Genomic DNA, 1,153,433 nt, shown 5'->3' on the forward strand with positions numbered 1-1,153,433 from the left:
GAGCCAATGTGAACTTCTGCGGCCATGTAAGGTACTGGCAGGGGTGCCAGGTCTCCTAACACCTCTGCCGAGGACAGAGCGCTTATAATAGTACTGAACGTAAACATACTCAATCAGGTATAAGGCTCAGAGTAATAGCAAGTTGTGATACGTGATACCACATCTATAGGCCACATCTTGACACCTCTTCCAAGGACAGAGCCCTGACAGTGCCCCCCCCCCAAAGGGCAGCCCCTGGATGCCTATTTGGGCTATCTCTTGGAGAAGTCTAGGGGCATGTATCTTGTATTTTGGTTCCCAGGAGCTTTCTACAGGAGGATACGCCTTCCATTTGATCAAGAATTGGATTTGTCTTCCCCGTTTCCTGCAATCCAGGATTTATTCTACCTCGTATTCTGCCTCCTCCCCAACTGTTATTGTGGAGGAGGTGGTTCCACTCTTCCTGGAAACGGGTCCTGAACTGCTGGCTTGAGCAGAGAGACATGGAAGACTGGATGAATCCTATATGATGCGGGAAGAGATAGCCCATATGTTACAGGATTGATTTCTTGTTTGATCTGAAAGGGGCCAATGTATCTTGGTCCCAGCTTCCGTGATGGGCAAGGAAGTTTCAGGTTGGCTGTAGACAACCAAACTTTGTCTCCGACCTTCAGAGAAGGATTTCCCCTCCGTTTCCTGTCATGGTATTTTTTATAGTTGGTTTGCAATCTTTGTATGGACTCTTGTAGAGCTCGATAGTTGTCCTGTATCCTGCTAACTCTGTCCTGTACCGAGGGTTCGAGTATGGTATCCGGCAGGCAGGAAGGGTGGAATCTGTAATTAGCCCAAAATGGTGACTGATTCGTAGCTGAATGGATGGAATTGTTGTAAGCAAATTCTGCAAATGGGAGTAGGGATGTCCAGTCATCCTGGGAAAAAACGAAGAAACATCGTAGATATTGCTCTAACGTTTGGTTGGTTCGTTCAGTTTGGCCATTACTTTGAGGGTGGTAAGCAGATGATAGGCAGAGTTCTAGGGGAGGGGCGGTGACGTTATCACGCATCCACAGAGGAACGGCGAGTATATTTACTGAGAACAAACACATCAGCTAGGCCAGTGATGGCGAACCCATGGCACGCGTGCCACAGCCGGCACGCCGAGCCTTATCTGTGGGCACGCCAGGAGAATACCATATTTTTCGCTCCATAAGACGCACTTTTTTTCCCCCAAAAAAGGGGGGAAAATGTCAGTGCGTCTTATGGAGCGAATATAGAGCGGCCGGTCCGGTATTTCCACCGACACCGTGTCAGAATACCGGGCCGGCCGCTCAGCTCTGCAGTGGGACCGTACCTGTCCCTCTATCCAGCGGCGCGCTGTCTTCCCGGCTTCTGTAGTGTGCGTGACAGCCGGGTCCCAAGTGCGCATGCGCAAGAAGCAGTGCTCTTTGTGAATGGTAAGGCGGTACCTGGGACACATGACAGATCCCAGAAGCCGCCGGACCAATCACAAAGCGCAGCGCTTCTCGCGCATGCGCACTGGGCATCCGGCTGTCCGACGACCGCCCACACTACAGAAGCCGGGACGACAGCGCGCGGCTGGATAAAGGAACAGGTAAGATAAAAAAAAAACTCTGCGGAAGTAAGAGCGGGTACCTGTCAAATTCAGGTACCCGCTCCCCCTCCCTCCCCAAAGGTCAGCAGTCATCTGTACTGTCCGCAGTCTCTGGTCATCCCTGTGCTTTCCGCAGTCTCTGGTCATCTCCTGTACTGTCCGCAGTCTCTGGTCATCCCTGTACTGTCCGCAGTCTCTGGTCATCCCTGTACTGTGTCCGTAGTCTCTGGTCATCCCTGTACTGTCCGCAGTCTCTGGTCATCCCCTGTACTGTCCGCAGTCTCTGGTCATCTCCTGTACTGTGTCCGCAGTCTCTGGTCATCCCTGTACTGTGTCCGTAGTCTCTGGTCATCCCTGTACTGTCCGCAGTCTCTGGTCATCCCCTGTACTGTCCGCAGTCTCTGGTCATCTCCTGTACTGTGTCTGCAGTCTCTGGTCATCTCCTGTACTGTGTCCGCAGTCTCTGGTCATCTCCTGTACTGTGTCCGCAGTCTCTGGTCATCTCCTGTACTGTGTCCACAGTCTCTGGTCATCCCTGTACTGTGTCCGCAGTCTCTGGTCATCCCTGTACTGTGTCCGCAGTCTCTGGTCATCCCTGTACTATGTCTGCAGTCTCTGGTCATCCCTGTACTGTGTCTGCAGTCTCTGGTCATCACCTGTACTATGTCTGCAGTCTCTGGTCATCCCTGTACTGTGTCTGCAGTCTCTGGTCATCCCTGTATCGTGTCCGCAGTCTCTGGTCATCTCCTGTACTATGTCCGCAGTCTCTGGTCATCTCCTGTACTGTGTCCGCAGTCTCTGGTCATCTCCTGTACTGTGTCCGCAGTCTCTGGTCATCCCTGTACTGTCCGCAGTCTCTGGTCATCCCTGTACTGTTAATTAGTTTGCACTACTGTACGAGTTGTTTTTTCTAAACCAAAAGCTCGATATTCAGGTTTCATTGCAGTGTTGGCACTTTGAAAGAAATAAGTTGGTTTTGGGTTGCAGTTTGGGCACTCGGGCTCAAAAAGGTTCGCCATCACTGGGATAGAGGATCTGCCTTCCCATTTTTGGACCCTGGGTGGTAGGTGATATGAAAATTGAACCTGGAGAAATATAAGACCCATCTAGCTTGCCGCGGTCTTAGGCGCTTGGCGGATCTTAAATATTCCAGATTCTTATGATCTCTGAAGATCATAATCGGGTGACTAGCTCCTTCCAAAAGGTACCTCCATTCTTCGAAAGCCGTTTTGATTGCCAGAAGTTCCCTGTCGCATATGTCATAGTGTCTTTCAGCTTGGCTTAGTTTCCTTGAGCAAAAGGCTACAGGATGGAGCAGAGCTTTTGGGCCTTGGCGTTGCGAGAGCACGGCTCCTGTGGTCACCTCTGATGCGTCCACCGCCAGGATGAAGGGAAGTGTTGGTTCTGGGTGTTGTAATACAGGAGCAGATGTAAATTGCTTTTTTAATTGCTCAAAGGCTATTTGTTCTTCCTGGCCCCAGAGAAAACATGTATGCTGGCGAGTGAGTTGGGTAATAGGGGCAATAATGGTTGAGAAGCCCTTGATAAATGTTCGATAGAAGTTGGCAAAGCCCACAAATCTTTGGACCCCTTTCTTGTCAGTAGGTGCAGGCCAATCTGAGATGGCAGAGATTTTCTGAGGATCCAGGGAGATTCCTTCAGTGAAGATTATGAGCCCAAGAAACTGGATGGACTGCTTCTCGAACTCGCAATTTTCCGCCTTTGCTTACAGGCCATGAGTCCTCAGTGTAGTCAGTACCCTCTTAACATGCTCTCGGTGGAGTTCCAATGAGTTGGAGAAAATCAAGATGTCGTCCAGGTAGACGATCAAGAAGAGATAGAGATATTCCCTGAAGATGTCATTCACGAAGCGTTGAAATGTCGCAGGGGCGTTGCATACTCCAAATGGCATCACTAGGTACTCAAAGTGCCCAAGACGCATTCTAAAAGTGGTCTTCCACTCATCGCCTTCCCTAATGCGAACTAAATTGTAGGCCCCTCGTAAATCTAGTTTCGTGAACACTTGAGCTGTCCAAAACCTCTGAAATAACTCGGGAACGAGTGGAAGTGGGTACCGATTCTTAATGGTGATCTTGTTGAGTTCCCTATAGTCGATGCAGGGACGGAGAGAATGATCTTTTCTCTCAACAAAGAAAATACCTGCCCCGGCAGGTGAGGAAGAGGGATGGATGAACTCCTTGGCGAGGTTCTCGTCAATATATTGGCGGAGGGCTTCCAGTTCTAGTTCGGACAATAGGAAGATTCGCCTAAATGGTATTTCTGCCCCTGGAAGTAGCTCAATAGGGCAGTCATATGATCGGTGAGATGGTAAAGTGTCGGCCTTCTTCTTATCGAATACGTCAAAGAAATGGTGGTAGGCAGGGGGAATGGATTGACTGGCATCTGAAGTTGGCTGAACTGAGAGACACACAGGAAAATTGGTGGGTGTGGAGGTGCCGCAGTGCTGAAGGCAGTAACTTAATGGGAATGTGACTTCTTTCTTGAGCCAGTTGATTTGTGGGTTGTGAGCTTGCAACCAAGGTATTCCTAGGATGGCTGGAAACATAGGAGATCTAAGGACATCGAAGCGGATGGATTCCTGATGGCTGGAGTCAGTTGTTGCTAGGATGGGAATGGTTTCTTGGGTAATGGGTCCTGAGCTAAGAGTGGTGCCATCTGCTAGTAGTACATCAAGCTTTTGTGTTTTAGGAAGAAGAGGAATACCTAAGTTCCTGGCAAGGTTGATGTCCAAGAAGCAACTACTGGCTTCCGAATCAACGATTGCCCGCAACTTGACTTCCTTTCCAGCCACCTGCAATGACTTGGGTAGAATGACATGGGTGGTTAGGGTTCCAGATAACTGGAGATACAAAGGATGAGCCTGGCTGGACTTACTTGGTCACACTGGGCAGTTGCGCAAGAAATGGCCCCGCATGAAAAGGCATAGGTTGCCTTGCGAAATCTTTCCTCTGGAGTTAAAGCAGGTCGGAGAAGGCCAATTTGCATGGGTTCTACTTCAGAAGTGCAGATGGGCGGAGGAATAGGGGCAGAAGCCACTGGTCTTGGAACCCTCGGCAGAACCCACGTGGGGCAAAAGGTATGTTCAGAACGTCTCTCCCTTAGTCGTCGATCCAATTGGGTAGAGAGCTGAATTAGGTTCTCCAAGGAGGAGGGAGCTTCCACCCTAGGTAATTCATCCTTAAGGGACTCGGACAGGCCTAGACGGAAGTGGTATTTTAGGGCTGCATCGATCCACCAGGTATTGGCTGGCCATTTGTGGAATTCCACAATGTAGTCCTCCACAAGCCGCCGGCCTTGTTGTAAAGCATGAAGGGCGAATTCAGCAGTGGAGGTCCTCTGGGGGTCATCATAGAGAACTGCCAGGGCTTCAAAAAATGTGATCAATGTTGAGTGCTGGGTTCTTTTGTTCTAGTAGGCTGTGTGCCCATGATTGAGGTTCGTCAGATAGAAGGGAAATGATGAACCCCACTTTAACTGCTTCAAGTGAGAAGGTCCTTGGTTGCAGTGCGAAATACAGCTCACAACCAGTCTTGAAGGCTCGGAATTTACGTCTGTCCCCTAGGAAGCGTTCAGAAGGGGGAAACCTGGGCTCTGGAGGTGGTCGCACCACAGCGGGTGTAGCAGTGGAAGGCAAACCGGCTGGTGCAACTGTAAGGATAGGACTAGACAACGGATTCTGGTATGCAGAAGTCGCAGCGGTAGTGAGAGAGTGAAGACGTCCTTCCAGCTGAAAATATGCTTCCTGCAGATCCTTAACTGCTTGCGTAAGTGCCGTCATTTGTTGGCACAGGGCCTCTAATGCAGAAGCACCTCTCTTGGCCTCAGACATAATGGCTGGTTGATACTATCACATACTTGGTGTTAGAGGCCAATGGAGAGAGGGCTTCCCTTGTGGCTAAGTTCCAGACTCCCCTGAGAGTGGGACAGCAGGAGTCAGGCCCAAAGTGGCACAGGTCACCTGTAGGAGTGCTCGTTGGTGGGCCACCCAGGAGCACAGCTGATGCACTGAGATGGGATCTGCAGACAGGTGGTGCCTGTACGAGGTATGCAAGCCTTCCAGGAAACAGAGGATCACAGGATAGCCAGTTCAAAACCGAGGTCAGGTACCAGGTGGAAATCAGAGCAGACGTAGTCAGATGGGATAGCAAGAGAGAATATTCGTTAGCCAAGCCGAGGTCAGATCAGAGGTTAAGCAGAGAAGACAGGTCCAAGAGCTTGTCGAGTCAGTATCAGGAAATCACAGATCACAATAGCACAGGAACAAGGTACTGGGAAACCAGAAATCAACCAGGACCTGAGAGTAATGCAGCGCTTCCTTATGAAGGCCGTTTGGAGCCAAATTTGAGCCGATGTGAACTTCTGCGGCCATGTAAGGTACTGGCAGGGGTGCCAGGTCTCCTGACACCTCTGCCGAGGACAGAGCGCTTACAATAGTACTAAACTTAAACACACCCAATCAGGTATAAGGGTCAGAGTGATAGCAAGTCGTGATACGTGATACCACATCTATAGGCCACATCTTGACACCTCTGCCAAGGACAGAGCCCTGACAGTGCCCCCCCCCCCCCGAAAGGGCAGCATATATTGTGTTGCAAGGTATGTATCATACGAATGAGTTGGGCACATTTGTAGCAAATGGCCCATTACCCCAGTCACACAACCAGTCATACAAGTTATATAAATAATAAGTTATATTATATAAATCAGGGGTCTCCAAACATTCTAAACAAAGGGACAGTTTATTGTCCTTCAGACTTTGGGGGGGGGGGGGGGGGCAGCGAGGAGTTTGGGCCAACGTGAGTGCAAATTTTCCTGGCATCAGTGAGAGTAAAAATTGCCACATAGGCAAGGTATTGGTATCATTGGGAGGAATAGTGCCCTACTGTTGGTGTCAGTTGGCAGAATAGTATCTCACATCAGTGGGAGGAATATTGCCCAAAGGGCCTGATAAAGGCAAGCAAAGGGTTTCATCCGGCCCCAGGCAGCAGTTTGGAGACCATTGGAGCGATTGTAGTGACCTCACAACCTCATATAAAAGGGCCCAGTGTTGTAATCGATATGGGTTCACATATTCAACATTAATGTGAAGCACATCAACTGGAGTGTATAGCAGATACTGAACCCATAATAGGTACAGCTTCATCTTCTAGACATAACCAAATGTTTTAATTGGAACAGAAGCAAATATGAGTCTTAATCTGTTTAATCTGTTTAATCAATGCATTTTAATTGCAGATATTGTCAGATCTGATCCAGTGTGCTGGAACTTGGAACAAAGACCGGTCAGTGCCGCTCTCTCAACTTGTGCAAAGTACCTGGTCTTGTCTTTGCCCCCTCTCCCCCTTAAGGTGGAAATCCTTGTATCTGGAGCTATATACTGGCTGATGTCTTGGAGCTGTCTCTGGAGGTGATATGAGCAGCGTGTGACATGTGTGAAAGCAGTACCATCCTGTGTGTCCACGTTGTGCTTGATGACCCTGCAGCCCCTGCCCAGACCCAGATGACCCCTTAAAGGATACATCATATACATCCGCACTATTTATGCACTTCTGGTAAGTGCATAAGTTTACTGGTCCTTGTCACTGAAGCTCACCAGCACGGAACACCGATCATTATTTTCCCTGAATCTGCTTTATGTTTATTCGAATGAACTAATTCACTCCTGTCACATCATGTGCTTATTGAGATTTTGTTACATTGTGATACGTCATCATCAGACGTATTTCATCACCACATCACTATATATGCGCTCCATTAGCGCTCACAATTTTATATGATTGATTTTATATCTTTATCCCATTATTATTTATATCCATCTTTTAGTGCTGCATATATTCGTTATATTTATTTACTTTTAGAGGTGTAGAGGTTTACCTTTTTATGCTGGCTGCTTATTTTATATACTGCACTCGCAATAACCCATATTTATTTTTGTACATTGCAGCACACAGATTGTTTATATGGCCCACACTAAGGGAGAAGGCAGACAAAGCCTTAGAAGAGGTGGCAACCATATTAGCCTTGAAGTGTGCAACTACAGCAATCAGAAGGCCAACACCTGCATGCATTAACAAGCAATCATTAAACACAGGTTTGTCTATACAATCCTCGCATGGAGGTTTAGCACTCTGCTCTGCAGACCGACAGGTGTCACACCCCGGCCACATCGATCCAGACTTTAAAATCATGCGACTTCACTGTAAGTCGCACGATTTCAAAGTCGGGATGTCATTGCGATTTGCAAGACATCTGACACAGATGTCTATGCAAATTGCTATGATCAAGTTGGAACCACACCGTTATGACCGCTGTAATTGCGGACAATAGGGTGCGACTTGGCATGTGATTTTCAAGTCGCATGGCATGCAAATTGCATGCCAAGTTGCACCCAATGCGACCGGGGTCTTAGGGCCTCTGCCTACAAATTACCGCACTAATGGTGGACAGGAACACAAAGTACATTAACCTTGTGCTTGAAAGGGGCACGCAAACACCCATAGCAACCAACACCCAAAGAGAGGACATCCTCCTAAGGTAACCCCACACTGTGCCTCCCCCCAGTATGGGTATGATAGGAAGAAGAGTTATAGGAAAAAAACAATCTTCCTTGGAGCTATCTGCCAGATTCATAGCAGCTGTCATGGTGGAATCAGACTGCATAGTCAGGGATGTTGAAATCCTATCGCCCGAGACATGTAGTTCCAGGCAGGTAGGTTTTTTTTTACCTTCAGCCGGGCAAGCAGCAGAGTGCTCATCTGTCAGGTGGAAGCATTCGGGCAGCAGCGTTGCTGCCCGAATGCTTCCACAGAGTGCCAGCCTCTCCGCCCCCTCTGTGTGACGCCTACTGTCTTCTGGGCTCCGCTAGCCCATCTGCGGGCCCGGGACCGGCTCACTGCCGGCGGCTAGAGGAGAGCAGACACATCCGCTCCCATCCCCTTTTTGTCCTGACCCGGAAGTGACGTTATGACGTCACTTCCGGGCCCCAGTTGAGAGATTCCCGGCAATTGAGGCCAGGAAAGAATGCAATGCAGTGCGATGTGCACTGCATCACATTCAGGGGAGAACAGGGGAGATATTCAGGGTCTTTTAGACCTTGGATGTTTCAATAAAGAGAACCTGTCACCAAAAAAACATTACATAGGGGACATTGTCCCCTATGTAATGAAAAAAAAAAATGAAGTAAAAAAAAAAAAAAAGTATTTTTTAACCACTTGCCCTTCCTGGGGATTTACCCTCCCCCCCCCCCCTTCCTGACCAGGCCATTTTTTGTTGTTCGGCACTGCGCTATTTCAACTGGTAATTGCGTGGTCATGCAAAGCTTTACCCAAACTACATTTATGTTCTTTGCTTCACACAAATAGAGCTTTCTTTTGGTGGTATTTGTTCAACTCTGCGGTTTTTATTTTTTGCTCTATAAAGACCAAAACGTTTGAAAAAAACACAATATTTTTCACTTTTGGTTATAAAATATATCCAGTAAACTCAAAGTTAGTCATAAATTTAGGCTAAAATTTATTTTGCTACATGTCTTTAGTAACAAAAAAAATCTCAATACCTGAATATTAATTGGTTTGTGTGAAAGTCATAGCGTCTACAAACTATGGTGTATATATATTGGAATTTATGTAACTTTTACTTTCTGACTGCCTACCACATTTCTTGAGGTGCTAAAATGCCAGGGCAGTACAACTCCATGACCCTTTTTGGAAAGTAGACACCCCAATGATTTTGCAGAGATGCATGTTGAGTCCATGGGACATTTTATTTTTTGCACGGCCTCTTCGTTTTCCTCGGAGGGTATCGTGCAGATGGCCACGACAAGGGGGTTTTGGTCATGGTACTCCTTGCTCATATTGAAATGCACCGTTTTCTGACGCCTTCCCCGATCATCTAGTCCAAGAACATAGTGTCATTCACTTTCCTAATGACTCAGAAGGGTCCCTACCATGTGGATTGCAGCTTGTTCTGCAGATTTGGGACAATCACGAGGACCTGTTGGTTCTCGGTAAACTCCCAGGTGTGCGTCTTATGCCGGGCCTGGGCTGCTTGGAGATGGTCAGTTGCTCACAGCCCATACCTTTACGCAGTTCCAGGATGTAGGGCACCATAGGGACTCCAGTATCCGGTAGTTGACCCCCCCAGTATTCTTTCAGTACGGACCTTCAGCCTATACAGCAGTTCAAAGGGAGAAAATCTGCTAGATTCCTGGGGTACCTCCTGGTAGGCAAAGAGGAGGTGGGACAGGTATCGTTCCCAGTCTGGCTCTAGGTCCACAAAGGCCCGTAGCATGGCCTTCAGGGTCCCGTTGAAGCGTTTACTCAGTCCATTTGTCTGGAGGTGATAGGGGGTTATCCGGATGGCTCACACTCCACAGGTCTGCCAGAGGGACTGAACAAGGCCTGACATGAACTGAGTCTCCTGATCTGATAGGATTTTGGCGGGGAAGCCCACTTGCGTGAAAACGGTAACCATGGCTTCCACAACTTTGGGGGCTGTGATGCTGGATAGGGTGACTGCTTTGGGATAAAGAGTAGCATAGTCGACAATGGTCAGGATTGTACCACTTTCCGAAATTTGCTGGGGCGAGCTAAGGGTCCCAGAATGTCGATAGCTATTCATTGGAATGGCTCCTCAATAATGGGTAAGGGCTGTAGAGGAGCCCAAAGACCACCAGTTTTCCCATGTTGCTGACAGGTATCACAGGTACGGCAGTAGTGAGCTACTGATTGGGACATCCCAGGCCAATAGAAGGCTTGGGCCAAACTCTTTTCTGTCCGTAGCTTTCCCTGATGCCCAGCCATGGGAATGTCGAGGGCAGGGTGCAGCAGTTGGGTTCAGAATTGTTGGGGTACTATCAGCTGTTTAGCCATGGTCTGGGGCCCCCACTCGGCAACGTTCTACACCACTCGGTACAGCAACCCATTTTCTTGCACTATGCTTTTGCCAGTTCCCGGATCAGTCAGCCCTACCCGGGCCCAGAAGCTTGTCAGAGTAGGGTCAGTAGCTAAAGTCCCTTTGAAACTTGTCCTGATCCCATGTCACCCCAGTATTGTCAGCAGTCGAAGATGAGCCACTCACCACGGGTAGCGGAGGTCTGTCCACAGGCTGGGGTGCCTCCTTACTCTCAGCGGTTTCCCAGGCCGGCTTGACCTCGCATGACAACTGCAACAAAGTGACAATGCAGATCGCCCACATCATTTCCATGAAGTAAATCTGCAGGCAGTCCTCCCATTGGCCCGGCTGTAAAGCGTCAGGGTGCACCACTCGGGGGTCCACAATGGTGAGGAAGGCCCCTGAGTCTCAGAATCCCACCGCCTTTTGTCCATCCACAGTGACCTCTTGCTGGTGTTTTCCTTGGAGACTCTGGATGGGGGCTCCTGCAGGCTGTGGGCCAAACACTCCTGGGTGGGTGTCCTTGTACACGGGATCCCAGTCTGGAGAGGGTGGAGGTAAGTCCTTGGGAGCCTGGTACAGATCCACATAGTGTACCGGCCGGGGCAAGCTAGGCCCGAGAGTCTGTTTCTTGGCATGGCAACTGGCCTGGTAGTGGCCAGTCTGTCCACAACCAAAACACGAACTTATTTAAGGCCAGTCTGGGGCCCCGCTGTGAGGTGGCTGGCCGAGGTGGGAGTAGGGGCCATGGCGCTGGAACTGTTTGGGGGCCCATCTGACGATGGGAAGGTGTGTAGGGCACCGGTGCGGGATTGGGCATCCTAGCAGCTTGGGGTGCCTCGGCAGCAGGCTTCTTCCATTGTGGGTTAATGCGGAGAGCCTCATCAGCTAAGGCTGCAGCTTCTTCGAGGGTGGCAGGTTTCCGCTCACACACCCACTGTCTCTTGCTGCTTGTACTGTAAAGCTCTGGTCCATCTTCCTTGAGACTGCTTGGCCCCTGTCTGTGCCCGACTCTTCCCGTTGCCGTTGGCTGGCTTCCTCCAGCATCTGGACCAGCTGATCTTTATTAAGTCCCTTGTAGTTGAGGCCCAAAGTTCTGGCCTTTTCTTGTAAGCTGGTTGCTTTCCGTTTCCATCGTATGCAGACTCTCAACTGCCATCTCAAGTGCTCTCGTCCCGCTGCTGCCAACCAGTTGTAATGTACTAGGAATGCAGAGAGAGATAGCACACGGAGGCAGATTGCATGGAACCCGACGTGCGGGCGTTTATTGGGGAGTTTTTCGGGGGACAATAGAACCACTAGTCCACAAATCAACACCAGACACAGCGACACAGTAAAGTTCTCAGGACAGCAATATGGGACAGCAGGGGGCCGATATTCCACTGGGTTCAACAGGACAGAGGGATGGAGGTTCCGTGGAAATTGGAGTTCATGGGGAGAATTGGGCTAAGTCTTTCGAGCTGCACGGGGTTAGTCCACTTACTGGATGCGGATAGCCGGACACGGAGGGTTACGGTGCACGCAGGCAGCGCAAGGTCAATCCACACAAGCAACACAGGGTCAAGCCACACAGGCAGCCACACAGGCAGCTCCAGGCAGCTGTATCCCCACAGGAAGTGATCCAGGCAGCAGGCTCATGGACAGCAAAGGGTTAAGTCCGCCAGGCTCACGGGCAGCAAAGGGTTAATCTGCACAGAGGCTCACGGGAAGCAGAGGGTTAATCTTCCAGCCAGAGAGATCTGGGCAGTAGAGGGTTAATCATCCAGGCAGAGGGATCCGGACAGCAGAGAGTTACTCCTCCAGGCAAAGGGATCTGGCAGCAACTCCCAACAGAGGAGGTTAGTGAGAGGGAGGGGGCGATCAGTGAAGGGACTGGCCCGCAGCTCAGATCTCACTCACACACGCAGGGGAAAGCAGACGGGAACACACACCCGACCGGGGCCCCACTCCGGAATTATATATGGAGTCTGGGCACATTCCCGTTGCCGTGGTAACCCAAGGCTTAGTGTCAGATTACCATGGCAATGGGCCCTGCCCCCCTCAACGCTGGCCCCACACAGGGAACGTGGCCTTTGTCTCCGCTGGGCATGGAGCGTGGGAGAGCGGGACTGCGCCATGCCCGTGGAGAAAGTGAGGGGGGCGACAGGAGGGGAGCCTGCATGTAGATTCCCACAACAGGGTGCCCGACTTTCTGGCACTTGGCCAGAGGAGCAGGATGCTCTCTCAGCAGAGTGCCAGATTGTTGGCGAGTGAGGGGCTGCTGGGGGGTGGCGGGCAGCAAACCGGGGAAGACCAACTGTGTGACAGTACCCCATTTGACAAAGCTCCTAGGACACCTGGCATGGTTGCATGGACAGCCACAACACACAGCACCAGTATTCATTTTGTCAATGAAAATTTTTTAGTCATGCGGCATGTTTTCAGTAATGAAAACTAGATGGAAATCAATTTGAGTTTTTGTCAGTTGATGTGCAATTGCCTGAGCACTGTGATCTGGTTAAGGTAAGAATTACAGGCTCATTAACTTATATGGGAACCTTCTGAACCGCACATGATCATCAGTTTGTTTTGATTTTTAAGATTTAAAAAAAACAATTTATCATTTCATCCCTCCCCCCATCCAATCCCCTTCTGCTCTGCATTTTCCTGATCATTTCTGGAGATCGTAATCCCTATAAAAGAAGAAATAAATATGTTTCCATATTTTTCTATGTTAGTCCCCCATAACCTCTAAGGCTAGCCTTGACTTTTTGAATTCCTCCCATTTGTTCCATCTTGCATGGTGACTCTCCACCTTATCTTCATTCAAATTATAAAGTTCCTCCAATTTACATATTTGATCCACCCTATCCTTTATTTCTCCTCCAATACTTTGGTATCAGTCCCTTTGCTGCATTCAAATAGTACAATAAACCAGATTCTTTGTATTTTTTAACTGAAAGCTTAGTACTATGAAAAAGGCAACCCTCTGGGTCTACTAAACTTTCAACCTCTGTAATTTTCTGAATCAAGCTTACTATTTTCCCCCAATACTCTTGTATTTTAGAACACCCCACCATATGTGAAACATTGTGCCTCTACCTCCACATCCACGCCAACATAAAGGTGAATTATCTCCACTCAATCTGTGTGCCACCTTCGGTGTGATATACCATCTTGCCAAACACTTATAATTCATTTCTACCTCCTGCATATTTATATTTATACATTTTCCTCTGTTTTACCGCATCTATTGTTACTCCTATTTCTCTTTCCCATATTTCTGTATATGGAGGACTTATATCTGCATTTATTTCAGTGAGAATCTTATATATTTTGGAGGTTCCGTGTTTCCCATCTCCCCGTGTACCTAATAAATGCTCAAAATGATTCCAATCCTCTCATTTATAAAGGCTTTGGAAGCTTTCCTATAAAATGTTTCAATTGAAAATAACGCCACTCATCCATTCTCGTAAAAACTTCTCCTTTTTTTCCAATTCCTTAAGTGATCCTATTTCCTCCCCGACCATTATATTCCTTAATTGTGCATCTTTCTTCTTAATCCACTTCCCTGTGCTGCCTTCTTTACCTGGGGGGAAAAACTCTGTGGACTTTAAGGGCATTAACAATTAATTAAATTCCCATCCCATCTGTTTGTGTAAAACATCCCAAACTCTTAAAACATTAAATGTGAACAAACTTGTACTATCTGCTAGTCCTCTGTATTGTGAAGGTAACCATACAATTCCACTTAATTTAGTATTACTTAGTATATTTTCTATTTTAACCCAGCTTTTCCCCTCTGCATTATATGTCCAGTCAAAAATTCTTACCAAGTTATAATATCTTTTTAAATCTGGGACTCCCAATCCTCCTTTCTCTTTATTTCTACATAAAATTTCCTGGCTTATTCTCGGTTTTTTATTCCTCCAAATAAATATTAACATTTTTTTAATTGATCTAAAGTATACTTCTGGTAGTTTAATTGGTATCATTTGAAATTTATATAATATTTTTGGAACAATCACCATTTTTAACAAATTTATATGACCTATTCATGACCGGGTTCCCCCTCCTAATTTCCTTAGTTCATCCCTGATCTCATTTAACAATGGGATAGAATTCAATTTATACAAGTTCTTGGAGGATACAGTTAATTTTATTCCTAGATATTTCATTTTTGTTCTCTCCAAACAAAGGAAAATTCCTCCTGTAACCTATTGTTCTCTCTATTTGGAAGATTTATGTTTAAAACTTCTGTTTTTGTTGGGCTAATTTTTAAATTTGACATCTCCCCATATTCTTTCAGTGATTTAATTAAATTTGGCAATGTTATCCTTGGGTTTCCCACATAGAACAGCATGTCATCTGCATAAGCTGCCACCTTATGCTCCGTATCTCCTATCCAAATTCCTTTTATATCTGTATTATTCCTTATTGTAGCCAAAAGAGATTCCAATGATTAAACATATAGCAATGGAGACAAAGGGCATCCCTGTCTAGTTCTGTTCTGCATCCCAAAATACTCTGACAATTCCCCATTAACCATGATTGCTGCAGAGGGTTGACTATATAATTTCCTTATCCACTCTCTCATTCTAGGTCCCATCCCAATACTTCCAATGTATCCAACTTATATCCCCAATCTATTCTATCAAATGCCTTTTCAGCATCGATAGAGAGTACCGCAGGGATTTTCTCTTTCCTTCTTTTTTTGTATGAGAAACAGATCTCAATCCGTTATCTCTACCCTCTCTTACTTGGTCTATGTGTATCCATTCCAACATTAGGTCTTTCAACCTGTTTTCCAGAACTTTTGCATATTGTTTGGTATCTGTGTTTAATAAGGAAATCGGTCTGTAACTTGAACAGTGAGTATCATCTTTACCTTTCTTATTTATGAGAACTACATGGGCTTGTAGGGATTCCCTCCTCATTTCCATCTCTCCTCCCAATGCATTAATATATATCCTCAGTTTAGGTACTAATAATTATTTATATTTTTTATAATATCTCACTGTGTATCCATCAGGTCCTGGACTTTTCCCAGCTATAGTACTCTTTAATGCTAAGTGTATTTCCTCCTGCATTATTGTTGATTCTAGGGATTTTAATTGCTTCTCACTTAATTTTGGTAATCCTGCCTTTTTTAAGTATGTCTGTCTTTTTTCTATTTTTCCTACTTCATTTTTACTTATGGAGCTGTGGGGGATAATATTATATAGTTTATTATAATATTCTTTAAACACTTTAGATATATCTTTGGTTGAATACATTAAATCTCCTTTGTGGTCTTTTATTTTCTCTATATAGTTCCTAGATTTTCTTTTCCCTGAGCCCTCATTAAATACTTTCCTGGCCTATCTCCCATTTCCCACACTCGAAACAGGAATACTTCTCCCCCATGTGAGATCTCTGGTTTCTATGGGATTGAACTTCTCTGAGAGATTTTCCCGCACTTTAGGATATTTCTTCCGTTACTCCAAGGGATTGGTGAGGTGGCTCCAGGGACACTCTTCTGGGGAACATTGCACTCGACATTCTCTTCACACAATGAGTGGATTTCAGGGGGGGTTCACCCAGCCCGTTTCCGCGTGTCCAGCTGCCACAATCCTGTGTGCAGGAGGAAGAGAGTCGGCGTCTCCCTTGCTCCAAGAAACGCAGGCCAACTCCTCTGCCTCCCAGAGCTCCCTTGCGGGTGATCACCTGATTGCCCGGCCTCCACTGAACTCTGGGGAACACACAGCGCCAGGCCGAGAGCACAGGAAGACCCGCTGCGATGGCCGCCACTCCCGGAGGTCCTCGGTCCACGCACCCTGCCTGGCAAGTCCCCCCTCTCCCGGCTAGTTTCTCCAGGGCTTTCCGCACATCTCTCCCCTTGGCAGGACACTAGAGGTACTTGGGAGCCGGGAGCCCTCACATCGAGCTCCCGCTCCAAGTCATGGTCAGGCTCCAGATGTCATCAGTTTTGAACCTGATTTCAGCATGGTTTGCGCTCTAGTCACAGAATTGACAGTTGTCCTAAGTCGCATCTAAACCTGTCCTGAACAACTACTTTGTCAACCCTGAGGGATTGCCCACCTGTCTATGAAACTTTTGTTCTTATAATCAAAATGTAATATCCACGCTGTGGACCAATCTCCAAATCTATATTAAAGCAGCCGCCCTGAGTGGGAATAAATGTAAAAGCAACAACAAATTTTTGGTGTGGCGCTACAAAACACCTACCCTTTTTTTACTGTAACTCCTTAAGTTAAGAGTGCTATACGTGGATATCGTATATAAATCTCACATAATGTGCTGTAAGAATAAAAAACACATAATATGCTGAAAAAAATTAAATACACAAAACATTGTGCCAACTACCTTCATATGTGCTGTAAAACACCTCCCTCTTAAATGGTCTATCCACCTATTGTCCTAATGTTCCATATATAAACCACCTTCTTTGTATACATGAATAATGTGCATCTACAATACACCTTCCCCCTTGTAAACATTTTTCCCTATGCAATGAAATATACACTATATTGCCATTATGTGATATTTATATATGAGAGTCACTTATAGCTCTCATAACTTAAGGAGTTACGGTAAAAAGGGGGAGGTGTTTTGCAGCACCACACCAATAATTTGATGGGGTTTTTTATGTAGACCTTATATATCACAACAGCTAAATCTTTGTCTGTAGTGCATATTCAAAAACCTTAATACCAAAAATATTAAACATGGTATTAGATTTTTACTCCAAGAGTATACACTTTCCGGCCACTTTATTAGGTACACCTGTTCAATTGATTGGCAACACAAATTACTATTCAGCTAATCGCAAGGCAGAAACTCAATGCATTTAGGCATCTAGATGTGGTGAAGACAACTTGCTGAAGTTCAAACTGTCTTGGAAATTCGCTTTAACGAATTTCTCCTTACCGTGAGTACTCGCAGTTGGATGCGCAGAAATCCCCCATAAAGCTGTGCGAATCTCGCTTACCACGACTGCAGCTAAACTACACGATTCCTGCCCATCCAAATACTTTGGTTCTGTTGAAATGCAGGTGATTGGAGCTCCGTTACCCTAGAATGATCACACGACACTCTAAGGCTGGTTGCAATCCACATAAGGGCTGATTTTAGACCCAGCTCTCTGTTTTATTAAAAATACACACATGCCCCCCACATGAATAAAGTCAATCCCTCCCACCGAACAATGCAATGGGGATTGCCTATACAGAGGATGTACATTCCAATTGGAGCATAGCCTTTGCTATTATCTATCACTGGTCCTCCCCCATGAGTCTTCTGAGGTCAGCAGACTTCCTCCCCTTCCCCCCTATGAGCCATCTGAGGTCATATTTCCTGTCCTACTAGCTTCTATTGGTATGCAAAATTCTCTGCACAAGCACTCCCTAAAAATATCAGTCTGTACCTGGATGGGCCCGATACGATCTTTATTAAAACACATCCATCCGAGATACAGTTCAGATTAGTAATGGCTTGTAAGATATGCATAAGCCTACACGTGGAGTTCACACCGCTTGCGCATTGCGTTATGAAGCCCACGTGGTACCATGCTGCTGATATGTGGATACAGGCCCACGGTCTACTGACAGCAGCATTCGCATGGAATGCCGTGGTGGTATACACGCCGGTCTATAAGCGCAGATCTGCCATCTCATCCATTACCAAGCTGAGTACTGTAATACATACATTGTACATGCGCATGGCCCAATTGCAGCCTTCAGAGCTTTAATTAAGCCACACGAGAGACATATGAATAACACGAATATATGACACATTTAAAGTTCGACCAATAATACAAAATTTCCATGACATTCCCTCCTGTTTTATCATATTCTCCTCGTGTCCCATCTTGATCTTCTTCAGCTTGATGGGTGTAGTCTCAAACTTCAAAGAGTTCCTGTAGTTGTCCCTGAGAATAAAGCTCCACGGGGTACCTGAAACAACAAGACCCGACGCAGACTCGACGCAAACAGGCTTGATTGAAGCAATGATCCTCAAGAGCATTGGAACCTTCACTACAGGAAGGCTCTTGCAAAAACCACAAACAGACTTGTGGTATGAATAAAGCTTGTGATCCCACGGTGGTCTGGGGAGATCCAGCAATAGATTCTCAAATTGCCCCTGCAGACGGGGCCACACAAGGCTGGTCTCGACCCAGACAGTTTTCCAAATCGCAGACACAAACAATGATGAGGCTTGAAGCTTGCTTGAAGGTCTTGGAGAATGTGGTCTTCAGAGAGATAAATTAGAGGGAAGCCAGGACGTAATCTGTAGAGAAGGTGGTTGGTTGGTGAGGTCTTCCCCCGATCAGTGGTTGGAGTGGGATCCCCGGAGCGGGCATGGAGATGTGGTCGTCTGCCCGAGCTTGGCTTACACGGTCGATGAGGCAACAGGAACATCTCACCGCGGCATATAAAAGGCAGATGAAAAAGAGAAGCATCAGGATATACACTCCCACTTCCTTCAACCAAGATCCGATGGAGAACAGGAAATCTCCCAATCCTCCCAAACCCTTGAACGGATTCCAACCCTCACTAGCTATAGCTCTAGCTTTTCCCTGTAGTTCACTAACTTTGTCCATATGGGCCTGGACCTTGTCATCGGTGTCTTCTATCCAAGTACAACAATCCTCTCCGATGAACTCACAGAACCCCCCTTTGGCGGCTAAAAGATCAAGGGCCATCTTCTCCTGAAGCACTAAAATTCCCATCTGCCGTTGTTCTTGGGCAATTTCTCTGACAGCCTCTAAGGTCTCGTTAAACATACTATCCACGATGACAGAAAAATTGTTCAGGCGCTTCATAAGTTCTATTCCCCATCCTGTCCATGAGGGGAACCAAGCCCATGCCTGGTCGCCCTCAGAGAACAGTTCCCTGCGAACTCTCCCTGCCATCCTTACCTTCTTGTGGACCATCAACTCTTCATGGTCCATCACTACATAGGATGCGGGGACTAGCTTTATGAGGGCACACGAACCTTTCGCGTTCTGGGGAAATGTTCTATAGGCTGCCGAACCACACAGAAAATAGTATGGACCTGTCAGAGCAGAGCAGGAAGAGTTCCTCGTTCGGCCTCTGGCACTGAGCAACAGTTGCACAGACTGGGGGATTGCTCCCTCAGTCTGCACATCACATCCGTCCTTCCAACACACGTGGTCTGGTCGGTCAGTGTGGTTACTCAGAAAGGAAGTCTGGTTAGTCAGATTGACAGTTATACCTCCCTCGCAGGTGGTAGTCCCAACAAACTTGTTACCTGTGCCAAAGCTGATGTTAAAGCACACCTGAGGGCTGCCTAGCTGTCCAGTTACCCATAATGGACTGACGAGGGTCCTACAGGAGCTAGAGCTAATATTGGTGCTGAAACTGATGTTACCTGCTAAAAATGTGTCATTAAGTTCTACCGACAAATGTCTACGTGGGGGCTGACCAGGGGTCCCTTGCTTTTTCATGCCGACGCGGATGTCATATAGGGCATGAACAGCGGCCATTGCGGACATGTGATGACTGGGTGGGGGCTTAGAGCATACCCAACAGTTGGTTTTGTTGGCGGTTCTGGCTAAACGCAGGTGCATTTTAAATAAAAGGTTGGGGTATCTGCCGTCTTTTCCTCCGTTCACACACATGTATGACATACAAACAAAAAGAAAAAGGAAAATGACACCCCTCATTCTCTGGTGTAGCTGAAAAGCTTCTTGTAGTGGCTTGCGTGCACCCAGTTGTCTCGTCCCTCGAGTTTGAGTGAGGTAGGTGTCGTCAGCTGGACTTGGTATGGTCCGGTGAACCGTGGCTCGAGTCCGGTTCTTTGATGTTTCTTTAGGACGACCCAATCACCTGGCTCAATAGAAAGAACACCTGTTATTGCATTTGGATCGGGGAGCGATTCGCGAACCCGATGGTGTATCTTCTGCAGCTCCCGTTGCAGAGATTGCACATAACCTGTAAGCTGTGAATGCAAAGACGACAACTGTTGAGGAAAGTACAACCCTGTTTTGGGAAGTCCCCCAAACAACACCTCGTAGGGTGACAGCCCATGTGGTTGCCGAGGGGCATTCCGGATGGAATAGGGGGCAATGGGGAGACACTCAGGCCAAGGTTTTTGGGTATCGGAAGACGTTCAACCTTACCGCTACTCTCGGGGTGATATGGGGTGTGTCGCCGCTGACTCCAGTTCCACCAAAGAAATGCAGTCGTGTCCTTTGGAAGAGAGATTAGTAGTGGACAAAGAAGACATGTTAGCAGAAGAGGTGTTAGTATTGTTAGTCGTGTTGCAAAATTCAGCACTGTCATTGCTGTCCTCCCCCCCCTTCTCATCTTCCGACACAGGAAGAAGAGAAGCTGGGTTAAGAATAGTGCATCGTTTGATAGTGAGGTTAGTAGGGGTTAGGAGGGCTTTCCCCTGAGAGGGGTACCTTGCCTTGGATGTCCTGTTTTTTAACCGGGTGTCTATTCCCCTTGATTCACAGATAGTCTGCAAATCGGTTGTTGAGTAGGCTTCATAGTTGGAAACAGAAGGAGCTGGGGTGAAGCAGGGAGAAGGGAGAGGTAGAGGCAGAGGCTGAGGCATAGAGACAGAAGACACAGAAGGTACGTCAAGAGTGACGTCACTAACAGAAGAGACAGGTGCAGTTATACTTATCTCAGCCACTGTTGGTTGTTGGGGGACCCCAGCAGACCCTGATCCTGCCTGCCTTAGTAGAGTCAGCCCTGAAAGAGCTTCCTCCACCTCTGACACCGGATCCTCCTGTTTTATTCCCTCTGGAGGCCAGGTATACATCACCTGGTTCTTCCGGACAGACACCAGTTTATGTATGCCCTGCTTCCCTAATCGGATTGACCTGTGAAGCCATAGCTGTGCGATCTCTAGTTCTGACGCCTGCATCCGTGGTTCAAATTCAGAGATGAATTTTTTCCCACCTCCATGCGTCAAATGTACCTTCCCGGGGAATTTCCCATCTGGTACCCTTCGACCATTTATTCCACCTTTTGAGGGGTTCTGTAGACTTCCCCCCCAAACTCACCTTCATCAGTTGTGCAGCTGTCCTTACCCTGAAGAGGGCTGGTTCCCCCTCTCTCTTCATGGACTGACTACTGCCCATCGTGACTAGTCACTGGTATATATCCCGCGTCCGGGTACCTGTTTACCCCCTGGAGCACTCGGTGGGATCCTACCGAGAGGCCTGATTCCACCACTTTCCCAGCACAGCGTAATTTATGTGATACTTATCGATCACCCGAAGCGCATCAAGTGGCGGTCAGACTGAGAGCACACCTCCCACTCCCACAGCGCAATTTGTGTGATCCTGACCACCCGAAGTGTTTGTGGTAACCAGGCTAAGTGTTACTTCCCTGGACCGCCCACTCGCACAGCGTAATTTATGTGGTTCTCATCACCCACTGTGTTTGGCAGGCCACACCGCACAATGATGAAAGTGGCTTTTCTCTCCCTGCACACAGTAGCTAACACAAGTCAAAACAAAAAGAGGGGTTCTTGGATGTTACTTAGGGGTCACTGGTTGGGCAGAAACCTGCTAACTGACCTTTAGGAAATTTGTGTAAAGAAAAAAACTTTCCTAATACACACAGAAAAACCCTTTTTCAACCTGAAAAACTGTTAAAAAGGACAAAGTGGATCCTTATGAAAAACACGGGACGTTTCACAGTAAAACAATTACACAGAGGTAAACCGAAAAACTGCGCCAAAAGTAACCTTGTTGCTGACGCAAAAATCACTCCTATCAGCACCGCTAAACGATCCACGTTATACACGCAATCTTTACTGCAACCACCTAGAACCGTTTACACAAAAAGTCTGCTGGACATGAAACACGCGACACAGCAGCTTAAAACAAACCCGCTTTACAATAAGGAACTACTTTTAACAGGAAAAACACAAGAAAAACATAATCACTATACAAGAAATCTATGTGCAAAAACCCAGACTACACCGCGCTCATTAAATGTGGAACACGTGAAGGGAAAACTCGCTTAATACACTTTAAATTGGCTGGCAATACGCAAATTTAAAGCTAAAAGCAAACAAATGAAACTGTAAAAAATTTGGATTAAAAACACAATATGGGTCAAATGCATATAGGAAACTTCATGCACATTGCATAGAGATTACTGCACATTTGGTAGCCAACAAAATGGCCACCAAACAAAAGGAGTCCATGTGGTTTAGTCAAGAAAATTACCCCCCACAGGGAAGCACATGGTAACACTAGAATGACCCCCCACAGGGAAGCACATGGTAACACTAGAATGACCCCCCACAGGGAAACACATGGCAGACTCTAGCCTCAAAATTGCCTCTTACATAAAACAGACTTTTAGACAGAACATACACTGGACAATTACACAACAATATGAAGTACACATACAACACAATTTGGGCACAATCACAGAACGGACATAAAACACCAACATATCACACTAACATGCACATGTAACAGAAAGGACCCCCTGCTGCATGCTTGCTGGGAGCAGTAGTACCACAAAACATTGTACAGACCACATAACACAGATCTTACAACAGTTAACAATTAACCTAAGCCTTTCAGCACTGTAATAATTACCTCACGTGGAGGGGGGTAGAGCAATCACCACAGTACCTACAACCCACAAATACTTACCTAACACTATGCAACAACTTTTACCCACTAAAACATATACCCGTTTAATTTTTGGTTGGAAGATTTTTAAACTTGACCAAATCCAGCCAACCAAACCCACCCCCCCTGCTGCTCTCAGCAGAGACAAACCCTCGTCTTTTCACCCACAAATCAAGAGTTTAGGACAAAAAATGAGGTCCTTGCCAAGCGGTATTTCTTGTTAGCTAACAGAGAGCGAAATCAGCCACACGAACACGCAAAAAGCGATCCTCTTAATGGCAGAGAGACCTGAAATGTGCCGGCATACTTTTTGCTAGTTCATGATGGCCATTCCCCCCTCGTTCTAGGTTAGCTACGCAAGAATACGCGTTAGTATCCACCAGGCTCGCCAAACTGTCTTGGAAATTCGCTTTAACGAATTTCTCCTTACCGTGAGTACTCGCAGTTGGATGCGCAGAAATCCCCCATAAAGCTGTGCGAATCTCGCTTACCACGACTGCAGCTAAACTACACGATTCCTGCCCATCCAAATACTTTGGTTCTGTTGAAATGCAGGTGATTGGAGCTCCGTTACCCTAGAATGATCACACGACACTCTAAGGCTGGTTGCAATCCACATAAGGGCTGATTTTAGACCCAGCTCTCTGTTTTATTAAAAATACACACATGCCCCCCACATGAATAAAGTCAATCCCTCCCACCGAACAATGCAATGGGGATTGCCTATACAGAGGATGTACATTCCAATTGGAGCATAGCCTTTGCTATTATCTATCACTGGTCCTCCCCCATGAGTCTTCTGAGGTCAGCAGACTTCCTCCCCTTCCCCCCTATGAGCCATCTGAGGTCATATTTCCTGTCCTACTAGCTTCTATTGGTATGCAAAATTCTCTGCACAAGCACTCCCTAAAAATATCAGTCTGTACCTGGATGGGCCCGATACGATCTTTATTAAAACACATCCATCCGAGATACAGTTCAGATTAGTAATGGCTTGTAAGATATGCATAAGCCTACACGTGGAGTTCACACCGCTTGCGCATTGCGTTATGAAGCCCACGTGGTACCATGCTGCTGATATGTGGATACAGGCCCACGGTCTACTGACAGCAGCATTCGCATGGAATGCCGTGGTGGTATACACGCCGGTCTATAAGCGCAGATCTGCCATCTCATCCATTACCAAGCTGAGTACTGTAATACATACATTGTACATGCGCATGGCCCAATTGCAGCCTTCAGAGCTTTAATTAAGCCACACGAGAGACATATGAATAACACGAATATATGACACATTTAAAGTTCGACCAATAATACAAAATTTCCATGACAAAACCGATCACTAGAATGGATAGAAAGGAGATTTAAACAACTTTGAATGCGGCATGGTCGTTGGTGCCAGACGGGCTGGTCTGAGTATTTCAAAAATTGCTAATCTACTGGGATTTTAATGCACAACCATCTCTAGGGTTTAAAAAGAATGGCCAGAAAAAGAGAAAATATCCAGTGAGCGGCCGTTGGGAGGAAAATGCCTTTGTTGATGTCAGAGGAGAATGGGCAGACTGGTTCAAGATAATAGAAAGACAACAGCGAAGAATCAAATACCTCCATGGTCTTATTTTCAGCTTTGACACTTCCTTGCGTCCCCGCCATACTCGACACGTGTGTCATGTGGTCTGATACCTTTTGAAGAACTGCTTGAAATCCGAACCCTAACGTCATGTCATATCCACGGTACATGCTCTCCTGAATGCTTGCATACCCGCAGATGCGGGGATAGCCTGTCATAAATGGTCCGCAGATCTGCAAATGGAATGGTCTCCTGATAACTGGACCCAAATATTTAATACAGCACATAAAGGTATGGTGAATGTCTCGGCACAGAAAACTAACTATAAACTGTTATCTAGATCAGGGCTTAAAATTTCAAGTCCTGAGCTACTAAGCCAGGCACCTGTATACACACAGATATGTACATACACACAGAAACATGTACACAAATGCACAGAGACACATGTATACACACACACATACAGACACATGTACACACAGGCATGTACAGACACGCATACACACAGGTACACAGAAATACACACGCACAGACACATGTACATACACAAAGACACATGTACATACATACACAGACACATGTACACACAGACAAATGTACATACATACACAAAAACACACACATACATGCACACAGACACATGTACAGATGCACACATGTACATGCATACACAGACACACACAAAACACACACACATGTACACACATAAAAAGTTGCAGTACTTCGTTGTTCACTCACAGAACCGGGTACTGCACTCTAGGGGGAGGCAGAGAGCACAGCACAACCTCCTTCCTTTGCTTTCACTGCACTCAGCTATTGTCAGGAACCTGGGTATGACCAGAAGTGTGTGGACTGACACAGGGAAACGCAGGCTTCAGGTATAGTATAACAATACAATTTATTAAAGCCTAACAATACATAAACGCAGTGCAAAACATAACACAGTGCAACAAACCAAACCTTCAACAAACAACCATACATACAACACTAAACGTAGTCAGGCAGGCCGGGTCGGTAACAAATGGGCAAACAAGGTACCAGGAGCAGGCGGGAGAGTGGTCAGGACTAGCCGAGGTCAGTACAGGCAGAGTTCGTGCAGAATCTGGGTAGAAGCAAGCAGGATCAGGATACCGGGGCCAAGCGAAACAGTACAACAAGGCACTGACTGCAGGTCTGGCCATTCCTTAAATACACCTCCTGCAATCAGCCTCACATGATGGCTGACTGCAGGAGTGAGCTTTTGGTTGCTGAGAGCACCCGCTGGCTAGCCCTGGTACTGCAGCCCACAAGAGAGGTGAGCCCCTCCACCATTGGCGAGTCCATTCCTGACAGTACCCCCCCTCAAGGAGCGGCCTCAGGACGCTCCAAACAGTCCTTAGTGGGCAAAATGTTCCACCGCCCGGGTCAGGTAACTGGCTGGATATCAGGGTATCAGGGGCTGGGACATCACGCTGGGCAGTGGGCGGAGGCACATCACGCTGGGCAGCGGACGGAGGCACATCAGGCTGGGCAGCGGGCGGAGGCACATCAGGCTGGGCAGCGGACGGAGGCACATCAGGCTGGGCAGCGGGCGGAGGCACATCAGGCTGGGCAGCGGACGGAGGCACATCAGGCTGGGCAGCGGGCGGAGGGACATCAGGCTGGGCAGAGGGCGGAGGCACATCAGGCTGGGCAGAGGGCGGAGGCACATCAGGCTGGGCAGTGGACGGAGGCACATCAGCGAGGCAGCGGACGGAGGCACATCAGGCTGGGCAGCGGACGGAGGCCCTCAGGCGAGGCAGCAGGCACCAGGCCCTCAGGCGAGGCAGCAGGCACCGGGCCATCAGGCGAGGCAGCAGGCACCGGGCCATCAGGCGGAGCAGCAGGCACCGGGCCATCAGGCGAGGCAGCAGGCACCGGGCCATCAGACGGAGCAGCAGGCACCGGGCCATCAGGCGAGGCAGCGGGCACCGGGCCATCAGGCAAGGCAGCAGGCACCGGGCCATCAGGCAGAGCAGCAAGCACCGAGTCAACTGGCACGACAGCGGGCACCGGGTCAACTGGCACGACAGCGGGCAGTGGGTCAACTGGTGCGACAGCGGGCACCGGGTCAACTGGCACGACAGCGGGCACCGGGTCAACTGGCACGACAGCAGGCTCCGAGTCAACTGGCACGACAGCGGGCTCCGAGTCAACTGGCACGACAGCGGGCTCCGAGTCATCTGGCACGACAGCGGGCACCGAGTCATCTGGCAGAACAGCGGGCACCGACTCATCTGGCAGAACAGCGGGCACTGAGGCACCAGGCCGGACCACGGGCACCGAGGCACCAGGCTGGGATAGGATCATCAGGCTGGATCAGGTCATCAGGCTGGATCATGAACACCGGGTCATCAGGCTGGATCGGGCCATCAGGCTGGATCGGGCCATCAGGGGGAAACAGTGGTTTGTTTTTGTGGCTATCGCCGTTTGCAGGTAACCTATGTTACACTATGAAAATTCTGCAGGTCACAATTTGACAAGCATATGGGTGCAGGTGTACAGCCCTGAACACAGACAGTGAGCATTCAGGACCACTTCCCCACGCCTTCACACCTGTCAGATTAAAACCTGTGTTCATACAGCTGCTGTGTCCCCATAGTGTAACAGGTGTCTACAGCCACAAGAACAACCCCCTCATTCATGCTGTACAGGCCAGAGGACTTGTGTGAATGGGGAATTTTTTACTTGTTTTTTTCTCAGCTCATTAATTTCAATGGGCTGCCTAACGTGTGGGAACATGCAAAAATACTGCAGGCATATTATTGTAAAAGTGTGTTGCACCTACCTGCACAGTAGTGTGGTGCCATGCGTTTTGGTGGCTGTGAATGCGTCTGTGTTTACTAGACATGTGGAGGTGCAATGAAGTTTTCACCATGGTACCTGCGCACATCTACAAAGGGCATTCTGGGACAAATATACCTCCCATCCTGGACACGTACCTTATTTCTTCCTGGCTTCCTATCACAATATAAACTCCCAGATTTGGACATACTTAACAGGCAAGTCTAAAAATGATAAAGGGATCTCCCTACTGTATAATACACTCCAATATAAACAGCAACTTATTAAATCTCCACCTATGCTATTATGGGAAGCAGATCTTAGATCTTGGGCCATGGCACTTAAGTACAATTATACAGCATTCCACTGTATTAATCACTGGGAACTCAATAAGAAGATAATAGCTAGGTGGTACAGAACACCAATTAGCAAAATATTATCCCACTTCATCCTCCTTAGGCTGGAGACAATGCGGACACACTGGTACAATTAATCATATCTTCTTGAACTGTAAGCATTTGACAAGTTATTGGAAGATAATATTTAGTATCCTTGCTGACATTACGGGAGTATTTTCACCCCCAGATACAGCACTAGCAGTTCTATATCTGGGTATAGATAAATACCCAACAGTTCACTGTATTGTAGTCACTCACATACTAATAGCAACTAAATTAATAATTGCTAGACACTGGAGAGATTAATTAACTCCCAACCCCTCAGAAGTTCTAGTACAAGTCAACTCTAATTATCAATATGAAAGACTAATAGCCATTAGAACAGCCTCTTGGTTGTCCTTATCTATATGGGATGTATAGATCTTTTTTCTCATTACACTTACGAATAACTGTATATTGGAAAACTAATAACAATTAGTTAAAAAAAAAAAAGAAAAAGAGGGAAAATCCTCCAATGGTGACAAGTTCTGGTGATCCTAGTGACAACCAGGGATTCCTTCACTTTGGAGGGATTTCCTCTCACTGCCTATGTTGGCTATGGGACAGGATGTGAAGAGAAAACTCCCCAATGGGACCCAGATGGAAAAAAAACTGATGAGGCTTACAACTCCCAAGCTCTAATGGAAGGAGGGGGAGACAAGGACTGTTAAATTGAACTGAACTGCTCAGATTCTTTACAACAAGCTCATTTTCTTTTGCTCATTTTTAAACTTATATAAATGTATAGGAAAATGTTCAATAAGACTATTCAACTACAGTTGCTAAAGCTCAAATTATGGATCACAGTAGCCCTGTAAAGTTTGTGAACCCTTTTGAATTGTATATACTGTATTTCTTATATAAGTATGACCCTTACCATGATTTGTTTTTTTTACACATGTTCTAAAAATAGATAATGAGACCCCAGTTAAACAAAAAAGACAAAAAAACATTATACTTGTTCATTTATTTATTGAGACAGATGATCCAATGTTACATATTTGAGTGCGGCAAAAGGTATGTGAACCTTTTGAACTATCAGTTCATTTGAAGATGACATCATGAAAATCAGGTTTGAGTGTATGAGGCCCTGAATTACTTAAAGAAGAACTCCAGGAAAAGGTTTTCCTCCCCATGCAGTGGGGCTGTGCCCACACTGCATTAGTTAATTTCTCATGTTTGTGTCAGGTCATTGCTTATTGTGGATGATATAGATCTACATTGCTGGACAATGTGTTTGACTATGGCTTTACACTGTCGGACTTTTTTTGTAATAAAGGTGAATTTATTTGCATATTCCTTTCTTTTGTGAAAGAGTAACAAGGGGTGCTATGTACCCTCTATTCATTTGTAATGGGGGGTAGATATCTGGGGGACCCATTATATTAGGAGGCTTTTAGATTCCAATAAATGCTCACTTCCACAGATCTCCACATCCACCTAGCCAGACATGTGGGGATGAGACCTTTGTCCCAATAGCAAGGTACACTCCCTATGTTGAGTATTATGGTTCAAGGGGGAGCAAAACACACTCACTGCCCCTCCCCTTTTTTAGGGACCACCCAAGCTGTAAGGGTCTGATATGGGTTTTCTGGACTGCATACCATAAAATCTAAATCCATCCATCCTAGACCCTTATTTTGGATAATGCTCTGGTATATATTTTTGGGGGATCTCACCAGACCCTATTTTGTTTGTTTTTCTTATTCTGTTGTTTCAGGAGAGGGAGGGTATGCAGAACAAAGAAACCAAAAAAAATGATGTCTTGATATATTGGGTTTGGTATAGAATTGGAGGGGTACTGCAGGCAAAAAATAAAATAAAAAAATAACGTGGAGGTCTACCCAAAATCCATACCAATCCCTTATCCATGCATGCAAACAATAGCCAACAAAGGGAGGGGCAACATGTGTGCATCTCCCTTCCTCTTGTTCTATACCAGGCCACATGACCTCCACATGGGGGGTACCTTGTTTAGGAGACCCCTCCATGTGCATGTCTATGAAGACAAGGCCCAATCCCCACACCCCTGGCCTGGTGGAATCTGGTATCTCTTTGGAATAAGGGAGTTCTAGATAATGGCTCTCTCCCCAAGGGTTGCATGGTAACCCTTGTTTCTCATTCACAAAAAAGAAAAATGTAAATAATTACACTAACAAAGTGAAAGAGTCCTTAAATAAATAGACTCTGGACTCTTGCCATAAATGACAACTCCCCAGCTGACAGCTGAATGTTAGCTAACAGGCTGTTGGCTATTTATTTGGTCAATACTTGGTGACAGACATCACCTTGGATAAACCCCTGACTTGTTTTTATAAGTGAAACAAGCCAATGAATAGACCGGAAAGTAATTCACTAAGTGGTGGTAGGGAGACCAATGCTACATCAAGCACTTCTGCCTGGCAGAAGCAGTCAGATGTTTGGGCATACAAAAAGGCCAAATCTGTCCATTTTGCTCACCTATTCAATGAGCCTCAAACACCTGGAGCTTGGGTTGAACTCTCCACTGACCCAAACCTAACCCTCGTACCTTCTACACAACAGTGTAAATATTTTGCCATACTATACCATATAATGTCGGTGCAGCAGTTCTAATAAAATAATTTCAATTATATGAGAGAAATAGTAAAAGGATGCATACTAATTAACTGAAGTCCACATACACTCAAATGACTATGGTCAAATCATTTGCTCATTGTATGATGTGTTAGAGAAGCATTACTTTTACTGATATGCTTGATTCGAAAATACATTCCTGCTTCTTTCCTATGAAAAAATGAAAGATATAGTTTTAATAATTTCACAATAATCCAATAAATGTTAACATATAGATTATTGAATCTGTACATATGTCATAAGAGGAAATCCAATCCATTTTTCAAATGCCAAACGAATACCTTAGTACAGGTAGGCATTTAGTAAAGCTGGCCAAACACTTTGCTCAAATTTTTCATTTTAGGAATGTTCATTTGATTTTCAAATTGTTAGTGGAGTCAAATCGGCATTTGTTTTTTACTGCAGTGACAAGAAAATTCCAAAGAGTGGGATGGAAATTTTTTCCAAAACGAACAAATTTCTACAAATGAACATTTTTTTACCAGTGAATGTGTTTTTCATTTGGGAAAGTCCATTCATTCCAAAAGCAAACAAAAATTTTAAGTACTTTCAAACAACATTCATTGAGTCATCATAAGTACAAAATTTTACCTACTAGTGTATGGCCACTTTAAAGCTCTAATTTTGCTATGGGCTCTAAAGCATTGCTCCTGCTTTTACATGCAGGCTTTGGTAGAAAGAGTCAGCGCAAAACGGGCCCTTAGGTAGTTCGATTAGGAGAGGTGACCAATGTTGTTCAAAGGATAGGCACAAGTTGTCTGCTTTAGTAAAACATCCAATTACTTTATTTCACTAAATAAAACGAGGTTTATGGCTTTAAATTGCCACTCTCATTTCAAGGTGATACAACTGGTATCTGTGGATAAAAAGTTGTCATAGGGTACAATACGTATTTAACAACTCAAAAGCACAGTCTGAAAAACAGCAGTCATATATGCAAGGAGAAAATGTGAAAATAATAAAATGTAGCAGTCAGGAAGTTCCTCATATATCAAATATATCAGAGACAGCATAAGACTGGTATATAAATAATTTAATAAATGTAGCAGTGAAAGAGTCTCTAAAATATCAAACATATCATAGAAGGTACAAAATATATAATTATTACAATTATTTTTTTTTTATGTGTTCCAGTGCATTTTTTTATGCATTCCAGTTAATTTTTCCCTTCTCTTTTTCTACAATGTAATTAGGGACATGTGCATTTTAGTGCATTCCAGGGCATTTTACCGCGTTCCAGTACAGTTCTATGCATAAACAATGCAGCCTGTTTGACTTTTTTTGGCAGCACCTGCAGCGCACTGGAACTGCAAGCACTGCTGTGAACTGACATTGACAAGCATATAACCTTTCTATGCGTTTTGGATGCAGAAAAAGCAACTGAAACACATGTAGTGTGAACTGGCCCTAAAGGTTATTATAAGTAAGAGAACGGAACTGACCAGGAATTGTGAATTCAATCAGACTAGTGGTGAGATACAATTAGGAATCTTATAATAATGCTAGATCTGAGCTGTAGCTGGTAGGAAATGAGACACATTAACTTGATCAGTAAATAAATAGTTAAATAAAAAGAGTGGGGCGGTGATACATAGATTTGCAGATGGAACAGGTGATGACAGGGGTGGTAGGGGAGGGGGTTAAGTTGTATAAGGAGGGAGGTTTAAGGGCTCGTTCTCAAACAACCCTATAGCGTTTGACAGGCGTTTGGGAAGCATTTTTAATGCTCCTCACATGCTCCCCAAACGCCCTATGCGCAGTTTTGAGGCATTTGATAGGTGTTTACCAAGCGTTAAAACACACCACAAATGCCTATAATGAAGTTAAATGGTATTAACGCTCCGCAAACACCTCGCAACCGCAGCTGCACTGCAAACGCTTGCCAGGCGTTTGAAGAGTGGCACCACAGACTTGAATGGGAGGCTTCAACTCCTCCTGACTGGACATGAGGTGCCAGTTTTGCCATGACGTAATGCTAATGCTTCAGTGTGAACAGCACTGTGTGCTGCCATGTGCAGAATTTTCATAGGCGTTTGAGAAGCGTTAAAAACGCTTCCCAAACACCTGTCTGATGCCTGCTGACAAAGCTAGTGTGAACGTAGCCTAAGAAAACAAAGAAACAAAGTTGCAATGAAATATAAACAGAAGGAAAATTGAAAGTTTCAAACTTGTCAGAAGAACAGGACGCAGGTAAGATTCACTCCCTTTCCACTTTCTAGTCAGTAGCCAAAATTGTAATTGATTGATCAATATTTCTGGCACTAACAGAACCCTGGAAATTGATCTCCATATTTTGGGCTTTTACAAATGTCAAGGAGCTTATAATCTAAGGCCAGAAACTCAGACATACACTAAACCCAATTAACATAACAGCATGTCTTTGGAGTGTTGCCAGAAACACACCCATGCAGAGAAAGCATGCAAACTCCAGACAGGTGCAGCCATGACTGGGATTAGAACCCATGAGCCAAGTGCTGTAAGTTCTGAGTTCTAACCACTAAGCCACCGTAGGAGGCAGAGTTTGAGCTGGAATGTAGAATAGTTACATGATTAAAGAGAATGAAGATATATAATTATATTGGGAAATTAGAACTAGACATTCAAATTATTTGAGATATAAGTGTGAAAATGTTTGACATTTGAAAATAAAATGTATGACATTCATTAGGAAATGCATTACTTGGCTGATCATTTTTTGGAGAAACAGCAACGACAAAAAAAAAATTATAATATAGGTGTGCTTTTTATTTTAAATTATAAGCATTCTCATATGCAAACAGATAAACGCCAACGGGACAAGGCCCGTGTTTGTGTGCCACCTAGCGAACATATCCAGCATTGCATCTAGAAATGTGCCCAATGTCATTAAGTATTTACTAACAAAAAAGAGTCTAGAAAATAGACTCTTTTTAATCAGCTTGCTTGGCACCTTTCTGAAGACTGACAGGTCTTGATTGATTGAATTGAGTCTGCCTGAATGTTCAGCGTCTGCTGGTAGACTCAATTCTTAGTAAATCAGGGCCTAAGAGTCCCTATGTCTCCTTCATTGTCAGTGTGTGAAACTAATGTGGAGCCATCCACCTGTGCATTGATTACAGAACTCTAAATTGAAGGACAATACCTGATCAGTATACACTGCCCAGAATTGAATGGTAATTGGCAAATTAAATTGTTGGTTCACAATGCTAGACGTACAGTCTGGATGCTACCATGCTCCAATGGCAAAAGCAGACAGCCTTTATATGTCTTTTGGACTTCAATTTACTCCCATTCCACAGGGCATAATAGGTGCACCTTCAACATTCCAAAGGTTAATCGAAAGAGTTTTGGATGATCTAGTACCCAGAGAATGCCTTGTGTACCTCAATGACATTGTCGTGTTTGGAGCTACACTAGAAAACCATAAAGAATGACACAATGATTATTACATCTGCTGAAAGAAGAGAAACTGAAATTGTCAGCAGACAAGTACAAGTTCTGCGGGTCATCAGTCCTATGTGGGTCACATAGCCAATGTTGAATCAGTGGTGAACTGGCCTAAGCCTCAGAGTATTACAGAGTTATGTTCTCTCCTTCCTTTTCTGTGGATACTATTACAGATTTGTAGAAGTGGTCAATGCTCCTCATGACCTGTTGAAGACAAATGTGTGCAAGTCAAGGGAATAAAAAGAGGTCTCCCAAATGTTCCTTTGGGGACCCCAGGATTTCTGCATGTGAAGAGGCTTTCACTCAATTTAAGAAGAAGCTGACACAAACACAAATTGTAGCATATGCGGATGCCAAGAACAGATAATACAGAACAGATAATCTTAATAATAATAATCTTTTGACTTAGGTCTTAACCACAGCCAAACTGGATACAATTATCAATTCACTCTGAAGTACAAACCGGCCCAAAGAACACTGGAGCCAATGATCTATCCAGGCACCCAGAATTGGCTTCAGTTACCAAAGACAATGAATGGGAAGATATTCCTGATTCCAGCATTGTGGCTGTATGCTATGGCCGCAATAGTTGAAGATAGACTCCATAGGAGGGGGACCAGAGGCTGTGCCAGATATGTTCACCTACCCTGCAACATAGGGCTGTGTATGCCAAAGACCAAGAGATGTTGAGGAATACTCTACCTACCAAGTGTGGTCAGTTTCTAAAAGATTAAACGATTCCTCAGATGCTTAGAGAGGAAAGCACTGCCAGACAAGGTTGCTCCAAAGTGGCACTTACAGAGTGCAGAGTGCAGACTTCGGACTTCGTGTGTATAGATTTTCTCCACATTGACAACGATTGAAGATAAATCGGAATTGTACTGGTGGTGACTGAGCACTTTACCCAATACGTCCAAGCTTTTCCTACCAAAGATCATAGGGTAGTTACAGGTGCAAGAGTGCTTTGGGAGATATATTTCATCCATTTCAGCCTACCCCACAGGTAGGCTCAGATCAGGGCAGAGATTTTGAGAGCAAGCTAATTAAAGAGTTACTTACCCCTTTTCACCCTGTTCTGACTAAACTGCGAGGCCATAAACTTTATCTCCAGCCATGTATACGACGTGGTGTTGAATTTATCCCTTACATCGGGCCAGACAGTTTAACTCAATGAATAAACTCACATGTTGAGGAAGTCAGATAAGGAAACCCATTTGAATGTTCGGTTTAATGCAGAATAATCATAGGTAGAAAAAAATTAATGTTGTAAGCCTCATGGAAAGATGCATTCAGGGAGACAGGATACAGTGGAATGATAACAGAGAGAGGCAGGGGGGAGGAATATACACAAGTACGGTGAGAGAAAGAGTTCAGCTTAGACAGGAGAAGACAGCTTAACCACTTGCCTACAGGGCACTTATACCCCCTTCCTGCCCAGGCCAGTTTTCAGCGCTGTCGCACTTTGAATGACAATTGAGCGCTCATGCAACACTGTACCCATATGAAATTTTTATCATTTTTTTTGAGACAAGATAGAGCTTTCTTTTTGTGGTATTTAATCACCTCTGGGTTTTTATTTTTTGCTAAACAAACCAAAAACTGAAAATTTTGAAAAAAAAAACCTTTTTTTCTTAGTTTTTGTTATAATATTTTGTAAATAAGTGATTTTTCTCCTTCAATGATGTGTACTAATGAGCCTCCAGTGATGGGCACTGATAGGCTGCACTGATGAGGAGGCACTATTAGGTGGAACTGATGGGCATTGACAGGCATCACTGATGGGCACTGAAAGGCAGCACTCATATGGCACTGGTAGGCGGCACTGATAGGTGGCACTGATTGGCACTGTTAGGCGGCACTGATAGGCAGCACTGACGAGCACTGATAGGCGACACTGATGCGCACTAATAGGTTGCACTGACTGGCACTGATAGGCAGCACTGACTGGCACTGATAGGTGACACTGACAGGCAGCTCAGATGGGCACTGATATGTGGCATTGATGTGCACTGGTAGGCACTGATATGTGGCATTGATGAGGCACTGATAGGCACTGAATATGTGGCACTGATGAGCAATGACAGCTGGCATTGATTGGCACTGACAGGTGGCACTGCTGGGGCTACACTGATCATCAGGGCACACTGATCATCAGTGCCCTGATGATCAGTGTACATGTCCCCTCTGAGGAATGCCGATTACCGGCTCTCCTCTCCTCTCGGGCTGTCAGTGTGACAGCTCGTGAGGAAAGAAATGCTGATAACCGGAATTTCCCTATTTACATGCGATCAGCTGTGATTGGACACAGCTGATCACATGACCGAGCCGACATCTTCAGCTCTTTCCTTTGATCAGTGATCCGCTGTGTCCGAGGGACACAGCGCACCACCGATCGCCACGCTGCGCACTCCCGGAGCCGTGCATGCGCGGTTAGAGTGGGAGGATGTTATCTGACATCCTCCCAGATCGAGAGAGCCACTTTGCGCTCGTCATTACCTTATATGGTGGGTGGGAGGCAGTTAAAGACACAGAGCAATGATAAACAAGTGATGGTCACAGAGAAATAATAATAAATCAAATAGTGTAACACAATACACCCTGAATGCAATGCTCTCCCTGGGAGATTCAACAGGATTTGGCTAGATATGCTAGGTACCCTACAGGCTGATGATAAATGTACCTAGAGTTGCAGGGTTGAAGCCATAGTCTATGCTTATAACATCACCAAGAATGGGAGTACAGGATTGTCCCCCTATTTCCTGATGTTCAGGAGGGAGGCTAGATTGCCCATTAACCTCTTGCTAGGAGTCTTAACTGATGGTATTAGTCATGAAAGTCATTACCAATATATGGCTAGTCTAAAAGATATCCTCCAGTCTGCTTAAATTTAGCTGAAGAATATGCAGCTAAAATAAACAAAGGGTACAAAAGAAGATTCAATCTTCTGTGCGCTACAAAGATCTGAAACCAGGTGACCGAGTCTTGCTACAAAACTTGGGAGCATCTGCAAAGCAATAGCTGGCTGACAGATGGTGGATCAAGATTTTTTACAGTGGTGAGCATATTTCCTGGGATTCCAGTTGTCACGGTCCACCTCACACGCACACGCCCACAGCGACTAGCTAACCGAGGCTTGCCACCACCCAACAGTTTATCCGCAGAACTGTCTGTTGGGATACCACACACACACAGATCTCCGTCTGGCAGACCTGTCACCCTTACAATCTGCACACAATCTGCCAACACACAGTGCAATTGCATACAGATAGGCAATGAACTTGACCGAGCATTTAAAGACACTAAAATACAATACAATACAATCTCTCCGGAGATATGAGCCCGCTTAAGTACACAGAAGTCACTTATTAATTTTATGATTTAATATCCCGAAAGTGGGCAGTGCATAAAATATGTACAAAGTATAAAAAGTTACAGAAAATACAAAAAATACAAGAAGACACATAATTGACTATTCACTATAAAAGGGAAATAAAACAGAAATAAAACTTTTACCAAGATTTATCCTGCGACTCGAGCAAGTCAGAGAAAGTCCGCGATCCGTCAGTCAAATAGAACGGGCTCCATACGAATCACAACGTCCATACATCAAGTCCTCAATTTATGGTAATATGGACGTGGGCTGGACATGAGTCCTTGGCCAATCAACCCTTGGCCCACAGGACGTTCTGGGTGCTGAAATGCCCAAAGTCGATTGGACCAGGAACGGTTTGAATCACCAAGTCAGGGATTGAATTTCCGACACCAGCGCATCAGTCCGATCGCGACAGTACCAATCACTGTTCAGCTGTCGCAGGCCACAAATACGGTTTTTACATGCAGATGTAGCCATCAGAGGGCCCAATTAGAAGGAAGTATTTTCATCTCTCTGCAACTAATATTTTAGCTTTTATGAGAGATGAAATCTATTCCTTTGATCTGTGATATACTTTAAAGCTCCCCAGACACATCAGAGCCCCCCTGGTGTCATGAATCCGAAACGTCTGTGTTCCTCTTTTAAACTTCAGGAAGGTGGCAAAGTCTGATAATAGATAAATCTTATTGGCACCCAGGTGTCACCTCCTTCCAGAGGAAGCTCTGTCCCTTCAGATGCGAATTGGTGACCATCTGTCTCTAACTGAACTCTGAACACATCTTATATTACCATGGAATGAGCTAAACCTAGACTGTCAAATTTTCTACAGATCACATCTCGACTACTCAAATTTTTATATTTATGTCACATCTCAGCTACTCAAATCTTACATGTACGTTACATCTCCCTCCTTCTAGATGACGCATATCTGAGCCTAAATGGGTCGGCTAACGCGTCTGCCAGGAAGGTTCCCTAGGTTGGGGGGAGGAGTTCTCCCAACCAACGCTTGACACCGCTGACACTTCAGCTTGTCCCCCTGCAGATGGGAGAGAGCTACTGTACAGCTGCCCCCCCCCCCCCATGGATCCCCCTGCGGATCCACGTCATCCACTGGCCACCAACTAACTACTGGAAGGGTACAGGCAAACCTGTCATTGTGTGCAGTCATCATTTTCAGCCACTGGCCATGGTCATCTGGTGGTTCTCTATCAGCTGCAACACCAAGATGCTTGAGTCTGGTATAAGGTCATTTGCGGGTGATCTGGACCTGGTTCCATGGCTTGGCTACCAGGGCCTCCACCCTCTGACCTGTCTCCCACACTTCTGCTCCTTCTGCTTCAGCCAGAGACTGGTCAGCACAACCCCTGAGTTCTTATGGGCTGACATCAAACCTATCAGCCTGCAAGAATGCAGGTGTCAGGGATGTGGGTGTGACCAGAAGTGTGTGGACTGACACAGGGAAACGTAGGCTTCAGATATAGTAAATAATATAATTTATTAAGACTAACAATACAAACGCAGTGCAAAACTAAACATAACACAGTGCAAACAAACTGAACCAAACCTCCAACAGATAACAAACATACGATACAAGAGTAGTCAGGCAGGCAGGGTCGGTAGCAAACGGGCAAACGGAGTACCAGGAGCAGGCGGGAGAGTGGTCAGGACTAGCCGAGGTCAGTACAGGCAGAGTTCAGGCAGCGTCAGGACAGCAGAAACAGGATCAGAAAATCAGGGCCAAGCAAACAGTACAACAAGGCACAGACTGCAGGTCTGGCCATCCCTTAAATACACCACCTGCAATCAGCCCCAGGTAATGGCTAATTGCCGAAGTGAGCCTCTGGTTGTTGAAAGCACCCGCTGGCCAGCCCTGGTACTGCAGCCCACAAGGCAGGTGAGTCCCACACTATTGGCAAGTCCATTCCTGACAGCAGGGTTGTCAGATACAGTCTCTGAGAAAGCAGATTCCGAGGGGTCAGTGTTCCCCCATCATCCTGTGATCCTTCCTTTGCTGTGCACAGCAATGAATCCTCAATCATGATACTCATAGCTATGGGGACAATGGATAAATCCACAGAAGACTTTATTCCACCAGGGGTCATCCTCTGACCCATGCTACACTCTGTCCTCCTTAGCAGAACATCTGCCAGCACAACACCTGAGTTCCTCTGAGCCAACCTCAAACCTATCAGCCTGGAAGTACTCAGTGATGTCAGCTGCAGTTGCTGAGGTGGAATACACTGATTGGGCTGAATTTGCCCCAACATCCTGCTGACTTCCCTCTGCAACACACAGAAATGAGTCTGCACTGGCAGCACTCACGACTGTGGTGACAAAGTTACAGGAGGAAGGATTTCACTAGAGGTTGTCCTCTGGGTCACACACTTCTACCCCGTCCTCAGCAGAGCGTCTGTTGGCACACCTGAGTTCCTCTGAGCTGGCATCAAATGTAACAGCCTCTGGAAACTCAGTGCCACCAGCCACAGCTACTGAGGGAGTAGAGTCAGCTTGGGTCAGATTTAAACCCTCACCCTGTGGTCCCTTCTCTGTGCTCCACAGCCCAGGATCCAAAATGGCATTACTGGTATCTGTGGTGACAGGGGAGCAAACACAAGAAAACTTCATCCCACAAGAGGATAGAGGCACACAACACTGGTCATTACCAGGACTTACTGAAACACAATGTGCCTTTTCACCGAGAACTTCAGAAGAACATCCTGTTTCTTTACATATGGGTACAAAACCAAATTCCTTTTGCCCATACAACCTCATCCTGCCATTCACCGCTGGCGGTCCTTCAGCCAGACCCCTGAGATCCTCTGGGCTGCCATCAATTTTCACGGCCGCAGGGGACCTAGAGCTATCTGCCACAAGTGCCAGGTGAACAGCAGTCTGAGGAGACCTTAGGCCCTCTGGGCCAGGTTCACAAGGGTCCAACTCAGCTAGATTGGGCCCTTCCACAGACAGTTCCTCTGTAGCAGTGGGCAATGACTGGTCCAGGGCCAACTGGTGGGCACCCTGAGTCACCACTGCAGCAGAGGGCAGGTCTGCCTTGCACATGTCATTACATTTGGCATCACATAACACATTGTGGGTTGCAGAGTCCTCTGTGACTTTAAACTCTTCTCCAGGCTTTGACTCCAGAGAGCCAATGGAGCCAGGCCCTGGTACACAGTCATTCACCCCCTGACTCTTCCCAGAATTCCCGGTGTGCACTTAATCACTCAACAGTATGTTACGTAAATCCGAAGCCTCAGCTGGAAATGTAGACTTCAGGGTGTTGACTTTGACTGACTTGTTCTGGGTTACCAACTGCCCCAGGTACTGACCCGATAGTATGTTAGTGGTATCTGCTATTCCCACTTCTCTCACTTTGCTTCTGGATACTTGGGGCAAAGCAACACAAGCTGTATATAGTACAGGGGTGACGCCTCCAACCCCTATGATAACTGTGGCTTTCTTTGGGACCACATCCTCATGACTCCTCAATCCTGGAAGAGCTAGGACATCCTTGGGTCCCTTATCTCGGATTCCAACTGAAACATTGTTGCCTGCGGTAACTGGCTGCAGGCTATCCACATGGCCTCCTTCATTAGTGGGATCTGTTCTGCCCACTTCTTTCACTTGACTTCCAGATTCCTGGTTCAAAGAACCATTCCTGGTGACGCATGTCCGGACACCGCGGCCATATTGGATTCCCCAGTGCATGCAGATTTACCCATAGGTTGTGGTAAAAATGCTTGTTAACCAAGAGGACTATGTGAGTGTAACTATTTGTGGTGTTTTACCCTTTCTTAATAAATATACTACACTATGGAAAGTTTTATGTCTTTCTATGAGTCTGAATAAGAGAGGAGGAGGAATAAGGAGTCTGCAAGAGGTGGAAACTGCTTTGGGGCCCTGTGTGGGTCAAGGAGGGGAGGTGAGCAGGCATTGCTGCCATTTGGAGGAGATTATTTGCACCTAGAAGTGGAGATCACGTGTGTTTTCCAAAAGCACAGAGTCACATGCATGGACATTTTTTCTTTTTCACTTATGATGTATATGAAATGTGTATGAATTAGGCAATATTTTATGTGGATAATTAATTTCATATTCACTAATTTATTCACATTTGGTTATGTATTGGAATTTTTTATATGCACGGTATAATAGGTTTTTTTATAGTGTGTGTTGAATCACTATAGCTTAATTACATTCAGTTGCACTATTTTTTTCTCCCACTAGAGGGAGGTATTAGTGTTTATTATATAGATTTGTCACACAGGAGTATCAGATTTATATTAATTCATTTATATTAATTCTTTTTTGAATGCACTTTATTTATTCATGAGATATAAGCGCTTCACTATTTTTTTCTTAATGTCTAGAAGATTGTTTTCAATGTTCCCTGCGCATCTCTCAGAGATGTAAAGAGAATAGGTGTGAATGATTTTTTTACATAGCCCTGCTAACAGCTTGCCCGGTTTGTTGCTAAATTTATGAAATTGCAGGTCGGTATGTGATTGATGTGTGGCATCTTGAGCAGCTGCCCATGTATCAAAGTAGTGTTTGGACTATGACCATGCTTTCCTATTTTCGTGGGAATTTAAATCTGCTAGATCTTTCTGTGCTTGTTGTAGGCGAATGCTTGCTACTGTGTAGTTTCGGAGAAGGTTTTTCTTGTAGGTGGAAGTGAACGCTATGATTCTACCCCGTAGGACCGCCTTGCCTGTCTCCGAGAAGAGATTAGGGTTTGTTTGATGTTCTGCATTTGTTTCACAGAACTCACTCCAGGCAGTATTTAATACCCGGAACAAGTCCTGATTGTGTGCTAGGAAAGAGGGGAAACGCCAGGTGTGTGAGTGTTCGTTGTTATGCGTGTGTTGTATGGATATGGAAATCGGGGAGTTCATCATGTATAGCGGAATCCTTGATGTTTTGTAAAACATGTTGTTTACGAAGAAGTAATCAATTCTGGATAAGGTATGGTGTACGGGAGAGAAGAAGGTGAATTCTCTTCCTTATGGGTGTGTTAGCCGCCACACATCCGTGAGTTGTAATGCCTCTGTAAAGTTGTTCAATTGTGTGGGTTGATGGGGAGGTGGAGCTAGATGGGCAATTTGGAATAAAAGGTTTTAGTTTGTCTTCCCGCATGTTCATACATTGATTGAATTCCCCTCCCAGCAACAATGGTAGGTGCATAAAATTTGACAATTTCGAGGACTGATCTTGGAAGAATGGTTTGGGTGAGGAGTTCGGGGCGTAGATATTAACCAATACCAAAGGGGAGAGGTCTAATTTGGTGTGAGCAGCGACATAACGTCCCTCCTCATCTGTGGTTATTGTTATAATGTCGGGTGTGAGCAGCTTGTGTATGAGGGTGATTACACCTGGTTTGCCAGAGGGTGACGGCGACCCCAGCACTTGTCCCACCCATAATTTTTTCATATGCGTAAAGTCCGTTTGGTTTAAATGGGTTTCTTGGAGGAACTCAATGTCAGTTTTCATACGTTTGAGTTGGCGAAGAATTGCCATGCATTTATGGGGTGATCTCAAACCTTTAACGTTCCATGAAATCACACGGATCATGGATACGTTGGTGCGGGGGTGTTTAGAAAGGAATTAGTATCTTTCTGAAGTGGTGGCAGGTCCACGGGCTTAGCATTATGTTCCATATTCTCTGGGTGCTGTATGAGAAGATAAGGCGTTGTGGGGTCTCCGGGTAAGAGGAGGAAAAGGGGAAGAGAGAGAAAGGAGGAAAAGGGGAAGAGAGAGAAGGGAGGAAAGGAGGGAAGGGAGATATACAAAAAACAGGGTGACCCAACTATTGTAAAAGTAAAAATAACAATTAACTGCATAATCATCCTGAACTTCACATTATTCCGCATGTTGTCTCCTAATCTTAGCCTGCGTTACCAGATATGATTGGATGTAGATCCTGTACCGAAGAATTGTATTGTCAGGTACGAGGATAGGAAAGGAGGGCCCCCAACAGTGGTATGGGCCACTAGGGAAAGAAGGATCGGCATCAACGGTAGAGCAGCAGCCAAAGGTGCAATAGGACATACCATAAACAATGCAACTACATCAGTTTAAATGGGAACGAGATAGAGCCCGAGAGCCAGTTCGTAGGTATGCGAGTGGGGTGAGTCTCAGCTTTCAGGGTGGTCTTTGCTTTGCTGCTGTATAATTGACGTGTTGGTGCTTTGGTGGTTCCTTTTGTGGACTGCGCTGATCTCACGGGCCGGGGTCTCGTGGTGACTGTTGTGATTGTTGGGGGCCCATGATCTCAGGTAAGTTATTTTGTAGGTAGAGAAGGGATTCTTCTGGCTGCGTGAATGATTTGAGTTCCCCTGGAGGCGTAGTGAATCGAAGTGTAGCAGGGTATGCAATGGTGAATTTGACCCCTTTTTGAAATAGTGTAGCACAGATTTGCTGGAACGACTTACATTTGCGGGAGACTTCTTGTAAGTAGTCAGCAAACAGTAAAAGCTTATGGCCGTCCAGTTGTAGGGAACATGAGTTGCGAAACAAATTGAGAATGGCTACCTGGTCGGTATAGCTAAAATATTTGACGATTGTAGATTGCGGCGTGCATCTATCATTTGAGGGTGCACCTAATCGGTGTGCCCTTTCGATCTGGCAAGGTGACGTGATTTCCAGTGCTGCGGGTATGCGTTTAGAGCAGATATTAGATAATAGGCCTGAATTGTATGATTCTGGGAGGCCTACGACATGGAGGTTGTTCCTGCGTGAGCAATTTTCCAAGTCATCCAACTTATCTAGGATGGTCTGTTGTATGCGTTTGGATTGTGTAGTCTTCGCCTGCATAGCTTGAAACTCGTCCTCTAAGTCTGAGAGGCGGTGTTCAGCTTTGGTTATGCATTTGGTGTTTTCCCCCAGATCTCTTCTGAGCTGTTCTATACCCTGAGTTACTGCTCTGTTTACCGCTTGAGTGATGGTGGGTAGCAACAAAGAGGCAACAGCCTGTGCAATTTTTTCATATTGATCCGTGGGACTACTAGTCCCAGCTTACCCTGTCAGGAGAGTGTGGGGTGGCTGTGCCTCTCTCCTACCTGGTCCTGGGTCTGGCTCCTGCTCTGTCTCCATATTGGCCGATGATTGATTTACACTGTGGCTGCTGTTGTGATGGGACTGCTCTCTGCAGCATGGTTGACGGCGGCCATCTTGGCTGCACGGATGGGAGACCTGTCCCTCTGTGCAGGAGCCGCGGAATCCTGGCTGGGTGTTGCCGGCTGTAAGTACCGCTCCATAGAGGATCAGGAGCAGGGGATGCTGGGGGGTGGGGGCACTCCTGTGCCGTTATATGTCCTCTGGTGCAGGAGGCTGATTATACAGGCTGGTTGTTCCGGAGCCGCGGGATACCCTCCCTAGCTCATGCGACGCCGGAACCGGAAGTCACAGAGAGGGTTTGAGAACAGAGTCACACCGATTCACGCAGTCATCTGGAGTGGCACAGTTGCAGGGTTTCACCGACATGGTGCGCTGTTCTAACTCCATCTCTATCAGAGCACCTAGGAGCTGGTACCTCGTCTTGCCAACTGTATTGATGTCCTTTAGATCACAGAGGTCAATCACAGTCTCATCGGATTGTGCCAGCGTATTCATTTATCTTCCTGGGTTACCATCCTCACGTTTTTGCCCAAATAAAAGATAGAAAAAGAAAAACAAAGAAGGGTGGGGAGCAAATAGCCAAGTATGTCTTCTACAAAACAAAAATGATGTACTCAGCAGGGGTGGACTGACCATTTGGGAACTCAGGCACTGCCCGAGGGCCCAGGGGCAGAAGGTGGCCCCATGAGATGCCCCTGGTACCTTTCATAGGCTTTTTTGGGTGTGGTTTGAGTGTGGGCAAGGACACGGGGCCCCATGATCCCCTATTGCCCGGGGGCCCCACGATTTGTCAGTCTCCCCTTGGTACTGAGTGAGCTTCTGTAGGTCAGTCACTTTTACCAAGCTTCCAACCTTTAGTACACGGGTTAAATGAATAAACCATGTACTAATGTACTAAGCAGATTCCACACGCTGCCACCAATCTGTCACGGTTCACCCACACATGCACACTCCCACAGCGACTAGCTAACCGAGGCGCGCACGTGACTTGGGGTAAGAGGGAATAAGGGGGACTTAACTTGAATATATATAAGTATATAAGACCAGCCGTGATATACTTTCACAGCCCACACTACCTCTTGGCCACCACTGGAGGAAGACTCCACTCCAATCCAGCCGGCTGACCACACACGGGCAGACACAAATCTTACATACAATCTGGTCTACTAATTAGAGTTGAGGAGCAGCTTAGCAATCACACACCCTTCTAAGATTCCTCCAGCTACCTACAGCTGAGTGTCGTTAGAAGGAAGTGGGCGTGGTGCTGCACAGACAGTGTGTGGTGTGTGAGGTCCTGCTAGGCCTCAGTCTGAGCCAGGGACTAAATTTCTGGCACTACCCAGGAGAGGATGGCGGAGCCTGGCCATGATCCAGGAGGAGGAGGAGGGACCCCTGGGGCTCCTAGTACCAGTCCTGACCTGCCAGCTATTGAGGACCTGGGAAAAGGCCCTAAAGGAGGGGAATCGTATGCGGCTTATCGGGGCCGTGTGGCGGCCCATCTGGCAAGGATCGGGAAGGAGGAAGACAAGCTGGTCAGAATGAGAAATGACCTACGGAAGTTCAAGTCATCGTACGATCGAGTGTGGAGCACAAAGCGGCAGGCTATGAAGCCTGAGCTTGAGCGTATTCAGCAGGCAGTGCACTAGCAATGTGATCTAGTGGAGACCCTGAAAGCATCCAGCGGGTTCATGCGGGAGAAATACATGAACGAGGAGAGTTTCAGGCAAGCCCGTGACAGATCACTAGCGGCCGCGAGGGGCCAGATCGGAGAGGCGGTGTCATCCGGGGACCTGTCGGACCCCAGGTGAGGTCGGAGAAGGCAGGAAAGTTACTTCTCAGCGTGCTGGAGAATGTTTAAAAGTGGAGGGTGAGTCGGAACCCATCCCCCCTCAACAACAGCGGCTAGATTGGGGATCGCAGGTGGAGCAGGAGGAAGAGGTTGGTGCCATGGAATATGTGACTGCGTTAGAGTCCCCCCTGCATGGACGGCAGTTCGCATTTTCAACTGATGACACTGGTGATGAGGCAGAAAAGTGCCCTAGGCCATTGAAGCCAAAAAAGACTGAGAAATCGGTTTTTGTAAAGCAGGAAAAACTTCCCAGCAAGCTGGAAAACAGTTGAAAATCGCAGGAGGGAAAGGAGGTGCAGTCGCAGTTTAAAGCCTCTCCGGCTGCGGGGACTGTAAGTGATGTGTCGGACACTTGTTTGGTTGTTTGTGACAAATCTGCAGCAAATGCAAATGTTGATAATATGGGTGCTTCATGTGAGGCCACTTTGGTTGATGCAGTGTCTGCTGCAGCCAGCATAGCCCTAGCTCCAGCTCAAGGCCCGGTCTCAGCCCCAGCTAAAGGCCCCATCTCAGCCCCGGTTGCCAAGGGAGCCCTGAGCTATTCAGCGGCTTTAAAAAATAGACAGGGGGTAGCAAGACCACCGGAGGGTCAGGCAGGGGGATCACCACCAACCATAAAAAGAAGAAACGTTGTCCAGCTAAAATGGGAAGGAGGAAGCCCCCCAAATAGAAGAGAGGTTGTTGACAGAATTCTGGATATGAGCTTCAAAGCAGTAGACATATTTGCTTTTATAGCCCGGGTGGGGACCGGGGAATATGACGTATCATTTGTGAAGCCGGAGTGCCTAGACTTGTTCTGGCAAAAAATATGAGAATGAGTGGAAGGGGACCCCCAGGTGGGAGGGCCTTACCCCAAAAGTTGTTTCTAGGCAGCCCCTTGTCAAAAACGTTACAATCCTGGTCAGGAATGAGTCGATCTCCTCGGCAGACATTATAGTATGGCTAAATCGGTTTGGGGAAGTGTTAGCCCCTCTTAGGAAAATCTTGGACGATCGTGGGATCTGGACTGGGGGATGGTCGGCGACTGTAAAGCTGCAGGTGGAGAATAACATGGTAAAGCATCTCCCATCTTCGACCTTCCTTGGGAAGGATAGACTAATAGTCTTTTATGCTGGGCAGCCGAAAGTCTGCCACCGGTGTGGCAACAAGGGGCACTTTGCCTCAAGTTGTGAGGTCCTGAAATGCTCATTATGCCATGGTATTGGTCACGTAGCCCGTGATTGTAACCAAATTCGGTGTAACCTCTGTCAGGTTTTGGGGCATTCCTACAACCAGTGCCCTGAGGCACTACATAATCTATCAGGTATTGCTGAGGAGTTGGCCAGGATGGATGCAGAGGAGGCGGGTGCGGGCCCAACTCCTGATGGGGCAACTGCACCAGATACCCTGGTGCCAGGTGCACCGTGTGTAACCCCTAGTCTGCCTGTAACCCCGCCTGTTGTGGTGTCTTCCCCTGTCTCTGTGTCCCCCCAGGTGTTGTCTGCCCCTCCTCATGTGTCCCCCTGTTAGTTCCAAGTTGGGTGAGGTGGCTAAGGGGGCAGGGGTGTGTAAACTATTTGTAGTCCCCCCACCAGTTTTGCTCCCGCAGCGTCGCAGAAGTTGGACAGGGGGCTCAGCGGCATCTAAGGGTCAGGTGAAGGCTGGGCAGGAGAGCTTAGTCCCTGGGAAGGATGGAACAGCTAAAGAGAAAAAGGAGGGTGTGTGGTCTTTAGTGGGGAAGGGAGGTAGAAATAGGGCAGTGCTGTCCCCTTCTTCTTCAGTTTCCTCACTGGATGTTGAGGTTATATCTCTTGAGAATAAGTTTGGGGTTCTTTCAGGGGAAGAGGGAGACACTGGAGAGTCTCTTTCCCCCATGGAGGAGGAAAAGGCTGGAGGGTCCCTTAAAAGGACTAGACCCCCAGCTAAAGCTAAGAAAACCAAAGTTAAGAAACGCTCATCTCAACTACCTTGATGGCAGTTCCCGCTCCGATAAAGGTGGCAACCATTAATGTTGCCAGCATAAAGTCTGTAAGTGCTCTTAGTACAGCCTTATTTTTGCTCAGCAGTATTGGAGCTGACATTTTATTTTTGCAAGAGACCAGGCTTACCAGCCTAGCTGACGTCCATCTAGCAAAAAGGGAGTGGAGGTGTGGTCCTTCCTTTTGATCTCTTGCAGCTGAGCCTTACAGCGGAGTTGCGGTACTTTTTTCCGGCATGGTAACGTGTCGGCGGGTCATTGTGGTAGAGATTGGAAGGTGTATGGTCTTGGACGTCCTTGTGAAAGGGCTCATTAACATCTACGGTCCCCAGTCTACGTGGGATAGGAAATGCCTCTTTACAAGGATTAAGCCTTTCCTTTTTACGTCCCGGCAAGTTGTCTCTGGAGGAGGCTTTAATACTGTCACTAGGCTTAAGGACAGGAAGGGCTCCAATGACAGGCTGGAGTATGACAGCGTTTTTTTAAAGGCGATAGTTAGGGAAGCAGATCTGGAGGATGCCTTAATTAAGTGCAGCCCGGAGAGCAGGGGATTCACTTTTAGGCGAGGTAGAAGTGAGAGTAGAATAGATAGGTTTTTTTTTGTAAAGGGGGACTCCGCTTTCTCGGCTCCTGAGTGTCAGGCGGTGGAGTTTTCCAACCACCTTTTGTTAACTGTGATTTTGAATGCCTCAGATAAGCTGCTGAAGGGTAGGGGTGTCTGGAGGATGAATTCGGCTCTGCTGGAGGACAAAGAGGTGAGACGATCCTTTGAGGAGTTTCTTTAGGCTCAGGAGACTATCCTGGATTTCTGCGGCAGTAAGTCAGAATGGTGGGAGCTTACCAAAGTGCGGATTGGCAGGTTTTTCAAGGCCCTAGGTAAGAGGGAACAACTTGAGAAATACATTGCTTATCAGCAGTTACGGAGAAAGCTTGACCGCCTTGTCTCAGAGGGTGGAGATTCGGGGGCAATCTCGGAGGTTAAGCTTCTCTTGAAGAAGTATCAGTATGATCGGCATTTCTCTTTGGTCCTCTAGGGCTTTTTTTGGGGATCTTTTGAAAGAGAAGCACCTTGACCGGGCAGTGATGTCAAGCTTCCTGGACTCTACACCAGGTTTGGAGAATAACACCCCGTCCACAAGTTTGACAAGTAAGATCACAGCTCAAGAGGTTGCCAAAGCGATAGACAGTCTGGCCATTAAAAAGACACCAGGGCCAGATGGGTTGACAGCGGAGTTTAAGACTTTCAATTCTAGCCTGGCACCTCACCTAGCGGAGGTGTTTAACTGCTGTCTGGATGAGGGTTCGCTCCTTCCCTCCATGAGGAAGTCAGCTGTGATCTTGCTCTCAAAAGGTAAGGACCCTAGGATGAGTGAGAATTGGCGCCCCATTAGCCTGCTCAATGTCGATAGAAAGACACTGGCCAAGATCCTTTTCTGGCGCTTGTCGTCAGTGGCAGACGGTCTACTTTCACAACAGCAGCACTGCTCGGTTCAGGGCAGGAGTACTTTTTCAGCGGTGTTAGCTGTCCGGGAGGCTCTGGAGCGGTGCAGGGCTGATGGCTGTGGGAAGTACTTGCTGGCATTGGATCAAGCTAAGGTTTTTGATCGGGTCGACCACAAGTACCTCTGGCATCTCCTTGACAGGTATGGCCTGGAGTGGAGGTGCATTGGATAGCTTCAGGCTTTGTACAGAGGGGCTGAGAGCTTCATGTTGATCAATGGTTGGATTGGGCGGCCCTTTGGGGTTGGCTCGGGGGTGCACCAGTGGTGTCCGCTGAGCCCTCTGCTCTATGCCTTTGCCATTGACCCCTTCATTAGAAGACTAGATGGCGGGGTGTTGGGCAGTGTGTCGGTGGGCAATACTGGTGAGCCACCTTTGAGGGTCGTGGCTTATGCCGATGACGTATCTGTATTCATCTCTGGGACTGGTGAGGCGCAGGAGGTGGTCTTGGTGATGGAGCAGTATGAGGAGGCATCAGGCTCCAACATTAATCATGACAAGTGTGAAGTTTTCTGGATGGGCAGGGAAGGTGAAGGCTTTGAGCTTCCGGATGCCTTCCCTGAGCCCTGACAGAAGGTAAAAGTACTAGGGATCGAATTTGGCCCTGATGACTACAGCAAAACAAATTGGGAGTCCAGGTTGGCAGATGCTGATGTTAAAGTGAGATGCTGGAAGGGGTGGCGGCTGTCCCTAAGGGAAAGGGTTGACCTAATCAAGACTTACTTGGTCCCTGTTTTTTTATACGTCAGTTTCGTTTGTCTCTTGCCAGAGTCTCTCTACACAAGGGTTTACAGCTGCTTCTTCCAGCTATTAGGGGGGAACAGACTGAACCTTGTGAAGCGGGATGTGACTTATCGATCCAGGCAGGAGGGTGGCCTAGGTATAGTCAACCCAGTTGTTTTCTTCTCTCCGATGTTTATTAAACATAATCTTGGTAGCATGTTAAAAGAGAGACCGCCTGCATGGGTAGGCCTTTTCCAAGTCTGGTTTAAGCCTTTTCTGAACTGTTGGGAGAGAGGCGGGCCAGTGAGAAGCTTGAGAGTCAGGCATGGTAAGCTCCCGGCTTATGTTGCTCTGTGCTTGAAGATACTGAGGTGGTGGTGTGTGACTGCAGAAGAGGTCAGATCGCTCCCTGGGAGACTCCTGAGGGAGAGGGTCGTGACCTCTGCGTTTCATGCACCTTTGGCCTTGAAGGATTGCCCAAGCCGTATTTTGCGGGAGGGGCTACGTTTGTTAAATATGGAAAGGATTCCCTTGAAGTTTAGGGACCAGGCCTGGCTTGCATTCCATGGCAGGCTCTATGTGAGGGGAAACCTGAAGTACCGTTCTCTGAATAACCGTGGTTGTCCGATGACGGAGTGTGGGGGTGAGGTGGAATCTATGGACCACTTCTTGCTTTAGTGTCCCTTCAACATAGAGGTGTATAAAGAGGTGGGGAGGGCTCTAGACATACCGTTCCTGCAATGCATGTCTTATGCAGAGTGGGTATATGGAGCATTGGAAAGTCATATTGGTTTTGATTTGAACACTCTTTTTCTAATTTGTCTAGTGACCCGTTACTACACATTGAATGCACGGTGTCAGGTTTCCCTGCGGCAGAAGGTCCTTCCTGTTCAGGTGGTGGTGTGTGACATCCTTGGTGAGGTAGGGAAGATTCGGGGTCTGGAGAAAGACAGGTTGCGGCGAAAGGCCTGGATAGAGGCGTGGAGGAACATCAGGCCTGTAGCTGCAATCTGTTGATCTCTTGGTGAGGTTGCTTTCCTGTTTTTTCTCTTCATTCACTCCCCTAGATTTTGGTAAGAAGTCTTTTTGAAGAAAGGCTATGTGCACCTGAAAGTCTAGGTTCCTTAGCTTTGGTTGAGTAGATAAGTAGTGTTTTTAAAGCCATAAAGGCTGCTGATATTCAGTGGAAGTTGCTTCCCCTGCAAGGGGAGGATAAATTTAATGCCTGATAAGTGGGCCATAAAGGTCTTGGTGATGTTTGTTACTTTTTTTCTGCTTCTTACCTGCCCAGATAGTAAAGGCTAAAGTTTAATTTTTCTGATAGTATATATCTGATTTAGAGAGATGTATCCTGTTCTTGTTTTTGTTTTTCCAGATAATTGAATACTGTATGTATGTATTTATTTATTTTTTGTATTTTTGTATAAAATGTAAGCTGGTTACAAGATTTTATTTCAATAAAATATTTCCAGCTATCCTACAGCTGGGCCTTGTTAGGAGGAAGTGGGTGTGGTTGTTGCAGACTGCTGTGTCTGTGTGGACTTTCCTGAGCTCCACATGCCTCATCTGGAGTCTGGGGCTCAATTTTGAAACTTGAGCTGAAGAGGTTTAAGGCCTCTTTTGATCATTTTCGGAGCACAAAGAGGAAAAGTAGGAAGCCAGAGTAGGAGAGCATGGAGTGGGCGGTCCATGTGCAGAGTGACCTTGTCTCCACGCTGAAAGCAGCAAGTGGCATACTAAGGGAGAAGTATGTCAATGAGGACCGGGTGAAGCAAGCGTGGGAGAAAGCCTTGCGGCAGCGAGAGGCCAGGCAGAGGAGAGGAGTCACCTGACCCTGCAACAGGAGCACTGGCTGGTATGGTCCAGCAGATGGGAGTATCTACACCCAGGGATACGGTGAGCGAGGGATCGGAGTCCATCCCTCCCCAACAGCAAGAGGTGGAGAAAGTAGATTGGGCATCCCAGGTGGAGCAGGAGGAGTAATGGAGTTTGTGACTGAGCTGGAGTCTCCCCTGCATGGGAGGCAGTTTGCCTTCTCATCCGAGGACACGGATGCAGAGGATGACAAGTGTCCAAGGCGCCTGCAGCAAAAGAGCAAGGAGAAAGCTGTGTTCGTTGTGCTGGAGAGGCTCTCCAGTGCACAGGAAAGAGCTGCAGGGCTGGATGTGAAGAGAATGGAGGGAGAGCCGCAGGGGGGATCTAATCCCAGCGGGACTGTAAGTAACACAATGGTGGACAAAAGGGGGGATGGTGTGATTAATCCTGTGTGCAAACACTGTCAGTGAGGCCTCCCCCAGGCAGTGAACGTGGTAACCGGAGCAGAGCAAGGGTCCGCCCACATCCCTGTCTCCGCAGTGCGGCAGAGTGTTGTAGCCCCGCCCCTAATAGTGCGTGGTATTGCACAAGGGTCCGCCCACATCCCTGTCTCTGCATCACAGCAGTGTTGTAGCCCCGCCCCTGATAGTGCCTGGTACGGTACAAGGGTCCGCCCACATCCCTGCCTCTGCATCACAGCCGAGTGTTGTAGCCCCGCCCCTGATAGTGCCTGGTACAGAGCAGGGCTCCGCCCCCATCCCTGTCTCCGCAGTGCAGCAGAGTGTTGTAGCCCCGCCCTTGATAGTGCCTGGTACGGTACAAGGGTCTGCCCACATCCCTTCTCCGCATCACAGCAGAGTGTTGTAGCCCTGCCCCTGATAGTGCCTGGTACAGAGCAGGGCTCCGCCCACATCCCGGTCCGTGATTCTAAGGCGCAGCTGAGAGTAGTGGTTCCTCCTGTTAGTGCCAGGTATGGAGCAAGGGTCCAACCCCATCCATGTATCTGCTCCTGCAGCACAGGGCTCTATGGTCCACCCCCAGACAGTGCAGGGCGGGGTTGGTACTGAACAGGGATCCGCCCCCATCCATGTCTCTGCTCCTACAGCACAGGGAACTATAGCCCACCCCCAGACAGTGCAGGGCAGGGAAAGAACAAAGAGAGGGCGCACAGGCCTAGTGCATTACCATAAAAAATGTTTAATAAAAAATAAAGTAGGTGTTGTACTCACAAACGACAATATAGTCAAGGCACATCATAAAAGAACAGCTGGGTCAACACCGCGCTGAGTAACAGTCCGCAATAGGGAGTTTAGACATCCAAAAGACTGACGCGTTTCGAGGACTTGCCTCTTCCTCAGAGCCCTGCAGGGCGGGGTTGGTACTGAACAGGGATCCGCCCCCATCCCTGCTCCTGCAGCAAGGTCTGCTATCAGTTATTCTGCTGCACTGAGGGGGGGTCAGAATGCAGTGAATGCACCTGTGGTACGGGCAGGGGGGTCAGCGCCACCTGTGAAGAGGTGCAATGTAGTTCAATTGAAATGGGAGGGAGACGGTCCTCCCCCTGGCAGGAGAGAGGTGGTGGATAGAATCCTGGAAATGAGATTCAAGGCATCAGACATATTTGCTTTCATAGCACTGCTAGGCACAGGAGAGTTTGATATATCTTTTGTTAGACCTGAGGGGTTAGAGATGTTTTGGCAAAGGTATGAGTATATATGGAAGTGTACCCCCAGATGGCAAGGGCTCACCCCTAAAGTGGTCACCAGGCAGGGTCTGGTTAAAAATGTGACCATTTTGGTCAGAAATGAATTCATCCCTGCTGCCGACATAATTGTATGGTTAAGCCGTTTTAGGGAGGTGTTGGCCCCCCTTGGGAAACTATTGGATGACAGGGGGATATGGACAGGTGGGTGGTCAGCATTGGTTAAGCTTAAATTGGTAGACAATCAGATAAGCCATATTCCTTTGTTAGCATTTTTGGGGAAAGATAGACTAGTGGTGTTCTATGCGGGTCAGCCAAAAGTCTGCTACAAATGTGGGTGCAAGGGGCACTTCGCCTCCAGTTGCAGTATCCTGAAATGTTCCCTATGCCAAGGAATAGGGCATATTGCTAAAGATTGCAACCTGATTAGGTGCAACCTATGCCTGCAGCTAGGCCATTCCTATAATCTGCGCCCAGAGGCACTGCATAATATGCCGGAGGTGGTGGAGGAGTTGGCTAGGATGGAGGTTGAGGAGGCGGGGATGTTCAGGTCACTGGGGTCAGGTGAGTGCAGCGGCTCCTGCGCCAGAGGTGCCGAGTGCGTCTCCTAGTGTTTCTGTCTCTGCCACTGTTGTGAAGTGTCCTCCTACTGTGGTGTCTTCCCAAGTGTCATCCTCCCCCCCTCATGTGTCACCTCTTTCAGCACAGTCCAAAATCAGTGAAACAGCCAAGGGTACAGGGGTTGCGGGGTCTCCTGTGGCCCCCCCTCTGGTGATGCTCCCTCGTAGGTGTAGGAACCAGGCTAAGGCTGCAAAGTCCCCTGAGAGTAAGCAGGAGGTAGACCCGGTGGGTCCGGACTCTGGAGCTGTGGGGTCAGAGAGGGAGGATAAGGACAGGGGAGGGGGATGGTCTGTGGTGGGAGGGGGTGGCAAGAACAAGACATTTCTATTTTCTGCTTCTTCCTGTTCATCCTTAGATGTTGAGGAGGTACCTGTTGAAAATAGGTACAGTTTATTGTTTGGGGAGGAGGGGGATATAGGTGAGACTTTATCCCCTATGGAGGATGAGGATACAGGGGGTTCCCTTAAGAGGGCTAGACCCCCGGCAAAAAGTGAGAGAACAAAGGTTAAAAAATGGCCATCTCAATTATCTTAATGGCAGTTCCCGCTCCGATAAAGGTTGCAACCATTAATGTTGCCAGCATTAAATCTGTAAGTGCAAGATATACACCCTTATTTTTGCTCAGCAAGATTGGAGCTGATGTTTTGTTTTTGCAAGAGACCAGGCTTAATAGCCTGGCTGATTTACACCTGGCCAAGAGGGAGTGGAGGTGTGGTCGCTCTTATTGGTCTCTTGCGGCTGAGCCTTACAGCGGAGTTGCGGTGCTTTTTTCCGGCATGGTAACGTGCCGGCGGGTCATTGAGGTGGAGATTGGAAGGTGCATGGTCCTGGACGTCCTCATGAAGGGGCATGAATTGCGTTTAATTAATATATATGGTGCCCAGTCCAGGTGGGACAGGAAATGCCTTTTTGAGAAGATTAAGCCTTTCCTTTTTACGTCCCGGCAGGTTGTCTTTGGAGGTGATTTTACCACCATCACTAGGCTCAAAGACAGGAAAGGCTCCAATGACAGGCTGGGATATGACAGCGTTTTCTTAAATGCAATAGTCAGGGAAGCAGGTCTGGAGGATGCCTTAATTAAGCGCAGCCCGGACAGAACGGGGTTCACTTTTAGAAGAGGTAGAAGTGAGAGTAGGATAGATAGTTTTTTTTTGAAGGGGAACTCTGCTTTCTCGGCTCCTGAGTGTCGAGCGGTGGAGTTCTCCGATCACCTTATGTTAACTGTGACTTTGAATGCCTCAGATACGCCGCTGAAGGGAAGAGGTGTCTGGAGAATGAATTTGGCTCTGCTGGAGGATGAAGAGGTGAGACAATCCTTTGAGGATTTTCTTCAGGCTCAGCAGACCATCCTGGATTTCTGTGGCAGTAAGTCGGAATGGTGGGAGCTTACCAAGGTGCGGATTGGCAAGTTTTTCAAGGCCCTAGGTAAGAGGAAACAACTTGAGAAATACATTGCCTATCAGCGGTTACAGAGGAAGCTTGACTGCCTTGTCTCAGAGGGTGGAGATTCTGGGGCAATCTCAGAGGTTAAGCTTCTCTTGAAGTATCAATATGATCGGCATGCCTCTTTGGTTCTGGAAAGGGACTACGGGAAGTACCATTCGCCCGACCCTTATCAGAATTGCAAACAGAGCATAGCAATTGAGACGGTCAGTGGACTGAGGGATAGTACGGGAACCTTGACGAAATCCAGGTCAGGGATCCTGGAGGTCTCAAGGTCTTATTTTGAGGATCTTCTGAGAGAGAGGCACCTTGACTGGGCAGGGATGTTAAGCTTCCTGGACTCTACACCAGGTTTGGAGAATAACACCCCGCCCACAAGTTTAACCAGTGAGATCACAGCTGAAGCGATAGACAGCCATTAAAAAGACACCAGGGCCAGATGGGTTGACAGCAGAGTTTTTTAAAACCTTCAAATCTAGCTTGGCATCTCACCTAGCGGAGGTGTTTAATTGCTGTCTAGATGAGGGTTCTCTCCCTCCATGAGGAAGTCAGCTGTGATCTTATTGTCAAAGGGTAAGGACTCTTCGATGATTGAGAATTGGTGCCCCATTAGCCTGCTCAATGTCGATAGAAAGATCCTGGCCAAGATTCTTTTCTGGCGTTTATCGTCGGTGGCAGACGGTCTACTTTCGCAGCAGCAGCACTGCTCAGTCCAGGGCAGGAGTACCTTTTCAGCGGTGTTAGCTGTCTGGGAGGCTCTGGAGCGGTGCAGGGCTGACGCCTGTGGGAAGTACTTGCTGGCGTTGGATCAAGCTAAGGCCTTTGATCGGGTTGATCACAAGTGCCTCTGGTGTCTCCTTGACAGATATGGCCTGGAGGGGAGGTTAATTGGATGGCTTCAGGCTTTGTATAAAGGGGCTGGGAGCTTCATGTTAGTCAATGGTTGGATTGGGCGGCCCTTTGTGGTCGGCTTGGGGGTGTGCCAGAGGTGTCCGCTGAGTCCTCTGCTTTATGTCTTTGCCATCAACCCCTTAATTAGAAGACTAGATGGTGGGGTGTTGGGCGGGGTGCCGGTGGCGCTTCTGGTGAGCTGCCTTTGAGGGTCGTGGCCTATGCCGATGACGTATCTGTATTCATCTCTGGGACTGGTGAGGCGCAGGAGGTGGTCTTGGTGATGGAGCAGTATGCGGAGGCATCAGGCTCCAAGAATAATCATGATAAGTGTGAAGTTTTCTGGATGGGCAGGGAGGGTGAGGGCTTCGAGCTTCTGGATGCTTTCCCCGAGCCCCGACAGAAGGTAAAAGTGCTAGGCATCGAATTTGGCCCTGGTGATTATAGCAAATCAAATTGGGAGTCCAGGTTATCAGATGCCGATGTTAAAGTGAGATGCTGGAAGGGGTGGTGGCTGTCCCTAAGGGAAAGGGTTGACCTAATCAAGACATACTTGGTCCCTGTTTTCTTGTATGTCAGTTTCGTCTGTCTCTTGCCAGAGTCTCTCTACACAAGGGTTTACAGCTGCTTCTTCCAGCTATTATGGGGGAACAGGCTGAACCTTGTGAGGCGGGTTGTGACTTACCGATCCAGGCGAAAGGGTGGCCTAGGTATGGTCAACCCAGTTGTTTTTTTCTCTTTGATGTTTATTAAAACACAATATTGGTAGTATGCTAAAATAGAGACCGCCTGCATGGGTAGGCCTCTTTCAAGTCTGGTTTAGGCCTTTTCTGAACTGTTGGGAGAGAGGCGGGCCAGTGAGAAGCTTGAGAGTCAAGCATGGTAAGCTCCCGGCTTATGTCGCCCCGTGCTTGAAGATTATTAGGTGGTGGTGCGTGACGGCGGAGGTCAGGTCGCTCCCTGGGAGACTCCTGAGGGAGAGGGTCGTGGCCTCTGCTTTTCATGCACCGCTGGCCTTGAAGGATTGCCCAGGCCATATTTTGCGGGAGGGTCTACGATTGTTAAATTTGGAGAGGATTCCCTTAAAATTTAGGGACCAGGCCTGGCTTGCATTTCATGGCAGGCTCTACGTGAGGGGAAATCTGAAGTACTGTCCTTTGGATGACTGTGGTTGTGGGGGTGAAGTGGAGAGTATGAACCACTTCCTGCTTCAATGTCCCTTCAATGTAGAGGTGTATAAAGAGGTTGGGAGGGCTCTAGACATCCCCTTCCTGCATTGCATATGTCTTATGCTGAGTGGGTGTATGGGGCATTAGAAAGGCATGCTGGTTTTGATTTAAACACTTTTCTTAGTTTGTCTAGTGTTCCGATATTACACGTGGAATGCACTGTGTCAGGTTTCCCTGCAGCAGAAGGTCCTTCCTGTTCAGGTGGTGGTGTGTGACATTCTTGGTGAGGTTGGGAAAATTCGGGGTCTGGAGAAAGACAGATTGCGGCGAAGGGCCTGGATAGAGGCGTGGAGAAATATCAGGTCTGTAGCTGCCGTCTGTTAATCTTGAGGTGTGGTTACTGTTCTGTTTTCCTTTCTTCTTTCACCCCCCTAGATTTTGTGAAGTCTTTTTTTGAAGATTGGCTACGTGTCCTGAAGGTCTAGGTTTCTTAGTCTTTGGTGGGAGGGGTATGTTTGAGTACCTTAGTAGGTCATAAGGACCTTGAGTTTGTGAAATAATGTTACCTCCCCAATGTAGGGGATAAAGTGGAGTTTAAGGTTAAGCTATAAAGGCTGTGAATTTTTTTTGTGTGGCATTGTACCTTTCCTGGTGTGAAAGCTGTAGAGGCCACCACGCAGGCATAACGTTCTATAAAAGGTTATAAACGTTCTTTTCTGATGATATGGTCATAAAGATTGTGTTTAATTTTGGAGAATTATCCAGTTATGTTTATGTTGATTAACCAGATACAGTCATGGCCGAAATTGTTGGCACCCTTGATATTTTTCCTGAAAATCAAGTATTTCACACAAAAAAGGTATTGCATTAACACATGTTTTGCTATACACATGTTTATTCCCTTTGTATGTATTGGAACAAATATAAAACAGAGGCAGAAAAGCAAATATGACATAATGTCACACAAAACCCCAAAAATGGGCTGGACAAAAGTATTGGCACCCTTAACTTAATATTTGGTTGCACACCCTTTGGAAAACATAACTGAAATCAGTCGCTTCCTATAACCATCAATAAGCTTCTGACACCTCTCACCCGGAATTTTGGACCACTCTTCCTTTGCAAACAGCTCCAGGTCTCTCTTATTGGAAGGACACCTTTTCCCAACAGCAATTTTAAGATCTCTCCACAGGTGTTCAATGGGATTTAGATCTGGGCTCATTGCTGGCCACTTCAGAACTCTCCAGCGCTTCTTTGCCATCCATTTCTGAGTGCTTTTTGACGTATGTTTGGGGTCATTGTCCTGCTGGAAGACCCAGGATCTTGGACGCAAACCCAGCTTTCTGACACTGGGCCCTACAGTGCGACCCAAAATCCTTTGGTAATCCTCAGATTTCATGATGCCTTGCACACAGTCAAGGCACCCAGTGCCAGAGGCAGCAAAACAACCCCAAAACATCATTGAACCTCCACCATATTTTACCGTAGGTACTGTGTTTTGTTCTTTGTAGGCCTCATTCCGTTTTCGGTAAACAGTAGAATGATGTGCTTTACCGAAAAGCTCTATCTTGGTCTCATCTGTCCACAAGACGTTTTCCCAGAAGGCTTTTGGCTTACTCAAGTACATTTTGGCAAACTGTAGTCTTGCTTTTTTATGTCTCTGTGTCAGCAGTGGGGTCCTCCTGGGTCTCCTGCCATAGCGTTTCATTTCATTTAAATGTCGACGGATAGTTCGCGCTGACACTGATGCTCCCTGAGCCTGCAGGACAGCTTGAATGTCTTTGGAACATGTTTGGGGCTGCTTATCCACCATCCGGACTATTCTGCGTTGCAATCTTTCATCAATTTTCCTCATCCGTCCACGACCAGGGAGATTAGCTACAGTGCCATGGGTTGCAAACTTCTTGATAATGTTGCGCACTGTGGACAAAGGCAAATCTAGTTCTCTGGAGATGGACTTGTAACCTTGAGATTGTTGATATTTTGCCACAATTTTGGTTCTCAGGTCCTCAGACAGTTCTCGTCTCCTCTTTCTGTTGTCCATGCTTAGTGTGGCACAGACAGACACACAATGCAAAGGTTAAGTGAACGTCTCTCCTTTTTATCTGCTTTCAGGTGTGATTTCTATATTGCCCACACCTGTTACTTGCCCCAGGTGAGTTTACAGGAGCATCACATGCTTGTAACATTCTTATTTATCCGCAGTTGTGAAAGGGTGCCAATACTTTTGTCCAGCCCATTTTTGGAGGTTTGTGTGACATTATGTCGAATTTGCTTTCTTTCCTCCCTTTTTTTGTTTTGTCCCAATACACACAAAGGGAATAAACATGTGTATAGCAAAACATGTGTTAATGCAATACGTTTCGTGAGAAATACATGATTTCCTGGAGAAATATCAAGGGTGCCAACAATTTCGGCCATGACTGTATGTACTTCTCTGTATTTATTTTTTGTACTTTTATATAAAATGTAAAAGATCTTTTTTCTAAATAAAATATTTCCAGCTATCCTACAGCCAGCTCCACTTCCTGGGTGGGGCTTACTGCAAGCAGTGTGGTGAGAGTGCTCTGCTACTCTTGGAGGCCTCATTTGGGCCTGGAGCTAAATTTCTGGGCTTTGCCCAGCAAAGTATGGCAGAGCCCGGCCATGATACGGGTGGTACCCCCCCAGAGGGGCCTAGTACCGGTCCTCCTTTGACACCCATAGAGGACCTTGGAAAAGCCCCCAAAAGGGGTGAATCATATGCCTCATATAGAGGTCGTGTTGCGGCTCATGTGGCCAGGATTGGAAGGGAAGAGGAGAAGCTTCTGAGGATGAAAGGAGACCTATGTAAGTTTAAGGCCAACTATGACCGGGTATGTAGTTCAAAGAGGCAGGCTATGTGGCCTGGGCTGGATAGTATGGAGTCGGCGGTCCACCAGCAGAGTGGCCTGGTCTCCTCCCTAAAGGCAGCAAGCAGAATCCTTCGGGAGAAGTAAGCCAATGAGGATCGTTTTAAGCAGGCTCGCGACCGCTTCATGGCATCAGCGAGAGGGCAAACCAAGGAGGACATGTCCTCAGGGGATCTGTCTGATCTCTCTGGAGTGGCAGGTGAAGCCGTTGTCAAGCAGCAGGCTAATGCAGGCCATAGATGGGTCGAAAATCGGCCGATTTTTCGGCCGAAATTAAAATCGGCCGATTTTCTGATCGTTAGTGGGCTATTTGTTCGGCCGTTTTTCGGTATTTTGGCTGTTTTTTTTAATCGGGAAAGTTGGAAAAAAATCGGCCGATTTTCGCGGCAATAATGGGCTAATCGGCCGATTTTTTTACTGATAAAAAATCTGCGCATGAGCAGTGACCTGCAAGAGGAAGACAAAAAGAAGAGGAAGAAGAGGATGAAGAAGAAGAGGATGATGATGAAGAAGTAGAAGAGGATGATGATGAAGAAGAAGGATGATGATGATGGAAGAAGAAGAAGAGGAGGAGGATGATGATGAAGAAGTAGTAGAAGAAGAAGAGGATGATGATGATGAAGAAGTAGAAGAAGAGGATGATGATGATGATGATGAAGTAGTAGAAGAAGAAGAGGATGATGATGATGATGAAGTAGTAGAAGAAGAAGAGGATGATGATGAAGAAGAAGTAGTAGTAGAAGAAGAAGAGGATTATGATGAAGAAGAAGTAGAAGAAGAAGAAGAAGAAGAGGATGATGATGAAGAAGTAGTAGTAGTAGTAGAAGAAGAAGAAGAAGAGGATGATGAAGAAGAAGAAGAAGAGGATGATGATGAAGAAGTAGAAGAAGAAGAAGAGGATGATGATGAAGAAGAAGTAGAAGAAGAAGAAGAAGAAGAAGAAGAGGATGATGATGAAGAAGTAGAAGAAGAAGAAGAAAAAGAGGATGATGATGAAGAAGAAGTAGAAGAAGAAAAAGAGGATGATGATGAAGAAGAAGTAGAAGAAGAAGAGGATGATGATGAAGTAGTAGAAGAAGAAGAAGAAGAAGAAGAGGATGATGATGAAGAAGTAGAAGAAGAAGAAGAAGAGGATGATGATGAAGAAGAAGTAGAAGAAGAAGAAGAAGAAGAAGAGGATGATGATGAAGAAGTAGAAGAAGAAGAAGAAGAAAAAGAGGATGATGATAAAGAAGTAGAAGAAGAAGAAGAAGAAAAAGAGGATGATGATGAAGAAGAAGTAGAAGAAGAAGAAGAGGATGATGATGAAGTAGTAGAAGAAGAAGAAGAAGAAGAAGAGGATGATGATGAAGAAGTAGAAGAAGAAGAAGAGGATGATGATGATGAAGAAGTAGAAGAAGAAGAAGAAGAGGATGATGATGAAGAAGTAGAAGAAGAAGAAGAAGAAAAAGAGGATGATGATAAAGAAGTAGAAGAAGAAGAAGAAAAAGAGGATGATGATGAAGAAGTAGAAGAAGAAGAAGAGGATGATGATGAAGTAGTAGAAGAAGAAGAAGAAGAAGAAGAAGAAGAAGAGGATGATGATGAAGAAGAAGTAGAAGAAGAAGAAGAAGAGGATGATGATGAAGAAGAAGTAGAAGAAGAAGAAGAAGAAGAAGAAGAGGATGATGATGAAGAAGAAAAAGGAGAAGAAGAAGAGGATGATGATGAAGTAGTAGAAGAAGAAGAGGATGATGATGATGAAGAAAAAGAAGAAGAAAGATGATGATGATGAAGAAGTAGAAGAAGAGGATGATGATGAAGAAGTAGTAGAAGAAGTAGTAGAAGGAGAAGAAGAAGAAGAAGAAGAGGATGATGATGATGATGAAGTAGTAGAAGAAGAAGAAGAAGAGGATGATGATGATGATGAAGTAGTAGAAGAAGAGGATGATGATGAAGAAGAAGAAGAGGATGATGATGATGAAGAAAAAGAAGAGGATGATGATGATGATGAAGTAGTAGAAGAAGAAGAGGATGATTATGAAGTAGAAGTAGAAGAAGAAGAAGAGGATGATGATGATGAAGAAAAAGAAGAAGATGAAGAAGAGGAGGATGATGAAGAAGAAGAAGGAGGATGATGATGAAGGAGAAGAAGAAGGATGAAAAATAAAAGGAATTCCAGTCCGACAAAAAGTGTCTCTGCAGAGAGCTCCGCTATTTCTTTGACAGTTCTTTGACAGTTCCTTGACATTTACAGAGGTTGCAACATTGTATCTATTTGTTTCCGAATAAAAACATCTGTATCCTAAATGGATACAAATAGATACATTGTTGCAACCTCTGTAAATGTCAAGGAACTGTCAAAGAAATAGCAGAGCTCTCTGCAGGGACACTTTTTGCCGGCTGTAGACAGGATGAAAATCGGCCGATTTTTTTTACCATTGGTGGTAACGTCGGCCACTTGAACGACCGATTTTTCATTTTTTAAAAGAAAAATCGGCCGATTTTCGACCCATCTATGGCCTGCATAAGGAGTGTGTGTTGAAAAAGGACGGAAGAGAGCTGGGATCCATCCAGCCTCAGCAGGAGCAGCAGCAGCTGCCGGGAGGAAAGCCGGGATCCATCCAGCCTCAGCAGGAGCAGCAGCAGCCACCGGGAGGAGAGCCGGGATCCATCCAGCCTCAGCAGGAACAGCAGCAGCCGCCAGACTGGGGATCCACGGTGGACCCAGGAGAAGGTGTTGGAGCTGGTGTTCTGAAGCTGGTGTTATGCAGTTTATCTCAGAGCTGGAATCCCCCCTGGAAGGAAGGCAATTTTCGTTTTCGTCGGATGATGCGGAAGATGAAGATGACACATGCCCGAGAGCCTCCACGCAGAGGGAGATGGAGAGATCTGTGTTTGTCTGCCTGGAGAGATTGCCCAGCGCGCTGATACAGAAAGTACAGAATCCTGAGGGAAAAGCGGTAAAGCCGCGGGAGAGCACCCACCCCCCAAAAGGGACAGTAAGTAAAAGTGCAGAGGACGGTGTTGGTGTTAATGTTAATGTTGTCTGTACTAAACCACCTGTGTTAGGGGTATCGGTTCCGGCTGGCTCTATGGCAGCAGCTGGTTTGAGGTCTGAGTCCTCTAAAGTAACAGTCCCAGCCTGCGTTTTGCTGGCAGGAAAATTTGAAAATGCATCAGCTTTCCCAGAGGTGACAGCCCCGGCCAATGTTCTGCCTGTGGGAAAAGGTGGAGTGGATCCCTTCGGGGTGTCAGTCCGGGCTGGCTCTATGCCAGCGGCAAGCTTGAGACCAGATTCCTCTGATGTAGCGGTCCCAGCTGGTGTCTTGCCGGCGGGGAACTTTGAAAATGTTCCACCTAAGGTGATTGCCCCGGCTGGCATTCTGCCGGCGGGAAAAGGTGGATTCCCCAGGTGTATAGGCCCCGACCAGCGATGTGTCAGTAGCTGCGGCTGGGAATGCTGCGGATGCCATGGAGGTACCTGTCCCACAGCCGGAGTAAACCTGGCACCTGCTGTCCGTGTCATGAGTTACTCCGTGGCTCTGCGGGGTGGGCAGACTGCGGTGAGAGTGCCGGAGGTGCGGGTAGGAGGATCTGTCCCTTCCATTAAGAGAAGGAACGTGGTTCAGATAAGGGGAGAAGGGGGAAGCTCCCCCCGAGTAGGAGGGAGGTGATAGATCGGATACTGGACATGGGCTTCAGTGCCTCTGATATATTCACTTTCATAGCCCCAGTGGGGACTGGAGAGTTCGATGTCTTGTTCCAAAGGGCAGAGAGTTTAGACCTGTTCTGGACGAAATATGAGAGAGAGTGGAGGGGGACCCCAAGGTGGGAGGGCTTGCGCCTAAGGTGATATCTAGGCAACCCCTGGTCAAAAATGTAACCATACTGGTTCAAAATGAATCCATTCCTTCAGCAGATATAGCAGTGTGGTTGGGGCATTTTGGGGATGTGCTAGCCCCCCTGTGGAAGATCCTCGATGATAGAGGTATATGGACAGGGGGATGGTCTGCAACTGTTAGGTTGTGTATTGAGGGGAATGTCATTAAACACCTCCCTAGGTCAGCCTTTATTGGCAAGGACCGATTGGTAATTTTTTATGCAGGCCAACCAAAGGTTTGCCATAGGTGTGGCAGTAAGGGGCATTTTGCAGCAACATGCGAAGTGCTAAAGTGCTCTTTGTGCCAGGGCATTGGGCATGTGGCACGTGAATGTAGTCTTATTCTGTGCAACCTCTGCAGCTGGGACTCTCCTACAGTCAGTGCCCCGAGGCATTACACAACTTGCCCGGTATTGAGGAGGAACTAGAGAGAATAGATGCAGAGGAGAAGGGTGCGGACCCATCTCCTAGTGATCCAGCAGTCCCTGGTGCTCCTGCACCAGCGGCGCCGAGTGTACCCCCTGATGTGGTTGTGTCTCCTACTGTTGTGAAGTCCACCCCAGTCCCCGTGTCTCCCCAGGTGTCATCTTCCTCCCCTAGTGTGCCTGTCCCCCCGGTTCGCAAAAAGCGCAGTAAAGTGACAGGTGGGTGCCAGAGGCCCTCGGTGGCCCCCCTCTAGTTTTACTTCCACTTTGCCGTAAGGGCTCTGCGGTTTCTGGGGGTGGGGTGGAGGTTGGGCAGGTGGTTTCTAGCCCAGGTGAGGATACGCCTGGCAAAGGTGGTGAGGAGGAAGGGTGGTCTTTAGTGGGGAAGGGAGGTACAAGTAAGATAGTGTTGTCTCCCGCCTCCTCTCTATCATCATTTGAGGTGGATGAAATAGAATTAGAAATCTCTCAGGGGATGAAGTGGACTCTGGGGAGTCCGTCTCTCCTATGGAGGATGAAGAGGCTGGGGGGTCTCTCAAAAGGGCTAGGCCCCCTGCAGAGGCAGGGAAGAGTAAGGTTAAGAAACGTCCACCTCGATTATCTTGATGGCAGTTCCCGCTCCGATAAAGATGGCAACCATTAATGTTGCCAGCATAAAATCTGTCCGTGCTAGGAGTATAGCCTTATTTTTTCTCAGTGGTATTGGTGCTGACATTTTATTTTTGCAAGAGACCCGGCTTAATTGCTTGGCTGATGATCATTTGGCAAAGGGAGTGGAGGTGCGGTACCTCTTATTGGTCTTTACAGCGGAGTTGCGGTGCTTTTTACCGGTATGGTAACGTGCCAGTGGGTCATCGCAGTGGAGATCGGAAGGTGTTTGGTCCTAGACGTCCTTGTGAGGGGGCAGGAACTGCGCCTTAATATTTATGGACCGCAGTCCAGGTGGGACAAGAAATGCCTCTTCACAAAGATTAAGCCTTTCCTTTTTACGTCCCGGCAGGTTGTCTTTGGAGGTGATTTTAGCACCGTCACTAGGCCCAAGGACAGGAAAGGCTTCAATGACAGGCTGGGATATGACAGCGTTTTTCTGAATGCAATAGTCAAGGAGGCAGGTCTGGAGGATGCCTTAATTAAGCGCAGCCCAGACAGCACGGGATTCACTTTTAGGTGAGGTAGAAGTGAGAGTAGAATAGACTGGGTTTTTTTAAAGGGGGACTCTACCTTCTCGGCACCTGTGTGTCAGGCGGTGGAGTTCTCTGATCATTGATCTTGGAGGTCTCAAGGTCCTTTTATAAGGAACTTTTGGGGAAAAGGCACCTCGACCGGGCAAGGATGTTGAGCTTTCTGGATACTACGCCAGGTCTGGAAAAGAATATCTCGCTTGCAAGTTTGACGGATGAGATCACGGCAGAAGAGGTAGCCAAAGACATAGACAGTCTGGCCATTAAAAAGACACCAGGGCCAGATGTTTTGACAGCAGAGTTTTTTAAGACCTTTAAGTCCAGTTTGGCACCTCATCTCGCGGAGGTCTTTAACTGCTGTCTGGAGGAGGGTTTACTCCCTCCCTCCAGGAGACTGTCTGCTGTGATTTTACTGTCAAAGGGTAAGGATCCTTCGATGATTGGGAATTGGCACCCCATTAGCCTTCTTAATGTCGATAGAAAGATTTTGGCTAAGATCTTGTTCTGGCGCTTGTCGTCGGTGGCAGACGAGATACTTTCAGGCCAGCAGCACTGTTCGGTCCAGGGCAAGAGCACATTCACAGCGGTGTTAGCTGTCCGGGAGGCTCTGGAGCGGTGCAGGGCTGATGGTTGTGGAAAGTATTTGCTGACATTGGACCAGGCAAAGGCCTTTGATCGAGTCGATCATGAGTACCTCTGGCATCTTCTTGACAGGTATGGCTTGGAGGGGAGGTTTATTGGCTGGCTCAAAACTTTGTACTAAGAGGCAGAGAGCTTTATGCTAGTGAATGGTTGGGTTGGGCGGCCCTTTGGGGTCGGCTCTGGGGTGTGCCAGGGGTGTCCTTTGAGTCCCTTGCTCTACGTCTTTGCCATCGACCCCTTTGTCAGAAGGCCAGATGGTGGAGTGTTGGGTGGGGTGCCGGTGGGCATCGCTGGAGAGCCACCTTTGAGGGTCGTGGCTTATGCCGATGACGTTTCTGTCTTTGTCTCCGGGACTGAAGAGGCACTGGTGGTGGTCTCAGAGATAGAGCAGTATTCCGAGGCATCAGGCTCCAAGGTCAACCAGGACAAATGTGAAGCTTTCTGGTTGGGTAGGGAAGGCAAGAGCTTTCCTCTTCTGGACGCCTTCCCAGAGCCTCAGGAAAAGATCAAAATTCTAGGCATTGAATTCGGCCCAGATGACTAAAGCAAATCTAATTGGGAGGCCAAGCTGACCAGTGCCGAAGTCAAAGTAAGATGCTGGAAGGGGTGGCGGCTCTCCTTAAGGGAAAGGGTCGATTGTTTTGTATGTCAGCTTTGTTTATCTCTTGCCAGAGTCTCTCTATACGAGGGTCTACAGCTGCTTCTTCCAGATGTTGTTGGGGAACAGACTGAACCTTGTTAAGAGGAATGTGACCTACCCATCCAGGTGGAAGGGTGGCTTAGGTATGGTTAATCCAATTGTTTTTTTCTCTCTGATCTTCTTGAAACATAACTTTGGTAGGATGTTAGCAGAGAGACCGCCTGCATGGGTAAGCCTTTCCCGGGTCTGGTTTAGTCCTTTTCTGAGCTGCTGGGAGAATGGTGGGCTAGTGAGAAGCCTGAGGGTCAGACATGGTAAGCTCCCGACTTATGTTGCTCCGTGCCTGAAATTACTTAGGCGGTGGTGTGTGATGGCAGAGGAGGTCAGGTCCCTCCCTAGGAAGCTCCTGGGTGAGAGGATTGTGGCTACTGCTTTTCATGCGCCACTGGCCCTGAAAAATTGCCCAGGTCATATTATGAGGGAGGGATTATGTTTGATTAATTTGGGAGCAGATACCCTTGAAATTTAGGGACCAGGCCTGGCTCGCGTTTCATGGCAGGCCCTGTGTGAGAGGGAATTTGAAGTACCATTCTCTGGATGACCGTGGTTGTCCGAGGATGGAGTGTGGGGGTAAGGTGGAATCTATGGACCACTTCTTGCTTCAGTGCCCCTTCAATATAGAGGTGTATAAAGAGGTGGAGGGGTCTCTGGATATAACCTTCCTGCACTGCATGACTTATGCAGAGTGGGTATATGGGGCATTAGAAAGCCATGCTGGTTATGATTTTGACACTCTTTTTCTAGTTTGTTTAGTGGTCCGTTACTTCACCTGGAATGCACGGTGTCAGGTTTCCCTGCTTCCTGTCCAGGTGGTGGTGTGTGACATTCTTGGTGAGGTTGGGAAACTTTGGGGTCTTGAGAGAGACAGGTGGTGACAAAGGGCCTGGATAAAGGCGTGGAGGAATATCAGGCCTGTAGCTGCCATCTGTTAATCTCGGGTGTTGGTTTCATTCCTGTTTTTCTTCTCCTTCTCACCCCCCTAGATTTTGATGAAGAAATACTGTTTTTTGAAGAAAGGCTACAAGTGCCTGAAGATTGGGTTTCTTAACCTAACGAATTGTATTATATGTTATTTTTGATGTTTCCCCACTAGGGGGTAAGGTTGTGCGGAGTATCATGTTATGTAGGTTATTACGCGGCCATAAAGTACTGTAATGTGGCTGTAATGTGGCTGTAAAGGCCTTTTCTCCCATATGTATGTGGCCATAGAGGTCCTTTTTTCCCATATATGCTGGTTGAGGCCATTAAAGCCTCCCCTTTCTACTTTTGATTTTCTTATATGATGATTTTTTGTTGATGATGTGCCTATAAAAGCCTTATTCTGTATGTGATATGTATTCTTAAGGCCATAGAGACCTAAAGTAATTTTGCTATGTTATGTGTTTGTTCATATAATTTTTTTAGGAATGTGATCCTGTTTTTGATTTGTACCAGAGGAATGGTCTATGTATTTATTTATTTATATTTTGTATTTTTATATTTTTGTAAGGAAATGTTTTTCTTTGTGGCTGGTTGCAAGACCTACTTTAATAAAAAAAAATTTCCAGCTATCCTACCCAGCTTGGGTGTGGTCGCATGGTGGAGAGCTCTGCAGTGCTTCCAGAGGCCTGAGAAAGCCAGGGGCTAGATTTGATCTGCCTGCCCAGGGAGGATGAGTGGTCCTGGGCAGGATCCCGGTGGAGGGAGACCCCTTGAGGGCCCTAGTACTGGCCTCATACCAACACCTGTTGAGGACCTGGGAATAGGCCCAAGGAAGGAGGAAAGTTACAGTATGTATAAAGACCACGTGGCAGCTCATATTGGCCGCCTTGGATTGTGAGGAGGAGAAGCTGAGTGCATGGAGGTTGGAGCTGAAGCGTTTTAGATGTTCCTATGACCGTGTATGGAGCACCAAAAGGCAGGCTATGAAGCCTGAGCTGGAGGCACTTGAGCACAAAGTGCACGAGCAGACCCAGTTGGTAGCCTCTCGCTACCAACGCCAGTGGTCTGCTCAAAGAAAAACATCAGAATGAGAAGCGTTTTTAGCTTGCTAGGAGAAAATCCCTGGCTGTTGTGAGGGGCCATGTGGAGGTGGGGTCATCATCCTTGGAAGACCTGTCGGATGGCCCGGCTAAGGAGAAGAGGAGTGAGGGAGTGCAGGAGTCTGTTGTATCTGTGGGATCTACCCAGCAGGTTAAGGGTCCCCCAGGGAGTGAAGTGGAGGAATCTGTCCCTATCCCCCTACGGCAGCCGCAGAGGAGCCAGGATTGGGGGTCTCAAGTGGAGGAGGCTGAGTGTGCTGGTTCCCTGGATTTTGTGGCTGAAATGGACTCCCCTCTGCCTGCAGCAGCAGTTCTGTTTCACATCAGAGGATTCTGACAGTGAAGATGACAGAGTTCCGAAGCCGGCAAAGCCGAAGGAGAGGGAGAGAGCAATGTACGTGCAGCTTCACAGGCTCTCCAATGAGCTGGAGGGTGGTGTGAAGTTAGCTGTCAGTGAGCCTGTGATTACTGACATGGATCTGCAGGTGGGCAGGATGGAGCCTCGTGCACCGGCGTGTGCCGTGAGTATGGACTCTAAGGACATTGTGCTGTCTGATGATTGTGTCCCTATGTGTACAGGTACCCCTGGTGTTACTGATCCTGCTGCTATGGTCCCCCCCCCGTGGCTCCGGTCCCTCCCGTGGTTTCCATCCCTCCCGCGGCTCCTATATGTCCTGCAGCTCCCATCCCTCCTGCTGCTCTCATCCCTCCTATAGATCCCATCCCTCCTGCAGCCTCTGTCCCTCCTGTGGCTTCTATCCCGCCTGCTCCTGTCTCTCCTTCCCTCCCGGTGTTAAGACCAACCTCGGCTCCTGCGGCTGGTACATTGAGCTATTCAGCAGCCCTGAGAGGAGGTCAGGGTGTTGGTAAACCTGCTGAGATGTGTGTGGGGGGTCACCTACTGCAATCAGCAGAAGGAATGCTGTGCAACTAAGGTGGATGGGTGAGGAACCCCCACCAAGCAGGAAGGAAGTTCTGGATAGGGTCATTGAGATGAGCTTTCAGAAGCGGCAGATATCTTTGCGTTTTTGCCCCTGTGGGTACAGGGGAGTATGACATCTCCTTTGTTAGGGCAGACAGCCTGGACATATTCTGGCAAAGATATGAGGCTTATTGTAAAGCGTCCCCTAGGTGGGCGGGGCTTCTCCCTAAGGTCGTTTCTCGCCAGCCCGATAAAGAATGTTAATTAGGAATGAGTCCATACCAGCGGCGGACATAATGATATGGTTGGGGAGGTATGGAGAGGTCTTGGGACCCCTACGTAAGATTCTGGATGACAAGGGGATATGGACGGTAGGTTGGACGGCCACAGTGAAGCAGAGGGTGGTGGGAAACGTAATACAGCATCGTCCCTCTTCAGCCTTTTTGGGAAGGGACCGCCTGGTGGCATTCTATGCAGGACAGCCCAAGCTCTGCCATTGTTGTGGCAAGTAAGGGCCACGTTTGAGCATCATGCGTGGTGTTGAAATGTTCATTATGCCAGGAGGTGGGGCATTTGGCAAGGGATTGCAATCAAATTAGGTGCAATCTTTGCCTAAATGTGGGTCATGCCTACAGCAAGTGCCCTGAGGCACTGCATAATCAGCCAGAACTACCGCCTCTGAGGGTTGTTGCTTATGCTGATGACGTTTCTGTCTTTATCTCTGGGACCGAGGAGGCGCAGGAGGTGGTCTCATTGATAGAACAGTATTCCGATGCATCAGGCTCCAAGGTCAACCAGGACAAGTGTGAAGTTTTCTGGATGGGTAGGGAAGGTGAGAGCTTTTCACTTCCAGATGCCTTCTGGTTCCCCAGCAGAAAGTAAAAATTCTAGGCATGAATTTGGCCCTGCTGATTATGGAAAGTCAAATTGGGAAGCTAGGCCGTCCGTTGCCGAGGTCAAAGTGAGATGTTGGAAGGGGTGGCAGCTCTCCTTAAGGGAAAGGGTTGATTTGATCAAGACTTTCCTGGTCCCCATCTTTTTGTATGTCAGTTTCATTTGTCTCTTGCCAGAGTCTCTCTATACAAGGGTCTACAGTTGTTTCTTCCAGATGTTATGGGGGAACAGGCTGAACCTTGTCAAGCGGGATGTGACCTATTCATCCAGGTGGGAGGGTGGCCTAGGTATGGTCAACCCAATTGTATTCTTCTCTCTGATGTTTGTTAAACATAATTTTGGTAGCATGTTGGCAGAGAGACCGCCTGCATGGGTAGACCTGTTTTGGGCCTGGTTTAGACCCTTTCTGGACTGTTGGGAGAGAGACGGGCCAGTGAAAAGCCTGAGTGTTAAGCACGGTGAGCTCCTGACTTATGTTGCCCAGAGCTTGAAGATACTTAGGCGGTGGCATGTGACGGTGGAGGAAGTCAGATCCCTCCTTAAGAAACTTCTGGGTGAGAGGATTGTGGCTACCGCTTTTCATGCGCCACTGGTCTTGAAAGATTGTCCAAGCCGTATTATGCAGGAGGGTCTACGATTGATTAATTTGGAGTGAATTCCCTTGAAGTTTAGGGACCAGGCTTGGCTCGCGTTCCATGGCAGGCTCTATGTGAGAGGACACCTGAAGTACCGTCCTCTGGATGACCATGGTTGTCCGAGGTCGGAGTGTCGGGGTGAAGTGGAGACTATGAACCACTTTTTGCTTCGGTGTCCTTTCAACATAGAGGTCTATAGAGAGGTGGGTGGGGCTCTGGGTGTTCCTTTCCTACACTGCATGTCTTATGCAGAGTGGGTGTATGGGGCATTCGAACGTCGCACGGGTTTTGATTTGGACACTTTTCATAGTCAGCTTAGCGGTCCATTATAACACTTGGAACGTACGGTGTCAAGTCTCAATTTGGCAAAAAGTCCTTCCTGTCCAGGTGGTGGTGAGTGACATTCTTGGTGAGGTTGGGAAGATTCGGGGTCTTGAGAAAGACAGATTGCGGCGAAAAGCCTGGATGGAGGTGTGGAGGAACATCAGGCTCGTAGCTGCTGTCTGTTGATCTCGGGTGGTGGTCCCTGTCTCTTTTTTCTCCTCTTTTCACTCCCCTAAATTTTGCAAGTAAGCATGGTTTTTGATGAAAGGCTGCATTCGCTGAAGGTCTAGGTTTTTTAGTCTTTGGTGGGTATAGTTTTTGTATAGCTGTAAGTTTTCTTGGGTTTAAAGACTGGGAGTTGTGTGATATTGGGCCATAAAGGCCAACATCCTTCTTGTATGCTATGATGCCAGGCCATAAAGGCCATTGTCCTTTCATGTGTATTATGAGGTCAGGCTGTAAAGGCCTTTCTTTATAGGTAACCATTGATGCTAGACCTGTAAGGGTTTTCTTTTTTATTCTTCATACTAATGTGGTAAGGCCGAAAAGGTCTTTTTTTTGTTCTCTGAAGCCTTGTTATTTGGGCCATAAAGGTAATTTGTGTTTCTCTCCCTTTCCTTTCTACAGGCTATGGACTCTAATGCTACAGCCATAAAGGGCTGAATGTTTATATCCGTGTTTGTTTTATTATGAAGTATTTTGTATATGATTTAGGCCAGAGGAATGGTGTTGTATTTATTTATTTATTGTTGCTTTTCTTTTTTGTAATTTTGTAAAAAAAGCTTTTTGTTTGCTGGTCGCAAGTTCTCTTGAAATAAAAAATTTCCAGCTATCCTCCAAGCTAGAACCCCGATGTAAATCAGTCTTCCATTGTCCACACCCCCCCACACCCGACACACCACAAATGGTAGCTTGCCGCCACCCAACAGTTTATCCGCAGAACTGTCTGTTGGGACACCACACACACACAGATCTCCGTCTGGCAGACCTGTCACCTTTACAATCTGCACACAATCTGCCAACACACAGTGCAATTGCATACAGGTAGGCAATGAACTTGACCGAGCATTTAAAGACACTAAAATACAATACAATACAATCTATCCGGAGATATGAGGCCGCTTAAGTACACAGAAGTTACTTAATAATTTTATGATTTAATATCCCGAAAGTGGGCAGTGCATAAAATATGTACAAAGTATAAAAAGTTACAGAAAATACAAGAAGACACACAATCGACTATTCACTATAAAATATAAGGGAAATAAAACAGAAATAAAACTTTTACCAAGATTTATCCTGCGACTTGAGCAAGTCAGAGAAAGTCTGCGATCTGTCAGTCAAATAGAACGGGCTTCATACGAATCACAACGTCCATACATCAAGTCCTCAATTTATGGGAATATGGACGTGGGCTGGACATGAGTCCTTGACCAATCAACCCTGGGGGGTGTACCAGCCCACAGGATGTTCTGGGTGCTGAAATGCCCAAAGTCGATTGGACCAGGAACGGTTTGAATCACCAAGTCAGGGATTAAATTTCCGACACCAGCGCATCAGTCCGATTGCGACAGTACCAATCACTGTTCAACTGTAGCAATCCGGCGCCACATAACCATTTACTGCATTTTTCTGGCATTTTACATAGGCCACAAATACGGTTTTTACATGCAGATGTAGCCCACAGAGGGCCCAATCAGAAGGACGTATTTTCATCTCTCTGCAACTAATATTTTAGCTTTTATGAGAGATGAAATCTATTCCTTTGATCTGTGATATACTTTAAAGCTCCCCAGACACATCGGAGCCCCCCTGGTGTCATGAATCCGAAACGTCTGCATTCCTCTTTTAAACTTCAGGAAGGTGGCAAAGTCTGATTATAGACAAATCTTATTGGCACTCAGGTGTCACCTCCTTCCAGAGGAAGCTCTGTCCCTTCAGATGCTAAGTGGTGACCATCTGTCTCTGACTGAACTCTGAACACATCTTATATTACCATGGAATGAGCTAAACCTAGACTGTCATATTTTCTACAGATCACATATCAGCTACTCAAATCTTTATATTTATGTCACATCTCAGCTACTCAAATCTTACATGTACGTTACACATACAAGACAAAGGAACAAAAAGGCAGGATCAAAGCCTGGCATAGAAATCATTTGCTGCCTATTTTTCAAGTCCGTAATAAAGATGGTTTATATGACACTTCAGAGTGTGAATCACCCCAGCTTCAGGCAGTCCCAGGGGCGGACTGACAACTCATGGGGCCCCCGGGCAATAGGGGATCATGGGGCCCCTGTGTCCTTGCCCAAACTCGAAAAAGCCTATAAAAAAGGTACCAGGGGCATCTCATGGGGCCCCCTACTGACCCCGGGCCCTCGGGCAGCGCCCGAGTTTCCAAATGGTCAGTCCGCCCCTGGGCAGACCTCTCATCTTATCTTCCTGATACCCATGAGAGTGATTGGACTGTAATTCCTAAGGTCTGTAGCTAAACACCCTCCCCTCCTATAGCCATTAGACCCTGAATCTACAGAGATTGTGCTTTAATTAGTGAGCACACCTAGTCAGAAATCTAGTCCTTCTTTACAGCTATTACCATTCCTTCCCAAGACTTATAGTTCTAGTTCAGTACCTGAAAATACAGGATTACCTCAGTGGGAAGTACAGAGAGGGAGGAGAGTTAGACATCCTTCACCCATTTTGATCTAAGATAATTTTGGAGGACCACAGGTTTATTGCTCAGCAACATTTGTACCATGCTTGGGTAGGAGCAGTCTCTAATTTAGTAAACATCTTGCCTGTTTTTACTTCACTTAGCATGTATTGCTATTACCATGTTTTTTTTCTTCAGCAAGCCATTGTAGTGGGGAGCAGGGGCGGACAGACAACTTATGGGGCCCCCGGGCAATAGGGGGTCATGGGGCCCCTGTGTCCTTGCCCAAACTCAAAAAAGCCTATGAAAAAGGTACCAGGGGCATCTCATGGGGCCCCCTACTGACCCCGGGCCCTCAGACAGTGCCCGAATTTCCAAATGGTCAGTCCGCCCCTGGTGGGGAGACAACAACGCTGTTACTAAATTGGTGTTTTTTATGCACATTGTGTTGCTTTTGATAGAGCATGAAGATTTCACCAGGGGCAGTGTGTAGTGATCCGCTGCCCTCTACTGTCAGCTGCTAAGTATCACAATAATGCAAAATGTATGTCACCTTCAGACTTGGGGCTGTTGGGCAAAGATCATGTAAGGAGAAAGTGGAGAGCAAGAGAAGAAGATCTCATCACATTCCCTGTCCATGCTACTAATACTAGATCAGAAGAGACAATTATTGTGTGACAGTGTGGTGATCTGTCATGATGTTAAAAGTATATCAGTTCACTCAGGATTCTCAACAAGACAGGTTGAGGGGCTCCAGGGAGCTTGTGTAATGCAGTGGAAGCTGGCTTTTCATTTCCTCTTTTTTTCGTAAAGTCTTTTTTGGGACCTGGTGTCACAATCATGCACACAGGGAGAGGTACAGGTCATCCATTCTGCTCCAAACAACTACATTTTGGTAGTTCTCTTAAACTCCCAAATCAGTCTCTCTCCTCCGATTTCCCCCCTCCCTCAGGAATGCAAGCAGCATATGATGCTAAGCCTGCCTAATAATCCCTTTTGCCAAATAAGGTATTGGTTTGGCTGTGATAGGAACATTCCAGGGCGATTGTCTTAGATAAAGAGAGCTTTCTCTCTTCTTAAGTTAGTTAGAGAGGGGGAACGGTCTGTGTTTCAAGATCTGCAGGCAAAAGCAACGTCTCCTGCCATGAGTCATCGGAATTGGCTGTGGAGACAACAAGCAAATTGTCAAGGCTCCCGGGTATGACCAGAGGTGTGTGACTGATGCAGGGAAATGCAGACTTCAGATATATTATAAACAATATAATTTATTAACACTAACAATACAAACATAAACGCAGTGCAATACTAAAACATAACACAGTGCAAACAAACCAAACCAACCACCCACAGATAACAGTACATACAATGCAAGCGTCGTCAGGCAGGCCGGGTCAAATATCAATCGGGCAGGTAGGTACAGGGGGAGCAAGCGGAGAATGGTCGGGGTCACAAGCCAGGTTCAACAGGTAGCAGACAGCGAGGTACAGAGGGTCAGGCAGAGGGATGGTCAGGAACGAGCCGGGGTCAGAGCAGGAGAAGTCAGCAGAGATCAGATCAGGCAGGGTCAGCGACAGGAACAGGGACAGGGACAGGATGCAGGAACAGGATGCAAGATACAGGGCCCAGGAAAACACATACACCAAGGCAGAGTCTGCAGGTCTGGCCATCCCTTAAATACACCAGCATAAGCAGTTTCAGGTGTTTTGCTGGCTGCAAGGTTGAGTCTCTGATTGCTGGGAGCACCCACTGGCCAGCCCTGGTACTGCAGCTCATAAGGCAGGTGATACCCACCATTGCTGGCCAGTCCATTCCTGACACAAATCTACCTGAGGCTCATGAAACTTGAACTGCTTAACTTCAGGCATTTATTTGGCAAGTACTTACCTAAACTTCCTTCTGTTATCTGTTGCTGTGCTGGATTGCTCTGTATATTTACATCTTCTCTGTAAATATTTTACTGCACCTGTTTGACCCTTTTAGTAATAAATCTTTCTTCTGAAAGTGTTGAACTGTTTCTATAGCCCTTAATTGCAATTTACGAATTCCTGCTTTTTGAAGAGATGCTACTGTTGGTTTAAACCTCTGTATAACTGGCCTGTGGATCGTTTTATACAGACGATTATTTCAATCATTATAGTGTTATAGCTGATAACGCGAGTTTCCTCTTTCTCTGTACAAAAAGGAGGTGGTGGCAGTGTAAAAGGGGTTAATTGCGTAATTAACCTGACCCCGTAACAACCGCTCAGGTCGCAGGTACATAGATTGTAGTCCATTAGCTGGAAAATCTTTGTGCAGGGTGCAGCTGGGCGTGGCATTGTTACACACGTCACATCGCGGTTTGGATCGGCCAGTCCTTCGGTCCCGAGTTTGGTGAGAAGGTCTGGGGTCTGACGCCGCGATCGTGACATATTGGTGGCAGCGGTCGTGGGATTGTCGCATGTTGGTGGCGGCAATCTTGCGATCGTGACATCTGGAGCCTGGAGATTTCAAAGTGATCTTGTAGGGATGAAATCTCCAATCTTGGGACCATGTTTTAGGAACAGCCAGCACACTGATTGTGCAGATGGGTTCTGGGATATTTGTAGAGTCAGGACCAAGATTCTGGGCTCCACCCTCCCAAGGAGTTCAGTTATGTGCAATAGAGAAGCCAGAGCAGTGCATATGTGCACTGGAAAGGAGTGCTAAGCCTGAAGATCACAGAACCTGTGTCCACAGCTGGCTACAAATAGAACAAAACAGAAAATAAACCTCTGCCATCTAGGCACTAACTAAACAGTAAAGATTCCTCTCTGACAGGTGAAGGTTTTCTCTCAGTCACCAGCCAAAAAAGACAAATGTTACAAACCTTTTCTTACAGAGTGTTTTTCAGATGTGGCTCTCTCAGGGCTAGCTTCCTGAGACCCAGGCCAGAGAAACCTCTTACTCTTACTCCAGTCCTTCCTTATTTATCCCACCTGCTGTTCACAAGTGGGAAGCAACACCTGCTCGGATTCTACACTGCAAAAGTGGCTCGGAAATCTCGGACAAATTCCACCATCGTTTTCTACAAATGAAACCATGCAAGGTGATGCATAGCATCCCTCAATCACCATGCTTTCATTATGTCCCCCTATATCCCCCCCCCGCTCAAGCCACTGTGGCTTAGCAACTGGTTGGGCACAAAGAGCTTGCTTTAATATCTGAAATGCATTCTCTGCCTCAGAATTCCACATAATCATAACCAACTCTCTACCTTTCAGTAGGTCCATCAGTGGCGCTGCAATGGTGGCAAAAATTGGGAATAAAATGCTTATAATAACCGGTAATCCCAAGAAATGCTTGGACTTGCTCTTTATTTACAGGTTGGGGCCACTTATAAATATCTCGATTTTATTGGTCTGAGGCTTAATCAACCCTTGTCAATGTCAAAATATTTGGCCTCTTCCAAGTCTATGGCACACTTTTTGGTATTGGCAGTAAGTCCTGCTTTCAGGTGAGCATTCACTACTGCTTGAACCCGGGGTAAATGAGACTCCCAATCAGGGCTATGTATGACTAAATCTTCCAAATAGGTGGCTGCGTATTGGTGATATGGTCTTAATGTCTTGTCCATCATTCTCTGGAATGAGGCAGAAGCTCCACTCCATGCAAACCAAAAAGCATCTGCTTAGACTGGAACGACCCCTCAGGGGTAGAGAATGCTGTCTTTTCTTTTGCAGATTCTGTTAGGGGTATCTGTCAATAGTCTTTAGTCAGATATAAAGTAGTTATGTACTGGGCAGTACCTAATCTGTCAATGAGCTCATCCACTTGAGGCACTGGGCAAGTATTGAATTTGGACATGCTATTCAACTTTTCTGTAAATCCTATGGTTCCAACTGGCTTTCGTACCAAAACTTTTGAACATGACCAATCACTGTGGGACTCCTATTACTCCCACGTGTTCTTTATTTCATTTGCGATTACTTTCCACCTGGCCTCGGGTATTCTATAGGGTTTTACATTTACAGTACACGGACACTTGGCTCTATAATTATGTCAGGAGTCAAGGGAGGCATGTCCTTTTGGGGTGTTGGTACTGTCAACCTCTCTTGTGCTTATAATGTTTTAAGAGATTGACTTGATATATTTGCTCTGGTTTCCTTCTCCCTGGCTGGTGGACTTTAAAAAGTTTATTCCCCTACTCTTTCCATAATTTCAAATGGACCTTGCCACTAGGAAGTGGGGATTAGTGCCAGAGCTCTATTCCCAGGGTTAATTGTATGGATCTTGGACCTCGATTAACACCCTTTTCTGTACCTCCTGGGATTGTTCCATATGTTCCCTTATGAGCGGCATGACAGCCACGATTCTATACTGCGTCAGCGAGATATGCTTGATGATGTTTCTATAGGGAGTGGTCTCTACCTCCCATGTTTCTTTTGCGACATCTATCAATCCCATGGGATGTCTACCATACAGTAATTCAAAAGGTGAGTAACCTGTAGATATATAATATAAAGTATTCATTGTCTTGAATAAACCTCTAAAAGCAGCCAGTATGAATTTGATTGATCACAAATGAAACATAATATATGCACAAATGCAGCACTCAATACACTAAACAAAAAATCCATATAGTATGAAAGTCTTCATCCAAGAGAAAGAACAAGTCCCAACACCAGCCAAAGCGTGGAGATGTTTATACACTGCACCACAGTGAGAGCCAAGCAGCTTACCACCCGGTAAACTGCTAAGACCCTCAAGTTATAGAGTGGTCATAATTGCTTGATGTATTAGTGAACATATGGCTTTATATGTCTCTGTCAATCGAGTAACCCCCAAGGACCAATTATCAAACTCCATAAAATGTAGCCCAGAAATATCACTCCAGAATAGCAATAAGGATATACCTCATGTGGATAAAATTGAATGAAAAAATTCCAGTAGTGAAGCATGTTAAAAGATAAAGCCTTTATTAAAAGTAATACACCGACATGGATTTCAGTAAAAAAGCACTTGTAAACAAACCATCAAGATGGCTGTGGCATCCAGTGTGCTATATTCTTATTGCTATTCTGTAGTGATATTTCTGGGCTACATTATATGGAGTTTGATGATTGGTTCTTGGAGGTTACTCGATTGACTGAGACAGATAAAGCCATATGGAGCCAAGATGTTCACTAATACATCAAGCAATTATGACCACTCTATAATTTGAGGGTCTTAATATCTGGTAAGCTGCTTGGCTCTATCACTGTGGTGCAGTGTATTAATATATCCATGCTTTGGCTCGTGTTGGGACTTGTTCTTTCTCTTGGATGTAAACTTTCATACTATATGGACTTTTTTTTTAGTGTATTGAGCGCTGCATGTATGCATATAGTAACCTGTAGAAGTTTGAGGTACCTCTCGTGTAGCAAACATGAGGTACGGCAATACAAAAATCCCAATTTCTCTCATCTTGTCCACCACTTTTTTAAACATGTTCTTCAGCATCTTAAATCTCTCCACAAGAACATCGGCAGTAGTATGGCGATGGGAGATTTAGAACAACTTACCTAACTCTTTAGTGACTCTTAACATAAATGGTATGCCCTGATCCATTAATATTTCTTTCTAAATACCCATGTGACTAAATACCTGGACAAGCTCTTTGTAAATAGCCTTAGCTGAAGTGTAATGTGAGGGAATGGCTTCAGCATACAGTGTGGCATAGTCAAATGTTACCAGTATGTGCTGATGGCCTCAGGCAGACTTTACCCACCAGATCCATGCCAATTCTTTCAAAAAAGGTACCAGTGGACTGCAAAAATGGGTGATGGTGCAGAATACTGACACTCTGGGCATGACTCACAATATTCTTTGACATCTGAATGTAAACCAGGCCAAAAGAATCTCTGCGTTATTCTCTCCTTAGTTTTCTCTATACTCAGGAGTCCACCCATTAACTGACCACTAGCTGTTCTATCACCTTTTCCCCTTGCAGTACCATTTGATACAGCAAGCTATTTTTAAGAGCCATATAGGGGAAAAAAAGCACAAAAAAACCCTAACATCAGGTTCAATGAGTTAACCATCTACAATTTTAATAAGCTCTGTGGCTCTAGTAAGCATGCAGTCTTTCAGTTGTTCAGTAAAAAAAAAAAAAAAAGATCGGTAAATACCGCATAAAAACCCTTAAAGTCAATTCACAAAAGGAAATAAATAATTAACTACATGCAGTAATTAAGTAGTGGTCCAGGCATGCATTAAGTACTGGTATCTGTTAGTACTGTCATGGATTGTTAAGGAATGGGTGGGCGCCGAGTTCTTAACAACCTATGAGTCATCAGCTGTCAGCGGGGTTCCCCACTGACAGCTGAATGTAAAAAAAAAAAAAGCATTGCCGCCCCCAAAAACCATACCAGACCCTTATCCGATCATGAAGCCAGGTAGGTCAGGAAAGGGGGTGGGGGGAATGAGTGAGCGCTCCCCCCTCCTGAACCATACCAGGCCACATGGGGGGGGTGCTTTGGGCAGGGGGCTCCCCCCCAAAGCACCTTGCCCCCATGTTGATAGGAACAAGGGCCTCTTCCACACAACCCTGGCTGGTGGTTGTGGGGTTCTGTGGGTGGGGGGCTTTTTGGAATATGGAAGTCCCCTTTAACATGAAGTCCCCAGATCCCGCCCCCCCATGTGAATGAGTATGGGGTACATGGTACTACTACCCATTCACAAAAACAAAAAGTGTAGTGTAAAAAAGACAGGAGACAATCTTTGACAAGTCCTTTATTAAAAGAAGAAAAATAAAGAATGTCCCCCGAAGTAGATCCAACACTAATCACGATGCCTGCTGCCACTGAACCAAAAAAAGAAAAAAAAAAAAAGGCTCAGTTTTCGATGCTGCTCCCACCATCTGACAGCTCTGCTGGTCTGACAGTTCTTAAATATCTAAGGGTCGGGGCCACCCCGGTGAAATCAAATGATGTCACGGGCGGTTTTAACAGTGGTGGTGGGAAGACACTACCAACTTCACCAGCTGTTTTTGTATAATTGAAGCATGCAAAAGATTTGTAGGAGGGGTGTTAATAAAATAGTGGGAAGGTGGTCTCTTACTGAGTTTATTTGCTGTTCCACATTGATAGCTCAGGTAAGTATAAGGGGGGGCTGAGCATGGTACTGTGATAAGTCACAATAAGTCCATCTGTGAAATTACCTTGCTACTAAACATTCCACGGTCAACTGTGAATAGTATTACACCAAAATGGAAGCAAATGTGAACAACAGCAACTCGGCCACGTAAAACGACAGAGCGGGGTCAGCGCATGCTGAAGTGCACAGTGCGCAGAAGTTGCCAACTGTCTGCAGAGTCAATAGCTAAAAACCTCCAAATTTCGTGTGGCCTTCAGATTAGCACAACAATGTGCAGAGAGCTTCATGGAATGGGTTTCCATGGCCCGAGCAGCTACATCCAAGCCTTACATCACCAAAGCGTTGGATGCAGTGATGTAACACACGCCACCACTGGACTCTAGAGCACGAATCATGCTTTCTGCCTGGCAATCCGATAGATATGTCTGGGTTGGATGGAGGAACTTGACTGGCTTGCACAGAGTCCTGACCTCAACCCAATAGAACGCCTTTGGGATGAATTAGAGCGGAGACTGTGAGCCAGGCCTTCTTATCTGACATCAGTACCTGACCTCACAAATGCGCTTATGGAAGAATGGTTAAATATTCCCATAGATGCACTCCTAACCTTGTGGACAGCCTTCCCAGAAGAATTAAAGCTGTTATAGCTGTATAGGGTGGGCCAACTCCATATTGAACCCTAAGGACTAAGACTGGGTTAAAGTTCGTGTGCGTGTAAAGGCAGGAGTCCCAATACTTTTGGTAATAAAGTGTAGTTTCCTGTTCATTATTCTCAAACTTGGGCTTGGATTCCAGCTTCTTCTGTTTCCCAACAATTACAGAGAAAAAGGAAAAGTATCTACTCCTACCTTGGACACAACAACAGTTTCTGTTTCTATTTTACAATCAAAAGGGTTTAGGAGTGAGTTCAGCTGATTCCCCAGGAGGGGAAGCTATGTCCTCCTGACTCCTTTTGTTTTCCCACAAACTCCAAAAATGGGAAAAATATCTCCCCACTATTGCTTTGTGAAGCAGTGAAGGTACCACACTCACCGAATGCGTCACAAAGTCCCAGGAAATATCAATCTCAAGCATAGCAGTCTGGAATTCAATGTGCATTAAAACCAAGCACATCTGCCTGGTGCAATGAGCAGTTCTATGTGTATGAACTACATGTCTAGCGGTTCCACTGTAGTATCACCCAGAACTCATATGGATAACAACAACTTAAAACTTAAAGTGGTGTCCTAAAGGCAGAAAGTTTTTATACCATAATGCATTCAATACATTACATACCTTCTGGGTGCAGATCCTCCCCCAGCCCCCCCCCCCCCTTATACTTACCTGAGCTTTCAAGGTGGAACAACAAATAAACACAGTAATATAGTGGAAATATAGTGATCTCTTACTAACGCCCCTCCTACAAACCTTTGCATGCTTTGATTATACTAAAACAGCTGGTGAAGATCAGCCTCTTCATCTGCCAGGTTCAATGATCAATTATATGTATATGAACTAAATTTCTAGTGGTTCTGCTGTGGTATCACTTGGACCTCATATGAATAATAGCCATTTAAAACTTAAAGTGGTTCTAAAGGGAGAAAGTATTTTTTACCTTAATGCATTCAATGCACTAAGGTAAAAAAACCTTCTGGGTGCAGCTCCTCCCTCAGCCCCCCTATACTTACCTGAGCCCAATCTCAATCCAGCAATGTGCAAGAGAACAGCGGTTCTCCAAAGTGTCTCACTCCTCATTTGCACACACAGCAGTGGAAGCTATTGGTTCTTGCTGCTGTCAATCATAGCCAGTGACCCAATGTGGAGAGAGCAGGGAGTCAGGGCCAAGCCGCGCTCTGTGTATAAATGGACATTCTCTATTCACAGGAGTGGCTCGGGAACAAGCCTGCTCGAGTTCATCCATAATTTACCCTGTTTACCCAGTGTTCCTCATTTTGTATATATTGTGTATAGGTAGTTTGTCAGTTATTGGGATATGGTTCTCTTATATCTTTATGCTTGCTGAGATTCCTGTTTGCTGGTGTTTGGATGTTTTATTTTACCATGAATATATATAGTCTGGTCTCAGTTTCCTAGTGCAACTATGCTGATTTGGTCATCCCTGCTGCTGGTTCCTGACATAACATTAAGTACTGGCTCACATATATACAGATTGGATGTCCAATCCGTATGACATGTGAAAAAACATTGCTTCCTATGGTGCCGGTTTACATATGTCCGGTGCACTGGCAGTGCGGATTCAGTGCGGACTGAAAAAGAGTCCTGTCCAGTTTCTGAGCAGTGCGGTCCAGTTCAGGTGTGGATTACAGGCTATTTCTAAACCACAAGTCATCATTTGTGAACAGGATAAAATCCTGACCTGAACCTGATCTAAAACGGACTTGAACCACTGAACAACTATTATGTCAATTAGCTGTGAAACCTGAGCTTCAATCAGCACATGTCTGAATCCACACTGAAGATCACTAAATGACCAGATCAGCTGTACTCAACAACTGGGAGATATCTTCATTTAGCATTTGCTGCTATCCTTTATGTTAAGATGCATCTAGGGGAGGCTGTTTGTTGTGTGAAATTAGCATTCTATTAAAGATCTTTGCCACCAAATTTTTCAGGATTGCATTAGTGAAAGACTGTTGGAATGCATTCAGGTAGTGCATAACTTAGTTGATCAGGGCAGGTTTTCATTTGCAGAAACAAAGGCTTTGGTTCAGGTTTGTTCTGAATTAGCATCACCTGCTACATCTCATGTCCACAATGATTTTACACCTTCCTTTAATATGCCTCAGGTTGAATCTTTGGTATGGTTGATGGAAGATGACACAGTTTATTTCTTTGAGCACTACTCAGCTTGTTGACAAAGGCTCCTGTTAGATTGTGTTACTGATGTGCTTTCCCTAGTCATACAAGCCTTTGCTCCATGCTTGGTCTGAAATACTCTCCCCAGTTACAGTTGATTCACGCCAATTCAGATTTGCCTCTAAACATCAAGAAGCTTTTCCTCTATTACCCTTAGGAACCACAGCATTCAATTACTGAACTTCTGCTGCATTTGACCCATTGAGGGCTCCTCCTAAAGTTCCATTACTCATGGCAACGTCTCATACAATTTCCTCTGTTTCTGCTAACTTTTCCTCTATGCTCCCAAGTGCTGTTACTACTTTTCCCTTTTCTGCCTCCATGCTGCCTGTTGATGGGTTCAAGTCCACTTCCATGCTTCCTACTGATGGGTTCCAGTCTGCTTCCATGCTGCCTGCTGATGTGGTCCAGTGTGTCTCAATGCCTGCTGATGGGGTTCAGTCTGCCTCAATGCCTGCCCCTGGTGATCTTCTGTCTGCTGCCAAGCTTGCCTCTGGTGATCCCCTGTTCGCTGCCAAACCTGCCTTTGGTGATCTGCTGTCAAGCCTGCCTCTAATCTGCACCCCACTGTCCAGCTGGACTGTGAACTGCTGCCAGCTGCCCAGATGGTCTTTGCGGATTCCCTGCCAGCTGCCCAGCCAGTTTTTGCTGATTCCCTGCCAGCTGCCCAGCTGGTCTCCAGTACGAATGTTAAGCTCCCGCCTCCTGATATGTCTGAAACTTCCAACTGTCTGTTGTCACATGCCGTGAATGAGATGCCTGTCTGGCTTGAGATTCCTCCAGTAATTTCCTTTTGCAGTATATTTTCCTGTTTCGCAAATGCCTGGTGGTTCATACAATTCCTTTATAACTGGCAGCTGCCTTTGCCCTAACATCCATGGTAGTAATGATCTTCTGGGGGAATGGCAGAGTACTATTTGTGCCTTGCCATGACCCAGATGAAAGTGTTGCGAATTCATGTGCACTTGATTGGGTAACCAGTGCCTTGGAAAGAACTAGGTGACAGTTGGTTTGCAAAATATGTCCTGGAAACCAGGCAACCTATTTGGTTACGATGAGATACCCGGTTCTAGTGCTGTCAAATGACTCCAGTGATGATCTATGGTATCCCAGCATTGGCTTTCCTGGGGTATGCAAACCAAATATGTGGCCACAGTTGTAAAGGATGCCTATAACTGCTTGTCTAGCAGACCTTACAAAAGAAATGTAAGTGGAAGGAGGAAAATAATGCCAACTTAGACAGTCATGCCAAGAAAAGCAAAAACAATGCTGAAACTGACTACAGAGTCAGTGCTTGTAGAACACTGCTATAGCTTTGTCTGCAGGACAGCCAGCCAGCAGGCAGATAGTAATAGTGAAGCTCATTATAAGGTGCTCACAGGGGACCTAAAGGTTCAAAATGCAGGAATGTTGCAGAGAATTATCCTAGCTATCATGTAACATCCGTCTTTGATATTGAGAGACTGCTCAGTACTAGAACAGCCAATGTGCATCTATCAGTAGCCACATGACTGAGAAACTGCATGCACCTTCCAAATAGCTTGAGAAGGTAGGCATCCACTCTCCTAAGGTCAGTAGCTTAAAGTGGATCATGCCTAGTGTGGGAGGGGTTTTACATGCTGGGACTGACCCAAAGTCTTGTTTGCACTTTTATCTATTCTCCTGTAGGAAGTGTTCTATAACCCATTGTCAATGTACTGTTCCTTTATCTCTCAGAAGGTGATACAGTGATAAGGATTTCCCCCCAAAAAAGTAAGTTGGTTGCACTTACCATTTGTAGTTGATTTTTCAGCATGCACACTAGTGTTCCATATGAGCTTCCCAGTGCCATAAGATAGAACATGAGAATACTTTTGGTGCCATGAACAAGACAGAAAACACAAGTTAGATTAGCCATTTCAATGAATGACACGTGGCTTATTGTCCATCAGGCAAACTCTTAAGCTCTCACCTTGAAAGGAAGAACATAGGCACCGCAAAAGCCTGTGAGCCAACAAACAGGAACAAGTCTTTTGCAACTTCCGGAAGAGAATTAACTGCTGTGGGTATTGTTTCCCATATAAACTGCTGGTTTCTAAAAGGCCCACATGCCTTTGATGGAGTCATACTGATAGAAGGAAATACATGGTTGTTACAAATTTAATATTTTGGTTTTTTTTTAGTTTATTGGTAATTCTTAAATGGATTAATACTGAAAAATCAATGTTTGTATTATGCACACCAATAGATTGGGATTCAAATTTTAACACAATTTAGCTAATTAAATTTAAGATTTTCTAACAAAAAGCTGTACTGACATAACATTTTTTGTTATTTAAAAAAAACACACACTTTAAGACCAGGCTATTTCTGACACATTGTTTAAGTCAAATATTTTTTGCTAGAAAATTACTTAGAACCCCCAAACTAAATTATATATTTCTTTCAGCAGAGGCCCTAGAAAAATGTTTGCAATAGTTGAAATTTTCTATGTTGGTATTTGTGCAGCAGTTTTTCAAACGCATTTGTTTGTAAAAAATAAACTTTAATGAATTTTAAGCAAAAAAAACACAATATATAACCCAATTTTTGTAACATATAAAATATGATGTTATGTGGAGTAAATAGATACCTAACATGTCATGATTTAACATTGTGCAGTGTCGTGGCGACAAACTTAAAAATCCCCATAAGAAATGCTTTACAAATTTTTACAGGTTACCAGTTTAGAGTTACAAAGGAGGTCTAGAGCTATTATTATTGCTCTTGCTAGGACTATTCCAAAATGAGTGCAGCACTTAAGAATGATACCTTCATTTTATCAATTCCAAAGCATGTAAAAGGTGAGGGAGCGTTTGTGGATTTTGTTGGTACCATCATAGATTACACATAATCCAATAGTTAAAAGTATGCATAAATCTCTTTACTGATATACAATTCAAGTGAATTAAAAACACAAATTATGAATATCAACTCCCAGAAGCTGCCACGAGTTTCCCAATACGATTTCTGATCACAAGATACAGTAGTAGGGTCAGTCAGTATGATAAAAACGCAGAGGAATAATGCATGGACATCTAAGTTCATATCTCTACATGTTTCGAGGTCTGTCACTGCTTGTTCAGGAGCTGAGGGAGCACAATAAAATCTGCAAAGTCGCCGAGAGACACACCAGGGAGCCGAAACCCTCACCCGGCAGACATGGGAGCAACAACAATGGTAACAATAATCTCTGTCAGAAAGTAGGGAATAATTAGGCGGGTTTGTGAAGAGATGGGAGTGAGCCAGCTAAAGGGTTTTTTAAAAGCGAATAACCAAGAAGCGTAAAAAATGCATAAAAGCTAACGCTGGTCCCAGAACAGGAACTCCCAAGATGTCTCTGCACAGCATGTCCACCCTATACGAACAGGGGCATATCTGCCACGAGGCAAACAAGGTATATGCCTTGGGCGGCATTTTTCAGGGGGGTGCCACCGCCCTCCAGGTAGAAGGGAACAGTGGTGTCGCTACAGAGGCAATTGCCCCCTAGGTTATTCCTTGCTCCCCTTCCAAAAGCAGAGTGTATTAGGTGGGCTAAGCTCGGGTGGATGGGCAATCTCAGCTGGGCTGTGCTCTGGTGAGGGGTCAGGCTTTGGCTATACTTGGGTGGGAAGGCGGGCTTTGGCTGTGCTCGGGCGGGGGGGTGGCCTTCGGCTGTGCTTGGGCGGGGGGGCGGGCTTTGGCTGTGCTCAGACTGGGGGTGGTCTTTGGCTGTGCTCTCGGCTGTGCTCTCAGCTGTGCTTGGCTGACCATCTCCTGTCCGCAATCTCTGACTGTCTCCTCTCCACAGACTCTGACCTTCTCCTCTAGTATGTCCACAGTCTCTGACCAACTCCTGTATCCTGTCCGCAGTCTCTGACCTTCTCCTGTAGTCAGGGGCGGACTGACCATTCGAAAACTCGGGCACTGCCCGAGGGCCCGGGGGGCAGATGAGGGCCCCATGCGATGCCCCTGGTACCTTGCATTGTATTTGTGTATACAGTATCACTGTAATTTTTGGATATCTTTTAATTGTATTTTTGTATCTTTTTCAGTATTCCATTTACAAGTTTGCTTCCTGAAGAAGCCAAGTAGGCGGAACATGTAGAAGAGCCTGCGTCTGAGGATCTCAATTCAAATGGCATATATTGGATATGAACTATGAAACTAAAATAGTTTCTTTTTAGAATTTCTTATGTATTTGTTTAAAATAGATTTTTTTTGTTGGTGTGTAATATATGCACCTAAAAAACCCCACTCCTATATATTCTACTAGTTTATTTTTTTTAAATCACTTTTATTGCTATCACGAGAAATGTAATCATCTCTTGTGACAGTAAGAAAGCATGACCGGTCCTCTTTATGGAGACATCTGGGGTCTGTAAGACCAAAGATCTCTCATCTACCCTTGAGAGCATGAGGTAAACTCATTGAACTCATGCTTTCCAGAACAAAAAATGTCCCAGTTTACATTTTCCTTAACCAGACGTGACAAAATGCTCATATAGAGATGATGTTCAAATCCCCAATCGCCTCTATTGTCATTGGCCGCAACCGTCACATAGGATCCTGAGCTCTCTGGTGGGACGGAAGAGCCAGGAAAAGAAGAAAAGCACACTGGAGAGCGGTGGGGTGGGTTGTAGACCCATCCCACTACTTCTAAAAGTGATCCGGTGGCTAATCAGCTGCTGGGATTGCTTTTAACAGAAAGGGAATCGGCTGCTAAAAAAACAATGGCGGAGGTTATGGCTGATAGCTGCAGCCACAGCCCTAGTAAAACACTTCAAATGTTTATATACTGTATATATGTATTGCAGTTTTGAAGTTTATGATGCTAGCAACTTTTTTTCTGCATTGTACTTAACATTTCTGCTATATAAGATAGCAATGGAACATAGCAAAGCCATACCACATATTACATATTATTACTCAGAGTATGAGTCATTTGCATGGCCAGGCAACACTCATTTTCCTCACATCTTCACATGCACAGAGTGCACAGAGTCAGTAATACAGTCCTTGAGCTATTTTTGTAATTGTTTTTATTAAGGATTTACCATTTGAATGGGTCTAGGGGTATATGGGATGCCCAAGGAACTGCAAAACTTGAAGACAAACTTCTTAGCAACCTGTACACTGTACAAAAGGGTGAATCTAAAAGTAGCAATGTCTCTGTTAAGGAGCACTAAAGTTCCCTTGGTATACCTTCTCATGACCCCAAATGAATGCTCCTCTTCACCCAGCTGCACTGAGGGTATCCCTAGGCAAGGGATTCCAAGACTCCCCTTTGTCAGAGGAATGGAAGCAGAGAGCAAGAGATAGGCTGACAAGTTGGCAAAAAGTGTTCTCCAGGAACGACTATGATGTTGGGTGTGCCAAGTGTCCCCAGCATCGAATCTGGCTCAGAGCAGACAAATGGTTCCGGGAATGGGCCAGACGGGTCCCTTTGAGGGACTAGGAGTACCTCAGGAAACAGTTGGCAGAGTTGAAGAAGGCTCTGATTATCCGAAAGTCCAGGAACCCCTATTCTTTCCCCATCGTAGTAGTGCGAAGAAAGGAGCCCTGCAGGACTGCAGGACTTTGAACAGACTATCCCTGATCAATACACTGCTCCGCGGATTGAAGACACATTACAGTGCCTGTCAGGAGCCAAATGGTTTAGTGTCCTGGATCTGAAAAAGTGGGTACTACCAAATCCCTATGCACCCTGAAGACAGTGAGAAAACTGCCTTTATCAGCCCACTGGGGTTCTTTGAATTTGATTGTATGCTTCAGGTCCTATCCGGGGCACTCGCCAATTTCCAGCAGCTAATGGGGTGCATGCTGGGGGATATGGATCTACAGTAATTGAAGTCCTGGTCGATATAATTGTGTTCGGGAGGACCTTAGAAAAGCACGAAGAGCGGTTGGGAAAAATGTTTCAATGATTCCATGAGGAAGGCCTGAAACTATCCCCAGAGAAGTGTAAATTCTACCAGAATTCCGTTACCTACCTGGGGCATGTAGTCTCTGCAGATGGTGTGGCTACTGACCCCAGCAATATTGAAGCTGTAACTACCTGGCCCAGACCTAACATCACAGAATTGAGGTAATTCCTCAGATTCTGTTCATATTACCATTGGTTTGTGGAGGAATTCACGAAGAGCGCTGCAATCCTCACTGACCTTTTGAAAAATATGGAGGTAGATACTAGTGGACAAAGTAAGGGCCCTCCGCAAAAGGGGCCTTGAAGACCTTATGAACTTATCAGTGACCAGTAGACTCAGCAGTGCGAGAAGGCTTTTATTACGCTAAAGCAATGTTTAATACAAGCTCCAGGCTTATGCAGGCCCCACCAACCACATGAACTTAAAGTCAATGCCAGCCAGGAGGGGCTTGGGGCAGTACTTTACTGGGAACACACTGGGTTGCTACAGCCTATAGCATTCATGAGTTCATGAGTCTCTCTCCCGCTGAAAGGAGTTACCCGACACAACCTGGAATTCCTTGTTCTGAAGTGGGCTGTGATGTATAAGCTGAAAGATCATCTCTATGGGGCTGAGTTTCTGGTGAAGACAGACAACAGTTTGCTAACTTACATACTAACCACAGCCAAACTAGATGCCTCTGGACATCAGTAGCTGAGTGCTCTGTCTGGATTCTGCTTCAGCCTGAAGTACTGACCTGGAGCAGAGAATAAAGATGCAAATGCCCTATCTAGAAGACCTCATAGCCGCCGTGCCACTGAATCAAACTGGTTGCAAGTATCTCCAAAAGAGGTGAAGGCCATAAGTCAGGGAGCTGAGTAGCCAAAGGAGTGACCTATGCTGAGGTGGTGGGAACGCGAGGTGCCTGCATCCCATCATACTACTGTAATGTGTCCCAGTTGAAAGGTGAAGAGTTACCACAGCTCACCACTAAAGATATGTAGGGGCTCAGGATCAAGATCACCTCTGCAAATTAACAAGACTCTTGGAGGGGAGGGGGTCTACTTTTGGTGGAAGATCCCCCAGATACCAAGGTTATCCATAGGAAGTGGGATAGATTGGAACTGAGGAATGGGGTGGTCTACTGAAGGGGCACCTCGGACCAAAGTGATGATCTATGGCAACTCTTTTTGCCCATCCAGTTTAGAAGGATGATGTTGAGGTCACTGCACGACAAACATGGGCACCTAGGGCAGGAGAGGACTTACTTGCTGGTGAGAGATTGATTCTACTGGCCACAGATGAGGTCAGAAATGGAGTACAATCAAATCTGCCTAAACTGCATAAAGAGAAAGACCCTACCCAAACAAGCTGCGTCCTTGGGCCACCTTCAAAGCCAAGGGCCAATGGAGCTGGTGTATATCAGATTTCTAATGTCTGGAACCAGATTCTAGAGGACGGGGGAAAGTCCTAGTAGTGACAGTTCATTTCACCAGATATGCTCAGGCATTCCTCACAAAGAGCAGGCGTCCATGGTAGCCAAAGCCCTAGTAGAAAAGTTCTTTGTGCACTACGGACTTCCATAGAGAATTCACTCAGATCAGGACAGACACTTTGACAGCATACTATTGGCTCTATTAGGAATAAAGAAATCCAGAACTACTCATCACCCTCAAGGTGATCCTCAACTACAGTGGTTCAATAGAACACTACTGAACATGCTTGGCACAATGCCGGAATCACCTTCTGCCCTTGTCTGATGCTGTGCGAGTCCCAACACTGATGAGCAATCCTCCCACTGTGGGGACTCGACCACGTAATCCTCCACCATACCCTCCTCAGCCCAGTTGAGTCCCAGAGGAGGAGGGGACCGATGAGGAAGAGTGGGTGGAAATAGGAATAGATTGGCAACCATTTTTATCTACCATAAAAGACAATATTTTGGCACCCGCCCCTGCATCAAGTTCGACCCTTCAACAAGTTCCCATCCAAAGACTCCTTCCTCTGTGGAGACAGGCCCTGCAGGACTTGTTAAGCCTACTCTTAGAGGAAGAAGATAGTGTTACAACTCAAGAGAAGCCCAGGGAAAGAAGGCAGATAAGAGCACCCAAGAGACTGACTTATGATGTTTCAGAAGAGAGCTCTGAAGAAGCCTTTCATGCTAGCCAAAGAATTTTAGAAGCTCCCATTTACAGTCTATTGTAAGCCCCCTTGCTAACACCATCCCTGAGGAGGTCTTCAAACCCATGACCTTACCTCTTGATCAAGCAGAGTCTCCAAATCCTTGGTGGGAGTCGTTGTTCAGAAGTTGATTAATAATGAACATCTGCCATTTGTTGTTCCTCCTTATATTATTTTTTCTTGCTGAATGTATATACGTTATATCAAATGTTGTCAGTTTGTTTACTTCATCTTTGGGGACCAAATACTTTAAGTGGGGGAGTGTGTAACACCCTGCCGCAATGTCAGTTGCAAGATGTTGAAACAGACACAAGATGGCAGTGTCTCGCAACTCAGTGGCATACACTTTGGTAGAAGCTTTATGGATCTTATAGGCTGACCTGCAGGACTTTGTTAGAAGGCTGCGGGGACTACATTTTTTCAAGAAGAGCAGGCCTCCTAACAACAATTGATAATTTGCTGTAAGTGTGGTTGTCAGGGCTCCCAGGTGTGACCAGAGGTGTGTGACTGACGCAGGGACACGCAGACCTCAGATATGTTATAAACAATATAGTTTATTAACACTAACAATACAAACATAAACGCAGTGCAATACTAAACATAATACAGTGCAAACAAACCAAACCAACCACCCACAGATAACAGTACATACAAGCAAGCGTCGTCAGGCAGGCCGGGTCAATATCAATTGGGCAGGTAGGTACAGGGGGAGCAAGCGGAGATTGGTCGGGGTCACAGGCCAGGTTCAGCAGGTAGCTAGCAGCGTAGTACAGAGGGTCAGGCAGAGGGATGGTCAGGGTCACAAGCCAGGGATCAGAACAGGTAGCAGGCAGCGTAGTACAGAGGGTCAGGCAGAGGGATGGTCAGACAAGCCAGGGATCAGAACAGGTAGCAGAGAATCAGACAGGAACAGAGAGCAGGAACAGGATACAGGGCCCAAGAGAAACACAACACCAAGGCAGAGTCTGCAAGTCTGGCCATCCCTTAAATACCCCAGCATAATCAGTTCCAGGTGTTAGCTGGCTGCAAAGTTGAGTCTCTGATTGCTGGGAGCACCCGCTGGCCAGCCCTGGTACTGCAGATCAAAAGGCAGGTGAGTCCCACCATTGCTGGCTAGTCCATTCCTGACAGTACCCCCCCCTCAAGGAGCGGCCTCAGGACGCTCCAAACAGTCCTAGCTGGGCAAAATGTTCCACCGCCCGGGTCTGGTAACTGGCGGGATATCAAAGACTGGCACATCGGGCAGGACTCCGGGCAGCGGCACACCGGGCAGGACTCCGGGCAGCGGCACACCGGGCAGAGGCATATTGGGCAAAGGCACACTGGGCAGGACTCCGGGCAGAGGCACACCGGGCAGGACTCCGGGCAGAGGCACACCGGGCAGGTCTCCGGGCAGAGGCACACCGGGCAGGACTCCGGGCAGAGGCACACCGGGCTGGACTCCGGGCAGAGGCACACCGGGCTGGACTCCGGGCAGAGGCACACCGGGCTGGACTCCGGGCAGAGGCACATCGGGCTGGACTCCGGGCAGAGGCACATCGGGCTGGACTCCGGGCAGAGGCACATCGGGCAGGACTCCGGGCAGAGGCACATCGGATTACCAGGCGAAGCAGCAGGCAGCGGGCCACCAGGCGGAGCAGCAGGCACCGGGCCCCCGGGCGGAGCAGCAGGCATCGGGCCCCCGGGCGGGGCGACAGGCGTCGGGCCCCCGGGCGGGGCGACAGGCGTCGGGCCCCCGGGCGGGGCGACAGGCGTAGGGCCCCCGGGCGGGGCAACAGGCGTCGGGCCCCCGGGAGGGGCGACAGGCGTCGGGCCCCCAGGCGGGGCGACAGGCGTCGGGCCCCCAGGAGGGGCGACAGGCATTGGGCCCCCAGGAGGGGCGACAGGCATCGGGCCCCCAGGCGGAGCGACAGGTCTCGGGCCCTCAGGCAGAGCGGCGGGCGCCGGACCCCCAGATGGAGCGACAGGTCTCGGGCCCCCAGGCGGAGCGACAGGTCTCGCGCCCTCAGGCGGAGCGGCGGGCGCCGGACCCCCAGATGGAGCGACAGGTCTCGGGCCCCCAGGTGGAGCGGCGGGCGCCGGACCCCCAAGTGGAGCGACAGGTCTCGGGCCTCCAGGCGGAGCGACAGGTCTCGGGCCCCCAGGCGGAGCGGCGGGCGCCGGACCCCCAGATGGAGCGACAGGTCTCGGGCCCTCAGGCGGAGCGGCGGGCGCCGGACCCCCAGGTGGAGCGTCAGGTCTCGGGCCCTCAGGCGGAGCGGCGGGCGCCGGACCCCCAGGTGGAGCGACAGGTCTCGGGCCCCCAGGCGGAGCGACAGGTCTCGGGCCCCCAGGCGGAGCGACAGGTCTCGGGCCCCCAGGCGGAGCGACAGGTCTCGGGCCCTCAGGCGGAGCGGCGGGCGCCGGACCCCCAGGTGGAGCGACAGGTCTCGGGCCCCCAGACGAAGCGGCAGGCACCGAGTCACCAGGCACGACAGTGGGCACCGAGTCGTCTGGCAAGACTGCGGGCACCGAGTCGTCTGGCAAGACTGCGGGCACCGAGTCGTCTGGCAAGACTGCGGGCACCGAGTCAACTGGCGGAACAGCGGGCACCGAGTCGTCTGGCAAGACTGCGGGCACCGAGTCGTCTGGCAAGACTGCGGGCACCGAGTCGTCTGGCAAGACTGCGGGCACCGAGTCGTCTGGCAAGACTGCGGGCACCGAGTCGTCTGGCAAGACTGCGGGCACCGAGTCAACTGGCGGAACAGCGGGCATCGAGTCAACTGGCGGAACAGCGGGCACCGAGTCGTCTGGCAAGACTGCGGGCACCGAGTCGTCTGGCAAGACTGCGGGCACTGAGTCGTCTGGCAAGTCAACTGGCGGAACAGCGGGCACCGAGTCAACTGGCGGAACAGCGGGCATCGAGTCAACTGGCGGAACAGCGGGCATCGAGTCAACTGGCGGAACAGCGGGCATCGAGTCAACTGGCGGGACTGCGGGCACCGAGTCGTCTGGCAAGACTGCGGGCACCGAGTCAACTGGCGGAACAGCGGGCACCGAGTCAACTGGCGGAACAGCGGGCATCGAGTCAACTGGCAAGACTCCGGGCACCGAGTCGTCTGGCAAGACTGCGGGCACCGAGTCGTCTGGCAAGACTGCGGGCACCGAGTCGTCTGGCAAGACTGCGGGCACCGAGTCAACTGGCGGAACAGCGGGCATCGAGTCAACTGGCGGAACAGCGGGCATCGAGTCAACTGGCGGGACTGCGGGCACCGAGTCGTCTGGCAAGACTGCGGGCACCGAGTCGTCTGGCAAGACTGCGGGCACCGAGTCGTCTGGCAAGACTGCGGGCACCGAGTCAACTGGCGGAACAGCGGGCATCGAGTCAACTGGCGGAACAGCGGGCATCGAGTCAACTGGCAAGACTGCAGGCACCGAGTCGTCTGGCAAGACTGCGGGCACCGAGTCGTCTGGCAAGACTGCGGGCACCGAGTCGTCTGGCAAGACTGCGGGCACCGAGTCGTCTGGCAAGACTGCGGGCACCGAGTCAACTGGCGGAACAGCGGGCATCGAGTCAACTGGCGGGACTGCGGGCACCGAGTCATCTGGCAAGACTGCGGGCACCGGATCAGGTACCGGATCATCTGGATCAACAGCGGGCATCGAGTCAACTGGCCTAATAGGATCGTCGGGCTGGATCAGTTCATCATGCTGAGTAGCGGCATCAGGCTGAATGCAGGCATCAGGCCGAGTAGAGGCTTCAGGCTGAGTAGAGGCTTCAGGCTGAGTAGAGGCTTCAGGCTGAGGAGAGGCTTCAGGCTGAGTAGAGGCTTCAGGCTGAAGAGAGGCATCCGGCTGAAGAGAGGCATCCGGCTGAAGAGAGGCATCCGGCTGAGTAGAGGCTTCAGGCTGAGTAGAGGCTTCAGGCTGAGTCACGGAAGGCAGGTTCACCGGTTTGGATACTGGCAGGATGGTATTGGTTGGAAAGAATTTTCGCTTTTTTCTGGTTTTAACTACTGGAGCACTGCAAGTAAACGCAGATCTGCAAACGAATGGAGCAGCTGGAGACAGAGAAAAACTGGAGGATGGAACAGGAGAGGGAGCAGTTGCTACAGAGGGCTTTTTTACAGGGTTAAAGGCAGGATAGGTGCAGCGAGTGGGAACAGGGTACTGACATGCGGTAGATAGCCAAGTATACTGGGTTGTAACTGGAGGAGCTGGTGGGAATACAGGAGTAGAGTTAGAAGCAGGACTGGGTCTTTGTAAGCTGACTGAGGCTGGGTGCAACAAGTCTGTCCATGTCTGCAGTATGGGTTGAACAAAGCTGAGCTTACACAAAGCCTGTCTGGTCAATGACTGCACTGCGTTTATACAATCTCTTAGTGTCTGTGGTGAACATGTGGAATAACGCTCCAGAAAGTAACCCACATCATCCTCTAATAACCACAACAGGGACTCTACCTGGTCGGCACTAAATGGTGGCAAAAATTCATCCCTGCATTCGGGGGAACCAGATGAAACCAACTCAGCACAAACCTCAATCAATGGCTGCACCTCAGAGAACTCTGTGCCCTGATCTACTAGAACATGAGCGAGCCGTATACATTCTAGTAGTTGATCCCTGGGATACTCCTTCAGAGTTTGATAAGCATACTCCCTGTCATCAAACACTAGCAGATATAAATACACAACCTCATCCAGATCCATCCTTCCCAGCAACAAGCCAAGATGGCTTCCCTGTGCAGCCACTTCTGGTCAGGATTGGCCTTGGTGTAATGTCAGGGCTCCCAGGTGTGACCAGAGGTGTGTGACTGACGCAGGGACATGCAGACCTCAGATATGTTATAAACAATATAGTTTATTAACACTAACAATACAAACATAAACGCAGTGCAATACTAAACATAATACAGTGCAAACAAACCAAACCAACCACCCACAGATAACAGTACATACAAGCAAGCGTCGTCAGGCAGGCCGGGTCAATATCAATTGGGCAGGTAGGTACAGGGGGAGCAAGCGGAGATTGGTCGGGGTCACAGGCCAGGTTCAGCAGGTAGCTAGCAGCGTAGTACAGAGGGTCAGGCAGAGGGATGGTCAGGGTCACAAGCCAGGGATCAGAACAGGTAGCAGGCAGCGTAGTACAGAGGGTCAGGCAGAGGGATGGTCAGACAAGCCAGGGATCAGAACAGGTAGCAGAGAATCAGACAGGAACAGAGAGCAGGAACAGGATACAGGGCCCAAGAGAAACACAACACCAAGGCAGAGTCTGCAAGTCTGGCCATCCCTTAAATACCCCAGCATAATCAGTTCCAGGTGTTAGCTGGCTGCAAAGTTGAGTCTCTGATTGCTGGGAGCATCCGCTGGCCAGCCCTGGTACTGCAGATCAAAAGGCAGGTGAGTCCCACCATTGCTGGCTAGTCCATTCCTGACAGTGGTTTTCTTTGCTTTGAGTTAGTGAGAGTGGTAATTAGCATTAGGAACACATATACCACTTTAAAAACTGTTTGACTGCGCTTACATCCATGTTTACTATAAACATCATATCAGTTCACTCCAATCTGTGTGTGTCTATTTTCTGGTAATAATTTACTCTGGTCAGAAAAGTACTGTGGTGTCAGCAGGGATTGGCCTTTCAGAGAGGGGTTCAGAGTGATATGGAGTCTGAAAATAACTCAGCAACTCCTAAGGGGGTAGTGCTATAGTCACAAAGCATCAGGACAGTCTTCTTAGATGGAGCCATCAGAAAGCAAAGGATACTATAACCACCACAGAAGGCACTTGAGAGAAACTCCCCAACCATGCATCCATCCCAGTATTACCATATCAAATATAAAAGCAGAGAGCTCCACATAGTATATACTAGTCAAAGTATACATTTATTTTAAAAGTAGAACACACATTTAAAAATAGTAAAAGTACTTGCAAACCAACATTATCTAGTAACATCAAAACATCTGCAGAGCGGAGCTTGTTGTGCAACCTCTGCAACTAGAAGTCCGCGGGAAGGTATTTTGATGTTACGGGCCGATGTTCGTTACAAGCACTTTTACTACATTTAAACATGAGTGTTCTACTTGTAAAATAAAGTTATACTTTGACTGGTATACACTACATGGAGCTCTCTGCTTTTATCTTTGATATGTTAATACTGGGATGGAAGCATGATTGAGGAGTATCTCTCTGCTATGGTTATGGTGTCCTTTGCTTTCTGATGATTCCATCTAAGAAGACTGTCATGATGCTTTTGTGCATGGCACATTTTGACCTCTCTTTAACTAGAAGGTCATACAGATTTTCTAAGTCTTGCATGGCGTTACCTGGTGGAGGATTCTTCAACTTTCAAGGAGATAACCTTATCTCACTGCTGTCTATGTTAGTGGATTGGTACACCATTCATCCCAGTTTTGTTTTTTTTGGGGACTTTATAATTTTTCATGTAGTATAAACAACAATGTTGCGCTAACTCATATAAAAAATCATGTAAAAATGAAAATAAATACAAAGTCCTTGTATTGTGACAGTTCAAATCCAATATTGTGCTTGAATAAATGTGCTTGATATAAGAAATGTGCTCCAAAAAAACTTCCAAAAACGACAGTGCTCCACTGTAACTAAGTGCACTTGCACCTACAAATAAGGACCTATAAATTAATTTAGGTCAACCAAGCATAGTAATTCCATCAAAGAGGCTCCAGATGGCAGCAAAGAGCTGATACAGGCACCACCATGGATCACACTATAACACGGATCTCTTCACAACTCAAACTCCACATGTAGGAAGAAAGGAACATCTCCCATAGCGTAATAACGTTTATTTAATTAAAAAAACATGTTCAGAGTAACACTCACATTATGCAGGGTATATACAGATCAGTATCATGCATAAAGGCTACCGTTCCGCGAGTGTGACTGGGAATGACATCACTAAGCTCCGCCCCACGCATTATGCCACCAACCACGTGGCTTCATCAGAGAAAGCATGTTGTTTTTAGAAGTTTTTTTGGAGCACATTTCATCAAGCACAATATTGGATTTGAACTGCCACAATACAAGGACTATGTATTTATTTTATTGATGTATTTATTTTATTTTGTACATGATTTTTTATGAGTTAGCGCAACACTGTTGTTTATATTGGTTGTTTTGAATTTGGGATCACTTATAAGTGATATTGCAGCAGCTCAGTTAGTGTTTTTACTATATGATAGCGCACATTGTTTTTTCTTTATATTTTTCATGTAATGCCACCCTGAAGGAGCCGCTTGGTAATTTTGGGCTCTCTGTAATGTGCCTGAGCCCCAAGAAAAACCTTGGCCCCTCTGGCACACCTGGTTAAATAGAATCACTACAAGCACACGAGCAAAAACACAAAAAGGAACAGTAGAGGTTGCAAGATAATATTTTACTAGAGATTATGTCAACAAAAATGCTAACTGGGGGTATTCCCCAAATTGCAGGATTTAGCATTAAACAGGGTTACACAGATATGCAATGAAATGGCAATGACAGTGGGCCCGGCGGTAAGAGCCAACAGGCCTCAAGAGAGCCTATGACCCCAGGTAGAAGAGGATGAAGAAGAGTTTTTTTGTGTCAGTCAAATCTCTCTAAGCACTGATGCCACTGGTAGAAATAAATAACAAAACACAATATCTGAAACCTGGGTAAGAGTTCCCCCTTAGGATCAGCAGGTGCTACAAACAATTTAAAAAAGCAACAGATTTTGTAGGATAATTCCTTTGGGTGAAGAAAAAGGTCAGAGATCTTCAGCTAGCTACGAAGGGCCCCAAGGAAATTTGCTGTGCAATGGCAACCAACATGGTTGGATATGTGTTTCCCAGCAAAAGACCTTTGATGTAAAAAAAGAGTCTGCATGCAGTGTCGCTGACTGTAATGTTAACAGCTTTCCCGCTGCCCTATAGCAGAAATACTGCTACAGGGCGGCAGGGGTGCGCAAAATCACTTATATATTTGCATTACTCGCCGGCACCTGGTGATCGCTGAGTATTTCCGACAGGGGAGAGAACTGTATGTAAACAATACAGTTCTCACCCTGTCAGCTCCTGCATAGCAGAGCCAATACAAAGCAGTGAGAAGCACACACATGGCACCCTTTGATCACCCAAGATGTTAACCCCTTCCTGCTCAGTGCCATTAGTACAGTGTCAGTGCTTTTTATTAGCACTGATTACTGTATTGGTGTCACTGGGGATGTCAGTGACATCATGTCAGTACCCCCAGTGTCAGAATGCCCACCGCAGTCCCTCTATAAGTCGCTGAACGCCTCCTTTACTGGTTAAAAAAAAACAGCATAGTTAGGTCCATATATATTTGGACACAGGCACAATTTTAGGTTATTTCAGGTATTTGCCAAAACATATTCAAGCTATAGTTATATACTGGATATGGGCTGAAAGTACACACTCTTAGGTTTAATTTGGGGGTATGTGCATCCAAATTGGTGTTTAGGATTTAAAGCTCTTAAGAGTAGCCATCCCCACTTTTTCAAGAGACCAAAAGTAATTGGACAATTGAATCAAAAGCTGTTTCATGGCCAGGTGTGGGGTACTCCATTATGTATTCATCAATTAAGCAGGTAAAAGGTCTGGAGTTGATTCTAAGTGTGGTATTTACATTTGGAATCTATTGCTGTGAACCTACATCATGTGTTCAAAGGAGCCATCCATGCAAGTGAAACAGGCCATTGTAAGGCTTCAAAAACTAAACAAATCCATCAGTGAGATAACAGCAACATTAGGAGTGGCCAAATCAACAGTTTGGTATATTCTGAGGAAAGAAGAATGCACTGGTGAGCTCAGCAACATAAAAAGGCATGGATATTAACGGAAGACAACAGTGATGGATGATCCCAGGATCCTCTCTATAGTCAAGAAAAAAACATTCACAACATCCAGACAAGTGAAGGACACTCTCCAGGAGGTGGGCGTATCATTGTTAAAGTCTACAATCAAGAGAAGACTTCAGGAGAGCAAATACAGAGGGTTCACCACAAGGTGAAAACCATTCATAAGCCTGAAAAACCAGATTAGACTTTGCCAAAAACCATCTAGAAAAGCCAGACCAGTTCTGGAAAAGCATTGTTTGGATGGATCTAACTAAGATTAATCTGTACCAGTATGACGGGAAGAAAAAAGTGTGGAGAAGGCTTGGAACAGCTCATGATATAAAGCCACAACATCATCTGTAAAACATGTTGGAGGCAGTGTGATGGCATGGGCATGCATGGCTTTTCCAGTGGCACTGGGTCTTTGGTGTTTATTGATGATGTGACAAAAGACAGAAGCAGACAGATGAATTCTGCAGTGTTTAGCGGATATTGGCCCTGATTTACTAATGTGCCTAGACGGAGTCTAGGCACATTTCCGTGGACTAAAGTCTACTTTTCATTGAAATCCGTCTACTTTTAGACAGCAAAGACATTTACTAAAGAAAGAGTCTAACAAGTAGACTCGAAAGCGAATTTACTAACTAGGAACAATACAGGAATCAGTCTAAAAAAATAGATGTCCTAGAAGCACGTCTAACAAAATGAAAAATCACTGTAGAAACATGTTCACATTGAAATTTGCTTTCCCACTTTAAACAATATATTACATTTCAAAAATTTTTTTCAATGGGTAAAAAATATTTTCTTAAGGGAATTCATGACAGTCAAGAACTAGACTCTTTTCCAACATCTATGCAGGGATAGAAACGAGCATGTGCAGAACACAATTTAGCCATCTACCGTGGGTGCTTTCTTTTTAGACGCTGTTTAATAATAACCTGACCGGACATGCTGTGGTAGGGAGTTCCAGAGAATGGGAGAGGCTCTGGAGAAGTCCTGGAGGTGAGCGTGGGAGGAGGTGATGAGGGAGCTAGAGAGGAAGATATCATGGGAGGAGCGGAGTGGGCGATTTGGGCGGTATCTGTGGATGAGGTTGGCGATGTAGCTAGGGGCAATGTTGAGGATGGCTTTGTAAGCTGTGGTTAGTATTTTGAATTTCATACGTTGGGTTAGTGGAAGCCAGTGAAGGGAATGACAGAGAGGGCAGCAGTTGTTGATCGGTTGGTAAGGTATATGAGTCTAGCAGCAGCATTCATAATAGACTGAAGGTGGGATAGCCTGTGTAAGAGTAGACCAATGAGGAGGGAGTTGCAGTAATCGAAGCGGGATATAACTAAAGCATGGATAAATTGTTTTGTGGTGTCATTGGTCAGGAAAGGATGGATTTTGGAAATGTTCCGGAGGTTGAGGCAGCAGGATTTAGCCAGTGAGTGGATGTGGGTCCCAAAGGAGAGGTCAGAGTCTAAGATTACGCCTAGCACGAGGGGAAAGACCAATGGTTATGCTGTTGATCTTAATGGTAAAGTTGTGAGTGGGGGACCGGGGAGGAGGAAATATTACAAGCTCAGTTTTTGAAAGATCAAGTTGAAGGTAGTGATGTGACATCCATGCTGATATGTCGCTTAGTAGATTTGTGATACGTGAGGAGATTGAGGGGGTGAGCTGTGAAGTGGAGAGATAGATCTGGGTGTCATCAGCATAGAGGTAGTATTGGAAGCCATGGGAGGTTATCAGTTGGCCCAGGGAGGAGGTATAGAGAGAGAAAAGGAGGGGGCCAAGAACAGAACCTTGGGGTACCCCAACAGAAAGAGGAAGCGGGGCGGAGGAGTTGTATGCGACACTGAAAGTGCGCTGAGAAAGGTAAGAGGAGAACCAGGAGAGAGCAGTCACGTAGGCCGATGAAGCGGAGTAGGTCATTAGCGAGTTTTAGTAGGGCAGTTTCTGTAGAATGTTGTGGCGGAAGCTAGACTGTCAGAAGGTTGTTGTCGGTGAGGTAGCAGTTCATACGGTTGTAAACAAGGCGCTCGAGAATCTTGTAGGCAAATGGAAGCAGGGAGATGGGTCTTAAGCTATTCAAACAGGTGGGGTCCAGCGAGGGTTTTTTGAGGTTGGGGGTAACCAGTGCATGTTTGAGTGGGGAGGGAAAGGTGCCCATGGAGAGTGAGAGGTTGAAGATGTGGGTTAGAGAGTTTAGGATAGAGCAGGAAGGAGACTGCAACAGTCGTGAGGGGACAGGATCAAGGGGACAGGTGGTGAAGTGGGCCTTGGAAAGGAGTTCTGTAACTTCCTTGGTGGTAACAGGGTCGAAGGAGGAGAGTGTTTAGTTTGGTGTTGGGCCTGGTATGTTGGTTAGAGGAGGAAGCTCGACACTGGAGATCTCATCATGAATTGTGTCAATCTTCTTCTTGAAGTGACTGGCAATCTCCTGTGCAGTAAGTTGGTGGGTGGAGGCAGTGGGGGGTGGAGTAAGGAATTAAGTGTAGAGAAGAGTTGACGAGGATTGGATGAGAGGGTCTTGATGAGAGTATTATAGTAGGTTTGCTTAGCAGCGTGGAGGCTTTAGTTGTATTTGAGAAGAGCGGATTTGTAGAGGGTAAAGTCTTTCAGAGATTTAGTTTTACGCCATGCTCGCTCAAGAGTGAGGCTGCGTGTCAGGAATGGACTCAGCACTGGTGGTGGGACTCACCTGCCGTGTGGGCTGCAGTACCAGGGCTGACCAGCGGGTGCTCTCAGCAGCCGGTAGCTCACTCCTGCAATCAGCCAACACCTGGGGCTGATTGCAGAAGGTGTATTTAATGAATGGCCAGACCTACAGTCAGTGCCTTGGTGTATGTTTCCCTGCTTGATTCCTGATTCTGCTTTGATCCTGACTCTGAGTGAACTCCGCCTGTCCTGACCTCGGCTATTCCTGACCACTCTTCCGCTCTCTCCTGGTACCCTGTTTGCCCGTTTGCTACCGACCCGGCCTGCCCGACTACGTTGATTTGTATATATGGTTATCTGTTAGAGTTTGGGTTGTTTGCACTGTGTTATGTTTACCTTGCACTGCGTTTGTGTTGTTTAGTCTTAATAAATTATCTTATTTATACTATACCTGAAGCCTGCGTTTCCCTGTGTCAGTCCACACACCTCTGGTCATACCCGGAGCCCTGACATTACACCAAGGCCATTTCTGACCAGAAGTGGCTGCACAGGGAAGCCATCTTGGCTTATTGTTGTGAAGGATGCATCCGGAGGAAGTTATATACTTGTGTCTGCTAGTCTTTGATGACAAAGAATATGCCTATGAGACTCTGCAGTATACCAGGGATCAGCTGCTAGAATGCATAGGGGTCGCGCATTCCCTGGTAGATCAGGGCACAGAGTTCTCTGAGGTGCAACCATTAATTCAGGCTTGTGTGGAGTTGGCTTCAGCTAGTACCCCTGAAAGCACTGATGACTTTTTTCCCCCATTCAGTGCAGATCAAGTGGAATCGCTGGTATGGTTGTTGGAGGATGATCCAGATTGCTTCCATGAGCATTATGCAGCTTGTCCATCATATGTGCTAGTGGAGTGTATAGACGCAGTGCAGTCTTTGGTCAGACAGGCTATGTGTAAGCGGAGTTGTGTTCAACCCATACTACAGTCCTGGTCAGACTTGTTACACCCAGCCTCAGTCAGCTTGCAACAAACCAGTCCTGCTTCTCATCATTCCTCTGCTCAAAGCTCTTTTCCTGCACTCCCGACAGCACCCCCAAACTACAGCCCAGTATACCCTGCTAGCTACCACGTCAGTCCCCTGCTCCCACTCGCTGCACCTATCCTGCCTTTTACCCTGTAAAGAAGCCCTCTGTAGCAACTGCTCCCTCCTTTGTTCCATCCTCCGGCTCTTCCCTGTCTTCAGCTGCTCTATCCGTTTACAGACCTGAATTTACTTACAGTGCTCCAGTAACTAAACCCAAGAAGAAGCGAAAATTCTTTTCAACCAGTACCATCCTACCAGTATCCAAACCGGTCAGCCTGCTGACCCGATTCAGCCTGATGACCCAGTGTTCGTGATCCAGCCTGATGACCCGATCCAGCCTGAAGACCCAGTGTTCGTGGTCCGGCCTGATGACCCAATCCGGCCTGATGACCTGATCCGGCCTGATGACCCGATCCAGCCTGATGACCCGGTGTTCGTGATCCAGCCTGATGGCCCGATCCGGCCTGATGACCCGATCCAGCCTGATGACCCAGTGTTCGTGATCCAGCCTGATGACCCGATCCAGCCTGATGATCCGATCCAGCTTGATGATCCGGTGTTCGTGATCTAGCCTGTTGACCTGATCCAGCCTGATGACCCGGTCCGGCCTGGTGCCTCGGTGGCCGTGGTCTGGCCTGGTGCCTCCGTGCCCGTGGTCCGGCCTGGTGCCTCGGTGCCCGCTGTCGAGCTTGGTGACTCGGTGCCCACTGTCCTGCCAGATGACTCGGTGCCCGCTGTCAAGCCTGGTGACCCAGTGCCCGCGGTTTTGCCAGATGACTCGGTGCCTGCTGTCATGCCAGATGACTCGGTGCCCACTGCCGAGCTTGGTGACCAAGTGCCCGTGGTTCTGCCAGATGACTCGGTGCCCGCTGTCGAGCTTGGTGACCCAGTGCCCGCGGTTCTGCTAGATGAACCAGAGCCCGCGGTCGAGCTTGGTGACCTAGTGCCCACGGTTCTTCTAGATGGCTCGGTGCCTGCTGTCGTGCCAGATGACTCGGTGCCTGCTGTCGAGCCTGGTGACCCAGTGCCCACGGTTCTGCTAGATGACTCGGTGCCCGCTGTCGTGCCAGATAACTTGGTGCCCGCTGTCGTGCCAGATGACTCGTGCCCGCTGTCGTGCCAGATGACTCGGTGCCCGCTGTCAAGCTTGGTGACTCGGTGCCCGCTGTCCTGCCAGATGACTCGGTGCCCGCTGTCGAGCTTGGTGACCTAGTGCCTGCTGTCGTGCCAGATGACTCGGTGCCCGCTGTCGTGCCAGATGACTCGGTGCCCGCTGTCGAGCTTGGTGACCCAGTGCCCGCGGTTCTGCTAGATGACTCGGTGCCCGCTGTCGAGCTTGGTGACCCAGTGCCCGCGGTTCTGCCAGATGACTCGGTGCCCGCTGTCGTGCCAGATGACTCGGTGCCCGCTGTCGTGCCAGATGACTTGGTGCCTGCTGTCGTGCCAGATGACTCGGCGCCCGCTGTCGAGCTTGGTGACCCAGTGCCCGCAGTTCTGCTAGATGGCTCAGTGCCCGCTCTTGTGCCAGATGACTCGTGCCCGCTGTCGAGCTTGGTGACCCAGTGCCCGCTGTCGTGCCAGATGACTTGGTGCCCGCTGTCAAGCTTGGTGACCCGGTGCCCACGGTTCTGCCAGATGACTCGGTGCCTGCTGTCCTGTCAGATGACTCGGTGCCCACTGTCAAGCTTGGTGACTCAGTGCCCGCTGCTCCGCCTGATTGCCCGGTGCCCGCTTCTCCGCCTGATGGCCGGTGCCAGCTGCTCCGCCTGATGGCACGGTGCCCGCTGCCTTGCCTGCTGCTTCGCCTGATGGGTCGGTGCACGCTGCCTTGCCTGCTGCTCCGTCTGATGGCCCGGTGCCCGCTGCTCCGCCTGATGGCCCGGTGCCCGCTGCCTTGCCTGCTGCTCCGCCTGATGGGCCGTGCCCTCTGCCTTGCCTGCAGCTCCGCCTGATGGCCCGCTGCCCGCTACTCCGCGTGATGGCCCGGTGCCCGCTGCTCTGCCTGATGGCCTGGTGCCTGCTGCTCCGCCTGATGGCCCGGTGCCCGCTGCCTTGCCTGCTGCCCAGCCCGATGTGCCTCTGTCCGCTGCGCAACCTGATGTGCCAGCCCCTGATGTCCAGCTAAACTGGCCAATAACTGATTCCCAGCCTGCTCCTGGAGATCCTGTGTCCAGCAACCTGCCTTCCTGGGTTCCCCTACATAAAGAGAAGTCTGCCAGCAGGAAACCCAGCCAGCTAGTTGACTCCGACAGTAAGATATCCAGCCAGTTACATGACCCGGGCGGTGGAACATTTTGCCCACTAAGGACTGTTTGAAGCATCCTGAGGCCGCTCCTTGAGGGGGGGTGGTACTGTCAGGAATGGACTCAGCACTGGTGGTGGGACTCACCTGCCGTGTGGGCTGCAGTACCAGGGCTGACCAGCGGGTGCTCTCTGCAGCCAGAAGCTCACTCCTGCAATCAGCCAACACCTGGGGCTGATTGCAGAAGGTGTATTTAATGAATGGCCAGACCTACAGTCAGTGCCTTGGTGTATGTTTCCCATGAGCCCCTGTACCTGCATCATGTCTGCTTCCTGCTTGATTCCTGATTCTGCTTTGATCCTGACTCTGAGTGAACTCCGCCTGTCCTGACCTCGGCTATTCCTGACCACTCTTCCGCTCTCTCCTGGTACCCTGTTTGCCCGTTTGCTACCGACCCGGCCTGCCCGACTACTAGGCCGCCATGGGAGAGTGCAGCTGAGGAAACAGAGTCGGAATCCTGGAGCCAGGTTTCAGTAATAGTAAAGAAGGTTGAGGGAGTGGGAGAGGAAGAGGTCATTGATAGTAGAGAGTTTGTTAGAGGCTAAGCGGGCATTCCAGAGGGCACATAGGAGGGAGGGGTTGGTACGTGGAAGCAGGGGAATTGAGACGAGAGAGTGAGGGTTGCCGCTGAGGCCAGAGAGGGGAGGCTGCTGCATCTGTGGGTTGGAGTTTGATGGTGGAGGGCCAGGGTTTGGGGCAATGTCTCCAGAAGTTAGTAGTAATAGGAGGGTGAGGGAGGTGAGGTGGGAGCGAGATTTATATAAGGGCAAATGCCGCAGTGATTTTGTAGCGGTGACATTATGTGGACCAAGAGAGAGCAGGAGATAAGTGCAGTGATATTAAGAGGGCTGAAGTGAGGGTGATATGTACAGGTTGTGTGGTGGGGAGGAGGGGTAAACAAGAGAGAGTTTGAGAAGAGAGGGCATTATAGCAACAAAGAGAGTTAGCAAGAGCATGCTGGAGAGGTAAAAGAGGAAAGAGCACATGCAATCTACTTGAGGTGGAGCACTAATGTTTGTACTTGCCTTAGTCAAAGTGCCGTGTTTAAAGTGCCATGTACCAAGCACCGTAATGCGTACTTTGCACAAGGAATGACAGCCTGTCCCCTCGCCAGCCGTCCCGCGGACTGTACTGAATTTATACTTGAATGGACGGGGGGGAAGGGGGGGGGGGCGGTTAGGCAATCGTTCAATTAAGAGCTAATAAATGACACATGGGGGGATGTGTTCTGCCCTTAACAAATTGCAAGCAGGATGGACACCAGATAAGGCAAGGTGTTTGATCTCAGCTAAGGCACCATGAGGCTAAAGTCACTTCATACAGGCAAGTATACACAAAAGAAAACAGAAAAAAATCTAACAAAGCTGATAATTTCAGGCATGCAAAGTAGCTTAGCGATTGAGAGAGCAGTGGAAGCAGTGGTTACCAAGGGCAACAGGAGGCAGTTCTCAGTTGCAGGAAGAGCAGGAAGTTTCAGAGGGCAATGGAAGCAGTGGTTACCAAGGGCAACAGGAGGCAGGTGTCAGTTGCAGGAAGAGCAGGAAGTTTCAGAGGGCAATGGAAGCAGTGGTTACCTGGAGAGCAGAGGAGAGGGCAGGGGACGCATTTCACCACACCCCATGTGACATCAATGATGTCACATGGGGTGGGGTCACTTGGATGAGGTCCCTGGGTGGCCCCGCCCCTTACAAACCACCCGATTAGTCAAATGGCAGAAGCCATAGTAGTCAGGAACGGAACCTTTTTTTTTCTCTCTTTTTTCGGGTTGGCGGCGGACATCTTGATTGACATGTCAGCTAAAGACCTACAGAAATCTCTGGCACATGCTAACATTTTTGTTGACACATCTACCATAAGGAAAACATTAAACAAGAATGGAGTACATGGGAGGACACCACTGAGGAAGCCATTGCTGTCCAAAAAGAATATTGCAGCACATTTGAAGTTTGCAAAAGAGCACCTGCATGTTCCACAGCACTACTGGCAAAATATACTGTGGACAGATGAAACCAAGATTGAGTTGTTTGGGAAGAACACACAACACTATGTGTGGAGAAAAAAAGGCACAGCACACCAACATCAAAACCTCATCCCCACTGTAAAACATGGCGGAGGGAGCATCATGGTTTGGGGCTGCTTTGCTGCCTCAGGGCCTGGACGGATTATTGTCATTGATGGAAAAATGAATTCCAGAGTTTATCAAGACATTTTGCAGGAAAACGTACAACCATCTGTCCGCCAACTGAAGCTCCGCAGAGGATGGGTGATACAACAGGACAATGACCCAAAGCATACAAGTAATTCAACAAAACAATGGCTGCAACAGCACAGAATACGCCTTCTGGAGTGGCCCAGTCAGAGTCCTGACCTCAACCCGACTGAAATACTGTGGCATGACCTTAAGAGAGTGATTCACACCAGACATCCCAAGAATATTGCTACACTGAAACAGTTTTGTGAAGAGGAGTGGTCCAAAATTACTCCAGATCGTTGTGCAGGTCTGATCTGCAACTACAGGAAACGTTTGGTTGAGGTTATTGCTGCCAAAGGAGGGTCAACCAGTTATTAAGTCCAAAGGTCCACATACTTTTTCCTCCCTGCACTGTGAATGTTTACATGTTATGTGCAATTAAACCATGGCAACATCTAATGTTTGTGTAGTATTATGTTCAGCAGACTGTGTTCTTCTATTGTTGTGACTTAGATGACGTTCAGAGCACATTTTATGCCCAATTCATGCAAAACTCCACGTAATCCCATACTTTTTCACATACTTTTTCTTGCAACTGTATAACCATCTCTTTTTGAAAATAAGAATACTTATTCTAGTGTGTTAACTTTGTAAATTGCACTTTAATGAATAAAAACGTTTCTACCTTAGGGATTGCTGATGAATTGGGTCCCCATATAGTCCTGCACAGCCATTCTTTCAGCATTTCCCACACAAGCTTGCACTCAGAGACAGAATCCTTGAGCTTTGGTTTTGTTATTTATTGAGGGGATTAGAACTTGGATAGGGTGAGAGGAGGTATAGGATGCCCAAGGTAACCGATATCTGAGGACAACTTCCTCCACAGTCTCTTTTGGAGACCCTAGATGAACTCCTCTTCACCCAGCAATCTGGAGACTCTTCCTGAGCAGGAGATCTGGTTCCTGTCCCTTTAATTATGGTGAACAGTCACTAGTAAGGGGCTAATCTGGTTTCCCACCAGAGTGCTCCTTCCCCTATTCGCCCAGGGGGTGCTGGTGTACTCAGATCCTCTCCTGTACTGCTTGCTGGTTGGCTGATGCTACCAGGCCTATCAGCTGGGCTGCTCCTTCCCTGCCATACAGGTGGTCCTCGCTCAAGGGGCCAGTGAGTCTTTTTTCTGCCTTTCCAGCTGGAGCTGGAATAGGCTCACCCTATTCCACTAGGCCTCCGGCATGCAGCCTTCCTCCTCCAGCCTCACATCTTCCTACTCCCCACCCCTTCAACTCCTGATACTGAGTAGACTCCTACATTTCAAACGGTGTCCAGTCCCTTACCAAGCCTTCTGTTGGGGATTGGTTAGGACCCGTCAAGTGTGCAGCCAGCCACTCCTCCAATCTACCCACTGCCTCCAAGGCCCTCCTTCAAAAGCCTCAGAGCAGGTGAAAATTTCAGAGGGACTTGCCTGCAGAATCTGTCAGCCCAGACCACAATTTGACCACTCTGACTGAGTATCACAGTTGAGCTGCTAACCAGCTCCTGGCTAACCACTGGGATCTAGCTCCCCCTAGCTAAACTAGGAGGGTGCTACACTTATGTAAAGGGATTTTGGGGAGAGAACATATGACATGGTATTGTGGGAAAAGGACACTGGATTTTTATAGTTTATTATTAATATTTATGTGTAAAGAATAGAATTTTACCACATTAACACTGCATAAGATAACTTAACTGTTTCAATGAATAGTTATCTTATATAGTGAAGTTGTGATGCAAGTCAAAGATAAATCACAGCCGACTGCCCACTGCGCATGCGAGAGAAGTGCTGTGCTTTGTGAATTGCCCCGTAGTCTTCTGGGACCTGTCACGTGTCCTATGTCTGCAGTCTCTGGTCACCTCCTGTAGAATGTCTGCAGTCTCTGATCATCTCCTGTACTGTGTGTGCAGTCTCTGGTCATCTGCTGTAGTGTGTCTGCATTCTCTGGTCATCTCCTGTAGTACATCCGCAGTCTCTGGTCATCTCCTGTAGTACGTCCGCAGTCTCTGGTCATCTCCTGTAGTACGTCCGCAGTCTCTGGTCATTTTCTGTACTATGTCCACAGTCTCTGGTAATCTCCTGTACTATGTCTGCAGTCTCTGGACATCTCTTGTAGTACATCTGCAGTCTCTGGTCATCTCCTGTACTAATCTGCAGTCTCTGCTCATCTCCTGCACTATGTCCGCAGTCTCTGATCATCTCCTGTACTATGCCCACAGTCTGGTCATCTCCTGTAGTGCATCCACAGTCTCTGGTCATTTACTGTACTATATCTGCAGTCCATTGGTTCAGAATATTTTTTTTTCTTGTTTTCCTCCTCTAAAAACTAGGTGCGTCTTATGGAGCGAAAAATACGGTACTTAAAAAGTAATTTATTTTTTGTTTTCCAATTAATGTATTATATTATGAAAATAATTAAGCAGAGGACATGAATAATTTTCAATGGTCTCAAAGCATATAAGAACAATGCTTCATGATTTACATTCATGTTTGTCTGCTCTGTAAGGTCACCTCTATGTGTAAATCATACAATAAACAAAAATAAATGAAATTGCGTGGGGAGCTTTGAAAAAGAAACACATACTGTAGTTTGTGGTAATTCTACTATACTGGCTTCAAGAGCACATTCTGTTTTTATTTTACTTTATTCCCTGAACCTTTTGCTCGCCCATTAACCTATTAACTTAGGCCTGGAGCAGAACAAAATGCCCATAGCAGCCAGGAAATGTTATTCTTGTATAATAGTATAAAAATTTCAAATTCATTGTTATACTTATCTGCATAGTACTAGTTAATACTCACAAAATTACACTGTATAGAATTGGCACCCAAGACATGGCAAGACCCAGGAGCAAAACCAGCAAAAAAAAGAAGTTAGCACTGGATGCTCTGAATGTCCGATCAGCTGGTCGACAGTTGATGTAAAGGGTTAACTGGAAAGAATAAAGAAATGTGTTTTACACAAAGTATGGATTATAAAAGAATGATCAAAAGAACTTCTATAATACCTTTTAACTTTGCATGTGATTGTGATATGATTAGTGTAAATGGTTTCACAAATGTAAAAGGTTTAAAAATGTTTTTCCTGTATATAATGCTTAAAGTGATAAAACCATACAATCTTTAATTGTCATGATCCTTTCTACTTATTTATAACGTTCGTGCCACAGTATTTAATTTAATATAGAAAAAAATCTAAATAAAAAAAGGCAGCGCTATTTAAAAAATGATTATACAACTTCCTCTATGTGAAGACGAAACGCGAATGGTTTGGGGCTTCGGACTGACATCACTACGTTCCGTAAGCTGCCGGTGTCTCTGGCATTTTGTGATGATTTCAATGCAATGTGTTTGTTGCTAGTGTTGGCTAGACACTTTACCATGTGAGTGGATCAGATGTGTTTTTAAAGGAATAAATGTACCATATGGTATTACACTATCGCCTGCTTTGTTTTCCCTTTTCTTTTTGAGCCCGTGTGAAAGAATTTGAAGTGTTTTTTGGAGAATCTTTCTGCCGAGTTTCCATACCTGCAGAGCAGTGTTCCCAAAAGGATATATTAGGAGAGTCTGGCTATCTGGGGTTTCCCTTCCTGCAGCGTATTGCTCCATTAGCTGAAAGTGAATATACTGGAGAGTGCGGTTACCGTTGTGCCTGTCTGCAGAGTATTGCTCCCAGAGCAAAAGCGCAATTGCTGGTTTATAAAACAACTAGCAATATGCTCTGGTGAGTTTATTAATTTCTACTGGTGGTGGATTGGTACACTTTTATTGGTGATGGACGTTTTTCACATTATTTGAAGGAAAATTCAGAGACACTATGTTTTGCCCTTAATATTTATTTATGTCACAATATAAGTTGTATAATAATAATTTAATACATTTTTTAAATAGCACTACCTTTTTTGGATTTATATTGTAACCTTTATTTTAAAGGGTAAGGTATAGCAGCTTTTTATAATTTGGTTTATTTTTGGCACTGTCTCCACGTATATGTTATTTTGTTTAAAAAAATCTGATTTATTTTTTTCATCCTTGCTGTTCAGCAGTCACATGGCATTTTCCAGGTCTTTCCTGTCCTCAGGGGAAGATCTGAGCGAGGAGTTTCTAGTACTCTGCGGATGTATGCTCTATAGAAGCAGAGGGCATCTGAACTATGAATATATGTTTGCACAGCACAGATTGATGCAGTGGCGGTCACATGACAGTAAAAAACAAAAAGGCTTTCAGAATAGAGAATCAAAATAATGGTGTAGGTCAGTTTACTTTGACTGACAATAGCTTTCACTTTGTTACTGTTAAGATATCGGGAGGAGGTTCTGCCAATCACAGGCTGTGTCACGCCCCTGCAGCCCATGTTTATGGTATGTACTGTATGTGCTGGGACTGCCACAGAGGTAAAACCTCCATCATTCAACATCTTATATCCCACCCCCACAGTGTTTAGAAATATGAAGACATGGAGGAGGGAGAGAGGGGACTGTCATTTACCACTGTATATATGCCCACTTATGTGGGCTTCACAGAACAAAAAGGAAAAATGAACAGCTTAGAAGGGAACTGCAATTGGAGCATGCTCAGTAGATGTGGCAACAACTGGTCTACACAATCTCAGGCTGCAGAAGGGACACAGACAAGGGAGAGAGGGACAGTGAACAGCAGGATCAACCACTATTTTCACAATCTACAGAAAATGAATGCTATAGTGGTAAAATGAATATGAACACAATGTAATATAGCATGTATCGACACTTTATAATGATTTGGGTTTAACCACTCGCATACTGGGCACTTTTACCCCCTACGTGCCCAGACCAATTTTAACCTTTTAGCACTCTCACACTTGAATGACAATTGCGCTGTCATGCAACACTGTATCCATATGACATTGTTATCATTGTTTCACACAAATAGAGCTTTCTTTTGGTGGTATTTAATAACCACTGAGTGTTTTATTTTTTTGCACTATAAACAAGAGAATGACTGGAGGCCTATAACAGAGAGGGGGTTTTATGCCCAGAGAGGACTGCCCATAGGAGGTGCCAAGTTTTTATCTTGCAACCACAATGCACTGATCACAGACACATTACTTTTCAGATTCCAGTGCATAAAATGTAGGAATGCACATTTTTTCTTTTTTCAACATACACTAAAAAAAGTATTGTGATGCCTGCCTTTACATGCACATGAATTTTAATGGGATCCCAGTCTTAGTCTGTAGGGTTCAATATTGAGTTGGCCCACCCTTTGAAGCTATAACAGCTTCAACTCTTCTGGGAAGGCTGTCCACAAGGTTTAGGAGTGTGTCTATGGGAATGTTTGACTATTCTTCCAAAAGTGCATTAGTGAGGCACTGATGTTGGACAAGAAAGCCTGGCTCGCAGTCACCGCTCTAATTCATCCCAAAGGTGTTCTATAAGGTTGAGGTGCAGGCCAGTCAAGTTCCTCCACCCCAAACTTGCTCATCCATGTGTGAGACTTTTCTACAGCCTGGCCAGAGGTCTAACACCAAAGTAGCACCATTAGGCGTTCTCATTACACATCTAATTTCCTGGCAACCTATCAAATTTGTTAAGGTCCTGGAGCACCAAGACTGTGGAAACATTCACAAAATTTTGGAAAACAAACATCCCAACAAATTTTCTTTAAGGTATAATGAGTCTTTTGAACATGTCATTTTTTTTCCACGACAGGACTTGTGTCAGTACCTGGGTCACCTGCTGGTGGCACTGTTGTTCATGGTGTCTCACGCCTTGACTACTGCAACTCCCTCCTCACCGGCCTACCCCAGTGCAAACTCTCCCTGCTTCAGACCATCCTGAACTCAGCTGCCAGACTCATCCACCTCACCAGCCGCTCCACCTCTGCCACCCCCCTCTGCCTCTCCCTCCACTGGCTCCCCATTGCCCAACGCATTAAATTCAAATTGCTCACCCTGACCTTTAAGGCCATTCACAAGACTGCCCCTAACTACCTCACCGACCTGATTCCCAGGTACCACCCTACCCGTACCCTTCACTCTTTACAGGACCTCCTTCTATCTTGCTCCCTGGTCTCCTCCTCCCACGCACGACTGCAAGACTTCTCCAGGTCCTCCCCCATCCTCTGGAACTCACTACCCCAATCCACCAGACTGTCACCTTCCCTCCTCACCTTCAGGCGCTCCCTGAAAACTCACCTCTTCAGGGAAGCCTACCCCACCCTCACCTAACAGCCGCTGCCCTTCCCTCCTCCTACCACTCCATCCCCCACAGCCATTTCCTCCTGTACCACTACCCCCTCCCTCCTAGATTGTAAGCTCGAAAGAGTAGGGCCCTCTTACCCCTCGTGTGCTGTTTGATGTTACTGTACTGTTTCATGTATTGTCCCCCCCTCTATTGTACAGCGCTGAGCAAACCCTTTGGCGCTATATAAACTAGATAAATAAATAAATAAATAAATAAATAAATGGTGTCAAAGGGTGCAGTTGCAGTTGCCATCAGCAGGCGTCTCCCAACAGCCAGTTTATGCGAGTAATTAGGTTGCAACTGGCTGACTGCTGGAAAGTATATAATCCCATCCTTGACTGAAGTTCAATGCTTCAGTGTTCTTCCTGTGAGCCATGTCCCTCCCTGATCCTGATCCTAGTCTTTGTTACTGTACCTGATCTTGTGCCTTTCTCCCGTGACCTGCTCCCTGTACCCTCTATCCAGGTCCTACTACCTTGCTCTGCTCCCCTTATTTTCTGTCTCAGTCCTTTATTTATTTTTTTTTACTGAGTATCTTGTTATGTGACACCACTTTATCTTTTATTTTGTGCAAAAAAAAATGTGCATCACATTTTCACCTGAGAACCTCCTAGGAACAAAGATTAGAAAGGAAGGGTTTATGCTAAGCAGGCATTTTGTGCCATCCCATTCTTGCACACCAGTAATTATAGATGCTGATTAAAAAGTACAAACAGATACTGAATAGTGAAAGCTGAAGTTAAGGTATGAATTTTGTTACATATAACATTGGTCCAGTTTGGACTAATGTAAATATGCACATCTTGTTCCTGAGCGATCTCTGGTAGAATCTGCAAATCACTGTACTTAGCTGCTGCTACTACAGTGATATCACCGATCATCTGGATCCATTTTTTTTATTTTTTAGTGAATACAAGGGGTCCCCTAATTGGACATGGTGGAGAGGTGAGCCAGAGATGTCATTCTCCACCTTGTCCAATATAATACAGTTTCTCCATCCTGTATATATATTCTACTCTATTTATCCAGTCTTTAATTTTTGGTATTTCCTGAAGCTGCCAAAATTGTGGAACAAACCCTTTGCTGCGTTTATAAAGTGCAATGTCATCGTGTTCTTATATTGTTTCACCGTGAGATTTGTATTATGAAATAAGCAAACCCAGGGATCCATCAATACACCAACCCCCTTTATCTCCTGTATTTGTTGTATGATTCCCTGTCAAAATTGCTGTATTTTGGGGCACTCCCACCATATATGTGCCATAGTTTCCTTCTTCCCACACCCCCTCCAACACAAAGGTGAATTTCCTGATCGTTGATTGTGTGCCACACTAGGTGTAATATATCACCTCACTAAACAGTTGTAATTCATTTCTACTGTATTCATATCCACTGCCCCGCGTATTAATTTAAATATTTTCTTTTTTTTTTGTTCCTTTAATTTTGTTCCGAATTTCTTTTCCCATTTTTCCAATAACGGTGGAGAAGCAGATCCAGAAATACCAGTTAGTATCTTATATGTGCGAGAGGTAATATGTTTTCGCATTGTATCTTTACTAAAAAATTGTTCAAATAGATTCATGTCCTCCACCGTTCTTAGTGGCTGTGGGAGTGCTGTAACAAAATGTCTTAATTGGTGATAATTCATCTAACCTTGAAAATATTTCCTTCTTATTTTTTAGCTCTCTACAAGTACACAATTTCCCTTTAACAGTGATATCTTTTAAACGTGCATTTCTATCTTTTACCCATTTACCTGTGATATCCTCTTTCCCTGAGGTGAAGAATTCTGTTGCCCCCAATAGGATTAATAGTGAATTATATTCCCACCCCCTTTGTTTATGTATTCTATCCCATATCCTAAAAACATTGTGTTAAGGTGCTTGTATTTCTAGAAAGATTCCTAAACTGTTGTGGCAGCCAAATAATCTTATCTAACTGTGACTCACTCAGTGTATTTTCTATCCTTACCCAACTTTTCCCCTGTGAATTATAGGTCCAATCCGCCATTCGTGAGATTAACACCGCAAAATAATATCTCCTAAAATCCGGTACATTTAGATCCCCATTCATTCTGTCTTTACACAGCACCTCATAACTAACTCTTGGTCTTTAATTTGCCCAAATATATTTGAGCATCATCCTTTTTATTGTCTCAAAAAAAGACCCCAGCAAATATATTGGGAGCATATGAAATTCATATAGGGCCTTTGGAACTATCACCATTTTTAACACATTTATACGACCAGTCATAGAAAGTGATCCAAAGGATATTTTCCTCAGATCATCAACTCATTTATTAAAGGAATATAATTTTTCTGATATATGTTCTTTAAGGAGGGGATTAACTTTACGCCTAAATAACTCAATTCTTCTTCCTTCCAAACAAAGGGAAAGACTTTCTCCAATCTATTTATTGGTCTTTGGAATGTTAATATCTCTGATTTTGAGGGATTCCTTTTCAAATTTGATAGTTCCCAGTGTCTTAACATTTTCATTCGGTTGGGTAGGGTTACTCTGAGATTTACTATATAAAATAACATGTCATCTGCATAAGCTGCTACCTTATGTTCCATGTCACCTATCAAGATTCCCTTTACTTCTATATTCTTTTGTATGGTTGCTAATAGCTGTTCCAAAGATATAATAAAAAAAAAGAGAGAAAATGGGCATTCCTGTCTAGTTCCATTATACATTTTGAAAGACTGTGACAGGACACCGTTAACTTTAACCGCTGCTAATGCAAAGCTATATAACGTTTTAATCCATTGTGTAATTTTAGGTCCAATTCCCAAAACTTCCAATGTGTCCAACATAAATCACCAATCTACCCTATCAAAAGCTTTTTTAGCATCAATCGAAAGGACTAATGCCGAACATTTCTCTTTCTTGCTTTTTTGCAAAAGTATTGATCTTAATCCATTGTTCCTACCCTCCCTCCCTGGGACAAACCCAACCTGATATGAGTAAATTCACTCTGGCATAAACTCTTTCATTCTATTTGCCAATACCTTTGCATATCATTTTGTATCCATGTTTATTAGCGATATGGGTCTATAACTTGCACACTGGGACAGAGCTTTCTCTTCTTTCAGTATGATTGTAATATGTGCTTGTAATGACTCCTTTCTTATCTCCATTCCTTCCCCCAATGCATTCATATATATACACATCTTCAGCACAAGTTGCTCTTTAAATTTCCTGTAATATCTCAACGTATATCTGTCAGGTACCGGGCTCTTTCCTGCAGTTGTGCTCTTTAAAGCCATGTAAATTTCCTCCTGCGATATTAATTTATCCAAAACTGCTAATTTCACTTCCTCTAGTCTAGTTAGTCTGGCCTCTTTTAAATATGCCTGTGTTTTTGCCTTTTTTTCTCCCTCTGATTCATTTGGATTCTTAGATTTTATTTCATATAAATTACTATTATATTTTTTAAATATCTGTGGTTGCAATATACCATTTCTCCATGTTCCTCTTTAATTTTCTCTATATAATTTCTCGATTTCTTTTCCCTCAATCTTGTCATTAGATATTTTCCAGGTCTATTCCCCCACTCTCTTTTGCTACCATACCAAAAACTCTTCTCATTTCCTGTTCCATTAGTTCTTTTAACTCTTCTCTTTTTTGGGTTATCTTCTGTTGCACTTCTATCTCTATTTTCCCTTTATGTAGTTGTTCTAAATCATGTAGTTCCTCAGTTAGTAATCTCATTTTATTTCCCCGTTCTTTCTTTTTTTCCGCCCCCATTGAAATTAAGATACCCCTTATATAGGTCTTATGTGCTTACCAGATGGTAGCAACGGAGACCTCATCTGTCTCATTTAACCTCTTGCTATCCTGAGGATTTACCCCCCTTAATGACCAGGCCTCTTTTTGCTATTCGGCGCTGCACTATTTCAACTGATAATTGCGTGGTCATGCAATGCTGTACCCAAACAAAATTTACGTCTGTTTTTTCACACAAATAGAGCTTTTTTTTAGTGGTATTTGATCACCTGTGCACTTTTTATTTTTTTGCACTATAAACAAAAAAAGACTGAAAATTTTGAAGAAAAACTATATTTGTTACTTCCGGCTATAAAAAAATATATGCTAAACTCAAAGTTAGTCATAAATTGTAAAATGTATTCTGCTACATGTTTTTGGTAAAAAAAAATCCCAATGAGTGTATATTGATTTCTTTGTGTGAAAGTTATAGCATCTACAAACTATGGTATAGATACTACAATTTACACCATTTTTTTGCTATACAGCTCTGCACTAGTTTAACTGAGAACTGTTCAGTCATGTACTACGGTACATATATGAAATTTACATCCTTTTTTTTACACAAATAGAGCTTTATTTTGGTGGTATTTGATCACCTGTGCACTTTTTATTTTTGACGCTATAAACAAAACATTTTGAAAAAAAAAATAATTAAAAAAAACATATATATATTTTCTCATTTCTGTCATAAAAAATATTCAAAAACTCACATTTTGTCATACATTTAGGCCAAAATATATTCTGCTACATGTTTTTGGTTAAGAAATGTATATTGATTGCTTTGTGTGAAAGTTATAGCATCTACAAACTATGGTATAAATAATTGAATTTACACAGCTTTTACTTTCTGACTGCTCATCACATTTCTTGAGGTGCTAAAATACCAGAACAGTACAAACACCCCCAAATGACCCCTTTTTGGAAAGCAGACACCCTAAGCTATCTGCTGAGAGGCATACTGAGTCCATGGAAGATTTATTTTTTTCCCACAAGTTTTTGGAATATGACAAACATTTTTTTTACACATAGTTGTCATTTAAATGACATATTTCTCACACAAGCCATGGGTATATGTGGAATTATACAACAAAATATATTCTACTACTTCTACCGAGTATGGGGATACACCACATACGTGAGACTTTTTGGGAGCCTAGCTACATACAGGAGCCTGAAATTCAATGAACACTTTGCAAGCCTGAAGGTGCGTAACTTCCTCACTACCCATCACAGTTTCAGAGGTCCTAAAATGCCAGGAGAGCACCACCCCCCCCCCAAGACGCCCCAAGGAATTTAAAAATAGGCATGGTGAGTATTTTGCAGATCTAAGTGTTTATCACAAGGTTTTGAAATATAAAAAAGAAAATAAATATGTTTTTGCTTTCTTTCTTCATTTTCCAAAAACGTGTGACAACAAACAAGATCTGCAAAATACTTACCATGCTTCTTATAAAATTCCTTGGGGTGTCTACTTTCCAAAAAAGGGGTCATTTGGGTGGGGGTTTGTGCTATCCTGGCATTTCAGGGCCTCCAAAACAGATAGGTAGTCAGGAAGTGTAATGAGGAAATAAAGCCCTTTAAAAGCCTGAAGGTGCGGGGGGCGTGTCCAAGATGGCGACCAGAGTGGCTGCATAATCTGGAGCTCCAACAGCTCAGAATTCAATCCGCTGCCATCTGGGCAGCAGTGGACCCTTGCTGGGAACCGGAGGCACCTCCAACATTCACTACATATGGGTGAGGAGCGCTGTACTATATTGCCCCTCTCCGTGGCAATGGACATCCGCAGCCTAGTGCGGCCTTCTCCACCTGGCCCCGATTTCACCTCATCCGGGCCATAATGAGTACATTCGGCAAAGGGGCGGGTGGATGCCGAACATCAGGCCCCCCTCCAGTGATCCGGGGACTGTAGTTCAAGTTTTTAAGCCCGGGGGCCCCTTCCTCTACAAACACAGCCCCCCACTGGGCCTGGAGGCCTGCACACTGCTGGCAGTGAGGTACCTGGGCTCCCTACACCCGTTCTGGAGGGCCCTAGAGGCAGCACACAGGGAATTCTGTGCCACACAAACCCTTCTGCCCTGTCAGACCCCATGGTGGGAGTTGGAGCCTGCATCTGGGTCTCTGGTCTTTACTAATAGTGCCTACCACAGCTTATATCCACTCTGCCTTTCCATATGTTGATCATCATTATTACAATATAGAGATTTCGCTGAGACGCTTGATCGCATCTATGTAAATATAACCTTACACCTGTACCGGGTGTTATAGGTCCCCTGGGGTTATCATCATACTTGGCTATACAAATTTCAGTCGATCACCCCCAGGAGACTTCCTGTATGCCGTCCACCAAGAAAAAAAGTAGGGGAAATGCTCAAAAATCCCTTAAGACATGTTTACTTAAAACACACGAGATTTGCAGCATGTCTCAAGATAATGCAGAACGAGCATCCCCATCCGGTCCCACGCAGGATACCACAGCTAATCCATTAGCTCAGGACAGTGAATATGCACATCAACTTACCAAGGGGGAATTGGAATCTTGTTTGGAAACTATGTACACCAAGCTAGCCGCTAAATTCCAATCACAACTCCACAAGAGCACAAACGTTCTCTCTCAGGAAATAGCCGCATTGGGCTCTAGAACTGACCATTTAGAAACCAAACATGATGAACTCAGCCTAGCTTATGGTGAGCTTTCCAGAGATCACGATTATTTACAAACGGCCTTTACACAATTGCAGGCACAGGTTGGGGAACTTGACAATCGCAACTGCAGGAATAATTTGCGAGTTAGGGGAGTCCCGGAGTCTGTGACTGACCTTTCACAAGCCACAACCAAGCTATTTAAGTCTCTCCTTCCACCCCACGACCCTAGGTCCTTTGCTTGTGACCGCATCCATAGAGCCCTGTGTCCTAATGATAACCTCCTAATGATAAACCACCTAGGGACATGTGTATGAAGGATTTCCTGACCAAAGAAGACATACTCAGAGCTACTCACAATACCCCAACGATCACCTTTGAAGGTTCAGTTTTGCAAATATTTCTGGATGTTTTTCCTGCTATGTTGGAGAAACGCAGAAAAACGTCACATAAAGGGAGCACATACATAGCCACATCCCTTCCCGAAGGCCGAGAAATCCTGGCCAAATTGGGCCAGGCGGACACTCCATCACCTCAATGTCCACCTTCCACCCCTTGAGTTTCTCCCATTTGGCATACTCCATCTCCACGAAGGGATAGGAGGAGAGTCAGACAAGAACCGGGATGAAAATACTTTGCTCATTTGCATATTATACACTGTTTTGATGGTATTTTGTAGGATGCTGCAAAATTTTACATGTTCATATATCTATTACTTTTGATCTATTCTTTAGTTACTTGGACGTGCAAAAACCCAGCATGGGTCTTCAGACCCTAACTTTGCCGCCCGAATGCTCATAGGACTCTTCAACACGTGACCCCACCCTGCTACCTAACGTGGCCGGAGATGTCGCTCCCCAGATGAGGAGTGACCACTCCGCTTCCCATGTTTTAAGATGGCAGAGTTTGGGCCCGTTTGGCCCTTTGATGATAAGTTTTTCTGTCTTTTCAGGGAAGGCAGCTAGCCTACATGATCCATGGTTTATTGTGATTTCTTTAGTTATAGGGGCTCTTAAGGCCCCAATTCTATTGCTTTATGTTTTCATTTTTTTGACAATTTTGGTACATGATATTACTCATACAAGAATTTGTGGATGTCCCAGCAGCCGTATTGGGACTAGGATGCTCCATAAATTGACATTGACAGATTTCACCTTCTATGATGTGGTTCCAGATGTTCCACTAACTAGACAAACTATTGTTGATACTTTTCAGCTGGGTACAATAATGTTGACTGACACTATTTTTTTATTTTTTACCATGGTTATCCATTGCATCTCACACAATGTCCAGGGTTTCAACTCTCCAAATAAGCGTAAAACGGCCTTCCACCAGTATAAGTGCCTAGGGGCAAAAATTATTCTGTTACAGGAAGCTCATTTTACGGTTGCTAAACACCCGACGTATTTTCATACATCTTACAGACAGGGGTATTACACCTTACACTCTACTAAAAGCAGAGGCGTGGCAATTTTTTTACATAACTCATTCCCCTTCGATATTCAAAATGTCCATTGTGATACTGAGAGCAGATTTATCATTATTAAAGGCACACTTTTGGATTGTGAACTCATGATCGCAAATGTTTATGCACCAAATTCGGCGCAAGCTTCCTTCTTTTCTAACTTCTTCACAATTCTTGATAGGTTTCTATCCCCCCATTTACTGGTGGGAGGGGATTTTAATCTGGTAGCTAACCCCCTTTTGGACAGAAGTTCGTCTTCACCATCTTTCCAAAACCCTTTACTAAAAAAATTAGAAACACTTCAACTGGTAGACTCCCGGAGGGCACACAATGTAGGAGCCAGAGATTACTCATTTTACTCCCACCCACATGACTCTTATTCTAAATTAGCTATCTATTGCTCCCCTATTCTGCTAGCCAACTCTAGGAAGGCATGTATTCATTTAAGTCCCTGGTTGGATCAAAATATAATGGATTGTCTATCACTTTCATAGGTCTTGCACCCACGCCCTATTCCTGGAGCCTTAATGACTCTATGCTCACAGATATTAACTACCACCAAGAAGTAGTTACATCTATCCAGGAATACTTTCAGCTAAACACAACTCCTGATATCTCCCTGGCTACTTTGTGGGTGGCCCATGCAAGGCCGCCTCATCTCTATGGCTTCATCTAGAAATAGGGAGCGGTGGAAACAAATTCAGAAACTTACCCGAGAATTAGAAACACATTATAGAGCTCATATTGGCAATCCATCTCTCTTGAACAAAACGATATCGCAAAAGCGTTTAGAACTAAATATTTTATAATCCCAGAAAACTGAAAAAGCTCTACGTTGGGCTAAAGCCTCTTTTTTATTACATAGCAACTCAGCGTCTACTATGTTCGCACGGAAAGTAAACCGTAAACCATTCTATACGACCCCCACATATCTATAAATTACGAACTAAAACCAACAGCGTCTCCTCTTTGACTCATTAAGTCCTGGGTATTTTTGAAAAATTTTACTCTACCCTATTAGCCCCCCCACAATCACCTTCTGCTCCCCCAAATGGCTCATGACTTGATTCTATTCCCCTCCGTGCTCTCACACCTTCTCAGGTATCCTCTCTTAATGCCCTACGTAACTTGGAGGAAATAACCCGTGCGATCAGCGCACTAAGAACTTCCACAGCACTGGGCCCTGACGACTAGTTATTATAAAACATTTTGCTCCTACACTGGCTCCTTTTTTGCTGTCGTTGTTATTCAATCATGTTTTGTAGGGCAGCAGGTTCCCTGAGGAGATGCTGTTGGCTAATATGTCTCTTTTGCCTAAACCCTTAAAAGACCATCATCTCCCTCAAAACTGTAGACAATCTCAGTAATAAACAATGATCTGAAAATTTTCAGCCGTATTCTGGCAGATAGGTTGGCCCCTATTAAATCCACTTTGGTCTCACCGGACCAATCGGGATTTATCCCAGACAGATTTATCACAGACAACATTCGCCTCATGCTAAATATTATACAGGATGCTAATTTGCACTCTAAGGAAGTTTTGTTACTGAGCCTGGACATTAACAAGGCCTTTGATAGCGTTCTCTGGCCCTATTTGCTTTCTCTACTGCAGAAGATGGGCTTCAATGCTGAATTTCTGTCTGGTGTACATTGCTTTGTACGACTCCCAAATGTGATTTTAGCAAATCGGTAGTTATGCCTGTTAATGTTACTGATTCCCTGAGTGCATCTCTCCGCATTTCTTTTCCATTTCATTGGGCCACTGACTGGATCTCACTCCCAACTTCTCAAAACTATTTGCCGTTAATTACCCATCATGCGTGTCTCGCCTCGCTACTCTGTTGTACTCTGTACCCTATCTCATTCTTCACAGCAGTAAAAATGAATATCTTGCCTAAATTACTTTACTTATTTAGGGCACTCCCTATCCCAGTCTCAAAGGCATTCTTAGATCACTTTCAATGGATGATTAATAATTTTATTTGGCGTAATAAACACCCACGTTTTACTTCATCGGTCCTATACCGATTGCAACTGGCGGGAGGCTTTGGTCTCCCCAATTTCTGGTTTTACTACCTATCGGCCTGTTTTGCACAGATATCACAATGGGCAACTATTAATTCCCAGGTCCCTTGGATCAGATTTGAATTCCAGTCTATTAGTCCGTACTATCTTCCAGGCATATTATGGTCAAAAACGCCCCCCCATTTATTATTGATCTATAATTCCATTGTTGCCCAATCGCTAATGCTTTGGTCCCAATACAAACTTAATTTAAATCTTGTCTCCTTTATCTCCCCAGGTTCATCATTTTTGGTGACCTGAATTTTGTAAACAAATAAAAGCCTGAAGGTGCTTATTAAATTTTGGGGTCCTGTACTTGGCTAGACTGCCAAAATCTCTCACATGTGGTACCCCCATACTCAGGAGAAGTAGCAGAATGTATTTTGGGGAGTAATTCCACATATACCCATGGCATGTGTGAGCAATAAATCATTTAAGAGACAATTTTGTTTAAAAAAAAAAAATTAAAATACATTTTTTGTAATTTTCCAAAAACTTGCGGTAAAAAAATAAATTCTTCTATTTCCTCTCCACAAATAGTTTGGGGTGTCTACTTTCCAGGTGAGGGTCCTTTTTTTTTTTACGTTATTTAGATTTTTAAAAAAATTTTTACACTGTCTCATGTTTTTTTTATCACTTTTAATGTTATCACAGGGAATGCAAATATCCCCTATAACTTCAAAGGGCATTGTCATATTCTTTTTTGAGAAATCTGGGGTCTATCAGACTCTACATATCTCCTCTGTCCTTACATTATCTAATCTCACCAAGATCGATGTGATAGGTTGCTTTTCCAATTTATAAATGGCGCTGTTTATATCCTGCGAAACTGAAGTGATGAAATGCTCGTAGCTTCCGATTTCTTAGACTATAGAGATGATTGGCACCATTCCAGTTTCCAATCAGCTCTATGGTCAGCTGGAAGAAACACCAGCTGCATTGTCAGGTTCCTCCAATGGCACGGGACTGCCCGAGAAGTCCGTGGAAGGCAGCGGGGGAGGGGGGCATCTTCTCCCACTGCTTGTAAAAGCAATCCCTAATTAGCCACTAGGATTGCTTTTACATGAAATCCCATTTCTGGCTGAAAAAAACGATATCAGAATGGGATGCGAGGCTCCCTCCAACAAGTATCTCCATTCCTCCAATGCCGTTTTGATTGCCAACAACTCCAGATCTCCAATGTCATAATTCCTTTCTGACGGGGTAAGCTTCCTAGAAAAGAAGGCCACCGTGTGCATAAGCTCCTTTACACCTACCCTTTGAGACAGTATTGCTCCCACTGCGTTTTCTGGCTCATCTACCTCTAAGATATAAGGCAGTGATGCATCGGGGTGGCTTAGGATAGGAGCTGCCGTGAACAGCTTCTTCAAGGACTCAAAAGGCGGCCTGTGCCTCTGGGGTCCACTGAAAGTGTACCCCCGTCTTTGTAAGTTGGGTGATGGGAGATACTAGGCCTGAGAAATTCCTAATAAATTTTCTGTAGAAATTGACGAAGCCAATAAATCGCTGAACCCCTTTCTTATCTGTGGGAACCGGCCATTCTAAGATCGCAGAGATCTTTTGGGGGTCCATAGCAATTCCAGTGGTGGAAATGAGCAGCCCCAGGAATGGGATACTGTGCTGTTCGAAGCTACACTTATCGGCTTTGGCATAAAGCCCGTGCTCGCGAAGACGCTCCTGACATGACCTCGATGCGCCTCCAGAGATGAGGAAAAAAATCAGATTATCGTCTAAGTACACGATCAAAAAGATATCCAAAAAATCTCTAAAAACATTGTTCACAAAATGCGATGTCAATGGGACAGTCATAAGCCCGGTGCGGAGGGAGAATGTCTGCTCCACGTGGACTAAAAACATCAAGGTAATGGTGAGAAGCAATAAGAACAGTTTGAGATAGCTCAGTGTCGGTATTCACACATAACAGAGTCGGGGTGTCTAGTGGTGACCTTAGAAAACAATGCTCTTGACAGTAGGGTGAATGGAACTGGACAGACCCGGTTCTCCAGTCAATTTGGGGATCACGTGCTCGTATCCAGGGGAGCCCCAAAATGACTGGAAAAAAAGGGGACGCAATGGCGTCCAAGCGGAGGGGTTCTTGATGATGACCGGCCACTGTGGTGCGTATAGGAGGGGGTCTCCCGATCTACCAACCCGGACTTAATTCGAGACCCGTCTTTAGACTGTAATGGAATCTGCTGTTGGTCTGCAAAGCTAAGGTCTATAAAGCAGCTGCAGGCCCCTGAGTCAATAATGGCCGTCACTTTTATGGTTCTTCCGGGGAGCTGGAATGAGATTGGTACGGCTAAATTAGTTGGGATATCTAGGCCAGCAGGAGACATAGCAGAAACAGAAGAAGAGTACTTGCATAACTTCTCCGGACAGGAGCGCACCATATGACCCGCTGCTCCGCAGTAGAGGCACAGATTGTTTATCCGGCGTCTCTGGAGTTCTTCCACCATGAGAGAAGGCCGCATTAGTCCGAGCTGTATGGGTTCAGTCCCGTCTGACGGCTCTGGATTCCGATTACTGACTGCGGGATTTGGCAGGACCGGCACCCGTGGCAGCATCCATGTTGATCTTGGCCCTTGGCTGGACCTTTCTTGCCTCCGTTCCCGCAACCTGCGGTCAATCCAGATGGCCAGGATGATCAAATCTTCCAAGGAATCAGGTACTCCCACTCTTGCCAGCTCATCTTTAAGTGGGTCAGAGGGTTGCCTAGGCGGAACTGATGGCGCAGAGCCGCGTCGTTCCACCGAGTGTCTCCGATCCAGCGCCTAAATTCGGAGGCGTAATCCTCTGCTGCCCGGCGACCCTGCTGCAAGGTATGTAGAGCTGCCTCAGCCGAAGCAGCTTGTTGCGGGTCATCATATAACTGCGCCATCGCTTTAAAGAATGCAGCAAGTGAGTTCAGGTGTGGATGGCGAGCTTCCAGCAGATGGTGTGCCCAGACCTGGGGTTCACCCTGCAGCAGGGATATAATGAACCCTACCTTCACAGACTCTGAATAAAACATCCTCGGTTGCAGGTCAAAATATAGCTGGCAGGAGTTCTGGAAGGCCCTGAAATTCCCTCGATCCCCATTGAAACGTGTTGGTACACGAGGTTCCGGTGGGGGTATGGCGACCATTGCTCTGGTGGGGTTTTTAGTAGGTCCCTGGGCTGGAGTCGAGATTCTCAGAGTTGCTGGCAGGGAGAGGGTCTGAATGCGTCCCTCCAGATGCGTATACCCCTCTTGAAGAGTCTTGACAGCTTAGGTGAGCACCGCCAGGTGCTGGCATATGTCGTCCAACAGTCATGGCCGTATGGTTCTGTTACGTACCGCCCGGCGGTATCTCTAGTGAACCACAGAATAGGATTCCCCAGGGCGCGGAGTCTAAGCCCCAGTCTGCTTATTCACCAAAGCCCCTGATGATGGTGGGGATGGACTTGGAGCAGAACTGAGACCAGGTTGCGACCCCTGGGTACGTCCAACCATGGTAGAGAGGTATGTACAGGAGGAGAGCCTGATGTGAAGAGGCTGGCAGGCCCTGGACAGTAGCGACTGGATCCGAGCGGGATGGATGGATGGGTGGATGACAGTATGGAGTATAGCAGGGTCAGACAAGCCAGGTCGGTAACAGCAGAGGCAAACGGTACAGGGCAGAAGGCAGAGAGTAACCGGGTCACAAGCAAAGGTTCGGCAACAGGAGGTCAAATAATTCAGGAGTAGGCAGAGGAGTAGTCAGGGACGAGCCAGGGATCAGAGCGGGAGACAGTCAACGGATCAGGGTCAGGCAGGGTCTAGCTGTGAATGGTCACAGCGATCACATGCACATGTCATGTGATTAGCTGTGGCCAAATCACAGCTAAGCACAAAAAAAAAAAAACCCTGAATGAGTCGATGTCATTCAGGTAAATGCTTGCTTATAGCAAAGTAATTCTTTACTATAAGCAAATTGTGTAAAAAAAAAAAAAAAAATACTGATCACTTCCCCAAAGTAGTACAATGTTACTATGGTAATATTGTACTACTTTTGACATAGTGAAATATGAAAAAAAAATCTTAAAAAAAAGAAAAACAATTGTAATAAAAAATAATAATAATAATAAAAAAATATATATATATATATATATATTTTTTTTTTCATACTGTCACCAGTCAGTGTCCCTGATCACCGCCATGCCAGTTATATGATGATATTGTACTGCACTGGTGACAGTATGTAAAAAAAAAACTGAATTTTTTTTTAATTTTTTCATTTTCCGAAAAATTATGACAAAAAAAAATACAACTTCAAAAACCTCGTCATGCCTCTTATGAAGTACGTCGGACTGTCTACTTTGCAAAAAGGGGTCATTTGGGGGATATCTGTACTGTTCTGACATTCTTGGACATCAAGAAATTAGATTGGCTGTCAGTACTTCAGGATTGATCAATATTCAGATCTATACCATAGTTTGTGAACTCTATAACTTTCCTACAAACTAAATAATACATCCTAATTTGGGTTATTTTCACCAAAGGCATGTAGTAGAATACATCTTGGCCTAAACTTATGAAGAACAATTATTTATTTGCAAACTTTTATAACAGAAACAAAGAAAAACGTGTTTTGTTTTTTTTCAAAATTTTCGGTCTTTTTTTGTTAATTTAGCAAAACATAAAAACCCCGGTGTAGCAAACCTGCTCATCAGAGTCGGAGCGGAGTTCTCCTTCAACCTTTTTTTTTTGTAACAAACTAGCTCATTTCGCTGGCTGTGTCTATACTCATGTCCCCATTACCTATATGTTGATTGGATTCCATCCTGGAGGCTCACCTTTGCTGGGTGCTGTGGTCTGTTTATGCCTGGTCACTGGCCTGTTTCCACTATTGCAGGCTGTATGTGGAATATCTGACACAGCACACATTCATGGATTTCTAGTGGACACATTCTGCCGGACATCATCATAGATATTTCTTTATTTTCCTTTGGATTGACTTTACCGTGTTTTACATTTTTCAGTGCACTATTGACCAAATTGTTCACGATGGACTTCAGAGGCTATAGCCCTTCATACTTAGTATTTCCTTTCAGGTCCTGATTGGTTTACTATATTTATGCTTTATGCATATAGGTTGGCCTTTGACTGCAGTCTATCATTATCCATAGGAATTATACATTGCCCTGTTATTTAGTGTGTTGATAGATGGGATACTAGACCTAGCGGGGTCTGGGGGTTAGTGGGGCTATAGGGATGAGTGTTACACTTCAGCTGCCTTCTTTACTTTCTGTTAGGGGGGTGGTTGGGTGGGTCTAGGAGGGTCACTGTGGGAGGAGGATTGGGGTATTTTAGGAGGCATTTTTGTGTTTGTGTTTTGTATGTTTGTATTGGGGGGATTGTTGAGAGGTGGCTGTGGTGTTGGGGGAGGTTGTTTTTTTAGGGGAGGTTCAGATGCTGTGCACACACAGGGGGCACTCTTTGTTACCTTCGATGGAGTGTTCATTGTGGGAGCTCTCCCCCATGTTAGGGGTGGGGGGGGGTTTTACAGTTGGGAGTGATCACTAGCTCTCCGATGTAATGTTTTTACTTTGTATGTTGTTCATTAATAAACATGTTTTTGAGGTTAGTCTTTTAGGTGTGTAGCCTATTTTCTTTTTCTTTGTTTTTTTATTGTATGCTTTAGGCAGCACTCTACATAATTGTTATGGAGGCACCTCATCTTTACATTGAATTTCAGTGGACTCCCGGGATTTTCTCTGCCCCTCTTTATTTGCTGAACACAAAAACAGTGGATCCCACCTGACTATCTAAATATATTCACATATTACTAGTGTGGCGCAACTCTCTAAATTAATAATTGTTAGAAAACATAATAACGTCTGTGAAAAACATAAACAAGTGATAAACTAAAGAGTCCATAAACAATCCCCTCAGTGACGTGTATCACTTCTGTGAATATCTTCTTCTTTAGTAACATTCAGTGGTCCTCCACTACATCAGGTGAAAAACCTTCTCACCTCAAGAAAAGAACAAATATGTGCTCATTTGGGTGTACATAACTCCTCATTGTTACAGTCCCCCGGAGAAGCCATGGGAGCCCGGGTTGGTCCTAGTATGGCGAACTTGCTTCTAGCACACTGGGAGGAACAGGTGGTTTTCAATGAACAACCACATCAGTTCGTCTGTTACAAAAGATTTACTGATGATCTGTTCTTGATATGGGTGGGAGATGAGAGTAGTCTGTGGGCATTTATGGAAAAGTTAGACTTCAATGACAAGAATATTGTTTTATCATGGAAATACAGTAATAGTAGTACTGTTTTTTTTGATTTGGAGATTTTGAGGAGGGAAGGAGGTATTTATACTAAGAATTACTGTAAACCAACAGATAGGAATGGGTATATAGCTGTTGATAGCTCCCATTATAAACCCTGGCTTCTTAATATCCCCAGTTGCGGAGAAATTGCACCTAGGAGGATGATTTTTTTGCAGCAAGCAGAGATTTTTGAAAAAAGGTTTGCTGAATCCCCTTTCATAACATTTCTGTACAAAGATAAAATGGAAGAAGTCAGGAATTTAGAAAGAAGAACACTTATTGAGGATGTACTGGGATATTTTTATGGAATGATAGGGTGTTAAAGGGGCATTAAAAGGGGCATTGCTGGAACATCCAAAATTTGTTCATCAAAAGACCTCTGGTTTGAGGAATTTAATTGCCCCGGGTGTAATAGACCCCCCTTCTAATAATGTATGTAAAGGATTTTTAGATTTTATAGGTTTCTACAAGGAAATGCCTAGCGTGTAGAACATCTAAAGTTAAACAAAAAAGAATTTGTGAATTTAAAGGCAGCAGCCACAGGTTCTTCCTATAACTTGAAGAACTTCATCACATGTAACACTGAAAGGGTGGTGTATATGATGGCGTGCCCTATGTTGAGCGTACCTCTAGTGGTTGCTAAATGGCGGACTGAGGCCTGGAACGGGGACCGAGGAACAGTCCTGTTCAGACCAAAGCCATGCCACAGCTGGGTATCCTCTTTTGGGCCTCCCACTAAGCCACCAATGTCATACTCACAGTGGGCAGGGTGTGAGGAGCTGCAGATCGGGACTGAGGGGCAGGATCTGGTGATTACCCAGCTTGTTAATATGTAAAGACTTCTGGTCTCTGCAGCTCAAGACAGAAAGCAGGAGTCTTTTCATATTAGCAAGCCAGGCAATCACCCACTTGTTAACATAATAACTTGGGCAGCTCCCGCCCCTCAGTCCCAATATGCAGCTCCTCCCACCCCGCTATGAGGATGACATTGGTGGTGGGCTGGAGGCTCAGGAGAGGACACCCCAGAAGGATTAGTGCCTCTGCTCTGCCTAAGGTACCATAGGACTGTGCAGGCGAAGGATTGCATTAAAAGGGGCACTGTGTTATGTTAAGGGGCACTGTGTTGTGATGGGGGCGCTGTGTTATGTTAAGTGGAGCTGTGTTGTGTTAAGGGGCCCTGTGATGTTTAAAGTGGCACTGCGATGTAAAGGGGGGCAGTGATGTGAAGGGGAACTGAGGACACTGTGGAACTTCTTTAAAGAGTGGACTGTGATGTAGTGGGACTACAGTGTGAAAGGTACACTAAAAATTATAATGTACTGGGGGACTAACGAGATTCGGACCTCTGATTGAAGGAAATTTTGCTGACCAGACCTCCGTAAATTTTAATTCAAGACCCCTGCTCTAGACCTTTACACGTAAGGATTAGGGAACATATTAATAATATTAAGAAGGAACATAGTGCTTCTAAACATTTTAGAGCAGTCCATGGGAAAGACCTCACAGGATTAAAATTCTAGGGGATGAAAAAAGTCAAACATCAGAGAGGAAGTAATTTTATACGGTTTTTGGGTCAGAGGGAATCCTTTTGGATTTTCGAAACCAAGGTTCTGTCACCTAGGGGTCTCAATATTGATTTAAATTGTTTTATTAGTAACAGTTGAGTGTTTTAGTTGGTATATATTCTTGTATGCATTTGCATTTTGATGTATTTAAGGTGGGTATTATAATGACACAGCCTGGGTATATGCATATTATTCATCATTTATGTTTTTATGTATCAGGGTTTTGGGGAGGTAGCCTTGGTAGATGTGGGGTTAATGTGTGGGCATCTGGTCTTTTGTGTGGAGGATGGAAGAGATTGTTCTCTGCCGGAGTTTGATGGAAATCTCCTGTTACCCTCACTTAAGATGGCGGCCGGTGTACTTCGAGTGTTGTGTGTGCAGTCAGAAGAGGTCAGTATTGGCACTTCCACTCAGGGATGACGACGCACTGCTGATGCCTGTGTTCAGTGGGAATTCCTATTACCCTCACTTAAGATAGCCACCATTGAACTTCCAGTGGTGCGTATACAGTCCACGGGCGAAGTAGAGACCAGTATTGCTTCTGCCCAAAGATAATGGCTCACGTCTGGTATCTCCAGGACCAAATTGGACACAAGCTGGGGGAATGTGTGGCTATAAAAAGGTTGTGTTAGAATGGCTCTCCACCTACTGAGGAAGCCCTGAGAGGGGGCGCAACGCTTCTAGGAAGGAGGAGCCGGTACTGTGTTACCATGCTGCCACTATCTTGCTAGTGAAGCTGTGAGCTGGACGTGGATACACATTTTATGCTTTTACATCTGTTATTTTAGTGGAGAAAACAATAAAGTTGTATACAGAGAGCACTATGTTTGGGTCTGTAGTGACTTTTGGGGGACTATTTATCAAAAATATGATTTCATTCCAACAGTAACAAGCTCAGCCGTCTGTTAAGGGTTAACCTTTCTTGGTTAGAATTCAAATGACCTTCTAGTGAAATTACACCCACACAATGAGTGGAAGGAACCTGTTCCCGAGACAATAGGTTATTTGAATTTCTACAGGTTGTTAAACAGGCCAAAAGACAGACAATCATGAGAGCTTATGTTGGTGACTCTAAGACTGGCAAAAGTATATATTATCAAAAAGTGCTATTGGAGTTGAGGAGATTTCACCTACAAAAAGCTAATTAGAAAGTCAAATACAACGTTGGACTTCCAAACAGTGAGTCACCACACCTGACCAAATTAACAATAAGTAAGACCATACTTGTAAGTCTGAGAAGATTAAACAAAACCTTGGGGAGAGTGATAAGCCAACAGACTTCTCAAAGGAAGGCTACAAGGATAACTAGTTGTTTACCCTATTATCTTAACAATGGACAAGTAAACAGAGGTTTCCTGTGTCATTCCTAAGACCAAAAGGTGAAACTTAGAACTTATATTTCTACCCACAAAGACATTAAAGAAGAGACACACTATTCACACTCTTGTTCAAACAAAAATATATTCAGCAGAGTTGGGGATTGCATACCACTAAATTAAGTATGAAATGGTGAAAAGTAAGATATTTTGTGAATTGGTATCAGTTGTATGTTTCCATCAGAAAGCAAATGTTTTCACACAAGTTTGAACCTCAGGGAAATGAATAACTGAATACACATATATCTTCTATGGTTCCTATCCAGAACATTATAGGTAGAATCAAACTTTTCAAACTTTTAAAAACTTCTACTAAACTTCTAAATCTCTGTACTTCTACCATCCTACATTTTCCAACATCACCACCTATTGCACTATCTCTCACTTGCTCCCTGCGGCCATTACTGAAGGCGTTTCAATTGCCAGCTGAATCCCCTGGGGAGGCGTCATAATCCAGGTTCTGGGTGTGGTGAGACTGTTTAGATTTAATATTGTATTGTATATTTCCTCTGTTGCTTAGAGTAATAATAATTACAGTAGAGTGACAATAAGTGCATTGGGTGTTCATATATATATAGAGAGATCCAGATTATTACTGCTAAAATAGTTTGGTGTCATATTGAAAATTTACATATTCCTAAATTAATTAATTTTTATTGGTTAGAGTACAATTTATCAGGGAATTTTTTCTCCCATTCCTATGGCCACGTTTTGGGAGAAAATGATCTCTGAAGTACTCTAAATTACCATTTATCACTAAATTTAATTTTAATCTTTATTATCATTAGAAAAATTGTTTAGTATAGTATTGGTATATTATATTTTTGATCGTGTGTACCAGTATCCATTTATTACCAGTCTTTTGCGTTTTGTGTTAATATATATATGATTTTTGTACATAAATACATTTATATATTTATTTATTATAAGACAATTTTTGTGTATATGGTACGGAATCATACTGGCTAAAAGGACTCAAGGTATATTAATTAAAATTATTAAGGTGTCCAAACTATTGGTTCATTAAATATTTGCCGTATTTTAACGGCTGGAGGCACTGTAATATTTTATTTAAGGGAAAAGGACATCACCCTTCATAAGTAGAATAAATTCTTACATAAACCACCACAGGATAAATTTGGAGGCACTGCTGAGAGCCATAGAAATCGTACCATAATACAAAACGCACTGGTGATTGTATATTTGTACACTTTATCAAAAATATATTTTATATAAAACTGGCATCCAGTAATCACGGATCCACCTCTTCCAAGTATAGCGAGGAAAATCTGGCTGCCCAGAATATTGAGGAGGAAACTCCTAAGCCAGCTCGAAAAGCCTGCGATACTTGGCAAAGGTATGTGGAATGTGCAGTAATAGATTATCTCCGCCAGAGATTAGGTTTAGGGGATAACAATGAAGAATTAGTGGATGAAGAGAAAAAGCAGGCTATGAGCACCTTTGAGGACCTGTTCAACAAAAAGGGTCAGGTTGTTGAGTTTTTATTAGCATTTGCTAAAGCAGAAAATAATAAAAGCCGTGACAGACTTCTCCTAGAAGCCTGGCCCATGTTATGGTTTATGAGCAGTGGAGCTGCCCAGCAAACAATAACTTTGAGGGAAGAGTTGTCAGAAGCCCGCCACCTTTTGGAAAACAGAAATCAGGACATTGAGTCTTTGAAGGGGAAGCTTGGTCATGCTGGTACTCGTCTAGACGAATCCAAGGAGCATCAAGCTAGATTGGTCATAGACATTCAATGTGCTCAAGGCCTATATGAGGAAAGTTTTCAGGAATTAAAACAAGTTAAAAAGAGATATCAGGATTTAAAAAGAGAAGTAGAGTGCTGCAGATCAGGAAGGTTATCTCCTGTTGAAATTAAAGTTCACCCAGGGGATAAGAATGACCAGTCAGAACTTGCGTTTGTAAAATCTGAGCAGAAAACACTGGAGGAGCAGATTGTGAGGTTAACTGCCCAAATAAATGCTGGGGTCCAGAACTGGACCAACCCAGTTAAGCAGGAGGCTGATGAACGGGGATACCCGTGTCACAGTGAAGTGCCTGATAGTGAGGCAGAGACAGAATATAGGTCCCAAGATACACCCCAGAGTGCTCAGAAGAAGAGTATGAGGTTTCATATAGGCAGGAAGGGAAATCCCGGGGGTCATTCAGAAGATATGACACCCCAAAGGTCATTAAGTTTCTGAAGGACACTGTTCCTATGTTTACCAAGAAAGGGTCCCTCGAGATCACTGAACATATGAAAACATACGAACAGACGTTAGAAGTTCTGGGCATTAGGGATGACCACACCAAAATTGAATTGTTGCCATGGGTATTTGAAGAAAAATACCGGCAATTCTTTGATACCTTGAGGGCCTTGTCCAATCAGTCCTGGAGAGAGGTTAAACATAGATGCCACATGGAATTTGGGCCTTATAGAACTGTAACCTCTGCCAAGGCTGCGGCCTACAACTTAAAGTGTGGTCCTAACCAAAGCCCTGCAGAATTTCTGGCTGTCCTCAGAAATGCCTATTTCCTGGCTGAAAAGGATCCCAATCCTGACCAGCCAGAATTCAAGACTCTATTTTATGAAGCATTACCCGCTTACATAAAATTGGGACTTGCTCAGGATTATAGAAAGGGACGCTCTCTTGATTGGTTGGTGAGAGAGAGTGACTATTTGTTCTCAATCCAGTCCAGTGAGGGCGGGATAAAAAGAGAACACAAGAATGGTCACAAGATAGTAGCAGCCACTACCGTTTCCCCTCCAAATCTAAATTTGCAGGCAGAGAAGAAATCATATGCGGAAGTAGTCCGTGGGGGTAAACCCAATGGTTCCCCTAGATTTGTACCTCAAACCCAGCAAGTGAAGGAGGCCCATAGCTTTGCACCTCAAAACCAGTGGGTGAGGAAGGATAGACAAAAGCCAGGGAACTACGGTAGTGGAAGTGAAAAGAATAAAAAGTATAGAAAAGGCCAGTATAGTGATGAGAACAAAAGGGGTCAATGGTATCCTTGGAGGTTCTATTATCCTCGCCAAGACCAACATGGAAATTTTTATGGGAACCCCAATTTCAATAGGAACCATAATTTTAATAAGAATCCCAATTTTAATAGGAACTCTGACTTCCAAAGATTCCCTCCACGCCAGGAACACCCTCAAGCTCAAAGGGTGGATACAGTACCCCAGGCTCCCCTCAATGACAGGGAGAACCCGAAACCTCAGAGAGAAAGGCCATGGCGTCGGGACCGGAGCAGTAGTTCTGACTCTGAGTCTCATTACCAGTCCCGTCCAAAATACAAACGTAAGTACAGGAAAAGGGAGAATCACCAGAATGCCTCCTCTAAGCGCATTGAGCAAATAGAGGCACAGATCAGCAAAATGGCTGAACAAATGGACAGGCTTGTCACTAACAATTCTTCCAATCCTTTTTTAGGAGCAGCTCCTGTGACCAACCAAGGGTCACAGAATTAACAGGCAACCAAGCCTTAAACCAACAGGGGAGAACACTGAGTAAAATGACAGGAGATGTGTGTCCCATCCCTGACACGCCTACTAATGGAGAATCTAGTTCTCAGGCAAAGGGGGACCAGTTGTTGTTTATTAACGATTCTCCTGTTTTTCAGTGTCCATCTATTTCCCCTAATATAGTCGCGGCATCGGAAGTCGTCGGGATTGACAAGCCAGATGGAGCACCAACTTCTAGTTGTGCTTCTGTCTTGAAACAGTCCAAGAATCCCGCCAGGGAGGATAAGGGTGATGTGTCTACAACATGCGGTGAGATAAGAGCCAGTAATATGTCATTTAAGGGCCCACAGATCTTCAACCATGCTAATTTCATGTGTGAGCTGACTGAATCTGATGGGAGATATTATGCCACAGTGCAGGTGCAGGATGCCAGTGATCTTTCTATTGTCGGCCTAATAGACACTGGATCCCAAGCAACCATTATGTCACAGGAACATTTTAATAAAGTGGCGAATGTCATGCCCAATAAGCCAAAATTTAAAAGCTTTGACAGCTCACTAATTGGTGTAGGCGGAGATCCTTTACAAGTCATGGGTACCGCCTGGCTTAAACTGAAACTGGGTAATAAGGAACTGAGACACCCCATCATCATTGCCAGCATCTCCCAGTACCACATGATCATTGGGATGGACTTTCTAAAAAGGCTGAACACAATAGTTGACTGTGTGAACCAAGTACTGTGGTCACAGGTAAATACCCCGATTAAATATGGGAAACTTAAAACTCCCCATTCCCGACAACACTGCCACCTGGTGGAAGAAAGGCCTGGGTCATTAGAAATCCATTTCAGGAATAGTCAACTTCCTGATGTCACGGTTATCCAACCTGATGACCATAACCCTATCAGAAGAGATGAGGATCACATTTTTAGAATTTCCCAAGATAAAATAAAAGATATCTCCCTCCAAGATGATATCCTTACGATATCTTTTCATCAGGAGGATAAGCCAAGAAAAGGGGGAAATCACACCCAATTCTTGACAGGTATTGAAAGGGTTAACAGCGACTTGTTTATCCCCATCCGGATAAATGGTCTTAATAGGTCAAAATATGCCAAACTAGATTTGAGACAGGAACACAGCTTTGTAAGCCATGGGCTGATAAAACACCTGACCGAAATGGAAATGATCCGTTTCTCCACACCTCAGCGTCATTGGATTTCAGACTCCATTGATGATTCTGATAATTACAATTCAATTGCTAGATGTCTCTTAAACGTCACTATAGGGAATAAAACAGCCACCCATGTGTTCCTAGTCTTGGATAATCCCCAAACTAAAATTTATTTTGGCAATGATGTATTACATCGCTTTGCAATGCAAGTCGACCTAATTAATGACTGTTTATGGAGTCGACTAAAGGGGGACCCCGAGAACTACCAAAATCTGGACTTAGCCTTAAAATCCCAGCAACAGATGCCTTATGCTGTTGAGGTCCAGGTAGCCCAGAGGATTACAATTCCTAAGGGCATAAATAATTTCATACTCCCCATCCGAGTTAAAAAGGGACATAGACTGAAGGGGTCAGATGCATTAGTATGCCTCTCCCATAAAATGCAGGGGGAAGGACTGAACATTACACACACGCCCCTAGTCAACACACACCAGTCCCCGATGTACATTTACATACATAATCTGTCCAATCAGGACATCGTCTTACCCAAAGAGACCCTTATTGGTCTAGCGGTAGAGACCGAATATTACACCTTTGGGGTCACTAACCAGGTGATTGGACTCATCCCCGATGAATATTTATCGGAGGAACAATTAATTGAACAATCATTCCATTCACTACCAGAGGGTGTTTTCACTTTCACTTCCATTTATCCCTTCGATTCTAAAGATTGTACCTGTAGAATTGAAGAGACATCAATTGTCTTTGATCACCCAATCAAAGAACAAGAGTACCCCAAAGAACCTGGATGGCAGGAGAACACACATTACATGCCCAATGACCTCACCACAAAACTTGAAGAAGCATATGAGATAGGTCAGCCGGAAAGCTTTCCTGGATTCAAGGAGTTAGTCGAAGAGATGGTAGCCCTCGCCGATGCGTGCTCCAATGATCTCGACCGACAATTGCTCCGAGAGCTTCTCCTTGAATTCCAAGAGATCTTTGCCAAGGATTCTTACGATTGTGGGACTACTGACCTACACATCGCTAGGATCCAAACAGATCCAGATGCCCCACCAGTATTCGTAAGACAGTATAGGTTGCCGTTAGCTTCCTATGAATCTCTAGCTGAGATTATCAGGAAGTTACATGAAAGGGGTATAATTAGGCCCATCCACAGCTCCTATAACCACCCGATCCTGGGTATTTTAAAACCCAATGGACAATGGCGTTTGTGTGCTGACCTCTGTCAGCTGAACAAACGTGTGTACATGTCAGGACGGCCTGTCCCATACATAGACCAATGTCTAGCCCAGCTCCAAGGATCCCAAGTTTTTACAGCCTTGGATTGTGCACAGGGGTATTGGACCATTAAGGTGAGTGAGGAAGACCAATACAAACTGGCTTTCAGTTTTGGAAATCGACAGTATTGTTGGGTGCGTATGCCTTTCGGATTTATAAATTCCGGACATGAATTTGCTGTGTTCATGCACAAGGCCATGCCAGACGCCCTCGAACGGGGGACGTTGGCATATGTGGACGATATCCTGATCAAAAGTACTGATATGGCCAAGCATATTACGGAACTTCGACATGTTTTGGGCCAATTAAAAGCAGCAGGGGTTAAACTATCCTTACAAAAAGCCCAGTGGTGTCGCACGAAGGTAAATTTCCTAGGCCATGAAGTTACTGCTGAAGGTTTGAACCCACAAAAGAAGAAGGTTGAGGCGGTTCTAAACTGTAAAGTCCCTACTAACCTTAAAGAACTGAGATCATTCCTAGATATGGTAAACTACTCGCGTAAATTTATTGACAATTACGCCGAGATAAGCAAGCCGCTACTTCACCTACTGAAGAAAGATGTCGAATGGTCGTGGGATAAGAAGCAGGAAGACGCCATGAAGGAGTTGAAGGAACGTCCCACACAAGCGCCGTGTCTAGATTATCCAGAAGGAGGTAAAAACTTCTATCTAGAGACAGGGTTTACGCAGGTAAGTATGAGTTCCGTTCTTTACCAAAAACAAGATGATGTCAGTAAGGTGATTGCCTATACCAGTAAAACTTTGTCCCCAGTAGAAATAAAATTCAGTGACTGTGAAAAAGCTCTATTGTCCACCGTGTGGGCATTACAGAATTTCCGCAGTTACATTCAAGGAGAGAGAATCATTGTTGAAACGGCACACCAGCCTTTACAGTATTTAAAGAGTGAACGTATCAGGGGAGGAAATGTGTCTAATAGCCGCATCACTGCTTGGACTTTGTCTTTGCAAGGGTGGCCTCTTGAAATTCGTTATAAACAGAACAAGGAAAGTCCAGTAGCCCAGGGCCTAGCTGAGCTCCACGATTGTTCCGCAACTACGCCTGCTATGGAGGCCCCGGAAACTGACTTTTTGGAAGAACAACTGTTCTCTCCCTACAAGGTTTATGATGAAGAATACTGTAAACAGCTGCCGTGTGTATATGTAGATGGTTGTGCTTTCCATCACAAGGATGGGGAACAGCACCAACTAGTGGCAGGTACTGGAATCGTTTGGACCCAAGGTGTCACCCCAATTTCTGTGGGATACAAACTTGGACCAAAAAGCAGTCAGGTTGCTGAACTTACTGCAATCCTTAGAGCAGTTGAGATGGCTATAGAGTTCAACATTAAAGAATGTGCCATCATAACCGATTCCAATTATGTCAGGAATAGTTTTGTGGAATATTTCCCTAGGTGGAAGCGAAACAACATGACCAAGAGTAATCATAAATATAAATAAACAGCGCAAACATAGACCTCTATATCAAATCAATATACAAAGTGCAAACATATATAGAAAATTATATTAATAGTGAAGTCCATCATGATTAATAAACAACAAAAGTTCAGAAATCTCAAAAATATTTTGTGCAAAAAGAAATTTTCAAATTCTTCTTCTAATATAAAGAAAAAACTTCCACCTTCCACCCGTGAAAACCAACATCAAATGCACTCACCAGATTTAGGTGAGTGAAACGCCTTTTAGGAATTTTTATGGGATCCTAAACCCTCTTTCGTATCCACTCTATAGGAATCCTCACCTTCAGTGTAGGCTCCACCATCCAACCGGGGAGAAAAAAATCTCAGATAGTGTAATATTGCAAAATACCATTTATAAGTAAAATCAAGGATTAAGGCCACTCACATTTCAATCACTTTAAAAAGGCATATTTATTAGGACAAGCTTCTTCCAGATGGACAATGAATGTAAGGCAACCTCCCACGGAATCTCACATCACAGCTCCAGGTTACAGCAGAAGCTCCACAGAGACCAAACATGCACAGATCCCAAAAGATGGCCACTGGAACGCACCGCTCAGCGTGCGCTCCACTCACCGGAAGTGACGTAGGACGTACGGGGTAACAACCGGAAATGCGTCAACGCGTTTCGCCCCTCCCATCGGGCGTTCTCAAGACGTCCATTTCCTGTCTGAAGCTCCCTTACATACCCAACAGGGACCCACCCCTCCGTTACAATTGGTCAAAACACATCCCCAGGATAATCAAAAAAACACTCCTCCTGTTTATGTGACGTGAGAGTCCTTTACAAATGAGGCATATATCTACACAACTTAAAAACCTTTTTAAATTATTCCCAACAATATTTAATTTTCTCCCAGCAACAACATGTATATTACCACATGTCCTTAGTGGGAAAAACACAAATACAATTTAAAAATTGCCTACATATTACAAAAAGCATTCTTTATTAAATGAGTAATGAATGACATCACTGCTGAATAGTGATAAAAATAAAAATAAAAATAAAAATGAAAATAATGATGGTAATAAAATTAAAATTAGAAAAAAATAAATAAATAAAAAATAAAATATAAAATAAAAATAAAAATAAAAATAATAATAAAAATAAAAATAAAAATGAAAATAATAATAAAAATAAAAATAAAATTAAAATAAAAATAAAAATAAAGTTGAAATAAAAATAAAAATAAAAATAAATATAAAAAAATAAAAATAAAAATAAAATAAAAAAGAATATAAAAATGGAAATAATTTTTCAAAAAAACTATATAAAATTACATATGAAATATATAAAAAATCTATTTGGCAGTGATAAGACACACATAAAGAATTTTTATTGGAAAATAACTATGCTCTTACCAATTAGACAAAAAACAATTAATGTCTATGTCCGAGTTCAACCCCTTAGGGTACAAAGATCCCAATTGAAAGATCCATTTTGTTTCATTCTGCGAGATGCTCTTTACCATATCTCCTCCCCTCCAAGGGGAAAAAATCCAATCAATCCCGCAGAATTTCAAACACGATGGATCCCTATTATGACACATTCTAAAATGGTAGGAAAGACTGTGATATTTGTATCCTTTTTTAATATTTCTAATATGTTCACCTAATCTCACTGACAATTTCCTGGATGTTCTACCTACGTATTGGAGGTGACATGAGCATTCCAACAAATACGTAACAAAGGAACTGTCACAAGATATGAAATTATTTATTTTATAAGAGGAACCCGTAGAGCAAGAATGAAATGAATCATATCTCCTCTTAGTATCTCCTTTCATATTTCTACATGCCATACACCTATTACATTTATAGAACCCCACAGTATCCAGAAAAGTTGCCTTTTTCTTAGGAATATCTGGAATATTTTTTGCTAACTTCATTCTCAATGTGGGCGGTTTTCTATAAATGAATGAAGGTTTCCTAGGTAATAAATCATGGAGAACTTCATCCCTTTTCAGAATCGACCAATGTTTCCTTATGATGTTTTCAATAACCTTATGTTGATTTGAGTAACCCGTAATAAAAGCCAGTTCACCTATTTTCTTTTTTTTCCTATTATTTGTTAGTAATTCATCTCTGTTAATCTTCCTCACTTGATCCATTGCACCTGTTAAAATTTTTTCTTCATAGCCTTTTTCTCTAAACCTTTCTAACAAAATATTTGCTTGCTCTTGAAATGTCTTATTATCATCACAATTCCGTTTAAGTCTTATCAATTGACTTTTAGGAATGGACCTCAACCAGTTCCTATGATGACAGCTGTGGATTGGGATGTAAGCATTCCTGTCCACTTCTTTAAAATATGTTTTTGTGTGAAGATAATCCCCCTGTCTATAGATGACTAAATCCAGAAAATCTATAGATTCCATACCGATATGATTTGTGAAAGTGATATTATAAGGATTACACCCCATTTCACGGATGTATTCCTCTAGATCATTCCTAGTTCCCTTCCAGATTATCACGATGTCATCTATAAACCTTCTGAAGAGTAATAATTTCTCATTCATCTTTTCAAATATAGCCTTATCTTCCCACATGCTCATAAAAAGGTTGGCTACTGATGGGGCATACTTTGCTCCCATCGCAACTCCAGTACACTGCCTATAATAATTGTTAGAATGCCAAAAATAATTATTTGACATTGCTAGGTCAAGACAATCTAGCAAAAAATCAATTTGATCACCTTTTAAACCCGATTTTTTCTCCAATGCCCACCTCACTGCTATTAAAGCATCCTCATGTCTAATGTTGGTATATAATGCATTAACATCAACACTGGCCAAAACACAGTTCTCTTTAATCCTTATTTTTTTCAAAACTGAAATCAAATCCCCACTATCCTTCAAATAAGATGGAAAACCTGATACCAGGGGTTGTAGGAATTCATCCACATATTCCCCTAGTCTCGAAAACAGTGAGTCAATCCCATTGACGATGGGTCTTCCAGGTGGTTTTAATAAACTTTTATGAATCTTGGGTAGTTGGTATATAACAGGTGTAACAGGTGCTTTTGGTATCAAATATCTCGCTTCTTTTTTATTTAAAAAAACCTTCTTTTTCACCTCTTTTCACTAATTTCATTAATTTATTTTTATAGCTTTTTATAGGGTTACCCCTCAATTTCTCATAGGTATTTTCATCACCCACCAATCTATTCAGTTCTTCATAATAATCATTCCTATTCAACACCACCACCCCTCCCCCTTTATCCGCTGATCTTATTACAATATTATTATTTTTTTCTAATTGTTGGATTCCTCTGATTAAATCATGCTTCATCCTCTTATTTGGAACGGATAGTACCTCCAAATCATATTCCACCATCTTTTTGAATGTGTCTATACAGCAATTATTTCCCACTTTTGGGTTGAACACAGACTTGTTCCTCAAATTGGTGTGCTTATAAACCCCTTCATTCCCATCATTACTCCTTATTCCACCCTTATGAGAATCAATAACATTTTGTTTGGAATTTTTACTCCAATACTTTTTTAAATTTAATTTTCTAATAAATCTATGAAGATCTATATACGTCTCCAATTAATTTAATTTTTTATCGGGTGCATACTTCAAACCCAATGCTAAGACCCTCAATTCTTCCTCTTTTAAAATATAATCACTTAAATTGAAAATTCCTTTATTTACATTGACCTTTTCCTTTTTCCTTTTACCTCCTCTACATCCCCTGTATTTCTTCCTCCCCAATAGGGATCCTGATAGTTTGGGTCCTGGTAGTTTTGATAATTCTGATAATTTGGAGGTGGTTTCCATCCACCCCTCCCCCCTCTGTTTGGGTAATACTGACCCCCTCTCCCTCTCCAATTGTAAGCTCCCCTTTGGTTCCCCCCTCTCCATGGCGGTCCCACAAAACCTCCTCTTGGAAAAACCTTTCCCTCATTATGATAATTATATGGAGATCCCATTAGAGGTCCAAATCTATTGTATATGGGCACCCCATAGTTAGAAGTTGGATTCTCATCCATGTTCTTTCTAGGGGAAGAATTCTTTTGGACATTTTTAGAAAAAACAGCCGTAGCTGCCTTAGTCTTTACTCCAGATGGTCCCAAATTAGAACCTTGATCTTTAATATCCCCCTCAACTGAAGAATTTCTAGAGTCATCAGTTCCCTTACTATTATCATCCTGCCACTTGTAAACATTTTGGGATTTATAATCTTGTATATCTCTGCCATATTTCTTAATTTTCTTCTTTTTTGTATCCTCATCTACTTTATTTATGTATTCTTGAGTTTGTTTCGCCTTTTCTTTAAAATCCATCGATTCACTAAAAGGGGCCATTTTCTCCTTTAGATTATAAATTATTTCTTCCAAAATTTTAAGTTTCCTTTTTCTTCTTTGTACAATTAATTCCATAAGTTTTTTCTCAACATGGTTGAAAAATGAAAACCACTCTTCATCCAACTCTTTACCCACAAGACCATCACTGGGAGCAACTTCCCATCTGAGCCTCCTTGGGGTAATTCCTTCTTTAATATATTTTTCAAGTGTCACTACATCCCACCACGCTCTCACCTGTTTGTCCAAAGAATTTTTTAATATTCTAAAATCCTTAGACAAATCAGTGTTCTCTATATTTTGTGAAAAAATGTCTTCTACATTCACCCTTTTTTGAGACACAAAACTGAATAAATCCATGGCTGCAGGATCCAATAAACAGGCGAAATATAAATGATATAACCCCTGCAAACAAAAAAAAAACTAAAAATTCTTCCTGCGCCAAGTGAAACACCCTACTACAGGATCTATCCTGCTGCTGTGCAATGTGGTAAACACAAAATGTGATAAATATAAATAAACAGCGCAAACATAGACCTCTATATCAAATCAATATACAAAGTGCAAACATATATAGAAAATTATATTAATAGTGAAGTCCATCATGATTAATAAACAACAAAAGTTCAGAAATCTCAAAAATATTTTGTGCAAAAAGAAATTTTCAAATTCTTCTTCTAATATAAAGAAAAAACTTCCACCTTCCACCCGTGAAAACCAACATCAAATGCACTCACCAGATTTAGGTGAGTGAAACGCCTTTTAGGAATTTTTATGGGATCCTAAACCCTCTTTCGTATCCACTCTATAGGAATCCTCACCTTCAGTGTAGGCTCCACCATCCAACCAGGGAGAAAAAAATCTCAGATAGTGTAATATTGCAAAATACCATTTATAAGTAAAATCAAGGATTAAGGCCACTTATTATTATTTTTATTATTATTTTTATTTTATATTTTATTTTTTATTTATTTATTTTTTTCTAATTTTAATTTTATTACCATCATTATTTTCATTTTTATTTTTATTTTTATCACTATTCAGCAGTGATGTCATTCATTACTCATTTAATAAAGAATGCTTTTTGTAATATGTAGGCAATTTTTAAATTGTATTTGTGTTTTTCCCACTAAGGACATGTCGTAATATACATGTTGTTGCTGGGAGAAAATTAAATATTGTTGGGAATAATTTAAAAAGGTTTTTAAGTTGTGTAGATATATGCCTCATTTGTAAAGGACTCTCACGTCACATAAACAGGAGGAGTGTTTTTTTGATTATCCTGGGGATGTGTTTTGACCAATTGTAACGGAGGGGTGGGTCCCTGTTGGGTATGTAAGGGAGCTTCAGACAGGAAATGGACGTCTTGAGAACGCCCGATGGGAGGGGCGAAACGCGTTGACGCATTTCCGGTTGTTACCCCGTACGTCCTACGTCACTTCCGGTGAGTGGAGCGCACGCTGAGCGGTGCGTTCCAGTGGCCATCTTTTGGGATCTGTGCATGTTTGGTCTCTGTGGAGCTTCTGCTGTAACCTGGAGCTGTGATGTGAGATTCCGTGGGAGGTTGCCTTACATTCATTGTCCATCTGGAAGAAGCTTGTCCTAATAAATATGCCTTTTTAAAGTGATTGAAATGTGAGTGGCCTTAATCCTTGATTTTACTTATAAATGGTATTTTGCAATATTACACTATCTGAGATTTTTTTCTCCCCGGTTGGATGGTGGAGCCTACACTGAAGGTGAGGATTCCTATAGAGTGGATACGAAAGAGGGTTTAGGATCCCATAAAAATTCCTAAAAGGCGTTTCACTCACCTAAATCTGGTGAGTGCATTTGATGTTGGTTTTCACGGGTGGAAGGTGGAAGTTTTTTCTTTATATTAGAAGAAGAATTTGAAAATTTCTTTTTGCACAAAATATTTTTGAGATTTCTGAACTTTTGTTGTTTATTAATCATGATGGACTTCACTATTAATATAATTTTCTATATATGTTTGCACTTTGTATATTGATTTGATATAGAGGTCTATGTTTGCGCTGTTTATTTATATTTATCACATTTTGTGTTTACCACATTGCACAGCAGCAGGATAGATCCTGTAGTAGGGTGTTTCACTTGGCGCAGGAAGAATTTTTAGTTTTTTTTTTGTTTGCAGGGGTTATATCATTTATATTTCGCCTGTTTATTGGATCCTGCAGCCATGGATTTATTCAGTTTTGTGTCTCAAAAAAGGGTGAATGTAGAAGACATTTTTTCACAAAATATAGAGAACACTGATTTGTCTAAGGATTTTAGAATATTAAAAAATTCTTTGGACAAACAGGTGAGAGCGTGGTGGGATGTAGTGACACTTGAAAAATATATTAAAGAAGGAATTACCCCAAGGAGGCTCAGATGGGAAGTTGCTCCCAGTGATGGTCTTGTGGGTAAAGAGTTGGATGAAGAGTGGTTTTCATTTTTCAACCATGTTGAGAAAAAACTTATGGAATTAATTGTACAAAGAAGAAAAAGGAAACTTAAAATTTTGGAAGAAATAATTTATAATCTAAAGGAGAAAATGGCCCCTTTTAGTGAATCGATGGATTTTAAAGAAAAGGCGAAACAAACTCAAGAATACATAAATAAAGTAGATGAGGATACAAAAAAGAAGAAAATTAAGAAATATGGCAGAGATATACAAGATTATAAATCCCAAAATGTTTACAAGTGGCAGGATGATAATAGTAAGGGAACTGATGACTCTAGAAATTCTTCAGTTGAGGGGGATATTAAAGATCAAGGTTCTAATTTGGGACCATCTGGAGTAAAGACTAAGGCAGCTACGGCTGTTTTTTCTAAAAATGTCCAAAAGAATTCTTCCCCTAGAAAGAACATGGATGAGAATCCAACTTCTAACTATGGGGTGCCCATATACAATAGATTTGGACCTCTAATGGGATCCCCATATAATTATCATAATGAGGGAAAGGTTTTTCCAAGAGGAGGTTTTGTGGGACCGCCATGGAGAGGGGGGAACCAAAGGGGAGCTTACAATTGGAGAGGGAGAGGGGGTCAGTATTACCCAAACAGAGGGGGGAGGGGTGGATGGAAACCACCTCCAAATTATCAGAATTATCAAAACTACCAGGACCCAAACTATCAGGATCCCTATTGGGGAGGAAGAAATACAGGGGATGTAGAGGAGGTAAAAGGAAAAAGGAAAAGGTCAATGTAAATAAAGGAATTTTCAATTTAAGTGATTATATTTTAAAAGAGGAAGAATTGAGGGTCTTAGCATTGGGTTTGAAGTATGCACCCGATAAAAAATTAAATTAATTGGAGACGTATATAGATCTTCATAGATTTATTAGAAAATTAAATTTAAAAAAGTATTGGAGTAAAAATTCCAAACAAAATGTTATTGATTCTCATAAGGGTGGAATAAGGAGTAATGATGGGAATGAAGGGGTTTATAAGCACACCAATTTGAGGAACAAGTCTGTGTTCAACCCAAAAGTGGGAAATAATTGCTGTATAGACACATTCAAAAAGATGGTGGAATATGATTTGGAGGTACTATCCGTTCCAAATAAGAGGATGAAGCATGATTTAATCAGAGGAATCCAACAATTAGAAAAAAATAATAATATTGTAATAAGATCAGCGGATAAAGGGGGAGGGGTGGTGGTGTTGAATAGGAATGATTATTATGAAGAATTGAATAGATTGGTGGGTGATGAAAATACCTATGAGAAATTGAGGGGTAACCCTATAAAAAGCTATAAAAATAAATTAATGAAATTAGTGAAAAGAGGTGAAAAAGAAGGTTTTTTAAATAAAAAAGAAGCGAGATATTTGATACCAAAAGCACCTGTTACACCTGTTATATACCAACTACCCAAGATTCATAAAAGTTTATTAAAACCACCTGGAAGACCCATCGTCAATGGGATTGACTCACTGTTTTCGAGACTAGGGGAATATGTGGATGAATTCCTACAACCCCTGGTATCAGGTTTTCCATCTTATTTGAAGGATAGTGGGGATTTGATTTCAGTTTTGAAAAAAATAAGGATTAAAGAGAACTGTGTTTTGGCCAGTGTTGATGTTAATGCATTATATACCAACATTAGACATGAGGATGCTTTAATAGCAGTGAGGTGGGCATTGGAGAAAAAATCGGGTTTAAAAGGTGATCAAATTGATTTTTTGCTAGATTGTCTTGACCTAGCAATGTCAAATAATTATTTTTGGCATTCTAACAATTATTATAGGCAGTGTACTGGAGTTGCGATGGGAGCAAAGTATGCCCCATCAGTAGCCAACCTTTTTATGAGCATGTGGGAAGATAAGGCTATATTTGAAAAGATGAATGAGAAATTATTACTCTTCAGAAGGTTTATAGATGACATCGTGATAATCTGGAAGGGAACTAGGAATGATCTAGAGGAATACATCCGTGAAATGGGGTGTAATCCTTATAATATCACTTTCACAAATCATATCGGTATGGAATCTATAGATTTTCTGGATTTAGTCATCTATAGACAGGGGGATTATCTTCACACAAAAACATATTTTAAAGAAGTGGACAGGAATGCTTACATCCCAATCCACAGCTGTCATCATAGGAACTGGTTGAGGTCCATTCCTAAAAGTCAATTGATAAGACTTAAACGGAATTGTGATGATAATAAGACATTTCAAGAGCAAGCAAATATTTTGTTAGAAAGGTTTAGAGAAAAAGGCTATGAAGAAAAAATTTTAACAGGTGCAATGGATCAAGTGAGGAAGATTAACAGAGATGAATTACTAACAAATAATAGGAAAAAAAAGAAAATAGGTGAACTGGCTTTTATTACGGGTTACTCAAATCAACATAAGGTTATTGAAAACATCATAAGGAAACATTGGTCGATTCTGAAAAGGGATGAAGTTCTCCATGATTTATTACCTAGGAAACCTTCATTCATTTATAGAAAACCGCCCACATTGAGAATGAAGTTAGCAAAAAATATTCCAGATATTCCTAAGAAAAAGGCAACTTTTCTGGATACTGTGGGGTTCTATAAATGTAATAGGTGTATGGCATGTAGAAATATGAAAGGAGATACTAAGAGGAGATATGATTTGTTTCATTCTTGCTCTACGGGTTCCTCTTATAAAATAAATAATTTCATATCTTGTGACAGTTCCTTTGTTACGTATTTGTTGGAATGCTCATGTCACCTCCAATACGTAGGTAGAACATCCAGGAAATTGTCAGTGAGATTAGGTGAACATATTAGAAATATTAAAAAAGGATACAAATATCACAGTCTTTCCTACCATTTTAGAATGTGTCATAATAGGGATCCATCGTGTTTGAAATTCTGCGGGATTGATTGGATTTTTTCCCCTTGGAGGGGAGGAGATATGGTAAAGAGCATCTCGCAGAATGAAACAAAATGGATCTTTCAATTGGGATCTTTGTACCCTAAGGGGTTGAACTCGGACATAGACATTAATTGTTTTTTGTCTAATTGGTAAGAGCATAGTTATTTTCCAATAAAAATTCTTTATGTGTGTCTTATCACTGCCAAATAGATTTTTTATATATTTCATATGTAATTTTATATAGTTTTTTTGAAAAATTATTTCCATTTTTATATTCTTTTTTATTTTATTTGTATTTTTTTATATTTATTTTTATTTTTATTTTTATTTCAACTTTATTTTTATTTTTATTTTAATTTTATTTTTATTTTTATTATTATTTTCATTTTTATTTTTATTTTTATTTTTATTATTATTTTTATTTTTATTTTTATTTTTATTTTATATTTTATTTTTTATTTATTTATTTTTTTCTAATTTTAATTTTATTACCATCATTATTTTCATTTTTATTTTTATTTTTATCACTATTCAGCAGTGATGTCATTCATTACTCATTTAATAAAGAATGCTTTTTGTAATATGTAGGCAATTTTTAAATTGTATTTGTGTTTTTCCCACTAAGGACATGTGGTAATATACATGTTGTTGCTGGGAGAAAATTAAATATTGTTGGGAATAATTTAAAAAGGTTTTTAAGTTGTGTAGATATATGCCTCATTTGTAAAGGACTCTCACGTCACATAAACAGGAGGAGTGTTTTTTTGATTATCCTGGGGATGTGTTTTGACCAATTGTAACGGAGGGGTGGGTCCCTGTTGGGTATGTAAGGGAGCTTCAGACAGGAAATGGACGTCTTGAGAACGCCCGATGGGAGGGGCGAAACGCGTTGACGCATTTCCGGTTGTTACCCCGTACGTCCTACGTCACTTCCGGTGAGTGGAGCGCACGCTGAGCGGTGCGTTCCAGCGGCCATCTTTTGGGATCTGTGCATGTTTGGTCTCTGTGGAGCTTCTGCTGTAACCTGGAGCTGTGATGTGAGATTCCGTGGGAGGTTGCCTTACATTCATTGTCCATCTGGAAGAAGCTTGTCCTAATAAATATGCCTTTTTAAAGTAATTGAAATGTGAGTGGCCTTAATCCTTGATTTTACTTATAAATGGTATTTTGCAATATTACACTATCTGAGATTTTTTTCTCCCCGGTTGGATGGTGGAGCCTACACTGAAGGTGAGGATTCCTATAGAGTGGATACGAAAGAGGGTTTAGGATCCCATAAAAATTCCTAAAAGGCGTTTCACTCACCTAAATCTGGTGAGTGCATTTGATGTTGGTTTTCACGGGTGGAAGGTGGAAGTTTTTTCTTTATATTAGAAGAAGAATTTGAAAATTTCTTTTTGCACAAAATATTTTTGAGATTTCTGAACTTTTGTTGTTTATTAATCATGATGGACTTCACTATTAATATAATTTTCTATATATGTTTGCACTTTGTATATTGATTTGATATAGAGGTCTATGTTTGCGCTGTTTATTTATATTTATCACATTTTGTGTTTACCACATTGCACAGCAGCAGGATAGATCCTGTAGTAGGGTGTTTCACTTGGCGCAGGAAGAATTTTTAGTTTTTTTTTTTTAAGAGTAATCATAAACCCGTCAAACATGGTAAGCTCTTTTGTCACATCGATGAACTGGTAAGGTCCAATGATATAACCCTGTATTTCAAAAAGACCAAAGCCCACTCCAAGGTTCTAGGTTGCCGAAAAAGAAGGGAACGATCTGGCCGATTCTCTAGCCAAAGGAGGGGCAATCACCGGTAAATTATTAGACATAGATCATCTTTTAGGTACCGTACAGATTGAGGCTATCACCAGGCAACAGGCCAGAACAGCTGGTGATCCAAATGTATTACAGTGGAGTCACGATTCTCCTAGTGAGGATTTAATTACTGCCCAAAAAGAAGACCCAATAATTGGCTTGTTTTATAGTCATATAGAAGATCCCAACCAAAATCCCATTAATAAGGAAACATGTAGTGGGAAGGAGGATTTACGTATCTTAATGAAATCCAAATCCCAATTCACTTTGTACCAGGGATTGTTGATACGAACCTCAAAGGGTGGTATCCAACAATGGGTAGTCCCACTTAAGTTTAGAGGTTTAATGCTACAACATGCCCATGATGCTCCTACTTCCGGGCATCGCGGAGAGGAAATCACGTATGAGATCCTGCGGGATTATGCCTACTGGCCTCATATGTTACGTGATGTGAAGGCGTACTGCCAAGGTTGCCTAATATGTCCCCAATTTCAACCTACCAAACCAACTCATATAGCACCTCTCCAGAAAAGGGGGATATGTATGCCTTGGTCAGACCTTCAAATGGATTTTATTGGGCCCGTAACAAAATCTTCACGAGGAAATCGGTATATGTTAACAGTTACATGTTTATTTACCAAGTGTGTCGAATGTATTCCAGCACCAAATAATAGCTCCGAGACATGTGCTGCATTATTAATAAATCATGTCTTTTCACGTTTTGGTCTCCCACAGAGGATAGAGTCTGATAGAGGATCGCACTTCACTAGCGAAGTGATGGCCAAATTGTGGAAAATTTTGGGAGTTAAAAGGAAATTGCATATCGCCTATCGGCCAGCCTCTAGTGGTGGAGTAGAACGATACAATCAGACAATGGTTAACGTCCTTAAGAAATTTGTTAAGGAAACAGGCAAGGACTGGGATATAAAACTTCCGCTGGTCCTGATGGCTTTGAGGGCTACTCCGAATACAGTTAGAAAAATGTCATCCTTTGAACTGATGACAGGTAGACGGATGGTACTGCCCCAGCACTTATTGTATTGCACTACAGATCAAAATCTGATCAATGCCACCACCACACACCAATACATAGAGGATCTACGTAAACATTTGCAATATGCTTTTGCCTTTGCCCAGCGAAATTTGGAAAGGGCTGCAGCTAGTGCTAAGACATACTATGATCTCAAAACCTCCAAAAAGGAATATGAGATTGGTGACAAGGTCTATCTATACAACTTTGCAAGAGACCAGATCAAGGAATGGAAATTCCTTCCATCTTGGAAAGGTCCGTTCTCCATCATTGACAAAATTTCTCTGGTCGCATATAAATTACATATTCCCCGGTATGGTGAAATCAGTGAGAGATGGGTGCACATCAATCAATTACGTGCTTGCCATCCGAAGTCTCAATTGCAGTTGTTGGAAGACTAACCCACCAATTCCTACCTGGAGATATTGAGATCATTATTGAATTTCCTTTGAACATCTTTTCATTCATCTTTTGCCTTTCAGGATCCAGTAACATAATTAGATGTATCCAATACTTAAACTGTTTATTTTTCATAATTTAGAAATGAAGGCCCAGATGATGACCAGACCGGCGATCGGAGGTGTCGATGACCAGACCCTAGAAGGAAGCTCTGATGTCCTGTGGGAAAGACCAGATGCCAGAGATCGATCCAGAGACGACAACCTGATGTCCCAGGCCACCAAGGGCCAGTCCAGAGGAAAAGACCCGCCTAGGAGACCGTCCCAAAGACCCGTCGTGCGGAGGACCCTATGGACCCTGATGTGGATGTCCCAGGCCAGGCCGGCCTCATCGCAAGACCAGGATCGTCATCAGAAGTGTTCGTCTGAGAGTGCCGAGTTCAAGTCAAAGATCAAACCAGCATTACTGCTGCCACTTTCTTATTTAAAAAAAAAAATTTCCCTATTCTCACTCACACCATTTGGAAAGACAAACGGTCACCCTAATCAAAAGTCCCACTCACAGTTTGCGATACAGACACCCATCTATACGTGCCTGTACCCCAAAAAAGGGGGATCTGTAGTGACTTTTGGGGGACTATTTATCAAAAATATGATTTCATTCCAACAGTAACAAGCCCAGCCGTCTGTTAAGGGTTAACCTTTCTTGGTTAGAATTCAAATGACCTTCTAGTGAAATTACACCCACACAATGAGTGGAAGGAACCTGTTCCCGAGACAATAGGTTATTTGAATTTCTACAGGTTGTTAAACAGGCCAAAAGACAGACAATCGTGAGAGCTTATGTTGGTGACTCTAAGACTTGCAAAAGTATATATTATCAACAAGTGCTATTTGTCTATTGGAGTTGAGGAGATTTCACCTACAAAAAGCTAATTAGAAAGTCAAATACAACGTTGGACTTCCAAACAGTGAGTCACCACACCTGACCAAATTAACAATAAGTAAGACCATACTTGTAAGTCTGAGAAGATTAAACAAAACCTTGGGGAGAGTGATAAGCCAACAGACTTCTCAAACGAAGGATAACTGGTTGTTTACCCTATTATCTTAACAATGGACAAGTAAACAGAGGTTTCCTGTGTCATTCCTAAGACCAAAAGGTGAAACTTAGAACTTATATTTCTACCCACAAAGACATTAAAGAAGAGACACACTATTCACACTCTTGTTCAAACAAAAATATAATCAGCAGAGTTGGGGATTGCATACCACTAAATTAAGTATGAAATGGTGAAAAGTAAGATATTTTGTGAATTGGTATCAGTTGTATGTTTCCATCAGAAAGCAAATGTTTTCACACAAGTTTGAACCTCAGGGAAATGAATAACTGAATACACATATATCTTCTATGGTTCCTATCCAGAACATTATAGGTAGAATCAAATATATTTGGAAGATATATATTTAATACCTAAAATCACCTTTGGTTCCACCCGAGGTATGAGTCATCATAAATACTCAAATTGTTTTGTGATCCCTGACTGCCCCCCAGTGGACAGGTGAGAAATATCTTAGGTACATACACTTCTCGACCGGCCAATCAAAAAGCCTGTTGGGAGGGTCTTTTAGAACAATGGTTTGGATGGTATAAAAAAGCCATGCACCTCATTTAAAAAAAAAAAAACAAGCTGAGAAACAAGCTGAGAAAAAGACAACCAGAAAACAACACAGAAAATACCCAAGGAAACCGACAAGCTGAAGAAATCTGACGAGGCTGAAATCTATCCCATCTGAAGAACTAATACTAAATCTTTTCAAACTTTTAAAAACTTCTACTAAACTTCTAAATCTCTGTACTTTTACCATCCTACATTTTCCAACATCACCACCTATTGCACTATCTCTCACTTGCTCCCTGCGGCCATTACTGAAGGCGTTTCAATTGCCAGCTGAATCCCCTGGGGAGGTGTCATAATCCAGGTTCTGGGTGTGGTGAGACTGTTTAGATTTAATATTGTATTGTATATTTCCTCTGTTGCTTAGAGTAATAATAATTACAGTAGAGTGACAATAAGTGCATTGGGTGTTCATATATATATAGAGAGATCCAGATTATTACTGCTAAAATAGTTTGGTGTCATTTTGAAAATTTACATATTCCTAAATTAATTAATTTTTATTGGTTAGAGTACAATTTATCAGGGAATATTTTCTCCCATTCCTATGGCCACGTTTTGGGAGAAAATGACCTCTGAAGTACTCTAAATTACCATTTATCACTAAATTTAATTTTAATCTTTATTATCATTAGAAAAATTGTTTGGTATAGTATTGGTATATTATATTTTTGATCGTGTGTACCAGTATCCATTTATTACCAGTCTTTTGCGTTTTGTGTTAATATATATATGATTTTTGTACATAAATACATTTATATATTTATTTATTATAAGACAATTTTTGTGTATATGGTACGGAATCATACTGGCTAAAAGGACTCAAGGTATATTAATAAGTGGTGATCAAATTATTAAGGTGTCCAAACTATTGGTTCATTAAATATTTGCCGTATTTTAACGGCTGGGGGCACTGTAATATTTTATTTAAGGGAGAAGGACATCGCCCTTCATAAGTAGAATAAATTCTTACATAAACCACCACAGGTCTCTCTGTTACATCAGATCAATTTTGGCCTGATGTCAGAGTGAGTGGAAGGCGAGAGGAGATAAGAAGATATGTCACTGTGACTGAGTAGTTAAGTACACCCAGATGAGCGCATATTTTTTTTTCTTGAGGTGAGCAGGTTTTTCACCTGGTGTGGTGAAGGATCACTGAATATTACTAAAGAAGAAGATATTTACAGAAGTGATACAAGTAAGTGAGGGGATTGTTTATGGACTCTAGTTTATCACTTGTATATGTTTTTCACATAAGTATTTATGTTTTCTGACAATTAATTTAGAGAGCTGTGCTGCCCTAGTAATTTGTGAATATTGTGTTTTTGTGCATTCAAAGTAAAAAAGTGTATTTTTCAAAAAAATTTGCATTTGAAAAATTACTGCACGAGTACTATGAGACATAAAAATTGCAGCATCCACCATTTCATTCACTAGGGTGTCTGCTTTAAAAAAAAATATAATGTTTGGGGGTTCAAAGTAATTTCCTAACTAAAAATATTGATTCTTTCATGTGAACAAAAAGTGTCAGAAAAGGCTTGGTCTTTAGTTGGTTAGAAGAATGAGTGATATGTGGCATAAACTTCTAATGCTGTGCATAAAATGGCCCCCTCCCACAAATGACCCCATTTTTGGAACATAGACACCCCACACTAAAAAAAAAAAATTTTTTGTCATTTTCCAAAAACTTGTGGAAAAAAAATAAATCTTCCATGGACTCAATATGCCTCTCAGCAGATAGCTTAGGGTGTCTACTTTCCGAAAAGGGGTCATTTGGGGGTGTTTGTACTGCCCTGGTACTTTAGCACCTCGAGAATTGTGATAAGAAGTCAGAAAGTAAAAGCTGTGTAAATTCCAGTATCTATACCATAGTTTGTGGACACTGTAACTCTCACACAAACCAATTAATATGCAATTATTGGAATTTGTTTTTTTTACCAAAGACATGTAGAAAAATACATTTTGGCCTAAATTTATGATGAAATTGGAGTTTATTGGATATTTTTTATGACAGAAATGAGAAAATATTGTTTATTTTCTAAATGTTTGGTCTTTTTTTGTTTATTTTTGTTTGGGATTTTTTTTACCAAAGACGTAGCAGAATACATTTTGGCCTAAATTTATGACTAACTTTGAGTTTAATATATATATTGTTTTATAGCCGAAAGTAAAAAACTGTTTTTTTTTTCAAAATGTTCGGTTTTTTTGTTTATAGCGCAAAAAATGAAAAACCCAGAGGTGATCAAGTACCACCAAAAGAAAGCATTATTTTTGTGAAAAAAAGTATACAAATTTAACTTGGGTACAGCGTTGCATTACCGTGCAGTTACCAGTTGAAATAGCTCAGCGCCGTAATGCAAAAAAAGGCCTGGTTGGGGGGGGGGGGGTTTAAATCCCCTTTAGGGCAGCTTTGCCTGCATCACCAACAAGTTCCTACTGCTGACCCCAAAAGCATTTTTGCTTTTGATATGGCCAGGGCTTTCTTTTCTCAAAAAATAGGTGTAGAAACTGTCCCCTTCTATGTCACCCCTTGCCTCCACCCCGTACCCACCTCCGAGCATCGTCCTTTGATTCCACCTCCCACCTTTTACAGAATACAGAAACAAGTATCATTTTGTGGTGCTAAGCAATTTGTTTGGAATTTATTGATAACAAGAAAAGCAGTACAAATATAGATGCCCTCACCAGCAACAAACGCCCCCCCCCCGCCCTGTGTAACAACAGATCCCCCCAGCAACAATAGACCCCCACAACAATAGAACACCCAGCAAAAATAGCCACCCACAACAAAATACCACACAAGCATCAATAGATCCCCCTGCAGCTAGCATCAATGACCTCTACATCCACAGTAGATCCCCCCTAGCAACAAATGACCCCCTAGCAACAAGAGACCCCTCAGCAACAATAGATTCCTCACCAGAAACAACATATCTTCCCAGCAACAATAGACCCCTACACAAAAACAGAACCCTACAAGCATCAATAGACCCTTAAACACACCTCAGCACCATTTGCCATTACATACACTGGAGGTGCCAGAACTGCGTTCCCTCACGTTCCTGCTGAAAAAAGCCCTGGATAAGACTCTATCAAAATAATAAATAAAATATACCGCCCTCCTTGAAAAAGCTGAACTATAAACCCCAAACACCAACCTTTAGGGATAAGTTCACTTTTTTGGGCAGAATTTCACTTTTCATAATAAATAGTCCCAATGTGCTTTTCTCTCACTTATCTTTTCCACGGGTCATCTCTCAGCATTCACTTCCTGCAGACCATCTCTCAGAAGCCTTCACTTTCTTGTTGCATCACAGAAAAGGGTATGTTTACCACTCTGGACCACACCTCCCTCATTACAATACTACCTTCCACCCACTTTCTATACAATCTGATTGTACAAGGGCCTGTAGATCTACCATCAGCTATGTAGTACAAAGGCCTGTCTGATTTGATAAAAATTGAATAGATTGTTCAGGTTCAACTATTCCATAGTTCTGGTAAATCTAAAGAGAATTGTACAATCAGATTGCATAATGTATGGCCATCTTAATACAAGTACATAGGAGAACAGAGTAGACAGAGACACTCAGCTGTCAGGCCCCATTCACATCTTCATGTAGCGAAAACTCACATTTCTGCAAGCGTTTGTTGCATGTAAGGCAGCCCATTCAAGTAAATGGACTGCCCCATGTGTGAAGAGTGAAAAAACAATCACCCCAGAGAAGCTACAGAACTTTTTTTTGGAGAGGAGTACCGGTGCTATACAGCAGTTTTTGGTGTGTTTACCACACATGGGGTGCCTTTAACATGTAATGACAACACATACACAATGCACATTTGCAGTGAGTTTCTGAAATGCATGGCAAATAATGCATTTTCTGTGCAGTTTTCCATGTGTTCGGGAACACACAGATGGGAGCCTCATTGTTCTTGTGTAAACAAACCAAATTTATTTTCTGGCCCCATTCACACCTAGTGTAGTGGGAGCGCATGTTTTTTGGCTCGTTTTTTCAGTGACACACATTGTTGATTTCAATGTGCTGCACTTCACATGGAAAAGTAGCTCACGGGACATTTTGGCATGGTGCAAGTTGCACGTTTTGCTGCATTTGTCACCTGTTTTTTCATGTGACAAAACGTGGTTTTCTCCTGTGTTTGGTGTGCCGTTAACAATTAATGACCCTGAAAGCGCAACTAGGTAATTTTAGGTGTATAAATGCGGCCATACACTATACAATCTGATTGTACAATATCTGTAGAATCTCCTTTAGATTTACAAAACCTAAGGGGTGCACATGCGCGGGGCCACCGCAACAGACATGTCCGCCTGAGCCGCCAAGCACCAGCCTCAGGCCAAATCCATAGGAGGCCCTGGCTCGTGCAACATCCAAGATAGTGACTGCTCCTGCAGTTGTGACACAGACACAGCCATATCTTTATTGTTATCTGATGTAACTGATTCATTAAGAACACTATCTGAAGTTTATTTTAATACTTTGGCCATTTTCTGATGCTTACTGTCAATCATATGTATTTTAATTAAATTTGGACTAACAATGTAATGATGACATTTCAACACAAGAAGGCGATATAGTGATGCAAATAATGCACTATAAAAAGCAATGGACAAGTTATCCCCTCCAAGTTCTGACGAAGTCCGTGATGATTGGCGGACGAAACGCGTCAACGTAGTGACATCATCACGCTCTGCGTCCTTCCATGCTGCGGTGTCCATGAAGGGAAAGAAGCAAGTCATGCGTCTCCATCTTGGATAAACATGAGGCAAGACAGAAAACCACTAATACACACAACTCCTGGGAGTTTTTTGCAAATATAAGTGGCTTAGTTAACTTCCACCGCTGGCAAGTACCTCTGAATAGAGCTAAGTCATATCTTGGTAATATCAGTGATACGGGGTTGCTATACCTCATGCCGCAATTGGGAATTCAAGCGCTCTTATAGAGAGAAATTTTTGGGCCTTTTATAGGTGAATATTGAGTATTGTCTCATTAGTATATCTATGTAAAATGGGACATATGTCCTATCTATCCCTGTAAGGAACCAAACTTGATCTCAATTCAAGAGAAATTTTTGGAGCCCATTTTTAGGCAAATCACATGGAGGCTTCAGTGCCATTATGCACAAGTAAGACTTTCCTATTATATTCAATCAATTTTTTTGACTCAAAAGAGATTATACCTCTCTTCAACCTCAGAATATATATTGATGCCAAATTCATCAGTGGAAACGCCATGGTTTTTATTATGGTAACTATATACTCCAGCCATCCATCTTTATGATGCTTTTTAAATAGTTTCATTAACTAATGTTTGTTCATTCCCGAAGCCAAACCACTAATTTTTTGTATATAGGCCGATCGGCAATGGCCATACATTGTGAATCTACAATTATTCACCCACATGATGTTGATGATCTACTAAGAAGGTAATAATCAAGTACTTTATACAATGTCTTTTTGAAGCCACTTCAGCTGTTATTTAGGAATAATCTTGAAGCAGCAGGCTTATGACAGAAACATATTCAATTCAGGGACTTCATGTTCTCATTGTTCATTTATTTATTCTCCAGGAGTTTTGCTACACAAGCCTTTACTACCTTATTAAAGGAATTGAAAAGGATACAGATTCAAATATGGAAGATTTACTTATACCTAGATTTTCTACATGGACTTTCCATTAATGAATACAGAAGTAGTCTTTGCCTATTATATCTGGCTCATTAGTCATTCACTCAGCTAAGTGGAAAACGCAGAACGTTTTTTGTTTTCATATTTTATTTATTTTATTTTTATGATTGAAAACTGTTTACCATTATACAAATGTCTACCTTTTCATGATCCATGTGATCTTAATAAATACAATTTGCATTCACTAATTCAGTGATTACTCTGTGTAGGATTTGTAATATACCACTTTATAGCAGGTCTGCTCTTGTCAGCTGCTAATTTCTATTTATATGTTATTTGGTTTAAGAATCCACACCTTATACATTGGGTGAGTCGGTGACAATTTATGATATGGTGATTACACCTAATTTCAATGGCATTTTTTTCTTTATATACAGCCATATGCAGCCCTGCAGGCTGCTCATCACAGATCCCACGGCACTTCGGATGGTGAGTCAGATTCCGACCTGGGGACACCTGTACGCTCTCTGACCTCTGACCTTACTTCTTCTGATCTTCTCAAACAATTTGAAAGGATGCTACACAAAGCCCTGAAACTGACCTCAGACCTTATTACTGTCTAAAGAAATCCGTGACCTGGGACAACGCACATCTGACCTAGAACACAGGGTTGACGACCTGGACGCCACTCTCCATACCCACTGTGACGAACGTGAACTCCTATGTGATGAAAATCTGATATTACAGTCCTGCCTGGTGGACTTTGAGAATAGGGCCCGCCGCTCAAACCTACGTATCCGCGGCCTCCTGGAATCCATCATGGACATCCTTTCCACAGTCACGGTCCTGTTCCAAGAGTTGGCCCCGGCAATACCCATCGAACGTTTTGAACTAGACAGAGTTCACTGGGCGCTAGCCCCCTGACGCCCAGACGGCCCACCACGCGATATTATCACCAAATGTCACTATTTTCGTACAAAGGAGCAGCTTCTGCAAGTAGCATGCAATGCTGGACCTTTAACCTTCCAGGGCCATAACTACCAGCTTTTCTAAGATTTGTGCCCAACTTTGATTACTAAATGTAGAGGCATGAAACCCCACCTCCAGGTACTTCAACAACATGGCATAGCGTACAGATGGAGCTTCCCATTCACAGTTCGATTCTCATTCCAATCTCGGGACTACACCTGCAGGACCCCTGATGACCTACTGGACACGCTGCGGATTCTTCAGCTTCAACCCCAAGTAGCCACTCCGGACGGCTCTCGCCGACAGTTGGCGTCATGTTCTCAGCAAAGAGCCACCGTTCCCACTCCACCATGGGTCAACTCAGCTCCTACAAACGAGGTTCATATTCCTCTCCAGCTCCCCCAAGACTCAATGGACTGACATTCACTGATGCACCTGGATCCCCTTTATTGCCCTCCGTTGGGCTGAATCTACACCCAAGACTGTTGTCCTTGGTCCCCTTGTCGCAACTTGATGTGAATACACTTCACCCTCCTTGATGGCTGCGGTAGCAATCCCCTTAGGCTGACCTGTCCTACAGGCTGTTGACTGTATTTACGGAACTAGATGTTTTTTTGTTTGGTCTGTTACTGTTATATATATTTACAGACCCATCATTTGACATGTTTGGGAGGCCTGGGGTCGCTGAAAGCATTCTACAACTCTAGCTGTTTATCATCCCTTATAGGCTGCATTGGCCAGAAGTGCTGCGGGCTCATGGACTTCCTCGACATCTCAGGAGACTAGTCTTTTGCTGATCCAGCGGTAGCCTACTAGCATCTGTTTGTATTTGGGCTGTCTTCCCTCCTATGTTTGTCACTGTGTACCCACCACTAATCCATGTGGTACCGGGTTCTTGTACTGCCTGGGTTAACTCTGTCTCCCCGGTGTGTTCGCTATGTGGATATCCCAGGGACCAAACATTGGGCCATTGCTGCCCTATTTCTTTATGATCAGGTTTTGTTTACCACTCTCTCTGCCGCTCTCGCTCTCCCGTGTGACTTCCCTGTATCTTTTCCCTCGCTCTATTTTTTCTTTTTCCCTTGGCACCGAACACCATGTACACTCAATTTCAGACTTGTCACTTATTGGCGGACTATGCTTCCCCACCATGGGTCCCTTGCATATCCTTACCCTGAACGTCCAGGGCCTTAATAACAAAAACGCAACAAAGCCTTCTGATCTTTTGCGTCCCAAAAGGCACATGTCGTCTGCTTGCTGGAGACGCATTTCACTACTACTTCTACTCCAAGATTTTTTGGCCCCCCGTATCCTCAAGTTTTCACTGCTTCTGCAAAAACCAACCATAGAGGAGTCCATTTAGCCTTCCACCACACAGCCCCTTTTACACTTCATACTGAAATTGGGGACCCTGAGGTCCGGTACCTCATCATATCGGGGCTCCTCCTTGACTCCAAAGTTACCATAGTTTCCTACTATGCCCCCAATCAGGGCCTGCTACCGTTCCTCTCCCACCTAATGACTAACATCGACTGCCATAAGCATGGTACTCTGCTTGTTTGCGGAGACTCTAACTGCACATTATACCCCTTTCTAGACAAATTTCCCCAACCGCCTCTCCCACTGTCCTCCAAAGTTTCCTTCCAACAACTTCTGCAATGTCACTCTTTAGTCAATACGTGTAGAGAGCTTAATCCCGTGAAACGCCGATATATCTTTCGCTCTTACTCCCACTAAACGTTTTCGCGTATCGATCGTATTTTCACGACCGTCGGCTCTTCTTCACGACTTCTTGCCTCTGATATGCTCCCTATACCTTGGTCTGATCATAGTGCTGTCATCACGTCTATCTCATCCCTAGCTCCCTTGGCAATGGAAGCCTCTTGGGTTATCAATGACAACCTACTATCCCATCCTTCACACAGCGTGGACATAGAGCTAGCTCTTAGAGTATCTGTCTACGAATTCCATGCCGGATATCTCCCACCTCCTTTGGGAGGCACACAAACCTGTTCTTAGAGGGTTCTGTATCAGCAAATCATCTTTTTTAAATAAGGAAAAACATCAGCTGCGCTCCCGCCTTGAGGCTAACTATTCTCAGCCCCATCAGGCCTTACAAGCCACCCTTGAGCAATCCTGTTTGGAACTGGACCTCTTTCTCACAGACCAAGCGGAACTCTCCCTTCGAAGATAGCGACACAAGTACTATACTAAAGCGAACAAACCAGACACATTCTTAGCCCTCTCACTCCACAGACTAGAACGAGTCACTAAACTGATCTGCCTACGGGTAACCCAAGGCATTTATGTTAGCAATCCAGTGCGTATACTACATGTTTTCCACAAACACCAGTTTCAGCTGTACTCCCCATCAGAACCCTTTGATCCGTCTCATGCTGAAACCCTTCTAGCTCACCTCACTTTCCCGCAGCTGTCAGCTCATCAATTAGAAGTCCTTGAGCAACCAGTCACACCTGTTGAAACTTTGAGTGCCATCAAGGTTCTGAAGTTGCGTAAGTTGCGATATTAGGAAGGCCTTTGACAGGGTCTCATGGCTTTACCTCGATTGCATACTACGTCGCTGGTGTTTTGGGACTCATTTTCTGTCATGGATTTCCTCCCTGTACTGTGAACCATCGGCCTGTGTTAGATACTTGGGGCACAAATCAGCTGCGTTTCCAATTCTACGGGGCACCCGCCAAGGTTGCCCGCTTTCTCCATTACTCTTTGCCCTAGCCATTGAATCCTTGGCCCTCTTGATAAGAGCCTCCCTGATATACGTGGACTTCAGCTGGGAGCATAAGCTTGCTCTCTTTGCTGATGACGTGCTCCTCTTTCTCACCTCCCCACTGACTTCCACTCCGTCTTTACTCCAACTCAGAATTCTGGTCATATCTCTGGCCTTCATGTAAACCCCCAGAAGTTGATAGTGTTAAATATCTCCCTACCTCCTCAGGAGCTGACCCACCTGCAACAGGTTCTGCCATTTACCTGATCCCAGCACTCCATCCCCTATCTAGGTGTTAAGTTGATGGTTAACCCGTCGAGCCTTCATTCTGCAAATTACCTACCTATGCTAACCCACCTTACTAGCTTCATGTCCAAATGGTCCTCCATGCCATTGGTGATGGGTAGAATCACAGTGGTGAAAATGTCCATTCTTCCAAAAATCCTATACTTGTTCAGAGTCCTACCTATTCCAGTGCAGGCACACTTCCTCCACATTTTGTAGCGATGAGTGTGATGTAAATGTAAAGATTTGAGTAGCTAAAATGTGATCTGTAGAAATATGACAATGTAGATTTAGCATTCCATTGTAACATAAGATGTGTTCAGAATTAAGTCAGAGACATATGGTCACCAATTAGCATCTGAAGGGACAGAGCTTCCTCTAGACTGGAGGTGACACCTAGATGCCAATCAGACTTGTCACCTACTTCTAGACATTTCGGCTTGAGAGGCAGCGGGAGACCAAGAGAGGGCTCCGATCTGTTTAGGAGCTCTACAGTAGATTAAAGGAATATATTTAATCTCTCATAAAAGCTAAAATATTAGTTGCAGAGAGATGAAAATACTTCCTTATGATTGGACACACTGTAGGCTACATCTGCATGTAAAACTGTATTTGTAGCCTCTGCAGAATCCCAGAGAAATGCAGAAAATGGTTATACGGCGCCTGATTGCGGACTGATACGCTGGTGTCGGAAATTCAAGGCCTGACTTGGTGATTCAAACCGTTCCTGGTCCAATCGACTTTGGGCATTTCAGTACCCAGAACATCCTGTGGGCTATAACAGGAACACCCCTCAGAGTCGATTGGCCAAGGGCTAATGTCCAGCCTACGTCCATATTCCCGTAAATTGAGGACCTGGGATATGGACGTTGTGATTCGTATGGAGCCAGTTCTATTGACTGACGGATTGCGGACTTTCTCTGACTTACTCCAGTCGCAGGATAACTGTTGGTAAAAGTTTTATTTCTGTTTTTATTTCCCTTTTTATTTTATAGTCAATAGCCAATTGTGTGTCTTACAAATTTTATGCACTGCCCACTTTCGGGATATTAAATTATAAAATTAATAAGTGACTTCTGGGTACTTAAGCTCGGGCTCATATCTCCAGAGAGATTAGATTGTATTGTATTGCAGGGTCTTTATATGCTCGGTCAAGTTCATTGCCAATCTGTATGCAATTGCACTGCACGTTGGCAGATTGCATGCAGATTGTAAAAGATAACAGATCTGCCAGACGGAGATCTGTGGGTGTGTTATGGCCCAGCAGGCCAGTCTGCGGATAAAACTGTTGGGTGGTGGCAAGCTACCGTTTGTGGTGTGTCTGGTGTGGGTGAGTGTGGACAGTGGTAGAGTGATTAACACCGGGGTTCTAGCTTGTAGGATAGCTGGAGGAATCCTAGAAGGGTGTGCCAATCGCTAGGCTGCTCCTCAACCCTTAGTGTGCACCAGATTGTATATAAGATTCGTATCTGCCTGTGTGTATGGTCAACCAGCTGGATTGAAGTGGAGTCTCCCTCTAGTGGTGGCCAGAGGTAGTGCGGGCTGTCAAAGTATATCACGGCTGGTCTTATATATGTATATATATATATTCAGATTAAGTCCCCTTATTCCCTCTTATCCCAAGTCACGGCCACACATGCGCGCCTCGGTTAGCTAGTCGCTGTGGGCGTGTGCGTGTGGGTTGGATCCATGACAACGAGCTTGCGTAGATATCTGGGGTTTCATCTGCCCTTGTATACCTCGATCAACCATACATAAACCCAAGCTTATGGGTGGTCTGGGACTCCCAGATTTTACCAAGTATTACCAAGCTGCGCACCTTGCGCAACTGCCTAAATACCATGCGGCACACGAAACCCCTCAATGGGTCGTAATTGAATCGGTTGATTGTGACCCTCTCTCAGTCGCTAACCTTCTATGGCTTAGGCTTCCAGATCACCGGCCACTTTGTAAACAAATAAAGACTCATTATGTTTCGCTCGGGGACAAACTAAAGTCCCGCTATTCTCTCCAGTTGCCACAAAACCCCCTACTTTCATACCTTAGTAATCCGGCTTTCCCCCTGGCCTGGTCTTCTCCACACACCTTCTGCAAACTTGCTCCGCGCTCGCCACTTTTTGACCAATAAGGGCCTCAAGTCCTTTTCTTCTCTCCATGAATCCCACTCTATATCGGCAGCGGAAATCCTTAGATATCTCCAATTGAAACATTTTTATGCCCTGCTCACTGCTCAACTCCATTCGGCCCGATCTATGACATTTTTGTTTAACGCTCTTGCTACAGGGACCCTCATAAGAGAGGCCTTATCTCCACCCTCTATAACCTCCTTTCAACCCCTGAGTCTCCGCCAAGCCCTACCTATGTCCCTAAGTGGGAGAAGAATCTTGGACTCCAATTGAGTCCAAAAGATTGGGAACGCTTCTGGTTGGCTACCAAATCCTCCTAGCAGAATGTAATAGCTGTAGAGACAAATTACAAAGTATTAACCCAATGTTACTTGGTCCCGGCGAGGATTGCTAAATATACGTCCGGTTATTCCCCTAATTGTTTTCGGGGCTGTGCGGTGGAAGGAACATATTTTCATATTTTGTGGTCTTTGGGACAAATTTTTTCATATGTTGTCCTTGCTCTTTGTAAAGCCACTGTCACCAGACCCGATCATAGCCCTGTTAAACCTCCACCCTCCATCCATTTCTAGATCCCAATTCAAGCTTCTTCTGCAGGTCACCACGGCAGCTAAACAAATTATGGCCAAGTCATGGAAGTCGCCATCTTTATGTATTCTAGCTGTTAGAAACAAAGTAATGCAAGCAATGATTCCTGCCAAAGTGGAAACAACCATTATGGACTCTGCCCCCAAATCCCTAAAGATCTGGAACCCTTGGGTGGAACACTTCCTTCCGTCGAGTTTTGACGATTCACTGCTCCTTAACATTTTTCTTTAGTCTCGCCTTATGATGGTCCTATGTGCCATTTCCTACACTGGTCCAGTCCCGAACTGCCACTTCTCTTCTGCAAGTCACCCGCCCCCTCTCCCCTTTCTCTGTTCCCCTTCTTGGCCTCCTTTATTCTTTCTTTCCTCTTTCCAACCTGATCCCATTTTTTTTGTTCTTCCTTCATTTCGCATGGAACCTATAGGTAGTTATGTGGTGCAGTACACCCTAGTTGAACCATGACCATGCTTTACCCCCCTTTGTTACCCTCCTTTACCCCCCAAATGTTTCATTGTGGTTCCCAGTTGTATGTTTTCACATGACTTTTTTCTTGTTGCCTTTGGGCAACATGTTCTCCAATACTTATGTATATGTACTTACATGTCCTAAGCTTGTTTCTAGCTTGCAAAATCAATATAAGATTTACCAAACCTATATAATAGGAGGACACATCATCTATCTAGTCACTCTGTATCCAATCAGGCAGGCCCTTGCATTACATCAGGGGTGTCCTGGGGGATGCATTAGGTCCCAGGGAGTTTAGTATGTGTCCTGAGCCTGTCTGAAGAGATGATGGAGATGATAGTTCATGGATGAAGGATGTGTGTTTTGATGAGGTCAGTGCAGGATGTGTGTGCTAATGAGGTCAGCCGGTAAACTCCTTCCTGTGTCTTACTGGTTTCTCTGTCCTAAATGTACATACCAGCAAATGATGAAGCTTTCTAAGAAACACAGCAAGGGCTAAGGTAAGGCCTTGTTCTCAAAATCAAAGAAAGCTTTTATTTTTCTGCAGCTGAGGTACATTAATGGTATATTAGTACATAAAGGAGCTGGATTTTAGGAAAAGCATTTTATGAACTTAGCCTTTAAAGTAATGGAGCTAAACCCTGTTTTTGTATTTTTTCTTTTTTGAAGAAAAAACAAAACCTGACAAAAGGCTGATGAGAGAGATGAAAAATTTATAGAGAACAGACAGGCATATTTTCCAAGCCCTACTATTGGCAAAACTCTCCCACTTGACCACAGATCAGAGTTCATGCAATGAACTATAGGAGATTTGCTTTTGACACTCAGGAGAACCAACCCATAAGTTGCCATTTGGGTAAACTGTGAATAAGCAAAATTTGACACGCCTGAACCTCATCTCTAGTTGTCACTGGAACAGGATTAGAGAGTAAGTTTTCCAACTGGGGCACTTGTTCTCATGACAATTGTCTCAGCCTGGGTTCACACTAATGTGATGCGGCATTCACATCGGTTTCTTTGCGAATTCCGCACCGCATCATATTCGCACCCTGATCATGCAAACCACTGTGGGTACGTATGTTAAGTCAACAACACCCAGAAATCGGTGCGCAAAACGCAGTGCAATGTGCAGAATCAGATCGTATGAGTGTGAATACCCATGCAATCCGATTCTAGTGTGGACAAAAAAAAAAAGGGTCCTGCACCATTTTGGTGTGGATGCAGTGCGATCTGAGCCATAACAAATGTATAGCTCATTTGCATGTTACAGTATTTGCACAGGAATGCAGTTTGGTTCCTGTGCAAACATCATGCAATATGCCGCACTATAGAAGTGTGAACCCAGGCTAAGAGGAAATTTCCCTCAGATTGGAAAGATATCCTGTCACTTTCTGCTCAGCCCACAGGACGGAAAGTGACAGGAATTTTCCCTAATCAGACACAAAAAAACTGACAGCAGTTTTCACATATCTCTACTCTATCCAAAATGAACACAAAGTTTTGGTTTTAGATATACTTCTAGATATACAAAATCATATATATATATATATATATATATATATATATATATATATATATATATATATATATACATACATACACACACATACATTTGATTTTGCATTTCCGGGTAAGGGGTGCGTGCCGGTGATTACCGAGGATCTCTGATGGGGAGGAGAACGTTTTTGTTTACTAACAGTTCTCTTCCCTGTCAGCTCCCTTACAGTGAAGCACACAGACACCGTCCCATAGTAAAACACAACCAGCACACAGTTAACCCTTTGATCGACCCTCATGTTAACCCCTTCCTGCCCAGTGCCATTAGTTAAGTGTCAGTGCTTTTTTTTTTTAGCATTGATCACTGTATTGGTATCACTGGGGATATCAGTGACACCAAGTCAGTTCCCCCCAGTGTCCACCACAGTCCCGCTATAAGTTGTTGATCGCTGCCATTATTGGTAAAATTAAAAAAATCCCAGTAAATATACCGCCATTTGCAAATGCTATAATTTTCACGTAAACCAATTAATTTACATGTATTGGGATTTTTTTTTAGCAAAGGCATGTAGCAGAATACATTTTGGCCTAAATTTATGATGAAATTTGATTTTTAAAATTTTTTTTACTGGACATGTTTAATAGCAAAAAGTAAAAAATATTGCTTTTTTCTCAAAAGTGTCGGTCTTTTTTTCTTTATATTGCAAAAAATTAAACCACACAGGACAGAAAGAAAGCTCAATTCATGGGACAAAAAGGACAAAAATTTCATTTGGGTGCAGCATTGCATGACTGTGCAATTGTCAGTTAAAATAACGCAAAAAAAAAAACCTGATCAGGAAGGGGGGTAAATCCTCAGGAGTGGTTAACTCTTAGCAATGTCTCCAATGATTCCTTGGAGCACAGGCTGTTTTAAAAAAAATGCAGCATAGGTGGAGTGTACAGACTGCAGTTGCTATGTTATCCCTTCTGACCTTGTGACAGTCACTTGTACAGTTGATAGCCAACTATTGTCCTTTATGGTATGTGCAATGTGCAGGAGAATTTTACATAAACAGTAATATATACATAATTTTACATAATCTTCTGCAGAAAAAGGACAATTACAGTGTACTGCACAAAAAGGTACCGCTGTGTATTAGCACATATGGGCTGCTGCAATAACACTATTCATTCTATGTACTGTATACTGGGCAACTAATATTCTATGCAAAATATTTTTGTTGAAGTTAATCTTCAGATTCAATGTAATGTAGATTATGAAGTTACTGATGTATTTACCTTCTTCAGATAGAATATGATGAAATATTTGACTGTATTTAGAAGAGGAAGCACAGGACAGAAGAATGTTCCAATCCAGCAGACAGTTTGTCCATAGATGATGTCCAGCACAAACCGAGGCACCATAAATTCTTGCTGACCCCAAAACTGAATGAGTTTACAGGAGGAGTGGTCAATCATCATTCTGCAAATACATATAAACAGACCAAAGTCAGCATAACATTAATGCTGGATAAAAAAATGTAAAGGCTAAGTTCATCTCTTTTTTTGGGGGCAGAATTTCACTTTTCATAATAAATAGCATTTTCTACAGTCGTTTCTGGCCTAGCCATCCCAATGTGGTTATCTCTCACTTTATCTTATCTACTGTATAGCAGCTTTGAACTTTCATCTACCTGTTTTTTAAAAAATGTTTTTAGATTCCAGCACTTCCTGTAGATTGTATCCTTTCATGCACTTCCTTGTTGCATCACAGAAGAGGGCATGTTTACCACTCTGAAATGCAAGAGCCTGTCTGATTTGATACAAATTGACTAGATTGTTCAGGTGTGTCCTCTTGTTCCCTAGTTTTGGTAACACTAAAGCTTGAGGTGATTGTAGCCGTATTAGTGCATCTGCGACAGAAAGAATTGAGTACTGTCCATGATACTTTTTTTATTTGCACTAACATACAATTTTGAGGACAAACTTTCGGGGAGTGTCCCCTTCTTCAAGGTCCAAGCAGTACCATACAAATCACAAAGTTTTAGCAGAATGTTAGAAGAGATGGAAAAAAAAAAAGAGGCTAGAGATGACACAGCAAAAGCAAAGGGGGGGGGGGAGACAACACTCACACAGAGGGAGTCAAGCTTGAGCTGATAGTCATAAAACTGTTGGATAATGATTGAGGAATCCCATGTCCAAATTCAGGCCGTTATCTCTTGTGTCAAATAGAATTATCATTCTTAGTTCAAAAGTTTTTCTTTTTTTTTATTATAAATATTTATTAATTTATCATTTCAAATACAACTCACTTTTACAATTCAATTAAAAATACATTCAAACAATATCTTCCTATTAGCATAAATAAATTATTTATTATTTAAGTCCCCCACCTCTACCCTCCTTCTTCCCCCTCCCCCCATCTCGGCCTCCCATCCCCCCTCCCTCTCTGCGTTTTTTCTCTTCTCCTTTCCACCATACATTTCTATTAATTCTAAGACCGTTTCAAGGGGTATTATATCCTCATACATTTCACTTTTTCTCTATACTCTTCCCATTTTTTCCACTTTATATTATACATCTCCATCTTGTCTATATGCATGTAATACAGTTTTTCTGTCCCGCAAATCTGGTTCATTTTGCCCATCCATTCATCCTCTGTTGGCACCTCTTTTTTTTTCCAAAACCTAGGTATCAAGCTCTTCACTGCACTCAAATAATGCCATATCCCTGAGACTTTATATAGTTTCACTGGAAGCTCTGTGATATGGAGAAGACATAACTCTGGGTCTAATCCAATATTAATTTCAGTGATTTTCCTTACTATATGAACTATTTCCCGCCAAAACACCTGTATTCTTGGACACTCCCACCATATGTGATACCACGTGCCCACCGCTCCACAGCCTCTCCAACATAACCGTGAAATCTCTCCATTCAATTTATACTCTATGTTAGGTGTAATGTGCCATCTCACCAAACACATAATTTATTTCCACCTCCCACATACTAATATTTTTGTGAATTAATCTAAGCATTTTCCTTTGCTCCTCCTCATCTATTTCTCTTCCTATATCTCGTTCCCATTTCTCTGTGTATATTAATTTTGTGTCAGTGTCTAATTCAGTTAGTATCTTGTGTATTTTTGCGATTCCGTGTCTCCCATCTCCCCGTGCTTCCAACAATCTCTCCAATGGATTCCACTCTTTTCTTATTCTCATAGGCTTTGGTAGGCTCTCGAAAAAATGTTTCAGTTGGTAATATCGTAATCTATCCATTTTATTGAAAACATCTCCCTTTTTTTTCTCCAACTCTCTATATGATCCCAATTCCTCTCCAACCATTATATCTCTCAATTGCACCTCTTGTTTTATAATCCATTTCCCTGCGATGTTTTCCTGCTCCGGTGTAAAATATTCTGTGTTCCTTAGTGGCATTAACTGTGAATTAAAAACCCATCCCTTTTGTCTGTGTAACATTTCCCACACCCTTAAAACATTAAAAGTATACATGCTTGTGCTATCCTCTAATCCCCTATATTGTGCGGGCACCAATATAATCTTACTTAAATTTGTTCCACTCAGTGTATTTTCGATTTTGCACAAAAAAGGGGGGTTGTGAAAAGAAATTCACAAAGAAAGTGGCTACATTATGAACAGAGTGCGACAATCAGAAAAATTTCCCAAAATTATGCTTTATTACATATACAAGTTTGACATTTGGGCAATCGCCCTGGTTTACCATCACCTCAGTATGAGACAATACACACAGACCTAAAACCATATAAAATTACACGAAGACCGGTCCAAATACTTGTGCAACAAAGACAGTGACTACTAGAGCCTAAAGTCTTTGTAGCACTGGCTCACAGGTGAACACTTCCCACAGGAGGTGTATGCAAAAATTATACCATAGGTATACCATGTAACATGTTGTAAATATGTAGACATAAGCTATTACCAAAATGGTTATATCCCAAGCAGGGAGTGTCAAAACATTACACTATAGATATAAAATATCACATGTATGCAGTGCAGCAAGCACAGTATGCGTCAAAAAGAGAAGCATGCCTCTAGGCCTATAAGAGACAAAAAATGAATGTCATATATAAAATGCAGTACACTCCTACATAGGAGTGTACTGCATTTTATATATGACATTCATTTTTTGTCTCTTATAGGCCTAGAGGCATGCTTCTCTTTTTGACGCATACTGTGCTTGCTGCACTGCATACATGTGATATTTTATATCTATAGTGTAATGTTTTGACACTCCCTGCTTGGGATATAACTAGAGATGAGCGAATCGAAGTAGGCGAAGTGGAATTCGAGTCGAATATTGGAAAATTTTCGATTCGCGCCGAATCCGAAAAATAGCCTACTTCGGACACGCGAATCGAAATTTTTCCTAAAATGGCAGCGGACATGTGCGGCGACGGAGCGGGGATGTCTGGGAAGGCGCGCAGACAAGGCGCGCTGACCCATAATGCATTCCTTAATGACATGTGATCGCATTAGCCAATCAGCAGCCAGGCAGCCAGCACTGTGTAATGGTCGAGCTATAAATAGCGGCCATTTTAGAATTCTTCATTTGCCTCCAGTCATTCAAGAGAGGCAGACCGCTCTGTATTAGGGACAGAGTTAGGGCCACAGAAACGTTACTTAGGGACAGAGAAACGTTACTTAGGGACAGAGAAGCATTACTCAGGGACACAGAATTGTTAATGAGGGCCACAGAATCGTTACTTAGGGCCAAAGAAACGCTAGTTAGGGCCACAGAATTGTTACTCAGGGACAGACAGAATTGTTACTGAGTGCCAGAGAATTGTTACTTAGGGCCACAGAAACGTTAGTTAGGGCCACAGAATTGTTACTCAGGGACAGACACAGAATTGTTACTGAGGGCCACAGAACTGTTACTTAGGGCCACAGAAACGTTATTAGGGCCACAGAATTGTTACTCAGGGACAGACAGAATTGTTACTGAGTGCCAGAGAATTGTTACTTAGGGCCACAGAAACGTTAGTTAGGGCCACAGAATTGTTACTCAGGGACAGACACAGAATTGTTACTGAGGGCCACAGAATTGTTACTTAGGGCCACAGAATTGTTACTCAGGGACAGACAGAATTGTTACTGAGTGCCAGAGAATTGTTACTTAGGGCCACAGAAACGTTAGTTAGGGCCACAGAATTGTTACTCAGGGACAGACAGAATTGTTACTGAGTGCCAGAGAATTGTTACTTAGGGCCACAGAAACGTTAGTTAGGGCCACAGAATTGTTACTCAGGGACAGACACAGAATTGTTACTGAGGGCCACAGAATTGTTACTTAGGGCCACAGAAACGTTACTCAGGGACACAGAATTGTTACTGAGGGCCACAGAACTGTTACTTAGGGCCACAGAAACGTGAGTTAGGGCCACAGAATTGTTACTCAGGGACAGACACAGAATTGTTACTGAGGGCCACAGAATTGTTACTTAGGGCCACAGAAACGTTACTCAGGGACACAGAATTGTTACTGAGGGCCACAGAACCGTTACTTAGGGCCACAGAATTGTTACTCAGGGACAGACACAGAATTGTTACTCAGGGACACAGAATTGTTACTGAGGGCCACAGAACCGTTACTTAGGGCCACAGAAACGTTACTCAGGGACACAGAATTGTTACTGAGGGCCACATAATTGTTACTCAGGGACAGACACAGAATTGTTACTGAGGGACACAGAATTGTTACTGAGGGCCACAACCGTTACTTAGGGCCACAGAATTGTTACTCAGGGACACAGAATTGTTACTGAGGGCCACAGAACCGTTACTTAGGGCCACAGAATTGTTACTCAGGGACAGACACAGAATTGTTACTGAGGGACACAGAATTGTTACTGAGGGCCACAGAAACGTTAATCAGGGCCACAGAAACGTTAATCAGGGACACAGAATTGTTACTGAGGGCCACAGAACCGTTACTTAGGGCCACATAAACGTTAATCAGGGACACAGAATTGTTACTGAGGGCCACAGAACCGTTACTTAGGGCCACAGAATTGTTACTCACGGACAGACACAGAATTGTTTCTTGAGGGACACAGAATTGTTACTGAGGGCCACAGAACCGTTACTTAGGGCCACAGAAACGTTAATCACGGACACAGAATTGTTACTGAGGGCCACAGAACCGTTACTTAGGGCCACGTAAACGTTAATCAGGGACAGACACAGAATTGTTACTGAGGGACACAGAATTGTTACTGAGGGACACAGAATTGTTACTGAGGGCCACAGAACCGTTACTTAGGGCCACAGAATTGTTACTTAGGGACACAGAATTGTTACTGAGGGCCACAGAACCGTTACTTAGGGCCACAGATTTGTTACTTAGGGACACAGAATTGTTACTGAGGGCCACAGAACTGTTACTTAGGGCCACAGAATTGTTACTCGGACAGACACAGAATTGTTACTCGGACAGACACAGAATTGTTACTCAGGGACACAGAATTGTTACTGAGGGCCACAGAACCGTTACTTAGGGCCACAGAATTGTTACTCAGGGACACAGAATTGTTACTGAGGGCCACAGAACTGTTACTTAGGGCCACAGAATTGTTACTCGGGGACACTGAATTGTTACTGAGGGCCACAGAACTGTTACTTAGGGCCACAGAATTGTTACTCGGACAGACACAGAATTGTTACTCAGGGACACAGAATTGTTACTGAGGGCCACAGAACCGTTACTTAGGGCCACAGAATTGTTACTCAGGGACACAGAATTGTTACTGAGGGCCACAGAACTGTTACTTAGGGCCACAGAATTGTTACTCAGGGACACAGAATTGTTACTGAGGGCCACAGAACTGTTACTTAGGGCCACAGAAAGGTTACTCAGGGACACAGAATTGTTACTGAGGGCCACAGAACTGTTACTTAGGGCCACAGAATTGTTACTCGGACAGACACAGAATTGTTACTCAGGGACACAGAATTGTTACTGAGGGCCACAGAACCGTTACTTAGGGCCACATAAACGTTAATCAGGGACACAGAATTGTTACTGAGGGCCACAGAACCGTTACTTAGGGCCACATAATTGTTACTCAGGGACAGACACAGAATTGTTACTGAGGGACACAGAATTGTTACTGAGGGCCACAGAACCGTTACTTAGGGCCACAGAATTGTTACTCAGGGACAGACACAGAATTGTTACTCAGGGACACAGAATTGTTACTCAGGGACACAGAATCGTTGAATTAAAGAGTATGTCAGACAACATGCAGAGGAGTGGCAGAGGAGGCAATGTTTTAGGAGCGAGCAGACGTGGCAGCAGAGGAAGGGGTCGAGGCAGCACTATTCGCAGCCAGAGGCCAGTGCTCCCGGTGTCATCCAGCGGTCGTGTCTCCACCGACAACCCTGCCGTCGTCGATTGGTTGGCTCGGTCGTCTTCCTCTTCCCAGGTCACCTCTGACACCTACAGCCAACGGTCGGTGGGTACGTCAGACACAACCGTTAGTTGGCATGGCCCGGGACCAAGCCCACTGAAATCACGTGTCCTCTACCTGCCCCTGTCCTTTGGTGTTCCCTCACCAAGCGAAGTATCGCATGCTGTGGGCTCAGCCCCACTGTACAGTGAGGAAGAGCTAACAGAGGGCGGTCAGGAACGGGGGGAGACATCCGCCTTTTCAGCAGCCAGGCGAAGAAGTAGTGGCGAGGAGAGTGGCTCGGTAGCCGGTCTAGAGACAGGTCTGTCTCCTGACCCAGACGCAGCCGAGGGGGCTAGTAGTGAGGCGGAGACCCTACTTGATGATGAGGAGGTTGATCGCACTTGGCAGCCTCGTCGTCATCAGGCAATTTCTTCCGCATCATCAAGAGAAGAGGGTGGCAGCTTGGCAGCGAGCGAAACAGTCGGTGGGTTGCCCAGGAGACAGCAGCAGGGTCGCAGCAGTGTCAGTGGAGCCAAACGGCCACGGAGTAGAGCACCAGCTCCACTGCAGCCTACCACCACGGCCAGTAGTGGTGCCGGTGTGCACGGAGGAAGCAGCAGTCAGCCAGTGAGGAGTATCGGGGGCAAAGTTTCCTACTCGGCGGTGTGGCAATTTTTTGTCAAGCCGCCCGAGGAAGTAAACGTAGCCGTATGTCGACTATGTGGCCAGAAAGTCAAGCGTGGCCAGGGGGCCCATGTTGGGACTACAGCGTTGCGGCAGCATATGCAGCGTCGCCATTTGGTGGCCTGGGAAAACCGTGATAAAGATACGGCGGTTCTGCCCGCCCCAGCCCCCGCTCCATCACCCGCTCCGTTACTTGCTCCGTCACCTGACGTCAATCGCCCTCCATCAGCCAGTCAAGGCTCCAACACCTCTGCTGAGGGGAGTTGTCGCTCGTTGGCATCTTCCGCTCGTTCAGATGCTCCTTCTCCTGCTACTCCTCTTCACGGATTCCGTCAGCAGTCTTTCTTGGAATCCGTTTCCAAGAGACAACAGTTTGCGAGCACGCACCCGACGGTGCAAAAGCTGAACGTCCTCCTGTCCAAGTTGCTGGTGCTGCAGTCCCTCCCTTTCCAAGTGGTGGACTCAGCACCTTTCCGAGAAATGATGGCTTGTGCCGCGCCGCGGTGGAGAGTGCCAAGCCGTCATTTCTTCGCCAAAAAGGCAGTGCCAGCCCTGCATTCACATGTAGAAGAGATGGTGGGCCAGTCTTTGAGCATGTCGGTCTCTGCCAAAGTGCACGGCAGCGCCGACGTGTGGAGCTGTAACTACGGTCAGGGACAGTACATGTCATTTACGGCCCACTGGGTGAACGTGGTGCCGTCACAGCCGCACCAGCAACTTGGACAGGTCACGCCGCTTTTGCCTCCACGTTTGCACGTCCTTGGTCCGGCAAAGATGTCCGCCTCTACCACCTCTTCTTCCGCCGTGTCCTCAGCCGCCACCCCCGTGCCAAGTCCCATTACCCGACCGGCATATCACATGTGCAGGGCGCAACGGTGTCACGCTGTGCTGCACCTGGTATGCCTTGGCGAACGAAGTCACACAGGGGAGGAACTTCTCAGTGTAATGAACAGAGAAATCGACAGATGGCTGTCTCCGCGCAAACTCAAAATCGGAACCATGTTGACCGACAACGGAAAGAACATGGTGTCTGCTCTGCGTCAAGGAAGGTTGTGCCATGCGCCATGCATGGCTCACGTGTTCAATCTGGTTGTCAAGCGGTTCCTAAAATCCACCATCCCACTGCAAGACATCCTTAAAATGTCATGTAAACTTTGCATGCATTTCAGCCATTCTTACACCGCAAAGCACACCCTCCTTGAGCTGCAGCGGCAGAACGGAATTGCACAGCATCGCCTGATCTGCGACGTTGCAACAAGGTGGAATTCAACCCTACACATGTTAGACCGCCTTTACGAACAGCGAAAGGCCATCACCGATTTCCTGATGTTACAAGCGGATAAAGGTACTCCCCTGTGTAACTTTGATGTCAGCCATTGGCAGCTCATGCGTGACACCTGCCGCTTGCTCAGGCCCTTTGAGGAGGCCACGCTATTCGTGAGTCGGCAGGACTATGGCATGAACGACGTCATTCCTCTGTTGCACGTCCTGGAACAAATGCTGTTAACAATGGCTGGTCAGGGTGCGGTAGACGTGGCGCACAGATCTCAACGCCACATGACCCCTGTGGGGGCAGGACAGGAAGAAGAGGAGGAGGTAGAGGAGGACATTTGTGCTCAGGAATTATTGAGTGAAATGGGTGGTTTTTCCACTCAGCGGACAGGAGTGGAGGAGCAGGAGCATCTGGTAGAGGAGGAGGAGGAGGAGACAGAGGACCCAGACGCACCGTGGCAGTATGCTGTGGAGATGGAGGCAGGGAGTCCCTCGCATTCCTTGGCACAAATGGCCCATAGCATGCTCGGTTGCTTGCGTAGCGACAGCCGAATAATAACCATCAGACAGAGGGATGACTTTTGGCTGTCCACCTTGTTGGACCCTCGCTACCGTTCAAAAATGGTGGCCTTTTTCACACCTGCTGAGAGGGAGGCCAAAATAACGTACTATAAAAACCACCTATGTAGTCAGTTGGTCTCTGCCTTTGTGCGCCAACGTCCATCCTCAGACACTGTGGGCCCTGTGCGCTCGCGTTCCGCTGCCATGGCAGCAGGGGAGGGGTGGGGTGGTAGGAGCAGTGGCAGCTCCACCAGCAGCGGCTGCCTCAGTCTGCAGTCGATGATGAGTAGCTTTCTTCACCAGCGCAGTGAGGAAACTACTAACCAGCCGCAGCAGCAGCAGCATCAGGTGGACCTGGAGCAGGACCTCAAACAACAGGCTTGGGCCTACTTGGACAGCACCCTGCCAACCGAGGTAGACAATCCCCTTGACTACTGGGCAACGAAACTTGACCTTTGGCCCCAACTAGCTGAATTTGCCCTTGAAAGGCTGTCATGCCCGGCCAGTAGCGTGGCATCGGAGCGCGTGTTTAGTGCGGCAGGAGGTATTGTAACTCCGCGGAGGACACGACTGTCCACCCAAAGTGTGGAGAGACTCACGTTTGTGAAAATGAATCAGGCGTGGATTAGTCTGGATTTCAAACCACCAGTTCCTGACACAACTGACTAAATCCGCCATGAATCATGCCTCAAACATGTGCCACTTTCAGGTCTCCTCACACACTGCTGGTGTGTTCCATTTTTTGTCATAGGGTGCTGGCAGATTACGGGCCTCCCATAGCTGCTGCCAGGCCCCTAATCTGCCATGGGCCCCTATACCGCCTCCTCATGCTGCTGCCAGGTCCACAGTCTCTTATGCCATGTGCCACTTTCAGGTCTCCTCACACTGCTGGTGTGTTCAATTTTTTGACATAGGGTGCTGGCAGATTACGGGCCTCCCATAGCTGCTGCCAGGCCCCTAATCTGCCATGGGCCCCTATATACCACCTCCTCATGCTGCTGCCAAGTCCAGAGTCTGTCATGGGTCCCTGTACGGCCTCCCATTGCTGCTGTCTCCATCGCCACACTCTGCCATGTGCCACTTTCAGGTCTCCTCACACACTGCTGGTGTGTTCAATTTTTTGACATAGGGTGCTGGCAGATTACGGGCCTCCTATAGCTGCTGCCAGGCCCGTAATCTGCCATGGGCCCCTATATACCGCCTCCTCATGCTGCTGCCAAGTCCAGAGTCTGTCATGGGTCCCTGTACGGCCTCCCATTGCTGCTGTCTCCATCGCCACACTCTGCCATGTGCCACTTTCAGGTCTCCTCACACTGCTGGTGTGCTGAATTTTTTGACATAGGGTGCTGGCAGATTACGGGCCTCCTATAGCTGCTGCCAGGCCCCTAATCTGCCATAGGCCCCTATATACCGCCTCCTCATGCTGCTGCCAGGTCCAGAGTCTCTCATGGGTCCCTGTACGGCCTCCCATTGCTGCTGTCTCCATCGCCACACTCTGCCATGTGCCACTTTCAGGTCTCCTCACACACTGCTGGTGTGTTCAATTTTTTGACATAGGGTGCTGGCAGATTACGGGCCTCCTATAGCTGCTGCCAGGCCCCTAATCTGCCATGGGCCCCTATATACCGCCTCCTCATGCTGCTGCCAAGTCCAGAGTCTGTCATGGGTCCCTGTACGGCCTCCCATTGCTGCTGTCTCCATCGCCACACTCTGCCATGTGCCACTTTCAGGTCTCCTCACACTGCTGGTGTGTTGAATTTTTTGACATAGGGTGCTGGCAGATTACGGGCCTCCTATAGCTGCTGCCAGGCCCCTAATCTGCCATAGGCCCCTATATACCGCATCCTCATGCTGCTGCCAGGTCCAGAGTCTGTCATGGGTCCCTGTACGGCCTCCCATTGCTGCTGTCTCCATCGCCACACTCTGCCATGTGCCACTTTCAGGTCTCCTCACACACTGCTGGTGTGTTAAATTTTTTGACATAGGGTGCTGGCAGATTACGGGCCTCCCATAGCTGCTGCCAGGCCCCTAATCTGCCATGGGCCCCTATATACCGCCTCCTCATGCTGCTGCCAAGTCCAGAGTCTGTCATGGGTCCCTGTACGGCCTCCCATTGCTGCTGTCTCCATCGCCACACTCTGCCATGTGCCACTTTCAGGTCTCCTCACACACTGCTGGTGTGTTCAATTTTTTGACATAGGGTGCTGGCAGATTACGGGCCTCCCATAGCTGCTGCCAGGCCCCTAATCTGCCATGGGCCCCTATATACCGCCTCCTCATGCTGCTGCCAAGTCCAGAGTCTGTCATGGGTCCCTGTACGGCCTCCCATTGCTGCTGTCTCCATCGCCACACTCTGCCATGTGCCACTTTCAGGTCTCCTCACACACTGCTGGTGTGTTAAATTTTTTGACATAGGGTGCTGGCAGATTACGGGCCTCCCATAGCTGCTGCCAGGCCCCTAATCTGCCATGGGCCCCTATATACCGCCTCCTCATGCTGCTGCCAAGTCCAGAGTCTGTCATGGGTCCCTGTACGGCCTCCCATTGCTGCTGTCTCCATCGCCACACTCTGCCATGTGCCACTTTCAGGTCTCCTCACACTGCTGGTGTGTTGAATTTTTTGACATAGGGTGCTGGCAGATTACGGGCCTCCTATAGCTGCTGCCAGGCCCCTAATCTGCCATAGGCCCCTATATACCGCCTCCTCATGCTGCTGCCAAGTCCAGAGTCTGTCATGGGTCCCTGTACGGCCTCCCATTGCTGCTGTCTCCATCGCCACACTCTGCCATGTGCCACTTTCAGGTCTCCTCACACACTGCTGGTGTGTTCAATTTTTTGACATAGGGTGCTGGCAGATTACGGGCCTCCCATAGCTGCTGTCAGGCCCCTAATCTGCCATGGGCCCCTATATACCGCCTCCTCATGCTGCTGCCAAGTCCAGAGTCTGTCATGGGTCCCTGTACGGCCTCCCATTGCTGCTGTCTCCATCGCCACACTCTGCCATGTGCCACTTTCAGGTCTCCTCACACACTGCTGGTGTGTTCAATTTTTTGACATAGGGTGCTGGCAGATTACGGGCCTCCCATAGCTGCTGCCAGGCCCCTAATCTGCCATGGGCCCCTATATACCGCCTCCTCATGCTGCTGCCAAGTCCAGAGTCTGTCATGGGTCCCTGTACGGCCTCCCATTGCTGCTGTCTCCATCGCCATACTCTGCCATGTGCCACTTTCAGGTCTCCTCACACACTGCTGGTGTGTTGAATTTTTTGACATAGGGTGCTGGCAGATTACGGGCCTCCCATAGCTGCTGCCAGGCCCCTAATCTGCCATGGGCCCCTATATACCGCCTCCTCATGCTTCTGCCAAGTCCAGAGTCTGTCATGGGTCCCTGTACGGCCTCCCATTGCTGCTGTCTCTATCGCCACACTGCCATGTGCCACTTTCAGGTCTCCTCACACACTGCTGGTGTGTTCAATTTTTTGACATAGGGTGCTGGCAGATTACGGGCCTCCTATAGCTGCTGCCAGGCCCCTAATCTGCCATGGGCCCCTATATACCGCCTCCTCATGCTGCTGCCAAGTCCAGAGTCTGTCATGGGTCCCTGTACGGCCTCCCATTGCTGCTGTCTCCATCGCCACACTCTGCCATGTGCCACTTTCAGGTCTCCTCACACTGCTGGTGTGTTGAATTTTTTGACATAGGGTGCTGGCAGATTACGGGCCTCCTATAGCTGCTGCCAGGCCCCTAATCTGCCATAGGCCCCTATATACCGCCTCCTCATGCTGCTGCCAGGTCCAGAGTCTGTCATGGGTCCCTGTACGGCCTCCCATTGCTGCTGTCTCCATCGCCACACTCTGCCATGTGCCACTTTCAGGTCTCCTCACACACTGCTGGTGTGTTAAATTTTTTGACATAGGGTGCTGGCAGATTACGGGCCTCCCATAGCTGCTGCCAGGCCCCTAATCTGCCATGGGCCCCTATATACCGCCTCCTCATGCTGCTGCCAAGTCCAGAGTCTGTCATGGGTCCCTGTACGGCCTCCCATTGCTGCTGTCTCCATCGCCACACTCTGCCATGTGCCACTTTCAGGTCTCCTCACACACTGCTGGTGTGTTCAATTTTTTGACATAGGGTGCTGGCAGATTACGGGCCTCCCATAGCTGCTGCCAGGCCCCTAATCTGCCATGGGCCCCTATATACCGCCTCCTCATGCTGCTGCCAAGTCCAGAGTCTGTCATGGGTCCCTGTACGGCCTCCCATTGCTGCTGTCTCCATCGCCATACTCTGCCATGTGCCACTTTCAGGTCTCCTCACACACTGCTGGTGTGTTGAATTTTTTGACATAGGGTGCTGGCAGATTACGGGCCTCCCATAGCTGCTGCCAGGCCCCTAATCTGCCATGGGCCCCTATATACCGCCTCCTCATGCTTCTGCCAAGTCCAGAGTCTGTCATGGGTCCCTGTACGGCCTCCCATTGCTGCTGTCTCCATCGCCACACTCTGCCATGTGCCACTTTCAGGTCTCCTCACACACTGCTGGTGTGTTCAATTTTTTGACATAGGGTGCTGGCAGATTACGGGCCTCCTATAGCTGCTGCCAGGCCCCTAATCTGCCATGGGCCCCTATATACCGCCTCCTCATGCTGCTGCCAAGTCCAGAGTCTGTCATGGGTCCCTGTACGGCCTCCCATTGCTGCTGTCTCCATCGCCACACTCTGCCATGTGCCACTTTCAGGTCTCCTCACACTGCTGGTGTGTTGAATTTTTTGACATAGGGTGCTGGCAGATTACGGGCCTCCTATAGCTGCTGCCAGGCCCCTAATCTGCCATAGGCCCCTATATACCGCCTCCTCATGCTGCTGCCAGGTCCAGAGTCTGTCATGGGTCCCTGTACGGCCTCCCATTGCTGCTGTCTCCATCGCCACACTCTGCCATGTGCCACTTTCAGGTCTCCTCACACACTGCTGGTGTGTTAAATTTTTTGACATAGGGTGCTGGCAGATTACGGGCCTCCCATAGCTGCTGCCAGGCCCCTAATCTGCCATGGGCCCCTATATACCGCCTCCTCATGCTTCTGCCAAGTCCAGAGTCTGTCATGGGTCCCTGTACGGCCTCCCATTGCTGCTGTCTCCATCGCCACACTCTGCCATGTGCCACTTTCAGGTCTCCTCACACACTGCTGGTGTGTTCAATTTTTTGACATAGGGTGCTGGCAGATTACGGGCCTCCTATAGCTGCTGCCAGGCCCCTAATCTGCCATGGGCCCCTATATACCGCCTCCTCATGCTGCTGCCAAGTCCAGAGTCTGTCATGGGTCCCTGTACGGCCTCCCATTGCTGCTGTCTCCATCGCCATACTCTGCCATGTGCCACTTTCAGGTCTCCTCACACTGCTGGTGTGTTGAATTTTTTGACATAGGGTGCTGGCAGATTACGGGCCTCCTATAGCTGCTGCCAGGCCCCTAATCTGCCATAGGCCCCTATATACCGCCTCCTCATGCTGCTGCCAGGTCCAGAGTCTGTCATGGGTCCCTGTACGGCCTCCCATTGCTGCTGTCTCCATCGCCACACTCTGCCATGTGCCACTTTCAGGTCTCCTCACACACTGCTGGTGTGTTAAATTTTTTGACATAGGGTGCTGGCAGATTACAGGCCTCCCATAGCTGCTGCCAGGCCCCTAATCTGCCATGGGCCCCTATATACCGCCTCCTCATGCTTCTGCCAAGTCCAGAGTCTGTCATGGGTCCCTGTACGGCCTCCCATTGCTGCTGTCTCCATCGCCACACTCTGCCATGTGCCACTTTCAGGTCTCCTCACACACTGCTGGTGTGTTCAATTTTTTGACATAGGGTGCTGGCAGATTACGGGCCTCCTATAGCTGCTGCCAGGCCCCTAATCTGCCATAAGCCCCTATATACCGCCTCCTCATGCTGCTGCCAAGTCCAGAGTCTGTCATGGGTCCCTGTACGGCCTCCCATTGCTGCTGTCTCCATCGCCACACTCTGCCCTGTGCCACTTTCAGGTCTCCTCACACACTGCTGGTGTGTTGAATTTTTTGACATAGGGTGCTGGCAGATTACGGGCCTCCTATAGCTGCTGCCAGGCCCCTAATCTGCCATGGGCCCCTATATACCGTCTCCTCATGCTGCTGCCAGGTCCCAGAGTCTCTCATGGGTCCCTGTACGGCCTCCCATTGCTGCTGTCTCCATCGCCACACTCTGCCATGTGCCACTTTCAGGTCTCCTCACACTGCTGGTGTGTTCCATTTTTTGTCATAGGGTGCTGGCAGATTACGGGCCTCCCATAGCTGCTGCCAGGCCCCTAATCTGCCATGGGCCCCTATACCGACTCCTCATGCTGTGACGTTGCAACAAGGTGGAATTCAACCCTACATATGTTAGACCGCCTTTACGAACAGCAAAAGGCCATCACCGATTTCCTGATGTTAAAAGCGGATAAAGGTGCTCCCTGTGTAACTTAGATGTCAGCCATTGGCAGCTCATGCGTGACACCTGCGCTTGCTCAGGCCCTTTGAGGAGGCCACGCTATTCGTGAGTCGGCAGGACTATGGGATGAACGACGTCATTCCTCTGTTGCACGTCCTGGAACAAATGCTGTTAACAATGGCTGGTCAGGGTGCGGTAGACGTGGCGCACAGATCTCAACGCCACATGACCCCTGTGGGGGCAGGACAGGAAGAAGAGGAGGAGGTAGAGGAGGACATTGGTGCTCAGGAATTATTGAGTGAAATGGGTGGTTTTTCCACTCAGCGGACAGGAGTGGAGGAGCAGGAGCATCTGGTAGAGGAGGAGGAAGAGGAGACAGAGGACCCAGACGCACCGTGGCAGTATGCTGTGGAGATGGAGGCAGGGAGTCCCTCGCATTCCTTGGCACAAATGGCCCATAGCATGCTCGCTTGCTTGCGTAGCGACAGCCGAATAATAACCATCAGACAGAGGGATGACTTTTGGCTGTCCACCTTGTTGGACCCTCGCTACCGTTCAAAAATGGTGGCCTTTTTCACACCTGCTGAGAGGGAGGCCAAAATAACGTACTATAAAAACCACCTATGTAGTCAGCTGGTCTCTGCCTGTCTGCGCCAACGTCCATCCTCAGACACTGTGGGCCCTGTGCGCTCGTGTTCCGCTGCCATGGCAGCAGGGGAGGGGTGGGGTGGTAGGAGCAGTGGCAGCTCCACCAGCAGCGGCTGCCTCAGTCTGCAGTCGATGATGAGTAGCTTTCTTCACCAGCGCAGTGAGGAAACTACTAACCAGCCGCAGCAGCAGCAAGAGGAGCATCAGGTGGACCTGGAGCAGGACCTCAAACAACAGGCTTAGGCCTACTTGGACAGCACCCTGCCAACCGAGGTAGACAATCCCCTTGACTACTGGGCAACGAAACTTGACCTTTGGCCCCAACTAGCTGAATTTGCCCTTGAAAGGCTGTCATGCCCGGCCAGTAGCGTGGCATCGGAGCGCGTGTTTAGTGCGGCAGGAGGTATTGCAACTCCGCGGAGGACACGACTGTCCACCCAAAGTGTGGAGAGACTCACGTTTGTGAAAATGAATCAGGCGTGGATTAGTCTGGATTTCAAACCACCAGTTCCTGACACAACTGACTAAATCCGCCATGAATCATGCCCCAAACATGTGCCACTTTCAGGTCTCCTCACACTGCTGGTGTGTTCCATTTTTTGTCATAGGGTGCTGGCAGATTACGGGCCTCCCATAGCTGCTGCCAGGCCCCTAATCTGCCATGGGCCCCTATACCGCCTCCTCATGCTGCTGCCAAGTCCAGAGTCTCTCATGGGTCCCTGTACGGCCTCCCATTGCTGCTGTCTCCATCGCCACACTCTGCCATGTGCCACTTTCAGGTCTCCTCACACTGCTGGTGTGTTCCATTTTTTGTCATAGGGTGCTGGCAGATTACGGGCCTCCCATAGCTGCTGCCAGGCCCCTAATCTGCCATGGGCCCCTATACCGCCTCCTCATGCTGCTGCCAGGTCCAGAGTCTCTCATGGGTCCCTGTACGGCCTCCCATTGCTGCTGTCTCCATCGCCACACTCTGCCATGTGCCACTTTCAGGTCTCCTCACACTGCTGGTGGGTTCCATTTTTTGTCATAGGGTGCTGGCAGATTACGGGCCTCCCATAGCTGCTGCCAGGCCCGTAATCTGCCATGGGCCCCCGTACCGACTCCTCATGCTGCTGCCAGGCCCGTAATCTGTCATGGGCCCCTGTTGTCGCTTGTTGGCATATTCCGCTCGTTCAGATGCTCCTTCTCCTGCTACTCCTCTTCACGGATTCCGTCAGCAGTCTTTCTTGGAATCCGTTTCCAAGAGACAACAGTTTGCGAGCACGCACCCGACGGTGCAGAAGCTGAACGTCCTCCTGTCCAAGTTGCTGCTGCCAGGCTCGTAATCTGTCATGCGCCCCTGTACCGCCTCCTCATGCTGCTGCCAGGTCCAGAGTGTGTCATGGGCCCCCGTACCGACTCCTCATGCTGCTGCCAGGCCCGTAATCTGTCATGGGCCCCTGTACCGCCTCCCCATGCTGCTGCCAGGTCCAGAGTGTGTCATGGGTCCCTGTACGGCCTCCCATTGCTGCTGCCAGGCCCGTAATCTGCCATGGGCCCCCGTACCGACTCCTCATGCTGCTGCCAGGCCCGTAATCTGTCATGGGCCCCTGTACCGCCTCCTCATGCTGCTGCCAGGTCCAGAGTGTGTCATGGGTCCCTGTACGGCCTCCCATTGCTGCTGTCTCTATCGCCACACTCTGCCATGTGCCACTTTCAGGTCTCCTCACACTGCTGGTGGTTTCCATTTTTGTCATAGGGTGCTGTATGGCCTCCCATTGCTGCTGCCTCCACCGCCACACTGTGGCTCCACACTCTGGTTTTGGCCCCGTGACTGCCCAAATGAGTGAAGTGTGCGGTGATTCTAAGATCGACAGCACTCATCTGCATGTCATACTGACTGACAGTATTATTTCTCTTCCCCAGCAGACTCCAAGGGCATTTAAATTAAAGGTACAGTGTTCTGCACTAATATTAAGTCTCTCTGAAGCCTAGAAACACCTTTTTTTAAGTTAAATTCACAGCGAATATATTCGACTCGAATCGAAATTTTTCCACGAATTCGCCGAATCAGTCGAATCGAATTTTTGAATACTTCGCTCATCTCTAGATATAACCATTTTGGTAATAGCTTATGTCTACATATTTACAACATGTTACATGGTATACCTATGGTATAATTTTTGCATACACCTCCTGTGGGAAGTGTTCACCTGTGAGCCAGTGCTACAAAGACTTTAGGCTCTAGTAGTCACTGTCTTTGTTGCACAAGTATTTGGACCGGTCTTGGTGTCATTTTATATGGTTTTAGGTCTGTGTGTATTGTCTCATACTGAGGTGATGGTAAACCAGGGCGATTGCCCAAATGTCAAACTTGTATATGTAATAAAGCATAATTTTTGGAAATTTTTCTGATTGTCACACTCTGTTCATAATGTAGCCACTTTCTTTGTGAATTTCTTTTCACAACCCCCCTTTTTTGTGCATGTCTTTTTTGGCTACTGAATGGAGGCCATCTACTGGGTGATATGGTAATTTATTATACAACCTCTTAATAACTATCTTTAACTATTTTCGATTTTGACCTAGTTTTTCTCTGGATTATGAGTCCAATCAAAAATTCTCGCAATCATCACCGCTTTATAGTATCTCTTAAAGTCTGGTACACCCAATTCCCCTCTTTCTTTACTTCTAATCAACATTTCATAGCATATTCTAGGCTTTTTATTCCTCCATATGTATCTTATTATCATTTTTTTAAGTTCTTTAAAATATGCCTCTGGAAGTTTGATTGGAATCATTTGAAATTTATATAATACTTTGGGCACAATTACCATTTTTATCAAGTTTATGCGGCCTATCCAAGACCGGTTTCCACCTCCTACTCTTTTCAGCTCCTCCTTAAGCTCGTTTAATAGTGAAATATAATTAGCTTTATACAGATTCTTAGTTGAGGCTGATAATTTTATCCCTAAATATTTTAATTCTTTATCTCTCCAAACAAATGGGAATTCACCTTGTATTTTTTCTTTTTCACTATTTTTAAGGTTTATATTTAAGATTTCGGTTTTTGTTGGATTAATTTTCAAATTTGATAATTCCCCGTATTCTTTCAGTATCTTCATTAAATTTGGAAGTGACATTCTAGGATTTCCAACATAGAACATCAAATCATCCGCATAAGCCGCCACCTTATGTTCTCTATCTCCTATCCATATGTTAGGAATGGACTGGCCAGCAATGGTGGGACTCACCTGCCTTTTGATCTGCAGTACCAGGGCTGGCCAGCGGGTGCTCCCAGCAATCAGAGACTCAACCTTTCAGCCAGTTAACACCTGGAACTGATGATACTGGTGTATTTAAGGGATGGCCAGACTTGCAGACTCTGCCTTGGTGTTGTGTTTGTCCTGGGCCCTGTATCTGTCCTGCATCCTGTTTCTGTTCCTTTGCTGACTTCTCCTGCTCTGATCCTGGCTTGTGACCCTGACCATCCCTCTGTCTGACCCTCTGTACTACGCTGCTTGCTACCTGTTCTGATCCCTGGCTTGTGACCCGGACCATCCCTCTGCCTGACCCTCTGTACTATGCTGCTTGCTACCTGCTGAACCTGGCCTGTGACCCCAACCATTCTCCGCTTGCTCCCCCTGTACCTACCTGCCCAATTGATATTGACCCGGCCTGCCTGACGACGCTTGCTTGTATATACTGTTATCTGTGGGTGGTTTGGTTTGGTTTGTTTGCACCGTATTATGTTTAGTATTGCACTGCATTTATGTTTGTACTGTTAGTGTTAATAAATTATATTGTTTATAACATATCTGAGGTCTGCGTTTCCCTGCTTCAGTCACACACCTCTGGTCATACCTGGGAGCCCTGACATTACACCAAGGCCAATCCTGACCAGAAGTGGCTGCACAGGGAAGCCATCTTGGCTTGTTGATGGGAAGGATGGATCTTGATGAGGTTGCGTATTTATATCTGCTAGTGTTTGATGACAGGGAGTATGCTTATCAAACTCTGAAGGAGTATACCCGGGATGAATTGCTAGAATGTATACGGCTCGCTCATGTTCTAGTAGATCAGGGCACAGTGTTCTCTGAGGTGCAGCCATTGATTGAGGTTTGTGCAGAGTTGGTTTCATCTGGTTCCCCCGAATGCAGGGATGAATTTTTGCCACCATTTAGTGCAGACCAGGTAGAGTCCCTGGTGTGGTTATTAGAGGATGATGTGGGTTACTTTCTGGAGCGTTATTCCACATGTTCACCACAGACACTGAGAGATTGTATAAACGCAGTGCAGTCATTGACCAGACAGACTTTGTGTAAGCTCAGCTTTGTTCAACCCCTACTGCAGACATGGACAGATTTGTTGCACCCAGCCTCAGTCAGCTTACAAAGACCCAGTCCTGCTTCTAACTCTACTCCTGTATTCCCACCAGCTCCTCCAGTTACAGCCCAGTATACTTGGCTATCTACCGCATGTCAGTACCCTGTTCCCACTCGCTGCACCTATCCTTCCTTTAACCCTGTAAAAAAGCCCTCTGTAGCAACTGCTCCCTCTCCTGTTCCATCCTCCAGTTCTTCTCTGTCTCCAGCTGCTCCATTCGTTTGCAGACCTGCGTTTACTTGCAGTGCTCCAGTAGTTAAAACCAGAAAAAAGCAAAAATTCTTTCCAACCAATACCATCCTGCCAGTATCCAAACCGGTGAGCCTGCCTTCCGTGGTTCGGCCTGATGCCTGCACTCGGCCTGATGCCTGTACTCGGCCTGATGCCTGTACTCGGCCTGAAGCCTCTACGCGGCCTGAAACCTCTACGCGGCCTGAAGCCTCTACTCGGCCTGAAGCCTCTACTCGGCCTGATGCCTGTACTCGGCCTGATGCCTGTACTCGGCCTGATGCCTGTACTCGGCCTGATGCCTCTCTTCAGCCTGAAGCCTCTACTCGGCCTGATGCCTCTACTCGGCCTGATGCCTCTACTCGGCCTGATGCCTCTACTCGGCCTGAAGCCTCTACTCGGCCTAATGCCTCTACCCAGCATGATGAACTGATCCAGCCTGACGATCCTATTAGGCCAGTTGACTCGATGCCCGCTGTTGATCCAGATGATCCGGTACCTGATCCGGTGCCCGCTGTCGTGCCAATTGACTCAGAGCCCGCTGTCGTACCTGGTGACTCGGTGCCCACTGCCTTGCCAGATGACGCGGTGCCCGCTGGCAAGCCAAATGACCTGATGCCTGGTGACCTAGTGTCCGCTGTCATACCTGATGACCCGATGCCCGCTGTCGAGCCAGACAATCCGGTACCTGATGACCCGGTGCCCACTGTCGTGCCTGTTGACTCGGAGACCACTGCCTTGCCAGATGACGCGGTGCCCGCTGTCGAGCCAAATGACCTGATGCCTGGTGACCCGATGCCCGCTGTCCAGCCAGACCATCCAATGTCTGACCCAGTGCCTGCGGTCATACCAGTTGACTCGGAGCCCACTGCCTTGCCAGATGACGCGGTGCCCGCGGTCAAGCCAAATGACCTGATGCCTGGTGACCCGATGCCCGCTGTCCAGCCAGACGATTCAATGTCTGCCCCGGTGCCCGCGGTCATGCCAGTTGACTCGGAGCCCACTGCCTTGCCAGATGACGCGGTGCTCGCTGTCGAGCCAAATGACTTGATGCCTGGTGACCCGATGCCCGCTGTCCGGTCAGACGATCCAATGTCTGACCCAGTGCCCGCGGTCATACCAGTTGACTCGGAGCCCACTGCCTTGCCAGATGACGCGGTGCCCGCTGTCGAGCCAAATGACCTGATGCCTGGTGACCCGATGCCCGCTGTCCAGCCAGACCATCCAATGTCTGACCCAGTGCCTGCGGTCATACCAGTTGACTCGGAGCCCACTGTCGTGCCTGGTGTCTCGGTGCCCGCCGCTCCGCCTGGGGGCCCGAGACCTGTTGCTCCGCTTGGGGGTCCAGCGCCCGCCGCTCCGCCTGGGGATCCGGCGCCCGCCGCCCCGCCTGGGGGCCCGAGACCTGTCGCTCCGCCTGAGGGCTCGAGACCTGTCGCTCCGCCTGGGGGTCCGGCACCTGCCACTCCGCTTGAGGGCCCGAGACCTGTCGCTCCTCCTGGGGGTCCGGCGCCCGCCGCTCCGCCTGAGGGCCCGAGACCTGTCGCTCCACCTGGGGGTCCGGCGCCCGCCGCTCCGCCTGAGGGCCCGAGACCTGTCGCTCCATCTGGGGGTCCGGCGCCCGCCGCTCCGCCTGAGGGCCCGAGACCTGTCGCTCCTCCTGGGGGTCCGGCGCCCGCCGCTCCGCCTGAGGGCCCGAGACCTGCCGCTCCGCCTGGGGGTCCGGCGCCCGCCGCTCCGCCTGAGGGCCCGAGACCTGCCGCTCCGCCTGGGGGTCCGGCGCCCGCCGCTCCGCCTGAGGGCCCGAGACCTGTCGCTCCTCCTGGGGGTCCGGCGCTTGCCGCTCCGCCTGAGGGCCCGAGACCTGTCGCTCCGCCTGGGGGTCCGGCGCCCGCCGCTCCGCCTGAGGGCCCGAGACCTGTCGCTCCACCTGGGGGTCCGGCGCCCGCCGCACCGCCTGAGGGCCCGAGACCTGTCGCTCCATCTGGGGGTCCGGCGCCCGCCGCTCCGCCTGAGGGCCCGAGACCTGTCGCTCCTCCTGGGGGTCCGGCGCCCGCCGCTCCGCCTGAGGGCCCGAGACCTGCCGCTCCGCCTGGGGGTCCGGCGCCCGCCGCTCCGCCTGAGGGCCCGAGACCTGTCGCTCCACCTGGGGGTCCGGCGCCCGCCGCTCTGCCTGAGGGCCCGAGACCTGTCGCTCCTCTTGGGGGTCCGGCGCCCGCCGCTCCGCCTGAGGGCCCGAGACCTGTCGCTCCGCCTGGGGGTCCGGCGCCCGCCGCTCCGCCTGAGGGCCCGAGACCTGTCGCTCCACCTGGGGGTCCGGCGCCCGCCGCTCCGCCTGAGGGCCCGAGACCTGTCGCTCCATCTGGAGGTCCGGCGCCCGCCGCTCCGCCTGAGGGCCCGAGACCTGTCGCTCCACCTGGGGGTCCGGCGCCCGCCGCTCCGCCTGGGGGCACGATGCCCGTCGCCCCGCCTGGGGGCACGATGCCTGTCGCCCCGCCTGGGGGCCCGATGCCTGTCGCCCCTCCTGGGGGCCCGATGCCTGTCGCCCCGCCTGGGGGCCCGGTGCCTGTCGCCCCGCCTGGGGGCCCGGTGCCTGTCGCCCCGCCCGGGGGCCCGGTGCCTGCTGCTCCGCCCGGGGGCCCGGTGCCTGCTGCTCCGCCCGGGGGCCCGGTGCCTGCTGCTCCGCCCGGGGGCCCGGTGCCTGTCGCCCCGCCCGGGGGCCCGGTGCCTGTCGCCCCGCCCGGGGGCCCGGTGCCTGTCGCCCCGCCCGGGGGCCCGGTGCCTGCTGCTCCGCCCGGGGGCCCGCTGCCTGCTGCTTCGCCTGGTAATCCGATGTGCCTCTGCCCGGAGTCCTGCCCGATGTGCCTCTGCCCGGAGTCCTGCCCGATGTGCCTCTGCCCGGAGTCCTGCCCGATGTGCCTCTGCCCGGAGTCCTGCCCGATGTGCCTCTGCCCGGAGTCCTGCCCGATGTGCCTCTGCCCGATGTGCCTCTGCCCGGAGTCCTGCCCGGTGTGCCAGTCTTTGATATCCCGCCAGTTGCCAGACCCGGGCGGTGGAACATTTTGCCCAGCTAGGACTGTTTGGAGCGTCCTGAGGCCGCTCCTTGAGGGGGGGGGTACTGTTAGGAATGGACTGGCCAGCAATGGTGGGACTCACCTGCCTTTTGATCTGCAGTACCAGGGCTGGCCAGCGGGTGCTCCCAGCAATCAGAGACTCAACCTTTCAGCCAGCTAACACCTGGAACTGATGATACTGGTGTATTTAAGGGATGGCCAGACTTGCAGACTCTGCCTTGGTGTTGTGTTTGTCCTGGGCCCTGTATCTGTCCTGCATCCTGTTTCTGTTCCTTTGCTGACTTCTCCTGCTCTGATCCTGGCTTGTGACCCTGACCATCCCTCTGTCTGACCCTCTGTACTACGCTGCTTGCTACCTGTTCTGATCCCTGGCTTGTGACCCGGACCATCCCTCTGCCTGACCCTCTGTACTATGCTGCTTGCTACCTGCTGAACCTGGCCTGTGACCCCGACCATTCTCCGCTTGCTCCCCCTGTACCTACCTGCCCAATTGATATTGACCCGGCCTGCCTGACGACGCTTGCTTGTATATACTGTTATCTGTGGGTGGTTTGGTTTGGTTTGTTTGCACCGTATTATGTTTAGTATTGCACTGCATTTATGTTTGTACTGTTAGTGTTAATAAATTATATTGTTTATAACATATCTGAGGTCTGCGTTTCCCTGCTTCAGTCACACACCTCTGGTCATACCTGGGAGCCCTGACACCATATTCCTTTTATATCTATGTTCTTCCTAATCGTAAACAGCAAAGGTTTCAATGATAAAACATATAACATTGGGGATCATGGGCATCCCTGTCTTGTACCATTTGACATCTCGAAAAGCTCCGATCTTCCTCCATTGACCATGATAGCAGCAGTAGGCCCTCTATATAACTCTCTGATCCACTTTCTCATTCTGCCTCCTATTCCCAACATTTCCAAGGTGTCCATCATGAAACCCCAACTCACTCTATCAAATGCTTTCTCGGCGTCAATTGACATCAGTATCATTGGGGTTTTCCCTTTTTTACCTTCCTGTATGAGCATCAACGATCTCAAACCGTTGTCTCTACCCTCTCTCCCTGGGACAAACCCCACCTGATCCCCGTGTATCCACTCCGGCATCAAATCCTTCAGTCTATTTGCCAAAACCTTTGCGTACAATTTAGTATCTACATTCAACAGCGCTATTGGTCTATAACTCGCACACTGCGAGAGGTCTTTATCTTCCTTATGAATTAGGACTATATTAGCTTGTAAGGATTCTCCTCTTATCTCCATCCCACTTTCCAAAGCGTTCATATATATCTTCAACTTGGGCACTAGTAGCTCTTTATATTTTTTATAATATTTTACCGTATATCCATCTGGACCCGGACTTTTCCCCACCGCAGTACCTTTTAACGCTATTTTTATTTCCTCAAATGTAATTTCTGCTTCTAAGGAGTTCAATTGTATTTTGCTTAATTTTGGTAGCCCTGCCTCTATTAAATATGTCCTTCTTTTTTCTCTATTTACTGTTTCAGTTTTATTTAATATATCCTGGGGTATAGTATTATATAACTCATTATAGTAATCCTTAAAAACTCTAGCGATGTCTTTAGTTGAGTGCACTAATTCGCCCATGGGATTTCTTATTTTTTCTATATAATTCCTGTTTTTCTTTTTCCTTAAAGTTCTCATTAAGTACTTTCCTGGAGTATCTCCCCATCTATACCTTTCACTTATTACTTTATTAAAGACTCTTTTTTCCTCCTCCATTTCATTCTCTAGTTCTTCTTTCTTCTTTATTATTTTCTGCATTGTCTCTTTAAATATTTCTTTTTTATGAGCCTGTTCAAGATCATATATTTCATTAAACAGTCTATTAATCTTTTCCTTTCTTTCTTTTTTCTTTTTTGCTCCTATTGCAATGAGTAGTCCTCTAATGTAGGCCTTGTGGGCCTCCTATACTGTTGCAACCGACACATCCTCTGTTTCGTTCTCCTCAGAAAAACATTAAATTTCCCTCTCGATCTTTCGATCGATCTCTTCATCCATAAGGAGTGCCTCATTCATCCGCCAGACATGACCTCCTCTCTCTTCTCTACCCCATCTTGATTTCATTGCAACAGGAGCATTATCCGACAGAGTACTTCCTCCAATTTCTAATAATCCAATCTAGAATAAGTCTCGTGTACATGTGAGAAAAAGGTATAGTCTCTATCTTTCATATTCCTGATTCTCCATATATCCACTAATTGACACTCATGCATCAGTTTCTTTAATAGTCTCAAGGACCTGCTCTCCTCCTTCCTCACACAGGAAGTAGTATCCATCCGCGGGTCCATACAGACATTAAAGTCTCCAGCTATTATCATACATCCGCTTTTAAAGTCCATCAATCTCTTCAATACTCCCCTCAGGAATATCTCCGGTTTCTTATTTGGGCAATATATATTAGCTATTGTGCACTCAATTCCCTGCAATTTACCCCTCAAAAACAGAAACCTTCCCTCCGGATCCGTTATTCTCTTCTCCACCTCAAACCTTATGTTCTTTGCAAAACCTATAGCAACCCCTTTTGCTCTTTTAATTGGTGAATCCGCATAATACCATGTCGGGAAATATCTAGTCTTCAGCCTGATCTTTGATTCCATCTCTAAGTGTGTCTCCTGTAAAAATACCACCGAGGATGTTCTATGTTGTAATTCTTTAAACAACCTAAATCTCTTCCCAGGACAACACAACCGCTTTACATTATAGGTTATAAACTGGACTTCTTCCATTTTACCCTACTCCTCTTAACTCGTTCTTTCTCCTATCCTTCCTCTTCCTTTCTTCTCTTATCCAGCAGAGTGTTGCTACCCCCTACCCCTTCTCCCCACCCCACTCCCCTCCCCCGCAACCCATTCCCCACGCCGCCCCCTCCTCTCTCCCCCCCCACCTCCCCCTCCCACATTTAGGCTTCTAGTATACCTATTAATCATTTGTGAGCCTAAGCACCACTATTGATTAGTATTCGGGGTTGAACTCTGCCCATGGGCAGCTCCTCCTCCCACCCTCCTCCCCAGCATCCCATCCGTTATATCCTCTCTCTATCATCTCTATCACGGTATCCCCCCGGGGGAAGATCTCAAAAAAGTCTCTGTTTAGGCAGTGATCTAAAACTTGGAAAGGTGGGGGAAGAGGGGAAAAAAAAAAAAAAACCAGAAAGAAAAACACAACACTTTCCTTTCCCTTCTCTCTCCTCCTCCTCTCTCCCCCTCTACCTTCTCCCCCTGACCGCCTGCCAGTCCTCTTGTCTTGTCTCTCCTCGTTCTTTATTTTCTTCTTCCCATCCGATAATCTCCATTCTTTGCAACCCAAGTCTTTCACAAAAATCCCTCATATTCTCTGGAAATCTTAGGTGAGCTGTTACACCATTTTTCCAACCAATCATATTGGATTTCCCCATCTGTAAGACACATTCTTTTTTCTCATCTGCTCTATCAGTGGTTTCAGAGTTCTTTTTCTCCACAAGGTCTCTGGTGTAAGGTCTGCAAAAATCTGAATGTCCATTTCACCATATTTAATCATTGTTTTCCCTTTAATCTTCCTCCAGATCTCCTCTCTATCCCCATATCTGTGGAGTTGGACGATTACATCTCTCGGTGGGGCACTTCTATAGTTTGATATAATATTAGGTATTGTAACTCTATAATAGGGTCCCCTCTTTGCCTGATAAATTGTCCTTTAGATTTCCTTCTTTGGTTGCTTAATTAATCTCTCCTTCAAAGCCACTGGGAATCCCCTAGTCTCTTATCTTCTGTTCTTTTATGCCATATCATAAACAAGACATAGAAAATAATAAACCATTAGTTCATTTCAAACTGCTTCCACTCACCCAGTTCTCCCTTCCTTCTTTTCAGTATGGTTCCAGCTTGCTGACATCCAGCCGGTTGGCATCCAGCTACTGTCTTCAGAGCGATTTCCTGGGGGATTCCATGACCTCTCTCCGGTTCGAATTTCCAGCCAGGGGGTACTCAGAAAAGCCGCCTCGTCCCTCTCCGCTCCTTGCGGGATGCCGGCCGGCTTCCTCCTTTCCCAGCGCTCCTTTGCGGCTGACCCCGTGGTCACGCCGCTCTCCTGTCTCCTCGGCAACCCGGCTTCTTGACTCTCTCACTTGCCGAGATCCGGGTCTCCGGATAGACCAATCTCCGCCAGCAGCTCCACATCTCCGGATCACTACTCCGCCACCGAGGTCCCCACACTCCAGGTACTTCTCATCCCCGCATATCCCCACTCGGATAGGGTTCCTGGGGAAGCTGGGTGGGGGAGTCTTATAGGAGAGCTTCTATCCCGTGCTCTCCGTCGCCGCCATGTTCAGGCTCCACCCCCGGCCCCCCTCCCACATGGATATAGTTCAGAAGTTTATCTTTCCTGAATGGATTTGAAATTTCCTATAAGAACTAAAATATTGAGGTCTCCCATTGTGTGGTCTGATTGTGCGAAATGGTGTCCCACAGGTGTGGAGAAGTCATCTTCTTTATGTTCCTTGATGGTATGTCTGTGCAAATTCATTCTTGTTTGCAACTTCTTTGACGCAAGAGATAACGGCCTGAATTTGGACATGGGATTCCTCAATCATTATCCAACAGTTTTATGACTATCAGCTCAAGAGGTTGTGCAATCAGATTGTATAGCCAGCTTTATACCAGTACAAAGGAGGAAGTGGATGGAGAATCTCAGCTGTCACATCTCACTCATGTTCCTGCATGCATTTTTAGGTGTTTTGGGGCATTGACTCATCATGCAAAGGGCAGCCCATACACTTGAATGAACTACTCTATGTGTGACAAATACCCCGAAGAAGCTCCAGAAATGTTTTCTGAGCTGAGTGTGGTGTGTTTTTACCAATCTTTTTTGGTGCGTTTGCAGAGCGTTTGTCACAGGGCAAAACACATGCCTACTATCTGCGTTTGGAGTGCCCTCAACATTTAATGACTACGAAAGCACGATGTACATTTGCAGTGCTTTTCTAAAATGCATGGTAGCACACAGTTTTTGTGCAGTTTACCATTTGTTGGGAAATGATGTGAATAGATCCTTACTGTTCTTGTGTAAACACACCAATCTCACTGCAGACCCCATTCACACCTAGTGTAGTGGGAGTGTACTTTTTTGGTGCTTTTTTCCCCACAACACGCATAGCGCAGCCTATTAATTTAAACACCAATTTCACTTCATGCCCCATTCACACCTAGTGCAGTGGAAGTGTACTTTTTTGGTGCATTTTTTCCCGTATAGCGTATGCTATTGATTTCAATGGGCTGCCCTACACCTGGCAAAGTAGCTCAAGGAACATTTTGGCATGCTGCAGTTTGCACATTTTTTGTGTGCATTTTGCTGCCTTTTTCAGTTGTTTTTTCACGTGGCAAAATGTATGTTTGCTTTTGCGTTTGGAGTGCCATTAACAATGTCACTGAAAGCTTGACAAATTCATTTTAGGTGTATAAATACAATCTGATTGTACAATCCCTGTATGATCTCCTTTAGATTTACGAAAACTATATACAGTAATAGGAGGACACACCTATCTATCCAATCAGGCAATCCCTTGCACTACATATTCATGGTAGATCTAAAGGGGATTGTACAATCAGATTGTATAGTGTTTGGTGAAAGAAGAAAGGAGAGAGATCAGCGGTAGGGGTGAGTGCAGTTTGTTACACAGGTTTTCCTGTGATACTATAGTGTTTGGTGAGCTTACATGACTTCCAGCACACACTTTATCTGTTTCAGTACTACAGCTCTTCTCCACATAAGCTGTGGTCGCTCAGCTCCTGCACACTTTGCCAAATTAGTGACATGTGCAATCTATGTAAGATAGAAAGAAAGAATTGCTGACTGTATATTTAGTGAGACTGGTGATCACTGATTGCATTGGGAATGCATGCACCTGCAGAGGTGGGTGGGACAGGTCTCCTGGAGGAGGAGGAGGGCAGGTGTAGTGTGTGTGTTAACGAGGCCAGCTGGTGAAAGTCCGGACACTTTCCTGTCCAGGCCAATTTTCAGCTTTCAGAGCTATCACACTTTGAATGACAATTGTGCGGTCATGCAACACTGTACCCATATTAATTTTTAGCATTTTTTTGAGACACATAAAACCTTATTTTAGTGGTATTTATTCACCACTGGGATTTTAATTTTTTTTGCTATATAAATGAAAAAGTCCAAAAATTTTGAAAGAAAGTGTTTTTCTTATAACATTTTGCAAATAAATAATGTTTCTTCATAAATCTTGGCCAAAATGTATTCAGTTATCTTTTTAGTAAAAAAAAAACAAATTAGATTATAACCAAAAATTATAATTTTTCAAATGCATTTTTACATTTTTATTTTTGTTTACATACTGTCACCCTAGCGGTACAGCGTCACCATAGTGACACTGTACTACTTGTGGGGGGTTATGAAGATTTTTTTTTTATACTGATTGCTTTTACACCCATAAAGGCAGTAAAAGCAATCATTTCTCCTTTTCTCTGGCTGCATTCTTGCAGCCATTGAGAAATACTGTGAGAGCTGTGATTGGTCACAGCTTGTCACATGGTACAAGGCTGCTGTGAATAGCCTTGTACCATGTGATCTCTGTGATCATTCACAGATCTCACACGTAGTAAGCAATGATGTCAGAAGTGACCAATCAGTAATCACATGATCGGGACCTCACACAGAAGTCCCGTACAACGATCAGTGTTCCACTGTGTCCGGAGGACACAGTGGGCACCGGATCTCGGTGCTGTGAGCTCCCAGGGAGTGTGCACAAGCAGGGGGAAGGGAGGCCGTTTATAAATGGCCACCCGCCCCTGCACTACTCCCGTCGAGCCATTTATATACATGGGCCGGACGGGAAGTGGTTAAGTTCCAGATGGATAATGGAGCAGTTGTCAACAGGAAAGTGAGCTGGGGTAAGGCCTAGTCTAAGAGAAATAGTCAGAAAGTTTTCACTTTTCTGCAAAAAAGGTACAATAATGGTATATTGGTACATAGGGAAGCTGGAATTTAGATAAAAAAAAGGAGAAATTAGCCTTTAATACAGAAAACATAGATTACAGATGTTCACAGATCTTGAATCTCCACTGAAAATAACAAATAAGAACAGGTCTGCACATCCTTGTTTAAAATGTGCTAGTCCAGAACCACCAGCAATATTCTCCATGACCTGACAAAGGTAACAGTGTGAATTATGCGCACACTTTTTTTGTTCCTTTTTCTGCAAACAGAATGATTAGCAATAGGTCCACTAAACATCCAACATGTTACAGAAATGATCTATGCGTAATAAAATGAGCTTCCACATTTATAAAAGCTTATTTTTGTTCGCATGTTAAACACCAACACAGTGGACGGGCACAATTGATTACTGATTTTTTTGGATATAAAGTACTGTGGAAAAGTTATAAGCAGGAGTGAGGCATTGTTGTAAAGTAAGAATGCTTTCAAAAATATATAGTGAGCAAGCAAATAAAATCTAAATCAAATCAATATTTGGTATGACTACCCTTTGGCTTCAAACCAGTATCAATTCAGTTCATCAAGCTCTTTGAAGAAGGACAAAGAAATGGGCAACTTTGAAGACTGTAGATGCAGTGGTCGGCCAAGAAAACTTAAAGTGGTTGTAAAGGCTCAAGGTTTTTTTACCTTCATGCATTCCATGCATGAGGGTAAAAAACCTGTGTGCAGCAGTGCCCCCAGCCCCCCTAATACTTTCCTGTGCTCCATCGAGATCCAGCGATGTGCATGACAGCCTCGACTGTCCCTGGTCTCTGCTTCTTCATTGGCTTGAGACAGCAAGCGGGAGCCATTGGCTTCCGATGATGTCAATCACAGCCAGTTAGCCAGTGAGGAAAGGGCGGGGGCAAGCCACAGTTGCGTGGTTGTGTGAATGGACACATGGGGCAATGGGAACCCCCATAGCAAGCTGCTTGCTATGAGGGCACCCGACAGAAAGGAGGAGCAAGGACACCCTGCAGGGGACCCGAGAAGAGGAGGATCCAGGCTGCTCTGTGCAAAACCACTAAACACAGCAGGTAAGTATAAAATGTTTGTTATTTAAAAAAAAAAAAATTAACCTTTAGTATTGCTTTAATGCAGCAAATGAAAGACACACTATGCTTACTTTCGACATCAGAGATGTCCAGCAGTGTCATCAGCACAGAACTGGCAGAAACCAGTGGGATCCAGGTGCACCTATCTACTGTCTGGAGAAGTCTGGCCAAATGTAGTCTTCAAGAAGAATTTAGGCCAAAAATCCATACCTCTGACATGGAAACAAGGCTAAGCAACTAAACTATGAATACAAAAATTTGAAATATTTGGCTGTGGCAGTAGGCAATTTGTTCAATGAAGGGCTGGACAGCAGTACAATTATGAGTGTCTGCAGGCAACAGTAAAGTATTGTGGAGGTTCCTTGCAAGTTTGGGGATGCATTTCTGCAAATGAAAGTGGAGATGTGGTCAATGGTGTCCTTAATACTGAGAAATATGAGGAAATACTTATCTATCATGTTATACCATCAGGGAGGTATGTGATTGGCTACAAACTTATTCTGCAGCAAGACAACAACCCCAAGCATACAACCAATGTGATTAAGAATTATCTTCAGCGTGAAGAAGGACAAGGAGTCCTGGAAGTGATGGTTTGGCCCCCACAAAGCCCTGATCTCAACATCGAGTCTGTCTGAGATTACATATAGAGATAGAAGGATTTGAGGCAACCTACATCCACAGAAGATCTGTTGGTTCTCCGAGATTTTTGGAAGTACCTACCTGCGGAGTTCCTTCAAAAACTGTGTGCAAGTGTACCTAGAAGAACTGATGCTGTATTGAAGGCAAAAGGGTGATCACACCACATATTGATTTGATTTGGATTTCTCTATTTATTTACTTTCCATTTTGTCAATTGATAAAAATAAACTAATAACACTTCTATATCTGAAAGTATTCTTAATTTACAGCATTTTGTTCACAACTGCCTCTAACTTTTGTACAGTACTGTATGCCACCATATATTGCTACCTTATTATCTAAAATTATTGGTTTTAATTGCCTATTAACAAATATTTGATTGTTTAATATGATATCAGCCTTGATTATTCACTTCATTTTGTAGGCATCCGGTATGAGGTTCAAGTCCTCTGCTACCATGGTTTTGGGGGAAATCCTGTAGGTTCAAGACTTGCTGTTCTGGCAAATTTGACTGCAGATTCACCCAGAAGATATTTTTTAATCAAGTTATTTTTATTAAGGTGTTTTTGCATTTTTCTACAAACAAAACAGTAAACAATACATATAAATGTTACATGGAGCAATATTACGCCAAAACCAGCTGACGCAAATCTGGAAATTATTTGAACAAGAACGAAAGACAGAGAAAATTATTACAACAGATGAAGCTATAGGCCTTGTAGCCAGAAATTATTTTTGTTATATATAGAGATCATGCAAAATTCCGTCAAGATACTCAGAGCCAGTATGATCAGACACATCAATACAATTTTTATCCTATCTCACCGTTGCAGACAAAACTTTAAGACCTTTCAGTATAAGTAATACTGTATCTGATATACCAGATATCTAACTCTCCTCAGCTGTTACAATGAATAATGATGAAAATGTGGAATCATTAGACTCAAACCACAGAGACCATATCTTTCAAAATTTTTTGGGACAGTTTCTATGCTTGTATGTCAGTTCCTCCCTCCTCAAATTAAAATCGAGAGCATCACGCCACTGACTATAAGTTGGTGGCGTAGGGGAGATCCACTTTTGTAGGATAAGTTTACGGGCTAAATATAGGGATCTAATCCCTAATAAGTGCATCTCAATGGGGAGGATGTCCTCAAATTATGCTCAGTAATGCAATTTTGGGATCCAACTGCACCTGCATGGAACTGATGGAGTTGAGGGTGTTAAAGAAAGAAGACCAGTATCAGTGAAGTTTAGGGCAGCAGCACAACATATATCCATATGTTGTGGTGCTGCCCTAAACTTCACTGATACTGGTTTTGTCTGGATAAGTGTACCGGTATCTAAGTGACATCTGGAGCACAATGGATATTCTATCCTCCCCCAGCAGTGTAGTTTTTGTGGGGGCATACTGCACCTTATGAATTATAAACAGTTGTGTCAGGCATTGTGATGGGGATAAAGATACTTGTGAAAGGGATTTCAATGCCTGAGCCCATTCCTCGCCCTCTATTATTTCAAGATCTTGCCGCCACTGCAACAGAATCTGGGAATGAGCAGTAATAGATGTTTGTAGGGAGGAGTATAGATCCCCAATGAGACATCTCTTTGGGTAAGATGTGGATACTGCCATAGTCAATGGTATGGAAGAGTTATAAATAGGAATGTCGCAGCTTGGCATTGTAATGCATGGCATAACTGGAGATATTGGAAAAAATGTTTTTATTGGGTATATGGTATTGGTCTACCATTGTTCTAAAGGGCAAAAATAAATCCTTATTATATAACTGATGGAGAAACAGGAGGCCAGACCATTTCCAAAGATCAAAGCCCTCAAGCTTCACCACTAGGGATTATTCCAAATAGGCATATATTGAGTGTACACCTCATGCATGGTTATGGTTTGGATACAGTCCCATACCTTATGTATTAAGTTAAAAGTAGGAAAGGAGCGCTATTGATAAAAATGATGAGAGACTAACAATTGTACCAGTGGGGCATTAATAAATTGAGAAATAATAATACACTGGATTGGGTCAGAGGGATCTAGCTTATTCCAGTGATACCAATGTTGCATCTGCGATGCTATAATTATGTAAACTATAGAGGAGCTGAGGCATCCAAACTATCTTAACTAAATTAGCCCTATCAATGACCGTTAGAGGCTATTTCAACCATGTTCCGCCTGTTTGTTTTAACCTATGGAGTAAGGGTTCCAAATTATGTTCCACATAATAAGTCACCTAAGGGGTGACCAAAACTCCTAAATATTTGAAGAAGGGCACAACCGATATCTGCTTAGCAATTGGGGGTAGGTCTAATGGAAGGGGATTCAGCAGTAAAAGAAAAGAACTGACTTGTCCCAATTAATAGTAAAACCTGAAAACATACCATATGTATTGATAAGGGACATTACTTCAATTAAAGAGGAGGAAGTGTCCCCCCAAAAACAATAAGGTGTCATCAGCATATAATGCTATTTTGTCCTCCCCCATTGACCTTTTGTATTAGAGGATTGATGGATTGCTGCTGCCAAGGGTTTCGAAGCCAACACAAAAAGGAGGGGAGATAATGGACATCCCTGTCTCGTACCTCTATATAGTGGGAAAGAGTCCGAAACATGCCCATTAATTTGTACTCTAGTTGTCGGCGCTACATAGAGAAGTTGGATCCATTGTAGAAATTTGGGTCCAAACCCAAACTTCCTTAACCACTAGCCTACAGGGCACTTATACCCCCTTCTTGCCCAGGCCAATTTCCAGCTTTCAGCGCTGTTGCACTTTGAATGACAATTACGCAGTCATGCAACACTGTACCCATATGAAATTTGTATCATTTTTTGTGAAAGATAGAGATTTATTTTGGTGGTATTTAATCACCTCTGGGTTTTTTATTTTTTCTTAAACAAACCAAAAACCACTGAAAATTTTGAAAAAAAACTAAACGTTTTTTCTTAGTTTTTGTTATAAAATTTTGTAAATAAGTGATTTTTCTCCTTCACTGATGTGCACTAATGAGGCTGCAGTGATGGGCACTGATAGGATGCACTGATGGACACTGATAGGTGGCACTGACTGACACTGTTAGGTGGCACTGACTGGCACTGTTAGGCGGCACTGACAGGCAGCACTGACGCGCACTGATGCACACTGATAGGCAGCACTGACTGGCATCGATAGGTGGCACTGACTGGCACTGTTAGTCGGCACTGATAGGCACTGTTAGTCTGTTCCCTCCGAGGAATGCCGATTACCGGCTCTCCTCCCCTTACGAGCGGTCAGTGTGACAGCTTGTGGGGGCAGAAAAGCCGATAAACGGCATTTCCCTGTTTACATGTGATCAGATGTGATTGTACACAGCTGATCACATGACCGAGCTGACATCTTCGGCTCTTTCCATGGATCGGTGATCCGCTGTGTCTGAGGGACACAGCGCACCGCCGATCGCCGCACTGAGCACTCCGGGAGCCGCGCATGCGCAGTTAGAATAGGAGGACGTCATATGACGTCCTCCCAGAACGAGACAACCACCTTGCGTCCGTCATATTACTATATGACGGGCGGGAGGTGGTTAAACAATGCCATAAGAAGCTCCATTCTATAAGATTGATTAAGCGATAATACTGCTCTATTGCCATCATTACTCGTAGGGATTTGCAAATTCAGGAACAATTTAATATATATGGAAGTCGCTCTTGTTGGAATGAAGATGAACTATTTTGGAAATGATATTCGATAATAGGATGGCCAACAAGCTTTAGCCAGAAGCTTAACGTCCGAGTTAAGTAACAAAATCGGCGATAAGAATCCGTAATGTTGGGGTCCTTGCCAGGTTTGGGTATTACAATAATTTCCTCGTTCATAGATGGAGGCAAGGTCCCAGCGTCAAAAGCAGTATTGAATACCTCCAACAGTTCTGGTAAAAGGGAATCACCATAAGTTTTATACACCTCACTCAGGAGGCCATCAATCCCTGGGGCCTTATTACTAGTAGCAGCAAATTGTAGCTCTTCTAAGGTCAGTGCCTTTTCCAGTGCCACTCTCTCCAGAACAGACAGGGACGGAAAATTAATAGGATTTAAGAAACAACAATAAGTTGTCCTCAAAATAGGATACCTTACTACTATACAGTGACCTAAAAAAAAAAAAAAAAAAAAAAAAATCACAAATGCCTGAACAGATCTCCCGAGTGGTAGTTACCACAACATCTGGGGGTCTCCACAGCTCAGAAACACAGACCGGAGAACTCTGCTTTCTCTATAGTAGCTAACAAGTGACCCGTGCTTTCCTCCTCCTCAAAGTAGGGCTGTTGGAAAAAAAAGTGTTTCTGTTCTGCTTTCTTGAGGGAGAGAGAGGCATAAGCCTGCTGTGATTGTTCCCATTCACATTGGCTAACCATCGTGGGGTCAGCAATATATCTAATCTCGGCCTGTAGAACTTGAGTAGTTAACTCACCTTTCCACTGCTTAGATCGCTGCTTGATACTAGAAATTTGTGCTATAAGGACACCTCTCAGGTAGGCCTTCATTGAATCCCAATATATTAACCGTTTCAATACCGTGCAATTTTACACCTTCCTGCCCAGGCCATTTTTCAGGTTTCAGCGCTCTCACACTTTGAATGACAATTGCGCGGTCATACAACACTGTACCCAAACTAAAATTTTATCATTTTCTTCACACAACTAGAGCTTTCTTTTGGTGGTATTTAATCACCGCTGGGGTGTTTATTTTTTGCTAAATTAACAAAAAAAGACCAAAAATTTTGAAAAAAAAACACATTTTTCTTTGTTTCTGTTATAAAAGTTTACAAATAAATAATTGTTCTTCATAAATTTAGGCCGAGATGTATTCTGCTACATGTCTTTGGTGAAAATAACCCAAATTAGGATGTATTTTTTAGTTTGTAGGAAAGTTATAGAGTTCACAAACTATGGTATAGATCTGAAAATTGATCAATCCTGAAGTACTGACAGCCAATCTAATTTCTTGAGGTCCAAGAATGTCAGAATAGTACAGATATCCCCAAATGACCCCTTTTTGCAGAGTAGACAGTCCGACGTACTTCATAAGAGGCATGGCGAGTTTTTTGAAGTTGTATTTTTTTGTCATAATTTTTCGGAAAATGAAAAAATTAAAAAAATTATTTTCACTATTTTTTTTTTTACATACTGTCACCAGTGCAGTACAGCGTCATCATATAACTGGCATGGCGGTGAACAGGGACACTGACTGGTGACAGTATGAAAAAAAAAAAATATATTTTTTTTTAATTTTTTAAAAAATTTTTATTATATTTAATTTTTTATTACATTTTTTTTTATTTTTTTAAAGATTTTTTTTTCATATTTTACTATGACCAAAGTAGTACAATGTTACCATAGTAATAGTAATAGGGGAAGTGATCAGTATTTTTTTTTTTTTTTTTTTTACACAATTTGCTTATAGCAAAGAATTACTTTGCTATAAGCAAGCGTTTACCTGAATGAAATCGATTCATTCAGCTTTTTTTTTTTTTTTTTTTTTTTTTTTGTGCTTAGCTGTGATTTGGTCACAGCTAATCACATGACATGTCCATGTGATTAGCTGTGACCATTCACAGCTAGGCACTAGTATACAATGGATGGCATCATGAATGAAGCCATCCATGTATACAACTGTCATGTGACCTGCTGTGATTGGTCACAGCAGGTCACATGGTACCAGCAACGGGAGCCGGTACTCGGATCTGTCATCGGCCGTGTCCGAGGTGCACGGCCGGTGACAGATCGCACTGCTGCGCCGCTCTGCATTAGCGCAAACGGCGCATGTGCGGGAGCACGCCAAATGGCGTGCACCCGGAATGGAGAGACACATCTGAAGCCGCCAAACGGCCATTGGCCGGGCGGCTAATGGTTAAGGAGGGCACAGTTGGTTTGTTGATGACACTATACTCTTGGAGGTCAATCAGTATACCTCCCGGAGGGGGAAGGAGAGTCAACCAGTAAGGATTCACTTTCCAAAAGGTCAGAATAGGATTTGACCTCAAAAACAGTTTAAGGACTAAAGGGGAATGGTCAGAAATATCTCTAGCCGCATAGGCATAGGCAGTAGTCTAGTGGCTCCCAAAGATAAGTCTATTCTCGATAGGGTTATATGGGTACGCGAGAAGCACAAAAAGTGTTTCTCAGTAGGGTGTCATAGCCTCCAAATATCTACCAGTCCAATCTCCTGAATATATTTAGCAAAGGCTGTAATTTGTGATGGCACTGGTCCCGCAGCAGAGCTATACTTATCCAGAGATGGGTTACCATAATTATTGAAGTCCCCTACCAACAACCAAGGGACATCCTGCTTATCTGAAGTAAACTTTAGGAAGTCCCTAAGGATGTCAGGTGAGTAAGGAGGAGGGATATAGACATTAGCCACCAAATATGGTTTCCTAAACAATGTACAATACAGAAAAATATCCCCCCATTAGCTATTAAGATAGACACCCTTCTAGAATAAGAGGTATAAGTAGAATGACATTAAGTACTATAAGTAGTGCGTTTCAAATATTTCAAAGTATCCAAGCAAAGCTGGGTCTCCTGCAAACAGATCACAGAAGGAGAATGACATTTCAGAGTAGCAAACACATCTTTTCGCTTGGTGGGATCAACGAGTCCACTCACATTCCAGGATATTAAAGTGTCAGCCAATGTACCCTAACAGTTCAGCAAAAATCAAAGTATAATAGAATTTCCTGCTCCAGCAAGTGGAGCCAAAAAAGTGGAATGGAGACCCCACGCCATGGAGCAGAGTGAAAGAGTTCAGAGCGTATACGGTCACTGCTTTGAGGGGACTAGCTCTTACTGCTTCGGAAAGCATCTGGCTCATAAGCCTCTGAGAATGGCACCGATCTCTGGCCCAGACAATCAAATATTTTGCACAATCAGAAAAAACAGCAAACCAAAAATCATCAAAAAGGAGAAACTAACTGAAAAACATAAAAAGAAGAAAAAAATATAAACAGCCCATAAAATAACTCACTCTTCATAGGAGCCACTACCTGGAGGGCCATGTGACCAGGAAGAGAACCTGAGCTGATCGTGCCTTTAATGGGTGCTGTATACAAAGCCTAGAACAGGAACACTATTTGCAATGGCGCTATCCAACTGCCTAGGCCAAGCTTCACAGAACCTCTGAAAGAAGCAAAAGAAAATCTTCATCGGGGTTCAAGGTGGGTTGGAAGAGCAACCGAGTTGCTTATATTCATCTAGCCACTGGGCAGCTGCAGTTGACATATAAAAAAAAGTAGGTATAATTATGAGCAACTACACACAGTCTAGCCAGATATAGCATGGAGTAACTAAGATCCTTCTCTTCACATCAGAATACTTTGCATGTTGGAGCTGCAGTTCTGCCGAAACATCAGGAAAATAGGAAATTTGTGAATCATCTTCAGAGATAGACCCTCTCGGTCTTGCCTTCTGTAGAATGATGTCTCAATCTTGATAATTAAGCATCCGTATGAGAAAGGTTCTAGGAGGTACTCCCACTGGTGGCGGCCTAGCCAGAACACTATGCGCCCTCTACAGAAAATAAAGGAGTAAAACTTTCATCTCCAAATGTAGTTTTAAGCCAGGTTTCCACAAAGTCCACTGGATTCTTACCCTCCATTCTTTCAGACAGACCCACAATTCTAACATTATTCTGGTGTAAACGATTTTCCAGGTCCTCCAAACAAAAGTCATGAATGGCTAATTTCTGGGTAGTAGACTGCAGCAAGGGATGAACAGAATCCTTCAGCACACTAATTCTGTCTTCCACAGCAGTAACCCTTTCTTGCGTAAATCTTGCCTGAGTAAAGAAATATCTTCCCTCATGCCTCCAAATCCCTCGGTTAGAGTAGTAAGAGAGCCACAGGAGGCATTTACTGACATAATATCTTTTAATGTTGGTTCTGTATCACCACCAGGGATGGAGTCAGGGTCTGGAGCAGGGTTACTTACTGCACCCTCAGAAATAGGCCAAGTGACTGTGTTCTTCTCCCAGGCTGGAGAATTAGAGGTCGAGGAGGCAGCTAGAGCTGCTGGGGGTGCCGATGTACTGGGGCCACCGGAATCCTTAGCCGGTGTCTGGGCAAAGAGTTCCAGATGGGCGGTTGGGTTACACAGCTTCTCCTTGTCTGACCGCTGCGGCCAAGATCCGGCGCCATCCTGAGTAGAGCAGTCGGCCACTAACCCTTCCTCCCTGTTCTTTGTCATGAGTCCGGAGCAAGAATGACGAACACTAAGAGATACGGGTGAGTCAGAGGAGAGCGAGGGTGTACAATCTAGCCAGGTAAATCTGAATGGGTCCCGATATAGGATGAGGAATTCAGGATGGGAAAGGAGAGCTCGGGCCCGCACATCCACTCACATCGCTGCCCAAGCCACGTCTCCCCTCCCAGAAGATGCTTGTAAGACTATAATGCACTGCAATGCCTTTGAACTATGGCCATCAGGCTTAGAATGGCCAATAAAAGGGCCTTTGGATACACCAGCTCCCTCACTGTAAAAGGAGGACACACAGTGGTCATATTGACAAATACTGGAGCTGCTGTGGTATAAAAAGGATAGGGAAAGCTGACAAACTAGCTCTTTGGACAATCAACCCTTTTGCTGACTTTTTTGTTTTTATTATTTTGTACTTTTTGTCTTTATTTTGTGGTTGATTTAACGTCATTGGTCGCTCTTAGCTACTGCCCTTCCCATAGCACAGTTTTTTTTTTAAATCACTTTTATTATCACAGGAAATGTAAATATCCCTTCTGATAGCAATAGGCAGTGACAGATCCACTTTTCTGTGAAATCTGGGATCTGTTATACCCCAGATCTCTCCTCTACTTTTCAAAGCTTCAGGTCATACTCATCTTGGTATGACTACAATGGGACTGCCTGCAAGAGGATGCACAGTATTCCTGTACATCCTGTGCAGGTAAACATGGCCCTTATATAGGGTATGGATTCATGCGTCCCATGTGAACGAAGCCTACGTTTCAACAATGATGTTGGGTGATCTGGATAAAATTGGTGTTTGCTGCAGAAGCATCACGTAAGTGAATGCAAGATCATTCAAATCTTTAGCAAAAGCATGCTAATTTGTGCCTTCATCAACTTAACTCGATGTTATACTAACCATTTACGCAAAATGCTTTTTTTTCACTGCGCCCCTCACAATGTAGCATCAAAAGAGAACAAAGCTTTTCTAAAATAAATTGCAGACATTTACTTTGAGCTTTACTACTCTGCTATGTTATATAAAAGTTGCACTAATGTGATATCATTTTAATTAGCAGAGTTTGTTAATTAGATTTTGGGACAAATTTATGAAGGTGTGCAAATTGCATAAATGTTGCAAACGTTCAAAAATGATAGAAAATGCTATTTTTTCTATTTTTTCACTATTTATTCTCAATAATTACTAAGAAAACATATATACCCACACATATATATCCAAATTTGCTAACGAATTAACCACGTGACCACTAGGTTTTACACCCTTCATGGCCAGGCCCTATTCTTGCTATTTAGCACTGTGCCATTTTAACTGGTAATTGCACGATCATACAACGCGATCATAACAATGCTGTACCCAAATGTAATTTATATATTGTTTGCACACAAATAAAGCTTTCTGTTGGTATTTGATAACCACTAGGTTTTTATTATATAAGCAAAAAAACCTGAAGAAGATTGCCAATACCCTGAAACTGAACTGCAGCACGGTGGCCAACACCATACAACGTTTTAACAGGACAGGTTCCACTCAGAACAGGCCTCGCCTCACAGAAGTTGAGTGCATGTGCGCAGCATCATATCCAGAGGTTGTCTTTGGGAAATAGATGTATGAGTGCTTCCAGCATTGTTGCAGAGGTTGAAGGGGTGGGGCAGCCTGTCAGTGCTCAGACCATACGCCGCACAATGCATTAATCAGTTTGCATGGCTGTCATCCCAGAAGGAAGCCTCTTCTAAATGATGATGCACAAGAAAGCCCGCAAACAGTTTACTGAAGACAAGCAGACTAAGGACATGGATTACTGGAACTATCTCCTGTGGTCTGATGAGACCAAGATAAGCTTATTTGGTTCAGTTGGTGTCAAGCGTGTGTGGCAGCAACCAGGAGTACAAAAACAAGTGTGTCTTACCTACAGTCAAGCATGGTGCTGAGAGTGTCATGGTCTGAGGCTGCATGAGTGCTGCGGGCACTGGGAAGCTACAGTTCATTGAGGGAACCATGAATGCCAACATGTACTGTGACATACTGAAGCAGAGCATGATCCCCTCCCTTTGGAGACTGGGCCACAGGGCAGTATTCCAGCATGATAATGACCCCAAACACACCTCCAAGACTACCACTATCTTGCTAAAGAAGCTGCGGGTAAAGGTGATGGACTGGCCAAACATGTCTCCAGACCTAAACCCTATTGAGCATCTGTCGGGCAACCTCAAACGGAAGATGGAGGAGCGCAAGGTCTCTAACATCCACCAGCTCTGTGATGTCATTATGGAGGAGTGGAAGAGGACTCCATTGGCAACCTGTGAAGCTCTGGTGAACTCCATGCCGAAGAGGGTTAAGACAGTGTTGGAAAATAATGGTGGTCACACAAAATATTGACTCTTTGGGCCCAATTTGGACATGTTCACTTAGGGGTGTGCTCACTTTTGTTGCCAGCGGTTTAGACATTAATGGCTGTGTAAAAAGGTACAAAATGAGCAAGCACACTAAATGAAGCAGCTAAATCAATAATGAGTAAAAATGAAGTTCATAAATGAAGCGAGGATGTATAAATATTAAAAGTTCAAAGGTGACAATTAGTGCTCTGAAGGTGCCTGCTCCAATGATAATCTGGTGCTTGTGCAAATGGGTGTAGTAAAATTGCGCACTCACAAGATGCGCAACACAAATGGGAATGTAAATATATAGCTAGATGTCCTCTTAAGGATATCAGGGTAGACCAGGTGGTGAATTATCCTCCCTCTGAAGGGGAGCAGCACAGCAGATAGCTCCAGGACACTACATTAATCCAAAACAGCCAGAGGTCCCCTTAAGGGTTGGGTGGGTGTTGCTGCCTGGGTATACAGGAGATCCCCTTTCTGGATTATTAAATATCTGAAGTATTAAAACCGATGCATCGATAAACCAACAGCAATAGGACTATATTCACCTATATACAGTCAGGTCCATAAATATTGGGACATCGACACAATTCTAACATTTTTGGCTCTATACACCACCACAATGGATTTGAAATGAAACAAACAAGATGTGCTTTAACTGCAGACTGTCTGCTTTAATTTGAGGGTATTTACATCCAAATCAGGTGAACGGTGTAGGAATTACAACAGTTTGCATATGTGCCTCCCACTTGTTAAGGGACCAAAAGTAATGGGACAGAATAATAATCATAATTCAAACTTTCACTTTTTAATACTTGGTTGCAAATCCTTTGCAGTCAATTACAGCCTGAAGTCTGGAACGCATAGACATCACCAGATGCTGGGTTTCATCCCTGGTGATGCTCTGCCAGGCCTCTACTGCAACTGTCTTTAGTTCCTGCTTGTTCTTGGGGCATTTTCCCTTCAGTTTTGTCTTCAGCAAGTGAAATGCATGCTCAATCGGATTCAGGTCAGGTGATTGACCTGGCCATTGCATAACATTCCACTTCTTTCCCTTAAAAAACTCTTTGCTTGCTTTTGCAGTATGCTTTGGGTCATTGTCCATCTGCACTGTGAAGCGGCGTCCAATGAGTTCTGAAGCATTTGGCTGAATATGAGCAGATAATATTGCCCAAAACACTTCAGAATTCATCCTGCTGCTTTTGTCAGCAGTCACATCATCAATAAATACAAGAGAACCAGTTCCATTGGCAGCCATACATGCCCACGCCATGACACTACCACTACCATGCTTCACTGATGAGGTGGTATGCTTAGGATCATGAGCAGTTCCTTTCCTTCTCCATATTCTTCTCTTCCCATCACTCTGGTACAAGTTGATCTTGGTCTCATCTGTCCATAGGATGTTGTTCCAGAACTGTGAAGGCTTTTTTAGATGTCGTTTGGCAAACTCTAATCTGGCCTTCCTGTTTTTGAGGCTCACCAATGGTTTACATCTTGTGGTGAACTCTCTGTATTCACTTTGGTGAAGTCTTCTCTTGATTGTTGACTTTGACACACAGACACCTACCTCCTGGAGAGTGTTCTTGATCTGGACAACTGTTGTGAAGGGTGTTTTCTTTACCAGGGAAAGAATTCTTCGGTCATCCACCACAGTTGTTTTCCGTGGTCTTCCGGGTCTTTTGGTGTTGCTGAGCTCATCGGTGCATTCCTTCTTTTTAAGAATGTTCCAAACAGTTGTTTTGGCCACGCCTAATGTTTTTGCTATCTCTCTGATGGGTTTGTTTTGTTTTTTCAGCCTAATGATGGCTTGCTTCACTGATAGTGACAGCTCTTTGGATCTCATCTTGAGAGTTGACAGCAACAGATTCCAAATGCAAATAGCACACTTGAAATGAACTCTGGACCTTTTATCTGCTCATTGTAATTGGGATAATGAAGGAATAACACACACCTGGCCATGGAACAGCTGAGAAGCCAATTGTCCCATTACTTTTGGTCCCTTACCAAGTGGGAGGCACATATGCAAACTGTTGTAATTCCTACACCGTTCACCTGATTTGGATGTAAATACCCTCAAATTAAAGCTGACAGTCTGCAGTTAAAGCACATCTTGTTCGTTTCATTTCAAATCCATTGTGGTGGTGTATAGAGCCAAAAATGTTAGAATTGTGTCGATGTCCCAATATTTATGGACCTGACTGTACAAGATAAACCCTTAAGGTCGTCTTTATCATCATCCAAGGTAAACATATCCTCAGATATATAGGTACTGACATATACACAATCAGTCCGATCAAATAAAAAGTCCTCCTCAATTGGATGACAAAGAGTAGGTGCTCAGGTATTCAAGTGACTTGGTTCTGGTATCCGTGCACGTAAGTGATAAACAATGCGCACTCACCAGACCCGCATCAAATATGCGCCTTTGTGTATAAATGATCCAGATGTCATCCGATACTGGGTGGTCCTCCCTCAGCTGTGTATGAGGCTGATGATCCTCTCCACTTAGGGGTCCCCCTGATATTGGACGTTTAGAGATCTGGTCTGGGTCCCTCCGGTGTATCCAGGAGTGGGTCTGCAAATTAGAATGCTCCCCCAGGGGGTAACAGAGATACTCCCATAGTGTAGTATTTTGTAATAAGATAAGGTTTTATTGAGCTTAGGCATACAGCGTTGCAGACAGTTAATAGTGCACAACTAACCGTCTGGAATGATAAGATGGCCGCCAGAGCTCCGCGTTGCTCTGACGGCGTGACTTCACGGCGTGTTATGGCTCCTCCTTACGCGTGTCGTGCTCCAGCACGTCTTCAGAGGGGGGTTGCCAAACACGCCATGCCGTTCGTCACTTGTATTTAAACGGAAGTGCGCACATGCGCAATGAGGTGTAGCCTGACGGGACGTGCAGAACAAACTGCGCATGCGCGAATAGACGCGCGCCATTTTCCCTTGGTCTCCCCGGGTAGATAAGCAATACAGGCAAACCGTCTGTATATACTGTAAACTGCTGAAACTACATAGGGCGAAAAATATAACGCCCTTAAGCAGAGGTTGAATAAAGATATTTAAACCATGAAAATGACTATACCCCAGCAAAAATACTGGAATGGTATAATTAAACCCCTAATGAAGGAGTTGTAGAAATAATCAGTGCTACATATGAAAAATGATTACTGCGCATGTGCTAATCCAAAACAGACATAATAAAATCAAGAATAATAATAACATCAGTAAAAGACCAAATAATATGTACCAGCCAACTCCAAGTCGGCTTAATATGTGCCAGCCAACTCCAAGTCGGCTTAATATTCCAAATGGAGGTGATGTAACATCATATGGCCCGTACAAATATTATAGAATCTTTGCATCTAGATATAAGGTATCTCGCAAAGACAGAAATGAAGTATCAAATTTCTAAAGGTTAATAGGACCATAGATGAAACTAAAAAATTATATAAAAATATATATATATGTATATGTATAAAACCACATACACATATATAGAGTAAACGCATGAAATAATAAAAAATATAAAAATAGAATAAAACTAAAAAACAAATGACAACCCTAAAATCAAAGGAACTATAAATAGTTCTTCATATAGAACAACAGAGGACTGGTGATAAGGACACCCTTATCAAAAATACATTTCTTCATATAGAACAACAGAGGATGGGTGATAAGGACAAGATATTAACCCAATTAACTGTTTTCAATAAAACAATTAATGTCTACCTCTATATTAAGTCCCTTAGGTTGTAAAGAATGGAATTCGTATATCCATTTCATTTCTAGTTGTGACACAGCTCTTTTTTTGTGCATTCCTCTCCAGTGGGGTTTGATTAAATCTATTCCTGTAAATTTAAGTGAGGTGGGATCTTTATTGTGAAACCTCCTAAAATGACCTGTCCCTTAATCTCCTGGTGGTGCGTCCAATGTACTGTAATTTGCACGGGCATTCGAGCAAATAAACAACAAATTTACTATTACAAGTAATACATTTGTTAATGTTATAGGTGTTACCCGTTACGTGTGACATAAAGGTGGTTTGTTTGCGTTTTCTAGTGTTATCACATCTGCAAGCTATACATTTATTACATGGATGGTAGCCATTTAAATCATTAAACAGGGAGACCTCTTTAGGAGGGTCTATCACGTTTGGTGCAAGATAGTGGCGTAGGTTAGTTGCCCTCCGAAAAACAATCTCTGGTTTCTCTGGTAATATATTAGCGAGTACTGGGTCGGCTTTTAAAACCTTCCAATTCTTATGAATGATATGGTTAATTTCTTTATATTGTCTCGAAAATGTCGTAACAAACGGACATACCTGGCTTTTCTTAGGCCTCTGTTTATCAATAAGGAGGTCATTCCTATTTAGCTGAGCTACAGAGTCAATAGTGTTCTCCAGAGTTTTTTCTTCATACCCTTTTTCTAAAAATCGATTTTTTAATATTAAGGATTGTTCTTGAAATGTTTCTAGGTCAGTACAATTCCTACGTAGCCTAATGAACTGCCCTTTAGGAATGTTAGCCAACCATCTGGGGTGGTGGCAGCTATTCTTGGGTATGTAACCATTGCGGTCTGTCTTTTTGAAAAATGTTTTTGTCACTATTCCACCTTGATAATTGATCAATGTTAAGTCAAGAAAACTTATTTCCTTTGTACTATAACTATAAGACAACTCAATATTGAGGTCGTTGTGGTTAAGGGTGGTAAAAAAATTTATCAAGGATTGTTCTTCCCCATTCCAAAGAAGGAAGACGTCATCAATGTAGCGTCTATAGAAAGCGAGTTCAGGCCATTCCCTGGAAAAAATTAACATCTCCTCCCAATGTGCCATGAACAGATTAGCGAGGCTGGGGGCAAATTTTGCCCCCATCGCTACGCCCTTCGTCTGAAGGTAATATTTCTGGTTGAACCAGAAATAATTGTTATTAATGGCAAAATTGAGTAAAGTCAAAATAAAATCTATATGTGGAGAAGATAAAGTGCTGTAAGTACGTAAATAATATTCTGCGGCTTCCAACCCATCCTTATGTGCAATATTACTGTACAGAGAGGATACATCAGCTGTCACGAGAAACGTATGAGGAGTAATGGACAAGTCTTTGATATCATTCAGCATCTGTTTGGTGTCTCTTAAGAAAGCTGGTGTCTGGGAGACCAACGGTTGGAGGAAGAAATCAATGTACTGTCCAATCCTTGAACATAATGAACCTATGCCGCTTACAATTGGCCTCCCAGGGGGATTAATGGGGTCCTTATGAATTTTCGGAAGGATGTATAAAACCGGAAGCTTAGGGGCTATGGGACATAAAAAATCCCTTTCTTTCTTATTGATAATCTCTTTAGTAAAACCTTCTTTAATGATGTTCTTTAAAACTCGTTTAAAAGCAAAAACAGGATTTTTAGGTAAAACAGTATAAGTTGTCTTATCTTCTAAGATATTATAGACCTCTTTAATATAGTCAGACTTATCAAGTATGACTACTCCGCCACCCTTGTCGGCAGGTCTAATTACCAGATCTCTATGATCCAAAAGGGTTTTCATGGCATTAGTCATTTGTGTCCGTGGGGCTGGCTTGATGGTCATTTTGTCTAAATCTCTCAGAGTCAAATCTTTGAACAATTGCACATAGGATTGTGCCTGAGGTGGGGGATTGTAGGTAGATGCGTTCTTGAGATTGGAATATACTGAACTAGTTATGTCATTATGAATGATAGGGTTGGATGTGAAATATCTTTTTAGGGACAATCGTCTAGAAAATTTCTGAATGTCTATATATGTTTGAAACTTGTCTAATTTTTTACTTGGTGCAAATTTAAGACCATTATTTAATAATTGTACCTCCTGTTGAGAGAAGGTAACTTTACTGAGATTGAAGATTCCATCCTTCCTTATACTTTCCTCTTTTTTCCTGTATCTATTAATTTTGGTTCCTCCCCTCCTTCCCCTGTGGAATTGCTTCTTTTTCGGGTTTTCTTTCCCCCTAAAAAACGAACCTGGGGGTTGGAGTTGGATTGTGAATTGGGAGGGGGGAGGAGTGGTGGTGGTACTGGAACAGGTCCATATTGATTGGGTCCTGTGGTATAAGGCTGTTTTTTGCGAGGTGGTTGATTATAAGGTTTGTAATAATTATTAAAGTTGTTGGAAGGATGCTGATATCCACCATAATGTGAATTGTTAGGTTTGTTGTGATAACCATTCGGTTGATAATATGATCTAGGCGACTCCATATATTGGGGCCCATTGTTGGGGTGCCAATATGAGTCCCTTGTCCCTATGTTGGGATCGGAAAGGGGTTCAAATCTGTTTTGAATGGGGACATTGTAGGTGGGTTTATTTGAATAATTATTGTAGGTATTAGTGTTAGTGGGGGGAATGTAAGGCTTGAATTTTTTAGATTTCTTAGGTTTTGGTGTAGGGTAGAGTGTACTCTGTGCAGGAGTTTCTATTACCTCATCTTTCAGTTGCCATTTGAAGACAAGCTGATCTTGATAATCTCTTACATCCCTATTATATTTCTTTCTTTTTTTATTACGTTGTTCTTTTTCAATCCCTTCTAGGTATAATCTTAATTTTTCTGATTCAGCCTTATATTCCTCATTCCCTTTATGTGGACTGAGGTCTTCCCGTATTAGGTTGATCTCAGTGTCGAGGTGTATCAATTTCTTTTTCTTGCGGGCAATGAGAAATTTGAGTAGGTCATTACCAGCATTATTAAAGAAATCAAACCATTCTGTTAAATCAGTGGTGTCATTTTTGAACTGAGATTAGCAAGAACAACCATATCAGATGGTGTGTTCACATTGGAGGCAGAGGTAAAAAATGACCTGAGAGGATCATTTCTCCATCTACAGAATCTATTATCAGCTGAAATTAGGACTCTCTGGGACATATCTTTCTTGGAAAGGTATGTTAAGGAACATATGATCCCCAGATCACTTAGATGGAGTGTGCCTCCAGATACCAATGACACCACTGATTTAACAGAATGGTTTGATTTCTTTAATAATGCTGGTAATGACCTACTCAAATTTCTCATTGCCCGCAAGAAAAAGAAATTGATACACCTCGACACTGAGATCAACCTAATACGGGAAGACCTCAGTCCACATAAAGGGAATGAGGAATATAAGGCTGAATCAGAAAAATTAAGATTATACCTAGAAGGGATTGAAAAAGAACAACGTAATAAAAAAAGAAAGAAATATAATAGGGATGTAAGAGATTATCAAGATCAGCTTGTCTTCAAATGGCAACTGAAAGACGAGGTAATAGAAACTCCTGCACAGAGTACACTCTACCCTACACCAAAACCTAAGAAATCTAAAAAATTCAAGCCTTACATTCCCCCCACTAACACTAATACCTACAATAATTATTCAAATAAACCCACCTACAATGTCCCCATTCAAAACAGATTTGAACCCCTTTCCGATCCCAACATAGGGACAAGGGACTCATATTGGCACCCCAACAATGGGCCCCAATATATGGAGTCGCCTAGATCATATTATCAACCGAATGGTTATCACAACAAACCTAACAATTCACATTATGGTGGATATCAGCATCCTTCCAACAACTTTAATAATTATTACAAACCTTATAATCAACCACCTCGCAAAAAACAGCCTTATACCACAGGACCCAATCAATATGGACCTGTTCCAGTACCACCACCACTCCTCCCCCCTCCCAATTCACAATCCAACTCCAACCCCCAGGTTCGTTTTTTAGGGGGAAAGAAAACCCGAAAAAGAAGCAATTCCACAGGGGAAGGAGGGGAGGAACCAAAATTAATAGATACAGGAAAAAAGAGGAAAGTATAAGGAAGGATGGAATCTTCAATCTCAGTAAAGTTACCTTCTCTCAACAGGAGGTACAATTATTAAATAATGGTCTTAAATTTGCACCAAGTAAAAAATTAGACAAGTTTCAAACATATATAGACATTCAGAAATTTTCTAGACGATTGTCCCTAAAAAGATATTTCACATCCAACCCTATCATTCATAATGACATAACTAGTTCAGTATATTCCAATCTCAAGAACGCATCTACCTACAATCCCCCACCTCAGGCACAATCCTATGTGCAATTGTTCAAAGATTTGACTCTGAGAGATTTAGACAAAATGACCATCAAGCCAGCCCCACGGACACAAATGACTAATGCCATGAAAACCCTTTTGGATCATAGAGATCTGGTAATTAGACCTGCCGACAAGGGTGGCGGAGTAGTCATACTTGATAAGTCTGACTATATTAAAGAGGTCTATAATATCTTAGAAGATAAGACAACTTATACTGTTTTACCTAAAAATCCTGTTTTTGCTTTTAAACGAGTTTTAAAGAACATCATTAAAGAAGGTTTTACTAAAGAGATTATCAATAAGAAAGAAAGGGATTTTTTATGTCCCATAGCCCCTAAGCTTCCGGTTTTATACATCCTTCCGAAAATTCATAAGGACCCCATTAATCCCCCTGGGAGGCCAATTGTAAGCGGCATAGGTTCATTATGTTCAAGGATTGGACAGTACATTGATTTCTTCCTCCAACCGTTGGTCTCCCAGACACCAGCTTTCTTAAGAGACACCAAACAGATGCTGAATGATATCAAAGACTTGTCCATTACTCCTCATACGTTTCTCGTGACAGCTGATGTATCCTCTCTGTACAGTAATATTGCACATAAGGATGGGTTGGAAGCCGCAGAATATTATTTACGTACTTACAGCACTTTATCTTCTCCACATATAGATTTTATTTTGACTTTACTCAATTTTGCCATTAATAACAATTATTTCTGGTTCAACCAGAAATATTACCTTCAGACGAAGGGCGTAGCGATGGGGGCAAAATTTGCCCCCAGCCTCGCTAATCTGTTCATGGCACATTGGGAGGAGATGTTAATTTTTTCCAGGGAATGGCCTGAACTCGCTTTCTATAGACGCTACATTGATGACGTCTTCCTTCTTTGGAATGGGGAAGAACAATCCTTGATAAATTTTTTTACCACCCTTAACCACAACGACCTCAATATTGAGTTGTCTTATAGTTATAGTACAAAGGAAATAAGTTTTCTTGACTTAACATTGATCAATTATCAAGGTGGAATAGTGACAAAAACATTTTTCAAAAAGACAGACCGCAATGGTTACATACCCAAGAATAGCTGCCACCACCCCAGATGGTTGGCTAACATTCCTAAAGGGCAGTTCATTAGGCTACGTAGGAATTGTACTGACCTAGAAACATTTCAAGAACAATCCTTAATATTAAAAAATCGATTTTTAGAAAAAGGGTATGAAGAAAAAACTCTGGAGAACACTATTGACTCTGTAGCTCAGCTAAATAGGAATGACCTCCTTATTGATAAACAGAGGCCTAAGAAAAGCCAGGTATGTCCGTTTGTTACGACATTTTCGAGACAATATAAAGAAATTAACCATATCATTCATAAGAATTGGAAGGTTTTAAAAGCCGACCCAGTACTCGCTAATATATTACCAGAGAAACCAGAGATTGTTTTTCGGAGGGCAACTAACCTACGCCACTATCTTGCACCAAACGTGATAGACCCTCCTAAAGAGGTCTCCCTGTTTAATGATTTAAATGGCTACCATCCATGTAATAAATGTATAGCTTGCAGATGTGATAACACTAGAAAACGCAAACAAACCACCTTTATGTCACACGTAACGGGTAACACCTATAACATTAACAAATGTATTACTTGTAATAGTAAATTTGTTGTTTATTTGCTCGAATGCCCGTGCAAATTACAGTACATTGGACGCACCACCAGGAGATTAAGGGACAGGTTGCGGGAACATGTCAACAATATTAAACGTGGATACAGAGAACATTCGGTTTCGAATCATTTTAGGAGGTTTCACAATAAAGATCCCACCTCACTTAAATTTACAGGAATAGATTTAATCAAACCCCACTGGAGAGGAATGCACAAAAAAAGAGCTGTGTCACAACTAGAAATGAAATGGATATACGAATTCCATTCTTTACAACCTAAGGGACTTGATATAGAGGTAGACATTAATTGTTTTATTGAAAACAGTTAATTGGGTTAATATCTTGTCCTTATCACCCATCCTCTGTTGTTCTATATGAAGAAATGTATTTTTGATAAGGGTGTCCTTATCACCAGTCCTCTGTTGTTCTATATGAAGAACTATAGTTCCTTTGATTTTAGGGTTGTCATTTGTTTTTTAGTTTTATTCTATTTTTATATTTTTTATTATTTCATGCGTTTACTCTATATATGTGTATGTGGTTTTATACATATACATATATATATATTTTTATATAATTTTTTAGTTTCATCTATGGTCCTATTAACCTTTAGAAATTTGATACTTCATTTCTGTCTTTGCGAGATACCTTATATCTAGATGCAAAGATTCTATAATATTTGTACGGGCCATATGATGTTACATCACCTCCATTTGGAATATTAAGCCGACTTGGAGTTGGCTGGCACATATTAAGCCGACTTGGAGTTGGCTGGTACATATTATTTGGTCTTTTACTGATGTTATTATTATTCTTGCTTTTATTATGTCTGTTTTGGATTAGCACATGCGCAGTAATCATTTTTCATATGTAGCACTGATTATTTCTACAACTCCTTCATTAGGGGTTTAATTATACCATTCCAGTATTTTTGCTGGGGTATAGTCATTTTCATGGTTTAAATATCTTTATTCAACCTCTGCTTAAGGGCGTTATATTTTTCGCCCTATGTAGTTTCAGCAGTTTACAGTATATACAGACGGTTTGCCTGTATTGCTTATCTACCCGGGGAGACCAAGGGAAAATGGCGCGCGTCTATTCGCGCATGCGCAGTTTGTTCTGCACGTCCCGTCAGGCTACACCTCATTGCGCATGTGCGCACTTCCGTTTAAATACAAGTGACGAACGGCATGGCGTGTTTGGCAACCCCCCTCTGAAGACGTGCTGGAGCACGACACGCGTAAGGAGGAGCCATAACACGCCGTGAAGTCACGCCGTCAGAGCAACGCGGAGCTCTGGCGGCCATCTTATCATTCCAGACGGTTAGTTGTGCACTATTAACTGTCTGCAACGCTGTATGCCTAAGCTCAATAAAACCTTATCTTATTACAAAATACTACACTATGGGAGTATCTCTGTTACCCCCTGGGGGAGCATTCTAATTTGCAGACCCACTCCTGGATACACCGGAGGGACCCAGACCAGATCTCTAAACGTCCAATATCAGGGGGACCCCTAAGTGGAGAGGATCATCAGCCTCATACACAGCTGAGGGAGGACCACCCAGTATCGGATGACATCTGGATCATTTATACACAAAGGCGCATATTTGATGCGGGTCTGGTGAGTGCGCATTGTTTATCACTTACGTGCACGGATACCAGAACCAAGTCACTTGAATACCTGAGCACCTACTCTTTGTCATCCAATTGAGGAGGACTTTTTATTTGATCGGACTGATTGTGTATATGTCAGTACCTATATATGTTTAGCGCTGCACTTTATTTTATGTTTAGTATTGTCTTCTAGGGGTTATTGGTACCTCATTTGTGCATAGCAGCTTTACAATTGTTTATTACTAAGGCGCTTCTTCCCAGTCACTATTATATCCTCAGATATAATGGACCTAGATGATCCTAAGTCAAAAATATCACCCATAATATATGCAAAATAAATTGAATTATATATTTAAGATAAATATAAATGTAAAAATATATATATAAAAGGCAGCTCAAACTATAAATGGTGCCGTGTTAAAGGCCATAGATCCTTCACCTATATACAAGATATATCCGAATTATGCAGGAAAAGAGATTCCTATGAAACAATTTTAATCAATTATGAAAGCTTGTATATAAATACTAAATAAAAATATTGGAAAAAAAATATATATATCATAAAAATATATGTAAAAAATACCATGGAAAAAATGGATTAAATGACCTTCACTAATATAACAATAAATAAAAAACAGTTAAATCACCCTTAAAAAGGACATAAATAGGAGTATAAAAGGGCATAATAAACACAGATACAAATGAATGTAAGATTATGTAGGTATAAACATAAATAAAAGGAGCCACCATAAAAAATATATATAAAAAAAACAAAAAATCAAACAGATTATGTAGAATCAGATAAGGTGAATTCCTATAGAATAGAATAAAATGAAAAAATATTTAAAAAATAATGAAAATGTGACAACATATAAACCTGATAAAAAATATATATGGTAAAAGAAGGGACTTATGATCACGGTACCTAACTATTGTCAATAAAACAATTTACGTCTATCTCAACATTATGTCCATTAGGGTACAAAGTGCATAATTCATAAATCCACTTGGTCTCAAGCTGGAGACAGCTCTTCTTTTATGTGTACCTCTCCAATGTGGTGTCACCATATCAATACCTATGAATTTAAGCGATGAGGGATCTTTATTATGGACACGTCTATAATGATTCAATATGAATGCTCTTTAAAACCTCGTTTAATATTATAAACATGTTCCTGGAGTCTGTCCCGCAATCTCCTATTGGTACGCCCTATATATTGTAACTGACAGGGACATTATTATTATTACTACGAGTTTATATAGCGCCAAAGGGTTTGCTCAGCGCTGTACAATAGGGGGGACAATACATGGCACAGTACAACAACAACAAACAACGTACGAGGGGTAAGAGGGCCCTACTCTTACGAGCTTACAATCTAGGAGACATTCTAGGGAGATTCAAGCATATAGACGACATACCGACTATTGCACGAAATACATTTGTCGATGTTGTAAGATCTACCAGTTCTTTGGGAAATAAACGTAGTTGTTTTAAGCTTCCTGTTATTATTGCACTTACAAATGACACATTTGTTACATGGATGGTAGCCTTTAAGATCATTGAAACGGGAGATATTTTCATGTGGGTTAATCACATTAGGTGCTATGTGGTGTCTTAAGGCCCTTGCCTTCCGGAATATAATTTCTGGCTTATCCAGTAAAATTTGGGATAAAATCGGATCTGTTTTGAGTACTCTCCAATTTTTATTTATGATCTTACTAACGGCCTTATATTGCGTTGAAAAAGTATTGACAAATGGACATACCCGGACCTGTCCACAGCTTTCATTGTCTTTAAGTATATCTGTCCTATTCATTCCCACCACCAGATTTAATGTTTCGTTTAAACTATGTTCATTATAGCCCTTTTCCAGAAAACTATGTTTAAGGATCTGCGCTTGGGTATGATAGGTGTCTAAATTAGTGCAATTCCTCCTGATCCTTAAAAACTGTCCCTTAGGTATATTCGCCAACCATAATGGATGGTGGCAACTCCCAATCAGTATATAGCTGTTACGATCATTTTTTTTTAAAAATGATTTCGCAACAATCCTGCCATTGTAGTTAATCAGAGTAAGATCTAAGAAATTTATTTCTTGGGTACTATACACATAAGAAAGGTCAATATTGATATTGTTATTATTAAGTGTCCCAAAAACGTTTATCAATGCTTGCTCCTCACCATTCCACAAAAGGAAAATATTGTCTATGTACCTTTTATAAAAAAACAAGCTCTGGCCAGTCTCTAGCAAATATCAAATCCTCCTCCCAGCGTGCCATAAATAAATTGGCAAGGCTAGGGGCAAATTTAGCCCCCATGGCTACGCCTTTGGTCTGTAAATAATATTTTTTGTCAAACCAAAAGTAATTCTTGCTCATAGCAAATTGTAACAAATCCAAAATAAAATTAATCTGGGATGAAGGTAAAGTGCTATTCGTGCTAAGATAAAATTCTGCCGCCTGCATGCCGTCTTTGTGAGTGATGTTACTATAAAGTGACGCCACATCAACAGTCACTAAGAAGGTTGTGGGAGCTATAGAAATGTCTTTCATTTCATTCAGAACCTGCTTGGTGTCATGTAAAAAAGCTGGAGTTTGTGACACCAGTGGCTGTAAGAAATATTATTATTATACAGTATTTATAAAGTGCCAACAGTTCGCTCAGCGCTGTACATTACAATGGGAGACAGAACATGTGACAGTACGATAACAATACAATGTGATACATGGGGGGTTCGAGGGCCCTGCTCTTTCGAGCTTACAATCTAGGAGGGAGGGGATAGTGGTACAGGAGGAATTGGCTGTGGGGGATGGAGTGGTAGGAAGAGTGGAGGAGGTCGGCAATTAGCAGGTGGTGGGGTAGGCTTCCCTGAAGAGGTGGGTTTTCAGGGTGCGCCTAAAAAAATGAGGTGATAGTCTGATGGATTGGGGTAGGGAGTTCCAGAGGATGGGTGACGCCCTGGAAAAGTCCTGGAGGCGGGCATGGGAGGAGGAGACCAGGGAACTAGAGAGAAGGAGGTCTTGTGAGGAGCGGAGAGTGCGTGTTGGGTGGTATTTAGATATTAGGTCGGTGATGTAGTTTGGGGCAGTATGATGGACAGCTTTGTACGTCAATGTTAGGATTTTGAATTTGATCCGTTGGCCAATCGGAAGCCAGTGGAGGGATTGGCAGAGGGGGGTGGCAAAAATGGAGCGGTTGGTAAGGTGGATGAGTTTGGCTGCCGTATTCAGGATTGACTGAAGCGGGGATAGCCTGTGGCCAGGCAGACCAGTGAGGAGGGAGTTGCAGTAATCGAGTCGTGATATGATGAGGGAGTGGATGAGCTGCTTAGTGGTTTCCGGGGTTAGGAATGTGCGGATTTTGGCGATGTTGCGGAGGTGGAGTCTGCATGAGTTTGTTAGTGATTGGACTTGGGGCTGGAAGGATAGATTGGAGTCAAGTATGACCCCAAGTACTCTGGCTTGTGGGGCGGGCCTGATGGTGGCATTGTTGGACATCACGGAGAAGTCAGTGGGGGGTGGTGTGCGGGCAGGGGGGAAGACGAGGAGCTCGGTTTTGGATAGGTTCAGTTAAAGGAAGTAGAGCGACATCGAGTTTGATATGTCATTCAGTAGGCTTGTGATTTGGGCTGAGACTGAGGGGGTGAGGTGAGGGGTGGAGAGATAGATTTGCGTGTCGTCGGCATAGAGGTGATAGTTGAAGCCATGAGAGTGTATGAGTTGGCCAAGGGAGGAGGTGTAGATAGAGAAGAGAAGGGGCTCGAGGACAGAGCCTTGAGGGACCCCAACAGAGAGGGGGAGTGAGGGGGAGGTGGTAGTCTTGTAGATAATGCTGAAGGAGCGTTGTGATAGGTAGGACGAGAGCCAGGAGACAGCGGAGTCTCTGAGGCCAAGGGAGTGTAGCTTTTTGATGAGGAGGGGGTGGTTGACTGTGTCGAAGGCCGCGGAGAGGTCGAGGAGTGTATGAGCACTGAGTAGTGGCCGTTAGCTTTGGCAGTTAGCAGGTCATTGGATAGTTTGAGTAAGGCAGTTTCGGTGCACTGTAGGGGACGGAAGCCGGACTGTAGGGAATTGAGGAGGTTGTTGTCGTTGAGGTGGGAGCTTAGGTGATTGTAGACTAAGCGCTCGAGGAGTTTGGATGTAAATGGCAGCAGGGAGATGGGTCTAAGGTTGTTCGGGTCATTGGGGTCCAGGGAGGGCTTTTTAAGTATAGGGGTGATGTGCGCGTGCTTCAGAGGGGAGGGGAATGCGCCGGAAGAGAGTGAGAGATTAAAGATGTGGGTGTGGGAGCGTAGGATGGAGGAGGAGGGAGGTCGTAGGAGTTGTGAGGGGATAGGGTCGAGGGGCAGGTGGTGAGGCGGGCATTAGAGAAGACCTTGGTGACTTCCTCGATGGTAGTAAGGTCGAAGGAGTGGAGTGTGGAGGGGGCTTTAGTGTGAGGAATGTTAGGTGGGGTGGAGGTCAGAACAGTGGTGAGGCCGAGGGAGAGGGGTGATGAGGGGGTTGCTGTGTGAGAGGGGACGGGTGGGGAGGAAGTTTGAGCAGCGGCGATGTCCCTGCGAATAGTGTCAATCTTGTTTTTGAAATGATTGGCAATCTCAAGGGCGGTGAGTGAGGTGCTGGGTGGAGGTGGGGGCGGAGAGAGTAGGGAGTTAAAGGTGGAGAAGAGCCGGCGAGGATTGGAGGAGAGGGTCAGGAAGTAGGCTTGTTTGGCAGCGTGGAGGGAGGAGGTGTAGGTGTGGAAGGCAGATTTATAGCGGGTGAAGGCTAGTTGGGATCTAGTTTTGCGCCATAGTCGCTCCATCGCATGACTGCGTTGTTTGAGAACTTTGGTGTGTTCAGTCTGCCAGGGCTGGAGCGGTCGGGGTCTGATGTTACGTGTGGTTAAAGGTGCTAGCCTTTAACCACACGTCAATGAACTAACCTAGTCAATGAACTCCCCACCTTTGAGCAGAGGGAACCTATGCCGCTCACCATCGGTCGTCCTGGAGGCTTAACTGGGTCTTTATGGATTTTAGGTAAAATGTATAAAACTGGTAATTTAGGTGCTGAGGGACATAAAAAGTCTTTCTTTTTTGTTAATAACCCCATTTTCACCACTCTTGATAATACTCTTTAAAACACGCTTATATGTTACAAGTGGATCCTTAGGCAATAATGCATAGGTGGAAGCATCGTTAAGTATATTATATACCTCTGCTATATAATCTGGTTTATTCAATAATACAGACGGCACATAGCAGAATTAGCATGCCCTCCGAAGACGTGCATGCGCACGAAACGCGTGAGGAGCCAGTTACGCCGTGACGTCACGCCGCCAGAGCCTCGTGGAGGTCCGTCGCCATCTTTAATTTTGGATGGATAGTCCTATTGCTATTGGTTTATCGATGCATCGGTTTTAATACTTGAGTTACGTTTAACTGTGGGGATATTTACCCTTAAATAAACAATTCTTTACCTACTACACTATGGGTATTTCTTTGTCTGGCTCCCTGGTGGAGTGATTGGTTTTCAGAAGCCCATTCAAGACCAAAGATCCATCCAAGTATCCAGAAAGGGGATCTCCTGTATACCCAGGCAGCAACACCCACCCAACCCTTAAGGGGACCTCTGGCTGTTTTGGATCAACGTAGTGTCCTGGAGCTATCTGCTGTGTCGCTCGCCCTTCAGAGGGAGGATAATCCACCACCTGGTCTACCCCGATCTCCTTTAAGAGGACATCTGGCTACATATTTACATGAGCATTGTGTTGACCATCTGGTGAGTGTGCAATTTTACTACACCCATTTGCACAAGCACCGGATTATCATTGGAGCAGGCACCTTCAGAGCACTAATTGTCACCTTTGAACTTTTAATATTTATTCATCATCTATTTATTTATGAACTTCATTTTTACTCATTATTGATTTAATTGCTGAGTCACATATAGGGAGTATTTTTAGCGCTGCACTGTGATTTATTAGTTTATTAAGGTTTTATTTGGTTACCTTTTGTGCATAGCTGCTTCATTTAGTGCTTATTTTTTTACCCTTTTATACTTTGTTGAACCATTTATAGTTTGAGCTGCCTTTTATATATATATTTATCCATTATATCTGGGGATATGTTTACCTTGGATGATGATAAAGACACCTTAAGGGTTTATATTTTTTTACATTATGTTCCTTTTTTTTTTTCAATTCCATGAATGTTCTACTACTCCCTTTTTCTTCATTATGTGATTCACACCCTCATTATTGTTTCTTGTTATGTTCTATCCCCTTGAATGGCCTCCCCAGGTCAGCCTAGAGGGTGGAATAAGACACCCTTTGATTGACTGCCCATTCGTTATTTGTATAACTTTGCCTCTCTGTTCACTCCATTGTTACTTGATGGGAGGTCTGTTGCCTACTTCCTTAATGTTAATATAGGTTTGTACTATTCTATTTCTGTACCTTTGTGAACCATTGTTCATTTAAACTGAATACAATCCTTGATAAAGAAAGGAAAAAGAAAAATTCCCAACTCAACTTACAGACCAGCCTGCAACCAACTGAATTGTCCTAACTAGAGATGAGCGAATCGAAGTATCCGAAGTGGAATTCGAGTCGAATATCTGAAAAATTTCGATTCGTGCCGAATCCGAAAAATAGCCTAATTCGGACGCGCGAATCGAAATTTTTCAGAAAATGGCGGCTGACATGTGCGGCGACGGAGCGGGGATGTCTGGGAAGGCGCGCAGACAAGGCGCGCTGACCCATAATGCATGCCTCAACTACATGTGATCGCATCAGCCTATCAGCAGCCAGCCAGCCAGCACTGTGTAATGGTCGAGCTATAAATAGCGGCCATTTTGGAATTCTTCATTTGCCTGCAGTTATTGAACAGAGGCAGACCGCTCTGTACTAGGGACAGGGACAGAGTTAGGGCCACAGAAACGATAATTGGGGACAGAGAAAAGTTACTTAGGGACAGAGAACCATTACTCAGGGACACAGACTTGTTAATGAGGGCCACAGAATCGTTATTTAGGGACAAAGAAACGCTAGTTAGGGCCACAGAATTCATAATCAGGGACAGACAGAATTGTTACTCAGTGCCAGAGAATTGTTACTTAGGGCCACAGAAACGTTATTAGGGCCACAGAATTGTTACTCAGGGACAGACAGAATTGTTACTGAGTGCCAGAGAATTGTTACTCAGGGACAGACAGAATTGTTACTGAGTGCCAGAGAATTGTTACTTAGGGCCACAGAAACTTTAATTAGGGCCACAGAATTTTTACTCAGGGACAGACAGAATTGTTACTCAGTGCCAGAGAATTGTTACTCAGGGACAGACAGAATTGTTACTGAGTGCCAGAGAATTGTTACTCAGGGCCACAGAAACTTTACTTAGGGCCACAGAATTTTTACTCAGGGACAGACAGAATTGTTACTGAGTGCCAGAGAATTGTTACTCAGGGACAGACAGAATTGTTACTGAGTGCCAGAGAATTGTTACTTAGGGCCACAGAAACTTTACTTAGGGCCACAGAATTGTTACTCGCACAGACACAGAATTGTTACTTGCACAGACACAGAATTGTTACTGAAGGCCACAGAACTGTTACTTAGGGCCACAGAATTGTTACTCGCACAGACACAGAATTGTTACTCGCACAGACACAGAACTGTTACTGAGGGCCACAGAACTGTTACTTAGGGACAAAGAAACGCTAGTTAGGGCCACAGAATTCATACTCAGGGACAGACAGAATTGTTACGGAGTGCCAGAGAATAGTTACTCAGGGACAGACAGAATTGTTACGGAGTGCCAGAGAATTGTTACTCAGGGACAGACAGAATTGTTACTGAGTGCCAGAGAATTGTTACTTAGGGCCACAGAAACTTTAATTAGGGCCACAGAATTTTTACTCAGGGACAGACAGAATTGTTACTGAGTGCCAGAGAATTGTTACTCAGGGACAGACAGAATTGTTACCGAGTGCCAGAGAATTGTTACTCAGGGACAGACAGAATTGTTAATGAGTGCCAGAGAATTGTTACTTAGGGCCACAGAAACTTTAATTAGGGCCACAGAATTTTTACTCAGGGACAGACAGAATTGTTACTGAGTGCCAGAGAATTGTTACTCAGGGACAGACAGAATTGTTACCGAGTGCCAGAGAATTGTTACTCAGGGACAGACAGAATTGTTACTGAGTGCCAGAGAATTGTTACTTAGGGCCACAGAAACTTTAATTAGGGCCACAGAATTTTTACTCAGGGACAGAGAGAATTGTTACTGAGTGCCAGAGAATTGTTACTTAGGGCCACAGAAACTTTAATTAGGGCCACAGAATTTTTACTCAGGGACAGACAGAATTGTTACTGAGTGCCAGAGAATTGTTACTCAGGGACAGACAGAATTGTTACCGAGTGCCAGAGAATTGTTACTCAGGGACAGACAGAATTGTTACTGAGTGCCAGAGAATTGTTACTTAGGGCCACAGAAACTTTAATTAGGGCCACAGAATTTTTACTCAGGGACAGACAGAATTGTTACTGAGTGCCAGAGAATTGTTACTCAGGGACAGACAGAATTGTTACCGAGTGCCAGAGAATTGTTACTCAGGGCCACAGAAACTTTACTTAGGGCCACAGAATTTTTACTCAGGGACAGACAGAATTGTTACTGAGTGCCAGAGAATTGTTACTCAGGGACAGACAGAATTGTTACTGAGTGCCAGAGAATTGTTACTCAGGGACAGACAGAATTGTTACTGAGTGCCAGATAATTGTTACTCAGGGCCCCAGAAACTTTACTTAGGGCCACAGAATTTTTACTCAGGGACAGACAGAATTGTTACTGAGTGCCAGAGAATTGTTACTCAGGGACAGACAGAATTGTTACTGAGTGCCAGAGAATTGTTACTTAGGGCCACAGAAACTTTAATTAGGGCCACAGAATTTTTACTCAGGGACAGACAGAATTGTTACTGAGTGCCAGAGAATTGTTACTCAGGGACAGACAGAATTGTTACGGAGTGCCAGAGAATTGTTACTCAGGGACAGACAGAATTGTTACTGAGTGCCAGAGAATTGTTACTTAGGGCCACAGAAACTTTAATTAGGGCCACAGAATTTTTACTCAGGGACAGACAGAATTGTTACTGAGTGCCAGAGAATTGTTACTCAGGGACAGACAGAATTGTTACGGAGTGCCAGAGAATTGTTACTCAGGGCCACAGAAACTTTACTTAGGGCCACAGAATTTTTACTCAGGGACAGACAGAATTGTTACTGAGTGCCAGAGAATTGTTACTCAGGGACAGACAGAATTGTTACTGAGTGCCAGAGAATTGTTACTTAGGGCCACAGAAACTTTACTTAGGGCCACAGAATTGTTACTCGCACAGACACAGAATTGTTACTTGCACAGACACAGAATTGTTACTGAAGGCCACAGAACTGTTACTTAGGGCCACAGAATTGTTACTCGCACAGACACAGAATTGTTACTCGCACAGACACAGAACTGTTACTGAGGGCCACAGAACTGTTACTTAGGGACAAAGAAACGCTAGTTAGGGCCACAGAATTCATACTCAGGGACAGACAGAATTGTTACGGAGTGCCAGAGAATTGTTACTCAGGGACAGACAGAATTGTTACGGAGTGCCAGAGAATTGTTACTCAGGGACAGACAGAATTGTTACTGAGTGCCAGAGAATTGTTACTTAGGGCCACAGAAACTTTAATTAGGGCCACAGAATTTTTACTCAGGGACAGACAGAATTGTTACTGAGTGCCAGAGAATTGTTACTCAGGGACAGACAGAATTGTTACCGAGTGCCAGAGAATTGTTACTCAGGGACAGACAGAATTGTTACTGAGTGCCAGAGAATTGTTACTTAGGGCCACAGAAACTTTAATTAGGGCCACAGAATTTTTACTCAGGGACAGACAGAATTGTTACGGAGTGCCAGAGAATTGTTACTCAGGGACAGACAGAATTGTTACGGAGTGCCAGAGAATTGTTACTCAGGGCCACAGAAACTTTACTTAGGGCCAGAGAATTTTTACTCAGGGACAGACAGAATTGTTACTGAGTGCCAGAGAATTGTTACTGAGTGCCAGAGAATTGTTACTCAGGGACAGACAGAATTGTTACTGAGTGCCAGAGAATTGTTACTTAGGGCCACAGAAACTTTAATTAGGGCCACAGAATTTTTACTCAGGGACAGACAGAATTGTTACTGAGTGCCAGAGAATTGTTACTCAGGGACAGACAGAATTGTTACTGAGTGCCAGAGAATTGTTACTTAGGGCCACAGAAACTTTAATTAGGGCCACAGAATTTTTTACTCAGGGACAGACAGAATTGTTACTGAGTGCCAGAGAATTGTTACTCAGGGACAAACAGAATTGTTACGGAGTGCCAGAGAATTGTTACTCAGGGCCACAGAAACTTTACTTAGGGCCAGAGAATTTTTACTCAGGGACAGACAGAATTGTTACTGAGTGCCAGAGAATTGTTACTCAGGGACAGACAGAATTGTTACGGAGTGCCAGATAATTGTTACTCAGGGCCCCAGAAACTTTACTTAGGGCCACAGAATTTTTACTCAGGGACAGACAGAATTGTTACTGAGTGCCAGAGAATTGTTACTCAGGGACAGACAGAATTGTTACTGAGTGCCAGAGAATTGTTACTTAGGGCCACAGAAACTTTACTTAGGGCCACAGAATTGTTTCTCGCACAGACACAGAATTGTTACTCGCACAGACACAGAATTGTTACTGAGGGCCACAGAACTGTTACTTGGGGCCACAGAAACGTTAATCAGGGACACAGAATTGTTACTGAGGGCCACAGAACTGTTACTTAGGGCCACAGAATTGTTACTCGCACAGACACAGAATTGTTACTCAGGGACACAGAATTGTTACTCAGGGACACATAATCGTTTAATTAAAGAGTATGTCAGACAACATGCAGAGGAGTGGCAGAGGAGGCAATGTTTTAGGAGCGAGCAGACGTGGCAGCAGAGGAAGGGGTCGAGGCAGCACTATTCGCAGCCAGAGGCCAGTGCTCCCGGTGTCATCCAGCGGTCGTGTCTCCACCGACAACCCTGCCGTCGTCGATTGGTTGGCTCGGTCGTCTTCCTCTTCCCAGGTCACCTCTGACACCTACAGCCAACGGTCGGTGGGTACGTCAGACACAACCGTTAGTTGGCATGGCCCGGGACCAAGCCCACTGAAATCACGTGTCCTCTACCTGCCCCTGTCCTTTGGTGTTCCCTCACCAAGCGAAGTATCGCATGCTGTGGGCTCAGCCCCACTGTACAGTGAGGAAGAGCTAACAGAGGGTGGTCAGGAACGGGGGGAGACATCCGCCTTTTCAGCAGCCAGGCGAAGAAGTAGTGGCGAGGAGAGTGGCTCGGTAGCCGGTCTAGAGACAGGTCTGTCTCCTGACCCAGACGCAGCCGAGGGGGCTAGTAGTGAGGCGGAGACCCTACTTGATGATGAGGAGGTTGATCGCACTTGGCAGCCTCGTCGTCATCAGGCAATTTCTTCCGCATCATCAGGAGAAGAGGGTGGCAGCTTGGCAGCGAGCAAAACAGTTGGTGGGTTGCCCAGGAGACAGCAGCAGGGTCGCAGCAGTGTCAGTGGAGCCAAACGGCCACGGAGTAGAGCACCAGCTCCACTGCAGCCTACCACCACGGCCAGTAGTGGTGCCGGTGTGCACGGAGGAAGCAGCAGTCAGCCAGTGAGGAGTATCGGGGGCAAAGTTTCCTACTCGGCGGTGTGGCAATTTTTCGTCAAGCCGCCCGAGGAAGTAAACGTAGCCGTATGTCGACTATGTGGCCAGAAAGTCAAGCGTGGCCAGGGGGCCCATGTTGGGACTATTTGGGCCATGTTGGGACAATGGGAGACCTCCCATTGCTGCTGTCTCCATCGCCACACTCTGCCATGTGCCACTTTCAGGTCTCCTCACACACTGCTGGTGTGTTGAATTTTTTGACATAGGGTGCTGGCAGATTACGGGCCTCCCATAGCTGCTGCCAGGCCCCTAATCTGCCATAGGCCCCTATATACCGCCTCCTCATGCTGCTGCCAAGTCCAGAGTCTGTCATGGGTCCCTGTACGGCCTCCCATTGCTGCTGTCTCCATCGCCACACTCTGCCATGTGCCACTTTCAGGTCTCCTCACACACTGCTGGTGTGTTCAATTTTTTGACATAGGGTGCTGGCAGATTACGGGCCTCCCATAGCTGCTGCCAGGCCCCTAATCTGCCATGGGCCCCTATATACCGCCTCCTCATGCTGCTGCCAGGTCCACAGTGTCTCATGCCATGTGCCACTTTCAGGTCTCCTCACACTGCTGGTGTGTTGAATTTTTTGACATAGGGTGCTGGCAGATTATGGGCCTCCTATAGCTGCTGCCAGGCCCCTAATCTGCCATAGGCCCCTATATACCGCCTCCTCATGCTGCTGCCAAGTCCAGAGTCTGTCATGGGTCCCTGTACGGCCTCCCATTGCTGCTGTCTCCATCGCCACACTCTGCCATGTGCCACTTTCAGGTCTCCTCACACTGCTGGTGTGTTGCATTTTTTGACATAGGGTGCTGGCAGATTACGGGCCTCCCAAAGCTGCTGCCAGGCCCCTAATCTGCCATGGGCCCCTATACCACCTCCTCATGCTGCTGCCAAGTCCAGAGTCTCTCATGGGTCCCTGTACGGCCTCCCATTGCTGCTGTCTCCATCGCCACACTCTGCCATGTGCCACTTTCAGGTCTCCTCACACACTGCTGGTGTGTAGAATTTTTTGACATAGGGTGCTGGCAGATTATGGGCCTCCCATTGCTGCTGCCAGGCCCCTAATCTGCCATAGGCCCCTATATACCGCTTCCTCATGCTGCTGCCAGGTCCAGAGTCTCTCATGCCATGTGCCACTTTCAGGTCTCCTCACACTGCTGGTGTGTAGAATTTTTTGACATAGGGTGCTGGCAGATTAAGGGCCTCCCATAGCTGCTGCCAGGCCCCTAATCTGCCATAGGCCCCTATATACCGCCTCCTCATGCTGCTGCCAGGTCCAGAGTCTGTCATGGGTCCCTGTACGGCCTCCCATTGCTGCTATCTCCATCGCCACACTCTGCCATGTGCCACTTTCAGGTCTCCTCACACTGCTGGTGTGTAGAATTTTTTGACATAGGGTGCTGGCAGATTAAGGGCCTCCCATAGCTGCTGCCAGGCCCCTAATCTGCCATGGGCCCCTATATACCGCCTCCTCATGCTGCTGCCAGGTCCAGAGTCTGTCATGGGTCCCTGTACAGCTTCCCATTGCTGCTGTCTCCATCGCCACACTCTGCCATGTGCCACTTTCAGGTCTCCTCACACACTGCTGGTGTGTAGAATTTTTTGACATAGGGTGCTGGCAGATTATGGGCCTCCCATTGCTGCTGCCAGGCCCCTAATCTGCCATAGGCCCCTATATACCGCTTCCTCATGCTGCTGCCAGGTCCAGAGTCTCTCATGCCATGTGCCACTTTCAGGTCTCCTCACACTGCTGGTGTGTAGAATTTTTTGACATAGGGTGCTGGCAGATTAAGGGCCTCCCATAGCTGCTGCCAGGCCCCTAATCTGCCATAGGCCCCTATATACCGCCTCCTCATGCTGCTGCCAGGTCCAGAGTCTGTCATGGGTCCCTGTACGGCCTCCCATTGCTGCTGTCTCCATCGCCACACTCTGCCATGTGCCACTTTCAGGTCTCCTCACACTGCTGGTGTGTTGAATTTTTTGACATAGGGTGCTGGCAGATTATGGGCCTCCTATAGCTGCTGCCAGGCCCCTAATCTGCCATGGGCCCCTATATACCGCCTCCTCATGCTGCTGCCAGGTCCAGAGTCTGTCATGGGTCCCTGTACGGCCTCCCATTGCTGCTGTCTCCATCGCCACACTCTGCCATGTGCCACTTTCAGGTCTCCTCAAACACTGCTGGTGTGTTGAATTTTTTGACATAGGGTGCTGGCAGATTATGGGCCTCCTATAGCTGCTGCCAGGCCCCTAATCTGCCATAGGCCCCTATATACCGCTTCCTCATGCTGCTGCCAGGTCCAGAGTCTCTCATGCCATGTGCCACTTTCAGGTCTCCTCACACTGCTGGTGTGTAGAATTTTTTTGACATAGGGTGCTGGCAGATTATGGGCCTCCTATAGCTGCTGCCAGGCCCCTAATCTGCCATAGGCCCCTATATACCGCCTCCTCATGCTGCTGCCAGGTCCAGAGTGTGTCATGGGTCCCTGTACGGCCTCCCATTGCTGCTGTCTCCATCGCCACACTCTGCCATGTGCCACTTTCAGGTCTCCTCACACACTGCTGGTGTGTATAATTTTTTGACATAGGGTGCTGGCAGATTACGGGCCTCCCATAGCTGCTGCCAGGCCCCTAATCTGCCATGGGCCCCTATACCGACTCCTCATGCTGTGATGTTGCAACAAGGTGGAATTCAACCCTACATATGTTAGACCGCCTTTACGAACAGCAAAAGGCCATCACAGATTTCCTGATGTTAAAAGCGGATAAAGGTATTCCCTGTGTAACTTAGATGTCAGCCATTGGCAGCTCATGCGTGACACCTGCGCTTGCTCAGGCCCTTTGAGGAGGCCACGCTATTCGTGAGTCGGCAGGACTATGGGATGAACGACGTCATTCCTCTGTTGCACGTCCTGGAACAAATGCTGTTAACAATGGCTGGTCAGGGTGCGGTAGACGTGGCGCACAGATCTCAACGCCACATGACCCCTGTGGGGGCAGGACAGGAAGAAGAGGAGGAGGTAGAGGAGGACATTGGTGCTCAGGAATTATTGAGTGAAATGGGTGGTTTTTCCACTCAGCGGACAGGAGTGGAGGAGCAGGAGCATCTGGTAGAGGAGGAGGAGGAGGAGGAGACAGAGGACCCAGACGCACCGTGGCAGTATGCTGTGGAGATGGAGGCAGGGAGTCCCTCGCATTCCTTGGCACAAATGGCCCATAGCATGCTCGGTTGCTTGCGTAGCGACAGCCGAATAATAACCATCAGACAGAGGGATGACTTTTGGCTGTCCACCTTGTTGGACCCTCGCTACCGTTCAAAAATGGTGGCCTTTTTCACACCTGCTGAGAGGGAGGCCAAAATAACGTACTATAAAAACCACCTATGTAGTCAGCTGGTCTCTGCCTGTCTGCGCCAACATCCATCCTCAGACACTGTGGGCCCTGTGCGCTCGCGTTCCGCTGCCATGGCAGCAGGGGAGGGGTGGGGTGGTAGGAGCAGTGGCAGCTCCACCAGCAGCGGCTGCCTCAGTCTGCAGTCGATGATGAGTAGCTTTCTTCACCAGCGCAGTGAGGAAACTACTAACCAGCCGCAGCAGCAGCAGCAGCAGCAGCATCAGGTGGACCTGGAGCAGGACCTCAAACAACAGGCTTAGGCCTACTTGGACAGCACCCTGCCAACCGAGGTAGACAATCCCCTTGACTACTGGGCAACGAAACTTGACCTTTGGCCCCAACTAGCTGAATTTACCCTTGAAAGGCTGTCATGCCCGGCCAGTAGCGTGGCATCGGAGCGCGTGTTTAGTGCGGCAGGAGGTATTGCAACTCCGCGGAGGACACGACTGTCCACCCAAAGTGTGGAGAGACTGACGTTTGTGAAAATGAATCAGGCGTGGATTAGTCTGGATTTCAAACCACCAGTTCCTGACACAACTGACTAAATCCGCCATGAATCATGCCCCAAACATGTGCCACTTTCAGGTCTCCTCACACTGCTGGTGTGTTCCATTTTTTGTCATAGGGTGCTGGCAGATTACGGGCCTCCCATAGCTGCTGCCAGGCCCCTAATCTGCCATGGGCCCCTATACCGCCTCCTCATGCTGCTGCCAAGTCCAGAGTCTCTCATGGGTCCCTGTACGGCCTCCCATTGCTGCTGTCTCCATCGCCACACTCTGCCATGTGCCACTTTCAGGTCTCCTCACACTGCTGGTGTATTCCATTTTTTGTCATAGGGTGCTGGCAGATTACGGGCCTCCCATAGCTGCTGCCAGGCCCCTAATCTGCCATGGGCCCCTATATACCGCCTCCTCATGCTGCTGCCAGGTCCAGAGTGTGTCATGGGTCCCTGTACGGCCTCCCATTGCTGCTGTCTCCATCGCCACACTCTGCCATGTGCCACTTTCAGGTCTCCTCACACTGCTGGTGGGTTCCATTTTTTGTCATAGGGTGCTGGCAGATTACGGGCCTCCCATAGCTGCTGCCAGGCCCCTAATCTGCCATGGGCCCCCGTACCGACTCCTCATGCTGCTGCCAGGCCCGTAATCTGTCATGGGCCCCTGTTGTCGCTTGTTGGCATATTCCGCTCGTTCAGATGCTCCTTCTCCTGCTACTCCTCTTCACGGATTCCGTCAGCAGTCTTTCTTGGAATCCGTTTCCAAGAGACAACAGTTTGCGAGCACGCACCAGACGGTGCAGAAACTGAACGTCCTCCTGTCCAAGTTGCTGCTGCCAGGCTTGTAATCTGTCATGCGCCCCTGTACCGCCTCCTCATGCTGCTGCCAGGTCCAGAGTGTGTCATGGGCCCCCGTACCGACTCCAAATGCTGCTGCCAGGCCCGTAATCTGTCATGGGCCCCTGTACCGCCTCCCCATGCTGCTGCCAGGTCCAGATTGTGTCATGGGTCCCTGTACGGCCTCCCATTGCTGCTGCCAGGCCTGTAATCTGCCATGGGTCCCCCTACCGACTCCTCATGCTGCTGCCAGGCCCGTAATCTGCCATGGGCCCCTGTACCGCCTCCTCATGCTGCTGCCAGGTCCAGAGTGTGTCATGGGTCCCTGTACGGCCTCCCATTGCTGCTGTCTCTATCGCCACACTCTGCCATGTGCCACTTTCAGGTCTCCTCACACTGCTGGTGGTTTCCATTTTTGTCATAGGGTGCTGCATGGCCTCCCATTGCTGCTGCCTCCACCGCCACACTGTGGCTCCACACTCTGGTTTTGGCCCCGTGACTGGCCAAATGAGTGAAGTGTGCGGTGATTCTAAGATCGACGGCACTCATCTGCATGTCATACTGCCTGACAGTATTATTTCTCTTCCCCAGCAGACTCCAAGGGCATTTAAATTAAAGGTACAGTGTTCAGCACTAATATTAAGTCTCTCTGAAGCCTAGAAACACCCTTTTTTAAGTTAAATTCACAGCGAATATATTCGACTTGAATCAAATTTTTTCTACTAATTCGCCGAATCAGTCGAATCGAATTTTTGAATACTTCGCTCATCTCTAGTCCTAACAGTTCATGTTAAAAACATTTGCAAATACATGTTTAAGCTGCAGAGACTCTTCATGGCACCCCAGTATTATTTGCAGTCCTAACTCTAACTAAACTCTAAGCAAAAATTAAACCTGTTTTTAACGTGAACTGTTAAACAGGACAATTCAGTTGGTTGCAGGTTGATTGATAAGTTGAGCTGCGAACTTTTGTTAAAAAACAACGTGTTTATCCGAAGCAGCACAGATGGCCCGCCCTCAACGCCGGTGTCACTATACCGGAAGTGCTCCCAGCTATCAAATCTTTATGGTCCACCGCAGCCCCAGGTCATGACGGCTTCTCTGGTCTCTATTAAAATAAATTTTTGGCCCTGTTGGCGCCCTTTTTGGCTGACTATTTTAATGAGTTACAACAGGGCTCCTTGCCCTCTCCGGAAGCGCTTAGAGCGCATATCTCCATGATTCCTAAGACGACCGATGATGTACAGGACCCGCAAGCCTTCCGGCCCATTTCTCTTCTTAATGAAGACCTGAAGATATTGGGCAAGATCCTTAGTTTTCGTATCAATAAATATTTGCGTAGCCTGGTCCACAGGGACCATGTAGGGTTCTTCCCTGGGAGGCAGGCGGGTGATAACGTTTGTAAGGTGGTCCAGCTTATACATTTTGTGCAACAGCGGAAAATCCCGGGATTCTTACTGTCCTTAGAAATATATAAAGCCTTTGATTCTCTATCCTGGGAATATCTGCAGTTTGTGCGAGACAAACTTTGGTTTGGTGTTTTGGGGATTCTATTCTTTCCTGGATTCAAGCCTTGTATTCTTCTCTTTCAGCTTTCATTAAATACGCTGGGTATTTCTCAGATCCCTTTCCTATTGGGCGAGGGATGAGACAGGGTTGCCCCTCTGTCCCCAGCGCTCTTTGTCCTGGCGCTTGAGCCGCTGGCTTTAGCGCTCCAGACCGATTGCAATGTATCGGGGGTTCCATATGCAGGACAGGAGTTCATACTGAACCTTTTGACGATGCCCTCTTGACTCTTACTAACCCTCTGACGACGCTTCCTAATTTGCAACAGGTTCTTGAGCGCTTCTCCTTGATTTCGGGTCTCCGTATTAGCTTGGATAAGACTGTCGCTCTCAATATTACTTTGGCCTCAGATTTGGTTTCGCGCCTACAATTCCACTTTCCTTACAAATGGGCTTCCTCTTCTCTTGAATACCTAGGCATTCGCTTGACCCCCACCTATGACTCCCTGTTTGCTGCAAATTATTATCCATTGCTTAGCTCTCTATCTTCTCTTATGCATTCTTGGCAATTTCCACACCTGTCTTCGATAGGATGGATTAAAAGGACCATCCTACCAAAATTGTTATATTATTTTTGCACTCTCCCAGTGCGGGTTCCCCCTCATTTTCTTTGGTTGATTCAGGCGAAGATTATGCATTTTATCTGGGCCGATAAGCACCCCAGAGTCTCCAGAAATACGCTCTTTGTTCATAGACTCCAGGTTGGTCTTGGGGTGCCTAATGTAACTAAGTATTATCAGGCGAGCCAGATTGCCCCGCTGTCTATTTTGCACGCTTCCTCTGACGTTCCTCTCTGGGTCCTGCTGGAACTACCTAATTGTGCCCCTATCGCAACGTCGACGTTTCTATGGCTTCCCCCTGCCCTGCGCCCTATGGCACTGAGTCCAATGTTGCTCCATGGCTTACAAGTCTGGGACTCGGTACGTTACTCCAGTGGCCTGATGTCACCTTTTCTGCCTTTGCTCCCAATTATTATCAACCCTCTTTTCCCACCGGGTTTGGATCAACCGAGGGCGTTTTCTTGGTGGGTGACTAATAGTTTTTTGCAGGTGCGACACTTTTTGATTTTTCGGTCCTTCCCCACCTGGAATTCTTTTCAGGAGTCCCGGGATGTCCCCCTGGCGGATTTTGTCGATACCTTCAATTGCGGCACTGGCTGCTCTCGCTGCAGGGCACTTCTGCTTTCCCGTACCAAAAATCTGCCTTGGGACAGCTTTGCCAGCAGCGTCCGGGCGCCCCGGGCCTTATCTCCCTTATCTCCCTTCTTTATGCAGCTCTGAACAGACTCTCATCGCATACTTTGTTGTACAATGGGAGCGCGACCTGGGAGTGGCTGTGGATCCGGAGGACTGGAATAAGGCCTGGTCACTCATAGCTAAATACTCATTTAATATGACCACGCTGGAGGCAGCCCATAAAGTATTGTTTCGTTGGTATTGGGTTCCGGCTCGTTTGGTCCAGGCAAACCCTGCCTGTAGTGATCGATGCTTTTGGGGTTGTGGCCATCGTGGAGATGTATTGCATATCTGGTGCTCATGCCCGAGACTGTTTCGTTTTTGGTCTCATGTGTTTGGCCTCCTTTTCACCTTGTTGCATCTCTCCATATGCCAGGATATTCGGTATGGTTTACTTCATTGCCCCATACCGGGCCTCTTGGCTCACCAGCAGAAGTTGGCTTCCGATTTGTTTTTATCGGCCACTAGAACAATTGCTCAGGCCTGGAAGAGTCCGTTTGTCCCTCTTCAGGGGGTGCGGGATCGTATGACCACTATGATGCTTAACGAACAGATGTCGAGTATCTGCAACGACTCCCAATTTAAATATTTGAAAATATTGGAGCCGTGGTTGCAATATGCCTTTCCCACGCTCCCCCTGGCTAGTCTGGGGATGTAATGGCATTCGGTATTGGCGTTCTTGGACCCCTGCTCTTTGAGTTTTTTCACTAACATTCTTGGTGGACAAGTTCCTCAATTTCTAAAACATTGCCTATGCATTGGAACCAGTCTGCTATTATTGGAGGAGTTTTTGCATGGCAGTATATTGGAATACACATTTTGGGAGCATTAACTAAATGCATAGCCAATGACCGGTGGTATATTGCTCGTGGAAGGGAAGCGTGGTGTAGGAGGAATTGGGCTGGGGTATAGTCCACTGTGTAGGTTGTAATTTGGGTAATGAGGTGGTGGGTGATCAGCACCTTATATTGGGACTGTGACAGTGCATAAGGCAATCTGACACTAATTGGCTGGGAGGTACATTAATTGACATCACCAGTGACACGAATACAGTAGCAGTGATAATACTATACACTGGGGCTTGAAATTTCCACTCGCCTGCTCGCCAATGGCGAGTGGAAATTATGGTGGGGGTGAGTGTGTCCCCCAGGGCCGTCTTGCTGAGCAGGCTCGGAGCTCAGGCCGGATCTGTCATTGACACTGGGAGCCGTCAGACTGCTCAATAGCTGAGTGCAGTGAAAGCAAAAAAAGGAGTGTGTGCTGTGCTCTCTGCCTCCCCCTGGAGTGCAGTACCTGGCTCTGTGAATGAACAATGAAGTACTGCAACTTTTTATGGGTGTGTGTGTGTATGTTTGTGTGTGTCTATGTATGCATGTACATGTGTCTGTATGTACATGTGTGTATCTGTACATGTGTCTGCGTGTATGTACATGTATGTGTGTGTACATGTGTCTGTGTGTGTGCGCATGTACATGTGTGTGTGTGTTTGTGTGTATGTACGCACATGTGTGTGTATGTATGTACATGTGTCTGTGCGTGTGTATTTCTGTGTATGTACATGTATTTGTGTGTATGCGTGTCTGTACGTGCCTGTGTGTGTGTACATGTGTCTCTGTGCGTGTGTACATGTTTCTGTGTGTGTGTATGTACTTGTCTGTGTGTGTGTACAGGTGTTTCTCTTTGTGTGTATTTGTTGGTAGTGAGTAACTCTTAAGGCCTGGCTAGTAGCTCAGGACTTGAAATTTTAAGCCCTGCATATACACGGTCACTGTACTATTTACACTGGTTGGGAAGGATTTCAATTTAGCTAGCTAGGTGCTACCCCAGATGGGAGGGTTAGGGCTAACCTTAATTCCTGGGTTTTCCTCTTGGTGGTCCGACCCACTGATCCTAGAAGTATAAAAGGGACAGTAGTCCAGAGTCTGAGAGAGCAGCCAGCTCTCTCTCGTTTTGTTCCTAAAAAAATTATTAATATATGTCGCGCTCCCAATCTGAGTTAAATATAAAAAATATATAAATCAGCTCAATATATCCTTAAAAAATAATCTAAATAATAATCCCCAAAAAATCTTAGTGATCAAATCTAAAAACAAAGTGGTCAAAAAAAAACAAAACTATGTGATAAAATAAATATATAGTGACTACTAAAAAAGAAATATTTACCCACTATTATCAATAGAATTCCATATTAATTAATTTAGATATATTTTTTAGTTTTAGTCATAAAAAATTTTTTTGGGTCATTTTATAAGAGGAATATTAAAAGATGAGAATGTTTGTTTATATTAAATCAAAGTAATACTTTGTATTTAACATCTGATGACATGTATTGTTACTTTGTAAGTGTGCACTGCAAGTCCATGAAGGGGAGTGACACGTAGTATCTAAAAATAGCTAAATATTATCATCATTATGAACCTCGGCAGAGGTGATTCAAGACAGCTGAAATTCTGGCCCCATAAAGATGGCCGCGCCATTGTTAGCTTCAATAAAATGGAGGACACTGACTATATATAGAATTAATGGTGTAGTGAACGTCCAATCACAACCCCCTGATGAAGCCGCGTGACCTGCGGCATAACACGTAGGTGAGGGGCTACGACATCACAGACCATTCGTGGATGGCGAGTATACACACAGAATGCTGTAAACGGTTATTGATTTCAACAAAGCGATTTTAAATTGTATTGAATGTGAGTGCATTTGGGCACATAATAAAGTAATTTAACCTTATTATTATTATTATTACATCGAGTTTATATAGCGCCAAAGGGTTTGCTCAGCGCTGTACAATAGAGGGGGGGGGCGACAATACATGAAACAGTACAGCAACAACAAACAAACAAACAAACCTTAAAAGGATAAGGCACTATTTTTGCATTTCTCTCCCACTGAGGAACATCTAAGGAGGAAAACAAGAGAGTAGCAGCAGGAGAGAGATCCCTGTGGGGATAGGAGTACGGGGAGGCAACTGAGAGATACCCACCACTCTTCATATGATGCAACACAGGGTTCAAAAGTTCCATAAGTGAACAAAAAGCACAGTAAGCCTGTAATAGGCTAATAAGGAGGTGAGCGTACAACTTAATCACACTAAGGAATCACCGGAAATTTATGTTTTATTTGATTCACATCACTGGGAGTTGTCACCTTTTTTCAACAGAGACTTCTTTACAATATTCATTATTTATTTTCTAGTAGGTCACTATATATTTATTTAATCACATTGTTTTTTGTTTTTTGACCACATTGTTTTTGGATTTGATCATTAAGATTTTTTTTGGGATTATTATTTAGATTATATTTTAGGGATACTGTATATTGAGCTGATTTATATATTTTTTATATTTAACTCAGATTGGGAGCGCGACATATATTAATCTTTTTTTGGTATTTATATACACATGAATAGAGGATGTGTTTGATGTCAGCTGTCAGGAATGGACTCAGCACTGGTGGTGGGACTCACCTGCCGTGTGGGCTGCAGTACCAGGGCTGACCAGCAGGTGCTCTCAGCAGCCAGAAGCTCACTCCTGTAGTCAGCCAACACCTGGGCTGATTGCAGGAGGTGTATTTAAGGAATGACTGGGCCTGTGATCTGGGCCTTGGTGTATGTTTCCCATGAGCCCCTGTACCTGGTATCCTGTGTTCCTGCCTCGTTGCTGACCCTGCTTGATCCTGACCTCTGCTGACCGTCTCCTGTTGAACCCCTGGCTTGCCTGACCATCCTTCTGCCTGATCCTCGGTACCGCGCTGCCCGCTACCTGCTGAACCTGGCTTGTGACCCCGACCATTCTCTGCTTGCTCCTCCTGTACCACGCTGCCCGCACGATACCGACCCGGCCTGTCTGACTACGCTTACTTCACCCGACGATCCATCCATCCTGCACGGATCACCTCTAGTAAGTCTGCCTGCCTCTTCCCATCAGACTCCGTTCCTGCACTCCCCAGCCAGTACTCGCTACCACAGCCGGACACACTCAGGGGTCGCGACCTGTTTCCAGTCTGCACCAAGTCCATCCCCACCATCAGGGGCCCTGGTGAATAGCAGGCTGGGACTTAGACCCCGCGCCCTGAGGAAATCCATGCTGTGGGCTCGGCCTGCCTGACCGCTCCACCTCTCCAGCCCTGACTGCACTGGTACCTATTCGTTTAAGGTTTATTGCACCTGGTTGTACATATTTATGTAAATGTTGAGTTTGGTTGTTTGCACTGCGTTTATGTTTGTGTTGTCTTTAATAAATTATATTGTGTTACATGCTATACCTGAAGTCTGTGTTTCCTTGTGTCGGTCCACACACCTCTGGTCATACCTGGAGCCCTGACATCAGCGAACCTATATTGATTATAATTAGTGGCTTACAAGTAACACTCAATTCTTGTCTTGTTCCTAACTTACACCTTTCTGCTTTGATGAAGACACTTTGAGATTCCCCCCAAAGACACTGCCGATAACCTGCCGATAACCATGATCTTTGTGTTTGCTGAACTCTACCTTTGCAGGTTTGCCAGTGCAACACACAAGCAAGAGTTAGGGTTTAGGGACATAGGGAAGAACTTTTCTTGTGACGTACAGGTATGTGGTTGTGCCTGTATGAGCCACCCACCCACAGTAAAATTACTGTGGGCCCTAGACAAGTGGTTAAAGCCCTATTAGTCCTGAAACGTGTTGCTGCTGAAAATACCATGAACATCTCTGGACACTTTATTTGAGCTTTCTTGTAGCCATTCCCATAGCGCTCTTTCACATAGTTTGTAGGTGAACATACGTTGCCCTGTGGAAGTTATCTTTGAGGAGTTTCCACCTCCCCCATAGTGTATTCTGTTGATGAAGATGGCGGTCTGGATAGCACTGGCCCACTCTTGGACCTGCTGCCGCTGCCGGACATTGAGCAAGCACCAGTACTGGAGTGCAAACCACCTCGGGAGACCCCGCTAGTTCTCAAGTCGGCACCCCCCCCCAAAAGACCAGCTCAAGGGAGATTCCTGGGAGAGACTAGTTACTGACCCGGATAAGGAGCTGTCACTGTCCCCGGAACTCGAGAGTTCTCGTCCACATCTCCCACCGCCAGCCGCTGATTCAGCCCTATTGGAACGCATTAGATGCAAGTTCGTCAAGTCACTCCGTGCCATAGGGATCACTGCATTACATAGCTTGGATCACCCATCTCTCACAGCTGTAGCACAATATGGAACATTATGTCTGTACCTAGTAAGGGAGAACATTCCCCTATGTTGGGTGTCGGCAACCCACGGCTCCAGAGCCGCATGCGGCTCTTTTTCACCTTTGCTGCGGCTCCGGAGCACACTGCCCACCAGGTGACAGGCAATAGGGTTGCCGTAGCTCAGTGGTCGGCAAGCCGCGGCTCTTTACACATTTTAATGCGGCTCTTCTGTGTGCCGGGCGCCCGCTCCCCTCCCTCCTCTCGGGCGGCCGCCCCAAAAGTCAGGACTCTGCAGCTAGCCCAGCAATGGGCAAACTACGGCCGGCGGACCTTTTAATCCGGCCCGCGGAGCGTGGCAAACATTGGCTGTCAGGATGTAGGCGGGGCAGCGTGACGAACTCCTCTCGCAGTCCGCCCTGAAGACCGGAACGGCGCGGGAACACGGCGAGAGGAACGCGCGGAGCAAAGGTAAGTGAATTGACACAATATGGGGAATGAATTACTATAGGGGGGATGAATTACTATATGGGGGATGAATTACTATAGGGGGGATGAATTACTATGGGGGATGAATTACTATATGGGGGATGAATTACTATGGGGGATGAATTACTATATGGGGGATGAATTACTATGGAGGATGAATTACTATATGGGGGATTATTACTATGGGGGATGAATTACTATGTGGGGGATGAATTACTATGGGGGATGAATTACTATATGGGGGATGAATTACTATGGGGGATGAATTACTATATGGGGGATGAATTACTATATGGGGGATGAATTACTATGGGGGATGAATTACTATGGGGGATGAATTACTATATGGGGGATGAATTACTATGGGGGTTGAATTACTATATGGGGGATGAATTACTATGGGGGATGAATTACTATGGGGGATGAATTACTATATGGGGGATCTATTTTCAGTTTTAAAAATGTGGCTCTCAAAATAAATTTCAATCGTGGTTTTGGCGAGATTTGGCTCAGTTGAAAAAAAAGGTTGCCCACCACTGACCTAAGGCTATGATTGTGATTATGACTAGAGATGAGCGAATCGAACCAGGCAAAGTGGAATTCGATTCGAATTTCAGGAAAAATTCGATTCGCGTCGAATCCGAATATTAGCCTACTTCGGGTGAATGTCCCAGAACTGTCAGAAATAGCGGAGCTCTGCAGATACACTTAGCGGAGCTCTGCAGATAGATACAGCGGTTGAAACATAGGCTATGTTTCAACCGCTGTATGGAGTGAATGTCAGAGAACTGTCAGAAATAGCCTATTTCTGACAGTTCTGTGACATTCACTCCATACAGCGGTTGAAACATAGCCTATGTTTCAACCGCTGTATCGATCTGCAGAGCTCCGCTAAGTGTATCTGCAGAGCTCCGCTATTTCTGACAGTTCTGTGACATTCCCTCCATACAGCGGTTGAAACATTGTATCTATTTGTTTCCATTTATGGAAACAAATAGATACAATGTTTCAACCGCTGTATGGAGGGAATGTCACAGAACTGTCAGAAATAGGCTATTTCTGACAGTTCTGTGACATTCCCTCCATACAGCGGTTGAAACTCCTTCTTCTCATCCTTCTCCTTCTCCTTCTTCTCATCCTTCTCCATCTTCTCATCCTTCTACTTCTCCTTCTTCTCATCCTTCTCCTTCTCCTTCTTCTCATCCTTCTCCTTCTTCTCATCCTTCTTCTCATCCTTCTCCTTCTTCTCATCCTTCTTCTCATCCTTCTCCTTCTTCTCATCCTTCTTCTTCTCATCCTTCTTCTTCTTCTCATCCTTCTTCTTCTCATCCTTCTTCTTCTCATCCTTCTCCTTCTTCTCATCCTTCTTCTCATCCTTCTCCTTCTTCTCATCCTTCTTCTCATCCTTCTCCTTCTTCTCATCCTTCTCCTTCTCCTTCTTCTCATCCTTCTCCTTCTTCTCATCCTTCTCCTTCTCCTTCTTCTCATCCTTCTCCTTCTCCTTCTTCTCATCCTTCTCCTTCTCCTTCTTCTCATCCTTCTCCTTCTCCTTCTTCTCATCCTTCTCCTTCTCCATCTTCTCATCCTTCTCCTTCTCCTTCTTCTCATCCTTCTCCTTCTCCTTCTCCTTCTTCTCATCCTTCTCCTTCTCCTTCTCCTTCTTCTCATCCTTCTCCTTCTCCTTCTTCTCATCCTTCTCCTTCTCCTTCTCATCCTTCTCCTTCTTCTCATCCTTCTCCTTCTCCTTCTTCTCATCCTTCTCCTTCTCCTTCTCCTCATCCTTCTCCTTCTCCTTCTCCTTGTCCTTCCTCATCTCCAAGGGCATTTAAATTAAAGGTACAGTGTTCTGCACTAATTTAAAGGCTCTCTGAAGCCTAGAAACCCTTTTAATAAGTTAAATTCGTAGCGAATTAATTCGCATCGAATCGAATTTCTTCCTCAAATTCGGCGAATCAGCCGAATCAAATTTTTGAATAATTCGCTCATCTCTAATTATGACGATACACTGTGGCTCTGATTAACCCTTTGCTTACTGGGCCCTTAAACCCCCTTCATGACCAGAGCGCTTTTTGCAATATATGCAGTGTCGGATTTGTTTTAAATGTTGCAATGGTTTTGCGGCTCCCAGTCTTTTTTTCCCTTCGGAAACGGGTCCAAGTGGCTCTTTATGTCTTAAAGGTTGCAGACCCCTGCCCTATGTAATGAAACAGCTATTCATGCGCCTTAAGGAGGAGAGGTCAAAGCTTTATAGCAGAGCTGTTTGGCAAAAAAATGAACATTCCTAAGTAAATGTGGAGTTTTGCTAAGTAGAAGTTCCACAAACTGTACAAGTTCTACAACATGGGAAGGCACATTTACATGGACCGGGTAGAGATCTTGAAGCCAGTCGTAGATTGTGTAAGTGGATTCCATCCTGTTACGAATAAATCTATCTGTTTACCGGATCATTAATTTTATGTTAGAACCTGTTAGTGCAAATTATATCCTAGTATATGTTGCTGCCAGGTACACTGTACCATATTTGTTTCACTTGTTTATATGTATTTTTTGGTGAACTTTGTTATACTACTGTTGTACTTGTTAGTGATGCATGTTATTTTTAAAACCCTGTTTTAAACAAAACAAAAAAAAAGGAGCTGTTGGGGTTTTGACACAGGCTTGTGTCTAAAGGGGTGGACTGTAAGCAGGTTGGCAATTTAGCTAGCTGTGCTGCCCCAGATGGGAGGGTTAGGGTAAAACTTAATTCCTGGGTTTTCCTCTTCGTGGGTTTTTTTGGGTCCGACCAACTGATCCTAGAAGTATAAAAGGGATAGCAGTCCAGGAGTCCAAGACAGCAGCCAGCTCTAGCTCTTGTCTTGTTCCTGCCTTACACCTTGCTATTGTGATGTAGAAACTTGGAGATTTACCCCAAAGCCACTAGCTGTTGGACGCTGCCAATAACCATGGACTTAATCTTTGATGAACTCTACCTCTGCAGGTATGCTGGGGCAGCAAACAAGCCTAAGGGTTTAGGGATCTAGGAAATAACTGTTTTTGTGCATGTGGACTTCATCATGTTTTGCGCATTCTTGAGTAAAGCGTTGAAACTTTGCTTTCTGCTTGGTCTGAAGTTATTAAAGCAGTGCAATGTAAGTATTTGGCACATCTTACACTTGGTTTACAGGTCTGGTTCACTAGACACACTGGGATATGAAGAGGCAGCACTAAGAGTCATCCTGGTGTGAAGTCAGTCATGTGGTTACCAAGGATAACGGAAGCCGACAGTCAGTTAAGTAGCCTGTCGTTAACATATACCTGTTACAAGTGGAAGGGTCTCTAGCAGCGAAGGAGCAGTTGTCAGCACTCCTTCTTATGTGACCCACACTTGTTGCCCAACGAGGAGGGGAACATGGAGGAAGTACCATCCACCTACCCTTACAAGGGGATAATATCTTGAGGTAATCAAGGGATTGTGTGTGCCTAATAAGTGTTAATGTATATAATATGTGCTGCTTTTTACTAAATATCTGTTGTTTGTACAGATCATTCCCTCTTTACAGAGCCCTGTGTGTTTGTCAAGGATTGGCTAGAGTCCCATAACTATTCAAGATGCATACCCTGTTCTTCCTACCGTTCTAGAATCTTCCAGAAGACACAGGGAAGTAACAGAGCAGCAGCCCGTGAAACAATGAGCAGCCCTATGAAATCAACCCCTGCTTCTCTGATAACAGTCGATGTCAGGGACCATCGCGACGCATGGGTCTACACATGCGTAGGCGTCTGTCAAGACATACGGGTAGCAGGGCACTAGGACCCAAGCGCACCCGTAGTCTTGACAGTACTAGGCAGGCACTGCGACCTAGGCGGCGACTGTCAGGTGCAGGGCGGGCTACTTAAGCCAGCCCTGCACAGACGCTTGTTGCCGAATGGTCTTTTGTATCCTGTTGCCTGTGTAGTGAGTACTCTGATCTGGATTGTCTGACCTTGTTGCCTTCTCCTGTCCTGACCCCTTGGCTTGCCTGACTCTGCTCCTGGATGTTCCCTTATAGATCTGATCTTTTGGTATTGACCCTGCGTGTGACCCGACTATCCTTTGCCTATCGTCTTGTACCTCACCGACCCGCTAGTTACCGACCCGGCTTGTTTGACTCTGACTTTGCTCATCCATCCATCCATCCCTCAGGGATCCCTGGACTCCCTCACATCAGACTCTTAACCCACGGAGCCCTTGGCAGACTCCTCTACCTCTGGTAGAGATACCTAGCAGCTGCGACCTGGTCCCGGAGCGCTCCAAGTCCATCCCCACCATCAGGGGCCCTGGTGAACAAGTGCTCCGGTACTTAGACTCCACACTCTGGGGAGGCTCTATCAGGGGACTGATAGAGGTACTGTCCGGTGGTCCGTTACAGTCGAGCTAGCCAAATTTACCTAGCAGCACACTCTAAACTAGGAGGGTGCTATATGTGGAACTGAAACATCAACACAAGGGCCTGCGCAAAATCACATATAAACTAGATCAGCGCTCCCTACTGCCTGGCGGTGCTGTGATTCGGTACAGCACCGATCACTCGGAAGATTCAGGCCAATGATGTACCCTGGACCTGCTGATGGACTGTAATGTAAACAGATTTTTTTTTATTGATCACTGTATTAGTGTCACAGGAGACTTCAGATAGTATTAGCGTCAGTTAGCGTCCCTCCCAGATAGCGTCAGATTGCCTGCCACTACATCAGTTATCACATTTAACCCTTTTTATTACCAGGAACACACTCACGTACACAAAAAACCTCCATTGCTAGTATAGGGTCTAAACGGACCAATGTCTTTGATCAGATCAGAACTATACCAGCGTCAGATGGCCCTTGCTGGGGAGGAGCCTGAACATGGCGGCGGCTGAGGGCTTGGAGTAGGAGCTCTAGGCAAAGCTCCTCCACTGACCTTCCCAGGGGCCCTCCAAGTGGATTGAGGGAGGACACCACCGCGGAGAGTCGGTACCTGAGTGCCGGGGGTGCTTGGCAGGAGAGCGGAGGCACTGAGCTGGCACGAGGGGGGACAGATCCGCCCGAAGTTCAGCGGATCGGAGAGCCGGGTTGCCGGGAGACGGAAGAGCGGGTTGGGTCACGTGCCCAACCGCAAAGGAGCACTGGGAGTGGAGGAAGCCGGCCGGCGTGAGGAGAAAGGGAGAAGGCGGCTTTCTCCCCCAGGTGCACTGCTCCCCATGTATATTGTTCCCTAGTCGGATCCCTGGCTGGTGAAACACAGAGATGAGGACCTGGCAAAAGCCTCTCTGTGGTGGATCTGCATAGAAGAAGAGAAGGAAAGAGAAGTAGCCCTGTGGAATCCCCTCCAAGGTGCAGAGGAGCTGGATACCTGTGCAGAGGAGCTGGAAATCTGAGACCCCTACCTCCTTCACAGCAAGGGATGAGAGACTTGGGTGAGTGAAAGAGCCTGGAACTGTTTTATTTTAAATGTCCCATAGTGCTGTTGAGGAAAATAAGGGGTGAGGAGGAGAAAAGGGGGATTCCAGGGAACTTTTGAATTAATAGAAGAGGAGAGAAAGAAAAAGGAAGAAAAGAAAAAGAAGATTAAGCAAATTAAGAGGAGGAAAAATCGGTCACTAATTGGGCTAGGTTGGGACCTTTATATTTATGTGAACCATCTATGTATAAAGGAGAGTAAGGCCCATGAAAGAAATGAAGAACAAAAGTAGCAAAGGAAGTGGGCCAAAAGGGTCCCAAACGGGAACGATCAAACAGTATACATCCCAGGGAAAAGTGACCCCAGAAAGATCTCAAGGTAAAAACGGAAAAGCTGAAGGGGATATTAGTGTGGAAAGTAGCCCTAGACTATCGCTGGGACTAAATATTAGTAGCCAACAAGCAATAGGAGTCATGGAGAGGAGCGATAATGAAAGTGAACTACAAGTACCAAATAAAAAAGAAATGGCAGAGATGTTTAAAGACCTAGAGAGAATAATAAAACAAGAAATGGCAACTATTCGAAGTGTTGATGAGAGTGGAAGAAATGGAAGAGAAAAGTAAAAATCAGGCTCAAAACATCGAGGAATTAGAAAAGAAAAGAAAGAATATGGGGAAAATACAGAAAAAAATTATATATAAGATGGAGGTTAAAGAAAATTGGGACAGGAGGAGTAACCTTAGGATAAGAGGAGTCCCAGAAAATGCAAAAGGGGAAACACTGCAAGAAATAGTAGGAAAAATTTTAAATTCCATAATGGACAGGCCTGCCGTAGAGGTGATTGATGTGGAGGATGTCGTGAGAGTAGGAAAGTGCCAACTAGGTACTGGGAAAGAAAAATCAAGGGCTATAATCGTTAAATTTAACAAATATGGAGATAAAGAAGCAATCTGGAGAAAGATCAAAGGAAAAGCATCAATTAGCTATGGAGATATGGATATCCAGATATATGCGGATCTTACACCTGAGACTCTGTGGAGAAAGAGATCCTTGAAACCCCTTCTAGAGCAGATGAGGAAAAAGAATGTGTTTTATAGATGGGGGACCCCAGCGTGTTTAATTGGATGGAAAGATGGAGCTACAGCTTATTTGAGATTTCCGGGAGAACTGAGAGACTTTTGTGAAAAACTTGAGTTGCAAAGAATGGAGATTGCTGGATGGGAGGAAGAAGAGAGAGAGATAGGAAAAATCAAACAAGAGGACTGGCTTTCTGCCAGAGAGATGAAGTGGGGGGGGGGGGGGGGGGAGACGGGTGGGGAGAGAGGGTTGTGAGATAAAATTCTCTTTCTTTTTTTTCCTCTCTCCTCATGTCCCACTCTTTTTTCTGGCCCTTTAGTCTTCCTTATAGAAGGATATTTAGTACTGTTTTAAGAGGTACTTGGAACTATAACGAGTAAATAAAAGAATAGAGGGTACTGGAAAGGTGGAGGGAGGAGGAGCCGTCCATGGGTGGAGTTTTTACCCTTAGTAACAATTCAAAGCTGGGGAGGGGGTCCCCACAAATGAATAGTAGGTATAATAGTTGCCTAAAAATGGGAAGGGGGGAGAGGGGGGGTTGGGGGGGAAGGGGTATCGATATTAGGGGTAATACTCTGCAGGATTAAGAGGGGTACCAAAGCAAGGGAAAAGAGGAGGAGGATTGGTAGGGGAAAGGAGGGATATAAATAAGATGGAAGAACTACAAGTTATCACATACAATGTAAAAGGGTTGAATTGTCCTGGGAAGAGATTTAGGCTATTCAAAGAACTTCACCATAGAGAAGCCTCAGTGTTTTTTTTGCAAGAGACACACCTTGAGATAGAATCTAAGGTTAAGTTCAAATCTAGAGATTACCCAATATGGTATTATGCAGATTCCCCAGTCAGGAGAGCTAAAGGGGTGGCAATAGGGTTCAGAAAAAATATAAGATTTGAGCTGGAGGATAGAAAAGTGGAAAGATCCATTATCTCCTGTGCTCAAGGACTCAGATCAAACAGGCGTTAGTGACAAGCAGGCTGAACTGCTGTAATACTGACACTCAGTGGCTGAATATCTCCTTGCCATGGGAATTCTGCCATACTGAAGTTTCTATCTGCCAAACCCAGCTCTGATGAAGAAGGGAGCACCCTTCGAAATGCGTTAGCCTTCATACCCCCCCTTTTTGATTTACCTGTAACCCTGTTTGGATTATGGTTACTTATGCCTGTTATACAATCATTTTGTGAGTATATTTCCTTATTAATAAAATTAGTCACTATTTATTGAGGTAATGCGCAAGGTTTGTGCGCTCTTTCTTTCATCTTCCTCTACGGATAGAAAAGTGGACCCAGAAGGGAGATATCTGTTTTTGAAAGGTAAAATACAAGAGGTGGAGTGTACAGTAGCCAATGGATATTGTCCAAATAAGAAGCCAGAGATGTACTTGAAAGGTGTGTTAAGAAAACTGATGGATTTTAAAAAGGGCTCTTTGATATTAGCTGGGGATTTTAATTTCTGTATGGACCCACAAAAAGATACAACCTCTTCTGTGCAGCGTGAAGGGAATAGATCTCTGAGATTATTAAAGAAGCTAATCCATGAGTTTCAATTGGTGGACTAATGGAGAATTATGCATACAGTCATGGCCGAAATTGTTGGCACCCTTGATATTTTTCCTGAAAATCAAGTATTTCACACAAAAAAGGTATTGCATTAACACATGTTTTGCTATACACATGTTTATTCCCTTTGTATGTATTGGAACAAATATAAAACAGAGGCAGAAAAGCAAATATGACATAATGTCACACAAAACCCCAAAAATGGGCTGGACAAAAGTATTGGCACCCTTAACTTAATATTTGGTTGCACACCCTTTGGAAAACATAACTGAAATCAGTCGCTTCCTATAACCATCAATAAGCTTCTGACACCTCTCACCCGGAATTTTGGACCACTCTTCCTTTGCAAACAGCTCCAGGTCTCTCTTATTGGAAGGACACCTTTTCCCAACAGCAATTTTAAGATCTCTCCACAGGTGTTCAATGGGATTTAGATCTGGGCTCATTGCTGGCCACTTCAGAACTCTCCAGCGCTTCTTTGCCATCCATTTCTGAGTGCTTTTTGACGTATGTTTGGGGTCATTGTCCTGCTGGAAGACCCAGGATCTTGGACGCAAACCCAGCTTTCTGACACTGGGCCCTACAGTGCGACCCAAAATCCTTTGGTAATCCTCAGATTTCATGATGCCTTGCACACAGTCAAGGCACCCAGTGCCAGAGGCAGCAAAACAACCCCAAAACATCATTGAACCTCCACCATATTTTACCGTAGGTACTGTGTTTTGTTCTTTGTAGGCCTCATTCCGTTTTCGGTAAACAGTAGAATGATGTGCTTTACCGAAAAGCTCTATCTTGGTCTCATCTGTCCACAAGACGTTTTCCCAGAAGGCTTTTGGCTTACTCAAGTACATTTTGGCAAACTGTAGTCTTGCTTTTTTATGTCTCTGTGTCAGCAGTGGGGTCCTCCTGGGTCTCCTGCCATAGCGTTTCATTTCATTTAAATGTCGACGGATAGTTCGCGCTGACACTGATGCTCCCTGAGCCTGCAGGACAGCTTGAATGTCTTTGGAACATGTTTGGGGCTGCTTATCCACCATCCGGACTATTCTGCGTTGCAATCTTTCATCAATTTTCCTCATCCGTCCACGACCAGGGAGATTAGCTACAGTGCCATGGGTTGCAAACTTCTTGATAATGTTGCGCACTGTGGACAAAGGCAAATCTAGTTCTCTGGAGATGGACTTGTAACCTTGAGATTGTTGATATTTTGCCACAATTTTGGTTCTCAGGTCCTCAGACAGTTCTCGTCTCCTCTTTCTGTTGTCCATGCTTAGTGTGGCACAGACAGACACACAATGCAAAGGTTAAGTGAACGTCTCTCCTTTTTATCTGCTTTCAGGTGTGATTTCTATATTGCCCACACCTGTTACTTGCCCCAGGTGAGTTTACAGGAGCATCACATGCTTGTAACATTCTTATTTATCCGCAGTTGTGAAAGGGTGCCAATACTTTTGTCCAGCCCATTTTTGGAGGTTTGTGTGACATTATGTCGAATTTGCTTTCTTTCCTCCCTTTTTTTGTTTTGTCCCAATACACACAAAGGGAATAAACATGTGTATAGCAAAACATGTGTTAATGCAATACGTTTCGTGAGAAATACATGATTTCCTGGAGAAATATCAAGGGTGCCAACAATTTCGGCCATGACTGTATGAAGGACAGAGACTATACATTCTTCTCAAACGCACATGAGACGTACTCAAGGTTGGATTACATATTGATAGAACATTGATTTTTAGAGTCAATGGTCAAAGTAGAAATAGGAGCAATGACTCTTTCAGACCACGCCCCTGTTGTTTTGAGAATGGGATGGGGAAGGAGGAAAACGGCGGGGGTGGGATGGAGGTTGAATGAAGCACTTCTCCTGGATGAGGATACCGCTCAGAGGATTGGGAAAGAAATTGAGAGATTTTTTTAGAGAGAATGAGACAGAGGATGTATCGATAGCTACAGTATGGGAGTCTCATAAAGCATATATAAGAGGTATCCTAATTGCCGTTGGGGCAAGAAAGAAAAGAGAATGGAGAGAGAAAATCAGTAGGCTCTTAAAGGATATATCTGACCTGGAACAGACACACAAAAGTAGCATAGTAAAAGAAATCAAGCAGAAGATAATAAAAAAAAAAGGAGAATTAGAGACCTTGATGGAGGAGGAGAGAAGGAGAGTATATAACAAAGTGTTAAGTGAGAAATATAAATGGGGAGATAGGCCGGGAAAATTTCTAATGAGAGCCTTAAGGAAAAAGAAAAATAGGAATTACATCGATAAAATAAAAAACCCTAAGGGAGAACTGGTTTATTCAAATAAGGAGATTGCAAAAGTATTTATGGATTACTATAGAAAGCTGTATAATATCAATCCCTATGATGCAGTAAATAACATGGAAATGGAAAATAGAAAAAAAAGAAAGATATATTTAAAAAATGCGGGTCTACCGAAATTAAGAGAAGATCAATTAAACTCCCTTGAAGCAGAAATTACACAAGAAGAAATAAAAATAACTCTAAAAAATACGGAGACGGGGAAAAGCCCAGGACCGGATGGTTACACGTCGAGGTATTATAAAAAATGTAGTGAACAACTGATCCCCAAACTGGAGAAATATATGAATGCCCTGGGAGGAGAGATAGATATGAGGAGAGAATCGTTACAGGCTCATGTGGTATTGTTACAGAAGGAAGGAAAAGACACTTCACAGTGTTCTAACTATAGGCCAATTTCACTGTTGAATTTAGACACCAAGTTATATGCAAAGGTCTTGGCAAATAGGTTGAAGGAGTTTATGCCTAAATGGATACATGGAGACCAGATGGGCTTTGTCCCAGGAAGGGAGGGCAGGGACAATGGGTTGAGATCACTGATGCTTATTCAGAAAAGTAAAAAAGGAGAGGTACCGGCGGTGGTTTTGTCAATTGACGCCGAAAAGGCCTTTGATAGAGTAGATTGGGACTTCATGATGGACACCTTGGAGGATTTGGGAATCGGAGTGAGAATGAGGGAATGGATAAAAAAGTTGTATAGGGAGCCTTCCGCGGTAGTAATAGTAAATGGAGAAAAAACAGAGCCCATTGGAATGTCAAATGGAACAAGACAGGGATGTCCTTTATCCCCTTTATTGTATGTTATGTCACTAGAACCTTTACTGTCAACAATAAGGAAGAATGGAGATATAAGGGGAATTCAGATAGGAGATATAGAGCATAAAGTGGCGGCCTTTGTGGATGATTTGTTGTTTTATGTGGGGAATCCCAGGATAACACTACCAAACCTAATGAAATCACTAAAGGAATATGGGGAACTATTAAATCTAAAAATTAATCCAACAAAAACTGAGATCTTAAATATAAATATCCCAAAAAGTGAAAAAGAGAAAATACAAAAGGAATTCCCCTTCATTTGGAAAGAAAGAGATATAAAATATTTGGGAGTAAGACTTACAGCAGCGTATAAGAATCTGTATAAACTAAACTTTATTTCATTAGTAAATGAAGTGAAGGGGGAAATAAAAACATTAGAAAGAGGATTTCCATCATGGATAGGACGTATAAACCTGGTAAAAATGATAATAATACCGAAACTTTTATATAGATTTCAAATGATCCCAATTAAACTCCCAGAAGCCTTCTTCAAAGTAATAAAAAGAATGATAACAAGATATATTTGGAGGAATAAAAAACCGAGGGTATCCTATGAAATATTAAGTAGAGATAAAGGGAAGGGAGGCCTGGGAGCTCCAGATATAAAGAGATATTACAAAGCAGTAATATTATGGAGAATTTTTGATTGGACGTTCAATTTAGAGGGGAAAGGTTGGGTAAAAATAGAAAATACACTTAGTGGAAGTAATTTGAACAGAGTTATATGGTTACCGGCACAAATTAGAGGATTGAAGGAGGATATAAGTCTGTACACTGTTAATGTTTTAAGGGAATGGGATAAATTACACAAACATATGAAATGGGAATTTAATTCTATACTAATGCCACTTAGAAATACAGATTTGTTTCCCCCAGGTAGAGAGGAGATAACAGGGAAATGGTTTAAAAAGGAAGATGTACAACTAAGAGATATAATAGGGGAGGGGAAATTGAAGCCTTTTAAAGATTTGGAAAAGGAAAAGGGAAACATTTTCACCAGGTTAGATGAGTGGCGTTATCACCAATGAAAGTGTATTTGGGAAATCTCCCAAAACATTTGAGAATGAAAAAGGATTGGAATTTGTTTGAAAGGTTGTTGGAGACACGGGGGGATGGGAAGCAGGACGGAACAGCTAAAATATATAGAATCCTCACAGAATTAGACACAAATACTAAACCAATGCACGTAGTAAAATGGGAAAGAGATATGGGGGTGGTATTAGATGAAGAAAAACAAAAAAAAATAAACAGATTAGTCCACGAAAGTGTAAGTTTGAGAGAAGTAGAAATAAATTATAAATGTTTGACAAGATGGCACATTACACCGAGTGTAAAATGTACGATAAGTGGGGAAAAATCACAATGGTGTTGGCGAGAGTGTGGGGAAGTGGGGACAGTGTATCATATATGGTGGGAAATTCCAAAAATTCAAATATTCTGGAAAACAATAGTACATTTAATAGAGACCATTACTGAAATGAACATCGGGTTAGATCCAGGGATGTGTTTGTTGCACAGCTCAAAGCTATCAGTTAGCAAATATAAGAAATTAGGTTTAGGGTATTATATGAACACAGCAAAGAGTCTGATCCCCAAGTATTGGAAGAAAATAGAAGTACCGAAGGAGGAGGACTGGATAGAAAGAGTAAACTGGATTAGTAAGATGGAGAAGCTATACTATATGCAGGAAGACAAGATGGAGGTATTTTCTGCGAAATGGGAAAAATGGGAAAACTTTGTAACAAATGCGAGAAAGTGAAATGTAGAATGACATAGGGTAGGATATGCTTGCTTTGGAAAAAAAAAGGTAGTGAAAAATGCAGAGTGGGGGGGGGGAAGGGGGTAATGTTTTAAGAAGGGGAAAAATAAAGTAATAAGAAAAATTGCATATTTATTATGAATGAGATGAAAGTGTTCTTTTTTTGTTATTACTGTGAAAAAATAATAAATATTTAAATTAAAAAAAAAAAAAAACTATACCAGCGTTCACAAAAGTATAATGTCCCCAAAAACACAATGTTAGCAGGATCAGCTCCGGCACCTGCCAGCACCTGAGTTTAGCCCCTTCACTTAACCCCCTTTCGCTCAGCAAGTGCAGTGTTGGTAGATCACTGTCACTTGATACATTGCACACAAAACAGCAGAGTTGGCAAGGTCAGGCCTGACCTCTGCTAGCACTAGCAGGTACATTTTTTTTGTGGCGGTTCAAGCAGTTCTTGATAGCCAGGTGCTCTTCTTCCTATGAGTAGCACTAGATACCTATAAATTTAGTGCCAAAATGTCCAGCAAAAGGTATACTAGTGAAGAGGCCTACAGGATTCTGAGTATGTCAGATGAGAGCAAAGGGGAAGCCTCACTGACAGAATCAGGCTCAGAATATGAACACGTAGAGTGCAGCGGCACCCTAACAAAGTAGAGGTCCCTGCAAAGGTCAGGCGTACCTGACCCCGCTCCCAGGTTGCTGAGGTGTTCCAATTGCATGCTGTAGCTCATATGCAGCAGAGTGCCAGTACTAGTGCCGTGCTCCCTTTTGATAAACTGGCAAGCACCAGCGGCCTAGTACATCTTGGTCTTTTACATACCAGCACTGCAGTATCACTTGATGATGTGACGAGTCCCATAAGTGCAGTACAAGCTGGTGCTGTGGCTAGCACAAGTAGTGTCCCACAGCCACCAAGAATTCGAACACAGGTTCATAGAGCCCATAGTGTCCTTCCGGATGTGCTTATAAATCATGATCGGCAGCCCACAAATTCTGCAGCACCCGTACTTCCTCCATTCACTGCCCAACCTGGAATTCAGGTGGAAACAGCAAATTTAACTACTCAAAGATGAATTCCCCAACAATTTGGATTGGGACTTTAAGGGCAACTCAGAACAATAATAGGAAAATTATCAATAAATCATTTTATTCATTTTTGGAGCTGTTTTTCATGGAAGATCTGTAAGCACTGATTGTGGATCAAAGCAATTTATATGCACAATTTATCACTGCCAACCCAAATTCAAACCTTGCCAGACCATTTGCATGGAAACCTATTACAGTTTCTGAATTGAAAGTTTTTTTTGGCTTAACCCTCAACATGGGCATTACTAAAAAAAAAAAAATGAATTGTGGTTGCATTGGTCCACAGACCTGATTCATCATATGCCCATGTTCTCTGCTGCCATGGCCAAGAAGATATGAGAATATAATGCATTTTATGCATTCAACGACAACACATTCTGTCATCCTTGGGGTGACCCGAATTTGACCGGCTCCACAAAATTTCACCCCTCGGGACCTTAACCAGAAATTTGCAGATGTTTATATTCCCCAGCAAAACATCTGCATTGATGAGTCCCTCATTAATTTTTCTGGCCGCCTTGCATTCAAACAATTTCTCCCCAGCAAGCATGCCAGATATAGGGCCAAAATGTATAAGACCTGTGAGAGGGCAACGGGCTATACATTAAATTTTACAAGGGAAAAAATAGTCACGTGGAGCCCCCCAAATGCCCAGACTACATGGAAAGATAGTTTTGAGCCTTGGTGTCACCCTTTTTCCATATGGGGTACTACTTAGATGTGGACAATTTTTATACAAGCGTGCCAATAGTTAGACATTTGCACAAGCTTGGAATTGGTGAATGTGGCATCATGCGACCTAATCACCCGGGCTTGCAAATACCCGTCTTAGAAAGGGGGAGAAAGCCTGCTTGAAAAATGATGAATTGATTGCAGTGAAGTGGAAGGAGAAACGGGATGTTTTTCACCTGTCTTCCATTCAAGCGGACACGACCATCTTTGGATGGTGTTGATAAGCCCCTCTGTGTCCACGACTATAACCTTAACATGGGAGAAGTGGACTTAAATAACCAGTTGATGAAGCTTTACTTAGTTTTCCATAAAGCCAGACACTGGTACAAAAAAACGTGTCTGTATATTTATTTCAGTTGGCTCTGTACAGTGCTTTTGTGCTTTGCAAAGCAATGCATGAAGTGGATCCTTCCTGAAATTCCAGGAAGAGATCATCAAGGCCCTATCGTATCCAGAAGGTGCTGTGGCCCAAACCCCCGACCTAGATGTAGTGAGCTAGCTGCATAAGAGTTATTTTCCTGATGCCATTCCTGGTACCCAAACCAAAAAGTCATCCCAAAAAAGGTGTGTCTGCAGCAGACACGGAATTAGGTGTAACACCCACATTTTTTTGTCCCTGCCTCAAGGATTGCTTCCGTCACTAACATGCACATGGAGTATTAGTATAGGGTACAGATTGCTCTTCTGGTTCCGGTGCCGCATGGAGAGGAGGTGAGCAGGTGAAGAGACCATGCTCCAGCCGCCCTCCTCCACTGCGCCTCTTTAAGCCTGCCACCTCAGGGGACCTCCGTGGTCCGCTTTGTGGAGCGGTCTCACACCCGCTCGTCCTCCACCTCACACTTGTCACAAGGGGACACAGCAGCATCCACAGCCAAGATGGCGGCTGCAACTCTCCCAGCCATGGAAGAACAGGCAAGCACTCAGCAGCCACAATCCTCTCCAGCACAGCCTCCAGACCCTGCCTCTCCAGAGGGCATAGCCCAGGCGGTGATGGCTCTCCTCACATCCACCCTCACAGCAGCTGTTGATAATGCGGTCCTTAAAAGCCTAGAACAGCTCCACAAGGATCTCCATACACAGGCTCAGAGAATTACTTAGATGGAAGAGCAGATCTCCTCTATTGAAGATGACTCTGCAGCTGTCAGTGGTCGCCAGACTCACAGATACACAAAGGGAGCTACAAGGAAAGGTAGATGATATTGAAAACCAATCACAGAATAATAGTTACATAGTTAGTCTGGCTGACAAAAGACAAAAGTCAATCCAGTTCAAACAAAAAGTCCATCCAGTTCAACCAAAATAATAACTTGTGCATTATAGGTCTGTCTGAAGTGTACACTCCCTCTATGCTTGTCAATATCTGTTCCACATCCATCCCGGAACACCTAGGCCTACTATACCCCTGTTTGGTTGAGTGAGCCCACCATTTCTGCCCTCCATCAGATTCTTGCTCCAGACCTAGGCCGGTGATAGTCCACTACTTTTACTATGCTGACAAGCAGGCTGTTCTCCAAAAATTCCGGTGGGCATGCACATTGTCGGTGGATGACCAACAACTACTCTTGTTTGCTGACTAATCCATTGAGGTTATGCGCCAATGCAAGGCCTTGTCTCCAATTTGCTCCACACTCTACTGTAAACATATTAATTCACTCTGGCATACCCTGCCGTTTTGCATATCCAACAAGCTAATGGAAATCGCCTCTCCTTCACCGCACCTTTGGAGGCGGAACACTTTCTTAACACCACTCCTGAAAAGGCAATGGATCAGGGAGAACCTTCCTCTCCACCCTCCTCCTCCCACTCCCAGCGAAAATCTGCACCCTTCCAAAATCAGTCCTCAGAATGGACCCTCAAACTTGTATGCTTTGGCCGAGCAGAACACTACGACAATCGCTGACAACTGCCTCCTTAAGGTTTAACTAGTGGTTTAACTTACATTCTATTTGCACCCTTTTAGAATGTCATTTACTTACTTGTTTATATACTGCAGGGGTTTGTATTTTGTATTACACTGCATTGATTAATGCAGGGTTGTGTCCTCGGACACTGGGGCTAATTGCCTCCAATATGGCCAATTTCTGTGCAATTTCTTCCCTTAGCGGCCGAGATGTGCCTTCAGTCCCCTTACCCTGTTCTCTTTACCCACCCCCAGTCTGCCCCTCTGCCTTTCCCCCTCTTCTTTTACTTCAACTCTTCTTCTACCCTTGCTCTACCCCCACCCACCTCCCTCTACCTTTCTCATATCCCTTCTCCCACCCATTCCCCCCTCATCCTCCTCCCCTCTACAAAATCCCTCAACCTTTCTCCCTTTCTCCTTCCCCCCCCCCCGGAGTCCTTATTTATGTTAAAGCAGTGGAGCTTCCTGTGTGGGAGCCCTTGCAAGGTTCCTTCGTGCGGAAAAAAGTGAAGTTCATATTGTTAGTAGGGAGTATCTCCCCTTTTGCTAAATGTGTTCTGCCTTTATTGTTCTGGTTCATTTTTTGCATATGTTTTATACCCCTAGCTGCTATTCATTACTACTGTGACCCTGGACTCGTTGGGGCAATGCTTGGAGTGGTGTTGTCTTCTTGTGGGCTACATTCTTTTCCCATACTGCAACAGACATGGCTCCTTTTGATGACGGGGATCACCTGAAGGTAATCTCTTGGAATATCAAGGGGCTGCGCTCTCCTAACAAATGTATGCAGGTTCTAAGGCATGTGATGCATTTGAGGGCAGATGTTGCTCTTTTGCAGGAGACACATCTATCAGTGAATGATCTCACATGCTTGTCAAAGCCATGGCTAGGCCAAGTATATGGATCTCCTGCCAAAGGCCGCAAAGCAAGGGTAGCTATTTTACCACACAAAAATCTACACCATACTGTACGCTCTATCAACTCTGATTCTGAGGGTCGCAAACTTACCCTTCACTTAACCATCGCCTCTCGTGATATTGCTATATCCAACGTATATTCCCCCAATTCCCCAGGGAAGGCTTTCTACCAAGATCTAGTCTCCTAGGCTCTGCAAATCCCAGAATCCTACCATATACTTGGCGGGGATTTTAATTCAGTCATGCATCCGTATGCAAATTGCACCAGTGACCATCATCTGCAACTCACACAACAGCCATCTCAGACCCCCCCACACACACACACACATGCACGCACACACAACTCTAGCTCATTCTGTCTCAAAGCTCAATTTCTTTTTTTTATTTTATCCAAACAACTTTTATTGTCAAGTTAATAGAGAAAATGATGTGCCTCAAGAGGTCCGCAGTTGGAGCCGTGGATGGAAGGATTGGTAGAGCCATCTCAAGATGAGAAAGAGCCGAAATGGTTGGATCAGGAAGGGAAATCAAACTAATAATGGGATCAGTATTATTATCAGGCGAATCCAAGCCAACCAGTTGCTGCAATCAGGCAGCCAGAAAATAAAGTCTGGGCTCAGGAACCGCCAACCCCCCCCCAGACTCCTTGCCATATGCAACGTAGACAATTTTATCCTAGCCACTAGATTTTTCCAAATAAGACTCCTAAACTGGGTCTCTATGCAATGAAACAATTTTTTAGGAATCCATATGGGAGAATTATGAAAAATATAAAAGAATTTGCGGAGCCCAAATCATTTTAATTAAATTGACCTTACCCACTAGTGACAGAGGGAGTTTGCACCAACTGCTACACTTCAATGTCTGCTGATGGAGTAGAGGAAAAAGGTTAAGAGAAATATATTGCTTAGGATCAAGAGATCTGCAGCTTGAATGAATCTGACAAATCCCCGTTAATCCGGATTCGTGCACTAGGGGCCGCATAGAGAAGGCGCACCCAGCCAATGAACTTGGGACCAAAGCCGAATATAGACTATACTTCCCATAGATAAGGCCATTCCACACTATCAAATGCCTTGGCCGCATCCAAAGACAAAATTGCCCTCCCTTCAGGATAGTCCAATTGGCAAATGAAAAAAAAAGTCTACGAATATTATTAGCGGTCACTCTAGAAGGAATAAACCCCGACTGATCTTTATGCATGATAGTACCAATAATCCGCGCCAGTCTAGTAGCTAGAACCCGGGCCAACAATTTAGCATCTGTATTCAGAAGGGAAATAGGTCGGTAAGAGTCAGGTTTTAATTTCTCTTTTCCAGGCTTCAATAATACTATAATAACAGCTTCATTCATTGAGGGGGGCAGACCATTTCCATCCATGGCAGCATTCAGGGCACTGAGTAATTCCGGGAGTAGTTGCGCACCGTATATCTATTATAGATTTCGAATGGCAATCTGTCTGAACCCGGAGATTTATTACTGGGGGTGCATGCCAAAGCTTCAGATAACTCAACATTAATTGGTATCTCTGGTTCTCTCTGGTCAGTCTCCAATAAAACAGGAAAAGAGCAGGTGTCTAGAAAGTGCAAAAGCTCAGAATGGGTAGTTATAGTTTTAGAAGCATACAGATTGTCATAAAAGTGATGAAAAACTCTCAGGATTTCCGCATGACTCATGCAGATCACTCCATCAGCATCCTCAATCTTGTCTACAGTGGACACCTCTCGTTGTGACTTCGCCACAACAGCAAGAAGGTGCCCCATACTTTCCCCTTGCTCAAATTATTTTTGTTGCAAAAAATATCGCTTCTTATCTGCCACTTGAGTAAGCACTGATTCATAAAGGGCTTGGGCCTCTTTCCAGGAGTGCGGTTACAGGGGTTTGGGTCTCGAATCTTCGGAACCTCCCGCTGTTGAACATCTAACCGTACCTTTTCCTCCCACTCCCTGGATCTACGCTTAACTGCTGAAATTTCTCAGATAATCAAGCCCTGCAGGAAGGCCTTCATCGCATCCCAAACCATTCCTGGTGGGGACAAGCCTTCTATCCTGTAACTGGTGTTAGAGGCCAATGGAGAGAGGACTTCCCTTGCGGTTAAGTTCTAGACTCCCCTGGATATGGGACAGCAGGAGTCGGGTGCAAAGTAGCACAGGTCGCCTGTAGGAGTGATTGTCAGAGGTACACCCAAGAGCACAGCTGATACACGGGAATGGAGTCTGCAGATAGGTGGCGCCCGTGAGAGGTATGCAAGCCTTCAGGGAAACAGAGGACCATGGGATAGTCAGTTCAAAGCCAAGGTCAAGTGCCAGGTGGAGATTGGAGCAGACGTAGTCAATAGGATAGCCGGGGTCATACACAGAAGAGCGGGGGAGAATATCCATTAGCCAAGCCAGGGTCAGGTCAGGAGTCAGGCAGAGAAGACAGGTCCAAGAGCAAGTCTAATCAGTAACAGGAAATCACAATAGCAAGGGAACACGAACAAAGGTACTGGGGAGCCAGAGATCAACCAGCAATTTGAGGGAGTGATGGGCCTCCTTATAAAGGTCATCTGGCGGCAAACTGAGCCAATGCGTGCGCAACTATGTGCCAGTGCACATGCATGTTCCGGCTCGTGTCCGTGCGCCAATGCGCATATATTTTCGCCAACGTGCACTTCTGCGGCCATGAAAGGTACTGGCAGGATTGCCAGGTCTCCTAGTATCTCTGCTGTGGACAGAGCCCTGACAGTGCCCCCCCTAAAGGGCAGCCTCCGGATGCCCACTTGGGCCATCTTTTCTGGATATTTGGAACAGAGCTCTTGGAGAAGTCTGGGGGCATGTACATTGCCCTTTGGTTCCCAGGAGCTTTCTTCAGGTAGATACCCCTTCCATTTGATCAGGTATTGGATTTGTCTCCCCCGCTTCCTGCAGTCCAGGATTGATTCTACCTCATATTCTGCCTCCTCCCCAATTGTTATTGGTGGTGGAGATGGTTCCACTCTTCCTGGAAATGGATCTGGAACAGCTGGCTTGAGCAGGTAGACATGGAAGACTGGATGACTCCTGTATGATTCAGGAAGAGATAGCTCATATGCTACTGGATTTATTTCATGTTTGATTTGAAAAGGGCCAGTGTACCTTTGTCCCAACTTTCGGGATGGGCAAAGAAGTTTCAGGTTGGCTGTTTGACAGTCAAACTTTGTCTCCGAACTTCAAGAAGGGTTTCCCTCCGTTTTCTAATAGTCTGCCTGAGATTTTTTTATAGACTCTTGGAGAGCTCAACAGTTGCTTTGTATCATGGTGAGTCTGTCCTGTACTGCGGGTACTGAAGCTTCAAGTATGGTATCCGGAAGGCAGAAAGGGTGGAATCCATAATTGGCCCAAAATGGTGATTGATTCGTAGCTGAAAGGATTGAGCTGTTGTAGGCAAATTCTGCCAATGGGAGCAGGGATGCCCAGTCATCTTGGGGAAAAAGCTGAGAAACATTGTAAGTATTGCTCTAAAGTTTGATTTGTTCGCTCCGTTTGCCCATTACTTTGAGGGTGGTAAGCAGATGATAGGCAGAGTTCTACTTTCAGGGCTTTGCAAAGGGCTTTCCAAAACCTAGAGGTAAATTGCACCCCTTGGTCTGAGACAATATTATTGGGCAGCCCATGTAGCCTAACAATCTCCTTGATAAAGGCATGTGCAGTCTCAGGTGCAGATGGGGTACCCATCATTGGCAAGAAGTGGGCCATTTTGGATAGCCGATCTATCACTACTAGGATGGAAGTAAACTCCTCAGAGAGCGGCAAGTCCACAATGAAGTCCATTGCAATCATTTCCCAGGGGCGATTAGGGATGGGCAGGGGCCTCAATACCCCCATGCCTTGGTATTGTCTCCTTTGCTACGCAGACACACTGTGCAAGATTTTACATAGGCTCTGCAGTCCTGACTCAAGTTGGGCCACCAAAAGGATCGCTGGATCAGTTCCATTGTTTTACTGACTCCAAAGTGTCCAGCAAGTTGATGGTCATGGAATTTCCTGAAAACTTGGGATCTTACCTCCTGGGGTACAAAGATCTTATCCTGGTGCCAAAGAAAACCATCCTGCCTCCTTAACGAGTCTTATTCGGAGCATAGTGCAGAGGCATGTTCGATAGACAACTTTAGACTGGGTTGATTAGTAAAACATTTTTGGCAGACAAGATAGTATTGGGGAGAGAAGGGGCAACTGGGTCCGGGAACATATGAGATAGGGCATGTTAGGGATCCGGGTATGACCAGAAATGTGTGGACTGACACAGGGAAACACAGGCTCCAAGTATAGTATAAACAATACAATTTATTAAAGACTAAACAATACATAAACGCAGTGCAAGACTAAACATAAACACAGTGCAACCAAACCTCCAACAGATAACAATAAGAACAATACTAAACGTAGTCGGGCAGGCCAGGTCGGTAGCAAACGGGCAGGCAGGGTACAAGGAGCAGGCGGAAGCGTAGTCAGGAATAGCCGAGGTCAGGACAGGCAGAGTTCATGCAGAGTCAGGATTAAAGCAGAATCAGGATCAGGCAGGAAGCAGACAGGATGCAGGTACAGGGGCTCATGGGAAACATACACCAAGGCTCTGATCACAGGCCTGGCCATTCCTTAAATACACCTGCTGTAATCAGCCTCAGGTGATGGCTCATTGCAGGAGTGAGCCTCTGGTTGCTGAGAGCACCCGCTGGCCAGCCCTGGTACTGCAGCCCACAAGGCAGGTGAGTCCCACCACCACTGGCAAGTCCATTCCTGACAGGGCATCTGCCTTCCCATTCTTGGATCCTGGGCGGTAGGTTATGTGGAAATTGAATCTGGAAAAGTATATGGCCCATCTAGCCTGCCGAGGTCTTAGGCGCGTTGCGGATCTTAAATATTCCAGATTTTTATGATCTGTGAAGATCATAATGGGGGGGGGGGGGGGCTAGCTCCTTATAAGAAGTATCTCCATTCTTCAAAGGCTATTTTGATCGCCAGAAGTTCCCTATCGCCCACATCATAGTGTCTTTCAGCTTGGCTCAGTTTCCTAGACCAAACGGCTACTGGATGAAGCAGAGCCTTTGGGCCCTGGTGTTGAGAGCACGGCTCCTGTAGCAACCTCAGATGTGTCCACCTCCAAACACAGGAGCCGAAGTGAATTGATTTTTTAATTGCTCAAATGCTATTTGTGCTTCCTGGCTCCAGAGGAAATGTGTATGCTGGCGAGTGAGTTGGGCAATAGGGGAAATGATGGTTGAAAAATCTTTGATAAATTTTCGATACAAATTGGCAAAGCCTACAAATCTTTGGACCCCTTTCCTATCAGAAGGTGCAGGCCAATCCACAATGGCAGAGACTTTCTGAGGGTCCATGGAGATTCCTTCAGTGGAGATTATGAGCCCCAGGAACTGGATAGACTGCTTCTCAAACTCGTACTTCTCCGCCTTTGCGTACAGGCCATGCGTCCTCAGAGTAGTCAGTACTATTTTAACATGGTCTTGGTGGAGTTCCAGTGAGGTAGAGAAAATCAGAATATCATCCAAGTAGACGATCAAGAAGAGATCAAGGCATTCCCTGAAAATATCATTTACAAAGTGTTGAAATGTTGCAGGGGCATTGCATAGTCCAAACGGCATCACAAGGTACTCGAAGTGCCCAAAGCGTGTTCTGAAGGTGGTTTTCCACTCATCGCCTTCCCTAATGCGGGCTAAATTGTAGGCCCCCCATAAGTCTAATTTAGTGAACACTCGGGCTGTCCGAAACCTCTGAAATAACTCGGGAACAAGAGGAACTGGATACTGATTCTTGATGGTAATTCTGTTGAGTTCTCTATAATCAATGCAATGCAAAGTCTGAGAGACTGATCTTTCTTTTCAACAAAGAAAATACCTGCCCCGGCAGGTGAGGAAGAGGGGCGGATTAATCCTTTGGTGAGGATCTCATCTATGTATTGCCGGAGGGCTTCCAGCTCAAGTTCGGACAATGGGAAAATTTGCCCAAACGGTATTTCTGCCCCTGGAAGCAGTTCAATTGGGCAGTCATAAGATCGATGAGATGGCAATGTGTCAGCCTTTTTCTTATCAAGCAAATCAAGGAAGTCATGGTAGGTAGGGAGAACAGATTGACTGGCATCTGATGTAGGTTGAACTGAGAAGCACACAGGAAAATTGGTGGGTGTGGAGGCTCCACAGTGCTGAAGGCATTAGCTTGATGGAAAGGTGACTTCTTTCTTGGGCCAGTTGATTTGTGGGTTGTGCGCTTGCAACCAAGGTATTCCTAGGATGGCTGGAAACATGGGGGATCTGATGACATCGTAACAAATGAACTGGTGGCCGGAATCAGTTGTTGCTAGGATGGGAATTGTTTCCTGGGTAACAGGTCCTGAGCTAGGAGTAGTGCCATCCACTAGTAGTGCATCAAGTCTTTGTTTCTTCGGATGAAGAGGAATACGTAAGTCCTTGGCAAGGTTGATGTCCAAGAAACAGCTACAGGCTACCGAATCAACGAGGCCAAGACAGGTCCAAGAGCAAGCCGAATCGGTAACAGGAAATCACAATAGCAAGGGAACACGGACAAAGGTACTGGGGAGCCAGAGATCAACCAGCAATTTGAGGGAGCTATGGGCCTCCTTATAAAGGTTGTCTGGCGTCAACTATGCACCAGTGCGCATGCGTGTTCCGGCTCGCGTCCGTGGGCCAATGCGCATAGATTTTCGCCAATGTGCACTTCTGCGGTCATGCAAGATACTGGCAGGAGTGCCAGGTCTCCTAGTACCTCTGCTGTGGAAAGAGCCCTGACACCATCATTCCGCTGCAGAAAGTCTGGCAACTCCCCCGGAATCAACGCAGACTCCGGAAACCGTGTCATCCAAAATGGGTTCACCTTCCACAGCGGACGAGAGCAGGTATAACACACCTGTAGCTTGACCCAGAAAGGGGCATGGTCAGATAGAGCCCTGGGTTCATACGCAGCATCAAACACATATAATAGGATAGTCATGTTCCCAAGTCCCAAATCTATGTGTGAAAGCCCATCATGAGAAGCAGAAAAACATGAATAACATTTTTCTGTCGGATGCTTCATCTGCCACACATCCCTGAGGCCCAGTTCCACCAATAAATTAGCAAATGGGGTAGGATGAGAGGATAATTGTCTGCCCCTACCACCCAAAGGCAATCTATCCAAGCTAGGGAGTAAGCAATTGTTATCAACCAACACCAATAGGAGAACATCAGGATGATTGGCCATAAATTGAGCTAGGTGTTTATTGACCTCTGAAGAGTAGGTTGGAGAGATATATACCGCAGCCACTATGCCGCGAAACCCATTCAAAGTACACAGTAGAAAAATATACCTGCCCTCCTCATCAATCCACTCCTGCACATGAACAAATTGAATAGAATTAGAGATGAAGATACACACACCTCTAGAAAAGGTGGAGTGGAAAGAACGATATTGTATAGGAAACAAACGAGAGCGGAGGGTACCAACAGTGTGAGATTTCAAACGGGTTTCCTGCAAACATACTATAGACAGTTTTAAATGTTTAAGTACATGGAAGACAGCACCCCATTTAGTTTCTGCTCCCAGGCCCCTTACATTCCAGGATAAAAACATCAATTCTTTATGGGAGACAGACATAATACATATGTATTAAATGGGAAGGATAACTCAATCGTGGACAGATATAACGCCCCCCCTGAAGGGAGCAATGAGCGGGTAAGCAGTTGGAGGGGCCCAGATCACATGGGTCAGGGTGACCAGGAGGACAGCTGCAGGAAGCAGCAGGGAAGATAAACCCAGCAATATGCACGCCACTAAAGACAGACATCCCAGGTGAGCCATAAACAAAACAAGGGGGAATACTGAAATTATCGACATGTAGGCCAACAGAGGCATACAAATATTAACTGAAGACACTGGCTGGAGGCCAAAAGGTCCCCCCAGGACCAAAAACAGGTTGGGGTTTGCACAATGTCTTGTGGACAAGCACACAGCAGGTAATTGTAAGGAAAGCCCAAGAGGGGAAGAGCTCCAACTGAAGCGGGAAAAAATCTGATACAAAAAGGGAAGGAAATGTGAGAGCAATACTCCGCTGTTCTGCTAAGCTGAGTTTAAGGCACTAAGGATCAACCAGGTCCCCAAGGTCAGGTTCCAGGGTTGTTTGCCAGACGATGTTCCACTCCATCCAACCACTGCAAGGCTGCATTAGGATTATCAAAAAAGTGAGAAGCATCATCTGCAAGAAAGCAAAGTTTAGCCGGATATAGCATGGCATATTGAAGGCCCAATGCCTGAAGACGTTTCTTGACATCCAGGAATTTTGCACTTTGCTTTTGAACTTCCATGGAAAAATCTGGAAATAAGGATACTTGAACATTGTCAATTGACAGGTTACCCTTGCTTCTGGCCCTGGAGGGAATGGTATCTGTGTCCCAATAATTGAGGAATCTGAACAAAAAGGGTCGAGGAGGAGTGCTGACCGGAGCAGCATGTGCTGGGACTCTGTGTGCACGTTCTACTGCAAACATGGGGGAGAATGTATCACTGCCAAAAGGTAGAGGTCAGCCAAGCTTCAATAAAGGCTACAGGATTTTTACCCTCAGCGCACTCCGGGATACCCACTGTGCGTACATTGTTGCGGCGTAACCAATTTTCCAAATCTTCCAATTTAGAGGCATTATTAGAAGTGATCGATTGCACATATCACACATCCCTATGTAATGGTTGCCAATCATCTTCCAGGGTACTCACTCTCCCCTCCAAGGCCGCAGTGTGATCCTGCAGTTTCTGCATATCTTGACGCGCAAGGGTCAATTCCATCCTTATCCCCTTAACCTCCCCAGTAAGAACCGCCACAGATGAGATGCATGTAGTGACTGTGGAGAGAATTTCTCTAAGGATGGGTTCAGGATGATCTGCAATGGAAACAGTAGGCTGTGTCCCATGAGACTGGGATAGAGGGATACTCACTGCGGGACTGCAGGATGGGATCTCTCGGTCTGCCAGTACAAGAGCGATCTGAGTACAGCCTGCACAGTCTAAGTCTGGATCAGTAGAGGAGTCCAATAGTTGTTTCTGGGAAGTTTCCCTAGTGAGCGGCCTGGCAAAGAACTTTTGAGCAGCCTCCCTCTGCTTCTCCTTGGATGCACGGATCGGGTTACTGCCATCTTGCCCAGCTGACTCAGGCAAGGCCCAAGTTCCTTTTCCCCTTTTAGCCATCTCAGATCAGGATAAATCGGGGCACCAAGTGACAGCAGGGGAATCAGAGCATACTCTGGGGACCCGAGATGCCATTGTAGCCAGAAAACGAGATGCCAAAAAGGATAATAAATGGGATGCAGAGCAGAGCTCACTGAGCACACTTCCTACTGCATGCAAAGCTAGCCACTACCCCCAAAGCTAAATTTCTATGACACATGGGCCCTGATTTACTAAAAATCAAGTCTACCAGCAGACGCTGAACATTCATGCAGACTCAATTCAATCAATTAAGACCTGTCAGTCTTCAGAAAAGAGTCTAGCAAGCTGATTGGAAAAGAGTCTACTTTATAGGCACAATTCCCTTAGTAAATACACAGTCCGGTTAGACACATTTCTAGGAGCAATGCTGGATATGGTTGCTAGGTGGCGCACAAGCATGGGCTTTGCCCCATTAGCGTTTTTATGTGCCAATATAATGATATATCTTCATTCTTCACTGGGGCAGCACAGTGGCTAAATGGTTAGCACTTCCGCCTGGCAGTACTAGGGTCGTTGGTTCGTATTCCAGCCACGGCACCACCTGCCTGGAGTTTGCATGTTCTCCCTGTGCCTGCGTGGGTTTCCTCTGGGTACCCCTTTTTCCTCTCACACTCCAAAGACATGCTGGTAGGTTAATTGAATCCTGTCTAAATTGGCCCTAGCATGTGTATGTATGAATGTAAGTTAGGGACCTTAGATTGTACACCCCTTGAGGGTTAGGGACTGATGTGAATGTATAATATATATGTAAAGCGCTGCGTAAATTGACGGCGCTATATAAGTACCTGAAATAAATTTTCTGTTATCATGTAACTATTCTGCATTCCAGTTCAAACTCGGCTTAGTGGTTAGTACTCAGGACGTACAGCACTTGGGTCATGGGTTCTAATCCCAGGCATGGCCGCACGTGTCTCTAGTTTGCATGCTTTCTCTGCACAGGTGTGTTTCTGCTAACACTTCAAAGACATGCTGTTGGGCAAATTGGGCCTAGTATATGTCTAAGTTTCTGGCCTTAGATTGTAAGCTCCTTGACATTACAGACTATTGTGAATGGACAAAATATGGAGGTCAATTTCCATGGTTCTGTCAGTGACAGGAATATTGATCAATCAAGATTTTGGCTAAAATTAACACACACCATCACTTAGCAGAATTATCTATCCACAAAACAGGCTCCAAAATATCAATATAAAAATACATAAAGTACCAAAATAACAAACACCTCTCACCTCCCCAAATCCCCTACAAATACATTTCTCATCAGGTTTGATCGAAAACTGCATTTCAGTCTAAATAAGCAAGCAAACTATAGCCAAATGCAGATCTGGAAGAACAGAGCAATTAACGTGTTAGGATTACAATGCAAAGATAATCAACATACAATCATTGTACAATAACACACTTTAGAAGGAAAAAAATGCAAAACATTTACAGCCCACATCAAAACACAGCCTGAGTGGGGTCTGGGGCAATTCAGCACAATATCTCTTCTCCCCCCCAAACCACCACAGGCACGGACTTGCTGAAAATAACCTGGCCTGTTACCAGGATAACCACCCACTACTGCAGGTCTTTATACAACATAAGTTTGATTTGGAGCAAGCCAAACAAGGCCACACCCACCACTGTCATTCATTTGGTCAGAGAAAGTGATTGCACCTGATCTACACCAATCCTCTTCCCACCTGCTTTAACCCTTGATATACAGGCCCCACAAATCAGAGTCAGAAAGAAAGCAACAGTGAAGTGTACCTGTGCAACATACAACAGAAGACTGAACAGGGATGTGAAGGGGAAACCCATGGCAACATTTATTGGCACTATGGGCACTATTCACTCAAGCTTATCGTACAAGTTAAGGCAGGCACATGACCACATCTCGCATGCAATATTGAAAATGTCAATTCACTTTTGCTAGTATGCAGGATTTCCCATAAATCAGAAAAACACTCATGAAATCAAACATAAAAAGACCTTACACCCCAGTCACATCAAAGCCAATTTGGAAATCGTGTGACTTCAAGTGAAATTGCCAATTTCCTTGTGATTTGCAAGACATCTGACACAGATGTCTATGCAAATCGCCACAAAAGTAGCACATGTACTACTTTAGAAATCGGTGTTGGAAATGCACCCATGTGACCGCTCTAATAGTGGACAATAGGGTGCGATTTTGCATACGATTTGCAACTTGCAAGTCATGCAAATCACATGCCAAGTCGCACTCAATGTGATCGCTATTAAAGAGTTCATATTGGTGTGGTTCAAACTTGGTCGGAGCCAAAACGATTTATAAAGTAATGAATACACTAGTTTTGGTGTGATTTGCAGAGAGATCTGTGTCAGATGTCTTGCAAATCTCACTTGAAATCGGCATGTACCCAACTTTGATATCATTCTACTTCACTGTAAGTCACAGGCTTTAAAAGCTGGGCTTGATGTGACCATGGTGTAAGTCGTACGATTGGGTGTTATTTGGCATGTGAGTTGCATGCCAGGCGACTTGCAAATCTTAGGCCAAGTCGCAACCTATTGTCCGCTATAGGCTTCATTCACATCAAATCCAATGTTGAAATCATGCGACTTCACTGTAAGTCGCACCACTTCAAAATCTGTTTTGATGTGACCTGGTTGGCCCCCAGTCACATCAGAAGCGATTTGGCATACGATTTGCATGCCAGGCGACTTGCAAATCATAGGCCAAGTCTCAACCTGTTGTCCACTATAGGCTCTGTTCACATCCAATCTGATTTTGAAATCGTGCGACTTCACTGTTAAGTTGCTCGATTTCCAAATCTGATTAGATGTGACTGTGGTGTTAGCCCCCGGTCACATCAGGTGCAATTTGGCATGCGATTTGCATGTCGCAGGACATGCAAATCGCATGCCAAGTCGCATCCAGGGTGCGCAATTTCAGGTGCGATTTGGGAATTGAAATCGTACCCAATATCGGATCTAATGAATGTGAATGTCTTAACATATGCGATTTGCTGCAGCACAATTTCAAAAGTAGTTCTTGTCTAACTTTTTCTGCATTTTGTAGAGATTTCACATATAGACTACAATAGAAATCGCAATGCAAAACACAATTGACACAACTTGTTGGTATATCTACAGAGTGTGAACCAAGCAGGTAATTCAACAAAGGAAATACATCTTTGAAGGCATGTGGTATCTGCATGCTCAGATAAGGGTCTGTTATGGATTTGGGGTGGGAACTCCACGCCATTATTTTATTAAATTTTGGTGTGGGGATTCCCCTCCAAATCCTTTTCTCTCACTCTTCTCTCTCAGCTCTTGGCTTGGCAAACCCTTCCCAAAAGGGGGCGAAGTGCAAACCGGCAATATCAAATCAATCATTAGTCCAGGGCCTTATCTCATCCCATTGTTTGACATTCACATAAGGTGCAGCTTTGAAGGTGTTTGAACACAGACAAGGCCTCATTCTAATTAACATTTTAGGGATCATTTAGAAAGAGGGCAAAGATGCTGCCAGCACATCTATGTTAGGGCAGACGCCCACTTATCCACTGAGCTGTGACACCCATCCAGCCTGCATTTCTGTGGTGTGAATCAACCCTAAGTCCCTGGGCAAGGTCAGTGTAACTAGCCAGATATCTCAAATGTGACACAAATGATCTATGTTGCCAATTCAGATGTATGTTGGTTCTATGTATCCCAATACAAAGGATTGCAATACTAATACAGGTGTACCTCGGTTTACGAACACCTCAGATAACTTCATTTTTGGTTTACGAATGAAAATCCATTTAAAATAATGCCTCAGTTTACAAATCTTTAATAATTTTTTTTGCAATACGAAGTGTATTTTGGTGCTGATTTTTAAATGCAAATGCCAGCCTTTTTTTTTCCTTCACTATAGTTCACAAGATTAGCTGCCACTTTCCCCGGAGTTACAGGAAACTTTGTTTATTTTAAGAAACTAAAAGTAAACATTGTTTCCTTTAGGGAAAAATTTCTCTTTTAGCTGGGGGAAAATGACAGCTGAATTTCTGAGCTATAGCGAAAAGAAAAGTTATAATTAAATTTAAAAACCAGCACCATAATAAATAGAAAAAAATGGCATGGGGTCCCCCCTCCCATCCATACCAAGCCCTTTGTGTCTGGTATGGATCTTGAGGGCAAGCCCCACGCCAAAATTTTTAAAAAAAATGGCGTGGGCCCCCCCCAAATCCATACCAGACCCTTATCCGAGCATGCAGCCCGGCAGGTCAGGAATGGGGGGGGGGGACAAGTGACGGCCCCCCTCCTGGACCATACCAGGCCACATGCCCTCAACATAAGGGGGTGCTTTGGGGCAGGGGGGCTCCCCCCCAAAGCACCTTTTCCCCATGTTGATAAGGGCCTCTTCCCCACAACCCTGGCCAGTAGTTGTGGGGGTCTGCGGGCAGGGGGCTTATCATAATCTGGAAGCCGCCTTTAACAAGAGGGCCCCCAGATCCCGCCCCCCCCATGTGAATGAGTATGGGTCACATGGGACCGCTACTCATTCACAAAAAACAAAAAGTGTAGTGTAAAAAAAAAGACAGGACACGGTCTTTAACAAGTCCTTTATTAAAAGAAAAATTTAAAAGCATGTCCCCCGAAGTAGCTATGGTGGTATGACAGTTCTTAAAAATGTAAGGGGCGTGGCCACCTGGGGACATCATCTGAGTCACATGCGTGATGTCACCCGGTGGCCCCACCCCTTACATATTCAAGAACTGTCAACCCAGCTCAGAGGCAGAGGGAACGGAAAAAAGGAACGGAACAGAACCTTTTTTTTTTTTCCGGGTCGGCGGCAGCATACATCGTGATTGACATAGGATCTACTTTGGGGGGACATTCTTTTAGATTTTTCTTTTAATAAAGGACTTGTCAAAGACCGTGTCCTGTCTTGTTTTACACTACACTTTTTGTTTCTTGTGAATGAGTAGCGGTACCATGTACCCCATACTCATTCACATAGAGGGTGGCCGGGATCTGGGGCCCCCTTGTTAAAGGGGGCTTCCAGAATCCGATAAGCCCCCTGCCTGCAGACCCCCACAACCACCAGCCAGGGTTGTGAGGAAGAGGCCCTTGTCCACATCAACATGGGGACAAGGTGCTTTGGGGTGGGAGGGCATGTGACCTGGTATGGTTCAGCAGGGGGGGAGCTCGCTCGTTCCCCCCCTTTCCTGACCTGCCGGGCTGCATGCTAGGATAAGGGTCTGGTATGGATTTGGGTCTTCCCCTCAAGATCCATACCAGACCCGAAGGGCTTGGTATGGATGGGAGGGGGGACCCCATGCTGTTTTTTTTTTTGTTTTTTTTTTTTAATTGCCGACCTTTAATTTTAGATTCAGCTGTCAAAATATATTTTATCTAGATCTTCGAAATATGTAAAACCATTACAGAAATAATTATAAAGGATGAGAAACAAAAATAGAATCAATAGAACTAAGGAAATCAAATTAGAATACATAAAGATATGCCTAGCTACAAATAGTGCTGTTTGTCACACACAGTAGACGCGATCGATTGGCGTCTTGCAGAGGACTCCACACAGAGATTTACTATTAAACAGTGTCTAAAAAGAAAGCACCCACGGCAGATGGCTAAATTGTGTCCTGCACATGCTCATTTCTATCCCTGCATAGACGTTGGAAAAGCATCTAGTTCTTGGCTGTCATGAATTCCTTTTTTTTAATTTTTACCCATTGAAAAAAAATTTAGAAATGTAATATATTGTTTTAAGTGAAGTCCAGATATTTGGGAAAGCAAATTTCAATGTGAACATGTTTCCGCAATGATTTTTTGCTTTGTTACACGTGCTTCTAGGACGTCTGCTTTTTTAGACTGATTCCTGTATTGTGCCTAGTTAGTAAATTTCGAGTCTACTTGTTAGACTATTTAGTAAATGTCTTTACCATCTAAAAGTAGACGGACTCTAATGAAAAGTGGACTTTATCCCACAGAAATGTGTCTATGCACATTAGTAAATCAGGGCCATGGTGTCTCCAACACCCGATGGACTCTGAATACACGTTCTATTCACACCCACATGATTCTTTCTCACGCATTCACTACTTGGCAGTCTGTGATCATTGCCCAATTCTGATGCAGCTCTCTGGGTTGAAAGCCTTGAGACCTACCAGCTCCTGGTGCTTTCCCACTTACCTAGCTAATAATGAGGATTTCAAACACCATCTTTACACAGCTTCGGCAGAATTCGCAGCCACAAATGGAGCTTATTTAACCAACCCAAATATATTCTGAGAAGCTGGAAAAGCATATATCCTATACCATACAATTTGAAAACGTTCTAAACTTTAATACCGCCAGGCCAGTTAATCTCTCCATCAAGCTCACACCGCGCTCTCCCTCCGGCTAACAAACTGACCTGGCAATCTGCTAAATGTGCCTTTGACTATTGGGCTGAACAGCAGGTGGCAGCCAAAGTACTCCACCTAGAAATTTCATAAATACGCTGAGATTAACGCTCTTCTTACTTCCTATTACACCTCTTTATACTCAGAGGATCCAATTGATTCAGAGGCCACTGAAAACTTATTAGCCAACGTACTGTATGTCAGCCCAAGCTTACACAAACACAGCTAGATGCTCTTAATGCTCCAATTACGCTACATGACATCCGTGCTACGATTAAGATATTACCTTCTGATAAAGCTACAGGTCTTGACGGATTTAGTGCTGAATTCTATAAACTAACCGCAGACTTTATCCCAGACACTCTGCATCATGTCTACAAGGCATGTCTGCATCATGTCTACAAGGCAATATGGGCTGACAGACCCTATCTTTTGACTGGCTCCCAGGCACATATAAAACTGCAAAAAAAGGAAAGGACCCACTATCACCAGGGTCTTACAGGGCTATCTCTTTGATCAACATTGATGCCAAAATACTTTCTAAAATTGTAGCCGCTAGGTTGGCCCCATTACTTCCTAATATACTTGTCAAGGTCCTACCTTTCTTCAGAGCTTGTGCATCTCCATGTGCTGGCATCCATCTTGGGTTTCTGAAAAGCATGGTGGGAACCTTTATGCCTTCAGGCTTCTGCGGCTCCTCCTCAGAATGGTGTGGCTGAGCACATTTAAACCTGCTGTCTGCAAGTGCTCTCTGCATTAGTGTCCTGTATGTTTCCTTGTTGCAAGCTCTTGTTCTGTTCTTGTTTCTCTCCTGGTAATCAACTCGGCTTGGACAAGACTATTCGCTGCTTTAACCCTTTACCTGACCTCCCGTTGCTGAACCCAGCCCGTGACCTGAGTATTCTTTGCTTACCATCTAGTACTGTCTGCTCCGTTGTTATTGACCCGGCCTGTCTGACTACGCTACACGTGTTCCCATCTAGCTCCCACCAGCTGTACGCCATTGGCGGCAGTCGTTACCGCAGCTGGGGTAACTCGGGGGCCGCGACCTGGTCTCAGGCTGCGTCAAGTCCATCCCCACCATCAGGGGCCCTGGTGAAGGGTAGCCTGGGGCTTAGACTCCGCGCCCTGAGGGACCCTGGTCTGTGGGTAGTGGCTATTGTCAGTCGCGGCGTGACCGTACCATAGGCCTGCCTGCCCATTCCATCGTTCCTGCCCTGACAATACTACACCTGGCTTAATCTGGCTTTGTGCCTGGTCGCTTGGCGACGCTCAATATCCGCAAAGTCCTAATGGCTCTCGAATACGCCAAAACCCACCCGATGTATGATGTAGCAACATTAGCTTTGCCTGGCTCTTTATGGTCACGCGGAAGTTTGGTATCACAGGTCCCATACTCGACTTCGAACAAAAAATGTATTACACGTCTACGGCTTGATAGGGCACCCCAGACTTTATGTCCTCAGACATCCCTCTAACTAAAGGTACGAGACAAGGATGCCCACTTTCCCCCATCCTTTTCAACATTGTTTTATAACCATTTTCCAGGCTACTTAACTCCAACGCTTAGGGTAGTGGTATCACGATTGGTGACCTTACTTTTTGCTCGGCTCTATTCACTGACAATATGCTATTGTTCTTCGCCAATCCACCCTCGGATTCTAAATTACTTCAAAACTTATTTGCGACTTTCCACAGCTCAGGCCTGCAAATCAGTTTTGATAAGAGTGAAGTACTGTCTTTGAAACCTACCACCTCGGCTCACTGGCTCACATCTTCTCCATTTTGTATAGCTAAACACTTTATTATCTATTTAGGAATACACATAGGCAGAGAACCATCATCACTTTACCACCTTCATTACCCTCCCCTAGTTATTAAGATTGTACAGGAGTTGCAAGCTTGGTCGGCTCTTCCCCTTTCACTTTTTGAGGAATGTCATCTCAACTGCTGTGTCCCTTACAAACACTCCCTATTTTATTGAAACACACTGATGTACAGAAATGCACACAGCCTTAGAGGCCTTCCTAAGGCAACGAAAAAAACACGTATTGCATTACAAAAGCTATGTCTCCCTAAGAGTGAGGGTGGAGCAGGTTTGCCTGATATTAGATTTTACAATCTATCTCGTCTCCTCCAGCTCCTCTGTCAAACTACTCTCTAGAAAAAGCCTTGATGTCTCCATTACATATCTCAGCCATACTTTCATTCAAAACTCAAATCTCTCCCTTTCTCTCTTCAATCCAATTTATTGATCAAAGACACTGTTTTGGCATGGAAGGAGGTACAGAAACTCCTGGGCTTACCAGAGAGTATATCCCGCTACTTGCTCATACTTGGAAACCTTATGTTTCTTCCCTCTAGTGAGCATATGGCTTTTACCCACTGGTCACACAATGGACTTATCAATGTCATGTCAGTTTTTGATGATACCCAAAGATCCCTTAAACCTTTCACAGAACTGACTACTCAATATTCCCTCCCTGGATCCCACATCTTCTACCACCATCAGCTGGTGAATTATCTATGGTCATGTATCTATGGTCTAGTAAACAGGATCCTTTTCAACACTCCTTCATAGAGGTACTGACTTGTCAAGATCATTACTCCATCTCAGACATCTACTATCTTCTTATTACTCACCAATCCACAAAAAACTATCTTCCTCCATTAAAACCATACTCTGTAAGGAAGATTCTCCAGAAAAATTCTTAATGGGATCCCGGGAAATTGCTTCTTGGTGAAAATTGCAATTGGTGCTTGTGAAACATGGAGCGAAACTCAGTTTAGGATTATCCACTTTACTTCTTATCCTTTCTCTACGAACTCCATGGTCACTGCTCACCCAACGTGCCCCTGGTGCTATTACCCCCAACCGATCCTATTCCACCGCCTGTGGGAATGCAACTGAATCTCTATCTTTTGGGATCAAGTGCTACATTATATCACTCAACTTTATAACATCACCGTCTCAAAAGATCCCATTATTGTCTCTCTTGCTATAAAGAGCCTACAAGCTCACCGTATCTTTTTGTACTCCCTTAGTGGGTTCATATATGCCTATTAGTGGCCCGCAGAGCTCTCATGCAAGCCTGGATTCACTCAAATCCCCCTCCCCTCAAGGCAGTGATACAAGCGCTGACTAACCTCTTCCACATGGAAAAGTTGGACACTATCACTCAACATTTCAAGTCCACTCATCGATTCATTGCAAGATGGAGATTCTTCATGGAGTATTCTTTCTCACCAGCTGAACTCGCCTCCCATTTAGAGCAATTTCGCTACACAGATTGGTATCTCAAAGCTGAATTGACCAACACACTAGGTAGATTCCAAGTAACTAATCTTGTCACTAGCCCAGCCCTATTCTTCCTTCTCACAGCCCCCCTTGGGAACCCATGATGTGTACTAAGTCTCACCCAAGCCACATATCTATAATTATGCAGTATGATACTGGATAGAATGGGACATGGTGCCTACTATCTCCAAGCTTCCACTTCTAGGGAATACATTTATCACTTGTCATATTTGCCGCTGTACCAGGTTGTAAAGGATTAAATGCCTTTTCTATTGTTTTTATTTGGCTATTGGCTTGTTTATAAAGTCTGTAATACCACTCTTACTTGAAAAACCTTTGGTAACATTTAAATAATAATAAAAAAAATTTAAACTATAGGGTACAAGGGTACAGGGTCTCAAAAGATGATAGGTACTCAGGAAACTGGCTATCACATTTTGAGAGACCCTAACATCTGGAAGCTACAGTTTAAAAAAAAAAAAAAAGTAAAATTAAAATATGTAAAAAATAAAATAGTAGAAAAAAATAGGTGTCGTTTTACTGAGTTACTGTTTTATTGTTAACCATAGCTGTTTTCTTTTCAGGAATGCAATTTAGCTGCAGCACCGATCTGTTTATTCTGATAGCAACAGGGTCTCAGAATATACATCAGTGTGTGCAGCGCTGTTGGATGGGATTTTTCATCCACAGTTAAAAAAAAACAAAAAACAAAAAAAAAAACATGTATGACCAAGCACAGGGGCCTGGGGTGGCCAGTGGGTGGATCGCTCCTATGCTTTGGAATATATTTAACATTTTTTTTTGCCAGAGATTTCTTCATCCACATTGATGTGAATTTAGGAATCTGTTCTTTTTCATTCAGCCAGAAAAAAAAACATCTCATGTATACATTAGAACTGGGTGGATGCAGGGTGGTATATTCTAATTGTGGGCATACCACACACTTTTTCTGGCAGAGATTACTTCTTTTCATTCAGCCCACAGGCTGCATAAAAAAATAAAATAAAAAAAATAAAAAAGAACATAACATATATACCCAACAAGGATCAGTGATATACTAGTACATCACTGGACTTTGAGTGGTTATACCAGGATGATGCAGCTGCAGGCATCATCCTGGTATCGTTTTTTTTTAACTGGTAATCGGCTTTCATGTAAAAGCAATCCTAGTGGCTAATTAGCTAGAGGATTGCTTTTACAAGCAGTGGGAGGAGATAAACCTCCCCCCCCCACTACCTTCCACAACCTTCTCAGGCAGTTCCGTGCCATCGGGAAATCTGAGAATGCAGCTAACATTTCAACCAGCTGACCATAGAGCTGATTGGAGACCGGAATGGTGGCAATCATCTCTGTAGTCTATTAAACTGGAAGCTACAAGCATTTCATCACTTCAGTTTTGCCAGATATAAACAGTGCCATTTTTAAATTGGAAAAGCATCTGATCACACCACTCTTGGTGAGATCAGATGATTTAAGGGCAGAGGAGAGATCTAGAGTCTAAGAGACCGCAGATTTCTCAGAAAAGAATACTTGTCACTACCTATTGCTGTCACAGGGGATATTTACATTCCATGTGATAATAATAAAAGCGATTAAAAAAAAATGAAAAGGGACAGTATACAAAACCTCCCCCCAAAAAACAAATAGATCAAAAGAAAAATGAATCACCTGCCTACCGGGCTCTTTTACCTCCTTCCTGCCCAGACCAATTTTCATCTGTCAGAGCTCTCATACTTTGAATGACAATTGTGCAGTCATGCAACACTGTACACAAACTAAATTTTTTATAAATTTTTGAGACAAATAGGAGTTTTCTTTTGGTGGTATTTAATCACCACTGGGGTTTTTATTTTTTTCTAAACAAACTAAGAAAAACAAAAACAAAAAAAAAACGTTTTTCTTAGTTTCTGTTGTAAAGTTTTGTTAATAAGTAATTTTTCTCCTTCAGTGATGAGCACTGATAGGCTGCAGTGATGGGCAACACTGATGGGCACTGTTAGGCGGCACACATGGGCACTGATTGCCAGCACAGATGGGCACTGATGGGCACTATTGGCCACACTGATGGGGCTACACTGATCACCAGGACACTGATGATCAGTGCCCTAATGATCAGTGTAGCTGTCCACCTGTGAAATGCCTCTTACTGGCTCTCCTCACGCGCTGTCAGCGTGAGGAGAAGACTGCCAATAACCGGCATTTCCTATTTACCCGGTAATCAGCTCTGACACAGCTGGTCACATGGTAAACGTGGCTGTGATTGGCCTGTTCCTTAGTCATGTGATCAGCTGTGTCCATGGATACCCTCCCAGAATTAGGGGACCAGACTGTAGCTGTCTTTTGGCTATAGTGCGGTCAGGAACTGGTTAAAGCACCCTCCTGTGCACGCAAGCACGGACTACACAAGCGTCGGACCCGTGTTGGTTTGTAAACACCGGTTGCACCACGCATGTGAGCATCGCCGTGAACGTCGGATTGAGGGCAGTAAATCTAGCACTTGACCTATGTAAATCTAAAATGGTAGCCTGTACAGGCTTTTAATGCATTGCCTATGGATATTAAAAATGTATGTAGTTTGTTGACGTTGCAGGGGCATGTGCAGTTTTAAAGCATGTCATGTTTGATATTTACTTAGCATATCATCATCTTTTATATTTTACCAAGCTATTGGCTAATATATTGTGTTTTTTGGACTATAATTAAAAAAGTGGATTTTTTTCTAAAAATTTGCGTTTGAAAAATGGCTGTGCAAGTGTGACATAAAAAATTGCAACCATTTTATTCACTAGTGTCAGAAAAAGCTTGGTTAGAAGAGTGAGTGATGTGTGGCATAAGTTTCTAATGCTGGGCATAAAATGTGAAGATAATAACCCTCCCAAATTACCCATTTTTGGAAAGTAGACACCCAAAACTACTTGCCGAGAGGCATGTTGAGTAACTAGAAGAATTTATTTTTTACCACAAGTTTTTGGAAAATGTAAAAAAAAAATTGCAGATCTCTTTCTTACCACAAATTTTTAGAAAATGAAGAAAGAAAATGAAAACATTTTTCTTTTCTTTTTAAAAACATTGCGAGAAAAAATTAGATCTGCAAAATACTCACCATGCCTCTTATTAAATTCCTTGGGACGCCTACTTTCAAAAATGTTTGGGGTGTAATTTCACATATACTCATGGCATGTGTGAGCAATATACCATTTAAATGACAACTTTTTTTTTCTTACACAAAAGTAAAAAATAGTTTTTATTGTTTTTTCTTGTCCTTTTCCAAAAATTTGTGTACAAAAAAAATCTGCCATGGACTCAAAATGCCTCTAAGCAGCTAGCATAGGGTGTCTACTTTCTGAGAAGGTGTCATTTTGTGGTTTTTGTACTACCCTGGCATTTTAGCACATCAACAAATGTGATAGGCAGTCAGAAAGTAAATTCCAGTATCCATACCATAGTTTGTAGATGCTATAACTTTCATGCAAACCAATTAATATACACTTATTGGGATTTTTTACCAAAAATATGTAGCCAAATACATTTTGGGCTAAATTTATGGTGAAATTTGAGTTTTTTGGATATTTTTTATAACAGAAATGAGAATATAGTTTTTTTCTTAAAATTTAAGTTTTTATTGTTTATAGCACAAACCCCCCCCCCCCCAGAGGTGATCAAATACCACCAAAAGTAAAATCTATTTGTGGGAAAATAATTACAAATTAAATTTATGCACAGCATTGCATGACAGCGCAATTGTCAGTTAAACTAGCGCAGCGTCGTATAGCAAAAAATGGCGTAAATTCCAGTATCATATAGTTGTAGATGTTATAACTTTCACATAAACCAATTAATATACATTTTTAATTTTTTTTTTACTAAATACAAATAGCAAAAAAAATTTTGGCCTAAATTTATGACAAAATTTGAGTTTATAACAGAAAAGAGAAAATATTGTTTTTTTTCCAAAATGTTTTAGTTTGTTTTTTTTATAGTGCAAAAAAAATAAAAAACCTAGTGGTGATTAAATACCACCAAAATAAAGCTATATTTGTGTGAAAAAAGGACATACATTCTGTTTGTGTACATAATTGCATGACTGTACAATTATTAGTTGAAATAGCGCAGCATTGAAATAGCAAAAAAAGGCCTAGTCAGGAAGGGGGGGGGGGTGAGTAAATCTTCCAGAGGGCAAGTGGTAAAATACGTGGTCTTTCTGGGCAAGGTAGCTGAACAGATTGTTGGATACACATTTTACCATGCCATCACTGTGTTTGTGAAATCTGTCACTGAATTTTTTGTTAAAAATGTTGCTTTTTTCCCTCTAATTTTTCTGCCATTTGCATTTTGAAAATTGAGGTTTAAAATCCAAGTTATACCCCTTGCCAAAAACCTTGAGGGGTCTACTATTCTAAATAGGGTAATTCTGGGATATTTTCTGGAGTCCTGCCTCTCCCAAGTCTCTGTAAATGCAATCTGGTGCCAAAAAATGCCAATTTTCGGCCATTGAGAGCCAGAATGCGCTCCCTTGTTTTTTTGCTCTGCCATGTTCCCCCCCAAATGACTAAGGCATACTTATATGGTATCCTTGTGTATGGGAGAGGTAGCTGAACATATGGTATGCAAAAGCTGTGTGTTTGCAAAAACTGTCACTGAATTTATGTTTTATTGAGAATGTTGCATTTGAATGTTCTTTCTTATATTTGCTGCCAATTGCATTCTGAGCATTTGGGGTTCAAAATCCAAAACCCTCCCATGCCAAAAACCTTGGGGGGTTTACTTTCTTAAATAAAGTAATTTTAGGGTAGTTTCTGGGGTCCTGCCACTCCTGAGCTACCATAAATGCAGTTTGGACATGCCAGCTTTCCGCCTTTGACAGCAGAATGCTCTCCTTTGTTTCTGGGCCCTGCCATGTTCACGCCATGTGACCACCATATAAAACACACAAGACATACTTATGGGGTGTCCTCATGTACAGAAGTAGTAGTATAAATTATTTTATAGCATTGTTGCCTATTTATATATAAGAAAAAAAAAACCAAAAATTAAACACTATATTAAATTAATTTTTTCTTTTCTTTTTGCTTTAATTTCAAGTAACCCTAATATAAAAAGTATTAATTAAAATGTTCAAAACATTCACAGTCTAACAGCCTAACTGTAATGTATACATCATTGTTTCTAAACCATATATTTTTCCCCATAACCCGGAAAACAAACAGGCAAATTTGGTATTGTTTGATTCCAGACTAATTAAAACATTTATTTCAGAAAAAAAACATTGTGCCATCTTGCACACTTTTTTTTGCAACCCTAGCCAAATGACAGCTTTCCTGCTTCCCTATAAAGTATAAAGGAAGGGGCAGGGAAAGTTGTTACATCACTGGCCAAATATGGCCATGGCTATATTTAGGCAATTATATAACACTCCATTCCCTGCCTTATGTAAGTGACGTCAGTGGTTGATAAATACACGGCAACCATTTACTGCTTGTCATTATGGGGTGCTGAGTGTAGATTAATGAAAAAAAAAATGAATTTAAACAACGGTCTATTAGTATCTACTAATGTTGCAACATTGAAACAAACAAAATTAGATATATAGTATAATTGAATACTATATAAATGCACTGTGTGTGTTACAAATTATATATATATATATATATATATATATATATATATATATATATATATATACACACACACATACACACACTATATTGCCAAAAGTATTGGGGGACACCTGCCTTTACACGCACATGAAATTTAATGGCATCCCAGTCTTAGTCCATAGGGTTCAATATTGAGTTGGCCCACCCTTTGAAGCTATAACAGCTTCATGTCTTCTGGGAAGGCTGTCCACAAGGTTTAGTCTATGGGAATGTTTGACCATTCTTTCAGAAGCGCATTTGTGAGATGATGTCGGACAAGAAAGCCTGGTTCGCAGGCTTCTTCGTAAAGTTCATGTGCGTGTAAAGGCAGGTGCCCCACAATACTTTTGTATATATATATATATATATATATATATATATATATGAGATTACTCACACTGATATAGACACACACACACACACACACCGAGTGTGAGTTTCTTTCAGGGAATTTGCTGTTATACTTGTGGGAGATGCTATAGTTGCAGCAGAGTCACTAAAAACCCAAAGAGAAGATTTACCTTCCAAAATCCTCAAACTGGAAGGGAATATAAAATTAAGCAATTCATTTCATGTGAGACTAAGGGACTAGACTATGCTTAAAAATGCCTTTGCAACCTTATCTAATAGGGAGAACAAAAAGAGCCTTGAAAGACAGAATTAAGGAACATATTTATAATATACATAGTGGTTATAAATTCCACCATCTATCACAGCATTTCTGCACATACCACAAGAAGGACGCCAGTCTATTGCAATTTTGGGGCATTGAAAAACAGTCACTGGAGAGGGGATAATAAAATCAGAGAATTAAACAAAAAAGAATCCAGATGGATTCATGAGATGAAGAGTCTAGCTCCAATGGGCCTTAACAAGGAATGTGATCTCTCCTGTTTTATTAGCAATTATTAAAATATATTCTACCTCCAGTCATATCAATATTATATCTTTTTTAGAATAATCAATTTAATGTCTACAATTATATATATTTTATTCATACTCAGCAGTGGTAGTAGATATGGTCATCCGTCTCTGGGTAGAATGATTATAATATTTTAAAATTTCAAATATACAATCTTGTCAATTACTATAGTATATATTCCTCTCATAGGAACATTTTAACACAGCATAGGCCCAGAAAGCAGTGTTGGTCTGATGTATTATATATATAAAAAACAAAAACTTTAATATTTTTTAAAAACCTTTTTTTGCACAGTCAACTCAACCCTTCATCTTTGCATCAAATAATAAATCTTTATCTTTATTAGGATAACATTCAAGGATAGTGTCCAATAGTAATTTTTCAATTGGCAACATTATGGCAGCAGTGGTAGTAGATATAGGTTATGTTAAATAATATGTATTTCCTGCAGGTGTACTCCACACATAGACAGTACATACAGTTTTAGATGATTTCATTTCCCCCAGATAAATAAATTGTGCCAACTGTGGGTTTATACAATACCCTTAACCACCTCCCAATCCGGCCGTTGTATATAAACGGCCGGACGTTGGCAGTGCAGGGTCGGGTGGCCATTTACAAATGGCTTTCTGGGCCCCTGCTTGTGCGCGCTCCCTGGGAGCACGCAGCACCGCGATACGGTGCACGCCATGTCCTCCGGACACAGTGAAACACAGACCGTCGGACGGGACCTCCGTGCAAGGTCCCGATCATGTGATCACTGATTAGCCAATCAGTGATCACATGCAGAGTAGTAAGCAAGATGTCACTTGTGACATCATTGCTCATTACGTGTGAAATCTGTGAATGATCACAGAGATCACATGGTACAGGGCTATTCACAACAGCCTTGTACCATGTGATAAGCTGTGACTAATCACAGCTCACTCAGTAGTTCTCAATGGCTGCAGGAATGCAACTACAGAGAAGGAGAAATTATTGCTTCTACAGCCTTTATGAGTGTAAAAGCAATCAGTGTAAAAAAAAAAAAAAAAAAAAATCTTCATCACCCCCCACAAGTAGTACAGTGTCAGCATGGTCAGACATGTCTACATAATAATCTACCTGCGGGTGGAGTGTCACTTCTGTATATGGAAAGTTATGAGCCAAAATATGAACTAGAAGAGATTCTGGCTCTAGTTTAGGTCTACGCCCAGACCTTCCCGCCCTAAACGGGGTATTGGTCCTTGACTTCGGAGACACCCCCTGCTGGGGAACTACAAAATGAGCTGTCAGGCCTAAGAAAGGGAAGTTGAAGAATTCTCCCGTTTAACATCAGAACCAACTTGGGAGACCGCCCTTTCGCTCTGAAACTTGATCTACTAACCCAGGACTTTGGCAAGTACTTTAACCCTTTAACTTCTTTCTGTTATCTCTTTGCTGTGCTGTTGCTCTCTGTATATTTATATATATATTAGTTACATCTTTTTTCTGTAAATATTTTTATTGCACCAGTTTGACCTTTTAGTAATAAATCTTTCCTTCTGAAAGTGTTGAACTGTTTCTATAGCTCTTTATTGCAATTTACGAATTCCTGCCTCTAAAAGAGCGCTACTGTGTTTGTTTAACCCTCTGTATAACCACCCTGCGGTGACCGTGTTATATAGACGATTATCTCAACTATTATAGTGTTATAGCTGATATCGCAGAGTTTCCTCTTTCTCTGTACAAAAAGGAGGTGGTGGCAGTGTGAAGGGTTAATTGCGTAATTAACCTGACCCAGTAACAATCGCATTCAGGCTGCCGGTACATAGATTGTGGTCCAATTAGCTGGAAAATCGTTGTGCAGGGTGCAGCTGGGTGTGGCATTGTTATGCACGTGACATCGTGGTTTTAGATTGGCTAGTCCTTCGGTCACGAGTTTGGTGAGAAGGGCTGGGGTCTGATGCCACGTTGGTCACATATTGGTGGCAGCGATCCTGGGATCGTCACATATTGGTGTCAGCGATCGTGGGATCGTCACATCATCCATCTGCCTCAAGAAAAAAGATCCCCAGGAAGGGGTGAGACCCCCTGCTGGGAAAAGGAAACTCCATTCATCCATCCATCTGGGAAACAGGGATTTATCCATCTGTTCACCTCCAATTAAAAGGGACACAAGCTTACATGACCTCACTTAACGGTTTGGTCATATACGTCGGGTGAGTGCACAACTGATGAAGGAGCACATTATTTAAGATTGTTGACTATATATACTTTGTTTTACACCATTAAAAAGACACTTCAATATCATGGAGTATTCAAAAATATGCATGCAGAACTAGCGTGATTGCAATATCACACTGTGGAAATAATATTGGACCTATTCACTTGTTTTAATTTGTCCTAATTTATTTAATTCATTTATTTAAAATAATCTCATATACTTTTATATATATATATATATGTTTATATTATATTATTGATAGTGGAGTGCAATACCATTGGCTTTAGAATTTTAGAAATGTCTGTGTATTTATGACAAAGAAAAAATCTGGGGAAGGCTACAAAAAAAAAATAAAAAATTCTGCTGCCCTGAAGGTTCCAAAGAGCACTGCAGCCTCCATAATTCTCAAATGGAAGAAACTTGGCTATACCAAGACTCTTCCAAGAGCAGGTTGCCCATCCAAACTGAGCAATTGGGGGAGAAGGGCCTTAGTAAGAGATGTGACCAAAAGCCCAATGGTCACTATGGCCCTGATTCACTATTGGGCGTGGGCGCATATTTATGGGCTTAAGCCCAATTTTCATGGGCGTCCGTCATTTTTTACTCTGCAACCTAATTCACTATTGAGCAGAGCCCATAAGCAGATGCCCAATCTAATTCACAAAAAGACACAGGCCCGAAATCAGACTCACAAAACAGACTTGCTAAGAAGCAAGTCTAAAACCATGAAAAATCACTGCAGAGACATGTTCACTTAGAAATTTGCTTTGCCAAATATCAGGACTTCACTTTAAACAATATCTGCTATTTCCAAAAAAATTAAAAATGTGTTAAAAATCGTTTTTTTCAAGGAAATCGACACAGTAAAAATCTAGACGCCCGTGCAGTGTCTTTGGCAGATACAACTGAGCATGTGCAGAACACATTTTAGACTTCTGCCATGGGCGTTTGCTTTTTAGCCACTGACTAATAGTGAATCTTACTGTGGATTCTTCTGACAGCCGGCACTCGCTCGCGTCTATTGTGTTTAATAAACAGCACTCGGCATATCTTCATGTAATCTAATTAGATTTCCTTAGTTCTAGAGTTCTAGTGATTCTATTTTTGTTTCTTATCCTTTATAATTATTTCTGTAATGATTTTACTTATTTCAAAGGTCTAGATAATATTTATTTTGACAGCTGAATGTAAAAATAAAGGTCCACAATAAAAAAAAAAAAAAAAAAAAAACAGCGTGGGTCCCCCCTCTCATCCTTACCAAGCCCTTCAGGTCTGGTATGGATATTAAGGGGGAACTCCACGCTGAAATTAAAAAAAAAAAACAGCGTGGGTCCCCCTCAATATCCATACCAGACCCTTATCCGAGCATGCAGCCCGGCAGGTCAGGAAAGGGGGGGGACGAGCGAGCGCCCCCCCCCCTCCTGAACCATACCAGGCCACATGCCCTCAACATGGGGGGGTGCTTTGAGGCAGGGGGGGCTCCCCCCCCAAAGCACATTGTCCCCATGTTGATGAGGACAAGGGCCTCTTCCCCACAACCCTGGCCGGTGGTTGTGGGGGTCTGCGGGCGGGGGGCTTATCAGAATCTGGAAGCCCCCTTTAACAAGGGGCCCCCAGATCCCGGCCCCCCCCCCTACGTGAAGGAGTCTGCGGTAGATGCTCCCGCAGACTCCTTCACAAAAAAAAAAGTGTGGTGTAAAAAAAACACAGTACAGGGTCTTTGACAAGTCCTTTATTAAAACAATGTCCCCCGAAGTAGATCCAACGTCAATCACGGCGGCGGCGGCAGGGACCCGAAAAAAAAAAAAAAAAAAAGGTTCCGCTCCCATCGGAGGCTTCCAGCCTTGTGAAGAAGAGGCTAGCTGACAGTTCTTATATAGGTATGGGGCGGGGCCAGCCGGGCACATCATCCCCGCCCCTTACCTATTTGAGAAATGTCACCCTGTCTCTCCGCTGAGGCTAACTAGCTGAATGCAGGAGACAGTCTGACATTTCTTATATAGCTATGGGGCGGGGCCAGCCGGGGACATCATCCGAGTGACCCGCCCCATGTCACATGCTTGCTGTTCCTGGCTGGCCCCGCCCCATAGCTATATAAGAAATGTCAGACTGTCTCCTGCATTCAGCTAGTTAGCCTCAGCGGAGAGACAGGGTGACATTTCTCAAATAGGTAAGGGGCGGGGATGATGTGCCCGGCTGGCCCCGCCCCATACCTATATAAGAACTGTCAGCTAGCCTCTTCTTCACAAGGCTGGAAGCCTCCGATGGGAGCGGAACCTTTTTTTTTTTTTCTTTTTTCGGGTCCCTGCCGCCGCCGCCGTGATTGACGTTGGATCTACTTCGGGGGACATTGTTTTAATAAAGGACTTGTCAAAGACCCTGTACTGTGTTTTTTTTACACCACACTTTTTTTTTTTGTGAAGGAGTCTGCGGGAGCATCTACCGCAGACTCCTTCACGTAGGGGGGGGGGGCCGGGATCTGGGGGCCCCCTTGTTAAAGGGGGCTTCCAGATTCTGATAAGCCCCCCGCCCGCAGACCCTCACAACCAACGGCCAGGGTTGTGGGGAAGAGGCCCTTGTCCTCATCAACATGGGGACAAGGTGCTTTGGGGGGGGAGCCCCCCCTGCCTCAAAGCACCCCCCCATGTTGAGGGCATGTGGCCTGGTATGGTTCAGGAGGGGGGGGGCGCTCGCTCGTCCCCCCCCTTTCCTGACCTGCCGGGCTGCATGCTCGGATAAGGGTCTGGTATGGATATTGAGGGGGACCCACGCTGTTTTTTTTTTTAAATTTCAGCGTGGAGTTCCCCCTTAATATCCATACCAGACCTGAAGGGCTTGGTAAGGATGAGAGGGGGGACCCACGCTGTTTTTTTTATTATTTATTTAATTCACGGAAATAATTTAAAATTCAGCTGTCAGTGGGAAACCCCGATGACAGCTGAAACATTCCTTCTGTCCCTGCAGAGAGCTCCGCTATTATATTTGACATTAAAAAGTATAGAGACTGCAACATTGTATCCATTTGTATCCATTCCGGATATAGATGTTTTTATTCGGATACAAATAGATACAATGTTGCAACCTTTATACTTTTTAATGTCAAATATAATAGCGCAGCTCTCTGCAGGGACAGAAGTAATTACTTCGCTATTATATTTGCAGGCCGTAGATGGGGCGAAAATCGAACAATTTTTTTACCATTGGTGGTAACGTCGGCCCATTGAACAACCGATTTTTTTTTTTTAAAACGGTCAGTTTTCGCCCCATCTAAGGCCTGCATTTTTCTTTTTCTTATTCTTTTTTTTTATTCTTTTTCTTGCAGGTCATGGCTTATGTGCAGATTATTTATCTGTTAAAAGATCAGCCAATTTGCCGATCATTGCAGCTAAAATCGGCCGATCTGCAAAATCAGCCAATTTTTATCCAAATTTACCAATTAAAAACAGTTGCAAAATCCCCAAAAATGGCTGACCAATTAACCCACTAATGGGCTGAAAATCAGCCGATTTTTTTTGCGGACGATTTTAGACCCATGTAAAGCAGGCCATAGATGGGTCTAAAATCGGCCGATTTTTCTGCCGAAAAGAAAATCGAACGATTTTCGGGTCGTTAGTGGGTTAATTGGTCAGCTGTTTTTCGGGATTTTGGCACATTTTTTTTATCAGTAAATTTGGAACAAAAAATTTTCAACTTTACTGGTAAACAAAATATGCTAAAATCCCAAAAAATGGCTGACCAATTATCCCAATAACGGAAGAGGCCCTTGTCCCCATTAACATGGGGACAAGGTGCTTTGGGGGGGAGTCCCCCTTCCCCAAAGCACCCCCCCATGTTGAGGGCAGGTGGCCTGGTATAGTTCAGGAGGGGGGGGCGCTCGCTCGTCCCCCCCCCTTTCCTGACCTGCCGGGCTGCATGCTCGGATAAGGGTCTGGTATGGATTTTGGGGGGATCCCCAAGCTGTTTTTTTTTATTTCAGCGTGGAGTTCCCACTTAATATCCATACCAGATCCGAAGGGCTTGGTATGGATGGGAGGGGGGACCCCATGCTTTTTTTTTTTTTTTTTTTACATTCAGCTGTCAGTGGGGAACCCCGCTGACAGTTGAAACATTAACACATGGCTGTCGCTCCTACAATCCCGCATGAGTTATGTTATCAACTCATGCAGCATTTTAGTAGCGAAAACCAATGCAGCGCTCATGTTTCAGCTGTCGGCGGAGTTCCCCACTGACAGTTGATGTAAAAGTATTGCAGGGAATTATAAACAATTTGTAAAAAACCCGGCGTGGGGTCCCCCCTCCCATCCATACTAAGCCCTTCGGGTCTCGTATGGATGTTAAGGGGTAACTCCACGCTGAAATTAAATAAAAAACAGCATGGGGTACCCCCCAAAATCCATAACAGATACTTATCTGAGCATGCAGCCCAGCAGGTCAGGAAAGGGGGGGGGGACAAGCGAGCGCCTCCCCCCCTCCTGAACCATACCAGGCCACATGCCCATACCAAATTATTCAAACATTTGTAAACAGACCAATTAACTGAAATGGTTTGGCATTTGTACCCCAAATATGACGTTCCCTGAGGCATTGGTAAACCGAGGTACGCCTGTATTAGTATTGCAATCCTTTGTATTGGGATACATAGAACCATCATACATGTGAATTGGCAACATAGCACAACATTTGTGTCACATTGGAGATATCTGGTAGTTACACTGAACTTGCCCAGGGACCTAAGATTGATTCACAGCACAGAAATACAGGCTGGATTAGCAATGTAGCTCCATGGATTAGTGGTTAGCACTACTGCCTCACAGCTCTAGGGTTGTCGGTTTGAATCCCAACCACGGCAAGGAAGTAGTATGATCTCCGTGTGTGGCTGTCTTCAAATAGATGTTCTGGCAACATCTTTGCTTTCTGTCTTTCTGTCTGTGATCCCTAAAATGTGAATTAGAATGAGGCCTTGTCTGTTGAAACACCTTCAAAGCTGCACCTTATGTGAATGTCATACAATGGGGTAAGATAAGAGCCTGGAGCACTAATAGATTTGATAATGATGGTTTACACTCCATCCACTTTTGTGAAGGATTTGGCAAGCAAAAAGCTGACAGAGAGAGAGAAGAGCGAGCCAGTGAGATGAAGAAGAGTGAGCGAGAAAAACATACTGAAGAGTGATAAAGAGAGACATACAGAAGAGTGAGCGAGAGAGAAGAGCGAGCCAGTGAGACAAAGAAGAGTGAGCGAGAGAGAAAAGACTTGGTTGGTGAATCCACACATCAAACTTGTCACAAATACTGGTATGGATTTTTCCACCAAATGCAAAGCAGACCGCACGCCTTCAAAGATTTATTTCCTTTGTTAATTTTCCTGCTTCGTTCACACTATATGCAATTGAAAATTACTGTTTAAGTTGCCAATTTTACTGTGTTTTCTAGAGAATTACTAACTAGTTGTGTTTTCAATTGTGTGTAGCATTGCGATTTCTATTTGAGTCTAGATGTTAAATTGCTAATAAATGGCCAAAATCTTCAAATACCTTTGAACTCTCACTGCAACAAATGGCGTACGTTAATACACTCACATTCACATTCATTATATCCAATATCAGGTACCATGTCAATTCACAAATCGCACCTGAAATTGCACACCCTGGATGCGACTTGTCATGCGATTGGCATGGCCAGCAACTTGCCTTTTGCATGGCAAATTGCACACAATGTTACTGGGGGCTAACACCACTGTCACATCTAATCCGATGCGGCAATTGCCCAACTTACAGTGAAGTTGCACGAGTTCACAATCCAATTGGATGTGAACAGAGCCTACAGTGGCCAATAGGGTGCGACTTGGTCTACGATTTGCAAGTCGCCTGTAATGCCAATTGCATGGCAATCGCAAACAATGTTACTGGGGGCTACCCGGTCACATTAAAGCAGATTTCTAAGTGGTGTTATTGACACCACAGTCACATCATGTGACTTGCATAGAAGTTGCATGATTTCAAAGTCGGGGTACATGGTGATTTCAAGTGCAATTTGCAAGACAATCGACACCGATCTCTCAGCAAATTGCATGAAAAGTAGTGTATTCATTACTCTATTATTACTTGCGGCTCCAACCAAGTTTGAACCACAACAATATGAACGCTCCAATAGCGTGCACATTGAGTGGGACTTGGCATGTGATTTGCACAACATGCAAGTTGTAAATCGTCTGCAAAGTCGCACCCTATTGTCTGCTATTAGAGCGACCACATGGGTGCGTTTCAAACACTGATTTCTATAGTAGTACATGTACTACTTTAGGGGCAATTTGCATAGAGATCTGTGTCAACTTTACTGTAAGTCGCAGGATTTGTAAATCAGCTTTGCCCAGAGTGTAATGTTTGGTGATGTTTGATTTCTGGAGTGTTTTGCCAATTGATGGGAAATTCACCATACTAGTCAAATCGATTTGTCATTTTCAGTATTGCATACAAGATGTGGTCATGTGACTGTCTTAACTCATGCGAGAATCTGGAGGCAATTGTGACCATAGTAGCAATAAAGGTTCCAATTGGGGTTCCCTTTTACATCCCTGCTCAATGTTCTGTTGTATGCTGCACACGTACATTTCACTGTATATATCTTTCTGATTTGTGGGGCCTGTATACCAAGGGTTAATGCAGGTAGGAAGCGGATTCATCAGGTGAAAACACTTTCACTGACCAAATTAAGGTCAGTGGTGGGTGTGGCTTAATTGGGTGTGGGGCCTTGTTTGGCGTGCTCCAAATACAACCTAGCTTATATAAAGATGTGCAGTAGTGAGTGATTTGGCCTGTTACTAGGCCGGGTGGTTTGTGACTAATGCAGGCCATAGATGGGGAGAAAAACGGCCGATTTTTCATCCGAAAATAAAACCGGCCGATTATCTTATCGTTAGTGGACGATTTTGTCGGCCGTTTTTCGTGTATTTTGGACTTTCAGATTATCGGTGATGTTGGAAAATTTTCGAAAAACGCCCGACTTTATCCTCATTGATGGTCAAAAACTAACGATCGTTTTCCGAAAAAGGATCACAAAGGCCACAAAATGACATCATTTCCCGTTATAGGTTACTCATTAATCGGCCGATTTTCGTAATAATTGGTGGTCAGGTAAGTTTTTTAGACCGACCGATAGTTCGTTAATCGGCCGAAAATCTGCCGTCTTTCTCCCCATCTATGGCCTGCATAAGTCCTTGCTTGTAGTGGTTGGGGGGAAGAAGAGATTTTGTGCTGAATTGCCCCAGACACCACTCAGGCTGTGTTTGGAAGTGGGCTGGAAATGTTTGCATATTTTTGGCCTTGTAAAGTGTTTGTGTGTTATTGCACAATGATTGTGTTTTTTCTCTTTGCATTGAAAGCCTCACACATGTCAATCGTTTTGTTTAAAATCTGCCCTTGTTTTAATTTTGCTTGTTTATTTAGACTCCAATGCATTTTTCTGACAAACTTGCTGACAAATGTATGTGTAGGGGATTTGTAGAGGTGGGAGGGTTTTTTTTCACATGCTTTGTTTTCTTGATATTTTGATCTGAAGACTTTTTTTTGTGAATGGATCTTCATACTAAGTGATTGTGTAAGTAAATCCTATGTGCATGAAAATGTTACTTGATTCATCTTCCCCTTTGTTTCCTGCTATAACCTGAGCACACACAGTTCACTAGAAGTATCTTTAGATTGTAAGCTCTTATGAGCAGGAGTGTTTTATTTTTGCCACATCAATCCTATTTTTGTGACTCACCAAGATATTGACTGTACCTACTTGTTCCTGCTGACCAAATAAATGACGATATATTTGATCAATAAATATTTGACCGATGTTTTTGTGTTTATTTTATGTTCAATATATGAACAACCTTAATAGTTACTTTGTATACTTATATAATCTGCTCAAATGTAGTTTGTAAGAGCGTGAATATGCAAGTGTGTGCAAACTGGCTTTTTCAAAACCAAAAAAAAAAACCCACTTGCACCACAATATTGTTATGTACTAATGAATGTCACATTCACTGTGCAGCCAGCTACAGGTTTTCTACAATTCGATTTACAGTAATAAAATAGTTCACACTTTGTTGATTTTTGGCCTTTGGCAACAAATATTAGCCAAGGTTAAAAAAAACAAATCAATAAGAAACACACATTTGCGAAAGCTATCATAGCCGCACATAAAAATGCGCGATTGCATACAAATAAGCACCAAACAGGTGTCCGCATGGCGCATGAACGGCTATCCTGGAAGTCCGTCATCACGTGCGCGCGCACCCGGAAGTGGTTGTGGGGAGTGTAAGTGGATGACAAGTGGTTGGAGGTTTTGTGTTGGTTGAAAATTTTGATAACCTTCTTGGCATTTGGACATGGCGAGAGCACAGTTCTCAACTGAGGAGATGATCCTTATATGTAAAGTAACTGTGGCCATTGCAAATATGTTAATAACATGTGAGGGACAGGTAATTGCAATTTTGTGGGTGGGGCCTAGCAGAATCTCACTTGGTGCACATGCTACTTATCTGTACATTAGCGCCTGGGTATTGATGGGTCAATGATATTAACCACTTGCCTACTGGGTACTCCTACCCCCTTCCTGTCCTGGCCAATTTTCATCTTTCTGCACTGTTACCCTTTGAATGACAATTGTGCGGTCATGCCACATTGTACCCATCTTAAATTTATATCAGTTTTTTCAGACAAATAGAGCTTTCTTTGGGTGGTATTGACTTGCTGCTGTGTGTTTTACTTTTTGCTCGATAAACCACAAAATAGCTCATAATGAATAAAAGTCTGTTTATATTATAACATTTGGTAAACTGGTAATTTAGCAACACTGATGTGCGTTGATGAGGCAGCACTGGTGGGTGGCACTGCTGGCCACAGTTGGGCGGAACTGTTGGGTGGCACTGGTGGGCACTGATCATCGGGGCCGACCCCTGCTTTGATAACTGCTGGTTCTCGGCAGTACTTTCCACACATTCTGACAGCGTGATGAAAGTGCAGCCAAGACCCGGCAAATGCATTTCCCGGTGACCAGCGTGTCATTGGACATGGCTGATCACATGGTAAAAAGCCGCTGTGATTGGCCTTTACCACATCACGTGATCAGCTGTGTCCTTAGGACACAGCAATCACGGAGAGCGCGTTCTGCCAGGATGTCATATGACACCCTCCCAGAGCTGCCTGGATGCAGTGTAGCGTTATTCGGCTATCTGCGGTCGCCCAATAGGTAACCAGCTAGGCCTTCATGGCTAATCTTTGAATATCTGGACATGTATACTGCGTATAATGCATTACATTCTACAATGTGTTGGTGTACATGGTATTACAGTGTGCAATGCGTTGCTGGATTCTGCATGACAGTGGACAGCGTATCACAGTGTGCAATGCGTAGCTCCATCCTGCATGACAGTGTACAGTGCATTACAGTCTACAATGTGTGGGTGTACACGGTATCACAGTGTGCAATGCGTAGCTCTATCCTGCATGACAGTGTACAGTGCATTACAGTCTACAATGTGTGGGTGTACACGGTATCACAGTGTGCAATGCGTTGCTCCATCCTGCATGACAGTGTACAGTGCATTACAGTCTACAATGTGTGGGTGTACACGGTATTACAGTGTATTACAGTGTGCAATGCGTTGTACACTGCAGTGTGCACTAAAGCATTTTACACTCATGCACTGTACACACTAAAGCATTTTACACTCATGCACTGTACACACTAACGCATTTGACATTTTTAGTGTGCAATGCGTTAGTGTGCAATGCCTTGGACAGTACAATACATGTGCATACCCTGAAAAAGGGTCCTGCACATTTTTGGCCCGGATGCGGTGCAATTTGAGGTGTGCAAAATGTTTGTCTCTAATTGCAATGCACACAAATTGCATGTGATTTGCCCAGGAGTGCGGTGTTAGACCACAATGCATGTATGTGAAGCCAGAATAAAAGGATGTGGATTTTGTCTACTTTTACTTGCGTATGTTAACATTATGTAAGTGCATTTTTCTTCTGTTTAACATGCTATAGAAATGCAACATGCATTTGGATGTAGTGTTTTTGTATGTGCATTTTGGAAGTATTCTAAACACACATTGACCCTAGGGCCACACCATATCTTATGCAGGCCATAGATGGGTCGAAAATTGGCCGATTTTGCGGCCGAAAATAAAATCGGCCGATTTTCGGATCGTTAGTGGGCTATTTGTTCGGCCGTTTTTCGGTATTTTGGCAGATTTTTTTTTTCGGTAAAGTTGGAAAAAAAAACGGCCGAATTTGCCGATCTTCGCGGCAATGATGGGCAAATTGGCCGATTTTTTACTGATAAAAAATCTGCACATGAGCAGTGACCTGCAAGAGGAAGACAAAAAGAAGAAAAAGAAGAAGAGGATGAAGAAGAGGATGATGATGATGAAGAAGAGGATGATGATGAAGAAGAAGAAGAAGAGGATGATGATGAAGAAGAGGATGAAGATGATGAAGAAGAGGATGAAGAAGAAAAGGATGAAGATGATGAAGAAGAGGATGAAGAAGAAGAGGATGATGATGATGAAGAAGAAGAAGAAGAGGATGATGATGAAAAAGAAGAAGAGGATGATGATGAAAAAGAAGAAGAGGATGATGATGAAGAAGAAGAGGATGATGATGAAGAAGAAGAGGATGATGATGAAAAAGAAGAAGAGGATGATGATGAAGAAGAAGAAGAGGATGATGATGAAGAAGAAAAAGAAGAAGGATGAAAAATGAGAGGAATTCCAGTATGGCAAAAAGTGTCCCTGCAGAGAGCTCCGCTATTTCTTTGACAGTTCCTTGACATTTACAGCGGTTGCAACATTGTATCTATTTGTTTCCGAATAAAAACATCTGTATCCTAAATGGATACAAATAGATACATTGTTGCAACCGCTGTAAATGTCAAGGAACTGTCAAAGAAATAGCGGAGCTCTCTGCAGAGACACTTTTTGCTGGCTGTAGACGGGATGAAAATCGGCCGATTTTTTTTTTACCATTGCTGGTAATGTCGGCCGCTTGAACAACCAATTTTTCATTTTTTAAAAGAAAAATCGGCCGTTTTTCTCCCCGTCTATGGCCTGCATAAGCATTAGAGTGCCTGGGGGAGGGGGGGACCTTTGGCCTTTCCAAACACAGTAGATGCTCCAAGAATGTTTCCTTGAACTCTTGAAATGGTTAAAAAGGAAAGACACTCTAGATAGCCTGCACTGAGAATTGACTGTCATGATGACGTGTCAATGATTATTTGCTCTCATTTTTCAGGAGTGGTACTGCTTGCGGTTGAAGCTGGTAGAAATCCACCTTCACGTCCTCCACTCACCTTCACTCGTGGCCAGTGGATATTTTGTGGCCGCAGGCAAGAACTGGCATCGAGGACCTGCATAATGACCCTGGCATCCCAGAGGTGGTTTGGAAGCAGCACAGCAATTTGACCATCCCTTTCCTCTATGTTGGTTTTAGGGGTGCAGAATTGCTTCTTGTTCGTGAACGGACTGTCGCCGGATATCAGAGTCCCCATATTTTCAAGATATGTTTTAGCCATGTTGGCTTATTTTTATGTTATTTTCCAAGTCTGTCGCACCTAACCGCACAGTAGTGTGGTGCCATGCGTATTTGTGGCTGTGAATGGGGCTGTTTTTAATAGACGTGTGTAGGTGCAACAACGTTTTCATCATGGTACCTGCGCACATCTACATAGGGCATTGCATTTCTTTGCTGTGCTGGAAAATGTGTGTTCTTGCATGCGTTTCTGCACCACCAATGGTGTGAACAAGTCCTAAGGGCTGGTTCACACTATAGAAACAGTCTAGATGTGTTCCTGATGGGTTTTTTTCATGCCCTTTTGGCATGCATGTTTAGTGTGTTCCAGTACATTTTGAATGCGTTTTGGACATGTTTACATTGCATTTTTATATCCCTTCTACTTATTTTTTTCTATTTTCTTTGTATTCAATGTAGTTAGGGACATGTGCGTTTTAGTACATTCAAGGACGTTTCAATGTGTTCCAGTACAGTTCTGTGCAGAAACAATGCAGCGTGGTCAACTTTGTTTACAGCACCTGCAATGCACTGAAAATGCAAGCGCTGATGTGAACTATGACATTGACAACCATATAACCTTCTTTCTGTGCGTTTGTGATGCCGAAAAAGCAACTGAAACACATGTAGTGTGAACTGGCCCTAAAGGTTATTAGAGGTCAGGGAACGGGACTGACCAGGAATTGTGAATTCAATCAGACTAGTGGTGAGATACAATCAGCAATTGTATAATAATGTGAGATCTGAGCTGTAGCTGATAGAAAATGAGATACATTCACTTGATCAGTAAATAGATAGTTAAAGAGTGGGGCGGTGATCCATAGATTTGCATATGGGACAGGTGATGACGGGGTGGGGGAGGGGGTCAAGTTGTATAAGGAGACAGATTTAAAAGAGAAAAATGTTACAATGAAATATACACGACATGAAACTTGCACATTTCCTAATTGGCAGAAGAGTACATTCATCCACTTTCTAGTCATTAGGCAAAATCATAATTGTTTGATCAATATTCCTGGCACTGACACAACCCAGAAAATTGATCTCCATTTTTTAGGATGTAGCCATGACTGGGATTAGAACCCATGACCCAAGTGCTGTAAGTTCTGAGCTCTAACCACTAAACCACTGTGGGAGACACAGTTTGAGCTATAATGTAGAATAGTTACATTGTTTAAAAATGATAGAGCGAGCTGGTCGCTGATATAGACTAGTAAAATGGTATTACACAAGATAAATATAACCACGAACAGTAGTGCATGAACTCGTGAAAGGTCATCCACCCCTGTGACAGTGCACTACACTATTAAGCACCTTTCTGGCTCCTGTGGCTGAGCTAATTCCTCCCCAGGACCATTTGGGCACCCACCCTGATGGATGGATGGAGCTGGATGACTAACCCATAACTGCCAGCATATCGCTGCACCCCCAGATGTGTGATGTGTATAACCCATGCACATTAATACTTTTGTTCTGGTGAGTGTAGACCAGTCCCAAGGGTGGTTTACCTTTCACAAGTTCATGCACTCCTGTCCGTCACGGAGAGACCACACGTGCCATTCATAGGCACTCTCTGAGTTGGTACTCTCACACGAAGGACATTCCATTATTCAGGAATGATTCTATGAACTTATTTTAGCACCATTTACAATATTACATCATTGTTGCAATTCTTTGCACTTTTTGGTTTTTACATGCGTTCATTATTGATCACATGCATTTATAGCGCTGCACTTGTCTTTACCGTAGAATAGTTACGTGATTAAAGAGAATGAAGATATATAATTATATTGGGAAATTAGAAGTATATAAATTATTTGAGATATAAGTGTGAAAATGTTTAACATTTGAGTACAGAATGTATGACATTCATTAGTAAATGCATTAGTTTCCTGATCATTTTGGAGACACAGCAAGAAAAGAAATAGAAGAAAATAGAAAATTCTAATACAGGTATACTATTTATTACATTCTAAGAATTCTTTTGCCATCATAAGAACGCCAATGTCAATAAAGCCCGCGCTTGTGCGCCATCTAGCGAACATATCCGGTATTGCACCTAAAAATGTGCCAGTGATAGCAAAGTAGTCAATAGACGCTCGTCAATGAGCTTGCTAGACGCTGGTCAGACGACTGATTGATTGACCGGAGTCTGCCTGAATGGTCAGTCTCTGCTATTACACTCACATCTTAGTGAATCAGGGCCTATGACTGAGCTCCAGAGATCTGGTTTAGAAATGGAACAAAGTCCCGGAAGGACAACCGTCACTGTAGCCCTCCACTGATCTGGGCTTTAGTAGCTAGACAGAAGCCTCTCCTCATTGCAAAACACATGAAAACCTGCTTGGAGTTTGCAAAAAAAAAAAAGCACCCAAATGACTCTCAGACTGTAAGGAACAAGATTCTCTGGTCTGATGAAACCAAGTTTGAACTGTTTGGCCTCAATTCAAATCGTTATGTCTGGAGGAAACCAAGTAAGTAAATGTCTTTAAAATCATATTTATCAAGGAAGATTATACTTACTTCCGAGGGAAATCCACTAGCATTATCATTACCAAGACAGTTAGGAAATCAAAGATCAAGAGTTTATACATTTCCTGTCCCACACGGGTCTCCCAGCACTGCAAGAGATGAAATCGTATTGTTACATAATACCTAAAAGGGGTTTGTTGTGTATTATATTATTAATCTTATATTTAATAAGTCTCTAACAGTGTGTGTGTGTATGTATACTGTATATAGATATACAAAATAGCCATCATGTTCTATGTTTGAAAGGCAAGGCTTCTGTAAACATTTTGTATCTTTTTAAGATGAGACCTCTCCCTCCCTTACTCTCTTTTGAGACTTTTAGGTCAGGCTTCTTACATCCAGCCTAAACATAAGGTTATAGTTTCAACAATATCAGCTGTTCTCCATCAGCTTGTGGAAGGAGTGTTCTTGTCTAATATTGCTTTAATACCATATAGAACAGGCCTTTCCAACATATGGCCCACAGGCCACATGCGGCCCAAGACGGCTATGAATGCGACCAAATACAAAATTGTAAACTTACTTAAGAATGTTTTTTTTTTTTTTCTGTTTACACTTAACGAACACATGTGGACAAAGAAAAATTTTACAGTGTTTGTTTATTCTACTTTTATAAGTTTTATCATCCCAATTAAAAATATCCCACTCTTCACAATCACGCCTTTTTCATATCATCAGTTTTTGGCAACACCTATATTTTCAGGGTAGGTCTTATACTTTAGCAATTACCAAAAATAGTACTAGGTCTTATTTTTGGGGAAACAGGGTATGTACAAGTCTTCACAGCAAAGTTTCTCTTCTGGAGAGCTATCCAGCATCTCCTGTAGTACCACCCCAGACCCCAGATGTCTCTTCTGCTCATTAAGCTGTACTGGGTGAATCTCTTTGGCAGGAGATCCAGTGCCTGCCACCACAGTGTGAACAGTCCCAGATAAAATTCTAATTCAGTTTCCTACCAGAGTGCTTCTTTCCCCTTGCTGGCCCAGGGGGTGCAGGTCTTAGTCCTCAGCCCTTCTCCTGTGTTGCCGGTGGGTCGGTTGCTGCTGCCAGGCCTTCTAGCTGGGCTGCTCCTTCCCTGCCCCACAGGTTGTCCTGTCTCAGGGAGCTGGTGAAGTCCCAAGTTTTCCTCCTTTCAAGGTCTCTCTGCCTGGAGGTGAGCCCCTTCCCATCTGGACCCCTTCATGGGCTCCTGAATCTCTTCCTCTCTTACATCTTCCACCCGACTCTCCTCCAACAACCATGCTGCTAAAGAGGCTCAGTTACTCTTAAAGGTTGTCCTGGCCCCTTGCCAAGCCTCCTGTTGTGGATTGGCCAGGATCCTCTAAGAGTACAGACCAGCCACTCCTCAAATCTGCCCACTGCTTCTAGACCTTTCTACAAAATTCTAGAGCAGGGGGAAATTCCAGAGGGCTGGTCTGCAGAGCCTCTCAGCTATAACCAAAATTTGACCATTGCTAGCTATCACACCCATCTCATTCCTAATAACTGGAGTCTAGCTAGCTAGGAGGGTGCTACAATTAGAACCAATATATCTAAGGAGCACCTTGAGAATTCATTGGAAATTGCTACTACATCCATCAAAACAGATAATGATACGTTAGTTTATCAAATACAGTGTCAAATATGACACACATTAAATGTTGCCCTCTTTTACTTTTATAGTAAAAAATATTCGGTAAAATAGAGATCTGCCTGATTTTTCTGCTCATCAGCAATGCTTATTGTTAATGTATTTTACGTGTGACCCAAGACAATTCGTCTTCTTCCAATGTGGCCCAGGAAAGTCAAAAGGTTGGACACCCATGATATAGAATATAGAGGTGATAGCATCAAATACATATTGCAGGTTGTTCTCTATAATAAATGAGAACAAAATAAAAAAAAACAAACACGGTAGGACTTTGTTGGATGTCAAAAACCAGCAGCTAGCACTATACCAAAATAATATACTATAATAAACATCATAAAACAGTATTGCAGCATTAAGATAAATTAAAAATGCATGTGCAATACAATAGTGCAATGCAAAGATATCAAACTCTTGTGTCACCACATATTGAAAAAAATAAAGAAATCCAAATGTGAAGTCAAAAACTGTGAATTCAGTGGTTCTTTGATTATGAGGGAAATTACAGAAGTGGATACCAAACGCCATCAAAACTTCTTAGGCTGCATTCTTACTTGAGCGTTTTTTAGCTTCAAGCTCGAAGCTCTGAAAAAGCTAAAAGTTAAAAAAAAAATCAATTGTTCTCTATGGTGCTTGTTCACACCCGATCATGCAAACAGGCACCATAGATAATACATGATTTTTTTAAATTTGAGTGTTTTTAGAGCTTCGAACGTCAAGCTACAAAACGCTCAAGTGTTAATGCGGCCTAAATGATGAACCACACAGCACCTTGGTGTACAACAAAGGGAGGCTTACCAGAATCATATGACCCCCAATTAAGAGTGGTCAATCGGCACTAGTGTATCAATCCAAGATATCCAGCTTTCCTCAAAATCACATGTCAAATGATGGTACTGCTGCGTTATATCAGATCACTGTTCATATATACTCAGTTGGACATAGAAAAAGAAAGAGCCAGGCTCTCCATAGTGTAATCCTGATTAAAACACCAATTTAATGTGATAAATGCACTTACAATGAACAGATGATAATCAGGCCGGAGAACTCAGCAGCGATCTATTACCGCTGGTTCATAAACGGACACCTATGTTCCTATTGTCTCCTTTCACACTGAGGAACGTATAAGGAGAATTGTGCTAGTGATTCAAAGCAGCTGAAGGAGGGAGAAATCCTTGCAGAGATATACAGCGTTTAAAGGGGAAAGGTGTTTGCAAGAAGTACCCAACATCCATCATATACTGCAGCAATCCTAGTAGGTTCCAGGATATGTGAACCAAAAGCTTATTAAGCCTGTATAATAGGCTTAGAAGGAGATCTCTTTTCAAGAAACTTGGTGAATCGATATGAAGGTCATTCTGTTCCTTGCCCTTTGTCTGTACTTAAGCTATTTCTCAGATGGTAGGCAGTTAAGCAGGTGTGAGTTTGTAAAAATCACGGAATCAAAATTGAATGGAGTTGCCGGAGCCAGTACTGCTGACTGAGGAAATACCATCTAAACCATTTCTAACCATCCATTGAGGCTAAAGTGTGGAAGGAGGAATAAGGGAGACCTCTGGTGGCAGAAATAAGGCAATCCACAGCATGGATGGAAACACGCATATAGTGTGAAGATTTCCACCTTGTCCTGATAGGACAAAAAGTGTTTTTAGCCACTTTGTTTGGCTAATTAAGGAGGTAAGCGCACACCTATCTATAGAGCACGGGGAGTGTGGCACAAAAACACCTTATTTGTCACTGAAAAGTTATAAAAGCACAAAGAGGACTATTTATGAAGTGTTTAAAGTATTGGATTAGTATTATTTTTGAAATAGCACTATATGTGGCACTGGTTTGAAGTAAATTAATTTCTTCACGTTATTATTCATATAATCACTTGTATATGAGTTTAAATGTATATTACGGAGCGCGGCACGTATATATATATTTGTAGATATATATAATTTTTTATATAGTGTATGATTTGCACAGATAATGAGTATTGTGTATAGTGTTGATGCACCATAATTTGATATATTATTTTGTTAAATCATTTATTGCACAAGGGGAGTATCACATTTTGGCTCACGAGTATTATTAATTATATCATATAAACAACTGGTATTCCAGATCCAAGATGGCTGCAGCGGAATCACGTATGTGTAGTGCCATGTATTCAGTCTCTGCCCTACTAGTTTCATCAAAGATGACATCATCAGGAGCATTGGACACACGCTGCCACTCATGCCTTTTATAAAAAACAATACAGGAAGCAATATCAAGAATATATTGGAGCTGAATGGAATTTATAGGCACTTAAACACCATTTTTGTATAAAATTCCCATACTCTTCATTGTTAATTATTGTATGTGATTTGTCAATAATTTCTAAAATATGATACCAGATAAGTACCACAGTTAACAACAACAAATTGCACCTCAAAATTGAGATCCTACCACTCCTAGATAACCATATAACCTTATTGGTACTAAATGTAGATCACAGATGATAATGATAATCTTATAGTAGATAGAACTCAGGTGTATTGTCATAATATAGAGCTAGTACAACCTCAGCTGAATATTGGCTCTACATGTTTCTCGACAATCAGACATTTTTCAGGAGCTATAAAAGGGATTAGATGGTTTGTACTACTGACCAAGTGGGGACCTTGTAGCCACATTTGTGATTTGATCATCTTAAGGAGGATATAGTATACCTTTAGGATTCAAGGTAATGGATAAAGCTATAATAGCTCTGACTAACATCCCTTTTCTTTTCTTCCTTCTTTTGCGGGCCAATATCCTATTGTCTATAAGGGCCAAACGCATTGCAAGGGAAGGAGATTGATTATCTGTTGTTGCTCCTTACAGTGCTACTTGCGCTGGGAGGTGAAGGGTGTACAGGCCTGCGGGCCTTACTAGCGTCTTTTGTGCATGGCTGGGAGTGGACGGTCTGCACCAACTGACTGAGTTGAACTGCATTATTGATCACTAGATATTTAAAGTATCCATACAAAGTGGGGTCTGCACTGTTGATAACCATATTTATATATTCCTTAAGGTACTTAATTATTTTAATAGCCACTTCTATGTCTTCATAGAAGTGGCTATTCAAATAATGAAATAAATACAAGTACCTTAAGGAATATATAAATCTGGTTATCAACAGTGCAGACCCCACTTTCCATGGATACTTTAAATATCCATACAAACCTTACATGGTCTTTATATGAGTATAGATTGAAGGTCAATAAATATGTATTTTTTGAACAATATGACCTAGTACATACACATATATGTTCTGTCATTTGCCTCCTTTTTTCAGGATGTTTTGACTCAGATCCCACTTTTGGAAATATTTGGTATACATAATAGACCAAGGCCCATAGATTATCGGCATAATAGACATTTAGCCAAATAATATTATTATTATACAGTATTATTATAGCGCTAAAAGGTTTGCTCAGCGCTGTACATTATAGTGGGGGACAATACAGTAACAAAACAAAACACGAGGGGTTCAAGGGCCCTGCTCTTTCGAGCTTACAATCTAGGAGATATTATGTTGGTTTAAATTATTAGGCTATATACCTGCCCTGTTTTCAACAGAGGGTCATGTTTTTACATGATGTCGTCCCTGTTTTCCTGATGTGCCTCCATGGACACCCATCCTGACACAATCTGTTCATCTGATGACTAATTACCAAATAAAACAAAGTTTCATGGCAATAATTGTAAGTGAATATTTGTTCATTATATGTGAAAAAATTATGTTGTTGTGTTGGATTATATGTATTACTATATACAGGTCAACAACCAAATTTAGTTTTTATTATAGATGCACCCTTTCATAGCTCCTGAAGAAGCGACTGATTGTAAAATTGCACTGCCAAACACATTCAGCACTGTTTCATGAATGGTGATATAGCAACATAAAAGTGTTGACAACTTCTATAATGCGCCATCTTCTAGTCAAAAGTAAAACTGACTATAAAAAGTTAAAAATAAGTGCAAAGAATTAACAAAAATGATCAACATAATATCCCTTGTATATTTTTCTAAAATTGATTTAAAAACAAGAAAACTATTGCAAAATATTAAAATATATTTTTGGAGAGATATTATTCCCTAAAAAGTCCTGGAAATGTATTATCCACATATTTCTATAAATATTTGGTGCTTTTGGCACTGTGGGCAGGTGCCACGTTCTGCTGGAAAATGAAGTCAGCATCCCCATAAAGCTTGTCTGCGGAAGGAAGCATGAAGTACTCCAAAATCTCCTGGTAGACGGCTGCGTTGGCCCTGGACTTAATGAAGCACAGTGGACCAACACCAGCAGATGACATGGCTCCCCAAATCAACACAGACTGTGGAAAGTTCACACTGGACTTCAAGCATCTTGCAGTGTGTGCCTCTCCATTCTTCCTCCATACTCAGGGTCCTTGGTTTCCAAATGAGATACAAAAGTTGCTCTATCTATCTCATATATTAGTTTCACCTTTTAAGTTGCATTACTGAAATAAATGAACTTTTGCACAAGATTCAAATTTTTCGAGTTTCACCTGTATAAGATCTACATCATTATATTAAAAACTATAGAAGCCCCTGAAATTTAACTGACAAACACTGAACCAAAGGTCAAGAAAGGTGGGACAAAACCAGAAACAAAAACTAAAATTGAATATAAAACTTAAAATTGTAAAGAACATTAGTGATAAAAATCGAATATACTGCAATATTCTAAGAAGTAGCCAAAAAAAGGAAAAGAATAGAATAAATGAGGGTACATATCATTTCAACTAATATTGCTGAAGCAATTTATGTCCCACTCTATGTTGAGACCTAATGGAGAATAACATTTGAGGTTGAATATCCATCTAGTCTCAAGATGTGAAACATTTCTACGTGCATTTGTACCTCTCCAATGAGGGTTATGTTGGGGGCGCATGCGCGACTTTGGATGATGGCGGACGCTCAGTAACAGAGCTCCGCTCATCCCTGGCCTTCCCTGCTCTCCCACTCAGCGACATCAGCTCCTCCGACCACCGGGTGAGCGTTTTAAGCTCTGCACTCGGCCCAGCAACAAAGCCATAAAAAAATGGGGAAGATTGGGCGCTGGAAGCCTCCCCCTCCGAGAGATCCACGGCGCTTACCACTCCATTGCTTCCTTACTAGGTCGCAATCCTCGGCCTCAAGTACCGCTGCCAGCCCACAGAAGAGCTCCGGACCCCCGGTGGCGGCAGGAGGTACTGCAGATCATCCCCCCATGGAGCACCCTGCAACCTCTGCACATGAAAGCCCTCAGCTGGAGGACCTCAGGCACCTGGCAATGACAGGGGGGACAGCAGACCACCCTTTTACAGGGCACTCTTTAGCAACATCCTCTGCCCCTGCCTTTCAGCCTGCCTCATCTTCTCTCGCAGTATCCTCATTAGATGACAAACTGCAAGAATTTCTACGCAACATCACTGCTACCATATCTGCTGCTGCTACCAATTATCTTCGGCTGAATGTCGATTGCTTGCAAAACCGTCTATCTCTGGGCTCTACAAGGTGACTTCTCTTCATGACCAAATCAAGGCCCTTGACTCATGCAAATCTGCACAATCCCTCCTTTAGGTCAAACAGAAATTCTATGAATTTTCTAATAAACTGCACTGCATGCTCGTTAATCGACTTAAAGCACAATCTTCCTCTACGTTGCCAGACCACCTAATACAACCAAATGGGGGACCTTACTTATGATCCCCATGTAATGGGCTCACTCTTTGGATCATATTATGAGAATCTCTACAACTGTTTGACCCCGGATTTTCATCCCGCCCCTCACAAAAGCGTCCTTTGATATTTTTTTTGGGTGCTCCGAAGCTATCACCCTCTGACATTTCGGCCCTCAGGCTGATTTCTCTCGTGCGGATATTTCTGTTATCTCCAAACCTGACAAGGACCATTCTATCCCAGACAACTATCATTCCATTGCCCTACTAAACTCTGAATACAAGATTTTCACTAAGATCTTTGCCAACAAGCTGTCCAGATTCATTTCCAAGCTCATACACAGTTACCAAGTAGGATTTGTGCCTGCCAGACATGCTGTGGATAACACCAGGAGGTCCATTGACCTGGTTGACCTAGTTAACCAATCTTTGACCCCTGCTATATTACTGAGTTTGTATACTCAAAAAGCTTTTGACTGCCTTAGCTGGCCCTACATGTTTATGGCCTTGGAGAAGTTTGTCTTCCGGGGCCTGTTCATGACAGCCTTGAAGGTTCTTTATTCCTCCCCCTCTTCGCAGGTCAGACTAGCCTCCTTCCTTTCACCTTTTTTCAGATGTCAAACGGTATGCAACAGGCCTTTCCACTTTCCCCCTTATTGTTTATTCTCTGCTTGGAACTGCTGGCTATTGCCATCTGGTCCAATCCTGATATACGAGGGATACATTCCCATGAACGTGAATACAAACTATCCCTATTTGCAGACAATTTTTTCTCTACCATATCACCCTCAATGACCCTTGGAAAGCCTACTCCCTTTGAGCACCTATGTACACAGGGCCCACATCAAAGGGGTATTATCTCTACTACATATAAACTCCTTATGGACGCTTCTCCCTTATCTAATGACACTCACCACTACATGCGCAAGTGGTCCCAGTTTCTACAATGTGACATTGATCTGAAACTGTGGAAAAAAATATGGGAAAACACACCAAGATCTTCTGTATGCATAGTCTATAAGGAAAATACATACAAAATTATGATGTGGTACAAAACCCCTGAAGTGCTCCATGCCTGGAACCCGAATGCTTCTCCGCCTGCTGGCGCTGTGGGAAAGAATCTTGCTCTATCATTTTTTGTCTGGGAATGTGGGTCCATCACCCCTTTTTGGGAAGAGGTTTTGTCTTTACTGTAATTGCTATTGCATACCTCCCTCCCTTTCGAGCCTCTGTATTTTTTTTTATTGAGTCTGCCTTTCCCAGGCCTCTCCAAACAGTCAAGGAAACTTTCTGTGCATGTTCTCACTGTGGCCAGGAGAAGCATTCCTATGTGTTGGCAATCCTCCATACCTCCTTCAATGCCGACTTTGTTTAAAATTATTGCTGACGTTAGACAAATGGAATATCTGACTGCTTAACATGCCTGCTCGATTACTGTGTTTGAGGCAGTATGGAACCCATGGGATGCCTTTATCTCTGCTCAACCTGCCCAAACTGTACGGATTTAACTGCCCCTCCACTGTTATTTTATGACATTGTATAATCTATATCCTTACAAATTTCTATCATCGATGAGTTATTTCTCTTTTTTCTTCTTCAAATTTAATGTATGTACTGTATATACATGTGAAAACTCAATCAAAATGTTAATTACAATGAGGGTTATGTTTATCAATTGCCATAAAGATTGTGCCAGCAGATTTTATTATGACATAGGGCGTAATTTTTAGATACACTGTGACCCCGAAATCCATGTTTTATATTACCTATATGTTCCTCTAATCGAATATGCAATTCTCTTGTGGTCCAGCCCACATATTGAAGCCCACATGGGCATTGAAACATGCAGACCACATTTTTTGTGTGGCAAGAAATAAACGGCCTAATAGTTTAGGATCGTAAAGTCTGGGTCGAACTACAATGTACACCTTACGTTCTCTGATGGTATTAATGCAACACATTGCGTTTTCTGCAAAGGTGGAAGCCTTCCATATTATAGAAAAAAGTAGCTCATTTCTGGGGGTCTAGCACACTGGGGGCAATCATGGCTACTGCTTTATCTTGTAGATAATATATGTCACCATGCCAAAAGTCATTATGACTCATTCCAAATTGTAGTAGCTAAAGTATGTAATTTTTCTGTATGCTAGGAAGGGTGGCATCCTGCATTAAAAATATATAACAGCTTCCAAACCCAATTTGTGTGAAACAGAGGTATACAATAGAGGTATACAGTGAAGATACGTCTGCTGTGGCTAATAAATAGCCCTGTTTCAAATCACATCATTTAATATGTTAAAACATGTGTAGTGTCTTTTAAAAAAAGTAGGTATGCTCATCAATAATGGTTGTAGGTAATGATCGATATACTTACCAATTTCTGACGTTATCAAGTCAATACCACTGATAATTAGCAGACTGATGGCATACTTATGGATTTTTGGGATACTATATATCACAGGTACTGTATTCTTGGGTCCAAAGGCACCAAAAAAGCTTTTCTTTTTTATTCAAAATGCCATCCTTGTAACCTCTATCCACAAGATTCTTGTTGATTTTTAAATTATGTAGTGGGGTTACACCCTACTTGAATATAGGTATTCCTATCAGATAAGATTTGCCTCATCTCAGAGCCATATTTACACTTATCCATAACCAATTCCTCCGCCCTTAATAATATCTTTCCGAGCACAAAACTGCTCCAATCCCACGTGTACAAATTCCTGGGCTCTCTCCCTCCTTATGTTTAACGAGTCCAGGTCACTAAAACCTGGTCCCTGAACACAGACAAGGAGGGGGCAATTTTTCCAGGACAATTAAACAAGGAGGCATTTGAAAGATTAGAGTGAACTATTTCCGGTGAAATTTCCCTGGTATCCTGAACCGGATTGTTTAAAATATCTATTTACATTAATTTTCTTACGAATTTATGAACATCTACACATGACTGGAACTTAAGATTCCTCCGGGGTGCATATTTAAACCCTTCCCTAACAAAATTCTCATTTCTCTAGTTAATTGAACTGAACTTAAATTGAAAATACCCTTTTCTTCTTTGTCCTTTTTGGATTATATTCGCTTCCTTTGGGCCCTGATGGAAAATCCTGACCTTTAGTGTATGACTGTTCCTCTGAATAGCCATCATGCCTTAAATTTTGACCCTTCTCATTATTCTTTGGTGAGGAATAGCCTCTTTGGAAATTAGGGGAATGGCTTCTTTTCTTTTCCCTATATTGGTGTCTCGGTATATCCCATCTTCTTCCATAGGCAGATTGAGCCCATCCATTATTTTTTGATGAAGAGTAGCCACTAATATAGGGGTGGGAAAAGAAGCCATTCCCCTAATTTCCAAAGAATTCCTCACCAAGGAATAATGGAAAGGGTCAACCCACCCACAATGGTAGATGGAACACTCCGAGACATCAGTATGGGAGCCCAGTTTATAACAGATATGAACCTTTAGGAGATGTAAAAGAAGAAATATTCATTATAGATCATCCGCTTATAACGGCCCAACATTTAAGGCATGATGGCTATTCACAGGAACAGTCATACACTAGACATCAGGATTTTCCATCAGGGCCCAAAGGATGCCGAATAAGAATTAGACATAAAAGAAGGACCAGAGGGGGGAAGCAAATACAATCCAAAAAGAAGGGGGACATAGAAGATGCACCGAAATGAAAATTCTGGTGCCTAAACCGAAACTTCAGGATGCACTTGGCCAAAAACCGAAATAGACAGTTTAACTGCTTGCCGACCAGCCACAGTAGATATACAGTGGCAGGACGGCACCGCTGCTCAAAATCACGTATATATACGTGATTCGCGCTCCCATGGTTTTCGAGGGCCAGGGAGGTGCACTTGCACCCCCGCTGACTCGCGGGTGTCCCGATTCGATCCCTGAGGGATCAATCATCCGATTTAGGCCAGTGATGTCTGGCCTAAGTCGGATGATTGGTCCCTGTGTTATCCTGTCCTGTGTTGACAGCTACACAGGACAGGATATGATGTCAATCTTCTCTGCCTGGGCACATTCCATTCCAGAGAGAGAAGACACAGAAAACATGAGTAAAAGCACTACACTTCCAGTTAGAACACACTAAGTCACATTTAACCCATTAACCCCCCCCCCCCATTAACCCCTTAACTGCCCTGTCACCAGTGACATTATTTACAGTGTTCATATTTTTTACTGATCACTGTATTAGTGTCGCTGGCAACTTCCGATAGCAGTAGCGTCATTCAGCGCCCCTCCCAGATAGCGTCATATTGCCTGCTAGTACACCAGTAGTCACATTTAACCCCTTGATTGCCAGGAACATGCTCATTTACACAATAAACCTCCATTGCTAGTTATAGTGTCTGAATGGCTCAATATCTTTGATCAGATCAGCACTATAGCAGCGTTCACATTAGTATAGCATTCCCAAAAAAGCAGCATTAGCGGGTTCAGCCCCAGAACCTGCCAGGATCTGCATTTAGCCCCTACGCCCCCCTTCTCCCCCAGCAAGTGCAGTGTCAGTAGATCACTGTCAGATGGTACATTGCATACAAAACCGCAGTGTTCACAGAATCAGCCTTGATCTCTGTTAGCACTTGTTGGTAAATTTTTTGTAGTGGTTCAAGCAGTCCCGGACAGCCAGGCGCACTAGGTACCTATACATTTTAGTGGCCAAAATGTCTAATAAAAGGTACACTAGTGAAGAGGCCTACAGGATTCTGAGCATGTCAGGTGAGAGCGAAGGGGAAGACTCACTTACAGAATCAGCCTCAGAATACGAACCTGTAGACAGCAGCGGCACCCTGACAGCTCAGACGATGGAGAAGCGGTTCCTGCTAAGATCAGGCATACCCGACCCCATTCCCAGGTTACTGAGGTGGTACAAATGCATGATGACTCTCATATGCAGTAGAGTGCCAGTATTAGTGCCGCGCTACCTTTTGGTGAACTGGCGAGCACCAGCGGCCTAGTATTTCCTGGTCTTATACATACCAGCACTGCAGTATCACTTGGTGACGTGGCCCATAAGTGCAGTACAAGCTGGTGCGGTGGCGAGCACAAGTATTCGCACACAGGCCCATAGAGCCCCTAGTATCCTTCCGGATGTGCTTGCAAATCCCGTTTGGCAGCCCACAAATTCTGCAGCACCCGTACTTCCCCCATTCACTGCCTAACCCAGAATTCAGGTGGAAACAGCAAATTTAAATACTCCCCTTGATTTTTTGGATCTGTTTTTCACAGAAGATTTATGCATTGATTGTGGATCAAAGCAATTTATATGCACAATTTATCACCGACAACCCAATTCAAATCTTGCCAGACCATTTGCATGGAAACCCAGAACGATTTCTGAATTTAAAGATTTTTGGGCCTAACCCTCAACATTGGCTTTAGTAAAAAAAAAATTAATTGCGGTTGTATTGGTCCACAGACCCGATTCATCATATGCCCATGTTCTCTGCTGCCATGGTCAGGCATAGATATGAGACGATATTGCATTTTATGCACTACAACGAAAACACACTCAGTCGTCCTCGGGATGACACTGAATTTGACAGGCTCCACAAAATTCGGCCCCTCGTAAATCACTTTAACCAAAAATTTGCAGATGTCTATACTCCTCAGCAAAACATCTTAATTAATGAGTCCCTCATTAATTTTCTGGCCTCCATGCATTCAAACAATTTATCTCCAGCAAGCGTGCCAGATATGGGGTCAAGATGTATAAGACGTGTGAGAGGGCAACAGGCTATATATATAAGTTTCGGATTTATGAGGGAAAAGATAGTCATGTGGAGCCCCCCCCCGGATGCCCAGACTACATGGGGAGCAGTGGCAAGATAGTTTGGGACTTTGTGTCATCCTTTTTCCATATGGGGCACCACTTATACGTGGACAATTTTTATTCAAGCGTGCCACTATTAAAACATTTGTACAATCTTGGAATTAGTGCATATGGTACTGTGTGACCTAATTGCTGGGGCTTCCCCCAATGGCTTGTAAATACCCATCTTAAAAAGGGGGAAAAAGCCTGCTTGAGAAACAAGGAATTGCTCGCAGTGAAGTGGAAGGACAAACAAAATGTTTTCTTCCTGTTTTCCATTCACGCAGATACGGCCATCCAAATTACCACGGCAGCTGTTGTAGTTGAGAAGCCCTGTGTGTCCATGACTATAACCTTAACATGGGAGGGGTGAACTTCAACGACCAGAGATCATCACAGCCCATTTGTATCCAGAAGGCGCTATGCCCCAAACCCCCAACCCAGATGCAGTTAGCCGGCTGCACGAGAGGCATTTTCCCGATGCGATTCCTGGGACCCCCAATCCAAAGGACACCCCAAAAAAGATGTGTCTGTAGCAGACATGTAGTTAGTCGTGACACCGGCTTTTTTTTGTTCTTCCTGTCCTGACCAACCTGGCCTCTGCATCAAGGACTACTTCCGTCGCTACCATACACTAGTGGAGTATTAGTATAGGGTACAGCATGGCACAGTTCAGAGACCATTTACACAGGGTCTCAAAATATGTTAGGTAGTCAGGAAACTGGAGATACCCTACAATCTCACAAGTGTAATAAAAGCGCCACACCCTTAATACTTTAAAGCAGCAATTCCACCTCAAAGAAACCAAATAAATTTCTTAGTGCTATAACTTAAATCAAGGAATGCGCTAAAACCACAAACTATTCCTAATTTAGTGTAGAAACATTAGTGCAAAAGATATATATATCTATTATCAATTAATATCAAAAAATATCAAAATTATGTGCAAAACATAAGTAATTTAAATAATTTAATTTGTGAATATAAAAAAAACAAAACAAAAATGTCCAATTCTGAATTTCTTCAAATGTCCAAACAAATCCTTTCCAAATTCAGGTGCTCTCAAAGAAATTGTGCCAAAATCCACCACCAAAAGTAAAGTTGGGTAACTCACCAGAGCTCCATGCTGATCAATCTCTAGATCAGCAAAAAACGCTTTTTGCTCTGGGAGCAGATGCAATGAATCAACTTCTCAGGTGTGATGATCAATAGCTACACATTCATCCATAAGGTAGGTATCCACCACTCAATATAATGGTTCCAGGAGCATTATATCACTCTCTCTTTTTATATCTCTCCACCGAGGTCATGTTTGGGAATGAAAGAGAAAAATCATGGTGCAGCCAGTTTTTTTATAAAAGTATCCAACAATTTAATAAAGATTTACACTCACAAAAAGGGTGTCTTCACCGACACCAGTATAACAGCATAAAACAGCAAATGGTATAACAGTCTCCTGTTCCCCGTACACTCACTACAGCGCTCGTGACTTAATTTTCTCCACAAACGTCAGCATCCAGTAAGCCCTACTAGTTTCGTCATGAATGACGTCTTGAAGACGTCATTCATGACGAAACTAGTAGGGCTTACTGGATGCTGACGTTTGTGGAGAAAATTAAGTCACGAGCGCTGTAGTGAGTGTACAGGGAACAGGAGACTGTTATACCATTTGCTGTTTTATGCTGTTATACTGGTGTCGGTGAAGACACCCTTTTTGTGAGTGTAAATCTTTATTAAATTGTTGGATACTTTTATAAAAAAACTGGCTGCACCATGATTTTTCTCTTTCATTCCCAAACATGACCTCGGTGGAGAGATATAAAAAGAGAGAGTGATATAATGCTCCTGGAACCATTATATTGAGTGGTGGATACCTACCTTATGGATGAATGTGTAGCTATTGATCATCACACCTGAGAAGTTGATTCATTGCATCTGCTCCCAGAGCAAAAAGCGTTTTTTGCTGATCTAGAGATTGATCAGCATGGAGCTCTGGTGAGTTACCCAACTTTACTTTTGGTGGTGGATTTTGGCACAATTTCTTTGAGAGCACCTGAATTTGGAAAGGATTTGTTTGGACATTTGAAGAAATTCAGAATTGGACATTTTTGTTTTGTTTTTTTTATATTCACAAATTAAATTATTTAAATTACTTATGTTTTGCACATAATTTTGATATTTTTTGATATTAATTGATAATAGATATATATATCTTTTGCACTAATGTTTCTACACTAAATTAGGAATAGTTTGTGGTTTTAGCGCATTCCTTGATTTAAGTTATACCCTACAATCTGGTTTTAAAACGTTAAAGTTTAAAAAAAAAATTAAAAAATAAATAAATAAAAAGTACAAATCCCCCCAAAAATTAAAAATTTTAAAAGACAAAAATAGTTATAGTTTTTCTTGTTGTCGATTTTGTTATTGTTCTACTGTTACACTTTTATTGTTAACCATTTGTGTTTTTCAGCTGCAGCACTGACTTGTTTATTCTGACAGCAACAGGAACTTGCTGTCAGAATATACATAAATCAGTGTGGGCAGCGCTGTTGGATGAGATTTTTCATCCGTAGTTAAAAAAAAAGAGCATATATGCCGAAACATGGGGGTCTGGGGTGGCCAGTGGGTGGATAGCCCCTATGCTTTGGCATATATATTTTATAATATTTGTTGGTACATTGCATATGTGCCCACCATTGGAAGTGGGTGGATGCAGGGAGGTATTCTAATGTTGGGCATACTACACACTTTTCTGGCAGAGATTTCTTCTCTTTTGCCATTCAGCCCACAGGCCGCATAAAAAAAAAAAACTGGACTTTGAGTGGTTATACCAGGATGATACCTGCAGCTTCAGGCGTCATCCTGGTATTGTTTTTCTCAGCTAGCAATTGGCTTTCATGTAAAAGCAATCCTAGTTGCTAATTAGCTGCAGTATTGCTTTTACAAGCAGCGGGAGAAGATGACCCCCCTCCCCCGCTGCCTTCCACAGCCTTCTCAGGCAGACCTGAGAATGCAGCCAGTGTTTCTGTCAGCTGACCATAGAGCTGATTGGAGACCAGAGAGGTGTCAATCATCTCTATAGTCTAAGAAATCAGAAGCTAGGAGCATTTCATCACTTCAGGATATAAACAGCGCCATTTGCAAATTGGGAAAGCATCTGATCACACCGATCTTGGTGAGATTAGATAATGTAAAGGCAGGGGAGATATCCAGAGTCTGATAGACCCCTGATTTCTTAGAAAAGAATATATGACAACGCCCATTGAAGTTATAGGGGATATTTGAATTCCATGTGATGGCATTAAAAGTGATTAAAAAAAAAATAATGAAAGGGACAGTGTAAAAATAAATAAATCAAAATAACCAAAAAAAAAAGTACTCTCACACCCCGCTCGCGTGTGCACCAGCGTTCGTAAGCATTCACCTTGTGCCAGTATGTAAACAGTGGTTGCACCATGCATGTGAGGTATCGCCATGAACATCAGATCAAGGGCAGTAATTCTAGCACTAGACCTCCTCTGTAAATCTACAATTGTACCTTGTAAAGGCTTTTAAATCGTTACCTATGGATATTTAAAATGTATGCAATTTGTCGCCATTGCACGGGGCATGCACAGTTTTAAAACATGTCATGTTTGGTATCTATTTACTCAGCATAGCATCATCTTTTATATCTTACCAAATAATTGTCCAATATATTGTGATTTTGTACATTCAAATTAAAAAAAGTGTATTTTTTTAAAACAAATAGAGTTTGAAAAATCGCTGCGCAAGTACTATGTGACATAAAAAATTGCAGCACCCACCATTTTATTCACTAGGGTGTCTGCTTTAAAAAATATATAATGTTTGGGGGTTCAAATTAGTTTCCTAGCAAAAATACAGTTTTTTTTCCTGTGAACAAAAAGTGTCAGAAAAGGCTTGGTCTTCAGGTTGTAAAAGAGTGAATGACGTGTGGCATAAACTTCTAATGCTGGGGGGATGCCCCCCCTTTTTGGAAAGTAGACACCCCAAACTATTTGCTGAAAGGCATTTTGAGTCAATAGAAGAATTTATTTTTTTACCACAAGTTTTTGGAAAATGACAAAAAAAAAATGTACACAAAATTTTCACTTAAATAATTTATTGCTCACACATGCCATAGGTATATGTGGAATTACTTCCCAAAATACATTCTGCTACTTCTCCTGAGTATGGGGGTACCACATGTGAGAGACTTTTTGGTAGTCAAGCCAAGTACAGGACTCCAACATCCAATAAGCACCTTCAGGCTTCTAAAAAGGGCTTTAATATTATTATTATTATGCAGTATTTCTATAGCGCCAACAGTTTGCTCATCGCTGTACATTATAATGGGAGACAGTACAGTAACAATACAGTGCAACACACGAGGGGTTCGAGGGCCATGCTCCTTGGAGCTTACAATCTAGGAGGGAGGGGATAGTGGTACAGGAGGAAATAGCTGTGGGGGATGGAGTGGTAGGAAGAGTGGAGGAGATCGGCAATTAGGTGAGGGTGGGGTAGGCTTCCCTGAAAAAGATGGGTTTTCAGGGTGCGCCTAAAAGGTGAGGAGGGTAGGTGACAGTCTGATGGATTACGGTAGTGAGTTCCAGAGGATGGGGGAGGCCCTGGAGAAGTCCTGGAGAGGGGCATGGGAGGAGGAGACCAGGGAACTAGAGAGTAGGAGGTCTTGTGCGGAGCGGAGAGAGTATGTTTTGGGTGGTATATGGATATCAGGTCGGTGATGTAGTTTGGGGCAGTGTTATGAACAGCTTTGTACGTCAATGTTAGTAATTTGAATGTTATGCGTTGGGCAATCGGAAGCCAGTGGAGGAATTGGCAGAGGGGGGTGGCGGATACGGAACGGTTAGTAAGGTGGATGAGTCTGGCCGCAGAATTCAGGATAGACTAAAGCGGGGATAGCCTGTTAGGATGTAAGCCGGTGAGGAGGGAGTTACAGTAGTCAAGTCGTGATATAATAAGGGAGTGAATGAGTTGCTTAGTGGTTTCTGGGGTTAGGAACGGACGTATTTTGGAGATGTTTCTTTATTTCCTTCCTCCTACACTTCCTGACTACCTATCACAGTTTCAGAGGCCCTGAAATGCCAGGATAGTACCAAACCCCCCAAATGACTCATTTTTGGAAAGTAGACATCCCAAGGAAAGAATTGATAAGAAGCACTGTGAGTATTTTGCAGATCTCGTTTGTTGCCACAAGTTTTTGGAATTTTTCGTTTTCTGTTTTTATATTTCAAAACCTTGTGAGAAAAAATGAGATCTGCAAAATACTCACCATGCCTCTTTTTAAATTCCTTAGGGTGTCTATATTCCAAAAAAGGGTCATTTTAGGGGGGTTTGGTGCTATCCTGGCATTTTAGGGCCTTTGAAACTGTGAGAGGAAGTGAAATGAGGAAATTACGCACCTTCAGGCTTTCAAATTGGTCATTGGACTTCAGGCTCCTGTATGTGTCTAGGCTCCCAAAAAGTCTCACACATGTGGTAAAACCATACTCGGTAGAAGTAGCAGAATGTATTTTGGGATGTAATTCTGCATATACCCATGGCTTTTGTGAGCAATATATAATTTAAGTGATAACTTTGTGTAAAAAAAACCAAAAAACTGTTTTTGTAATTTTCCAAAAACCTGTGGAAAAAAAAAAAAAATCTTCCATGGACTCAATATGCCTCTCAGCAAATAGCATAGGGTGTCTACTTTCCGAAAAGGGGTCATTTGGGGGTGTTTGTACTGTCCTGGTATTTTAGCACCTCAAATGTGATAGGCAGTCAGAAAGTAAAAGCTGTGTAAATTTCACATTATCTATACCATAGATTGTAGATGCTATAATTTCACACAAAGCAATCAATATACACTTATTAGCATTTTTTTTACCAAAAACATGTAACTTTGGTCTAAATTTATGACGAACTTTGAGTTAACTATATATTTTTTATAGCCGAAAGTAGAAAATATTTTTTTCTTCAAAATTTTCAGTCTTTTTTTGTTTATAGTGCAAAAAATAAAAATTGCACAGGTGATCAAAAACCACCAAAAGAAAGCTCTATTTGTGTGAAACAAAGGACATAAATTTTGTTTGGGTACAGCATTACATGACCGTGCATTTATCAGTTGAAATAGTGCAGCACTGAACAGCAAAAAAAAGGCCTGGTCAGGAAATCCTCACATTGATTAAAAACAATCTGCACTACTACATCATCCGGAAGAAGCCACGAATCCCTGTGGAGATACGCGTTGGGGAGGGGCAGTGACATCACCACGCATCCTTACACGGCAAGCACTGGTAGTGTATGCGAGAACACCCGAGAGGCTGGTCTTCACCGCTTTAAGCAACTATTATACAAAGTGCAGATTGTTTTTAATCAATGTGAGTGCATATTGAGCGCCTATTAAAGTGTTTATTTTTATCAACGATAAAGCACTATGCACTTTTCTCTATATACATGATCCATATGAGGAATACTTAAAGGGCTGGATCAAGGAAAGATCTGAGGAGGGAGAGATCCATATGACCATTCAGGCTTACATAGTAGCCCTCTATCTGCAACCTTCACCTGCATCACCTCAGGCTGATTGGAAGGAGAGCACACAGATATTTCATCCCTGCTGAACTTTGCACCAACTTTGTTTTGTGTTTTTGCACAAAATTCATTGAATTTTTACCTCTTATTTATTTTCCATATTTCTCAATTTTTATTTTTGATATTTATTTATTAATTGGATTATTTATTTAATCATCGAAGGACACAAATTTGAATAATTTTGCAGACTTTAATTTTTGTGTTTTTTTTTTTAATCACCAACTTTGTTATATATTTTTCAAATTCATTTATTCGTTATTATCAACACATGTTTGGGTATTGATTGGCATTACAATCATGTATGGTTACACATAATAGATCATGCAGCTATTAGAGATTTAATGCAAATACAGTTTTTATACTATATACAGGTAATAGGTCTTGATAGAGCTTGGTATCTATATTTTCTTCATTTGTATGCACTGATAACTCACATTTATGAGGGTGAGCAAAAGCCCGCGATCTTATTGATAGAAGCCGTTTACTATACACCTTATTGGCTCACAAGTAAAAAAAAATTTTAAATTTTTTATATTCTAATATATTTTTCAATTGCAATTCTTTTGGAAAAAATACACTTTAATGATTTTTAAAAATCACAATATATACCCCAATGTTTTTGTAAAATATGAAAGATGATGTAATGTATGTGATCATGCTTTAAAACTGCTTTAAAACAGTGCACGCTCATGAAACTACGGTACTTAAAAATGGGTGACTCTTTAAAAGTTTCTATAGGTCACCAGTTTCTAAAGTTACAGAGGAAGTCTAGTGCTAGAATTATTGCTCTTGCTCTGATGTTCGCGGCAATACATCATGTGTGGTTTGAAGACCGTTTACATGTTGGTATAGCCTACGTATGCGTTTACTATTACACGTGAGCATGGGGGGACGGGGGCACTTAAAACATTTTTCTTTCTTTTTTTTTTTTTTTTATACACTCTCACTTTAATTTTTTTTTTGTTTTTAATCACTTTCATTTCTATCACAAGGAATGCAAACATCTCTTGTGATAGAAATAAGCAGTGACAGGTCCTCTTTATGGAGATATATGGGGTCAATTGACCCCACATCTCTCCTCTACAATGTAAAGCATTAGATGAAAAAAAGCATTGATCTAGTGCTTAAAAAAAAAAAAAAAAAAAAGGGCTCATTTACAAAGCGCCAGAAACAGAATTTGACGTAGTAACATCGCTCCAGTCCTCCAAGGGCATAGAGATGAGTGGAGGCCATCTTTCCTTCACTGACCTCTATACCCAGCGCCGGGATCGTTGGATGGGTTCTCAGATAAGGCCACCGGGTGGTGGCTGCGGCAGGGGGTGGCGAGGGCGGGGTTATTTTCGACACCTTTATCCCCTCTTATTTTCATATTCGCCAAAGGCTGATAGGAGTGTTTTCACCTGAGATGTTTCAGCCACCGAAATTTCGGTACATCCCTTAAGAAAAAGGTATTTTTAATTTAAGTTAAGTTCAATTAACTAAGGAAGAGAGGATTTTGTTAGGAACACCCCTTGAACACGGAAATAACGGCAGCTTATGTTCAGAGATGTTCAACGTTTATTAGACATTGCTAAGATTATACAGGATACAGAAAAAATAAGGGAGGGGGGAAGCGAGTTTCAAAACTGTAACTTGTAACTTTCCATCATGAGCTGACTACATGAAACATGACATATACATTTCTTGGTATAAATTGTTTTTGCTAGCTTTCTGAGAAATAGCTGAACAGAGAAAACTTCAGGGTCATGTTATCTTTTTTTTGATAAATCCTTGAACAAACTAAAACAATTTCATTAAAGTTCAAATATATCTGCAAAAACCTGACTTAATACTTAAAATGGCATACATTAACAAAATGGAGGTTATCTAGATCCTTTCAGAGGAGTGGTCCAAAATTACTCCAGATCGTTGTACAGGTCTGATCTGCAACTACAGGAAACGTTTGGTTGAGGTTATTGCTGCCAAAGGAGGGTCAACCAGTTATTAAGTTCAAAGGTTCACATACTTTTTCCTCCCTGCACTGTGAATGTTTACATGTTATGTGCAATTAAACCATGGCAACATCTAATGTTTGTGTAGTATTATGTTCAGCAGACTGTGTTCTTCTATTGTTGTGACTTAGATGACGTTCAGAGCACATTTTATGCCCAATTCATGCAAAACTCCACGTAATCCCAAGGGGTTCACATACTTTTTCTTGCAACTGTACATGTTCTTAACATTAAATGCTGTGATTGGAAACAGGGCTATTTATTAGCCACAGAAGACATATCTTCACTGTATACCTCTATTTCACACAACTTGGGTTTGGAAGCTGTTGAATATGTTTTAATGCAGCATGCCACCCTTTCTAGCATACAGTAAAATTACATACTTGAGCTACTACAATTTGGAATGAAGCATAATTATTTCTGGTATGGCGACACATTATCTACAAGAGAAAGCAGTAGCCATGGGTGCTATATTTGCACCTAGTATGGCAAATCTGTTCATGGCTAAGTGGGAGGAGGATGTTGTCTTTGAAGCCCGGAGACCTGAATTGGTGCTCTGGAGGAGGAGCATCCTCTTCATGTGGAACAGTGGTGCAGACACCCTTGACTCATTCATGGCTTTTTTGAATAACAATCAAAGGGGCATTATCTTAACCCTTGAACCTAGCTCTGTGGAAATACATTTTTTGGATTTAACTATATCAATAGTGGTAGAAAAAAATAAAACTACCACATATTTTAAAACAACAGATCAAAATGGGTTCATTCCGATTGGCTAATGCCATCACCCTTCTTGGCTTTCTGCCGTGCCTAAAATTCAATTCATGAGGCTGAGACGTAATTGTACCACCATTGAAGACTATTCCTCTCAGTCCTTAAAGATGAAAGAGCGGTTCCTGAATAAAGGTTATAATGAGACAATCCCCAATCCAATGTGTCATCCCCTGCCGTCTCGACCAAAGGGATAGGAATGAAAGAAGTAATCCCACCTTCGGGGGATAATACTAATAAAAAGACTAAAATATCTGCCCCGAAGAAAATAGAGAGACAGGAAGGTGGATCCGGGAATCAGAATAAGACCTATTTAAAATCATCTAACTCGCCACACCAATCATTCAATATTCCTACTCAGAATAGGTTTCAACCGTTATCAGGCTGGAATAATGGGTATTATAACAGCCCCAGGAATTTTAGAGGAAGAGGGGGATATCAGAGAAACAATAATTTTTTTCAAGGGAATCAAAGAGGCAGGCCCCCCGGCCCACCCCAGAGGGAACCATATTGTCCCCAGCAATGGGGGAATCAGGGGTATTGGAACCCCCCATACAGGGGGGAGTATGTCCCACCACAGAACAGAGAGGAAGAAATCCAGATACAATGTCAAAGGATGGAGGAGGAAACTCTACAAGGGGAAAATGGGAACAAAAGGAAAAGAAAAGAAGTATAGGGGAGGGTATTTATAATTTAAGTTCTGTAGATTTTACCGATAGTGAGATTCAATTACTGGATAAGGGCTTAAAGTTTGCGCCTAAAAGGAATTTGAATAAATTCGGAGCATTCATAGACATTAATAAATTTATTAGAAAATTAAATATAAAAAAATATTTTTCCTCTCTCCCTGGCCCCAACACTGCAGCTAATAGTTTAAGTAACACGGTATTTGTCCAGAGTAATCTTAGGAACAAATCCACCTTTAATCCGGCCAATTCTAGGAACCAATTTGTTGAGGTATTTAAGCGTATGATTATCGATGATTTAGATACATTGCAATGTGAGAAGGTGAAGGAAGAACGAGTATTATATCAGGGCCTTAAAAGTTTGAAAAAGAAGAAGGAAATTGTTATCAGACCAGCTGACAAAGGAGGTGGAGTGGTTGTGATGGATAGAGTACAATATGAGGAAGAGATGTCTAATATTTTGGATGATTCTATGACGTACTGTAAAATTTCTAAAAATCCTACTGTAAAGTATAAAAAGGAGTTGAAAAAAATAATTAAAAAAGCAAGGGATGATCATATTTTGAGTGAAAAAGAAGCACATTTCCTAATTCCATCAGTTTGCCGTATCCCTTTTATCTATATCCTTCCGAAGATACATAAAAGTCTAAAAAACCCCCCAGGGAGGCCTATCATTAATGGCATTGGTTCAGTGCATGCAAGGATAGGCCAATATGTAGATTTCTTTCTGCAGCCCATTGTTAGGCAGATGCCTTCCTTTGTAAAAGACAGTCAGGATATACTACAACTTTTGGAGGGAATGGAGGTTACAGAAAACACTTTGTTGGCCACCATTGATGTGAATTCCCTCTATACCAATATAAAACATGTGGATGGATTGGAAGCCATCAAATGGGGTTTGCAGAATTTCTCTGAGCTCCATAGAAAGCAGAGGAAACTTATTATTCAGCTATTAGATTTTAGCATGAGGAATAATTATTTTTGGTATAGAGGGGAATTCTTCATCCAGCAGAGGGGTGTAGCAATGGGGGCGAAATTCGCCCCCAGTTTGGCCAATATTTTCTTGGCCAAATGGGAGGATGTAGAAATTTTTGGTAAAAAGTGGGAAGGCCTGAAGGTGTGGAGGCGTTATATTGACAACATCTTGGTAGTTTGGGAGGGTACTGATGTAGAATTTAACAGCTTTATAGACCATATTCACACTAACAAATATGAACTGGGGTTTTCGATTGCTAAGAGTAGGGAATCGGTGAATTTCCTAGATCTACATATGTTTAAATCTGAAAACAAATTATGTTTCAAAACCTTCTTCAAAGATACGGATAGGAATGGGTTTATCCCTACCAACAGTTGCCATCACCCTTCATGGATCCAAGGAATCCCAAAGGGTCAATTCATACGTGTTATGAGAAATTGTTCGAGGCTGGAGGATTACATTATACAGTCAGAGGTGATTAAAAATAGGTTTGTGTCTAAGGGATATGATTCCAAAAAGTTAGAGAAAATTAGATATAAAGTGAGTCAGAATTATATAGGAGACAGGAAGAAAAAGAATATCATTAATAAAAAACACAGTGATGAGAAAGGAGTGGATTGTGCCTTCATCACAAAATTTAGCTGTCAGTACAAAGGAGTAGAAAATATTATTAAGAAGCACTGGCCTGTATTACATAAAGATTCCATGTTGGGAAAGATTTTACCTGAAAAACCTCGGTTTATTTATAGAAAAAGTGAGAATTTGCGTAATCTATTGGTAAAAGGGGTGTTATCTCCCCCTAAGAAGCCGAAGATGTTTGGACTTCAAGGCTTTTTTCCTTGTAGAAAGTGTAAAATTTGTAAAATCACAGGGATAAAAGAGAGGAAAATTACAACATTTACATCTTGTGTCACGGGGGAATCTTTTGCAATTAAGAAATTTATCACATGCAATATGAAATATGTGACTTATCTATTAGAATGCCCCTGCCAAATTCAATATGTTGGCAGAACCAAGAGAGATTTGAAAATTAGATTGAAGGAACATGTTGAAAATATAAAAAAAGGAAAGAAAGAACACAGTGTATCCAAACATTTTTGTGAGTGTCATGGTTCGGATCCGAGTCATTTGAAATTCTGTGGTATCGATGTCCTGGATTCCCATTGGAGGGGATGTAATAGGGTACAGGAGATATCCAAAAATGAAACTTTTTGGATTTATAGGCTGAATACTTTAAAACCCAAAGGTCTAAATATCGAACTAGACCTAAACTGTTTCATCTCCGACCAGTAGTTGAATGCTCGAATTTCAGGGTTAATTACTTATTTAAATTTTATTTTTACTTATTTAGTTCTATTTTTATTTTGATTTATTTTATTTTTATTTTTATTTCTGATGGATTACGGTAGTGAGTACCAGAGGATTGGGGAAGCCCTGGAGAAGGGCATGGGAGGAGGAGACCAGGGAACTGGAGAGCAGGAGATCTTGTGAGGAGCGGAGAGTGCATTTTGGGTGGTAGATGGATATCAGGTCGGTGATATAGTTTGGGGCAGTGTTATGAACAGCTTTGTACGTCAATGTTAATATTTTGAATTTTATGCATTGGGCAATCGGAAGTCAGTGAAGGGATTGGCAGAGGGGGGTGGCGGATACGGAGCGGTTGGTAAGGTGGATGAGTCTGGCCGTAGAATTCAGGATAGACTGAAGCGGGGATAGCCTGTGTTGGGGTAGGCCGGCGAGGAAAGAGTTACAGTAGTCAAGTCGTGATATGATAAGGGAGTGAATGAGTTGCTTTGTAGTTTCAGGAGTTAGGAACGTGCGTATTTTGGAGATGTTGCGGAGGTGGAGTCTGCATGAATTTGTCAGCGATTGGATCTGGGGCTGGAAAGACAGTTATGAATCAATCTCATTCATAACAGCTCTGCTTCTCTTCCTAGTGAGCTAGGATTGACCCACAGCTGTCACATGATACATGAGGCCAATCACAGCACACTGTACCATGTGACCAGCTCCAGCCAATCACAGATCACTATCGATCCGTCAACAACTTAACTCATTGATGAAAGTTCATGAATGAGTTAGATTCATGACAGCAAGCTTTGCATTGCAGGAGAAATGATCTTTATTTCCCCTGCAAATGCAAAGTGTAAAAAAAAAAAAAAAATCTCTGATCACCCCCCCCCCCCCCCCTTCCCACAGTAATACAATGTTGCTATGGTAACATTATACTATTCTGATAACAGTATTAAAAAAAAAATTAAATTAAAAAAAATTATGAGAATTTTATTTTTTTTAAGGTTTTTTTAATCTATTTTCCAACCGCTTACCCGCATTTTGCGGGCTAGCAGCAGCTCTTGGGAAATCTTGCATCGCTTCCTATTTTGGGGTGTGAGCGGTTGGTCCAGGGAGAGAAGAGAGAACACGGCACGGAGTAAAAGCACTACATTTTACACACACACGGTCAATTAGCACATTTAACCCTTTGATCGCCCATATTAACCCTTTGATCGCCCCATCATCCAGCTAGTGCCATTAGTACAGTGTCAGTATATATCATTTTTCACTGATCACTGTATTCCTGCCATTAGCGACATCAGATAACGTCAAGGTCAGTTAGCGTCCCTCCCAGACAGGGTCAGCTAACATTAGATTGATTGCCCTCACACTATAGGTCACTGATCACCGCCATTACTAGTATAGTGTGTGTACAGATCAGTATAATAATCACGAACAGAACTATACTAGCGCTTCCTTTGTATAGTGTCCCCAAAAACGCAGTGTTAGCAGGATCAGTCCCATTCACTGCTAGCACTAGCTTTTAGCCCCTCTGCTGTTTTTCACTGAAGATTTGTACTAATTAATTGTGGGCCAAGGCAATTTATATGCACAACGCTACATCGCCACCCACCCAAATTCAGCTCTTTCCAGATAATTCGCATGGAAACCTACTACGGTTTCTGAATTTAAAACTTTTTTGGGACTTACGTTCAACATAAGCATTACAAAAAAGAATTAATTGCGGTCATATTGGTCCACAGACCCCATTCATCATATGCCCATGTTCTCTGCTGTTACATATATCCCCAACATGGACCACCAACAGGGGCGGACTGACCATTTGGAAACTCGGGCACTGCCCGAGGGCCCGGGGTCAGTAGGGGGCCCCATGAGGTGCCCCTGGTAACTTTCATAGGCTTTTTTGAGTTTGGGAAAGGACGCAGGGGCCCCATGATCCCCTATTGCCCGGGGGCCCCATGAGTTGTCTGTCCGCCCCTGACCACCAATGTACTGGTAAGTCGCTGGACTTTGATTGGTTAATCTGGGATGATGCCTGCAGCTACAGGCATCATCCTGTTATCGTTCTTTTCAGCTGGCGGTCAGCTTTCATTTAAAAGCAATCCTAGTGGCCAATTAGCTGCTGGATTGTTTTTACAAGCAGCAGGAAGGGACATCCCCCTTCCCCCATCCTGCTGCCTTCCACAGTTTTCTTGTGCTCTTCTGTTCCACAGGGAAATCCGAGAATGCAGCCGGCAGATCCGCTGGCTGACTATAGAGCACATCAGAGACCATAATGACTTCAAGCATCTCTATAGTCTAAGAAATCGGAAGCTACAAGCTTCCGCAGGTTCAGTTTCGCAGGATATAAACAGCGCCATTTAGAAATTGGGAAAGCATCTGATCACACCAATCTTGGTGAGATTAGATAATGTAAGGGCAAGGAGATATTTAGAGTCTTATAGACCCCAGATTTCTCAAAAAATAATATATTACAATGCCCATTGAAGTTATAGGGGATATTTGCATTCCCTGTGATATCATTAAAAGTGATCAAAAAAAAAAAAGAAACGGGACAGTATAAAAAGAATTAACATAATCAAAACAAAAAAGCACCCTTGCCCCCCCTGCGCGCACAAGCGTTGACCCCGTAACGGTATGTTAACAGCAGTTGCACCATGCATGTGAGGTATCACCGTGAACATCAGATCGAGGGCAGTAATTCTAGCACTAGACTTCTTGTGTAAATATAAATTGGTGACCTGTAAAGGCTTTTAAATCATTGCTTATTGATAATAAAAATGTATGTACTTTGTTGCCATTGCACCACCATGCACAATTTTAAAGCATGGTAAAAAAGAAATGTGTAGTGAGCGCTCTTAAATATATATAGCAGCTGGAACACTTCAGGTAACCACAATACCTTTAGAATATAAGTATATCAATGTAACAAGAAACAGTGCAGCGCTCAAGAATTGATAAATAAATAAAAACCAAGTATATATATATATATATAAAAGTCTGTGCAATATCCGTGGTATCGTCTAGTAAGGTGAATACACATCCGGAGTATATACTGCCTCGAAATAATAGCAATGCGCACTCACCAGAAACGCATGGATTATGTGCATGTAGGGTAAATCATCCCAGATATCAGATCCAACGAAGACCGAGTGGTGGGCGTCCTACTCACGGTGGGTCATCAGAAACACCAAGACTGATCCAGAGGTCCCTTTAAGGCTACTCAGGTAATCCACACTGATGGTATTAATCCCTCTTCAGGCTGGTAAAGGCACCCTTTCTGTGGGAGTAACAGCTCCACAAAGGAGCCCCAAAAAACAGGTGCCAGAGATAGTGTAGTATGCTCTAAAGTGTTTTTATTGGTCAGACATAGCAATAGGGCAGTATGCATATCACAACATAAATGTAGAGGTGAAAAACAGCATTGACTGACCCCAATAAAGATGGCCGCCGGGCCTCCTCGTGGCTCCGGCGGTAGGAAGTGACGTCACGCTCTGCACAGCTCCTCCTTAGGCCTTTCGTGCTACAGACACATCATCAGAGGGGAGGCTGTACAGAAGCGTGACCGACGTCAATGTAATATATAGGGGAAGACGGCGCATGCGCGGTTACCCGCGGCCATCTTCCCGTAGAGTCCGCAGTGTGCATGCGCGCAAACGGAACCGCCATTTTGCCGTGCAGTATAAGTCATATGAAGAAGAGGGATGGGAGATTCCTCCGCTTATCCATCCTAGTAGCTGCAGAATATTCAGCCACAGACCCTGGATGGAGCAGCATAATACTGTCTAATAAAGTGACAGTGCTCCATTTAAATAAAGATCAAAAAAAAAAAATATAGCTGTGAGGTACCTAATTATATATTGAGGGCATTCTCAATGGCCCCATAGTGAGTGGTATATACCTACAGTACACGGACCACGGCAAGGTGGGTACTCTACATTATATAGAACTCTTATATAATCAACAAAAACCCCCAATTAATATTAAGGTGAAATAAAATAAAAGATCAGCATAAAAGAGAAAAAATTCAAAGTCAGATGTATCTGATATGGTCGTATACATGTATATAAAAATTTCTATTCTAGCACATATAATAATTTATTATTAAAATAATACTCATCATTACTCTATTCTTGTACTCAGAAATAGGTAAATGGAATAAAAAATTGAGTAAAAATCAATATAAAACATTAATAGTATTCCAAATATAAAACGCTCATTAAAAATAAAGGTTAAAAGTCGTAGTTGAAAAAAACCCTAGTTGTAAACGCACAAACATGAATATATCATATATAGGAAGAAATGTAAAATAGAATACATAGGCACAGAGTAGAAGGTATTAGAGAAACGTCTCGGTTAGCTGTTGGCTATAAAGCAGTTTACGTCTACTTCTATATTATGCCCTAGGGGGTGCAATGTGTTGAGCTCAAACACCCACTTCGTTTCTGCTTGGGAGACCGCTCTTGTTTTGTTAATCCCTCTCCAATGGTTGCCAATCACATCAATGCCAACAAATTTCAAAGATAATGGATCCATATTATGGTGAATACGATAGTGATTAGACAATGAATGTTCCCTAAATCCTTTTTTAATATTCGATACATGTTCCCGCAACCGGTCACGTAAACGTCTTGTTGTCCTGCCAATGTATTGTTTCTGGCAAGGGCATTGTAGTAAATATACTACATATTTACTATAACAAGATATGAATCGTTTTATCTTGTATCTTTTGCCAGTAATACACGATTTGAATATGTCAGTTCTATTTTTTCTCGTGTTGTTACACTTGCAGATCACACACCTGTTGCACGGGTGAAACCCTTTTAAATCGTCAAATAGAGACATATTCTTTGGGGGATCCACCACATTGGGTGCAATCATATGTCTAATAGCAGTTGCTTTCCGGTAAACTATTTCTGGTCTATCAGGCAAGATCGTTGATAAAATTGGATCCATTTTCAAAATGCCCCAGTTGTTATTAATAATTTTGTTTATTGTCTTGTACTGTGTTGAGAAAGACGTAACAAAGGGGCATACTTTTATATTTTGATCCTTTTTAGGTTTGTTGAACAACATGGTGCTCCTATCCATCTGTGCCACAGTTTGGATTGTATAATCTAAAACCGCTTTGTTATATCCTTTCTCCAGGAATCTACTCTTCAAAACTTTTGCCTGGGCTTGAAAAATATCTTTATCCGTACAATTCCGTCTAACTCTCATCATTTGACCCTTTGGGATATTCGCCAACCACTTAGGATGATGGCAACTAGTGAGAGGGATAATGCTGTTGCGGTCTGTGGGCTTAAAATAAGATTTGGTAATAATTCTTCCCCTAAAATTAACCAGTGTCAAATCTAAAAAATTGATCTCCACCCGACTATACGTATATGAAAGAATAATATTAAGAATGTTATTATTGAGTGTGGTAAAAAAGTTTAAAAGAGACTCTTCCTCCCCATTCCATAAAAGCAAGATATCATCTATATACCTTTTGTAAAATGTCAATTCAGGCCATTCTCTTGCAAAAATAAGGTCCTCCTCCCAGCGGGCCATGAACAAATTTGCCAGGCTGGGGGCAAACTTTGCAGTGCAGGGGATGACCAGAGACTGCGGACACAGTGCAGGGGATGACCAGAGACTGCGGATACAGTGCAGGGGATGACCAGAGACTGCGGACACAGTGCAGGGGATGACCAGAGACTGCGGACACAGTGCAGGGGATGACCAGAGACTGCAGACAGTGCAGGGGATGACCAGAGACTGCAGACAGTGCAGGGGATGACCAGAGAGTACAGGGAATGACCAGAGACTGCTGACCTTTGGGGAGGGAGGGGGAGCGGGTACCTGAATTTGTCAGGTACCCGCTCCCACTTCCGCGGAGTTGTCCTTCCTTCCTTCTTCCCGGGCCGGCTTCTGTGACAGCCGGGTGCCCATTGCGCATGCGCTGCGCTTTGTGAATGGCCCGGCGCCTTCTGGGACCTGTCATGTGTCCCAGAAGACACCGGATCATTCACAAAGCGCAGCACATGCGCAGTGGGCACCCGGCTGTCACAGAAGCCAGCGCGGGAAGACTGTGCAGCGCTGGAGCGAGGAACAGGTAAGGCCCTGCAGGAGAGAACAGCTGAGCGGCCGGCCCGGTATTCTGACATGGTGGCGGCAGAAATACCGGCCGCTTTTATTCGCTCCATAAGACGCACTGACATTTTCCCCCCTTTTTTGGGGGGAAAAAAGTGCGTCTTATGGAGCAAAAAATACGGTACATAGTTTGTAGACCCTATAACTTTTACACGAACCAATATACATGTACTGAGATTTTTTTTTTACCAAAGACATATAGCAGAATACATTTTTGCCTAAATTTACAACTAACTTTGAGTTTATTGGATATTTTTATAACCAAAAGTGAAAAATATCACTTTTTTCTTCAAAATTTTTGGTCTTTTTGTGATTATAGTGCAAAAGTAAAAACCGCAGAGGTGATCAAATACTACTAAAAGAAAGCTCCATTTTTTGTTGAAAAAAAAAAAAAAGGACATAACATTCGTTTGGGAACAGCATTGCAGGACTGCGCAATTACCAGCTGAAATAGCACAGTCCCGAACAGCAAAAAATGGCCTGGTCATGAAGGGGGGGTAAATCTTCAGGAGGGCAAGTGGTTAAATTCAAATATGTATGGTCTTTCTTTTATCACAAAGTTTTCAGCCCAACACTACAAAATAAAAAGTATAAGCAAACATTGGAGAATTTTGAAGAATGATTGGATTTTGGGTCCAGTAACCCTCCAGTTGTTTTTAAGAGTGCTACCTCACTGGGGAACATGATTGCCCCCAATGTGCTAGTCCTCCTGAAAAGACCTACTTTTTTCCATAATATGGAAGGCTTCCACCTTTGCAGAAAATGCAATCTGTGTTGCATTAATACCATCAGAGAATCTAAGGTGTACAGTTTAGTTTGACCCAGACTTTACGATAAACTATTAGGTCTTTTATTTCTTGCCACAAAAAAATGTGGTCTACATGCTTCAATGCCCATGTGGGCTTCAATATGTGGGCTGAAACACAAGAGAATTACATGTTCGATTAGAGCAGTGTTTCTCAACTCCAGTCCTCATGGACCCCCAACAGGTCATGTTTTCAGGATTTCCATTATTTTGCACAGGTGATTTGATCAGTTTCACTGCCTTAGTAATTACCACAGCTGTTTCATCTGAGGGAAATCCTGAAAACATGACCTGTTGGGGGTCCATGAGGACTGGAGTTGAGAAATACTGGATTAGAGGAACATATAGGTAACATAAAACGTGCATTTCAGGGGTCATAGTGTATCTAAACATTATGCCCCATGTCATAATAAAAATCCTGCTGGCACAATGTTAATGGAAATTGGTAAACATGACCCTCATTGGAGAGGTACACATGCATGTAGAAACATTTCACGTCTTGAGACCAGGTGGATATTCGACCTTAAATGTTATACTCCATTAGGTTTCAACATAGAGTGGGATATAAATTGTTTCAGTAATATTAGTTGAAATGATTTGTACTCTCATTTTTTCTATTCTTTTTTTGGCTACAAGGTTTTTCTTCTTTTATTCTTAGAATATTACAGTATATTCAATTTTTATCACTAATGTTCTTTAAAATTAAAATTTTTATATTCAATTTTAGTTTTTGTTTCTGGTTTTGTCCCACATTTCTTGACCTCTAGTTCAGTGTTTCTCTTTTTTTGTCAGTTAAATTTCAGGGACTTCTATATTTTTTAATATAATGATGTTGTAGAGCTTATATTTGGCAATATACAGTTAGGTCCATATATATTTGGACACAGGCACAATTTTCATGCTTTTGGTTCTGTATGCCACCAAAATAAGTTTAAAATGAAACAATCCAAATGAATATGAAGTGCAGACTTTAATTCAAGGGGTTGAGCATAAATATCAAGTACAAATTTTAGGAACTGCAACCATTTTTATACACGGTCCCTCCATTTTCAGGGGATCAAATGTAATTGAATAAAATCATAAGTAAAATGTTCATTTTTAATATTTTGTTGAGAATCCTTTACTGGCAATGACTGCCTAAAGTCTAGAACCCATGGACATTACCAATGACTGGGTTTCCTCCTTTCTGATGCTTTGCCAGGCTCTAACTGCAGCTGTCTTCAGTTGTTCTTTGTTTGTGGGTCTTTCTGCCTTTAGTTTTGCCTTCAGCAAGTGAAATGCATGCTCAATTGGGTCGAGATCAAGTGATTGACTCAGCCATTGCAGAATATTTCACTTCTTTTCCTTCAAAATCTCCTGGGTTGTTTTTGCAATGTGTTTTGGATCATTGTCCATCTGTACTGTGAAGCGCTGTCCAATCAACTTTGCTGACTATGGGCTGAGAGTATCTCTATAAACACTGCAGAATTATTCCGGTTGCTTCTGTCTTCTGTCACATCATCAATAAACACCAATAACCCAGTGCCACTGGAAGCCATGCATGCCCATGCCATCAGACTGCCTCCACCATGCTTTACAGATTATGTTGTGTGCTTTGGATCATAAGCTGTTCCAAGCCTTTTCCACACTTTTTTCTTCCCGTCATTCTAGTACAGATTAATCTTCTTCTTATTATACAGGATTTATATAGCGCCAACAGTTTGCTCAGCACTTTAAAATATAAAGGGAGACAATACAGCAACGATACACTTCAATACAAGAGGGTTAGGAGGGTCCTGCTCCTTGGAGTTTACAATCTAAGATGGAGAGGCTGGTGGTACAAAAGGTAATAACTGTGGGGTATGAACTGATAGGAGGAATAAAATATTCTGTTATTACCTGAAGACAGGATAGGCTTCCCTGAAGAGATTTTTAGGTTTTCAGAGATCGCCTAAAAGTGGGCAGAAAAGGCGATAGTCGGATAGATTGGGGTAGAAAGTTCCAGAGGATGGGGGAGGCTCTGGAGAAGTCCTGGAGACAAGCATGGGAGGAGGAGACAAAGGATCTAGAGAGCAGGAATTCACGGGAGGAGCGGAGAGGATGATTTGGGTGATATTTGGAGACAAGATTGGTGATGTAATTTGGGGCAGAGTTATAAATGGCTTTATAGGTTATTGTTAATGTTTTGACTTTTATTCATTGGGCAATGGGAAGCCAGTGGAGGGATTGGCAGATATGGAATGGTTAGTAAGGTGGATGAGTCTGGTAGCAGCATTCATGATAGACTGAAGAGGGGATAACCTGCGATTAGGTAGGTCAATAAGGGAGTTACAATAGTCAAGGTGAGAGATAACAAGGGAGTGAATAAGTTGCTTAGTGGTTTCAGATATTAAGAACGGGTGTATCTTGAAAATGTTGCGGAGGTGAAGTCTACAAGATTTGGATGGTGATTGGATTTGGGGCTGTAAGGACAGATGGGAGTCTAGGATTACACCTAGTACCCTGGCATGCAGGGAGGGGGCACAAGCTGGAGGGAATAGTATGAGCTCAGTTTTGTAAATATTTAGTTTGAGGAAGTGGAGCGACATCCATGCTAATATGTCACTTAGTAGGTTAGTAATGTGAGAGGAGACTGAAGGGGTGAGGTGAGGAGCAGAAAGATAGATTTGTGTGTCATCAGCATAGAGATGGTACTTAAAGCCATGGGAGTTTATCAATTGGCCAAGGGAGGAGGTGTAGATGGAGAAGAGGAGGGGTCCGAGGACAGAACCTTGAGGGACAGAGAGAGGGAGTGAAGAGGAGGTGGCAGCGTTATAGGTAACACTGAAGGATAGATAGGAGGAGAACCAGTGCAAACAAAAAACACTGACACTGTACTAATGGCACTGGGGAGGAAGGGGTTAACTTTTTTTAGGCAATCAAAGGGTTAACTGTGTGAGGGGACTGTTTTACTAGTGGGCAGGGGGTTGTGTTCTTCACAGGAACAGGCTGTCCCGGAAAGCTAAGCTCTGCTCTCCGAAAGAGTGTGCTGGAAACTGACAGGGAGCAGAGCTGCATTGAAAACAATGCAGCTGTGCTCTGTGTCACTCACTGTTTGCCGGCAATCGCTGGGATCCGGCGGGTAATGACTGGCCGGGACCCGGTGATTGACACCCGCGGCCACGATTGGTGGCGCGGGTAGGGCAGTCGCGCGCCCCCTACCTGATATGCAAAATGACGTTTATAAACATGATTTTGCACAGCGGTGCCGCCCTGCCACAGTATATGTACTGTGGCTGGTCGGCAACCAGTTAAACATGGTTTTGTGGGTAAATTGTAAATATCGTATAAGTCAAGAGACTTAAAAACTGTACATTGTGTTGTAAATACTGCTTAGCGTGTAATTTGTATATATTATGTACCTCAATTAATAAATGTATATTGCAGATGGAACAACCTCTTTTGTGTAGGAACTCTCAGATCTAGCTGGATATATGTAAATACTTCTACAAGGATTGGGCTGTATTTACAAATACACATGACATAGTCAACACACACCATAACTATTACATTATATTACTCCACCATAATTATAGTGTTTTACTCCACCATCAGCTGCTCCACCACAAATATTACTCCACCATCAGCTGCTCCACCACAAATATTACAGTATATTACACCACTGTAAATAATACAGAGTATTACTCCATCAGCTGCTCCACCACAAATATTACAGTATATTACTCCACCATCAGCTGCTCCACCACAAATATTACAGTATATTACTCCACCACCAGCTGCAACACCACAAATTACAGTATATTACTCCACCATCAGCTGCTCCACAACCATTACAGTATATTCCTCCATCACAAATATTAAAGCAAATTAGTCAACTATCAGCTGCTCTACCACAAATATTACAGTATATTACTTCACCACAAATATTACTCCATCAGCTGTTCCACCAGAAATATTACAGTATATTACACCACCACAAATATTACAGTATATTACTCCAACATCAGCTGCTCCACAATTATTATAGTATATTTCTCCACCATCAGCTGCTTCACCACAAATATTACAGTATATTACCAGCTGTTCCAGTTTCCCTCTTATATGGCATGCCTGCACTAAAACAACAAATCTCTCACTCCCCATGCTGCTGCAGAACCTGCTTCTCTCCCTCCTGAAGAAAAGATAAAGATCATAAAACTCAGTGAAGTTAGAGGAGCAGTCTTTCTGGCGTTTTCCTCTTGCTCTGCAACTGCCTGAAGTCTAAATGTTGTGGGAGGGGAAGGGAGAAGGGTTGCAGCATGGACACAGCCTGATTGGCTAAGCAGCAAGTGAGTGCACATATTGTTCCCTCCCTATACTGTCTGAGGCACCCTACATCTGACTGCTGAGTATGTCCCCAAACATTTACAGGTTGGAGAAACCCTGCACAGTTCAACACACACAGATGGGCTGGGGGCGGGAGTGCTGTTTGTATCAGGAGCCCAGTCTGTCTGCGGTCATCATGACAAGCAGGAGACCCAGGCTCCAAACTGTGAATCTTTTCTCCATGGTGCCTGGGGTGGCTGCTGATGGGGGTGTCATGAGAATTTTTGGAGGTGCTAAGGACCTGCCCTGGAGTATGGGTATGACTATCCTTATGCACCAAGGAAGGTTATGGAGGAGATAAAGTCTAAGAGGCATGCCTGGTGTGACGAGGCAATATAGGATTTTATATACATTTCCTAGCCCTTCAACAACAAAACTAAAACCTCCACTCTTGGAGGAATTCGTGTCTGTCAAGGAAAACTGGAACTTGGGAAGATCCATTTTCATCAACAAAGTGGTCATTAATAGAGCTGGACGGCGGAGTCAGCAGTGGGCCAACAATGTCTGGGGCCCTGATGGAGAAATAGTCCAGATATTTCCAGATTTCTATTGTTAAGGAATGTTGTTAGGAAGTCCTGTTTAAGTTGCCACAGTTGTAGTTACAGTCAGCGAGCAATCCCTCTATTCCCAAATTCCCCCTTCATTCTATTCTTGCAAATTGAAGAGGGGTGTATCAGGGGATTGCTGCTATCTCAGGAGGAAAAACAAATTGGGACTTCACTAAGAGGACTTCTTTCCAAAACCCAGGACCACAACCTGGACGGGGTAAACCCCTGACATCCAGAGAACTCTTTGTGAAGACACAGGGCCAATTAGCCATTGTTTTCTTTAAGTCAAGCTTATGTGGGCTGCAGTTGTTGAACAAGGGCAGCTTCTCACTTCTGTTCTACCTAAGTGTAGGAACAAAGACTTTCTACTAAAAGCTTTTTTAGTTGTTTCAAGCTTGTGTTAACTGCATTGCAGCCTAAAAGGGTAACTCCCTAGTTTTAAATCCATCCCTTTATCTTCCTGTGACAAGGAGGAAGGGTATTTTGTCTCATGCCTGGACATGCCATGCTGAAGTGAGTTTGGGTGAGGTTAGGCAATGGCTTGCCACAAGAAGAAGTTCACCCAAAGGAAAATAACCTTTTGTGAAGTCTTTTGTTCTTCAAAGTTCTACATATAGGAACTGAACTGTTTGACCAGTGTAGGGGGCAGCCATTGTTACTTTCTGGGAATGGCTCATCAACAGAGACTCCTACAGAAAGTAATTTCTACACAGCAGGGGAAGGATCCGGATGCTTCAGCAATTGACCAATTAAACAGTAACTAATAGGGGGGAGGAGCCTGAACATGGCGGCTGTGGGGAGCGAGCGGCACTAGCTCTTGGCTAGGTCCCGCTTCCCGACCTCCCTAGTGACCCTCAGAGAACGACTTACCGGGGTCTGGAGGGCGTGGAATGGAGCCCGGAGAGACTGAGAGGGGAGCTGGATGGAGGCTGCAGTGATGCGCCGGCTCCTCCGGCGCTTCGTGAGAGAGGGATCCGGACGGCTGGGAGGCGAGGTGACGCGGGCGGTGGCATGTGATCAGCCGCGGAGGATCTCTGGGAGAAGCCGGCCGGCCGCCTGATGAGACAGGGAGACGCCGGCTCACTTTTACCAGCTCTCTGTTGCCCACAACCCCCGTCTTTTTGCTGCCCACAACCTCCGGCTTGTTACTGGCTGTAGCTCCTGATTTGCGGCCCCCGGCCAGTTGACTGTTTGATCTTGGGAGACCTGGGAGCACTAGGAGACCCACCCTGCATCCCTGGGACACAGCCCAGAGAGGAAAAACGAGGCATAGCGTCGGAAGACCAGAGGAATCCCCCCCAGGACAGAGCTGCAGTGAAGGCCCTCCACCCATGCATGGAGCCACCGTTTTGAGAAGAGAAGGGTGAGTGAGAGCTGTTGGGGGTCTATTGTGTAATGGACTCCTGAGTGACATTGGGGATCAAGGGGTTAAGGAGGAGACGGGAGGATTCCCTGGGTTTAGAAGAAAAGAGCCCCAGGTGCCCCAGGAGAGTAAAAAAATAAGGAAAATCTGCAAACCTGTCTGGAGCACAAACCATAAAGGAGAGGTATATCCCCATCTAGAGCATATAGAAGACAAAAGACATATAGAGGATATGAAGAATAAAGGTCCTAAGGGAGCAGGGCTCAAAGGGTCTCAATCAGGCACGATAAAGAAATTTACATCATATAAAAATATTACGCCAGAAAGGTCCCAAGGCGACCGTGCTAAAGGGGAAATGGACACTAGTTCAGGAAATAGTCCTAGATTGTCATTGGGTATGAACAGCAGTTGTAGCCAACAAATAGAGGATGGCTTTGGAAAAAAAGAGCTTGATGGTGAACTACAAGTACCGAATAAGAAGGAGATGACAGAAATGTTTCAAAGTTTGGAGAAAATGATAAAACATGAAATGACAGTTATTCGAAACGACTTAGGGCATTTGTTGTCGAGAATGGAAGAAACAGAGGAGAAAGTTAAAACCCAGGCCCAAACCATAGATAATCTAAGGAAAAAAACAACCCATTTGGAGAAAACCCAGAAAAAATTGCTCTATAGGATGGAAATTCAAGAAAATAAAGAAAGAAGGTGTAACCTTAGGGTGTGAGGAATTCCAGAGTCTGCAAAAGGGGAAACATTATATGAACTAGTTAATAAAATCTTAAACTCCATAAGAGACAGACATGAAACAGATGTGATTGAACTGGATGGAATGTTCAGATTAGGAAAATTCAATCAAGATACAGAGAGTGAAAGATCGAGAGATATAGTTGTCCAATTCCAGAAATTTGGGGTCAAAAATGAGATATGGAAGAAGATCAAGGGAAGATCTTTAATCAAGTATGGAGATTTGACTATTCAAATTTTTGCGGACTTAACATCAGAGACTCTATGGAGAAGGAGATTCCTGAGACCCCTGTTGGAGCAAATGAGAAAAGAGAATGTGCAATATAGATGGGGTACCTCAGTATTTCAAATTGGCTGGAAAAATGGGGTCACAGCATATCTGAGATTCCCGGACGAACTGAGAGATTTTTGCGATAGACTGGACTTGCAAAGAATGGAGATAGCTGGGTGGGAAGAAGAAGAAAAAGGAGATACGGTTGATACAAGAAAGGAGGACTGGCAGCGGGTCGGGGGGAGGGGGAGGGAGGTCTTGGGGTTGGGGGGAAGGGGGAGGGAGAATTAGGAAAAAAATATGCTTTTCTTCTTCTCTCTCTTTTCTCCTCTCCCCCCCTTGTATCCCCCCTGTTGAAGTGGTGGTCCCTCTGGAAGCTCTGGTTAAGGGGGGGGGGGGAAGTAAAGGTTATTGCTGAGCCCAGTTGATAGAGAAAGGGGAACTGGGGAGGTTGGAGGAGAGGTGAGCCGTCCATGGGCGGAGCTTGCGCCCAATATTTTAAATCAACCGTGGAAACAGTTCCACAAATGATTTGTAGGCAGTTTATAAGCCAAAAAATGGGTAGGGGAAAAATAAGAGAGGGGGGGGGGGGGGGGGAGGGGTTATGGGGCTAATATTCTGCAAGATAGTTGGGCCTAATAGGAGGAGACGAATTAGAAGAGAGATAGACAGACTCATGAAAGATGGAAGAAATACAGTTTATAACATATAATGTGAATGGGTTGAATTGTCCTGGGAAAAGATTTAAGTTGTTTAAAGAGTTACATCACAGGGCAATGTCAGTGGTATTTTTACAGGAGACACACTTTGAGATAGAGTCAAATGTGAAACTAAAATCTAAATATTATCCAACATAGTATTACGCTGACTCTCCAATTAAAAGAGCAAAGGGGGTGGCAATAGGCCTGGCAAAGAATATGAGATTTGAGCTGGAAGATAGAAAGACTGATCCGGAGGGGAGATTCCTGTTTTTGAAAGGTAAACTACAGGGAATTGAGTGTACACTAGCCAATATATATTGCCCCAACAAGAAACCGGAGATCTTTTTGAAGGGTCTGCTGAAAAAATTGATAGATTTTAAAAAAGGGCGTTTGATAATAGCAGGAGATTTAAATCTCTGTATGGACCCACAAAAGGATTCAACCTCCCTTGTGCAGAGAGAGGGGGGTAGGTCTCTGAGAGCTTTGAAGAAGGTGATCCACGAGTACCAACTGGTGGACACCTGGAGAATAATGCATATGAAAGACAGAGACTATACCTTCTTCTCTAATGCACATGAGATATACTCGAGACTGGATTACTTTTTAATAGATCATCAACTCATTGAACTGCTGGTTAAAATAGAAATAGAGACAAGAACTTTCTTGGATCATGCCCCTGTGATAATGAAAATAGGATGGGGAAGAAGGTGGACGGGAGGCTTAGGATGGAGGTTAAATGAGGCTCTTCTCTTGGATGAGGATATTGTGCAGAAGATCAGGGAAGAGATTAAGGTATATTTCAATGAGAATGAGACAGAGGAATTATCGACAGCTACAGTATGGGAAAGCCATAAGGTATATATAAGAGAAATCTTGATTGCGATAGGAGCAAGGAAGAAAAAAGAAAGAAGAGAGAGGGTTAGTGGACTCCTAAAGGAAATCTTGGACTTGGAACAGATACATAAGAAGAAAACAACAGAAATAAGACAGAAGTTAATGGATAAAAAAAGGCGAGTTAGAGAGATTGATGGAAGAGGAGAGGAGAAGAGTATACAACAAAGTATTAAGTGAGAGATACAGATGGGGAGATAGACCAGGAAAATACTTAATGAGAGCCCTGAATAAAAAGAAAAACAGGAATTATATAGAAAAGATAAAAAGTCCTAAGGGGGAGTTGGTCCACTCAACTGAAGAAATTATTAAAGTATTCACGGAGTATTATAGAAAGTTGTATAACATTAGTCATCAAGGTTCACCAAAAGAAATTAGAGAAGGTATTAATGAAAAAAGGATGATATATTTAAAAAATGCGGGATTACCAAAGCTCAGTGAAACACAATTGAACTCCTTAGAAGCGGAAATTTCCCAGGAAGAAATAGAAGTAGCATTAAGAAGTACAGGGGGTGGGAAAAGCCCTGGCCCGGATGGTTATACAGTTAAGTACTATAAAAAATTTTGTGAATTACTGTTACCGAAGTTGAAGAAGTATATGAATGACTTGGGAGGGGGGATGGAGGGGAGGAGGGAATCCCTTCAGGCCCATGTAGTGCTCATTCATAAGGAGGGAAAAGATCCTTCTCAGTGCTCTAGCTACAGACCAATTTCATTATTGAACACTGATACCAAGTTGTACGCAAAGGTTTTAGCAAACAGGCTGAAAGAACTAATGCCTGAATGGATCCATGGAGATCAGGTGGGCTTTGTCCCAGGGAGAGAGGGTAGAGATAACGGGCTGAGAACTTTGATGCTTATTCAGAAAAGTAGAAAAGGGAAAGCCCCGGTGGTGCTCTTGTCAATTGATGCCGAAAAGGCGTTTGATAGAATGGACTGGGGCTTTATGATGGACAACTTGGAAGTGTTGGGGATTGGAGAGAGAATGCGTGAATGGATAGGTAAATTATATAGGGAGCCCACCGCAATCATCACGGTAAATGGGGAGAGGTCGGAATCCATTGGGATGTCCAATGGAACAAGACAGGGCTGCCCATTGTCCCCCTTGTTGTATGTTTTGACATTGGAACCCCTGTTGTCAATAATAAGGAATAATGGAGCGGTAAAGGGAATCCAGATAGAAAATACAGAACATAAAGTAGCGGCCTTTGCGGACGACCTATTGTTTTATGTAGGCAACCCCTGAATAACATTACCAAGTATAATGAAGATCCTGAAGGAATATGGTGAACTATCAAATTTAAAAATTAATCCAACAAAAACAGAGATTCTGAACATCAATATACCAAAGAGCGAAAAAGAAAAGTTACAAAAAGAATACCCCTTTATATGGAGAGAAAAAGATATAAAATACCTAGGAATAAAACTTGCTACCTCATATAAACAACTGTATAGATTAAACTATATTTCTCTGATAAATGAGATTAAGGATGAATTAAAAAGATTAGAAGGAGGAAATCCATCATGGTTAGGACGTATAAACCTAGTTAAAATGGTAATTATACCTAAAATACTCTATAGATTTCAAATGGTCCCAATTAAACTCCCAGAGGCGTTTTTTAAGATAATGAGAAGAATGTTAACAAGATATATATGGAGGAATAAAAAACCAAGAATAGCATACGAAACACTAAGTAGGACTAAAGAGAAAGGGGGAATGGGACTACCTGATGTCAAGAGATATTATAAAGCAGTAATTTTAGCAAGAATATATGATTGGACATTTAACCATAAGGGAAAAAGTTGGGTAAAAATAGAAAACGAACTGAGTGGAATTAGTTTGAGTAAGATGATATGGGTCCCAGCACATTATAGAAGAATTAAAGAAAACAAAAGCACTTTCACTTTAAACGTTTTTTTTTTTTTTTTTTAAAAGAAGCTTTATTGGGTTTTATTGTACACACAAAATAACCAACGATGAGGTTTGTCAGTATTCATAGCGTGGCAACATGCCAAATCAGATGAATTCCAGGATAACAATTTTACTCATAAACATATTACAGAAGCCCCGAAAGAATCCGAGAGGGAATGGAGAAGTTTGGAAAGAAGAGTATCTATGGGAAAATATAGAACATGTAATATATCAGGGTACAAGGGCTTGAAGTTAAAGTATGCAGGATTTCGAAAAATCACATATATATATATATATATAATCATACGTAAAGCAAAAGAATAAGCGACGAGAGCAATGTTAACCATTTGTCATATCGACCGATAGGGAGGTCATCGTGCATGAGAGTAAAAAGTGAAAAAAAAAAAAAGGTAAAAATATAGGATAGAGATATAGCAGTAGGAACATAAGACCAGGGAGTTGGAAAAGCCAGCATATACAGAATATGCCAAAAGGGAAGGAAAAAAGGAGAACTGGAGTACAAGAAGTTATGTACCAAAGGTCTGAGGCCAGAGGACCATGAAAACAAGCCAGGATAAACAGATTAGGATAAAAAAGTAATAGACTGATAAAGTAATAGGATAGTAAAGTATAGTGAGATAGTAAAGTATAGTGAGAAGCAGCACATCAGTATGTATAAAGATGTGCTAGTAGGGGACCACTTCATATAGGTCAGCAAGGAAAATAAGAGAGAGAGTAATAAGCCAGATTGGCGAAGTGGGAGGAGAGCAAAGCGAGAGCAAAGGAGATTTCTGAGAGGTACACAGCATTTATAATGAAGCAATCATTTGACCCCTTGAGCAATAGTAACACCATGCATCAGGAATACCCTGGAAACTAGCTTAAATCTAGTTTAGAGAACCATGAGAGGGGTGCTGGGGCTCTGGACTTGGGAGAACTTTTGAAACATATTGACCCCACTTGCGGTTGAACTTTTCCACTCCTGTTGTAGAAGGAGCTATATGCAGACCAAGCCGATCCAATCGAAGTAGAAAGTTGAGTTCCAATTTGACGTCTGAGATGGTAGGCGGGCAGTTGGAGACCCATTTTTTCAAAATAGACCTTCTCGCCGCCATCAAGCAAATGGATAGCCATGGTTTGGTTGCTCTGAACAAAGCAAGATGGCGGTGTGAGGCAGCAGACACTGATATTTCCAGATTGCCAAAGAGAAGAAGCAGCGGGTCCCTAGGTAACTGGAGAGTAGTGACGAAAAGCACAAAGTTCAAAAGTTGGTTCCAGAAGACACAGACCCGTGGACAATTCCAGAATCTGTGGTGAAGTGACGGTTTATATGAACCACAGAGCGGGCATGTAGAGATCAATGAGTCTGCTCGGGAGTACAGGCAAGGCATATAGGCATGGTGCATAATTTTGAATTGCTGCTCTCTCCAAAATTCGTTCGTATTGAACGCACAGGTAGTATTAAAACCTGTGAGCAATTGCTCCGCGGTGAAGGCATTGTCAAAGTCTCGTATCCACGTTTTGACGGAAGTATAAGAGTCCAGCGGTTTTGCATAGTGCATAGATAGTTGACCATATATATTGGATATGTTGTATTTTTGATTCCTTACAAGGACTTCTATCATAGCAGAGCAAAAGCGAGTAGATTTGTTTTGTACTATGGAATTCACATAATTCCTATCTTGCAAAATATACAAAAAATGATGGGAAGGTAAGTCAAACGCGCTGAGAATTTGTTGGAATGGAAGGGGGGATCCTGTTGCTGAGTCATACAACTGACTTACAAGTCTAAGACCCTGGTCATACCACTTTTCATAAGCTGCATAATGTTGAGAGACAGAAAAGGAAGGATTGTGATGAATAGGGAGATATCGAGACAGCCAGGGAGAAACTCCTAGTCTACGTCTGACCTCCCTCCATGTGAAGAGGGTATCCCGTATGAGTGGATTGTGTTTAAGATGCGGAGGAAGTGAGGCAGAATTAGAATGTAAGAGGGCCGACAGATCATATGGGCTCACCATGGCAGATTCGAGTCGGTAATTAGAAAACACGGACGAACGGGAGATCCAATCTACACATACCCGTAAAATACAAGATAGATTGTAAAGCCTAATGTTGGGAAGGCCCAGACCACCCACACATCTAGGAAGAAACAACTTATGTATAGCTATTCGCGGACGGCGCCCCCTCCATAAGAAACTAGAAATTGCTTTATTCAGCCTGACTATATCCGTATGTTTGAGCAGGAGAGGAATAGTTTGAAGAGGATACAGAAGCTTCGGAAAACTCGTCATCTTGAAGAGGTGGACTCTACCCATAAGTGATAATGGCAGTTCTTTCCACATTTCCAATTCCCCTAAAATTTTTTGAATTACTGGTGAATAGTTAAGAGAATAAAGGGACGAGGCTAATTTCCCAATTTTAATACCTAGATAAGTGATATGGTTCGTATTAATTTTAAAAAAGCCAAATTTAGTGAGGCCCGAATAAAGCCATTGAAAACTTACATTGTCAAACGCTTTTTCAGCGTCGAGGGAAACAATCGCTAGATCCTGTAATGGGTTATGTTTAGCCTGATGTAAAACTGTGAGCACTTTGCGGATATTTGAGGTGGCCGAGCGCCCCTTTATAAATCCCGCTGGAGAAGGATGAATAAGGGTGGGCAAAATGATGGCCAAACGGTTAGCTACTATTTTAGAGAGAATCTTTGCATCTAGATTAAGGAGAGAAATCGGTCGATAAGAACCAGGGTCCGAGGGGTCCTTGCCTTTTTTGGCTATTAATTTAATGTAGGCCTGTGAAGCTGATGGCAGATATACTCCGCTCTCCTGAATAGACTGATATACCAGCTGTAGAGTAGGAGAGAGGGTTTTATCCATAAGTTTATAAAATTCAGAAGTGTACCCATCCGGGCCTGGAGCTTTACCATTGGCTAAGGAACTAATAGCTAGACAAATATCCGCCTGTGATATCGGGGCATTTAAAGATTGCAGTGCTATTGGATCTATTTGTGGTAGATGTACGCTGTCAAGAAAGGAGTGCGCCCGTGCCTGGTCTATAGGGTCCGACCCATATAAATTTGCGTAAAAACTTTCCAGAATAGATATAATCTCTTCTGAAGATTGTTTAAGTATCCCCTGAGAATCCTTTAAAGAGGTGAATTGCGTGGGGGTAAAAGGCTTCCTACACATGCGCGCCAGAAGTTTGCCTGGTTTGTTACCAAACCTGTGATACTGTAAGTCAAGGTATGAGTGATGAAGTGTTTCCTGTGCTGCCGCCCAAGTGTTGAACTGGTTCTTAGCGTCCGCCCAAGCTGTCCTATTGTCCTGCGTATTTGAGTCCGTCATCCTGCGCTGAGTCAGTCTAAGAAGGTTACTAGCCTCCGTGAAATGGTGCAGAATTCTTTTTTTATATGCGGACGTAAAAGCAATAATTTTACCGCGTAATACCGCCTTCCCCGTATCCCAAAATAAATTTGGATTAGAAACATGAGCCGCATTAGTAGATTGGAAATCTGCCCAGGTGTCTTGTAGCTGCCGGGAAAGCTCCTGATTATTTGCCAAAAACGAGGGGAAACGCCATATCCTAGGGTGCGCTGTAGGATCTAAGAAATTTATCATGATAGAAAGTGGAGAGTGATCCGATATGACTATGTCATGTATGGTAGATGATACATGTTGCAACGTTGTGGGGTTGCAAAAAATATAATCGATTCGTGATAAAGAGTGGTGAACGGGAGAATAGAAAGTATAATCTCTACCGTCTGGGTGTGTCAAGCGCCATATATCAGTAAATTGCATAGCTTCAACGAAACTACCAAGTAATGTGGGTGTTGGACGGTGAGGCTGAGTAGAGCGAGAGTCTCGGTCAACACTCTGCGATTTATCCTCCTGCTCCTGCATAACAGAATTAAAATTACCTCCGATGACAAGCGGCTTGTGGATATAGGGTGCCAGCCATGAAGACAGGCCCTGAAAAACCTCGTCGGGGAGTTAGGAGCATATATGTTGGCAAGGACCAACTCTTGGGGTCCTATTTTGACATGTGCTGCTATGAAACGGCCTTCGGCATCTGTATCCACAGAGACCAATTCAGGATTAAGTCTCTTGTGAATAAGAATAAGTACCCCTGCTTTATTATTAAGGGAGGAGGAGCCGAAGATGTGACCCACTGTCAGGGCAGGAGCCGAGGAACGGACAGGCAGGCCTAACAATGTAACGCACTGGCTGACGACAACCACCACCCACAGACCGAAGTCCCTCAGGGCGCGGAGTCTAAGTCCCAGGCTGCCCTTCACCAGGGCCCCTGATGGTGGGGATGGACTTGACGCAGCCAGGAACCAGGTCGCGGCCCCCGAGACACCTCAGCTGCGGTAATGGCCGCCGCCAATGGCGTGTAGCTGGTGGAAGAGACAAAAGAGTAGTCAGACAGGCCGGGGTCAACAACAACAGGACAAAACAGTACAGGACAGCAGACGAGAATCACAGGTCACGAGCTGGGTTCAGCAACAGAGGGTCAGATCAAAGGAGAATACAAAGAATAGTCAAGTCACAAGCCGAATCAGATACCAGGAGAGTCACGAGAGTCAGAACAGAGTAATAGCGACACAAAGACACAAGGCACAAGTGCAAAGAGCATGTGCAGGCCACAGGCTTATATGTCATCAGCCACGCCCCTCTGGGGGGTGGACCTCAGAGACCTGAAGGCATAAAAGGATTCCAACCATGCACAGCAGAATCCAAGATGGACGCCAGCACATGGAGTAACATAACCTCAGGGAAAAGGTAGGACCTTGACACCCACCCAGAGTTTTCGCATACGGACAAAGTCAGGCTGTGTAAGAGGAGTCTCTTGGAGTAGAGCTATATCCGCGCGTAAGCGCCGCAAATGTCTTAGTACTGCCATGCGTTTGTGAGGGGATCTGAGGCCTTTAACATTCCAGGAAAAAATACGTGTCATTCTAGCTGGGATAAGGTATGTGATAAGAAGATACGGGACTTACCAGTTAGAGATGTAGTAACAATTAGCGCTGCTTCATTAGGCGGATGTGGGTGGTGTAAATCTGGTCTCAGAAGACGACGGAGATCTCCAAAGAAGATAAAGTGAGATTGGAGAGAAAAAAAGAGGAGAGAAAGCGAAGACAAGAGCAGGGGCCCTAGTAAAGCCCAACAAAAATACCAAACATAATATACCACAACAGTATAAAGGACTTCACGTCATTCCGCATGCTGTATCCACCAACATCAGCGTGACCGGGAGTAGCAGTGAGAGGAGCCTGCCCCTGGGACCAAGTTATAATTGCTAAGGATACGTGAGGGCGTCCCTCAAATGAACTCCCGACAGCGGCTCCAGCACCCCTCCCCCGCAGCACCGCTGATGTATGGAGCAAAGCAAATGCAGGAAGGAAGAAGTAAAATTCAGGCATATACAGTTGCAAGAAAAAGTATGTGAACCCCTTGGGATTACGTGGAGTTTTGCATGAATTGGGCATACAATGTGCTCTGAACGTCATCTAAGTCACAACAATAGAAGAACACAGTCTGCTGAACATAATACTACACAAACATTAGATGTTGCCATGGTTTAATTGCACATAACATGTAAACATTCATAGTGCAGGGAGGAAAAAGTATGTGAGGCCCTAGCTTAATGACTTCTGCCAGAGCTAATTGGAGCCAGGAGTGAGCCAACCTTGACTCCAATCAGTGTGATGAAATTGGATGTGTTGCCGACAGCTGTCCTGCCCTTAAAAAACACACACCTGTTTTGGGTTTACTGGTTTCAAGAAGCACTGTCTGATGTGAACCATGCCTCGCAGAAAAGAGCACTCAGAAGACCTACGATCAAGAATTGTTGACTTGCATGAAGCTGGAAAGGGTTACAAAAGTATCTCGAAAAGCCTTGATGTTCATGTGTCCACGGTAAGACACACTGTCTACAAATGGAGAAAGTTTAGCACTGTTGCTACTCTCCCTAGGCGTGGTCGTCCTGTAAAAATGACTGCAAGAGTACAGCGCAGAATGCTGCATGAGGTAAAGAAGAATCCCAGAGTATCAGCTAAAGACTTACAGAAATCTCTGGCACATGCTAACATTTTTGTTGACACATCTACAATAAGGAAAACATTAAACAAGAATGGAGTACATGGGAGGAACCCAGGGAGGAAGCCATTGCTGTCCAAAAAGAATATTGCAACACATTTGAAGTTTGCAAAAGAGCACCTGGATGTTCCACAGCACTACTGGCATAATATACTGTGGACAGATGAAACCAAGATTGAGTTGTTTGGGAAGAACACACAACACTATGTGTGGAGAAAAAAAAGGCACAGCACACCAACATCAAAACCTCATCCCCACTGTAAAACATGGCGGAGGGAGCATCATGGTTTGGGGCTGCTTTGCTGCCTCAGGGCCTGGACGGATTGTGGTCATTGATGGGAAAATGAATTCCAGAGTTTATCAAGACATTTTGCAGAAAAACGTACGACCATCCGTCTGCCAACTGAAGCTCCGCAGAGGATGGGTGATGCAACAGGACAATGACCCAAAGCATACAAGTAATTCAACAAAACAATGGCTGCAACAGCACAGAATACGCCTTCTGGAGTGGCCCAGTCAGAGTCCTGACCTCAACCCGATTGAAATGATGTGGCATGACCTTAAGAGAGCGATTCACACCAGACATCCCAAGAATATTGCTACACTGAAACAGTTTTGTGAAGAGGAGTGGTCCAAAATTACTCCAGATCATTGTGCAGGTCTGATCTGCAACTACAGGAAACGGTTGAGGTTATTGCTGCCAAAGGAGGGTCAACCAGTTATTAAGTCCAAAGGTTCACATACTTTTTCCTCCCTGCACTGTGAATGTTTACATGTTATGTGCAATTAAACCATGGCAACATCTAATGTTTGTGTAGTATTATGTTCAGCAGACTGTGTTCTTCTATTGTTGTGACTTTGATGCCGTTCAGAGCACATTTTATGCCCAATTCATGCAAAACTCCACGTAATCCCAAGGGCTTCACATACTTTTTCTTGCAACTGTATGTAAATAAAACATGACATTGAAGTAGGCGACAATGCAAAGGCCTTGTGCCAAACAAATAATACATAGAACATCTAGCGCTGAACAACCGAACAGGCTCAGACTTTAGAACGTATGAGCTTTCAGTATGCAAAAAATACAATTCAAAAATAAAAAATACCAATAGAAAGCTCTTTCATCAGAGCCAATCGGATCAAGAGAAAAGCTTGAAGCTTTAATGTAGAGACCAATGGCCTCCTAGACCTTCAAGGCGGACGAGCTTTAGAGGACGATGGAATGATGCGTTGACGTTTAGGTGGGTCTTTGCGGGGACTGCGTTGATCTCTGGGCCCAAAATTTCTACCCGCCTGCTGTGTTGCTGGATCCCCTTCGGCTAGGTGATCTCGGAGATATTGGTGGGCTTCTTCAGGATGGACAAAAGATTTAGAGACCCCGGATGGTGCAGTGAACCGTAACGTGGCCGGATACGCCAATGTGAACTTTATTCCTTTCTGATAAAGAGTGGCACATACTTGCTGGAATACTTTCCGTTTATGCGACACTTCCTGCGAGTAGTCCGCAAATAGTAGTAATTTGTGACCCTCAATCTGCAAAGAGCGTGAGTTACGGAAAGAGGTGAGGATCGCTACGCGGTCAGCATAATTGAGATAGTGGACAATCACTGAGCGTGGCGTTCGGCGCTCGGTAGACGGAGGCCCCAGGCGGTGAGCTCTCTCGACCTGGCAGGAGGAGGATAGGCCTTATGTCGCCGGGATCCGTGTTGAGCATAAATCGGGGAGAGATCCAGTATTGAAAGATTCTGGAAGACCCACAATGCGTAGGTTATACCTACGTGATCGATTTTCCAAATCTTCGATTTTATCCAAAATACTTTGCTGTATACTATTGGATTGTGATGTACCCGCTTGCATTGAATGGACTTCATCTTCTAAAATCAGATAAACGCTGTTCAGCCTCAGTTAATCGTTTAGAATGATCGCATAGATCCTTTCTCAGCTGTTCCATGCCCATTGCGACAGCTCTATCCACAGCCTGAGTAATATTAGGGAGTAAGATAGAAGACACTGCCTGTGCTATCTTATTATACTGCTCAATAAGGCAGTCAGTGCCAAAAGGGAGTGGAGAGGCAGTGAGGAGGTTGGAGGGAGATTCCATTATATCTGCTCCCTGAGTGTGATCTCGCTCCTTGCCTGTGTCCATATTGTGACAGGCATCGTCGGCCATCTTGGCTGCAGGAGGGGGAGAGCCGCACCCCTCCACTCTAGCCGCCGACTCGTGGCCGGACTGCGCCGGCAGAAGGTACCGCTCCATCCCGGAGCCACTGCCAGAAGGTAAGGGACACCCGAGGGCTGAAGAGCGAGAACCCGGAGGCAGTTAGCGGGATTTGTATAGCCGGGATCCCGGGAGCCGCGGGTCCCGCGTGTTACAGCATCCGGCGCCGGAACCGGAAGTTGACTTTAAACGTTTTAAGGACATGGGATAATTTACATAAACACAGGAAATGGGAATTCAACTCTATATTAATGCCTCTTGCAAATACGGAGTTTTTCCCTCCAGGAAAAGATGAGATATCAGGGAGATGGTTTAAAAAGGAAGATATCCAATTGAGATATGTATTGGTAGAGGGGGAATTGAGAACATTTAAAGATTTAAAAGAGAGGGGGGGGGGGGAATATGTTTACTAGAATAGACGAGTGGAAATATCACCAATTAAAATGTTTCATTGGAAGTCTCCCAAAACCCTTGAGATTAAAAAAAGGAGTGGAATATGTTTGAAAGGCTATTAGAAACGCGTAGAGATGGGAAACACGGTGTTACAAAAATTTATAGAATACTCACAGAATTAGACACAGACACAAAGTTAATTTTTATAACAAATTGGGAAAGAGATATGGAGGTGGTGATAGGTGAGGATCAACAGAATAAGATATTTAGACTGGTACACGAGAGTGTTAGTATGAGAGACGTTGAGATTAACTATAAATGTTTGACACGATGGCATATTACACCAAGCACGGAGCACAGGATGAGTGGGGAGAATTCAAAAATGTGTTGGAGAGGATGTGGGGAGGAGGGCACGGTGTTTCACATATGGTGGCAATGTCCAAAAATTCAGGTTTTCTGGAAGACAATAGTTAAATTAATAGAAATAATAACTGGAAATGACCCAACCATGTGTCTCCTACATAATGTTGAGACAACAGTAAATAAATATAAAGAATCAGGTGTATGGTACTACTTAAGTGCTACAAAAGGGTTGATACCCAAGTTTTGATGGAAGACAGAGGTGCCGATGGAGGAGGATTGGATCAATAGGGTAAACCAGATTAGTAGAATGGAAAAATCATACTATATGCAGGAAGACAGGTTGGAAATATACTATTCGCGATGGGAAAAATGGGAAAAATCAGGGATTGAAAGAGAAATATAGAAAATTTTAAAATTTTAAACTAGGAAGTTATTTAAAGATATTGGGTCTTGAGAGATTGGAGATCTTGCAGAGGGGAGGGAGGGGGAGGGGGGGTAGAGGTGGGTTGGGAGGGGAGGGAAAGAAAAGAGGTAATTAGAAGGGGGCAAAGTAGAAATGTATTGATTATTTATATGTTTTGTGTCTCTTCTTATGGAATTTTTGTAATATGAAAAACGAATAAATATTTAAATAAAATAAAAAAAAAAAAAGCAGGGGAAGGATCCCTTGCTAAATTCTGTGGAATCCTGACCCAAGGACAAAGGCCCTTGATTCCAAGTTCTTGAAAGGACACTTTGCAATGATTGTTACTGGACACTTTGCGAAGATCATTGCTGTGAAGTTGTTCTGCCCAGTGTGGGGAAGGATCTCTTAATGAGTCCTTACTGCCACTTCAAGGCTGGATGTTCCTGACACTGCAGGAAACGGGGTTGATATACATTAATAAATCAATAGCAAAGTGTCACGCTCCACTACCCAATGATGATGAAAAAATGTAAATGATATAAAATGTATAAAACATGCATATATAAAGAAATATAAATAAAATTAAATAAAATTAAATAAACTAGTCCAGTATCAATTAAAAAAGTGATAGTGCAATCATGCTGCTGTTGCATGCTTGTCTTTAAATAATCCATGATTATGGTGTATCTTCTAATGGTGTAATACGAGATGAATATCATGTAGTCCACCAATCTTAAATTGTGTGCACCTTCACCATTTGTGCTCTCACCTGGCGTATGTGACCAACCATTAAATGAGGTCATAAAAGCTTGTGTCCCTTTAATTGGACTCAGAGATGAACAGATGAATATATCCCTATTTCCTAGATGGATGGATGGATGAAGTTTTTCCCTTTACCCAGCAGGGGGTCTCACTACTTCCTAGGAGCCTTTTTCCTGGAGGCGGATGGATGGAGTTATCCCTCTTCCCATTAGGGGGTCTCTTCACTTCCTTAGGATTTTTTCTCCATATGCATAAGTACCATGAAATTTAAAAATAGGATATAGTGCCTTATCTTCTTTTTAAAATATTAAACAAATATAGTGCACGCACATGAAATTCAAATTAAATTTACTTTTGTGTATACAAATACAGGATCCTCAATGTGTTTGCCACAGTCCAATATACAGTGGGGATCGAAAGTTTGGGCACCCCAGCTAAAAATTTGTATTAATGTGCATAAAGAAGCCAAGGAAAGATGGAAAAATCTCCAAAAGGCATCAAATTACAGATTAGACATTCTTATAATATGTCAACAAAAGTTAGATTTTATTTCCATCATTTACACTTTCAAAATAACAGAAAACAAAAAAATGGCGTCTGCAAAAGTTTGGGCACCCTGCAGAGTTAATATCTTGTACTGCCCCCTTTGGCAAGTATCACAGCTTGTAAACGCTTTTTGTAGCCAGCCAAGAGTCTTTCAATTCTTGTTTGAGGTATCTTTGCCCATTCTTCCTTACAAAAGTCTACCAGTTCTTTGAGATTTCTGGGCTGTCTGTCACGCACTGCTCTTTTAAGGTCTATCCATAGATTTTTAATTATGTTGAGGTCAGGAGATTGTGAAGGCCATGGCAAAACCTTCAGTTTATGCCTCTTGATGTAATCCCCCATGGATTTCGAGGTGTATTTAGGATCATTATCCATTTGTAGAAGCCATCCTCTCTTTAACTTCAGCTTTTTCACAGATGGCATCAAGTTACCATCCAAAATTTGCTGAAATTTTATTGAATCCATTTTTCCTTCTACTCGTGAGATGTTCCCTGTGCCACTGGCTGCAACACAACCCCAAAGCATGATTGATCCAACCCCATGCTTAACAGTTGGACAGAGGTTCTTTTCATTAAATTCTGTGCCCCTTCTTCTCCAAACGTACCTTTGCTCATTCCGGCCAAAAAGTTCAATTTTAACCTCATCGGTCCACAGAACTTGTTTCCAAAATGCATCAGGCTTGTCTATATGTTCATTTGCAAAGTTCAAACGATGATTTATGTGGCGAGGACGTAGAAGAGGTTTTCTTCTGATGACTCTTCCATGAAGACCATATTTGTACAAGTATCTCTTTATAGTGGAATAGTGTACCACAACTCCAGTGTCTGCCAGATCTTTCTGGAGGGATCGTGCAGTCAAACGTGGGTTTTGAATATTTTTTCTCACAATCCTGCGAGCTGTTCTGTTTGATATTTTTCTTGGTCTTCCAGATCTTGCTTTAACTTCCACTGTTCCTGATGACTGCCATTTCTTAATTACATTCCGAACAGAGGATATTGACATCTGAAAACGCTTTGCTATCTTCTTATAGCCTTCTCCAGCTTTGTGAGCATCAACTATTTTCAGTTTGTTTTCTAGACAACTGCTTAGAAGAACCCATGGTGCTGATTGTTAGGGCAAGGTGAGATGAGTCTGGGCATTTAAAACCTTTGAGCTTGACATCACCTGGTCTTCCCAGACGATGATTGAGAACAATCCATGATACTGGCAGGTCTCAGCTTTGCAAAGGGGGCAGTATAAATTCTGCAGGGTGCCCAAACTTTTGCAGACGCCATTTTTTTGTTTTCTGTTATTTTGAAAGTGTAAATGATGGAAATAAAATCTAACTTTTGTTGACTGAAGGGATTAGTCTTTTTAGCCTAAAAAGTACCACCATTTTGTGCTAAGAATTAATTAAGGCCATCTTGTTTAAATGATAGCTTAAGTTAAGTATTATTTCATATTTGTTAAAACTTGAATTTTTCTGTCTTTCAAAGAACTTAAAAACTAACTTCCTCTTTCTGTTGTATGTTACTTTTTACAAGAAACTTAAAGGTTCCTCTTTTTGTCTCTTATTCTCAAGAAACCTAAAGAACTTCCTCTCTCTTAAACTCCAAGTTCTCTTTTTCTTTTAATCAGATCAAACTGAAAGTTAGTGGTTTAGCGCATCCTGAGTATATATTAAAAATATACACATTTCTTTTTCTTAAGAATTTGGAAATTTCCATAAGTGTTTAAGAGTTCAAATATGACGTATGTAACACTTGATTGGCTTATGCATATCTGATATTTGATTGGCTTCTATATTTTATGCATTGTTTGAAGTTTCATATATAAGCTGAAACACGGAAGAATAAATTCAGTTCATTCTGAGATACCACCTTGTGTCTGCGTTTCCTGTGTGTCTCAGAGTGGACTCCAGGCCTGAGGACAGTCACTGATCAAGCCTGGGACAGACGGGGGTCAGTGTCTTGAGAGGGATGAGAGTCAATTCCTTTCAGCTGGGGGCTCGTCGTCCGGGATGAAATAATCACCCTTCGGTAAGTAAGATTTCTTGTCATTTTTTGCCAATCAATCAATCTGTCTTGCCGTAAGGCTGTGATAAAATTTCAAGCCCTTGTGTTGCACTGGACCTCGCGTCATAAGACGCCAGTGGCCAGGCGCAGTGTGCTTTTGGGAAGCACCAGGTCTTTTGGGAAGACCAGAGCACTTTGGAGAGTGCAAGTAAGAGTTTCTTTGAGAAGAAACCAGGGAAAGTCCGGGTTGATCAGTTTTGTCCTACAATTCTTTGCTTTTCTTCCTATCGCATAGAAGTATAAGATAATTTGTTTGTGTGACACAAGTGTCCAGGTGGTAAGTGTATGGACCAGAAGTCACTGAAGGTATTGTCAACAAAAGTGTAACATGCCCCACCCAACCCAACCTTATTGGTTGATGACCTGGGGAAGGTGAAAGCATGGTGACACCGAGTTGGGTGCCTATGTAAATTTCTTGTTCAGATTGTGTTGTAGGCTTGTTGTTAGAAAAGGTTGGAGATAGCCAAAGTCAGGATATTATTAGAAGTATTGTATATCCAGGTTATAATCTCCACTTTTGGTCAACCACTAGAGAAAGACCAAATAAATACCTTAAGTCCAGACATTTTTATAAAGTAAATTGTCATTTGGAAGTTGACCCGTCTTTTGGGACAGCCTATAGGACAGATTTGTAACACAGACCTTTGCAAGTGTAAAACATGGGGAGAAGTCAAAGTAAGGATAAACTCCCTCCCCCAAATGTTGGTGAGACATGTAAAGATTATGTAGCCCGTATCTGTGGGACAGATTACTATCTAATTAACCCCTGGGTGGATAAATTAGCGGACTGGAGTGAACTTATGGGTAGTGTTGACCCGTTCCCCCGTGATGGGAGTAATAATACTTTTCATATGGACATGGTTAAAGGTCTCTGTTTAGGAGATAAACAGGCTTTTCCATGGTATGAGGGAGATCCTGCGTGGGACCAAAAATACATGACCAAGGGAGGACAAAATTGGTTAGAATTTGCTCCTCTTTGGTTTCATAGGCAAAATGGGAAACAAAATAAAGCCAAAGTTAGAAATATAAATGCAACAAAAATACATGCATTGGAGTCAGAAATAGACAGACCCACACACCCTCTCATGCCATCTCCTCCCCCATATGTCCCACAGCCCACAAAACTTTATCCATCTCTTACTGAAGAGGATATTGATTTTTTAGCCGGACATTATGCAGTCCAGAATCCCACTGCACCTCCAGCACCAACACTTTCACAGACCTACCAGATACCTAGTGCAGTTCAAATTTCTGCCACGCTGCCTAGTACAGTTCAACCTCCCGCGGACTCCCAGAGTGTAGTTCAAACTTCTGCCACACAGGGAGCGACAGGGGGAATAGCGGTTTCTTCAACTACTGAAGCAGATGACTCACTTGTTGAAAAATCCACTAGTCCAGGCTCTCTGCTGTTTAGAATGGCTAATGGTCTAGGTATAACTGACATCCTAAGTCCATCACACACACGTAATAATACCCAATATGGTATTGATTCCAATACACAAGAAATGCCCTTCATGACAATAGGAGACAATCTATTGAAGAAACCCATTGAGATAGAAGACATAAATAGGATTGTCAAACACTGTCCAAAGCCTACACAAATTACACACAAGCGGATATGCGCCTTATCCTCGATGGAATATTGGGACAAACTTCCCCTTGGAATTGGGGTAATGTTATGACCATATCCATCTTAGAAGCAGGTGACACTATCAATTAAACACAGAAGATGGTAGAAACAATATGTGGAGAGAGATCTCTGAGGAAATGGAAAGAGCTTTCCAATCTAGATCCTCCCTCCCTACCGCAGTAGCCTGCAAGCAAAAGTCAGGAGAAACTGTTAGATTTTTGGAAAAGGTTTAATGAGACATGGACACAAGAGGCAGGACTGACATTGCAAGACACCATGCATAGTCTACTGATTCAGACTTTCCTGTCCAATCTAAAACCCAGTGTCATGTTAACTGTAAAACAGATGATTTCTGAATGGCCCACTTGTACCAGAGAACAATTTCAATTGAAATTGACTGAGAAAGATGCTGCTGGATGTCTCGAGATACCCAAGGCGGTGGCCACTCATTTTCAGGAAGGTCCTTTTCCCCGGGTAAACCCACAGTACAAGAGAAGGGGTGGTTTTAATAACCGAGGTAGAGGCCGGTTTAGGGGAAGAAGAGGGGATAATAGGGGACGGGACACGGGTTGTTTCAATTGTGGGGCTGAGGGTCATTGGAGAAATCAATGTCCATATGAAACTCAGGACCACGCCCAGCATAGCCCCTCCCCAGGCCAACCACAAAGGGACCTGCCACAGCAAAATGTGAGGTTTCCTATCTCTTGGCAGACACAATCACAAAACAAATGAAGGTGCCCAGAAGGTGGTATCCCAGCATTCCCACTTGTCTCTCATTCTTATAAGGAACAACCCCTTGTATCCTTACATGTATACGGAAAATTAATCCCATTTTTGTTGGACTCCGGAGCCACGCGCTCGAGCCTGAGTGAGGATTATTGTAAGGGAGAGATAATGAATGCTGAACCTTCCATGGGAATAAATGGGATACTTACCAAAACTTTTAAAAAACACCGCCTCTTCCAATTTTTGATCCCATACACGGGACCACTCTGCTAGATCACTCATTCAGAATCATACCCAATTGTCCAGTTAACTTGTTAGGGAGAGATCTCCTGGGAGAGTTGAACATCAACCTAAAATCCACAAGGAGAGGTGGTATTGTGGCCCACTCTGCCAAAATACCACTTATCCCTGCCATGACAATGATTACTCAAGATGACCCCTCATTTCCTGCTGGAACAATTAATGAAAAAGTTTGGGCAAAAAGTTCCTTGGATGTGGGATTCATTTCCTGCACTCCATATAAGGCTACACTGAAACCATGGGCTCAACCTGTGTTTCATAAACAATACCCTTTGTCAAAAGAAAAGGAGGAAGGAATAGCGCCCATGGTGGAGCACTCTCTCAAGGAAGGAGTCCTTGAAGAGGTGATCTCACCATACAACAGCCCAATAAATCCAGTTAAGAAGCCGGACGGCTCTTACAGATTTGTGCAGGACCTGAGGGCCATTATTGATCTTGTGACTCCCATTGCCCCAATAGTGCCTGATGTACCAACACTCATTTCCTCCATCCCAGCTGATGCTGAATTTTTCACAGTGATTGATTTAACAAATGCATTTTTTTCAATCCCTGTTGCCAAGGAGACATGCCCAATCTTTGCTTTTCATTTCAGGAAAAAGACCCTTGCTTGGTGTAGGTTACCGCAAGGGTATGTAGATTCGCCTGTGGTCTACTCTGTTGTCCTCCAGGCCACCTTGAAGCCATGGACTCCTCGCCATGGTTCAGTTTTGGTTCAATACGCAGATGATCTGCTTCTTTGTAGTGTTAATCGGGTAGCCAGCCAGGTGGACAGTGTAGATCTCATGAACTGGTTATGTGAATGTGGTCATAAAGTGTCTAAGAAAAAGCTACAATGGTGTCAGGAAACTGTTGAATACCTTTTGTTTTGTTTTCACAAAAGGTGAAAGGAAAGTCAGTCACAAAAGAGCTGCGGCTCTTATGGGTCTGCCCCGCCCATTGACCAAGAAAGACATGCTCACCTTTCTTGGCATGATTGGTTACTGCCGCCAATGGATACCTGACTGTTCCGACTATGACAACATTTTGAGGCAAGCCACAGGTTCAGAAATGTCAGATCTTGTGAAATGGTCAGATGAAATGTGCAATGCCTTTGTGTATCTGAAAAATGCTATGGTAATAGCCCCTGGTCTTGGTCTGCCCGCATATGATCAAATGTTTCATCTGTATGCTAGGGAAAATTGTAAAACTATGGCAGGAGTCCTGGCTCAGGAGCATGGAGGTAAACTCCGCCCTGTTTTTTTCTCAAAAATGGTTCCGGTACAGGTCCAAGGCAAGCCTGCGTGTCTCAGGGCATTAGCATCATGCACTATGGTGGTCCAAATGGCTACGTCACTCACTCTGGGACATGAGACCACCTTACATACCACCCACAATGTGTCTATTCTACTCAAGAATATACATACCCAACACATGTCTGCCCACAGACGTAGTGGATATGAGGTTATACTGTTGTCAAACCCCAAGTTGAGAATAAAATATACCTCTCCCACTTCAGGTCCAGCTCCAATTTTAAATGCCTTATTAGGCTTAAAAGGAGAGCAGGATGAAATTGTTCCACAGCATGATTGCCTGGAATTGATTCATCAGGACACCTCCCCAAGGCAGGATATGTCTTCTGTGGCTCTTCCAGAGGCACAGAATGTTTTTGTAGATGGCTCTTGCTCGAGACCCACTGACACTGTTTACCATGCAGGATATGCGGTGGTGCAGTTGCCAGATAAAGTACTTGAAGCAAAACCCATCCCATATCAGTCAGCTCAGGCCGCTGAGCTGATTGCCCTCACAAGAGCATGTCAGCTTTTTGAGGGACAGGATGTAAATATTTACACAGATTCCAGATACGCGTTTGGCGTGTGCCACGATTTTGGAATAATTTGGGAAAAGAGAGGATTCATTGCAGCAGATGGAAAATCCATCTCACATTCATCTCTGGTGAAGGCTTTACTCAAAGCCATACAACTGCCAAGATCCCTTGCTATCCTACACTGTAAGGCACACACAAATGAACAAACTGATATTGCAAAGGGAAATGCTCTAGCTGACAAAATAGCAAAAGAGGCGGCCCTTACCCAGCCTGCCATGATCCAGATGCCAATGGTCACTCCTGAAATGCCACTGTTGGATCAAACATTGCAGGATTTACAGACATATGCTACCTCCGAAGATATTAAGCAGTGGAATGCAGCTGGTGTGACCAAAGATCCACAAACTGGACTTTGTGTCACAGAGGGGAGACCATGTATTGCAGAGGCTAGTGCACCTCTGTTCATCTCACAGTATCATGGAGTAGGTCACAGGGGACGGCAGGTTACATGTGAACTGCTGGATAATGATTTTTTCATCCCTGGCCTCCCCTCTTTGGTAAAATCATATGTGTCTAGATGCATTACATGCATAAGGAATAACCCAAACAATCCTCACAAGGCAAGACATGAACACCTGACATACCCATCAACACCTTTTACCCACCTACAGGTAGACTTTACACACATGCCAAAGGTAGGGAAAAGACAGGAATATCTTTTGGTAATTGTGGACATGTTTAGCCGCTGGGTAGAGATTTTTGCAACCACAAAAGAAGATGCCCAAACGGTAGTGAAGATCCTCACACAGGAAATCATTCCTAGATGGGGATGTCCACTCCAGATTAATTCTGACAATGGCCCAGCATTTGTGGCCAAGGTATGTCAGGATTTGGTGAAAACACTCAAAATTGAGTGGAAATTTCACATTCCTTACCACCCCCAGGGCTCAGGTATAGTGGAAAGGATGAACAGGACCATCAAGGATAAAATTAGGAAAGCTACTGGAGGTACCTATGCAAATTGGAAGAAAGTACTGCCTGCAGTCTTGGCAGAGGCAAGAATGACTCCTTCTAAAAAGACAGGTTACTCCCCCTTTGAGGTTCTAATGGGTAGGCCATTTCCCACTCCCTGGGCCAGACAGCCACTCATGGTAGAAAGAGGGGACTTAGAATTGATTCAGGAGGAATATGTGAAAAAACTAATTGAAACTTTGGACAAAGTTGAAAGAAATGTCGCTCGCACCTTTCCTCTTTCTTCACAGGAACCAACTCACTCTTTCCAAGTCGGGGACTGTGTGGTGATACAAGCCCTCCATAGGAATCGAAAGCAAGAGTATCCCTTTGGACCCCCCACTTCTGTGATCGCTGTCACTAGGACCGCTGTCCTGACTGAGGATTCCAAGGCCTGGATCCATGCCAGTCGTGTAAAAAGGGTGAACCAAGCCCCTAAGAAGCAAGACAAAGACACAGCTACAGAAGAAGAAAAAGGAAGTGAAGCCAGTGTAAAAGTCTTTGAAGAAGATGACCTTTCGTATGCTCACAGTACTCTGGGCAGACATTTTGCTTCCTTGTACTAGCAACCCTGATTGTGTTCCTCCCAGTATGGACAATAACTAACTGTATTTATCACCCAGATGATTTTGGAGTGATTAAGAGTATATGTAATACCTCCATCCAAGCTAGTGACCCAGATAATGCAGAACCAGTGCACACACAAAATTATAGTACACAACATCCTAGTGTCAGAAAGAAACGAGGTCTAACCCACACTAAGAGAAGGTTGAGAAGGATGTCCTTTGTACCAGATAAGGGATGGGGGGTACAGGAAACACCAGTCTTGACTACTGAGGATTCAAATCAGACCATAGTGTTTACTCTGACTAAGAACCAGGTGTTTGACCCGACTAAAGTTACTTATGATCTTGGACCTTATAACGTGTATATGTGTGGGAAGGATAAGTCATGTGGTGACTGGGAGAATGTATGGTGGACAACAGATCCCCATAAATGGGAGACCAAATCAGGTAGAATTTCCCCAGATGACGTAGGCACCTATCAAAGAATCTCTATAGCAAAAGGCCAAGTGAATATTATTTTCACAATAAGGAACCCAGAGGTCAGATATAGTGGGGAATATAGGTTGGGAATAACTGTGTCAGGAACAGATCCCTGGGCCAAAGTCATATTACAGGTAAAACCCTCTCCAAGAATCCCTGTCAGTACCATAGACAATTCATTCCCCAAAGTTAGGGATCGACTGGATAACGAGGCGACAGGAGTAGTGATGCAATCAGAAGACAGATTAAACATTGAAACTGGTTACTCTGACAAAAATGAATGGATAGAATGGGTTAGATGGACAACTAAGAACAAGGGTCAGGGAGACTGTATTTCATGTGCCAACCCCCGCCCCTTACTTGCCACAGTTCCTTTTTTAGAAGAAGAAACTAATATGTCCTGCCTAATTAGAATGTATAAAGATAACATCACTGAGAAGGAATGTTCTGATTTTGTTAAGAAGTTCCCTGTTACCAGATTACGGAATTTACCTTTAGCCTCTAAACCAGTACCAGGAAATTTTACCTGCTTTGAACATGATGATGCTAAGGGTAAAGATTTAGGTACATTCCCACCTAATTACTGTATTAAGACCATCCGCACCTCTGCAGAAGGCTACCGGAAGGAATGGTTTCAGGACCACCGGCAGCAACTGTCAGATGTGTGGTGGCTGTGTGGAGATATGAGACTCAGAGCCAGACTCCCCAGCAGATGGAAGAAAAGCTGTGCTCTGACCCATCTTCTCATGCCTTTCTTTATGATCAAAGTGGAAGATGGGATAAGAAGCTTGCCCATCTTGGACAAATCCAGATCAGGAAGGCATAAAAGAAGTGCGCCCCGTGGTTCCTTTGATAACAGAGTTTACATAGATTCTATAGGCATACCAAGAGGAGTCCCTGACGAATTTAAAGCTCAGGATCAGATTGCTGCAGGGTTTGCTTCTATCACTTTATGGGTACAGCCTAACAAAAATGTGGATTGGATTAATTACATTTACTATAATCAACAAAGGTTTGTTAACTATACTAGGGATTCTCTGAAAGGTGTTTCTGCCCAACTTGATGCAACATCCCTTACTGCTTGGCAAAACCGTATTGCTCTTGATATGTTATTAGCTGAGAAAGGAGGAGTATGTAAAATGTTTGGTTCCTACTGTTGTACTTTTATCCCCAATAACACCGCTCCTGATGGAAGCATTACTAGAGCCCTTCAAGGCCTCCAAATGTTATCTGAAGAATTGGCTGAAAACTCAGGAGTAGAAAATCCACTAGCCAGCCTATTTGAAACCTGGTTTGGTAAATGGGGAACCCTGATGAAAACTATGTTAGTTTCTATAGTAATGGCTGCTGCAGTATTAACTCTGTGTGGTTGCTGTTGTATTCCCTGTATCCGGGGTTTATTGCAGAAGCTTATTGACGCCACCATTACTAAAACTATGTGGAATCAGTGTCTTGACAAAAGACGTACTAAGGGCCTCAGGTACAAACCTGTAATTAAGGTGTAAGGTCACGTTCGTGGCCTAAGAGGGGATTTGAAGGGATTAGTCTTTTTAGCCTAAAAAGTACCGCCATTTTGTGCTAAGAATTAATTAAGGCCATCTTGTTTAAATGATAGCTTAAGTTAAGTATTATTTCATATTTGTTAAAACTTGCATTTTTCTGTCTTTCAAAGAACTTAAAAACTAACTTCCTCTTTCTGTTGTATGTTACTTTTTACAAGAAACTTAAAGGTTCCTCTTTTTGTCTCTTATTCTCAAGAAACCTAAAGAACTTCCTCTCGCTCTTAAACTCCAAGTTCTCTTTATCTTTTAATCAGATCAAACTGAAAGTTAGTGGTTTAGTGCATCCTGAGCATATATTAAAAATATACACATTTCTTTTTCTTAAGAATTTGGAAATTTCCATAAGTGTTTAAGAGTTCAAATATGACGTATGTAACTGTCGGAGACCATCGCGCCGCTGGGCTCGGCGCAGGCGCAGTACACCTCCCTGTACGCGAGCGCCGGGACTTGGCCGACCGCGGCAATCAGGTTCGCGCATGCGCAGTAGTGACCGCGGGCGCGCGCCTGGCACCAATGACAGCGCAGGGCGGGATATTTAAACGGCCCTGAGCTGTCATTCAGTGCCTTTTGGTCTTTTGTATCCTGTGAACCTGTGAACCTGTTTAAAGTAAGTTGCTGACCCGGATTGTGCCCTGACCTTGCTGTTTTCTCCTGTTTTGACCCTTGCTTGCCTGACCTCTCTCCTGAATGCCCCCTATTGGATCTGACCTGCTGTTGCTGACCTGGCGTGTGACCCGACTATTCTCTGCCCGCTGCTCTGTACCGCACCGTCCCCATAGTTACCGACCCGGCTTGTATGACCCTGCTCCTGCTCAGCCATCCATCCATCCATCCGTCCCTCTCTACGGGGTCTCCAGACCTCCTCATACCTGGCTCTCTCCCGTGGGAGCCCCTGGCGAATACCGCTACCACTGACGGGTGTCCTCAGTAGTCACGACCTGGTCCTGGGGTACTCCAAGTCCATCCCCACCATCAGGGGCCCTGGTGAACAAGTACCCTGGGGCTTAGACTCCGTGCGCTGGGAATATCCGATCAGTGGAGTGCTAGTGGTACCGCCGGGCGGTCCCTTACAGTACCAAAAGGCCATGACTGAGCCTAGAGGAGGGCCCTCCCCGCTAGAGGAAATTTGCAGGCACCTAGCTAATTTGACGCAGGCCGTAACGGTCCTGCAGGACAGATGCATGCAGCTGGAGAATCGCATCCAGACTGGCTCTATTTCTGACCCTGCCCCACAGGCCCCGGTTTCTGCACCCCCGGCCCTGGTAGCTCAGGAGCCAGTCTCAGGGGCTTCCGCCCCGCTCCCTATGGCAGAACCCCGAGTACCCCTACCGGAGCGTTTTCACGGGGACCGCACACGCTTCCGGTCATTCCGCGATTCCTGTCTCTTGTTCTTTGAGCTACAACCCCGTACCTTCCTGACTGAAAACGTGAAGGTAGGATTCATTATTTCACTACTACAGGGGGAACCCCAGGATTGGGCCCACCGGCTAAGGGGAAACAATGATCCTCACCTGGGATCGGTCAATAGTTTCTTTGAAGCAATGGCCATCTTGTATGATGACCCACAGCGGGCAGCCTCTGCCGAAGCGACCTTATATGCGCTCCGACAGGGCCGGCGGGCGGCAGAGGAATACGCCTCTGATTTCAGGCGGTGGATGGGGGACACACGCTGGAATGAGTTCGCTCTATTGCACCAGTTCCGTATGGGGCTCTCCGATCCCTTGAAAGATGAGCTGGCCCGGGTGGAGGTTCCCGAGTCTCTAGAAGACCTTATTGCCCTGACAATTAAGATTGACCGAAGACTGCGGGAACGCAGGCTTGAGAGGTCCGGCCAGGGTCGCGGAAATACCTGGGGTCCATTCCTAGGCCCCAGCCCACCAACCCGACAAAGCATCCAGAACCCACCACCAGGAGATGTTGCGGAACCTATGCAGCTAGGTCTGGCACGGCCTAAATTATCACCGGAGGAACGCCAGCGCAGACGAGCCCAGAACCTCTGCCTTTACTGCGGTGAAGCTGGTCATATGGTGCGATCCTGCCCTCAGAAAATGAGTAAGTGCACCCATTTTTCTTCCTTGTCTATTAGCAATACCTGCCCTTCGCAATACTTAGTAGTGCCCCTCTCCTTTCAGCTTCCAGGAAAGATCGTGGAGGTGACAGCCATAGTTGATTCGGGGGCATGCAGCTGTTTCCTGGATCTAGAGTTTGCTCACCAACAGGGTATCCCTCTCCAACACAGACAGAAGGGCTTCAACATCTTCTTGGCTGATGGTTCCCAGATAAAATCGGGGGTAGTTAATCAGGAAACTCCCCCCATTGCCACTATCATTGCCAACCAGCACCAGGAGTTCCTCCGCCTGGACGCTATTGCATCACCTCTTTTCCCAGTCATTCTGGGGCTCCCATGGCTACGGGCCCATAACCCCCAGATTGACTGGGAGACCGGGTCAATCTCGTTCCCTTCCCCATACGGTCGGGAACATTGTCGCACTTCGGGCCCCGCAGGGCCCCGAGTTCTCCTTTGCTCCGAAGGAGACTCCGACTTGAAACAGGTTATTCCCGCAGCCTATCATGGGTTCCTGGACGTGTTCAGTAAGCGGGGAGCCGACACTCTGCCCCCCCACCGCCCGTATGACTGTCCAATCGACCTGTTACCAGGCGCTGAAATCCCTTTTGGGCGTATTTTCCCCCTATCTGAGCTTGAATTGGGGGCCCTGAAGGAATATATCGAGGACAGCCTCCAGAAGGGATTCATCCGCCCCTCCACTTCTCCAGCAGGAGCGGGAATCTTCTTCGTGGAGAAAAAAGACAAAACCCTGAGACCTTGTATTGACTACCGGGAGCTGAACAGGGTCACGATAAAAAATCGTTACCCATTGCCATTGGTACCAGAACTGTTTCAGAGCCTAAAGGCTGCGGTTATTTTTACAAAGCTTGATTTAAGGGGGGCCTATAACCTGGTACGCATAAGAGAGGGGGACGAGTGGAAAACAGCTTTCCGTACCCGGTTTGGCCACTTTGAATACTTGGTCATGCCATTTGGGCTGTGCAATGCACCAGCCACCGTCCAACACTTTGTGAACGACATCTTCAGGGATTTTTTGGATGTCTTCATTATCGTCTACTTGGACGACATACTAATTTTTTCACCCTCTCTAGAGGATCATAGGATACATGTGGCAAAAGTTTTGGGGCGATTGCGGCAGCATGGGTTATATGCTAAGGCGGAGAAATGTTGCTTTGAGCAATCTAGCATCACGTTTCTAGGCCTGATTATCTCCACTGCGGGGGTCACGATGGACCCCCAGAAGGTCTCTGCAATTTTAGATTGGCCTGAACCCACGGACAAAAAAAAAAAAAAAAAAAAAAAAAGGTGTCCAACGGTTTATAGGGTTCGCGAACTTTTATCGGAAGTTCATCAAAAACTTCTCGGGTCTGGTCTCCCCCATTACCCAACTAACCAAACTTGGAACCCGGTTCAAATGGATACCAGAGGCTCAAAGAGCTTTCGAAGCTCTGAAAAAGCTGTTTACCTCGGCACCCATCCTGGGCCACCCGGATGCGGCCCTGCCCTACATCTTGGAGGTAGATGCATCGGAGAATGCGGTAGGATCCATCCTGTCTCAGCGGAAAGGCACCAAAGAGTTACTCCATCCCGTAGCATTCTTCTCGAGGAAACTCACCCCAGCAGAGAAGAATTACGATATCGGGGATCGAGAGCTGCTGGCTATCAAAGCAGCGCTAGAAGAATGGAGATACCTGCTGGAAGGTGCCTCACACCCTATATTGATTTTCACAGACCACAAGAATCTGGAATATCTGAGGACTGCCAAGCGTCTACGCCCACGGCAGGCAAGATGGGCCCTATTCTTTTCCAGATTCAATTTTCATATTACTTACAGGCCCGGATCTAAAAATACGAAGCCTGACGCGCTATCTCGTATGTTTGAGGACGCCGAAGAAGAAATGGTACCCGACACTATCTTGTCCTCAGGGAACTTCTTGGCGCTCCAGACGGACCTTCGCTCCAAGTTAATAGAAGCATCTACGGCCACACCAATCCCAGTTGGGGTATCCCTCCAGAACAAAGGGGGACTCCTGTGGAAGGAGGATTCTATCGTGGTACCTGAGGAAGTCCGGACCCTGGTTTTGGGGCATTGCCACGATCACCCGCTGGCAGGTCACTTTGGCCCAGTCAAGACTCTGGAGCTTCTCCGGCGCTCGTTTTGGTGGCCAAACATGGCTAAGGATTGCAAGCGCTACGTGAGATCCTGTACCATCTGCCAGAAGAGCAAACCGTCAAGGAGCAAAGCCTGGGGGCTGTTGCGACCTTTGCCGATTCCCGAACGGCCTTGGCAGAAGATCGCGATGGACTTCATAGTCGAGCTCCCACCGTCACAAGACCACACAGCAATTCTGGTGGTCATTGATCGCCTATCCAAGATGGCTCACTTCGTGCCACTAAGGAAGACTCCGTCGGCAACCGAGACGGCGCGAATATTTATCCGGGAGATCGTTAGACTTCATGGAGTACCCGAGGACATAGTCTCTGATCGAGGGGTCCAGTTTACATCTAAGTTTTGGAGGGCTCTGTGCAAGGCCCTGGACATCAAGTTGTCCCTCTCCTCCGCGTTCCACCCTCAGACCAACGGTCAGACCGAGAGGACGAACCAGACCCTGGAGCAATACTTACGTTGCTACACGTCTTTCCTGCAGGATGATTGGCTGTCTCTTTTACCCTTGGCGGAGTTCGCTTATAACAACGCAAGCCATTCGGCAACGGGGCAGTCCCCATTCTTTTCGAATTATGGGTTTCACCCTGTCTTTCTCCCTGATTTGGTCTCTGAATGCCCAGTTCCAGCAACGCAGGATGCGCTGACCTTCTTCTCCGTCAATAACAAATTACTCCAGGAAGCCATCGCTCGGGCCCAAGAGGACAATAAGAAGGGGTTTAACAAGAAACGAAGAGGGGATTTGGCGTTGCGGCCTGGGCAGAAGGTGTGGTTGGCCACAACCAACTTAAAGATGCTTTGTCCCTCGAAAAAATTGGGACCTAAATTTGTGGGGCCTTTTCAGGTAAAGCGGATGGTCAACGAAGTGGCATATGAGCTGATCCTTCCGGCCACGTTCAGAATTCATCCAGTCTTCCATGTATCTCTGCTGAAGCCAGTGATCCCAGATGCCTTCCCAGAACGAGAATCCAGACCCCCAGAGGCCATAACGGTCGAAGGACAAGAGGAATTTGAGGTGGAAACAATCCTTAAGTGCCGAAGAAGGGGGGGCCAGACCCAATTCCTAATTAAGTGGAAGGGCTATGGTCCTGAGGACAATTCCTGGGAACCGGCTCATAATGTCCACGCACCTAGGCTAGTCCGGGAGTTTCTTCGTGATCACCCGTGGTGGAGAGATCGGGTGGGCATCCGGAGGTTGCCCGTAGGGGGGGGCAATGTCGGAGACCGTCGTGCCGCTGGGCTCGGCGCAGGCGCAGTACACCTCCCTGTACGTGAGCGCCGGGACTTGGCCGACCGCGGCAATCAGGTTCGCGCATGCGCAGTAGTGACCGCGGGCGCGCGCCTGGCACCAATGACAGCGCAGGGCGGGATATTTAAACGGCCCTGAGCTGTCATTCAGTGCCTTTTGGTCTTTTGTATCCTGTGAACCTGTTTAAAGTAAGTTGCTGACCCGGATTGTGCCCTGACCTTGCTGTTTTCTCCTGTTTTGACCCTTGCTTGCCTGACCTCTCTCCTGAATGCCCCCTATTGGATCTGACCTGCTGTTGCTGACCTGGCGTGTGACCCGACTATTCTCTGCCCGCTGCTCTTTACCGCACCGTCCCCATAGTTACCGACCCGGCTTGTATGACCCTGCTCCTGCTCAGCCATCCATCCATCCGTCCCTCTCTACGGGGTCTCCAGACCTCCTCATACCTGGCTCTCTCCCGTGGGAGCCCCTGGCGAATACCGCTACCACTGACGGGTGTCCTCAGTAGTCACGACCTGGTCCTGGGGTACTCCAAGTCCATCCCCACCATCAGGGGCCCTGGTGAACAAGTACCCTGGGGCTTAGACTCCGTGCGCTGGGAACATCCGATCAGTGGAGTGCTAGTGGTACCGCCGGGCGGTCCCTTACAGTAACACTTGATTGGCTTATGCATATCTGATATTTGATTGGCTTCTATATTTTATGCATTGTTTGAAGTTTCATATATAAGCTGAAACACGGAAGAATAAATTCAGTTCATTCTGAGATACCACCTTGTGTCTGCGTTTCCTGTGTGTCTCAGAGTGGACTCCAGGCCTGAGGACAGTCACTGATCAAGCCTGGGACAGACGGGGGTCAGTGTCTTGAGAGGGATGAGAGTCAATTCCTTTCAGCTGGGGGCTCGTCTTCCAGGATGAAATAATCACCCTTCGGTAAGTAAGATTTCTTGTCATTTTTTGCCAATCAATCTGTCTTGCCGTAAGGCTGTGATAAAATTTCAGGCCCTTTGTTGCACTGGACCTCGCGTCATAAGACGCCAGTGGCCAGGTGCAGTGTGCTTTTCGGAAGCACCAGGTCTTTTGGGAAGACCAGAGCACTTTGGAGAGTGCAAGTAAGAGTTTCTTTGAGAAGAAACCAGGGAAAGTCCGGGTTGATCAGCACAAACTCCGGTCCGGAACCAACTCTGCCATTGTGGCCCCGAAAACCCGGAGTGGACTCCACCTTACACCTCACAGTATGACCTCATGCGAGGTGACACATATCGTCCATCCATCACTTTGCCGTTCATACTGTCACATATCCCCCCACTCTGCTCAAGCCCCTGCTGCTGAGCAACTGTCCCAACCAAGCAATGGACCCGGGAGAGGGCATCTACATTGCTTTGCAGTTTCCCCGCTCTGTGTTCCACCATAAACTTGTAGCGCAAGAAACCACCTTGTCACTCTGCCATTTTTTTCCTGGTTATCACACATCCATTTGAGCGGGGCATGATCAGTAACCAACTTGAACTGTCTTCCTAACAGGTAATATTTCAGGGCTTCCAAGGCCCATTTGATGGCCAAACCTTCCTTCTCCACAACGGCATAGTTTCTCTCATGTTTGTTGAGCTTTCTACTTAGGAAGACCACGGGGTGCTCCTCCCCATCTCTGATTTGGGACAGTACAGCACCAAGTCCCACGTCAGAGGCATCAGTCTGTACCACAAACTCTGTTGGGAAATCTGGGGTCACAAGCACAGGTTGGGCACAGAGAGCTTGTTTCAGCCTTTGAAATGCGGTCTCCGCCTCAGGATTCCACTTAATCATGACCGACCCCCTACCTTTTGTCAGATCTGTCAGTGGGGCTGCAATGGTGGCAAAATTGGGGATAAACTGCCTGTAGTATCCTGTGATCCCAAGAAATGCCCGGACTTGCTTTTTATTTACCGGTTGGGGCCACTTTTGAATTGCCTCGATTTTATTTATCTGAGGCTGAATGAGACCTCGACCAATAATGTAGCCAAGATATTTGGCCTCCTCCAAGCCTATGGCACACTTTTTGGGGTTGGCGGTAAGACCTGCTTACCTCAGCGAATCTACTACCGCTTGCAAGCGGGACAAATGAGACTCCCAGTCTGGACTGTGGATGACGACATCGTCCAAATAGGCAGCTGCATATTGGCGATGTGGTCTTAGCATTTTGTCCATCATTCGTTGGAATGATGCCGGAGCACCATGTAAACCAAACGGCATCCGCTTATACTGAAAGGACCCCTCGGGGGTAGAGAATGCCATCTTTTCTTTTGCAGCTTCCGTTAAAGGAATCTGCCAATAGCCTTTGGTTAAATCTAAGGTGGTTATGTACCGAGCCGTTCCCAACCTGTCAATGAGCTCATCCACCCGAGGCATCGGGTACGCATCAAATTGAGACACACTGTTCAGTTTCCTGAAATCATTACAGAAACGAATTGTTCCATCGGGTTTTGGGACCAACACTATGGGACTCGACCACTCACTGTGAGATTCCTCAATCACTCCCAACTCTAACATGTCCTTTATTTCCTTTGCCACCGCTTCCCGCCTGGCCTCGGGTATTCTATAGGGCTTGACATTTACGCGGACCCCTGGCTGGGTAACTATGTCATGCTGTATGACCATCGTCAGTCCAGGTAGGTGAGAGAAGAAATCTCCATTTTTCCTCACAAACTCCTTAACATCATTTTGTTGGGCTACTGACAAGGTTTCAGTTATAGGTACCTGAGGGGCCACGTCCTTTTGGGGGCTTGGTACTGCCAACAAACTTTCCCTGTCTTTCCAAGGTTTTAAGAGATTAACATGATAGATTTTTTCGGGTTTCCTTTTCCCTGGCTGGTAGACTTTATAATTTACTTCCCCCACTTTCTCCCTAATTTCAAAGGGACCTTGCCACTTTGCAAGGAATTTACTTTCCACGGTGGGACTAGCACCAGCACTCTATCCCCAGGGTTGAAGGTACAGATCCTGGCACCCCGGTTATAAACCCTTCTCTGGACCTCCTGGGCTTGCTCCATGTGTTCCTGAACAAGTGGCATGACAGCTGCGATTCTATCCTGCATCTGTGAGATATGCTCGATGACACTTCTATAGGGCGTGGACTCTGTCTCCCAGGTTTCTTTTGCAACATCTAGCAATCCCCTGGGATGTCGACCATACAGTAATTCAAAAGGTGAATATCCTGTAGATGCCTGAGGTACTTCTCGTATAGCAAACATGAGATATGGTAGCAAAAAATCCCAATTTCTCCCATCTTTGTCTACCACTTTTTTTAACATGTTCTTAAGGGTCTTGTTAAACCTCTCCACAAGCCCATCGGTTTGGGGGTGGTAGACCGAGGTACGGAGATGGGAGATTTTGAACAATTTGCATAGTTCTTTCATAACTCTAGACATAAATGGCGTGCCCTGATCTGTTAATACCTCCTTTGGAATACCTACACGACTAAACACCCGGACAAGCTCTTTGGCGATAGTTTTAGCGGAGGTATTACGCAAGGGAATGCCTTCTGGATACCGGGTGGCATAGTCAAGTACCACCAGTATGTGCTGATGGCCCCGGGCAGACTTTACTACTGGACCCACTAGATCCATGCCCACTCTTTCAAACGGTACTTCAATTATGGGTAGAGGTACTAGTGTACTGCGAAAACGGGGTGAGGGCGCAGAATATTGACATTCTGGGCATGATTCACAATACGCTTTGACATCTCCATGTAAGCCTGGCCAAAAGAATCTCTGGGTTATCCTCTCCTTTGTTTTCTCTACATCCAAGTGTCCCCCCATTATATGCTCATGTGCTAAGTCTAGTACCATCCGGCGAAAGGTTTTGGGGACCACTAACTGTTCTACCACCTCCTCCCCTTGCTTTACCACTTGATACAGCAAGTTATTGTTAAGAGCCATGTAGGGAAAAGACACCCCTACATCATTTTCAACTGGTTCCCCATCAATTATTTTAATGTTTTCACAGGCTCTATTAAGTGTGGAATCTTTCAGCTGTTCCGTACAAAAATCCTCTTTTCTAACCTCTAGGTCAGGCACCACATTCTGTCCACTCTCATTAGAGCCAGAGATAATCTCTTGTTCCTTATCCTCAGTGTCTAGGGTTGGATCCAACTCCTCCTGCTCCCCAGCCATTACAGAGAAAGGGAAAAGATCCACGCCTTCCTCGGACACACCCACAGTTTCCTCTTCCACTCTGCAGTCAAAGGGGTCAGGAGTGAGTTCAGGAGTTTCCGGTGTTTCCCCAGCAGGGGGAGCTCGGTCCTCCTGACACCTCTCCTTGTCCCATAACCTCCAGAAATGGGGAAAATCTCTCCCCACTATGGCTTCATGAAGCAGAGAGGGCACCACCCCCACTGAATGGGTCACAGGGCCCCAGGGAGTGTCAATCTCCACCATAGCAGTCTGGTAATTACGTGTATCACCATGAATACAAATAGCCCCAATCGTGCTAGGGTGTAACCTTGCAGGGTTTACCAAATCACTTTTAACTAAGGTCACAACACTACCCGAGTCTAGCCTCTGCTCTGCCTCTAGCCTCTGCCTCGGGCTAAAGCCAGTTACTGGCTTTTCATCACTTGCGATCACACACATTTGCTTTTCCATGCGTTTCTGACATGCTGCAGTACATACCACCTGTGCAAAAAGAGACATGCGTTTTCCTAAATACGCATTTTCACATTGCATAGGTTCATCATTTAAAGGACAGTTTGCAGCAATATGACCTAACGCATGACACTGATAACATTTTATATGTTCAGTACCTAAACCTCTAAACGGCTTTGGGGACCTTCCTGACCTATTTGGCCAGTCTCTAGGTCCTAAGCCTACAGTCTCATTATCTGACACAATAGTCTTATCAATTTTCCCTGAGCCTTTGACCCATGGAACAGTCTTACCGGATCCTCCGGATAGTTTTCCACCCCTAGTGACATTGGGGTACGGCCCAGGTGAGTGCAAAAGGTCCTCAGCGGCTGCATATCTCTCCACCAGGTCCACCAGCTCGTTTGCAGATTTAGGGTCTCCATGGCCAACCCACTTCCTCAAAGTGGCAGGGAGCGCACGTAAATATTGGTCCATGACCACACGCTCCACAATCTGAGGGCCTGACAATACCTCTGGCTGGAGCCACTTCTTGGTGAGATGTATCAAATCAAACATCTGGGATCTGGGTGGTTTGTCAGCCCTGTAATGCCACTGATGCACCCGTTGAGCCCGGACTGCAATGGTGACGCCCAGGCGTGCAAGGACCTCAGCCTTCAGTTTCTCATAGTCTTGGGCATCCCCTGGTTCCAGGTCATAATAGGCTTTTTGGGATTCACCTGTCAGAAATGGTGCAAGCAGTCCTGCCCATTGCTCTTTTTGCCATCCTTAGCGAACAGCAACCCTTTCAAAAGTTGTGAGATAGGCCTCCACATCATCCGCAGGTGTCAACATTTGCAAAAAATAGCTGGCCCGCGCCATTTTCTGCTCCACTGGCAGTGGATCTGCAGATTCCTTCTTTAATTCCAGTAGGTGTTGGGCCATCTGCTTAAGGAGCTCTCGGTCTGCTTGGTGGGCTTCATGTTGTGCTTGTTGGGCTTCATGTTGTGCTTGTTGGGCTTCCGTCATCCGGCAATTCACTTCCTGTTGTGCTTGTTGAGCCTCCGCAAACTGGCGATTCTCCTCCCGTTGTGCTGCATTGGCCTGCAGCAAGGCTCTTATAACTTCCTCCATCTTCCCACTTGCTCAGGAAGTTGCCCGCCAAATCCACCATATGTGGGGTTAGCTCAGGTGGGGGATCACCTTCCCTGGGAAAAAGGTAGACCGCACTGCAGGCTGTCTTAAAATCTGACGGGTTGTCAGCTTTATTTAAAAGGTTTGCAACATATCAAAAATAAACAAACATAAAAATAAACCCTTGCCATCCAGGCACTAACTAAACATGAGATGTTTCCTCTCTCAGAGGTGAAGGTCTTCTCCCTGTCACCCAAAAACCAAACAAAAGCAAACCTTTTCTTGTAGGTATAGTGCGCACACACACAGCTCTCTCAGAATACCTCTGAGTCCCAGGCCACAAGCAACTCCTTGCTCCAGCCCTGCCTCCTTTATACCACCTGTTGGTGGTCATCAGTGGAGCACAAACTCCGGTCCGGAACCACCTCTGCCTTAGTGGCCCCGAAAACCCGGAGTGGACTCCACCTTACACCTCACAGTATGACCTCATGCGAGGTGACACATAGGCCCTGATTCACTAAGATGTGAGTGTAATAGCAGAGACTGACCATTCAGGCAGACTCCGGTCAATCAATCAGTCGTCTGACCAGCGTCTAGCAAGCTCATTGACGAGCGTCTATTGACTACTTTGCTATCACTGGCACATTTTTAGGTGCAATACCGGATATGTTCGCTAGATGGCGCACAAGCGCGGGCTTTATTGACATTGGCGTTCTTATGATGGCAAAAGAATTCTTAGAATGTAATAAATAGTATACCTGTATTAGAATTTTCTATTTTCTTCTATTTCTTTTCTTGCTGTGTCTCCAAAATGATCAGGAAACTAATGCATTTACTAATGAATGTCATACATTCTGTACTCAAATGTTAAACATTTTCACACTTATATCTCAAATAATTTATATACTTCTAATTTCCCAATATAATTATATATCTTCATTCTCTTTAATCACGTAACTATTCTATGGTAAAGACAAGTGCAGCGCTATAAATGCATGTGATCAATAATGAACGCATGTAAAAACCAAAAAGTGCAAAGAATTGCAACAATGATGTAATATTGTAAATGGTGCTAAAATAAGTTCATAGAATCATTCCTGAATAATGGAATGTCCTTCGTGTGAGAGTACCAACTCAGAGAGTGCCTATGAATGGCACGTGTGGTCTCTCCGTGACGGACAGTAGTGCATGAACTTGTGAAAGGTAAACCACCCTTGGGACTGGTCTACACTCACCAGAACAAAAGTATTAATGTGCATGGGTTATACACATCACACATCTGGGGGTGCAGCGATATGCTGGCAGTTATGGGTTAGTCATCCAGCTCCATCCATCCATCAGGGTGGGTGCCCAAATGGTCCTGGGGAGGAATTAGCTCAGCCACAGGAGCCAGAAAGGTGCTTAATAGTGTAGTGCACTGTCACAGGGGTGGATGACCTTTCACGAGTTCATGCACTACTGTTCGTGGTTATATTTATCTTGTGTAATACCATTTTACTAGTCTATATCAGCGACCAGCTCGCTCTATCATTTTTAAACAATGTAACTATTCTACATTATAGCTCAAACTGTGTCTCCCACAGTGGTTTAGTGGTTAGAGCTCAGAACTTACAGCACTTGGGTCATGGGTTCTAATCCCAGTCATGGCTACATCCTAAAAAATGGAGATCAATTTTCTGGGTTGTGTCAGTGCCAGGAATATTGATCAAACAATTATGATTTTGCCTAATGACTAGAAAGTGGATGAATGTACTCTTCTGCCAATTAGGAAATGTGCAAGTTTCATGTCGTGTATATTTCATTGTAACATTTTTCTCTTTTAAATCTGTCTTCTTATACAACTTGACCCCCTCCCCCACCCCGTCATCACCTGTCCCATATGCAAATCTATGGATCACCGCCCCACTCTGTAACTATCTATTTACTGATCAAGTGAATGTGTTTCATTTTCTATCAGCTACAGCTCAGATCTCACATTATTATACAATTGCTGATTGTATCTCACCACTAGTCTGATTGAATTCACAATTCCTGGTCAGTCCCGTTCCCTGACCTCTAATAACCTTTAGGGCCAGTTCACACTACATGTGTTTCAGTTGCTTTTTCGGCATCACAAACGCACAGAAAGAAGGTTATATGGTTGTCAATGTCATAGTTCACATCAGCGCTTGCATTTTCAGTGCATTGCAGGTGCTGTAAACAAAGCTGACCACGCTGCATTGTTTCTGCACAGAACTGTACTGGAACACATTGAAACGTCCTTGAATGTACTAAAACGCACATGTCCCTAACTACATTGAATACAAAGAAAATAGAAAAAAATAAGTAGAAGGGATATAAAAATGCAATGTAAACATGTCCAAAACGCATTCAAAATGTACTGGAACACACTAAACATGCATGCCAAAAGGGCATGAAAAAAACCCATCAGGAACACATCTAGACTGTTTCTATAGTGTGAACCAGCCCTTAGGACTTGTTCACACCATTGGTGGTGCAGAAACGCATGCAAGAACACACATTTTCCAGCACAGCAAAGAAATGCAATGCCCTATGTAGATGTGCGCAGGTACCATGATGAAAACGTTGTTGCACCTACACACGTCTATTAAAAACAGCCCCATTCACAGCCACAAATACGCATGGCACCACACTACTGTGCGGTTAGGTGCGACAGACTTGGAAAATAACATAAAAATAAGCCAACATGGCTAAAACATATCTTGAAAATATGGGGACTCTGCTATCCGGCGACAGTCCGTTCACGAACGAGAAGCAATTCTGCACCCTAAAACCAACATAGAGGAAAGGGATGGTCAAATTGCTGTGCTGCTTCCAAACCACCTCTGGCATGCCAGGGTCATTATGCAGGTCCTCGATGCCAGTTCTTGCCTGCGGCCACAAAATATCCACTGGCCACGAGTGAAGGTGAGTGGAGGACGTGAAGGTGGATTTCTACCAGCTTCAACCGCAAGCAGTACCACTCCTGAAAAATGAGAGCAAATAATCATTGACACGTCATCATGACAGTCAATTCTCAGTGCAGGCTATCTAGAGTGTCTTTCCTTTTTAACCATTTCAAGAGTTCAAGGAAACATTCTTGGAGCATCTACTGTGTTTGGAAAGGCCAAAGGTCCCCCCCTCCCCCAGGCACACTAATGCTTATGCAGGCCATAGACGGGGAGAAAAACGGCCGATTTTTCTTTTAAAAAATGAAAAATTGGTTGTTCAAGCGGCCGACGTTACCAGCAATGGTAAAAAAAAAAATCGGCCGATTTTCACCCCGTCTACAGCCGGCAAAAAGTGTCTCTGCAGAGAGCTCCGCTATTTCTTTGACAGTTCCTTGACATTTACAGCGGTTGCAACAATGTATCTATTTGTATCCATTTAGGATACAGATGTTTTTATTCGGAAACAAATAGATACAATGTTGCAACCGCTGTAAATGTCAAGGAACTGTCAAAGAAATAGCGGAGCTCTCTGCAGGGACACTTTTTGCCATACTGGAATTCCTCTCATTTTTCATCCTTCTTCTTCTTCTTCTTCTTCTTCTTCATCATCATCCTCTTCTTCTTTTTCATCATCATCCTCTTCTTCTTCTTCTTCATCATCATCATCCTCTTCTTCTTTTTCATCATCATCCTCTTCTTCTTCTTCTTCTTCTTCATCATCATCCTCTTCTTCTTCTTCTTCATCATCATCCTCTTCTTCTTCTTCATCATCATCATCCTCTTCTTTTTCATCCTCTTCTTCATCATCTTCATCCTCTTCTTCTTCATCATCATCATCATCCTCTTCTTCTTCTTCTTCATCATCATCATCCTCTTCTTCATCATCATCATCCTCTTCTTCATCCTCTTCTTCTTTTTCTTCTTTTTGTCTTCCTCTTGCAGGTCACTGCTCATGTGCAGATTTTTTATCAGTAAAAAAATCGGCCAATTTGCCCATCATTGCCGCGAAAATCGGCCGATCGGCAAATTCAGCGTTTTTTTTTTCCAACTTTACCGAAAAAAAAAATCTGCCAAAATACCGAAAAACGGCCGAACAAATAGCCCACTAACGATCCGAAAATCGGCCGATTTTATTTTCGGCCGAAAAATCGGCCAATTTTCGACCCATCTATGGCCTGCATAAGATATGGTGTGGCCCTAGGGTCAATGTGTGTTTAGAATACTTCCAAAATGCACATACAAAAACACTACATCCAAATGCATGTTGCATTTCTATAGCATGTTAAACAGAAGAAAAATGCACTTACATAATGTTAACATACGCAAGTAAAAGTAGACAAAATCCACATCCTTTTCTTCTGGCTTCACATACATGCATTGTGGTCTAACACCGCACTCCTGGGCAAATCACATGCAATTTGTGTGCGTTGCATTTAGAGACAAACATTTTGCACACCTCAAATTGCACCGCATCCGGGCCAAAAATGTGCAGGACCCTTTTTCAGGGTATGCACATGTATTGTACTGTCCAAGGCATTGCACACTAACGCATTGCACACTAAAAATGTCAAATGCGTTAGTGTGTACAGTGCATGAGTGTAAAATGCTTTAGTGTGTACAGTGCATGAGTGTAAAATGCTTTAGTGCACACTGCAGTGTACAACGCATTGCACACTGTAATACACTGTAATACCGTGTACACCCACACATTGTAGACTGTAATGCACTGTACACTGTCATGCAGGATGGAGCTACGCATTGCACACTGTGATACGCTGTCCACTGTCATGCAGAATCCAGCAACGCATTGCACACTGTAATACCATGTACACCAACACATTGTAGAATGTAATGCATTATACGCAGTATACATGTCCAGATAGTCAAAGATTAGCCATGAAGGCCTAGCTGGTTACCTATTGGGCGACCGCAGATAGCCGAATAACGCTACACTGCATCCAGGCAGCTCTGGGAGGGTGTCATATGACATCCTGGCAGAACGCGCTCTCCGTGATTGCTGTGTCCTAAGGACACAGCTGATCACGTGATGTGGTAAAGGCCAATCACAGCGGCTTTTTACCATGTGATCAGCCATGTCCAATGACACGCTGGTCACCGGGAAATGCATTTGCCGGGTCTTGGCTGCACTTTCATCACGCTGTCAGAATGTGTGGAAAGTACTGCCAAGAACCAGCAGTTATCAAAGCAGGGGTCGGCCCCGATGATCAGTGCCCACCAGTGCCACCCAACAGTTCCGCCCACCTGTGGCCAGCAGTGCCACCCACCAGTGCTGCCTCATCAACGCACATCAGTGTTGCTAAATTACCAGTTTACCAAATGTTATAATATAAACAGACTTTTATTCATTATGAGCTATTTTGTGGTTTATCGAGCAAAAAGTAAAACACACAGCAGCAAGTCAATACCACCCAAAGAAAGCTCTATTTGTCTGAAAAAACTGATATAAATTTAAGATGGGTACAATGTGGCATGACCGCACAATTGTCATTCAAAGGGTAACAGTGCAGAAAGATGAAAATTGGCCAGGACAGGAAGGGGGTAGGAGTACCCAGTAGGCAAGTGGTTAATATCATTGACCCATCAATACCCAGGAGCTAATGTACAGATAAGTAGCATGTGCACCAAGTGAGATTCTGCTAGGCCCCACCCACAAAATTGCAATTACCTGTCCCTCACATGTTATTAACATATTTGCAATGGCCACAGTTACTGTACATATAAGGATCATCTCCTCAGTTGAGAACTGTGCTCTCGCCATGTCCAAATGCCAATAAGGTTATCAAAATTTTCAACCAACACAAAACCTCCAACCACTTCTCATCCACTTACACTCCCCACAACCACTTCCGGGTGCGCGCGCACGTGATGACGGACTTCCAGGATAGCCGTTCATGCGCCATGCGGACACCTGTTTGGTGCTTGTTTGCAATCACGCATTTTTATGTGCGGCTATGATAGCTTTCGCAAATGTGTGTTTCTTATTGATTTGTTTTTTTTTAACCTTGGCTAATATTTGTTGCCAAAGGCCAAAAATCAACAAAGTGTGAACTATTTTATTACTGTAAATCGAATTGTAGAAAACCTGTAGCTGGCTGCACAGTGAATGTGACATTCATTAGTACATAATATTGTGGTGCAAGTGGGTTTTTTTTTTGGGTTTTGAAAAAGCCAGTTTGCACCCACTTGCATATTCACGCTCTTACAAGCTACATTTGAGCAGATTATATAAGTATACAAAGTAACTATTAAGGTTGTTCATATATTGAACATAAAATAAACACAAAAACATCGGTCAAATATTTATTGATCAAATATATCGTCATTTATTTGGTCAGCAGGAACAAGTAGGTACAGTCAATATCTTGGTGAGTCACAAAAATAGGATTGATGTGGCAAAAATAAAACACTCCTGCTCATAAGAGCTTACAATCTAAAGATACTTCTAGTGAACTGTGTGTGCTCAGGTTATAGCAGGAAACAAAGGGGAAGATGAATCAAGTAACATTTTCATGCACATAGGATTTACTTACACAATCACTTAGTATGAAGATCCATTCACAAAAAAAAAGTCTTCAGATCAAAATATCAAGAAAACAAAGCATGTGAAAAAAACCCCTCCCACCTCTACAAATCCCCTACACATACATTTGTCAGCAAGTTTGTCAGAAAAATGCATTGGAGTCTAAATAAGCAAGCAAAATTAAAACAAGGGCAGATTTTAAACAAAACGATTGACATGTGTGAGGCTTTCAATGCAAAGAGAAAAAACACAATCATTGTGCAATAACACACAAACACACTTTACAAGGCCAAAAATATGCAAACATTTCCAGCCCACTTCCAAACACAGCCTGAGTGGTGTCTGGGGCAATTCAGCACAAAATCTCTTCCTCCCCCAAACCACTACAAGCAAGGACTTAGTCACAAACCACCCGGCCTAGTAACAGGCCAAATCACTCACTACTGCACATCTTTATATAAGCTAGGTTGTATTTGGAGCACGCCAAACAAGGCCCCACACCCAATTAAGCCACACCCACCACTGACCTTAATTTGGTCAGTGAAAGTGTTTTCACCTGATGAATCCGCTTCCTACCTGCATTAACCCTTGGTATACAGGCCCCACAAATCAGAAAGATATATACAGTGAAATGTACGTGTGCAGCATACAACAGAACATTGAGCAGGGATGTGAAAGGGAACCCCAATTGGAACCGTTATTGCTACTATGGTCACAATTCCCTCCAGATTCTCGCATGAGTTAAGACAGTCACATGACCACATCTTGTATGCAATACTGAAAATGACAAATCGATTTGACTAGTATGGTGAATTTCCCATCAATTGGCAAAACACTCCAGAAATCAAACATCACCAAACATTACACTCTGGGCAAAGCTGATTTACAAATCCTGCGACTTACAGTAAAGTTGACCATTTCAATGCAATTTTCAAGACATCTGACACAGATCTCTATGCAAATTGCCCCTAAAGTAGTACATGTACTACTATAGAAATCAGTGTTTGAAACGCACCCATGTGGTCGCTCTAATAGCAGACAATAGGGTGCGACTTTGCAGACGATTTACAACTTGCATGTTGTGCAAATCACATGCCAAGTCCCACTCAATGTGCACGCTATTGGAGCGTTCATATTGTTGTGGTTCAAACTTGGTTGGAGCCGCAAGTAATAATAGAGTAATGAATACACTACTTTTCATGCAATTTGCTGAGAGATCGATGTCGATTGTCTTGCAAATTGCACTTGAAATCACCATGTACCCTAACTTTGAAATCATGCAACTTCTATGCAAGTCACATGATGTGACTGTGGTGTCAATAACACCACTTAGAAATCTGCTTTAATGTGTCCGGGTAGCCCCCAGTAACATTGTTTGCGATTGCCATGCAATTGGCATTACAGGCGACTTGCAAATCGTAGACCAAGTCGCACCCTATTGGCTACTGTAGGCTCTGTTCACATCCAATTGGATTGTGAACTCGTGCAACTTCACTGTAAGTTGGGCAATTGCCGCATCGGATTAGATGTGACAGTGGTGTTAGCCCCCAGTAACATTGTGTGCAATTTGCCATGCAAAGGGCAAGTTGCTGGCCATGCCAATCGCATGACAAGTCGCATCCAGGGTGTGCAATTTCAGGTGCGATTTGTGAATTGACATGGTACCTGATATTGGATATAATGAATGTGAATGTGAGTGTATTAACGTACGCCATTTGTTGCAGTGAGAGTTCAAAGGTATTTGAAGATTTTGGCCATTTATTAGCAATTTAACATCTAGACTCAAATAGAAATCGCAATGCTACACACAATTGAAAACACAACTAGTTAGTAATTCTCTAGAAAACACAGTAAAATTGGCAACTTAAACAGTAATTTTCAATTGCATATAGTGTGAGCGAAGCAGGAAAATCAACAAAGGAAATAAATCTTTGAAGACGTCTGCTTTGCATTTGGTGGAAAAATCCATACCAGTATTTGTGACAAGTTTGATGTGTGGATTCACCAACCAAGTCTTTTCTCTCTCGCTCACTCTTCTTTGTCTCACTGGCTCGCTCTTCTCTCTCGCTCACTCTTCTGTATGTCTCTCTTTATCACTCTTCAGTATGTTTTTCTCGCTCACTCTTCTTCATCTCACTGGCTCGCTCTTCTCTCTCTCTGTCAGCTCTTTGCTTGCCAAATCCTTCACAAAAGTGGATGGAGTGTAAATCATTATCAAATCTATTAGTGCTCCAGGCTCTTATCTTACCCCATTGTATGACATTCACATAAGGTGCAGCTTTGAAGGTGTTTCAACAGACAAGGCCTCATTCTAATTCACATTTTAGGGATCACTTAGACAGAAAGCAAAGATGTTGCCAGAACATCTATTTGAAGACAGCCACACACGGAGATCATACTACTTCCTTGCCGTGGTTGGGATTCAAACCAACAACCCGAGAGTTGTGAGGCAGTAGTGCTAACCACTAATCCACGGAGCTACATTGCTAATCCAGCCTGTATTTCTGTGCTGTGAATCAATCTTAGGTCCCTGGGCAAGTTCAGTGTAACTACCAGATATCTCCAATGTGACACAAATGTTGTGCTATGTTGCCAATTCACATGTATGATGGTTCTATGTATCCCAATACAAAGGATTGCAATACTAATACAGGCGTACCTCGGTTTACCAATGCCTCAGGGAACGTCATTTTTGGGGTACAAATGCCAAACCATTTCAGTTAATTGGTCTGTTTACAAATGTTTGAATAATTTGGTATGGGCATGTGGCCTGGTATGGTTCAGGAGGGGGGGAGGCGCTCGCTTGTCCCCCCCCCTTTCCTGACCTGCTGGGCTGCATGCTCAGATAAGTATCTGTTATGGATTTTGGGGGGTACCCCATGCTGTTTTTTATTTAATTTCAGCGTGGAGTTACCCCTTAACATCCATACGAGACCCGAAGGGCTTAGTATGGATGGGAGGGGGGACCCCACGCCGGGTTTTTTACAAATTGTTTATAATTCCCTGCAATACTTTTACATCAACTGTCAGTGGGGAACTCCGCCGACAGCTGAAACATGAGCGCTGCATTGGTTTTCGCTACTAAAATGCTGCATGAGTTGATAACATAACTCATGCGGGATTGTAGGAGCGACAGCCATGTGTTAATGTTTCAACTGTCAGCGGGGTTCCCCACTGACAGCTGAATGTAAAAAAAAAAAAAAAAAAAGCGTGGGGTCCCCCCTCCCATCCATACCAAGCCCTTCGGATCTGGTATGGATATTAAGGGGGAACTCCACGCTGAAATAAAAAAAAACAGCTTGGGGATCCCCCCAAAATCCATACCAGACCCTTATCCGAGCATGCAGCCCGGCAGGTCAGGAAAGGGGGGGGGACGAGCGAGCGCCCCCCCTCCTGAACTATACCAGGCCACCTGCCCTCAACATGGGGGGGTGCTTTGGGGAAGGGGGGCTCCCCCCCAAAGCACCTTGTCCCCATGTTAATGGGGACAAGGGCCTCTTCCGTTATTGGGATAATTGGTCAGCCATTTTTTGGGATTTTAGCATATTTTGTTTACCAGTAAAGTTGAAAATTTTTTGTTCCAAATTTACTGATAAAAAAAATGTGCCAAAATCCCGAAAAACAGCTGACCAATTAACCCACTAACGGCCCGAAAATCGTTCGATTTTCTTTTCGGCAGAAAAATCGGCCGATTTTAGACCCATCTATGGCCTGCTTTACATGGGTCTAAAATCGTCCGCAAAAAAAATCGGCTGATTTTCAGCCCGTTAGTGGGTTAATTGGTCAGCCATTTTTGGGGATTTTGCAACTGTTTTTAATTGGTAAATTTGGATAAAAATTGGCCGATTTTGCAGATCGGCCGATTTTAGCTGCAATGATCGGCAAATTGGCTGATCTTTTAACAGATAAATAATCTGCACATGAGCCATGAACTGCAAGAAAAAGAATAAAAAAAAAGAATAAGAAAAAGAAAAATGCAGGCCTTAGATGGGGCGAAAACTGACCGTTTTAAAAAAAAAAAATCGGTTGTTCAATGGGCCGACGTTACCACCAATGGTAAAAAAATTGTTCGATTTTCGCCCCATCTACGGCCTGCAAATATAATAGCGAAGTAATTACTTCTGTCCCTGCAGAGAGCTGCGCTATTATATTTGACATTAAAAAGTATAAAGGTTGCAACATTGTATCTATTTGTATCCGAATAAAAACATCTATATCCGGAATGGATACAAATGGATACAATGTTGCAGTCTCTATACTTTTTAATGTCAAATATAATAGCGGAGCTCTCTGCAGGGACAGAAGGAATGTTTCAGCTGTCATCGGGGTTTCCCACTGACAGCTGAATTTTAAATTATTTCCGTGAATTAAATAAATAATAAAAAAAACAGCGTGGGTCCCCCCTCTCATCCATACCAAGCCCTTCAGGTCTGGTATGGGTATTAAGGGGGAACTCCACGCTGAAATTTTAAAAAAAAACAGCGTGGGTCCCCCTCAATATCCATACCAGACCCTTATCCGAGCATGCAGCCCGGCAGGTCAGGAAAGGGGGGGGGACGAGCGAGCGCCCCCCCCCTCCTGAACCATACCAGGCCACATGCCCTCAACATGGGGGGGTGCTTTGAGGCAGGGGGGCTCCCCCCCCCAAAGCACCTTGTCCCCATGTTGATGAGGACAAGGGCCTCTTCCCCACAACCCTGGCCAGTGGTTGTGGGGGTCTGCGGGCGGGGGGCTTATCAGAATCTGGAAGCCCCCTTTAACAAGGGGGCCCCCAGATCCCGCCCCCCCCCCTACGTGAACGAGTCTGCGGTACATGGTCCCGCAGACTCCTTCACAAAAAAAAAAGTGTGGTGTAAAAAAAACACAGTACAGGGTCTTTGACAAGTCCTTTATTAAAACAATGTCCCCCGAAGTAGATCCAACGTCAATCACGGCGGCGGCGGCAGGGACCCGAAAAAAGAAAAAAAAAAAAAGGTTCCGCTCCCGTCGGAGGCTTCCAGCCTTGTGAAGAAGAGGCTAGCTGACAGTTCTTATATAGGTATGGGGCGGGGCCAGCCGGGCACATCATCCCCGCCCCTTACCTATTTGAGAAATGTCACCCTGTCTCTCCGCTGAGGCTAACTAGCTGAATGCAGGAGACAGTCTGACATTTCTTATATAGCTATGGGGCGGGGCCAGCCGGGAACAGCAAGCATGTGACATGGGGCGGGTCACTCGGATGATGTCCCCGGCTGGCCCCGCCCCATAGCTATATAAGAAATGTCAGACTGTCTCCTGCATTCAGCTAGTTAGCCTCAGCGGAGAGACAGGGTGACATTTCTCAAATAGGTAAGGGGCGGGGATGATGTGCCCGGCTGGCCCCGCCCCATACCTATATAAGAACTGTCAGCTAGCCTCTTCTTCACAAGGCTGGAAGCCTCCGACGGGAGCGTAACCTTTTTTTTTTTTTCTTTTTTCGGGTCCCTGCCGCCGCCGCCGCCGTGATTGACGTTGGATCTACTTCGGGGGACATTGTTTTAATAAAGGACTTGTCAAAGACCCTGTACTGTGTTTTTTTTACACCACACTTTTTTTTTTGTGAAGGAGTCTGTGGGAGCATCTACCGCAGACTCCTTCACGTAGGGGGGGGGGGCCGGGATCTGGGGGCCCCCTTGTTAAAGGGGGCTTCCAGATTCTGATAAGCCCCCCACCCGCAGACCCCCACAACCACCGGCCAGGGTTGTGGGGAAGAGGCCCTTGTCCTCATCAACATGGGGACAAGGTGCTTTGGGGGGGGGGGAGCCCCCCCTGCCTCAAAGCACCCCCCCATGTTGAGGGCATGTGGCCTGGTATGGTTCAGGAGGGGGGGGGCGCTCGCTCGTCCCCCCCCTTTCCTGACCTGCCGGGCTGCATGCTCGGATAAGGGTCTGGTATGGATATTGGGGGGGACCCACGCTGTTTTTTTTTTTAAATTTCAGCGTGGAGTTCCCCCTTAATATCCATACCAGACCTGAAGGGCTTGGTAAGGATGAGAGGGGGGACCCACGCTGTTTTTTTTTTTTTTTTTTTTATTGTGGACCTTTATTTTTACATTCAGCTGTCAAAATAAATATTATCTAGACCTTTGAAATAAGTAAAATCATTACAGAAATAATTATAAAGGATAAGAAACAAAAATAGAATCACTAGAACTAAGGAAATCTAATTAGATTACATGAAGATATGCCGAGTGCTGTTTATTAAACACAATAGACGCGAGCGAGTGCCGGCTGTCAGAGGAATCCACAATCAGATTCACTATTAGTCAGTGGCTAAAAAGCAAACGCCCATGGCAGAAGTCTAAAATGTGTTCTGCACATGCTCAGTTGTATCTGCCAAAGACACTGCACGGGCTTCTAGATTTTTACTGTGTTGATTTCCTTGAAAAAAACGATTTTTAACACATTTTTAATTTTTTTGGAAATAGCAGATATTGTTTAAAGTGAAGTCCTGATATTTGGCAAAGCAAATTTCTAAGTGAACATGTCTCTGCAGTGATTTTTCATGGTTTTAGACTTGCTTCTTAGCAAGTCTGTTTTGTGAGTCTGATTTCGGGCGTGTGTCTTTTTGTGAATTAGATTGGGCATCTGCTTATGGGCTCTGCTCAATAGTGAATTAGGTTGCAGGGTAAAAAATGACGGACGCCCATGAAAATTGGGCTTAAGCCCATAAATATGCGCCCACGCCCAATAGTGAATCAGGGCCATATCGTCCAACTTTGCTGTTCATACTGTCACAGAGGATACAGAAACATATAATGAACTAAATACTAATCCGACATGAGCTTATAAGAAAAAACTAGTAAAATTAATTGAATATGGAAATAAAAAAGGTATATTAAATGAAAGGGAAGCTAAATATCTGGCTCCGTTTACTTGCTAAATACCCATCATGTATTCTTTACCCAAAATCCATAAAGATGTGCAGAATCCGCCCATTAGACCATTATAAATGGCATCAATTCATTAACAAGAATGGGCGAATATATCGACCAATCCTTGCAGCCACTAGTAGAGAAGACGAAGGCATATCTTAAAGATACTAAGCATGTGATAAAGCTAACGCAAAATCTAAAAGTGAATAGCAATCTAATATTAAGCACAGCTGATGTGTCTTCATTGTATACAAATATAGATCATGAAGGGGCATTAGAAGCGGCTAATTGGGCTTTAAAGAAATATTCTACTCTTCCCAATATACAACAAAAATATTTACCTAAATGTATAGATTTTTGTCTTAATCACAACTATTTCTGGTATCAAGATAAGTATTATCTACAAATATGAGGCGTAGCCATGGGCGCTAGATTCGCCCCAAGTATTGCCAATCTTTATATGGCCAAACGGGAAGAGGAAGTGATATTCAATGATGAAAAAGAAGAATTGGTAATCTATAATAGATTTATAGATGATATTATACTAATTTCAAAAGGAAATGAAACATCATTGGTGGAATTTTATGAAAGTTTGAATAAAAATAATAAAAATATCTCACTCAGTTGGAACATAAATAATAAAGAAATTAGTTTTTTGGCTATTTGGCTAATAAATACGGGAACACAAATATATACTAAAAATTATTTTAAGAAAACAGATAGGAGTCAATAGCTGCCATCATAAACCATGGATAAGAAATGTACCAAGAGGTCAATTTCTTCATTTAAGAAGAAATTGCACAGATATTAATGACTATAGGGAACAGAGTAAAGTGCTTATTCAAAGGTTTACGAATGAAGGTTAAAAAAGAAATAGTAGAAAAAGAAAGTAAAGAAATCAAAGCTATAGATAGAAATAGTCTATTAGAAACTAAAAGTTTACCTATTATAGATAATGTGGATCTATCTATTGTGATGCCTTATACTAGACAACATAAAGATGTGCAAAATATTATAAAGAAACACTGGCAAATCCTCAAACTAGATAAGGATCTTAAAAATGTAATTAAAGATCAACCTAGATTCATATATACGAAGGCACTAAATATTAAGGGACAAAGTGGTCAAAAGCGTATTAGAACCCCCTAAAACTAAAAACACCACACTTCAAGTAATCCCAAACGCTGGCATGAATTTACTCATCCAAAAAATGGCAAACAATATAAAATAAAACAGTTTATATCTTGCGACACTAAGGGTGTTGTATATGCTCTTAACTGCCCGTGCAATCTCCTATATATAGGTCGCACAAAACGCAGTTTGAAAGAACGCATCAAAGAGCATATTCATAACATCAATATAGGTTTCAAATATTATCAATTATCATTGCACTTTCATAAATACCACAACAGTGAGGCAGATAAGGTAGAATATTGGGGTATAGAAAAACATAACTCACATTGGAGGGGAGATAATCTAGTAAGAGAAATTAGTAAGAAGGAATCCGTATGGATTTATGAACTAGGGAGTCTTGCCCCAGGTGGCTTAAAAAAGGAATTTGACCTTACATGCTTTATTAGTGATATATGATTCGATTATATAATAGACAATCATTGTGTAAAGAATAATATTATCACCATTTAGATACAATTAGTTGATAAAAGACATATGAGTATGGGGATAGATGAAGTATGTTCTCTTGTTAGTCTAATTTATTTTATTTTATATTATTTATATTATTTTTATTTTTGTTTATATTTTATTTTAACTTCTTCAGCCCCAGCCACTGCATTAGTATGTTTGCAGGGCGGCACGGCTAAGCAAAACCACGTTTTAAAACGTGGTTTTGCAAAACAGGTAGGGCGCGCGCCCGCCCTACCTGTCCCGCGGGTGTCAGCAGTGGGTCTCCGCCGCCGGGTCACGGCTGGTCATTACCGGCGGTGATCGCTGACAGAGAGCAGGGCTGCATTGTTTATACACAGCCCTGCTATCTGTCAGTTGCCTGTCAGCTCGTGAAAAGCTGAAGAGGGAGAGAAGAGTTTCTTTCTCTAGATCAGCCTGTCCCCGTCCAGCACACACCCCTAGTAAAACACTCCCCTCACACAGGTAACACTAAAAATGTTAACCCCTTCCTCCCCAGTGCCATTAGTACAGTGTCAGTGGGTTTTTTTTTCACTGATCACTGTATTGGTGTCACTGGGGATGTCAGTGACCCCAAGTCAGTTCCCCCCCAGTGTCAAAATGTCTGCCGCAGTCCCGCAGTCCTGCCATAAGTCGCTGTTCGCCGCCATAAGTCGCTGATCGCTGCCATAAGTCACTGATCGCTGCCATTATTAGTATAAAAAAAAAAAATCCCAGTATCTTTCCCGCCATTTGTAAACGCTATAACTTTCATGTAAACCAATTAATTTACACGTATTGGGATTTTTTTTTTAGCAGAGACATGTCGCAGAATGCATTTCGGATGAAATTTGTGACAAAATTTGGTTTTTTAATTTTTTTTACTGGACATGTTTTATAGCAAAAAGTCCAAAATATTGTTTTTTTTTTCTCAAAATTGTCAGCCTTTTTTTTATAGCGCAAAAAATTCAAAACGCACAGGCAACCAAAGAAAGAAAGCTCAATTTGTGGGGAAAAAAGGATGTAAATTTAATTTGGGTGCAGTGTTGCATGACCGCGCAATTGTCAGTTAAAGTAACGCAGCGCCGTAACACAAACCTCTTCTGTAACCGCTTCCTGACCACCCTACAGCAGAAATACTGCTACAGGGCGGCATGGGTACACAAAATCACACATATATATATATATATAAAAATATATATGTAATTCGCACTCTCGTGGTTTTCACACCCCTCCCAGATAGCGTCAGATTGCCCATCAGTACACCAGTCATCACATTTAACCCCTTGGTTGCCAGGAGCACGCTCATGTACAATAAACCTCCATTGCTAGTATAGTGTCTGAATGGGTCAATATCTTTGATCAGGTCAGCACTATACCAGCGTTCACATTAGTATAGCGTCCCCAAAAATGCAGCGTTAGCGGGATCAGCCCCGGCACCTGCCAACACCTGCGTTTAGCCCCTACGCTTACCCCCCCTTCTCCCCCAGCAAGTGCAATGTCAGTAGGTCACTGTCACTTGATACATTGCACACAAAACCGCAGTGTTGGCAGAATCAGGCCTGATCTCTGTTAGCACTTGCCGGTAAATTTTGATGACTCTCATATGCAGCAGAGTGCCAGTACTAGTGCCGCTCTACCTTTTGGTGAACTGGCGAGTACCAGCGGTCTAGTACATCATGGTCTTTCACATACCTCTTTGATTTTTGGAGCTGTTTTTCATGGAATATCTGTATGTGTTGATTGTGGATCAAAGCAGTTTATATGCACAACAATTTATCGCTGGCAACCCAAATTCAAACCTTGCCAGACCATTCACATGAAAACTCATTACAGTTTTCAAATTTACACTTTTGACGAATGACCAGGTTCGTCATTCCTGGTGACGCATGTCCGGACGCCGCGGCCATATTGGATTCCCCAGTGCATGCAGATTTACCCATAGGTTGTGGTAAAAACGCTTGTTAAACAAGAGGACTATGTGAGTGTAACTATTTGTGGTGTTTTACCCTTTCTTAATAAATATACTACACTATGGAAAGTTTTATGTCTTTCTATGAGTCTGAATAAGAGAGGAGGAGGAATAAGGAGTCTGCCAGAGGAGATACACCACTGAGGTGGAAACTGCTTTGGGGCCCTGTGTGGTTCAAGGAGGGGAGGTGAGCAGGCATTGCTGCCATTTGGAGGAGATTATTTGCACCTAGAAGTGGAGATCACGTGTGTTTTCCAAAAGCACAGAGTCACATGCATGGACATTTTTTCTTTTTCACTTATGATGTATATGAAATGTGTATGAATTAGGCACTATTTTATGTGGATAATTAATTTCATATTCACTAATTTATTCACATTTGGTTATGTATTGAAATTTGGTATATGCACGGTATAATAGGTTTTTTATAGTGTGTGTTGAATCACTATAGCTTAATTACATTCAGTTGCACTATTTTGTTCTCCCACTAGAGGGAGATATTAGTGTTTATTATATAGATTTCACACAGGAGTATCAGATTTATATTAATTCATTTATATTAATTCTTTTTTTAATGCACTTTACTTTATTTATTTATGAGATACAAGCGCTTCACTATTTTTTTCTTTTTGTTTGCACTTGTTGGTATTAGTTAAGTGACAGCAGCTGTATTATAGTAATCATTCCATTGAGCGAAGGAGGATCCTTTACACTTTTATTTACTTGGCATACCATTATCCTTTATATTTTACCAAACAATTGGCCAATATATTGTGTTTTTGTGCATTAAAAGTAAAAAAAGTGTATTTTTTTTTTAAATAATTGCTTTTGAAAAATCGCTGCGCGAGTACTATGTGCCATAAAAAATTGTAGTACCCACCATTTTATTCACTAGGGTGTCTGCTTTAAAAAAATATATAATGTTTGGGGGTTTAAATTAATTTCCTAGCAAAAAATACAGTTTTTTTTCATGTGAACAAAAAGGCTTGGTCTTCAGGTGGTTAGAAGAGTGAATGATGCGTGGCATAAACTTCTAATGCTGGGCATAAAACGCCCCCACCCCCCAAAATGACCCCTTTTTGGAAAATAGTCACCCCAAACTATTTGCTGAGAGGAATGTTGAATCAATAGAAGAATTTATTTTTTTACCACAAGTTTTTGGAAAATGACAAAAATAAATATATATATTTTTTTTTTACACAAAATTGTCACTTAAATGATTTACTGCTCACACATGCCATGGTTATATGTGGAATTACTCCCCAAAATACATTTTGCTACTTCTCCCGAGTATAAGGGTACCACATGTTAGAGACTTTTAGGCAGTCTAGCCAAGTACAGGACCCCAAAATCCAATAAGCACCTTCAGGCTTTTAAAGAGCTATATTTCCTCATTACACTTCCAGACTACCTATCACAGTTTCGGAGGCCATGAAATGCCAGGATAGCACCTAACCCCCCCCCCCCAAAATACCCCTTTTGGGAAGTAGACACCCCAAGAAATTTGATAAAAAGCACGGTAAGTATTTTGCAGATCTCATTTGTTGCCACAAGTTTTTGGAAAATGAAGAAAAAAAACAAAAACATATTTTTTCAATTTTTTTTATATTTCAAAACCTTGTGAGAAAAAATGAGATCTGCAAAATACTCACCATGCCTTTTTTTAAATTCCTTGGGGTGTCTACTTTCCAGAAAGGGGTCATTTGGGGGGGGTTTGGGGCTATCCTGGCATGTCAGGGCCTTTGAAACTGTGATAGGTAGTGAGGAAGTGTAATGAGGAAGTTACGCACCTTCAGGCTTTCAAAGTGGTCATTGGATTTCAGGCTCCTGTATGTGGCTAGGCTCCCAAAAAGTCTCACACATGTGGTATCCCCATACTCAGTAGAAGTAGCAGAATGTATTTTGGGGTGTAATTCCACATATACCCATGGCTTGTGCGAGAAATAAATAATTTAAATGACAACTTCGTGTAAAAAAAAAAAAAAGTTTTTGTCATTTTCCAAATGAAAATGACAAAAACTTGTGGAAAAAAAATAAATCTTCCATGGACTCAATATGCCTCTCAGCAGATAGCTTAGGGTGTCTAATTTCCGAAAAGGGGTCATTTGAGGGTGTTTGTACTATTCTGGTATTTTAGCACCTCAAGAAATGTGATGGGCAGTCAGAAAGTAAAAGCTATGTAAATTCCATTATCTATACCATAGTTTGTAGACGCTATAACTTTCACAAACAGCAATCAATATACACTTATTGGCATTTTTTAAACCAAAAACATGTAGCAGAATACATTTTGGACTAAATTTATGACGTAATTTTAGTTTTTTTAGATATTTTTTATGACCAAAATGAGAAAATATTGTTTTTTTAACAAAAAAAAATTTTTTTCTTCAAAACATTTTCTGGTTATAGCGCCAAAAATAAAAAGTGCACAGGTGATCAAATACCACCAAAAGAATGCTCTATTTGTGTTAAAAAAAAGACAAATTTCATTTATGTACCTTATTGCAATTGTCCGTTAAACTAGCGCAGCGCTGTATAGCAAAAAAATGTCGTAAATTGCAGTATCTATACCATAGTTTGTAGACGCTATAACTTTCACACAAAGCAATCAATATACACTTATTCAGATTTTTCTTACCAAAAACATGTAGCAGAATACATTTTGGCCTAAATTTATAACTAACTTTGCGTTTACTATATATTTTTTATAGCTAAAGTAAAAAATATCGTTTTTCTTCAAAATATTTGGTCTTTTTTTGTTTATAGCGTGAAAAATAAAAAGCGCACAGGTGATCAAATACCACTGAAAAAAAAGCTCTATTTGTGTGAAAAAAAGGACGTAAATTTTGTTTAGGTGCAGCATTGCATGACCACACAATTATCAGTTGAATCAGTGCAGCGCCGAGTAGCAAAAAGAGGCCTGGTCATTAAGGGGGGTAAATCCTCAGGAGCTCAAGTGGTTAATTTATTTCCTTTTATTATATTTTTTATGATTATTAGTACATTGGGTTAATAATGGTGTATATTTACCCACTGTTATCAATAGAATTCCATATTAATTAATTTAGATAGATTTTTTAGTTTTAGTCATATAAAATTTTTTGGGTCATTTTATAAGAGGAATATTAAAAGATGAGAATGTTTGTTTATATTAAATCAAAGTAATACTTTGCATTTAACATCTGATGACATGTATTGTTACTTTGTAAGTGTGCACCTCAAGTCCATGAAGGGGAGTGACACGTAATATCTAAAAATAGCAACATATTATCTTCATTAAGAACCTCTGCAGAGGTGATTCAAGACAGCTGAAATTCTGGCCCCATAAAGATAGCCGCGTCCTTGTTAGCTTCAATAAAATGGAGGACACCGACTATATATAGAATGAATGGTGTAGTGAATGTCCAATCACAACCCCCTGATGAAGCCACGTGACCTGCGGCAAAACACGTAGGGGAGGGGCTACGATTTCACAGACCATTCGTGGACGGCGAGTATACACACAGCATGCTGTAATCAGCTATTGATTTTAACAAAGCGATTTTAAATTGTATTGAATGTGAGTGCATTTGGGCACATAATAAAGTAATTTGACCTTAAAAGGATAAGGCACTATTTTTGCATTTCTCTCCCACTGAGGAACATCTAAGGAGGAAAACAAGAGAGTAGCAGCAGGAGAGAGAGATCCCTGTGGGGATAGGAGTATGGGGAGCAAACTGAGATATACTCTGTTTTTCATGACATGCTTAGGTAGCCAGATTAGTCAGGGTGTTTTCTTTCAGGGCTCTGAGAGAAGAGTTGCCCTTAGGGGGTCATCATTGGATCTGTTCTGCCATGAGAACGTTAGAGCAGATTTCATAGTTGTTCTTTTAGGAGGATCGCCTCTTCGTGAGAGGATGTTTCCACACCTAGCTTGTAGATAGGATGTGAAATGTGTACATATGTGTTCTCTTTATCTTTCCCTGCAGGACTGCAAGGAACTACTCTGCTTCTCTCTCACTAAGGAACATCCAAGAAGGAAAACAAGAGAGTAGCAGCAGGAGAGAGAGATTCCTGTGGGGATAGGAGTACGGGGAGCCAACTGAGAGATACCCACCGCTCTTCATATGATGCAACACAGGTTTCAAAAGTTCCATAAGTGAACAAAAAGTGCAGTAAGCCTGTCATAGGCTAATAAGGAGGTGAGCACACAACCTAATCACACTAAGGAATCACCGGAAATTTATGTTTTATTTGAATCACATCACTGGGAGTTGTCACCTTATTTCAACAGAGACTTCTTTACAATATTCATTATTTATTTTTTTAGTAGTCACTATATATTTATTTGATCACATTGTTTTTTTGTTTTTTGACCACATTGTTTTTGGATTTGATCATTAAGATTTTTTGGGGGATTATTATTTAGATTATGTTTTAGGGATATATTGAGCTAAATTATATATTTTTTATATTTAACTCAGATTGGGAGCGCAACATATATTAATAATTTTTTTGGTATTTATAAACACATGAATAAAGGATGTGTTTGATGTCAGTGAACCTATATTGATTTTAATTAGTGGCTCAAAAGTAACACTCAATTCTGATACTCTGCTTCGGCTGAGGCACTCTGCTGTAATATACTGTACACCACTGATAAAGTCTAACATTTGTTAGATAGTTTAGAATGTAGCTAGGTATGTGTTTCACTCCACCAATTACTTTCATTTTGGCAGGGGTGCACATAAAAGTTGCACTTGGTAGGGCTCTACCTAAACCCTGTGCATATACTTGTACAGCAGATTTTATTTTTGCACTAATTTATTTGCCTTTATTGGGTCTGTACATATGTTACTTCCTTTTTCCCCCTCCAAGCCAAGTTTGTGGGATACTCTGTCTAGATTTTTGAACAATGTTTTTGTAGGGGCAGCTGCCCAGGTCAATGAGGACATGGCCTATTTTTGACGGGGGGTGAATTTAGTTAGGTGCTAGGATTTGTATAGTTAGGATGAGTACAGCTGTGTTTCTCTACTTAACAGAGAGAATGTTACGAAAATCTAATTGGGCTCACTGCTTAAAGGAGAACTATGGGATAGTAGAAATACATAGCATTAACTGCCCTCACCACTGAACAGCTTTTCTTTTTCCTCTGTTTTGGCTGGGTTTCCATTCCAAGTCCGGCTTAGGGCTAAGTAACGGTCTTCTTCAGGTTTGAAAGTTTGGAGTGGGTGATTACATCTGGAGTGATCCGCCCCCTCATTCTTTCGCCCTTCAGCTCTCAGCTGTGACAGCGCATTCCTCACAGAGCCACAAGCTGGAAAGTACATGCCTACATGTTCATGGCTGTTTCAGTTCAGCTGGGCAACCCATATACCCTTAGACCCATTCCAAGATGCTTACTGTCAAGAAAATAACAAAAACAAGCCCTGGGACTGGATACTGACTGAAGTGCATGTTGCCTGGCTGTGCAGAGCTTAGGGGGATCCAAACCTAGGTGGCTCCTATGGTGGTAGCACTACATCTACATTATGCTGTTACACAGTTAAGAATTCATATAGTTTATTCTTTGTACCATTTCCTATGGACATTTTTATAATTAGTTATGCTGCCATCCAGTGGCCTTATTTGGTAATGCATTTGTTTTATATTACCTCCCTGAGATCTATGACACAGTTCCTTTGTATATGAAGCTCCTCCCTTCTTCTTGAGTTCAGCACTTCCTGTGTCATGGAGGCAGCTAACAGACCACATGTAACAGGGACACATGTATTCTGCATAGTACGCTACAGAAAGTATCATCTTTTGACCGCATAATACTGGAAACCATTCATTCTGCTGTATCCTGTTGTCACATGTACAGAATAAAAGCAACTTCTGGATGAACACAGTATTGGTGAGTTCAGCTATCTGATAAGGATTGTCCACAGTGATTATATCTGCTTATACAGGCTAGGCAGAGAGGTCTCACAAGGGATAAATTGCTATCACAACAATCTGAGTCAGAATAGTTAAAAGATGCATAGAATCCCTACAGCCTGCTGTGTATATGTGTGTGCCTAATCTGCAATCAAGCTCAGTGCCATCCGCCATCTTGCAAAGCACATGGTCGCACAAGTTTACTGCACTTCATGTGAATGTTGAAAACTGTTTCTCTGCATTGAACTGTGTTACCCCACCTGTCTAAGCTGCTGTTCGTCTTCTTAATGAGACAGTACCAATTTTTGCAGAACAGTAAAAAATGTCTAGACAAGGCTCTAAACACTCCTTTATGGCCGAACCAACGCAGATACATCATTCCTCTGAACCAGCAGACGTACAGGGAGCAGATTCTGCAGACATTCCCGAACAGAGCGTAAAACCCAAACGTACAATAAAACCGACACAGAAACTCAGGGAAAACTATGAAGCCACTAGAGATGAGTTCTCCAGTAATCTGTCAGACCTCTGGGACCGAACTTCACAATGCATGTCAGTTTTGTCACACTTTAATGATCAACCAGCTGAATTAAGAGAGACTATAAATCGCCTATCTGCTGCGTATGAACGCTACCAACGGCTGTCTGTAAAATACTCAGCTTTCTTGCAGGACTCTAATATAGAGGATTCTTCAGCAGAACTGACCAGGACTGATGCACTAAACCAACAAAGGGATCTTGTAGTGCAAAATGCTAAGTTTAAAGCAGAACTCCGCATTACTCAACTGCAGGAGACCAGATCTCACAGATCCACCTCAACCAAGCGCACTGCACTTTCTTCTAGATCCTCTCACTCCAGAAGTTCGACGTTAAGCGATAAGCTAATAGAGGCCCGCGCTGATGCTGAATCAAAAAAGGCGCAAAGCTCTTTTACCAGAAAGGAAGCAGAGGTAGAAGCACGCAAGATAGCTCAACAAGCACAGATGATAGCTCAGCAAGCAGAGATAGAAGCATGCAAGATAGCTCAACAAGCAGAGATGGAAGCTAAAAGCAAAGCTCAGCAAGCAGAGATGGAAGCTAAAAGCAAAGCTCTCCAAGCACAAATGGCTTCTCAACAAGCAGAGGCAGATTCCCAAATAAAGATTCTGCAGATGGAAGGGGAGGAAGCAGCTTCCCTAGCAAGGCTGAAAGTCCTTGAACAAGCAATGGGACAAAGTACTAATTCAGACTGCCTTATCCCAGCAGAACTGGAAGATCCAGTTGAACGCACCAGTGAATACGTATTAAAGCATAACATTTGCGAAGATACAGGGTCATCTCCTGTACCTCCTACTAACAACACTGTTCTGACTCTCAACACAGAGACCTCTCAGCTCCATATGCCTAAGCCTCTTCAAATCTACGACACAAGTACATCTATGCAGCAAACCACATCAACTCCTGCCCACAACAAGGTGACTTCCAGTGACAAGTCGCAGCTCAAGCCACAGCCAGCACAAGCCTTACAGACTACACCACAGTTAAACGCTCATGCAACATCATTTTACCCTGGTAAATCTCACCCTACATCACCAGAGAACTTTCACACCCAAGGGGTTCCACAAGTTACTTTGGCACCAAAGAGTGAGAGATCAGACTTGAATGACTTTGCCAGATATATGATTCGCCGTGAGCTCATTAACACCAGCCTCTCAAGGTTTGACGACTGTCCAGAGAGCTACAGGGCCTGGAGATCAACCTTCAAGGCTGCTATTGCTGATCTCAACCTTACTACTAAGGAAGAACTTGATTTGCTCATAAAGTGGCTGGGACCAGAATCTACAGATCGTGTTAAAAGACTGAGAACAATACATGTTGACCACCCAGACGCAGGTCTTGTTGCTGCATGGGCAAGACTTGAGCAAGCCTATGGTAGCTCGGAAGCCATAGAGAGTGCTCTATTCAAGAGACTGCAAAACTTCCCAAAAATAGGAAACAAAGACTATCGCAAGCTCCAAGATCTAAGTGACCTCCTCATGGAGCTAGAGTTGGCAAAGACAGACCCATGTCTATCTGGACTAAGCTTCCTGGACACCGCTCATGGTGTCAACCCAGTGGTGTCTAAACTGCCATACGGCCTGCAAAATAAATGGGCACAACAGGGCTCAAGGTACAAAAGAGACTATAACGTATCCTTTCCTCCATTCTCATACTTTTGCAGGTTCATTAGTGATCAAGCCTGGATGAGAAACGATCCCAGCTTCAGCTTCAGTGAACCAAACTTGCCTGCTTCATCCTCATCATCATCAAGGTATGATAACACAGCAGCTAAACGTAGAGACTGTACTAGAGCAATATCTGTTAAAAGGACAGACATCTCACCCTCCACAACCTTGCCTACTGACCAAGGCATTGTGGATGTCAGAGATAAAGACCCTAATCGTCAGTGTCCTATTCACAAGAAGCCTCACCCTCTTAAGAAATGTCGTGGGCTTAGGGCAAAGACTTTACAAGAGCGCAGGGAGATTCTCCAGAAACTTGGACTATGCTACAAGTGCTGTGCTTCTTATAACCACTTTGCTAAAGACTGTAAAGTTGTCATCAAGTGCACAGAATGCGGTAGCGACAGACATGTTACAGCCATGCATCCTACTCCACTTCCAGACAACCCGCAGCAGCTACCTACCTCAACCCCTGTCTCAAATTATGGCGGGGAGCAACAAAGTCATGCTCTAGCCAAAAGTAATGTTTCTTCTTCATGCACAGAAGTCTGTGGAGAGGGACTGGATCACAAATGCTGTGCCAAGATATGCCTAGTCAAGATATACCACAAGGATCATCCTGAGGAAGCTGCTAGGATGTATGCCATAATAGATGAACAGAGCAACAGATCCCTGGTTAAGCCTAAATTCTTTGAGATCTTTGGCTTAGAAGGTCACGCCACACCGTATACTCTCAGAACCTGTTCTGGTCATGTAGAGACCTTTGGCAGAAGGGTCGATGGATTCATGGTCTCTCATATCAAGGATGGAGAAGGCATACCCCTCCCAACATTAGTTGAGTGTGATCAGATACCAGACAAAAGAGGAGAGATTCCTACTCCAGAAGCTGCATATCATCATCCTCACTTAAGGCACCTTGCTGATGAGATTCCTGCGATGGACAAGAGTGCTGAAATCTTGGTCCTGCTAGGAAGAGACATTCTCAGAGTACATAAAGTACGCGACCAATGCGATGGACCTAACGATGCCCCTTATGCACAAAGACTTGACCTAGGCTATTACCAGTGGGCGATGTATGCCTGGACAGAACGTCATCTGAGATCCACTCCTTCAAAACTTACATGTTGGGAAATGGACGTGCATCCCACTTCAAACAGTGCCCTCACCATTATGAAGTAAAGGAGAAGCCTCTTGACATCATCCAAGTACCTGATGTTACTCCTGTTCTTTGTGATGACAACCTAGGTACCACAGTGTTTTGTACTACAAGTGATGACGACAAAATAGCCTTGTCAGTCGAAGATAGAGAGTTCATCAAAATAATGGACAAAGAATTCTTCCAGGATGAGTCTAACAGCTGGATCGTACCATTACCTCTTCGTGCTGCAAGGGCCACACTCCCAACCAATCGTGAACAGGCTCTATCCAGATTCAACTCGCTTCAACGAACACTAAAGAACAGGCCTGAAATGAAGGAACATTTCATCGCTTTTATGAAAAGGATCTTTGACAATGATCACGCCGAACCAGCACCACCACTTCAAAGACACGATGAGTGCTGGTACCTGCCTTTCTTTGGAGTGTATCATCCACGTAAGCCGAAACAAATCAGGGTAGTATTTGACTCCAGTGCCAAGCATCAAGGCGTATCCCTGAACGATGTTCTTCTCACTGGCCTGAATCTAACCAACAACCTTGTAGGTATACTTATGAGATTTAGAAGAGAACCAGTTGCCATAACTGCTGATATTGAGCAAATATTTAATTGCTTCATTGTACGTGAAGACCATAGGAACCTCCTAAGGTTTCTGTGGCACCGCAACAACAACATGGACAATGTGATCATTGAATACCGCATGAAGGTACATGTTTTTGGAAATAGTCCCTCACCCGCTGTTGCAACATATGGTTTACGAAGGACTGCCCTTGATGGAGAAAAGGAGTATGGTGCGGATGCTCGACACTTCGTTGAGAGAGACTTTTATGTTGACGATGGACTTAAGTCTTTACCTACAGACGAAGAAGCCATAGACCTGCTCCAAAGGACACAAGGTATGCTTTCCGAGGCTAACCTCAGACTACACAAGATTGCCTCGAACAGTGTCGCTGTTATGAAAGCCTTTCAACCTGGCGATCATGCCACTGGGTTTAAAGATTTAAATCTTGGGATGGACATGCCACCTGTACAGAGAAGTCTGGGCCTACGGTGGGACTTATTAAAAGATACCTTCGTCTTTCAAGTCGGCTCTGCAGACAAACCATTTACCAAGCGTGGTGTTCAGTCAGTGGTGAACAGCTTATACGATCCATTGGGATTTGTGGCTCCCATCACCATACAAGGTAAAGCCTTACGTAGACAGTTCTCAGAGTCTGTTAAAGGTTGGGATGCTCCGCTGCCTACAGACAAGCTTCCAAAGTGGGAGTCCTGGAAACAATCTCTACATGCCAATCAGTATACCACGCTGTTACACCTCAGCTTCCCTTGCTACAAGTCAGGGAAAAGAGCTTCACATCTTCTCAGAAGCATCTGCCATAATCAATTCAAGACCACTTGTTCCGGTTTCTACAGATTCAGAGACCCCAAATATCCTTACCCCAGCTACTCTACTTACCCAGAAGCTTGGGTCCGTTCCTGTTCCACCTGGAAACTTTAAAGCAGGAAATCTGTGCTATGACCAGTGGAAGCGAGTACAACACCTCTCCAACCGCTTCTGGAATCGTTGGAGAATGGAGTATATTTCTACTCTGCAAGGACGCAGAAAATGGCAACGCCTGAACCCTAACATTAAAGTTGGAGATCTCGTTCTGCTGAAAGCAAGCTGAAAGAATCGAGTGGCCTATGGGACTCATTGTAAAGAGCATTCCTAGCGATGACGGCAAGGTACGCAAGGTGGAGGCGAAAGTTGCAAGACAAGGGACTGTAAAGACTTTCAGCAGACCTATCACGGAACTTGTTCTGCTCTTGCCCTTTGAAGAATGAACTTACTTGCGTATGCTGCTGGATCCAACCTGTGACTTCAAGAAGGAAGTGTCTTGAACTTTAATTGATACAACTTGAAGCCTTACGTTATAATTGTTGCACTATATGCATGTTCTCTTTTTTATGTCTTTCAGGTCTTCAAGACATCAAGCAAATTGCGCTGTTGTTTATTTGCGATTGTATAACTACCGTTATGGTTTAAATAGTGACATTTACAATGCCAGACGGGGAGTATGCTGTTACACAGTTAATATTTATGTTATTGTACATGAGAATTCATATAGTTTATTCTTTGTACCATTTCCTATGGACATTTCTATAATTAGTTATGCTGCCATCCAGTGGCCTTATTTGGTAATGCATTTGTTTTATATTACCTCCCTGAGATCTATGACACAGTTCCTTTGTATATGAAGCTCCTCCCTTCTTCTTGAGTTCAGCACTTCCGGTGTCATGGAGGCAGCTAACAGACCACATGTAACAGGGACACATGTATTCTGCATAGTACGCTACAGAAAGTATCATCTTTTGACCGCATAATACTGGAAACCATTCATTCTGCTGTATCCTGTTGTCACATGTACAGAATAAAAGCAACTTCTGGATGAACACAGTATTGGTGAGTTCAGCTATCTGATAAGGATTGTCCACAGTGATTATATCTGCTTATACGAGCTAGGCAGAGAGGTCTCACAAGGGATAAATTGCTATCACAACAATCTGAGTTAGAATATACATATCAGGAAATGATGAAGAAATAAGAAATTGCTAAGGTAAGGCCTTGTTCTAAAAAACAAAGAAAGCTTATAAATATATTGCTACATAGGAGAGTTGGAATTTAGAAAAAAAATATGAACTTAGCCTTTAAGAGTCTCAAAATCAAATATGATTGTTGGTTACTGAAGTGGGCATAAAAAACAACCTGCAATCTGAGGACACAGACACAGTTTTTCAAGGTTGTATATGCTTTATAATGGATTTTTTTTAGATTAAGAGACTAAAATTCCCCATAGACATTCAGAGATATTAGACTTTTGACCTTAAATGGACATTCAGCTGCTGAAGGACTAGGTTCCTGGAACATTCCCTAAGTGTTCTTGTGCTGCTTCTGCAGTACATAGAAAATGCAGTTGTATCTATTTAAAGCCTGTGTTGTCTTCTAGCTAGTTTTGCTTTATTATGCTGCAACCTTGTGACTTTTTTTGTTTTTCTTACAGAATATTTTCTGTATTCTCTTCCTCTTCTTGTGAAGTAATTTTCCTCTTCCTCTGTGTGGGCTTGGTAGTCTATCCTACTTACAAAACATACATTGGGACAAAGGAAGCCAATACTCCTTTTAGAATGCCTAAAACACCTCTATATTAAGTGTACAGCATCTTATTCTACTGCCTCATTGTTCTGCATGCTATACAGACATTTGAGGATTTCAAGTGTTTGGTGAGTTCAGCTACCTGACAAAGATTGGCTGCAGTGAGATTCTCTGCTATGTTCAAGCCAGACATAGAAGTCTCAGAAAGGCATAGTCACTATCACAACAATCGGAGCCAACATAGTTCTTACCCAAGAAATACCCATTGGCTAAGCAATCCTGTTGTGGGGTGTTGTGCCCTAACTGGCGGCAGGGGCCTGAATGAGAAGAAGGGAAAAGTAATAAAACAGAGAAGAAGTTACTTCAATCAAAAGACTGGACTCTATGGGTACATCCAGGAAGGAGGATTTAGTTGATGTCACAGTGTACTTCTCTCAGGACTCCGGTCAGATGTTGGTGGCAAGAAAACAAAAACACCCAAGCAAGGCCTTTAAGGAGAAAAGGGAATACGGCATAAATGCACATATTCCTATGTCCCTGGAATGACGAGTCCCTAGTGTGTGGCAAGATTAGCAAAATTGGGAGTTTTGGAATCAGATGCTATGTTACCCTGGGGAGCAAGAGAAATTTTAAATTGCATCAATGGTTTTAATAAGGTTTCCTCTTTGTGCTAATAGGGTAAATGAGATTTGGCATGAAAATTTGTTCTAGTCATTATCCCCTTCAGTTTAAAGAATAAAGATTTAATACTATTGGTTGTCAAATTATCTGCATTGTGCATAAATATAACAAATATTTTGATAAATATTATGCATAAATATGGCAAAAGAATAACAGTTTACTCTTGGGGAATGAGTCTATGGAAAAGTTAGTTTTAATGCATTTCCTTAGCTCTTTTGCTAGATTAATGATAAAGTTTTATAATTTCCCTAAACTTTCATGGAATTAAAGTATATGGTGATATTTGTCTTGCTAGTTTCTATTACATCCAAATTCCTAAATGCATAAAATAGAACTGGATATTAACATTTATAGGTAATAAAACCTGAGATTGTTGATCCAGGGAATATCTGATTGCTTTCTAAGGGGAACATGCTTTATAAGCTTTTTTGCCTTTCTGTGGGTAAACTGTGGGTATAGGATCCTCTACATGAAGGTTTTCTATATCTTCTATTTATTTATCCGATTTTTGTCTATTGAACTATATGAACTTGTGCCTTTTAAAAGAGACATTTACTGTTAGGATGTGGAAGAGGGATTATTTTCTTAGTTTACAGTGTGAAGGAACAAACCTTAAAACTTATATATTTTACATTTTTTATTTATAAGTAGCCTTGATAACAGCTAAAATTTGTATCAAATAAGGGGGTCTTATGCTTCACTGCAAATTAGCAATGTAAACAACTGAATTATTGGGGCATGGCTGGGATGTATTGTTGAGAGGATATGTGGTGCCCGAGCTCTGCTCCTGACAATCTTTCTATCGTCCTGTGCTGCACTGTGTCCATTATCTTTTGCCTTCCAGCCACCCAGTAGCCCAGACATACCTGCAGCTCTCCTGGGGAAGGGAAAAGGATGTCTCCCTGCAAGCCTAAGCCCACCTCGGCTGCCTGACCCACTTGTCTCCTACAGTGGCCATCTTAGGATCTCCTCCTGCATGTCAGTGCAAGTCTGCCACCTTTCAGACCACCACCTTCTTGCAGATATTGCTACCTGCAGTGAAGCATTAACACTTAACATTGACTCCCTCTCTGATGATATCAGCCTCATCCACAATGATTTAGAAAGGTTTAGAATGTGCCTCTCTGAGGCGGAGGACCGCATCTCTCATGTGGAAGGGGTGGTGAGGTCAGAGTCCACAGTCCTACATGCCCTGCAATTAAAGTCAGTGGAGAACCAGCTATGCTGCAACAATATCTGAGTGTTGGGTCTGCCAGAGATAGCAAAGTGCTCCAAAGCAAGCTGAATTTGCTGAATCCTTCCTCATCACTCTGCTGGGGTTGAAAGACTTTCCTCTGACATTTGTGGTTGAAAGAGCCCATAGTGTGTCTCCAACTCCTCCAACCATGGATCTGATCTTGGTGACTGCTAGATCCCAAGAAGAACTGTCCTATGAGAATTTCAAAATATCTCTTTTCCCTGACTATTCCCAGAGGTGCAGCAGTGATGGAGATCCTTCATGGATGTTCGCAAATAGCTATGAGACAAGGGGATTCTCTACAGCCTTTTTTATCCCAGCCAACTGATTGATGGAAACAATACGAGATTCTTCAATTCCACTGCTGCTGTGTCCTCCTAACTGGTAACTGGAGAAGTTCTTAGGATGCAGGCACATTCCTCCTATGATGCAATCCTAAGTCCACTGACTGCAAGTATTCCATTACAGTTACTGTTTACTAACTTACATTTTCTGTTATACGGGACATTAATATGGAGTTCCCACTGAACCCTTTTTTCAAAGTTGAACATTAACTACATGCCACCCAGCCACTGTACATATATGGCGGCAGGGCGGCACTCGCGGGCAAAACCACGTTTTAAAACGTGTGTTTTGAAAACAAATAGGGGGCGCGCGCGAGGCGCGCCGCTGCCCTATCTGTCCCGCGGATCACCGCCGCAGATGTCAGTCGCCGGGTCACAGCCGCTCCTTAGCGGCTATGTCCCGGCGATCGGCGGCAAACAGTGACTGGAGGATGAGCTGATCGAGAAAGAACAGTTTCTCTTTCTCGATCAGCCTTGTCCCGTCCAGTACACACCCCCGCCCCCTAGTAAAACACTCCCCTCACTCCTATAACCCTTCCCTGCAAAATAAAGTTAACCCCTTCCTCCCCATTGCCATTAGTACAGTGTCAGTTTTTTTTTTTTTTTGCACTGATCACTGTATTAGTGTTTTTGGGGATGTCAGTGACCCCAAGTCAGTACCCCCCAATGTCAGAATGTCCGCCGCAGTCCCGCCATAAGTCCCTGATTGCCGCCATAATTCGCTGATCGCCGCCATTATTAGTATAAAAAAAAACCTAAAAATCCCAGTATCTTTCCCGCCATTTGTAAACGCTATAACTTTCACGTAAACCAATTAATTTACACGTATTGGGTTTTTTTTTTTAGCAAAGACATGTCGCAGAATGCATTTTGGCAGAAATTTATGACTAAATTTGATTTTTGCATTTTTTTTTTACTGGACATGTTTTATAGCAAAAAGTCCAAAATATTGTTTTTTTTCCTCAAAATTGTCAGGCTTTTTTTTTATAGCGCAAAAAATAAAAACCGCACAGGCGATCAAATACCACCGAAAGAAAGCTCAATTTGTGGGGAAAAAAGGATGTAAATTTCATTTAGGTACCATATTGCATGACCGCGCAATTTTCCGTTAAACTAGCGCAGCGCTGTATAGCAGAAAAATGGCGTAAATTGCAGTATTTATACCATAGTTTGTAGACGCTATAACTTCCACACAAAGCAATCAATATACACTTATTGGGATTTTTTTTACCAAAAACATGTAGCAGAATACATTTTGGTCTAAATTTATAACCAACTTTGAGTTTACTATATATTTTTTATAGCTGAAAGTAAAAAAATATTATTTTTCTTCAAAATTTTTGGCCTTTTTTTGTTTATAGCGTGAAAAATAAAAAGCGCACAGGTGATCAAATTACACCGAAAGAAAGCTCTATTTGTGTGAAAAAAAGGACGTAAATTTCGTTTGGGTGCAGCATTCCATGACTGTGCAATTATCAGTTGAATTAGTGCAGCGCCGAGTAGCAAAAAGAGGCCTGGTCATTAAGGGGGGTAAATCCTCTGGAGCTCAAGTGGTTAATCCTCCCACTTTCCTCCCGTTGCAGCACCACTGCCATGGAATTATTTCTACCACTCGCTCAACCAACTTTACCACAGTGCTTCTAGGACTAGGGTTCTTCTACGGCCTCTCCCCCATGGCTGACTGAACTTTTAAGGGGGGGGGGCAGTTTTAGGTCTCCTTATTCTGTTTGGGAAAAGGCCCCTTTGTTAGGTTTTCTTTTTTTTGTTTGGCAAGAGGACAGGGAGTTTCAAGGGGTTTTCAATGTTGCTTTTTGTTTTTTTATTTTTATAATGGGTTGCCTCAGTGTTCATGGCTCACATGCACTCTGCAAGGTTTTTCTGCACATATGGTGGGAATGAGGCCTTAGGCTGTTGTCCTGGAATATTAGGGGGTTGAATTCTAGATTTAAAAGAAGTATTCTATTCCAATATGTCATAAGTTATGCCCCACACATACTCATTTTTCAGGAGATTAATTTAACGGGCAACAGGGTATTATTATTGAGGCTACCATGAGTTTAACAAGCATACCATACTACATGCTCCTCATTTTCCATGGGCGTATTCACCTTAATTAGTAAATCCTTACAGTGTACTGTGGTGGCGGTCCATACAGACCTTAATGGTCAATATGTGCTGTTGGTTTTAAATATTTAGAATTGTAGATATGATCTGATTAATGTATACTTACCACCACTTTTCATCTCAGGTCTTTTATGTACTCTGCTAGACAAAGCTAGCTCATATTACCATGCTAAGAACCTTTTCCTGGGTGATTTCAATGCTATTCTATCCCATGATTTGGATGTTGTGATATGTATGCCCTTCTCTTAAAACACCTACCCCTCCAAACGTCAAACTATCACCAGCCGGAACCTCCGCAACTTGAACCCTGCCCCTTTCCACTCTGTAGCTGACCAACTTTATGACCCTGTCTTGCCCTGACCTGGCCACTACTGTTTATAACAACTCACTGTCAGCCGCTCTAGACTCTTTAGCACCCCTAACTACAAAAAGCATTAGACCCCGACCGCTTCAACCCTGGCAAACTGACCATACCAAAAATCTCAAACGACGCAGTCATGCGCTAGAGTGACTATGGCGCAAAACCAGATCCCAACAAGCGTTCACCCGATATAAATCTGCCTTCCTCACCTACACTTCCTCCCTTCACGCTGCCACGCAAGCCTACTTTGTTACCCTCATCAATATCCTCTCCTCCAATCCTCGCCGGATCTTCTCTACTTTTAACTCTCTACTCTCTCCGCCCCCACCTCCACCCAGTACCTCACTCACCGCCCACAAGATTGCTAACTGTAGCAAGCGTACACACAGAGATGGACGCGGTTCAACCATTTTGGCTTCAACCTCCATCTTGGCAAAGGGGTTAACCATCCTGACAAACATATTTCCCCCTCATTCTCCCCCTCCCTCTCTGAGAGTCACAGGGACATTTGGCCAGTGTGTGTGTGTGTTAGGAGTGTCACAGGAGACCAGGGCCCAGCAGGGGACTAGGAGCTATAAAGTCCCCAAGGGAGCTGGGGCCTCTCTGTCCAAGGAACCTGTGCAATTCAACACCTTGTAAAAAGATATCGCAGCCTTCCCCAGAGTTCAAAGAACATTCCAAGGAAACACGACCAGATTACCTTTCTTAAAATCCATTTTTCCCCTATGTCTGATATCTTGGAATATGAGAGACTTACATAAAAACTGGACATATCGTCAGATTGGCCATGAGAAGACGAACAGTTTGGTATGTCACTTGCCTTGTCTCGAATACACAGGAAAGCAGAAAAATAGATCTTGTGAACCAGGCAGTGTATAATTTCATATTTTATATCTAATAAATCCTCAGACGTGTCTGCATAATAATCTACCCGCGGGTGGAATGTCACTTGTGCAGATGGAAAGTTATGGGCCAAAATATGAGTTACGGGAGATTTTGGCTCTAGTTGAGGTATCTGCCCAGACCTCCACGCCCTAAAACGGGGTATTGGTCCTTGACTTCAGAGACACCCCCTGCTGGGGGACTACAAAATAGGCTGTCAGGCCTAAGAGTGTAAGTTAAAGACGTCTCCCTTTTTAACATCAGTACCTCCTGGGGAGACCCGTGCCCTTTTGCTCTGAAACTTGGATCTGCTAACCCAAGACTTTGGCAAGTACCTTAACCCTTTCACCTCTCTCTGATATCTCTTTGCTGTGCTGTTGGTCTCTGTATATGTATATATATATATATATATATATATATATCTTAGTTACATCTTTTTCTGTAAATATTTTTATTGCACCCATTTGACCTTTTAGCAATAAATCTTTCCTTCTGAAAGTGTTGAACTGTTTCTATAGCGCTTAATTGCAATTTACAAATTCCTGCCTCTAAAGAGAATGCTACTGTGTTTGTTTAACCCTCTGTATAACCGGCCTGCAGTGACAGTTTTATACAGATGATTATCTCATAGTGTTAGAGCTGATATCGCCGAGTTTCCTCTTTCTCTGTACAAAAGGAGGTGGTGGCAGTGTGAAGGGTTAATTGCGTAATTAACCTGACCCAGTAACAATTGCATTCAGGCTGCCGGTACATAAATTGTGGTCCAATTAGCTGGAAAATCATTGTGCAGGGTGCAGCTGGGTGTGGCATTGTTACGCACGTGACCGCGCAGTTTTAGATTGGCTAGTCCTTCGGTCATGAGTTTGATGAGAAGGGCTGGGGTCTGACGCCACACCCGTCACATATTGGTGACAGCAATCGTGGGATCGTCGCATATCGGTGGCAGCAATCTCGCGTTCATCACACTAACCACTTCAAAAAGAAGATTGACGCAATTTGTAGGGACATTGTCACTGCTCAGACTTCCACCCCAGCTAGCATCCCTCACACGAAAACCCCCTCAACATTCCTCTCCTTCGACCTCACCTCTCCCTAGACCTCCACCCCACCTAGCATTCCTCACACTAAAACCCCCTCAACACTCCACTCCTTCGACCTTGCTACCACTGAAGAGGTCACTAAGGTCTTCTCTGAAGTCCGCCTCACCACCTGCCCCCTCGAACCTGTCCCCTCACAACTCCTACGATCACCCTCCTCCTCCATCCTACGCTCCCTCACTCACATCTTTAATCTCTCCCTCTCTACTGGTGCATTCCCCTCCCCTCTGAAGCACGCGCACATCACTCCCATACTTAAAAAACCTTCCTTGGATCCCATCGACCTGAACAACCTTAGACCCATCTCCCTGCTGCCATTTACATCCAAACTCCTTGAGCGCTTAGTCTATAATAACCTGAGTTTCCACCTCACCGACAACAACCTCCTTGATCCCCTACAGTCTGGCTTCCGTCCCCTACACTCCACCGAAACTGCCCTACTCAAATTCACCAACGACCTGCTAACCGCCAAAGCTAATGGCCACTATTCAGTGCTCCTGCTCCTCGACCTCTCCACGGATTTCGACACGATTGACCACCCCCTCCTCTTCAAAAAACTACACTCTTGGCCTCAGAGACTCCGCTCTCTCCTGGCTCTCTTCCTATCTATCACAGCGCTCCTTCAGTGTTACCTATAACACTGCCACCTCCCCCTCACTCCCCCTCTCTGTTGGGGTCCCTCAATGTTCTGTCCTCCGGCCCCTTCTCTTCTCCATCTACACCTCTTCCCTTGGCCAACTGATACATTCTCACAGCTTCAACTGCTATCTCTATGCCGACGACACGCAAATCTATCTCTCTACCCCTTGCCTCGCCCCTTCAGTCTCCGCCCGTATCACAAGCCTACTGAATGACATATCGCATTGGATGTCACTCCACTTCCTCAAACTAAATCTTTCCAAAACCGAGCTCCTAGTTTTCCCCCCACCCCCGCCCCCCCTGACTTCTCCATCACGACCAACAACGCCACCATCAGTCCCACCCCGCAAGCCAGAGTACTAGGTGTCATCCTAGACTCCAATCTGTCTTTCCAGCCCCAGGTCCAATCGCTGACAAACTCATGTAGACTCCACCTCCGCAACATCTCCAAAATATGTCCGTTCCTAACCCTGGAAACTACTAAGCAACTCATTCACTCCCTTATTATATCACAACTTGACTACTGTAACTCCCTCCTCACCGGCTTACCTCACCGCAGGCTATCCCCGCTTCAGTCTATCCTGAATACTGCAGCCAGACTCATCTACCTTACTAACCGCTCCGTATCTGTTACCCCCCTCTGCCAATCCCTCCACTGGCTTCCGATTGCCCAACGGATAAAATTCAAAATGCTAACATTGACGTACAAAGCTGATCATAACACTGCCCCAAACTACATCACCGATCTGATATCCAAATACCACCCAAAACGTACTCTCCGCTCCTCACAAGACCTCCTACTCTCTAATTCCCTGGTCTCCTCCTTCCATGCCCGTCTCCAGGACTTCTCCAGGGCTTCCCCCATCCTCTGGAACTCCCTACCCCAATCCATCAGACTATCACCTACTCTCCTCACTTTTAGGCACACCCTGAAAACCCATCTCTTCAGAGAAGCCTACCCCGCCCTCAGCTATTTGCCGATCTCCTCCACTCTCCCTACCACTCCATCCCCCACAGCTATTTCCTCTTGTACCACTATTCCCTACCTCCTAGATTGTAAGCTCCAAGGAGCAGGGCCCTTGAACCCTCGTGTATTGTGTTGTTACTGTACTGTCTTGTGTACTGTCTCCCATTATAATGTACAGCGCTGAGCAAACTGTTGGCGCTATATAAATCCTGTATAATATTAATAATAATGCATTTATCTAGACAGTGCTTATATTAGGCACTTCTTGCTCTATGATGTCTTTTATATTTGCACCTCTGTTGATGTTTTTTCCTACATAGGGGCACCCACCGTACGTGTTTTTGTATGTATGTGTATGTAGGTGGGAGTGTGGGGGGGTTAAAAAATGTTTGTAAGGCGTGGCTAGCCGTGGACTGAGATGGCCGCTTGACTGAGGAGCTTCAGCTTCACAGAGGAAACAGCGGCACGAAACAGCTCACCAACAGCCTAAAATCTTACCCCACATTGGCTATCCAGCTCTACGGCCCATACCAGTTTTGTCCATAAAAAGAAAAGAGGATAGGAAGCCCCAGAAGCTAACTGTTTTGTTCATACAACAGCAGCAGCATGGGGGCAAGCAAGATGGCACCAGCACCTCACCCTCCACAATTTCCCGTTTCTCTCCACCACCCTTACAGAAAGGCTCCTCTGGCCATAGAGGGAACTCTTCAAAGGATCCACACTCTCTCCTCCACACTACTGTCTGGCAGCCCAGAAAAGTCAATATTTAAAATGGGATGGGGCAAGATACAGAATTGAGGTGAGCCCTAAGAACACCAATAATGATTCTAGAGATGACACAAGGGAATTACCTGACTATTGAAGAATCCCCTACTAGTAATCCACTGGTCTTGGATACAATCCTTAAAGACATGCTCCTGTCTCAGAAGCTATCTTCATGCAGATATGATGTCCTATAACCATAAATTCTCTAAAGAGATACAGGCCATTGAATATAGGGTGGATCACATAGAAACAAAAATGGGAGAATTCACCAGTACCATTAATGACTTGGTAGTCGCTAATGAAGCAAAAGATGATGAGATGGAATGGGTAAAGGCTGAAGTGGCAGACACTGAAGATAGATCAAGAAGGAACAATTTAAAATTAAGAGGTATCCCTGAAACTATACCACAAGCAGACCTGCGCAAATTTACTGATTACATGTTTACAGCTATTATTCCTGAGTTAACCAAGATGGAAGTCACGATTGACAGAACTCACCATCTCCCTAAACCCAACCATATTCCTGACTATGTCATCCTGAAATTGCACTTTTTTCACATTAAAGAGCAACTAATGACAGTAATGCGCAATAAGGAACAGATTCCTGCAGAATATGCTAACCTGCAATTTTACGCATATCTTTTCCAATTTACACTTTAGCAATGCAGAAACCTCACCACTATAACCAAAGCACTCCAGAACCATAGAATTAAATACAGATGGGGTTACCCTACAAAAATCACTATCATTAAAGATTAACTGGTCCAGGTTCTGTGGGTCCAATTTATTTTGCCATTATGGCATTGTACACCAAACCTTCCACACAAGTGTACACTTCCGGAATGCTATCTACCCCTTTTCAGATCTCCAATGGCACTCGCCAAGGATGCCCGCTTTCACTCCTTATATTTAATCTATTGATGGAACCTATGGCAATTTATATTCACTCTTACCCTTTAATCTCAGGATTCTTAATACAAGACAAAATGCATACTATTAGTTTATTCGCAGATATAATTTTGATGCTAACCGAAGTTGAGAAATCTCTGGCTTTGGTGCTGTTTAATCAAGTTTCAATCTACAAAGTTAATGAAACAAAATGATGTATATTAAATCTTGGTGTTCCCTTTTCTGTGAAAGAGATTAAAATTACATTTCCTTATGTGTGGAAAGAAGAGAGTATTACTTATTTAGGCATTACTCTAACCCCTTTGATAACGTGCTGGTGCACTAAACACATTAGGGAGGTGCCCAGCTTTGGTGACGTCACGCCACACGCTCCTTGTGGATGGTCGGCGGCCATCTTGATTTTAGTTTTGCCAGATGTGAGTGCATATTTATTTACATTGTGCTTGGATTTACTGCCTTATTAAACAATACTGCACTATTGGAACTACTTTCTCTGGCTTGTTTTCTTTGCAAGCCCCCCCCCCCCCCTTCAGGGTATATTCCTTGGTATTCTTATGGTTACCTGTTTGAGTGATTCCTATGGGCTGTTGCTGGATATGTTCACCCCTGGAGCCTGGAGATAGATGAGGTGGTTTGCCTGTTATGCTGAGGTGTGCCAGATGACCCCAAGAGTCCCGGTTTCCAGATCAAGATGACCAGGAGTTGGTCTGAATTACTCAAATGCGCAAGTTATTGCTCTATCTGGTTAGTGCAATATAATATCCATATTTTATCACTGGAATCACGTATCATCACTATAAGGCTTATAATATCTGGACCTTTTTTAAAACATCACTTTACGTGTCATATCTGGACGTTGATCACGCTACTGTTAATTTTTTGGCGCCCCCTAGCGCCTTGCTTTATGAATTTATTATTTATTAATACCAGTTTAGTATTTATCTATTTGATTGCATGTTTTATATCCTATTTTTAACATATTATCGTTTTATAGCGCTGCATATTTTATGAATATATTTATATGAATGATTTAAGGTTTACCTTTATGCTGGCTGCTTGAATCATACCTTGCGCTCGTTTACTTGCTGTTTTATATAACCCCTACGGTTGATAACTTAGTTACCGCAAATTATATACCCTTACTACATAAGATCCGAAATACTCTGCAGGACCTAGCAAAGATCGAATTATCATGGTCTGGTCATGTAATGACCTTCAAAATGATATTATTACCTCAATTACTTTACCTGTTTAGAACACTACCCATAACTGTACCTAATTCCTTTTTCTTATCTGTGCAATCGTTACAGAATCAATTCCTATGACAAGGCAAAAGAAGTGCATTTAGTAAACTAGTTAAATCTCTAACGGCAGGAGGGGCTGGGCATGTTTTTATTAAAGACTATTATTGAGCCTCCATTCTATCTCAGCTGAAAGCTTGGTCCCCTTCAGCTCCCCACAATCTTTGGGTGGAAATGGATAAATTCCAAATTCGGGTAAAAACTTATAGAATTACTTAATAGCCAATCATTTTAATCATTCTAAAACAACTTTCTTATCTTCTACAATAGTAGCGACTTTAACAGTTTGAGATGCTTTACTAGCTATGTCGGTTAATGACCAACCACAACACAGTGGCTAAATGGTTAGCACTTCCGCCTGGCAGTACTAGGGTCGTTGGTTCAAATCCCAGCCACGGCACCTCCTGCCTGGAGTTTGCATGTTCTCCCTGTGCCTGCGCGGGTTTCCTCCCACACTCCAAAGAGATGCTGGTAGGTTAATTGGATCCTGTATAAATTGGCCCTTGTATATCAATGTGAGTTAGGGACCTTAGATTGTACACCCCTTAAGGGTTAGGGACTGATGTGAATGTACAATATATATGTTAAGTGCTGCGTAAATTGACAGCGCTATATAAGTACCTGTAATAAATAAAACCACATACCTCTATCCCTTTCCCTACTCTTAACCTATCTATTATTCCCGACCTTGACATAATCCAATGAGTGTCTAAAAGGTATCCATACGACAGAGAACCTAATGATTGGTCCAACCCTTAAAACTTTCAGATCCTTGCAGATAAAATTTGATGTCTCTATACTGGATTATTATAAATCTTCACAAATTGCATACTTCCTGCAGAAAAAGCTCATTTCTACTATTATGCTTCCATGGCACATAGCCTTATTTTATGATGTAACTAAACCCAACAAGAAAGGTATTGCATTATAAAACTGAATTCACCAAATCCTCCTCCATAAAAGCGGTGGAACATGACTTCGGTGAAGTGAACCCCTTGAGAGTTGGCAAAAAGCATTAAAAGCCACATACACAGCAACCAAATGTGGTAATATATAGGAATTTAACATAAAACTCTTACTGCGCTGGTATCCAACTCACTACCGCGTTTCTAAATTTTCATCGCACACATCTCCTACTTGTTGGAGAAACTGTGGAGCACTGGGCATGTTGCACCAAATTCTATGGTCAGGTCCCCAAATACTTACCGTTTGGGAGGGAACTTTTCGTTTACTCTCAACAGTGGCAGGATTTAATATTACCTTTTCTGCAGGCATGGCTTTATTCTCCTTAGAAATAGATCAGGTACCTCCGAATTTGAGAGGAATAATAACACATATTCTACTAGCAGCACGCCTAACCCTAGTAAGACACTGGAAAAAAGTCCCCTTCAATAGACGGGGTAATCCAAGTGACTCAAACACATGCCACATATGAAATACTATTTGCTATATCTATAAGTAAACACAAAGTAGCTAATACCCTCTGGTAACTATGGACCGAAAGGTACAACAAATTTTATTATCTGAGTGTATTAAATATAACTTATTTGGAACAATTTCTTATTCTTAATGATATAAGATGCTCGACTGTGATGCTTCTGTTATGCTTCTGTTTAATTTTTGGTAATTTCTGTGTTTGTGGCCTATCAAGGCACATGTTATATTTGTGCCTTTGTGATACTTTCAAAACACAATAAAGACATACTAAAACTAAAATTTTTATTTTGTTCTTTTTCAATTTATGACTCTAATTTTTAAACTTTTTTTTATACACTTAACATTATTGCTATCACATATGGGGCTGAAGAAGACCCTATGTGCATGATTAACATTTTCTCCAGCCACAGCAGCCAGGGAATGACAGCTGTGAACCCAGTAGTGATAAAATGCATCTAGGTTTCTTCACCAAAGGGTAGATTAGTGAGGGGATGTTTGATGACCTTCCTCCACTCCACTTGTTCCTACCAACAGGTGAGACGTTCACATCTATCTCTGCAATGGATTGCTGTAAAAGATGTAAAATAGAAAGAACATAAGCTGTTTCTTGCATATTTAGAAAATAAGTACTAATGTATAAAGAGCGCCAGGGATTAGAGTCCACAAGAAAACAAATTTGTCCACCTGAGAAGTAAATGGAGGTAAAATGTATATGACACACTTATTAAAGTCAAGCAGATATTAAAAGCACTGGCATAAGGTCACACACCTTACTTGAGGTTGCACAGAAGCTTGAATTGCCTTGATGACTCATCGCCCTGGTGATGTCCAGCTGAAAGGATGGAAGGTTGCCAGCAGTGATGAAATCCGGCATATGGAGACACTTGATCACTGGGGAAGATGCCGCTCTCACACTGGAAGCGCATCAGTAAGCTGGCAGGAAACCGACGCAATGGAGAGGCCTGTGTGGGCAGAAGGGGAAGTAATCTTCCTGTGTCCTATTGAGTCTCAGCTGCTGGACAGGAAACAGCTGGGTCATCAGGCCAGATAGGGCATTACAGTCCTGGTGTGATGCTGAGCTGGAGATCCAAAATTAGGGCAAATTTGGGCTGGAAGTCAGGCTGAAACCAATGCACAAGCAGGTTATAAAACAGCCTGTTATTAAGACAACATGTTTTGGGCCACGCCCCTTCTTTAGGTCATCTGCCAGGAACTGGGTTAGGAAGTATTATATAGAGCCAGAGAATGAGTCATCAAGAAGTCATGCCAAGAGTTAACCCTTACAGCTCATTGGTATAAACCCAAACAATAAATAAAAGGAAACAAACACAAATCTGGTGAGATGCAATTTAACAAGATTGTAAATACAAATATAAATATAGATGCAAATCTGAAAGTTAAAATGCAAAGAATAAATGGGACAAAATTAATAAATAAGGAAAAATAAAAATAAATAGCGAATATAATAATGAAAAAACAAATTTATACAAATGATGACTAAAAGTGGTCAGAAAAACATTGTAGCTTAGACAATGGTATAGATATCAATATCTTCAAACCATTTGGGGCTAGAGTACCAATTTTATAAATAGAGTTTCTTTTTTTACACAATATGTGCTAGTGTCTGACAAGAGACGGAAGAACTCCTTCAAATAGTCATTTCAATCTTGAATGACACACTACCGCCCTTGTCCGTTTGTTTGATTATAATGTCTTGGTTACTTTCCAGATTTTTTAGAGCCGTAAATTTACTAGTAGATACATTTGGGAAAACTTTCCAGGAGACACTAGCACATACATTTCCCTTAGCCAGGATCCCCTCCTAATTTTCCAAACTCAACTGGTTGAGCGAGCGGGTAGGGAAAGAGTGCTCAACAAGGAGCAACAATTTATGTTGCCCCCCAGTTGTACCACTCCTTATTTATACCACCTACCAAAAATACACAAGTCTATAGACAACCCTCCGGGTAGGCCCATTGTGGCAGGTATAAACAGTTTTTTAAGCGGCCTGTCACAATATATAGACCAGTTCCTACAGCTCATCGTATGCCAACTGCCTTCATTTATTCGTGATCCCGGTCACATAACAGAGGTACTCCAGAATTACAGATGGGAGGATCATGATTTATGGGCCTGTTTTGATAAATCCTCTCTTTTTACATCAATTCCTCATGAGTTACTAGCATTGAAATATTTCTTGTGTAAAAATTCTGATATTAACTCTCATCAAGCACAATTCTTGGTTGATGGAACCAAATTTTGTCTTCAAACACAATTATTTCACTTTTTTGAACAAGTTTTACTTACAAATTAATGGAACCGCTATGATCGCTAAATTTCACTCCCTGCTATGCCAATATCACAATGGGCTATTGGGAAGAGCGCTATATTTGGCATAATAATCCCTATGCCAAACACTTTGTCTTTTTTGGTTGTTATATTGATGATGTGCTCGTGATATGAGATGGCAGCATGGAGGCCTTTTTGGAGTTTACATCATATTGTAATCACAACTTGGGTCTAAGCTTTACCAGTATGGTGTTCTTGAACTTGGGGTTGTCCCACGAGGACAGGCACATAATCACTAAAAACTATAGCAACCAATGGCAACTCATACTTGCATTATATGAGATGCCACTGCCTCTTTTGAAAAAGGAACCTCCCAAAGGGTCATTCCAAAGATTAAAAAGAAAGTGTGCCAGGGTTCAAGATTATGAATCACAAAGCCCAATTCTTTTTGACAAATTTAGAGAGGAGGGTTACCCTGAGGACCTTTTGATGGATGCATATATGACCTATTTAGGGGAACAGACAGTTACCAATAAGGAGATAGAACCTCCACAAGGCCCCTGTGTTAGATTCATCATGGGTTATAGTGATGACTATAGAGCCATCACTTATATTCTCAAAAAACATTGGCATATTCAACAATCGTAGCACAGAACAATCGTATAGCCCCCAGTAAATTAAAAGGTCAATCTATCTAATAACAAACATAGTAATAGCAGACTTTATTTCGGCACCAGAATAGGGATCTTTCAATATCACAAGTGGGGCTGTCTGACATGCCAGTTCATAAAACATGGACAGTCATCCTTTATTGACAGTGCTAGTAATCTCTTTTCTATTGAACAGATTATAAAATGCTCTACAGAATATGTGATATATGTCTTGCAGTGCCCTTGCAAGTTATATGTTGGGCGCACCAAATGTACTTTAAGCAAGAGAATTGGAGAACACAGAAGGCTGATAGAGGAGGGCAAAGACAAACATAGTGCAGGTGTACCTTGGTTTACGAATGCCTCAGTTAATATAATTTTCAGTTTACGAATGAAAATCCATTGAAAATAATGGCTCGGTTTACGATTTATTTTCGCAATATGAACGGATTAATTGGTTTTTAGTACAGTTACAAAATGTTTTTCTTAATCATGCCCCTTTATGCCTTTAAAGTGCACTTTATAAAGAGTTTTGAACAGATAAAAGACTTTTTTTTTTTACTTTTTTCTCCGGATCGGATTAATTGGTTTTCAATGCATTTACAAATTAATTTTTTAATCATATCCCTGTACAGTAGTTATGCCTTTAAAGTGCACCATATAAAGAGTTTTGAACAGATAAAAGACTTGACTTTTTTTCTGACCTCCGGAACGGATTAATTGGTTTTCAATGCATTTCTATGGAAAACCGCGTTTCGGTTAATTAATTTTTCGCAATATGAAAAGTCCCGCAGAACGAATTAAGTTCGTAAACCGAGGTACGCCTGTATTCCTCGTCACGTTGCCTCCCATCACAACAAAGATCCTAAAGCCCTAACTGTGTTAGCCATTATTATTATTATTATTATTATACAGGATTTATATAGCGCCAACAGTTTGCTCAGCGCTTTACAATATAAAAAGCCATTGAACATATTCCCCATAACTCTTTGACTGATAATGAAAGGTTTGATTTATTGTGTAAAAAAGAAACAAACTTGATTTATAAAATTGGTTCTCTAGCCCTCAATGGTTTGAATGAAGATATTGATATCCATACCATTGTCTAAGCTACAATTGTTTTCTTACCACTTGGGTATTCCTTTATGTACCATTAGCCACTTTTAGTCATTTGTGTTATTTTTAGTCTTTAATTATTATATTCTTAATTTTCTTTATTTTGTCCAATGTATTCTTTGCAATTTAACTTTCAGATTTGCATCTATATTTATATTTACAATCTTGTTACATTGCATCTGACCAGATTTCTGTTTTTCCTTTATTTATTTTTTGTGTTTATACCAATGAGCTGTAAGAGTTAACTCTTGGCGTGACCTCTTGATGATTCATCCTCTGGCTCTATATAATACTTCCTAACCCAGTTCCTGTCAGATGACCTAAAGAAGGGGTGTGGCGCAATACAAGTTGTCTTAATAACAGGCTGTTTTATAACCTGCTTGTGCATTGGTTTCAGCCTGACTTCCAGCCCAAATTTGCCCTAATTTTGGATCTCCAGCTCAGCATCATACCAGGACTGTAATGTCCTATCTGGCCTGATGACCCAGCTGTTTCCTGTCCAGCAGCCGAGACTCAATAGGACCCAGGAAGATTACTTCCCCTTCTGCCCGCACAAGCCTCTCCATCGCGTCGGTTTCCTGCCAGCTTACTGATACGCTTCCAGTGTGAGAGCGGCATCTTCCCCAGTTATCAAGTGTCTCCATATGCCGGATTTCATCACTGCTGGCCTAAGCCAGCTTCCTAAGCCAGTTCCTGTCAGATGACCTGAAGAAGGGCAGTGCTCCAAAACATGTTGTCTTAGTACATGGCTTGTGCATTGGTTTCAACCTGACTTCCAGCCCTAATTTGCCCTAATTTTGGATCTCCAGCTCAGCATCGTGCCAGGACCATAATATCATATCCAGCCCGATGGCCCAGCTGCTTCCTGTCCAGCGGCCAAGACTCAATAGGACCCAGGAAGATCACTTCCCCTTCTGCCTACCCCAGCCCCTCCATTGCGTTGGCTTCCTGCCAGCTTACTAACGCACTTCCGGTGCAACAGCGGCATCCTCCCCAGTGATCCAGTGTCTCCATATGCCGAATTTCATCACTGCTGGCAACCTTTTCATCCTTTCAGCTGCACATCAACAGGGCGATGAGTCATCAAGGTAATTCAGGCTTCTGTACAACCTCAAGTACTAGTGCTTTTAAAACTTGCTTGACTTCAATAAATGTGTCATATACATTTTACCTCCATTTATTCCTCGGGTGTTTTATTGTGGACTCGTTATACATTTGTACTTCTTTTCTTCATTTGGTTCATATGATGATCTGAGCTGCCGTGTTTTGCCATTCAAGCCAAAACCACCTATCATTCACCTTAGCGCCTAGGCCCCTGGATTTCACGGTTCTACACATCTCCCTATGGAGAGTTCATCCACACCGCATTATAAAAATGAAGTGTGTGTTTGATGAAAACACAACTATTCAAGAGCCTAATCATTCCTGATTGGTGTATTAGCTGGATATAACTTGCTACCAATTTAATTGTAATATAAAAGTTTACTTAGCAATCTCACATGGTTCTCTTCATAATTATATCCACATTTGCAATTTGTGCTCTCCTTATCTCCATTACAGGTGATGTTGTCCCAAAGAGAATACAGCAGCATTCCCAGACTGGCAAGGCGAAGGAACACACACCTGTGAAGAGAGAATAGTAAACACATTTTAACCAAGCTGTGTTCTCTGTCATGCTCATTTTAAGGAAAATACCAGTGTAGTAAAAATTGATATAAAATATATAAAATTGTATATAAAACAATGTGTAATATGATGTTGAATTTCCTTTCCATTTCAAAAAGAAGTAACTTATAGTTTTCTATAACTGGTAAAATATTTAAAATTATTTTTTTGAGGTCTTGAGAGCAGTACTGTATATAGATAATGGGCAACATTTTACAGAATTTTTAACCCTTTCATATAATTGGCTTACTACCTCTTTCAGAAGTCTGTCCAAAGGTTGAGGTCAAATTATAGGTAGATTACATGAAAAACAGAATACAAAGAAAAGTATTTTGATTTACTGCACCAGTGGGGTTACTTAAAAAGTGCTACACTTATAAAGCATAGTTCCCCAATGTTCCTCCTTTCAAAGAACTGCCTTTCTTTTAGACTCAACTGCCTTTTTTGCCTCTTTTGTCTAAACCAGTCCTCCTTTAAACACTCCTATAAACGTGTGTGTGTTTATATGTAACCTTACTATGTAGACTATTTACATGTAGGCAATTCTGCCCACTATTCTACCCACGATTTCAAAACACTCTGCTAACACAACAAATTGCACAACGTGATTTTCATTCGAGTGGTACCTAAAAACATGGTGCGATCCTGTCCTGATTGTTGTGCGATAAATCACGCTGCAAATTGGGGGAAACCACGCATCACATGAAAAGTGTCGCCCAAAAAGGAGCAGGAGCTTCTTTTAGGCAACAAGCTCCAAGCATTGCAGTTTGCTGCGATTGCAGCACGATTTATCATGCAAGAGTCGTGGCAGAATGGCACTGTGTTTTAGGTGATATTCAAATGAAAGTCATGTTGTGAGATTTGTTATGTTAGCTGAGCGTGTTGAAATCATGGGCAGAATTGTGGCGATTCTGCTCACGATTCAAAAGGCCTACGTGTGAATTGTATTGAGAGAATTGTTGAAGCATAGCGTTTTGTATGTTATTTTTTTACATGCAAAATAAAACTGGCAATAGATGGATCAAAATTTGGCTGCTTCAGCAGGAGCTGGGCAAATTTCAATCCATGCGCGGCTGCTCCTGTTTGACCAAAGTCAATCTTTAGATTGTCTTTTGTCAAACAGGAATATTTGAAAACTTTTGTTGATCAGTCAGGGGCTGGACGAGCGAAGCTAAAGGGAGGGCCAGCATGACTGGGGCTTGCAGACGAGATGGAGATGGGAGCTTGTGTGGGGGAGCATAGGAGATGGGGGATGGTTGCTTACCAGATTGGAGCAATCGGGCTAGAGGGTGGTTTTAAACAAGGAAGGGGGAGGGGTGGTGACACTGGAAAGAGGGAGGACGCCGGTGAGAGTAGAAAAGATGGTCCTGTTTTTAAAACGGTACCCTGATCGGGCGGCAGCTTGCCTGCTGTAGAGGGGGTTTGAGGGGGGTTTTATGATCCCTTGTACGTTGGCGGCTATCCCCCCCGCGGCAGATAATTTAAAATCAGCGCGGCTGCATCCAGACGTTGTTCTTGCAAAACTGAACAAGGAGGTGGCCTTGGGTCGCATGGCAGGCCCGTTTGCTTGCTCACCGATGCCTGATCTGGTCATCTCGCCGTTGGGTGTCGTTCCAAAAAAGGAGCCCCAAAAATTCAGATTAATCCATCACCTCTCGCACCCGAGAGGGGGATCGCTGAATGATGCGATTGACCCGGTTTTGTGTTCTGTTTCATACACTTCGTTCAATGCAGCTGTCACGTGGGTGCGTCGATTTGGTCGGGGGTCCTTATTGACAAAAATCGATATTGAAGCGGCATTTCGCCTCTTGCCGGTACATCCTTGTTGTCTCTGCCTGTTGGGTTGCAAATGGCATGGATGCATTTATGTGGATCGTTGTTTACCTATGGGCTGTGCCATTTCTTGTTCCCTATTTGAGACATTTAGTTCCTTTTTGGAATGAGCAGTGAGGGATGTTGCGGGCCTTGCATCCGTCATCCATTATTTGGATGATTTCTTGTGCATTGGCCCCCCGGGGAGCTCCATCTGTGCGTCGCTACTGAGCACAGTGCAGCATGTGTTTGAATATTTTGGAGTTCCCTTGGCTCCGGTTAAGACGGTGGGTCCGCACACAGAGTTGAGTTTCTTGGGCATTACTATTGATACGGTTGCCATGGAATGTCGTTTGCCTCTTGATAAGTTGGAGGAGCTCCGGGGTTTGGTAACTGCGGTGGGCAAATGCAAAAAATTCAACTTCGCGATTTGCAGTCCTTATTGGGGAAGTTGAATTTTGCTTGCCGCATCATGCCCATTGGGCGTGTATTTTCAAGGCGCTTGTCGGCTGCAACAGCTGGCGTGGTGGTCCCGCATCACAGGGTCCGGCTGAATTGTAAGCTACGGGAAGATTTAGAGGTGTGGAGGACGTTTCTTGATTCCTACAATGGCAAATCACTGTAGTTGGATGCGGCTGTAACTTTGATTTGGAGTTGTGGACGGATGCGGCGGGCGCCACTGGTTTTGGGGCTTATTTTCAGGGTCGGTGGTGCGCAAGTGCGTGGCCGTTGCAATGGGTAGAGGCGGGTTTGTTGCGCAATTGATTGTTTTGACTATGTCTTTGTGGGGTTTGTTTTTCTGGAATAAACAGGTTGATTTTTGTTGCGACAATCTGAGTGTGGTTCAGGCCATTAACAGTGTCTCGGCCTCCTCTACGCCTGTGGTTCGTTTGCTTAGGCACTTGGTTTTGGTGTGTTTACGTCTTAATTGTTTTGTCTCAGCCGTTCATGTTCCGGGTGTGGGTAACTCGGTAGCTGATGCTCTGTCTCATTTTCAGTGGGACAGATTCTGTCGGCTGGCACCAGAGGTGGAGCAGTGTGGTATCCCTTGCCCCGGATCATCTGTGGAGCGTCGCCTTTCCTCTTCGGCAGGCTTGATTAGACAATCGGTTTGCGAGTCCACTTGGGCCTTTTACGAAAAGGTTTGGTGGGAATGGCTGGTTTTGGCTAATGAGGTTGGGTGTAGGTTGGGGGCGGACGAGGATCGGTTCCTCCTCCTTTATTTCATCAGTTGGAATTTTGAAGTGGGTGTGTCTGCATCTTTGATGTCCAAGAAACTGGCTGGATTGGCGTTCCAATTAAAATTGGCTGGGCGCTGCGATGTTACAAAATATTTCTTTGTTAAGCAGGCTTTGCGGGGTTATCGGAAAGGCCCGTTTCTTTTGAGCTTCTTCAAGGGGTGGTGGCTCAGTTGGATGGTCTGTGTGCCTCTTTGTATGAGGCCACTTTGTTTCGGGCGGCATTTGTGCTAGCCTTTTTTGGGGCTTTTCGAATTGGGGAGCGGGTTAGTCCGAACACGTGGGGGGAGGGCGAATTGGCTATTGATGATGTGGTCTTGCAGGGTGGGGGGTTACGTATTTTTCTGCGAAGGTCAAAAATGGATCGTTTAGGCCGGGACACATTGGTGGAGTTGGCGGGGATTCCAGGGTCCCGGATTTGTCCGGTTCAGGCCATCCGGGGATTTCTAGGTCTGAGACCCACTATTCCTGGCGTTTTCCTTTTGCATGCGAATGAGACAGCTTTGTCTCATTTCCAGTTTGGAGCGGTGTATAAACGGTGTTTACAGGTATTGGGCTTGGGTGCAGAGCAATACTCGTCCCATTCTTTTCGTATTGGGGCGGCTACGGAAGCTGCCCGTTGGGGCTTGGGTGATCACGTCGTTCGGCGCATTGGTCGTTGGGATTCGGCTAGGTTCCGTTTATATGTGCGTCCTCAGCTATTGTGATGGGGGGAGAGAGAGGAATTTGGGTGGTTGATTTGTGTTTTTTGGTCTTTACGCTGTCTTTTCTGTTATTGGTGTTTTGTTTCATTACAGGTTCAGCTGTCAGTTTGGTGTAGATCCTTGGCCATTCTTATGTTTTTTGGGGGGCAAAGCGGGCGACAGTCCGGAAGGAGGGTCGGCAATTGGGTTTTGATAGGAGGGAGGCCAGGGTTCGGTGGCTTGGCGTACCTGGGATGTTGTGGTCACGGGTTGTACCTGAGGTCCATCGGTATTCCCGGTTAGATCGCCCTCCGGACGTTCTGGTGTTGCATGTGGGCGGCAATGACCTTGGGCTACGATCTATGCGTGAGGTGATCCGGGACATTAAATTCGATTTTTTGCGCCTTCGGTCCTTCTTTCCACAGACTGTTATGGTCTGGTCTGACATGGTGGCCCGTACGGCTTGGCGTCAGGCTTTTTCGGTGGCCAAACTTAACAAGGCCCGGATTAAGGTCAACAAGGAGGTGGCACTTTTTTTGTATGGAACGGAGGCCTTGCAGTCCGTCATCGTGAGTTGGAAGAGGAGTCTTGGCGGTATTTGTGGGCGGATGGAGTGCATCTCAATGCGGTAGGCATTGATTTCTGGTCCTTAGGCCTCCAAGATGGTATCCAGTGGGCATTGAGGGTGTGGCGGGCTACACGAGTGTAAGGGTTCACACTCATGTGCTGTCGCAGGGGGTCGCTGGGTATTTGAAGGCGGTGCTGGAGTGACGAGTTGGTGGATTATGGGTTGGACCCATCGTAGGTATGGGTGTCCCTTCCCAGTTATAAGGTGGTTGGTAATGTGGGGTGGTCATTGGCTGCATCTGGGACTACGTAGTTTGTAGTATTGTCCCCGAGGTGGTGTGGCAGCGGCTGGGGGCCTTTTCGGTGGGAGTCGGATACAGCCAAGTTATCGATGTGAGTAACAGTGCCTTCGAAGACCTGGGACCCGGTTGGGGAGGGGGTTGTTAATGTCAGTTATTATGATATAATTGTACCAAAATGTTATGTTTTTCTTGTAAGAGTTATGTAAATAAATGGGGCTGCTATGGCCAGTTTTCACCAAAGAAAAGGAGAGTCGCTTGGTTATTCCGGTGGGAGATGGTGGTTGTTAAGAGGTAGGTGGTAAGTACTAGCCTCAATATTCTGCATGTCCCTCAGTCAAGTCAGGGGCTGGACGAGCGAAGCTAAAGGGAGGGCCAGCATGACTGGGGCTTGCAGACAAGGTGGAGATGGAAGCTTGTGTGGGGGAGCATAGGAGATGGGGGATGGTTGCTTACCAGATTGGAGCAATCGGGCTAGAGGGTGGTCTTGCCAGGATGAGGAAAGGGAGCTGGAATTTGTCGGGGGTTAGTCGGAGCTTGTGCCAGCACGGGTGAGGTTTCTCCCGCCCACCCTCCCTGGAGCTGTTTAGTGGTTTTGCTTCCTGTTTTGCTTGGTTTTGCTTTGTTTATTGTTTGTTCCTTTTTGTGTTTATCCTGTGTTGTTCGATGTGGGTTCCTTCCTTTCTTTCTCTCCAATTTTGATGTTTTGGGGGGCTGCCTGTTTCTGTTTGTCATGGTAGCCGGCAGGGGGTCGCTGGGTCTTTGAAGGCGGTGCTGGAGTGAAGAGTTGGTGGATTATGGGTTGGGTCCATCGTAGGTATGGGTGTCCCTTCCCAGTTATAAGGTGGTTGGTAACGTGGGGAGGTCATTGGCTGTATCTGGGACTACGTAGTTTGTAGTATTGTCCCCGAGGTGGTGTGGCAGCGGCTGGGGGCCTTTTCGGTGGGAGTCGGATACAGCCAAGTTATCAATGTGAGTAACAGTGCCTTCGAAGACCCGGGACCTGGGACCCGGTTGGGGAGGGGGTTGTTAATGTCAGTTATTATGGTGTAATTGTACCAAAATGTAATGTTTTTCTTGTAAGAGTTATGTAAATAAATGGGGCTGCTATGGCCGGTTTTCACCAAAGAAAAGGAGAGTGGCGTGGTTATTCTGGTGGGAGATGATGGCTGTTAAGAGGCAGGTGGTAAGTACTAGCCTCAATATTCTGCATGTCCCTCAGTCAAGCAGCTTCTCTTCAGTGTATTCTGACAGTGGAGAGTCCTGTTGTCAGGATACAATGTCCTGGAGGGGGAGGGGCTCCTCCATACACCTCATTTGTGTGGATAGAAGAATCCATTTGCTGTCTTTGTTCAGTTTGTTGGATGAATTAAAAAAAATCATTTAAGTAGCTCTAGAATGTTTTCAGTAGTGGAGTCATTTTGGAGCATTTGTAGTGCGTTTTGTCATTTGGCAAAACATACGTCTGCTAACTGTGATTGGGGTGTTATTAACAATTAGGCTACATTTACATTTGCAAGTTTCCAAATGAGTGGCAACTGGCACAGAAAATGAGTGCTTTGCCACACATTTCAGAAATGCGCTGCAAATGCACATCACTCTTGCCTTTCCATAATGGCAAGGCAAGTGCTATGTGTGTTTCCAAAAAAATGCAGCAAAGCACGCGTTTTCTGTGCAAATTGTTGCACGTTCAGAAATGTGCAGATTTGAGTGCAGCTCAATAGAGCATGTTTCTAGCAGATTGCTGTACACTCCAAAATGTGCAAATGCAAATGAATGGTAACGCAAGCATGGCGCACATTGCCACGCATTTTTGATATGCGCGGAAAAGTATGCATTTTCTGTGCAGGTTTCCATGCGTTTGTACCCACAGCCTAAATGGTAATGCAAGTCTAAACACACATTGCCACGCGTTTTCAAAATGCTCGGCAAAGCATGCATTTTCTTGTAGGTTGCTGTGTGTTCAGAAACGAGCAGATGTGAACGAATGGTAATGCCGTGGTGAATACGTACGGTAAAGCATGTGTTTTTTTTGGGTTGCCGTGCATTTGGAACCATGCAGATGTGAAAAAATGGTAACACAAACACAAGAGATGCTGTGTGTTTTCAGATGTGAATGAAAGGTAAAGCAAGTGTGAATAACATTGCCGCGTGTTTACCAAACAAGTGGCCATGCATTCTGCAACAAGCAGATTTGAGTGCAGCCAAAATGGTAATGCAAACTTGTGCTTCACAATGCAGGGCAAATTGTGTTTTCTTGGGAGTTGCCATGCAAATGAATTGTAAAGCAAGTACAACGTGCATTGCTCCACGTTTTTGAAACGCATAGCAAAGCGTGCATATTCTGTGTGGGTTGCTGTGCGGTCAAAAATGCCCAGATGTGAACACAGCCTAAATGATAACACAAGCGTGATGCACAATGCTGCACATTTTCAAAATGCAAAGCAAAGCGCACATTTTCTTGCTGGTTGTCATACATAATGGAAACATGCAGATGTGAATGAATGGTAACGTAAGCGTATCGCACATTGTTGTGAGTTCAAAAATGCGTGGAGCGAACACAGCCTAAATGGCAACAAGTATGACACACATTTGCCACACATTCAGAAAACCGTAGACACGAACGCAGCCTAAATGGCAACAGAAGCACAACGCACGCTTCCGAAATGAACAGCAATGCGCACATATGCTATGCAGGAAACATGCAGATGTAAATGCAGCCTAAATGGCAATGCAAACCGACATGCGTTTTTTTAAACGCACGGCAGATTGCACATATTCTATGCATATTCTATGCAGGTCACCGTGCATTCCAAAACGTGCAGATGTGTTTTTTGTGAGAGTTGCCATGCTTTCAAAAATGCACAGATGCGAACACAGCCTAAATGGCAATGCAAGTGTGACAAGCATTTGCTTCGTGTTTCTGAGACACAGGGCAAATCACAAGTTGTCTGTTCAGAAACATCCAGATGTGAAAGCAGGCTAATTAGGCTAATTACAATTGTAAATAACACCCCCATCGCAGTTAGCAGATACATGTTTTTCTGCCAAAATGCACAATGCTCCATGACCAAAAAGGATCTACTTTGGAGCATTTGTCGTGTGTATGGCAGCCCATTCAACTGTATGGGCTGCCCTATAGACAATGAGTCTTTAAAAACACACAAAAAACTGTGGGACTGTGCATTTCACTACACTCAGGTGTGAATGGGATGTGCTAGGGAGGCAGATCTTCTGACAACTTATCACCAGTTGTCTCTTTCTCTGAAAGCACAAAGATAGTAAAAAAAAAAAGAAAAAAAAAAAAAAGAAAAGGGGGGGGGGGGGGTTGCAGAAAGGTGAAGGAAAAAAATAATTTTCTTATTCATGGCTGTAAACTATACCCATCCACCTAGTATTGATTTTAAAACATTTAATTAATTGACCTGTTATGTCTTATATTATTATCAATAAGATTATTTTTAACATTACTTCACTTTAAAGGGAATGCATACTTTTTATATATAGTATTTATTTAGTATGTTCAGTAATAAAAATTTTATGTTTTTACATTTGTTTGATGTCAGGTGAATATAAAATGATGCAATAACTAAAATTGAATAATCATAGTCTGAACTTGAGACATATTACTGATACACTATGTATGAATAGATATTCCAGGTGGCAAAACAGACCTGACAAGTGTCAACCTGACATCTGTGCTGAAGGTGTACTTCTCCAACTTGATGGTGATATTGAAGAACGTTGGAAGAATAAAATTAGCAGCAGTGATGACAATGGAAGGTAGATATCCAACGAGCAGCTCCAAGATGAAGTTACCTTTTACTTTGTCCTGGATAGGCAGAACAGTTAAACACTTTATCAATTTTGTGGTAGGTATACATTTTTTAAAGACTCTAAATATTTTAGTGCAAGTTTTTCGTTGCACCACCCCAAAAGATTAAAAACTCAGATGCATTGCAAATCTCAAAATAACAGACAAGGAATTAGCACTTCAGTTAGCCATATGCTTCAGCTAATACTGTACATTATCCTATTTTTCCCTGCAGTATGTATTGTATACAGTACAAGAGTTTTTATTTTTTTAGGATATACTACTCTTCATTTCTGGAAATTCTGGCTAACTCTTGAGTTTCTGTACTTTCCTACACACTGGGACAAAGCATACATGCCACTTCTGAAGTCAGAATAATGTTGGAACTCTTTATACTTGTTCCAACTCAGTTACTCAGAAAGCATTGAAGCTAGAAGGTCAGTTTGACAGTCAGGAAAGAGAATAACAGTGGCAGACTCAAGTTACCATGCTTGTAGCATCTTCTAGTGGTGCTAGAGAGGTAAATTTATTTTGGTTCACAGAAGTAGCTGCAATGAGCATGTCTGTGGGGGTCAAGCTGGACAGCTCTGCACGTCAGGCCTCTGTCTCCTCCCCCTGGTTCTGGAGGTCCATGGAAATGTCTAGAAACTAGTGAGTGGAGGAGTAGAGACTAGGATCTGTATATTGGTGGAAGTTTGACCGATCTCCAGGCAGTGTGGTGAGACATGCCCATAAATATCAAAGAGCCTAGCCAGCAGGGGAGTCTGGTGATTGGGTGGAAGAAGGAGTGCTGAGGATCGTGATGCCTGGGAGTGGACGCTGGGGAAGGAAGGAGAAGCAGGAGAAAGTGAACTTCATTACAAGTCCTATCCAGTAGACACCCTGCCCGGCATGGGAAGACTAGCACGGTAAAAGGCCTGAACAAGCAGTCTTATCCAATGCAGCAGGATACAAGGGATTGTGTGAATACCCCTATAACTCCAAGGCCTACAAGAAAGAACGATGCCAGATGCAATATCCATGCTTTCACAGGGACACTGTCACAGCTAACCTAAAAAATCCTTTGCTCTGGGACACCTTAAAAAAGTAGCCAGGTGGGCTGGTGTTTTCTTACAAAGTGTTGGGACATTTTGGGTTTTATTCAGGGGACATGGAGCTCCTAAAAAAGGAATATTTGCTGTTGAGCATTTAGGGATCGATTATTCTGGAAGGAGTACACAGTCCAGGATCTGCGTTTTTTTTTTTGTACATAGAGAAGGTGGTTTGTTCTTATATTGTTTTACCAAGTCAAGCCATTTTCCCCTTAATAAAACAACAAAAACAACTTCTGACTATGTGGCCCTGATTTACTAAGAATTGAGTCTACCAGCAGACGCTGAACATTCAGGCAGACTCAATTCAATCAATCAAGACCTGTCAGTCTTCAGAAAGGTGTCTAGCAAGCTCATTGAAAAGAGTCTACTTTGTAGACTCTTTTCTGTTCGTAAATACGGAATCGCATCAGGCACATTTCTAGATGCAATGCCGGATATGTTCGCTAGGTGGCGCACAACCGCGGGCTTTGTCCCTTTGGCGGTTTTCTGTTTGCATATGAGAATACTTATAATTTAAAATAAAAAGCACACCTATATTATAATTTTTTTTTCTGTTTCTCCAAAAATGATCGGCCAACTAATGCATTTCCTAATCAATGTCATACATTCTATTTTTAAATGTCAAACATTTTCACACTTTAACTCAAATAATTTGAATGTCTAGTTCTAATTAACCAATATAATGATATATCTTCATTCTCTTTAATCATGTAACTATTCTACATTCCAGCTCAAACTCTGTCTCCTATAGTGGCTTAGTGGTTAGTACTCAGGACTTACAGCACTTGGGTTATGGGTTTTAATCCCAGCCATGGCTGCACCTGTCTGGAATTTGCATGCTTTCTCTGCACTGGTGTGTTTCTGCCAACACTCCAAAGACATGCTGTTAGGTTAATTGGGCCTAGTATATGTCTGAGTTTCTGGCCTTAGATTGCAAGCTCCTTGACATTTGTGAATGCCAAAAATATGGAGATCAATGTTCAGGGTTTTGTCAGTGCCAGGAATATTGATCAATCATTTAAGATTTTGGCTACTGACTAGAAAGTGAAAAGGGAGTGAAGCTTACCTGCGTCCTGTTCTTCTGACAAGTTTGAAACTTTAAATTTTCCTTCTGTTTATATTTCATTACAAATTTGTTTCTCTTCTCTTCTACGTTCACACTAGCTTTGTCAGCAGGCATTTGAGAAGTTTTTAACGCTTCTCTAACGCCTATGAAAATTCTGCACGCAGTGCTGTTCACACTGAAGCGTTAGCATTGCAGCAAAACTGGTGCCTCATGTCGAGTCAGGAGGAGTTGAAGCCTCCCATTCAAGTCTATGGTGCCACTCCTCAAACACCTGGCAGGTGTTTACGATGCGGTTGCGACACGGTTGCAAGGAGTTTGCAGAGCATTAATACCATTTAACTTCATTACAGCATTTGTGGTGCAGTTTTAACGCTTGGCAAACGCCTATCAGATGCCTCAAAACCGTGCATAGGGTATTTGAGGAGTGTTAAAAACGCTTCCCAAAACGCTATAGGGGAGTTTGGCAAGAGTTAAAAATAAAGTCAAGTGTGAACGAGCCCTTAAACCTCTCTCCTTATACAACTTAACCCCCTCCCCTACCACCCCTGTCATCACCTGTTCCATCTGCAAATCTATGTATCACCGCCCCACTCTTTTTATTTAACTATTTATTTACTGATCAAGTTAATGTGTCTCATTTCCTATCACCTACAGCTCAGATCTCGCATTATTATAAGATTCCTTATTGTATCTCACCCAGGGGCGGGCTGACAACTCTTGGGGCCCCCGGCAATAGGGGATCATGGGGCCCCTGTGTCCTTGCCCAAACTCAAAAAAGCCTATGAAAAAGGTGTACCAGGGGCATCTCATGGGGCCCCCTACTGACCCCAGGCCCTCGGGCAGTGCCCGAGTTTCCAAATGGTCAGTCCACCCCTGATCTCACCACTAGTCTCCTAGATTGTAAGCTCGAAAGAACAGGGCCCTCGATCCCCTCATGTTTTGTATTGTATTGGTATTGTTCTGTCACATGTTCTGTCCCCCTTTGTAATGTACAGCGCTGAGCGAACTATTGGCGCTTTATAAATACTGTATAATAATAATAGTCTGATTGAATTCACAATTCCTGGTCAGTCCAGTTCCCTTACCTATAATAACCTTTAGGGCCAGTTCACACTACATGTGTTTCAGTTGCTTTTTTTGCATCACAAACACACAGAAAGAAGGTTATATGGTTGTCAATGTCATAGTCCACATCAGCGCTTGCAGTTCCACTGCGTTGCAGGTGCTGCCAAAAAAGTAGAACAGGCTGCACTGTTTATGCATAGAACTGTATTGGAATGCGGTAAAATGCCCTGGAATGCACTAAAACACACATGTCCCTTATTAAATTGAAGAAAAAGAGAGGGGAAAAATTAACTGGAATGCATTAAAAAAAATCACTGGAACATGTCAAAAACGCATCCAAAATGCTCTGGAACACGCTAAACATGCATCAAAAAAGTGCATGCAAAAACACATCTGGAACACATCTAGACTGTGTTTCTATAGTGTGAACTGGCCCCTAGGACTTGTTCACACCATTTGTGGTGCAGAAATGCATGCAAGAGCACGCATTTTCCTGCACAGCAAAAAAATGCAATGCCCTTTGCAGATGTGCACAGGTACCATGATGAAAACTCAATTGCACCTCCACACGTCTAGTAAACACAGATGCATTCACAGCCACCAAAACGCATTCACAGCCACCAAAACGCATTGCACCACACTACTGTGCGGTTAGGTGCAAAACACTTTTAAAATAATATGCCTGCAGTATTTTTGCATGTTCCCACACGTTAGGCAGCCCATCTGGATGTGGTCTGGAATTCCACAAAAGAAAAATTCACAAACGTCTTGGCGTTTATTTGTGCATCATAGCAATTTTCCACGCGGCTCCATTGTGTATATGACATTCGCAAATATATGTATCACGTACCCTGTGATGGAGGCCAATGGAGAGAGGGTTTCCCTTGCGGCTAAGTTCCAGACTCCTCTGAGAGTGGGACAGCGGGAGTCTAGCCCAAAGTTGCACAGGTCGCCTGTAGGAGTGCTGGTTGGTGGTCCACTCAGAAGCACAGCTGGTACACGGAGATAGGTCTGCAGACAGGAGGCGCTTGTGCATGGTATGTAAGCCCTTCAAGGATTTAGATGTTTACTGGGTAGTCAGTTCAAGCCAAGGTCAGGTACCCGGTGGGAATCAGAGCAGACGTAGTCAGTTGGGATAGCCGAGGTCATACACAGAGGAGCGAGAGAGAGAGTATCCGTAAGCCAAGCCGAGGTCAGATCAGGGGTAAAGCAGAGTAGACAGGTCCAGGAGCAAGCCGAGTCGGTAACAGGTCAGAAATCACAGGAAACAGGAACATGGCATGGAGAGCTAGAGATCATCCAGCAACTTGAGGAAGTGATGAGCCTCCTTATAAAGGTCGTCTGGCACCAAACTGAGGCTGATGTGTACTTCTGCGGCCATGCAGAGTACTGGCAGAAATGCCAGATCTTCCAGAACTTCTGCCGTGGACTGGACCCTGACAGTGCCCCCCCCCCCCCTCAAAGGGCAGCCTCCGGATGCCCACCTGGGCCATCTTTTAAGGATACTTGGAACGAAGTTCTTGGAGAAGCCTGGGGGCATGTACATTGCCTTTTGGTTCCCAGGAACTTTCTTTAGGTGGGTACCCCTTCCATCTGACCAGGTACTGGATTTGTCTTCCCTGCCTTCTGCCTTCAGAATTGCTTCAACCTCGTATTCTGTCTCCTCCCCAACTGTTATCGGTGGAGGAGGTGGTTCTACTCTCCCTGGAAAAGGATCAGGAAGAGCTGGCTTGAGTAGGGAGACGTGGAAAACTGGGTGGATCTTGTATGATTTCGGAAGGAACAGCTCAAACGCCACTGGATTGATTTCCCTCTTGATCCGGAAAGGGCCAATGTACCTTGGATCCAACTTGTGACGGGCACGGGAGTTTTAGATTGGCAGTTGATAGCCAAACTTTGTCTCCAATCTTCAGAGGAGGGTTTCCTCTCCATTTCCTGTCGTAGTGTTTCTTATAATCAGCCTGGGATTTCAGTATAGACTCTCGGAGGACTTTACAATTGTTCTGTAGCATGGAGAGTCTGTCCTGTACTGCGGGTACCGAAGCTTCAGGAATGGTGTCAGGTATGGAGGAAGGGTGGAATCCATAATTGGCCCAAAATGGTGACTGGTTTGTAGCAGAATGGACTGAATTGTTGTAAGCAAATTCTGCCAATGGGAGTAGGGATGCCCAATCATCCTGAGAAAAAGCAGAGAAGCACCGTAAATATTGCTCCAAATTCTGGTTCGTTCGCTCCGTTTGCCCATTACTCTGGGGATGGTAGGCGGACGATAAGCAGAGTTCCACCTTCAGGGCCTTGCAGAGGGCTATCCAGAACCTGGACGTAAACTGTACCCCTCGGTCTGAGACAATTTTACTGGGCAGAACATGTAACCTGACAATCTCTTTGAAGGTTAGTGCAGTCTCTGGTGCGGATGGAGTACCCACCATTGGTAAAAAGTGGGCCATCTTGGATAGCCAATCCGCTACTACCAGAATGGTAGTAAACCCCTCCGAGGGCAGCAAATCCACAATGAAGTCCATTGCGACCATCTCCCAGGGATGATCAGGAATGGGCAGGGGCCTCAGCAACCCCCAGGCCTTGGCTTTGTCTCCCTTGTTCCGCAGACATACTGTGCACAACTTCACATAAGTCATGATTCAAGTTGGACCACCAGAAGGATTGCTGGATTAGTTCCATTGTCTTACAGGCTCCAAAGTGTCCAGCCAGTTAATGGTCATGGAAAGCCCTGAAAACTTGAGACCTCACTTCTTGGGGTACAAAGATTTTATCCTTGTGTCACAGAAGACCATCCTGCCTTCTAAGCGAATTTTGTTCGAGTTCAGGACATAGTGCAGAGGCTTGCTTGATTGAAGACTTTAGGCTGGGTTGGATCAGCAAAAAATTTTGAGCCGACAAAATGGTGTTGGGGGGAGAAGGCTTCTCTGGGTCTGGGAACATGCGGGAAAGGGCATCTGCCTACCCATTCTTGGATCCTGGGTGGTAGGTTATGTGGAAGTTAAACCTGGAGAAATATAAAGCCCATCTAGCCTGTCGAGGTCTTAGGTACTTGGACCTTAGATACTCCAGATTTTTATGATCTGTGAAAATCATAATTGGTAGCTGGCTCCTTCCAAGAGATATCTCCATTCTTTGAAGGCTATCTTAATCGCTAAAAGTTCCCTATCACCCACATCATAGTTCCTTTCAGCTTGGCTCATTTTTCTAGAACAAAAGGCTATTGGGTGAAGCAGAGCCTTTGGGCCCTGGCGCTGATAGAGTACAGCTCCTGCACAACTTCAGATGCGTCCACCTCCAGGTTGAAGGGGAGTGTTGGCTCTGGATGCTGTAACACAGGAGCGGAGGTGAACTGATCTTTTAATTGCTCAAATGCTTTTTGAGATTCCTGGCTCCAGCAAAATCGTGTATGCTGGCACTCACCGTTGAGTAATAGGGGCAATGATTGTGGAAAAGCCCTTAATAAATTTCCGATAAAAGTTGACGAAACCAACAAATCTTTGGACCCCTTTCCTGTCTGAAGGTGTAGACCAATCCAGGATAGCAGATACTTTCTGAGGGTCCATGGAGATTCCCTCAGTGGAAATTATGAGCCCCAAGAACTAGATGGACTGATTCTCAAACTCACACTTCTCCACCTTGGCGTACAAGCCATGCATCCTTAGAGTGTTTAGAACTTTCCTAACGTGATCATGAAGGAGTTCCAGCGATGTAGAGAAAATTAGGATATCGTCCAGGTAGACAATCACAAAAAGGTCAAGGTACTCTCTAAAGATGTCGTTCACAAAATGTTGAAACGTAGCAGGGGCATTACATAGCCCAAACGGCATCACTAGGTACTCAAAATGTCCGAAGCGTGTTCTGAAGGCGGTCTTCCACTCATCGCCATCTCTCATACGGAACAAAATTGTAGGCCCCCCGTAAGTCCAATTTAGTGAACACTCGGGCTGTTCGAAATTTCTGAAACAACTCAGGCACCAGAGGAAGAAGCTATCGGTTTTTAATGGTAATTTTATTAAGTTCCCTGTAGTCAATGCAAGGTCTAAGAGACAGATCCTTTTTTTCTATAAAGAAAATACCAGCCCCGGCAGGAGAGGGGCGGATGAATCCTTTAGCAAGATTTTCATCTAGATAGTGCCGGAGGGCTTCCAGTTCAAGTTCGGACAATGGGAAAATTCACCCAAATGGCATTTCTCCCCCTGGGAGTAACTCAATTGGGCAATCGTAAGACCGATGAGAAGGCAATGTGTCGTCCTTCTTCTTATCAAACACATCAAGAAGTCGTGGTAGGGAGAGGGAACTGATTGACTGGCCTCTGGTGGAGGTTGGACTGAGAGACATACAGAAGAATTGGTGAGAGCAGGGGCACCACAGTGTTGTAGACAATATTATGAAGAAAAGATGATTTCCATCTTGGGCCAATTGATCTGTGGGTTGTGGGCTTGCAACCAGGGTATTCCTAGGATGGCTGGAAACATGGGGGATCTGATGACGTCAAAACAAATAAACTCCTGATGGCCGTAGTCGGTGGTTGCAAGAATAGCAATGGTTTCCTGGGTAACAAGTCTGGAACTCAGAGTAGTGCCATCCGCAAGTAAGACATCAAGTCTCTATTTCTTAGGCAGAAGAGGGATGTGTAAGTCCTTGACCAATTGGATGTCTAAGAAGTCAATGACTGCCCGCAACTTGACGTCCCTTCCAGCCACCTGCAAAGACATGGGGAGAATGACATGGGTGGTTAAAGTCCCGGATAGCTGAAGGTTTGAAGGATGGGCCTGGCTGGACTTACTTGGTCATACTGGGCAGTTACACAGGAAGTGGCCCGTGGCCCCACAGTGAAGACAGAGGTTGCCTTGCTGTCTGCGTAGCCTTTTTTTCCGGAGTTAGGGCAGGTCAGAGAAGGCCAATTTGCATAGGTTCTACCTCCGAAATGTTGAGTTGTGGAGCAAGGGCAGGAGCCATTGGTTCTGGAACTTTTGGTAGAACCCAAGTGGGCCACAAGGTCTGAGTATGCTCCGCGCGTCTTTCCCGTAGACTCCGATCCAACTGAGCATCGAGCAGGATAAGGTTCTCCAAGGAGGATGGAGCTTCCACCCTAGCTAACTCGTCCTTGAGGGACTTGGACAGGCCCAGGCGGTACTGGTTCTTCAATGCTGCATCGTTCCAACTGGTGTCTGCAGACCATTTACGGAACTCCACTATGTAGTCCTCCACAGGCCACCGACCCTGTAATAAAGCATGGACGGTGGACTCAGCAATGGAGGTCCTCTGGGGATCGTTGTAGAGGGCAGCCATGGCTTCAAAGAATTCACTCACTGAATTAAGTGCTGGACTCTTTTGTTCCAGAAGACCATGTGCCCAAGACTGAGGTTCTTCAGACAAGAAGGAGATGATGAACCCGACCTTGACCGCTTCCAGAGAAAAGGTCCTGGGTTGCAGAGCAAAATATAATTCACAGGCATTCTTGAAAGCTCTGAACTTACGTCGATCCCCGAGAAAACGTGCAGGAGTAGGAACTCTGGGTTCTGGAGGGGGTAACACTACAGCAGGAGTGGTGGCAGGAGACTGACTGGCAGGTGCGGCTACTGGGTTGGAACTGGCGGAGGGATCCTGGTCCGCGGAAGTAGAGAGGGAGTGAAGACGCCCTTCTAGCTGGAAGTATCCTTGCTGTAGATCCTTCACTGCTTGGGTAAGTGCCATCATCTGTTGGCAGAGGGCCTCTAGTGCGGAAGCGCCTCTCTCGGCCTCGGAAATACTGGCTGGATGATACTATCACGTACCCGGTGATGGAGGCCAATAGAGAAAGGGCTTCCCTTGCGGCTAAGTTCTGCACTCCCCTTAGAGTGGGACAGCGGGAGTCTGGCCCAAAGTTGCACAGGTCGCCTGTAGGAGTGCTGGTTGGTGGTCCACTCAGAAGCACAGCTGGTGCACGGAGATACGTCTGCAGACAGGAGGTGCCTGTGCGTGGTATGTAAGCCCTTCTGGGATTTAGATGTTTATTGGGTAGTCAGTTCAAGCCAAGGTCAGTGTCAGGGACCCTGTCGCCGTGCAGCTGTGCGACGGCGACAGGTCCCTTCGGGTCGCGGTGGTGCGCGGGAGCGCATGCGCAGAAGCGTGGAAGTGCGCATATGCACAGTAGAGTCTGCGTAAGCACTAGATGGGCTATTTAAACCTGCAATACAGTACAACCAATGCCTTCTGGTCTACAATGTCCCTGCACAATAGATGCAGGTTCTTTCTTAGTCAGGGTCAGATCAGAATACAAACAACAGGATCAGGTAATAACCTGATCCTGTTGTTTGTATTCTGATCTGACCCTGACTAAGAAAGAACTCCGCCTGCACAGACCTTGGCTATCCCTGACCATCTGCTTGCCTGCTCCCTTGTACTTGATCTGCCTGCTTAATACTGACCTGGCTTGTCTGACTCTGTTGTATCTACGTACCTGCACCTGCATCTGGCTTGCATCCTGATGTGTGCCATACTTACCTGCCTCTGCACCCAAGGTCCTACATCTGGCTTGCATTCTGACGTGTGCCATACTTACCTGCTGCTGCACCCACGGTCCTGCATCTGGCTTGCATCCTGACGTGTGCCATACTTACCTGCCGCTGCACCCACGGTCCTGCATCTGGTGTGTATCCTGACGTGTGCCATACTTACCTGCCGCTGCACCCACGGTCCTGCATCTGGCTTGTATCCTGATGTGTGCCATACTTGCCTGCTTCTGCACCCACGGATCTGTACCTGGCCTGCATCCTGGTGACTGCCATACCAGCCTGCTACCGCACCCATGCTCCGATGTCCAGTCCCTGTTTGCATCCTGATTGCGCCATACCTGCCTGCTGCTGCATCTGCACCTGGCCTGCATCCGGATCTCCTGGGTCTTCCGCTACCTGCCGCCAGCTCCAGATCCGCCCAGAACTCGTGCCACTCCTGGCTTTGCGCCCTCTGTTCCCACTATCAGGGGCTCCGAGCTGGAGTCGTAAGAGGACGCCTTTTCTCCATGTCACGCTCCCCAACCAGGTACGTGGCAGTCAGATGCCAGGTGGGAATCAGAGCAGACGTAGTCAGATGGGATAGCCCAGGTCATACACAGAGGAGCGAGAGAGAGAGTATCCGTAAGCCAAGCCGAGGTCAGATTAGGGGTAAAGCAGAGTAGACAGGTCCAGGAGCAAGCCGAGTCAGTAACAGGAAATCACAGGTGAGAATCACAGGAAACAGGAACACAGCACAGGGAGCAAGAGATCATCCAGCAACTTGAGGAAGTGATGAGACTCCTTATAAAGGCCGCCTGGCACCAAACTGAGGCTGATGTGTACTTCTGTGGCAATGAAGAGTACTGGCAGAAATGCCAGATCTTTCAGAACTTCTGCCGTGGACAGAACCCTGACAATATGTTTGCAGTTCTATTGTGGATTTGGCATTGGCGAATATATGTATGACATTGGTGAATATATGGTTGCCGGTAAAGGCCCAAAGTCAACATAAATTGGGGTCCTAATTTATTACCATTAAGAGGATTGTAGAAAAAGAATAGCTAGCTGCACATTGAACACAATCTATTCATTATTATTATTATTATTATACTGGACTTATATAGCGCCGACAGTTTACTCAGCGCTTTACATTATGGAGGGAGACAGTACAGTAACAATACAGTTCAATACAAGAGGGATTAGAGGGCCCTGCTCCTTGGAGCTTACAATCTAGGAGGGAGGGGATAGTGGTACAAGAGGTAAATAGCTGTGGGGGATAGAGTGGTAGGAGGAGTAGGGGATTCCAGTATTAGCTGGGGTTGGGGTAGGCTTCCCTGAAGAGATGGGTTTTCAGAGTGCGCCTAAAAGTGAGCAGAGTAGGCGATAGCCTGATAGCGTGGGGTAGGGAGTTCCAGAGGATGGGTGAAGCCCTTGAGAAATCCTGGTGACGAGCATGGGAGGAGGAGACAAGGGTGCTAGAGAGTAGGAGGTCTTGCGTGGAGCGGAGAGTACGGTTTGGGTGGTATTTAGAGACAAGGTCGGTGATGTAAATAGGGGCAGTGTTATGAATGGCTTTATACATCAGTGTTAGTGTTTTGAATTTTATCCGTTGGGCAATTGGAAGCCAGTGGAGGGATTGGCAGAGAGGGGTGGCAGATACAGAGCGGTTAGTATGGTGAATGAGTCTGGCAGCAGCATTCATGATGGTACATAACATCATTTTGTGGTGCAATGGGGGCTTTGATTTGTTAGTTTGGGCATATGCGCACTCTAACAATCTAGATTTAGGCATATTATATAGCTCGCAAAATATAAGCGTTAGGGGTGCTAGTATATTGAACTTGAACATGAAAATAACCCCCCCAAATATATACATAGTCCAAAGGTTTATTGATCAAATACATATTCCACATTTATTTGGACAGCAGCAGCAAGTAGGTACAGTCAATTTCTTGGTGGGAAAAAAAAAAGCAGGATTGATGTTGCTAAAATAGAACGGTCCTGCTCATAAGAGCTTACAATTTAAAGATTATACTTATTATGAACTGTGCTTTCACAGGTTACAGCAGGAAACAAATGGTTAATATGAATCACTTAAATATACATAAGTGCCAAAATAACAAACACCTCCCACCTCCCCAAATCCCCCACACATACATTTCTCATCAGGTTTGTCTGAAAACTGCATTTCAGTCTAAATAAGCAAGCAAACTATAGCCAAGAGCAGATATGGAAGAGCAGAGCAATTGACATGTGTTAGGATTACAATGCAAAGATAATAAACACACAATCATTGTACAATAACACACAAACACACTTTAACCGCTTGCCGCCCTGCCACTGTGTATATACGTGTGCAGGGCGGCAGTGGAGCGCAAAACCACGTTTTAAAACGGGTTCCGCGCTCCCGACACTTTCGCCGGCAGGGGGCGCGCGCGCGCGCTCCCGCCGACCCGCGGGTGACACTATTTGATCCAGGAGGGATCAATCATTAGATTTCAGCCAGTGATTTCTGGCTGAAATCACATGATCGGTCCCTGTCCTATCCTGTCCTGTGTTGACATACACAGGGCAGGATATGATGTCATTCTTCTCTGCCTGGACACATTCCGTTCCAGACAGAGTAGAAGACATCCAAAAAGTGAGTACACAAGCACTACACTACAGTTAGAACACTCTAGGACACATTTAACCCCCTGATCACCCCCCCTCCAGTTAACCCTTCACTGCCCTGTCACCAGTGTTACTGATCAGTGAAGCGATTTTTACTGATCAGTGTCGCTGGCGACTTCCGATAGAGTTAGCGCCCCTCCCAGATAGCGCCAGATTGCCCGCCAGTACACCAGTAATCCCGTTTAACCCCTTGATCGCTCCCCCCCTCCAGTTAACCCCTTCACTGCCCTGTCACCCAGTGTCACTGATCAGTGAACCAATTTTTACTGATCACTGTATCAGTGTCGCTGGCGACTTCCGATAGAGTTAGCTCCCCTCCCAGATAGCGCCAGTTTGCCCGCCAGTACACCAGTAATCCCGTTTAACCCCTTGATCGCCCCCCCTCCAGTTAACCCCTTCACTGCCCTGTCACCCAGTGTCACTGATCAGTGAACCAATTTTTACAGATCACTGTATCAGTGTCGCTGGCGACTTCGGATAGAGTTAGCGCCCCTCCCAGATAGCGCCAGATTGCCCGCCAGTACACCAGTAATCCCGTTTAACCCCTTGATCGCCCCCCCCCTCCAGTTAAACCCTTCACTGCCTGTCACCCAGTGTCACTGATCAGTGAACCAATTTTTACTGATCACTGTATCAGTGTCGCTGGCGACTTCCGATAGAGTTAGCGCCCCTCCCAGATAACGCCAGTTTGCCCGCCAGTACACCAGTAATCCCGTTTAACCCCTTGATCGCCCCCCCCCCTCCAGTTAACCCCTTCACTGCCCTGTCACCCAGTGTCACTGATCAGTGAACCAATTTTTACTGATCACTGTATCAGTGTCGCTGGCGACTTCCGATAGAGTTAGCGCCCCTCCCAGATAGTGCCAGATTGCCCGCCAGTACACCAGTAATCCCGTTTAACCCCTTGATCGCCCCCCCCCTCCAATTAAACCCTTCACTGCCCTGTCACCCAGTGTCACTGATCAGTGAACCAATTTTTACTGATCACTGTATCAGTGTCGCTGGCGACTTCCGATAGAGTTAGCGCCCCTCACAGATAGCGCCAGTTTGCCCGCCAGTACACCAGTAATCCCGTTTACCCCTTGATCGCCCCCCCCAGTTAACCCCTGCACTGCCCTGTCACCAGTGTCACTGATCAGTGAACCAATTTTTACTGATCACTGTATCAGTGTCGCTGGCGACTTCCGATAGAGTTAGCGCCCCTCCCAGATAGCGCCAGATTGCCCGCCAGTACACCAGTAATCCCGTTTAACCCCTTGATCACCCCCCCCCTCCAGTTAACCCCTTCACTGCCCTGTCACCAGTGTTACTGATCAGTGAACCAATTTTTACTGATCACTGTATCAGTGTCGCTGGCGACTTCCGATAGAGTTAGCGCCCCTCCCAGATAGCGCCAGTTTGCCCGCCAGTACACCAGTAATCCCGTTGAACCCCTTGATCGCCCCCCCCAGTTAACCCCTGCACTGCCCTGTCACCAGTGTCACTGATCAGTGAATCAATTTTTACTGATCACTGTATCAGTGTCGCTGGCGACTTCCGATAGAGTTAGCGCCCCTCCCAGATAGCGCCAGCTTGCCCGCCAGTACACCAGTAATCCCGTTTAACCCCTTGATCGCCCCCCCAGTTAACCCCTTCACTGCCCTGTCACCATTGTCACTGATCAGTGAACCAATTTTTACTGATCACTGTATCAGTGTCACTGGCGACTTCTGATAGTGTTAGCGCCCCTCCCAGATAGGGCCAGTTTGCCCGCCAGTACACCAGTAATCCCGTTTAACTCCTTGATCACCCCCCCCAGTTAACCCCTTCACTGCCCTGTCACCAGTGTCACTGATCAGTGAACCAATTTTTACTGATCACTGTATCAGTGTCGCTGGCGACTTCTGATAGTGTTAGCGCCCCTCCCAGATAGGGCCAGTTTGCCCGCCAGTACACCAGTAATCCCGTTTAACTCCTTGATCACCCCCCCCAGTTAACCCCTTCACTGCCCTGTCACCAGTGTCACTGATCAGTGAACCAATTTTTACTGATCACTGTATCAGTGTCGCTGGCGACTTCCGATACTGTTAGCGCCCCTCCCAGATAGTGCCAGTTTGCCCGCTAGTGCACCAGAAATCCCATTTAACCCCTTGATCGCCCCCCTCCCCCCCCAGTTAACCCCTTCACTGCCCTGTCACCCGATTACAGTGAACAGATTTTTACTGATCACTGTATTAGTGTCACTGGTGACTTCCGATAGTGTTAGCGCCCCTCCTAGATAGCGCCAGTTTGCCCGCTAATGCACGGGATTTTTTTCACCAAAAACATGTAGCAGAATGCATTTTGGCTTAAATTTATGACTAACTTTGAGTTTACGATATATTTTTTATAGCTGAAAGTAGAAAATATTGTTTTTTTTCAAAATTTTTGTGGTTTTTTTGTTTATAGCGCAAAAAATAAAAAGCGCACAGGTGATCAAATACCACCAAAAGAAAGCTCTATTTGTGTGAAAAAGGACGTAATTTTCGTTTGGATGCAGCATTGCATGACCGCGCAATTATCATTTGAGTTAGTGCAGCGCTGTATAGCAAAAAAAGGCATAAATTACAGTATCTATACCATAGTTTGTAGACGCTATAACTTTCACACAAAGCAATCAATATACACTTATTGGGATTTTTTTTTACCAAAAACATGTAGCAGAATACATTTTGGCTTAAATTTATGACTAACTTTGAGTTTACGATATATTTTTTATAGCTGAAAGTAGAAAATATTGTTTTTTTTCAAAATTTTTGTGGTTTTTTTGTTTATAGCGCAAAAAAAAAAAAGCGCACAGGTGATCAAATACCACCAAAAGAAAGCTCTATTTGTGTGAAAAAAAGGACATAAATTTCGTTTGGGTACAGCATTGCATGACCGTGCAATTATCATTTGAATTAGTGCAGCGCTGTATAGCAAAAAAAAGGCATAAATTACAGCATCTATACGATAGTTTGTAGACGCTATAACTTTCACACAAAGCAATCAATATACACTTATTGGGATTTTTTTTACCAAAAACATGTAGCAGAATACATTTTGGCTTAAATTTATGACTAACTTTGAGTTTACGATATATTTTTTATAGCTGAAAGTAGAAAATATTGTTTTTTTTCAAAATTTTCGTGGTTTTTTGTTTATAGCACAAAAAATAAAAAGCGCACAGGTGATAAAATACCATAAAAAGAAAGCTCTATTTGTGTGAAAAAAAGGACGTAAATTTTGTTTGGGTACAGCATTGCATGACCGCGCAATTATCATTTGAATTAGTGCAGCGCCAAACAGCAAAAAAAGGCCTGGTCATTAAGGGGGGTAAATCCTTTGGGGCTCAAGTGGTTAAAAAAAAACATTTACAGCCCACATCAAAACACAGAGTGTGGTCTGGGGCAATTCACCACAATATCTCTTCCTCCCCAAACCACAACAGGCAAGGACTTGAAAATAACCTGGCCTCTTACAAGACAAAATCACCCACTACTGAAGGGCTTTATATAACATAGGCTACACCCACCACTGTCATTCATCAGGTCAGAGAAAGTGTTTGCACCTGATTAATCCTCTTCCCACCTGTGTTAACCCTTGGTATACAGGCCCCACAAATCAAAGTCAGAAAGAAAGCCACAGTGAAGTGTACCTGTGCAGCATATGACATAACATTGAACAGGGATGTGAAGGGGAACCCCATGGCAATATTTATTGGCACTATAGCCATAATTCACTCCAGATTATTGCATGAGTTAAGGCAGTCCCATGACCACATCTCGCATGCAATACTGAAAATGTCAATTCACTTTTGCTAGCATGTGGGATTTCTCATAAATTGGAAAAACACTCAGGAAATCAAACATAAAAATGCCTTACACCCCAGTCACACCAAAGCCAATTTAGAAATCGTGCAACTTACAGTGAAGATGCCGATTTCCTTGCGTTTTGCAAGACATCCGACACACATATCTACGCAAATCGCCACAAAAGTAGTACATGTACTACTTTAGAAATCAGTGTCGGAAACGCACCCATGTGACTGCTCTAATAACAGACAATAGGAGGCGACTTGGCATATGATTTGCAAGTCGCATGTCATGCAAATCGCATGCCAAGTCGCACTCAATGTGATTGCTATTACAGCGTTCATATTGGTGTGGTTCAAATTTGCTTGGAGCTGCAACAATTTCTAAAGTAATGAATAAACTACTTTTCATGCGATTTTCAGAGAGATCTGTGTCAGATGTCTTGCAAATCGCACTTTAAATCAGCATATCCCCTGACTTTGAAATCATGCAACTTCATTGTAAGTCGCATGATGTGACCGTAGTGTAAGTCGCACTACTTCAAAATCCGATTTGATGTGACCGGGGTGGCCCCCAGTCACATCGGGTGCAATTTGGCATGTGATCTGCATGCCAGGCGACTTGCAAATCGTAGGCCAAGTCGCCCCCTATTATCCACTATAGGCTCCATTCACATCCAATGTGTTTTTGAAATCGTGCGACTTCACTGTAAGTTGCCCGATTTCCAAATCAGATTAAATGTGACTGTGGTGTTAGCCCCCGGTCACATCGGGTGCAATTTGGCATGCGATTTGCTTGTCACAGGGCATGCAAATCGCATGCCAAGTCGCATCCAGGGTGCGTGATTTCAGGTGCAATTTGGGAATTGAAATTGTACCTGATATCGGATATAATGAATGTGGATGTGAGTGTCTTAACATACGTGATTTGCTGCAGCACAATTTCAAATGTAGTTCTTGTCTAACTTTTTCTGCATTTTGTAGCGATTTCACATATAGTCTACAATAGAAACTGCAATGCAAACACAATTGAAAACGCAATAACTCATTGGTAAATCTACAGAAAATATGGTGAAATTGCCAACAAAAACCACAATTTTAAATTGCATTTAGTGTGAATCAAGCAGGCATTTCAAGAAAGGAAATAAACCTTTGAAGGCATGCGGTATCTGCATGCTCGGATAAGGGTCTGTTATGGATTTGAAGGGGGATTTCATGGCATTATTTTATTTTTTTTTTTAAATCCTTTTCTCTCTCTCTCCCTCTCGCTCTTCTCTCTCTTTCTCAGCTCTTGGCTTGACAAATCCTTCCCAAAAGGGGGCGGAGTGCAAACCAGCATTATCAAGTCAATCATTAGTCAAGGCCCTTATCTCATCCCATCATTTGACATTCACATAAGGAGCAGCTTTTGAAGGTGTTTGAACAGAGAAGGCCTCATTCTAATTCACATTCTAGAGATCATTTAGACAGAAAGCAAAGATGCTGCCACCAGCACATCTATGTTAGGGCAGCCGCCCAGGGAGATCATGCAATTTTATTGCCGTGGTTGGGATTCAAACCGACGACCCTATCACTGTGAGGCAGCAGTGCTAACCACTTATCCACTGAGCTGTCACACTAATCCAGCCTTTATTTCCGTGATGTGAATAAACCCTAAGTCCCTGGGCAAGGTCAGTGTAACTAGCCAGATATCTCAAATGTGACACAAATGTCGTACTATGTTGCCAATTTAGATGTATGTTGGTTTTATGTTTCCCAATACAAAGGATTGCAATACTAATACAGGCGTACCTTGGTTTACGAATGCCTCGGTTAACGTAATTTTCGGTTTACGAATGAAAATCTATTGAAAATAATGCCTCGGTTTACACAATTGTTAATAATTTTTTTTGCATTACAAAGTGTATGTCGGTGCTGATTTTTAAATGCAAATGTTAGCCTTTTTTTTTTCACTATAGTTCACAAGCTTAGCTATCACTTTGTATCTTTTAATAAACTAAAAGTAAACATTGTTTCCTTTAGGGAAATAAACTCAAAGAAAACTTTCTCTTTTAGCTGGGGGAAGTAACAGCTGAATTTTTGAGCTATAGTGAATAAAAAAAAAGCAAGAATTACATTTAAAAACCGGCACCATAATAAATAAAAAAAGGTGTGGGGTCCCCCCTCCTATCCACACCAAGTCCTTGGGGTCTGGTATGGATTTAGAGGGGAACTTCCACGCCAAAATAAAAAAAAATGGCGTGGGGTCCCCCCAAAATCCATACCAGACCCTTATACCGAGCATGCAGCCTGGCAGGTCAGGAAAGGGGGGGGGATAAGCAAGCGCCTACCCCTCCTGAACCATACCAGGCCACATGCCCTCAACATGGGGGGGTGCTTTGGGGTAGGGGGGCTCCCCCCAAAGCACCTTGTCCCCATGTTGATGGGGACAAAGGCCTCTTCCCCACAACCCTGGCCGGTGGTTGTGGGGGGTCTGTGGGCAGGGGGCTTATCAAAATCTGGAAGCCCCCTTTAACAAGGGGGCCCCCAGATCCCAGCCCCCCCCACGTGAATGAGTATGGGGTACATGGTACCGCTACTCATTCACAAAAAAACAAAAAGTGTAGTGTAAAAAAAAAGACAGGACACGGTCTTTGACAAGTCCTTTAATAAAAGAGAAATCTAAAAGAATGTCCCTCGAAGTAGATCCAACGTCAATCATGGTGTAAGCCGCCAGTGACCCGAAGAAAAAAAAAAAAAGAAGGTTCCGTTCCCGAAGATTGCATCCAGCCCTATGGTGTTGGCTGGGTTGACAGCTCTTAAATATGTAAGGGGCGGAGCCACCCAGGGACATCATCCGAGTGACCCCGCCCCATGTGACATCATTTATGTCACATGGGGTGGGATCACATGCGTGATGTCCCCGAGTGGCCCCGCCCCTTACAGATTCTGATAAGCTCCTTGCCCGCAGAGCTCCACAACCACCGACCAGGGTTGTGGGGAAGAGGCCCTTGTCCCCATCAACATGGGGACAAGGTGCTTTGGGCGGGAGCCCCCCTGCCCCAAAGCACCCCCCCCATATTGAGGGCATGTGGCCTGGTATGGTTCAGGAAGGGCTCGCTTGTCCCCCCCCCTTTCCTGACCTGCCAGGCTGCATGCTCAGGTAAGGGACTGGTATGGATTTGGGGGGGACCCCACGCCATTTGTTTTATTTTGGTGTGGGATTACCCTTTAAGATCCATACCAGACCTGAAGGGCTTGGTATGGATGGGAGGGGGGACCCCACGCCGTTTTTAAAAAAAATTTTTTATTGCCGACCTTTATTTTTAGATTCAGCTGTCAAAATATATATCATCTAGACCAGCGGTTCTCAACCTGTGGGTCGCGACCCCTTTGGGGGTCGAACGACCATTTCACAGGGGTCGCCTAAGACCATCGGAAAACACATATTTCCGATAGTCTTAGGAACCGAGACACCGCTCCTCTATCTGTCTCAGGCGATGTGTGGGCGGGATGACATGCTGCCCCTGTCACCTGGCCACACCTCCGGGATCACTCAACAGCTCCGCCTCCTCGCCGCTGATTGGCCACCGGAACTGTAGCTCAGGAAAGACACACAGGCGGCCAATCACCGGCGAGGAAGTGGAGCTTGGAGAGGAGGAGCCGAGCGGCAGCGCGCATAGATCAAAGCAGATTGAGCGAGGGAGCTGCCGGAGCGAGTGAAGAGGAGAGCGGCCAGAGAAGGAAGACAGCTGACAGGTAAGTGCAAATTTTTCTGCTGCAGCCAGGTATGCTGGCTGTAGATGGGAGAGGGAGAGAGTGAGCCCAGGCTGGAGCAGGGGTCAGCAAGGTCAGTATCATTGGTGTCAGTGGGAGGAATAGTGCCCCATCATTTGCGTCACTAATACCAATGATGGGGCACTATTTCTCCCACACATACACCAATGATGAGGCACTATTCCTCCCCCCACTGACACCAACGATGAGGCACTATTCCTCCCCCCCCACTGACACCAACGATGGGGCACTATTCCTCCCCCCACTGACACCAACAATGGGGCACTATTCCTCCCCCCACCGACACCGACGATGGGACACTATTTCCCCCCCCCCACTGACTCCAATGATGGGGCACTATTCCCCCCCTGACCCCAATGATGGGGCACTATTCCCCCCTCCACCACACTGACATCAATGATGGGGCACTATTCCTCCCACTGATACCAATGATGGGGCACTATTCCTTCCACTGATACCAATGAAGGGGCACTATTCCTTCCACTGATACCAATGATGGGGCACTATTCCTCCCACTGAAACCAATGATGGGACACTATTCCTCCCACTGACACCAATGATGGGGCACTATTCCTCCCACACTGACACCAATGATGGGGCACTATTCCTTCCACACTGACACCAATGATGGGGCACTATTCCTCCCACTGATACCAATGAAGGGACACTATTCCTCCCACTGACATCAGTGATGTGGCACTATTCCTCCCACTGATACCAAAGATGGGACACTATTCCTCCCACAGACACCAAAGATGGGACACTATTCCTCCCACAGACATCAGTGATGTGGCACTATTCCTCCCACTGATACCAAAGATGGGACACTATTACTCCCACAGACACCAAAGATGGGACACTATTACTCCCACAGACACCAAAGATGGGACACTATTCCTCCCACTGATACCAATGCTGGGACACTATTCCTCCCCACTTATATCAATGATGTGGCACTACTCCTCCCACTGACACCAATGGTGGGGCACTATTCCTCCCACAGACATCAATGCTTGGACACTATTCCTCTCACTGACATCAGTGATGTGGCACTACTCCTCCCACTGACACCAATGATGGGGCACTATTCCCCCCCCCACACACACACTGACATCAATGATGGGGCACTATTCCTCCCACACTGACACCGATGATGGGGCACTATTCCTCCCACTGAAACCAACGATGGGACACTATTCCTCCCCCCACTGACACCAACGATGGGGCACTATTCCCCCCCTGACCCCAATGATGGGGCACTATTCCCCCCTCCACCACACTGACATCAATGATGGGGCACTATTCCTCCCACTGATACCAGTGATGGGGCACTATTCCTTCCACTGATACCAATGATGGGGCACTATTCCTCCCACTGACACCAATGATGGGGCACTATTCCTCCCACTGATACCAATGATGGGGCACTATTCCTCCCACTGATACCAATGATGGGGCACTATTCCTCCCACTGATACCAATGATGGGGCACTATTCCTCCCACTGATACCAATGAAGGGGCACTATTCCTCCCACTGATACCAATGATGGGGCACTACTCATCCCACTGATATCAATGATGGGGCACTATTCCTCCCACACTGATACCAATGAAGGGGCATTATTCCTCCCACACTGATACCAATGAAGGGGCACTATTCCTCCCACTGATACCAATGATGGGGCACTATTCCTCCCACTGATACCAATGAAGGGGCGCTATTCCTCCCACTGATACCAATGAAGGGGCACTATTCCTCCCACTGATACCAATGAAGGGGCACTATTCCTCCCACTGATACCAATGAAGGGGCACTATTCCTCCCACTGATACCAATGAAGGGGCACTATTCCTCCCACTGATACCAATGATGGGGCACTATTCCTCCCACTGACACCAATGATGGGACACTATTCCTCCCCACTGATATCAATGATGGGGCACTATTCCTCCCACACTGACACCAATGAATTGGCACTATTCCTCCCACTGAAACCAACGATGGGGCACTATTCCCCCCTCCACCACACTGACATCAATGGTGGGGCACTATTCCTCCCACACTGACACCAATGATGGGGCACTATTCCTCCCACTGATACCAATGAAGGGGCACTATTCCTCCCACTGACACCAATGATGTGGCACTATTCCTCCCACTGATACCAAAGACGGGACACTATTCCTCCCACAGACACCAATGATGGGACACTATTCCTCCCACAGACACCAATGATGGGGCACTATTCCTCCCACTGACACCAATGCTGGGACACTATTCCTCCCCACTGATATCAATGATGTGGTACTATTCCTCCCACTGACACCAATGGTGGGGCACTATTCCTCCCACTGACATCAGTGATGTGGCACTACTCCTCCCACTGACACCAATGATGGTGCACTATTCCTCCCACTGACACCAATGATGGGACACTATTCCTCCCCACTGATATCAATGATGGGGCACTATTCCTCCCACACTGACACCAATGATGGGGCACTATTCCTCCCACTGAAACCAACGATGGGGCACTATTCCCCCCTCTACCACACTGACATCAATGATGGGGCACTTATCCTCCCACACTGACACCAATGATGGGGCACTATTCCTCCCACTGATACCAATGATGTGGCACTATTCCTCCCACAGACACCAATGATGGGGCACTATTCCTCCCACTGACACCAATGCTGGGACACTATTCTTCCCTACTGATATCAATGATGTGGTACTACTCCTCCCACTGACACCAATGGTGGGGCACTATTCCTCCCACTGACATCAGTGTGATGTGGCACTACTCCTCCCACTGACACCAATGATGGGGCACTATTGCTCCCACAGACATCAATGCTGGGACACTATTCCTCTCACTGACATCAGTGATGTGGCACTACTCCTCCCATTGACACCAATGATGGGGCACTATTCCCCTCCCCACACACACACACTGACATCAATGATGGGGCACTATTCCTCCCACACTGACACCAATGATGGGGCACTATTCCTCCCACTGAAACCAATGATGGGACACTATTCCTCCCACTGACACCAATGATGGGGCACTATTCCTCCCACACTGACACCAATGATGGGGCACTATTCCTCCCACCGAAACCAACGATGGGGCACTATTCCTCCCACACTGACACCAATGATGGGGCACTATTCCTCCCACTGATACCAATGAAGGGGCACTATTCCTCCCACTGACATCAGTGATGTGGCACTATTCCTCCCACTGATACCAAAGATGGGACACTATTCCTCCCACAGACACCAAAGATGGGACACTATTCCTCCCACAGACATCAGTGATGTGGCACTATTCCTCCCACTGATACCAAAGATGGGACACTATTCCTCCCACAGACACCAAAGATGGGACACTATTCCTCCCACAGACATCAGTGATGTGGCACTATTCCTCCCACTGATACCAAAGATGGGACACTATTACTCCCACAGACACCAAAGATGGGACACTATTCCTCCCACTGATACCAATGCTGGGACACTATTCCTCCCCACTTATATCAATGATGTGGCCCTACTCCTCCCACTGACACCAATGGTGGGGCACTATTCCTCCCACAGACATCAATGCTTGGACACTATTCCTCTCACTGACATCAGTGATGTGGCACTACTCCTCCCACTGACACCAATGATGGAGCACTATTCCCCCCCCACACACACACACTGACATCAATGATGGGGCACTATTCCTCCCACACTGACACCAATGATGGGGCACTATTCCTCCCACTGAAACCAACGATGGGACACTATTCCTCCCACTGACACCAATGATGGGGCACTATTCCTCCCACACTGACACCAATGATGGGGCACTATTCCTCCCACTGAAACCAATGATGGGGCACTATTCCTCCCACACTGACACCAATGAAGGGGCACTATTCCTCCCACTGATACCAATGATGTGGCACTATTCCTCCCACTGATACCAAAGATGGGACACTATTCCTCCCACAGACACCAAAGATGGGACACTATTCCTCCCACAGACACCAATGATGGGGCACTATTCCTCCCACTGATACCAATGATGGGGCACTATTCCTCCCACTGATACCAACGATGGGACACTATTCATCCCACTGACATCAGTGATGGGGCACTAATCCTTCCACTGACACCAATGATGTGGCACTAGTCTTCCCACTGCAAAATTACAGTTATGAAGTAGCAACGAAAATAATTTTATGGTTGGGGGTCACCACAACATGAGGAACTGTATTAAAGGGTCACGGCATTAGGAAGGTTGAGAACCACTGATCTAGACCTTAGATATATGTAAAACCATTACATAAATAATTATAAAGGATAAGAACTAAGGATATCAAATTAGAATACATAAAGATATGCCTAGCTACAAATAGTGCTGTTTGTTAAACACAGTAGACGCGATTGAGTGCCGTCTGTCAGAGGACTCCATACAGAGATTTACTATTAAACAGCGTCTAAAAAGAAAGCGCCCACGGCAGACGGCTAAATTGTGTTCTGCACATGCGCATTTATATCCGTGCATAGATGCTGGAAAAGCATCTAGTTCTTGATTGTCATGAATTCCTTTAAAAAAACAATTTTTTACACATTTAACATTTTTTTTTTAAATGTAATATATTGTTTAAAGTGAAGTCACGATATTTGTGAAAGAAAATTTTAATGTGAACATGTCTCTGCAGTGATTTGTTGTTGTGTTAGACGTGCTTCTTAGCACGTCTGCTTTCTTAGACTGATTCCTGGATTGTGCCTATTTCGATTTTGCGTCTACTTGTTAGAGTAGACATCGCTAATAAAAAGTAAACGTTAGCCCACGGAAATGTGCCTAGGCACATTAGTAAATCAGGGCCTGTGTGTCTGCAGAAAATACATGTTGCTTGGCTGTGAAGAAAATAGTGGGACCCAAATTCCAGTGGCTCTTTAGTGGGCAGCGCTACATGATCTTTTGCCTATAGTACACAACGTGGCAGATCTACTTGTTCTTACCTTTCCAACTCTCCACTGTTGCTTGAGTCTTCACTGGATGCCAGGAAAAAGAAACCGTACTTCCAGTTATGGTAGGAGAGCCACTTCCCCCCACCTCTCTTGCAATACAGTTCTACAGTTCTACAGTCCCAAGGGTCAAATCTCCAAGCCTTTTATACACTACTTCCCTCTCCAGGTTTTTGTAAATTATAGCATGCTGGACTGTGCATGTATGGCATTTATTATAAGTTCAGAGAAATCCCAACAGCCATTTTGTTCATGTCTGCCTAAATAACTTACAGCAAACAGCTTTATTTCTATGATAAGGAAAGCTATCAAAAGGGAAATATTTAGGCTTCTATTCCTGACTGCTACTTACGTACCTGTCTTACCGGTCTATAGCTTCAATACTTTAAAGCCCATCTCTGGGCAAAAGGGTTTTCTCATGCAGTGGGGCTGTGCCCACACTGCATGGGTTAACTGCTCATTTTTGTCTAGGGGAGAGGAAAAAGCAGATTTACTTACCTAATCTCTGATCCTCCCAGCAAAAGACCAGCCCGGCACTCTTGCGATCCAACAGTCTCAAAGATTGTTCCTGATGTCATGAAGCCCAGAGCAGGCTCCACAGACTAGGAATAGTCCACTGCTAGACTGTGGGGAAGTGCCATTTTTCTTGGGATGGCTGGGGTGAGTATAAGCTTTTTCCTCACCCTTAGACTATTGTCTAAGCAGGTAACCTGTGCCGTGTGGGCACAGCCCAACTTCATAGGAACATTTTATTTTGTCTAGAGATGGGCTTTAAGTCACTGGCCTGGAACTTGCATGTGGCAAGTGAAATCAGTAATCCTAGGTGCTGTATTTGCTTTGGTTTCAATACCTTTTCATGCTCAGATCAGAGTCATGGAGCCAGAGAATCTACATGGCAGTGAAAATACAAGCAGTTTCAAAAAGAAATTAACAATAGCAACCTACTGTATATATTCCTTTTATATCAAAATTTCTAAAGCTGAGTAGCGCCATAAGAATCCTGCAGATAGGGAGAATTATGAAAAGAGGAAAGGTAGTTACTTAAAAGAAATCTTAGTTCCAATATTTAAAAGTTGAAGATTTTTGGCACCAGTAAAATATTTTCAGATTCACATAAAGCACAGAATGTGTATACAACTTGCAACAGTTTGGGGTTGATCATGTACAAACAGGAAACACAGCACTAAATAATGACAGAAACACATACATTTCAGAATTTAACCAAAATAATTACCACCAGTAAAAAGAGTAATTTTTTGTTGCAACAAGATATACAGTATATAAAGGCTAGCTAAAGACACTAGTGTAATAGTCTAAACCACCACAGGCGGAAATGAGCAAAAGAAGGAATATATTTTCTTTGAAAAAAATAGTTTGCCATGCAAATAATTTATCTGGAATCTTAGACAAATGTGGTTGAATTTAACCTGTTGCCCTCTTTTTGCTACTCGGCGCTGCACTAATTGCGCGGTCATGCAATGCTGCACCCAAACAAATTTATGTCCTTTTTTCCACACAATTAGAGCTTTCTTTTGGTGGTATTTGATCATCTGTGCGCTTTTTATTTTTCACGCTATAAACAAAAAAAGACCGAACATTTTGAAGAAAAACATAATTTTTTATTTTCGGCTATAAAAAAATATATAGTAAACGTAAAGTTAGTTATAAATTTAGACCAAAATGTATTCTGCTACATGTTTTTGGTAAAAAAAATCCCAATAAGTGTATATGGATTGCTTTGTGTGAAAGTTATAGAGTCTACAAACTATGATATAGATACTGCAATTTACGCCGTTTTTTTTGCTATACAGCGCTGCATTAGTTTACCTGACAATTGCGCAGTCATGCAATTTGTGTGAAAAAAAGGACATAAATTTCATTTATGTACCATAAATGAAATTTATGTCCTTTTTTTCACACAAATAGAGCTTTCTTTTGGTGGTATTTGATCACCTGTGCGCTTTTTATTTTTGGTGCTATAAACAAAAAAGTTTTGAGAAAAAAATGTTTTTGGGAAAAAACACTATTTTCTCATTTCTGTCATTAAAAATATACAAAAAAACTAAAATTTCATCATAAATTTAGGCTAAAATGTATTCTGCTAGTTTTTGGTTAAAAAAAATCCCAATAAGAGTAAATTTATTGCTTTGTGTGAAAGGTATAGCGTCTACAAACTAAGGTATAGATAATGGAATTTACACAGCTTTTCCTGACTGCTCATCACATTTCTTGTTGTGCTAAAATACCAGGATAGTACAAACACACCCAAATGACCCCTTTTCGGAAAGTAGACACCCTAAGCTATCTGCTGAGAGGCATATTGAGTCCATGGAGGATTTATTTTTTTTCCACAAGTTTTTGGAAAATTACAAAAAAATGTTTTTTTTTGGTTTTTTTTTACACAAAGTTTTAATTTAAATGATATATTTCTCGCACAAGCCATGGACATATGTGGAATTACACCCTAAAATACATTCTGCTACTTCTACCGAGTATGGGGATACCACATGTGAGACTTTTTGGGAGCCTAGCCACATACAGGAGCCTGAAATCCAATGACCACTTTGAAAACCTGAAGGTGCGTAACTTCCTCATTTCACTTCCTCACTACCTATCACAGTTTCGGAGGCCCTGAAATGCCAGGATAGCCCCAAACCCCCCCCAAATGACCCCTTTTCGGAAAGTAGACACCCCAAGGAATTTAAAAAGAGGTACAGTGAGTATTTTGCAGATTTAACTTTTTCTCACAAAGTTTTAAAATATAAAAAAAGAAAAGAAAAAATGTTTTTTTTTTTTCTTCATTGTCCAAAAACTTGTGGCAACAAACGAGATCTGTAAAATACTCACAATGCTTCTGATCAAATTCCTTGGGGTGTCTACTTTCCCAAAAGGGGTCATTTGGGGGGATTTGGTGCTATCTTGGCATTTCAGGGCCTCCAAAACTGTGATACGTAGCCAGGAAGTGTAATGAGGAAATAAAGCCCTTTTAAAGCCTGAAGGTGCTTATTGGATTTTGGGGTCCTGTACTTGGCTAGACTGCCAAAACGTTTCTCACATGTGGTACCCCCATACTTCGGAGAAGTAGCAGAATGTATTTTGGGGAGTAATTCCACATATACCCATGGCATGTGTGAGCAATAAATCATTAAAGTGACAATTTTGTGTAAAAAAAAAAAACCTTTTTTTGGTTATTTTCCAAAAACGTGTGGTAAAAAATAAATTCTTTTATTGATTCAACATGCCTCTCAGCAAATAGTTTGGGGTGTTTACTTTCAAAAAGGGGTCGTTTTGGGGGGTGGGGGCATTTTATGCCCAGCATTAGAAGTTTATGCCACACATCATTCACTCTTCTAACCACCTTAAAACCAAGCCTTTTCTGACACTTTTGTTCACATGAAAAAAATCTGTATTTTTTGCTAGGAAATTAATTTAAACCCCAAACATTATATATTTTTTTTAAAGCAAACAACCTAGTAAATAAAATGGTGGGTGTTGCAATTTTTTATGTCACATAGTACTCACGCAGCAATTTTTTTAAACACAATTTTTTTCTTACAAAAACACACTTTGTTTACTTTTAATGCACAAAAACACAATATATTGGCCAATTATTTGGTGAAATATAAAAGATGACAGTATGCCGAGTAAATAGATAAGAACATGACATGCTTTAAAACTATGCATGCCCTGTGCAATGACGACAAACTGCATACGTTTTTAATATCCATAGGCAACATTTTAAAAGCCTTTACAAGCTACCATTTTAGATTTACAGAGGAGGTCTAGTGTTAGAATTACTGCACTTGATCAGACGTTCGTGGCAGAACCTCACATCCATGGTGCAACTGCTGTTTCCATACTTGCACAGGGTCAAGGCTCACGTATGCAGGTGCGCGCGCGCGTGCGTGGGGGGGGAGGGTAATTTTTTTTCTTTCTTTTTTAAGTTATTTTGACTAATTATTTTTACACTGTCTATTTTTTTTGATCACTTTTAATTATATCACAGGGAATGCAAATATCCCCTATAACTTCAATGGGCATTGTCATATATTCTTTTTTCAGAAATCTGGGTTCTATCAGACTCTAGATATCTCCTCTGCCCTTACATTATCTAATCAAACCAAGATAGGTGTGATCAGATGCTTTCCACATTTACAAATGGCGCTGTTTATATCCTGCGAAACTGAAGTGATGAAATGCTTGTAGCTTCTTATTTCTTATGCTATAGAGATGATTGGCACCACTCTGGTCTCCAATCAGCTCTATGGTCAGCTGGCAGAAACAACGGCTGCATTCTCAGGTTCCCCCGATGGCACGGGACTGCCCGAGGAGGCCGAGAAAGGCAGCGGGGGAAGGGGGCATTGTCTCCCGCTGCTTGTAAAAGCAATCCTGTAGCTAATTAGCCACTAGGATTGCTTTTACATGAAAGCTGATCGCAAGCTGAAAAAATTATACCAGGATGATGCCTGCAGATGTAGCTATCATCCTGGTATAACCATTCAAAGTCCAATGATGTATCAGTATGTCGCTGGTCCTTGTTGGGTATATATGCTATGTTCTTTTTTTTTTTTTTTTACAGTCTGTGGACTGAATGAAAAAAAAAGAGAAGAAATCTCTGCCAACAAAAAAAAGTGTGTGGTATGCCCACCATTAAAATATACCGCCCTGCATTCATCCACTTCTAATGGTGGGCACACATTTGGTCACATGGTGCCACATGCGCCAGTTCCAATGTTGTACAAATGTCTAAATAGTGGCTCGCTTGAATAAAAACTGTCCACATATAAGTGGTACCCCATATGGAAAAAGGATGACACCAAGTCCCAAACTATCTTGCCACTGCTCCACATGTAGTCTGGGCATCCAGGGGGTTCCACATGACTATCTATTCCCTCGTAAATCTGGGGAGAAATTGTTTGAATGCAAGGTGGCCAGAAAAATGAATGAGGGACTCATCAACGCAGATTTTTTGCTGGGGAGAATAGATATCTGCAAATTTTTGGTTAAGGTGATTTAGGAGGGCCTGAATTTTGTGTAGCCGGTCAAATTCAGGGTCACCTCAAGGATGACAGAGTGTATTGTTGTTGAAATGCATAAAACACATTATACTTTCATATCTATGCCTGGCCATGGCAGCAGAGAACATGGGCATATGATGAATCGGGTCTTTGAACCAATACAACCGCAATTCATTTTTTTTAGTAATGCCCATGTTGAGGGTTAGGCCCCAAAAAAATATAAACTCGAAAACCATGAGTTTCCATGCAAATGATCTGGCAAGGTTTGAATTTTGGTTGGCTACGATACATTGTTGTGCATCTAAAATGCTTTGATCCACAATCAATGCATACAGATCTTCCGTGAAAAACAGGTAAAATAAAATCAAGGGGAGTAGTTAAATTTGCTATTTCCATCAGAATTCTGGGGTGGGCAGTGAATGGGGAAAGTACAGGTGCTGCAAAATTTGTCGGTTGCCACTCGGAAGGATACTAGGAGCTCTATGGGCCTGTGTGTGAATTCTTGGTGGTTGCGGGACAATACTTGTGCTCGCCACCGCTCCAGCTTGTACTGCACTTATGGGACTCGCCACATCGCCAAGTCATACTGCAGTGCTGGTATTATTATTATTATTATGCAGGATTTATATAGCACCAACAGTTTTCTCAGCACTTTACAATATAACGGGAGACAATACAGCAATAATACAGTTCAATAGGAGGAATAGGAGGGCCCTGCCCCTTGGAGCTTACAATCTAAGAGGTATGTGAAAGACCAGGATGTTCTAGGCCACTAGTACTTGACAGTTCACCAAAAGGTAGCGTGGCACTAGTACTGCTGCATATGAGAGTCATCAAAATTTACTGACATGTGCTAACAGAGATCAGGCCTGATTCTGCCAAAACCGCGGTTTTGTGTGCAATGTATCAAGTGACAGTGACCTACTGGCAATGCACTTGCTGGGGGAGAAGGGGGAGGTGGGTAAGCATAGGGACTAAACGCAGGTGCTGGCAGGTGCCAGGGCTGATCCCGCTAACTCTGCGTTTTTGGGGATGCTATACTAATGTGAACGCTGGTATAGTGCTGATCTGATCAAAGATATTGATCCGTTCAGACACTATACTAGCAATGGAGGTTTATTGTGCATGAGCGTCTTCCTGGCAATTAAGGGGTTAAATGTGATTACTGGTGTACTGACAGGCAATCTGACGCTATCTGGGAGGGGCATGAAAACCACGGGAGCGCAAATCACGTATATATATATGGGATTTTGTGCACCTGTGCTGCAATGTCAGGAAGCGGTTACAGAAGCGGTTTGTGTTATGGCGCTTTGTAGCTTTAACTGTGCGGTCATGCAACGCTGCATCAAAATGAAATTTACATAATTTTTTCTCCATGAATTGGGCTTTCTTTTGGTGGTATTTGATCGCCTGTGTGTTTTTTATTTTTTGCGCTATAAAAAATCCCCCGACAATTATGAAAAAAAAAACAATATTTTGAAATTTTTGCTATTGCACATGTCCAGTAAAAAAATGTAAAAATCTAATTTCATCATAAATTTAGGCCAAAATGTATTCTGCTCCGTGTCTTTGCTAAAAATAATCCCAATACGTGTACATTAATTGGTTTACGTGAACGTTATAATGTTTACAAATGGCAGTATAGATACTGAATTTTTTTTTTTAATATATACTAGTAATAGTGGCGATCAGCGACTTATGGTGGCAATCAGTAACTTATGGTAAGGATCAGCGACTTATGGCAGGACTGCGGCGGACATTCTGACACTGGAGGGGAACTGAATTGGGGTCACCGACATCCCCAGTGACACCAATACAGTGATCAGTGCAAAAAAAAACAAAACACTGTACTAATGGCACTGGGGAGGAAGGGGGTTAACATTTTTAGGCAACCAAAGAGTTAACTTTGTGAGGGGAGTGTTTCACTAGTGGGCGGGGGGGGGGGGTGTGCTTCACTGTTGCAAGTTGTCCTGGAAAGCTAATCTCTGCTCTCCGGGACAGTGTGCTGGGAACTGACAGGGAGCAGAGCTGCACTGAAAACAATGCAGCTGTGCTCTGTGTCACTGTTTGCCAGCAATCGCCGAAACCCGAGCAGGGCGGTCGTGCGCCCCCTAGCATGTAAACAAGGATCACGTATATATACATGATCCTGCCTACAGGGGCCGCTTTGCCGCAGTATATATACTGTGGGCGGTCCTCTAGTGGTTAAAGTGCATTTTTCAGCTAGCAGAATACAAGGGCAATAAGATACAAATTAGCAAGCTTACTACTTTGCTACTAAAGGGCTCATGCACACAGGGCATTTTTGCAGCCACTTTTATGGGGGGGTCAGGCATTTTTTTTATTGCTTCCAAATGGCCCTCCATGTTATTCATGCGCATACAGTATAGACTTTTAGTAGCAGTAGCGTTTACCAGCAGGAAAAAAAAAACCCCAGGGCCAGTGGGTCCAGGAGCAGCAGTGTCAAAACACTTGACACAGCTAAGTGCATGTTAACGCTAGTCACGTTTAGCGCTTGAGCATTAATTTATTTCAATGGCCAAAATAAATTATTATTCTGGCCAATGAAATTAATTACTGCCCTAGCACCTGTAAACAGAACTAAATGCTTATAAAAGCATTAGAAGTGTCAGGCGGATTTTTTTGCCAAAACGCTGCTGCCAAGAGAAGCATTTTTAAAATGTCATGTGTGCAAACTGCCTAAGGACCAGCAATAACAGCAGAGCAGAGGAGGAAACCTGGAGGAGATAGGATCATCAGTGGTGAAGCCTCTGTTCAAGGGCAAAGAAAGTTTTGTGCCCACTCAAGAGAGAAGTTCTCCATCCACCTACCCCCAGCCCCCTGTGCAGACAGAGAAGTTCAAATAATAAATAAGAAACAGGATGGTAAAAAAAATACAATTATATACTGTGTATGATATATATATATATATATATATATATATATATATATATATATATATATATACCTATCTATACTATAGTATTGGGGGACACCTGCCTTTACACACACATGAACTTTAACGGCATCCCAGTCTTGGTCTGTAGGATTCAATATTGAGTTGTCCGACCCTTTGCAGCTATAACAGCTTAACATTTTCTGGGAAGGCTGTCTACAAGGTTTAAGAGTGTCTCTATGGGAATTGTGAGGAATTAGCCCAGTAGCAGGTTGTGCTTGACCCCCTGGATGAGTCAGAGCATGGTGAAAGAGGCACAGCAGGATCTTGGTGAAGAAAGTTGTGCTTTATTTACAAGACTGGTGATCACAACGTGCATATATCCAAAACAGCAAAAAAAAAAAACTATAAACCAAAAAACCAAAAACACAAAACAGAAAATTAAGCCTTGCCACGTTGGGCATCTACCTGCAGACACAGGTTCCTACCTAGTTCTCTGGATACAGCCTACCACTGCTCAGACACATGGGCCCTGATTTACATTTCCGTTGGATAAAGTCCACTTTTCATTAGAGTCCGTCTACTTTTACACAGCAAAGACATTTACTAAAGAAAAAGTCTAACAAGTAGACTCAAAAGCAAATTTACTAACTAGGCACAATGCAGGAATCAGTCTAAAAAAGCAGACATCCTAAAGGCACGTCTAACAAAATGAAAAATCACTGCAGAAACATGTTCACATCGAAATTTGCTTTCCCAATTATCTGGGCTTCACTTTAAACAACATATTACATTTCAAAAACATTTTTCAATGGGTAACAAATTGTTTTTTTAAGGGCATTCATGACAGTCAAGAACTAGACGCTTTTCCAACGTCTATGCAGGGATAGCATTGAGCATGTGCAGATTTAGTCATCTACAGTGGGCACAATTTAGTCATCTACAGTGGGCACTTTATTTTTAGACGCTGATTAATCTCTGTGCGGAGTCCTCTGCAAGATGGCAATCGATCGCGTCTACTGTGTTTAACAAACAGCACTATTTGTAGCTAGGCATATCTTTATGTATTCTAATTTGATTTCCTTAGTTCTAGTGATTCTATTTTTGTTTCTTATCCTTTATAATTATTTCTGTAATGGTTTTACATATTTCGAAGATCTAGATAATATATATTTTGACAGCCGAATCTAAAAATAAAGGTCGGCAAATAAAAAAAAAAACAAAAAAAAACGGCGTGGGGTCCCCCCTCCCATCCATACCAAGCCCTTTGGGTCTGGGATGTATTTTGAGTGGAAGCCCCTGCCAAATTTAAAAAAAAAAAAAAAAAATGGCATGGGGTCCCCCCAAATCCATGCCAGACCCTTATCTGAGCATACAGCCCAGCAGGTCAGGAAAGGGGGGGGACGAGTGAGCGCCCCCCCTCCTGAACCATACTAGGCCACATGCCCTCAACATGGGTAGGGTGCTTTGAGGCAGGGGGGCTCCCCCCCAAAGCACCTTGTCCCCATGTTGATGGGGTCAAGGGCCTCTTTCCCACAACCCTGGCCGGTGGTTGTGTGGGTCTGCGGGCGGGGGGGCTTATCGGAATCTGTAAGCCCCCTTTAACAAGGGGGCACCCAGATCCCGCCTCCCCATACTCATTCACAAAGAAACAAAAAGTATGGTGTAAAAAAAGACAGGACGCGGTCTTTGAGAAGTCCTATATTAAAAATCTAAAAGAATGTCCCCCGAAGTAGATCCAACGTCAATCATGATATATGTTGCTGGTTCCGTTCCGACGCTGGCTCCTGCAGTGTGACAGCTCCAGTGGTATGACAGTTCTTAAATATGTAAGGGGCGGGGCCACCCAGGGACATCATCTGAGTAACCCCACCCCAGGTGACATCATTGATGTCACATGGGGTGGGGTCACATGCGTGATGTCCCAGAGTGGCCCCGCCCCTTACGTATTTAAGAACTGTCAACCCAGCTCTGAGGCAAAGGGCTGGCAGCCATTGTCGGGAACAGAACCTTTTTATTTTCTTTTTTTGGGTCGGTGGCAGTGTACATCGTGAATGACGTTGGATCTACTTCGGGGGACATTCTTTTAGATTTTTTGTTTAATAAGGGACTTGTCAAAGACCGTGTCCTGTCTTTTTTTACACTACTTTTTGTTTTTTGTGAATGAGTATGGGATACCATATACCCCATACTCATTCACATGGGGGGGTCGGGATCTAGGGGCACCCTCGTTAAAGGGAACTTCAAGATTCCTATAAACCCCCTGCCCGCAGAGCTCCACAACCACCTGCCAGGGTTGTGGGGAAGAGGCCCTTTTTTCCTTCACTATAGCTCAGAAATTCCGCTGTCACTTTCCCCCAGCTAAAAGAGAAAAGTTTTCTTTGAGTTTATTTCCCTAAAGGAAACAATGTTTACTTTTAGTTTCTTAAAAGTTTCCCGTAAATCTGGGGAAAGTGACAGCTAATCTTGTGAACTATAGTGAAGGAAAAAAAAAATGGCTGGCATTTGCATTTAAAAATCAGCATCGACATACACTTCGTATTGCGAAAAAAATTATTTAAAAATGTGTAAATCGAGGCATTATTTTCAATGGATTTTCATACGTAAACCGAGGCGTTCGCAAACCGAGGTACACCTGTATTATTATTGCAATCCTTTGTATTGGGATACATAGAACCAACATACATCTGAATTGGCAACATAGCACAACATTTGTGATATCTGGCTAGTTACACTGACATTGCCCAGGGACTTAGGGTTGATTCACACCACAGAAATGCAGGCTGGATGGGTGTCACAGCTCAGTGGATAAGTGGTTAGTACTGCTGCCTCACAGCACTAGGGTTGTCGGTTTGAATCCCAACCAAGGCAATGAAAGTGCTGCCCTAACATAGATGTCCTGGCAGCATCTTTGCTTTCTGCGTAAATGATCCCTAGAATGTGAATTAGAATGAGGCCTTGTCTGTGTTCAAACACCTTCAAAGCTGCACCTTATGTGAACGTCAAACGATGAGGGGTGAGATAAGGCCCTGGACTAATGATTGATTTGATATTGCAAGTTTGCACTCCGCCCCCTTTTGGGAAGGGTTTGTCAAGCCAAGAGCTGAGAGAGAGAAGAGCGAGAGCGAGAGAGAAGGATTTGGAGGGGAATCCCCATGCCAAAATGTATGTATGTATTTCCTTTGTTGAATTGCCTGCTTGGTTCACACTAGATGCGATTTAAAATTGCACTTTTTGTTGGCAATTTCACTTTGTTTTCTGTAGATTTCCCAATGAGTTATTGCGTTTTAAATTGTGTTTTGCATTGCGATTTCTATTGTAGTCTATATGTGAAATCGCTACAAAATGCAGAAACCGTTAGACAAGAACTACGTTTGAAATTGAGCTGCAGCAAATCGCGTATGTCAAGACACTCACATTCATTAGATCCGATATCAGGTACGATTTAAATTCCCAAATCGCACCTGAAATAGCGCACCCTGGATGCAACTTGGCATGCGATTTGCACACCCTGCGACTTGCAAATTGCATGCCAAATTGCACCCGATGTGACCAGGAGCTAACACGACAGTCACATCTAATCCGATTTGGAAATCAGGCAACTTACAGTGAAGTCGCACGATTTCAAAATCAGATTGGATGTGAACAGAGCCTATAGCGGAAATAGGTTGCGACTTGGTCTACGATTTGCAAGTCAAATGGCATGCAACTCGCATGCCAAATCGCACCCAATGTGACTGGAGGCCACTCCGATCACATCAAAGTGGATTTTGAAATCATGCGACTTACACCACAGTCACATCAAGCCCAACTTTAAAGCATGTGACTTATAATGAAGTCGCATGATTTCAAAGTCGGGGGACATACCAATTTCAAGTGCTATTTGCAAGACATCTGACACAGATCTCTCTGCAAATCGCACGAAAAGTAGTGTATTCACTACTTTATAAATCGTTGCGGCTCTGACCAAGTTTGAACCACACCAATATGAACGCTCTAATAGCAGTCACATTGAGTGCAACTTGACATGCAATTTGCATGACATGCGACTTGCAAATTGTATGCCAAGTCACACCCTATTGTCAGCTATTAGAGCGGTCACATGGGTGCTTTTCCGACACCGTGTTCTAAAGTAGTACATGTACTACTTTTGTGGCGATTTGCAAAGATATCTGTGTCAGATGTCTTGCAAATCACAAGGAAATTGGCAACTTCACTGTAAGTCACACGATTTCCAAATCGGCTTTGATGTGACCGGGGTGTAAGGTATTTTTATGCTTGATTTCATGAGTGTTTTTCCGATTTATGAGAAATCCCGCAAACTACCAAAAGTGAATTGACATTTTCATTGGCTCTACACCTCCACAAATTTTTGGCCCTTTATATTCATGATGATCAGTCAGGATTCATCAGCAGTCGATAAACTTCGGACCAAATTCGTAGGACTTTGGCCCTGCTGTCAGCTGTACAATCCAATTGGGACAAATCCTCACAGAGGGAAGTCTTATTGTTATCACTAGATATTCACAAAGCATTTGACAGTTTATCTTGGGACTACTTATTTCAGATGTTGGGTAGGTTCGGGTTTGGCCCTTGTTTCACGACACTATTACAGGCCCTATATTCTAACCCTTCAGCTCAAGTCTCCATTCACGGGTACAAGTCAGCCTCCCTGTCTATAGGTACTAGACAGGGATGCCCTCTTTCTCCACTACTATTTGTTTTGGCAATGGAACCACTTACGATTGCCATCCGCTCTGATCCCACTATTGTGGGCATCTGCTGCGGTCAACGAGACCATAAATGTGCCTTATTTGCTGATGATGTCCTTATGTATATATCTAATCCTCGAACGTCTTTACCTGGTCTCCTCCACCTTTTTCATCGTTTCTCTGATGCCTCTGGTCTTACTCTTAATTCCTCTAAAACAATTGCTTTAAATATCTCTTTACCTGACTCCGAGGTTCATTACCTCCAGGACAATTTCGATTTCCAGTGGGCCTCTCGTTCTCTCCCTTATTTGGGGATTCACCTCACGAACTCTATTTCATCGTTATATAAGACCAATTATCCCCCGCTCTTCAAATGACTCAAAACTGACTTACTAAACTGGGAGGATCTTCCACTATCCTGGTTTGGTAGAATTAGCTCTATTAAGATGATCTTTTTACCAAAACTATTGTACTACTTTAGGACATTACCAATCATGGTTGCTAAACGGCAATTATTACTATTACAAGCAGCAGTCTCCAGATTCATCTGGAAAAGAAAATGTCCTAGGGTTAACAAGTCAACTCTATTTTCCCTAAAAAGGCATGGTGATTTGGGACTTCCTAATTTCTTGATCTATTTTCAGGTGGCTCAAATAGCACAGTTATCTTGCACTACCGCTAGGGGTTACATCCCCCAATGGGTTGGCATCGAGGCCTTATCTTGCCATCCTTACGCTATTGGCGCTCTCATGTGGCTCCCCAGTCGATTGCGTCCTCCTATCCTATGTCCTATATTGTCTTATTCCTTAATGGTGTGGGATAGATGGCGGGCTCGCAAACCTTTCTGCTCCCCACATACCCCATTAGCTCCAGTTTTTTGTAATCCCGAGTTTATTACTGGCTTATCACCATCTGTATTTCAATGGTGGATGAATAAGGGTTTACTGAGTATTGGAAATTTCCTGGATGGACTTCGTCCTCGTTCTCTCCAATGCTTTTTGACAAAGTATCAGATGCCTTCCAGTGAATTGTTTCGCTACCATCAGCTTTTATCTTTTATCACTAGTAAACGCAAATTACTCGTAGAACCTTGCACACACACTCCTCTAGAGATCTCCTGTGGGGCAACTGGGATGATGAAGGATCGTTTGTCCATTATCTATGCTTTCCTTGTTGATCCACTCACTAAATTATCTTATATGACTCAATGGGAAAGGGATTTGAATAGCTCACTAGACCTGGACATTTGGCGGAATGCGGCCCATACTCTATCAAAGATTTCGATTAATACTGCTCTTATCGAATCCAATTACAAAACACTACTTCGCTGGTATCTCGTTCCTACACGCATTGCTAAAATGTGTCCATCAGTATCACCTAATTGCTTCCGACACTGCGGACAAGAGGGCACTATGCTCCATATGTGGTGGAAATGTCCGGTAGTGAATAGATTTTGGATCCGAATGTTTAACTTCATTTATTCGGTAACAGGAATTAATATTCGTAGATCACCGAAAGTAGCTTTATTTCATTTGCTGCCCGCTGATATTCCCAAAAAATCGACTAAATTAATTCTTTACCTCTTACTGGCAGCACGTATTACCATAGCTAGATGTTGGAGACAATCATTAATTTCGCTAGACAGGGTTAAACAAAAACTTAATTGGATAATGATAAATGATAAACTTACGAACATTGTCAATAATGATACTTCTAAATTTGCGGTGACGTGGGAACCATAGATCAGATATATCTCTATTACTTAATTGTACTATGGCTGACCCTCTCTCGCTCTCTCCTCCTTTTTCCTTTTCATTTCCCCTTTTTTTTTTTCTTTCCCCTTCTCCCCCCTTATTTTCTGACCTATCCTGGATCTTTTCTTTCGATTCTTTTATTTGTAATCTTCTTTTTTTGTTTTCTTATTGTCGGTAAATATCTATATGGAACTACCTTTCTTTACTGACTGATGGAACATTTGCTAACCTGTGGGGATGGTGTTTCCTGTTTACAACATCATCGACTAATGTTTTTTCACGTGCTTATATATTTTATGAATATGTTTATTCACCCCAACTCGCCATGTAGGTGAGCATTGTTTCTATTTCTGTGTATATCAATTTTTCAATAAAAATATTGAAAGATAATTTTATGGCACTGAAAATGTTGCTTGATTCATATTAACCGTTTGTTTCCTGCTGTAACCTGTGAAAGCACAATTTATTAGAAGTATAATCTTTTAGATTGTTAGCTCTTATGAGCAGGACTGTTCTATTTTAGCAACATCAATCCTGCTTTTTTTTTTCCCCACCAAGAAGTTGACTGTACCTACTTGTTGCTGCTGTCCAAATACATGTGGAATATGTATTTGATCAATAAATGTTTGGACTATGTATTTTTTTGGGGGGGGTTATTTCATGTTCAAGTTCAATATACTAGCACCCCTATTTTTGTGAGTTATACAATATGCCCAAATCTAGCTTGTTAGAGTGCACATATGCAAGTATGTCCAAACTAACAAACCAAAAGCTCCCTATTGCACCACAAGACAATGTTCTGTACCAATGAATAGGTAGTATGTGCAGCTAGCTATTCTTTTTCTATAATCCTCTTAACAGTAATAAATTAGGCCCCCAATTTATGTTAACTTTGGGCCTTTACCGGCAAACATATATTCGCTAATCCCAAATACACAATAGAGCTGCAAACATATATTCGTGAATGTCATATACACAATGGAGCCGCGAGGAAAATTGCTATGGTGCACAAATAAACACCAAGACGGCTGTTGGAGGAGGCGCTAGAGCAGCTGTCATACCGGAAATACGTCATCACTTTTGCAGAAGGACGTTCGCGCACCCGGAAGTGGTAGTGGGGAGTGTTAGTGGATGGGAGTGTAGTTAGGAGAGTTTAGTGGTAATTTGCAAATCTAAATGTTTTGCTTTGTGAATCATTCTTTTGTGGAATTCCAGACCACATCTGGACATGGCAAGATTGCTGTTCTCGACCAAGGAGCTGATCCTCATTTGCAGAGGAAACATTACTAATAATTATTGTATTTTCAGTTGAAAACATGTTCGATTCCTAGATACAGTACATTGAGGTACATAGCAGAGATTCAAGGTATTCCATAGAAGAAGTTATTGTTCTTCCTAACTATACAGGTGCCACAGACACAAGCATTCACCCAGGGCCAGTTAGATATCACAGGGCCCCGTACAGCCTACCTGACAGCCCCCCACTACCAGACATAATATCCAAATTATATTTATGGTAAAAATACACTAAAAACAGTAATAATGGACACAATCCCAACCAAATTCCTGTTAAATCTAAATGATAAAACTGTACTGAGTTAACAAATGTGTGTGTGTGTGTAATTGAGGTCTTGGGGCTCATTCATATAGTGCTGTGGCCTGTAGAGTGTGAATCAGTGGTTTGTTTTTGTGGCTGTCGCCGTTTGCAGGCAACCTATGTTACACTATGGAAATGCTGCAGGTCCTAATTTGACAGGCATATGGGTGCAAGTGTACAGCCCTGAACACAGACAGTGAGCATTCAGGGCCACTTCCCCATGCCTGCACACTGTCAGATTAAAACCTATGTTCATACAGCTGCTGTGTCCCCATAGTGTAATAGGTGGCTCCAGCCACATGAACAACCTTTCACCAACTCATTTATGCTGTACAGGCCAGAAGACCTGTGTGAATGTGGCATTTTTGACTTTTTTTTCCTCAACTCATTAATTTCAATGGGCTGCCTAATGTGTGGGAACATGCAAAAATACTGCAGGCATATTATTTTAAAGTGTGTTGCAGCTAACCACACAGTAGTGTGGTACCATGTGTTTTGGTGGCTGTGAATGCACCTGTGTTTAATAGATGTGTGGAGGTGCAATTAAGTTTGCATCATGGTACCTGAGCACATCTGCAAAGGGAATTGCATTTCTTTGCTGTGCAGGAAAATGCATGCTCTTGCATGCATTTCTCCACCACAAATGGTGTGAACAACTCCTAAGGGCCAGTTTACACTATAGAAACAGTCTAGATGTGTTCCAGATGCGTTTTTGCATGCACTTTTTTTATACATGTTACAGTGTATTTTGGATGCGTTTTTGAGGTGTTCCAGCGCATTTTTTATGCATTCCAGTTAATTTTTTCCCTCTCTTTTTCTTCCATCTAATTAGGGACATGTGCGTTTTAGTGCATTCCAGGGCATTTACCGCATTCCAGTACAGACCTATGCATAAACAATGCAGCCTGTTCGACTTTTTTTGGCAGCACCTGCAACATACAGGAACTGCAAGCGCTGATGTGAACTGACATTGACAAGCTTATAACCTTCTTTCTGTGCGTTTTGGATGCAGAAAAAAGCAGCTGAAACACATGTAGTGTAAACTGGCCCTAAAGGTTATTATTAGGTAAGGGAATGGGACTGACCAGGAATTGTGAATTCAATCAGACTATTGGTGAGATACAATTAGGAATCTTATAATAATGCTAGATCTGAGCTGTAGGTGATAGGAAATGAAACACATTAACTTGATCAGTAAATAAATAGTTAAATAAAAAGAGAGGGGTGGTGATACATAGATTTGCAGATAGAACAGGTGATGACAGTCCCCCACTCCCGCCACTCCATCCCCCACAGCCATCTCCTCCTGTGCCACCTTCGCCTCCCTCCTAGATTGTAAGCTCGAAAGAGCAGGGCCCTTGAACCCCTCGTGTATTGTATTGTTACTGTCTTGTCTCATGTTCTGTCCCCCTTGCTACTGTACAGCGCTGAGCATACCCTTTGGCGCTATATAAATACTGTATAATAATAATGACAGGGGGGGTGAGGGAGGGGTCAAGTTGTATAAGGAGAGAGGTTTAAGGGCTCGTTCACACTTGACTTTATTTCTAACTCTTGCCAAACGCCCCTATAGCATTTGACAGGTGTTTGGGAAGCGTTGTAGTGCTGTAAGTCCTGAGTACTAACCACTAAGCCACTGTAGCAGATAAGAGTTTGAGCTGGAATGTAGAATAGTTACATGATTAAAGAGAATGAAGATATATCATTATATTGGCACATAAAAACGTTAATGGGACAAAGCCTGTGCTTGTACGCCACCTAGCGACCATATCCAGCATTGCTCCTAGAAATGTTTCTAACCAGACTGTGTATTTACTAAGGGAATTGTGCCTAGAAGGTAGACTCTTTTCCAATCAGCTTGCTAGACTCTTTTCTAAAGACTGACAGGTCTTAATTGATTGAATTGAGTCTGCCTGAATGTTCAGCATCTGCTGGTAGGCTCGATTCTTAGTAAATCAGAGCCATGGCGTTCACACAGAGCTTCTCCAAGTCCATAATCACACAGACTTACTCTCACCACAGTATTGTTTGGTTGCTTCCCAGTCTGTCCTGCACAGAAAACTGGTTTCAGGTTGGAGCATTCTCCCTAAGCAGCCTGGGATTTTATACAGCCCAGAGCCCTTAACCTGCTACAGTTGAGCTCACTAAATCATCAGTGAGCCAAACAGGCTCACTACACAGCACAAAAAGAAAAACAGTCGATGTAGAGCATGAATCTGGGACAAATATACCTCCCATCCTGGACGCATCCTCTAGTTCTTCCTGGCTTCCTGTCACAGAATGTTTGACCATTCTTCCAGAAGCTCATTTGCGAGGTCAGGCACTGATGTCGGACAAAAAAGGCTTGGCTTGCAGTCTCCACTCTAATTCATCCCAAGGGCGTTCTGTCAGGTTGAGGTCAGGCCAGGCCAGGCAAATTCCTCCACCCCAAACTTGCTCATCCATGTCTTTATGGACCTTACTTTGTGCACTGGTGCGTAGTCATGTTGGAATGGGAAGGGGCCATCCCCAAACTGTTCCAACAAAGCTGGGAGCATGAAATTGTCCAATATGTCTTGGCATGCTGATGCCTTAAGAGTTCCCTTCACTGGAACTAAGGCGCCAAGCCCTATACCTGAAAAACAACCGTACACCATAATCCCCCCTCCACCGAACCTCTACACTTGGCATAATGCAGTCAGGCAAGTACCGTTCTGGAACCCGCTAAACCCAGACATGTCCATCAGATTGCCAGACAGAGAAGCGTGATTCGTCACTCCAGAGAACACATCTCCACTGCTCTAGAGTCCAGTGGCCACATGCATTACACCACTGCATCCGACTCTTTGCATTGCACTTGGCGATGTAAGGCTTGGATGCAGCTTCTCAGCCAAGGAAACCCATTCCATGAAGCGCTCTACACACTGTTGTGCTAATCTGAAGGCCATATGAAGTTTAGCTATTGACTCTGCATACAGTTGGCGACCTTTGCACACTGTGCGCTTCAGAATGCTCTGTCATTTTACGTGGCCTACCACTTTGTGGCTGAGTTGCTGTTGTTCACAGTTGCTTCCACTTTGTTAGAATACCACTAGCAGTTGACTGTGGAATATTTAATAGCAAGGATATTTCACGGATGGACAGGTGGCCACCTACCATGGTACCATGCTTGAATTCACTGAGCTCCTGCGAGCGACCCAGTATTTCACAAATGTTTGTAGAAGCAGTCTGCATACCTAGGTGCTTGATTGTATACACCTGTGGCCACGCAATTTTTTTATGATTTTTTTAATTGCTGGCAATTCTTTTATGTTCAGCTGTCAGTGGGGAACTCCGTTGACATCTGAAACATGAACGCTGCATTGGTTTTTACTACTGAAAGGCTGCATGACTTGAAAAATAACTCATGAGGTATTTTAGTAGTGACAACCATGTGTTCATGTTTTAGCGGTCAGCAGGGTTCCCCACTGACAGCTGAATGTAAAAGAATTACTGGCAATTAAAAAAAAAACAAAACAAAATGGCGTGGGGTCCCCCCTCATACCCATACCAAGCCCTTCAGGTCCGGTATGGATTTAGAGTGGTAGCCCCATGCCAAAATAAAAAAATAAAAAAAATGGTGTGGGGTCCCCCACAAAATCCATACCAGACCCTTATCTGAGCATGCAGCCCGGCAGGAAATGGGCGATGTACCCCATACTCATTCACATGGGGGGGGCCCGAGATCTGGGGGCCCCCTTGTTAAAGAGGGTTTCCAGATTCCAATAGGCCCCCAGCCCGCAGACCCCCACAACCACAGCCCAGGGTTGTGGGGAAGAGGTCTGTGTGTATTGTCTCATACTGAGGTGATGGTAAACCAGGGCGATTGCCCATATGTCAAATTTGTATGTGTAATAAAGCATAATTTTTGGAAATTTTTCTGGGTATCACATTCTGTTCATAATGTAGCCGCTTTCTTTGTGAATTTCTTTTCACAACCCCCTTTTTTTGCATGCCTTTTTTGGCTACTGAATGGAGACCATTTACTGGGTGATACGGTAATTTATTGTACGACCTCTTAATAACTATCTTTAACAAATGTGTCTTTTGGGTTCTTATGGACCTGTTCTCATAGAGGTTATCTGATTTTTGGAAATTTGGTTTGCCACTACCTCAGTTGATGAGTTTTTTATTTTTTAAGGCGGCTGGAATATATTGATTGGAAGGGCTTGTATTCATGGCATTTATACCAGGAGAAGAGGTAGAGTTGGAAATGCATCAAGCCTTTGCAGCAGAAGGCCCAAGTTTATCTACTGAAGATGAGGACATTAAAATTAAGTTTCGGGAACATAAAAAGCTTGTTATTAAACGTCTTAACCGGAAATGGGATGTATGCTTTTTGGAAGCCTACATTAGACAGAGTATTATCCCACGTGGTCTGAGGAGTAAGGTAGTTCCAGCTGAACATTTACATAATGAAAGGTTTCTGGAGAAATGGAAAATGCTATGCATAGAACATGGGATTAATGGTATGAAACTTATAGTTGAAGAGGAAAAACTACAACTTGAAGAATTGGATCAGGCTATTAGTAAAAGTGCATTTGGACTAGATCCTTTTAAAAATCAGGAGAATTTTGAAAAGTATAATGAGCAACTGAAAAAGGAAGTTGAAAAAGTACAAAAAAACCTGAGAACTACTAAACAAACTAAATTTAGACGTGACCTTAAGGACTGGGAAACAGGTGAGATATTTGATCTCACTACTAAAAGAAGTAGAAGTCGATCTAAACGAAGAGGATTTCGTTCACACTCTAGATCAATGGGGGAAACCATGTCTAGTGAAAGTGATTCTGAAAATCTTGGGAAATCTGTTTCTTTTTTAGATCAACAAAATGGAGAACCTCCTCGCACCAATCAATTACAGATGGGAAGAGGATCCAAAAAGAAAGTAGAGGAATCCTTAAAAAACAAACATCAGGAAGACAAGGGCAGAACAAGAAGTCAGAGGAGGTAGTAGATGAAAATATTCATGATAAAAAGGTAATCAATTTGGCTAATTTTCCACTCAGAAGGGAACATATTTCTTTATTAAATAAAGGTATGTCCTTTTCACCAGTGACCCCCATGGATGAGTTCGAGGTATTTAAAGATGTTAACTTATTTTTAAGAAAAGTTTTCTTGAGAATGATACATGGCAATCCCACTATGTTGGAGGATATGGCCTCCGACTCGTCCATGGAGGACCGCAAGATGCTCGATATGTTGATATCTCTCATGGAGGAAAATGAGGATGGTGATGAGAGCGAAATAGATTTGGATAATCACAGTAATGTGATTAGAAAAGTTGATCTGAATATTAGATCGACGAAAATGCCGAAAATTCGTTCCAACATGAGGATCTCGGCATTTCTAGATTTTGTTGCTGATGATCTTAAAAATCTTGAGTGGAAAATGCCAATTGGTGATAATCTTACTAAAAAAGAAAGAAAAGCCCTTAAAGAATTAAAAGAGACTAAGAATATTGTAATTAAGAGAAGTGACAAAGGGGGTAATGTAGTGATTTTAAATGAACAAAACTATGTTAGGGAGGTGAAGCGCTTATTAAGTGATTAATCTACCTATAGGAAAGTAGCCACTAATCCTTTTCATATGGTGGCAAAAAAATTAAATTCCATCTTAACATTAGGAAAAGAAGTGGGTTTGTTAACTAAAAAAGAGTATGAGTATCTGAGAACTGAAGAATTTAATCACCCTACTTTTTATATTATCCCCAAAATACACAAAAATCAAGAAAATCCTCCGGGTAGACCTATTGTTTCTGCCATTAATGGTCCCCTAGATAAAACAGGGAAATACATAGATCTGTTTCTTAAAGATATGGTCCCTAATCTCCCCTCTTATGTAAGGGATACTAAAGATGTGTTGGCTAAGATTGAGAATATGACTATTAATGAAAATTCCATTCTAGTGGGAATAGATGTGGAATCACTTTACACCTCTATCCCACATGAATGTGGTATGAGATCGGCCTCTTACTTTCTTGATAAAACATATCCTACTTTGGGAGGACAGAATGAATTTATTAGTGAGTTGTTGGATTTTGCATTACGACATAACTTTTTTCAATTTAACAATACCTTTTATCAACAGACTAGAGGTACTAGCATGGGAGCACCGTGGGCTCCGGCCTACGCATGCCTTCATTTAGGTTTCTGGGAGGAGCAGGTTGTTTTCAGATCATCAAGATTTCTTGTTAATGTCCAGATTTGGTTAAGATATATAGATGATGTGTTCCTTGTATGGCGAGGAACATCTGAGGAATTAAAACTTTTCATGGAGGAGTTAAATCAAAACTCCTTCAACATTGGACTTACATATATATCTGATGAAAGATGTATTTCCTTTCTGGACCTGGAAATTAGATTTGAGAATGGAAGACTCCTCACAAAGACATATAGGAAACCAACTGCTGCCAATACCCTATTAGAGGCTAGGAGCTACCACCCACGTTCACTGATTTCAGGGATTCCAGTGGGACAGTTTTTGAGATGTCGGAGAAATTGACTTTAGGATGGAGGCTCAGGACCTCTATAGAAGATTTAGGGAAAGGGGATATTCTCACTCTCAAATTAGAAAGGCTCGGAGACGGGCATATCAAACTGACCGCAAGGATCTATTATCTCCTAAAAAGGATGAGAAGGCCAAATTAAGTGATCAACCTGTCAGAATGATAACCCAATTTGGAGCCCAATGGCAAGATGTAAAATTTATATTAGAAAAACATTGGAAAATTTTAACTCAATGTCCCAAATTGAATAAGATTGTAGGTGAACGCCCCCAGATGGTAGCAAGAAGAGCACCAAATCTTGGTGATCTCCTTATCCATTCTGATTATCAACCGTTAAAACAAACAACATGGTTAAAATCACGTACTAAGGGGATGTTTAAATGTGGAAAATGTCAAATCTGTAAATATGTGGATCGTACGGATTCTTTTTCTGATTCAGGAAACAACACTCACTATAAAATTCAAAGTCTTATAAATTGCTCTACAGTGAGAGTGTTATATATTTTAACCTGTCCTTGTAAAAAGATGTATATAGGTAAGACCAAAAGACAACTTAAAGTACGAATAGGTGAACATCTTAGAGATATTAGATCAAATGACCCTGAAAGCAATCTTGCACAACATTATGCTAAATATCATGGAGGTAAATTGGATGGCACAAAAGTGAAAGGTTTCTATGCATTGCACTTTCCACAAAGGAGAGGTGATTTTGACAGAGAATTGCTTAAAAAGGAGAAATATTGGATATATAAGCTTGATACATTATACCCTAAGGGGTTAAATGTGGAATGTGATCTCCAAGTATTTTTGGATAAATAGATCTACATAGTTATGTACCCTTATATTTCCATATGTTGACTTACCTATGGCATTTCCTTGTTTTTACTAATAGTTGGAGTATATGCTAAATAATTAAGGTTAATCTTTTTTCGCATTTGGGAACAATATTGATGATCTCATGACATAAGTTTAAGTATATTTTCTCCAAGAATGACTATACCATAAATGGGTATTTGAAATCTGGGTATCTTTGATAAAACAACTCATAATGAGATCCCTTAGTCAATATTGCCATCTTGTGGTGGCTTTGTGGTAACTTATATTGTACTTATAGGAATTTGATTTAATGAATAGGCCTGGTAATTCTTTCACTAATATTGCCATCTTCTGGTGAAAATGTGGTAATGTCTCAACTGATCATTATATTTAATCTATGGTCTTTCGATTTATATATGTATTGTTAAAATTGCTAAGCCTTTCCTTTCTCTGATACTTCCAGTCGCCTGCTTTTTAATTGTATTCAATAATGACCAGCAGCTGTGCTAAGTATTTAGCCCCCTTTTTTTTCTCCATTGGGAATAGCTGCAAGCTAGTTTTTGCATAAATGGGTGGGTCTTAACCCAATATAAATAGGAAATTGAAATGCAGTTGTCTCATTGGTCCTGACGAAGCTGAGTGAGATACGCCCATCGGCGAAACGCGTTGACGTCATACGTCAGATACGTCACTTCCGGTCATGCGCATTAGGTGGAACGCACGCTGACCTACAAGGAGGAAGCCATTTTCACATGCCATGAGGCAAGCCTAGGCAGCACAGGCGCCGAGAAGAGGCTGGAACCCGCGGTATATCGGCGGATGTCAGCGGTGGTTCCTTGGCCTCCCTGGCCTTGTATGGCAGCACCTATGAAGGATATTCTTTCCTCTCCTATTATCCATTGCACAGGTGGTGAGTGGACTGTTGCAGGACACTAGATATATGGTCCTATGTGACATATATGACCTATATATCCTATATAGAGTGAAAGCTCCTTCAGTGACTTTCCACATATTGTTTGTTTCACTACAGGATGGGGACATCATGGTGCTTTATATAAGAAACAAGATATACCACATGTATTTCAACAGGCAGAAGATCTATTGGGATGTGTCTTGTTTTTCTCACAGAAAGTGGTATGTAGTCCACATGCAGTGGTGAAGAAACCATTTCAAGCAGTGCGCTGCTTTATACATCTATCCTTCCATCCTGGTAAAAAATGGGGCATATTTTTATTCAAGAGCCCTAGGAAACAGCTGGTAATAATCACAGATGAATGGGCCCCAACCACTTGTGCCGGCATAGGAATGTGGTGCATCATTTACATGACATTTATGTTTTGTCTCTTATAGGCCTAGAGGCATGCCTTCTTTTTGACGCATACTGTGCTTGCTGCATTGCATACATGTGATATTTATATCTATGGTATAATTTTTTGAAACTCCCTGTTTGGGATATAACCATTCTGGTAGTAGCTAAGTCTACATATTTATAACACGTGTTATGGTATACCTATGGTATAATTTTTGTATACACCTCCTTTGGGAAGTGTTCACCTATGCACCAGTGCTACAGGGACTTTAGACTCTCGTAGTCATTGTCCTTGTTGCACATGCATTTAGACCGGTATTGGTGTCATTTTATATGGTTTTAGGTCTGTGTGTATTGTCTCATACTGAGGTGATGGTAAACCAGGGCGATTGCCCATATGTCAAATTTGTATGTGTAATAAAGCATAATTTTTGGAAATTTTTCTGAGTATCACATTCTGTTCATAATGTAGCCGCTTTCTTTGTGAATTTCTTTTCACAACCCCCCTTTTTTTGCATGCCTTTTTTGGCTACTGAATGGAGACCATTTACTGGGTGATACGGTAATTTATTGTACGACCTCTTAATAACTATCTTTAACAATTGTGGGGAAGAGGCCCTTGTCTCCATCAACATGGGGGCAAGGTGCTTTGGGGGGGAGCCCCCCTGCCCCAAATCACCCCCTCATGTTGAGGGCATGGGGCCTGGTACGGTTCAGGAGGTTGCTTGCTCATCACCCCCCTTTCCTGACCTGCCGGGCTACATGCTCGGATAAGGCTCTGTTATGGATTTTGGGGGGACCTCCACACCATTTTTTTTACATTTTGGTGTGGGAGTTCCCCTCAAAATCCATACCAGACCCATTTATTTATTTATTATGGCGTTGGTTTTTAACTGGAATTATCACTTTTTTTTCACTATAGCTCAGAAATTCAGCTGTCAGTTTTCCCCAGCTAAAAGAGAGAAAGTTTTCTTTGAGTTTATTTCCCCTAAAACAAACGTTTCCTGCAACTCCATCCAGGGAAAGTGACAGCTAATCTTGTGAACTATAGTGAAGAAAAAAAAACATTTAAAAATCAGCACCGAGATACACTTCGTATTGCGAATTTTTAAAAAAAAAAATTGTAAACCAAGGGATTATTTTCAATGGATTTTCATTCGTAAACCGAAAATTACGTTAACCGAGGCGTTTGTAAACCGAGGTACACCTGTATTAGTATTGCAATCCTTTGTATTGGGATACATAGAACCAACATACATCTGAATTGGCAACATAGCACAACATTTGTGTCACATTTGAGACATCTGGCTAGTTACACTGACCTTGCCCAGGGACTTAGGGTTGATTAACACCACAGAAATGCAGGCTGGATGGGTGTCACAGCACAGTGGATAAGTGGTTAGCACTGCTGTCTCATTGGGGCCGTCGCTTTGAATCCTAACCATGGCAATGAAGGTGCATGTTCTCCCTGGGCGGCTGCCCTAACATAGATGTGCTGGCAGCATCTTTGCTTTCTGTGTAAATGATCCCTAGACTGTGAATTAGAATGAGGCCTTGTCTGTGTTCAAACACCTTCAAAGCTGCGCCTTATGTGAATGTCAAACGATGGGGTGAGATAAGGGCCTGGACTAATGATTGAATTAATAAAGCTGGTTTGCACTCCGCCCCCTTTTGGGAAGGGTTTGTCAAGCCAAGAGCTGAGAGAGAGAGAGAGAAGAGCGAGCGAGACAGAGAGAGAGAGAGAGAGAGAGAGAGAGAGAGAGAGAGAGAGAGAGAGAGAGAGAGAGAGAGAGAGAAGGATTTGGAGGGGAATCCCCATGCCAAAATTTAATAAAATAATGGCGTGGAGTCACCATCAAAATCCATAACAGACCCTTATCCGAGCATGCAGATACCGCATGCCTTTACAAAATGCAGAACAAGTTAGACAAGAACTACCGGTTGAAATCGTGCTGCAGCAAATCACGTATGTTAAGACACTCACATTCACATTCATTAGATCCGATATCAGGTACGATTTAAATTCCCAAACTACACCTGAAATTGCGGCAGGGTGAACCAGCCCTTGATGCGACTTTGCATGCCCTGCGACTTGCAAATCGCATGCCAAATTACACCCGATGTAGCCCGGGGGCTAACGCCACAGTCACATCCAATCTCATTTGGAAATCGGGCAACTTACAATAAAGTCACACGATTTCAAAATCAGATTGGATGTGAACAGAGCCTATAGCAGACAATAGGTTGCGACTTGGCCTACAATTTGCAAGTCATCTGGCATGTAAATCACATGCCAAATCACACCTGATGTGATTGTGGGCCACCCCAGTCACATCAAACCAGATTTTAAAGTGATGCGACTTACAGTGAAGTCGCGCGATTTCAACATTGGATTTGATGTGAACAGAGCATATAGCGGACAATAGGTTGCGACTTGCAAATCATATGCCAAGTCGCACCCTATTGTCCACTATAAGAGCGGTCACATGGGTGTGTTTCCGACACTGATTTCTGAATATGTACTACTGTTGTGGTGATTTGCATCTGTGTCAGATGTCTTGCAAATAACAAGGAAATCGGAAAGTTTTTTTTTTTTCCGTTTTATGGTAAATCCCACATACTAGCAAAAGTGAATTGACATTTTCAGTATCACATGCGAGATCTGGTTATGTGACTGCCCTAACTCATGCGATAAGCTTGAGTGAATTGTGCCCATAGTGCCAATAAATGTTGCCATAGCTCTCCCCTTCACATCCCTGTTCAATTTTCTGTTGTATGCTGCACAGGTACACTCCACTATTGCTTTCTTTCTGACTCTAATTTGTGGTGGGTGTGGCCTTCATTGAGCATGGAGTCTTGTTTGGTGTGCTCCAAATCCAACCTATGTTATATAAAGGGCTGCAGTAGTGGGTGGTTTGGCCTGGTAATAGACCAATAGACTAGTTGAGGTCAGGACAGGCAGGGAACGAAGCCGGGGGCGGTACATGAGTAGTCAATGCAGGATACAGGAGATAGCAACACACAGGAGCTCAGACAACTAGGAAGTTGCTCAGGCAAAGTGGCCTAGACTGAACATGTCTTATATAGGCAGGCAAACAAGGAGGCAGTCCAGGAAGGATTTCTGTTTGTCTCCTCCCATTGTACTCTGCTCCCGCGAGCAGTCTCCTCATCCTCAGCTGGGTGTACCTGGGGGGCCGCGACCTGGTCTCAGCTTGCTGCAAGTCCATCCCCACCATCAGGGGCTCTGGTGAAGAAGCAGGCTGAGGCTTAGACTCCGCGCCCTGTGGAACCTCAAGTTGACTATCTACAAGGCTCAATACCACAGGTGCTGACATTGGGCACTAGTTATATATACTCAATTACATATTGCTTATTACCAGGGCGCTGTTTTTATTTTCTTTGGAAGTACAGTGCATCCAGAAAATATTCACAGCGCTTAACTTTTGCCACATGTTACAGCCTAATTCCAAAATGGATTAAGATATTTTTTTCACAGCCTTTGCTCAATACTTTGTTGAAGCACCTGTAGCACCAATTATAGCCTCAAGTCATTTTGAGTATGATGATACAAGCTATTTTTTGGCAATTTCTCCAATTCTTCTTTGCAGTACCTCTCAAGCGCCATTAGGTTGGATGGGGAGAGTCAATGCACAGCAATTTTCAGATCTCTCCAGAGATATTCAATTGGGTTCAAGTCTGGGCTCTGGCTGGACCACTCCAGCACATTCACAGAGTTGGCCCAGAGCTACTCCTTTGTTATGTGGGCTGTGGGTTGTTATGAACAGCGCCCTAATCACCACCGTGTGCCACACCAGCGCCCTGATCACTGCCGAGTGCCACAACAGCTGTCACGTACCTGATTGGAGACTGAAATGACGAGGTCGGCCTCACTTGTGTCACTAGCCCTGTCCTCACTGGAAGTGGAACAGAGGGTGTCTAGGGACCAGGGGGACAAGAGCGCCAGCAGATGTTGTTTGCAGCTCTTGCAGCTGGAAACTTTGGAAGACTGATGAACCTCCAATTCAGGAACAGTAGTGATATGCAGAGCTGGTATGGTAGGTTGCCAGGTGTGCACCAGAGCAAGACAGGAAGCTGGGATGGGAGACAGGAGCAATGTCATAGGAATAGCTGGGGTCATTAACAGGCAGACAGCGAGGTACCAAATCATAAGCAAGCCAAAGTCAGGTGCAGAGCCGAAGTCAGGAACAAGTATCAAGCAGGAGAGTAATCAGAGTCAGGTTACGAACAAGCCAGGTCAGCAACAAGGAAATCACACAGGAACGAGCAGGAAACTGGGAACAGCTGAAGACCAGTCAGCAGTCAGCACAGGCAGAGGCACCTTTTAAATAGTCCGTCTGGCGCCAATCTTTGCCGTGCGTGATCGCGCATTTCTGTGCGCATGTCTATTCGCCAGCCGTCTGACGGGAATTCCCGTACACCAGCACCATGATCACCACCATACCAGCACCCTGATCACCACCATGTGCCATACCAGCGCCCTGATCACCGCCATGTGCTATACCAATGCCCTGATCACCGCCATGTGCCATACCAGCACCCTAATCACCGCCGTATGCCATGCCAGCGCCCTAATCACCACCGTGTGCCATACCAGTTCCCTAATCACTGCCTTGTGCCATACCAGCACCCTAATCACTGCCGTGTGCCATACCAGCGCCCTAAACACTGCCGTGTGCCACACCAGTGCCCTGATCACCACCATACCAGCACCCTGTTCTCCGCCATACCAGCACCCTGATCACCACCATTCCAGCACCCGAATCACCGCCATGTGCCATACCAGCATCCAAATCACCGCGATGTGCCATACCAGTGCCCTAATCATCGCCATGTGCCATACCAGCACCCTAATCACCACCGTGTGCCATACCAGCACCATAATCACCTCCGTGTGCCATACCAGCACCCTAATCACCTCCCTTTGCCATACCAGCACCCTAAGCACTGCCGAGTGCCATACCAGTACCCTAATCACCACCGTGTGCCATACCAGCGCCCTAATCATCTCCGTGTGCCACACCAGTGCCCTGATCACCGCCATACCAGCACCCGGTTTACCGCCATACCAGCACCCTGATCACTGCCATACCAGCACCCTGATCACCGCCATACCAGCACCCTAATCACCACCATGTGCCATACCAGCACCCTAATCACCGCCATGTGCCATTCCAGCGCCCTAATCATCGCCATGTGCCATACCAGTGCCCTAATAACCACCATGTGCCATACCAGCGCCCTAATCACCGCCGTGTGCCATACCAGCACCCTAATCACCTCTGTGTGCCATACCAGCACCCTAATCACCTCTGTGTGCCATACCAGCACCCTAATCACCGCCGTGTGCCATACCAGCGCCCTAATCACCATATGCCACACCAGCGCCCTGATCACCGCCATACCAGCACCCTGATCACCGCCATACCAGCACCCTGATCACCGCCATATGCCATACCAGCATCCTAATCACCGCCATGTGCCATACCAGTGCCCTAATTACCATGTGCCATACCAGTGCCCTAATCACCACTGTGTGCCGTACCAGCGCCCTAATCACTGCCGTGTGCCATACCAGCGCCCTAATCACCGCAGTGTGCTACACCAGCACCCTAATCACTGCAGTGTGCTACACCAGCGCCCTGACCACCGCCATACCAGCACCCTGATCACCGCCATGTGCCATTCCAGCATCATAATCACCGCCATGTGCCATACCAGTGCCCTAATTACCATGTGCCATACCAGCGCCCTAATCATCACTGTGTGCCATACCAGCGCCCTAATCACTGCCGTGTGCCATACCAGCGCCCTAATCACCGCAGTGTGCTACACCAGCACCCTAATCACCGCAGTGTGCTACACCAGCGCCCTGATCACCGCCATACCAGCACCCCGATCACTGCCATGTGCCATACTAGCACCCTAATCACCGCCATGTGCCACACCAGCGCCCTAATCACCGCCATACCAGCATCCTGATCACCGCCATGTGCCATACCAGCACCTTAATCACCATGTGCCATACCAGCGCAGGGGGGGGGGGGGCACCAGGTTTAAGGGGAAAATGTAAATGGCAGGCACAGAGGAGGGCAGGAGCATGTACATCTGAGGAGGAGACTTAAGAGCGTTCCTCCGGACTGCAAATCCTCAAGTGAACTAGATATTGTATGCATCCACAAAACCTACGAGAGTCAATGATAGATTGTATCTCATATTCCTTATGGTTGTCAACCTGAATCGGGTGACGGCGTGGAACCGAGGTGGTATAGTGGTTACTAGTGCTGGGAATACACATGTTGGAAGGAAGTGCATGCCACTGGGTTAACCCTATGGAGTATGCAGAAAGGCCCAATATACCAAGTCTCCAGTTTTATTGAGGGAACACGAAGGGAGGACAGCTAGACCCTCTTCCCAACTTGGTAGGAGGGTACAGGTAGGCGTTGGCGGTCAGCATGAAGTTTGTACCTCTCTCTGCAGCGTTGCAAGGATTCTTGAATCTGCACCTGAGTTCTCAAAGATGTTCCTCTAACACAGGAATTCCGTGTGGAACCAATGTATGAGGCAACATGGATGGCTGGAGCCCATAGTTCGCCATAGATAGAGATAATGGGAGGTGGCATTGATGACATTATTGTGAGCAAATGCTGTCCAAGGTAACAGGTTCGACCAGTTGTTGTGGTGGTCTGAAATAGCAACGTAGAAACTATTCCAAGGCTTGGTTGACCCATTCTACAGCCCCATTGGACTACTAGTGATATGCTGAGGTGAAGGAAAGCTGAATTCCCAGCTTTGCACAAAAGGCTCACCAAAGCCTGGACACAAACTGGCTACCCTTGTCCGAGATAACTTTAGGTAACCCGTATAACTCCTCCCGAGCAAATATGGATGCCAGTCCTTTGTACGTAGGCAACTTTTTAGCGGAATGCAATGTGACATTTTCGAAAACCGGTCAATCACCATAAAAATAACTGTATTGCCCTGGGAGTTCAGTAAATCCACAATAAAAATCAATAGACAAGTGGGTCCAAGGCCTCTCTCCTCTGGGCATGGGTTGTAGAAGGCCTACTGGAAGGTGTCCGGGGTGTTTTATTCTGAACACGCACGGGACAAGCAGCTACAAAGGCGGTTATAACAGTGCGGAGACTAAGCCACCAGAATTGTTTAGACATAGACCATATGAGTCGATTTTTCCCTGGGTGCCCAGCTGCTTTGGAAGAATGGTAGGTCTGGAGCAAAGCAGTGTGGAGATTCTTAGGGACAAAAGCAGTAGTCATGAGGTTTACTGGGAGGAGATGGATTTGGGAAGCCAGAATTCTCTCACCCAAAAGGTGAAGTGAGGCTAGTACAAAATAGTACAAATAGTGGCCAAAATGCAGTCCGGATGTATCACAGGAGTAGGAACAGACTATATTTTGGAAGAGGAGGAAAACTGCCGTGATATTGCATCTGCTCTTATATTCTTTGTACCGGGTAAAATAGAGACTATGTAGTTGAAGCTTGACAGAAAAAGGACCCACCGAGACCTTCTAGGAAATAAGGGTTTAGCCTCAGACAAGAATGTGAGAATCTTCATCCAAAATGAGGACTGGCACAGTAGTACCCTCGAGGAGATGCCTCAATTCTTTAAGAGATAAAATGGATAATAATTCTCTGTCCCCAATTTCATAGTTGTGTTCTCCTGGAGACAATTTTTTTAGAAAAGTAGCCACAAGCATGCATAGGGCCCACAGGGATAGGACATTGAGACAGGAGAGCGCCTACTCCAGTCCCAGATGCATCAACCTCAAGAATGAAGGGTAATGTAGGATCAGGATGTGCTAGCACTCGGGCTGCAACATAAGCAGCCTTGAGGGATTCAAAGGCTTTAATGGAATCTGGAGACCAATTCTGTGGGTTACTCTCCTTTCAGGCCAAGTCGGAGTTTGACCAAAGAGAAATTACAAATAAATATCCAGTAAGAATTTGTGAAGCCAAAAAACGTAGAGGACGCAGACCTACTGGTTGAGGCCACTGTAAGACTGCAAACAGTTTCTCTGGGTCCATCGAAAACCTGGCAGCAGATATGATATAACCTAAAAATTTAACCTGTTCACAATGAAACTCACTTTTCTAACTTGCAATCCAGGTTGTTCTCGCTCAACCTCTGTCACATGGAATATGTCTGTGTGGTGGTTCTCTAGGGATTTTGAATATATGAGAATATTATCAAGGTAAACCACCACACAATGCTGCAGCATATCTCAGAGGACATTGTTAATAAATTCCTGAAAACTTCAGGAGCATTGCAGAGACCAAAGTGTGGTCAAATAATTCTGCTATCAATGGGATCAGATAAGCATTTTTAATGGTAATGAGACTGAGACCCCTATAATCGATACCAGGTCTCAGGTCACCACCTTTTTTAACAAAAAAAAAACAGTACTGGCAGGTGAAGAGGATTTGTGGATGAACCCCCAAGATAGTGAATCTGCAACATAATCCTCCATAGCCTTATTCTCCAAGACAGGAGGGTAACCCCAGCCACAGGGAGGAATGGCACCAGGTTGAAGATTAATTGTGCAGTTATAAGGCAGATGTGGCGGCAAAATACTGGCCAAACATTTGTCAAAGATGTCAGAGAATTCCTGGTACTCCTTTGGCAAAGGAGAGACTGAAGATGTGCACATGACCACTTTCTGAAAATAAGCATTGTGGTGACCGTGACAATATCGCGGCTCTATGCCAATCAAATGAAGGATTGTGCTTCTGTAACCAAGGTTAACCAATGACAACTGAGTAATGAGGTGAGGAAAAGACTTGGACTTTGATTATCTCATGGTGAAGATCCCCTACAGCCATGGTCAACGAAGCAGTTTCATGGGTCACGTGGGCAAGCTGTAGAGGTCTCCCATCAATAGCCTCAACGGCAAGTGGGAAGGCACAAGGCTGCAGCGGTATTGAGTGCTTCAACATGAAGGCACCATCTATGAACAAGCCTGCAGCCCCAGAAACGATTAGTGCCTGGGTGTTGATGAAAAACTCAAACCAGAAGTGAGTAACCAGAACTAGAGGCTTTTCTTTAACCTCCCTAGAGTTCTGATTATGTCAATATTTCTGTGCTCAAAGCGTTACATTTTTTTGCATGGAAATATGTTGTTTTCTTATTGTAGGCCTGTAATTTTTAGGAATAACTCACTGAAATCTGTCCGAACCAGAGTCTAGTAAACATCCCAGATATGATAAAATTTGAAACAATAAATCATAAATTAAAATATAATATAAAAAATATTAATACCGTATTTGCCGGCGTATAAGACGACTGGGCGTATAAGATGACCCCCTACTTTTCCTGTTAAAATATAGGGTTTGAGCTATACTCGCCGTATAAGACTACCCCTCTTCCAACACACACCAAATAAAAATGAAAAAACATCAGATTTGATTTCAATATGGTATGCTATTTCAATATGGTATTCCAATGATGGGGTGCTATTCTTCCCACTGACACCAATGATGGGGCACGATTCCTCGCTCTGACACCAATGATGGGGCACTATTCCTCCCACTGATACCAATGATGAGGCACTACTCCTCCCACTGACACCAATGATGGGGCACTATTTCATCCACTGACACCAATGATGGGGCACTATTCCTCCCACTGATACCAATGATGGGACACTATTCCTCCCACTGACACCAATGATGGTGCCCCATCATTAGTGTCAGTGTGTGAGGAATAGTGTCCCATCATTAGTGTCAGTGGGAGGAATAGTGCCCCATCATTAGTCAGTGGGAGGAATAGTGCCCCATCATTGGTGTCAGTGGGAAGAATCGTGCCCCATCATTGGTGTCAGTGGGAGGAATAGTGTCCCATCATTAGTGTCAGTGGGAGGAATAGCGCCCCATCATTGGTGTCAGTGGGAGGAATAGCGCCCCATCATTGGTGTCAGTGGGAGGAATAGCGCCCCATCATTGGTGTCAGTGGGAGGAATAGCGCCCCATCATTGGTATCAGTGGAAGGAATAGTGCCCCATCGTTGGTATCAGTGGCGGGAAAAGTGCCCCATCATTGGTATCAGTGGGGAGAATAGTGCCCCATCATTTGTGTCAGTGGGGGGGGGGGGAATAGTGCCCCATCGTTGGTGTCAGTGGGGAGGAGGAATAGTGCCCCATCATTGGGGTCAGTGGGGGAGGAACAGTGCCTCATCGTTGGTGTCAGTGTGGAGGAGGAATAGTGCCTCATCGTTGGTGTCAGTGGGGGGAGGAATAGTGCCTCATCGTTGGTGTGAGTGGGGGAGGAATAGTGCCCCATCATTGGTGTCATTGGGGAGGAGGAATAGTGCCCCATCGTTGGTGTCAGTGGGGGAGGAATAGTGCCCCATCGTTGGTGTCAGTGGGGGAGGAACAGTGCCCTATCGTTAGTGTCAGTGGGGGAGAGGAATAGTGCCAAGAGTGTCACAGTATGGTGCTCCTGCACACTTACTGGCCGCTCCCTCACTCGATTTTCGCGGGGCCTGCTCGGCTCCGCCTCCTCGTCGGTGATTGGTCGCCTGTGTGCCTTTCCAGTGCTGGCGCCCAATCACTGGTGAGGAGGCGGAGCCGAGCGGCCGCGCAACCATCGAGCGGCCGAACTGAAAGAAGGAGCAGCCGCGCTTCCTGGACCGGATCGTCGTGGGGCCGGGACCGGAGCCAGGTAAGGTACAGCAGCCCCCTGCCCGCCCCTGTACTTAGTGTCCCTTCCGCCACCGCGCCGCCCCTCGAAAAAGTATATCGGCGTTTAAGACGACCCCCGACTTTTCAGAAGATTTTCATGGGTTAAAAAGTCGTCTTATACGCCGGCAAATACGGTATAATAATAATAAATTTAATTCAATATTGTAATCAAACCAAAAACACTGAAATTTGAATTAGAGCGCCACATCTTTGAGCTTAGGTCGCAAAATTGTTTTCGTTGTCTGATGACGAATTTCCCCACGAATCATTATCACTCAATTCTGCAAGTGGTTCTAATTTACTATCGCTGTTCTCTAGCTGGTCTAAAACCACTTTTGACACTTTTTGGACGCCATGCACGTTTTTCAGTTTCCAGGCAGAAAGGACGGTAAAAATGCAGGCAAGGCACAGGACAAAGCACTAGGGACAAAATGTATGTGAAATGCTTTGATACAGTAAAGTTATACTACAGTATGTGATCTTAGTGTATTTAGTGAATGTCACTTTTTAACATTTTTAAATTTCCTGCCGGTTCCGTCCCCCGTACGTCCGCAGGTACTGAAACCCAGAAGACAGATGCCGGAATTGGCCAGAGGAGATGGCCGCAGGGGGACATGACGGGAGCGAAGGAAAGGTAAGTGCAAGAGGGATCCTAGAGCAACGCTGCAGGGTAATCCCGAGTGTAGCTCAGGGATACCGCTTTTGGTACTGAAAGTTAATCCCGAGCTACACTTGGGAATAACGCCAGGGAGGTTAAGTATAGCTGGGGATGCAAAGATGCCACCTAAGGTCTGTCCCCTACAGGACCTCAGGTGTGAGTGTTTCCTGGACGGACTGGACAAGACTTCAATAAGTGACCTGCTTGGCCACAGTAAAGGCACAATCTCTCTTCTCCTAAAAGTCCTCTCTTCGGCAGAGAGACTTGTGACGCCGAGCTGAGTGAGAGGCCTCTGGCCCAGGAGGGAGGAATGGGAATACAAATCTCTGAGCCAAAATGTACATGAGGCTTCCAAAAGTGCTACTTAATCACTTGCCCTCCTGAACATTTACCCCCCTTCCCAACCAGGCCATTTCTTGCATTAAGGCGCTACGTTATTTTAACTGACACTTGCGTGGTCATGCAACGCTGCACCCAAATGAAATTTACGTCCTTTTTTCCCCACGAATTGAGCTTTTTGGTGGTATTTGATTGTCTGTGTATTTTTTATTTTTTGTGCTATAAAAAGACCAACAATTTAGAGCTAAAAAAAAATTTTTTTTGACTTTTCGCTATTAAACATGTCCAGTAAATAATTTAAAAAGGGGGGGGGTGCAAGGCAACCGTGAACAAAGATGGCCGCTCCTTAACTGAGCTCCACTCCACCGCCGGGATCTCGCCTATATAGCAGCCGACTAACCGACGATATCAGAGCGCTTATCCTTGCCAGCCATTTGAGCTTCCCCTCACCCTGCAGACATGTCCCAAAAACGGAAGGACCGGCTCCAGCTGCAGAAAGTCTCTGCATTCTTCCTTCCGGTCCACAACAAAAAGGGTGCCAGCCACGGCGCCCAGGGGCTAGAACAAAATGGCGGCGACCGTGAGTTGCACACAGACACAGCAATAGATATATCAACCTCCCAAACTGCAGAATACCTTTCTCCAATGCAGACACCAACTACTTCTGGGTCCTCTACTCCTTCCAAAAAAAGCCCAGCCAAATCTAAACAACGGACGGTGACACTGGACTCAGACTGGATGAACGGACAAACAGAAAACAAAAAGGAGGTGAGCGACCATAGCGACTCTATGGATGAATCTATATCCCATATAGATCCATTTTCTAATTATTGCTCCCACAGTTGATTTGTTCACACCAAGCTGCTTGCCTATTGCAGTTTCAGTCTTCCCAGCCTGGTGCATTTCTACAATTTTGTTTCTGGTGTCCTTCGACAGCTCTTTGGTCTTCGCCATAGTGGAGTTTGGAGTGTGACTGTTTGAGGTTGTGGACAGGTGTCTTTTATACAGATAACAAGTTCAAACAGGTGCCATTGATACAGGTAATGAGTACAGGACAGATGAGCCTCTTAAAGAAGAAGGTTCAGGTCTGTGAGAGCCAGAAATCTTGTTTGTTTGTAGGTGGCCAAATACTTATTTTCCACCATAATTTGCAAATAAATTCTTTCCAAATCAGCCAATGTGATTGTCTGGATTTTTTTTCTCATTTTGTCTCTCATAGTTGAGGTCTACCTATGATGCCAATTACAGGCCTCTCTCATCTTTTTAAGTGGGAGAACTTGCACAATTGGTGGCTGACTAAATACTTTTTTGGCCCACTGTATGTCTTATCAATTCTAAACCATATACTGTGGCCAATTTATACGTTCCAAACTCCCATCCCATCCGATTTCTGAAACGTGTATACAAGAAAATCTCTGCAATCAGAGAAGGTTCACTTGTTCTCTGTGGAGACTAACTCTACTATGGACTCACAATGGGACTCCTCAGCCCATGCCACTACATGTGGCAGCTCCTTACAACGTTTCTTCCACTCAGTAGACCTATTTGATGTATGAAGGTGTCAGCACACGAGTGACAAAGATTTCACTTTTTTTTTTATGCACGTCATTTGACATATTCGAGAATTCATATTTTTTTTGTAGATAAACATACTTTACAGAAGGCCTCATCCTCCTCGATTCATGACACAACATGGTCTGACCATGCTCCTATTACCCTAGTAATCGAGAGAGTGCACTTCTCAGGTTATCTATGGAGATGCGACTCTAGGTTGCTACACTTTCCACAATCTCACACTGATCTATCCAGGCACTTGCAAGAATTCTTTGCCAATAACTCAAATTCAGTAGACAATCCATTTATTATGGAATGCCCACAAGGCATATATGAGGGGTGTGTGCATTCAAATAAGTGCCAGGGCCAAACATCAAAGAAAACAACACCTTAATGACTTGCTACTCCGTATCCACAATCTAGATGCGTTAAACAAAAAGTACCCCAATCCAAAAATAACTTCAGAGCTTACACAACTTCGCCTAAACCTACGTAGGTTCTTACTTGATGCCTATGACCGGCATGCCAAAACCCTTAAAATCAATCACTATGCTACACGGAATACAGCAGGCAAACTTTTGGTGAACAGAATTGCAATCCAGAGATCTAGAGCAAAAATTCAGTTTTTGTACCATCAGACAGATAAGAGATAGCTGATTCTTTTGCCAATTATTATAGCTCCCGTTATAATCTAAGAGATGACTCTACCACTACCCTACCCTGCCTTCTGACTTGGCCATAAGCGATTTCCTTAGTAAACTTAAGTTGCCATCTCTCACCCTGACACAACTCCAAGAGCTAAACTCAGAGATCACGGTGACTGAAATTTTAAATACTATAAATTCCCTACCTAATGGCAAATTACCAGGTCCGGATGGCTTCATATCAGAATACTACAAAGCATTCTCAAACCTCTTAAAGCAACATTTAAAGCATCTATTTGATGCGGAAGTTTCCTCATCCTCATTCCCTGAGAAAATGTTTAAAGCACACATTGTTACCATCCCAAAACCAGGCAAGGACCCAACAACTCCCACAAATTTTCATCCTATTTCATTGCTAAATGTAGATGTAAAAATTTATGCCAAACTAATTGCACGACTCCTCACAAATATACTCCCTATATTGGTCAAGACTGACCAATCGAGTTTTACCCTTGGTAGACAAGCATCCGATGCTACAAGAAGAATGATAAGCGCTATCTACTATGCTAAGTCAACTCAAAAACCGTTGTTAATGCCATCTATAGATGCTGAAAAAGCATTTGACCGCATCCACTGGTCTTATATGTCCTACACCCTAGAAAAATTTGGCTTTAACGGCTTAATATACCAAGCTATCCATGCCTTATATTCCAACCCTTCTGCACAAGTATACACATCAGAAATGTTATCAAAACACTTCTCTAATTACAAACGGTACCAGACAGGGATGCCCTTTATTGCCTATAATATTCAATTTACTGATCGAACCACTAGCCGACATGATCCGATCGCATCCAGATATCTAAGGCCTACTCATTAGAAAACAACAGCATACCATTCAGTTATTTGTGGATATAATTCTATTGCTGTCAAACCCTCTCCGATCACTCCTCTCTACGCATGAAGTTTTGGAATGGTTTACTGCTGTATCTTACTCTTATAAAAAGGTAAATTTCTTTAAGTCCCTCATCTTAAATATTGGAGCCCCTGAATCTCTGAAATCCCAACTACAACCCCGACTTCCATATGTTTGGAGAGGTAGTGGGATGCCCTATATAGGTATTATACTATCCCCTAATCTACAAACCCTAACTAAATTGAACTATGAACCTTTAATAAAGAAAATCTCAGAAGAACTGGCTAGATTATGTATGTTCAATTTGTCCTGGATGGCTAGACAAGCTGCATTTAAAATTAAAATCTTACCTCAGATTTTATACATATTCAGAACCCTCCTGCTGCCAATTCCTCTACATAGTTTAGCTTCCCTAACTAGACTTTACAAGCGTTTCTTATAGAATGATAAAAAACCTAGAATCTTGAGCTCCCTTGCCCGTAAACATTGAAACGCTGGTGGAGAAGGCTGTATTGAATTTGAGGCTATCCGCTTGGACCAAATCAGACCCCAGACCTCAGACACCCGTTGGGTGAGACTTGAATCTATGCTTCTATGCTAGTCCCTGGCAGTAATCTTTACCATTTCTTACTCATAGATGCCTGGAAACCTTGGAAACTGAGAACCCCCCCCCCTAACATATACTGCAGCCTGTTAGCCTGGAGAAAATTACTAGCCAACTCCGATATTACAGCTTCTATCGCCTCTTTACCTTTCCCTTTAAAAATTATTATCCCTTTCTTCACAACACAACTGTGGTTAGGGAAAGGCCTTCAAGAAATCTCTATACCTCTAATACACTTAAAACTTAGAAAACAGTGAAGAACGAATTTCAACTCTTAGAAAAAGAGATACCAATACCATCAAAATTCCCATGGCTTACCCTCTAAAATTAACTGGGTGTTAGATACAACTTGGTCTACCTTATCGACCACCAGATGCCCTACTAAGCCAATACCCTTTTACACTCTCTTGCAGGAGAAACTAGAATTTGACAAAAACTCAGCTATGCTCCAATGGGAATCCGACCAATTGGTGGGTCACATTGGAAATCTGCTATTAGATCCCTATACAAAACATCTAGTTGTATAGATCACTGGGAAATGTCTCTAAAAATAACCACACGCTGGTACTATACTCCCTACCAGATTTCTAAATTTAGCTCGCTCCATTCCCCTGTGTTGGATAGATTGTGGAGTTGTAGGCACACTACCACATATTTTTTGTTATTGTAAGAATCTCACTAGCTTTTGGAAAAAGATCTTTCAAATTATCTCGGAGGTTACTGGGATACTTATGAAACCTAACCCAGCTCCTGCCTTGTTAAACCTGGGAATCTCCGATATACCACACTTCTTTCATGTATTCATCTCTCATTCTACTAGCAGCCAGATCTACAATAAGTAGAAACTGGAAAAATTCACAAACACCTAACCTGTCAGGGATCCCCGACTCGCGGTGGTGCGCGCATGCGCAGAACGCTGGGTCCTCGGCGATCGCGGCGGCGGCAGCGCATGCGCACTAGCGATCGCGGCCGCACCAATGGAAGAACAGGGCGCCCTATTTAAACGGCCCTGTGCATATCCAAGTTGCCACAAGGTCTTGTTCCTGTCCTGTAAGTACGCTTCCTTGTTGCCAAACTCTGCCTGTTCTGATATACGCTGACCTTCTCCTGCTCTGACCCCGGCTTGTTTCTGACCATCCTTTTGCCTGACCCTCGGTACCACGCTGCTCGCTACCTGCTGAACCTGGCTTGTGACCCCAACCATTCTCCGCTTACTCCCCCTGTACCATGCTGCCCGCACGATACCGACCCGGCTAGTCTGACCTCGCTTACCCCTGACAGTCGCCCATCCATCCCGCTCGGATCGGGATCTGTCATCCCATCCATCCCGCTCGGATCGTGATCTGTCATCCCCTTCACAGTAGGCTCAACCCGGGCACATACCCTCAGCGGGACCCCTCTGCCACCACCAGGGGTGCCCAGGAACGCGACCTGGTTTCAGTCTTGCACCAAGTCCATCCCCACCATCAGGGGCCCTGGTGAAAAGGCAGACTGGGACTTAGACTCCGCGTCCTGGGAAATCTCTAGTGCCGTGGACCACTAGAGATCCCGTTGGGCGGAGCCTGACATAACCCTTCTGAGACTATACAGGATTCTAAAAACAAATTTTGTGTACGAACGTCTCTTGGCTATAAGAAACAACAAGGTCTCTAGATTCGTGCAACAATGGAAACCCTAGTTAAGTTGGATTGATATATTCTATACATAATCATTACTCCATAATGAGAAAGATTTTCCCTTTCTGGAAACGCTTAATGTATTTGACGCGGTGATCTGATTTTTATCGTCATGCGCCTTCCGCTTGTAAGATATGTCTTTATATGCTATGTGGACCATGCAAATGTTAACTGTTTGTGAAACATACAGTGCAGCGCTAATAAAATAATATAGCTATAAATGCCTAAAATTTGGCGTTAAACGCATATATAATAAGACCATAAGTTATAAAGTCCAATAGCAGTATAAAATTGTATATAAAAGTTCTGTAGTGCTCTTTATGAAATTGTAATGAAGAGGGTGACTTTAATATTCCCGATAAGGCACAAAAACCTGTGTCGTGCAGAAAATGATAAAATTGCGCACTCACCAGATGCGCAATTAATAAGCGCATTAATAAAGCCAGAGGTCCCTCTGTCCTGGAAAGGTGCAGCTCGCAGTGGGTGGACTTTCAGTCACAACTGGGCAGTAGGATGACGCCTCTAAAGGTCTTTCCAAGTTGTGGGCTGCAGTAGGGGTCAGCAACTAGATCACTCTCCTCTGGGCCTAGGGATGGTCACCCATGGATCCTGGGGAGTTAGATGCTCGGTATGGAGCAAAAAATAGTTTCCATAGTGTAGTATGTCAAAAATAGTAAATGTTTTATTAATGAGTCAAAAACATAAGTTAGCAGACACATATTTAAAATTCGGTAAGCCTTTGCCAATAGGTAAATATCATGTAGATAGCGTGCAGCGGGAAACCACTAGGATCTCTAACCAACTGGGTAGTTGTCTGGCCACCGGATCTCCACGATCCAGTGGCGTGACCTCACAAGTGTGTGTGGCTCCTCCTTGACGCGTTTCGTACATCTAGTACATTATCAAAAGGGGTGATGCCATAGCAGCCTGGACGTCAGATACAGTGCTATTTATAGGCACAGAAGGTGCTTCAAATAAATGGGAGCCATCTTGCCGGTGATCGGCGTGAACTGCACATGTGCGGAAGCACGGGTGCCATTTTACTGTAGCCCAGTTAACACTAAGCAGCTAACAGCTTCTATTGGGCAGGGGGGACCTTCACCGTGGTATTTGAGGCATGGTGGCCTCTTAACCTAAATGATCCATGGCAATAGTTGAGCAGGAATTGGGTTCAAATGATCCCAGGGGTAAAAAGATAATACCCAGTGCGATTCCGTTGTAATGCGCATGTGCGGAAAGTTACGGGCGCCATTTTATTGGAGTCTTCTGTAATGCGCATGCGCAGAAAGTTCTGGGCGCCATTTTCTCGGAGCCTGACTGCTCGTGTCAACATATTGCACAGCAGAAAATATTTATTTGGAAGGCTAAAATATCAAAGAACAGATATGCATGCTTTGTAGTGTGCATGCCCACTCCATTTTCTCTGAGTTCTATGGTCAGAGACATAGCAATTTGTTATTGTGACTTATTACAAATTTCCCTATGGGGGTTAGCACGTGTAAAGTGCATGTTATTTGAATGTAAAATGTATATTATTAAAATGCCCATATTCTAATGTTGCAGGTCTATATGTCAATAATATAATATAATAAGGTGCACATTTATTCGATCTACAGGACGCTAAATGGTCTAAAACGGATTAATATTATAAAAATCTATTATGTGACCATGTATACAAATTAAAAAAGGGGTATATAAGGTACTAAACCTAAAACTGTGAGCTGCTCAGTGCTCGTGGGTATAAATTTATAGGTTAAACCTAAATACAAAATCAGATAAAAATGAATGGTATGGAGTACAATAAATTACAATAAAATGAATACTTAATAGATAATAACCAATAAGTGGCAATAAATACAGTTGGTGGTGGCAATAATATACAAAAGTGGAAGCAACAGAACTGAAAGACATTAACTATTATCTATAAAACAATTGATGTCAATTTCCACGTTCAGGCCAGCAGGGGTCAGAGTCTTCATTTCATAGATCCACCTGGTCTCCATCTGCGAGACCAATCTACTCTTATTTGTGCCTCTCCAGTCGCTCTGAACCAAGTCTATACCAACAAATTTTAGAGTGGATGGAGCTCTATTCTGATGGTACCTAAAATGCTTTGAGAGTGAATGTTCTCTGAAGTCTTTCTTGATATTATTGACATGCTCTCTAAAACGGTCTCGGAGCCTCCTTGTGGTGTGGCCAATGTACTGTAAGCAGCATGGACACTCCAAGAGGTATACTGCATACCGCCTGTTACATGTTAAAAATGTTGTAATATTGTATTTTTTCCCCGTTTTGTATGACGTAAATGATTCTACTTTTTTTGGTAAATTTGTACTCTGTTTACATATAATGCATTTTTTGCATGGAAAAAAACCTTTTAGGTTAGAGAACAACATAGTCTTAGGGGGTGGGTCAATGATATTTGGGGAGATCTTATTCCTTAGTATAGAACCTCTCCTGAACAAAATCTCTGGTTTGTCGGGTAGGGCTTTGGAAAGAATAGGATCTGCTTTGAGTATATCCCAATTCTTCTTAATAATGTTACTGACTGTCTTGTGTTGGATTGAGAATGAAGTTACAAAAGGGCAAAATTTCCCATCTTTATGTTTTATTGAACTGGTAAGCATTGTATCTCTGTCTAAGTTTGCTACAAAGTCCAGTTCTGTATCTAATAGTTCCTCCTTATATCCCTTCTCAACAAACTGTTTTTTGAGGATGGTCGCTTTAGTGCGATAGGTGTTGACCTCTGCACAGTTCCTCCTTACCCTCATGAACTGGCCCTTGGGAATGCCGGCCAGCCATGTGGGGTGAAGACAGCTGTCAACCGGAATGTAACTGTTTCTATCAGTCATTTTAAAGTAAGCTTCTGATATCAGGTGACCTCCCTTATTGACTAGGGTTATGTCAAGAAAGTTAATCTCAGTCGTGCTATAACAAAACGTGAACTTGATATTCCGATTATTATTGTTTAAAGTTCCGAAAAAATTAACTAGAGCCTCTTCCTCTCCTTGCCATAGGAGAAGAATATCATCGATGTACCTTTTGTAAAAGAGACATAGCAATTGGGCATGCACACTACAAAGCATGCATGTCTGTTCTCTTTGATATTTTAGCCTTCCAAATAAATATTTTCTGCTGTGCAATATGTTGACACGAGCAGTCAGGCTCCGAGAAAATGGTGCCTGGAACTTTCTGCGCATGTGCATTACAGAAGGCTTCGAGAAAATGGTACCCGTAACTTTCCGCGCATGCGCATTACAATGGAATCGCGCTGGGTAGTATCTTTTTTACCCCTGGGATAGTTTGAGCCCAATTCCTGCTCAACTATTGCCATGGACCATTTAGGTTAAGAGGCCACCATGCCTCAAATACCACGGTGAAGGTCCCCCCTGCCCAATAGAAGCTGTTACCTGCTTAGTGTTAGCTGGGTTACAGTAAAATGGCGCCCGTGCTTCCGCACATGTGCAGTTCTCGCCGATCACCGGCAAGATGGCTCCCGTTCATTTGAAGCACCTTCTGTGCCTACAAATAGCACTGTATCTGACGTCCAGGCTGCTATGACATCACCCCTTTTGATAATGTACTAGATGTATGAAATGCGTCAAGGAGGAGCCACACAGGCCTGTGACATCACGCCACTGGATCGCGGAGATCCGGTGGCCACAAAACTACCCAGCTGGTTAGTGATCTTAGCGGTTTCCCGCTGCACGCTATCTACATGATATTTACCTATTGGCGAAGGCTTACCGAATTTTAAATGTGTGTTTGCTAACTTATGTTTTTGATTCATTAATAAAACATTTACTATTTTTGACATACTACACTATGGAAACTATTTTTTGCTCCATACCGAGCATCTAACTCCCCATGATCCATGGGTGACCATCCCTAAGGCCCAGAGGAGAGTGATCTAATTGCTGACCCCTACTGCAGCCCACAACTTGGAAAGACCTTTAGAGGCGTCATCCTACTGACCAGTTGTGACTGAAAGTCCACCCACTGCGAGCTGCACCTTTCCAGGACAGAGGGACCTCTGGCTTTGATTAATGCGCTTATTAATTGCGCATCTGGTGAGTGCGCAATTTTATCATTTTCTGCACGACGCCGGTTTTTGTGCCTTATCAGAATATTAAAGTCACCTTCTTCATTACAATTTCATAAAGAGCACTACAGAACTTTTATATATAATTTTATACTGCTATTGGACTTTATAATTTATGGTCTTGTTATATATGCGTTTAACGCCACATTTTAGGCATTTATAGCTATATTATTTTATTAGCGCTGCACTGTATGTTTCACAAATTTTAAGAGGGTTTTAAGGTTTCCTTTTAGTGCATTTGCTGCTTTTATTCCATTTTAGTGCTCGCTGAATTGCACTTTTACAAATGTTAACTGTTATTCCTTTTTCTGGTCTATTGTTAGACCTTCTCTTTTGTAATGTTCTAAAATCTAATAAAAATCCCAATATGTGTAAAGTAATTGGTCTACGTGAAAGTTATAGCGTTTACAAATGGCAGTATATATACTGGAATTTTTTTTTTTAACTAGTAAAGACGGCGATCAGCGACTTATAGCGGGACTGCTGCGGGCATTCTAACACTGGGGGGAACTTACTTGGTGTCACTGACATCCCTAACGACACCAATACAGTGATCAGTGCTAAAAAAAAAAAAAAAAAAAAAAAGAACAGAAGCACTGAAACTGTACTAATGGCACTGGGCTGGAAGGGGTTAACATGAGGAGTGATCAAAGGGTTAACATTGGTGTATGTATGTACATACACATACGTGATTTTGCAGTACATCTACTATAGGGCGGACGGGATGTGGTTAAAGGAAAGCATCTATTGGAATCTGGTATAAATGAGAATGGTAAACAAGATCAATTCCTCAAGATTCTTGGGTATATCTTGAGCTGCAATCTCACCTTTAATGTTATCAGAGAGGCCATGGGAAAAAAAGGAGCCATGAGCACCTTATTGTTCCAACCAACCTCTTCTGCCAAAGTACAGAATTCAATCGTGTAGTTGGCAACAGTTCTCATACTCTGTTTAATGGACATGAGGCTCTTGGCAGCAGAGGTGGAGCAAGCAGGAATAGCAAATACCCTTGTAAAAGGAGGCAAACTTAGGGTAATTCTGGACAATGAGTTTGTATGTCTCCCATTTCCCAAGCCAAGGCTTTGTCAGAAAGCAAAGAACAGAGGCACAGACAATAAAAAAAAAAAAAAAGACAGGCATTCCAATTCCTCTACAGTCTATCTAGAAAAAAAATATAAAAGAGGTTTTGCTGTTAGATATACTTTGACCATTTAAGGACTGCCCTATAGCAGAAATACTGCTATAGGGCAGCACCTGTGCGCAAAAATAACGCACACACGAGATTCGCACTCCTGCGGTTTCTCGCGGGCAGATATTGTTAGCATCAGTTATCGCCCCTCCCAGATAGCGTCAGATTGCCGGTCAATATCTTTGATCAGATCAAAACTATACCAGCGTTCACATTATAGTGTCCCCAAAAATGCAGCGTTAGCTGGATCAGCCCCAGCATCTGCGTTTAGCCCCTACAGTCCCCCCCCTTTCTTCCCCAGCAAGTGCAGTGTCAGTAGTTCACGGTCACTTGGTACATTGCACACAAAACTGCAGTGTTCGCAGAATCAGACCTGGTCTGTTAGCACTTGCCAGTAATTTTTTGGTAGCGGTTCAAGCAGTCCTTGACAGCCAGGTGCTCTTTTTTTTTTTTTATTTATTATATATTTTATTAATTTTCTTTAGAAAAAGAGACAATACAAATAACAAAAATATCACATCAAATACACCCCCTTTTCCCCCCATTTCCTCCCCCCCAATCCTCTCCACCCCCCCTTAAAAAAACCCATGTTCATTCTTGTCTTAACTGCTCTTTCCCTTTCTGTATACCAACCCATAATTTATCTTTCCTTTTCTGTATTGATCTGTTTAATCATTTCAATTCTCCAACTCAATTACCAAATCACCCCTCATTTTAACATATTTTCCCGATATTTTAAAATCACACCACCCTCTCCATTTTTCTATATACACTTCCACTTTATCCTCCTCAATATAACACAACTCCTCCATCTTATTAATATACTCAGTTCTATCTATCCAGTCCTTCATTGTTGGGGAATCCTGGACCTGCCAATATTTAGGAATCAAGCTTTTTGCAGTACTAAGTAGATAATATAGTATACTATTTTATTATTGTTTTACTGACAATTCTCTTTTGTAGAAAAGGCACACCCATGGGTCCTTCTGGATTGAAGTCCCCAAAATCTCCTGTATATTTTTAATTATTTCTTGCCAAAATACCTGTATTTTTGGACATTCCCACCAAATGTGCACCATCGTCCCTAGTGCCCCACATACCCTTCAACACAATGGTGATATTTCCTCTCGCTGTTTATATGCCACACTCGGTGTACAATACCAGCTAGACAAACATTTATAATTCATTTCAACTTTTTTCATATTCCTCACTCCGTGTATTAATTTTAACACTTTACTCTCCTGTTGATCATTTATTTTTGTACCCAATTCTCTTTCCCATTTTTCTAAGAATGTCGGAATTCCAGCTCCCATGAGTTCAGATAGAGTCTTAGAAATCCTTGATATTATATGTTCACAACTCATCTTCAAACTCAACAATTTTTCAAATGGTTGCATCTCTTTCGCCATCCTCAGTGGCTGGGGGAGTGTTGAGACAAAATGTTTTAATTGACTATATCTCAGTTCATCTAGTGCAACAAATGTATTATTTAATTCCTGAAAAGTGCGTATTTTCTTGTGAATTATGTGTCCGTTCAACCACCCGTGATAGTAAAACTGATATGTAATATTTCCTCATATTTGGCAAGTTTAATCCTCCTTTCTCCTTTTTCTAACAGAGTTTCATATTTAATTCTTGGTTTCTTATTATCCCAAATAAATCTCGTTATCAGTTTTCTTATTATCCTAAAAAAGGATCCGGGTATATTTATTGGGAGCATTTGAAACTTATACAGGATTTTTGGTACTATTACCATCTTAACCAAATTTATACATCCAATCCATGAGACCCATCCTCCTGAGTGCCTTCTCAACTCATCTTTGATTTCATTTATTAGCGGGATGTAATTAACTTGATATAAATCTTTTATTGCTGAAGTTAACTTTATTCCCAAGTATCTTTTTCCCTTTCCCTCCATGTAAATGGAACGTCTTCTTGCAAAATCCTCCTCTCTGATTTTGACACAATATTTAGAATTTCAGATTTTGTAGGGTTTATTTTTAAATTAGATAATTCTCCATATTGTTTTAATAACCTCATTAAATTGGGTAGCGTCAATCTTGGATTATCTATATAAAACAACATATTGTCTGCATATGCTGCTACCCTATGCTCTACTTCTCCTATTTTAATTCCCTTAATATCTATGTTTTTTCTTACTAATGCCAAAAGTGGTTCCAGGGACAGTGCAAACAGTAATGGTGACAATGGGCATCCCTGCCTAGTACCATTATGCAATCTAAAGGAATCAGACAGGGTCCCATTTACCTTCACCGCTGCTGAAGGGGTATTATAAAGTTCTTTTATTCATTTTAACATTTTTTCCCTTATTCCTAGAACTTCCAGCGTATTTATCATAAACCCCCAGTCTACTCTATCAAAGGCTTTCTCTGCGTCGATCGACAATATTATTGTTGGCTGTCTACTTCTCTTTGCTTTTTGCAAAAGGAGCAATGTTCTCAGTCCATTGTCCTTTCCTTCTCTTCCTGGTATAAACCCGACCTGGTCCAAATGCATCCATTTCAGCATCAGTTCTTTCAACCTAGTAGCCAACACCTTCGCGAATAATTTGGTATTGGTATTCAACAGTTGTATGAGTCTATAACCAGAAAATTGAGTACCATCCTTTCCTTCTTTAATAATAATTGTTATATGTGCATGCAATGATTCCCCTCTCATTTCCACTCCCTCTCCCAATGCATTCATATATCTAAAGAGTTTAGGAATCAGTAACTCTTTAAATTTTTTTATAGTACCCCACTGTATAACCATCTGGGCCCGGGCTCTTCCCTCCCACCGTATTTTTCAAAGCCTCCCTAATTTCATCCTGAGAAATAGTTTGTTCTAATGATATTAATTTATCTTTTGCAATCTTTGGTAAGTCAGCTGCTATAGAGTTGCCTTCTCTTAATCTTTTCTTCCTCTGTTGCTTTTTGATTTATAGGGTTCACCTCATACAGTTCACTGTAAAACTTCTGGAATCTTTCTGCGATATCAGTGGTGGTATAGATCAGATCTCCATTTTTTTTGTTAATTAATTCTTTGATTTCTTTTCCTTCAACCTCTTCAACATATATTTTCCTTGTCTGTTCCCCCACTAGTATCTTTCCTTTGAAACTCTATTAAAGGTTTTCTTTGTTTCCTCCTCTATTAAATCTTTTAATTCTTCTCTTTTAAGAGTGATCTTTCCATGTAGATCTAGATCTTGCTTTCTTTTATGTGCTTGTTCTAATTTATATAGTTCTTCAGTTACTTCTTTTAACTTCTTCTCCCGATCTCTTTTTTTTGTACCTACCGCTATCAAGATTCCGCTCATATATACCTTATGTGCCTCCCATATCGTTGCTACCGATACTTCCTCAGTTTCATTTATTACAAAAAATTGTTCTAGTTCTTCCCTTAACTTCTCTGCTATGTCTGGGTCATTTATAAGCGTCTCATTTAATCTCCACATAGCTCTTTATTTCCCTCTCCTCCCATTCGTAATCTCACCATTACAGGGGAGTGGTCTGAAATAGTCATAACCTCTAGATTTAACCAAAGATTCCAACTGTCTATGTTCTATCAATATATAGCCCAATCGTGAGTATGATCTGTGTGCAGAGGAATAGTTTTCTCTAGGGTGCTTTATTTTTCACGTATCTATTAGTTGGTTTTGATGTAATCCTTTTTTCAACTTTTAGTTTTTTCCCTCCTTCGCTCTGCCCACTAGAAGATGCATCCATCCATAGATCCATATTGCAGTTAAAATCTCCAGCCACAATCAAACAACCTATCTTGAATTCCATGATCCTCTCAATTAAATTTGAAAGGAAATCTTCTGGGTTCTTATTGTGCAGTATACATTTACCACTGTGTATTTTTGTCCCTGCAGTTTCCCTCTTAATCCCAAATACCGACCTTCTAGATCTACCATTTTCCCCTCAACTTCAAAGTTTATATTTTTTGCAAATTCTATTGCTACTCCTTTTGCTTTCTTTATTGGCGAGTCTGTGTAATACCAGGTTGGGTAAGACTTTGAGTATAATTTAATGTTGGTCTCATAAGAGATGCATCTCCTGTAGGAATACCACGTCTATGGAGTGTTGGTGCACTTCCCTAAGTATCTTAGGTCTTTTAGTTGGAGAGTTAAGGCCATTCACATTATAAAGTCATAATATTAATAAAATTCATATCTAATAGTTATTTTCAAGTCTACGTTCCATTTACAGGTAGGGATACCCAGATCTTTTCGTATATGGACAGCACCCCTATTCCCCCTTCCCCCCTCCCTCTTCCCCTATCCCTCCCCCTTCCCCTCCCTAAAAATCCCTAGGCCTATATATTGCCCTAGAATCTGACGTGGGACCCCCCCCAATGACTATTTCTTCATTGGGGTATGACTCTGAGCATGTGCACCACTCTGGGTCATCTGTTCTCGACATATGAGCTTCCCCTTTCTTCCCCATATATCGACACTTAGGAGACTCCAGACGCCTACCATTTTTTATAATTTCTTGTCTATGCTTCTTCTTGGGATTCAGATGTTGAGAAAAGGGGACTGTGCGCAAGGGTGGGACCTGGGCTGGGAGGATAGACAAAAGAGAAGAAACTAAACTAAAAAAAAAAAAAAGCTCAAGTCTCCTTCCCCTCGAAAGTATAATAGCACACAATTTGGCGGACCAACGGGGCTTTACCAAATGAGATGGTAGAAATGTTTGCAAAATTGGAATGCTCTATAAAAAATGAAATGGTGGTGATTCATAAGGACTTGGGACGAATGTTATCAAGAGTTGAAGAAATAGAATGGAAAATGGAGGCCCAAGATCAGGAGATTATAAAATTGAAAATGCAAGTTGGAGATGGAAAAGGAACAGAGGAAGTTGTCATATAGACTGGAAGATCAGGAGAATAGAGAAAGGAGAATTAACTTGAGGATCCGGGGCCTACCAGAGGACATAAGAGAAGAGGATTTGCAGGGAAAAAAAAAAAAGTGTACTCAACCCCCTGTTAGGAAGATTAGGCATGGATCCTTTAAAACTGGAGAGAGTGCATAGAATTAGATGACCTCCAGGAATCACGCCAGAGCTTCCAAGAGATGTGATTGTCCATTTCCATAATTTTGAAGAAAGAGAAATATGAAAAAATTCTGTGAGACCCCTGAAATAAAATATGAACAAACGAAATTGCAGATTTGTGAGGATGTTGCTCTCGAGACTTTAATGAGAAGAAGAATCTTAAAACCGTTATTAGAACATACGAGAGAAAAAGGAGTTCGGTACAATTGGGGGTTCCCAGCATGTTTGATCGGGTGGAAAGAGGTGCTCTTTTTTGAGTCGCACTACGTACCTATAAATTTAGTGGTCAAAATGTCAATGGAAAGGTACTCTAGTGAAGATGCCTACAGGATTCTAAGCATGTCAGATGAGAGCGAAGGAGAAGACTCCCTGACACAATCAGCCTCAGAATACGAACCTGTAGACAGCAGCGGCACCCTGACAGATAGCTCAGAACTCAGGAGAAAAGGTCCCTGCTAAGATCAGGAGTACCCAACTCCATTCCCAAGTTGCTGAGATGTTACAAACGCATGATGATTCTCACATGCACCAGAGTGCCAGTACTAGTGCTGCTCTACCTTTTGGTGAACTGGCAAGCACCAGCGGCCTAGTGCATCCTGGTCTTTTGTATAAAAGCACTGCACTATTACTTGGTGATGTGGCGAGTCCCATAAGTGCAATACAAGCTGATGCGGTGGCGAGCACAAGTAGAGTCCCGCAGCTACCAAGAATTTGCACACAGGCCCGTAGAGCTCCTAGTGTCCTTCCAGATGTGCTTGCAAATCCAGATTGGCAGCCCACAAATTCTGTAGTACCCGTACTCCGCCCCCCCCCCCCCAACACATTCACTGCCCAACCTGGAATTCAGGTGGAAACAACAAATATAAATACCCCCCTTGATTTTTGGAGCTGTTTTTCACACAAGATCTGTATGCATTGAATGTGGATCAAAGCAATATATATGCACAAGAGTTTATCACTGCCAGCCCAAATTCAAACCTTGCCAGACCATTTGCATGGAAACCCATTACGGTTTCTGAATTTAACATTTTTTTGGGCCTAACCCTCAACATGGGCATTGCTAAAAAAAAAAAAAAAAATGAATTGAGGTTGTATTGGTCCACAGACCCGATTCATCATATGCCGGAGTTCTCTGCTGCCATGGTCAGGCATATATTTAAGAGAATAATGTGTCTTATGCATTTCAATGACAACACACTCTGTCGTCCAGTGAATTTGACTGGCTCCACAAAATTCAGCCCCTCGTAACTCACCTTAACCAAAAATTTGCTGATGTCTATACTCCCCAGCAAAACATCTGCATTGATGAGTACCTGTTACATGGTATATATGAGCTGTCAAATCAGGGAACCAATCAAGGGGAGGAGTGTGAAGGGAAGGGACCGCTTGTGTTCTCTGGAGATCGCGGGATACAGCAAAGGAGAAAAGAGCAGAAAACATACACCGATTGGGATGTCTAAAAGCGATCTGGATGACCAACTAAATAATAGTGGCGTGGATGAATGGGAAGGGGAAATATACTGAATGAAGGAAAAAAATAGAGAAGTAAGAGCAGGTTGGGCTGTGAGTGCAGAAAAGCAATAGCAAGAGAAGAACGGAAATCTAAAAAGAAAGGAATTAGTGGGCACGGAATAATAAACAGAAAAAGGAGAAAGAGAAGATTGAAAGGGGAACTGAGAATGAAAAATAGATAAATAAAATGGATAAGTTGAAAAGAGCAGAATACATACACTGATTAGGATGTCTAAAAGCGATCTGAATAATCAGTTAAATGATAGTGGTGTGGCTAAATGGGAAAGGAACTATACTGAAGGAAGGAAAAAGGGAGAGAGAAGTAAGAGCAGGCTGGGCTGTGAGTGCAGAAAAGCAGAAGCAGGAACAGAAATCTAAAATGAAAGGAATTAGCGAGTACTAAATAATAAACGGGATAACGAAAAAAAGAGAATTGAATGGTGAACTGAGAATGAAAAATAGATAAATAAAAACGGATAAGTTGTTCCATAGGTGGAGGGACACGACCAGAAAAATAGGGGGCCATGCAACATTGATCAGATCCACCTAACATGCATTAATTATTATGACAATTTGGACATAATAAATGACAATGATATCTGTATAAAAAATGCATCTAAAAGATTATATAAAAGTTATAGCAATAATAAACTGTGAAGTGTAAAGGAATACTGAATAATCTTTAAATCACATCAATAACAAATCTAAAAACATAATTATAAATAAACCATATGCGGGTGGAGAAAAAAAAACTTAAAAAAAATCTAATAATCATGATATTCATTATGATGATGGTATTAAACGATGATATAGAATTATAATAATCATAATGAAAATATATAAAAAAAAGAGGAATATATATATATATATATATATATATATAAAAAAAGGAGGGTAATAGATTCGTATTAGGCACTCCAAGAAGAATCATACAGTGACTGATAATTAAATAATAGTATTAATTTCGAGCTCTTCATTCAGCCCTTTAGATGACAGTGTATTGAGGGTAAAAATCCAAAATGTCTTTCTAATGCATAATTTGTGGAGCCTGTCTGCCTGAGAATAACAAGGAGGGATGGATTCAAGAACCCAAACCCCAAGGCCATCGGTGGATTTGTTATGTTAAGCGAGGAAGTGCCATGGGACGCTATGGTCTTTGCTGCCTTCCTCTATAAGCCTCCTATGTTCTCCAAAACGTGCCCCAGCCGAACGGATGGTATGGTCCATGTAGAGGAGTCCACAGGGGCAGGAAAGGCAGTAGACCACGTACGTCAAAAAGTGTTTGATGGTATATACCTTTCCTCCTGAATCGGTAAATTGGTGATTAACAAATTTACACATCTTACATGTCAGCTTTTTGTACTGCTACATACCAGTAAGGATACAAAAACTGGCTAACGGGTGGGCTTTGGGACTAGCAGGAATGCCCACTCTGCTGGGGGCAACAATATTCTTAACACTGCTTGCTTTTTTATAGATGACCCTAGGCTTGTCACCCAGTGTAAGACCTAATTTGGGATCCTGGAGTAATATAACCCAATGACGTTTGTGTATATTCTCCATCCGCCTATATTTACAGTGATATTGGGTAATGAATTTTGACATCTCCAGAAATGTCAGTCAGGGTGTTTTGTGTCTTGGTAGATGGAAGACTGCAGGTATGGTATGCCCTGGTCACCAATTCAGGGTCATAGCCCTTGTCCAGGAACCTATTAGTTAAGACTAAACCCTGTTCCAAGTAATCAGTATTTTGTGTGCAGTCTGCAGAACTGGCCCTTCAGAATGTTTTACATCCACTTAGGATGAGGGCAACTTTTAAAATGTAAATGTGAGTTTCCAGCAGATGGCTTAAAATGAGTTTTGGACACAATGCTGCTCTCTAGATGTGACAACTCTAAATCCAGAAAAACTAGGGACTCTGGCCTGCTGGCATGGGTGAAGGATAGACCTAAAAGTTTATTATTTATAAATAGGGCCGTCCCAAATTATGATGACATCATCTATATACCTGTCGTAGTAGATGATATGTTCAGCAAAGGGGTTATTCCTCCAGATGCATGTCTCCTCCCACCACCCCATAGTGAGGTTGGTATAGCATGGTGCAAAGGACGCACCCATGGCAGTGCCATGTACCTGAAGGTAATAGCTCCCCTGAAATTTGAAATAGTTGTGTTCCAGGCAGAACCTAACACCCTCTAGGATAAAATGGTCTTGTTTCTGGTGGAGGTGGGATTCCATGGCCAAAAAATGTCCCACAACTGTAAGGCCTGCCTCATGAGGGATGGAGGTGTAAAGAGAACAGACATCCAGGGACAGCCACACATAGGAGTCTTTCCATTCATAATTGGACAAAGTGTCAAAGAGTTGTAACAAGTCTTGTATATATGATGGGAGAGCCTAAACAGGATCAGATCATCTAGATTTCTTTTAGACATCCCAATCGGAGTATGTATTCTGCTCTTTTCTCCTTTGCTGTATCCCACGATCTCCGGAGAACACCAGCGGTCCCTTCCCTGTACACTCCTCCCCTTCTCTTCCCCTTGATTGATTCCCTGATCTGACAGCTACTATATACCCTGTGTTCACAGGGGTGGGCTTGCTTGACAAAGGAGGTGGAGCTTCTGAAATGCTTTGCAGCCCTCCCTCCATTCACAGCACCCTTCAGTTCTCCCTACTGGCGGGAAGGCATTCAGAGACGCCGTTCATCCATCGCTGCGGGTCTCCTCCAGGGCCATGCATATTTCATCAGATCTACTCTTCTGATGACCCCTGCCTCTAGTGTCCTTCATCTGCCACAATAGCTGAGGGATTCTAAGATGTAAGTTTCTTTATAATAAAGTACTACTGCTTTTATCTACACTTACCTGGCACCGTGCTTGTCGTTCTTTTGCATACCTCTGTGGGACCCCCCTGTCCTTGATGAGGAGCTGCCTGTCCGCTCATGTATTCCATAGCCTCTACGGTCCTTTTACCTGCACAGCCATCGGATGGACATGCTGATTGCTGCATTCTGAACACACCGATCCCGTCCAGAATTTTGCACCCCATCCATCCATCCGTGGACTGGTTTTATTCCTTTTATCCAATTGTGTTCACATTCTGATATAATTCAATTCATATAATAATTATTTATATTCTTCTGTGTGAGTACTGAAGGTTGTTCATTATTTTGATGATCATCTCTTATGTAAATTGGGAAAGCATCTGATCACACCGATCTTGGTGAGATTAGATAATGTAAGGGCAGAGGAGATATCTAGCTTCTGATAGACCCCAGATTTCTCAAAAAAGATTACATTGCAAAATACTCACCATGCCTCTTTTTAAATTTCTTGGGGTGTCTACTGTCCAAAAAGGGGTCTGGGGGGGGGGGGGGGGTTGGTGCTATCCTGGCATTTCAGGGCCTCCGAAACCATGATAGGTAGTGAGGAAGTGAAATGCGGAAGTTATGCACCTTCAGGTTTTCAAAGTGCTCATTGGATTTCAGGCTCCTGTATGTGGCTAGGCTCCCAAAAATCTCACGCATGTGGTATCCCCATACTCGGTAAAAGTAGCAAAATGTATTTTGGGGTGTAATTCCACATATACCCATGGCTTGTGTGAGCAATATATCATTTAAGTGACTGCGGTGATTGGTCACAGTAATCACATGGTACTGATAGTGGCCTAGTACATAGGACAGCAGGGGACAGATTGTGCTGCAGCACTTCCCGTGGGGTTAGAGTGAGGCGCAATCCTGGGAGGTCATCATATGATGTCCACCCAGGATAACAGTGCTCCTGCCTGGTAGTCATATTACAACAGGCCAGGCAAAAAGAATTTGCCTGTAAATGTTTCACTTTAAATATTAACATCACTGCTCCTGTGCCAAATAGAATTTTTAAATAATGTTTTTTGCTTTGGTTCATTAGGGCAGTGCCCAGTATCCCATGTCATTTGACAATCCCTTTCCTATTAACCTAGAAAATGGGTAGAACTAATTTTTGATATTTGGGTTCCTTGAACTGAACCCAGGTATGTTTAAGCTCAACACTAGTCATAAGTAGTTAATAGAGAAGAACATTCAGTGGCCTGTTTGAGCAGAAAGCTTGCACCTTCAGAAGAAACATGCAATAATATTGAATCGTGAGAGCCTGGTGAATAAATGGACATTAGAAGCTTCACTGCGATATTTTGTAGGTCTTTAATATTAGCTTATTTCAGCTTATTATCCCCTCATGTGAATGATATAAACCAAGCATAGATACTGTATGTTAGAGGCACCTAGTGGTTCTATGTGCTACAAAGTTTCAATTTCAGTTTGAAAACAGGGAAAGCTGATAACTACAAATGCTAATGCTCTTTCATGGATCTGGACAGTTCATGATCTATTTAAAACCATATGTCCAAACAGAATGGGGAAGTATATTATACAGATATAAGTTATAAAAGGATAGATTTGTGGATAGAATGCATGTTGACTGTAGTTGTTCCTTAGATAAAAATGTTACTTCAGGTTTTGCTCTTGGCTAAGAAGCCAGGTGCTGGAAAAAACATGAGGCCCTGTAAGTGTTAGGCTGGGAGTGCTGTTGCAGAAAACAAATCACCACAGTGAATTACTGTGTAAGTAAAAAAAAATAATAATAATATTGGGACTGTTGTTCAGGAGGCTGGAAGATTTGTGTTGTGTTTTCATGTACCCCAGAAGGGAAGTCTTTCTAGTAAAGCGAAAGTTTTTCTAAAGAAAAACAATTGACAAAATACTGCAGCAGCCAGGTGATATTGATGAGATATTGATGAGATTTGGAAGTTCATTTCTAACAAGAGGCTGCATCTGCTATGGAATTATTAGTACATTTTGTAAATCACTGCGCAAACTGTTAGCGCTGTATAAATCCTGTATAATAATAATAATTGTAGTAGAGCACTCATATGAGCTGTGTGAGCAGCCATTTTAAAGCGGGTTTAATGCTAACATTTCCTATCCATGATATGTGCCTGCTATACCATGTACTGGTATGAAAAAATATCCTGCTCTCTCTTTTTATTGCTTCTGTTTTGTGAAATCCATGGTGTTCCTGCCAGTTCATCTGCTTCCATATTAAAAACTGACCACACTAAGAAGGAGATCACATTGTGCTCAGTTCTCTAGCTATGGGCTGGGAACTTAGTGTGCACTCTCTCCTCCAATGATCAGACTTGTCCTGATCAACACTCACCCCCCCCCCCCCCACACAGTCACAGCCTTTCATCACTGGGAAGCTCAGTGTACTGTAACTTTTCCTCCCACCAGTTCTTATGCAGCTGAAAGGAGAGAAGCAGCAGGAATGCGATCACTTACAAAAAAAAAAGAAAAGGTGGAGGTGGGTACTTATTTTTTTTTTATTTTTTTTTTATAGCTATATACAAATGTTTTGCCTTTTAATTCTTTTATTTTTTTTAAACTGAATGGGTTGTTTGCCAGTAGATGTGCTGTTCTAATCCTCCTTGCTATGCCCTGTGGATCACTGATTGAAAGTCCCAGCTTACTCTTCCAATCATGTACAGTAGCCTATGGACATGCGCTTTTGCCCTCCTCCTCTATTCTCTCAACCACACAAGCACAGATCCCCAGCCTCTGAACACACATCTTGGCCCACCTCCTCCACACTCAAGCAGTGATCCTGAGCCTCTTGACACACCTCCAGCCCACCCACTCTGATGCACTCTGAAGCATAGATTCCCAGCCTGTGGGCACGCCTCTCTATAGTCCTCCTTTGTCCACTCAAGCACGAAGCTCTAAGCAGGGGTGGCCAACCTGCGGCTCTCCAGCTGCTGCAGGACTACAAGTTCCATTATTCCTCTGCAAGTCAGTAACTTCCCATCTTTGCAATGCCTCATGGGAAATGTAGTTCCACAACAGCTGGAGAGCCACAGGTTAGCCACCCCTGCAGGGGAGAAAAAATACACTGCCTGAAGACTCCTGGGATTTCTGACAATGATATCCCAGGAGTCATTGGGAACATGACAATGATATCCCAGGAGTCATTGGGAACAAACACTGTTATACGCCTAGGAGATCAAAGCAGGGAGTATAGTGAGAGAAGTATGTAGAAACTTTTTTTTAACTGTCTAATAGTGGTACAGGAGGGGGAATGGATTTCATAAAGAAGACATTTAAAAATAGGCTGAAGTTCTCCTTTAACTATGTTGTGTGTGCATACGCATAATCACAACACTGTGTTGCAGTAATGTATGTTACTTGCATTGTCATTTATTCTTAATGGCAATGCACCTGTATTGCAGCCCAGTGCAATGCCTTGTGATGCACTTCTGAAAATGTTGCATGCATGATCTTTGGCCCTCTGTGGTGCAATGGCCAGCTTATTTAATTGAATGGGTTGCCCTTACACAACACACTAATGTGTGTTGTGTAAGGGCAACCTTACAAACCACCATGAATTACCCATATCAGCAGACTGGGCTGGTGTGAACAATCAAATGTTGTGCATCATTTTTTTTCTAGATGTCCATCTTTATTTAGCACCTATAATGCATCCTGGATAATTCAATTTATTGGTTGACTATTTCTTTTAGAACATCACACCGTTACACATTTTTAGAGTGTCTAGCTCTTACATGCTTAAGAAGTTTCTGGGATTCTGATGTAGATCGATAGATGCAGTAGAATGCCCCTCCAATAAGAGCGACCACAAGTATGTTGAGGAAGATACGTGGTGTATATATTCCAGCTCTCTGACCCATAGTATGCTGGGCATGTTGACGTCTTATCTTATGCTCCTCTAGATCAACCTGGATATAAAAAAAAAAAAAAAGAAGTGTATTTAAAGAACTCATGAACCAATTTGTAAGATGTAATTGATGACAACCAGTTTATCATTCACTGTTGTGCCTATTGTCCAATGTGTTGAAAGTTCAAATGTGACTGCAATACTCTTGGGGATATATTTATACAAGATTCACACAAAACTTTCACCAAAGATTCACATTTTTTTTAGTTATTTTTGTTGAGAAAAATGAAAGGATCCTAGGTTAAAGTTATGTGAATTGTATGTGAAAACCTTTATAAAATACAGAATATCCCTAAAAGTCTGAAAAATGTGTAACTAGACCCCCGAAATCTCTAAATAAAAACACAAGTATCACCTGATGATTACTACAAACTGGAAACAGCCTAAGCAGGTCTTTACCATTGCATAACGTTTTTCCACTCTTCATCCTTGAAGAAGTCGATTTTCTTCAAGACTGCCATCTTCTTATCTTTATTTGAAGCCTACTGTTGCTAGCTGGACTTGCAACCAGTGTTTGGGAGGAAGTAAATAGACTGACCCAGAGCACTGTGTGCATCTGTTTTTCTCTTACGTTCATTGACGGACACAGCCTCTTCTTCATTATCCAAACAAACAGGGTTTTATAGCCCCAACTACAGGAGTAGGACACTAGGCAGAAAAAAAAAAAAAACACACCACAACACCTCAGCAACTCCTATGGGCAACCCTATCTGGGCATAAAACCCCCTCTCTGCTATATGCTTACAGTCATTACTGCCTAGTGTCTCAGGAGTATGAAAATGTCTTTTTGTGATGGGACTGGTTTTTTACATTTTTTCCCTTTTTAGCTTTCCCTGGAATTGTATTATCCTGCAGAGATCTTCTATCAACAGTTGGGCTGAATGACAGGCTGGATAATCTAGATCCAGTGGTCATCCCAGTCTGACCAGCCACCTCAGCTCTTGATTGGCCGCGACAATGCCCTATGGACCGGGGCAGCTAGCAAGTTAAATGTCTCGTGGGGACACATGACCGGGCGCCTATAGTCTGTGTCAGTGTTACCCTTGCCGACAGGCCCCCCACTTCGGTGGAGAGGAGGAACTGTCACGGGAGCTTTACCCACATGCTCCTGCTGAATTGGACGGTAGATTCCCCCTCCACGGACACTGTGTGGGGCATGGGTACTCCTTGGGGTGGTCGGTCCCCCCTATTTGTTCCCCCTGCTACAGGTGGCACTGGGTGTGAGACAATGGGGATGTTTTCTCCGTAGGGCCACAACTATGCCTTCATCAGGTAGCCTTATCCCTGTCGAGGTGGGGAGCACCCTAGCCCTGGACACGGTGGGACTGCCTGTGCCTGGTACCATGGGAGATGTGGGCTAGAGAATAGCTCAAAGCTCCCAGTTGGAGACCGCTCCCAGTGGGGGAGACAGAGGGTTCATCGAGGGGTCATTGGGCCAAGCCAACACACAGAGGTCTCAGTTCCAAGAGCCTATTCTCAGACCTGAGAATACACTCACCAGTCATTTTATTTAGCTATACCTTGCTACAACTGCTACCCAGTGTTGTCTTCTGCTGCTGTAGTGTGTGACATGTTCTGCATTCAGAGATGGTATTCTGCATTCCTTAGTTGTAAGGAGTGATTGTTTGAGTAACTATTGCCTTTCTATCATCTCAAACCAGTCTGCCCATTCTGACATTAACAAGGCATTTTCCCCAGTGTGGTTACCCATGGCAACCAAATTACCTGAGATCAACATCACATTCTTCTGTTTATCATCTATCAATAGCAACATTCCACAATGGATTACCAAGATCATTATGGTCACCATGCAGAACCCTTGTCCCATTGTTTGCTAGGACAGTGTCTGAGAAGGGACCACATACAGGCCAGCGGTTATTCCCTATGGAACCTTCCCAAAGTTTCACATTGCCTCCTGTTGTCCAATACTCCATAAGCAACTGTTTTACCAACCATTCTTTTTCAACACATTTTTGTAGACAAGTCTCTTTAACCCATTTCTGTGTCCTCTGGTGCTTTAACCAATACCTTACCTGTCCAAAAGTGCTCTAGAGTGATTATCAGATCATACACAACATCAGTAAGAAGCAACCCAGCACCCTGTGAGACACTTTACAACATGGGTTTACACTCTCCCCCATTACATTTATCAACACTGTTATTTTCTGTTAGAGTGTCTCCATGTGTCTTAATCTGCACCTCTTGGTGTGTCACAGACAGAATTCTTGCTACTGCCATGTCTGTTCTGAGCTCTCCCTTCTCATGAGGTCTAGCGGGTGAGAGACTGTATACGCACCATGTACCAACCACTGCTCAGCCGCACCTCGGATCGCACACCATCAGACAGAGAGACTTCTAACATATTTGTCATTTTTGATTCCTCTAGCAGTTCCCCTGAGCACCTTCCACACAAAACTGCCCCTGGAAGCAATCTCACAGAGAACCGTGAGACCCCTTTCCAGACAAGTAAATAGCACAGCAGTAACCATTACCAATTTTGACCAACATTGCGTAACATCACCTGTACTATCTGTCTCCAACGATTGTGTCAGGGCTCCGGGGTATGACCAGAGGTATGTGAACTGACGCAGGGAAACGCAGACTTCAGATATGTTATAAACAATATAATTTATTAATACTAACAATACATAAACGCAGTGCAATACTAAAACATAACACAGTGCAAACGAAACAAACCAAACCACCCACAGATAACAATACATACAGTGCGAGCGTAGTCAGGCAAGCCGGGTCAATAACAATCGGGCAGGTAGGAACAGGAGGAGCAGGCAGAGAGTAGTCAGGTCACGAGCCGGGTACAGCAACTAACGGGCAGGTAGGTACAGGGGGTCAGGCAGAGAATGGTCGGGGTCACAAGCCAGGGATCAAACAGGAGAAGTCAGCAGAGGTCCGGATCAGGCAGGGTCGGCAACGAATCAGTCAGACAGGAACAGGAACGCAGGTAACAAGATACAGGGGCCCATAGAAAACCACACACCAAGGCACAGACTGCAGGTCTGGCCATCCCTTAAATACACCTGTAATCAGCCTCAGGTGTTTTGGCTGACTGCAGGGTTGAGTCTCTGATTGCTGAGAGCACCCGCTGGCCAGCCCTGGTACTGCAGCCCACAAGGCAGATGAGTCCCACCACTAATGGTGAATCTATTCCTGAGTGAGGGTGTGTTGCACTTGACTGCTGAGCTCCAGAAAGGCCTGAGAAGCCTGGGGCTAAAGTGCCCTGCCCAGCCCAGGCGGGATGGCGGATCCTGGGCCTGGGTCCAGCGAGGAGAAGGCCCTGGAGGGGCTTAGTACCGGCCTCTCTTTTCCACCAGTGGAGGATCTGAGAACGGCCCCTAGGAAGGGGGAAGCTTACTCTACCTACCGAGACCGTGTGGCCGCTCGGGCCAGGTTAGTAGAGAAGGAGGAAGCCAAGCTCCAGAAGCTGACTCTGGAGCTAAAGAAGCTCCGGTCATCCTATGACCGTGTATGGTCTACAAAGCGGCAGGCCATGAAACCGGGCCTGGAGGCGCTGGAACTACGTGTGTCACAGCAGGGGAAGTATGTGGCGGCGCTGCAGCGCAAGAGCGGCGTCCTAAGTGAGAAGTATCTGAATGAAGCGAGATTTAAGGCTGCAAGAAGCCGCAGTGTTTTGGCGATGCGGGGTCCGGTGGAGGAGACCTCCTCGGTGGAGGAATTGTCGGGGGAGTTGCTGGTGGAAGGTGAGCAGGGGCAGGCTGAGCCCGCAGCACCCTCAGAGGAAATGGCGCCTAAAATGGAAGACAGCGCGGTCGCAGGATCATCAGAGTCCCTCCCCCCTGGGCAGCTGCCTGTGGATTAGGGGACCCAGGTGGAGGAGGCGGAGATGGCGGGCGGATTGCAGTTCCTGGCAGAGGCGGTTGCAGAGCTGCGTGGAGCAGACTTCAGGTTTACGTCCGAGGACTCAGAGGAAGAAGCTGAAAGTGATGTCATCCCCCGCAAGCCGGCTAAGCCGGTGGTGAAAGAGCATGCTGCCTTTGTCATGCTGCAACGCATCCCCAAGGACGTGTTGGCAAAGGCAGGGGAGCCACTGGAAGGGGAGAAGGAGAAGGACTCTGCTGACTGTGTTGGTGAGATGGTTCTGGACACTGGGGTAGCGGGTGTAATGCCTGCAAAATTGTCTGAGGTGTAGGTTAGCCCTACAGTCCTGGCTAAGGGTGTTTCCCCTCCGGTGGTGGTCCCACTAGGCCCCACCCCTTTGGGGGGCATGGTGGCCTCTGGTGTGCAACCAGCAGGTCCCCCGGTTTCTCCTCAGGGGGCTCCAGGTTCTCAGGTCCAGGCTCCTGCGGGTCAGGCTCAGGTGGGTTCTCCTGCTGGTATGGGTGATCCCCAGCCCCGGGCTCCCCCAGGTCATGGCTCATCTGCGTCTGCCCCTTCAGTTGCTGCTGGTGTGGCAGCTTCCCCTGGTCATGCCCCCTTGGTGTTGAGTGCCCCTGGGGCTAGATCGGGGCTCAGTTACTCCGCTGCAGTTAGGGGAGGTCAGGGGTCAGTAGGATCGGTCCGGGCAAGGGCAGGTAACCTACCCACTTCCGCCGCAAGGCGAAATGTTGTTCAGCTCAAATGGTCAGGGGAGGGCCCCCCTCTTAGCAGGAGAGAGGTCATAGACCGCATATTAGAAATGGGCTTCCGTGCCGCGGATATTTTTGCGTTTATTGCTCCAGTTGGTACTGGAGAATATGACGTGTCCTTCATGCGGCCGGAATTGTTGGACCTCTTTTGGCAGAGGTATGAGGCCACCTTTGTCACCAGCCCTAGGTGGGTGGGCCTAACCCCGAGGCTCGTCTCTCGCCAGTCCCTGATCAAAAAAATAACGGTGCTGGTGAGAAATGAATCCATCCCAGCATCAGATATTGTGGTCTGGCTAAGCAGATATGGGGATGTGATGGGGCCCCTTGGGAAAATCAAGGATGAGAGGGGAATATGGACAGGTGGGTGGACGACCACCGTCCGCTTAAAGGTGGTTGGAAATGTGCTCCAGCACATTCCCTCTTCCGCTTTTCTAGGGAAGGACCGCCTGATAATTTTTTATGCGGGTCAGCCGAGGGTCTGCCACCGGTGTGGGGGCAAGGGGCATTTTGCGGCCACCTGCCCCGTCATTAGATGTTCCATGTGTCAGGAAATAGGACACCTGGCCAGGGACTGCAATGTCATCCGATGCAATCTCTGCGGGGAGCTTGGGCATTCATACAACCAGTGCCCGGAGGCCCTCCACAACCTTCCGGTGGGGGAGCTTGAAGCAGAGTTGGATCGGATAGATGCTGAAGAGGCGGAGGCGGCATTGGAGAGAGCGGCTTCGGTTGCTGTGGCGGCCCTTGTGAGGGAAGGGAGGTTTCTGTGGCCCCTCCTGTCTCTGTCCCCCCTGTTTCATCTACCCCTTTGAAGTCCCCTGTTGTTGCCCCTTGTGTGCCGGTTCCTCCTCCCAGGATTAAGAAACAGCTGAGGGAGGCTGCTAAAGGGGCCGGCATGGTTGAGGCTAGGTCTAGTCCCTCAGTGTCTGCTCCCCCCGTGCTCTTGCCGCTGCGGCAGAGTGGGAAGCCTGGTAGGGAGTCCCAGGAGTCCCAAGGTCCTGCTCCAGTAGGGGCTCGGGTGGAGGAGGGGTGGTCCCTGGTGGGTAGGCGGAGAAAGCCAGTTTTGTCCTCAGCGGGGTTGGTGTCCTCTTTAGAGGTGGGGGATGTGGCCCTGGGGAATAGGTTTGGGGCTTTGTCGGGGGGGGAGGAGGAGGGGTCAGGTGATCCCGCTTCCCCGATGGAGGACGAGGATGCTGGGGGGTCTCTTAAGAGAGTGAGGGACCCTGCCAAGAAAGTCAAGAGGAGGATTAAGAAACATCCCTCTCAATTATCTTAATGGCAGTTCCCGCTACGATAAAGGTGGCAACTATTAATGTTGCCAGCCTGAAGTCTGTAAGTGCTAGAGAAACAGCCTTATTTTTGATCAGTGGGATGGAAGCTGATATTTTCTTTTTGCAGGAGACCAGGTTGCCCACCTTGGCTGATGTCCATCTGGCCAAGCGTGAGTGGAGGCGTGGGCCCTCCTACTGGTCTCTTGCGGCTGAGCCTTACAGCGGAGTTGCGGTGCTTTTTACCGGCATGGTAACGTGTTGGCGTATAATTGAGGTAGAGATCGGAAGATGTCTGATTCTGGATGTTCTCGTAAGGGGGCATGAGCTCCGTCTCATTAATATCTATGGCCCACAGTCCAAGTGGGACAGGAAGAACCTCTTTGCGAGGAATAAACCTTACCTCTTTACATCCCGGCTGATAGTCTTTGGAGGTGATTTTAGCACCATTACTAGGCCCAAGGACAGGAGAGGCTTCACTGACAGGCTAGGATATGATAGCAATTTTCTAAATGCTATAGTCAGGGAGGCAGGTCTGGTTGACGCTTGGATTCAAAGTGTCCCAGACGGCACGGGTTTCACCTATAGGAGAGGTAATAGCCAGAGTAGGATAGACAGGTTTTTTTTGAAGGAGAACTCTGCCTTCTCGGCACCTGAGTGTCGGGCGGTGGAGTTTTCCGATCACCATCTGCTATCTGTCACCTTGAATATTTCAGACACGCCGCTGAGAGGAAAGGGCATCTGGAGGATGAATTCGTCTCTGCTGGAGGACGAGGAGGTGAGACGATCTTTCGAGGAGTTCTTTCAGGCGCAGGAGACGGTGCTGGATTTCTGCGGCAGTAAGTCTGAGTGGGGGGAGCTCACCAAAGTGCGGATCAGCAGGTTTTTTAAGGCCGTTGGTAAGAGACAGCAGTTTAAACAGTATAATGCCTACCAGCGGTTGCGGAGGAAGCTCGACCGCCTTGTTTCTAGCGGTGGAGATTCGGGGGCAATCTCGGAGGTGAAGCTTCTCCTTAGGAAACTCCAGTATGATCGGCGTGCCTCTTTGGTTCTGGAGAGGGATTACGGGAAATACCACTCACCCGACCCTTTCCAGAATTGCAAACAGAGTGCAGCAGTTAAGATGATCTCTGCTCTGAGGGATAGTACAGGGTCCCTGTCAGGGATCGCGGCTCCAGGGGCAGGGATCGCGGCTTCTCCCCCCGCGCATGCGCACTGGCGGCAGATCACGCCGGGACACAGGCACTAGGTCCCGGCGAGCCTCGGCTGACAGGACGCCGCGCATGCGCAGTAGGAGCCGTGGGCGTGCCTCAGGCGTCCAATGACAGCCGGGGGCGCGTCCTGGCCGGCCAATGACAGTGCAGGGCGCACTATTTAAAGATGCCCTGCACTGTCACAGATTGCCGCAAGGTCTATCTGTGATCCTGAGTTCCTGCATCCGTTCTAGTGACCCTGATTGACCCTGACTACGCTGCCTTCTCCTGTGATTGACCCGGATTGCCCTGACTACGCTGCCTTCTCCTGTGATTGACCCGGATTGCCCTGACTACTCTGCCTTCTCCTATTCTGATCCCCAGCTTGCCTGACCATTCTACGGACTGACTTACCCTGCTGATCCTGCGTGTGACCTGACTATTCTTTGCCCGCCGATTCGGTACCCCGCTTATCCCCACGGGACCACGGTCCGTTACCACCCTGCTAGGGCCGCCATCCTCTTCACATCTGGCTCTCTTGGTACCTGCATACGTCCCCGGAGGCTTCCTCAGCCACTGGTGGGCCTGCTCGGAGGTCGTGACCTGGCCCGGGTCTGTTTCAAGTCCATCCCCACCATCAGGGGCCCTGGTGAAAGCACAGCCCGGGCTTAGACCCCACGCTCTGGGTAGGTCTGTCAGTTGGCAGCCTGAGGCACCACCTGGCGGATCATAACAGTCCCTGACTAAATCCAGGTCAGGGATTTTGGAGGTCTCCAGGTCCTTTTATGCGGATTTACTGAGTGAGAAGCACCTTGACCGGACAGGGATGTCGAGCTTTTTGGAATCCACGCCTGGTCTGGACAGTGATGTCCCTCTGGTGAGTTTGACTGGGGAGATTACTGCAGAAGAGGTGTCCAGAGCGATTGATAGTCTGGCCATTAAAAAGACTCCTGGGCCAGACGGTCTGACAGCCAGATTTTTTAAGGCTTTTAAATCCCGCCTGGCACCTCGTCTCGCGGAAGTGTATAACAGCTGTCTGGATGAGGGATCTCTCCCTCCTTCCATGAGACATTCTGCAGTTATTCTCCTGTCAAAGGGTAAGGATCCTTCGGCTATTGAGAACTGGCGCCCCATCAGCCTCCTCAATGTCAATAGAAAGGTTCTGGCAAAGATCTTGTTCTGGCGCTTGTCGTCAGTGGCAGACAGTTTGCTTTCTCATCAGCAGCATTGCTCGGTCCAGGGCAGGAGTACCTTTACAGCGGTGTTAGCTGTCCGGGAGGCTCTGGAGCGATGTAAGGCTGAAGGATGGGGAAAGTAGTTGCTGGCGGTGGATAAGGCAAAGGCCTTTGATCGAGTTGATCACAAGTACCTCTGGCATCTCCTGGACCGGTATGGTTTGGAGGGGAGGTTCATCGGCTGGTTGAAGACATTGTACCAAGGGTTGGGTTGGGCAGCCCTTTGAGGTTGGATCTGGGGTGCGCCAGGGGTGCCCGCTGAGTCCCTTGCTCTATGCCTTTGCCATCGACCCCTTCGTCAGGAGGCTAGATGGCGAGGCGGTGAGTGGGGTGCCGGTGGGTGCCACTGGAGATCCGCCTTTGAGAGTTGTGGCTTATGCTGATGACGTTTCTGTTTTCATTTCTGGACCAGAGGAGGCGCAGGAGGTGGTTTCAGTAATGGATCAGTATGCCGAGGCATCAGGTTCCAAGGTCAGTCAGGACAAATGTGAAGTTCTCTGGATGGGTAGGGAGGGTGAGAGCTTCTCACTCCCGGACACCTTCCCGGTGCCTCAGCCGAACATCAAAGTGTTGGGCATTAATTTTGGCTCTGCTGATTACAGCAAGCAAAACTGGGAATCCAAGCTGTCGGATGCCGAGGTCAAAGTGAGATGCTGGAAGGGGTGGCGGCTCTCCTTGAGGGAAAGGGTTGATTTGATCAAGACTTTCCTGCTCCCAGTCTTTTTGTATGTCAGCTTCGGTTGCCTCTTGCCAGAATCGCTCTATACGAGGATCTATAGCTGTTTCTTCCAGATGTTATGGGGGAATCGGCTGAACCTCGTCAAGAGGGACGTGACTTACTCATCCAGGTGGGAAGGTGGCCTAGGTATGGTCAACCCGGTGGTCTTTTTCTCTCTGATGTTCTTGAAACATAACTTTGGTAACATGCTGGCAGAGGGACCGCCTGCATGGGTAGGACTGTTCCGGATCTGGTTTGGACCCTTTCTACACCAGTTGGGAGAGTGGCGGGCCAGTGAGAAGCCTGCGGGTCAAGTATGGTAAGCTCCCGGCTTATGTGGCCCCGTGCCTGAAGTTACTCCGGCAGTGGCATGTGACTGCGGAGGAGGTCCAGTCCCTCCCCAGGAGGCTCCTGGGTGAGAGGATTGTGGCATCTGCTTTCCATGCGCCGCTGGCCTTGAGAGATTGCCCGGGCCATGTTATGAGGGAGGGTTTGCGGTTGATAAATCTGGAGCGGATCCCCCTGAAGTTGCGGGACCAGGCCTGGCTTGCCTTCCACGGCAGGCTCTACGTGAGGGGTAACCTGAAGTACCGTCCTGCGGATGACTGTGGTTGTCCGAGGTCGGAGTGTGGGGGTGAAGTGGAGACTAATGGACCACTTCTTGCTTCAGTGCCCCTTTAACGTAGAGGTGTATAAACAGGTGGGAGGAGCTCTGGGTGTTCCTTTCCTCCATCGCATGTCGTATGCAGAGTGGGTGTACGGAGCATTCGAGAGTCGCATGGGTTTTAATTTGGACACCCTGTTTTTAGTCAGCTTAGTTGTCCGTTATTACACTTGGATGGCACGGTGTCAGGTCTCCATTCGGCAGAAGGTCCTCCCTGTTCAGGTGGTGGCGAGTGACATCCTTGGTGAGGTGGGGAAAATTCGGGGTCTTGAGAAAGACAGGCTGCGACGCAGAGCTTGGATGGAGGCGTGGAGGAACATCAAGCCTGTTGCTGCGGTCTGTTGATCTCAGGTGGTGGGATCTGTCCCTGGTTTCAGTCTCTGTTCACTCCCTAGATTTTGCGTTTCGGATTTTTTTTGGTAGCCTTTTCTGGTAGGTGTAGGGGTCAGACGTGGAAGGTCTGCGGGTTCCTTAGTCCTTCTCCTGCAGTGTATATATTCTGCTATGTTAGTCGGTTGATGGTCTGCATGGTTTGGGCCATAAAGGCCGCAAGCAGCAGTTAGTATGAAAATTGTTTATGTGTTTGTGCTGGGCCATAAAGGCTCCTTTGGGGGATTTCTCCTGTGCCTTCCTTTGCAGGGGTCTTGGCCATAAAGGCCCTTGTGTACATATTGTATATAGTGTATATAAGTTTAAGTGTTCCCTTTCAGGATTGGGACTTTTTATTTGCTTGTATATAAGTATATAGTTATGTGATTCCTTTTCAGGAGATGGACTTTAAGTTTAGCCATAAAGGCTAAGTTTATTATTGGTTTGCTTTTCTTCCCCCAGGGACTTTTGGGACTTTTCAGTTCTTTGGTTGAGTTTTTGTATTTATTTATTTATTTATTTTATTTATGTTTTTGTTACTTTTTATATTTAAAATTGATGGGATTGGTTTATGTATGCCATTAATACATAAATAAAAAATCTCCATTCCTGACAGATTGGTACTATGCAGTACCAGGCCACTCATCTGCAGTGGATGCATGCAGGTGTACAGCAAAAGGGTTTTCACCAATTCCAACCTTCTGCAGAGTTCTGTATGAAATGGAACATACAGAACCACTTCAAAAAGTAGCCAACATCAGGTCCTAAAACCTTCATGAAATAATGCAGGGAGGGCCACTTGATAACCAAGAGCTGCTGGACCTCTAACTTAAGTTTCTGTAGTTTGTCCGATGGGAGGGAACCTAGGCCTGCTCCTCATCAAGGATCGGCCCCAGATACTTGGAGGGGTCAACACAGACTTCCTGAAGACCAGGATCCACCCAACGTCTTGTAGGGATTGCATGGTGATCTCCATACAGCAGAGACTAGCAGGGCTCCGCAAGTTGGCCAGGTAGCTGATCCCAGCAATCCCTCAGTCTCAGCAAGCCCAGGACAGGGGCCAAGACCTTTGTAAACACCTGGGAAGTGGAGGCCAAACCAAAAGGGCCATGCTACAATTAGTTAATGTGCATCCCCACGCAAAACGAAGGAAACACTGATGTCCTTTGCAGATGTGAACATGCAGGTATGCCTATAGAAGCCACCACTGAACAAATGAATTCAATTTTGACATTGTGAACCTGTACAAAGGTTTTCAGGTCCTGAGGTCCAGAATTGGGCAAACTCCGTCCATCTTGTGGACTGTAAACAGATTGGAGTAAAAACTCCTGAACCTCTCCAACTTGAGCACCGGAACATTTACAGCTTGAAGGAGCAGATCCTGCACAGCCCCGTACAGGGCCTGCAGAAGTGTCAGCGAGAGCCAGAGTGAATGGAAGAACACATTCAGTGGAAATAAAATGAAATTCCAGCTTGTAGCCTGAGAAAATGAGTTTGTGGACCCACCCGGTGGGAATAAGGGAAGTCCATGGGCCCAGAAGCCAGCGAAGGCGACCTCCCACCCTAGAAATCAGTAGGGGCAACCTACATGCTGAGCTGAACTTATCCATGGACTAGGAAAGCTTCTTGGGCCAGGGGCATCTGGCATAGTCCGCAGAAGCCTGAAGGGATTGGAGTCCTTTGTCGAGGACCAAGGGGAATGAAAGATCCGCTGATGTTTGGCAAAGGTCAGTCCTTTGCTCCTTCACAGTTCCTTTTCCTTCTGTGACTGGAAGGGCAAGTTTGCCAGGGCCTTTTTGGAAGTCTGGTCAGCCAACCAACACTTGAGTCACAGGATCCACTGCAGTACTACCACTGAAAACAGAGTTGGGAGAGGAGAGGGGCTGCAACAAGGGACGGGTCACAAAAACGCACTGTAATCCCTAGACGAACTGGTCCGCCAGCTCCACTTTCATTATAGACAGCTAGTTAAAGGCCAAGGATTGTTGCAAAACCTTGGCCCCAATGGACAGCATTGGAAATACCAGGGACGGGGCCAGCACAGGCTGGAGTACAGAACTGCCGATTGTGAACATGGAATGGGTTACAGCCTCCACACTGCATCCACAGAGTTCGTAAGAAGAGGGAAATTCCTCAACTGAGCTCACGATGGCCTAGTTCAGCCAAGTATATAGGGGGTACCCCACAGGAGGATAGGTCCACTTTTTAAGGAGTGTCCCCTCAAAGGGGCCCCACTATAGCAGCCCCCATACACCAGGTGACGAGTAGACGTACAACCATGCGTCCGCATAAAACATTGTGGAAATGCAATCAACTAGCAGGAGCCTAATAAAATGAAAAAAAAAAAAAAAACTGTTCTCAATGGACATACTGTATGTGGCCTAGAAACGCCCTACTGGGTGTACAGAGGGTGTCTTCAAACTCCTTGTGGTAATGTGGCAGTGTGCCACATTGGGCATGCATGTCAGGTGTCGTTAACACTTGTGCACTCCATTAAGCACGCCAAGTAGGTTCTGTGGGGGCATATTGGGCCACAGGGCAAGGGCAAACTGTAAAACAAAGCCATGTCCCTCCATACTGCATCTGCAGGTGACACTGAATGAGTCAATTAGGATCCGCCGCCACACTGCTCACAGGACAAAGGAATGCCAGGGAAGCCCCCCTAACAGAGTGCTGTGACAAGCAGGGAGACATGAACAGGGCAGATGCAAGGCTCAAACATGGCAGCGTGCTGGCAGAGCAGCCACCCATGGAGCCCACCTCTCATGGCCAACCATCAGTGTGAAACTGCTGGCCCCAACGTCTGCCTCCGGCTCAGGGGGAAGCAGGTGGAAGTGATGCAGCAGGAGGGTGGGCGCCACCTGACTAGGCTGCAAAGCCCCAACTTAAATTTTTGGGCAGCCCAACTGTGTGGTGTGGGTGTCTGCACGGGGACAAGTGCAGAAGCACAGGTTAAAGAGGGGAGCCCTGAACACTTTACTTCCTGCAGCAGGGTCACCACATGGAGCCCCAGTAGCCCACTTCCAGGCCAGCACAGCAAGTCCCCTCAGTCCCTCCATACAAACGACAGGGGCAGGGAAGGGGGCATGGGTGAATTGTAGTGACTTTTGGGGGACTATTTATTAAGAAATTATTTTATTCCAAAATTGGAAATCCCAGCTGACTGTCAGGGGTTAACATTCTTGGTTGAAATTCAAATGACCTTCTAGGAGGTTACAAAAACCAGTGAGTAGAAGAAACTTGTTTGAAAGACAATGAGACACACACCACTATTGAAATTCCTACAGGTGATCAAACAAAGTCCCAGAAAAGACAATGGGGGATCTGAGGTTGGTTAGTCTAAGACCCTGCAGATATATGTTTCCTAAACAAATGCCATGGTCTAGGGAAAGTTAGGAGATTCATCTGCAGGAAACTTAATTATAAAGTCAAACACCACTATTTGGACTTCTACAGGTGAGCCAACACACCTAACCAAAAAGGACAATGATGAGATGGAAACCTGATTGTCTGAGAGCTCACACAAAACCTTGGGAAGTGTGATGGACAAACAAACTTCTTGAACTGTCACAATAGCTATTGGATACCGAGCTCAAAATATAACTGGCTGTTTACCCTAATTCCCACACAATAAACAGGTAAACAGAGGGTTTTTCCTACTCATGGGAACTTTATTCCTTAAACAAAAAGGTGAAGCTTAGGTCATCTAAAGCTAAAAACTTGATATATCTACCCACAAAGACATTATCAAAAGGCATATTACCAACACTTTTATCAAGGGAACATATCTTTGAGAAGGTTAGGTATTGCATCCCACTCAATTAAGTGTGAAATGATGAAGAATAAGATGATTTGTGAATTAATGTCAATTATACATTTCCAAAAGAAATCAAAAATTTCAAAACAGTTTAAATATCAGGGAAATGAGAAACTGAATGTATGTAGATCTTTCTATGGTTCTTATCCAAGAATTAGTAGTGAAATCAACTATACTTGGATAGACATATACATCTGATACCTAAAGATATTTTGGTTTCAATCAAAGCATGAGTCATCATTAAAACACAAATTGTTTTGTGATCCCTAGCTGCCCCCAGTGGACAGGTGAGATATATCTTATGTATGCACACTTCTCGACCGGCCAATCAACAAGCCTGTTGGGAGGGTCTTTTAAAACAAAGGTTTGGATGGTATAAAAAGCCATGCACCTCACATCTAAAAAAAAAGAAAGAAAAGAAGATCTGAAAAGCTGAGCAATCTGAAAATTTGAGAATCTGAAACAATCTGAAAGATCTTCTAAACTTCAAAACTTCTGCTAAACCTCTGAACCTCTGAACTTCTACACTTCTTCTATAACACTACAATCAAGGCTGCTATAACTTCCTATATATATCATCTCTCCTAGTGCTAACACTTACTGCACTATCCCTCACTTGATACCTGCGGCCATTTTGCTGAAGGAGTCCAGCTGCCATTTTGTCTTGAGGACCATTTGAAGGCCCAACTGCATCCCACTGGGGAGTCCTCACAATCAAGGTTCTGGGAGTGGTGAGATTGCTAGGATACTGTAGTTTATTTGATATTTCCAATTTTCCAAAGACTGATAGCATTTGTACTGTGTGTTTAGAAATATTAGATCTATACATAATTATCACTAAAAATTGTTTGATTTGATATTGAAATTAGATATTGCATTTAACTGATTGGTAGTTTTGTTGTAGTGCAATTTATCAGGGATACTTTTCTTTTTTCTCTATGGTCACGAGAAAATTGAAATAATTTCTGAAGCACTATAAGGTTACAACTTATACTTAAATTTGATTTTTTTCATCTCTTTACTATTATCTATATCTATTGTTTGATCATAGAAATTAGCCTGTCATATTTTTGATTGTATGTACAAGTATACATTTATCACCAGTATTTTGTGTTTGTATTAATATATATATAAATTTTGTACATAAATAAATTATTTATTTATTTATCCAAAAGGCAATTTTTGTGTATATGGTACGAATTCATACTGGCTAAAAGGACTCAAGGTTTATTATTAAGTGGTGATCAAATTATTAAGGTGTCCAAATTATTGATTCATTAAATATTTACCGTATTTTAACGGCTGGAGGCACTGCGATATTTTATTTAAGGGAGAGGACACCGCCCTACGTATTTAAAATAAATTCTTACATAAACCACCACAGAATGCAGCCCACAATGTCAACTGGAATGGCTGATGGGACCTCTCTTCTCTGGAGGCTGTGGAGTCCGGCTCTACAGAACGGAAAGTTCTTTCTTCCCCTTTGAGGGACTGTGGTCACAGTAGATGCCAGCCTGCTGGGCTGGGGAGGAGTCTTCGGTTGGGCTTAGCTCAGGGTTGCTGGACTCCGGAGGTGGCTCTACTGCTCACCTGCCCTGCCACTTCGGGCAGCCAGGTTGTTGCTATCACAGTGGACAGATCGCCTACTGGGTCTGCCGATCAGGACACAGTAGGGCAATGCCACCGTGGTGGTGTGCCTCACGCATCGGGGGGCACAAGAAGTGCAGCAGCGATGCTGGAGGCATCCCACATCCTGAGATGGGTGCAAAGATTTCTTCCAGCTCTGTCTGCTGTACAAATTCTGGGGGTCGAAAAGTGGCAGTCAGACTAACTTAGCCGGCTGATGCTGGTTCAGGGCATGTGGTCCCTGCACTCTGAGGTGTTCTGTCAGCTCTGCCATCGCTGGAGGATGCCGGGTGTGGATCTCTGGCATCCTGCCTCAACCTGAAGGTTCCAAGGTGCTTGGCAAGATCATTGGATCCTCAGTAGATGTGACAGTGCTGTGGGATCAGTATATCTCATCTACGCCTTTCTGTCTCTCTGACTATTCCTCGTCTCTAGGATAGAGACTGAAAAAATTCCATTTATTTATCAGAAATCCAGGTTCTGATGGCTCCAGACTAACCTCGCCATCTGGGGGATGGCGGCGTGAGGTGGTTAGTGGCACATACTTTCTAGCAACTGCCTCTTCAGGGGGACCTTCTGTCTCTGGGGCCTGTGTTCCACCCGGCTTTAACGTCGTGGTGACGTGGCTATTGAAATCCAGGTTCTGAAGGACAGGTGGTTCTCTGGCTCAATGATTCCCACTCTTAATGCCTCATGAGTCTACCTCCTAGAAGATTTTTCATTGCACCTTATGAGCTTATATTGTTTGGTGCGGAGCCTTTGACATCCATCTTCGTTCCTTCTCTGTCAATGAATGTAAGAAAAAAAAAAAATTGTTAAACACCGTAAAATCCCTCTCTCCATGTTCGACAAACACAGCACCCACTCAAACATGGCGTTTTCTCCTTTGACACTGCTTGTGACTGACTGGAAGCTTATAGTAGAGAGGGGGTTTTAGACCCAGAGAGGACTGCCCAAAGACGATGCTGAGTTTTTTTCTGCCTAGTGTCCTACTCCTGTAGGTAGGGCTATAAAACCCTGTCTGGTTATGGATAATAAAGATGCTGTATCCATCAATGAACTCAGAGAAAGGGATTTTACAGTGGGGAACGAAAAATCATTCAACAGTCCGGGAGAGGAGGTGGTCATCTTACCTCCCCAGTGCCAGTTCCACAGTCCAGGAGAGGTCGTCCTCCCTCCTCAACAGTCAGCCTGAGCAGAGGAAACTGTTTTTCCTCCCCAGCAAGGATCCATGGATACCAAAGAAATACGGTAGTCAATGTCCCTTTAAATTCAGTGAGGAGTCTTCTACAAGCTCGCTGGGGCCCATTTCGTGCACAAGTATGAAGTGATTTAGATAACAATTCCTTACAGGAGCAACACAAAGGGAGGAAGAAGAAAGGACAAGCGCACTTTCCCATTAATTGGCACTTGACTTGGGTGTTGTCTCCTTTAATGCACTGAGAAAAGGGTAGCTTTAGGCAAGTAAGGTGTCAAACTGGACAACTGTACTCTGGGCTGCAGTAACTAATGGCAATGGTGGTAAAAGTTCCTTTAGAAGGGTAGGCCAATGGTTAAGGGACCACTGATGTGATCTGGCCTGCAGAAGGCATACACTGCAGTCAGCTCTGATGATGGACTGCTGCAAATTCAACAGTAGCGGCTATGGGAACTAGGCCACAGCACATGTTAATTTGATGCAATATCCACAACTGTGTGCAGGTAAAGTAGCAGGTATGAGGAGAATGTCAGTGTTCACTTGCTTAACTGGAGTATGGGATTCTCTTACCCGGTCGGTGGCTTCCAGCTGGTCCTGGCTGTCTCGCTCTGTCAGCAAATGGGGGCCTCCACAGGTTCTCCGACTTCACTTACAGTGTTCCATCCGGTCACCTACTGGCAGACTGTATCGCTGAACAGGGTTGCAAGGCTAGTGGTCAGCGACTCCTTCTTGCCTCTCCTCTCTGGCTCTGCAGCCTGGTTCGGGTTTCTAGCAGTGAGGACAACTCTCTCTGCATCTTCTCTCCAGCTGTCTCACCTCTCACTTCTTCATATTCCACCCGAACTCTCCTGCAGGCTCAGTTACTCTTAAAGGCTATCCTGGCCCCTTGCCAAGCCTCCTATTGTGAACTAGACAGGAGCCTAAGGAGTACAGACCAGCCACACCTCACCTCCAAAGTTCTAGAGCAGGGGGAAGTCCCAGAGAGTTAGTCTGCAGAGCCTCTCAGCTCTGGCTGCAATTTGACCCACCTGGTTATCACACTTAGCCTTCCTCTCTAACAATTGAACTAGAGCTTCCTCTAGCTAACTAGGAGGGTGCTACAAATATGTAAACTGTTGGAGGGACTGATAAAGGACTATATCAAAGAATTCGCTAATGATAAAAATATCAGTAACAATCAGTATGGATTTATGAAATATTGGAATTACCAGACCAATCTTTTAACATTCTATGAGATAGTGAGCTGCCATCTAGATAAAGGATATCTGGATTTTTTAACAGCAATCAATATAGTCCGCCATAAAGGCTTAATTTATAAATTGAGGTCTGTTGGCATAGACCTTAGGATATGTACCTGTATAATAAAAACTGGTTACAGGGGAACGTACAAAAGGTGGTGATAAATAGAGCGTACTCAAAATGGTCTGGAGTGGTAAGTGGGGTACCCCAAGTCTCTGTTCTGGGACCACTTATGTTTAATATATTCATAAATTATATAAATGTTGGCAAACATAGCTCAATCAGTGTTTTTTCATAATACAAAGCAGGAAGAAATAACTTCCAGCATATACAAAACTTTAAGAAGTTCTCAATACAATAAAGTGGATGGAAACTACATAGCAAATGAGATTTAATGTCGAAAAATGTAAAGTGATGCACTTCGGGGCCAAAAACATGAATGCAGGTTATTTGAAAGTGGAGAACCTTTGGGGGAATCCAGGATGGAAAAGGATCTCAATTAAAATGGAGGAGAAGCAGTTAAACCTTAAACTGAGTAGGGGGTGCTTTACTGTCAAAGTGGTATATGTGGAATGCCCTTCCACAATCAGTGGTGTCAATAATTTCAAAAAAACTCTTAAATGGGCATCTTAGCAATATACAGACATATGAGAAATGGTATTGACAAAAACACCCTTACACAGGTTGAACTGGGCGTACTGGTGTCTTTATTCAACCTTACACACTATATTTGCGACTGTGAATTTTGAGCCTGCAGGATTCAACAAGAACACATGTAGCTGCAAATCTGATCCTGATTCCTGAGGATAAAATGGTTGCATTGCCTGATGTTTCCTTTTATATAGAAGGTTCTGCAGGTGAAATTGTAATTCATTACGCTACTTTTTCAGGGTTGCTTGAGTCCCTTTTTGTTGGTATCCTTTCCCATTACTTTTTGAACATCGCACACATTGAAGAATGGAGTCCTTTGTCCTCCTTCTGCAAGGAGAAATAGATTTTTTTGAACTCACCATACACCCTGTTCCAAATTATTATGCAAATGATATTTTTCTCATTTACCTAAATAATTGATGTAAATAACAGTCAGCATAATTCTCATGTTATCAACTATTAAGAGTAAAATTCAAATTTTATTGAACAAACCTCCCAATGATAACAGTATTTTTTTTAAACATAAAAAACTTACAATGCACTATTCCAAATGATTACGCACAGTAAGTTTCAAAACATTTTATAGGTTGTAAAGAACTGAAAATTGTCATTTGTTGTGTTTGCAGCATATTTACTAAAATCAAAAGCTATTTCAATCAAACTTTTAACATTTTAACTTTTTAAACATTTTAACAGGTCAGGTTACATTTTAAATAGGATCCCTTATTTGATAGCAGCTTCACAAGTCTTACATCCATTGAACTTGTGAGTTTTTGGACAGTTTCTGCTTGAATTTGTTTGCAAGATGTCAGAATAGCCTCCAAGAGCTGCTTTTTGGATGTAAACTGCCTCATAGATCTTTTGCTTGAGGATGCTCCAAAGGTTCTCAATAGGATTGAGGTCAGGGGAGGATGGAGGCCACACCATGACTTTCTCTCCTTTTATCCCCATAGCAACCATTGATGCAGAGGTATTCTTTGCAGCATGAGATGGTGCATTATCATGCATGAAGATGATTTTAATACGGAAAGCATAGTTCTTCCTTCTGTACCAGGGAAGAAAGTGGTCAGTCATAAACTCCACATACTTTGCAGAGGTCATCTTTACACCTTCGGGGACCCTAAAGGGGCCGGCCAGCTTTGTTCCCATGATTCCAGCCCAAAACATGACTTCACCACTGCCTCGCTGACGTCGCAGCCTTGTTGAAACAGGGTGGCCATCCACCAACCATCTACTACTCCATCCATCTGGACCATCCAGGGTTGCACGGCACTCATCAGTGAACAGGACTGTTTGAAAACTAGTCTTCATGTATTTTTCTGCCCAATGCAGCAGTTTCTGCTTGTGAGCATTGGTTAGTGGTGGCCGAATAGAAGGTTTTTGCACAGTTTCAAGACTCTGGAGGACTCTACACCTTGATGTCCGTGAGACTCCAGAGGCACCAGCAGCTTCAAATATCTGTTTGCTGCTATGTAATGGTATTTTAGCAGCTGCTCTCTTGATCCTATGCATGGATCTGGCAGAAATCTTCCTCAATGTGCCTTTATCTGCACAAACCCATCTGTGCTCTGAATCAGTCACAAATCTCTTAATAGTGCGATGATCACGCTTACGTTTTCGTGAAATATCTAATGTTTTCATACCTCGTCCAAGGCATTGAACTATTTCACTCTTTTCGCCAGCAGAGAGATCCTTTTTCTTCCCCATATTGCTTGAAAATGGTGCTCTGCTTAATAATGTGGAACACCCTACTTTAGTAGTTTTTCCTTAAATTGGGCTCACCTGCCAATCTAATTATCACAGGTGTCCGAGATTGTTTTCAGTGATCAAAAGAGCCCTGACACAGAATGCCATCCATGAGTTAAACTGAAAAACAAAATATTTAATCTTTGTGACACTTAAATAGAATTTGCATAATAATTTGGAACAGGGTGTAAAATCAGTTTCTACAGTAGTTCAATAATGAGTGCTCTTTCTGTTGCAATAGTTCCAAAAATATATTCTGTTTTTACTTCTGCTTTTTCACACTAATTTACTGATACGCTGGTATGCAGGTACAGGGGTAGAGCCACTAGAGGGCCTGACCTCTTTTTGATATGCAAAGTGTGTGCAATCCTCCTGTAGGTGACAGTATATCCACACACTGAGGAAACATGCCTTGCAGTGAACTATGGCAAGTACAAAACAGCCTTTTAAAGTTCAAATTCTATTTGATCCAAGCTAATCTTTTGATTGGAGTTCTCTAATAGAATTACCTACCTTCAGCTCATTCAGGATACTCTTCTGTTTAAGCTTTATGATCTTCTCATCCTTTATGCAGAAATCCCAGCCTGAAAACACTTTGTCTGTGTAACTAGTCATTGATGAATCCGTTGCAATGAAACTCTGTTTAAAGCCTTGAACAGATCTAAAAAAAAAATGTTAACAGCAATGGTCAATGAAAAGAGTGTATTTATTGAATCAATTTAGTACATGTGCAAACACAGACATATACACCATAAGGTGTATGCGGTATTACATTATAAGTAGCTGTGGTGTGTATCAATGCACATCAGCCTTGGTGGAAACACAAATGAAAGTTGATTTTTGAGTTGCTGTAATAAGTTACCCTGTACCTTTGTTATGTGATAAAAATCAATTTATAAAACAAATATTGTTTACCAATACCCACACACTAAAGCCCATGGGATCAAAGTGGTCAATTCAATCAAGTGGTCATATTGCACTGTGATTGAGGGAGTGGTAAAAAAAAATTATGAAAAAGATCTCCAAGGAAACCGCTAATATCCTGAGCATAATTTTCATTAAATTTAAAAAAAAAAAACTCAAAATACTTTGAACAGTTCCCTCAAGAGGTCCAAACTTGAATTTCAGAAAACACCTCCCACCCACAGTTCCCGCATACACAGGCCTCTCTTCAGGGGTGAAGATGTTAATACTCAATGCATGCATATATATTATTTTATGCAGGTGGGGTCTTTTATAGGGGTATCAAGAAACCCCCCCTAAAAGAAAATCTCTACCTTGTCCTGTTGCCCAAAGAAGCCTAATGTGCAGCCCAGTGAACAGCATTCCAAATAAAATGGAAGTAAACATGGGTTAAACCAAATCACTCCCATGGCGGGAGGAGCCTAATCATGGCGGGGCAGAGCCTAATCATGGCGGCGTAGGAGAGCACGCTTTTGGTGCTCTCTGCTGCTTTCCCATCACCCTGGAGGAAGGAAAAGCCTGAGGGAAGAGTACCGCAGACCTACCTTGGGGCAGCGGGTCTCGGAGAGGAGACAGCAGCCCGAGGAGCGGAGAGGAGGCGGTGGATCGTGGACGCGGCGTCTCCGGGAGTTGGAGGGTGGAGAGTCGGTCCAACGTGAGAGATGTGGAGGATGTGATTGGTCCCCGGGGGTCGGCAGAGGGCAGAGTCGTAAGCTGGAGGAGGAAGCAGGGAGGCACGCGGATGCGGTGTGACCAAGAGACTGGCCGCAAGGGAGCTCTGGGTAGGAGAGAAGCCGGCCGGCGTTCGGCTGCTGGAGGAGAACGTCAACTTCTCTCCCCCTCCCTCACTCATTCACTCTTCTCGGCTGGGAGAGACCTTGAGAGACACTGAGCCCCTGAGGCTGGAAGGGACCTGAAAGGTGGATGAGAGGAATCCCCCAGAAGACTGTGGGTCAATAGAGGTGAGAACTGAAAAAAAATTAACTGACTGACTGTGAATGAAAGAATTTAACACTAGAACATAGTGGAATAATGGTTTGCAGCAGTGACCTGATTGAACTCATGATAATATAAGAAGAAGGAAAAGAGGGTCTGCATGTAAAGAGGGGGATTCCTTGGGAAGGCTAAAGAGAGGAAAAAGTTTTGTTTTTTCTAGGTCCCGGGTGCAAGTGATCTGTTCCTATATTAGGAAAAAGAAAAGAATAAACATAGAAGAGATGAAGAATAAAAATGTTAAAAGTAATGGACCAAAGGGGTCTCAATCTGGTTCGCTAAAAAAATATACATCACAAGGTAATGTGACTCCAGAAAGATCCCAGGGGGCTAGTGAAAAAAGTGAATTGGAAGTAAGTGTGGACGGTAGCCCCAGATTGTCTCTAGGAGGAGTGAAATGTAGCAATCAACAAAAAATAAGCAATATGGAGATAAGAGAACAACAAAGTGAAATGCAAGTTTGGAGAAAACAATAAAACAAGAAATGGCAATTTTGCGGAATGATATGGGTCAGATGTTATGCAGATTGGAGGAAATGGAGGTTAAGGTTAGAAATCAGGCCCAGAATATTGCAGATTTAGATCAAAGGACACTCGCCATAAAGAGGGATCAAAGAGAATTGCTATATAGGCTAGAGATACAAGAAAATAGAGAGAGAAGGTGTAACATAAGGGTAAAGGGTATTCCGGAACTTCCAAGAGGGGTGAAGTACGAGGTTTAATCTGCAAAATTGTAAACTCCATAATGGATAGAAATGAAACAGAAATAGTCAACATAGGAGAAATATTTAGAACTGGAAAGCCCCAGCAAGGAGGCGGAAAAGAAAAACCAAGGGATGTAATAATTCAATTTCAGAATTATGGAGATAAGGAAGATCTATGGAGAAAGATCAAGGGAAAATCAAGTATTAAGTATGGATAAATAGATATACAGATTTATGCTGATATCTCAAAAGAAACCCTAAAGAGAAAGAGACTTTTAAAACCCCTGTTAGAGCAGATGAAAAAACAGAATAGATGCACTGTAGATGGGGTATTCCTGCATGTTTAATCGGATGGAAGAATGGAGTTACAGCTCACTTGAGATTCCCTGAGGACTTAAAGGACTTTGTGATAGACTTGAACTACAATTTACAGAGACTCTTGGATGGGGTGGGGAGAGGGGGGACTTGGGATTTGGGGGAGGGAGGGAGTGGCGGTTGGTTAGAGGGGGGAGATGGGGGGGAGGAGTTGGGGAGGAGGAAATATCTCTTTTTTTTTTCTCTTTTGACTCCTACCCCCTCTCCTTCCCTCCCTGTTACTTGCTCTCTCTTGTTCCTGGGTTCCCCTCTTTCCTCTGCATCCCCTCGGGAGACAAAAGTATATAAGAAGGAGGGGTGTTAGAGTTAAGGGGGAGCCAAACAGAGGTCTAGGAGATGGAGGAGAGAAACTTGGGATGGTGGGAAAGGGGAGGTGCCATGCAGGGTTAGAGCTCAACCCCAAGTATTAAATCTAAGGTGGGTTAGAACCCTCAAATGATTGGACGGCAGTTGATAGGCCAAAATGGGGAAGGGATGGGTGGCGGAGGGGGGAGGAGGGGAGAGGGTTTTAAGGTTAATATCCTACGTGAAAAGAAGAATGATAAAGTAGGGAAAAGTAAGGAAGGGAAAAGGAGAAAAAAGGAAAACAAGGAAAGTAGAGAGAGAGGTGAAAGAAAGGAAAAAAAATTAAAAGAATAGAGGAGTTACAGTTTATAACATATAATGTAAATGGGTTGAATTGTCCCGGGAAAAGGTTTAGATTATTTAGGGAACTTCAACATAGAGCAATTTCAGTAGTATTTTTACAGGAAACACATTTTGAGTTAAAATCAAATGTTAAGTTGAACTCTAGATACTATCCAACATGGTTTTATGCAGATTCCCCTATAAAGAGGGCAAAAGGTGTTGCTATAGGATTTGCAAAGAATATAAGATTTGAATTGGAGGATAGGAAAACTGATCCTGAGGGGAGGTTTTTGTTTTTTGAAAGGTAAGCTGCAGGATAAGGAGTGTACAATTGCTAATATTTATTGTGCAAATAAAAAACCAGAGGTATTTTTGAAAGGAATTTTCAAAAAGCTTGCTGGATTTTAAGAAAGGATTTTTGATAGTGGCCGGAGATTTTAACCTATGTATAGACCCACAGATGGATACGACTTCTCAGGTTCAGAGAGAGGGAAGTAGGTCTTTGAGATTAGTGAAAAAAGAATTGAAAGAATGTCAATTAGTGGATAGTTGGAGACTCCTGCATATGAAGGATAGAGACTTTACTTTTTTTTCAAGTGTACACGAGGTTTATTCCAGATTAGATTATATCTTGATCGATCACCAATTTATTGAAAGCTTAGTTAAAGTAACAATAGAAGCAATGTTTCTATCGGACCATGCCCCTGTTATAATGAAATTGGGATGGAGGAGGGGATTGGTAAGAGACACGTCATGGAGGTTAAATGAATCACTACTTATGGATCAAGACACTGATAGGAAGATTGGAGAAGAGATTAGGAGATTTTTTAAGGAAAATGAGACGGGGGAAGTTTCAATAGCTACAGTGTGGGAGGCCCATAAGGCGTATATCAGAAAAATCCTTATCGCAATCGGGGCAAAAAAGAAAAGAGAAAGGAGAGAGAAAATTAGTAGGCTCTTGGAGGAATTAACAGAATTAGAACAACTGCATAAAAATAATATAACTAAACAGATTAAACAGAAAGTCATAAAAAAGAAGGAAGAATTGGAGAATATGATGGAGGAAGAAAAGAGGAGAGTCTTTAATAAGGTGATAGAGGAGAGATATAGATGGGGAGATAACCGGGAAAGTTCTTGATGAGAGCTGTGAGAAAAAAGAAAAATAGAAATTATATAGACAAAATAAAAAACCCCAAGGGAGAATTGGTGTCTTCAACTAAAGAAATTGCGAAGGTATTTAAGGATTATTATAGTAAATTATACAACATCGCTTCACATGACCCTATAAGTAAGGATGATAAAGTAAATAATGAAAAAAAGAAAGGAATATCTAAAAAATGCAGACCTACCAAATTTAAATGAAGAACTTTTAAATTTGCTGTACTCTGAAATTACACAAGATGAAATAAAAATGGCATTAAAAAGTTTTAAGATGGGAAAGAGTCCTGGGCCGGATGGCTATACTGTGAGGTATTATAGAAAATATATGGAATTGCTGATGCCTAAATTGAAGAGTTATATGAATGCCCTGGGGGGAGATATGGAAATGAAGAGGGAATCCTTGCAGGCGCAGGTGGTCCTTATTCACAAGGAAGGAAAGGATGTTTCCCAATGTTCAAGTTATAGACCTATATCGCTTCTGAATACAGATACGAAGCTATATGCAAAGGTTTTGGCAAATAGGTTGAGAGACCTAATGCCTGAATGGGTACACAGAGATCAGGTTGGGTTCGTTCAGGGTAGAGAAGGTAGAGATAATGGGATAAGATCGCTATTGTTAACTCAGAAATGTAAAAAGGAAAAGTTTCCGGTGGTCTTGCTTTTGGTCGATGCAGAAAAGGCATTTGATAGAGTCAGCTGGAGTTTTATGATGGACACTTTGGTAGCATTGGGAATAGGAAGTAGAATGAGAGAGTGGATAGGAAAATTATGTAAAAGGCCTTCTGCAGTGGTTTTGGTAAATGGGGAAAAGTCAGAGACATTTGAGATGTCAAATGGAACTAGACAGGGTTGCCCATTGTCCCCTCTGTTGTATGTCTTATCTTTGGAGCCCTTGCTGTCAACAATAAGGAGAAATGCGGATATTAGGGGAATAGGTATAGGAAGTACTGAACATAAGGTAGCTGCCTTTGTGGACGATTTATTGTTCTATGTAGGAAACCCTAGACTAACACTCCCTAATTTAATGAGAGCGTTGAAAGAATATGGGAAGGTGTCCAACTTAAAAATCAACCCTAATAAAACGGAGATATTAAATATAAACATCCCAAATAGCGAGAAAAAAAAGATACAAAGAGAATTTCCCTTTGTATGGAAAGAGAAGTAATAAAAATATTTCGGGGTGAAACTTACTTCTACATACAAAAATTTGTATAGATCAAACTATATTCCCCTGTTAAATGAAGTTAAAGAAGAAATAAAGAAATTAAGAGGAAGGAATACGTCTTGGATGGGAAGAATAAATCTGGTAAAAATGATAATTGTTCCTAAAATCTTATATAAATTCCAAATGGTCCCTATTAAACTTCCAGAGATATATTTTAAAGTAATGAAAAGATTGATAACAAGATACATATGGGGAAATAAAAAGCCTAGAGTAGCATATGAAGTGTTGAGTAGGAATAAAGAGAAAGGGGGGTTGGGAGTGCCAGATATTAGGAGATACTATAGAGCGGTAATCTTGGCAAGAATATTTGATTGGACGCATAACCCAAATGGGAAAAGATGGGTTACAATTGAAAATACACTTAGTGGAAATAATTTAAGGAAAAGCATATGAGTGCCTTCACAATATAGAAATTTAGAAGAGAGCACGAGTGTGTACACGTTAAATGTCTTTAGAGTATGGGATAAAATGCATAAGAAGATGAAATGGGATTTTAATGCCTTTGAGAAATTCAGAGTATTTTTCCCCAGGTAGAGAGGAGCTTTCGGGAAGGTGGTTTAAGAAGGAAGAGGCACTATTGGGTGATATAATGGAAGGAGTAGAATTGAAATCATATGAGGTTTTGATGAGAGAAGAGGGAGGGATATTTAATAAACTAGATGTGTAGAAATATAATCAGTTGAAACATTTCATTGGGACCCTTCCAAAACCTTTGAGAGCAAGGGACAATTGGAACGCGTTCGAAAGGTTGTTGGAATCACGAGGAGATGGGAAGCATGGCACAGCTAAAGTATATAAAATTCTCACGGAATTAGATATGGATACTAAATTAATGTATATAGAAAAATGGGAAAGAGATTTGGGGGTGGAGATTGGGGAAGATAAACAGAGAAAAATATAGAGATTGATTCACGAAAATATAAGCATGTGTGAGGTGGAAATGAATTATAAGTGTTTGATAAGATGGCATATCGCACCAAGGGTGGAACACAGGATGAGTGTGGAGAGATCTCCAAAATGTTGGAGAGAGTGTGGAGAAATAGGCACGACATGTCACATTTGGTGGGAGTGTCCAAAAATACAGATATTCTGGAAGAAAATAATACATCAAATTAGGCTGATAACAGAAGTAGAGCTGAAATTGGACCCTGAAATATGTCTTTCATAGAACAGACTTGTCAGTTAAGAAATATAAAGAAACAGGATATGGCACTACTTGAATGCTGCAAAGGGACTGATACCTAAGTTCTGGAGAAAGGTTGAGGCACCGAGGGAGGAGGACTGGATGAACAGAGTAAAACAGATTAATAAAATGGAAAAATTGTATTACACTCAAGAAGATAGATTAGGAACATATTATATGAAATGGAATAAATGGGAAGAATATAGATTGAAGATTAAATGAAGGAAGTAATAATGACTCGAGATTTTTTTTTTTTCTTGCTTTAAGAACTGAAGTGTTTAAGATTTGATAAGGTGGAAAACGTAGGATATAAGGGGGGGAGGGTGAGGAGGGGGGGATAGGGATTGTGATAGGAAGGGAGAGGGGATGTTATTAAATAAATGGAAATGGAAGTGGAATATTAATTTTTTTTGTGTTGTTGTGGAAAAACAAATATTAAATTAAAAAAAAAAAAACCAAGTCACTCCCCACTAACCATGTGAACCCCCAAAAAAGTACAAAAAAGAATGAGTGCATCAACAGAAAAAAACCCTACATGTTTTGCTCTATACAAGTTTCGTCAGGGGTGCCCACAAATAATAAATAATATACTACTCAAAAAAATTAAAGGAAAACTTTGAAAACAAATCAGATCTCAACGGGGAAAATGGCATGCTGGTTATCTATATTGATATGGACTGGGTAATGTGTTATGAACGTAAGGATGCCCCATCGTTTGACGGAAATGAGAATTATCAACCTACAGAGGACTGAATTCAAAGACACCCTGAAAATCAAAGTGAAAAAATGATGCAGCAGGCTAGTTCATTTTGCTGAAATTTAATTGCAGCAATTCAAAATGGTACTCAGTAGTTTGTATGCATGCTTGTGTGAATGCCTGACAACGTCAGGGGTATGCTCCTAATGAGACGACGGATGGTGTCCTGGGGTATTTCCTCCCTGATCTGGACCAGGGCAGCACTGAGCTCCTGGACAGTGTGAGGTGCAACCTGGCAGCGTTGGATTGACCAAAACATGATATCCCAGAGGTGTTCTATTGGATTTATGTGAGGTGAGCGTGGGGGCCATTCAATGGTATCAGTTCCTTCATCCTCCAGGAATTGCCTGCATACTCTCGCCACATGAGGCCAGGCATTGTCATGCACCAAGAGGAACCCAGGACCCACTGCACCAGCGTAGGGTCTGACAATGGGTCCAAGGATATACCCGATACCTAATGGCAGTCAGGGTGCCACTGTCTAGCCTGTAGTGGTCTGTGCGTCTCTCCATGGATGCGCCTCCCCAGACCATCACTAACCCATCACCAAAACTGTCACGCTGAAACAGGCAGCATAATGTTCTCTACAGCTTCTCCAGACCCTTTCACATCTGTTACATGTGCTCAGGGTAAACCTGCTCTCAACTGTGAAAAGCACAGGGCGCCAGTGGCAGATCTGCCAATTCTGGTGTTCAATGGCAAATGCCAATCGAGCTCTAAGGTGCCGGGCAGTGAGCACATGGCCTTCTAGAAGACATAAGGCCCTCAGGCCACCCTCATGAAGTCTATTTATGATCGTTTGGTCAGAGGCATTCTTACCAGTGGTCTGCTGGAGGTCAATTTGTAGGACTCTGGCAGTGCTCATTCTGTTCCTCCTTGCACATAGGAGCCACATCCTGCTGATGCGTTAAGGACCATCTGCAGCCCTGTCCAGCTCTCCTAGAGTAACTGCCTGTCTCCTGGAATCTCCTCCATGCTTTTGAGACTGTGCTGGGAGACATAGCAAACCTTTTGGCAATGGCACGTATTAATGTGTCATTCTGGAGGAGTTGGACTGCCTGTGCAATCTCTGTAGGGTATCACCTCATGCTACCAGCAGTAACACTGCCAAATGCAAAACTAGTGAAAAACAGTCAGAAAAGATGAGTAGAGAAAAAAATGTCTGTGGCCTCGACCAGTAAAACCATTCCTGTTTTGGAGGTCGTCTTATTGTTGACCATCTAGTGCACCTGTTAATTTTATTAACACCAAAGCAGCTGAGACTAATTAACCTCCCTGGCGGTATTCCTGAATGTAGCTCGGGGTTAACTTTCAGTACCAAAAGCGTTGTACCTGCAGCGTTGCTCAGGGACTCCCTCGATTACTTACCTTGTCCTTTGCTCCCGCGATGTCCGCCCTGCAGCGTCCCCGGTCAGGATTTTTAAGATGCCAAAACTCAAACACAGATTAAGTAAAAATACAGATTTTATTCATAATACAAATAAAACAACAACATTAAAGGTGTTAAACTTTTAAAACAATCAAGGAATATCCAAGTGGTCTGTACATGTAGCTGCTTCCACTCAACATATTTCGCCAATCGCTGGCTTCTTTGGGAGATTTAAGAGCACTACATATTATACCACTGAAAATCGGGAAAAGAACAGTCACAAACAATGCACAAAAGAAATATGTATATTGTAAATACATTAAATTATACAAAACACTCTGGGGGGAGTGGCTGGATGTAGAGCGGGATGGACGCCTAAGGCTGGCCATACATTATACAATTTTCTTGAGATTTTTGCTTTAGATTTACCAAAAACCATATAATATGAGGTCAAACCCAAACAACACTTTCAATTGTATCCAATTAGGCAGGCCCTTGCACTACACAGTTGAAGGTAAATCTAAAAGAAATTGGGCAGAAATTGGACAGAAAATTGTATAGTGTATTGCCAGCCTAAGAGAGTTGCTCCTGGGACTCCTGTGTAATCCTTCCCCTGTATACTGGCACTGGATCTTCATTACAGAGGGTGTGCTGTCTCTCCTGATCCCAGTGATCACCCTGACATGCCTTCCAAAAGCAGCTCATCCACCCCAACTCCAGAGAAGAAGCAGAGTGCCCCAGCGACCTCGTGTACTGACGCCATCTTGGCACACAAATTACAGGCACTGCTGGCAGACATGGACCTGGCTGGGGACTGCGAGCAGGCTGCGCCTCTCCCCTCATCATTGCAGGGCTTCCGAGCCCTGCAATCATCCACAATCACAGCAGTCATCCTCTGGACTATAGAGCAAAGTAGGACCTCTTTGCTGGTGAGGATAGATCATTTGGCGGAGGAGTGCAATCTTATCCGGCATGATCTTGATAAGATCCGAGGCAGGCTAACGGAGACAGAATCCCGCATCTCAGCCACTGAAGACACAACTTCTCAACATTCCCACCTCCTGCAGTTTCTTCAGCACACAGTGCAAGCACTAGTGGCAAAATCTGATGACGCTGAGAATCGGCTTCGCCGCAATAATGTGAGGGTGCTGGGCCTGCCGGAAGTGGCTGAAGGCGATCGACCTGCGGAGTTTGTGGAGGCCTTTTTAAAGGCGCTATTAGGCTTATCTGAAGTTTCCCCAATGTATTTGATAAAAAGTGCCTATAGGGTACCCACAGGGAAATATATACCAGGGGCAACCCCTTGTCCCTTCCAGGTCCGCTTTTTGAATTTCCGGGACTGAATCCTTGGGGAGGCCAGAAAACACCCCACTCTACCGTACCTAAATTCTACAACACATCTCTTCTTGGATTTCTCTGTGGATCTCCAGAAAAAACAGAAGACCTTTAGGGAGGTGCGCAAAAAAGCTCTGTATGCAAGAAATCCTCTACAGCAGGATCTATTAAAGTCGCCTCCGTGTTCCGCACGGAGGCTCTGTAAGATGTTCTGACTTCCCTGAGGAAGTCGATGATTGGCTCCTACAGCTTAAATAACAGATCTCCAGTTTGTACATCTACCCTATTGATCTGTTTTCTTGCCGTCGGCTCTATGTGAGTATTATAGAGTCTTGGATGCCTCTTCACTGGAATTTTCAATATGTGCCACCCGGCTCATATATTGTGTTTTACCTGCGGGGGAGCCATCTACTGTGATTATCTAACACCGATTCTTTCATTGCTCTGGGGTTGCCCCTGATAGGTGACATGATACTTCTGCCTATAAAGTGCTAAGAGACTCTCTCCTGACCCCGGGATGCTCCCTATCATGGGCCTGAAGGTGATCCCAAGGATTTTGGAACCCACCCCCAATTTGTCTACTCAGAAGGATTTTCAGCTCCAAGAGGCTACTTGGATGTTATAAACTTTACTGGTTTGAGTAGCAGATTATTGAGTTACTGTTCTAGGGACTAAAACAGCTCTAGCCAAATTAATGTTTGGGTACAGGCAGAGTGGTAGGGATTTTCTAATTGTTTAGTTCGGTTATGCCTGCTCGGTCTCCCCTCCTGCTCGTCTCTGCAACATGGTTGCTGGTATTGTGGAACATAAGAGGCCTCAACAACAAATTCAATTGGTCCATTATGTTTAAGTACTTAATTTCTCATAAGCCACATATCTTGTTTCTCGAAGAAACACACCTAACTGGTAACAAAATTCTAGCTCTACGATGATCGTGGGTTTGCCAGGCTTTTCATGCCACATACTCCACATATGCCAGGGGTGTTGCAATTTTGCTAAACAAGTTCCTCCCCTGTAAGGTAAAACAAGTAATTTCAGACTGTGGCACCAGATTCTACTTTTGGAAATTCATGCTGTCCTTTGGGCTTTTGTAAATGTAAACCTGCCCCCACCAGTGGACTACTCGCTGCTATACACAAGAAAATTTTCAGAAATTGGCCCCATACCAGATTAAACATCTCCTGATTGGAGGCAATTTTAACTCCGTATTAGACCCAGACCTTGACACCTCCAATCTGCAGCATATTATATCCCCTGATTTCCAGAATTGGAGGCATACCTTTGCTCTCATTGAGCTTTGGAGGTGGAAACATCCGAGTACCTCAATGTTCTCATGTCTATCGTCTCCACACCACTCAGGCTCCCATATAGATCTAGCTCTTGGCAGTATGCCAGTCCTGTCGAAGTTGTCTGGGCTTATCCTCTGGTGGCTGATTATCCCCTCAGGGATTACACACTCCTTTTGTTATCTCAGACCTCCTAATTATCCTCTCCTTGTATTACTCCGCATGCAGGAAGAAATAGAGGACATAGTGCTTTACCTTTTAAAACTTTTTATTCCCACCATCCAAGTATTAAACTCACATTAGACAGGTTTAAAAAACGCAATATCCCATAGGAAATCCTCTGCTGGCCTCTGAGTCATACACCTGCCGTCTATCGTGTTGTGCAGCTCCTCTCCGAGTGATGACGTAGCCCCTCCCCTATGCGTTACGCCTCCAATCACGTGGCTTCATCTTCCTGCATGCGGAGAGGATAATTAGGAGGTCTGAGATAACAAAAGGAGTGTGTAATCCCTGAGGGGATAATCAGCCACCAGAGGATACATCCATTACTCCTAAAGGAAGGATCTCCCAATTTTACCAGCAAAAGTATATGTCCAGCAGGTTCCAGGGAAAGTGAACCGAAAGAGTGTATAGCCTAATTGCAGGCATCAAAGGAGGTGAGCGCACATCTTCACTATTTGAAGGATTCACAAAAGTCACAAATTGAAGAACAAGAAGCACCAAGTCACTATATATAAACAATTGTTTATTCAATGGGACTATTATTTTGATGATATTTGGATTCATACTAATCACTACTAATTATTTATGAGCATTTGGTTATGTTTATTTATGGGGGATCATTTAAATGTGTTTTAGTTGAGGGTTATTAGTTGGTTCACTATTTTTATTATATTAAATGAGGGTATTATGAATATAAATGAAATTGAGGGTATTAGTAAGTACATCATGTCACTAATAGATGATTTATGAGCACTTGGCAAAATATTTTTTTAGAGGAGTATTTCATGTGGAATTATTTTGATATTTATTTGGAGGAGATTGATTAGCTGAAATTATCTATTTAAATATTCTTTGGTATGTATACACTTTTATTAGTTATTTGTATCATAATTTGAATTAATTTAATGTTAATAATTTAATTATTATTTATTGAGAAATATTTAGGAGCGCAACATATATTTGTAGACAAAAATTGTCTGGCCACATGGACACCGACCAACACAACCCCCCCTTCCCCCTCCCACGGAGAGAGAATGACATTGACCAACACCCCTGCACCCCACCTGGGAGAGCTTTCCACAACCCCCACCTTCCCCGGCGATAGAAAGACAATCCTCTTCACAGCTCTGGACATCCCTGGGAGTGAGAGCCAGGCTCTACATACACCAAACAGGCTGCAGCCTCTCTTGGTTCTGGTTTCCATGGTGCACATGTCCCATCTTTCATGCCTTCTTCTAGGGCAGGGGTAGGCAATCTGTGGCTCTCTAGCTGTTGTGGAACTACATTTCCCATGAGGCATTGCAACATTACAAAACTGACAATTACAGCTATGATTTGCAGAGGCATGATGGAACTTGTAGTCCTGCAACAGCTGAAGAGCCACAGGTTGCCTACCCCTGTTCTAGGGGGAGGTGCTGCCCCCCTGAAAAATGCCACCCTAGGCAAGTGCCTTGTTTGTCTTGTGGTAAATACACCCCTGGCTGCACCTACGTTCCTGTATCTGCACCTGGCCTGTATCCTGGTTGCCGCCATTCCTACCTGCTGCTGCACCTACGCCCCTGCATCCACATCTGGTCTGTATCCTGCTTGCTGCCATACCTACCTGCTGCTGCACCTACGCTCCTGCATCCACACCTGGCCTGCATCCTGGTTACCACCATACCTACCTGCTGCTGCACATACGCTCCAGCATCCGCACCTGGCCTGCATCCTGGTTACCGCCATACCTACCAGCTGCTGCACCTACGTTCCTGCATCTGCACCTGGCCTGTTTCCTGGTTGCCACCATACCTACCTGCTGCTGCACCCACATTCCTACATCTGGATCTTCTGGGTCATCACCTGCCTACAGTCATCTTAAGACCCACCCGGCACTCGTGCCACTCCTGGCTCTGAGCCCTCTGTCCCCACTATCAGGGGCTTTGAGCGGGAGTAGTAAGAGGACTCCTCATCTCCATGTCAGGCTCCCCAACCGGGTATGTGACACATGACCTGTTAGGCCATTAGGGTTCTAGGAATGCAGAGCGTGCCATAAAATGTCTTTTCCACATGTCACCATTTTCACATATAGTTCATAGCATCCAACAGGAAGTGGGCACATTAATATTAGGTATATATTTGAATAGGGCATTTCATGTCAAGCCAAGCAAGGTCATACATGACTATGCTAGCACACAGGAGAGAGGAGAAAGCAGTCTCTTCCCTCCTGGGTGACAAGGGTATGCTGTGTTTGGTATCCCTGGGTTTGAAATATAATTCTGAATATTGATCTGCCAGTTGCTAGAATACCACCTGCACATACTGGAAGTTATTAATATTAGTATGAAATTGCAGTTGGGACTGGGTCATAAACTTCCTAGAAACCATCCCCAAACTGGATGATTGGTCAGTTGTTCTCAGGTGACACCCCTTTAATATCATAAAAAAGGACTGATAGGCCTAGAGAAAGGAGCTCTCGTATAACATCAATCAAGAAACATCTTAGACTTGAGAGCCAAGGCAACCTTTTTGCTCAGACAATTGGACTCTGCTAAACCAGGACTTTGCAAATATTCTGTCTTCTTAACTCCTTTCTTTTCTCTGTTGCATTATTGTTCGCTTTATATCTTTGTAACATCTTTTTCTGTAAATATTTTAATTGCACCATTTTGACCTTTTTAGTAATAAACCCTATTTTGAAAAGTGTTGAAACTGTCTCTAAAGCTTTCAATGCAAACTAAAGAATCCTGGTCTCTTGAAGAGTGCTACTGTATGTAATAATCCTCTGAACATGCTTGTCTGTGGTGACAGTGTGTGTTACAGATGCTTATGCTAATATATAAAAAGGCCTGTAAAAAAGGGTAAAAAAAGGTGGTGTTGGCAGTATAAAGGGTTCATTGTGTAATTAACCTGACCCAGTAACAATCGCTCTCAGGCTGCTGGCACATAGACTGGGGTCCCGCGAGCTGGAAAATCTTTGTGCAGGGCGCAGCTGAGAGTGGATTGTTATGCAAGTGACAGCGTGGTGCGAGATTGTCTGGTCCTTCGGTCACGAGTTGATGAGAAGGGCAGGGGTCAGGCGCTGCGTTCTGTCACAGATCCCACATCAGATGCTTACCTCCGGCTGGCAGAGGCCGAAGGGATTTGACTCTTCATTATGTCACAATTACCCGATCTAATGCTCAACTGTTTTTGGGCAGGCTCTTTGAACTGGGGGACAAGAATGGGAGGCTTTTGGCTAACCTGGTGGCAGATCCTCTTCTTCAAATGGTGATCCCGGCACTCCAGTCTCCTACAGGGGAGCTAATGACGAATACTCCACAAATGATGAAATACTCCACAAATTCTGTAACTTCTACAGTTCCTTGTATAGTCAAGACTTGTATAGTCAAGACTTCTCTGTCTTGCTTGGCCGTACTTATGGAACTACAGAGCCTCTCTTTGCATACTCTTGATCCTCAGGAGGCGGAGGCACCCATCTCCACCCTTGAAATTGAGAATGCCATAGGCTCTTTCCCTAACGCTAGGTCTCCGGGACCGGATGGTATAAGACCTATGCCAAGCTCCTGGCTCCCAAACTTCAACACTTATTCTCACCCTGTCTGAAAGGTGAGGAATTGCCTTGTTTCATGTACCAAGCACATGTTGTTCTCATCCCACAGCCTGGGAAAGATCCCATCTTATGTGCATCATATAGGCCAATTTCCCTTTTGAACTATGACCTTAATATCCTAATGAAGGTTCTTGCCACCAGGTTACTCGGGGTCCTACCTTCATTGATGGATATTGATCAGACTGGCTTCATGCCAGATAAATTCATGGATATTAATCTTTGCTGGGTGCTTACTCATATCCAACTCGCTTCTGAAGACTCCAGGAGCCGAATATTGGTGGCCCTTGATATTGAAAAGGCCTTTGCTGTGCTGGCAGTATATGTCCGCAGTTCTTCAAGTTTTGGGTTTTGGTCCGTTATTCCATAACTGGATTAACATATTATATAAAACACCGTTGGCCCAGATTAAGTTGGGGGGTATGCTCTCTCAGGCTTTTTTGGTATGGAGAGGTATGCAACAGGATTGCCCCTTGTCTCCATCTCTTTTTTGCTCTAGTGATGGAGCCCTTAGAGGCTGTCTTACGACAGTCTGATGTAGTTCAGTGCATCTGCGTGGGTACCATATCAAAAAAATTAGCATTGTATGCTGATGATTTGGTTCTATTCCTAAATGATCCAGTAACCTCCCTCCGTTAAGTCTTGAGTATCCTCTCTTGCTTTGCTGATCTATTTGGCTTAAGAGTTAACTGGGGAAATTCCCTCATACCACCTATTGACCAGGAGCCCAAAAAAGCGGCTGACGTGTCCCATCCTTTGCCTTTTGACTACCTCCTTACATTACCTTGGTATTACTGTCTCCCCTGATATAACTGAATATACTAAATTGAATCTACACCCTCTCCTGTCCTCTACCAAACTCCAATTGAAGGCATGGGACTATCTCCCCCTGACACTTACAGGTAAAATAAACCTGCTTAAAATGAAAGTCCTCTCTGTATGGTTATATGCCCACTCCGATCTGGATACCGAAAGCCTTCTTTGATTCAAGTTTTTTGGAAACTTGATTCCATAATCCCGTCTTTTTTTGGAAATTGGGTGCAAGGTGACCCTATGTAGGCCCTGGACACAACGGGGCTTGGCATGTCCGCACTTTCAGACCTATTTTATAGCGACTAGGCTTATTCATGCTCACAATTGGTTGGTTTCACATTATTCTAACTCATCAGTAGTTCTGGAGGCGGCTTATTTGGAGTCATATGAAGCAATGAGGGCCCCATTCTTCCTCACCCTGTCTATGAGGACTGTGGTCAGAGCAATTGGTACTAGGCAAACAATCCCAAACCACTGGACACCTGGTCCCGATACTCCTTTATGGCTCAATCCACGACTTCCCGAACTTCTGTCAATACTTGACCCTAGGGTGTGGGCCTTTCATGGAATCAAGATGGAGCACATATGTGAGGGGGGTACCCTTAGGTCCTTTGATGTTCTGAAGCTGAAGTTTGGTTTAACTAACACCCACTTTTCCACTATCTCCAGATTTGAGATGCCTTCTCCTCTCAGTTTGAGTCAACATGCAGGGCCCTTGAAAGGAATCCCTACTGCAAGAAGACCCCTTGATTAAACACCTTACTCAAATATACAAAGTCTTACTACCTTCCATCCATATGGGTCTGGAGGGTCTACATGCTAAGTGGGAGGTTCACTTTCCACAAATGGATATGGAAGACTGGGAAAATATCTGGGAATACCCATTTATGCAACTGGTAGCATTTAAGGATAGGTTTATACAATTTAAGATATTACACAGGACATATACGCCCCAGTGTTTAAATAGAATTTATCCAGGGGCCTACCCCCACTGCTGGAAGTGTAATGTTTTCGACCTGAGATTCATAGATTTTGGGATGAAGTTACGAAATTTGTCTCTGAGCTGACTACTATGCACAGCCCATTGACTGTGGTCTGCTTGCTTGGATTGGTAGGTCAATGGGCTTTTAGCAGAGCAACTAAGACCCTCCTTGGCCTCTTCCTATTTTATGCACGTAAGGCCATAGTGCTGAAATGGAAGATGCTGTTGACACCATCTCTTGACTTTCAAAGTCCCTAATTAATGCCTCCATCCCCCTATACAAAGCCACATATGAGTCTCGAGGCTGCCTGGTTAAGTTCTACAAAGTATGGCATATATGGACTGAGGCTTCTAACACTAATGCGTCATCGTAAGCTCATTAACCATTTCAATACCGTGCAATTTTACACCTTCCTGCCCAGGCCAGTTTTCACGTTTCAGCGCTCTCACACTTTGAATGACAATTGCGCGGTCATACAACATTGTACCCAAACTAAAATTTTATCATTTTCTTCACACAACTAGAGCTTTCTTTTGGTGGTATTTAATCACCGCTGGGGTTTTTATTTTTTGCTAAATTAACAAAAAAAGACCAAACATTTTGAAAAAAAAACACGTTTTTCTTTGTTTCTGTTATAAAAGTTTACAAATAAATAATTGTTCTTCATAAATTTAGGCCGAGATGTATTCTACTACATGTCTTTGGTGAAAATAACCCAAATTAGGATGTATTTTTTAGTTTGTAGGAAAGTTATAGAGTTCACAAACTATCGTATAGATCTGAATATTGATCAATCCTGAAGTACTGACGGCCAATCTAATTTCTTGAGGTCCAAGAATGTCAGAATAGTATAGATATCCCCAAATGACCCCTTTTTGCAGAGTAGACAGTCCGATGTACTTCATAAGAGGAACTGCGAGTTTTTTGAAGTTGTATTTTGTTTGTCATAATTTTTCGGAAAATGAAAAAATTAAAAAAATTATTTTCACAATTTTTTTTTTTAACATACTGTCACCAGTGCAGTACAGCGTCATCATATAACTGGCATGGCGGTGAACAGGGACACTGACTGGTGACAGTATGAAAAAAAAAATACATATATTTTTTTATTTTTTTTATTATTTTTAATTTTTTATTACATTTTTTTTATTTTTTTTAAGATTTTTTTTTCATATTTTATTATGACCAAAGTAGTACAATGTTACCATAGTAACATTGGCCGGGCGGCAAATGGTTAATAATGTAATTGTTCTACTCATATACTTTTGACCATGTGGGATAGTTTTGTACATCTCTTGTAGTATTGTGGGAGATGCATCTGTGATTAGCCAGAACCGCCAAAAAAAACAACTGTTGGGTATGCTCTAAGCCCCCACCCAGTCATCACATGTCCGCAATGGCCGCTGTTCATTCCCTATATGACATCCATGTCGGCATGAAAAAGCAAGGGACCCCTGGTCAGCCCCCACGTAGACATTTGTCTGTAGAACTTAATGACACATTTTTAGCAGGTAACATCAGTTTCAGTACCAACATTAGCTCTAGCTCCTGTAGGGCACTCGTCAGTCCATTATGGGTAACTGGGCAGCTAGGCAGCCCTCAGGTGTGCTTTAACATCAGCTTTGGCACAGGTAACAAGTTTGTTGGGACTACCACCTGTGAGGGAGGTATAACTGTCAATCTGACTAACCAGACTTCCCTTCTGAGTAACCACACTGACCGACCAGACCATGTTTGTTGGAAGGACGGATGTGATGTGCAGACTGAGGGAGCAATCCCCCAGTCTGTGCAACTGTTGCTCAGTGACAGAGGCCGAACGAAGAACTCCTCCTGCTCTGCTCTGACAGGTCCGTACTATTTTCTGTGTGGTTCAGCAGCCTATAAAACATTTCCCCAGAACGCGAAAGGTTTGTGTGCCCTCATAAAGCTAGTTCCCGCATCCTATGTAGCGATGGATCATGAAGAGTTGATGGTCCACAAGAAGGTAAGGATGGCAGGGAGAGTTTGCAGGGAGCTGTTCTCTGAGGAGGACCAAGCATGGGCTTGGTTCCCCTCATGGACAGGTTGGGGAATAGAACTTATGAAGCGCCTGAACAATTTTTCTGTCATCGTGGATAGTATGTTTAACAAGACCGTAGAGGCTGTCAGAGAAATTGCCCAAGAACAACGGCAGATGGGAATTCTGGTGCTTCAGGAGAAGATGGCCCTTGATTACCTTTTAGCCGCCAAAGGGGGGTTCTGTGAGTTCATCGGAGAGGATTGTTGTACTTGGATAGAAGATACCGATGACAAGGTCCAGGCCCATATGGACAAAGTTAGTGAACTACAGGGAAAAGCTAGAGCTATAGCTAGTGAGGGTTGGAATCCGTTCAAGGGTTTGGGAGGATTGGGAGATTTCCTGTTCTCCATCGGATCTTGGTTGAAGGAAGTGGGAGTGTATGTCCTGATGCTTCTCTTTTTCCTCTGCCTCTTATATGCCGCGGTGAGATGTTCCTGTTGCCTCATCAGCCGTGTAAGCCAAGCTCGGGCAGATGACCACATCTCCATGCCCGCTCCTGGGATTCCACTCCAACCACTGATCGGAGGAAGACCTCACCAACCAGCCACCTTCTCTGCAGGTTACGTCCTGGCTTCCCTCTGATTCATCTCCCTGAAGACCATGTTCCCCAAGACCTTCAAGCAAGCTTCAAGCCTCATCGTTGTTTGTGTATAAAGCTGCAAGATTTGTTTGTTCCATTTTTTGGAAAACCGTCTGGGTCGAGACCAGCCTTGTGTGGCCCCGTTTGCAGGGGCAATTTGAGAATCGGCTGCTGGATCTCCCCGGACCACCGTGGGATCACAAGCCTTGTTTATACCACAAGTCCGGTTCCATTTGCTGGACCAGTTTGAAAAAGTTCCGTTCGTGGTTTCTGCAAGAGCCTTCCTGTAGTGAAGGCTCCAACGCTCTTGAGGATCATTGCTTCAATCAAGCCTGTTTGCGTCGAGTCTGCGTCGAGTCTTGTTGTTTCAGGTACCCCGTGGAGCTTTATTCTCAGGGACAACTACAGGAACTCTGGTATAAGACCAACTCTTTGAGGTTTTAAGACGACACCCATCAAGCTGAAGAAGATCAAGAAGGGACAGGAGGAGAATATGATAAAACAGGAGGGAATGTCATGGAAATTTTGTATTACAGGTTGAACTTTAAATGTGTCATATACAGTCATGGCCGAAATTGTTGGCACCCTTGATATTTTTCCTGAAAATCAAGTATTTCACACAAAAAAGGTATTGCATTAACACATGTTTTGCTATACACATGTTTATTCCCTTTGTATGTATTGGAACAAATATAAAACAGAGGCAGAAAAGCAAATATGACATAATGTCACACAAAACCCCAAAAATGGGCTGGACAAAAGTATTGGCACCCTTAACTTAATATTTGGTTGCACACCCTTTGGAAAACATAACTGAAATCAGTCGCTTCCTATAACCATCAATAAGCTTCTGACACCTCTCACCCGGAATTTTGGACCACTCTTCCTTTGCAAACAGCTCCAGGTCTCTCTTATTGGAAGGACACCTTTTCCCAACAGCAATTTTAAGATCTCTCCACAGGTGTTCAATGGGATTTAGATCTGGGCTCATTGCTGGCCACTTCAGAACTCTCCAGCGCTTCTTTGCCATCCATTTCTGAGTGCTTTTTGACGTATGTTTGGGGTCATTGTCCTGCTGGAAGACCCAGGATCTTGGACGCAAACCCAGCTTTCTGACACTGGGCCCTACAGTGCGACCCAAAATCCTTTGGTAATCCTCAGATTTCATGATGCCTTGCACACAGTCAAGGCACCCAGTGCCAGAGGCAGCAAAACAACCCCAAAACATCATTGAACCTCCACCATATTTTACCGTAGGTACTGTGTTTTGTTCTTTGTAGGCCTCATTCCGTTTTCGGTAAACAGTAGAATGATGTGCTTTACCGAAAAGCTCTATCTTGGTCTCATCTGTCCACAAGACGTTTTCCCAGAAGGCTTTTGGCTTACTCAAGTACATTTTGGCAAACTGTAGTCTTGCTTTTTTATGTCTCTGTGTCAGCAGTGGGGTCCTCCTGGGTCTCCTGCCATAGCGTTTCATTTCATTTAAATGTCGACGGATAGTTCGCGCTGACACTGATGCTCCCTGAGCCTGCAGGACAGCTTGAATGTCTTTGGAACATGTTTGGGGCTGCTTATCCACCATCCGGACTATTCTGCGTTGCAATCTTTCATCAATTTTCCTCATCCGTCCACGACCAGGGAGATTAGCTACAGTGCCATGGGTTGCAAACTTCTTGATAATGTTGCGCACTGTGGACAAAGGCAAATCTAGTTCTCTGGAGATGGACTTGTAACCTTGAGATTGTTGATATTTTGCCACAATTTTGGTTCTCAGGTCCTCAGACAGTTCTCGTCTCCTCTTTCTGTTGTCCATGCTTAGTGTGGCACAGACAGACACACAATGCAAAGGTTAAGTGAACGTCTCTCCTTTTTATCTGCTTTCAGGTGTGATTTCTATATTGCCCACACCTGTTACTTGCCCCAGGTGAGTTTACAGGAGCATCACATGCTTGTAACATTCTTATTTATCCGCAGTTGTGAAAGGGTGCCAATACTTTTGTCCAGCCCATTTTTGGAGGTTTGTGTGACATTATGTCGAATTTGCTTTCTTTCCTCCCTTTTTTTGTTTTGTCCCAATACACACAAAGGGAATAAACATGTGTATAGCAAAACATGTGTTAATGCAATACGTTTCGTGAGAAATACATGATTTCCTGGAGAAATATCAAGGGTGCCAACAATTTCGGCCATGACTGTATTAGTGTTATCCATATGTCTCTCGTGTGGCTTAATTAAAGCTCTGAAGGCTGCAATTAGGCCATGCGCATTTACAATGTATATATTACAGTACTCAGCTCGGTAATGGATGAGATGGCAGATCTGCGCTTATAGACCGGCGTGTATACCACCACGGCATTCGATGCGAATGCCGCCAGCGGTAGGCCACGGGCCTGTATCCACATATCAGCAGCACAGTACCACATGGACTTCGTATAGCCAGGCGCCGGGCAGTGCGAACTCCGCTTGTAGGCTCATGTATATCTTACAAACCACTACCGACCTGAACTGTATCTGGATGGATGTGTTTTAATAAAGATCGTATCGGGCCCATTCAGATACAGACTGACACTGTTTAATCTAAGGGATGCTTGTACAGGGAATGGACATACTACTAGGAGATGATAGCATATAAAGGATGGGAAGCTTGCTCTCCAGAGAGAGCTTATGGGGGAGGGGAGGACTGGTGTAACTAGTTTCCAGTATAGATAAGAGGAAATGCTACACTCCAAACAGGATGTACATTCTGTGTATAGACACTCCCTATACATTATTCTGTGGGAGGGGATTGACCTGGGGGGGCGTGTGTGTGCTTGTAATAAAAAAGGAGGCTGGGGTTGGAGCCAGTCTCAGAGTGAATTCCAACTGCAACGTGAGAGTGTCGTGTGATCATTCCTGGGTAAAGGGAGCTCCATTTTCCTCACATCTCAACAGAGCTAAACCAGTTGGAGGCGCAGGAATCGTGGAGTTTAGCTGAAGTCGCGGTAAGCAAAGTTCCCACAGCTTTATGGGGGATTACTGCGTATCCAACTGCGGACACTGACGGTAAGGAGAAATTCGTTGAAAGCGAATTTCCAAGACACAGTGCATTGCAGGTGCTGCCAAAAAAGTAGAACAGGCTGCATTGTTTATGCATAGAACGGTACTGGAACATGGTAAAACGCCCTGGAACGCACTAAAAAGTGCATGTCCCTAATTAAATTGAAGAAAAAGATAGGGGAAAAAAATAACTGGAATGCATAAAAAAATGCACTGGGACACATCAAAAATGCATCCAAAATGCACTGGAACATGCTAAACATGCATCAAAAAAGTGCATGCAAAAACGCATCTGGAACACATCTAGAATGTTTCTATAGTGTGAACTGGCCCTTAGGACTTTTTCACACCATTCGTGGTGCAGAAACGCATGCAAGAGCACACATTTTCCTGCACAGCAAAGAAATGCAATGCATATCCCTTTGCAGATAGCATGATGAAAACTTAATTGCACCTCCACACGTATAGTAAACACAGACACATTCAAGCCACCAAAATGCATGGCACCACACTACTGTGCGGTTAGGTGCAACACACTTTTAAAATAATACGCCTGCAGTATTTTTGCATGTTCCCACATGTTAGGCAGCCCATTAAAATTAATGAGCTGAGGAAAAAAAGGCAAAAATGCCACATTCACACAGATGCTCTTTCCTGTACAGCATAAATGAGTGGGTTGTTCATGTGGCTGGAGCCACCTGTTACATTATGGAAACACAGCAGCTGTATGAACACATGTTTTAATCTGACAGGTGTGCAGGCGTGGGGAACTGGCCCTGAATGCTCACTGTACATTCCCATGTACATGTACAGGGCTGTACACCTGCACCCATATGCTTGTCAAATTAGGACCTGCAGCATTTCCATAGTGTAACATAGGTTGCCTGCAAACGGTGACAGCCACAAAAACAAACCACTGATTCACACTCTACAGGCCACAGCACCCATGTGAATGAGCCCCAAGACCTCAATTACACACACAGCTTTATTTATTAACTCAGTACAGTTATATCATTTAGATTTAACAGGAATTTGGTTGGGATTGTGTCCACTAATAATGTTTTTAGTGTATTTTTACCATAAATATAATTTGGATATTTTCTTGGATATTTTCTCTGGTGGTGGGAGCCTGTCAGGTATGCTGTACGGGGCCCCGTGATATCTAACAGTGGCCCTGGGTGTATGCTTGTGTCTGTGCCACCTGTGTAGTTAGGAAGAACAATAACTTCTTCTATGGAATACCTTAAACCTCTGCTATGTACCTCAATGTATCTAGGAATCGGACATGTTTTCAACTGAAAATACAACAATTATTAGTAATGGTTCCTCTGCCAATGAGGATCAGCTCCTTGGTCAAGAACAGCGATCTCACTGTGTCCAGATGTAGTCTGGAATTCTACAAAAGAACAATTCACAAATCCAAAAAATAGATTTGCAAATTACTACTAAACTCTCCTAACTACACTCTCATCCACTAACACTCCCCACTACCACTTCCGGGTGCGCGCGAACATCTTTCCGCAAACGTGATGACGTATTTCTGGTATGACAGCTGCTCTAGCACCTCCTCCAACAGCCATCTTGGCGTTTATTTGTGCACCATAGCAATTTTCCACGCTGCTCCATTGTGTATATGACATTCTCAAATAAATGTTTGCAGTTCTATTTTGTATTTGGCATTGGTGAATATATGTTTGCACCTGTATTGTGTATTTGGCATTGGTGAATATATGTTTGCAGTTCTATTGTGTATTTGGCATTGGCGAATATATGTTTGCCGGTAAAGACCCAAAGTCAACATAAATTGGGGGCCTAATTTATTACTGTTAAGAGGATTGTAGAAAGAATAGCTAGCTGCACATTGAACACAACCTATTCATTAGTACATAACATGGTCTTGTGGTCCAATAGGGGGCTTTTGGTTAGTTTGGATATACTTGCATACGTGCGCTCTAACAAGCTAGATTTGGGCATATTATATAGCTAGCAAAATATAAGTGTTAGGGGTGCTAGCATATTGAACATGAAATAACCCCCCCAAAAAATACATAGTCCAAACAATTATTGATCAAATACATATTCCACATTTATTTGGACAGCAGCAACAAGTAGGCACAGTCAACTTCTTGGTGGGGAAAAAAAAAAGAAAAGCAGGATTGATGTTGCTAAAATAGAATGGTCCTGCTCATAAGAGCTTACAATGTAATACTTCTAATGAAATGTGCTTTCACAGGTTACAGCAGAAACAAACGGTTGATATGAATCAAGCAACATTTTCAGGGCCATAAAATTAACACACACCATCACTTAGCAGGATTATCTATCCACAAAACAGGCTGCAGATCAAAGTATCAATATAAAAATACATAAGACAGTGCCAAAATACCAAACGCCTCCCACCTCCCAAAATCCCCCACACATACATTTCTCATCATATTTGTCCTAAAACTGCATTTCAGTTTAAATAAGCAAACTATAGCCGAGTGCAGATTTGGAAGAGCAGAGCAATTGACATGTGTTAGGATTACAATGCAAAGATAATAAAACCACAATCATTGTACAATAATACACAAACCCACTTTAGAAGGAAAAAAATGCAAAACATTTACAGCCCACATCAAAACACAGCCTGAGTGGGGTCTGGTTGCAATTCAGCACAATATCTCTTCCTCCCTAAACCACCACAAGCTCAGACTTGCTGAAAATAACCTGGCCTAGTAACAGGAAAATTAACCACTACTGCAGGTCTTTATATAACATAGGTTGCAATTGGAGCACACCAAACAAGGCCCCACCCCCAATTAAGGCCACACCCACCACTGTCATTCATTTGGTCAGCACCAATCCTTTTCTCTCTTGCATTAACCCTTGGTATACAGGCCCCACAAATCAGAGTCAGAAAGAAATCCACAGTGAAGTGTAGCTGTGCAGCATACAACAGAAAATTGAACATGTGATGTGAAGGGAACCCCATGGCAACATTTATTTGCACTATGAGCACAATTCACTCCAGATTATCATATGAGTTAAGGCAGTCACATGACCACATCTCGCATGCAATACTGAAAATGTCAATTTACTTTTGCAAGCATGCGGGATTTCCCATACATCGGGAAAACACTCAGGAAATCTTACACCCTGGTCACATCAAAGCCGATTTAGAAATCGTGCGACTTACAGTGAAGTTGCCGTTGTCCTTGCGATTTGCAAGACATCTGACACAGATATCTATGCAAATCGCCACAAAAGTAGTACATGTACTGCTTTAGAAATCAGTTTCATAAATGCACCCATGTGACCGCTCTAGTAGCGGACAATAGGGTGCGACTTGGCATACGATTTGCAAGTCGCATGTCATGCAAATCGCATGCCAAGTTGCACTCATTTAGACAGAAAGCAAAGATGCTGCCAGCACAACTATTTTAGGGCAGCCACCCAAGGAGAACGTGCAACTTCACTGCCGTGGTTGGGATTCAAACCGAAGACCCTAGTGCTGTGAGGCAGCAGTACTAACCACTTATCCACTGAGCTGTGACACTAATCCAGCCTGTATTTCTGTGGTGAGAAGTCCCTGGGCAAGGTCAGCGTAACTAGCCAGATATTTCAAATGTGACACAAATGTTGTGCTATGCTGCCAATTCAGATGCATGTTGGTTCTATGTATCCCAATACAAAGGATTGCAATACTAATACAGGCATACCTCGGTTTACCAACGCCTCGGTTAACGTAATTTTCGGTTTTTCGAATGAAAATCCATTGAAAATAATGCCTCGGTTTACAAATTTTTTCAGAATTTTTTTCGCAATACGAAGTGTATGATTTTTAAATGCAATTGCGATCCTCTTTTTTTCTTCACTATAGTTCACAAGCTTAGATGTCACTTTCCCCGGAGTTACAGGAAACTTTGTATCTTTTATTAAAGTAAAAGTAAACATTGTTTCCTTTAGGGAAATAAACTCAAAGAAAACTTTCTCTTTTAGCAGGGGGAAAGTGATAACTGAATTTCTGAGCTATAGTGAAGAAAAAAAAAGCCAGAATTACATTTAAAAACCAGCATCATAATAAATAAAAAAAGGTGTGGGGTCTCCCCTCCCATCCATACCAAGCCCTTTGGGAAGCCCCACCCCAAAATGAAAAAAATGGTGTGGGGTTCCCCCCAAATCCATCCCAGACCCTTATCCGAGCATGCAGCCTGGCAGGTCAGGAAAGGGGGGGGGGCGAGCGAGAGCTCCCCCCTCCTGAACCACACCAGGTCACATGCCCTCAAGATGGGGGGTGCTTTGGAACAGGGGGGCTCCCCCCAAAGCACCTTGTCCCCAAGTTGATGGGGACAAGGGCTTCTTGCCCACATCCCTGGCATGTGGATGTTGGGGTCTGCGGGCAGGGGACTTATCGGAATCTGGAAGCCCCCTTTAACCTCACCTATGTGAATGAGTATGGGGTACATGGTACCCCTACTCATTCACAAAAAACAAAGTGTAGTGTAAAAAAAGACAGGACACGTTCTTTGACAAGTCCTTTATGAAAAGATAAATCTAAAAGAATGTCCCTCAAAGTAGATCCAACGTCACTCATGACATAAGCCGCCGGTGACCCAAAAAAAAAAAAAAACAATTAAGGTCCTGTTCCCGACGCTGGCTCCTGTGGTGTGACAGCTCTGGTGGTTTGACAGTTCTTAAATATGTAAGGGGCGGGGCCACTCAGGACATCAGGCATGTGATCCTACGCCATGTGACATCAATGATGTCACATGGGGCAGGGTCACTCGGATAATGCCCCCGGGTGGCCCCGCCCCTTACATATTTAGGAGCTGTCAACCCAGCTCACAGCAGAGGGCTGGATGCCATCGTTGGTAAAGAAACCTTTTTTTTGTTTCTTTTTTAGGGTCTCTGGCGGCTTTCATCATGATTGACGTTGGATCTACTTCGGGGGACATTCTTTTCGATTTTTCTTTTATTAAAGGACTTGTCAAAGACCGTGTCCTGTCTTTTTTTACACTACACTTTTTGTTTTTTGTGAATGTGTAGCGGTACCATGTGTCCCATACTCATTCACATAGGGGGGGGGGCTGGATCTGGGGGCCCCCTTGTTAAAGGAGGCTTCCAGATTCCGATAAGTCCCCCGCCCGCAAACACCCACAACCACCGGCCAGGGTTGTGGGGAAGAGGCCCTTGTCCCCATCAACATGGGGACAAAGTGCTTTGGGGGTGGGGAATCCCCCCATGTTGAGGGCACGTGGCCTGGTATGGTTCAGGAGGGGGGGGGCGCTCGCTCGTCCCCCCCCCTTTCCTGACCTGCCAGGCTGCATGCTCAGATAAGGGTCTGGTATGGATTTGGGGGGAACCCCACACCATTTTTTTTTATTTTGGCGTGGGGCTACCCCTTAAGATCCATACCAGACCCGAAGGGCTTGGTATGGATGAGAGGGGGAACCCCAAACCATATTTTTTTATTTTTTTTAATTGCCGACCTTTATGTTTAGATTCAGTTGTCAAAATATATATTATCTAGACGTTCGAAATATGTAAAACCATTACAGAAATAATTATAAAGGATAAAAAACAGAATCAATAGAACTAAGGAAATCAAATTAGAACACATAAAGATATGCCTAGCTACAAATAGTGCTGTTTGTTAAACACAGTAGACGCGATCGAGTGCAGACTTGCAGAGGACTCCACACAGAGATTTACTATTAAACAGCATCTAAAAAGAAAGCACCCACAGTTGACTGCTAAATTGTGTCCTGCACATGCTCATTTCTATCCCTGCATAGACATTGGAAAAGGGTCTATTTCTTGACTGTCATGAATTCACTTGAAAAACAATTTTTTACCCATTGAAAACATTTTTTGAAATGTAAGATATTGTTTAAAGTGAAGTCCAGATATTTGGGAATGCAAGTTTCAATGTGAACATGTTTCTGCAGTTATTTTTCATTGTGTTAGACATGCTTCTAGCACGTCTGGTTTCTTAGACTGATTCCTGGATTGTGCCTAGTTAGTAAATTTGATTTTGAGTCTACTTGTTAGACTCTTTCTTAAGTAAATGTCTTTTGGGAAAAGTAGACTTTATCCCATGGAAATGTGTCTAGGCACATTAGTAACTCAGATCCTTTTTGTTCACATGAAATAAAATCAGTATTTTTTGCTAGGAAATTACTTTGAACCCCAAAACATTATATATGTTTTTAAAGCAGACACCTTAGTAAAAAAAATGGTGGGTGCTGTAATTTTTTATGTCACATAGTACTCGCACAAGGATTTTTCAAACGCACTTTTAAAAAAAAAAAACACACTTTTTTTACTTTTAAAACACAAAAACACAATATATTGGCCACTTATTTGGTAAAATATAAAAGATGATGGTATGCTGAGTAAATAGATACCAAACATGACATGATTTCAAACTGCACATGCCCCGTGCAATGGCGACAAACTGCATACATTTTTAATATCCATAGGCAACGCTTTAAAAGCCTTTACAAGTTACCAATTTAGATTTACAGAGGAGGTCCAGTGCTAGAATTACTGCCCTTGATTTTATGTTCGCGGCGATACCTCACATGCATGGTGCAACCGCTGTTTACATACCGGCACAGGGTCAGAGCTCATGCACGCAGGTGCGCGCACACGCGGGGGGACGAGGGTGCTTTTCTTAAAAGTTATTTTTATTTTTTTTATTATTTTTACACTGTCCCTTTAATTTTTTTTTTCACTTTTAATGCTATCACAGGGAATGCAAATATCCCCTATAAATTCAATGGGCATTGTCATATATTCTTTTTTGAGAAATCTGCGGTTTATCAGACTCTAGATATCTCCTCTGCCCTTACATTATCTAATCTCACCAAGATCGGTGTGACCAGATGCTTTCCCAATTTACAAATTGCGTTGTTTATATCCTGTGAAAACTGACGTGATGAAATGCTCGTAGCTTCCGATTTCTTAGACTATAGAGATGATTGGCACCATTCTGGTCTTCAATCAGCTTCATGGTCAGCTGGCAGAAACACTGACTGCATCCTCAGGTTCCCCCGATGGCACGGGACTGCCCAAGAAGGCCGTGGAAGGCAGTGGGGGAGGGGAGTGGCATCGTCTCCCGCTGCTTGTAAAAGCAATCCTGCAGCTAACTAGCCACTAGGATTGGTTTTACATGAAAGCCGATCGTTGGATGGTATAACCATTCAAAGTCCAGTAATGTACCAGTATGTCGCTGGTCCTTGTTGGGTATATATGCTATGTTCTTTTTTTTTTGTATGCAGCCTGTGGGCTGCATGAAAAAAAAGAGAAGAAATCTCTGCCAGAAAAAGTGTGTGGTATGCCCACCATCAGAATATACCTCCCTGCATCCACCCACTTCTAATGGTGCGCACACATTAGGTCGCACGGTGCCGCATGTGCCAATTCCAAGATTGTACAAATATCTAAATATTAGCATGCTTGAATAAAAATTGTCCACATATACCATATTTTTCGCTCCATAAGACGCACTTTTTTCCCCCCAAAAAAGGGGGGGGAAAATGTCAGTGTGTCTTATGGAGTGAATATAAAGCGGCCGGTCCGGTATTTCTGCTGCCACCATGTCAGAATACCGGGCCGGCCGCTCAGCTGCTCTCTCCTGCAGGGCCTTACCTGTTCCTCGCTCCAGCGCTGCACAGTCTTCCCGCGCTGGCTTCTGTGACAGCCAGGTGCCCACTGCGCATGCGCTGCGCTTTGTGAATGGTGCGGTGTCTTCTGGGACACAACACAGGTCCCAGAAGGTGCCGAGCCATTCACAAAGCGCAGCGCTTCTCGCGCATGCGCAGTGGGCACCCGGCTGTCACAGAACCCGCCGCAGGAAGAAGAGGGAAGGACAACACCGCGGAAGTGGAAGCGGGTACCTGTCAAATTCAGGTACCCGCTCCCCCTCCCTCCCCAAAGGTCAGCAGTCTCTGGTCATTCCCTGCACTCTCCGCAGTCTATTGTCATCCCCTGCACTGTCTGCAGTCTCTGGTCATCCCCTGCACTGTCTGCAGTCTCTGGTCATCCCCTGCACTGTCTGCAGTCTCTGGTCATCCCCTGCACTGTCTGCAGTCTCTGGTCATCTGCAATGTGTCCCTGGTATTTTCCCTGTACTATGTCCGCAGTCTCTGGTCATCTCCTGTACTATGTCCGCAGTCTCTGGTCATCTCCTGTACTGTGTCCGCAGTCTCTGGTCATCTGTACTGTGTCCGCAGTCTCTGGTCATCTCCTGTAGTATGTCCGCAGTCTCTGGTCATCTCCTGTACTGTGTCCGCAGTCTCTGATCATCTCCTGTACTATGTCTGCAGTCTCTGGTCATCTCCTGTACTATGTCCGCAGTCTCTGGTCATCTGTACTGTGTCTGCAGTCTCTGGTCATCTCCTGTAGTATGTCCGCAGTCTCTGGTCATCTCCTGTACTATGTCCGCAGTTTCTGGTCATCTCCTGTACTGTGTCCGCAGTCTCTGGTCATCTCCTGTACTGTGTCCGCAGCCCCTGGTCATCTCCTGTACTGTGTCCGCAGCCCCTGGTCATCTCCTGTACTGTGTCCGCAGCCCCTGGTCATCTCCTGTACTCTGTCTGCAGTCCCTGGTCATCTCCTGTACTATGTCCGCAGTCTCTGGTCATTTCCTGTACTGTGTCCGCAGTCTCTGGTCATCTGTACTATGTCCGCAGTCTCTGGTCATCTCCTGTAGTATGTCCGCAGTCTCTGGTCATCTCCTGTACTGTGTCCGCAGTCTCTGGTCATCTCCTGTACTGTGTCCGCAGTCTCTGGTCATCCCCTGTACTATGTCTGCAGTCCATTGGTTCAGAATATTTTTTTTTCTTGTTTTTCGCCTCTAAAACCTAGGTGCGTCTTATGGTCAGGTGCGTCTTATGGAGCGTAAAATACGGTAAGTGGTACCCCATATAGAAAACGGATGACACCTAGTCCCAAACTATCTTGCCACTGCTCCCCATGTTGTCTGGGCATCCGGGGGGCTCCACGTGACTATCTTTTCCCTCATAAATCCAAAACTTATATGTATAGTCTGTTGCCCTTTCACAGGTCTTACACATCTTGACCTGATATCTGGCACACTTGCTGGGGAGAAATTATTTGAATGGAAGGCAACCAGAAAAATTAATGAGGGACTCATCAACACATATTTTTTGCTGGGGAGCATAGACATAGACATGGCAGCAGAGAACATGGGCATATGATGAATTGGATCTGTAGACCAATACAACCGCAATTCATATTGTTTAGTAATGCCCATGTTGAGGGTTAGGCCAAAAAAAAAAAATAATTTTGGAAACCGTAATGGGTTTTCATGCGAATGGTCTGGCAAGGTTTGAATTTGGGTTGGCGGCGATAAATTGTTGTGCATATAAATTGCTTTGATCCACAATCAATGCATACAGATCTTCTGTGAAAAACAACTCCAAAAAATCAAGGGGAGTACTTACAGTAAATTTGCTGTTTCCACCTGAATTCCGGGTTGGGCAGTGAATGGGGGAAGTACGGGTGCTGCAGAATTTGTGGGCTGCCAATCGGGATTTGCAAGCACATCTGGAAAGATACTAGGGGCTCTACAGGCCTGTGTGCAAATTCTTGGTGGTTGGTGGTGGGGACAATACTTGTGCTCGCCACCGCACCAGCTTGTACTGCACTTATGGGACTCACAACGTCACCAAGCGATACTTCAGTGCTGGTATGTGAAAGACCAGGATGTACTAGGCCGCTGGTGCTCACCAGTTCAACAAAAGGTAGAGCAGAGTACTGGCACTCTGGTGCATATGAGAGTCATCAAAATTTACTGGCAAGTGCTAGCAGAGATCAGGCCCACTGACACTCCACTTGCTGGGGGAGAAAGGGGGGGGATAAGCATAAGGGCTAAATGCAGGTGCTGGGGCTGATCCCACTAACGCTGTGTTTTTGGGGCACTATACTTAGACACTATACTAATATGAACGCTGGTTTAGTGCTGATCTGATCAAATATATTGATATACTAGCAATGGAGGTTTGTGTATGAGCGTGTTCCTGGCAATCAAGGGGTTAAATGTGATTACTGGTGTACTGGCGGGCAATCTGACGCCATCTGGGAGAGGCATGAAAACCACTGGAGTGTGAATCACGTATATATACACATGATTTTGCACACCTGTGCTGCCCTGTTGCAGTATTTCTGCTATAGGGCGGTCAGGAAGCAGTTAAAGAAGCTGTTTGCATTACAGCGATGCGTTACTTTAACTGACAATTACACTGTCATGCAACGCTGTACCCACATTAAATTTAAGACCGTTTTCCCACAAATTGAGCTTTCTTTCGGTGGTATTGATTGTCTGTGCATTTTTTATTTTTGCGCTATAAGAAAAAAACAAATTTGAGAAAAAAATATTTTGGACTATTTGCTATTAAACATGTCCAGTAAAAAAATGTAAAAATCAAATTTCGCCATAAATTTAGGCCAAAATGTATTCTGCGACATGTCTTTGCTAAAAAAAAATCCCAATACTTGTAAATTAATTGGTTTACGTGAAAGTTACAGCGTTTACAAATGGCAGTATAGATACTGGAATTTTTTTATACTAATAATGGCGGCGATCAGGGACTTATGGAGGCGATCAGCAACTTATAGCAAGATTGAGGCAGACCTTCAGACACTGGGGGGAACGGAGTTGGTGTCACTGACAATACAGTGATCAGTGCTAAAAAAAAAAAGCACTGTCACTGTACTAATGGCACTGGGCAGGAATGGGTTAACATGAGGTGCAATCAAAGGGTTAACTGTGTGATGGGAGTGTTTTACTAGGGGGCGGGGTGTGTGTGCTTCACTGTAAGCACACTGCTCTGGATGGCTCTGCCCAGCCATCCAGAGTAGTGTGCCCAAACTGACAGGGAGGAGGGCTGTTGATAAACAATGCAGCCCTCCTCCCTGTCGGTAAGCGCTGGATTGACACCTGGGGCCGCGATCAGTGGCGCGGTTAGGGTGCACGCGCCCCCTATCTGGAAATGCAGAATCACGTATATATACATGATCCTGCGCACAGGGGCCGCCTGAAGCAGTAAATCTACTATAGGTCGGTCCTAAAGCGGTTAAAAGTCAGTAGCTACAAAAACTGTATCTGCTGACTTTTAATAAACAGACGCTCATCTGTCCCAGGATTCAGCGATATACTCACCTGAGTCATCCCTTCACTCGGTCTTATGTCCCCGGCACTAGTATCTCAACTGTGGGAACCCAGCTGTGACAGCTTGCGGCTTCACATCAGGGTGCCTGCCGCACTGTGCATTATGAATGGTCCTACAGTCTTATGGGACCTGTCACATGTCCCCAGAGGACTTTGGGGGGAGGGTGTGGCTTGGGAGAACTTCTGCTTACGTTCGCCTAAGGCGGGTGTCGGCAACCCGCAGCTCCAGAGCCGCATGCGGCTCTTTTTCACCTTTGCTGCGGCTCTGGAGCACACTGCCCACCAGGTGACAGGCAATAGGGTTTCAGCGTGGCAAACATTGGCTGTCAGGATGTAGGCGGGGCAGCGTGACGAATTCGTCTCCTCTCAGAGTCCGCCCCGAAGACCGGAACGGCGCGGGATACATTGGCTGTCAGAATGTGTGTAGGCGGGGCAGCGTGACGATCGTGAGGGGAGCTAGGCTCCTCTCACAGTCCGCCCTGAAGACCGGAACGGCGCGGGAACACGGCGAGAGGAACGCGCGGAGCAAAGGTAAGTGAATTGACACAGGGGGGACTTGGGGACTTAATATGGGGGATGAATTAATATGGGGAATGCATTACTATATGGGGGATGAATTACTATGGGGGATGAATTACTATGGGGGATGAATTACTATATGGGGGATGAATTACTATGGGGGATGAATTACTATATGGGGGATGAATTACTATGGGGGATGAATTACTATATGGGGGATGAATTACTATGGGGGATGAATTACTATATGGGGGATGAATTACTATATGGGGGATGAATTACTATGGGGGATGAATTACTATATGGGGGATGAATTACTATATGGGGGATGAATTACTATGGGGGATGAATTACTATGGGGGATGAATTACTATATGGGGGATGAATTACTATATGGGGGATGAATTACTATGGGGGATGAATTACTATATGGGGGATGAATTACTATGGGGGATGAATTACTATATGGGGGATGAATTACTATGGGGGATGAATTACTATATGGGGAATGAATTACTATAGGGGGGATGAATTACTATATGGGGAATGAATTACTATAGGGGGGATGAATTACTATGGGCGTCTTACAGCCCTGATGTGCAGACACTGTGCACTGAGGTTCAGGAGAAAAAATCCCATTAACCAGATAAATTAAATATTTTAATTAGCTATTAATGTGCAAAAATATATTTTACATTGTTAAGTGAAAAAGTTCTTTTTTTCTTCAGATTGACAGCTAACTGCACGATCCTGTATATAGCATTAAGGTAAGAAACAATATATGCAGTGTCGGATTTGTTTTAAATGTTGCAATGGTTTTGAGGCTCCCAGTCTTTTTTTTCCCTTCGGAAACGGGTCCAAGTAGCTCTTTATGTCTTAAAGGTTGCGAACCCCTGGCCTAAGGGGTGGGAGCGGGTACATGTCAAAATCAGGTACCTGCTCACCCCCTCAAAAAAAGTGGCATTTGGGGAAGAGAAGGGGGGAGGAATCCTTAAAGCGGAATTTCAGCTTTTGGGTGTAGCTCCGCTTTAAGTTTTTTTCCCACTTACTTTGATAATTACCAGCAGCTCAACATTATTATTAGTATTAGAATCTATTTGTGGGAACACAAATTTATGTTAGCAACAGCTGGCTATTTATGTTGAATGTTTATTATTAGTTGTCACAGGTCGCGCAGGGGTTCACACTTGCATAATGTGGGTGTTAGGGTACCCTCTCCTTGCCACTGCAGATATACATTACTTGGTAAGCAAAAGGTTAATATTCTAGTCCATTTTATTTCAACTTACCTGATTACAGTCCAGACTAGACTGAGAAGAAAATAGACCAGAGTTGTTACCAGATATGCCAGAGGGATATTATAGGAGAAAGCAGCCAGACTGAAAGATGTGTTTCTGTAATACCCATAAAACATATACGTAAACTCCATAAATCCCTGCAGGAATAAGCAGAAGACAAAAGTTTTAAAAACCTTTTAAGCAATGCAATGTTCAACACACTTAGGTGTTGTTTTTTTTAAACACGGTTTATCACTTTTCATTCATGGAAGCTTTAGTACAGCTTCTATGAATTGATGGGGGGGAAAATGGTAGATATAGTTGGTATTCTTGATGAGCGCAAGGGATGTCTTTGATGTTCGAGTCGAATACATTGGGTATTTGTGTGCTCTTTGAATACACAAACTGTTAGAGCGTTCGGCGGGCTATTCGCCCTCCACAACCCACAATGCACTGCCCTCTGACAGTGCATTGTAGTTGGCCAAAGCAATACACTTCACCACAGGTCAGGTGCAATGCTTTGGCCAATTACAGCACAATCGGACGGAGCTAGCGGTGACGACACCGCTAGCTCTGCCCAATTGTTTACATCTGACCAGCAAATGTCAGATAACGGCAAGTGCTCGGCGGGTGCAGGTGGGTCTGCAGGTGTCAGGGTTTTTTATTTCGGCGAGTCGTCGTGACAACGCTGGATGCCATGATTGACGATGGAACCATTTTTTTTAAAATAAAAGACTTGTCAAAAACTGTTGTGTTTTTATTCACATTGTACACTTTTTTGGTGAACGAGTTGGGGTCTGGAGGGAGCTTCCACATCCAACAAATCATCCCCCCACAGACCTCACAACCACAGCCCAGGCTTGTGGGGAAGATCCCCTTGTTCCAATCAATATGGGGACAAGGTGCTTTGGGGGGGGGCATCATTGACCCAGTATGCCCCAGTCAATGACGTCACAAGTTGACATCACCGCGTGACCCTGTCCCTTTGGTATTTAAGAATTGTCAGGCCTGTGGAGCTGTTAGATGATGGGAGCCAACGTTGAGAGCGGAGACTTTTTTCTTTTTTTGGGTCAGCGGTGGCGGCGGGTATCGTGATTGATGTTGGATGTACTTCAAGGGACTTTTTTATATTTGTTGTTTTAATAAAGGACTTGTCAAAGACTGTTGACTGTCATTTTTTAGACTACACCTTTTTTTTGTAAATGAGTAGTGGTACTAAGTACCCCATACTCATTCACATGGGGTGGGGCAGAATCTTATTAAAGGGGCTCCCAGATTACTTTAAACCCCCTGCCCGCCCGCAGACCCCACAATCACAGGCCAGGGTTGTGGGGAAGAGGCCTTTGTCCCCATCAACATGGGGACAAGGTGCTTTGGGGGGGAGCCCCCTGGCCCAAAGCACCCCCCCATGTTGAGGGCACGTGGCCTGGTGTGGTTCAGGAGGGGGGGCACTTGTTCGTCCCACCCATTTCCTGACCTGCCGGGCTGCATGCTCGGATAAGGGTCTAGTATGGATTTTGGGGGGGACCCCATGTCGTTTTTTTTTTAATTGGGGCACGGGAGTTCCCCTCAAAATCCATACCATACCTAAAGGGCTTGCTATCCTACTAACGGTCAGCCGACCTCTAGCTAACAAAGCTGACAGGAGCAGCTTTGTGTTTCATTTCAAAACTGAATTTACTTCTGTGAATAGTTCTGTAAAACTGCAAAACAATCACATAAACTGAAATTACAATATGTTTGTACACATCTCTCACAAATGCGTACGATGAATACATTTCTTGCAAACAGCTACCTACAAAAATATTGAACACATTGACATGCTATCTAGCTATGTATGTAGCTTTAACAAACACAATGAAAGAACTTACTGGCATATGTGTATCAAAGGGAAAATGGAGAAGATCCTCACTGGTGTTCCTCTAGAACAGGGGTCTCCAAACTTTCTAAACAAAGGGCCATATTACTGTCCTTCAAACTCTACGGGGGCCAGACTGTCTGGAGGGAAAAGAGTGTGTCCTGGCATCGGTGCGAGTATAACAATGCCCCATCATTAATATTAGGTGCCCCTTTGCTGGTATTAATGGAAGGAACAGTGCCCCATTATTGGTGTCAGTATGAGGAATAGTGTCCCATTATTGGTGTCAATGGAAGGAATAGTGCCCCATCATTGGTATTAGGGGAATGAATAGTGCTTCTTTGTTGTTAACAATGTTAGGAATAGTGCCCCATTGTGTCAGTGAGGGAACTAGTGCCCCATTGTTGGTGTCAGTGTTAGGAACTATGCTCCACTGTTGCTGACAGTGGGGGAAATAATAACCCAAGGGACAGATAAAAGCAAGCAAAGGGCTGCATCCAAACCCCCGTGCCACAGCTTGGAGACCGCTGCTATAGAAGCTCAAATGGCAGCAATGGTTTAGGGGAAATCTTTATTCTTGACAATCATTAAACACTTTCTATTCTTGTTGAAAGGGAATAAAAAAAAAACAGGTGCAGTTGCAGTGAACACCGAATAGATGGCTTCCTACACAGCACAATGATGATATACGATATACAGAACACGCTCATACCCCACAACTGTAATTTTCTGGTGCTGCGGGAATAATAGAGCCAAGGGACCTGTCACTGGCGCTTATTAGTGATGGGCCGAACACCCCCCGGTTCGTGGTTGAACATTCAAACCTAACAGAAGTTCAACCCCAAACTTTGAACCCAGGGAACAATTCAGTAAGTGGTATCTTACGGTAACCAAGTATGTGGTAGGATACAGCACACCATTTTTCCAAAAAAGTTGGCAAACGGTACTAAAATATCACATAAGTTATTTTAGTAATGCAGTATTTTAGTAGTGAAAACATGCGGTAGTGTTTCAGCTGTCAGCAGGATTCCCCACTGACAGCTAAATGTGCTAAGAATTGATTGCAATTACAAATTTAGCAGTAAAACAGCGTAGAGTCACTCCACCATCCAATCGGAAGATGGGACCATGCTACAAACTTCCCAGCAAAGAGGGAGTGGCAGGAGTCTTTTGATTTCTACTATGACAGCTGGAACAAGCACAATGGACAATTCACATTAATTGTAAGTACTATTCCTTATGCTGGTTTTTGTTTTAAATTTTACCTAAACTTAGGGTTTAATATTTTAATTAGTTGTTTCATAGCCAACACACCCATTTTTATTCAAATATTTATTTGTAGGAATTTGTAACTATATTTTACTGTACTCATTAAATTTAGAAAGTGTATGTAAAGCCAAATACCAGCCACATTTTTATTTAGGTACAAAAGAGAATGTTTAAAACACTCACTACTCCCTCAGTCGTATTTAATCCCTGCACCATTCTGCATCACTCGTGAAGCACATGTTCTAGCACAGCATATACTAATTTACTGTTGGGTTATTTGCTGTATGGTCCCCTCTCTAAGTGAGGAATAAAGCAATCGGAAGATGGGACCATGCTACAAACTTCCCAGCACTATAGATCTAGAGAGGAGGAAGTTCAGGAGCGTATATACATTACTGCTCAGTATACATCTCTGAGAGGATTTATATATTTGTTGGAGGATATGGGTATGCACACTGATCAGCCAAAACTTTATGATAACTGACAGATTAAGTGAGATTAATGATCATCTCATTACAATATATATTATTAACCACCTCCACTTCACTGGGAACCTTCACCCCCTGCCTGCCCTGGCTAATTTTCAGCTTTCATCGCTTTCACACTTTGAATGCCAATTGTGTGGTCATGCAACATTGTACCCAAACTACATTTCTATCCTTTTTTTCACACAAATAGAACTTTCTTTTGCAGGTATTGAATCACCACTGGGTTTTTATTTTTTGCTAAATAAACGAAAAAAGACCAGATTTATTTTTTTTAAATGCAGTTTTCTGTGTCTCTATTATAACATTTTGCAAATAAATTATATTTCTTCATAAATTTAGGTCAAAATGTATTCTACTCCATTTTTTTGGTTACAATAAAACTATAGCACATATATCTGAAAATCAATTAATCCTGATGTACTGACGGCAGTACTCTTATTTCTTCAGGTCTGAAAATGCCAAATATCCCCTAAACGACCCCCTTTTGGAAAGTAGACAATCCAAGGTATTTAGCAAAAGGCATGGTGAGTTTTTTGAAGTTGTAATTTTTTTTCACAATTTTTCAGAAAATGAAATAGTTTTTTCAAAAATGTTTTTTTTTAAATTTTAACCATTTCAATACTGGGCAATTTTACACCTTTCTGCCCAGGCCATTTTTCACATTTCAGCGCTCTCACACTTTGAATGACAATTGCGCGGTCATACAAAATTGTACCCAAACTAAAATTTTACCATTTTCTTCACACAACTAGAGCTTTCTTTTGGTGGTATTTAATCACCGCTGGGGTTTTTATTTTTTGCTAAATTAACAAAAAAAGACTGAAAATTTTGAAAAAAAACCACATTTTTCTTTGTTTCTGTTATAAAAGTTTGTAAATAAATAATTGTTCTTCATAAACTTAGGCCAAGATGTATTCTGCTACATGTCTTTGGTGAAAATAACCCAAATTAGGATGTATTTTTTAGTTTGTAGGAAAGTTATAGAGTTCACAAACTATGGTATAGATCTGAAAATTGATCAATCCTGAAGTACTGACAGCCAATCTAATTTCTTGAGGTCCAAGAATGTCAGATCAGTACAGTACAGTCCGACGTATTTCATAAGAGGCATGGCGCGTTTTTTGAAGTTGTATTTTTTTTGTCATAATTTTTCGGAAAATGAAAAAATTAAAAAAATTATTTTCACTATTTTTTTTTACATACTGTCACCAGTGCAGTACAGCGTCATCATATAACTGGCATGGCGGTGAACAGGGACACTGACTGGTGACAGTATGAAAAAAAAATATATATATATTTTTTAATTTTTTTATTATTTTTAATTTTTTATGACATTTTTTTTTATTTTTTTAAGATTTTTTTTTCATATTTTACTATGACCAAAATAGTACAATGTTACCATAGTAACACTGTACTACTTTGGGGAAGTGATCAGTATTTTTTTTTTTTTACACAATTTGCTTATAGCAAAGAATTACTTTGCTATAAGCAAGCATTTACCAGAATGAAATCGATTCATTCAGGTTTTTTTTGTGGTTTTTTTTGTGCTTAGCTGTGATTTGGCCATAGCTAATCACATGACATGTGCATGTGACCTGCTGTGACCATTCACAGCTAGGCACTAGTATACAATGGATGGTATGAATGAAGCCATCCATTGTATACAACTGTCATGTGACCTGCTGTGATTGGTCACAGCAGGCCACATGGTACCGGCAACGGGGGCCGGTACTCAGATCTGTCATCGGCCGTGTCCGAGGTACACGGCCGGTGACAGATCGCGCCGCTGCGCGCCTCTACAACCACGCGAACTGCGCATGTGCGGGAGCACGCCAAATGGCGTGCACCCGGAAAGGTGAAGCATTTTTGCCGCCACCAAACGGCTATAGGCTGGGCGGCTAATGGTTAAAAATACTGTCACAAGTACATCATCATCGTATAACTGGCATGATCAAGGACACTGACTGGTGACAATGTGTAAAAGAAAAACAAAACAATTTTTAATAATTTTTTTTTTTTTACTATTTTTATTTTATATACTGTGTCCAGAGCAATACAGTGATGCCATAATAACACTGTACTACCCTGGGGAGGTGATCAGGATTTTTCTTTTTTTTACACATTATGATCACTTATATGAATATGAATATGACTGGTATAAACAATAATTTTTACTGAATGAAATCAATTCAGTGTGTTTTATTGTAATTAGTTGTGATTGGCCACAGCTAATCACATGGTACAAATGGACTGTAATTGGCCCAGTCTGTACCATGTGATCACTGTGACCAATCACAGCTAGCAACACAATAGTAGATAATGGATGGCATGAATTAAATACATACATTGGTTTAAAATTGTCATGTGATCTGATGTGATTGGTCAGAGCGAACACATGGTACAGTGATCGATCATCTGCTGTATCCGGTGGACACAGTGGGTGACAGGTCATGCTGCAGAGCGGACCATAGGGCCCGCGGATGCAAGGATTCAACCTATGTCTGTACCCCTTGTCCTCGTTATTTTCACCCTCAGGCCTGGGAGAAATAAAGCTCTGGACACCGTAGTATGCAAGCTAAATCTCTGAAAGTTTTATGCATGACAAGAATGGTTATACAGATCTCAGTGGGCATTGCTTAATCTCAGCATGACCAATGAAACATTCCATTCTTATCAATATAGTTACGTGAAGAACAGAAAATGCAAATAGCTGAAGGATAAGGTAGTTCCATTTACAGAAATGAAACTAGTCTAAGGAAACGAGAGAGAAGTTACGAAAACAAAACTAACTGTTCACACGTCTAGAAATGGAGGCATTATACAAAATGGATGCCATTTAATAAGACATATTTCCTTACAGCGGGTGCGTTCTAGGGAGGACGTCATATGACGTCCATCCAGAACAAAAGGGCTTCCACCGGGCATTTAACTATAGGTCTGGAGGGTACCATTTAACAATATTGATTATCTCAATACATAGTCAGGGTGGCCATGCTCACAGTCAAAAATGCCTACAATGAGTACATGAGCATCATAACTGTTCTACAGAGCAATGGAAGAATGTAGCCTGAAATGTAATCATGTTTTCACACAAAATGATTCCCACTCTCAAGCTCCTTGTGGACTTTAGCTGATAATTCTGTGATTTACCTTCAATAAGCCAGGATCACCAGCAGCAGTCCTTTGATTGTCAAACAAGGTCTGAGTAACAATCTGAGCAAGAAAACAAGAACAATGGGAAGCATTTCCCTAGCTTAATAATCCCCTTTATTCAAACTGTAAACAAGTTAAAAGTGCACTCACATGCTCCACAGATGAGAGTAAGCCTGTCAGTAACCCAGCTGTCAACTGAGCTATAGCGAATGACAGCTACAGTGTGGTCGGTTAGTTACGGAAGGGCGTCTTTTGATGTCCTCCCAGAACCCCACCCCCCTGCGCGCCCCCTCAATGAGGTAAAGCGCCATTCACAGAGGTCCTTTACCATGTGATCAACTGTGTCTAATCACAGCTGATCACAGTGTAAACAGACCTGACGGTTATCAGCAGTCTTTTCCTCAAGCTCTGTGACAGCATGAGGAAATAAGAGCCAGTAACCAGAAATTCTCACGGGCACATTTACACTGATAATTGAGGCACTAATCATCAGTGCCCTGATTATCAGTGCAGCTCCATCAGTGCAGCCTGCCAATGCTCATCACTGCAGCCCTTCAGTGCAGATATGTGCTGCCCATCAGTGCTGCCTATCAGTGTAGCCTTTTTAGTGCCTCCTCATCAGTGCCACCTCATTATTGCCCATCAGTGCAGCTTCACCAGTGCCCATCAGTGAAGAAGAAAACTTACTTATTTACAAAATTTTCAAACAGAAATTAGGAAAACATTTTTTTTCTTCAAAACCTTTGGTCTTTTTTTATTTGTTTAGCAAAAAAATAAAACCCAAGTGATGATTAAATACCACCAAAAGAAAGTTCTCTCTCTCAAAAAATTGATAAAAATGAATTTGGGTACAGTGTTGCATGACTGCACAATTGTCATTGAAAGAGAGAATTGGCCTTGGCAGGAAAGGCATGAAAGTGCTCAGTAGGCAAGTGGTTAACCAGTTGCTGCCTGGCCTATAGCCAGATGATGGCCGGGCAAACAGCTTGTCCCTCTGGGTGGACATCATATGGCGTCCTTTCAGGCATGCACAGTGCGCCTGCCCGCAGGGCCACTCTGTGGCGCGATCTGTCACCGGCCGTGTACCTCAGACATGGCCGATGACAGTTCTGTGTACCGGCCCTGTTGCCAGTACCATGTGGCCTGCTATGACCAATCACAGCAGGTCACATGACAGTTGTATACAATGCATGGCTTCCTTTCATGCCATCCATTGTATACAAGTGAGTCTAGTTGTGAATGGTCACAGCGATCACATGCACAAGCTGGGCCAATCACAGCCCAGCTGTGTCATGCGATTAGCCGTGGCCAAATCACAGCTAAGCACAAAAAAAACCCCTGAATGAATAGATGTCATTCAGGTAAATGCTTGATTATAGCAAAGTAATTCTTTGCTATAAGCAAATTGTGTAAAAAAAAAAATACTGATCACTTCCCCAAAGTAGTACAATGTTACTATGGTAACTTTAAACTACTTTGGTCATGGAGAAATATGAAAAAAAAATCTTAAAAAAAGAGAAAAAATTTACTAAAAAATTAAAACTAATAAAAAAAAATAAAAAAAAAATTCATTTTTTTTTCGTACTGTCACCAGTCAGTGTCCCTGATCACCGCCATGCCAGTTATATGATGATGATGCTGTACTGCACTGGTCACAGTATGTAAACTCATTTTTTTAATTTTTTCATTTTCCGACAAATTATGACAAAAAAATTACAACTTCAAAAAACTCGCCATGCCTCTTATGAAATACATCGGACTGTCTACTTTGGGGGATATCTGTACTGTTCTGACATTCTTGGACCTCAAGAAATTAGATTGGCCATCGGTACTTCAGGATTGATCAATTTTCAGATATATCCCATAGTTTGTGAACTCTAACTTTCCTACAAACTAAATAATACATCCTAATTTGGGTTATTTTCACCAAAGAAATGTAGTAGAATACATCTTGGCCTAAATTTATGAAGAACAATTATTTATTTGCAAACTTTTATAACAGAAACAAAGAAAAAAGTGTTTTTTTTTTCAAAATTTTCGGTCTTTTTTTGTTAATTTAGCAAAAAATAAAAACCCCAGTGTTGATTAAATACCACCAAAAGAAAGCTCTAGTTGTGTGAAGAAAATGATACAATTTTAGTTTGGGTACAATGTTGTATGACCGCGCAATTGTCATTCAAAGTGTGAGAGCGCTGAAACCTGATGGCCTGTGCAGGAAGGGGGTAAAAGTGACCTGTATGGAAGAGGTTAAAGAATGCAGCCTACTGCAGAACAAGTCCTCTTCACCCTGATGTGATACATATTCCTGTTCCCACTAACTGTGTGTACCATCCCGCCAAGCTGATGTCTGCACAGAGAGGAGGAGAGGGGGAGAAGCAAGTCGTTGCCGCTCAATCGGCAAGCAAAATTGTCATGCGCTGGTAGCCTGAATACCAGGACCAGCGTCCATATGGAGAGGCATGCAAAGCGAGTGTGACCCCAAGGAAGATACAAGGGTTGCCATGGATACTGAAATGCATTTCAGAGGTGGGGCCTCCTCCTTCAGGCATGCTCAGCTGCCTTCTCTCCTCCCCTAAGTAGCAGACACCAGCACTGTTTAGGAAAAAGGTTTACCCTTTTCTGTCTCCCACTGCTATGCATGAAAGCAGCACTAGTGATAAGGAAAGAGGTGGTACACTGATGTTGAGCATTACTCCCACTGTAAAAACAAAGAATAAATAATTAAATACATAAGTCAATCCATTATGGCAAGAAAGAGTGCCTGGAATCAATAATTGAAATTGGTGATGAAGGTGACCCTGTTTTGTCCCTTTTGATTCTCTAATGAAACAGTAATATCCTTATTCCTTTATTTTTCATAATCTGAATTAACAAGATTGGTAATTCAATTTTCTAGACATATGGTCTTCAAAATAATGCTTTGTTCCTCCTAATTCTGGTCAGAAGAACAATTTTGTCTTAGCTTCTGGAACTGACTAGACAGAATATTCTTTTTCCATTGGTGGGTAGTGACAACTCTTCCAATGTAAGTAGGAGTAACCCACAACCTATTTGAAATGTGTCTTGAACTTGATGTTACCTGTACCATCTGTGGTTAACTACTTTCCCTCCTGAGGATTTACCCCCCTTTCTGACCAGGCCTCTTTTTGCTACTCGGCGCTGCACTAATTCAACTGATAATTGCGCGGTCATGCAATGCTGCATCCAAAAAAAATTTACGTCCTTTTTTTCACACAAATAGAGCTTTCTTTCAGTGGTATTTGATCACCTGTGCACTATTTATTTCTCACGCTATAAACAAAAAAGTGTGAAAGTTATAGTGTCTACAAACTATGGTATAGATACTGCAATTTCGCCATTTTTTTGCTATACAGTTTCGAAATATAAAAAAAATAGAAAAAATATGTTTTTGTTTTTTTTCTTCATTTTCCAAAAACTTGTGGCAACAAATGAGATCTGCAAAATACTTACCGTGCTTCTTCTCAAATTCCTTGGGGTGTCTACTTTCCAAAAAGGGGTCATTTGGGGGGGGTTAGGTGCTATCCTGGCATTTCAGGACCTCCGAAACTGTGATAGGTAGTCTGGAAGTGTAATGAGGAAATAAAGCCCTTTAAAAGCCTGAAGGGGCTTATTGGATTTTGGGGTCCTGTACTTGGCTAGACTGCCAAAACGTCTCTCACATGTGGTACCCCCATACTCGGGAGAAGTAGCAAAATGTATTTTGGGGAGTAATTCCACATATACCTATGGAATGTGTGAGCAGTAAATCATTTAAGTGACAATTTTGTGTAAAAAAAAAAAATTTTTTTTTTGTCATTTTCCAAAAACTTGTGGTAAAAAAATAAATTCTTCTATTGATTCAACATACCTCTCAGCAAATAGTTTGGGGTGTCTACTTTCCAAAAAGAGGTCGTTTTGGGTGGTGGGGGCATTCTATGCCCAGCATTAGAAGTTTATGCCACACATCACTCACTCTTCTAACCACCTGAAGACCAAACCTTTTCTGACACTTTTTGTTCACATGAAAAAAATCTGTATTTTTTGCTAGGAAATTAATTTAAACTCCCAAACATTATATATTTTTTATGGCACATGGTACTCGCACAGCGATTTTTCAAATGCAATTTTTTTTTGAAAATACACTTTTTTTACTTTTAATGCACAAAAACACAATATATTGGCCAATTATTTGGTAAAATATAAAATATAATGGTATGCCGAGTAAATAGACATGCTTTAAAACTGTACATGCCCCGTGCAATGGCAACAAACTGCAAACATTTTTAATATCCATAGGCAACGCTTTAAAAGCCTTTAAAAGCTACCATTTTAAATTTACAGAGGAGGTCTAGTGTTAGGATTACTGCCCTTGATCTGACGTTTGTGGCAATACCTCACATGCATGGTGCAACCGCTGTTTACATACCGGCACAGGGTCAAGGCTTGTGCACACAGGTGTGCGCGCATGGGAAAGGCGTTTTTTTTTTTTTTAGTTACTTTGATTTTTTTTTTATTATTTTTACATTGTAGCTTACATTTTTTTTTATCACTTTTAATGCTAGAACAGGGAATGCAAATATCCCCTATAACTTCATGGGGCATTGTCATATATTGTTTTTTGAGAAATCTGGGTTCTTTCAGACTTTAGATATCTCCTCTGCCCTTACATTATCTAATCAAACCAAGATCGGTGTGATCAGATGCTTTCCACATTTACAAATGGGGCTGTTTATATCCTGCGAAACTGAAGTGATGAAATGCTTGTAGCTTCTTATTTCTTAGGCTATAGAGATGATTGGCACCATTCTGGTCTCCAATCAGCTCTATGGTCAGCTGGCAGAAACAACGGCTGCATTCTCAGGTTCCCCCAATGACACGAGACTGACAGAGAAGACCGTGGAAGACAGCGGGGGAGAGGGGGGCATCATCTCCAGCTGCTTGTAAAAGCAATCCTGCAGCTAATTAGCTACTAGGATTGCTTTTACATGAAAGCTGATCGCCGGCTGAAAAAAACGATACCAGGATGATGCCTGCAGCTGTAGGTATCATCCTGGTATAACCAGTCAAAGTCCAGTGATGTACTAGTACATTGCTGATCCTTGTTGGGTGTATATGCTGTGTTCTTTTTTTTTGTATGCAACCTGTGGACTGAATGAAAAAATGAGAAGAAGGGGCGTGTCCAAGATGGCGCCGGGAGCAGACGTCTCTCCCTGAGCTCTGGCACCCCGATACTCCATCCGCTGCCATCCGGGGAACGGAAGCCACCCACGACAGATCCACGGCTGCCCGGACCTTGCCTGACATCCGAGGAGGGGTGTCGAGCTACTCTGCCCCTTCTCTGAGCATCTGGGGCGCGGGGCGGTTTGAGGCCTACCGCGGCGTGTGAAGCTGCGGTGTTTCCTGAATCCGCGGCTGGAGCGGATCACCGCCGCGGCCGGATCGCCGCACCACCGCCCTGCCCATCCAACTCTGGACACAGGTCAGCTATTGGGACAGGCTGGGTGGGTCCCCCTGATCCTCCTGGTGGCCCTGTGGATTACACCATATCCCTGCAGGATCCCAGCAAGATACTGGGGATCTGATTTGCTGCAGGAGTAGTGCTGGATGGGGGAAGGAATTCTTCCTTATAACCCCCTTCCCCAGTGGATAAATCAGGGGTGTCTGGGATATATTTTGGCAGCCTCTACAAAGCCTGCATACCCGGCCTAGGTACCATAACCATCTACATTTCACTGGCTGCAGCATTATGTTGAGCCTTCTGTGAACACCTCCCCGGTGGGGGGACACGTACACGAGCCAGGGGGAAAACGCCAGAGTGACCTCCCTGTGCCGTGCCACCGAGACATTTCTTTTGGCCATTGGGCTTTTACACCCTAACGTATCACTTCAATAGTCTGAGGGTGCCTTGGAAACCTGTGGACCACTCCCAGGCAATGCACCGCACTCCCCGCACTAAACTTAAACATCGGGCCCGACAGCAATCCCCTCCGCAGGGCCACATCGCTAAGCTGATACCTAGCCTGCCTGAGCCTGATGACAACACCCAGCTTCCAGGTGACCCTGAGTCTGACGGAGATAGGGGATGGCTGATTCTCTTGAACACAATCCCGAAGCCTTGCTACACAAATTCCGTGCGAGAGGAGATTACAGCTGCCTCGCGTAAAGTATCTTCTGATCTGGCGAGAGGCTTAAAGGAGTTGGGCCTTCGCGCCCACCAATTGGAGCAACGTATGGATTTGGCGACTACAGTCTTGGAGGTCATGAACAAGAAGTGGAGGATCTACATGCTGAGCTGGACACTTTGAAAGATAAGTTGGAGGATGCTGAGAATAGAGCTCGCAGGGATAATCTCCGCATCCGCGGAATCCCCGAGGCAAACACCGATTTGCAGGGCACTGCTACTGCTCTTTTCCAGGAGTTGGCCCCTGAGATTCCCATGGAACATCTGGAGTTTGACCGTATCCATAGAGCTCTAGCACCTAAGCCCACGGAAGGTCCTCCGAGAGACATTATTATTAAATTCCACTTTTAACGCACTAAAGAACGTCTACTGCAGGCGGCTCGGAACCGTTCGGTTCTGCAATTTTAAGGTCACTCTGTTCATCTGTTCGTGGATTTGTCCCCAGTCACGATTGCCAAACGTCGTACCCTAAGACCCTATCTTCAAATTCTTCAATCGGCTGATATCAAGTACAGATGGGGCTTCCCTTTCAAGCTTTCATTCTCCTCTCAAGGTTGTCAATTCCAGGCCTCTTCGCCAGCGGATCTTCTGCGTCACTTTCGGGAGCTTAACCTGGAACTGCCACAATCCCAGAGTGAGGAGACTCCAATCCCTACGTGTCTTCGAAATTCCGAGTCTTCACATAAATCTCCTCCTAGTCAAAGTGGTTCACAGGCCCTCCGATCCCTACAGGCCCAACATTTTCAGGAAGTCTCCGCGACTTGATGTTTAGAGGCTGGCCGCCAGTATGTAGCTTAGTCCCATGTGGATTTTTGCTGCCACTTTCTAGACTTGACTCTAGATCTGGTCAGGGATTTCATATCTCCGTGTGTTTTATCTCTTCCAATCCAGAGTGGATGTTTCTTTTCTCTGCACTGATTGGTTGAGATCTCTATCGTTCTGCGAGTTTCGGATTGCTTATTCACAGGTGTACTAGCCTTAGTTGTTTGTATAATATTTTTATATTAATGCCGAGTTGTTCCGGTGGATGGTCATGTCCCCCATCGAGCTAGCTAGCGGTCTGGTCTTCTGTCCCGCCCGCTACCTAGCCTTTATGTGGGTGTTTTACCCACAGTTGATAACTATATTGTTTGAATCAACCTCCATGCTTCACAGATATCTTGCTTGTATATCAGATGTCTTCTTGCCTTCTCCTTTCTTTTTCATCTATTTCTCCTTGTCCTTTGTCATGTGTGTTTTGTGTTTTTGTAAATTTTTTTCCAGGGCTCCCGGGGATCGCGGTGGATTTAATCTTCCTTTTTTTAGATCACCATGTCGTTGAACTGGTTATCACTGAATGTCCAGGGGATGAACTCTCCACAGAAACGGGTAAAGATATTTAAGTTTCTTCGGGCTCGCCAAGTTGACATTGCTTGTTTGCAAGAAACTCACTTCTCCACTACTTCTGCCCCAAAATACTTTGATGCATGTTACCCTCAGATATTTCAAGCTACTGGCCCCACTAAACAGAGAGGCGTATTGGTCGCCTTCCATAGTAAAACTCCATTCGTCTGTGTGAGGCGTATTGCTGATCCCAATGGCAGATACCTTCTGCTCCAGGGCACGATCCATGGAATAGATGTTACCATAATGTCCTACTACGCTCCCAACGTTAACCCTGGACCTTTTCTGTCACACCTATGTTCTCTTCTGGCTACACATCAACGTGGTACGCTTTTGATGGCACGGGATTCAAACTTAGTGCTAAATCCTGCATTAGATAAATATCCAGCGGAGCGCTCTGACCCTTCCGCATCAGCGAAGTCCTTTGTACGTACGTTAAATACCCATGATCTGGTAGATTTATGGCGTGAATTTCATCCTCGGGGGAAAGACTACACTTATTATTCACACCCTCATCATTCTCATTCCAGAATTGATCATGCCTTCATTTCATGTAAACACCTCCCTTTGGTTCGCTCTATTTCTATCCTAACGGTCCCATGGTCAGATCATGAGCCTATTTTGGTAGTCTGTCGATCTCTCCTATGTAGGCCGGCCTTCTCTTCGTGAATAATGAATGACTCCTTGCTTTCGCTGAAGGAGATTCAGACGGAGCTACATCGTAAGTCTCAGGAATATTTCCAATTAAACTCGGGTTCTGTCTCTTCTTCAGTAACATTATGGGAAGCGTACAAGGCAGTTCTTAGGGGACACATTATCCACATAGCTTCAAGGCGAAAGAAGGAAAGACAGTTTAAACAGCGTCAGTTGGAATCGAAGTTAGCTTCCGTGTCGGCCCAATTTAAACAGTCACCTTCCCTGTTGAATTGTAGACTGTTGGATCAGGCTCGTTTAGAATTGGATCTGTGCTTAACAGATGAGGCTGAGCGCTCCTTACGCTGGACTCGCCAGAAGTGGTATAGCAAAGCAAACAAACCAGACTCTATGCTGGCCCGTAGATTGCGTTCTTTTGCGCAACATCCCAAACCGATATCTTTACGTACTCGTTAGAGATGAGCGAATCGAACATAACGAAGTGGAATTCGTTCCGAAGATTTGGAAAAATTCTATTCGCGACGAATCCGAAGATTAGCAAACTTCGGATGTACGAATCGAATTTTCCCAAAAATGGCGGCGACATGTGTGGCGACGGAGAAAATGGACAGAGAAGATGGGGCGGGGATCTCTGGGAAGGCGCGCAGACAAGGCACGCTGACCCATAGTGCATTCATGACATGTGATCGCATTAGCCAATCAGCAGCCAGCCAGCACTATAAATCGCGGCCATCTTAGAATTCTCCATTAGCCTCCGGTCATTCAAGAGAGACAGACCTGTGTGTATTAAGGGACAGAGTTAGGGCCACAGAGACTTTAGGGCCACAGAATCGTTACTCAGGGACACAATCGTTACTCAGGGACACAGAATCATTACTCAGGGACACAGAATCGTTACTCAGGGACACAGAATCGTTACTCAGGGACACAGAATCGTTACTTAGGGCCACAGCTATCAAAGAATCGAAAATTTAAAGTGACATACACCATTTTTTTTTTTGGTGGCTGTCGTGCACAGTTGGTGCTGCAGTTTGCCGATTGTGCAAAATAAACTGACTTTCTGCTTCACAACCACTATTGTACGTTCAAAGAGTTAAATCCATTTACACGCCGGCTGGCGGTAATATTTTTTGGGTGATTAGTGCATTCCAGTGACACAAACGTACAGTTTCCAGCCAACGGCAAGCTGCAATTGACCAATTGTGTACAATAAACTGACTTTCTGCTTCACAACCACTATTGTACGTTCAAAGAGTTAGATCCATTTACACGCCGGGTGGCGGTAATATTTTTTGGGTGATTAGTGCATTCCAGTGACATAAACGTACAGTTTCCAGCCAACGGCAAGCTGCAATTGACCGATTGTGCTAAATAAACTGACTTTCTGCTTCACAACCACTATTGTACGTTCAAAGAGTTAAATCCATTTACACGCCGGCTGGCGGTAATATTTTTTGGGTGATTAGTGCATTCCAGTGACATAAACGTACAGTTTCCAGCCAACGGCAAGCTGCAATTGACTGATTGTGTACAATAAACTGACTTTCTGCTTCAAAACCACTATTGTACGTTCAAAGAGTTAAATCCATTTACACGCCGGCTGGCGGTAATATTTTTTGGGTGATTAGTGCATTCCAGTGACATAAACGTACAGTTTCCAGCCAACGGCAAGCTGCAATTAACCGATTGTGCTAAATAAACTGACTTTCTGCTTCACAACCACTATTGTACGTTCAAAGAGCTAAATCCATATACACGCCGGGTGCGGTAATATTTTTTGGGTGATTAGTGCATTCCAGTGACATAAACGTACAGTTTCCAGCCAACGGCAAGCTGCAATTGACCGATTGTGCTAAATAAACTGACTTTCTGCTTCACAACCACTATTGTACGTTCAAAGAGTTAGATCCATTTACACGCCGGGTGGCGGTAATATTTTTTGGGTGATTAGTGCATTCCAGTGACATAAACGTACAGTTTCCAGCCAACGGCAAGCTGCAATTGACCAATTGTGCTAAATAAACTGACTTTCTGCTTCACAACCACTATTGTACGTTCAAAGAGTTAAATCCATATACACGCCGGGTGGCGGTAATATTTTTTGGGTGATTAGTGCATTCCAGTGACATAAACGTACAGTTTCCAGCCAACGGCAAGCTGCAATTGACCAATTGTGCTAAATAAACTGACTTTCTGCTTCAGAACCACTATTGTACGTTCAAAGAGTTAGATCCATTTACACGCCGGGTGGCGGTAATATTTTTTGGGTGAGTAGTGCATTCCAATGACATAAACGTACAGTTTCCAGCCAACGGCAAGCTGCAATTGACCGATTGTGTACAATAAACTGACTTTCTGCTTCACAACCACTATTGTACGTTCAAAGAGTTAAATCCATTTACACGCCGGCTGGCGGTAATATTTTTTGGGTGATTAGTGCATTCCAGTGACATAAACGTACAGTTTCCAGCCAACGGCAAGCTGCAATTGACCGATTGTGCTAAATAAACTGACTTTCTGCTTCACAACCACTATTGTACGTTCAAAGAGTTAGATCCATTTACACGCCGGGTGGCGGTAATATTTTTTGGGTGATTAGTGCATTCCAGTGACATAAACGTACAGTTTCCAGCCAACGGCAAGCTGCAATTGACCGATTGTGCTAAATAAACTGACTTTCTGCTTCACAACCACTATTGTACGTTCAAAGAGTTAGATCCATTTACACGCCGGGTGGCGGTAATATTTTTTGGGTGATTAGTGCATTCCAGTGACATAAACGTACAGTTTCCAGCCAACGGCAAGCTGCAATTGACCGATTGTGCTAAATAAACTGACTTTCTGCTTCACAACCACTATTGTACATTCAAAGAGTTAAATCCATTTACACGTCGGCTGGCGGTAATATTTTTTGGGTGATTAGTGCATTCCAGTGACCTAAACGTACAGTTTGCAGCCAACGGCAAGCTGCAATTGACCGATTGTGTACAATAAACTGACTTTCTGCTTCACAACCACTATTGTACGTTCAAAGAGTTAAATCCATTTACACGCCGGGTGGCGGTAATATTTTTTGGGTGATTAGTGCATTCCAGTGACATAAACGTACAGTTTCCAGCCAACGGCAAGCTGCAATTGACCGATTGTGCTAAATAAACTGACTTTCTGCTTCACAACCACTATTGTATGTTCAAAGAGTTAGATCCATTTACACGCCGGGTGGCGGTAATATTTTTTGGGTGATTAGTGCATTCCAGTGACATAAACGTACAGTTTCCAGCCAACGGCAAGCTGCAATTGACCGATTGTGCTAAATAAACTGACTTTCTGCTTCACAACCACTATTGTACGTTCAAAGAGTTAAATCCATATACACGCCGGGTGGCGGTAATATTTTTTGGGTGATTAGTGCATTCCAGTGACATAAACGTACAGTTTCCAGCCAACGGCAAGCTGCAATTGACCGATTGTGTACAATAAACTGACTTTCTGCTTCACAACCACTATTGTACGTTCAAAGAGTTAAATCCATTTACACGCCGGCTGGCGGTAATATTTTTTGGGTGATTAGTGCATTCCAGTGACCTAAACGTACAGTTTCCAGCCAACGGCAAGCTGCAATTGACCAATTGTGCTAAATAAACTGACTTTCTGCTTCACAACCACTATTGTACGTTCAAAGAGTTAGATCCATTTACACGCCGGGTGGCGGTAATATTTTTTGGGTGAGTAGTGCATTCCAGTGACATAAACGTACAGTTTCCAGCCAACGGCAAGCTGCAATTGACCGATTGTGCTAAATAAACTGACTTTCTGCTTCACAACCACTATTGTACGTTCAAAGAGTTAAATCCATTTACACGCCGGCTGGCGGTAATATTTTTTGGGTGATTAGTGCATTCCAGTGACCTAAACGTACAGTTTCCAGCCAACGGCAAGCTGCAATTGACCGATTGTGCTAAATAAACTGACTTTCTGCTTCACAACCACTATTGTACGTTCAAAGAGTTAAATCCATTTACACGCCGGCTGGCGGTAATATTTTTTGGGTGATTAGTGCATTCCAGTGACATAAACGTACAGTTTCCAGCCAACGGCAAGCTGCAATTGACCGATTGTGCTAAATAAACTGACTTTCTGCTTCACAACCACTATTGTACGTTCAAAGAGTTAGATCCATTTACACGCCGGGTGGCGGTAATATTTTTTGGGTGATTAGTGCATTCCAGTGACATAAACGTACAGTTTCCAGCCAACGGCAAGCTGCAATTGACCGATTGTGCTAAATAAACTGACTTTCTGCTTCACAACCACTATTGTACGTTCAAAGAGTTAAATCCATTTACACGTCGGCTGGCGGTAATATTTTTTGGGTGATTAGTGCATTCCAGTGACCTAAACGTACAGTTTCCAGCCAACGGCAAGCTGCAATTGACCGATTGTGCGAAATAAACTGACTTTCTGCTTCACAACCACTATTGTACGTTCAAAGAGTTAGATCCATTTACACGCCGGGTGGCGGTAATATTTTTTGGGTGATTAGTGCATTCCAGTGACATAAACGTACAGTTTCCAGCCAACGGCAAGCTGCAATTGACCGATTGTGCTAAATAAACTGACTTTCTGCTTCACAACCACTATTGTACGTTCAAAGAGTTAAATCCATTTACACGTAGGCTGGCGGTAATATTTTTTGGGTGATTAGTGCATTCCTGTGACCTAAACGTACAGTTTCCAGCCAACGGCAAGCTGCAATTGACCGATTGTGTACAATAAACTGACTTTCTGCTTCACAACCACTATTGTACGTTCAAAGAGTTAAATCCATTTACACGCCGGCTGGCGGTAATATTTTTTGGGTGATTAGTGCATTCCAGTGACCTAAACGTACAGTTTCCAGCCAACGGCAAGCTGCAATTGACCGATTGTGCTAAATAAACTGACTTTCTGCTTCACAACCACTATTGTACGTTCAAAGAGTTAATCCATATACACGCCGGGTGGCGGTAATATTTTTTGGGTGATTAGTGCATTCCAGTGACATAAACGTACAGTTTCCAGCCAATGGCAAGCTGCAATTGACCGATTGTGCTAAATAAACTGACTTTCTGCTTCACAACCACTATTGTACGTTCAAAGAGTTAAATCCATATACACGCCGGCTGGCGGTAATATTTTTTGGGTGATTAGTGCATTCCAGTGACCTAAACGTACAGTTTCCAGCCAACGGCAAGCTGCAATTGACTGATTGTGCTAAATAAACTGACTTTCTGCTTCACAACCACTATTGTATGTTCAAAGAGTTAAATCCATATACACGCCGGGTGGCGGTAATATTTTTTGGGTGATTAGTGCATTCCAGTGACATAAACGTACAGTTTCCAGCCAACGGCAAGCTGCAATTGACCGATTGTGCTAAATAAACTGACTTTCTGCTTCACAACCACTATTGTACGTTCAAAGAGTTAGATCCATTTACATGCCGGGTGGCGGTAATATTTTTTGGGTGATTAGTGCATTCCAGTGACATAAACGTACAGTTTCCAGCCAACGGCAAGCTGCAATTGACCGATTGTGTACAATAAACTGACTTTCTGCTTCACAACCACTATTGTACGTTCAAAGAGTTAAATCCATATACACGCCGGGTGGCGGTAATATTTTTTGGGTGATTAGTGCATTCCAGTGACATAAACGTACAGTTTCCAGCCAACGGCAAGCTGCAATTGACCGATTGTGCTAAATAAACTGACTTTCTGCTTCACAACCACTATTGTACGTTCAAAGAGTTAGATCCATTTACACGCCGGGTGGCGGTAATATTTTTTGGGTGATTAGTGCATTCCAGTGACATAAACATACAGTTTACAGCCAACGGCAAGCTGCAATTGACCGATTGTGCTAAATAAACTGACTTTCTGCTTCACAACCACTATTGTACGTTCAAAGAGTTAAATCCGGTTTTATTTTTGGGGTGCTTATTGAATTAAAGAGTATGTCAGACAACACGCAGAGGAGTGGCAGAGGAGGCAATGTTTCAGGAGCGAGCAGACGTGGCAGCAGAGGAAGGGGTCGAGGCAGCACTAGTCGCAGCCAGAGGCCAGTGCTCCCGGTGTCATCCAGCAGTCGTGTCTCCACCGACAACCCTGCCGTCATCGATTGGTTGACTCGGTCGTCTTCCTCTTCCCAGGTCACCTCTGACACCTACAGCCAACGGTCGGTGGGTACGTCAGACACAACCGTTAGTTGGCATGGCCCGGGAGCAAGCCCACTGAAATCACGTGTCCTCGACCTGCCCCTGTCCTTTGGTGTTCCCTCATCAAGCGAAGTATCGCATGCTGTGACTCAGCCCCACTGTACAGTGAGGAAGAGCTAACAGAGGGCGGTCAGGAACGGGGGTAGACATCCGCCTCTTCAGCAGCCAGGCGAAGAAGTACTGGCGAGGAGAGTGGCTCGGTAGCCGGTCTAGAGACAGGTCTGTCTCCTGACCCACACGCAGCCGAGGGGGCTAGTAGTGACGCGGAGACCCTAATTGATGATGATGAGGCTGATCGCACTTGGCAGCCTCATTGGTCATCAGGCTATTGCTTCCGCATCATCAGGAGAAGAGGGTGCCAGCTTGCCAGCGAGCAAAACAGTCGGTGGGTTGCCCAGGAGGCAGCAGGGTCGCAGCAGTGTCAGTGGAGCCAAACGGCCACGGAGTAGAGCACCAGCTCCACTGCAGCCTACCACCACGGCCAGTAGTGGTGCCGGTGTGCACGGAGGAAGTAGCAGTCAGCCAGTGAGGAGTAGCGGGGGCAAAGTTTCCTACTCGGCGGTGTGGCAATTTTTCGTCAAGCCGCCTGAGGAAGTAAACGTAGCCGTATGTCGACTATGTGGCCAGAAAGTCAAGTGTGGCCAGGGGGCCAATGTTGGGACTACAGCGTTGCGTCAGCATATGCAGCGTCGCCATTCGGTGGCCTGGGAAAACCGTGATAAAGATACGGCGGTTCTGCCTGTCCCAGCCCCCGCTCCATCACCCGCTCCGTTACTTGCTCCGTCACCCGACGTCAATCGCCCTCTATCAGCCAGTCAAGGCTCCAACACCTCTGCTGAGGGGAGTTGTCGCTCGTTGGCATCTTCCGCTCGTTCAGATGCTCCTTCTCCTGCTACTCCTCTTCACGGATTCCGTCAGCAGTCTTTCTTGGAATCCGTTTCCAAGAGACAACAGTTTGCGAGCACGCACCCGACGGTGCAGAAGCTGAACGTCCTCCTGTCCAAGTTGCTGGTGCTGCAGTCCCTCCCTTTCCAAGTGGTGGACTCAGCACCTTTCCGAGAAATGATGGCTTGTGCCGAGCCGCGGTGGAGAGTGCCAAGCCGGCATTTCTTCGCCAAAAAGGCAGTGCCAGCCCTGCATTCACATGTAGAAGAGATGGTGGGCCAGTCTTTGAGCATGTCGGTCTCTGCCAAAGTGCACGGCAGCGCCGACGTGTGGAGCTGTAACTACGGTCAGGGACAGTACATGTCATTTACGGCCCACTGGGTGAACGTGGTGCCGGCACAGCCGCACCAGCAACTTGGACAGGTCACGCCGCTTTTGCCTCCACGTTTGCACGTCCTTGGTCCAGCAAAGATGTCCGCCTCTACCACCTCTTCTTCCGCCGTGTCCTCAGCCGCCACCCCCGTGCCAAGTCCCATTACCCGACCGGCATATCACATGTGCAGGGCGCAACGGTGTCACGCTGTGCTGCACCTGGTATGCCTTGGCGAACGTAGTCACACAGGGGAGGAACTTCTGAGTGTAATGAACAGAGAAATCGACAGATGGCTGTCTCCGCGCAAACTGAAAATCGGAACCATGTTGACTGACAACGGAAAGAACATGGTGTCTGCTCTGCGTCAAGGAAGGTTGTGCCATGCGCCATGCATGGCTCACGTGTTCAATCTGGTTGTCAAGCGGTTCCTAAAATCCACCATCCCACTGCAAGACATCCTTAAAATGTCACGTAAACTTTGCATGCATTTCAGCCATTCCTACACCGCAAAGCACACCCTCCTTGAGTTGCAGCGGCAGAACGGAATTCCACAGCATCGCCTGATCTGCGACGTTGCAACAAGGTGGAATTCAACCCTACATATGTTAGACCGCCTTTACGAACAGCGAAAGGCCATCACCGATTTCCTGATGTTACAAGCGGATAAAGGTACTCCCCTGTGTAACTTAGATGTCAGCCATTGGCAGCTCATGCGTGACACCTGCCGCTTGCTCAGGCCCTTTGAGGAGGCCACGCTATTCGTGAGTCGGCAGGACTATGGGATGAACGACATCATTCCTCTGTTGCACGTCCTGGAACAAATGCTGTTAACAATGGCTGGTCAGGGTGCGGTAGACGTGGCGCACAGATCTCAACGCCACATGACCCCTGTGGGGGCAGGACAGGAAGAAGAGGAGGAGGTAGAGGAGGACATTGGTGCTCAGGAATTATTGAGTGAAATGGGTGGTTTTTCCACTCAGCGGACAGGAGTGGAGGAGCAGGAGCATCTGGTAGAGGAGGAGGAGGAGACAGAGGACCCAGATGCACCGTGGCAGTATGCTGTGGAGATGGAGGCAGGGAGTCCCTCGCATTCCTTGGCACAAATGGCCCATAGCATGCTCGGTTGCTTGCGTAGCGACAGCCGAATAATAACCATCAGACAGAGGGATGACTTTTGGCTGTCCACCTTGTTGGACCCTCGCTACCGTTCAAAAATGGTGGCCTTTTTCACACCTGCTGAGAGGGAGGCCAAAATAAAGTACTATAAAAACCACCTATGTAGTCAGTTGGTCTCTGCCTTTCTGCGCCAACGTCCATCCTGTTGTGGACCTTTTGAATTATGTCTCAAAAATATGACTTTATCAAGACATAATATTATATGACGAACAGCTCAGTATAGCCGGATGCTAAGAGTTAATTTTGTCTTGGTTGAACCATCAAGGATTCTAGTTAAAGAAATGGAGAGAATGGGGGAAGTAAGACTTTTCCAAGACAATAAGACTGTTTGGACTGTCAACAAGGACTATTTGTATATTGAGGTTGAGAAGAATGCATATACAGAAAGTCAAACAAATAGCCAGATAGGACTTCGACTTTCAAACATTTTAACAATAATGAGACGGGAACTCAACTGGTTGAAAGCTTAACCAAAACTTGCAGAGTGTGATGAACTAACAGACCTCTGAAACTATTACAATATACTATTGTTCACCAAGGGTGAAAGCATTAACAGTTGTTTACCATGAGTCCAACACAAGAGCCAGGCAAACAGAGAGTTTTTTTTCCTACACATAGAAAATGTTGATTCTAAAACAAAGAGGTGAAATTCAGGACATTTAAGTCTAAAAGTTGACTGTATATAATTACAAAGAGATATTACAAAAACATATTATAAATGAGATGTTATGAATTTTACACACCACTAAATATTCAGAAATGGGAACTATATATCACTAACTTGAGTATTGAGATGATGGGAAGTAAGATGTATTATAAACTAGCATTAGTTACATGTCTTATCAGGAAACAAACAGGACGGTATTTCAAGAAGGAATACCTGAATATACACCTGTATTCCATGGTCCCTATTTAGAATATTATAGGTATGATCACTTATATCTGGAAAAAGACGTATATTTGATTCCTGAAATTACCTTAAGATTCCACCCAAGGTATGAGTCATCTCAAATACTCAAATTGTTCTATGATACATGACCGCCACCTGGCGGGCAGGTGAGAAATAGCTTATGTACACACATTTCTCAACTAGCCAATCAAGAAGCCTGGTGGGAAGGTATCTTAGAACAATGGATTAGTGGATATAAAAGCCCTTGTACCCTCATGAAAAAAAAAAACCTCATCAAGAAAAACCTCAAAAAGAAGAGACCTCATCAAAAGAAGACCCTGACATCTGAAGAAGATCTCTGCTGAATAACTACTCTTCCATCCTTTCAAACTTCCTAAAACTTTAACTAAATTTCTAAACCTCTAACCTTATAACTTCCTACATTCTCCCCTACTGAATATCTATCACTTGCCCTATAATATCAGTCTAAAGGCGTTCCACTGCCAGCTAAATCCACGGGAGAGTTGCCTAGTCTGAATGCCGGGTGCGGTGAGATTGTTTATTTGATTTTGTATCACCTATTTTCTCTGTTGTGTGGAATCATAAAATTACCTTAGTGTATCACAACAATATTGGGTAGTTAGATATATGTAGAGAGATCCTGTTTTACTGTTAAAAATTGTTTGTTGCCATATTATAATTTTTTTCCATATTTCATAATTTATTGAATATTAATAACCAGAGTATCATATATCAAGGGCTTGCTTCTTGCAATCCTATGGCCACGGCTTGTGAGAATATAACCTTTGAGATATTCGAAATTATTAATTATTAATAAATTTAATAAATCAGATCATTTAAAAATTGTGATATTGATGTAATTAGTTAGAAACCTTATTATTGTGTTCTACATTGGTAGGATATATTTTTGATTGTGTGTACCAATATTCATTTATCACCAGTCTTTTGCGTTTTGTGTTAATATATATATAATTTTTGTACATAAATAAATTTTTATATTTATCTATTATAAGGCAAATTTTGTGTGTATGGTACGAAATCATATTGGCTAAAAGAATTCAAGGTATAATAATAAGTGGTGATCAAATTATCAAGGTGTCCAAATTATTGGTTTACTAAATATTTGCCGTATTTTAACGGCTGGAGGCACTGTAATATTTCATCTAAGGGAAAGGGACACGCCCTTTATAAATAATATATATCCCTACATAAACCACCACAGGATAAATTTGGAGGCACTGCTGAGATCCATAGAAATCGTACCATAACACAAAACGCACTGGTGATTGTATATTTGTACACTTTGTCAAACATATATTTTATATCAAAATGGCATCCAGTAATCACGGATCCACCTCTTCCAAGCATAACGAGGAAAATATGGCGGCTCAAGGCATTGAGCAGGAAGCTCTGAAGCCAGCCCGGAAAGCTGCCGGTGCTTGGCAGAAGTATGTTGAATGTGAAGTAATAGATTACCTCCGCAAGAGATTAAGTTTGGGGGATAGCAATAATGAATTTGTGGATGAAGAGAAAAAGCAGGCTATGAGCACCTTTGAGGACCTGTTCAACCAAAAGGGTCAGGTTGTTGAGTTTTTAATGGCATTTGCTAGAGTAGAAAGTGATAGAAGCCGTGACAGACTTCTCCTAGAAGCTTGGCCCATGTTATGGTTCATGACCGCTGGAGCTGCCCAGCGGACCATGACTCTAAGGGAAGAGTTGTCAGAGGCCCGCCTCTTGTTAGAAAGCAAAAATCAGGACATTGAGTCTTTGAAAGGGAAGCTTGGTCATGCCGGTATTCGTTTAGACGAATCCCAGAAATATTATGATAGATTGGTCGGAGACTTTCGAAGTGCTCAGGACCTGTATGAGAGAAACTTTCAGGAATTAAAACAACTTCAAGAGAAGTATCAGGACTTAAAAGATGAGGTGGAGTACTTCAGATCAGAGAGGTTATCTCCTGTCAAAATTAAAGTTCACCCAGGGGATAAGCATGACCAGTCAGAACTTACCTTGATAAAATCTGAGCAGAAAACTCTGGAGGAGCAGATTATGAGGTTGACGGCCCAAATAAATTCTGGGGTCCAAAGACGGACCAACCCAGTCAAGCCAGAGGCTGATGAGCGGAGATACCCGCATCACAGCGAAGTATCTGATAGTGAGTCAGGGTCAGAATATAGGTCACCTCCTAAGCTTTCAAGATACACTCCAGAGCGCTCTGAAGAAAAATGTGAGGTTTCATATAGGCAGGAAGGGAAATCCCAGGGGTCATTCAGGAGATATGACACCCCAAAGGTCATTAAGTTCCTGAAGGACACTGTTCCTATGTTTTCTAAGAAAGGGTCCCTTGAGATCACCGAACACATGAAAACATATGAACAGACGTTAGAGATTCTGGGCATTAGAGATGACCACACCAAAATAGAATTGCTGCCATGGGTGTTTGAAGAGAAATACCGGCAATTCTTTGAGACCTTGAGGGCCTATTCCAATCAGTCCTGGAGAGAGGTTAAACATAAGTGCCACATGGAATTTGGGCCTTATAAAACTGTAACCTCTGCCAAGGCTGCGGCCTACAATTTAAAGTGTGGTCCTCACCAAAGCCCTGCAGAATTTCTGGCTGTCCTCAGAAATGCCTATTTCCTGGCTGAAAAGGATCCCAATCCTAACCAGCCAGAATTCAAGACACTATTCTATGAAGCATTACCTGCTTACATAAAATTGGGACTTGCAAAGGATTACAGAAAGGGATGCTCTCTTGATTGGTTGGTGAGAGAGAGTGACTATTTATTCTCGATCCAACAGTCCAGTGAGGGCGGGATGAAAAGAGAACCTAAAAATAGCCCCAAGATAGTAGCAGCCACTACCGTTTCCCCTCCAAATCCAAATTTGCAGGCAGAGAAGAAATCATATGCGGAAGTAGTCCGTGGGGGTAAAACCAATGGTTCCCCTAGATTTGTACCTCAAACCCAGCAAGTGAAGGAGGTCCATAACATTGCACCCCAAAACCAGTGGGTGAGAAAGGATAGACAAAAGCCAGGAAACTACGGTAGTGGAAGTGAGAAGAATAAAAAGTATGGTAAGGGCCAGTACAGTGATGAGAATCAAAGGGGGCAATGGTATCCTCGGAGGTTCTATTATCCTCGCCAAAACCAACATGGGAATTTTTATGGGAACCCCAATTTCAACAGGAACCATAATTACAATAAGAATCCCAATTTTAATAAAAACTCCGACTTCCAAAGATTTCCTCCACGCCAAGAACACCCTCAGGCTCAAAGGGGGGATACAGTACCCCAGGCTCCCTTTAATAACAGGGAGACCCCAAAACCTCAGAGAGAACAATGGCGTCGGGACCAGAGCAGTAGTTCTGACTCTGAGTCTCATTACCAGTCTCGTCCAAAATACAAGCGCAAGTATAGGAAAAGGGAGAATCAACAGAATGACTCCTCTGAGCGTATTGGACAAATAGAGGCACAGGTCAGCAAAATGGCTGAACAAATGGACAGGCTTGTCACTCAATTTCCATCCAATCCTTTTTTAGGAGCAGCTCCTGTGACCAACCAAGGGTCACAGAATTAATAGGCAACCAAGCCTTAAACCAACAGGGAAGAACACTGAGTCGAATGACAGGAGATGTGTGTACCGTCCCTGACACGCCTACTAATAGAGAATCTAGTTCTCAGGCAAAGGGGGACCAGTTGTTGGGTATTAACGATTCTCCTGTTTTTCAGTGTCCATCTATTGCCCCTAATATAGTCGCGGCATCGGAAGTCGTCGGGATTGACAAGCCAGACGGAGCACCAACTTCTAGTTGTGCTTCTGTCTTGAGACAGTCCAAGAATCCCACCAGGGAGGATAAGGGTAATGTGTCCACCACATGCGGTGAGATAAGAGCCAGTCATATGTCATTGAAGGGCCCACAGATCTTCAACCACACCAATTTCATGTGTGAGCTGACTGAATCTGATGGGAGATATTATGCCACGGTGCAGGTGCAGGATGCCAGTGATCTTTCTATTGTCGGCTTAATAGACACTGGATCCCAAGCAACCATCATGTCACAGGAACATTTTGACAAGGTGGCGAATGTCATGCCCACCAAGCCGAGACTTAAAAGCTTTGACAGCTCATTAATTGGTGTAGGTGGAGACCCTTTACAAGTCATGGGTACCGCCTGGCTTAAACTGAAACTGGGTAATAAGGAACTGAGACACCCCATCATCATTGCCAGCATCTCCCAGCACCACATGATAATTGGGATGGACTTCCTAAAAAGGCTGAACACCATAGTTGACTGTGTGAACCAAGTACTGTGGTCACAGGTAAATACCCCGATTAAATATGGGAAACTTAAAACTCCCCATTCCCGACAACACTGCCACCTGGTGGAAGAAAGGCCTGGATCATTAGAAATCCATTTCAGGAACAGCCAACTTCCTGATGTAACGGTTATCAAACCTGATGACCATAACCCTATCAGAAGAGATGAGGAACACATTTTTAGAATTCCCCAAGAGAAAATAAAAGATATTTCCCTCCAAGATGACATCCTTACGATATCTTTTCATCAGGAGGATAAACCAAGAAAAGGGGGAGATCATACCCAATTCTTGACAGGTATTGAAAGGGTTAACAGCGACTTGTTCATCCCCATCCGGATAAATGGTCTTAATAGGTCAAAATATGCCAAACTAGATTTGAGACAGGAACACAGCTTTGTAAGCCATGGGTTGATAAAACACCTGACCGAAATGGAAATGATCCGTTTCTCCACACCTCAGCGTCATTGGATTTCAGACTCCCTTGATGACTCTGATGATCACAATTCAATGGCTAGGTGTCTCTTAAACGACACTGTAGGAAACAAAACAGCCACCCATGTGTTCCTAGTCTTGGATAATCCCCAAACTAAAATTTATTTTGGCAACGATATATTACATCGCTTTGCAATGCAAGTCGACCTAATTAATGACTGTTTATGGAGTCGACTAAAGGGGGACCCCGAAAAATACCAAAATCTGGACTTAGCTTTAAAATCCCAGCAACAGATGCCTTATGCTGTTGAAGTCCAGGTAGCCCAAAAGATTACAATTCCTAAGGGCATAAATAATTTCATACTCCCCATCCAAGTCAAAAAGGGACATAGACTGAAGGGGTCAGATGCATTAGTATGCCTCTCCCATAAAATGCAGGGGGAGGGACTGAACATTACACACACGCCCCTAGTCAACACACATCAATCCCCGATGTACATTTACGTACATAATCTGTCCAATCAGGACATCGTCTTACCCAAAGAGACCCTTATTGGTCTAGCGGTAGAGACTGAATATTACACCTTTGGGGTCACTAACCAGGTGATTGGACTCATCCCCGATGAATATTTGTCGGAGGAACAATTAATTGAACAAACATTCCATTCATTACCAGAGGGTATTTTCACCATAGAGTCCATTTATCTATTCGATTCTAAAGATGGCACCTGTCGAATCGAAGAGACATCAATTGTCTTTAATCACCCAATCAAAGAACAAGAGTACCCCAAAGAACCTGGATGGCAGGAGAACACACACACACATCACATACCCAATGACCTCACCACAAAACTTGAAGAGGCATATGAGATAGGTCAGCCGGAAAGCTTTCCTGGATTCAAGGAGTTAGTGGAAGAGATGGTGGCCCTCGCCGATGCGTGTTCCAATGATCTCGACCGACAATTGCTCCGAGAGCTTCTCCTTGAATTCCAAGAAATCTTTGCCAAGGATTCTTACGATTGTGGGACTACTGACCTACACATCGCTAGGATCCAAACAGATCCAGATGCCCCACCAGTATTTGTAAGACAGTATAGGTTACCATTAGCTTCCTATGAATCTCTAGCTGAGATTATCAGGAAGTTACATGAAAGGGGTATAATTCGGCCCATCCACAGCTCCTACAACCACCCGATCCTGGGTATCTTAAAACCCAATGGACAATGGCGTCTGTGCGCTGACCTCCGTCAGCTAAACAAGCGTGTGTACATGTCAGGATGGCCTGTCCCATACATAGACCAATGTCTCGCCCAGCTCCAAGGATCCCAAGTTTTCACAGCCTTGGATTGTGCACAGGGGTATTGGACCATAAAGGTGAGTGAGGAAGACCAATACAAACTGGCTTTCAGTTTTGGGAATCGACAATATTGTTGGGTGAGAATGCCTTTCGGATTCATAAATTCCGGACATGAATTTGCTGTGTTCATGCACAAGGCCATGCCAGACGCCTTCGAAAGGGGGACGTTGGCATATGTGGACGATATCCTGATCAAAAGTACTGATATGGCCAAACACATTACAGAACTTCGGCATGTCCTGGGCCAATTAAAAGCAGCAGGAGTTAAACTGTCCTTACAAAAAGCCCAGTGGTGTCGCACGAAGGTAAACTTCCTAGGCCATGAAGTTACTGCTGAAGGTTTGAACCCACAAAAGAAGAAGGTTGAGGCGGTTCTGAACTGTAAAGTCCCTACTAACCTTAAAGAATTGAGATCATTCCTAGGTATGGTAAACTACTCGCGTAAGTTTATTGATAATTACGCCGAGATAAGCAAGCCACTGCTTCACCTACTGAAGAAGGATGTCGAATGGTCGTGGGGTAAGAAACAGGAGGACGCCATGAAGGAATTAAAGGAACGTCTCACACAAGCCCCGTGTCTCGGATATCCCGAAGGGGGTAAAAATTTCTATCTAGAGACAGGGTTTACGCAGGTAAGTATGAGTTCTGTTCTTTACCAGAAACGTGATGATGTCAGTAAGGTGATTGCCTATGCCAGTAAAACTTTGTCCCCGGTTGAAGTAAAGTTCAGTGACTGTGAAAAAGCTCTATTGTCCACCGTGTGGGCATTACAGAATTTCCGCAGTTACATTCAGGGAGAGAGAATCATCGTTGAAACGGCACACCAGCCTTTACAGTATTTAAAGAGTGAACGTATCAAGGGAGGAAATGTGTCTAATAGCCGCATCACTGCTTGGACTTTGTCTTTGCAAGGGTGGCCTCTTGAAATTCGGTACAAACAGAACAAGGAAAGTCCAGTAGCCCAGGGCCTAGCCGAGCTCCATGATTGTTCCGCAACTACGCCTGCTATGGAGGCCCCGGACACTGACTTTCTGGAAGAACAACTGTTCTCTCCCTACAAGGTTTACGATGAAGAATACTGTAAACAGCTGCCGTGTGTATATGTGGATGGTTGTGCTTTTGATCACAAGGATGGGGAACAGCTCCAACTAGTGGCAGGTATTGGAATCGTTTGGACCCAAGGTGTCACCCCAATTTCTGTGGGATACAAACTTGGACCAAAAAGCAGTCAGGTTGCTGAACTTACTGCAATCCTTAGAGCAGTTGAGATGGCTATAGAGTTCAACATTAAAGAGTGTGCCATCATAACCGATTCCAATTATGTCAGGAATAGTTTTGTGGAGTATTTCCCTAGGTGGAAGTGAAACAACATGAACAAGAGTAATCACAAACCCGTGAAACATGGTAAGCTCTTTTGTCACATCGATGAACTGGTAAGGTCAAATGATCTCACCCTGCACTTCAAGAAGACCAAAGGCCACTCCAAGGTTCTAGGTGCCGAGAAAGAAGGGAACGATCTGGCCGATTCTCTAGCCAAGGAAGGGGCAATCACCGGTGAACTGTTAGACATTGACCAATTTTTAGGTACCGTACAGGTTGAAGCTGTCACCAGGCAACAGGCCAGAACAGCTGGTGATCCGAATGCATTACAGTGGAGTCACGATTCTCCTAGTGAGGATTTAATTACTGCCCAAAAAGAAGACCCAATAATTGGCTTGTTTTATAGTCATATAGAAGATCCCAACCAAAATCCCATAAATAAGGAAGTATGTAGTGGGAAGGAGGATTTACGTATCTTAATGAAATCCAAATCCCAATTCTCTTTATACCAGGGATTGTTGATACGAGCCTCAAAGGGTGGCGTACAACAATGGGTCGTCCCACTTAAATTTAGAGGTTTGATGCTACAGCATGCCCATGATGCTCCCACTTCCGGTCATCGTGGAGAAAAGATCACGTATGAGATCCTGCGGGATTATGCCTACTGGCCTCATATGTTACGTGATGTGAAGGAGTACTGCCAAGGTTGCCTAATATGTCCCCAATTTCAACCTACCAAGCCAACTCACAGAGCACCTCTCCAGAAGAGGGGGATATGTATGCCTTGGTCAGACCTTCAAATGGATTTTATTGGGCCCGTAACAAAATCTTCACGAGGAAATCGGTATATGTTAACAGTTACATGTTTATTCACCAAGTATGTCGAATGTATACCAGCACCAAATAATAGCTCCGAGACATGTGCTGCATTGCTAATAAATCATGTATTTTCTCGTTTTGGTCTCCCACAGAGGATAGAGACTGATAGAGGATCGCACTTCACTAGCGAAGTGATGGCCAAATTGTGGAAGATTTTGGGGGTTAAAAGGAAATTGCATATCGCCTATCGGCCAGCCTCTAGTGGTGGTGTAGAACGGTACAATCAGACCATCGTTAATGTCCTTAAAAAATTTGTTAAGGAAACAGGCAAAGATTGGGATGTCAAACTTCCACTGGTCCTGATGGCGTTGAGGGCTACTCCGAATACAGTTACAAAAATGTCATCTTTTGAACTGATGACAGGTAGACGGATGGTACTGCCCCAGCACTTATTGTATCGCACTACAGATCAAAATTTGATCAATGCTACCACCACACACCAGTACATAGAGGATTTACGTAAACATCTGCAATATGCTTTTGCCTTTGCCCAGCGAAATTTGGAAAGAGCTGCAACTAGTGCTAAGACATACTATGATCTCAAAACCTCCAAGAAGGAATATGAGATTGGTGACAAGGTCTATCTATACAACTTTGCAAGAGACCAGATCAAGGAACGGAAATTCCTTCCATCTTGGAAAGGTCCGTTCTCTATCATTGATAAAATCTCTCCGGTCGCATATAAATTGCAGGTTACCCGGTATGGTGAAGTCAGTGATAGATGGGTGCACATCAATCAATTACGTGCTTGCCATCTGAAGTCTCAATTGCAGTTGTTGGAAGACTAACCCACCAGTTCCTATCTGGAGATATTGAGATCATTATTAAATTTCCTTTGAACATATTACTCATCTTTTGCCTTACAGGATCCAGTAATATAATTTTATGTATATCCAATACTTAAACTGTTCATTTTGATAATTTAGAAAGGAAGGCCCAGACTGTGATCAGACCGGCGATCGGAGGTGTCAATGACCAGACCCTAGAAGGAAGCTATAATATCCTGTGGGAAAGACCAGATGCCAGAGATCGATCCGGAGACGATAACCTGATGTCCCAGGCCACCAAGGGCCAGTCCAGAGGAAAAGACCCGCCTAGGAGACCGTCTACGAGACCTGTTGTGCGGAGGACCCATGGACCCCAAGGTGGATGTGCCAGGCCAGGCCGGCCTCATCACAAGACCAGGATCGTCATCAGAAGTGTCCATCTAAAGACGCCGAGTCAAGTTGAGGACCAACCAGCATCACCGCTGCCATTTTATTATAAAAAAAAAAAAAAAAAATTATTTTTTTTTATAATTTCATTCACTTCACCGGAGAAGACGAACGATCACTCTAACCAAAAGTCCCACTCATGTTTTTCGATACAGACACCCCTCTACACGTGCCTGTACCCCAAAAAAAGGGGGATTTGTTGTGGACCTTTTGAATTATGTCTCAAAAATATGACTTTATCAAGACATAATATTATATGACGAACAGCTCAGTATAGCCGGATGCTAAGAGTTAATTTTGTCTTGGTTGAACCATCAAGGATTCTAGTTAAAGAAATGGAGAGAATGGGGGAAGTAAGACTTTTCCAAGACAATAAGACTGTTTGGACTGTCAACAAGGACTATTTGTATATTGAGGTTGAGAAGAATGCATATACAGAAAGTCAAACAAATAGCCAGATAGGACTTCGACTTTCAAACATTTTAACAATAATGAGACGGGAACTCAACTGGTTGAAAGCTTAACCAAAACTTGCAGAGTGTGATGAACTAACAGACCTCTGAAACTATTACAATATACTATTGTTCACCAAGGGTGAAAGCATTAACAGTTGTTTACCATGAGTCCAACACAAGAGCCAGGCAAACAGAGAGTTTTTTTTCCTACACATAGAAAATGTTGATTCTAAAACAAAGAGGTAAAATTCAGGACATTTAAGTCTAAAAGTTGACTGTATATAATTACAAAGAGATATTACAAAAACATATTATAAATGAGATGTTATGAATTTTACACACCACTAAATATTCAGAAATGGGAACTATATATCACTAACTTGAGTATTGAGATGATGGGAAGTAAGATGTATTATAAACTAGCATTAGTTACATGTCTTATCAGGAAACAAACAGGACGGTATTTCAAGAAGGAATAACTGAATATACACCTGTATTCCATGGTCCCTATTTAGAATATTATAGGTATGATCACTTATATCTGGAAAAAGACGTATATTTGATTCCTGAAATTACCTTAAGATTCCACCCAAGGTATGAGTCATCTCAAATACTCAAATTGTTCTATGATACATGACCGCCACCTGGCGGGCAGGTGAGAAATAGCTTATGTACACACATTTCTCAACTAGCCAATCAAGAAGCCTGGTGGGAAGGTATCTTAGAACAATGGATTAGTGGATATAAAAGCCCTTGTACCCTCATGAAAAAAAAAAACCTCATCAAGAAAAACCTCAAAAAGAAGAGACCTCATCAAAAGAAGACCCTGACATCTGAAGAAGATCTCTGCTGAATAACTACTCTTCCATCCTTTCAAACTTCCTAAAACTTTAACTAAATTTCTAAACCTCTAACCTTATAACTTCCTACATTCTCCCCTACTGAATATCTATCACTTGCCCTATAATATCAGTCTAAAGGCGTTCCACTGCCAGCTAAATCCACGGGAGAGTTGCCTAGTCTGAATGCCGGGTGCGGTGAGATTGTTTATTTGATTTTGTATCACCTATTTTCTCTGTTGTGTGGAATCATAAAATTACCTTAGTGTATCACAACAATATTGGGTAGTTAGATATATGTAGAGAGATCCTGTTTTACTGTTAAAAATTGTTTGTTGCCATATTATAATTTTTTTCCATATTTCATAATTTATTGAATATTAATAACCAGAGTATCATATATCAAGGGCTTGCTTCTTGCAATCCTATGGCCACGGCTTGTGAGAATATAACCTTTGAGATATTCGAAATTATTAATTATTAATAAATTTAATAAATAATCAGATCATTTAAAAATTGTGATATTGATGTAATTAGTTAGAAACCTTATTATTGTGTTCTACATTGGTAGGATATATTTTTGATTGTGTGTACCAATATTCATTTATCACCAGTCTTTTGCGTTTTGTGTTAATATATATATAATTTTTGTACATAAATAAATTTTTATATTTATCTATTATAAGGCAAATTTTGTGTGTATGGTACGAAATCATATTGGCTAAAAGAATTCAAGGTATAATAATAAGTGGTGATCAAATTATCAAGGTGTCCAAATTATTGGTTTACTAAATATTTGCCGTATTTTAACGGCTGGAGGCACTGTAATATTTCATCTAAGGGAAAGGGACACGCCCTTTATAAATAATATATATCCCTACATAAACCACCACAATCCTCAGACACTGTGGGCCCTGTGCGCTCGCGGGAATTGCTTTGTATATCTGTCGCCTTAGGGGCCGCTGTCTGGCGACATAATTTTTTGTCACTGTGTAGACATCTATTTATAGGCCGATGTTTGGCCACAAAAATATATTTAGTAATAACCTAGCCGTTCAGGCCGCTCCCTGAACACCTCGGGAATTGCTTTGTATATCTGTCGCCTTAGAGGCCGCTGTCTGAACAGCTCATGAATTGCTTTCTATATGTGTCGCCTTTGAGGCCGCTGGCTGGACAGCTGATGAATTGATTTGTATATATGTACTTATTGTCCGCTGTCCGGACAGCTCATGAATTACTTTTTGTATATAGCCTTCCAAACCACTCTCAGAATAAGTCATGATATTCATGCTGTGTATAGCCTTATAGGCCAATGGTCAATAAAGTCATGATTGTTATAGTGTGTATAGCCTTATAGGCCGCTGTCTTTACAACTTTATAATTCCATGCAGTATATAGCCCTATCGGCCACTTTCTGGCATCCAGTTGCTGTAGCCCCCATCACCACACTGTGCCACGGGCCCCTGTACCGCCTTCTCATACTGCTGCCAGATCCATCCTCTGCCATGTGCGTCTTTGTCGTCTGCTCACGCTGCTGGGTTCCAGTTTTAAACCTAGGCCTGTGTATGGCTTCCGAATACTGCTGCCTCCACCGCCACCCTGCGCCATGTGCCTCTGTCGTCTGCTCACGCTGCTGACGGCTTCCGCTTTTTAACCTAGGCCTGTGTATGGCTTCCGAATACTGCTGCCTCCACCGCCACCCTGCGCCATGTGCCTCTGTCGTCTGCTCACGCTGCTGACGGCTTCCGCTTTTTAAACTAGTCCTGTGTATGTCTTCCGAATACTGCTGCCTCCACCGCCACCCTGCGCCATGTGCCACTTTCGGGTCTCCTCACACTGCTGCCAGGTCCATACTGATTCATGGCCCCCTGTACCGGCTCCTCATGAACGTGGTTCAGCGGGTTTGCATCACTTAACGGCAAATCGTTGATAAATGCTGGGACGTTCAGTGTTGTTCGCATTAAGCCAGACACCAAAGGGCAGCACAGACCTGTTATTACTCGCTCAAGCATGGCTGAACAAAACCAGTCTCTACCACAAATTGGACCCAGACCTGCCCAGGGTCTCGTAACTAGATTGCACGGAGGAGTAGAGTCCGTTATCGGAATTAAATAGACAAAACGCCACACCAAAAAGAGTGGCCATTTCCAACACTTATTCCAGAAAGAGGAACAACCCGTTTCATATACGGCCCATAGACGTTTCACGTCTGCCACATTCAGTCGCTTTAAGACGCAAGCTCCACTTCCTGTGGTCTCTGACCGTCGATATACCTTTAAGTGTCAGCTTTGAAGCTATATTCCCTCCGGAGCACTGACACTGGTGCCCTTCCGTCAACATGCCTTTAAGTTTCAGTTTTCAACCATATTCCCCACAGAAGCCAAACTCTTGGGTATCCCAGAAGCTGCTCAGCGGGTCAGGGCAATAAAGCTCCCGGTTCGCAGGTTGTTCCGTCTTATGGATGGAAGTACGACGGTATATGATCTTCTTTGCACCCACGGCATTACCTCATAAAATTTCTGCATTGCATCTGCAATCACAACGCTGACTTCCCGGATCGCCACTCAGCCATTGGACTCTTGATAGTCGTCTCCCCACACTGCTGCTGGGGGGACTTTTTAACCTAGGCCTGTGTATGGCCTTCAATTGAAGCTGCTTCCGCTCCGCCACTCTGCCATTGGACTCTTGATAGTCGTCTCCCCACGCTGCTGCTGGGGGGACTTTTTAACATAGGCCTCTGTATGGCCTTTAATTGAAGCTGCTTACGCTCCGCCACTCTGCCATGGGCCTCTTGGGTATCCCAGAAGCTGCTCAGCGGGTCAGGGCAATAAAGCTCCCGGTTCGCAGGTTGTTCCGTCTTATGGATGGAAGTACGACGGTATATGATCTTCTTCGCACCCACGGCATCACCTCATAGAATCTCTGCATTGCATCTGCAATCACAACGCTGACTTCCCGGATCGCCACTCAGCCATTGGACTCTTGATAGTCGTCTCCCCACACTGCTGCTGGGGGGACTTTTTAACCTAGGCCTGTGTATGGCCTTCAATTGAAGCTGCTTCCGCTCCGCCACTCTGCCATTGGACTCTTGATAGTCGTCTCCCCACGCTGCTGCTGGGGGACTTTTTAACATAGGCCTCTGTATGGCCTTTAATTGAAGCTGCTTACGCTCCGCCACTCTGCCATGGGCCTCTTGGGTATCCCAGAAGCTGCTCAGCGGGTCAGGGCAATAAAGCTCCCGGTTCGCAGGTTGTTCCGTCTTATGGATGGAAGTACGACAGTATATGATCTTCTTCACACCCACGGCATCACCTCATAGAATCTCTGCATTGCATCTGCAATCACAACGCTGACTTCCCGGATCGCCACTCAGCCATTGGACTCTTGATAGTCGTCTCCCCACACTGCTGCTGGGGGGACTTTTTAACCTAGGCCTGTGCATGGCCTTCAATTGAAGCTGCTTCCGCTCCGCCACTCTGCCATTGGACTCTTGATAGTCGTCTCCCCACGCTGCTGCTGGGGGGACTTTTTAACATAGGCCTCTGTATGGCCTTTAATTGAAGCTGCTTACGCTCCGCCACTCTGCCATGGGCCTCTTGGGTATCCCAGAAGCTGCTCAGCGGGTCAGGGCAATAAAGCTCCCGGTTCGCAGGTTGTTCCGTCTTATGGATGGAAGTACGATGGTATATGATCTTCTTCGCACCCACGGCATTACTTCGTAGAATTTCTGCATTGCATCTGCAATCACAACGCTGACTTCCCGGATCGCCACTCAGCCATTGGACTCTTGATAGTCGTCTCCCCACACTGCTGCTGGGGGGACTTTTTAACCTAGGCCTGTGTATGGCCTTCAATTGAAGCTGCTTCCGCTCCGCCACTCTGCCATTGGACTCTTGATAGTCGTCTCCCCACGCTGCTGCTGGGGGGACTTTTTAACCTAGGCCTGTGTATGGCCTTCAATTGAAGCTGCTTCTGCTCCACCACTCTGCCATTGGACTCTTGATAGTCGTCTCCCCACACTGCTGCTGGGGGGACTTTTTAACATAGGCCTCTGTATGGCCTTCAATTTAAGCTGCTTACGCTTCGCCACTCTGCCATAAGGCCCCTGTACCGCCTCCTCTTGCTGCTGCCATGTCCAGAGTGTGTCATGGGCCCCTGTATGGCCTCCCATTGCTGCTGACTTCATCGCCAGACTCTGCCATGTGCCACTTTCAGGTCTCCTTACACTGATGGTGGGTTCCATTTTGTGATAGGGTGCTGTATGGCCTTCCATTGCTGCTGCCTCCACCGCCACCCTGCGCCATGTGCCTCTGTCGTCTGCTCACGCTGCTGACGGCTTCCGCTTTTTAACCGAGGCCTGTGTTTGGCTTCCGAATACTGCTGCATCCACCGCCACCCTGCGCCATGTGCCTCTGTCATCTGCTCACGCTGCTGCCAGGTCCATACTGATTCATGGCCCCCTGTACCGGCTCCTCATGAACGTGGTTCAGCGGGTTTGCATCACTTAACGGCAAATCGTTGACAAACGCTGGGACGTTCAGTGTTGTGCGCATTAAGCCAGACACCAAAGGGCAGCACAGACCTGTTATTACTCGCTCAAGCATGGCTGAACAAAACCAGTCTCTACCACAAATTGGACCCAGACCTGCCCAGGGTCTCGTAAGTAGATTGCACGGAGGAGTAGAGTTCGTTATTGGAATTAACTGTGAGGGACTTTTAAACCTAGGCCAGTGTATGGCCTTCAATTGAAGCTGCTTCTGCTCCGCCACTCTGCCATTGGACTCTTGATAGTCGTCTCCCCACGCTGCTGCTGGGGGGACTTTTTAACATAGGCCTCTGTATGGCCTTCAATTTTAGCTGCTTACGCTCCGCCACTCTGCCATGGGCCCCTGTACCGCCTCCTCATGCTGCTGCCAGGCCCGTAATCTGCCATGGGCCCCCGTACCGACTCCTCATGCTGCTGCCAGGCCCGTAATCTGTCATGGGCCCCTGTACCGCCTCCTCATGCTGCTGCCAGGTCCAGAGTGTGTCATGGGTCCCTGTACGGCCTCCCATTGCTGCTGTCTCCATCGCCACACTCTGCCATGTGCCACTTTCAGGTCTCCTCACACTGCTGGTGGGTTCCATTTTGTCATAGGGTGCTGTATGGCCTCCCATTGCTGCTGCCTCCACCGCCACACTGTGGCTCCACACTCTGGTTTTGGCCCCGTGACTGCCCAAATGAGTGAAGTGTGCGGTGATTCTAAGATCGACGGCACTCATCTGCATGTCATACTGACTGACAGTATTATTTCTCTTCCCCAGCAGACTCCAAGGGCATTTAAATTAAAGGTACAGTGTTCTGCACTAATATAAAGGCTCTCTGAAGCCTAGAAACACCCTTTTTATAAGTTAAATTCGCAGCGAATATATTCGGCTCGAAGCGAATTTATTCGGCGAATTCGGCGAATCAGCCGAACCGAATTTTTGAATAATTCGCTCATCTCTAGTACTCGTCACAATACCCTTACGAGCAACCCTGTAGCGGTTTTAGAGGAGTTCCGGCACCGACTAGCTAAACTTTACTCTGATCCCACACGGGCTGTCCCCCAGTCCATTTCTGACTTTTTATCTCGTCTGCCCCTGCCTACTTTAATGTCGGCCCATAAGGATTTGATGGACCGTAATATCCAAGTATCTGAGGTTTTGCAATGCATAGCAGACCTGAAAACGGGCAAACGCTTAGGTCCTGATGGATATAAGGCACTATATTATAAGAAATTAACTGATGTGCTCGCTCCCCACCTTGCCGCTATGTTTAACGCGGTGAAGGGAGGTTCAAATCTTTCCCCGGACTCCTTAACTGCTAATGTGGTTATGATCCCTAAACCAGATCGAGATCACTCTTCTTGGGCAAATTATAGGCCTATCTCTCTTATCAATATCGATATGAAGATTCTTACTAAGATCTTGGCTACTCGATTGAATTCCTTCCTTTCTCGTCTGATCAAAAAGGACCAGGTGGGATTTGTTCCCCACAGGCAGGCCGGAGATGCTATCAGACGTACAATTGCAACATTTGGCCCATACTCGTAAACTCGATATGATGCTCTTATCCTTAGACATCAATAAGGCCTTCAACATTTTATCCTGGCCTATCTCCTATCGGTCCTTCACTGCTTTGGCTTTGGCCCTTCCTTCTTACGATGGATCTCTTCGCTATACACATCCCCTCAAGCGAAGCTTAGATACTACAGATTTGAGTCTTCTACGTTCTCGGTTGCCAGAGGCACTAGACAAGGTTGCCCGCTTTCTCCTTTACTTTTTATCTTAGCCTTGGAACCGTTGGCAGAAGCCATTCGTATACATCCTGATATTAAGGGGATTGATGTGGCAGGCTCCCAACATAAATTGTCTTTGTTTGCGGATGACATACTATTGTCAATCTCGAACCTGGGGGTTACTTTGCCCAATTTGCTCGCAGTTCTCGATTCCTTTGCAACCCTTTCAGGTTTACATGTCAACCCAGCTAAATCAAGAGCTATGTCAGTTACCCTCCCACCATCACTTTTGACTACTTTGAAGCAAACGTTCCCTTTTCAATGGCTCTCGGCCTTACCATATCTAGGAATTAAGCTTACCCCGACATATGATGGACTGTATCAGGCTAACTTTCCCACTGTCTTTCATGAGTTGACCGAGCTATTGTCCTCTTGGTCTCATTTCCCGCTTTCATGGTTCGGCAGAATTAATGCAATCCGTATGACCTACCTCCCTAAACTACTTTACCTATTTCGTGTTTTGCCAGTTCCAGTACCTTTGCATATATTGCGTATCCATCAGCGAAAACTTCTGTCCTTTATTTGGAGCTCCTCTCGACCCAGAATTAGCAAACATATCTTATTCGCGCGACGGAGTGCGGGCGGGTTATCTGTTCCAAATCTCCAGTCTTACTATTTGGCGGCTAACATTGCCCCTTTAGCTCATGTTCATGCATCATTTCGCTACGTCTTTGGGATTCTATCAAATATTCCGCTGGCCTTATCTCTCCTCACCTGCCGCTGTTATGTCTATTGCATAACCCATTATTCCCTCCGGGTAGGGATAATCCTAGACAGTTTGCCTGGTGGCAGGTGCATGGTTTTTATGATGTTCACTCACTCCTATCTCCCACTAGAATAATTACCTTTGACGCTCTGCGCTCTTCTTATAACATCCCTCTCCGAGAACATTTTGGTTATCTTAAACTTCATCACTTTATTAATACATTAATACGTACGCATCCGGGACCTTATCGTCTGTCCCCCTTTGAAAGCCAGTGCAGACATAGACCTCATGCCCCGGGTTTGATCTCCTTGATTTATTCTTCCATTATATCTTATAGAACCCCTCCGGTTCGTTCCTATCAGCGTTGGCAGTCTGAATTAGGGGGGACCTTGGATCAACGGGAATGGCAGAACATGACCCAAACATTATCTAAATGCTCTAGGAATGTCATTATCCTTGAAAATGCCTACAAAATTCTATACCGATGGTATTATACACCTGCTCGTCTAGCTAGTTTTATCCCTACATATTCCCCAGTCTGTTTTTGGGGATGCCAACAATTGGGCACCATGGCTCACATCTGGTGGACTTGCCCTAAAGTAAGCAGATTATGGATTAGGGTGTATGCCCTCCTCCGCACTATCCTTACACAGACATTAAGCGTAACCCATATGAAGCGCTTCTATTTAAACCACTAGAGGGCCTTCTCCGTTTTGAACGGCAGCTGGCATCACACCTATTTATGGTGGCAACTAAATTGACAATTGCAAGGGCTTGGAAGACTCCTGTCCTTAGTTTTGAGGCTGTCAAAAACCGGATGAACTTCATAATGCTTAATGAAAAACTGACGGCCATATTGTTGGATACCCATACAAAATGTCTGCAGATGTGGCGTCCCTGGCTGGATATAGCTCAACCCTCGAGATTCGACCAGTCCCTTCTGTCGATATGAGGATGGATATTGCTGTGATCCCCTCGGAGCCCCTCCCTTGCCTTTTTTTTTTTTCTGTTGTTGTTTGTGTTGTCCGTGTCTCTCTACTGTTTGTCCTCCTGTTCAATCTGTCCTTAAATATATTTTACGGATTGTGCTTGCTGTTTTATGTGCTACATCTGCAATACTATTTATGCAGTCTAGATTTCTTTATAAACTCTAGGTTATGAACATGTACTATTTTTTGGAGAGGCCTTTTCTCGTGCCTCTCCCGTTTTCTATAATGTTGATGTAGCAAAACTTCCCTTTAGAGTTTACATTATCATTGACCCACAAAGGTTTGTTAACCGTTCCCTTCCAACCCCTTCCCCCATCCTTTCCTACAGGGCACCTATGTAAACTTTTCAGCTTATGTCTTTATTGATGCATGCCCATGAACCAGCTTCCCTTCATTTAATACGATTTATAATTGTTGGTCATTGAATTTATGCTCCGAATGTCTGTTTATCTTTGCTTAATATTCAATAAAGCTCTTTGTAAATGAAAAAATGAGAAGAAATCTCTGCCAGAAAAAGTAGGTGGTATGCCCACCATTAGAATATACCGCCCTGCATCCACCCACTTCTAATGGTGGCCACACATTAGGTCACACTTTGCCACAAGCGCCAGTTCCAAGATTGAACAAATGTTTAAATAGTGGCACGCTTGAATAAAATTTGTCCACGTATAAGTGGTACCCCATATGGAAAAAGGATGACACCAAGTCCCAAACTATCTTGCCACTGCTCCCCATGTAGTCTGGGCATCCAGGAGGCTCCACGTGACTATCTTTTCCCTCGTAAATCTGAAACTTATAAGTATAGCCTGTTGCCCTCTCACAGGTCTTCTACATCTTGACCCCATATCTGGCACACTTGCAGGGGAGAAATTGTTTGAATACAAGGCGGCCAGAAAAATTAATGAGGGACTCATCAACGCAGATGTTTTGCTGTTTATAGACATCTGCAAATTTTTGGTTAAGGTGATTTGCGAGGGGCTGAATTTTGTGGAGCCAGTCAAATTCAGGTTTACCCCGAGGATGACAGAGTGTATTGTCATTGAAATGCATAAAACACATTATACTCTCATATCTATGCCTGGCCATGGCAGCAAAGAACACGGCATATGATGAATCGGGTCTGTGGACCAATACAACCGCAATTCATTTCTTTTAGTAAAGCCCATGTTGAGGGTTAGGCCCCAAAAAATTTAAATTTGAAAATCGTAATGAGTTTCCATGCGAATTGTTTGGCAAGGTTTGAATTTGGGTTGGCGGCGATAAATTGTTGTGCATGTAAATTGCTTTGATCCACAATCAACGCATACAGATATTCCACGAAAAACAGCTCCAAAAATCAAGGAGATATGTGAAAGACCAAGATGTACTGGTACTCGCCAGTTCACCAAAAGGTAGAGTGGCACCAGTACTGGCACTCTGCTGCATATGAGAGTCATCAAAATTTACCGGCAAGTGCTAACAGAGATCAGTCCTGATTCTGCAAACACTGCGATTTTGTGTGCAATGTATCAAGTGACAGTGACCTACTGGCACTGCACTTGCTGGGGGAGAAGGGGGGGGTAAGCGTAGGGGCTAAATGCAGGTGCTGGCAGGTGCCGGGGCTGATCCCTCTAATGCTGCATTTTTGGGGACGCTATACTAATGTGAACGCTGGTATAGTGCTGATCTGATCAAAGATATTGACCCGTTCAGACACTATACTAGCAATGGAGGTTTATTGTGCATGAGCGTGTTCCTGGCAATCAAGGGGTTAAATGTGATGACTGGTGTACTGATGGGCAATCTGACGCTGTCTGGGAGGGGCGTGAAAACCACGGGAGCGCGAATCACGTATATATATGTGATTTTGCGCACCGTGCCACCCTGTAGCAGTATTTCTGCTATAGGGCGGTCAGGAAGCGGTTACAGAAGCGGTTCGTGTTACATCGCTGCGTTACTTTAACTGACAATTGCGCGGTCATGCAACACTGCACCCAAATTAAATTTACATCCTTTTTTTCCCACAAATTGAGCTTTCTTTTGGTGGTATTTGATCGCCTGTGCGTTTTAAAATTTTTGCACTATAAAAAAAAGGCTGACAATTTTGAGAAAAAAAAACAATTTTTTGGACTTTTTGCCATAAAACATGTCCAGTAAAAAAATGTAAAAATCAAATTTAGTCATAAATTTCTGCCAAAATGTATTCTTCGATATGTCTTTGTTAAAAAAAAATCCCAATACGTGTAAATTAATCGGTTTACGTGAAAGTTATAGCATCTACAGTTGCAAGAAAACGTATGTGAACCCCTTGGAATTATGTGGAGTTTTGCATGAATTGGGCATAAAATGTGCTCTGAACGTCATCTAAGTCACAACAATTCAAGAACACAGTCTGCTGAACATAATACTACACAAACATTAGATGTTGCCATGGTTTAATTGCACATAACATGTAAACATTCACAGTGCAGGGAGGAAAAAGTATGTGAGGCCCTAGCTTAATGACTTCTCCCAGAGCTAATTGGAGCCAGGAGTGAGCCAACCTTGACTCCAATCAGTGTGATGATATTAGATGGATTGTTGACAGCTGTCCTGCCCTTAAAAAACACACACCTGTTTTGGGTTCACTGGTTGCAAGAAGTACTGTCTGATGTGAACCATGCCTCGCAGAAAAGAGCTCTCAGGAGACCTACGATCAAGAGTTATTGACTTTCATGAAGCTGGAAAGGGTTACAAAAGTATCTCCAAAAGCCTTGATGTTCATGTGTCCACGGTAAGACAGATTGTCTACAAATGGAGAAAGTTTAGCACTGTTGCTACTCTCCCTAGGCATGGTTGTCCTGTAAAAATGACTGCAAGAGCACAGCGCAGAATGCTGCATGAGGTAAAGAAGAATCCCAGAGTGTCAGCTAAAGACCTACAGAAATCTCTGGCACATGCTAACATTTTTGTTGACACATCTACAATAAGGAAAACATTAAACAAGAATGGAATACATGGGAGGACACCATGGAGGAAGCCATTGCTGTCCAAAAAGAATATTGCAGCGAGTTTGAAGTTTGCAAAAGAGCACCTGGATATCCCATAGCACTACTGGCAAAATATACTGTGGACAGATGAAACCAAGATTGAGTTATTTGGGAAGAACACACAACACTATTTGTGGAGAAAAAAAGGCACAGCACACCAACATCAAAACCTCATCCCCACTGTAAAACATGACGGAGGGAGCATCATGGTTTGGGGCTGCTTTGCTGCCTCAGGGCCTGGACGGATTGTGGTCATTGATGGGAAAATGAATTCCAGAGTTTATCAAGACATTTTGCAGGAAAACGTACGACCATCTGTCCGCCAACTGAAGCTCCGCAGAGGATGGGTGATGCAACAGGACAATGACCCAAAGCATACAAGTAATTCAACAAAACAATGGCTGCAACAGCACAGAATACACCTTCTGGAGTGGCCCAGTCAGAGTCCTGACCTCAACCCGATTGAAATGCTGTGGCATGACCTTAAGAGAGCGATTCACACCAGACATCCCAAGAATATTGCTGCACTGAAACAGTTTTGTGAAGAGGAGTGGTCCAAAATTACTCCAGATCGTTGTGCAGATCTGATCTGCAACTACAGGAAACGTTTGGTTGAGGTTATTGCTGCCAAAGGAGGGTCAAACAGTTATTAAGTCCAAAGGTTCACATACTTTTTCCTCCCTGCACTGTGAATGTTTACAGGTTATGTGCAATTAAACCATGGCAACATCTAATGTTTGTGTAGTATTATGTTCAGCAGACTGTGTTCTTCTATTGTTGTGACTTAGATGACGTTCAGAGCACATTTTGTGCCCAATTCATGCAAAACTCCACGTAATCCCAAGGGGTTCACATACTTTTTCTTGCAACTGTACAAATGGCCGGAAAGATACTGGGATTTTTTTTTATTATACTAATAATGGCGGCGATCAGCGACTTATGGCAGTGATCAGCGATTTATGACAGTGATCAGCGACTTATGGCGGGACTACGGCGGACATTTTGACACTGGGGGGAACTGATTTGGGGTCACTGACATCCCCAGTGACACCAATACAGTGATCAATGCAAAAAAACCACTGATACTGTACTAATGGCACTGGGGAAGAAGGGGTTAACATTTTTTTTAAGGTAATGAAAGGGTTAACTGTGTGAGGGGAGTGTTTTACTAGGGGGCGGGGGTGTGTACTTCACAGGAACACGCTGATCTTGAGATAAACTCTTCTCTCAGGATCAGCGTGTGCTCGGAACTGACAGAGAGCAGACTTGCAGTGTAAACACTGCAGCCATGCTCCCTGTCAGTGATTGCCGGTAATCGCTGGGTAATGACCGGCCGGGACCCGGTGATGGACACCCACTGCCATGATCGGTGGGACGGGTAGGGCGGGCCCCCGCCTCGCGCATGCCCCCTGTTTTGCAGAGCGCCGTTTAAAAATGGCGTTCTGCGCAGAGGTGCCACCCTGCCTCAGTAAAAACACTGTGGCTGGTCGGCAACCAGTTAATAAGGTCCAAAAACAAAAGGGAATCTGGGTCCACCACATAGAAAAATTTGATGCTGGATCCAGATTCCCTTGTGTTTTTGGACCTTGAATTACCTCAGATGGTACAGGTAACATCTGGTCCAAGACATATTTTAAACAGGTTGCAGGTTACTCCTACACTGGAAGAGTTGTCACCACCCCTAATGGAAAAATAATATTCTGCCTAGCCAGTTGCAGGGGCTATGACTGAATAGCACACTGACCAGGATTATGAGGAAAGCAAAGCATTATTTTGAAGACGAAATTTCTAGAAAAGGTGTACAATAAAAATCTTTTTAATTCAGCTTGTGAAAAAAAGGACTATGGACAATACAGTTTCATCAGAGAATCAAGAAGAACAAAACAACAGCGTCACCTTCATCACCAATATCAATTAATGATTCTAGGCGATAGAGTACTGCTTAGACCTGAAGAAGGGGACATTCCCCGAAAGCTTGTCCTCAAATTTGTATGTTAGTGCAAAAAAAAAAAGTATCCCAGACAGTACTCAATTGTTCCTAGGCGATAGAGAAAATCCTTAGAAAGCATTGACCTATTCTCTTAAAAGAGCCTAAGCTAGAGAACATTTTGCCCAAAAAAGCTCAGGTAGTCTTTAGGAAAGCAAAAATATTTAGAATAAATTAGCACCTACCAGAGACATGCCCACATTTTTGGACATCAGGGGCCCTTACTCATGTAGGAAACAAAATTGCAAAGCATGACAGTTCATTACCCGTGGACAAAAAAACCCCCAAACTTTTTTTGCTTTGATGGTAAGGAATATTCCACCAAGCAATTTATTACTTCACCTACACAGTCCATGGAGATCAGGTTAAAGTGTTACTAAACCCATGATCCTGCATTTACTATTTCTGGTCTCCCACAGTACACACAATATGGAAATGCAATTATTTTAGTAAATATATAGTACTAAATACCTTTTCTCATCAGCAGTATATAGCAGTCTTATGACTTCTATCAGTGTCTAGCTGAGCACTAGTTAAAGCTTGAAGGAGCTGTTTTCATTCTGATCTGACTGTCCTATGAGGCTGCAGGACCCCTGGCCCTTTGTCTGGACAGTGCTTATTGGCCCTGTACTAATTACATGCACCCTCCCAAAGAAAAAAAAAAAACCTCTCTAGCAACACACACTAAACTGAGCATGTGCAGAGTGACTCCTAGAGCTCTGTAATATCAACATATGAATTGCAGACAATAGAAGGAGAAGATCAAAGAAGTCAGGATCAAGCCGCCTTTTACACAAGATGGAGGATTAACCCCTTAGGTTCTACAGTGAGTATAACAAGCATGCTTTACTAAATATACAGACTGATTTTACTGTTGTGGATCAAGTAACACTTTAAGTTGCTGCTGTGGTCTGTGTGGGGAGAGTGATTTGGGCAATGGACCAGGGTTACCTGAAGACAGTGACACAGAGCATAGTGTCCCCCAACACTTTGTCCGTCATCACAATAACAGCATTTGTGATTTAACCACTAGCCTACAGGACACTTATACCCCCTTCCTGCTCAGGCCAATTTCCAGCTTTCAGTGCTGTCGCACTTTGAATGTCAATTGCACGGTCATACAACACTGTACCCATATGAAATTTTTATCATTTTTTTTGTGACAGATAGAGCTTAATTTTGGTGGTATTTAATCAACTCTGGGTTTTTTATTTTTTCTTAAAGAAACCAAAAACCACTGAAAATTTTGAAAAAAAAATGTTTTTTTCTTAGTTTTTGTTATAACATTTTGGAAATAAGTGATTTTTCTCCTTCACTGATGTGCGCTAATGAGGCTGCACTGATGGGCACTGATAGGATGCACTGATGGACACTGATAGGTGGCACTGATGGGCACTGATGAGGAGGCACTGGCAGGTGGCACTGATGGGCATTGACAGGCATCACTGATGGGCACTGAAAGGCAGCACTGATACATGGCACCGATAGGCGGCACTGACTGGCACTGATAGGCGGCACTGACTGGCACTGATATGCAGCACTGACTGGCACTGATAGGTGGCACTGACTGGCACTGATAGGTGCAACTGATTGGCAGCACTGATAGGCATTGATAGGTGGCACTGACTGGCACTGATGGGTGACACTGAAAGGCAGCTCAGATGGGCACTGATATGTGGCATTGATGTGCACTGGTAGGCACTGATATGTGGCACTGATGGGCACTGGCACGAGGCACTAATGAGCACTGACATAAGGCACTGATGGACACTGACAGGTGGCACTGCTGGGGCTACACTGATCATCAGTGCCCAGATTATCAGTGTACATATTCCCTCCGCGGAAAGCCGATTACCGGCTCTCCTCTCCTCTCGAGCTGTCAGCGTGACAGCTCGAAAGGAGAGAAATGTCGATAACCGGCATTTCCCTGTTTACATGTGATCAGCTGTGATTGGACACAGATGATCACATGACCGAGCCGACATCTTCGGCTCTTTCCGTGATTGGTGATCCGCTGTGTCCGAGGGACACAGTGCACCACCCATCACCGCGTTGCGCGCTCCCTGAGCCGCGCATGCGCAGTGAGAATGGGAGGACGTCTTATGACGTCCTCCCAGAACGAGAGAATCACCTTCATATTACTATATGGTGGGCAGGAGGTGGCTAAAATTGTTTGGCATTGAGGTAATCTCTCCCCAATTGACAGGGAGAGAAAAATTTGATAGGTTATGTGGCAGAGAAACCTATTGGATTTTTACACTGGATAGCATGATACCAAAGGAACTCAATGAGGACATTGAGATCAGTACAGTTTTATGAATATGGTCTTGTGTTCGGTTCCTGATCAAATATAGGTCTGTTTCCCTTACAGTTGTTAGACACAAGATGTTGTAGATAAAAAAACTTCAAGGGTAACACATATCTCTAGTCTAGTCCAGTGGCCTCTAAGATGCGGCCAGGGGGTTGGATGTGGCCCTTTGCTTGCTTTTAACTGGCCCTTGGTGCACTAATCCTCCCACTAATACAAGACACTGTTCCTCCCACTGACACCAACAATGGAGCGTAATTCCTGTCATTGATACCAACAATAGGGCACTTTTCCTACCAATGACCCCCCAATGGGGCACTATTCCTACCACTAACACCAATGATGGGGCACTATTCCTTCCCCTGATACCATCAGTAGGACAATATTCCTCCCGCTAATACCAAGGATGGAGAGTTGTTTAGGAGAGATGATAGGGCATTTTCTACTCTCATTAGCCACAGTCCAGCCCCCTCAAAGTCTGAAGAACAGTAAACTGGCCCTTTGTTTATGTAACACCCTGCTGTTATTCAGAATACTGGATGTTAAAAGAGACACAAGGTGGCAGTGTCCTGCAACTCAGTGACACACATCCTGCTGAAAAGCTTTATGGATTTTATAGGCAGGACTTTGTTGGAAGGCTGCTAACTGGGCAACTACATTTCCCAGAAGAGCTGGCATGTGGGTGGAGACATATAAATGTAGAAGCCCGGGAACAGAGGCAGGAAGTGAGCTGGGAGAGAGCTGGAAGGAAAGTGTGAGAAAACAGCTGTGCATAACGTCGGAGGACCAGGCAAGGCTTCAGAGAGAAGAGAGCGAGCGGAGAAAGAGGAAGGAACAGCCGACCACTGCCAAAGAATCTGGAGAGCTGCCCTGTCGGTCAGTGACCTGGAGTTATACAGTCAGGAACGAAAGCTACAGGAGGAACAGCGGAACCACTGGGGGCCCTAATCTGCAGTGAAACCACCAGCGCCCTGGATGATGCCACAGATCGGGTGAGAGAGTCCCAATCTCCAGCCAATTAAGTTGTCACTGACATTCTCTTGAATCAGTCATTCTCTATACAGTTATTGACATTGTTCACCAGTTGCTAAAAGGCCTAGTTCATCTGGCCTATTAGCAAACACATCTCCAGCATAATCCAGTCATCAGAGCACTGTTTCCTCTGCAATTAGCTTACATTCATCAAGGGACACTTTTCACTGTTGCCATATACTACTGCAGCCTAGAGAGGAATTAAGCCATTGTTAACAATTGCCTCAGCCCACCCCTTAAACCTTTGCTTAAAAACTGCATTTCATCTTGTGCCTTAAAGGGGGTACACGTTAAATACCACTTAATGTCACAAAGTAGCCTGCAGCCTCTTGTGTGTTTTTTCTTACCTCCTTGCTGCTCTTGATTCCTTCACATGTGTGTTTGTCTGTGTTCACCTGTGGGCGTCATCTGCTATCCTCTGGGTTTTATGTCCTTCCCTTCAATCACTCCCTGGCCTACCTCCTAGCTGGCTTGTTTATTTAAGACATGCTCAGTCTGTTCCACTTTGCCTGAGCAACTTCTTGTTGTTTGAGCTCCCATGTGTTTCCACTGTGAATCCTGTGTTGTCTATCTGTGTACCGACCCCGGCTTCATTCCTGACCTTGCTTGTTTTCTGCCTGTGCTGACCTCGGCTTGCCCATTGGATTCCCTGTGTCTTCTCCCATAGTACCCTGCTCCCGCTAGCGGTCTCCTTCACCTCAGCTTGGTGTACCTGGGGGCCACAACCTGGTCCCAGCCTGCTGCAAGTCCATCCCCACCATCAGGGGCCCTGGTGAACAAGCTGGGGCTTAGACTCCATGCCCTGGGGTACACCAAGCTGTGGATCTATAGAGCTCACTACCATAGGCGTTGACATTTAAAGGGATGTGCCTGTGTTTGCATAAATCCTTTTGGGGGACTTCCACCTGTTGCAACCGAGGAGATTTGAATTCTTGTAGTGCACCAACTGGGCCCCAACAAGCATACAGATCTTTCACTGCAGTTAAAGGGACTTTAGCCTTCCTAATTAATGAGCTCTTTCTTCATCTTAGATTTGAACCTTGTCATCAGCTTTTGAGGGCCCAAAGTGAGCCAGCCTTATTCCTTGGCAGTTTCTCCTTTGCTCACTGGGGACAGAAACATCTCAGAGTTGAGGCCCTTGGTTGGATTTTGATTTGCAGGACATCCAGAACTGATTAAGATTTTTGCTGAATGTGTTGGCCTTTGCTTACAGTTACAAACAGTAATAATGGTTATTATTCACGTGTCTATAATTTTTTGCTACTTTACTGTGCACTTGCTCGGCTCTAATATAGAGAAAGTATCAGTTGACTAACTGGTCTGTGAGTATTTTCTGGTAATATTGAGAGAGTTTACTCTGACCAGAAGTATACGGTGTTGTCAGTAGGGGTTGGGCTTTAAAAGTGGGATCAAGAGTGACAAGAAGCCCAAAAATAACTCAGTGACCCTAAGGGGACCCTAAGGGGGCTCGTCCAGGATATCCCTGTCCAGATAATCTGTGAACCCCAAGAAGGAAGCATGGAACCCTCTGAGATCACTGCATGGTGCCAAGAAGAGAACTGAAGACCAGATCAATGTGTGGTGCTGAGTCTTCCCGGAGATGATTGGACCGAAGGGCAGATTGAGCAGATGCTGATGACTTGCATCCCTGAACAGGGAGTGAGTGTCCTAGATATGAGGCAGTTCTGATGCATCCAATGTGTTAGTGCTGACCGAATGGAAAAAAGGAGTTCCTCATTAACCTGAAGAAGAAAGTATACACCTGTCTGACACAGTGATGACACAGTTGTCACACCCAGGCTCCGTTGAGGACGGCACAAAGAATCCAAAGAAAGGTACCCTTGAGCCTGAACCATCCACCTGATTAATCACTGTTGGGGGCATACTACACTGGCCAAACAGGTGAAGTTTATAGAGACTACTGAAGAACTCTACTTCTATTACCAGTCAAAACTAGTGGAGACAGAGTCTTCTCTGGCAAAACAACTACCCCTCCGGGGGGAGGACGACTTTGACACCTTGGTTGATCAAGCCCTGCAAGCCACAGAAGAGTGGGAAGTGGCAGATGCCATGAAGAGACAGAGAGTAGTGGAGAGCTTACATACTCTTGCCTATGATATTGTGTTTCAGCTCTTCTAGGAAGGCTGTCCACAAGGTTTAGAAGTGTGTCTATGGGAATGTTTGACCATTCTTCCAGAAGCGCATTTGTGAGGTCAGGCACCGAAATCGGACGAGAAGGCTTGGCTCACAGTCTCCACCCTAATTTATCCCAAAGGCGTTCTATAGGGTTAAGGTCAGGACTGTGCAGGCCAGTCAAGTTCCTCCACCCCAAACTTGCTCATCCTTGTCTTTATGGACCTTGCTTTGTGCACTAGTGCTCAGTCATGTTGGAACAGGAAGGGGCCATCCCCAAACTGTTCGCACAAAGTTGGAAGCATGAATCTGTCCAAAATGTCTTGGTATGCTGACGCCTTAAGAGTTCCCTTCACTGGAACTAAAGGGCCAAGCCTAACCCCTGAATAGCGACCCCACACCATAATCCCCCATCCACTAAACTTTACACTTGGCACAATGCATTCAGGCAAATATCGTTCTCATGGCAGCTGCCAAACCCACACACATCCATCGGATTTCCAGACAGAGAAGCGTGATTCACCACTCCAGAGAACACGTCTTCACTGCTCTAGAGTCCAGTGACGGCATGCTTTATACCACTGCATCCAACACTTTGCATTGCACTTGGTGACGTAAGAATTGGATGCAGCTGTTCGGCCATGGAAACCCATACCATAAAGCTCTCTACTGTTGTACTAATCTGAAGGCCACATGAAGTTTAGAGGTCTTTAGCTATTGACTCTGCAGACAGTTGCCGACTTCAGCGCACTGTACACTTCAGCGTGCATTGACCCCGCTCTGTCATTTTACATGGCCTACCACTTCGTGGCAGAGTTGCTGTTGTTCCCAGTTGCTTCCAATTTGTTATAATACCACTAACAGGTGACTGTGCAATATTTAGTAGCAAGGAAATTTCACGGATGGACTTATTGCACAGGTGGCCACCTACCACGGTAGCATGCTTGAATTCACTGAGCTCCTGAGAGTCACCCATTCTTTCACAAATGTTTGTAGAAGCAGTCTGCATGTCTGGGTGCTTGGTTTTATACACCTGGGGCCATGGAGGTGATTGAAACATCCTAATCCAATGATTTAAAAGTGTGTCCCAATACTTTCGGCAATATAGTGTATGTTTAAACACACATGTCAGCAAGGAGAGAAGTTGTCTGGCTATGTGCAAAGGCTGGGCAAAATCGTGCACCAGGTGGTTGTCCAGGGAGGAATGAAATCAGAAAGTACCAGCAAGCCCCTTTTGGCCCAAGTGCAGAAGGGGGCTCAACCCCCAGACCCAACTGCACAAATGCTTAGGGTTAGCTATCCTTATGGCTCCGTGATGTACTCAAAGCTGTTGAAAACCATATGAAAAGCATATGTGTTACTCAAGCTTTTCTGACTGTGGAAGGAGTGCCTGATACGCAGAGCATCGGAATGGACAGTATAGCTTGGACCCTGTATATGATAAAGTGCAGTGCTAAATATAACAGTCAGAGATTTGATCACGGTGGAATGCAAATATAAATAAGTCCGTGGGTATATGGTGAGGTAAATGCAGAAATGAGCAGAAATCAATATGCTGGTGCTCTAAAGGAATGATAAAATTGCACACTTACCAGATGCGCATAGGGTATATGCATTAATATATCCACCTCAGGACACAGGTATGAGGCATGGTAGGTGTGTGAAGATCATCCTTTAAGGAATGGGCAGCACAGGGATTCCCTTCCTCTGGATACTGGACCTTACATCTGGTAAGTGCGCAATTTTATCATTCCTTCAGAGCACCAGCATATTGATTTCTGCTCATTTCTGGATTTACCTCACCATATACCCATGGACTTATTTATATTTGGATTCCACTGTGATCATATCTCTGACTGTTATATTTAGCGCTGCACTTTATCATATGCATTGTTCTTTGGGGGTTTCATTTGGTTACCTTAGTGAATCAGCTGCTATATTGGAGAGCGCTCACTTTGTTTCTTACTACTGTTATAGCGTGGACCCTGTCCCAGCTAGCTCAATCCTAAGCCATTATTCAACAGTCCTTTTGCGAAGTCTAGAAGACAGTAGGACAAAGTTGTGGAGACCCATGTTGCTATGTAGAAGGCCATTTCAGAATGGGGGCAAACTATCAATGATGGAAGCAGGCAAGGGAAAATCCAGCCCTGAGTACCTCAGGTGCTGCTTCCAGTATGGGGAGCCAGGATACTTACAGGTTCAATGCCCATGGACTGAGTTGATGACAGACCCTACTACCAAAGTAATACAAGCATTAAAGAAGCTGTTCTTCCTAAAGCTGGTAAAAAACTTAAGAAGGCCCAAAGAAAGCAGTGTGCTCAAATACTCAGTGAATATAAACCCTGGAGATTAAAACCACCCAGACATCCACTGTTAGTTGTCCACTAGAGCTAATTCAGCTGCCAACTCTGTTGACAGGGACTCCAACTCAGGGAATTGATACACACCACTCCAGAAAACTGGGAAAGCCAACTCCCAGAAAGCAAGCAACTCAACCAGGGAAAGCCCAGATCAGAAGGGAAAAGCCTCAACCAGAAAAACTTCCAGATGAGCTGGTAGGCCCATCCCCAGTGGTTTCCATTTATTTGGAGGAAGTGTACACTAAAGCTTTAATGGATACAGGAGCCCAAGTGACCCTACTCTATAGGGACATCTATGGCAAGCACTTGAAGCACATACCCCTACAGAAGCTAGAAGAGCTAGAAATTTGAGGAATCGGGACTCAGAAGTGTCCATATGATGCTTACATCCCATTCGCCTGTCTTCGGTCCAACTCTCACAGGGGGGACCAAGACCTTTGATACTCTGGTGACAGTCTGCTCTAGGCCTTCAGGGAAACAGCAGTGCTCCTTGCTAATTGGGACCAATTCCAAGCTGGTCCGCAGACGTATTATTCCACTAGCCGAACAGAACACTGTGCCCATAGAAAGCACCCATCCACAACTACGTCAAGAGTTGTCAGGGAGCTGAGGGCTCCAGAAGAGGGGAATATCTAGAAGAATGGGCCAGAGGAGAAAGTATTTAAACCAGGGGCAGTCACCTGTCTGAAAATCCTGAGTCAAACTGAGCTGGGACCAGCCATGACCCTTTGTGATACTGCCGATGGGTAACAATGGAGGGGCAGATGGGGTAGAAGTAGTTCCAGAAATGATCACTACGAAGGCTCTGCAGCACAACAGGGGTAACGTCCTTGTCTGAGTCTGTAATAATGCAGCTGACCCCATCACCCTGAAACTGAGGGCTCTGTTAGGACTGGTGAATGTAGCCACTCCAGTCAGTATGTTGGAGCCACCTCATGACCCTACCCAGAGGGGGTTCGGCCTTCAAGACTCCCCTTTGTCAGAAGAATGGAAACAGAGAGCAAGACACAGGCTGATAAGCTGGCAAAACGTGTTCTCCAGGAATTACTATGATATTGGGTGTGCCAAGAATGCCCAGCATTAAATCTGAGAAAACAAACTGTTCTGGGAACGAGCTAGATGGGTCCGTCACGTACCTGATAGGAGACTGAAATGACGAGTTTGGCCTTACTTGTGTCACTAGCCCTGACCCTACTGGAAGTGGAACAGCGGGTGTGTAGGGACCAGAGGGACAAGAGTGCCAGTAGATGTTGCTTGAAGCACTTGCAGCTAGAGTCCTTAAAAAACTGATGAACCACCGATTCAGGAACAGTAGCGATACGCAAAGCTGGTATGGTAGATCGCCAGGTGTGCACCAGAGCAAGGCAGGAAGCTGGGATGGGAGACAGGAGCAATGTCATAGGAATAGCCGGGGTCATCAACTGGCAGATAGCGAGGTACCAAATCATAGCAGAGCAGAGCCGAGGTCAGGAACGGGTATCAAGCAGGAGAGGAATCAAGAGTCAAGTCAGAAACAAGTCGGGTCAGCAATAAGAGAATCACACAGGAACAAGCAGGACATGGGGGACAGCTGAAGATGAGTTTAGCACTAAGTACAGGCAGAGGCACCCTTTAAATAGTCTGTCTGGCACCAATCTTCGCCGTGCATGTGCACGGGCGTGATCGCGCATTTCTGTGCGCATGCGCATGTCTGGTCACTATTCTCCGGATATTTCTGTGTGCATGCGCATTTCTATTCGCCAGCTGTCTCACAGGAATTCCCTTAGAGGGTCCCTTTGGGGGACTTAAAGGATCTCAGGGAACAGTTGGTGGGGTTGAAGAAGGCTGGGAATATCAGAGAGTCAAGGAGCCCTTATGCTTCCTCTATTGTAGTAGTGCGGAAGAAGAATGGTACCCTGCGAATGTGTATTGATTATAGAACTTTGAACAAACAGATTATCCCCTATCAATACACTACTCAGCAAACTGAAGATGCATTGCAGTGCCTGTCGGGAGCTATGCGGTTCAGCGTCTTGGATTTGAAGAGTGGATACTACCAAATCCCTGTGCACCCTAAAAATATAGAGAAAACAGCCTTCATTAGCCCACTGGGGTTTTTCTAATTTGACCGTATGCCCCAGGGCCTATCTGGGGCGCCCAACACTTTTCAGAGTCTGATGGAATGTATGGTATGGGATATAAACCTAACTGAAGTCCTGGTCTACCTGGACAACATAATTGTGTTTGGAAGATTCTTGGAAGAGCATGTGTGGTTAGAGAAAGTATTTCAATGGCTCGATGAAGAAGTGTGAATAAATCAAAGAGTGCGCTAAATATAAGTAAATACAAAAATTATTAGTTTAAAATAATGATGTCCGTGATAAAAAAATATTATAAAAGTCCATCCACCATCACAAAGTAATTAAACAGTTCTGAAATCTTGTATAAATCAAACACCGTGAAAAAAAAACTAAAAAAAAAACTCCACCACCGAATGAAATGGGTACACTCACCAGAGCTCCATGCTGACCAGATTATAAGTCAGCAAAAATAGCGTTTCCTCTGGGAGCGATGATCAGCAGAAGTAATCCAAACTGGGAGCAATATACTGCAAGCAGCCAATCAGCACAATATGGAATAGCCTTAACAGCAGGTAGTCATCACGTCTCCATACCATAGATCATGTTCGGGGAATCAAAAAAGGAAATCATGGTGCAGTAAGTTTAAAACCAAAATGTTTTATTAAAACATCAGAAATTAACTCACAAACAGGGTGTCTAGCCGACACCAGGGGGTTTATTTACTAAAGCTGGAGAGTCCAAAATCAGACTCCCTTCTGCATAGAAACCAATCAGCTTCTAACCTCAGCTTGTTCAATGAAGCTTTGGCAATGAAACCTGGAAGCTGATTGGTTTCTATGCAGAAGTGAGTCTGATTTTGCACTCTCCAGCTTTAGTAAATAAACCCCCAGCTGTCAGGAATGGACTTGCCACTAATGGTGGGACTCACCTGCCTTGTGGGCTGCAGTACCAGGGCTGGCCAGCGGGTGCTCTCAGCAATCAGAGACTCAACCCTGCAGTCAGCCAAACACCTGAAGCTGATTACGGAGGTGTATTTAAGGGATGGCCAGACCTGCAGTCTGTGCCTTGGTGTGTGTTTTTCCATGGGCCCCTGTATCTTGTTACCTGCATTCCTGTTCCTATTCCTGTTCCTGCCTGACTGACTTGTTGCTGACCCAGCCTGATCCTGACCTCTGCTGACTTCTCCTGTTTGATCCCTGGCTTGTGACCCCGACCATTCTCTGCCTGACCCCCTGTACCTACCTGCCCGTTAGTTGCTGTACCCGGCTCTTGACCTGACTACTCTCTGCCTGCTCCTCCTGTTCCTACCTGCCCGATTGTTATTGACCCGGCCTGCCTGACTACGCTTGCATTGTATGTATTGTTATCTGTGGGTGGTTTGGTTTGGTTCGTTTGCACTGTGTTTATGTTTTAGTATTGCACTGCGTTTTGTATTGTTAGTATTAATAAATTATATTGTTTATAACATATCTGAAGCCTGCGTTTCCCTGCGTCAGTTCACATACCTCTGGTCATACCCAGAGCCCTGACACCAGCAATGACAGCCTAAAAAAAGCAGGGACGAGCCTTGCTCACCACGATATCACAGCCGACAGTCTACGAGGAGCGTCCTGACGTCACATCCAAAAGAAGCCCCGCCCTACTAGTTTCGTCATCCGACGTCCTCACGGGGCGGAACGGACGATAGACGTCTCTACACAACTATATATCACACACTCAGTCTGCATTGCAGACTAATTACAGCCAATCAGAAACGGCATTATGGTAACACAATACCGCTCAATCTCTGCAGGTACATAAGAGTGATTGCACATAAAATACATATAAAAAAATTACTTCAATACAAGCGAGTGATCCCAAAACAATAAAAAAAAAATTTCATAGATGTTAAATAGCAATTACCCACAATTAATATACAGCAATAATGAAATGGTAAACATAATCATAAATAATTAATATGTCATTTATAAACTATAATAATATGCACCATAAATAATACATAAAATACATCGGCCAAGCCATATATAGTAATAAATGTGTGTAATAATGATGTATAGATAAAAATCACTATAATATACCTATAGTAATAGCATCGAATACATTAAACAGACCAATAATGGCATAGAATTCATTGAAGGGCCAATAATCTATCGCAAATCTCAATTTAACATCCCAAACTAGTAGTAATTTAAAAAGAATGCGATAGTAACAAACAACCAGATATTATAAGGTAATAAAACCATAAACAGATATATTAAACGGATATTAAAATCCATCTCTATATATATATATATAATACCATAATAGTAATGTCAAATACATATGCGATCCGATTAGTCAGATATAGTAAGATATTATCAGGTTAAAACAACCTATAAACGGATATCATAAACAGATATTAAATCCATCTACATATCTATTAGTATTACCGAATACATAGGTGGACCAATAATATATCACCCCCCAATCTAGGCTAAACATAGCTATATCTAAAAACAAATATAATAAACAGCCAGATAATGGTAATATCGAATACATAGGAGGACCAATTTAATTTATAGCAAACCCCAATCTAACATATTAAGCTAGTCATAGAGAAAAAAGTCGAATATAATCAACAGCCAGATGATCTATGGTAGTGAAAAACTATAAACGGATATTGTAAACGGATATTAAATCCATCTACATATCTAATACCAAATTAATTCTAACAAAGAATGTATCATTCAACTATAGCACAGACAAAAAAAATCATTAAAAAATTAGTCAGAAAACAGTTTAAATCAATGTCAATATAGAAAAAATATAATTATTAGAAGTGCAGATAAAGGAGGTAGTATTGTCATTTTAAATAAGATCGACTACGAAAGAGAAATGGATAGGTTTTTAAATGTTAAAGACACCTACAAAATATTGACATCTAATCCAACGAGAAAATTGAAATGCCATTTAAAACAACTGATTAAAAAAGGAAAGGCTTTGAGTGTCTTAAATGAAAAAGAGGCTAGATATTTGTATATAAAACATCCCAGAATTCCAACCATTTATTATCTACCCAAGGTACATAAAGACAAATTAAATCCTCCCGGAAGGCCCATTGACAGCAGGATCAATTCTATTTTTTCCCGCATTGGTGAATATGTAGATTTTTTTCTACAGACTATAGTTAGGGCCAACCGATCTTTTCTAAGAGATAGTGGTGAAAGTATTAATATTTTAAAATCAGTAGGAGATATCGCTAATTGTATGTTGGTTACTATTGATGTAGAATCTTTATACACCAGCATCAATCACTTAACCGCTTTAATACCATCCTTCTGGATGGTATTAAAGCGGTTAAGTGGGCATTAAAACACAAATCTAAACTTAAAAAGGTCTAGAGAAGTTTAATTACAGAGATATTAGAATGTGCTATGTCAAACAATTTCTTTTGGTATAAGAATACCTTCTTTCAACAATGCAGAGGTGTTGCAATGGGGGCCAAGTATGCTCCCAGTGTGGCCAATTTGGTCTTAGACAAATGGGAGGAGGAATGCATTTTTGATAAATGGCCAGAAATGTTAATGTATAGGCAATATATTGATGATATTATAATGATTTGGAAAGGTTCAGAAACAAATCTTGACAGACTTACAAAGTGTATTAATGATAATGTTTATGAATTGAAGTTTACAGTTTTTAGTGATCCTGAAACAGTGAATTTTTTAGATTTAACACTATATAAACACAAATTGACTTATCTTTACCAAAACCTTTTTTAAGGATGTAGACAAGAATAGCTACATCCCAAAGTCTAGTGGGCATCACCCCAGGTGGTTATTTTCCACTCCGAGAAGTCACTTCACGAGGATCAAAAGAAATTGTAGCACACATACTGATTTTATGGATCAGTCTGACGTTTTGATCAATAGATTCTTAGAAAAGGGTTACGATAGGCCTTTTTTGGAATTGGAAAGGGAGCTGATTAATCAAAAAGATAGAGATTCTCTTTTATTAAATAGGAAAGAAGAAAGGAATATGGATAATACAGCTTTCATTACTGATTCTAATAACCAATATCTAAATATTGAAGCTATTTTTAAAAAATATTGGCCAATTTTGAGAGGAGATCCTCAAACAAGTTATCCCTTCAAGACCTATGTTTATCTATAGGAAGAATAGATCGTTGCGTACTATACTAGCACATAATGTCATAGATCCGCCCAAAGAGATTAACCTTTTCCCTAACCTACAAGGCTTTTTTCATTGCAATAAATGTAAGGCATGTAAAACAGTTAAAAGAGATTCGAAAATAAAGAGAAAAACACTTTCATTCGGCATCCATGAATAAAGATTATAAAATAGATTAATTGATTTCCTGTAATTCTTCACACGTGGTATACGTGTTAGAATGCCCGTGTCATTTTCAGTATGTAGGAAGGACAGGGAGATTATTGAAAACCAGAATAGGTGAACATTTAAATAATATAAAAAAGGGCTATGATAAACATAGTGTTTCCAGACACTTTAAATTTAAACATAACAGTGATCCTAGTCTGTTGACTTTCTATGGAATAGATAAGGTCAAAAGATACTGGAGAGGTACCGATATGATTAATGAGATCTCCAGAAGGGAAACATTCTGGATATATGAATTAAACTCCTTAAAAGCGAATGGTTTGAATATTGACATCGATTTAAACTGTTTTCTGACTAATTTTTGAATGTTTTTTTTTCCTGTACTATAGTTGAATGATACATTCTTCGTTAGAATTAATTTGGTATTAGATATGTAGATGGATTAAATATCCGTTTACAATATCCATTTATAGTTTTTCACTACCATAGATCATCTGGCTGTTGATTATATTCGACTTTTATCTCTATGACTAGCTTAATATGTTAGATTGGGGTTTGCTATAAATTAAATTGGTCCTCCTATGTATTTGATATTGCCATTATCTGGCTGTTTATTATATTTGTTTTTAGCTATAGCTATGTTTAGCCTAGATTGGAGGGTGATATAGATATATATTATTGGTCCACCTATGTATTCAGTAATACTAATAGATATGTAGATGGATTTAATATCTGTTTATAATATCAGTTTATAGGTTGTTTTAACCTGTTAATATCTTACTATATCTGACTAATCGCATCGCATATGTATTTGACATTACTATTAAGGTATTATATATATAGATGGATTTTAATATCCGTTTAATATATCCGTTTATAGGTTTTATTACCTTATAATATCTGGTTATTTGTTACTATTGCATTCTTTTTAAATTACGACTAGTTTGGGATTTTAAATTGAGATTTGCGATAGATTATTGTCCCTTCAATGAATTCTATGCCATTATTGGTCTTTTTAATGTATTCAATGCTATTACTATAGGTATATTATAGTGATTTTTATATATACATCATTATTACACGCATTTATTACTATATATGGCTTGGCGGATGTATTTTATGTATTATTTAAGCTGCATATTATTATAGTTTATAACTGACATATTAATTATTTATGATTATGTTTACCATTTCATTATTGCTGTATATTAATTGTGGGTAATTGCTATTTAACATCTATGAAATTTTTTTTTTTATTGTTTTGGGATCGCTCGCTTGCTTGTACTGAAGTAATTTTTTTATATGTATTTTATGTACAATCACTCTTATGTACCTGCAGAGATCGAGCGGTATTGTGTTGCCATAATGCCGTTTCTGATTGGCTGCAATTAGTCTGCAATGCAGACTGAGTGTGTGATATATAGTTGTGTAGAGACGTTGATCCTCCATTCTGCCCCGTGAGGACGTCGGATGACGAAACTAGTAGGGCGGGGCTTCTTTTGGATGTGACGTCAGGACGCTCCTCGTAGACTGTCCGCTGTGAGATCACGGTGAGCGAGGCTCGTCCCTGCTTTCTTCAAGCTGTCATTGCTGGTGTCGGCTAGACACCCTGTTTGTGAGTGCATTTCTGACGTTTTAATAAAACATTTTGGTTTTAAACGTACTGCAACATGATTTCCTTTTTTGATTCCCCGAACATGATCTATGGTATGGAGACGTGATGACTACCTGCTGTTAAGGCTATTCCATATTGTGCCGATTGGCTGCTTGGAGTATATTGCTCCCAGTTTGGATTACTTCTGCTGATCATCGCTCCCAGAGCAAACGCTATCTTTGCAGGACTTATAATCTGGTCAGCATGGAGCTCTGGTGAGTGTACCCATTTCATTCAGTGGTGGATTTTTTTTTTTTTTTTTTTTTGCACGGTGTTTGATTTATACAAGATTTCAGAACTGTTTAATTACTTTGTGATGGTGGATGGACTTTTATATATTTTTTTTTATCATGGACATCATTATTTTAAACTAATAATTTTTGTATTTACTTATATTTAGCGTACTCTTTGATTTATTCACATTTTTACCTTTTTTTGGTTAGTGCAGCTTTTGTTCTATTTAGTTTGAGTCGCTTTTTTTCTCTATTTCTTATATTCTCCATGAAGAAGGCCTGAAACTATCCTGGGAAAAATGTAATTTTTACCAGAATTCCATCACCTACTTGGGGCATGTAGTCTTGAGAGGAGGGGTGGCCACCAACCCTAGAAAGATCGAACTTGTGACCACTTAGCTTCGATTAAACAGTATCACTAACCCAGTACTCAAAACAGCTAAGCTAGATGCCACTGGGCATCGATGGTTGGCTTCCCTGTCTGGATTTTGCTTCAACCTAAAGAATTGGCCTGGAGTAGGGAATAAAGATTCTGATGCCCTATCTAAAAGACATCATGGTCGTTATGCTATTGAACCAAGCTGGCTGTGAATGTCCCCTGAAGAGGTGCAGGCTATGAGTTAGGGAGCTGAATATGTAGCCAAAGGGGTGGCTTATGCTGAAGTTGTAGGAGGCCTTGGTGCACGCATCCCATCATACTACTGTAATGTGTCCCAGCTGAAGGGTGAGGAATAACCACAGCTCACTACAAAAGATATGCAGGCTCAGGATCAAGGTCCGCTCTGTCGATTAACTAAAACAGCACTCATGGAAGAGCAGCCTGACCTACAATGGGTGGAAGATCCTCTGGATGCCAAGGTTATCCATAGGGAGTGGGAAAGACTGGAATTGAGGAAAGGTGTGGTCTACTGAAGGGGCTAATCAGTCCGAAGTGATGATCTATGGCAATTCTTCTTGCCAACCCAGTTCAGAAGAATGGTGATAAGGTCGCTGCATGACGAACATGGGAACCTATGTCAGGAGAGGACTTTCCTGTTGATGAGAGATCGATTTTACTGGCCAAGGATGAAGTCAAAAGTGGAAGAATACTGCCGTACCTGCCTAAGCTACATACAGAGGAAAACTCTACCCAGACAAGCTGCTTTCTTGGGCCCAATGATGCTGGTGTGTATCAATTTCCTGTGTCTGAAACCAGACTCTAGTGGACAGGAAAATGTGTTAGTGGTGACAGACCATTTCACCAGATATGCTTAAGCATTTCCCACAAAGAACCAGCAGGCCTCCACAGTAGCCAAAGTCTTAGTGTGGAAAAATTCTTTGTACATTATGGCCTCCCACAGAGAATTGACTTGGATCAAGGAAGAGACTTTGAGAGCAAGCTAATTAGAGAACTGCTGACTCTCTTGGGAAGAAATCCAAAACCACCCTTTATCACCCTCAGTAAGACCCTCAACCTGAACGATTCAAAAGAACACTCTTGAATATGCTCGGCACCCTGCCCTTGGAGAAGAAGCAACAGTGGAGCCAGCATGTTGTCACATTGGTGCATGCTTACAAAAGCACCAAGAATAATGCCATGGGCTTTTCACCCTATGATCTAATGTTTGGACGGGAGGCTAAGTTACCTGTGGATCTAACTTTTGGCAGTTTCCGATCACCTATCCTCCTCATCACATAAGAGGTATGTAGAGAGACTAAAGCACCAACTAGAAACTGCTCATGAGAAAGCTAAACAGGTTTCCCAGTTGGCAGCACAGAGGAACAAGTTCGCTATGATTCCAAGGTGAAACTGCAAGATTTGCAGTCTGGAAATCGGGTGCAACCAAGAAATCTTGGGCTCCCAGGGAAGCAGAAAATTTGCATGCCGCTAGAAGTCCCAACCATATGTTATCTGTCAAAAGTAAAATATTGGAACTGGAATCATCTCTTGCCCTTGTATGATCCTGTGCAAGTCCCAGTGCCGGCAAACAATCCTCAAGCTGTGGGGACTCGACCACGCAGGCCTCCCCTTCTGGAGTTATGCTTTATTTAATATACTGCAAATGTTTTTTTGAAATGTCTTTTTTGTGGTATAGACATATTCGCTGTTGAGGATGTAAGAAGTTTCCTCCCATTGTTACCTGAACTGTGAAAATGTTTATACATGCAGAGATCTTTGCTATTCTGAGAGGCTATTTCCTGAGTTTGTTTTCCTGTTACACATACATCTGGTTCTTGTTGTCACTATCGTGGAGGACTGTTTCCTATTATGTATATGTCTATTGTTTATTGTTCCTTGAATATCATGTGTATAAGTCCTATTGGGCAAGGGGACTAATGTGTCATACCCTTTCTTAAATGTATATAAGCTGTCCTGAACCTGAATATGGTTGAATATAGACTGAGTGACCACGTGTCTGATGTCTTATTTCCGAGCGCCCATTACAGGTTGAGCGGAGCCTGTCCAGCAGAAGTGTATCTACCAAAGGGTATAACCTATCAGAGTGGTGTCAGAAGTGAGGATGTGATCTCGCCACCAGAGGCAAGTGAGAATTTCTGTCTTATGACACCCTAGTTGCGGGCACATATCAAAGAACCCTAGTGCTGTGGGAGCACAGGAGATAGGCCTGTTTGAGCTGAGGTAGCTCACAGACAGATTAGCTTAGGCAAATTTAAATAGTGGTAGGAATACTTCCTTTAACCTGTTAAGAGTGATATGCATGTTTTGTTTATTGTGTTGTTGTTAGTTTGCTTATTGTGCTGTTAGAATGAAATGTTAGAATTTTTGTGCTCTTGATCTTTGCAAGATGCCCCACCCCTCTGATGAGGTTGACTCCCTAGATTCAGAGCTGGTGAAAGCAAGTGGCAGAGAGAAGGAGCTGTTAGGGATATTCTGATTTTTGCTCACTTTGAGCTATAAAGCTCCTGTGTTGTTGAGAGGAATTGTCAGAGGCTCTATGTGAGTTTTGTACAGCCACTCCAACACAGAGAATAGCGAGGAACCACTTGCATAATCGCTCTTTTGCATCTATAGGATGGGAAATTCCCAAGGTAATGGAAACTCCCAGGCCAGCCAAAGCCTCCTAGAAAGGTTCTTAGAGAAAGAAAATTGTTGTGTAAACTTAATAAGACCGCTAGAATCAGCTCCAAATCTAAATCCTGAAAATTTAACATGTAAAGAGTATGTTGCACAGACATCCCTATGGGATTATTGTTATGTAAATCCATAGGTAAATACAGTATCTCACAGAAGTGAGTACACCCCTCACATTCTTGTAAATATTTTATTATATCTTTTTATGTGACAACACTGAAGAAATTATACTTTGCTACAATGTAAAGTAGTGAGTGTGCAGCTTGCATAACAGTGTAAATTTGCTGTTCCATCAAAATAACTCAACACACAGCCATTAATGTCTAAACCGCTGGCAACAAAAGTGAGTACACCCCTAAGTGAAAATGTCCAAATTGGGCCCAAAGTGTCAATATTTTGTGTGGCCACCATTATTTTCCGGCACTGCTTTAACCCTCTTGGACATGGAGTTCACCAGAGCTTCACAGGTTGCCACTGAAGTCCTCTTCCACTCCTCCATGACAACATCCTTGAGCTCGTGGATTTTAGAGGCCTTGCTGTCCTCCACCTTCCATTTGAGGATGCTCAATAGGGGTTAGGTCTGGAGACATGCTTGGCCAGTCCATCACATTTACCCTCAGCTTCTTTAGTAAGGCAATGCTCGTCTTGGTGGTGTGTTTGGGGTCGTTATGTTGGAATACTGCCCTGCGGCCCAGTCTCTGGAGGGAGGAGATCATGCTCTGCTTCAGTATGTCACAGTACATGTTGACATTCATGGTTCCCTCAATGAACTGTAGCTCCCGAGTATGGCAGCACTCATGCAGCCCCAGACCATGACACTCCCATCACCATGCTTGACTGTAGGCAAGACACACTTGTCTTTTGTACTCCTCACCTGGTTGCCACCTCACACGCTTGACACCATCTGAACCAAGAGTTTATCTTGGTCTCATCAGACCACAGGACATGGTTCCAATAATCCATGTCCTTAGTCTGCTTGTCTTCAGCAAACTGCAGGCTTTCTTGTGCATCATCTTTAGAAGAGGTTCCTTCTGGGAGGACAGCCATGCAGACCAATTTGATGCAGTGTGCGGCGTATGGTCTGAGCACTGACAGGCTGACCCCCTACCCCTTCAACCTCTGCAGCAATGCTGGCAGCACTCATATGTCTATTTCCAAAAGACAACCTCTGGATATGACACTGAGCACGTGCACTCAACTTCTTTGGTCGAACATGGCGAGGCCTGTTCTGAGTGGAACCTTTTCTGTTAAACCGCTGTATGGTCTTGGCCACTGTGCTGCAGTTCAGTTTCAGGGTCTTGGAAATCTTCTTATAGCCTAGACCATCTTTATGTATGCATAGTTACATAGTTAGTCTGGCTGAAAAAAAGACAAAAGTCCATCCAGTTCAATCATTAAAAAGAAAAAAAAAGTTATAATCCTATACCCACAGTTGATCCAGAGGAAGGCAAAAAAACCCAGCAAAGGATGACCCAATTTGCTCCTGCAGGGGAAAAAATTCCTTCCTGATCCTCTGAGAGGCAATTGGATATTCCCTGGATCAACTTTACGTATAAATGTTAGTATCCAGTTATATTCTGTGTATCTAAGACAAATTCCAGGCCTTTTTTAAAGCAATCCACTGAGCTGCCCAGAACCAACTCTTGAGGGAGTCTATTCCACATTTTCACAGCTCTCACTGTGAAGAAACCTTTCTGTGTTTGGAGATTAAATTTATTTTCCTCCAGACATAAAGAGTACCCCCTTGTCCTCTGTGATCACCTCAGGGTGTCACTCAGAGGTCAGGCTCAGAGACCAGTAGCTATAGCAGCAGACCAATTAATAGGATAGGTAAACAAGCAGGTCACCTTGAAAGATGACGCAGGCTCAGCTGAGGTGCTGGGTCTAAGCACTAACCGGTATTCACCAGAGCTCCTGATGGTGGAGATGGGTTTTTCTGCGTGTTAGTACCAGGTCGTAGTTCTTAGGATCACCCCACCAGGAAGTGAGCAAGCCAGGATCCAGTAACTGATAGGACAGGTAGGGATCTAGCAGAAGCGTAGTCAGTAAACAAGCCAAGGGTTGGTAACAAGTGGTAGCAAGTTGGGATGAGGCAGAATTGTAGTCAAGGAACAAGCCAAAAGTCGGTATCGAAGGTATGGACAACAACAAGAGTGAGATACTGGCTGGAGAAAGCACAATAATCTGGCAAACAGGAAGTACAGAGACATGGCTTAAATCAGGAAGTTCATGGGAGAAGCAAGGAGTTCAAGGTTCAGCAGAAAACAAGGTACAAAGCAGGATTGTCCAATAGATTAGGCAGAGTGTTGTCCAGCATCCCAGATAGAACAGTGAGAAGAGTTACTGCCAAACACAGTAGATGCCCCAGGTTCAAGTCCAGGCCCTGACAGTACTCCCCTCCTCCCAGGACATCCTCTGGATGTCTTAGGGCCAGGTTTGTGAGTAAACCTCTGGTGGAATTAATCATAAAACGTAGTGCAGCACTAAACAATTAATTACCAATATGATCTAGAAATGATTAACCAATAATAAATAAGATTCAAAATCAATATAAAATTCAATATAAAATATAGTGTCCAGAATTAGCCAATCAGATGGTAGTAGTTATTCCCACTGGTGAACGATAGACCAATATATATATATATATCTCTCCGTGTGTATAAATCTGGAAATCCGGTGGTGTGCAATCAAAGTGCATATAGAAAGATTGCCCACTCACTGAAAGTGCAATCTTAATGCGCAAGGATCAGATAAACCAGGAGCAGGGTTTCCCTTGATGGTACAGCCTGAAGCAGGATCCTCTCCTCTGCCAATCCGGATAATAGGTATCTCCCTCCTAAATGCCCTGGAACGGGTGAACATTAGTGGGGTCTGGTCACTGGTTCCCTCCTCTAATCCTGGTGGTGCACCTGGGGTCCTAGATGGATTTAATTGCTCGGCACGAAGCAAAGAAGATGGATTCCCATAGTGTAGTATTCCATGATATTTATTATGAAAATGAGGTTAAAATATATCAAGTATTACACGTACAGAAAAAAAACAGGTAAGCAAATCCTAGCTGATATGCAGATAAGATATAGCAGTACTGCTGAATAGACACTGACCAGCTGGGATTAAAGATGGCTGCCGGACCTCCACGATCCGGCGGCTTGACGTCACGGTGTGTATGGGCTCCTCCTTGATGCGTTTTGTATGCGAATACGTCCTCATAAGGGGTGCTGGATGTCTGTGTGTGCTCTTAAATAGATTGCCGTCACACGCGAAAATTAGCCGGGGCCATCTTGCCGGCGATCGCTCATGTGCGCATGCGCAAGAGAGTCGGCGCCTTTTTTTTGTGGATTAATCTATTTCCTCAATGTGCCTCAATGAGGTGGAGGTCCGGCGGCCATCTTTAATCCCAGCTGGTCAGTATATATTCAGCGGTACTGCTTCATCTTATCTGCATATCATCTAGGATTTGCTTACCTGGTTTTTTTCTGTACGTGTAATACTTGATATATTTTAACCTCATTGTTCATAATAAATATCATGGAATACTACACTATGGGTATCCATCTTCTTTGCTCCGTGCCGAGCAATTAAATCCATCTAGGACCCCAGGTGCACCACTAGGATTAGAGGAGGGAACCAGTGACCAGACCCCACTAAAGTTCACCCATTCCAGGACATTTAGGAGGGAGATACCTATTACCCGGATTGGCAGAGGAGAGGATCCTGCTTCAGGCTGTACCATCAAGGGAAACCCTGCTCCTGGTTTATCTGATCCTTGTGCATTAAGATTGCACTTCCGGTGAGTGGGCAATCTTTCTATATGCACTTTGATCGCACACCACCGGGTTTCCAGATTTATACACACGGAGAGATATATATATAATTGGTCTATGTTTCACCAGTGGGAATAACTACTACCATCTGATTGGCTAATTCTGGACACTATATTTTATATTGAATTTTATATTGATTTTGAATCTTATTTATGATTGGTTAATCATTTCTAGATCATATTGGTGATTAATTGTTTAGGGCTGCACTACGTTTTATGATTTGTTCATTTGAGAACGTTTGTGGTTACTTTTTTTATGTGCATTAGCTGCTACAGTAAGCGCTCGCTTCATACCCTTGGCTCTGGTGAAATTCTCTTGTTAATCTAGGGGCGTGAACATTCTCCTCAGGCTCCCAAGAATTTTATTCTGACCCATATCCTTCCCATTGAACCAGATATTGTAATTTGTTCCTAAAGATTTTGGAATCAAGAATTTTCTCCACCTCAAATTCTTCTTCACCCTGAACCTCAATGGGTGGAGGAGGTGGAAGAATTCTTCCACAGAAAGGATTTTCCTGAAATGGTTTGAGTATTGATATGTGAAAAACAGGGTGAATCTTCATAATGTCTGGAAGTTTTAAACAAAAGGTGACTAGGTTGATTTGAGCAGAAATCTGAAAAGGACCCACAAACTTTTGACCCAACTTAGCAGATGGAACATGAACCTTCAAATATTTTGTTGATAACCAAACTTTGTCACCCACATGAAAGGTAGGAAGTGATCTACGGTGTCTGTCAGCAGCCTTTTTGTAACATTCCTGAGCATCCCTCAAAGTCTCAATCAATTTCTTCTGAATCTCCTGCAATGTAGTTAGTCTGTTGGTAACAGCATGAATTGGAGATGTGATAGGGAGATCAGGAATAAAAACTGGATGATAACCAGTGTTTAAGTAAAAGGGATTTTGAGAAGTGGAACTATGTTTAGAATTGTTGTATGCAAACTCTGCTGTGGGGATACAGTCCACCCAGTCATCCTGAAAATAAGTGACAAAGCATCGAAGATACTGCTCCATTGTTTGGTTCTCTCAGTCTGACCATTAGACTGGGGATGAAAAGCAGAGTACACATTGATTGTAACACATAATGCTGAGCAAAAGCTTTTCCAGAATTTTGAAGTAAACTGCACTCCTGTCAGACAGCACATCATCAGGGATTCCGTGCAGTTTAAAGACTTCTCAAACCATCAGTTCTGCAGTTTGTTCAGCAGTGGGCACCCACTTAACTGGAACAAAATGGACCATCTTTGTGAGCCGGACGACAACTACCAAGATAGTGGTCATTCCTTTTGAGGGAGGTAAATCAACCACAAAATCCATAGAAATTGACCCCCTTGGTCTTGATGGAACAGGGAGAGGCTGGAGCAACCCCAATAGGAGAGGCTCGGGGAGTCTTATTGCGTGCACAGGTCAGGCATGAGGCCACATAGCGTTTGACATCTTGTAACCAGGCCACCAAAAGAAACGTGATAAAATTTCTTCAGTCTTCGAAACCCCAAAATGCCCAGCAAGTTTGGAATCATGAACCAACCTGAGAGCTTCAACACGAGCAGATTCAGGTACGTAGAGATGATGCCCTTGAATCCAAAGCTATTCTTATAAGCCAGGTTAGCGTCCTTAGGCAGATGATTGAGAAGTGGGTCATTCTCATACCCCTCTTTGAGAAGACTCAAGAATACCTTAGAACTTGTGGCCCCTAGAAAGTTTTTTTGAGGCAGGATTGTGCATTCAGAGTTGTTTTGCTGGAGAGGCCCAGACAAAATCCATGATAAAGCATCAGCCTTACCATTTTGTGACCCAGGTCGATACGAGATAATAAAATTAAACCTAGAAAAGAATGGTGACCAACGTGCTTGTCTAGAAGACAGAGAGGCAGAATGGATGAATTCTAGATTTTTATGATCAGTGAGTACAGTCACAGGATGCTTAGCCCCTTCCAACAGATGCCTCCACTCAGAAAAAACTTCCTTAATTGCCAGCAACTCCTTATTCCCAATGTCATAATTCTTTTCAGCTGATGACATCAAGTGAGAAAAATATGCACAGGGATGAAGCTGCATTTTTTCTCCTCTTCTCTGAGAAAGGATAGCTCCCATGGCAGAGTCTGAGGCACCCACTTACAATAAAAGGTAGCTCAGCATCTGGATGAACCAATATTGATGCAGAAGTGAAAAAAGTCTTTAGGTTACTAAAAGCAGTCTGCACTGCAGTTGACCATACAAAGGGCACTCCTTACTTTGTCAGCTGCGTAATTGGTGCTATTACCTTAGAGACGTTTCTTATGAATTTCCTATAAATGTTGGCAAATCCAACAAATCGTTGTGATTCCTTAACGTTTCCAGGGGCAAGCCAATCCACCACTGCCTTGATCTTTTTGGGATCAATGCTCACTCCTTCTGAAGAAAAAATATATCCCAAGAACTGGATCTGGGTTTGTTCAAACTCACATTTCTCCAGTTTGATGAAAAGTTGGTTCATCCTTAACCTTTTGAATACAGTGCAGACATGCTTGGGATGCTCCTCCAGGCTATCCGAAAAGATGAGAATATCACCCAGATATGCAATAACAAACTGCTCCAACAGATCTCGAGAAACATCATTGATGAAGTGTTGAAAAGTCACGGGAGCATTGCATAGGTCAAAAGGCATAACTAGGGACTCAAAGTGTCCATATCTGGTTCTAAAGGCAGTTTTCCAGTCTACTTGACGAATGTGTACAAGGTTATATGCCCCCCGTAAGTCAAGTTTTGTAAAGACTTTGGCAGAGTGGAGCCTTTCCAGCACTTCAGTGATTAAAGGGAGTGGGTAACATTTTTTTAATAGTGATTTTATTCAAGTCCCTGAAATCAATGCGTGGACGCAAAGTGGAGTCCTTTTTCTCAACAAAGAACAGGGCTACCCTTGCAAGAGATGTTGAGGGTCTGATAAAGCCCTTCTCTAAATTCTCATCAAGCCACTCCCTGAGCACCTTTAATTCAGATTCTGATAAATTGAAAAGGTGGCCGAATGGCATTTCTGCTCCTGGAAGCAGTTCAATGGGACAATCGTTTGGACGATGAGGAGGTAATTGATCTGCATTCTTTTTATCACAGACATCTCGAAACTCATGGTATTATGGAGGCAGGTTGTCATATGACTGTGTAGTTACCACATCAACTTGTGATTCCTTGATTGGTAGAAAACTTGTACAACATGGTTTCCTACAATGTTCCTCGCAATGGGGGGATATAAAATTTATAGTCCGTGTGTCACGTACCCGATAGGAGACTAAATTGACGAGGTTGGCCTCACTTGTGTCACTAGCCCTGACCCCGCTGAGGTTGGAACAGAGGGAGTCTAGGGACCAGGGGGACAAGAGCGCCAGTGTTGTTGCTTGCGGCTCTTGCAGATGATGGCCTGGAGAGGCAGTGTATCCTCTGATTAGAATACTGTAGTAGCAGACAGAGCAGGTTCCAGGTAATGCCTGATGTGCAGCAGAGCAAGTAGGTAGCCAGGACAGAGAACAGGAGCAGAGTTAACGGAAGCCAAGGTCATCAACAGTCGGGCAGCAAGGTACAGAATCAGTAGGAGAAGCCAAGGTCAGGAGCAGAGCTGAAGTCAGGAACCAGGAGCAGGTGAGTAATCAGAGTTGGTTCAGGAACAAGCCGGGTCAGCAGCAAAGGAATCGCACAGAAAACAAGCAGGACACTGGGGGAAGCTGAAGACCAGTCAGCACTGAATGAGCACCAAGTTGCTCTTTAAATAGCCTGCCCAGCGCCGACAGGCACGCCTGGGTCCTAGTGCCCACCTGCCTGTATGCCTTGTCGGGATCCTGCGCATGCGCAGATTCATGCGCTGCGGCGATCTTCTTGTTCCCTGACACCATGCTTCCCAGTTTCTACCCAGTCCTATGGGTAGAAAACCAAGGAATGCCCAGAATGATAGGAAATTTAGGTGATGTAATCAGCTGAAAGCTGATGGTCTCATAATGGTCAGCCTCAAATTGGAGTACCAGAGGAACCTTTTCATGAGTAACTGGTCCTGATGATAAAGGTCAACCATCAACCGTCTCCATATCAATAGGGGCAGATTTGTTTCTTCTGAGAATATTATTGTTGCGGGCAAACTCTATGTCCATAAAGTTCCCCCCAGCCCCAGAGTCCAGCATAGCCAAACATGGAATTTCACGGCCCTCGGTGAAAAGTTTGATAGGGACGACAAAATGAGACTGTTTAGAACCAACTTTAATTTCTTCATAGATCAATGGGGAGATAGACCCAGTTAATTTGTTCAGGCAGTATAACATCAGTCGCAGCAATTCTTCTTTTAACTTTGTTGGGACAATTAACTAATGCCCAGAGTCCCCACAATATAAACATAAGTTCTCCAAATGTCTTATCTCTTTCTCTTGAGTAGAAATGGATTTCTTAATAGCATCTACCTGCATAGGTTCAGGTGTGTTAGAATCTGGAGAAATTTTTAGATCCTTCTGACTGAACTGATTAGCAGAGAACCGCATGCCACCATTACTTCCAAACATTCCCAATCTCTCCTGTCTTTTTTCTGTAAGTATCTGGTCAATCCGACTGCATAATTGGATGAAAGCCTTGAGATCGTTAGGAGTCTCTACTCTGGCGAGCTCATCCTTTACCTGTTCAGAGCCCTTGCAGAAACTGACTCTTTTGCACTGCTGGGTTCCAGGTGGTATCTGAGATCCATCATCGGAATTCAGCTGTATACTAAGCAACAGAGCGTCTACCCTGCTGCAAACTATGCAGCTTTGCTTCAGTGGTAGGGATCATCAAAGACCTGGTTCATTGCAGTCACAAAAGTCTCACAATTGTTTAAAGTTGCACTGTATTGTTCTATACAAAGAGAGGCCCAAGCTAGGGCTTCCTCAGTCAGGAAGTTTATAACAAACAATACCTTCTGTTTCTCAAAAGTAAATGCAGCAGGTTCCATCTGGAAATAAATGCAGCATTGGTTAAGGAAACCTCTGTAATGGAGGTGGTCTCCATTGAACTTGAGTGGCAGAGACATTATTATTATTAGCAACATCGTGGGAACATAAGTCCAGCAATCGTCTCTGCAGAGCATGAATTTCTTCCTGCTGCCCCTTTACAACACTTTTAAGCTTGGAAAATTTTTCTTGGTAGGTAACACCAAACTCTTAAGACAAACAAACGAAACCAGCGCTCAGATCTTCATGCAGACTAAAAGGAATTCAAAATGGCAAACGAAGAGATGCAGCCCTTCAAAGATCGGGAAATCTGGGTACTAATGAACAAAGAACAAAAAAGGACGCACTCTCATCGTGCATTACCATGGTACATCATGTGGAAGATGACATAGGCTCACCTGAGGTGCGGGGTCTAAGTACTAACTGGTATTCACCAGAGCTCCTGATGGTGGAGATGGGTTTTGCTGCATGTTAGTACCAGGTAGCAGTTCTCAGGATCGCCCCACCAGGAGGTGAGCAAGCCAGGATCCAGTAACAGATATGGCAGGTAGGGATCTAGCAGAAGAGTAGTCAGTAAACAAGCCACGGGTCGGTAACAAGTAATAGCAGGTTGGGATGAAGCAAAATCATAGTCAAGGAACAAGCCAAAGGTCGGTAGCGAAGGTATGGACGGCAGCAGGAGAGACAGGAGCTGGACAAGAGCTGGAGAAGGTATAATAATCTGGCAAACAGAAAGTGCAGAGACATGGCCTAAATCAGGAAGTTCATGGGAGGAGCAAGGAGTTCAAGGTTCAGCAGAAAACAAGGCACAAGGCAGGATTGTCCAATAGATTAGGCAGAGTGTTGTCCAGCATCCCAGATAGCTCATTGAGAAGAGTTAGTGCCAGATACAGTAGAGGTCCCAGGTTCAAGTCCAGGCCCTGACACAGGATGAATAGCTCTAGCCTGAGTTCACTATATGAACCACTGATGTGTTTATAAATGTTGATCATATCCCCCCCTTAATCTTCTCTTTTCAGGAGAGAATAAATTCAGTTCCTCTAATCTTTCCTCATAGCTGAACTCCTCCATGCCTCTTATCAGTTTGGCTGCCCTTATCTGTACTTTCTCCAGTTCCCCAATGTTCTTTTTGTGAATTGGTGCCAAAAACTGAACTGCATATTCCAGATGAGATGTTATTAATGATTTGTACAGGGGCAAAATTATATTTCTCTCTCTGGAGTCTATACCTCTTTTAATACGAGAGGAGTTTGTTCGCTTTAGAAACAGAGGCTTTGCATTGCATGCAATTATTAAGCTTGTGATCTACCAGAACTCCCAGATCCTTCTCCACCGTTGATTACCCCAGTTGTACTCCCCCTAGTATGTATGATGCATGCATATTCTTAGTCCCCAAGTGCATAACCTTACATTTATCAACATTAAACCTCATTTGCCACATAGTTGCCCAATTAAACAGTGCATTGAGGTCAGCTTGTAGGTTGAAGACATCCTGTAAGGACGTTATTCCACTGCACAGCTTGGTGTCATTTGCAAAGACTGAAATGGTATTTTTAATCCCAGACCCTATATCGTTTATAAATATATTAAAAGGTAAGGGTCCCAACACTGAACCTGTACACTCACTACTTTACATTGTAGCAAAGTATCATTTCTTCAGTGTTGTCACATAAAAAAGATATAATAAAATATTTGCAAAAATGTGAGGGGTGTACTCACTTCTGTGAGATACTGTAATGTAGCGGGATAGACAGAAAGTCAAGGGAGTAGCAATCCTTTTCCCAGAGATGGAGCAAATGAGTTTCATATGAATATGGTGAAGGGTCTGTGCCTGGGAGACAAGGAAACTTTCCCATGGTTTGACCCTGATCCAGAATGGGCTAAAAAGTATAAGATGGCGGGAGGATTAAACTGGTTAAAATATGCACCAGGATATGTGCCTTTAGGACCATCACAGACAGATAAACAATCTAATAATCCTTTGCTATTAGATACAATGGAGCCTACTGATCCACCCCCCGGGGCTCCATAATTATACACAGATATACCCACAATTGCCTCTAACATCACAGCTAATAGTAGAGGATGAGGATGCAGCAGTTTTTACACTGCATGCAAATCACCCTTGGCCTCAGCATTCCAGGACCCCGCTTGTACATGGTAGATGGTAGGGATGGGGTTCCCCAGCAACCAGTTCAGGCAGATAGTTTTGCAGAAGCTGTTGCCCCTAGGGTGAGGGATGAACAAAGTCAGGGAGCCCAAGGAGGTATGGTAACATCTTCTACTGAGGAGGTAGGAAAAGTGGCAGCTAGCACAGAAGGGAGATTTGTTAGTCAGGTTCCCTTACCCTCCCCTAGTACTTTGATTAGGCCCAGTGCCTCCATTCCTATTGCTTGGCCCAGTACCTCTTTCCCCATTGCATGCAGTTTTCCATCTGCAGATTTAACAGCACCTTATATCTTAGTTGGTAATGATGTTATGGTTAAACCAATGGACATGCAATAATGCATGGACATTGTCAAAAATTCCCCAGATCCTAGAAAAAAATCTTTTGGCTACCATAAACTATTTAAAAAAGAGCAACAAAGGGCAGGCAGTGTTCTATAGAAGACTATAGACTAATAGATGGCATATTAAGATATGATATGGAATCAGGATGGATATGGGATAATGTAGATAAATTAGATTTAATAGTACCAGGAGGTAGAGCAGCAGATTATCCTTGTTAACAGATATCGATGTGGAAGATATGTGGAAACAAGTTGAGGCAGAAATGAAAAGATTATGGAAGGATAATAAATCCATTTCCACAGCCATAGCCTGTAAACAAGGTCCTATAGCGTCAGCACCTGACTTTATCAATAGGTTTAAAAAGCTGTGGAAGGAAGAAGTGGGAATGACTACTGAAGGGATATAGGTATGATATATACACAGACTATTATGCAGGCATTTAAACCAGACCTTTCCCTCTTGATTAAGCAGCTAGTTGCTAATTGGCCTGAGCTGGATACAAAGGGATCTGAGAAGGAAGTTATGTTAAAGGATTCAGCAGGTTGCTTTGCTATTTCTAATACCTCATCAAAGGCACAATTCCAGGGGCTTCAGCATAGCCCAGGGAATTGTAATAATTCCCGATATGGTAAGAGGGGGATACAAAGGTAGGGAAGGATACAGAGGAAATAGAAGAGGAGGTTCCAGGAGATAGAAATGACAGATGCTTTAATTGTGGAGAATTAGGACACTGGAGGAACCAATGCCTGCAGTCCAAAAGTGTTACTTCAGGATATAATCCTGGAAACTACCCTCAACATAGACAGCACCTCCAGAGTAATAATGAGCAGCCTACTATTAAATACCCATTACAATGGGTTGCCCGAAAGGTAGTCCCCACATGCTCCCTCAGATATCCTCTCAATATTTAGGTAGGTGGGCAATTTCAGCAGTGTAACAATTAAAAACAGATATACAGTATGGGCTCCATAAGGCGCCTCACACACACCATAGAATTTGGGTTAATTCCTCGTGATCAATAAAGTATCAGCCATCCAACTAAACCTTTTTATCAACCACAACATCAGTGGGTGTTAGAACACCGGCATTTAGAAGGTTAAAGTAGTGCACAATAAAAACCCATGACTTTGTGTCACTAAAAGTGAGTCTGATACATCTTCTGGCTTGTGTGCAATTTTTGGGGTATTTTTAGGCATTTTGCCAAGGCACCCCTGAAGACACCTGAAGGCACCGCAGGGTGCCCAGGCATCTTAGTTGAAAAAGGCTGGTGTAAAGCACGCTGCCACTGGACTCTAGGCAGTGGAGACGTGTTCTCTGGAGAAATGAATCATGCTTCTCTGTCTGAAAATCCGATGGACGTGTCTGGGTTTGAAGGTTGCCAGGAGAACGATACTTGCCTGACTGCATTGTGCCAAGTGTATAGTTTGGTGGAGACCAAGATTAGGGTGTTGGGTTGTTTTTCAGGGGTTCGGCTTGGCCCCTTAGTTCCAATGAAGGGAACTCTTAAAGCGACAGCATACCAAGACATTTTGCACAATTTCATGCTCACAGCTTTGTGGGAACAGTTTGGGGATGGCCCCTTTCTGTTCCAACATGACTGCGCACCAGTACACAAATCAAGGTCCATAAAGACATGGATGAGCAAGTTCAGGGTTCAAGAACTTGACTGTCCTGCATGGAGTCCTGACCTCAACCCGACAGAACCCCCTTGGGATGAATTAGAGCGGAGACTGAGAGCCAGGCGATCTTGTGACTGACCTCACATATGCGTTTCTGGAAGAATGGCCAAATATTCCCATAGACACACTCCTAAACCTTGTGGACAGCCTTCACAGAAGAGTTGAATCTGTTAAAGCTGCAAAGGGTGGGCCAACTCAATATTGAACCCTACGGACTAAGACTGGGATGCCATTAAAGTTCATGTGTGTGTAAAGGCAGGCGTCCCAATACTTTGGGCAATAAAGTGTATATTTATATTTTCACAGGCTTTCATAGTGCAGAAGGTGATGTCATCCTCCCAGGGCCAGGCAAGGTGTGGGCAAGAGGGACGGCTGCCAAGGACGCTGCAGTATCATGTGAGGTGGTGGGGGTGCTGCATGAAGAGTTCCTACCTAAAAGCTGTCAGGAGTACTGGATGAGGGGGAATTTTTGCTTGCAAAGAATTGTGGCTTGCAAAAGGAATTTATGCTTGGGGTAACCTTGCAGATTAGTGATCAAATGTTTTTGGAAGGGAAGGGATTTTTCCTGACACATAATGCTTATACATTTTTCAGGGCACCGCTTGGCATCTTTGCCCTGGGTGCTACATGACTGTCTCGGCACTGCATTCTCCTGCAACAGAGATCCCAGGGAATGCTGAAAGCTCCACATCTCACAAGAAGATGCTGCATAACTGTGCTTTGACTGTTTCATCAGTACTCTAGATCAGTGATTTTCAGCCTTTTGTCAGTCAAGGCACATTTTAAAATTTTGCATAATCTCAAGCATTTCAGCATTTTTCTCAATCACTCAGATAACATGAGCCCATTATGGAGATGGACAGGGGAGAGACAAACAAGGATGCTGTGCAGGCACTCAATGTCCTCCATATTAACCAATGACATACTGTATTTGGTTGTTAGGGTGCCAGCAGCTGGCCAGCACAGTGCCCAAGGCTGTAATGCTGCACAATGAGAACCTATAACTTTGTGTAACAAATAGGCAGGCTTGATCCACCTTCTGGCTTGTATTTTTGGGCAATTTGGGGCAATGTTTTTAGGTACTTTGCCAAGGCACCCCTGAGGAACCCAGAAGGCACCCCGGTTAAAAAAATGCTGCTCTGGATTCCCCAAATCTTATGACATCACCCTTGCTTTGATGCCGTAGGCAGGAGCTGGGGGAAGGTACATATACTATTAAACTTTTTCTCCTACTTTTTTTAGGCTGCTTATCTACAAGGGAAGGGGGGGGGGGGGAGGCTTAAAAACTTTAATTACACCATTGAATTTTCTGTAGTAAAAATAAAAATACAATGTGGGAAATTTACTAAAAAATGAATCAGACAGAATCAGGAGAAGCCGTGAATACTAACAAATTACCTTCTAGCTTCAGCTTGAGTCAGTTTGAGTATGAAAATGAAAGATAGAAGTTGAATGGTTGCCATGCGCACAGTAACTGATCATTATTTTGTCTTCTACAGTCTTTCCCGCAATATGTCCACAGAAGATACATTTCTTGTGCTATTTAGATTTGGCTGTGGTATGTGCAAGTTTTGTTGGTGTTCGTGTGTTAGATCTCTCTTTGTGGGTTCAGAAATGTTTGACATGTCACTGCATCTCTTGCACAAGGAAAGTCTTTCTTCTGCAAATATACTTTGTAACTCTTTACCTCATTGTCAGCAAAAATTTGAAACAAAAAATAAGTAAAAAAAAAAGTAACAGAAAGAATGAGATCTCCTTAAAAGCTACAACTGGATAGTACTGGCTTTGGTCTTTAGAAAACTCAAAAGATGTAATCCGTTTTGGATATTAATATAGTTTATTCTAAACTGAAATACAGGTTTTGGATATTATAACCAAATAAATCCTTTAGGTTTGGTATATATTAATTTGTAGTAGGATATGGTGTAAGGTGATCTGAACCAATCATTTTGATTCACAAACAAGCAAAAAAACAACAAACATACTTTCGTTAGATATTTAATTAAAAGCTCACCGTTCCCATCAGAATGTCCATGACGAATTTGTAAAATCTTTCTAGTCCTTGACGATTGGGGCTATACTTGAAACAGACATCTACAGAAAAACAATACCCATTAACGATCAATGTGGTACACTTGCTGCAGTAATCTCCAGTATGCTTTTAGTTTCTGCCTTCTTTAGAATATAGGGTCTAAATTTATGTATATTACACTGTATTTCTCCAGCTGCAAGTCAAAAAAATATAATTCGCCTTTAGACTCCATGCACAATAGCAATTTAAAAACCCCCTAATATTTCATGTTTTTTTTATGGCGTTTAGCAGTTTTTTGCAGTGTTAAGGAGTGTTTGCATTCGTGCTAACTGGTTGCTAAGGAGTGGGCTGACGCATCCTTAACCGCTTTTCCTGCCACCCTATAGCAGATATACTGCTACAGGACGGCAGGGGTGCGTGATTTTGCATTTCCGGGTAGGGAGCACGCGCGAGCCTTACCCGTGCCTCTGTTCACTGCCTCGGCTGTCAATCACTGGGTCCCAGCTGGTGATTACTCACCGGCACCCGGTGATAGAGGAGCATTACCGACGGAGGGAGAGAACTGTATGAAAAGCAATAGAGTTCTTTCCCGTCAGCTCCTGCACACTGATTTGCAGGGATTTGAGCCATGCAAAGCAGTGTGCTTACAGTGGAAAGCGCACACACACAGCAAAACAGCACACAGTTAACCCTTTGATCATCCCACATGTTAACCCCTTCCTGCCCAGTGCCATTAGTACAGTGTCTGTAAGCCACATCCAGCCGCCCCATGTGAATGGGTATGGGGTAGAATGTACCCCTATTCATTCACCAAAAAAAAGTGTCAGAAATAAATTAAAACACAGATCGTTTTGACAAGTCCTTTAATAAAAAAACAAAACAAAAAAAATGCCACCACAGTAAATGCAGCATTAATTGCGATGAACGCAACTGACCTGAAAAAAAGAGATCTGATTCCAATGCTGGCCTCTGACGCCTGACCGCTGACCTTTTTTTTTTTTTATTGTATGGGTTGACAGCCGATGTTCATCATGATTGACTTTGGATCTACACCAGGAGACATTTTTAAAAATAAAAAACTTGTTTTTTTCCTCACTTTTACTACTTTTTGGGTGAAGGGCCTGGTATGGATTGGGGGGGGGGGGGGGGCTCCCATACTGTTTTTTTTTTTCTCAAGTTTGAATTGCTTGGCCTGGCCTGCCAGGATACATGCTCAGATAAGGGTATAATTTTGGTGTGGGGCTCCCCTCAAAATCCATATCAGACCTAAGGGTCAGGCATGGATTTGGGGGGTAACCCATGCCATTTTTTTTACAAGCTTGAATTGCCAAAAATTATTTTGTTTACATTCATCTGTAAGTGGTGAAACCCATGGACAGCTGATGAGTCTTACCTTGTTAAGGACACAGTGGCTGCCTCCCAGTTAGTAAAAAAAAAGAAAAACGCTGGTCACCAGGAGAGTTTAGAAGCTTTCAGCATGTTTTTTCTTGGCGCAAATCACTCTTGAAAACACACAAAAAAATGTTTTTCTGCTCCTAAACGCTGAAGATTCAGAAACAATTTTAGACTACAATAGTGTGCATAGACACATAAGATGACACTATTTGCTTCCAGGGGCATAAAAAAATAGCTCATAAGTAGCTGCTAGGAGCTTATTTTTAAGCTAATGTGCATGGAGCTTTATCATTGGTAAATATGTTATTCATGACAGACTTCAGAAAAACTCTGCTTTAGTCAAAATCCTTAAAGAGTAACTCTACTTTGATTGAGAAAAAAAAACATAACCCCTCTGGATGATTAATCAATGCATATTGCAAGGAAACTTTGTTGCAGATTTCTATCTTTTGTTATTCTGAAGAAATAGCCGTTTGTCTGTGTCCATGTGCAGAATGAATCTGCATGGGAATGATTTCATAAACATCAATCAACTGTAGCACTTGCAAGGCTCTTATAAGGAAAATTGCAGGGTCTGCATCCCTGTAGATGTGATTTCCCTTTAGGAGTACGACACCAAAAATTAAATTTTTTTGCAGGGGATGCCAACAATTTGACTTGTATCTTAGTGCAGACTTCAGGGAAAATCAGTAAGCCTATCACACAAACAGAAAATTACATTTCTGGGGGGAATGCTGTACACTGTGTACAGAAAGCATCCAGGCTGCCATATCGCATTACATTTTACAGAAAATGACAGAACTGCAGATTGAAAAGAAAAGATCACTTTTAATAACAATAAATTACAATATGACTTGTATCACAATTATATATGCAATATTATTTTTTGCTATTTTTTGCATGAAAGTATAGTCCACTCTTTAAGTACATAGTAGCACTGATTCCACTATTAGTTAAATCTGAACAGATACAAATTAATACTGCTCTATATTCATTAATAAATCATTGAATTTATTTTTAAATTGTAAGCTTGAAGAGGAAGTGACGTCATACACAAGAAGCAGGAACCGGAAGTGTTGCAGCGGCCATCTTTGTTGGGGAATCGCTGGATACCTCGTGTGTGAACTGCCTGGGAAACTGTGGGAACTGCCTGGTAATCCCTACAAAGTGGGGTTTTGTTCCAAATCGCAAATTTTTAACTTTAAATGTAAGCAGATTCATTAAAATGTTACTACTCTGAATATACATGGAGGTACGTCATGGTTAATTTCCATTATACTGGAGCCTGGTAAATCCATGATCATAGACCTGTGAATGTGGATGGCTTTACAACATTACCCTAATAATAACTGAAGGAGGAGAGGAGGAGAAAGTTCCTTTGGAGGATTTCTACAAATTATACTATAAAGGCGTGGGTTTTTTCTACTGTTGGTAAGGGTATATTTGCCTTACTCACTAGAAGTGTCACGTGTGGGTAGGAGTCTCACTGAGTGGATCACTTCAGGATTTCATAATTTTTGAGCACGAGTGTTATATTATCTTTTTGGAAGGTTTTCACAAGTGTTTCACTATTTTATATCACTTAGTGTTGCACAATTTTATGATACACATTTGTGTGTGCATGTATGCGTATATATAGGTGTGTGTGTATATATATATATATATATATATATATATATATATATAATTTTTTTTTTTTCTTTCTCTTTGATTATGTTAAGTCCCCAAAAGGACGTGGTTCCCGTGGCCCCTCAGGTACCTATAATGGAAACCTTGTCAGTAGCCCAACAAAATGATGTTAAGGAGTTTGTGAGGAAAAATGGAGATTTCTTCTCCCACCTACCTGGACTGACGACGGTCATACAGCATGACATAGTTACCCAGCCCGGGGTCCGCGTAAATGTCAAGCCCTATAAAATACCCGAGGCCAGGCGGGAAGCGGTGGCCAAGGAAATAAAGGACATGTTAGAGTTGGGAGTGATTGAGGAATCTCACAGTGAGTGGTCGAGTCCCATAGTGTTGGTCCCAAAACCCGATGGAACTATTCGTTTCTGTAATGATTTCAGAAAACTGAACAGTGTGTCTAAATTTGATGCGTACCCGATGTCTCGGATGGATGAGCTCATTGACAGGTTGGGAACGGCTCGGTACATAACCACCTTAGATTTAACCAAAGGCTATTGGCAGATTCCTTTAACGGAAGCTGCAAAAGAAAAGACGGCATTCTCTACCCCCGAGGGGTCCTTTCAGTATAAGCGGATGCCGTTTGGTTTACATGGTGCTCCGGCATCATTCCAACGAATGATGGACAAAACGCTAAGACCACATCGCCAATATGCAGCTGCCTATTTGGACGATGTCGTCATCCACAGTCCAGACTGGGAGTCTCATTTGTCCCACTTGCAAGCGGTAGTAGATTCGCTGAGGGAAGCAGGGCTTACCGCCAACCCCAGAAAGTGTGCCATAGGCTTAGAGGAGGCCAAATATCTTGACTACATCATTGGTCGAGGTCTCATTAGGCCTCAGATCAATAAAATTGAGGCGATTCAAAAGTGGCCCCAACCTGTAAATAAAAAGCAAGTCCGGGCATTTCTTGGGATCACAGGATACTACAGGCGGTTTATCCCCAATTTTGCCACCATTGCAGCCCCACTGACAGATCTGACAAAAGGTAGGGGGTCGGTCATGATTAAGTGGAATCCCGAGGCGGAGACCGCATGTCAAAGGCTGAAACAAGCTCTCTGTGCCCAACCTGTGCTTGTGACTCCAGATTTCACAACAGAGTTTGTGGTACAGACTGATGCCTCTGACGTGGGACTAGGTGCGGTACTGTCCCAAATCAGAGATGGGGAGGAGCACCCTGTGGTCTTCCTAAGTAGAAAGCTCAACAAACATGAGAGAAACTATGCCATTGTGGAGAAGGAAGGTTTGGCCATCAAATGGGCCTTGGAGGCCCTGAAATATTACCTGTTAGGAAGACAGTTCAAGTTGGTTACTGATCATGCCCCGCTCAAATGGATGTGCGATAACCAGGAGAAAAATAGCCGAGTGACAAGGCGGTTTCTTGCGCTACAAGCGTTCAAATTTACGGTGGAACACAGAGCGGGGAAACTGCAAAGCAATGTAGATGCCTTCTCCCGGGTCCATTGCCTGGTTGGGACAGTTGCTCAGCCACAAGGGCTTGAGCAGAGGGGGGGGATATGTGACAGTATGAACGGCAAAGTGATGGATGGACGATATGTGTCACCTCGCATGAGGTCATACTGTGAGGTGTAAGGTGGAGTCCACTCCGGGTTTTCGGGGCCACAATGGCAGAGGTGGTTCCGGACCGGAGTTTGGGCTCCACTGATGACCACCAACAGGTGGTATAAATAAGACAGGGCTGGAGCAAGGAGTTGCTCGTGGCCTGGGACTCAGAGAGGTATTCTGAGAGAGCTGTGTGTGTACTATACCTACAAGAAAAGGTTTGCTTTTGTTTTGTTTTGGTGACAGTGAGAAGCCCTTCACCTCTGAGAGAGGAAACATCTTCTGTTTAGTTAGTGCCTGGATGGCAAGGGTTTACTTTGATGTTTTGTTTATTTTGATATTTCTTGCAAACCTTTTTAATAAAACTGACAACCAGTCAGATTTTGACGAAAGCCTGCTGTGCGGTCTACCTTTTTCCCAGGGAAGGAGATCCCCCACCTGAGCTAACCCCACAATATATTTATATATATATATATATATATATATATATATATATATATATATTCTTGTACAGAAATAAATTATGTTTATTTATTACTCAAATTTGGAGATATTTGTATATCTGGTAAGAAATCACATTAGTAAAATGAATCAGGAGAGTTATTGTGGTGGTATAATTTATTAAGGTGTCTAAATTATCTAATATTCACTAAGTTATTTTGCCATAACGGCTGGAGGCACTTTGTCATAGTTATATACGGAAGTCAGGCACCACCCATTTTTATTCATAATTCATATTACTGATCACTATTACGTTAATCACTACCACTACACAAAACCAAAACACAGGACAGAACAGGTAAATGGATATGGACAGATGGTGAGTCACATCTGAATTTATAAAAAAGATTATTCTATTTTTATCTTAACATAAAAATGTTAGTAATTTTAAATAAACGTTTTAAGCCTTTTTGACTAGTCTGAAACTGAGCACACTATCTAAAAGGGATTGAGCTGGCAGATTGCATATGGATGGAATACAAAAAAAAAATTATATATATATATTTATTTATTTTACACAAAATGTTACACAAACCAATTTTATAGAATTGCACTCCCTGCTTTTAAAACAATTGTTCGAAATTGTTTGAGGAAAAGATTAGACATGTACAAGCGATGCAGCATATTGTCGTATGATTAACAAGAAAGGTGCTACAGGTGTAGACTATCTTTACATTTATAAACCTTTTTTGGGAGAGCAATACTCAATAGGTTCAATATATATTTCAAACATATGAGTAGGTAAAAATCTATAGGAAGGTATATCTGAAGGAATGCTAAATTCTGAAGCATCAGGTTGCATGGGAGATTGGAGGCTGAAAATTGGGACATTCCCAGGTCTGCGAAGAGAGGGAAAAAAAGTGGGGGTATTAAGGAGGGGAGAATAAGGAGTGGAAGAGAGATGATATACAAAGAGGGGAGGGGGGAAGGAGAAGTTAGTCGCAGAAAGAGGAATGTCACAATACTTGTTAAGTAAAAAGCCTCTTGGCATTACAGTCATCCTGGTTCAAATAAGTAGATTAACCTGACCCACAGGCGGACCATATATTATTAGATTTCTTGGGGCAGCTCTGAATTGTGTAGGTTAACTTATGCATTGGTAAAGTGTTCTCTATAGTGGCGCACTATGAGGCCAAAGTAGGGGGTGAGGTGACTTTTACTTCTCTCTGCAGGCATAAAGAGTAGAACAAAAAAATGAAAAACAGCTTAACATGATGCCCAAAATCCATTCAATTCCATTCCATCTATTCCCTACAGGAGAATTTTGGGGTCCAAACCAAGGGTTATATAATGCAGCATATTAAGTTTACCCACCACACCAAGAAGGTCTAATGGTGAGGCATGTCCATATCATACAGTTGTGTTCAAAATAATAGCAGTCAGACATCACTAACCTGATCAATCACTGTTTTTGGTAGAAATGATATTTCTACATGGCAAATAATTTACTAGCGGGTGTAGTAGAGTAATAGAAATCCAACAGACCCAACAGTCATGACATGCATGCTGCTGATTCTGAGTAATTGAGTCACTAATTGAAAGGGGCATGTTCAAAATAATAGCAGTGTGGAGTTCTATTAGTGAGGTCATTCATTCTTTGAAAAACAGGTGGCAATTATTGCCCTTATTTAAGGAAGGAAGGCAGCAAATGTTGTACATGCTGGTTACAGTGCATTTCTCTCTGAAATTCTGAGGAAAATGGGTCCTTTCAGACATTGTTCAGAAGAACAGCGTACCTTGATTAAAAAGTTGATTAGAGAGTAGAAAACATATAAATGATCGCAAATGCTTTAAAATGGCAACCAAAACCTGAAAGACATGGAAGAAAACAAAAAACTACCATTCGAATGGATAGAAGAATAGCCAAAATGGCAAGGACTCAGCCAACAATCAGCTCCAGGAAGATCAAAGAAGGTCTAAAGTTACTTGTGAGTACTGTTACAATTAGAAGACGCCTATGTGAAGCCAAGCTATCTACAAGAAGCCCCCTGCAAAGTCCCACTGTTGAAAAAAAGACGTGCTGAAGAGGTTAAAATTTGCCAAAGAGCACATTGACTGGCCTAAAGAGAAATGGCGCAACATTTTGTGGACTGATGAAAGTAAGATTGTTCTTATTGGGTCTAGTGGCCAGAGACAGTTTGTCAGACGACCCCCAAACACTGAATTCAAGCCACAGTACACTGTGAAGACAGTGGAGCATGGCTGCGCAAGCATCATGATATGGGGATGTTTCTCATACTACGGTGTTGGGCCTATTTATCGCATACCAGGGATCATGGATCAGTTTGAATACATCAGAATACTTGAAGAGATCATGTTGCCTTATGCTGAAGAGGAAATGCCCTTGAAATGGGTGTTCCAACAAGACAACGACCCCAAAACACACCAGTAAACATGCAACATCTTGGTTCCAGACCAACAAGATTGACGTTATGGAGTGGCCAGCCCAATCCCCGGATCTTAATCCAATAGAAAACTTGTGGGGTGACATAAAAAATGCAGTTTCCGAGGCAAAACCAAGAAATAGAGAACTGTGGAATGTAGTCCAATCATCCTGGGCTGGAATACCTGTTCACAGGTGCCAGAAGTTGGTAGACTCCATGCAACACAGATGTACAGCAGTTCTCAGAAACAGTGGTTATACAACTAAATATTAATTAAGTGATTCAAAGGAAAGCAAAATCTTCAAAGATTTTTCAGTTTATATAGTGAATGTTTGCATTTGTATTTTTTTGAACAGTCTAATATTCACTTTTCTTCTATTTTTTAAGAGGAGCAACACAAATTTGATATATTTTTCTTCATGTTTTGATTTGGAATAGAATGCATTTGTGTGTATGGAAATAAAAGCTATTAGAAGGATTTTGACCTTCACTTTTTTCAACACACTGCTATTATTTTGAACACAACTGTATGTGTGAAGGAGCCTACAGAGAAGTGGCAACGTGTACAGGAAGGATCAGTCAAATGGGAAATAGATGCCAGCCGTTGCGGGGGTAAAAAAAAAGTTAAATGGAGAAAATTCAGTTATATAAACCAATGTCTAGCAGATAATATTTGTGACATAATGGGTGGTGCAGATTTCCCATTTTTCCTTGTTCAGATCAGGCAGATCAGCATTCCATTTCTGACAGGTATGAGTTAAGTTAGTGGTATAAGCTAGGGAGTGCCTAAGATTTGGAGACGATAAGAGACAGCATGTCTCAACTACAAATACCTAAAAAACCATAGTATTAGGAAGCTTATACAGGTATTTGGCCTTGAGGTCAAAAAATAAAATTTGTCTCCTGTCTGACATAATGTGCTTTAGCCCAAATATTCCTTGGGTTTCCCATAGCCTCGGATCTGAGATGCTGTATAGATAAGATAGGGTGTGATTACCCCACAAAGGTGTCTGCAGCAAGAAGTTCAAAGGAGAATGATATCACAGGAGTAGTCCTCCATACAAGAAAGTGACCGATTCCCTACTGTGAGACATGGATAGAAACCTGGTTATAGGGAAGTGTCCAGAGAGAGATGATAAATAATGTGTAAATAAAATATTGGATGTGTCGCGCTCCTCAAAAGTGTTTAGTGATATATAATATATAATGTATATACAAAATAAATAAATCGAATTAATCTAAATAAATATTAATTCATGGTGATGTAATTTAAATTAAATTTAAAACACGACACATCCCCCTGAGGAAGCCACGTGACCCTGTGGCGTAACGCGTAGGGGAGGGGCTCTGACGTCACGACGCCACTTTCAGCGGAACGGCGAGTACTGTCATTGTGCGAGGGCACACATTTTAAAAAAACGCTCTGTATTGCTCTGTGGAATGTGAGTTTGCATTTTTCTGGAGACGTATTAAAACCTTTTATAATGGATAAAGCACTATGTGGGAATCTTTCTTTTTCATGGCCTAAATCGGAGGAGCAAAAGGGAAGAAGAGGAGATAGGAGATAGACCCCAAACAGGACGAGGGGAGATATCTATATCTATCCATCCAGCCCTCACAACCCAGAAGAAACTGGGAGGCCATCTAGTGGAAGGAAAGTAACATCACAGTCTACCTCAACAGCAATATATTTTCCATATATCTGTACAAACAGATTGGGACGATTATATGTCATTTAAGCTAAGGATAAGCAATATATAGCTCTAATCACCACTTCAGGCTGTATAAGTGAGGTGATTACACCATATTATTTGCACAGTTTTATTATTATTTATTTTTCTATATTAATCCGTTCATTGCACTTTATTATATATATATATATTTTTTATATAACTGCTCTGGGCATTATTGGTATTTTTGCACATACACATTTTTGCACATGAATATCATTATGCATGGAGGTTCTTTTGTTCACTTGATTTGATTCATTTTAACATCATGTCTATATAATTTTAATATAATTATTTTTCACATTATTAATTTTATTTATTTAGCTAATTGCAATTTAATTAATTACAGCACTAGGAGTGTTTTAAATTTAATTTAAATTACATCACCATGAATTAATATTTATTTAGATTAATTAGATTTATTTATTTTGTATATACATTATATATTATATATCACTAAACACTTTTGAGGAGCGCGACACATCCAATATTTTATTTGCCTATTTTCACACAGCATTGTGAGTATGTGTTTTTTGTGTTGATGCACCATTATATTTGTAGGAGTTAATTACTTATAAGTATCTCTATACCACCATAGTAGCTCACAAGTACACATTATCATAAGATAAATAATGTGTACTCATACTGGTCTGGAGAGGAAAGTGGGGTACCCCAGAGCTCTGTCCTGGGACCAATTCTATTTAAGTTATTCATAAGTGATAGAGGTTGGTATAAATAGCTCAATCTCAGTGTTTGCTGATGATACAAAACAAAACAGGGCAGTAACTTCACAGCTTGATGTAGAAACTTTACAAGAAGACCTTCATAAAATAAAGGGGTTGGCAACTACAGTATCTCACAGAAGTGAGTACACCCCTCACATTTTTGTAAATATTTTTTTATATCTTTTCATGTGACAACACTGAAGAAATGATACTTTGCTGCAATGTAAAGTTGTCAGGGATCTCAAAGTCCGCCGCGGCGCATGGGTCTGCGCATGCGCGGAATACCAATGCGCAGCAGCATGCGGGCATTAGGACATAGGCGACTGTGGCAACAATTGCGGCCGCACATGCGCACTCGCGCACACGTACGCGAGCCTGGCACCAATGACAGCGCAGGGCGCACTATTTAAATCGACCCCTTGCAATGCTCAAATTGCCGTAAGGTCTTGTTCCTGTTGTTCCTGCTCGTTCTGTTCCTGAGATAGCCTTGTTGCCGACCTAGCCTGACCCTGATTGCTGTTGACCGTCTCCTGCCCTGACCCCTGGCTCATCTTGACTTCTCTTCTGCCTGTTCCTGATTATCTGACCTCCTGCCGCTGAACCTGGCCCATGACCCGATTACTCTCTGCCTACTGCTCTGTACCGTTTCGCCTCCGCTGTTACCGACCTGGCCTGCCTGACTTCGCTATCTCTCCACGGTGTCATCCGTCCATCCATCCTGCACGGATCCATCCGCTACTGCCCAGATCTGCTCCGCCCCTTCACAGCAGGCTCTTATCCACTACGTGCCACTGGCATTTACCTCTACCACAGCTGGGTGTACTCGGGAGCCGCGACCGGGTCTCAGCCTGCTCCAAGTCCATCCCCACCATCAGGGGCTCTGGTGAATAAGCAGACTGAAGCTTAGACTCTGCGCCCTGGGGAATCCCGGCCTGCGGATCTCTAGAGTCACCGCCAGTCGGTACCTGACAAAAGTAGTGAGTGTACAGTTTGTATAACAGTGTAAATTTGCTGTCCCCTCAAAATAACTCAACACGCAGCCATTAATATCTAAACCTCTGGCAACAAAAGTGAATACACCCCTGTAATGGAACCGGACCCCGACTGCACTTGGGTATTTCCGTTATACTCCAGCTTCCCTGTCCAAACACCATCCACGGACCACACCCGCTGATCTGTGGATCTCTAGAGTCACCGCCGGTCGGTACCTGACAGTACCTTACGGCCATGGCTGAGCCTGGAAGAGGACCTTCCCCGTTGGATGAGATTTGCCGACATCTGGCGGCACTCGCCCAAGCCATCAAGATGCTACAGGAGGGGTATACACATTTGGAAGGACGCATTCAGACCCTAGCCTGACCAGCAGTCACATCCTCGGATCCGTCTACCCCGCATCCTGCCAGGGGCCCCACAGAATTCTCCGCCGGAGCGATGGTCACTCTACCTCCACCCGAACCTCGTGTGCCAACGCCAGAGCGTTTCAATGGGGATTGAGGGAAGTTCATGGCATTTCAGAATTCCTGTCAATTATACTTTGATCTGTAGCCACAGAAAATTCTCTTCGGAATCCTTAAAGGTGGGGTTCGTCATATCGTTTCTGCAGGGTGAACCTCAGGGCTGGGCCCACCGACTGCTGGAAGCTCGCCATCCACATCTGAACTCAGTTTCCACATTTTTCAAGGCAATGGCACAGTTGTATGACGACCCGCAATGGGCCGTCGAGACGATAAGGCTGATGAAGTCACATGTTAAGCGTGACGATACGCGTTGGCGGTGACGCACTTCCAGTCGGACACCTTCTTTATTTACATTGGACACCCATGCAAGTACATCTGATCTGAGGTTTGATTTACATGTGATGTACAAGATGATTTTAAATGTGAGCATATTTGATATGTGATACTTTGATTGGTGAATAAATAGTTTTACACTATGCAAGCATTCACTTATATTTTCTGAGGGATCAAGTGGCTGCAGCCACCTTATGTGCCTGAAGAGGAGATCTGCTGCCCTGTGAGCCTGTGCTTGAATCTGTACATGAGGGGAGGTCAGTGTGGAGAGCTGTGGAGGATTACCTACTATTAAGGGTCTATGTGTTAGTGATCCTGAAGGCCTTTTGACCCTGTGCGACCCGAGGGAGGTGAGCGGGCAATTCAACCGTTTTTGGATATCTCTGCACATTTATCAGCACTTTTTTTTTCTTCAAGAATTGCTGTGGACTTTATATACAGTTGCAAGAAAAAGTATGTGAACCCCTTGGGATTACGTGGAGTTTTGCATGAATTGGGCATAAAATGTGCTCTGAACGTCATCTAAGTCACAACAATAGAAGAACACAGTCTGCTGAACATAATACTACAGAAACATTAGATGTTGCCATGGTTTAATTGCACATAACATGTAAACATTCACAGTGCAGGGAGGAAAAAGTATGTGAGGCCCTAGCTTAATGACTTCTCCCAGAGCTAATTGGAGCCAGGAGTGAGCCAACCTTGACTCCAATCAGTGTGATGATATTGGATGTGTTGCTGACAGCTGTCCTGCCCTTAAAAAACACACACCTGTTTTGGGTTTACTGGTTTCAAGAAGCACTGTCTGATGTGAACCATGCCTCGCAGAAAAGAGCTCTCAGAAGACCTACGATCAAGAATTGTTGACTTGCATGAAGCTGGAAAGGGTTACAAAAGTATCTCCAAAAGCCTTGATGATCATGTGTCCACGGTAAGACAGACTGTCTACAAATGGAGAAAGTTTAGCACTGTTGCTACTCTCCCTAGGCGTGGTCGTCCTGTAAAAATGACTGCAAGAGCACAGCGTAGAATGCTGCATGAGGTAAAGAAGAATCCCAGAGTGTCAGCTAAAGACCTACAGAAATCTCTGGCACATGCTAAAATTTTTGTTGACACATTTACAATAAGGAAAACATTAAACAAGAATGGAGTACATGGGAGGACACCACGGAGGAAGCCATTGCTGTCCAAAAAGAATATTGCAGCACGTTTGAAGTTTGTAAAAGAGCACCTGGATGTTCCACAGCACTACTGGCAAAATATACTGTGGACAGATGAAGCCAAGATTGAGTTGTTTGGGAAGAACACAACACTATGTGTGGAGAAAAAAAGGCACAGCACACCAACATCAAAACCTCATCCCCACTGTAAAACATGGCAGAGGGAGCTTCATGGTTTGGGGCTGCTTTGCTGCCTCAGGGCCTGGACGCATTGTTGTCATCGATGGGAAAATGAATTCCAGAGTTTATCAAGACATTTTGCAGGAAAATGTACGACCATCTGTCCGCCAACTGAAGCTCCGCAGAGGATGGGTGATGCAACAGGACAATGACCCAAAGCATACAAGTAATTCAACAAAACAATGGCTGCAACAGTACAGAATACGCCTTCTGGAGTGGCCCAGTCAGAGTCCTGACCTCAACCCGATTGAAATGCTGTGGCATGACCTTAAGAGAGCGATTCACACCAGACATCCTAAGAATATTGCTACACTGAAACAGTTTTGTGAAGAGGAGTGGTCCAAAATTACTCCAGATCGTTGTGCAGGTCTGATCTGCAACTACAGGAAACGTTTGGTTGAGGTTATTGCTGCCAAAGGAGGGTCAACCAGTTATTAAGTCCAAAGGTTCACATACTTTTTCCTCCCTGCACTGTGAATGTTTACATGTTATGTGCAATTAAACCATGGCAACATCTAATGTTTGTGTAGTATCATGTTCAGCAGACTGTGTTCTTTTATTGTTGTGACTTAGATGACGCTCAGAGCACATTTTATGCCCAATTCAAGCAAAACTCCACGTAATCCCAAGGGGTTCACATACTTTTTCTTGCAACTGTATGGTTTTTTGTATATTGTCAGGTGTTTTACACCTCACGGGACTTTATATATTTATTCATGTTTGTATGATCAGTTCTTAGTTTATGTGTTTATTGGGATGGACGCGTGTTTTGTGTTATATGGTGGGAACTGATTTTTAGTTCCGTTGGGAGGTTTTTTTTTAGCACATTGAGTCCTGTTGTGACTTACTTGTTTGATTTGGAGCACTATTGGATCCCATTGGATTACTTGGGGCACCATTTATGTTATTTGGTCCTTTTAGGACCTCGTATTGACACTTGTCACACGTGATTATTTATGAGTTTTTTGGCACTATTTAATATTGTGTGTTTATGTTATTTGTGTCACTAATTTTGCACTGTTTCACTTATTCATTTATGTGTGAAGAATTTTTATGGTAGTAGCGCTGTATCATTTGTGTTTCATTTATATTTTTTGTCTATGGGTATATGACTGTATGTAGCAGCTTTACCTTTGTTGGTAGGTATTCGTTTTTAGGTAGGAGCGCAGGAGTTTGTCACATTGATTCAATCTTGGAATGGCCAGTGCCTGCTGATAAGAAGGGCATTCAGCGGTTCATTGGCTTCGCCAATTTTTATCGAAAATTTATCAAGAACTTTTCGGCTCTTGTGTCTCCCATCACTCAACTCACAAAGCTGGGGGTTTGCTTCCAGTGGACTCCTGAAGTACAGGCTGCCTTTGAGACCCTGAAGAGATTGTTTACAGCAGCACCCATCTAGAATCACCCCGACTCTTCTTTGCCGTATATACTGGAGGTTGATGCATCTGAAAATGCAGTAGGAGCAGTCCTGTCTCAAAGGAAGGGTCTTAAGGAGCTTATACACCCTGTAGCCTTCTTCTCCAGGAAGCTCACACCAGCGGAGAGGAACTATGACATTGGAGACCAGGAGCTCTTGGCAATCAAGACAGCACTGGAGGAGTGGAGGTACCTGCTGGTGGGGGCCATGCATCCAATCCTAGTTTACACGGACCATAAGAAACTAGAATATTTGAGGATGGCTAAGTGCCTTCGACCACGTCAGGCCAGATGGGCATTGTTCTTTTCGAGGTTTGTCCTCCATATAATGTACAGACCAGGGTCTAAGAACACGAAACCCGATGCGCTCTCGCATGTTTGAGGACCCTAAAGAAGCTCCTAAACCAGACACCATCCTGCCGGCAGGGAACTTTCTACTTTTGCAATCTGAACTTCTGTCCAAATTACAAACTGCATCTGTGGGAATTCCCAATCCACCTGGAGTCTCGATACAAAACAGAGATGGACTCTTATGGAAAGGGGAGCAGATTGTGGTACCCGAGGAAGCTCGAACTCTGATCCTGGACTACTGCCATGATCATCCGTTGGCGGGCCACTTTGGAGTGTTCAAAACATTAGAACTGGTACAGCGCACATTTTGGTGTCCGAGTATGGCCAAGGACTGCGAAGCTTACGTGAAGACCTGTACCATCTGCAATAGGAATAAGTCCTCCAGGAGCAAGGCTTGGGGCCTGCTGCGACCTTTACCAGTGCTCGATAGACCGTGGAGTATGATATCCAAAGATTTTATAGTGGAACTACCGCCCTCACAAGATCATACTTCGATTTTCGTGGTGGTAGATCGCCTGTCCAAGATGGCCCATTTCCTTCCGCTGAAGAATACGCCTTCCACTCGAGAGAATGCGCGGATATTTATTAAGGAGGTGGTAAGGCTCCATGGAGTGCCTAAAGATATCATCTTGGATCGAGGAGTTCAGTTTACCTCGAAGTTTTGGAAGGCTCTATGTGAGACTCTGGAAATCAAGCTATCCTTTTCCTCCGCATATCACCCGCAAACGAATGGGCAGACCGAACGGACCAACCAAACTCTGGAGCAATACCTCAGGTGCTACACCTCGTTTCTCCAGAATGACTGGCTGGCACTCCTGCCTTTGGCAGAGTTTGCTTACAACAATGCGAGGCACTCCGCCACTAAGCAATCCCCGTTTTTCGCCAACTATGGGTTCCATCCTACCTTCCTCCCTGATCTAATTCCAGAAATTTTGGTTCTGACTGCTCAAGATACTCTGAACTTTTTTGCATCCAATAACAAGGTATTACAGGAAGCAGTGGCAAAAGCTCAGGAGGATAATAAGAAAGCCTTTGATAGAAGAAGAGGGGAGTTGATCTTGCACCCAGGAGATCAAGTCAGGTTGGCAACAACCAATCTGAAGTTGGCGTGCCCATCGAGGAAATTGGCACCTAAATTCGTGGGCCCATTCCGAGTGAAACATCAGATTAATGAAGTGGCTTATGAATTATCACTTCCCGAATCTTTCAAGATACATCCTGTTTTCCTGTTAAAACCTGCAGCACCGGATCCCTTCCCGGACCGGAGTTCAAGACGCCCGGAGGCCCTAGACATTGACGGAGAAGAATTTGAGGTCGAGGCGATCTTATACTGCAGGAAGAGAGGAGGTCAGACACAGTACCTCATTAAATGGAAAGGCTTTGGCCCAGAAGAAAATTTGTGGGATCCAGCTCAAAATGTCCATGCTCCTAGGTTGATTCAAGAATTCTTTCACAACCAGCCACAAAGGAGGAATCAGTTGGGCATCCGGAGGCTGCCCGTAAGGGGGGGGGGGGCAATGTCAGGGATCTCGAGGCTCGTCGCAGTGCACCGGTCTGCGCATGCGCGGAATGCCAATGCACACCAGCATGTGGGCGCTAGGACATAGGCGACCGCGGCAACAATCACGGACGCGTGCCTGGCACCAATGACAGCGCAGGGCGCACTATTTAACTCGACCCCTTACAATGCTCAAATTGCCGTAAGGTCTTGTTCCTGCTCTCTGTTCCTGAGATTGCCTTGTTGCCGACTTAGCCTGACCCTGATTTCTGTTGACCGTCTCCTGCCCTGACCCCTGGCTCATCTTGACTTCTCTTCTGCCTGTTCCTTATTATCTGACCCCCTGCTGCTGAACCTGGCCCGTGACCCGATTACTCTCTGCCTACTGTGCTGTTTCGCCTCCGCTGTTACCGACCTGGCCTGCCTGACTTCTGCTATCTCTCCACGGTGTCATCCGTCCATCCATCCTGCACGGATCCATCCGCTACTGCCCAGATATGCTCCGCCCCTTCACAGCAGGCTCTTATCCGCTACGTGCCACTGGCATTTACCTCTACCGCAGCTGGGTGTACTCGGGGGCCGCGACCGGGTCTCAGCCTGCTCCAAGTCCATCCCCACCATCAGGGGCTCTGGTGAATAAGCAGACTGAGGCTTAGACTCTGCGCCCTGGGGAATCCCGGCCTGTGGATCTCTAGAGTCACCGCCAGTTGGTACCTGACAAAAGTAGTGAGTGTACAGCTTGTACAACAGTGTAAATTTGCTGTCCCCTCAAAATAACTCAACACACAGCCATTAATGTCTAAACCTCTGGCAACAAAAGTGAATACACCCCTGTAACGGAACCGGACCCCGGCTGCACTTGGGTATTTCCGTTATACTCCAGCTTCCCTGTCCAAACACCATCCACGGACCACACCCGCTGATCATGCAGGAAATAAGACAGCACCAGACTCTCTTAAGACAGGAAGTCAACTCCTTTATTTTTACACAAACACAAGATATATACACAGGGCGGGGAAATACAACCAGGAACAGGAAACACATCATCAGGCCCTCCCAGCAGGGGGAAGGGCTGCAGGAAACACCCCCCACCAAACCAAGACACAGAACAATGGGATGCAGCACATGGCAGTGAACAATGGCCAACCACCTGGCAGTGAACAATGGACCAACCACATGGCAGTGAACAATGGACAACCCCCACACCCATATTAGAACATTTCACCCTGTACCCCCTAACAGGCACAGGGTGCCTTAGACATAAGAGGGATTTGGGAAGATGATACAAGGGTCCCCCCACCCCCAAAAGTCACTCCCATCACATATCTCCCCTTTCGGCAGGAGACTAACGCAGGAGTAAATCCCAGACGGATGGACTCCGAAGTTAGTCTGTACTTCCAGTTCCCCAATGCCAGCACCCACAGAGTACCCAAACAAATTGTCCCACACAAAGTATTACTCACCCAACCAACCTCTGCTTCTCTCATGGAACATACCCGCCGCTGGGGAGAAGTATGGACTGGTCATTCCCCCTGAAGTCCTTTCAGCCGCTGGAGAGAAGACAGGGTTGCTGGGCTGCCTCCATCATGATGTGGGGGATCTGGGCTGACTGCCCAGCCTCCCTGGGGCATCCAGGTGGCGACTGTAGTCTCCTCCACTTTGATTTGATGGACATCCCCCCGTATTTGCAAAGTAAGGCTGACATCCTCCTGTCCTAATGCCAGACCCTCTTCTGGGGTTGTGTCAGTGGAGACCGAAGTCCCATCCACGGACATCAGCTCAAGCTGCTGTTGTGAGGTGCCGATTGCATCCTCTTCCTGTAGCTCCTGCGGTGCTGATGGTTGTGGGCAGAGGTCAACCACGCCATGCCCTGGTGCCAGCTCTTCTGCAGGAGGCGTGCTGGCTGGTTCCTCCTCAGCAGCAAAGTCAATCAAATCCCCAGCCTCTGGAACTGGTGTCTGGGGATAGGGGTTCACCATCTCCTGTCCATGGAACTCAGAAGATGGTACCAGTGCTAGGCAGAGTTCACTAATGTTTGGCCTTGTTGCCAACGCTTCTGCTGGTTCCTCCTCAGCAGAGAAGTCTATCAAATTCCCAGTCTCTGGAATTTCCACTGCCGATTCTTGGGCATGCTGCCGAACATGTTTTAGCAGTTGCCTGTATGCCCTTTCCAGAAGCAGTTCTTTCTTCTGCAGGTATTCCAGATCTGGTTCAAGCTCTGAGACCCCTGTGAGACCGAACATAGCCTCTCTGCCTTCTCGCAACTCCTTCATCGCCAAACACAAAATGATCTGTAAGGCTCTCCCACAACAATCCAGGGCCAGCAAAGTCATATCCCTTTAGAGAGCATTCTGTTGTCACCCTTAAATATTCCTGCTCTGTGTACCATCGCAAAGCTCAATATCGGTTGTCCAGCTCTATCTCCTGCTGGACCAGCCTGTCCAACTCAGTCATCCATTGCTCCTGGGGTCGCTCTCCCAGGAATGGCATCTGTAACTTCCGATGGTCCCTGGCCCTTTCCCCTGGGGTTGGATAGCGCTTGCCTTTGTCCATACCAGCAGCCTGGAGGGCTCCTCTCCAAAGCACCTCTCAAATCCGCTGCCTGAGCTCCAGGTACTGATCTGTAGACACAGTCCTGGGGTATGTTGCAAGAACAGTCTGCAGCAGCCCTGGGAACTCTGATGCCAGGTCCATATCTCCACTGGGGTGACTGACGTCTCTTTTCCTGATCTTGAATCCCAGTGGTGGTTTGGACGTGTTCACAGCTTGGAAGCACAATCCCACCGCTTGCCACCAATGTAATGGAACCGGACCCCGACCACACTTGGGTATTTCCGTTATACTCCAGCTTCCCTGTCTAAGACAGCACCAGACTCTCTTAAGACAGGAAGTCAACTCCTTTATTTTTACACAAACACAAGATATATACACAGGGCAGGGAAATACAACCAGGAACAGGAAACACATCATAGGGCAGCACAGTGGCTAAATGGTTACCACTTCCGTCTGGCACTACTAGGATCATTGGTTTGAATCCCAGCCACAGCACCACCTGCCAGAAGTTTGCATGTTCTCCCTGTGTCTTCGTGGATTTCCTCCGGGTACTCCGGTTTCCTCCCACACTCCAAAGACATGCTGGTAGGTTGATTGGATCCTGTCTAAATTGGCCCTAATATGTGTATGTATGAATGTAAGTTAGGGACCTTAGATTGTACACCCCTTGAGGGTAAGGGACTGATGTGAATGTACAATATATAATGTGTAAAGCGCTGCGTAAATTGACAGCGCTATATAAGTACCCAAAATAAATAATAAATAAATAATCAGGTCCTCCCAGGAGGGGGAAGGGCTGCAGGAAACACCCCCCACCAAACCAAGACACAGAACAATGGGATGCAGCACATGGTAGTGAACAATGGAACAGCCCTATGGCAGTGAACAATGGACCAACCACATGGCAGTGAACAATGGACAACCCCCACACCCATATTAGAAAATTTCACCCTGTACCCCCTAACAGGCACAGGGTGCCTTAGACATAAGAGGGATTTGGGAAGATGATACAGGGGTACCCCCACCCCCAAAAGTCACTCCCGTCACAACCCCTAAGTGAAAATGTCCAAATTGGGCCTAATTAACCATTTTCCCTTCCCGGTGTCATGTGACTCATTAGGTTTACAAGGTCTCAGGTGTGAATGGGGAACAGGTGTGTTAAATCTGGTGTTATCGCTCTCATACTGGTCACTGGAAGTTCAACATGGCACCTCATGGCAAAGATCTCTCTGAGGATCTGAAAAAAAGAATTGCTGCTCTACATAAAGTTGGCCTGGGCTATAAGAAGATTGCCAAAACCCTGAAACTGAGCTGTAGCACAGTGGTCAAGACCACACAGTGGTTTAACAGGACAGGTTCCACTCAGAACAGGCCTCACCATGGTCAACCAAAGAAGTTGAGTGCACGTGCTCAGTGTCATATCTAGAGGTTGTCTTTGGGAAATAGACATATGAGTGCTGCCAGCATTGCTGCAGAGGTTGAAGGGGTAGGGGGTCAGCCTGTCAGTGCTCAGACCATGTGCCGCACACTGCATCAAATTGGCTGTCCTCCCAGAAGGAAGCCTCTTCTAAAGATGAAGCACAAGAAAGCCTGCAAACAGTTTGCTGAAGACAAGCAGACTAAGGACATGGAATACTGGAATCATGTCCTGTGGTCTGTAAAAGCGGTAATACGAGCACTATCTGAAATAGAATGTAGCGGCTAGAACAATAAAAAGGTAACCAAACAACACCTTCAAAATGACATATAAAACAATATAAGTGCAGCGCTGAAAATCAAGCAACAGACTAAAATATATAAACAAATGTGGAAATATGCAGCGCTAAAATACATATGCATATAAATATGAATGTTGATAAACATGATATTGATAATGAAGCAATGTTCCCAACTCAGTGTTTAACAACTCCCAAAGGAGAAGAGACCAGTCATTGGAAAAATTCCATAAGGTGCATATAGTGACAAAAGTGATATAGTCAATATGGTATAAATTGCGACTTCCGTGATTGCTGTGGCTGTGAGAATAGGTATATAATGCACTAACCAGATAGCACAAATGATTGTGCATTGGAGTATATAAGACCTACTCCTAGGTGCTCAGGGAATGGGGACTCTGCATACGGATGAAGTTGTCAAGGCAGGAACTAACCACCAGGTGTCATCCGTCCAGGACAGGTTACCAGTCTCCAGCAATATAGATCTCAGCCATCAGGACAGGTTACCAGCCTCCAGCAATACAGGTTTCAGCCATCAGGGGGATCATGCATATGAGCATAGACCAGGTTGGAAGAGGCACCTTAGGAGAAGGAGGGCTCGTCGGCACAAAGAACAAGCCCAGAGGAAGAAAAGTTCCAATAGTGAAGTAATTTATTAATCCAAATGAAGGTGACATAAAAAAAATGCAAAAACAGACACTTACATACAAAAAGATCCAATATGGCCTCCAGACACGTAAGAGGCCGTGCGGTGTGTTGGTAATGGTTAGGAGCACCTCCCTAACGTGATTTGTATAACACACACTTTTTCAAAGGGAGAGTGCCCAGTATACTGTTCCCCAATATATACTACTCGGCGCGCATGTGCCGTAGATCTTTGCCGTGTCATTGCGGTATTTTCACGCATGCGCAGTACATGCGAGCGGCGGCCATTTTGTTGACTGTGGTCACTAGACTCAGATCGTCAATCGCGCATGCGCGGTGAGTGCCGGCCATTTTGTTGTAGGTAAAAGACAAATCTATTGCAGAAGGGACACATCTTGTGAACTGAAATGGAGCAGCCCCACAATCTAATTATCTGCATAGCCCCGAATTAACCTAGATGTATAAATAACATACATCTATTGTTGGAGGAGCCTAATGAGGAAAATACAATGGATATTAACTACTCATTCTTATTTATAACGAGTGTTAATAAACGTTGTGCAGGATACATTAGCATCATCCCCTGTTGACCAGAGGTGGTAAGCAAGGTATATGATGGCTCCATTCCAATACATGATGTGTGCATAGTCAGTGATAAAATACATAAATATAAAAAAAACTTGAATAAATGAACAATACATAAATAAATGATGCAATCTAATAACATAAATAAATACTGAATAAAATACAGAATCCAGTTACCACTATGCAAGTGGATATAAAATATATGGTGAGTCACAATAGTAATGTACAGAGGTGTACAATACTCATACGGCTAAAATATCAAAGGGGATAAAAGAAATGTAGATCCATAATAAAATTTATCCTTAGTAAAACCTTTCTTTAATTAACTAAAGATAAAATGAATAATGATGAGAATAATCTGATGTGACATTTGTATTTAAGAGTGTAGAGCTGCTATAGATGCAAATATTCATAAAAAAGCCTCCCTATAGTCTATAGTGATGGATGTACATATAATCCAAGACCCATAATAAACCTTATTAAACATAAAGGTGATCCTGTACTAAAATTTAGTCTCCAAATAAAAGAAATATAGACCCAAAGTATCATAAAACATAAGCAGGAAAGGAGGAGGGGGGTTCTAACTGGTGTCAATAAAACAATTGATATCTAAATCAATGTTAAGGCCATGAGCAGAAAGAGTTTGCAATAAAAAAATCCATTTGGTTTCCAGCATAGAAACAGCCCTCCTTTTAAAAATTCCTCTCCATTGCTTTTTAATAACATCAATGCCCGTGAATTTTAAACAATGGGGATTTCTGTGGTGTTGTTGTCTAAAATGCATGGATAGGGAGTGCTCCTTGAAACCTTTTTTAATGTTGGACAAGTGCTCACATAGTTGATCCCTGAGTCTCCTGGTTGTTCTGCCTGTGTACTGCTTGCCACATGAGCGCTCAAGCAGGTAGACAACGTGTGTGGTATTGCATGTAATAGTAGTTTGAATATCAAAGGTTTTTCCTGTTGTATTTGATCTGAAAGATTTCACAGGGTTTTTATGTATACCATTATGGACACACAGCATGCACCTGTTGCAAAGGTAAAAACCTTTATGATTGAAAAAGAAAGTCAATTGTTTAGGGGGATTGACTATATTTGGTGCAAGTTTATTCCTTAATGAAGGCGCTCTGCGGTAGGTGATTTCTGGATGGTCAGGTAGAGCACTTCCTAATATGGGGTCATTTTTCAAAATGATCCAATTTTTCTTTATGATTTTTGCTATGTCCTTATATTGTGTAGAGATGTTAGTAACAAAGGGACAAAATCTTTCAGTCTGAACTCTGCCTCTAGAGGCGAGGAGATTGTTTCTATCTATATCGCCAACCTTATTTATCTCTGTTTCTTGTGTTGTGGTGTCTTATCCTTTTTCGATAAATCTGTTTTTAAGGATATTGGATTGTGTAATAAAATCTTCCCTTTTTGCACAGTTCCTATGGATGCGTAAAAATTGCCCTCTGGGTATGTTGTCCAGCCATCTAGGTACAGTCAGGTCCATAAATATTGGGACATCGACACTATTCTAACATTTTTGGCTCTATACCCCACCACAATGGATTTGAAATGAAACGAACAAGATGTGCTTTAATTGCAGACTGTCAGCTTTAATTTGAGGGTATTTACATCCAAATCAGATGAACAGTGTAGGAATTACAACAGTTTGCATATGTGCCTCCCACTTGTTAAGAAAAACAATTCAGCAGTTAATTGGCCACTAGAAAAGTCGACCACCAGCTGAAAAAAAACGATACCAGGACAGGGGCGGACTGGCAACTCATGGGGCCCCCAGGCAATAGGGGATCATGGGGCCCCTGTGTCTTTGCCCAAACTCAAAAAAGCCTATGAAAAAGGTACCAGGGGCATCTCATGGGGCCCCCTACTGACCCTGGGCCCTCGGGCAGTGCCCGAGTTTCCAAATGGTCAGTCCGCCCCTGTACCAGGATGATGCCTGTAGCTGCAGGCATCAACCCGGTATAACCACTCAAAGTCCAGCGACGTGCCAGTACATTGTTGGTCCATGTTGGTCATATATGTAACAGCAGAGAACACAAGCATACGATGAATTGGCTCTGTGGATCAACATGACCACAATCCATTCTTTTCTGTAATGCCCATGTTGAGTTAGGCCCAAAAGAGTTATGCAGTTGCAAGAAAAAGTATGTGAACCCCTTGGGATTACGTGGAGTTTTGCATGAATTGGGCATACAATGTGCTCTGAACGTCATCTAAGTCACAACAATAGAAGAACACAGTCTGCTGAACATAATACTACACAAACATTAGATGTTGCCATGGTTTAATTGCACATAACATGTAAACATTCATAGTGCAGGGAGGAAAAAGTATGTGAGGCCCTAGCTTAATGACTTCTGCCAGAGCTAATTGGAGCCAGGAGTGAGCCAACCTTGACTCCAATCAGTGTGATGAAATTGGATGTGTTGCTGACAGCTGTCCTGCCCTTAAAAAACACACACCTGTTTTGGGTTTACTGGTTTCAAGAAGCACTGTCTGATGTGAACCATGCCTCGCAGAAAAGAGCACTCAGAAGACCTACGATCAAGAATTGTTGACTTGCATGAAGCTGGAAAGGGTTACAAAAGTATCTCGAAAAGCCTTGATGTTCATGTGTCCACGGTAAGACAGACTGTCTACAAATGGAGAAAGTTTAGCACTGTTGCTACTCTCCCTAGGCGTGGTCGTCCTGTAAAAATGACTGCAAGAGTACAGCGCAGAATGCTGCATGAGGTAAAGAAGAATCCCAGAGTGTCAGCTAAAGACCTACAGAAATCTCTGGCACATGCTAACATTTTTGTTGACACATCTACAATAAGGAAAACATTAAACAAGAATGGAGTACATGGGAGGAACCCAGGGAGGAAGCCATTGCTGTCCAAAAAGAATATTGCAACACATTTGAAGTTTGCAAAAGAGCACCTGGATGTTCCACAGCACTACTGGCAAAATATACTGTGGACAGATGAAACCAAGATTGAGTTGTTTGGGAAGAACACACAACACTATGTGTGGAGAAAAAAAGGCACAGCACACCAACATCAAAACCTCATCCCCACTGTAAAACATGGCGGAGGGAGCATCATGGTTTGGGGCTGCTTTGCTGCCTCAGGGCCTGGACGGATTGTGGTCATTGATGGGAAAATGAATTCCAGAGTTTATCAAGACATTTTGCAGAAAAACGTACGACCATCCGTCTGCCAACTGAAGCTCCGCAGAGGATGGGTGATGCAACAGGACAATGACCCAAAGCATACAAGTAATTCAACAAAACAATGGCTGCAACAGCACAGAATACGCCTTCTGGAGTGGCCCAGTCAGAGTCCTGACCTCAACCCGATTGAAATGATGTGGCATGACCTTAAGAGAGCGATTCACACCAGACATCCCAAGAATATTGCTACACTGAAACAGTTTTGTGAAGAGGAGTGGTCCAAAATTACTCCAGATCATTGTGCAGGTCTGATCTGCAACTACAGGAAACGGTTGAGGTTATTGCTGCCAAAGGAGGGTCAACCAGTTATTAAGTTCAAAGGTTCACATACTTTTTCCTCCCTGCACTGTGACTGTTTACATGTTATGTGCAATTAAACCATGGCAACATCTAATGTTTGTGTAGTATTATGTTCAGCAGACTGTGTTCTTCTATTGTTGTGACTTTGATGACGTTCAGAGCACATTTTATGCCCAATTCATGCAAAACTCCACGTAATCCCAAGGGGTTCACATACTTTTTCTTGCAACTGTAAGTTCTGAAACCGTGATAGGTTTCTATGCGAATTGTCTGGCAACAACTGAATTTGGGTAGGAAGCCATGTATTGTTGTGCATATAAATTGCCTTGGCCCACAATCAATTGATACAAATCTTCCGTGAAAAACAGCAAAGGGGCTAAACGCTAGTGCTGGTAGCGAATGGGGCTGATCCTGCTAACTCTGCATTTTGTGGACAGTATACAAAGGAGGCACTAGTATAGTTCTGTTCATGATCAATATCTTGAACCGTACAAACACTATACTAGTAAGGGGGGTGATCAGCGACCTATAGCGTGAGTGCGATAGTGTTCGGGCAATTTAACTCTAGCTGACCCTGGCTGGGAGAGACGCTTACTGATCCTGACGCTATCTGATGTCGCTAGTGGCAGGAATACAGTGATCAGTGAAAAATTCTATATACTGACACTGTACTAATGACACTGGCTGGGTAACGGGGTGATCAAAGGGTTAATAGGGAAGATCAAAGGGTTAAATGTGCTAATCTAATGCATGTGTGTAAAATGTGGTGCTTTTACTCGGTGCCATGTTCTCTCTTCTCTCCCCGGCTGGGGGTGCAGTGGGGGGTGCAGGTGCATTCACACCCCAAAATAGGAAGCGACGCATGATTATGTTGCTTTGCCAAGAGCTACTGGTTGCCCGTAAAATGCGGGTAAGCGGTTGGCAAGTAATTTAAAAAAAAAACCTCTGAAAAAATTATTTAAACAAAATTCTCAATATGGTTTTTTTTTACATTTTTAGTATTTTTTTTAAATACTTTTATCAGAATAGTACAATGTTACCATAGTAACATTGTATTACTGTGCGTGTGTGTGTGGGGGGGGTGATCAAGGATTTTTTTTTTTTTACACTTTGCTTTGCAGGAGAGATAAAGATTTCTCCTTCAAAGCAAAGCTTGCTGTCAGAATCTAACTCATTTATGAACTGTCATGAATAAGTTAAGTTTTGACAGCTCAGGATAGTGATCTGTGATTGGCTGGAGCTGATCACATGGTACAGGGTGCTGTGATTGGCCCCATGTATCATGTGATAGCTGTGGGCCAATCACAGCTCACTAGGAAGAGAAGCAGAGCCGTTATGAATGACATTAATTCATAACAGCTTTGCTTACATAATGATCGCATTGCAGTCATATGATCACTGGGTCCCGTCCACCGGGATCTTCATTCTGCTGTGTCCACTGGACACAGCAGTCTTGGGAGGGGGGGCGCGGCACCCTTTTAAGTTAATACAGCCAAAGCGATGTACGGGTACGTCGATTTGCCTGTAGATGCCTCCCGGTCGCAGTACATTGCGGGCGGGTGGGAAGTGGTTAAAATCCAGTTTAATATCAAAATTGCGCTTACATGTGTTTGGAATACAGCTTGTATTAGACATAAAAGAATTGAAATTTTCAGATCAAACGTTACACAAAAAACATATACCATTAGAAAATTCATCTCATGCCACTCCAATTTTGTTACTTATCTTTTGGAATGTTCTTGTGGGCTCCAATATGTGGGACGCACTACAAGAAAGTTACAAATAAGATTAAGGGAACATGTCACCAATATTAAAAAAGGAAAGAAGGAACATAGCCTTTCAAAACATGTTAGAGAAGCACATAGGTGTGACCCCACAACGCAGAGATTTTGTGCCATTGACAAAGTTGGAGCATATTGGAGGGGCAATAATCGCACAAGGGAGATTTAAAAAATGCAACCTTCTGTATATACCAGCTGGACAGTATGCACCCCAAGGGGTTAAACAAAAACCGGATTTGAATTGCTTCATTTCAAACTGGTAGGATATTTAGAGGGCCCTACTTGGGCCAATGCTATTCGTGAGGATAAGTGTGTTTTGTTCCGGACTAGACACACTCCCCCCCCCTCCCTTTTTGGAATGTATTTATGCCTAATGAGCACCATTAGCTTATTAATTTTAAGTTATTTTAATTCATTCTATTGTTTAATTCATTTAATCATTGTTTTTGGAATAAATATTTTATATTTGTAACTTATATGCTATATTGTGATAGAGAGGATATTGTTACCAACAATATGCAAGCAGTTAGTAGCTATAATTCTGGTGTACCCATTATAAAATCATTGTCATTTAACCACTAGATGGCAGATGTCCAAAGGTCTCCATCTAATTTTATGCAGACAATAGTTATTAGAGTAGACTAGTGCGTTAAAGATAATATATTATTTTAATTGTGTCAGATGTTAAAAATATTGTTTTCAGGATTTATAAGGGCATGGGATACAGCAAAATAGGTTAAGATCTCATGTAGATGTCCTTCCAGGATTTAAGATGGAGTCCAGAGCTGTAGGTTATGGGCAGGTTGTTGTATAAAGGGAAGTTTGGTGGCATCTGATGCTCATTGCCTGTGAGGAAGTCGATCTAATGACGAAACGCGTCAGCGCAAGTGACGTCAGACGCAACCGGAAATGCTGCAGTGGCCATTTTGACTATTGGGAAAATCAAGCTGCTTGTATTCCAAACTCACGTAAGCGAATTTTTGATATTAATAAACTAGATTTTAAGCAATTTTGCACTATGGGAGTATGTTTATTTTACATGGTCACTGAGAATTTGTGAAGAAGTGAGGAGGCGATTGGGCACGTCAACATTTCATTGTGTAAAGGCTATTTACAAGATATGCAGGATAAGGTGCATGACTGAAGGGGAAGGGATCAAGCACATTCGTTGTATCTTGACACACTGGTGGTGGACAAAGGAAGGTTACACATGTTGTGGATTTGGTTCACTGTAAAAAGTGAAATGCACCTTTTCACCTGTAGAGGGTAAGAGTATTTAGGGGAGGAGTGGCACTCATTTTGTTTGTTGCACATAGTTACATATGCAATTCTTGAGTATAAGAAATACCACACTATCGTATTAGTTTTCTTTTTTTTGGAGCTTTGGATCAGCACATTGGAAGATCACAGGAGAGAGAGAGATTGTATGGCATACAAACACATTCGGATAAAAGGAAATCACAATGGGAATATAAGAGGATTGGAGTATGAAGTGGTGCGCTTCTGTTGGCATAACATTGTAATAGTGTTGTTTAGTCAGGTACTATTACAGTTCTGAAGTTAAAGGTCTTTACACCATATTTTTAGTGGTACTTAAGGGGACCATGATGAAAGGGGTGAAAAGTTTGTACGCTGCTCTTCATCTAAATTACACAGTACAGTAAATTCATGAGGGAAAAGGGGAGATTTCAGCCTACATGGGTCTTAAGGCCTAAAGGAAGCACTTAGTGCTGGTTGCCAATTGTAACGCCATCCAGGTTAGCCAGATAGGCTGTTTGTTGTTTTCTCTTTTTTTCGGCTGAGAAGCAGCCTGGAAGTAAGGTAGTAAGGTCACTCAGGATAGGCTAGGGAGGCTCTAACAGCACAGGTCTTCTGGAGCCCTCTCCAGGCCCGGATCTGCATGTTTAAACGACCTAGGCCAATCCCCTGGCAGGAGGCTGGGTGTTGTGACCAAGGCAACCCTTAAAAGTGACATACTCATGCGCATGGGACTTGGTTTGATCTCACAGAGGTCTCCCTCCAAAGCTGCCTCATCACCCAGAACAGTTCCACTATTATGGCTCCAACCCAAGTAACCGACTGCAAGGAAATCCTACCAACTACATGAAAACATTCAAGACTGCCATTTTCACAATCCACCTTTTGGTTGCGAGACTTGCCTGATAGCCTATGTCTCCCCTTTTTTTTCGTACTGAACACTTATCAGATGTTGCATGTTCCTTTGCAGACCTCTTTGATCTTGGCTGTAGCTTGGGTTAATGAGCCCTAGAGGCTCACTCAAATTGCCACATTTTATCCTCTGGCCCCCCTTTGCATTGCTGCAGGATTGCAGGTTGCTTCTGCTGATTTCAGTTCCTGTTACTCTGGGCCATTAGAAGCATAATTACTGTATCATACCCTACCTAAGGTCAAATATACAGTAATTAGTGCAAATTAGGCTACAATATATGCACGTTCACAAGGCTGATTCCCCCCATCCCATTTCTTCAGTTGCATCCCTTCTTAAATGAAGGACCAGGGTAGAACCACATGCCACACTAGGTGAACGTGCTTCTCTCTTGCAGGTGGATGGCAACTTCACTTTAGAAAAGGGGTACTGGACCCCTTAAGCAGTTGTTCATTATGGGTCATTATGTACGTTATTGTTGATTACCTTGCACCTGTGCATAAGCGGTCGCCAAATGTACTGTTTCCTGTTCTTGATGCTTCTACCGTTTTTTCCTTTTCTAGTGCAGCGGTGCACTCTCTTCTCTGATTCCAGGAAGTGGTCGAGTCCCTCAGACTGGGTCCAGTTTGATCTATCAACAGGTGAGTACAAACTGTCGAACCAATATGTCATATGCGACTCCCTCTAAATTTAAAGTTTTGACCCATAATGTTTAAGGCCTAAATTCCTCTGTGAAAAGAACTATGGCCTTCCAACATTATCATAAATTGGGGATTGATGCCTTGTTACTCCAGAAATAGTAGAAGGAGCACCCAATGTCAAACATAATGCACTTTTGATGGATTATTGAGAGTAACGACAAGTACATTAAGCCAACGCATTTTGGGAGAAGAGATTCACCCTTCTTCAGGGCTACTAAATAAATAAAAAGTTATACAGAGAAACAAATATATGAGAAAGAAAAAAAAAACAGTATGTATATTAAAAAAACAAACTGATATATATACACACACACACAAACACATATATGCACTATATTGGCAAAAGAATTGGGACGCCTGCCTTTACACGCACTTGAACTTTAATGGCATCCCAGTCTTAGTTCGTAGGGTTCAATATTGAGTTGGCCCACCCTTTGCAGCTATAACAGCTTCAACTCTTCTGAAAAGGCTGTCCACAAGGTTTGGGAGTATGTCTATGGGAATGCTTGACCATTCTTCCAGAAGTGCATTTGTGAGGTCAGGCACTGACATCGGACAAGAACGCCTGGCTCACAGTCTCTGCTCTAATTCATTCCAAAGGTGTTCTATCAAGTTAAGGTCAGGACTCTGTGCAGGGCAGTCAAGTTTCTCCACCTCAAACTCGCTCATCCACATCTTTATGGACCTTGCTTTGCTTTGTGCACTGGTGAGCAGTAATGTTGGAAGATGAAAGGGCCATCCCCAAACTGTTCTCACAAAGTTGGGAGCATGAAATTGTCCAAAATGCCTTGGTATGCTGACACCTTTCACTGGGGACTAAGAGGCCAACCAACCCATGAAAAACAACCCCACACAACGTAATCTCCCCCATCCACCAAACTTTACACTTGAAAAAAGAGGAAACAGGCGGCGCACACCCCTAGTGCATTATCCAAGGTTTATTATAGTATAAAAAGGGATGTAAAAATACTTAGAAACATAGCATAAATGTACAGCTTAGTAGAATGGTGGAGATGGCCATAACAATGGCGGGGTGTCCGACTGTCAGTGTGGTCGGCTAGCTGACACGTTTCGGGGACAAATCCCTTTCTTCAGAGCTGATGACCGACCTGGTAGTAGGTCAAGCTATAAATAGAGGCCATGGAGAGCTTAGCTCCTCCCCTTGAGCTCGTTAAAGGGGGAGGGGGGGAAGAACACGAGAATCAAAGATACACATAAATAACAATTGAATTGCTGATGTGAGCAAAGTATAACAAAAGTGCACATGTTTCCGTCATTGTTGCAACCAATAGAATTAACACACCACAACTTAAATAAAATAAAAATTATTGATAAGAACAGTGTATTGTGTACTCCCATATTGGAAATCATATATGCAAATGTCTGAAAATATCTAAAATATATACCGACTGCATATAAATCAAAATAAGTCACTAAAGACGTATAAAAACATTTCATCCCCCTGAGAAAGTTATAAGAATACCTTTCGAATCAAACAAGGATGAGAAAGTAAAAAAATGTTTTGAACTATTAGAGCCAAAATGAATGAAGTTTGTCTGAATAATGTATAAAGCACAATACCTTGTGTCTCGATCAGAGAATAGGACACAAAAAAACAGGGTATCTGTAATGGGGATGATGTGGTGGTGAGTGTCCGGCAACTGGGAATCTCTGGCTTGGAAGAATGTGTTTAGTGAAGGCTTTGAGATGGGATGTGTGGAGTGCTATAATGGCAGCTGGAAGAACACCAGCATGGTTGTGAGCTCCAGGGCATGCAGGGAGGAGTGAAAGGTCTTTAACCTGGTGTGGGAGGAATCAGGAGAGGAAAAATGGCCACTGGAACGCATGCCAATATGTCGTTGCGCTCCACGCACTTCACGGACACCCGGAAGTGCGTCAGAGCCAATGTAACGTCCACTGTGGGCGGAAGAAGCCAAAGGGACTGTCCGAGTGTCCCTGATAAGCTTCTTGTGTCAGGGCCCACACTCTGGGGGAAAAACACAAAAATAAAAATAAAAAAAAAAAAAGGAGGAGAGAGAAGTGCGTGTGTGCTCATATGTTTGGCTGCAAAAGTGACAGCATTCGCCACAATATTGCGGCAATAATAATAAAAAAAAAGTATATATCTATATATATATAGTATAATATTACTTCAAAATAGTAGACTTTATAAAAATAAAATATGAATAGAAATTATGGTGAAAGTAAAAAATGATCAAAATCATATAAATAATACTGAAGTTAAAAACAAGGTAGATAAAATGCGTGTATCCCTGGAGCACTGGAGAGTTTATTCTGTTAAACTTTACACTTCGCACAGTGCAATCAGGCACGTATTGATCTCCTGGCAACTGCCAAACCCAGACAAGTCCATCGGATTGCCAGACAGACAAAGAAGCGTGATTAGTCACTCCAGAGAACACGTCTCCACTACTCTAGGGTCCAGTGATGGCATGCTTTACACCACTGCATCCGACACTTTGCTTGGTGATGTAAGGCTTGGATACAGCTGCTCAGCCATGGAAACCCATTCCATGAAGCTCTCTATGCACTGTTGTTGTACTAATTTGAAGGCCACACAAAGTTTGGAGGTCTTTAGCTATTGACTCTGCAGACAGTTGGCTACTTCTGCGCGCTGTCATTTTATGTGGCCTACCACATCAGATGAGTTGCTGTTGTCATCAGTTGCTTCCACTTTGTTATACTACCACTAACAGTTGACCATGGGATATTTAGTAGCAAGGAAATTTCATGGATGGACTCATTGCACAGGTGGCAACCTATCACAGTATCACGCTTGAATTCACAGAGTTCCTGAGAGCCACCCATTCTTTCACAAATGTTTTTAGAAGCAGTCTGAATGCCTAGGTGCTAGATTTTATACACCTGTTGCCATGGAAGTGATTGAAACACTTGAATCCAATGATTTGGAGGGGTGTCCCAATACTTTTGGCAATACAGTGTGTATTTATATATAAATTGCGGGGATAGAGCTAGATAGAGGTGGGGGATCACCTTCTCTGGGAAAAGGTAGTCCAGACAGCAGGGCTTACGTAAAATCTGACTTGTCATTAGTTTTATTTAAAAGGTTGCAAGCATCATAAACAAAACCGAAAATAAACCCTCCTGGTGGTGTGGATAGCGTCCTGTGTCCCAGATGCCTCCTCCCTTTGTGGTCAAGAAGGAACAGTGTTCCACATATGGTGGACATGCCCAAAAGTGGTGATTCTGGATATGCACATATAATTATGTCTATTCTCTTACCCAAGTAAATCTCATTAAAAAAACTCCACAACAGGCCCTATTGGGAAGTCCAGTAAAGGAGAAGTCGAGACATGTGAAACGGTTTATAACCTTTGTTTACTCCTGCTAGAATCTCAATTGCAAGATCCTGGATGTCTCCTATGGGCAGCACAGTGGCTAAATGGTTAGCACTTCCGCCTGGCAGTACTAGGATTGTTGGTTTGAATCCCAACCACGGCAACACCTGCCTGGAGTTTGCGTGTTCTTCCCGTGCCTGCGTGGGTTTCCTCCGGGTACTCCAGTTATCTCCCACACTGCAAAGACATGCTGGTAGGTTAATTGGATTCTGTCAAAATTTGCCCTAGTATGTATATGTATGAATGTAAGTTAGGGACCTTAGATTGCACTCCCCTTGAGGGTTAGGGACTGATGTGAATTTACAATATATTGTATATGTAAAGCGCTGCATAAAATTGACGGTGCTATAAAAGTACCTTAAATAACTAAATGATCCCGTTTCATCTTCTAAAGGTCAAGTTGACATGGATCATGACAAATTAATTCTTATCAGCAATCCTGTATGACAAATTGGCCCTCTTTGAGAAAAGTTGGGAACCATGAATCAGGTACTTTACAGACCCCTCATGACTTGGATAACATTTGACTGCATACTTGAATGACTTGAAGAGTGACTCTCTTTCTTCTTTTGACTCTTTGGGGGGGCATGTGACTTGGATTCCTAAATCTTCTGAAGACATCTTTGATCCCCAAGCCTTCTGGCCAATATTCTTACTGAATGAAGATGTAAAGATTCTGGGTAAAATTCTAAGCTTACGCATCAATAAGTACCTGCGCTCCCTGATCTATAGGGACCAGGGTAGGCTTTATTCCTGGCTGTTGAGCATGCAACAATATTCCGAAAGTGATACACTTGATCCAACACAAGATCCCAGGCTTTCTTCTCTCCCTCGACATTTATGAAGTATTTGACACCATTTCCTGGGACTATTTATGCTCTGTCTTGGAGAAATGAGGCTTTGGGGATTGAATCCTAGAGTGGATCTCAGCTCTTTACTCTTCTCCCACAGCCCCGATTAAATATGCTGGTCACCTCTCAGCCCCACCAGGGCACTAGAAAGGGGTGCCCATTATCCCCAGCTTTATTCATTCTAGCACTTGAACCCCTGGCCAGAGAGAACCCCAATATCACTGGGGTCAACTATGCAGGTATACACTATAACAGGGCCTACAATTTAGAGTCTAGACCTACTAGCCAGGGGCAAACCTTACTCTCCACCAGTTGTCCCACCCAACCTTGCCCAGGTCCGCCTCCAACCCCACCGTGGCCCGCCCCCAGCCCTGCCCCCAATCACACCCCCTTAAAGCTTATGAAATTACATTTTTCTTTAGAATAAAGAGTCCAAAATATACAACTGTATATAGTAATGTAGATCCCAGCTCCCCTGTACTCCATTATAGTGATATGACATGTATACAGTACTTACTCCTTGAGTCCCCCGCGGCGGTGGAGAGGGTGTCTCCTCTCAGTGGAGGAGAGCAGACCTCTCATGCAATCTTGGCAGTTTCCCTCCTTATCATGGATCGGTCAAGTTCATATGGTCAAAATGACCATACTCCCTAAAGTATTATATTATTTTAGGACCTTACCAGTCCGTGTACCCTTCTACCTATGCCTTATGCAGAGAAGAATCCTCTCTTTCATTTCAGCCTACAAGCACCCCAGAGTTTCACGCTGCACCTTGTACACCCGCAGGTTGCGTGGATGGTTAGGAGTTCCCAATATCTCTAAATATTACATGGTTGCACAAACTTCCCAGCTCACCCTACAGACACCCCTTTTGGGGATTGCTGGAGCTCCCTTTCTGTGCACCGATCTCCATAACAGTTCTTCTTTGGCTCCCCCATAGTCTGCGTACTTCGCCGCTCAGCCCACTTATGCTTCACAGCCTGTGAATCAAGAATTCATTACTTGGGCAACCTTATGTACCCTTTTCTATCCCTCCTTCCTCTTTTTAATAATCCGCTTTTCCCTCCAGGTTTAGAACAGCCAAGAGTGTTTTCATGGTGGTCATCCCACGTCTGCAACTTTCTTATCGCCCTGCACATTCCCTTTATGGTCTTCTATTCAGGAGACTCATGAAGCCCCGCCTGCACAGTTTTTCACTATATGCAGTAGCGAACTGGGTGATCACCATAAGACAATTCTTCTATTCCCTTTTTAAACTACAGCCATTGAACACATCTTGACACGCCTGGTGAATCTGTCAAAATTTCTATGATATATTCTTCCTTGAATGCTATTGACCCTCCTTCTTCCACTTCCTATAAGTCAAGATGGGAGCGAGACTTAGGGACCTCTATTAACCCTGAAGGAGCAAGGCCTTGTCATCTATAATGAAATGTTCTTTCAACATGACAATGCTGGAGGCAGCCTACAAGGTTTTCCTGAGGTGGTATTGGGTCCCAGCCCGCATTGCAGGTCTAAACCCATCTTCTAGCAATAGGTGTTTCAGAGGATGTGGCCAACGCGGGGATGTGGTTCACACCTGGTGGTCTTGTCCACGATTAACAAGGTTTTTCCTAGAACCAGCCTCCCCTTTAACTGTGCCCCTTTGGAATGCCTGCTCTGTCTGTAACAAATTCACCTCTGGCCACGACCTTTTTATCACAAACTCCTTAAACCTACTTTCAATTACGGAAACCTGGCTTTATGAATCTGACTTTCCCTCTTCTGCTGCCCTCTCCCATGGTGGTCTCTTCTGGACTCCCTCTCCCAGGTCTAGTGAAGGGAAGCGAGGTGGAGTTGGAATCCTCCTATCCCCTCAAATTACTTTTCAGGTCCTCCCTCTCTGCCCTCATTTGAAGCTCACTGAATTTGTCCATTCTCTCCAGTTTCTTTAAGAATTGCTGTGATCTATCAGCCTACTGTACCAGGATCAAGCTTCCTTGGTGACTTCGCTGCCTGGCTACCTTACTTTCTCTATTCTGATATCCCACAATTATTCTTGGTGACTTCAACATCCCTGTTAACCTTAAAATATAAACTTCGGAGCCTAACCAGTTCTTTCGGCCTAAAACAATGGACACATGCTTCTACTCACTCTAATGGCAACTGCCTCGATCTTGTATTCTCCGAGCTATGCACTCTTTGCAACCTCACCAACTTTCCTTTTCCTCTCTCTGGTCACTTTCTTGTTAACTTCACTCTCTCCTTGGCTTCCTCCTCCTTGTCTCCCAACTAACGAACATTTACCCATAGAAACCTTTGCTATCGTAACCCATCTGTTATGTTCCGCCCGGTGGTATCTCTAGTGAACCACAGAACGGGATTCCCCAGGGTGCTGAGTCTAAGCCCCAGTCTGCTTATTCACCAGAGCCCCTGATGGTGGGGATGGACTTGGAGCAGAACGGAGACCAGGTTGCGGCCCCTGAGTACGCCCAACTGAGGTAGAGAGGACAACCGGAGGTATGTACAGGAGGAGAGCGTGATGTGAAGAGGATGGCAGGCCCTGGACAGTGGCGACTGGATCCAAGCGTGATGGATGGATACCAGTATAGAATATAGCGGAGTCAGACAGGCCAGGTCGATAACAGCAAAGGCAGATGGTACAAGGCAGTAGGCAGAGAGTAACCGGGTCACGAGCAAAAGGTTCAGCAACAGGAGGTCAAGTAATTCAGGAGCAGGCAAAAGAGTAGTCAGGGACGAGCCAGGGATCAGAGCAGGAGACGGTCAATGGATCAGGGTCAGGCATGGTCGGCAACTAGTAATCACTCAGGAACTCAGGACACAGGAACAGCAGGAAAGACCATACGGCAATTTGAGTATTGCCAAAGCCTGCTTAAATAGTGCAGACCAAACCGGACCAATAGCACAACTATTAACCCATCTCTGCATGCCAGGGTGCTAGGGGTAACCCTGAATTTTGAAATCTTTTCGGGCCCACATCTAATCCCTGTGCAATCATGCCACCTCAATATCTCCATAATATGCCCCTTTTTAATCAATGATACCACAAAGCTTCTAATTCACTCTTGCCTCAACTACTGCAACTCCCTCATTGGCTTACCTTTACACAGGCTTTCCCCCCTTCAGTCCATCCTGAATGCTGTTGCCAGGCTCATCCACCTTACCAACTGTTCAGTGTCTGCTACCCCTCTCTGCCAATCCCTCCACTGGATTCCACTCGCCCAACCAATAAAATTCAAAATATTAACAACAACTTACAAAGCCATGCACAACTCTGCCCCCAGCTACATCACCAACCTGGTCTCAAAATATCAACCAAACCACTTTCTTTGATCCTTCCAAGACCTTCTGCTTTCTAGTTCCTGTGTCCCCTCCTCCCATGCTTGTCTCCAGGACTTCTACCGAGCTTCTCCCATCTTATGGAACTCCCTACCCCAATCTGTCCTACTATCTTCTAATCTATCCACCATTAGACGAACCCTGAAAACCTTCTCTTTAAAGAAGCCTATCCTGCTTCTAACAAGTTAACTGCCTTTTATTTCCTCCATCAGCTCATCCCCCACAGCTATTACCTTTTGTATAACTCAACCTTTCCTCTTAGATTTTAAGCTACTGTATAATAAAGGCTTTCCACAGCCTACCATGACGCGGCCTGACCTGGACCTGAGACCCATCTGTCTACCCCCCTGGATGCCCACCCCTCACAACCTTTTCTAAATCTCATCTCCACCACCTGGGAAACACTTCCACTGCTGACATCCACCCCTCATCTCCTCAATCTAACTGAACTCAACCCATCCTGAACCTAAGCACGAGAACTCTAGCTGCAGGAAAATTCAACAACGAGATACGCTACTGCACGCTAGACTATCTACAATCAATCAAGCACCCTGAGAAACTTTCCATCACACTTGTCTGCCACTCTGTTTACCTTCCTAAAATGCCTCCTTTACTCCTCCTCATACTCCTGTCCTCCGTTCCCAAAATCTCTTCTCTATATCCCTCTGCTCCTCCCAAACAACACCTTCACTGCTTCCATCTCACCACCTCTTCTTGATACTCCACTCTCTTACTGACCCAAACGCCATCACTGGTAGACATACGCGCCCCTGTTCATCCCGCTCCCATGCCACCTTTCTCACCCTTCTTCTCCTAACCGCTGGGGACATCTCCCGAACCCTGGTCCTCCACGCCCACACACAAAGCGCCCTCTTACTTCCACGAACTGCCGCAACCCCCTCAACCTAATACCTGTCCCTTTGCTCCCCAAAACCACCTTCCCGTTTTCATGTGCACTCTTGTACGCCCGATCGGTTTCCAACAAACTCACCACCATCCACGACCACTTTGTCTCCCGCCTCCTTAACCCCCTAGCGATCACGGAAAACTGGATACAAGCCACTGACTCTACCTCTCCTGAGGCACTCTCCTATGGAGGTCTCATCTGGACCCACTCACCCAGACCCAGTGGTCGAAAAGGTGGTGGGGTTGGTTTGCTCCTGTCACCGCAGAGCACCTTCCAAGTCCTCCCAAACCCTCCCTCTCTATTCTTCTCCTCCTTTGAGGCCCATTGCATCCGGCTATTCTCTCCAATCTCTCTGAGGATTGCAGTAATCTATCAGCCTCCTGGGCCCGTGTCCCGCTTTCTCGACGACTTCTCCGCCTGGCTACCCTTCTTTCTCTCCTCCGAGCTACCCACCATCATCCTTGGAGACTTCAACATCCCTATCAACATCAATAACCCGGCTACATCCCAACTCCTCCACTTAACCCCTTCTTTTGCACTTGCACAGTGTATACAGTCCGCCACCCACTCCGATGGGAACACCCTAGACCTTGTCTTCTCCCATCTCTGCACTCCCCACAACCTCACAAACACCCCCTTTCCTCTCTCTGATCACAACCTCATTACCTTCTCCGTCTCCACGTCCTCAAACACCTATCCCTCCAAACGTCAAACTATCACCAGCAGAAACCTCCGCAACTTGAACCCTGCCCCTTTCCACTCTGCAGCTGACCAACTTTATGACAGTATCCTTCCCCTGTCCTGCCCTGACCTGGCCACTACTGTTTATAACAATTCACTATCAGCCGCCCTAGACTCGCTAGCACCCCCAACAACACGAAGCATTAGACCCCGACCGCTACAACCCTGGCAGACTGACCATACCAAAAATCTCAAACGGCGCAGTCGAGCGCTGGAGCGACTATGGCGCAAAACCAGATCCCAACAAGCATTCACCCGATATAAATCCGCCTTCCTAACCTACACTTTCTCCCTTCATGCTGCCAAGCAAGCCTACTTTGTTACCCACATTAATACCTTCTCCTCCAGTCCTCGCCGGCTCTTCTCTGCTTTTAACTCTCTACTCTCTCCGCCCCCACCTCCACCCAGTACCTCACTCACCGCCAACGAGATTGCTAACCACTTCAAAAACAAGATCGACGCAATTCGTAGGGACATTGCCACTGCTCAGACCTAGCATCCCTCACACTAAAACCCCCTCAATACTCCACTCCTTTGACCTGTAGTGACTTTTGGGGGACTATTTATCAAAAACATAATTTCATTCCAACAGCAAACCAGCCCAGCCGTCTGTTAAGGGTTAACTTTTCTTGGTTAGAATTCAAATGACCTTCTAGTTAAATTACACACACACAATGAGTAGAAGGGACTCTTTCCAGAGACAATAGACTATTTGAATATCTACAGGTGGTCCCAAGACAGACAATCCTGAGAGCTTATGTGGTGACTATAAGACTAGCAAAAGTATATATTATCAACAAGCGCTATTGTCTATTGGAGTTGAGGAGATTGCACCTACAAAAAGTTAATTAGAAAGTCAAATACAACGTTGGACTTCCAAACAGTGAATCACCACACATGACCAAATTAACAATACGTAAGACCATACTTGTAAGTCTGAGAAGATTAAACAAAACCTTGGAGAGAGTGATAAGCCAACAGACTTCTCAAAGGAAGGCTACAAGGATAACTGGTTGTTTACCCTATTATCTTAACAATGAACAAGTAAACAGCGGTTTCCTGTGTCATTCCTAAGACCCAAAAGGTGAAACTCAGAACTTATATTTCTACCCACAAAATCTCTTAAAAAAGAGACACATTATTCACACTCTTTTTCAAACAAAAATATATTCAGCAGAGTTGGGGATTGTATACCACTAAATTGAGTATGAAATGGTGAAAAGTAAGATATTTTGTGAATTGGTATCAGTTGTATGTTTCTATCAGAAAGCAAATGTTTTCACACAAGTTTGAACCTCAGGGAAATGAATAACTGAATACACATATATCTTCTATGGTTCCTATCCAGGACATTATAGGTAGAATCAAATATATATTTGGATGAGACGTCTATTTAATACCTAAAATCACCTTGGGTTCCACCCGAGGTATGAGTCATCATAAATACTCAAATTGTTTTGTGATCCCTGACTGCCCCCCAGTGGACAGGTGAGAGATAGCTTAGGTACATACACTTCTCGACCGGCCAATCAAAAAGCCTGTTGGGAGGGTCTTTTAGAACAATGGTTTGGATGGTATAAAAAAGCCATGCACCTCATTTAGAAAAAAAACACACACAAAAAAAAGAGCAAGCTAAGAAAAACCCAAGGAAACCGACAAGCTGAAGAAATCTGACGAGGCTGAAATCTATCCCATCTGAAGAACTACTACTTAATCCTTTCAAACTTTTAAAAACTTTTACTAAACTTCTAAAATCTCTGTACTTCTACCATCCTACATTTTTCCAACTTTACCACCTATTGAACTATCTCTCACTTGCCCCTGCGGCCATCCCTGAAGGCGTTTCAATTGCCAGCTGAATCCACTGGGGAGGCGTCATAATCCAGGTTCTGGGTGTGGTGAGACTGTTTAGCTCTAATATTGTATTGTATATTTCCTCTGTTGCTTAGAGAAATAATAATTGATCTCTCTATATATATAAACACCCAATGCAGTTATTATCACTCTAATGTGTTTATATATATAGAGAGATCCATATTATTACTGCTAGAAATTGTTTGGTGTCATATTAAAAAAATTTACATATTGCATAAATAATTAATTTTTATTGGTTAGAGTATAATTTATCAGGGAATATTTTCTCCCATTCCTATGGCCACGTTTTGGGAGAAATAACCTCTGAGATACTCTAAATTAACATTTATCACTAAATTTAATTTTAATCTTTATTATCATCATTAGAACATTGTATTGTGTATAGTATATCTTTGATCGTGTGTACCAGTATCCATTTATTACCAGTCTTTTGCGTTTTGTGTTAATATATATATAATTTTTGTACATAAATAAATTTATATATTTATTTATTATAAGGCAATTCTTGTGTATATGGTACGAAATCATACTGGCTAAAAGGACTCAAGGTATAAAGTGGTGATCAAATTATTAAGGTGTCCAAATTATTGGTTTATTAAATATTTGCCGTATTTTAACGTCTGGAGGCACTGTAATATTTTATTTAAGGGAAAGGGACACCGCCCTTCATAAGTAGAATAAATCCTTACATAAACCACCACAGACCTCGCCACTGCCCAGACTCCCACCCCACCTAGCATTCCTCACACTAAAACCCCCTCAACACTCCACTCCTTCGACCTCGCTACCACTGAAGAGGTCACTAAGGTCTTCTCTGAAGCCCGCCTCACCACCTGCCCCCTTGACCCTGTCCCCTCACAACTCTTATGATCACCCTCTTCCTCCATCCTACGCTCCCTCACTCACATCTATAATCTTTCCCTCTCTTCTGGCACATTCCCCTCCCCTCTAAAGCACGCGCACATCACTCCCATACTTAAAAAACCCTCCCTGGATCCCACCAACCTGAACAACCTTAGACCATCTCCCTGCTGCCATTTACATCCAAACTCCTAGAGCGCTTAGTCTATAATCTCCTGAGTTCCCACCTCACCGACAACAACCTCCTTGATCTCCTACAGTCTGGATTCCGCCCCCTAAACTCCACCAAAACTGCCCTACTCAAACTCACCAACGACCTGCTAACCGCCAAAGCTAATTGCCACTATTCAGTGCTCCTACTCCTCGACCTCTCTGCCGCTTTCGAAGCGGTTGACCACCCCCTCCTCCTCCAAAAACTGCACTCTCTTGGCCTCAGAGACTCCTCCCCCTCCTGGCTCTCTTCCTATCTATCACAGTGCTCCTTCAGTGTTACGTATAATGCTGCCACCTCCTCTTCACTCCCCCTCTCTGTTGGGGTCCCTCAAGGTTCTGTCTTCGGGCCCCTTCTCTTCTCCATCTACACCTCCTCCCTTGGCCAATTGATACACTCTCACGGCTTCAACTACCATCTCTATGCCAATGACACACAAATCTATCTCTCTACGCCTCACCTCACCCCTTCAGTCTCCGCCCGTATCACAAGTGACATATCGGACTGGATGTCACTCCACTTCCTCAAACTAAATCTTTCCAAAACTGAGCTCCTAGTTTTCCCCCCAGCCCGCGCTCCCCCCCTGACTTCTCCATCAAGACCAACAACACCACCATCAGTCCCACCCCTCTGGCCAGAGTACTAGGTGTCATCCTTGACTCCAATCTGTCCTTCCATGCCCAGGTCCAATCGCTGACAAACTCATGTAGACTTCACCTCCTCAGCATCTCCAAAATACGTCCATTCCTAACACCGGAAACCACTAAGAAACTCATTCACTCCCTTATTATTTCACTATATATCATAAGATGCAGCGCTACAAAAAAGAAGTACTATGTAAGGCGAATATGTGCATCAAAAAAATAAATAAATACATAAATCAATAAATGCAACAGTTCATAGAATAAGGTGACTTCAAGTGCTCTCCTCTATTTCATATCCTCCTGATGCTCAGGCGCTGTGCGAAATAGTGCTGAAGGAATGCACACTCACCAGAACGCACAGTAAAATGAGCGTTTGTCAATATAAATTCCCCTCTGGGTCATCAGCTGGTCAGGATAAGGTCTGCAGTATGATAACCTCCCTCCAGAGCTCCTGGATATTCCTGTATGATCCCTTGGTAGGTGGCCTGTGGATACCCTTGGGGAGTATCAATTTGCAGCTATTCATCTCTCTGCTGGGTAAGGAGCGTATGTAAGCTGTAAGGAGAAGTCCACAGGCCACCTACCAAGGGATCATACAGGAATATCCAGGAGCTCTGGAGGGAGGTTATCATACTGCAGACCTTATCCTGACCAGCTGATGACCCAGAGGGGAATTTATATTGACAAACGCTCATTTTACTGTGCGTTCTGGTGAGTGTGCATTCCTTCAGCACTATTTCGCACAGCGCCTGAGCATCAGGAGGATATGAAATAGAGGAGAGCACTTGAAGTCACCTTATTCTATGAACTGTTGCATTTATTGATTTATGTATTTATTTTTTTGATGCACATATTCGCCTTACATAGTACTTCTTTTTTGTAGCGCTGCATCTTATGATATATATTGTTTTTGGGGTGTTTGGTTACCTGGTGTTCAGCTGCTACTTGATTTTTACAGGTGCGCTCGTATACAATTTTCTTATTATTTATTCCTTATTATTTCACACCTTGACTACTGTAACTCCCTCCTCATCAGCTTACCTCACCGCAGGCTATCCCCGCTTCAGTCTATCTTGAATGCTGCGGCCAGACTCATCCACCTTACAAACCGCTCTGTGTCCGCCACCCCCCTCTGCCAATCCCTCCACTGGCTTCCGATTGTCCAACGGATAAAATTCAAAATGCTAACATTGACGTATAAAGCCGTTCACAATACTGCCCCAAACGACATCACCGATCTGGTATCCAAATACCACCCAAAACGTACTCTTCGCTCCGCACAAGACCTCCTACTCTCTAGTTCCCTGGTCTCCTCCTCCCATGCCCATCTCCAGGACTTCTCCAGGGCTTCCCCCATCCTCTGGAACTCCCTACCCCAATCCAACAGACTATCATCTACTCTCCTCACCTTTAGGCGCACCCTGAAAACCTCTCTCTTCAGGGAAGCCTACCCCGCCCTCAGCTAATTACTTAACTCCTCCACTCTTCCTACCACTCCATCCCCCACAGTTATTTCCTCCTGTACCACTATCCCCTCCCTCCTAGATTGTAAGTTCCAAGAAGCAGGGCCCTCAAACCCCTCGTGTATTGAATTGTATTGTTACTGTACTGTCTCGTGTACTTTCTCCCATTATAATGTACAGCGCTGAGCAAACTATTGGCGCTATATAAATCCTGAATAATAATAATGAGCAGGGCCCTCTGTTTCCTCCTGTACCAAATTATATTGCAACTGTAATGTCTACCTTCATTTTGTAAAGCGTTGTCCAAACTGTTGGCGCTATATAAATCCTTTATAATACTAATAATAATTTAGTGGTTTAGGTCTAGAAGATGGAGGGAGCCAGAAGTAGAGAAGAAGGTGGTGTGAGGTGTGTGTCTAGAATATCTAGCAGGGCCCACAAGAGTAAGTCTTTATCTGAAAAGCGTTGGATAAGTGGCATGATCTGAACTGCTGTGTAATAATGGTGGACGCGTGGGATTCCAAGGCCTGATCAAATCCATGGGCAGTTAAGTAGATGTCGAGACAAACGAAGACGCTCCGAGGCCCATACAAATTTTAGGATTTGGCATTGTAATACTTGGTGGATAGGAGATGGAATACAAATAGGAATTACCCGGAAAGGGTAGAGTAATTTCAGTAGGTGGGACATTTTGATAGCATGCATTTGACAAAACCAAGATAATGGCATGGTATGCCATGATGATATTAATTTATTCAGGTGTTGGAGAACTGACAGAATATTGGCTTGGTAAAGTGAGTCATAGGTTGGTTTAAGTATTATACCAAGGTAAGAAAGTGTCCATTGAAATGGAAATTGAGTTTGAAGATGTTTGGATAAACAGGGGAAGGGAGATGTTCATTGTCACAGATATTCTAGGGTTGACATGTAAGCCTGAAAGGTTTGCAAAGTGTGCAATAAGTACCATTAAATTGGGAAGGGAGAGATGTGATCTTGGAATCTTCCATTCCTCCTACAAGTCCATCCCCCACAGTTATTACCTTTTGTATCACTAGCCCCTCCCTCTTAGATTGAAAGCTCCAAGGAGCAGGGCCCTCCTAACCCTCTTGTATTGAACTGTATTGTCTCCCGTTATATTGTAAAGATCTGAGCAAACTGTTGGCGCTATATAAATCCTGTATAATAATAATAATAATGTGATGACGAGAGATATGATAGGATGTTGTTTGTGAAAAGTGCAGCTTTGGTGAATTCCTGCTAGATCTAGACGATGGAGTTGTATGCAGACTAGTAAGGGTTCCAGTGCCATGATGAAAAGAATAGGGGAAGGGGGTAAACCTTGGCTGGTTCCTGCTCGTATTGGAAATAAAGAGGATTTGACTCTGTGATGCTGAACCTTAGCCGAGGGGTTACTGTACAGCTTGTAAATCCACTGTAAAAAGTCTCCCCCTAGACCCCATCTTTGTAATATTTCCCAAGATAGTGTGATAAATGCTTTTGTCATATTTAAGGACAGAATAAGTTCACGGGAACACATTCGAGCATAATGACTGAGTTGGATAGAGTGTCGTATTTTGTTTGAAGCTTGGCATCTGGGTACAAATCATATTGGTCTTTATCAATTAGGGTTGGAATTAGCTTATTCAGTCTGATGACCTAGGTTTTTGTAAAGATTTTAATATCTATATTCAGTAATGAGATGGGGCGGTAATTTGAACAGGATTTGGGATCTTTGCCTGGCTTAGGGATCATTACTATGTGGGCTTGTAACATCTCTGAGGTGAGCTGGTCCTCATTTTTAAGCTGATTGAAAACCTGGGTCAAAATAGAGGCTACAATATCACTAAACTTTTTGTAAAAGAAGGCCGTAAAGTCATTGGGGCTAGCTCGTGTGTGTCATTGAGGTGTTAATTGTTTGTCTAAGTTTATCTTCTGTGATGTCTGCCCCTAGCATAGTCCTTTGGTCATCTGTTATGCCTGGAAGAGGAGTATCTCGGATGAAGGCTGAAATGGTGTCTGTGGGAGCTTCTTTCGTGCTCGCATATAGTTTCAATAGTTGATGTTGGAATTAATCCACAATATGTGTAGAGTTGGAGGGTATGTACCTTCTCATTTTCAAGGTGTAAACATGTTGCACTGGGGTAAACAAGTACAATTTGTTAGCTACCATGGTACTTATTTTTGTTGCCATTCACATAAAATGTCTGTCATGACCATTGCAATTGATGTTCCACCTCATCTGTTAAGCAGAGGTTTAAATCCGTTGTTCAACTTTTTGTCACAATCTAGCAGTTGGGGCCTGCTTAAAAAGTAGTGTTGCCCATTCAAGTTCTGTTTCCAGGAATTGTTTGTGTTGTTGGGGTTGTGATCCGACCAAGTAATCTTGTATATTGAGATTGACACGAGATGAGGAAGATAAGTTGGGGCCACAAAGATGTGATCAATACAGGAATAACTAGAGAAATATAGTCCCTAGGCGTGAGGTGATGTCCTCTCCAGGTATCCAAGTCCTGAAATTTAAGAAGGTTTACATATTCTGACAAAAGCAGAAAAGAGGACATAGTACATGGAGGAGGCTTATCTAAATTTAGGATCAAGGACCAGGCTTCAGTCAGCGCATAGCATTATATGGCCTTTCTGGTGAGCCTTTGACACTGACAGGTGGTGTGAAAAGAAACTAGTTTGCCTCTAGTTCGGTGCATAATATGTGCAGATTGTAACCTCTGCGTTATGCAAGGTTGCCAATACTATCAAGTAGAGACCTTGTGGATCTGCAATGACTCTGTGTTCCTGAAAAGGTAATGTATTGCGAATCATAATAAGCACATTTTGTTTATTAACCAGGGCTGTAGCATGAAACACATGGGAGTAGCAGCTATCTAGAAACGGTGGCATATGGGAGGAAGTCAAATGAGTCTCTTGGAGGCAAGCTATATCAATTTTGGACAAGCGAAGGTATTTGAAAGTTTTCCCTTTTTTGGGGGGCGCTGCAAATTCAGTGTTATCCAGTTAGGAGCCATGGTGGTTCTTAGGTAAGAATCTTCCCATAGGGCTCCCTAGGAATGGAATTTGAACACTTCTCGTGAAAAAGAAAAAAAAAGGTGTAATAAGAGGAAAGAGGAAGTAAGAGGAGGGAAAGTAATGCACCAGGCTGGATGAAGAATGTGTGGAAGCCAATCATTCCAAAAAAACCAAGGATGCACTGTGTCCATCATAGTGAACCCTAAATACATGTGGTTATAAGCCTCGTGTCTGGGAAAAAAGAAGGGTTGCATGTAGCACCCCAGACACAAAACTTCCCCCACCCAATACACTTTCAGGTTGGTATTGGGAGAGAAGTGTAAAATAGTATGAAGGGAAGAGACAAGAAGGAGCTTCTAAGTGCAGTGGGTCCAATAAGTTTTAATAGGTACAGTTAAAAACACTTACAAAATAGAATAAACAGGCTCATCAACGGTACGTCTATGTGCAGGGCTCTTCTCACTTTTGTAGCAGCCCGTTGTTCCAGCCAGCAGCTGCAGGGGGAGCTTAGGATATGGTGCCAAGATGGCCACCGCTCTTCCGGGAACGCTGGAATTCACGCTGGAACGCACGTTGTCCAGATAGAGCGCAAACCGGAAGTGACGTTGCATGGGAAGGTGACGAGTTACGGAGCATGCATAGAATGCTCCTTCTTCATGACTGATCCCAAGGAAGGGATGAGCCTAATAAATAGGAGAAAGAGGCAGGAACGGGGCAGCCCTGGAGGTGTATATGTGTACGCCCCTTAAAAAAACAATAATGTAATGTGGACAAACAGCGTGAAAATTCTATATAAAAAATACATGAAATTAAAAGGAAGGTGACTAAAAACGGGGAAATATTCTATATAAAACTATGAGAGGTAATTAAATATAAGCACAATGTGCCACTACACAGTGACAGAATCCCCCATTAACGGATGGTGATGTCAAGAAGCCGTGGCACAAGTATTGCCATACACAAAAAATAAGATTATATATGCGCAACTAGTACACATCTATGGATAAAACAATAGTTGATAATATAGTTACCCATAATAATAATAATAATAATAATAATTAAAAAAATGTTGGTAATAAAAAAATAGTAGACCTAACCTGGTGGTCAAAAAGAAGTGAATAGACAGGTAGGTACTAAAGAAAGTTACCTCACGGTAGTAGAATTATTATGGATATAATATTGAGGCATCTGCACCCAATAGTAAGATAATCCCTAGCAGGCATAAATAGAAAAAAAATTAATAAATAATAATGATAACCATAAATGGGCTGATGTTAGTCTCTATGGTGTGTAATTACTTATCAATGGTAGCTATGAAATGGAACTGAAAGCCACAAAAAAAAACCACATAAGAAATGACTTGTAGAGTATAATGCAGAATCAGAAAAAAGCAAATGGTGGTTTAATATAACTGTAATGTAGTAAAAGTAGCAACCCTATATAATAGTGTTAATCTTCAGGTCCTCATTTAAACCACCAGGAGATCCAGAGCATAAATCCAATAAATCTCATTATGGCACAGGCGCAGATATCTTTTGGCCCTGGGGAGATCAGTGGGTATGGCTTTAATCACTTAAACTCCTAAACCCTCAGTGGATTTCCCATGTTGTTCTAGAAAATTATCATTTTATATAGAATATTTCCCCGTTTTTAGTCACCTTCCTTTTATCTCTTTCACATATTTTTTATATAGAATTTTCCCGCTGTTCATCCACAGTGCATTATTACCCTTTGTTTTTTTTAAGGAGTGTACACATATACACATCCAGGGCCACCTCATCCCCCCCCCTTTTTCCTATTTATGAGGCTCATCCCTTCCTTGGGCTCAGTCATGAAGAAGGAGCATTCTACGCATGGTCCGAAATGCGTCACCACCCCATGCTAACGTAACTTCTGGTTTGCACTCCCTCTGGACAGCATGCATGCCAGCGTGCGCTCTAGCATTCCCAGAAGAGCGCTGGCCATCTAGGCACCATATCCTGAGCTCCCCCTGCAGCTGCTGGCTGGCACAGCGGGCTGCTACACAGTGAGAAAAGCCCCGCACAGACATACCATTGATGAGCCTGTTTATTCTTTTATTTTGTAAGTGTTTTTAACTGTACCTATTAAAACGTATTGGACCCACTGCACTTAGAAGCGCCTTCTTGTCTCTTCCCTTCTCCACACAGAGTCTGCTTCATATTCTTAGAAGTGCTGCCCAGTGCATGTCTCCATTCATCATACATACCGGCTGTCATCTCCCTATTCATGGTCTTCTTGACAGATGCACCCTAGGAACTTTCCTAAAAGGGTATGAAGAATTGGGAAATAAGAGGGGAGGGGATGGGAGGGGAGAGAAAAAAAAAAAAAAGAAGGGGAGGGAAGTTAGACTTATGTAGGTATTAGGTTTTATGAACCTCTTGTTGCAACCCAAGTGTACTTGTCAGGGATCCAGGTATGACCAGAGATGTGTGGACTGACACAAGAAAATGCAGGCTTCAAGTATGGTGTAAAACAATATAATTTATTAAGACTATACAGTACACACAGTGCAAAAACCAAACCTCCAATAAATCACAATATGTGTGGGAACACAAACGCAGTCAGGCAGGCCGGGTCGGTAACTATCGGGCAGACAAGGTACAAAGGAGCAGGCAGGAGAGTGGTCAGGAATAGCCGGGGTCGGTGCAGGCAGAGTTCTAGCAGAGTCACGATCAGGCAGGAATAGCAGGCAGGAAGCAGGCAGGATGCAGGTAGAGGGGCTCATGGGAACAAACACCAAGGCACTGACTGCAGGCCTGGCCATTGCTTAAATACACCTCCTGCAATCAGCCTCAGGTGATGACTTGATTGCAGGAGTGAGCTTCTGGCTGCTGAGAGCACCCGCTGGCCATCCCTGGTACTGCAGCCCACACGGCAGTGCCACTTCCTGGGTGGAGTCTACTGCAGTGAGAGGTGCGAGTGAGCTCTCTGAGTCCCATGGAGGCCTCGTTCAGGCCTGGGCCTCAATTATGGGCGTTAGCCCAGCAGCATGGAGGATTCCGGGCAGGGCCCTGGAGGCGGCCCGGATAGCGATGGAAGTGCGGGCGGGAGTAGGGATGGAGGGCCTCATACTACCCAGGCTCTCCCCCCCCATCCCCTCCTTTGAAGATCTAGGAGGGGGCCCAAAGGAAGGAGAATCGGTCACAGTGGACCATAACAAAGTGGCAGCACGAATGGCTACAGGGAGCTTTGTAATGTCAGCTGGAGGAGGAGGGGGGATTGGAACTCCAAGTGTGGTCCCCGGTGTGCTATCATATGCGGGGGCTGTATCAGGGGGCGTGCAGGCGCCCCAAAGCTATGCTGCTGCAGCAGGGGGTGGAAGGGGTCAGAGTGCAGTGCAGCATCCCCAGCAGAGCTTCAGACCGGGTGGGGGCGGGTCTTTTGCGAGGCGCAATGTGGTTCAGCTGCGCTGGATGGGTCAGGGTACCCCTCCATCAAGGGACTTTGTGGCAGACAGAATCCTGGAGATGGGGTTTAAGGTGGAAGAAATTTTTGCCTTAATTAGTTCAATAGGGTCCCCGGAGTTTGACTTGTCCTTTGTCCAGCCGGAGAGCCTGGACCTATTCTGGGACCGGTATGAAAACCGGTGTAAGATGATGGGGGACTGGGCGGGTCTGCTCCCCAAAGTGGTCTCAAGACAGCCCCTAGTAAAAAACATAACCATTTTGGTCTGCAATGAATCCATCCCTGCTGCGGACCTGACAGTTTGGTTAAAGAGGTATGGGGACCTGATGGGATCTTTGAAGAAGGTCTATGATGGTAAGGGTATCTGGACTGGGGGTTGGACCACTCAGGTGAAGCTGAGAGTGGTGGATAATGTGGTTCAACATATCCCCTCCTCTGCCTTCATTAAGACGGACCGGATAATCATCTTCTACCAGGGCCATCCCAAACTGTGTCATAGGTGTGGGGATAAAGGGCACTTTTCATCTTCATGCCTCATTCAGAAGTGCTCCCTCTGTCAGGGTCTGGGCCATCAGGCAAGGGGTTGTAATTTCATATGCTGCAATCTGTGTAATGTGGTTGGTCACCCGTACAGTGCCTGCCCAGAGGCTCTGCATAATCAGAGGGAACTCATGGAGGAGTTTTTTAGGATAGATGTGGAGAATGCAGCTTTGGTCCAGTCTGTCCCTGAAGAATTCCCTGTGTCGGACCCAGTCTCGGTCTCCCTCCCTCAGTCTGAATTGCCCCTTGTGTCTGATCCTGTTGTATCGCTGGCTGAGTCAGTCCCTATGGTTGTTGAAGCAGTTTCCCTGCCTGTGGTTGTTTCCCCCGTTGTGTCTGTCCAGTCACCTGGGGTTGTATCAGCCCCCCCCCCTGCTAAGTCCAAATTAGTGCCCAGGGTATGTTTAGTGCCCTTAAAACCCAGCCAGTTGGCTGAAGCTGCCATAGGGATGGAGTCTGGTGTGGGGACTAGTTCCCTGTTGACCTTGGTGTCCAGGCGATCCGGGGGCCCTGGTCAGCGGGGGGTTAGGGGTAGATCAAGGGAGGGCAGAGGGGGGATCTTGTCCCGGGGTCAGGGGGAAGGGAGTGTGACCGCCCCTCCCGTGGAGGCAGGTTGGTCTGTGGTAGGGGGTAGGAGAAGAAATAAGGTCATATTGTCCTCTGTGTCCATGGAGTCTTCGGGTTCTTCGGACGAGGTGCCCCTAAGCAACAAGTTTGGGACTCTGTCTGATCCTGATGAGGGTTCTATTGAATCCTTGGATCGGATGGAGGAGGAAGTTGGGTTAGTTGAGGATTCTCGGGAGGAGTCCCCTGAGGATGTGTGTGTCAGTCAGGCTAAGGAACAGCCACCTCAATCTCCTTGATGGCAGTTCCCGCCCCAGTCAAAGTGGCAACCATTAATGTTGCCAGCATGAAGTCTGTTAGTGCTTGTAATTTGGCCTTATTTTTGCTCAGCGAGTTTGATGCTGATGTCTGATGGCTGATATCCACCTGGCAAAGAGGGAGTGGAGGCGTGGCCCCTCCTTCTGGTCTCTTGCGGCCGAGCCTTACAGTGGGGTTGCAGTTCTTTTTACTGATATGGTAATGTGCCGGCGGGTTATTGAAGTGGAGATCGGAAGGTGCATGGTCCTGGACGTCTCTGCGTTTGATTAATGTGTATGCCCCGCAGTCCAAGTGGGAAAGGAAATGCCTCTTTACAAAGATCAGGCCTTTCCTTTTTACGGCCCGGCAAGTTGTCTTTGGAGGTGATTTTAACACCATCACTAGGCCCAAAGACAGGAAAGGCTCCACTGACAGGCTGGGTTATGATAGCGTTTTTCTTAATGCCATAGTCAGGGATGCAGGTCTGGTAGATGCACTGGTTAAGTGTAGCCCAGACAGCACGGGATTCACGTTCAGGCGAGGTAATAGTGAGAGCAGGATAGATAGGTTTTTTTTAAAGGGGGACTCTGCTTTTTTGGCACCTGTGTGTCGGGCAGTTGAGTTCTCTGATCACTTTATGCTATCTGTGGTCTTGAATGTTTCAGATACGCCGCTGAAGGGAAGGGGCATCTGGAAGATGAATTCGACCTTGCTGGACGATGAGGATGTGAGACAATCCTTTGAGGAATTTTTTCAGGCTCAGGTGACCATTCTGGATTTCTGTAGCAGTAAGTCAGAGTGGTGGGAGCTTACCAAGTTGCGAACCGGCAGGTTTTTCAGAGCCAACTTGATAGATATATTGCCTACCAGCGGCTGCGGAGGAAGCTTGACCGCCTTGTCTCGTATGGTGGAGATCCCGGGGCGATCTCGGAGGTAAAGCTTCTTCTTAGGAAGTATCAGTACGACCGGCACGCTTCTTTGGTTCTGGAGAGGGATTATGGGAAATACCACTCGCCCGACCCTTACCAGAACTGCAAACAGAGTACAATGATTAAGACGGTCTTAAGCCTTAGGGATAGTACGGGTTCCCTGAAGAAATCCAGGTCAGGGATCCTGGAGGTCTCAAGGTCCTTTTATAAGGATCTTCTGGGTAGGAGGCACCTCGATCGAGCTAGGATGCTGAGCTTTCTGGACTCTACACCGGGTCTGGGAAATGACATCCCGCTTCCAAGTTTGACAGATGAGATCACAGAGGCAGAGCTTGTCAAAGCCATAGAGAGTCTGGCTGTTAAGAAAACACCTGGGTCAGATGGATTGATGGCAGAATTTTATAAATCTTTTAAGTCCAGCTTGGCACCGCATCTCGTGGAGGTGTTTAATTGCTGTCTACAGGAGGGCTCGCTCCCTCCCTCCATGAGAAAGTCTGCTGTGATCTTGCTGTCAAAGGGTAAGGATCCTTCGATGATTGGGAACTGGCGCCACATCAGTCCTCTCAATGTCGATAGAAAGATTCTGCCCATGATTCTTTTCTGGCGTTTGGCATCTGGGAATCCATGCTGGCCTGTGCCGAAGTCAAGGTAAAATGCTGGAATGGATGGTGGCTCTCCCTAAGGGAAAGGGTTGATTTGGTCAAGACCTACCTGATCTCCATTTTTCTGTATGTCAGTACTGTCTGCATCTGGCCAGAGTCTCTCTGTACGAGGATCTACAGCTGTTTTTTCCAGCTATTATGGGGAAGCAGACTGAACCTTGTGAAGCGAGATGTGACTTACTTATCCAGGCGGAAGGGTGGCCTAGGTATGGTCAACCCAGTGGTTTTCTTCTCTCTGGTGTTCCTGAAACACAATTTTGGTAATATGCTAGCAGAGATACCGCCTGCATGGGTAAGCCTCTTCCGGAACTGTTTTAGGCCTTTTCTGAGTTGCTGGGAGAATGGTGGGCTAGCGAAAAGCCTGTGGGTTAAGCATGGTAAGCTCCCGACTTATGTTGCCCCGAGCCTGAAGATACTTAGGCGGTGGCATTAGGTCCTTTCCTAGGAGGCTCCTGGGTGAGAGGGTTGTGTCCACTGTTTTTCATGCGTCACTGGCCTTGAGGGATTGCCCAGGCCATATTATGCGGGAGGGTCTACGTTTATTAAATTCTGAGCGGATTCCCTTCAAGTTTAGGGATCAGGCCTGGCTCAGGTTCCATGGCAGACTCTACGTGAGAGGGAATTTGAAGTACCGCTCTTTGGATGACCGTGGTTGTCCGAGAGCGGAGTGTCGGGGTGAAGTGGAAACTATGGACCACTTCTTGCTTCAGTGCCCTTTCAATGTGGAAGTCTATAAGGAGGTAGGGAGGGTCCTAGGTGTCCCTTTTCTGCACTGCATGAGTTATGCAGAGTGGGTATATGGGGCATTGCAAGACCGTCAGGGTTTTGATTTAGACACGCTTTATCTAGTTAGTTTAGTGGTCCGATACTTCACATGGAATGCACGGTGTCAGGTTTCTATTCGGCAGAAAGTCCCTCCTGCTCCGGTGGTGGTGCGTGACATCCTTGGTGAGGTGGGCAAAATTCAGGGTCTTGAGAGAGACAGGTGGCGGCAAAGGGTCTGGATAAGGACGTGGAGGAATATCAGGCCTGTGGTTGCTGCTTGTTGATCTCTGGGTGTTGGCAACTATTCTGTTTTCTTCCTTTCAATGCACTCCCTTTAGATTTTGACTGAGTTGGATTTTTGAAGAAAGGCTGCATGGACCTGAAGGTCTGGGTTCCTTGGTCTGCGTAATGTACATTTATCATGTATGTTGAAATAAGTCTAATGTAGCCATAAAGGCCTGTTAAGTAGGTATTTGATTATAAAAGCTATACATGCGTATATACGCATTTTTTGATTTTTTTGGCCATAAAGGCCTTTATTTTTGGACACGTGGTCATCGTGATGAGATATGTTATTTATTTATTTTTTGTACTTTTGTAGAAAAACTTTTTGTATGCTGATTGTGAGAATTTAAACAATAAACAAAATCTCCATTCCTGACGAGGTGTGTGTGAGGAGTGCTCTGTGTCTACCAGAGGCCTATTGTGGGACCAGGGGCTGGATTTCTCTCCCTGCCCAGGAGGGATGAGCAGCCATGGGCAGGAATCAAACGGTGGGGGCCCCTCTGAGGGTCCTAGTACCGATCCCCTCATTCCAACTGGGGATATGGGAAAGGGCCCGAGGAAGGGGGAGCCTTATGCGATTTATAAGGATCGCAGGAGTGTCTGTGCTGGTCGTATTGCCCGTGAAGAGGAAAAGCTGTGCAAGCTGAAAGCGGAGATCAAAAAGTTCCGTGTTACATATGACCGCTTATGGAGCAGTAAGCGATTGGCTTTGAAGCCTGACTTAGAAAAGTTGGAGCAGAAGCTGCGGGTCCAGAGCCAGATCGTGTCCACCCTGAAGGCTGCCGGCAGCTCGCTCCGTGAGAGGAGCGGTAACGAGGAGCGTAGCAGGCAGGCCAGGGGTAGGACTGTGTCGGCAGTGAAAGGAGCCATGTCATCATCATCCCTGGACGAGCCGGCGGGAGAGCCGGCCAGCATCGAGGAAGAGCCGCCGGAGGGTCCCGTGGCAGACGTGCAGAGCCAGGTGGCCGGGATGTCTGTGGGAGAGTCAAAGGAGGTGAGGAGTACCGCAGAGCTCGTCCCCCCGGGGCAGCGGCCGCCCAACTGGGGGTTGCAAGTGGAAATCGCTGAGGCATCGGAACCTATCGAGTTTGTGGAGGAGGTGGAGTCCCCGCTGCAGGGGCGCCGTTTTCAGTTCGGATCGGAGGACTCTGTTGTGGAGGAGGTCGGGGTCCCCAAGCCATTGAAGCCAAAAATTGTGGAGAAAGCGGGTTATGTCAAACTGCGGAGGCTACCGGAAAAGGAGCTGGCTAATGTGCGGGGTCACCAGGCTGCCAGTTCACTGCAGAGCACAGGCAGTGTGGAGGTGCCACCGGCTGAAGGTCTAGAGGACTCAGTAAGGGACATGGTGGTAAATATGGTATCTGATGAAAACACATGCAATGTGTCTGTGCCTGCCCCCCCCCCCCCCTTGCTGTACAGGGGTCTGCTTCCGGGGTGTCGGTGTCTGTCCCTGGGGTTCCGTCCCTTGTCCCGGTTCTCCCCTGTCATGGGTCTGGTGTGGCTGTAGATGTTACTGGTGCCCCTGGGTCTGGCTTGGGCTCTGTTGGGGCTGGTGGGGTGGAGAAGGTCAGTGTACCAGTGTTGGGCCCTGGTGCGGATGATAGCAGCAATGGTGTTACTTCTGGTTGCTGGTAAATCAGTGTTGGGCCCTAATGTTGGGGCTCAGGATAAAGGGATGGTCCCTGGTGGGGTTAGGAGTTATGCAGCAGCGGTCAGTGCCCCTATGTCCGGCCCTGTCTCTGAGGATCCAAGTTATGCTGCAGCCCTGAGGGGGGCTAGGCTGTTGATGGGTCATCCAGGGGAGATGAGGTCTGAGTCTGCTCCCCAATCAGTCAAACGAAAGAACGTGGTCCAGCTTAAATGGTCCGGGCAGGGTTCCCCTCCTGGTAGGAGGAAGGTAGTAGATCGCCAGGGCTTCAAGGCGGGTGACATATTATTGTACTTGGCCAAGATGGCGGCGGGAGCAGACATGTGTTAGGAGCTCCTGCGCTCCTAGCCCCAATCCGCTGCCATCCGGCCCGCAGCGGACCCCAGCGGGGCCCCTAAGACACTCCCGGCCCAGCCCGACCACCAGGGTAAGCTTCTGGACCTTTTCCCGGAGCTCCGGGAATCGCGGCCTACCCGCACACCTGAAGCCGGGGCCTCAATTTTTGCCGCGACCGGACCGAATCGCCGGACATCCGCCCGGACCGTCTCCGCTCTGATCACCAGGTACCACCGACCTGCCTGCCTGCCCAGGGCCCTCCCCATCAGCCCTGGGTCCTCATTGACTACCCTGGACCACCAGGAACAGCAAGCAAGGACCACCAAGCTGACAGCAGCCCAGGACCACCCCAGAATACCTGCACGGCAGCACCACCAGAACGGGTAAGCTGCCAACACCGATCCCCACAGACCTGCCAGCCTTCGCAGGGCCCTCCCCACTAGCCCTGTGTCCATCCCTGACCACCAGGAATCAGCTCAGGCCCACTGATCGCTGCTCCGCTGCCCAACCCATATATCGGTTCTGGGCCCACCCCTGTACACCCTGCACCCAGCTACCGGGCACCCAGCTACCGCCCCTGGACACCCACCACCCAGCTACCGGGCACCCAGCTACCGGGCACCCAGCTACCACCCCTGGACACCCAGCTACCGGGCACCCAGCTACCACCCCTGGACACCCAGCACCCAACTACCGGGCACCCAGCTACCACCCCTGGACACCCAGCACCCAGCTACCGGGCACCCAGCTACCACCTCTGGACACCCAACACCCGGACCACCCAGCGAATCAAGACGTCGCCCAGCGAATCTCCCGGACCACCCAGCCACCAACATCACCAGACGCTGTGCCTACCAACACCCCCAGACATCGCACCCTACGACCCCTCCACTCGCCGATCCACCGGACCCACTGAAGACCCCTCGGACGCCAGCATACTGCACTCACAGATTGCAGCTACTGAAGGACTCTAGTGGACTCCTCCACGGTGATACAGACTCTCCACATCACCTCGCCCTGACCCATATCCCTTCACCTCCCCCGACCCGAACAGCACTGCACTCACCCCAGCATGCCACCTGCACTTCTCCTCCTCGTCTTCCTCTCCTCCATCCCAAAAATCGCCTCCCTCTACCCGCCCACCCCCCCAAAACAGCTCTACATTGCCCCTTCACTTCTGCCCTCTCCCCACTACGGCACTCACCACCTCCTCTTGGTACTCCACTCCCCGGTCGACCCACGTGCCACCACTACCAGACCCACACGCTCCTACACCTCCCATTCCCACGCCACCCTCCTCACCCTTCTCCTTCTCCTATCCGCCGGGGACATCTCCCCGAACCCTGGCCCCTCACCACCTCTCCCCCCCTCCAGGGACCCCCCTGCCCCCGCCAGCCGCCGCAACCCCCTCAACCTCATACCTGTGCACCTCCTCCCCGCATCCATCCCCCCTCTCTCGGTTGCACTTCTGAACGCCCGTTCGGTTTGCAACAAACTAACTGCCATCCATGACCTCTTTATCTCCCGCTCCCTCAACCTCCTAGCCATCACCGAAACCTGGGTACAGGCCACTGACACTACCTCCCCTGCGGCACTCTCCCATGGAGGTCTCATCTGGTCCCATTCACCTAGATTGGGCGGTCACAAAGGTGGTGGTGTCGGCCTGCTCCTATCACCGCTGAGCACCTTCCAGGTCCTCCCTAACCCCCCCTCCCTAACCTTCTCCTCCTTCGAGGCTCACTGCATCCGGCTCTTCTCACCCACCCCCCTAAGGATCGCAGTGATCTACAGGCCCCCCGGATCCATAGCCCGCTTCCTGGATGACTTCGCCGCCTGGCTTCCCTTCTTCCTCTCCTCTGAGCTACCGACCATCATCCTCGGGGACTTCAACATCCCCATCAATGACAACACCCCGGCTACTTCCCAACTCCTCCACCTAACCTCCTCCTTCACACTCACACAATACACTCAATCCTCCACCCACATCAATGGGAACACCCTGGACCTCGTCTTCTCCCACCTCTGTACCCTTAACCACTTCACTAACACCCCCTTCCCTCTCTCCGACCACCACCTCCTCACGTTCTCCACCTCCCCTTCCCCTAACTTCCCCCCCCCAGTGCGCCAAACCATCACCAGCCGCAACCTCCGCAACCTATCCCCTCTCAACTCCTCCGGTCACCCCCCTCTTCCCTCATCCGCTCCCTTACCCACATCTTTAATCTCTCCCTCTCTACTGGCGTCTTCCCCTCCCCCCTAAAACATGCGCACATCACCCCCATACTCAAAAAGCCCTCCCTGGACCCCACTGACCTCAACAACCTCAGACCAATTTCCCTGCTGCCACTCACTTCCAAGCTCCTTGAGTGCTTGGTCTTCGATCGCCTAAGCGCCCACCTGACTGACAGCAACCTCCTTGACCCACTACAGTCCGGCTTCCGTCCCCTACACTCCACCGAAACTGCCCTCCTCAAAATCACCAACGATCTACTAACCGCCAAAGCCAAAGGCGACTACTCTGTCCTCCTCCTCCTAGACCTCTCCGCGGCCTTTGACACAGTCGACCACCCCCTCCTCCTTAATAAACTACTCTCCCTTGGCATCAGAGACACCGCTCTCTCCTGGTTCTCGTCCTACCTATCCCAACGCTCCTTCAGCGTTTCCTACAACGGTGCCACCTCCTCCTCACTCCCCCTCTCTGTTGGGGTCCCCCAGGGCTCTGTCCTTGGACCCCTTCTCTTCTCCATCTACACCTCCTCCCTTGGCAAACTCATACACTCCCACGGCTTCAATTACCACCTCTATGCCGATGATACTCAAATCTACCTATCCACCCCTCACCTCACCCCCACATTCTCCGCCCGCATCACTCACCTCCTAAACGACATCTCTGACTGGATGTCGCTCCATTTCCTCAAACTCAACCTCTCCAAAACCGAGCTTCTCATCTTCCCCCCAGCCCGCGCCCCCCCCCCCATCCTTTCCATCACTACCAACAACACCACCATCAATCCCGCCCAGCAAGCCAAAGTCCTTGGCGTCATTCTGGACTCAAACCTTTCCTTTCAACCTCATATCAAATCTCTCACAAACACATGCAGACTCCACCTCCGCAATATCGCCAAGATACGCTCCTTCCTTACCCCAGACACCACTAAACTACTAGTACACTCCCTGATTATCTCACGCCTGGACTACTGCAACTCCCTCCTCACCGGCCTACCCCAGTGCAGGCTCTCCCCGCTTCAGACCATCCTGAACTCAGCGGCCAGACTCATCCACCTCACCAGCCGCTCCACCTCTGCCACCCCCCTCTGCCTCTCCCTCCACTGGCTCCCCATTGCCCAACGCATTCAATTTAAATTGCTCACCCTGACCTATAAGGCCATTCACAACACTGCCCCTAACTACCTCACCGACCTGATTCCCAGGTACCACCCTACCCGTACCCTTCGCTCTTCACAGGACCTCCTTCTATCTTGCTCCCTGGTCTCCTCCTCCCACGCACGACTGCAAGACTTCTCCAGGTCCTCCCCCATCCTCTGGAACTCACTACCCCAATCCATCAGACTGTCACCTTCCCTCCTCACCTTCAGGCGCTCCCTGAAAACCCACCTCTTCAGGGAAGCCTACCCCACCCCCACCTAACAGCCGCTGCCCTTCCCTCCTCCTACCACTCCATCCCCCACAGCCGTTTCCTCCTGTGCCTCTACCCCCTCCCTCCTAGATTGTACGCTCTAAAGAGTAGGGCCCTCTAACCCCTCGTGTGCTGTTTGATGTTACTGTTCTGTTTCATGTATTGTCCCCCCTCTATTGTACAGCGCTGAGCAAACCCTTTGGCGCTATATAAACTCGATAAATAAATAAATAAATAAATTGCCCCTGTAGGGTCAGTGGAATATGATGTGTCTTTTGTTAGGAGTGACATGCTGGATGTCTTCTGGCAGAAATATGATGACAGATGGAAGGGATCAGAGAGGTGGGCGGGGCTTGTCCCCAGGGTAGTATCAAGGCAGCCTTTGGTGAAGAACATCACCATCTTGGTAAGGAACGAGTCAATTCCTGCAGGAGGTCCTGGGGCCCCTTAGGAAAATAAATGATGACAGGGGGATTTGGACGGGTGGGTGGTCGGTCACTATGAGGCTGGGGGTGTCGGATAACGTAGTGAAGCATCTTCCCTCCTCGGCCTTCAAAGGTCGTGATAGATTAGTTATTTTTTATGCTGGGCAGCCTAGACTGTGCCATAGGTGTGAGAGTAAATCCCACTTTGCCTCCTCGTGTTCAGTCTTGCGTTGTTCCCTTTGTCAGGAGGTGGGCCATGTTGCACGCGATTGCAACCTGATTCGGTGCAATTTGTGTCTGCGTTTAGGCCACTCTTACTCGCAGTGCTCGGAGGCTCTGCATAACCAGACAGAGGTGGTGGAAGAAAAATAAGGTTTCTATTTCCCCGTCTCATCCATGTCTTCCCTAGATGTAGGGGAGCTGTCCATCTCTAATAGGTTTGGGGCTCTATCTGAGGATGAGGGGGAGTCGGTGGGCTCCTTGTCCCCGATGGAGGAGAATGGGAGGGAATCACTGGGGGAGGGTGTGGTTTCAGCTGTAGGGGAGGGGGGAAAAGAGAAGGATAGGAAACACCAATCTTAATGGCTCAAATGGCAGTTCCCGCTCCGTTAAAGGTGGTGACTATTAATGTCGCCAGCATAAAATCTGTAAGCGCTAGAGATACAGCCTTATTTTTGCTCAGTGGTATTGATGCTGATGTTTTATTTTTGCAAGAGACCCGGTTGTGTAGTCTAGCCGATATACATCTGGCTAAGAGGGAGTGGAGGCGTGGGCCCTCCTTTTGGTCTCTTGCGGCTGAGCCTTACAGCGGAGTTGCGGTGCTTTTTACCGGTATGGTAACGTGCCGGCGGGTCATTGAGGTGGAGATTGGAAGATGTCTGATCTTAGATGTCCTTGTGAGGGGGCAGGAACTGCGCCTGGTTAATATATATGGACCACAGTCCAAGTGGGACAGGAAATATCTCTTCACGAAGATCAAGCCTTTTCTTTTTACGTCCCGGCAAGTTGTCTTTGGAGGTGATTTCAACACCGTGACTAGGCCCAAGGACAAGAAAGGCTCCAATGACAGGCTGGGATATGATAGCGTTTTTTTAAATGCGATAGTCAGGGAAGCAGGTCTGGTGGATGCCTTAATGAAGAGCAGCCCGGACAGCACTGGTTTCATGTTTAGGAGAGGTAATAGTCAGAGTAGGATAGACATGTTTTTTTTGAAGGAGGACTCTGCCTTCTCGGCACCCGAGTGTCAGGCGGTGGAGTTTTCTGACCACCTTTTGCTTACTGTGACTTTGAATGTTTCAGATGCGCCACTGAGAGTGAAGGGCATCTGGAGAATGAATTTGGCTCTGCTGGAAGACGAGGAAGTGAGACGATCCTTTGAGGAGTTCTTTCAGGCTCAGGAGACTGTGCTGGATTTCTGCAACAGTAAGTCGGAGTGGTGGGAGCTTACCAAGGGGCGGATCAGCAGGTTTTTCAGGGCCATAGGAAAAAGAAAACAACTTGATAAATATATCGCCTACCAACGGTTGCGGAGGGAGTTTGACCGCCTTGTTTCAAGCGGTGGAGATTCTGGGGCGATCTCGGAGGTTAAGCTTCTTTTCAGGGAGTACCAGTATGACCGGCGGGCCTCTTTGGTTCTGGAGAGGGATTATGGGAAGTACCACTAGCCTGACCCTTTCCAGAACTGTAAGCAGAACGCAGCGATTAAGACGGTCACTGGCTTGAGGGATAGTACGGGATCCCTGACAAGATCCAGGTCAGGGATTCTGGAGGTCTCCAGGTCCTTTTATGAGGATTTACTGAGTGAGAAGCACCTTGTCCGGACAAGGATGTTGAGCTTTTTGGACTCTACACCAGGTTTGGAGGGTAATGTCTCGTCTGCAAGTTTGACAGGGGAAATTACAGTAGAAGAGGTGTCCAAAGCCATTGATAGTCTGGCCATTAGAAAGACTTCTGGGCCAGACAGTTTGACAGCTGAGTTTTTTAAGGCTTTTAAGTCCAGCTTGGCACCCCACCTTGTGGAGGTCCATAATTGATGTCTGGATGAGGGGTCGCTCCCTCCTTCCATGAGGCAGTCTGCTGTAATTCTCTTGTCAAAGGGTAAAGATCCTTCGGCTATTGAGAACTGGCACCCCATTAGCCTTCTCAATGTCGATAGAAAGATTCTGGCTAAGATCTTGTTCTGGCGCTTGTCGTCAGTGGCGGGCGGCTTACTTTCTCGCCAGCAGCATTGCTCGGTCCAGGGCAGAAGTACCTTTACAGTGGTGTTAGCTCTCCGGGAGGCTCTGGAGCGATGTAAGGCTAAAGGCTGGGGAAAGTTCCTGCTGGCTGTGGATCAGGCAAAGGCCTTTGATCGAGTTGATCACAAGTACCTTTGGCATCTCCTGGACCGGTACGGCCTAGAGGGGAGGTTTATTGGCTGGCTTAAAACGTTGTATAGGGAGGCTGAGAGCTTCATGTTGGTGAATGGATGGGTTGGGCGGCCTTTTGGGGTTGGTTCCGGTGTGCGCCAGGGGTGCCCGCTGAGTCCCTTGCTCTACGCATTCGCCATTGACCCCTTTATTAGGAGGTTGGATGGTGGAGTGCTGGGCGGGGTGCTGGTGGGTGTCGCAGGGGATCCACCCCTGAAGGTCATTGCCTACGCTGATGATGTTTCTGTCTTCATTTCTGGGACTGAGGAGGCGCAGGAGGTGGTCTCAGTGATGGATCAGTATTCGGAGGTGTCAGGCTCCAAGGTCAACCAGGACAAATGTGAAATTTTCTGGATGGGTAAGGAAGGTGAGGGCTTTTCACTTTCGGACACCTTCCCGGTGCCTCAGCATAAAATAAAAGTTTTAGGCATTAATTTTGGCCCTGCTGATTACAGCAAATCAAATTGGGAGGCTAGGCTGGCCGATGCCAAGGTCAAAGTGAGATGTTGGAAGGGGTGGCGGCTCTCCTTAAGGGAAAGGGTTGACTTGATTAAGACTTTCCTGATCCCCATCTTTTTGTATGTCAGCTTTGTCTGCCTCTTACCAGAGTCACTCTATACGAGGGTCTACAGCTGCTTCTTCCAGATGTTATGGGGGAACAGGCTGAACCTTGTCAAGCGAGATGTGACTTACTCATCCAGGCGGGAGGGTGGCCTAGGTATGGTTAACCCAATAGTTTTTTTCTCTCTGATGTTTATTAAAACATAACTTTGGTAGCATGTTGGGAGAGAGGCCGCCTGCATGGGTAGGACTGTTTCGGATCTGGTTTAGACCCTTTCTGAGCTGTTGGGAGAGTGGCGGGCTAGTGAAAAGCCTGCGCGTTAAGCATGGTAAGCTCCCAGCTTATGTGGCCCCGAGCCTGTAGTTACTCAGGCAGTGGCATGTGACGGCGGAGGAGGTCAGGTCCCTTCCTAGGAGACTCCTGGATGAGAGGATTGTGGCGACTGCCTTTCATGATCCGCTTGCCTTGAAGGATTGCCCAGGTCATATTATGAGGGAGGGTTTAAGACTGATTAATTTGGAACGGATTCCCTTGAAGTTTAGGGACCAGGCCTGGCTCGCTTTCCATGGCAGGCTCTACATGAGAGGTAACCTGAAGTACCGTCCTCCGGATGACCGTGGTTGTCCGAGGTCGGAGTGTCAGGGGGAAGTGGAGACTATGGACCACTTCTTGCTTCGGTGTCCTTTCAATGTAGAGGTGTATAAAGAGGTGGGTGGGACTCTGGGTGTTCCTTTCCTGAGCTGCATGTCTTATGCAGAGTGGGTGTATGGAGCATTTGAAAGTCGCCCGGGTTTTGATTTGGACACCCTTTTCCTAGTCAGCTTATTGGTCCGTTATTACACGTGGAATGCACGGTGTCAGGTCTCAATCCGGCAGAAAGTCCTCCCCGTCCAGGTGGTGGTGTGTGGCATTCTTGGTGAGGTTGGGAAGATTCGGGGTCTTGAGAGAAACAGGGGGCAGCAAAAGGCCTGGATGGAGGCGTGGAGGAACATTAGGTCGGTTGCTGCCGTCTGTTGACCTCGGGTGGTGGTCCCTGTCTCTGTTTCTCTTATATCACTCCCTTAGATTTTGGTAAGTATGGTTCTTTTTTACGAAAGGCTGCATTCACTGAAGATCTAAGTTTCTTACCCTTTTCTTGGGTGGTTTGTAGGATGTAAGGTTTCCCTAAGCTATGCTTAGGAGTTTGGAGTAAGTAGGACTCTGGGCTGAGGGAGTTTAGGGTTGTGTTTAAGAATGGTATGTATTAGAGGTTGGGCCATAATGGCCCTCTCGTGTAAGTATTGTCGTTTGTATGTAAAATCATTGAAACTGAAATGTTATAACCATGATGGTTTGGGCCATAAAGGCCGATTTTCTTTCTGCTTTTATATAATGATGATAGGCCAGAAAGGCCATTGATGCAAGTCCTGTTCCTGTGTTAATGCTCTGTTTTTTCTTGGCTGGTAAGCTATCATATTTTTCTTGCAGGTTATGAACTTTATATTAGAACAAGCCATAAAGACTGAAATGGTTTTCTTGTTCATAAACCGTAATGTTTTTGTTGGGGAAGTTTCCCATTTATAATCTGAGTTGATTTGGTTTATTTATTGTGAGTTTTGTATTTTTGTATAAAATAAGTTTGTTTACTGATTGCAAGTAACAACTTAATAAAAAATCTCCATTCCTGAGCTTGTCGTGGAAGGTGGTGTGCAAGCTGTACTCTGAGCTTCCGGAGGCCTTTGTTGGAACCAGGGACTGGATTCCTCTCCCTGCCCAGGAAGGATGTGTTCGTGGGCAGGATCCTGGCCCTAGTACCAGCCCCACAAAAACACCAGTGGAGGACCTGGGAATGGGCCCTAGGCCAGGGGAGAAATACAGTGCATACAGAGAGCACAGTGTGGGCCATATCAACTGCTTGAACAAGGAGGAGGAAAAGCTAAGTGGGCTGAGACTGGAGTTGAAGAAATTCAGGGCTTCGTATGACCGGGTCTGGTCCTCCAAGCGCCAAACCATGAAGCCTCAGTTGAAGATCTTGGAACAGCGTGTCAGCAAGCAGGTCAAGATGGTTGCTGCACTGAAAGCGGCCAGTGGAATCCTGCGGGAAAGATATATTAATGGAGACAGGTTTAGATCTGCAAGGAGCAAGCTTGTGGCAGAGGCCCATGGTCATGCTGAGGAGGAGTCATCTCTGGAGGAGTTTTCTGATGCACCAGCAGGTGAGGGAGCCTGCTGGGTAGAGGCTGATCCAGCCAGCCCCCCCATGCATGCTGCGGAAGTATCACCTGCCGTAAAGGTTGTGGGGTTCGGCTCTATTCCCCCCCAGCAGCAGCCCCTGGACTGGGGGTCTTAAGTGGAGGCAGCTGAGAGAGCTGGAACTATGCATTTTATTAAAGAAATGGAGTCCCCTTTATATGTAAAGCAGTTTTTCTTTTACAGCCGAGGAATTGGAGGATGAGGATGACAGGTGTAAGAAGCCAGCTAAGCCCAGAGAGAAAGAAAGAGCGGTGTTTGTCAGCTTGGAAAGGATTCCCAGCAAATTGGTGAAGTCTGCAGCAGCAGGAGTGAGAGTGTCAGAGGTGTTGGGAGTGAACCCTTCCAGCAGTGAAGTGGTGGCTGAATCCAGTGATCTAAGTGTTGGAGATGCTAAGGAGAGCTGGGTTTCCCTGCCCAGGGATGTCAGCATGCAGTCTGGAGGTGTGAAGGAGAGCAGGGTGTCCCAGCCAAGCAGCAAGGGTGTGCCTGCAAGTCAGGGTCCTCAGGGCATGGAGGAAGACAAGGTGTTGCCACCCAGAGGCGGGGGTGTGTCTGCAGCTCAGATTCCCTGTGGCTTAGAAGATCATGGAGTGTCCCCGCCCACTGGGAGTACAATGCTGGCTCTGGGTCTCTGTGATGCAGCAGGGGGAGGACTGTCCCTGCCCAGTGGTGAGTCATGTCCTGGTCTTTGTGATGGGATGAAGAGTGGAGTGTCCCCGCCCAGAGGTGGAACTGAATCTGTGCACAGATACCAGCATGTCTGTGACGCTGGAGGACTGGCTACAGCCATGAGTCTGCAGGAGGGTAAGAGTTTGGTGGGGGGGGGGAGGAGATGATATGTGATGCACCAGGTGGGGAGAGTGTAAAGTCTGTGATCTCTAGTTCTGCTCTTACAGTTCCTGGGTCTGTCCTTGTTTTCTGTGCTCCTCCCATCCCTGCTGCCCGTAAGGCAGTCCCTGCTCCTGTCATCCATGCTGGCTCTGGGCCAGTCCCTGCTCCCTCTGCTCATCCCATCCCTGCTGTCCAGGGGTCCATCCCCGCTCCCTCTGCTCATCCCATCCCTGCTGTCCAGGGGTCCATCCCCGCTCCCTCTGCTCATCCCATCCCTGCTGTCCAGGGGTCCATCCCCGCTCCCTCTGCTCATCCCATCCCTGCTGTCCAGGGGTCCATCCCCGCTCCCTCTGCTCATCCCATCCCTGCTGTCCAGGGGTCCATCCCTGCTCCCTCTGCTCATCCCATCCCTGCTGTTCAAGGGTCCATCCCTGCTCCCTCTGCTCCCCCTGGATTCATCCCGGCTGCGGACTCTATCAGTTATTCTGCAGCGGTCAGGGGAGGCCAGGGGGTGAGGGGGGTGTTAGAGTCCCGGGTTGGGGGTTCCCCTTCTTCGGTGGCACGGTGTAATGTGGTCCAGTTACGGTGGACGGGTGAGGGCGCCCCCCCAAATAGGAGGAGGTGATAGACAGAATTATAGAAATGGGCTTCAGGGCTAGTGAGATTTTTGCCTTTATTGCTCCTGGGGGTGCAGGTGAATATGATGTATCTTTTGTGAGGGCTGATGGTCTGGATTTATTCTGGCAAAGGTATGATGATAGGTGGAAGGGGTCTCCCAGGTGGGCGGGTTTAACCCCGAGGGTCATCTCTCGTCAGCCTTTGGTAAAAAATGTGACCGTTCTGGTGAGGAATGAGTCTATCCCAGCAGCGGACATTATGGTTTGGCTAGGCTGCTATGGGGATGTGTTGGGCCCATTAAGGAAGATACTAGATGACAGGGGAATTTGGACGGGTGGCTGGACGGCTATGATGAGGTTGCAGGTCACTGATAACGTGATCAAACACCTCCCCTCCTCCGCTTTCCTTGGGAAAGACAGAGTTATCATTTTTTATGCAGGCCAACTGTCAGGGAACGGGAAGATTGCTGCGGCAATCGAATCCGCACATGCGTAGAATCCTGACAAAACGTACAGGCAGGCGGGCACTAGGACCCAGGCGCGCCTGTCACCAATGATGGCTCTGGGCAAGCATAGGACCCAGGAGCACCTGTCAGGAGTCGGGCGGGCTATTTAAACCCAGCTCTTGCAATGCTCAAGTGCCGTATGGTCTTTCCTGTGAGTTTACTTTGTTGCTGACCCTGCCTGATCCTGATCTGCTGACTTCTCCTGCTCTGACCCCTGGCTTGCCTGACCATTCTTCTGCCTGCTCCTACATTTTTGCCTGCCGTTTTGTACCGACCTGCTCCGCTGTTACCGACCTGGCCTGTCTGACCTCGCTTACTCTACCTTTTTACATCAGACTCTCACCTGCTGCGTACCACTGACAGGTGCCTCTACCACAGCTGGTTGCACCCAGGGGCCGCGACCTGGTCTCGGCTTGCTCCAAGTCCATCCCCACCATCAGGGGCTCTGGTGAACAAGCAGGTCGGAACTTAGATTCCGCGCCCTGGGGAATTCTGGTCTGTGGAACACTAGAGGCTACCACTGGCTGGTCCCTAACAGAACCATACGGCCATGACGGAGTCTGGAGGAGGACCCTCTCCCTTGGAAGAGATGTGCCACCATCTGTCCATGCTTACCCAAGCTGTCAAGACACTGGAAGAGGGTTATAAACACTTGGAGGGACGCGTCCAGGCCCTAGCCACTCCTACTGTTACAGCATCAGACCCGCTCGGTTCATCTCCTACCAGTAGCCCCACAGGACCCTCCGCTGGAGCAGTGTTCTCCATTCCCCCGCCGGAGCCTCGAGTCCCAATGCCTGAGCAGTTCCATGGAGATCGAGGGCCTTCCTGAATTCCTGCCAGCTCTACTTTGACCTCCAACCTCGAACATTTGCATCCGAATCTGTGAAGGTGGAATTCGTGATATCCTTGCTGCAGGGTGAACCCCAGGCCTGGGCACATCATCTATTGGAGGCGCGCCATCCACATGTGAACTCTGTGGCAGAATTCTTCAAGGCGATGTCACAATTATATGACGATCCTCAGCGAGCTGCTTCGGCTGAAGCAGCCCTACATTCTCTGCAGCAGGGACGCCGGGCAGCAGAGGATTATGCCTCGGAATTCAGGCATTGGTCTGGATATACGCAATGGAATGATGCAGCACTGCACCATCAGTTCCGCCTAGGATTATCCGAGCCCCTAAAGGATGAATTGGCCAGGGTAGGTGTGCCTGATTCTTTGGAGAAATGAATCACCCTGGCAATTCAGATTGACCGTAGGTTACGGGAACGAAGGCAGGAAAGGTCTGGTCAAGGGTCAAGGCCTACATGGATGTTACCACGGGTCCCAATCCCATCACATCCTGCAGTCAGCAATCGGAGTCCTGAACCTACGGATGGAACAGAGCCTATGCAACTTGGGATAATGCGGCCATCTCTCATGGCTGAGGAATGCCACAGATGCAGAGTGAATAATCTATGCCTATACTGCGGAGCAGCGGGTCACATGGTGCGTTCCTGTCCTGAGAAGCTCTGTAAGTACTCTACCATTTTTTCTATGTCTCCAACCTGTGTAGATGACCCTACTCATGTAGTCGTGCCCATCTCGTTCCAGCTCCCAGGAAGAACTGTGCAGGTAATGGCTATTATTGATTCTGGGGCCTTCAGTTGCTTTGTGGACCTTAACTTTGCAGCTCAGCAACGAATTCCGTTATTGTCCAAAGAACGAGGGTTGAATATTTTTCTGGCTGATGGTTCACAAATTAAATCAGGGTTGGTAGATCGAGAGAGCCCTCCTTTGTGCACCACAGTAGCAGGCCACCACCAGGAACTCCTCCGCTTGGACGCTATTGCATCCCCTCTATTTCCAGTGATTTTGGGGCTCCCGTGGTTACAGGCTCATGATCCCCAAATTAACTGGAAGACTGGATCTGTTCATTTTCACTCACTATACTGCCAGGAGCACTGTCTCCTAAAGTCATCACCAGGGCCCCCAAACTTGTTATGTGTGAATACAGATACGGATCTAGCACAGACTGTGCCCTCCGCATACCTTCATTTCCTTGACGTGTTCAGCCCACGAGGTGCAGAGATTCTCCCTCCGCACCGTGCCTATGACTACCCTATTGACCTGTTCCCAGGATCCGAAATTCCCTTTCGGCCGAATCTTCCCGCTGTCTGAACGAGAGTTGGGTGCCCTAAAAGAATACATTGATGACAGTCTGCAGAAGGGATTTATTCGCCCCTCCACTTCACCAGCCGGGGCGGGAATCTTTTTCGTAGCGAAGGACCAGTCCCTGAGGCCCTGCGTAGACTATAGGGACCTGAATAAGATCACCGTGAAGAACCGGTACCCCCTTCCCTTAGTCCCTGAATTATTTCAGAGGCTAAAGATGGCCTCCATCTTTACCAAACTATACCTCAGGGGAGCCTATAATCCGGTGCGCATTCGGGAGGGGGATGAGTGGAAGACCGCTTTCCGCACTCGCTTTGGGCACTTTGAGTACCTCTTATGCCATTCGGTCTCTGTAATGCACCGGCTACATTCCAACACTTTGTGAATGAAATTTTTAGGGACATCCTGGACATCTATGTGATTGTGTATCTGGATGACATCCTGATTTTTTCCTCATCCCTGGAGACACATAGAGATCACGTCAGGAGTGTACTGGAGCGGCTGCGCAAGCATGGGCTATATGCTAAAGCTGAAAAATGCAGCTTTGAACAGAGCAGCATTCTTTTTTTGGGGTTGATCATTTCAACCGATGGAGTTGCGATGGATCCCCAAAAAATATCTGCAGTTTTAGAATGGCCAGTCCCCACGGATAAAAAGGGGGTCCAGCGATTTATTGGCTTCGCCAATTTTTACAGGAAATTTATTAAAAATTTCTCAGGCCTGGTAACTCCCATCACTCAGCTCAATAAGGTGGGGGTGCATTTCCGATGGACATCTGAGGCACAGACCACCTTTGAAGCCTTGAAAAAACTATTCACGAAAGCCCTTATTTTGAGTCATCCCGACGCTTCATTACCTTACATTCTGGAGGTAGATGCTTCGGAAAATGCGGTAGGAGCTATTCTGTCGCAAAGAATAGGAGTGAAGGAGCTGATTCACCCAGTGGCTTTCTTTTCCAGAAAACTCTCCCCATCAGAAAATAATTACGATATCGGGGATCAGGAGTTGTTAGCGATTAGGACAGCACTGGAGGAATGGAGTTATCTATTGGAAGGGGCATTGCATCCCATCCTGGTCTATACTGACCATAAAAATCTAGAATATCTGAGGACAGCAAAACGCCTCAGGCCGCGTCAGGCCAGATGGGCATTGTTCTTCTCAAGGCTTACTCTGCACATCACGTATTGGCCCGGATCTAAGAATACTAAACCGGATGCTCTCTCCCGGATGTTTGAGGACCCCGGGGAGACAACCAAACCTGATACTATTCTGCCGGCGAGTAGCTTTTTGCTACTTCAGTCCGAACTCCTAACCAGACTTCAAGCTGCTTCCACGGGGACTCCTAGGCCACCTGGAGTCTCATTGCAGAACAAGGAAGGTCTCTTGTGGAGGGGGGAGCAGATCATGGTACCCGACGAGACACGAGCTCTGGTCTTAGGCTATTGCCATGACCACCCGTTAGCAGGCCACTTTGGGGTACACAAGACATTGGACTTGCTCCATGTCATGGAAATTTTGTATCGTTGGTTGAACTTTAAATGTGTCATATATTAGTGTTATTCTTATGTCTCTCGTGTGGCTTAATTAAAGCTCTGAAGGCTGCAATTGGGCCATGCGCATTTGCAATGTATGTATTACAGTACTCAGCTCGGTAATGGATGAAATGGCAGATCTGCGCTTATAGACCGGCGTGTATACGGCCACGGCATTCGATGCGAATGCCGCCGGCGGTAGGCCGCGGGCCTGTATCCACATATCAGCAGCATAGTACCACATGGACCTCGTATGTCTAGGCGCCAGGCAATGCGAACTCCGCGTGTACGCTCATGGATATCTCTACAACCACTACCGACCTGAACTGTATCTGGATGGATGTGTTTTAATAAAGATCGTATCGGGCCCATTCAGATACAGACTGATGTTTAATCTAGGGGATGCTTGTACAGAGAATTTACATATCACTAGGAGCTAGTAGGACAGGAAGTCTGCTCTCCTCAGAGCATGGGGGGGGGGGGAAACTGGTGTAAAGGGGGAAGTCTGCTCTCCTCAGAGCTCATGGAGGGAGGGGAGGACTGGTGATAGATAAAAGGAAAGGCTATGCTCCAATCGGAATGTACATCCTGTGTATAGGCACTCCCCATTGCATTGTTCTGTGGGAGGGGATTGACCCGGACTCATGTGGGGGGCGTGTGTGTGTTTGTAATAAAACCAGAGGCTGAGAATGAAAACTTCCTCTATGTGAATTCGAACAGCAACCTGAGAGTGTCGTGTGATCATTTCCAGGTATAGAGAGCTCCATTTCCTCACATCTCAACAGAGCTAACCCAGTTGGAGGCGCAGGAATCATGGGGCTAAGCTGCAGTCGTGGTAAGCGAGATTCGCACAGCTTTATGGGGGATTTCTGTGCATCCAACTGCGAGTACTCACGGTAAGGAAAAATTCGTTAAAAGCGAATTTCCAAGACATCCAACGCATGTTTTGGTGGCCAAGCATGGCCAAAGATTGCGAAAGGTATGTCAAATCCTGTGCCATCTGCAGCAGGAACAAGCCCACCAGAGACAAGGCTTGGGGCCTGCTGCGACCACTGCCGGGGCCTGACAGACCTTGGAGTATGATCGCAATGGATTTCGTGGTGGAATTACCGCCATCACAAGACCATACTGCGATCTTTGTAGTGGTAGATCGGTTGTCCAAGATGGCTCACTTCCTTCCATTGAGAGGTACACCATCTGCTTCAGAAACGGCACAGGTATTTATCAGAGAGATCGTAAGGCTACATGGAGTGCCAAAAAACATTGTATCTGATCGGGGTGTTCAGTTCACTTCAAGGTTTTGGAGGGCTTTGTGTGAAGGGTTGGAGATTGAACTTTCATTCTCCTCAGCATACCACCCCCAAACAAATGGTCAAACTGAGTGAACCAACCAGACACTAGAACAGTACCTTAGGTGCTATACATCGTTCCTCCAGGACAACTGGCTGGGTCTTTTACCCCTAGCGGAATTTGCATACAATAATGCTTGCCACTCTGCCACTAAGCAATCCCTGTTCTTCGCCAACTATGGCTTCCATCCCTCGTTCTTACCTGATTTGATCCCGGAAAAACCAGTCCCAGCAGCTCAAGAGACCCTGAATTTCTTTACAACAAAAAAAAAGTTATTACAAGAAACATGGCAAAAGCCCAGGAGGACAGTAAAAGGATATTTGATAGAAAGAGAAGGGGGGAATTGGTTATACATCCAGGGGACCAGGTGTGGCTGGCCACTACCAATCTGAAACTGGCGTGCCCAATCTGAAACTGGCGTGCCCATCGAGAAAGTTGGCACCCAAATTTGTGGGTCCTTTCTGGGTAGAGCGTAAGGTTAATGAGGTAGCATATAAGCTGACACTCCCCGAGTCCTTCAAAATCCATCCTGTGTTTCATGTGTCCCTACTGAAACCCGCTGTAGCAGATCCTTTTACAGATCGTAGATCTAGACCCCCAGAGGCCATAGACATCGATGGGGAAGAGGAATTCGAGGTGGAGGCTATTATTGACTGCAGGCGGAGGGGGGGGGGGGGCAAACACAGTATCTTATCAAGTGAAAAGGCTATGGGCCAGAGGAAAACTCTTGGGAACCTGCTCGAAATGTTCATGCCCCTCGGTTAATTCGGGAGTTCCTTCACAACCAGCCTCAAAGGAGAAACCGGTTGGGCATCTGGAGGCTGCCCGTAAGGGGGGGGCAATGTCAGGGAATGGGAAGATTGCTGCGGTGATCGAATCCTCACATGCGTAGAATCCTGACAAAACGTACAGGCAGGCGGACACTAGGACCCAGGCGCGCCTGTCACCAATGACGGCGCTGGACAAGCACTAGGACCCAGGAGCACCTGTCAGGAGTCGGGCGGGCTATTTAAACCCAGCTCTTGCAATGCTCAAGTGCCGTATGGTCTTTCCTGTGAGTTTACTTTGTTGCTGACCCTGCCTGATCCTGATCTGCTGACTTCTCCTGCTCTGACCCCTGGCTTGCCTGACCATTCTTCTGCCTGCTCCTACATTTTTGATCTCCTGTTGCCAAACCCGGATTCTTCTGCCTGCCGTTTTTTACCGACCTGCTCCGCTGTTACCGACCTGGCCTGTCTGACCTCGCTTACTCTACCTCCTTACATCAGACTCTCACCTGCTGCGTACCACTGACAGGTGCCTCTACCACAGCTGGTTGCACCCAGGGGCCGTGACCTGGTCTTGGCTTGCTCCAAGTCCATCCCCACCATCAGGGGCTCTGGTGAACAAGCAGGTCGGAACTTAGATTCCGCGCCCTGGGGAATTCTGGTCTGTGGAATGCTAGAGACTACTACAGGCTGGTCCCTAACACCAACCGAAGTTATGACATCGGTGTGGGAGCAAGCAGCATTTTGCGTCAGGATGTGCAGTCCTCTAGTGCTCATTGTGCCAGGGGATTGGGCATCTGGCTAAGGATTGCAACAAAGTCAGGTGCAACCTGTGCCTTAGGCTAGGCCACTCATATAGTCGTTGGCCCTGAGGAACTCCATAACCAGCCGAAGGTAATAGACGAACTGTTGAGGTTGGAAGCGGAAGAGCTTAATGAGGCCTCCAAGGCTCGGGACGATGCGGTGGCTGTAGCCACTGCATCGGCGGAGGGATCATCTGTTGTTCCTGATGTTGCTTCCCTAGTGTCTGCCTCTTCCCCCAAGGTTGGGTCTGTTTCTGTGAGTGTGTCTTCCCCTGCCCAAGTGTTGTCTGTGTCTCCCTCTGTGCCTGTCCCTCCGGTTAGGAGGAAAAATTTGGTGAGGCGGCTAAAGGTGCTGGGTTTGTTGGGCAGGGGGTGCCCTCCTCTCCGGTTCTTCTTCCGCGGCGTCGCCGCAATGTCCCGGGGGTGGCGGTTGAGGAGTCAGGAGGTGGGAGGAAGGCCTCAAACCCAGATGTGGAAACCCCGGTGGAGAAAGGGGGGGGTGAAGAGTGGTCTGTAGTGGGAAAGGGTGGGAGAAATAGGACAGTAATTTCCCCCGCCACATCCCTTTCATCTCTGGAGGTGGATGATCTACCTTTAGAAAATAGGTTTGGGACTCTGGGGATGGGGAGGAGTCAGGGGACTCCCCTGCCCCGATGAAGGAGGCGGCCTCTAGTGTGTGCCTGAAAAGGACCAGGCCCTCAGCTAAGAAGGGGAAAAAGAAGGCCAAGAAACGCCTCTCTCAATTACCTTAATGGCATTTCCCGCTCCGATAAATGTGGCAACCATTAATGTTGCCAGCATAAAGTCTGTGAGTGCTAGAAGTGCAGCCTTATTTTTGCTCAGTGGTGTTTGTGCTGACATTTTTGTTTTTGCAGGAGACCCAGCTTGAGTGCCTTGCCGATATCCACCTGGCAAAGAGGGAGTGGAGGTCTAGTTCCTCCTTCTGGTCTCTTGCGGCCGAGCCTTACAGCAGAGTTGCGGTGCTTTTTACCGGCATGGTAACGTGTCGGCGGGTCATTGAAATGGAGGTCGGAAGATGCATGGTCTTGGACGTCCTTGTGAAGGGGCAGGAGCTGAGGCTCATTAATGTTTATGGCCTGCAGTCAAAGTGGGACAGGAAATGCCTCTTTACAAGGATTAAGCCTTTCCTTTTTACATCCCGGCAGGTTGTCTTTGGAGGTGATTTCAACACCGTTACTAGGCCCAAAGACAGGAAAGGCTCCAATGACAGGCTGGGATATGACAGCGTTTTTCTAAATGAAATAGTCAGGGAAGCAGGTCTGGAGGATGCCTTAATTAAGTGCAGCCCGGAAGGCACGGGGTTCACATTTAGGCAAGGTAGAAGTGAGAGTAAAATAGACAGGTTTTTTTAAAGGGGGACTCCGCTTTCTCGGCACCTGTGTGTCAGGTGGTGAAATTCTCTGACCACCTTTTGCTAACTGTGTCTTTGAATGTAGCAGATACTCCACTGAAGGGGAGGGGTGTCTGGAGATTGAATTTGTCTCTGCTGGAGGATGAGGATGTGAGACGATCCTTCGAGGACTTTTTCCAGGCTCAGGAGACCATCCTGGATTTCTGCGACAATAAGTCAGAATGGTGGGAGCTTACCAAGGTGCGGATTGGCAGGTTTTTCAAGGCCCTAGGAAAGAGGAAACAATTTGATAAATATGTTGCCTACCAACGGTTGAGGAGGAAACTCGATCGCCTTGTCTCTGAGGGTAGAGATTCTGGCAATCTCAGAGGTTAAACTTCTCCTCAGAAAATATCAATATGATCGGCATGCCTCCTTGGTTCTGGAGAGGGACTATGGGAAATACCATTCACCCGACCCTTACCAGAATTGCAAGCAAGGTATAGCGGTTAAGATGATCACTGGTCTGAGAGACAGTACGGGTTCCCTGACAAAATCCAGGGCAGGAATCCTGGAGGTCTCAAGGGCTTTTTTTAAGGATCTTTTGGGGGAGAAGCAACTTGACCAGGCAAGGATGTCGAGTTTCTTGGAGTCTACGCCAGGTCTAGAAAATAATGTTCTGCCCGTGAATTTGACAGGTAAGATTACAGCTGACGAGGTTGCCAAAGCCATAGATAGTCTGGCCATCAAGAAGACGCCTGGGCCGGATGGTTTGACAGCTGAATTTTTTAAGATCTTCAAGTCCAGCTTGGCACCCCGTCTCGTGGAGGTCTTTAATAGCTGTCTTGATGAGGGCTCGCTCCCTCCCTCCATGAGAGTTCTGGCTGTAATCTTGCTGTCAAAGGGTAAGGACCCTTCGGCGATTGAGAATTGGTGCCCCATCAGCCTTCTTAACGTCGATAGAAAGATTTTGGCCAAGATTCTTTTCTGGCACTTGTCAGTGGCAGACGAGTTGCTTTCACAACATCAGCACTGTTCGGTCCAGGACAGAAGTACGTTCTCAGCGGTGTTAGCTGTCTCGGAGGTTCTGGAGCATTGCAGGGCTGATGTCAGTGGGAAGTATTTGCTGGCGCTGGATCAGGCTAAGGCCTTTGATCGGGTGGACCACGAGTACCTCTGGTATCTCCTTGACCGGTATGGCCTGGAAGGGAGGTTCATTGGATGGCTAAAGACATTGTACAAAGGGGCAGAGAGCTTCATGCTGGTTAACAGTTGGGTTGGGCATCCTTTCAGGGTAGGCTCAGGGGTGCACCAGGGGTGTCCGCTGAGCCCCTTGCTTTATGCTTTTGCCATCGACCCCTTCGTCAGGAGGCTAGATGGCGGGGTTTTGGCTGGGGTGCCGGTGGGCACCTTTGAAGGTTGTGGCCTATGCTGATGATGTGTCTGTATTTATCTCTGGGGCTGGGGAGGTGCAGGTGGTGGTTTCAGAGATGGAGCAGTATGCGGAGGCATCGGGCTCCAAGATTAATCGTGACAAGTGTGAAGTTTTCTGGATGGGTATGGATGGTGAGAACTTCTCACTTCCGGAAGCCTTCCCGATGCCCCAGTCGAAGATCAAAGTGTTAGGCATCACTTTTGGCCCTGATGATTATGGTAAAGCAAACTGGGAATCCAGGTGGTCTGATGCCGAGGTCAAGGTGAGATGCTGGAAGTGGTGGCGGCTCTCCTTAAGGGAAAGTGTCGACCTGATTAAGACTTACTTGATTCCGGTCTTTTTGTACGTCAGTTATGTCTGTCTCTTGTAAGAGTCTCTCTACACAAGGGTCTACAGCTGTTTTTTCCAGCTATTATGGGGAAACAGGCTGAACCTCGTGAAGCGGAATGTGACCTATCGACCCAGGCGGGAGGGTGGCTTAGGAATGGTCAACCCGATCGTTTTCTTCTCTGTAATGTTTATTAAACATAATTTTGGTAACATGCTAAAAGAGAGGCCGCCTGCTTGGGTAGGTTTATTTATGATCTGGTTTAGACCTTTTCTGAACTGTTGGGAGAGTGGCGGGCCAGTGAAAAGCCTGAGAGTCAAGCACGGTAACCTCCCGGCTTATGTTGCCCCGACCTTGAAAATTCTTAGGCGGTGGTGTGTGACGGCGGAGGAGGTCAGATCGCTTCCTGGGAGATCTCTCAGGGAGAGGGTCGTGGCGGCCGCTTTTCATGCTCCTCTGGCCTTGAAGGATTGCCCAGGCCATAGTTTGCGGGAGGGTCTAAGATTGATAAACATGGAATGGATTCCCTTGAAATTTAGGGACCAGGCTTGGCTCGCGTTCCATGGCAGGCTATATGTGAGGGGGAACTTGAAGTACCGTTCTCCGGATGACTGTGGTTGTCCGAGGACAGAGTGTGGGGGTGAAGTGGAATCTATGGACCACTTCTTGCTTCAGTGCCCCTTCAATATAGAGGTGTACAAAGAGGTGGGGAGGGCTCTAGACATCCCTTTCCTGCACCACATGTCTTATGCTGAGTGGTTATATGGGGCTTTTGAAAGACGTGTGGGGTTTGATTTAGACACTCTTTTTTTTTTTTTTTTTAGTTTGTCTAGTGGTCCGATATTTCACCTGGAACACACGGTGTCAGGTCTCCCTTCGGCAGAAAGTCCTTCCTGTTCTGGTGGTGGTGCATTCACCATTCTTGGTGAGGTTGGGAAAGACAGGCTGCAGCTAAGGGCCTGGATAGAGGCGTGGAGGGATATCAGGTCTGTAGTCGCAGTCTGTTGATCTCTGGGTGCGGATTATGTTCTTTCTTTCTTCCTGTGTGTTTTACTCCCCTAGATTTGTGAAGAAGAATTTTGAAGAGAGGCTTCGTGCATCCGAAGATCTATGTTTCTTAGCCTTGGATTTATGTATTGTTACTGTTATAGTGTTATAAGTAGCGCCTGAAAGGTGCCAATATAGCTATTTAGTATAAGGCCATAAAGGCCTTTTATTTATTTTTTTCTGCTGTTTAGGCCCGTAGAGTCATGTTGCATTTTCCTTTACCTGTTATTTAGCCATAAAGGCTTGAAATTAGTGTTTGAATTTCCTTTTATGTTTTTCTTTCATGGTGAAGTAACCTTGTGTAATTGTATTTAAGGCCGGATGTGTGGCCATGTATTTATTTATTTATTTTTTTGTACTTTCATAAGAAAATGTATGCTGGTTGCAAGATTTTTTTTCAATAAAAAAATCTCCATTCCTGACAGTACTGTTGTGAGGCGGACTTCCTACATACAGGTTGAGAAGGCCAGTAGTAGGTTGTACCCCAACTAAAGACTAGAGGTCAGTCATTTGAATTTAAAGCAAAATTCAAGAAAAGAAACGTTGCAGAGACTGCCACTTGAGATTGCAATAAACCAAGAAAGAGACCTAGATTAAGCCTAATAGGTGTCAGTTGAGAGGAGGGTATGAGAAACTGCTCTCTTAGGTGGCAAAGGCTGTATCCTTTTGGGTGAGGGGGGTGTGGCAGCACCTGTGAGACATTAGCAAAAAAAAAAAAACGTACAAATGAGAGCAAGTCTATTGTTTGCATGAGAACTATAGGTTCATATCAATCTACCCATAAGAACCAAACAATATTAAGAATAAAAGATGCGGTTAACTTGCTTATACCCTCTAAGAGATTTGCACATAGTAAAGTGCACTTATCAAAATTTGTTTAAGAACACTTACAATAGCCTGCGTCACAGAGATCGCTAGGCATTATGGTTAAGGGGCATGATACCCAATGGGGTCAAATGTGCTCATCAACAGCTTGTGTTTTTGCTGGAGGTTTGCCCCCATATCAGTTTCGCACACACCCAGTATGCAAGAGTGCAGAATAAGGAACAGCCTCTTACATACTGGGGGTTTACTGGGGGTTTACTCTGGTAAAGCAACATTGTGAGCCAGCTCTGAGAATTTTACACAGACCATATCACAAGTCAAGGTTTACAATGTGAACAATGTTATTGCAAAGTTCTCGGAGAGCTCTCAGTCCTTTAGTCGCATTTATAAATTGAACTCTTATGTTTGCAAGTAGCCTACTGGGGGTGCGGAAGTACGGAAAAGGGGATAAATAAATATTACAAAGGGGGAGGGGGGAGCTAGGAATCAGGTTACATTCCCATAGAAGAGGGGATTTCCATTTGTATGCTTTAGGATCCCAGCTAGTGTTTGGGGATAAACAACATCTGACAAAGACCATGTCTAAAACAATAAAAGGGGACATGGGGTAGAAGGGAAGGGTAGAGGAGAAAACAGGAAGGGGATGGGGGGTGTGGTGAAGGGAACATGGGGGGTAGGAGGGGCCAAGGACAAGGTTTTTGTCAACTAATATACCATAACAAACTCTGGTCTGAACTCTGAGACTGCGTAGTATGGAGATGTTCGGAACTCAAATGGATTTTGAGGGAGTTCGGTTGACCAAAAAGTTTGTGCCTATACAAAAAAAAGTGTTCATTGCCTTAAGGGCCTATAAATTGCGTACAAAGGTAAGAAATAAGTAGGACTCACAACTTCCATAGCCTAGGTGTGGCTATTTAGCAGAGGCAGTCAGTCCCTTCCTTGTGTCGGTCCTGGGGGATCCACAAGAGTTTGTTCAGGGTGGGGATCCGTTCTCTCATAATGAACAAAAACCAATTAACTGGATCTGAGAGACAAATTTGTCACAATCAGAGGCACTGGATCGAACAGACCATCTGTTTGCTCAAAAGGTGGTCATCCGGTCCCTACTGGCTAGGAAGTTTGAGAATGTAGTTGAGCCAAAGCTTGGGGTCTCCTGTCCTCTTTTCGGTTCAAGGTTGAACGTGAGCTCTGAGACGGGCATGGCAGGCGAGAGGATTTGGATTCTCTGGCTGCTCACATAGCCTGATCTTTGGTTCTGTTGAAGTGGAATTTCAGAACTATGTCACAGATTGTCGTGGGGTCAGGGCTCGGAAAACACTATCTATTTATAAAAGTTCAACTGGAACATCAGGAACTAGCTCCTTTAGAGGTAATACAGACTCCTGGAGATCAGGGATGGTCTCAGATAGGCCTGTGATGCGGATGCTACTGCGGAAGGCCCTGTTTTTGGCATTCTCAAGTTGGTTTTTAAGAGTGCAATTCAGCCTGGAGTTGTTCAGTATTGCTTTCACGTCCATCCAGAACCGTGGTAGCGTCATCCATTCTGTGTTTCAACAAGGACGTTAGTTCTCCCACATCTCTAACATCCTTCAGCAATTCAATTGATAGTAGGGAGTGCCGCGTGGCTTTGTCTGCCAGAGGAGCCAGTGCCATCTTGGCTGTCGTTGTGGCTTTGGGTCTGAATGCTGCTTCGGTCTGGCCCTGTCCGGCAGACCCATGGTTTATTATTAAGCATGCGATCGTGTGAAATGCATTAACAGGTCCTGTATTCATGTCCTGGTTTTTTGTGTGTCCTATGGATCAATAAATATACACTATATTCATTTATCCTTCAGTGTGCGGCTGACCCATCTTCCTAGACTCATGGTATTGGGAAGGTGGCCGGGACTCTCCAGTAAGGAAAGGAGCACTCAGGAGGGTGGAAGATGGCTGTTTGCTGAGGTGGGGGATGGTGGAGTGCCTGGGGTGAGCGGAGCTAGCTCAGTCTGTGGCCATCTTGGGCTGCCTCGCACATGCTCCACCCTTTTTATTTAATTTCATGGCATGAAAATGTAATATCTATTTATGAAAAAATTTGCACTTTTCGCTATTTTTATTGCACTTTATGATTTTTTTATTTTCTGCACTTTGTATTTATTGTACTTTATATGGATTGCTGATTGGTTTTAATATATGCATTTATTTTTATAAATATTTTATTAATTTTCAATAAATCACATTACATCGTTAAAAAAATTGCAAAATATTCAACAGCACACAATACCTGTATACCTCTAAAGAAAAGAGGAAAAAAAATCACTCCCACTCTCTTGCCCCCCTCTGTTCCATGATATTTTCCCTCTTATCTCCTTGCTCCATTTCTTTACTCTTCACTCTCAAGGCACCCTTCTTTTTCTTCCTTTCTCATCTCCCTATAGTGGCTAAGTGGTTAGCACTTCTGCCTGCCAGTACTAGGGTTGTTGATTTGAATCCTAGCCACAGCACCACCTGCCTGGAGTTTGCATGTTCTCCCTGTGCCTACGTAGGTTTCTTCCGGGTGCTCTGGTTTCCTCCCACACTACAAAGACATGCTGGTAGGTTAATTGGATCCTATCTAAATTGTTCCGTGTATGTATGAATGTAAGTTAGGGACCTTATATTGTACGCACCTTGAGGGTTAGAGACTGATGTGAATGTACAATATATGTGTAAATTGGCGGCGCTATATAAGTACCTGAAATAAATAACATCTTTCTTTAAATTCCTCTTTTAACTTATCCCATTTCTCCCACCTTTCTCTGAATCTCACCATTCTATCTTCTACCTGATGGTAGAGTTCCTCCATCCTATATACATAGTCAATGCTACTTATCCTAATTTTTTTTGGTATTTCTTGCTCTTGCCAAAATTTACTACTTTACCACATTTATCGGATGAAATGTCAACGAGTTCTTATATTTTTCAACTGTAGTCTCAGTTTTATGGAATAAGCATATGCCTGAATCTTTCGGAACCTCAACTCCCATTATCTCCTGAATTAAATAATTTATTTATTCCCAATAGTGGTGTGACCCTCCTGCGCTCCAAATATAGTGTTTTAAATAATACAAATTAAATATATGAACCCCAAACAGCTGCTAGCATTAAATCATATACCAGTGATCAAGTGAATATAAACCATATAAATGCTGCGCTACATTCAAAATTAAAGTGAATGTGGAATCCGATAATATAAATCAATATACTGACAATATTATGTAAATAAATATATAAGTGCTTAATGATAACAAAAATTATCACATCTATCACATATATAAGCACTATCACATATATAAGTGCTTAATGATAACAAAAATTATCACATCAAACACCCCAAAAATTATAAAAATACAAACTTAAATCTATACGCATGTGCATAAATTACACATACATATAGTTATATCACACGTGCAAAATGTGAAGTGAAATAATGGCTTATTAAACGCACAGAAAAACAAATCTATAAATGTTGAAGGTGAAATAAAAAAAAAAAAATGTGAAGTGAAATAATTGCTTATTAAACGCACAGAAAGTCCAATTAAATGTTGAAGGTGAACAAAAATAATAACGGTGTTTCCAATAATACTGCAAAGTGACCACAGGTGAACCAAATCGTGCAGGTATCTGAGTGTAGATAGAGCTTGTGAATCCAACCACCTTCTGGATTAGCCTCTCACCTCATCCCTTCGACCCTTGCGGATCAAAGAGCAATAATGGATCCCTCTCACAGATCCTCCAGGCACCACAGCCTTCCAGAAACGCTTTTCAAATTTCAATAATCCCACTCAAGCTCTTCTCCAGGTATAGGTGAAACATCAATCCCTCAGAACAAAAAGAGGAATCATAGCAGCCAGTCCACATGAGACCCTCATGCTCTCAGATGAGGATAAATCTGTGTTGTTGGGTGTACAGCTGAATAACAGGTGTACCAAGATGGCCGCCACGCCGGAAATACGTCACCGCGCTTACGCCGACGCGTTACGTCACAATATCACGTGACTTCATCAGGGCCCTGATGAAGTCACGTGATATTGTGACGTAACGCGTCGGCGTAAGCGCGGTGACGTATTTCCGGCGTGGCGGCCATCTTGGTACACCTGTTATTCAGCTGTACACCCAACAACACAGATTTATCCTCATCTGAGAGCATGAGGGTCTCATGTGGACTGGCTGCTATGATTCCTCTTTTTGTTCTGAGGGATTGATGTTTCACCTATACCTGGAGAAGAGCTTGAGTGGGATTATTGAAATTTGAAAAGCGTTTCTGGAAGGCTGTGGTGCCTGGAGGATCTGTGAGAGGGATCCATTATTGCTCTTTGATCCGCAAGGGTCGAAGGGATGAGGTGAGAGGCTAATCCAGAAGGTGGTTGGATTCACAAGCTCTATCTACACTCAGATACCTGCACGATTTGGTTCACCTGTGGTCACTTTGCAGTATTATTGGAAACACCGTTATTATTTTTGTTCACCTTCAACATTTAATTGGACTTTCTGTGCGTTTAATAAGCAATTATTTCACTTCACATTTTTTTTTTTATTTCACCTTCAACATTTATAGATTTGTTTTTCTGTGCGTTTAATAAGCCATTATTTCACTTCACATTTTGCACGTGTGATATAACTATATGTATGTGTAATTTATGCACATGCGTATAGATTTAAGTTTGTATTTTTATAATTTTTGGGGTGTTTGATGTGATAATTTTTGTTATCATTAAGCACTTATATATGTGATAGTGCTTATATATGTGATAGATGTGATAATTTTTGTTATCATTAAGCACTTATATATTTATTTACATAATATTGTCAGTATATTGATTTATATTATCGGATTCCACATTCACTTTAATTTTGAATGTAGCGCAGCATTTATATGGTTTATATTTATTCCCAATACTCTTGAATTTTGGGGCACTTCCACCATATATGTGCCATTGTGCCTTTTATCCCACATCCTCTCCAACATAAAGGTGATTTATCTATTTGTTGTTTATGTGCCACACTTGGTGTAATATACTGTACCACCTTGCCAAACACTTAGAATAAATTTCCACCACCCTCATATCTACTGTTCCATGTGCTAATCTAAACATTTTCTTTTTTTGTTGCTCGTCAAATGTTATTCCTAATTCCTTTTCCCATTTTTCCATGTACGCAGGAGGGGCAACCCCCACCATTCCAGTAAGAGTTTTATAAATCCGGGAAGTACCCTGTTTCCATATTTTATTTGAAGATACCTCCACTCGTTTAACAAGGAAAACAACTCCTTTTTTTTAACTCCTGAAATGGGTGAATTTTCTCCCTGTCCATTATATCCTGTAACTGTGCATTCCCTTTTTTTCTTGTTCAAACATTTTATTGATTTTCCAAGCTATAAAAAAACTTAAGACATGTAAGTACTTATACATACAGTAAGTATTGGAGAACATTTTGCCCAAAGGCAAGGAGAAAAAAGTAATGTGAAAACATACAACTGGGAACCACAATGAAAGCATTCCCTTTTTTTATCCATTTACCTGAAATGTCTTCCCTCCCTGGAAGGAAGAAATCTGTGTTTATCAATGGTATAAACATAGAATTGAACTCCCACCCCATTTATTTATAAATCATATCTCATACCCTAATTGCATTTCGTGTGTAAGCACTTATACTTTCTCCAAATATGTGATATTGTTGTGGAATCCAAACTATCCTGTCCAGTTGTATCCCACTTAATGTGTTTTATATACTCATCCAACTTTTTCTTAGTGCATTATATTTCCAATCAAAAATACGTGAAAGTAACACAAGTTAAAATAAGGCACACTTAGGCCCCCCTTATACTTGTCCCTACATAACACTTCATAACTTATTATTGGTTATTTATTCCCCCAAATGTGTCTCAATATCATTTTTCTAATTGTTTTAAAATAGGCTCCCGGGAGTTGTATAGGCAACATGTGAAATTAATATAGGATTTTTGGGATGATTATCATTTTTATATGTCCTATCCAAGAGGATGGTCCTATTGATAATCTTATCAGTTCCACCTTTATCTCATTTATTAATGGGATATAGTTTATTTTATATAAGTTCTTTAAGGACAAGGTCAATTTAATCCCCAGGTATTTTAATACTCTTTCCCTCCATAAGAAGGGAAATTCTCTTTGCAAGGTTTTTTTTTCCATTGTCGGTACATTAATATTTAATATCTCTGACTTTACTGGGTTAATTTTTAAGTTTGACATCTCTCCATAGCATTTCATTATTTTCATTAAATTAGGTAGCGTCAACCTAGGATTAGCCACATAGAACAGCATATCACCTGCATATGCTGCCACTTTGTGTTCTGTCTCCCCTATCCGGATCCCTTTTATATCTATACTGTTTCTTACTGTTGCCATGAGGGTTTCTAGAGATCAAACAACAGAGGTAAAAGCAGACACCCTTGTCTTGTTCCGTTATACATCATGAAGAACTCTGATAGTGACTCATTGACCTTTACTGCAGCTGAAGGTTGACTATAAAGCTTTCCTATCCGTTCTCTCATGTTGGGCCCAATACCCCAATCTACCCTATCAAAGCCTTCTCTGCATCAACTGACAAAACCAGTACAGGGTTTTTTTTCTCTCCTACTTTTCTGTATAAGGAGTAATTACCTTAACCCATTATCTCTTCCCTCCCTCCCGGGAACAAATCCCACTTGGTCCAGATGAATCCACTCGGGCATTAGATCTTTCAATCTAGTTGCTAGTACCTTTGCAAACAGTTTAGTATCTGTAGTTAACGGTGAAATAGGCCGATAACTAGCACATCGGGTCCCATCTTTCCCCTCTTTTAATATGAGCGTAAAATATGCTTGCATTGGCTTCTCCCTCATCTCCATCCCTTCTCCTACTGCATTCATATATATCCTCAATTTGGGGACTAGTTGTTCTTGGAATTTTTTGTAATATCTCACTGTATACCCATCCGGCCTTGGCTTTTCCCAGCAACAGTCTCCTTCAATGCACTTTGGATTTCCTCCTGTGTTATCGGGTTTTCTAGATGTTTTAATCAGTCTTCTCTTAAAATCGGTAACTTTGCCTCCTTTAAATACCTTTGCCTCTGTCTTGTTCTCTCCTCCTCTCCCCCTCCTGACTGTTTCCGATTTAGGTCATATAATTTACTATAGTATTTTTTGAATACCTTAGCGATATCAGTGGTCGAATATGCCAGTTCTCCATTGTCATTCTTAATTTTCTCGACATAATTCCTGGATTTCTTCTTTGTGCTGTCATTAGATATTTACCTGGTTTATTCCTCCACTGATATCTCTCTCTTGCCATCATATTGAAAGTTTTTCTCACTTCTTCCTCCATTAAATTGTCTAATTCATCTTTCTTTTTTTATTGCTGCTGTAGGTCTGCTGCTATTCTCTTTTTATGATACTGTTCCAGCTCATATAATTCCCTTACTAGTATATTGATTTTCTTTTGCCATTCCTTTTTTTTTTTTACCCCAATCGCTATCAATATTCCCCTGATATTTGCCTTCCCAGACCGTGGCCACTAACACTCCTTCAGTCTCATTTCTTTCTGCTCTATTTCTTTTTTTATTCTCCCCTGAGTGTCCTGATCCTAAAGGAGTGTCTCATTTAACCTCCACATGTCTATAATGTCCTGCTCCCTTCCCCATAATAACTTTGATGTAACTGGTGAATGATCCGCTTTGTTGTAACTTCTATATTGACCTTAACCACTGACTCCAGTAATCTATGTTCCAACAAAATACAGTATAATCTAATCTTGAATACGTCACGTGGGCCAGAGAGTAGAACGTATAGTCTCTGTCTCTAGGATGTTTAATCCTCCAGATATCTACTAATTGACACTGATCTAGCATTCTTTGTATTGCCTTCCAGCTTCTACCTTCCTCTCTCTGCACACGTGACGTTGTGTCAACCTGCGGATCTATGCAGAAGTTAAAATCCCCTGCCACAATCAATTTGACCATTTTGAAATCCAACAGTCTTCCCAGTATATTCTTGAGGTAGGCCTCCGGATTACCATTGGGACAGTAAATATTTGCCAATGTTAACTCAATCTCTTGTAATCTCCCTTTCGGAAACAAAAAATGCACCTCAGGATCCTCCAACCTCTCCGGCAGCTTAAATCTTAAATTCTTAGCTATACCAATTTCCATTCCTTTAGCCCAATTGGTAGGTATAATACCAGGTTGGGTAATATCTGTAATTTTACATTTGTTTCCTGTAATAAATGTATTTCTTGTAAAAATGCTGCTCCAATAGATCATTATTGTAATTCTCTAAGGATCTTATGCCTTTTTCCCCGGTATATTCAGTCCCTTAACATTATAAGTCATAAAATTGACCTCCTCCATTTCCCTGGTGTGTATATTATTTTTTCTTCTTCTCTTACTCTCTTTCGTCCTTCAACCCAGGGTACCATCGACTTTTGAAAGGAGCAAGGAGCAATCTCCTGTATAATTCTCCCTCCCTCTTTCCTCCCCTACCCCTATTTATAGCAAGGGAGTAATTGCTAGCAAGATTTCCTGTCTTTCCACCCAGACAGGCTGGGAAACCCCAGTTATATCGAATTTTTTTCTCCCACATCTGCTCTAGCAATGGTTTCAGGGATCTTCTTGTAGCTAGCATCTCAGATGCAATGTCAGCAAATATTTGCAACTTTATCTCTCCATATTTTATTTCAGGGATCTCTCTGAGCTTTTTCTATATTTTTTCCTTTTGTCCTTGTAGTGATGGAACCGAACAATCACATCTCTAGGCAAGTCTGTTGGCACTGCTTGCGGTTGCCTTATCCTGTGTACTTTCTCCATTTTTAAATGATCTATTGTGGATCTACCCATCAGTGGGTTAAGAACTTCCTTTATTTTATCTCCCAAATCTTCCCCATGGGACTCTTCTGGCAAACCACGAATCCTTAAATTATTTCTTCTTTCTCTGTTCTCTTAATCTTCTAATTTGAATGTGAGCTTTTTATGTTCTCTTTGCATCTCTTCAAACTGTGTTTCTAGTTTAGTGATCAAAAGCGCCTGTGTTTCTATTTTTCCCTCTACTTCTTTCAGTCGTTTTGGGTCTGAATGCTGATTCGGTCTGGCCCTGTCCGGCAGACCCATGGTATCGGGATGGTGGCCAGGACTCTCCAGTAAGGAAAGGGGCTGTCAGGAGGATGGAAGATGGCTGTTTGCTGAGGCGGGGGATGGTGGAGTGCCTGGGGTGAGCGGAGCTAGCTCAGTCTGTGGCCATCTTTGGCTGCCTCGATCATGCTCCACCTTTTTTATTTCATTTCACGGCATGAAAATGTAAAATCTATTTATGAAATAATTTGTACTTTTCGCTATTTTTATTGCACTTTATGATTTTTCTATTTTCTGCCCTTTGATTGTATACTGTATTTACTGTATATTGTATGTACTGTATGGATTTCTGATTGGTTTTAATATATGCATTTATGCACATTGCATTGAGAATGTACGTAAAGAGATTTTATATACATAAAAATAGTGCAGCGCTAAGAGTAGTGATCATAAAACAGATATAAGTCCACTGTAAGTCCTAGTCATAAAAACGTGTCCAGTGACAAGTAGGGATTCAAAGTTGGTGATCCGTGTGGAAACGGCTGAAAAACGCACTCACCAGAAAAAAGACACATAAACGCAGTATGCATCCAGAGCTCATGGATCCTCAATCCAGAAGGAAATAAAGCTGGTCCGGTTACAGGAAAGTGGGTCCCTCCTCTATGGATGCAGCAACAGATCCTCCTCTTCCCAGTTAGGTGTAGGATTCCCAGATCAGGGTTCTGCAAGCAAAGTGCTCCTCAAGGGAGTTTAGGGAAGGACACCCATAGTGTAGTACATTATATAAAAAGCAGCTTTATTAAAGAAAAAATAGCATCCAATTCAAAGTAGGCAGGTATCATCAAGATGTGTCAGCAAGACAAACTAACCCTGACACTCTGAATGATGGCCGCCGGGCCTCCACGTGGCTCCGGCGGCGTAGCGTCTCGACGTCCAGGCTCCTCCTTACGCGTTACGTGCGCACGCACATCTTCAGAGGTATGGAACCAGTGGCGTGATGACGCAAATAGGCGCATATATATAGGCATAATGAGGCATGCGTGGTTTCATATGCGCCAATGTGCAATGATTAAGGCGCATGCGCGTGGCTCCGTCCTCCATTTTAATGGAGCTCAAAGACACACATGGTAGAAGGGCGATGATGCCCTATATCTGACAGATGAATGTCAGTGAAGGGAAGTTAAACATCGGTGTAAATACACCCATTAAAAGACGATCTAATTCAAATCTGTATAAAATATATAAAATAAGCGCGATGGCGCCAATATGTTGAACCTATTCCAATTATGTGGTATAATTTGAATATGTATATATACATGCGTCATTATTTCATAAGTTAAAATTTACCATCATTCAAAAAGACATCATATACTGTCAGGAATGGACTCAGCACTGGTGGTGGGACTCACCTGCCGTGTGGGCTGCAGTACGAGAGCTGACCAGCGGGTGCTCTCAGCAGCCAGAAGCTCACACGCGCAATCAGCCAAACCTGGGGCTGATTGCAGAAAGGTGTATTTAAGGCATGACCAGGCCTGTGCTCTGGGCCTTGGTGTATGTTTTCCCATGAGCCTCTGTACCTGGTATCCTGTGTTCCTGCTTCGTTGCTGACCCGGCTTGATCCTGACCTCTGCTGCCTGTCTCCTGTTGAACCCCTGGCTTGCCTGACCATCCTTCTGCCTGATCCCCTGTACCGCGCTGTCCGTGAGTTACTGAACCCGGCTTGTGACCTTGACCATTCTCTGCCTGCTCCTTTTGGTACCTTGCTGCCCGCACGTTGCTGACTTGGCCTGTTTGACCACGCTAACTACTCTGCCATCCATCCATCCTGCACGGATCCAGCCGTACCTGCACATACCTCTGGCAGATCCCTCTACCACTAGCAGGTGTACTCAGGGGCCGCGACCTGGTTCCTGTCTGCTCCAAGTCCATCCCCACCATCAGGGGCCCTGCTGAATAAGCAGACTGGGACTTAGACTCCGCGCCCTGGGGAATCCTGTCCTGGGGACCACTAGAGGTACCACCAAATGGTCATTACAGAACCCTACGGCCGGCCTGACCGTTCCAGCTCTCTGGCCCTGACTACGCCTGTGTTCCTGCACCTACTAAGATTAGTGGAAGGTTGGTTTGTTCACTGTGCGTTTATATATATATCTGGGTGGCTAATAATAACCTGTATTATTATACTATACCTGAAACCTGCGTTTCCCTGTGTCAGTCCACACCTTTCTGGTCATTCCTAGATTCCTGACATATACATAAAAGTTATATGCCAGAGGAAAAAGTATTTATCAGAAAATAAGACTAAAATAAAATAAAACATAATGTTTAGAAGGCTACAGTTCTGCACTAACCCCAAATCTGATAACGCATGTGAAAATTGTTAAAAAATGAATGGATAGATACGCATGTAAAATAATCAGTCCATGCGTCTATAATAAATGTAATTTAACTGGCTGGGACAAATGAATATAAAAATATTATTACAAAAATTCAGTAAACAAAAGGGACTATGTATAAATATATATAAAATGTCAAATCTACATCACCCATTTGCAATGAAGCAGTTAAGATCTAAGTTAAGATTAAGCCCCGCTGGATGAGAAGTGCCCAATTCGAAAATGTGTTTGGTCTCCAGCTGGGAAACTGCCCTCACTTTATGTGTACCCCTCCAGTGTGGGGTAACTAAGTCAATCCCCACAAACTTGAGCGATGTAGGGTCCCTATGATGGAAATGTCTGTAATGTAGGGATATATCCTTTTCTGATGTTAGCAATGTGTTCCCGAAGGCGGTCTCTAAGCCTCCTAGTGGTCCGACCAATATATTATTTGGAGCACGGGCATTCAAGTAGATAAACTACAAATTTGCTGTCACAACATATAAATTGATCTATTTCATATGTCTTATGTGTTTGACTGGAACAATAGGAATTGATTTTCTTCTTTCTACTTCCATTGCATTTACAGGCGATACACCTATTACAGGGGTAAAATCCTTTCATATTAAACAGTGTGAGTGATTTAACAGGAGGGTTAATAATGTTAGGAGATATTTTATCTCTAAGAATGGCTGGTCTCCGAAAAATTACCTCAGGTGTATCAGGAAGTATATTGCTCAAAACTGGATCTGATTTTAATATATTCCAATTTTTCTTGATGATATGTTTAACTGCTCTATGTTGAACAGAGAAGGTAGTAATAAACGGACAAAACATGTCATTAGCTTTCTTAGAACTAGTACCTAGAAGTTCCTCCTGACTAATCTGGGTGATTTCTGTGATAGTGTTATCTAGAGACACCCCGTTATAGCCCTTCTCCAAAAATCGTTCTTTCAGAATTAGTCTTCTATAGGAGATACATTGACGATATTCTCTTGTTGTGGAATGGGAATATACAATCGCTTGAAAACTTTTTCATTACCTTGAATTATAATAATTACAATATCAGACTCACCTATAACTTTAGTTATGAAGAAGTTAGTTTTTTAGACCTTACCTTGGTGAGGGTAAGCAATAAAATTATCACCAAATCGTTTTTTAAGTCGCAGATCGGAATAGTTACATTCCTTTGGATAGTAGCCATCATCCCAGCTGGCTTGCAAATATCCCCAAAGGACAATTGCTAAGACTGAGAAGAAATTGTACAAACACCTCAGATTTTCAGACACAAGCTAATATTCTGAAAGAACGATTTTTGGAGAAGGGCTATAACTGGGTGTCTCTAGATAACACTATCACAGAAATCACCCAGATTAGTCAGGAGGAACTTCTAGGTACTAGTTCTAAGAAAGCTAATGACATGTTTTGTCCGTTTATTACTACCTTCTCTGTTCAACATAGAGCAGTTAAACATATCATCAAGAAAAATTGGAATATATTAAATTCAGATCCAGTTTTGAGCAATATACTTCCTGATACACCTGAGGTAATTTTTCGGAGACCAGCCATTCTTAGAGATAAAATATCTCCTAACATTATTAACCCTCCTGTTAAATCACTCACACTGTTTAATATGAAAGGATTTTACCCCTGTATTAGATGTATCGCCTGTAAATGCAATGGAAGTAGAAAGAAGAAAATCAATTCCTATTGTTCCAGTCAAACACATAAGACATATGAAATAGATCAATTTATATGTTGTGACAGCAAATTTGTAGTTTATCTACTTGAATGCCCGTGCTCCAAACAATATATTGGTCGGACCACTAGGAGGCTTAGAGACCGCCTTCGGGAACACATTGCTAACATCAGAAAAGGATATATCCCTACATTACAGACGTTTCCATCATAGGGACCCTACATCGCTCAAGTTTGTGGGGATCGACTTAGTTACCCCACACTGGAGGGGTACACATAAAGTGAGGGCAGTTTCCCAGCTGGAGACCAAACACATTTTCGAATTGGGCACTTCTCATCCAGCGGGGCTTAATCTTAACTTAGATCTTAACTGCTTCATTGCAAATGGGTGATGTAGATTTGACATTTTATATATATTTATACATAGTCCCTTTTTGTTTACTGAATTTTTGTAATAATATTTTTATATTCATTTGTCCCAGCCAGTTAAATTACATTTATTATAGACGCATGGACTGATTATTTTACATGCGTATCTATCCATTCATTTTTTAATGATTTTTCACATGCGTTATCAGATTTGGGGTTAGTGCAGAACTGTAGCCTTCTAAACATTATGTTTTATTTTATTTTAGTCTTATTTTCTGATAAATACTTTTTCCCCTGGCATATAACTTTTATGTATATGATGTCTTTTTGAATGATGGTAAATTCTAACTTATGAAATAATGATTCATGTGTATATATACATATTCAAATTATACCACATAATTGGAATAGGTTCAACATATTGGCGCCATCGCGCTTATTTTATATATTTTATACAGATTTGAATTAGATCGTCTTTTAATGGGTGTATTTACACCGATGTTTAACTTCCCTTCACTGACATTCATCTGTCAGATATAGGGCATCATCGCCCTTCTACCATGTGTGTCTTCGAGCTCCATTAAAATGGAGGACGGAGCCACGCGCATGCGCCTTAATCATTGCACATTGGCGCATATGAAACCACGCATGCCTCATTATGCCTATATATATGCGCCTATTTGCGTCATCACGCCACTGGTTCCATACCTCTGAAGATGTGCGTGCGCACGTAACGCGTAAGGAGGAGCCTGGACGTCGAGACGCTACGCCGCCGGAGCCACGTGGAGGCCCGGCGGCCATCATTCAGAGTGTCAGGGTTAGTTTGTCTTGCTGACACATCTTGATGATACCTGCCTACTTTGAATTGGATGCTATTTTTTCTTTAATAAAGCTGCTTTTTATATAATGTACTACACTATGGGTGTCCTTCCCTAAACTCCCTTGAGGAGCACTTTGCTTGCAGAACCCTGATCTGGGAATCCTACACCTAACTGGGAAGAGGAGGATCTGTTGCTGCATCCATAGAGGAGGGACCCACTTTCCTGTAACCGGACCAGCTTTATTTCCTTCTGGATTGAGGATCCATGAGCTCTGGATGCATACTGCTTTTTTGTGTCTTTTTTTCTGGTGAGTGCGTTTTTCAGCCGTTTCCACACGGATCACCAACTTTGAATCCCTACTTGTCACTGGACACGTTTTTATGACTAGGACTTACAGTGGACTTATATCTGTTTTATGATCACTACTCTTAGCACTGCACTATTTTTATGTTATTCTGTTTTAAGTATATATCGGTTGCTTAGAGTGCTTAGCCGCTTTCAGGACTAGCGCTCACTGTTCTTTTCCCTATTAGACTTTATATACAGTTTATTTTTATTATACAGTATGTTTGCACATGTTGTATCTACAGTAGATTGTTATTTTGGTGCAGTTCCTTTGTATTTTATTTTTTTTTTCACTTCGCACAATATTTAGTTTTTTGTTTATACATACTGAATGTCTCAGTGCCATTTTGAAACAGCAGTGGGGATCAGCAGCTCCTGCATGTCCAGTGGAGGTAAGCGCTGGAACCACTGACTGTCTAACAGCTGGCATCAAGGACTAAGCCCATGAGCTGAAACAATCAGCTCACAAGTTTCTGATGCCTTCACAAGGTGCTCCATACGCGTGATTTGTGAAAGTGAAAGTAGACACAGTACTTCAATATTGGGAGTGTGGTGACATCACTGCACTGCCATTCACTATGGAGGATAGCTCTGCTCAGTCTCTCCACACAGCAGCAAGCCACTGCAATATTGATCTATTGCAGGCTGATTGCAGAACTGCTGCACCAACATAACAATCTAGATACAAGATCAGACAAAACAATCTGGATTAAAAGAAACAATCTAGATAAAATCAAGCCCCTAGGCATGCAGACTGCTTCTATCAACATTTGTGAAAGAATGGGAGGCTCTCAGGAGCTCAGTGAATTCAAGCGTGGTACCAGGATAAGCCAAACCGTTAATTACGGAGGCATTACCTTGAAAAAAGAAATCACCTGTACAAGCCATGGTCTCAACCTTCATATGGCTAGTTGCAATAGTTGCTTTGTTTGCATACAGACTAATGCTCTTGACCCCATTTTTCGATCATCAGCTGTGTAGTGTGCCACTATTTTCAACAGAATGCTCGTTTTATTGTTTCTGAGTATCTAAGGTCCTTGTCCTCCCTTTGAGAGTTGGGCCGAAAACAGATGAATGGGTTGTAACCATCATATGGACATTTCTGAGTCCCGATTCCTCAAATTTCTAGCTCTTCTAGTTTCTGTAGGAGTATGTGCTTCAGGTGCTTGCCAAAGAAGTCCCTATAGAGTAGGGTCACTTGGGCTCCTGCATCAATTAAAGCTTTAGTGTACACTCCCTCCACTTAAATGGAAACCACTGGGGATGGGCCTACCAACTCGTCTGGAAGTTTTTCTGGTTGAGGCTTTTCCCTTCTGATCTGGGCTTTTCCGGGTTGAGTTGCTTGCTTTTTGGGAGTTGGCTTTCCCAGTTTTCTGGAGTGGTGTGTATCAATTCCCTGAGTTGGAGTCCCAGTCAACAGAGTTGGCAGCTGAATTGGCTCTAGGTGACAACTAACAGAGGATGTCTGGGTGGTTTTAGTCTCTAGGGTTTGTGTTCCCTGAGTATTGGAACTCACTACTTTCTTCGGGCCCTCAGAAGTTTTTCGCCAGCTTTAGGAAGAACAGCCTGTTTAATGCTTGTATTACTTTGGTAGTAGGTTCTGTCGTGGACTCAGTCTGTGGGCATTGAGCCTGGAAGTGTCCTGGCTCCCCACAGTGAAAGCAGCGCCTGAGGTACCCAGGGCTGGATTCTCCCTTGAATGAGGAAAGACAAAACAGAGGGCGCACAGGCCTAGTGCATTACCATAAAAAATGTTTAATAAAAAATAAAGTAGGTGTTGTACTCACAAACAACAATATAGTCAAGGCACATCATAAAGAACAGCTTGGTCAACACCGCGCTGAGTAACAGTCCGCAATAGGGAGTTTAGACATCCAAAAGGCTGACGCGTTTCGAGGACTTGCCTCTTCCTCAGAGCCAACTGACCAAATGTCTGCTCCCTCTTTTTATATGCTCACTACTAGTTAAACAAAAGGTCACATGGGCCATCCTGGACACTCCCCTGTGCAGGTGGAGGAGTCACAGGGGCAATTGACATAGTGTAAGTAAACACGAAAGGTCTATAAAAAAAAATAAAAAAAAAAAAAAAAAAAATATATATATATATATATATATATATATATATATATGTGTGTGTGTGTTTAAATAAAACCATTGAAACTAGTGACAATCATAAAATCATATGAACCATAAGAAGTGTGCAGAGTGAAAAATAAGTAAATGGAAAGTTACACATATATATAAAATAAAATAAAAATCCTTCCCTGGTGATGCACTGCACTGCTTGCCTTTAAATAAATGAATGGATGAGCAATGCTACGAAGCTGCCTAGTGCTCTGCTTGCCATAGACAACCATGGGACATGGATTTAATTTAGAGAGTAGATCTGAAACCCAGCAGAGACACTTATTAATTCATAGAGATGCACGGCTATGGGAGCTAGATTTGCCCCTAGCTATGCATACCTCTTCATGGGGTATTGGGAGGAGGAATCAATATGGAACAACAACCCATATCGGGGCAATCTGGCCCTGTATGCCAGATATATAGACGATATTTTAATCATCTGGCAAGGGTCAGACGAGAATCTGGATGGGTTTCTTGCACACTGCCAAAATACCCCTTTCGAATCGGCTTCACACATGTGGTGGATGCCAACAGTCTGGTATTCCTAGATCTTGAACTACGGACAGACTCTGATGGCAACATCTGCTCTAAAACGCATTTTAAACCTAGCGCAGGCAATTCCTACTTGCACACTAGTAGCCATCACCACCCCAAATGGATCCGTAATGTCCCTTTTGTTCAGTACTGCAGGTTAAGGAGAACATGCACCACCAGAGGTGATTATGAGGAACAGAGCGCCATCTTGAGGACCAAGTTCCTTGAAAAAGGCTACAGTGAGGTCCACATCGAGGAAGCATACCAGAAGTATTGGGGCCAATATGAAGAGAGTCCACTGCATATACCACACACAACTGCCAAAAAAGCCACTAAAGACCCCAACAATAGATTTAAAAACCAGGTCAGGTTTTGCACCAGGTTCAATACTAAAGCCTTCGACATACAGTGAAGCATCCAAAAGCATTGGAAAATTCTTAAGCAGGACCCAGTTCTTGGTCAGAGCCTTGCCCCCAGACCCGAAATTGTGTTCAGGAAACCTAGGGATCTCAGGAGTCACATAGCACCCAGTAGAATTAAGAAGCCTCTTGCTGGTGCCAGTAATATGGTCAATCCTTGGTCTGCCCTGTTTGATCAAAGGGGCAGTTTCAAATGCGGTGTGAGCAATTGTGGAACCTGCAAATACATGTGCCACAGAAAGAAAGAGGTGGCTGGCACCAATGGCCGTACATATAAGATTAAGCAGTTCATCAACTGTGGTACTTCTTTTGCGATCTATGGCCTCATCTGTCCCTGTGGCCTCCTATATGTTGGCCGAACCATGCACCCCTTGAGGGTCAGGTTTGGCGAACACAAATGTAACATCATTAATTACAAGGAGAGCAATAAAGGCAAAAACAAATATTCCGTACCACGGCACTTTCAGGAGGCACACAGTGGTGATCCGTCAGGCATGAAAGTATTTGGGATTGAATCCATCACAGGAGATTCAGATGGTGGAAGAAAATTCCAAAGACTATGTAAGAGGGAGATCTATTGGATCTTCACTCTGGGTTCCCTCTCACCCACTGGGCTTAATGAAGATCTTGAGATACATGGGGTCATCCACTGACTCCCTGTTATGCATAGGTACCTTCTGCTGAGCTGCACATGTTCCCTAGAGTCCTACTCTCATCCTTTTTGTCTCACTCCCAAACCCCCTCCCCTTTTTTTTTTTTTTTTCTCTCTCCCCCCCCCCTCTTTAGTGCTAGTTCCATCATTTCCCTTGTGACCTATAGTGGGTACACCATCCACTACAGATGAATGCTTTAGATATATTCATTTTCGTCAGCTATGATCACTAATAGTATCATCAGTATAGCTACCATTACCCTGCATCCTTACACATTAGGTTGCTCACTTCATATTTATTGTGTCACCCTTAGGCGCATGCGTATGACCGCATTCCCAGGTGCTTGTGTCTATGGGTCATTCATTGGTCATTTTTTCATTCAGTTTCCATATGTGTGTGTGGGTTTATGTATGTATGTATGTATATACATGTTTACTAAAAAGCAGTTGCTCATGTGGACGTGTTACACACACATGTGCGCACGCATGTTGTCCAGTGAGCTCTCTTCGAGCACTTCCTTCTCATCCTGCAAGTGCTTGTTCCATAACACCTTTGACAGTTTTATATAATTCTTATATATAACACACATATACATCTTTTATACATTTTTTATATAATTATTAATTTTTATTTTTTTATTGTTTTTTTTTCTTTAATTTCCTATATATTTATATTTCTTATGCTTCCATGTCTATGCATACACACATATACCATACACTATACCAATTTTACCAGATATTATACTATATTGTAACAATACTTATTTAATTTTATTTAAACTTTGTGAACCATATTAAGAAGTTTTTTGTAACGTTTTATATCAACATTTATGTTCTACTAGTGATTTATCTCCTTTGTTCTTGTATATAGTATCGCATATGCATATCCATCCATGGTGCACTACATTGCCACACATGCCTACGTTTCATCATATGACTATACTAGAATAATAATACACCCTGTAGGATGCATTTCTATGAATTAATAAGTGTCTCTGCTGGATTTCAGATCTACTCTCTATATTAAATCCATGTCTCATGGTTGTCTATGGCAAGCAGAGCACTAGGCAGCTTCATAGCGTTGCTCATCCATCCATCCATTTATTTAAAGGCGAGCAGTGCAGTGCATCACCAGGGAAGGATTTTTATTTTATATATATGTGTAACTTTCCATTTACTTATTTTTCACTGTGCACACTTCTTATGGTTCATATGATTTTATGATTGTCACTAGTTTCAATGGTTTTATTTAAACACACACACATATATATATATATATATATATATATATATATATATATATATATTTTTTTTTTTTTTATAGACCTTTCGTGTTTACTTACACTATGTCAATTGCCCCTGTGACTCCTCCACCTGCACAGGGGAGTGTCCAGGATGGCCCATGTGACCTTTTGTTTAACTAGTAGTGAGCATATAAAAGAGGGAGCAGACATTTGGTCAGTTGGCTCTGAGGAAGAGGCAAGTCCTCGAAACGTGTCAGCCTTTTGGATGTCTAAACTCCCTATTGCGGACTGTTACTCAGCGCGGTGTTGACCCAGCTGTTCTTTATGATGTGCCTTGACTATATTGTTGTTTGTGAGTACAACACCTACTTTATTTTTTATTAAACATTTTTTATGGTAATGCACTAGGCCTGTGCGCCCTCTGTTTTGTCTTTCCTCATTCAGTATATTTGGATTTCCCCGGTCTGAGGGCAGCAAGGTGTGCATGTTCCAGGACATTCTTAATGTGGTTGTAGCCTGCATCGAGTCCATCCCCAAGCGCAGGAGCATTTTGTGTTTGCTGGTTCCGGATTCTCCCTTGCCTGCTGTCATCGCTGACAGTTTGCCCCATTTCTGAAATGGCCTTCTGCATAGCAACATCGGCTTCCACGACTTTGTCCTACTGTCATCTGAACTTCGCAAAAGAACTGTTGAATAATGGCCTGAGATCCAGCTAGTTGGGACAGGGTCCATGCTATACTGTCCATGGGAGCCATGCTCTGCGTATCAAGCACTCCTTCCACAGTCAGAATAGCTTGAGTGACACAGGAGGAGGCCCTTGGCCTGATTGCACTCTGAACTTCTGCCTTTCTGACTTTGGCTACCATCAGGGCCTCTTCTCGAATGGTTTTCAACAGTTTTGAGTATGCCACGGAGCCATAAGGATAGCTAACCCTAAGCTTCTGTGCAATTGGGTCTAGGGCAGGGGTGGCCAACCTGCGGCTCTCCAGCTGCTGCAGGACTACAAGTTCCATCATGCCTCTGCAAGTCAGTAACTTCCCTTCTTTGCAATGCCTCATGGGAAATGTAGTTCCACAACAGCTGGAGAGCCACAGGTTAGCCACCCCTGGTCTAGGGGTTGAGCCCCCTTTTGCACTTGGGCTCAAAGGGACTTGCAGGTACTTTCTGCTTTCACTCCTCCCTGGACAACCACCTGGTACAGGATCTTGTCCAGCCTTTGCACAGTAAGACAACTTCTCTTTCTTTGCTGATACATGTGTTCAAACATACACTACATTGCCGAAAGTATTGGGACACACCTCTAAATCATTGGATTCAGTTGTTCCAATCACCTCCATGGCTACAGGTGTATAAAATCAAGCACCTAGGCATGCACACAGCTTCTACAAACATTTGTGAAAGAATGGGTCGCTCTCAGGAGCTCAGTAAATTCAAGCGTGGTACCGTGGTAGGGGTGGGGAGGAGAGGTAAGTTGGTGAGGGGTCAAGGGGACTGGAGAGGGATGGACATGGGGAATACTGCAGGCTGGTGAGTACGTATAATTAAAGAAAATGGGCTGGATGGGGAAGAGGGACAGATCTCCACTGAATAGTACATGTTGTAAAGTGTTGCTCAAACTGTTGCACTATATAAATCATGTATAATAATAGTACAGAGGCAAAGTTGGGCAGTGTGGAGATTGCAGCCACTTGCAGAGTTTGTGTATAGGGGACACACACTTGCAGAGAGTCGCTCTCTCTCTCTCTCTCTCTCTCCTCTCCAGGACTATAGTTGAGAAAAGTGTCAGGAAGAGAATTCCAGCCACTTGGGGAATGAGGCTGTAAATTAGCAGGACTGCTAGCCTGGGAAAAGGGAGTGAGCAGGGATGGACTGACCATTCGAGCACTCGGCCACTGCCCGAGGGCTCTGGGTCAGTAGGGGTCCCCATGAAATGCCCCTGGTACCTTTTTTTTTTTTTTTGTTATAGGCTTTTTGAGTGTGGGCAAGGACACAGGGGCCCCATGTGTTGTCAGTCTGCCCCTGGGAGCGAGTGTTAACATTGATCGGAGAGAGGCAATGTGACATGCAGAGATGGATGGACCTGTGATAAGCTGAAAGGGAGCAGGGGGGGATAGTGGCTGAGGTGGGGAGGAAGATGCCGGGGAGGGAGAGAACCATGAAGACAGCTGGGAGATGTGAGACACAGATAACAGGAACTGACCTGTACTGAAAGAGGAGGAGCTGTTGGCAGGAAACAGCTAGGACCCCTGGGCAGTTCACAGAAGTGCCAGTGCATTAAGACAGCCCTAGGAAAGAGCCCACTCTCAGTCCTGACACATCCCCGGTTTCCCATGGCGACCAGCGGGAGAGGCTGCTGGAGGGAAAGACATACACACAAAGCATCATTCCTATAATTACATAAAAGGAAATGATGCAGCGCTACTCTAAAGATACAATTATTATATAACTAATACATATATAATATAAATAAATATAAACGCATTTAAATAAAGTGACACAATGTGCAAGAAAACGTAAAAGTGACCTGATCCTCCAAAGATCTTCGAATATATGACCGTGACCTGATCCTCACCGGATCCAGAAGTGAACACAGTGAATACTGCACCACCGTAAGGATGATAATAGCAGAGTTGTGTAAACTAATACTAAAATGTATGGTATTTATTATTTCAGGTACTTATATAGCGCTGTCAATTTACGCAGCGCTTTACATATATATTGTACATTCACATCAGTCCCCAACCCTCAAGGGGCATACACTCTAAGGTCCCTAACTCACATTCATATACAATGGCCAACTTAGACAGGATCCAATTAACCTACCAGCATGTCTTTGGAGTGTGGGAGGAAACCAGAGTACTTGGAGAAAACCCACACAGGCACAGAGAGAACATGCAAACTCCAGGCAGGAGGTGCCGTGGCTGAGATTCAAACAAACGACCCTAGTACTGCCAGGCGGAAGTGCTTACCATTTAGCCACTGTGCTGCCCAGTATAAATGTGCATGCATCCTAAATTAGGATCTGAAGTGATGGTGTATATAGAAAAGAATATATAAACTTAGTCCAAATGCGAATTAATCGGTGATGCGTCCAAAATTTGGACTCAAATCAACAGAAACGCATATAGGTGCATACAAAAAGTGCATAAACCATGCATAAAAAATATATAAATCCCAAACACTACACAGTGTTTCCATACACAGATAAATGCATACAAAATAAACCAACCAATAATCAATACAGTAGTAAAAATATCTGTGTGCCTATATCATGCAAAAATTGCATGACCCAAATCAACCCAAGTATAAATGTGAAAAAAATTTCAAAAATTGGTGCTAGCAACACCATATAATCCGGTAATCGATTATACACTTTGGGCCGAGGTGTTCAGAGCAATGTGAGGAGCAACGGAGTAGCTTATTCCCGGCAGAGATACTGGCTTACACCCTATTCGTATACCTGGAGAGGATTTCGCCACTTACACGCACACCCCTGAGAGGGAGATCGCTGCAGGGAGAGGTATCCAGAGATAGAGGAATCATATGCATGGAGGATCCGGTTTAGTGATCCCAAAAGTGTTTTGACCCCTGCGGGTCGAAGCAAGGAGGTGAGCGGCTGATCCGGCTACTTACGGATACCTTTCTGTGGTTACCCACATCCACTATCCATGTGCACGAGTGTTTCGTTTACCGGATTATATGGTGTTGCTAGCACCGATTTTGGACATTTTTTTCACATTTATATTTGTTGATTTGGGTCATGCGATTTTTGCATGGCCCAAATATGTATTAGTATTATTACTATTGTATTGATTATTGGTTGGCTTATTTTGTATGCATTTATCTGTGTATGGAAACACTATGTAGTGTTTGGGATTTATATATTTTTTTATGCATGGTTTATGCACTTTTTGTATGCACTTTTCTGCGTTTCTTTTGATTTGAGTCTAAATTTTCGACATATCATCAATTAGTCCGCATTTGGACTAAGTTTATATATTCTTTTCTATATACACCATCACTTCAGATCCTAATTTAGGATCCATGCATATTTATAGCATACGTTTTAGTATTGGTTTACACAACTCTGCTATTACCATCCTTGCGGTGGTGCAGTATTCGCTGTGTTCACTTCTGGATCCGGTGAGGATCGGGTCACGGTAATATATTTGAAGATCCTTGGAGGATCAGGTCACTTTTATGTTTTCTTGCACATTGTGTCACTTTATTTATATGCGTTTATATTTATTTATATTATCTATGTATTAGTTATATAATAATTGTATCTTTAGAGTAGCGCTGCATCATTTCCTTTTATCTCATTTGTCCTTGATCATTTTGGTATATGATTGGATGTTAGCAGCTTCTCCGTATTTTCCGGCGTATAAGACGACTTTTTACCCCTTGAAAATCTTCTCAAAAGTCGGGGGTCGTCTTATACGCCGGTATACGGCATACTGACACTTTTTAGGGGGGGCGGTGCCGCCGCCCCCCCCTTCCAAGGGACACTAAGTACAGGGCTGGGCAGGGGCTGCTGTCTCTTACCTGGCTCCGGTCCCACGACGATCCGGTCCAGGAAGAGCAGCTGCTCCTTCATTCGGTTCGGCTACTGGATGTTCGCGCGGTTGCTCGGCTCCGCCTCCTCACCGGTGATTGGCCGCCAGAACTGTAGCTCAGGAAAGGCACACAGGTGGCCAATCACCGGTGAGGAGGCGGAGCCGAGCGGCCCCGCGAAAATCGAGTGAAGGAGCGGCCGGTAAGTGTGCCGTCCAGAGGTGCTGCTGCAACCACATATGCTGGCTGCAGCAGCACCATACTGGAACAGGGGCCAGCAAGTGTCATTGGTAGGAATAGTGCCCCATCATTGGTATCAGTGATACCAATGATGGGGCATTATTCCTCCCACTGACACCAACGATGGGGCACTTTTCCTCCCCCCCCCACTGACACCAACGATGGGGCACTATTCCCCCCCCCCCCACTGACACCAACGATGGGGCACTTTTCCTCCCCCCCACTGACACCAATGATGGGGCACTATTCCACCCCCCACTGACACCAATGATGGGGCACTATTCCACCCCCCACTGACACCAATGATGGGATACTATTCCTCCCACTAACACCAATGTTGGGACACTATTCCTCCCACTGACACCAATGATGGGGCACGATTCCTCCCACTGACACCAATGATGGGGCACGATTCCCCCCACTGATACCAATGATGGGGCACTATTCCTGCCACTGATACCAATGATGGGGCACGATTCCTCCCACTGACACCAATGATGGGACACAATTCCTCCCACTGACACCAATGATGGGGCGCTATTCCTCCCACTGACACCAATGATGGGGCACTATTCCTCCCACTGACACCAATGATGGGGCATGATTCCCCCCACTGATACTAATGATGGGACGCTATTCCTGCCACTGATACCAATGATGGGGCACTATTCCTGCCACTGATACCAATGATGGGGCACGATTCCTCCCACTGACACCAATGATGCGGCGCTATTCCTCCCACTGACACCAATGATGGGGCACGATTCCTCCCACTGACACCAATGATGGGGCACGATTCCTCCCACTGACACCAATGATGGGGCACTATTCCTCCCACTGACACCAATGATGGGGCATGATTCCCCCCACTGATACTAATGATGGGACACTATTCCTGCCACTGATACCAATGATGGGGCACGATTCCTCCCACTGACACCAATGATGGATCGCTATTCCTCCCACTGACACCAATGATGGGGCACTATTCCTCCCACTAATACCAATGATGGGACACTATTCCTCCCTCTGACACCAATGATGGGACACTATTCCTCCCTCTGACACCAATGATGGGTCGCTATTCCTCCCACTGACACCAATGATGGGGCACTATTCCTCCCACTAATACCAATGATGGGACACTATTCCTCCCTCTGACACCAATGATGGGACACTATTCCTCCCTCTGACACCAATGATGGGGCACGATTCTTCCCACTGGTGTGCATTGGAAGAGGGGTAGTCTTATACGGCGAGTATAGCCTAAACACTACATTTTAACAGGAAAAGTAGGGGGTCGTCTTATACGCCCAGTCGTCTTATACGCCGGAAAATACGGTATATATTTTGTTCATTTATCATAGGTAGAAGCGCAGGAAGTTCACACCATTATCGTTCCTGTAATTACCATACCACACCAATCTGCCTCACTCTCCAGGCCTCCTGTGTGCCTGGGTCCCCTACAGGAGGACTGGTGGTCCCCCCCTATTGGCGGCCCTGCATACATATACTTACAAATTAGTTATATACATAAGAAAAAGCAATAACTAGAAACAACTATTTTTAAATTAATTTTTATTTTCCTTCTAATTTCAAGGAACCCTAGTATATTTTCAAAGAAAGGACCTTTGATATAATGTCAGTGTCAGTTAAAAAACTTCATAAATAAAATGTAATAAATACACCATTGTTTCTACACCATATATTTTCTCCACAAATTGGTAAACAAAAAAAAAACAGGCAGATGTGGTATGATTCCTGACTAATAACTAAAAAAAAAACAAAAAAAACACTGAGCCTCATGTCATGGATGGGGCTCTCTCTACTACTTCTCATCCTCCTCAGTACATTATAACTTAAACATTTTAAAATATGGAAAAAAAACTGCTTTGCATTGGAAGCTTTTCTTGCTCATTTTCCAATTAGATCTAGTCAGTAAGTAATCTGGAGCAACACAGTGGTCAAAGATATATGTATATGTGGGCTTTGGGTATCCAGCTTGCCTAATAGGTTTATCTCCCATTGCAAATTAAGGTAGGTAAAAATTATATTGGCCATATACAGTATATCCATAGTACCAACACCTCAGTTTAGGACATTATTATGCTGTTTAATCAGAGAGCTTTTTAGATCAGCCTTTCCAACTGAACTCAATATTTAGCAAAAGACATATGCAGACTTACCGCTTGAGTTCGAGATGAGAAATGTGTGTCCCAAACTTGATTCATTAAACCAAATATTGGGAATTACAATTAATCCACCAGTCAGGAGGAAGGTAACAAAGTTCATTAGAACCAAAAATCTCAGGAAAATGAAGTATGATTGTATTCCTGTTCCAAAACAGCCTGTGAAAGACAAAGCTTCTTAGTGGAAGACCTTCAGTTATAGGTACAGCATAAAAGGCATTGTTAGAGATATCAGGCCATAGATACAGTATATGTGGGTAAAATGGAGAACAGGGTCCCAGAAGGACTGGGATAATATGGATATGGAACTGTACTGTATATAGCTTACGAGTGACATGTCCCTCTCCCAAGCTCTGTAGATTCTCAACGTTTCCCTTAAAGGAGGCTTTGCATGAAAATGAAATGTTACACTACTTCCTAGAGCTCCTTCCTTGCTCTCCTTTAACTACTTGCCCTTCTGAGGATTTACCCCCCTTCATGACCAGGCCATTTTTTTGCGTTACGGCGCTACGTTCTTTAACTGACAATTGTGCAGTCATACAACGCTGCACCCAAATGAAATTTACGTCCTTTTTTTCCCCCACAAATAGAGCTTTCTTTTGGTGGTATTTAATTGCCTGTGCATTTTTTACTTTTTACACTATAAGCAAAAAAAGAACGGACAATTTTGAGAAAAAAAAACATTTTGGACTTTTTACTATTCAACATGTCCAGTAAAAAAATTTTTAAAAAATCTAATTTCGTCATAAATTTAGGCCAAATGCTACATGTCTTTGTTAAAAAAAATTCCAATACATGTAAATGAATTGGTTTACGTGAAAGTTATAGCGTTTACAAATGGCGGTATAGATAATTGGATTTTGTTTTCTACTAGTAAAAGCAGCGATCAGCGACTTTTAGCGGGACTGCAGCGGACATTCTGACACTGGGGAGGAACTAACTTGGTGTCACTGACAGCGACACCAATGACACTAATACAGTGATCAGTGCTAAAAAAAAAAGCACTGGCACTGTACTAATGACACTGGGCACGAAGAGGTTAATGTGAAGGGCGATCAAAGGGTTAACAGTGTGCTGGGAGTGTTTTACTAGAGGGCCAGGGGTGTGTTCTTCATTGTAAGTACACTGATCGGGATGGCTGTACTGTGCACAGCCATCCCAAGCAGTGTTCTCAAGCTGACAGGGAGGAAGATTGTAAACAAAACAATCTTCCTCCCCGTCGGAGATGCTGGGTAATCATGGGGCACCTGCAGGTAATTACCGGCCGGGACCCGGTGATTGAGATCTGCAGCGTGGGTAGGACGTGCGCGCTCCCTACTCGGAAATGCAGAATTACATATATATGTGATTGTGTGCACATGTGCCGCCCTGTAGCAGTATATCTGCTATAGAGCGGTCCTAACGCGGCTAAAAACGCTAAGCGAAATTCAAAACAAATAATTCATAACAAGAAAAAAATATATATATATATATTCAGTTTACACCATTACTTCCAGTCCACTCACCTAGGCCTTCATTATACCTGGTGTAGTACTCTCCTAGAGAGATGCTAGGTTAGGTAAATCTATTTCTTAGCTCCCCTGTAATCAGTGGAGCTGCTTGTGATTACTCTGGTCTGCTGAGCTTCACACGCTATAGGTTTGACTGCTTCCCCCTGCCTTCTGGATGATTCTGGAAGATAATGGGCTGGGAGATTCAAATCTACAGTATAAATGTTTGTGATCCTAGCCAGTCTCTAGGGAGGATGCCCAGAAGGTGACTGAGGGAGAGCATAAATATGTGTGAAGTCTGGAGCAGAGGGGTTCTTGTCCAGGAGGAGGAGATCCCAGCCTGAAGGCTAGGACAGTCACAGTCCAGCGTACATTTTAATTTGCTCATTGAGGTTTAGAAAAAAACAAAACTTTTTTTTTTTTATTTAAAATCGGATTATTTTGATTTTTATTAAATTTATTTAAAAAAATAATGCTTTTGGAGTAAAAATATATCTGATAGTTTTCTATTTAAGATACATTAATAATTTAGTTAGCATGAAATGGAGCTTAGTTATGTAGCATGAGGCAGTATATTCTGCAATATTTACATTTTTGGTAAACTCATTCAATGTATCCAAGCTATGCAAACAACATGCCCTGCATTGATGCATTCACACAATTTCACAGTAACTATGAGAAAAAAACATAAAATAAAAGAATTTGAGTAGTTCTCCAGCTATGTGTGATTAACCTATTAACCTAAAGTTGGTTCTGATGTCGCTGTTTTACTAACCTGACAGCTTAGTATTCTAAAAAAGAAACCTTCATTTGGTTTGAAAATATGAAAGATTCTAACAACAAGCAAGAATAAGTCGGATTCCTTACATTTAAAGAACACCTTTCATTTTAGATCCATCATGGCAGCGCCTGTTACCGGGCATCCACTCTCCTGCTGCCGCCACATCCCTCACCTTGTCGTGTCACTACCGCATCACCAGGAGTCCCATTAAAGTGAATGGGACTGTTGGTGAGTCAACGGAGGGTCAGAGGGGGAGCCGCTGTGGGAAAGAGATGACAGTTGCTCTTTAAACATTATGATTTAAATCAAGCCTTTTCACTAGTGATTTAAATCATAATTTAAATAAACTTCATTTAAATCAAATCCACCTTGGTACAGATACTGGTCTGTAAGAGGGACAGAAGCACCACAGTCACTGGGATCTTACACACTGGTGTAAGATCCCAGTGACTGTGTGCTACTGCTGTCCCTTTTGCATCAGAGTCAGCTGGTACTTAAAAGTGGACATTGTCCATGATGTCCCTGTGTAGCTCAGCCTAATATTTGCTGCTGCAAGGACAGCACTTCTAGGAGGAAGATAGGTGTCCTCAAGTTACTGCTTAACAGTGCTGGAGTATCCCAGTGTTACACTGCACCAACCCAAATTCAAGTTTTTCAATAAAGCATCAAAAAGAATACCCCCAGACTGATCATTAAGCTGGAGGAGTGACTGAGATTGTTTGCCTGGCTGCTAGTGAGCCCACTGGGGAAAGAACTTTAGGACCAATTCAGTGGGCCCTTTAGGGAGTGAGCGCTAAACTGCAAAAGTTAAGGAACCCAAATCTCATGATAATGCATTCCTGTGCTTTACAGCAGCACATTCTTGTTAGATCATGGATCGTTAACTTTCTTACATGAACATTCTTGCAAAACTGGGAATCGTTGGCTTTCCCAGGATCCCTCGTTAAGATTGAGTGATGTCACCATCACCTAGATCTAAGATGTGTGTCTTAATTTTTAAAGTTTTTTGCATGGGAAGGTGGTGGTCTTGCAAATAGCATGACTTATTATTATTTATTATACAGGATTTATATAGCGCCAACAGTTTGCTCAATGTTTTATGACTTTGAGTTTTCATGCAAGGGTTTTTAAACTCTGGCCAAAAAGGTTGAGTTTTAGGCATAATGGGAAAGCATAACAGCCTCTGTTTTTATTACTGCCTGTGCCCCGTATGGACCATTCAATCTCACTTTTTTCCTAGATACTGTTGTCACTGGGGCTTTTGGGAAGATTTCCTCCCCTTTTCAGAGATTTTGTCTCTGAAACAGGAAATAGGAAGTAAAATCTCCGCCCGGGGACACAGACACCAATTCAAACACAACAGAAGTTCCAATCCCTGCCTACTTTATCCAAAACTAGAAAAAAAAAAACAGCTGAAATTCCCCTTAAAAGATTATTCTTGAGTTATAGTCAATCAGTTTTGCTAAAAATGTATTTGGTCTAACAGCCAACATACCTCCAATAGTTTCCAGAGTCCTTCTCCATAAGGTAAGGTCCTGAAGAATACTGGACATCTTACCACAAAATTGCCTCAGAGTTATCTTCTTCTCTTCCTTCCATGACTGCCACCCCGCTGTCTTGGTATTGTTTCTCTGCTGCTTTTTCCTTTTAAGATGACAAAAACATTAGGTTGGTTAGTTGTAGTATGTATTATTATAGTTGATATCTAGCTACATTTGGCAAACCAGCAATTGTAGCACCTGCCAGGCTGGTGCACTGTTCTGTGCAAAGCTTGATCATATATAAACATTTTAATTGTTTATGTCCCAGTCTTTCATAGTGTCTAACTTCCCGTTTGCAATTAGCGTGCTACAAGCTGCTTGTGATGACATGGTGATTTCTGGTGGCCTGATTTCAAAAGGGTTCAAAGTTTCAAAGTTTACCCTGTTTATGAAACTTACTCCAAGCGCTATTGTTTTCTATCTGCAATTTAAAAAAACAAAGCACTAGGTTAAATATCAATTGAATTTTCAAAGATGTTGGCATGTAAATGCACAGTGCATCAAGACAGAAACTTCTCAATGTCTACCCTTTTGTCTCAAAAGAAACCACAGTTTCTGTAGAAAAGCCTGTGCCCCTGCAGTTTTTACTTTCAATAGTTTTACTGAAATTTTAGCATAACACATAACCAGCAATTGTATCAAATCAGGCTGGTACATAAGAAAGACTGGTAAATAAGAACACAAGAGAGTGTACAAAAACACATAGGGGTTGATTTACTAAAGGTAAACATGCTATGTACTGCAAGTGCAATTGCTTTAGATCTGAGGGGAAGCTTTGAAATGAGGCAAAGCTCTGGTGATTTCTTTCATCCACTCATGTGCAAGCAAAAATGCTGTTTTTTTTATTTTTCTTGCATGTTCCCCTCAGATCTAGAGCAACTGTACTTTCAGAGCACTTGCAGTGCACTTCTAAGTGCATTTGCAATGCACAGCTTATTTGCTGTTAGTAAATCAACCCCATTACATAACACCTCAATGCACACTCAAAAACACAGAGTTAGGTAGGAGCACAATTTCTTTCTATATCCGTACAATTTGCTTCCCCACCGCAGAACACAATTCACTTTTTCCAATTATCTAAGATGCCCCACTCAGTACCAGAGGCTTGTATCAAGGTACCAAGGTATATAGGGTGTCCATAGTCCCCCTCCTTATTTCAGAGTCAATATAATCCTTCTACTTACATCAGGGTGCCCATAGTCCCCTTCCTTACTTCAGGGTCCCCATTGTCCCACTCCCTACATCAGGGTACCCACAGTCCCCATTCTTTCATTAGGGACCCCTTAGCCCTCCTCCTTACATCAGGGTCCCCTTTAGCCCTCCTCCTTACATCAGGGTCCCCAAAGTCCCCCCCTTGCATCAGGGTCCCCAAAATCCCCCTTGTTACATAAGGGTCCCCACAATCCCTGCTTACCCCTTAGCCCCCCTCCTTACATTATGGTCTCCTTAGCCCCCCTCATTACATCAAGGTCCCCACAGTCCTTTTCCTTACATCAGGGTCCCCACAGTCCTTTTCCTTACATCAGGGTCCCCTTAGCCCCCCTCCTTTCATCAGGGTCCACACAGTTCCACTTCTTACATCAGGGTCCGCTTTGCCCCCCTCCTTACATCAGGGTTCCCTTTAGCCCCCCTCCATAAATCAGGGTTCCCTTTAGCCCCTATCCTTACACCAGGTCCCCACAATCCCTCTCCTTACATCAGGGTCCCCAAAGTCGCCCTCCTTACATCAGGGTGCCTATAGCCCCCTTCTTAAATCAAGGTCCACTTAGTCCCCCTCCTTACATCAGGGTCCCCAAAGTTCCCCTCCTTACATCAATGTCCCCACAGTGCCTTTCCTTACATCTGGGTGACCAGAGTCCCTCTCTTTACATCAGGGTCCTCTTAGCCCCCATCCTTACATCAATTTCCCCTTAGCCCCCCTCCTTACATCACAGCCCCAATAGTCCCCCTCCTTACATCACGGTCCCCTTATCCCACCTACTTACATCAGGGTCTCCAAAGTCCCCCTCCTTACAACAGTTCCCCTCCTTACACGAGGGTCCCCTTAGCTCCTTTCCTTACATCAGAGTCTGCACCCTTACATCAGTGTCCCCACAGTTCCCCTCCTTACATTAGGGTCCGCTTAGCCCCCCTACTTACATCAGGGTTCCCTTTAGCCCCCCTGCTTACATCAGGGTCCCCAAAGTCCCACTCCTTGCATAAGGGTCCCCACAATCCCTCCTTACATCAGGGTTCCCTTTAGCCCCCCTCCTTACATCTTAGTTCCCTTTAGGCCCCTCCTTACATCAGGGTACCCAAAGTCCCCCCTCCCTACATCAGGGTCCCTACAATCCCCTCCTTACATCAGGGTCTCCACAGTCCCCCTCTTTACATCAGGGTCTCCACAGTCCCCCTCTTTACATCAGGGTGCCTATAGTCCCCCTCCTTACATCAGGGTCCTCCCTGTCCCCCTCCTTACATTAGGGTCCCCTTAGCCCCCCTTACATCAGGGTCTTCTTAGCCCCCTTCCTTACATCAGGGTCCCCATAGCCCCCTTCCTTACATCAGGGTCCCCATAGCCCCCTTCCTTACATCAGGGTCCCCATAGCCCCCTTCCTTACATCAGGGTCCCCACTCTTACATCAGGGTCCTCTAAGCCCCAATCCTTAGATCAGGATCCCCACAGTCTCCCTCCTTACATCATGGTTCCCTTAGCCCCCCTCTTTACATCAGGGTCCCCATAGCCCCCCTCCTTAGATCAGGGTCTCCATTATTCCCCTCCTTACATCAGGGTCCCCACAGTCCCCCTTCTTATATCAAGGTCCCCTTAGCCCCCATCCTTACATCAAGGTCCCCACAGTCCCCCTTCTTATATCGAGGTCCCCTTAGCCTTCCTCCTTACATCAAGGTTCTCCCAGTCAGCCACTTTACATCAGGGTGCTCATAGTCCCCCTCACATCATGGTTCCCATAATCCCTCTCCTTACATCAGGGTCCCCTTAGCCCTCCTCCTTACATCATGGTCCCCATAGTCCCCCTCTTTACATCAGGGTCCCCTTATCCCACTGTCAGGGCTCTGTCCTCGGCAGAGGTGTTAGGAGACCTGGCACCCCTGCCAGTACCTTGCATGGCCGCAGAAGTTCACATACGCTCAAATTTGGCGCCAAACGGCCTTTATAAGGAAGCCCTGCACTACTCTCAGGTGCTGGTTGATCTCTGGCTCCCCAGTACCTTGTTCCTGTGCTATTGTGAACTGTGATTTCCTGTGCTTCTGTGATTTCCTGTTACCAACTCGGCTTGCACCTGGACCTGTCTTCTCTACTTAAACCCTGACCTGACCTCGGCTTGGCTAACGGATATTCTCTCTTGCTCCTCTGTGTATGACCTCTGCTTGGCTAACGGATATTCTTTCTTGCTCCTCTGTGTATGACCTCAGCTATCCCATCTGACTACATCTGCTCTGATCTCCACCCGGTACCGAACCTTGGCTTTGAAGCACCTATCCAGTAATCCTCTGTTCCCCGGAAGGGCTTGTATACATCGCACAGGTGCCACCTGTCTGCAGACCTCATCTCCGTGCATCAGCTGTGCTCCTGGGTAGACCACCAATAAGCACTCCTACAGGCGACCTGTGCCACTTTGGGCCTGACTCCTGCTGTCCCACTCTCTGGGGAGTCTGGAAATTAGCCGCAAGGGAAGCCCTCTCTCCATTGGTCTCTCACACCAGGTACGTGACACCCACCTACTTACATCGGGGTCCCCACAGTCCCCTTCCTTACAACAGTTCCCCTCCTTACATCAGGGTCCCCACAGTCCCTATCCTTACATCAGGGTCCACATAGCCCCCTCCTTACATCAGAGTGCCCATAGTCCCCCTCCTTAAATCAGAGTCCCCTTATCCCACTTCCTTACATCAGGGCCCCCAAAGTCCTCCTCCTTACATCAAGGTCCCCAAAGTCCCTCTCCTTACATCAGGGTCCCCTCAGCCCCCCTCCTTACATCAAGGTCCCACAGCCCCCCTCCTTTCATCAGGGTGCCCACAGTCCCTCTCCTTACATCAGGGTCCCCTTAGCTCCTCCTTACATCAGGGTCTCCATAGTCCCTCTCCTTACATCAGCGTCCCTTTAGTCCCCTACTTGCATCAAGGTCCCCAAAGTCCCCCTCCTTCAATTAGGTTCCCCATCCTTAAATCAATCAGGGTCCTCATAGTCCCCCTCCTTACTTCAGAGTCCCCATTGTCTCCCTCCCTACATCAGGGTCCCCACAGTCCTCATTCTTTCATCAGGGTTCCCTTTACCCCCCCTCCTTACATCAGGGTTCCCTTTAGCCCCCTCCTTACATCAGGGTTCCCTTTAGCCCCCTCCTTACATCAGGGTTCCCTTTAGCCCCCTCCTTACATCAGGGTTCCCTTTAGCCCCCTCCTTACATCAGGGTTCCCTTTAGCCCCCCCTTACATCAGGGTTAACTTTAGCCCCCCCTTGCATCAGGGTCCCCAAAGTCCCCCCTTGCATCAGGGTCTCCACAATCCCCCTCCCTACATAAGGGTCCCCACAATCCCGCCTTAGTTCAGGGTTCCCTTTACCCCCCCCCCTTACATCAGGGTTCTCTTTAGCGCCCCTCTTTAAATCAGGGTCCCCAAAGTCCCCCTCCTTACATCAGGGTCCCCACAATCCCCCTTACATCAAGGTCACTACAATCTCTTTTTTGGGGACCCTGGTGTAAGAACACCAGGGTCCCCAAAAAATCCACCTTCTTACAATGGGGTCCCCTTAGCCCCCCTCCATACATCAGGGTCCCCACAGTCCCCCTTCTTACATCAGAGTCCCTTTGGCTCCCCTCACATCAGGGTCCCCACACTCCCCCTCCTTACATCAGGGTTCACTTAGCCCCCCTCCTTACATGAGGGTTCCCTTTAGCCCCCCTCCTTACATCAGGGTCCACTTAGCCCCCCTCCTTACATGAGGGTTCCCTTTAGCCCCCCTTCTTACATGAGGGTTCCTTTTAGCCCCCCTCCTTACATCAGGGTCCCCAAAGTCCCTCCCTCCTTACATCAGGGTCCCCACAATCTCCCTCCTTACATTAGGGTCCCCCTTCTTACATCACGGTGCCTATAGCCCCCCTTCTTACATCAAGGTCCCCACAGTAACCCTCCTTACATCAGGGTCCCCGCAGTCCCCCTCCTTACATCAGGGTCCCCGCAGTCCCCCTCCTTACATCAGGGTCCCCGCAGTCTCCCTCCTTACATCAGGGTCCCCGCAGTCTCCCTCCTTACATCAGGGTCCCCGCAGTCTCCCTCCTTACATCAGGGTCCCCCAGAGTCTCCCTCCTTACATCAGGGTCCCCATAGTCCCCATCCTTACATCAATCAGGGTCCCCATAGTCTCCCTTCTTACATCAATCAGGGTCCCCATAGTCTCTCTCCTTGCATCAGGGTCCCTTTAGCCCCTCCTTACATCAGGGTCCCCATAGTTCTCCTCCTTCAATTAGGGTCCCACTCCTTAAATCAATCAGGGTCATCCATAGCCCTCCTCTTTACATCAGGGTCCCCACAGTCCCCCTCCCTACATCAGGGTCCCCACAGTCCCCCTCCCTACATCAGGGTCCCCACAGTCCCCCTCCTTACATCAGGGTCCCCACAGTCCCCCTTCTTATATCAGGGTCCCCTTAGCCTCTATCCTTACATCAAGGTCCCCTTAGCCCCCCTCCTTATATCAGGGTCCCCTTAGCCCCCTCCTTACATCAAGGTTCCCACAGTCCCCCTCTTTATATCAAAGTGCCCAAAGTCCTCCTCCTTACATCAAGGTCCCCATAGTCCCTCTCCTTACATTAGGGTCTCTTTAGCCCCTCTCCTTACATCAAGGTACCCAAAGTCCCCCTCCTTACAGCAGGGTGCCCATAGCCCCCCTCCTTACATCAGGGTCCCCACAGCCCCCCTTCTTACATCAGGGTCCCCACAGCCCCCTTCCTTACATCAGGGTGCCCACAGTCCCCCTCCTTTCATCAGGGTGCCCACAGTCCCTCTCCTTACATCAGGGTCCCCTTAGCTCCTCCTTACATCAGGGTCTCCATAGTCCCTCTCCTTACATCAGCGTCCCTTTAGTCCCCTACTTGCATCAAGGTCCCCAAAGTCCCTCTCCTTCAATTAGGTTCCCCATCCTTAAATCAATCAGGGTCCTCATAGTCCCCCTCCTTACTTCAGAGTCCCCATTGTCTCCCTCCCTACATCAGGGTCCCCACAGTCCTCATTCTTTCATCAGGGTTCCCTTTACCCCCCTCCTTACATCAGGGTTCCCTTTAGCCCCCTCCTTACATCAGGGTTCCCTTTAGCCCCCTCCTTACATCAGGGTTCCCTTTAGCCCCCTCCTTACATCAGGGTTCCCTTTAGCTTCCTCCTTACATCAGGGTTCCCTTTAGCCCCCCCTTACATCAGGGTTCCCTTTAGCCCCCCCTTGCATCAGGGTCCCCAAAGTCCCCCCTTGCATCAGGGTCTCCACAATCCCCCTCCCTACATAAGGGTCCCCACAATCCCGCCTTAGTTCAGGGTTCCCTTTAGCCCCCCCCTTACATCAGGGTTCTCTTTAGCGCCCCTCTTTAAATCAGGGTCCCCAAAGTCCCCCTCCTTACATCAGGGTCCCCACAATCCCCCTTACATCAAGGTCACTACAATCTCTTCTTACACCAGGGTCCCCAAAAAATCCACCTTCTTACAATGGGGTCCCCTTAGCCCCCCTCCATACATCAGGGTCCCCACAGTCCCCCTTCTTACATCAGGGTCCCTTTGGCTCCCCTCACATCAGGGTCCCCACACTCCCCCTCCTTACATCAGGGTTCACTTAGCCCCCCTCCTTACATGAGGGTTCCCTTTAGCCCCCCTCCTTACATCAGGGTCCACTTAGCCCCCGTCCTTACATGAGGGTTCCCTTTAGCCCCCCTTCTTACATGAGGGTTCCTTTTAGCCCCCCTCCTTACATCAGGGTCCCCAAAGTCCCTCCCTCCTTACATCAGGGTCCCCACAATCTCCCTCCTTACATTAGGGTCCCCCTTCTTACATCACGGTGCCTATAGCCCCCCTTCTTACATCAAGGTCCCCACAGTAACCCTCCTTACATCAGGGTCCCCGCAGTCCCCCTCCTTACATCAGGGTCCCCGCAGTCCCCCTCCTTACATCAGGGTCCCCGCAGTCTCCCTCCTTACATCAGGGTCCCCGCAGTCTCCCTCCTTACATCAGGGTCCCCGCAGTCTCCCTCCTTACATCAGGGTCCCCGCAGTCTCCCTCCTTACATCAGGGTCCCCAGAGTCTCCCTCCTTACATCAGGGTCCCCATAGTCCCCATCCTTACATCAATCAGGGTCCCCATAGTCTCCCTTCTTACATCAATCAGGGTCCCCATAGTCTCTCTCCTTGCATCAGGGTCCCTTTAGCCCCTCCTTACATCAGGGTCCCCATAGTTCTCCTCCTTCAATTAGGGTCCCACTCCTTAAATCAATCAGGGTCATCCATAGCCCTCCTCTTTACATCAGGGTCCCCACAGTCCCCCTCCCTACATCAGGGTCCCCACAGTCCCCCTCCCTACATCAGGGTCCCCACAGTCCCCCTCCTTACATCAGGGTCCCCACAGTCCCCCTTCTTATATCAGGGTCCCCTTAGCCTCTATCCTTACATCAAGGTCCCCTTAGCCCCTCTCCTTATATCAGGGTCCCCTTAGCCCCCTCCTTACATCAAGGTTCCCACAGTCCCCCTCTTTATATCAAAGTGCCCAAAGTCCTCCTCCTTACATCAGGGTCCCCATAGTCCCTCTCCTCACATTAGGGTCTCTTTAGCCCCTCTCCTTACATCAAGGTACCCAAAGTCCCCCTCCTTACAGCAGGGTGCCCATAGCCCCCCTCCTTACATCAGGGTCCCCACAATCCCCCTCCTTACATCAGGGTCCCCACAGTCTCCCTCCTTACATCATGGTCCCCATAGTCCCCATCCTTACATCAATCAGGGTCCCCATAGTCTCCCTTCTTACATCAATCAGGGTCCCCATAGTCTCCCTTCTTACATCAATCAGGGTCCCCATAGTCTCTCTCCTTGCATCAGGGTCCCTTTAGCCCCTCCTTACATCAGGGTCCTCATAGTTCTCCTCCTTCAATTAGGGTCCCACTCCTTAAATCAATCAGGGTCCCCCTCCTTACATCAGGGTCCCCACAGTCCCCCTCCTTACATCAGGGTCCCCACAGTCCCCCTCCTTACATCAGGGTCCCCACAGTCCCCCTCCCTACATCAGGGTCCCCACAGTCCCCCTCCTTACATCAGGGTCCCCACAGTCCCCCTTCTTATATCAGGGTCCCCTTAGCCTCTATCCTTACATCAAGGTCCCCTTAGCCCCTCTCCTTATATCAGGGTCCCCTTAGCCCCCTCCTTACATCAAGGTTCCCACAGTCCCCCTCTTTATATCAAAGTGCCCAAAGTCCTCCTCCTTACATCAGGGTCCCCATAGTCCCTCTCCTCACATTAGGGTCTCTTTAGCCCCTCTCCTTACATCAAGGTACCCAAAGTCCCCCTCCTTACAGCAGGGTGCCCATAGCCCCCCTCCTTACATCAGGGTCCCCACAATCCCCCTCCTTACATCAGGGTCCCCACAGTCTCCCTCCTTACATCATGGTCCCCATAGTCCCCATCCTTACATCAATCAGGGTCCCCATAGTCTCCCTTCTTACATCAATCAGGGTCCCCATAGTCTCCCTTCTTACATCAATCAGGGTCCCCATAGTCTCCCTTCTTACATCAATCAGGGTCCCCATAGTCTCTCTCCTTGCATCAGGGTCCCTTTAGCCCCTCCTTACATCAGGGTCCTCATAGTTCTCCTCCTTCAATTAGGGTCCCACTCCTTAAATCAATCAGGGTCCCCCTCCTTACATCAGGGTCCCCACAGTCCCCCTCCTTACATCAGGGTCCCCACAGTCCCCCTCCTTACATCAGGGTCCCCACAGTCCCCCTCCTTACATCAGGGTCCCCACAGTCCCCCTCCTTACATCAGGGTCCCCACAGTCCCCCTCCTTACATCAGGGTCCCCACAGTCCCCCTCCTTACATCAGGGTCCCCACAGTCCCCCTATCCTTATATCAGGGTCTCCTTAGCCCCCTCCTTACATCAAGGTTCCCACAGTCCCCCTCCTTACATCAAGGTTCCCACAGTCCCCCTCCTTATATCAGAGTGCCCATAGTCCTCCTCCTTACATTAGGGTCTCTTTAGCCCCTCTCCTTACATCAGGGTTCCCATAGTCCCCATCCTTACATCAATCAGGGTCCCCATAGACCCTTTCCTTACATCAATCAGGGTCCCCATAGTCTCCCTTCTTACATCAATTAGGGTCTCCATAGTCCTCCTTACATCAGGGTCCCCATAGTCCCTCTCCTTACATTAGGGTCTCCTTAGCCCCTCTCCTTACATCAGGGTCTCCACAGTCCCCTTCTTACATCAGGGTCCCCTAAGCCCCCTCATCAGGGTTCCCTTAGCCCCCCTTCTTACATCAGGGTTCCCTTAGCCCCCCTCCTTACATCAAGGTCCCCACAGTGCCTTTCCTTACATCTGGGTGACCAGAGTTCCCCTCTTTACATCAGGGTCCCCTTAGCCCCCCTCCTTACATCAGGGTCCCCTTAGCCCCCCTCCATAAATCAGGGTCCCCTTAGCCCCCCTCCTTACATCAGGGTCCCCTTAGCCCCCCTCCTTAAATCAGGGTCCCCTTAGCCCCCCTCCTTAAATCAGGGTCCCCTTAGCCCCCCTCCTTACATCAGGGTGCCCACAGTCCCCCTCCTTGCATCAGGGTCCCCACAGCCCCCCTCCTTACATCAGGGTCCCCACAGCCCCCCTCCTTATATCAGGGTGCCTATAGTCCCCCTTCATAAATCAGGGTCCCCACAGCCCCCTTCATAAATCAGGGTGCCCACAGTCCCCCTCCTTGCATCAGGGTGCCCACAGTCCCCCTCCATACATCAGGGTCCCCACAGCCCCCCTCCTTACATCAGGGTGCCTATAGTCCCCCTTCATAAATCAGGGTGCCCACAGTCCCCCTCCTTACATCAGGGTGCCCACAGTCCCCCTCCTTGCATCAGGGTGCCCACAGTCCCCCTCCTTGCATCAGGGTGCCCACAGTCCCCCTCCTTGCATCAGGGTGCCCACAGTCCCCCTCCTTGCATCAGGGTGCCCACAGTCCCCCTCCTTACGACAGTTCCCCTCCTTACATGAGGGTCCCCTTAGCCCCCTTCCTTACATCAGGGTTCCCACCCTTACAACAGGGTCCCCACAGTCCCCCTCCTTACATCAGGGTTCGCTTTGCCCCCCTTCTTACATCAGGGTCCCCACAATCCCCCTCCTTACATCAGGGTTCGCTTTGCCCCCCTTCTTACATCAGGGTCCCCACAATCCCCCTCCCTGCATAAGGGTTCCAACAATCCCTCCTTACATCATGGTTCTCTTTAGCCCCCTCCTTACATCAGGGTCCCCATTATGCCCCTCCTTACATCAGGGTCCCCCCAGACCATTTCCTTACATCAGGCTCCTCACTGCCCCCCTCCTTACATCAGGGTCCCCTTAGCCCTCTCCTTACATCAGGGTCCCCTTAGCCCCCTTCCTTACATCAGGGTCCCCACTCTTATATCAGGGTCCTCATTGTTCCCCTCCTTACATCAGGGTCCTTATTGTTCCCCTCCTTACATCGGGGTCCCCAAATTTCCTCTCCTTATATCAGGCTCCCCTTAGCCTTCCTCCTTACATCAAGGTCCCCACAGTCCCCCACCTTACATCAGGGTGCTCATAGTCCCCCTCACATCACGTTCCCCATAGTCCCCCTCCTTACATCACGGTCCCCATAGTCCTCCTCCTTACATCAGGTTCCCCACAGTCCTTCTCCTTACAACAGTCCCCCTCCTGACATCAGGGTTCCCACAGTCCCCCTCCTGACATCAGGGTCCCCACAGTCCCCCTCCTGACATCAGGATCCCCCTTCCTTACATCAGGGTGGCTGTGATGATTGTGCGCAATAGAGACATGGACGCTGTACGTGATAGCCATCTTTTTTAGGCCTCAGCCATTTTGTCTCTCCTGTCCTCCTTCCTCCCTCTTGAAATGGAATTTGTACCTGTAATTTGAACGGACTTCAAAAGGGCCTCTTATCTTAAATAAAACACAGATAGATGAAGCTCCAGGACTGTAAACCGCTAATTAGTCTGGTGCAGGAGGTCTGCTTTGAAAACTACTTTCCTCTGCTTAATCGTAAAACAATAACTCAGTCAGTCATGACCTGTTAGGCCATTAGGGCTAGAGTGTGCCATAAAGCGTCCATTCCACATGGATGATTGGTCATTTATTTGCAAATGACACCCCTTTAATATAGAAGATAAGAGTGGGACTTCTGGCCGAGCTCATTAGCGATCAAGGGCCTCAGTTTGTGTCCGACCTAATGGAAGCGCTCTGTCAAAAGATACAGATGACGCATGTCATGGCCAGTCCTTATCATCCACAAACAAATGGCTTGTGCGAGCGTTTCAATGGCACTTTCAGGGATCCTGTCACCGTGCAGCCGGTCGACGGATCCCCTCGGGCCGTGGTGGTGCGAGTGCGCATGCGCGGGAGCGTGTGGCCGCACATGTGCAGTAGCGTACACGTCACCGCTAGGCGGGCTATTTAAACCTGCAGAACAGTAAAATCAATGCCTTCTGATCAACAACGTCCCTGCACATATTACCTGATTCTGTTGCCTGTATCCTGATCTGACCTGACTAAGAAAGAACTCCGCCTGCACCGACCTTGGCTATCCCTGACCATCCGCTTGCCTGCTCCCTTGTACTTGATCTGCTCGCTTAATACTGACCCGGCTTGTCTGACCTTGCTGCACCTACTTACCTGTTCCTGCACCTGGCTTGCATCCTGACGGCTGCCATACTTACCTGCTGCTGCACCCACGGTTCTGCACCCGTCCTGCATCCTGGTCACTGCCATAATTACCTGCTGCTGCTCCCACGGTCCTGTACCCGGCCTGCATCCTGGTCACAGCCATACCTGCCTGCTGCCGCATCCCTGCTCCTGTGTCCAGTCCAGTCTGCATCTTGATTGCCACCATACCTGCCTGCTGTTTCACCTACGTTCCTGCATCCGCACCTGGCCTGCATCTGAATCTCCTGGGTCCCCAACTACCTGCCGCCAGCTTCAGATCTACCTGGCACTCATGCCACTCCTGGCTCTGCGCCTTCTGTTCCCACTATCAGGGGCTCCGAGCGGTAGTCGTAACAGGATGCCTTCTCTCCACATCAGGCTCCCCAACCAGGTACATGACAGGCACCTTGAAACAAATGTTTCACTCTTTTGTGGAATCTCAGGGAAAGGACTGGAAACGATATCTGCTTCATCTGATATTTGCTTACAAAGAGGTACCCCAGGAGTCCACAAGTTTTTTCATCCTTTGAACTTCTGTACGGGCAGAGGGTGAGAGGGCCTCTGGACCTAATCCGTGAGACCTGGGAGGGCAAAATTGTGGACCCAGAGGTCTCTGTTGTGGATTATGTGCTAAAATTCAGGGATAAAATGGAGGCGCTGCTGGGAATGGTACAGGAAACTATGGCACAGGCCCAGACCAGGCAGAAATGTTGGTGTGACCGTAATGCCAGAGAGAGGACATACAACATTGGTCAGGAGGTATATCTTCTGCTTCTCCTGCGGCAGAACAAACTTCAAGCTGCCTGGGAAGGCCTGTACACTATCACCCAGTGTCTGAATGATGTCACCTACTTGGTCAGGTTGGGGGAAGGGAGCAGACGGCAGAAGGCCTTCCATGTGAACATGATCAAAGCCCACCATGAGCGTACGGCATATGTCATGCCACTCTGCAGCCAACCAGAGCCCGAGAAGACTGACCCACTCCTAGACCTGCTAGCTGACATCAGGGAGATAGACTCAGGCCTCTCGATCAACCCCCACTCAGGTACCTGGGCTGGAGAGAGAGAGTGCTGGCAGTATATGGGGGCAGGTTTATTGGGAAGCCTGAGAGGACTCACCTCCCTGTCCACAAAGTGGACACGGGCCCATTCCCCTATTAAACAATCGGCCTATAGCGTCCCACTGGAGGTGCTGGCTGATATGAAAAAGGAGGATGAGGAAATGCTGCAGCTGGGGGTGATTCAGAAGTCCCACAGTGGTCCGATGAATTGTTGGATAGGCTGGTGGCTGCCCGCTATATCACAATCATGGATCTGAGCAGGGGGTACTGGCAAATTCCTCTGGTGCCTGAGGCTCGGGAAAAGTCTGCCTTCATCACCTCATTCAGCTTATTCAAATTCACTGTTATGCCATTTGGGATGAAGAATGCCCCAGCTAGCTTCCAGAGAGTCATGAATGATTTACTGGAGGGGCTGGAACCCTTTTCAGTAGCCTACCTGGACAACATCTCCTTGTTCAGCCCCACCTGGGAAGAACATCTGGTGCATCTGTCACAGGTTCTGGACAAACTGACAGCCGTCAAACCCAGTAAGTGTCAAATAGGCATGACAGATGTCTAGTATTTGGGACACCAGGTAGGAGGAACCCTGAGACATTAAAGGTAGAGGCCATCCTGGCCTGGCCTACCCCTCAGACAAAAAAGCAAGTTATGTCATTCCTGGGGACAGCCGGTTACTATAGGAAGTTTGTATGTAACTATAGTAGCCTGGCAAAACCTTTTGACTGACTACAAGGTGGTGTCTTGGACACCAGACTGTGAGAAGGCATTTCAGGCCTTGAAGGCAAGCGCCCCTGTACAGGCTCCAGACTTCATATGCCTTTTCCTAGTGCAGATGGATGCAAGGGCGGACTGACAACTCATAGGGCCCCCGGGCAATAGGGGATCATGGGGCCCCTGTGTCCTTGCCCAAACTCAAAAAAGCCTATGAAAAAGGTACCAGGGTCATCTCATGGGGCCCCCTACTGACCCCGGGCCCTCAGGCAGTGCCCGAGTTTCCAAATGGTCAGTCCACCCCTGGACGGATGCCTCTGAATATGGATTGGGTGCAGTCCTGAGCCAGGTGGATGTGCAGGAGAGGAACACCCCATCCTCTACCTGAGCCGGAAGCTGCTTCCCAGGGAAGTAGCATACGCCACGATCGAAAAGGAGTGTGGGCTCTCCAGAAGTTGCAAATGTACCTTTTTATAGGCGGCACTTCATGGTGATCACAATCCTCTGAGCTGGTTAAATCGTGTTGCTGGGGAGAATGGCAAACTGCTTCGGTGGAGCCTAATTCTTCAGCCAGAAAATTTCACCATACAGCATAAGAAGGGCAGAACCCATGGTAACGCTGATGGGTTATCAAGACAGGTCAAGCCAGCAGGAGTCAGTTGTGTCAGAAGGGAAATTGCAGTTCCCTCCCATGCAACCACCTGAGGAGGGAGGTGTTATGATTGTGGGCAATAGAGACATGGACGCTGTACGTGACAGCCATCTTGTTAGGCCTCAGCCATTTTGTCTCTTCTGTCCTCCCTCCCTCCCTCTTGAAATGGAATTTGTAGCTGCAAGTTGAACAGACTTCAAAAGGGCCTCTTATCTTAAATAAAACACAGATAGATGAAGCTCCAGGGCTGTAAACCACTAATTAGTCTGGTGCAAGAGGTCTGCTTTGAAAACTACTTTCCTCTGCCCAATCGTAAAACAATAACTCTGTCAAAATTGTATATAAAGACTTTTCTTTAAACAAAATCATATAAATATCCCAAATATCAAAAACAGACCCCACTAGTGTAAACAAAAATGTTCAATAAAGTCTCTTTTTTTTTTCTTCTTGTCAACGAAAAATTCTTTTTCTCAACACCCGCAAATTCTGATGCCAATATACCTCAAAAAGAAAAAACTTAACATAGTGTCATATCTTTATGGTAATAAGTACACACGTGCCCCTTACAGTGCACCATGCAATACTTGTGAGACACTCCAAAGCAAACAACAAACACGAAAAAAAAAAAAAAAAGTGTTACTCTCTATGCGAATATCTGCATATACGCATATATTTTAAATCTCTGTATCAGCAAATACTTAACCAGTGAAACATACACACATCATATCCACTATGTGAATCTGTGAAAACAACTCAAGTTTTAACACTGCGACTGTGTAACACCACACTCTATATATCAGTGATCCTACACACATCCCCATCCAACTCGTGTGCTAAATGGATAATTACCCTATATATCCAAAAACAGGGCTTGATACAAATCTCCTTAACTGTAGAATTCCATCCAGTATTAGATCCAATAAAGCAATTTTTCTTCCATTATTACAGTTAGAGTATAGCAGCTCCTCCTCATAGAGATACACATGCAGACAGACTAGGGAACACTGGCCACATGTTCCCACTTCCAAGATGGCCACGATCGCACTTCCTGTCAACGTCAATGCGTCTGACGTCACGTGTCCTGAAGTGTTTTGTCACTTCCTGTGACTTTTTCAAAAGGATGATCCTTTTGAAAAAGTCACAGGAAGTGACAAAACACGTCAGGACACGTGACGTCAGACGCATTGACGTTGACAGGAAGTGCGATCGCGGCCATCTTGGAAGACATTGCTAGTTTGTGAGTTTCCTCTTTCTCTGTACAAAAAAGGTGGTGGTGGCAGTGTGAAGGGTTAATTACGTAATTAACGTGACCCAGTAACAATTGCTCTCAGGCTGCTGGCACATAGATTGTAGTCCCCCAAGCTGGGAAATCTTTGTACAGGGTGCAGCTGAGAGTGGCATTGTTACGCAAGTGACAGCGAGGTGCGAGACCGGCTGGTCCTTTGGTAACGAGTTGATGAGAAGGGCAGGGGTCGGACACCGCATATCGTCACATTCCCCTTAGCCCCCCTCCTTAAATCAAGGTTCCCTTAGACCCCTTCCTTACATCAGGGTCCCCACTCTTACATCAGGGTCCCCTTAACCCCCCTTCTTACATCAGGATTCCCACAGTCTCCCTCCTTACATCAGGGTCCCTATTGTCCCCTTCCTTACACCAGGGTGCCCACAGTCTCTGTGTCAGGGCTCCAGGGTATGACCAGAGGTGTGTGACTGACGCAGGGAAACGCAGACTTCAGATATGTTATAAACAATATAATTTATTCAAGACTAACAATACAAACATAAACGCAGTGCAATACTAAAACATAACACAGTGCAAACAAACCAAACCAACCACCCACAGATGACAGTACATACAATGCAAGCGTCGTCAGGCAGGCCGGGTCAATATCAATCGGGCAGGTAGGTACAGGGGGAGCAAGTGGAGAATGGTCGGGGTCACAAGCCAGGTTCAGCAGGTAGCGGGCAGCATGGTACAGAGGGTCAGGCAGAGGAGAATGGTCAGACAAGCCAGGGATCAGGAGCAGGAGAAAGGTCAGACAAAGCCAGGGATCAGAGCAGGGTCAGCAACGAATCAGAAAGGAACAGGGAGCAGGAACAGGATACAGGGCCCAGGAGAAACACACACCAAGGCAGAGTCTGCAGGTCTGGCCATCCCTTAAATACACCAGTATAATCAGTTCCAGGTGTTTGACTGGCTGCAAGGTTGAGTCTCTGATTGCTGGGAGCACCCGCTGGCCAGCCCTGGTACTGCAGCTCATAAGGCAGGTGAGTCCCACCATTGCTGGCCAGTCCATTCCTGACAGTACCCCCCCCCTCAAGGAGCGGCCTCAGGATGCTCCAAACAGTCCTAGCTGGGCAAAATCTTCCACCGCCCGGGTCTGGTAACTGGCGGGATATCAAAGACTGGCACACCGGGCAGGACTCCGGGCAGCGGCACACCGGGCAGCGGCACACCGGGCAGAGGCACATCGGGGAGAACTCCGGGCAGAGGCACACCGGGCAGGGGCACACCGGGCAGCGGCACATCGGGCTGGACTCCGGGCAGCGGCACATCGGGCTGGACTCCGGGCAGCGGCACATCGGGCTGGACTCCGGGCAGAGGCACATCGGGCTGGACTCCGGGCAGAGGCACATCGGGCTGGACTCCGGGCAGAGGCACATCGGGCTGGACTCCGGGCAGAGGCACATCGGGCTGGACTCCGGGCAGAGGCACATCAGGCTGGACTCCGGGCAGAGGCACATCGGGCTGGACTCCGGGCAGAGGCACATCGGATCACCAGGCTGAGCAGCAGGCACCGGGCCCCCAGGCGGAGCAGCAGGCACCGGGCCCCCAGTCGGAGCAGCAGGCACCGGGCCCCCAGGCGGAGCAGCAGGCATCGGGCCCCCAGGCGGAGCGGCGGGCGCCGGACCCCCAGGCGGAGCGACAGGTCTCGGGCCCCCAGGCGGAGTGGCGGGCGCCGGACCCCCAGGATGAGCTACAGGTCTCGGGGCCCCCAGGCGGAGCGGCGGGCGCCGGACCCCCAGGTGGAGCGACAGGTCTCGGGCCCCCAGGCAGAGCGGCGGGCACCGAGTCACCAGGCACGACAGTGGGCTCCGAGTCAACGGGCATGACCGCTGGCACTGGGTCAGACATTGGATCGTCTGGCTGGACAGCGGGCATCGGGTCACCAGGCATCAGGTAATTTGGCTCGACAGCGGGCACCGCGTCATCTGGCAAGGCAGTGGGCTCCGAGTCAACTGGCATGACCGCGGGCACTGGGTCAGACATTGGATCGTCTGGCTGGACAGCGGGCATCGGGTCACCAGGTATCAGGTTATTTGGCTCGACAGCGGGCACCGGGTCATCAGGTACCAGATTGTCTGGCTTGACAGCGGGCATCGGGTCACCAGGTATGACAGCGGGCACTGGGTCACCAGGCATCAGGTCATTTGGCTCGCCAGCGGGCACCGCGTCATCTGGCAAGGCAGTGGGCACCGGGTCACCAGGCATTGGTTCGTCTGGCTGGACAGCGGGCATCGGGTCACCAGGCATCAGGTCATTTGGCTCAACAGCGGGCACCGCGTCATCTGGCAAGGCAGTGGGCACCGAGTCAACTCGTATGACCGCGGGCACTGGGTCAGACATTGGATAGTCTGGCTGGACAGCGGGCATCGGGTCACCAGGCATCAGGTCACTTGGCTCAACAGCGGGCACCGCGTCATCTGGCAAGACAGTGGGCACCAAGTCACCAGGCACGACCGTGGGCTCTGAGTCAATTGGCACGACAGCGGGCACCGGGTCATCAGGTACCGGATTGTCTGGCTCGACAGTGGGCATCGGGTCACCAGGTATGACAGCGGGCTCTAAATCAATTGGCACGACAGCGGGCACCGGATCAGGTATCGGATCGTCTGGATCAACAGCGGGCATCGAGTCAACTGGCCTAATAGGATCATCAGGCTGGATCAGTTCATCATGCTGGGTAGAGGCATCAGGCTGAGCGGAGGCATCAGGCTGAATACAGGCATCAGGCTGAATACAGGCATCAGGCTGGGTACAGGCATCAGGCTGGGTACAGACCTCAGGCTGAAGTGCGGGTGCCGAGGCACCAGGCTGAACCACAGAAGGCAGGTTCTCAGACGGCAGGCTCACTGGTTTGGATACTGGCAGGATGGTATTGGTTGGAAAGAATTTTCGCTTTTTTCTGGTTTTAACTACTGGAGCACTGCAAGTAAACACAGGTCTGCAAACGAATGGAGCAGCTGGAGACAGAGAAGAGCTGGAGGATGGAACAGAGGAGGGAGCAGTTGCTACAGAGGGCTTTTTTACAGGGTTAAAGGCAGGATAGGTGCAGCGAGTGGGAACAGGGTACTGACATGCGGTAGATAGCAGGGCAGGAGGAGCTGTTGGGAATGCAGGAATAGAGCTTTGAGGAAATGGATTAGAAGCAGGACTGGGTTTTTGTAAGCTGACTGAGGCTGGGTGCAACAAATCTGTCCATGTCTGCAGTATGGGTTGAACAAAGCTCAGCTTACACAAAGCCTGTCTGACCAAAGACTGCACTGCGTTTATACAATCCCTTAATACCTGCGGCGAACATGCAGAATAACTCCAGAAAGTAATCCACATCATCCTCTAATAACCATACCAGGGACTCTACCTGGTCGGCACTAAATGGCGGCAAAAATTCATCCCTGCATTCGGGGGTACCAGATGAAACCAACTCAGCACAAACCTGAATCAATGGCTGCACCTCAGAGAATTCTGTGCCCTGATCTACTAGAACCTGAGCGAGCCGTATACATTCTAGCAGTTCATCCCTGGGATACTCCTTCAGAGCCTGATAAGCATATTCTTTGTCATCAAACACTAGCAGATATAAATACTCAACTTCATCAAGATCCATCCTTCCCATCAACAAACCAAGATGGCTTCCCTGTGCAGCCACTTCTGGTCAGGATTGGCCTTGGTGTAATGTCAGGGCTCCAGGGTATGACCAGAGGTGTGTGACTGACGCAGGGAAATGCAGACTTCAGATATGTTATAAACAATATAATTTATTCAAGACTAACAATACAAACATAAACGCAGTGCAATACTAAAACATAACACAGTGCAAACAAACCAAACCAACCACCCACAGATGACAGTATATACAATGCAAGCGTCGTCAGGCAGGCCGGGTCAATATCAATCGGGCAGGTAGGTACAGGGGGAGCAAGCGGAGAATGGTCGGGGTCACAAGCCAGGTTCAGCAGGTAGCGGGCAGCGTGGTACAGAGGGTCAGGCAGAGGAGAATGGTCAGACAAGCCAGGGATCAGGAGCAGGAGAAAGGTCAGACAAAGCCAGGGATCAGAGCAGGGTCAGCAACGAATCAGACAGGAACAGGGAGCAGGAACAGGATACAGGGCCCAGGAGAAACACACACCAAGGCAGAGTCTGCAGGTCTGGCCATCCCTTAAATACACCAGTATAATCAGTTCCAGGTGTTTGACTGGCTGCAAGGTTGAGTCTCTGATTGCTGGGAGCACCCGCTGGCCAGCCCTGGTACTGCAGCTCATAAGGCAGGTGAGTCCCACCATTGCTGGCCAGTCCATTCCTGACACTCTGTGACGGGAGTCACTTTGGGTGGGGGGCCCATGGAACACAGCTCACTTTAGAGAGGTGGGGAGACCCCTGTCTCAGCTCCCCATATCCCTATTATGTGTAAGTCACCCTGTGCATGTTAGGGGCACAGGGTGATCTGTCCTAATATTGGGGTGGGGGGTTGTTGATTGTTTAATGCCATGTTCTATTGTGTGTCTTGCTTGGGAGAAAACTATTATGGGATGTATGTGTTTATGTGTATTAGCTTAGTGGGGGGTGTCTCCAGCAGCCCTCCCTCCTGATGGGACTGTCTGCTGGTGTGAAGTTTGAATACCTGTGTCTCTTGTTGCGAAGTGTAGATTGCCCCGCCCTGTGTCATAATGCAGGGAGGGGGGATTGTCCCCTGAGTATATAAAAAGCCAGTTCGAGTTTAAAAAAAAAAAAGTGTTCCATGTTCAGACAGATTGGTGTTGTCTAGTCTTGTTTTGTCAGCTGTGGTGTCTGTGGTCGGTGTTCGGATGGGGAAGTGGTATTATAACGGAAGTACCCAAGCGCAGACTGGGTCATTTCCGTTACAGTCCCCTTCCTTACATCAGGGTTCCCTTAGGCCCCATCCTTACATCAGGGTCCCCATCCTTACATCAGGGTCCCCTTAGCCCTCCTCCTTACATCATGGTCCCTTTAGCTCCCCTCCTTACATCAGGGTCCCCATTGGCCCCCTCCTTACATCAGGGTGCCCACAGTCCCCCTCACATCAGGGTCTCCATAGTTCCCCACCCTTACATCAGGGTCCCCACCCTTACATCAGGGCCCCCCTCCTTACATCAGGGTCCCCTTAGCCCACTTCCTTACATCAGGGTACCCACCCTTACATCAGGGTCCCCACAGCCCCCCTCCTTACAACAGGGTCCCCTTAGCCCCGTCTTTACATCAGGGTCCCCACAGTCCCCCTCTTTATATCCGGGTCCTCACAGTCCCCCTCCTTACATCAGGGTCCCCTTAGCCCCCCTCCTTACGTTTTTTTTTTCTGTGAACCAGAGGTTTGCTAGAAGCTAGGGATGAGTCATCCTGGAAGTGAAGCAGTGAGGTTACCTCAGGTTAGGGCTTCTGGGGCCCTCCCACCGTTCTAGAAACTACTGAGTAAGACCACCCTTAAATGTAAGAGAGCCTGAACAGCAGGGAAGTCAGGTGGAAGATGGACTGAAGGAAGGTGAAGGGGAGTCAGGTGGAGTCTGGGATGGGGCCCCAGGGAGCGGGGCCACCTACAGGCTGGAGAAGACAGAAGGATCTCCACTGCCCTACAGTCTCCCAGAGAGGACAGTCTGTCAGCAGGCAAGGTGCTAGCCCAGCGTAAAGGCCTGAAAGCAGCTGCAACCCACTAAGTTACAGGAAAAGGGTGTGAGTACTTCTACACCCCTTGGGCCACAGAAGGGAGAGGGCAGTCAGGTGCAATACCCAACTAGTTCTCATCTGAGACTACTCTGCTGTAGATCTTGGAACCCCTTGCCTAGGGAAACCCTCAGGACAGCCAGGTGAATAAGGAGTTTCATCTGAGGTGGTACACCAAAGGGGACTCGGTGCTCCTTGCTAAAGACTATTGCTGATTTTTGGTCCACATTTTTGTACAATTTTGCTGAGAAGTTGCCCTCAAGCTTTACAGTTCCTTGGGTGTCCCATGTACCCCTAGACCCCATCCATGTTGTTAAACCTTAATAAAAACAAGCTCAATTAGTTCAAGCAACATGTCATCAGGTGGAGAGGACCCCTCTCATTCCTGTGGTGTTCCCTGCTACTTGAGTATTTCCATATTCTGTGTTTGTTTGATCCTGTCTTTGTTCTCAGTGTTTTCCCTCTGGCTGTGCAGTTATATTCCCTTTGGTTTCTGTCCTTGGATCCCTTCAGTTCCTGTTTTCTGGAGAGGTTTTGGCCTCTCCACTGAGGGAAAAAGTTGATCCAGTAACAATATCACATCATTTCTTGTTCTCTTTATAAAAAAAAATTTGTCGAGCCAGGCCATGCATCCTCCGCTGCAGGCGCACTTCACCTCCATCAAGGCAACCTCACTGTTGGACAGTACGCCATTCAGTTTTGCACTCTAACAGCTGAACTTTCCTGCAACAATGAAGCACATACGGCGGCCTTCTGGCAAGATTTGGCAGAAAATATCAAAGACAAATCGACGGGTCGAGAAATTCCTACCATCCCACAAAATCTAATTTCTTTGGCCGTCCAGATTGACACCCATTGCCAGGACCACTCCCAGGAAATGGCTCGGCACTACAAATTCTCGGCTCCTGTCACGTACCTGATTGGAGAATGAAATGACGAGGTCGGCCTCACTTGTGTCACTAGCCCTGACCCCACTGGAAGTGGAACAGCGGGTGTCTAGGGACCAGGGGGACAAGAGCGTCAGCAGATGTTGTTTGCAGCTCTTGCAGCTGGAGACTTTGGAAGACTGATGAACGTCCGATTCAGGAACAATAGTAATATGCAGAGTTGGTATGGTAGGTTGCCAGGTGTGCACCAGAGCAAGACAGGAAGCTGGGATGGGAGACAGGAGCAATGTCATAGGAATAGCCGGGGTCATCAACGAGCGGACAGTGAAGTACCAAGTCATAAGCAAGCCAAAGTCATGAGCAGAGCCGAAGTCAGGAACAAGTATCAAGAAGGAGAGTAATCAGTCAGGTCAGAAACAAGCCGGGTCAGCAACAAGGAAATCACACAGGAATGAGCAGGAAACGGGGAACAGCTGAAGACCATTCAGCACTCAGCACAGGCAGAGGCACCTTTTAAATAGTCTGTCTGGCGCCAATCTTCGCCGTGCGCATTTCTGTGGTGTCTCCAGCGATCTCATGGGAATTCCCTTACATTGCCCCCCCCCCCCTTAGGGGCAGCCTCCGGATGCCTACTAAAGCTTGTATTTCAGGATGAAGATGAAGGTAAGCTTGCACTAACCGTGGAGCACGGACATTAGCTCATGGTTCCCAGGAATTATCCTCTGGACCGTAGCCTTTCCATTTTATGAGGAACTGGGTCTGACCACCCCTCTTTCTGCAGTCCAGGATGGCTGCTACTTCATATTCCTTATTACATTCGACAAGCAGTAGAGGAGGAGATTCTGGACCTCGATCCGGAAATAGACTTGGGACTGTTGGTTTTAATAAAGAGACATGGAATACCGTATGGATCTTCATATTCTTTGGTAACATTAATTCAAAAGCTACAGGATTAATCTTTCTTTTGATTGTAAATGGTCCCAGGTACCATGGACCAAGATTCTTTGAAGGGCAGCTCAATTTCAAGTTTGTTGTGGATAACCAAACCTTGTCTCCTGGTTTTAGATTCAGATTCCCCCTTCTTTTTCTGTCAAAAAATCTCTTGTTATTTGCCTGAGCCTCCAAAATAGTTTCTCGTAACATTTGACCATTCCTATTGAGAAAATCCAGCCTTTCTTGTACTGCCAGGACAGCGGGTTCCCCCGGAATTTCAGGGAGGAAGGAAGGATGGTATCCATAGTTGGCCTAAAAAGGGGACTGTTTGGTAGCAGAGTGGATGGATTTGTTATATGTAAATTCTGCCAATGGAAGGAGAGACACCCAGTCATCAGTGAGTAAGAAGAGAAACATTGTAAATATTGTTCAAGGGTCTGGTTTGACCTCTCAGTTTGCCCATTCGTTTGTGGATGATGCGCAGAAGAAAAGCGAAGTTCGATCTCTAGTGCCTCCCTCAGAGCTTACCAGAACTTAGAGGTGAACTGCACTCCCCGATCGGATACGATATTGCTGGGAATACCATGTAACCTCACAATCTCTTTAATGAAAGCAGAAGCAGTCTCAGCAGCAGAAGGAGTCCCTCACAGGGGTATGAAATGGGCCATTTTTGACAGACGATCAACCATGACAAAGATGGTGGTGAACCCTTCAGATGGGGGAAGCTGTACAATAAAGTCCAGAGAAATCATACTCCATGATTTTTCAGATACTGGAAGGGATTCCAATAGGCCCCAGGTTTTGGGTCTATCCGACTTGTTTTGGAGGCATACTGAGCAAGATCTAACGTAATTTTTACAATCGTTCATTACGTATGGCCACCAGAAGAAACGGGAGACCAAATCTGAGGTCTTGTGGATTCCAAAGTGACCCGCTAAAGGATGGTCATAGCATCTTTTAAGAATGAGAGTCCTGAGTTGTTCCGGTATATAAATCTGTTCTTTATGAAGATACAGGCCGTCCCTTAGCTGAAGATGCATTTCCAAGGGGGGTGGATGATCATCAACCGCTTCCTTTATTTGTGATACAAGGTCTGCTTTCAGGAGTAAAATGTTTTTAGCTGGCAGGATTGTGTCAGGCTCAGATGGTACTATTGGGTCATGATACATGCCTGAGAGCGCATCGGGTTTGCCGTTCTTTGATCCTGGACGGTATGTCAAGTGAAACACTAAGCGAGAGAAGAAAAGTGCCAATCTTGCCTGCCGTGGCCGTAGGGGTTTTTGCAGTTCTCAAGTATTCCAAATTTTTGTGATGTATAAAAATGAGGATAGGGTGTGAAGCTCCCACCAGCAAGTAGCGCCATTCCTCGAGGGCTGCCTCATGGCTAACAGCTCCCTGTTTCCTACGTCCTTTCAGGGGAGCTTAACTTTCTAGAGAAGAAGGCAACAGGGTGAAGGAAGGATTTGAGTCCTTGTCGTTGAGACAATATAGCTCCAACAGCATTTTCAGAAGTGTCTACTTCGAGAACATAAGCTAAGGCAGGATTTGGGTTCTTTAGGATAGGAGCAGAAGTAAATAAGGTCTTTAGTTGTTCAAAAGCTCCTTGAGCCTCGGGAGTCCATTTGAAAGCAACATGTTGCCTGGTTAACTGCGTGACTGGTGCAATGATACCAGAAAAGTTCTTAATGAATTTCCTATAGAAATTAGCAAATCCCACGAAGCGTTGTACCGCTTTCCTGTCTCCTGGAACGGGCCATTCTAATACAGAGGTCCCCTATTGGGGATCCATAGCAATGCCATCGGAAGTGATCACAAGTCTGAGGAACTGAATAGTCTTTTTCTCAAATTTGCACTTTTCAGCTTTGGCATAGAGGTGATGTTGGCGTAACCTACCTAGTATCTTCTTTACGTGGTCCCGGTGTCATTCCATTGAGCTTGAGAAGACTAGGATGTCATCCAAATAGACAATGATAAATAAATCAAGATAGTCCCGGAATATATCATTACCGAAATGTTGGAATGTTGCTGGGGAATTACAAAGGCCAAATGGCATAAGCAGGTATTCGAAGTGCCCAAAGCTTGTTCGAAAGGCCATCTTCCATTCATCCCCTTCATGAATTCCGACTAAATTGTATGCACCTCTCAGATCTAGTTTTGAAAATACACATGCCCCTCGTAGCCTTTGGAACAATTCGGGAATCAGGGGAAGAGGATAGCGGTTCTTGCCTGTTATCTTATTCAGATCATGATAGTCCACACATGGTCTAAGAGTATGATCTTTCTTTTTAACAAAGAAGATGCCAGCTCCCGCTGGTGATGTAGAGAGCCAAATAAACCCTTTTTCCAGGCTTTCATCTATGTAATTCCGGAGGCCCTCTAGTTCCAATTCGGAGAGAGGGTAGATTCGCCCAAAAGGGATCTCAGCACCGGGTAGGAGTTCAATAGGACAATCGTAGGGCCGGTGCGGGGGAAGAGCATTGTCACTCTTCTTGTTGAATACATCTAAGTAGTCATGGTAGGAGCAGGGACAAGTTTCATCATCTCTGAATCAGGATGGATGCTAAGAAGAAGAGTCACTGAGCATGGTTCCTTTGGAATGCAATGAGTCTGACAGTATTCGGAAGAAAAGAGGATTTTCCCAGAGAGCCCGTTGATGGATGGGTTGTGCGCTCTTAGCCAGGGCATGCCGAGGATGACTGGAAACATTGGTGAGGTTATGACATCCAGACGTAGAAGTTCCTGATGTCCTGAGGATGAGTGGTAGAAGATAGGCATAGTCTCTTGTGTCACTGGGCCAGAACTGATACCAGAGCCATCAGCTAGATGGACCGAAAATCTTTGTTTCTTGGTACAGAGAGGGATATTATATTGATTAGCAAAGGCAGAATCCATGAAACAGCTACCGGCACCAGAGTCTATAATTGCTAAAACAGAAATAGTTCTTTCAGCAAGTTGCAAGTGAAGGAGAGGTGCGTTATGACTCGTTCCTTGTGGGTGCATCATATGGAACCAGCTAGGAGAGGGCTTAGGAGGTCTCACTGGACATGTCCGTACATAGTGACCCACATTACCACAATAGAGGCAAAGGTTGGAGTTTTGTCGTCGAAGACGTTCAGCAGAGGCTAACGGTGGTCTCCAAAAGCTCCTACGAGGAGAATTACGATGCCCCCTTTTGCTGGAGAGTATGTCTGATGCGACAGCAGTGGATGAGGGGACAGGAGTCTCTATTTCAGAGCAGATCAAGACACCCCTGCTAGTTCTTTCACCCTGCCTTTCCCGGAGCCGTTGTTTGATTTGAATGGCTAGGTTTATCAGGTCCTCTAGCCTGGTTGGTACCCCAACTCGGCAAGCTCATCTTTCAGAGTGTCAGAGAGACCAAGGCGAAACTGATGGCGGAGAGCAGACTCGTTCCATTGAGTGTCAGAACTCTATATACGGAATTCAGTGACATATTCCTCTATAGGCCTTTGGCCTTGCTGTAGCTTGCTAAGCATAGATTCTGCAGTCTGATGATGGAAGGGATCATCGTAAAGTTGCAACATTGCTGAGAAAATATAGTCCATAGAAGTCCGAGCCGGATCATGTTGCTCACGAAGGTGGTGTGCCCAGGATTGGGGTTTATTCTGAAGGAGTGAAATAATGAATCCCACTTTGGTGCTTTGTGATGCAAAGGTTCTTGGTAGCAGAGAAAAATACAGCTCACAGGAGTTACGACCGGTTCAGAACTTCCTGCGGTCTCCCGTGAAATACTCAGGTATTGGCACCCGGGGTTCCGGTACAGGAGAAGTTCCATGAATCATGCTGAGCTCTGTCTGGGTAGTTATGTCTGAGACTGCAGAGGGACCCATGGCTGTTGAGACATCTGACTTGGTTGGTAGTTGGTTTTCCATATGTCCAAGGTTTATTTGCAAACGCTGCACCATGTAAGACAAGGCAGAGATTGATTGACAGATGTTCCCCATTGCAGAGGCCTCCCTTTCAGACTCCATCACTGACTGACTGATACTGTCATGTACCTGATTGGAGACAGAAATGACGAGGTCGGCCTTACTTGTGTCACTAGTCCTGACCCCACTGGAAGTGGAACAGAGGGTGTCTAGAGACCAGGGGGACAAGAGCGCCAGCAGATGTTGTTTGCAGCTCTTTCAGCTGGAGACTTTGGAAGACTGATGAACCTCTGATTCAGGAACAGTAGTGATATGCAGAGCTGGTTGTCAAGGTCCTACATTTTCCCAGAGGTTATGTTACTCCATGTGCTGGCATCCATCTTGGATTTCTGCTGAGCATGGTGGGAATCCTTTATGCCTTCAGGTCTCTGAGGTCCATCCCCCAGAGGGGTGTGGCTGATGACATATAAGCCTGTGGTCCGCACATGCTCTTTGCACTTGTGTCTTGTGTCTTTGTGTTGCTATTACTCTGTTCTGACTCTCGTGACTCTCCTGGAATCTGACTCTGCTTGTGAATCGACTATTCTTTGTGTTCTCCTTTGATCTGACCCTCTGTTGCTGAACCCGGCTCATGACCTGTGATTCTTGTCTGCTGTCCTGTACCGTTTTGTCCCGTTGTTGTCGACCCGGCCTGCCTGACTACTCTATTGTCTTTTCCAGCTACACGCCATTGGCGGCAGCCATTACCGCAACTGAGGTGTCTCGGGGGCCACGACCTGGTTCCTGGCTGCATCAAGTCCATCCCCACCATCAGGGGCCCTGGTGCAGGGCAGCCTGGGACTTAGACTCCTCGCCCTGAGGGACTTCTGTCTGTGGGTGGTGGTTATCGTCAGCCAGTGCATTACATTGTTATTAGGCCTGCCTGTCCATTCCTCGGCTTCTGCCCTGACATTACACAAGTGCCATGAACCCTGATGGTGCAGGTACGCCTTCGCTCCCAACGTTAGTCGCTAGACTCGATCAACAGGATCACCTGTTGGATCAGTTCGCGCAGGCATTGCAAACTCTGCTTGCACGCACTGCGCACCTTGCTCCTGGTGCTATTAGGCCGGTAGTCACTCTGGTGGTCGCTCCCGCTGCCACTCCGCTGGTTGCGCCCACCACCTTGGCTGCTGCATTGGCGGCGCCCAGAGGTATGACTGGTCAGTGTCGTGGGTTCCTCAACCAGGTGGGTATTTATTTTGAACTAATATCCCACGCTTTTCGGTCTGAGAGGTCAAAGGTGGGGTTCCTAATATCACTACTCTCAGACAAGGCCTTGGCCTGGGCAAATCCCTTATGGGAGAGGAATGACCCGGTGATTCACTATTTCTCCGGTTTTGTCGATGCCTTCCGTAGGGTATTCGACCTACCGGCTCGCTCCGCCTCGGCGGCCAAGCTGCTCATGACCATGCATCAGGGTTCACGGACCGTGGCCGAGTACGCCATAGAGTTTCGTACCCTGGCGGCAGAGGTGGGTTGGAACAATGAGGCTCTGGTGGCTGCGTTTTCCCATGGTCTTTCTGACACGTTGAAGGACGAGATTGCAGCTAAGGAACTGCCTAGGGAGTTGGAGGAGCTCATCTCTTTCCTGATCCTGATTCCTGATTGACACCAGGCTCAGGGAGAGGCCCTCACTCAAGGAACGCCTGCGGAGGCCTTCCAATCGACTGGCACCTGCGTTTTCTGTCCCACCCGTTCCTCCCTCTCCTCCCACGCCTCCTAGGGATAGCTTGTCTGGTGGTGAGGCCATGCACCTGGGGTTTGCTCGCCTTTCCGAGGGAGAGTGGGCCACTCGGCGTTGGGAGGGTCGCTGCCTGTACTGTGGTCTCGGTGGGCACTTTCGGCAGTCTTGTCCGGTCCATCCGGGAAACGCTCGCACCTGAGATCCTGTCGGGGACAGATCTTGGGTGGAGTTTCCTTGTCCCCGGCGTTCCGCAAGGATAAGCCACTGATCACCGTTGTCCTCTCTTGGACGGAGGGCTTGGTGACGGCCCAGGCGTTGGTAGATTCTGGGGCCGGTGGGTTGTTCTTGGACAGCTCGTTTGCTGCACAGCACTCCATTCCCCTGCAGGCTCGTGCTACCCCATTGGTTCTCAAAGCAATAGATGGCAGGTCCCTGCAACCGCCGCAGGTTACCCACGAGACTCTGCCAGTTGAGGTAGCTATTGGGGCTGTTCACAGGGAGTTGGCCTGTTTTCAGGTGATTTCCTCCCCACACTATCCGGTGGTTTTGGGGTATCCCTGGCTCCAGAGGCACAATCCAACCTTCAATTGGCGAACAGCCGAGATTCTCTCATGGTCTCCACAGTGTGGGGCCGGGTGCATCCGTGGGCCGGTTAAGGTATTGTGTGCCTCCTCGGACTCTGCGTTGCCCACCGACTATGGGGAGTACCTGGGCGTATTTGATAAGGTACACGCTGGTGCCTTACCTCCGCATCGTCCTTACGACTGCGCCATATCCTTGCAACCCGGTGCCACTCCTCCGCGTGGCAGGGTGTACCCTCTCTCGGTAGCGGAGAATAAGGCCATGGAGGAATACGTTACGGATGCGTCTTCTCGGGGGCACATTCGTAAGTCTACTTCTCCAGCAGGAGCAGGGGTTTTTTTGTAAAGAAGAAAGGTGGGGAATTGAGGCCTTGCATCGATTTTATAGGGGTCTCAATCGGATCACCATCAAGAATGCCTACCCAATTCCTTTGATTTCTGAGTTGTTTGACCGCCTTAAGGGAGCGACAGTCTTTACCAAACTCGACCTTAGGGCGGCGTACAACCTCGTACAGATCAAACAGGGGGATGAGTGGAAGACCGCGTTTAACACCAGAACCGGGCACTATGAATACCTGGTGATGCCCTTTGGGTTGTGTAACGTGCCCGCGGTTTTTCAGGAATTCATAAACGATGTCCATCTTGACTTGTTGCAGCAGTGCGTGGTGGTTTACTTGGATGACATCCTGGTTTACTCTACCTCCATAGAGTCCCATATCCAGGATGTCAAGCGGGTGCTGCAACGATTACGTGAGAACGAACTCTTTTGTAAGCTCGAGAAGTGCGAGTTCCATCGATCCCAAGTTGCCTTTTTGGGCTACATCATTTCCGCGGAGGGATTCTCCATAGACCCCAGAAGGTTCTGCAGTGGCCTCGTCCCAATGGTCTTCGGCCCATTCAGCACTTTCTGGGTTTTGCTAACTGCTACCGGAAGTTCATCAGGAACTTCTCCACGTTGGCAAAGCCTCTCTCTGATCTAACCAAGAAGGGGAGTAACCCTCACGAGTGGCCATCCGAGGCCATCGTAGCTTTCGAGGCTCTGAAATCCGCCTTCGCTTCGGCTCCGATTCTTTCTCATCCCAATCCTGGGTTGCCCTTCGTCCTCGAGGTTGATGCTTCCGAGACGGGAGTTGGAGCTCTCCTGTCTCAGCGTCGGTCGCCCGATTGACCCCTACTTCCCTGCGGGTTTTACTCCAGGAAGCTTTCCTCTGCAAAGTGCAACTACCAGATTGGAGATAGGGAGTTGTTGGCCATCATTCTGGCTCTCAAGGAATGGAGGCACCTGCTCGAGGGTTCCGGTCCTCATTCTTACCGATCACAAGAACCTGACTTATCTTTCGGAGGCCAAGAGATTGACACCTCGCCAGGCCAGATGGGCTCTGTTCTTGTCACGCTTCAACTATGTGGTTTCCTATTTGCCTGGTTCCAAGAATGTCAGGGCTGATGCGTTATCACGGCAATACTCTGAGTTGTCCAGGGAGGACTCTGAGACAACCTCGGTTATACCTCCAGATCAGATCCTGGATGCCATTCGCACCAGTCTGACTTCTCCTCTTGGGGAGCAGATTTTGGTGGCTCAAACTGACACTCCTTCCGAGAGGCCGGAGGGTAGATGTTTCGTACCCGAGGGATTGCGCACCCGCCTGCTGCGTACCTACCATAACTCCAAGACTGCCGGGCATCCGGGGAAGAACCAGTTGTGCTGGGTCGTCTCTCGTTTATTCTGGTGGCCAACTCTCCGTGCCGACATTGCCTCTTATGTAGCGGCATGTTCGATCTGTGCCCAGAATAAGTCTCCACGGCATCTCCCATTGGGTCTCCTGCAACCCATTCCCAATGGGGAGCGTCCTTGGTCACACCTGGGTATGGACTTTATTGTAGACCTTCCGCTGTCTCGGGGTCATACGATCATTCTCATGTTCGTCGATCGCTTTTCCAAGATGTGCCATTGTATTCCACTCAGGAAATTACCAACAGAGCAAGAACTGGCCACGGTCTTTTCCAGGGAGATTTTTCGCCTGCATGGGTTGCCCAAGGTGATTGTCTTGGACCACGGAAGTCAGTTTGTGTCCAGATTCTGGCGCGCCTTCTGCTCCCAGTTGGGTATTAGTCTCTCCTTTTCTTCAGCCTACCACCCGCAGTCCAATGGGGCTTCGGAGCATTCCAATCAGGCCTTAGAACAATTCCTTCGGTGTTATATCTTGGACCATCAGGACGATTGGGCCGATCCAGGGCAGATGCGTTATCACGCTCCTTTGACTTACAGGATTCTGAGACCTCCAGCGAACCAGAGTTTATAATTTCTCCCACCTGAGTTCTTGCTCTTACCTCGGTTCAGAACACTATACCACCGGGGAAAACTTTTGTGCCAGCAAATTTTTGGATGAGGTTGTTACGTTGGACTTATGATTCCAAGCTCTCTGGCCATCCGGGTATCCATAGAACCCCAACAATCCTATCATTTCTACTGGTGGCTGGAACTCCACAAGAATGTCAAGAACTTTGTGAAAGCCTGTCCGGTCTGTGCCCGTATCAAGTCTCCTAACCAAGCTTTGGCTGGACTGCTCCCATTGCCTGCCCCTGACGAGCCCTGCTGCAGGCTGCCCTTTCCTGTTTGCTGAGTCTCTCTCTCTCTACACCATTGTTCAGCATCCCTCACTCTCCTGTGCTTAATGCTTGTTCCTTGTGTCCTGTCCTTTGGCATCCCTTCCTAGTTTGCTGCAGTAGGTTACCTTGGTTCCTAGTAGCCTATGCATACTCCGTGTCCTTCCAGCATGCTATTTGGTTAACCTCCCTGGCGGTATGATTATTTCAGATTTTTGGTGCTGAAAGCGGTACCATTATTTTGCATGGAAATATGTAGTTTTTTTATTGTAGGCTGTAATTTTTAGGAATAACTCACTGAAATCTGTCCGAACAAGAGTCTAGTAAACATCCCGGGTATGATAAAATTTGAAACACTAAATCATAAATTATAATTTAATAAATAATCATAAAAAATAATAATATAATAATAATACATTTAATTCAATAATATAATCAAACCGAAAACACTGAAATTTGAAATATAGCGCCAAGTTCGTACATTGCTGAGCAAAGTCGCAAAATCGTTTTCAGTGTCTGATGACGAATTTCCCCACGAATCATTATCACTCAATTCTGCAAGTGGTTCTGATTTACTATCGCTGTTCTCTAGCTGGTCTAAACCCGCTTTTGACCTAAAGGGACACTTTTTGGACGCCATGGATTTTTCTAAGTTTCCAGGCAGAAAGACAGACAAAATGTAGGCAGGGCACAGGACAAAGCACTAGGGACAATATGTATGTGAAATGGGTTGAAACAGCAATGTTTTACTGTGAAAAATGTGTTTTGAAAAAAATGAAATTTTTTAAAATTTTCAAATTTCCCGCCGCCGCCACCGCCCGTACGTCCCGACGTCACGGGGACCGGAACACAGAAGCCGGATGCCGGCATCAGCCGGAGGAGATGGCCGGGGACGCTTCAGGGGACACATCGTGGGAGCGAAGGACAAGGTAAGTGCTGCAGGGACTCCCTATGCAGCGCCGCATGGTAAGCCCGAGTGTAGCTCGGGGTTACCGCTTTTGGTACTAAAACTCTACCCCGAGCTACACTCGGGAGTACCGCCAGGGAGGTTAAAACACACCACCGTTTGCATGCGGTCACACTGCTCCTGCATCTGCGAGGACCGGTACCCAGGTACACCTGTTTAATTGTTTCCACTGGCACGCTAGATCTTGAGTTTAAAGTCCCAGTGTCAGGGGACTAGTCAAACTAAGACTGACACTATTGCCAATTCTCAACATGGGTGCAGGTTGCACACTCCCGTTCCCATTGGCGCATGCAGGTGCACGAATCAGTAGGTGCGCAAGCACAGTGGTACGCACAGAATGCAATAGATTCTGGCATCTTTTCTCCTTTAAAAGGATAGCAACTTTGACCGCTAGTTGCTTGCTGATCATCAGCCCCCCTTGTGTTCCTGTGCCCTGTCTTATTATTAGTGGATTTCCTGTTGCCGACTCTGGATTGCCTTTGACCTGTCTTGTCTCATCTCCTGGCTCTGACCCCTGATTTGCTTCACTGACTTTGCTGCTGCCTGATTACTAATGTATGAACTCAGCTTGCCTTCTGACCTTACCTCTGCCTGCCCCCCCCATGATTAACCTTGGCCTGTTCCTGATCTTGCCTCTTGCTCCTGCCTGATTTTCTGTTCATGACCTTCAGCCTGACTCTGTCATCTGCCTGCTGCCAAGTTCCGCCTGCCACATCTGGGGAACATCTACCTGCTGCCAGGTTCCACCTGCCATGTCTGGGAAACCTCTGCCTGCTGTCAAGTTCCATCTGCCACGTCTGGGGAACATCAGCTCTGCAGCCGCTCCTGCATTTCCTATATCTTCAGATGAGCGTCATCACAAGCTCATCGAGCTCTTACAGCTGGCAACCCGTGCTTCTTTGGGCCAAGCACTTCCTGTTCCTCAGGAGTGTTCTGCACTCAGCCGCAAGGGGAGCCCTCTCAGCACTCCAGCCTCTGACCAGCTACTTGACATTGTTATCCAGCCAGCATGTCTGAGGCCAAGAGAGGTGCTTTCCCAATCAAGGCTCTGTGCAAGTTGCGGCCCTCACTCAAGCAGTAAAGAGACTACAGAAAGGATACTTCCAGCTAGAGGGCTGCCTGAAAAACCTAACAGTGACCACTGCTCCTGTGGATCAAGGCTCACCTCCTGCATCTACCACATCTGCCTCATCAACCCAGAAACGCACAGCCTCCGCTCCCACTGTGATGGTCCCACCTCCAGAACCAAGTGTTCCAGTTCCTGAATGTTTTTCTGGTAATAAAAGAAAATTCAGAGTCTATAAAAATGCCTGCTTATTATACTTGGCACTGCAACCAAGGTAATTTGTCAGGGAGCGAGGAGCCAAACACACAAGGAGGCGCAATTAAAGGTAGCTTTATTGTACAAAAACAAGACAGAGTCTATGCAAGTGCAACAGCGGATGACTTGGCAGGACAGAAGCTAGGAAGGATGGTCGCCAGAGCCGGGGTCAGAAGCCAGGAAGGATGATCACCAGAGCCGGGGTCAGAAGCCAGGAAGGATGGTTGCCAGAGCCGGAGTCAGAAGCCAGGAAGGATGGTTGCCAGAGCCGGGGTCAGAAGCCAGGAAGGAGTCTTGCCAAAGCTGAGTCGGTATCCAGGAGAGCAATGAGAACTAAACAGGAGCTTAGTGCTGTGCAACAGACAGGACACGAATGCAATGGACAGCTACAAACAGCAGACTTATATGTGATAAGCTGCCACCTCCTGGGGGAGGTGCCGGAGAGGCTGAAAGCATAAAGGATCCCACAATGCTTTGCAGACACCTAAGATGGATGCCAGCACATGGAGCAGCACAAGCCCTGAGTACCTCCTCCTCAAGGACCCCTCCCCCTCCGCAGCTCAACATAAGGCTTCTGGGGAAAGTGGGCATGAAAAGCACGCAGGAGGGCAGGTGCATGAACATCCGCGGAAGGAATTCAGGAACGCTCCTCGGGACCATAACCATGCCAATGGACCAGGAACTGCACCCAACCACGGACCAACCAAGAGTCCAGATGCAGCTCACCTCATACTCCTCATGACCGTCAACCCGGATAGGACGAGGCCGAGGCCGAGAGGCAGTAAAGTGATTACAGACCAGAGGCTTCAACAGGGATACGTGGAAGACATTGGAGATATGCATCACAGGAGAAAGAGCAAGGGCATAGGCAACCGGGTTCACCCTGCGGAGGATGCGGAAAGGACCAACAAAATGGGGAGCCAGTTTCGGTGCGGGCACCCGAAGATTGAGGTTACGGGTGGACAACCACACCCGATCTCCGACCTGGTATGAAGGAGCGGACAACCATCTACGATCAGCCTGGAGCTTCTGGCGCTGAGCTGAGTCCTTCAAGGACCTCTGGATCTGCCCCCACGAGGAACGCAGGGCAGCAAGATGGTTATCCACAGCCGGAATGTCCTGTGGCGAGAACAACTCAGGCAATACAGCGGATTGGAACTCATAGTTGCCATAAAGGGAGACATCCCGGAGGAGAAGTTGACAGCCGTGTTCCTCGCAAACTCTGCCCATGGCAGGAGATCGACTCAATTGTCTTAATGGTCTGAGATATAGCAGCGAAGGAATTGTTCTAGGGCCTGGTTGGAACGCTTTGCAGCCCCATTGGACTGCGGGTTTTAGGCCGAAGAGAAGGAGAGCTTGATACCCAACTGGGAGCAGAAGGCGCGCCAGAACCTGGACACAAACTGGCTCCCACGGTCTGAGACAATCACCTTAGGCAACCCATGCAAGCGAAAGATCTCCCTGGCAAAAACCGTAGTCAGTTCTTGCGCAGTCGGCAATTTATTGAACGGAACACAATGGCACATCTTGGAGAAACGATCAATGACCATAAGAATGACCGTATGGCCTCGAGACGCAGGGAGGTCTACAATAAAATCCATTATCAGGTGTGACCAGGGATGCTCCCCATTGGGAACTGGTTGCAGAAGGCCCAATGGAAGATGCCGAGGAGATTTATTCTGGGCACAGACAGAACATGCCGCTACATATGAGGCGATGTCGGAACAGTGAGATGGCCACCAGAATAAACGAGAAACGACCCAGGACAACTGGTTCCTCCCTGGATGACTGGCAGTCTTGGAGTTACGGTAGGTACGCAGCAAGTGGGTGCGCAATCCCTCAGGTACAAAACATCTACCAGCCGGTCTCTCAGAGGGAGCATCAGTTTGAGCCGACAAAATCTTCTCCGCAAGGGGAGAAGTCAGGCTGGTACGAATGGCAGCCAGGATCTGATCCGGAGGTATGACCGAGGTTGGCTCAGAGTTTTCCCTGGACAGCTCAGAGTATTGCCGTGACAAGGCATCAGCCCTGACATTCTTGGAGCCAGGCAAATAGGAGACCACATAGTTAAAATGCGACAAGAACAGAGCCCATCTGGCCTGACGGGGCGTCAACCTCTTAGGTTCCGAGAGATACGTCAGGTTCTTGTGGTCAGTGAGAATGAGAACCAGAACTGCAGAACCCTCGAGCAGGTACCTCCATTCCTTGAGAGCCTGAATAATGGCCAACAACTCCCTGTCTCCAATCTGGTAGTTGCATTCTGCGGAGGAAAGCTTCCTGGAATAGAACCCACAGGGAAGTAGGGGTCCATCAGGTGACCGACGCTGAGACAGGAGGCCGCCTACTCCCGTCTCAGATGCATCAACCTCGAGGACAAAAGGCAACCCAGGACTGGGATGAGACAGTATCGGAGCCGAAGCGAAGGCGGATTTCAGAGCTTCGAAAGCTAAGATGGCCTCGGATGACCACTCGTGGGGATTACTGCCCTTCTTGGTCAGATCTGAGAGAGGCTTGGCCAGCGTGGAGAAGTTCCTGATAAACGTCCGATAATAGTTGGCAAATCCCAAAATCGCTGAATGGACCGAAGACCACTGGGACAAGGCCACTGCAGAACTGCCGAAACCTTCTGAGGATCCATGGAAAATCCCACAGCGGAAATGATCTAGCCCAAAAAGGCAACCTGGGATCGGTAAAATTCACACTTCTCGAGCTTACAGAAAAGCTCGTTCTCACGTAACCGTTGCAGCACCCGCTTGACATCCTGGATATGAGACTCCATAGACGCAGAGTAAACCAGGATGTCATCCAAGTAAACCACCACGCACTGCTGCAACAAGTCATGAAAGACATCATTAATGAACTCCTGAAAGACCGCGGGCGCCTTACACAACTTGAAGGGCATAACCAGGGATTCATCGTAGCCGGTTCTGGTGTTGAACGCGGTCTTCCACTCGTCGCCCTTCTTGATCCGTACGAGGTTGTACGCAGCCCTAAGGTCGAGTTTAGTAAAGACCGTTGCTCCCTTGAGGTGGTTGAACAACTTGATAATCAACGGAATTGGGTAAGCATTCTTAATCGTGATTCGATTGAGACCCCTAAAATCAATGCAAGGCCTCAATTCACCGCCCTTCTTTTTCACGAAGAAAAAGCCAGCTCCTGCTGGAGAAGTAGACTTGCGAATGTGCCCCCGGGAAAGCGCATCCGCAAGGTACTCCTCCATTGCCTGATTCTCCGCAACTGAAAGAGGATACACCCTGCCACGCAGAGGAGTGGCACCAGGTTGTAAGGTTATGGAACAATCATATGGACGATGAGGAGGCAGAGCACCGGCGCGCACCTTGTCAAACACGTCCAGGTACTCCCTGTAGTCAGTGGACAACACAGAGTCCGAGGAGGCACACAACACCTTAACAGGTCCACGGATGCAACTGGCCCCACACTGTGGAGACCACGAGAGAATCTCGGCCGACCACCAATCAAAGGTCGGATTGTGCTTCTGAAGCCAGGGATATCCCAAAACCACAGAGTAGTGCGGGGAAGAAATTACCTGGAAACAGGCCAACTCCCTGTGAACAGCCCCAATAGCTACTTCAACCAGCAGGGTCTCGTGGGTAACCTGCGGCGGTTGCAGGGGCCTGCCGTCTATCGCCTAGAGGACTAATGGAGTAACTCGAGCCTGCATAGGAATGGAGTACTGGGCAGCAAACGAACTGTCCATAAACAACCCGCCAGCACCAGAGTCTACCAACGCCTGGGCCGTCACTTATCCTTCCGCCCAAGAGAGGACAACAGTGATTAGCGGTTTATCTTTGCGGGAAACCGGGGACAAGGAAACTCCACCCAAGATCTGCCCCCGGCAGGATCTCAGGTGCGAGCGTTTCCCGGACGGACCAGACAGGACTGCCGAAAATGCCGGCCGAGACCACAGTACAGGCAGCGACCCTCCCGACGCCAAGAGGCCCGCTCCCCTCAGAAAGGCAAGCAAACCCCAGCTGCATGGGCTCACCGCCAGACAAACCATCCCCAGGAGGCGTGGGAGGAGAGGGAGGAACGGGTGGGACAGAAAACATAGGTGCCAATCAGTTAGGAGGCCTCCGCAGACGCTCCTTAAGTGAAGGCCTCTCCCTGAGCCTGATGTCAATCAGGATTAGGAAGGAAATGAGTGCTTCGAGCTCCACAGGCAGTTCTTTGGCTGCAATCTCATCCTTCAACGCATCTGAGAGACCATGAGAGAAAGCAGCCACCAGTGCCTCATTGTTCCAACCCACATCTGCCGCCAGGGTACGAAATTCTATTGCGTACTTGGCAACGGTTCGTGAACCCTGATGCATGGACATGAGCAGCTTAGCAGCAGAGGCGGAGCGAGCAGGCACATCAAATACCGTACGGAAGGAGGCAACAAAACCGGCAAACTCGTGAATCACAGGGTTATCATTCTCCCATAAGGGATTTGCCCAGGCCAAGGCCTTGTCCGAGAGCAGCGAGATTAGGAAGCCCACCTTTGACCTCTCAGTAGGAAAAGCGTGGGGTAACAATTCAAAATATATGCCCACTTGGTTAAGGAAACCCCGACACTGACTCGGCTCACCCCCAAAGCGATGTGGAAGGGGGGCTGAACCAGTCATACCTCTGAGCACCGCAGGTGCGGCAGCAGATGCGGAGGTAGGCGCAACAACCGGAGCAACAGCGGGAGCGACCACAGGAGTGACAATCGGCCTAATAGCACCAGGAGTAAGGTGCGCTGTGCGTGCAAGCAGTGTCTGCAATGCCTGAGCGAACTGACCCAACAAGAGATCCTGCTGATCAAGTCTGGCAACAAACATAGGGAGCGAGGGTGTACCTGCACCGTCAGGAGTCATGGCATTCGTGTAGTGTCAGGGAGCGAGGAGCCAGACACACAAGGAGGTGCAATTAAAGGTAGATTTATTGTACAAAAACAAGACAGAGTCTATGCAAGTCCAACAGCAACAGCAGATGACTTGGTAGGACAGAATCCAGGAAGGATGGTCGCCAGAGCCGTGGTCAGAAGCCAGGAAGGATGATCGCCAGAGCCGGGGTCAGAAGCCAGGAAGGATGGTTGCCAGAGCCGGGGTCAGAAGCCAGGAAGTAGTCTTGCCAAAGCCGAGTCGGTATCCAGGAGAGCAATGAGAACTAAAAAGGAGCTTGCTGCTGTGCAACAGACAGGACACGAATGCAATGGACAGCTACAAACAGCAGACATATATGTGATAAGCTGCAACCTCCTGGGGGAGGAGCCGCAGAGGCTGAAAGCATAAAGGATCCCACAATGCTTTGCAGACACCTAAGATGGATGCCAGCACATGGAGCAGCACAAGCCCTGAGGAAAGGTAGGACCTTGACATAATTTTCCACAGAGACTGTGAAAGTGGAGTTCATTATCTCCCTATTATCCAATGAACCTCAATCCTGGGCCCACAACCTGTTGGAACAGAAGAGTCCTGTTTTTAACCCCGTCACTGCATTCTTTGAAGCCATGGCATTACTCTACAATGACCCACAATGCATGGCCACTGCAGAAGCCACACTTCATACTCTGGAGCAAGGCGGGCATCCCGTTGACTATACAGTGGACTTTTGCAAATGGTCTGCAACCACAGGGTGGGATGAGGTGGCTCTCAGATACCAATACCAGTTGGGCCTGTCTGAACCCCTTAAGCATGAACTGGCCTGAGTAAAGACCCCCACCTCATTGGAAGGTCTCATTCAACTGGTCATCCAACTTGACAGACGCCTGTTGATGGTCGGAACGGATGCAGTCTTTCAGGCCTACTTGCATGATGCCTAAAATTCCTCCTCTACGCCTATGTCTGCACCCTCCACCACAGCTACCTCTGAAGGAGAACCCATGCAGATTGGCCTTGTCCAATCAGCTTTAACTCCCGATGAGACTATGCTGTCGGCAATCCAACTCTGCCTGTACTGCAGGGGAGCTGGTAACTTTCTTCGCAACTGTCCTGTGGGGCCCAATAAGTGCTCCACATAATCCTGCATACCTCCAGGTCTCTGGGTCTCCCCCGACTCACCTAATTCTTTGTGTTTGTTACAGGTGATGGAAGAGGAGGTCCTGGCAATAATTGACACTGCAGAGAAGAAACAAGAAGGCGCTTCTAAGTGCAGGTAGTCCAAAATGTTTTATTGAAACCGGTTAAAAACACTTACAAGAGTGATAAACAGGCGCATTAATAGCGCGTCTATGCAAGACTCTTCTCAGCAGCTGCAGGGGGAGCTCAGGATGTGATGCCAAGATGGCCGCCAGTCTTCTGGAAACACTGGACCACACGCTGGAATGCACGCTGTCCATGTGGAGCGCAAACTGAAAGAGATGTGAACATGGGACAGCACTGGAAGTGTATATGTGTATACCCTTAATGAAGCCAAAGAATAATAAGGCAATGTGGACAAGCAGTGTAAAAATTATATACTGTATAAAAAAAGGGAAAGGAATAAAGAGAAGGGTACTAAAAGAGTGATAAACAGGCGCAATGTAGCGCAATGTGCCGCTACACAGTGATGGGATCCCCCATTACTGGATGGTAACATCAGAAAACAGTGGCACAAATGGAAAATACTGTACATAAAATAAAATTATATATGCATATATGGATTAAATGTACATAAAGCAACAATGACCAATTACAGTATATAGTTGCACATGAGTATAATATAAAACATGTTAATGCACCAGCGTTTAATTAAAATTACAAAAATTGCAGCCAGAATATTTAGAACTATAATGTACCAATGGGATAATGTAAGCAAAAAACGGGGGGGGGGGGGGGGGGGTGAGACATTATTGATATGATACTTCGGCAGCTGAACAACATACAGTAGCAGGCATTAATGGGAGGAAATGTAATGAATACACCATAATAATCATAAGTGGACTGAATCTTAGTCTCCATGGTGTGCACTTGTGGATGACGGCTATAAAATGGAGCCAAAAGCCAAAAAACCAACCCCCCGTTATAAAGAACTTGTACAGTAGAATGCAGAATCTCAAAAAAAACAAATGCTGGATAAATGACGTAATGTAATATAAGTATCAGCTCTATATAATTGTGCTAATCTCAAGGTCCTCATTTAGACCACCAAGGGATAGTACATTGAGAGCTTAAATCCAATAGGTCTCCCTACAGCACAGGTGCTGGTATCTTTTGGCCCTAGGGAGATCCGTGGATATAGCTTCAATCACCCAAATTCTTAAGCCCCCAGTGGATTTACCATGTTGTTCTAGGAAATGTCTGGGGACCCTATGTTTATTTATGCTGTCCTTGATGAGGCAGCGGTGCTCCCCAAAACGTGGTCCATATTATTACAAGACCCATATTTACAAAACTCCATACCTTCAAAACCTAGGTTCTCCTATAGAAAGGCTCAAAATAAAAAGAGCAAATTTGCACCCAGTAAACTAAAATCTAAAAAAACAAGACACTGTCCCCCTTTGGCTTTTTTCCATCTCTGGCATGTACTGATGTCATAAACCGTTCTGCCAATTTGTTCAGCATGGTCAAAAAGATTTTAGCATAAAAGGTAAAACATACAAGATTCAGGAGTTTCATACATGTTCATCTGAATTTGTAGTATATTGTCTGGCATGCCAATGTGGTCTACACTATGTGAGTAGAACCATTCGCATTCTGCATAAACGTTTTGGGGAGCACCACTGCCTCATCGAGGACAGCATAGATAAGCATAGTGTCCCCAGACATTTCCTACAACAACATGGTAAATCCACTGAGGGCTTAAGAGTTTGGGTGATTGAAGCCATATCCACGGATCTCCCTAGGGCCAGAGATACCAGCGCCTGTGCCACAGGGAGACCTGTTGGATTTATGCTCTGGATGTACTATCCCCTGGTGGGCTAAACGAGGACCTTGAGATTAACACCATTATATAGAGTTGATACTTAAATTACATCATTTATATTATTCCAAAATTTTTTTTTTTTCAGATTCTGCATTTTACTGTACAAGTTATTTATAACGGGGGGTAGATTTTTTTGGCTGTTGGTTCCATTTTATAGTATCGTCCACAAGTAAGTACACACCATAGAGACTAAGTTCCAGTCCACCTATGGTTATTATGGTTTATTCATTACATTTCCTCCCATTCATGCCTGCTAGGTCATATTCACCATGTGGTTTATCTGCCGTAGTATCATAGAAATAATTTTACAACCGTGAGATAATTTTCACTATTATGTACTTGAATATCCATTCCATTTTGATTATTAGGTCATGTCTAGTCCCCTGCATAGACATACTATTGATGAGCCTGTTAATTTATCACTCTTGTGTTTTCAACCATTCTCATTAAAAAGTTTTGGACTTTCTGCACTTAGAAGCGCCTTCTTGCTTCTTCTCTCCTCGCCTTAGAATCTGCTTCTTACTCTTCGAAGTGCTGTCTCCATTCATCATACAAACCAGCTGTCTCCTTCCTAATGATTGTCTCCATGACAGATACACCCTAAGAACCCTCCTCCAATAAATGAGGGTTGCTTTCTGGATGTGTCCCTGGCAAAGAAATTATGTATACCTCTCAAATGAAAAGGTAAAGAATGGACGTGCATCTGGATTATAGTTCTATGCCCAGCTCAGGACTAGTTACACAAATAAACTGTACCCATGTTCACTTTGACTCTGGCCACCAGGAATTTATCAGTTTCGTTGTACTGTGTTCACCAATGTTCCTGGTTATCCTGGGCATTCTGTGGCTACAGGCCCATAACCCACAAATTGATTGGGCCAAGAAAGAGGTCTCCTTCCTGTCTGTTCACTGCCTACAACACTGCTTTCCTACTGGATACAGAAACTCCACAAGTTGCCTTACTGTCCAACCGGCACCCAATGTTAACCAGAATGTTCCACGTATTTATCATGCGTTTCTTGATGTCTTTAACAAAAAGAAGGCCGATATTCTTCTATCTCATCGATTTTATGATTGCCCAATTGAATTGCTTCTTGGTGCCGAGATCCCTGAAATTGGACTCGAAACTTAACAATATGTCTATGAAAACCTGGAAAAAGGATTCATTCGCCCATCTTCTTCTTCTGCCGGGGCCGGAATCTTCTTTGTCGAAAAGAAGGATCACACCTTGAGACCTTGTGTGGACTCTATAGGGAGCTCAACAAAATCACCATAAAAAATCATTATCCACTCCCTTTCATCCCTGAACTCTTTCAGAGGTTCCCAAATGGCCTTAATCTTTACCAAACTGGATTTACGGGGTGCCTACAATCTGGTCCACATCCATGAGGGGGATGAATGGAAGACCGCTTTCTGAAACTGTTTTGTGAACTTTGAATACCTTGTTATGCCATTCGGTCTGTGCATTGCCCCAGCTACATTCCAACACTTTGTAAATTACATTTTCCGTGAATTCCTGGATAACGTCATGATTGTCTACCTAGATGGCATTCTCATCTTCTCTGCCACCTTAGAACTCCACAGAATGTATGTGAAAAAAGTTCTGTTAACCCTGAAAAAGCACAGACTTTTTGCGAATGCAGAAAAATGTGAGTGTTTGATAGGGTTTCCATTCAATTCCTAGCCCTAATCATATTTGTGGATGGAATTGCAATGGATCCACAGAAGGTGAATGCTATCCTCAAGTGGCCAGCCCCCTCTGACAAAAGAGGCGCCCGGAGATTTATAGGATTCACTAACTTCTATTGGAGGTTCGTAAAATGATTCTCCATGATCATTTCCCCAATTACTCAGTTAACTTGCCAGCATACCGATGATTTCAATGGACTCAGGATGCCCAGGCAGTCTTTGACAAACTAAAATCTTTATTCATTTCCGCACCTGTTATGTAATATCCAGAAGAGGATGAGGTTCGCCTGATCCTCGACCTTAAGGACTTGATTTGTCATGTGAGGGGGCAGGAGTCAAGATGGAATCTATCCTTTTTGTTGTGACTTCCCTTCATCAGGGTGATTTCCTGGCCTCCTTGGCCATCGTGGATTTGGGATCTGGTTTCCAATTTCTTTAGGGTTTGTTATCCAGAGCCTCCTCTCCTCTGGTTGATTTGGTCTTTCCCCCGTTGGAAGTTGACGCTTCAGAAGTAGCCATGGGGGCAATCCTGTCTCAGCACAAAGGACCTAACGCTTTACTTCACCTGGCAGCTTTCTTCTCACAAAAAATGAGCAAACTTGAAAGAAATTATGATGTGAGTGACCGGGAGCTGCTGGCTATAAAGACTGCCTTAGAAGAATGGAGATACCTGTTTGAAGGTGTGGCCAGTCCTATTCTGATATTCCCAGACCATAAAAACTTGGAATATCTCAGAACCGCCAAGCATTTAAGGTCTTGGCAAGCCCATTGGGTATTGTTTTTCTCCTGGTTTAATTTCCATATAATGTATTGCCCGGGGTCCAAGAATGGGACAGCAGATGCTCTCTCCCAAATGTTTCTGAATTTCCCAAAGACATAAACCCCAGTACAATCCTATCTTCACAAAATGTCCTGCTAATCCAACCGGATTTAAAGACTGCAATCAAACAAGCTTCCACTCAATGTACCGAACCTGAAGCAGCTTCTTTAAGGACACCGGAAGGATTTCTGTGGCACAATGATAAAATCTTTGTTCTTCAATTAACTAGACTGCAAGTCCCAAAGACTTTTCATAACCATCAGCTTGTTGGGCACTTTGGGGTATGAAAAACAATTTAACTCATTCAGCGATCATTCTGGTGGCCCAGCTTGAGGCAAGATTGTAAAGACTATGTGGGCTCTTGTATTATCTGTTCGCGTAGCAAAGCCACACAAACAAAGTCTTGGGGCTTGTTGAGTCCACTGCCAGTTCCAGATCAACCTTGGAGGATGATATCCATGGATTTACAGTAGACTTACTCCCCTCGGATGGATTTACTACTATCCTGGTGGTAGTGGAACGTCTGTCAAAGTTGGCACATTTCTTACCCATGGTGTGCACACCTTCTGCGGTGGATACAGCAAATATTTTCATGAAAGAAATAGTCAGGTTGCACAGGTTACCAAATAATATAGAGGGATCCAGTTTACCTCGAGATTTTGAAAAAATCTCTGATAGAAGTTACAAGACTGCTCTAACTGCTGATGAGAAAAGGTATTTAGCATTTTATATTTACTAAAATAATTGCACATCCACATTCTATGTACTGTGGAAGACCAGGTATAGTGAATGCAGGGTCCTGGGTTTAGTAACACTTTAGAAAAAAAAATTATGTTACACATGTACATTTCATTGGCTCCGTAATATGTTACGTAATATCAGCTCATGCCTTTGTGACTTACTCAGTACATAAAAGCCGCAGAACAGCTGCTATAGAACCAGAACAAACACCTACTAGCCTACTGCTTCTATTGTTCTCCCACATGTGGTAAATAAACCTTCACTTTACGTAGTAAAAAGTCTTCTTTCTTTTACAAAGAGGCAAGTCCAGACTGGAAATCCCTAACTTCCCAGAGTGGGGAAAAGATTGCTGGCCTTTGCGGCTACATATATGCTTCCAGGACAGTTTGGATGCCTGGGAACAGAATGTGGTGTCAAGGGGTTACAAACTAGAGTTACAGTCTTCACCCCATGCTCCACTGTATGCTGTCCAACAGTTCATCTCTACAAAAACTAGCAGACAGGCTGTTTTACTGCGGACACGCAATACTACCAATTTGTGGCCCTTTCCTTTGGGCTATCCATTGTGTCATGGAAATTTTGTATTTACAGGTTGAACTTTAAATGTGTCATATATTAGTGTTATTCATATGTCTCTCGTGTGGCTTAATTAAAGCTCTGAAGGCTGCAATTAGGCCATGCGCATTTACAATGTATGTATTACAGTACTCAGCTCGGTAACGGATGTGATGGCAGATCTGCGCTTATAGACCAGCGTGTATACCACCACGGCATTCGATGCGAATGCCGCGGGCCTGTATCCACATATCAGCAGCATAGTACCACATGGACTTCATATAACCAGGCGCCAGGCAGTGCGAACTCCATGTGTAGGCTCATGTATATCTTACAAACCACTACCGACCTGAACTGTATCTGGATGGATGTGTTTTAATAAAGATCGTATCGGGCCTATTCAGATACAGACTGACACTGTTTATTCTAAGGGATGCTTGTACAGGGAATGGACATACTAGTAGGAGCTGATAGGATGGGAAGTTTGCTCTCCACCGAGAGCTCATGGGGGAGGGGAGGACTGGTTCAACTGGCTTCCAGTATAGATAAGAGGAAATGCTACACTCCAAACAGGATGTACATTCTCATGTATGGACATCCCTATGCATTGTTCTGTGGGAGGGGATTGTCCTTACCCTCGTGTGTGGGCGTGTATGTGCTTTAATAAAACAAGAGCCTGGGGTTGGACCTGAGGGCAGTGTGAATTCCAACAGCAACCAAAGAGTATCATCCGATCATTCCTGGGTAACGGGAGCTCCATTTCCCCACATCTCAACAGAGCTAAATCAGTTGGAGGCGAAAGAATCGTGGAGTTTAGCTGCAGTCGCGGTAAGCGAGATTCTCACAGCTTTATGGGGGATTTCTGCGCATCCAACTGCGAGTACTCACGGTAAGGAAAAATTAGTTCAAAGCGAATTTCCAAGACAGTTGCACCTCGGGTATTTGCCAAGGTGCTGGTCCCCATGCTTGAGCCACTCCATTATTGCATGACCATCCTTACAATGAATGCCAGTGAGATGGTATGGGAAGGTGTGTGGGGGGGGGGGAGGGGAGGGGGTCCTGGACAACATTTGGTTACCGGAGGAAGTCTTTCTCTCTGTCATCATCCTGGAACTTTGGACCATTCAGTTATTCTGTCAGTGCTGGACCTCCCTAATACAGGTCATCCAAACCAGATTCAGTTGGACAAACCATAGTGGTAGTTTACATCAACCAACAATTTCATGGCTCCAAAGAAATCCGAGTAGATTCTAAGTTGGGTTGAACTTCATGTTCCAGCTCTGTTCACCATACATATCCTGGTTGTGGAAAATTGGAAGGTGGACATCCCCAGTACTCAACATCTGGAGAATGCTCTCACCAACCAGAGGTGTTTTAGAAACTCTGTCACAGGTGGGGGACACTGGATATGGACCTCCTGGAACCCAAGTTTGTGTCCAGGGATCTTCTAGCCTTCAAAGTGGATGCCCAGGTACTTAATGGGATCAGTTCCATCTGCCCAATGCTTTTCCTCCTTAATTCCTTCAGGTTCAGGATGAAGGACATTCTGGTGATCCTCCTCACTCTGAACTGGCCCTGGACATGGTTCTTGGACCTCATCAGACTCCTGACCTCATCAGACTTTCCATGTGTCCTTTTAGACTGTCTGGATATTTTGTTTAAAGAACAGGTATACCATCCTCTTTCATGGTCACTGGCTTTGACAGTCTAGCTCTTGAGCCTAAGGTCCTAAATGATGGGGCCTATTCAACTCTGTCATGCTTCTCAAAGCTAGGAAACCCATCCCTCATTAGGTGTACCATTAGGTACCTGGAAGCAAATTTCTATTTGGTGTAAGGCAAGGGATTTTCACCCCAGGATACTTCATGGTTTGAAATCTGTCTCTCCTCCAGTTAGAACTGGATTTCAGCCTGGCTCTGATTACATCCAAGGGCTACATTTCAGCTCTGGCCATAGTCTTTCAGAGACTGCTGGCCTCTCAATTCCTATTGAAGACCATTGTTAATGGTTTTGCTGATGTTGTTTTTGCTTTTTGCTCCTTGATATCTCAGTGGGATCTCATACTGGTGTTGGCCTATTAGTGTTTTTTTGCTGTGTCACCCATCACTTATTTGGATTGCTTTGAGATTTCCCTACATCTCCGAATCTACCCCATGTTCCCTAATGATCAAGAAAACAATATTTTTGGCTTAACATAAAATCCTTTTTTGGAATTCATTATAGGTCCTACCCATTTGTTCCTGTGATCCACCCCTACTATTGTTTGCTACAAAACTGAGGCATGCAGTGAACGGGATAGTTTATGCTGTGGTGTCTTACAGCTTTTCTTGTTAGGGTCCAATCTCTTTAAGATAGCTGCATGACTAAGTCTCTAACTCCACCCTGTGTACACCAATGAAGAAAAGGATTTTAGAAGTAAAAAATCCTTCATCCCTTACAGTGGGGAGTCATTTACATCCTTTATGTGCCTCACTGGATACCAGCTAATGCATCTGTATCCCTGCTTAGCACAGTCTAGTGTAAACGTCTAACTTCCCAGACAAGTGTGTGTCTGGGAAGTTATCAAAATTATCAAAATTTGAGATTCAACTATCAAACTATACAGTGCACAATTATAATACCTTATGTAAATTCCTGGATTCACAAAGAGAAGTCATTAGATATAAAACATGCTAGTACAAAATAACAGAGCAGTGGCACAGTGTAAGATCCAAAAGATATCTTATTAAAATAAATAACCTGTACTCAATGTAAGTGCATATCTCTGATGAAGAAGATATGCCCTTGAAATGTGTATTGAGGCAGAGTCCATGTTGGCTATGTGAATTCGTTAGTTGGAGATCTGTGCCTAATTTTTTTATGAATTTTGAGATATGTACTTCAATTGAGTACATTTGTGATTTCAAGGTATTTTATTTTTCTGATCTATATTGAGGATCTTACACTATGTTGGTGTGCTCTCTGTTTATTTTTTCGTGTCACTGAGAATTTCCCATTCTTCAGAACAGCAAGGCCGTGGATCTAACTTTGTATTCAGCCTTTGTGCACAATTTTTGAGAGATATCTGGGGCTAATTTTTACCTTGATTATTGGCCTTAATAATCTGTATTCTTTTTAATGCTTGAGTACTGATGGTTGTTTTTAGAATAAAAGATGCCAACTTTATAGTAAAATATGGGACAGTTATTAATATTTGTATCTTTTTTATGGTGCTGTTGGTTTGGATAGGCTTAAAGAATCAGTGTTTGGTGTCTATACATTGCAGAAAAACAGTTGGTGCTGTTACTCTTACTTTCAGATTCGTAATTCATAACTGGACACATCATTTTGGATTTACCAAAATCGAACATGTGCTGATAAGGTAATATGCAGTGACCATCCCCTGCCATCTAATTGCATATTTGAGTGAGTGGCAACTCACTTTATTTTTTGGAGGGATATAACAATGGATATACTGTAGCAATCAACTTTTGGTCATATCTGGAAGGTTCCATCTAGGTCAGGTATAGTCTGTATTTTCCATCTCTTTTATTTTTAATACAATTTGCTTGTGTATGCCTCACTTTTTAACTTGTGATTTGAAACTTTCTGTGCTTTTTCTATACACTGCCCACCTAGAGATATTAAAATTAAAATTCCTAAGCTGGTTTTGATTGCTTTAAAGAATGCATGAATCTGTAGAATGCAGTTGTATTGTATCATCATTATGTGGCTGCTCCCTCATCTTCTCTGTGTTGCAGTGTTTTGCTGACAGCAAATGAGACAGGAAATGTGACTACATGCAGGTACGTATCAGTATGTGAACATTATCAAAACTGCCATAGATATGGACAGATTTCATTGCCAGACATAGATTTTTGTGTCTAGAGTGATTGTGTGAGTAGTGGGAAAAAAAGGGGAACCGCCTAGCTTCTACACAACCATTAGGGTTCACCAGACTACACAGGAGATATGCATCTACCTGTATGTGTCAAGCCAGAAAGATTTTGGTAATCTCCCTCTACTGGTGGCTGCCTGGTAGTAAGATATTGTGTGTGCTTGCACTAACTCTATAAGCAATATTGCTAACCTGCAACTGCTACTGCGAACAGTGCATGTTGTCTGAAAAGCCTGTGTGCCAGTCTGCTGGAGAGCAGAATGTACAGACTAAGAGTGTCAGGAGTGAGGGTTCCTCACAAACCAGTAAATTGTGGGTGGTGCTTGTAGCAATCGTGCGCACAGATATGGACACGTACAACCATGTTGCTAAAGATCCTCCATCTTGTGTCATTCTCACTCCAAATCAGTCCCCCCTCCCTTTTTGTTGTATGGCATGTGGTCTGTGTGTGTGCTGAGTTCAGGAGTGCATCGGGCACGTCTGGATACACTTCATGGTTGTAAACCCAATTATCTGGTGCCATAGTGTCTGGCAGACTCTTGCTCTGAGCTGCTCGTAAAGCTATAAACCCATCAGTCACTGCACTTGAAAGCATTCTGGAATAGCCGTAAAACATACATCTTATTTGGAAACCACTTTTCATATAATTTCATAACTTCTCGCAGGAAATACGTACAATGAAACAAAACATATATTCAGGCAGATCAGTTTAATGCGAGTCACCTGATACCTTACATCCCTAGATTACGTCTACCCGAGAGCAGAAAGCGATATCTCCTTAACCGTCCCAAGCAAATATGTCATATTTGGTGTCTGGACGTTCAGAATATCATTATGCATATTATCCTACCAGTGGATAGGATGCTACATGTACCTATGGAAAGTGATTGACCATGGTATAACTTGCAAAGGATTTTTGGTATTAGCCTTCCCAAATGAGGCGATTGGCCCTTGGCTTCAGTAGACACCCCCTGCTGGTAGACTAGAAAAGAGGCTGTCAGGCCTGTGAGAGAAAAGATGAAGAGATCTCCCTTTTAACATCAGGAACCAACTTTGGAAGAAACAGTACCCTTTTGTTCAGGACACTTGAATCTGCTTAAACCAAGGACTGTGGCAAGTATTCTACCGCTCTAAACTTCTTCCTGTTATCTCTCTGCTGTGTTATTGCTCTCTGTATATATATATATATATATATATATATATATATATTGGCTGCATCACCATTTTGACCTTTTTAGTAATAAATCCTATTTTCTGAAAAGTGTTGAACTGTTTCTAAAGCTCTTCAATGCCAACTAAGAATCCCTGTCTCTGAAGAGCGCTACCATGTGTTTTAAACTTCTGAATACATCTGCCTGCTGTGACAGTGTGTATACAGACGCTTATTCAAACATCATAGTGTTACTGCTAAGATTTGTGAGCTTCCTCTTTCTCTGTACAAAAAAGGTGGTGGTGGCAGTGTGAAGGGTTAATTACGTAATTAACATGACCCAGTAACAATCGCTCCCAGGCTGCGGCACAGATTGTGGTCCAGTGACCTGGAAAATCTTTGTGCAGGGTGCAGCTGAGCATGGCATTGTTACGCACGTAACAGTGCAGTTTTAGATTGGCTAGTCCTTCGGTCACAAGTTGGTGAGAAGGGCTGGGGGTCTGACGCCGCACCCGTCAGAGTGCTATCTTGGATAATTGTTTGTGTGTGTTGTTTTTGGACTTTGCCTTTTGGGCAGTGCCACTAGTAGGATATGGATGGCTGCTGCCTACTGTTCTCTTCAAGGAAGCCTGACTGCTTGAATACCTTCAAGCTTGCTGCCTTTCATCCTCTCCCTATAAGATTTCCACATGCAGTCTGCCACCTTATCCTTTACCACCTTTTCCTCACTGAAGAATACTTTGAACTGAGCTCTGGCTGTACATTCACTGTCCACTGATGCCTACTGCCTGTATCCTCCTTTATTGTCAGATAAGATTATGACTTGTGCATAATTGACCTTTTCCTCCTGTTGCAAGTCTGCTATGGAATATTCAAATAATTCCACACACTAACTTGTGATGCTATGATGGGATTAGCAGAGAAGGAAAAAGTGAACATGCATTATGGCAGACAAATGGCGGCCCTGCTCCTGGGAGGATGTAGGCATAGAAGGTTTTGTCAGCCTGTCAACTATCTACATGTGTTGTAGCTGTATTTGTCAACAACTTTGGGAAAGAAAAGGTAGGCATGCCCTACCTTTAGTTTGTGCATCCTAACACTACTATGTTCTGCAGGACCTGACCCCCCCCCCCCCCTCCCAAACACACACACACTTTACACAGAACCTTTACCTTCCATTTTAGGCCTCTCTGTCATTGTGGCATACTTTTTAGGAATATCTCAGTCATTTGGTGGATTCTTTTTCAGGGTTGTGTGTCACAAGTCTTCCTTCATATGTACAAGACACAGTTAACTTTCTAATAGTAATTTGATGGTTTAACTATACCTCCTGATGCTTTTCTGGTCAGCAATCTAGCTCCAAAACTCAGGACTATGCTCAGTGCATTCTTAGTTCATTAAAATACATTTGACTCACAATGTCTTTGTTTTGCCAACTCCCAGTACCTCCAGGCACAGAGTGTGGTGATGGGCACTTGCTGTGCTCCTGTACGTTTGTACCTGGGGGAGTGGGAGGAACAACTATTTTGCAGATGAGAAGTTGTTGTTGTTTACTGAGAAGGTACTTATTTGGCATTGACATATCAACAATATCTTTCAGTATGGGAGCTGCCTGTTCACTTGTTATCCAGTTTTTTTGAAAAGTTGAATTCTAATAACTTTAATCTGAAATTTTCATTGACATTCCATCAAACTAGTACTACACTTTTACTACTACACTACACATTAAGGTCATGGTCCAAGAGGATGGTCACCTCAGTAATGCCCTATATAGGAAAGATATTGCAGGGAACAATTTGCTTCGTGCACATAGTTTCCATACTACCCTCCTAATTAAATATATTCCCTATAGTCAGTTTTTCAGACTTAGGAGAAGAGGATTTCTTGATGCAGGCCAACCTTTAGTTAAATGTCTGCTAGATAGAGGCTATAGTCATAAATGTTTGAGGCTAAAATCATGGGATGACCTCCTATAATAATCAAGACTCATAAAGAATGTCTTCAAAGACATTGTCATTTCCTCATCACTGATCCTTTGGTGCATATATTGGTCCCCACTAGTCCAATGATCACCTCCCTTGATCAGGGATAAATTGGTTCATAGTAACTATCACATCTGTGCTAAAGGATATCTGTGTAGGATTTTGGGTTCATTTAGGTGTGGCAATTGTAACTTCTGTATGTTTATCAATATAAAAAAATACTTCAGACTTTACAATGGTGAACAGTATTTACTGTTCTATTACTGACTTGCAGCAGTTTCTATGTGGACAAAACAAAGAGGGAGTGGAGAAGGAGGATCCGGGACCATAAGTGTGCAATGAGAGTAGGCAATCTATGCCTGCCCTTGGGCAGGCATGTGGCTTGGGTCCACAACTACCACTTCCCAAATTTCATTTTCCCTGCGTTGGACCATTTACATCCCAATAGACATGTGCAATTTGTTTTGTTATGAATCAAAATTCAGATGAAAGTTGTTATTATTCAAAGATACGTATGTATCCGAATCTCCAATCACAACAGTAATGAATTTCAACAAAAACAAAATTATAATGAAAACAACAAATTCATTTGTATTCATTTGTTTACAACTTAAGAGGATTTTGTAAGTTCAATAATATGTGCAAATTTAATATAAATAAAGATAAGATGCTTGCTTAGTCCATTATGATATCCGAATTGACAAACTTCAATCAAATGTTGTACAATCAACTTAAAAAACTTTAAAAAGTCCAACGATGTGCATTTTCCCCACACCACCCTGTGATATGTGAATCCTTTGAGTGAGCACTTGATATCAAAGCAAACTCCCAGATTCTTCACCCCTTATGCTAGTAGAAAGAATGCACACTCACCAGAGGATAATGACCCCTTTTTACCAGTAGGTCAAATAACTCTACATCTCCTAAGGGTTCTTTCTCTTTAAGATGATCCCCAGATCCTCCTTCATTAAGTTGGCTCACTCAGATAAACTCAGTGATAAAGCAGGAGATATCCATTTAAAAAGCATCTTAGTGTAGTATTTATTGAAAATGAATGAATCAGATAAAAAGTATAAGAATAACACTCACATATTACAGTGCCTATAATACCGGCACCAGTGTATACAGCCTGTATTTGAATCATCTTACCACACTGCTCATGTTGGCCGGCGTACGTGCCAAGCCTCCTTCTCCTAGGCCAGGACGTGACATCATACAGGACACAGGAGTAGTGGCCCTTGCGCTTTTTTGAGTTTGTTTTGATATCAAGTATTCACTCAAAGGATCCACATGTCACAGTGGGGAAATTGCACTTCATTGGACTTTAAGTTTTTTAAGTTGACTGCATAACATTTCATTGTCATTTGTCAACTCGGATATCATTATGCATTAAGCAAGCATCTTATCTTTGTTTATTCTAAGTTTACTTTTTAATGTATGTGCACTTAAAAGGGCAGCTGCACATTTCATATTGGTAAAATAGGCTTACACAGTTTAAAGCATTTTTTAGTTCACACTTTATGGTGAACAGGGTGGCACCACTACATCAGTTGTATTTTTGCATCAATAATATGTGTTACACTCTGGATCCAAAGTCTGAAAACATCAAAGTCGCATGCAAAGTGCAAGCAAGTTATGAGAAATGTTGCATCAAAGTCCCAAGTAAGTTGCTGAAATAACACAACAAAACAAATGAATCCGAATCTTCTGAAATAACTTCCGAAAATGCAAATCAATTTGAAACAACAAATTTATGAAACAAACCTGAATATACAAAACAAATTCCAAAAATGAATCATTCTAACATAATTGATATGATGAAACAAAATTATTGACTTAATGAATGAATACAAAAATATACAAATTTTTTTGGTGCACATCTCTACATCCCAACCCTTACAGCGGTGACTGGGTTGTGGCTCTCCAACAGAGGGAACAAAGATGGATTTTTGAGTTAAACTGTGAGCTTTCAATCTATCTTGGAAAGCTACTCCTCAATAATTAAAGTTCAGTAAAAGGATTAAGAACTCATATTGTTTCTGCCTGATGTGTGGCTCACAAATGCATACGGATACATTACAATACACATTTAGGGTTATGTATATTGCACATTTATTTCTTTTGTATTCTTTTGGGAGATACATGACATCTCTGCAAAGTATGTATTATTATTTCTTTATACTTATATTAGTATATTGACGTGTTTATGAGTAATCATTTGTTTATTCTGATATGTACTTTTATTCATTATTATGTGCTTGTTTTGTAGGTGGTGCACCCCTTGCTGGATGTTGTTAAGGCTCCCCTGGCTGCAGTACTGCAGGCTTGGGGGTCTGTATAGTGGTGGCCCTAAAATGCAGGTTTTGTGCAATGTTTTATCCCTATGGGGACATTTGCAGTGGGGTGCTGATGAACATCTGGCCCCACTGTGCCCTTCCCTCTGTGTCCTCTGATATTCTTTCCGCTTTGGACACATTTGGGTGTTTCAAGATGGCTACCATGTGCCGCCAGTGAGCGGCACCATCTTGGAATGGAATGCTTGCATATGGTTTCTTAAAGCAGTTGCACTCTGTAAGTGCCTTTGTGCCAGAGCTTAATAAATAAGGTAAAGCTTCATTTTACAAAGAATACCCTATCACATGCAAAGGAAGTTTAAAAAACAGCCTTTTTGTTTGCACATGATCCAATGATGGAAATTAGCAGAGCTTCCTCTCATTTACTAAGCTCTGGAACAACAGTGCTAGCAGTGCACAGTCTATTTTACCTTTAGTAAATCAACTCCATTGCGTGCTAGGACAAGCCTAGAATTGGATTTAATACTATAGGATAGACATATTTTGTTTCTTCTTAGCAAAAATCTGAAAGTAAAATAAAACATATAATTAATGGTGCCAGTTACCTTATTTCTCTCCTCTTCTGCAAGTGTAAGCAAAGTTCTTTCACAGGCACGTCCTTGTTTTTTATGGGCTCATCTGTCCAGCTGTTCCTTAGGACATCTTCTTGCATAGACTGTGCTCCCACTATCCACACCAGACTTTCTCTGTCACAATGACAGAAGGCTGGCTCAGGAGATTCAGGGAATTTGTAGGGTTCGCAGCTTGATTCTGTCAAAAGTGTATATACAGATATTTATGTTATAATTATGTATGTACAGTATATACAGCTGCTCAAAGTGTGTGAGCCTTTAGGGCTTGCGTACATAGATGTTTGTTCTTTTTTCTTTTGACTAAGATTTGCAAAGCACTTTGGAAGAAGTTGGAACATACAGCCTATTTAATAGTTACATAGCTGGCAAGGTTGAATAAAAGACACCCATCCATTTAGTTCAGTCTGCGTAGGTGTGTGTATGTGGGTTTATGTCAATACCATTTCCTATATCCCTGTATATTGCATTTGATAAGATGGCCATCTTTATTATTATTATAAAGGATTTAGATAGCACAACAGTTTCTGCAGTGCTTTACAAAATGAAGGTAGACATTTACAGCTACAATACAATTTGGTACAAGAGAAAACAGAGGGCCTTGCTCATTAGAGTTTACAATCTAGGAGGGAGGGTTAAGTGATACAAAAGGTAATAGCTGTGGGGATGAGCTGATAGAGGAAATACAGTGAAGGAAATAAGTATTCGATCCCCTGCTGATTTTGAATGTTTGCCTACTCACAAAGAAATGATCAGTCTAAAAATCGAATGGTAGGTGTATTGTAACACTGAGAGACAGAATAGCAACAAAAAATTCAAAAGAAATGTATGTAACAAATGATGCACTGATTTGCATGTTCATGAGGGAAATAAGTATTTGATCCCCTATCATTCAGCAGGATTTCTGGCTACCAGGTGTCTTTCATACATGTCCACAAGAGCAATCCAAACAATCAGATTCCTTGTTCAAATATTTTATTGGCATTTTAACAAGGGGAAAAAGACATTGGTAATAGACATTTCTCAGACATGAAATCATAGACATTGGCAACTGTGGTAATAATGTTTTTACAAAGAAGGGGAGAGGAGGGGAATGTTGATATAACAATATGACGTTTCATATGACATAAGGTGGGTAAAAGCTATAAGCATAAGTATATACAGAATTTTGACAAATGGAGAAACAAGCTCCCCAATGCTTCGTAAGGGGAACATAACATGGGAGCATAGAGTTATACAGGATGGCTAGAGGGAAAGGGGTCACGGGGGAGAAAGAAAAAGAAAAAAAAATAAGGGGGGGGGGAGGGGGGGATAGGTCGGGCAGGTCAGAAGGAAAGTGGGGAGGGGTGGGATGAAGTAAATGACTCCACAAATGGCATCAGTGATTGGGGTAATATGTGAAATCGGTAGGAAATGGTACCAGAGTAGTATAAAGTACAAGTGTTTATCATGTGTTAAGAAGTGAGTCGTCAAAGTTTGGCGGGAGAAAACACTCTACCCAAGGGTTACAAACATTCAGGAATTTATGGATAGTATCTAGGATTGTAGCTACCACATTAGCGTGAATCATAGCCTGAGTAACTTTATTCTTAACAACCCAATGCTTAAGAAGGGAGATTTCCAAGAATTAGCTATGACCTGCTTGGCTGCTGTAGTAACTTGTAGAATAAGTTTGAATTGAGTTGTGTCATGGAAATTTTGTATTGTTGGTTGAACTTTAAATGTGTCATATATGAGTGTTATTCATATGTCTCTCGTGTGGCTTAATTAAAGCCCTGAAGGCTGCAATTCGGCCATGCGCATGTACAATGTATGTATTACAGTACTCAGCTCGGTAATGGATGAGATGGCAGATCTGCGCTTATAGACCGGCGTGTATACCACCACGGCATTCGATGCGAATGCCGCCGGCGGTAGGCCGCGGGCCTGTATCCACATATCAGCAGCATAGTACCACATGGACTCCGTGCCGCAAGGCGCAAAGCAGTACGAACTCCGCGTGTAGGCTTATGCATATCTTACAACCCATTACCAACCTGAAACTGTATCTGGATGGATGTGTTTTAATAAAGATCGTATTGGGCCCATCCAGGTACAGACTGGTGTTCCTAGGCGATGCTTGTACAAGGAATTTGTATACCAATAGGAGCTACTAGGACAGGAAGTATGCTCTCCATAGAGGGCTCGGGGGGGAAGGGGAGGAAGTCTGCTGACCTCAGAGGGCTCATGGGGGAGGACCAGTGATAGATAATAGGAAAGGCTATGCTCCAATCGGAATGTATATCCTGTGTATAGGCACTCCCCATTGCATTGTTCGGTGGGAGGGGATTGACCTTATTCATGTGGGGGGGGCGTGTGTCTGCTTGTAAATAAAAATCCGAGGCTGGAGTCAGATCGGGCCTTATGTGAATTCAAACATCATCCTGAGAGTGTCGCCTGATCATTCTTGGGTAACGGAGCTCCAATTCCCCACATTTCAACAGAGCTAACCCAGTTGGATGGGCAGGAATCGTGTAGTTTAGCTGCAGTCGTGGTAAGCAAGATTCGCACAGCTTTATGGGGGATTGCTGCGCATCCAACTGCGAGTACTCACGGTAAGGAGAAATTCGTTAAAAGCGAATTTCCAAGACAGTTTGGCGAGCCAGTGGATACTAACGCGAATTCTGCGATAGCTAACCAAGTTCGAGGGGGGAATGAGCCATCATGAACTAGCAAAAAGTATGCCGGCACATTTCAGGTCTCTCTGCCATTAAGAGGATCACTTTTTGCGCGTTCGTGTGGCTGATTTCGCTCTCTGTTAGCTAACGTGAGTTCCGCTTAACAAGGACCTATTTTGTCCTAAAATCTTGATTTGTGGGTGAAAGACAAGGGTTTTTCTCTGCTGAGAGCAGCAGAGGGGTGGGTTTGGTTGGCTGGATTTGGTCAAGTTTAAAAATCTTCCAACCAAAAATTAAACGGGTATATGTTTTAGCGGGTAAAAGTTGTTGCATGTTTAGGTAAGTATTTGCGGGCTGTAGGTACTGTGGTAATTGCTTTACCCCCCTCCACGTGAGGTAATTATTACAGTGCTGAAAGGTTTAGGTTAATTGTTAACTGTTGTAAGATCTTTGTGTGTATGTAGTCTGTGCAGTGTTTTGTCTGTACTCTGTTACATGTGCATGTTAGTGTGATATGTTGGTGTTTTATGTCCGTTCTGTGATCGTGCCAAATTGTGTTGTATGTGTGCTGTATATTGTTGTGTAATTGTCCAGTGTATGTTCTTTCCAAAAGTTTGTTTTATGTAAGAGGTTAGAGGCAATTTTGAGGCTAGTGTCTGCCGTGTGCTTTTTCTGGTGTCCATTTTACTGACTGCCATGTGCTTTCTCTGGTGGCCATTTTGTTGACTACCACATGTGCAGTAATCTCTATGCAATGTGTATGCAGCTTTCTATATGCATTTGACCCATATTGTGTTTTTAATCCAAATGTTTTACAGTTTAATTGGTTTGCTTTTAGCTTTAAATTTGCGTATTGCCGGCCAATTTAAAGTGTGTTAAGCGAGTTTTTCCCTCACGTGTTCCACATTTAGTGAGCGTGGTGAAGTCTGGGTTTTTGCACATAGATTTCTTGTATAGTGATTATGTTTTTCTTGTGTTTTTCTTGTTAAAAGTAGTTCCCTATTGTAAAGCGGGTTTGTTTTAAAGCTGCTGCGTCACGTGTTTCGCGTCCAGCAGACTTTTTGTGTAAACGCTTTTAGGTGGTTGCAGCGAAGATCGCAGGTGTAGTGCAGATAGTTTAGCGGTGCTGGTAGGAGCGATTTTCACGTCAGCAACCGGGGTTATTTTTGGCGCAGTTTTTCGGTTTACCTCTGTGTAATTGTTTTACTGCGAAACATCCCGTGTTTTTCATAAGGATCCACTTTGTCCTTTTTAACGGTTTTTCAGGTTGAAAAGGGGTTTTTCTGTGTGTATTAGGAAAATTTTTTTCTTTACACAAATTTCCTAAATGTCAGTTAGCAGGTTTCCGGGCAACCAGTGACCCCTAAGTAACATCCAAGAACCCCTCCTTTTGGTTTGACTTGTGTTAGCTACTGTGTGCAGGGAGAGAAAAGCCACTTTCATCATTGTGCGGTGTGGCCTGCCAAACACAGTGGGTGATGAGAACCACATCAATTACGCTGTGCGAGTGGGCGGTCCAGGGAAGTGTAACGCTTAGCCTTGTTACCACAAACACTTCGGGTGGTCAGGATCACATAAATTGCGCTGTGGGAGTGGGAGGTGTTCTCAGTCTGACCGCCACTTGATGCGCTTTGGGTGATCGATAAGAATCACATAAATTACGCTGTGCTGGGAAAGTGGTGGAATCAGGCCTCTCGGTAGGATCCCACCGAGTGCTCCAGGGGGTAAACAGGTACCCGGACGCGGGATATATACCAGTGACTAGTCACGATGGGCAGTAGTCAGTCCATGAAGAGAGAGGGGGAACCAGCCCTCTTCAGGGTAAGGACAGCTGCACAACTGATGAAGGTGAGTTTGGGGGGGAAGTCTACAGAACCCCTCAAAAGATGGAATAAATGGTCGAAGGGTACCAGATGGGAAATTCCCCGGGAAGGTACATTTGACGCATGGAGGTGGGAAAAATTCATCTCTGAATTTGAACCACGGATGCAGGCGTCAGAACTAGAGATCGTACAGCTATGGCTTCACAGGTCAATCCAATTAGGGAAGCAGGGCATACAGAAACTGGTGTTTGTCCGGAAGAACCAGATGAAGTATACCTGGCCTCCAGAGGGAATAAAACAGGAGGATCCAGTGTCAGAGGTGGAGGAAGCTCTTTCAGGGCTGACTATACTAAGGCAGGCAGGATCAGGGTCTGCTGGGGTTCCCGAACAACCAACAGTGGCTGAGATAAGTATAACTGCACCTGTCTCTTCTGTTAGTGACGTCACTCTTGACGTACCTTTCGTGTCTTCTGTATCTATGCCTCAGCCTCTACCTCTACCTCTACCTCTCCCTTCTCCCTGCTTCACCCCAGCTCCTTCTGTTTCCAACTACGAAGTCTTCTCAACAACCGATTTGCAGACTATCTGTGAATCAAGGGGAATAGACACCCGGTTAAGAAACAGGGCGGATTGCATCAAAGCGCTACGAACCACTGATCAGACCCCTGCCCCCCAGCTATACCCTGATCTGAGGGACCTCAAACCTGAAGGTGCAGTAAGCGAGGTGGTTAATCTAAGCCCACCGATGAAGCTGGGTCATCCCTTGCACTCTTCCCGGACGGAGGCCTATCCAGTCAGGGTGCAGCAATTTGAAGGTCCTCCCAATGCACAGGGGGAACGGACTTTAGGGGAACGGGTAGTTTGGCATGTCCCCTTCACCCCGGCAGAGATCCGCACTATTCTGGCTGAGCTCCCGGACTATCGAGTCAATCCGAGAGGATTTGCTCGAATGTTTGGACAAAACCAGTTCAGCTATGGTATGAGCGGGTCAGACTGTGCACAGATCCTGCGGGCTAAGGTGGGCATGGAAGTGGCCAGTACAGTGATTGCAGGGTGCTCTATAACCACTCATGAGGAGATGACTTCAGGGGGCAAAGAGTTCTGTACACAGCTAAAGGCAAAGCTTCCAGAAATGTATGGTGCTACCTCTACTACGGACATGATGAAGCTCACCCAGGGTCCTAATGAGGAAAGCGCCTGCTTCTGGCGCCGTCTCAAGCAGACGGCACTGGATGCGGATCTGGAAGTTGGACCTGATGCTCCAACTGAAGGGGTAAAAGTGACCGCGACGCACATTCTGTTGCGGGCCAAATTTTTGGAAGGCATCAATATCAAAATTCGGGAAAGGCTGGTTCTGGCCCGACCCGAATATAATGAGATGTCTATCCCTGCTATCCTTTCCACTCTTGCGGCAATAGAGAGGGAAATGGATAGAAGAAAACAGGACAAGGCCAAAGTTCTTATGTCCCAGACCCCACACGAAAAACCAAGGGATCTGGGTCACAGGAAGGATAGGCCCCCTCCCAGGTGCTTCCAGTGCCACCAAACGGGCACATGAGGAGGAGCTGTCCCCAATTACCTAAAGGTCGGTGGCAGTTCATTCCTGATGAGTCCTCCGCCCGTCACCACAATGGTAAGTAACTCCTATGAATCCTCATAGGAAGTTGACAAATCGGTGTCGGCCCAGGTCCATCTTTTTCTAGAGGAATTAAAATATCCCCTCCCTTGCCTCACCGACACCAGTGCAGCAAGAACGGTCTTGCGAAAACAGGACATCCAAGGCAAGGTACCCCTCTCAGGGGAAAGCCCTCCTAACCCCTACTAACCTCACTATCAAACGATGCACTATTCTTAACCCAGCTTCTCTTCTTCCTGTGTCGGAAGATGAGAAGGGGGGGAGGACAGCAACGACAGTGCTGAATTTTGCAACCCGACTAACAATACTAACACCTCTTCTGCTAACATGTCTTCTTTGTCCACTACTAACCTCTCTTCCAAAGGACACGACTACATTTCTTTGGTGGAACTGGAGTCAGCGGCGACACACCCCATATCACCCTGAGAGTAGCGGTAAGGTTGAACGTCTCAACAGAATCCTTAAAAACAGGATCTCTAAAATAATGGCCGATATCCAAAAACCTTGGCCTGAGTGTCTCCCCATTGCCCCCTATTCCATCCAGAATGCCCCTCGGCAACCACATGGGCTGTCACCCTACGAGGTGTTGTTTGGGGGACCTCCCAAAACAGGGTTGTACTTTCCTCAACAGTTGTCTTTGCATTCACAGCTTACAGGTTACGTGCAATCTCTGCAACGGGAGCTGCAGAAGATACACCATCGGGTTCGCGAATCGCTCCCTGATCCAAATGCAATAACAGGTGTTCTTTCTATTGAGCCAGGTGATTGGGTCGTCCTAAAGAAACATCAAAGAACCGGACTCGAGCCACGGTTCACCGGACCATACCAAGTCCAGCTGACGACACCTACCTCACTCAAGCTCGAGGGACGAGACAACTGGGTGCACACAAGCCACTGCAAGAAGCTTTTCAGCTACACCAGAGAATGAGGGGTGTCATTTTCCTTTTTCTTTTTGTTTGTATGTCTTACATGTGTGTGAACGGAGGAAAAGACGGCAGATACCCCAACCTTTTATTTAAAATGCATCTGCGTTTAGCCAGAATCGCCAACAAAACCAACTGTTGGGTATGCTCTAAGCCCCCACCCAGTCATCACATGTCCGCAATGGCCGCTGTTCATGCCCTATATGACATCCGTGTCGGCATGAAAAAGCAAGGGACCCCTGGTCAGCCCCCACGGAGACATTTGTCGGTAGAACTTAATGACACATTTTTAGCAGGTAACATCAGTTTTAGCACCAATATTAGCTCTAGCTCCTGTAGGACCCTCGTCAGTCCATTATGGGTAACTGGGCAGCTAGGCAGCCCTCAGGTGTGCTTTAACATCAGCTTTGGCACAGGTAACAAGTTTGTTGGGACTACCACCTGTGAGGGAGGTATAGCTGTCAATCTGACTAACCAGACTTCCCTTCTGAGTAACCACACTGACCGACCAGACCATGTTTGTTGGAAGGACGGATGTGATGTGCAGACTGAGGGAGCAATCCCCCAGTCTGTGCAACTGTTGCTCAGTGCCAGAGGCCGAACGAGGAACTCCTCCTGCTCTGCTCTGACAGGTCCATACTATTTTCTGTGTGGTTCGGCAGCCTATAGAACATTTCCCCAGAACGCAGAAGGTTTGTGTGCCCTCATAAAGCTAGTCCCCGCATCCTATGTAGTGATGGATCATAAAGAGTTGATGGTCCACAAGAAGGTAAGGATGGCAGGGAGAGTTCGCAGGGAGCTGTTCTCTGAGGGCGACCAGGCATGGGCTTGGTTCCCCTCATGGACAGGTTGGGGAATAGAACTTATGAAGCGCCTGAACAATTTTTCAGTCATCGTGGATAGTATGTTTAACGAGACCGTAGAGGCTGTCAGAGAAATTGCCCAAGAACAACGGCAGATGGGAATTTTAGTGCTTCAGGAGAAGATGGCCCTTGATTACCTTTTAGCCGCCAAAGGGGGGTTCTGTGAGTTCATCGGAGAGGATTGTTGTACTTGGATAGAAGACACCGATGACAAGGTCCAGGCCCATATGGACAAAGTTAGTGAACTACAGGGAAAAGCTAGAGCTATAGCTAGTGAGGGTTGGAATCCATTCAAGGGTTTGGGAGATTTCCTGTTCTCCATCGGATCTTGGTTGAAGGAAGTGGGAGTGTATATCCTGATGCTTCTCTTTTTCCTCTGCCTCTTATATGCCGCGGTGAGATGTTCCTGTTGCCTCATCGACCGTGTAAGCCAAGCTCGGGCAGACGACCACATCTCCATGCCCGCTCCTGGGATCCCACTCCAACCACTGATCGGAGGAAGACCTCACCAACCAACCACCTTCTCTGCAGATTACGTCCTGGCTTCCCTCTAATTTATCTCCCTGAAGACCACATTCTCCAAGACCTCCAAGCAAGCTTCAAGCTTCATCATGGTTTGTGTCTGCGATTTGGAAAACTGTCTGGGTCGAGACCAGCCTTGTGTGGCCCCGTCTGCAGGGGCAATTTGAGAATCTGCTGCTGGATCTCCCCAGACCACCATGGGATCACAAGCCTTATTCATACCACAAGTTTGTTTGTGGTTTTTGCAAGAGCCTTCCTGTAGTGAAGGTTCCAACGCTCTTGAGGATCATTGCTTCAATCAAGCCTGTTTGCGTTGAGTCTGCGTCGGGTCTTGTTGTTTCAGGTACCCCGTGGAGCTTTATTCTCAGGGACAACTACAGGAACTCTGGTCTAAGAACAACTCTTTGAGGTTTTGAGACTACACCCATCAAGCTGAAGAAGATCAAGAAGGGACACGAGGAGAATATGATAAAACAGGAGCGAATGTCATGGAAATTTTGTATTGTTGGTTGAACTTTAAATGTGTCATATATGAGTGTTATTCATATGTCTCTCGTGTGGCTTAATTAAAGCCCTGAAGGCTGCAATTGGTCCATGCGCATGTACAATGTATGTATTACAGTACTCAGCTCGGTAATGGATGAGATGGCAGATCTGCGCTTATAGACCGGCGTGTATACCACCACGGCATTCGATGCGAATGCCGCCGGTGGTAGGCCGCGGGCCTGTATCCACATATCAGCAGCATAGTACCACATAGGTAGTATAGTTAGCTGCATATAGATCTGATAAATTGGAAGTCAGTTTTATACCCAGGAAAGGAATAGAGTGTTGTGATCAGGAAAATGGAAGGATCAGTTTCAAATGAGCCAGATCTCTAGGGGGGAGTGAGATAGAGTGCTATTGATTTCTGGGGATTAATTAAAAGGCCAGAGAGTGAGCTAAACCTCTCAAGGAGCTGGAGGAGAGAAGGAGAAGAAGTCAAAGGGGAAGTGAGAAAAAGTAGAACATCATCCGCAAAAAGACATAATTTGTGATGAGAGCCACCTATGTCGAGTCTACGAACATCTGGATTAGCCCTAATCAGAAGGGCCAATGGTTCTATGGCCAAGGCAAAGAATAGGGGGGACAGAGGGCAGCCCTGTCTTGTGCCAGGGGAAATTGGAAATTAAGCAGACCTATGTCCTAGATATCGGATTGTGGCTGAGGGCTCACGATAAAGTGAGAAGATCCAGCTTAAAAAGTGAAGGCCAAAGCCCCATCGACGCAGAATGTAGTGCAGGTATGGCCACGAGACTGTGTAAAATGCCTTCCGGATGTCTAGGGACAGAAAACAGGCGGGAATATTGCAAGATTTAGCTATGTGCACTAGGAGAGTTGCACGTCTGACGTTATCCCTGGCTTGTCGAGTTGGAATGAAGCCCACTTGGTCATTATGGATTAGGGATCCTATACATGAGTTGAGGCATGTGGATATAATTTTAGCTAGTAGTTTGATATCTATATTGAGGAGGCAGATTGGCCTATAATTGGACCACTGTGTGTCGTCCGAGTTTGGTTTTGGGATCATTGAGATGTTGGCTTGCACTGTTTCTGGGTTGAAGGTTTGGCCCGATAGTATGGCATTGAAAGCGTTAGTAAGGAAAGGCGTTAGGAGGTGGGCAAATTTTTTGTAGTATGTTGCGGAAAAGCCATCAGGTCCTGGGCGGTTTACGAAGCTTTAAAAATTTGATAGTGTTTAAAGTTTCTGTTTGAGTAATGGGCCACTCCAGTGCTGTCAGTTGGTGCTCCGAAAGCTTTGGGAAGGAGAGGGGGGCCAAGAGGGTGTCAGCCTGGGAAGGGTCAAAGGTTGTAGAGGAAGAATAGAGTCATGAGAGAGGTTTGTGGAAGACTTGTAAGATGCGTTCTGGGTTACTAGTGGGGTTGCCAGAGGATGTGCGTAATCAAATGGGTTTGGTGATCTGATCAAGCCTACAGAGCGAAAGAGCTAAAAAGGTAACAGGTTTATTTGCTTTTGTGTAATATTTATGCCGGGATCTGCAAAGTGAGAGCTCCGCCTGATCTGTAAGTTGAAGATCAAGGGCCAATCGAGACCGTTCCAGGGCTTCTCGGTTGTCTGGGGAAGGGGTCACCTGGAAGGCTTGATGAGATTGGTTGTAGGTTTGTTCAAGGAGAAGGCGTTGTTGTCTTTTCTCTTTATTTAAAAAGGACACTTTGCTAATGCAGAACCCATGTAACCCAAAGTAGGAGAGGGGAGATGTCTGCGGTTTGGTTTAGAGATAGGTAGTCTTTAAGAGCGGCTTCGATATCCGTGCAATGTGTCGGGTTTGCTAATAGGTTGTCGTTGATGATCCAGGAGGAGTCAGGAGGGGATGGAGCCAGGGAGGAGATGGAAGTAAGTACAGCGCTGTGATCCGACCAGGGAATTGGGAGAATTTCAGAGGCCAATAGTTCGGGGGGAAGAGCTAGCAGTCATGAGGATGTGGTCTATTCTTGAAAAGGTCTTATGAGGATGAGAATAGAAAGTATATTGGCGCTTTATCAGGTTAAGTTCTCTCCAGGTATCTATCATGGAATAACACTGTAATATGGCTTGGAAGGTTTGTTTGGAGGTGGGTGGGTGGGTGGGGGGGTTAAGGGGACTTGTCTAGGAAGGGGTATAAGGTACAGTTTGTATCTCCGCAAACTGAGTACCACATTTATGGTGGTCAATAACCGATAATAGATGAGAGAGAAACAGTAGGGGACCTTGGTTCGGGGCGTAGTATTTAGCGATGGTGACTTCTACGTCCAAAAGTTGTCCGGTTAGCAGGAGATAACGACCTTCAGGATCTTTTAATCTCATTATACAATGTAAAAGGTGTTGTGCGATGGAAGGCAAGGAGTACCCCTCTGTGTTTGGTTGCGTCAGAGGCTGTGTAGACCTGTGGGTAGTGGGGGCCAAAGAACTTGGGAGTAGAGGTAGGAGTGTAGTGTGTCTCTTGAAGGCAAACTATATGGGCTTTATGTGATGAAAAGGAGCGGAATGCCTTATTGAGTTTCTGTAGTATGTTGAGACCTTGAACATTCAGTGTGAGAATATTTAAAGAACCCATGTGGAGAGTGTATGGAGTATTGGATAATAAGGTATTACCAGCTGAAAGGGAATCTGGTAGTCATGGTAGAAATCAGTTGGGTGGCATAGGAGGCTAGACAGAGTTGTGGAGTCATGTAGGAGGGAGGGGGGAAGTATAGAGTTAGGGAAAGGTGTCAGGAGGAGGATGTAGAGGGCCAAACTATTACTATTATTATTATACAGTATTTATATAGCGCCAGAAGGTTTGCTCAGCGCTGTACATTATAGTGGGGGACAGAACATGAGACAATACAGTAACAAAACAATACACGAGGGGTTCGAGGGCCCTGCTCTTTCGAGCTTACAATCTAGGAGGGAGGGGATAGAGGTACAGGAGGAAGTGGCTGTGGGGGATGGAGTGGTAGGAGGAGTGGAGAAGATCGGCTGTTAAGTGAGGATGGGGTAGGCTTCCCTGAACAGATGGGTTTTCAAGGTGCGCCTAAAGGTGAGGAGGGTAGGTGATACTAGGCCAAGGAGGTGGTCCCCGGAGTCACCCAAAAATAGGGTGGTCTAGGGAACAGTAGTAGCCCAAGCAGTATTAAAGTTACAATACTACAGGGGCTAGGGGTGGGTGCACAGGTACGCGGGCCATGGGGACGACAGCATATGGACAAATATATGTGGTGAGATCCTGGGGAAAAGACAGTAACGTTGGTTCTCAAAGGAACCAGGGGGTCCTGAGTCCAGGCGGCCTCGGCCATCAAGGTAGGCCAGTAGAGATGAGAAGATGTAATCTCTCGTGCCGCCAGAACCGAGGTCTCCGTACACATGTTCAAACACAACCATTAAAAAGTAGTGCAACAAGTAGCATGTAAGGCACAACAAGCTCTCAAAACATAGGAGAGAAAAGAGTCAAGATAACCTTTAACTTACGGGAAAAATAAAAAGGAATTTTCCCAATACATGTAAATACATAAAGAAAAAAGACAAAATGACAATATGGGCCCTGAGGGCTAGCATAAAGATACATGACATCTGCATCTGAGTGAGGGATGAGAAGAACAGACACCATGGGTGTCAACTTCTGCATTGGCAAAGTTCAGCGTTGTCATGCGTGGGTGATAAGGTCGGAGTTGATTGGTGAGACTCAGTCCATGGAATCTTGTGGAGACGGAGCAGGTGATGAGAAATGCCCTTGTTTGTGGGTGTTGAGTTGACCGTTGGTGAGGTGTGGAGGGTGGGATTACTGCAGTGAGCAAGGCGCAGATTGCCATCTGGAGCCTTCAGACGGTGTTGCTGATGGATGTAGTTGGAGGTTCCGCAGGGTGTCCAATAATTCGTCAGGGGTCTGGCAGGTGTAGTCTTGGGTTTGGTAACAGAAACGCACTGCGAAGGAGAAGCTCCATTTATATCGTATGCCATGTTGCTAAAGCACTTGCAGATGAGGATTCATAGCCCTGCATTTAGCGATAGTAGTGGGGCAGAAGTCTTGAAACAATTGGTAGGTGTGACCCTGGAAAATTAGAGATTCTGCATTGCGGGCTGCTTGTAGGAGTTGCTCTTTAGTGCGAAAAAAGTGGAGTTTGGCTCCTCTGTCCATTTCCAGGCGTTCTATTTCAATAGCAAGCTCTTGGAACAACGCTGTGACGGTTGATTGGACATCAATGACCGATTCTGGGAGGCCACAAATTCGCACATTTGAGCGCCTAGCCCGGGTTTTCAAAGTCGCGGAGAAGGTCAAGGAAATCTGCATGTGTCTGAAATTAGGTCTTCCACTTTCTGTTCCAGGTCAACAGTGCGTTGCCCTATTTCGCGGATTTCTCTGGAAAGCTTGTCTGTGATGCGGTTAGAGGTTTGTTTCAGGGCTTTGTGTAACATTTTTTCAAAGCACATGAAAAGGTCAGGAGTAGAAGCGTGTGTAGGCGTCTCTGGGTCAATATCTGACTCGCCATCAGATGTACAGGAATGGCTGGGCTGCGCTGTTTTCAGGGCTGCATATGTCTGTGCAGCTTACTTGCTGCCAGGAGAAGGTGCTGTGGCCATCTTGGAGGAGGCTCAAGCCAGGGCCTCCTTAATGGGCTTTCTGGGTGGCGGAGCCTGATGTCTGGGCGCTCCCCTGACCATGCTGGTACGTGCCAGGGTGGTTGCCATGGAGACCAAAGCCACTTATTTTGCTGTGCGGGCCGGGATCTATGTACGGGCGGCTGTCTTCCCTGCGGTATGATGGAGCCTCAGGGAGACATGTCTGTCCCGCCGGCCGCGCAAGCTCACCTTCCAAACAATCAGATTCCAAACTATCCACCATGGCAAATACCAAAGAGTTGTCCAAGGATGTCAGGGACAAGATTGTAGACCTGCACAAGGCTGGACTGAGCTACCAAACTATCGCCAAGCAGCTTGGTGAGAAGGTGACAGTTGGTGCAATCATTCGCAAATGGAAGAAACACAAAACAACTGTCAGTCTCCCTAGGTCTGGTGCACCATGCAAGATCTCACCTTGTGGAGTGTCAATGATCATGAGAACAGTGAGGAATCATCCCAGAACTACACATGAGGATCTTGTCAATGATCTCCAGGCAGCTGGGACCACAGTCCCCAAGAAAACAATTGGTAACACACTACGCCGACAAGGATTGAAGTCCTGCAGTGCCCGCAAGGTCCCTCTGCTCAAGAAAGCACATGTCCAGGCCCATCTGAAGTATGCGACTGAACATCTGAATAATGCAGAGGAGGACTGGTTGAAAGTGTTGTGGTCAGATGAGACCAAAATCGAGCTCTTTGATATCAGCTCAACTCGCCGTATTTGCCTATGACCCCAAGAACACCAACTGTCACATACCTGATTGGAGACTGAAATGACGAGGTCGGCCTCACTTGCATCACTAGCCCTGACCCCACTGGAAGTGGAACAGAGGGTGTCTAGGAACCAGGGGAACAAGAGCGCCACCATATGTTGTTTGCAGCTCTTGCAGCTTTAGACTTTGGAAGACTGATGAACCTCCGATTCAGGAACAGTAGTGATATGCAGAGCTGGTATGGTAGGCCACCAGGTATGCACCAGAGCAAGGCAGGAAGCTGGGATGGGAGACAGGAGCAATGTCATAGGAATAGCCGGGGTCATCAATGGGCGGACAGCGAAGTACCAAATCATAAGCAAGCCAAAGTCAGGAACAAGTATCAAGCAGGAGAGTAATCAAGAGTCAGGTCAGGAACAAGCCGGGTCAGCAACAAGGAAATCACACAGGAATGAGCAGGAAATGGGGAACAGCTGAAGACCAGTCAGCACTCAGCATTGACAGAGGCACCTTTTAAATAGTCCGTCTGGCGCCAATCTTCACCGTGCATGTGCACGTGCGTGATCGCTCATTTCTGTGCGCATGCGCACTTCTATTCGCCAATCGTCTCACCGGGATTCCCTTACACCATCCCAACTGTCAAACATGGTGGTGGAAACATTCTGCTTTGGGGGTGTTTTGCTGCTAAGGGGACAAGACAACTGCACCACATCAAAGGGACGATGGACGGGGCAATGTACCTTCAAATCTTGGGTGAGAACCTTCTTCCCTCAGCCAGGGCATTGAAAATGGGTCGTGGATGGGTGTTACAGCATGACAATGACCCAAAACACATAGCCAAGGCAACAAAGGAGTGGCTCAAGAAGAAGCACATTAAGGTCCTGGAGCGGCCTAGCCAGTCTCCATACCTTAATCCGATTAAAAATCTGTGGAGGGAGCTAAAAGTTTGAATTGCCAAACGTCAGCCACCAAACCTTAATGACATGGAGAGGATCTGCCAAGAAGAGTGGGCCAAAATCGCTCATGAGATGTGTGCAAACCTGGTGGCCAACCACAGGAAACGTCTGACCTCTGCGATTGCCAACAAGGGATTTGCCACCAAGTCATGGTTTTTGAAGGGGATCAAATACTTATTTCCCTCATGAACATGCAAATCCGTGCATAATTTGTTAGACATGCATTTCTTGTGAATTTTTTGTTGCTATTCTGTCTCTCAGTGTTACAATACACCTACCATTGATTTTTAGACTGATCATTTCTCTGATCATTTCTTTGTGGCAAACATTCAAAATCAGCAGGGCATCACATACGTATTTCCTTCACTGTAAAAGGCAGTTTACTAGTTAGAAGCAGGATAGGCTTCTTTGAAGAGAAAGGTTTTCATGGATCGTCTAAAGGTGGATAGATTAGTAGACAGCTGGACAAATTGGGGTACGGAGTTCCATAGGATGGGAGAAGCTCTGGAGGCAATCATGGGATGAGGTGACTCAGGAACTAGAGAGCAGAAGGTCTTGGGAGGATAGAGAGCAGAAGGTTTTGGCAGGATTGAAGAGAACGGTTTGGTTGATATTTTGAGACCAGGATGGTGATGTAGCTGGAGGCAGAGTTGTGGATGGCTTTGTAAGTTGTTAGTATTTTTAATTTTAGTCGTTGGGCAAGTGGAAGCTACTGGAGGGATTGGCAGAGAGGGGTAGCAGACACTAAACGATTGGTAAGGTGGATAAGCCAGGCAGCAGTATCCATGATAGTTTACGTGAATGTTATAGCGTTTACAAATGGCAGTATAGATACTGAATACTTTTGCCTCCAAACTCCTTGAACATCCAGCTGCCAGGCTTATCCACCTTACCAATCGTTTAGTGTCTGCTACCCCTCTCTGCTAATCCCTCCACTGGCTTCCACTCGCCCAACGACCCTGAACCTCATTTTCTCCCACCTCTGTACCCTCCACCACTTCACTAACACCCCTTTCCCTCTCTCTGACCACCACTCCTCACGTTCTCTATCTCCCCATCCTCTAACAACCCCCCAAAAGCGTCAAACCATCACCAGCCATAACCTCCGCAACCTGAACTCGGCAGCTGACCGTCTGTTCGACAGTATCCTTCCACTGTCATGCCCTGACCTGGCCACTACTACGTACAACGACTCACTGTCAGCTGCTCTAGACTCCCTGGCACCCCTAACCACACGTAACATCAGACCCAGACCGCTTCAACCCTGGCAGAATGACCATACTAAATGTCTCAAACGACGCAGTCGCGCGCTGGAGCGATTATGGCGCAAAACCAGGTCCCCTCGAGCGTTCTCCCTCCACAAATCCACCTTCCTCACTTACACCTCCTCCCTCCATGCTGCCAAGTAGGCCTACTTCGTAACTCTTATTAACACCCTCTCCACCTGTCCTCGCCGGCTCTTCCCCACTTTCAACTCCCTGCTCTCTCCCCCCCCACCTCCACTCAGTACCTCACTCACCGCCCACGAGATTGCCAATCATTTCCAAAACAAGATTGACGCAATCCGTAAGGACATTGTCAATTCACAATCTACCTCTCCAACTAGCCTCCCCCCCTCAACTCTCCCCTCCTCTGACCTCGCAACCACACTGCCCCCCACCACACCTAATGTCCCGCACACTATAACCTCCCCAACACTCCGCTCCTTCAGCCCTGCTACCACTGAGGAGGTCACTAAGGTCTTCTCAGAAACCCGCCTCTCCACCTGCCCCCTGGACCCTATCCCCTCTCAACTCCTCCGGTCACCCCCCTCCTCCATCATCCGCTCCCTCACCCACATCTTCAATCTCTCCCTCTCTACTGGCGCATTCCCCTCCCCCTAAAGCACGCGCACATCACCCCCATACTCAAAAAACCCTCCCTGGACCCCACTGACCTGAACAACCTTAGACCCATCTCCCTGCTGCCACTCACTTCCAAGCTCCTTGAGCGCTTAGTCTACAATCGCCTAAGCGCCCACCTTACTAACAACAACCTCCTTGATCCACTACAGTCCGGCTTCCGTCCCATACAGTCCACTGAAACCGCCCTCCTCAAAATCACTAACGACCTGCTAACCGCCAAAGCTAACTGCCACTACTCAGTCCTCCTACTCCTCGACCTCTCCGCGGCCTTCGACACAGTCGACCACCCCCTACTCCTTAATAAACTACACTCCCTTGGCATCAGGGACTCTGCTCTCTCCTGGTTCTCCTCTTACCTATCCCAACGCTCCTTCAGCGGTACCTATAACGCTGCCACCTCCCCCTCTCTGTTGGGGTCCCCAAGGCTCTGTCCTCGGACCCCTTCTCTTCTCCATCTACACCTCCTCCCTTGGCAAACTTATACACTCCCACGGCTTCAACTATCACCTCTACGCCGATGACACACAAATTTACCTCTCCACCCCTCACCTCACCCCCTCAGTCTCCGCCCGCATCACCCACCTCCTAAACGACATGTCAGACTGGATGTCGCTCCATTTCCTCAAGTTAAACCTTTCCAAAACCGAGCTCCTAGTTTTCCCCCCAGCCCGCGCCCCCCTACATCCTTTCCATCATGACCAACAACGCCAACATCAATCCCACCCCGCAAGCCAAAGTCCTAGGTGTCACCCTGGACTCAAACCTTTCCTTCCAACCTCCTGTCCAATCACTAGCAAATTCATGCAGGCTCCACCTCCGCAACATCTCCAAGATACATACTTTCCTAACCCCAGACACCACTAAACAACTCGTACACTCCCTTATTGTCTCACGCCTAGACTACCGCAACTCCCTTCTCACTGGCCTACCCCAACGCAGGCTATCCCCGCTTCAGTCTATCCTGAACTCAGCGGCTAGACTCATCCACCTCACCAACCAGTCCACTTCTGCCACCCCCCTCTGCCTATCCCTTCACTGGCTCCCGATTGCCCAACGCATTAAATTAAAATTACTAACTCTGACATACAAAGCCATTCATAACACTGCCCCAAACTACCTCACCGACCTGATATCAAAATACCACCCTTTCCGTGCCCTTCGCTTCTTATAAGACCTCCTACTCTCTAGCTCCCTGGTCTCCTCCTCCCACGCCTGGCTGCAGGACTTCTCCAGGACTTCCCCCATCCTCTGGAACTCCCTACCCCAATCCATCAGACTGACACCTACCCTCCTCACCTTCAGGCGCTCCCTGAAAACCCACCTCTTCAGGGAAGCCTACCCCACCCTCACTTAACAGCCATTCTCCTCCATTCCTCCTACCACTCCATGCCCCACAGCCACTTCCTCCTGTACCTCTACCCCCTCCCTCCTAGATTGTAAGCTCGAAAGAGCAGGGCCCTTGAACCCCTCGTGTATTTTATTGTTACTGTATTGTCTCATGTACTGTCCCCCCACTTTATTGTACAGCGCTGAGCAAACCTACTGGTGCTAGATAAACACTATATAATAATAATATAATAATGATGGACTGGAGGGGAGATAGCCTATGTAAAGGTAAGACAATGAGGAGAGAGTTGCAGTAGTCAAGGCGAGAGATAACCAGGGAGTGAATTAGGAGCTTTGTAGTATCATTGGTTAAAAAGGGGCATATTCTGGAGATGTTGCGGAGGTTGAGACGTCATGATTTGGACAGGGATTGGATGTGGGCCTGAAAGGATAGTTCAGAATCCAGGGTTACCCCTAGCACCCTGGCATGGGTTGATAGTTGTGCTATTAATCTTAACAGAGAAATCAGGGGAAGAGGTACAGGGGGAGGAAATATTATGAGCTCAGTTTTGGATAGATTGAGTTTTAGGACACTGTGGCCCTGATTTACTATTGTGCCTGGGCGCATTTCCGTGGGCGAACATCTAATTTTTATGAGCGACCGTCTACTTTTACCCCAGAATGAGATTTACTATTGAGCAGCGTCCATAAGTAGACGCCCAATCGAATTTACTAACGAGACACACGCCCGGAATCAGTCACAAAGCAGACTTGCTAAAAGGCACATCTAACACCATGAAAAATCACTGCAGAGACATGTTCACTTTGAAATTTGCTTTGCCAAATATTATTATTATTATTATTATACAGTATTTATAAAGCGCCAATAGTTCACTCAGCGCTGTACATTACAAAGGGGGACAGAACATGTGACAGAACAATACCAATACAATGCAAAACATGAGGGGATCGAGGGCCCTGCTCTTTCGAGCTTACAATCTAGAAGGGACGGGATAGTGGTACAGGAGGAGATAGCTGTGGGGGATGGAGTGGTAGGAAGAGTGGAGGAGGTCGGTCAAGTTAGCAGGGGGTAGGCTTCCCTGAAGAGATGGGTTTTCAGGGTGCGCCTAAAGGAGAGGAGAGTAGGTGATAATCTGATGGGTTGGGGCAGGGAGTTCCAGAGGATGGGTGACACCCTGGAGAAGTCCTGGAGGCGGGCATGGGAGGAGGAGACCAGGGAACTAGAGAGAAGGAGGTCTTGTGAGGAGCGGAGTGTGCGTGCTGGGTGGTACTTGGATATTAGGTCGGTGATGTAGTTCGGGGCAGTATGGTGGACAGCTTTGTACGTCAGTGTTAGGATTTTAAATTTGATCCGTTGCGCAATCGGAAGCCAGTGCAGGGATTGGCAGAGGGGGGTGGCGGAAACGGAGCGGTTGGAAAGGTGAATGAGTCTGGCAGCCGTATTCAGGATCGACTGAAGCGGGGATAGCCAGTGGCGAGGCAGGCCAGTGAGGAGGGAGTTGCAGTAGTCGAGTTGTGATATGATGAGGGAGTGGATGAGCTGTTTAGTGGTTTCTGGGGTTAGGAACGTGCGGATTTTGGCGATGTTGCGGAGGTGGAGTCTGCACGAGTTTGTTAAAGATTGGACTTGGGGCTGGAAGGATAGGTTGGAGTCCAGAATGACACCAAGTACTCTGGCCTGCAGGGCGGGTTTGATATTGGCGTTGTTGGATGTGATGGAGAAGTCAATGGGGGGTGGGGTTCGGGCTGGGGGGAAGACAAGAAACTTGGTTTTGGAGAGATTCAGTTTAAGGAAGTGGAGCAACATCCAATCTGATATGTCGCTCAGTAGGTGTGTGATTCGGGCAGAGACCGAGGGGGTGAGGTGGGGGCTTGAGAGATAGATTTGTGTGTCGTCGGCATAGAGGTGGTAGTTGAAGCCGTGAGAGTGTATGAGTTGGCCAAGGGAGGAGGTGTAGATGGAGAAGAGAAGGGGCACGAGGACAGAGCCTTGAGGGACCCCAACAGAGAGGGGGAGTGAGGGGGAGGTGGTAGCATTATAGGTAACGCTGAAAGAGCGTTGTGACAGGTAGGATGAGAGCCAGGAGAGAGCAGAATCTCTGAGGCCGAGGGAGTGTAGTATTTTGAGGAGGAGGGGGTGGTCAACTGTGTCGAAGGCCGCAGAGAGGTCAAGGAGTAGGAGCACTGAATAGTGGCCATTAGCTTTGGCGGTTAGAAGGTCGTTGGAGAGTTTGAGTAAGGCGGTTTCGGTGGAGTGTAGGGGACGGAAGCCGGACTGTAGGGGATCGAGGAGGTTGTTGTCGTTGAGGTGAGAGCATAGGCGGGTGTAGACGAGGCGCTCTAAGATTTTAGATGTAAATGGGAGCAGGGAGATGGGTCTGAGGTTGTTCGGGTCATTGGGGTCCAGGGAGGGCTTTTTAAGTATGGGGGTGATGTGTGCATGCTTCAGTGGGGAGGGGAAAGTGCCGGAGGAGAGGGAGAAATTAAAGATGTGGGTGAGGGAGCGTAGGATGGAGGGGGAGGGAGGTCGTAGGAATTGTGAGGGGATAGGGTCGAGGGGGCAGGTGGTGAGGCGGGCATCAGAGAGGATCTTGGAGACTTCCTCGATGGTAGTAAGGTCAAAGGTGTGGAGTGTTGGGGGAGCTTCAGTATGAGGAATGTAGGGTGGGGTGGAAGTGGAGGTCAGAGCAGTGGTGGGGCCGTGGGAGAGGGGTGATGAGGGGGTAGCTGAGTGAGGGGGAACGGGGTTGGAGGGAGTTTGAGCAGTGATGAATTCTCTGCAGGTAATGTCGAGGGGGAGGGGGGATGAGGGGGTAGCTGTGTGAGAGGGGACGGGTTGAGAGGGCGTGTGAGTTGCGGCAATGTCCTTGCGAATTGTGTCAATCTTGTTTTTGAAGTGATTGGCAATCTCAAGGGCGGTGAGTGAGGTGCTGGGTGGAGGTGGGGGTGGAGAGAGTAGAGAGTTGAAGGTGGAGAAGAGGGTTGGAGGAGAGGGTCTTGATGAGGGTCAGGAAGTAGGCTTGTTTGGCTGAGTGGAGGGAGGAGGTGCAGGTGCGGAAGGCAGATTTGTAGCGGGTGAAGGCTTGTTGGGATTTTGTTTTGCGCCATAGTCGCTTCAGGGCACGACTGTGTCGTTTGAGGGTTTTGGTGTGATCAGTCTGCCAGGGCTTTAGCGTTTGGGGTCTGATGTTGCGTGTGGTTAAAGGCGCTAGTGAGTCAAGGGCTGTTAACAGCACGTTGTTGTAGGCAGTCATAGCCAAGTCTGGGCAGGACAGGGGGAGGATGCTGTCATGGAGTTGATCAGCTGCAGAGTGGAGGGGGGCAGGGTTAAGGTTGCGGAGGTTACGGCTGGTAGTAGTGTGACATTTGGAGGGGTAGGCGTTGGAGGACGAGGAGATAGAGAAGGTAATCAGGTTGTGGTCAGAGAGAGGAAAGGGGGTGTTAGTGAGGTTGTGAGGAGCGCAGTGGTTGGAGAAGACAAGATCAAGAATATTACCGTCGGAGTGGGTGGTGGATTGTATGCACTGTGCAAGTGCAAAGGAGGAGGTTAAGTGGAGGAGACGGGCTGTGTCCGGGTTGTCGAGGTTGACAGTTCTTAAATAGGTAAGGGGCGGGGATGATGTCCCAGGCTGGCCCCGCCCCTAACCTATTTAAGAACTGTCAGCTAGCCTTTTTTTCACAAGGCTGGAAGCCTCCGACGGGAGCGGAACTTTTTTTTTTTCTTTTTTTGGGTCGCCGCCGCCGTGATTGACCCTGTACTGTGTTTTTTTTTACACCACACTTTGTTTTTTTGTGAATGAGTCGCGGGACCATGTACCGCAGACTCATTCACATGGGGGGGGGCCGGGATCTGGGGGCCCCCTTGTTAAAGGGGGCTTCCAGATTCTGATAAGCCCCCCGCTTGCAGACCCCCACAACCACCGGCCAGGGTTGTGGGGAAGAGGCCCTTATCCTCATCAACATGGGGACGAGGTGCTTTGGGGGGGAGCCCCCCCTGCCCCAAAGCACCCCCCCATGTTGAGGGCATGTGGCCTGGTATGGTTCAGGAGGGGGGGGGGCGCTCGCTCGTTCCCCCCCTTTCCTGACCTGCCGGGCTGCATGCTCGGATAAGGGTCTGGTATGGATATTGAGGGGGTCCCCACACTGTCTTTTTTTTTTTAATTTCGGCGTGGAGTTCCCTCTTAATATCCATACCAGACCTGAAGGGCTTGGTATGGATGGGAGGGGGGACCCACGCTGTTTTTTTAATTATTTATTTAATTCACAGAAATAATTTAAAATTCAGCTGTCAGTGGGAAACCCCGATGACAGCTGAAACATTCCTTCTGTCCCTGCAGAGAGCTCCGCTATTATATTTGACATTAAAAAGTATAGAGACTGCAACATTGTATCTATTTGTATCCATTTTGGATATAGATGTTTTTATTCAGATACATATAGATACAATGTTGCAACCTTTATACTTTTTAATGTCAAATATAATAGCGCAGCTCTCTGCAGGGACAGAAGTAATTACTTCGCTATTATATTTTCCGGGCATAGACGGGGCAAAAATCGGACAATTTTTTTTACCATTGGTGGTAACGTCGGCCCATTGAACAACTGATTTTTCGTTTTTTTTTGTTTTTTTTTTAAATGGTCAGTTTTCGCCCCATCTATGGTCTGCATTTTTCTTTTTCTTCTTTTTCTTATTCTTTTTTTTATTCTACTTTTTCATTTTCTTCTTCTTTTTCTTCCAGGTCATGGCTCATGTGCAGATTTTTTATCTGTTGAAAGATCAGCCAATTTGCCGATCATTGCAGCTAAAATTGGCCGATCTGCAAAATCGGCCGATTTTTATCCAAATTTACCAATTAAAAAAAGTGGCAAAATCCCCAAAAATGGCTGACCAATTAACCCACTAACGGCCCGAAAATCAGCCGATTTTTTTTTCAGACGATTTTAGACCCTTCTAAAGCAGCCCATAGATGGGTCTAAAATCAGCTGTTTTTTCTGCCGGAAAAAAAATCAAACGATTTTCAGGCCTTTAGTGAGTTAATTGGTCAGCCATTTTTCGGGATTTTGGCACTTTTTTTTATCAGTAAATTGGAAAAAAAAATTTCCAACTTTACTGATAAACAAAATATGCTAAAATCCTGAAAAATGGCTGACCAATTATCCCACTAACGGAAGAGGCCCTTGTCCCCATTAACATGGGAACAAGGTGCTTTGGGGGTGCCCCCCTGCCCAAAGCACCCCCCCATGTTGAGGGCATGTGGCCTGGCATGGTTCAGGAGGGGGGGCGCTCACTTGTCCCCCCCTTTTCCTGACCTGCCAGGCTGCATGCTCGGATAAGGGTCTGGTATGGATTTTGGGGGGATCCCCAAGCTGTTTTTTATTTAATTTCAGAGTGGAGTTACCCCTTAATATCCATACCAGACCCAAAGGGCTTGGTGTGGATGGGAGGGGGGACCCCATGACGTTTTTTATTTATTATGGTGCTGGTTTTTAAATGTAATTCTCCCTTTTTTGTTCTTCACTATAGCTAACCTGTCACTTCCCCCAGCTAAAAGAGAAAGTTTTCTTGGAATTTATATCCCTAAAGGAAACAATGTTTACTTTGAGTTTATTAAAAGATACAAAGTTTTCTGTAACTTCGGGGAAAGTGACTTCTAAGCTTGTGAACTATAGTGAAGAAAAAAAAAAGGCTGGCATTTGCATTTGAAAATCGGCGCCGACATACACTTTGTATTGCAAAAAAAATTATTAACAATTGTGTAAACCGAGCCATTATTTTCAATGGATTTTCATTCGTAAACCAAAAATTACGTTAACCGAGGCGTTTGTAAACCGAGGTACGCCTGTATTAGTATTGCAATCCTTTGTATTGGGATACATAGAACCAACATACATCTGAATTGGCAACATAGCACAACATTTGTGTCGCATTTGAGATATCTGGCTAGTTACACTGACCTTGCCCAGGGACCTAGGATTGATTCACACCACAGAAATACAGGCAGGTTTAGTGTTCAACAGCTCCGTGGATTAGTGGTTAGCACTACTGTCTCACAACGCTAGGGTTGTTGGTTTGAATCCCAACCACAGCAATGAATTTGCATGATCTCTGTTTGACTACCCTAACATACATGTGCTGGTGGCAGCATCTTTGCTTTCTGTTTAAATGATCCCTAGAATGTGAATTAGAATGAGGCCTTGTCTGTTCAAACACCTTTAAAGTAGCACCTTATGTGAATGTCAAACCATGGGATGAGATAAGAGCCTGGACTAATGATTGATTGGATAATGCTGGTTTGCACTCCACATCCTTTGGGAAAGTTTGTCAAACCATGAGAAGAGTGAGCGAAAGATGGATTAAAAAAAAAATAATAATAATGGCATGGACTCCCCCCCCCCCCAAATCCATAACAGACCCTTATCTGAGCATGCAGATACCGCATGCCTTCAAAGATTTATTTCCTTTGTTGAATTGCCTGCTTGGTTCACACTAGATGTGATTTAAAATTGTGCTTTTTGTTGGCAATTTCACCATGTTTTCTGTAGATTTACCAATGAGCTATTGCGTTTTCAATTGTGTTTTGCATTGCGATTTCCCTTGTAGTCTATATGTGAAATCGCTACAAAATGCGGAAAAAGTTAGACGAGAACTACTTTTGAAATTGTGCTGCAGCAAATCACTTACGTTAAGACACTCACATCCACATTCATTAGATCGGATATCAGGTACAATTTCAATTCCCAAATCACACCTGAAATCGTGCACCCTGGATGTGACTTGGCATGCGATTTGCATGGCATGCGACTTGCAAATTGTATGCCAAGTCGCACCCTATTGTCTGCTATTAGAGCAGTCACATGGGTGCGTTTCCGACACTGATTTCTAAAGTAGTACATGTACTACTTTTGTGACGATTTGCATAGATATCTGTGTCAGATGTCTTGCAAATCGTAAGGAAATCATCATCTTCACTGTACGTCGCACAATTTCTAAATCGGCTTTGATGTGACCGCGGTGTAAGGCCTTTTTATGTTTAATTTCCTGAGTGTTTTTCCGATTTATGGGAAATACCGCATACTAGCAAAAGTGAATTGACATTATCAGTATTGCATGCGAGATGTGGTCATGTGACTGCCTTAACTCATGCGATAATCTGGAGTGAATTGTGCCCATAGGGCCAAGAAATATTGCCAATAGGGTTCCCTTTCATATCCCTGTTCAATGTTCTGTTGTATGCTGCACAGGTACAGTTCACTGTGGCTTTCTTTCTGACTCTGATTTCTGGGGCCTGTATACCAAGGGTTAACGCAGGTGGGAAGAGGATTCATCAGGTGCAAACACTTTCTCTGACCAAATGAATGACAGTGGTGGGTGTGGCCTACCTTATATATAGAGATGCAGTTGTGGCTGATTTTTGCCTGGTATAGGCACATTATTTCTGCAAGTCCTTGTCTGTGGTGGTTTGGGGAGGAAGAGATATTATGGTGAATCGCCCCAGGCCACACTCATGCTGTGTTTTGATGTGGGCTGTAAATGTTTTGCATGTTCTTCCTTCTAAGGTGTTTGTGTGTTATTGTACAATGATTGTGTTTATTACCTTTGCATTGTAATCCTAACACATGTCCATTGCTCTGCTCTTCCAAGTTTGCTTTATTTAGAATGAAATGCAGTTTTCAGACAAACATGGTGAGAAATGTATGTGTGGGGGATTTGGGGAGGGGGGAGGTGTTTATATTTTGGCATGTATGTATTTTTATATTGATATTTCGATCTGAAGCTTCTGTGAATAAGCCCAAGTGATTCATATTAACCATTTGTTTCCTGCTGTAACCTGTGAAAGCACAGTTCATTATAAGTATAATCTTTTAGATTGTAAGCTCTTATGAGCAGGACCGTTCTATTTTAGCAACATCAATCCTGCTTTTTTTTTTTTTTTTTTCACACCAAGATATTGAATGTAGCTTTTTGTTGCTGTCCAAATAAATGTGGAATGTGTATTTGATCAATAAACATTTGTACTATGTATTTTTTGGGGGAATTATTTCATGTTCTAGTTGTATGTTGCACAGTGGCTAAATGGTTAGCACTTCCACCTGGCAGTACTAGGGTCGTTAGTTTGAATCCCAGCCATGGCACCTCCTGCCTGGAGGTTGCATGTTCTCCCTGTGCCTGTTTCCTCCGGGTACTCCGGTTTCCTCCCACACTCTAAAGACATGCTGGTAGGTTAATTGGATCCTGTCAAAATTGGCCCTAGTATATGTATGAATGTAAGTTAGGGCTCTTAGTATGCCCCTTGAGGGTTAGGGACTGATATGAATTCACCACATCTATATGTAAAGCGTTGAGTAAATTAACCGCGCTATATAAGTATCTGAAATGTACTAGCAGCCCTAACACTTATTTTTGCTAGCTATATAATATGCCCAAATCTTCCTTGTTAGAGCGCACATGTGCAAGTATGTCCAAAATAACAAACCAAAAGCCCCCTATTGCACGACAAGACCATGTTATGTACCAATGAATAGGTCATGTTCAATGTGCAGCTAGCTATTCTTTTTCTACAATCCTCTTAACAGTAATAAATTGGGCCCCCAATTTATGCTGACTTTGGGCCTTTACTGGCAAATATATATTTGCCAATGTCATATACACACAGTATAGCTGCAAGCATACAGTCACCAATGCCAAATCTACAATAGAACCGCAAACATATATTTGCGAATGTCATATACACAATGGAGCCGCATGTAAAATTGCTATGGTGCACAAATAAACGCCAAGACGGCTGTTGGAGGAGGCGCTAGAGCAGCTGTCATACCGGAAATACGCCATGACGTTTGCGGAAGGACATTTGCACACACCCGGAAGTGTGAGTGGATGGGAGTGTAGTTAGGAGAGTTTAGTGGTAATTTGCAAGTCTATTTTTTTAGTTTTGTGAATTGTTCTTTTGTGGAATTCCAGACCACATCTGGACATGGCGAGATCGCTGTTCTCCACCGAGGAGCTGATCCTCATTTGCTGGGGAAACATTACTAATAAATGTTGTATTTTCCGTTGAAAACATGTCTGATTCCTAGACCCATTGAGATACATAGCAGAGGTTCAAGGTTCTTCCTAACTATACAGGTGGCACAGACACAAGCATACACCCAGGGCCACTGTTAGATATCATGGGGCCCCGTACAGCATACCTGACAGCCCCCCACCGCCAGAGAAAATATCCAAATTATATTTATGGTAAAAATACACTAAAAACATTATTAATGGACATAATCCCAACCATATTCCTGTGAAATCTAAATGATAAAACTGTACTGTTCATAAATAAAGCTGTGTGTGTAATTGAGGTGTAATTGAGGTTTTGGGGCTCATGGGTGCTGTGGCCTGTAGAGTGGGAATCAGTGGTTTTGTTTTTGTGGCTATCGCCGTTTGCAGGCAACCTATGTTACACTATGGAATTGCTGCAGGTCATAATTTGACAAGCATATGGGTGCAGGTGTACAGCCCTGCACGCCTTCCCCACGCCTTCACACCTGTCACATTACAACCTGTGTCATACAGCTGCTGTGTCCCCATAGTGTAACAGGTGGCTCTAGCCACATAAACAACCCACTCATTCATGTTGTACAGGCCAGAGGACCTGTGTGAATGGGGCTTTTTTTTTTTCCTCAGCTCGTTAATTTCAATGGCCTGTGTCAGGAATGGACTTGCCAATAATGGTGGGACTCGCCTGCCTTGTGGGCTGCAATACCAGGGCTGGCCAGCAGGTGCTCTCAGCAATCAGAGACTCACCCCTGCAATCAGCCAAACACCTGAAGCTGATTGCAGGGGTTGTATTTAGGGAATGGCCAGACTCACAGTCAGGGCCTTGGTATGTGTTTTTCCATGGGCCCCTGTACCTTGTATCCTGTATTCCTGTTCCTGTTCCTGTCTGACTTGTTGCCGACCCTGCCTGATCCTGACCTCTGCTGACTTCTCCTGCTTGATCCCTGGCTTGTGACCCTGACCATTCTCTGCCTGACCCTCTGTACCGCGCTGCCCGTGAGTTACTGAACCCAGCTTGTGACCCCGACCACTCTCCCGCCTGTTCCTGGTACTCCGTTTACCCGTTTGCTACTGACCCGGCCTGCCTGACTACTCTTTGTATTGTATGTATTGTTATCGGTGGGTGGTTTGGTTTGTTTGCACTGTGTTTGTTTAGTTTTGCACTGCGTTTTGTATTGTTAGTCTTAATAAATTATATTGTTTATACCATATCTGAAGCCTGCGTTTCCCTGTGTCAGTCCACACACCTCTGGTGTATTATTTTAAAAGTGTTTTGCACCTAACCGTGCACATCTGCAAAGGGCATTGCATTTCTTTGCTGTGCTGGAAAATGTGTGTTCTTGCATGCGTTTCTTCACCACCAATGGTGTGAACAAGTCTTAAGGGCCAGTTCACACTATAGAAACAGTCTAGATGTGTTCCTGATCCGTTTTTGCATGACCTTTTGGCATGCATGTTTTAGTGTGTTCCAGTACATTCTGGATGCGTTTTGGACACGTTGCATTGCATGTTTGTATCCCTTCCAGGTTAGTTTTTTCTACTTTCTTTTTATTCAATTTAATTAGGGACATGTGCGTTTTAGTACATTCAAGGACGTTTCAATGTGTTCCAGTACAGTTCTGTGCAGAAACAATGCAGCGTGGTCAGCTTTGTTTACAGCACCTGCAATACACTGAAAATGCAAGCGCTGATGTGAACTATGACATTGACAACCATATAACCTTCTTTCTGTGCGTTTGTGATGCCGAAAAAGCAACTGAAACACATGTAGTCTGAACTGGTCCTAAAGATTATTAGAGGTAAGGGAACTGGACTGACCAGGGATTGTGAATTCAATCAGACTAGTGGTGATATACAATCAGCAATCGTATAATAATGTGAGATCTGAGCTGTAGCTGATAGAAAATGAGACACATTCACTTGATCAGTAAATAGTTAAAAAGAGTGGGGCGGTGATCCATAGATTTACATATGGGACAGGTGATGATGGGGTGGGGGAGGGGGTCAAGTTGTATAAGGAGACAGATTTAAAAGAAGAGAAAAAAGTTACAATGAAATATACACAGCATGAAACTTGCACATTTCCTAATTGGCAGAAGAACAGGACGCAGGTAACATTCATCCACTTTCTAGTCATTAGGCAAAATCATAATTGATTGATCAATATTCCTGACACTGACACAACCCAGAAAATTGATCTCCATTTTTTTTTAACGTTCATAAATGTCAAGGAGCTTATAATCTAAGGGCAGAAACTCAGCCATGTAACTAGGTCCAATGAACCTAACAGCATGTCTTTTAAGTGTTAGCAGAAACACATCCATACAGGGATGCAAACTGGGATTAGAACCCATGCCCCAAGTGCTGTAAATTCTGAGCTCTAACCACTAAACCACTGTGGGAGACACAGTTTGAGATACAATGTAGAATAGTTACATTGTTTAAAAATGATAAAGCAAGCACTGGTCAAATTATATAGACTACTAAAATGGTATTACACAAGATAAATATAACCACGAACAGTAGTGCATGAACTCGTGAAAGGTCATCCACCCCTGTGACAGTGTACTACACTATTAAGCACCTTTCTGGCTCCTGTGGCTGAGCTAATTCCTCCCCAGGACCATTTGGGCACCCACCCTGATGTGGGCTGGATGACTAACCCATAGCTGCCAGCATACCGCTGCACCCCCAGATGTGTGATGCGCATTAATACTTTTGTTCTGGTGAGTGTAGACCAGTCCCAAGGGTGGTTTACCTTTTTACGAGTTCATGCACTACTGTCTGTCACGGAGAGACCACACGTGCCATTCATAGGCACTCTCTGAGTTGGTACTCTGACACAAAGGACATTCCATTATTCAGGAATGATTATATGAACTTATTTTAGCACCATTTACCATTTTACATCATTATTGCAATTCTTTGCACTTTTTGGTTTTTACATGCGTTCATTATTGATCACATGCATTTATAGCGCTGCACTTGTCTTTAACATAGAATAGTTACGTGATTAAAGAGAATGAAGATATATAATTATATTGGGATTTGAGATATAAATGTGAAAATGATTAACATTTGAAAATAGAATGTATGACATTCATTAGTAAATGCATTAGTTTCCTGATCATTTTGGAGAAACAGCAGAAAAAAAAAAAAAAAAACAATCCTAATATAGGTGTACTATTTGTTACATTCTAAATATTGTCTTTTTCTAACACAAAAACGCCAAAGCCCGCGCTTGTGTGCCATCTAGCAAACATATCCGGTATTGCACCTAAAAATGTGCCAGACGCGATTCCACATTTACTAATAGCAAAGTAGACGTTCGTCAATGAGATTGCTAGACGCCGCTCAGAAGACTGACAGGTCTTGATTGATTTAATTGAGTCTGCCTGAATGGTCAGAGTCTGCTAGTAGACTCACGTCTTAGTAAATCAGGGCCTGTTTGACATCCAGTCTTATATGTCTGTTAGTAAATCGGTGATACGTGAGGAAACTGATGGAGTGAGCTGAGGAGTAGAGAGATAGATTTGTGTGTCATCAGCATAGAAAAGGTATTGGAAACCATGGGAAGCTGACCCAAGGAAGAAGTGTAAATCGAGAATAGGAGATGTCCAAGGACAGAACCTTGGGGGACCCAGACAGTAAGAGGAGTAGGAGAGAAGGAAGTAGAGTTGTGACACTGAAGGTGCAGCGAGATAGGAAAGATTTGAACCAAACGGAGAGTACAGTCACGGAAACCAAGTAAATAGAGTTTTTTGAGCAGGAGAGGGTGGTCAGCTTTGTCAAAGGCACCGGAGAAGTCCAAGAGTAAGAGTATGGAATAGTGACCATTGGTTTTAGCGGTTAATAAGTTGTTTGTGAGTTTTAGGAGATCAGTTTCTGTGGAGCTTTGTAGGCGAAATCCAGAACGAAGGGGTCGAGAATGTTATTCTCAATAAGGTGGCAGCTCAGTCGGTTGTAGACTAGATGTTCAAGGAGTTTGGAGGCAAAGGTATCCAGTATCTATACTGCCATTTATAAACGCTATAACATTCACGTAAACCAATTAATTTACACATATTGGGACTTTTTTTTTTATAAAAAATATGTAGCAGAATACATTTTGGCCTAAATTTATGACGAAATTTGATTTTTACATGTTTTTTACTGGACGTGTTATAAGCAAAGTCCAAAATATTGTTTTTTTCTCTAAATTGTTCTTTTGTTTATAGCGCAAAAAATAAGAAATGCACAGGCAATCAAATACCACCGAAAGAAAGCTCAATTTGTAGGAAAAAAGTACGTAAATTTACTTTTAATGCAGCGCCGTAATGCAAACCTCTTCTGTAACCGCTTCCTGACCGCCCTATAGCCGAAATACTGCTACAGGATGGCACAGGTGTGCAAAATCACGTACAGTATCTCACGGAAGTGAGTACACCCCTCACATTTTTGTAAATATTTTATTATATCTTTTCATGTGACAAAACTGAAGAAATGACACTTTGCTAAAATGTAATATAGTGAGTGTACAGCTTGTATAACAGTGTAAATTTGCTGTCCCCTCAAAATAACTCAACACAGCCATTAATGTCTAAACCGCCGGCAACAAAAGTGAGTACACCCCTAAGTGAAAATGGGCCCAATTTGGGCCCAAAGAGTCAATATTTTGTGTGGTCACCATTATTTTCTCCTTAACCCTCTTGGGCATGGAGTTCACCAGAGCTTCACAGGTTGCCACTGGAGTCCTCTTCCTCTCCTCCATGACGACATCATGGAGCTGGTGGATGTTAGAGACATGTTCCAAAGATGCTCAATAGGGTTTAGGTCTGGAGACATGCTTGGCCAGTCCATCACCTTTACCTTCAGCTTCTTTAGCAAGGAATCATCTGGTGGTCATCTTGGAGGTATGTTTGGGGTCATTATGTTGGAATACTGCCCTGCAGCCCAGTCTTTGAAGGGAAGGGATCATGCTCTGCTTCAGTATGTCACAGTACATGTTAGCATTCATGGTTCCCTCAATAAACTGTAGCTCCCCAGTGTGGGCAGCACTCTTGCAGCCCCAGACCATGACACTCCCACCACCATGCTTGACTGTAGGCAAGACACACTTGTCTTTGTACTCCTCACCTGGTTGCCACCACACACACTTGGCACCATCTGAACCAAATAAGTTTATCTTGGTCTCATCAGACCACAGGACATGGTTCCAGTAATCCATTTCCTTAGTCTGCTTGTCTTCAGCAAACTGTTTGCAGGCTTTGTTGTGCATCATCTTTAGCAGAGGCTTCCTTCTGGGATGAGAGCTATGCAGACCAATTTGGTGCAATGTGCAGCGTATGGTCTGAGCACTGACAGGCTGACCCCTCCCCCACCCCTTCAACCTTTGCAGCAATGCTGGCAGCACTCATACGTCTATTTCACAAAGACAATATCTGGATATTATGCTGAGCACGTGCACTCAACTTCTTTGATCGACCATGGTGAGGCCTGTTCTAAGTGGAACCTGTCCTGTTAAACCGCTGTATGGTCTTGGCCATCGTGCTGCAGCTCAGGTTCAGGGTGTTGGCAATCTTCTTATAGCCTAGGTCACCTTTATATAGAGCAACAATTCAGATCCTCAGAGAGTTCTCTACCATGAGGTGCCATGTTGAACTTCCAGTGACCAGTATGAGAGAGTGAGAGCGATAAAAACAAATTTAACACACCTGCTCCCCATTCACTCCTGAGACCTTGTAACACTAATGAGTCACATGACACCGGGGAGGAAAAATGGCTAATTTTGTTGCCAGCAGTTTAGATATTAATGGCTGTGTGTTGATTTATTTTGAGGAGACAGTAAATTTACACTGTTATACAAACTGTACACTCACTACTTTACATTGTAGCAAAGTGTTACTTCTTCAGTGTTGTCACATGAAAAGATATAATAAAAGATTTACAAAAATGTTAGGGGTGTGCTCACTTCTGTGAGATACTGTATAATATACGTGATTAGCGCTCCCATGGCTTTCACGCCCCACCCAGGTAGCGTCAGATTGCCTGTCAGTACACCAGTAATCACATTTACCCCCTTGAATGCCAGGAAGACGCTCATACACAATAAACTTCCATTGCTAGTATAGTGTCTGAACAAATCAATATCTTTGATCTGATATCAGATCAACACTATACCAGTGTTCACATTAGTATAGTGTACCCAAAAACACAGCATTAGTGGGATCAGCCCCAGCACCTGCATTTAGCCCCTATACTTACCCTCCCCCCCTTCTCCCCCAGCAAGTGCAGTGTCAGTAGGTCACTGTCACATGATACATTGCACAAAAAAATGCAGTGTTTGCAGAATCAGCACCTGTACTTCCCGCATTTACTGCCCAACCTGGAATTCAGGTGGAAACCGCAAAATTTAAATACTCCCCTTGATTTTTTGGAGCTGTTTTTCACAGAAGATCTGTATGCCTGGATTGTGGATCAAAGCAATTTATATGCACAACAATTTATTGCCGCCAACCCAGATTCAAACCTTGCCAGACCATTCGCCAGACCCATTACAGTTTCCAAATTTTAATTTTTTTTGGGCCTAACCCTCAACATGAGCATTACTACAAAAAATGAATTGCGTTTGTATTGGTCCACAGATACGATTCATCATACGCCCGTGTTCTCTGCTGCCATGGCCAGGCATAGATATGAGAGTATAATGTGTTTTATGCATTTCAACGACAATATACTCTGTCGTCCTTGGGGTGACCCTGAATTTGACCGGCTCCACAAAATTTGGCCCCTTGTAAATCACCTTACCCAAAAATTTGCAGATGTCTATACTCCTCAGCAAAAAAAAATCTGTGTTGATGAGTCCTTCATTAATTTTTCTGGTCGCCTTGCATTCAAACAATTTCTCCCCAGCAAACGTGCCAGATATCAGGTCAAGATCTATAAGAACTGTGAGAGGGCAACAGACTATACATATAAGTTTCGGATTTACGAGGGAAAAGATAGTCACGTGGAGCCCCCCAGATGCCCAGAATATATGGGGAGCAGTGGCAGGATAGTTTGGAACTTGGTGTCATCCTTTTTCCATATGGGGTACCACTTATATGTGGACAATTTTTATTCAAGCGTGCAACTATTTAGACATTTGTACAATTTTGGAATTGGCACATGTGGCACCGTGCGACCTAATGTGTGCCCACCATTAGAAGAGGGTGGATGCAAGGCGGTATATTCTAATGGTGGGCATACCACACAGTTTTTTGGCAGAGATTTCTTCTCTTTTTTTCATTCAGCCCACAGGCTGCATACAAAAAAAAAAAAAAAAAAAAGAACATAGCATATATACCCAACAAGGATCAGCGACGTACTGGTACATCTTAGTGGCTAATTAGCTGCAGGATTGCTTTTACAAACAGCAGGAGAAGATGACCCTCCCTCCCCTGCTGCCTTCCACGGCCTTCTCGGGCAGTCCAGTGCCATCGGGGGAACCTGAGAATGCAGCTGGTGTTTCTGCCAGATGACCATAGAGCTGATTGGAGACAAGAATGGTGCCAATCATCTCTATAGTCTAAGAAATCGGAAGCTACGAGCATTTCATCACTTCAGTTTCGCAGGCTATAAACAGCGCCATTTGTAAATTGGGAAAGCATCTGATCACACCGATCTTGGTGAGATTAGATAATGTAAGGGCAGGGGAGAAATCTAGAGTCTGATAGACCCCAGATTTCTCAAAAAAGAATATATGACAATGCCCATTGAAGTTATAGGGGATATTCAATGGGCATTTGACCGGCTCCACAAAATTTGGCCCCTTGTAAATCACCTTACCCAAAAATTTGCAGATGTCTATACTCCTCAGCAAAAAAAAATCTGTGTTGATGAGTCCTTCATTAATTTTTCTGGTCGCCTTGCATTCAAACAATTTCTCCCCAGCAAACGTGCCAGATATCAGGTCAAGATCTATAAGAACTGTGAGAGGGCAACAGACTATACATATAAGTTTCGGATTTACGAGGGAAAAGATAGTCACGTGGAGCCCCCCAGATGCCCAGAATATATGGGGAGCAGTGGCAGGATAGTTTGGAACTTGGTGTCATCCTTTTTCCATATGGGGTACCACTTATATGTGGACAATTTTTATTCAAGCGTGCAACTATTTAGACATTTGTACAATTTTGGAATTGGCACATGTGGCACCGTGCGACCTAATGTGTGCCCACCATTAGAAGAGGGTGGATGCAAGGCGGTATATTCTAATGGTGGGCATACCACACAGTTTTCTGGCAGAGATTTCTTCTCTTTTTTTCATTCAGCCCACAGGCTGCATACAAAAAAAAAAAAAAAAAAGAACATAGCATATATACCCAACAAGGATCAGCGACGTACTGGTACATCTTAGTGGCTAATTAGCTGCAGGATTGCTTTTACAAGCAGCAGGAGAAGATGACCCTCCCTCCCCTGCTGCCTTCCACGGCCTTCTCGGGCAGTCCAGTGCCATCGGGGGAACCTGAGAATGCAGCTGGTGTTTCTGCCAGATGACCATAGAGCTGATTGGAGACAAGAATGGTGCCAATCATCTCTATAGTCTAAGAAATCGGAAGCTACGAGCATTTCATCACTTCAGTTTCGCAGGCTATAAACAGCGCCATTTGTAAATTGGGAAAGCATCTGATCACACCGATCTTGGTGAGATTAGATAATGTAAGGGCAGGGGAGAAATCTAGAGTCTGATAGACCCCATATTTCTCAAAAAAGAATATATGACAATGCCCATTGAAGTTATAGGGGATATTTGCATTTGCATAGCATTAAAAGTGATCAAAAAAAAAAAATATGAAAGGGACAGTGTAAAAAATAATTTATAAAATCAAAATAACTTAAACCCCCCCCCCTATGTGCGCGCACCTGCGTGCTTGAGCGTTGACCCTGTGCCAGTATGTAAATAGCGGTTGCGCCGCGAACGTCGGATCAAGGGCAGTAATTCTAACACTATAATACTAAAAGAACGAACCTCCTGCGCTAGAAATGGGGCCCTATCGTTAAAGCTGCTGACACTTAACCTCCTACCAAAGTGAGTGAATGAACAATAAATAATATAATTCTAACACTAGACCTCTGTAAATCTCAAATGTTAGGCTTTTAAAGTGTTGCCTATGGATATTAAAAATGTATGCAGTTTGTCGCCATTACACGGGGCATGCACAGTTTTAAAGCATGTCATGTTTTTTATCCATTTACTCAGCATACCATCATCTTTTATATTTTACCAAATAATTGGAAATTTATTGTGTTTTTGTGCATTAAAAGTAAAAAAAGTGTATTTTTAAAAAAACACTTTGCGTTTGAAAAATTTGCGCGAGTACTATGTGACATAAAAAAATGCAGCATCCACCATTTTATTCACTAGGTGTCTGCTTTAAAAAATATATATAATGTTTGGGGGTTCAAAGTAATTTCCTAGCAAAAAATACTGATTTTTTTTCATGGGAACAAAAAGTGTCAGAAAAGGCTTGGTGTTCAGGTGGTTAGAAGAGTGAGTGATGTGTGGCATAAACTTCTAATGCTGGGCATAAAATGCCCCCCCCCAAAAAAAACCCTTTTTTTGGGGTAGACACCCCAAACTATTTGCTGAGAGGCATGTTGAATCAATAGTAGAATTTATTTTTTTACCACAGGTTTTTGGAAAATTACAAAATAAACCCAATTGAAAACAATATTGTCACTTAAATGATTTGCTCACACATGCCATGGGTATATGTAGAATTACTCCCCAAAATACATTCTGCTACTTCTCCCGAATATATGGGAATACCACATGTAAGAAACGTTTTTGGCAGTCTAGCCACGTGCAGGACCCCAAAATCCAAGAAGCACCGTCAGGCTTTTAAAGGGCTTTATTTCCTCATTACACTTCCTCACTACCTATCACAGTTTTGTTGGCCCTGAAATGTCAGGATAGCATCAATCTCCCCCAAATGACCCGTTTTTTGGAGAGTAGACAACCCAAGGAATTTTATAAGAAGCATGGTGAGTATTTTGCAGATCTCGTTTTTTGCCACAAGCTTTTGTGGCAACAAATGAAGAAAGAAAACAAAAACATATTTTTCTTTTCTTTTTTTATAGTTCAAAACCTTGTGATAACAAACTGAGATCTGCTAAATACAGGGCCGTAGATAATTATTTATTCTGGGGGAATTAAGTAGCAGGTACCAGGTAAAAAATGTTTTAATAAAATAAAATATGACAAAGCCAGTCTTCATTCATGTCACAGCACAGCAACAGGTGCTTTGCGATGCTGTGGGGTGACATCCGGCACCATCCTGTGCACTACGACAAAGTGCAGCACTGTACCTTCGGGCTGTGTTGCAGTGTGAACAGAACACACAGAACACAATTGGTTTCTGTGTGTCCTAGCAGTGACCTGTGTTCATTCCATGCAGTAAAATCAAGTCACTGCAGTACGTGTGAACATAGCTTAAGACATGATAATAGCCAAGACATCCTTACTGTGCAACGTTATCCGAGCATTACAAAGGCCACCACATTGGGGTAGGCTATTTATAAGCCATTCAAACTAAAGCCTCCTTCACCCAGCTGTTTACATGCAGCCACTGAATTCCAATGGCTAGAACCAGTGGCTTTGTGCGACTGGAATGACTGGGCATGGGAATAGCAGCAGTTGCTTAGCCCATTTAAGCAAATGACAGGCTGACATTGGTTGATACTGTTCGCATGTAGTCACACACAAAGCAGATAGCTGCAGTTAGAGAAAGATGTCCAAGCCTGGACACAGCTCATAAAAATCTGAATTTTTGTGGCTATGTGCATGAGCCCTGAGAGAAGTGTGACTGTGTAGAGATCATACATACAGAATAAGAACAGATACCAAGAATTACACCCAGCATCAAGGACAGGAGAAGTGGTACTGTGGTCAGGAGATGGTCAGAGACTGCAGACATACTACAGGAGATGGTCAGAGACTTCAGACCTACTAGAGGAGATGGTGAGAGACTGCGAACTTACTACAGGAGATGGTCAGAGACTGCAAACTTACTACAGGAGATGGTCAGAGACTGCGGACCTACTACAGGAGATGGTCAGAGAATGCGGACCTACTACAGGAGATGCTCAGAGACTGCGGACCTACTACAGGAGATGATCAGAGATTGCCGACCTGCTAAGGGAGATGGTCAGAGACTGCCGACGTGCTAAGGGAGATGGTCAGAGACTGCAGACATGATGGGGGAAGTTTGTCAGAGACTGCAGACATACTACAGGAGATGGTCAGAGACAGCAGAAATACTACAGGAGATGATCAGAGACTGCTTACCTACTACAGGAGATGGTCAGAGACTGCGGACATACTACAGGAGATGGTCAGAGATTGCGGACCTACTACAGGAGATGATCAGAGACTGCCGACCTGCAAAGGGAAATGGCCAGAGACGGCAGACATGATGGGGGAAGTTTGTCAGAGACTGCAGATATGATAGGGAAGATTGTCAGAGACTGCAGACATGATAAGGAAGATTGTCAGAGACTACTACAGGAGATGGTCAGAGATTGCGGACCTATTACGGGAGATGGTCAGAGACTGCGGACCTACTACAGGAGATGGTCAAATACTGCAGACCTACTACGGGAAAAGGTCAGAGACTGCGGACCTACTACAGGAGATGGTCAGAGACTGAGGCCCTACTACAGGGGATGGTCAGAGACTGTGGACTTACTACGGGAGATGGTCAGACACGGAAGGCATACTACAGGAGATGGTCAGAGACTGCAGACATGATAAGGAAGATGGTCAGAGACTGCAGACATGACAGGGAAGATGGTCAGAGATTGCGGACCTGCTACGGGAGATGGTCAGAGACTGCAGACATGATAGGGATGATGATCAGAGACTGCATACATTATATGGATGATGATCAGAGTCTGCAGACATGATAGGGATGATGGTCAGAGACTGCAGGCATACTACAGGAGATGGTCAGAGACTGAGAACCTATTTCAGGAGATGGTCAGAGACTGCAGACCTACTACAGGAGATGGTCAGAGATTGCGGACCTATTACGGGAGATGGTCAGAGACTGCGGACCTACTACAGGAGATGGTCAAATACTGCAGACCTACTACAGGAAAAGGTCAGAGACTGCGGACCTACTACAGGAGATGGTCAGAGACTGAGGCCCTACTACAGGGGATGGTCAGAGACTGAGGCCCTACTACAGGAGATGGGCAGAGACTGAGGACCTACTACAGGAGATGGGCAGAGACTGTGGACTTACTACGGGAGATGGTCAGACACGGAAGGCATACTACAGGAGATGGTCAGAGACTGCAGACATGATAAGGAAGATGGTCAGAGACTGCAGACATGATAAGGAAGATGGTCAGAGACTGCAGACATGACAGGGAAGATGGTCAGAGATTGCGGACCTGCTACGGGAGATGGTCAGAGACTGCAGACATGATAGGGATGATGATCAGAGACTGCATACATTATATGGATGATGATCAGAGTCTGCAGACATGATAGGGATGATGGTCAGAGACTGCAGGCATACTACAGGAGATGGTCAGAGACTGAGAACCTATTACAGGAGATGGTCAGAGACTGTGGACCTGCTACAGATATGATCAGAGACTGAGAACCTGCTACAGGAGATAGCCAGAGACTGCAGACATGATAGGGATGATGGTCAGAGACCGCGGACCTACTACAGGATATGGTCAGAGACTGAGAACCTACTACAGGAGATGGTAAGAGACTGTGGACCTACTACAGGAGGTCAGAGACTGCCGACCTACTACAAGAGATGGTCTTAGATTGCGGAACCTACTACAGGAGATGGTCAGAGACTGCTTACCTATTACAGGAGATGGTCAGAGACTGAGGACCTACTACAAGAGATGGTTAGAGACTGCGGGCCTACTACAAGAGATGGTCAGAGACTGTGGACCTGCTATGGGATATGGTCAGAGACTGAGGACCTGCTAGGAAAGATGGTCAGAGACTGCAGACATGATAGGGAAGATGGTCAGAGACTACAGATATGAGGGGAGATAGTCAGAGACTACAGACATGATAGGGATGATGATCAGAGACTGCAGACATGATAGGGATGATGGTCAGAGACTGCAGGCATACTACAGGAGATGGTCAGAGACTGAGAACCTATTTCAGGAGATGGTCAGAGACTGCAGACCTACTACAGGAGATGGTCAGAGATTGCGGACCTATTACGGGAGATGGTCAGAGACTGCGGACCTACTACAGGAGATGGTCAAATACTGCAGACCTACTACAGGAAAAGGTCAGAGACTGCGGACCTACTACAGGAGATGGTCAGAGACTGAGGCCCTACTACAGGGGATGGTCAGAGACTGAGGCCCTACTACAGGAGATGGGCAGAGACTGAGGACCTACTACAGGAGATGGGCAGAGACTGTGGACTTACTACGGGAGATGGTCAGACACGGAAGGCATACTACAGGAGATGGTCAGAGACTGCAGACATGATAAGGAAGATGGTCAGAGACTGCAGACATGATAAGGAAGATGGTAAGAGACTGCAGACATGACAGGGAAGATGGTCAGAGATTGCGGACCTGCTACGGGGGATGGTCAGAGACTGCAGACATGATAGGGATGATGATCAGAGACTGCATACATTATATGGATGATGATCAGAGTCTGCAGACATGATAGGGATGATGGTCAGAGACTGCAGGCATACTACAGGAGATGGTCAGAGACTGAGAACCTATTACAGGAGATGGTCAGAGACTGTGGACCTGCTACAGATATGATCAGAGACTGAGAACCTGCTACGGGAGATAGCCAGAGACTGCAGACATGATAGGGATGATGGTCAGAGACCGCGGACCTACTACAGGATATGGTCAGAGACTGAGAACCTACTACAGGAGATGGTAAGAGACTGTGGACCTACTACAGGAGGTCAGAGACCGCCGACCTACTACAAGAGATGGTCTCAGATTGCGGAACCTACTACAGGAGATGGTCAGAGACTGCTTACCTATTACAGGAGATGGTCAGAGACTGAGAACCTACTACAAGAGATGGTTAGAGACTGCGGGCCTACTACAAGAGATGGTCAGAGACTGTGGACCTGCTATGGGATATGGTCAGAGACTGAGGACCTGCTAGGAAAGATGGTCAGAGACTGCAGACATGATAGGGAAGATGGTCAGAGACTACAGATATGAGGGGAGATAGTCAGAGACTACAGACATGATAGGGATGATGATCAGAGACTGCAGACATGATAGGGATGATGATCAGAGACTCATCCCTGCATACTACAGGTGATGGTCAGAGACTCCAGTCATACTATGGGAGATGGTCAGAGACTGCAGGCATACTACGGGAAATGATCAGAGACTGCTTACCTACTACAGGAGATAGTCAGAGATGGAGGAGCTACTACAGGAGATGGGCAGAGACTGAGGACCTACTACTGGAGATGGTCAGAGACTATGGACCTACTACGGGATATGGTCAGAGACAGAGGACCTGCTACGGGAGATGGTCAGAGACGGAAGGCATACTACAAGAGATGGTCAGAGACTGCTTACCTACTACAAGATATTGTCATAGACTGAGGACCTACTACAAACATATCACAGCGATTCTGGCCACAAACCGTTAGATGTGACCAGGGCCTAACCCAACAGCAATGGAGACTCAATCATCAACTTTGCCAGTTTCCACAGCCACACAATCTCTCAAGCTCTAATTATCTAGCATGAAGGAATAGAAGAAATTCACCAGCAGCACATCAGTAGTAAGCTAGCCTGAGGAGAACACAAGAGAAAGAGGGACATGCCTGGACTGGAAAGGAGAGCAGCAACCACCACTTCATCCACATGGCCGGCCCACCGGTCCAGCAGATACACAGCAAATGTCCTGCACTCTTGAGCCCTTCCCCAAAGCTACTCCCCTAAGCAGAGGAACTGCATCCTTAGCAATAGAAAGGTGGGTGGGACAAATGATGGCCATTCCCGCTCCGCTTTGTGCTGCTGCCTCGTGTCACAGTCGGCCTCCCTCAGACTGCCCAAGCTGGGCTTTACAGCAAGGCCCGTCTAGTGGGTGCGGTGTCGCCGTGGTGTAAACAGGGTGAGTGCCTGCCCTGTACACATGCCGTTGACAGCTCCACACCACTGAGGCGGCAAGGCCAGTCCAGGAATCAACTGCATGGGGTCTCAGCTCTGCTGCCAGCCACACATGGCACCAGTGACAAGCAGCACAGCAGGGACACCATTAAGTTGATTTTTAGCAGGGTGCTCTGCTCTGAACCCCCCTGCCCCTCCCCTTATCTACGTCCAGTGCCATAGACAATTTTTTGTCCTGGGTGGAGTTCAGTAGCAGGTACCAGGTAAAAAATGTTTAAATTAAATAAAATATGACAAAGTCAGTCTTCATTCATGTCACAGCACAGGAACAGGGTGCTTTGCGCTGCTGTGTGGTGACATGCGGCACCATCCTGTGCACTGCGATAAAATGCAGCACAGCTCACTGCACCATACCTCCAGGCTGTGTTGCAGTGTGAACAGGACACACAAAACACAATTGTTTTCTGTGTGTTCTAGCAGTGACCTGTGTTCCTTCAATGCAGTAAAATCAAGTCACTGCAGTATGTGTGAACACAGCCTAAGACATGATAATAGCCAAGCCATCCTTACTGTGCAACCTTATCTGAGCATTTTAAAGGCCGCCACATTTGAGTAGGCTATGCATAAGCAATTCAAACTAAAGCCTCCTTCAGGCAGCTGTTTACATGCAGCCACTGCATTCCAATGGCTAGAACCAGTGGCTTCATGCTACTGGAATGAAAGGGCATGCAAATAGCAGCAGTTGCTTAGCCCATTTAAACAAATGACAGACTGACAGTGGTTGCTACTGTTCCCTTGTAGTCACACACAAAGCAGTTACCTGCAGTTAGGGACAGATGTCAAAGCCTGGACTGTGCAGAGTCCATACATACAGAATAAGAAAAGATACCGAGAATTACACCCAGCATCCAGGACAGGAGAAGTGGTACTGAGGTCAGAGACTGCAGACCTACTACAGGAGATGGTCAGAGACTGCAGACATAATAGGGAAGATGGTCAGAGATTGCAGACATAATAGGGAAGATGGTCAGAGACTGCAGATCTACTACAGGAGATGGTTAGAGACTGCAGACATACTACAGGAGATGGTCAGAGACTGCAGGCATACTACAGGAGATGGTCAGAGACTGCAGGCATACTACAAGAAATGGTCAGAGACTGTGAACCTACTACAGGAGATGGTCAGAGACTGCAGACCTACTACAGGAGATGGTCAGAGACTGCGAACCTACTACAGGAGATGGTCAGAGACTGCGGACCTACTACAGGAGATGGTCAGAGACTGCAGACCTACTACAGGAGATGGTAAGAGACGGCGGACCTACTATAGGAGATGGTCAGAGACTGCGGACCTATTACAGGAGTTGGTCAGACACTGCGGACATACTACAGGAGATGGTCAGAGATTGCGGACCTACTAATAGGAGATGGTCAGAGACTGCAGACCTACTTTAAGAGATGGTAAGAGACTGCGGCCCTACTACAGGAGATGGTCAGAGAGTGCCAACCTGCTAAGGGAGATGGTCAGAGACTGCAGACATGATAGGGAAGATTGTCAGAGACTTCAGGCATACTACAGGAGATGGTCAGAGGCTGCAGCCATACTACAGGAGATGGTCAGAAACTGCAGACATACTACAGGAGATGATCAGAGACAGCTTACCTACTACAGGAGCTGATCAGAGACTGCTTATCTACTACAGGAGATGATAAGAGACTTCTTATCTACTACAGGAGATGGTCAGAGACTGCTTACCTACTACAGGAGATGGTCAAAAATTAAGGAGCTACTACAGGAGATGGTTAGACTGAGGACTTACTACAGAAGATGGTTTGAGACTGCAGACCTGCTACAGGAGATGGTCAGAGACTGCAGACATGATAGGGAAGATGGTCAGAGACTGCAGACATGATATGGATGATGGTCAGAGACTGAAGACCTACTACAGGAGATGGTCAGGGACTGCAGGAATACTATAGGAGATGGTCAGAGACTGCAGATATGATAGGGATGATGGTCAGAGATTGCAGACATACTACAGGAGATGGTCAGTGACTGCAGGCATACTACAGGAGATGGTCAGTGACTGCAGGCATACTACAGGAGATAGTCAGAGACTGCAGGCATACTACAGGAGATAGTCAGGGACTGCAGGCATACTACAGGAGATGGTCAGAGACTGCATACATGATAGGGAAGATTTTCAGAGACTGCAGACATACTACAAGAGATGGTCAGAGACTGCAGGCATACTACAGGAGATGGTCAGAAACTGCATATATACTACAGGAGATGATCAGAGACTTCTTACCTACTAGAGGAGATGATCAGAGACTTCTTACCTACTACAGGAGATGGTCAGAGACTGCTTATCTACTACAGGAGATGGTCAAAAACTAAGGAGCTACTACAGGAGATGGTCAGAGACTGCGGATCTACTACAGGAGATGGTTAGAGACTGCAGACATACTACAGAAGATGGTCAGAGACTGCAGGCATACTACAGGAGATGGTTAGAGCTTGCTGACCTACTACAGAAGATGGTCACAGACTGAGGACCTACTACAGAAGATGGTCACAGATTGAGGCCCTACTACAGGAGATGGTTAGAGACTGAGGCCCAACTATAGGAGATGGTCAGAGACTGAGGCCCTACTACAGGAGATGGTCAGAAACTGAGGCTCTACTACAGGAGATGGTCAGAGACTGCGGACCTACTGCAGGTGATGATCAGAGACTGCTTACCTATTACAGGAGATGGTCAGAGACTGCAGACCGACTACAGGAGATAGTTAGAGCTTGCTGACCTACTACAGGAGATGGGAAGAGACTGAGGACCTACTACAGGAGATGATCAGAGACTGCGGACCTACTACAGGAGATGGTCAGAGACTGAAGACCTTCTACAGTAGATGGTCAGACTGAGGACTTACTACAGAAGATGGTCAGAGACTGTGGATCTACTGCAGGAGATGGTTAGAGACTGCGGACCTACTACAGAATATGGTCAGAGACTGAGGACCTGCTACAGGAGATGGTCAAAGACTGTGGACCTACTACGGGAGATGGTCAGAGAAAGCAGACATGATAGGGAAGATGGTCGGAGACTGCAGACATAGTACAGGAGGTGGTCAGAGACTGCAGGCATACTACAGTAGATTGTCAGGGACTGCAGGCATACTACAGGAGATGGTCAGACTGAGGACTTACTACAGAAGATGGTTAGAGACTGCGGACCTACTACAGGAGATGGTCAGAGACTGCGGACCTACTACAGGAGATGGTTAGAGACTGCGGACCTACTACAGAATATGGTCAGAGACTGAGGACCTGCTACAGGAGATGGTCAGAGACAGCAGACATGGTAAGGAAGATGGTCAGAGACTGCAGACTTCATACAGGAGATGGTCAGAGACTGCAGGCATACTACAGGAGATAGACAGGCACTGCAGGCATACTACAGGAGATGGTCAGTGACTGCAGACATGATAGGGAAGATTGTCAGAAACTGCATACATACTACAGGAGATGGTCAGAGACTGCAGACATACTACAGGAGATGGTTAGAAAATGTAGACATACTACAGGAGAGGGACAGAAACTGTAGACATACTACAGGAGATGATCAGAGACTGCTTACCTACTACAGGAGATGATCAGCGCCTTTTTACCTACTACAGGAGATGGTAAGAAACTGCTTACTTACTACAGGAGATGGTCAAAAACTAAGGAGCTACTACAGGAGATGGTCAGAGACTGAGGATTTACTACAGGAGATGGTTAGAGACTGCAGACATACTACAGGAGATGGTCAGAGACTGCAGGCATACTACAGGAGATAATCACAGATTGCAGACATGATAGGGATGATGGTCAGAGACTGCAGGCATACTACAGGAGAGGGTCAGAGACTAAGGCCCTACTACAGGAGATGGGCAGAGACTGAGGACCTACTACAGGAGATGGTCAGAGAGTGAGGATCTACTACAGGAGATGGTCAGAGAGTGAAGAACTACTACAGTAGATGGTCAGAGACTTAAGATCTACTACAGGAGATGATCAGACTGAGGACTTACTAAAGAAGTTGGTTAGAGACTGCGGACCTACTGCAGGAGATGGTTAGAGACTACAGACCTACTGCAGGAGATGGTAAGAGACTGAGGACCTGCTAAGGGAGATGGTCAGAGACTGCAGACATGATAGGGAAGATGGTCAGAGATTATACTGTAGACATGATAGGGATGATGGTCAGAGACTGCAGACATGATAGGGATGATGGTCAGAGACTGAAGACCTACTACAGGAGATGGTCAGGGACTGCAGGAATACTACAGGAGATGGTCAGAGACTGCAGATATGATAGGGATGATGGTCAGAGACTGCAGACATACAACAGGAGATGGTCAGTGACTGCAGGCATACTACAAGAGATAGTCAGAGACTGCATACATTATAGGGAAGATTGTTAGAGACTGCAGACATGATAGGGATGATTGTCAGAGATTGCAGACATACTACAGGAGATGGTCAGAGACTGCAGGCTACTACAGGAGATGGTCAGAGACTGCAGACCTACTACAGGAGATGGTTAGAGCTTGCTGACCTACTACAGAAGATGGTCACAGACTGGGGTACAGAAACTGCATACATACTACAGAAGAAGGTCAGAGACTGCAGACATACTACAGGAGATGGTTAGAAAATGTGACAGGAGATGGTCAGAGACTGAGGCCCTACTATAGGAGAAGGTCAGAGACTGAGGCTCTACTACAGGAGATGGTCAGAGACTGCGGACCTACTACAGGAGATTGTTAGAGACTGAGGACCTACTACAGGAGATGGTCACAGACTGAGGACCTACTACATGAGAAGGTCAGAGACTGAGGCCCTACTATAGGAGATGGTCAGAGAGTGAAGACCTACTACAGGAGATGGTCAGACAGTGAGGACCTACTATAGGAGATGGTCAGAGACTGAGGACCTACTACAGGAGATGGTCAGAGATTGAAGACCTGCTACAGGAGATAATCAGACTGAGGACTTACTACAAAAGATTGTTAGAGACTGCGGACCTACTGCTAGAGATGGTTAGAGACTGCGGACCTACTGCAGAATATGGTCAGAGACTGAGGACCTGCTACGGGAGATGGTCAGAGACAATGGACCTACTACGGGAGATGGTCAGAGACTGCAGACATGATAGGGAAGTTGGTCAGAGACTGCAGACATGATAGGGATGATGGTCAGAGACTGCAGCCATACTACAAGAGATGGTCATGGACTGCAGACATGATAGGGATGATGGTCAGAGACTGCAAACATATTACAGGAAATGGTCAGAGACTGCAGGAATATTCCAGGAGATGGTCAGAGACTGCTTACCTACTACAAGAGATGGTCCGAGACTGCTTACCTTCTGCAGGAGATGGGCAGAGACTGAGGACCTACTACAGGAGATGTGCAGAGACTGCGGACATACTACAGGAGCTGGTCAGAGACTGCAGGCATACTACAGGAGATGGTCAGAGACTGAGGACCTACTATGGGAGATGGTCAGAGACTTCAGACATGATAAGGTAGATGGTCAGAGACTGCAGACAAGGTTTGTTTATAGCGCCAAAAATAACCCAGAGGTGATCAAATACCTCCGAAAGAAAGCTCTGTTAGTGTGAAGAAAGGACATAAATCTGATTTATGTACAGTATTGCACAACTGAGCGATTGTCAGTTAAACTAGCGCAGTGCCATACAGCAAAAAATGGCATAAATTCCTTCATTTATACCGCTATTTGTAGACGCTATAACTTTCACACAAACCAATTAATATACACCTATTTGGATTTTTTTTTACCAAAGACATATAACAAAATACATTTTGGCCTAAATTTATGATGAAATTTGAGTTTATTGGATATTTTTCCATAACAGACATGAGAAAATATTGGGTTTTTTTTTTATTTTAGGTTTTTTTTGTTTATAGCGCCAACCCCCCCCCCCCCCCCGAGGTGATCAAATAGCAGATGAGTCATCGGTTGCTAAGGATGTAGCGGCCAGCTTGCTGACCCATTCTTTAACAACCAGCTATTATTCACACAGAATTCGGATTGGTTGATCAATTCTTGATCGATTCAAATTGTAATTGTTTTGAAAATTTGGAATGCGTTCAAAAACGAACAAACTAAACTAAAGAGTTCTGAAAAGGAATTAAGGAAACAAAATTAGTAACATAGTGAATCTATCCGAAAACTAAATAGATTTTTCCGTTCTGCACATGTCTAGTACAAAGCAAAGCTTCAGCTCACCGAAGTCACAACTTAGCAAACAAGCAGCCCACTGGAGGGAATTCCATAAAGCTAGTACAAAGCACCAGGAGATACAGTCCACAGTGTAGAAATTAGCCAGTTCTTTTCAACCCGGTTCTTCCATTTCTTAATTTCTTCAGGAGTGTTTAGAGAAAATAAAGCATCTTAAAAAACAAATAAACACAACATAATACATAGATATACAAAGTGTGCAAGAACCTATTTCATTAATGGAGCATCTAGGCTTTGGCAAATTCTTCACCACTTTTAGAATGCATGAGAGACACTTTTGCAAAATTTGCCTGTGCCAGTGTTTACGAATTCCAGAAACTGTATCCAGCCCCACTGTCATGTTTCACATGACTGTCATATGCCTTTAAGTGTTCTCTGTATTTTGTCTCTGCTCCTCCCTTTCCTTTGGTTTAGTTCATGCTTTATAGATAGCCCATCCCTTTTCACCCCAACATGCCAATGGACTTTAAGCCAGCTCTGACATTGAATGACTTAGCAGCAACATATGTTCCCAAGTCACTCCACGTAAGTCCAGCAACCATCACAACCAACTCTGTTCCACCTGCAGTAATGCACCCAAAATCTGAAAACACGGACATGTCGCAGTTTGCCAAATACATGCCCCGCAGAGAGCTTGTTAAGACAGGCCTCACCAAGTTTGATGATAAGCCTGAAAATTACAGAGGCTGGAAATCCACTTTTAAGGCCACAATGAGTGTCATCAATGCCACAGAGGAATTAGATCTACTCATCAGATGGCTAGGTCCCCAGTCCACTGAACACATCAAGAGGCTCAAAGCAGTTCATATTGACTACCCTGCTGCAGGCCTTAATGCTGCTTGGGGCAGACTAGAACATACCTTTGGCAGCCCAGAGGCCATTGAAGATGCTTTATTCAAAAGGTTGCAAAGCTTCCCAAGGATTTCTGCTAGCGGCAATCTAAAGTTTCAAGAACTCAGCGATGTTCTATTAGAGCTTCAGCTTGCTAAGGCTGTCATCAACTTACCTGTTCTCAGTTATCTTGACACCTCTTATGACATCAAATCTATTGTTCTCAAGCTACCATATGGAATTCAAGAAAGATGGGCAGCGCTTGGATGAAAGTATAAGGAAGAACATAGAGTTGCCTTTCCTCCTTTTTCCTACTTCTGCGAGTTCATCAAAAGAATTGCAGATGGGGGCACATGCGCGGCCAGGGACAATGATGGCCACACTACACTAGAGCTCTGCTCATCCCCCGGCCTCAGAGACTCACCCACGGCGCACCGCTGCCCTATAGGCATCCCTGGGTGAGTCACAACTGCCTGGCATCTGGTCCTGCGCAATCCAGCTTCATAATGGGGAAGATCGGGCGCTGGAGGCCCCCTTCCCCGCTGCCACATGAGCCGCGGCCGTCACCACTGCAGCGGTTTCTCCATAGGCCGCAATCCCCGGCCTCAATTTCGGCCGTGACCCCGCGGACGAGCTCTGGACCCTCAGTGGTGGCCGGAGGTACTACAACCACTGCTCCCATTATGCAGCCAACCTCCTCACTCTCCCAAACTCATTGGCTGGAGGAATCTGAGCCCCTGACCCCTGTAGGGGGGGCAGTAGAGCACCCTTTGCTGAGCCATCCTTCCTCTGCTCCTGCCAATCCCCATGTGTCGTCTACACTCACGGTATCTGCGCCGGAGGAAAAACTGCAGGTATTCTTACGCAACATTATCGCCTCCATATTCGCTGAAGTGGGTATGTTGGCTTTGGATCTTCGTGGGGAAATAGCACAGATTGGTGAGCGTGCGGATCACTTGGAGAATAAATTTGATGAATTGGTGCAGTATGTCCATGTCTTAGAAGAAGATAACGCGTATCTGAAGCACACCCAAATTCAGCTCCAACAAGAAGATTTGGAAAACAGGGAACGCCGGCAGAACATCCACATTCGCGGAATGTCTGAATCTATTGCCGATTCCCAACTTCGCCGACATCTCCTGTCCTTCTTCACCGCAACCGCCCCCTTGGTCCCAGAAGCGGATTGGCGCCTAGACAGGGCCCACCTGTCATTAGGTCCTAGACCTGCCGACGGCACCAGACCACGTGATGTCATTGTCCGCTTTCATTTTTTTGAGAGCAAAGAAGCCTTGTTAGCCTCTGTACGCAACATCCCTTCCCTGGAATTTAAAGGGGACAGGCTCCAGCTCTTTTGTGATCTTTCTCCGATTACCCTGGCCAAACGGCGGGCGCTGAAGCAAATCAACACTCACCTTCAACACCACCGTGTCCCCTGTCGCTGGGGTTTTCCCTTCAAGCTGGTCATCTCCAAGGGTGTTTCCCAGGTTACTCTACATGATCTTCTTTTTTTTCCTCCCCATTTCTGTGCTGGGTGCCTTCATATGCCATATTTTTTTTTTCTGGCCGGGTTTGACGACTGTTATGTTCCAGTTGTCCTGTTGCCCTCGATCCCGTCCAGTCACTTGCCTGGACGACTTGGGTATTGATGTTTTTCCCAGGTCCATATCCCTATGGATATCTATGTTCCTTATTGTAATGTTTTTGGTTTATCTATTAATGTTATTAGTTTTCTGTTTTGTTTCATCGATGGTATCTCATTTATCTTTTCTGCTGGTACACATGCCGTATCCATTGTCATTTTGTGATGGCTTTACGACTTCTGTCATATAATGTTAAAGGCCTTAGTTCAGAAACGGTGGATGGCTTTGAAGGAATTCCGATCCTCAGGAGCAGATATTATTTTTGTCCAGGAGACTCATTTTAAGTCAACAGGCTCCTTTCGTTTTGCCTCGAGGTTTTTTTCCCAATCCTATTCGACCTATCTGGTAAGGCTGGAGTGGCAGTACTGATTCGGACACATTGCTCCCTTCGGGTTGTTTCCTCCAAGGTCGATCAACATGGTTGCTTCATTCTCTTAGAATGTATGCTTGGTGACACTCCCCTTGTTTTGCTGAATCTCTATGCCCCAAACTCGGGTCAGTTACAATTCCTTACACAAACACTCGCCAAATTGGGCTCCTTTTCTACCCCACATATGATTATAGGGGGTGATTTTAACTTAATCCTTTCACTGCACAAGGATAGGAAGGTTATCTTCGAGTCCACTCCTTCGAAGCGGCAATGCTCCTCCTCGAAATCCTTTCACAAATTGATCAGGGAGTATCGTCTCTTTGATGTCTGGCGGATTCAGCATCCTTCCCACAAACAATTCACCTTCTACTGTACACCTCACCACAGTTACTCTCGTTTAGATCACTTCTTCATTTCAGCTCCTCTTCTTCCTCTCCTAGTTTCCTCTGACATCAACCCTATCACCTGGTCTGACCACGCCTCCCTGACTTTAAACTTGTTATTCCCCAACGCTATGCCAAAAACAGGCCATTGGCGCCTCAATGAGACCTTTTTAACTACGAAACATCTCCGTGCTGAGCTCTCACAGGGACTTGATATGTACTTTCAACTCAATGTAGGCTCTGTACCATCTACCTCGACCGTATGGGAAGCCCACAAGGCGGTATTTCGAGGCCTTTGTATCTCCATGGGTTCTCTTCTGAAGACATCCTCAGAGAGTGTCAGGATTACCCTAGTTCGCCAGTTAACCCTAGCTGAAAGTAGACTTCTCGCAAAACCGTCTATTTCTGGGTTGTATAAAGTGACCTCTCTTCGTGATCAAATCAAAGCCCTTGATGCTTGTAAGTCCACAAAATCTCTCCTCTGGCTTATTAGGGGCCTGGCAGCAGCTATGGGAGGCCCGTAATCTGCCAGCACCCTATGTCAAAAAATTGAACACACCAGCAGTGTGAGGAGACCTGAAAGTGGCACATGGCATGAGACACTGTGGACCTGGCAGCAGCATGAGGAGGCGGTACAGGGGCCCATGGCAGATTAGGGGCCTGGCAGCAGCTATGGGAGGCCCGTAATCTGCCAGCACCCTATGACAAAAAATGGAACACACCAGCAGTGTGTGAGGAGACCTGAAAGTGGCACATGGCAGAGTGTGGCGATGGAGACAGCAGCAATGGGACGCTGTACAGGGACCCATGAGAGACTCTGGACTTGGCAGCAGCATGAGGAGGCGGTATAGGGGCCCATGGCAGATTAGGGACCTGGCAGCAGCATGAGGAGGCGGTACAGGGGCCCATGGCAGATTAGGGGCCTGGCAGCAGCTATGGGAGGCCCGTAATCTGCAAGCACCCTATGTCAAAAAATTGAACACACCAGCAGTGTGTGAGGAGACCTGAAAGTGGCACATGGCAGAGTGTGGCGATGGAGACAGCAGCAATGGGACGCCGTACAGGGACCCATGAGAGACTCTGGACTTGGCAGCAGCATGAGGAGGCGGTATAGGGGCCCATGGCAGATTAGGGGCCTGGCAGCAGCTATGGGAGGCCCGTAATCTGCCAGCACCCTATGTCAAAAAATTGAACACACCAGCAGTGTGTGAGGAGACCTGAAAGTGGCACATGGCAGAGTGTGGCGATGGAGACAGCAGCAATGGGACGCCGTACAGGGACCCATGAGAGACTCTGGACTTGGCAGCAGCATGAGGAGGCGGTATAGGGGCCCATGGCAGATTAGGGGCCTGGCAGCAGCTATGGGAGGCCCGTAATCTGCCAGCACCCTATGTCAAAAAATTGAACACACCAGCAGTGTGAGGAGATCTGAAAGTGGCACATGGCATGAGACACTGTGGACCTGGCAGCAGCATGAGGAGGCGGTACAGGGGCCCATGGCAGATTAGGGGCCTGGCAGCAGCTATGGGAGGCCCGTAATCTGCCAGCACCCTATGTCAAAAAATTGAACACACCAGCAGTGTGAGGAGACCTGAAAGTGGCACATGGCAGAGTGTGGCGATGGAGACAGCAGCAATGGGACGCCGTACAGGGACCCATGAGAGACTCTGGACTTGGCAGCAGCATGAGGAGGCGGTATAGGGGCCCATGGCAGATTAGAGGCCTGGCAGCAGCTATGGGAGGCCCGTAATCTGCCAGCACCCTATGTCAAAAAATTGAACACACCAGCAGTGTGAGGAGACGTGAAAGTGGCACATGGCATGAGACACTGTGGACCTGGCAGCAGCATGAGGAGGCGGTACAGGGGCCCATGGCAGATTAGGGGCCTGGCAGCAGCTATGGGAGGCCCGTAATCTGCCAGCACCCTATGACAAAAAATGGAACACACCAGCAGTGTGAGGAGACCTGAAAGTGGCACATGGAAGAGTGTGGCGATGGAGACAGCAGCAATGGGAGGCCGTACAGGGACCCATGAGAGACTCTGGACCTGGCAGCAGCATGAGGAGGCGGTATAGGGGCCCATGGCAGATTAGGGGCCTGGCAGCAGCTATAGGAGGCCCGTAATCTGCCAGCACCCTATGACAAAAAATGGAACACACCAGCAGTGTGAGGAGACCTGAAAGTGGCACATGGCATGAGACACTGTGGACCTGGCAGCAGCATGAGGAGGCGGTACAGGGGCCCATGGCAGATTAGGGGCCTGGCAGCAGCTATGGGAGGCCCGTAATCTGCCAGCATCCTATGTCAAAAAATTGAACACACCAGCAGTGTGTGAGGAGACCTGAAAGTGGCACATGGCAGAGTGTGGCGATGGAGACAGCAGCAATGGGACGCCGTACAGGGACCCATGAGAGACTCTGGACTTGGCAGCAGCATGAGGAGGCGGTATAGGGGCCCATGGCAGATTAGGGGCCTGGCAGCAGCTATGGGAGGCCTGTAATCTGCCAGCAACCTATGTCAAAAAATTGAACACACCAGCAGTGTGAGGAGACCTGAAAGTGGCACATGGCATGAGACACTGTGGACCTGGCAGCAGCATGAGGAGGCGGTATAGGGGCCCATAGTAGATTAGGGGCCTGGCAGCAGCTATGGGAGGCCCGTAATCTGCCAGCACCCTATGACAAAAAATGGAACACACCAGCAGCGTGAGGAGACGTGAAAGTGGCACATGGCAGGGGCATGATTCATGGCGGATTTAGTCAGTTGTGTCAGGAACTGGTGGTTTGAAATCCAGACTAATCCACGCCCGATTCATTTTCACAAACGTGAATCTCTCCACACTTTGGGTGGACAGTCGTGTCCTCCGCGGAGTTACAATACCTCCTGCCGCACTAAACACGCGCTCCGATGCCACGCTACTGGCCGGGCATGACAGCCTTTCAAGGGCAAATTCAGCTAGTTGGGGCCAAAGGTCAAGTTTCGTTGCCCAGTAGTCAAGGGGATTGTCTACCTCGGTTGGCAGGGTGCTGTCCAAGTAGGCCCAAGCCTGTTGTTTGAGGTCCTGCTCCAGGTCCACCTGATGCTGCTGCTGCTGCGGCTGGTTAGTAGTTTCCTCACTGCGCTGGTGAAGAAAGCTACTCATCATCGACTGCAGACTGAGGCAGCCGCTGCTGGTGGAGCTACCACTGCTCCTACCACCCCACCCCTCCCCTGCTGCCATGGCAGCGGAACGCGAGCGCACAGGGCCCACAGTGTCTGAGGATGGACGTTGGCGCACAAAGGCAGAGACCAACTGACTACATAGGTGGTTTTTATAGTACGTTATTTTGGCCTCCCTCTCAGCAGGTGTGAAAAAGGCCACCATTTTTGAACGGTAGCGAGGGTCCAACAAGGTGGACAGCCAAAAGTCATCCCTCTGTCTGATGGTTATTATTCGGCTGTCGCTACGCAAGCAAGCGAGCATGCTATGGGCCATTTGTGCCAAGGAATGCGAGGGACTCCCTGCCTCCATCTCCACAGCATACTGCCACGGTGCGTCTGGGTCCTCTGTCTCCTCCTCCTCCTCTACCAGATGCTCCTGCTCCTCCACTCCTGTCCGCTGAGTGGAAAAACCACCCATTTCACTCAATAATTCCTGAGCACCAATGTCCTCCTCTACCTCCTCCTCTTCTTCCTGTCCTGCCCCCACAGGGGTCATGTGGCGTTGAGATCTGTGCGCCACGTCTACCGCACCCTGACCAGCCATTGTTAACAGCATTTGTTCCAGGACGTGCAACAGAGGAATGACGTCGTTCATCCCATAGTCCTGCCGACTCACGAATAGCGTGGCCTCCTCAAAGGGCCTGAGCAAGCGGCAGGTGTCACGCATGAGCTGCCAATGGCTGACATCGAAGTTACACAGGGGAGTACCTTTATCCGCTTGTAACATCAGGAAATCGGTGATGGCCTTTCGCTGTTCGTAAAGGCGGTCTAACATGTGTAGGGTTGAATTTCACCTTGTTGCAACGTCGCAGATCAGGCGATGCTGTGGAATTCCGTTCTGCCGCTGCAGCTCAAGGAGGGTGTGCTTTGCGGTGTAGGAATGGCTGAAATGCATGCAAAGTTTACGTGACATTTTAAGGATGTCTTGCAGTGGGATGGTGGATTTTAGGAACCGCTTGACAACCAGATTGAACACGTGAGCCATGCATGGCGCATGGCACAACCTTCCTTGACGCAGAGCAGACACCATGTTCTTTCCGTTGTCGGTCAACATGGTTCCGATTTTCAGTTTGCGCGGAGACAGCCATCTGTCGATTTCTCTGTTCATTACACTCAGAAGTTCCTCCCCTGTGTGACTACGTTCGCCAAGGCATACCAGGTGCAGCACAGCGTGACACCGTTGCGCCCTGCACATGTGATATGCCGGTCGGGTAATGGGACTTGGCACGGGGGTGGCGGCTGAGGACACGGCGGAAGAAGAGGTGGTAGAGGCGGAAATCTTTTGTGGACCAAGGACCTGCAAACATGGAGGCAAAAGCGGCATGACCTGTCCAAGTTGCTGGTGCGGCCGTGCCGGCACCACGTTCACCCAGTGGGCCGTAAATGACATGTACTGTCCCTGACCGTAGTTACAGCTCCACACGTCGGTGCTGCCGTGCACTTTGGCAGAGACCGACATGCTCAAAGACTGGCCCACCATCTCTTCTACATGTGAATGCAGGGCTGGCACTGCCTTTTTGCCGGCTTGGCACTCTCCACCGCGGCACGGCACAAGCCATCATTTCTCGGAAAGGTGCTGAGTCCACCACTTGGAAAGGGAGGGACTGCAGCACCAGCAACTGTAAGTGAGGAAGAGCTAACAGAGGGCGGTCAGGAACGGGGGGAGACATCCGCCTCTTCAGCAGCCAGGCGAAGAAGTAGTAGCGAGGAGAGTGGCTCGGTAGCCGGTCTAGAGACAGGTCTGTCTCCTGACCCACACGCAGCCGAGGGGGCTAGTAGTGAGGCGGAGACCCTAATTGATGATGATGAGGCTGATCGCACTTGGCAGCCTCGTCGTCATCAGGCTATTGCTTCCGCATCATCAGGAGAAGAGGGTGGCAGCTTGGCAGCGAGCAAAACAGTCGGTGGGTTGCCCAGGAGGCAGCAGGGTCGCAGCAGTGTCAGTGGAGGCAAACGGCCACGGAGTAGAGCACCAGCTCCACTGCAGCCTACCACCACGGCCAGTAGTAGTGCCGGTGTGCACGGAGGAAGTAGCAGTCAGCCAGTGAGGAGTATCGGGGGCAAAGTTTCCTACTCGGCGGTGTGGCAATTTTTCGTCAAGCCGCCCGAGGAAGTAAACGTAGCCGTATGTCGACTATGTGGCCAGAAAGTCAAGCGTGGCCAGGGGGCCCATGTTGGGACTACAGCGTTGCGTCAGGATATGCAGCGTCGCCATTTGGTGGCCTGGGAAAACCGTGATAAAGATACGGCGGTTCTGCCTGCCCCAGCCCCCGCTCCATCACCCGCTCCGTTACTTGCTCCGTCACCCGACGTCAATCGCCCTCTATCAGCCAGTCAAGGCTCCAACACCTTTGCTGAGGGGAGTTGTCGCTCGTTGGCATCTTCCGCTCGTTCAGATGCTCCTTCTCCTGCTACTCCTCTTCACGGATTCCGTCAGCAGTCTTTCTTGGAATCCGTTTCCAAGAGACAACAGTTTGCGAGCACGCACCCGACGGTGCAAAAGCTGAACGTCCTCATATGGTTTATCAAACATCACTGTATTAGCTTGTATAATAATATGAAGAATTGAGCTTGGGATAATTAGACACAGGAGGATTCACTAGGGGTGTAACTGAAACCTCATTTTTGATTTATATAAGTATAAGTAAGTGTGGGAGCGCAGCACCAATTTTGTTATAATTTTGATCCCATTCTATCCAGGTGTATAGCCAGGTGTCAGCGGCAACCCATTCCTAGAATAATAGTGTATTCAGGGTAGCGCAGGTGGTTCTCTATTGTTTTTTGTATTATACAACAGGCTTGGCGAAGGTTCAAATTTTTCCTCCCGGGGATTGTGTATTCATTTTAGTTCCCACGCTGGAAAGTGAGCAAGGACCCTATGAGTTACTGGAAAATGTTGGGGCATAAACTAGAAGGTATACCAACCAGATCATCTGAAGAAGGAACAGATCTATCATGTGAATTTAATCAAAGCCTGGAAAGATAAGGAAGCCCTCCTAGCCCTGGGTGATCAGCCACTTAAGAAAGAGGCAGACATAAGTGAGGTTCAGATACCCAAAATCTCTGTTGGTATCACAACAGCAGGAGGTGAGAGAGTTTCTACAGCGTAATAAAGATTTCTTCTCAGAGTTTCCATGCTGTACAAATGCAATTACACATTGTCACTGACCCTAAGGTTCCAGTGCCTTATTGTATTCCAGAGGCTTGAAGACAAGAGGTAGCAGAAAAGATACAGAGGGCAAACTTCCCAGGATGGGAAAAAGTGGTTACTACTGGTAACAAATAACATATAGGCTGAAATGTCCTGAAAAACCAACCTTAATGCCAGGCATCTTAAAACATCAGTTTTTATTGCTCACATTTTGAGTAAAGCTTCAGTGTGGACTCAGACATTTTACACTGTAAATTCAACACGTAAAAAAACATGGATGGACAAAACAGACTAAACAAGCATATGTGAATTAAAATATCGTCTGGATGCACATTATTATTATTATACAGGATTTATATAGCACCAACAGTTTGCTCAGCGCTTTACAATATAAAGGGAGACAATACAGCAACAATACAATTCAATACACGAGGGATAGGAGGGCCCTGCTTCTTGGAGCTTACAATCTAGGAGGGAGCGGCTAATGGTACAAAAGGTAGTAACTGTGGGGCATGGACTGGTAGGAAGAGTAGAAGATTCCATTATTAGCTGAGGGCAGGATAGGCTTCCCTGAAGAGATAGGTTTTCAGAGATTGCCTAAAAGTGAGCAGAGTAGGTGATAGTCTGATAAATTGGGGTAGAGAGTTCCAGAGGATGCTCTGGAGAAGTCCTGGAGACGAGCATGGGAGGAGGAGACAAGGGAGCTAGAGAGCAGGAGGTCATGCGAGGAGCGGAGAGTACGGTTTGAGTGATATTTGGAGACAAGATTGGTGATGTAATTTGGGGCAGAGTTATAAATGGCTTTATATGTTATTGTTAATGTTTTGAATTTTATCTGTTGGGCAATGGAAGCCAGTGGAGGGATTGGCAGAGAGGGGTGGCCGATACAGAACGGTTAGTAAGGTGGATGAGTCTGGCAGCAGCATTCATGATAGACTGAAGAGGGAATAGCCTGCGATGAGGTAGGCCAATGAGGAGGGAGTTACAATAGTCAAGGCGAGAGATAACCAGGGGGTGAATAAGTTGCTTATTAGTTTCAGAGGTTAAGAACGGGCGTATCTTGAAGATGTTGCGTAGGTGAAGTCTACAAGATTTGGACAGCGATTGGATTTGGAGCTGAAAGAACAGATGGGAGTCTAGGATTACACCTAGCACCCTGGCATGAGGGGAGGAACTGATGGTTGTGTTATTGATCTTGATGGAAAAGTCAGGGGAGGGAGCACGGGCTGGAGGGAATACTAAGAGCTCAGTTTTGGAAAGATTGAGTTTGAGGAAGTGGAGTGACATCCATGCCGATATGTTGCTTAGTAGGTTAGTAATGCGAGAGGAGACTGATGGGGTAAGGGGTAGAAAGATAGATTGTTGTGTCATCAGCATAGAGATGGTACTTAAAGCCATGGGAGTTTATCATGTGACCAAGGGAGGAGGTGTAGATGGAGAAGAGTAGGGTTCCAAGGACGGAACCTTGAGGGACCCCTACAAAAAGAGGGAGTGAAGAGGAGGAGCCAGAGTTATAGGTAATGCTGAAGGAGCACTGCGATAGTTAGGAGGAGAACCAGGAGAGAGCAGAGTCTCGGAGGCCAAGGGAGTGGAGTTTTTTGAGGAGGAGGGGATGGTCAACCATATAAAAAGCCGCAGAGAGGTCAAATAGTAAGAGTACGGAGTAGTGGCCATTGGTTTTAGCAGTTAGTAGATCATTTGTGAGTTTTAGTAGGACAGTTTCAGTGGAGTGTAGTGAGCGAAAGCCAGACTGTAAAGGGTCAAGAAGGTTGTTGTCAGTGAGGTAGGAGCTCAGGCAATTGTAGACTAGGCGTTCTAAGAGTTTTGAGGTAAACAGGAGCAGGGAGATGAGTCTTAAGCTGTTCAGGTTGGTGGGTTCCAGGGAGGGCTTTTTAATTATGGGAGTGATGTGTGCATGCTTTAGAGGGGAGGGGAAGGCATTGTTAGAGAGGGAGAGATTGAAGATGTGAGTGAGGGAGCATAGGATGGAAGAAGAGGGTGACCGTAGTAGTTGTGAGGGGACAGGATCCAGGGGGCAGGTAGTGAGATGGGCTTCTGAGAAAACCTTAGGGACCTCTTCAGTAGTAGCAAGGTTAAAAAAGGAAAGTGTTGAGGGAGGTTTAGTATGAGGTATGCTAAGACATCCAGTCTGTGCAATGACAATGCCCCTACGAATTGCATCAATCTTGTTTTTGAAACGATTTGCAATCTCGTGAGCAGTGAGTGAGGTGCTGGGTGGAGGTGGAGAAAGTAGAGAGTTAAAAGTAGAGAAGAGACGACGAGGACTGGATGATAAACTATTGATGAGAGTGACAAAGTAGGCTTGTTTGGCAGCATGGAGGGAGGAATTGTATGTTAAGAAAGCAGATTTATATAGGGTGAATGCTTGGTAAGATTTGGTTTTACGCCACAATCGCTCCAGCGCACGACTATGTCATTTAAGATTTCTGGTGTCATCAGTCTGCCAAGGTTGTAATGGTTGGGGCCTGATGCTTCGTGCTGTTAGAGGAGCAAGTGAGTATAATGTGGATGAAAGCAAAGTGTTGTAGACAGATGTGGCCAGGTTAGGGCAGGACAGGGGAGAGATTCTGTCATAGAGTTGGTCAGTTGCAGAGTGGAAAGGAGCAGGGTTCAAGTTGTGACGGTTTCTGCGGGTAATTGTTTGCTGCTTGGAGGGATAAGTGTTTGAAGATGAGGACACTGTAAAGGTGATGAGATTGTGATCAGAGAGAGGAAAGGGGGTGTTTGTGAGGTTGTAGGGAGTGCAAAGATGGGAGAAAACAAGGTCTAATGTATTCCCATCAGAGTGAGTGGAGGACTTTGTCCATTGTGCTAATGCAAAAGATGAGGTTGGGTTGAAGAGTTATATAATTATATAGACTCATACATGAATGGCATATCGCAGCAACATGTTGCCTAATTATCTGCCAAGTACCAATGAAGGTAGCCTTCATGTAAGAGTCTGGGATCCCAAAGGGCCCAGAAAGACAAGTTATCGTGTACCATAGATTCACTCAAACAAAATAAGGTTGCGAGTGATAATAGTCACTGGGGGCTGGGCTCTTTATTGGTCAGTGAGGCAGTCTGTGCAATCAAATCAATAAAGGGTAAATAACATTAATTTTTGGACAAGTCAATATAAAACACAGATCCACTATTTCTCAATTGCAGATAATGGAGACTGTTGTTGAACTGTATTAAGATCCATATTAATCATGCTGGGTAGCATCAAAAATGGACATATATTCAGCGATAAAGTTAGTGAAGGATAATTATATAATTGCCCATCCTGGGAAGTTTGTTTTTTGTGGTCATTTTTTGGTTATGGTGACAGTGCTTGAAATTAAGTGGTTACGTGCTGATATATATTTATATTGGCCTCAATTTTTTAGTTTTTGTTGAAAAGGTACAGAGGATGTTAGACCCCAGTATGACAGAGAAGTTTAAAAGTGAATGGTGTAGGGGAGGTGCCCTGGGGCTATGGAGCTGAGCTCTGACTGTGCAGCCCCGCCTGCAATAAGTGAAGCATTCAGGGGTGTTAATCCATGTCTGCATGACAAAGATCCAAGACAACTGCCAGTGATCCATTGCAGCAAGATTTGCGAGGATGCTTTGCACCATTGGCCCCTCCATTCTCTGCTGCTCCCTCTGTACCAGATACCAGCTTTTTCAGCATGGAGCCATCTAAGACAGCCGCTAGGAAGAAGGAGTAGGTAGTGCCCATGCCAAAAAGCCCTGCAGTTTTGGAGCGCTCCAGGTGGCAAACTATCTCCTCTGCAGGGCCGCCTATATCCTGGCAAGTGACGTCGGCTGAGCCTCTATATACAGACTTGGCTTCAGTAGTTTCAACTCAGGAGCTTCAATCCATGATAACAGCCCTCCCTAACCAAAGCTGATATGAATAACATGCAGCAGAGAATAACTGTGCAGCAGAAGGAGGCTTTTAGGTTGGAAATGGACGATATCAAACAGCAGGTATCCTGCATAGTTACTACAGCAATGCAATTATGCACTCGGTTATGGGACTGTAGGCAGACCAACCAATACATCCTTATATGTAACATTAAAGAATTTAGACACCACCAAGGCATTTTGGGTTGAAATGGCCACGACTCTTTATTATAGGCAATAAATAATCATTTATAAGCTTGACATAACAAGTTTTATTTATATTTAACTACCATATTATGTCAATAACTATAACCAGTGTACCACAACCATACAAATATCAATAACTCAGCCATTAAAGCTCGAGTTATACGATACAGAATACAATTTACTATCCCCTTTTGAGGGAAATGGACAAAATGCCTCATGATCAGAGCCACGACAACGAAAGGTGGGTAGCAGATGTTGCCTCTTCTGTCTTCAACTGCTGACTAACTGCTAAATGATGTTTCGCAATATTTGACTGTTCATAAAAGACTTTTTTTTTATATTATTATTATTATAAAGCGCCAATAGTTCATTCAGCGCTGTACATTACAAAGGGGGACAGAACATGTGACAGAACAATACCAATACAATGCAAAACATGACGGGATTGAGGGCCCTGCTCTTTCGAGCTTACAATCTAGGAGGGAGGGGATGGTGGCACAGGAGGAGATAGCTGTAGGGGATGGAGTGGTAGGAAGAGTGGAGGAGGTCGGCAAGTTAGCAGGGGGTGGGGTAGGCTTCCCTGAAGAGATGGCTTTTCAGGGTGCACCTAAAGGAGAGGAGAGTAGGTGATAATCTGATGGGTTGGGGCAGAGAGTTCCAGAGGATGGGTGACACCCTGGAGAAGTCCTGGAGGCGGGCATGGGAGCAGGAGACCAGGGAACTAGAGAGAAGGAGGTCTTGTGAGGAGCAGAGTGCGCGTGCTGGGCGGTACTTGGATATTAGGTCAGTGATGTAGTTCGGGGCAGTATGGTGGACAGCTTTGTACGTCAGTGTTAGGATTTTGAATTTGATCCATTGCGCAATTGGAAGCCAGTGGAGGGATTGGCAGAAGGGGGTGGCGGAAACGGAGCGGTTGGAAAGGTGAATGAGTCTGGCAGCCGTATTCAGGATCGACTGAAGCGGGGATAGCCAGCGGCGAGGCAGGCCAGTGAGGAGTGAGTTGCAGTAGTCGAGTCGTGATATGATGAGGGAGTGGATGAGCTGTTTAGAGGTTTCTGGAGTTAGGAACGCGCATATTTTGGCGATGTTGCGGAGGTGGAGTCTGCACGAGTTTGTTAAAGATTGGACTTGGGGCTGGAAGGATAGGTTGGAGTCCAGAATGACACCAAGTACTCTGGCCTGCGAGGCGGGTTTGATGGTGGCATTGTTGAATGTGATGGAGAAGTCAATGGGGGGTGGTGTCCGGGCAAGGGGGGGAAGACAAGAAACTCAGTTTTGGAGAGGTTCAGTTTAAGGAAGTGGAGCAACATCCAGTCTAATATGTCGTTCAGTAGGTGTGTGATTCGGGCGGAGACCAAGGGGGTGAGGTGGGGGGTTGAGAGATAGATTTGTGTGTCGTCGGCATAGAGGTGGTAGTTGAAGCCATGAGAGTGTATGAGTTGGCCAAGGGAGGAGGTGTAGATGGAGAAGAGAAGGGGCACGAGGACAGAGCTTTGAGGGACCCCAACAGAGAGGGGGAGTGAGGGGGAGGTGGTAGCATTATAGGTAATGCTGAAAGAGCGTTGTGACAGGTAGGATGAGAGCCAGGAGAGAGCAGAATTTCTGAGGCCGAGGGAGTGTAGTTTTTTGCAGAGGAGGGGGTGGTCGACTGTGTTGAAGGCCGCAGAGAGGTCAAGGAGTAGGAGCACTGAATAGTGGTTATTAGCTTTGGCGGTTAGCAGGTCGTTGGAGAGTTTGAGTAAGGCAGTTTCGGTGGATTGTAGGGGACGGAAGCCGGACTGTAGGGGATCGAGGAGGTTGTTGTCGTTGAGGTGAGAGCTTAGGCGGGTGTAGACTAGGCGCTTGAGGAGTTTAGATGTAAATGGGAGCAGGGAGATGGGTCTGAGGTTGTTCGGGTCATTGGGGTCCAGGGAGGGCTTTTTAAGTATGGGGGTGATGTGTGCATGTTTCAGAGGGGAGAGGAAAGTGCCGAAGGAGAGGGAGAGATTGAAGATGTGGGTGAGGGAGCGTAGGATGGAGGGAGAGGGAGGTCGTAGGAGTTGTGAGGGGGCAGGTGGTGAGGCGGGCATCAGAGAGGATCTTGGAGACTTCCTCGATGGTAGTAAGGTCAAAGGTGCGGAGTGTTGGTGGAGCTTCAGTATGAGGAATGTAGGGTGAGGTGGAAGTGGAGGTCAGAGCAGTGGCGGAGCCGTGGGAGAGGGGTGATGAGGGGGTAGCTGAGTGAGGGGGAACGGGGTTGGAGGGAGTTTGAGCAGCGATGAAGTCCCTGCGGGTTATATCGAGGGGGAGGGGGGATGAGGGGGTAGCTGTGTGAGAGGGGACGGGTTGAGAGGGTGTGTGAGTTGCGGCGATGTCCTTGAGAATTGTGTCAATCTTGTTTTTGAAGTGATTGGCAATCTCAAGGGCAGTGAGTGAGGTGCTGGGTAGAGGTGGGGGTGGTGAGAGTAGAGAGTTGAAGGTGGAGAAGAGTCGGCGAGGATTGGAGGAGAGGGCCTTGATCAGGCTCAGGAAGTAGGCTTGTTTGGCTGCGTGGAGAGAGGAGATGTAGGTGTGGAAGGCAGATTTGTAGCGGATGAAGGCTTGTTTGGATTTGGTTTTGCACCATAGTCGCTCCAGGGCACGATATTTATATGTAAAACAAACTGTCCAATTACAGGAGATATGCAAATGACCTTCCTACTAGAAATTTAATTGGTCTGCCACGGTCCCATAGCTCCAGGGGAGGGGGCAATTGCTTGTCCTGCCCTCCACCTTACAGATGTGCTAAAGACAATGCATGCTCTAAGGTCTAATGCTAATAAGGTCTCTTAGCTATCCAACTGAGAATGGAAGATGCAGAACACCATACTAGAAGAAACAATGTCAGATTATGTGGTATTCCCAAAGCTATTCTCATCTCTGATCTATATGTTTCAGACTCGGCAATTCTGAATAAGGTACTGGAGAGATCCTCGGATAAGCCTATTGAATTGGATAGGGTGCATAAAGTGGCATGACTCAGGAATCCCTCAGCTACTTGCCCTCGTGATCTGCTGTGAAGAACGCACTATTATCATATCAAGGAAGACATCTTTTGAAGAGTATGGCAAATGGGTCAAGTAGAATATGATGGAGGTCAGATCACTCTCCCATCTGATTTATCAAGGGCTACACTTGCTATCGGAGAGGATTGAAAACTCTTCTAGATTTGATTCAGGCACAAGGGGCATTTTACAGCTGGTGTTCAGGTAAGAAAAGAGGGAGTCCTTTTTCAGCTGTTCTCCCCAGATCAGCTGCCAGCTCTTTTCACTTTCCTGGGTGCTGAACCAACCCCTGTGCCCAACTGGCTGGACTCTCTTAAGGAGAATGAGATGTGATCAGGAAAAATGGGCTTATCAAAGAAATGAAGCACTATCACAACCACTGTGCATTTGAGGGCTGCAAGTCTGGACTCTTTCACAAGCTGCTGGTGGCATGCTTGTGAGTAATGGTCAGTAACAGAACCCATAGAGGGACAATCTACATATGATTAATGAGTGAACTCTTAAAAATATGCTTGTTGTTTATATGTGAAGTAATGTCATAGTACACTGCAGTCCAATAAAGCCCATAAATGAGGGGCTCAATGCCTAGCAGCCTTTACCATGTAAATTATATTTTGTTTTGTTTTGTTTTTTATCTTGATAAGTCACATGTAACCATTAAGTTGCGTAGATCATTCTAGCACATTTTTTGACTGACTTATGTGGATAAGCAGATTCAGGTGGCTACCTCAAATGATATCATGTTTTTTTTTTGGTTTTTGGTTTTTATGTTCGGGAGGTAATTGCACAATATTTATGTGTTTCATGATGCATTAATATTACACTATTATTTAAAATGTACATTTATCATTTAAGGGGTTAGAGTAGCAGGCAGGAGTTTACTAGGAATTCTTCTTGTAGATCTCTCACAGGTGCTTTGATAAGCTACATATAGCCACTAAGTAAGAAAAGGTATTGGGCTCATTTTTGAGGGACATATGTGTAGATGGTTACCTCAAACAGAATTATTATTTATTTATTTTTAGGTGACTTTATAATATACATGTGTACGTATATGTGTGGTTAATGTTGCTCTATTATCTAAATTAATCGAATAATTGTATTTGTTAACTAGGGGGTTAGAGGGGCAGGCAGCTGTTTACCAGGTTTTTTTTTTTGACTACTCACAGTTGTTTTGATAAGTCACAGGCAATCACTATGAAGGGTATGTTATTATAATACTTTCCTGAGTGACTTACCGGTGTGGGTATATGCACATGGTTACCTCAAGTGAAAATATATGAGGTTTCACTTTAATTTTTTTTGTCATCTTTTAGTAAACATAATTTTAGCACATACTGTATAGGAAAGTTTAAGTGTTTTGGCACAGTATGAAAACACATATATGGATATATTGCACTAGATGTTTTGGAGGAATTAACCACTTGCCCTCCAGAGGATTTACCCCCCTTCCTGAACAGGCCATTTTTTACAATACGGCGCTGCGTTAGTTTAACTGACAATTGCGCGGTCATGCAACACTGTACATACATTAAATTTATGCCTTTTTCCCCCACAAATAGAGCTCTCTTTCAGTGGTATTTGAGCACCTCTACAGTTTTAATTTTTTGGGCTTTAAAGAAAAAAAGCCCTTCAATTCTGGAAAAAACCCAATATTTTTGACTTTTTGTTGTTAAATATATCCAGTAAAAAATGAAAAAAAAAATGTCCTTAGAAATTTAGGCTAAAATGTATTCTACTATGTCTTTGCTAAAAAAATCCCAATAAGTGTATATTAATTAGTTTACGTGAAAGTGGCAGTATATATACTGGAATTTTATTTTATTTATACTAGTAATGGCGGCAATCAGTGACTTATAGTGGGACTGTGGCGGGCATTCCAACACTGGGTGGGAACTGACTAACTAACACTGACGTCCCAATGGCACTTTTATAGTGATCAGTGCTAATAAAAAGCACTGACACTGTACTAATGGCACTGGGCAAGAAGGGGTTAACATCTTGGGCGATCAAAGGGTTAACTGTGTGCTGTTTTACATTATGTGCGGTTTGTGTGCTATTTTACATTATTTGCTGTGTGTGTTTTACTAACATGCTGCTTTGTATTTCTCTGCTGTGCAGTCCTTGCTGGCAGGAGAGAGACCTGTGTTGCTTACACACAGGTCTCTTCCCTCTCAGCTTTGCTCGACTGTCAGGGCTCTGTCCACAGCAGAGGTACTAGGAGACCTGGCACTCCTGCCAGTACCTTGCATGGCTGCAGAAGTGCACGTTGGCAAACATTTACACGCATTGGCGCAAGCCGGAACACGAATGTGCACTGGCGCATAGTTGTACATGCATTGGCTCAGTTTACCGCCAGACGGCCTTTATAAGGAGGCCCATCACTCCCTCAAATTGCTGGTTGATCTCTGGCTCCCCAGTACCTTTGTCCGTGTTCCCTTGCTATTGTGATTTGCTGTTACCGATTCGGCTTGCTCTTGGACCTGTCTTTTCTGCCTGACTCCTTACCTGACCCTGGCTTGGCTAATGGATATTCTCTCCCGCTCTTCTGTATATGACCCCGGCTATCCTATTGACTACGTCTGCTACAATCTCCACCTGGCACTTGACCTTGGCTTTGAACTAACTGTCCTGTGGCTCACTGTTTCCCTGAAAGCTTGCATACCTCTCATGGGTGCCACCTGTCTGCAAGCTCCATTCCAGCTCATCAGCTGTGCTCCTGGGTGTACCTCTAACATGCACTCCTACAGGCGACCTGTGCTACTTTGGGCCCAACTCCTGCTGTCCCATATCCAGGTGAGTCTGGAACTTAGCCACAAGGGAAGCCCTCTCTCCATTGGCCTCTAACATCAGGTACGTAATACCGACGATCGCCAGTTGCCGTCCGGGACTCTCTGGCCTGGACCCAGTGATTGACATCCCTAGCCGCCGATGGCCCCCTACCCGGAAATGCAAATCACATACATTATTGAGTCATGAGATTCCCTTTTTTGTGTTTGGTGGTTTTTTTTTTGCACATTTCTGACATTTTAATATATATGTGTACATGCATTTGTGTTGCAATGTTGCATTATTATTTAAACTAACCAAATAATTTTATTGCTTAACCAGGGGTTAGAGGGATGGGTGGATGTTTATTAGTAGATTTTTTTCTTATGTATATTATTGGATAGCATATCGTTTTTGTAATATTCCATATGCAGAAGCTCCTAAGCATTAAAGGAACAGGTTGCACTAGCAAATAAGATTGAGTACTTTAGAAGCATTTGCATGTATGTAACTATCTTAGTTGGAATGATAATATATCTCTTGTATATCGCACTTTACATTTTTATCGTGTATATATGGGTGTATGTATATGTGTGTATATATATATATATATATATATATATATATATATATATATGTGTGTGTGAACGTACAATATATATGTGTAAAGTGCTGCGTAAATTGACGGCGCTGTATAAGTACCTGAAATAAATATATGCACACACACTATATTGCCAAAAGTATTAATACACCTCTTCAAATCATTGGATTCAGGTGTTCCAATCACCTCCATGGCTACAGGTGTATAAAATCAAGCATCTAGGCATGCAGACTGCTTCTACGAACATTTGTGAAAAAATGGGTCACTCTCAGGAGCTCAGTGAATTCAAGCGTGGTACCGTGATAGTTTGCCACCTGTGCAGTAAGTCCATCCATGAAATTTCCTTGCTACTGAATATTCCATGGTCAACTGTTAGTGGTATTATAACAAAGTGCAAGCAACTGGGAATGGCAACTCAGCCACGAAGAGGCAGGCCATGTAATATGACAAACCGGGGTCAGCGCATGCTGAAGCACACAGTGAGCAGAAGTCGCCAACTGCCTGCAGAGTCAATAGCTAAAGATATCCAAACTTCGTGTGGCCTTCAGATTAGCGCAACACTGCATAGAGAGCTTCATGGAATGGGTTTCCATAACTGAGCAGCTGCATCCAAGCCTTGCATCAGTGTAATGCAAAGCATCGGATGTAGTGGTGTAAAGTATGCCGCTGCAAGAAGCAGTGGAGGCGTGTTCTCTGGAGTGACGAATTCAGCTTCTCTGTCTGGAAATCCGATGGACATGTCGGGGTTTGGCAGTTGCCAGGAGAACGATGCTTGCCTGACTGCATTGTGCCAAGTATAAAGTTTAGTGGAGGTGGGATTATGGTGTGGGGTTGTTTCTCAGGGGTTGGGCTTGGCCCCCTAGTTCCCGTGAAGGGAACTCTTAAAGCATCAACATACCAAGACATTTTGGGCAATTTCATGCTCCCAACATTATGGAAACAATTTGGGGATGGCCCCCTCCTGTTCCAATATGACTGCGCACCAGTGCACAAAGCAAGGTCCATAAAGACATGGATGAGCCAGTTTGGGGTGGAGGAACTTGACTGACCTACATACACCCAAAACAAACCTTTTCTTGTAGGTATAGTACACACACACACACCATATCTCTCTCTCTCTCTCTCTCTCTCTCTCTCTCTCTCTCTCTCTCTCTCCCCCCCCCCCCCCCCCAGAGTCCCAGGCCACGAGCGACTCCTTGCTCCAGCCCTGCCCTTTTTATATCACCTGTTGGTGGTCATCAGTGGAGCCCAAACTCCGGTCCGGACCCACCTCCTCAACTGTGGCCCCAAAAAGGTATGAGCGTATGCGAGGTGACACATAGCATCCCTCTATCACCTCGCCGTTCATACTGTCACATATCCCCCCCCTCTGCTCAAGCCCCTGCGGCTGAGCAACTGTCCCAACCAGGCAATGGACCCGGGAAAGGGCATCTACATTACTTTGCAGTTTCTCCACTCTGTGTTCCACTGTGAATTTGAACACTTGTAGCACGAGAAACCACCTCGTCACTCGACTGTTTTTCTCCTTATTATCACACATCCATTTGAGCAGGACATGATCAGTAACCAACTTGAACTGTCTTCCTAACAGGTAATATTTCAGGGCCTCCAAGGCCCATTTGATGGCCAAACATTCCTTCTCCACAATGGCATAGTTTCTCTCATGTTTGTTGAGCTTTCTACTTAGGAAGACCACGGGGTGCTCCTCTCCTTCTCTGATTTGGGACAGTACAGCACCTAGTCCCACATCAGAGGCATCCGTCTGTACCACAAACTCTGTTGTGAAATCTGGGGTCACAAGCACAGGTTGATTACAGAGAGCTTGTTTCAGCCTTTGAAATGCGGTCTCCGCCTCGAGATTCCACTTAACCATGACCGACCCCCTACCTTTTGTCAGATCTGTCAGTGGGGCTGCAATGGTGGCAAAATTGGGAATAAACCGCTTGTAGTATCCCGTGATTCCAAGAAATGCCCGGACTTGCTTTTTATGTACAGGTTGGGGCCACTTTTGAATTGCCTCAATTTTATTGATCTGAGGCCTAATGAGACCTCGACCAATGATGTATCCAAGATATTTGGCCTCCTCTAAGCCTATGGCACACTTTCTGGGGTTGGCGGTAAGACCTGCTTCCCTCAGCAAATCTACTACCGCTTGCAAGCGGGACAAATGAGACTCCCAGTCTGGACTGTGGATGATGACATCGTCCAAATAGGCAGCTGCGTATTGGCGATGTGGTCTCAACGTTTTGTCCATCATTTTTTGGAATGATGCAGGAGCCCCATGCAAACCAAACGGCATCCGCTTATACTGAAAGGACCCCTCGGGGGTAGAGAATGCCGTCTTTTCTTTTGCAGCTTCCGTTAAAGGAATCTGCCAATAGCCTTTGGTCAAATCTAAGGTGGTTATGTATTGAGCCGTTCCCAACCTGTCAATGAGCTCATCCACCCGAGGCATCGGGTACGCATCAAATTTAGACACACTGTTCAGTTTCCTGAAATCATTACAGAAACAAATTGTTCCATCTGGTTTTGGGACCAACACTATGGGACTTGACCACTCACTGTGAGATTCCTCGATCACTCCCAACTCTAACATGTCCTTTATTTCCTTTGCCACCGCTTCCTGCCTGGCCTAGGGTATTCTATAGGGCTGTGACAGGGCTGGAGCCACTTCTTGGTGAGATGTATCAAATCAAACATCTGGGATCTAGGTGGTTTGAGAGCCCTGTAATGCCACTGATGCACCCGTTGAGCCCGGACTGCAATGGTGACGCCCAGGCGTGCAAGGACCTCAGCCTTCAGTTTCTCATAGTCCTGGGCATCCCCTGGTTCCAGGTCATAATAGGCTTTTTGGGATTCACCTGTTAGAAATGGTGCAAGCAGTCCTGCCCATTGCTCTTTTTGCCATCCTTCCTGAACAGCAACCCTTTCAAACGTTGTGAGGTAGGCCTCCACATCATCCGCAGGCGTCAACTTTTGCAAAAAATAGCTGGCCCGCGCCATTTTCTGCTCCACTGGCAGCGGATCTGCAGATTCCTTCTTTAATTCCAATAGGTGTTGGGCCACCTGCTTAAGGAGCTCTCGGTCTGCTTGTTGGGCTTCATGTTGTGCTGGTTGGGCTTCCGCCAACTGGCGATTCGTCTCCCGTTGTGCTGCATTGGCCTGCAGCAAGGCTCTTATAACTTCCTCCATCTTCCCACTTGCTCAGGAAGTTGCCCGCCAAATCCACCATATGTGGGGTTAGCTCAGGTGGGGGATCACCTTCCCTGGGAAAAAGGTAGATCGCACTGCAGGCTTTCTTAAAATTTGACGAGTTGTCAGCTTTATTTAAAAGGGTTTGCAAAATATCAAAAAATAAACAAACATCAAAATAAACCCTTGCCATCCAGGCACTAACTAAACATGAGACATTTCCTCTCTCAGAGGTGAAGGGCTTCTCCCTGTCACCCAAAACAAACGCAAACCTTTTCTTGTAGGTATAGCGCACGCGCGCACGCACACCTCTCTTAGAATACCTCTGAGTCCCAGGCCACGAGCGACTCCTTGCTCCAGCCCTGCCCTTTTTATATCACCTGTTGGTGGTCATCAGTGGAGCCCAAACTCCGGTCCGGACCCACCTCCTCAACTGTGGCCCCGAAAACCTGGAGTGGACTCCACCTAAACTTCCAGGTATGAGCATATGCAAGGTGACACATAGCGTCCCTCTATCACCTCGCCATTCATACTGGCACTATATACCGTGCTGGCCATAATCAGAAAAATGCGGATGCCCTTTCTAGAACCCACTCTTTGATAGCTTATATTCAAACCCACGGGTTCAAACAGGGAGTGGGATGTGACAAACAGCCCCTGTCAGTTGTGGATGGAGTATATTTTCTGCATAGGATTTTGCAGTTCATGAGGTAAATGGTTGGCAGTGGAAGGTTTGTATCAGGCTGCAGGGGGTTAATCACAGACCACACCTTGTTCCCCATCTGGGGAACCTCTATGTCAATGGGTTGTTGTTGGAAAAGGATACAAGTTGGTTTTGAGATAAGGCCCCTTTCACATGGGGCGGACCCATCAGCAGATCCGCTTTCTCAGCGGTGGATTTCTCCATTGATCCTTGCTGAGCAAGCAGATGACAGGTCTGTGTCTGCTCCACTGCTGCAGAACGGACACAGCCTGCTCTCCTCTATAGGCGGTTGGATGGAAACAGACCACCTGTCTATTTCCATCCGACTGCCATCCCATCCAATCTGATGGACGGAAGGGGAATGGATCCACATCCATCTTTTTGGTGGATCGAATTGGATGTCGGCAGGTGTAAACGGTCACATTTCCATTTACACCCGCTGCTCCATAGAGGAGAATAGAGGCTCCGATCAGGTCCACCTGAAAAATGTGCAGGCGGACCCGAGCGGAACGTCTGTGAAAGGGGCCTAACTTGCCTGCATTTTTACCCCTGCAAGGGAATCTTAATTAATCTAATGAAGGCGCTGCTGTATGCAAGCCAAGCTAATTGTAAAAGGAAAAGAAAAATCTATTCCACAGCTAAACATGCACTGCCAGGTTAAGTAAATTGTACTGGGGGTGGTGGTAAGAAAGCATACTACCAACAGCAGTCACAGTAGAGTTGTTTAACATATGTATACAAATTCTCTTGGATGACTACATACCAATACAATGCTGCTGTATATAAGCCAAACAAATTGTAACAGAAAAAATCCACAGCTAAACATTCACTGCCAGAGTATACTGTTGCTCAGGCTATCAATGAAAATCACTGCCAATTTAAAAGATTTGTGATTTCTTCACATTGACTTTGCAGTTTCATGATAAGGACCCTCATCTCACTGCACACTATTTTTAAAAATATTTCTTGTCCTTGATACATGCTCCTTATAGCAGTGCCCAGTTTCCTATGCCCTATTTAGCAAAATATTGCCTATTAGCCCTAAAAATTGCTAGAATATACTAACATGCTTTGCCACACATAGACTTCAGTGGGTTTCACAGCTAAGTGCAGGTTTCCACAATTTGAAACAGGTTTTGTTGAAGCCTTGGTAAATCAGACCCAGGCAAATTTGCTTATTCCTGCTGCTCATTTGTAACAAAATCATAAATGTAAAATGTAAAGGCGAGTAAACACTGTTATTTCATAATGTTCTATAGTATTTTGATCTAGCTTCAAATCATAGAATAATGTTTAAAGTGAAACAAAGAGTGACCCACCTGATGTTAGTGGCTGAATTCTATTACCACTGAATCCAAGATTAATACGATTCATCTTTTTTTGTTTTGTTTTTTAAAAAAAAATAGTGGTTTCCAGTAATTGCTAAAAACCTCTTTTCAGCATTTAGGACAAGTTGCATACAAGGAAGTTCTGCGTGGGGATATGTATGCCACTTCACTGATACTGCAGCTAGTTAATGATTTGTTGTTGGTATTTATGAAGCTTATAAAACAGGAGTGGCCCTCATGTGACACCATCCTACAGTCCCAGCAGGAAAGACTGGATAACAGTTATTGCACAAGGTATGCAAATGAAGAGTTTGGTTAGGGATGTGAGGCTGCAAAGTAATTAGAGGGCTTAGGGATGTGCAGACACCACCCAATCCTCCTCAGGAAAGAATATTTGCAAAGCACTGCAAAACGTTTCTTTAACTTTCAAGGTCAGCAATTATGCCAACAGTCCCGAAATGCCAGAGACGCTCACGCACATTTAGGAACTGGCTGCAGGGTTTCTGTGTCTAGGCGGGAGTTAGGCCCTTCACTCTTCAGCTATGTGGATCCCATTTGGGGGTCTTACAAAAAATGTGGTGGGCAGTGCTGGTATAACTACGATACCCAGTTTCACCAAAAGATAGTGGTACAAAAAGAACTACCTTTCAACTGCCAAACCACAATCATACTCACGCAGTGGGGGCTGAGCAGGGGAACTCGGCAGATAAATGTCTGACATCTCCTGTCGCAGCAGATGGTCGCCATCAGTAGGCACTGGAGAGAGATTCTGTAGTATGGGAGGTGCACTGGCAACCTGGCAGGGTAGTGCAGAGGAAAAGCAGTGCTGTGAAGAGCTCATGTCCAAAGGAGGATATACTGTATATGAGATGAATGTGCAGAGTCAACAGCAAGATGGTAGTGCAGAGCAGGAACATGCAGGGTTAATGGCTGGAGCCTCCTACCGCAAGTGACTTGCAAGCACTAGCAGACCTGAGGCATGGTCACTCGGGGAGGCTTGGTGAGCAGGTGTCATCACAGGAGAGGCAGACATGCTGAACTGCAGGCAGAGGCAAGAATGTGAATCAGCCATGCAGACAGGCTCCCACTGTGCTGAAGAAGGATCGCAGAGCACTGAAAGCTGCGTACCTTGAACTGGAGCAGGAGCGGGCACAGGAGAAAGCAAAACTGTCATCCCATGAATAATCTGCAGCTAACAGTAAGGCTATGGGACTCCTAGAGTAGGGGAGATGCCAACAGGCTGTAAAGGATGTCTTATGAGAGCAATGGCATGGAAGCACTTCAGGAGCCACGAGCACAGCGGCGTTTCATGTACAAGAATGAAAACAACACAGGCTGCTGGTGTGAGGAATCATGTTGAACAACAGAACTGCATCCAGGTCAAGCATAGAACAGGAAGTATAAGGCAATGCAATATTACCATATGCAAGTAGGGTCACAGTATAGGTGAAACTCGAAAAATTAGAATATCGTGAAAAAGTTCATTTATTTCAGTAATGCAACTTAAAAGGTGAAACTAATATATGAGATAGACTCATTACATGCAAAGAAAGATAGCTCAAGCCGTGATTGGTCAGAATTGTGATGATTATGGCTTACAGCTCATGAAAACCCCAAATCCACAATCTCAGAAAATTAGAATATTACATGCAATCAATAAAACAAGGATTGTACAGAGAACAATATTGGACCTCTGAAAAGTATAAGCATGCATATGTACTCAGTACTTGGTTTGGGCCACTTTTGCAGCAATTACTGCCTCAATGCGGTGTGACATGGAAGCTATCAGCCTGTGGCACTGCTGAGGTGTTATGGAAGACCAGGATGTTTCAATAGCGGCCTTCAGCTCTTCTGCATTGTTCGGTCTCATGTCTCTCATCTTTCTCTTGGCAATGCCCCATAGACGCTCTATGGGGTTCAGGTCAGGCGAGTTTGCTGGCCAATCAAGCACAGTCATCTCACGGTCATTGAACCAGGTTTTGGTGCTTTTGGCAGTGTGGGCAGGTGCCAAGTCCTGCTGGAAAATGAAGTCCGCATCCCCATAAAGCTCGTCTGTGGAAGGAAGCATGAAGTGCTCCAAAATCTCCTGGTAGACGGCTGCGTTGACCCTGGACTTAATGAAGCACAGTGGATCAACACCAGCAGATGACATGGCTCCCCAAATCAACACAGACTGTGGAAACGTCACACTGGACTTCAAGCATCTTGCAGTGTGCGCCTCTCCATTCTTCCTCCATACTCTGGGACCTTGGTTTCCAAATGAGATGCAAAAGTTGCTCTCATCAGAAAAGAGGACTTTGGACCACTGAGCAACAGACCAGGTCTATTTTTCTTTAGCCCAGGTAAGACGCTCCTGATGTTTGTTGTTCAGGAGTGGCTTGACAAGAGGAATACAAAATTTGAAGCCCATGTCCAGGATTCGTCTGTGTGTGGTGGCTCTTGATGCACTGACTCCAGCCTCAGTCCACTCCTTGTGAAAGGCCCAACACTTTTGAATGGCCTTTTCCTGACAATCCTCTCCAGGCTGCGGTTATCCCTGCTGCTTGTGCACGTTTTTCTTCCACACTTTTCCCTTCCACATAACTTTCTTTTAATGTGCTTTGATACAGCACTTTGGGAACATCCAACTTCTTTTGCAATTACCTTTTGAGGCTTTCCCTCCTTATGGAGGGTGTCAATGATGGTTTTCTGCACAACTGTCAGGTCAGCAGTCTTTCCCATGATTGTGATTCCTACTGAACCAGACTGAAAGACCATTTAAAGGCTTAGGAACCCTCTGCAGGTGTTATGGCTTAATTAGCTGATTAGAGTGGGACACTTTGAGCCTAGAATATTGCACCTTTTCACATTATTCTAATTTTCTGAGATTGTGGATTTGGGGTTTTCATGAGCTGTAAACCATAATCATCACAATTCTGACAAATCACGGCTTGAACTATCTTGCTTTGCATGTAATGAGTCTATCTCATATAATAGTTTCACCTTTTAAGTTGCATTACTGAAATAAATGAACTTTTTCACGATATTCTAATTTTTCGAGTTTCACTTGTATTTGCATAATAACTCTATAACATCTCCCTTTTTTACATTCAATTCAAACCTTGTAAACAATTAAACTAAAACAGATCCTGAACAGTCTTGAACATGGCATACTGTGTTACTGGTAGATACACTACAGATTGAGTCTATCTGGTGGTCTTGAAACTCGACCACTACACAAGACCACAGGGATTTTGCCTGGAGAAATCCATTCAGCTCCAGAAGGTGTTGATAAGGAGCTACCCTCTTTCCTGGCTGGTGTGTTTGGCAGAGAAGAACTTGACAGGATATGTAGCTGCATTATGCCATCCTCATTGTATCCCGATATGACAGCAGAGTTCTCTCTGCTTTGAGTATATGATCCAGTAGGACTTGGGGCATTGAGCACCTCAGGAGGATCACGCGCAGGATGCTCATAGGCTTGTGCGGTGAATCGTTCTGCCCTTCGCAGGTCCACTCGATTGCGGCGGTAAAGACTGCCTTCTACATCCACAAGATATGATCGAGGAGCAACCCTCTGAACACAGGAACCCAGTCTCCAGCGACCGGTCCTGTCACCTGGAAGCGCCTTCATACGGATTGGCTCTCCAATGCTTAGTTCAGGTAAGTCTTTAGCAGACACATCGTATTACAGTTTGGCAATCTGTTTCCTCCGCTGCAGTTTCCCCGGGACACCTGTAACCACACAAGGACCAAGTAATTTGTTGGCCACAGGCAATGAAGTCTTCAGTCATCAGCCATCAAGTGCTGTGCAGGACTACTGTTCATTCCTTCAGATGGGGAGTTCCTCCAATGTAGAATGGCCTTCCACGGATCAGTACCATCAAACTTGACCTTCTTACAAAGATTCTTCACTATCTTGACAGCCGATTCCGCATTGCCATTGGCTTGCGGGTGCCTCGGGGATAAGGTAACATGCTCGAATCCCCAATCTGTAAAGAACCGTCTGAATTGCTCACATGCAAATTGAGGTCCATTATCTGAGATTACTCTAAACTGTGCTTTACAACGCTTGAAGGTAGTATCAGCAGACAGGTCAGGAAGTAGCTCAATCTCCCAAAAGTCGGAATAGTGATCATCAATTAGTAGAAAATCCTGCGCAGCATAATTCAGTAAGTCCATGCTTACAATTTGCCAAGGCCGGGTGGGCAGCACATGCGACATCATAGGTTCTTTCTGTTGTGTCTGCGCATATTCATTGCATGCCGAGCAACAGCTAACAAAGTCTCTAATCTCGTTCTGCATGTTGGGCCAGTATAGGATATCACGTGCTTGCCTATAGCATGCTTCTCCGCCAATGTGACTGGCATGAATATGAGCCAGCATCTCCGATCTTAAAGATTTAGGAATGATGACCCTTGGCCCCTTGTACAGTATACCATATTGAATGGCGATTTCATCTCTGAAAGTCCAATATTCTCTCACAAGTAATGGCACTTCCAACTTGGAATCAGGCCAACCATTCAGAACAGCATATTTAGGAGCCTGCAAACTCTCATTGGTTTCAGTGTGCTGTTTTATCTGAAGCAATCGTTGGTCCGTGACGTTTAAATAGTCTGAATGATTAATCTGTGACAGGACATCCAGGTCCCGTTGAACATTGCAAACTGTGTGTTGTGCATACTCAGGTGTACCACCTGCTGCTGTAGCTCTGCTAAGAGTGTCACTAATGTACATTTCAGGACCAGGTTTATAAACAACATTTAGGCAATAGTTTTGTAATGTGAGCAACATGCTCTGTAGACGTTTGGGTGCACACAAAAGTGGTTTCTTGAAAATAGAAATCAGAGTTTTATGATCAGTTTCTGCCGTGATCTCGTTGCGCCCATAGAGGTAGTGGTGAAAGCGCTGGCAGGCAAACACTATACTGAGACATTCCTTTTCTATTTGTGCGTAGTTTTGTTCGGTAAGAGTCAGTGCCCTTGAAGCAAAAGCGATAGGCTGGCCAGCTTGCAATAGGCAACACCCAAGTCCAGTTTTGCTTGCAACTTTTTGAATAGTTACAGGTTTTGTAACGTCATAGTACTTCAGGACAGGTGTGTCCGTGACCAAGCGTTTGGTGTCCTGCACTGCATTATCATGCTTAGGAAGCCAATGCCAAACAGCGTTCTTGTCCAGAAGCCTTCTCAATGGCTCGCAGACCTCTGAGAGGTGTGTTAGGAATTTTGCTAGGTAGGTAACAAATCCAATGAAGCGCTGTAGGGATTTCACATTTGCTGGCTGCGGCATATCCAGTATGGCGCTGATTTTTTCTGGGTCAGCCTTCAAACCCTCCCAGGTTAGAATTTGTCCATGAAAGCGGACCTCTTTGACCTTGAATTGCATTGTTTCATGCCAAGTCTCAATTTTACCTGCCTACAACGATTCATCAGTTCCAGCAATTTGCCGTCATGATCTTGCTTTGCTTCCTCATCTGTGTCCCCACAGTCAACCACAAGAATGTCATCAGCTATTGGTTCAATACCACTGAGTCCAGCCAACAGTTCATGTTGTTTACGTTGATGCACCTCTGGTGCAACTGATACTCCAAAAGGCAGTTTGAGCCATCTTTTCCTGCCCCACGGAGTCCAGAAGGTTGTCATGTAACTACTTGCAACTTACACTGTAAAAATGCATCCCGGGCATCAACAAGCGTGAACAGACGTGCCTTAGGCAGCTTGTACAAAACATCCTCGAGAGTTGGAATGATATAGTGAGATTGTCTCAGTGCCATATTTAGAATTTGGGATCTATGCATATTCATAGCTTATTTGGCTTCCTTACAATCACCATGTTACTTATCCAGTCAGTTGGGTCAGTCACTGGTGCCAAGTGTCCATTGACTTCATACTGGTCAAGCTGTGCCTTAACTGCCTGTTTTAATGCCACCGGCACATTGCGTGGTGCACATTGGACTGGAGGGACACTCACATCAAGGTCGAAATGAACTTCCCCTGGTACAGATTCTACTGGCCCAGTAAACACATCACTAAATTCCTTTAGCAGCAGTTGTTTTGTCAAGGGCCCCTTGGATAGATTGTCCATCACATTAAGCTCTGCAGGGACAGAGAAACGTATCAGCCCTAGACGCTCACAGGTTGACCCACACAACAGTGGCTTTTGGCAGGCTTCCACAATTTAAAACTCCAGCTTGTGTGTTAGTCCACGTATGGCACATTCTGTCTAGAAGAGCCCTAGAGATTTCATAATCGCACCTGAGTATAACTTTAATCTGGTGTCACTTGGCAGTAGACGTGTTTCTGGTGCTAACTCCATTTTGTCTCTTAAGCACATTACATCACAAGTTGCTCCTGAATTGAGCTGACAGGATTGGGGCTTATTATTTAAATGTAAAGTGACAAACCATATCTTTCCTCTGGATTACACAGCGCCGATCAATTCACTGCTGTATATAACTTCAGTGGTGTGTGTCTCTTCCTCATATGCGAATGTGTTCTCCACGTTTTTTGTAATTTGCCTATTGATGGCCGTCGTTTAATTGACAAACAAATGTTAAAAAAATGGTTTGTTCTTCCTCAAGACTTACAAGACTTCCCATAAGCTGGACACTGCTCTTTAATTCTTTGATGCACAGTCCCACAATCTTTGCAAGCTGTAGGGTTAGCAGTATTTGTGCTAATCAGGCAGCGTTGCTGAAGTTTGTTTATGTTGCGATGCTGCATTGAAATGTTTATGCTGTCGGTCTGCTGTCTGTCCTGTTCCATAACTTTCAGACGTCTGTCAGTGAGCTCTGCTGTACGGCACGTCTCAATGGCTGTGTTTAGAGTTAACTCACGTTCTCTTAGGCGGCTCCTGCGTTTGCTCTCGCTAGCTATACCAAGAACAATTTTTTCCCTTATCAATTCATCTCTGAGTGTACCATATTCATAAGTTACTGCCTTTTCTCTCAAGCGTGTAACAAAGTTATCAAAAGATTCTCCCTCTCTTGTTTGCAGCATCCAAACACATACCTTTCATAATTTACATTTTTAGCTGGTTTGAAATAAGCTTCCAATGCATTTAAAATGGCTGTAACATTGTCTTGCTGATCTGCTGTGAGGGTCAGATTGTGTTTATACACATGCCTGCATTCACTGCCCATGACTCTTCCCAGAGTTGCTACCTGCACTACTGCAGTTTTCTCATTCAAGCCTGTAGCCAGAGAATAATCTTCAAATTCAGCTCTGAAAGATTCCCAATTGCTGCTCCAATCCCCACTCATTCTCATCCCCTCTGGGGGAGGTATGCAGTTCATGGCAGCCATAATGTCAGTAAGCCTCTGAGCTATCAAATATCAGAAAATCCACAGTCTCAGGCTGTAGTTCACAAACCTGTGTTTCCCAAAGCTGCTGTGCTCCAAACAAGAGGCTCAGTCCTGATTCAAGTCACTTCTGACACCATGTTTCATGTACATGAATGAAGACAACACAGGCTGCTGGTGTGAGGAATCATGTTGAACAACAGAACTGCATCCAGGTCAAGCATAGAACAGGAAACAGGTCACATATTGTGCTGATATTTTCACCATTGGCTCCTCTTCTCCAGGTAGAATTTGGTTTACTTTACTATAGAACTGAAGTCTGGGATAAGAGCAGAGACTCTCTGAAAGTGCATGTGTCCTCACTGATGAGTATTTGGGTACCATAGGAGGAAGTGGGCCTCATCCTCCAAGACCCCCTGGTCACATTTCTGTAGTCACTTAATCTGTACAACCTCAGGGTATGTGTGTCTTTGGGGTCTTATACCACCACAAGGTATGGGGTAAGTTTATAGTCTCTCTGTAGTGACTGGTAAACAGTTATTTTCGTGGAGTATGTAATTTCATTTCTCCAACATATTTTTCTTTGGAATTGTTCATTTCATCTTTTATTAGAAATTTTGTCAGGCCAAATTGTTGGGGGATGGATATGGATAAGGTTGTTACAGGCCACAGGGCTTGGTCTGATCCTTATTGGTCAGTAAGGCTTTATGGTGGTATAAAATGGGACTGCTGTTTTGTAGGTGGTCCCAATATAATAGTGCCTTTTTCTGTACTGAGAACAGTAAGGGAAATCTTTCTAGCTCAGACTGGAAAGCACTTTAGGAGCTGCTCTGATGAACTGTGGGGAGGTGCTTTTAGAAATCCAGATGAAATGTTTCTGTTGGGCCAGAGTCCCATTTGGATTGATCTGGGTAGGTGACAGGAACCTATCAAAGGTTTTAAGCCAGATTCTTAATAGTGGTTTTAGGTGGTACAGCTGTCTTCTGAGGGCATAGAATGTTGTGGATGCCTGTGTTTTAGGGCCTCTATGGCTAGCTTGAAACATCCTAATTTATTTGAGTTGATAGGTACCCATGTTGCACTGGATTTCTCCAGCACTTTCAGGCTGTCTTGTAGGCCTCTCTCTGTTACTAGTAAAATAGGTAGGAGTGAGATAGTAGGGGTATTTTTTAACCCCCCTTATCTGTATGAATGTATACAGTATTACTGTCATTTTTGGATATCTTTTAATTGTGTTTTTGTCCCTTTATCAGTCTCCCATTCACAAATTTACTTCCTGAAGAAGCCAAGTAGGTGAAACATGTAGAAGAGCATGTGTTTGAGGATCTCAATTCAAATGGCATTTATTGGATATGAACTATAAACTAAAACAGTTTCTTTTTAGAATTTCTTATGTATTTGTGTAAATTAAATTGTAATATTTTAACTTTTTTTTTGTTGGCATGTAATATATGCACCAAAAAAACCCCACTCCTACCTATTCTACTAGTTTATACATTTTAGAGGGTGAGGTGCAATCTACTTACATCTCCTACTTACATTCAAAGTAAACTCTGTTAGTCTAGGTTCACATATGTGCGGGTGGTGTGGCTGCGGATCTGCATGAAAATCCGTGCAGCCGCACCACCCACACAGAGGAATGTGGACCAGCGGTTGGGTGCAATTAGTTCTAATGGCATTCTGCCAGCACTGGAAAATGCAACCGTACTAGGAACCAAGGTTCCCGTGTGGGCTTGCTTTTTAGAAGAAGTGCAGGGACTTCTTCCCTGCGTTTCACAGGGCACAGGAGTCCATTCAAATTAATGGGCTCTTGTGCCCACGCAAAACGTGGCCCAAACGGCTGCATATATGTGAACCAGGGGTAACTGTCAGTGCTAGATCATTCGCATTCAACAGGAACTTCACCTTGGTGTCATATAAAGTTAGCCCAGGTGCTGAGGAGGATTCTGGAGCTGCAGCCAGTTCATTGATGTAAATGTTTAAGAGGGTTGGACTTGGACTGCAGCCCTGTCTGACTCCAAAAGCCTGTTAAAATTGCTCTCCTTTTCCCATTCACATTTATGCTGCATCCGTTCTCCGTAGACATGTGCAGAATGCAAAAATTTGTTTAGCTTAATTTTGGATTAATTTGTTAAGTTACTAATTTTGTTTCTTTGCATTCATAATGAAATTCATAAAAAAATAGTTTTGTGTCATGTATTTGTTGTCAACCTGATGCAAATTTGTTCAATGGATTCAAAGTATTCGAGTTGAATTGAAAATTAACCTCCCTGGTGGTATTCCTGAGTGTAGCTCGGGGTAAAGTTTCAGTGCCAAAAGCGGTAACCCCGTGCGTTGCTCACGAAATCCTTGCAGCACTTATCTTGTCCTGTACTCCCTCGATGTGTCCCCTGCAGCATCCCCGGCCATCTTGTTCGGCCGATGCCGGCATCCGTCTTCCGTGGTCCCGTCTCTGCGAGCGTCGGGACATACGGGGGTCGGAACCGGCGGGAAATTTGAAAAACTGACATTCACTAATACACTAAAATCACATTGAAAAACATTACTGTATCAAACCATTTCACATACATTTTGTTCCTACTGCTTTGTCCTGTGCCCTGCCTGCATTTTTACTGTTCTTTCTGCCTGGAAACTTAGAAAAGTCCATGGCGTCCAAATAGCATCCCTTTAGGTCAAAAGCGGTTTTAGACCAGCTAGAATACAGCGATAGTAAATCAGAACCACTTGCAGAATTGAGTGATAATGATTTGTGGGGAAATTCGTCATCAGACACTGAAAACGATTCTGCGACTAAGCGCAGTTATGTGCGAACTTGATGCTATATTTCAAATTTCAGTGTTTTTGGTTTGATTATATTATTGAATTAAATTTATTATTATTATATTATTATTTTTTGTAATTATTTATTATATTATAATTTATGATTTCGTGTTTCAAGTTTTATCCGACCCAGGATGTTTACTAGACTCTTGTTCGGACAGATTTCAGTGAGTTATTCCTAAAAATTACAGGCCTACAATAAAAAAACAACATATTTCCATGCAAAAAAATGTACCGCTTTCAGCACAGAAATATGAACATAATCATACCGCTAGGGAGATTAATATTAATTCTAAATTCATTATGAAGAATAGCTGATACTATTCTATTCAAATTTCGAAAGACAGCTATATTTTATTATATTCTAATCTATTCTATTCTTCTATTTTCTGTTCTATTCTTTTCTATTTCCTTATCCTCTATTTTGTTTTATTTTTATACTCTCTATTCTTTTTTAAATTCATATTTTGGTAGATGGCTATATTCTTTGTATTCTATTCAAATCTATTATTTTCTTTTCTATTCCTTTCTATTTATGTCTATTCTGTTTTACTCTATTCTTTTCGAAATTCAAATTTCAGAAGACAGCTATATTTTATTGTATCCTATTATATGTGAATTTAAAAATGTTAATTTTGGAAGGCGGCTTTATACTATTCTATGTTCTATTTCAGTATTGTCTATTCTATTCTTTTATTTTCTATTCTAATCTGTTTTAGTCTATTCTTTTTGAAATTCAAATTTTGGAAGATGGGTATATTCTTTCTTTTTGATTCTATTATTATATTATTTTCTACTCTATTCTTTTATTTTTATATTCTATTCTCTTTTATTCTATTCTACTCTTTTTTTAATTAAAATTTCAGAAAACTGCTATATTCTTTCTATTTTATTCTATTATATTTTAATCTATTCTATTATAATCTATTTTATTCTTTTCTATTTTTTCTATTTCTTTGTCTAGTATATTTTTTTATTTTCTATTCTATTATGTTTATTCTATTCTTTTCAAAATTAAAATTTCAGAAGACGGAAAACAGATATATTCTTATATTTTTTTTCTATTCTATTATTTCTATTCTATTCTTTTCTATTCAGTTTTATTCTATTCTAAATTCAAATTTCAGAAGACAGCTATATTCTATTTTATTTTATTCTAATTTGTTCTATTTTTTTCCTATTATAATCTATTCTTTTATTTTATTTTCTATTCTATTCTTTTTTATTCTATTCTGTTCTTTTCCAAATTCGAATTTCGGAAGACTGCTATATTCATTCTATTCTACTTTTTTTCCTTTTCTATTCTATTCTTTTCTATTCTGTTTGCTCTATTCTATTCTTAAAGTTTGGAATATAGCTATATTCTTTCTATGTTATTCTATTCAATTTGAATCTTTTATTTTTCTTTTCTATTTTGTTCTATTCTATTCCTTTATTTTCTATTCTGTTATTTTTTTTCCCACTAATTAGGCCAACCGCCTAACTGGAAAAATACGGTATACTTGTGACGTTTAATACCAGGGTTATGCCATAACTGGGCTTACCTGAATGATCAGGGGTTCTAAGTATTTTTCTAAAAAAAAATACAGATTTTTACTTGTAAACAAAAAGTGTCAGAAAGGCCTTAATAGACTTTAGTGGCTATTGTTTCATTTTCTGTTCTATTCTATTCTTTTCTTCATTCAGAAGATGGCTGTATTCTTTTTATTCTATTCTAATCTATTCTTTTTTTCTGTTCTACTCTATTTTTTTCTATTCTTTTATGTTCTATTTTTTTCTGTACTATCTATTCCTTTGTATTATTTTTCTATCCTATTCTTTTATTTCCTACTCTATTCTGGTTAATTTTACTCTATTTTCTGCGAAATTTGAATTTTGGAAGATGGCTGTCTTGTATTTTATTCTGTTTCTTTCTATTCTATTGTAATCTACTCCATTTTTTCTATTCCATTCGATTCTTTTATTTGCTATTCTATGCCTTTCTTTTATTTTATTTTTTTATTCTATTCTTTTCTAAATCCGAATTCTAATACAGTCTTTGATGTAAAGCCGCAATAGTCAGAAATATGTTTCCATTTTGAAAATGTTTTCAAATCCATTTTAGTTTTTTAATTAATTTCCAATTTGATTCAAATTTTGTTTTGTTATTTTGGATTCATTTAAATTCTTTACTATTAAAAAATTAAGAAATTTGGATACATCTAAATTTCCAAATATTGGGGGGCGAGTTTTGGCGCATGGAGCAATAGCAGTGACCCTGCACAGCTCCTGACCCGGACCTCCGCTGCAGGCTCCCTCTCTCCCTCACAGGCTCTCAATTATAATCCCCATGGGAAGAATCAACACCAGACCCCCTGGAGAGCAACGGGGAGCTGGTCCAGCGGTGACATGAGCCGGTTTTTGACCCAATCCTCGGCCGAGTCCTTAGGGACCCCGGCCTCCAAGATGGTGCCGGCACCTATCCCCTCCTCGTCCCCTGTAGATGCTGGGCTCTGTGAGGTAAGCCCTCTGGGCTCTCTCTCTCTCTCATCCTGGGGATCCTGTTCTGCAGGCACAGCACACACAGGGTACACAGAGATCCCGCAGCCCTTCCCTAGCATCTCTCTGCTCTAAGGATGGCTGGGATCTGCAGTCCCACATGCGGTTCCTGCACACCTACATCAAATCCCTTCCTACAAATGCAGGTTTTGAGCTTTATGTGAAACGTTTTGAAAGCACATACAAACAAGAAATTTCTGGTCTTAAACAAGACATTTGTGTGAGCATGGAAGAGATTGAAAATACCAATGACGGTCTGTGTAATGCTTTACAAACCCACTAAGAGACCCTTAACTCCCATACGGTTTGTTATACAACAGCTCATGTAACAGCAAGATGACATTGAGAACAGGAACCGCCGTAACAATATCCAGATCAGGGTTATACCAGAAACCATTGAATCTAAAGATTTGGCCTCAGCGGTTACCGCCATCTTCAATCAACTGCTCCAGCAACCTAAAGACACCTATATTCAGATGGACCGCATAAATCACACGCTGGGTCCCAGGAATCCTGATCCATCTTTTGTCCGTGATACCCTATGCAGGCTCCACTACTTTAAGGTCAAGGACGCCATTATGCGTAGAGCCAGCATGCAGGACACCATCCTATTTAACGAAGTGCCAGTGAACCTTTCCTGCCAGACTCTGGCTATGCGCAGGGCTCTGCGCCATCTCACTCAGATGTGTCAGGGAGCGAGGAGCCAGAGACACAAGGAGGTGCAATTAAAGGTAGGTTTATTAATATAAAAATAAGACAAGAGTCTATGCAAGTCCAACAGTGGAAATCGTAGCCAAAGCCGGGGTCAAGAGCCAGGAAGAATCTTCGCCAGAGCCGGGATCAGGTGCCAGGAAGAATCGTCGCCAGAGCCGGGATCAGGAGCCAGGAAGAATCGTCGCCAGAGCCGGGATCAGGAGCCAGGAAGAATCGTCGCCAGAGCCGGGATCAGGAGCCAGGAAGAATAGTTGCCAGAGCCGGGGTCAGAAACCAGGAGGAGTCTTAGCCAAAGCCGAGTCGGTATCCAGGAAAGCAATGAGTAGCTAAACAGGAGCTTGCTGTTGTGCAACAGACAGGACACGAATGCAATGGACAGCCACAAACAGCAGACTTCTATGTGATAAGCCGCCACCTCCTGGGGGAGGAGCCGCAGAGGGCTGAAAGCATAAAGGATCCCACAATGCTTTGCAGACACCTAAGATGGATGCCAGCACATGGAGCAGCACAAGGTCTGAGGAAAGGTAGGACCTTGACAAGATGTTGCAGGAGAGGCATATCCGCTACCAGTGGCGTTTACCGTTTCAACTTCACGCCTCCCAGAACGGTAAATCTGCTCAATTCCACACTCTTGGGGACTTGCCTACATTTCTCGGTGTGTTTGAGCTACCTCAGGTGTCCCTCCCGGATTGGCCATTTCAACTCCTGACCCCTGGCCTTCCATTCCCCTCTTCCTGGCAGCGGTCCAATCACAAGAAGAAGCGTTCCAGATCCTCCTCCTAAAAGATCCCGGAGGGATGATTCCCTATCTGTGTGAATTGGGAGGTTTCTCCCTTTCTTCCTCTTCCTACAGTGTTTACACATTCTGTTGGTTACTCCTATTAGATCTGTGCCTTATATTTGTGCCTGTTGTTTTTTGGGTTCTGGGACAGTGGCCTGCGGCTAATCCCTGGGTTCTGCCACTGCCATTTTTGGGACTTCAGCCCTAGTCTCAGGGGCTTTGGGCCCTTCCTTTATTTTTTTCATCCACACCCATTACTGTGTTCTGTTTATGTTTATTTGTTGGGGGCAGGGGCTTATTTTCTCATGCCTGTTTGAGGGATTATTGAATAAGTTTAGTAGAGCGGGTAGTCCTCACCTGAGGGTGACCTTCCTTAAGTTATCATTTGCCTGTGGGAGGCCTGGGTCGGGATCGGATACATGCGCCTTTGACGTTCCCCACCTAGGCCTTCGGTGTACTGCGTAGTATCACACTGTCTGTTATTTTGACAGCTCGCCTGTCTATTAGTTTCTCCTTCTCATTTATCTCTTTTTTCTTCTCTTCCTTTCTTGGCTTTTTTCCTTTTATCACTAGTTCTTTATTTAATCCCCTTCTTTTCTTTCATCTTACTTGGGTTTTTTTTTTTTATTTAATTTTTTATTTATTTATTTTTTCTCTTATCTCTTCTCTGGAGTTGGGGGCGGATCAGCGGAGCTCTATTGGTGACACGCCCTTTTTTTTTATCCTATTTGTTCTCCGATTAAATTTTCCTCTATTAATTGTAGGGGCTTTAACACTCCAGAGAAGCGGAGCCAGATGCTCTACCATTTCCATAAATGTGGATCGCAGATCTTGCTACTCCAGGAGACTCATTTTTGCTCTGATGGTATCCCAGTCCTCCACAATCATCACTATACTCAGTGGTATCATAGTACTAATCCGCAGGCTAGGTCTGGGGGGGGGGGTGTCAGTGGCCTTTCATCATACCTTCGGCCCAGAGGTCCTGGACTCCCTAATCGATCCAACTGGTCGCTACCTCTTCCTTAAATTGAAATACCAAGATTTTGTTTTTACAGTGGTGAACGTTTATGCTCCCAATCTAGATCAGGCTCCGTTTATGGCGGCGGTCCTTTCTAGGCTGTCCGCTTTTGGGGGTCCCTGTTTCATCGTCGGAGGGGACTTCAATGTAGCGCTCTCTCCAGACTTGGACACTTCAGCGGGTAAATCTTCTCTCTCCTTATTGGCCTTATCTCAACTTAAGTCGTGTTTGCATGACTTACACTTAGGGGATGTTTGGCACATCCAACATCCTTCGGAGCGAGACTATAGTTATTATTCTGCAGCTCATGCATCATATAGTCGTATAGACTATTTCTTTGTTTCACAGTCTTTTCTAGATTGTCAGACTTCAGCCTCTCTTGGTCATTTCTTATGGTCAGCCCACACCCCAATCCATCTTACGTTTCAGGACTGGCCGTTGTCTTTGCGTCACTTTTCGTGGCGCTTGAACGATACCCTACTCAAAGATTCTCTATGTATCGCATAGGTTGTGAAAACTATCCAGGACTTTATTCTGGACCACACATTGGACACTACCAGCCCTCTCAACCAATGGGAGACCCCCAAATTTGTTCTTAGAGGGGTTCTTATTAAGCATGGCTCTCGCTTGAAAAAAGCTCGTACAATGGAGATGCGTTGATTATTTTCACTCATTGCACGTCTACAATCATCCCACAAACGTACGTTGGACCCGGTGCTTGCGGTGGACCTAACGCTCGTAGAGATTTACTTCATCTTCCTCCTCCCTTGTTGCACGAGACAAAGCACGCAACACTCATTACTCTTTAGCTAACAAATGTGGCCAGCACCTGGCGCGTGTACTCCACCTTCGTCTGTCCCATCGTCCGATCCAACACAGCAAGGCGCCTGACAATAATAAAATCTACCACAATAAGGGAATCAGTTCTGCATTTGAGCGCTATTACTCTGAATTTTATAATCTCTCCTCAGCGGATCTTGATGCTCCTCCCGTTTCCTCCCTGCCGGCTATGTCCCAATATATTATGGAGACGGCATTACCTGTTCTTGATGCCCAAGATGCATTGGATCTAGAGGAGCCCTTCTCGAATATAGAAGTTCTTGGGGCATTTAAGGCCCTGAAAACTGGTAAGTGCCTGGGTCCGGACGGATTCACCCCACGCTTTTACAAAACATTCATCGCCCAATTGGCTCCACTTCTGGCCCAAGCATTTAATGTTATCGACGATTTGAATGTGTCTTCATCAGCTTTTTTTGTACGCCACTATTTCGGTTCTCCCTAAGCCGGGTAAAGACCCTTCTCATTGCGGCAGTTATCTCCCAATTTATCTACTTAATCTGGACGTTAAGCTTTTTGCTAAACCTTTCCCCTTTTCTAACATCCTTGACCAGGTTGGCTTTGTCCCGGGTCACGAAGCTAGGGATAATACTTCTAGAACAATCCATCTTATCTCTTATATCAAGCAACACGGCTTAAAGGGTTGCCTACTTTCATTTGATGCTGATAAGGTGTACGATCACTTCGACTGGCGCTTTCTTTGTCTTACCTTGGAACAGATCAGTTTGGGTTCGCGGTCACTTGCTCGAATTATGTCCCTCTACTCTCATCCTTCGGCGTCTGTCCTGGTCAACGGTATCTGTGAGGGAATCCTGGTGAGACGATTGGTGAATAGAAGTGCGCATGCGCACAGAAATGTGCGATCACGCACACGCATGGTGAAGATTGGTGCCAGACAGACTATTTAAAAGTTGCCTCTGCCTGTGCTGAGTGATGACTGGTGTTCAGCTGTTCCCCGTTTCCTGCTCGTTGCTGTGTAATTTCCTTGTTGTTCACCCGGCTTGTTCCTGACCGGACTCTGATTTCTCTCCTGCTTGATACTCGTTCCTGACTTCGGCTCTGCTCCTGACTTTGGCTTGCTTATGATTTGGTACCTCGCTGTCCGCCCGTTGATGACCCCGGCTATTCCTATGACATTGCTCCTGTCTCCCATCCCAGCTTCCTGCCTTGCTCTGGTGCACACCTGGCGACCTACCATACCAGCTCTGCATTTCACTACTGTTCCTGAATCAGAGGTTCATCAGTCTTTCAAAGTCTCCAGCTGCAAGAGCTGAAAACAACATCTGCTGGCGCTCTTGTCCCCCTGGTCCGTAGACACCCTCTGTTCCACTTCCAGTGGGGTCAGGGCTAGTGACACAAGTGAGGCCGACCTCGTCATTTCAGTCTCCAATCAGGTACGTGACAGTACCAGTCATCCAGTGATATAGTCTGAAAGGAGGCCTCTGCAATGGGGGACATCTGTCAATCAATCTCTGCCTTGTCTTACATGGTGCAGAGTTTGCAAAGAAACCTTGAGCATATGGAAAACCAACTACCAACCAAGTCAGATGTCTCAACAGCCATGGGTCCCTCTGCAATCTCAGACATAACTACCCAGACAGAGCTCAGCATGATTCATGGAACTTCTCCTCCACTGGAACCCGGGTGCCAATACCTGAGAATTTCACGGGAGAACACAGGAAGTTTCGAACCTTTCGTAATTCCTGTGAGCTATATTTTTTTCTGCTACCAAGAACCTTTGCATCACAAAGCACCAAAGTGGGATTCATTATTTCACTCCTTCAGAATGAACCCCAATCCTGGGCACACCACCTACGTGAGCAACATGATCTGGCTCTGACTTCTATGGACTCTTTTTTTATCAGCGATGTCACAACTTTACGCTGATCCCTTCCGCCATCAGACTGCAGAATCTATGCTTAGCAAGCTACAGCAAGGCCAATGGCCTATAGAGGAATATATCACTGAGTTCCGTATATGGAGTTCTGACACTCAATGGAACGAGTCTGCTTTCTGCCATCAGTTTCGCCTTGGTCTCTCTAACATCTTGAAAGATGAGCTTGCCTGAGTTGGGGTACCAGCCTGGCTAGAGGACCTGATTAACCTGGCCATTCAAATCAATCGACGGATCCGGGAAAGGCGGGATGAAAGAACTAGCAGGGGTGTAAGGGACCGCCTGACAGCAGCTCTATCAGTCCCCCGGTAGAGCCTCCCCAGCGTGCGGAGTCTAAGCACCGGAGCACTTGTTCACCAGGGCCCCTGATGGTGGGGATGGACTTGGAGCGCTCCGGTACCAGGTCGCAACTACCAGGTATCTCCAACAGGGGTAGAGGAGTCTGACAGGGGCTCCAGAGAGCCAGGAGTCTGATGTAAGGGAGCCTAGTGATCCCTGCGGGGTGGATGGATGGATGAGCTAAATCAGAGTCATGCAGGCCGGGACAGTAACTAGAGGATCGGTAAGGTACAAAACGGTAGGCAAAGGATAGTCGAGGCACACGCAGGGTCAATACCAGGAGGTCAGATCTAAACGGGAACATCCGGGAGCAGAGTCAGGCAAGCCAAGGGGTCAGGACGGGAGAAGGCAACAAGGTCAAAGCAATCCAGATCAGAAGTACTCACACACAGGTAACAGGATACAAAGACCATTCGGCAACAAGTGTCTGTGCAGGGCTAGCTTAAATAGCCCACCCTGCACCTGACAGGCGTAGCCTGGGTCCCAGTGCCTGCCTAGTACTGTCCAGACAACGGGTGCGCCTGGGTCCTAGTGCCCTGCCACCTAAAAGTCTCGGCAGACACCTACGCATGTGTAGACCCATGCGTCGCGATGGTTCCTGACATTGCCCCCCCCCCTATGGGTACCCTCCGGGTGCCCAATTGATCTCTCCACTGCGGGTGACCACGCACGATTCCCGCATAAGTCTAGGAGCATGAACATTTTGAACAGGTTCCCAAGAATTTTCCTCAGGACCATAACCTTTCCACTTAATCAGGACTTGGGTCTGGCCCCCCCTTCTATGACAGTTCAGGATTGCTTCCACCTCAAACTCTTCCTGATCCCCTACTGTAATAGCCTCTGGGGGTCTGGCTTCTCGATCTGGAAATGGGTCTGTGGCTACTGGTTTCAACAAGGAGACATGAAACACAGGATGGATCTTAAAGGTTTCAGGAAGGATCAGCTCATAAGCAACCTCATTAATCATGCGTTTCACCGGGAAGGGACCTAAGAATTTTGGTCCTAATTTCTTGGATGGACATTGTAGTTTCAGGTTAGTTGTTGCCAACCAGACCTTGTCTCCGCGCTGCAAAATTAAGTCTCCCCTTCGTTTCTTATCGAATGCTTCCTTGTTGTCCTCCTGGGCTTTCGTCATAGCTTCTTGTAGCCGTTTGTTGTTGTCCGAGAAGAACTCCAACATGCTTTGAGTGGCTGGCACCGTACTTTCTGCCAACAGGTCAGGCATGAACCTGGGATGGAACCCGTAATTTGAAAAAAACGGAGACTGCCCTGTAGCCGAGTGATTCGCGTTATTGAATGCGAATTCTGCCATGGGTAAGAGTGTCAGCCAGTCGTCCTGTACAAAAGATGTATAACACCTCAGGTATTGTTCCAGCGTCTGATTGGTTCTCTCTGTCTGCCCGTTCGTCTGAGGATGGAAGGCGGAGGAAAGCGAAAGCTTAATGTCCAGAGCTTTGCACAGGGCTCTCCAGAATCTTGAGGTGAATTGCACCCCACGGTCGGATGCCACATCTTCAGGAACCCCATGTAGTCTAACTACTTCTTTGATGAAGATCCTGGCCGTTTCTTCTGCTGAAGGGGTCCCCCTTAGCAGTATGAAGTGGGCCATTTTTGACAATCTGTCCACGATAACAAAAATTGCCGTATGATCCTGGGATGGGGGTAGCTCCACTATAATATTTTTTTTTCAAGGCCCCCCGCCCACCCATATGTACACACGTACATACAAATGTAAAAGCGCTGGGCGCCTATGCATGAGAGCAACTATTGTGATACACGTTACATATTGCCGCGCAAGCCAGAATGAGAGCAATAATTCTAGTACCAGACCTCCTCCGTAACACTAAACTGATGTCCTATAAGGGGCTTTAAAAGCATCACCTATAGAAAATATAGGGTACTGAAGTTTGTTGCCATTTCACGAGCACGCACAAATATAAGGTTTGATATGTTGGATATCTATTTACTCGATGCAACCTCGTCTTTTATATTTTGCAAAAAAATTGGATAATTTATTGGTTTTTGTTCCCTAAAATTAAGTGCATTTTTTTCTGAAGTTCTGCATTTCCTAGACCTTTGTGATAATATTGTGACATAAAAAATGGGAACTACCGCTATTTTATTCTCTAGTGTCTCTGCTGTCAGAAAATATATGTTTGGGGGTTTTGTGTAATCTTAAAGCCTAAAATGATTTTTTAAACGTGTACAAAAAACCCCGCTAAAATAGCTTTGGCAGCGAAAGGGAATTTTTTGCCAGCATCGTGTAGGAATGGGTAGTGGGCGTAGCAGCCCCCAGGCCTTGTTTCTGGTCGGTTTATTCCTCTGGCAGATCTCGCAAGATTCCACATATCTTTTGCAATCCTGGTTCATCTTAGGCCACCAAAAGGTGCGTTTGAGTAACTCCAGAGTCTTTGCCGTTCCGAGGTGCCCTGCCATGGGGTGATCATGGCAGTGCTCTAACACCTGTGTCTGCACCTCCTTTGGAACCACAATCAGTCCTTCTTTCCGTATTAACCCTTCCTGGCGGGAGAGTGGCATGTCTGGCATTGTGGAACAAGTTTCAGATGCGTCCTGCAACCTAGCCCTTATTTCCGTTTGCAGAGCCAAAAAATTTCCAGCAGACAGGATGGTATCCGGTTTGAGTTCCTCCTCAGGGTCCTCAAACATGCGAGACAGGGCGTCAGGCTTTGTATTCTTTGAACCGGGCCTATATGTAATGTGAAAGGTGAACCACGAGAAAAACAGAGCCCACCTGGCTTGGCGTGGTCTTAGGCGTTTAGCTGTTTTCAAGCACTCAAGGTTCTTGTGGTTTGTGAAGATCAGGATTGGGTGAGCAGCTCCTTCCAGTAAATATCTCCATTCTGCCAATGCCGTCTTGATGGCCAATAGTTCCCGGTCCCCGATGTCATAATTGCGTTCTGCCGGGGTTAGTTTTCTGGAAAAGAACGCCACTGGGTGTAGAAGTTCCTTGGGACCCTTTCTTTGGGAGGGGATGGATCCAACCGCGTTTTCGGATGCGTCTACCTCTAGCACAAAAGGCAGAGCCGTATCCGGGTGGCCCAAAATGGGAGCGGTGGTGAACAGTCGCTTCAGAGTCTCAAATGCTTCTTGAGCTCCTGGTGTCCACTTGAAGCGATTTCCTGACTTGGTTAACTGCGTTATGGGGGAAACCAGACCTGAAAAATTCCTGATGAATTTACGGTAAAAATTGGCAAATCCAATGAACCTTTGGACGCCTTTCTTATCGGCTGGAATTGGCCAATCAAGAATTGCCGAGATCTTTTGGGGATCCATTGCGATCCCCGCAGTGGAGATAATCATTCCTAGAAATGCAATGCTTTGCAGCTCAAAGCTGCATTTTTCGGCCTTGGCATATAGGCCGTGCAGGCGCAGCCGTTCCAGAACCTTGATTACGTGGTTTCTGTGGACATCTAGAGATGGAGAAAAGATCAGAATATCGTCTAGGTAGACTATAACGAAAATGTCCAAGAAATCACGCAACACGTCATTTATGAAGTGTTGGAACGTGGCTGGGGCATTGCAAAGTCCAAACGGCATGACCAGGTACTCGAAGTGCCCAAATCGAGTACAGAAAGCTGTTTTCCACTCATCCCCCTCCCGCATGCGGACCAGATTGTATGCCCCACGCAGATCCAGCTTCGTAAAGCAGACCGCTGTCCCCAGACTCTGGAATAACTCTGGGACCAAAGGTAGAGGGTAGCGGTTCTTGATGGTCACCCGATTTAATTCCCTATAGTCAATACAGGGTCTCAAGGTTTTATCTTTCTTCTCCACAAAGAAGATACCCGCCCCTGCCGGAGATGTGGAAGGGCGAATAAACTTTTTCTGGAGGTTCTCCTCAATATAGTCCTTCAGTACCCCTAATTCCTTTTCCGATAGCGGGAAGATACGGCCAAAAGGAATCTCAGAACCTGGCAATAAGTCAATGGGACAATCATATGGTCGATGTGGTGGTAGTGTATCAGCCCCTCGTCTACTGAACACGTCTAAATATTCATGATATACAGTTGGTACAATCTCTCTTAGGTTAGCGTCCTCTTCTGCACATAAGAGGATCTGGGGGGCCCGGGTCCCAGAGGCCTGGCAGTTTTTCTGACAATAGTCTGAAGAAAAACTAAGGGACCCGGTTTTCCAGTCTATCTGGGGGTTGTGGGCCTGCAGCCACGGAAGCCCCAGGATCACTGGAAAAAGGGGTGACGCAATGGCGTCAAAGTGTAGTAATTCCCGATGGGAGCCCATTATGGTGGTGAGTATGGGAGGGGTCTCTTGTTCCACTAAACCTGATTTTATTTGGGAACCATCAGCCAAGAACAAATTGAGCCCTCATTTCCTGGCCTGTAATGGTATCTCCTGCTGGCGGGCAAAGTCAAGGTCCAGGAAGCAACTGCAGGCCCCCGAATCAATGATTGCAGTGGTTACCACGGTTTTCTCTGGCAGCTGAAGCAAAAGGGGTACCGCTAAGTAATTGGACTGACTTATATTACTCAAAGAAACAGGAACCGAAGATCGAGACTTACATGTCTTCACTGGACAGTTTCGCACTGCATGTCCAGCTCCCCCGCAATAGAAACACAGGTTCTTGGCGTTCATCTGGAGTAAGGGTCTGCCGCGCCAAACCCAGCTGCATCGGTTCTGGCACATCAGTGGAGACAACTGGTGGAACAGTAGCAGGGACGGAATGACCTGTGCCTTTGGGGGGTATCCAGGTAGCTCCTTGACTCTGGCCTTGACCTGTCCTCTCAGACCGGCGTTCCCTTAACCTGCGATCAATCTGAATCGCCAGGTCGATCAACTCCTTTAGAGACCCGGGGAGGCCAACCCGGGCTAACTCATCTTTTAGGCCCTCCGAGAGTCCGACCCTAAATTGGTGACGTAGGGCGGTGTCATTCCAGTGTGTGTCCCCCATCCATCGCCTGAACTCGGAGGCGTATTCCTCTGCAGCTCGAAGACCCTGTCGTAGGGCATAAAGGGTGGTTTCAGCCGAAACCGCCCGCTGGGGGTCATCGTACAGAACTGACATGGCCTTAAAAAATGCGTCTAAGGTCTGTAACTGAGGGTCCTGCGTTTCCCTTAGTCTAAGGGCCCAGTCCTGGGGCTCGTCCTGTAGTAGAGAAATTACAAATCCCACCTTGACCGACTCTGTGGTAAATGCACGTGGTTGCAGTTCAAAATACAAGTAACATGCGTTTTTGAACGTTCTAAAACGTGCTCGATCTCCCTGAAAACGTTCAGGCATGGGAACGCAGGGTTCGGCTGGTGGAGCTGCAGCCGCAGCCCCACTGGGAGATTCAGAAACCGCCCTAGTGTCAATAGCTGAGGCCTCTCCAGATACCGTTAGGGTGTCAAATCTATTTTCTAACCGACTACACTTGTCCTGCAGGTTAGTTACTACCTGGGTCAGTCCGTACAAACGTCGGCACATCTCATCCCATGGAGAAGGCGACCCTCCAGACTCGGTCATGGCCGAATGGTACTGTACGGGACCGCCTGACAGCACCTCTATCAGTCCCCCGGTAGAGCCTCTCCAGCGTGCGGAGTCTAAGCACCGGAGCACTTGTTCACCAGGGCCCCTGATGGTGGGGATGGACTTGGAGCGCTCCGGTACCAGGTCGCAACTACCAGGTATCTCCAACAGGGGTAGAAGAGTCTGACAGGGGCTCCAGAGAGCCAGGAGTCTGATGTAAGGGAGCCTAGGAGGTCAGATCTAAATGGGAACATCCGGGAGCAGAGTCAGGCAAGCCAAGGGGTCAGGACGGGAGAAGGCAACAAGGTCAAAACAATCCAGATCAGAAGTACTCACACACAGGTAACAGGATACAAAGACCATTCGGCAACAAGTGTCTGTGCAGCGCTAGCTTAAATAGCCCGCCCTGCACCTGACAGGCGTAGCCTGGGTCCCAGTGCCTGCCTAGTACTGTCCAGACGACGGGTGCGCCTGGGTCCTAGTGCCCTGCCACCTATACGTCTCGGCAGACACCTACGCATGTGTAGACCCATGCGTCGCGATGGTTCCTGACAAGGGGTGTCTTGATATACTCAAAAATGGAGACTCCTGTCTCCTCACCCACAATATCCCTCTCCGTACTAAGACACAAAGATTTTCGGTCCATCTGGCTGATGGCTCTGGTATCAGTTCTGGCCCAGTGACACAAGAGACTATGCCAATTTTCTGCCACTCATCCTCAGGACATCAGGAATTTCTATGTCTGGATGTCATAACCTCACCAATGTTTCCAGTCATCCTCGGCATGCCCTGGCTAAGGGCACACAACCCATCCATTGATTGGCTTTCCGGGGAGACCCTCTTCCCTTCCGAATACTGTCAGAATCATTGCATTCCAAAGGAACCATGCGCAGTGACTCCTCTTATACTAACAAGTTTCATCATCTCTGAATCAGGATGGATACTAATCCATCCTGATTCAGAGATGATGAAACTTGTCCCTGTCGCTTACCATGACTACTTGGATGTATTCAACAAAAAGAGTGCCAATGCTCTTCCCCCGCACCGTCCCTACGATTGTCCTATTGAACTTCTGCCCGGTGCTGAAATTTCTTTTGGGCGAATTTACCCCTTCTCCGAATTGGAACTAGAGGTCCTCTGGAGTTATATAGATGAGAGCCTGGAAAAAGGGTTTATTCGGCCCTCTACATCCCCAGCAGGAGCTGGCATCTTCTATGTTGAAAAGAAAAATCATACTCTTAGACCATGTGTGGACTATCTTGATCTGAATAAGATAACAGTCAAGAACCGCTATCCTCTTCCCCTGATTCCTGAATTGTTCCAAAGGCTTTGAGGGGCATGTGTCTTTTTAAAATTAGATCTGAGAGGTGCATACAATTTAGTCAGAATTTTCGTGACGGGGATGAATGGAAGACGGCCTTTCGAACATGCTTTGGGCATTTCAAATACCTGGTGATGCTATTTGGCCTCTGTAATGCCCCAGCAACATTCCAACACTTTGTTAACGATATATTCCGGGACTATCTTGATCTATTTATCATCGTTTACTTGGATGACATCCTTGTCTTTTCCAGCTCAATTGAACGACACCGGGATCATGTAAAGAAGATACTGGGTCGATTACGCCAACATCACCTCTATGCCAAAGCTGAAAAGTGTGAATTCGAGAAACAAACTATTCAGTTCCTTGGAATTGGGATCACTCCCGATGGCATTGCTATGGATCCCCAAAAGGTGACCTCCGTATTAGAATGGCCCGTTCCAAGAGACAGGAAAGCGGTACAACACTTTGTGGGATTTGCCAATTTCTATAAGAAATTTATTAAGAACTTTTCAGGTATCATTGCACCAGTCACGCAGTTAACCAGGCAACATGTTGCTTTCAATTGGACTCTCGAGGCTCAAGTAGCGTTTCAACAATTAACCACTTGAGCTCCAGAGGATTTACCCCCCTTAATGACCAGGCCTTTTTTTGCTGTTTGGCGCTGCACTAATTCAAATGATAATTGCGCGGTCATGCAATGCTGTACCCAAACAAAATTTACGTCCTTTTTTTCACACAAATAGAGCTTTCTTTTGGTGGTATTTAATCACCTGTGCACTTTTTATTTTCTGCGCTATAAACAAAAAAAACACGAAAATTTAGAAAAAAACCCAATATTTTCTAATTTCAGCTATAAAAAATATATCGTAAACTCAAAGTTAGTCATAAATTTAAGCCAAAATGTATTCTGCTACATGTTTTTGGTAAAAAAAATCCCAATAAGTGTATATTGATTGCTTTGTGTGAACGTTATAGCGTCTACAAACTATGGTATAGATACTGTAATTTATGCCTTTTTTTGCTATACAGCGCTGCACTAATTCAAATGATAATTGCGCGGTCATGCAATGCTGTACCCAATCGAAATTTATGTCCTTTTTTTCACACAAATAGAGCTTTCTTTTGGTGGTATTTGATTACCTGTGCGCTTTTTATTTTTGGCGCTATAAACAAAAAAACACGAAAATCTTGAAAAAAAAACAATTTTTTCTACTTTCAGCTATAAAAAATATATAGTAAACTCAAAGTTAGTTATAAATTTAGGCCAAAATGTATTCTGCTACATGTTTTTGGTAAAAAAAATCCCAATAAGTGTATATTGATTGCTTTGTGTGAAAGTTATAGCGTCTACAAACTATGGTATAGATAATTTGAAATTTACACAGCTTTTACTTTCTGACCGCCCATCACATCTCTTGAGGTGCTAAAATACCAGGATAGAACAAACACCCCCAAATGACCCCTTTTCGGAAAGCAGACACCCTAAGCTATCTGCTGAGAGACATATTGGCCTTGATTCACTAAGATGTGAGTGTACTAGCAGAGACTGACCATTCAGGCAGACTCAGGTCAATCAATCAGTCGTTTGACCAGCGTCTAGCAAGCTCATTAACAAGCGTCTACTGACTACTTTGCTATTAGTAAATGTGGTATCCCGTCTGGCACATTTTTAGGTGCAATACCGGATATGTTCGCTAGATGGCGCACAAGCGCGGGCTTTATTAATATTGGTGTTTTTCTGATAGCAAAAGAGAATCTTTAGAATGTAATAAATAGTACACCTGTATTAGAATTTTCAATTTTTTTTTTTTTTTTGCTGTTTCTCCAAAATGATCAGGAAAGTAATGCATTTACTAATGAATGTCATACATTCTATTTTCAAATGTTAAACATTTTCACACTTATATCTCAAATAATTTATATACTTCTAATTTCCCAATATAATTATATATCTTCATTCTCTTTAATCACATAACTATTCTATGTTAAAGACAAGTGCAGCGCTATAAATGCATGTGATCAATAATGAACGCATGTAAAAACCAAAAAGTGCAAATGGTAAATGGTGCTAAAATAAGTTCATATAATCATTCCTGAATAATGGAATGTCCTTCGTGTGAGAGTACCAACTCAGAGAGTGCCTATGAATGGCACGTGTGGTCTCTCCGTGACGGACAGTAGTGCATGAACTCGTGAAAGGTAAACCACCCTTGGGACTGGTCTACACTCACCAGAACAAAAGTATTAATGTGCATGGGTTATACACATCACACATCTGGGGGTGCAGCGGTATGCTGGCAGCTATGGGTTAGTCATCCAGCTCCATCCATCCATCAGGGTAGGTGCCCAAATGGTCCTGGGGAGGAATTGGCTCAGCCACAGGAGCCAGAAAGGTGCTTAATAGTGTAGTACACTGTCACAGGGGTGGATGACCTTTCACGAGTTCATGCACTACTGTTCGTGGTTATATTTATCTTGTGTAATACCATTTTACTAGTCTATATCATTTGACCAGCGCTTGCTTTATCATTTTTAAACAATGTAACTATTCTACATTATAGCTCAAACTGTGTCTCCCACAGTGGTTTAGTGGTTAGAGCTCAGAACTTACAGCACTTGGGTCATGGGTTCTAATCCCAGTCTTGGCTACATCCCAAAAAATGGAGATCAATTTTCTGGGTTGTGTCAGTGCCAGGAATATTGATCAATCAATTATGATTTTGCCTAATGACTAGAAAGTGGATGAATGTTACCTGCGTACTGTTCTTCTGCCAATTAGGAAATGTGCAAGTTTCATGCCGTGTATATTTCATTGTAACTTTTTTCTCTTTTAAATCTGTCTCCTTATACAACTTGACCCCCTCCCCCACCCCATCATCACCTGTCCCATATGCAAATCTATGGATCACCGCCCCACTCTTTAACTATCTATTTACTGATCAAGTGAATGTGTCTCATTTTCTATCAGCTACAGCTCAGATCTCACATTATTATACAATTGCTGATTGTATCTCACCACTAGTTTGATTGAATTCACAATTCCTGGTCAGTCCCGTTCCCTGACCTCTAATAACCTTTAGGGCCAGTTCAGACTACATGTGTTTCAGTTGCTTTTTCGGCATCATAAACGCACAGAAAGAAGGTTATATGGTTGTCAATGTCATAGTTCACATCAGCGCTTGCATTTTCAATGCATTGCAGGTGCTTTAAACAAAGTTGACCACGCTGCATTGTTTCTGCACAGAACTGTACTGGAACACATTGAAACGTCCTTGAATGTACTAAAGCGCACATGTCCCTAACTACATTGAATACAAAGAAAATAGAAAAAAATAAGTGGAAGGGATACAAAAATGCAATGTCAACGTGTCCAAAACGCATCCAAAATGTACTGGAACACACTAAACATGCATGCCAAAAGGGCATGAAAAAAACCCATCAGGAACACATCTAGACTGTTTCTATAGTGTGAACTGGCCCTTAGGACTTGTTCACACCATTGGTGGTGCAGAAACACATGCAAGAACACACATTTTCCAGCACAGCAAAGAAATGCAATGCCCTCTGTAGATGTGTGCAGGTACCGTGATCAAACGTTATTGCACCTACACACGTCTATTAAAAACAGCCCCATTCACAGCCACAAAAACGCATGGCACCACACTACTGTGCGGCTAGGTGCAACACACTTGGAAAATAACATGCCTGCAGTATTGTGGCATGTTTCCACATGTTAAGCAGCCCATTGAATTCAATGGGCTTTGGGAAAAAATAAATATAACAAACACAAAATGCCACATTCACACAGGTCCTCTGGCCTGTACAGCATGAATGAGTGGGTTGTTTATGTGGCTAGAGCCACCTGTTACACTATGGGGACACAGCAGCTGTATGAACACAGGTTTTAATCTGACAAGTGTGAAGGCGTGGGGAAGTGGCCCTGAATGCTCACTGTCTGTGTTCAGGGCTGTACACCTGCAACCATATGCTTGTCAAATTAGGATCTGCAGTATTCACATAGTGTAACATAGGTTGCATGCTAATGGCGACAGCCACAAAAACCAAACACTGATTCACACTCTAAAGGCCACAGCACCCATGTGAATGAGCCCTCAATTACACAACGTTTGATTTATTAACTCAGTACAGTTTTATCATTTGGATTGAACAGGAATTTGTTTGTGATTGTGTCCATGAAGAAAATGTGTATTTTTACCATATACCGTATTTGCCGGCGTATAAGACGACTGGGCGTATAAGACGACCCCGCTACTTTTCCTGCTAAAATGTAGTGTTTGGGCTATACTCGCCGTATAAGACTACCCCTCTTCCAATGCACACCAGTGGGAGGAATAGTGCCCCATCATTGATGTCAGTGGGAGGAATAGTGCCCCATCATTGGTATCAGTGGGAGGAATAGTGCCCCATCATTGGTATCAGTGGGGGGAATAGGTGCCCCATCATTGGTATCAGTGGCAGGAATAGTGCCCCATCATTGGTATCAGTGGCAGGAATAGTGCCCCATCATTGGTGTCAGTGGGAGGAATGGTGTCCCATCATTGGTGTCAGTGAGGGGTGGAATAGTGCCCCATCATTGGTGTCAGTGGGGGGAGGAATAGTGCCCCATCATTGGTGTCAGTGGGGGGGGGAATATTGCCCCATCGTTGGTGTCAGTGGGGGGGGAATAGTGCCCCATCGTTGGTGTCAGTGGGGGGGAGGAATAGTGCCCCATCGTTGGTGTCAGTGGGAGGAATAGTGCCCCATCGTTGGTATCAGTGGGAGGAATAGTGCCCCATCATTGGTATCAGTGACACCAATGATGGGGCACTATTCCTCCCACTGAGACTTGCTGACCCTGTTCTCGTATGGTGCTGCTGCAGCCAGCATATGTGGTTGCAGCAGCACCTCTACACAGAGCACTTACCTGCTGCTCCGGCACTCAATTTTTGCGGGGCCGCTCGGCTCCGCCCCCTCGCCGGTGATTGGCCGCCTGTGTGCCTTTCCTGAGCTACAGTTCTGGCGGCCAATCACCGGTGAGGAGGCGGAGCCGCGCAGCCGCACGAACATCCAGTGGCCGAACTGAAGGAGACGCCGCGCTTCCTGGACCGGATCGTCGTGGGACTGGATCCAGGTAAGAGACGTCAGCCCCTGCAAACCCCTGTACTTAATGCCGCAGCCCCCCTAACATGTGTACCGGCGTATAAGACGACCCCCGACTTTTGAGAAGATTTTCAAGGGTCAAAAAGTCGTCTTATACGCCGGCAAATACGGTATATAATTTGGATATTTTCTCTGGTGGAGGGGGCCTGTCAGGTATGCTGTATGGGGCCCCGTGATATCTAACAGTGGCCCTGGGTGTATGCTTGTGTCTGTGCCACCTGTATAGTTAGGAAGAACAATAAGTTCTTCTATGGAGTATCTTGAACCTCTGCTATGTACCTCAATGCATCTAGGGATCGGCCACGTTTTCCTATGAAAAATAACAAAATTCGTTGTAATGTTTCCCCTGAAGCAAGCGTGAACTGACCCCTTCATATTATAAAGCAGACCGAATTGGCATTTTCCACAATTATGCATAGGCCAGATCTGTGTGCCCAGATAGGACCTCCTAGTGGCTATTCTATGGACAAGGTACACTTTTCTGTATGCCTGATCTTTATTGAGCTGCAATAGTCAATACGCTGCAATGGGCAGAAATATTTGGAAACAAACCACATGAGCTCAAGTATCCAAACATTAATGTTCCTTCATAGCAAGCCTCCATGATGTACCTGTGGGCCTGGCCCACTCCAAATGAATTCATTGTTCTGGTAGGTCCTCCTATGACAGACTTTAGCTACTTGTGGAGGACATTGCACTGATTTTTCCTCAGATTGCATATTATCTGGCCATCTTAAGTCTCGGGAATACAATCAAGAGGATCTGACACTTTTTTAAGGTAACAAAAAATAGTCTTTAATTGACTCAACATAAAAATAAGCCAACATGGCTAAAACATATCTTGAAAATATGGGGACTCTGATATCCAGCGACAGTCCGTTCACGAACGAGAAGCAATTCTGCACCCCTAAAACCAACATAGAGGAAAGGGATGGTCAAATTGCTGTGCTGCTTCCAAACCACCTCTGGCATGCCAGGGTCTTTATGAAGGTCCTCGATGCCAGTTCTTGCCTGGGGCCACAAAATATCCACTGGCCACAAGTGAAGGTGAGTGGAGGACGTGAAGGTGGATTTCTACCAGCTTCAACCGCAAGCAGTACCACTCCTGAAAAATGAGAGCAAATAATCATTGACATGACAGTCAATTCTCAGTGCAGGCTATCTAGAGTGTCTTTCCTTTTTAACCATTTCAAGAGTTCAAGGAAACATTCTTGGAGCATCTACTGTGTTTGGAAAGGCCCAAGGTCCCCCCCTCCCCCAGGCACACTAATGCTTACTTGAAGTGGAGCCCCATCCTGATTTCATGATGTGCTTGAAAAGCTTGCCTCTCTGGTATACGTGGCTCATGAAGGAGTGTTCTTGGGCTTACACCAAAACAAGGTGCTTGTTCGGGGAGCAATGGACAGGAGAGAGGGGCCAAGGAATGCTGGCATGGGAGCAGCTAAATGAATGATTTTGGCTGCTCTGTGGTAAGCGGCTGCTTTTTAAAAGTCAGCAGCTACCGTTTTTGTAGCTGATGACTGTTATTTTTTGATAGGTAGAGTGTAAATCCGCTTTAAATGTACTGTACAGCATTTCTGACAAACGCGGCTTAAGATATGGTGTGGCCCTAGGGTCAATGTGTGTTTAGAATACTTCCAAAATGCACATACAAAAACACTACATCCAAATGCATGTTCCATTTCTATAGCATGTTAAACAGAAGAAAAATGCACTTACATAATGTTAACATGCGCAAGTAAAAGTAGACAAAATACACATACTTTTATTCTGGCTTCACATACATGCATTGTGGTATAACACCGCACTCCTGGGCAAATCACATGCAATTTGTGTGCGTTGCAATTAGAGACAAACATTTTGCACACCTCAAATTGCACCGCATCCGGGACAAAAATGCGCAGGACCCTTTTTCAGGGTATGCACATGGGTGTGAATAGGCATGCGATACAATTTGGCAAATCGCAATATGCTTTGTGTACCAATTTTGGTGTGTTGTTAACTTCACCTAGAAAGCCGCAGCAGGTGGCATGAAGGGGTTGCGGTTGTGATGCGGTGCAGCGCTTGCACAGAAAACACTGCAAATTTCACATCGCATCTGTGTGAAACCAGAATGTGCCAATATGTGGCTTGACAAAGCACAGTGGTCAGTGCAGATTATTTTCAATCCATGTTTTTTTACACTTTTCATTCACTGGTTTAACTCGGGTGATCGTTAATCACAATTATCTCCGGCGATCACATGCAGCCCCTCAACCATCTACACATATCTCTGGAAATCTATACAGATCTCCTTGAAAAAATGTCTCCTCTGTTCTTCGGAAAACAATTGTCCTCCACCTCATAAACAGGGGGACAGAGAAGACTTCTCCTTGATAACTAAAATCAGATTAATTATCTGTGCTTAATAAACATACACCAATACTGCATATGCATTGTACTGTCGAAGGCATTGCACACTAACGCATTGAACACTAGAAATGTCAAATGCGTTAGTGTGTACAGTGCATGAATGTAAAATGCTTTAGTGCACACTGCAGTGTACAACGCATTGCACACTGTAATACACTGTACAATGTAATACCGTGTACACCAACACATTGTAGACTGTAATGCACTGTACACTATCATGCAGGATAGAGCTACGCATTGCACATTGTGATACCGTGTACACCCACACATTGTAGACTGTAATGCACTGTACACTATCATGCAGGATAGAGCTACGCATTGCACACTGTGATACCGTGTACACCAACACATTGTAGACTGTAATGCACTGTACACTATCATGCAGGATAGAGCTACGCATTGCACACTGTGATACCGTGTACACCCACACATTGTAGACTAATGCACTGTACACTGTCATGCAGGATGGAGCAACGCATTGCACACTGTGATACCGTGTACACCCACACATTGTAGACTGTAATGCACCGTACACTATCATGCAGGCTGGAGCTACGCATTGCACACTGTGATGCGCTGTCCACTGTCATGCAGAATCCAGCAACGCATTGCACACTGTAATACCATGTACACCAACACATTGTAGAATGTAATGCATTATGCGCAGTATACATGTCCAGATATTCAAAGATTAGCCATGAAGGCCTAGCTGGTTACCTATTTGGTGACCGCAGATAGCCGAATAACGCTACACTGCATCCAGGCAGCTCTGGGAGGGTGTCATATGACATCCTGGCAGAACGCGCTCTCCGTGATTGCTGTGTCCTAAGGACACAGCTGATCACGTGATGTGGTAAAAGGCCAATCACAGCGGCTTTTTACCATGTGATCAGCCATGTCCAATGACACGCTGATCACTGGGAAATGCATTTGCCGGGTCTTGGCTGCACTTTCATCACGCTGTCAGAATGTGTGGAAAGTACTGCCGAGAACCAGCAGTTATCAGAGCAGGGGTCAGCACCGATGATCAGTGCCCTGATGATCAGTGCCACCAGTGCCACCCAACAGTTCCGCCCACCTGTGGCCAGCAGTGCCACCCACCAGTGCTGCCTCATCAACGCACATCAGTGTTGCTAAATTACCAGTTTACCAAATGTTATAATATAAACAGACTTTTATTGATTATGAGCTATTTTGTTGTTTATCGAGCAAAAAGTAAAAACACACAGCAGCAAGTCAATACCACCCAAAGAAAGCTCTATTTGTCAGAAAAAACTGATCTAAATTTAAGATGGGTACAATGTGGCATGACCGCACAATTGTCATTCAAATGGTAACAGTGCAGAAAGATGAAAATTGGCCAGGACAGGAAGGGGGTAGGAGTACCCAGTAGGCAAGTGGTTAATATCATTGACTCATCAATACCCAGGAGCTAATGTACAGATAAGTAGCATGTGCACCAAGTGAGATTCTGCTAGGCCCCAACCAAAAAATTGCAATTACCTGTCCCTCACATGTTATAAACATATTTGCAATGGCCACACTTACTTTACATATAAAGATCATCTCCTCAGTTGAGAACTGTGCTCTCGTCATGTCCAAATGCCAATAAAGTTATCAAAATTTTCAACCAACACAAAACCTCCAACCACTTCTCATCCACTTACACTCCCCACAACCACTTCCGCGCGCACGTGATGACGGACTTCCAGGAGGATAGCCGTTCATGCACCATGGGGACACCTGTTTGGCGCTTAATTGTTTGCAATCGTGCATTTTTGTGTGCGGCTCTGATAGCTTTCGCAAATATGTGTTTCTTATTGATTTGTTTTTTTAACCTTGGCTAATATATATTTGTTGCCAAAGGCCAAAAATCAACAAAGTGTGCACTATTTTATTACTGTAAATCGAATTGTAGAAAACCTGTAGCTGGCTGCACAGTGAATGTGACATATTCATTAGTACATAACAATATTGTGGTGCAAGCAGGTTTATTTATTTATTTTTTTGTTTGGTTTTGAAAAAGCCAGTTTGCACCCACTTGCATATTCACGCTCTTACAAGCTACATTTGAGCAGATTATATAAGTATACAAAGTAACTATTAAGGTTGTTCATATATTGAACATAAAATAAACACAAAAACATCGGTCAAACATTTATTGATCAAATATATCTTCATTTATTTGGTCAGCAGGAACAAGTAGGTACAGTCAATATCTTGGTGAGTCACAAAAATAGGATTGATGTGGCAAAAATAAAACACTCCTGCTCATAAGAGCTTACAATCTAAAGATACTTCTAGTGAACTGTGCGTGCACAGGTTATAGCAGGAAACAAAGGGGAAGATGAATCAAGTAACATTTTCGTGCACATAAGATTTACTTACACAATATAAAGATCCATTCACAAAAAAAGTCTACAGATCAAAATATCAAGAAAACAAAGCATGTGAAAAAAAAAACCCTCCCACCTCTACAAATCCCCTACACATACATTTGTCAGCAGGTTTGTCAGAAAAATGCATTGGAGTCTAAATGAGCAAACAAAATTAAAACAAGAGCAGATTTTAAACAAAACGATTGACATGTGTGAGGCTTTCAATGCAAAGAGAAAAAACACTATCATTGTGCAATAACACACAAACACACTTTACAAGGTCAAAAATATGCAAACATTTCCAGCCCACTTCCAAACACAGCCTGAGTGGTGTCTGGGGTAATTCAGCACAAAATCTCTTCTTCCCCCAAACCACACCATGCAAGGACTTAGTCAAAAACCACACGGCCTAGTAACAGGCCAAATCACTCACTACTGCATGTCTTTATATAAGCTAGGTTGTATTTGGAGCACGCCAAACAAGGCCCCACACCCAATTAAGCCACACCCACCACTGACCTTAATTTGGTCAGTGAAAGTGTTTTCACCTGATGAATCCCCTTCCTACCTGCATTAACCCTTGGTATACAGGCCCCACAAATCAGAAAGATATATACAGTGAAATGTACGTGTGCAGCATACAACAGAACATTGAGCAGGGATGTGAAAGGGAACCCCAATTGGAACCTTTATTGCTACTATGGTCACAATTCCCTCCAGATTCTCGCATGAGTTAAGACAGTCACATGACCACATCTTGTATGTAATACTGAAAATGACAAATCGATTTGACTAGTATGGTGAATTTCCCATCAATTGGCAAAACACTCCAGAAATCAAACATCACCAAACATTACACTCTGGCCAAAGCTGATTTACAAATCATGCGACTTACAGTAAAGTTGACCATTTCAATGCAATTTTCAAGACATCTGACACAGATCTCTATGCAAATTGCCACTAAAGTAGTACATGTACTACTTAAGAAATCAGTGTTTGAAACGCACCCATATGGTCGCTCTAATAGCAGACAATAGGGTGCGACTTTGCAGACGATTTACAACTTGCATGTTGTGCAAATCACATGCCAAGTCCCACTCAATGTGCACGCTATTGGAGCGTTCATATTGTTGTGGTTCAAACTTGGTAGGAGCCGCAAGTAATAATAGAGTAATGAATACACTACTTTTCATGCAATTTGCTGAGAGATCGGTGTCGAATGTCTTGCAAATTGCACTTGAAATCACCATGTACCCCGACTTTGAAATCATGCAACCTCTATGCAAGTCACATGATGTGACTGTGGTGTCAATAACACCACTTAGAAATCTGCTTTAATGTGACCGGGTAGCCCCCAGTAACATTGTTTGCGATTGCCATGCAATTGGCATGACAGGCGACTTGCAAATCGTAGACCAAGTCGCACCCTATTGGCCACTGTAGGCTCTGTTCACATCCAATTGGATTGTGAACTCGTGCAACTTCACTGTATGTTGGGCAATTGCCGCATCGGATTAGATGTGACAGTGGTGTTAGCCCCCAGTAACAATTGTGTGCAATTTGCCATGCAAAGGGCAAGCTGCTGGCCATGCCAATCGCATGACAAGTCGCATCCAGGGTGTGCAATTTCAGGTGCAATTTGTGAATTGACATCGTACCTGATATTGGATATGATGAATGTGAATGTGAGTGTATTAACATACGCCATTTGTTGCAGCGAGAGTTCAAAGGTATTTGAAAATTTTGCCCATTTATTAGCAATTTAACATCTAGACTCAAATAGAAATCGCAATGCTACACACAACTGAAAACACAACTAGTTAGTAATTCTCTAGAAAACACAGTAAAATTGGCAACTTTAAGAGTAATTTTCAATTGCATATAGTGTGAGCGAAGCAGGAAAATCAACAAAGGAAATAAATCTTTGAAGGCGTGCGGTACCTGCCTGCTGGGATAAGGGTCTGCTTTGTATTTGGTGGTAAAATCCATGCCAGTATTTGTGACAAGTTTGATATGTGGATTCACCAACCAAGTCTTTTCTCTCTCGCTCACACTTCTGTATGTCTCTCTTTATCACTCTTCAGTATGTATCTCTCGCTCACTCTTCTTTGTCTCACTGGCTCGCTCTTCTCTCTCGCTCACTCTTCTATATGTCTCTCTTTATCACTCTTCAGTATGTATCTCTCGCTCACTCTTCTTCGTCTCACTGGCTCGCTCTTCTCTCTCGCTCACTCTTCTGAATGTCTCTCTTTATCACTCTTCAGTATGTATCTCTCGCTCACTCTTCTTTGCCTCACTGGCTCGCTCTTCTCTCTCGCTCACTCTTCTGAATGTTTCTCTTTATCACTCTTCAGTATGTATCTCTCGCTCACTCTTCTTCATCTTACTGGCTCGCTCTTCTCTCTCTTCTGTATGTCTCTCTTTATCACTCTTCAGTATGTATCTCTCGCTCACTCTTCTTCGTCTCACTGGCTCGCTCTTCTCTCTCTCTGTCAGCTCTTTGCTTGCCAAATCCTTCACAAAAGTGGATGGAATGTAAACCATCATTATCAAATCTATTAGTAGCCCAGGCCCTTATCTCATCCCATTGTATGACATTCACATAAGGTGCAGGATTGAAGGTGTTTCAATAGACAAGGCCTCATTCTAATTTACATTTTAGGGATCATTTAGACAGAAAGCAAAGATGTTGCCAGAACATCTATTTGAAGACAGCCACACACGGAGATCATGCTACTTCCTTGCCGTGGTTGGGATTCAAACCGACAACCCTAGAGTTATGAGACAGTAGTGCTAACCACTAATCCACAGAGGTACATTGCTAACCCTGCCTGTATTTCTGTGTTGTGAATCAATCCTAGGTCCCTGGGCAAGGTCAGTGTAACTAGCCAGATATCTCCAATGTGACACAAATGTTGTGCTATGTTGCCAATTCAGATGTATGTTGGTTCTATGTATCCCAATACAAAGGATTGCAATACTAATACAGGCGTACCTCGGTTTACCAACGCCTCAGGGAACGTCATATTTGGGGTACAAATGTCAAACCATTTCAGTTAATTGGTCTGTTTACAAATGTTTGAATAATTTGGTATGGGCATGTGGCCTGGTATGGTTCAGGAGGGGGAAGAGGTGCTCGCTCGTTCCCCCCCCCCCCGTTTCCTGACCTGCTGGGCTGCATGCTCGGATAAGTATCTGTTATGGATTTTGGGGGGTACCCCATGCTGTTTTTTATTTAATTTCAGCGTGGAGTTACCCCTTAACATCCATACGAGACCTGAAGGGCTTAGTATGGATGGGAGGGGGGACCCCACGCCGGGTTTTTTACAAATTGTTTATAATTCCCTGCAATACTTTTACATCAACTGTCAGTGGGGAACTCCGCCGACAGCTGAAACATGAGCGCTGCATTGGTTTTCGCTACTAAAATGCTGCATGAGTTGATAACATAACTCATGCGGGATTGTAGGAGCGACAGCCATGTGTTAATGTTTCAACTGTCAGCGGGGTTCCCCACTGACAGCTGAATGTAAAAAAAAAAAAAAAGCGTGGGGTCCCCCCTCCCATCCGTACCAAGTCCTTCGGATGTGGTATGGATATTAAGGGGGAACTCCACGCTGAAATTAAAAAAAAACAGCTTGGGGATCCCCCCAAAATCCATACCAGACCGTTATCCGAGCATGCAGCCCGGCAGGTCAGGAAAGGGGGGGGGATGAGAGAGCGCCCCCCCTCCTGAACCATACCAGACCACATGCCTTCAACTTGGGGGGGTGCTTTGGGGCAGGGGGGCTCCCCCCCAAAGCACCTTGTCCCCATGTTAATGGGGACAAGGGCCTCTTCCGTTAGTGGGATAATTGGTCGGCCATTTTTTGGGATTTTAGCATATTTGTTTACCAGTAAAGTTGGAAATTTTTTGTTCCAAATTTACTGATAAAAAAAATGTGCCAAAATCCCGAAAAACGGCTGACCAATTAACCCACTATCGGCCCGAAAATCGTTCGATTTTTTTTTCGGCAGAAAAACGGGCCAATTTTAGACCCATCTATGGCCTGCTTTAGATGGGTCTAAAATCGTCCGCAAAAAAAATCGGCTGATTTTCGGGCCGTTAGTGGGTTAATTGGTCAGACATTTTTGGGGATTTTGCAACTTTTTTTAATTGGTAAATTTGGATAAAAATTGGCCGATTTTGCAGATCGGCCGATTTTAGCTGCAATGATCGGCAAATTGGCTGATCTTTTAACAGATAAAAAATCTGCACATGAGCCATGACCTGCAAGAAAAATAAGAAGAAAATGAAAAAGAAGAATAAAAAAAAAGAATAAGAAAAAGAAGAAAAAGAAAAATGCAGGCCATAGATGGGGCGAAAACTGACCGTTTAAAAAAAAAAAAAAATCGGTTGTTCAATGGGCCGACGTTACCACCAATGGTAAAAAAATTGTTCGATTTTCGCCCCGTCTACGGCTGGCAAATATAATAGCAAAGTAATTACTTCTGTCCCTGCAGAGAGCTGCACTATTATATTTGACATTAAAAAGTATAAAGGTTGCAACATTATATCTATATGTATCCAAATAAAAACATCTATATCTGAAATGGATACAAATAGATACAATGTTGCAGTCTCTATACTTTTTAATGTCAAATATAATAGCGGAGCTCTCTGCAGGGACAGAAGGAATGTTTCAGTTGTCATTGGGCTTTCCCACTGACAGCTGAATTTTAAATTATTTCCGTGAATTAAATAAATAATAAAAAAAACTGCGTGGGGTCCCCCCTCTCATCCATACCAAGCCCTTCAGGTCTGGTATGGATATTAAGGGGGAACTCCACGCTGAAATTTAAAAAAAAACACAGCGTGGGTCCCCCTCAATATCCATACCAGACCCTTATCCGAGCATGCAGCCCGGCAGGTCAGGAAAGGGGAGGGGGAGGAGCAAGCGGCTCCCCCTACCCCCAAAGCACCTTGTCCCCATGTCGATGAGGACAAGGGCCTCTTCCCCACAACCCTGGCCGGTGGTTGTGGGGGTCTGCGGGCGGGGGGCTTATCAGAATCTGGAAGTCCCCTTTAACAAGGGGGCCCCCAGATCCCGCCCCCCCCCCTACGTGAATGAGTCTGTGGTACACAGTCCCGCAGACTCATTCACAAAAAAAAAAAGTGTGGTGTAAAAAAAACACAGTACAAGGTCTTTGACAAGTCCTTTATTAAAAAACAATGTCCCCCGAAGTAGATCCAACGTCAATCGCGGCGGCGGCAGGGACCCGAAAAAAGAAAAAAAAAAAAGTTCCGCTCCAGTCCGAGGCTTCCAGCCTTGTGAAGAAAAGGCTAGTTGACATTTCTTATATAGGTATGGGGCGGGGCCAGCCGGGAACAGCAAGCATGTGACATGGGGCGGGTCACTCGGATGATGTCCCCGGCTGGCCCCGCCCCATACCTATATAAGAAATGTCAGCTAGCCTTTTCTTCACAAGGCTGGAAGCCTCGGACGGGAGCGGAACTTTTTTTTTTCTTTTTTCGGGTTGCCGCCGTGATTGACGTTGGATCTACTTCGGGGGGACATTGTTTTAATAAAGGACTTGTCAAAGACCCTGTACTGTGTTTTTTTTACACCACACTTAGTTTTTTTGTGAATGAGTCTGCGGGAGCATGTACCGCAGACTCATTCATGTAGGGGGGGGGGCGGGATCTGGGGGCCCCCTTGTTAAAGGGGGCTTCCAGATTCTGATAAGCCCCCCGCCCGCAGACCCCCACAACCACCGGCCAGGGTTGTGGGGAAGAGGCCCTTGTCCTCATCAACATGGGGACAAGGTGCTTTGGGGGGGGAGCCCCCCCTGCCCCAAAGCACCCCCCCATGTTGAGGGCATGTGGCCTGGTATGGTTCAGGAGGGGGGGGCTCTCGCTCTACCCCCACCCTCCTTTCCTGACCTGCCGGGCTGCATGCTCGGATAAGGGTCTGGTATGGATATGGAGGGGGACCCACGCTGTTTTTTTTTTTTAATTTCAGCGTGGAGTTCCCCCTTAATATCCATACCAGACCTGAAGGGCTTGGTAAGGATGAGAGGGGGGACCCACGCTGTTCTTTTTTTTTGTTTTTTATTGCGGGACCTTTATTTTTACATTCAGCTGTCAAAATAATTATCTAGACCTTCGAAATAAGTAAAATCATTACAGAAATAATTATAAAGGATAAGAAACAAAAATAGAATCACTAGAACTAAGGAAATCAAATTAGAATACATGAAGATATGCTTAGTGCTGTTTATTAAACACAGTAGACGCGACCGAGTGTCGGCTGTCAGAGGAATCCACAGTAAGATTCACTATTAGGCAGTGGCTAAAAAGCAAACGCCCACGGCAGACGTCTAAAATGTGTTCTGCACATGCTCAGTTCTATCTGCCAAAGACACTGCACGGGCGTCTAGATTTTTACTGTGTCGATTTCCTTGAAAAAAACGATTTTTAGCACATTCTTAATTTTTTTGGAAATAGCAGATATTGTTTAAAGTGAAGTCCTAATATTTGGCAAAGCAAATTTCTAAGTGAACATGTCTCTGCAGTGATTTTTCATGGTGTTAGACGTGCTTCTTAGCAAGTCTGCTTTGTGAGTCTGAATTCCGGGCGTGTGTCTTTTTGTGAATTAGGTTGGGCATCTGCTTATGGGCGCTGGTCAATAGTGAATTTGGTTGCAGGGTAAAAAATAGACGGTCGCCCATGAAAATTGGGCGTTAGCCCATGAATATGCGCCCACGCCCAATAGTGAATCAAGGCCATTGTGTCCATGGAAGATTTATTTTTTTTCCACAAGTTTCTGGAAAATGACAAAAACTTTTTTTTTTGTTTTTTTTTTTACACAAAATTGTCATTTAAATGATTTATTTCTTGCACAAGCCATGGGTATATGTGGAATTATACCCCAAAATACATTCTGCTACTTCTACCGAGTATGAGGATACCACACGTGTGACACTTTTTGGGAGCCTAGCCACATACAGGAGCCTGAAATCCAATGAGCACTTTGAAAGCCTGAAGGTGCGTAACTTCTTCATTTCACTTCCCCACTACCTATCACAGTTTCGGAGGCCCTGTAATGCCAGGATAGCACCAACCCCCCCAAATGACCCCTTTTTGGAAAGTAGACACTCCAAGGAATTTAAAAAGAGGCATGGTAAGTATTTTGCAGATCTAATTTTTTCTCACAAGGTTTTGAAATATAAAAAAGAAAAGAAAAAATATATTTTTATTTTCTTTCTTCATTTTCCAAAAACTTGTCATAAAAAAATAAATTCTTCTATTGATTCAACATGCCTCTCAGCAAATAGTTTGGGGTGTCTACTTTTCAAAAAGGGGTCATTTTGAGGGGTGGGGGCATTTTATGCTCAGCATTAGAAGTTTATGCCACACATCACTCACTCTTCTAACCACCTGAAGACCAAGCCTTTTCTGACACTTTTTGTTCACATTAAAAAAATCAGTATTTTTGCTAGGAAATTAAAGTGAACCCTCAAACATTATATATTTTTTTAGAGCAGACACCCTAGTAAATAAAATGGTGGGTGGTGCAATTTTTTATCTCACATATTACTTACACAGCGATTTTTCAAATGCAATTTTTTTGAAAAATATACACTTTTTTTAATTTTAATGACAAAAACACAATATATTGGCCAATTATTTGGTATGATATAAAAGATGATGCTATGCTGAGTAAATAGATACCAAACATGACATGCTTCGCATGCCCTGTGCAATGGCGACAAACTGCATACATTTTTAATATCTATAGGCAACGCTTTAAAAGCCTTTACAAGCTACCATTTTAGATTTACAGAGGAGGTCTAGAGCCATAATTACTGCCCTTGATCTGACGTTCGTGGCGATACCTCACATGCATGGTGCAATCGCTGTTTCCATACTGGCACAGGGTCAACGCTCACGACCGCAGGTGTGCGCGTGCGGATGGGCGAGGGTCCTTTTTTTTTTTTTTTTTTTTTTTTTTTTCTGATTTATTTAATTCTTTTTACACTGTCCCTTTAATTTTTTTTTTTTAATCACGTTTAATATTATCTCAGGGAGGGGGAGGGGGGCATTTTCTCCCGCTGCTTGTAAAGGCAATTCTGCAGCTAATTAACCACTAGGAATGCTTTTACATGAAAGCCCATTGCCGGCTGAAAAAAATTATACCAGGATGATGCCTGCAGCTGCAGGCATCACCCTGGTATAACCATTCAAAGTCCAGTGATGTACCAGTACGTCACTGGTCCTTGTTGGGTGTATATGCTATGTTCTTTTTTTCTTTATGCAGCCTGTGGGCTGAATGAAAAAAAAGAGAAGAAATCTCTGCCAGAAAAAGTGTGTGGTATGCCCACTATTAGAAACCTACCTCAATCCACCCACTTCTAATGGTGGGCACATTTGAAATGTGCCAACAAATTTAAAATATATATGCCGAAGCATAGGGGCCATCCACCCACTGGCCACCCCAGGCCCCCATGCTTTGGCATATATTCTCTTTTTTTTAACTGCGGATGAAAAATCTCATCCGACAGCACTGCACACACCTACTTATGTCTATTCTGAAAGCAAGACCCTGTTGCTGTCAGAATAAACAGGTCAGTGCTTCAGTTTGACGTTCCTGCAAAGAAATCAACAATGGTTAACAATAAAACATAAACTCAATAAAACAACTTTATAAGGAAAAGTGTGTGGTGGTATGCCCACCATTAGAAACCTCCCTCAATCCACCCACTTCTAATGGTGGGCACATATGAAATGTGCCAACAAATTTAAAATATATATGCCGAAGCATAGGGGCCATCCACCCACTGGCCACCCCAGGCCCCCATGCTTTGGCATATATTCTCTTTTTTATAACTGCGGATGAAAAATCTCATCCAACAGCGCTGCCCACGCTGACTTATGTCTATTCTGAGAGTTCCTGTTGCTGTCAGAATAAACAGGTCAGCGCTACCGCTGAAAGCATTCCTGCAAACAGAAATGGTTAACAATAAAACAATAACAATAAAACAGTACAAGTCGAACAATCACAAAAATGACAAAAAAAAAACTATAACTATTTTTGGTTTTTACATTTTTTTATTTTTTTGGGGGGTATTTGTACTTTTATTTTTATTTTTTTTACTTTTTTTTTTCAAACTTCAAACATTTAAACAGCTGGTAGGGTCTCTCCAAATGCGATAGCCAGTTTCCTGACTACCTAACATCTTTCGAGACCCTGTGTAAATGTGCCCTGATCTGTGCCGTGCTGTACCCTATACTAATAGTTCACTAGTGTATGGTAGAGGTGGAAGCAGGGCTTGATGCAGAGGCCAGGTTGGCCAGGACAGGAGGGACAACAATAGCGGCTGTCACGCCTAATTCCACGTTTGGTGCAGACACGACATCTTTTTTGGGGTCTTCTTTGGGTTGGGGTACCAGGAATGGTATCGGGAAAATGTCTCTCATGCAGACGGCTAACTGCATCTGGGAGAGGGGTTTGGGGCGCAGCACCTTCTGGATACAAAAGGGCCCTGATGTTCTCTAACTGGAAATTTAGGTATGATCCACTATGTCCAGTTGCTTTATAGAGAACAAAAGCGTTATATACAGCCAATTGAAATAAATAAACTGACACTTTTATGTACCAGCGTTTGGATTTTCGGGAAACTAAGTACGGCTGCATCATCTGGTCGTTGAAGTCCACCCCTCCCATGTTAAGGTTATAATCGTGGACACAGAGGGGCTTCTCAACAATACCAGCTGCCGTGGTAATTTGGACGGTCGTATCTGCATGAATGGAAGACAGGAGGTAAACATCCCGTTTGTCCTTCCACTTCACTGCAAGCAATTCTTCATTTCTCAAGCAGGCTTTTTCCCCCTTTTTTAAACGGGTATTCACAAGCCATTGGGGGAAGCCTCAGCGATTAGATCGCACAGTGCCACATGCGCAAATTCCCAAATTGAACAAATGTCTAAATAGTGGCACGCTTGAATAAAAATTGTCCACGTATAAGTGGTACCCCATATGGAAACAGGATGACGCCAAGTCCCAAACTATCTTGCCACTGCTCCCCATGTAGTCTGGGCATCCGGGGGGCTCCAAGTAACTATCTTTTCCCTCGTAAATCCGAAACTTACATGTATAGCCTGTTGCCCTCTCACAGGTCTTATACATCTTGATCACATATCTGGAACGCTTGCTGGGGAGATATTGTTTGATTAGAAGGCGGCCAGAATATTGAATGAGGGACTCATCGATGCAAATGTTTTTCTGGGGAGTATACACATCTGCAAATTTTTGGTTAAGGTGATTTACGAGGGGCCAAATTTTGTGGAGCCGGTCAAATTCAGGGTCACCCCGAGGACAACAGAGTGTATTGTCGTAGAAGTGCATAAAACGCATTATCTTCTCATATCTATGCCTGGCTATGGCAGCAAGAACACGGACATGTGAACAAGCGGGTCTGTGGACCAATACAACCGCAATTGATTTTTATCATTAATGCCCATGTTGAGGGTTAGGCCCAAAAAAACTTTAAATTCGGAAACCGTAATGGGTTTCCATGCGAATGGTCTGGCAAGGTATGAATTTGGGTTGGCGGCGATATATTGTCGTGCATATAAATTGCTTTGATCCACAATCAATGCATAAAGATCTTCTGTGAAAAACAGCTCAAAAAAATTAAGGGGAGTATTTAAATTTGCTGTTTCCACCTGAATTCCGGGTTGGGCAGTGAATGGGGGAAGTACGGCTGCTGCAGAATTTGTGGGCTGCCAATCGGGATTTGCAAGCACATCCGGAAGGACACTAGGGGCTCTACGGGCCTGTCTGCGAATTCTTGGTGGCCGCGGGACACTACTTGTGCTCGCCACCGCACCAGCTTGTACTTCACTTATGGGACTCGCCACGTCACCAAGTGATACTGCAGTGCTGGTATGCATACGACCAGGACGTACTAGGCCGCTGGTGCTCGCCAGTTCACCAAAAGATACTGCGGCACTAGTACTGGCACTCTGCTGCATATGAGAGTCATCATGCGTTTGTACCACCTCAGCAACCTGTGAATGGGATCGGGTTACGCCTGACCTTAGCAGGGACCACTTCCTCGTCATCTGAGCTACCTGTCAGGGTGCCGCTGCTGTCTATAGGTTCGTATGCTGAGCCTGATTCTGCCAGTGAGTCTTCCCCTTCGCTCTCACTTGACATGCTCAGAATCCTATAGGCCTCTTCACTAGTGTACCTTTGCTTAGACATTTTGGCCACTAAATTTACAGGTACCTAGTGCGACTCACGGGAAAAAGAGCGCCTGGCTGTCAGGGACTGCTTGAACCGATACAAAAAATTTACCGACAAGTGCTAACAGAGATCAGGCCTGATTCTGTGAACACTGCGGTTTTGTGTGTAATATGTATCAAGTGACAGTTATCTACTGACACTGCACTTGCTGGGGGAGAAGGGGGGGGGCGTAGGGGCTAAACGCAGGTGCTGGCAGGTGTTGGAGCTGATCCCGCTAACACTGCGTTTTTGGGGATACTATAGTAATGTGAATGCTGGTATAGCGCTGATCTGATCAAAGATATTGATCCAATCAGACACTATACTAGCAATGGAGGTTTAGCGTGCAAGTAAGCGTGTTCCTGGCAATCAAGGGGTCAAATGTGATTATTTTTGTACTAGCGGGCAAACTGGCGCTATCTGGGAGGGGCGCTAAAACTATCGGAAGTCACCAGTGACACTAATACAGTGATCAGTAAAAATCTGTTCACTGTAATCAATGACACTGGTGACAGGGCAGTGAAGGGGTTAACTGGGGGGGGCGATCAAGGGGTTAAATGAGATTACTGATGTACTGGCGGGCAAACTGGCGCTATCTGGGAGGGGCGCTAACACTATTGGAAGTCGCCAGCGACACTGATACAGTGATCAGTAAAAATTGGTTCACTGATAAGTGACACTGGTGACAGGGCAGTGAAGGGGTCAACTCAGGGGGGGGGGGCGATCAAGGGGTTAGACGGGATCACTGGTGTATTAGCGGGCAATCTGGCACTATCTGGGAGGGGCGCTAACACTATCGGAAGTCACCAGCGACACTGATACAGTGATCAGTAAAAATCGCTTCACTGATCAGTGACACTGGTGACAGGGAAGTGAAGGGGTTAACTGGGGGGGGGAATTAAGGGGTTAAACGGCTTTATTGGTGTACTGGCGGGCAAACTGGCGCTATCTGGGAGGGGCGCTAGCACTATTGGAAGTCGCCAGCGACACTGATACAGTGATCAGTAAAAATCGCTTCACTGATCAGTAACACTGGTGACAGGGCAGTGAAGGAGTTAACTGGGGGGGGGGCGATCAGGGGGTTAAATGTGTCCTCTAGAGTGTTCTAACTGTTAGTGTAGTGTTTTACTCACATTTAAATGTTTCTTCTTCTCTGTCTGGAACGGAATGTGTCCAGGCAGAGAAGAATGACATCATATCCTGCCCTGTGTAAATGTCAACACAGGACAGGATAGGACAGGGACCGATCATCTGATTTCAGCCAGAAATCACTGGCTGAAATCTAATGATTGATCCCTCCTGGATCGAATCGTGTCACCCGCGGGTCGGTGGGAGCGCACGTGCGCTCTCCCTACCCGCAAAAGTGACAGGAGCGCGGAGCCCATTTTAAAACGTGCTTTTGCGCTCCACTGCCGCCCTGCACACGTATATACACAGTGGCGGGGCGGCAAGCGGTTAAAGACCTTATTCACCTCTGCTCCTATCCTGAAGCACCCAGATCCTGCCTTATTTATGTCCTTGAAGTAGACCCTTCTGAACATGCTGTTGGAGCCATATTGTCACAACGACAGGGACTCCCCTCACCCTGTTGCCTTCTTCTCTAGAAAGTTAAGCTCCCCTGAAAGGAACTATGACATGGGAGACAGAGAGCTGTTAACCATCAAGGTGGCCCTTGAGGAATGGCGTTACTTGCTGGAGGGAGCTTCCCACCCTATCCTCACCTTTACGGATCACAAGAACCTAGAGTACTTGAGAACTGCAAAATGCCTAAGGCCATGGCAGGCAAGATGGGCGCTGTTCTTCTTCTGCTTTGTGTTTCACTTGACATACCATCCAGGATCAAAGAACGGCAAGTCCGATGCGCTCTCACGCATGTTTCATGACCCAATTGTACCATCTGAACCTGACACGATCCTGCCAGCTAAAAATTTTTTACTCCTACAAACAGATCTTGTAGCACAAATAAAAGAAATGGTTGATGATCGTCCACCCCCCTTGGAAATGCATCTTCAGCTAAGAGTCAGTCTGTATCTTCACAAAGAACAGATTTATATATCAGACCAACTCAGAACTCTCATTCTTAAAAGATGTCATGATCATCCTTTAGCTGGTCACTTTGGGATCCACAAGACCTCAAATTTGGTCTCCCGTTCCTTCTGGAGGCCAAATTTAATAAAGGATTGTAAGAACTATGTTAGATCTTGCTCAGTATGTCTCTGAAACAAGTCTGATAAAGCCAAAACCTGGGGCCTGTTGGAATATGGAGTATGGTTTCTCTGGATTTTATTGTAGAGCTTCTCCCATCTGAAGGGTTCACCACCATCTTTGTCGTGATTGATCGTCTGTCAAAAATGGCCCACTTCATTCCCCTGAGAGGGACTCCTTCTGCCGCTGAGACTGCTTCTGCTTTTATTAAAGAAAAAGTGAGATTACATGGTGTTCCTAGCAATAACGGGGAGTGCAGCTCACTTCTAAGTTCTGGAAAGCTCTGTGTGAGGCACTAGAGATTGAACTTCGCTTTTCTTCTGTGCATCATCCGCAAACAAATGGACAAATTGAGAGGACAAACCATACCCTTGTACAATACTTACGATGTTTCTCATCTTATTCACAGGATGACTGGGTGTCTCTCCTTCCATTAGCTGAATTTGCGTACAACAATTCCATCCACTCTGCTACCAAAAACAGTTCTCTTTTTACTCCAACTATGGATACCATCCTTCCTTCTTCCCTGAAATGCCGGTGGAACCCACTGTCCCGGCAGTACAAGAAAGGTTTGATTTCCTTAGTAGGAACGGCCAAACGCTACAAAATATTATTTTAGAGGCTCAAGCAAGTAACAAAACATTTTTTGACAGAAAAAGGAGGGGGAATCTAAATCTGAAACCAGGAGATAAGGTCTGGTTATCTACTACAAATCTGAAATTGAGCTGTCCTTCAAATAAGCTTGGTCCGAGGTACCTGGGACCATCTACAATTAAGAGAAGGATTAACCCTGTGGCTTTTGAATTAATATGAAGATCCATCCGGTATTCCATGTCTCCCTATTAAAACCAACAATACCAAGTTTATTTCCAGGTCGAGATCCGTAAACTCCTGCTCCACTGCTGGTCGAAGGTAATGAAGAATATGAGGTGTAGGTTATCCTGGATTGTAGAAAGAGGGGTGGTCAGACCCAGTTCCTCATCAAATGGAAATGCTACGGTCCAGAGGATAATTCCTGGGAACCATCCGCTAATGTCCATGCTCCGCGATTAGTTCGAGCTTACCTTCATCGTCATCCTGTAAAACAAGCTTTAGTAGGCATCCGGAGGCTGCCCCTAAGGGGGGGAGCAATGTAAGGGAATCGCGGTGAGACGGTAGGTGAATAGAAGTGCGCATGCACACAGAAATGCGCGATCGTGCACACACATGGTGAAGATTGGAGCCAGATGGTCTATTTAAAAGGTGCCTCTGCCTGTGCTGAGTGATGACTGGTCTTCAGCTGTTCCCCGTTTCCTGCTCGTTCCTGTGTGATTTTCTTGTTGCTGACCTGGCTTGTTCCTGACCTGACTCTGATAACTCTCCTGCTTGATACTCGTTCCTGACTTTGGCTTGCTTATGATTTGGTACCTCGCTGTCTGCCCGTTGATTACCCCAGCTATTCCTATGACATTGCTCCTGTCTCCCATCCCAGCTTCCTGCCTTGCTCTGGTGCACACCTGGCGACCTACCATACCAGCTCTGCATATCACTACTGTTCCTGAATCAGAGGTTCATCAGTCTTTCAAAGTCTCCAGCTGCAAGAACTGCAAACATCTGCTGGCGCTCTTGTCCCCCTGGTCCCTAGACACCCTCTGTTCCACTTCCAGTGGGGTCAGGGCTACTGACACAAGTGAGGCCGAACTTGTCATTTCAGGCTCCAATCAGGTACCTGACAGTATGGTTTCTTTGCCCTTTCCCATATTGAATGGAACCAGAGAAGGGTGTCCTCTCTCGCCCCTTCTCTTTGTTTTAGTAATGGAACATCTTGCGAGAGCCATATGAGCTAACGACTCAATCTTGGGCATCCACACTCCCTTTGCACACCACAAATTATCCTTATACACAGACGACCTTCTAGTTTACGTTCAACAGCCACTTATTTCCCTCCCCAGTCTTTTTCACGAATTTCGGTTCCTTCAGTAACTTTAAACTTAATATCTCTAAAATGGAGCCCCTCAATATTTCTTTGCCTCCCCATGTACTGGCGAACCTTCGGCCTAACTTTTCATTTCAGTGGCGACCGAAGGCTATCATGTACCTGGGGGTCTTGATTTCGGCCGATCTTAATGCTCTATTTTCTCTTAATTATTTACTCTTACTTTCACGTATCTGAAAGGATTTGGCTTCATGGGGTGCTTCAGCCCTGCCCTTGGTTCGGCTGCATCAACACCCTCAAGATGGATACCTTACCTTACCTAACCTACTATATGTTTTTCAGACTGTACCGATCACTGTCCCTAGGAGTTTTTCCTTTCATTACGCTCCCTTTCAATTAGATTTATTTGGCACTGTGAGTTTTCCAGGTTAAAACACAGGTTACTTACTTACCCGAAACTCGAGGGCGTAGTGGGTTTAACGGACTTTGAGCTTTACGACAGAGCCAAGTTACTAGCCTGGATGCTTGATTGGTTTCCTAGACCCTTCCGTAAAGCCGCTTGCATGATTGAACAGGATCTTTCTCAGGTTGATTTTTGGGCATTACCATGGGGTATGATCGGGACTATCTGCATTTTCCCGGCTTGTCCCCTTTGACTTTAGCTGTAATGCGGTTTTGGTATAAACGAGGCATAATTACTCTCTTATCTTCCAATCCTTCTCCCTTATCACCCGTATTTGATAACCCCGCTCTTCCTCAGGAGTTGGGCTCTTCCATTATTGAACCCTTTACACATGCTTCCTGGGCCGTAGCTCAGGACTTTATCTGCCCCCAATCAGGTCTTCCGCTCCTTCAGGGTGGGTCTAGGGATTGGTTGACCACTCTACACCTATCATCATTTTGCAAGCACTTGCACTCTTCCTCCAACATTCATCGCCCACTTTCTGAGATTGAACAGCTGTGCTCCCTCTCTGAACCACCGAGACACATCCTAGCTTCCCTCTATAAAGTGCTCCACAATGTTCTTCACTCTGAACTCACTCCCTACACTAAGGCGTGGGCTCGAGACCTAGGTAACGACATTCTGGCGGAGGATTGGTCCACGTCGTTCCACTTCACTCATAAATCGTCTATTTCTTGGTAAACCAATTGATACCCCTCTTTTAGAAAACGGTCACCCCCCCCTCCTTTCCAGATGTGGGTCTCTGTGCTTAATGATACCATGCGTTTGGAGGAAATGCTGGTGTTTACCAATGATACCTATGATAAACATAAGTTGCTGTGGTCGGTCTGGCTCCATTTCTCCTCCTCTGCGACTCTCCGAGATATGAGTTCCCCTGTTGCGCTCTAGTGGAGTTGAGCCTTGCTCCCCCGACTCATTTTTCATTTTGGCTTATCCGCCGATTGGACCCTGCGGTCCGTGACGAGATGCGGGCGGCGGGGTCTCTTCGGTTGATTCAGATGGAGAGCCACCCTATTGTTGCTTTCTGCCGTCCCCATCTCCCAATCCCCTCTCTTCTCCTCTTTCAATATCCTTTCCACTGACTTTTTTGCTTCTTTTTTTTTTCTCTTCCTATCTCCCTTCTCTTTCTCAGTTTAGGTTTACATTTTTGGTTGTACGGAGCTCTCTCATATTGTTCCATACATCTCACCCGGGGATACCCCCCTGATACTTTATTATGTAATACCTCCATAATATGGGTTATTGATCCTTCCCTCTTGCAGTTTTACTGCATCATTTTCATACATCCACATGGATCATAGCCACATCTGTGATGTTTTTCTGTTTACTTACTTGTACATGTTCTTTATACTTCTCATGCTCTGTCTGTTAAATTTATGCAAAATAATAAAGACAAATTTGCCTTTAAATTTCCAAATATTGAAAATGTTGTCCAAATTTCGATTAAAATCAAAACAAACAGTGGATGTCTAGTTCTCAGTATATGAGCTCTTGATGACATCACATGTTTTTGCTCTTATTCCGCTCTCCAATGGTTTGAGGAACAGGCCTGCATGCTACAATGAATCAAAGGCCTTCTTAACATCCACAAAGCAGGCAGAGATCTTTCCATGTTTTGTATTGTATACAATGGTTCTTGATTGTGCAGGGTGTGGGTGCAGTCTGTGGTGCAGTGATTTAGCATGAATTCTGCCTGACTTCTGCTGAGGACATTATGTTATGTCAGGCTGAGAATTCTTTTATTCAGAATACTGCTGAATAGTTTTCCCAGTGTGCTGCAGACACATATCCCTCTGTAGTTGACTGGATCGTACTGGTCTCCACTCTTATGCATGGGTGTTATGAGGCCTTGAATCCATTCATGTGTAGAAGTCCCTTGCTGCCTGGTTCACAGCTTACCTCATTGGTGCTGGTTTTTCAGTTACCTCTCTGTATTTTGTAGTAGACTGTTGGATTTTGGAGATGGTTTGTTTGAAGATTATACATATAGGTGTAGTTGGCTGTGGTTTGACAGATATGTTTGTGGAGTGACTGTAAAGTGATTGATAAATGTGAGGTTCATATCTGTGATGGTATCGTCAACCATACTGCTGCCTACGTACGTGAGAGCTTAATGTGTCAATTCTTGTTTAATAAAATTCTTACAAACAGCATAATAAAAACATATTTACATATATACAGAATAAATAAAAACAAATGCATATATATAAATAAACAAAAATAGCTTACTTCAGCATAGAAAACAGGAAACTGCTTTTTTGCCAGTATCATCATAAGCGCAGAATTAAATACACAAATCAAAACATATTTTAATATAATTATTATAATGCACCTTAACAAACCCAATCCTCCACCTAAACACACCCTTAGGCTAAGAAATGATTCAACATTTAACCCATACATGTAGCCTTTTTTTAAAAAAATCTGATTTTATAAAAATCTAGGAGATGTGAAATGACAGAAAGAAAAGCCGCACACCCAGAGACTGATAGACAGCAGCTGTGGGGACCTGCCATTCCTACACCCCTTTGTCCAGGTCCGTGGTGGCCACCTGTCCTTCTCAAGACCCTGAATCTTCCCAACCTCACCCAGAATGTTGACAAGAAGGACTTTTTTGTGAATGGAAACCTAACACCGTGCATTCCATGTGAAGTAACGGACTACTAAGCTAACTAGAAAAAGTGTCTCAAAATAACAATCCCGGTGAGTTTGAAAGGCTCTGTAAGACCACTCCACTCTTGGACAACCACAATTTTCCACAGAGTGATACTTCAGGTTGCCCTTGCCATGAAATGAGAGCCAGGCCAAATCCTAAAACTTTAAAGGGATTCTCTCCAGAATAATCAAATGTGGACCCTCCCCTCACAACAGGGCCTGGAAGATCCCGCAAGGCCAGTGGTTCGCTAAAGGCAGATTCAACAACCCTCCTCTCCAGAGCCTTCCTAGGAAGAGACTTGATTTTCTCCTCCATCTCTCGCCACTGCGGAAGCATTTTTAGGCATGGAGCAACATAAGCCAGTAGCTTACCATGTTGGACCCTCAGACTTTTTACTGATCTACCATTTTCCCAGATATGCAGAAAAGGCCTAAACCAGGACTAAAATATACCAACCCACCCAGGTGGTTCCTCTGCCAGCATGCTACCAAAATTGTGTTTCAAAAACTTCAGAGAAAATAAAACCACTGGGTTGACCATACCTAGGCCACCCATCTGCCTGAGAAGGTAGGTTACAGACCTCTTAATGAGGTTCAGTCTGTTCCCCCATAACAGGTGGAAGAAACAGCTGTAGATCTTTGCATAGAGAGACACTGGCAAAACACAGACAAAGCTGACACACAGAAATACCGGGATCAGATAAGTTTTAATCAGGTCAATCCTTTCCCTGTAAGATAGTTTCCAATCCTTCCTGCTGGCAACTTTGGCATTGGCATCATCAGAGATGAAAACAGATACATCATCAGCATAAGTCATGACCCTCAGAGGCTGCTCCCCAGGAATGCCCAAAGAACCTCCACACAACGGCCCGCTCTTTAACCTCCAAATGAAGGAATCAATTTGTGAATGTTTGCAGCAGAGGACACAAAGGACATCCCTGACACACATCTGAGCCAACCCCCAAAAGGTTGTCTGATTCAACCATTTACAAACATGAAGCTTTCAGCCCCCTTGTATAAAGTCTTCAGCCAATCAATAAAGCCCCCCTCCAGCCCAATGCCAAGAAGCAGCCATAGGTACTTAAGATTGACCTGATCAAAAGCTTTAGTCTGATCTAATGCCAGCAGGAACCTTCCTCAGCATGCAACCCCTCACCCTTCCAGGGCCTTCCAGACAGCTAATACTGCTGAAAAAGTGCTTCTACCCTGAACCGAACTGTGCTAATGGCGAGAAAGTAAATTACCTACAACAGACGATAAACACCAGATAATTATTTATGCCAGTATCTTCCTATCAACATTGAAAAGGCCAATGGGCCACCAATTCCCAATTCTCAAAGAGTCTTTACCCTTTCACAGAAGAATCACTGCAGATTGTCGCATGGAGGGAGAGAGCGAACTCTCTCTTAGATGGCCATTAAAAACCTTCACCAAATATGGAGTAACCTTAAAATGCTTAATGGGAGCTTAATGTGCATCTTCCCAGAGAGCCTCCCTTGGTGTGGCCATATTTCATTCTTGCTGATTGTACTGTCACAGATGATTCTTTGTGTCTGTATTGACTCATGACAGTAATTTGGAGAATCCAGTATGTACGTGTTGCCCTCATAGTCCTTTTCCCTTCCTGTCCTAGTTTCATAGTTGGTAAGGTTGAATAAAGGCACCAGTCCATTCAACCTGTGTAGGTATGTGTCTTTGTCAATAACATTTCCCATATCGCTATACTTCAACGTAAGGGTCCTTTCCTACGGGCGTTTTTTTTCATCAGTTCAGTCACGTTTTTTCAAAGTAAAAACGGATCAGTTTTCATAAATTTTTTTCATCTGTTTACATCCGTTTTTCATCCATTCTGTTTGTTTTTTTAATAGAAGAAAAATAGGGTTTTTTTCCGTTCAAAAAAATGGATGTTAACAGATATGGACATTAATGGATGTAATGGATGTAAACGGATATCACGAATATTAATGGATGTAAACAGATGTAACGGATACCGTTTACATCCACTAGTACATAAAAATACATGGGTGTCTGTTTTTCATCCGTAAATGGACAGATGAAAAACGTACACCCATGTGAAAGAGGCCTAAGTTTTTAAATTACCAACACTTCCCGCTGACACCACTCATTGTGGAAAGGTGTTCCCCATCCTTACTGCTCTAACAGTAAAGAACCTCTCTACATAGTTTTGCGAAATGCAGGTACACCACATTCACAGGCCTTCCTTGGCAGTTCATTTCCTCATAGAATTGGTCTGGCAAGCACGATCTTTCATAAATCTATGCTGATTACTACTAATGATACTGTTTTCATGTGCAAATTCCTGGGTATAGTCCCTCATCATCCCATTTAATATTTTTCACACTATTAACGTTAGACTGACTGGCCGGTAGTTTCCAGGCATATATCTTTACCCTTTTTTTGAATGTTAGTACCAGGTTGGCCTTACACCAATCAGCTGGTACCATTCCAGTTCTTAAGGTGTCCATAAAAATTATAAATAACAGTCTGGCTATTACCTGTCTAAGTTCTTTGAGGACTCTCAGGTGTAAGCCATCTGGTCCTAGTGATTTATGTGCATTCTTTCCAAATCCGAATAAAAGTACCGGTAGGTAGTGAGTGCCCGGGGCGACAAAAGCAGCCTGCACGAAAGGACAACCCTCTATATCCTCAAAAACATAAATAACGTAAAATGCAGCACTCATAAAAATATATATAAATGAATCACAGTAAGATATATTAATAAAATTGAGTGATAATGGTGAAAGTACGCAGAAAAAATTGTTATAAGTGAAGCGCTCTAAAAGTGGCGCTATGGTGAATCATAATAACTGATAAAAAGTGTTGCGCTGAATAACAGCGAAAGGTGGTCAAACAACACTGTAATAGTGACAACAGTGAAATGTCCAATATTTATATATATTAAGCATCCAAGCGAATATATCAATAAATAGTCCAAAATATATCCATGATAAAAGGTGAAAGGTGACTCCGTGACAAATTACTTCTCTTGAATGCACTCACCAGAAGCGCATATGAAATGCACATTATACTAAAAGGCTCCTCCACAGGTCAGGCTAGCACTGCTGGGCACAAGTGAGTGGCATTGCTGTGCACTGATCATCAGTGCCCTGATCATCAGTACTGATCTGTTCTTTGACAATTGCCAGTTATCTGCAGTAATTTTCTCACGCGTTCTGGGAGGATATCATATGATGCTCTCCCAGAACTGGACAACCGCACTGTAGCCATCTTTCGGCTATAACGCAGTTGCCAAGTGGTTAATGACAATTTTTTTCTCTTTTAAAAATCTTTTTACGTTAAAGTTTAGCCACCCAGGTTTAACCTTAATCAGTACATTCCAATGGACAACAAATATATAAAAAAGCAAATACCCATATTTATACTCCCATTTGTTCAATGTTTCTAGAATTTGGTCCCATTTAATATTGTGTATTATGGAGCGTAGCTTAGAGAAGTTGGCTCTTTTGAAATTTAGTGGTTTTGTACTACTTTCATTCCCATTCCTCTTTTTACTATGAATTCCCTTGAATGTAATTACCTTGTGATTGCTGTTTCCTAAGTTGTCTCGTAATTCTACATCTACAATCAGATCTGTGTTATTTGTAAAAGGAAAGTCAAACAATGCACTAATTCTATTTGGGGCATCCACTAATTGACCCATAAAGTTGTAATGCAAGACATTTAAGAAATGGCGAGACTTAAAGCACTTGTAACCCTAAAAAAAAAATGTTTCTTTCCCTGTAAGGCATAATATATAGCATTCTGTTTCTATAGTGTCATTTCTCCCATTCTATGTTGTACAATACTTGGTTGATCCTGCCTGTTCCTTTGTTCCCCTAGGTGTGCTGACCACAGTAATCATGGCTGCCGATTCATGATACTGTGGTCAGCTTACGTGCCTCCATCATCTTTCTTTCTTTTTTTTTTTTTTAATCTTTTTATTGAACTGTTTAACATTTTAAAAGGGATACACACAATATACAGAAAGAAAACAGAAAATAAAATAAAATACACAACAGTGGTTCACATGCATCCTACCCTCGCAGCGGTGGAGAAATGTCAAACTATATATCCCGAAAGACTACAAATGAAAAATTTGCATCAATAAAATATCTGAGATGCCCAGATGGTTACCGCTACCAATGGAGAAATATATGGGGGAATGTGAAATGTCTCATTCTAACGTACATTATAGTATGTATGATGTTCCCAAGACCCGGAGGATGTACAGATACTCCTTGGAATTACAATAGCTACTCAGGTTATTGGCATGTCAGAGGCAGTGGAGGTTTCGGCTAGCCATTTGGACCACATTCTATCATATTTTTGGGGGCATCCCCTGTGCATATAAGTATCCATATAAAGTGGTAAATTAGCATTAATTATCCACTTCCATAACATAATAGATGGAGGAGCAGGTTTTTTTCAATGCAAAACAATGGCCTTTCTAGCATAGAACAAAAGTAGGCTAATCAGAGTGAGTTTAGCTATAGTGGGTAGGAGAACGCTAACCAATCCTAATAAACACTTTGACATGGTAGGTTGTATGGGGGGGCTGAGGACAACTTATTGCATGGGGATATCACCTCCTTCCAGAAATTAGAAAACGCAGAGCAATGCCAAAACACGTGGGCAAAGTCTCCTGGAGTGCTCCCACAATGCCAGCAATCGGGGGAGTGCGGCACAGTGGCTAAAATGGTTAGCACTTCTGCCTGGCAGTACTAGGGTTGCTGGTTCGAATCCCAGCCATGGCTTCACCTGCCTGGAGTTTACATGTTCTCCCTGTGCCTGCGTGGGATTCCTCCAGGTTCTCCGGTTTCCTCCTACACTCCAAAGACATGCTGGTAGGTTCATTGGATCCTGTCTAAAATTGTCCCTAGTATGTGTATGTATGAATGTGAGGTAGGGACCTTAGATTGTATGCCCCTTGAGGGTTAGGGACCGATGTGAATGTACAATATATATGTATGTAAAGCGCTACGTAAAATTGATGGCGCTATATAAGTACCTGAAATAAATACAGTTTACGAAGCCTATACAGAGTATAATAGGTCTGATACACTACCTTAACCCCTTCAAGTCCAGACACTTTTACCCCCTTCCTGCCCAGGCCAATTTTCAGTTTTCAGCGCTGTCACACTTTGAATGACAATTGCGCGGTCATGCAACACTATACCCATATGAATTTGTTAGCTTTTTTTTGGACAGATAAAACTTTATTTAGTTTAGTGGTATTAATTCACCACTGGTATTTTTTTTTTTTTGCTATATAAATGAAAACGTCCAAAAATTTTGAAAAAAAAGTGTTTTTCTTATAACATTTTGCAAATAAATAATCTTTCTTCATAAACCTTGGCCAAAGTGTATTCAGCTATCTTTTTAGTAAAAAATAATCCAAATCAGTTTATAACCAAAAATTATAATTTTTCCAAAAATTTGTTTACATTTTTATATTATTTATGTTTTTGTTTTTAACATACTGTCACCCTAGCAGTACAGTGTCACCATGGTGACACTACTACTTGTGGGGGGTGATGATTTTTCTTTTCTTTTTTTACACTGATTGTTTTTACACCCATAAAGTCTCTAAAAGCAATCATTTTCAGTCAGAGAGAAATCTGACTGACTGAATCATTTTCAGTCAGAGAGAAATCTCTGACTGCATTCTTGCAGCCATTGAGAAATACTGTGAGAGCTGTGATTGGTCACAGCTTGTCACATGGTATCTCTATGATCACTCAAAGATTTCACACGTAGTAAGTGATGATGTCAGCAAGTGACATCTTGCTTACTACTATTCATGTGATCCCTGATTGGCCAATCAGTGATCACATGATCGGGACCTCACACAGAGGTCCCGTACAGCGATCGGTGTTCCGTTGTATCCTCCCAAATATCATCTCCATCATCGTCATCTAATTCCGGGATGTCCCAGAGTGGGTAGGGAAACCCTCAATAAATGGGAGTACAGATGGCAGGTAGGTTTCACGGTGTAATCAGACAGCAATACCTCTTCCAGGGCCAGTTGAATAAGTCATAGTGTAGAGTGAGGGAATTGAGCATGGAAGGCATCAGAGAGCTGTAGGTATCAAAATAGATAGGATGCAGTAATATTATAAGTAGAAGAAAGGGTAGACAAAGGGCAAAGGGTAGAACCGGTGAGAATTTGTGAGATTGTTTTAATACAAAATTTTGTCCAGGTGTGGGGTTTGGGTAACATGAAAATATGGGGTAGGGTAGGATTAAGCCATAATGGGGCATACAGAGAAACAGCTAGCTTGGGATATTGTACGCAAGTTAAACCCGCACGCCAGGCCCGCAAGGTGGTGATCATAGAGGTGTCAACAGATATAGGGCCTGAGGTCCTCTATATAAAAGGAACCTCTGGGCCTCCACAGAGTGCAACACCCCAGCTTCTAGTACAGTGGAGGAGTTGGTAGAATCAGGGGTTAGCCACCAGGCAGCCTTAACCAATTGGGTAGCTAAAAAATATTTGTAACAGGCAGGAAAGGCTAAGCCGCCTTGAGCTTGGGACCGCATGAGGGTAGAAAGTTTGTATCTAGGGGTGTTGGGGCCCCAAATGAAGGAAGAAAATAGGTGGTTAAGATGGGTAAAAAAAGATTTGGGAATCCATTGCGGAGAGTGTCGAAACAGGTAAGTGAATTTTGGAAGGATTTTCATTTTGAAAAGGTTGATCGGGCCCGACGAGAAATAACGACCCCCAGACACCTGAAACTCTCCACCCATTGCAATTGGGTAGAGGGAAGGGCAATCCCAGGAGTCTGAGGTCAATAGAAAACAATAAGGATTTTGTCCAATTGACCCTGAGACCCAGGAGCAAATGAGTTTAGGATGTGGAGGGCCCCAGCGAGCGACGGCCCACCATCATTCAGGAACAACAGGAGGTCATCAGCATACAAGGCCACCCTCTCCTCCAGCCCGCCATTGCATAGGCCCCTGATGTTAGGGGAAGTACGGAGAGCCTCAGCAATGGGCTCCACAGCTATGGCAAAAAGAGCAAGAGAGAGAGAGGCATCCCTGCCGGGTGCCTCAGGATAAACAGAACAGGACTGATAGGTCACCATTCAATCAGACCACCGCAGTAGGGTTGGCATAAATAGTCTGAAGCCATGCAATGAAAATTTGAGGGAAACCTTCTGCGAAGTATCTCTCATAGAAATGGTCATTCTATAGTATCAAAGGCCTTCTCAAGATCTAAGGAGGCCACAACTCTAGAACCCACATTGTCATGCACAGCATACAATCTGCGTATATTAATGTCAGTGGCTCTGTGAGTCATAAACTCTGTCTGATCTGGCACAATATTGGTAGGTAATATTGGTTGCAACCTTAAAGAAAGAAGCTTGGTTAGGATCTTGAAATCGGTGTTAAGCAAAGCAATGGGCCTATAGGAGGCACAGGAGGTGGGATCCTTAGGGGCCTTATAGATTAGCACCACATGGGCATCGATCCATAGAGGAGGGCAGCTTACCCGAAGATAAACAATGTGTGTACAGGGAGGCCAATAACAGGGCAAACATATCACTATGGGCCTTATAGAAGTCAATGGGGAGGCCGCCAGGGCCAGGGGCCTTCCCAGAAGAGAATGAATGAATAGCTGTAGAGACCTCCTTAGAAGTAATGGGCCTCACCAAGGTCTCATGCTCTGCATCTGAGAGCCACCCCAGCGCTAACTGATCCAATAAAGCAGACAAATCATGAGTCCGGAAATCCGAAGTATTGTAAAATTGTTGAAAATTGCCCAATAAGGAGGAAACCATCTCCCCTGAGGAGGTATGAAGCTGGGAAATTATTGTGAGTGGCTGATCGTGGTGAGCCAACATCACAAGGAGCCGTCCATTACGGTCGCCCTGTTCGAAAAATCATTGTTTACTGTTAAGAAGGTTCAATCTGATAACTTTCACTAAATGAGGGTGCAGTTCTAATTTGGCCATAGAGAGGAGGTTAAAGTTAGGTTCAGTAGGATCTGCCGCATATTTCGTAGAACAATCCTTCATTGACTCCTGAAGGATGTGGGTGGTAGCGGTATGAGCTTTGCGGATCGCAGCAATAGAGGATATGTATTGTCCTTGTGTGTATGCCTTAAAGGCGTCCCAAGTAACATCTGGAGAGGATGACCAGGCATTATTATTAGAGATGAGCGAATCGAAGTAGGCGAAGTGGAATTCGTTTCGAATATTGGAAAATTTTCGATTCGCGCTGAATCCGAAAAATAGCCTACTTCGGACGCGAAATTTTTCCTAAAATGGCGGCGGACATGTGCGGCGACGGATCGGGGATGTCTGGGAAGGCACGCAGACAAGGCGCGCTGACCCATAATGCATTCCTTAATGACATGTGATCGCATTAGCCAATCAGCAGCCAGCCAGCCAGCACTGTGTAATGGTCGAGCTATAAATGGCGGCCATTTTAGAATTCTTCATTTGCCTCCAGTCATTCAAGAGAGGCAGACCGCTCTGTATTAGGGACAGAGTTAGGGCCACAGAAACGTTACTTGGGGACAGAGAAACGTTACTTAGGGACAGAGAAACGTTACTTAGGGACAGAGAAACATTACTCAGGGACACAGAATTGTTAGTGAGGGCCACAGAATCGTTACTTAGGGCCACAGAAACGCTAGTTAGGGCCACAGAATTGTTACTCAGGGACAGACAGAATTGTTACTGAGGGCCACAGAATTGTTACTTAGGGCCACAGAAACGTTACTCAGGGCCACAGAATTGTTACTGAGGGCCACAGAACTGTTACTTAGGGCCACAGAAACGTTAGTTAGGGCCACAGAATTGTTACTCAGGGACAGACACAGAATTGTTACTGAGGGCCACAGAATTGTTACTTAGGGCCACAGAAACGTTACTCAGGGACACAGAATTGTTACTGAGGGCCACAGAACTGTTACTTAGGGCCACAGAAACGTTAGTTAGGGCCACAGAATTGTTACTCAGGGACAGACACAGAATTGTTACTGAGGGACTGTCAGGGAATGGGAAGATCGCCGCTGCGATCGAATCTGCACATGCGTAGAATCCTGACAAAACGTACAGGCAGGCAGGCACTAGGACCCAGGCGTGCCTGTCACAAATGACGGGCTAGGCAAGCACTAGGACCCAGGAGTGCCTGTCAGGAGTCGGGTGGACTATTTAAACCCGGCTCTTGCAATGCTCAAGTGCCCTATGGTCTTATCTGTGTTCCTGAGTTCCTGTGAGTAGATTGTTTGTTGCCGAACCTGCCTGACCCTGATTTGCTGTCCGTCTCCTGCTCTGATCCCTGGCTTTGTCTGACCATTCTCCTGCTTAACCCGGTACGTTCTGACCTCCTGCTAACGAACCCGGCTTGTGACCTGTTTATCCCTCTGCCTGCTGATTTTGTACTACGCCGCCACCACTGTTACCGACCCGGCTTGCCTGACGCTGCTCCTGTTACCTCCTCACATCAGACTCTCACCTGCTATACACCTCCAATGGTGCTTCTACCACAGCTGGGTGAACCCAGGGGCCGCGACCTGGTCTCGGCCTGCTCCAAGTCCATCCCCACCATCAGGGGCCCTGGTGAACAAGCAGGTCGGAGCTTAGATTCCGTGCCTTGGGGGAATCCAGTCTGTGGAGTGCTAGAGGCTACCGCAGTGGGGTCCCTGACAGAACCATACGGCCATGTCAGAGTCTGGAGGAGGACCTTCACCCTGGGAAGAGATGTGCCAACATCTGGCGGCACTCACACAGGCAGTGAAGACCCTGGAAGAGGGATACAAGCACCTGGAGGGACAGGTCCAGAGCCTGGCCGCACCAACACCCACAACTCCAGGCCCAGTGGGTGCGCCTCTGACCATGGGTGCAGCGGGGTCTGCAGTTGGAGCAGCATTTACCATCCCCCCCCCAGAGCCAAGAGTGCCAACCCCTGAGCGGTTCAGTGGGGACCGAGGGAAGTTCAGGGCCTTCCAAAATTCCTGCCAGCTGTACTTTGACCTGCAACCCCGGACCTTCTCTTCTGAATCGGTGAAGGTAGGATTTGTCATATCCTTGCTGCAGGGGGAGCCCCAGGGATGGGCTCATCGCCTGATGGAGGCCCACCACCCACATTTAAATACTGTCACCACATTTTTTAAGGCGATGGCACAACTGTACGATGACCCGCATCGAGCCGCCTCGGCCGAAGCAGCTCTCTATTCATTACAACAGGGACGCCGGGCAGCGGAGGACTATGCCGCTGAGTTCAGGCAATGGAGTGGAGACACACAGTGGAATGATGCAGCTTTACGCCACCAGTTCCGGTTGGGACTGTCAGAACCATTGAAGGACGAGTTAGCGAGAACAGAAATTCCAGACTCCTTGGAAGGTTTAATCGATCGGGCCATACAGATCGATCGCCGACTGCGGGAAAGGAGACAGGAGAGGTCCAGCCAGGGGCAGAGAACTTCATGGATGATGCCCAGAGTACCAGTCATGCCAAGGGTCAGTGTCGGCAGTCGGAGCTCCGAACCGTCCGAGGGGGCCGAGCCTATGCAACTCGGCCTGATGCGGCCTACTCTTTCTACTGAGGAACGACAGAGGCGTCGAGCCAATAACCTGTGTCTTTACTGCGGAGCAGCGGGTCATATGGTGCGTTCCTGTCCGAAGAAAGACTGTAAGTTCTCTTCTATTCCTTTTAATATATCTGCTGTATGTGAAGGCAACCCCACTCACTTGGCTGTACCTGTGTCCTTTCAGCTTCCCGGAGGAAGCACACAGGTGATGGCTATCATTGATTCTGGGGCCTGTAGTTGCTTTGTCGATCTCGGTTTCGCTACCCAGCACCAAATACCGTTGCTCGCCAAAGAACACAGGGTGAATATTTTTCTGGCGGATGGGTCTCGGATAAAATCGGGGACGGTAGACCGGGAAACCCCTCCTATACATACCACAGTGGCGGGTTATCACGAGGAGTTTCTCCGCTTGGACGCCATCGCGTCCCCCCTATTTCCAGTTATTCTGGGGCTCCCTTGGCTACGAGCTCACGACCCCCAAATTGACTGGAAGACCGGGTCAATCCAGTTCCACTCACGATACTGTCAGGAACATTGCCTACCTAGGGCATCACTAGATACCCCGGCCTTATTAACTGTAAGCTCCGAGGCCGAGTTAACTCAGATGGTACCTGCAGCTTACCACAAATTCCTAGACGTGTTTAGTCCACGGGGGGCAGAGGTTCTTCCCCCACATCGGGCCTATGATTGCCCCATCGATCTGCTCCCGGGCTCCGAGATTCCTTTTGGCCGCATTTTTCCCTTATCTGAGCGGGAACTAGGGGCTTTAAGAGAATATATTGATGAGAGCCTCCGGAAGGGATTTATCCGCCCTTCCACATCCCCGGCCGGGGCAGGGATTTTCTTTGTTGAAAAGAAGGACGGATCCCTAAGACCGTGTGTTGATTACAGAGACCTCAATAAGATTACTGTCAAAAACCGCTACCCCCTTCCTTTGGTCCCAGAATTATTTCAGAGATTAAGGACGGCATCCATCTTCTCCAAGTTGGACCTCAGGGGTGCCTATAACTTGGTTCGGATACGTGAGGGAGACGAGTGGAAAACAGCGTTTCGCACTCAGTTCGGACATTTTGAATGTCTTGTCATGCCTTTTGGGCTATGTAATGCACCGGCCACCTTCCAGCACTTTGTCAATGACATTTTCAGGGACTTTCTGGATATCTTTGTCATTGTCTATTTGGACGATATCCTGATATTTTCCTCTTCCCTGGAAGCACATCGGGGACATGTTAAGAGTGTGCTGGAACGTCTCCGTCAGCATGGCCTTTATGCGAAAGCCGAGAAATGCTGCTTTGAACAGGAAAGCATTTCATTTCTTGGTTTAATAATCTCCACTACGGGGATCGCTATGGACCCACAAAAAATCTCAGCTATCCTGGAATGGCCTGCCCCCACGGATAAGAAGGGAGTTCAGAGATTTATTGGATTCGCCAATTTTTATAGAAAGTTCATAAAGAACTTCTCAGGCCTGGTAGCGCCCATTACCCAGCTCACCAAGGTAGGAGTTTGTTTCCAATGGACTCCAGCTGCAAAGGTAGCTTTTGACGCATTGAAAAAACTATTTACAACGGCTCCCATTCTGAGCCACCCTGACGCATCCCTACCCTACATACTAGAGGTAGACGCATCAGAAGTGGCTGTTGGAGCAGTATTGTCACAGAGGGTAGGGGCCAAGGAGCTAATGCATCCAGTGGCTTTTTTCTCCAGGAAGCTATCCCCTTCTGAAAGGAACTACGATATTGGGGATAGGGAGTTACTAGCCATTAAGACAGCTCTGGAGGAATGGCGTTATCTGCTAGAGGGGGCCCTACACCCCATTCTGGTCTATACTGACCACAAAAACCTGGAGTATTTAAAAACAGCCAAACGCCTCCGTCCACGCCAGGCCAGATGGGCACTGTTTTTCGCGAGATTTAGTCTTCACATAACGTATCGTCCTGGGTCAAAGAACACTAAGCCTGATGCCCTTTCTCGGATGTTCGAGGATCCTAGGGAGACGCCCCAGCCAGACACCATCCTGCCGGCAGGTAGCTTTCTATTGCTACAGTCAGAACTACTGTCTAAATTGCAGGCGGCCTCCAACCGGGTTCCTGACCTGCCTGGGGTCTCCCTGCTGAACAAGGAGGGTCTCTTTTGGAGAGGGGAACAGGTCGTGGTACCCAAGGAGGTCCAATCCCTGGTGTTGGGGTTTTGTCATGACCATCCCCTAGCAGGACACTTCGGGATACATAAGACGTTAGAGCTGACACGACGCACATTTTGGTGGCCAAACATGGCCAAGGACTGTGAAGCATATGTGAAATCTTGCCCCGTCTGTAACCGAAACAAACCCACCAGAGACAAGGCCTGGGGCCTATTGAAACCACTGCCAATACCTGACCGACCTTGGAGTATGATCTCGTTAGATTTTATTGTTGACTTGCCACCCTCATGGGACCACACTGTGATCTTTGTGGTTGTGGACCGCCTGTCTAAAATGGCCCATTTTCTGCCACTAGCCAAGACACCATCAGCTTCCGAAACAGCCCAAGTATTTATCAAAGAGATTGTGAGGCTGCACGGAGTGCCAAAAGAGATTGTCTCGGACCGTGGAGTACAGTTTACTTCCAGATTCTGGAAAGCATTATGTGAGGGGCTGGCGATTAAGTTATCTTTCTCGTCAGCATATCACCCCCAGACAAACGGGCAGACAGAACGAACTAATCAAACGCTTGAGCAATACCTGAGATGCTATACATCTTTCCTGCAGGATGACTGGCTGACACTTCTACCAATGGCAGAATTTGCATATAACAATGCGAATCATTCTGCCACCAACCAATCCCCGTTTTTCGCTAATTATGGGTTTCACCCTACCTTCCTGCCAGACCTGGTTCCTGAGAACTCAGTCCCAGTGGCCCAGGACACCTTAGAATTCTTCACTGCCAATAACAAGCTACTACAAGAGACAATGGCTAAGGCCCAAGAGGACAGTAAAAGGTTCTGTGACAGGAGGAGAAAGGGAGAATTGGCTATACATCCTGGGGATCGGGTTTGGTTATCAACGGTCAACCTGAAACTGACTTGCCCGTCCAGAAAATTGGCACCCAAGTTTGTGGGGCCCTTCCAGGTAGAACGTAAGGTTAACGAAGTAGCGTTTAAATTGACTCTCCCTGAATCCCTCAAGATACACCCAGTCTTCCATGTATCGTTGTTGAAGCCTGTGGTTGCAGACCCCTTTTTAGACCGCAGGTCTAGACCTCCAGAAGCCATAGACATCAATGGGGAGGAGGAATTTGAGGTGGAAGCAATTTTGGATTGTAGGAGGAGGGGTGGTCAGGTACAATATTTAATTAAGTGGAAAGGCTATGGGCCGGAGGAAAACTCGTGGGAACCTGCCCAGAACGTCCATGCCCCCAGATTGATGCGGGAATTCCTACGTAACCAGCCTCAAAGGAGGAATCGGGTGGGCATCCGGAGGCTGCCCGTAAGGGGGGGGCAATGTCAGGGAATGGGAAGATCGCCGCTGCGATCGAATCTGCACATGCGTAGAATCCTGACAAAACGTACAGGCAGGCAGGCACTAGGACCCAGGCGTGCCTGTCACAAATGACGGGCTAGGCAAGCACTAGGACCCAGGAGTGCCTGTCAGGAGTCGGGTGGACTATTTAAACCCGGCTCTTGCAATGCTCAAGTGCCCTATGGTCTTATCTGTGTTCCTGAGTTCCTGTGAGTAGATTGTTTGTTGCCGAACCTGCCTGACCCTGATTTGCTGTCCGTCTCCTGCTCTGATCCCTGGCTTTGTCTGACCATTCTCCTGCTTAACCCGGTACGTTCTGACCTCCTGCTAACGAACCCGGCTTGTGACCTGTTTATCCCTCTGCCTGCTGATTTTGTACTACGCCGCCACCACTGTTACCGACCCGGCTTGCCTGACGCTGCTCCTGTTACCTCCTCACATCAGACTCTCACCTGCTATACACCTCCAACGGTGCTTCTACCACAGCTGGGTGAACCCAGGGGCCATGACCTGGTCTCGGCCTGCTCCAAGTCCATCCCCACCATCAGGGGCCCTGGTGAACAAGCAGGTCGGAGCTTAGATTCCGCGCCTTGGGGGAATCCAGTCTGTGGAGTGCTAGAGGCTACCGCAGTGGGGTCCCTGACAGGGACACAGAATTGTTACTGAGGGCCACAGAACTGTTACTTAGGGCCACAGAATTGTTACTCAGGGACACAGAATTGTTACTGAGGGCCACAGAACCGTTACTTAGGGCCACAGAATTGTTACTCAGGGACAGACACAGAATTGTTACTGAGGGCCACAGAACCGTTACTGAGGGCCACAGAACCGTTACTTAGGGCCACAGAATTGTTACTCAGGGACAGACACAGAATTGTTACTGAGGGCCACAGAATTGTTACTTAGGGCCACAGAAACGTTACTCAGGGACACAGAATTGTTACTGAGGGCCACAGAACTGTTACTTAGGGCCACAGAAACGTTAGTTAGGGCCACAGAATTGTTACTCAGGGACAGACACAGAATTGTTACTGAGGGACACAGAATTGTTACTGAGGGCCACAGAACTGTTACTTAGGGCCACAGAATTGTTACTCAGGGACACAGAATTGTTACTGAGGGCCACAGAACCGTTACTTAGGGCCACAGAAACGTTACTCAGGGACACAGAATTGTTACTGAGGGCCACAGAACCGTTACTTAGGGCCACAGAATTGTTACTCAGGGACAGACGCAGAATTGTTACTGAGGGACACAGAATTGTTACTGAGGGCCACAGAACCGTTACTTAGGGCCACAGAATTGTTACTCAGGGACAGACACAGAATTGTTACTCAGGGACACAGAATTGTTACTGAGGGCCACAGAACCGTTACTTAGGGCCACAGAAACATTACTCAGGGACACAGAATTGTTACTGAGGGCCACAGAACCGTTACTTAGGGCCACAGAATTGTTACTCAGGGACAGACACAGAATTGTTACTCAGGGACACAGAATTGTTACTGAGGGCCACAGAACCGTTACTTAGGGCCACAGAATTGTTACTCAGGGACAGCCACAGAATTGTTACTCAGGGACAGACAGAATTGTTACTGAGGGCCACAGAAATGTTACTTAGGGCCACAGAAACGTTACTCAGGGACACAGAATTGTTACTCAGGGACAGACACAGAATTGTTACTCAGGGACAGACACAGAATTGTTACTGAGGGACACAGAATTGTTACTGAGGGACACAGAATTGTTACTGAGGGACACAGAATTGTTACTGAGGGCCACAGAACTGTTACTTAGGGCCACAGAACTGTTACTTAGGGCCACAGAACTGTTACTTAGGGCCACAGAAACGTTACTCAAGGACACAGAATTGTTACTCAGGGCCACAGAACCGTTACTTAGGGCCACAGAATTGTTACTCAGGGACAGACACAGAATTGTTACTGAGGGCCACAGAATTGTTACTTAGGGCCACAGAAACGTTACTCAGGGACACAGAATAGTTACTGAGGACCACAGAACCGTTACTTAGGGCCACAGAATTGTTACTCAGGGACAGACACAGAATTGTTACTGAGGGCCACAGAATTGTTACTTAGGGCCACAGAAACATTACTCAGGGACACAGAATTGTTACTGAGGGCCACAGAACCGTTACTTAGGGCCACAGAATTGTTACTCAGGGAAAGACACAGAATTGTTACTGAGGGACACAGAATTGTTACTGAGGGCCACAGAAATGTTACTTAGGGCCACAGAAACGTTACTCAGGGACACAGAATTGTTACTCAGGGACAGACACAGAATTGTTACTCAGGGACAGACACAGAATTGTTACTGAGGGACACAGAATTGTTACTGAGGGACACAGAATTGTTACTGAGGGACACAGAATTGTTACTTAGGGCCACAGAAACATTACTCAGGGACACAGAATTGTTACTGAGGGCCACAGAACCGTTACTTAGGGCCACAGAATTGTTACTCAGGGACAGACACAGAATTGTTACTCAGGGACACAGAATTGTTGCTGAGGGCCACAGAACCTTTACTTAGGGCCACAGAATTGTTACTCACGGACAGACACAGAATTGTTACTCAGGGACACAGAATTGTTACTGAGGGCCACAGAACCGTTACTTAGGGCCACAGAAACGTTACTCAGGGACACAGAATTGTTACTGAGGGCCACAGAACCGTTACTTAGGGCCACAGAATTGTTACTCAGGGACAGACACAGAATTGTTACTCAGGGACACAGAATTGTTACTGAGGGCCACAGAACCGTTACTTAGGGCCACAGAAACATTACTCAGGGACACAGAATTGTTACTGAGGGCCACAGAACCATTACTTAGGGCCACAGAATTGTTACTCAGGGACAGACACAGAATTGTTACTCAGGGACACAGAATTGTTACTGAGGGCCACAGAACCGTTACTTAGGGCCACAGAAACGTTACTCAGGGACAAACACAGAAATCTTACTCAGGGACAGACACAGAATTGTTACTCAGGGACACAGAATTGTTACTGAGGGACACAGAATTGTTACTGAGGGACACAGAATTGTTACTGAGGGACACAGAATTGTTACTGAGGGACACAGAATTTTTACTGAGGGACACAGAATTGTTACTGAGGGACACAGAATTGTTACTCAGGGACAGACACAGATTTGTTACTCAGGGACAGACAGAATTGTTACTGAGGGCCACAGAAATGTTACTTAGGGCCACAGAAACGTTACTCAGGGACACAGAATTGTTACTCAGGGACAGACACAGAATTGTTACTCAGGGACAGACACAGAATTGTTACTGAGGGACACAGAACCGTTACTTAGGGCCACAGAAACGTTACTTAGGGACACAGAATTGTTACTCAGGGACAGACACAGAATTGTTACTGAGGGCCACAGAACCGTTACTTAGGGCCACAGAATTGTTACTCAGGGACACAGAATTGTTACTGAGGGCCACAGAACCGTTACTTAGGGCCACAGAAACGTTACTCAGGGACAGACACAGAATTCTTACTCAGGGACAGACACAGAATTGTTACTCAGGGACACAGAATTGTTACTCAGGGACACAGAATTGTTACTCAGGGACACAGAATTGTTACTGAGGGACACAGAATTGTTACTCAGGGACACAGAATTGTTACTGAGGGACACAGAATTGTTACTGAGGGACACAGAATTTTTACTGAGGGACACAGAATTGTTACTCAGGGACAGACACAGAATTGTTACTCAGGGACAGACAGAATTGTTACTGAGGGCCACAGAAATGTTACTTAGGGCCACAGAAACATTACTCAGGGACACAGAATTGTTACTCAGGGACAGACACAGAATTGTTACTCAGGGACAGACACAGAATTGTTACTGAGGGACACAGAATTGTTACTGAGGGACACAGAATTGTTACTGAGGGCCACAGAACTGTTACTGAGGGCCACAGAACTGTTACTGAGGGCCACAGAACTGTTACTTAGGGCCACAGAACTGTTACTTAGGGCCACAGAAACGTTACTCAGGGACACAGAATTGTTACTGAGGGCCACAGAACCGTTACTTAGGGCCACAGAAATGTTACTTAGGGCCACAGAAACGTTACTCAGGGACACAGAATTGTTACTCAGGGACAGACACAGAATTGTTACTCAGGGATAGACACAGAATTGTTACTGAGGGACACAAAACCGTTACTTAGGGCCACAGAAACATTACTTAGGGACACAGAATTGTTACTCAGGGACAGACACAGAATTGTTACTGAGGGCCACAGAACCGTTACTTAGGGCCACAGAATTGTTACTCAGGGACACAGAATTGTTACTGAGGGCCACAGAACCGTTACTTAGGGCCACAGAAACGTTACTCAGGGACAGACACAGAATTGTTACTCAGGGACAGACACAGAATTGTTACTCAGGGACACAGAATTGTTACTGAGGGACACAGAATTGTTACTGAGGGACACAGAATTGTTACTCAGGGACACAGAATTGTTACTGAGGGACACAGAATTGTTACTGAGGGACACAGAATTGTTACTCAGGGACAGACACAGAATTGTTACTCAGGGACAGACAGAATTGTTACTGAGGGCCACAGAAATGTTACTTAGGGCCACAGAAACGTTACTCAGGGACACAGAATTGTTACTCAGGGACAGACACAGAATTGTTACTCAGGGACAGACACAGAATTGTTACTGAGGGACACAGAATTGTTACTGAGGGACACAGAATTGTTACTGAGGGCAACAGAACTGTTACTTAGGGCCACAGAACTGTTACTTAGGGCCACAGAAACGTTACTCAGGGACACAGAATTGTTACTCAGGGACAGACACAGAATTGTTACTGAGGGCCACAGAACCGTTACTTAGGGCCACAGAATTGTTACTCAGGGACACAGAATTGTTACTGAGGGCCACAGAACCGTTACTTAGGGCCACAGAAACGTTACTCAGGGACAGACAAAGAATTGTTACTCAGGGACAGACACAGAATTGTTACTCAGGGACACAGAATTGTTACTGAGGGACACAGAATTGTTACTGAGGGACACAGAATTGTTACTCAGGGACACAGAATTGTTACTGAGGGACACAGAATTGTTACTGAGGGACACAGAATTGTTACTCAGGGACAGACACAGAATTGTTACTCAGGCACAGACAGAATTGTTACTGAGGGCCACAGAAATGTTACTTAGGGCCACAGAAACGTTACTCAGGGACAGACACAGAATTGTTACTCAGGGACAGACACAGAATTGTTACTCAGGGACAGACACAGAATTGTTACTGAGGGACACAGAATTGTTACTGAGGGACACAGAATTGTTACTGAGGGCCACAGAACTGTTACTTAGGGCCACAGAACTGTTACTTAGGGCCACAGAACTGTTACTTAGGGCCACAGAAACGTTACTCAGGGACACAGAATTGTTACTGAGGGCCACAGAACCGTTACTTAGGGCCACAGAATTGTTACTCAGGGACAGACACAGAATTGTTACTGAGGGCCACAGAATTGTTACTTAGGGCCACAGAAACGTTACTCAGGGACACAGAATTGTTACTGAGGGCCACAGAACCGTTACTTAGGGCCACAGAATTGTTACTCAGGGACAGACACAGAATTGTTACTGAGGGCCACAGAATTGTTACTTAGGGCCACAGAAACGTTACTCAGGGACACAGAATTGTTACTGAGGGCCACAGAACCGTTACTTAGGGCCACAGAATTGTTACTCAGGGACAGACACAGAATTGTTACTGAGGGACACAGAATTGTTACTGAGGGCCACAGAACCGTTACTTAGGGCCACAGAATTGTTACTCAGGGACAGACTCAGAATTGTTACTCAGGGACACAGAATTGTTACTGAGGGCCACAGAACCGTTACTTAGGGCCACAGAAACGTTACTCAGGGACACAGAATTGTTACTGAGGGCCACAGAATCGTTACTTAGGGCCACAGAATTGTTACTCAGGGACAGACACAGAATTGTTACTCAGGGACACAGAATTGTTACTGAGGGCCACAGAACCGTTACTTAGGGCCACAGAAACGTTACTCAGGGACAGACACAGAATTCTTACTCAGGGACAGACACAGAATTGTTACTGAGGGACACAGAATTGTTACTGAGGGACACAGAATTGTTACTGAGGGACACAGAATTGTTACTGAGGGACACAGAATTGTTACTGAGGGACACAGAATTTTTACTGAGGGACACAGAATTGTTACTGAGGGACACAGAATTGTTACTCAGGGACAGACACAGAATTGTTACTCAGGGACAGACAGAATTGTTACTGAGGGCCACAGAAATGTTACTTAGGGCCACAGAAATGTTACTCAGGAACACAGAATTGTTACTCAGGGACAGACACAGAATTGTTACTGAGGGACACAGAATTGTTACTGAGGGCCACAGAATCGTTACTGAGGGACACAGAAACGTTACTCAGGGACACAGAATTGTTACTGACGGCCACAGAACCGTTACTTAGGGCCACAGAATTGTTACTCAGGGACAGACACAGAATTGTTACTCAGGGACACAGAATTGTTACTGAGGGCCACAGAACCGTTACTTAGGGCCACAGAAACGTTACTCAGGGACAGACACAGAATTCTTACTCAGGGACAGACACAGAATTGTTACTCAGGGACACAGAATTGTTACTGAGGGACACAGAATTGTTACTAAGGGACACAGAATTGTTACTCAGGGACACAGAATTGTTACTGAGGGACACAGAATTGTTACTGAGGGACACAGAATTGTTACTCAGGGACAGACACAGATTTGTTACTCAGGGACAGACAGAATTGTTACTGAGGGCCACAGAAATGTTACTTAGGGCCACAGAAACGTTACTCAGGGACACAGAATTGTTACTCAGGGACAGACACAGAATTGTTACTCAGGGACAGACACAGAATTGTTACTGAGGGCCACAGAACCGTTACTTAGGGCCACAGAAACGTTACTTAGGGACACAGAATTGTTACTCAGGGACAGACACAGAATTGTTACTGAGGGCCACAGAACCGTTACTTAGGGCCACAGAATTGTTACTCAGGGACACAGAATTGTTACTGAGGGCCACAGAACCGTTACTTAGGGCCACAGAAACGTTACTCAGGGACAGACACAGAATTCTTACTCAGGGACAGACACAGAATTGTTACTGAGGGACACAGAATTGTTACTGAGGGACACAGAATTGTTACTGAGGGACACAGAATTGTTACTCAGGGACACAGAATTGTTACTGAGGGACACAGAATTGTTACTGAGGGACACAGAATTTTTACTGAGGGACACAGAATTGTTACTGAGGGACACAGAATTGTTACTCAGGGACAGACACAGAATTGTTACTCAGGGACAGACAGAATTGTTACTGAGGGCCACAGAAATGTTACTTAGGGCCACAGAAACGTTACTCAGGGACACAGAATTGTTACTCAGGGACAGACACAGAATTGTTACTCAGGGACAGACACAGAATTGTTACTGAGGGACACAGAATTGTTACTGAGGGACACAGAATTGTTACTGAGGGACACAGAATTGTTACTGAGGGACACAGAATTGTTACTGAGGGACACAGAATTGTTACTGAGGGCCACAGAACTGTTACTCAGGGACACAGAATTGTTACTGAGGGCCACAGAACCGTTACTTAGGGCCACAGAATTGTTACTCAGGGACAGACACAGAATTGTTACTGAGGGCCACAGAATTGTTACTTAGGGCCACAGAAACGTTACTCAGGGACACAGAATTGTTACTGAGGGCCACAGAACCGTAACTTAGGGCCACAGAATTGTTACTCAGGGACAGACACAGAATTGTTACTGAGGGCCACAGAATTGTTACTTAGGGCCACAGAAACGTTACTCAGGGACACAGAATTGTTACTGAGGGCCACAGAACCGTTACTTAGGGCCACAGAATTGTTACTCAGGGACAGACACAGAATTGTTACTCAGGGACACAGAATTGTTACTGAGGGACACAGAATTGTTACTGAGGGACACAGAATTTTTACTGAGGGACACAGAATTGTTACTTAGGGACACAGAATTGTTACTCAGGGACAGACACAGAATTGTTACTCAGGGACACAGAATTGTTACTGAGGGACACAGAATTTTTACTGAGGGACACAGAATTGTTACTGAGGGACACAGAATTGTTACTCAGGGACAGACACAGATTTGTTACTCAGGGACAGACAGAATTGTTACTGAGGGCCACAGAAATGTTACTTAGGGCCACAGAAACGTTACTCAGGGACACAGAATTGTTACTCAGGGACAGACACAGAATTGTTACTCAGGGACAGACACAGAATTGTTACTGAGGGCCACAGAACCGTTACTTAGGGCCACAGAAACGTTACTTAGGGACACAGAATTGTTACTCAGGGACAGACACAGAATTGTTACTGAGGGCCACAGAACCGTTACTTAGGGCCACAGAATTGTTACTCAGGGACACAGAATTGTTACTGAGGGCCACAGAACCGTTACTTAGGGCCACAGAAACGTTACTCAGGGACAGACACAGAATTCTTACTCAGGGACAGACACAGAATTGTTACTGAGGGACACAGAATTGTTACTGAGGGACACAGAATTGTTACTGAGGGACACAGAATTGTTACTCAGGGACACAGAATTGTTACTGAGGGACACAGAATTGTTACTGAGGGACACAGAATTTTTACTGAGGGACACAGAATTGTTACTGAGGGACACAGAATTGTTACTCAGGGACAGACACAGAATTGTTACTCAGGGACAGACAGAATTGTTACTGAGGGCCACAGAAATGTTACTTAGGGCCACAGAAACGTTACTCAGGGACACAGAATTGTTACTCAGGGACAGACACAGAATTGTTACTCAGGGACAGACACAGAATTGTTACTGAGGGACACAGAATTGTTACTGAGGGACACAGAATTGTTACTGAGGGACACAGAATTGTTACTGAGGGACACAGAATTGTTACTGAGGGACACAGAATTGTTACTGAGGGCCACAGAACTGTTACTCAGGGACACAGAATTGTTACTGAGGGCCACAGAACCGTTACTTAGGGCCACAGAATTGTTACTCAGGGACAGACACAGAATTGTTACTGAGGGCCACAGAATTGTTACTTAGGGCCACAGAAACGTTACTCAGGGACACAGAATTGTTACTGAGGGCCACAGAACCGTAACTTAGGGCCACAGAATTGTTACTCAGGGACAGACACAGAATTGTTACTGAGGGCCACAGAATTGTTACTTAGGGCCACAGAAACGTTACTCAGGGACACAGAATTGTTACTGAGGGCCACAGAACCGTTACTTAGGGCCACAGAATTGTTACTCAGGGACAGACACAGAATTGTTACTCAGGGACACAGAATTGTTACTGAGGGACACAGAATTGTTACTGAGGGACACAGAATTTTTACTGAGGGACACAGAATTGTTACTTAGGGACACAGAATTGTTACTCAGGGACAGACACAGAATTGTTACTCAGGGACAGACAGAATTGTTACTGAGGGCCACAGAAATGTTACTTAGGGCCACAGAAACGTTACTCAGGGACACAGAATTGTTACTCAGGGACAGACACAGAATTGTTACTCAGGGACAGACACAGAATTGTTACTCAGGGACAGACACAGAATTGTTACTCAGGGACAGACACATAATTGTTACTGAGGGACACAGAATTGTTACTGAGGGACACAGAATTGTTACTGAGGGCCACAGAACTGTTACTTAGGGCCACAGAACTGTTACTTAGGGCCACAGAAACGTTACTCAGGGACACAGAATTGTTACTCAGGGACACAGAATCGTTTAATTAAAGAGTATGTCAGACAACATGCAGAGGAGTGGCAGAGGAGGCAATGTTTTAGGAGCGAGCAGACGTGGCAGCAGAGGAAGGGGTCGAGGCAGCACTATTCGCAGCCAGAGGCTAGTGCTCCCGGTGTCATCCAGTACAGTGAGGAAGAGCTAACAGAGGGCGGTCAGGAACGGGGGGAGACATCCGCCTCTTCAGCAGCCAGGCGAAGAAGTAGTGGCGAGGAGAGTGGCTCGGTAGCCGGTCTAGAGACAGGTCTGTCTCCTGACCCACACGCAGCCGAGGGGGATAGTAGTGAGGCGGAGACCCTAATTGATGATGATGAGGCTGATCGCACTTGGCAGCCTCGTCGTCATCAGGCTATTGCTTCCGCATCATCAGGAGAAGAGGGTGGCAGCTTGGCAGCGAGCAAAACAGTCGGTGGGTTGTCTCCATCGCCACACTCTGCCATGTGCCACTTTCAGGTCTCCTCACACACTGCTGGTGTGTTCCATTTTTTGTCATAGGGTGCTGGCAGATTACGGGCCTCCCATAGCTGCTGCCAGGCCCCTAATCTGCCATGGGCCCCTATATACCACCTCCTCATGCTGCTGCCAGGTCCAGAGTCTCTCATGGGTCCCTGTACGGCCTCCCATTGCTGCTGTCTCCATCGCCACACTCTGCCATGTGCCACTTTCAGGTCTCCTCACACACTGCTGGTGTGTTGAATTTTTTGACATAGGGTGCTGGCAGATTACGGGCCTCCCATAGCTGCTGCCAGGCCCCTAATCTGCCATGGGACCCTGTACCGCCTCCTCATGCTGCTGCCAGGTCCACAGTCTCTCATGCCATGTGCCACTTTCAGGTCTCCTCACACTGCTGGTGTGTTGAATTTTTTGACATAGGGTGCTGGCAGATTACGGGCCTCCCATAGCTGCTGCCAGGCCCCTAATCTGCCATGGGACCCTATACCGCCTCCTCATGCTGCTGCCAAGTCCAGAGTCTGTCATGGGTCCCTGTACGGCCTCCCATTGCTGCTGTCTCCATCGCCACACTCTGCCATGTGCCACTTTCAGGTCTCCTCACACACTGCTGGTGTGTTGAATTTTTTGACATAGGGTGCTGGCAGATTACGGGCCTCCTATAGCTGCTGCCAGGCCCCTAATCTGCCATGGGCCCCTATACCGCCTCCTCATGCTGCTGCCAGGTCCAGGCGAACGTAGTCACACAGGGGAGGAACTTCTCAGTGTAATGAACAGAGAAATCGACAGATGGCTGTCTCCGCGCAAACTGAAAATCGGAACCATGTTGACCGACAACGGAAAGAACATGGTGTCTGCTCTGCGTCAAGGACGGTTGTGCCATGCGCCATGCATGGCTCATGTGTTCAATCTGGTTGTCAAGCGGTTCCTAAAATCCACCATCCCACTGCAAGACATCCTTAAAATGTCACGTAAACTTTGCATGCATTTCAGCCATTCCTACACCGCAAAGCACACCCTCCTTGAGCTGCAGCGGCAGAACGGAATTCCACAGGATCGCCTGATCTGCGACGTTGCAACAAGGTGGAATTCAACCCCACACATGTTAGACCGCCTTTACGAACAGCGAAAGGCCATCACCAATTTCCTGATGTTACAAGCGGATAAAGGTACTCCCCTGTGTAACTTCGATGTCAGCCATTGGCAGCTCATGCGTGACACCTGCCGCTTGCTCAGGCCCTTTGAGGAGGCCACGCTATTCGTGAGTCGGCAGGACTATGGGATGAACGACGTCATTCCTCTGTTGCACGTCCTGGAACAAATGCTGTTAACAATAGCTGGTCAGGGTGCGGTAGACGTGGCGCACAGATCTCAACGCCACATGACCCCTGTGGGGGCAGGACAGGAAGAAGAGGAGGAGGTAGAGGAGGACATTTGTGCTCATGAATTATTGAGTGAAATGGGTGGTTTTTCCACTCAGCGGACAGGAGTGGAGGAGCAGGAGCATCTGGTAGAGGAGGAGGAGGAGGAGACAGAGGACCCAGACGCACCGTGGCAGTATGCTGTGGAGATGGAGGCAGGGAGTCCCTCGCATTCCTTGGCACAAATGGCCCATAGCATGCTCGGTTGCTTGCGTAGCGACAGCCGAATAATAACCATCAGACAGAGGGATGACTTTTGGCTGTCCACCTTGTTGGACCCTCGCTACCGTTCCAAAATGGTGGCCTTTTTCACACCTGCTGAGAGGGAGGCCAAAATAACGTACTATAAAAACCACCTATGTAGTCAGTTGGTCTCTGCCTTTGTGCGCCAACGTCCATCCTCAGACACTGTGGGCCCTGTGCGCTCGCATTCCGCTGCCATGGCAGCAGGGGAGGGGTGGGGTGGTAGGAGCAGTGGCAGCTCCACCAGCAGCGGCTGCCTCAGTCTGCAGTCGATGATGAGTAGCTTTCTTCACCAGCGCAGTGAGGAAACTACTAACCAGCCGCAGCAGCAGCAGCATCAGGTGGACCTGGAGCAGGAGCTCAAACAACAGGCTTGGGCCTACTTGGACAGCACCCTGCCAACCGAGGTAGACAATCCCCTTGACTACTGGGCAACGAAACTTGACCTTTGGCCCCAACTAGCTGAATTTGCCCTTGAAAGGCTGTCATGCCCGGCCAGTAGCGTGGCATCGGAGCGCGTGTTTAGTGCGGCAGGAGGTATTGTAACTCCGCGGAGGACACGACTGTCCACCCAAAGTGTGGAGAGACTCACGTTTGTGAAAATGAATCAGGCGTGGATTAGTCTGGATTTCAAACCACCAGTTCCTGACACAACTGACTAAATCCGCCATGAATCATGCCCCAAACATGTGCCACTTTCAGGTCTCCTCACACTGCTGGTGTGTTGAATTTTTTGACATAGGGTGCTGGCAGATTACGGGCCTCCCATAGCTGCTGCCAGGCCCCTAATCTGCCATGGGCCCCTATATACCGCCTCCTCATGCTGCTGCCAGGTCCAGAGTCTCTCATGGGTCCCTGTACGGCCTCCCATTGCTGCTGTCTCCATCGCCACACTCTGCCATGTGCCACTTTCAGGTCTCCTCACACACTGCTGTTGTGTTCAATTTTTTGACATAGGGTGCTGGCAGATTACGGGCCTCCCATAGCTGCTGCCAGGCCCCTAATCTGCCATGGGCCCCTATATACCGCCTCCTCATGCTGCTGCCAGGTCCAGAGTCTGTCATGGGTCCCTGTACGGCCTCCCATTGCTGCTGTCTCCATCGCCACACTCTGCCATGTGCCACTTTCAGGTCTCCTCACACACTGCTGTTGTGTTGAATTTTTTGACATAGGGTGCTGGCAGATTACGGGCCTCCCATAGCTGCTGCCAGGCCCCTAATCTGCCATGGGCCCCTATATACCGCCTCCTCATGCTGCTGCCAAGTCCAGAGTCTGTCATGGGTCCCTGTACGGCCTCCCATTGCTGCTGTCTCCATCGCCACACTCTGCCATGTGCCACTTTCAGGTCTCCTCACACACTGCTGTTGTGTTGAATTTTTTGACATAGGGTGCTGGCAGATTACGGGCCTCCCATAGCTGCTGCCAGGCCCCTAATCTGCCATGGGCCCCTATATACCGCCTCCTCATGCTGCTGCCAAGTCCAGAGTCTGTCATGGGTCCCTGTACGGCCTCCCATTGCTGTTGTCTCCATCGCCACACTCTGCCATGTGCCACTTTCAGGTCTCCTCACACACTGCTGGTGTGTTGAATTTTTTGTCATAGGGTGCTGGCAGATTACGGGCCTCCTATAGCTGCTGCCAGGACCCTAATCTGCCATGGGCCCCTATACCGCCTCCTCATGCTGCTACCAGGTCCAGAGTCTCTCATGGGTCCCTGTACGGCCTCCCATTGCTGCTGTCTCCATCGCCACACTCTGCCATGTGCCACTTTCAGGTCTCCTCACACACTGCTGGTGTGTTCCATTTTTTGTCATAGGGTGCTGGCAGATTACGGGCCTCCCATTGCTGCTGCCAGGCCTGTAATCTGCCATGGGCCCCCGTACCGCCTGGTCACGCTGCTGCTGGGTCCACAGTGTGACATGGGTCCCTGTACCGCCTCCCATTGCTCCCACTCTGCCATGTGCCACTTTCAGGTCTCCTCACACTCCTGCTGGTTTCCATTTTGTCATAGGTTGCTGGCAGATTACAGGCCTCCCATAGGTGCTGCCAGGCCCCAAATCTGCCATGGGCCCCCGTACCGCCTGGTCACGCTGCTGCTGGGTCCACAGTGTGACATGGGTCCCTGTACCGCCTCCCATTGCTCCCACTCTGCCATGTGCCACTTTGAGGTCTCCTCACACTCCTGCTGGTTTCCATTTTGTCATAGGTTGCTGTATGGCCTCCCATTGCTGCTGCCTCCACCGCCACACTGTGGCTCCAAACACTGGTTTTGGCCCCGTGACTGGCCAAATGAGTGAAGTGTGCGGTGATTCTAAGATCGACGGCACTCATCTGCATGTCATACTGACTGACAGTATTATTTCTCTTCCCCAGCAGACTCCAAGGGCATTTAAATTAAAGGTACAGTGTTCTGCACTAATATTAAGTCTCTCTGAAGCCTAGAAACACCCTTTTTTAAGTTAAATTCACAGCGAATATATTCGACTCGAATCGAATATTGTCCACGAATTCGCCGAATCAGTCGAATCGAATTTTTGAATACTTCGCTCATCTCTAATTATTATCGCAAAATTCACTTAGCAATGGCGGCACAGCATTTGCTAATTCACCCCGCACTGCTATATGGTAATTGTCTGCGAGCAATAGCCATCTGTAATACCGCCCATGCTATGTATGAATGCTAATTCACCCCGCATTGCTATATGGTAATCTATACTGCTTTTAAAATACACCTCTAACTGCAGCGGATTCATAAATATCAATGTTCTTATTGGTCATTCTTACTGCTTCAAAAATCTTTAACTCTGGTCCATATTACTGTGGTGTTTATTTTACTCTTATTGTCTAACCCAAATTTATGAGCTGATCCTAATATTTACAACTCTGCCCTCCTGCTCTCTTGTAGTCCTCCTTTGGCGTGAGAAGTTTGCCCTGATAGCCATGTGTCTCTGCTAAGCATTCCTAATTAATTGGCAATTCCCCCACCCAACTCAGTAAAATGTAGGCCTTATTTAGGGGAGCCACAGCCAGGGGTAGCATTGGCAACTATCATCATGGATAAAGTACTGATCTTGGATTAAGTACTACACTTTGGGTCTGCACTTCAGCAAATGCACAAAGTGAGAAACAACAGCAGACAACTTCAAATACTAATAAAACTACAGGTGACCTGTTTCCTCATCCAGCTCTTTCAGCTCTTATCCAGTCTGCTTCATCTCCACTCCAACATGCGCTCCCTACTCCTCCTCACAGTTGTGTCCTCTCTCTTCAAACTCTCTCTCCTTCACCCCTCTTCTCCGCCCCACAGCTTATATATATCACCCCAACTCCTTTCTTTACCTTATTACTGTAGTCATCAACTCCTGCTAATTCTGAACCCACACACTAATAAAACCTCCAGGATACTGGAACCTGTCTCTCCATATAAGTCATACTCCCATATTACCTCCCTAACCCTTCTGCTTCTTCTAACATCTGCAGACATTTCCCCAAATCCTGGGCCACCATCTTTTTCCTTTGATCAACACACCCGGCACCCCCTATCCTCCAAAAGCAGCCGCAATCCACACAATCTAGTTACTATTCCTCTTTTTCCTAAAACAAGCCTCCCCTTTTCCTGTGCCCTCTGGAATGCCCACTCTGTCTCTAACAAACTCACCTCTGTCAATGACCTTTTTATCACAAACTCCTTTAACTTGCTTGCAATTACAGAAACCTGGCTTCATGAATCTGACTCACCTTCTCTTTCTGCCCTCTCCCATAGTGGTCTCCTCTGGACTCTACCAGGCCTAGTGGATGGAAAGGAAGTGGAGTAGGAATCCTCCTATCCCCTGAAAGCACTTTTCAGGTCCTTCATTCACCTCCCTCTCTGTCCCTCTCCACATTTGAAGTTCACTGTATTCGTCTATTCTCTCCAGTTTCTTTAAGAATTGCTGGAACGGTATCAAGCTTCCTTGATGACTTTTCTGCCTGGCTGCCTTACTTTCTCTCTTCTGAAATTCCCACTATCATTCTTGGTGACTTGAACATCCCTGTTAATCTTAACACTCCTGCTACCTCTAAACTTCTGAGCCTAACTACTTCTTTTGACCTAAAACAATGGACACATGCTTCTACTCACTCGAATGGCAACTGCCTTGACCTTGTATTCTCCTACCTATGCACTTCTTGCAACCTCACCAACTTTCCTCTTCCTTTCTCTGATCACTCCCTTATTAGCTTCACTCTCTCCTTGGCTTCCTCCTCCTTGTCTTCCAACTACCAAACAGTTACCCATAGAAACCTTCGATATCTTAACCCTTCTCCTCTTTTTTCGGCAACAAATTGTCTCTATGACAAAATCTCAGCCCTGTCCTGCCCCAACCTGACCACTTCTGTCTACAATAGTTCACTGTCATCCACCCTGGACACATTGGCCCCCCTCAGTACACACAGAATTAGGCCCTGACTGCTAAAGCCCTTGCAAACAGACAATACCAGATGCCTCAAAAAACGTAGCCGTGCTCTTAAGACTAAGACCCATTAAGACTTCAACCAATATAAATCTGCCCTTCAAAAATAAAATTCCTGTCTCCACACTGCCAAACAGACCTATTTTATCACTCTCATTAACACCCTCTCACGCAATCCCCGTCAACACTTTTCTACCTTTAACTCTCTAATTCGTCCTTCTCTACCTCCACCCACTAACTCATTCACTGCCCAGGAGATTGCTAATCACTTCAAAAATAAGATTGATACAATTCATGATGAGATCTCCACTGTACAGATATCTCCCTCACCCTACACTCTTTGTCCACCTGCACAATCTATACTTCCCTTGGTTACCCCAGATACTATAGAGGAGGTTGGTAAACTGTTTTCTAAAGCCCACCTAACCACCTGCCCCCTGTACCCTGTTCCCTCACAAATACTACCGTCACCCTCTGGCTCTATCCTTTATTCTTTAACTCATATCTTCAATCTCTCCCTTTCTACTGGCATCTTCCCCAACTCTCTAAAACATGCGCTAGTCACCCCCATAGTTAAAAAAGCCTCACTGGACCCCACCAACCTAAGACTCATATCCTTACTCCCTTTTGCCTCCAAACTCCTTGAACATCTAGTCTACACCTTATTGAAAATAACCTTCTCAATCACCTTCAGTCTGGATTTCACCCAAAACACTCCACAGAAACTGTTCTCCTAAAACTCACAAACGACTTACTACCCGCTAAAACCAATGGTCACTATTCCGTACTCTTGCTCTTGGACCTCTCCGCTGCCTTGATCACCCCCTCCTCAAAAAACGATTTACTTGGTCTCCGTGACTATACTCTCCATTGGTTTGAATCTTACCTATCTCACCGCACCTTTAGTGTCACTTACAACTCTATTTCTTCCTCTCCTACTCCTCTTACTGTTGGGGTCCCCCAAGGTTCTGTCCTTGGACCTCTCCTATTCTCAATCTACACTTCTTCCTTGGGTCAGCTGATAGCTTCCCATGGTTTCAAATACCATTTCTATGCTGATGACACACAAATCTATCTCTCTACTCCTCCGCTCACCCCATCAGTTTCCTCACGTATCACTGATTTACTAACAGCTCATAATATTACCTCCCCCACGTGCTTCTTCCCCTGATTTCTCAGTCAGGATCAATAGCACCACTATCAACCCATCCCTGCATGCCAGATGTAACCCTGGATTCTGAATTACCCTTTCAGGCCTACATCCAATCCCTGTCCAAATCATGCTGCCTCAACCTCCGCAACATCTCCAGAATACACCCCTTTTTAACCAGTGATACCACAAAGCTCCTAATTCACTCCCTGGTAATCTCTCGCCTCGACTACTGCAACTCCCTCCTCATTGGCTTACCTTTACATAGGCTATCCCCCTCCTGTCAATCATGAATACTGCTGCCAGGCTCATCCACCTTACCAACCGTTCAGTGTCTGCTACCCCTCTCTTCCAATCCCTCCACTAGCTTCCACTCGCTCAACGAATAAAATTCAAAATACTAACAACAACTTACAAAGCCATCCACAACTCTGCCCCCAGCTACATCACCAACCTGGTCTCAAAATATCAACCAAACCGCTCTCTTCGATCCTCCCAAGACCTTCTGCTCTCTAGTTCCCGTGTCACCTCCTCCCATGCTTGCCTCCAGGACCTCTCCCGAGCTTCTCCCAACCTATAGAACTCCCTAACCCAATCTGTCCAGCTGTCTCCTAATCTATCCACCTTTAGACAATCCCTGAAAACCTCTTTAAAGAAGTTTATCCTGCTTCTACCTAGTAAACCACCATTTATTTCCTCCATTAGTTAATCCCCCACAGCTATTACTTTTTGTATTACTCAGCCCTTCTTTCGAGATTGTAAGCTCTAATGAGCAGGGCCCTCTGTTTCCTCTTGTAGCAAATTGTATTGTAGCTGTAATGTCTACCTTCATTTTGTAAAGCGCTGCGCAAACTGTTGGCGCTATATAAATCCTGTATGATAATAATAATTTGCAACTGAAGGGTTTGAAATCCAGTGAGGTCCTAATCACCAAAGGGTGGCGGTACAAGCAAGGGGGAAGCGGAGCCTCAGGGCAAGCGGACAATGGTCTGACAAACCGCTGGGCAGGTAGGAGGCAGAGAGGACATCCACCAATAATGCGGGGTTAGCAAAAGTTAGGTCGATTTGAGAGGAAGTTTTATAGGACATGGAGAAGCAGGAATATGAGCAAGTGGTAGGCTGTTGCCATCTCCAAACTTCTACCACCCCTGCCGCCTAAGCCCAATTTACAAGATCGGTGGATAAATGTTTGGGGGGTAGGTTTGTCTAGGTAAGGAGCTAAGATGGCATTAAAGTCACCCATAATTAACAATTTGGCTGGGAAATGTGGGGTAATCCTCTCCAGAAGCGAGTATAACATCGTAGAAGAGAAGAACGAAGGGATATATATCGAGGCGACAACATACTGTTGAAACCATAACATGAAAACCATTAAAACATATTTCCCTTGTGGGTCAGCATGAATGGACTTGATCACACATGGTAGAGATTTGCTAACCAGGATTGATACTCCTCTGGCATAAGTGGAATAAGTAGCATGGAAGGCCTTAGAAGCGTCGTAATGTCTGGCTAGATGTGGACTAGAGCTCCAGGATAATGGGTATGTTCAACATGAGAAAACAAATTGGGTTGGGAAGGGGGACCCAGTGACACCGGTGGAGCAGATCTTCATTAGTAGGAGGAAAAGGAGTCTCCCAGCACCCGCCACACATGAGAGGAAAAAATGGAGGGTGGGGAGAGAAGGCACTTAGCTGACATCCATGGAGCTGAAGAGTTTGTTAACAGCAGGTACGGTCCCGGACCTAATGAGCATCCAACCAGTCGGCCGCAGCCTCAGGGGTCGCGAAGAAGTGGGCCTTGTCCCCATCAGAGATCCTCAGCTTGCTGGGGTAGAGAAGACTGAAAAGGATGCCTTTTTTCCAAAGTCGCCAGTGGATTTCAGAGAAGCATTTGTGGTGTCCCGGATCTCCTGAGAGTAATCTGGAAAAAATAGTAGTTTAACAATCTCATAGAGCAGGTCAGGTGCGGTGTGGTGATTTTGTCACGGTCCTGATAATTAAGGAGGTGTAGAGGAAATGGGCGTGGGGGGCCCCTGGCAGAAGAGTTGTTGGTGGGACCACATGGGCCCGTTCCAATACGAAGGTGGGTGGCACGTTAGTTAGGTCAAAGAGGGTTGTCAGCAGGTGCTTGGCAAATTCAGCCGGTTCCGTCCCTTCAGCCCTCTTCAGCCTGGATCTGTAGGGCCCTCAGTTCGCAGGAGTAGGAACGGATCGTGTCCTCCACCACAGCAACCCGACCCTCCATCTCAGAGACAAGGGACTGAAAGCCATCCAGATCATGGTGGATAAGACTGATGTCAGTTGCCAGGAAGTCTATTTTAGCCGTCAGAGTCTCCTTATAGGTGGTGATTGCAGCCGGGATGTCACCCGTGGAGGTTGTTAAAAGTCAGGGTAAGAATAGTCAGATAACAGACAGGATCAGAGCTCCAGCAGTGCACGTCTGATCCCGATCATATCCCAGCCATGCCCCCCCTTGCCTCCGTCATCTTGCTCTCTCCTCAGCATCTCTCCCTCATCTCTCCTCTCTCTCCCTGTCATTTCCATAGTCTGTGTTTGAGCCATTCTCTCCTCTAATACCTGTGTAATTCTATTCCCTGCAACTGCTCCAATGCTTGTATAGTAAATAAATATATATTAATTACTTCAATCCTCAATGTTTTAGGTCCCTGTTCAGTACAGTATGTATGTTTTCCTAAAATTATAATGCTAAATACCTTCTTTTGCGAGCCCTGCTGTGCAGACGTGTGAGCTCTGCTAACTTGCATTCATCAGTGGGGAATCTCAACCCCTTCCACTGTACTCACATTGGGAAGAAAAGCAGAGGGAGTGCAGTAGGGCTCTGTAAAGAAGGTATTTAGTATTATAATTTTAGGAAAACACACACTGTATTAAACAAGGATATAAAACATAGAGAATAAAAGTAATTATTGCATGTGAATTACAAGCACTTTAAATGAGTGAGTAGTTATTTTTGCACAGTCAGTACCTGGATAATTGAAATCCCCATTGTGATACATTGCCCGGCCTTGATGCCATTCCTAACTGTGACCGGAGGTCAGACTTCTTCTCAGCCTTCAAGTTAGGGGCCTGTAGCATGCGCCCACTAACTGACCATTTGGAAACTAGTGCACTGCCCGAGGGCCCGGGTCAGTAGGGGGCCCCATGAGATGCCCCTGGTACCTTTTTCATAGGCTTTTTTGAGTTTGGGCAAGGACACAGGGGCCCCATGATCCCTTATTGCCCGGGGGCCACATGAGTTGTCAGTCTGCCCCTGTTAGGCACCATATGGTGAGTTATTGTAACATCTATAATATGTTCTGATTGGTACTTTATGGATACCGCTGAAGTATTCAGTGTTACCTCTGTATTTAAACTCAAACAATAATAAAGAATTCTGCGTTTCACACCTCAGTGTCTGAATTGCATTATTCTCAAAGTACTTTGTATCTGGAATGATTATATGGAGGATGCCAGTATGAAATTGAGTTATTCTAACAAAACTGGTGTCAGAAGTTTGGGATAGGTCCGGCCTCCGGAGGTAAGTGAGCAATTTTTGTCTTACTTTCCCCCGGTTGCCTCTTATCTTGAACAAACTTCTGTGCTGCAATAACACGAGCAGTTTTCCACTGGAGCTTTGAGAGCTTGCAGGATTAAAAAAAAAAAAAAAAAAAGAACCCAGCTTGATTTATAAAAGATTTGTATATGTTCCTCCCTCTAATCATACAGAATAGTGTGTTAAGTTGCTTATGTATGCTTGCAACTAGAGAAACTGTTAAGTAGATGTATTATAAGTCTCTGGACGACTGCAAGACACACCACCTGCTTAGTGAGGGTTCTTCCTGCTGACCTGGGACAAGTGAAAGCATGATGGCAGTCGAAAGAGTTAGAATAGGGGTGTATTTGTCCAAGTGATTTTAGGCCTTGAAGCACTTGTGCAATTGAGAAGAATTTTGTCGGAGCTCTAAGTGATAATGGCAAACTCCCAAGGTAAGGGGAAATACCCAGATCCTCCTAAGGCACCGTGTAAAGTATTAAGAAAAAGAAAATAGTTAAAAAAATTTACTAAAGAAAAGGGATCAGCTCTAGAAAAACCCCAGCCACCAGTTAATGAGACATGTAAAGAATATGTTGCCAGAGTGTCATCTGGGGATTACTATTATGTTAACCCATGGTTGGACAAATTGGCAGTATGGACTGAACCTGTGGGTGGTGCCAGTCCTTTTCCCAGGGATGGAGACAATGATGATTTTCATATGAACATGATAAAGGGTCTATGTTTGGGGGACAAGACTGCCTTTCCATATTTTGATCCAGATCTTGAGTAGGATATGACTTATATGAAAGAGGGAGCATTAAACTGTTTGAAATATGCTCCAGGATATGAGTTCCTAATACAAACCTATTCTGCTCCAATAGCCAAGCAGAATAATCCTTTTCTTGACACTTCTTTGACACCGGCCACTGCGCTACCTGATTATACCCAAATGTATCCTTAATTCCCTAGGGATGAGGATTAATTGCTGTCACACGATCAGAGGAGACATATCCTACAAGCTAGAACCCCGGTGTTAATCACTCTTCCACTGTCCACACACCCTCACATCAGACACACCACAAATGGTAGCTTGCCACCACCCAACAGTTTTACTGGCCTGCTGGGCCACCACACACACACACAGATCTCCGTCTGGCAGACCTGGTACCTTTACAATCTATATGCAATCTGCCAACAAGTGCAATTGCATACAGATTGGCAGTGAACTTGACTGAGCATATAAAGACACTGCAATACAATACACTCTAATCTCTCTGGAGATATGAGCCCGAGCTTAAGTACCCAGAAGTCACTTATTCGTTTTATGATTTATTATCCCAAGAGTGGGCAGTGCAAAAAATATGCACAAAGTATAAAAAGTTACAGAAAATACAAAAAATACAAGAAGACACACAATTGGCTATTGACTATAAAATAAAAGGGAGTAAAACAGAAATAAAACTTTTACCAAGAGTTATCCTGCGACTGGAGCAAGTCAGAGAAAGTCCGCAATCCATCAGTTGATAGAACTGGCTCCATACGAATCACAACGTCCATATCCCAGGTCCTCAATTTATGGGAATATGGACGTAGGCTGGACATTAGCCCTTGGCCAATCGACTCTGGGGGGGGTTCCTGTACCAGCCCACAGGACGTTCTGGGTACTGAAATGCCCAAAGTCGATTGGACAAGGAACAGTTTGAATCACCAAGTCAGGGTTTGAATTTCCGACACCAGCACATCAGTCTGATCGCGACAGTACCAATCACTGTTCAGCTGTCACAAACAGGTGCCATATAACCATTTTCTGTATTTTTTTGGGATCCTACATAGGCTACAAATACAGTTTTACGTTCAGGTGTAGCCTACAGTGTGTCCAATCAGAAGAAAGTATTCTCATCTCTCTGCAACTAATATTTTAGCTTTTATGACAGATGAAATATATTCCTTGGATCTGCTGATATACTTCAAAGCTCCCAGACACATCAGAACCACCTCTGGTCTCCCGCTGTGTCATGAAGCCGAACTGTCTGGAGCCTTTTCCTTCCAGATTTCCCAGAAGGAGACAAATCTTATTGGCATCTAGTTGTCACCTCCTTCCAGAGTATGCTCTGTCCCTTTCAGATGCTAATTGATGACCATATGTCTCTGCCTTAATTCTGAACACATCTTATATTATTATAACATGCAAAGATAAATCTACATTGTCATATTTTCTACAGATCACATCTCAGCTACTCAAATCTTACATGTACGTTACAAGCCCTCCATATCTCTCATGGTAGGAGGTGTGACATTATTTTTCATAATTGATATGGGAGCCACTCGTTCTTGTTTAAGGGCAGCATGTTACAAGGGTGCTGTGCTGGAGTGTGAACCTTCTATGGGAATAAATCGTGTTCTAACAGAGGTCACATCATAAATCATTCTTTTAAGATCATCCCAAATTGCAGGTGAATTTGTTAGGCAGAGATTTATTGGGAAAATTAGAAAGTGTCATTACAGTAAGCCCCGAAGGAGTTGTTCATCTGGAATCACCATATTGTTTTTTTTACCATTGAGGAATTGGAGGGGGTAGATCCCAAAGTATGGGCAAGGGATAAGTTGGATGTGGGATTCATATCCTGTACACCATACAAAGCCACATTGAAGCCTAACACACACCTTGTTTTTCAAAAGCAATACCTTTTGGCTAAGGAAAAGCTAGAAGGTATTTGACCCATGATTAAAACATTTTTACAGGAGGGAGTTCTGGCTCCTGTAATATCACCTTACAACACCCCAGTTAATCCCCTTAAAAAGCCCAATGGTTCATACAGATTTACTCAGGCAGTTAATGCTCTTGAAGTGCCTGTAACCCCTATTGTTCAAGATGTATCATCATTGGTGAGCTCTATTCCCTACACCACGGAATATTACACTGTCTTTGATTTAAGTAATGTTTTTTTTTTCCATCCCTCTGGACGAAGAGACACAGTTACTATTGGTCTTCACGTTCGATGAAATGCCAAGTAACCTGGCTTCGTATGCCCATTGCCTACATAGATTCCCAGGTGGTATATTCTATGGCACTCCATGAGTCCCTAAAGGGATGGATTCCCCATCATGGTTTTACAGTACTGTGACAATCTCTTGGTGTGCAGTCCAGGCAGAGAGGCATGTAGGCAGGATAGTTTGTCTCTGTTAGCTTATTTGGGTGATAAAGGACACCGGGGGTGGAAAGGCATAAGATCCAGTTTTGCAAAGAATCTGTTGAATATCTGGGGTTCACTCTGACAAAAGGTATGGGCACTGTGAGTAAGTCAAGGATCCAAGCCATTTTGGGTCTGCCCTGCCCAGTGACTAAGAATAATATGCTGTCCTTTCTTGGTATGGTCAACTACTGCAGGCAATGGATACCTGACTGTTCACATTATGACAACATATTGAGGCAAACTACTAAGGTTGAGGCACCCGACCAAATACTGTGGACCCAGGATTTAAGTGATGCCTACAAAGCCTTGAAATCCTCTTTAGTTTCCTCTCCTGCTTTGGGCTTACCTTCTTATACTGTTCTGTTTCATGTGTCTGTTAGAGACAATTGTAAAACCATGGCGTTGGATGTTGCCCAAGAACATGGAGGAGCCATGCGCCTATTTTTCCAAAGTAGACTCTGTGTTGGTTCAAGGCATGCTGGCATGTCTGAGAGCTTTGGCGGTGTGTGATATGGGACTAGAGGCATCTATAGCTATTACATTGGGACATAGCACTGTATTGCATATCACACATCATATATTATAAATTTTAAAGAATCTTACCACACAGCACATGATGGCCCAGAGAGCTAGTGGGTATGAGGTTATTCTCACTTCCACTGTCAAATTATCTATTAAATACTCCTCTCCAAATTCAGGACCAATTGCAGTTTTGAAAGGCATGCTAAGTTTGAAATTAGAGTCCGATGTTCCTCGCGAGGAACACGATTGTGTTTCAATCATACATGAAGCCACTACCCCCTGAGGTGACATGTTACAAGAACCATTTAAAGGGAGTACTGACATTTTTGTAGATGGTTTGTGTATAATGACAATATATATTTGTCAGGCTACGCAGTTGTCCAACTCCCAGACAGTGTGGGAAGCAAAGCCCCTCCCTTATCTTTTTGGAATAAGCTGCTGAGCTCATAGCTCTTATTCGTGCTTGTGAATTGTTTGAGGGAAAGGATGTTAATATTTACACAGACTCCAAGTATACATTTGGTATAGTGCATGATTTTGGCAAGATTTGGCAGTATAGATGGTTTGTTACCACTAATGGTAAAGGTATTTCTCATGCATCCATAGTGAATGATCTTTTGGAAGCGATACACAAACCCCGTACTATTGCTGTTATAAAATGAAGAGCCCACACATCTTCACATGACCCCATTGCTCTGGGCAATGTATTGGCTGACAGTACAGCCAGGGAAGCCACCTTGCAGCCATTACAGGCCAACCTTACTTTAACCATGTTAGATCCACCCATGCTCCCGGAACAACAGTTGCTCAAAGAATTACAGTACACTGTCACTAAGGAGGATATTCAATACTGGAAAGATAAAGGTTTGATATTGGACAAGAAAGGTCTAATGTCCAAAGAGGAGATAATAGGGATACCTCAACACAGTGCACTGGTATTTATTGCACAGTTTCATGGCATAGGGAACAGAGGATGGCAGATAACTTTGCAAGAAATGAGAAAGCGTTTTTGCATAGAAAACTTAGCACAGCGTGTGCAAGATCAGTTAGGAAGATGCGTTATTTGTTTAAAGAATAATAGTACAGGACAACAACATGGTCAATATGACCATCTTCCTCCACCATAGGGTCCTTTTGAGGAATTATAGATTGATTTTTCACATATGCCCAACAGCAAGAGAGGTAAGTATCTGCTGGTTATAGTGGATAAGTTCAGTAAATGGCCTGAGGTATTTGTCACCAACAAGGAGGATGCCTTAATAGTGGTCAAGATTTTGTGTAAAAAAAATCATTCCAAGATGGGGAGGCCCTCTGGTGATTGATTCAGACAAAGGCCTGGCTTTTACATCCATAATGACCCAACAGGTAACTAAATTAATGGTTATTCAGTGGAAATTTCACATCCCTTACCACCCACAGAGTTCAGGAAATGGTAGAGAGAATAAACAGGACGATTAAGGATTAGCTGAGGAAAGCCACTGGAGGTATATTTGCTAAAGGATAAACTTATCTGCCCTCTGTATTGGCTGAAATACAGATGACACCAAACCACTGAATTGTCATCTTTTGAAATTTTGATGGGCATTTCATTGTATGAATACTGTCGGAAATGTCCAGATTCATTTAAATGCTGGGAAAATATGACTGGTATAAAAACTTTGAATATTACCCAAGGAAATGTATGTTTTAATAGAACGTGATTCTGAAGAGATTCTCTGGTGTTGGTATCTAAGATTTACATATGGGCCAAATCCATCAATACTATTCCCTCATGATAGGATCTTATGTAAACCTAATAGAACATGTACTTCAGTACATAACACAATGACTTGTGATCATGTTTTACCCCAGCCATATTAAGCATGTCAAACTACTTTTAAGGTGGTTGTCTTCTTGTGGCAACAGCATGTATTCATATATTCCAGGCAATATTACTGGAGGGTTTTGTACTTTGAGCTGTTTGAGTATGATATTGCCTGAGCATGCTAAAGCTAAGGAGAGGGATTTAAGATCAAAAAGGGACACAGAGAGTATCAGCAGATTGTATATCAGATATTTCATTGCATTCTAAAGCTGAATACACTAGTTTGGCCACATCTATTAGCATTATATAATGCAAGATCTGTTAATGCTTTAGAATGTAGCATGGCAAAAGTCTTAATCATACTTTATAGGCTTTGCAGGAATTGTTACTCGACCTCCAAGGAACCCGTAAAGCGGTGCTTCAGAATCGAGTGACTATAGATTATTTACTGTTTAAAACTAATTATGGTTGTGAACATTTTGAAGGAATGTGCTATTTTAATTTGAGTGATCATGCCACTTCTATACAATCACATATACGAGCTTTGAATGAGTTGGCCTCAGGAATTAAACAGGATTTTGCTTGTAATTGGTGGGACTGGTTATTTGGATGGATACCTGGACTGGGAAGTTTGAGGCAAATCATTGGTGGTTTGATATTAGCATGTTTTGGCCTAATTGGATTATGCTGTTGTCTACAATGTATTTCCAATTTGGTGACAATGATGCACTCAGTTTATCAGTACAGGTAAATGGCATAAAGACCAAATAGATTCGTTGTCATGTTGTGACAACGGGGAGGCTGTGAAAGGGTTAACAGTTAACTAACCTTTGCTTTGTGCTTACTAACCAAATTGTATTTTCATAAACAGAATGTTCACTGGAATGTTGTTATCTATAAGTGTCCTCGGCCATGAAGCTTTGCAGAACTTATGATCTTGCTTGCTATATTTCTATCATGCACCATATGGTGAGTTATTGTAACATCTATAATGTATTCTGATTGGTGCTTTATAGATACCACTCAAAGTATTCGGTATTATCTCTGTATTTAAATTCAAACAATAATAAAGACTTAGAATTCTGCATTTCACACCTCAGTGTCTGAATTGCATTGTTCCTAAAGTACTTTGTATCTGTCATGATTGGACAGAGGGTGCCGGCACAAAATTGAGTCCCAACAGTATTCATCTGGTTTGGTGATTCCCTAATAAAGTTGCATACTTGAAACAGTTAAAAGTTGGTAAAAACATGCAAAGAAAATTGGCAGTATGTACCTAAACATGTCTGGTACAATTGATAAAATGAATAGTAGTTTGTCTATTGACAACAGGGGGGGGGAGCTCTCTTAGGCTGGCCACACATTATACAATTTTCTTGAGAATTCTGCTTTAGATTTACCAAAAAACATATAATAGGAGGTCCAACCTAAACAACACTTTCAGTTGTATGCAATTAGACAGGCCCTTGCACTACATAGTTGAAGGTAAATCTAAAGGAAATTGGGCGGAAATTGGACACGAAATTGTATAGTGTATGGCCAGCCTTAGCATGATGGAGCTCTTGTCTGAACTGAACTTCTGTTTGTCTCCTAGTGGGGACTAAAATATAAAAATAAGAGTTATAGATGGTGGCTGCCTTCATTGTACATGTTGTTTTGTGTTTGAGCACAAGTTTTATTGATGCCCTGATGAAACATGTTGAGCTTTGAGTTGAGATGCTCACTTTTTGATTTGCTATATATTATCAGGGATGCAGGGTAAATTTGAAAAATAGTCTGGTGTGGAAGGAACTTTAGTATGACCAATTTTTGGACGTAATTAAGGGAATGTTTCTCTTTATGGGGAAACTGAAACCCCAAACAGATTGTTATCCCCTGCATCCACCTGCAGGTTCATGATTTTAAAATTTTTGCCAACATACATTATTTTTAGCTGTGTATCAATAAAAGTTATGTTTTAGGGCTTAGTGAGTTCTGTGTGTAGAGAGATTTATGCCCAGCTCTTGCATTGATTTATCAGTTCCCATGGAACCCAAAACCCTCCTTCCCACACCAGTTCCTCAGCCACTTGTTACATTTTCTAATCTCTTGCTGACTCTCTTGAGGTGTTTGAGGTGCAGGCAGTTTTTCCCATAATAACACCTTTTAAGTCCTTTTCTTCAATATAGCTCCTACGTTTCTGAAATAATTTTTTAGGACATGCCACCTTCTTCTAACATTGTCATTGGTTCAAATATGTACCATGACAGCTGGGTTCTCCCAGCCCCACCCAACATTCTGTCCATCCGTCTATGATGCACCGAACCTGAGCACCCAGTAAACAACGTACTGTTTGAAAACACAGCCTTTATGACAGATTGCCATGTCTGTCCTTCTAATAATCAAGTCCTCTACCAGCAGAATCTGTCTATCCTTTCATTTATCCTTGCCCCATCCTCGCTGGAGGAGTTGTTCCCCTGGCAGCCAGGGAAGTCACTCTTCTACAGCACTGCCACTCTTTGACTGATATCTACAACATCACGCAACCACTTGTTTTTATTGGGATCTGTCAGCTCACCGTCCTCTCCTCCTTCTCCCTGATCACAGCCCCAGTGTTCTCTCCTCCTGATCTGTGATCACACAGCATCTGGTGTCCTCTCCTTCCGCTCCCTAATCACACAGCCTCAAGTGTCCTCTCCTCCTGCTGCCTGATCACACAGCTTCTGGCATCCTCTCCTCGCTCCCTAATCATAAGGCTTCCGGCATCCTCTCCTGCTCCCTGATCACACAGCTTCTGGCATCCCCTCCTCCTGCTCTCTGATCACCCAGAGCATCTTCTACTTTTGCTCCCTAATCACACAGCCCCTAGTGTCTTCTCTTTCCACGCCCTAATCGCAAGGCCTCTTGCGTCTTCTCCTCCTGCTCCCTAATTACATGGCCACCAGTATCCTCTCCTCTTGCTCTTTAGTCACACAACCCCTGGCTTCCTCTCCTTTTGTTACTGTTCCTTGATCCTCTCTCCCTGCCTCTGCTTCTTGCATCCACTCCTCCTCCTCTTTGTCATATTGTCCTTGGTGTGGTGTGTCCACTCTTCCTGCTCTCGTCTGCTACTCCCCCATCCCCGCTATCAGTCCTCACAAAATGTTCCCAGTTACTCAGTTTTCACAATGCTCCCAATTACTCAACACTCACAGTGCTCCCAGTTGCTCACAGCCCTCAGTACTGACAATTATGCACAACTCTCAGTACTCACAAATTTCTCACAGCCCTTAGTACACACAAAACTCCCAATTACTCTCAGCCCTCAGTGGTCACAATACTTCCAGTCACTCTCAGTACTCACAATACTCACAATCCTCAGTACTCGCAATAGTCCAAATTACTCTCAGTACTCACAAAACTCAGAATTACTCTCAGCTCTCAGCAGTAACAATACTCCCAGTCACTCTCAGTACTCACAATACTCCCAATACCCACAGTCATCAGTACTCACAATACTCCAAATTACTCTCAGTACTCAAAAAACTCCTAATTACTCTCAGTACTTACAATATTCCCCAATTACTCTCAATACTCCCAAATATTCAAGTCTTTAGTACTCACAACACCCAATTGCTCACAACCCACAGTACTCACAATACTTCCAAACTACTCTCAGCCCTCAGTATTCACAATGCTCCCAAATACTCTCAGTACTCCAAATACTCCTAACACTCCCAAAGATTCACAGACTTTCAAACTTGCAATACTCCCCATTACTCTCAATACGCACAATACTCGTAATAACTTTTGCCCTCAGTTCTCTTTCTCTCCCTGTTTTTCTCTCTTTCTCTCTCTCTTAAAATAGCTTTTTATGTACAAATATTTCTTCAGTTGCTATATATTCTGTGTGATATATATATATATACATATATATATATATATATATATATATATATATATATATATATCACAGAATATATAGCAACTGAAGAAATATTTGTACATAAAAAGCTATTTTAAGAGAGAGAGAATGAGAGAGAAACAGGGAGATAAATACTGTATAATAATATATATATGTATATATATATATATATATATATAAAAACATACACTCTATAGTATTTACAGTATATATATTTCTCTGCCGCTTTGTTTTTTTTCACTTTCACTGTTGCTCTCCATCTATTTTTCTTTTCCTTTCTTTTTGTTCTCTGTGTCTATTTCTTCTGCTCTCTCTACTTATCTTTAATTTTCTCTCTCTCTCCCTCTGTGACTCTCTGGCCCTGATTTACTAATGTGCATAGCATAAAGTCCACTTTTCATTAGAGTCTGTCTACTTTTAGATGGCAAAGACATTTACTAAAGAAAGAGTCTAACAAATAAACTCAAAATTTACTAACTAGGCACAATACAGAAATCAGTCTAAAAAAGCAGACCTCCTAGAAGCACATCTAACTAAACGAAAATTCACCGCAGAAACATGTTCATACTGAAATTTGCTTTATCAAATATCTGGACTTCACTTTAAACAATATATTACATTTCAAAAAATGTTTTCAATGGGTAAAAAATTGTTTTTTAAGGGAATTCATGACAGTCAAGAACTAGATGCTTTTCCAACGTCTGTGCAGGGTTAGAAATGAGCATGTGCAGGACAGGGAGGGGGGAGGGGGGGGGAGGAGATGTCAGGGGGGGAGGGCTAGGGAGGGTGGAGTTTTAGGGACAACACTCTGCATAATGGAAGAGAAATAAATAATAAAAAAAAAAAAGATAAGATAAGATAGATGGAAGATCTTCGATTTATAACATATAATGTAAAGGGATTGAACTGTCCTGGGAAGAGATTTAAATTATTCAAGGAGCTACAGCATAGGTGGTATTTTTGCAGGAGACACACCTAGAGATTAAGTCAAATATAAAGTTGTACTCTAGAAATTACCCAACATGGTTTTATGCGGATTCCCCAATCAAGAGAGCTAAGGGAGTAGCAATAGGGTTTGCAAAAAATGTAATGTTGGAGATAGAAGAGAGAGAGGTAGATCCTGAGGGGAGATTTTTGTTCTTAAAGGGTAGATTACAAGAGCAAGAATGTACAATTGTAAATATCTACTGCCCAAATAAAAGACCAGAAGTTTATCTGAAGGGAGTCCTGAGAAAACTGATGGCCTTTAAGAAGGGACGTTTGATAGTGGCAGGGGATTTGAATCTTTGTATGGACCCACAAATGGATACGACCTCTTCTGTGCAAAGAGAGGGAGGTAAATCTCTGAGAATCCTGAAGAGGGTGATGTATGAGTGTCAACTGGTGGATATTTGGAGAGTGATTCATGGAAAAGAGAGAGATTATATCTTCTTCTCCAAAGCACATGAGATGTACTCCAGATTGGATTATATATTAGTAGATCATCAACTTATAGAATTGGTGGATAAAGTAGAGACAGAGGCGATGTCTTTTTCAGATCATGCCCCTGTTACACTGAAAGTGAGGTGGAGAAGACGATTGATAGGTGGGATAGGTTGGAAGTTGAACGAGGCTCTTCTCCTGGATCAGGAGGTGGATTGGAAAATTAGAGAAGAGATTGAAAGATTTTTTAAAGAGAATGAGACAGGGGAGGTGTCGGTGGCTACAGTGTGGGAGTCCCATAAGGCCTATATAAGAGGTATCCTGATTGCGTCCGGGGCAAAAAAGAAAAGGGAAAGAAGAGAAAAACTTACTGGGCTGTTAAAAGAAATAGCTGAGTTAGAGCAGATACATAAAAGTAAAAGATCAGAAAAGATAAGACAGAAGGTGATAAAAAAGAAAGAAGAGCTAGAGCTACTGATGGAGGAGGAGAAGAGAAGAGTCTTTAATAAAGTCGCAAGTGAGAGATATAAATGGGGAGATAAACCAGGAAAATATTTAATGAGAGCTTTGAGGAAAAAAAAAATAGGAATTATATAGAGAAAATAAAAAACCCCAAGGGGGAAATGGTTTACTCTACTAAAGAGATCATCGAGGTGTTTAAAGAATACTACAGTAAGCTACATAATATCGCCTCCAGTAAACATAAACGGAAGTGAGAGAAGAGAGAAAAGAAGGGAATATCTAAAAAATGCAGGACTACCGAAGTTAAGCTATGATCAACTGAACTCCCTTTATTTTGGAAATTACACAGGAAGAAATAATAAGAGCATTAAAGAGTACTACGACGGGGAAAAGCCCGGGCCCAGATGGCTATACAGTGAGATACTATAAAAAATACAGTGACCTGTTAATACCCAAATTGAAGAAATATATGAATGCCCTGGGAGGAGAGATGGAGGTGAGACGGGAATCTTTACAGGCCCACGTGGTGCTGATAAAAAAGGAAGAGAAGGATGCCTCTCAGTGCTCTAGCTATAGACTGATATCACTCTTGAACATAGACACCAAGCTATATGCAAAGGTCCTAGCAAATAGACTAAAAGATCTTATGCCAGAATGGATCCAGGGGGACCAGGTAGGTTTTGTCCCAGGGAGGGAGGGCAGAGATAATGGCCTGAGAACTCTGTTGCTTATCCAAAAAGCTAGGAAGGGGGAAACCCCGGTAATAGTACTTTCGATCGATGCTGAAAAGGCATTTGATAGAGTAGATTGGAGCTTTATGATGGATACCCTGGAAACTCTAGGAATAGGAGTAAGAATGAGAGAGTGGATAGGAAAGCTGTATAGAGAGCCCTCAGCGATAGTCATGGTTAATGGTGAGAGGTTGGAATCTATTAGAATGTCAAATGGAACTAGACAGGGATGTCCATTATCCCCATTGTTGTATATATTGGCATTGGAACCTTTATTGGCAACTATTAGGAAGAATATAGATATAAAAGGAGTACAGATTGGGGAAGTCGAACATAAAGTAGCTACCTATGCGGATGACCTATTGTTTTATGTGGGAAATCCTAGGATAACACTCCCAAATCTAATGAAGAGCTTAAAGGATTATGGGGAGCTATCAAACTTGAAAATCAACCCAACCAAAACTGAGATCTTAAATGTAAACCTTTCAAATAGTGAAAAAGAAAAAATACAAAAATAATTCCCCTTTATATGGAAAAATAGAGAGATAAAGTATTTGGGGGTGAAACTTTCTGCTTCATGTACAAACCTGTATAAATTAAACTATATCCCACTCTTAAATGAGATCAAGGAGGAACTAAGGAGATTGGGAGGAGGTAACCCATCTTGGATTGGCCGTATAAACTTAATAAAAATGATAATTGTACCAAAAATCCTCTATAAATTCCAGATGATTCCAGTCAAAATTCCGGAGGTCTTTTTTAAAGTAATAAAAAAGATGTTAACAAAATATACATGGAAAAATAAAAAACCTAGAATATCATATGATTTGTTAAATAGAAAAAAAAGAGAAGGGAGGTTGGGAGTGCCAGATATTAAGAGGTACTATAAAGCAGTAGTCTTAGCGAGAATTTATGATTGGACACATAATTTAGAGGGGAAAAGGTAGGTTCAGATTGAGAATGAACTAAGTGGAGTTACCTTGAGTAGAATTATATGGGCACCAGCACAATATAGAGGGCTAAAAGATACCACGAGTGTTTTTACATTAAATGTTTTTAAGGTCTGGGATAAATTGCATAAATTTATGAAATGGGATTTTAATTCACAATTAATATCACTGAGGAATACGGATTATTTTCCTCCAGGTAAGGAGGAGAGCACAGGGAAATGGATTAAAAAAGAAGATATCCAATTGAGAGATATAATGGAAGGACAGGAACTGAGAACACTTAAGGATTTGAAAAAAGATAAAAGGGAACTTTTCATTAAAATAGATGAATGGAAATATCACCAATTAAAACACTTTGTCAGAAACCTTCCAAAACTGTTGAGACCGAGAGAGGATTGGAATCTGTTTGAGAGGTTGTTAGAAACACGAGGTGATGGGAGGCGAGGCACTGCAAAAATGTATAAGACCCTCACTGAGTTAGACACTTACACAAAGCCAATGTATATAGTTAAATGGGAAAGAGATTTGGGAATAGAGATAGATGAGGATAAACAAAGGAAAATATATAGATTAATACACGAGAATATAAGTATGAGAGAGGTGGAGGTAAATTATAAGTGTTTAACGAGATGGCACATTACACCAAATGTTGAGTATAAGATATAAGATATGTGGGGAAAATTCACTAGAGTGCTGGAGGGGATGTGGAAAAATAGGCACATTATATCATATATGGTGGGAGTGCCCGAAGATCCAAGGTTTCTGGGAGATAATCGTCCAACTAATTGAGAATATCTCCAGGATAAAGATAGGACTGGACCCAGCAGTATGTCTACTACATAGTACAGAGTTATCAGTAAATAAATACAAGGATTTGGGTATATGGTGCTACCTGAATGCGGCAAAGGGTTTGATACCTAAGTTTTTGCATAGACCAGAGGTGCCGAAGATAGAGGACTGGGTGGAAAGAACTAATCAAATTTGTAAGATGGAGAGACTGTGTTATATGCAGGAAGACAGGATGGGGTTGTTCTCTAAGAGGTGGAGAAAATGGGAAGAATTTATGGTGAAATATATAAAGTAATTATGTGAGAAAGATGGAAGGATTTACATACCCTATATTCTCGTATGGAAGAGAGGTAATAGAACAATGCAGAGTGGGTGGGTTTACATGGGGGGAGGGAGGTTTTAATTAGGGAGGGGGGGAAATTAGATAGAGGGGGGGTGGTAAATGGGAATAAAGATAGTTAGAAATGTTATTAAAGATATGCAAATGTTTTTTTGTATGAGAATAATAATGAAATATGTATTATATATGGAAAATAAATAAAAATTTAAATTAAAAAAAATATATAGCAACTGAAGAAATATTTGTACATAAAAAGCTATTTTAAGAGAGAGAGAATGAGAGAGAAACAGGGAGATAAATACTGTATAATAATATATATATATATATATATATATATAAACATACACTCTATAGTATTTACAGTATATATATTTCTCTGCCGCTTTGTTTTTTTTCAGCCCTGTACTTAGTGTCCCTTGGAAGGGGGGGAGCGGCGGCGGCACCGCGCCGCCCCCCTAAAAAGTGTCAGCATGCCGTATACCGGCGTATAAGACGACCCCCGACTTTTGAGAAGATTTTCAAGGGGTAAAAAGTCGTCTTATACGCCGGAAAATACGGTAACTAAATGAAAATTCACTGCAGAAACATGTTCATACTGAAATTTGCTTTATCAAATATCTGGACTTCACTTTAAACAATATATTACATTTCAAAAAATGTTTTCAATGGGTAAAAAATTTTTTTTAAGGGAATTCATGACAGTCAAGAACTAGATGCTTTTCCAACGTCTGTGCAGGGTTAGAAATGAGCATGTGCAGGACACAATTTAGCCGTCTGCTGTGGGCGCTTTCTTTTTAGACGCTGTTTAATAGTAAATCTCTATGTGGAGTCCTCTGCAAGACGGCAATCAATAGCGTCTACTGTGTTTAACAAACAGCACTATTTGCAGCTAGGCATATCTTTATGTATTCTAATTTGATTTCCTTAGTTCTATTGATTCTATTTTTGTTTCTTATCCTTTATAATTATTTCTGTAATGGTTTTACATGTTTCCAAGATCTAGATAATAGATATTTTGACAGCTGAATCTAAAAATAAAGGTTGGCAATTAAAATAAAGATAAAAAAAATGGCATGGGGTCCCCCCTCCCATCCATACCAAGCCCTTCGGGTCTGGTATGGATCTTGAAGTGAAGCCCCACGCCAGAATAAAAAAAATGGCGTGGGGTCCCCCCTAAATCCATACCAGATCCTTATTTGAGCATGCAGCCCAGCAGGTCAGGAAACGGGGGGGATGAGCGAGCGCACCCCCCTCCTGAATCATACCAGGCCACATGCCCTCAACATGGGGGGGTGCTTTGGGGCGGGGGTCTCCCCCCAAAGCACCTTGTCTCCATGTTGATGGGGACAAGAGCCTCTTCACCACAAACCTGGCCAGTGGTTGTGGGGGTCTGTGGGCAGGGGGCTTATCGGCCCCCAGATCCCGCCCCCCCATTTGAATGAGTATGGGGTACATGGTACCGCTACTCATTCACAAAAAACAAAAACTGTAGTGTAAAAAAAGACAGGAAACGGTCTTTGACAAGTCCTTTATTAAAAGAAAAATCTAAAAGAATGTTCCCTGAAGTAGATTCAACGTCAATCACGATGTAAGTCACCGGCGACCCGAAAAAAGAAAATAAAAAGGTTCTGTTCTTGACGATGGCTGCCAGCCCTCTGCTCTGAGCTGGGTTGACAGTTCTTAAATATGTAAGGGGCAGGGCCACCCAGGGACATCATCCGAGTGACCCCGCCCCAGGTGACATCATTGATGTCACATGCATGCTGTCAAACCAACCATTTCGGATCAGAAATTCAGCTGTCACTTTGCCCCAGCTAAAAGATAAAGTTTTATTTGAGTTTATTTCCCTAAAGGAAACAATGTTTACTTTTAGTTTCTTAAAAGATACAAAGTTTCCTGTAACTCCAGGGAAAGTGACAATTAAGGTTGTAAACTATAGGGAAGAAAAAAAAAGCCTGGCATTTGCACCGACATACACTTCGTATTGCAAAAAATTATAAAAAAATGTGTAAACTGAGGCATTATTTTCACTTTATTTTCATTCGTAAACCAAAAATTACGTTAACCGAGGCATTCGTAAACTGAGGTACACCTGTATTAGTATTGCAATCCTCTGTATTGGGTTACATAGAACCAACATACATCTGAATTGGCAATATAGCACAACATTTGTGTCACATTTGAAATGTCTGGCTAGTTACACTGACCTTGCCCACAGACTTAGGGTTGATTCACACCACAGAAATACAGGCTGGATTGGTGTCACAGCTCAGTGGATAAGTGGTTAGCACTGCTGCCTCACAACATTAGGGTCGTTGGTTTGAATCCTAACCACGGTAATGAAGTTGCATGTTCTCCCTGGGTGGCTGCCCTAACATAGATGTGCTGTCGGCATCTTTGCTTTCTGTCTAAATAATCCCTAGAATGTGAATTGGAAAGTTCAAACACCTTCAAAGCTGCACCTTATGTGAATGTCAAACGATGGGGTGAGATAAGGGCCTGGACTAATGATTGATTTGATATTGCTGGTTTGCACTCCACCCCCTTTTGGGAAGGGTTTGTCAGGCCAAGAGCTGAGAGAGAGAGACAGAGGAACAGAGAGAAAAAAGGATTTGAAGGGGAATCCTCATTAACACTGGGAGGCTTATAACAAATTCCAATGATTAATGTGTTACCCAAATCAGTAAAAACAGTCTGTATATGCAGCAAAGCATGCTTGTTATACTTACTGTGGAGCCAAGCGGTTAATCCTTTGCATTGTGTAATAAGGTTGTTTGATTATGTCTTCTCTGATCCCCCCTACTTCTACTGTCCCCAATCCTTCTGCTGATAGTACAGAGCTCTAGGAGTGTGTATTGCTAGAGAGTTTTTTTTCTTTGGGAGGGTGCATGTGATCAGCACAGGGCCAATCAGCACTGTCCAGACAGAAGGTCTGCAGACTCATAGGACAGCCAGAGCAAAATGAAAACTCTTCATACAAGCTTTAACCAGTGCTCAGCTGGATACTGACAGAGGTCACAAGACTGCTATATACTGCTGATGAGAAAATGTATTTATCAGTTTATATTTACTAAAATAATTGCAGTTCCAGGTTGTGTGTACTGTGATATAGTGAATCCAGATATAGTGAATGCAGGGTCATGGGTTTAGTAACACTTTAACTTTATAGTACTTTATAGTACGCACACCCATATGCCGTTTCACCCACAATTCTTCAGCCAGATCACATTCTCCATCAACTAAGTCCTCTTTCACACTCACTTTTAGATCACTCCTTACATAGAGACAGACACCACCACCTTTCCTTTTTACCCTGTCTCTAATTCTTGTGCCTGCATAGTACTCACACGGCGTTTGTGCAGCAAACATAATTGTTTCTATAGCAATGGCAGAATCAGTGGAAGTTCCCTTTAGGTTGTTATAGCATCTTGTCAACAATAGGGAAGCCACAACGCCTCAGAGCAGGCAAGTATCGGACATGTTCTATTTGTATTGGCAGACTGTAATGCAAGGAAACCACACGTAAATGAAAAACTTTATAGAAAGCAAATACTTGTCAATTAACCACTTGAGCTCCAGAGGATTTACCCCCCTTAATGACCAGGCCTCTTTTTGCTACTCGGCGCTGCCCTAATTTAACTGATAATTGCGCGGTCATGCAATGCTGCACCCAAACAAAATTTACGTCCTTTTTTTCACACAAATAGAGCTTTCTTTCGGTGTAATTTGATCACCTGTGCGCTTTTTATTTTTCACGCTATAAACAAGGCCAAACATTTTGAAGAAAAACAATATTTTTTATTTTCAGCTATAAAAAATATATAGTAAACTCAAAGTTGGTTATAAATTTAGGCCAAAATGTATTCTGCTACATGTTTTTGGTAAAAAAAATCCCAATAAGTGTATATTGATTGCTTTGTGTGGAAGTTATAGCGTCTACAAACTACGGTATAAATACTGCAATTTACGCCATTTTTCTGCTATACAGCGCTGCGCTAGTTTAACGGACAATTGCGCGGTCATGCAATATGGTACATAAATGAAATTTACATCCTTTTTTTCCACACAAATTGAGCCATCTTTCGGTGGTATTTGATCGCCTGTGTGGTTTTTATTTTTTGCGCTATAAAAAAAAAAGGCTGACAATTTTGAGGAAAAAAAACACAAAATTTTTTGCTATAAAACATGTCCAGTAAAAAAAAAATGCAAAAATCTAATTTAGTCATTTTTTTATACTAATAATGGCTGCGATCAGCGAATTATGGCGGTGATCAGGGACTTATGGCAGCGACCAGCGACTTATGGCGGAACTGCGGGACTGCGGCGGACATTCTGACATTGGGGGGTACTGACTTGGGGTCACTGACATCCCCAAAAACACTAATACAGTGATCAGTGCAAAAAAAAAAAACTGACACTGTACTAATGGCAATGGGGAGGAAGGGGTTAACTTTATTTTGCAGGGAAGGGTTATAGGAGTGAGGGGAGTGTTTTACTAGGGGGCGGGGGTGTGTACTGGGTGGGACAAGGCTGATCGAGAAAGAGAAACTCTTCTTTCTCGATCAGCTCATCCTCGAGCTGACAGGGAAGTGACAGACAGCACAGCTACTGCAGCTGTGCTTTCTGTCACTGTTTGCCACCGATCGCCGGGACATAGCCGCTAAGGAGCGGCTGTGACCCGGCGACTGACATCTGCGGCGGTGATCCACGGGACAAATAGGGCGGCGGCGCGCCTCGCGCGCACCCCCTATTTGTTTACAAAACACACGTTTTAAAATGTGGTTTTGCCTGTGAGTGCTGCCCTGCCACCGTATATGTACAGTGGCTGGGCGGCATGCGGTTAAAGAATACATTTTTTTTTTTAAAGTGTACTGTGTTCGTGCTGTGCCCTGCCACAGCAAGGGTCTGCTAACTGTACAGACAGATTTAGTGAGAAAATGGTTTGTAGGAGACAAGGCCTGAAGTGTAAGGCCAAAAGAGCAGTGATGTATGTGTAAGCCAGGAGGCTAGCGAGCCATTTCTTTTATAAACCCCTGCAAGGGAAACAAATGGATTTTGTTTTCTGGAACTTTGTTTTTTAATAAAAGTGGGAAAGAAAGGCCCTACATGATATAGCAAGTAGCTGTGTCCTTGAAGCTCTGCCATTTGAAGCAAATTCTTATAGATGGTGGATAATGAGGGCATAATTGGAGGTTCCCTTTAAAGAACGTTAATCTATTATATGAACTGTGTTTTAAGCATGAAACAGCACAATCTGTGTGTGTGCAGGTGAGTAGAGAAACTAGCCTTAAAGATACAGTGCTGTGTTTTGTTGCGGAACTGTGTAAAAGTGTTGAGGAGTGACTGTGAAGATGAGTCAAGAGGGTCTGCTAGTGTTTGAGCATTTTAGGGGCTACTGCATAGATAGTAAATAGTGCAGTGCTACATGTGATATAATAGTGAAAAGTGCAAGATTATAATACAGGGGATATATTGCATGACAAAAGTATACCACTATATTTAAGAAAAATAATTATGAAAAAGTGAATAAAGTCTAAAGTGTATCAACACTACTGTGATGTTTAAAGTTCAATTCCAAGTGCAGTCACCATGACGGTTCCAACCAGTTAAGAGTATATGAATATGCTTGCTCAGTGATACACCACCCCTGACCACAATGCATGCTTACCAAAGTGAGGGGATCCACATACAATAAGTATGGAGTCAAACCAGCATATGTGATTCAAAGCTGCCGGTCAGCAGGTTAAACCTATCTAGATGGACATCTACCACTCTCTATTTGTCAGATCAGACACTCCACATAGTGTACAAACGCTAAAGGAAATCTTTATTAAAAAAAATATTACACTCACAGATTCAAAAGGATAAAAGCACTTCTCAATAATCTCTGTCCTGGAGAACACACACAGAGTACTTCCTAGATTCCAATACGAGGTGACGTAATGGACATGGACTCCACCAAACATGTTTCATCATCATTGACATCGTCTGGGGTTAAGGAGCTGTGGCTGGTTATCGCGTCTTCTATAGAGTGGCAATCAGTGAAAGTTCCTATATAAAGCAATTCAAGCCTCATTCTGGGTAAAACTAAGTATGGCCAAAGATGGAGTGCGGTATGCGCTTCAAGCCTCATTTATACCTCGCTATTAATAAGACTATATATGGCCAAGCCGCAAAATCTGTGCCGTTGTTCAATCCTTGCTACGAGTAAAGCTATATCTAGCCAGAAACAAATTCATAATATATTCCAAGCCTCATTTTAGTTAACACTCAGCTTGAATTACGGGTTGTGTTCCATATAGCATACCTCCTATTGGCACTACTGTAATTAAAAATCACCCTCTGTATACTCATATATGCAACCAATAAATACATCCAGATATATTGCGCACCCGGAATTGGTAGTGGGGAGTGTTAGTGGATGGGAGTATAGTTAGGAAAGTTTAGTGGTAAATGGCAAATCTATTTTTTGGCTTTGCGAATCGTTCTTTTGTGGAATTCCAGACCACATCTGGACATGGCGAGATCGCTGTTCTCGACCAAGGAGCTGATCCTCATTTGCAGGGGGAACATTATTAATAATTGTTGTATTTTCAGTTGAAAACATGTCTGATTCCTAGATACATTGAGGTTCAAGCAGAGGTTCAAGGTATTCCATAGAAGAAGTTATTGTTCTTCCTAACTATACAGGTGGCACAGACACAAGCGTACACCCAAGGCCACTGTTAGATATCATGGGGCCCCGTACAGCCTACCTGACAGCCCCCCACCGCCAGACAAAATATCCAAATTATATTTATGGTGAAAATACACTAAAAACAGTATTAATGGACACAATCCCAACCACATTCCTGTTAAATCTAAACTGTACTGAGTTAATAAAGCTGTGTGTGTAATTGAGGTCTTGGGGCTCATTCATATGGGCGCTGTGGCCTGTAGAGTGTGAATCAGTGGTTGGTTTTTGTGGCTGTTGGAGCCATTTGCAGGCAACCTATGTTACACTATGGAAACACTGCAGGTCCGAATTTGACAGGCATATGGGTGCAGGTGTACAGCCCTGAACACTGACAGTGAGCATTCAGGGCCACGTCCGCACGCCTGCAGACCTGTCAGATTAAAACTTGTGTTCATACAGCTGCTGTGTCCCCATAGTGTAACAGGTGGCTCAAGCCACATGAACAACCCACTCATTCATGCTGTACAGGCCAGAGGACCTGTGTGAATGTGTGGTATTTTGGACTTATTTTTTCCTCAGCCCATTCATTTAAATTGGCTGCCTAACATGTGGGAACATGCAAAAGTACTTCAGGCATATTATTTTAAAAGCATGTTGTACATAACCACACAGTAGTAATGTGTTAACATGCGTTTTGGTGGCTGTGAATGCATCTGTGTTTACTAGACATGTGGCGGTGCCACGAAGTTTGCATCATGATACCTGCACAGTTTGAACTGGAATGTAGAATAGTTACATGATTAAAGAGAATGAAGATATATCATTATATTGGGGGATTCAAACCCATGACCCAAGTGCTGCAAGCCCTGAGTGCTAACCACTGAGCCACTGTAATAGGCAGAGTTTGAGATGGAATGTAGAATTGTTACATGATTAAAGAGAATGACGCCCCTTGAAGACGTCATTCATGACGAAACTAGTAGGGCTTGGCTTGCTGGATGCCGACGTCTGTGGAGAGGATTGAGTCACGAGCGCTGTAGTGAGTGTGCGGGGAACAGGAGACTGTTATACCATTTGCTGTTTTATGCTGTTATACTGGTGTCGGTGAAGACACCCTTTTTGTGAGTGTAAATCTTTATTAAATTGTTGGATACTTTTATAAAAAAAACTGAAACAAAAATATTAATAGTGCCGCGCTCCTATTGCTATATATAATATAAATTCAATCTACTCTCTTTCCAATGAATATATATATTGAAACCTCAGCCAAATCCATAAACCACTATACTTAGTAGGTAAAAAATAATCACTGTGACTGGTGAATCAAAAAAATGTGGTTGTAAAAGAACCTTAATAAATTAGGCTGATCTCAATCAATTAATAGTAACTAATAAATTGAAATTAGAGTGTGTATAAATACTTGGTGCCACTCATCAATCCATCAATATTGTGCAAAAACATATATTTATATTAATGTGCAAGTGCAAACATAATAATACATGAATAAATAAAAAGTCTTTTGAAGTAAGTGCAATGTGCAGGTGAGTTCCTTATTCCCTTTTGCCTCAGGTGCCTTGTGATCTCCCTATGCGCTCACCTTGATATTTGCCCAAATAAATTCAGGCAAATAAGCTTTTAATCCTTCCAGGATTGATGGGATAATGATGATGTATAAGATGTTCCACGAGGTAAGTATAGATCTATTATGGATACTCCTGTACTCTCCTCTCTCTCCTTAGGCTGTGGCTCATAGGTGAGTATTTAAACCAGCTCTATAGGGATCTACTTGTTCCCCTCCTGGGGTCACCTCCTTCTCATATCCTCCTTTCTCCAGTGTGGGAAATATAAGTCAAATGAAGAAACAAAGAAAAAAGACCATGGTGCCTTATCCTTTTTTGTAGCAGAAATTTATTACTGCCAATAGTGGTATTTCACAGCAATATAAGGTTCTCTGGTGATCCAGGACAGCATAAGCAAACACAATTAGCAGTGAGTGAGCAAACCTCTTCCTCTGCCTCTATCTCTCTGCCTGCCTCCGTCCGTACTGGAATCTCCCAGCCTCTCCGATGCAACGTCGTGACGTCAGAGCCCCTCCCCTACGTGTTGCGTCACAGGGTCACGTGACTTCATCAGGGGGAAATGATTGGATGCCACGACTTGCCCATGCACATATATATATTCCTCGGCCGCCATTTTAATGAAGCTCACATGGGCGCGGCCATTTTCTTGGTGATTTTCTTAATCAATACTAAAGCCTAGTGTTTATCCTCGTGATTACACATGAGTGCCAAATTGAATCTGTCTGTCAGACGTTGCTAATCGGGTCAGCTGTATTCCTTCTCTCATGTAACATCTCCTACTTAATACCAAATACCTTATATATCGCTGGGCATATATCTTACAGCAAATTACATAAAAACCTTCTACACTCTTTATTCAATTAATAAAAATAGCTTCTGAAATTGTGTGTGTAATTAAAAATAGTAAAATTAAAAAATAAAATATTAAAAAATTAAAAAATTAATTAATTAAAAATTGTACTGATGCCTATAGAATTAATTACATCACGTGTATTAACCGACCTGGTATTATCAATATTATTAACATCACACATCCTATTTAGGCAGATCCTTTTTATACCTTAATATTAGATTATGTATAATTTATTAAAATTATGAATCATTATAAAAATACTTCATAATTATAGGTACTACACATATTATGAATGCTCACATGTAAGAGGTGTCTAAAATGTTTTAAAATGTAATAATTAAAACCAACCTTAAACCTATATGCAATTAATGGGCCTCAGAACGAATTTCATACTATCTGCATTTATGTGCTTATTTATTACTAATAAAACATGCAAGGTCAAACTCCTTGTTTAACCCATTAGGAGCCAGACAACCCATTTCATAAATCCACTTCGATTCCTTCTTGCTAATTTCCCTTATCAGGTTGTCACCCCTCCAGTGTTGTACATGTTTTTCTATACCCCAGAACTCTAATTTCCTTGCATCTTTGTTATGGTGTTTTTTAAAATGCTGTGATAAATGATGATATTTGTACCCCCTGTTAATATTATATACATGTTCTTTTATACGTTCTCTTAGCATCCTTTTAGTACGACCAATGTAAATCAGGTTACATGGGCATTTCAAAGCATAAATAACCCCTCTTGTATCACATGATATAAATTGCTGAATTCTATATTCTTTTCCACTAATGGGGTTCTGAAATGTAAATCTTCTCCTGGGATTATTTACCACTCTAGTAAGACTATAGCATCTACCACAAGTATAAAACCCCTTTCTACTTGTGGTAGATGCTATAGCTAGAGTGGTAAATAATCCCAGGAGAAGATTTACATTTCAGAACCCCATTAGTGGAAAAGAATATAGAATTCAGCAATTTATATCATGTGATACAAGAGGGGTTATTTATGCTTTGAAATGCCCATGTAACCTGATTTACATTGGTCGTACTAAAAGGATGCTAAGAGAACGTATAAAAGAACATGTATATAATATTAACAGGGGGTACAAATATCATCATTTATCACAGCATTTTAAAAAACACCATAACAAAGATGCAAGGAAATTAGAGTTCTGGGGTATAGAAAAACATGTACAACACTGGAGGGGTGACAACCTGATAAGGGAAATTAGCAAGAAGGAATCGAAGTGGATTTATGAAATGGGTTGTCTGGCTCCTAATGGGTTAAACAAGGAGTTTGACCTTGCATGTTTTATTAGTAATAAATAAGCACATAAATGCAGATAGTATGAAATTCGTTCTGAGGCCCATTAATTGCATATAGGTTTAAGGTTGGTTTTAATTATTACATTTTAAAACATTTTAGACACCTCTTACATGTGAGCATTCATAATATGTGTAGTACCTATAATTATGAAGTATTTTTATAATGATTCATAATTTTAATAAATTATACATAATCTAATATTAAGGTATAAAAAGGATCTGCCTAAATAGAATGTGTGATGTTAATAATATTGATAATACCAGGTCGGTTAATACACGTGATGTAATTAATTCTATAGGCATCAGTACAATTTTTAATTAATTAATTTTTAAATTTTTTAATATTTTATTTTTTAATTTTACTATTTTTAATTACACACACAATTTCAGAAGCTATTTTTATTAATTGAATAAAGAGTGTAGAAGGTTTTTATGTAATTTGCTGTAAGATATATGCCCAGCGATATGTAAGGTATTTGGTATTAAGTAGGAGATGTTACATGAGAGAAGGAATACAGCTGACCCGATTAGCAACGTCTGACAGACAGATTCAATTTGGCACTCATGTGTAATCACGAGGATAAACACTAGGCTTTAGTATTGATTAAGAAAATCACCAAGAAAATGGCCGCGCCCATGTGAGCTTCATTAAAATGGCGGCCGAGGAATATATATATGTGCATGGGCAAGTCGTGGCATCCAATCATTTCCCCCTGATGAAGTCACGTGACCCTGTGACGCAACACGTAGGGGAGGGGCTCTGACGTCACGACGTTGCATCGGAGAGGCTGGGAGATTCCAGTACGGACGGAGGCAGGCAGAGAGATAGAGGCAGAGGAAGAGGTTTGCTCACTCACTGCTAATTGTGTTTGCTTATGCTGTCCTGGATCACCAGAGAACCTTATATTGCTGTGAAATACCACTATTGGCAGTAATAAATTTCTGCTACAAAAAAGGATAAGGCACCATGGTCTTTTTTCTTTGTTTCTTCATTTGACTTATATTTCCCACACTGGAGAAAGGAGGATATGAGAAGGAGGTGACCCCAGGAGGGGAACAAAGAGATCCCTATAGAGCTGGTTTAAATACTCACCTATGAGCCACAGCCTAAGGAGAGAGAGGAGAGTACAGGAGTATCCATAATAGATCTATACTTACCTCGTGGAACATCTTATACATCATCATTATCCCATCAATCCTGGAAGGATTAAAAGCTTATTTGCCTGAATTTATTTGGGCAAATATCAAGGTGAGCGCATAGGGAGATCACAAGGCACCTGAGGCAAAAGGGAATAAGGAACTCACCTGCACATTGCACTTACTTCAAAAGACTTTTTATTTATTCATGTATTATTATGTTTGCACTTGCACATTAATATAAATATATGTTTTTGCACAATATTGATGGATTGATGAGTGGCACCAAGTATTTATACACACTCTAATTTCAATTTATTAGTTACTATTAATTGATTGAGATCAGCCTAATTTATTAAGGTTCTTTTACAACCACATTTTTTTGATTCACCAGTCACAGTGATTATTTTTTACCCACTAAGTATAGTGGTTTATGGATTTGGCTGAGGTTTCAATATATATATTCATTGGAAAGAGAGTAGATTGAATTTATATTATATATAGCAATAGGAGAGCGGCACTATTAATATTTTTGTTTCTGTATTAACACTAGTAAGTGAGTCGGTGTGAGTGCCAGCGCACCATGCGCATGACACTAGTAGATAATTATTTATTAATTATCTATAATTCACTGAAGACCTCATTTATAATAGCTCACAAGTATTTATTATTTATAGTATAAAAAAAACTGGCTGCACCATGATTTTTTCTTTCATTCCCAAACATGACCTCGGTGGAGAGATATAAAAAGAGAGAGTGATATAATGCTCCTGGAACCGTTATATTGAGTGGTGGATACCTACCTTATGGATGATTGTGTAGCTATTGATCATCACACCTGAGAAGTTGATTTATTGCATCTGCTCCCAGAGCAAAAAGCGTTTTTTGCCTATCTAGAGATTGATCAGCATGGAGCTCTGGTGAGTTACCCAACTTTACTTTGGTGGTGGATTTTGGCACAATTTCTTTGAGAGCACTTGAATTTGAAAAGGATTTGTTTGGACATTTGAAGAAATTCAAAATTGGACAATTTTTATGTTCACAAATTTAATTATTTAAATTACTTATGCACTAAAAAATAGTTTTGTACATAATTTTGATATTTTTTGATATTAATTTAGAATAGATATATGTATCTTTTGCACTAATGTTTCTACACTAAATTAGGAATAGGTTGTGGTTTTAGCGCATTCCTTTATTTAACTTAAAGGCATATGACAGTCATGTGAAACATGACACTCCCCGTCGAAATCTATGATTTCTATTATAATAAACTTTAGTTCAATATAAGAAATAAAAATTCTTTCCAGGAACATCTGCAAAACAAGAGGGAAGGAAAGAACAAAGGAAAACAATGCAAACATTTAGCATAATACTTGCAGATGTTGGTGTCGAAAGTCCAGGCTGAGACATGGAAATCTGTATTCAGAGGGGAAGGCAGCAACATGCACTATTCCTTCTTACCTCCCTTTAAATCAAGTTGATGACTTGTCTTCCTCTTTGGGCAAAAGAAGTACTAGTTCCTTTATAGGCCTGGAGTAAAGGTGTGCAGAACCTTCTTTCATGGTGGATATAGCCAAGATGTGTCCATAAATGCAGTAGTAGGTACTGCACGACTGCGGCGGTCAGCAGGGTTGAGGCTAGTGGGAACATAGTGCCATTGTTCAGGCGTAGAGAACTTCCTTATGCGTTGCTGACATACACATAGAACTGTCTTGTGCGACTGTGTATATATCCTAGCACTATTTTGCTCTCTGTATAAAAGTCAAAAGAGTCTATTTCAACATCTGTTTCAAGTTCTATAAGCTCAGCAATTTCCACAGCTAACACAGCTGCACAAAGTTCAAGCCTTGGAATAGTATGTGCAGGTTTGGGTGTGAGCTTGGTCTTGCCCATGATAAATCCTACGCCCACTTCACCGCTGGGATCCGTAGCTTGAAGATAAGCCACCGCAGCAATGGCTTCATTGGAAACCTTGGCGGCATTCTTTAAGGATGCTTGGGTGAAAGAGCATGGTATCTGGAGTTGTTCTAATGCTTTTAGAGACTGTTTCCAGGATTCCTGCCTTTGTTGTTTCTCCTTGGGTAAGGGGGTATCCCAGTCTGAGCTTTCTGAAGTAAGTTGTCTCAGCATTATCTTACCCTGAATCAGTGTTTCTCAACTCCAGTCCTCATGGACCCCCAACAGGTCATGTTTTCAGGATTTCCCTCAGATGAAACAGCTGTGGTAATTACTAAGGCAGTGAAACTGATCAAATCACCTGTGCAAAATAATGGAAATCCTGAAAACATGACCTGTTGGGGGTCCATGAGGACTGGAGTTGAGAAACACTGCCCTGAATGGTGAGAGGTGTAATGAAAGCTAAGGGATCCAAAATGCTGTTCACTGTAGACAAAACTCCTCGCTTTGTGAAAGGCTTGTCAAAGGCTGATGCTTGAAATGTGAATGTGTCTTGTTTAACATTCCAAAGCAATCCAAGACTGCATTGTGTAACAGAAAGGTCAGATCCTAGTTGGAATTTCTTCAAACTGACAGCATGGTCATCTGAAGGAAAGGTTTTCATGACCTTTTGCTGTTAGAGATGATTTTGTGAAGTCTGAGGTGTGCTGTGGCAAGCATGTTCTGGGTTCTAGTAAGAAGATCAATAGCTTCTTCTTCATTGGGCAGAGATTTGAGTCCATCGTCTACATAGAAATTCCTTTCGACGAACTGTCTTGTATCAGATCCAAATTCTTTCTCACCCTCTTGAGCTGTTTTCCTCAGTCCATAAATTGTTACTGCAGGAGAAAACCGAAAACATGTACCTTCATTCGGTAGTCTATGACCTCATCATTGACATCATTATTGCGGTACCATCAGAACCTGAGGAAGTTTCTGTAGTCTTCACAGACGATGGAACAGTGGAACATCTGCTGAATGTCAGCCATAACAGCAACTGGCTCTTGTCTGAAGCGAAGTAAAACTCCTATGAGATTGTTGTTGAGATTAGGCCCAGTGAGAAGATTGTCATTGAGGGAGATGCCTTCATGACGAGCACTTGAGTCAAAGACCACCCTAATCTGATCAGGCTTGCAAGGATGGTAGACACCAAAGCATGGTAGGTACCAACATTCTTCTCCTTCCATAAGAGGAGGTGCAGGCTCAGCATGCTCTCTCTTAAACACCTTCTGTATAAAGTCCACAAAGTGCTTTTTCATCTCAGGCTTCTGATTCAAACTGCGATTTAAAGAAACAAACTGTCATTCTGCTTGTTGTTGGGTAGTCTCTTTCTTGGGGTACGAAATGGTAGAGGTGCTACCCAACTGTTGGAATCATCTTGGTAGAACTCTTTGCAAGAATTCTTTGTCTTCTATGGTGGCTGCCAACTCATTGTCTTTAGTGGTTACCTCGAACACAGTGTTGCCGATGTTGTCATCCCAGAGGTTATGAGCTTTCTTATTGTCTTGTATGATGTGTGATTGTGCATCTTTTTCAAAGAGTCTTTCTTTCACAATATATATATATGGTTGTTGTGCAGAACAAGTTGTTCGCCCATTTGACAGGACATGTGTTTTAAAGAAAGAGACTGAGTAAGACCTCCTATCCTTGTCTAGGCAGACTGTCAGGGATCGGTGGTTCTGCCGCGATGCGCCGGGCGGCGCATGCGCAGAACACCGATGCACCCTAGCCAGCGAGCAGCAGGACCTGGGCGATCGCGATGGCCGCGCATGCGCACTCGCGATCGCAGACACGCGCCTGGCACCAATGACAGCGCAGGGCAGGCTATTTAAACAGGACAGGAGGTATGTCAAATTGCCGTTTGGTCTTATCTACTCTGTTCCTGATATCTGATCCTGTGAATCTTCTGTTGCCGACCTCTGCATTGTTCCTGACCCTGCTGAACGTTTCCTGTTTAACCCCTGGATTGCCTGACCATCCTTCTGCCTGATCCTCTGTACCGCGCTGCCCATTAATTACTGAATCCGGCTTGTGACCCTGACCATTCTCTGCCTGCTCCTCCGGTACCTCGCTGCCCACACGTTGCTGACCTGGCCTGCCTGACTACGCCTTACGTTACCCAGATGATCCATCCATCCCGCACGGATCTGTCCCTGTTACCAGGTCTGCCAGCCTCTTCACGTCAGGCTCCTTTCCCCAAACACCTCTGACAACGCTCTCTACCATTGCTGGACGTACTCAGGGGTCGCGACCTTGTCTCAGTCTGCTCCAAGTCCATCCCCACCATCAGGGGCCCTGGTGAATAAGCAGATTGGGACTTAGACCCCGCGCCCTGAGGAACCCCGTGCTGTGGGCTGCTAGAGACGCCGCCAGGTGGTGCTTAACACAGACATTGCCTATGATGACCCATTCTAGGTCCAGACGCTGAGCATATGGTGCATTGTGTGGACCTTGATTTGTTGAAGAATTTTGTGCACCCTTAGGATGTCTCGACCGAGTAACAGCAAGATATCAGCACTTTCGTCGGGGGCTGGTATTTGGTTGGCTATGCGCTTTAAGTGAGAATGGTGAAAAGCAGCTTCAGGAGTAAGGATCTCCTCTTTGGTGCTTGGAATCTGGTTGTACTTAGTGATAGGGGGCACAGATATTTCCACATTGTCATTCAGAGGAGTAACTACAAGACCACTGGCTCTCCTACCTAAAACTTCTACAGTGCCGGCACAAGTGCTTAGAGTATAAGGCAGAGCATCTCCAGTTATGTTCAACAGTTCAAAAAACTGAGTTCTTGCAAGAGATCTGTTACTCTGATCATCCAGAATAGTATACAGTCTTATGACCTTTTCAGGTTGACCTTTGGGGTATACACGGACCAAGCATATCTTTGCACAGGATTTGTCGCAGAATCCTTCTCCACAGACCTCTGTGCATGTAGAGAACACTGGGGTGGTAGGTGCTGCTTTATCTGGGCGCTACCCGCCTTGCTTTGCCTCAGGAAGATTGTTTGTGAGCGTAGTAGAGTTGTGTGAATATTGATGAAGAGCTTGCACATGCTCATCACTGTGACACTCTATACATTTGATGATCGCTTTACAGTCCTTTGCAAAGTGTTCTGTGGAGGCACAGCATTTGTAGCAAATCCCAAATTTCCTCACGTTCTTGGAGGGTTTTCTTTCTGAAGCCGATACATTTCTTAAGTGGATGTGGTTTGTTACGTATTGGACATTGTCGATTTGGGTCCTCAATTTTCTTGTTTTGATCAGTCTCTTCAAGAACTGTAGCAGATGCAGGTAGAACATTAGTCCTTTTCACTAACGCTGGACCTCTACGGTCTCTGTGTGACATACGTGTGTTCGTAGGTCTTGGGGGGAGTGTACTGAGACCTGATTTTTGTTGGTGCTGTAATAGCTGTTGGTACACAGCTCCACATTTGGTGGGATTGTGATCAAATACAACCCTTATGGCGACAAGTCTTTGCTGTATATAACAGGATCTATGGTGAGTCCTTGGCCCCTTCACCAGAAATTGCTCCGCTCTCTATATTACTGGGCTCACTGGCAGCACAAAAGAAAAGTCTGTTGTGTTTCTTTCTGTCTGCAGGCCCAGCCAATTGATACCCCTCTTTGGGGAAACGGCCACTCCCCCACCCTTTCTGATGTGGGTTTCTGTGCTTAATGATACCATGCATATGGAGGAAATGCTGGCGTTTGCCAATGATACCTATGATAAACATAAGTTGCTGTGGTTGGTCTGGCTCCATTTCTCCTCCTCTTTGACTCTCCGAGATATGTGTTCCCCTGTTGCGTGCTAGTGGAGTTGAGCCTTGCTCCCCCGACTCATTTTAATTTTTGCTTGTCTGCCAGTTGGGCCCTGCAGTCCGTGCCAGGATGCAGACGGCAGGGTTGCTCCAGTGGGATACAGGTGGGAAGCCACCTTGATTCTGCTTTCTGCCTTTTCCATCTCCCAATCCCCTCTCTTTTCTATCTTCTCCTTCGCTATCCTTACCACTGGCTTCCTTTTTTTTTCTCTTTCTTCTCCCTTCTCTTTCTCAGTTTAGGTTTACACTCTGGGTTGTATGCAGTTCTCTCATCTTGTTCCATACATCTCGCCCAGGGATACCCCCCCTGAAACTATGTTTTGCTATATCTCCGTAATATGGGTTATTGATCCTTCCCTCTTGCTGTTGTGTTGCATAATTTTCTTCCATCCACATGGATCCTAGCCACACCTGTGATGTTTTTCTGTTTACATCCTTGTACATGTTCTTTTTATTTCTCATGCTTTGTTCTGTTAAATTTGTGCAAAAATAAAGACAAATTTGCCTTTAAAAAGTAGAAACAACATCTTCTAACAGCAGCTTTGAAATGACAGAGCCAATTCTTTTAGGATCCTTTGGTGTATGCCACCCGAACTAAGTGTTTTTTTCACCTATATTCTGCTGAAATATTTCTGGACCATATCAATTTTGAGTCATCGTGGATCATTTGGGGGTCAATATCATCCTCATTATGGACATGAGTTTCCCATGCTCCTTTGTATACACAGAGCTGGAGAAGGTATTTAATAAATTTGCCTTTTTTTGTCCCCAGTCACCCACTCCAGATTATTTTGTAGAGGGCCTACATGCGCAGACCTGACCTTTTACTATTAATATATTTGAAGAATTTCTTTGGGTTTGCCTTACATTCTTTTGCAATCTCTCATTCCTTTTGAATTTATGCGGCATTAATTTCCTTATTACATATTCTTTTATATGCCTTGTAACATTTAAATGATGATAGTGTTTCTTCATTTTTAAATTTTTTTAAAAGCTATTTTCTTATGATTATACTTGCAAAATGCACCGCAAAACACCTAGGTGTAAACCTAGACTTAGAAGGTGTGCTTTAGATGTAAGACTATTTTTCGTGTTTTTATTCAATGCAGTATCACACAGCGTTGTTTCATAAAACACCCCTTCGGAGAAAAGAAAAACAATCCATTACGATCTGTCACTATGTGCAGTGGCTAAGTTATTAGCACTTCTGCCTGGCAGCGCTACGATCTTTGGTTTGAATCCCAACTGCTGCACTACCTACGTGAAGTTTGCATGTTCTCCTTGTGCCTTCATGGGTTTCCTTCAGGTACTCTGGTTTCCTCCCAAACTCCAAAGAAATGCTGGCTCCTGTTTAAATTGACCCTTGTATGTGTATGCATGAATGTGAGTTAGCGACCTTAGATTGCACACTCTTTTGGGGTTAGGGACTGATGTGAATGTACGAATATATATGTAAAGCACTACATAAATTGACAGCGCTATATAAGTACCTGTAATAAATACAGGATTTATATAGCGCCAACAGTTTTAGTAGCTTTTTTCAAAATGAAGGCCCACATTACAGTTACACTACAATTTGGTACAAGAGGAATCAGAGGGCCCTGCTCATTAGAGTTTATGAGGAAGGGTCAAGTGATACAAAAAGGTAATAGCTGTGGGGGTTGAGCTGATGGAGAAAGTAAAAAAGGCAGTGTATTAGTTAGAAGCAGAATAGGCTTCTTTAAAGAGAAGGGTTCATCAGGGATCATCTAAAAGTGAATAGATCAGGAGATAGGACAGATTGGGGTAGAGATTTCCATAGGATGGGAGAAGTTTGGGGGAAGTCCTGGAAGCCAGCATGGGAGGAAGTGACACAGAAATTAGAGAGCAGGAGATCTTGGGATGACTTTAGAGAGCGATTTTGTTGATATTTTGGGACTAGGTACGTGATGTAGCTGGGGTAGGGTTGTACATTGAACTTTATTCATTGGGTGAGTGGAAGCCAGTGGAGGGATTGGCAAAGAGAGGTACTAAATAGAGATGAGCGAATCGAACTAGGCGAAGTGGAATTCGTTTCGAATATTAGGAAAATTTCGATTCGCGACGAATCCGAAAATTAGCATACTTCGGATGCGCGAATCGAAATTTTTCCTAAAATGGCGGCGACATGTGCGGCGACGGAGCGGGGATGTCTGGGAAGGCGCGCAGACAAGGCGCGCTGACCCATAATGCATTCATTCATGACATGTGATCGCATTAGCCAATCAGCAGCCAGCCAGCCAGCACTGTGTAATGGTCGAGCTATAAATGGCGGCCATTTTAGAATTCTCCATTTGCCTCCAGTCATTCAACAGAGGCAGACCTGGCTGTATTGAGGGAGAGAGTTAGGGACACAGAAACGTTACTTAGGGACACAGAAAAGTTAGTTAGGGACACAGGAACGTTACTTAGGGCCACAGAAACGTTACTTAGGGCCACAGAAACGTGACTTAGGGACACAGAATCGTTACTTAGGGCCACAGATTCGTTACTTAGGGCCACAGAAACGTTACTTAGGGCCACAGAAACGTTACTTAGGGCCACAGAAACGTTACTTAGGGCCACAGAATCGTTACTTAGGGCCACAGAAACGTTACTTAGGGCCACAGAAACGTTACTTAGGGCCAGAGAATTGTTACTTAGGGACAGACACAGAATTGTTACTGAGGGACACAGAATTGTTACTGTGGGACACAGAATTGTTACTGAGGGCCACAGAACCGTTACTTAGGGCCACAGAATCGTTACTTAGGGCCACAGAAACGTTACTTAGGGTCACAGAATTGTTACTTAGGGACAGACACAGAATTGTTACTGAGGGACACAGAATTGTTACTGAGGGCCACAGAACCGTTACTTAGGGCCACAGAACCGTTACTTAGGGCCACAGAAACGTTACTTAGGGACACAGAATTGTTACTCAGGGACAGACACAGAATTGTTACTGAGGGACACAGAATTGTTACTCAGGGACACAGAACCGTTACTTAGGGCCACAGAAACGTTACTTAGGGACACAGAATTGTTACTCAGGGACAGACACAGAATTGTTACTGAGGGATACAGAATTGTTACTGAGGGACACAGAACCGTTACTTAGGGCCACAGAAACGTTACTTAGGGACACAGAATTGTTACTCAGGGACAGACACAGAATTGTTACTGAGGGACACAGAATTGTTACTGAGGGACACAGAACCGTTACTTAGGGCCACAGAACCGTTACTTAGGGCCACAGAAACGTTACTTAGGGCCACAGAAACGTTACTTAGGGCCACAGAAACGTTACTTAGGGCCACAGAAATGTTACTTAGGGACACAGAATTGTTACTCAGGGACAGACACAGAATTGTTACTGAGGGACACAGAATTGTTACTGAGGGACACAGAATTGTTACTGAGGGACACAGAACCGTTACTTAGGGCCACAGAAACGTTACTTAGGGACACAGAATTGTTACTCAGGGAAAGACACAGAACTGTTACTGAGGGACACAGAATTGTTACTGAGGGACACAGAACCGTTACTTAGGGCCACAGAAACGTTACTTAGGGCCACAGAAACGTTACTTAGGGCCACAGAAACGTTACTTAGGGCCACAGAACCGTTACTTAGGGCCACAGAAACGTTACTTAGGGACACAGAATTGTTACTCAGGGACAGACACAGAATTGTTACTGAGGGACACAGAATTGTTACTGAGGGACACAGAACCGTTACTTAGGGCCACAGAAACGTTACTTAGGGACACAGAATTGTTACTCAGGGACAGACACAGAATTGTTACTGAGGGACACAGAACCGTTACTTAGGGCCACAGAAACGTTACTTAGGGACACAGAATTGTTACTCAGGGACAGACACAGAATTGTTACTGAGGGACACAGAATTGTTACTGAGGGACACAGAATTGTTACTCAGGGACAGACACATAATTGTTACTCAGGGACAGACACAGAATTGTTACTCAGGGACAGACACAGAATTGTTACTGAGGGACACAGAATTGTTACTCAGGGACACAGAATTGTTACTGAGGGACACAGAATTGTTACTGAGGGACACAGAATTGTTACTGAGGGACACAGAATTGTTACTCAGGGACAGACACAGAATTGTTACTCAGGGACAGACACAGAATTGTTACTGAGGGACACAGAATTGTTACTGAGGGACACAGAATTGTTACTCAGGGACACAGAATTGTTACTGAGGGACACAGAATTGTTACTGAGGGACACAGAATTGTTACTCAGGGACAGACACATAATTGTTACTCAGGGACAGACACAGAATTGTTACTCAGGGACAGACACAGAATTGTTACTGAGGGACACAGAATTGTTACTCAGGGACACAGAATTGTTACTGAGGGACACAGAATTCTTACTGAGGGACACAGAATTGTTACTGAGGGACACAGAATTGTTACTGAGGGACACAGAATTGTTACTCAGGGACACAGAATTGTTACTGAGGGACACAGAATTGTTACTCAGGGACACAGAATTGTTACTGAGGGACACAGAATTGTTACTGAGGGACACAGAATTGTTACTCAGGGACACAGAATTGTTACTCAGGGACACAGAATTGTTACTCAGGGACACAGAATTGTTACTCAGGGACAGACACAGAATTGTTACTCAGGGACACAGAATTGTTACTCAGGGACACAGAATCGTTTAATTAAAGAGTATGTCAGACAACATGCAGAGGAGTGGCAGAGGAGGCAATGTTTTAGGAGCGAGCAGACGTGGCAGCAGAGGAAGGGGTCGAGGCAGCACTAGTCGCAGCCAGAGGCCATTGCTCCCGGTGTCATCCAGCGGTCGTGTCTCCACCGACAACCCTGCCGTCATCGATTGGTTGGCTCGGTCGTCTTCCTCTTCCCAGGTCACCTCTGACACCTACAGCCAACGGTCGGTGGGTACGTCAGACACAACCGTTAGTTGGCATGGCCCGGGAGCAAGCCCACTGAAATCACGTGTCCTCGACCTGCCCCTGTCCTTTGGTGTTCCCTCACCAAGCGAAGTATCGCATGCTGTGGGCTCAGCCCCACTGTACAGTGAGGAAGAGCTAACAGAGGGCGGTCAGGAACGGGGGGAGACATCCGCCTCTTCAGCAGCCAGGCGAAGAAGTAGTGGCGAGGAGAGTTGCTCGGTAGCCGGTCTAGAGACAGGTCTGTCTCCTGACCCACACGCAGCCGAGGGGGCTAGTAGTGAGGCGGAGACCCTAATTGATGATGATGAGGCTGATCGCACTTGGCAGCCTCGTCGTCATCAGGCTATTGCTTCCGCATCATCAGGAGAAGAGGGTGGCAGCTTGGCAGCGAGCAAAACAGTCGGTGGGTTGCCCAGGAGGCAGCAGGGTTGCAGCAGTGTCAGTGGAGGCAAACGGCCACGGAGTAGAGCACCAGCTCCACTGCAGCCTACCACCACGGCCAGTAGTGGTGCCGGAGTGCACGGAGGAAGTAGCAGTCAGCCAGTGAGGAGTATCGGGGGCAAAGTTTCCTACTCGGCGGTGTGGCAATTTTTCGTCAAGCCGCCCGAGGAAGTAAACGTAGCCGTATGTCGACTATGTGGCCAGAAAGTCAAGCGTGGCCAGGGGGCCCATGTTGGGACTACAGCATTGCGGCAGCATATGCAGCGTCGCCATTTGGTGGCCTGGGAAAACCGTGATAAAGATACGGCGGTTCTGCCTGCCCCAGCCCCCGCTCCATCACCCGCTCCGTTACTTGCTCCGTCACCCGACGTCAATCGCCCTCTATCAGCCAGTCAAGGCTCCAACACCTCTGCTGAGGGGAGTTGTCGCTCGTTGGCATCTTCCGCTCATTCAGATGCTCCTTCTCCTGCTACTCCTCTTCACGGATTCCGTCAGCAGTCTTTCTTGGAATCCGTTTCCAAGAGACAACAGTTTGCGTGCACGCACCCGACGGTGCAAAAGCTGAACGTCCTCCTGTCCAAGTTGCTGGTGCTGCAGTCCCTCCCTTTCCAAGTGGTGGCCAGTCTTTGAGCATGTCGGTCTCTGCCAAAGTGCACGGCAGCGCCGACGTGTGGAGCTGTAACTACGGTCAGGGACAGTACATGTCATTTACGGCCCACTGGGTGAACGTGGTGCCGTCACAGCCGCACCAGCAACTTGGACAGGTCACGCCGCTTTTGCCTCCACGTTTGCACGTCCTTGGTCCACAAAAGATGTCCGCCTCTACCACCTCTTCTTCCTTCGTGTCCTCAGCCGCCACCCCCGTGCCAAGTCCCATTACCCGACCGGCATATCACATGTGCAGGGCGCAACGGTGTCACGCTGTGCTGCACCTGGTATGCCTTGGCAAACGTAGTCACACAGGGGAGGAACTTCTGAGTGTAATGAACAGAGAAATCGACAGATGGCTGTCTCCGCGCAAACTGAAAATCGGAACCATGTTGACCGACAACGGAAAGAACATGGTGTCTGCTCTGCGTCAAGGAAGGTTGTGCCATGCGCCATGCATGGCTCACGTGTTCAATCTGGTTGTCAAGCGGTTCCTAAAATCCACCATCCCACTGCAAGACATCCTTAAAATGTCACGTAAACTTTGCAAGCATTTCAGCCATTCCTACACCGCAAAGCACACCCTCCTTGAGCTGCAGCGGCAGAACGGAATTCCACAGCATCGCCTGATCTGCGACGTTGCAACAAGGTGGAATTCAACCCTACACATGTTAGACCGCCTTTACGAACAGCGAAAGGCCATCACCGATTTCCTGATGTTACAAGCGGATAAAGGTACTCCCCTGTGTAACTTCGATGTCAGCCATTGGTAGCTCATGCGTGACACCTGCCGCTTGCTCAGGCCCTTTGAGGAGGCCACGCTATTCGTGAGTCGGCAGGACTATGGGATGAACGACGTCATTCCTCTGTTGCACGTCCTGGAACAAATGCTGTTAACAATGGCTGGTCAGGGTGCGGTAGACGTGGCGCACAGATCTCAACGCCACATGACCCCTGTGGGGGCAGGACAGGAAGAAGAGGAGGACGTGGAGGAGGACATTTGTGCTCAGGAATTATTGAGTGAAATGGGTGGTTTTTCCACTCAGTGGACAGGAGTGGAGGAGCAGGAGCATCTGGTAGAGGAGGAGGAGGAGGAGACAGAGGACCCAGACGCACCGTGGCAGTATGCTGTGGAGATGGAGGCAGGGAGTCCCTCGCATTCCTTGGCACAAATGGCCCATAGCATGCTCGCTTGCTTGCGTAGCGACAGCCGAATAATAACCATCAGACAGAGGGATGACTTTTGGCTGTCCACCTTGTTGGACCCTCGCTACCGTTCAAAATGGTGGCCTTTTTCACACCTGCTGAGAGGGAGGCCAAAATAACGTACTATAAAAACCACCTATGTAGTCAGTTGGTCTCTGCCTTTGTGCGCCAACGTCCATCCTCAGACACTGTGGGCCTGTGCACTCGCGTTCCGCTGCCATGGCAGCAGGGGAGGGGTGGGGTGGTAGGAGCAGTGGCAGCTCCACCAGCAGCGGCTGCCTCAGTCTGCAGTCGATGATGAGTAGCTATCTTCACCAGCGCAGTGAGGAAACTACTAACCAGCCGCAGCAGCAGCAGCATCAGGTGGACCTGGAGTAGGACCTCAAACAACAGGCTTGGGCCTACTTGGACAGCACCCTGCCAACCGAGGTAGACAATCCCCTTGACTACTGGGCAACGAATCCTGACATTTGGCCCCAACTAGCTGAATTTGCCCTTGAAAGGCTGTCATGCCCAGCCAGTAGCGTGGCATCGGAGCGCGTGTTTAGTGCGGCAGGAGGTATTGTAACTCCGCGGAGGACACGACTGTCCACCCAAAGTGTGGAGAGACTCACGTTTGTGAAAATGAATCAGGCGTGGATTAGTCTGGATTTCAAACCACCAGTTCCTGACACAACTGACTAAATCCGCCATGAATCATGCCCCAAACATGTGCCACTTTCAGGTCTCCTCACACTGCTGGTGTGTTCCATTTTTTGTCATAGGGTGCTGGCAGATTACGGGCCTCCCATAGCTGCTGCCAGGCCCCTAATCTGCCATGGGCCCCTGTACCGCCTCCTCATGCTGCTGCCAGGTCCACAGTCTCTCATGGGTCCCTGTACGGCCTCCCATTGCTGCTGTCTCCATCGCCACACTCTGCCATGTGCCACTTTCAGGTCTCCTCACACACTGCTGGTGTGTTCCAATTTTTGTCATAGGGTGCTGGCAGATTACGGTCCTCCCATAGCTGCTGCCAGGCCCCTAATCTGCCATGGGCCCCTGTACCGCCTCCTCATGCTACTGCCAGGTCCACAGTGTCTCATGGGTCCCTGTACGGCCTCCCATTGCTGCTGTCTCCATCGCCACACTCTGCCATGTTCCACTTTCAGGTCTCCTCACACACTGCTGGTGTGTTCCATTTTTTGTCATAGGGTGCTGGCAGATTACGGGCCTCCCATAGCTGCTGCCAGGCCCCTAATCTGCCATGGGCCCCTGTACCGCCTCCTCATGCTGCTGCCAGGTCCACAGTCTCTCATGGGTCCCTGTACGGCCTCCCATTGCTGCTGTCTCCATCGCCACACTCTGCCATGTGCCACTTTCAGGTCTCCTCACACACTGCTGGTGTGTTCCATTTTTTGTCATAGGGTGCTGGCAGATTACGGGCCTCCCATTGCTGCTGCCAGGCCCCTAATCTGCCATGGGCCCCTGTACCGCCTCCTCATGCTGCTGCCAGGTCCACAGTGTCTCATGCCATGTGCCACTTTCAGGTCTCCTCACACTGCTGGTGTGTTCCATTTTTTGTCATAGGGTGCTGGCAGATTACGGGCCTCCCATAGCTGCTGCCAGGCCCCTAATCTGCCATGGGCCCCTGTACCGCCTCCTCATGCTGCTGCAGGTCCAGAGTCTCTCATGGGTCCCTGTACGGCCTCCCATTGCTGCTGTCTCCATCGCCACACTCTGCCATGTGCCACTTTCAGGTCTCCTCACACTGCTGGTGTGTTCCATTTTTTGTCATAGGGTGCTGGCAGATTACGGGCCTCCCATTGCTGCTGCCAGGCCCGTAATCTGCCATGGGCCCCTGTACCGCCTCCTCATGCTGCTGCCAGGTCCAGAGTCTCTCATGGGTCCCTGTACGGCCTCCCATTGCTGCTGTCTCCATCGCCACACTCTGCCATGTGCCACTTTCAGGTCTCCTCACACACTGCTGGTGTGTTCCATTTTTTGTCATAGGGTGCTGGCAGATTACGGGCCTCCCATTGCTGCTGCCAGGCCCCTAATCTGCCATGGGCCCCTGTACCGCCTCCTCATGCTGCTGCCAGGTCCACAGTGTCTCATGCCATGTGCCACTTTCAGGTCTCCTCACACTGCTGGTGTGTTCCATTTTTTGTCATAGGGTGCTGGCAGATTACGGGCCTCCCATAGCTGCTGCCAGGCCCCTAATCTGCCATGGGCCCCTGTACCGCCTCCTCATGATGCTGCCAGGTCCACAGTCTCTCATGGGTCCCTGTACGGCCTCCCATTGCTGCTGTCTCCATCGCCACACTCTGCCATGTTCCACTTTCAGGTCTCCTCACACACTGCTGGTGTGTTCCATTTTTTGTCATAGGGTGCTGGCAGATTACGGGCCTCCCATAGCTGCTGCCAGGCCCCTAATCTGCCATGGGCCCCTGTACCGCCTCCTCATGCTGCTGCCAGGTCCACAGTCTCTCATGGGTCCCTGTACGGCCTCCCATTGCTGCTGTCTCCATCGCCACACTCTGCCATGTGCCACTTTCAGGTCTCCTCACACACTGCTGGTGTGTTCCAATTTTTGTCATAGGGTGCTGGCAGATTACGGGCCTCCCATAGCTGCTGCCAGGCCCCTAATCTGCCATGGGCCCCTGTACCGCCTCCTCATGCTGCTGCCAGGTCCACAGTGTCTCATGGGTCCCTGTACGGCCTCCCATTGCTGCTGTCTCCATCGCCACACTCTGCCATGTGCCACTTTCAGGTCTCCTCACACACTGCTGGTGTGTTCCATTTTTTGTCATAGGGTGCTGGCAGATTACGGGCCTCCCATAGCTGCTGCCAGGCCCCTAATCTGCCATGGGCCCCTGTACCGCCTCCTCATGCTGCTGCCAGGTCCACAGTCTCTCATGGGTCCCTGTACGGCCTCCCATTGCCGCTGTCTCCATCGCCACACTCTGCCATGTGCCACTTTCAGGTCTCCTCACACTGCTGGTGTGTTCCATTTTTTGTCATAGGGTGCTGGCAGATTACGGGCCTCCCATTGCTGCTGCCAGGCCCGTAATCTGCCATGGGCCCCTGTACCGCCTCCTCATGCTGCTGCCAGGTCCAGAGTCTCTCATGGGTCCCTGTACGGCCTCCCATTGCTGCTGTCTCCATCGCCACACTCTGCCATGTGCCACTTTCAGGTCTCCTCACACACTGCTGGTGTGTTCCATTTTTTGTCATAGGGTGCTGGCAGATTACGGGCCTCCCATTGCTGCTGCCAGGCCCCTAATCTGCCATGGGCCCCTGTACCGCCTCCTCATGCTGCTGCCAGGTCCACAGTGTCTCATGCCATGTCCCACTTTCAGGTCTCCTCACACTGCTGGTGTGTTCCATTTTTTGTCATAGGGTGCTGGCAGATTACGGGCCTCCCATAGCTGCTGCCAGGCCCCTAATCTGCCATGGGCCCCTGTACCGCCTCCTCATGCTGCTGCCAGGTCCAGAGTCTCTCATGGGTCCCTGTACGGCCTCCCATTGCTGCTGTCTCCATCGCCACACTCTGCCATTTTCCACTTTCAGGTCTCCTCACACACTGCTGGTGTGTTCCATTTTTTGTCATAGGGTGCTGGCAGATTACGGGCCTCCCATAGCTGCTGCCAGGCCCCTAATCTGCCATGGGCCCCTGTACCGCCTCCTCATGCTGCTGCCAGGTCCACAGTCTCTCATAGGTCCCTGTACGGCCTCCCATTGCTGCTGTCTCCATCGCCACACTCTGCCATGTGCCACTTTCAGGTCTCCTCACACTGCTGGTGTGTTCCATTTTTTGTCATAGGGTGCTGGCAGATTATGGGCCTCCCATAGCTGCTGCCAGGCCCCTAATCTGCCATGGGCCCCTGTACCGCCTCCTCATGCTGCTGCCAGGTCCAGAGTCTCTCATGGGTCCCTGTACGGCCTCCCATTGCTGCTGTCTCCATCGCCACACTCTGCCATGTGCCACTTTCAGGTCTCCTCACACTGCTGGTGTGTTCCATTTTTTGTCATAGGGTGCTGGCAGATTACGGGCCTCCCATAACTGCTGCCAGGCCCCTAATCTGCCATGGGCCCCTGTACCGCCTCCTCATGCTGCTGCCAGGTCCAGAGTCTCTCATGGGTCCCTGTACGGCCTCCCATTGCTGCTGTCTCCATCGCCACACTCTGCCATGTGCCACTTTCAGGTCTCCTCACACACTGCTGGTGTGTTCCATTTTTTGTCATAGGGTGCTGGCAGATTACGGGCCTCCCATAGCTGCTGCCAGGCCCCTAATCTGCCATGGGCCCCTGTACCGCCTCCTCATGCTGCTGCCAGGTCCAGAGTTTCTCATGGGTCCCTGTACGGCCTCCCATTGCTGCTGTCTCCATCGCCACACTCTGCCATGTTCCACTTTCAGATCTCCTCACACACTGCTGGTGTGTTCCATTTTTTGTCATAGGGTGCTGGCAGATTACGGGCCTCCCATAGCTGCTGCCAGGCCCCTAATCTGCCATGGGCCCCTGTACCGCCTCCTCATGCTGCTGCCAATTCCAGAGTCTCTCATGGGTCCCTGTACGGCCTCCCATTGCTGCTGTCTCCATCGCCACACTCTGCCATGTTCCATTTTCAGGTCTCCTCACACACTGCTGGTGTGTTCCATTTTTTGTCATAGGGTGCTGGCAGATTAAGGGCCTCCCATAGCTGCTGCCAGGCCCCTAATCTGCCATGGACCCCTGTACCGCCTCCTCATGCTGCTGCCAGGTCCAGAGTGTCTCATGGGTCCCTGTACGGCCTCCCATTGCTGCTGTCTCCATCGCCACACTCTGCCATGTTCCACTTTCAGGTCTCCTCACACACTGCTGGTGTGTTCCATTTTTTGTCATAGGGTGCTGGCAGATTACGGGCCTCCCATAGCTGCTGCCAGGCCCCTAATCTGCCATGGGCCCCTGTACCGCCTCCTCATGCTGCTGCCAGGTCCACAGTGTCTCATGGGTCCCTGTATGGCCTCCCATTGCTGCTGTCTCCATCGCCACACTCTGCCATGTGCCACTTTCAGGTCTCCTCACACTGCTGGTGTGTTCCATTTTTTGTCATAGGGTGCTGGCAGATTACGGGCCTCCCATAGCTGCTGCCAGGCCCCTAATCTGCCATGGACCCCTGTACCGCCTCCTCATGCTGCTGCCAGGTCCAGAGTCTCTCATGGGTCCCTGTACGGCCTCCCATTGCTGCTGTCTCCATCGCCACACTCTGCCATGTGCCACTTTCAGGTCTCCTCACACACTGCTGGTGTGTTCCATTTTTTGTCATAGAGTGCTGGCAGATTACGGGCCTCCCATAGCTGCTGCCAGGCCCCTAATCTGCCATGGGCCCCTGTACCGCCTCCTCATGCTGCTGCCAGGTCCACAGTCTCTCATGGGTCCCTGTACGGCCTCCCATTGCTGCTGTCTCCATCGCCACACTCTGCCATGTTCCACTTTCAGGTCTTCTCACACACTGCTGGTGTGTTCCATTTTTTGTCATAGGGTGCTGGCAGATTACGGGCCTCCCATAGCTGCTGCCAGGCCCCTAATCTGCCATGGGCCCCTGTACCGCCTCCTCATGCTGCTGCCAGGTCCAGAGTCTCTCATGGGTCCCTGTACGGCCTCCCATTGCTGCTGTCTCCATCGCCACACTCTGCCATGTTCCACTTTCAGGTCTCCTCACACACTGCTGGTGTGTTCCATTTTTTGTCATAGGGTGCTGGCAGATTACGGGCCTCCCATTGCTGCTGCCAGGCCCCTAATCTGCCATGGGCCCCTGTACCGCCTCCTCATGCTGCTGCCAGGTCCAGAGTGTGTCATGGGTCCCTGTACGGCCTCCCATTGCTGCTGCCAGGAGGCAGCAGTGTCGCAGCAGTGTCAGTGGAGGCAAACGGCCACGGAGTAGAGCACCAGCTCCACTGCAGCCTACCACCACGGCCAGTAGTGGTGCCGCTGTGCACGGAGGAAATAGCAGTCAGCCAGTGAGGAGTAGCGGGGGCAAAGTTTCCTACTCGGCGGTGTGGCAATTTTTCGTCAAGCCGCCCGAGGAAGTAAACGTAGCCGTATGTCGACTATGTGGCCAGAAAGTCAAGCGTGGCCAGGGGGCCCATGTTGGGACTACAGCGTTGCATCAGCATATGCAGCGTCGCCATTCGGTGGCCTGGGAAAACCGTGATAAAGATACGGCGGTTCTGCCTGCCCCAGCCCAGGGTTCCATTTTGTCATAGGGTGCTGGCAGATTACGGGCCTCCCATTGCTGCTGCCAGGCCCCTAATCTGCCATGGGCCCCTGTACCGCCTCCTCATGCTGCTGCCAGGTCCACAGTCTCTCATGGGTCCCTGTACGGCCTCCCATTGCTGCTGTCTCCATCGCCACACTCTGCCATGTGCCACTTTCAGGTCTCCTCACACTGCTGGTGTGTTCCATTTTTTGTCATAGGGTGCTGGCAGATTACGGGCCTCCCATAGCTGCTGCCAGGCCCCTAATCTGCCATGGGCCCCTGTACCGCCTCCTCATGCTGCTGCCAGGTCCAGAGTCTCTCATGGGTCCCTGTACGGCCTCCCATTGCTGCTGTCTCCATCGCCACACTCTGCCATGTGCCACTTTCAGGTCTCCTCACACACTGCTGGTGTGTTCCATTTTTTGTCATAGGGTGCTGGCAGATTACGGGCCTCCCATTGCTGCTGCCAGGCCCGTAATCTGCCATGGGCCCCAGTACCGCCTTCTCATGCTGCTGCCAGGTCCAGAGTCTCTCATGGGTCCCTGTACGGCCTCCCATTGCTGCTGTCTCCATCGCCACACTCTGCCATGTTCCACTTTCAGGTCTCCTCACACACTGCTGGTGTGTTCCATTTTTTGTCATAGGGTGCTGGCAGATTACGGGCCTCCCATTGCTGCTGCCAGGCCCGTAATCTGCCATGGGCCCCCGTACCGACTCCTCATGCTGCTGCCAGGCCCGTAATCTGTCATGGGCCCCTGTTGTCGCTTGTTGGCATATTCCGCTCGTTCAGATGCTCCTTCTCCTGCTACTCTTCTTCACGGATTCCGTCAGCAGTCTTTCTTGGAATCCGTTTCCAAGAGACAACAGTTTGCGAGCACGCACCCGACGGTGCAGAAGCTGAACGTCCTCCTGTCCAAGTTACTGCTGCCAGGCTTGTAATCTGTCATGCGCCCCTGTACCGCCTCCTCATGCTGCTGCCAGGTCCAGAGTGTGTCATGGACCCCCGTACCGACTCCTCATGCTGCTGCCAGGCCCGTAATCTGTCATGGGCCCCTGTACCGCCTCCTCATGCTACTGCCAGGTCCAGAGTGTGTCATGGGTCCCTGTACGGCCTCCCATTGCTGCTGCCAGGCCCGTAATCTGCCATGGGCCCCCGTACGAACTCCTCATGCTGCTGCCAGGCCCGTAATCTGTCATGGGCCCCTGTACCGCCTCCTCATGCTGCTGCCAGGTCCAGAGTCTCTCATGGGTCCCTGTACGGCCTCCCATTGCTGCTGTCTCCATCGCCACACTCTGCCATGTGCCACTTTCAGGTCTCCTCACACTGCTGGTGGGTTCCATTTTTGTCATAGGGTGCTGTATGGCCTCCCATTGCTGCTGCCTCCATCGCCACACTGGTTTTGGCCCCGTGACTGCCCAAATGAGTGAAGTGTGCGGTGATTCTAAGATCGACGGCACTCATCTGCATGTCATACTGACTGACAGTATTATTTCTCTTCCCCAGCAGACTCCAAGGGCATTTAAATTAAAGGTACAGTGTTCTGCACTAATATAAAGGCTCTCTGAAGCCTAGAAACACCCTTTTATAAGTTAAATTCGCAGCGAATATATTCGACTCGAATCAAAAATTTTTCACGAATTCGCCGAATCAGTCGAATCGAATTTTTTAATAATTCGCTCATCTCTAGTACTAAACACTGAACCTAAACCCCCATTCAATCAACACAACACGCTCTAAATAGTTGCTGCTAAAATACTGTAAGTAACTTCCAACACCTTTACCAAAATGAATAACAATAAAAGTGTAGCACAACAGACAAAATAAATATTAAACAATAGTTAATGTTTCATGAAAAAGTCTCTTATAGCACCACTGTGCAATGTGTATAAGATAAATCTTCTCTCCTCTTCAGTGCCAACCGTGCCACCACCATTAGGTGAAAAACCTGCTCACCTCACTTTATGACCTCATCAATAGGTCATTATGCGCTCAACACATGGACAGACTTGTGTACACCCTATGTGGTCTTCTTCCAGCTCCTCTCCCAGCACCGCCACAGTATACACTCCTCCAGCTGACACTGTCATATAATATGTATTATGGAAAACAGAAAAGTGGAACCATAGTGCTATCTATTTATAAAACAATTTATTAGCACCTAGATTAAAAACACAAAATGTAAGAAACAAGCCAGCATATAATGTATAGTTTTGTTACATTGCTCACCACCTTGCTGTCTCAGATGGTCATCAGTTCAAAATGTCTAGGGCTCAGCTCCTTCCACCTATATGCATTACGCCCCAGATTCGGACTTCCTCAGTAGGCAGGGAGCCGGCAAATGTAGAGCCCTTAAATAACCCATGTTATTACCCACTTTCAACCGTTGTTCATGATTTAGAGAGGTTGAAAGTAAAAAAAGGTGCAGGACCCTATGTTTATTAAAATAGCATTCAAGCATTGGAAAATAAGCAACTCATAATCAGTATATCCCCAATCCTCCTTGCTCCTCTCTCCCAGAAACAATGGCCATGAGAGACTAAGTAGGAAGCGACAAAACGCATCAGAGCGAGGCTGCGCGGCGACCAGAAGTGATGTCTGGGACCGGAAATGGAAGTGACGCGAGAGCGCCATTGTTTGGGATCCGGCAGCGTTGAGAGCATTGCTTCCAACCCACCATATCACATTATTATGTATTTTCTACAGGCATGCTTTTTTTCAGTTATTCTGTGAGTGGCTGTCTGCATTTATTTAACCACTTGGCAACTGTACTATAGCCGAATGACAGCTACAGCGCGGTTGTCCAGTTCTGGAGGGTGTCATATGACGTCCTCCCAGAACGCGCTCGCCCATGCGCCGCTGGGGGCACGCTCCCGGTGATCTCCATGATCGCCATGTCTTACGGATACAGCTGATCACGTGATGTGGTAAAAGGCCAATCACAGCGGCCTTTTGCCAGCATGATCAGCTGTGTCCAATGACACAGCAGATCACCGGGTAAATGCAGTTGCCAGTTATCGGCTGCACTTTCCTCACACTGTCACAGCCAGCAATTGTCAGAGGACGGATCGGCACCGATCATCAGGGCACTGATGATCAGTGCCCAGCAGTGCCACTCCCCAGTGCTGCCCACCTGTGCCCAGCAGTGCCACCTACCAATGTCCATCAGTAACCAACAGTGCCACCTACCTGTGCCCATCAGTGCCACCCACTAGTGCACTGCAGTGCCACCCATCAGTGCTGCCCAGCAGTGCCACCAGTCAGTGCCCAGCAGTGCCGCCATTTAGTGCCGCCCATCAGTGCCACCTATCACTGCCCATCATTGTTGCATATCAGTGCAGCCTCATCAGTGCCAGCTCATCAGTGCTGCCTATCCATGCCACCTCATCAATGCTGCCTATCAGTACCCATCAGTGCTGCCTCATCAATGCACATAAGTGAAGGAGAAAAATTGGGCATAGTGTTGATGACAAAAACATTTTATAAGAATGAAATGAATAGGTTATTGGAAGATAGAAACACATATAGGTTACTAAATAAAAACCCCATTAAAGAATATAAAGTTTTTAGAAAAAATAATTAGGAAAAAAATTAAAAAGAACATCTTTAATGAGAAGGAAGCGCAATACCTTTGCCCCTTCTCATGCATGACCCCAGTGGTATATTTTTTGCCAAAAATACACAAAAGTGTTACCAACCCCCCGGGTAGACCTATATTGAATGGAGTAGATTCCCTAACATCAAGGTTGGGCAATATATAGATATACATTTACGACCTATAGACTCCACCACAGAGGCGTATTTGAGAGACACGAAGCACTTATTACAGATATTGGATGAGACGTCTAACCTTAATGCATATTTTCTGGTTACAGTGGACGTGACATCAGCTCATTCTATGATAAGAGTATAGTCTCATTTTTGAAATTGGAAATTTCAGTTAATACGGGTTAGTTGGTTACAAACATTTTTTTTAAACCTACAGACTGTTATGGTTTTATACCTCTGGATAGCTGCCACTATAAATCTTGGTTGTTTAACATTCCGAGAGGGCAGTTTGCGCCTTTACAAAGAAATTGTACTATAGAAAGTGATTATTTACAACAATCTGAAATGTTAACAAAGAGGTTTATACAGAAAGGATATTGTCAAGAAGATATATGGAGAGATGTAGAGGAGGTAAGATTCTTAACAGGAACGATTTAATTAAAGATAAGGATAAGATAATAGATAAGGAAGGTGAAATAAGGATAGTGTTGGATTATAATTAGAGATGAGCGAAGTATTCAAAAATTCGATTCGACTGATTCGGCGAATTCGTAGAAAAAATTCGATTCGAGTCGAATATATTCGCTGTGAATTTAACTTAAAAAAGGGTGTTTCTAGGCTTCAGAGAGACTTAATATTAGTGCTGAACACTGTACCTTTAATTTAAATGCCCTTGGAGTCTGCTGGGGAAGAGAAATAATACTGTCAGGCAGTATGACATGCAGATGAGTGCCGTCGATCTTAGAATCACCGCACACTTCACTCATTTGGCCAGTCACGGGGCCAAAACCAGAGTGTGGAGCCACAGTGTGGCGGTGGAGGCAGCAGCAATGGGAGGCCATGCAGCACCCTATGACAAAAATGGAAACCACCAGCAGTGTGAGGAGACCTGAAAGTGGCACATGGCAGAGTGTGGCGATAGAGACAGCAGCAATGGGAGGCCGTACAGGGACCCATGACACACTCTGGACCTGGCAGCAGCATGAGGAGGCGGTACAGGGGCCCATGGCAGATTACGGGCCTGGCAGCAGCATGAGGAGTCGGTAGGGGGGCCCATGGCAGATTACAGGCCTGGCAGCAGCAATGGGAGGCCGTACAGGGACCCATGACACAATCTGGACCTGGCAGCAGCATGGGGAGGTGGTACAGGGGCCCATGACAGATTACGGGCCTGGCAGCAGCATTTGGAGTCGGTACGGGGGCCCATGACACACTCTGGACCTGGCAGCAGCATGAGGAGGCGGTACAGGGGCGCATGACAGATTACAAGCCTGGCAGCAGCAACTTGGACAGGAGGACGTTCAGTTTCTGCACCGTCTGGTGCGTGCTCGCAAACTGTTCTCTCTTGGAAACAGATTCCAAGAAAGACTGCTGACGGAATCCGTGAAGAGGAGTAGCAGGAGAAGGAGCATCTGAACGAGCGGAATATGCCAACAAGCGACAACAGGGGCCCATGACAGATTACGGGCCTGGCAGCAGCATGAGGAGTCGGTACGGGGGCCCATGGCAGATTAGGGGCCTGGCAGCCGCTATGGGAGGCCCGTAATCTGCCAGCACCCTATGACAAAAAATGGAACCCACCAGCAGTGTGAGGAGACCTGAAAGTGGCACATGGCAGAGTGTGGCGATGGAGACAGCAGCAATGGGAGGCCGTACAGGGACCCATGACACACTCTGGACCTGGCAGCAGCATGAGGAGGCGGTATAGGGGCCCATGGCAGATTAGGGGCCTGGCAGCAGCTATGGGAGGCCCGTAATCTGCCAGCACCCTATGACAAAAAATGGAATACACCAGCAGTGTGAGGAGACCTGAAAGTGGCACATGGCAGAGTGTGGCGATGGAGACAGCAGCAATGGGAGGCCGTACAGGGACCCATGAGAGACTCTGGACTTGGCAGCAGCATGAGGAGGCGGTATAGGGGCCCATGGCAGATTAGGGGCCTGGCAGCAGCTATGGGAGGCCCGTAATCTGCCAGCACCCTATGACAAAAAATGGAACACACCAGCAGTGTGAGGAGACCTGAAAGTGGCACATGTTTGGGGCATGATTCATGGCGGATTTAGTCAGTTGTGTCAGGAACTGGTGGTTTGAAATCCAGACTAATCCACGCCTGATTCATTTTCACAAACGTCAGTCTCTCCACACTTTGGGTGGACAGTCGTGTCCTCCGCGGAGTTGCAATACCTCCTGCCGCACTAAACACGCGCTCCGATGCCACGCTACTGGCCGGGCATGACAGCCTTTCAAGGGCAAATTCAGCTAGTTGGGGCCAAAGGTCAAGTTTCGTTGCCCAGTAGTCAAGGGGATTGTCTACCTCGGTTGGCAGGGTGCTGTCCAAGTAGGCCTAAGCCTGTTGTTTGAGGTCCTGCTCCAGGTCCACCTGATGCTGCTGCTGCTGCTGCTGCTGCGGCTGGTTAGTAGTTTCCTCACTGCGCTGGTGAAGAAAGCTACTCATCATCGACTGCAGACTGAGGCAGCTGCTGCTGGTGGAGCTGCCACTGCTCCTACCACCCCACCCCTCCCCTGCTGCCATGGCAGCGGAACGCGAGCGCACAGGGCCCACAGTATCTGAGGATGGACGTTGGCGCAGACAGGCAGAGACCAGCTGACTACATAGGTGGTTTTTATAGTACGTTATTTTGGCCTCCCTCTCAGCAGGTGTGAAAAAGGCCACCATTTTTGAACGGTAGCGAGGGTCCAACAAGGTGGACAGCCAAAAGTCATCCCTCTGTCTGATGGTTATTATTCGGCTGTCGCTACGCAAGCAACCGAGCATGCTATGGGCCATTTGTGCCAAGGAATGCGAGGGACTCCCTGCCTCCATCTCCACAGCATACTGCCACGGTGCGTCTGGGTCCTCTGTCTCCTCCTCCTCCTCCTCCTCTACCAGATGCTCCTGCTCCTCCACTCCTGTCCGCTGAGTGGAAAAACCACCCATTTCACTCAATAATTCCTGAGCACCAATGTCCTCCTCTACCTCCTCCTCTTCTTCCTGTCCTGCCCCCACAGGGGTCATGTGGCGTTGAGATCTGTGCGCCACGTCTACCGCACCCTGACCAGCCATTGTTAACAGCATTTGTTCCAGGACGTGCAACAGAGGAATGACGTCGTTCATCCCATAGTCCTGCCGACTCACGAATAGCGTGGCCTCCTCAAAGGGCCTGAGCAAGCGCAGGTGTCACGCATGAGCTGCCAATGGCTGACATCTAAGTTACACAGAAAATACCTTTATCCGCTTTTAACATCAGGAAATCTGTGATGGCCTTTTGCTGTTCGTAAAGGCGGTCTAACATATGTAGGGTTGAATTCCACCTTGTTGCAACGTCACAGCATGAGGAGTCGGTATAGGGGCCCATGGCAGATTAGGGGCCTGGCAGCAGCTATGGGAGGCCCGTAATCTGCCAGCACCCTATGTCAAAAAATTCTACACACCAGCAGTGTGTGAGGAGACCTGAAAGTGGCACATGGCAGAGTGTGGCGATGGAGACAGCAGCAATGGGAGGCCGTACAGGGACCCATGAGAGACTCTGGACCTGGCAGCAGCATGAGGAGGCGGTATATAGGGGCCTATGGCAGATTAGGGGCCTGGCAGCAGCTATGGGAGGCCCTTAATCTGCCAGCACCCTATGTCAAAAAATTCAACACACCAGCAGTGTGAGGAGACCTGAAAGTGGCACATGGCAGAGTGTGGCGATGGAGACAGCAGCAATGACAGGCCGTACAGGGACCCATGAGAGACTCTGGACCTGGCAGCAGCATGAGGAGGCGGTATATAGGGGCCTATGGCAGATTAGGGGCCTGGCAGCAGCTATGGGAGGCCCTTAATCTGCCAGCACCCTTTGTCAAAAAATTCAACACACCAGCAGTGTGAGGAGACCTGAAAGTGGCACATGGCAGAGTGTGGCGATGGAGACAGCAGCAATGGGAGGCCGTACAGGGACCCATGACAGACTCTGGACCTGGCAGCAGCATGAGGAGGCGGTATATAGGGGCCTATGGCAGATTAGGGGCCTGGCAGCAGCAATGGGAGGCCCGTAATCTGCCAGCACCCTATGTCAAAAAATTCTACACACCAGCAGTGTGTGAGGAGACCTGAAAGTGGCACATGGCAGAGTGTGGCGATGGAGACAGCAGCAATGGGAGGCCGTACAGGGACCCATGAGAGACTCTGGACTTGGCAGCAGCATGAGGAGGTGGTATAGGGGCCCATGGCAGATTAGGGGCCTGGCAGCAGCTTTGGGAGGCCCGTAATCTGCCAGCACCCTATGTCAAAAAATTCAACACACCAGCAGTGTGAGGAGACCTGAAAGTGGCACATGGCAGAGTGTGGCGATGGAGACAGCAGCAATGGGAGGCCGTACAGGGACCCATGACAGACTCTGGACTTGGCAGCAGCATGAGGAGGCGGTATATAGGGGCCTATGGCAGATTAGGGGCCTGGCAGCAGCTATAGGAGGCCCATAATCTGCCAGCACCCTATGTCAAAAAATTCAACACACCAGCAGTGTGAGGAGACCTGAAAGTGGCACATGGCATGAGACACTGTGGACCTGGCAGCAGCATGAGGAGGCGGTATATAGGGGCCCATGGCAGATTAGGGGCCTGGCAGCAGCTATGGGAGGCCCGTAATCTGCCAGCACCCTATGTCAAAAAATTCAACACACCAGCAGTGTGTGAGGAGACCTGAAAGTGGCACATGGCAGAGTGTGGCGATGGAGACAGCAGCAATGGGAGGCCGTACAGGGACCCATGACAGACTCTGGACTTGGCAGCAGCATGAGGAGGCGGTATATAGGGGCCTATGGCAGATTAGGGGCCTGGCAGCAGCTATGGGAGGCCCGTAATCTGCCAGCACCCTATGTCAAAAAATTCAACACACCAGCAGTGTGTGAGGAGACCTGAAAGTGGCACATGGCAGAGTGTGGCGATGGAGACAGCAGCAATGGGAGGCCGTACAGGGACCCATGACAGACTCTGGACTTGGCAGCAGCATGAGGAGGCGGTATATAGGGGCCTATGGCAGATTAGGGGCCTGGCAGCAGCTATGGGAGGCCCGTAATCTGCCAGCACCCTATGTCAAAAAATTCAACACACCAGCAGTGTGTGAGGAGACCTGAAAGTGGCACATGGCAGAGTGTGGCGATGGAGACAGCAGCAATGGGAGGCCGTACAGGGACCCATGACAGACTCTGGACTTGGCAGCAGCATGAGGAGGCGGTATATAGGGGCCTATGGCAGATTAGGGGCCTGGCAGCAGCTATGGGAGGCCCGTAATCTGCCAGCACCCTATGTCAAAAAATTCAACACACCAGCAGTGTGTGAGGAGACCTGAAAGTGGCACATGGCAGAGTGTGGCGATGGAGACAGCAGCAATGGGAGGCCGTACAGGGACCCATGACAGACTCTGGACCTGGCAGCAGCATGAGGAGGCGGTATATAGGGGCCTATGGCAGATTAGGGGCCTGGCAGCAGCAATGGGAGGCCCGTAATCTGCCAGCACCCTATGTCAAAAAATTCTACACACCAGCAGTGTGTGAGGAGACCTGAAAGTGGCACATGGCAGAGTGTGGCGATGGAGACAGCAGCAATGGGAGGCCGTACAGGGACCCATGAGAGACTCTGGACTTGGCAGCAGCATGAGGAGGTGGTATAGGGGCCCATGGCAGATTAGGGGCCTGGCAGCAGCTTTGGGAGGCCCGTAATCTGCCAGCACCCTATGTCAAAAAATTCAACACACCAGCAGTGTGAGGAGACCTGAAAGTGGCACATGGCAGAGTGTGGCGATGGAGACAGCAGCAATGGGAGGCCGTACAGGGACCCATGACAGACTCTGGACTTGGCAGCAGCATGAGGAGGCGGTATATAGGGGCCTATGGCAGATTAGGGGCCTGGCAGCAGCTATGGGAGGCCCGTAATCTGCCAGCACCCTATGTCAAAAAATTCAACACACCAGCAGTGTGAGGAGACCTGAAAGTGGCACATGGCATGAGACACTGTGGACCTGGCAGCAGCATGAGGAGGCGGTATATAGGGGCCCATGGCAGATTAGGGGCCTGGCAGCAGCTATGGGAGGCCCGTAATCTGCCAGCACCCTATGTCAAAAAATTCAACACACCAGCAGTGTGTGAGGAGACCTGAAAGTGGCACATGGCAGAGTGTGGCGATGGAGACAGCAGCAATGGGAGGCCGTACAGGGACCCATGACAGACTCTGGACTTGGCAGCAGCATGAGGAGGCGGTATATAGGGGCCTATGGCAGATTAGGGGCCTGGCAGCAGCTATGGGAGGCCCGTAATCTGCCAGCACCCTATGTCAAAAAATTCAACACACCAGCAGTGTGTGAGGAGACCTGAAAGTGGCACATGGCAGAGTGTGGCGATGGAGACAGCAGCAATGGGAGGCCGTACAGGGACCCATGACAGACTCTGGACTTGGCAGCAGCATGAGGAGGCGGTATATAGGGGCCTATGGCAGATTAGGGGCCTGGCAGCAGCTATGGGAGGCCCGTAATCTGCCAGCACCCTATGTCAAAAAATTCAACACACCAGCAGTGTGTGAGGAGACCTGAAAGTGGCACATGGCAGAGTGTGGCGATGGAGACAGCAGCAATGGGAGGCCGTACAGGGACCCATGACAGACTCTGGACTTGGCAGCAGCATGAGGAGGCGGTATATAGGGGCCTATGGCAGATTAGGGGCCTGGCAGCAGCTATGGGAGGCCCGTAATCTGCCAGCACCCTATGTCAAAAAATTCAACACACCAGCAGTGTGTGAGGAGACCTGAAAGTGGCACATGGCAGAGTGTGGCGATGGAGACAGCAGCAATGGGAGGCCGTACAGGGACCCATGACAGACTCTGGACTTGGCAGCAGCATGAGGAGGCGGTATATAGGGGCCTATGGCAGATTAGGGGCCTGGCAGCAGCTATGGGAGGCCCGTAATCTGCCAGCACCCTATGTCAAAAAATTCAACACACCAGCAGTGTGTGAGGAGACCTGAAAGTGGCACATGGCAGAGTGTGGCGATGGAGACAGCAGCAATGGGAGGCCGTACAGGGACCCATGACAGACTCTGGACTTGGCAGCAGCATGAGGAGGCGGTATATAGGGGCCTATGGCAGATTAGGGGCCTGGCAGCAGCTATGGGAGGCCCTTAATCTGCCAGCACCCTATGTCAAAAAATTCAACACACCAGCAGTGTGTGAGGAGACCTGAAAGTGGCACATGGCAGAGTGTGGCGATGGAGACAGCAGCAATGGGAGGCCGTACAGGGACCCATGACAGACTCTGGACTTGGCAGCAGCATGAGGAAGCGGTATATAGGGGCCTATGGCAGATTAGGGGCCTGGCAGCAGCTATGGGAGGCCCATAATCTGCCAGCACCCTATGTCAAAAAATTCTACACACCAGCAGTGTGTGAGGAGACCTGAAAGTGGCACATGGCAGAGTGTGGCGATGGAGACAGCAGCAATGGGAGGCCGTACAGGGACCCATGAGAGACTCTGGACCTGGCAGCAGCATGAGGAAGCGGTATATAGGGGCCTATGGCAGATTAGGGGCCTGGCAGCAGCTATGGGAGGCCCATAATCTGCCAGCACCCTATGTCAAAAAATTCTACACACCAGCAGTGTGTGAGGAGACCTGAAAGTGGCACATGGCAGAGTGTGGCGATGGAGACAGCAGCAATGGGAGACCGTACAGGGACCCATGAGAGACTCTGGACCTGGCAGCAGCATGAGGAGGCGGTATATAGGGGCCTATGGCAGATTATGGGCCTGGCAGCAGCTATGGGAGGCCCTTAATCTGCCAGCACCCTATGTCAAAAAATTCAACACACCAGCAGTGTGAGGAGACCTGAAAGTGGCACATGGCAGAGTGTGGCGATGGAGACAGCAGCAATGGGAGGCCGTACAGGGACCCATGACAGACTCTGGACTTGGCAGCAGCATGAGGAGGCGGTATATAGGGGCCTATGGCAGATTAGGGGCCTGGCAGCAGCTATGGGAGGCCCGTAATCTGCCAGCACCCTATGTCAAAAAATTCAACACACCAGCAGTGTGTGAGGAGACCTGAAAGTGGCACATGGCAGAGTGTGGCGATGGAGACAGCAGCAATGGGAGGCCGTACAGGGACCCATGACAGACTCTGGACTTGGCAGCAGCATGAGGAGGCGGTATATAGGGGCCTATGGCAGATTAGGGGCCTGGCAGCAGCTATGGGAGGCCCGTAATCTGCCAGCACCCTATGTCAAAAAATTCAACACACCAGCAGTGTGTGAGGAGACCTGAAAGTGGCACATGGCAGAGTGTGGCGATGGAGACAGCAGCAATGGGAGGCCGTACAGGGACCCATGAGAGACTCTGGACCTGGCAGCAGCATAAGGAAGCGGTATATAGGGGCCTATGGCAGATTAGGGGCCTGGCAGCAGCTATGGGAGGCCCATAATCTGCCAGCACCCTATGTCAAAAAATTCTACACACCAGCAGTGTGTGAGGAGACCTGAAAGTGGCACATGGCAGAGTGTGGCGATGGAGACAGCAGCAATGGGAGGCCGTACAGGGACCCATGAGAGACTCTGGACCTGGCAGCAGCATGAGGAGGCGGTATATAGGGGCCTATGGCAGATTAGGGGCCTGGCAGCAGCTATGGGAGGCCCTTAATCTGCCAGCACCCTATGTCAAAAAATTCAACACACCAGCAGTGTGAGGAGACCTGAAAGTGGCACATGGCAGAGTGTGGCGATGGAGACAGCAGCAATGGCAGGCCGTACAGGGACCCATGAGAGACTCTGGACCTGGCAGCAGCATGAGGAGGCGGTATATAGGGGCCTATGGCAGATTAGGGGCCTGGCAGCAGCTATGGGAGGCCCTTAATCTGCCAGCACCCTATGTCAAAAAATTCAACACACCAGCAGTGTGAGGAGACCTGAAAGTGGCACATGGCAGAGTGTGGCGATGGAGACAGCAGCAATGGGAGGCCGTACAGGGACCCATGACAGACTCTGGACCTGGCAGCAGCATGAGGAGGTGGTATATAGGGGCCTATGGCAGATTAGGGGCCTGGCAGCAGCAATGGGAGGCCCGTAATCTGCCAGCACCCTATGTCAAAAAATTCTACACACCAGCAGTGTGTGAGGAGACCTGAAAGTGGCACATGGCAGAGTGTGGCGATGGAGACAGCAGCAATGGGAGGCCGTACAGGGACCCATGAGAGACTCTGGACTTGGCAGCAGCATGAGGAGGTGGTATAGGGGCCCATGGCAGATTAGGGGCCTGGCAGCAGCTTTGGGAGGCCCGTAATCTGCCAGCACCCTATGTCAAAAAATTCAACACACCAGCAGTGTGAGGAGACCTGAAAGTGGCACATGGCAGAGTGTGGCGATGGAGACAGCAGCAATGGGAGGCCGTACAGGGACCCATGACAGACTCTGGACTTGGCAGCAGCATGAGGAGGCGGTATATAGGGGCCTATGGCAGATTAGGGGCCTGGCAGCAGCTATAGGAGGCCCATAATCTGCCAGCACCCTATGTCAAAAAATTCAACACACCAGCAGTGTGAGGAGACCTGAAAGTGGCACATGGCATGAGACACTGTGGACCTGGCAGCAGCATGAGGAGGCGGTATATAGGGGCCCATGGCAGATTAGGGGCCTGGCAGCAGCTATGGGAGGCCCGTAATCTGCCAGCACCCTATGTCAAAAAATTCAACACACCAGCAGTGTGTGAGGAGACCTGAAAGTGGCACATGGCAGAGTGTGGCGATGGAGACAGCAGCAATGGGAGGCCGTACAGGGACCCATGACAGACTCTGGACTTGGCAGCAGCATGAGGAGGCGGTATATAGGGGCCTATGGCAGATTAGGGGCCTGGCAGCAGCTATGGGAGGCCCGTAATCTGCCAGCACCCTATGTCAAAAAATTCAACACACCAGCAGTGTGTGAGGAGACCTGAAAGTGGCACATGGCAGAGTGTGGCGATGGAGACAGCAGCAATGGGAGGCCGTACAGGGACCCATGAGAGACTCTGGACCTGGCAGCAGCATGAGGAAGCGGTATATAGGGGCCTATGGCAGATTAGGGGCCTGGCAGCAGCTATGGGAGGCCCATAATCTGCCAGCACCCTATGTCAAAAAATTCTACACACCAGCAGTGTGTGAGGAGACCTGAAAGTGGCACATGGCAGAGTGTGGCGATGGAGACAGCAGCAATGGGAGGCCGTACAGGGACCCATGAGAGACTCTGGACCTGGCAGCAGCATGAGGAGGCGGTATATAGGGGCCTATGGCAGATTAGGGGCCTGGCAGCAGCTATGGGAGGCCCTTAATCTGCCAGCACCCTATGTCAAAAAATTCAACACACCAGCAGTGTGAGGAGACCTGAAAGTGGCACATGGCAGAGTGTGGCGATGGAGACAGCAGCAATGGGAGGCCGTACAGGGACCCATGAGAGACTCTGGACCTGGCAGCAGCATGAGGAGGCGGTATATAGGGGCCTATGGCAGATTAGGGGCCTGGCAGCAGCTATGGGAGGCCCTTAATCTGCCAGCACCCTATGTCAAAAAATTCAACACACCAGCAGTGTGAGGAGACCTGAAAGTGGCACATGGCAGAGTGTGGCGATGGAGACAGCAGCAATGGGAGGCCGTACAGGGACCCATGACAGACTCTGGACCTGGCAGCAGCATGAGGAGGCGGTATATAGGGGCCTATGGCAGATTAGGGGCCTGGCAGCAGCAATGGGAGGCCCGTAATCTGCCAGCACCCTATGTCAAAAAATTCTACACACCAGCAGTGTGTGAGGAGACCTGAAAGTGGCACATGGCAGAGTGTGGCGATGGAGACAGCAGCAATGGGAGGCCGTACAGGGACCCATGAGAGACTCTGGACTTGGCAGCAGCATGAGGAGGTGGTATAGGGGCCCATGGCAGATTAGGGGCCTGGCAGCAGCTTTGGGAGGCCCGTAATCTGCCAGCACCCTATGTCAAAAAATTCAACACACCAGCAGTGTGAGGAGACCTGAAAGTGGCACATGGCAGAGTGTGGCGATGGAGACAGCAGCAATGGGAGGCCGTACAGGGACCCATGACAGACTCTGGACTTGGCAGCAGCATGAGGAGGCGGTATATAGGGGCCTATGGCAGATTAGGGGCCTGGCAGCAGCTATAGGAGGCCCATAATCTGCCAGCACCCTATGTCAAAAAATTCAACACACCAGCAGTGTGAGGAGACCTGAAAGTGGCACATGGCATGAGACACTGTGGACCTGGCAGCAGCATGAGGAGGCGGTATATAGGGGCCCATGGCAGATTAGGGGCCTGGCAGCAGCTATGGGAGGCCCGTAATCTGCCAGCACCCTATGTCAAAAAATTCAACACACCAGCAGTGTGTGAGGAGACCTGAAAGTGGCACATGGCAGAGTGTGGCGATGGAGACAGCAGCAATGGGAGGCCGTACAGGGACCCATGACAGACTCTGGACTTGGCAGCAGCATGAGGAGGCGGTATATAGGGGCCTATGGCAGATTAGGGGCCTGGCAGCAGCTATGGGAGGCCCGTAATCTGCCAGCACCCTATGTCAAAAAATTCAACACACCAGCAGTGTGTGAGGAGACCTGAAAGTGGCACATGGCAGAGTGTGGCGATGGAGACAGCAGCAATGGGAGGCCGTACAGGGACCCATGACAGACTCTGGACTTGGCAGCAGCATGAGGAGGCGGTATATAGGGGCCTATGGCAGATTAGGGGCCTGGCAGCAGCTATGGGAGGCCCGTAATCTGCCAGCACCCTATGTCAAAAAATTCAACACACCAGCAGTGTGTGAGGAGACCTGAAAGTGGCACATGGCAGAGTGTGGCGATGGAGACAGCAGCAATGGGAGGCCGTACAGGGACCCATGACAGACTCTGGACTTGGCAGCAGCATGAGGAGGCGGTATATAGGGGCCTATGGCAGATTAGGGGCCTGGCAGCAGCTATGGGAGGCCCGTAATCTGCCAGCACCCTATGTCAAAAAATTCAACACACCAGCAGTGTGTGAGGAGACCTGAAAGTGGCACATGGCAGAGTGTGGCGATGGAGACAGCAGCAATGGGAGGCCGTACAGGGACCCATGACAGACTCTGGACTTGGCAGCAGCATGAGGAGGCGGTATATAGGGGCCTATGGCAGATTAGGGGCCTGGCAGCAGCTATGGGAGGCCCGTAATCTGCCAGCACCCTATGTCAAAAAATTCAACACACCAGCAGTGTGTGAGGAGACCTGAAAGTGGCACATGGCAGAGTGTGGCGATGGAGACAGCAGCAATGGGAGGCCGTACAGGGACCCATGACAGACTCTGGACTTGGCAGCAGCATGAGGAGGCGGTATATAGGGGCCTATGGCAGATTAGGGGCCTGGCAGCAGCTATGGGAGGCCCGTAATCTGCCAGCACCCTATGTCAAAAAATTCAACACACCAGCAGTGTGTGAGGAGACCTGAAAGTGGCACATGGCAGAGTGTGGCGATGGAGACAGCAGCAATGGGAGGTCTCCCATTGTCCCAACATGGCCCAAATAGTCCCAACATGGGCCCCCTGGCCACGCTTGACTTTCTGGCCACATAGTCGACATACGGCTACGTTTACTTCCTCGGGCGGCTTGACGAAAAATTGCCACACCGCCGAGTAGGAAACTTTGCCCCCGATACTCCTCACTGGCTGACTGCTGCTTCCTCCGTGCACACCGGCACCACTACTGGCCGTGGTGGTAGGCTGCAGTGGAGCTGGTGCTCTACTCCGTGGCCGTTTGGCTCCACTGACACTGCTGCGACCCTGCTGCTGTCTCCTGGGCAACCCACCGACTGTTTTGCTCGCTGCCAAGCTGCCACCCTCTTCTCCTGATGATGCGGAAGAAATTGCCTGATGACGACGAGGCTGCCAAGTGCGATCAACCTCCTCATCATCAAGTAGGGTCTCCGCCTCACTACTAGCCCCCTCGGCTGCGTCTGGGTCAGGAGACAGACCTGTCTCTAGACCGGCTACCGAGCCACTCTCCTCGCCACTACTTCTTCGCCTGGCTGCTGAAAAGGCGGATGTCTCCCCCCGTTCCTGACCGCCCTCTGTTAGCTCTTCCTCACTGTACAGTGGGGCTGAGCCCACAGCATGCGATACTTCGCTTGGTGAGGGAACACCAAAGGACAGGGGCAGGTAGAGGACACGTGATTTCAGTGGGCTTGGTCCCGGGCCATGCCAACTAACGGTTGTGTCTGACGTACCCACCGACCGTTGGCTGTAGGTGTCAGAGGTGACCTGGGAAGAGGAAGACGACCGAGCCAACCAATCGACGACGGCAGGGTTGTCGGTGGAGACACGACCGCTGGATGACACCGGGAGCACTGGCCTCTGGCTGCGAATAGTGCTGCCTCGACCCCTTCCTCTGCTGCCACGTCTGCTCGCTCCTAAAACATTGCCTCCTCTGCCACTCCTCTGCATGTTGTCTGACATACTCTTTAATTAAACGATTATGTGTCCCTGAGTAACAATTCTGTGTCCCTGAGTAACAATTCTGTGTCTGTGCGAGTAACAATTCTGTGGCCCTAAGTAACAGTTCTGTGGCCCTCAGTAACAATTCTGTGTCCCTGATTAACGTTTCTGTGGCCCCAAGTAACAGTTCTGTGGCCCTCAGTAACAATTCTGTGTCTGTGCGAGTAACAATTCTGTGTCTGTGCGAGAAACAATTCTGTGGCCCTAAGTAAAGTTTCTGTGGCCCTAAGTAACAATTCTCTGGCACTCAGTAACAATTCTGTCTGTCCCTGAGTAACAATTCTCTGGCACTCAGTAACAATTCTGTCTGTCCCTGAGTAAAAATTCTGTGGCCCTAAGTAAAGTTTCTGGGGCCCTGAGTAACAATTATCTGGCACTCCGTAACAATTCTGTCTGTCCCTGAGTAACAATTCTCTGGCACTCAGTAACAATTCTGTCTGTCCCTGAGTAAAAATTCTCTGGCCCTAAGTAAAGTTTCTGTGGCCCTGAGTAACAATTCTCTGGCACTCAGTAACAATTCTGTCTGTCCCTGAGTAAAAATTCTGTGGCCCTAATTAAAGTTTCTGTGGCCCTAAGTAACAATTCTCTGGCACTCCGTAACAATTCTGTCTGTCCCTGAGTAACAATTCTCTGGCACTCAGTAACAATTCTGTCTGTCCCTGAGTAAAAATTCTCTGGCCCTAAGTAAAGTTTCTGTGGCCCTGAGTAACAATTCTCTGGCACTCCGTAACAATTCTGTCTGTCCCTGAGTAACAATTCTCTGGCACTCCGTAACAATTCTGTCTGTCCCTGAGTAAAAATTCTGTGGCCCTAATTAAAGTTTCTGTGGCCCTAAGTAACAATTCTCTGGCACTCAGTAACAATTCTGTCTGTCCCTGAGTAACAATTCTCTGGCACTCGGTAACAATTCTGTCTGTCCCTGAGTAACAATTCTCTGGCACTCAGTAACAATTCTGTCTGTCCCTGAGTAAAAATTCTGTGGCCCTAATTAAAGTTTCTGTGGCCCTAAGTAACAATTCTCTGGCACTCAGTAACAATTCTGTCTGTCCCTGAGTAACAATTCTCTGGCACTCCGTAACAATTCTGTCTGTCCCTGAGTAACAATTCTCTGGCACTCAGTAACAATTCTGTCTGTCCCTGAGTAAAAATTCTGTGGCCCTAATTCAAGTTTCTGTGGCCCTAAGTAACAATTCTCTGGCACTCAGTAACAATTCTGTCTGTCCCTGAGTAACAATTCTCTGGCACTCAGTAACAATTCTGTCTGTCCCTGAGTAAAAATTCTGTGGCCCTAAGTAAAGTTTCTGGGGCCCTGAGTAACAATTATCTGGCACTCAGTAACAATTCTGTCTGTCCCTGAGTAACAATTCTCTGGCACTCAGTAACAATTCTGTCTGTCCCTGAGTAACAATTCTCTGGCACTCAGTAACAATTCTGTCTGTCCCTGAGTAAAAATTCTCTGGCCCTAAGTAAAGTTTCTGTGGCCCTGAGTAACAATTCTCTGGCACTCCGTAACAATTCTGTCTGTCCCTGAGTAACAATTCTCTGGCACTCCGTAACAATTCTGTCTGTCCCTGAGTAAAAATTCTGTGGCCCTAATTAAAGTTTCTGTGGCCCTAAGTAACAATTCTCTGGCACTCAGTAACAATTCTGTCTGTCCCTGAGTAACAATTCTCTGGCACTCGGTAACAATTCTGTCTGTCCCTGAGTAACAATTCTCTGGCACTCAGTAACAATTCTGTCTGTCCCTGAGTAAAAATTCTGTGGCCCTAATTAAAGTTTCTGTGGCCCTAAGTAACAATTCTCTGGCACTCAGTAACAATTCTGTCTGTCCCTGAGTAACAATTCTCTGGCACTCCGTAACAATTCTGTCTGTCCCTGAGTAACAATTCTCTGGCACTCAGTAACAATTCTGTCTGTCCCTGAGTAAAAATTCTGTGGCCCTAATTCAAGTTTCTGTGGCCCTAAGTAACAATTCTCTGGCACTCAGTAACAATTCTGTCTGTCCCTGAGTAACAATTCTCTGGCACTCAGTAACAATTCTGTCTGTCCCTGAGTAAAAATTCTGTGGCCCTAAGTAAAGTTTCTGGGGCCCTGAGTAACAATTATCTGGCACTCAGTAACAATTCTGTCTGTCCCTGAGTAACAATTCTCTGGCACTCAGTAACAATTCTGTCTGTCCCTGAGTAACAATTCTCTGGCACTCAGTAACAATTCTGTCTGTCCCTGAGTAAAAATTCTGTGGCCCTAAGTAAAGTTTCTGGGGCCCTGAGTAACAATTATCTGGCACTCCGTAACAATTCTGTCTGTCCCTGAGTAACAATTCTCTGGCACTCAGTAACAATTCTGTCTGTCCCTGAGTAAAAATTCTCTGGCCCTAAGTAAAGTTTCTGTGGCCCTGAGTAACAATTCTCTGGCACTCCGTAACAATTCTGTCTGTCCCTGAGTAACAATTCTCTGGCACTCAGTAACAATTCTGTCTGTCCCTGAGTAAAAATTCTGTGGCCCTAATTAAAGTTTCTGTGGCCCTAAGTAACAATTCTCTGGCACTCAGTAACAATTCTGTCTGTCCCTGAGTAACAATTCTCTGGCACTCGGTAACAATTCTGTCTGTCCCTGAGTAACAATTCTCTGGCACTCAGTAACAATTCTGTCTGTCCCTGAGTAAAAATTCTGTGGCCCTAATTAAAGTTTCTGTGGCCCTAAGTAACAATTCTCTGGCACTCAGTAACAATTCTGTCTGTCCCTGAGTAACAATTCTCTGGCACTCCGTAACAATTCTGTCTGTCCCTGAGTAACAATTCTCTGGCACTCCGTAACAATTCTGTCTGTCCCTGAGTATGAATTCTGTGGCCCTAACTAGCGTTTCTTTGTCCCTAAGTAACAGTTCTGTGGCCCTCAGTAACAGTTCTGTGTCTGTGCGAGTAACAATTCTGTGTCTGTGCGAGTAACAATTCTGTGGCCCTAAGTAACAGTTCTGTGGCCTTCAGTAACAATTCTGTGTCTGTGCGAGTAACAATTCTGTGTCTGTGCGAGTAACAATTCTGTGGCCCTAAGTAAAGTTTCTGTGGCCCTAAGTAACAATTCTCTGGCACTCAGTAACAATTCTGTCTGTCCCTGAGTAACAATTCTCTGGCACTCAGTAACAATTCTGTCTGTCCCTGAGTAAAAATTCTGTGGCCCTAAGTAAAGTTTCTGTGGCCCTGAGTAACAATTCTCTGGCACTCAGTAACAATTCTGTCTGTCCCTGAGTAACAATTATCTGGCACTGAGTAACAATTCTGTCTGTCCCTGAGTAAAAATTCTGTGGCCCTAATTAAAGTTTCTGTGGCCCTAAGTAACAATTCTCTGGCACTCAGTAACAATTCTGTCTGTCCCTGAGTAACAATTCTCTGGCACTCAGTAACAATTCTGTCTGTCCCTGAGTAACAATTCTGTGGCCCTAACTAGCGTTTCTTTGTCCCTAAGTAACAGTTCTGTGGCCCTCAGTAACAGTTCTGTGTCTGTGCGAGTAACAATTCTGTGTCTGTGCGAGTAACAATTCTGTGGCCCTAAGTAACAGTTCTGTGGCCTTCAGTAACAATTCTGTGTCTGTGCGAGTAACAATTCTGTGTCTGTGCGAGTAACAATTCTGTGGCCCTAAGTAAAGTTTCTGTGGCCCTAAGTAACAATTCTCTGGCACTCAGTAACAATTCTGTCTGTCCCTGAGTAACAATTCTCTGGCACTCAGTAACAATTCTGTCTGTCCCTGAGTAAAAATTCTCTGGCCCTAAGTAAAGTTTCTGTGGCCCTGAGTAACAATTCTCTGGCACTCAGTAACAATTCTGTCTGTCCCTGAGTAACAATTCTCTGGCACTGAGTAACAATTCTGTCTGTCCCTGAGTAAAAATTCTGTGGCCCTAATTAAAGTTTCTGTGGCCCTAAGTAACAATTCTCTGGCACTCAGTAACAATTCTGTCTGTCCCTGAGTAACAATTCTCTGGCACTCAGTAACAATTCTGTCTGTCCCTGAGTAACAATTCTGTGGCCCTAATAACGTTTCTGTGGCCCTAAGTAACAATTCTCTGGCACTGAGTAACAATTCTGTCTGTCCCTGATTATGAATTCTGTGGCCCTAACTAGCGTTTCTTTGTCCCTAAATAACGATTCTGTGGCCCTCATTAACAAGTCTGTGTCCCTGAGTAATGGTTCTCTGTCCCTAAGTAACTTTTCTCTGTCCCCAATTATCGTTTCTGTGGCCCTAACTCTGTCCCTGTCCCTAGTACAGAGCGGTCTGCCTCTGTTCAATAACTGCAGGCAAATGAAGAATTCCAAAATGGCCGCTATTTATAGCTCGACCATTACACAGTGCTGGCTGGCTGGCTGCTGATAGGCTGATGCGATCACATGTAGTTGAGGCATGCATTATGGGTCAGCGCGCCTTGTCTGCGCGCCTTCCCAGACATCCCCGCTCCGTCGCCGCACATGTCAGCCGCCATTTTCTGAAAAATTTCGATTCGCGCGTCCGAATTAGGCTATTTTTCGGATTCGGCACGAATCGAAATTTTTCAGATATTCGACTCGAATTCCACTTCGGATACTTCGATTCGCTCATCTCTAATTATAATGTCCAAAGTAAAACGATTGAGAACATCATAAAGAGAAATTGGGGTATATTGCAGAGAGATAAGGTCCTGGGGGGGATTCTAACTCCACAGCCTAAATTTGTGTATAGGAAAGCGTCAACATTAAGGAATAGACTGGCACCAGGGGTTTTAGATCCTCCCATTAACTGCTACCCTATAGCAGATATACTGCTACAGGGCGGCAGGGGTGCACAAAATCATGTATATATACACATGATTTTGTATTTCTGGGTAGGGGGCGAGCATCCTACCTGTGCCGCCATTCGCGGCCACGGCTGTCAATCACCTCGTCCCTGCCAATGATTACCCGCCAGTGCCCGATGATTACCGAGGATCTCCAACGGGAAGGAGGGCTGCTTTGTTTACTAACAGTCCTTCTCCCTTTTGGCTCGGGCACACTGCTCTTGGTGTCACTAGGAATGTCAGTGACACCAAGTCAGTTCCCCCCAGTGTCAGAATGCCCACCGCAGTCCCACTAAAAGTCGCTGATTGCCACCATTGCTAGTAAAAAAAAAAAAATCCAGTCATATACCGCCATTTGTAAATGCTGTAAGTGTCACGTAAACCAATTAATTTGCATGGATTGAGATTTTGTTTTAGCAAAGACATGTAGCAAAATACATTTTGGCCTGAATATATGACGAAATGTGATTTTTAAAAATATTTTTACTGGACATGTTTAATAGCAAAAAGTCAAAAATATTGTTTTTTATTTCTCAAAATTGTCACTTTTTTATAGCGCAAAAAATAAAATACACACATGTGATCAAATACCACTGAAAGAAAGCTCAATTCGTGGGAAAAAAATACGTAAATTTAATTTGGGTGCAGCATTGCATGACCATTGTGAAAAAGTCCAGGAAGTGACGAAACGCACCGGGACACGTGACGTCTGACGCACTGATGCAGAACAGGAAGTGCTGTCGCGCCCATCTTGGAATTTGAAAAATGCGGTTTTTCCCTTAACTGAACTACATTTGAGCTATCTCTCATGCTGGAAGCTGTTTTCTTCAGTTTTAAATGTAGGATACCTAATAGATGTGTTTTTATTTTGTTATATACTATCCTTAATCTCCGGATTTACTTTGTGAGGAACATGGAAGAGTGGCAACAGGAATACTAGTGTAGCACACCCTTGGGTGATGTTTGGCTAGATATATAGGTTCAGCTCCCACCTGAATCTGGTGACACCTCCGATTAGACCCAGAACACGCCAACACTCTGAGAATATTTTTTATGGGTTTTATTGAAGAAGACAAACCCTGAAAAAGAACTAGCTGATTTAACACAGGTAATGTACATAAAACACAGATACCATTTTGCATAACACAGTAAGAAATCACTCGCCAAAGACTCCAAAAACTGACTAGTATCACACTGACTAGGGTGGCACATGAGAGTGACATTGACACATGAAACAATACCTGTTAATGAGGTTAAGAAGCTTATTGACATTTGTTATAGCAGTACTATCTAGAGCAGAAATATCCTACCTAATCACTGGCCAGTGAGATGAAACTTAAAATCTCTCAACATTGGGGCCCTTTAATCAATGGAAGAGCACTCACTTTCTGCATGGGAGAGTATTTGTAATCCAGGGGTAGCAGGATAGCACAGTCTCCTTTAAGCAGAATCTTCCAGTGAACATTGCAATAGAAAAAAAAACACTTCAACAAAGTCTTTACCATACAGGTGAATTAGACAGGACTCTTTTTCCATCCACACACTAAATCAGCACTACAAGTGCACCAGGCATATTTGAACAGGCACCATAGGAAGCAATGTTATTTCACACTTAATATGGATTGGATGTGGATGTGGTTCAAACCCCATCCAATCCACATATACAGTTGTGTTCAAAATAATAGCAGTCAGACATCACTAACCTGATCAATCACTGTTTTTGGTAGAAATGATATTTCTACATGGCAAATAATTTACTAGCAGGTGTAGTAGAGTAATAGAAATCCAACAGACCCAACAGTCATGACATGCATGCTGCTGATTCTGTGTAATTGAATCACTAATTGAAAGGGGCATGTTCAAAATAATAGCAGTGTGGAGTTCTATTAGTGAGGTCATTCATTCTTTGAAAAACAGGTGGCAATTATTGCCCTTATTTAAGGAAGGAAGGCAGCAAATGTTGTACATGCTGGTTACAGTGCATTTCTATCTGAAATTCTGAGGAAAAAGGGTCGTTCCAGATATTGTTCAGAAGAACAGCGTAGCTTGATTAAAAAGTTGATTGGAGAGGGGAAAACATATGAAGAAGTGCAGAAAATGATCACAAAGCTACAATGATCACAAATGCTTTAAAATGGCAACCAAAACCTAAAAGGTGTGGAAGAAAGCGAAAAACTAACATTCAAATGGATAGAAGAATAGCCAAAATGGCAAGGACTCAGCCAACAATCAGCTACAGGAAGATGAAAGAAGGTCTAAAGTTACCTGTGAGTACTGTTACAATTAGAAGACGCCTATGTGAAGCCAAGCTATCTGCAAGAAACCCCTGCAAAGTCCCACTGTTGAAAAAAAGACATGTGCTGAAGAGGTTACAATTTGCCAAAGAGCACATTGACTGGCCTAAAGAGAAATGGCACAACATTTTGTGGACTGATGAAAGTAAGATTGTTCTTTTTGGTTCTAGTGGCTGGAGACAGTTTGTCAGACAACCCCCAAACACTGAATTCAAGCCACAGTACACTGTGAAGACGGGGAAGCATGGTTGCGCAAGCATCATGATATGGGGTTGTTTCTCATACTACGGTGTTGGGCCTATTTATCGCATACCAGGGATCATGAATCAGTTTGAATACATCAGAATACTTGAAGAGGTCATGCTGTTTTATGCTGAAGAGAAAATGCCCTTGAAATGGGTGTTCCAACAAGACAACAACCCCAAACACACCAGTAAACGTGCAACATCTTGGTTCCAGACCAACAAGATTGACGTTATGGAGTGGCCAGCCCAATCCCTGGATCTTAATCCAATAGAAAACTTGTGGGGTGACATCAAAAATGCAGTTTCTGAGGCAAAACCAAGAAATAGAGAAGAACTGTGGAATGTAGTCCAATCATCCTGGTCTGGAATACCTGTTCACAGGTGCCAGAAGTTGGTTGACTCCATGCAACACAGATGTACAGCAGTTCTCAGAAACAGTGCTTATACAACTAAATATTAATTAAGTGATTCAAAGGAAAGCAAAATCTTCGAACATTTTTCAGCTTATATAGTGAATGTTTGAGTTTGTAAAGAAGAATACAAACACTGCTATTTTTTTGAACAGTCTAATATTCACTTTTCTTCAATTTTTTAGAGGAACAACACAAATTTGATATATTTTTCTTCATGTTTTGATTTGGAATAGAATGTGTAGTGTTCCCAATGCATTTGTGTGTATGGAAATAAAAGCTATTAGAAGGATTTTGAGCTTTATTCACTTTTTTCAACACACTGCTATTATTTTGAACACAACTGTATGTGTACCGGCACTGAATGTAAAGTTACTTGGGGGCTAAAAGTATTCCTGCATCATACATACTAGCGGGAGTGCAGCTGAGGGAATCAATGGTGGAGAAGCGCCTGGGTGTTCTAGTAGATCATATTCCTAATAATGGCATGCAATGCCAAGCTGCAGTTTCCAAAGCAAGTAAAATCCTTTCTTATATTAAAAGAGGTATAGACTGCGGAGAGAGAGATATAATTTTGCCCCTGTACAAATTATTAGTAAGATCTGAATTGGAATACGCTGTTCAGTTTTGGCACCAGTTCACAAAAAGGATAGCGAGGAACCAGAGAAAGCGTAGAGAAGGGCAACCAAACTGACATGAGGAATAGAGGAGCTCAGATATGAGGAAAGCTTAGCTGAATATGTTGACCAAATCTATAGATTATGAGGCTTAATATTTCTCTGATATGATTTGGTAAATTAAGAGTTCTTACCCAAAAGTGAAAGATTCAACACAACAGAAATGTATTGGTAAATAGTATGAAGGTCTATTGCAACAGCAATACTCCTAGTTACATAAAAGAAACAATATTAAGAGAGGTCTAACATATTACTAAATGCAAACAGTGAGACAGAAAAGACATAAGACAAACATTTAGATATAAGCGCAAGGTATATATATCACATAATTACCATGGAACTGTATGCAAGGGCCCCATTTTGGTAACTGGTATTCCAAAGATGTCTCCCCCCTGCTCCATCTAATGTGTATTGTTATAGGCCTATCCACCATTAGTTTTCATGGAGAAGCTTTGATTGGTGGGCAAACCCCTTTCAAAATTGGCCAATTCCCAATCCCCTGTATTTAGCATAAACCAACCCCACTTAATGCAAATCTTAGCATACCTTTTTTGGAGGAGAAATTAAGTATGCAAGTTCATGACCTTGTTCTGGGAAATTAAGTATTCATGAAATGCTGGCCACCTTCACTGCATTTCCAAATAAGGGATCCTTTGAAGCAGGCCTGGACTGGGACAAAAAATAGGCCTGGGCATTTTAGACTTAATAGCCAATTTCCTGGGGGGGGGGGGGGATTGGTGACTGAATATTCACAGAGTTGGTCCTCCACACTGTAATATAAAGGGGACTGCACTGTAAGGGGGCACTGTATTAATTACAGTGCCCCTTTACAGCGCAGTCTCCTTTATATTACAGTGCCCCTAGAAATCTAATCACATTGCCCCCTATATATTCAAAGAGATGGCCCAATCCAGCAAAGAGACATTCCCATCCAGCAAAGAGACATAAGAGACATCCCAATCCAGCAAAGAGACATTCCCATCCAGCAGAGAGACAGCCCATCCAGCAAGGAAACAACCCGTCCAGCAAAGAGACAGCTCAACCAACAAAGAGACAGCCCGTCCAGCAAAGAGACAGCACAATCCACTGCCACTCCAGACCTGTCACAGTGTGCCCGCCAGTGAGGGAGAGAGGTCGCTTCAGTGCGGCTGTGTGCAGCGGTCTGCCGAGGAGGTGTTTGTGTGTCCTCGGCAGCTGCTTCCTGCTCTTCACTGGAGCCATCACTGCTGCTCCTCCTGTCAGCCCTGCTTTAGGCATAGCTGTACAACAGTCTGTGTTAGCTCTGTCCAGGCCGCGGTTGCCGCTTACCTCCTGCTGTGCAGCTGGTCATCAACAGTCTGTGTTAGCTCTGTCCAGGCCGCGGTCGCCGCTTACCTCCTGCTGTGCGGCTGGTCATCAACAGGCCACTTTCTAAAGCCTGGAAGCCCTGGCCCACCAGGCAAATGCCCAGTGTGCCCTATGGCCAGTCTTTGGCCTTTGAAGTAGATATTTGTGAAGCAAACAGGTTTGGGTCCCATTGTTAGATAAATGAACAGTCTGAAAGAGGATTCTGAGCAGAGGATTGTCAATCCTTATAGCACACTGTAGTGATTAATAGAATGTTCCCTCTGGCAACTTATACCATTCCCAACTTTCTGTAGAACAGGGACTTATGAGAGGACATATTACCCACCCACACTGATACAACTCTTATGTGAGCATGCAGCCTAGCAGGTCAGCAATGGGGAGGGGGAACAAGTGAGCGCCCCCCCCCTTCTGAACCATACCAGGCCACATGCCATGCCATCAACATGGGGGAGTGCTTTTGGGCAGGGGAGCTCCCTCCCCAATGCACCTTGTCCCCATGTTGATAGGGACAAGGGCCTCTTCCCCACAACCCTGGCTAGTGGGTCTGCAGGCGGTGGCTTATCAGAATCTGGAAGCCCCCTTTAACAAGGGTCCCCCAGATCCTGGCCCCCCTATGTGAATGAGTATGCGGTACATGGTACCACTACCACTTCACAAAACTAAAAAAAAGTGTAGTGTAAAAAAAGATAGTCTTTGACAAGTCCTTTGTTAAAAATAAAAATTTAAAAAAAGTCCCCCGAAGTAGATCCAACATCAATCATGATGCCCACCACCGACTTGAAGAAAGGAAAAAAAATCCGCCCCTCCCTACACACTGGCTCCCGTCATCTACAGCTGGGCCACCTTGACAGTTCTTAAATAGGATGATCACACCACCCCCTTGTGACATCATCATGCCCTGTGATTGGCCAAAGAATTTCACCTGACCTGTGGCAAATAGCCTGACAAACACCCGTACAATTAGTTGAATACATGAACAGCCCATGTTTGCTTACGTTCAACTCATACATACAGCCCATCCGTCAGGGAGCGAGGAGCCAAACACACAAGGAGGTACAATTAAAGGTAGGTTTATTAATATAAAAATAAGACAAGAGTCTATGCAAGTCCAACAGCGGAAATCGTAGCCAAAGCCGGGATCAGGAGCCAGGAAGAATCGTCGCCAGAGCCGGGATCAGGAGCCAGGAAGAATGGTCGCCAGAGCCGGGGTCAGAAGCCAGGAGGAGTCTTAGCCAAAGCCGAGTCGGTATCCAGGAAAGCAATGAGTAGCTAAACAGGAGCTTGCTGTTGTGCAACAGACAGGACACGAATGCAATGGACAGCCACAAACAGCAGACTTATATGTGATAAGCCGCCACCTCCTGGGGGAGGAGCCGCAGAGGGCTGAAAGCATAAAGGATCCCACAATGCTTTGCAGACACCTAAGATGGATGCCAGCACATGGAGCAGCACAAGGTCTGAGGAAAGGTAGGACCTTGACAGTACCTCCTCCTCAAGGGCCCCTCCCCCTCTGCGGCTCAACATAAGGCTTCTGTGGAAAGCGGGCGTGAAAAGCGCGGAGGCGGGCAGGAGCATGAACATCCGCGGAAGGAAACCAGGAATGCTCCTCGGGACCATAACCACACCAATGGACCAGGAACTGCCCCCGACCGCGGACCAACCGAGAGTCCAGGATGCGGCTCACCTCATACTCCTCATGACCGTCGACCCGGATAGGACGAGGCCGAGGCGGAGAGGCAGTAAAGCGATTACAGACCAGAGGCTTCAATAGGGATACGTGGAAGACATTGGAAATACGCATCCCAGGAGGAAGAGCAAGGGCATAGGCAACCGGGTTCACCCTGCAGAGGATGCGGAAAGGACCAACAGAATGGGTGTCAGGAATGGACTCGCCAATGGTGGTGGGACTCACCTGCCTTGTGGGCTGCAGTACCTGGGCTAGCCAGCGGGTGCTCTCAGCAACCAGAAGCTCACTCCTGCAATCAGCCATCACCTGAGGCTGATTGCAGGAGGTGTATTTAAGGAATGGCCAGACCTGTACTGTGCCTGTGCCTTGTTGTACTGTTTCGCTTGGCCCCGGTATCCTGATCCTGCTTGTGTCTATCCTGATTCTGCACGAACTCTGCCTGTACTGACCTCAGCTAGTCCTGACCACTCTCCCGCCTGCTCCTGGTACCTTGTTTGCCCGTTTGCTACTGACCCAGCCTGCCCGACTACGTTTAGTGTTGTATGTATGGTTGTTTGTTGCAGGTTTGGTTTGTTGCACTGTGTTATGTTTTGCACTGCGTTTATGTATTGTTAGTCTTTAATAAATTGTATTGTTTATACTATACCGGAAGCCTGCGTTTCCCTATGTCAGTCCACACATTTCTGGTCATACCCAGATTCCTGACAACGGGGAGCCAGTTTCGGTGCGGGCACCCGAAGATTGAGGTTATGAGTGGACAACCACACCCGATCTCCGACCTGGTATGAAGGAGCGGGCAACCATCTACGATCAGCCTGGAGCTTCCGGCGTTGAGCTGAGTCCTTCAAGGACCTCTGGATCTGCCCCCACGAGGAATGCAGGGCAGCAAGATGGTTATCCACAGCCGGAATGTCCTGTGGCGAGAACAACTCAGGCAATACAGCGGGTTGAAACCCATAGTTGGCCATGAAGGGAGACATCCCGGAGGAGGAGTTGACAGCCGAGTTCCTGGCAGGAGATCGACCCAATTGTCTTGATGGTCAGAGATATACAGTGGGGATCGAAAGTTTGGGCACCCCAGCTAAACATTTGTATTAATGTGCATAAAGAAGCCAAGGAAAGATGGAAAAATCTCAAAAAAGCATCAAATTACAGATTAGACATTCTTATAATATGTCAACAAAAGTTAGATTTTATTTCCATCATTTACACTTTCAAAATAACAGAAAACAAAAAAATGGCGTCTGCAAAAGTTTGGGCACCCTGCAGAGTTAATATCTTGTACTGCCCCCTTTGGCAAGTATCACAGCTTGTAAACGCTTTTTGTAGCCAGCCAAGAGTCTTTCAATTCTTGTTTGAGGTATCTTTGCCCATTCTTCCTTACAAAAGTCTTCCAGTTCTTTGAGATTTCTGGGCTGTCTGTCACGCACTGCTCTTTTAAGGTCTAGCCATAGATTTTCAATTATGTTGAGGTCAGGAGATTGTGAAGGCCATGGCAAAACCTTCAGTTTACGCCTCTTGATGTAATCCCCCGTGGATTTTGAGGTGTGTTTAGGATCATTATCCATTTGTAGAAGCCATCCTCTCTTTAACTTCAGCTTTTTCACAGATGGCAGCAAGTTACCATCCAAAATTTGCTGAAATTTTATTGAATCCATTTTTCCTTCTACTCGTGAGATGTTCCCTGTGCCACTGGCTGCAACACAACCCCAAAGCATGATTGATCCAACCCCATGCTTAACAGTTGGACAGAGGTTCTTTTCATTAAATTCTGTGCCCCTTCTTCTCCAAACGTACCTTTGCTCATTCCGGCCAAAAAGTTCAATTTTAACTTCATCGGTCCACAGAACTTGTTTCCAAAATGCATCAGGCGTGTCTATATGTTCATTTGCAAAGTTCAAACTATGATTTTTGTGGTGAGGACGTAGAAGAGGTTTTCTTCTGATGACTCTTCCATGAAGACCATATTTGTACAAGTATCTCTTTATAGTGGAATAGTGTACCACAACTCCAGTGTCTGCCAGATCTTTCTGGAGGGATCGTGCAGTCAAACGTGGGTTTTGAACTGTTTTTCTCACAATCCTGCGAGCTGTTCTGTCTGATATTTTTCTTGGTCTTCCAGATCTTGCTTTAACTTCCACTGTTCCTGATGACTGCCATTTCTTAATTCCATTCCGAACAGAAGATATTGACATCTGAAAACGCTTTGCTATCTTCTTATAGCCTTCTCCAGCTTTGTGAGCGTCAACTATTTTCAATTTCAGTTTTCTAGACAACTGCTTAGAAGAACCCTAGGTGCTGATTGTTGGGGCAAGGTCAGATGAGTCTGGGCATTTAAAACCTTTGAGATTGACATAACCTGGTCTTCCCAGACGATGATTGAGAACAATCCATGACACTGGCAGGTCTCAGCTTGGCAAAGGGGGCAGTGCATGCTATAAATTCTGCAGGGTGCCCAAACTTTTGCAGACGCCATTTTTTTGTTTTCTGTTATTTTGAAAGTGTAAATGATGGAAATAAAATGTAACTTTTGTTGACATATTATAAGAATGTCTAATCTGTAATTTGATGCCTTTTGGAGATTTTTCCATCTTTCCTTGGCTTCTTTATGCACATTGATACAAATGTTTAGCTAGGGTGCCCAAACTTTCGATCCCCACTGTAGCAGCGAAGGAAATGTTCCAGGGCCTGGTTTGAACGCTCCACAGCCCCATTGGACTGCGGGTGGTAGGCTGAAGAGAAGGAGAGCTTGATACCCAACTGGGAGCAGAAGGCGCGCCAGAACTTAGACACAAACTGGCTCCCATGGTCCGAGACAATCACCTTAGGCAACCCATGCAAGCGAAAGATCTCCCTGGCGAAAACCGTAGCCAGTTCTTGCGCAGTCGGAAATTTCTTGAACGGAACACAATGGCACATCTTGGAGAAATGATCAATGACCATAAGAATGACCGTATGGCCTCGTGACGCAGGGAGGTCTACAATAAAATCCATGCCCAGGTGTGACCAGGGACTCTCCCTATTGGGAATGGGTTGCAGAAGGCCCAATGGAAGATGCAGAGGAGATTTATTCTGGGCACAGACAGAACATGCCGCTACATATGAGGCGATGTCGGAACGGAGAGATGGCCACCAGAATAAACGAGAAATGACCCAGGACAACTGGTTCCTCCCTGGATGACCGGCGGTCTTGGAATTATGGTAGGTACGCAGCAAGCGGATGAACAATCCCTCAGGTACGAAACATCTACCAGCCGGTCTCTCAGAGGCAGCATCAGTTTGAGCTGCCAAAATCTGCTCCCCAAGGGGAGAAGTCAGGCTGCTATGAATGGCAGCCAGAATCTGATCCGGAGGTATGACCGAGGTCGGCTCAGAGTCCTCCCTGGACAGCTCAGAGTATTGCCGCGACAAGGCATCAGCTCTGACATTCTTGGAACCAAGCAAATAGGAGACCACATAGTTAAAACGCGCCCATCTGGCCTGACGGGGTGTCAACCTGTTAGCTTCCGAGAGATATGTCAGGTTCTTTTGGTCAGTGAGAATGAGAACCGGAACCGCAGAACCCTCGAGCAGATGCCTCCATTCCTTGAGAGCCTGATTAATGGCCAACAACTCCCTGTCTCCAATCTGGTAGTTGCATTCTGCGGAGGAAAGCTTCCTGGAGTAGAACCCACAGGGAAGTAGGGGTCCATCGGGCGACCAACGCTGAGACAGGAGGGCGCCTACTCCCATCTCAGATGCATCAACCTCGAGGACAAAAGGCAACCCAGGATTGGGATGAGACAGTATCGGAGCCGAAGCGAAGGCGGATTTCAGAGCTTTGAAAGCTAAGATGGCCTCGGATGACCACTCGTGGGGATTACTGCCCTTCTTGGTCAGATCTGAGAGAGGCTTGGCCAGCGTGGAGAAGTTCCTGATAAACTTCCGATAATAGCTGGCGAATCCCAAAAAGCGCTGAATGGACCGAAAACCACTGGGACGAGGCCACTGCAGAACCGCCGAAACCTTCTGAGGGTCCATGGAAAACCCACAGCGGAAATGATGTAGCCCAAAAAGGCAACCTGGGATCGGTGAAATTCACACTTCTCGAGCTTACAGAAAAGCTTGTTCTCACGTAATCATTGCAGCACTTGCTTAACATCCTGGATATGAGACTCCATGGACGCAGAGTAAACCAGGATGTCGTCCAAGTAAACCACCAGTCACTGCTGCAACAAGTCACGAAAGACATCATTAATGAACTCCTGAAAGACTGTGGGCACGTTACACAACCTGAAGGGCATAACCAGGGATTCATAGTGACCGGTTCTGGTGTTGAACGTGGTCTTCCACTCATCGCCCTCCTTGATCCGTACGAGGTTGTACGCAGCCCTAAGGTCGAGTTTAGTAAAGACCATTGCTCCCTTGAGGCGGTCGAACAACTCGGTTTTCAACGGAATTGAGTAAGCATTCTTAATCGTGATTCGATTGAGACCCCTAAATCAATGCAAGGCCTCAATTCACCACCCTTCTTTTTCACGAAGAAAAAGCCAGCTCCTGCTGGAGAAGTAGACTTGCGAATCTGCCTCCAGGAAAGCACATCCGCAACGTACTCCTCCATGGCCTGAGTCTCCGCAACCGAAAGAGGATACACCCTGCCACGAGGAGGAGTGGCACCGGGTTGTAAGGTTATGGCACAATCGTATGGACGTTGAGGAGGCAGAGCACCGGCATGCACCTTGTCAAACACGCCTAGGTACTCCCCATAGTCAGTGGGCAACACAGAGTCCGAGGAGGCACACAACACCTTAACAGGTCCACGGATGCAACCGGCCCCACACTGTGGAGACCACGAGAGAATCTCGGCCGACCGCCAATCAAAGGTCGGATTGTGCTTCTGAAGCCAGGGATATCCCAAAACCATGGAGTAGTGGGGGGAAGAAATTACCTGGAAACAGGCCAGCTCCCTGTGAACAGCCCCAATAGCTACTTCCACCGGCAGGGTCTCGTGGGTAACCTGCGGCGGTTGCAGGGGCCTGCCATCTATCGCCTCGAGGACCAATGGAGTAACTCGAGCCTGCAGAGGAATGGAGTACTGGGCAGCAAACGAACTGTCCATAAACAACCCATCAGCACCAGAGTCTACCAGCGCCTGGGCCGTCACCGAGCCTTCCGCCCAAAAGAGGACAACGGTGATTAGCGGTTTATCTTTGCGGGAAACCGGGGACGAGGAAACTCCACCCAAAATCTGCCCCCGACAGGATCTCAGGTGCGAGCGTTTCCCGGACAGACCGAACAGGACTGCCGAAAATGCCCACCGAGACCACAGTACAGGCAGCGACCCTCCCGACGCAGAGAGGCCCGCCCCCCCCTTTGGAAAGGCAAGCAAACCCCAGCTGCATGGGCTCACCGCCAGACAAGCCATCCCCAGGAGGCGTGGGAGGAGAGGGAGGAACGGGTGGGACAGAAAACGTAGGCGCCAATCGGTTAGGAGGCCTCCGCAGACGCTCCTTAAGTGAAGGCCTCTCCCTGAGCCTGGTGTCAATCAGGATTAGGAAGGATATGAGTGCTTTGAGCTCCACAGGCAGTTCTTTGGCTGCAATCTCATCCTTCAACGGATCTGAGAGACCATGAGAGAAAGCAGCCACCAGAGCCTCACTGTTCCAACCCCCCTCTGCCGCCAGGGTACAAAATTCTATGGCGTACTCGGCAACGGTTTGTGAACCCTGATGCATGGACATGAGCAGCTTAGCAGCAGAGGCGGAGCGAGCAGGCACATCAAATACCGTACGGAAGGAGGCAACAAAACCGGCAAACTCGTGAATCACAGGGTTATCGTTCTCCCATAAGGGATTTGCCCAGGCCAAGGCCTTGTCCGAGAGCAGCGAGATTAGGAAGCCCACCTTTGACCTCTCAGTAGGAAATGCGTGGGGTATCAATTCAAAATATATGCCCACTTGGTTAAGGAAACCCCGACACTGACTCGGTTCACCCCCAAAGCGCTGTGGAAGGGGGGCTGAACCAGTCATACCTCTGGGCACCGCAGGTGTGGCAGCAGATGCGAAGGTAGGCGCAACAACCGGAGCAACAACGGGAGCGACCACAGGAGTGACAACCGGCCTAATAGCACCAGGAGCAAGGTGCGCTGTGCGTGCAAGTAGCGTCTGCAACGCCTGAGCAAACTGAGCCAACAAGAGATCCTGCTGATCAAGTCTGGCAAACAACATAGGGAGCGGGGGCGTACCTGCACCGTCAGGATTCATGGCATTCGTGTAGTGTCAGGGAGCGAGGAGCCAAACACAAGGAGGTGCAATTAAAGGTAGGTTTATTAATATAAAAATAAGACAAGAGTCTATGCAAGTCCAACAGCGGAAATCGTAGCCAAATCCGGGGTCCAGAGCCAGGAAGAATCGTCGCCAGAGCCAGGATCAGGAGCCAGGAAGAATCGTTGCCAGAGCCGGGATCAGGAGCCAGGAAGAATGGTCACCAGAGCCGGGGTCAGAAGCTAGGAGGAGTATTAGCCAAAGCCGAGTCGGTATCCAGGAAAGCAACGAGTAGCTAAACAGGAGCTTGCTGTTGTGCAACAGACAGGACACGAATGCAACGGACAGCAACAAACAGCAGACTTACTGTATATGTGATAAGCCGCCACCTCCTGGGGGGAGGAGCCGCAGAGGGCTGAAAGCATAAAGGATCCTACAATGCTTTGCAGACACTTAAGATGGATGCCAGCACATGGAGCAGCACAAGGTCTGAGGAAAGGTAGGACCTTGACACCATCACTATTGATAATTACAATATTATGCACAGTTGTTAATAGAAATTTTACATAAACTCATTATCTAAAAAAGGTAATGTATATTCTCTTGAGAGAATACCTAAGTGGCACATACAGTAAACTTGGTGTAGAGTTTTTCACTTTAAGGTCATCACAGAGGACGGGGGCACTCTTTACATCTGGAGGAAAAAAGATGTAATCTCTAAATATGGAAAGGCTTCACAGTAAGAGCTGTGAAAATGTGGAATAGACTCCTCCAAGAGCCTGTTTTGGTCAGTCCAGTAGATTCTTTTAAAAAAGCCTTTGATTCTTTCTTAAATACACACAATATAATTGGATACTAATATTTATAGGTAAAATTGATCCAGGGAATATCCGATTGCCTCTTGGGGGATCAGAAAGGAATTTTTTTCCCCTACTGGATCAAATTGGTTCATGCTTTGCTGGGTTTTTTGCCTTTCTCTGGATCAACTATAGGTAGAAGATAGTGTTTATGGAGGTTTTCTATTTGTGGGTTTGTCTGTTTTTTTCTCTGTTGAACTGGATGAACTTGTGTCTTTTTTCAGCCAGATTAACTATGTAAGAATTAGTTATGCTAGGTAACAGCACAATATCCAGAAGTGCTCTTATTGTGAATGTCCACCAGCACACCGCAGGTATGTGCTGTTTATTTTGTGTTAATGTGTGTGAATTATACATTAAAAACACAAGATTTTAATAAAAATGAAGCCCCTAATTAGAGAAACTGCTGTATTTGGACATTTGTTTTAAGCGGTTATTGAACTGAAACAACCCTTTAATCCTTGAAAGGCAGCAATAGATAATAAAACAAGCTGTGCTCACACTTATAAATTTAATCACTAGATAAAATATGACAAAATGTAATTTATGAACAATATACTGTATATGTAAGAGTTGTTGCACACTGGTTAAAATCAAGAACAAGCACTCACATGCATCACTGGTTGTAGTTTCCCCCAGCTGTATCTTGTAGTCCCACAGGGCATGTTATGTGTAAATTACAGCTTGCAAGTAAAAGGTCACATAAATCAGGTGAACACAAAAATTGCTTAGATCACCTGGAACATAAAAAAGGGGGAGTGCTTTTATTTCTGCTATTCTGGTTCATTATCTCCTAACAAACAAGGTTTTATCTCCCATATTAAAAATTATAACATAGAAAAAGGGGCAGGGGAAGGAAGACTTTTTTTAATAATAAATATATGGATTTAAAATGAAAAGTAAAAAATGAATTATATCTAAACAGAAACAGAATAAATAAAAGCAAAAAATGATTGTAGCATCCCCCTTACCCCTGGAGGCATAGTTACAATAGTGTAATAATTGGACACATGGGTGCCAATCACTTTTAGATGAAACAAAAAGTTTTTTTTTACTCACAGTCCATGGAAGACATGGTTATGGTTGCAGATGCTCCTGATTAAAGTAGATCCCCATCACTTCACTGCACAGGGAAAGGACCTTAAGTTGAGACTGACACTCCAGTGTTAAAACTCTTTAGCAGACATCACCAGTGGCAACCACATACTTCTAGAAGAGTAAACCAGCACCAACTGGGATTCAATCCTTTGCCGCATACTCTCCAGGAGAGCCAGCTTGCCCCCTTGGGACTCAATCCTGCCTTCAGAGGACACCTTCTAAATTCAGCTACTTTTGAGTCTAAGCTCCAGGCCTAGTCACACATCCAGGCTACTTTAGGCAGACAAGCCTAAAGAAGCAGTTCCAGCACATGCACCCTACCCAGGCCAGAGCCTGGGGTTGAAGAGGGCTTGCATCAGCTAGTCCCAAATATATATAACCTTTCCCTGAATGCTGCTCTACTGATAAAGGAAACTCCTAGTTGTTGGCTGGGAAAACATATGAATACTCTTAATTCAGGTCCACGGTGTGATCTCACTCTAATACCAGAGGTGACAGTACCGGCTACTTACAGAAGAGAGAACTGGCAGCCAGGCTGGACATAAGGGCGGTTGAACAAGACACAGACTATAATTGGCATTGGCTTATTGCAGCCACGCATACTAAATTTAAAGACCATCTTGCTTAAGGCAGGGTGGCTACATTCACCCCCCAGCAATTTAGACTATGGCCCAGAGTCTTCTATGCTCTCTCTCCTAAGAGCAAGAATCTGCAACACACTGGGATGACCAGGGAAGGGAGGAAAAAATTTTTACACATTTTTACAAATTCAAGAAAAAAAATATAGAAATATGAGCAACACAGTAGTACACAAACATATTGCAAAATGTCATGACTAAGCGACACTGCACTGCAAAGTACCATTTTTCTTGCTTGAAAATAACTCCAACACCTGCAGCGGTGAGACAAAAAAACATAACAGCAGCACAACAAACATCACAACTTTTCTTGCTTGTAGATCTCTCCACCTGCAAAGAGAACAGAACCAAAGCAGTAGCATCATCACAAACATGGAGAAGGCCCCACACCCTAGAGAATGACACATTCTCCAAACATAACACTTTATGTACGTTAGGCATTGGCAGAATAGAAATCGCATTGCAAAACTCAGACTTAACATTGAGGATTCAATGGTATCTTGTGGCTAAAGAACTAATTAGTCCTTGTGCGAACAGAGAAAACTTTCCTGCTTTAGTAGCTGGTAGAGATTTGCTCACACAGGTATCCTCAGGGAGCACAGCCTACCTGACTAATCCCAAACACAAATGAGAGAGAGATCAATCTAGAGGTGGCGAGACCTCCCTGTTTCAAACTGCAAGTAATAAAGAGAAAGTCCCATTGACACTGCAAGATGGGAGTGAACACAACACTGACTTCCATTGGTAGAAACAACTTTTTTCTTTGCCACAGGTCCAAGTGACTAAGGGCTCACACTGGAACAGGTCGTAAAAAACTTCTGAACAAGGTTAACACAGCCTACATTTGAAGAAAACAGTGGCTGTGACCCATTTTTTAAGCAGCACAGAATGCTGCCTGGGTTCAGCTCAACAGTAATACTTAAGGTCAGCTAGATATACAGCATTACCCTGCTGATCTAGGGTAGCAATGTGTCTCTTCACACCAGGTCTCTTGGCGATCATAACCCTAGGTAAGTAGACAGCGTTTAAACCAAACACAAAGCAAAACAGCTGTCTCTTTCCCTGCAGGCATTCCAAGGAATTCTTTAATTGCTGCATTGTACCATTCTAATCTATTTTTATTCATTTCCTGCATTACTTCTCCAGGCACATAGGGATACAGAAAGCCATAATCACTAGCAGCCCTATTGATGATAAAAATATCTTTGGCAACTTTCTAGGGTCACCCCTCCCACAGGGCACACAAGAGTAGTGTGACATAATGACAGGGACCCCCATGATGAGGGGTGCACTGGACGTCTTAGCTGCCATTGTTATATATATGCTGAGTGTTCAGTGCAGCCTTGTGCCTTTAAGGAGGGGTCAGTTCCCATCAGGCTAACCTGCCCTCAGTCTATCCATTATCATACATGTGTTACTATAGAGGCTCTCAAATGATAGCGTTAGGACTGCAGAAAATACTGGGGTGCCGTGAAGAGGCTCTGCAGCTTATTATTATTGTATTTGCAAATGTGTGCAAACTAAACCCCTGTTTTTAATGCAAACTGTTAGACAGGACAATTCAGTTGGTTGCAGGCTGGTCGGTAAAGGGAATTTTTCTTTTTTTGTTATTTGACATGTGTCGCCCTTCCATGTGCTCCTTACTGCAAAGGCCAGTTATAGCTTGGGGTAGTCTGTTTGTACTAATGGAGGCAGATGCACTTCAACTCTGGCAAAGGATTTGTCATCAGCCTCTTCATCCTCACAGGGTGGCTCCAATTCAGGCACAACCACAGCAGTAGCTGGTCTGTCCTCACCCACAGGATCTCCTTCCTTGACACTCTCCAGATGACACAGACTTCTTCAAAGAGCTAGAAAAATGGTTTGAAGGGATGTCAAAGTCGGGTTATGCAGAACACGTGTTGGCTAACAGATAGAGGGTACTCTTTCCTGCAGGCACAGTCTCTCTTACTTCCCAAGCTGACTTACCAACCTCAGTCAATGACACTTGCTGTAAACAGGAACAACTCCTTCCATGGCTGTGGGATGAATTGGCATACTTCAACCAAGTAACTTCTCCAATAGTCCTTAGCTGCAGCACCCTCAGTGACTGTAGTAGCAGACAGATCTGGATCAGTGGTAGCTATAGTGGGCTCACTGGCATTGTTGACAGTAGACAACAACACTTCCATGGTGTTAAATCCTGCTGCCAGTCCACTTGCATTACCCAGGCCAGTAAGGATTGTGGGACAGCTTCCATGAAAAGCTCTTCACAGCTGTGACCCATGCTCCAGGGGTGAACAGAGGTAGCAAACTCTGAGATCTGTCCACAGATAATTCCCAGAACCTCATAACCTTGATTGGTTTAAAGTGCCGGCTTTTGGGTACCACATTGGGTGCTAAAAATGTAGCATGCCCCTGACCCATGGAAGCATGGTAGTACTCCCCAGAGACAGGTTGGGTGATATTTCATACATAGAAATAAAAGAAAGGGTAGCTATAAAGAAGCCTGTTAGCCAACCCATTGAAAATGTAGTTCCTGCAACCTGAAATACTGGCCAAAAAAGAAACATAACCCAGATTGAAGATTCTTATGTATGTAGCACTACACCCTTAAGGGTTGCTTAGTAATTTTTGGGTTTCCTGTCAATCTGGACCTTTTTCTGGAAGCCCAACCTCTGCTGACACCACCTTACTCTTGTGACTATAATAAGTCACCACTGTAAAATGGACTCGAGTTAGTGTAAACCAATATGAAGTTTATATTGAATTTGAACGTAGCTTGATCAAAAAGCACACAATAACTATGGCATATGCAGCAGATATAATCACTCTCATCAACTTTAAATTAAAGTAACAGCATCCACAGTAAAGTACCAGTAACTGTTAGCAGGCCTGCTTTCGGAAATAATTAATTGCCTCCAATCTGAGGTGGCTGTTAAATCACCAGCAAGCGAGAACAACTATCAAAAAACAAGTAAGCTCACTGTGGGTACTCAGAACCTAATGGCAAGGATAAGATATTTATTTGATAAAGAAATTAACCATGTTAAGCAGGAGGAACAACAATTGGCAAGTATGCATTGTTAACAAACCGTTGTAATAATGACTCTCCGTAAGGGACCGCCCGGCGGTACCACTAGCACTCCACTGAATAGACGTCCCCAGCGCACGGAATCTAAGTCCCAGAGTGCTTGTTCACCAGGGCCCCTGATGGTGGGGATGGACTTGGAGCACCCCGAGACCAGGTCGTGGCTACTGGGTATGTCCGTCAGTGGTAGTGGTATGCGCCGAGGGCTCCCACGGGAAAGAGTCTGATATGAGGAGGTCTGAAGACCCCACTGCGAGGGATGGATGGATGAGCAAGGTCAGACAGGCCAGGTCGGTAACAGAGAGGACGGTAAGGTACAAGGCAGCGGGCAGAGAATAGTCGGGTCACACGCCAGGTCAGCAACAGCAGGTCAAATCCAAAAGGGGGCATCCAGGTCAGGCAAAGCAAGGGTCAGGACAGGAGAATATAGCAAGGTCAGGTACAATCCGGGTCAAAAACTTACAGGGCACAGGTTCGCAGGATACAGGATGCAGGTAAGACCAGAAGGCACTGAATGACAGCTCAGAGCCATTTAAATATCCCGCCCTGTGCTGCCATTGGTGCCCAGCGGGCGGCTGCGGCTTCTACTGCGCATGCGCGAACTCGAACGCCGCGGCCGACCCGGACCTAGTGCCCGTGTCCCTGCACAGGGCGGCGCACTGCGCCTGCGCCGGGACCATCGCTGCGGGGATCGTGGAGATCCCTGACATTGCCCCCCCTACGGGCAACCTCTGGATGCCCACCCGATCTCTCCACCACGGGTGATCGCGAAAAAACCTCTGGACGAGTCTGGGTGCATGGACATTATGGGCCGGTTCCCAAGAATTGTCCTCAGGGCCATAGCCCTTCCATTTGATTAGGAATTGGGTCTGGCCCCCCCTCCTTCGGCACTTCAGGATTGTTTCTACCTCAAATTCTTCTTCTCCTTCGAACGTTATGGCCTCCGGAGGTCTAGATTCTCGTTCAGGGAAGGCATCTGGGATCACTGGCTTCAGCAGGGACACATGGAAGACTGGGTGGATCTTGAGTGTGTCAGGGAGGACAAGTTCGTAAGCCACCTCGTTGACCAACCGCTTAACTCAAAAGGGGCCTATAAATTTAGGTCCCAATTTCTTTGAAGGGCAAAGCATCTTTAAATTGGAAGTCACTAACCAAACCTTCTCCCCAGGCTGCAACACCATATCTCCCCTCCGTTTCCTGTTGAATGCCTTCTTGTAGTCTTCTTGGGCACGACTGATGGCCTCTTGAAGTTTCTTGTTGTTTGCGGAGAAAAATGTTACTACATCTTGTGTTGCTGGAACTGGGCATTCCGAGACCAAATCCGGGAGGAAGACGGGGTGAAACCCATAATTGGAAAAGAACGGGGACTGCCCCGTTGCTGAATGGCAAGCGTTGTTGTACGCGAATTCCGCCAGGGGTAGAAGTGGCATCCAGTCATCTTGAGTAAAAGATGTGCAGCATCGCAAGTATTGCTCCAGGGTCTGATTGGTCCTTTCGGTCTGTCCGTTAGTCTGAGGGTGGAACGCAGAGGAAAGGGACAATTTGATGTCCAGGGCTTTGCATAGTGCCCTCCAAAATCTTGACGTAAACTGGACCCCTCGGTCCGAGACAATGTCTTCGGGGACCCCATGCAGTCTTACAACCTCACGAATGAATACTCGCGCAGTCTTGGCTGCCGAGGGAGTTTTCTTCAATGGAATGAAGTGGGCCATTTTGGATAACCGGTCCACGACCACAAGGATTGCCGTGTGGTCTAGCGATGGCGGAAGCTCGACTATAATATCTAGCGAGATTCTTTGCCAAGGTCGTTCAGGAATCGGTAAAGGCCGCAGCAGACTCCAAACTTTGTTCCTTGATGGCTTGTTCTTCTGGCAGGTGATACAGGATCTTACATAGCCCTTACAATCTTTAGCCATGTCCGGCCACCATAAGGAGCGTCGGAGAAGCTCCAGGGTCTTTTCTGGGCCAAAGTGCCCCGCCATCGGGTGGTCATGGCAATGTCCCAAGACCAGGGTTCGGGCTTCCTCCGGCACCACAATCCGATCTTCCCTCCATAGGAGTCCCCCCTTGTTCTGGAGGGGCCCCCCGACTGGGGTTGATACGGTTGTGGACGCCTCCATTATCTTGGAACGAAGGTCCGACTGAAGTACCAAGAAGTTACCCGAGGACAGGATAGTGTCGGGCATTGGGATCTCCTTGGCGTCCTCGTACATGCGTGATAACGCATCTGGCTTTGTATTCTTTGATCCAGGCCTGTACGTGATGTGGAAATTAAATCTCGAAAAGTATAATGCGCATCTCGCCTGTCGTGGGCGTAAACGCTTGGCGGTCCTCAGGTATTCCAGATTTTTGTGATCTGTAAATATCAAGATGGGGTGCATGGCGCCTTCCAGCAGGTACCTCCATTCCTCTAACGCCGTTTTGATCGGCAGTAGTTCTCGATCACCGATATCGTAGTTTTTCTCCGCGGGGGGTAAGCTTCCGTGAGAAAAATGCTACAGGATGGAGCAATTCCTTGGTGCCCTTCCGCTGGGAAAGAATGGAAACTACTGCATTCTCCGATGCATCTCCCTCTAAGATGTAGGGTAGGGCGGCGTCTGGGTGACCCAAAATGGGTGCCGAGGTGAACAGCTTCTTCAAGGCTTCAAAAGCTTCCTGAGCCTCTGGTGTCCATCTGAACCGAGTTCCAAGCTTGGTTAGCTGAGTAATGGGGGAGACCAGACCCGAGAAGTTCTTGATGAACTTCCGGTAAAAGTTTGCAAACCCGATAAATTGTTGGACGCCTTTCCTGTCCGTGGGTTCAGGCCAATCCAGAACTGCAGCGACCTTCTGAGGGTCCATCGTGACCCCCGCGGTGGAGATAATCAGGCCCAGAAAAGTAATGCTGGATTGTTCGAAGCAACATTTATCTGCCTTGGCGTACAACCCGTGCTGCCGCAATCGCCCCAATACCCTTGCTACATGTATTCTGTGCTCCCCCAAGGAAGAAGAGAAAATCAAAATGTTGTCTAAATAGACGATAACAAAGATATCCAGGAAGTCCCTAAAGATATCATTCACAAAGTGTTGAAAAGTGGCCGGAGCATTGCACAACCCGAAAGGCATGACCAAATATTCAAAGTGGCCGAAGCGGGTGCGGAATGCCGTATTCCACTCGTCCCCCTCCCTTATGCGAACCAAGTTGTATGCTCCCCTCAAATCCAGCTTTGTGAAAACCACTGCCACTTTTAAACTTTGGAATAACTCCTGTACCAATGGCAGTGGGTAACGGTTCTTTATTGTGACCCTGTTCAACTCCCGGTAATCGATACACGGCCTTAAGGTTTTGTCTTTTTTTTCTACAAAGAAAATTCCCGCCCCTGCCGGAGAAGTGGAGGGGCGGATGAACCCCTTCTGGAGGCTGTCCTCGATGTATTCCTTCAGGGCCCCCAACTCGAGCTCCGAAAGGGGGAAGATTCGCCCAAAAGGAATCTCTGAGCCGGGTAACAGGTCAACGGGACAGTCATACGGGCGGTGGGGGGGTAGAGTATTGGCTCCCCGTTTACTGAACACATCCAGAAACTCATGGTAGGCTGCAGGGATTACCTGTTTTAAATCGCCATCCCCCTCAGAGCACAGGAGGAACTGGGGGGCCTCCGGGCCCGAAGTGCGGCAGTGTTCCGGACAGTATGGGGAAGGGAACGAGATTACTCCGGTCTCCCAGTCAATTTGGGGGTTATGGGCCCGTAACCATGGGAGCCCCAAAATGACTGGGAAAAGGGGCGATGCAATAACATCCAGGTGGAGGAGTTCCTGGTGCTGGCCGGCAATGGCAGTGGCAATGGAGGGGGTTTCCTGGTTAACTACCCCCGATTTTATCCGGGAACCATCAGCCAAAAATATATTGAACCCTTTTTCTTTTAATTGGAGGGGAATACCCTGCTGGTGAGCAAAATTAATGTCCAAGAAGCAGCTGCATGCCTCCGAATCAACTATCGCCGTCACCTCCACGGTCCTTTCTGGAAGCTGAAAGGAAAGGGGCACCACTAAGTATTGGGATGGACTAACATTGCCAATAGACAAGGAAGAAGAGGTGCACTTACTCAGTTTCTGCGGACAGGATCGTACCATGTGACCAGCTTCACCACAGTAGAGGCACAGGTTCTGGGATCGTCTGCGCTGGTGTTCCTCTGGAGATAATTTAGGCCATGCCAGGCCAAGCTGCATGGGTTCAGGAATATCTCCAGGTGGCCGGATCTGGACGTTTGGCCTAGTTGCTTGGCTGGGACCTTGAAATGACCCCCAGGGACTTCCATGACCCTGACCGGACCTCTCAAACCTGCGTTCCCGCAGTCTACGGTCAATCTTAATGGTCAGCGCAATTAAGTCCTCTAATGTCTCAGGCACCTCTACCCGGGCGAGTTCATCTTTCAGGGCTTCTGATAGGCCTATACGGAACTGATGCAAAAGTGCAAATTCATTCCAGCGTGTGTCCCCCATCCAACGCCTAAACTCAGATGCGTATTCCTCCGCCGCTCGACGGCCTTGCCGGAGCGTGTACAAAGTAGCTTCAGCAGAGGCTGCCCGCTGTGGGTCATCGTATAGGATAGCCATTGCGTCAAAAAAATTGTCAACCGAACTTAGGTGAGGGTCATTTTTTCCCCGCAGTCGGTGAGCCCAGTCTTGGGGCTCACCCTGCAGGAGGGAGATGACGAACCCCACCTTCACGGATTCAGTCACAAAGATCTGTGGTTGTAATTCAAAATAAAGAAGGCAGGACTCACGGAACGACCTGAAGCGTGTGCGGTCCCGTGGAAGCGTTCTGGTAAGGGTACTCGGGGTTCAGCCGCAGGAAGTGGTGCGGAAGCCCCAGAAGCTGCAACACAGGGGCCGCTACGGCTGGGGGTGCGGGAACCGCGGCCTGTGGGGCAGGGACAGATATAGTGCAGGTCTAGAACTGATTCTCAATCTGTAGACATCTGTCCTGCAGGGCCGATACGGCCTGTGTCAAATTAGATAGGTGCCTGCAGATTTCCTCAAGCGGAGAGGGCCCTCCTCTAGACTCAGTCATGGCCTTCTGGTACTGTAAGGGACCGCCCGGCGGTACCACTAGCACTCCACTGAATAGACGTCCCCAGCGCACGGAATCTAAGTCCCAGAGTGCTTGTTCACCAGGGCCCCTGATGGTGGGGATGGACTTGGAGCACCCCGAGACCAGGTCGTGGCTACTGGGTACGTCCGTCAGTGGTAATGGTATGCGCCGAGGGCTCCCACGGGAAAGAGTCTGATATGAGGAGGTCTGAAGACCCCACTGCGAGGGATGGATGGATGGATGAGCAAGGTCAGACAGGCCAGGTCGGTAACAGAGAGGACGGTAAGGTACAAGGCAGCGGGCAGAGAATAGTCGGGTCACACGCCAGGTCAGCAACAGCAGGTCAAATCCAAAAGGGGGCATCCAGGAGAGAGGTCAGGCAAAGCAAGGGTCAGGACAGGAGAATATAGCAAGGTCAGGTACAATCCAGGTCAAAAACTTACAGGGCACAGGTTCGCAGGATACAGGATGCAGGTAAGACCAGAAGGCACTGAATGACAGCTCAGGGCCATTTAAATATCCCGCCCTGCGCTGCCATTGGTGCCCAGCGGGCGGCCGCGGCTTCTACTGCGCATGCGCGAACTCGAACGCCGCGGCCGGCCCAGACCTAGTGCCCGTGTCCCTGCACAGGGCGGCGCACTGCGCCTGCGCCGGGACCATCGCTGCGGGGATCGTGGAGATCCCTGACACTTTCACCCAGGGTTAGGAGATTCTGATTACTCAAGAGTCAAGGCAATAGCTTCAAAAACCTCCTCAGGGATGGTGTCAGCAGAGGGGCTTACAGATTCTCAAATTTGCTCCAACAAGCTGTAAATTGGAGCTTCTAGAATTCTTTGGCTGGAATGGAAAGCTTCTTCAGAGCTCTCTCCCAACACATCATAAGTCAGTCTCTTGGGCGCTAGTATCTCTCTTCTTTCCCTGGACTCCTCCTGAGGGGTGATATTTTCTCCTTCTATTGCAGACTCTGCTTAAGAACCCTTTGGGTTCAGGAAGGAAGAGGTCTTTAAAAGTGGGATTTGGCAAAGAGGCATGCTCAACCAAACTTGCAGGGCCTGCCTTTGCAGTGGAAGGAATCTCTCTTTGGAAACTTGTTGAAGGAATGGCTTAATCTGAAGCAGTGGTGAGCGTTTTTTTATGTCAGAAGAAATTTCCAATCTATTTCAATTTCTGCTCCCTCTTCCTCATCGATCCCCTCCTCCTCTGGAGCTCAAAAGTCTGCGTGGCCGAGCTCCGGCTACAGGAGGATCACTTGTCGGTATTGGGACCTGCACAGTATCAGAGCAAGAGATGATTACGGTGCCAAGATTTAAGTGGGCCTCTCTTTCCTTCCGGGCGGATTTGATAGACAGGAAAATCTGGTAACGTGTGATAAATGATTGAGATTTCCAGCGAGCAACAATTTTATATTTGCCTGGAATCCAAATATTTCTTAATAATACTCGGTCTTCTGGTTGCAAATCCTGTAGTTTCACCTTTTTTCCTCTGCCCTGCAGATTGGGAGACCCGCCTGGCTTCCTCATAAGCAGTTTCCAACTGATATTTCAATCTCTCTACATACCCCTGATGTGAGGAGGGGGTCAACTGATTAGTAGCAGTGCCAAAGGCCAAGTCCAAGGGCAACTTAGCCTCTCGCCCAAACGTCAGACGATAATGGGAAAAGCCCGTGGCATCATTCTCAGTGCTATTATAAGCGTGCACTACTGCGCTAATGTGTTGACTCCACGGTTGCTTCTTTTCCAACGACTGGGTGCCCAACATGTTCATAAGTGTTCTGTTGTAATGTTCTGGTTAAGGTTCACCTTGAGGGTGATAAGGAGTTGTTCTGGACTTCTTGATTCCTAACAAGGTCAGCAGTTCCTTAATCAGTTTGCTTTCAAAGTCTCTACCCTGATCTGAGTAGATTCTCTGTGGAAGCCCATAGTGTACAAAGAACTTCTCTACTAACAATTTAGCCACAGTGGATGCTTGCTGGTTCTTCGTGGGGGATGCCTGGGCTCACCTATTGAAATGATCTGTCACAAATAAAACATTTCCTGTCCACTAGAATCTGGTTCCAGACACAAAAAATCAATACACACTAGCTTCATTGGTCCTTGGCTCTGAAGGTGGCCCAAAGGAGCAGCTTGTTTAGGTAATGTTTTCCTTTGTATATACAGTAGCTTAGGCAGGTGCAGCGGTATTCCTCCACTTCATACGTGGCCAAAAGAACTGGTCTCTCACCAGCAAGTAGGTTCTCTCCTGTCCTAAATGCCTATGATCATCATGCAGTTACCTCAACACAAATTTTCTGAATTTTGTTTGCAAGAAAATCTGCCAAAGATCTTCACTTCCATCCGAGAGGCCCCTTTAGTAGACCACCACATCCCTCAGCTCCAATCTATCCCACTCTGGATGGATAACCTCCACCCAAAGTAGGTCTAGTTGCTCCCTCAGAAGGGCTGTTTTTGTAAGCTGACAGAGGGGATCTTGATTCTTGAGTCTACATATCCTTAGTGGTGAGCTGTGGTAATTCTTCACCTTTCAACTGGGGCACATTGAAATAATATGATGGGATGCAGGCACTCTACTCTGGGCTCCCACCACTTCAGCATAAGCCACCCCTTTGATTACATACTCAGCTCCATGACTCATGGCCTGTACCTCCTCTGGGGATACCTGCAACCAGTTTGGCTCCGTGATATGGCAGGAATGAGGTCTTCTAGATAGAGCATCTGCATCCTTATTTCCTGCTCCAGGCCTGTACTTTATGCTGAAATGGAATCCAGATAGTGCAGCCAGTGACTGATGTCCCGTGGCAACTAGTTTAGCTGTGGTGAGCACATAGGTCAGAGGATTGTTGTTATCTGTCTTCACAAGGAATTCAGCTCTATATACGTAAATAGTCCTTCAGCTTGTCTACCACAGCCCACTTCAAGCAAGAAACTCCAGCTTGTATCTCGAGTGACTCCTTTTAGCTGGGGAGAGACTCTGGGTCACAAATGCTACAGGTCACATTAACCCAGCATGCTCTTGGTACAAAACTGCCCCCTTTCCCTCATGGCTGGAATCTACATGAGTTCGTATGGCTTGGAGGGGGTCGGCATAAGCCAACACTGGGGCCTGCATTAAGCATTGCTTAAGCTTAATAAAAGCTTGCTCACACTGGCTGCTGATGGGCTGCTGAGGACCTTTTTTGGAGGGCTCTTGCTTTGCTCACTAGTTTTGCCCTCCATACAATATTCTTTAAAAAGTCAATGAGGGGTGCAGCTGCCTTTACGAATCCCTCCACATACCGACGATATAATGAACAGAATCCCAGGAACAACTTCAATTCAGTAATATTGTTGGGTTGAGGTCGAGTAGTCACAGCTTCAATCTTGCTAGGGTCTGTAACCACCCTTCAGCAGAGACCACATGGCCCAGATAGGGAACAGAATTTCGATAGAATTGGCACTTTTCCAGAGACAGTTTCAGACCTTCTTCATAGAGCCTTTGGAACACCTTCTCCAAATGCTCTTCATGCTCCTTCAAGGTTCTCCCAAACACTATTATGTCATCTTGGTAAACCAGGACCTTGATTAGATTAATATCCCCCACGGTACACTCCATCAACCTTTGGAAATTGGCAGGTGCCCCGGATAGACCTTGAGGGATGCGGTCGAACTCAAAGAACCCGAGCAGTCTGATGAAGTTTTTTTCTCAGGGTGCATAGGGATTTGGTATTATCCACTTTTCAAATCCAGGACATTAAACAATTTGGCTCCCGACAGACACTGCAAAGCATCTTCAATTCGCAGGGTTGTATATTGATCCATGATAGTCCACTTATTCAGGGTTCTATGGTCGATGCACATCCGTAAATTACCAATCTTCTTGCAGACCACTACAATAGGAGAGGCATAGAGACTCCTTGATTCTCAAAGAATCCCAGCCCGCTTCAGCTCAGCCAACTGCTCTCTGAGGTCCTCCAAGTCCAAGGACTTGTCGGGCCCATTCTTGGAATGGCTTGTTTTCCTTGAATTGAATCTGGTGTTGAGCACTCTTGGAGCACCCAACATTGTAATCATTCATGGAAAACACTTTCTCCTAGCTTGTCAGTCTATCTCTGGCTCTTTTCTTGCACTCCTCTGCCAGACGGGAATCTTGAAGGCTGAACTCTCTTTCAACAATGTCGTCTGACATATCAGGTGTACTGACTGGAGTGGCTACATTCACTTGCCCTAACAGAGCCCAGGCCTACAAGGGTATGGGGTATGCTGTGTTGTTACAGTCTTGGACTAAGACGTTATCCCTATTGCGCTACAAAGCCTTTGTCGTGATAATTTCTGGAATGAACTCTACCCCATTCGTTCCTTCTTTACTCTCCATCTCCAGTACCACAAAGGGCCCTGGCTGGTCCCAGCTCAGCTTGACTCTGGTTCTCAGACAGGTGACTGCTCCCAGATGGAGCACTCTCTCCTCAGGCCCATTCTTCCAAACCTTCCCCACTTCTTCTGGAACCCTCAACTCTCTGGTAAATTTGTCGGAGTTGTGGATGAATACTTTCTATGGATACCATGTTCTGCTTGGCCAGTGGAGTAAGGAGCCTGCGGACTAAGTTGGTATTGGTCCGAAATATTAATGAACACTGCTTTATCCCTGCAGGCTTGGAGAAAAAGAATGATAGAGTATCGAAGGTCTCAACTCTTCCTGTTAAGGTTGGGCAAAAGACCAGACAAATGAGTATGTAGCCGTCAAGGGGCACTTCTGAGTCCTGATTCCCAAAATCTCTATCTCCTCTAACTTCCGTAAGGGGAAGTGCTTCAAGTGTTTGCCATAAAAGTCCCTTTATAATAGAGTCATTTGGGTCCCAGTATCCAGCAAAGCTCGGGTGTAGACTCTCTCCACTTGAATGGAGACCAGTGGAGATGGGCCTACTATCTTGTTTGGGAGTTTCTCAGGTTGAGGCTTGGCACTTCTGATGTGGGCTTTCCTAACTTTAGTTGCTCTCTTCTGGGCAGTTGTCTTGTCCAGTTTCCTGGAGTGGTGTGTATCAATTCCCTGTGTTAGGGTCCCAGTCAGCAGAGTTAGGAGCTGACTTGGCTCTGAAAGACAGCTAACAGTGGAAGTCTGGGTAGTTTTGGTCTCTAAAGTTTGTGTTCCCTGAGAATTGGAGCTCAGAATGTTCATCGGGCCCTCAGCTGGCTCCTTCACTGAGGCCCCCGGAAGTTTTCCGCAGTCTTTGGAAAAATAACCTTTTTAAGGCTTGTATCACTTCAGCTGCCAGGCCAGCTGCTGACTCGGTCTACGGGAATTGGATCTGAAAGTGTCCTGGTTCCCCACACTGGAAGCAATGTCTGGGGTACCCAGGGCTGGTTCCCCTTGTCCTGATGACATGGCTGACACTATTTATCCCATCTCTGACATGGTTTTCTGCATGGTGATGTAAACCTCCATAACCCGTCCCACAGTCTTTTGGACTTCACAGAAAGCTTTCTGAATCATGGCTTGGGCCTGAGCCAACTGGAAAAGAGTCACCATCCATGGAAGCCATGACCTGCGATTCAGGCAACCCCTATTTGAAACCTCTCAGGTGACACAAGAGGAAACCCTGAGGCGAGTCCCACCCTGAACTTCTGCCCTTGGCCACCATCAGAGTTTCTTCCTCTCTAATGGTCTTCAGCAGCTCTAAATACATCACAGCACCATAGGGATAACTGACTCTGAGGCCCTGATTCACTAAGATGTGAGTCTATCAGCAGAGTCTGACCATTCAGGCAGACTCCGGTCAATCAATCAGTCGTCTGACCAGCGTCTAGCAAGCTCATTAACAAGCGTCTACTGACTACTTTGCTATTACTAAATGTGGTATCCCGTTTGGCACATGTTTAGGTGCAATACCGGATATGTTCGCTAGATGGCGCACAAGCGCGGGCTTTATTAATATTGGCGTTTTTATGATGGCAAAAGAGAATTCTTAGAATGTAATAAATAGTACACCTGTATTAGAATTTTCTATTTTCTTCTATTTCTTTTTTTTGCTGTGTCTCCAAAATGATCAGGAAACTAATGCATTTACTAATGAATGTCATACATTCTGTATTCAAATGTTAAACATTTTCACACTTATATCTCAAATAATTTATATACTTCTAATTTCCCAATATAATTATATATCTTCATTCTCTTTAATCACGTAACTATTCTATGGTAAAGACAAGTGCAGCGCTATAAATGCATGTGATCAATAATGAACACATGTAAAAACCAAAAAGTGCAAAGAATTGCAACAATGATGTAATATTGTAAATGGTGCTAAAATAAGTTCATAGAATCATTCCTGAATAATGGAATGTCCTTCGTGTGAGAGTACCAACTCAGAGAGTGCCTATGAATGGCACGTGTGGTCTCTCCGTGACGGGCAGTAGTGCATGAACTCGTGAAAGGTAAACCACCCTTGGGACTGGTCTACACTCACCAGAACAAAAGTATTAATGTGCATGGGTTATACACATCATACATCTGGGGGTGCAGCGGTATGCTGGCAGCTATGGGTTAGTCATCCAGCTCAATCCATCCATCAGGGTGGGTGCCCAAATGGTCCTGGGGAGGAATTAGCTCAGCCACAGGAGCCAGAAAGGTGCTCAATAGTGTAGTACACTGTCACAAGGGTGGATGACCTTTCACGAGTTCATGCACTACTGTTCGTGGTTATATTTATCTTGTGTAATACCATTTTACTAGTCTATATCATTTGATCAGCGCTCGCTCTATCATTTTTAAACAATGTAACTATTCTACATTATAGCTCAAACTGTGTCTCCCACAGTGGTTTAGTGGCTAGAGCTTAGAACTTACAGCACTTGGGTCATGGGTTCTAATCCCAGTCATGGCTACATCCTAAAAAATGGAGATCAATTTTCTGGGTTGTGCCAGGAATATTGATCAATCAATTATGATTTTGCCTAATGACTAGAAAGTGGATGAATGTTACCTATGTACTGTTCTTCTGCCAATTAGGAAATGTGCAAGTTTCATGCCGTGTATATTTCATTGTAACATTTTTCTCTTTTAAATCTGTCTCCTTATACAACTTGACCCCCTCCCCATCATCACCTGTCCCATATGCAAATCTATGGATCACCACCCCACTCTTTAACTATCTATTTACTGATCAAGTGAATGTGTCTCATTTTCTATCAGCTACAGCTCAGATCTCACATTATTATACAATTGCTGATTGTATTTCACCACTAGTCTGATTGAATTCACAATTCCTGGTCAGTCCCGTTCCCTGACCTCTAATAACCTTTAGGGCCAGTTCACACTACATGTGTTTCAGTTGCTTTTTCGGCATCACAAACACACAGAAAGAAGGTTATGTGGTTGTCAATGTCATAGTTCACATCAGCGCTTGCATTTTCAGTGCATTGCAGGTGCTGTAAACAAAGTTGACCACGCTGCATTGTTTCTGCACAGAACTGTACTGGAACACATTGAAACGTCCTTGAATGTACTAAAACGCACATGTCCCTAACTACATTGAATACAAAGAAAATAGAAAAAAATAAGTGGAAGGGATACAAAAATGCAATGTAAACATGTCCAAAACACATCCAAAATGTACTGGAACACACTAAACATGCATGCCAAAAGGGCATGAAAAAAACCCATCAGGAACACATCTAGACTGTTTCTATAGTGTGAACCGGCCCTTAGGACTTGTTCACACCATTGGTGGTGCAGAAACGCATGCAAGAACACACATTTTCCAGCACAGAAAATAAATGCAATGCCCTCTGTAGATGTGCGCAGGTACCATGATGAAAACGTTATTGCACCTACACACGTCTATTAAAAACAGCCCCATTCACAGCCACAAAAACGCATGGCACCACACTACTGTGCGGTTAGGTGCGACACACTTGGAAAATAACATGCCTGCAGTATTTTGGCATGTTTCCACATGTTAAGCAGCCCATTGAATTCAATGGGCTTTGTGAAAAAATAAATATAACAAACACAAAATGCCACATTCACACAGGTCCTCTGGCCTGTACAGCATGAATGAGTGGATTGTTTATGTGGCTAGAGCCACCTGTTACACTATGGGGACTCGTCAGATTAAAACCTGTGTTCATACAGCTGCTAAGTGTGAAGGCGTGGGGAAGTGGCCCTGAATGCTCACTGTGTGTTCAGGGCTGTACACCTGCAACCATATGCTTGTCAAATTAGGATCTGCAGTATTCACATAGTGTAACATAGGTTGCATGCTAATGGCGACAGCCACAAAAACCAAACACTGATTCACACTCTACAGGCCACAGCACCCATGTGAATGAGCCCTCAATTACACAACATTTGATTTATTAACTCAGTACAGGTTTATCATTTGGATTGAACAGGAATTTGTTTGTGATTGTGTCCATGAAGAAAATGTTGTGTATTGTTACCATATATATAATTTGGATATTTTCTCTGGTGGTGGGGGCCTGTCAGGTATGCTGTATGGGGCCCCGTGATATCTAACAGTGGCCCTGGGTGTATGCTTGTGTCTGTGCCACCTGTATAGTTAGGAAGAACAATAAGTTCTTCTATGGAGTATCTTGAACCTCTGCTATGTACCTCAATGCATCTAGGGATCGGCCACCTTTTCCTATGAAAAATAACAAAATTTGTTGTAATGTTTCCCCTGAAGCAAGCATGAACTAACCCCTTCATATTATAAAGCAGACCGAATTGGCATTTTCCACAATTATGCATAGGCCAGATCTGTGTGCCCAGATAGGACCTCCCAGTGGCTATTCTATGGACAAGGTACACTTTTTTGTATGCCTGATCTTTATTGAGCTGCAATAGTCAATACGCTGCAATGGGCAGAAATATTTGGAAACAAACCACATGAGCTCAAGTATCCAAACGTGAATGTTCCTTCATAGCAAGCCTCCATGATGTACTGTATGGGCCTGGCCCACTCCAAATGAATGCATTGTTCTGGTAGGTCCTCCTATGACAGACTTTAGCTACTTGTGGAGGATATTGCACGGACTTTTCCTCAGATTGCATATTATCTGGCCATCTTAAGTCTCGGGAATACAATCAAGAGGATCTGACACTTTTTTAAGGTAACAAGAAATAGTCTTTAATTGACTCAAGATAAAAATAAGCCAACATGGCTAAAACATGTCTTGAAAATATGGGGACTCTGATATCCGGCGACAGTCCGTTCACGAACGAGAAGCAATTCTGCACCCCTAAAACCAACACAGAGGAAAGGGATGGTCAAATTGCTGTGCTGCTTCCAAACCACCTCAGGCATGCCAGGGTCTTTATGCAGGTCCTCGATGCCAATTCTTGCCTGCGGCCACAAAATATCCACTGGCCACAAGTGAAGGTGAGTGGAGGACGTGATGGTGGATTTCTACCAGCTTCAGCCGCAAGCAGTACCACTCCTGAAAAATGAGAGCAAATAATCATTGACACGTCATCATGACAGTCAATTCTAAGTGCAGGCTATCTAGAGTGTCTTTCCTTTTTAACCATTTCAAGAGTTCAAGGAAACATTCTTGGAGCATCTACTGTGTTTGGAAAGGCCCAAGGTCCCCCCCTCCCCCAGGCACACTAATGCTTACTTGAAGTGGAGCCCCATCCTGATTTCATGATGTGCTTGAAAAGCTTGCCTCTCTGGTATACGTGGCTCATGAAGGAGTGTTCTTGGGATCACACCAAAACAAGGTGCTTGTTCGGGGAGCAAGGGACAGGAGAGAGGGGCCAAGGAATGCTGGCATGGGAGCAGCTAAATGAATGATCTTGGCTGCTCTGTGGCAAGCGGCTGTTCAGAGCAGGTAAAGCAGTCCTTAGACGGGTTGAAAATTGGCTGATCTTCAAAATAAAAAAACACAAAAAGAAAAATCGATTGTTCGATGGGCCGACGTTACCAACGTTCTAAAAATTATCCGATTGTCAACCCGTCTATGGCTGGCATTAGTCTTACATGTGAATTATTGTAGTTTGGAACAATTGTTAAGATCACTTTTCCAAACCCACCTGTGACGTCAGACAGCGAATTGCAACAGGCTTCCCAGGGTCGCCATCTGCCTTCCCCTCCAGCAGTTAATCAGCTGAAAGAAAAATAAACACATTTAGATCCATAGTAGAGATTTATTCCTTCAGAAATCTACAGGTGGCACAGACAATAGGCCCAACTGGCCAGCTGTTCTACGTCCTCTTCACTCTCTTGCCCAAAGCCACAGCATTTCTTCATGTAATGTTTGATTGGCCAGGACAACTTGTCATGTTGACTACACACTGGCTAAAATGGCAACCAATGCTTGGCACCCACCCTCTACCCAGTATCCTGCTACAGGGCATCATTGGTGCTCGTACCTTGGCCGTGTTGCGATTTTTCCTTGGCTGTCAATCCCTGGGTCCTTGCTACTGATGACTCGGCTGTGCCCGATGATTCCCGAGCATCTCTGATGGGGAGGATAACTGCATGTAAACAAGACAGTTCTCCCTGTCAGCTTGTGCACACTGCTTTGGATGGATGTGCATAGCACAGCCATCCTAAGCAGTGTCCTTACAGTGAAGCACACAGACAGCACAGAGTAAAATAGCACACAGGTAACCCTTGCCTCGTCCCACATGTTAACCCCTTCCTGCCCAGTGCCATTAGTACAGTGCCAGTGCTTTTTGGTCAGCAGTGATCACTGTTTTGGTGTCACTGGGGATGTCAGGGACAGCAAGTTAATTCCCCCCAGTGGCAAGAATGTCTGCCGCAGTCTCGCTATAAATTACTGCTCCCCAGCATTACCAATACAAATAACCCCATTAAAACAGGATCTATTCTGCCATTTGTAGACACTCGAACATTCACAGCAGCAACAAAATTTACATGTATTGTGATTTTAGGCAGCAAAGACATGGAGCAGAATACATTTTGCACTACAGAAATGGACATGTTTAATCTCAAAAAGGGAAAAAGATTGCTTGAGTCACAAAAGTGAATGGCTTGGGTGATCTAGCGCAAGTAATTACAAAACACACAGGTCACAAAATTACTCCAAATGAAAGCTAAAATTCTGGGATACAAAGGATTTACATTTCATTTGGGGCCAGCGTTGCATGACCACACAATTGTCAGTTCAAGTAACGCATTGCTTTAATGCTATAAATGGCCTGGTCAGGAAGAGGTGAAATCCTCAGGAGGGCATGTGGTTAACATCTGTGTCCGTGGGAGGGAGAGTCTGCAAACATGCCATTTACGGCTGTTGCAAGGCAACAAGCAAATCAGTTGATACAGCAGGGTGTTTGTGAGATGACTTACCATTAGTGACCTCTTGTACCAAAGGATGTTCTTGCATAGGTCACCCCTGTGATTTAGGGAGGGCATAAAGACGGAGCACAGACACGAGTGGTGTGACTGTGCAAAATGGCTGATTTGCTGCACCCAAAAGTGTAACCCATGTGGCCTGTGATGCTGCCCTGGGACATGAATATTCCTGCCAATAGAGTGGGCCCCCCTGGTGGAGCAAATCACTTACTTCTTGTAGGGTTCAGGGTAGCAAAGGACGTCCTGGGGTTTGAAAGTGATGCCCCCTTCTAATTTACAAATTTAAAATTCATGGCCAGAGAACAATATGGGCTGGTTCACGAGCATTGAATGGGTGTTGGCTTTCGAGTAGTATAAATCTCATTGGCAGATTTGGCCCCTCATACCATTTTTGAGCCAGTGATAGAAAAGACACTTCAAGCTGAGCTCCACCCAAAAGGGGAATTTCAACTTCAATGCATGTCTCCCGCTCCTGGTTAAGGATTGTCACGTTTGTGTATAGAGTCTTTGAATGGGACAGGTACCTGCTCCCGCTTGCGCTGCAATTGTAAATTGCCCTACTACCCCCTCCGTTGTTTTCTTGGAGGTGTCTGGTCCCTGAAGACTACGGGACCATTCCCAAAGTGCAGCGCTACTCAAGCATGTGTAGTGGGCACCTGCTTAGGAAGCCAAAAGCTGTCACAGACAGGGGCACACATTGAAGATGGTGGTGCCAGGGCGAGAAGATGGCTGATAAAACCAGTCATGGTGAGTACCCTGCTGGATGGAGGGAGCGTTGAGTGTCTGTATTTGACAAGTCAGCAGCTACCTTTTTGATATCTGCTGAGTTTGATTGTTGAACAAATCAAATGGAAAACCTTTAACTTGGAGGACGAACTTACATTAGGTCTAATCTTTGCTCTCCAATTTCCATATGCTCTGTCAAAATTTTACTTTCTTGTTCAATAAATAAGACCTGTACTTGGCCATCCTTGTGTGGATCATTCTTGGTAATATTGTAGTCTGTTACTAAGACTAATATTTTCTCACCTCAGATATACTAGCCAATTCAATGGCTTGAAAATATATAACTTAATTTAAGATAACGATTATACAAGACCAAAACAAGGACCCAATTGACTGCAACTGCAACAAATTTAATCTACCTATGGTAGAATACGTACATGTGAAGTAGCGGGTGATCAGGTCAGCTCGCGTGGCCATCCCATCATCTGTATTGGAGCTTCGGGACACGCACAGCTGATGGACTTCCGGCTCCCTCTCCTCAGAAGTCTCCCAGGAATCATTCCTCGCCTGGCAGATGTTGTGTAGGAGGCAACAGGCGAGGATGATCCTGGCAGACTTCTGAGGAGAGTATAATAACTCCCCCCCAGGCCTGGCCAAACACAAGAAACGGGATTTGAGCAGACCTATGGTCTGCTCGATGATGGCTCTGGTTTTGGCCTGAGCCTTGTTGTAGTGTTTCTGGGCCAGGCTCTGGGGGTACCTGACTGGAGCCATCAGCCACGTCAGCTGCGGATAGCTGGCATCCCCTGCAAAAAAAAGAACAAATGTGGTCAAGTCATTGCATTAGTATGGTCATACATTATATAGACGTTCAAACCGTACATCATTTCTAAGGTTGGTTCCTACCTAGACACAATTGATAGCCTGTCTCCATTGTACAGTGACCACGTTTTGTACAATGTGAATGTCAAAGTACTTTAGAGCATGAAGTCAGTGTTGGAATACATGGACCTTACTTATGTCTTTCTCACATTATCTGCTGATTGGTGCATATATGTATCCCCTTGTTTTTGGTTTAGGGCCTAGAGTCCACATCTATATGGCGCAAGTTGAATCTTTGGATGGGCTGAGAGGGTGTTCCCAGCACAGTTCTCAGTGGGGCTAAAGAAAGAGCTATATGTATGTGTGCAAAGGTTAGCTTTACGATCATGTTATTGCTATGATTGGCAAGCATAGTGGCCTCCTAACTGCAGGGTCTGGGCCTATATCAGCTATGGTAACATGCATGCAATATTATAGTTCACGTGTAGCCACAAACACACACAATAACTTGCCAAGAAGCCAGCCATCTGGCATTTGGCCACTTTCGAATCTTCGGAATACACCCGACTGCTGGAGGATGAAAGCATCATGGCACGACCCTGGAAAACCTGAGTTCACACTCCTAATCCGCTGTCTGGCGTCACAAACCAGTTGTACGTTGAGGGAATGGTACTGCTTGCGGTTGCGATAATCTCTTTCTTCTGTCTTGGGTGCTCGTATTACAACATGGGTACAATCTATCGCACCCAGGACTCGTGGCATTTGTGCCCAACAGTAGAAATCCACCTTCACGCCATTCCACTCCTCTTCATTTCGTGGCCAGTGAATAAATTGTGGCACCAGGTCAAGAATGGCATATATGACCTGCATAAAAACCCTGGACACGGTTGGCTGACTCAATCCAACCACAAGTCCAGAGGTGGTTTGGAAGCTGCCCCGACCCAAAATGTAGAGGGTCGCCAGCAATTTGACCATCCCGGGTACAGCATGACTGCGCCTTGTGGTCGGCACAATCTTTTCCTCTATGCGGTCATAGAGGTGCAGAATTGATTCTCGTCCTAAATGGAACCAAAGCCGGATATCAGAGTCCCGCATATTTTCAAAATTTGCTCTTTGAAAAAAAAGCCTTGGTTGGTGCAAGGGCACCAAAGCGTGTGGCATAGTTTCCTGCTGTGCAGCAGCAGCAGCAGCACAAAAAAGTTGGTTGAAAACCTCTACTGCCACATTGATACACTCATCGCACGCCTCATCCAACTCAGCAAGCCTCTCCTGCCAACTCATACCCGCCATCTCTAACCCACAGACTAGGCAGATTTTGCGCCTATTTATACGCATATGGAAATGACGTGCATGAATACGCGTCACTGGCGCACGCATACGCGTCACTGGCACACGACTATAAATGAGAGCATGTGGAAAGTCAGTCTTCTCATGTAGCAGATGTCTGGAGGAAGCTATCAGAAAGTAAGCTTACAAAGTTGTTTAAAAGTATAATTTCACTGATATTTGTTATTAGAAACAGCTCAAAATATGCTAGACAATTATTATGTGAAAACAAATGTATCCTTCTCTACTTAATTTACACATTTTTGGGATTGTATATGTGCTTTTCATTTAGCTAATTTTCAGCTGGTTGTAGCACCTGTAATGTGCCAGTGCCCAAAGCATTCACTTATCTTATAATGTGTTGTTTGCCTGGCCAAAAATTGCATTTTTGGCAAGACTTTTGCTCTTAATGTCTGACCTTATTCTCCCCACAATTTTCAACATCACACCAGTGCGAGTTGGTAAGTGTGGTCCCTAATAGGGCATGTGCTGTGTATGGAGAGCGGAAACATGACTTTGGCCCTCCTGTCTTTTGTCTCCCTTTGCAGTTTTCTGAAGTATCACCCCCACCCCCAGGCAGGGGCTATTCATATTGGTAAGTGTGGTCCCCACTAAAGCATGTGCTGTGTATGGAGAGCGGAAGCATGACTTTGGCCCTCCTGTCTTTTGACTCCCTTTGCAGTTTTCTGACGTATCACCCCCACCCCCACCCCCAGGAAGGGGCTATTCATATTGGTAAGTGTGGTCCCCACTAGGGCATGTGCTGTGTATGGAGAGCGGAAGCGTGACTTTGGCCCTCCTGCCTTTTGTCTCCCTTTGCAGTTTTCTGATGTATCACCCCCACCCCCACCCCCAGGCAGGGGCTATTCATATTGATAAGTGTGGTCCTTCCTCCAGGGCATGTGCTGTCTTTGGAGGCCAGACACCTAACCCTTGCTCTTATGTCACTTTTTGTGTTTCAGATATCTTCTGGTTGGATAGATTCCTGCTGCTGCTGCAAACAGCACCCAGCCAGACCCCCTGCCCACCTGTCCTCCCATGGTGGGAGGAAGAGGCCGTGGACCCAGGGGGGGCCGTGGTGTCCGTCAGGGCACTGAGCCTTCCCCTGGGCCATTTGGCAGGGGGGGCATGGAGGGCCGGGGGTCTGGCTCTGGTGTGAGGGGGCGCCAAGCTGGTGGCAGAAGGAGCCAGGCTTCCCTCCGAGAAGAGGTGGAAGCTGCGGCTGCTGCCTCCCCTTCTAGTCCTGGTGAAGGGACATCAAGGGGAGGCAGACGGGGCTGGGGCCGGGGCCAGGCCCAGCCTCAGGCCCCTACTGATGCCAGGTTTCCACCCTTCTCCTGCAGAGAGAACTGGGCCCTGATAAATGCCTTCATGGAAAGGCGAGAAGGCATTCTGGGGTCCAGCTCCTCCCGCAGCGGTCAGGCGGCCAAGGACCGTCTGTGGGAGGAGATTGCGGTGGTTGTGAATGCAGTGGGGACGGTACGCCGGACCCTCCCAAACATCAAGAAGCGTATGCGTGATCTGAGACGTCGCTTGAAGTCAAAGTTGGCTGAGTGGGCTAAGCAGGGGCATGTTACCCACGAAGGTGTGGATCCCGCCTATTATGAGCGCCTGTCTCGGGACGAACGAGGACTTCTCCCAGTCATCAGCATGTCCACGATTTTTGGGGTGATGGCTCGTGTAGACACTGATGACTTGCAGAGTGGTAAGTACACTACACATGTCCATATTGTCTATAAAGTTGTGTTATCTTATTGAAAAGCAAAGTGTGTGAAATAGTGTAGCTTTACATTTGTTGTTCATTTTGTCTTGTGTTGTAGCCCGTCCCGAGCCAGGTGCTGCCCCTGCTAGCCCCTCAGACGACTCAGATCATGCATACGCTGATCCAGAGGTGTTCACTCCTGGTAAGTACTCATTGGGAATGCACCCCGTAATGTTGAACAAGCTGCTAAAACATCAAACATCTTACATGTCAATGTCCTATTCACAGCACAACATCAGCAGGAGGAGGAGGAGAGGCTCCACCCACTGCAGTCAGACCAGGAGGAAGGTCTGGGTATCTATTAATGTGCTTGCCTAGAACAATCATAATCACTCAGGATGAGCCAATGAGCATCCTCTGAGGAATGCAGAACAAACCAAATGCTAAACTCTGTGTGAACACAAATATATCTCCACAACACGCTGTATTTCTTTGGGCCTCCTCACTGTACTGCACTCAAAACCGTAGAGAAATCAATGTGAAAAAATGTTACCACACAGAAATGTGTCTCATCCCTGCCACATGTTGTGGGCCCAGTTTCCCCAGACCAATACAAGCAGGTAACACCACAAAACCAAATGTGGGAACAAACAGAGTAATAAAGTTCCAAATATCACTAATTAGCTGACATCTCCTGAGCGTTCCAAATCAGACTCGCTCTCGTAACTTCAGAAATTCGCCCAGGCACAAACACATTCCACACATGTAAACACATACACGTAATCTGACCAATGTCAAAATGCTCAATTCTGACAGTCCCAGAATATCCAATGTGTTTGGTGTGCATATATCATGCCTGCTCAATATACAGGAAATGATGTGCTCCACTACAGGGACCCATCACTTCCCAATTGTGCCACTCAACTTCAGGTTTTTGCCCACACAAAGGGAAGGTCAAACACACTTTGGCCAACACTATGGTTGGCAGAACTGGCAACATCTCTCAAATTCTATTGTAATCAGTAAGTAGCATTTTAAAGCTGCAGGTCTCCAGGCAAATACATGGACAAAGTAAAGACCAAAAGAGCTCATGCTTGTATACATTTCCATTCAATGAGTTTATTGGGCACCTTAAGGATGCTGATTTCCAGAGTAGTGTTTAAACACCTGTCACCTGCACCGTAGTTGTAATTGGCCTACAGTCCAGGGAGGTAATCAAATGACGCCCACCTGCATGCCCCTAGGAGCTCACACCTGCCAACTTCTGTGGCCTTTACCATTTGATCATGGCAGATCAATGCTCAATGCAATTGCCAGTTATTGCCTGCACCTTTCTCACGCTGTCAATGTGAAGAATGTACTGCAAACAACTGACAATTTGTAGAGGATTTCTCGCCAATGATCATCAGGGCACTGATGACCATTGCCATGATGATCAATGCCCAGCCTTGCCACCAGTCAGTGCTGCGTATCAGTGGCCATCATTGGTGCAGATCAGTGCCACCTCATCATTGCAGTCTCATAAACAGCTCAGTGAAGGTGAAAAGTTACCTGTTTGAAGAATTTGCTAAGAGAAAACAAGAGAAACATAGTTTTCCACATTCTTAGGTGGTTATGTATTTTTACGAACACCAAAAAAACACACAGTAGCCATTAAATATCCCCCAAAACAACCACTATTTGTCTGAAAACAATGTCAGATGAGTACAGTGTTGCCTGACCACAATTGTCATTCAAAGTGTAACAGCATTGAAAGGTGAAAGTTGTCCAGCCCAGGAAGGAATTTTAACTGGCCAGTAGGCAAGTGGTTTAAAAATATCTGTGCTGACACGTTTGCCAGTAATATCTAGTGGGCCCCTCTCCTGACTTGTTTCATCATGTCATCTGGGACATAAGCCCAGTAAAACTTTAGAGGTCAACATCTAGAAATGTAGCTACTCACCCAATTGTAAAGCTTAAAGTGATGGCGTCCATTTTACCATAGCTCAAAATGCAGAGGCAAAATCAAAGACATACCAACACTGAGTATTTTTGGAGCCATTTTCCCCAAGCCAAAAAACACAGCCAGATCACAATTAAAAGCACACACAATTGCTAATTTTCCAAGTCACGAATAAGGAATCTCCAGGGGCAAATATTTTTACTGTGTCTTCCCTCCCCCCCAAAACAAAGTAAATGAAATAATGTTTTTGGCCTCTCATGTAAACATGAGGCCAATAATTAGACTGCTTGAGCTTGGCACATCACATTACTAGAAGGAAGATCTATTCCTTTGCCAGACCTATCCACCCAGATCCTCTGCTTTGAAGTCGCCTTAAACCCAAAAGGCATCATAAAGACTAATCTATTGTTCATTGACAAATACACTATATTGGCAACACCGCTGGGATGCCTTCCTTTCTGCACACATGAACTTGAATGGCATTTCAATCTTAGTCCGTATGGTTCAATATTGAGTAGTCCCGCCATTTGTAGCTCAAAGAGCTTCAAATTGTCTGGAAAGGCTGTTTAATCATATTGGATATTTTTAGACTGGCACATGAGATAATAATTTTCTTTTTCACATGGAGTTGTCATGAGACCTATGTTTTAAAAGTGATTCAAGGATTTTTGTATGCATTGGTCTTGATCTCTTCAGATCCACAGTTATATCAACAATTCTTTGGGATGCATTTACATGCGTTTGTGCTTTGTAAATATTTTGTGGCACCTTTATATTTGATTAGAGCATATTGGGTTTGTATGTAAGCCTTTTTGGAATGTTGCCTTAAGAAATGTTATATCTTTGGATTAAATGTTTGAAGGCCAAGGTCTAAAAGCCTGCAGTAGCTTATCGGCATATTGTAGCCATCCTAACACATCTGCCTCCTTGTTTGGCAGGAAAGGTGCCCACTAATTCTCGTGGCCCCTGCTCCTGAGCCTTACCATGCCTCTTTCTACTCCCAAACAGTCTCGTGGCTTGTAGCTGCCAGTGTCTTATTTCTCTGGATAAACTGTTGTGAAAAACATAATTAGCAAACCCTCAAACCTTGAACAAAAATGTCAGATCATACTTACAGCCAAACTTCTGTCTGTTGCTAATCATCTTGAAATCTATTTTCAGCTCTTCATGCCCCAGCTGACAGAGTGGGTGAACAATCTGCATCCGATGTTGGGGTATGGGAACTGCTGTAATTGGGTGGGGATATTCAAATGCATGTTGCATGTGTATTTGTGGAATCTCATGCCCTTTTTTTGTTTTTGTGGTGCAAGGACGTTCAGGCACTCCAATAGTTCAGCAAAGTCCGTCACCGACATCTGAGCTGCCTCAACGTCAGGTGAGAGATGCTAAAGATGTTATCCATAATGAGTTACCCATTTAGAGCGTAACTGTTCCTGGCTGGGCAGGATTTGGCAACGTGATGTGTAACTTACTTTTTTGGGATCATTTCTTAGTCATGAGCTGGAGAGAGTGATATGCATGTGACAATTTGGAATTTTAGCTGTTCACTTTGTCTAAATCCCAATCCAATCACATTACAGACCCAGAAGGTATCAGTCTGGGTAAAGCAGCCAAATCATTTATTTTGGCCAGATGTTCATCCAGTGTAATATGTCAGGGAAAGGCATTTGCCAATACCTGGTCCTAGGGGTGGGACAAGAACATGAGCTAGTGTTGTCGGATGAGCCCCCTGTCCTACTGTATGCTTGTGCTGTGTGTTAAACAATCTTTGAATACATGTTTTTGTTTGTTTCTCCTTGCAGTCAACATTGGATTCAGCTGGATTGGCACCTCATCCACCTGAACACAGCCCCCTTCTTGTGCTTGGGGAAAGGCTGGTGTCCAATCTGGAGAGATTATTGGAGCAAAGGAGGAATTATAGTCCCCCTCCTGATTTTGAACATCTACTGCAGCTCCAACACTCAACCCTGCTTCGAATTGCCACTGCAGTTGAGGCTCAGACTGCAATCATGCAGCAAAACACCACTCTACTGCAGGAAAACAATCACCTGCTGCAGGAAAACAATCACCTGCTGCATGACATCCGAGCCTTTTGTCAAGCAGGGCCTGATCAAAATGCACCATCAACCAGCGGCTCACAACCCTTGTGTAGTCGTTTGGAGTCAATGCCAATGGTGCTACACAGTTCCCCTGCTGGAAGTGGTGGGGAAGCAGCAGGGGAACTACATATTGAGGTGCCTATTCAGGAGTCACCCACTCTGGAGGAGCCCTCTCAAATCCCACCCCAGCCCCTAAATCCCCAGGTGCAGGATCAACCCCTTATCCCTCACACTTCATCTTCCTCACATTCCACTTTGCCCCTTGGCCACACCCCCACTTTCATAGCCCCTCACATTGTTCCTACACACACCACACAATACCACTACCTCCCTTACCAAACACATCCTACACACTTCAATGCCCCTACCAACACATCCCTCCTAACCACACATTCAACCCCTTCTTCTGTAGTCCTTCCCTCTCACTCTTTCACAGCCCACAACCAATTTACACCACTATCCAGCACCACTTTAGGTTATCCCCTTCCTCTGCCTCCACCCAATACCCTTTCCCAGGCCCTGGACACCTCCCCCCCTGCCCTCATACCCCCCCTCATACCCCTCCCCCCGCAGCAGCAGGAACCATCTGAGGCGCCCGAGGAGCCCGAGGCGCCCGACCATGACCTTCCCTCCCCCCCCCCACCTATATTTAAATAAATATGTTATTTTGTTCAAAGTGGCTGAGCGTGTCTTGCATATTGTCAAATGTGTTTGGGCTAATAATGTGGAGTTGGTCATGTAGGAAATCCAACACAGGTGTTTTAGGTTTAGTGTTGCGGCCAGTAATTCTAAATAGTTAATGTTAATTGCATCATCAGACCCCAGCCCTTCTCAACAAACTGGTGACCAAAGGACTAGCCAATCTAAAACAGCGCTGTCAAGTGCGTAACAATTCTGCACCCTGCACAAACCTTTCCCAGCTAATGGACCACACTCTGTGTTCCGCCAGCCTGGGAGCAATTGTTACTGGGTCAGGTTAATGACGCAATTAACCCTTCACACTGCCAACACCTCCTTTTTGCACAGAGAAAGAGGCAACTTGGCAATATCAGCAATACCACTATGATACATATGCATACTCCACAGCATTGCAGTGTGCTGGTTTTAATGCTAGTTGTTGCAGGCTTTCCTTTTTGCTGGTTCCTTATAAGCATCGGTATACCACTGTCAACGCAGGCAGCGATATACTGAAATTTAAAACACACACAATAGCGCTCTTCAGAGACAGGGGTGCTTATTTTGCATTAAAGAGCTTTAAAAAACAGTTCAACACTTCCAGAAAGTAAGCTTTATAACTAAAAGGTCAGAAGGGTGGAAGAAAAATATTTTCAGAAAAAGATGTAGCAGATGAATGGATAGAACAAAGAGAACAGAAGTTTAGAGGGATAAAGTACTTGGCTTTGGGTTAAGCAGATCATGTTTCACTGCCAAAAGGGGCTTATTTCCCAAAGTTCGTTCCTATGTTAAAAGGGAGATTCTACCATTTTCTCTCAAGTCAGCTTGGCTTAACGTCAAGCATCACAGCCTTTATCTAGGAACTCAGCAGGGTGTCTCCCTGAAGCAGAGAGCCAATTGCCTCATTTGTGTGGGTGTCAGGTGGAGACCCAAGCTATGACCAAAAATCACTCATTGATTATATTACGGTTCATAACTTAGCCTGGATACATAGAACATTCTATCCATGAGTAGATTAATACGCACAGTCTTCTGCTAAACGTCTACATATGAGATACCTGCTTGGATGCTTAAGGAGATATCATTTTCTGCTCTCCTGTATATGACAGCTAGGGTGTGTAATATACCAGGCGACTTGTCTTAAAGTGAGCCATCCCAATATGTGCTCCATGTTTGTGTAATTATTTCCTATTTAGAGACATAAAATTATATGTAAAACTGGATTTGGAAAATATAAGTCTGTTTTACGATTCCTTGGAATGTCTTTTGAAGCTCAGCAACTGTTCGGTTTATGGCTTTATAACCCCTTCTCAAGCAACAGTCTCCCAGACAGAGGGGCGCCAGCTATTAAGGTTCATAGCCATGATGCCCTCCCAATGAGTTTGCTGCCTGTGATCTCTGTCATCATCCAGACCACATGTCACTCAACAGAGAGAGAGGGGGGGGGATATCAGAGTAATCGGATTTGGGAGAGAGACAATATGGAGGGGTTTGGAGCAAAATGGATGAGCACGTGCCTCTCTGTGGGCACAATTGCTACAGTTAACACTCCAAAAAACAGCACATACTAAATAACATTCAAAGTTGACACTTCCCAAGGAATTGGTGGTTATACTCTTTGGCCTTTCTGCTGTTTTGACCTGGTGGTGTGTCAAAGAGTTCTAGATGTTCCACATCAAACAAGTTCTCTGCCACATGTAGCAGTTGGGCATTGTCTGCTCTCAATTTGGCTGACCCAATTGAGCCAAGGATTCTCAGTGGACTCTGTGGGCAAGGCTAACTTTCACAAAAATGGGGCAAAAAATTATTGCAGCTTGCTTGCAAATTGTTGTCTAGCTTTGCTCTTTATGGGATGCTGATTTTAAAGAAGACTCCTGCATCAAACACTTGCCTCCCCCAGAGACTGACACTGCTGTCCAAATACGTTCCCTGGGCTACTACATTGACACACACTATAGAAGAAGTGTGTCAATAGCCAGGCCACCACGTGCAAAACCAGGCCACGACTTACAAACATTAAGCCTGCCAAGGAAAGCTAGAGACACCTAAAAGTTGTGAGAATAAGAAAAAGGACTTTTGTTGTTTGGACTATCATTCTGCTTGACTTACTAGACCCAGACTAAGTTTGCTTTACACACCATGTTACATCTTGCCTTGAGATTGGTTTGGGAGCATAGGATCTTACGCTGCCTGATTCTAGATGTGTGTGCCTATGGAATTTATGTGCCCAGTTGACACTTGTTCCTCACTTCATTCCCTTCCCACCTCCTGTTGACAAAACACTGATATGTGAATTAGCAACAAATTGGATCCAAGTGGTGTGTGTTGAGCAGAAAGTCAATTTGTCCCTCTTCTTTGCTGCGGGACATTGCATGTAAGTGGTCTCATCCATAACTGATAGTCCTTCCCAGAGCAGCTTTCAAGTCATGTGGCTTCTGTGTAATGCCAATCCCAATTAGAAATAAGGTGAGGAGTAACATCTTGACAGAGTTGCCCACAGGATCTGCCCACACATTATCTACTTGGTTGCACCTCCCCTTTTGCCAGTCTTCACAACTACACTCCACCAAGCTACCTTGAAGTCCCTGGATGGAATGAAGAGCTACTCCAAATGTAAACAATGTAACGTGCATGGAGTGTTCTGTGTAAACTCTTGCGGCATTTCACAAACGGCAGCAAACTAAGATTGGGAGTAGCTGCAGACAGCAAGCAGTCAACTTCAATCTTTATATATCCGAGTTTAGGATTGAAGGAGCTGGTTTACCTCTTTGAAACATGCAATCCTAAAGCTGGACTTGCCAGACTTTGTTTGGACATTAACAAAAATTCAAGGTAAGCAAGATTGGCCACTGCAGCTGGAGCTAGCCGTGTACTGCAATGCTTTAGGGACATGCAGATCAGCTCCAACTGCAATGAAAAAGATTGCCTACCTGCAAAGGCTAAAGAAGGCCACAACACAGTCCACTGTCAAATATAAATAACATTTATTTACAAAAATATTTAAAATTGCCGGAAATAGGTCACGATGTCTGGCTGGCTCTCGGCTGGCCCCACCTCCAATGCCTGCTCCAGCGTCCCAATGCGCTCACACACCCAGCCCATGAGGCCTCTTATGGCTGGGTGGTTGAACACTGTAGAAAAAGTCAGAAAAAATGTATTTGCTGCACTTAAAAAAGGAGACACTTGCTTCCAAACAAACAACAGCATGCAATACTTGTCTAACTTTGTCCATTATCCTGAAAGCACTCTATGCTGTTGTCAACTTATAATTGGAACACAGAGCTTACATCTCTTGCCTGGGAGGATTTCATGGGCCAGGGAGTGAGTTTGGAATCCTTAGGCCTAGATTAGAGTGTTTGCTCACTGACTACAAATATATCTGTGGGCAAAAGCAAAAAGGGCAATCTCATCAGTAAAGGCAACAGATGACTTTACCACACCTATCTCCTCCACAGAGTTCCCAAAGACATCTATCCTAGATTTCTATTAGCTGCAGAGAGGGGAGGGGTGGGGCCCTACACACATGCTCCTCAGCCAGAGCACAGAGCTGAGCAAATTATGTGAGCCTATTGGAGCCTAGTGGCCCAACTCCCTCCACACAGGTCCAGAGATTCCTATAGAGCTGGCAGTGTGATTAACCAGGTGTGTCCTTGAAGGGAGGCAGTCCATCTCCCAGGAAGCTGGATGTGTCAGCTGCATCTATTTGTAGTGATTCTTTAAGATAGTGGAGAGACCAGAGTGGAACAAACACTAGTTACTTGGGAAGCAGGTTTTGGATCACTGGAGTGTCAGGTTAGTGCTTGACTATTGTGTCATATTCTTTGTTTATTGCCCTTTCTTAATTAGAAAAACACTTTAATGTATGCCTGTGTAGAACAACTCAGCTGTCAGGTCTAAGTGTGAATATTAAGCCCCTATCTGCCTGATGTGTTGTTTAGTGTGAATGTTTTATTTCTTTGTGGGGGGCATCCTATACACAGGATGAGGCCAAACAATTTAGACAAGGGGGAGCTGAAGCCTTCTACATACGTTACATGTACATATGTGTAAACAGTTCAGAAACTGACCTTCTGGGATGTCGGCCTCTGCATCCAGAGGGGGCTGTAGCTCCCCCATAGCAGGTGGGGCATTGGGAAGTACAACTATATGAATAGTAACAAAAAAAAGACACAAGAAAAAGTTGCGAGTCCTGACATTTGACAAACACATGGATGTTAAACAGTCACATAGTACAGGCCCCAGGTAGTAAGCCCTAGCCCTACCCAACATAGCAAAGTCCTCTTTCGGTTTGGGTTACTAAACTAGATGGCCAGAAGAGCTTAAGGCCAAATTCATTTGGCCACTTGTTGGCACCCACACTCCAGCAAGCTGCTCATATCCTACAATGCTAACATACTCTTTGGCTGTCCATTGACGATGTTTCAGATCACCTTAGGACGTAACCCAAAGGTCTTCCTTGCCAGTGGTGTGGTGCCAGCATTCCAATGTTGGAGAGGCTTGCTCTTGACAAGAGGAATTGGCTCACACACATCAGCTTAGCTACGCTTACACTACAGTAATAGTGGAAACACTCATTGGTCAGCCCTTGCAGCCATTCCCACTTTCCTTTCTGGGGTCTACAATAGAGTGACTTACATCATCCCAAAGCAAAGGTCACAGGTCGGCAGCAGACCTGAAGCTTCACAGGAAGACGTCACAAGCTCTAAGTCTTTGACAGTCTAGCTGTAAAAGGGCTTAGTCCATACAATATTCTCCTCCCCTGTGCCAAAACACAAATGCCCCCTCGAGTGTTAACACATGCACACTGCAAGGTGGCATTTCTAGCTTGGAGCAGATTGGGAATCACAAAAAAAAATAAGTCTGGTGCCAGGCTTACCACCCTTTACCCAACACATCTCATGTGACACCCCCACACATAGACACTGTGTAAAAGCAAATATTGTAAAGTTGATCACATTCACACAAATGGGACATACCTGGGTCCTGGGGCTCAGGGGAACTGGAGGGGAGTTGGCCCTCCTCCAATGACTCCACCTCTTCCTCCTCCTCCTCCATCCATTGCCTCCTGGGGGCTCTGGAGTGCAGCCACTCCCTTTCTGAGTGCCAGGTGACTTGAACAAAACACAAGCAAAAGAGCTCCACATGTCAGTATAATTCGAGGCTTTGTAAACTTAAGAGTTTACTACAAACACACACACTGTTAAAACCAAACCTTACATTCTCTCAGACTTGAAGTACAAGGTGCAGACTAACTCCAGCTAAGTTTCGATAGTGTATGACCCTAGGGAGCCATGGATGTCCAAGAAAGTGGAACGTGAAATTCTGGCTCATGAACGTCCAAATAGAAGAGGGTGCACTCATGAAAATGAACAAAGTCCAATCTTTATGTCGGATATTGTAAGGGGTTGTGGTGTTAACAGCCACTGTGCCCTTAGCTGCAACCTTTTCTAAGGTTGACACAAGGGAAAGGCCTTAACCATTGGATATTCAAAGACACACAACTCAGAACACTTCCCAAACACTAATAGCCGAGAAGCTCCTCAGAGATAGGCTCTCCCACCCCTCTGCTAGTGTATTTTGGGGGCACATATCCTGTGTTGGATGGTCATTGTAAATTTAGTCAAAAGGCTAAAGTTTCTTGCCTTCATGCATTCGCAGCATGAAAGCCCCACTGCTTGGCATCCTTCTCAGGCTCTAAAAATACTGACCTGCTGCCAATTATCATCCTATGCTGTGCTAGAGAGCAGAACTTGGTCTCCGAAAGGTATGGATGTGTACAGGCCTACACATATTGAGCTAATAACTGCCTGGCCACTACACTAGAATCCACATTGGAAGCTGTATTCTCAAAACTGCTTGACCATGTGTGATAAGAAAGCAAGCAATATTACTTAAACTCTTACTAAACCCACAACAGTCAAAGCAGTGTAAATATGCAGTAAATCATCCTTATTATACTCGCTGTGTAACCTAAGGAGTTAATACTCTGTCTTGTGTAAGAAGGCTGTTTCATCCTGTCTTCTCTGCCCCTCCTCTTGTTGAAATGACCAACTGATACAGACTGAATCCGTAATCACATGCACATGCTCAGTTTGCTGTGCATTGCTATACTTTTTGGGTGTTGGTTTGGGGAGGGTGCATGTGATCAGCACAGGGCCAATCAGCACTGTTCACATAGAGGGCCAGAAGATTCACACCATCCTAGAGCAGACAGAAAAATACTCAAAGTTTAACAGAGCTCTGCTGAAGTCACAAGACTGCTCTAACTGCTGATGATAAAAGGCATTTAGCTTTTTTTATGGCCTTAAATACTTGCACTGCCATGTTCTGTTTTATTGCGGGAGACTAGACAGAGTGAATTCTGGGTACAGGGAGAGCGGATATAGTCAATGCAGGGTCTGCGTAGACCAGATAGAGTGAATGCGGGCTTCGGGGTTTAGTTACACTCTAAGCCTGACATACATAGATTAAAAGGGAAGTCCAGCCCAAGATTTTTGGACTGTACCTCTCCTGTGGATTACAGAAGTGTAGTTCATTTGGCACTCCTGCGACACATTTTCAGGGGACAGCTGCATTCTATTCACTGAAGTCACACAGCATGGCCAGACTGGATCAAGATCCCGACTTTCAAGTCATGATATACTGCAGACTCCGGAGCAGCAACTGGATCAACCTAGCCACGAATAACAAAGAGTTTTAGCCTGCCAGTGCCTCCCCCTCCACAGCACAGTAAGTGCTGGGGGGTTGAGCTGACAGCAAACATGTGATTGCAGATGTCACAGCGTGCCTGAACTCCCAGAAACCCCCACCCCCTCCTGGTGCCTGTGTCCCCTCACCCACCCCCTTCTCATCCTGTAGCAGCCTTTGAAGTTGGGCTGCACAGGATGAGAAGTGTCACTTCTCCCCCCCTGCTGCTTGTCACTTCCTCCCATCCTGCAAAGCCCCATGGGAGGAAGGTGACCCCCTGTGGCGGGAGTCACACCTCTCCTGGCCATACAGCCAGGAGAGGGATAGCCTCCCACCAGGGGGTTCCGGAGCAGGGCTGCCGTCCTGTCGCTGCGCGCCCCCCCGGCGGCTCTAGCACGGGTGCGAGGCTTCCCGCACCTGCACCCGCTGGAGACAAAGAGAGCAAGGCCCATGTCAAGAGGGCATGCCTCATTGCCCGGGCAACACAGCGCTGGGCTGGACGTTGCCAGGACAACAGGGAGCCGACGCAGGATTCTCCCGGGTGTTTTGTCTGCTGCGAAGCTGCTGGGAGGTCTGCGCTGAGGCAAGACCCCCGCAGCCACTCTGCATAATACTCTGGGGATACCAGGATTATTAGCCGCTGAACACTCTGCTAATACTCGGGGCTCAGGAGGAGTACCCGCTGCTACACTGCCTAATACTGTGAGGCCAGGATTGCACGTGTTGCAGTGTGCTGTAGAAGTGGACCCTCTCCTGTGTGCTGATAAGTGTCGCCCCCTGTTGTAGGCCGCTGTGAGCCAGGAAAACCCCTGCCGGAACTGTGAGTGTTTCTGCCCCTGTTTTCCCCCCTGTATGGAAGGGCTGTGAACTCTCCCTCCTTTCCCTTCCCTGCCTGGATTACAATTTAACAGAGACTCTAAGTTTGCCCTTCTTGGGGCCAAATTACAATATTTTGGGGAGCCATCCCTGCTCTTCCCCTGCCGCGAGAACTTGGACGCTACCTTCATACCCAAATTGAGTGACTGTCCTAATTCAATAAAGCATTGTGTGTTTATCATCTGCTCTGTGTGTTTGGTCCTGCCTACGCTCCATCACAGCAGAGTTACCACCCTTACAACCTAGGGGGGACAGATGAAGTATTGGACCAATGCTTCAACCACCTAGGTAAGTTGCAGTAGTGGAAACAAAAACAAGGCAGACTTAGATAAGAAACTACAGTCCGGCCAATATTAAGCAGTCAAATTAGCCTACAGCTATGGTCAGCATGATTGTACAGAAGGTAAATCACCAAACACATTGAAGGTACTTACAGTGGACCTGAGGGGGTTACCACTCCTCCCTCTGCTCTTCCTCCAGGTCACCCTCTTCCAATATGGCTGGAGCTACACAAACAACAAGAAAGAACAAAACCAACACATTGCAAACATCAAATTGACATAATGCACACAGAGAACAGGCAAGCACATCCAAGGCACTTACAGTGAGCTGGAGGTGAGGGGGCCTCCTGCTGTGGGCCAAATTCTGGAGGTGGCTGGTGGGCCTCCTCCTCCTCCTCCAGAGAAAACCTTGCTTGAACTACACAAACAAGAAAGGACAACAATAACCCCTTTGAGAGAGCCAAGGACAACAAGGAACACAGAGAACAGACAAGCACATTCGATGAACTCACAGTGTGCCTCAGAAGAGGGATCCTCCTCCTCTCCCTCTTCTGACATGGCTGGTGGTGCTACATAAACAACAAGATAGAACAGAACACATTGCAGACATCAAAGTTACATAATGCACAGAGAGAACAGGCAAGCACATCCAAGGCACTTACAGTGAGCTGGAGGTGAGGGGGCCTCCTGCTATGGGCCAAATTCTGGAGATGGCTGGTGGGCCTCCTCCTCCTCCTCTAGAGAAAACCTTGCTTGAACTACACAAACAAGAAAGGACAACAATAACCCCTTTGAGAGAGCCAAGGACAACAAGGAACACAGAGAACAGACAAGCACATTCGATGAACTCACAGTGTGCCTCAGAAGAGGGATCCTCCTCCTCTCCCTCTTCTGACATGGCTGGTGGTGCTACATAAACAACAAGATAGAACAGAACACATTGCAGACATCAAAGTTACATAATGCACAGAGAACAGGCAAGCACATCCAAGGCACTTACAGTGAGCTGGAGGTGAGGGGGCCTCCTGCTATGGGCCAAATTCTGGAGGTGGCTGGTGGGCCTCCTCCTCCTCCGGAGAAAACCTTGCTTGAACTACACAAACAAGAAAGGACAACAATAACCCCTTTGAGAGAGCCAAGGACAACAAGGAACACAGAGAACAGACAAGCACATTCAATGAACTCACAGTGTGCCTCAGAAGAGGGATCCTCCTCCTCTCCCTCTTCTGACATGGCTGGTGGTGCTACATAAACAACAAGATAGAACAGAACACATTGCAGACATCAAAGTTACATAATGCACAGAGAGAATAGGCAAGCACATCCAAGACACTTACAGTGAGCTGGAGGTGAGGGAGTCTCCAGCAGCACAGGCGACCGTGGAGACAGGGGTGGTGGTGATGGTGGTGCCGCCGCCTCCTCCTCCTCCTCCACTGTAGGCAACCTTGCTGGTACTACACAAACAAGAAAGAAGAAGAAGAAGAACAACAACAACAACAACCCCTTTGAGAGAGCCAAGGACAACAAGGAACACAGAGAACAGACAAGCACATTCAATGCACTTACAGTGAGCCTGAGAGGATGTGCCCTCCTCCTCATCCCCCTCTTCAAACATAGCTGGTGCTACATAAACAACAAGATAGAACACAACAAACACATTGCACACATCAAAGTTACATAATGCACACAGAGAACAGCCAATCACATTCAAGGCACTTACATTGGCCCTCCTCTTCACTGTCTTGTTCTACAAAAAGAATAACACAGAATTGGAACATTACTAACCTAAAAACATGGCAGAAGTTTAGTGATTTCTCACAAACCTGTGTGCCAAAGCTAAGGCCCCAGGGCTGAATGACAACTGTCCATTTCCTGGTGTCAGGCCACACATACAGGCACAATTGCGTTTGTGTCCCTAATTTGTTGTGTTTTGATTTTGGATGTACATCCACTGGGGCAGACTGCATCATTTTCCACAACTTTGTCCACCGCACTACAGCAGATAGCAAGTCATGGTAGGAGGATGATTTGTTAATCTTGTTAATCATGCATTTGCTATGCAATGACATGATTACAATGTCAATTTAGATATTAGGAACTCTTGGATGTCCTAATAGGATTGGACCACACTTATCACATGGTATTTGGACCAATCACAGCACCCTGGTCAATATGATTGGCTGTAGACCATATATACCAGATCACCAAAAAGGCCACATGGCAGTAATGTAAGCAAGTCAAGACAATGTTAAAAATTTCCGTTAGAATGATTCCCAATGTAAGGACAAGCCAAGATTCTGAAATTCCCCCATCCCCAAAACTAACCAGAAATCCCCCCAGATGTCCCCTCTCTATAATACTGTATTTATGTGTTAATGTGTTAATAATAACGTACTATGCATTGTAGAATATTTCTCATGTTCTGTCATTTTATGGGGCCTCACCAAATGAGATTGGCTGTACATCATGGAGTTGCATTTTAGTCCAAAATATTCCATAATTTGTATACTCTGCAACTTTCAAACAGCATACATAACATACAAATATTGTAATTTAATGGGTCAAAAGAAGTCCAATTCTGTCAAATGTATAAACAAAATGTTATGACTGCGATTTTGATGGGATATGTTTGTGAACATCTAAGCCATAATATTTTTAGGCAAAAATCCCGCATCACAAACAAACAGCCATTGGGGATCAAATGACACCAAACACAGCTCTATTAGTGATTAACAAAAGGTTCTTGTCACAGTCCCCCTCCAGCCTGCTGTCCCTTCCTCCCCCCTTGCTCTCCTTTCATCATCCCCCCTCTCTTCCCCTTGCAGATTCCTAGGGTCCTGCACAAGCCTACATCAAAAGCTGTTCAGGAGGGGAGGAAACACCCACTGTGGTGCGGGTAGCACCTCTCCTCAGCAAAGTTGCCAAGGAGTCGGCTACCCCGTTTGGCCCGAATGGCACAGGCCGCCGGGGTGTCCCTGCGTGCCCCCCGGTGGGCACAGCGCAGCCACGAGGCTTCCCGCACTCTGCGGCCGCCAGAGACAAAGGCCATGCTCCCTGAGCGTGGCCCCAGTGAGCGGAGCGTGCCTTGTTGCCCCGGCAACCTGACGCTGGGCTGGCCATTGCCAGGACAACCGGGAAGCGTCCTGCTCTGGCTTAAGAAGACCGGAGCAGGACCCAGTCCACTGTTGGTCCCCGGTATGTCGCCATGAGCAGCTGTTGGGAAGTCTGAGCTGAGGCCAGACCTCCCCAGCTCCAAGAACCCGCTGAGTACTCTGCTGATACCTGGGGGGCTAGAGGTGCTTGCTATCCGCTGTGTGCAAGGGTACTCCTGCCTGCTACCTGCTGTGTGCCCGAGGATACTCCTGCCTAAACCTTGAATGCCCCAATCCTCCTGTCTGAACTACCCCCCTGGATCCCCCGATTTTCCCTGCCTGTACTGTCCCGTGGAACTCTCATACATTTTTTGCCTGGATTGCCCCATTGAACCTCCCTATTACTTTAGCAGGAGCTGCCTGCTTGGATTAATACATGCTTGGGCCATCGCTACACAAATTGCCCTATCATGGGCTGAATTACAATTGTTTGGAGCTACTCCCCTCTCCTCCCCCATTTTGGGTACCCGGATGCTAAATTCCTACCCTGATTGAGTGCTTTCCATATAACAATAACGCTTGGTGTGTTTAGCATCCTCCGTGTGTTCTGTCCTGCCTACGCTTCCGTCACAGTTATCATGTCATTTACAAGCAATGTGTGTGGCATTAATGTACAATTGACAGTCAGTGGAGATCAGTGTGGAGATGCCAACAATGGTAAAGTCATGAGGTCCAAGCTTCTAGAGCTTGTGCTTACCTTCCACAATTTGGAGTCTCCGCAGGGGATGCCCCGCCTGTGGTCGGAAAAAGTGGACGGTGGCTGTCCTCCTGTGAGGCTTTTTTGCCAAGCAGACCACCGCCTGGCGCCTCACAGCTGTGGCTAGAACAAGTCAACAAAGACAACATTATTGCCAAACAAAATCAGAATGAATGTAGCAAAACATTTTTCACAATACAAAACTGAATGTAAACTTTTTAATAACAACTTGACTTACCAGAGATTCGGCGGGAAACCTTTTTCAAAAAAGCTGGGTTGCGCCGCTTCACATCGCTCCAACTGTGCTGGATTTGCAGCAGAGTGGAGCAGTGGTGGAATCTCTGCCACAGCCGATGTTTGATGTGGCGCACGATGGTCTGCTTGGCAAAATTCGAACAGCCATCGTCATACTTGCGTAACAGCAGAACCTGTGGGTGACAAAAAAAGGTCAAGAATTTAAATGTGAGAGGTTTGTGTAATCAAACATACCAAATATCAGACACAAAGCAGGGGATAATTATCCCAAAAGGCAAGCTAAAACATGAACTATATCTACATGTGTGTGTGTATACACATACACACGTACATACAGTATAATTGTATTGTATTGTTATTTTCAATGCATTCTCACCTGAGCAATGCATAATTGTTGGTAGAATTGCATAATTGTTGGCAGAATTGCACAATTGTTGCTGCACTTCTAAATTGTGCTCAAATGGTCTTTAACTTGTTGCCGACCGCAGATAGCCGAATGACGGCTGCACTGCGGCCGGCCAGTTCTGAGTGGACGTCATATGACGTCCCCCCAGAACGCGCTCTCCTGCGCGCCCCAGGGGGCGCACACCCGGTGATCTCCGTGATCGCTGTGTCCTACGGACACAGCTGATCACGTGATGTGGTAAAAGGCCAATCACAGCGGCCTTTTACCACCTGATCAGCGCTGTCCAATGACACGCTGATCAGAGGGAAATGCAAGTGCCGGTTCTCGGCTGCACTTTCCTCACGCTGTCAGATCGTGAGGAAAGTACTGCCGAGAACCGGCAGTTGTCAGAGCGGGGATCGGCACCGATCATCAGGGCACTGATGATCAGTGCCCTGATGATCGGTGCCCAGCAGTGCCACCCGCCAGTTCCGCCCACCTGTGCCCAGCAGTGCACCCACTAGCTCCGCCCACCTGTGCCCAGCAGATCACCCACCTGTGCCCAGCAGTGCACCCACCTGTGCCCAGCAGTGCACCCATCTGTGCCACTCTGCAGTGTCACACGCCTGTGCCCAGAAGTGCCACCTACCTGTGCCCAGCAGTGCCTCCCACCTGTGCGTGCCCACCAGTGCCACCCACCTGTGCCCACCCACCAGTGCTGCCCACCAGTGCCGCCCACCAGTGCAGCCCAGCAGTGCTGCCACTCAGTGCCACCAGTCAGTGCCCAGCGGTTGTGCCAGTCAGTGCCGCCAGTCAGTGCCCAGCAGTGATGCCAGTCAGTGCCGTCTATCAGTACCCATCATCAGTGTCACCTATCAGTGCCGCCTATCAGTGCTGCATATCAGTGCCGCCTATCCGTGCCACCTCATTAGTACTGCCTATCAGTGCCCTTTAGTGCTGCCTATCAGTGCCCATCAGTGCCGCCTATCAGTGTCCATCAGTGCTGCCTCATCAACGCACATCAGTGAAGGAGAAAAATTACCTGTTTGAAAAATTTTATAATAGAAACAAAGAAACTTTTTTTTTTCAAATTTTTGGCAATTTTTTATTTATTGCGCAAAAAGTAAAGTGCCCAGTGGCGATTAAATACCACCAAAAGAAAGCTCTATTTGTGAGAAAAAAATGATCAAAATTTCATATGGGTACAATGTTGCATGACCGCGCAATTGTCAATCAAAGTGCGGCAGCGCTGAAAGCTGAAAATTGGCCTGGTAAATAAGGGGGTATAAGTGCCTGGTAGGCAAGTGGTTAAATACGCATTGTGCTCTTGTGTGCCATTCATTGTTAATGGCACCCCAAGTGCTGTTAGCAAACATGCATTTTGCTGCACATTTTGGCATTTAACAAATATGCTAGGCACGCACCTAAATGAGCATTGAAAGAAAACACAACACTCCATGGGCACAAAAGGGCAATTTATGCTTGTTTGGACATTTGAATTCTCATTGTGGTGTATTTTGTAATCCACTTTGTTGGTGCTTTTTGGTCATTAGATATGTTTTGTAAAACGTTGTTTGAAATTTGGATGTACATGTTTGTCTTGTTTGAGCCTGTATTTTGGATTATTTTGTAACAGCATTTTTGTGTGTGTTCTGGCCACACATGCAAAATGCATGTCATTTTGGCTGGGACATTATTTGGTTAATTTTCACCACAAAGTTGAATGCAGATGTGCAGTTTACCAAAGTATACGTACAAAACAACACCAAAAATAAAATCAAAAATACACTTTCCACAAATGCAAACACACATGCTTTGACCCCAAAAACGCCTGTTAAAATCACCTGTGGCCAAGTGTGCACTCAAGTGCCTAAGGCAACACAGGTTGTGTTGTAGCCGTCTCTGCATTGGGTTTTGCGCTGTTTTTTGTTTCCTATGTATTTTTTGTGCCTTACTGTTTTCATTTTTGTTGCTAGACAGATGTAAAACGGCAAAACGCAGACAACATGAAATACGTTCTTGTCTGCAGTGTTTCCATTTAAGTATTTTGACAAAAACATGACACTTTTGGAGTTCCAAAAAGGCTCTGACCTTTTCCCAAAAAACAAGCCATGTGAAAAAGCACATGTGTAAACATATCCCATAGGAAATCATCTTAAAGCGGAGCTCCATCCAAAAGGGGAAGTTCTGCTTTAAGGACTGCTTCCCCATTCCCCCTTAAGGATTGCAACCTTGGGTAGCGGGTCCCCAAATTTGACAGGTACACGCTCCTACTTCCGGTACGATCGCCTAGACGTTTAGAAACGGAAGGTGTCCTCCCTCCTTGTAGTCTTTGGCATGTGACCATTCATGAAGCGCAACTCTACTCGCACATGCACAGTGGGTAGCCAGCTGTGAAGCCGCAAGCTGTCACAGCCGGGTTCCCACAGTGAAGATGCCGTCCTCCTGGAACCCAGGACAGCCGGTGAAAGGAGCTGCGGGGGACACACCACAGGACCGAGGGAAAGGTAAGCGGCTGCTTTTTAAAAGTCAGCAGCTACCGTTTTTGTAGCTGATGACTGTTATTTTTTGATAGGTGGAGTGTAAATCCGCTTTAAATGTACTATACAGCATTTCTGACAAACGCGGCTTAAGATATGGTGTGGCCCTAGGGTCAATGTGTGTTTAGAATACTTCCAAAATGCATATACAAAAACACTACATCCAAATGCATGTTCCATTTCTATAGCATGTTCAACAGAAGAATAACGCACTTACATAATGTTAACATGCGCAAGTAAAAGTAGACAAAATACACATACTTTTATTCTGGCTTCACATACATGCATTGTGGTCTAACACCGCACTCCTGGGCAAATCACATGCAATTTGTGTGCGTTGCAATTAGAGACAAACATTTTGCACACCTCAAATTGCACCGCATCCAGGCCAGAAATGTGCAGGACCCTTTTTCAGGGTATGCACATGGGTGTGAATAGGCATGCGATCCAATTTGGCAAATCGCAATATGCTTTGTGTACCAATTTTGGTGTGTTGTTAACTTCACCTAGAAAGCCACAGCAGGTGGCATGAAGGGGTTGCGGTTGTGATGCGGTGCAGCGCTTGCACAGAAAACTCTGCAAATTTCACATCGTATCTGTGTGAAACCAGAATGTGCCAATATGTGGCTTGACAAAGCACAGTGGTCAGTGCAGATTATTTTCAATCCATGTCTTTTTACACTTTTCATTCACTGGTTTAACTCAGGTGATCGTTGATCACAATTATCTCCGGAGATCACATGCAGCCCCTCAACCATCTACACATATCTCTGGAAATCTATACAGATCTCCTTGAAAAAAAGTCTCCTCTCTTTTTCGGAAAACAATTGTCCTCCACCTCATAAACAGGGGGACAGAGAAGACTTCTCCTTGATAACTAAAATCAGATTAATTATCTGTGATTCATAAACATACACCAATACTGCATATGCATTGTATTGTCGAAGGCATTGCACACTAGAAATGTCAAATGCGTTAGTGTGTACAGTGCATGAGTGTAAAATGCTTTAGTGCACACTGCAGTGTACAACGCATTGCACACTGTAATACACTGTACAATGTGATACCGTGTACACCCACACATTGTAGACTGTGATGCACTGTACACTGTCATGCAGGATAGAGCAACGCATTGCACACTGTGATACCGTGTACACCCACACATTGTAGACTGTGATGCACTGTACACTGTCATGCAGGATAGAGCAACGCATTGCACACTGTGATACCGTGTACACCCACACATTGTAGACTGTGATGCACTGTACACTGTCATGCAGGCTAGAGCAACGCATTGCACACTGTGATACCGTGTACACCCACACATTGTAGACTGTGATGTACTGTACACTGTCATGCAGAATCCAGCAACGCATTGCACACTGTAATACACTGTAATACCATGTACACCAACACATTGTAGAATGTAATGCATTATACGCAGTATACATGTCCAGATATTCAAAGATTAGCCATGAAGGCCTAGCTGGTTACCTATTTGGCGACCGCAGATAGCCGAATAACGCTACACTGCATCCAGGCAGCTCTGGGAGGGCGTTATATGACATCCTGGCAGAACGCACTCTCCGTGATTGCTGTGTCCTAAGGACACAGCTGATCACATGATATGGTAAAAGCCAATCACAGCGGCTTTTTACCATGTGATCAGCCATGTCCAATGACACGCTGATCACCGGGAAATGCATTTGCCGGGTCTTGGCTGCACTTTCCTCACGCTGTCAGAATGTGTGGAAAGTACTGCCAAGAACCAGCCGTTATCAGAGCAGGGGTCTGCACCGATGATCAGTGTCCACCAGTGCCACCCAACAGTTCCACCCACCTGTGGCCAGCAGTGCCACCCACCAGTGCTGCCTCATCAACGCACATCAGTGTTGCTAAATTACCGGTTTACCAAATGTTATAATATAAACAGACTTTTGTTCATTATGAGCTATTTTGTTGTTTATCGAGCAAAAAGTAAAACACACAGCAGCAAGTCAATACCACCCAAAGAAAGCTCTATTTGTGTGAAAAAACTGATATAAATTTAAGATGGGTATAATGTGGCATGACCGCACAATTGTCATTCAAAGGGTAACAGTGCTGAAAGATGAAAATTGGCCAGGACAGGAAGGGGGTATGAGTACCCAGTAGGCAAGTGGTTAATATCATTGACCCATCAATACCCAGGAGCTAATGTACAGATAAGTAGCATGTGCACCAAGTGAGATTCTGCTAGGCCCCACCCAAAAAATTGCAATTACCTGTCCCTCACATGTTATAAACATATTTGCAATGGCCACACTTACTTTACATATAAAGATCATCTCCTCAGTTGAGAACTGTGCTCTCGTCATGTCCAAATGCCAATAAAGTTATCAAAATTTTCAACCAACACAAAACCTCCAACCACTTCTCATCCACTTACACTCCCCACAACCACTTCCGGGTGCGCGCGCACGTGATGACGGACGTCCGGGAGGATAGCTGCTCGTGCGCCATGGGGTACACCTGTTTGGCGCTTATTTGTATGCGAGCGCGCATTTTTATGCGCGGCTATGATAGCTTTCGCGAATGTGTGTTTCTTAGTGATTTGTTTTTTTAACCTTGGCTAATATATATTGGTTTCCAAAGGCCAAAAATCAACACAGTGTGGACTATTTTATAACTGTAAATCGAATTGTAGAACACCTGTAGCTGGCTGCACAGTGAATGTGACGTATTCATTGGTACATAATATTGTGGTGCAAACGGGTTCTTTTTTTTTTGCTTTGTTTTTGAAAAAGCCAGTTTGCACCCACTTGCATATTCACACTCTTACAAGCTACATTTGAGCAGATTATATAAGTATACAAAGTAATTATTAAGGTTGGTCATATATTGAACATAAAATAAACACAAAAACAGTCCAACATTTATTGATCAAATATATCTTCATTTATTTTGTCAGCAGGAACAAGTAGGTACAGTCAATATCTTGGCGAGTCACAAAAAGAATAGCATTGATGTGGCGAAAATAAACCACTCCTGCTCATAAGAGCTTACAATCTAAAGATACTTCTAATGAACTGTGCATGCACAGGTTATAGCAGGAAACTAAGGGGAAGATGAATCAAGTAACATTTTCATGCACATAAGATTTACTTACACAATCACTTAGTATGAAGATCCATTCACAAAAAAAGTCTGCACATCAAAATATCAAGAAAACAAAGAATGTGCAAAAAAACCCCTACCGCCTCTACAAATCCCCTACACATACATTTGTCAGCAGGTTTGTCAGAAAAATGCATTGGAGTCTAAATAAGCAAACAAAATTAAAAGAGCAGATTTTAAACAAAACGATTGACATGTGTGAGGCTTTCAATGCAAAGAGAAAAAACACAATCATTGTGCAATAACACACTTTACAAGGCCAAAAATATGCAAACATTTCCAGCCCACTTCCAAACACAGCCTGAGTGGTGTCTGGGGCAATTCAGCACAAAATCTCTTCCTCCCCAAACCACTACAAGCAAGGACTTAGTCAAAAACCACACGGCCTAGTAACAGGCCAAATCACTCACTCCTGCACGTCTTTATATAAGCTAGGTTGTATTTGGAGCGCCAAACAAGGCCCCACACCCAATTAAGCCTACACCCACCACTGACCTTAATTTGGTCAGTGAAACTATTTTCACTTGATGAATCCCCTTCCTACCTGCATTAACCCTTGGTATACAGGCCCCACAAATCAGAAAGATATATACAGTGAAATGTAAGTGTGCAGCATACAACAGAACATTGAGCAGGGATGTAAAAGGGAACCCCAATTGGAACCTTTATTGCTACTATGGTCACAATTCCCTCCAGATTCTCGCATGAGTTAAGACAGTCACATGACCACATCTTGTATGCAATACTGAAAATGACAAATCGATTTGACTAGTATGGTGAATTTCCCATCAATTGGTAAAACACTCCAGAAATCAAACATCACCAAACATTACACTCTGGGCAAAGCGGATTTACAAATCATGCGACTTACAGTAAAGTTGACCATTTCAATGCAATTTTCAAAGACATCTGACACAGATCTCTATGCAAATTGCCACTAAAGTAGTACATGTACTACTTAAGAAATCAGTGTTTGAAACGCACCCATGTGGTCGCTCTAATAGCAGACAATAGGGTGCGACTTTGCAGACGATTTACAACTTGCATGTTGTGCAAATCACATGCCAAGTCCCACTCAATGTGCACGCTATTGTAGCGTTCATATTGTGGTTCAAACTTGGTTGGAGTCGCAATTAAGAATGGAGTAATGAATACACTACTTTTCATGCAATTTGCTGAGAGATCGGTGTCGGATGTCTTGCAAATTGCACTTGAAATCACCATGTACCCCGACTTTGAAATCATGCAACTTCAATGCAAATCACATGATGTGATTGTGGTGTCAATAACACCACTTAGAAATCTGCTTTAATGTGACCGGGTGGCCCCCAGTAACATTGTTTGCGATTTGCATGACAGGCAACTTGCAAATCGTAGACCAAGTCGCACCCTATTGGCCACTGTAGGCTCTGTTCACATCCAATTGGATTGTGAACTCGTGCAACTTCACTGTAAGTTGGGCAATTGCTGCATCGGATTAGATGTGACAGTGGTGTTAGCCCCCAGTAACATTGTGTGCAATTTGCCATGCAAAGAGCAAGCTGCTGGCCATGCCAATCACATGACAAGTCACATCCAGGGTGTGCAATTTCAGGTGCGATTTGTGCATTGACATCGTGCCTGATATTGGATATAATGAATGTGAATGTGAGTGTATTAACATATGCCATTTGTTGCAGCGAGAGTTCAAAGGTATTTGAGAATTTTGGCCATTTATTAGCAATTTAACATCTAGACTCAAATAGAAATCGCAATGCTACACACAACTGAAAACACAACTAGTTAGTAATTCTCTAGAAAACACAGTAAAATTGGCAACTTAAACAGTAATTTTCAATTGCATATAGTGGGAACGAAGCAGGTAAATCAACAAAGGAAATAAATCTTTGAAGGCGTGCGGTACCTGCCTGCTGGGATAAGGGTCTGCTATGCATTTGGGGGAAAAATGCACACCAGTATTTGTGACAAGTTTGATGTGTGGATTCACCAACCAAGTCTTTTCTCTCTCGCTCACTCTTCTGAATGTCTCTCTTTATCACTCTTCAGTATGTATCTCTCGCTCACTCTTCTTCGTCTCACTGGCTCGCTCTTCTCTCTCGCTCACTCTTCTGAATGTCTTTCTTTATCACTCTTCAGTATGTATCTCTCGCTCACTCGTCTTCGTCTCACTGGCTCGCTCTTCTCTCTCGCTCACTCTTCTGAATGTCTTTCTTTATCACTCTTCAGTATGTATCTCTCGCTCACTCTTCTGAATGTCTCTCTTTATCACTCCTCAGTATGTATCTCTCGCTCACTCTTCTTCGTCTCACTGGCTCGCTCTTCTCTCTCACTCTCGCTCACTCTTCTGTATGTCTCTCTTTATCACTCCTCAGTATGTATCTCTCGCTCACTCTTCTTCGCCTCACTGGCTCGCTCTTCTCTCTCGCTCACTCTTCTGAATGTCTCTCTTTATCACTCTTCAGTTTGTATCTCTCGCTCACTCTTCTACGTCTCACTGGCTCGCTCTTCTCTCTTGCTCTCGCTCACTCTTCTGAATGTCTTTCTTTATCACTCTTCAGTATGTATCTCTCGCTCACTCTTCTGAATGTCTCTCTTTATCACTCCTCAGTATGTATCTCTCGCTCACTCTTCTTCGTCTCACTGGCTCGCTCTTCTCTCTCGCTCACTCTTCTGAATGTCTCTCTTTATCACTCCTCGGTATGTATCTCTCGCTCACTCTTCTACGTCTCACTGGCTCGCTCTTCTCTCTCGCTCACTCTTCTGAATGTCTTTCTTTATCACTCTTCAGTATGTATCTCTAGCTCACTCTTCTGAATGTCTCTCTTTATCACTCCTCAGTATGTATCTCTCGCTCACTCTTCTACGTCTCACTGGCTCGCTCTCTCTTCTGAATGTCTTTCTTTATCACTCTTCAGTATGTATCTCTCGCTCACTCTTCTGAATGTCTCTCTTTATCACTCCTCAGTATGTATCTCTCGCTCACTCTTCTTCGTCTCACTGGCTCGCTCTTCTCTCTCGCTCTCTCTTCTGAATGTCTTTCTTTATCTCTCTTCAGTATGTATCTCTCGCTCACTCTTCTGAATGTCTCTCTTTATCACTCCTCAGTATGTATCTCTCGCTCACTCTTCTTCGTTTCACTGGCTCGCTCTTCTCTCTCACTCTCTCTTCTGTATGTCTCTCTTTATCACTCTTCTGTATGTATCTCTCGCTCACTCTTCTTCGTCGTCTCACTGGCTCGCTCTTTTCTCTCGCTCACTCTTCTGTATGTCTCTCTTTATCACTCTTCTGTATGTATCTCTCGCTCACTCTTCTTCGTCGTCTCACTGGCTCGCTCTTTTCTCTCGCTCACTCTTCTGTATGTCTCTCTTTATCACTCTTCAGTATGTATCTCTCGCTCACCCTTCTTCGTCTCACTGGCTCGCTCTTCTCTCTCTCTGTCAGCTCTTTGCTTGCCAAATCCTTCACAAAAGTGGATGGAGTGTAAACCATCATTATCAAATCTATTAGTGGTCCAGGCCCTTATCTTATCCCATTGTATGACATTCACATAAGGTGCAGCTTTGAAGGTGTTTCAACAGACAAGGCCTCATTCTAATTCACATATTAGGGATCATTTAGACAGAAAGCAAAGATGTTGCCAGAACATCTATTTGAAGACAGGCACACATGGAGATCATGCTACTTCCTTGCCGTGGGTGGGATTCAAACCGACAACCCTAGAGTTGTGAGGCAGTAGTGCTAACCCCTAATCCACGGAGCTACATTGCTAATCCAGCCTGTATTTCTGTGTTGTGAATCAATCCTAGGTCCCTGGGCAAGGTCAGTGTAACTAGCCAGATATCTCCAATGTGACACAAATGTTGTGCTATGTTGCCAATTCACATGTATGTTGGTTCTATGTATCCCAATACAAAGGATTTCAATACTAATACAGGCGTACCTCGGTTTACCAATGCCTCAGGGAACGTCATATTTGGGGTACAAATGCCAAACCATTTCAGTTCATTGTTCTGTTTACAAATGTTTGAATAATTTGGTATGGGCATGTGGCCTGGTATGGTTCAGGAGGGGGGGAGGCGCTCGCTCGTCCCCCCCCCCCTTTCCTGACCTGCCGGGCTGCATGCTCGGATAAGTATGTGTTATGGATTTTGGGGGTACCCCATGCTGTTTTTTATTTAATTTCAGTGTGGAGTTACCCCTTAACATCCATACGAGACCCGAAGGGCTTAGTATGGATGAGAGTGGGGACCCCACGCCGGTTATTTAAAAAACTGTTTATAAATCACTGCAATACTTTGACATTCAACTGTCAGTGGGGAAATCCGCCGACAGCTGAAACATGAGCGCTGCATTGGTTTTCACTACTAAAACGCCGCATGAGTTGATAACATAACTCATGCGGGATTTTAGAAGCGACAGCCATGTGTTAATGTTTCAGCTGTCAGCGGGGTTTCCCACTGACAGCTGAATGTAAAATAATTTCCTTTATAGCATAAATAATAAAAAAAAAGCGTGGGGTCCCCCCTCCCATCTGTACCAAGCCCTTCGGATCTGGTATGGATATTAAGGGGGAACTCCACGCTGAAATTTTAAAAAAAAACAGCCTGGGTCCCCCTCAATATCCATACCAGACCCTTATCCGAGCATGCAGCCCGGCAGGTCAGGAAAGGGGGGGGGGGCGAGCGAGCGCCCCCCCCCTCCTGAACCATACCAGGCCACATGCCCTCAACATGGGGGGGTGCTTTGGGGCAGGGGGGGCTCCCCCCCCAAAGCACCTTGTCCCCATGTTGATGAGGACAAGGGCCTCTTCCCCACAACCCTGGCCGGTGGTTGTGTGGGTCTGCGGGCGGGGGGCTTATCAGAATCTGGAAGCCCCCTTTAACAAGGGGGCCCCCAGATCCCGCCCCCCCCTACGTGAAGGTGTCTGCGGTACATGGTCCCGCAGACTCATTCACAAAAAAAAAAAGTGTGGTGTAAAAAAAACACAGTACAGGGTCTTTGACAAGTCCTTTATTAAAACAATGTCCCCCGAAGTAGATCCAACGTCAATCGCGGCGGTGGCAGGGACCCGAAAAAAAAAAAAAGTTCCGCTCCCGTCCGAGGCTTCCAGCCTTGTGAAGAAAAGGCTAGCTGACATTTCTTATATAGGTATGGGGCGGGGCCAGCCGGGGACATCATCCGAGTGACCCGCCCCATGTTACATGCTTGCTGTTCCCGGCTGGCCCCGCCCCATAGCTATATAAGAAATGTCAGACTGTCTCCTGCATTCAGCTAGTTAGCCTCAGTGGAGAGACAGGGTGACATTTCTCAAATAGGTAAGGGGCGGGGATGATGTCCCCGTCTGGCCCCGCCCCATACCTATATAAGAAATGTCAGCTAGCCTTTTCTTCACAAGGCTGGAAGCCTCCGACGGGAGCGGAACTTTTTTTTTTCTTTTTTCGGGTCCCTGCCGCCGCCGCGATTGACGTTGGATCTACTTCGGGGGACATTGTTTTAATAAAGGACTTGTCAAAGACCCTGTACTGTGTTTTTTTTACACCACACTTTTTTTTTTGTGAATGAGTCTGCGGGACCATGTACCGCAGACTCCTTCACGTTAGGGGGGGGGCGGGATCTGGGGGCCCCCTTGTTAAAGGGGGCTTCCAGATTCTGATAAGCCCCCCGCCCGCAGACCCCCACAACCACCGGCCAGGGTTGTGGGGAAGAGGCCCTTGTCCTCATCAACATGGGGACAAGGTGCTTTGGGGGGGGAGCCCCCCTGCCCCAAAGCACCCCCCCCGTGTTGAGGGCATGTGGCCTGGTATGGTTCAGGAGGGGGGGGGCGCTCGCTCGTCCCCCCCCCTTTCCTGACCTGCCGGGCTGCATGCTCGGATAAGGGTCTGGTATGGATATTGAGGGGGACCCAGGCTGTTTTTTTTTTAAATTTCAGCGTGGAGTTCCCCCTTAATATCCATACCAGACCTGAAGGGCTTGGTAAGGATGAGAGGGGGGACCCACGCTGTTTTTTTTTTTTTTTTTTTATTGCGGACCTTTATTTTTACATTCAGCTGTCAAAATAAGTATTATCTAGACCTTTGAAATAAGTAAAATCATTACAGAAATAATTATAAAGGATAAGAAACAAAAATAGAATCACTAGAACTAAGGAAATCTAATTAGATTACATGAAGATATGCTTAGTGCTGTTTATTAAACACAGTAGACGCGACCGAGTGCCGGCTGTCAGAGGAATCCACAGTAAGATTTACTATTAGGCAGTGGCTAAAAAGCAAACGCCCATGGCAGACGTCTAAAATGTGTTCTGCACATGCTCAGTTCTATCTGCCAAAGACACTGCACGGGCGTCTAGATTTTTACTGTGTCGATTTCCTTGAAAAAAACGATTTTTAACACATTCTTAATTTTTTTGGAAATAGCAGATATTGTTTAAAGTGAAGTCCTGATATTTGGCAAAGCAAATTTCTAAGTGAACATGTCTCTGCAGTGATTTTTCATGGTGTTAGACGTGCTTCTTAGCAAGTCTGCTTTGTGAGTCTGATTCCGGGCGTGTGTCTTTTTGTGAATTAGATTGGGCATCTGCTTATGGGCGCTGGTCAATAGTGAATTTGGTTGCAGGGTAAAAAATAGACGGTCGCCCATGAAAATTGGGCGTGCGCCCACACCCAATAGTGAATCAAGGCCATAGTATCTCACAGAAGTGAGTACACCCCTCACATTTTTGTAAATATTTTATTACCGTTTTTTTTCACTCCATAAGATGCACTTTTTTCCCCAAAAAAAGGGGGGGGGGAATGTTAGTGCGTCTTATGGAGCAAATATGGAGCGGCCGGTCCGGTGTTCCCACCGCCGCCGCCGTATGAGAATACTGGGCCGGCCGCTCGTCTCTTCTCTGCAGCAGGACCTTACCTGTTCCTGAATGGTATGGCGTCTTCTGGGACACATGACAGGTCCCAGAAGACGCCGGACCAATCACAAAGCGCAGTGCTTCTCGCGCATGCGCACTGAGCACCCAGCTGTCATCCGGGTGCCCACACTAAAGGGAGGACAACTCCACGGAAGTGGGAGCTGGTATCTGTCAAATTCAGGTACCCGCTCCCCCTCCCTCCCCAGTCTCTTGGTCATCCCCTGTACTGTCCACAGTCGCTGGTCATCTCCTGCACTGTCCGCAGTCTCTGGTCATCCCCTGCACTGTCCGCAGTCTCTGGTCATCCCCCATACTGTCTGCAGTCTCTGGTCATCCCTTATACTGTCCACAGTCTCTTGGTCATCCCCTATACTGTCCGTAGTCTCTGGTCATCCCCTATACTGTTCGCAGTCTCTGGTCATCCCCTGCACTGTCCGCAGTCTCTGGTCATCCCCTGCACTGTCCGCAGTCTCTGGTCATCCCCTGCACTGTCCGCAGTCTCTGGTCATCCCCTGCACTGTCCGCAGTCTCTGGTCATCCCTTATACTGTCCACAGTCTCTTGGTCATCCCCTATACTGTCCGTAGTCTCTGGTCATCCACTATACTGTAAGTAGTCTCTGGTCATCCCCTGTACTGTCCGTAGTCTCTGGTCATCTCCTGTACTGTCTGCAGTCTCTGGTCATCTCCTGTACTGTGTCCGCAGTCTCTGGTCATCTCCTGTACTATGTCCGTAGTCTCTGGTCATCTCCTGTACTGTGTCCGTAGTCTCTGGTCATCTCCTGTAGTACGTCCATAGTCTCTGGTCATCTCCTGTACTATGTCTGCAGTCTCTGGTCATCTCTTGTATTATGTCTGCAGTCTCTGGTAATCTCCTGTACTGTCCACAGTCTCTGGTCATCTCCTGTACTGTGTCCGCAGTCTCTGGTCATCTCCTGTACTTAGTCTGCAGTCTCTGGTCATTTCCTGTACTGTGTCTGCAGTCCATTGGTTCAGAAAATTTTTTTTCTTGTTTTCGGCCTCTAAAACCTAGGTGCGTCTTATGGTCAGGGTGCGTCTTATACAGTAAAAAAAAACAAAAAATAAAGTATATCTTTTCATGTGACAACGCTAAAGAAATGATACTTTGCTACAATGTAAAGTAAAGAGCGTACAGCTTGTATAACAGTGTAAATTTGCTGTCCCTTCAAAATAACTCAACACACAGCCATTAATGTCTAAACAGCTGGCAACAAAAGTGAGTAAACCCTTAAGTGCAAAAGTCCAAATTGGGCCCAATTAGCCATTCTTTCTCCCCGGTGTCATGTGATTCATTAGTGTTACAATGTCTCAGGTGTGAGTGGGGAGAAGGTGTGTTAATTTTGGTGTTATCGATCTCACTCTCTCATACTGGTCACTGGACGTTCAACATGGCACTCTCTGAGGATCTGAAAAAAAGAATTGTTGCTCTACATAAAGATGGCCTAAGCTATAAGAAGATTGCCAAGACCCTGAACCTGAGCTGCAGCACGGTGGCCAAGACCATACAGTGGTTTAACAGGACAGGTTCCACTCAGAACAGGTTCCACTCAGAACATGAGAAAGCTGTGCCTGTTCTGTACTGTCTAGCCTGCAATGTGTCATCAGTGAAGGTGTCACACCTTTCTGTGCTTCTTCACGGCTCACCTTCCCTTTTTTTATGGTCAATTGTAAACTCTTGTGGTTAGGGCCTTCCTACTTTTTGTTTGTGTGGGTTTGTTTTATGCTTTGTTTTGGATCTGGACTACAACGATTACTTACTCGTGGCTAGTGGTAAAATGAAAGCCGTATCTGGCGTGGCCCCAATGTGAATTGTGTTGATAGCTCAGGATACACCCCTTTACATCATGCCTTTCTTAACGGACACAAGGATGTTGTGGAAGTCCTTTTGAGGAATGAGGCTGTGACAAACATTGCAGGCTGTAAAGGATGCTTTCCCCTGCATCTAGCAGCGTGAAAGGGAGATGGTCAAATTGTACGACTTCTCATTCATCACGAACCTTCCCATGCAAAAGTCAATGAACAAGCATTTTCTACGCTGATTTGGAGTTCTGGGAGCAAGAGCCTGGAGTTGATATTGGGTCCGAGTCAAGCCTGCATTACCTGTCTTTCTGGTAAGGTATATGGGTTGACAGGTGCCTTAGTATTCAGACTATGGAGGATATTGACAACTTTTTTGGCATAGCACAGGTTTACACTACATGAAGGACAGCTGACCCTCCAGTGGCAGCAGATTCCTGGACCACTTTAATTTGCTTTATTTAGTTTGCACAACCTGTTGATTTGGTAAGGTATATGGATTGACAGGAGACACATTTGATTGTTTGCACTGTACGAACACTATTTGCAATGTGGAGTGGCACATACTCACTGTTTCAAGGAGTGTGGATTATAAAGTTATTGTTCACGTAATAGGGGAGGAAATGATCACTGGATATAAATGATCATGGTGATTTTGATTGTAATACATATGCACCTATAATATTTGCATTTAAGTATAATGCACTATGTTTAGTTTATTTGCTTTTGAGGTACTGTGAATCAGGGGCGTATTTGTCGCGAGGCAAACAAGGCGTTTGCCTAGAGCGGCACTTTTTAGGGGGGCGGCGCGGTGCCGCCGCCCCCCCTTCCGACGGAAGGGACATTTAGTACAGGGTCAGGCAGGGGGCTGCTGTGTCTTACCTGGCTCCGGTCCCAGTCCCACGACGATCCAGTTCAGGAAGCGCTGCTGGAGGAGGGGTAGAGAGGTCCACAGGTCCGGTGCCTGGACGCGATGTGTGGACGGGATGACACCCTCTGCAAGCTCCGACTCCTCACCGGTGATTGGGCGCCAGAACTGTAGCTCAGGAAAGGCACACAGGCGGCCAATCACCTGCGAGGAGGCGGAGCCGAGCGGCAGCGCGAACATCGAGTGAGGGAGTGGCCGGAGTGAATGAAAGAGGACAGCTGACCGCCCGGTAAGTGTGCCGTGCAGATGGTGCTGCTGCAACCAGGTATGCTGGCTGCAGCAGCACCTAGGCTGCAGCAGAGGTCAGCAAGTTAAGTATCATTGGTGTCAGTGGGAGGAATAGTGCCCCATCATTAGTGTCACTGATACTAATGATGGGGCATTATTCCTCCCACTGACACCAATGATGGGGCACTATTTCCCCCCCACTGACACCAACAATGGGGCACTATTCCTCCCCCCACTGACACTAACGATGGGGCACTATTCCTTCCCCCCACTGACACCAACGATGGGACACTATTCCTTACCCCACTGACACCAACGATGGGGCACTATTCCACCCCCCACTGACACCAACGATGGAACACTATTCCTTCCCCCACTGACACCAATGATGGGGTACTATTCCTCCCACTGACACCAATGTTGGGACACTATCCCCCCCACTGACACCAATGACGGGGCACTATGCCCCCCTCCCCACACTGACACCAATGATGGGGCACTATTCCTCCCCCCACTGACACCAAGTATGGGGCATTATTCCTCCCCCCTACTGACACCAAGGATGGGACACTATTCCTCCCCCCACTGACACCAATGATGGGGCACAGTTGGTGTCAGTGGGAAGAATAGTTCCCCACCATTGGTGTCAGTGGGAGGAATAGTGCCTCACCGTTGTTATCAGTGGGAGGAATAATGCCCCACCGTTGTTGTCAGTGGGAGGAATAGTGCCCCACCGTTGGTGTCAGTGGGAGGAATAGTGCCCCACCGTTGGTGTCAGTGGGAGGAATAGTGCCCCACCGTTGGGGTCAGTGGGAGGAATAGTGCCCCACCGTTGGGGTCAGTGGGAGGAATAGTGCCCCACCGTTGGGGTCAGTGGGAGGAATAGTGCCCCACCGTTGGGGTCAGTGGGAGGAATAGTGCCCCACCGTTGGGGTCAGTGGGAGGAATAGTGCCGCACCGTTGGGGTCAGTGGGAGGAATAGTGCCCCACCGTTGGGGTCAGTGGGAGAAATAGTGCCCCACCGTTGGGGTCAGTGGGAGGAATTCACGGACTTTCGTGAATGATTGAACTGCAAGTCCCGACAGCCTTAGCGGCTGTTTGCTTGTAGTGTTCAATGAACTACCATGGTGCTCTGAAGCGCCGTGGTAGTTAATTAAATCTTCCTGTCAATATATCTGCGTGGTCATACATCCCGTAAGGGCCAGCCAAGCAGATATTCTGACAGATCTGCAGGAGACCTGCATGGCACCAGAGATTTGCTGATCGCTGGTGCAATGCTTTCCAGGCTCTTTCAAACAAAAATAACAAATGCACATTTTTTTAACCTGCCAAAAAAAGTGCAGTTTTTTTTTGTCTAAGAGGTAAATGTATCCTTTAAACACTTATCTTTGTATTTTTTCTGCAATTATTCATTTGTGCATTTTGGTTTGATAATATGTGCATATTTTATTAGATGTTTGGAATGAACAACACACTGTATGTAATGTTATCTATTTATAGCAGCGCAGCATTATATTATTTTATTTTATTATTTGTGTCATTTGGAGGAATAATGCCCCGTCATTGGTGTCAGAGGAAGAATAGTGCCCCATCATTGGTATCAGTGGGAAGAATAGTGACCCATCACTGGTGTCAGTGGGAGGAATAGTGACCCATCATTGGTGTCAGTGTGGGAGGAATAGTGCCCCATCACTGGTGTCAGTGTGGAAATAATAGTACCCCATCATTGATGTCAGTGGGAGGAATAGTGCCCCATTGTTGGTGTCAGTGGGAGGAATAGTGCCCCATCATTGATGTCAGCAGGAGGAATAGTGCCCCATTGTTGTCAGTGGGTGGAGCTATAATAGGAAGAGGTGGAGCCTAGATAGGAAGGGGTGGGGTTTACAGATGAAGCGGTGGATCTTAAACAGGAAGGGGTGGGACAAATTTAGATGCGGGGGGTGCCCGATTTTAGTCTTGCCTAGGGCAGCACAAAACCAAAATACACCACTGCTGTGAATATAAGAGGACGTATTGGTTTGATGTATACAAAGAAGTGAAAGAACACCAAGTACTGCGGGATTATATGAAGATCTTGTAGGGTGTATGGATTCATATTGATAAGCAACATTTTTGAACATTTTCCTACATTTTGGTTATATTCAGGGTGACTGTCACTGGTTATATACGGTGACCGGTAACTGTTTACATCTATATTCCTGACTACCTATCACATTTCTGAAGGCCCTGGAGCACAGGACAATGGAGGGTCAATACAGGCAGTAGGCAAAGACATGGTCAGCACAGCCAATGTATTGGTCCAGGCAGCAGTCAGTAACATGGTCCATAAACAGGTCAGGGTAATGACAGGCAGCAGGCAGCAGGCCAGGGCCAGTTCAGGGAGCAGACAGAGGCATGGTCGATTAACAGGCCAGCGTCATTTCAGGCAGCAGCATGGTCATATAACTGGCTAGGTTCAGATGGCAGCAGGCAGAAACATCAGGCTTAGGGTCAGGACAAGGGCCTGAAACATTAGGCAAGACCTGGAGATAGGGGTAGAGGGCTTCTTCACACCCAAAGCTCTTTGAAGCCTCTGTACTCCAGACCCTGATCCAGGAATTTCAAAACCCAGAGAAAACCAAAAACTTAGTTTTCTCTACTCTGGAGCCCCTCATATGAGACCCCCATGTTATCTTTAATCTCACTAATACAGTGACAGTGCAAAAGATCTGTTCAGGCGGCAGGTAAAATACATGGTCGATTAACAGGCCAAGGTCAGTTCAGGTGGAAGGCAGGGACATGGTTGATAAACAAGCCAGGGTCAGATCAGGCGGCAAGCAGAGTCATCAATAAACAAGCCAGGGTCAGTTCAAGTTGCAGTCAGGGGCATGGTCGATAAACACGCCAGGGTCAGTTCAGGCAGCAGGCAAAGGCATGGTTGATCAACAGGCCAAGGTCAGTTCAGGCAGCAGGAAGGGGCATGTCAATTAACAGGCCAGGGTCAGTTCAGACAGAGGCATGGTCATACATAGAAATGGCAGGTAGCGGACACCGGAGAAATATCTTTGCCCTACTTTACTAATAACGTAGCAATACGGAAGCATTCTCTGATACAGAGGCCAGGCTGGAGCAGACATTGGGGACAATAGTATCAGGTGTCATGTCTAATTCTGTTACTGGTACATACACAACATTATTGGGGGGATTGTGGCCTGTTGGGTTAGAAGGGATGATATCGGGGAGGTGTCTTTCATGTAGCCTGCTCACTGAATCAGAGTGAATCTATCCCCCGCCCCCCTCCAATGAACTGATTGCAGACGTGTACACACTTGGGTTTTTGTATGAGACCACGTCATACTTGAAATTCCATTGAGGTGTCATTGTGGATGGAGGAATGGACATCCCTTTTATCTAAAATCTCTTCTTTCTGAAAACTGGATGACTACCCCATTTTAAGTTTTGTGACAATCTATCATTTTGGGAAGCCCTTGTGGTTTTGTTTCGCTGTTCCACAGGCCACAGTTTGCTTGGGATAAAGATTGCAGAATAGTGGGAGGCTAGTGTAAAAATTATCCACATATAAATGCACATTGCAGAAGGCAAGAGTTGTAAATGCATGTGTAATATTGAATACTGATGATAAAAATGTCAATGTGAAGTATACTGCTGCTAGGAATGCACCTGTAGGCAAAATACAGAAATGTGGTAGGGAGATGTTCCTGGAAACTGCCAAGAAGCTTGGTCTGCCAGAGCCAGGGGTTTTCCAGGACAACTCTGGTGTTGCCCCAGTGGGAGGGAGCGTTCCTACAATTAGTAATAAAAATGTTTGCCAAAACTGAAAATTATATACATGGAAATCGTCTTGTGAATGAAGAATGAAGAGCCACCCGTTCACATTGATATAATTTGGTAATAGAACTTGAGCATTTAACAATGTTATATTGCAATCAGGTATGGTTAACCACCTAAATACTGGACACGTTCATCCCCGTCCTGCCCTGGGCAATTTCAAGCTTTCAGTGTTCTCACACTTTAAATGACAATTACTCAGGCATGCAACACTGTACTTGAATTAAATTTTTATCATTTTTTTGTAGACAAATGTAGCTTGCTTTTGTTGGTATTTAATCACCACTGTGGGATTTTGTTTTACTTTTTGCTATATAAAGGAAAAAAGACTAACTTTTTTATGCATTTTTCTTAATTTCTGTTCTAAAATGTTGCAAATAAATAATATTTTTCTTTAATTTAGGCCAAAATTCAATCTGCTACATTTCTTTGGTAAAAATAAGCCAGGACAGTACAAATTCTCCCCAAATGACCACTTTATGAAAAGTAGACATCCAAAGAGATATAGAGTGCCTTGAAAAAGTTTTCATACCCCTTGAAAGTTTCCACATTTTGTCATGTTACAACCAAAAATGTAAATGTATTTTATTGGGATTTTACTATATGTGATAGAACAACACAAAGTGGCACATAATTGTGAAGTGGAAGGAAAATGATAAATGGTTTTCAAAATGTTTTTTACAAATAAATGTCTGAAAAGTATGGCATGCATTTGTATTCAGCCCTCCAGAGTCAATGCTTTGAAGAACCACCTTTCACTGCAATTATAGCTGCAAGTCTTTTTTGGTATGTCTCTACCAGCTTTGCACATCTAGAGACTGAAATTTTTGACCATTCTTCTTTGCAAAATAGCTCAAGCCCTGGCAGATTGGATGGCGAGCATCTGTGAACAGCAACGTTCTAGTTTTGAAACTCTGCCCCAGTCTCAAGTCTTTTGCAAACTCTAACAGGTTTTCTTCTAAGATTGCCCTGTATTTGACTCCATCCATCTTCCCATCAACTCTGACCAGCTTTCCTGTCCCTGCTGAAGAAAAGCATCCCCATAACATGACGCTGCTACCACCATGTTTCACGGTAGGGTCGGTGTGTTCAGGGTGATGTGCAGTGTTAGTTTTCCATCACACATAGTGCTTTGCTTTTAGGCCAAAAAGTCCAATTTTGGTCTCATCTAACCAGAGCACATTCTTCCATATGTTTGCTGTGGCCCCCACATGACTTCTCACAAACTGCAAACAGGACTTCTTATGGCTTTCTTTTTGTCACTCTTTCATAAAGGCCAGATTTGTGGATTGCACAACTAATAGTTGTCCTGTGGACAGATTCTGCCACCTGAGCTGTGAATCTCTGCAGCTCCTCCAGAGTTACCATGGGCCTCTTGGCTGCTTCTCTGATTAATGCTTTCCTTGCCCGGCCTGTCAGTTTAGATGGACAGCCATGTCTTAGTAGGTTTGCAGTTGGGCCATACGCTTTCCATTTCCGAATGATAGATTGAACATTGCTCCTTGAGATATTATAGGTATATATAGGATATTTTTTTATAATCTAACCCTGCTTTAAACATCTCCATAACTTTATCCCTGGCCTGTCTGGTGTGTTCCTTGGCCTTCATGATGCTGTTTGTTCACTAATATGCTCTAACAAACATCTGAGGGCTTCACAGAATAGCTGTATTTATACTGAGATTAATTTACACACAGGTGGTCTCTATTTACTAATTAGGTGACTTCTGAAGGCAATTGGTTCTACTAGATTTTAGTTAGGGGTATCAGAGTAAAGGGGGCTGAATACAATTGCACGTCACACTTTTCAGATATTTATTTGTAGATAGTTTTGAAAACCACTTATTTTCCTTCCACTTTACAATTATGTACCACTTTGTGCTGGTCTATCACATTAAATCCCAATAAAATACATTTACGGTTTTGGTTGTAACATGACAAAAATGTGGAAAATTTCAAGGGGCATGAATACTTTTTCAAGGCACTGTAGTAAGAGGCATGGTGAAGTTTTGGAAGTTGTAATGTTTTCCCACAATTCTTTGCAAAATTAAAAAAATTAAATCAAATTTGGCATAGCCATACTTGAAACTGCACCACAAAACACATTCTGCTACTTTTCCCAAGTAAGGGGATATCACATGTGTGAGATTTTTTTCACATCCTAGCCACATAGAGGGGCTCAAAATCCAAGAATCACCTTTGGGCTTTCAAGGAGCATAAATTACTTATCTAATTTCCTGAGTACCTATCATACTTCATACACTCCAATGTATTTTCTATGAGGCATAACGTGGTTTTTTAACACAAGGTTTTGGAAAATGTGGAAATAAATTTTTTTTTTTTTTTTTACACAAAGATGTCAATTTATAAAGTTATTTCTAACACATCAAGGACATACTAAGAAATATACCCCAAAATACATTCTGCTACCCCTTATGAGTATGAAGATACCACGTGTGAGACTTTCACAGCCTAGCCACATGAAGAGGACCAAAATCCAAGGAAGATCAGGCATTATAAGGGGCATACATTATACATCCAATTTCCTGACTACCTATCACATTTTTGAGGCCCTGAAGCACCTAGACAGTGGACACACCCACAAAATGACAACATTTTGGAAAGCAAACACCTAAAAAAAATTTCTATGAGGCATAATGAGTCTTTTGAACACGTCATTTTTTGTCACAAGCTTTTAAAAAATGTAACAATGCATTTTTTTTTACACATAGTTGTCAGTTTCTAAGATATTTCTAACACACAGATGATGATGGTCCACTAGGGATACTGACAGATGTTGATGGTCCAGTAGGAACCAATTCCTGCCTGCTAACTGGACGATTGTTTTAGCCATCGCTGACCATGTCTCTGCCTGCTGCCTGGACCAATGCTCTCCTCTGTGGACTACTAAAACCACAGGTAATCTTTTGTTTACCCTTTGCTCAGCAGAATGTATTTTGGGGTTTAATTCTTGATATGTACAAGCTTTGTGTTAGAAATATCTTATAAATCGGCAACTTTGTGTAACAAAAAAAAAAGTTTTTCATTTTCTTTCCACACTTTCCAAAAACTTGTGGAAAAAAGGACATGTTCAAAAGACTCATTATGCTTCATAATAATACACTGGAGTCTACTTTCCAAAATAGGGTTAACTTTTTCTGCTACAACCACTGGAGGGTCATTTTGACCTTGTGCTTAGGGTCATTGTCATGCTTGAAAGTCCAAGAGCTTCTTATGTGCAGCTTTCATGCAGAAGAATGGAAATTATCTGCCAGTATTTTCTGAATAATGCTGCATGTATCTTGCCATCAGTTTTCATAAGATTCCCTGTGCCTTTGGAGCTCTTACATTGCCAAAACATCAGTGAGCCACTACCATGCTTCACAGTGTAGATGGTATTATTGTCACTATAGGCCTTGTTGACCCCTCTTTAACTGCTTGAGCCCCAGCCACTGCATGAAAACGGTTGCAGGGCACTGGTTTTGCAAAACAGGTAGGCACACGCCCGCCCTACCTGTCCCGCGGGTGTCAGCAGCGGGTCTCAGCCGCCGGGTCATGGCCGGTCATTACCGGCCGTTTCCCCGTGATTAGCGGTAATCGCTGACAGAGAGCAGGGCTGCATTGTTTACACACAGCCCTGCTCTGTGTTAGTTGCCTGTCAGCTCCTGACAAGCTGAAGAAGGAGAGAAGAGTTTCTCTATCCCGATCAGCCTGTCCCCGTCCAGCACACACCCTCGCCCCCTAGTAAAACACTCCCCTCACACAGTTAACCCTAAAAAATGTTAACCCCTTTCTCCCCAGTGCCATTAACACAGTGTCAGTGGGTTTTTTTTTTCACTGATCACTGTATTGGTGTCACTGGGGATGTCAGTGACCCCAAGTCAGTTCCCCCCGTGTCAAAATGTCCGCCGCAGTCCCGCAGTCCCACCATATGTCACTGATGGCTGCCATATGTCGCTGATTGCCGCCATTATTAGTATAAAAAAAATTAAAAATCCCAGTATCTTTCCTGCCATTGGTAAACGCTATAACTTTCATGTAAACCAATTAATTTACACGTATTGGGATTTTTTTTAGCAGAGACATGTCGCAGAATGCATTTTGGATGAAATTTGTGACAAAATTTGATTTTTTAAATTTTTTTTACTGGACATGTTTTATAGCAAAAAGTCCAAAATATTGTTTTTTTTCTCAAAATTGTCAGCCTTTTTCTTTATAGCGCAAAAAATTAAAAACGCACAGGCGATCAAATACCACCGAAAGAAAGCTCAATTTGTGGGGAAAAAAAGGATGTAAATTTAATTTGGGTGCAGTGCAGAGACGGACTGACCATTTGGAAAACTCTGGCACTGCCTGAGGGCCCGGGGTCAGTAGGGGGCCCCATGAGATGCCCCTGGTACCTTTTTCATAGGCTTTTTTGAGTTTGGGCAAGGACACAGGGGCCCCATGATCCCCTAATGCCCGGGGACCCCATGAGTTGTCAGTCCACCCCTGGTGCAGTGTTGCATGACTGTGCAATTGTCAGTTAAAGTAACGCAGCACCGTAACACAAACCTCTTCTGTAACCGCAGGGCGGCATGGGTACGCAAAATCACACATGTATATACGTGATTCGCGCTCCCGTGGTTTTCACACCCCTCCCAGATAGCGTCAGATTGCCCATCAGTACACCAGTCATCACATTTAACCCCTTGATTGCCAGGAGCACGCTCATGTACAATAAACCTCCATTGCTAGTATAGTGTCTGAATGGGTCAATATCTTTGATCAGGTCAGCACTTTACCAGCGTTCACATTAGTATGGCGTCCCCAAAAACGCAGCGTTAGCGGGATCAGCCCCGGCACCTGCCAATACCTGCGTTTAGCCCCTACGCTTACCTCCCCTTCTCCCCCAGCAAGTGCAGTTTCAGTAGGTCACTGTCACTTGATACATTGCACACAAAACCGCAGTGTTCGCAGAATCAGGCCTGATCTCTGTTAGCACTTGCCGGTAAATTTTGATGACTCTCATATGCAGCAAAGTGCCAGTACTAGTGCCGCTCTACCTTTTGGTGAACTGGCGAGTACCAGCGGTCTAGTACATCCTGGTCTTTCACATACCTCCTTGATTTTTGGAGCTGTTTTTCACGGAATATCTGTATGCGTTGATTGTGGATCAAAGCAGTTTATATGCACAACAATTTATTGCCACCAACTCAAATTCAAATCTTGCCAGACCATTCACATGGAAACTCATTACGGTTCTCAAATTTACATTTTTTTTGGGCCTAACCCTCAACATGGGCATTACTAAAAGAAATAAATTGCGGTTGTATTGGACCCGATTCATCATATGCCGTGTTCTCTGCCATGGCCAGGCATAGATATGAGAGTATAATGTGTTTTATGCATTTCAGCGACAATACACTCTGTCATCCTCGGGGTAACCCTGAATTTGACCGGCTCCACAAAATTCAGCCCCTCGCAAATCACCTTAACCTAAAATTTGCAGATGTCTATACTCCCCAGCAAAACATCTGCGTTGAGGAGTCCCTTATTAATTTTTCTGGCCGCCTTGCATTCAAACAATTTCTCCCCTGCAAGCGTGCCAGATATGGGGTCAAGATGTAGAAGACCTGTGAGAGGACAACAGGCTATACTTATAAGTTTCGGATTTACGAGGGAAAAGATAGTCACGTGGAGCCCGCCCGGATGCCCAGAATACATGGGGAGCAGTGGCAAGATAGTTTGGGACTTGGTGTCATCATTTCTCCATATGGGGTACCACTTATACGTGGACAATTTTTATTGTGTGGTGTGGTAATACTATTATGTGAGGTATTGCCATGAACATCAAATCAAGGGCAGTAATTCTAACACTAGACCTCCTCTGTAAATCTAAAATGGTGGCTTTTAAAGCGCTGCCTATGGATATTAAAAATGTTTGCAGTTTGTAGCCATTGCACGGGGCATGCACAGTTTTAAAGCATGGCATGTTTGGTATCTATTTACTCGGCATACCATTATCTTTTATATTTTACCAAACAATTGGCCAATATATTGTGTTTTTGTGCATTAAAAGTAAAAAAAGTATTTTTTTTTTTAAAAATTGCTTTTGAAAAATCGCTGCGCGAGTACTATGTGCCATAAAAAATTGTAGTACCCACCATTTTATTCACTAGGGTGTCTGCTTTAAAAAAATATATAATGTTTGGGGGTTTAAATTAATTTCCTAGCAAAAAATACTGATATTTTTCATGTGAACAAAAAGGCTTGGTCTTCAGGTGGTTAGAAGAGTGAATGATGTGTGGCATAAACCTCTAATGCTGGGCATAAAGTTAAGCACCTTCAGGCTTTCAAAGTGGTCATTGGATTTCAGGCTCCTGTATGTGGCTAGGCTCCCAAAAAGTCTCACACATGTGGTATCCCCATACTCAGTAGAAGTAGCAGAATGTATTTTGTAATTCCACATATACCCATGGCTTGTGCGAGAAATAAATCATTTAAATGACAACTTCGTGTAAAAAAAAAAAGTTTTTGTCATTTTCCAGAAACTTGTGGAAAAAAAATAAATCTTCCATGGACTCAATATGCCTCTCAGCAGATAGCTTAGGGTGTCTAATTTCCGAAAAGGGGTCATTTGAGGGTGTTTGTACTATCCTGGTATTTTAGCACCTCAAGAAATGTGATGGGCAGTCAGAAAGTAAAAGCTATGTAAATTCCATTATCTATACCATAGTTTGTAGACGCTATAACCTTCACAAAAAGCAATCAATATACACTTATTGGGATTTTTTTTTAACCAAAAACATGTAGCAGAATACATTTTGGCCTAAATTTATGATGAAATTTTAGGGGTTTTTTTAGATATTTTTTATGACCAAAACGAGAAAATATTGTTTTTTCAAAAAAAATGTTTTTTCTTCAAAACTTTTTCTGGTTACAGCGCCAAAAATAAAAAGTGCACAGGTGATCAAATACCACCAAAAGAATGCTCTATTTGTGTTAAAAAAAGGACATAAATTTCATTTATGTACTTTATTGGATAACTGCGCAATTGTCCGTTAAACTAGCGCAGCGCTGTATAGCAAAAAAATGACGTAAATTGCAGTATCTATACCATAGTTTGTAGACGCTATAACTTTCACACAAAGCAATCAATATACACTTATTGGGATTTTTTTTACCAAAAACATGTAGCAGAATACATTTTGGCCTAAATTTATAACTAACTTTGAGTTTACTATATATTTTTTATAGCTGAAAGTAAAAAATATCGTTTTTGAAAAATAAAAAGCGCACAGGTGATCGATCAAATACCACAGAAAGAAAGCTCTATTTGTGTGAAAAAAAGGATGTAAATTTTGTTTAGGTGCAGCATTGCATTACCCCACAATTATCAGTTGAATTAGTGCAGCGCCGAGTAGCAAAAAGAGGCCTGGTCATTAAGGGGGGTAAATCCTCAGGAGCTCAAGTGGTTAAACACCGTACATATGTTTGTGACTATAACGCTCTATTTTGGTCTTAACACTCCAGATTACAGTGTGCCAGAAGGTGTGAGGCGTGTATAAGGTGTACTTGCCACTTTCATCAGGGCTAAAAAGAACATTTAGTAGTAGTAGTACTATCATTATTGTTAATATTATTATTAGTATTTTTATTATGCTAAATATTTTTTAAAAACATTTATTTATTTATTTTTAACTCTTTTTACGAATGTACAATCAGATTGTATGATGTACGGTTTAATTTATACATATACCAGTTTTGAAAGTTTTTACCCAATCTTTTTTTCTCCTTTTAATTACCTTAACATAGCACCCATAATGTATCATTGCAGGAATAGTGATAATTACTATTATTTTGATTATTATTATAATAATTTATTTTTGGTTTGTTTCTCAGCACCCATATTCTCATTTTTGTTCAGCACTAATGTTCTCTTTTTCACGTATTTTGTTACTCTCATTACGATTGACTGCTTGGTTTTAATTATGACGCAGTGGAGGGGACATTATATTGATGTCAGATTGATATGAAAGTTCTTATGATCTTTTCCTGATGAAGGGGGCACTTTGACCCCCAAAACGCGTTGGCTACTTCTTGAATTGTACTGCTGACTTTTAATGGAATACATTTCTATCTGGACCTCTTAGCAGTGGTGTTGCACTTTAATTTCAATTCTTATTACATTACACTACAAGCCAAGGAGACTGGAGATCCTATGGGGTGTAGAAGCTGCCTGCCCAGGAATCAGATAATTCACACCAACATTAATACCTTAACTGCTTCCCGACTGTCCTATAGGAGATATACTGCTGCAGTGCAGCATGAGTGCGCAAAATCATGTATTTATACACATATTACATTTCCGGGTAGGGGGCGTGCATGAGCATGCCCTACCCGCGAGGCCATTCGTGGCCGTGGCTGTCAATCACCAGGTCCCAGTCGGTGATTACTCGCTGGCGCCCGGTGATTCATGAATATCTCTGATGTTGAGAACTGTCTGTAAAACAATACAGTTATTATTATTATTATACAGTACATTACAAAGGGGGACAGAACATGTGACAGAACAATAACAATACAATGCAAAACATGAGGGGATTGAGGGCCCTGCTCTTTCAAGCTTACAATCTAGGAGGGTGGGGATGGTGGCACAGGAGGAGATAGCTGTGGGGGATGGAGTGGTAGGAAGAGTGGAGGAGGTCGGCAAGTTAGCAGGGGGTAGGGTAGGCTTCCGTGAAGAGATGGGTTTTCAGGGTGCACCTAAAGGAGAGGAGAGTAGATGATAATCTGATGGGTTGGGGCAGGGAGTTCCAGAGGATGGGTGACACCCTGGAGAAGTCCTGGAGGCGGGCATGGGAGGAGGAGACCAGGGAACTAGAGAGAAGGAGGTCTTGTAAGGAGCGGAGTGTGCGTGTTGGGTGGTACTTGGATATTAGGTCAGTGATGTAGTTCAGGGCAGTGTGGTGGACGGCTTTGTACGTCAGTGTTAGGATTTTGAATTTGATCCGTTGCGCAATCGGAAGCCAGTGGAGGGATTGTCAGAGGGGGGTGGCGGAGATGGAGCGGTTGGAAAGGTGAATGAGTCTGGCTGCTGTATTCAGGATAGACTAAAGCGGGGATACCCAGCGGCGAGGCAGGCCAGTAAGGAGGGAGTTGCAGTAATGGAGTCGTGATATGATGAGGGAGTGGATGAGCTGTTTAGTGGTTTCTGGGGTTAGGAACGTGCGTATTGTAGCAATGTTGTGGAGGTGGAGTCTGCACGAGCTTGTTAAAGATTGGACTTGGGGCTGGAAGGATAGGTTGGAGTCCAGAATGACACCAAGTACTCTGGCCTGCGGGGCGGGTTTGATGGTGGCCTTGTTGGACATGATGGAGAAGTCAATGGGGGGTGGTGTCCGGGCTGGGGGGAAGACAAGAAACTCGTTCTTGGAGAGTGAACCTCTACGTTCGTTTAGGAAGTGAACGTTTAAGGAAGTGGAGCGACATCCAGTCAGATAGGTGTGTGTGTGTGTGTGTGTGATTCGGGCAGAGACTGAGGGGGTGAGGTGGGGAGTTGAGAGATAGATTTGTGTGTCGTCAGCATATAGGTGGTAGTTGAAGCCGTGAGAGTGTATGAGTTGGCCAAGGGAGGAGGTGTAGATGGAGAAGAGAAGGGGCCCGAGGACGGAGCGTAGACTAGGCGCTCGAGGAGTTTGGATGTAAATGGGAGCAGGGAGATGGGTCTGAGGTTGTTTGTGTCATTGGGGTCCAGGGAGGGCTTTTTAAGTATGGGGGGATGTGTGCATGTTTCAGAGGGGAGGGGAAAGTGCCGGAGGAGAGGGAGAGATTAAAGATGTGGGTGAGGGAGCGTAGGATGGAGGGGGAGGGAGGTCGTAGGAGTTGTGAGGGGATAGGGTCGAGGAGGCAGGTGGTGAGGCGGGCATCAGAGAGGATCTTGGAGACTTCCTCGATGGTAGTAAGGTCAAAGGTGTGAAGTGTTGGGGGGCTTCAGTATGAGGAATGAAGGGTGGGGTGGAAGTGGAGGTCAGAGCAGTGGTGGGGCCGTGGGAGAGGGGTGATGAGGGGGTAGCTGAGTGAGGGGGAACGGGGTTGGAGGGAGTTTGAGCAGCGACGAAGTCCCTGCTGGTTATGTCAAGGGAGAGGGGGGATGAGGGGGTGGCTGTGTGAGAGGGGACAGGTTGCGAGGGCGTGTGAGTTGCGGCGATGTCCTTGCAAATTGTGTCAATCTTGTTTTTGAAGTAATTGGCAATCTCAAGGGCAGTAAGTGAGGTGCTGCGTGGAGGTGGGGGTGGCGAGAGTAGAGAGTTGAAGGTGGAGAAGAGTCGGCAAGGATTGGAGGAGAGGGCTTTGATGAGGGTCAAGAAGTAGGCTTGTTTGGCTGCGTGGAGGGAGGAGGTGTAGGTGTGGAAGGCAGACTTGTAGCGGGTGAAGGCTTGTTGGGATTTGGTTTTGCGCCATATTCGCTCCAGGGCACGACTGTGTCGTTTGAGGGTTTTGGTGTGATCAGTCTGCCAGGGGTGGAGCGGTCGGGGTCTGATGTTGCGTGTGGTTAAAGGCGCTAGTGAGTCAAGGGCTGTTGACAGCGCGTTCTTGTAGGCAGTCGTAGCCAAGTCGGGGCAGGACAGGGGGAGGATGCTGTCGTGGAGTTGATCAGCTGCAGAGTGGAGGGGGGCGGGGTTAAGGTTGCGGAGGTTACGGCTGGTAGTAGTATGACATTTGGAGGGGTAGGCGTTGGAGGACGAGGAGATAGAGAAGGTAATCAGGTTGTGGTCAGAGAGAGGAAAGGGGGTGTTAGTGAGATCAAGGATATTACGGTCGGAGTGGGTGGTGGATTGTATGCACTGTGCAAGTGCAAAGAAGGAGGTTAACTGGAGGAGATGGGATGTGGCCGGGTTGTCGAGGTTGACAGGGATCCCCAAGGATGATGGTGGGTAGCTCAGAGGAGAGGAAGAAGGGTAGCCAGGAAGAAAAGTCATCCAGGAAGCGGGATATGGATCCAGGAAGCGGGATATGGATCCAGGAGGCCGGTATATCAGAGCAATCTTCAGGGGGATTGGGGAGAATAGTCGAACGCAGTGGGCCTCGAAGGAGGAGAAGGATAGGGAGGGGGGATTTGGGAGGACTCGGAAGGTGCTCTGCAGTGACAGGAGCAGACCAACCCCACCACCTTTATGACCGTTGGGCCTGGGAGAGTGGGTCCAGGTGAGACCTCCGTAGGAGAGTGCAGCAGGGGAGGTAGAGTCAATGGGCTGGATCCAGGTTTCCGTAATCGCTAGGAGGTTGAGGGAGCAGGAAACAAAGAGGTCGTGGATGGCGGTAAGCTTGTTGGACACCGATCGGGCGTTAAGGAGTGCACATGAAACCGGGGGGGAGATTTTAGGGAGCAGGGGAACAGATACTAAGTTGCGGGGGTTGCGGCAGGACATGGAAGGGTGTTGTGTGGGTGAGGGAGGTGGTGGAGGGCCAGGTTTCGGGGACATGTCCCCCGTGGTTAGGAGGAGGAGAAGGGTGAGAAAGGTGGCATGGAAGTGGGATGTGCAGGAGCGTGAGAAACTACTAGTAGAAGTGTTCGGGTCAGTGGGAGAGTGGAGTAATAGGAGGAGGTGGTGGGTGCCGTAGAGGGGTGAAGGGAGCAGTGAGGACAAAATATACAATTGTTTGGGAGGAGCAGAGGGATATAGTGAATTGATTTTGGGAACGGAGGAGAGGAAAATGAGAAGGAGGAGTGGAAGAGGCATTTTAGGGAGGTGCCCAGGAGGGCGGATAGGAGTGGTGGGAGGCTTGGTTGTCGATAGTCCAGCGGGTGTTTCCCAGGGTGTTTGCTTGCAGTCTGTCCAGCATGCAGTAGAATTTCTTGCTGTTGTTGTGTCTTCCTGCTGCTTAAGTTCTCCTGCTTTAGTTCAACTGCTGTGTTTAACTGCTTCTTCTATGCACTCCAATGCAGCACTCATGCAAAAGCAGCAACCCCATCAGAGACTGTGCCACACAAAAAATGACTTGGTCAGGAAGGGGGATAAATCCTCAGGAGGGCAAGTGGAAGATAATACCAGAAAAATTAACGTATGGGTCCAGTGCTATCTTTCCACTTTTCTCAAATATACAAGGCTTTGGCCATCTTTTTATTTCCTTTTCCATCTTTATAAAGTTCCATTACATTTTTATGCAGATCTTTTGAGAGTTCTTTGCTGCTCCCCAAAGCTCAGTATCAGCCTGCCCCGTGCATCCATGTGAGAGCTAACAAACTCATTGACTATTTCTACACAGACACTAATTTCAAATTAAAAAGTCACAGATGTGGAAAATTAACCTTTATTTGCAATTGTAATCTGTGTGTGTCACTTTGTGTGTCTGTACCAAGGCCAAACATTCCAAAGCATGTACACTTTTTTTGTATTTCAATGATTTTATCTTTTTTTTTAAAACAATTTAAAAGTCATGCCCGCGCAGGGGCTATCAATGGCACATAAAAAATAAAGAGGACAGTGCTGTAACACCAACAATGTAAAAGGCGTGCCCACATAGGGGCCATTAAAGGCACATAAAATACAAACAGTGATAGAACAACAAGATACCAGTCAAAGGAAAGTATCTACTGCCTCACAGATTCAAACAAGAAAGAAAGAAAGAAAGAAAGAAAGAAAGAAAGAAAGAAAGGAAAAAGGAGTAAAGAAGAAGAAAACAAGACTCGAAGCAGGAATCCGGGAACGATAATACCGTACAGCATCATGAACCCAGACTAGCCGGGGGGAGCATGGGAAAAGCATATGTCAACCACGGCTCCCATATTTTCTAGAATTTCCGTTAGGAGTCATTACGGATACACGACATCTGTTCATTGAGCATCAGAGAGGTCATATGGTCCCGCACCCCCTGAAGAGGGACAGACGGGCTTTTCCAAGCCTGAGCAATTGTTCTAGTGGCCGACAAAAACAAATAGGAAACCAACTTCTGCTGATGGGCCAACACACCCGATATGGGACAATGAAGTTAAGCATACCGAGCCTCCCGGCGTATGGAGAGATGGAACAATGTGTAAAAAGGCCAAATACACAAGACCAAAAACCAATCAATCAGTCTCGGGCATGACCACCATATATGCAACACATCTGTACGATGGATGGCCACAACACTGAAGGCAGTGATCACTATAAGCAGGGATCATCTGGGCTATTCGGGACCCAATACCAATGAAACAGTACTTTGTATGCTACCTCCAGCATGGCTGTATTGAACAAACATTTAGCTGACCAGGCCCTGTTCCAGTCCTCCAAATTCATGACCGCCCCCAAGTCACGCTCCCACTGGGCAACATATGATAGAGAGGTATGCATTGAGCGCCTATTCAGGATGCTGTTGGCAAAGCTGTTCAAAAGCAGATTTCTGATACGGGAAAGCGGAATTGCCCCGCAATGAGGTCAGCCAGTGCCGCAATTGAAGATGACGAAAAAATTCTGCCCATGACTCCCAAAGGGAGCTCCAAGTGGGAAAGGACTGAGAAGTCAAAAGTGTCACACTTGTTTAAAATCATTGGTCACCCACCAGAACGCCCCTGATTGATCAAAACCCAACGTAAAAAGAGGATTATTAGTAATTGGGAGCAAAGGCAGAAAGGGAGACATTAAGCCACTGGAATAATGTACCGAATCCCACACTCGTAAGCCATGGAGCAAAGTCGGACTCAGTGTCAGTGGGTGTAAGGCAGGGGAAACCATAAAACGTCAATGTTGCGATGGGGGCACAGTTAAGCAGTTCCAAAGACCCAAAAAGGAACAGCAGAGGAAGAGTGCAACATAGATAGTGGGGCAATCTGCCTCGC

The 1,153,433-nt window shown here is 44.9% G+C and overlaps 2 protein-coding genes across 5 annotated transcripts; one reads left to right on the forward strand and one right to left on the reverse strand.

Annotated features, from left to right (window-relative positions):
- Positions 1-28,875: 28,875 nt before the first annotated feature.
- On the reverse strand, positions 28,876-909,301 carry TMC4 (transmembrane channel like 4). Of its 4 annotated transcripts, XM_089683320.1 has the most exons (17): positions 909,106-909,301; positions 908,653-908,773; positions 833,709-833,913; positions 777,882-778,030; positions 774,113-774,274; positions 667,777-667,856; positions 585,222-585,367; positions 549,489-549,636; positions 528,475-528,648; positions 443,149-443,306; positions 434,710-434,833; positions 311,721-311,818; positions 173,372-173,555; positions 113,191-113,321; positions 87,177-87,332; positions 86,997-87,075; positions 28,876-30,689 (listed from the first exon to the last, which is right to left on the reverse strand). In XM_089683320.1, the coding sequence occupies exons 2-17, from the start codon at positions 908,696-908,698 to the stop codon at positions 30,648-30,650; spliced, it is 2,082 nt and encodes a 693-aa protein (XP_089539446.1). In that variant the 5' UTR covers positions 908,699-908,773; positions 909,106-909,301; the 3' UTR covers positions 28,876-30,647. The 4 variants fall into 4 exon arrangements, with proteins under 4 accessions (XP_089539446.1, XP_089539444.1, XP_089539445.1 ...); XM_089683318.1 differs by having other exon boundaries at positions 908,653-909,301; XM_089683319.1 differs by lacking the exons at positions 908,653-908,773; positions 909,106-909,301 and adding an exon at positions 907,969-908,299.
- LOC149457712 (zinc finger CCHC domain-containing protein 3-like) lies at positions 533,302-540,130 on the forward strand. Its single transcript, XM_089683326.1, has 2 exons — positions 533,302-533,924; positions 539,950-540,130. Exons 1-2 carry the CDS (start codon positions 533,302-533,304, stop codon positions 540,128-540,130), a joined length of 804 nt encoding a protein of 267 aa, XP_089539452.1.
- Positions 909,302-1,153,433: the final 244,132 nt, after the last annotated feature.

Source organism: Staurois parvus, unplaced genomic scaffold (assembly GCF_062004578.1).
Source record: "Staurois parvus isolate SC_StPar_1 unplaced genomic scaffold, SC_StPar_1.0 ptg000304l, whole genome shotgun sequence".
Classification (NCBI taxonomy): domain Eukaryota; kingdom Metazoa; phylum Chordata; class Amphibia; order Anura; family Ranidae; genus Staurois; species Staurois parvus.

What these genes read in the sequence shown, in the direction of transcription:
- LOC149457712 (XM_089683326.1), top strand. Translation starts at nt 533,302, where the DNA reads ATGGGCTTCCGTGCCGCGGATATTTTTGCGTTTATTGCTCCAGTTGGT. An exon ending in GTGGGGGAGCTTGAAGCAGA is followed by an intron (nt 533,925 to 539,949) that starts GTTGGATCGGAT and finishes ACCTGTACAAAG; the next exon opens with GTTTTCAGGTCCTGAGGTCC.
- TMC4 (XM_089683318.1), bottom strand. Translation starts at nt 908,818, where the DNA reads ATGAGCTCTTCACAGCACTGCTTTTCCTCTGCACTACCCTGCCAGGTT. An exon ending in TCTCATCTCGAACTCAAGCG is followed by an intron (nt 667,857 to 774,112) that starts GTAAGTCTGCAT and finishes GTTTTTCTGTAG; the next exon opens with ATGTCTGTTTCAAGTATAGC. An exon ending in CTAGTCTGGACTGTAATCAG is followed by an intron (nt 549,637 to 585,221) that starts GTAAGTTGAAAT and finishes TTTTTTTTTTAG; the next exon opens with ATCTGTTCAAGGCTTTAAAC.